Source organism: Leucoraja erinacea, chromosome 11 (assembly GCF_028641065.1).
Source record: "Leucoraja erinacea ecotype New England chromosome 11, Leri_hhj_1, whole genome shotgun sequence".
Classification (NCBI taxonomy): Eukaryota; Metazoa; Chordata; class Chondrichthyes; order Rajiformes; family Rajidae; genus Leucoraja; species Leucoraja erinaceus.
The window spans coordinates 42,890,319-43,863,032 of NC_073387.1; the positions used below are offsets into that span (position 1 = coordinate 42,890,319).

Genomic DNA, 972,714 nt, shown 5'->3' on the forward strand with positions numbered 1-972,714 from the left:
TCTAGAGGGAAGACAATGAGAAAGGGGAAAATAACTTTAAACTGGATTTGAAACAAATTAACCTCTATGTAACATCTCAAGGTTTCATAAAGGCAACAATAATGCCATAGAAAAAGCTCTGAGAAACATTTGTTCATTTTTATATCTCAGATCTTTAAAGTTCCTTGAACTTGCAGTAAGCTGCTTTAGCTTGTTAAAATCTGCAGATGAAGTGATCGTGCTCTATCCCCTGCTGAATAAAAATAGTCCGTCGTCTCTAATTTAATATGTGTAATCTGAATATCCAGGTCATAAGTGGAGAACATGGAGCTCACTGTCTCTCCCCTAACCCCACAATGTTGAAGAACAGTTTCAAACACTGAAAAAGAAATAATGCTTCGACTCTACTGACCATCTTAGATTTAATCCTCCCTAAAATGTGCTGTGTCTGCAATTCTGGCAGTTGAATAAGAGAACCCACTTAGAAATAAACAGCTGTGACTTAAAGAAAAAAACATCTGGAATTTTTAAGTCCAAGCCTTTAAAAAACACCCACTACCAACAGAAGAGGCTAGCTCGCAGACATGAAACATATGTTAAGTTCTTGATTTTACCGGCACTTTGCCGAGCCGAGCACACGTTGCTCTAAAACAAGCAAACACTGGTTGATATCAAATTATCATTTATAGCACGAGGAGGTCATAGGATGAAAGAAAGAATTTATGGAACACCAAGGCGCCAAACACTGATCTTTCACCAGTTGTAAAACTCACAACCTCTCTCGGATTTGCATGCATTTTACAGATTTATTTAAGGCGATTAATCACTGACATCTATTTGTTTGGACCAAGAGGGAATACGCTGTTCCTACTGTCTGCATTAAAAACAAGTCATTATATACCTTAACAATAGAGTTCCTGGCATTGCAACGCCTCCATATTGGACACCAGAGAATATTCGCATTCCATCTGCAGCAAGACATTATTTTTTTAAAGTCGTGTTTTTTTTGCCAAGTTTTAATGCTGATTTCTGCATTTTTATAGTTCTTTCATGGTGGCAGCAGATGTGGAGTGTGATGCAGTCTTTCCCCTGACTATGTTTTAACCTAATCTCATAGGACAAACCCTCAGACAATGTTGCGCCTTTCTCCGGAAATAGTGGCTTTTTTTCTATTTGTTTTATTGCAATGTTTGCAAAGCCCTCTGAACATTGATGGTTAAATCCAATGTTAAAATAAATCAAGGCAGAAAACCAAATTCATTGACTTCTCACCAGTTCATGCTGCTAAGCGAGTCTATGTCCATCAACAGTTAATCAAGTGCAAACTAGAACACAGAACAGTATAGCACAGGAACAGGCCGTTCAGCCCACAATGTCCGTGTTAAACTTGTTGCCAAGGCCAACTCTTCTCTGCCCGCAATTAATCCAAATCCCTCCATTCCTTGCACATCCATTTGCTTATCCAAACGTCCCTTAAATGCCACAATCATATCTGCCTCCACCACCACCCCTGGCAGTATGTTCCAGGCATCCACTACCCTCTGTAAAAAAAATGCCCTGCCTGAGGTACAGTGAAAAGTTTTTTTCTTCATGCTATCCAGTCAAACAAAAGACTATACATGAATACAATCAAGCCATTCACCGTGCACAAATAAAGGTCGAGGGGTACAACAATTTAGTGCAAACGTGCAATGCTACCATTTCCAGTGTTGTACTTCTGAAAACTGTTTATTTCCTGTGTGGCCTCTCCAGAAATTCAATTGAACCGTTCTGCTCTTTCAAAGCATCTTTGCATCAACCATGTGATTTAGGTTTAAATGAATGAGAGATGATCTCATTGTATCATAAGAATCTGAGGGAAACTGAACTGGGAAATGCTGAGAGATTGTCCTGCTGGCAGGGGGTCATAGAGCAGGGAACAACCTCTCATGATAAAGAAGAAGTGCTGGAGTAACTCAACGGGTCAGGCAGCATTCCTGAAGAAATAGGATGGATGATGTTTCAGGTTGGGACTCTTATTCAGGTTGGACCAGAAACGTCACCCATCCTTTTCCTCCAGAGATACTGTCTGACCCGTTGAGTTACCCCAGCACTTTATGTCTATCTTTGGTACAAACCAGCATTTGCAGTTCTTTGTTTCAACATAGTTTCATGATATGGGGCTGTATTAAGCGAGTTCAGTATCTCGATAAACGCAAGGAATCATGGGATTTGTCAAAGGTCATTCGGGATTTTTTTTTTAAAGCGCAGTGCTGTATAAATTCTGTATAAATTGTTAACTATTCTACCAAGGAATTAATCTAGAATTCTGTCAACTCAATAGCTTCCTTTCTTGTTCCGCTGTTCACACACTACTTACACAGTCCCAGTTCTAGTTCAGTTCATTAATCTGCAATGAGATATTCACAAAGTTAAAGTATTTATTATTTCCATTTAATCCTTAATGTGTTTGCTACTGGAATACACACCAAAAAAGAAAATATTACTTGTGTTTGAAACATTTTCTTATCTTTATAACCATATAACCATATAACAATTACAGCACGGAAACAGGCCATCTCGACCCTTCTAGTCCGTGCCGAACACATAATCTCCCCTAGTCCCATATACCTGCGCTCAGACCATAACCCTCCATTCCCTTTCCATCCATATAAAATATCCAATTTGCACCGGGATTTTTGGCGAAATGTGCTCCCTCTTTCGAGTCCCTGTTAAAACGAACCAACTGGAGATGAGCCAGTCCACCCACGTTCACTGGAAGCTGGATTCCACAAAATGCCCGCTACCACCTCGCCAGAGTAAAGAAGTTCCCCCTCATGTCTAATTTAAAGTCCCCTAAAACTTCACAACTGTCCACTTAATTCTCCTAAATCATGGAGGTTCCCCCATTGTTTGAAAATCTTTTAGGGCCAACTACTCTCAGTGCGAAAAGAAAAGGCTTTTCCCCCCCTCAACTCTGTCTATAACCCTCTCATCCCAGAGGAAGTTTTAAAAAAAGCCTCGAACCCTGTGGATCAAGTGGAAGAGGATTCCCCCAAGGCTTAACCTTCCTGAACCATGCGCCGCAGATCCCACTAACTGCTGTAGCCGTAAAGATTTATAAAGTTCTTTAACTTAATTCATAAAAATTTATGTGTTTGAAAAATATATTTAATCTGAGGCAGGCAGCGACTGTATCAGTGAGATGTGGGCTAATGCATCACCTACAGGCTGTATGAATGTACCCTTAAGGTAAAGATTAATCTCAGAGGAAAACTGAGTGCAGGGTTAGCCCTGTGAAGGATCTGCCAATCCGATATAAGACATTTAACTGCGAAGTGCCTCTCCTTTAGTACTGGATAGATTGGGTGGAGGGTCTGTGCTGTTCCAAGTTTGCGGTGGTTGCGGTGCGTTCCCCCAGCCATCTGGCCCAGTGCACGTTGACCAGCACAGTTCGCCAGCCCTTGTTAGCTAAGGCTCTTTGTGCAGGGGTTACCTGAAGCCCAAACGTTTTGTGGAGGTTCTGCTATAGGATCGGGCACGCAGCGAGCTAGCAAGAGGGCTTTCAAGAGAGAGCAAGATAGAGCTCTTAAAAATAGTGGAGTCAGGGGATATCGGGAGAAGGCAGAAACGGGGTACTGATTGGGAATGATCAGCCATGATCACATTGAATGACGGTGCTGGCTCGAAGGGCCAAATGGCCTTCTCCTGCACCTATTGTCTATTGTCTATTGGCTGTCAGATCAGATCAGCCCAGGTTGCCGAGTGGCAAAAAGGTGGATTTTAATGGGTCATTATTAAACTGTTCTGTCTGTGCGGCATCGCCAGCTCTCTCTCTCCCAGATCCCCCACCCCAACTGTCGACAAAGTCTGACTGAGAAAATGCTCCCACTCATATTACGGGTTGGCGCCACGTTTGCCTACTCGCTAGGATGGGCGGCGCCTCCTTTAAAGAGAACAAGAACGGGTACGGTCAGCTGGGGAGCTGCGACCCACTCCGGAGTGAAGCCTCTTGTTTGGCTGCGGTTCAAATGGCTGCAAATTCTCATAATTATCACCGCCCGGTCACCTGGACCCGGCTCCCAACTGTGGGCCCTGACAGACTGGAACCAATCCCAGAGGTTAAAATGACAGCATCCTTGTTCAAGCCAACCCACCTCGAAGGTTTAACCAGCTTGTTCTAATCCAATCTGAACTTTCCAACCTGCCCCCACACAGCACATTTTCCTCGTTTCCTTCAATCCAGGAAGGTTGTTTAGATAGGAATGTAAGGATTGTCTCAAATTGGTTGACCACACAACTTGTATTTTGCGTAAATCAATATCAAATTTGAATGGCTGTGACTCAGGCTAATGTCAGGGATTTGATAATTGACAGGTTCGTTCCAGGCATTTTTGCATTTTCAAGGCTGGTGCTGTATTGAGTCAATAATTTAAATAAATACTATTATGGATTTGTGCAGCCTGCAGTACGATGTGGCCTACTGTTGACATATTTAACAGATATATTTATTTATGAATCTCATTGAAATGAATACGCAGGTCCGTACAAACACAGTAGCTCAGCTGGCGAGAATGTTTATCCCAAATGACCCTTGACCTGGGCATGCACAGTTGTAATACCGAACTTACTTATTGAGGAACTAGATCACATTGTTCTTTGGAGCAACTGTCATTGGTCATTCATAGAGTTACAGAGCATGGAAACAGGCCCTTTGGACCAACTTGTCCATGCCGTCCAAGATGCCCCATCTACGCGTCCCACTTTCCCTCTAAATCTTTCAAACTATGCGCTTGTCCAAATGCCTTTTAAATGTTGCTTTAGTAGTAAATGTTGTCCTGGAACACTTGTTTATTCTCAATACTGCTCTATCTGCAGCGCTGCATCTTTGATGAGTCCTTCCACACCAGGTCACAGATCAGCACTGGCAAGTTAGAACAGGTTGGACTCTCATTAATCGTCAGGCACTTATCCTGACAATATGCTTCCAGAATATCCTCTGTCAATTCCTCTCAGATTCTTGCATTGTTCAAGAGAACTTCCTTTATTTAAACAGTCTGCTCATTCTGACCTTAATGGAGAACAACTGCAGGCCAACAATTAATCTAGTGAATACAGTGAGTAGCAACCCTGGGGTAAATATATCCTCCCTCAAGTACAGAAACCAAACTTGCATAGTATTTCATGTATAGTCTCATCAAAGCTCTGCACAATTGCAGCAGGCCTTCTTTGTGCTACCATTCGATGCAATTAATTCAACATACTATTTCCCTTCCCAATGGTTTATTGTACCTGCATGTTAACATCCTATGTTTCACAGACCAGAGCATCAAGGCTGTTTTGGGCATTGGTCTTCAATAGTTTGCCACCATTTTAAAAATATTAAACTCTTTTGTGTTTTTTAACCGGTGAATAGCTTCACTATCTGCCCCTTTCTTAGTTATCCACTTCACCTGTCTATATCCCTTTTCAGATTCCTGGTGCCTGTCACAAGCTCACATTCCCAGCTGCTTCACATTCAATACTTAACTCATACAAAGTGAGAGAAGATTCACTGCAGCAACTTTTCAACACCAGATTCCCACGACTAATCAATCCAAAGGTCTTCTCTTTGATCACAGATACATTTGTTACCGATTATTATGTTGTCCACCATGGATATCATAATCTCACAAGGATCCAAGAAACTGATGTTTCATGTAAGAAATCTTAGATAAACTTTCCCAGTCTCCTCACTGATATGTAACCCTCAATGATATGGAGAAACAAAATGGTGTGTATAGTTATCACAAAGATTGTGGCCTAGTATTTTCAAGTCCTTCTTCTCAGAATTGCCTACTGTTTAGAGGGGGACAGAGATTCATAATACATTCATATGCATGAATTCATTTAAATTATTGGAACCAAGCATTATATTGTGTTCAACATGCATACGCTTTCATAAAAGAGATGAGTATTTTCCCTGGGGCTCCACACCCTTGTTTTCCAATTTAAAATTAAGGGGCTCACTTTTAAATGGGAGCCATGGAGCTGAAGTAAGGGCTTCTTATCGGGCAGCATGGTGGTGTAGCGGTTGACTTACTGCCTTACAGCGCCAGAGACCTGGGTTCAATTCCTGACCACGCGTGCATGTCTGTGCGGAGTTTGTAAATTTCCCATGACTGCACGTGTTTTCTCTGAGATCCTCGGTTTCCTCCCACACTCCAAAGACATAAAGGTTTGTACGTTGTTTAAGAAGGAACTGCAGATGCTGGAAAATCGAAGGTACACAAAAATGCTGGAGAAACTCAGCAGGTGCAGCAGGGTCTGAAGAAGGGTTTCGGCCCGAAACGTTGCCTATTTCCTTCGCTCCATAGATGCTGCTGCAGACGCTGAGTTTCTCCAGCATTTTTGTGTACCTAAGGTTTGTACGTTAATTGGCTTGGTGTAAAATGTAAAATTGTCCCAAGTGTATGTAGGGTAGTGTTATTGTGTGGTGATCGCTGGTCTGTGTGGACTCAGTGGGCCAAAGGGCCTATTTCCATGCTGTACCTCTAAACTAAACTAAACTAAACTTTGTAAAGCATGGGAAACTCAAAAGCCTCTGCACCAAATTTTGTTTTAAGATCTGTACACCATATTGTTTCTACCTGATTAGTTCAGGTGCCCATGCATCTTGATGATGGTGCTTGTTCAAATTCCAACTCCACTCTCTATATGGGCCTTTCATAAACAGCATGATGGACTTTGAATCTGCTTCATAGTAATTAGAGTGGGGGAATAGATTACAAATGCCACAGAGTAGCTCTTACATTCAGTGACTTCTCAGATTAAGCCACGATTCGTACAGCTGCAGCCAAGGGGCGCAATGTTCCCTAGTGGCAGGGAGGATATCTGCCAATGGGACAAAGAAGGCATGGCTTGAGGTTGCCACAGAAGAGGAAGCATGATTACAACAGGAGCATGAATGCCAGCCCCTGAGTAGTAAAGGCCCTGGGCCGCTTCCATTGTCAGAGTGAGGCCGCACACAAACTGGAGGAACAGCTTCTCTTATTCCGTTTAGATAGCTTACAACCTAATGGTTATGTACATTGAATTCTCTAATATTAGGTAACTAACCTACAAATAACACACTCTTATCCCCTTTCTCCCCCCCCCCCCCCCCCCCCCCCCCCCCCCTTCTTCCCAGCGCCCCACCTGGATTCACAATCATTTCTCCCGTCTGCGTCCACCTACATTCCTTCCTCTGGCTTCACAATTTGCATATCTTTCATTCTTTTGTCTTCTCATCTCTTGCCTTTGCCCAAGCATCAGCCAAACAAACTCCTTTCCCACTCACCTGCATCCACCTCTCACTGACCAGGCATTGTCCTGCCCCCACTTCTCTTCCAGCGTTTAACCCCCGCCCCCTCCCCACCACCACAATTAGTCTGAAAAAGGTTCCCCCCAGAGATGCTGCCTGTCCCGCTGAGTTACTCCAGAACCAGTACGACGAAAGAGATAACAAAACGTGGTGGACACCGCCTGGTTCATCCTGGGTAGTGACTTGGCCATCATCAAAGGGATCTATAGGAGGCATTGCATCAAAAAGGCAGCCAATGTTATCAAGGACCCACACTACCCTAGCCACGCTCTTGTTTCACTCCTGCCATCGGAAAAGAGACACAGAAGTCTGCAAACTGTGACCTCCAGGTTCAGGAACAGCTTCTTTCTAACAACCATCAGGCTATTGAACACCACTAACACCAACTATACTTCGAATTACAAACTTGCTTGCATTAGGGACTTCAGGCTTTTGTTTTACACTAATATTTTTTTGAGTTCTTGAAATTATTTTCTGGTTGGTATCTATAAAGTACTGTGTTTACAGATCTGTTATGCAGCTGCATGTAAGAATTGTATTGTTCTGCTTTGATACATATGACAACTAAACACCCTTGACTTTTGAGTTTAACAACTTCACCATATCGAGAGAGTAAAGTATGAATGCATATCCTGATAGGTTTGTTACTCCAGCCCCATGTATCTTGCATAGTGTCTGATCTGTCCTGTCTCTGCACTTTTTCATGTCATCACCCAGTTCGCCGTGACTAACATTTAATTTCGTAGCCAGGCGTTTCTGACACAGTGACTGATAACTGAAGGATGTGTTTCATTCTGTTCGATGCAGACTATTTTTCTCCTGCTAAGTTCCCTTCTTTCCTCCCATGCAAGAGAAGAAGGTACTCCATGGGGCGCTGGTAACTAGCATCTTCCAGGTGTTACAAACTGGCACTGTAGTGTTATAGTCCCAGAGATAGTTGGCCCAATGGAAGATAATCAGGCAATGTGCGCCTGGTCCTGTTAGAAAGTGGAGACCAAATTGAGTCGCGCACTTTAACAACATCCCTGCTCCACCTAATTAAAAAGAAAAACTGGAAAGGATATGACGATAAACAGGGATAGCTCACAGCTCCTGGTAATGAAATTCAATTGCAAATACCAACCATTGTACACCCCTTATTATGATTAATTGTACAGATGCACTGAATATAACATAGTTTAGTGGTCTGAGAAACGACTACTGGAGTTTCCAACAAATCTTTATTCGAAAGTTCAAGTTGCAGCATACAGTCTTATCAGACACGTCTGCCCACAACGTTGAACTAACGCGCGCCGGGGAAAAACCGCATGAAAACAACAGCCCCTCCCGAGTCCCGTGACCGCAGCTTCCGAACGCTGGGTTTGATATCTGCGTGTGCTAGCAGGCACCGCTACAATTGCATAATAATGACATAAAAAAAACTATAAGCATTATCCAGCCGCAGTTCTGTTAGCATTTTGGAGAGACCTTTGAGATATGCTGTCACTTCAGCCAATATAAATCCTCCCCCCTCCCCCAAGCACGCCAAAATACGGCCATCCACAGAAGATAAAATCCAGGCCAATGCTCCTGTAGTTTGAATTATCTAAAATGTTTTTTTTCCAGAAAGGACAAAATCAATTTTAATTGCACAATTAAGAACAAGAACGTTCAGTCTAGTTTAAAGACACAGCACGGGAACAGACCCTTCAGCCCACCGAACCCACGCTGACCAGTGATCACCTCAAGCTTACACGACCCTACACACATTAGGGACGATTTATAATGATACCAAGGCAATTAACCTATCAACCTGTACATCTTTGGAATGTGAGAGGAAACCGGGTCTCTGGTGCTGTGAGGCAGCAGTTCTACCGCTGCACCACAGTGCCGCCCATGATTGAGTTAAAAACACATCCCGAGGCAAATTCTTGTCTGGGATGAAAGAAACCTTTGTCAAAAGTTTAACGGAGCATTTCCCTTCTACTTCAACAAAAGTTACAATTATATTTTGTTATTTTAGCCACTGTTCCCTACCTCATGGGATCTCAAAAGTATTTATTTGAATGTTCCAGCCTGTATGGGGCCTTGTTTTCCTTTTAAACTCATCTCTCACAAATGCTGACACGAAGGTTTGCAAAGCAAAAAAACATTATGTTACATTAAAATATGAGTTAGTTTCCTAGTGTGACCTGTACGCAATATATCAATGTAGTTGCTGACAGATAAAACCTAAATAAAGTTCACTCCTAGATGATTAACAGTTGACTTTACGTCAAGTTATAGTAAGAGTTTAAAATTTCTTGTGGACTAGATTGCCATGAAATTTTACCCACCAGTGTTGTTTTACAAGCATAAATCACACACACACAAATGATTTCTCCAGGTTAGATCATGCTGATGTGCAACTTTACCCATCGAAAAATTAAAGCAGGCACTTCTGTGCAAAATCATGTTAGCATCTTTGGCAATTCAGGCATCTGTCGTGCATATTATAACAATCACTGGTTGTCATAAGATGCACAAGGGCCTGATCAACTCAATGTCCATTTTATGCTCATTTTGAACAGGCAAACTTCCACTGAACATGTATCCCATTACCTGCCGGCTCAGTCTCTTATGCCCCTGTCCCACTTAGGAAACCTGAACGGAAACCTCTGGAGACTTTGCGCCCCACCCAAGGTTTCTGTGCGGTTCCCGGAGGTTTTTGTCAGTCTCCCTACCTGCTTCCACTACCTGCAACCTCCAGCAACCACCTGCAACCTCTGGGAACCGCGCGGAAACCTTGGGTGGGGCGCAAAGTCTCCAGAGGTTTCCGTTCAGGTTTCCTAAGTGGGACAGGGGCATTATATCCCAGTGACAGAAATCAGGTCTTCTGAGGACACTATCTCTTTTGCACTAGAGTTAGTCCTGGATCACTTTGGTCAATAAGAACAACTATGTCAGGATGTTATTTTTTCATTTTAGTTTTGAGATACGGCGCAAAAACAACCCCTTCGGCCCACCCGGTCAGCGCCGACCACGCACATTAACACTATCCTACACACACTAGGAACAATTTACAATTTGACCAAGTCAATGAACATACTAACGTGTATGTCTTTGGAGTGTGGTAGGAAATCGGAGATCCCCGAGAAAGCCCACGCAGTTCACGGGGAGAACATCAAACTGCGTACAGACAGCACCCTTAGTCATGATTAAACCCGGATCTCTGGCGCTTTAAGGCAGCAGTTCTACTGCTATGCCACGCACTGACCCATTATTCATTTACTACAGCTCAACCTTCAAATTCTTAATACCAAATAAGCTCATCCCTAAACTTGTGGACTTTGGACCTGAGGCCTCCATCTATAAATGGCTTCTGGACTTCTTGACCAGTACATTTCAACTGGTTGACCAACAAATCTCAATCGGTTATAATTGGTTATAGCATTTTTTCCATTCTATGGCTGCATGGCCAAATGCAATGCCAACTCAATCTTTAAGTCAAGAGTTAAGTGTGAAGAGTGTTTTATGGTCATGTATCCCGAAACGGAACAATTAAATTCTTACTTGCAGCAGCACAGATATGTAAACGTAGTACTCTATAAACACCAATAATATGTATATATAAGAAACAATCAATAATAATAATAATACGAAAATGAAAACAAGTCGATGCATTTCAATGCTTATTTGGAGGTTGGAGTGTTTAGTAGCCTGTTGGTTGTAGGGAAGAAGCAGTTCCTGAACCTGGACGTTCAAGCACTTGTACCTTCTTCCTGTGTGGGTCTCTGATGATGCTGACTGCCTTTTTGATGCAATGCCTCCTGTAGATCCCTTTGATGGTGGAGGTCAGTTCCCGTGATGGATTGGGCAATGTTCACCACCTTTTGCAATCTTCTTTGTTCCTGGGCATTCGAATTGCCGAACCAGACCATGATACAACCAGTCAATATGCTCTCTACTGTGCACCTGTAAACGTTCAAGAGAGTATCCGTTGACATACGAAATCTCCCCAATCTTCTAAGGAAGTAGTGATATTGATGGTTGATTTCATCAATGTGCTGGGTCCAGGACAGATATTCAGAGATATGCACGCCCAGGAATGTAAACTTTTTGGCTCTCTGCACCACAGTACCATCAATGAAGACAGGTTTGTGGATCCTCGACCTTCCTCAAAGTCATCAATCAGCTCCTTGGTTTTACTGATATTGAGAGCAAGATTGCTGTGCTGCCACCATTTGATCCATCAATTGGTCTCCCTCTTATACGCTGACTCATCGTCATTTGTAATTCTTCCAACAACTGTGGTTTCGTCTGTAGCGGACGATTTTTATATCGTTCAAGAGATTGGTCCCTCCAGCTGCTAAATGGACAGCGTAGTTAAGGGGAATGTCTCCGTACGCATGCGAGCTCACCATCAGAGACCTTCAGAGCTTCTTCACAGATAAGTCTTCCAAAACACTGTCTTTTGATAAGTAAATTATTTATTGTTGATGAACACAACAAAGTTCACCCAAATTTCTTCCGACTCATTACTATAATCATCATCGACCTCCAGCTTATCGCATTAAACATTAGAAAACTCCTCGTGTCTCCGTTACACTTCGCATGGTCGAAGGATAAACCTTCTCCATGCTGGTTCCAAAACTCCACTAACTCCGAAGCTTCTGCACGAGATACATAGCCCCAAACACGCCCTAAAATACGTCATAAATCCCACAATATAACGGGCAGTCTAAAATTTAAAGACACATGCCATCATCAATGACATGCAAAACAAGCCAAATGGCCACTACATCGTCGGCGAATTTGAAGTTCCCAATGACATCGGTGACATTGCTGACATTACAACAACAATGAGATGATATGCAGGAAAAAGATCTAGAACCTTCGCTCATGCTCTCAGGACAACAACTTAGCCCTTAACATCAGCTAGATGAAAGAGTTGGTTGTTGATTTAAGGAAGTGAGGGGGTGAACACCACCCTGTCCTCATCAATTGAGCTGCTATAGACAGAGGGTCGACAGATTCAAGCTCCTGAAAATCTGCATCACCAGCAACCTAACCTGGTCCCTTCACACTGATCAAGAAAGTGCATCAACGTATTTACTTTCTTAGACACGGGAGAAGATTCAGCATGTCTACGAGGAGTCTCATGAACTTCAACAGATGCACAATGGAAAGCATTCTAACAGATGCATCTTAGGCTGGCATGGCAACTGCTCTGCTCGCCTGAACCTACAGAATATAGTGAATATATTGCAATCCATCTTCACTGCCTTTCATCCAGTTTCTCTAAAGGACTTACCGTACTCTGCGGCAGCCGTTTACCTTCATCTTCATTGCACAGACAGCGCTACTCTGCTCTCCATGGCCCCCACCTTCGCGATGTGTTTATGTGTGTGTGTGTGCGGTCTGTAGATGCAGCTCACCTTTCGGTCGATCCAGCTCGCGGTTTCAATGCGGCTGGTTGATCCAGCTTGAGGCTTTCCAAGTGAGTGCCCTCGAGCTTGAAGATCGAAGGCACTCTTCTGGACTCGCGGATTAGGTCGCCCAAGTGGGACAGGCCCTTTATTTTACGTAGACACAAAAGATTGCAGGTGTTGTAATCTGTAGTAAAAACAATCTGTTAGAGGAACTCATCCGTTTATATAACAGTTTTGAAATTGAAGCACACATTAAGTTCATACGTCACAGGAGCAGAATTAAGGTATTCGGCTTATCTGGTCTACTCTGCCATTCAATCATGGCTGATCTATCTTTCACTCTCAACCCTATTCTCCTGCTTTCTCCCTGTAATCTTTGACACCCTTACTAATTGGGTGGCGCCACGAGCAATGGCTGCCTCACCAACAGTCTGCCTGCCATTTCTTCTTTTTGTTATTTTTAGTATGTGTTAAAAGTATGTTTTAGTATTCCTTGGTTTGTTTTATGTGGGGGGTGGGTGGTGGGGTTGGGGGAAACTTTTTTTCAATCTCTTACCATGACGGAGATGCAATGTTTTTCCATATCGTATCTCCGTCCCCACTGCGGCCTAACATTGTGGAGTTGGCAGCCTTTCCTGGAGACCGAGCCGGCACTCCAAGCTGCGGGAGTCTGCGGAACTTTAATATCGCGGAGCTTGTGATCCATTTGCAGAGGATCGAAGCTCCAACCGCAGGGCCTGCGGACTTTAACATTGTGAAGCCCGCGGTCTCTGGTAAGAAGAACTTGGGAGCTCCATGCCGCGGAAAGAGTTTCAACCACCCCGATGCAGGAGTTTCGATCACCCCAAAGGGGCTTCGATCTTTGGCTGCGGGGGCTTTGATCGCCCCGACTGCGGGAGAACAAGAGGGAGGAGATTGAACTTTATTGCCTTCCATCACAGTGAGGAATGTCTCGTTGCTTTTCACTTAGTATGGCTGTATGGTAACTCAAATGTTACTGTACCTTAACTGGTACATGTGACAATAAACTGACCTTGAAACCTTGAAACCTAAACGCACGGCCCACTACGTTCTTACAACGAGTTAAAATGTTTCAATTCTTAACCACAAGAGTAGATTTGACTCGTGGAAAACTTTAAATATGTTTGATTTTTTTCAAGAGTTGACAAGTTTCACGCCGTTAGCGCCACGAGTCTCTAAGTTGCATCCACGAGTTCCGATGTTACAGCTATGTTAATCGTATGTTATTACCATGAGTTTTAACTCGGGGTACCTCGTGTGTCAACTCGCACCGTGAGACACCGTGAATCAAGAACCTGTCAATCTCCTCTTTAAAAATAACTTGGGCTCCACAACCATCTGTTGCAATTCATTCCACAGATTCAACCACGTTCTGGCTAAAGAAATTCCTACTCATCTCCTTTCTAAAGGTGCGTCCTTTTATTCTGAGGCTGTGCCCTCGGGTCCTAGTCTCTTCCACTAGTGGAAACATCCTCTCCACTTTCACTCTATCCAGGCCTTTCACTATTCAGTGGGTTTCAATGAGATTCCCCCCTTAACTTTCTAAACTGCAGCGAGCACAGGCCCAGAGCCGTCAAATGGTCATCATACATTGTGCTCTCTTTCAAAGAACAGATCGCTGACTTAGTCAATGCCACAATGGAAATGGATCACTGGAAGAATTAATTTGCTGTCTATTTGGTCTATTCAATCAATTTTAAAATGAACCAGTTTCATTTCCAGAACTGTTAAGTGCCTAGTTGACGTTCTGCTCCAGAAGATACCAATTCCAACATCCTAATGCTCCTCCATCAATTATGTAGTGATTCATGTATGAAGGTCATAGAGAAAATACAAAGATTTATGTAAGTATTTCTTGCAGACCACTGGTCTGAGATATTACTATTATTTGAACTGATTTAAGACTGATTTTAGTTTGGGTTTGTATCCTTGTGAAAGTAGCCTGTTCAGTGCTCAGCTTCCATAGAAACATAGAAACATAGAAAATAGGTGCAGGAGGAGGCCATTCGGCCCTTCGAGCCAGCACCGCCATTCATTGTGATCATGGCTATCAATAACCCGTGCCTGCCTTCTACCCATATCCCTTGACTCCATTAGCCCCTAGAGCTCTATCTAACTCTCTCTTAAATCCATCTAGTGACTTGGCCTCCACTGCCCTCTGTGGCAGGGAATTCCATAAATTCACAACTCTCTAGGTGAAAAAAAAAATTCTCACCTCAGTCTTAAATGACCTCCCTTTTATTCTAAGAATACTTCCACTCTTGAATCTACCAATTCTTTCCGGGAGCTTATGGTAACACAAACATTCTTGTGTTGGCAATGTCTCCAGACTTCACTCCAACCCCCACAATTTGTTTTGTTTATTTGTCCATCAGCTCAACCCAATGGATTGAGAAGATGTAAGAGCTTTGCTTTGTAACAGTGGCTCTGTTGAAGCCTAGACCCCTGAAATAAGTTCTTCAGTTCTAGGAGTAGAATTAGGCCATTTGTCCCATCAAGTCTATTCTGCCATTCAATTATGGGTGATCTATCACTCACTCTTAACCCCATTTCCTACCCTCTCCCCATAATCCTGACACCTTTATTAATCACAAATCTGTTAATCTCCGCCTTAAAAATATCCATTGACATGGCCTCCACAGCCATCTGAGGCAATTAATTCCACAAATTCACCACGTATTATAGAAATTCTTCCTCATCTCCTTTCTAAAGGTATGTCCTTTCTAAAGGTATGGTCTTGGTTTTTTTTGTAATTGTTAAGACTGTAGAAATACTATTTTGTTCAAACCAAGCTGTTTGAGTGACAATAAACGACATTCTATTATTTTATTCTGAGTCTATAGCCTCTGATCATAGACTAATGGCAGGCTATTAAGTGTTAATGGCAGACTAAATTACTTCACCGGTTATTTGTCAACCGCCCTGTTGCCAGCTAGGAGGGTTTGTGTTTTATGTTGTCATGCGATGAACGCATTTATCATGGTCATTTACTGTTTACCAGATATCCACGAAGAAGATGCAACTATTAGCATCACAACGCATATCTACACTATCTGGCTATTTTTTCTGAGTGGCTTACCTGTTCAATGAATTGTTCTTTATATAGTCATCCCGCATTCTGTCTTTGTCATCTTTTAAAGCAAGGTACTGTTTATTCTCAGAATTAGATGTGAAAGATTGTTGTAAAGAACATGGAAGTTCTTTCCGGTATTTTGACCAGCAGTTATCCTGTAATAAATATCACTAAAACAGATCGTCGGGCCATTATCATACCGCTCTGTACATTATCAAACCGCTTTCTTTCTCCAGAGATGCTGCCTGACCCGCACAGTAACTCCAGTATTTTGTACCTGGAGTTCTCTGTGCACTACTTGATGGCCTGTCCCACGAGCATGCGACTCCATGCGGCAAGCACGACCTAACGTGGTCTCTTGAGCCGTACGGCCTCGCGGGGCTGGTCCGACTTCGATCGCCGGAGCCATATGGAGATGTGCGGAACTGGTCCCAACATCGCGCGGGGCTCCGAAAAACTAACCGTGTTCAAACATTCCGCGCGGCAACGGCCTGCCGGCCCGCAGCCGCCTCGACGCAGTACGCACCGCCTCGACGGGCATACACAGCGTCTTGATGCCGTACGTCACGTGCGAACTTCCCGCGGACTTCGCTCGAACTTCACGTCACTCACTCGACTTCCGCGTGGCCCCCACTTCTGGTTTGGTCGTGTTCGCTGCATGCAGGCGCATGCTGGTGGGACCGGCCCTGTACGGGGATCACTTGATCCGTGCGGCCCCCGCTTACGGTTTGGTCACACTTGCCGCATGCAGGTCGCATGCTCGTGGGACAGGCCCTTTATGTTGTGAATAAACTATGTTGTGTAATGACCATACTTCAACAAAAAGATGCGTAATTGACTTTAAATTAATCGGGCTAATTCTACTGCAATTTTATAACAGTAGTGAATTTAGGAAAAAAATCCTGTTTTAAATAACTAATAATAGATAGTGAAAAGCACAATAAAAGCACATCTTTTGGTAAGTGCGGTGATAACAGCTGTCTGACTCTCGTGTGAACGGCCAGCAAATGCAGCAAGAAGGCAGTGGGTGAAGACCTTTAAGAGAGTAGTGAACTTGGCTGGTAGAAGTGGACCAGTATTCCCGCTGGAAGTGGACCAATGGTCTTTAGCCAAGTGTTGCCACGTTTATGGCGTGAGGTGAATTACGGAGGTCAGCTAAAAAACATAGAAAATAGTTGCATTAGTAGGTCATTCGGCCTTCGAGACAGCACCGCCATTCAAAGTACCCCGTTCCTGCTTTCTCCCTATATCCCTTCATTCCGAAGCCCTAAGAGCAATATCTAACTTTCTTGAAAGCATCCAATGAATTTGCCTCCACTGTTTTCTGTGGCAGAGAATTCCACAGGTTCACAACTCTCTGTGTGAATAAGTTTTTCCTCAACTCAGTCCTAAATGACCTACCCCTGATGCTTAAGAGTTAACCACAACATTGTGGGCTTGGGCCAGACTGGAAAAAGACAAATTTATCTTGCTTAAGAAGGCAATCGTAAACTAATATTTAAAACTTGTCTAATTTCTTAGTAACTGGTATCGATAAACCCAAAGTAAATTTTTAGTTAAAAATTTTAATTTTAAAATAGTTTAAAATTTAACAGGATTTATGTTAGATGGCTAGATGGATAGATGGGTGAATGGATAGATGGGTGAATAGATAGATGGGTGGATGGATAGATGGGTGGATGGATAGATGGGTGGATGGACGGACAAACAGAAGGACGGACGGATAGACAGATATACTGATATGCCTTGAATATTCATTAACTCTGCCTTCACAACCTGGGTCAGAACTTGTTCTCCGAGTAAAGAAAGTTGTTCTCCGAGTAAAGAACTTGTTCTCCGAGTAAAGAAATTTAATTTTTTTTTAACTGAGTGATCAGGCATGGGGGGGGGGCTCAAGAGAACAAAGAGGAATCCAGTGTTGTGTAGGGGGAGGGGGGAGAAATAAAGAGCGAGCGTTGGGACTATAATGAATACTTTTGTAACTTTGTCAGCCCCCTATATGTGGTGACTCTTCGCACACTTTGTGTATTCTAATCAAAACAAAGAATGTCACTGCATCTAGTTTATACTGTATGACAATAAAGTATCATCTTATTTTGAGAACCACTTACCTGGATTTAGACAGACAATATAACCATTGTTTTTTTTTTGTGATTTGTTTAATTATCTTTCACCTTTCTAACACCTTTCAATTGGCTCTCTTAATCTTCTATTCTCCAAGCACCTGGTAAAATAATCTATTCAAATTGCTCTCCTACTTTGATCTCTTTAACCTACATTTCCCTCAGAGCCAATATATCCTGCATGAGAGTCGAGCATAGTATGCACATTTAATGTCTGTAAGGATTTTCACCTGTGTATTGAGTAATGTTCTAACATTGCCACTGGTGTGTGGTTGAAATATTATCTACTAAACCTGCCTGGAGATGGACTTGCCAAATGATTAGACAATCATTATGGGTGCAATCCGCAAGCAATTGTCACTGGTTGTATCTTAGTTCAAGGCATGTCCAATTAATAGTTTTAACCTCGTAGACAGTATTTTGCTTTGTGGAATTTTTAAGGTCATTGGAAAATAGATGATGAATCACAGATTGGCCTCTTTCAACTGCAGGAAATGGGAACGCTCGACGGGCTATCATAGGCTGCCAATGCAGATTAATATTCTGATTAACCTTGATCTTTTGAAATTACTCTGCTTGCAAACTGAATTTTAATAACTATAGAGGTCTTTTTAAAAATGAAAAAGGGGAGAATCTGACAAAAAATATTTAAATCATAAATTATTATCATAGATTTTCTCTAGCTATGATGGACATTATTGTTACAGTAACAATACTTTGAATTTTTTTTAGTGATCGATGTATTTGTAGCAAATCATCTGCTTAATACTTGTAGTGGCCATTTGGCCTGTTTTGCATGTCATTGATGACAGCATGTGCCTTTAAATTTTAGACTGCCCGTTATATTGTGGGTGGGATTTATGACGAGTTTTGGGGCGTGTTTGGAGCTAAGAAGCTTGCGCAGAAGTTTAGTTTTTAGTGTAGTTTAGAGACCGCAGGAAGAAGGTTAGCCCTTCGACCATGCGGGGTCCATGCGAGATCTAAAGGAGATCATTCCAGTGGAACGGAGAGACGAGGAGTTTTCTAATGTTTGAAGTAATAAGCTGGAGTACGATGAAGATTGCAGTAACGTCAGAAGAAGTTTGGATGTATTTTACCGTTTTCTATCAACAATAAAGCATTTATTAATCAGTGTTTTTGAAGACTTATCTGTGAAGAAGCTCTGAAGGTCTCTGTGAGCCAGATCGCATGCGTATCAAAGATATTCCCCTTATCCCTGCTCGTCCAAATAGCGACTAGGGAGTTAATTTCCTGAAAGATATGAAAATCTGCCGCTACAAAACTTCTATACAATTCCTATGTTATAGGATTATAGTTCTCGCATGGAAAAAGCCCCTTCAGTCCACCTCATTCATCCATGCCTGTCTAAATCAGTAACATTTGGCCCTTATCACTCTAAATCTTTCCTCTCCATATACCCACCACCCCTCTGTGGGGAAAACCCTGACCCTTGGGTCCCTAAAATTTTTCTCCTCTCACCTTAAACATTTGCCTTCTAGTTTTAGACTCCCCGTCGTTAGAAATGACTTAGAGCACTCATCTTGAATCTGCCACATGATTTTATGAACCGCTCCCTCCGTCACTCCCTGGTCAATTCGTCCCTTCCCACCCAAACCACCCCCTCTCCTGGCACTTTCCCTTGCAATGGCAGGAAATGCTACACTTGTCGCTTTACCTCCCCCCTTGACTCCATTCAAGGACCCAAGCAGTCTTCCCAGGTTCGGCAGAGGTTCAGCTGCACCTCCTCCAACCTCATCTACCTCCCATGGTACAGGGATCGGAATTGCACACTGTACTACAAGTGCAGTCTTGCCCACGTCTTGTACAATTGTAACATGATGTCCAAACTCTGGTGTTCAATGCCCTGACTAATGAAGGCAAGCTTTACTTGTTATTCTGAGGTATGAAGATTTTATAGCGGTGTTACTTGGCAGAATGTTGATTCTATCATTAACATGCAATATAGCTTCTGTGTACAGAAATCTAACTTGAATTAATATTTTTGTTCAGACAAAAGTCTGACTCTTTTGAATTAAGCACAAGCAAATGGTACAAGCTCTAGTTTGCAACTTGGTCTGCAAGGTGAGTTGGGCCAAAGGGCTGATATATTGCCCATGGGCCTAATTTTTGTTTGTTTAAAATTTGAAAGTAATTTTTGTCAGATGTGCCCTGATGGACAATCAACATTTGACTCTTCACTTGACACACCTGTAACTATAAACTAATAGATTCATGCAAGGAGGATCATCACCATTAGTAAAGGTGCCTTACTCTGACTTTAAGCAACAACTTGACGTGATTAAATACTGTATGTTATGGGGACAAAATGTACTTTATTTTCAAGAGTATATGCAGACCCCGACAAACATTTTTGTAAACAGTGGCCTGATGAAAGAAAAATAGCAGTGTTCAGCAGTAATAGAGACTTATTTTGTAATTAATTGTCATATTTTTTATTTGACATTAACTTGTAATAATTAAAAGAAAAAAAATTGGCATTTACATTAATTATTATTTGACAAGCAAAGTGGAACATGAATAAAACGTTTTTTTAATGGAGAAGCAAGTTTTCCAAAAACATGGTGCTGGAGTAATTCAGCGGATTGAGCAGCATCTCTGGTGGACATGGATATGTGATGTTTCGTGTTGGTAGATTGTTCGAGTGGATATTCCCTTTTATAGACATTGTAATATAGTGGGGAAAAGATGGAGGTGGGATAGAATTGGGCTAATTGGCCTCTGTAAATTGCCCCTGTGTGCAAAAGTGGGATAACTTAAAACTCGTGTGAACGTGCAATTGATTGGGAGGGGGGGGGGGGGTGATGGGGGGGGGGGGGGGGGGGGGATGGATGGGGGGGGGGGGGGGGTGATGGGGGGGGGTGAAGTGGGGGGGGATGGTCTGCTTTTATTCTGTATCTTTCAATTAATTCAATGACTAATGTCTAGAATTACTATTGTGTGGGTTGTTCCTCGGTTCCCGTAGGATTGGCATCTTTTCAGGCTTCCTCATGGGAATGTGTCTTGTCTTCATATTCCACACAGCCAATTTCTTGATTTATCAGTATGAAAAGTTAGTTTTAATATAGCTCAGTATACCTTGGATATGGAAGGGATGTTTATAGTAATAGGCTCCAAAGTATAAATCATGAAACATTGCTGTGTAACAGATTGAACGTTTTAGCTCCATCATAAAGCATTCTTGGTCAAAGGCCTATTTTGTTCCAGTCCCATCTACACTAGTGTCACTTGCCTGCGTTTGGCCCATATCCCTCTAACCTGTCCTATCCATGTACTTTTGTATATAATTCCTTGGATATATTTTTACAAGAATGTAATGGGCCCGAGATCCAGGGACATGTTTATGTCTTACAGAGATAGAAATAGGTTATCTTTGTTCAGGTCTAAAGTGCCTGAAGTTACTTTTAGGTTTAAATAAGGTGCCATTGTTGCGTAAGGTCTGATTGGGTGTGAGTGTGGCATCAGTAGTCAGTATAGTTCATGACAAGATGACAAATTTTGTGCTTGGAACAAAGCTTGCCCAACAGTCAATGTTCTCAAACAAGAGGACATGACTTCAGAATTAAGGGACAGAAGTTTAGGGGTAATATGAGGGGGAACTTCTTTACGCAGAGAGTGGTGGCGGTGTGGAATGAGCTCCCAGTGGAAGTGGTGGAGGCAGGTTCATTGGTATCATTTAAAAATAAATTGGATAGGCATATGGATGAGAAGGGAATGGAGGGTTATGGTACGAGTGCAGGCAGGTGGGACTAAGGGGAAAAAAATTTGTTCGGCATGGACTTGTAGGGCCGAGATGGCCTGTTTCCGTGCTGTAATTGTTATATGGTTATATGGTTAACAAACATTGTTGTATTGTCAGTGAAGTAGCTTGATACAGAAATGCTGGACAACTGCCAAGCTTTGACATTTGTCTCTGAGAGACAATAGATGATAGGTGCAGGAGTAGGCCATTCCGCCCCTCAAGCCAGCACCGCCATTCAATGTGATCATGGCTGATTATCCACAATCAGCACAAACGGGCCATGAGGTCCACTGAATACACACCAACCATCGACCATCCACTTATACTAATTTTCCATAAACCCATTTGCTCTCTCATTCCTGTCAGCCCCCGTCATATTCTACCTTTTGCACACTTTACAATGACCAACTAACCTACCAACCCACGCATCTTTGAGATGTGGGAGGAAACCAGAGGAAACCGATGGTCACCAGAAGAGCGTGCAAACTCCACAGAGTCAGCACCCAATGTCAGGATCAAACCCAGTCGCTGGGGTTATGGGATGGCAGCTTTTCTAGCTGCACCTTTGGTGTCACTACACAATTGATTTTTAATAAGTCTATACAGTGTTTTACATTTTTTTGCAATTTAACTTTATTTTAATATTTGATTCTCAGAAATACCTATAAGCAGTTCCTATAAATCTTGATCCACAAGTTATTCAAAGCCAGGGGAAGATAGAAAATGCTGGACAAACTCAGATTCGGCAGCATCCCTGGAGAACATCGATAGGTGATGTTTTGGTGAGGGTCCTTTTTTTGTGACCTATATTCAATGCTAGTATAGAATATGGTGATGTGAATGGGTTTTCAACCTGCCTCTCTTGGAATTGATATTTGTCAATGAAGGAAGCTAGATATTGCCTGAGTTGCCTGTCACTTTAATAGTCCAGTTCACTCCCGCTTTGATCCATCTTTGGCCACTTGCATTCCAACAAGCCCACTGTGGACTTGAGGAGATGTAACATTGTTATCTGGTCAATTAGTGAGGGGGAGAAGTTAGAGTGAGAATCATGAGCAAAATACATTGTTTTGCATTTACAATATTTCACAGGTGGGTAGCCAATGTATGCACAAATCAACTAAGTTAGCGGTTAGCATCTTATTCATAATCCTAATGCTATAAGACTTGCAGCATCTTGAACCAACTCCACTATTAAATAAAGTTCTGGCTGATTTGTTTGCCTCTGACAGATGCTCCCATGTGGTCTCTGTGCCAGAGCTCCCCACACTGCCTCCCACTGGCAATACACGGTACAGATAGTAAATTCACGCATGCGCTGAAGTCCTTCCGTTGCCACTTACAAAACATCTGTCTTGTGCATGGTCTGTGGGATGTAACTCTGGTGCAAGTCAGGGAGCATCTGTACTCCTGCTACCTGACCAATGTTTCAAATAGCTGCGACATGACATCCCAATAGTCTACTCAATGCCTCAGCCTCTGAAGGCAAGTGTGCTGAGTGCTGCCTTCAATATATTATCCACCAGCAAGGATAGGCAATAAACATCCTTCCCAAAATTCTCACCACAGGTTGGGAATTTATTGTATATTTTGAAGGGAAATTAATGCAAAAGTAAGAAGATTATGCTCAAGTTATATATGTCGAGCCCTGGTGAGACCACATCTAAAATACTGTTTTACTTATTCATCCTTTTATATACAAAGGGATGTTATTGCATTTATAACACTTCAGGTAAGATTTACTGGGCTAATACCTGGTTGCCTTCTGAAGAAAGATTAGGCAGGCTAGTCTAGTATTTCCTGAAAATGCGAACAAGAAATGACTATATAAAACACATCTACGATCCTGATACATCTACGACATGGAGAGGTGTTTCTTCTTGTGTGAGAATCCAGAACTACGCATTGCTATATCAGGAGATAAGGCATTATTTTTTTTCTCTTTAAACAACATGATTCTTTGGAATTCTCCAAAAAGTAATGAAAAGAAAGGGAGATACTAGTACTCTGCAAGGATGCATTTTAAGCCCCTTAATATTATCCCTATGTGGGGCTAACATCTCCCTCCACGTCAGCAAGATAAAGGAACTAGTTATTGACTTCGGGAAGCAAGGTGGAATGCACTCCCCAATTATCGTGTAAAAAATAATAATTTAATGAGCCAACAAGCCCTAAATGGCGTAAGTAGCTACTTGGGTGATAATCTGCCTTGGACACCTACAGCAAAGAACGAAACATGTATTGGCACTGTCACACTTTGTGCCCACAAAAGAGCACTGGGTGCAAGTAACCATTTTAATTGTTTGTGGTTCATTATTACTGGTGAGGGAGTAGGACGATGTGCAGATATTTCATGGAAAATTTGTGTAATATTGCAAATTAGTGGAATTGTATTCTTTCAGATTATATTTCTGCACAGTTTAAACTACAAGCACTGAATTCCATTGCCTCCTGAGAAAGTTATGCATTTTCATTTTCCTCAGTTTGAAAAGAGAAACTGGTAAAGGATGGTATGGGCAAATGGTCATTAAATTGTGAAACTTCCTTTCTTCAAACATTTTGAGAACATCATTAAAAATGTCTGCATAGCCTTAATACATTAATTCTCGAGGGTCACTGGCAGTCATGGTATAGTTAATAACCTCTTTTATTATTAAAGCTGGATGACAGAATTTAATACAGCTGGATCATAATTGGTGCTCTAAATTTTGCATAGGGTGCTGTATTGATGACATTTGCAAATCCTCGGCCCAGCTTTTTAAATTTATTTAGCATGTCTTCTGTACACTGTGGTTGGCTCAATTATAATCGTGTGTAATCTTTCCACTGATTGGTTAGCATGCATCAGAAGCTTTTCACTGCACCTCTGTACACGTGACAATAAACTATACTAAACATTAAAGATAAACATAATGCTGGAGTAACTCAGCAGTTCAGGCAGCATCACTGGAGAAAAGGAATAAGTGGTGTTTTGGTGATAAATGTTACCTGATCCTATTCTCCAGAGATGCTGCCTGGCCCCACTGAGTTACTCCAGCATTTTGTGCTTTCTCTTTGATGTACACCAGCAGTTCTTTCTTAAACAAAGCATTACACAAACTCAATTCTTGCTATTGAGGGAGTGCATCGTAGATTCACCAGGTTAATGCCTGGGATGGCGGGACTGACATATGATGAAAGAATGGGTCGACTGCGTTTGTATTCACTGGAATTTGAAAGGATGAGATGGGATCTTAAGGAACCATATAACATTCTTAAGGGATTGGACAGGCTAGATGCAGGAAAAATGTTCTCAATGGTGGGGGAGTCCAGAACCAGGGGTCACAGTGTAAGAATAAGGGGTAGGCCATTTAGGAATGAGATGAGGAAAAACATTTTCACCCAGAGTGTTGCAAATTTGTGGAATTCTCTGCCACAGAAGGCAGTGGAGGCCAATTCACTGGATGTTTTCAAGAGAGAGTTAGATATACCTCTTGGGGCTAACTGAATCAATGGGTATGGGGGGAAAACAGGAGCGGAGTATTGATTTTGGATGATTAACCATGATCATATTGAATGGTGGTACTGGCTCGAAGGGCTGAATGGCCAAATGGCCTACTCCTGCACCTATGTTCTATGTTTCTATTATCCTCTTTATCTTGTACCACGATCACTTTAGTAACTTCTGCTTTCCACTCTTTCATGGTCCTCCTTTATTCTTTCATCCACTCTCTCTGCATTCTTCCTCTCTACCGGCTGAAGACCAGATAAGAGACTAGACTTACAATACTACTGCACTGTGCCCTCTGTTTGTGTTCCCTGCATGCTATAATTTACTTGGCAGAAGGCCTGCTTTGTTAATTGTCCGTGCCGTCGAGTTGGATGATGAAGCCTCAGGCGCAGTAAGGCTCAGGTTTTGCACCCAATTCCTCCTGACAGACCTTGTCAAAAGACAGCCTGACAGAGCTTTTGCTTCTGCCAAAGATGTCACTGAATTCGGCAGTTTCTAAATGTCTCTGACATTCAGAAAATTGTATATTTTTTAACGAAGAAATGCTAAACAATTTAAAAATAAAACCACTAAAATAAAACGTGCAACTTGGAAAAATAACTTGGGAATAATTATGATATCAATTTTTTTTTAAAGAAGAGATGTGCAGGGAGTTACCTTGCATCTGGATTCTAATCAGCAGTATACAATCCTAATTACAATTGGTTAAAAAACACCAAGAACTAATCAAGTGGGGGTAGCATCTGTGGCAACAAAGATGTGATTGCTGTTTCAGTTTAAGAACCCTGCACCAGGCCTGTGTGTAGAGGGAAGATGACCAGTGTATAGAAAGTGAGGGGAGTGGTCGCTGATGAGTGGAACCAGGTGAGATGAAGGAAATATTAAGACCAGAACATGGTGGGTGATGGGTGAAATCTGATGGAAAAGATGGGCAGACGGTTCCAGGTGGGAGAGGGGAAGAGTGTAGCTGGAGATGGAGGCCAGAAGCTGCTAATTGGAACCAGATGAGGGAGGGAGGATGAGCAGGTTGAATCTGAAATGGGAGGGATAAGGAAGGTAGATCATGGAGATGAAAGTTCAGGTACCCATACGTCCTCTGTTCCTTTCCCACTCTACTGGTCTACCTAAACTCTCTCCCTAAGTTCATATTTTATACTTTTTTATACTCTTGCCCATGCCCTCATTAGCTAAACATTTACACTTGCCATATTGCCATATCTGATTCTACCTGCTCACACACCTTACCTGGGTCACCCCCCTCCTCTCTGCACACATTTCCACCTGCTCATACTGCACCCTTCATCTGGATCCATCTGTCACCTACCTGCCTCCCTCCCTCCCTCTCACCTCCTTATACTGGTTATCTTCCCTCTAAGTTCTTAATCCTGATTCATAGTCATGGCCCGACAGGCCGACCATCCTTCTGCCTCCATGGATGCTGCTTGTCCTGCTGAGTTACACTCGTAGGGGGTTTATTTTTGCTCCAGATTACAGCATCTGCAGCCTCGTGTGTTTCAACCTATTACAACTTGGCTTTACACTTTTTATGCAAACATTAAGCAAGGCCATATTTGGACTAACTGTCTCAATACAGACAAGTGCGATATTTTCCAAGTGTTTTGGGAGTTTTCAGGAATTCCTTGAAACCTGACGTTGTTCCATGACCTGCTGATAGAATTGCTTCACAAGATATAAAATATGATCAACAAAATGATGAATGTCTCCTCTTTTCACAATAGAATTTAAACAAATGATACAGCTCTATAAACATATTTATTTCAGCTTTGGATTGCTTTTCAACTGGTGATGTTTTAAAATATTTTGACAATTCTCTTAATCCTACTCAATGTGGAACCTATAAATGAATCAATATACTGTTAGTGTCCATTAAATGAGGAGATGAATGGCCTTATGTTGCTTTAAAAAAAACACAATTCCTTCTGTGGTGGAGCTAATCATTAATATTCTAATAATAAATAACTTCATTCCGTAACCTAACACTTGTTGCAATTTATTTTGACGAGTGTATTCTTGCTGTACTGCGATTCAAAATTCTTCTCTGCTCTCAGTTCTGTTGAGCTAGACTTTGCAAAAATAAAATTAAATTGTCATTATTATGCCTACAGCTGGGCACAGGGGTCTTTTGAAAGGCAGCTCTGACTATATAGCGATCTTTCTCAGTAGAGCGCCATTCACGTGCCATCTATGATGTATAAATCCAAGTGTGTATCTCTTCGACAGATCATAAAATCCTCAATGAGGCTTGCAGGGGTAATTTAAAATCCATCAAACTAGTGGGTTGAAGTCATCTGAAATGTTTAAAATTCAAAGCATCTTAAATCTGAACCCAGCCTGCCTTAAATCCAACCACGCTCATTGTTCAGAGGCAGGGTTGACAGGAACAGCTAATCTACTCCCAGGAGGGACATTGCTCATTGAAATATTTTACTGAAGTTGGGTGTCTCTGATTCTACCACCTATTTTAAACTTTACACGGGTTGGTGATTTAGTTCCAATTTTCCAGAGCTATGCATTGAAAACATTGCTATTCTCCCTATTGTAAAATCTGGACTGCTTTGTCCAGCTCTTAATGACTTCAGGGATTCTCTGACTTTGTGCAAACATTCATTCGAAATAAGTAAACACAAATTTAATGGGCTTTGAGGACTGCTATACCTCTGCTTACATTGTCAATAATTTTGGAATTAGGCCAATGGTCCAATGTATTTATTTAAATCCCCCAAGTACTGCAGTAACTCAGCGGGTCAGGCAGAATCTTCGGGTTACAAAAAAAGACAAAGTACAGGAATAACTACCAAAAACGTATATCATTTTTTTTTGTCTTTAAATTGTCTAAAATATAAACTTAATTTAAAAAATGACCATTTATTTATCTTGTAATTTACAGGTTTAGAAATTGTCCCATGAATTGCTTTCCTAATTTAATGATGTTAAAATAGGGTTGTGCATTATCCTAACATTGTTTTATGTGCCATATGAATTCCAATCTTTACTTGAGGTTCCCAGTTTAACATTGCCATGTTTCCCCATAGAACACTTCTCTGTGTCAATGAAAGCATGCACTAGTTGCAAGATTTTGTAGCTTCTGACACTTGGCTGCAGAATTGCGACTTTGGTAGCCCACCCTCAAAGGAATGTATGCACATTGTGCATATTGTAAACGACACGTCCTCCCATCTACTGGGGCCAACTGTTGCTGCAAAAATAGAGGCTGTGATGATCAGAGAAAGATGGAAGATATCTGCCAGGAGGTCAGAAGCTTTGAGGCAGACTATGAATCGCAATATCGTTGAGTTCAGAGACCATTCTTGGCCACAACCAAGCACTCTGGCAACCAAGTGCCATGGAGATGGAGCACTTAGGAAAATAATACTATTGTGCAGTGTGAGCATGGATTTATAGAAATGAAATTATGTTTGAAACTGGCTAATGAGTTTTTGAAAGGCAAGAAACTGCAGTTTAGTTTAGAAATGCAGTGCGGAATCAGGCCCTTCAGCACACCGAGGCTGTGCAAATCAGTGATCACCCATACACTAGTTCTACCGTACACACTAGGGATAATTTAAAGAAGCAGATTAACCTGCAAACCCGCCCATCTGTGGAATATGTGGGAGGAAACTGGAGCACTGGAGAAAACCCATGAATCACAAGAAGAACATACAAACTCCATACAGACAGCATCCGTAGTCAGGATCGAACCCGGGTCTCTGGCGCAGTAAGGCACCAACTCTACCGCTATGCCTATGCCCAGATGTAGGAACCTTAAATTAAAAACAGAAAGGGGGGGGGGGGGGGGGAGAGAAGGGGAAGAAGGTGGAGAAGGTGGAGATAATGAAATACAGGTGGTAGTTTCTGAAGTTTGTTTGTGGTTCTATAATTCTGCATTTCAATCTACTGGTTGAGTTGTGGAATCTGGCATCAGAGAGAGTGAGAATGGCTGGGTCTTGCAGTACTGGCGATGCTTGAGTTTTTACTGCATTAGCTTGGACATTTCTAAATGGATTCTGCTAACTTTGAATTGATTATTTTGTAATCGGTTCCTAGAAATTAACGTTTTTCACTTTGATACTAAATATCGCAGCTGCATAAGTAAACATGCAAATTCCTCTCTTGGTATTCCTGTCTTTCTGCCTTTTTAGTGCAAAGAAGTATCAAGTTGCTGCTTTATTTAAACCAAATTTTATTTTCAGATTTTTATATTACTTAGAATTTGCTGAGGAGGGCTCAGTTTTTCTAATAATGTTTCTCTCTAAATGATCATTCCATCAAGCACATTTACATAACATGTCTACTAAAATCAAAGTGATTCTCAAAATATATTTGTATTTTACAAACCTGAGAATAACAAATAATTTTCCCCAGGTGCTCCAGTTTCTTCCCACACTCCAAAGACGTACAGGCTTGTAGGTGAATTGGGCTCCCTTGTGTGTAGGATAGTACTGGTGTATGGGGATCGCTGGTCAGTGCGGACTCGATGGGCCGAAGGGCTAATTTCTGAGATGTATTTCCCAACTAAACTACTAAAATAATTTTGGAAATGCCTATGTGATCAGGTGACTGGATGAAGTTGGTTTAAAGGAGTTGGTTTAAATTGAGATAGACAAAATGCTGGAGTAACTCAGCGGCACAGGTAGCATCTCTGGAGAGAAGAAATGAGTGACGTTTCGGGTCGAGCCTGAAGAAGGGTCCCGACTTCCTGTACTGAAATCACTCAGCAGGTCAGTCAGCCTCTGTCGAAAAATAAACCATTAACATTTCAGGTCTGAGGCCCTTTAGCAGAAACCTTTGTCAATGTATTGGTGAATGAAGGTTCCAGGGACCAAAATGTTAACCGTTTCTCATTCTACAGATGCTAGCTGGCATGCTAAATGGTTTCAGCATTTACTATTTTTATTTCAGATTTTCTGCAGCTGCAGATTTATTTTATTGTCATGTTTTCTTCTGAATTGGAAGTTATTTATGTGAAGTGTTGAGCGATAGGCAGAGGGTGGGCAGGTGGTTTTGAGCGTGGGTGGTTAAGTGGTGATCTTACAGAAGTAATTAATATCATGAAGGGTATTGAAAGGGTGAATGCACACTTATGCATAGGTTAGGGGAATCAAGAACCAGAGGACATAGGTTTATGGTAGGAGGGATGGTTTAATACAAACCTGGGAGGCAACATTTTCACTCGGAGGGTGGTGGGAATATAGAATGATCAGCCAGAGGAAGTAGTTGAGGCAGGTACTATAACAGCATATAAAAGACAGGTATGTGGAGATGAAACATTTAAAGGGCCAAATATGGACATAATGGACCTCAAGATGCAATGAAGTGGAGGAATGAACTAAAAGTCACTTCCTCCATCTTGAGGTCTCCTGGTTTGTTGGTGAAACTCGTATATTATATTTAAATTGATTCAAAGAACGTGTGGGGTCCATAAGTACATAGAGAAAGGAGCGCTGCAGACAAGTGGGCTTTCATTATACTTGACCTTTGGCGACTGGGAGATTCAGTGCTCTGAGCTACTCTGTGCCATAATTATACATCAGTGACCCACCAGTCAAATCGATTTGATTTCAACAGCAAGTGAAACGTGCAATCTTTATAATAATTTATAGCATTCTTACTTTGTAGCTCTTGCATTTATTGTGTGCAGTTTTGGTTGCCTAATTTGAGGAAGGACATTCTTGCTATTGAGGGTGCAGCGTAGGTTCACCAGGTTAATTTCCAGGATGGCGGGACTGACATATGATGAAAGAATGGATTGACTGGGCTTGTATTTACGGGAATTTAGAAGGATGAAAGGGGATCTTATGGAAACATATACCATTCTTAATGGATTTGACAGGCTAGAGTGCACGAAAAATGTTCCCAATGTTGGGGGAGCCCAGAACCAGGTATCACAGTTTAAGAATAAGAGGTAGGCCATTTAGGACTGAGATGAGGAAAAAACATTTTCACCCAGAGAGTTGTGATTCTGTAGAATTTTCTGCCACAGAAGGCAGTGGAGGCCAATTCACTGGATGTTTTCAAGAGAGTTAAATATCTCTTGGGGCTAACGGAATCAAGGAATATGGGGAAAAAGCAGGGACAGGGTAGTGATTTTAGATAGATACAAAGTGCTGGAGAAACTCAGCGGATGAGGCAGCATCTATGGAGAGAAGGAATGGGTGACGTTTTGGGTCGAGACCCTTCTTCAGACTTCTTCAGACTGATTTTAGATGATCAGCCATGATCATATTGAATGGCGATACAGGCTCGAAGGGCCAAATGGCCTACTCCTGCATCTACTTTCTATATTTCTATGTTTGTTCACCTCTTTTATCACTACCCTTTCATGTGTGCTTTGGTTGGATCCTGGGTATGTCACCCAGTCACAAGAGTAAACCCCTGTGAGTTAGTTGATCGTGAAGTGTGGAGTGAATTGGGTTAAAGTGGATGCACTGACGACTGAGAGACTACGATCAGACATTAGATATTAGGCAATAGGTGCATGAGTAGGCCATTTGGCCCTTCAAGCCAGCACCGCCATTCATTGTGATCATGGCTGATCATCCACAATCAAGTGGAATTACATGATAATGGAGATACATGAAACCTCAGAAAAATGGCTAAAAATGGCCACAAAACTTATTTCTCTGGGGTTTCTGCTGATCTGCTGATCTTCAAGTGGAGGATTGGGAGAAAATGGTTTAATTTGTATCCTCGTGGGGTATAGGGTGAATCATTGCTGCCCACGGAGGCGTGAACCAGGCAGCCTTGGAAGCTCAGCAGGCCTGTTAAGCAGTTTCAGTTTCAGTGAAAAGCTTTTGTTGCGTGCTATCCAGTCTGCAGAAAGGCAATAAATACATGATTACAATCATGCTATTTACAGTGTATAGATGCAAGATAAAGGAATAACATTTAGTGCAAGGTGCCAGCAAAAACGATCAAGGATAGTCCGAGGGTCACAAAGGCGGTAAGCAATAATCAATGTAGACTCCTTGTGACAGAAGCAACTGGGTGCACAAAAAAATATGCATACACTGATATTTCAGGGATGCCATTTTAAGGCAGATGCACCATTAACGGATGTTGCCCAGAATGTTTTTATTTGAGGGCGATTTAAAAAAAAAAACTAGAGATCTGTTTGTTAGTATTGTCATTGACAATTCTCATTAGGAATTTGGCTTCAGAATACATTGAGTGGGTGGCACAAAGTGCTGGGTCTGAACATGTGTAGGAAGGAATGCAGATGCTGGTTTACACCGAAGATAGACACAAAATGCTGGAATAACTCAGCGGGACAGGCAGGATCTCTGGACAAAAGGAGTAGGTGATATTACGGTTTTCAGACTGAAAAAGGTTCTTGACCTGAAACATTATCTATTCCTTTTCTCCAGACATGCTGCCTGATCCGCTGAGTTACTCCTGCATTTTGTGTCTATCCTGGGTCCGAACAGTCAGGAAGGCAATGTGATTCAGGCAGAGGGCTTAGTGGAGTTTCTTTTGAGTTCTTTGGAAGTGTATTTTGGTGGTGGCAAAATGGACTCAAATGACCCTTTTGATCCACTGATGTATGTTTACCTTTAAGTACCAATACCTATTTATACCAGTCTCATTTTCCAGCAGGCCATGCATGGCATTTCAAATGTTATGTGGTTAAAATCTGCAAGGACGATTCTGTTATGCAAGGGGAGAGGGAATAGAAGCAAGGAAAGACAAAAGTTTACCTCAGGCAGAGGGTTCCCTGATAGCTTACAACCATTGTTTACATAGAAACATGGAAACATAGAAAATAGGTGCAGGAGTAAGCCATTCAATATGATCATGGCTGCTCATGAAGAATCAGTACACCGTTCCTGCTTTGGATACTGTGACCCCTTGTTCTGGACTCCCCCAACATCGGGAACATTTTTCCTGCAGCTAGGCTGTCCAATCGCTGAAGAATTGTATGTTTCAATAAGATCTTTAACCCAACTCACTCCACACTTCACGATCAACTAACTCACAGGGGTTTACTCTTGTGATTGAGTGACATACCCAGGATCCAACCAAAGCACACATGAAGGTCTGGTGTTAAAAGAGGTCAACAAACATAGAAACATGAAAAATAGGTGCAGGAGTTGGCCATTCGGCCCTTCGAGCCAGCACCGCCATTCAATATGATCATGGTTGATAATCTAAAATCAGTCTGAAGAAGGGTCTCGACCCGAAACGTCACCCATTCCTTCTCTCCATAGATGCTGCCTCACCCGCAGAGTTTCTCCAGCATTTTGGGTCTAAAATCAATACCCCCCCGTTCCTGCTTTTCCCCCCATATCCCTTGATTCCGTTAGCCCCAAGAGCTATATCTAAAAGGTCTGTCCCACTGTACGAGCTAATTCAAGAGTTTCCCTGATTCGAACTCGGAGAATTACGGTAATGGCCGCTCGCAGGTACTCAGGGTTTCGTGGACATTTTTTCAACATGTTGAAAAATCTTCACGAGTCTTCACGAGTTTACCGCGTTTCCCAAGTGCCTGCCATTACCGTTACGAGCCGCTAAGAGACGTCCCGAGCTCCGACGTACCCACTACGTTCATTCTACGTGCTTACCACGAGTTTGATTTTTTTTTTAAACTTGGGAGAGCTCTTGAATTTCCTCATACAGTGGGACAGGCCCTTAACTCTCCCTTGAAAACACCCAGTGAATTGGCCTGCACTGCCTTATGTGGCAGAGAATTCTATAGAATCACAACTCTGGGTGAAAAAGGTTTTTCCTCATCTCAGTCCTAAAAGGCCTACCTCTTATTTCTTAAACTATGACCCCTGGTTCTGGACTCCCCCAACATTGGGAACATTTTTCCCGCATCTACCCTGTCAAATCCCTTAAGGCCCAGTCGATCCATTCTCTCAGCATATGACAGTCCCGCTATCCTGGGAATTAACCTGGTGAACCTATGCTGCACTCCCTCAATAGCAAGAATGTCCTTCCTCAAATTAGGAGACCAAAACTGCACACAATACTTTGGGTAGACGCAAAATGCTGGAGTTACTGAGCGGGACAGGCAACATCTCTGGAGAGAAGGAATGGATGACCTTTCGGATCTGAAATGTCACCCATTCCTTCTCTCCAGAGATGCTGCTTGTCCCGTTGAGTTACTCCAGCATTTTGTAACTACCTTCAATTTAAACCAGCATCTGCGGTTCTTTTTACACAATACTCCAGGTGCGGTCACACCAGGGCCCTGTGCAACTGCAGTAGGACCTCCTTGCTCCTATACTCAAATCCTCTCACAATGAACGTTGAATCCTCCAATTTTAGGTAACTTCAACTACAATCCTCTCCCCCTCCCCTCCCCTTGCTTTTCCCCCATTGCCTCCCTTCCTCCACTAAAAATGACCTATCAGGGAACCACCCTGCCTGAACCACCATCTGTTGCAGGCTCTGATTTCTCCTGGTCTTTTCCTGTTCCAGTACCCGCCCGACTTCCCCCCGCCCCGACTTCCCCCCCCTCCCCCTCCCAAGCAGTCTGAAGAAGGGTCCCGACCCAAAATGTCACCTATCCATATTCTCCAGAGATGCTGCCTGACCCGCTGAGTTACTCCAGCATTTTGTGTCTATCTTTCATCAGAAGCGACTCACTTCTCCAGTTCTGCTGATGGTTATGTATTTGAAATGTTCACTTTATTTCTCTCTCCCCATGGGCTGCCGAACTTGGTCAATGTTGTGGCACATTTCTGGTTTCTAGCAAGTGTGGCTTTATGTTTCATGTCTTGGGAGACTGTTGGCACATTGCCCGACATCCTTTTTCAGTCAAAAATAGCACTAATCAATCATTTTTTTAAATATACATGAATAAAGCATACCTTGTACCAAGGCAAAATGAAGGGTCTCGACCCAAAACGTCGACTGCCAATCTTCCTCCACGGACACAGCCTGACCCACAGAGTTCTGTCCACAACTTTGTTTTTGCTGCCAAAACCTCCCGCTTTTAGTTTCATTAGAATGTCCAAGAACTTTAGACATGCTCTGTATAGATTACTCAATTATACATAAATGTAATTTATACATAATGCAATTGTTTACCAAAATCTTTCTGGGAATCCCAACGTTCCTCTTGGAACTATGGAGTAATCCTGTAAGCAGAGCACTGATGGAAAGCAGGTGCTCAGTTTTAGACTCATTAACACAGAAGCACGAGTTCTTGTTAATTGCATGGAAATGTTTATAAGATCAGTAATGAATTCTAAGTGTATAACTCTCAGCACTTACACTGGCTTGCCAAGGCTCATAGGGTTTTGGCTGCATCATATTTATCAGACTGCAGTCTCCATAAACGCTTGTAAATTATGAAAGTTCCACGTATGACTGCTAAATGATATTGCAATATCTTCCTCTCTTGTTACTTTCCAATGTGTATCATGGCACTAAAGGAGAATGAAATTAAAGCACTTTTCCAATCTTTCTGCTTTAACGATTTGTTAATGCACTATTTTATCTGTGGATCAGGTGTCAAGGGTTACGGGGAGAAGGCGTGAGAATGGTGTTAGGAGGGAGAGATAGATCAGCCATGATTGAATGGCGGAGTAGACTTGATGGGCCGAATGGCTATAACCTGTCCTATCAATTATGACCTTGTGATCTAGTTTTACATTGATCATTTATCAATATGCAATGTTGACTTTTGTGCTTGGCTTTCAAGTTCAAGCAGATTACGAGCCGAAACTATAGCCAGCACTTCTCTACACATGATCTGCTGGTGAGATAAGGTGGAGAGATAAGTTTTTTTTGGCCTTACATCACAGCAATGTGATGGATGTTTATGTAAAATGTAAATTATGTTGTGTCTGGGGTCTATTTGTTTGTAATGTATGGCTGCAGAAACGGCATTTCGTTTGGACCTCAAGGGGTCCAAATGACAATTAAATTGACTCTTGACTCTTGAATAGAGGTTGCTGGAGAGAAGTAGAAACAAGGAACTGCAGATGCTGGTATGTGCAAAAGGACACCAAGTGGTAGAGTAACTCAGTGGGTCAGGCAGCATCTCTGGAGAACGTGGAGAGGTGATAGTTTGGGTCGGGACCCTTCTTCAGACTGATTGCAGGGGGAGGTAGGAGAAAGCCGACAGAAACGAGACATGGGACAAAGCATAGCAGTAATAGGTGGACACAGGAGGGAGGTTTATGATAGGCAGATGGTTGGAACACAAAGGCCAGAGATTAAACTATAGATAGCTGTATCGATTGTCATATAATTTTGATATTACTTCCACAAAATTCTAATATGTAAATGAGATCTGCTCGGCATTAGTTAAAATGCTGAGGCTTTCTGGAGACTAGATCTTCATCCTGAAAATGGGGCTCCTGGAACTTTTTTCTTTTGGACATCATATCCTCTCTCCACTGTCCTTAGGCTCCCCGCCTTCCCATTAAAATGTCTGTCTGATGGGATTATTTTATCTTCATGTGGTCCCTTCCCGATCCACTCCATTTTATCCCCGAAGCTCCAAATCTTGTCCCCCCATCTGCAATGAATCCCCACCCAGGGTTTCATTACTTCATTTAAATCCCCTTTTTGCAATTCTCACTCCAAGCTCAACAAACTATTATCTAAAATGTTCTCTGCATTTGCCACCAAGTGGAAGGAATATTCTAACACATTTAACATACAAATACTTGATCCTGAGGACTCTGCAGGAGGCCAAGCTAAATGTGGTTATCAGATCACCCTTAAGAGCTCTTAAAGACAGTGGAGTCAGGGGATATGGGGAGAAGGTAGGAATTGGGTACTGATTGTGGATGACCAGCCATGATCACAGTGATTGGCGGTGCTGGCTTGAAGGGCCGGATGGCCTACTCCTGCACCTATTGTCTATTGAATAAAATGGAGTTTGGCTGCAATGGAAATCTGTTGAATGGCAATAGGTTATTGCCCCATCTTCATAGACAAATCTAAAATTGTTAGTCATAGGGTGGTGAATCTCTGGAATTCATTGCCACAGACAGCTGTGGAGGCCAAGTCAATGGATATTTTTAAGGTGGAGATTGACAGATTCTTGATTAGTACGGGTGTCAGGAGTTATGGAGAGCAAGTAGGAGAATGGGGTTGAGGGGGAAAGATAGATCAGCCATGATTGAATGGCGGCATAGACTTGATGGCCTCATTCTGTTCCTAGAAGTTGTGAACATGATAATTGTGCAGCAAATCTACCCTTTTCTATTTTGATGTTAAAAATAACGGTCACCATGTATTATTTTCAAAGTAACCTAACATGAGAATCCAGGCCAAATGCATTTGTGAGAGAATCTCTCATGGAAGGCTGGAATACCTGCTGATAGGAATGTCTTTAAAATTTTGAAACTACTCTGAAGTAACATTTTTCCAGTCATGAATAATTGATTTCACATGCTGCAGTAAGGTTAATATCGCCATGTTAGTTTATAAAACATTGGTATTGGTTTAGTGTCATGTGTACTGAAATACAGTGGAAAATTGTAAGTAATTTAACACAATGATCTTTGTGGACACATTCCAGCAGCCGCCTGATTGGAGCTGGCCACCAGTATTGATTGTTGCAGCAGCATTATCAAACAATTTACTGTAGTTGCACTGTACAGAAACTTGTCCAAAAAATAGACCTAATAGATGTGTGGGAAGGAATTGCAGATGCTGGTTTAAACCAAAGACAGACACAAAATGCTGGAATAATTCAGTGGGACAGGCAGCATCTCTAGAGAGAAGGAATGGGTAACGTTTCGGCTAGCGAGCCTTCTTAAGTCTGAAGAAGGGTCTCGATCCAAAATGTCACCTGTTCCATCTCATCCTTCTAAACTCCAGAGTGTACAAGCCTAGCTGCTCCATTCTCTCAGCATATGACAGTCCCGCCATCCCGGGAATTAACCTTGTAAACGTACGCTGCACTTCCTCAATAGCAGGAATGTCCTTCCTCAAATTAGGGGACCAAAACTGTACACAATACTCCAGGTGTGGTCTCACTAGAGCTCTGTACAACTGCAGAAGGACCTCGTTGCTCCTATATTTGATTAATCTTGTTATAAATGCCAACATGCCATTTGCTTTCTTCACTGCCTGCTGTACCTGCATGCTTACTTTCATAGACTGATGTACAAGGACCCCCAGATCCTGTTGTACTTCCCCTATTCCCAACTTGACGCCATTTAGACTGTAATCTGCCTTCCTGTTTTTGCTACCAAAGTAGATAACCTCACATTTATCCGCAATAAACTTAATCTGCCATGCATCTGCCCACTCCCCCAACCTGTCCAGGTCACCCTGCATTCTCATAGCATCCTCCTCACAGTTCACACTGCCACCCAGCTTTGTGTCCTCTGCAAATTTGCTAATGTTGCTTTGAATCCCTTCATCCAAATCATTGATGTATATTGTAAATAGCTGCGGTCCCAGCACCGAGCCTTGCGGTACCCCAGTAGGCACTGCCTGCCATTCTGAAAGGGACCTGTTAATCCCTACTCTTTGTTTCCTGTCTGCCAACCACTTCCCTATCCATGTCAGCACTCTACCCCCAATACCATGTGCCCTAATTTTGCCCACTAATCTCCTATGTGGGACCTTATCAAATGCTTTCTGAAAGTCCAGGTACACTACATCCACTGGCTCTCCCTTGCCCATTTTTCAAGTTACATCTTCAAAAAATTCCAGAAGATTAGTCAAGCATGATTTCCCCTTTGTAAATCCATGCTGACTCGGACCGATCCTGTTACTGCTATCCAAATGTTCTGCTATCTCATATTTTATAATTGACTCCAGCATCTTCCCCACCACCGATGTCAGGCTAACTGGTCTATAATTCCCTGTTTTCTCTCCTGCCTTTCTTAAAAAGTGGGATAACATTAGCTACCCTCCACTCCACAGGAACTGATCATGAGTCTATAGAACATTGGAAAATTATCACCAATGCATCCACGATTTCTAGAGCCACTTCATTAAGTACCCTGTGATGCAGACCATTAGGCCCTGGGGATTTATCAGCCTTCAGTCCCATCAGTCTATCCAACACCATTCCCTGCCTAATGTGGATTTCCTTCAGTTCCTCCGTCACCCCAGATCCTTTGGCCACTACTATATCAGGAAGATTGTTTGTGTCCTCCTTAGTGAAGACAGATCCAAAATACCTGTTCAACTCATCTGCCACTTGTAGAAAAGCATTATAAATCGTGACGTGTCAAAGGATGATAGTTGGTTAATTGCCACTTCACTGGTGGTACTCTTAATAGCATGAGAAATGAATGGAAATTTTCTGAAATGTATTTGCAGTGTCTTATACTAGTTAAAGTTTAGCAATAAGGTATTAGTAATGATTAATCCACTTAAGATAAAATTGTCTTATTAGAACAAAACCATTTGAGACAATTTGAGTAATTTTGCTGCAAAATTAAACATTTATGTAAGTGCGGGAGGGGGTGGGAGGGAGGGGTCAGGAGAGAGGGTTGGGGGGGGGGGGGGGGGGGGGGGGGGTTGGGTGGGGAGTGTGCGGAGAGAAGTAAAAAATTGTGACCAAACATTATTCGATTCGCTTGAATTTTATCTGGAGCATCAAGAGATAAGTACCTAATGCAGCCTTGAAGAATAGTTTATACAAAGTGTTTTATAATGAATTAAATAGAGGAATGATTGTAGCATTGATTTTGTGTTCACCCATTTAAGAAAAGCATACATTCTTGTGGATTTCCACTGGAAATGATTATAATTATTGAAGCCTGCAATCAAAACATTTCAGAGTAGGGTACTCTCACCCACACATCCTTGTTACTTGGACTATAAGACATAGGAGCAGAATTAGACCATTCAGCCCATCAAGTCTGTTCTGCCATTTGATTATGGCTGATCTAATTTTCCCCTCTCAACACCATTAGAAACATAGAAACATAGAAATTAGGTGCAGGAGTAGGCCATTCGGCCCTTCGAGCCTGCACCGCCATTCAATATGATCATGGCTGATCATCCAACTCAGTATCCCGTAAGTGCCTTCTCTCCATACCCCCTGATCCCCTTAGCCACAAGGGCCACATCTAACTCCCTCTTAAATATACCTCTCTTTAGCATTCTCCTGCCTTCTCCCCGGAACTTTTGACACCCTTACAAATCAATAATCTATCAATTTCCGCTTTAAAAATATCCAATGACTTGGCCTCCACCGCCATCCGTGGCAATGAATTCTACAGATTCATCACCTTCTGGCGAAAGGAATTGTTCCTCATGATTCCTCCTCTTGATTTAGAGTAGCACTTCACAGGTGTTAGTGCATGCAATAAAGAAAACCAATAATAAACAAATAAAATGTAAGAATTTAATACAAGGTGTGATCTTGCTGCGTATCACATGATAATGTGCACATCATATTAGATGAGAATGGGATCAGTGTGAATGGGTGTAAAGGTCGACATGGACTAATCTGTGCTGTACAACCCATAGACTTCATGGCCGTAGTCTTTTGGAATAAACAACAACTTCGCTGATGTATAATACAACCCAACTCATAAAAGAAGGGTCTCGAACTAAAACGTCACCGATTCTTCCTCTCCAGAGACGCTGCCTGTCCTGCTGAGTTACTCTAGCATTTTGTGTCCAACTAATCTCCAACTAATATAAATCAAGTTAATGAGAAGGAAACATTCTATTTTACTGAAGGCAAGCAAATATTGCAAATAAGTCTCTAACATTACAACAGATCTTTGTTTCAGAAAACAATGATCATTGGCATCCACGTACACAATAAATGATGATTATAGGTTGACATTTTTATCAAGGACAACTGTGATATATGGAGTCTTAAGAAGGGATCTGACACAAAACACCATCTATCTATGCTCCTCAGTGACGCTGCCTGACTGCTGAGTCACACCAGCACTTTGTCTTTTTTTTTTGTAAACCAGCATCTGCAGTTCTTTGTGTCCAACTGTAATATATGATTGATTTTGGATGTCTGTCACTGATGAAATCTAAATTACAAAAGATGTTGTGGTGTATGTATTTCAAAATGAAAAGTCCTCACCATGGTGACCCATGTAGCTTTCTGTGCCATATTAAGTCAATCATCTACATAGGTTTACCATAATAGACACAAAATGCTGGAGTAATAGAAACATGGAAACATAGAAAATAGAAAATGACCCTTCGAACCAGCTCCGCCATTCAATATGATCATGGCTGATCATCTAAAATCAGTACCCCGTTCCTGCTTTTTCCCCCATATTCCTTGATTCCTTTAGCCCTTTCGTGAAAACATCCAGTGAATTGGCCTCCGCTATCTTCTGTGGCAGAGAATTCCACAGATTCACAACTCTCTGAGTGAAAAAGTTTTTCCTCATCTCAGTCCTAAATGGGCTACCTTTTCTTAAACTGTGGCCCCTGGTTCTCGACTCCCACGACTTCGGGACCATTTTGCCAATCCTTTAAGAATTTTATATGTTTCTATAAGATACCCTCTCATCCTTCTAAATTCCAGTGAATACAAGGCCAGTCGACCCATTCTTTCATCATATGTCAGTCCCCCCATCCTGGGAATTAACCTGGTGAACCTACGCTGCGCTCCCTCAATAATAATAATTTCCTCAAATTAGGAGACCAAAACTGCACATAATACTCCAAGTGCCCAGTACAACTGCAGTAGGACCTAAACTCAAATCCTCTCGCAATGAAGGCCAACATGCCATTAGCTTTCTTCACTGCCTGCTGTACCTGCATGCTTACTTTCAGAGGACCAGGCAATGCAATGGGTCAGGCAGCATCTCTGGAGAAGATAGATAGGCAATGTTTCTGGTCGCGACCCTTCTTCAAGCATGGGTTTGTTATGTTACCATTGGGATTATTTAGTAAATAATTACATGAAAATTACCAATGAGCAAGCAAAACTGTGATTTTGGAGAATCTGAGTAATTCAAGTGAATGTTAATTTATATTTTCTTTCATGTAAAAAATGTGTCTAGAAATTAAACCCCAGTGAGAAATGTTGCATGTGCTTGGTCTTAGTCTTAGAGATGCCATGTGGAAACAGACCCTCCGGTTATTCAGCTTAAATAAATTGGTCCCATTGATTTCAACGGAACTGAATTTTGGAAGTGTCAAATTATTACCATTCCTTACTAGGGATAAATTTCTAGGTAACATAGCTACACGCAAAATAAATTTGCAAATGTTGCTTAATTTAATCCATGCCTGATTTTGGTTTTTGGATCATTTCAGAGATTTGGGATGATTGTAGTCATTGGCCATGCCACAACTGTCTTTGCTTGGGTTGTGAATTGTTAGAGTGAAGCAGGAAATACAATGAAGGATGTTGTGAAGCTATAGTGAAGCTATAGAAGTTCTAGGTTTTGTTCTGGTCCTGCCAGCTTTCAAGGATTGATATTGAAGTGGATTCTTGGATCCTGTGCAAATGTGTGATATTACCTCCAGGCGCCATGTCAGGAACGACCAAAATAATATTTGCTTTCCAAATGAGATGTAGGGCCCTGATTTGCAGATCTCAATGAGGAATCTGTCTGATTTCAGCTGGAACCGACACCTCACTCGTGGTCTGTTTCAAAATTACAGCAGGCATACCTCAAGCAGATAGTACAAATTGGTAACACTTCCTCCTCACTGACCATCAGTGGAGGGGCACCTCAAGGCTGTGTGCTCCATTCCCATCTTTCCTCTCTCATCACCTATGACCGTATAGCCAGACACAGCTCCAACGCTGCCTTTACATTCGGCAATGATACCCCACCCATTGTTGTACAAACAATGGGTAATGTCGAGGCAGGGTACAGGAGCGAGATCGATAATCTGATTGAATGACGCTAGAACCACCAGCTTGCAAACTTTAGCAAGACCAAGGATTGTTAACTTCAGGAAAGAAAAGCTGAGGGGCTATGAACCTGTCTTCACGGTGGGATGGCGGTGGAGAGAGTCAGCAGCTTAAGGTTCTTGAGCATGTACATCTCTAAAGATCTGTCCTAGGCACAGCACATTGATGTAATCACAAAGAAAGCTCAATGTCTCACCTTCCTTGGAAATATGAAGAGATTCAGCATGTTGCTGAATACTCTATCAAACTTCTACATAGAGCATACTGACTAGTTTTGTCACAACCTATTTCAGTAAATCGAATGTCCAAGAGCAAAGCAGATGCAGAAAATGGTGGACATTGTCCAGTTCCTCAGGCATATTGACCTACCCATCATCGAAGGGATCTACAGAAAATAATGCCTCAGGAAGGCAGCAAACAACAGCAAAGACCCACATCACCCTGGCCACGATCTCATATCATTGCTACCTTTGAGAAGAAGGTACAGGAGTCTGGTGACCTCCAGGTTCACTAATAGCTTCTTCCCTTCAACCATCAACCCCTTGAATCACACTGCATAACCTTACTTCAGCAACAAAGGACTATGGAGTTTTTTTTGGATGCACTGCCTACTTGGGCTTGCACTATTGTGCCCTAGTTTCCTATTATAACTGGTAATTTATTGTTTCTCATATATTTATTTGTTGTGCTATTGTGTTAATGTGCCATAAGCAAGAATGTCATTGTTCTGTTCGGGTTCACATAACAATTAAACACTCTGGACTCTTGACTCAAATCTGACTCAATCCACTTTGTCAGTGGATGACTTTATAATTTTATACTCAAAGCTGCTCTACTCAGACCATGTTTATAAACAGGGGCCAAAATCAGAGCCTACTTTTCTTTTTTGTGTTATCAATATCATTGATCATTTAGAGAGTAGTTTGAACAAGTTGTTTTACTGGAAGGAAGGTTGGGTTTATTGATAAAACTATAATGAAATGCATCCCCAGATTACCAGACAATTTGTTATAAAGATATGGAAAGTTTTTTTCAAATCATTGTCAGGCATCTTGAGATGCAACACATTGCTTTAAAAAGTGGCCATTAAATAAAAGGCACAAATATGTTTAAAACAATTGAACAACATCTCGTTGCTAATAATCACAAAAAAGGTGTCAAATAAATTATGTTCTAAATATTGCATTCACTTTGAGAAAGATGTTTGACAATCTCCTCTTCCCCCCCAATCCCTGGAATAACCCTTATTTTTTTTAGCCTTTATTTAATTAAATGGTTTCTAGCATAAAAACAACAAATAACCCAGAAATGTTCTTCACAGATCCTGAAGATACATGAAGATTTCTTGCTAGACAAACCTCAGCGCCAATTAACTTAGAGTCACTGAAATACCAAATAAATCTCTTTTTAACACACATGGTAATTGTCTTTTAAAATAATTCATGATAACAATTAAGTATTTGTGAGACATGTACCTTACTCTCTTCAAATAAAAGCAAATGCTGCTTTTGATTTTATGGGTAATGTTTTAACTATAGTGAAACAAATCAATTATAAAAGTTGGAATTGCTCAAGCTGGTCGGTTGGCTCTGCCATGCCTTTGCTGAAGGTGAATGCATTGTGGGGTTTTGGGAAAATGTTGAACATTGTATTAGAGTCATAGAGCCAGACAGTGTGGAAACAGGCCCACGCCGGCCAACATGTCCCAGCTACACTAGTCCCATCTGCTGCACATGGCCCATATCCATCCAAACCTGTCCTATCCATGTACCTGTCTACAATACAGTACAATTTATTTGTCATTTGGACCCCGTTGAGGTCCAAACGAAATGTCGTTTCTGCAGCCATACATTACAAAACGAAAAAGACCTGAGACACAACACAATTTACACATACATCCATCACATCGCTGTGATGGAAGGCAAAAAAAACTTATCTCTCCACTGCCCTCCCCCCCCCCCCCCACCGATGTCAGAGTCAAAGTCAAAGCCCCCGGCGGGCGATAGTGATTGTTCCCCGGCCATTTAAAGCCACGCCGGGTGATGCAACGTCGCGCACCGGCTCTTGGTATTAGAGCCCCGGCGGGCGCTTGCAAAGTCCCGCGGCCATTCCCGCGCAGGGCGGTGATGTAAGGCCCCACTCCAGGTGCTCTTCAACCACGCAACTCGGGCGGGAGAAGTCACCGCTGCGGAAGCCCCAAAAAGCGGTCTCCCACCATGGACCCGCGGGTTTCCGGTGTTGCCGTCCGCCAGACCCGCGGTTGTAGCCTCCGAATCTCCGGGGGTCGGGTCGCAGCAGCGCTCCACCACAGCTTCACCCGCTCCGGACTCGGCCAGCTCCGCGACGGTGAGTAGGACCACAGCTCCGCAACTGGAGCCCCAGGTCGTTCCTGTTGGAGGCCGCTCCACGTTGCAGCCCCAACGACAACGGAGACCCGACAAGAAAAGGTCGGGTCTCCCGTGCAGGGGAAAGATTTTAAAGTTACCCCCCCCCACCCACACCCCCCCACACACATACCCCGACAAAAAAAATAAATAAAAACTACATAGAAACGAGACAAAAATAATAAAAATACAGACGGACTGCAGAGGCCGCTGCTGACGAAAGTCGCGCCGCCCACCGATTTTTTTTCCCGTTGCGATAGTCCCTCCCTCAGCTACCTCCTCTGGCAGCGTTTTCCTTACACCCACCACACGTTGTGTGAAAAGGTTACCCCTCAGATTCCTATTAAATATTTTCCCCTTCACCTTTGTTCTCTGGTCCTCGATTTCCCCTACTCTGGGCAAGAGACTCTGTGCATCTACCCGGTCTATTCCTCTTATGATTTTATACACCTGTATAAGATCACCCCTCATCCTCCTGTGCTCCAAGGAATAGAGTCCCAGCCTACTCAACCTCCCTCGAGCTCAGATCCTCGAGACCTGGCAACATCCTCGTAAATCTTCTCTGCACCCTTTCCAACTTGACAACATCTTTCCTATAACACGGTGCCCAGAACTGAACACATTACTCTAAATGCGGCCCCACCAACATCTTATAACGCAGCATGACCTTCCTACTTCTATACTCAGACTGATGAAGGCCAATGTGCCAAATGTCTTTTGACCACCCTATCTACCTACGACTCCATCTTCAAGGTGTTGTTAGCACTACATTTGCTCAGTCCTGTGATTAAGGCAATACGCTACTTGGCATGCAGTGTTTTTACACAAGCATTGGGGTTCATTGAAAGTAAAGAATATAGGTTTTATTTCAAAATGGACAATGCTAATTCCATATTTCACAGCCCTGCATGGCAAACAGTTGAAATGTACCAATAAAAGATTTGCAGAACCCATAATAAACCTGCACTAAAAGGGACAATAAATGAAAAGTTATGCAGTTCATTTAAAAACATGTTAAATCTCTCATTCCTAGCTTCCCATGCATCAGTCCATTTGGAGTGGTAAAGACATGCAAAAACATGTTGCAAAAATTCCATCAAAAACAAATACCACAAAGTTGCTGCTTATTAATTTCCAGTTTCCAATCTGACCATTTTCTAATTACTGATACTTGAAAATAACGTTAAAATGAAGTGATTGATTTTTTTTTTTAGTTGTCAAATGGTGCATTTCTATTTTTCTGAAGAAAACTCATAAAGAAAACGAAATAACTGCAAATGTTGCAGACTCTTTAGTGATGTCTGAATGTTATGTCATGTAATGACCTTTGATTGTTTCTGCAACATAAAAATTCATTAGAATGGATGCAGGGAAAATGACTGTCATCTGGTGGCATGGTACCTTACCCTCAGTAAGTAATTTAATAGGCTGAGAAAGACTACAAGCATTAATCTAATCTTCATCAATTTCTTCTAAAGAGTAAAAAATATTTATTAATCTGTTAGGAGTCAGAAAAATAGATATTATATTCAGTCCTCCCAGTCAAACAAATTTAAGAATTGAGTTCAGCCAGAATGTTACGTGATGGTTTAGGAATCAGTACATAGACGGTACACAGATGGCTGTGTCCTAAACTCAAAGATATTATAACTGTCCAAATGTAACAGAGTCTGTGGTTAAAAAAAATAATGAAGGGCGTATAATTATAATGAGTCCAAGATAGAAACACTACAAAACTGAAACATCAGCAGGAAATCTGGTATCAGCATACAGCAAAAGGCACCACAATATTATTCTATTTATGATGTGAAAAATTGGCACACCATCATTGTTTTAACTGTAAATCATATTTTACATATAAATACATGTTTTCCCTATAAAAGACTTTCCTGTAGCTGTAAGACAACTTTGCTAAAATGAAAATAAAATGTTTAATTTAATTTTAGAATATTTGATAATTATATAAAATAAAATATTTTTACAGTTGCAGATCTATGGCATTTACACAGGGTGTGAATCTTGATTTGATTTTACACGCGTTGCACGGGTGTGCAAGTCCTCCCGTACATTGTGTCTATTGGATGAGTAAGTCCTGCTATCAGAAGGCCAGAATGCTGAAGCTGTTTCTGTGTTTGCTGCTGGAGGGTTCTGAGGGTTTAAGAAAGGTGTACGCTCTCCTATTTTCTCACCGTCAGAATCCACGTCAGAGCAGCAGCTTTCTGAGTTTGAATCACAGTCGCATTCAGCTCTGTGAGAAATGTGACCATTTGGTTTTGTTTTCCTCCATCTTCTGCTGCTGTTTGCCATTTTCTTTGGTTGATCATGTGCTGGGATATACTCTTGTGTTGTCTCGTATTCATCATCTTCTACCATTCTTGCTGGACTAGGGGGTAGACTCCCAAAGCTGTCGTGAAGATAGCTGCGGCGCTGTTTGTAGAGGTCGTGCTTCAGGTTGTCTTGATGGTGCTTGTGATATCTTCTCAACAAAGGCTGCTCGTCTTCTATCAAATAACCCACCACTGCTGGAGGCATTGACGTTGCATGGGTAGATCCCTGTGACGATACCTCGAAACCAGGTGCATATGAAGGGAGGGAGTAATGTAAATCAACAGGTGATAACCGGGCTGGCGTTGTGAGGGCAGACACATACCTAGAGAGAATATATAGTATCAGTACTTAAAATAATGCAATGTGGTTTCAATGGATACAATTTAGTTTCAAGGTACAGCGTGGAAATAGGCCCATTTGGCCCACACAAACCATCGATCACCCGTACACTAGTTCTATGTTATCCCACTTAATATCAATAGGAATTTCAATACCACTTAATGAGGTCCTGCTTCTCAATTTACATAAGCCAATTAACCAACAAACCTGCGCACATTTGGAATGTGGGAGGAAACCGGAGCACCCAGAGAAAACTCAGATGGTCGCAGGGAGAATGTACAAACTCCACACAGACAGCATCCGTAGTCGGGATTGAACCTGGGTCTCCAGTGCTGTGATGCAATTAAATCATTCTATGTTAATTAATCATGAGAAATTATTTCGCAAGGTGTTTTCCTTTAACCTGTGTCATTGTTAAGAAACTACCCCTTTAGAACTCTGATAGGTGCTCAGTCTACAGTAGTGAACGTGCACAGTGAACTTACATTCAATTTATCAATTCAAACGTATCCTTAACTATGAAGATAATATAGCTGCTTCCATAAGCTAGGGTACTGTCCAGTTCATGCCCCCCCCCCCCCCCCCCCCCCCCCCCCCCCCCCATTGCAGACATTGGACTTTACTAATGGAACTGGTATGTTAAACCACATGGAACTATATTCTGCATTCTGTATCTTCCCCATTGCTCCACCCATTATATGTGAGATGGACTTGTTTGCATTTATGTATGGTTTATCTGATCGGATAGCATACAAAACAAATAATTTCATTGTGCCTCGGTGCACGTGACAAAAATAACATTAAATGTAAGATTCTACATGCTCTCATCTGCAATTGTGCTTCAAAATCAGGTCCATGGCTACTAACATTTTACCAAACAACCAAGTGTACAAAGATGATAAACAGAGTTCGCAATATCCAGCAGAACCTGTCATTTTCCAATAAACTTGCTGACAAATGTATTTCACTGCCAGTTTCTTAGATGAGCAGCATATTTATTCAGTAAATATGCAGTATAACAGCTGACTGGCTTTCATATTTTCGAATATATATTGCTTTAAGTGTTGGAAAATGTGAATTAAGGATTGAATGTGAACTATGTTACTTTACATGTAATCTTGTGCTGCACTGGGAATTTGTAATCTTCTGATAGTCGAATATTAATAGAACTGTGTAAAAAAAAGTGTGGAAGATTAGGAGGAATCTTGCATTCAGGGACAATTAGACAGCATTGGAAACTTCTGGCTTCACTGAAAAGCAAGGGTGGTTCTTGTGTGATGTGGTAAATAGAAAAGTAGAGTATTATGTTTTGACAAACCAATCTAAATTAGGCTCCTGGAAAATAAATGAGCCAAATGATCAAAATATATGGGACACAGAAGCAGTTGGTATTGTAGACAGTGGAGATGTTTATCAAGACACGCATCAGACGAGTAGGGTCATTAATTCATGTCTTGGGGTGCAGGATTAGGAACCAATATGTGAAAAATACATATAACAAAAACGCAACAATAATAATTAATTCTGTCCATTGGTTATACTTAATCACCGTGGAAACTGCAGGTTCTTGGTTAACACACTGGAAAAAATGTATTTCTCTGCCAATTTCTCAAATAATAAAATGTACTTAAAAAAAAAAAATGTTGCATAACATCAGATTGATTTCAATCAAAAATGTACAGGTTCCAATGTTTAACAACAAAATCGAGCACTTGGAGTATGCACTTAATAGCAATTTTAATTTGGTATGTAGAAGTATCTTAGTTTCATAGAAAAGCTTTTAAAAAAAAAAAAAACATTTCGACAGAGTAAATATACAAGTTTGTGTGTTCCAGGAGTCCAGCTGCAGTCTGTTTGTCACAATGTATTGCCTCCCACTCTATAGCAACCTGGTGGGAGGAAGAGTCTTCAATACGTAGGGCTTTGGAAGTTATTCATTTATTGTTTAGTGGGGGAAGAACTGCAATCCTTCACTTCTATTGAGCCGAATATTTTCCTGCCACTGAGATCCTGTGTTAAGAGATTAACTGCATAACCTTGCAGCATTACAACACCGGAGACCGGCGTTCAATCCTGACTATGGCTACTGTCTGTACGGAGTTTGTACATTCTCCCATGGGTTTCCTCCGGATGTTCCGGTTTCCTCCTATATTCAAAAGATATGTGGGTTTGTAGGTTAATTGGCTTCTGTAAATTTTCCCTGGTGTGTAGGATAGAACTAGTGCATGGGTGATTGATAGTCGGCGTGGACTCGGTGGGTCAAGGGACCTGTTTCCATGCTGTATCTCTAAACTAAATCTCACCAACAGCTGGTGGGAATGTGGGGAGCAAAACACAACTTGGTCATTTTATGCGAGAATTACTACTTCTGATATTAGCGTATGTAACTGGGGAGACCAGGTTTAAATTTCTGGTGGAATACAACCAACTGAAGATATTCTGCCTGGCCTTTCTATGGTTGATCGGACAGGATCAGGCAGATCCTTTCATAGAGTTCCAGCCCAGATAAACCATGTCCTAATCCTACTAACTGTAAGGCCATTTCAGTACATTTCCACTACAATTAAGTCATAGAGTGTGGAAACAAGCTCTTCGGCCCAAATTGACTACACCTGCCATCGTCCCATCTACACTAGTCCCACCTGTCTGCGTTTGGCACATATCCCTGTAAACCTGTCCTATGCATATACCTGTCTAATTGTTTCTTAAACGTTGCAATAGTCCCTGCCTCAACTACCTCCTCTGGCAGTGGAGTAGAAAGGTTCACCTGCATCTCCTCCAACCTCATCTACTGCATCCGCTGCTCTAGATGTCAGCTGATTTACATCGGGGAGACTAAGCATAGGTTGGGCGATCGTTTCGCCGAACACCTCCGCTCAGTCTGCAATAACCAACCTGATCTCCCGGTGGCTCAGCACTTCAACTCCCCCTCCCATTCCCAATCCGACCTCTCTGTCCTGGGTCTCCTCCATTGCCAGAGTGAGTAACAGCGGAAATTGGAGGAACAGCACCTCATATTCCGCCTGGGGACCTTGCGTCCGGATGGCATTAACATTGAATTCTCCCAATTTTGCTAGCCCTTCCTGTCTCCTCCCCTTCCTTAACCCTCGAGCTGTCTCCTCCCACCCTCCCATCCGCCCGCCCTCGGGCTCCTCCTCCTCCCCTTTTCCTTCCTTCTCCCCCCCCACCCCCCATCAGTCTGAAGAAGGGTTTCGGCCCGAAACGTCGCCTATTTCCTTCGCTCCATAGATGCTGCTGCACCCGCTGAGTTTCTCCAGTAATTTTGTGTACCTACCTCCTCTGGCAGCTTGTTCCATACACTCATACACCTTTGTGTTGAAAAAGTTACCCCTCAGATTCTTAATAAATCTTTCCCCTTCACCTTAAACCTATGTCCTGTGGTTCTCGATTCTGCTACTCTGGGCAAGAGTCTCTGTGCATCTACCCGAGCTATTCCTCTCATGATTTTATACACCTCTATAAGATCACCCCTCAATCCTCCTGCGCTCTAAGGAATAGAGACCCAGCCTGCTCAACCTCTCCCTATAGCTCAGACTCTTGTTGGAATCGGTCAAGTTAAGGACTAATTGTGACTCAAGTAAATATATACAAAGAACACAATTTCATTTGCAAAATGGTTAATTTATACCTGTCGCTGTGAGGTGAGTCTCTGAGAGAATCCACTGAGTCTCTGCAATGGAAGATTGGGTGTCTTGTGTCCTGATAACCACAAACTGCACTTAATCTGCCTTGTGCATCCATGGGACTGTTACATTTGCTTGTTTCCAAAGACGAGGTCATCATACCCGAATGCATTTCTGAAGTAACACTGTCAGATTGCTCTACGCCCCATGAATTGTTTCCATTTCTATGGAAAAAGTCACATTAAAGTGTGAGACAATTGAAAAGTACTGGTAGACATTTAAGGAAAATATTTCTTAATTCTGAACAAAAATATATTTCGTTGAGAAATACAAGCTCCATGATAAGATTAATCCATCTTGGCTCGGTTAGGGATGTTTTTTTACATTCAAGGGAAGGCAACCATTGTTGCAAAGTAAGGGATAGGCCAGAAGATTGAGAACTTTTAAGAGAAGCAAAGGATGGCTAGAAAGATAATAACAAAGGCGAAAATAGTCTGAGGGGAAAAAAAGTAGTATATAGAAAAAAATAAATATAGACATAGACAGTAAGAGCTTCTAAATGTACATGAAAGGAAGAGAAAAAACTTAAGTAAATGGTTTTGAGATACAGCACGGAAATAGGCCCTTCGGTCCACCAAGTTCACGCTGACCAACGATCCCCGCATTCTAACATTATCCTACGCACTAGGGGCAATTTACTATTTTATTTCCCAAAGCCAATTAGCCTACAAAACTGTACGTCTTTGGAGTATGGGTGGAAACCGGAGCACCTGGAGAAAACCCACGCAGGTCACGGGGACAACATACAAACTTCGTTCAGACAACACCCATAGTTGGAATTGAAACCGGGTTTCTGCAGTAAGGCAGCAACTCTACCACCCAAGTAAATGGTGTGTAAATGATAGTAAATATTCACTATCTAGGGCTTATGCTGACCTCAAATCTTTGGTACAGCAGCAGAAGCTGACCTTGGTTCAAATGGCTTATTGTTAATTAAGGTAAGCTTCTGACCAGTACACTTTGCCCAACATCCTGACGTTGCCAAGAGAAACAAGACCGACCATGATGTCCTTAAGAGTATGACCGTCCTGTTCCACAAACTGAAAAGAGGGACGGGACAGTAACCTTATCAAGATTGAGATAAGACTCACGCTGACCAGGTTGCTTCGCGCGGTCAACTTGGCTTTATCAATCATTAGTTGCAACTATTTAATTAATATATAATTATTAGAAAAACTGTATTAATGTTAGAATACAGGAAGTGCTCTAGGAGTTGCCGAGAAAAGACACAGAATGCAATCCTGAGCCTTTATCCTTGACGGAAAATTTGTTCACCTGCAACTCATTGGTAAGTTGTTCTTGTCTTGTAAGAATTTTACTTGTGTTGTGGAAATCCTTTGTAAATTATAACCTCTGCAGAAATTACTCCTCGGAATTAAATATGCTGTATTTTAAAATATAACTGTGTTTGGTTAGCTGGGTGTATTTCCACCTTGGTTGGGAGGGAGACCCACTGCCAGAAGGAGTGATTATTGACAGCTAAACCCATTCAGAAAATACACCAAGGTAGTCTTTGAAATACAAGTTAAGTCAGTGTTTCTGGAAAACATGGATAGGTGACGTTTAAGGTCTGAATTGGGTCCTAAGCATCCAGACCCAAAACGTCACCTATCCATGTTCTCCAGAAATGCTGCCTGACCTGTTGAGTTAATACAGCATTTTCACTTTTTTTCTCGAATAAGCTTTTTTTCCATCCCAAATATGATCTTCCATTTTCAAAACGATCCAGAGCTCAGGAAGGATTCACACAATGTTGAAACACTGTGTTGAAACACATCTGTCTCTGACAATGATTGTAATTTTACTTTCAATATTTACACGTTATTTGTGCTCCAACACATTTTGTAATTTTTGGTCGTGTTGCAAAATTTGTGGGAGCACATTAACAGTTGCATATTACGCATGCCACAAATTAGAATGTCCCAATAATGTAATCTTGAAGAAACTGCAAGATATTTGTCTCATGTTACTTATGGAAACGTGCCCAGGACAGTAACACTCAGCTGTTAAGAAAAGGACTTAATTTATTGTGGGTATTGATATTTCTGAATTACAGCCAACTGGAACTACATATCAATTGTCATAATGTTAAACTGAAGGGAACCATGAGTATCAAATATGATTTGTGCACAGTCAATTTTGCATTATGTCATTTAAAATCTTTTATATTATGTGAATTGCTTTACAACTGTGCACTTGACAAATTCTATTTGATTAATATGAGCATTCACATTTCTCAGCATTTTTAAAGAGCTACTAAAAATAATCACTAAAATGCATTGCTTTAAAATTTGTAATTTTGGAGTAACGTTGGAAAATCAATATTAATCTCAATGTATTTGCATTTAACCCTCATCAAGAGTTAATAATCCACTGAAATTCAACTAAGGAGGACAATTCTCAGTTGGCAATGACTAAACACCAGGTAGAAAATGAACTAATTTTGCTTTACAAGTGCCAGGAAGAGAAATGCTGGGAAGCTTTCAGTATTGGAAGATAGTCTTCAAGATACAAGTCAGTGGCAGATGTGGTTAGCTGGTTTAAGATTGGAGAAGTGTAATGAATTAAAGAAAAACATGAAGGTAACACACAAATAGTATAATAAATCCAAAGCACAGTCATTGTATTTGCAAAATCAGAGTGTGTTATCATTGAAAAACATTAGGAAAATTGCACAAGAGCACAGCAGCATGAGAAATAGGTACAGGGTTTAGAGCTTATTTCCCCTTTCAATCAGATAATGAAGGAACATCCCCACTATCGTGCCATTTCCATTGATTCCTCTCCTGTGCACAGATCCATTTTCCATCAGTAGTTTTATTAAATATGCATCTGCAGCACAGCAGTTATCTGGGTTGCAGGATTTCCTCACAACAGTCCGAACTGGGCAATTATTTATCCCAGTCATTGCTGCAACAAAGGTCCTTGTGGTACAAGTTGTTTAAGCCGCATGATGCCAATTTGGCTGGAAATTTGAGCCACAACACTGACCATCCATCATATTCAGGGAGGCGGAGGCTCCATTGACACACGGCTGCATTAGGAATTTCAGAACGCAGCCAAATCATGAAATAAATATTTGTTTGATGTTGATTTGATGAGAGGGCAGCCAAAAAGGACCTTGAGGATTCATCTTTGTAACAAAATCACCAGTTCTTGGCAGCAAGAAAAAATTCAGCCTTTGCACCTATCATCCTAAAGTAGACGGGACAGGTTATCCTGTTAAGGAGGCATATTATGAAACATAGATAGACACAAAAAGCAGGAGTAACCTAGCGGAATAGGTGACCCAGTAGAAGGGTCTCAGCCCGAAACGTCACCTATTCCTTTTCTCCAGAGATACTGCCTGACCCGCTGAGCTGCACCAGCTTTTTGTGTCTATCTTTGTTTTAATATGATAGCAGAGGGGATGTCAAAGCCAAAGGAATGATGCAGACGAGGTTCATTGGAATGCTAACCGTGATGAGGAACTTGGTTTAAATGGAGAATTTAGGGACCTGTCGTTCAGCTTAAGGGAAAAATAAATTGTTTGCACATTGTTTGCAGAACTGAGAAACCTGAGACTCCAGGATTGGCAGAAGAGGAGATTAATGCATGGGTTTTTTCTGATAGTCAACAGTCAAGGAAGATATGATAATACATAATGTTTTATGCACCACCATTCTTAACCAAATTATGTCAGTCCCATGTGTGCCTTTCCCTGTCAGAGTGACCCCACCCATTACTGACATAGCAACATAGAAACATAGGAAGATAGGCCATTCTGCACTTCGAGCCAGCACTGTCATTCAATATGATCATGGCTGATCATCCAGAATCAGTACCCTGTTCCTGCTTTCTCCCCATAATCCCTTGATTGTTAGCCCTATGAGTTATATCTAACTCTCTCTTGAATACATCCAGTGAATTGGCCTCCACTGCCTTCTGTGGCAGATAATTCCACAGATTCACAACTCCCTGGCTGAAAAAGTTTTCAATGCTACTGTGTGTCATCTCGAACATATCCATGTCCAGAGAGCTGGCCTTCTCCCAGCATTGTCTTTCCATGAGTGGTAGCAGTGGGGCTTGGCTAGTTGGCAGGCAACAGCAAGAGTGGCACAGTAGTGCAGGGGTAGAATTGCTGCATTACAGCACGTTTGATCCTGACCATGGGTGCTGCCTGTATGGAGCTTGTATGTTTCTTCCGGGTGCTCCAGTTTCCTCCCACACTCAAGTCAGGTCTGTTGGTCAACTTGGCTTCGATAAAATTGTAATTTTTCCCTAGTGTGTAGGATAGTGTAAGTCCATGGGGTGATTGCTTGCCGGTGTGGACAGTCGGCTGAAGGGCCTGTTCCCAAGCTGTATCTGTAAAGTTTAAAGTCTACAGCAAGAATACACTGAGTAGAAGGCTGTCCATCTAATTTGCCTAGTAATGACTCTGCCAAAGTCCCACCAGAGTCCTCTGGAGAGGAACTTGTGTATAATCTTGCTCACTGAGGGATTGGGAACTAGAGGTCGCCTTGCTACTGTGGTGGTTCCAAGCCACTTGTATCTGGTCACTCACTGCATGCAAACCTTGCTGAACATAGTGTCATGATCTGAGAGGGGTTTTCAAATAAAAATGTCTGGTTGTCTTCATTCACAGTCTGTGCTCGGAAGCGGCCACCTAACAAAATGACACTGGCCATCTAAAAGTATAAAGGCACAAGGGCAGGGTGACAGCTAGTGAGAGAGCCACGCTTACACCACCTGCGAAACAGAGAGGTCTGTGGGAGAAAAATGCATTGTGTATGAGCAAGTAAGAGTGATACGCTTACACCAGCTACAAATCAGAGAAATTTGGGGAGAAAAGTGCAGTCAGGTGTAAGAGGATAGAATCTGAGCAAACAGTGTCTCCACAAATTGCACCCTACACAACTGCTGACCATTTATTGAAGGCCAGAACTCCGATCTCCAGCAGACTGATCTTATCTTCAAAGCTACTCAGTTTTCCAAACATGTTGCAACTCCAGAAAGCTCTTCATCTCCCTCTCTCATGCAAGGGAAGGGATAGGTACCTGCAGAAATGTGGTGTGAGAGGTGTCCAGCTCCATCTGTGCAGTGCACTGGAGGACTTCCTGGCACCTTGTAGATTAAGGACCTTACTTCTCATCTTGACATAGACCAGTTCCTCCAAAGTCAAAGCAGAAATTACAAGCTGTCAAAGCCTCTCAAATGACTTGCAACTGCATTTTCAGCCCCAAGGTACCTAACAGTTACTGGCTGTTGGATATTGTGATTGCCAGCAATTCATATATTTGGATATGTATATGAATTATATGTCTGGTTGAACAGTGAATGAATTCTGGTTGAACAGTGAAATCATTGTGAAAAGGGCAGCACTGTAGTGCAGCTGGTAGAACTGCTCCCTCATTGAGCCAGAGACAGGGGTTCGACCCTAACCTCGGGTGCTGCCTGTGGAGTTTGCACCTTCTCCATGTGACTACATGTGTTTCCTCAGGGTGCTCTGGTTTCCTCCCACATCTCCCATACACTTGGATTGTAGATTAATTGGCCTCCGTAAATTGCCCTCAGTGGAGTGTTGCTAAAGTGAGATAACATAGATGAATGGGTGATTGATGGTTGGCATGGGGTCAGCGGCCAAAGGGCCTATTACCATGCTGTATCTCCCAAACACTCAAAAAAAAAGGTGATGATCATAGCACAAAGAGATTAGCAAGTAATGGATAGTACAGGTTTTTGCTGGTTATTATCTAGTTAGTTAATTACCTATGACTGGATGTGTGTGTAGTTGTAGAAGAGTGATGAGATGTGGAAGATGGCTGGCTTGCAGAAAATGACGTTTCCGTTTCATGCCGTCTCACATGTTCAGAGACCGGAACATTTTTTGAAATGTACTGTATGAGGAAAAGAGAAATAAACATCTTCAGAGTTAATCAGTAGGTCTCAAAAATACCAACATCCACATTGTTCAACCCATAATCTTAGCACTTAGTTAGCCAACAAAACCATTGTCAATTACTGGAACACACAAAAATCAAAGTTGTTAACATTCAAAACCTTTTTTTATAACATGATTTGAATAATGTAATAGGTTCCTTTTGGTGAATTTCACAACAACAACCTTGAATCCTTGTACACTCTTTGTTGTTAACAGATACATTCACAAGATGATTCCCAAATATGTGACGTAGTGGGGGAGGAGGCAATATTTTCATCTGAACCAGGTGTGTCAAAATTATAAGCGCATTAATATTAGAATGATTAAATAATTTTGATACCTACAACACATGAACACTGTTCCCATAGAGTAGGAAGAAGGGGTTCACCAGGATGTTGCCTGAATTGGAAAAGTTTAGTTACAAGGAGAGATTGGATGGGCTTTTTTCTCTGGAGCAAAGGACACCAAAGTGTGTCTGGGTAGAGGTGTAAAAAATGATGAACGTCTTAGAGTCATGCAGCATGGAAACAGGCTCTTCAGCCCAACTTGTCCATCCTGACTACGATGCCCATCTAATATAGTCCCATTTGGTTGTGTTTGACCTGTATCCCTCTAAACATTTCCTATCCATATTTGACCCATATACCTCGATACCTTTCCGATCCATAGGAAAGGTCAAAGATAGGATAGATAGTCAAAAACTATTTCCATCCAGGGGTATCAAAAGCAAACAGGCATAGCGTTAAAATGAGATGCATAGGTTTTAGAGGGAATATAGGAGGGGATAGTCTTTCACACGAGTTGTTCACATCCGGAACACAAGATGGTGGAGACAGATGTTATGTCTGAGAGGCATTTAGACAGGCACTTAAATTGCCAAGGCATAGAAGGATACGGATCAAATGCAGGCAAATGGGATTAGTATAGATTGGCAAGACAGATGGCATGCACATAGTGGGCTGAAGAGGCCTTGTTTTGTGCTGGATGACTATAACTCTGTACCCTTCGATGACAATGGCATTAATCGCTTCACGATTTAAATAAAAAGTAAATACCAGTTATGCCTTTACATTTGTATTAACATTTATAGAAAACTTATTTTTAGTTGATGTTGGGTTAAAATTCATTTCACCTTAACCCTTCAAGGCAATCCTTGTTTACTGTTATTGATGTTGGGTTGTTACAAACCAGAAATGCGAGACACTTGTAGCTACAGTCTCACCAATATACCGAGCAGCGGCATCACAGAAACTTGGCATCCTCATCCTTTCAACATAGCACTGACCCTATTTTTTAAACGTACAAGTAAGGGTTATGTCTCCTCCTTTGTCCAGTATTTAACCAAAGTTTTTAACAATTCACTAGATCTTGAACCATGCAGGGCTTTCAGAATGTGAATTTGGTTCCTGGTTGGTACGATGCTGTAAGCACTGCCAACTGAAGTGATTGCTACAAGGTTTAATAGATTACTGGGCACAGATTGGGTGTTGGTAACATGCCCTTCATTTACTTGAGGAGACTGCGACCAAAGCTGTATAGTATGATGATTAAAAAAAATGGACCAAGATGCTAATCATTGCTACAATTTCCCGTTAATTACTCATATTTTAGACTATGTCTAATCCTGTTGCTGTGTCCAAGTCCTCGAGTTTTCCGCAAAATGAAATACAAATTTAGAGGCATAACTGTTTGTTTTTTGTTTTTTTTTTTTTTTGCATCAGGCAGCCATTAGTGTCTGTTTACAAATGCCAGTTATACATAAGCAATTGGCTATGTAATGAGAGTTTGCATAATTTTCAGATTTACACAGTTTGCACTCCTTTCTAATTACATATCCTGTTTAAAGTATCAAGAACCACATTAATTCCTCAATCAGGAAAGGCAATCTAGTGTATTTCTCCTGACTAAAATACAGGGCTCATTACTCCATCTTTTGCCTGAAGCTGGACAATAAAATGTGTTTTGAATTTGGAATTATACTATATTCAGCACATTAATACTTTAGGAAATTCTGTATGGCAACATTCAACATAATTCTGGCTGATTGTTCGTCTTCACTGATTTAACTTCAGTGGTCTAGGCAGATATTAACTAAGATAATTTGCTGGATTCTTGGGACACCATTTATGAGGGATTGTAGCATGGGTGATTAGGTCCAATATTTACATTGTGCCAAACTTTTGAGACAGTCATAAGGTTCTCCCAAAAGAGTTCAACAACTTAGCCCTCTCCACATTACTATGAAACTATCACTGTGTTTGCTGAATCACAGCCACTTACATTAATGGGAAGGTATTGATTATATGTAGCAATTTTGATGACATACAGCAATTAAAATTGGAAGATGCCCTCAAGCAATATCCAAATGGGCATCATAACATTATCTGAATTCTAAATTTTATTGATCAGATTAGCAAAAGCAGAACTCACATTCCTGAAAGTAGAACACTTGCAAATATTACTTAAGCTTCTAGAAAATGACAATAGTAATTGAGAAAAACTGTAATCCTTGAAACACTTTAAATTACTTGTTTGATTGACTGTTTCCAACACTGCTTTGATCAAGTGGAAGTAAAGAGGTGTTTCCACTGGTGGGAGAGTCCAGGGCTAGAGGTCACAGTTCAGAATTAAAGGATGTTCCTTTAGGAAGGGGATGCAACAGTCAGAGGGTGGTGAATCTGTGGAATTCGTTGCCACAGAAGGCTGTGGAGACTGTCAATGGATATTTTTAAGGCAGAGATAGAAAGATTCCTTATTAGTACAGGGATTATGGGGAGAAGGCAGGAGTACAGGGTTAAGAGGGAAAGATAGATCAGCCATGATTGAATGGTGAAGTTACTTGATGGGACGAATGGTCTATTTCTGCTCCTATCACTTATGAACTTATGCTTCTAATATTGAATTTTATCACCTGTCACAAATGAGATACAAAACTCTTAGGTTTTGCATTATTTCTCCAACATGTTAGTTCCTGACTTTCCAATGACCGTACCCCCATCACCACCACCCTCCTGATGTGGCACTATACCTAATGAAGCACATTGTATTTTCTTTTGTGAATTAGCCTCCGGAGGATAAAGTAACACTGATTTATGCCATTTCATGCCAATGACACTGAGGTTAGTTTATTGTCATGTCTACAGTGAAAAGCTGTTGTTGCGTGCTAACCAGTCAGTGGCAAGACTATACATGATTACAATAAAGCCATCCACGGTGTATAAATACATGATAATGGGAATAATGTGCATAATGGTTAGTGCAAAATAAAGTCCAGTAAGGTCTGATCAAAGATAGTCCGAGGGTCTCCAATGAGGTAGATAGTAGCTCAGGACTGCTCTCTAGTTGTTGGTAGGATTTCAATTGCCCGATAAAAACTGAGAAGAAACTGTCCTGAATCTGGTGGTGTGCATTTTCACGTTTCTGTACCTCTTGTCTGATGGGAGAGGGGAGAAGAGGGAGTGATCAGGGTGAGACGGGTTCAAAGCAGCCTGAGGTGCAAATGGAGTCAATGGAAGGGAAATTGGTTTGTGTGATGGTCTGGGCTGTTTCCACAATTCACTGCAATTTCTTGCGGTCTTGAATGGAGCTTTTCCAAACCAAGCTGTGATGCACCCTATTGGAGAGATATTGGCACAAAATGACATAAATAACCAGCATTGTTCATGACTTGGCTGCACAGTCACCAGATGAACTGTTACCATGAAAAACGCTTTTTGTATGTACACTTTCATCAGTTCATAAGTGATAGGAGCAGAATTAAGCCATTCGGCCCATCAAGTTTACACCGCCATTCAATCATGGCAATCAATCTTTCCCTCTTAACCCCATTCTCCTGCCTTCTCCCCATAACCCCTGACACCCGTACTAATCAAGAATCTATCTACCTCTGCCTTAAATATATCCATTGACGGCCTTCACGGCCTTCTATGGCAATGAATTCCACAGATTCACCACCCTCTGACTAAATGCCGGTCCCAGCAGCATGCGCCTGCATACGGCAAGCGGGACCTAACGTGGTCGCTTTAGCCGTACGGCCTCGCGGGGCTGGTCCCACTTCGATCGCGGGAGCCGTATGAAGTTGCGCGGAGCTGGTCCCAACATCGCGCGGGGCTCCGAAAAACTGAACGTGTTCAAAAATTCCGCGCGGCAACAGCCTGCCGGCGCGCAGCCACATCGACGCCGTACGCACCACCTCGATGCCATACGCCCGTCCAACTTCGCTCGAACTTCACGTCACTCACTCGACCTCCTTGCGTACGGCGTCGAGGCAGCTGCGGGCTTTAGGTCGCGTTTGCCGCATGGAGTCGCATGTTCGTGGGACAGGCCCTTAAAGAAATTCCTCCTCATCTCCTTCCCAAAGGAACGTCCTTTAATTCTAAGGCTATACCCTCCGGTCCTCGACTCTCCCACTAGTGGAAACATCCTCTCCACATCCACTCGATCCAGGCTTTTCACTATTCACTTTTAAGCCAAATGCTGAAGGATAACTAGAATTAACATTAAATAACCTTTACAAACACATTTACTTTCTTAAATCAGTTTAGAAATGGAAGGACGTACGTCGACCATTTGAATATCCTCTGGGAGAGGGCCAGGGTGGTTGGGACCATTAGCCAGGTTTCGATTTTGATGATCTACACAAAGATTTTGCCTTAAATGGCTGTGCATTTTTTTTCTTTGTTTTCTATAAAAGAACAATAAATTGAGCACGTTATATACAATGGTTGATAGTGACATAATGATAAATTTCAACATCCGAATGAAAATATATTTACTAACTCTATTTGAAAAATACATATTACTGTATTTTGCAATAGTGCAGAAACAACTTTGCTGGCAACTACAATGTTAATGCAAGGTTTAAAGAACTCACTTTGTTTTGCAATATGCCACTACACACACAATTCCAACTACAAGAAGTGCAACACAAATGCCAGTAATGGTCAAGACTCTCTTTTGATACAATTCTTCAGCTTCTGTTGACAAAAACACAGAATACAAAAGGGTTAAACATCGTATTTGAAATGAACCACAAATCACCACCCAATTTACTTCCGTCACCAGATGCATTTGAATAGCCTTCTCTGGAGCAATTCTCATCTTAATTCCAAATGCAGAAATATATTTGCAAATATAATAAAGTGTAATGTTACAAAATAGCTAGCAATAAGCTGAAGGAAATATCCATCAGAGTCACAATCAACGCTCTTGAACACACTTAGAACAGACTGCGGACCTTCATTATAAGCCGCATATAAAGCAAAAGTGTTTAAAATATGCAGTCAAATTAAAAAAAAAGACACCATATGAAGGTATTATTCTTCAACTTTCAAAGGAGAAAAAGTTATTCTGAATGAAATTTACATTTTTGTTTATCAGAATTGCTTTCAGTTGTTAATTGAAAGACATTTTCTGTGGCCTACCAAATATAGAGGCGGAAAATTGACAATAGGTAGAGTAGCTAACTGGTGTGTCAACTTCAGCAAAGGAAATATAGAAGAAGTAAAAAAGACAACAGAAAAATGGGAGACAAAAATGTGTTTTAGTACAAATATCTAGTAACAGGGTGCAGGGGGTGGGGGAGGGGAGGAATGGAAGGGTAGGAAGTGAGGAAGTCAATAGCCTAGCATAGCATGCTTGTTACTGAAGAAGAGAATGGGACAATCGGGGATTAAATATGCAAGCAGACTGTGAAGGGATGCTTCAGACTAAAAACAAATGGTGTCCTGTCAAGGCATGGGAGTTGGAGTTTGTTTTGTGATTAGTAATTAAAATGTCAGCAGCACTCATTTTGCTGAAGGTGAGAGAAATGAATAGGCACTTGAGTTATTAATGTCTTGCTATAATCCTCTTGCACTTAATATTGGCAAACATTAAGTGGCAGTAATGACATCATATTTTTCACGTTCAGAACAAAGGGTTAATCGGCGTACACAAGTGAGTCTTGAAATCTGAGAACAGTTGCGCAATTTTACCTTGGACAAAAACGAACGTTAACAAAGTGACAATTGGAACAAGTTTAAGAAACTGTTTAATTTTCCCCCAATAAATAAGCTTCATTTACTTTAGCTTGGATTTTTTTTTTTCCTTAGCTGGGCCCGTTTCAAATTTTTTAACTGTATGCCATAAAAATTGTTTATATTAGCTGCAACTTCAGCAAAAAACATTATGACCTGCAGCCTTGCTTGATTTACTGTTAAATCAACTTTGTTATAAACCAAGTTTGGAGTTCAAAGAATGGGTCTTCCAGTGTAAATATCAGCTTCACTTATTGAGAAGCTAACAAATGACACAAGTTTACGCACATCTGGAGCTAACATGAAATTTATAGGTCAAACAATTAAGCAGCAATTTTATGCTGTCTATTTACAGCAGTTATAAATCTGGCTAAAGTTCTGCTGTGCCAGCTGCAGCTCATCTCTAGTCAAAAAGAGTGCTGCTATAGAAAAGCTTGGCTTATCTGTAGCTCAATGTCATCATTAGATACTGGACTCCTTTATTTTGGTAATGGATGGATTAGTACCACTGGCCAGCTGCAGTCAGATCATCCCTTCAAAGCAAAAGAAGTTGCTAGAAATCCAAGGCAGCTTTTTTTTTTTAAATTTGCAGATTAAAATGAATGGTTTTCCATACCCATGAATTCAAATCCAAGATGCTCTGCCAATGCAGAAAGTTGACAAAAAAGAAAGAAAAAAAGGAGAACAGTTTCAGAGAAGAATATTTAAAACATACCAGAAAGTATACACGTCATGTGGTTAACTTGAACTTTGGTACAGACACATGGCAGGTGTAACATTTAAATGGTGCTTGTGGAAGCGTATCCATCTTGGGCACAGGGCACTACTATTACAGGCAAAACTTTTACACATGCAAAACAAGACAGAAATGGGCGGAATACAGTTAATTGCAAATGAGAACTTCCTTTTATAATTCTAAGTATCAACGTATGAAAGACCTGAGGTGGCTCTTTAAAAGACAGTTATTACCTGAGACATTACGTAAGACTTAATAGAGAGTTAACATTACCTAAACAGCGTAAATACTATTTTCAAATGGACTAACGTTAAGTGCACTACATTGAAAGGAATTTAAAAAAATTTGAGTTCAAATTCATTTAGTTTTATATTGCTCGCTCATGGAAAAAAAATCTTATTTATTATTGCAGGTGGTATTAATGTGTAAAAGAAAACTAAAAATATTTAATTATCCCTTGCATTTTTCATTGGTTTCTTTGGAAATTATTGCGCTTCCCCTCCCTTCCTGGAGGCATCATTGTCTGGTTTGTATAGAATTCTGTTAATCTAACCACCTATTTCTCCTTGACTCCAACTTATTAATTCCTGAACCATGAATCCGATTGTGGTCAGGACATTTGACTTTGAAAGTATCACGACTGATGCTTTCATTGCTAGCCCTTAATATCCATTTTACTGGCATATTGCAAAGATCAGGACCAGTCCAAGTTTGAATTTTTTAGGCTAAAGATACTGGTCAGTTGTTGCATTACATCCATGTTTGGATGGAATCAACATTTCAGCTGAGACTGAGGACTGATCAACAGAGCTTCCTGTTGTTTATGATTACATTTCTTGATAGTTAAATTCTAGGAACTTCCTATTTGGAATGTTGATTGTTTAAAGTTACATTGCGATTTAGAGTAAATCATTTCCCTGAATGTGCTCTAAATTATCAGCTGATTTATTATGACATGCAAACCACCAAAGTAGTTAAGTACATTGGAGATTTATGGAATAGAGTTACATTAATAACTTTGAAAAAGTTTGCATGCAAATTTCCCTGTGGAGAGGATATCCCTTTCTAACTTCACTTGCGCTGGTGAGTGTTCAAAGGTCGCCCTCTCTAAGTTCATCTGGTAAGCAAGTCCTAATCAATGGAAGTATCCAGAGACTCGGAAACAAAGCAGAGCCTAACTTGGAGTAACAGAAAGAGATAGAAGGATGTAATTTGTTTGTTCGAGATAATAGTCTTCTGCAGGTAATGTGATTGTGAGTGTAGTGTGTGCATGCTTATTCTCACCCTGTGAAATTGGGCAGTGCTATAGAATAACTACTGTTGTCCAGTAGGTTTACTAGGAGCCCCAGCTAACTATGATCTAGAACAAGCAAGATGATCATAACTTCCAGCAACTTAACCATATCAAGGCCCCTTCCAATTTACTTAAGCGAGTCCAAGTATCATAGTTCTTCTGGCTTTAAAGTTGATTGTTCGTGATGAAGTTGGAGCTGATGTCATTGCGATGACCATGCCTGGAGATTATAGCTTAAAGTATTTGACCATTGCGATGAATGTTGCCTCTTGCTAATTAAAATGAGGTGATCTTCATAGAAAACATAGAACATAGGTGCAGGAGTAGGCCATTCGGCCCTTCGAGCCTGCACCGCCATTCAATATGATCATGGCTGATCATCCAACTCAGTATCCCGTGCCTGCCTTCTCTCCATACCCCCTGATCCCTTTAGCTACAAGGGCCACATCTAACTCCCTCTTAAATATAGCCAATGAACTGGCCTCAACTACCTTCTGTGGCAGAGAATTCCACAGATTCTCCACTCTCTGTGTGAAAAATGTTTTTCTCATCTCGGTTTTAAAGGATTTCCCCTCTATTCGTAAGCTGTAACCCCTTGTCCTGGACTTCCCCAACATCGGGAACAATCTTCCTGCATCTAGCCTGTCCAACCACTTCATAGTAGTCACTCGAGGCTATCACAACCAGGAACAGAAGGAGAAACGTCTCATGGAGGTCCTGGCTAGAGTTGGATGCAGCAGGTAAACGATTTTCGCACAGACTGCAAGCTTCTCAGAGGGATAGCAGGTGGGAAACTCCACTCGCATGGCTCTTCAGTGTCCACATGACCACCTGCAGAAGCCATGACCCTCAAAATGTCCTCCAACAAAAAAAAAAATCAACAACACGTATCCAGGAAGCTTGCATGAAGCTCACCATATCCTGGCTGCTGCTCTAAACAGGTAGATACCCCTGGACACCTGATTACACTGAAGAGCAAATTTATTATTGCCGTCATGGAGCCAATAGGTGTTTAGTCAAGGTGGCATTAGTCCGTAAAAGCAGTTGTTCTGCCAGGTCTAAAGAGAGACATCCTGAAGCAGCCTCTCGTAAAATTCTCTCTCTTCAGTATTGCCTGCTATTTCCTGCACTACTTGACAAGTGTAAAGGAAGGGCCATTGCCAGTTATAGTGGGAGGTAGTGGTTCAGTATGTTGCTCTTTACACTAATGCCCATACATATGAGGACATTATGTTTACACTGGCACTGTATCCAGATATGTGACACGGTGGCACAGCGGTACGGTTGCTGCCTTACAGTGCTTACAGCGCCAGACACCCGGGTTCGATCCCGACTACAGCTGTTGTCTGTACGGAGTTTGTACGTTCTCCCCGTGACTGCGTAGGTTTTCTCCGAGATTTTGGACTTCCTCCCACACTCCAAAGACAAACACGTATGTAGGTTAATTGACTTGGTGTATGTGTAAATTGTCCCTAGTGTGTGTAGGATAGTGTTAATGTGTGGGGATCGCTGGACGGTGCGGACTCGGTGGGCCGAAGGGCCTGGTTCCATGCTTTATCTCTAAACTAAACTAAAACGTCACTTAAAGCATTTATCTATCTGGTCACCATCTCTCGGAGTTATACAGCGTGGAAATAGGCCCTTCAGCCCATCTGGCCTACTGCGACCAACATGTCCCATCTACACTAGTCCAACCTGCCTGCGTTTGGCCAATATTCCTCTAAACCTACCCTATCCATGTGCCTGTCTAAATGTTGCTCAAATGTTGCAATAGTACCTGCCACAACTACCTCCTCCGGCAACATGTTCCATACACCCACCACCTTTTGTGTAATAAATGTTATCCGCCAGAATCCTATTAAATCTTTCCACCTCACCTTAAGCCTATGTCATCTGGTTCTCGATTCCCCCAACTCTGGGCAAGCGACTATGTGCGTTTACCTGATTTATTCCTCTCGTGATTTTGCACACCTCTATAAGACCAGCACTCATCCTTCTGCGCTCCAAAGAATAGAGGTCGAGGCTGCTCAACCTCTCCCCATTGCACAGGTCCTCAAGTCCTGGCAACATCCTTTTAAATCTTTTCTGCACCCTTTCCTGCTTGACATCTTTCCTATCACATGGAGCCCAAAACTCAATACTCCAGTACCCCTTTATTTCAGCTGCTGGGTCTTGAGCGTTCTGGACCTTCCTCTGCTTGTCCTTCTCTCCAACTGGGAACTCAGTCAACATCATAAAGTGGAGGGTCCTATCTAGTGCTGTGCTGACTTTGTTGTTGTCAGTGTTTTTCCAAGATGCATGGCAACTGCTAGCATTGATTGAATTTGGTGCTTATTTCTGCTTTGCAAGATGCAGGCATGCAGGATAGTTTCAAATGGTGTACTGTACTCCTGGAATTACTGGAACTCAACATGTGCTGATGTACAACTGGCACCTACAATGTCAATTCCCAGTACAATGTCCATGCATGAATATCATGCACTCCTGACCAAAAAAACAAAATAGTTGAGGTCCTAACATTGCACCATTTCAATCCTAGATTTAATGAACTAGCTTATTTCGGGTCGAGAACGGTCTGAAAAAGGGTCTCGTCGCAAAACGTTACCTATTCCTTCTCTCCAGGGTTGCTGCCTGTCCCACTGAGTTACTCCAGCATTTTGTCTCTGCCTGATGCTAGATTCCCATTCAACCAAGAGCCACATTTTGAAATCCTCACTGCAACATTATAGAAGCAATAAAACTAAGTACCTTAACATCAACTAAGAAGCTTAATATATGAACCTAAACAACCATATTGATACCAGCTAATAATAATTTGAGCAATAAACAAGTATCAACAATATGTTGTGGCTTGAGGCAGGAATTTACTGACAATTGGCTACAATAACTACAGAGAGTTCAATTTTTGTATAGATATTTAATATAAAGATACCTTAACTAATTATTTAGGACACTTGGCTTAAAGTCAAGTGATCCAATTATAAGCATGCAAAATAAATTATTGGGACTTCGAGCTGATAGTTGATCATAATTATGCTCGGTAACAGACTCAAAACAATGTATTCAATACAAATATAGACTTGGGCTTGCGACCAAGCACTCGGGAAGAACTTCACCTCAATTATCCTTCCCAAAGAAGAATGGAAACATCAAGGTCAATTTTTTGAAGAGCTCTTGCTCACCCAGCAGATGGTGGGCAGACCGAGGCTACCAACAGCTGGATGGAGCAAACAACTTTCAATAGAATAAAATGACAAGCTGTCAGCGCTGTACAACTGCAGACAGACAGCCTGCTATTTAAGGGGCACAGGCAATTGTCTGTTAAGACACTTTAATGGATAAAGGACAGCTTGATGAGATCGAGAAAAAGAGGATTTTTGTTGAGTCACGTGAAAAAGGTTGATGTTGCTCTTGTTCTGCAAAACTTCTACCACTTGATTGAATTCTGTCGATCGCTGAGCAGCTTTCACTGACTTGTTAAAAGATGCTCACTTAACTGCTAACTCAGGGAGCACTGACATTGTGTGCATCAACCTTAAAATTACATGTCTTTCCATGAAGTAAAATTCAGGCAGTTTCCAAATGGACAAGCAATGTGTTCCTTCAAATTACTGCCCAAGTGGCAAAGCTGAAAACGACTCTCCTAATTTGGTTTCCAAGATTAATGATTGCAATTTAATGGAGGCAGATGGGTTTGAGCAATGGCTGTAGACTAATCTATTAATATGTGTATAAGTATGATGAATGAATACATGCTATCTGAATACTGAATTCAATTTCACAGAGCTAGTATCAACTTAGATTTAGAAAAAAATCATACTAAGCGATTCTTGGCTACGAATTGATCATTTGAGGGTTACAGGGGAAGAGCACAGTATTATTCATGTTTTTTTTTTTAAATGTTCAATAAATGCAGGATGGTAAGTTTTTGAACTGAATTAGGATATAAACACAACATTTAATGCTTTTAAGGTTGATTCCTTGTCAGTGGCATTTTTTTGCTAGCTTGTTAAGTAACTGAATAACTGCAGTATGATTTTAGTGGATTATTCTATAAGGAGTTTGAAAGGTTTATGCTCTAGAAATCTGAACAGAATTATGTTTAGTTAGTTTAGAGAGGGAGCATGAAAGCAGGCCCTTCGGCCCACTGAGCCTGTGAATGACCAGCGATCACTAGCACTATCCTACACACTAGGGACGATTTACAATTTGTTTTACCAAAACCAACTAACCTGTACATCTTTTGGAGTGTGGGAAGAAACCCACGTTATTACAGAGCGAGCGTGCAAACTCTGTACACACAGCACCCATAGTCAGGATTGAACCCGGGTCTCTGGCGCTGTAAGGCAGCAACTCTACTCCTCTGGTTCTAAATTGTTAGAGCTAACCTTTGACAGAGTCTCAACTGATCTTTTGCTTGGGATGAAATTTTGTATACGATTACGAAAGCATTATGTTATATCGCCATGCCTTTTGTATTTTCATCTATTTTATTATAGAGAGCTTGCCGATTATGCCAGCTGGTTCTCGTGTCTGCTGGTAAGACTACTTGGAGTGCATGATCCAAGACCCCATCAAAGATAAAGGATTCAGAGACTAAAGCAAAGCACAGTTACCTTATTCCAAATTAATTTGCTTTAACTGGCTTGCTTGGTCATGCGGTTAAGTGTTTTTAGTTAACTTCTCTAAAAATGCTTAATTTTGTTTTAATGAAGTACGGGCATGAAAGGACCAAGGGCAGCATTGTGGAGCCAGGCTAACAAGATCTAGCCCAAAGAGTTCCATATGTATAGGATTTTTACTGCTAAACCAGTTTTTGCCTTGATAATGTATGGAAGCATTGTAGGACACTCAGATGCTCAAAACTTAATTATTTACCTCTTTGGTGGGTCTCACTCATACCAACTGATTTGTTGCTGCCTAACGGGTAACAAAACTGACCAATATGATGAAGACACTAAAGATAGACACAAAATGCAAGAGCAATTTAGCGGGTCAGGCAGCATCTCTGGAGCAAAGGAATTGGTGACGTTTTGGGTCGAGACCCTTCTTCAGACTGAGAGTCAGGGGAGAGGGAAACAAGAGGTATAAAAAGGTACAGAACTGATTAGAGTCGGCACCAATGGCCAAAGAGCCCGCAATGGTCCATTGCTGACTGGAGGTGATAACGAGGGGATACGAACAATAAAACTAGCAGGAGGACCAGGGTCGGGAAGGGACAGAGAGAGAGGAAATGCAAGGGGTGCTTGAAATTTTCTCCAACACCAATTTTAAAAAAAAGCACTTAGCATGTTGCAATTGTAATTTGAAATCAAATCTTGCTTTTTGAAGGTGGAGAAGGGTTAAGGAGACAGTTATTACAGATTACCTAGTCAGTGATTTAAAATTTCCACATCAGAGAGACCTCACAAGATCAAATGAAGAATTATCATCACACGATCAAGCTATAGGCATGATAGGGAAGGTTGTGTGTGATGTTAGAGGGATACTGATGGTATTCAGATTAAAACTGGAATCACCAAAGCTGTGCACTCACTCTATTCAGAGACTAAGGGAGGAGGTCATGGCAGGAATTACAGTGGAAGGAGTAGAAGCAGCGAGTAACTGAAAGGCAATATTGGAGCAGTAGATGGAACAGTGCAGACAAATGAGGAAAAAGTTTCCAAGGAGAAAGTGGTGGATGGCATGGGCAAGCGTATTGTAAAAAGGTGGCTTTGGGTGAACAAAAAAGAATAACTGTTTGATTTAAGGTATTGATAAAATCACAGATATTGTTTCAAGTGTACATATTGGCAAGTAGGCAATGTATACATTAATACTACTTGGTAGAAGATGTTAGAGAAATTTACCATGGGTAAAGAGTTGCATGTGATACTTTTAATGAACAATAGAGCAGGTAGTTGTGGCAGTGTACTTGTGGAGAATGCGTGTCACTGTGGGTAGAGTAGGGTAAAGGGTCTGTCCCACTTTCACAACCTAATTCACAGCCTTTTTTTACTCGTGGACATTTTTCATCATGCTAGAAAAAACGGCCCCACTTACTTGATGCCACGAGTACCTACGACTAGCATCACGGCCTGCCTACGACCTACCTACGACCTCGTGACGACCATGCTGCGAGTACGAGTCAAGGGCAAACTCGGCAGAGGTCGTGAATTAGGTCGTGAAAGTAGGACAGGCCCTTAACACTGGGTAGAAACAAAGAACTGCAGATGCTGGTTTATACCAAAGATAGACACAAAGTGCTAGAGAGGGGTTAGTCAGAAGAAGGGTTCCGACCTGAAACGTCACCTACCCTTTTTTACCAAAGATGCTGCCTGACCCGCTGAGTTACTCCAGCACTTTGTATGTATCTTTAGGATAACATTAGTTTGGGAGAAAGTGATATGCATAATGAATACACAATAATGGTAGATGAAAGGTAATCTGTGTTGAATGAGGCAAGAAAATGTGTTGTATAGAGAGAAGTAAGCTCAGTGAATGTTCATGTGAGCAGGACAGTTAAAAGGACGAGAGGTGAAGATAAAAGACATTTCCTCTGGTACAAAATGGCTAAAATTGTACACATCAAAAGTTATCTTGAGTCAATGTAAACAAATACAATGGAGAGGAAATAATAGCCCACCATGTCCATGCCAACCATCAAGCATCCATTTATACTAATCATATTTTATTTCCCCCCTATTCTCACCACTCTTTCCATCTCTATAGATTCTTGTACCCACCTACACTGTGGGCAATTTGCGGTGGCTAATAATTGACCGACATACTACTTTGGGACATTTGAGGAAACTAGGGTACCCGGGGAAGACGCACAGTTACAAGAAGAACATGCAAACTCCAAAATACAGCACTGGAGGTTAGGATTGAATATGGGTCACTAGAGCTATAAGGCTGCAACTCTATTAGCTGTGCTACTGTGCTGCCAAAATATGTGGTGGAAGATTAGATGATGAAAAAAGCTTCGTCTTTGTGAGCATTAACTGTGTTAACAATCAATGTTCAGATCAAAATGGTAATTATATAGTTTTTTAATTAATTGATTTGCTTTCATTAATATTCTGTTTTAATTGTACTGTAGCAAGAATGTAGTTCTGCAATAGGAAATGAATGTAGGAAATAACTAAACTGAATGAATAAATATTAAACTAGATTGCAATTTATTGAATCTCTTGACATTTATTGAAACTCCTGCTTCAATCTTTGCCTTACTTCATCAAAGTTTGCATTTACATATTTTATACAATGTAGCTGTTTTTAAAGCCGTCTTATCTGAATATCCACAACTAAATATTAAATTATAATAAACACAATTAAGTTTTACAGAATTCAGAATAAAGTATTTCAGTAAAAGAGAAAATGGATTTATTTCTAAGAATTTATAGCATCAGTTAAATGGACCTTTAAATGTTGTGTAATCAGTGATAGAGGTTTTATTCGTGGCAGAGGAAGAGAAACACTGTCATATTGGGTACATTTACGCACAACGTTCTTGTTTAATGTACTGAATGACGATAGGAAGATAGTTTCACAAACAAATCCAGATGGACATAAACAAACCATCAACCATTCGCAAACTTGTTGTTGCATAAAATAAATCACTAAAGTGAAACTGCATGCAAATGTCATGGATGTGGAAATAATTTAATTTTCCAATTCCGAACTACTAATTTATTAATGTTTTGTTGTCTTAATTGATTATGATTAGAACGAGTCATTTGCCTATTTGTTTTCCAGCCAGGTTTGGCCCTAACAAGGTTTGGATGTAAAGGCTTTGTCAAACTGTACTTTTGGTTCCAAACACCTTGACATGATCATGCAATTGATTAGAATGCATGACAAAGGGTTGTCATGTTCTATCATCACTGATGATAGTTTTCAATGCACTCTCACCAAAATTGAAAGGATTTTCAAACATATCTCAATGAATATAGTACCCAATTCACAAAGCTGTGCCTCTTAGATGGTATTACTGTTTCTTTGAAGTCAGTGCACTGTCACAACAACAGGTGGAACTGCTCATTTTGTGTAGAGTCAGTGACAATTTATATTGTTCTCACTGATGATGAGTAAGAATATGTGGTTAACTGGGCAAATTAAAGATGATTATTTTAACAAATACACCTCCATGTGTTATACACAATGGTTACCTGACTAAATAACCCAGTCAAAAAAGTAATGTGTAATCTTTGACCAGATTAATTAGTAATTAATATTTACTAATATCCCAGTATAGTGCCCCTTGAAATACTATTCTCTAACTATTCAATACTGTGTCATTTTAAAAATGGACAAATTGTTTTCCAAATAAAATTAAATAGACTTTACCGTAGTTTAGTCAAATGTGATGTCTCATTTGATTGAATTTATAATTTTTTTTAGTTTGTGTGGCCTGAGCATCCCGATTTCATTTGCTTGTTCTAGTCTGAAGAAATAGAGTTTCAATGGTTTTTGAAAGGCTTTTAAGGACTGTGATACAGGAAGGACAGGTAATAGCATCATCAACAGAGAGCAGCAGCAGCAGCAGCAGAAAAGCATGCTATGATTTAGCAATAGCATGCTTCAGTTAAAGAAGAGAAGAAATGGACGTACTGTAGAAACTGGCCATTACGTAGTGTTGGCAGCGGTCACCTGTAAATTCATTTGGACACCTGACAAGAAAAACAAAAACCATAGAGAAAGAAACAAGAGAGAAAGGATTTAACATTAGAACAGAGCAATCAAGGACACACATCCCAAAAACATTGGTGAGACCACTGGATCAATCAACAGCAGAAGTAAAGCTTTTCTTAACCTAGTTGCCTTCATATGTTGCCTCTGTAAAAATTCATAACACCAGTGGTGTCACCAAGGATACCTAGAAGTAGTGGAGCACTTCCTTACATAACATACTTAGATCAGGTTTATATGTTCTCAAGGGTTCAGTCTCCAAACATCTTTGTCCGAAGAATCCAGGTTGGCATCTGGGGGAGGAAAAGGGGACAAATCACAAAACAAATGTAGGCAAATGCTAGGTTGAAGTTACAAAATAACTTCATTCCCCTGTGATTCACTCATGTCATAATGAGAATGCAAAGAAGCTGCAAATAGCATGTTATCACATTTCTTTGATAGTTCCACCGAAGGCAGGAACTGTTCATTTACTCTGAGAGAAATTAGAAATCTGATAATAAGTACGACCATTTTTTATTAAAATTCAATAAAGTTAGTTGATGAGTAATTTAGAGTAGGTGAACATTTTGGTTAGTGGTTTCTGTACAGTTTAAAACTACACTATATACTTCTGAAGGTAATGGGAAATTGAAATTATGAAATCTAAAATAATTTAAACTAGAAGGACAAGTTGGCATATTTCCATATTTATATTTCTAGACAAGTTGGCATGTTTTTATGTAAATGTGTTAATTACAAAATCCTAAATTAATAAATAGTCGGGTTCTCAACGGGTGCTGAAAATATACATTGTTGAATGCTTATATAAATATGTATAATTATAATGTTTCATATAAGGTGAGTAGGCATTGCATGCAGATGGTTTGTTATTATGGTCATTTTATAGTGGTTTCTGCACAAGTACTTTGAATTATCTCAAATGATTATCTTTAACCATATTGTGGAGGAATCATATTAAGATCTGGGAATCTTCAATGCTTTGTGCATTCAAGTCAATAATCCACAAGGGTGTTATAACCTCGAATAGTCCGCAACGGAGTACAGTTTGTTTTAGCTGCCTGCGAAGGTTTCCAATGAACTGATTTACACATTCACTCATCTTCCAAGGTTACATGGCTGGCACCAATTCTAAATCCGAATGATGTTTCAAAGAACCTTTATTCGTTAGACATACTTGTAACACCATTATAGAGATTTCAGATGGAATTGGTTAATTAAAACAATTATTCACAGAACAAGGGCATAAATGTGAGAATTCATGGACTGGCAGTTGATAGGGAAAATTTGGAAACAAAATAATCTCTGAGATAATTAGCAGCCAAATATGGATTTGTTATGACCCTTAATTTAGTTACTAGGGTGCATTTTTTGATAAAGTAGCTGAGAGCCTGTGAAGTTAGATATATGAATGGGTTTTCAAAAAGCTTAATAAAGTACGAATGAAGATATTGAACAAAATTCAAATTCCTGGATAACAAGTACATTAGGAGCAAGAATGCAGCATTGGCTTGGAATAGATAATAAAATTGTGGCAACTGGCTTTTTGTTTGGACTGGAAAGAAGTATAAAAAGATGTACCTCCAGGCTTCCATTCAATAACCATTGCAGTCCTTGGTTAATGGTTTTGGGACAATTTTGTACTTTACAATAACACAGGGAAGTAAGAGAGAGAACAGAGAGTGTAGCCTTAAAGATAAATAAACAGATTGATAGACTTGATAAGTGTAATTCTATGCAGAAAAGTCTGAGTATATATTTTGGTAGAAAAAAGATAGTGGAACTCGCAAAATTATACATTTTAAGGGGCATGAAAGCACAGAAACCTTAATAGTTGAGCACAAATCTTTCAAGGAACCAACAGGCTATCAAAACAGTTAATAAAACAATGGGATTCCTGGTTTAATGGGATGCCTGGTTTTATATTCAAAGCATAAAATAAAAAAGTATTAAATCATATTAAACCCATATAATCTGACAGGTTTGGATTGTTATGTTCAAGTCTTAAGGCAATGACAGTTCAGTAGATAAATCAGGCGGGAGCATAGCAGGGAGTGAGAAAAGACAGTTGGATTAAATTGCATTTACTTCAGTGCATGAGGCCTGACTGATAAGGCAGATGAACTCAAGCCATGGATAGGTACATGGAACTGGGATATGATTGCCATTACAGAAACATGGCTATGAGAGGCACAGAACTGGCATTTTAGTGTTCCAGCTTGGCCGTGCTGCAGGTGGGTTAGAGGTGGAGGAAAGAAAAGAGAAGTTTCATTTTTGATACAGGACCACACCACAGCAAGTTTGAGATTACATTATTGAGGCTTTATGGGTAGAGCTGAGAAATAAGAAGGGAGTTATCACCTTGTCATGATTATGCCCTGGTCAATGGGAATTAGAGGAACAAAAATTTGCAGGAGATTGTGGAGAGTGATCAAGATTTTGGTCACCCTGCTGGAAGAAAGATGTCAATAATCTGGAAAGAGTGCAGAGAAGATTTATGGAGATGTTGCCTGGACTCAAACAACTAAGATATAGAGAAAGGTTGGGCAGGCTAGAACTTTATTCCTTGGAGCATAGGAGATGAGATGTATAAAAAACATAAGGGACAGACATAGTATGAATGCACACAGCCTTTATCCCAAGGTTGGGGAATCGAACTAGATCACGTACAGTGCATTCAGAAAGTATTCAGAACCCTTCACTTTTTCCACATTTTGTTACTTTACGGCCTTATTTTAAAATGGATTAAAAAAATGTTTTTATCATCAATCTACACACACTACCCCAGAATGAAGAAGCGAAAACAGGAGTTTAGAAATGTTTGCAAAGTAATTAAAAATAAATAACCGAAATATCAGTTACATAAGTATTCAGACCCTTTGCAATGACACTAAACATTGAGATTAGGTTCATCCTGTTTCTATTGATTATCCTCGAGATGTTTCTACAATCTGATTGGAGTCCACCAGTGGAAAATTAAATTGACTGGACATGATTTGGAAAGGCACACACCTGTCTATATAAGGTCCCACAGTTGACAGTGCATGTCAGAGCAAAAACCAAGCCATGACAATGATGGAATTGTCCGTAGACCTCCGAGACAGGATTGTGTCGAGACACAGATCTGGGGAAGGGTATAAAACAATTTCCGCAGCATTGCAGGTCCCGAAGAGCACAGTGGCCTCTGTCATTGTTAAATGAAAGAACTTTGGAACCACCAAGACTCTTCATAGAGCTGGCCGACTGGCCAAAGTGAGCAATCAGGGGAGAAGGGCCTTGGTCAGGGAGGTGACCAGGAACCCAATGGTCACTCTGACAGAGCTCCAGAGTTCCTCTGTTGAGATGTAAGAACCTTCCGGAAGGACAACTATATCTGCGGCACTACACCAATCAGGCCTCTATGCTAGAGTGGCCGGATGGAAGCCACTCCTCAGTAAAAGGCACATGACAGCCCACTTGAAGTTTGCCAAAAGGGTTGTTTTCTCTGGTGGTCTGGTCTGATGAAACCAAGACTGAACTCTTTGGCCTGAATGCCAAGCATCACATCTGGAGGAAACCAGGTACCACTCATCACCTGGCCGATACCATACCTACGGTGAAGCATGGTGGTGACAACATCATGCTGTCGGGATGTTTTTCAGCAGCAGGAACTGGGAGACTAGTCAGGATCGAGGGAAAGATGAATGGAGCAAAGTACAGAGAGAGATCCTTGATGAAAACCTGTTCCAGAGCGTTCTGGACCTCAGGAGGTGGAGGATCACCTTCCAACAGGACAACGGCCCTAAGCACACAGCCAAGACAATGCAGGAGTGGCTTCGTGACAAGTCTGTGAATGTCCTTGAGTGGCCCAGCCTGAGCCTGGACTTGAACCCGATCGAACATCACTGGAGGGACCTGAAAATAGCTGTGCATCGACGCTCCCCATCCAACCTGACAGAGCTTGAGAAGATCTGCAGAGAACAATGGGTGGAATTACCCAAGTACAGGTGTGCCAAGCTTGTAACGTCATACCCAAGAAGACTTGAGGCTGTAATCGCTGCCTAAGGTGCCTCAACAAAGTACTGAGTTAAGGGTCTGAATACTTATGTAAATGTGATATTTCAGTTATTTCTTTTTAATTACTTTGGAAACATTTCTCGACACTTGTTTTCACTTTTTTATTATGGGGTATTGTGTGTAGATTGATGATTAAAAAAATGAATTTCATCCATCTTAGAACAAGACTGTAACGTAACAAAATGTGGAAAAAGGAAGGGGTCAGAATACTTTCTGAATGCACAGGTTTAAAGAGAGAGAGGAAAGTTTTAATAGGAACATGAGGAGCAACTTTTTCCCCACACAAGGGTGGTATTTTTGTGGATCGAGTTGCCAGAGGAGGTGCTTGAGTCAGGTACAATAACAAACATTTGAAAGGCATTCGTTCAGTTACATGAATAGGAAAGGTTTAGAGAGAGATATGTCAAATGCAGGCAAATGGGACGAGCATAAATTGACTTGTTGGGCAGCATAAACAAGTTGTGCCAAAGGGCTTGTTTCCATGCTTTATGACACTGAGTTTGATGAATGTCAATTAGCGTTTTTCTTTATAAAATGTTACAATTAATGAATAACAAATAACGTAGAACCTTTTAACACCTTTTAACACAGGTGTACATACAAAATAGATTTAAGTGGGATTAGATGTGAAAGATTGCTACTTTAGCAGATACGGGGCCCTGCTTAGGTGTTGTATATTTCCAACGTGCTGCTATCTTTTAAATTTTATTGTAAATACTCATGATTTTTATCCTAATCATGAAAAAATAGCTTTGAGCATTACATTTATAGGGGCAGATTATTCCAGAATATCAAGTAAAGAAGTTTATGACCTATGTTACTACATTTTACAGTTTGCAACATGCCTTCTTTGAAATCTGAACAAAAGGTTGTTTAAAATTCGCCAAATGTTCTTTTTAACTGAACGTTTTCACAATAAAACCTGAGTTATGATCAGCATTATGCTGATTTATTCATAATCTTGTAAAATGGGTGGATGCAGGGACATTAAAGTTTATTTGCTCCCTTTTTACTGATGAATAGTAGAATTGTGAAGTATATAGTCGCAATTAAAAACTGCTGGAATAAAAGAACCACAGGGGCCAAATCATTATGCGTGCAGCCGAATCTAGTTGGAATGAAAGGTATTAGAGATAATAGCAGCTGGTTGAAGCTGATCCTCCCTGCACCTGATGACAGAGTGGTGTGGCACATTACAAAAGTGTTAATTGCAGCAAAGTTGCAGATGATGAAATGCGGCAACCAGGGAACGGGTTACTTGATTAGAAAAGAAATGGGATGGATAGAATGTACATGAATTGAAGCACATGGAGCTTTTAAGGAAGGATTTTGGATAGCAAAAGTACAATTAATGAAAATTGAAAAGCCAAAAACTTGGAAATCTGAAATAAAATCAGAATGCTGGAAATACACAGCAGGTCAGGCACCATCTGTGGAGAGCAAGCCAGAATTGACAGAAGTTAATGTTAGTGTTTCAATCAACTACCTTCCATCTGATGCAGCCTGAGCAGCTGTATATTTCCAGCTTTTTCTGCTTTTATTATAATTTGTGATAAATGCTAGTCCCAAAGGTTGCTGAGATGACTGGACATTGTTTATCGTGTTATCTGCTGTTCTCTCCAATGTTTGCATGTAAATATTTTCATACTGAAGATGACCATGGATTGAATTATCAAAACCGCCTTTTGCAATGACACATTCATATGCTATTAATAAGGAAGCTGCAGCTTTAAAATAAATATTTTTTACGCAGGTAGCTTGAACTTGAGCTCATTTATTGAATCATGCTGTCATTGAGTGGGATATATATCTTTGTCTCTCTCTCTGATTTACCGCATGATAAGTTCCCAATCCTGGCCTTCGCATTATGAAAGGTGTTAAGCAGAAGTGTGGTAAATTACTGGTGGGATTTAGTGAATGGGTCAGTCACATCTGGTTAAAGAGTAATGGCATTGGATGATATATTAAAAAAAACTCATACCCAAGAAACAGTTGACAAGCTCACTTTCTACTAGGCCTTGAATATGTTCAGAAGAACATTGGCAGAAAAATAACTTTCTCTAAGAGGGTTTCTATGGGTTTTAACCACCCGACCTCCTGGGGTAATCTTTCAAACAAACCCTGGAAAAAGTTGTATGAATGATTGCTCCAGGGTTCCTATTTAAGTTAAGGAGGGATGTTAATTGAATCAATGCTTGTGAATGGGCATTGCTGAATAGTCCAAAAGAGACACTAATTATTAGGATAAGCTCTGATTTTTTTTTAAATTGGTGAAAAGTGATGTGACTTGGTAGGTAAACACATCATGGGATGAGGAAACCAGGCCATAAATCAGTTGTTGGGCACAGGTTGTAGATGCCAGTTAGACAGACAGTTGCTCTGTAGTAGAGCTCAGTGAGATTGCTGGATGATTTCACTGTACAACCTTTCGCGTAGCATTATTTCCGGTATTGCCAGTAGAACTACAGCCCAGTAAATGTTACATCTTCAAAGGAGAAGTTCAGAAAGGAAACGTGGAGAAGAAATAAAGTGAAGAGAGATTCAAGCAATGTAAATTTGTGTTTTCGCCTGCATTCTTTATTGAAGTATACTTTCACTTCCTTTTACAAGTTCATTTTTTGAGCAATTTCACCTAAAACACCAGACTCTGACAATCTGATAAACCAGCTCCTCACATTGACTGGTGACAGTAGGCAGCCTGTTAGGAGCTGGAGAGCTGGTTGAGAGCAGTGGACCAGTCGGGGCTTCCCGGCAAGTTCAAGGCATGGATTTACCAGCATGGTATCCTGCCAAGGATACTCTGGCCACTGCTTGTCTACAAAGTCCCAATATCCATCGTAGAGAGATTGGAGAGGAAAGTCAGCAGCAGAAGGTGGCTGGGACTGCCCAGGAGCCTTAGCAGCATCGCCCTTTACGGAAATAACACCAAGCTCCAGCTGCCCCTGAAGTCCCTTGAGGAGGAGTTCAAGGTGACTCGGGCCAGAGAGGTGATGATGTACAGGGACTCCAGCGACCCCAAGGTGGCTCAAGCAGGGGTGGAGGTGAAAACTGGGAGGAAGTGGAGAGCCAGCGAAGCCGTGCTGCAAGCAGAGTCCCAGATACGCCACAGAGTCCTGGTGGGAGCAGTGACTCGGGGAAGAGCAGGCCTGGGAATCTTCCTATCTCCCCAGTTTGACAAGGCCAAGGGGATGGAGAGGCGCAGGCTGGTCCAGGAGGAAGTGAGGGCAGTGGTGGAGGAGGAGAGACCAGAGCAGTTCTACTGCAGGGAGCCTGTACAAGGGTCTTGGTGAGACCACACCTGGAGTATTGCGTACAGTTTTGGGCTCCAACCCTCTGAGGAAGGACACATAATCTGACCCTATAGATACCTGCGTGCAGAGACGGTTCCCTCCATCCACTGATTCCTGGGAAATGATCAAAAACGAACCTGCCTTATGAAGACTGGAAACTGGATAGACACAGCCACCACTCTCTAGAATTTAGAAGATTGAGAGTTACCCCTTATAGAAACTTATCCCTTAATTCTCAGGTCATGCCCCCTTGGACAGAATCTTCCCTATGCAGGAAAGTCCAGGACAAGGGGTCACAGCTTAAGGATAAAGGGGAAATCCTTTAAAACCAAGATGAGAAGAACTTTTTTCTCTGTAACTTAGTTGCTGAAACTCTGGAACATTCTAGTAAATCTCCTCTGCCACAGAGGGTAGTTGAATTAGGCCAGTTCATTGGCTACACCATACTCCAAGAGGGCCTTGTTTTTAGATGTGGCCTCAACTTGTGGCTAAGGGGCTCTGGGGTAAAGGAGACCAAAAGCTTTCTTTACGGAGATTCCACTGAGTGTGGTTATGATCACCCTTCATGATCATATTTACCATGTATTTGCATTTGTCCTGAAGGGCACGACATTATCAGCATTAAACTCCATCTGCCATCTTTCAGCCCACTCTTCCAACTGGCATAAATCTCTCTGTAGACTTTGAAATGTTTCTACCCGAACCCCACCTACCTTAGAGCATCTGTTTACTAATCCATTTTACCACACCAGGGAGCCTGACAAGGTGGGAGCAGGCCATGGACCAAAAAGTCACATGGACTGAGCTCTGGCAGGCTGAACCACAGCGCATCAAGTTCCTGGTCCAGGCAGTGTATGATGTCCTGCCCAGCCCATCGAACCTCTTCATCTGGGGCAAAGCGGAATCTCCAGATTGCCCGCAATGCTCAGGCAAGGGGACGTTGGAACACATCCTGAGCTGTTGCCCAAAGTCTCTTGGGCAGGGCCGGTACACATGGCGTCACGACCAGGTTCTCAAACCCATTGCAGAAGCCATCAGCATGGGAATCAGCAGCTGCAGACGAGAACGCCCCACCACCCAGATGATCACCTTCGTGAAGGCCGGAGTGCAGCTGCCAAGAATCACAGCAGCCAGGAATCCGTCAGGAATCCTGGCGACTGCGCAGGATGGCAGCTTTCCGTAGACCTGGTGAAACAACTGAAGTTTCCACAGCACATTGCAACGACCACCCTGAGGCCAGATATCCTCCTGGTCTCAGAGGCAATCAAAAACATTGTCTTGTTGGAACCGACAGTGCCGTGGGAGGACCGTCTGGAGGTGGCCCACGAGAGGAAGATGGCCAAGTATGAAGAGCTGGGCATAGACTGCCGTAAGCAGGGCTGGAAGTCAAGGTGTATGCCCATCGAGGTTGGCTGTAGAGGTTTTGCAGGGCAATCCCTCTACAAAGCCTTGAATGCACTGGGCATCAACGGAGTGGCAAGGAGAAGGGCCATCAAGAACACCACAGAGGCAGCGGAGAAGGCATCAAGATGGCTCTGGATCAGGAGAGGAGGTCCATGGGGAGGAGCGAATGCCACCTGAACACAAGTCGTGGTCTGATCAACCACGGCTGGGTCGCCTGGGTGAGGGTGTCTGATGTTGAAAGACCCGAAACACCCAATGACCCCAGGTTACATCACTGATGATGTGTTCAGGAGCATCTATCGATGTATTTGTATCAATCACTTCCTTTTACAAGTTCATTTTTTGAGCAATTTCACCTAAAACACCAGACTCTGACAATCTAATAAACCAGCTCCTCACATTGACTGGTAACAGTATTTATTGTCACAGCCTGATTGTTTATTAGCTTGCACTGTGAGTAATGGCTGGAGATGTTATAGTAACATCTTGTAATTCAGTGATCTGGTCTTTTATTTTTCAACTCTGATACTGCTAAGGACAGGGAAGGACAAGAGCCAAAACAATAGAGAGTGGTACAAACATTTGTTCATCAATCACGTTATTGATGAGAATTTATCTCTGTGAAGCAGACAGTGCCATTGCTCATCTTTGCAAGACTTGGCACGAATTTTATCTGAAAGCTTTATGCGTTTTGACAGTGCATGCCTTCCCAGTGCAGCACTTCAGGTTGATTAATTGAACAGTCTAATTAATCAATCAAACTGATTGCCAGGCAGGTTAGATGGTCCAAATCTGATTGCTGTTTACATTGGCAAACAGGAGAGAACATGAGGTATTTAATGTGTCTGATTTGTCCATGGTCATCAACATTCAGTTTCATTTATCTTTTGAATTAATTGATTTACTAAATCACAGTTATTTTAAGACCCAAGGCTTAGTACGTGTCCAGTCTCTCTTACCAGGTCAGTAATGTGCAAGCAACATATAGAAAGATGTCATGCCTAGTAATGTTAAACATGATGAGCACAATTTATACTTGTTCTGTCATTATCCCCAGATCAGACCCAGACACACATGCTTGGTAGCCCAGTCGTTGGAGCAATACCTTTGAAAAACACATATTAGTTGGACAACACAGAGAACACTTCAGCCCTAAGAACTAGCATTTGGATTTTTTGTGCTTTTAACCACGATATGCAAACTCTGAGACACCAATAATATTATTTCATAAAAATAACAATGACAGTTTACATCTTCAATCCCTGGGTCTCACAGCACCTTCTGGATGGCTTATTCCTAGATTTTATGCACTTAAGCAAATTTATTCATTCAGTTTCAGTGTAGAATTACTATATTTCTTTCTGATCTGTATTTTCACTACAAGTTTGATAATGTACAGTAACAGGATCATAAATAAGGTTAAATAATCATAAATAATTATTACTGTGGCTAATGGTCCCAAATTGTAGGCTGCTCTGGAAGATTAGATCGCATGGGATCCAGGGAACGCTGAATGACTGGATATGGAAATGGTTTATTGGTTGGAAGCAGTAGATGGTGTTGGAAGGTTATTTTTTCAGCCAGTGACGGGTGGTGTGCCTTGGGGGTTGGTGCCAAGCCTATTGTTGTTTGCCATCTATATCAACGATTTGGACAAAACTGATTGGGGCGGCACAGTGATAGAATTGCTGTCTTACAGCGCCAGCGGCTTTGATCCTGGCTACGTGTGCTTTTTCTCTATGGAATTTGTATGTTCTCCCTGTGACTGCATGGTTTTTCTCTGGGTGCTTCAGTTTCCTCCCACACTCCAAAGATGTACGAGTCTTAGGTTAATTGGCTTTGGTAAAATTTGTAAATTGTCCCGAGTGTGTAGGGTAATTTTATAATGCTAGTGGACCTGATGGGCTGAGGGGCCTGTTTCCACACTGTAACTCTAAATTAAACCAAAGAATATACAAGGTATGGTCAGTGAGTTTGCAGATGATACTAAAATCAGTGGCATAGATGGTGAATAACATTATAAAGATTTACAGCAGAAGCTTGATTTACTGTGGAGAGGTTGAACTTGGAGAATTGTGTTAGGTTTTGGTATATGAAAGATGCCATTAGGCATCTGAAAAGAGTGCCTAAATGATTTATGAGGATGTTGCTTGAATTATAGGGACAGCTGGGCAGGCTACGCCTTCATTCACTGGAATGTAGGGGACTAAAGGGTGATCTTATAGAGGTGTATAAAATCACGACGAACATTGATTGGATGAATACACAGTCTCTTTTACAGTGCAGGAGAATTGAGAACTAGATGTCATTAGTATAAGGTGAGAGGTGGAACATTTAAAAGGAACCTGCTGTGTGGTTTTTTTGTAACTAATGACTGCTTTGAATATATTTGAAACCAGACCTAATTATATTTCAGAAGAACATTAGGCAAGAGTGTAACCAGTCCTTAATGAAATTAAACTTCGAGTACCAAAGGAGCACAGAATACTGAAGTTAACCATGAATTGGATTTTAAATGAGGTAAATAGCAACATGGAGACACAAGGAGCTGCAGATGCTGGAATCTTGCATGGAACACCAACGTACTGGAGCAACTCAGCGGGTCAGGCAGCAGAGTTGAAGCTGGAGAACATGGAGAGATGATGTTTCAGGTTGGTACCCTTCTCCAGACTGATTGTAGTGGGAGGGAGGGGGGGCTGGAAAAGAGGTGGGGGCAGTATAAAGTCTGCCAAGTGATTAGGAATGGGAGGGTTGATTGGCAGATGGGTGGACAAAGGCAGGAGATAAAAGGGTGACAAAAGGAGACAAAAAGTAACCTGGAAGACAAAAGGGAGTCACATAAGGAGAGAAGAAGACTGAAATGTTAAGTCAGAGAGAGGTGAGGATAGAAGGAGAAATGGGCAGGCACGTGAAAGTGAGGAATTAAGAGTGGAGTGGGTGGGGTGGACGGGGGAGAATAACCTAAAATTGGAGGTTTCCATGTTCATACCATTGGTATGTCAGCTACCTGCCAGTACAAGGTGATAACCTTATGGCACTTCTATTAAAGTTTGAAGTAGAGGAAATGGTTGCTCTTGGAATTGGTCATGAATAAATATGCCCAATTTGTTTGAAAATGACTCGTGTCCCAGAAGATAGTAGTTCAAAATATTGTATGTTCATCTTTTCGGTATTAAACATATAAGGTGTAAAAGCAGTCGTTTCAGTACCTACAACTTTGTAGACTGAGTGTGTATACTACGTCAGAAGTTCAAGTGATTAGTAAATGAAAATGGGTGGGAGCACCTTTTTTTGTATTGAATTGGTGCCTTCCCGTGGAACATTCCATTTGCAGAAAGCCATATTTGCAAGAGGGACAGGGAAATTAGGGCAAAACATATCATGAGTGAGCCTCATTTTTTAGTTCCTTTGGGGAAAGTAATGTTCAATCGCAGCAGGCTCAGAAAGGTCAGTGTATAAATAGTGGAGCATCCAGTGAGCTCATTCCTCAGAAGGATCACCAACTGACAAAGTTAAAAAAGACATATTATTTATTTTCCAACATATCATAGTTCATAGAAGGGATCTTTTTGAAACTGAATTTGAACTCAAAAGGTTTCCTATCCTTTTCTTTCTCAGTGTCTCCTTTAGTTCAAAATAAAGGAGTGATAATTTTATTTTTTAATATTGCATCCCTATGTGGCAATTACCAACATTGTGACTAACATTATCAAACCAGATTGATAGTTGTAGTGAATATGCCAGGATTCTATAAGACCATTGTTCAGTGACTGTAGACCAGGTAAACAATTTCATTACTATGCAGAAGGAATAAGGATTTATACCACAGTACATTAACAAAAAACTGAAAGCAAGACAACTGTACAAGGAGAAAAAGGAAATAAAATAAGTTAATGTTAGATATCTATCAAACACTGTGCCAACAATAAGACTCTCAAAAGACAGTCAATAATAAGGTTCAATAAAAATTGTTACTGAAAATGTTACAAGTGTTTTTTCTTAAATTAGATTGGTTTATCCCCAGTTTTTAAGAATGCTGGAGTTTGGGGCTGGTGCAGGAGCTGAGGATTCTCTAACAAGACAAGGTCCAAAGTTTGCTGCCGTTGTCCTGCATCAAAATGTCTGACCCTTATCCCAATTAACTGACGTTAAGCTTTCTTCCTGCCTGCTGCTTTGCTTTACCCATTCACACGCCCTTTATGTCCAAAATCGTTGTCATTATTGACTATCTCTGTCATGCCCATCACTGCTGTTGTTCTCTCTTCTCTTGACCTCCACATAATCGAGAATGTTTTCCCTGGGTCGTTTGATAAGCTTACTGGGTGTCAGTGGACCGTAAAATTAACCCTTTGCTCACAATGCCGCTCGATCCACTGTCTTCAGTATTTTTTCCTCTTATTTCAGATTTCCAATATCTGAAGTAATTTTTCATTGGATTTTTAAAGTAATTTTTATCTTACTTTTCATATGACAGAATGTTATTATCTGTTTGAAATATAGCATTCATCAGCCCCTGCAGCATGCTAACTATGGGTGAAAGGACATTAACTATCCTGCTGCCATGATTAACATCAATAACACTGCCAGTTTAACCCAATTATATTGATGGCACCATCCACTTTTTTATTTGTATACTAAGCTCTTACATTCACATCTCATGCCATCTAATGCCCATTCATTGCATAATCCCCATAAGGGCCTGAACACAGTTTTTCAAGGGCGAGGTATATCTTAGTCAAATATAATGGGGATAGAACTCATTTCCTGCAGTGAGTAGTTATAATTCTTACTGTCATTGAAATTTCATTAAACCTTGGACTTTTACACTTGCACTAAAGTACTATGGAAATCCAGACATTCCAAGTGACAGATAGTGCCACACTTGCTGCTGGGCTGTTTTGCTTGATTGCAGTTGAAGACCAATTGCAGAGCCCAGGCTGATGGAGTAATTATACAGCGCAGACACAGGCCCTTCTGTTCAACTTTCCTACGTAGACCAAGATGCCCCATTTACATTTGTCTACCTGCTTGTGTTTGGCTCATATCCCCCTAAACCTTTCCTCTCTATGTACCTGTACAAATGTCTTTTAAATGCTGTTATTGTACCTGCCTCGACTACCTTCACCCATCACCCTCTGCGTGAAAAAGTTGCTATTAATCTTTAACTCTCACCTTAAACCTAAGTCCTCTGCTTCTTGATTTCCTACTCTGGGTAAAAGACTGTATTTACCCTATTTATTCCCCTCATGATTTTATACACTTCTATCAGATCACGTTGATAAGACGATGAAGTCCTCGCCTACCAAACATCTCCCTATAACTCAGGCCCTTGAATCCTGGCATCACCCTCGTAAATCTTCTCTGCACTCTTTCCAGCTTAACATCCTTTCTACAGCAGGGTGACCAAAACTGAATACAATACTCCAAGTGCGGCCTTGCCAATTTATTGTACAACCTGTAGTCCTGGATATCTCTGCTCTGCAACACTCCCAGGGCCTTGCCATTCACTGTGAAACTCCTGCCCTGGTTTGACTTCCCACAATGCAACATCTCATTAAACTCCATTAACCATTCCTCAGGCCCACTTGTCTTGCTGAACAAAATCCTGCTGTCATTTTTGATAACATCTTTGCTATCCACGATTCCCCCCGACTTCAGTGTCATCTGCAAAATTATTCATCATGCCTTGTACATTCTCATCCAAATTGTTAACATCATCCACCATCAGCAATGGGCCCAGCAGCAATCCTTGAGGCACAGCATGAATCTCAGGCCTCCAGTCTGAAAACCAACCTTCCACCATCACCCTCTTGTTCTTCCCACAGACTATTAGTCACTTGCCCCTCCCAATTTCCTAAGAGTAGATCAAGCTTTGTCCTCTTCTGTGTAGGCCCCACTACACATTGGCAAATAAACTTTCCAGAACACATTTGACAAATTCCACCCCATCTAGCCCCTTGACACTGTGGCAGTCCCAATCTATATTGGGGGAAGTTAAAATCCCCTACTATGACAACTACTAGTTGACATACTAATATGTCTATTCAATAGAACTTGACATACTACTAGTCTTGATCTGCCTGCAATCTCTTGTCATATTTGTTCTTCTAATTCCCATTGGCTATTTAGAGGCCTATAGTACACTCACAACAAGGTGATCCTTCCCTTTTATTATTCCTCAGTTCCACTCATATAGCATCACTGGATGAACCATGAGTAATGTAATCTCGAACTACCACCGCAAAATCCTTAATCAATAAATCAATAAAGCACCATCCCCTCCTCTTTTACCCCCACATGTAGCATCTGTACCCTGGGACATTAAGATGCCCATCTTGTCCCTCTCTTTGTCAGGTTTCTGTAATGGCGATAATGTCCCAGTCGCATGTATCTAACCCTGGCCTGAGTGCACTTTCCCTGTCGGGCCTCTCACATTAAAATTAATCCAATACAATCTAACAGTCCTTCCTCACACCCTACTGTGCTCCTGCCAATCCTGTCCACTGAACTCTCTTTTATCATTCTGGCTTCCAGCCTCTTGTCTGCCTCAATCCTGCAATGGATCACCCCCCAATCTAGTTTAAACCCACGCAAGTCACACTAGCAAACCTGCCTGCCAGGAATTTGGTTCCCTGCTGTACAGGTGTAACCTGCCAAGCTTTATTTTGGGACAATACCTGGTCAAACCTTGCAAAGCATTTGAGACCCAATTGATTCTAATGGGGAATGAAGGCCTGCAAATTCCAAAGCAAAAAGCAAAGACATCATTCATGTTTAGATTAATCTTTAGATTAATTTTAATTTTAAATTAATTAGATTAAGATTAATTTTAATTAGTGCCAAGGTTTGGTGCTTCTAATAAGTTGTTGTTAAAACTTTTATAACGTTAAAATAGAGTTAATGGTATTAAAACTGTAATAGCTACTTTGGCCTCTGCTGCAGGAGCAAGTAAGGAGGGACATGGAAGGAGAGTGGGCAGTGGGTCATGCCCACCATTACCCACTCCATGTTGACTTCTCCCAACATCTAAACACATTGATACAAACAGATTTCTTAACAGGAATGTGTTCATTTTAGTCAGGAGAGTGGAACCTAATCCATTCTTTGCTTCCATTATCATTTTCACAAATTACTGCAGATCTGGCTGAATTTATAACTATAATATATATTTTTTAATAATTGACCTGATGATAATTTCCCATGTAAAAATTTGCTATGTTGGTCCCATTATTGGTTGCACTGATCAGTCAATGGTACAAAAAGCTATTATTACAAACCGCAACTGCAGTTAATTCGTTTGTGTTGAGGAAACCTTACAGCCAGGGGATTAGAAAGCAATGATCTTTCATCCTTGTGTAAATGCTAGAACCATGCTGTTATAACATTTTCGGATTGGTAAAATGCCCTGCAGGGAATTTAGCTTAGAAAAGAAAATACCAAATTGATGCGCTTTAGAGTTTATTGGAGGGGGAACTGTGAAGACATCCACATGAATGAACCCGTTTGAAATTTCTTTTCTTGTGTTCATAACAATACAGAAGCAATTATTTGAAATCATTTTCTGGCAGATAGGAGATTCTTCCAGCAGCTTGGATAAAATGATTTGTTAACTTTTTCCAAACAACTTATATTTCAAAGTGAAAGATGTAACCATAAATAAGGAACAGCTTGTCTTTTCCTTGTGAAGTGGTAAAGAATTATGTAGCAGGAATGTAGTTTCTGAACATGGCAGTTTAAAGCTTCAAATCCCTACAGGCATCAACTACATTATCTGACATGTTGGACTCATGCTGTCTTCCTAGTGAATAAGCCATGAGGAGTGAATTATTATTTGTTACAATTCATATTCTGTTTATTGAAGATTTCTTCAAGCAATTAGCCAAAATCAAAAACATAAATGCCACATTGCATACTGTTAAAACCCAAATACCCTCTGCATAATACAGAAGCGATGTTTTATTTACACAATATAAGAATGCATTGATTATGCAATGAGTACTGAATATACTGTCGGTATTTTTTTTAAAGCATAGTTATGCTTTATTACAATCGGAATGAGAGATTTACAACTCTCAGTTAATACACAGCATTGAAGAATCAGTTTTCAATTGTATTTTAGCCTGCCAAAATTTGAATATGACATATTATCAAAAATTGTTTGAAGCAGCATTGCAAAGATGACATTGTAACTTTTTCTGGATTGTTATATTTCTGCAGGATCAGTTGTGCAGCTATATAATGGTTGTACAATACAATTATTCAAATAACCCTTGTATTCGCCATCCAGCTATCCCCTTCAGTACTCAAAAGGCGAATCAATTTCAGTATTGCCAAATAAAACACGATTAAACTCAGTGGAAATGCTGAATAATATCCTTCTAATATAGTATAGAAAAATGCACTCACTTACTTGCAAGAAATTTGATTAATACCATCAATGTAATAACACACCCCACCATTAACACAGTAGGACTTCTCTGACTCATTGCATCTTCTAGCATGACCGGATTCGGGTGAGAGTGTAGTAGTGGTAGCAGCAGCTGCAAAATAAAATGGATTCAGTTCACATCTTCCTGCTCATGAAAAAAATGTAATGTTTCAGAAATGTTTTAAATATAATGTCAAAAGACTGTTGGACCCATATGTGTCCAGTTGGTCCAAGAAAGAGAGATAAATATATACAGATAGGATCGCACAGCACTGTTATCAAGAGCATCGCCAAGGACTGCTCTCACCCCAACCATGGACTGTTTACCCTCCTACCATCCGGGAAGCGCTACAGGTCTCTCCGTTGCCGGACCAGCAGGTCCAGGAACAGCTTCTTCCCTGCGGCTGTCACACTACTCAACAACGTACCTCGGTGACTGCCAATCACCCCCCCCCGGGACACTCCTCCCACAGGAAAAACACTATGACTGTATACCTGTAAATAGATTTATTTATTCTATGTCGCTCTTCCAGGGAGATGCTAACTGCATTTCGTTGTCTCTGTACTGTACACTGACAATGACAATTAAAGTTGAATCTGAATCTGAATTCCTTGGCTCAATATTGCAACAGTTGGATTGGACTTTTACTAGGATTGTAGCCAGCATGCAAAATTTTTACCTAGTGTCAGACGGTGCAATTCAATAACAATTTCACCATCACACCTTTAACTTGCTCTGGGCCTAAATTAGATATTTCACGTAGACATAGCGACTTAGATGGGAATTCTGATAGCAATGCATTTCATACAGCATCACCAGCAAATCACAACAAACTTTAAAAAAATTGTTTATATACCTAGGTACAATGGCCTATGTCTCTGTGTATTAGTGGATACCGACACATGGCACGGGGGCCATCAGAGCAAATAACTGTCACGAACAGTGAAGAACGTTGCATTCCCCCAGCAATATCCCCCTCCCTTCTCCCAATATTTTTCCACAATTCCAAGATAAATTCCTTTTGGTTTGGTGAACATCCCTGTGATCATCTCAGCAAATGTCAGTCAGCTGTACGCTACTTATTGCACTGTGCACACTTTCAAACTCTGTCAAGGTAGGAGGAATGATTGTGAGTTTTTAAATAACTTTTCATCGAATTTAGCTATTTTATTATTTTATTTTATTTTATTTAGCGATCACAGATGTTACATGCACCAATCTAGTTTCTACGCAATCTGATTTCTAGCGACAGATCCAACAAGCATGGTTGCACACTCTGTGTGGCAAGGTATTCTCAAATCCCAACACACAGGGTAGAAATTGTGTCCACCACTTAAATGGGCACCATTATTTTTGAGATTCTGCCCTTCGGCCGTGGACACCCCCAATAGAGAAGAATTTACCTGGTCGACCCCCTTTTAATAGAAACATAGAAACATAGAAATTAGGTGCAGGAGTAGGCCATTCGGCCCTTCGAGCCTGCACCGCCATTCAATATGATCATGGCTGATCATCCAACTCAGTTTCCCGTACCTGCCTTCTCTCCATATCCCCTGATCCCCTTAGCCACAAGGGCCACATCTAACTCCCTCTTAAATATAGCCAATGAACTGGCCTCAACTACCGTCTGTGGCAGAGAGTTCCAGAGATTCACCACTCTCGGTGTGAAAAAAGTTCTTCTCATCTCGGTTTTAAAGGATTTCCCCCTTATCCTTAAGCTGTGACCCCTTGTCCTGGATGTAATAGTCTTATATGTTTCTCATTCTTCTGAATTGTAATGAATGCATCTCATTCTTCTGAATTGTAATGAGTACAGACAAAGTGTGGGCAAACCTTCTGTACCTAGAATCATTCCAGTGAACCTTCGCTGAACTTCCTCCAAAGGAATGAGATCTCAGTAAATGTGGTCTCATTTAAGCCATGTACAGGTTCAAGTTCAACCATAGCTGGGGATAATCCCTTATGCTTCCCAGACAAGTTATCACGATTGCAGGATAGCAAGATGTGGCCTCCAAATAATGATTATGATAAGTCAGATTGGGGACAGCAAGCATCTTTTTTGAGGCATTTTACCCTCCCTCCACCTTGCAAAACTAAGGCAGAGGTGGTGCTCAAATGGAGATGGCAGACTTATTGTCTGTTTGTTGGGATAAACAGGCATTTGCTTCACTATTACTCTCAGTAAACAGATGCAAGCTGATGCAGATAACATCTCAATGGCATTTTAAATGTTTACAGTATAAGACCGGGAGGTTGCAATTGATATTAGCTTGTCTGTTCTTTCGCCAAACATACTGATCTTAAAGTCTACATTTATTTTGGTAGGAGCTTTATTCCTGTAGGGTCTTTTCCAGGTTGATTTGGAGCTAACAGCTGATTTGAGTTAATATTTGTCAAATGAATTGTGGCAACTGTATATGAATGATTTGGCCTGTAAAAGGCTCTGTCCTTCTTGAAACCGACAGTCAATGAACTGGTTTGCTGCATTTGTTGCTGACTAAATTCTACCCTTATATATGTATTGATCCACTGTCAGGTACACAAATCAAGTATTATTTATTATTCACTGTACATGCTTGTTACTTAAAAATGTACAGTTAAAACATTTGCAAGTGGTGTTTGATAAAGTGAGCTAAATTTGAAATACGTACAGTATATACATTCATCCATCAGGAAGTTACAAGAGGTAAGCTGCTGTCTACTTCATTGGAGACCCTTGGACTTTCTTTAATTGGACTTTACCTTGCACAAAACATTATTCCCTTTATCCCGCATCTGCACACTGTGGATGGTTTGATTGTAAACATGTATTGCCTTTCCACTGACTGGTTAGCACACAACATAAGATTTTCACTGTATCTCAGCACACATGACAATAAACTAAACTAAGGAAGGATTAATTTGTTCCTACAGTATTTTCAAGCTAAGATCTTTTTAATTAAGCCTATAAAATAAGCTTGCATTACCAAAAACTGAAAGATCGAAAGAGCAAAATAGAAATATCCTGCCAATGTCCAAAAGCTGTTATTTTTGATGATTTTACCAAATATTTAATGTAGACAATTCCTTGCATAGGTTTTTGCAACTTTCCTATGTGTAAACATACAATTAATTTTCAGAATCACCTTTGCTTCCATGCATCAAAAATCTGCTGGTGTCAACACAAAATACAAGCTTAATGATCTATCATAACCAAACACCATCACAAATTTACTGACTTCCATCTGCTGTGGGTGAGTGTAATGGTACAGTCTCATATACTTTTAGATCAGGTAGGAAGATTGGGAAATTGAAAAAAAAAAAGTGGTGGCCCGTGAGTTAAACAGTATTTTAAATCCATCTTGATACAAATCACAACTCAAAAATTTGAAGGGAAAATTACAATTAGAAGGGCACTTGTTGGATTGTTGGGTGAAGAGAATTGGGAAGGATCTTGCAGTATCGATTAATTGATCTAGTCATTACCTTTGAGTGGGCCACAAGCTTACTTTTAAAGCTCTTTGCTGCAGGAGGTTTGATAAATATTTTATTAACTTCATCACCGATGTGCATTTTAACCTGTCTACCACTTAGAGTCATGGACTCTAACTTAAAAAGCGTCTATGACTCTAACCTAAAGGATTAAAATACAAGGTGGACAGGTTAATTCGCATCTGTGTGCATGTGATCCGTGGATCCATGATTTCTGATGGACGCATCTTCGGATCATAAAAACTGATTAATCTTTCCAAACGTTGCCAGATTCAGGAAAGATTCTATTCACATTGGAATTATTATTATTATTATTATTATTATTATTATTAAAGCTTTATTTCAGACACAGGTCCATATACACATCAAACAGTACAAAGAATTACAAAGATACATTTAGAAATTGCATATTAGCCTAAAATATATATAAGCTATTGCACCAATGCCATCTTAGTCTAGAAGTGAATCTATAGCAGCGTTTCAGAGGGCTGACTAAGGCTACAATTATGTGGTTCTCTGACTTGTCCAGGCGACACATAAAACTAAACATCAGCTGTCTTAAAAGTGCCTCACAGGTTGGCACTCTAGTGGACACAAACAATTGACTGGCACTATGCCACCTAGGGACACGCAGTAGCAACCTCATTGCATCATTGTATACTACCTTAAGCCTCTGCATACTCTTTTTCTTATACTTAGACCACAATTGAGTGGCAACTGGAACTGTTGGAGAGTCTAGGACCAGAGGGCACAGCCTCAGAATAAAAGGACGTAATTTACTTTTAGAAAGGGGATGAGGAGGAATCTCTTTAGTCTGGTGAATCTGTGGAATTCATTGCCACATACTGTGGTATGGTGGCCAAGTTTTTGGGTATTTTTAAGGCAGAGATTGACAGATTCTTGATTGGTAAATGGCAGAGTAGATTTGATGGACTGAATGGCCTTTTACTATTCCTATGACTTGTGAATGTATGAACTCTTGTATTCAAAAGGGGTGGGAGATGCAGTGCAGGGAATTGGCGGCCAGTGAGCTTAACATCTGTCACTGAAAAATAATTAGAAGCTATTATCAAATGAGATACTGCAGGGTATTTAACAATGTCAAGTAATCAGGCAAAGTCAACATGATTTTGTGGAAGGGAATTCATGTTTAATCAATTTATTTGCATTCTTTGGCTGTGGAAAAAGGCCAATATGTATATGTGCATTTCCAGAAGGCATTTGATTTTGTGCTACATTAAAGGTTAGGGTGGAAAATAAAAACTGGTGATGAAACCCATTTAAGACGAGAGGGACAATGTTTAATGGAGATGTGTGCGGCAAGTATTATTTTTTATACAGAGATTAGTGGGTGCCTAAAATGTGCTGCCAGGGGTGGTGGAGGCAGAAATGATAATTGGTTTCTGAAGCTTTTGGATAAGCACATGGGTATGCAGAGATTGGAGAGATATGGTTCACAAGCAAACAGGTGAGATTAGCTCAATTTGGCATCATGTTCAGCACAGATATTTTATGCTGAAGGGCTTGTTCCTGGGCTGTACTGTTTTGTGTTCTATGATGCAGGAGATAGCATGGGTGAGGATAGAAAAGTGGCTAGTTAACAAGAAACAAAATGATCGTAATTTTTTCTCCCTGGCATGATATAATGAGCAATGAGTCACACAGAGATCAGTGCTGGGGCATTATTTGTTTTTTTTTAATAGACGCATTGGATAACAACATTAGGAGTTCAGTCGGTACATTTGCAGATGATATAATGACAGGTAGGGTATGATATTATGAAGTGGATAGGAAGAGGCAACAAAGGGACAGAGATAGATTTTGCAACTGGGCAAAGGTCTGGCGAATGGAGATTAATCTGTTGTTGGAAAAATCTTTGCATCTTTGTTGGAAAAATGAAGAAAAAAATTTCCATGGTAAGAAACTGTAGAACTCTACGGTGCAAAGCGATTGGAGTATCCTAAAGCAAATGGCTAAAATACAGGCATAGCACAAGAGTGAAGATTGATGTTTTTCCTTATTATTATGAGGGAAATTGAATAAAAACGTGTGGTGATTATGCTTCAATTATGCACGGCATGGTTGAGACTACATCCGTAGTCCTGTGCCTTTGTTAAGGAAGGATGGTAATTCATGGAAAACAGATAGAGAGGGCTTATTAGACTAATTACTCTAGGTAGCTTGTCTTAAGTACAGAGGTGAGATAGGCCAGGTTTGTATCCACTGTTTAGAAGTGTGAGAGGGGACAATTCAAACATAACAAATCATGAGGTGTCTGGATGTGGAGAGGATGAGGGAGAATGTAGAATCTTGAGGGAGAATGTAGAAAGACTGGGTAGAAAGGAACTGCAGATGCTGGTTTATACCGAAGATAGACTTCAAGTGCTGGAGTAATTCAGCAGGCCAAGCAGTATCTCTGGAGAAAAAGGACAGGTGACATTTTGTGTCCGAACCCTTCCCTCGGGCTGCAGAGACACACACATGATACAATGATACAATTTATTTGTTGTCATTTGAACCTCATTGAAAGAACCAAGACACAACACAATTTATACAAACATCTATCACAGCGAATCTCCTCCTCACTTAGATGGAACGCAAAGTCTTATCTCTCCCCTGCATTCCCCATTCTCCTCCCGATGTCAGAGTCAAAACCCCCGGCGGGCGATAGTAAGTGTCCCGCAGCCATCAAGGCCGCACCGGGCGATGCACGGCCGCGCTCCAGGTCTTGATGTTGGAGCCCCCGGCGGGCGCTAGCAAGTCCCGCGGCCATTTAAAATATCGCCGGGCGATGTAAGGCCCCGCTCCAGGTCATCCTCAACCCTGCAACTCGGGCGGGAGAAGTCGCCATTGCGGAAGCCCTGAAAAGCGGTCTCCCGGTGTTACCGTCCACCAGACCTGCGGCTGGAGCCTCCGAATCTCCGGGGTCGTGCCGCAGCAGCGCGCCACCACAGATCCTCCCGCTCTGAACTCGGCCAGCTCCGTGATGGTAAGTAAGTCCGCAGGCTCCGCGACTGGAGCCCCTGGTCTTTCGGATGGAGGCCGCTCCACGGTGCTAGGCCCCAACGACAACGGAGAACCCGACAGAGAAAAGATTTAAGTTTCCCCACCACCCGCCCCCCACACACATACCCAGTTAAAAAAAACACTATAAACTACACTGAAACGAGACAAAAATTAAAAAAATTTTAAATTTAAAAAAAAAAATAAAAAAAAGGGAAGGAGTGGGAACTGATTAATAAATAAGGGATCCCTCGTTTAAGATCAGGGCAAGATAAAATGTATCCTGAATCTCACGAATCTTTGGCATGCTTCTTCACTAACATTATTATAGAGGCAGCCTTTGAACTTTTTTTAAACCAAAGGTATTTAGACACTTGATAAACAAGGGGGCATGAAAGATAGGGTGTAGATATTAATACAGAGTTAAGGATACAGAGATCAACAATGATGTTAATAATGGTGGATCAGGTTTGAGGGACTGAGTGGCCTTCCGCTGCTCAGAGATGTTGTTTGCTTGCCTGTGCCGAGGCTGGAAGAGTGCTGCAATGGCTTGTTAGTTTTTAAATGATCAGCTGGTAAAGTAGCAATTTAATTAAAATTTGATTGCTTTAGTTCAATTAAAGTGCCAGCCTATCTAGGGAAACATTTCAGTCACCTATTTTCATAACAACCTACAATAGTTGCCTAAACATGAGGGAAAAAAGTATCTGCGGTTTAATAAAATATTTATTTCAAAAGATTTGACAATTATTAAATCAATAATAGGACTCTTTTAATTAAACCCTTGTTAACTGTACACATTTGTAATCCTGATGGCATGTAAGGAACTGGGTAGGGAAATTCCAACCAGTCACAGTGTAGAAAATAATAAACAGCAGGCTAATTGGAGTGTAGCATCTGTGAAGCTAGCTGCCTTATCTTCCACTATTGACACTGATGGTGAACAACTCTGGGCAATGAAATCAGTGCTATCTGTAATTTCACCACTATCATCTCCTCTTCCGTGACTAACAACAAACAGCAACCCATTGCTTCTACATTTAGATCTGACAGATCATTAGTCTGGCTCACAACCTCCTAACAAGAAGAAAAACAATGTAATGTAATGGATAGGACGAGATGAAGGGAATATTGCTAATACACCACCCTCAGAGTGAAATACCAGTCTATCTAAAAAAAAAACACACACCATCAAACTAAGAGCTAGCAGCCATGCCAGAATAAATGAAACACTATCTGTCATTTAAAAATGGAAGTCCCAGGTTCAATCCTGACTATGGATGCTGTCTGCAAGGAGCTTGTACGGATTTTGTACGTTCTCCCTGTGACTTTTCTCAGGGTTTTCTCTGGATGCTCTGGTTTCCTCCCACACTCCAAAAACGTGCAGATTTGTAGGTTAATTGTCTTCTGTAAAAATGTCCCCAGTGTGTACGATAGAACTAGTGTATGAGTGATTATTGGTCGACACTGACTTGGTGGGCCAAGGAGCTTGTTTTCCACATTGTGTCACCAAACTAAACAGAAGTGGCAGACGGGGTTAACAATGAAACATCATCTGGCTCAGCCTTTCAGGTGCATTAGAATTCCAGGCTAATATCACACAGACCTTACTGTAGCTATACATCATAGAAGCCAGATCCTTGCATAATCATAATGTTTTCTTTAATATGCAAGACAGAGATAATCATATCTCATGCATAACTGCAAATTATTCACTCAGACTCTTATCTCGCTTCAGTGGTTAAAAAACAAAATATATCACTCAGCTCAAATACATAAGACAGAATCTAAAATGATTAAGCCTGCAAGATAATAAAGATGATGGCGACTTGGGAAAACAAATTACAGAACTCCTAAGTATTCACTCTCACAGTTAGCTGATCCATAACCAGAAGGCTGTACTTGTTGAATGGTGAATCCACTCTCACATCAGCGATAGAGGCTTCCCTTAGCAACTGTTGACTGCCAGCAGAGTCAATCCCCTTGCTTAGCTATCTTTCAAAACCATTCAACATTTTACAAACCTTCCAAAAGCTCGTAACATTCGAAAACACGCAGAGAACGATCAATCATGAATAATATTTGTTTTAATTATTTAAAACTATTTTTAACTAATGAAAACTTTAGTCCTGAGAGATACAGTGTGGAAACATATCCTTTGGCTAATCGAGTCCGCGCCGAGCAGCGATCAACTCATACACTAACACATTCTTACACACTAGGGGCAATTTACAATTTTCCAAAGCCAAATAACCTACGAATCTGTATGTCTTTGGAATGTGGGAGGAAACCGGAGTACCCAGAGAAAACCCACACAGTCACAGGGAGAATGAATAAACACCAACCACACAGTCAGCACCCAAAGTCTGGATTGAACCCGGGTCTTTGACACTGCAAAGTTGTAGCTCTACTGCTACGCCACTGTGCTGCCCTAAAGCTTTAATGCAACTAATTTAACATGTGCAACTTACCCAATTCATATATCCTCAGAACATCAAATCTCCATTATGGTTAATCTACATATGGGCTCTATTTGGTTTATTCTGTGATGGCAGTGTAGGCAAAAGAAGCATTTATTGAGATTAATTCAGAGAAGCTGCCTGACCCACTAGGTTACTCCAGGACTTTGTGTCTGGTGTTTGTAAAGCAGCATCTACAGTTCTTTGTTTCCACATTAAGCATTTCTTGTCCTTTCCTAACTGGCCTCAGGAAGGTCAGTTAACTATTGGTTGGCTTGTTGAACTATTGGGTTCCTTCCACTGAAGGTATTCCAAAACTGATGTTAAAGAGGAAATTCCAGTATTTAGACATCCCAAGAATGGGAGCGTTCTCCCCTACTCTCCTGATTTGTGCCTTCCAGAAATCATGCCTGCCCTGCCATGATTTATCTACCAATTCTGCATCACTTTTCCGCACTGACCAACGACCCTAGCTTCCCTTAAAAAAGTTATAGTCATCAAATTATATAACAAAGAAGCAGTACATTCAGTCTACACCAAACAATTTAAATGATCCAACACCAACCTATTTTAACCTCCGCATCTTCCCATTAACTCCCACCTAGAGTCTACCACCCATCAGCACCCCAGAGGCAATTTACATGTTGTTAATTAACTGACCAACCTGCCCACTTTTGAGATGTGGGAGGAAAGCAGAGAATTAGGTGGAAACCCAAGCAGTCACAGGGAGAACATACAAACTCCACCAGAGGTCAAGATTGAACTCGGGTCACAGGAACTGTGAGGCAGCTACTCTACTACTTGGGTGGCTGGAACTGTAATGTAGCAGCCCTACTGGTTGTGTCACAGTGCCGTCTAAATGTGTGACTTAAAATATCTAAAAATATCGGGCCCGAGGTTGGATATGGGAATCAGTTCTGAGCAAATAGTACCCAGGGTACGTAGAATTATTTACAGTAACTAATAGTGGTTTGTGTAATGAATTTGACAATTATGATGCTGACAAAATATCAAGCAGAAAATTTTTATGATGCAAATATTCAAAATACAAAATAGTAATTAAACTATTAAAGACTGTAAGACAAATCTAATGTTTTGTAAATCTACCTTGAGCCTTTCGGCCTAAAGGCTGTCTTCCAGCAAGAACACTTGATCTCTGGCTTCTTGTAGAGTAACAATAATTATCACTTAATTCAAAAGGAATACAATTCAAAACCAGCCCAATCAGAGCAAGTAATTCTAACAGGGCAAGTGCTTCACAAGTTCCAAGCAGATCTCTGAATTGACTAAGGAAATATGTATGCATCCCAGATTTCATTGCTTGTGATATCACTAGAAATTTTTGAGGAAAGAAAGTACGCTTCCATGTAATGTTCAGCACCATTCTACTTTAAAGTTGTATGCATGTGCACTGTTACAAAGCAGATGGCTGATAACCAGAACTGAATTACACGAAGGACAATCACAGGCTTCAAGGAGATCTAGATCAAGGTCAAGGTGTTTAAGAAGGAACTGCAGATGCTGGAAAATCGAAGGTACACAAAAATGCTGGAGAAACTCAGCGGGTGCAGCAGCATCTATGGAGCAAAGGAAATAGGCAACGCTCTTCGGTCCGAAACATTGCCTATTTCCTTCGCTCCATAGATGCTGCTGTACCCGCTGAGTTTCTCCAGCATTTTTGTGTACCTTCAAGGTCAAGAGGACATGACTTCAGAATTAAGGGACAGAAGTTTAGGGGTAATATGAGGGGGAACTTCTTTACGCAGAGAGTGGTGGCGGTGTGGAATGAGCTCCCAGTGGAAGTGGTGGAGGCAGGTTCATTGGTATCATTTAAAAATAAATTGGATAGGCATATGGATGAGAAGGGAATGGAGGGTTATGGTACGAGTGCAGGCAGGTGGGACTAAGGGGAAAAAAATTTGTTCGGCATGGACTTGTAGGGCCGAGATGGCCTGTTTCCGTGCTGTAATTGTTATATGGTGTTATATGGTTAATGGAATTCAAAATGTTTATTTACTATTAACATGGGAATCCTGGAACTAAAATTAAGTTAAATATTTACAGGGCCTTTTGAGTTAGAGGATGCAATAATCAGTGTGACGCAGGCAAGTTAAATACATTTTGCTTTCAAATTTCAGTTTATATAAAATTTGCTTTCAAAACCAAACCACTGTGTTATAAACCGAGTCAGATTGTTCACTCCTGCGTAATAATTATGTAAGCTAATATTGATGTTTTTTAACCTACAGAATGCGTTGGAACATGTCATCTGTCAGATTGTGTGCAGATCCCAGTTATTTGTGAAATATTTTTTTCTAAACAGATTCATCTGACTTTCCACCACAGATTTGTAATGGGTTTATTTAAAAATGGCATTAACTAATGGAGAGACAGGCTTTATGACATGGCTCTCCATGCAATTTTTTTCGCTCCTGAAAATCCCCACGTTCAGACATGATAAAACATACTGCCGATCTGCTGACCTAAAATGACTTCGCATTTTGGAATATCACAAAAGGATTTGGAAAAACAAAAAGGACAAAAGTCTTGAAACAATATTCTTAGCTTTGGGAACACAGATTTTTGGTACACCAATACTATAAATGGATTTTGACTTTCACAAGTGACAAATCAGGGTAAGAATGGCTGGTGAATATACAGTGTATCTATTATTTGCCTCCCTATTCATGGCTAACACATGAATTGCTAGACACAAACCTGGGAACATTGGTTTAGTGCTCTTTACGCAAGAGTCCATGACCTATCGTTCTGCCTTTACAAAACGTACATTTTTGGCCTCTCTATAAACAAGGGTCGAATTCACACATCATCCAAATTTCTGCCCGTTACTAAAAAAATGTGACATTATTTCCGGTTTCTTTAGGTGGTGCTAATGTCATGGTAGGATGATGCAAATGATACATGCAGAAGATGGCATAAATCTGCAACCAATGCCAAAAAGACGTCGTTCTACACTGGTGCTTCCTTGCTATCACTATCGCACTCATGACCAGCGGGCAGGCTGCCAAGAGCAACCCAGCCGGCAGGATCACCGAGAACAAAGAGGAACCTGGTGAAGGATCGGCAAGAACAAAGAGTGACCCAGCGGGCGGAGGCGGTGAAAACAAAGAGGGAAACCGATGCCTGTTTGACTGTGAGAAGATAAGACTGTACCAAGAACATCTGAAACTTTGGCACCGGAAACGTGGCAAATCTTTGTATATTGCTCAGGTGAAGTCTGCTGTGTGATTTTACTGAAACAAAGAATTTCACTGTGTCTAGGTACATATATGACAATAAGGTATCATTGACGTACCAGAACATGGAGCAATGGATGACATAATCAGGTTGGCCTGGTATTCTCTTTAGCATGCCTACTTTCATCTTGCACAATGTCAATCATAAAGGACTATAAAAGAATCACATCACAGGGCTGAGCTTGCTGGCTGATAAGGATTCTTCTTGAGATAATTTGCAGCTCCCAAAGCTTTCATGGAAGTTTATCTCGCAGCAGATACTTTTCCAGCTCTTTCATGTCATGTTCATGATTTGCTTATTCATCTTTGCAATGATTTAGCAAATAGATTTAGCAAATACAATTTTAGATTGCTTAGATTCAAAAACTGTATTAAAAACAAAAAAATATGGAAGTCTTTGCATATATTTGAAAACGGAATGTAGAATTTCCCATAAAACCTAGAGTTATTAAACTTGGAGTTTCATTTGAATCCATTAGAGATGGGAGTAGCCATGCTCAATCCTGGTTTGTGCAGATAAAACAATGAAGATGGACTTCAAATCTTAGCATTTCAATGAGAAAAAAAAAACATTTCTACATTAATTCATAATAGATTTATTGTACATAGAGTCATAGAGTGATACAGTGTGGAAAAGGGCCCTTTGGCCCAACTAGCCCACATCGGCCAACATGTCCCACCTGCCACATTTGGCCTTATCCCTCAAAACCTGTCCTATTCATGTACTTGTCTAACTGTATCTTAAATATTGGCATAGTCCCTGCCTCAACTGCCTCCTCTGGTAGGTAGCTTGTTCCATACATCCATTAACCTTTGTGTGAAAAAGTAAAGTACAAAAATATAAAAGTAGAAAAGTTCACAAATTGTCTGTGATGTACACATTCAATGATTTCCCCAAACTTGTCATGAGTGACTGGCCCTCACAATAAGGGGCCATCAAAATGTCCTGGTAAATCTGAAATCTATGGGCATTCAGGGAAGAAACTCACCATTGGTAGAAGTCATGCAAAAGATGATCGTGTGATTGGAGTTCAATCACCAGGGCATAACTGCAGCAGGTTCCTCAAGGCCCAACCATCAAAACCTGCTTTCATCAATGACTGTCCTTCCATATGAAATTAAATGAGGAAAGTGTTCACTGATATGCACAATGTTCAGTTCCATTGAAACTTTTTCAGCAAGTAAAGCATTCCACACTTACATGCAAAAAGATCTAGGCAACATTCAGCCATGGGCCGATAGGTAGCAAGAATGATTCATGCCACATTCGTACCAGGCAAAAAACTTCTACAGTAATTACAGTCCTTAACATCCAATGGCATTACAATGCCAAGCCCTTACAATCAACATCTACTGAGTCATCATTGACCCGAATCTCAATGGGCCCAGCAAGCTACATTCTCCATTTACAAGATAGATGTAGTTACAAGTTACATAGAGCTCTTAAAGATAGTGGAGTCAAGGGATATAGGGAGAAGGCAGGAACAGAATACTGATTGTGGATGATCAGCCATGATCACAGTGAATGGCGGTGCTGGCTCAAAGGGCCGAATGGCCTACTCCTGCACCTATTGTCTATTGTCTATAAAGAACAAAATAGAATCTGAACACGTTATGGTAGATGATTCATTTCCCAACGCCTTTCCTCCATCCTGATACAGAGAAAAAAAACACCATTCCTTCATTGTCACTGGTCCTAAATCTTGGAATGCCCGACCCATATTCCGCATGGGAGCACCTTTACCTGTCTGACAGTTAAAGAAAGGTTAATCAAGACCATGTTAACCAAGACCATGATCACAGGGGCAATTTATGCCAGTCTGAGCGGCATGGTGGTGCAGCGGTAGAGTTGCTGACTTACAGCACCTTGATCCTAGGTTCCATCCTGACTACGGGTGCTGTCTGTAGGGTGTTTGTGCGTTCTCCCCGTGAACGCGTGGGTTGTCTCCGGGAACTCCGGTTTCCTCCCACACTCCAAAGATGTACAGGTTTGTAGGTTAATTAGCTTTGGTGAAAATTGTAAATTGTTCCTAGTGTGTAGGATAGTGTTAGTGTATGGGGATTGCTGGTCAGCGTGGACTCGCTGGGCCGAAGGGTCTGTTTCCACGAGGATCTCTAAACGAAACTAAACAGTCTGCCAACAATGTCTATATGCTTAAAAAAAGCCACAACATTTTTAGAACTTACATCTCAGCACCAGAAAAGTGTTCTGTACTGCTTCTCTGCAATGCTTCCAACACTTGAATATTGCTCTCATGGTTTAAACATCTAACATTGACCAGACACTGTGTTTTGTCATAACGACATCCAATTTACTTTTCCCCCCCCATCCATAGCTTTGTCCATTGTTGCTGTACTGTTCTTGAGCTTGTTGCTTGTCAAATCATGATATCATGGTTTGTTTCATCTTTATCCTTAGTTGCTTCAGGAATTTAAAATGCGCATATCAATTTCCAAATATTTAATTGACCATCTTTTCTCTCGTCTAATTAATTAATCCAACCTCTTTCTGCAATTTCTATACTTCTTCCCCAAAGCTTTCAACCTCTATGGGTTTTCTATCCGGGTTAAGATGCTGGATTGGTGTCAACATTATTGCCTCACCTTGAGTCCTGGGAATTCAGATCCAATTCTCCTGACCCAGAAGTAACTGCTTCATGTTCAAACACCAGTGAAAGACAACCTGTAGAGTATTTCCATTTCTTGTTCCAGAAATGACAATCAGATTTGGCAACTGGGAAGCCATCCAACAGAACATCCTGTTCATGTTACCTCAATCCTACGTCAGCAATGGGCACATTTTATTTCCCATTGCACTGACATGCAAGTTTGTAACATAATCCTGCCTTCAAATATTTTTGCCCTATTTGAAAATGCTAACCAGAGTTGTTTATTTTGCAGCTTCTTATTGCAGTTGTTCGGTCATTGATTGACAGAACCTGATACATCTTTGGTAACTTAACCTCTTGAATATCATCACGAACCTTCTCATCTTGCCAGTTATATCACCAGTTTTAATCCTGTGCCACAGACCTGTTCACTTTCCAGGTGCAATGTTATCAAAACTCTTTAGATATTGAATACCCCCGTGCCATAAAACATTAATCATTCCTTTTATCCTGTATATCATGACACCCTTTTAGCATTTAATAAAGTGACTACCATCAAGTCAGGAGATACTCTATCCCTTTTCAATAGACTGGGAAGGTGATGACGACAACACCAGCTCAATGTTGACTATTCCCAAGGTTCACGATTCCTCGCCTTTGCTAATGGAATGAAAGAACTTTATTAGATGTTATAATTTGCTGCCTCAGTCTCCACCTCCCCAACTTCAAATATTTCCAGTATATCTTTACTTGAATGACCACAGGCAGAAATGAAATCTATACTGTTGTGGAGAATCTCAAGTCTATATTGTGTTTTATCCACTGTGTCACATGATAGTGCAGAGCAAATTAAGGGAATTCATGTTTTTAAATCTAATCTGTAACCCTGAAGCAAAGGGAGTTCCTGTTTGGCTGTGAGAAACCCTTGCTGTTTAGAATTACTTGCAGACACAAGTAAACCATGACGGTCTTTTGCTTGGAGCAAGACGCAAAATTTGTTTTATGGGAACATAACCTCCTGACATATATCCTTCAGCGATATACAATAAATCTCAAGTATATTACGCCCTCCCTCCAAGCACTTAATGCTCATTAATAAATAACCTAAATTATGCACCGGAAAGACTATGTTAGGAGCTTCCCATAAAGTCATTCAGATAATCTAAAATACCACTTTACTACTGCATGTTGAAACAACATAGATAACAACCTGATCCAGGAGAGGATGCAACAGTGAGGTACAGCATTTCTGCCATGTTGGATAGTGTTCTACTGCTGATTGAATGTCTTATGAAAATTGCATAACCAATAATGATTGCATCATTTTTTCCATGTTAGATAGATATTGAAAGATTGAAAGATAATTTATGTCTATTAATTTCCCCATTTTGAGTGAAGTCTATTCATTTGGTTATTAATCTGATTTAAGTAAAGTCCAGAACCCATTGATTTATTACAAAAAACTACATTGCCACTGAACTCTGATACATGCCTAATTTCAGTTGCTCCACCATTGGAGTCATCAACTTTTTTTTCTGACAATCTCTGGCACTCCCTGTCTAATTGTAACTCCTTCGCTATCTGTGTGTCCTCCTCTAATTCCTCTAATTCCTCCTATTCTTTAATTACTTGTTTTGATCTAAACTTTATAATGGATAAGTGTCAGCATTTGTTTCATAATGCTCCAATGAAGTGCTTCTCTATGTACATGCAAGTTCTTTCATTTACCCTCAACACATCGCTTGATCTTTGTTTGTACGATATGCATGAAAGAATTAGTGTAAAATAATAATGCTTTGAAGATGTCACTAAGTCATAGTCATGCGGCATGGAAACAGACTCTTCTCATCCATGCTGACCAAATATCAATGCAGTATGATAATTTTACATGAAACTTTTGCATTCATAAATAAGCTCCTGCCACTGAATCCATGCATGGAGGCAGGAAGATTCCAGCAAGATATTGCAGTTCCAATTTTATCTTGGGATAATTAGACTAATAAACTACATAATAGTGACTGACCCATTAACAAGTATCTTGTACATTGCACTTAGATATGATTTAAAAATGTAAAAAATATTAAACACAGCAAGCAGTGGATCAAATACACAGTACTGTGTGACCCAACTTCACAGTCCAGAAAGGCACAAGGTCATGCACAGTGGTTTAGTAGATGGATTGTGCAAAGCAATGTTTATGCTTTTGAAGAAGGGTCTCGACCCGATACGTCACCTATTCCCCTTCTCCAGAGATGCTGCCTGACCCGCTGAGTTACTCCTGCTTTTGTGTCTATCTTTACGTAGCCCTATTCAGTTTATGTTCAGCTTCAGGTTCAATAAATAATCAATGGTCAAGGGAAACAGAGACTTGCTTTGTATGGTTTGTTTGCTAATTGGCTTGGTAAAATTATAAATTGTCCCTCATGTGTGCAGGATAGGTTTAGTGCGCGGGGGTCGCTGGTCAGCGCAAACTCAGTGGGCCGAAGGGCCTTTTTCCGCAGTATATCTCTGAACTAAACTAAATGTGACTGACATATTTTGACATTCTGGCCATCAATATTTAACTGGGACTTCCCTCGTCACTGGGACTGAATAGCATAACATGACTAGCATGAAAAACATAACCCAACATCATCTGCTGTCTTAAAAAATCCCGTTGGTTGAATAATAATCTGTAATACTGGTCAGGATTTGCAGAGTTAGCTGGGGACTAATGTATCTGACTACCAGTTTCTGGCACAATGTCACTTGAGTTGTGGCAGGAATCCAGCAGCATTCACTAGAAAATTCAAGGTTAATAAATTCTTACTTCACATCCGAATCACACAGACATGATGGCATTGCTGGAAGAACGATGGTTTGAGGCTCTTTGATGTGGTTTCAGTGCTGCCAGGTGGAGTATTTTGAATTTAATTGTTTACTGAGCAAAATAAACATCAGAGAATCAGAAACTAAAGTTCCTGAAAAGAGGCTGGTTGGAAAATATATTTAAAATATTCCCTGGTTATGACATGCGATCCATGACTCCAGTGTTGGCAGTTTTCTCGTAATTGTTTGTTTAACTGGAATCATGCTTCTGTGATCGAGCTCTGGGACGAAAAATAATCTCACAATTATACGCAAATTAAAACATGAAATGCCAGAATAGATGGAGAGTGCCACAATGGTACAGCAGCAGCATTGCTGCCATTTAGCACCAGAGATCCGGATTCAATCCTAACTACAGGTGCTGTCTGTACAGAGTTTACATATTCTCCCTGTCACCGCATGGGTTTTCTCTGGGTGCTCCGGTTTCCTCTCGCACTCAAAAGACGTGCAGGTTTCTAGGTTAATTGGCCTCTGTAAAATTGCACATAATGTGTTGTGTAAGGGTGATCGTTGGTCAGAGCAGACTCGGTGGGCCGAAAGGGCCTGTTTCCACTCTGTATGTCTAAACTGAATTAAAGACTTAAAACAAAAGCATACCAATTCATGACTATGCTTGCATATCTCTCATCCTTCAAGATCCAACACTAGAAAATTGGTATTTACAGGCAGAAATTGAATGCAATGAAAGTAAAGGTAAAATGAGCATGAACTTATTTTCAGTACTTTAAATATTCTATCAGATTCCTCTTTCTATTTCTTATACATTGTCGTTATTTTTGGGTGTAGAATTTAGGAAACTTGGCTCCTGAAAATCCCCCCAGTTATATATCTGCATGTTTGGCCATCCCTGTTGCTGCAATGGAATTAAATCAATAAAATATAAATTGGCTATTGGTTATACGTTGAACCTATCAGCAAAAAGGACATTGGTAAATCGACATGTCATATCTCGAGGGCCTGAGCTATAGGGAGAGGTTGGGCAGGCTAGGACAATATTCCTTGGAGTGCTGGAGGATTAGGGGTGATCTTATAGAGTTATATAAGACCAGGAGGGGAATAGATAGAGTAGAGGCACAGTCTTTTACCCAGAGTAGGGGAATCAATAACGCAAGAACATAGGTTTAAGATGAGAGTGGAATTATTTAATTGGAAACTGAGGGGCAACTTTTGCACATAGGTGGGTATATGGAACAAACTGCCAGAGGGGTTAGTTGAATCAGGTACTGTAACAACATTTAAAATATATTTGGACAAGTACATGCATTAGAAAGATTCAGAGGGATGTGAGCCAAACAGGAGCAGGGGCACTTTGGGTGGGTTAAGTAGGGTTAAGGGTCGAGGAAGTGGCCAATATCTGATTTCCTTACCTTCTGTTATCAATTGACATTGAGTTACAGGGCACATCATGCATCTGATGCCATAATGATTCTGCATTTAGTTGACTATTTCCTTTTGCTTTTGAAAATGATATGTAAATCCAAATCAGAGAATGCGATTGAAGTCTTTACTGTCCATTGTCCAAAAGGTAGCATCAACCCAGTTCCTAATGGGCAAAACCATTTCACACAGGGTATAGAAAGTCACTTTTAATTGCTAGAAACTAAGCATGCACTAGAGTCATGGCCACCATTGCATTCTTCGTCTCTGAATAAATCATTGAAACTAAATGTCAGAATAAAAGCATGATGTGACATTACATGCACTTGGAGTTGTGTGAGTGCTGATTTTGCAATTTTAAGAATATGCCAGAAGTCCTAATGTGAAAATATCCTATTGGGCAGTTGGGCTGGTTGTCTAATATTGAGGCACAGTAGAGAAGGCGCCATTCTGTAGAAGGGTCTGATGTGCACATAAAGTAGTGCCTGAAGATGCTAATTATTCCTGCATTGAGTATTACAATCCTCAGGAATGCTGAAGGCATTTCCAAGAGCCATGATTCAAGGCTTGTGAACCTGTAGAGAAATCCCAAAGGATTGCTTCAATGCTGCATGTGTTTTCTCTTCAATTTTCGAAGCCAATCTCCATCCAGGCAAATGGGCTTTTGAGACTTTGCTTCTCTCCTGGTTTGCCTTCCTACAGTTCAGTGGAAGAGGCAGTGGTGCAGTACATGGTGCCTTTGCTTAGGTTGTCAGCCATCTGCTTCCTCCCCAGATCCCACACCAATAGGAGCCAAGATGTCAGAAAGTCAACAGGGCCAGGCTGTTCTGGCAGCGGCTGAAATCTTGCAGTCTGTAACCGAGCCCTCGAGGCCTGAGTTGACAGATGTTGCTGCCACAACGCAATCCCACTATCTCCACATGAATAACAGAGGCCTTCCACCGACTCACCCAAAACTGGTGGACAGGCAGCTCGTGGGACTAGAGGTGTCAGTAAAACATACGTGACATGCAATAAATGTCCATTTGATGAAAAATAATTTTATGCATTTTAGTTCCAAACACAATATTCAACAACTGGATCATTCTGATGAATAGATTCTTCCAACAGTAGTTTCTTAAGCTGTAATGTTAGAAAATCAAGCAACTAGATTCTGGCTGGGGAGTGGCAAAGACTAACATTAAGTCTACGAGGTTAAAAATGTTTTTTTTCTGACTTTTTAAATAAGCTCATTAAATTCTGCTTTATCCTTAAAATAGAAATTCTTGGCAATTTCTCTCGCCTCAATCAATTCCTCCCCATCTCATACTGGCTCCTCATGTTGTTCTCCCTCCATTTTGCAATATCAGTATATATAAAAATAAAATAAACTTTGAATGAGCTGCATTGAAAGGTGCTGAAGACACGTGAAACAGTTGCTTTGGAAACCAGACAGGGTTTTGTACTAGGCTGTTTTTTCTGTGCTCTTGGGTCCATATTCTATTGAGCAGGAACAAGAAAATTATGGAAAAGCAACATCAGCAATGTGTGGGGAGAAAGACATCTTAGGACAGTATGGGATTGATGTAAAGTAGGTGATGGATGAGAGTCCCAGAGTGAAGATGATATGACAGCTATCGGTGACAAGGAAGCAGAATTGCACACTCTATAGGTGTAGGAAGGAACTGCAGGTGCTGGTTTACACCGAAGATAGACACAAAATGCTGGAGTAACTCAGCAGGTCAGGTACATCTCTGGTATCTCATGGTAACACCAGCTAAACAATGAGGAGGTGAAAGACTGATGAACTGCTGGCTCATTTATTTACACATTCATTTCATTTGCTCTTGCCCATGGTGATTACTGGCATCCTTTGAGAAGCTGTTGTTCCTCTACTTTATGATGGCATTGGCAACTTGCTTCATGCAGCTGTACACCCAGATGGCCTCTGTAGTGAGAGGAGGTAACCAGCAATAGGAAAGAATGCCCAATGGATCCTGTCGCCACTCCTTCTTACAGGTATTCAATCAACTGGCTTGGCTTATAGATCTTGTGAGCCTTGTAAGGTCTAAAATCCAATCTCCTCACCAGCTGCTTTCTAACAGGACCGTTGTTCATTGCTTTGGGTCTTTATCCTGCTCATCTTCCACTAATTAGTCTTCCATCCAGTATATTTATGTCAAAGTAACATACCTGTACAAGTAGTGAGATTCAGATCAGTTGATTGTCATATATACCAGAAACTGAGGATATTCCTTGCTCGCATGAAGCCCATAAACTCAACAGGTTACATAGAGGAATGATAAATACAACAATAACTACAAAGGCATGTGCAAAACACCAGAATGGTGCAAGATTGGAGCGCAAAGGGATATTAAAGTACAAGAGAGGAATAAGCAAATGAGCAGGAGCTAAGATCACATGGCGGCACTTCTGAGAATGGGATGTGAATGAGGTGATTGGTTCAGGAGTCAGATAGCAGTGGGGAAGAAGCCTACAGTGGGGACGTTTGAGCTTTCAAGCTCCTGTATGTTCTCCTCTGAAGAAACTTACAAAATTCTTAAGGGGTTGGACAGGCTAGATGCAGGAAGATTGTTCTTGATGTTGGGGAAGTCCAGAACAAGGGGTCACAGTTTAAGGATAAGGGGGAAATATTTTAGGACCGAGATGAGGAAAACTTATTTCACACAGAGAGTGGTGAATCTCTGAAATTCTCTGCCACAGAAGGTAGTTGAGGCCACTTCATTGGCTATATTTAAGAGGGAGTTAGATGTGGCCCTTGTGGCTAAATGGATCAGGTGGTATGGAGAGAAGTCAGGTACAGGAAACTGAGTTGGATGATCAGCCATGATCATATTGAATGGCGGTGCAGGCTCGAAGGGCCGAATGGCCTCCTCCTGCACCTATTTTCTATGTTTCTATGTTTCTAAGATAGAAAAGAGAAAAGTGAATGGCTAGGGTGACAAGCATCCTTGATAATACTTGCAGCCTTACAGATCGACCAGAGGGAAGGAAGTGACGAGTCCATAATGGATTGGACTGAGTTTACCACTCTACAGATTTGGGCATTTAAGAGCAGAGCAGTTGCTGGATGAGATGCAGCTGTCAGAATGCTGGCTTTAGCACATCCATAGATGTTCAGATTCTGATGGAAAATTCAATCATCTCAGACAACTAAGTAAATAGGCCTGTGTGCTTTCTTAATGACTTGCTTTAGTAATGGAGAATGGATAAAGCGTGACATATTAGAGCATTAGAGCTTCTTCGCTATGCAGATCCTGATAAAACAAACTACCATTCAAGGAGTACATAGAACACAGGCCGCTCAGCCCCCAATGTTTGCACCGAATATATTGTCAAGTTATACATACCCTTTTAAATTGATGCTCCAGTAATACCAGTTAGCTAGTGAAGCCAACACTATCAGGTTTCAATCTGTGATTGTAATAGGGAGATCATTTAACCTGCCCAATTAAAACCGTATCAAGTTCAAAACAAAGTGAGTAAGTGTGAATTTATTTATAAGATACCAATCTGTTTCCTGCCTAAGTACTGTGATCTGTAAGCTCCAGCCTTTAAATAGCATTCAGCAGATTGCTGAGCTCTCGAGAATTTAGTGATTCTCACCATTCCCAGCTCTTTTAACACTGTACATAGGTGAAAATTGGGGCCCGGGTGGATAAGTGGAAAGTTTCATATTTGCAATGAATAAATAAATCTCTTAAATAAATCACAAAAATGCATGGAACTGAACTCCAAAGTCAGAGTGATAAATGTGCTTGAAAGTCAGGAAGAATTAAATAAAAATGTAAGTACATTTTCCTTGGCAAAAGGAAATTGATATATGCCAAATTAATTGGATCTATCTCAGGTATTGCAGCTTTAGCAAAAGTAAATCACTCTAGCCTTTAATGACCATAATTCCATCACAAATCACACAGCTAGTTTCATGAAATGGTTTATTTTCCATAAACCACTAGTCCCCGAGGTGTCTCCTGTAAGTATGGCATGACAGGCAGGCACCAATATGGTTCTGCAATAACTACTTAAGCATTATATTGAGGTGAAGTAGTGGTTACCAGAGTGGTCTGAAAGCCAAACAATGAGCAATTCTGCAGCATAATATACCACTGGTCAATCACAGAAATCCCACTTCATAATTCGCATCATGATATTCCAATTATCACGTAAATTTTGCAATTCATTCTAGCACAAATACTCACTTTTATGCTCATGGTGTCTTGACCAGGCATTCTGCAGAAATGCGAACATTAGTTCTACCACTCAGGTTTGAGCGAGGTAATCACTCCTTATGCAAAAGTAAATATATTTGAATATTAGGAAATCTACGTGACTTGAAAGAAGTCATGAAAACAAAGTCTTTAATTTGTTGTTTGCAACTAAGGAGCAGTAAGAAGCAACTTTGGAATTCTGTAACTAAGATGCCTTTGCTATCTTTCTCACTTTAGACTTCAGAGAAACAGTGTGGAAACAGGCCCATCGGCCTACCAACTCCGCAACAACCAGCGATCACCCCATCCATTAACAGTATCCTTTCACACTTGGGACAATTTACAATTTTACCAAAGTCAATTAACCTACAAACCTGTATGTCTTTGGATTGTGGGAGGAAACTGGAGCACCCGAAGAAAACCGACGTAGTCACAAGAAGGTACAAACTCCGTACAGGCAGCACCCGTAGTCAGGATCAAACCCGGGTTTCTGCCGCTGTAAGGCAGCAGCTCTATCGCTATGCCACCCTAACATTTAGATATAACCAATTTGTAAGTAATGGCAGTGTTCTGTTCACCTAGAGTTGGTGTAGGCACTGTCACACTCAATCAATTATCCACACTTTTTATCATCTCAGTTTATTTCCCAAATTTATTTTCGCTTTCCCATCGTAACCCTACAGTACACAAACTCCACCTCATCTAGTAGTGTAATTGGAGAGCAGATACCATAAATTTGCTTGACACCTTGACATGCAACACCACCCACTGCATCACATCTACCACCCTAAATATTCATTATTCAATCATGAATTCAATGTGGCTCCAAACCAAACCATCTAAAAAATGCACTGCAGTTATTTACATAGGTTACTCCAGAGTCACCACAGAAATTCCTAACCTCTCTACCACGAAGGAGAAGGACTATAAGCAAATGTGAACACCACTGCCAGCAGGTTCCTCATCAGTTCATAAACTACCCTAACTTGCAATGTTCATTCCTGAAACTCCCTACTCGATAATATTTTTGAAAGTATCTTCACAAGAAAGATGACCATAACTCAGGAAGTTCGTTCGCCATCACCTTCTGAATGGCATAAAATGCTGGTCGAGTTATCAATAATCAAATTTCCAGAAATACATTTATAGAACCTCTTTTGGTTGCAACTACCTCTGTATGAATTCACATCAATTGCCACAATGTTTTCACCAAGCCCTAATATATCATCTTGTGTATGTGGCTGTATGGTAATTCAAATTTTGCTGTGCCTTAATTGGTACTTGTGACAATAAACTGACCTTGAAACCTTGAGAATCCAACTCATGATCATAGAATTCATTTCACTCAGTTTCCTGTTTTAGGAAAAATGCTGTTAAGCTGGAAAGAGTGCAGAGAAGATTTACAGGGATGTTGGCAGGACTTGAGGACCTGAGCTACAGGAAGTGATTGAGCAAGCTAGGACTTTACTTCTTGAAGGGTAGGAAGATGAGTAAGGTGTTATAGAGGTGTACAAGATTATGAGAGGAATAAATAGGGTAAATGTCCCTGTCTAAATGTTTCTTAAACATTGTGAATGTACCTGCCTCAACTACCTCCGCCGGCAGTTCGTTCCATATACCTACCACCCTTTGTGTAAAAAAAATGGTTCTTCAGACCCCTACTCTGGGTAAAAGACCCGAGGGTGCATTCACCCTATCAATTCCTCTCATGATCTTATATATTCACTGGAAAATCATCCCTCAGCTTCCTGCACTCCAAGGAATAAAGTCCTAGCCTGCCCAACCTCTCTCTATAGCTTAGGCTCTTGAATCCTGGCATCAACCTCATAAATCTTATCTGCACTTTTTCCAGCTTAATGACATCCTTCCTATAGCAAGGTTACCAAAACTCAACACAATGCACAACATAACAAAGCACAACACAAGAAAGGTTGTCACCTTCTCCGAGCTAACAATGATCGATTCTACATTTTCCTTGAATCTTCATCTCTTTTGATCTCTTACACCTCCCTATCTATGTGACTCCCTCTCCCCTGGCTCTCAGTCTGAAAAAGGGTCTCGACCCGAAACATCACCCATTCCTTCTATCCAGAGATGCTGCCTGTCCCGCGGAGTTATTCCAGCATTTTGTGTCTATCTACAATACTCCAGATGTGGCCTCACCAAATGTTACACATGTAACATTACATCCTAACTTCTACATTCAATACGCTGTCTGATGAAGGCTAACGTATCAAAAGCCTTTTTACCATCCTATCTACCTGAGACCAAAGACATTCAAATACATTTTTTCTCATTTTCAAAATATTTGGCCCAGATTTGCTTTGCAATTTGCCAGATTACTTTAGCTAAAACAATGAGAAGTTAATTATCACAACTCTGTCCATATTCAAATTAATCAAATTTCCCTGGATTAACACCAGTTTTCATAACATTGCTTGATGACCAGATAGATACTTAGACTTTACATTACTTTAGAGATACAATGCAGCAAAATGTCCTTCAACCCACCGAGTCTGTGCGGACTAGGAATCACCCCATACATCAGCTCTATCCTACACACCAGGGACAATTTCACAATCTTTACCAAAGCCAATTAACCTCCAACTAAATATGTCTTCGGAGTGTGGGAGGAAACCAGAGAAAACCCACGCAAGTCACAGGAAGAACGTGTAAATTCCTTACAGGCAGCATCCGCAGTCGGGATCGAACCCAGGTCTCTGGCGCTGTAAAGCAGCAATTCTACTGCTGTGCCACCGCGCCACTCCTTTATGCCTAATAAGTTCATGTTTAGGTTGAACCCCAATATAAATTAAGCAATTGAGCTGAAATCATTCATTCAGTCTCCAGAGAGACTGATCCATAAACTAATCCCACCTTTCTGTGCATGTAGCAATTTAATCATGTAGCAATTTAATTCTCAATGTATCTAAAAATTGTTGAGGGATGATGTACATAGCATCAGGGCAGTAAACATTACACAAAAATAAGGAATATGTTCCTAATGGCTCCCACCGATTTCTGGTGAATATGCTTTTCAAGAACAATGTTAATGCTTTTCCCAGGATAACAGCCATTGTCCTCTTTGAATTACATGGGCAAGCATCTACTCATCCCATATCTGTGGAGGATTGATGGCTGCCATTGCAGATGAAGATGTAGTCTCCAACTACAAATTCCTCGGGGTACACATCTCGGAGGATCTATCCTGGTCCCTAAACACCTCCAAGCTGATCAAAAAGGCACAGCAGTGCCTTTACTTCCTGAGGAGGCTCAAGAAATCTCACCTGTCCCCCCAGATCCTGACCAACTTTTACCGCTGTACCATCGAAAGCATCCTGACCACCTGCTTCACGGTATGGTACAGCAGTTGCACTGTAGCGGACAGGAATGCACTACAACGGGTGGTGAAAAACTGCGCAGTACATCATCGGTGCCCCGCTCCCTGCCATGGATGCCCTCCACCGAAAACGGTGTCTGAGACGGGCCAGGAAGATCATTAAAGACCCCTCCCACCCCAACCATGGACTGTTTGCCCTCCTCCCATCAGGGAGGCGGTACAGGAGCCTCAGGTCTCGTACCAGTAGGATGAGGAACAGCTTCTACAATAATACCATCACATTGCTGAACTCGGAGTCCCGCCAATAGACTTCTCCAGTCTCTCCGTCCACATTGTTCGATTATTGTTTGATTATTCTGTATTTTTATTTCTATATTGCACTATAATACGGACTGATGCTAAACTGCATTTCGTTGTACCCATACTCGTATTTGTGCAATGACATTAAAGTTGAATTGAATTGAAGTACTACATGCTAAGCAAATTGATCACGTTTCTCAAGCCAAAATCAGCAACTTAAGCTTGGTTAATTGGTCATTAATCGGAGCAGGAAAAAGACCTGGAGGCGGAGGCAAAAGAAGAAGAGCTCTATATCCTGGTAGGCTCAGAACTTATTGAGGGGTGGGCTTAGGGGTACAAAGGTAAGGCCTCTGTGGAGGACTACAGATACTGTATCAGAAAGAGGGAGTTATGGGATATGACTAAAGCATAGAGTTATGTCCAAACGATTGATCATGACCATAGAAATCAATTCCCATAGTTATGTGATATGACTAAAACATAATGTCCAATCGATTACTCGTGACCATAGAAATATTTATATTCTTGACCAACTTTTTCTCTTATAAAATGCAAGTCTTGTGCAAACATGAGGCACATGAGGAGGGGAAAAAGAGTGGAAGGGCAATAGTAATAGGGGATTCAATTGTCACGGGAATAGATAGGCGTTTCTGCGGCCGCAAACAAGACTCCAGGATGGTATGTTGCCTCCCTAGTGCAAGGGTCAGGGATGTCACTGAACGGCTGCAGAACATTCTGGAGGGGGAGGGTGAACAGCCAGTTGTCGTGGTGCATATTGGCACCAACGATATAGGTAAAAAAAGGGATGAGGTCCTACAAGATGAATTTAGGGAGCTAGGAGATAAACTTAAAATTAGGACCTCAAAGGTAATAATCTCTTGGTTACTACCAGTACCACGGGCCAGTCAGAGTAGAAATAGGAGGATATTGCAGATGAATACGTGGCTTGAAAAATGGTGCAAGCGGAAGGGATTCAAATTTTTAGGGCATTGGAACCAGTTCTGGGGGAGGTGGGACCAGTACAAACAGGACGGTCTGCACCTGGGCTGGAATGGAACCAATGTCCTTGGGGGTGTGTTTGCTAGTGCTGTCGGGGTGGATTTAAACTAACGTGGCATGGGGGATGGGTACAAGAGCAGAGAGGCAGAGGGGTGTAAACTGAGGGTAGAAGCAATAGGTAGCAAGGTGAAAAGTAAAAGTGGCAGGCAGACAAAACCAGGGCAAAAATCAAAATGGGCCACTTTCAACATAATTGTATAAGTGGTAAGAGCATTGTAAAAACAAGCCTGAAGGCTTTGTGTCTCAATGCAAGGAGTATTCGTAATAAGGTGGATGAGTTGAACGTGCAGATAGCCATTAATGATTATGATATAGTTGGGATCACGGAGACATGGCTCCAGGGTGACCAAAGCTGGGAGCTGAACATCCAGGGATATTCAATATTCAGGAGGGATAGAGAGAAAGGAAAAGGAGGTGGGGTAGCGTTGCTGGTTAGAGAGGAGATTAACGGAATGGAAAGGAAGGACATTAGTTTGGAGGATGTGGAATCGGTATGGGTAGAGCTGCAAAACACTAAGGGGCGGAAAACGCTGGTGGGTGTTGTGTACAAGTCACCTAACAGTAGTAGTGAAGTTGGAGTTGGTATCAAACAGGAAATTAGAAATGCGTGCGACAAAGGCAAAACAGTTATAATGAGTGACTTCAATCTACATATAGATTGGGTGAATCAAATTGGCAGGGGTGCTGAGGAAGAGGATTTCTTGGAATGTATGCGGGATAGTTATCTAAATCAACATGTAGAGGAACCAATGAGAGAGCAGGCTATTTTAGACTGGGTATTGAGTAATGAGGAAGGGTTAGTTAGCAGTCTTGTTGTACGTGCCCCCTTGGGCAAGAGTGACCATAATATGGTTGAGTTCTTCATTAGGATGGAGAGTGACATTGTTAATTCAGAAACAATGGTTCTGAACTTAAAGAAAGATAACTGAGGGTATGAGACGTGAATTGGCCAAGATTGACTGGCAATTAATTCTAAAAGGGTTGACGGTGGATATGCAATGGAAGACATTTAAAGACTGCATGGATGAACTACAAAAATTGTTCATCCCAGTTTGGCAAAAGAATAAATCAGGGAAGGTAGTGCATCCATGGATAACAAGGGAAATCAGGGATAGTATCAAAGCGAAGGATGATGCGTACAAATTAGCCAGAAAAAGCAGCATACCAGAGGACTGGGAGAAATTCAGAGACCAGCAGAGGAGGACAAAGGGCTCAATTAGGAAATGAAAAATAGATTATGAAAGAAATCTGGCAGGGAGCATAAAAACTGACTGCAAAAGTTTTTATAGATATGTGAAAAGAAAGAGATTAGTTAAAACTGCCAAGTAGGTCCCTTGCAGTCAGAAACAGGTGAGTTGATCATGGGGAACAAGGATATGGCGGACCAATTGAATAACCACTGGTTCCGTCTTCACTAAGGAAGACATAAATAATCTGCCGGAAATAGCAGGGGACCGCGGGTCAAAGGGAGGAATTGAGTGAAATCCAGGTTAGCCGGGAAGTGGTGTTGGGTAAATTGAATGGATTAAAGGCCGATAAATCCCCAGGGCCAGATAGGCTGCATCCCAGAGTACTTAAGGAAGTAGCTCCAGAAATAGTGGATGCATTAGTAATAATCTTTCAAAACTCTTTAGATTCTGGAGTAGTTCCTCAGGATTGGCGGGTAGAAAACGTAACCCCACTTTTTAAGAAGGGAGGGAGAGAGAAAACGGGGAATTACAGACCAGTTAGTCTAACATCGGTAGTGGGGAAACTGCTAGAGTCAGTTATTAAAGATGGGATAGCAGCACATTTGGAAAGTGGTGAAATCATTGGACAAAGTCAGCATGGATTTACGAAAGGTAAATCATGTTTGACGAATCTTATAGAATTTTTCGAGGATGTAACTAGTAGCGTGGATAGGGGAGAACCAGTGGATGTGGTGTATCTAGACTTCCAGAAGGCTTTTGACAAGGTCCCACATAAGAGATTAGTATACAAACGTAAAGCACATGGCATTGGGGGTTCAGTATTGATGTGGATAGAGAACTGGCTGGCAAACAGGAAGCAAAGAGTAGGAGTAAACGGGTCCTTTTCACAATGGCGGGCAGTGACTAGTGGGGTACCGCAAGGCTCAGTGCTGGGACCCCAGCTATTTACAATATATATTAATGATCTGGATGAGGGAATTGAAGGCAATATCTCCAAATTTGCGGATGACACTAAGCTGGGGGGCAGTGTTAGCTGTGAGGAGGATGCTAGGAGACTGCAAGGTGACTTGGATAGGCTGGGGGAGTGGGCAAATGTTTGGCAGATGCAGTATAATGTGGATACATGTGAGGTTATCCATTTTGGTGGCAAAAACAGGAAAGCAGACTATTATCTAAATGGTGGCCGACTAGGAAAAGGGCAGATGCAGCGAGACCTGGGTGTCATGGTACACCAGTCATTGAAAGTAGGCATGCAGGTGCAGCAGGCAGTGAAGAAAGCGAATGGTATGTTAGTTTTCATAGCAAAAGAATTTGAGTATATGAGCAGGGAGGTTCTACTGCAGTTGTACAGGGTCTTGGTGAGACCACACCTGGAGTATTGCGTACAGTTTTGGTCTCCAAATCTGAGGAAGGACATTATTGCCATAGAGGGAGTGCAGAGAAGGTTCACCAGACTGATTCCTGGGATGTCAGGACTGTCTTATGAAGAAAGACTGGATAGACTTGGTTTATACTTTCTAGAATTTAGGAGATTGAGAGGGGATCTTATAGAAACTTACAAAATTCTTAAGGGGTTGGACAGGCTAGATGCAAGAAGATTGTTCCCGATGTTGAGGAAGTCCAGGACAAGGGGTCACAGCTTAAGGATAAGGGGGAAATCCTTTAAAACCGAGATGAGAAAAACTTTTTTCACACAGAGAGTGGTGAATCTCTGGAACTCTCTGCCACAGAGGGTAGTTGAGGCCAGTTCATTGGCTATATTTAAGAGGGAGTTAGATGTGGCCCTGGTGGCTAAGGGGATCAGGGGGTATGGAGAGAAGGCAGGTACGGGATACCGAGTTGGATGATCAGCCATGATCATATTGAATGGCGGTGCAGGCTCGAAGGGCCGAATGGCTTAGTCCTGCACCTAATTTCTATGTTTCTAAATGTTAAACAATGTGACTGAGCGAGAATATAAATAACGATTAAAAGTACTGCTATTTAATTAGGTCTGCCTCTTCTGCCATGGTGGCTTATAATCACTCCAAAAGCAAGGATATTGAAACGATTCATCCTTAGGTAAATTCCATCTTGACTCTATTGGTCTACTGGATTATCTCAGCGGTTGAGGCAGCATCTCTGGAGAACATGTATGGGTGAATTTTCTGGGTGGGGCCCTCCTTCAGACTGATTGTGGGGTTGGGAGAAAGAAAGCTGTGAGAGAAGAGAGGTAGGGCAAAGTGGGCAGGTAACAGGTGGACACAGGTGAGGGAGGAGTTTTGATAGGCAGATGATGGAAACCAAGGACAGAGATTAAAGCAGAAGGTATGAATCCATCCACGTGCTCCAGAGATGCTGCAAATATTCTGCAGATCTGGACACTTCTGTGACGTGAACATAGAGTTGTATGATATGACTGAAACATTAACCGTGGGCTGAGGAATGTTGATGGAATTTAATACAGAGAAGTGTGAGGTGTTGCATGTTGGGACGGACAAGGGCAGGACCTACACACTAAATGGTAGGCCTCTGGGTAGTGTTGTAGAACAGAGGGATCTAGGAGTGCAGGTGCATGGTTCCTTGAAGGTCGAGTTGCAGGTAGATAAGTTGGTCAAAAAGGCATTTAGCACATTGACCTTCATCAGTCAGAGTATTGAGTTTATAAATTGGGAGGTCATATTGCAGTTGTATAACACGTTGGTGAGCCCGCATTTAGAATATTGTGTTCAGTTCTGGGCACCATGTTAAAGGAAAGATCATTCAGATTCAGATTCAGATTCAACTTTATAATATCAAGCTTGAAACGATTCAGAAAAGATTTACGAAGATGTTGCCAGGACAAGAGGGTGTGAGCTATAGGGAGAGGTTGAGTAGGCTGGGCCTCTATTCCTTGGAGTGCAGGAGAATTAGGTGATCGTTTAGAGGTGCACAAAATCATGAGAGGGATAGATCAGTTAGATGCACAGAGTCTCTTGCCCAGAGTAGGGGAATTGAGGACCAGAGGACAGGTTCAAGGTGAAGGGGAAAAGATTTAGTAGTAATCCGAGGTGTAACGTTTTTCACACAGATGGAACAAGTTGCCAGAGGAGGTAGTTGAGGCTGGGGCTGCTTAAGAAGCTGTTTGACAGGTACATGGATAGGACAGGTCTGGAGGGATATGAACCAGGCTCAGGCAGATGGGACTAGTGGAGCTGGGACATGTTGGCCGGTATGGGCAAGTTGGGCCGAAGGGCCTGTTTCCACACTGTATCACTCTATGACTCTATGACTAAGTGCTGCAAATGATAAACAATAAACAGTGTAGTCTAATAACAAGGATTACAATAGGTATGCAGTACATTCCTGCCCATACATTATCCTGTGGGTAGTGTGACATTATTCATGAGAAAAAAAAGAATAATGTTACAGACAAGACAATGGCAAGTCAAGTTTAATCTGGAAATTTGAAATTTATGTGGTAATTAAAGGAGGCAGAATGGGTTTCTTTTGAAGGAAAACCTTTACATTTTACATGCAATGAAGTAGAGTTTGGAACGCCTAGAAGAGAAAATCAGGTTTCTTCCTCACAAGCCTCTTGCCCTATTGAATTAATTGATTTAATTGGGATGGGTGATAACTCCAGTAATTAGCAACATCCTACTTTTCAAAGTAAATAAGCTGCCTTGAAGCAAGATATCACGCTTTTATAATGAAAAAATATTTGGAATAAGAAACTAACAAAAGTCACCACCATGCAATAGAGAATATCTACGTAGGATGTGAACTTTTGTTAAGTTTATTTTGTTATCTGTTATTGAATGTTTATGTTTGTTTCCGTGCAGTCTTGTGCTTTCAGCTGAGAATTTCAAGGACCACATGTGGTTCTCAGTTGACATCACTGTATGATCATGTGGAGGATCAGAATGAAAATGATTTCCCCATTTTCTACTTTTCTCTGGAGTATGTACAATTTCACGGTGTAGCAGATCAAGTTTCATAGTGGGAAAGAAGGGGTAATTTGACCATTTCTGTTCAGAGATGTAATGTTACATTTATTTTGATACTCGAATAAGGTGTCATTATGGTTTTGAATCTCCACAGATTTCACAGGAAGGCTTTTCAAGTAAACAGAAGGTTGTCTTGCCAATTTTTTTCCCTTTTTGAGTTATTGAATTTTTCTTTCAACAATACCCTTCATTTTGAGTGAAGTAAAAATCATACGCGTCTGCAAGGGAAATTATACATTTCTACACTTCATAGATTAAGTATAATTTTAATTACATAGAAATTGAGTCAGGCTTGGTAAAATTTCAAGGGTGTGTTTGAGGGGCAGTGAGTTAGGAGGGGAGCAGGCTCCAACGTGTACATTACACAAATGTACCTTCAGAGAAATGAGCAAGTTCCTACAGATTATCGTTGTCCCAGATATTCGATTCGATTTTAAGCAGATTTTGAGTGCAACCTGATCAGAGCTAACGCAATTTGGACCAAGGAATCTGTCTACATTTAAATAGACCATTAAAAAAATCTCCTGAGGCACAAGACCCTGCAGATGTTGGAATCTTGAGCTAAAGACAATTTAGTGAACAAACACAGTGGGTCAGGCAGCATCTGTGGAGGGAAAGGGATAAAAGGAAGTTCAGAGGAAGGGTCTTGATCCATAACTTCAACTGTTAATTTCCCTCCACAGATGTTGCCTGACGCACCAAGTTCCTCCAGCAGATTATTATTTTGCTCAAACTTTCCCCGACAGCTTTATGACTAATAACTCTGGAAGTAGTCGTACACATGCTGAGAATTATGCCCCATCTACGCTAATCCCACCATGCCTGCATTTGACTCATATCCATCTGAACCTTTCCTATCCATGTACCTGTCCTAATGCCTTTTAAATGATGTTGTGGTACCTGCCTCAACTACCTCCTTTGGCAAATTGTTCCATCATTATCAATCAGCTTATTCATCATGTTCCAATACCACCACCCTCTGTGTGAACTGTTACAATACTGTTGCTTCACGCCAGTGATGGGGAAATACTTCCACTTTTTTCGAACAAAACAATTTATATAACGTTATGTATTTTATATAATGAGTTAAATATGTGGCAGAAAGTAGTAGATTCTTCTGAATGGCCATTAAAAAAACTATATTGAATTAAGAGCAAGTAAAACTTCTTTACACAACAAACTAACTTAAAAACCAAAATGCTGGAAACACTCAACAGGTTAGGCAGCAGAGAATCATTCCTAATTATGACCAGGTATGTTAATTATGTTTTATTTTCTCTATGACCTGCTGAATGTTTACAGGATTTCCTGTTCCTATTTCAAACTTTTGGGCATCTGTAATTTTCATTGCATATTTATTACACATCTACATAAATTGAATTGACTTTCCAAGTATCCAGTTGAAGAAACATTTCTGTCAATGTTCAAACTGAATACATTGCTGGATGCAGATAAAAGGGTTGAAAGGTTAAACAAAATGTGATTACAGCCATTTCCCGAAATAGATCTGAGACTATTGCAATTCAGAGATTGGTCTTAAAGAAATGATATATTTGATAGACCTTTTAAATACGTATGCATTCTAGCACAAGACAACTCAAATTGGGACATTTAATGTCATTCTTATGCTCAGTGTATTGGTGACGCTGCACAGATTCATTTTAGTTATTTCTCAAATTCTGCTTTAGTGATTGTTTTTTTGCAAACCTATTAATTCTGACATTTTCCATTATCTAAATGTTTAGATGTCCGCCAATTCATTGTACTTTCAAAAGTTAACAAAGTAAAACACATCTGGCATGTTGACATTTTGAAAAATTCATGAAAATATTATGCATTTTAAACCAGGGACTGGGTAATAAGCCAATGGATGATAATATTATGAACTGTAGACCACAGAAATAAAACAATATTTGTTTAATTAGGATTGAACTAACTTAATATTGGAGTGTGCAGAGGCCAATTTGAATTCAAGAATGATCTATTATGTGAGAATCATTGAAATATTTTTGAGATTGTAATAGAACTCAAGTGGATATCTTTCTTTAACTTGACCATTTATAATAAACAATAATGTCAGCATTATTGTTTATTATAAACAGTCAAGCTAAAGAAAGATATCCACTTGAGTTCTATTGCAATCTCAAAAATATTTTAATATGTTAGCAAACTGACGTGCGCAGGAGATTACTTAGAGTTCCTGCATTGAAATCAACTTCACCTCTTCAATGTATAAAGACTGCGTCAAATTCTCCGTCACAGGATTCGATTATAACTCTGATTTCTCAGTTGAAGAGAAAGCAAAAGAGGAAATGGTGAAATTGGAAAGTTTGAAGCTGGTGGAGCTTTTGAATGAATTAGAAGTGAGCATAGTTTGAACATTGAAGGATGTTGTAGCTTCTCCCTTGGGTTCAAGAGCTGATTTTTTGGAGGCCACTTTATTTGAATGTGTAGGCAATGGTTTGGGTTAACTGGGTGTCAGTGGGTCTCTGCACGACTCTTTTTGGATCAAATAAGCTTGCCGGTTCTTTCTTATATTTTCTATTCACAATAAACCATTTTGTGCTAGTAATGAACACCATCAAAAAAATCAAACACGCCAGGATCGGAATGTTACAGATCTTTTCAGAACTTGGATACTTTTGACTCCTGTCTATATGGACATAACAGAAATGCTTGACAGCCGGCTCAGCTAGGTCTGGCTCATCTCCACCAGGTTGGTGTTGGATTTCTTCATCCTCACCTGAGGCATTAATAGGAACGGAAACAGAGGAGCAGTGTATAGGTTGTGCCAAGGTACAAAAAGAACCGTCTTGAGCCATCAGCAATATGTTGAAATATAATATTATATATCCAGAAGGTCCGAATGCATTAGTATCACTAACACGGGGAGAAGCTGCACAATTTACGTCAATCTCTGTACTTTCTGCTTCATCCCGAGAAAAAAAAATAGAAGATGGCAAAATTACATAATTTAAAGCAAGGCCGTTTTTCTTTCTTCTAACATAATAGACCAAGGATAAGCTGAAAACAATAATGAATACTGTAACCGCACTGCTTCTTACCATGAGATATAATATTGTAGTTCCTTTTGATAAGAACACTGTTCCTTTTTACAGATATGCACAACTGACAAGAAATTCTCGACATCTTGCAGATGAACAAGGTCTCTGAACACCTCAGCTGTCAGTTCCATTAAAACCTAACCAGCAGTACGGGCAAGTGTGTTCTCCCGTCAAAAACTACATGGGATCAAAATATCCCACTCAGTGGTGCACCCCTTCATCCAGAATATTATCCAAAAAGGTGCAAAGAAAGGGCAGCTAATCAATAATTTTGTCTAGAAAGGATGAGTAATTGATTATGCTAATACAGAAAACACATATGGAGAGCCTCTGGAGACAAACATGAACGGCACATGATTATACTGTGGGGAATAGCAATCATGGCTTGTCTTTCCTGTGGGAATAGCAAGCGCGGCTCATGCACATACTGATTAAATTTCAGACAACCAGTATGAACAAAGAACAATAAAAATCAAGGAATAAAAAGTGACGCTGCTCCTGAGTTATGGAAAAATCCACGACTAATGCAGTTGGGGATTTTATTTGCTTTGGTGCAGAGATGTGATGCAGCTGTGGGTTTCCATGTGTGGTTTTTCTGTTTGAACTGCTGCACAGTCTATCCATCATCCTCCAATACCACCTAACATCAATACGACGTGTGTAAAATGGTGCAGTTCACCTAATTTGGATGGGATTTTATATCTCTTATTTGACCATCGCTGGTTTGTTTGCAGAAATATATTTTCCAGAAAATCTTTGCTGCAAAGAACTTTGGTACAAAGGACAATTGCAAAACACAAGTTCTCAGCAAAGTAGACAGAACTCTGTTAAAATTAATTAATTGAACTGTTGGTTCACTTGGTCAACAATCATACAATATAAGTTCATTAATTCTAGGAGCAGAATTAGACTATTTAGCCCATCAAGTCTACTCCACCATTCCATTGTGGCTGATCTATCATATTTCAATTGAAATATGTCCAAGTCCTATTTCTCCTTCGATTTACATTTGTATTTGGTAAATTATGGGGGTGCAATTCATGTATTATTAAATTAATCATACTTAAACTGCCTGTCCATTGAGCTGTTGGGTGGGGATTATTATAAACATCCATTCAATACCAAGCATCCTATGTTTTTGCCACAGAGAAGGAATACTCTGTCAATGACTGACAAAAGTACATAATTCGCTGTCAAGGTATTAAAGACAGAAAATGTTATCTATGTGTAACATTACCATGAATCGTTTATATTAGCATTCAGCTTGTTTGTCATATCAATATATATATATATATATATTTATTAAATCCAGACATATACAAAATAAATAGCAATGAACTATTGCACCCCAATGATGGGATGAAAAGTGTGCAAGATATTTAAGGAACAGTGCATATTTATTCAGTCTACCAAGATCCTCTCGACAAACCACATTCACTGTTCCACTGGAACCAACAAAATCCATTCATTCTGTTAAAAATAGAGCAACGATAGGAAAAATTATACACAAGCGACACAGTGGCGCAGCAGTAGAGTTACTGGCTTACTTCGATCCTGACTACAGGTTTGTACATTCTCCCTGTGACCGTGTGGGTTTCCTCTGGGTGCTCCGGTTTCCTCCCACATTCCAAAGATATGCAGATTTGTGGGCTAATTGGCTTCTGTAAATTGTCCCTAGTGTGTGGGATAGAACAAGTGTTCAGGTGATCACTGGTCAGCGTGGACTCGGTGGGCCGAATGGCCTGTTTCCACGCTGTATCTCTAAACCAAACTAAGCACAGACTGGTCAAATATCGCCATTGTTAAGAATAACTCCAAACCTTATTTCACCCACCCGTTAATATTCACAAACCAGATACATATTAGTGGTGATATTTTGCTGAAATTAGTGAAAAGAAAAAACTAACCACAAACAAAAACTTGTTATCTAACACAATTTTCCATGTCTGACCAGCTACTTTGCAAAGATAACTTACAGTCCCAGAAGCCTATGCAGATGTCTATCCAAGAACAACAATTCTCTATTTTGAATCAATGAAAATATTTTAAATAGTTTTCTTCAAATTATTGAATTAATATTGCATTTTCATCACATTTCTACTACAGTGTCCTTTAGGAGTAGTCTTAAGGCCAGTTCAAGAAATTATTGCAGTCCATTTTACATATTGTCCCATTTTATTTTCCATGACCTTCACTGGACAAGGTAATTGGGTATGCTTTAAGACGCAACCAGTTTACTATTAGCTTTTTCTGTGCTGCTAGTGAATGCTAACTTCAATTCATGTCTTTGAAAATAAATGAACAGCTTTCACACCTTGGAGGGTAATCATCAAGAGTGATTCACATATTTCACAACCATTGTCTTATAAACTTCAGTCATTTGGTCACAGATTCTCTGTCTAAAGGTTACTAATGCAATTTCTCGCTTATGGTATCCTTTTACTCATTGCTAACATGTTGGAGCAGTACAAAGGAGTTAATTCCACGGTAAGCCAACTAAGTTATCTCCTTTTACAAATTACATGCTCCAGAATTTCGGACACTTGCGGATTTAAGGAAAAATTTAATATTCATCCATATGCTCTCAGTGAAAGCACTCCAGATATTTGGTCACTACCCTGTTAGAATGATAATTTGTTTTCTTTAAATTTGCTAAGGTTTTTCTATTAGCAAGCTAGTAGCTGGCACTGTTGTATAGAAACTGCTGGCTTTAATACATGATGGTGAACAAAGCAGCTGTAGCCTATTCAAAAATCTCAATCACAATTAGTCCCATATTAAACCTAACCTATCTAAATACAGATTTTACCTCATCATTGCACCTGACTCTACTGCAAAAAAAGTTCAATGATACATCTTTATTCCTAGTTTTAGAAGTCCATAAATAAATTTTAAGGAGATAAACTAAAGTTGTAAACATGTATAGAGTTATGTTTTATAGCATCTACTGGCAGCTCGTCCACTAAACTACGGGGGATTTTTCTTTTTAACGTAACTGTTTTATACCATTAATAGAGATTGGTTTCAAGTTTTCAAGTGTGACTATTACATTTACAATTATTACAGGTACATGGATAGGGCAGGTTTGGAGGTATATTGCGGGCAGGTGGGACTCGTTTAGCTGGGACATGTTGGCTGGTGTGGGCAAGTTGGTCCGAAGGGCCTGTTTCTTATCTGTATCTCTCGATGACTGTGACTCAATTTATATGCTATAATTTGCATATGTAGCATTGAGATAGAACTGTCTCAGAAATCAATGCATTTATTATATTCAAGGAACATGGTATAATTCCATAGAGATGTTAATTAAACTGCCTATTGTATCAAGTAGGAAGACTTAGATCTTGGTAGGTTTGATCAAGAAAAATGCCACAAAGTGTGAATGTTTTAGTTCATGCCTAAACGCAGAACAGTACTAGACTTACTTTCAGAGAAAAATGGAGGCTATTGTATCACATTACCTCAGCAGGAGTACACTTGCACTGGGTAATCATGCTATTATATGTTTAAAATTACATCTGCCCCTGTAGGAATCAGCCTCAGATTGTCAGTATTTCTCAAAAAGTGACTTAAACATGAATTACGACAGAGTACAGTTTTACTATGATATAATGTGAATTTTACAACACAGCATACTGTATGAACAGAAAATTGTATATGACAAAGAGAGATTGACAATAAAGAGAAAAATGAACAGTAATTTGATGGAAAATAACAGTACCTAAATACTCAGATTTTGCTTTTATGTTCTGGCCAAAGATAAACAATGCAAGATTCTTACGCATTCCATTTTTCCCAGTTTTTCAGATCAAATTTAACTGTCATTCTAGGTTAATACAATCCATTTTTTGGCATTGTGAATTCGATGTAATTTCAAAACTGACTTGTTCCTGCCCATTGAAAGATTGTCACAGAGTCATACAAAGCACAAACAGGCCCTTCAACACAATTTGTTCATGCCGGCCAGGTTTTATTGCCATGTTAGTCTAATTTGTCTGTATTTAGCCAAAATCACTCTAAATCTTTCCTATCCATGTACTTGTCTAAACCTCTTTTTAACATTAAACCCACCTCGACTGTGTCCTCTGGCTGCTTGTTCCAGGTACTCACCACCCTCTGTGAGAAAAATTGCTCCCTGGCCTTTTTTCAATAATTCCCTTCTCATCTTTAACTATGTCCTCTGGTTCTGGATTTCTCTACCCTTGGTAAAAGACCATGTCCATTCACCTTATTGAGGCCTCTCATAATTTTGTGTACCTCTCTAAAGGTCACCCTTCAATCTTTCAGGCTTCAAGGGGAAAATAAAATCCCAGCCTAGCCAGCCTCTCTTAATATCTCAGTCCCTCGAATCCTGGTAATAGTCTTGTAATTTTTTCTGCACCCTTTCCAGCCTAATTACATATGCCCTACAGCAAGGCAACCAGAACTGCAGACAATATTCTGAAAATGGTCTTACCAGCATCTAGCTGAAACAATAGCCAATAGACAATATGTGCAGGAGTAGGCCATTCGGCCCTTCGAGCCAGCTCCGCCATTCACTGTGATCATGGCTTTCCCACTTACGCGACTTTTTCGGCGACTGCCGCCACCCGTCATAGGTCGTTGGAGGTCGCTGAAAATTTTCAACATGTTGAAAATCCAGCGGCGACCAGAACAAGGTATGACTCTTTGGGCAACTACTCATGGTCATACAGGCTTCACGCCGCGACGTGTCGCCAGGGTGTCACCTGTATGGTCGTGAGTAGTCTCCTCAGTCGCCCAAAAAATCATAGCGTCTTTCTGGTTGCTGCTGAATTTTCAACATGTTGAAAATTTTTGCCGACCTGCAACGACCTATGACGGGTGCCGGCAGTTGCCGAAAAAGTTGCGTAAGTGGGACAGGCCCATTATTCTCTCTTGAAAGCATCCAGAGAATTGGTCTCCACTGTCTTCTGAGGCAGAGAATTCCACAAATGCACAACACTCTGGTGAAAATGTTTTTCTTCATCTCTGTTCTAAATGGCCTATCCCTTAATCTTAAACTGTGGCCCCTGGTTCTGGACTTCCCCAACCGGGAACATGTTTCCTGCCTCTAACGTGTCCAATCCCTTAATAATTTTATATGTTTCAATAAGATCCCCTCTCATACTTCTAAATTCCAGTGTATACAAGCCCAGTCACTCCATTATTTCAACATATGACAGACCGGCCATCCCGGGAATTAACCTTGTGAACCTTCGCTGCACTCCCTCAATAGGAAGAATGTCCTTCCTCAAATTTGGAGACCAAAACTACACACAATACTCCAGGGGTATTGATGACATCCCAATGACATGACATGACATCCTATCTACTGTACTTAGTACCCTTATCAATGAAGTGTGGCAAATGCCTTCTTCATTACCCTATCAACCTGTGTCACCACTTTATTGTATTCCTTTCAATACCAGCACTACTGACGGTGAATCAGTTTGACACTTAACACAGTGTGTGGTGGATATCTGGACCAAGCTGCATAAAAGGTAGTCGTGGCAGGTATATTACAAGATTTAAAATACACTTGGACAGGTACATGGATAGGAATGGTTCAGAGGAATATGGGCTAAATGTGGGACAATCTGATTAGTTTAGATGGGAATCTTCGACAGCATTGAAATGTTGGGCTGAAGGGCTTGTTTCTGTGCCATGTGACTATGATTATTAAGCATTATTAAACAATATTAACCATTTGAAACTCCATAAATTCAAACATTTGCCTCCGTTGTCCAGGATAATTTATTGTATAAGCGTGATAATGAAAAGTATCATTGAATCATTAATGCAATCCTGTGCATTACAATGGAAAGGTCTATGAACTCATACTTTATGTTGAAGGGAGGTTGTCACTGACAACATAATTCTCACTATTTACAGCTTCCTTTTGCCTCTGCTGCTCTTGGCTAAGGCAATGGTAAGTTGCAGAAAACTACATTTGACCGCACATTAATCAGCCAGTGGTTCTACTGGAAATAAAGATAATATTACTGCTGGATGATTCCTTGAATAAATTGTCAAAGTCATTTGGCAGAATGCCTCATCACCAGACCTATCAAACAAGTGCCAAGACCTTGCTTGGCTGGTGGTGAGCAGGGCACTAGCCGAGTGACCCTCACACACAACTAGAGACTCAATGTTACTGCAAGTAGTTGCATTGCAAATGAGACCATCATCCATCTCCTTCCAGAGTACATGTTTGTCAAGAAGGTCTGTAAAGGGAAGTAGTGGTCTTGGTCAAGGTTCATCCTGAGCATTGTGTAACAATGGACTTTGCTCATATTCAGACTTTGCTCATATTCAGACTTTGCTCATATTCAGACAAACATTGACTTATTGAGAGATGACCAACTTGGTGAAAGACACAATTTAAACTGTTCAATACTTGCTCTTCTTACAATGCAATGACTTACAGGTATCTGCAAATGAATGCCATAACATGGGATGTTTCAAGTGTGAGGTGCTGAGAGGCACTGAAGCTTAGTGCTGCTACCAATAATGTTCCATGGGGAGAGGTCACCTCATGCTGCTGTACTCTGAGAGGGTGCTGTACCCTGTATAATAACCTCTGAACTTTAAATTTGGGCCATAGTGATACAGCGTGGAAGCAGGCCCTTCGGCCCCACCAAGTCCGTGCGAACCAACGGTCACCCCGTGCACTAGCACTATCCTACACACTAAGGGGAATTTACAATTTTGCCAAAGCCAATTAACCTACAACTCTGCATGTCTTTGGAGTGTGGGAGGAAACCGGAGCACCAGGAAAAAACCCCATACAGTCACAGCTGGAACGTACAAACACCGTACACACAGCACCCATTGTCAGGAGAGACATAGAAACATTGAAAATAGGTGCAGGAGTAGGCCATTCGGCCCTTCGAGCCTGCACCACCATTCAATATGATCATGGCCAACTCAGTATCCTGTATCTGCTTTCTCTCCATACCCCCTGATCCCTTTAGCCACAAGGGCCACATCTAACTCCCTCTTAAATATAGCCAATGAACTGACCTCAACTATATTCTGTGGCAGAGAATTCCAGAGATTCACCACTCTCTGTGTAAAAAATGTTTTTCTCAGCTCAGTCCTAAAACATTTCCCCCTTATCCTTACAGTGCCAGAGACCTTGGCAACAACTGTACCGCTGCGACACGGTGCCTCGCCAAACCACTGATGGAATGTTTGGGGGTGAAAAATCGTTGCAATGTTGGTATAATGTAAACATTGTAAAGACATATAATCATGTGCTGAGCACAGTTAATGGTGACAGATGGATGTGCTATATGGTGCAAATGGAATTTTTATGGTCAATGTATATTTTGGGGGAGGAAAAATCCATTGTTGAAAAAATTCCCACTGTATGCATTGGTAATAGCCCACACTGCCCTCTAAAGGATGGTACCATGCTCTGGATTTTCAGATCTACCACTGGAGTGTTCTAATGCATGTACAAAAGTTTCGTGCCATTTATAACAATCAGAGAGTTTGATGACTTGAATTGCATGGCAATATTACTGCTAGGTCTAAAAATGATAAATAGTCTTTGTAAATAATTCAAAAAGTAATTTTACAAAATGGCTATTTGCCATAGCACTTATTTCCTTTCCAATAAAATACTTTATGTCATGACCTGCCATCGGAGAATACAGGTAAAAGTCTAATGTGCACAATTTACTCGATTATTAAAACATGTATCTGGGCTCTGATATTTGATTAGAAGCCAAAGGGTTATTATGAAGAACAGATGTATGTACTTTCAGTGCAGACAATAAAAATGATTGTGCCAATTTCATTCCTTTCATTTTAATATTTCAAAAATAAGCAATTTGAAAATTGTATTACTAACTTTGAAAAATAATCCTGACAAATGGAGCTTTCAAGAATATATTTCTGTATGGTTTGGCCTCGCGAACCTATTGATAGTGTGTGAAGTAGAAATAAAAGTTGGTGATGTTAAAATGATTTTGAGGGGTTATCACCTTGCTCTTCTATATAAGCTCATAAAGTATCGATCTTCTAAGATTACAAGTGGTGAAAAGGATAATTCAGTAAACTGTTTCAACAGAAACATCAATAATTTGGTTTACACTCATTTATCATGCAAATCATAATATGTATTTGGTACTGCTGTAAACAACAGGTCAAACATACCGACTAAGCATTTTAACTATGCATATCATAATCTCTATTTCAGAGTTCTAAAGCTGTACTTTAAAAAGGGGAACACAGATCCATCTTTCATCACCTTTGTCCTTCCCTGGAGCTTTTTTAGCTGCCTTTGGCCAAGACCTCGTTCCCCTAATATTTTACTAAGATAACAGAATGTCTCTAAAGACGACTGAAATTGAATCACCTGCAATTTGATTTGAATAAATGACTCAACATTTCAAAATTTACCAACTAAAGAATGTTGCTCTAGTAAAAGCAAAGGTTAGATCTGATAGACAGGCCCTCAGGGGTCCTGAGAATGATTTATAACTTCAACCGAATTGTTACACCACAATCCACTACGCAGAAAGAGAAAGAGAAACAGAGAGAAAGCTACAGAGAAGCAACATTTATACTTCTCTATTAACCTAACAGGTTTCTATGAGCCACAAGGCACATCAATTCAATGTTAATGTCAGGGGAAGCCTTCTTCTCAGACACGAGTTGTGAGACAGTGGCAAATGCAACACCAACCTTGTATTCCCCCAGTGAGTTGGAATGAAAATCCAGGTAATAGATGCATGTTTCCAGTGCGTCCATTCCTACTTCCATTTTACCACAGATCAGGTTGAAGTTGCACAAGTTCATAAGTTCTAGGAGCAGAATTAGGCCATTCGGCCCATCAAGTCTACCACCATCTAATCATGGCTGATCTGTTTTTCCCTCAAAGCCCTTTCTCCTGCCTTCTCCCCTTAACCCCTGACACATTTACTAATCAAGTTGCATGGTAATATGATAATGTAGATGGAAGTATCTGGATACCAATTATTGGAGTTTGGTACCAGAGGCTGAGACAACTGCAGGCTGCTCAAAACAAAATTAACTCCAGGCTTTATTTAGGAAAGCTCTGCCACTGGAGGAACTAAGATCTACCTTCAAATATGAAGAGAGGTGATCTCCACCATGTGCTATTTTCCCTTTATGTTTTATTATATTTTAACCAGTACTACAATACCAAGCATCAAGAAGGAAGAACAACATTGCTAGATTATATAAATTCCCATGTAGCTAACAATAATGTTACCAAGATACAACACAAACAACTGTTGTAGAAAGAGAATGCAGTGTCATCACCCTTCCTAGTCTGAACTCAGATGGGATCAGATAAATCTGTGCAAAAAGCTCAAAGAATCCCACGTTTTTTGACGCACGCACAATCCCACGCACAATCCCACGCACAATAACAATAACGATTGAATCTGAATCTTCATCAATTCATTAGTGTTGAGGAAACAAGTGGATGCAGCACTTCACAAACTGATCAATAGTTCACACAGACCTCTCCCTGCCAATGGCTTGTTTGCAAAACACACACAGACAATAAAAAAAAAACTAGATGTAGCCAAAAGAACCAAAACCAACTTCCACTTAAATGAAAAATTCATAAGAAAACTATTTTAAGCAATTCTCCCTCAGCAGAGTATTCAAACACAAATCGAAACCAAGCCGCAGGCGGCATAAGGGCAGATGACGAAAACTTCAGCAAATAAGTAGATTTTAAAATAGGACAGGGGTGGAGTTGCAGACAATCAGGGGAGGAATCACAGAGCTAAAGTATTGATAGCTGAAGGCATGAATGGGAACATGGAGAGGAATGTAGTTCTACTCTGGAACAAAATTCCCCTGAGGGTTGGGTTTGCAGGAGGTTTGCCAGGGGTGGGGAAGGAATTGATCAGTTTGAAAGTGGGAATGAGCATTTTAAATCTGAAGTGATGGTGGGCCACGTACTATGGAGCCCAGTGAATCCAGGAGTTATGAGTGATGGAGGTTAGGCTTGGCTGTGTACACCAGGGGTGTGTGTGTGTGTGTGTGAGGGGGGTGGGTGGAAGGAAAGAGAAAGCTGGAAGAGAGAACATTAGCGACGCAATGGTGCTGGTTTCCGACGGGAACGATGACGGACACACCACACATCTCTGTCCTCCAGTTCCTGCGGACTTCCGCCGCTGGAAGAATAGGATTTTGATGTGTGTGCTTTATCATCATTCCTTACAATGCTAGGTAAGACAGTGATCGCAACTTCTACTGAAGTGTGGATGGCTGTTGGCTCGCTAGAAACTCATCCGCCCTTTGACAGGTCTTGTTTTTGGTCCCGCTGGTCGTCACAGCCCCCTCCTCACCTGGCAAACCAGGTGGGGGAGACGGTTTAGTCGCCGACTATCTGACCATGGAGCAGGTAGCACGGGATTACATGGGATTACATGGTACCAGTGGCGGGGGGGGGATCTCCCCCCAACCTGACCTCCCCCCGACCTGAAGCCAAAGTAAGGAATATAGGTGGAAGGGGAGGGAGAGGGAAGTAATGGGTCCTTCCACGTATCTCTGGAATTGATGGTGCAGATAATTGAAACACACAATGATCCTACAGCAACATTGGAGGGTGAATGTAGCATCCTGCAGGAGCATGTTGCTGAACAATGGAGGAGAGATCATTGATGGAGGAAGGTGTAGTAAAGTGCAGAAGCAGAGAGTCACAGAGGATATTATACACAGCAATGATTTTCATAATTGTGTCAGGAGTGGAAACTTTAGTGAAGAGATAAAGGTGAGCACAGATTTGAGTGATGAAGATGTGTTGAAAGAGCATGGACATTCATCTGGGGCCTGTTCCAGTAGAAACAGCCAAGCTTCATTTAGTAAAGGGAATCAAAGGCGGTGTTGTAGGAGTGTAAAGATATATATAAATGGCTTCAGTAGTAATGCAATGCTTCAGTATTTAGACAACCCAACATGATCCAGACCATCTTAACCCTTCATCAACAAAAATTGTCAAATGATTTGTTAAAAGATGCACAGAAATCAATAGCCTATTCAAAATCATACACATGATCACAAAAGCTGTGATATTATTAAACAGCTGATGCCTACACACTCACTTCCCTCTTTGCTTCTCAGAATTCATCAAGCCTCTCATTTCTAGTTATTCAATGCTCTGTTTAAAAAGCCATTGACACCATAAAAACATCTGTATAGTGAGTACACTTAACATGAAAATTATGACAATTAGCACAAATTTTGCTTACACGCTAAGGAATTTAGTGAACATATTTTCAGCTCCATTCGTTGTAAATGTTGACAAAACTATAGGATGTGTAGACACTCACCAACTTGCACACTGACAGTAGTTTTTGAAATGTCCTTGCCTAATGAATTCTCAGCCTCACATGCATATTCCCCAGCATCTTCCACCTTCAGTTTGCTTATCTGAAGCCTTGAGTTTTTTCTGCAGAAAAGTAAAAGAATAATTTAGTATCTTGTAAGGTGCCAGAAACAAAATCAAAGCAGAAGAGACAAAGGGATAGAAATTTGTCCTCAGCTGCATATGTGAAATGCAGTATAATTGCATATTGTACTCTGTTGAAATTCTGCTCCATTAACACCCATTCAGCTTAGACATGAATTATTTTTACTTTCATTTTTTTAGTTTTGTTTAGAGATACAGCACGGAAACAGGCCGTTCAGGCCACCGAGCCCGCACCGACCAGTGATCCCTGCACATTAACACAATCCAACACACACTAGGGACAATTTTACTATTACCATATATGCAGCCAATTAGCCTACAAACCTGAACATCTTTGGCGAGTGCGAGGGAACCGAAGCATCTGGAGAAAACCCACTCAGGTCACGGGGAGAACGTATAAACTCCATACAGACAGCATCCGTAGTCAGAATCGAACGCAAGTCTCCGGCGCTGTAAGGCAACAACTCTACCACTGCGCCACCGTGCTTGCCCCTCTTAACATTCTCTTACCATTTTTTTTTAGGTATTTCAGGTTCTATGTTATACCAACTTGTATCTTTATTTTACTTTTGTAAAATCATTTTAAAAATGTTAAATAAATAGCTTTTTACTTCCTGGTTTGTTGGTGGTGGGGATTCTACCATCTGGCCAGTGGCTCAATCTGTTTAATGGTATCACTGATGTGATTACCAGATATCCCTTAGAATTGGCAACTGTTTGCAAATCATGCCAGTAAAGTGGCAATCCACATCAAGGCTGCTTAAACTGCTGCAGGTAGATTTCTTTGTGGTCAGCAGCAAATGACATTTTTTTTGGTACCACTGAATTTTTTTCTAGTTGCTATGTTACTGTAGTTGAGAAACAAGGAACTGCAGGTGCTGGTTTACCAATAACGGCACAAAGTGCTGGAATAACAGCAGGTTGCTGCATTACTCCAGCATTTTGTAATGTTACTGGAGTTCTTGGGATTGACCACATTAGATCCTGCCTTTTCCTTGGATCGCTAGAGGATTAAGGGTGATTTTACAAGGGGAATAGATAGGGCAGATGTGCAGATTCTTTTACTTAGAGGAGGGGAATCAAAAACTGGTGGACATAGGTTTAAGGTGAGAGGGCAAAGTTTGAATAGAAACCTGGCAGGCAACGTATTCACACGGAGAGTGGTGGGTATATGGAACAAGCAGGAAGTAGTTGAGGCAAGTACTATAACAATATTTAAAAGGCATTTGGACATATACACGGAAAGGAACAGTTTAGAGGGATATGGGCCAAAAGTGGGCAGGTTACACTGGTGTAGATGATGCATCTTGGTCAGCATAGGCACATAGAACCAAAGGACAAAAAGTGGGCAGGTGGAACTATTGTAGATGGTGCAGCTTGATCAGCATAAGCAAGTTGGGCTGAAGGGCCTGTTTCTGTGCTATATGACTCTATGACAGTCTTCAGCCAGCAGTACTTTCAAGAATAAATATTTTTCATTTATTTGGATGTCTTTGAATCACTTACTTTACATTGATATCTTCCAATAAGATCATATTTTAGGCTTCACCATGGCTGGAAAAAAAATCTGAAATATTGCTTTACAGTTTTGTCCTAATGTGTTGCCTTTAAGAAGAGATGATAAAGTGAGGCTAAAATCCCATCCACGTAATGTGCTCTTTGTACAATTGTTTCAAGACTTTGCTATTCCCTCGTTGTTGAAATGACTCTTTTGTTCAGCATCCCTGTCAGTGCTCAGTACCTCTTTGATATCCCTCGGACTATCCTTGATCGGACTTTGCTGGCTTTACCTTGCACTAAATGTTATATCCTTATCATGTATCTACACACTGTAAATGGATTGCTTGTAATCATACGTTGTCTTTCAGAAAGCATTTCACTGTTCCTCGATACACGTGACAACAAATTAAACTGAACTGAGGACTTCAAACCAGCACGAGTCAGAGTCAACAAAAACAAATTCACTCATGATTTACACAGGTTCCATTTGGTGACCATGGTGAAAGTTGTACCACTGCAACATGAGAGTTATGCCCCCTGTCCCTTGGTGTAGCATTTGTAGGCCATTTCCATGCTGTTTGATTTTATAAAATACGAGGCATCTGATTTTAATTACCTTCATCAGTTCCATCAGTCCACATTAATTTGCTTTATAGGGAGAAGGCAACCTTAGTCTAATGCCCCTGTCCCACGTAGAAAACCTGAACGGAAATCTCTGGAGACTTTGCGCCCCACCCAAGGTTTCCGTGCGGTTCCCGGAGGTTTATGTCAGTCTCCCTAAAGGTCAAAAATGTTTTCCGCTTTCTTCTATGTTTTCTTCTATGTTTCTATAGACTAAAAAATTACCGATTTTTAAAAAGGCAACCTATTTTTATTCGCGGCCGGTTTTGAATTGTTTTAAATAATCGCCAGAACATAGAAGAAGCGGAAACCACTTTCGACCATTAGGGAGACTGACAAAAACCTCCGGGAACCACATGGAAACCTTGAGTGGGGCGCAAAGTCTCCAGAGGTTTCCGTTCAGGTTTCCTAAGTGGGACAGGGGCATTAGACTAAGGTTACCTTCTCCCTATCAAGCAAATTAACGCGGACTGACGGAACTGATGAAGGTAATTAAAATCGGATGCCTCGTATTTTATAAAGTCAAACAGCATGGAAACTGCTTACAAAGGCTACACCAACCGTCAAGCACCATTTACACTAATCCCATTTTCATTACTTGCATTGATTCAGCAAGGTGAGCAATTCAAGGCCATCGCTGAATTTGTCTTAAACGTGATAAGACCTTTCTACAGCAGAAACAGATATTGAGGGTTCAGGTCTGTGAGTGGAGTAATTGCCTGATGAGAGGGGGCGAGGGCAAAGTTGAAGATTGAGGGCGGGTGGGGAAGGGGGAAAAGGTGATGGGCCAAGTAACAGGTTTTAGGGAAGGGGTGAAGGGAAAGTGTTGAGATAATAAGAGTGAAGTGAGTTAAATAATTTACTTTTTCAAGAGAGTGTTAGAGTTAGCTCTTAGGGCAAAAGGAATCAAGGGATATGGGGAAAGGCAGGAACGGTATACTGATTTAGATGATCAGCCAAGATTATATTGAATGGCGGTGCTGGCTCGAAGGGCCGAATGCACCTATTTTTCTATGGTTTTTTAATGTTTCTAATTTACTTGATCTACTTGAGTTGGTTACTCGGCACCGGATTAAAACCTCTTAATGTCCTATGGACACAGACGCTGACTTCATAAGGTCACAAGAGCAGAATTATGCCATTCAGCCTATCGAGTCTACTCCACCATTTAATCATGGCAGATCTATCTTTCCCTCTCAACCCCATTCTCCTGCCTTCTCCCTGCAACCTTTGACACCCTCACAAATTAAGAACCTGTCAGTCTCTACTTTAAAAATACCCAATGACTTGGCCTCTACAGCCATTTGTGGCAATGAATTCCACAGATTCAGCACCCTCTGGTGAAAATTAAACCCTCCTCATCGCCTTTCTAAATGTACTTCACTGTCTCTGAGATAGCTTACTTCTCAGTATGAGTATCCTTGTCCATTCCTATACAAGCCATTCAAATGCTACTGAAAACCAGGGAGGGAGTAGCCTGACATTGCCTCCTTAGATACCACTGCAAATGTCCTCGTTCCTCTTTGCATTACCTATCAAATGTACAGAAGACAGCCAAACAATTCAAATAAGGTCATTACATTTAAATTTTGGATTAAAATTTGGGTTGCATAGCACACAAAATCAGGGCATGCAGTCCAATTTCTAGACGTGGTGAAGAAAGATAGTCAATCTGTTAGCTAGTCAAATATTATCACCTCCAGATTTATCAGTAAGCATTAATGGCAATCAGGAAAAAGCCAGCTGGTAGTTCACTTGGGCTCCAGAGCAATAGATCAACCTGCTTTGTTTATAACTTAAAAGCCTATGTGTAGTCAATTGAAAGTGCATTTGCTAAACTGATTGCTTGTGCAATCCTCCTTCAGCTGTTTATGTTGCATGAAGGGCTATGGTTAACTACATGTAACTTCAGTAGAAACCCCTTCCCTGTCATCTATTTATACTAAATGAAAATTTACAGCTGAATTTGACCTTGCTTTCAGAGGCAAAACAATGATCATAAACCAGCGACATAAAGCTGTGCTGAATTGCATTTGTGCAGAAGCAGCCATCACATGTGAGGTCTCTTTGTCATTATTTGAATAGGATTTGCTGTGCAACTTCTAAGCAGTCATGCTCCAATATAATCGCAAACACAACAATACACTCCCCAAGTGATCCCAAATACTCCCCCCAATCCCTGCAGCAAATCAATTATCCCTCATGCAATGGCTGGTCCTAATCCTCAAGGCGCTAATTACTCCCTGACTGAGACTATTCCCATCTGTTGCTACCTAGATTATCCTCTCCGTAACTTCTTCCATGACATACACAATTAATGTGGTCAAAACTGGTAAGAGCTCAGCTGCAACCCACAAACACTATTCAACGTACAATGGAATTTGAGACCGTGCCCCTGCAAATGATACTTGTTTGCCCACCACACTGTTTAACATCTTTCCAGGTGTGGAAGACTTTCCTGTCTGTTACACTCTGATAGATGCCAGATTTCTCTAAGTGGGACTGTGGAAATCTATCCCCAGGTTCATGGCCTTGAATGCAAGAAAGACATAAAAAACCTTCAAAGTCACCAGAGCTTCAGAAGAGGGACTGGCGATGTTGATTTAAATCCATGCGGGCCATCGATCACCCATTTATACTACTTCCATGTTAAACCACTTTCTCATCCACTCCCTACTCACTAGGGGCAATTTTACAGAGGCCAATTAGCCTACAAACCAGTAAATCGTTTAGACGTGCGACAATACTGGAGCAGCCGGAGGAAACTCACACAGTCATGGAGAGAACACGCAAACTCCACACAGACAGGACCTGAACTCTGGATCAAACCCATGTCTCTGGCGCTGTGGGGCAGCAGCTCTACTAACGGTGCCACTGTGCCACCCTTGCTTTGATGCACTTCTGTAGCAGATAACTTTTCAGATGCACAATCTTGACTCGTAGAGAGATCATCGAATGGAATTTCCAAACTATAGTGAAACTATTTTGAAATAGTTGCTATCGCACATTACTGCAGAAAAAATCGACTTTCAATCTCACAGCTCTGATGTTACAGTGCAAAGAAGCTATATTTCTAGCTGAGGTTTCTTACATCTATCAGAATGAAACAATTCAATCATATAACCGATATGATATGGTCTGGAGTCAATCACAATTTTATGCCCCTGTCCTACTTAGGAAACCTGAACAGAAACCTCTCGAGACTTTGCGCCCCACTCAAGGTTTCCGTGCAGTTCCCAGAGGTTTTTGTCAGTCTCTCTACCTGCAACCTCTGGCAACCACCTGTAACCTCCGGGAACCGCACGGAAACCTTGGGTGGGGCGCAAAGTCTACAGAGGTTTCCGTTCAGGTTTCCTAAATGGGACAGGTGCATTAGTTATTCTAATGTATCATGTTATGATTCCATATTCTATAGTCCATCGATAAGTTTCTCTTATATAATAGCTTATTCTATCCACTTCATATATAATGCTGCTTTAACTAAGGCCTTAAAACAGCATTACATATGAAGTATGAATTAATGGAAGAATTACCTGATATACAGCAAAAAAATATTTTTTGTTAACTTACTTCCCAGTTTTTATCCTTATTGCTTTGCTTTTTTTAATCTCCGCTCCATCTTTGAACCACTTATACGTGGGCTGGGAATTCCCCACTGCCTCACATTTCAGAGAAAGTTTTTGTCCTTCAAGAATAGTTTGGTTCTTCAGTTTCTTCAATTTTGGAGGACCATCTGCGAAGACACAAATTAACCCTGGAGTCAGTGCACTGGAAGAGCCGATCTAACAACTGGTGTTCAATTGAAATACAAACATAATAAAAGTGTCCAGAAATACTTCGGCATTTGGGGGTGGGAGCTTCTATTGGAGTCTTAATTTTAGTAAAACTCGTAATTAACCCAGGAATTAAGTCGACATCCTGCAAGTCCCTCCATCATAGTAATTGCAATATGTAAAATAAAACACTGAAAATACTTAGCAGGTCAGGCAGCATCTGTGGAAAGACAAACAAAATTATGTTTCAGGTGAAAGACTCTTTGTGACAATTGGAAAGGTGAGGAAATATGTTTGTTTTTTTCCACAGAGAGAGGGGACAGAGGATTAACCCAAAGGATTAATTTCAGAGGACATTTAGTTGATGGGTTCATTGGGACTGCTAGAGAGAGAGATATAAACAAAACCTATGAAATGAGAGCAGTTAGAGAGTGAGAACACAACCAATGGAATGTAAAAGTTGCAAAATACAGGGATGTAGGACATGCTCAATGGGAAGGGAAAAAATCCAATATCACATACAACCTACAAGAAAAAATGTCTAATTCTGATGGAAACAGAAATATTTTCCATCTAGGCACATCGCAAGCCTTCTGGACTCAAGATTCAATAACCTTTGCCAGCTGCAACAAAATTCCACAACCAAAGACATCACCATCTTCCCTTCCATTTCTGTCTTTCGAAGGACACTTCCCTAGGTGACTTCTAGTTTGTTCTTTTGTAAACTCCCTTCAACCACTGGAGAAACCAAACCCAGACTGGGTGTCAACTTGGCAGAGCACCCATATTCATTCCACAGGGGTGACTCAAAGCAATCTGCAGCCCGTCTCTTTAATTCACCATCCCAATCTGCCCTTCCTGACTCTTGGATTGGTATTAGGAGGCTCAATGTAAGCTCAGGAAACATAATTTCATCGACCATCTGGGCACAATGAAGAATTCTGGCTTCAAAATTGAATTCTACAACTTCAGTTAGTTTGCTATTTCTGTTTGTATCACATAGCAACTTAGACATAGAAAATAGGTGCAGGAGTAGCCCATTTGGCCGTTCCAATATGATCAAGGCTGATCATCCAAAATCAGTACACCATTCCTGCTTTCTCCCCATATGCCTTGATTCCCTATGAGCTATATCTAACTCTCTCTGGAAAACATCCAGTGGATTGGCTTCCACCGTCTTCTATGGTAGAGAATTCCACAGTTTCAAACTCTCTGGGAGAAAAAGTTTTTCCTCATCTCAGTCCTAAATGGCCTACCCCTCATTCTTAAACTGTGCCCCCTAGTTCTGGATTTCCCCCACATCGGGGACATTTTTGGCCATTTTTACTGGCCATTTTTGGATTTTGGTTCAGGTTTTCTCTGTTTGAGCACAGCCTAAACTGCTGGGCTTGTCTACAATCCTGCATTTCCAAACGTTTTAATTTCCTTGCATTCTCACTTTCTACCTGCCATCATTTATTTTTTTCAATTGCCCCATTGCACCACTGGACCACATGATCTCTGCGACATATCCCCACAGTAACAATCCACCAGACATAGTTGGATCTCCTCCCTTATGGGTCTGTCCCACTTAGGCGACTGCAGGAGACTATACAGTCGCCACATGGGCGCCACGTGTTTGCGGGTAGTTGCCGGGGAGTCATCTTCATGGTCGTGAGGAGTTCCTGCAGTCGTGGTCTCATTGTGGTCACCGTGAATTTTTCAACATGTTGAAAAATTAGCGGCGACCAGAACGAAGCCGCCATGGAGAGTAGCGAGAATTCTCATGCCGTAGGTGGGTCACCAGGAGGTACTAGTAGGTTGCCAGGAGGTCAAAGATTCTCGAAGGTTCACGTAGGTTCTAGCTGGTGCTGACTGGTGACTTTCATTGGCTCATTGGGAAAAAAAACGTAAGCAGTAGTTTTCAGAACCAAGGATAACCGACCGGTAATGTTAATGTCCGTCGAGCTTCACAGCCGTGTATTTCTGGCTTCTTAAAAGTTGGCTCCACTCCTTCTCCCCCCTTCTCCCCCCTCTTTTAAAGGACTTATGTGCCCCTTCTTGTACACTGTGCTATCACCGTCTTAATTACAGCGCCAACCTTCCTGTTAATCGCGGTGTGTGTCTGTATCACATTGGCTTTGTACTGTGTGAATTTCACTCAGACAGCGTTCCCTGTCCCCCTCCTGCATAACGGGCTGGTTAAGGAAGCGATGTGTGTGTCTGTTCCACTCTGGCAGTCGCCATTGACAGTCGCCGACAGTCGCCTGAAAAATCGCCTAAGTGGGACAGGCCCATAACTCCCCACCCCCGCTTGTTTTTTATTCCCATTCCTCTCCAACTTGCCCACACATGGAGGGTCTTGGACCTAGATCGAGGCAAGGAGGGAGAGATAGATCAACCATGATTGAATGGAGGAGTCGACTTGATGGGCCGAATGGCCTAATTCGACTCCTATTCCTTATGACCTGAAATGTTACAGATTCTAACTAAATTGCTGAATGCTTCCAACGTTCTCTGGTTTTATTTCAGACTTTGCAGGTTCCTTGTAGATTTTCACTTGAAACATGTGGTGACTGAAAGAGAACTATTATATCAGTAACTGGGTGGCACAGGTGAATACTTTGCCAGAATGCTGCAACACAATTCTTAAACTTTGTATCGGGTAACAGATTTGGACATCATTATTATTTCTAATACTGCAAATCTTCTGTAGAATTGAGCAGATCATTTTGAAGCACATGGAGTCATGGAAACACAATCAAATACAATTGTGTTCTCTCTGGCTGCTTGCTGTAAATTCCCATTGATTTTCCTTTGCAATGAAATTGAGTTTAATATTGAGCAGAATGTGTACCACTTTGACTGCAGTCTAAGTTGAATGAATATCATTCTTATTCATATTGAAAGGTAAAGAACATGATGTGTATATGGCAGTCGGTTTGTATTCTGTTAATGGAATATTTTTTAAAGGTCCATAATTTTCGTCCAAGGCATTATGAATACAAATTACTTTTCAGAAAGTTGAACTACCTAACACTGGTGCCGTTTTACTATAGGTGAAGGCTATTTGGCCCATCAGGTCAATACTGGGTCACTGTGCAATCTCACGTCTCCTATTTTGCCTGTAGCATATTCACCCCACATTCCCATCCTGATTTTACCACTCGCCTGCACTTTGGAGCCAATTTGCAGCAGCCAAACTATCAAGCAGCCTGTCTTTGGCTTGGGAGAGGAATCAGGGAACGTGCAAACTCCACACACACAGTGCTGGAGGTCAGGATTAAGGCTGAGTCACTAGAGCTTTGAGGCAGCAGTTCTACTCTATGCACCACCTGCGATCACCTGCATCTCAGTCCCATTTAACCATATAACATATAACCATATAACAATTACAGCATGGAAACAGGCCATCTCGGCCCTACAAGTCCTTGCCGAACAATAATCATTTATCAACCCCTCCTCATCACTGTGCAAAATAATCTACCTTTTTGGATATTGACATCAAGGTAAAATGGTGCGGAAAGGTTTAGCCATGACCTTTTTGAATGGCCAACTTCCAATTCTATTTCTGAGGCAGTTATTAAACATTCCCTGTTGCTTTTACTTTCTATTGTCTATTCAGCAAATTCATTGTCCTTTTAATGTTCGTCGTCGTTCCCTATTATTAACTGGGGATATGCCTGATGTCCTCGATTAATTGCAGGATGATGGTGGGTGATGTTGGGCTTAAGTTCTAGGTCACCTAACTAGCCAGTTCATGTGACCAGACCAAGTCATAACATTATCTCAATGCAGAACTCCCAAGCATTATTTCTTACTGACTGCGACCTACTCCTCTGATCCAGGCTGCTTTGTGCTTTGACCGGCTTCCCTCCCCCAGCACGGATGCATGACCTTGACAGATTATCCAAAGTAGTACACAGCTCTTGTAATCCTCTGCATATCCCTGATGAAAGACTGGCCAAAGGTGGCTTACTGTAGGTGCAGCCACTGAAGGTAGTTGGAATGAGTGTTCAGAACAGAGTGATTAAATAACTCAGACAGATGAATACTGATCCCCTCATCCTTTCCTGCACCCTCCCATGCTGGTTTGTTTTCCTTGCAGCTCCACGGAACAATATTTTGTTCAGATACCGACTTGCACTCCATCCCAACTGACCTTCTCTCACTTTCCTTATACTCAACTTTCATGTTGTGTGGAAACACACCATAGATAATAATATAGCCCGCAATTTGTAGTGATGATTACAGTGGGAAAACAAAATCAGCAACCACCAGTTGTATTTCAGCATGGAATACACTGTGTCGTCATAGAGTCATCCAGGTCCTTCAGCCCAACTTGCCCATTGCGACCAACATGGATTAGTGCCACTTGCCGGCGTTCACCCCATATCCCTCCAAACCTATCGTGTCCATGTACCTGTCGAAATGCTTCTTAAACATTGTGACAGTACCTGCCTCAACTTCCTCCTCCGGCAACTCGTGCCACTCACCCACCACCCAGGATTCATGATTCATAGAAAATCCCAAACTACTGTAAGTGATAAGAATTTTCTCCAGACTGCACAGTTTCGCACCCATCTCCTCACGGTAAATTATTATGCTTATATCACAAAAGAGATGTACTTCAAAAATATGTTCTGATTTCTGATGAGAGGTCTGATGTACTCATTAACTCAGATTCTCTCTCTACAGATGCCATCTGAGCCACTGAGTATGAACAGCATTTTCTATTTTATACCTTCATGCCTTTTTGATTTTCGGCTGCAGTGGTGATTAGCACCATCACTCATTAACAATGGGATGCAAGCAGAAGCCTCCAATGCTGACGACAGAAACTGTACCACAGTGACTGACTGAAATAGCCAATTCTGCAACCACCGACCGTCAACCGTCACTGACCGACCGGAAAGACGTGAAGAAGGCCGGACACGAGGAAGAAGACTCATTAACAATGGTTGGAGGCCTTGGAATTCACATCCCATATTATTGATTTTATGCATTGCATTTTAAAATTTCTTCAGGAAACAGATAGCAACACATGATCTGGGATCAACTACGTCAAGGACAGTCATACTCGTTTCGAGTGACCGGCGATGATGACATCAAGCTAGAAGTCTGCAATTTCTCCAGATTCCCTCCTTCACAACACTTGGAATAGTTTAAAATTTAGCATGTTGCCACAACTTTCCTGTATTAGCAGATTCTGTGTACAATTTGATGCAGACTCACACAAAGGGGGGTATCACGATGAGTAATTAATATATTTTGTGCTCTCATTCTTTAGAAATTTGTACACCGTGTCTCCATAGACACAACCCATTTAGTCTCTGGATGAAAAGGTGGGCTGCTCAAGTGACTGCTGCAGTTCAGGAGAGGGTTGTTGTAGGTCATATCTTTGTTCACCAACACTACGAACACCTTGCATTTGATGACTAGATTCTTCCCCGCAATCAAGAGAGAGCACAGCTCCCAAATCCCAGCTTCTGCTTCAGTTTATCTACAGGCTCCACCCAGTACTAGGACACATTTCGAAAAGCACCATGAAGTTGCTTGGCTAATTGTGGGAAGGATCCCTCTCTATTCAATCTTGAATATCCATATTCTCCCTTGGGGCACCAGCTGGGGGTGCCGAGCTTGTTTTCCATCTCCTTCACGAACGTGTACTCACAAGAAGGTCAGGAAAAAGGCGCAGTGCCCGTTGCTGAGATTTATCCTGAACAGTTATATAACCCAGGACTTTGTGCTCTATGTGTTATTCCCACAGATATTCGACAAGACACATTACCTACTGCTGGAAAATTATCAACTTGCTCTCTATTCTGGCAAGAACCTGCTTTCTTTCAGCATTAAGTGAATGAATGTTGCAAACTGGCCCGTTCTGAAGACTTGTTGTCATTAATCGCCCATGGGTAAAAACCATGCTTCCTGCTTTCTTCATCATAGTACACCAAGGGACTAAAGCCTTGACATTGTTTGTTGGAACATATGCCAAAGAAAAAATTAATGTAAATCTGGTATACAAATGGCATGATATTTCTCATACTTCAAAAGATGGCATGAGAATCTCCTGTATTATGTATCTCTAAATGCTATGAATAAAGTATATTATTTGTGGAAAAAATGATGCCTTCAAGCCTTGAACATGATTGCAACTTTAATCATCCGATCACCACGAGCAAACGATGGACTTGATCCTCCTCTCACTCCCTATATTCCATCTCAACAAGGGTCCACCTTGAATGATCCATCCAGCCATGGTGCTTCCACCCTTCCTCCAACCAACCCTTTCACCCCATGATTTTAAATACAGGCCTGTGTCCTTCCTGCTTTACTGTACACCAGTGGAACAACAAAGATGTCTTGAGCTTGGCTTTTGTATTAATGAACCGTTGCACAAATCATGTATTGGCCCATTGCATGCTGCACATTTAACACACCTTTCCCAGTGCCAAGGAACTTAGAGGCCAATGATTTACAAAACAAAATCCCTTAGAAATGTTACTTTTTGTTGCTTTTGATGCCAAAAGAGGCTTTATTCACAGCTTGACAAACCCTGTAAAATACCTATTTTATCTAGGACATTATCATTCACCAAATAAACTGATGTATTTCAACATTTTCAAATTATTTGAATGAATGAATTAATTAATAACTTTATTGGCCAAGTATTCACATACAATGAATTTGCCTTGGTGCTCCGACCGCAAATGACAACATGACATACAGTGACAGTTAGGAATGACACATAAAATGTTAAACATTAATAATAAAGCACTATTGATTAAACATGTGAATTAAATAAAATACCAGAGCAAAAGGAGGCTACAGATCTTTGGTTATTGCGAAGAGCTACTACTCGTGGAAAAAAAGCTGTTTTTATGTCTGGCTGTGGCAACTTTGACAGTCCAGAGTCGCCTTCCAGAGGGAAGTGATTCAAAGAGTTTGTGGCCAGGGTGAGAAGGGTCAGAGATGATCTTACCCACTCGCTTCCTGGCCCTTGCAGTGTACAGTTCATCAATGGAGGGAAGATTGCAGCCAATAACTTTCTCAGCTGATCGGACGATTCGCTGCAGCCTCTGAATGTTGTACTTGGTGTCTGAGCCAAACCAGACCATGATGGAGAAGATGAAGACAAACTCTACGATGGCCATATAGAATTGGACCATCATTGCCTGTGACAGATAGTGCTTCCTCAGCTGCTGCAGGAAGTACATCCTCTGTTGTGCCTTTTTGACTGTGGTGTTAATGGTGGCACCCCATTTAAGGTCCTTGGAGATGATGGTTGCCAGGAACTTAAAAGACTCCACAGATGTGACTGTGGCGTTGTTGATGGTGAGTGGGGTGAGGGGAGGGGGAGCTCTCCTAAAGTCTACAATCAATTCCACCGTCTTAAGAGCATTGAGTTCCAGGTTGTTGCGATGGCACCAGTACGCCAGCTGTGTCACTTCCTGTCTGTAGGCAGATTCCTCCCCATTCTGGATCAGTCTCACCAGGGTTGTGTCGTCCGCAAACTTGAGAAGCTTGACAGAGGAGTCAGTGGAGGTGCAGTCATTGGTGTGGAGAGAGTAGAGGAGAAGGGAGAGTACGCAGGGGGTTCATGATATATTTCAGCTTGGCCAGCACAAGTCTTTCAAGGGTCAGTGCCACAGGCCTGTAGTCATTAAGACCAGTAATCCTTGCCTTGATCTGTCATTTGTGAGATCTTGGTGGATTGCTCCCTCTCAAATGGCGAATTTGCTGGATGCACCGCTGATAAATAATGGCCAGTTCGCCCACAGGAACACCACACAAAGGAATTAGTTGAATGGCCAATTAATGCAGCTAATTCAACATTAACAATGTTGGTGGTTGCATAATGATAGATATTGTGCCCATTATGCATGGTGTTTGCTTTCCTGTCCATATGACTTTTCAGAATTAATCAGGGGGAAAAGGCAAAAGAGGAAATGGATAAAGAGACGTCTGAAGAAATGTAAATGAAATGGATTTGCCTTCCTTTCACCGAAGCATTATTTTTTAAAATGTCAAACAGGATTAACATTTTACTTCTCTCCAGCGATGCTGCCTGTCCCGCTGAGTTACTCCAGCTTTTTTTGTCTATCTTCGGTTTAAATCAGCATCTGCAGTTCCTTCTTACACATTAAGATTTTAGTGTTGTGTGAGGAGCAAGAATTTGTGTCTTGTAGAAGTTGTGAGATGTTTGCCTCCACATCTGCAAGAACAGCTGGCTAGTTCACACACTCAACTCTGAGGTGATCAGTCTCACGAGAGTCATTGCCTTGGATCAAAAGATTGGGAGGTCAAAGAGGCACAGTGACCAGTGTTGAAGATCCGGACACAGTGACTGGCCTGAGAAACCAGAAGTCACAATTGGTTAGTGAGAGATTCCTTTTGCAGTCCGGCATATTCTTGTTTCTTGAAAGAGCCTGCATCAAGTCAAGTCAAGTGGTCAATTTTATTTCCATAGCACATTTAAAAACAACTCTCGTTGACCAAAGTGCTTTACATCAGTACAGGTACTAACGTGTCACATACAGTGGTACACAGATCTAACAATACATACATACATAAATAGATACATACATACAGCGCTCTCTCAAAGGACCTCAAGAAACGCTTGTGAGTAGAAATAGGTTTTAAGTCTAGACTTAAATGAGTCGATGGAGGGGGCTCTTGAGAAGAGGGATGCTGTTCCACCAGGCAGAATAAAGCCATTCACTGAGCCAGTCTATTGTCAGCAGGGAAGCGGTGGAAGCAAGATATAACATTGAGGAATTTGGTTAGTGACAATGGAACCCAGTAAGAATTGGTTTATTCACTCCAGGATTCAATGGATGAATCCACAGTTGAAAGAATTCTAGCAGCTGGAGGTGAATAAATATATTTTATCAGCCACACTGAAAAAAAAAAGACACCAGCAGAATGGAGATTCTTCACGCTAGGCAGAGCATATTGGCCCTCATATTTAAGAACCCGGGCACACTTTTTTTTTTGAAAAACTACAATTGTAACCCGCTAACCGTGAGCAGCAGAAAATAACTTGCTAAACGCGAATGAATTACTTTTTACTCTATGGGATCAACATTCCAATTCTTCAAACTACAAACATTTTCTTTCAGAATAAAGATGCCTATAGACAAAATAGAAGGCCAACCTAAACAAAACAAAAATAAAATGCTGGCAGAAAGAGAAGATAGGACATATCACAGCTTTAAAACAACAACCAGAATGACTGTGGTGGGTGTATTAGAGGCCCAAAGTCAGAAAAAAGGGTGGACATAAACTGTGCCCAGTTCTAGGTAAAAAAAGACACAAAGTGCTGGGGTAACTCAGCGGGTCAGGCAGCATCCCTGGAGAACATGGATAGGTGATATTTGGGGTCGGGAAGCTTCTGCAGACTTAAATCGACAGTGCACTACAGTCGGAAGCAGGGCCCCAACCCAAATTTTCACCTATCCATGTTCTCCAAGGATGCTACCAGACTTGCTGAGTTACCCCGGCACTTTACGTCCTTTTTTGTAATGCAGAATCGGCAGTTCCTTGGTTCCCCAGCTCTAGGTAGATGGGTCATTCAAGTTTCATCTTCTGAAACAACCTTTGCCACCAACGACCTTTATGTATGTGCCTGGAGGATGGAGAAAGGATTTGGGAGAAAGAATGGTATGAGAGGGATAGATTGCACCTAGAGGGTGCCAATACTCCTGCTCATCCTGTTGCAAAATTCTGATGCAAGGGGTGGCACTGTGGTCTAGCTGTAGAGTTACTGCCATTCAGCACCAGAGACCCAGGTTCAACAAAAGCATTTCACAGTATCTCGCTACACATGTCAATAAACTAAACTGAGAGGTTCGGTCTTGAGTACAGGTGCTGTCTATACATTCTCCCTGTGACCGCGTGGGTTTTCTCCGGGTGCTCGGTTTCCTCCCACACTCCACAAATGGACAGGTTTGCAAGTTGATTGGCTTTGGTAAAAAGGGTTTCCAAAGTACATGAAAAAATTGTATATTACTTTGATTATTAAAGACGTCATCAGTGGGAGAGAACATGAATTTGGCTATGAGTTATGGAAAAAAAATAACCCCAACACAAAGGTAGGTGAGCAATGAAGTAACAATGATCAGAACGTAATCACGTACCATGTTACATAGGCTGGGGAATCAATAAATACAATAACAAAACTAAAGTCATCAATCTTCATTGTTTTAAGATGTCTTGCTATTGAGGGGAGGATAGGTTAGTCATGGAGAAATTATGGAGATCATGCTAGGATTGAATACAAAAAAGACGAACTGCTTGAAAGAGACTACAAAGCAATTTAAAGGGGACATTTTAAGTTGCAAAGAAAATGGTGATGGATTAAATGGAATTAGCTGCCAAACCCCAGGGAATAGTTTGAGATTATAGTAAATCTGGCATAAATGTTCCAAAGTCACTAGCATGGCAGAAAATATTGAGTCACAACCATGATTCACCAAACTAGACAGTAACGTCCATTGGGAATAATCTCATGGAAACTATAATGATAGGTAAAATCATGGAGCATCTCATTAGAAATGAAACCATTGAAGGTCGGCAACATGGGTTCATGAAGGGAACCCACGTATCAAAATTCCATGTTTGTTCATGAATAGTGACAAACATGCCTGCTAAGAGAACATTTCGATTCATAGATATCTAAAATACCTTTTTTTAATATTATGATAAAGACCTATCTAGAAGAGATCTATGACTTTTTTGAAGGAAGGAACTGCAGATGCTAGTGTAAACCGAAGTTAGACACAAAAAGCTGGAGTAACACAGCAGGTCAGACAGCATCTCTGGAGGAAAGGAATAGCAGACGTTTCAGGTCGAGAAGTGTTCTGCATGAAGAAGGGTCTCAATCCGAGATGTCATCTATTCCTTTTCTGACCCACTGAGTTACTCCAGCTTTTTGTGTCTATCTATGACTTTTGTGATATATCCACTGGAAATGATGTATCTAAAATAAATAATAGGAATCTATTGAAATATGTAATTGATCGATTAATAGAACGTATCGTATGAAAAATGTCACCACTAAGGATCTGACTTAGATCCTCCTGTTCAATATCTTAAAATGTTCATAATAAGCATTTCAGGTCTGAAAAGCAGTCTATAATTTAACCCTCTGAACTCAGATGTCGTACTGGTGAAATTCTGCTTCAACTTTTCCAGGATCAATATATATTTCATGGTGTTTAAAACTTCCCCAGATCACTGAACACAATCAAGGTCTTGGATCAAGGTCATTAATCCATGCGGCTTATTCATTTGTTTTTATTCCTCAGCACCAACATTTCAGTTATCAACAAGATTACCCAAATATCTTTGCACTTGCACAGTGCTTCTTCCAACATAAATTAAATATTCCATTTGTTCTATTTCTTCAGCGCACATTTCAATTCTTAGACTTCCAAGTACCCCCCTTAACCATCCATGGAAGCATTCCTCGGCCAAAGTACCTCACATGGGGAACAATTTAAACAGAGTATATTCATTTAATGAAAGGAAATAATAATTAGGGAAACTACGTAGGGGAGCCTTAGTTGACAATGAGTTGAAGCAATTGTAATCATGTTCCCTGGCAGTAAGTGAATGAAATTCAGTCACGTATTAAAAAGGTCAATATTGAGCTGAAATAGTCACATTTTGTAGTCTGGAGCATAATGAAAAGCAGCAAGAAATGCAATTAGTTAATGCTTATTTTTTTTCCAATTTGGAGCCAGGAATTTACAAACCCATTCCAATCTGCAAGCCTTTCTCATTAATTAGTTATGGAGCACTAGACTGCGTTCAAATAATGGGTCATGTCATTTTTCAGAATATGAGCGGAGCTCAGTGAATCATTCCATTTCACGAAAATCGTCGTGTGCATCACCAAAAAGTGAAGGGGTCTGTTTAGTATTCCAGTCTTTCCTCATCCCACTCTGCGGTATATTTAAAGTGGAATGGCAGGCAATCTTTTCAAGCATAAACAATTCATTAGGGGACTGGACAGGGTAATTGCTCGGAAGACTTTTGTCTCATGGAAGAGTCAAAGGCCAGAGGACATGGTTTCAAGAATAAAGTCGCACACGCCATGGTAATATTTAATAGCAGAGTAGGCCAGATGGGTTGAATGGCCTACGTTTTGTTCTCATCCCTTAAATTGGTTCCAGCACAAAATATATTTGCCAACTATTAAGTTTGAACAATAAATTTATGTTTATGGAAATGGAAACCTGGAAACATTCAGTTGGCATGTTGGGATGCACACAAGCAAAAACCACCTTACTCCTTGATGACAATGCAGCTCTACAGGACTTTGGTTAGGCCGCATTTGGACTATTGTGTGAAATTCTGGTTGCCCCATTACAAGAAAGATGCCTTGACGAGGATGCAGAAGAGATTTACCAGAATGATGCCTAGATTAGAGGGTTTCAGCTAAAGAGAGAGGTTGAATAGACTTGGATTGCTTGAGGAGACACTTGATAGAAGTGCAGAAAATTATGAGAGGCATAGAGTGGAGTCAAAACCTTTTTCCCCCAGGGTGGAAATGTCCAACATTAGAGGGCACAGTTATAAGATGAGAGGGGGAAGTTTAATGGAGATATAAGTGGCAAGATTTTTGTTTTACACAGAGAGTTGTAGGGGGCTGGAATACACTGCCAGGGATGAGGGTGGAGGCAGATATGACAGTGGCATTTAAGAGGCTTTGAGATAAGCACAGGGAATGGAGGGATATGGATCATGTACAGGCAGAAGAGATCAGTTTTACTTGGCATCATGTGCAACATAAAGATTGTGGACAAACGGCCAATTCCTGTGCTGTACTATCACAGATTGAATGATACAGATAAACAGTGTTTGAAAAGATAGAGACAGCAGGGAAAGAAACACTGAAGAATGCCTATAAGAAATTTCCAGTCAGCCAAGATTCTCCCGAGGGGGTCAGTATCCCTGGTAAATGGATCCGAACCCCTTACAATGGGGAGATCACCATTACAACCCAATATCTAGTTACCTGTTGTTCACCCAAAATTGTAACAATAAAACCCACTGTTGTATGACCAAGATATTTAATTCCATCTGGTCTATTATGTAAGCCCCAATAGACAGAAAGGCAGGCTGATTCTTTATTGACACAATAATGGATCAATGAATGGGCTGATCCATTATACAACATGAGCAACATTTCATAATAAATCTCAGCTTACTTCAACTTATTTTTATGGATTATTATGTTGTCTTAGGAATTATCAGTTCCATACTGCCCCTGGGAGTGCACATTTCTAAATTAAATGTTCATTGAGACTATGAAAGCTTTTTTCAGGTAGAAAACGTTATTTTTTTAAAGCAAAACATTCCTGACCAAATCTCATCAACTGCCTTTTATCTTTTACTTCTCAGCAGGGTAGGAAGCTAAAAGCTTAACCCCTGGCCATCTCTTAAACCCCTAAAACAAAACATATAATATCCTGCAGGTCAGAAACTTGAAGTAAAATCTGCGAAATAGCTGGATCCAGCAGGCCCAGCTATACTTGTGGAAATACAGGAGGAAGAGTTAACGTTTCAGTGACATGAACCTGAGCTGCAAAAAGATGGTCATATTCCTGAAATGTTAGCTTGATCCCTTTTCTCACCATTGCCTGCAATGTCTGCAAATGTTTTTCAAGGGTGTTTATCTCCAAGCTCTGTGTGGCTGGGGATCAACTAGCAGTGCTTCCAATCAATGTTTCCTACCTCCCCCTAGGTGAGAACTCCAGGCAATGAATCCCAACTGACTTCAGATGAATAGAGCAATTCCAACATTTCACACATAAATATTTACTGAGCCATTTTAAGCAAACCCCTATTGTCCCAAATAATCTAAATTAATGGACTTTCACCTAATTCCTTCCTGACTCAAACAGTCAGAAATTCCATAATGTGATAGTGGCTCATCAAAAACGAACTGTATTTCAATTCAACTTTAATGTCATCGCACAAATACAAGTATCAGTACAACGAAATGCAGTTTTGCGTCAGACCGTAGTAGTTGTACATAAAGAGAAAAGACAAGAAAAAAATAGAAAGAGAGAAGATACTGAATAAATCAGGAAAACAGAATACAGAACAAAGAGGGACGGTTCTTATCTCGGGACTCAGCACTGATTTCTATATCCTCACGTGACCTGAGGCTCCTGCTACCGCCTCCCTGATTAGTGTCAAATACATTCAATAATGGTCCTGTCACCCAAGTCTGAAAGTCTTAGGTTTGAAAATCACTCCATGAATCTAGGCTGACATTTGGCTGAAATGTTGACTTTTTAGACACAGTGTGGAAACAGGCCCTTTGGCCCACCAAGTCTGCGCTGACCAGGTGTTGAGCGATCACCCTCCGTACACTTAAGGGGAGACGCTGTCCCACTCAGGGCGATTTTCAGCGGAGTTGACTGCCGGAAACTGTCAAGTCCCTGTAGCGGCTCATCACTCGCCTGGTATCGTCAAAAAACGGCAATGGCGTTGGATCAGCGATGCTGTCGTGGGTGAGAGTGGAGAGGGCTGAGCACACAGCCACATAGTGGAGGAGGTGAGGTTATTGACCACAAACACAGTCGCAATGGCGGGGGCCAGGAAAAGTGGGGGTGATCAAGCTGCGCTGTCTGAAATTCACACGGTGCAAAGCCAAGGTGATCCAGACACACACCGCGATGAACAGGAAGGTTAAGACAGCTAGCACAATGTACAGTAAGACCTTTAAAAGAGGGGGGAGGGGAGAAGGGGAGAGAAGTTGGGAGAAGGGGGGGAGAAGGAGTGGAGATACTTTTAAGAAGCCAGACAACTTTTGGCACGATAAGCCATGAGATACACAGCTGTGAAAATGTCGGCGGGACTGGGGATATTTACCACACATGCCTAAGCACCCGGCGGATGCCATCGGGGCCGGCAGCTTTGCGCTCATTCCTTGCTCAGTGCATCTTGTACAGAAAAGGCTCGTGCTTTCGTCGGGGGTTTTTTGGCCCGGTCAATGAGCCAATGAAAGGCAGGGTGTCGTTGTCTGGGGGAGGGGTGTTAACTTTCTGAGCAAATTTGGCCTTGATTAACTAAAATGCTACCGCCGTTTGTGATTGAGTTTACCTTCGACTACCCATTTTCAGATTGGCCCTGGATGGCGATCCCCACTACAAAAGCGGCATGCACCTACGTACTGACAGGATTATCGATTTTCTTGGCCAATCGTTAAAGCCGACCACTGATTTTTATAGGTCGCAGAACATTTTGGTCAAGAAAGTGTTTTGAAAATTCTGCGACATTTGGCTGAACCTTTTTAGACTTTACAGACACAGTGTGGAAACAGGCCCTTTGGCCCACCAAGTCTGCGCTGACCAGCGATCACCACGTACACTTAAGGCCCTGTCCCACTTGGGCGATTTTTCAGCGGACTGCCGGAATCTGTCAAGTTCGCGGCACTCGCCTGAAAAACCGGCAACTGGAACAGTGACTGTCAGAGTGGAACACACACAAACACACACACACAAACACATCGCAATGGCGGGGGCCAGGGAAAGTGGGGGAACGCTGTCTGAAATTCATACGGTGCAAAGCCAAGGTGATCCAGACACACACAGCGATGAACAGGAAGGTTAAGACCTGCAGCTCATTTAAAAAGTCACCTAAAGTGGGAAGGGGGGAGGCCCACAGCTGTGACACGGTGTGTATTTAACATTACCGGTTATCCTTGGTTCTGAAAACTCGAGGGATTTTTTTTCCCCCCCAATGAGCCAATGAAAATGCCCCGGTCACCAAAGGCGATTTTGTACAGAAGCCAATTAACCTACAAGCCTGTACAGGATTTCTTGGCGACCAATTTTTGGTCGCAGAACATTTTTCAAGATGTTGAAAAATTTGCGGCAACCATACTGAGGCCGCGACTACTTCCCAGAATGATGGAGACTCACCAGAGACCACCAGCGAACATGTGGCGGCGATGTGGCGATCATGAGATGAGCGCAGAGTCCCCTGCACTCATTTAAAAAGTCACCTAAGTGGGGCAGGCCCTTAACACTATCCTAAACGATATTACTATTTTACAGAAGCCAATTAACCTACAAGCTTGTAATTCTTTATAGTGTAGGCGGAAACCGGAGCACCCAGAGAAAACCCACGTGGTCACAGGGAGAACATACAAACTCTAAGGCAGCAACTCTACTGCTGCACCACTGTGCCGCCCAATAGCAAACAAGCCCAACTTGTTTCCTTCTTAAAGGAGCAAACCTTTGATGAATTCTTTGCAAATTTTTCAAAAATGGTGATGGTGTAAGCACATTAGTTGTGCCAAGGGAAGCCCAATGCATTTTGAGCTATTGGCCTTATTAACAATGTAGAGCAATGGGTCCCTAAATCAACTCAGGGATGACTCCACGATTCTGGAAGAGCAAAATACAACCCCACACTCTCTAGCAGATCCGTCCAGCAGGTCAAGTCAATGTGGTTAGGGGCGTAAGGTAGAAGGTGGAGGGGGACATTATCTGCGTATTTAAACAGTCCTCTGCATGGTTTTCATAAAGCTGCAGGGCTGGCCAAATATTGCATCAGAATCACGTTTTGCACCATGGGCTTGCCATACCTATCCTCTTCATCCGTGTGAATTAGGTAAATGACCTGCATTTCTAAATCCATGCAGCTAGCTCGTTATATCGAGGTCCAGTCTTCCCCACGGGCCCTATCCCCATTCACCTTTCAAAGACCACCACCAAGCAGATTAGTGGGCCATTAATCCCACTATTAATGGCAGATACCATGCTGTGGACACATAGTTAGCTGTGTTCAAAGCAACATTGCCCAAAGGTTGTTGTCTTTATAACACTTTGCTGCACAAGTTAAATGTGATAAGCCCTTTGTAAATATGGGTTTTCAATTGTTCTTTGATAACCAGTGGAAAAATATAAAAGATTCCGATGTAGATTTTCTTGTAAGGCAAATATATTTACATCAGATGTAAGCTTTGGCCACTATTTCAAACTAAAATTAGCCTATTTCCTTCGCTCCATAGATGCTGCTGCACCCGCTGAGTTTCTCCAGCTTTTTTGTGTCACCTAAAAATATACAATGTAGTTTCCTTTTTGAATAACGTTCAAACCCATTACAGCTTTTGGTCTTCAGGGTGCATTATGCTGACATTCCAAAGAGTAGCAAACCTCTGTTATAGTCATGTGGTTAATGGAGGTATTTTGATCAATTTGGAAGTGTCTCAAAACCTCAGAAAATAATTCAGTGTGGGAATGTCTAAATGTTTGATTTTAATTTTTTTAAGTTGGCTCAATGCTACACAATTGTAACAGTTCAAATTTAGTTTCTGATAAAGCAATATCCACATTTAATCAACAGAGTGAAGTTTCCAATTTTCTTTTTTTGCAATGCTAACCCTGGAACGATTCATCAAGGTGCCCCATAGATGCCCCTAATGTTGCAGTCTATGGCAGAAACAGCACACAAAAGTCGAGTGTTGTCTATTTCATTAGGAAAGGATGAAAAATTGTTGTCCAGGACCCACACCAAAGCAGTTATTATTGACACGGCATGTGGAAATAGGGACCTAGTTAGGTTCGATCCTGACCTGAGGTATTGCCTGTGTGATGATTGCATGCACTCCGTGTGGCTGCATGGATTTCCTTGGCATACTCTAATTTTCTTGCACATCTGAATGACGTTCGGGATTGTAGGCTGTGGCCTCTGTAAATTGTCCCTAGTGTGTAGGATGTGTCTGCGAAAGTGGGATAACATAGAACTAGTGTGGACAGGTGATCGATGGTTGGTGTGGACTCAGTGGGCCGAAGAGCCTGTTTCTATGTTGTAGAAATCAATCAATCAAACCATATACCATTATCAACTGTGGTCAAGTAAAGCCAAACATCAAATTCACTGACCAACGTGTGCTGATGGAGTTTGCCTCCAGATGCCCAGCTCTAAGGAAATGTGCCACCATTCACTGCCCCACCCACGCACATCATTGTTTCCCTACTCCAATGGCAATTGCATACACCATTTTTAACCTTCCTTGTTTGGCTGCCAACTCGTATCGTTTTTCTCTTTATCTCACCTCTGATGCACAATGTTTATCTTCTAATTCCAATTGTCTTCCCCTTGCTTTCTAACCCAACTGGCAATCTGATCCCCATCATTTCACCCTTCCCTGCAGACCTGGAACCCAAACGTCAGCCAATTGCTCATTCTCTTGCCCCAACCAATCTTTGATCATGCCACCCTTGACCCCTCTACTTACCCCTGGCCTCGCTGACTTACACTCACTGTTCTGCCTGCTCTTGGGCTTCTCTTCGATAGTGTGCTGTGCCAGTTCCTTTATAATTAATGGTGAGGTGTAATATGGAGATATCTCAGATCTCAATGTCCAAAAAGAGGGCAGTTGGCCCGTCATTTGTGTGCTAACTGTTAGGATGGTAGTAACCACTATTTTACTCGAGGTTAGTTAAAAATCAGATTAAAGCAGGTTAATTACATAACTTTCAATCTTTTAAGAGATTTTTCTGTGATTTCCTTGGTGTTCACTGCCCTGCCACCCTGAACTAGGCCAAGGGTCCAATGATACCCCATAAATGACATTGGCCCCAAAGCTCCATAGTCAGCAGCAGCTGTCAGGTCCATAGCTTGAGGGCTCTATTAACCTTGCTAATCGCACTCATTTACAGAAACTTTGTATTTTGCCAGTACTTTCATTCATGCCTAATTCTCTAATGTTGGCTGGTGTATTCCTCATCTTATTGTGGGTTAATTACAATGGTCTTGGCTCATTTTAATTATTTAGCAAAAAATGACCTGTTCTTTGATTACTTCATCGCACAAGGGAAATACAACAGCCAACTGAAACGTGCATTAGGATTAATGATGCCCAGAAATTCCCCAGCACAAATGCCCATTAGGTGGGACGTCTGCTGTAAATGGATGCAAACATTTCAGAATTGATGGATTTTGCTTTTTATCTGCGCTTTACACATAAAGCACAAGCACAAATCTGTTCAACTTCTGGGCACTGGGGTTACCATCAAGAGAAAATCTGAGCCTGAATAGTTTCAACCTAACAGTTGTTCCAAATGCAACATTTAACTATGTCTTTTCAGGTAAATATGTGTACGAAATCAGAGAAAATCTTTTATTTCTAAGCACTGTTTGCGTGTACCAGTGCACATTATCACAAGCAATGACAGAACAAAGTGTATCTCTCTGAAATACAAACCAGGAATGGTGCCTTGTTGTTGCTTTAACGCATTGTCTTTTGAACTTGCCTGTGGACATAGTCAAGCAATTTGCATTTTGAAGCCTTGCTCTCAATGACACTTTTGGCAGCAGAAATATTATTGTGCGCAAGCCTTTTGACATTTGAGAGTTTTCACACACTCTTATTTCAGTTCATATACCTTAGCTGATAATATCAGCTGTTACAAAGCTCACTGCCTTGTGTCATGCATTTGGACACAAACCAGACAACTTTAGATTTTCAGATTTTATTGCTTACCTCCATCTAGGGATACATTAGCAAGCATTCAATACTATGCATGGAATCAGGGGATGGAATTGGCCAACAAGCTTGGCAGAGAGGGAATTAAAGGGGAAAATGCTGTTCTGAGCAGGAGGACCAGATGCCGATTCAAAAGTAAGAAACTACAGCAGGCTGAATCTCCTTTAAAATCTCCTGGCACAGAAACCACATTTCCTTGCTTTCAACAAATCCACTTTTGAGTCTTCATTTTACATATTTTATTACTAGATGGTGCAGTTAGATTAATAAATCTGAATGTGACTGGATTTTCAATAACCTAAAGTCTTTTGAAGTTATGGCACACAGCCATACAAAGGGTCGTAGTGTATGTCAGCACACTAAAGCCCAATAGGCAGAGTCATTGAAGGTCAGAGACAGTCTGTTAACTGAGTTGCCTCACGGGAAGGAGGAGACACCAATGTTAAGTAATTACCGCTGGAGATTGGTGCATTCGCATGGGACTACTTTCATCCACCATCTAGACATAGAGCTGAAACCAGGCTAAGAGCAGTTGCATGCCTACTCGCTTAATATTGGTTTGGGTGCTTCCCGAGGATACAGTAGCTGATGGGGATCCCAGCTCCTTTACTGCTGGGAGTGGATGAGGAACATTTGAAATGGCGCAGATAATTTTGAACCTGTCAGCAGAAGGGGGACAAACTGTCCATTTGGACACAAAGTGCTGGCGTAACTCAGCAGCTGCCTGACCCGCTGCATTGCTCCAACACTTAGTGTCCTTTTATGTAAACCAGCATCTGCAGTTCCTTGATTCTACAAACTATCCATCCACCTGCCCCATCCGGCATCTCCTGCCTCATACATAGAAGTCCCTCATCTGTCATCTCAGAACCCGTAAACTTGAATGGAAGGAATCCATCTTCAAAAGAAGGGTCTTGACCCGAAACGTCACCCATTCCTTCTCTCCAGAGATGCTGTTTATCCCGCTGAATTACTTCAGCATTATGTGTCTATCGTCAATGCTGTAGGACTGCCAAAGAAGAATCTAATCTCTTCATATTGAGTAATGCCTTGCTAAACCCAGAGTGAAACTGTATGGACAGTGTCTCCTATAAACATGGATTCAGAAAGGGGTTATCAACACTGAGGTGGATAGGTGCATTCTCTAAATAGTGATCTATTAATGTGATTGGATTCTATTTGAAAGTATATTTGAAAATCACATTTACTTAAAAGACATTTTCAAACGCATAGTCTAAAATTCTTTTGATAATCTTTATCTTAAACATCTGAAAGTAAACATTCATAAAAGCATCTCCAGCACAGAGGCTAAGGACTTATAAAGCAAGATCTTTAGGTTGGAGACGCAAATGACTGCAGATGCTGAATTCTGGAGTAGAAAGCAAATTGCTGGAGGAACTCAGCGGGGCAGGCAGCATCTATGGGGGGGGGCGGGGAGGGGGGTGGGGGTGGAAGGAATTGGCGATGTTTCATGGCAAGACCCTGTATCAGGACTGATCTTTAACGTGATGTTTTGCAGACATGGTACATTTAAACATGTACACACAATCTGCCCTCTTTCAAGCACCCTGAAGACTCTTCTGAAGAAAATAGCTTTTAGACAAACTCTCGCTAACATTACAAATTACAATAATCATGTTCTTGTCAGTATAAAAGTGGGAATTCAATTTGAATTCAATGCGACATTTTCACACTTATTTTTTCTTAAATAAGCACACACATTTAATATTAGAAGTAGCACTATAGTTTCAAACATCACACAAATAAAACCATGCACTTGAGCCAAGCTCTCTTTCGAGATATTACAATAGAACATGGACTTCACAGTGTGTCCAATTACTCCCAAAGAGAGACCTCTGCCCACATTTTAAAAAACATCTTTGAGAACTGAACAACTTGTGCTGCATTTCCTTTTCTTCTAGTTCTAGCAAGTAGTTTTCAGAATGTGTTTTGCCAAAAGAGCTACTTCTTAAATATTCCACTGAGACCTTTAGTAAAATTTGCCATTTTATATGTAGCAAGCTTTACATTTCAAGGCTGTCAAAATAACACAAGTGTTATATGCATGTTTTTGCATGCTAAAACACATCCAATTTTCAAAGAATCAAAACGATTTGATATGCATTAACATGTCCACTTTTGCAAAAGGGTGCAACCTTAAAAAGGCAGTCAGAGGAATTCTAATATATTATTTCCTTCACTGACATTAGAAGAGACATTATTTTAAATTAATTACCTCTTTGTTTTCTTCCCTTTCCTTTACCACGTCTTTCACCCTTCTTTTTTCCACTGTTCTTTCTCCTGTTCTCAGACATGCTGTGAAGTTGGAAACTAATCCTAGCTCAGACGCAACACACTATGCTGTGTGAAGACTGGCTTAACTTCCTTGTCCCTTATGTTTATTCAACACCCACTGTTGCACCTCCTACTACGAGATGACGTTGGTTAGAGGCTGACTGGATGGGGGTTTCCCCATTCACCAACCCTGAACTAACCCCCTCCCCCCCCCCCCCCCCCTCCTCGCCCCCACTGATTTATTGACTGAATATTTCAATTAGTTTGGTTTGAATAGCATAGACAATTTTGAATCCCTGCAGAAAACCTAATATCCAAGATTACCCAGGGTAAATTGACATGTTTAACCATTCTGATTGAGCAGAAATTATTTTATTTTATTTTTTGTGTGCTAAGCTAAGTAAGAACTGCTGAACTAGCATAAAAATAATTAGAACGACACAAAATGCTGGAGTAACTCAGCTGGTCAGACAGCATCCCCTGAGAACAGTAGGTGAGGTTTCTTCTATCTATGCTGCCTGACCCGCTGAGTTACTCCAGCACTTTGTGCCATTTTCTGTAAACCACCATCTGCGGTTCCTTGTATCTACACTAATACTTAGACCGTGTGGCTCAGAAACTCCAGCACACCTTTATGCATGAGCTTGATAGGAACTGGGGCAACACACCAACAACCATTTTTTTGTGTTCTTCACCAGGCAGATTATACTTTGGCGCAAGGTAGATGTGCCGCCCATAACCGAGGCCTGCCTTTAGCTGGGGAGAGGCATGAGATGTGAAGATAGTGACAGCATGGATAATTGAACGTGGAGCTTTGAGTTCACAAGGATCAGGGGAGGTGGGGTATTGGAAGGTAGAGGGGTCAACAAAGAGCTTTATAACACTGGTTTGGGGGGCGTTGTGCTTGGGTACATCACAGGACTATAGAATTGGCACCACAGAGAGAGAGGATGTTATCAGTCAGGGCCTTGAGGTATTAATAGGCTGGAGCTGTGGGCTAGTCCTCAGCATCAGGAAGGAGTGGGGAGGCGAGGAGGTTTGGTGCTGTACAATTATGAGACGGCATGTGTGGACATGACCACAGGGGAATAATGTACAGGAATCCCAGCCTAGTGCTGTGATATTAGCACTTCATTGTCCCTTGGCAAGTCCACCAGCATAATCAAGGACCAATCTCCCCCCGTACACTCCCACTTCTACAGAAGTTTGAAAACACATACCCCCAGATTCAGGGACAGTTTCTTCCCAGCTGTTATCAACCATTCTCTCACCAACTAATGAGCAGTCCTGTCCCCCATCTACCTCATTGTAGACCTTGGAACTATCTTTAATCAGACTTTACCTTACACTAAACATTATACCCTTTATCTGTATACTGTAGGAGGCTTGATTGTGATCATGTAAAGTCTTTACGCTGACTGGATAGCATGCAACAAAAAGCTTTTCACTGTAACTTGGGACACATGACAATAATAAACTAAACTAAATGGCCAATAATGGTCACCCCTGAGACAATTTAGTTTAAATCCCTTCAGGAAGCTCGAATGATTAATTGCCTGAAGAACAGTGTCACTGCATGCGCAGTTACCAACCTGCTGAGTTAATCAGCATTCTGTGTCTTCAAATGTATTTTTGTTACTTAGTTTAATTAAATTCTTGTGAAAAACTGGGAACAAAGATTCGCCAATGGGACATTCATTTGTTTTCAATGGTCATCCAATAAGATCGCAGAAAGAATCCTTGTGAACTGTCCACATATGCTCCACATTGGCAAAAACTACAGAAAACATTTCTGTAGCTGTTCTTATGAGGTATCAAATTTACAATGCAGGTCATTTTTAAGTACATATATCAGAGCGATGGTTAGGATGCAGCAAAGGGAAATGGTCCCTGATGTACATTTCAAGGCAGGTTATGATGAGGCAGACATGAAATGTCATTCCATACATATTTTCTAATGGGCCTTCTACTCATAGACCAGACATGGAATCCTTGGTAGCTGGACAAATACTACGGTGAGAAAACATTCTTCAATTAGTTAGGTGCCTGACCCCAGATCCTCTGATGTCTTTGTGGGTTCCTTGTCAGAGATATGCAGGACAGAAATATATTTTCCATTCACATCAGGTATGTATGACCAGCTTGGAGCTGGGAAACCAAGGAGTTTTGCACAACCAATGGTATTATGTGAAATATATGACATTTCATATATTTCATAAAATATATGAAAAATACACCCATTGATTTTTAAGGTTATAGGCAATGGTGAGTGTGACAGCTAGTGGTAAAGGCTGAACACAACACTGAAGACTTCAGCATTTATCTGGGCTAAGGACCACTCAGCCCATAGGCCCCTGCTAGATGCACACGGAACACCAGGGTCAACTGAACAACAGCAGCTCTGCAAGGATGTGTAGGAAGGAACTACAGATGCTGGTTTAAACCAAAGATTGACACAAAGTACTGGAGTAACTCAGAAGGACTGGCAGTATCTCTGGAGAGAAGGAACGGGTGGCGAGTCTGAAGAAGGGTCTCGACCCAAAACGTCACCTACTCCTTCTCTCCAGAGATGCTGCCTGTCCCGCTGAGTTACTCCAGCAATTTAGAAACGGGGTACTGATTTATGAAGATCAGCCATGATCATATTGAATGGCGGTGCTGGCTCAAAGGGCCGAATGGCCTACTCCTGAACTTATTTTCTATGTTTCTGTGTATCTGGTTCTGCAAGGATGTTGGCAGCTGACTGCCTAGAGTTATACTAATTCATATAAATTACCGGAGGTTTTGAATGAAAGCCAAAGACTCCCCAGGAATCATAAACTAAAAGGCAGCAGGTCAAGTTACAGGATTATGACCTGGCCTTTAGACCTTGAAAGATGAGCAAGGCCTCCCATGAAAAGGTTCCTCACTTGCTCTCTTCCAACAGGCCCCCTGTGGTCCTTCGGTCTTTGATATTTCTGAAGCTATTGTTCTTTCCCTGAACTGACTCTTTCTCTGGCAAAATTAACCGAGAGAAAATTACCACGCTGGTAAACTGCGAACATAATCAGAGTAAAGTCAGCGGGTGCAGCAGCATCTATGGAGCGAAGGAAATAGGCAACGTTTCGGGCAGAAGCCCTTCTTCAGTCTGAAGAAGGGTTTCGGTCCGAAACGTTGCCTATTTCCTTCACTCCATAGATGCTGCTGCACCCGCTGAGTTTCTCCAGCACTTTTGTCTACCTTCAATTTTCCAGCATCTGCAGTTCCTTCTTAAACATCAGAGTAAAGTTAGCAGCACAACCATTCCAATGACCCTTGTAACTTCAGCTCTATGCCCTTTAACCTTTAATCGAGTGGGGGCGCTGTACTGTACGGCTGCCAGTCCTGCAGCTGTCCGTTTTTTCACTTATTTTTTATTATTTTTAGTACGTTAAAGTGTGTAGTCGGGGGGTCTAATCTTTTTATGTGTGGGGGGGGGGGGGGGAAGGGGGGGAAACTGCTTTTTTCAAGTCCCTACCTGGTCGGAGAGGCTGCCTTCCTCCGAGCAGCACCTTCGACCTGTCCTCGCGGCCTACCAGCGGGTCCTGGAGCGACGTTTCCTGAGGGGACCTGGCCAGAACCTTGGCTTTGGCGGTGGCACAGCGCTGGAGCGCTATCGCGGAGCGGGCGATGCCTTGCCTGAGTCGCCGCGCTGGAACTCCAGTATGCTGGGACTGCCGATAAAAACGTTGTGGAGCGCGGTTCTGTGGAGCGGCCAGCTGCGGCGCTCAACTTTACATCCCAGAGCCTGGGATCTTTCGCCGAGATCGCCAGTGTGTGAAGCTTCGTCCAGCGCGGTCTGTTGGCTTGTGAAGCCGCGGTCTCCGGTAGGAGGGCGGCCGTTCCTGGCACCCCAAGCCGCTGAGGGTTCTCCCGACGCCGGAGTACCATCATCCGTCGAGAACGGCCGGGAACATCGGGCCCCGTAACGGCGACTGTGGAGGCCTCAATTGGCCCGACTCTGGGTGGACAAGAGGATGGGGACTAGACTTTGTGCCTTCCCCCACAGTGGGAACCACTGTGGGGGGATGGTTTTATGTTAAACTTCTTGAATGCTATGTTGTATTTTTATTAGTGTGCTGCAAGGACATCTGAATTTCCCCTGAATAAGGGGATTAATAAAGTATTTATTATTATTATTATTATTATTATTATTATTATTATTATTATTATTATTATTATTATTATTATTATTATTTAAAATAAATGCTTCCACTTTGGTCAATTTTGCAATGATGGAACAGTTTCCATGGAATAGCACTCAGTGGGGTGTGATCTTAACCTACCCCACCAGTTAAATCATTTACCTCCTAATTATCTGACAGAACCATTCTTTTGATGGACTCATGAACTACTATCTTACCAGAGACTGACTGCTAAAAGTAGCGAGTAACTAAAATGGGAGCCAGTGCAAGAGCAGTTAGTTATGTCAGGCAATTTGTAAGCCTCTGGCTTCATTCTACCACAAGGTGGCTTGTGGGCAGCTCTTGTGTGTTACAAGGAGCTTGAGATCCTCTTAGTGAAGTAATTTATTCTAAATGTTTCCATCTTTTAACCAAAAACGCTATCTTGGTAATAAGCAAACGAGTCGCACTTAAAGTGATACAAATTTAGGTTTATTTTAAAGTCAGTCATTAACAAATTAGTTTCCTTTTTTACTGCATCATATCATTGTAACATCAGAAACATTCCTATTGTTCTTTACTTAAACAAAATCTAGTTTTGTTTAAATGACAATCTGATAAGAGTCTGAAAGATCATTCATCAAAGCAAAATAAAGACAATTAGGGCATCGCAGTGACACAGCTGCTGCCTCAAAGCACCAGAGACCCGGGTTCGATCCTGATCTCGGATGCTGTCTGCGGATGCTGTCTGTCTGAGGTCACGTTTCCCCCCACATCCCAAAGACAAGCGGATTTGTAGGTCAGTTGGCCTCTGAAAATTGCCCCTAGTGTGTTGGGAGTGAATGCGAAAGTGGAAATGTGAACTGGTGATCGATGGTCGGTAGGACACATTAGGATGCTGTATCTTTCAATAAGTTCAATCAATCAATATTCTACTATCAAAATAATAATTTTGAAGATTATTCACAAGTAGGATGATGTTGCTCATGCTGAATAGTATCCAGTCTAAACATACATTTCTTAAACTTTAATTATGATTGAATCACATGAGTGGCACTATAATGCTGAAAAGTATTTTCTTAAAACCCTTCAAGGTATTGAAAAGTGAAACCTCAGATAAAAATTAGACAGCTACATGATTTGAAATACAAATTCAATTAATTTCCTTAAAAGTCTAAAAGCTGTAATACCAAACAAATGTAGTCCTGAAGGTTTATTCCAAAACTTTTGCAAGGTTTTTGTATTACTTCAACATAGCTTATAATTTACATCCCTTAACACTTGCAAAACTAATAATGCCCAGACTCATAGAGAATTACAGCACAGAAACAGCCCTTCAGCCCAACTTGCACACATCAGCCAACATATCTCACCTGTGCTAGTCCATATCCCTCTAAACCTGTTCTATGCATGTGTAGGAAGGAACTGCAGATGCTGGTTTAAAGCAGGAGATAGACACAACAAGCTGGAGTAACTCAGCATGACAGGCAGCAGTTCAGTTCAGTTTTATTTGTCATATGTACACAGGGTCAACGGTACAATGAAATGTGTTTGACAAGACAACAGGTCACCTCAGCAATGATATTACAAGGATAAAATTAACGTTTAAAAAAATCTGTAGAGAGAAGAAATGAGTGACGTTTTGGGTCGAGACCCTTCTTTAGACTGAAAGTCATGGGAAGTACCTGTCTAAATGTTTTTTTTAAACATCAACCCCTCCATTCAATTCATGCCAAATGTTATCTGTAATTTCAAAAATTGTCTGTCTTAAGATAAATATTTAAAAATAATGTTCTTGTGATAGTGACTGTGGAACATGGATGGGAGGAACATGGATGGGAGGAAGCTTGTATAAATATAAATGCATGGATTGAATCGTTAGACTGAATATCCCATTTCGTTGTCATTCAAAATATCATGTTAAAATTGATATCACTCAAAAAGCAGGTTTGTTGGTCAGTTAACAATGATATATTGATCATTTTGTTTGAGGGCCTGCTGGAAGATTTAGTAACCCACGTGGCCAGAACATCCTACTCTACTGAACAACCTCTGTACATGGAAAGGTCTACACTCCCCACACTCCTCCAGTGTGGGGCATGTAAACCAAGTTAGGTCTGGGGTTTGGGTAAAGGGGTTATACTACAAGAGCAAGGCCTGGTTTGTGAGATTGAAGGATTGGGATTGTTGCCACCTAAGGAAGAGAGACAAGGACTTGAATTGACAGTGGAATCGAGGTATGGCTCAGTTGAGAAGGATCAATTGATCTTCAGGTAGGGGAACTGTTCAGTAGATGGAGGGCAGGTAATCAGATCAGTAAATTGTAGTGGAAGCTATCAGGTCAGCTCTGGGTGGCAGCTTGTTGGGAAGGTGGTAGTGAAGAATCATGAGTCATTGCAAGAGAGAGGGGAAGGCGTGATGGAGAAGAGGAAACTCAAGAGGTAGCCAGGAAACCTAATCAATCAAATGGAACCTTCCTGAGGCAGGTTTCTAGCACAAGTGCACGTACCCCAGGCAGCACAATGGTGCAGCAGGTAGAGTGGTTGCCTCACAGTGCCGGAGACCTGGGTTCAATCCTGTCCTGGAGTGCTGTATGTGGTGCATGCGGGTTGTCCCTGTGCCCGTGTGGGTTTCCTCCAGGTGCTCCTATTTCCTCTCACACCATAAAAACGTGTGGGTATGTAGGATAATGACTCTGTAAATTTCCACAAGGGTGTAGGGAGCGGAAAAGAAAGTGGGATAACATAGAACTAGTGTGAATGGGTGGTCAATGGTCAGTGTGGACTTGGTGGGCCAATGGGCCAGTTTCCATGTTGTATCTTTCAATCAATCAATACAGCATCTGTAAGCAGCAGTGAAGCAGCCATGACAGATGGTTAGGTAGCCTTTCTGTAGGAGTATGCCATGGTCAACCATACATGAATGAAAATTAGAGAATTGATCGCTAGGCATTCCTTATATATCTTTGGCACTGCATTAGGCTACCATCCTTTGCGTGTTAATGCATTGGATGACTTGGAGGAAAAAAATCAGTCTTGACAGTCACGTTAGAACATAAAACATTAAGTCTCTGATTTTTAATTATGTTTTGGTTTTTATTGGAATCGAGTCAAATAGTGAATAAAAATACACCACGTGATCCAATTCCTAGGCACATACGTTTTCAAAGAGAAACCATAAGTAAACACGAGACATGGCTTGACAAAGATTTTCTAATCATAGATAAGTACTCCATAGATAATAAAAGTAGATTAGGAGGATTTGTTGATTAAATACCGGTGACCTTCATGTGATCTACTTTCCAACAGTTTTGTTAATGTGTGATAAAAGTTTTGATTCAAAGACGAATATAAATAATATTTGTGCCAAACCTTTTTTCTCACCAATGTTGACACTGTAATCTTCTATAAGGATACACAAATATTAGACGTTAATTAAATTAGTTTTGTGGGAATAAACAACCCTTCGTGAATGTGGGTGCGTGCATGGATATATATGTTTGTGCAGAATATTAAACCACAGATGCAGAAGATGTGGGGAACGATTTTCCTGTTGTCTTCCCTTCAGCACATCTCCAAAATGAACATGAGATGCGTAATCCTTTAAAGACAACAAATGTATTCAAGCCAAAATGTTCTTTAAGTCCAATGGCTAACAGCTCATAAAGCACTCTTTTGAATGCATCTTCTTATTTATTTTACACCCAGATATTCATGACACGTGACGCATCAAGGGCAGCACGGTGGCACAGCGGTAGAATTGCTGCCTTACAGCTCCAGAAGCCCGGGTTTGATCCTGACTATGGGCACTGTCTATACGGAGTTTGTACGTTCTCCCCATGACCGTGTGGGTTTTCTCCAGATGCTCTGGCTTCCTCCCACACCCCAAAGATGTACAGGTTTGCAGGTTAATTCAGTTTGGTAAAAAAAAGTAAATTTTCCCAAGTGTGTGGGATAGTATAGTGTGCAGGGATCGCTGGTTGACACAGACTTGGTGGGCCGAAGGGTCTGGTTCCGCGTTCTATCTCTAAACTAAACAAAACCAAACCATTCAATAATCATGTATCATCCTGTATTCAAGTCAAGTCAAGTTTATTCGTCACATTGCTTTGTGCATTGTGGCTTGGTTCGGCAGCTTGAGCGCCCTTGAGAGGAAAAGACTACAAAAAGTAGTAAACACTGCCCAGTCCATCATCGGCTCTGACCTTCCTTCCATCGAGAGGATTTATCGCAGTCGCTGCCCCAAAAAGGCTGGCAGTATCATCAGAGACCCACACCATCCTGGCCACACACTCATCTCCCTGCTACCTTCAGGTAGAAGGTACAGCAGTCAGAAGACTGCAACAACCAGGTTCAGGAATAGCTACTTCCCCACAGCCATCAGGCTATTAAAACCTGGCTCGGACAAAACTCTGATTATTGGTGGCCCATTATCTGCTATTTGCACTTTATCAGTTTATTTATTTATGTGTGTATATATATATAGTGGTATATGGACACACTGATCTGTTTTGTAGTAAATGCCTACTATGTTCTGTGTGCTAAGCAAAGCAAGAATTTCATTGTCCTATCCGGGACACATGACAATACTCACTTGAACTTGAACTTACACATACGAGATGTGCAGTGAAATGAAAAGTGGCATTGCTCGCGGACTTTGTGCAAAAAGACAAACAAACAACCAAACAAACTACAAACAGAATGGATCAGAATCACATATTCTTTTACATATTAAATATTGTGGGCGGAAGGAAAAAGGGAAAAAAACAGCAATTTAAAAAAAAGCAGTAGTGGTACAGTAAAGTTAGTCCCTGTTGAGATAGGAGTTTACAGTCCGAATGGCCTCTGGGGAGAAACTCCTTCTCAACCTCTCCGTTCGCACAGCATGGCAACAGAGGCGTTTGCCTGAACGTAGTAGCTGGAACAGTCCGTTGCAGGGGTGGAAGGGGTCTCCCATGATCCAATTCATGCCTTAACTGTAACTCTGGGAATGTAAAAACCTTGAAGAGTGGACTGGACTAAGATTTTACACAGAACTTGTTTTTTTTTGTCAATGAGCTAAACATTAGAGATTTCTCTGAATAATCTAATTAACCGTTTAGATTTTTTTTAAATACAAGTCATGAATGGGCTGGTACATGCGTTCGTGACTGAGAAAACCCCAAAATACACACCTCTTTTCCTATTATAGGATTACTAGCAGCTCAGACTCGTGCCTAAACTGGTCACGACACAGATTTTAATGGGAGAATACTGTGCAGAAGACCACGCATTTAAAGAAAAGAACATCTTTTTAAACAGTAAAGTCAACAGGGCACACTACCAATGTTCTTATTAAGAATTTTAGGGATGTAATCAGAGTTACATTGTTCATCAGACAGTTAACATCAATTAGGAAATATTTTATCGGCCCAGATGCTGTCAGTATTCATGACACGACAACCACTGGTAAACAAAAATCAAAGACATGCCATTCCATTAAAAAAAAATGCTTCCACCCTTAAAAACAAGCAAGAACATGTGTGTGAATGTGCTTTCAAGCTGCTTATTAACGTCTCCCACTGCTGAACTTTGCCCAATCACAAAGAACTTCAATGAAACTGAGCACAGATACTAATGCGCCGTGTAGGTGGCAACAGAAACTATATAATAGGTATCAGCTTCATTCTCACGTTCTGTAACGTGTAGTTTCTATCATGGAGAATAAGCAACATTATAGAAAACTGAAACTCTTGTCTTGATCCATCAGCAAAAAAAGAACTTGGACCAGGTTTGAGTCCCCATTGAAACTACTTGCCAATTGTTCCAAGAAGATAAAGCTGGGCTGTAAGACAGCCAAAACTTTGCCAAGTATCCTGAACAGAAATGAACGATATACATTTTGCACACACCTGTGATTTAAAACAATATTTAGTCCTTTACATTATATTTATACCATGAAGTAAATTGTTATCAACTACAGTGAAAAATCAAAATTAAAAATATCCCTTATCTCTGCATCTCTGCCTTTGGTCGATTTTTAGTACTGTTTTGTCAGGAAATGAAAATAAACCACGGACCGAGTTATTTACTCTATATGAAATTAAAGTTGTGAGCCTAGTTTTGCAGCAACAAGCATGGTTCATTTGCAGTCTGAAGTTTTGCTAAATTTGAAGAAGGGTCTCAACCCGAAATGTCAATAGACAATAGGTGCAGGAGTAGGCCATTCGGCCCTTCGAGCCAGCACCGCCATCCAATATGATCATGGCTGATCGTCTCCAATCAATACCCCGTCCCTGTCTTCTCCCCATATCCCCTGATTCCGCTATTTTTAAGAGCCCTATCTAGCTCTCTCTTTAAAGCATCCAGATAATCTGCCTCCACCGCCCTCTGAGGCAGAGAATTCCACAGGCTCACCACTCTCTGTGAGAAAAAGTGTTTCCTCGTCTCCGTTCTAAATGTCATCTATTCCTTTTCCCCAGAGATGCTGTCTGACCTGCTGAGTTATTCCAGCTTTTTGTGTCTATCTTCTGCTAAATTTTGATCTGCTTTAACTGCCAGAAACACAAATTTACTTCCATCAGTTCATAAGTTCGCAAGTTCATAAGTTCTTGGAGCAGAAGTAGGCATTTGACCCATCAAGTCTACTCTATCATTCAAACATGGCTGATCTATCTTTCTCTCTCAAGCCCATTCTCCTGGCTTCGCCCCATAATCCCTGACCCTTACTAATCAAGAATCTGTCCACCTCTAACTTAAAAATATCTGTTGACTTGTCCTCCACAGCCTTTTGTGGCAATGAATTCCACAGATTCACTACCCTCCGACTAGAGAAATTCCTTCTCATCTCTTTTCTAAAAGTACGTTGTTTTATTCTGAGGCTATGGCCTCTGGTCCTAGACTTCCATTAGTGGATACATCCTTTCCAAATTCACTCTATCCAGGCCTTTCACTATTTGGTAAGTATCATGGAGTGATACAGTGTGGAAACCGGCACTTTGGCCCACCTTGCCCACACCAACCAACATGTCCTAACTACACTAGTCCCACCTGCCCATGTTTGGTCCATATCCTTTTTTTTAATTTATTTTTTTTTTAATTTTAAATATTTATTTTATTAGAAGCAATTGTACAAGGAGAAAGTAATCGACATAACAGAGAAAGTAATTTTCATACAGCTTCAGTTTAAACATTTTATTAACTGATAAGTGAATCGGAAAAAAAAGTAAAAAGGAAAGAATGAAAAGGAAGAAGAAAGATACGAAAATGAAAGAAGAAAAAAACCCTGAACTAAGAAAGAAGTGAAAAAAAAGAAGAAAAAGCAGAGATATATCCCACTACCCTTCCCTACCCCCGCTCACCCGATCCTAGCATCGGTTTTGAATTTGTGTTCAACCATTCTGTTGTTGAAGAAATTAAATGAGAGGAAACAAAATTGATCTGAATTGTCAGACAAACCAAGCCTTATTTTTTCTAAATGTAGTGTCTCGGTCATTTCTGTGATCCACATCTTCACTGTGGGGACTGTTATCTTTTTCCAGAATTTAAGTATGTTTTTTCGCAGTTATTAAACCATAATCAAGGAAACGTCTTTGGAATATCGTTAACTTAGAGCAGCCCTCTGACATTCCAAATATTATTAATTTTGATTCTGACTCCAATTGAATTTTGAATGTTTTAGAAATGGTATTGAATATTCCCATCCAGAAATGTTGTATTTTTATACAGGATACAAAATAATGGGTTAGGGTAGCTTCTTGGAGGTGACATTTATCACAGAGAGGGGAGACAGTTGGGAAAATATTACTCTATTTGGTCTTTGAGTAGCTTAACCTATACAATACTGAATTATATCAGGCAATGGCTGACATTTAAAGAACAGTAGTGTATGTATAGTAGGCTTTCCTCTTTTGGAATGGGTAAACACAGCTCGTCCTCCCATGCTCGCCTATAAATCTCAGAAGGTGGGGTATCAATATTTAAGAGTGTGTTATAAATGTAAGATATCAACTTACTTTTATCGGCATGTCTAGGCAAACAATCGTCTAATATATCTGGACCCATAAAAGGATAGTCTTGTGTACATGTTTTCACATAATCTCGGATTTGAAGGTATCTAAAAAAATTGTTTGCGTTCAAGTGATATTTCTTCTGTAGTTCTTGAAAAGAAAAGAGAGTTCCCTTCTTATAAAGGTCTCCCACAGTATTAATTCCCAGGTTTTTCCATTGAACAAACACCATATCTAAAGTAGATGGTTTAAACGAGGGATTGGTTGCAATAGGAAGAAAGAGAGACATGTTTCTCAATTTAAGACTGAATTTCAACTTTCCAGATACGGATAGTACTCTGTATTATCGGATTTTGCTCATACGTTGACTTATTCAAATGTGTGGGAGATAGGAGGATCGAGCATGTACTAAAAGGCAAACAATCTTCCCTCTCCTTTTTTAACCAATTTACATGTTGACATGTATCATCCAACCATAAGATTATATTTTTATTGTTAGTTGCCTAGTAGTAAAAAAGAAAATTAGGAAGAGCTAATCCTCCATTTTCTTTGGATCTGCACAAATGTCTTTTGTGTGTTCTATGGGTTTTGTAGTCCCAAATAAAGTTAGTGACAATAGAATCAATTTTTTTTTAAACTTTTAGGGAGATACTAGACCAGGTGCAGACCCATTGGGTCTGCTCCCCCAATGGTGTGATCCCCCAACCCAATATTCCACCATGCACCCATCTCCTCCAATGGAACTGAAGCCGTTCTCAAAAGTAAGATTCCAGCACTGCCCTGCCTCCCTCAGCGGTGGATTTAAAAAAAAATCCAATGGCACCTCCCCTGCCTGCTGCAGCAGTGAAAAGTTCAGAGTGTTCCTGTCTTGCAACTTTGTTTTGAAGTGTGTTGGAAGCTGACATGTAAATGGAGAAGCCAGTTTATTTTTGAAATACTTGGGGGTGAGGGGGGGGGGAGAAGGATTTGATTAAAAACGTGTACTTCAACACGACGAAATGTAATGAGGAGCGGATACTTAGAAAGAAAAGGGAAATCTCTACCGAAATGGAAAAGATCTCGGAGATTGAGCGTCTGGATTGGGCGTGGCAATGAATCAAAGGAAGAAATGCAGCCGGCAGCCGTACATGCAAATGGATCCATTCCGATTGGACATCTGCGAGCATCGGCCATTCCGATTGGACATCTGCGAATATCGGGCACGAATCAAAAGGCAGAAAGGGATCCGGATGGCAGCCGGACAGATAGCCCCAGAGTTTTATAGATATACTAGACCAAGTGCAGACCCGTTGGGTCTGCTCCCCCAATGGTGTGATCCCCCAACCCAATATTCCACCATACACCCGTCTCCTCCAATGGAACTGAAGCCGTTCTCAAAAGTAAGATTCCAGCACTGCCCTGCCTCTTTAAAAAAAATCCCTGCCTGCTGCAGCAGTGAAAAGTTCAGTGTTCCTCTCTTGCAACTTTGTTTCGAAGTGTGTTGGAAGCTGACATGTAAATGGAGAAGCCTGTTTATTTTTGAAATACTTGGGGGGGGGTGGGGGAGGGGGGGGGGGGGGGGAGAAGGATTTGATTAAAAACATGTACTTCAACACGACGAAATGAAATGAGGAGCGGATACTTAGAAAGAAAAGCGAAATCTCTACCGAAATGGAAAATATCTCGGAGATTGAGCGTCTGGATTGGGCGTGGCAATGAATCAAAGGAAGAAATGCAGCCGGACGGCAGGCGGACTGATTTGAGTTTTAGATAGATAGATAGATAGATAGATAGATAGATAGATAGATAGATAGATAGATAGATAGATAGATAGATAGATAGATAGATAGATAGATAGATATCAGTATTGTTTTAAATAAATATAGGAGTTGCGGAAGGAAAATCATCTTTATGGCATTTAATCTACCAAGAAGTATTTTCCAAAATTGAATGTAGACATATAGTTTAGTAATTAATGGTGGAAAGTTTATTTTAAACAGAGAGGGATACTTTCTAGTCACGTAAATTCCGAGATATGTGAATATTTCTGTAACAATTCTGAAAGGAAATTTTTGGGGTTGAGAAGGGTCTTGTTCTTTTATTGGCATAATTTCACTTTTATTCCAATGTATTCTATATCCTGAGAAAGAACCAAATTGTTCTATAATGTTTAGAACATTTGGAATACTAACTTGAGGATTAGTAATGTATAGAAGTACATCATCTGCATATAACAAGATCTTATTGGTGGTATATTTGGTACAAACTCATCCTTCTAAACACTCAAAGCAACATTCCATGTTTCAAATGCAAAAGTTTGTCCTCACTTCAATGTTTGATAACATTTATGCTAAAATACGTAACATTAATATTATATCTTCACAAAGCAAGAATAAACTGCAAGAACTTGAGAGAGTTTAGTTAAAGATCTCATTGCCTATAGAGAGAAGGCAACAGCCACAAGGAACATAGGGTCAAATTTCAATTTGGTGTCAATTTGGTGGCTTACTCTGAGTATCTTGTGATTTAGAACATGAATCGTATCAGTACCTACACAATGCATTTTGTCATTTCTGAATTAGAACATGGTGCAGTATGTGTGGAAGCAAGTGCCAATTATATACTTAAAGTAACAGCTCATTCGCATCCTGAGTCGTGGGAGTTTCAGTAAAATGGATGCACAACTAATTAAACTTTGATGACCTATTATTTTAAATGTTTGATTCCATTTTACATTAGTCCACAACCTCCATTTAAGACACCATGCCACAGAATCCAATCTCCATTGATAGAAGCATGCTGAACGGTTGTTGCATGATATACCAATAGCTATTGGTTTTTGCAGTTCTTCGTGTGCTGCAAGTTTCTATATTCGATGTAACCAATGAGGAATTTATCACCTGATATGTTTGTTTGCTCACGGTTTCAGCGAGGTTGAATGTAATGAACAAAAAAACGAGTGGACTTTAAAGACATGGTGATGAGGTCCTGAAACTAGAAATCATTGATGCAATGAGTGAATACCAAAAGATCCTAGTTATATTTAAGACCACATTGCGTGAAGTAACAAGGATAAGTCATTTAGCATAGCTGGTTTACATCGGTGTTGATTCTCTGTTTGGAGACTCTTCTCACCCATATTCACGTAACCCTATCTTTATTACAAAATTACCTTTTTTAAACAACTGGATATTTAAACCCAATCTTGGAACAGAAATTACTCCAGCATGAGGCCACCACATCAAAGCTGCAATAAATATTTTAGAATGGTCATTGACTATAATGTAAATGGAAACATTGTAATTACTTCTTAATAGTTTTTGGCAGAGCCCTTTCAATGTTTCAGCAAATATATAGCAGGTTATAAGTAATGGTATAGTTCACAATGTATAATTTGGCCTTTTATTCAGTTTCCCTAAGATGTTAATGCATCATGACAATGACACGTTGACAGGATCTACTGGGCAAGTGCCAACGGTGGTGTCGTCACGATCACTATTTCAAGTCAGAATAGACATAAGGGTTGTGTTGGAAGGAACTGCAGATGCTGGTTTATACCAAAGATAGATACGCAGTGCTGAAGTATCTCAGCAGGTCAGGCAGCATCTCTGGCGAAAAAGGATGGGTGACATTTCGGGTCGAAGCCTTTCTTCAGACTCTGTTCAGACTTCTCAGGTCTGAAGAAGGATTCCGACCCAATACCTCACCCATCCCTTTTCTCCAGTGATGCTGCCCGACCAGCTGAGTTGCTGCAGCACAAGGGAGGTGGGGACTGACAAAATGACAATTGATGAGCGGAGGGGAGTTCTGGGTTGCCCATGTCTGACTCTCATTAGTGCCGCATTACAAAGTTGGTCTTAATGCAACTACTTGGATAAACCAGTACTTCTAGGCAACAATCTTCCTTTCATTTTGTATATCAACAAGCTCAGGCTGTACAATACATGTCCATGATTTATAATTACAATCTGAATTTTATTTTAGTGAATAAAGTACCATGTTCAAATCTTCTAGCATATTTCAGCAAAATACTCTTAAAATTCAAGTCAAAAAGTCATTTTTAATTGTTTAAATCATATACTATTCTCAAATGAATATTCATTTCAGAAATAAAGTAATTTGGTTAAATATTTACAATAAATAAAAATCTTAAATCTTAAATCTTACAAATCTCGACATCGGTGGTGGGGAAGATGCTGGAGTCAATTATAAAAGATGAAATAGCGGCACATTTGGATAGCAGTAACAGGATTGGTCCGAGTCAATTTGGATTTACGAAGGGGAAATCGTGCTTGACTAATCTTAGGAATTGTTTGAGGATGTAACTACGAAAATGGGCAAGGGAGAGCCAGTGGATATAGTCTACCTGGATTTTCAGAAAGCATTTGATAAGGTCCCACATAGGAGATTAATGGGCAAAATTAGGGCACATGGTATTGGGGGTAGAGTGCTGACATGGATAGAAAATTGGTTGGCAGACAAGAAACAAAGAGAAACAAAGGGTCCCTTTCAGAATGGCAGGCAGTGACTAGTGGGGTACCACAAGGCTCGGTGCTGGGACCGCAGCTATTTACAATATACATCATTGATTTAGATGAAGGGATTCAAAGTAACATTAGCACAGTTGCAGATAACACAAAGCTGGGTGGCAGTGTGAACTGTGAGGAGGATGCTATGTGAATGCAGGGTGATTTGGACAGGTTGGGTGAGTGGGCAGATGCATGGCAGATCCAGTTTAATGTGGATAAATGTGAGGTTAGCCACTTTGGTAGCAAAAACAGGAAGGCAGATTACTATCTAAATGGCGTCAAGTAGGGAAAAGGAGAAGTACAACGGGATTTGGAGGTTCTTGATCATCAGTCAATGAAAGTTAGCATGTAAGTACAGCAGGCAGTGAAGAAAGTGAATGGCATGTTGGCCTTTATAACAAGAGGAGTTAAGTATAGGAGCAAAAGGGTTCATCTGCAGTTGTATAGGGCCCTAGTGAGACCACACCTGGAGTATTGTGTGGTGTTTTGAAACATATAAGAATATTAAGGGTTTGGACACGCTAGAGGCAGGAAACATGTTCCCGATGTTGGGGGAGTCCAGAACCAGGGGCCGCAGTTTAAAAATAAGGGGCAAGCCATTTAGAATGGAGACGAGGAAACACTTTTTCTCACAGTGAGTTGTGAGTCTGTGGAATTCTCAGCCGGTTTTCTGGATACTTTCAAGAGAGAGCTAGATAGGGCTCTAAAAGATAGCAGAGTCAGGGGATATGTGGAGAAGGCAGGAACGGGGTACTAATTGGGAATGATCTTGGTTCTTGATTCTTAGTTTCTTGGTCCTCCAAAATATTCCAAATGGAATTTAAACTGGAGGTGGCGAAGGGAGGGCTTAAGCCAGAAAGGGTTATTGGGAAGAAAGAACTACTTTAAATTTAGTTGCATCTGGTTGGGTAACTATAGTTGGGTGGAGATTATTCCATGCTTTAATTGTGCGGGGGAAGAACGAATTGCTGTATACATCTGTCTTTGTAGCTGGGATCACAAATTGTATCAAATGCCCTCGTCTGCTAATTGGTTTGGGTTTGGTGGAGGTGTTGTAGTCTATGTCGATCTGACCATTTAACATTTTGTAAAAACAGGTCAAACGGTGAGCTTCACGTCTGTCTTGGAGAGGGTTCCACCCCAGAGAATTCAGAAGTTTGGTGACACTCGCTTCTCTCTCATAGGTGTTAGTAACAAATCGAGCTGCCTGTCTTCGGACACGTTCGATGGAAGAAATGTTTTTATTTGTGTATGGGTCCCATGCTGCAACTGCGTAGTCCAAATGAGGTCTCAGCCATGATCACATTGAATGGCGGTGCTGGCTCGATGGGCCGAATGGCCTATTATCCTTCACCTATAGTCTATTGTCTATTTTCTTGTCTTTAAGTATATCAACTTTAATTCTTTTGGGCTTGTCATGTTCACTGCCAACTTATTGAATACTTAAGGGCCTGTCCCACGAGCATGCGACAACTAACGTGGTTGCTTGAGCCATATGGCCTCGCGGGGCCGGTCCCACTTCGATCGCCAGAGCCGTATGGAGTTGTACGGTGCAGGTCCCCACATCGCGCAGGGCTCCGAAAAAACTGACACTGTCCAAAAATTCCGCGCGGCAATGGCCTGCCAGCCCGCAGCCGCATTGAGGCCGTGCGCACTGCCTCGACAGGCATGCGCAGTGTCTCGACGCCATACGCAGCGTCTTGACGCCGTATGCAGCTTCTTGACTCCGTACGACTAGCGCGAACTTCCCGCGGACTTCGCTCGAACTTCGCGTCAACTCGTACGGAAAACAATGATCCCAAACACACTGTTAAAGCAACAAAGGAGTTTTTAAAAGCTAAAAAAGTCAATTCTTGAGTGGCCAAGTCAATCACCTGATCTGAACCCATTTGAGCATGCCTTTTATCTGCTCTGGGGCATCAGGTAAGTCGGGACGTTTTTTTCAGCCTGATGAAAAATGTCCACGAGTAAAAAAATAGCCCCGACGACTTACGGCTGGCATAAGGAGCCGCTATGACATATCCACGGACTCCTACGGACTCATTACGAACATTCTGCGAGTTTGAAAACTCGGGAGAATTTGTGAATAACTCAGGAGAATTCGTGAATAACTCGGGAAAGCGGGACAGGCCCTTAAGGAAATTCAGCAGTTCTCCAATAACTCTTACAAAGCTCCACAGTTGCACTGTAGAAAGCATGTCCTTGCATTGTATCACAGCTTGGTTTGTGAACAGCTCTGTCCAAGACTGCAAGAAATTACAGAGAGTAAATACAGTCCAGTCCATCACACGGGCCAGACTTCCCGCCATTGCCCCATCCACACCTCGCGCTGCCTCAGGAAAGCAGCCAACATAATCAAAGAAAGGAAGGAGGCAAAGGGAGTGGAGGAGGGAAAAGAGGGGTAAGGATGGAGCACAAAGTGAAAATAGAATGAGGGAAGAACATAGAACATAGGAGGTAAGAGGGAAGGAGAATTGATGGAGGTTTGAAAGAGGAGATGGGAAGTGAGAAGAGGAAGATACAGAGGAAGGTTGAGAGAGAAAGAGGAGCTGAAAGGAGGTAAGCACGGTGAAATGGGGGGACGGGGGAAGAGGAGGGGGAGAGGGGGGAGCAGAACAGCAACATATCTGCCGTGTTGACGACACCCTCGTTGAGTTGATATTCTTCATTCTATTGGCTCTGTTTTTCCATGTTTTTAAATAAAATATTACCCACAGAGCTATGGATCCCTGTAGAATAATTTTATGAACTTGCAAGCAAGAAATAAACAATTTGTTCGTGATTTGTGTGCTTTTAAAATCAGGGTTAGTTTCTTGCTCAAACATACACAAGCTGCTGTAAGCTTGCCATGAGTAGTTAGCTCATAGTACCATGTTGTTTACAAACTGCTGGATAGGATTAAACAAGAGTAATTTGGAAATAACATGGTGTATTAACTCTGCAACCTCTTGATAAGCATCTGCCTCAGAATTTGTTGTCAATGGGGAAATGCCTTGGAACACGACCACCAAGCTTCCAGGTGAATAGATCTCTGCTCATTTCCCTCTCCATTGAATCCTATTTCCTATTAACTAACATTAACCATTACATTCGTGTTGCTCCAATCTGAAATCTTATATTCCTCAGTTCGAAGGTGCAAATTCAAGATCCATTTCAACTTAAGCAGTTGTCAAAACACTATTATTAGCAAACAAAGTTGCTTTGATAAAATGTAGGATAACTCCTTTCTGCTTTACCTTGAAATGAACAAAATTATATCCAGGGGTCAAACTTCCGGGGAAAAAATTGAAAGCCACATGATTTGATATAAATAAAAATAAACGTCAGCTCATAGACAATGGCCAATAATTTAAATCAAAAATCCCTGCGGAATTATATTAGTAAAAGTAGTGAGGGTTACTTTAAAAATTAATAACTGAAGTGGAAATAAAACAATAGCTTTAACTACTTTCTAAATAGGGAGAGGATTCGGAAATCAGAGGTGCAAAGGGACTTGGGAGTACTGGATTCCCAAAGGTTAATTTGCAGGTTGAGTCAGTGGTAAGGAAGGCAAATGCATTGCTAGCATTCATATCGAGGAGTCTAGAATATAAAAAAGAGGGTGGAATGCTTTTAGCTTTATAAGGCACTATTGAGGCCACATTTGGAATATTGTGGGCAATTTTGGTGCCATATCTGAGGAACGATGTGCTGGTGTTGGAGAGGGTCTAGAGAAGGTTTACAAGAATAATCCAGGGGATGATTTTCATAGAGTGATACTGTGAACATAGTGGAAACAGGCTCCTCGGCCCAACTTGCCCACACCGGCCAACATGTCCCAGCTACATTAGTCCCACCTGTCCTATCCATTGGTCCATATCGCTCCAAACCTGTCCTATCCATTGGGTTAACATACAAGGAGTGTTTGATGGCCTGGGGCATTGCTGGAGTTTAGGATGAAGGGGGATCTCTACCAAATAATGAAAGACGACGACAGAGTGGGCGTGGAAAGGATGTTTCCAGTAATGGCTGAGGCTTGAACCAGAGGACACAGCCTCAATAAAAGGGACATACATTTAGAATGAAGATGAAAAGGAATTTCTTCAGATGGAAGGTGCTTTCATTGCCACAGACGGTTGTGGAAGCAAAGAAACTTTTTTTTTAAGCGGAGCTTTATAGGTTCTTGATTAGTAAGTGCATCAAAGGTTATGGGGAGATGACAGGAGAATGTGGTTGAGAGGGAAAAATAGATCAGCCCTGATCAAATGGACTCAATGGGCCGAGTGGTCTAAATCTGCTCCTATGAGGTAGTCTACCAGGTTTAGTGTTGACAGGGTTAGCATTGATGGGATATTGCACAAGGTTCCAGCATTTTTTATGTATTTTTACAAAATCCCCCCAAGTGCACTGTCAAACATTCTTTCACTGAGGTTGTGAAACTATAGTCAGTTCAGTGAGACAGATCCACACACATTTGCAGTTATCACAGACCCCAGGTACAGCGTTAAAAACGCATTGCAATTTTCTTTTTAATTATAAACCAAAATGACAGTAGGGTCCACATGTTTAAGCCACGTTGTGTAAATTTCTATTTTATTTCTGAAAAAGAACATTTCTTGGAAACTAAATTAAATCCTTCAGTCAGCATTCTAATCTATTCCTAAAACTAGGTCATTAATAACAATAAATGTATTCTTTTGCTTTGAGTTTTAATGCAAATGGTAATGTCCATTACAACTAAAATTAATAACATGCAGCACATCTGTCTAGAGTCTTCCAGTAACAGTCAGACTTTGTTTATGGTGATTGAGCTCATTGTGTGTAATCAGGTCTAAAAGACTACAAGGGAACATTGGCAAGAACTAAGACACGAGTTTTTAATGTTGGTATTTGTTATACCAATTGCATGATTTATTTTACTTTCGATGCTTTGCCAGAAGCAAAGAGGTTACATAAAAAGTTTTCAAACATCTATAATAAATGATGACATGTCGGCCATTCAAGCAGTGCCCTTCATCTTTCTGCCAAAATGTTAATAGTTTGACTGAGGTGATGTGTACTTTATTGCTCACCTAGTCTTCCATTTCTGATGTTTTTAGATAGGTGCAGTTGCCCAAGATGAACTATATACATTTAGTCACCAGCCTTTAGCCAAACTAATCGAATTACGTTGAAAAGTAAAAAAGCTGCAGATGATGCAAATATGAAATAAAAACTGAAAAAATTGGAAATACTTAGTGGGCCAGAATATAAATGGATTCTCAGCCAGAATTTCCCAAATGAGATTCTTACAAATTGTATTCAGTGAAACAGTGAGATATTTCAAATTTTTGTAGTTTATTTTATGTTAACTTTTTTTCAGTTTTGTTTCTCTATGGTTTCATTTAGAAACATAGAAAATAGGTGCAGGAGGAGGCCATTCGGCCCTTCGAGCCAGCACCGCCATTCATTGTGATCATGGCTGATCGCCCCCAATCAATAGCCCTTGCCTGCCTTCTCCCCATATCCCTTGATTCCACTAGCCCCTAGAGTTCTATCTAACTCTCTCTTAAATCCATCTAGTGATTTGGCCTCCCCTTTATTCCACTGCCCTCTGTGGCAGGGAATTCCACAAATTCACAACTCTGGGTGAAAACGTTTTTTCTCACCTCAGTCTTAAATGGCCTCCCCTTTATTCTCACTGTGGCTCCTGGTTCTGGACTCGCCCAACATTGGGAACATTTTTCCTGGGTCTCACTGCACACCGGGTACTACGCCTGGCCCCGACTCCAGTTTCATATCTTCTATCATTCCTGACCCTGAGTCCAGCCTTACACCTGCACCTACCAACATGCATGCATTATTATATTACAGTTAATAAGTACCGAGGGCAAATTTTTGTTCCAATGCTCCCCATTCCCAATTACTTTTACATTGAAGTGATTGAAATCCAACTGAAGTTTAAATGGCATCATAAAAGTCAAACCTCCGGAATGGATAATATTCATCACGTGGTTGGTTGGGGTCAGTATCAGTAAAATTACTATATTAAACTTTGAATCTTCAGATGTCCTGGTTCAAGCTAAAACTAAAGACAAATAATAATCTCCTCACGCATTCCTCTGCAAGTATCTCTGTCACTCCTTTAAAATATTCCCCTTCTTTGAACAAGCTCTTAAATATCGCATCTGAATCAGTTTCCATCTGATTACACTCCTTGAGGCTGTTCATCTATGTGTTCAATTAATAAAACAATGAGATTGGGAACATTTCTATTCAACCTGTCAAAGGAATTGGGGGGGGGGGCGGTTAGAAATAGTCAGTGTAAACAAACATAATAGTTGAGTGGCAAATGACAATAGTGCTACCTTCCCAATATTTAACTGAAGGAAATAATGGGTTATTGGGGCTGTATGTTGTGACAGGCAGCCTGACACCTTGCATGTCATTTTAATATTACACTTATCCCATCCCCCTGGATATTCCAGATTAATAAATTAAGGTTTTGTCAACTAATTACAAATCAGGCTAATTACAAATCAATAACATTAGCCAACTTCAAAACATGAAGCGCTGAGCATTGGGATCTAGACATCATGGACAACTGGCCTCAGTTCCCCGCTCACATCTGGCAGTGGAACGTTTTTGAAAGTGGGGAGGCTGAGCCATCACTGACCACTGGCTTTGGGGGTACCCGGTGAGGCAGTGGAGCAACTGAGTGGGGAGAGGGTGTGGAAGTGGGATGTCCCCCCTCCCCGGGTAGGGACTTTTTGAAATTTGATGTATTAAAATCATGTTTTAGTGCATTGTAGAAGTATGATTTCAATGTTTTTCGTATTAATTATTTTTAAGAGGTAACTTTTTAAGGGGTAACTTTTTCCACACAAAGGGTGGTGGGTGTATGGAAGAAGCTGCCAGAGGAGGTGGTTGAGGCAGGGGCATTCCCAACATTTAAGAAACAGTTAGATTGATACATGGATAGGGCAGCTTTGGAGGTATGGACCAAAAGCAGGTAGCGCAGCTGGGACATGTTGGCGGATGTGGGCAAGTTGCGCCGAAGGGCCTGTTTTCACACTGTATCACTCTATGACTACATTATACCTCCACCATGCATGAATGCTTCAAAATCAAGTGATTGAGTTTTTTTGCCATATACTCAAGCATAGAAACATAGAAAATAGGTGCAGGAATAGGTCATTCGGCCCTTCGAGCCAGCACTGCCATTCAATATGATCATGGCTATTCATCTAAAATCAGTACCTCTTTCCGGGTTTTTCCCCCAAATCCCTTGATTTCATTAGCCCCAAGAACTAAATGTAACTCTCTCTTAAAAACATCCAGTGAATTGGCCTGCACTGCCTTCTGTGGCAGAGAATTCCTCAGATTCACAACTCTCTGTGTGAAGAAAGTTTGTCTTCATCTCAGTCCTAACTGCCCCCCCCCTTTATTCTTAAACTGTGACCCCTGGTTATGAACTCCCCCAACATTGGGAACATTTTTCCTGCAGTTATATACGGTAAGTAAAAATCTAGCAGGCAAGCAGGATGCTTTCTCCAACCACCCCCAATTGAAGTCCACTTTCTTCCACCGTTTCTACCCAGTGCTTGGTACTTACTTCCAGCAGCCATTGGTTGTCCTCCAGGACGTACCGAGCCGCAGCCTGATCCATGCCGGTCACCTGAGCGAATTTGGCACAGAGACTCTCACGGCAATGGCGCAATGCTTCCGAGGCCTCCGATGGGCCGGGACTTGCACCGAGGCTGCTCCATGGCCGGAGTTGCAGTGAGCGATTCGCCAGCCAGCAAACATTCGCCAGCCCAGCAAACACTCGCCATTCCCGCTCCCCGTCCGCACCTGTCCCCGCCACTGCTTCTGCTTCCAACTCCCGTGGCCCATGCAGTTGATATTAGTTTTGAAATTTTCGTTGATCAGAGAATTTCTCACGACAGAGCATGAGAAATTTGTGATCAGCGTGAGAATTTGACTTTTAGACTACTGAGCTGCTGATCAAACCAACGTGAGTTACTCAGTCCACCGTATGTTCAATGGCACTGGTGTTGGTGGCAAAAATATCACATTACATGCTGACTGGAATTTAGACGCTTTAATTTCCTTAATACATGCAATATATATGATTTGAATACTAAACAGCTGTGAGACCGTGAGTTATTAAGGAAGCCTTCAGCACAGAGCATCAAAGCTGTGTCCAAACCAAAAGAGGAAAATTCAAAAAATATAGTCGAATCAAGAATATTAGCAAACAGTTCCAATGCAAATCGTACTCTATGATGTTTACCATCACACATTGATATCTTGTTTTACTTCGCCAGTAGAAAATCACAGCTGACAAATATGGTATGCCTTAAAGGAAAACAAAAATGAATGAAGTTGTTATCTCAAAGGCATGTCATGTATTGAGAAGCATTCTGTAATTATGAATAAATTGATGAATGAATGAACGAAATGGATGAATGAGTGAGTGAGCACAAGAGTTGTGGAAACCTGCAGCAGGGAGCAGCTGAGCCTTTTGTGCACATTATAATTATAACACTGAGGAAAACCAGTGACTATTTTTATTTCTGTGCTTCCTTGCATTATTACCAATGAAAATGTGGCACCAAAGTATCATCAATTTGCATTTAAAATATTGAGTCAATACTGAGTGCAGTAAAGAATGACAAAAATCCACACACAATGCAATATCAAACAAACTTCAACAGCAAGCCAAAGAGGGCAAATTGAGATGTTGCTCAAATCTTGATTGCGAGTATTGTTTTAAGGAGGATTTTAAAGGAGGAGTGGGATGCCTGGGCTCAGAGAGATTTTGGGGAGGGAGGGAGGGGGATTTTGAGATTTACAGCCTCTATAGTTCAAGGCATGGTTACCATTAGAGGAGTAATCAAAATCCAATCAGAAATACTAGTAGCACACAGCAGATCAGGCAGCATCTGTAGAGAGAGATACAGGTCAAAATAATTCTGATCAGAATGGGGGGGGGGGGGGGGAAAGGAAATGCAGTCACTTTTCAGTTGCCGATAGGATGGAGAAGGGTTTGAATGGGAATACTGGTGATAGGATGAGGCGAGGGTTGCACAGTTTACAGAGCTGTCTGGTTAAGAGATCAGTGGTGGTAGTTAGAGAGAGAGAGAGAGAGAGAGAGAAACCAGGCAAAGGGCCATATTAAGCGAAGAAATGCAGGCTGTTGCTGAAACTTGAAACCAAAGGGTGAATGCTGGAAATAATCAGCGCACCAGACAGATTCTGTGGAAGGAGGAATAACTGTATGAATATTACAAAGGGATCATTTTGCAGCAAAGCTACCCAGTTTTACTTCTGTAGGAAACGCAAGTTACAAGAAATGGATGAAATCAACCGAGTCCCAAAGTCTGCAACATGTCCAGACGGAAGATGAGGTACTGTTTCCCCGAGCCTGTGCTGGGCTCTTTTGTACCCATGTAGGAGGCTATAAACTTGATGAGAGTGGGGATGGGATTAAAAGGTAACAGGCAATTGGAGTCCGTGGCTCAGCTTCTGAGCAGTCCACAGGAATGAGCCCGAGCTTCTAATTGACTGTACAATTACTCTATTTTCCTGCTTGTATCGGTTCCGGTCAGTAATGCTTCAAGGCTATTCTTCCACAATACAAACTTAATTTATTTTGTCTCTCTATTAACTCTCATGAAAGCTATAATTCAAACAGCTCTGTCAACTTGTCAACCATGAACTCGCCCTATCAGGCCTATCCCCTTCATTCTATCGAACCATCCCCACAACCATTTGCAACTTAAAAATAACATGTTTTCTCTCTTTCCCATTTCGACAATAGACAATAAGTGCAGGAGTTGGCCATTCAGCCCTTCAAGCCAGCACCGCCATTCAATGTGATCATGGCTGATCATCCCCAATCAGTACCCCGTTCCTGCCTTCTCCCCATATCCCCTGACTCCGCTATCTTTAAGAGCCCTATCTAGATCTCTTTTGAAAGTATTCAGAGAACCGGCCTCCACTGCTCTCTGAGACAGAGAATTCCACAGACTCACAACTCTCTGTGAGAAAAATGGTTTCCTCGTCTAAATCCCCAATCAGTACCTCGTATTCCTAAACTGTGGCTATTGGTTCTGGACTCCCCCAACATCGGGAACATGTTTCCTGCATCTAGCGTGTCAAAACCCTTAACAATCGTATATGTTTCAATAAGATATCCTCTCATCCTTCTAAACTGCAGAGTGTACAAGCCCAGCCGCTCCATTCTCTCAGCATATGACAGTCCCGCCATCCCGGGAATTAACCTTGTAAACCTACGCTGCACTCCCTCAATAGCAAGAATGCCCTTCCTCAAATTAGGGGACCAAAACTGCGCACAATACTCCAGGTGTGGTCTCACTAGGGCCCTGTACAACTGCAGAAGGACCTCTTTGCTCCAATACTCGACTCCTCTTGTTATAAAGGCCAACATGCCATTCACTTTCTTCACTGCCTGCTGTACCTGCATGCTTACTTTCATAAACTGATGAACAAGGACCCCCAGATCCCGTTGTACTTCCCCTTTTCCCAACTTGATGCCATTTAGATAGTAATCTGCCTTCCTGTTTTTTATACCATAGTGGATAACCTCACATTTATCCATATTAAACTTCATCTGCCTTGCATCTGCCCAACCCCAACCTGTCCAAGTCACCCTGCATTCTCATAGCATTTCCCATTTAAGGTTTTTTCAGTTTAAAACATCAATTCTATTTCTCTTTGTACAAGAGCTGACTGACCTGCTTTGTATTATTAACATTTACAGTTTTTAATTCAGATATCGAACATTTATAGTTTTTACTATTTTCTGTTGACAAAAGGTTCCCTGCTGTTATCTGGCAACTGAACCATCCTATCACCATCGAGAGAGCGGTCCTGACCTATCATCTACCTTAATGAAAACCCTCAGTATCGTTAATTGTACTTTACTAGACCCTATCTTGCACCAAATGTTATTCCCTTTATCCTGTACCTGCACACTGTGAACATCTTGATTGTAATCATGTATAGTCCTTCCGCTGAGTGAAATAGCAAGCAACAAAAATAGATTGGTACACGTGACAAAAAACAAAACTAAACGAAGGGAAGAAATGAGAGAATGGAGAAATCTCATTGTTGTTGAGTTGTTGCAAGAAGATACAGAGAAATGGCTAAGGACATTGGAGATAGTTAAGGTATTCAGCCCTCGGACTGTAAAATTGCAGAGTGAATAGATAAAAATAACAGGCAAGATCTGGATTAGAGGTCGTGGTGAGCAAAGCACAGCAGTTCGGGTTAAGGCTTGAGGTTGCCAATTGCTGCCCAGGGATGCTAAGTTGGAGGTTGGATAGGCAAGTCATATCTGAGAATAAGGCCATTGGAGAAATGGAGATGGGGTGTGGACAGGGATGTTGTAAGTAGTGCATCCAAGGCTTTGAATCTGGGAAAGCATTTGTCCTGAACGGTCTAGGTTTGGAGTGGGATAATGGATGAGCGTAGCCTGGGTTGGTGAGCTTGATTGTGTGCAAGGGATTGGTACAGCGGGATGAGGTGAGCAGGGTGGCTGGTGGGAAGCCTGCCAGTGAGAAGATTTGATTTTGTAGGGCATGCAATGACATGAAATCCAAGGAATATACTGATTCCTTATTGAAAATTCAAATTTACAAAGACTGACTCACCAAAGGATTACGTGATACTGGGTGTACCTTAAAATTGGTACAACCGCACATCGTACAGGGCGGCTAATACTCAAGAGATAAAGTGGTTAATACTCATGTTCTCACTGGATAATAAGCAACTGGGATCCCGCCCTTGCTTTGGCTTCCTCACCTTTCACTGTCTGACTCATTAACAACTCCTTTCCCTGTTTATCCAAATTATCAATGAAAGTAAGCGTGGGAGGAATATCTTCTCTCATACTCTTTTCAGTTCTAGTTTCCACTGAGACTATTTAAATCAAGTGAACAGTGACTCAATTCTGGAAAGTAAGCAAAAAGGAAGAGTTATGACAACAAGGAAAGCAAATGCTACACATTGGCAAAGTGGTCTGAGATAACAGTTGCGCAGGGCACAGGTGGGTCTCGACCCAGAATGTCACCTATCCATGTCTTCCAGAGATGCTGCCTGACCTGCTGAGCTACACCGGCACAATGCACCATGTTGTGCATGACCCAGCATCAGTCGTACCTGTTTCTACAGTTTGTGAAGTCTATTTGCACGGCAAGTGAAAGCACAACCAAGTCCTGGGGAAATAGGCTCTTGCCACCACAGTGATGCCAAGCCAGAAAGTGCAAAGGGGCCGGGAGCTTTCTGGGATCATACTCACTAGGAAATCACCAGCTAGGGCAACCTTGGGAATATTGGGTTTAGCCTACTGATTCCGCATCATGTACCACAGACAAGCTCAAGCCTCCTGTACAGTGGAGAAACAAAAAGAGAAGCGGCACGGTGGCGCAGCGGTAGAGTTGCTGTCTTACAGCACCAGAGACCCAGGTTCAATCCTGTCTAAGGGTGCTGTTCGTACGGAGTTTGGACGTTCTCCCTGTGACCTGCGTGGGTTTTCTCCGGAATATCGTTTTCCTCCCACAATCTAACGATGTACAGGTTTGTTGGTTAATTGGCTTGGTTTAATCGTAAATTGTACCTAGTTTGTTTAGAATAGTGTTAGTGTGCGGGGATCGCTGGTCGGCAAGGACTCAGTGAGCCAAAGGGTCAGTTTCCACGCTGTATCAATGGTAAACTGGCTGTAAACTAAACTAAAGTGGGAACAGGGGAAAGGATTGCATTCTTTCAAATAAACATTGGAATGGAAATTAAAATTAATAAAATAATCAACGAAGGTAACTCGAGCCTCAATCATTGCTTCTCCACCTCAGTTGGGATCAGAGCCTGGGTGGGGCAAGCAACAAGTGGTTCCCATTTGCTAGTGACAGAAAGCATTTAAGGAGATTGCATGCCTCTATCCTCAGAAGCTGTCAAACATTCACTCTGTCAACCAGGTTTGTCTGGCCTCAGGGAAACTGGGGAAACCTGGCAGGCAAGAAAGACTGGGTCAGAAGGCAATTGCAGTTACAGCAACGCTTCAGGGACCTAATTAACCAGAGCATGTTTGGCAATAACCTAATCTATGACTCCCTATAATCTGCCTGACTCCTTCCACTTTATCCAGTTCTTGATTTCCTCTGACTCCGCCTATCAAGCCTTCCTCCAAGGAATGAGCAGTCAGAGGAGGTAGTTGAGGCAGATACTGTAACAATATTTAAAATACATTTGGGCAGGTACATGGTCAGGAAAGGTTTTGAAGGATAAACGTGGGCAGGTGGGACTAGTGTAGATGGGGATGCTTGGTCAGCATAGGCAAGTTGGGCCGAAAGGCTGGTTTCCGTGCTTTATGAGTCTCTCGGCCCTTACACTTACAGCCTACCACGTGCATATCACGATTGTAATCATGTATTGTCTTTCCGCTGACTGGATAGCACACAATATAAAAGCTTTTCACTGTACCACAGTACATGTGACAATAAACTAAACTAAAGCATCCCCTCCCCTGCTATTATTTCGCTTCCCCATTAATACAACCTCCTCTTCCTGCCATGTAATTCTTTTTTCGGTTTTCCAAATTGCCAGGTAGCCAGGCTGAAGTAAATTAAAAGCTCTCTCACCCTCACAACCTTTCTCCTTCTACCCTACTACCACTCCTGGTTTGGGAGCCTTGGTAACTGCTTTAATGATTTTACTGACAGATGCAAATGTTGCCTGCAATGGATCTGAATTGAGGAGCAGTTAAGAATCAACCACATTGATGAACCCAACACCACTTCTCAGCCAGGCCAGGTAAAGGCATGTGAACAAGATGGACATCCCCATAGTATTATGGCTACTCTCACTGAGACCAACTGTCTTAAAAAATATATATTTAATTTAAACTACCCAGCTGCAGGAATTCAATCTCGTGTCTGGGATCAATGGTCCACACTTCGACTAGTTCAATAACTGCAAACTGGAGTTATTAGACTAGCAGAAGTCTGGACCAATATATCCTGATTTGCATCGTAATATGGTTGGGCTTCAAATCCTGCGCAAATCAACGATGGGAAAGGGAAATGTCATGATGCAGAAAGACTGATGGTTGATAAGACAACAGCAGAATGTCTAGATAGATAGATACAAGATAGATACATTTAATTGTCATTTGGACCCCTTGAGGTCCAAACGAAATGCCGTTTCTGCGGCCATACATTACAAACAAATAGACGCAAGACACAACATAATTTACATAAACATCCATCACATCACTGTGATGGAAGGCCAAATAAACTTAACTCTCCACTGCACTCTCCCCCCCCACGATCCCAATGTCAGAGTCAAAGGCAAAACCACCGGCTGTCGATGGCGATTGTCCCGCGGTCATTAAAGCCACGCCGGGTGGTGCGACGTCGCACACCGGGTCTTGGTGTTGGAGCCCCCGGCGTGCGCTCGCAGAGTCCCGCGGCCATTCCAAGCCGCGCGGGGCGGTGATGTCAGGCCCCGCTCCAGGAGCTCTTCAACCCCGCAACTCGGGCGGGAGAAGTCGCCGTTGCGAGAACCCTGAAAAAGCGGTCTCCCTCCAGGGACCCGCGGGCTCCCGGTGCCGCCTTCCGCCAGACCCGCAGTTGCAGCTCCGAATCGCCGGAGGTCGGGCTGCAGCAGCAGCAGCAGCAGCGCTTCTCCACCGCTCCACCCGCTCTGGACTCGGCCAGCTCCGCGACGGTGAGGTAAGTCGTCGGCACCAGAGTCCCCGGTCTCTTCCTGTTGGAGGCCGCTCCTCATTGCAGCCCCAACGACAACGGAGTCCCGACGAGAAAAGGTCGGGTCTCCAGTGCAGGGAGAGATCTAAATCTATCTATATAATTAAAAGTATTATCTTGACCACTTCCTGTCTGTGCTGTATATTGATTTTAGAAAAAAACGCTACCCTGTATCACTGTGATCTTACTCACAGTCCTCCTCCGCTGAGCCAGCCCCGAGGATTTTTCCTATCGATGAAAAATAAAAAATTATGAGTGTTTAAAAAACATCGAGATCAGCTGATTGGTCCTCTCGCCTGTCAATCACCACATTGAGGGTAACGCCCCTTCCGGGGTGGGGGGGGGGGGGGGGGGGGGGGGCAGGACTATAAAACCCTGGATGCCTGGATGTGAGTCAGTCACTCTGCAAGATCGCAAGAGAGAGGTCACGACTGTCATTCTAAGATGTGTATCAACTGAACTGTGAGTCTGCAATGTACTTGCAATAAATGATTTGTTAGCCCTTAATGACAATGTCTTGAATTGTTTGGCCTGCTGCCCTGTCTGTGCTTGAAAGTGCAATGCTAATTGGAAATGAAATGACAATGCCATGAGTTGTTTGGCCTGCTGCCCTGCCTGTGCTTGAAACTGCAATGCTTTATTAGGTCCGACTGTGTTTGGAAGGAATAAATGCTTTATTAGATCTGCCTGTGTTTGGAAGGTATAAATGCTTTATTAGGTCCGACTGTGTTTAGTCCAAAAGTCCCGCTCAATTCGTGACCTCCGCTTAGTGGACAGGTCGCGCTGATTGCATAATTTTCGGTGAGTGCAGAGGTCGCGCTGATTGCGTAATTTCCAGTAAGTGCAGAGGACACGTTGATTGCGGAAGTGCCGCTGACTGCGGAAGCCCCACAGTGGAGAGGCCGCGCGCAGCCATGTGAATAGATTCAAGAAAGTTTACTGTCATATATATGATGTGTGAGTGTGTGTGCGTGAATCTGTGTGTGTGTGTGCTTGTGAGTGTGTGAGTGTGTGTGTGTGAGTGTATGTGTGTGTGTGTGTGTATATTGGAATTGGTGGAGAGGTGGAATATTGCGTTGGGGGACCAGCCCTCCCATGTGAAGCTGGGACCCAACGGGTCCCACTTGGTCGAGTGTCTATTATAGATCCGTTTCCAAACCAGAGGAAAAGAAAATGTACAATCTGGGTAATGAGACCTAGTTAAACTTGCAGCATCAATAGATTTACTATAATCATACATAATATACATGTGATTTTAATTTTATAATGGAAAATAACTAAACTTACGAGAAATTGTGATTTTCATGCAATGGTATAAAATAACTATATTTTAGGTTTAGCCCAATGGTTTACTTTCTTGCATGTAAATCCCTAATTCCCTCACACCAGTGGTGGTACCATCAGTGTGAATCCACTAATCCTTAGGATGACAAGAATTTTGCAAAGTTCATCAGCCTAATTGTAGATTCTGCAGCATTACAAAATTTGTGTTATAAATACATTTGGATGATATATTCTCATTGAGATCTTTAAAATGAAAATATTACATCATTTGTTTTACATTACAGTTCTTGTAACATATTCTAATGTATTTGCTGTGTTATCAATGGTAGGTCTGTACTGCAGATACATCCTGACACAAATGTAACAACCACCCACTATTATCCTTTGCATCTCATCATTCATCTAACACATGGAATCTTTTCGTTAGTAATGGAGCACATAATATTGATTGCACAGCATTTCTTAAAACTTGTGAATCTACAGCCCATAATCGTATACCCGTTTTCTTGTACCATTATTAACCCGCTGTTGAGAAGTTCACAACAGAATTCGAAACAACTTATCAAACCTTTCAAGAAAACCACTTAACAGTCATTAATCAAGATGTGGTTTTCTCTACTTCAGCTCCAGAAATGTTGGCACAGTTTAGAGTGCACAGATTCAAAATCATGCACTTACACTACATACATCACTTCTAATAATTTATTTTAAACAGTTATTTATACAAATCACCTATCACAGATCACAGACCCCAAAGTCAACGTCATGAAGAAAGGTCGGGAAGTTATGGCTTAGAGCAAACTAAGTAGTCACAGCCGCAATGTAACACTGCAGTTTACTATTTTCAAATTTATATGAAAGCCTTCCAATGAACTTGAAAAATAAGGTCATAAGCGATCCCCCCCCAACGATTTGCATTAATTTGCTGCATTGCATGATTACTGGTTCAGCTATTTCAAAGACTATCTTTGCAGAACTGTTAACGTAGCAAAGATGTGGTTGATTTAACGCGGATGATCAATACAAACTGATTCTGAGCTGTTCCTCACAGTAGTAAATTTGCCTATAACTAAAGATAATTTTAAAGTCTAATTGCGAAAGCTGTTTCCTCGTGATACCATTGGAAAACAGATTAGCAGGAGACATGGTAATGGCATCAATTCAAATGGTTTAATGGGAGGTAACACATTCATTCTGGAGACTTTCACGTCAAGCAGCAAGGAAATATTTTAGATAATTTGGCTGGAGCCCTCAAAACTCTCATGGTACATGACAAATTATTTGGCTGAGATCAGAAATCTAACGTCCGATCTGTCACCACGGGGTTCTGAACAAGATCACTCATCATTATTTTCATTATCTTCAGCTGCCCAGAGGTTGCTGGCTGCTATCCCAGAGAGAAGTGCCATGGTGCGCTGCGGCAGTTAGTGCTGCTGCTTCACAACGTTCGGGGCCTGGGTTCAATCCTCACCACGGATCCATTCATGTCACGTTTTCTCATTGAGGAGCAGTTAAGAATCAACCACATTGATGAACCCGACACCACTTCTCAGCCAGGTTAGGTAAAGACATAATGCCTGCCATGTGCTTAAGATTCCCCCCCCCCCACTTCCCGAAGTGCTGACAAGTTAACTGGAAACTATAAATTATTCCTTAGTGTGATTAAGTGGCAAAAGATTCAGTAGGGACTGAAGGTGAGGCAGCTTGGAACCCGCATATTGGAGGTAAAGACATAATGCCTGCCATGTGCTTAAGATTCCCCCCCCCCCACTTCCCGAAGTGCTGACAAGTTAACTGGAAACTATAAATTATTCCTTAGTGTGATTAAGTGGCAAAAGATTCAGTAGGGACTGAAGGTGAGGCAGCTTGGGCATATTGGAGAGAATAAGATTGCAGGGTGACAGTTGGTAAGAGAATAGGACTGACGGGATTCCACTCCTGGGAGTCCGCGTAGATCTGATGAGCTGAAGGAACTCCATCAGTGCCAGAAGAAGGATGATATTGTTGTGCCACCCTTGAGTGAAACCGGGGTCAGCGGTCTGCCAGCCACTCCATTAGGATATTCCAAGTGAAGGGATTAGTGGCCAGCAAGTCTGAGAGGATTACAGCACGAGACCTTTTCCATTGTTTACAAATCACTTTCTAAACTGGTAAAATAAATAATTAGATAGATGTCCTGCAGCAGTTCACATAGATAGATAGGATAGTACAGCACAGGTATAGGCCCATCGGCCCACAATGAACATGCCAAATATGATGCCGAGTTTAACTAATCTCCTCAGCCTGTACATGATACAGTACATATTCCGTTATAGGAAAGGAAGATGGCTATGAAGAAAGGTCTCGACCTAAAAAGGTACCTATCCATGTTCTCCAGGGATGCTGCCTGACCCGCGGAGTTACTCCAGCATTTTGTGTCTTTCCTTGGCAAGTCAGCATCTGCAGTTTCTCGTTTGTCCGTATTCCTCCATTCCCTGATCATTTAGCCACTGATCATCGAGGGGATAGAAGAATCCTAATGGATCAGATTTTGAAACTTGGATCATTGCAGAAGTGGGTGGAAGGGTTGCTGCATGCCTGGGATGTAGCTCCTGCCTCAAGCAACAAAAAAATAGCTACCAGCATTGCAATGGCCCAAGATTGACCTCCATTCAAGGAAGGTCAGTGTTGGACATTGGGCTTATCTGGGTGCAAACACACACAGTTCATATTATGAAAAGCTGTCTCACGTAATTGCAATTAATGAGGGAAAAACTTCCTCTCAGCAATGCTGTCAGAGGTCTGTGTAAAGTGAGTCTGGTCAATCTCAATCTAGATCTCAGTAACATTGGTTCTGAAAAACACAACACCACATAATTTTGTAAGAATTGACACTAAACAGGCAGTCTCATTCAGTCAGCTGATGCCAGAGACAGAAAAAAAAATTATTGATAAATATTCTGCCATTTAATTTATGATCTGAGAGCAGCAGTTAAGGAGGCCAGCATGGGAATTGGTAGAAAAAAATTATACTGCAGCTGCTGGGAGTACTATCTGTCCATGCAGTTAAGCCACGCGAATAGACTAAAGTAAAAACAGCTTTGCTTGGAACTGCAGATGCCCTTACTTGATCTGGCAATGGAGGACATTAGATGTTTTTTGAATTTGTAGATGAGTGAAGCAGTTTTATGTGTGAAGGTGGTAGATAGTAGAGGATAGTACAGATGTGATATCCACACTGCACCAACATCCTTCATCTTGATACCAGGAAAAAAAGGAGTTCAAATAAAGACCAGTCTGAAGAAGGGGCTCGACCCGAAACGTCACCCATTCCTTCTCTCCAGAGATGCTGCCTGTCCCGCTGAGTTACTCCAGCTTTTTGAGTCTACTAACCAATACTGTTACATTTCAGTTTGGAAAGAGAAATGTGTCAGCCCACTAGCTAGCAATGTACAAACTCCATAAAGACAGCACCTCTAGTCCGGATCAAACAACCTGGGTTTCTCTGGCGCTATAAGGCAGCAACTCTACTGCTGTGCCATTGTGCCACACGAGAATGGACAAGAGCAATTCCCATGCAGCAATTTTGAAAGGCAAGTAACCATAGGACATTGACACCCAGTAGCTGACAGGCATTGGTACTGGTGGGAGGGTGGTCTTCACTCAAAAACGGCTGATAAAATGCAATGGAAAGAAAGCAAAGCTTATCTTTACATTGAAGAGACGAATGGTTCAAGTAAAGAAGAGGATAACTAATGGTCTCTCTATATATGTATTTACATAAAGAGAGAGAGAGTGCACCTATTTCATGCTCAATCATTCATTTATTTATGAAGACCTCCACAGTTGATTAAGAACCATGACATTTGAGGAATTGTCATATTTTGGGATGTGCACTGCACTGAATTGATCCCAAAATATTAGTAGTGTTTTAGCAGTGATGACAAAGGAATTTTTTTAACAAGGTAAAAACCATTGAAAATCAACTTTAAAAATGATGCTGGAATTCAGAAGAAATAAAAAAAATGATGGAAATATTCAGCAGAGCAAACAGCATTCTGAGAAGAGAAAGATAATTAATGTTTCAGGTTAATGACCTTTCAGCTGAACTGGAAAAGTGAAAAGCATATTTTAATTAGCAGAGAGAAGCAGAGATAGAGAGGACAATGGGAATAACAGCGATTGGGTGAAGATCGCCCAGATGATAGTAATGCCAGATGTACCACCTAAAAAAGGGCGATGAATGATTGTTAATCATTGATGATCTTCCTAAAGCAGTGTAACAGTGAGATTAATGAGGGGGGAAATAAGTGTTTGGACTGCAGAACACAGCAGTCGTTGGAAATCTAATATAAAAGAGATTGCTGGAAATACTCAGCAGATCAGGCAGCATATGTGGAGAGAAAAACTGAACTGCTGTCACAGGTAAATAATTGCACATGACAACTGGCAATCAAACATTGCAGTAATGATTGCTAAAGAAACCTAAAATATTTGACAAAAGGATATTGATCTGTAACATTAACTCAGTTTCTCTTCCCACAGGTACGGCCCGACCTGCTGAGCATTTTCTGTATTTTTGATTTTCATTTTAGATTTCAAGCATGTTTCTTTTCCCTTTTGACTTGAGGATTATAACATATAACAGAACATGAGATGCTGTTCCATACATTGCCTTTGTTGGCATCATGAGAGGTCAGAGTGGGAGAGGAATGGTCATTTAAAATAACGGATGATAAAAGCTCTGGGTTAACCATGTGAACTGAATGGGAGTGTTCTACAAAGCATTAATCCAATCTGCATTTGGAACTTCCAATGTAGAAATCATATGTTGAGCACCAAACATAAAACACTAAATTCTAACAAGTGCAAGTGAATGGCTGCTTCACCTGGAAGGAGTGAGTGGATCAAAGCACAAAGTGCTGGAGGAACTCAGCAGATCAGGCAGCATCTGTGGAAAGAATGGACAGGTGGCATTTCAGGTCAGAACCCTTCATCAGACTTACTGGGATGCTGGCTGAATCGAATGTACAAGGTAAAAGCGCAGGTGTTGCATCTCCTGTGGTCTTATGTTCAGAACAAATACAACAGAGCTCGTGAAACTTGAATCCCATCAGGAAGTAGGTGGGAGGTCTAGTCAAGACAGGTGTTGAAACCTTTTGGGCTTTTAATTAATATTGGTTACTAACCTATTCCATGAGAAAATGACAATATAAAACAGTGAAGGGGGAAAAAAGTTATGTTTTGTGCAGAGAACTGTGCCTTCATCAATATATCACGAGAAAGAGATGAGGGGAGGAACTCAAGCAGGATTGAAACAAGAACTACTGCACATATGCACATTTTTCACTTTGCATCCCTATTGTACTTGTTTATGGCTTGTACATAGGCATAGAATGATTTGACTGGAAAGCTCGCAAACAAAAAAGTTCACACTGTTCTTGGTCAACAAAATAGTAGAGTACATGGAGATTTACTAGAATGTTGTAATAACAACTAAGTTCAAGATTAGGTTGAATAGTAAGGTCTTATTCTCTGGAGCGCATGTTAATTAAGGGGGGATAATGAGACATTTGGTAAAAATGAAAAGGGATAGACAGAGTTGATGTGGACAGGCTTTTCCCTTTGAGAATAGGGAAGATTCAAACAAGAGGACATGACTTCAGAATTAAGGGACAGAAGTTTAGGGGTAACATGTGGGGGAACTTCTTTACTCAGAGAGTGGTAGCGGTGTGGAATGAGCTTCCAGTGGAAGTGGTGGAGGCAGGTTCATTGGTATCATTTAAAAATAAATTGGATAGGCAGATGGAGGAGAAGGGAATGGAGGGTTATGGTATGAGTGCAGGCAGGTGGGACTAAGGGAAAAAAAAATTTGTTCGGCGGGACTTGTGGGCCGAGTGGGCCTGTTTCAGTGCTGTAGTACCTGGCTTACAGCGCCAGAGATCGGGGGTTTGGCCCATGATTCCTGACTATGGGTGTTGTTTCCATAATGATACATTTGGTCTGATGGATTTCAAACTGTTGTTTTAGGTTGACAACAAGTTGAGCCTGGCAAAGGAGGATGGTAGTGATGGTGGGACTGTTCAAGTGGAAGGTTCTCAGACCATTATTGTGTGTGGTAGGGGTATACGGGGTTGGACAGACAGTCATGAAGATGAGCCATTTGCATCCAGGAACCAGAAGGCCGGTGCAGTGGCGTAGCAGCAGAGTACCTGGCTTACAGCGCCAGAGATCGGGGTTCGATCCTGACTATGGGTGTTGTCTGTATGGAGTTAGTACATTCCTTCTGTGACCATATAATTTTTCTCCGGGTGCTCCGGTTTCCTCCCACACTCTAATGACATATAGGTTAGTTGGGTAATTGGCTTCAGTAAAAAAAATTGAAAATTGTTACTGGAGTGTAGTATTGTGTTAGTGTACGGGGTGATCGCTGGTCGGCTCGGACTCGGTGGACCGGAAGGCTCAGTTCCACACAGTATGTCTAAAAGAATCCTGAATCAAGGACATCAGATACGTCAAAAATGGGCGTGGGAAGGGAACAGGCAAGGAAGAGCAACAAGGTAGGAACATCCATGCATAAACAAGAACCCCCCAAGGTAAAGTTCCACACTGCTTCTTTGCCTTTGAACTAAACAGGAATAATTATGTACAGCTTGTTTTTGAAGGACAACCTTGAGCAGAATACAGCAGTTACTGTGTAAGAGGTACAGGGAGATTTTACAGAATAACGCTCCAACAACCTGTACTTATCAGCTACGTGTGGATTTTCCTGAGATGCCCCAATTTCCTCCCATATTCCAAAGTTCAGGTTAATTAGCGAGTGAATTCGTGAATTCCCCCGTGTGGTGGAGTGGCTGGAGAATCAGAACCACATTCTCACGTCACCCAAAATCACCAGGGGGGAAATGGAATCAACAGATTGGTCTGAGAAGGAAGTCACTCAGTCCATCATATACCTTAAGAGACAAATGCCTCCTTCCTGTTTGCGAGAAAAAATTAAATCTGAGAGATTCTGTATGGTTTAGAGGCACATCACTCTATCCTTTCACAAAATCCTGGCCGTAACACTGAACATGATAACATTGAATTGAAATTGCCAGCCTCATTTCTTTTTGATCCTTCTGAAGAGGATTTCTTCAGAGAAAGTGACAATTGATATTATTATGCAAGCACATAGATTCATAGAGGGAATCAGTTTGGAAACAGGCCCTTCAGCCCAACTTGACACCATCGGCCAACATGTGGCAGTTATGCTAGTCCAACCGGCCTGCGCTTGGTACATATCCCTTCAAACCTGTCCTATCCATGTACCTGGCCAACGTTTCTTAAATGTTGATATAGTCCCAGCCTCAACTACCTCTTTTGGCAGCTTGTTACATACACCCCTCAGATTCCTATTAAATCTTTTCCCCTTCACCTTGAACCTATGTCATCTGGTCCTCGATTTCCCTACTCTTGGCAAGAGATCTTCTGCATCTATCCGATCTATTCCTCTCATAATTTTATAAACCTCTATAAGATCATCCCTCATTCTCCTGCGCTCTCAGAAATAGAAACCCAGCCTAGTCAACCTCTCCCTTTAGCTCACACACTCTAGTCCTGGCAACATCCTCGTAAATCTTCTCTGAACCTTTTCAAGCTTGACAATATCTTTCCTATAACATAGTGCCCAGAACTGAACACAATATTTTAAATGCGGTCTCACCAACATCTTATACAACTGCAACATGACCTCCCTACTTCTATACTCAATACTCTGACTGATGAAGGCCAATATGCCAAAAGCCTTTTTGACCAAGCAATTCGTTCTTCCCCCGCACAATTAAAGCATGAAATAATCTCCACCCAACTATAGTTACCTAACCAGATGCAACTAAATTTAAAGTAGCTCTTTCTTCCCAATAACCCTTTCTGGCTTAAGCCCTCCCTTCACCACTTCCAGTTTAAATTCCATTTGGAATATTTTGGAGGACCAAGAAACCAAGAACCAAGACCACCTTATCGACCTTCAAGGAATCATGCACCTGCACTCCTAGATTCCTCTGCTCTTCAACAATTCCCAGAGGCCTAACATTCACTGTGTAGGTCCTGCCTTTGTTAGATGTCACAAAATACAACACCTCACATTGTCTCACATTTCTCTGTATTAAATTCCATCAATCATTCCTCAGCCCACCTGGCCAATTGATCAAGATCCTGCTGCAATCTTTCACAACCATCTTCGCTATCTGCAAAACCACCCACTTTTATATCATCAGCAAACTTGCTAATCTTGCCCTGTATGTTATCATCCAATTCATTGATGTAGATGACAAACGGTAACAGGGCCAGCACTGAACCGTGAGGTACACCACTAGTCACAGGCTTCCAGTCCGAGAAGCAACCTTCCACCATCACCCTCTGCTTCCTTCCTTGAAGCCAATTTGCTATCCATTCAGCTATCTCTCCTTGGATCCCATACGATCTAACCTTCCAGAGCAGCCAACCATGCCGAACTTTGTCGAATGCCTTACTGAAATCCATGTATACATTTATCGTGATTCATTTGGCATTAGATCCCTTCCATATCATAGCTTGCTGTGAGGGACAGGTAATATGGTGCATTCTATTATACTGACAACAAACTGGACAAATGTTTACTTCTGATTTTGAATTGGACCCGAACCACTGCAATTACACAAATACTGAAAAAACCCACCACTCATCTCTCTTCTACAGAGTTCATTCAAGGGTTTTTTTTTTTGTCCTGCCTTACAGGAACAGGTTCAAGCACTTAAATTTAAAGTTTCATATGAGAATTTAAGAAAAATATGCTTTCTATAATTATAGTTTCAATGTGAGAGATGAAATGATGTGAAGGAACATGCTGACATTTGAAAGTACATCTACCATAGAGGCAGCCAAAAATGTGTAATGAAGTCTGAGCATTTATCATTAGGACGGCTAGATTCTGTTCGGCTACATCAAAAGTCCCATCCATCGCAAGCACCTCAGAATCACTGCGCCTTCATTGAGATGTGCTACTGCTTGCTCGGATCCTATACAAACACATCAGAGGTGACAAGCGTAACTGCTCTGGTGATGAAACAGCATTGTAGTGCTGGAAAAAAATACAAACGATAATCTTTTCAAAATAAAATCACAAACTAGAAGTCTGAAGAAAGGTCTTGACCTGAAATGTCACCCATTCCTTCTCTCCAGAGATGCTGCCTGTCCTGCTGAGTTACTCCAGCTTTTTGTATCTATCTTCCGAGAAATGATAAACCTTGCTGACTTGACATTTTATAATGTTCAATCTCAAGGTAGTTCTGCTCAATGCTCATATCACAAATTAATCATAGTCATAGTCATACAGCCCTTCGGCCCAACTTGCCCACACCGACCAGCATGCCCCATCCACTCTAGTCCCTCCGGCCTGCGTCTGGCCCTCATACCTCTAAACCTGTCCTATCCAGAGAAACATAGAAACATAGAATATAGGTGCAGGTGTAGTCCATTCGGCCCTTCGAGCCTGCACATTTTATGATCATGGCTGATCATCCAAGGTATCCCGTTCCTGCCTCAATCCATACCCCCTGATTCCCTCACAAGGGCCACATCTAACTCCCTCTTAAATATAGTCATAACTGGCCTCAACTACCCTCTGTGGCAGAGAGTTCCAGAGATTCACCACATTCTGTGTAAAAAAAGGTTCTTCTCATCTCGGTTTTTAAAGGATTTCCCCCTTATCCTTAAGCTGTGACCCCTTGTCCTGGACTTCCCCAACATCGGGAACAATCTTCCTGCATCTAGCCTGTCCAACCCCCTTAAGAATGTTGTAAGTTTCTATAAGATCCCCTCTCAATCTCCTGAGAGATCCTAACCTGTTAATTTTTCTTAAACATTGCAATAGTCCCTGCCTCAACTACCTCCTCTGGCAGCTCGTTCCATACACCTATACCTTATGTGCGACAAAGTTACCCCTCAGATTTCTATTAAAGCTTTTCCCCTTCACCTTAAACCCATGTCCTCTGGTTAAATCCATGCGAACGTTCAGCAAGTTTTTATCTCTTCCGTTTCCAGGTAAACAGATTAAAGGCTATTTCACAGTTAACTTTCGCTCACAGCCACAGGCAAACCACAGCACGCTCACACATAATACCAGGACTTACTCATTGTACATTTATTTACTTCTAAACAGTGGATTGAATAATCAATATGATTGATGCAAGTCATGCCGTTTCATTGTACTCCACATGTTCAGAGGATATTCCTTTTGAAGCTACAGTTTCTCACTTGACATGAGATTTATTTAATATGGGGCAATTCAAGTTTTGTGTAAATATCCATGCAAGATTGTGTGCTCGATCACAAATAAAAATTGTTCCTCTAGCATGGAGACTTAGAACATTGAGCAAACGTTTGCAAAGGAATTAAATTGCTGCAGCAGTTCTGCCAACCTAATGTTACGAGGTTTGAAAAGGCAGGTTAACAGCAGCTGGCTTTCAGCCTTTGCTATTATACAACTTTATTTTATCAAATCATGTATTGAGGGAAAACCCAAACCCATTTGTTCTTCATATCATGCTCCGTTTTCTTTCCTCTGACTTCCCTGATCACTTCATCACACTCCTGAGGCCAACCTGATTTGCAGTCTCTAAATGGTGAAAATGTTATTGATATTCAGCACTGATATCCTCAACTTCCTCATCCACAGACCACAGTCTGTTCGAATTGGAGGAACCACTGACCCTCAGTAACAATCAGCACGGGAGCACCTCAAGGCTGCGTGCTCAGCCCCTTGCTTTACTCACTCTTTACCCATGACTGTGTAGCCGGACATAATGCAAACTCCATCATCAAGTTCACCAACGACACCACTGTGGTTGGACGGATCACAAATGGGGATGAGTCAGAGTATAGAAGTGAGATCGACCGCTGACAAAATGGTGCCAGCACAACAACCTGGCTCTCAACATCAGTAAGACCAGTAAGGCTGATTGTGGACTTTGGTAGGGGAAGGAAGAGGACACCCAGACCTGTTCATCAATGGGACAATGGTGGAGAGGGTCAATAACTTCAAATTCCTGGGCATGCATATTTCCGAAGTTCTTTCCTGGACCCAGCACACCGATGCAATTATAAAGAAGGCACATCAGCGACTCTACTTCCTGAGAAGATTACGGATTTTCAGCATGTCGAAGAAGATTCTCCTAAATTGTACAGGTGCACGGTAGAGAGCATTCTGACTGGTTGCATCGGGGCCTGGTTCGGCAACTTGAACGTCCGGGAGTGAAAAAGACTACAAAAAGTTGTGACCACTGCCCAGTCCATCACCGGCTTTGACCTCCCCACCGTTGATGGGATCTATCGTAGTCGCTGCCTCAAAAAGGCAGCCAAAATCATCAAGGACCCACACCATCCTGGCCACACACTCATCTCACCATTGCCATCAAGAAGTAGGTACAGGAGCCTGAAAACTGTAACATCCAGATTCAGGAACAGCTTCTTCCCTACAGCCATCAGGCAATTAAACATAACAACGAATAAGCTCTGAGCTCTGAAATGCAAAAGACTATATTATTATTGCACTATATTTGTTTTTTATTGAACTTTTACTCTTTTTTTTCCATTTCCCGGTTATGTACTATGTTTACATATTCTGTTGTGCTGCAGCGAATAAGAATTTTATTGTCCCATCTGGAACATATGACAATAAAACACTCTTGACTTGAGTGAGCAGAAATTTCCTCCAACTACTTGTTCAGAAGATTCAAGTCATTATTTTCAATCTTCATTGCCAATATTCTCTATCCAGCTACTCCAACTCAGAAAAAGCATCTGAAGCAGAAACCTTGGTGTCATATTAGACCGAGTTGAATATCAAACCATATAATTTTGCTAATTTGTCTATTTCCATTTACAAAACACGTCCAGTCCATACTTTTACTACCTTGAGACAACTATTCCATTCAACTAAAGACATAAGTTGGAGTAACTCAACGGGTCATGCAGCATCTCTGGAGAACATCGATAGGTGACGTTTCCGGCTGGGATCCTCCTTCAACTTTTGGCCTAGCTTCCTCATTCTCCTCATTACAATATTGGAATTTTACAAAATGCTGACTTCTTAGTTCCATCAAGTCCTGTTCACCCACCACACCTGTTGGCGCCAGGATGAGAATGCCTCAATTTTAAAATTCACATCCTTGTTTTCTACTCTTTTCATAAACTGGTCCGTCCATTTCTAATGTTATCCCACTTCAAGAAAGGAGCAAGAGAGAAAACGGTGAATTATAGACCAGTTTACCTGACATCAGTGGTGGGAAAGATACTGGAGTCAATTATTAAAGAAGTAATAACGGCGCATTTGGACAGCAGTAAAAGGTTTGGTCCAAGTCAGCATGGATTTATGAAGGGGTAATGCTGCTTGACTTATCTTCTGGAATTTTTTTGAGGATGGAACTAGTAAAATGAATGAAGGAGAGCCAGTGGATGTAGTGTATCTGGACTTTCATAAAGCCTTTGATAAGGTCCCACACAGGAGATTAGTGGGCAAAATTAGAGCACATGGTATTGGGGGTGGGGTATTGACGTGTATAGAGAATTGGTTGGCAGACAGGAAACAAAAAGTAGGAATAAACGGGTCCCTGTCAGAATGGCAGGCAGTGGCGAGTGGAGTGTCATGAGGCTCGGTGCTGGGGCCATAACTATTTACAATATATATTAATGATTTAGATGATGGGATTAAATGTAACACTTGCAAATTTGCAGATGACACAAAGCTGGGTGGCAGTGTGAACTGCGAAGAGGATGTGAGGAGGTTGCAGGGTGACTTGGACAGGTTGAGTGAGTGGGCAGATGCAGTATAATGTAGATGAATGGGACATTATCCACTTTGGTGGCAAGAACATGGAAGCAGATTATTATCTCAATGGTGTCAGATTATGTAAAATGGAAGTGCAACGAGACCTGGGTGTCCTTGTACACCAGTCACTGAAAGTAAACATTCAGGTACAGCAGGCAGTGAAGAAAGCTAATGGCATGTTGGCTTTCATAACGAGATAATTTTAGTATAGGAGTAAAGAGGTCCTTGTACAGGGCCCTGGTGAGACCACTCCTGGAGTATTGTCTGCAGTTTTGGTCTCCTGATTTGAGGAAGGACATTCTTGCTATTGAAGCAGTGCAGCGTAGGTATTTATGTTTAAAACTCTTATTAATGTTATGTCTGTATTCCTTCTTTATGTGCTGCAAAATGGCAAGAAGCATTTCACTTCACTACACCTAAGTGTATGTGAATGTGACCAATAAAATACCTTTGATACTTTGAGGTTAATCACCGGGATGGCGGATCTGTCATATGAGGAAAGATTGGACAAACTGGGCTATTCACTGGAATTTAGAAGGATGAGAGGATATCTTATAGAAACATGTAAAATTATAAAAGGACTGGCAAGCTCGATGCAGTAAAAATGTTCCCAATGTTGGGGGAGTCCAGAACCAGGGGCCACAGTCTAAGAATAAAGGGGAGGCCTTTTAAAACTGAGATGAGAAAAAAATGTTTTCACCCAGAGAGTTGTGAATTTGTGTAATTCTCTGCCACAGACAGCAGTAGAGGCCAATTTATGAATGATTTTAAAAGATGATTGGATTAATTTAAAAGAGAGTTAGATAGAGCTCTAGGGGCTAACGGAATCAAGGGATATGTGGAAAAGGCAGGCACGGGTTACTGATTGTGGATGATCAGCCATGATCACAATGAATGGCGGTGCTGGCTTGAAGGGGCCAATGGCCTCCTCTTGCACCTATTTTCCATGTTTCTATATCCTGTTAAACTTCACCAGGTCTTCTGCTGCTCTGAGATCGCCACCTCTGTCCTCTTGATCATTCCCGAGCTAACGATGTTCTGGCTGCCAGATCCTTAAAGCTCTGTAATCCCCTCCCTTTCCCTTGTTACTATTATATATGCTCCTTAAATCTTAACTCTTTGGGCTTTTGCGCATTTGCCTTGATAGCTCCTATCGTGACCTGGCAGCATTTTACTTTGCAGACTAATGCACCAGCACAGTGTCTTGGAATCATACTGCAACATTACTGACTCTGTAAATGGATGATATATTTCAATGGAACACACGTGTGCACACCATCTATCAGAGAAGGCATTGGCACTTTGATGTGTTACCGTTTGAATTCTTCTGTGACATGGGAGCTGATGTGGAAAAGTAACCTCTGGAAAACACTCTTCTCCAGCTGCCCGACATGTGCTGAGGTGGAGGGTGATGATGTGCTATTTCTCATTACAATCATGGAGGCTGTGGTGTTGGCTGCCTTCCTCTTGAAATTTGTCTCAATGTAAAACCACTTCACTCAAGTTACTTTTCTCCAAGGAGTAAATGTTTTCAGCCTTCCCAGCTTGACTGGTAATCGAGTTACTGAAGGGAGTTCTGGCGGTGTGTCTGTTTTTTTTTTAAATTCTTCAACACAGCATCCACATAATGGGTTATGATACTTGCAGAGATGACGAGGAGATTAGAAAATGAGCTTTTTGCAGATTTCAAATTGCTTAAAACTAAAACTTTGCTCTCACCTTTGTGCTCGGTTTGAAAAGGCACAGCACAACTGACCTCAAAATGGAAATTGCATCTCAACCTACTGGGGTTTGATGCCATTATCAAAACTGATCAAAGGTGAAGTACTCTGGCAATACTTTGTAAGGTGATTTCCAAACCAGCATTTGAATTGCCTGCATACATGATGGTGCAATTTGCAGCCTGCTGTGCTCAACCCTGTTAGGGTTCCTGAATGAAATATAAAATGGATTACATTTGACACTCAATGAACTGCAAGGCAATATTTGTCCTCTGTCGCAAACCAATAAAATCAAACTCTAATTAAGTTTAGAATATTTTATGGCACATAATAACCTTGAAAGGAATAAAAGTATAAATGAGAACTCCATAATTTTACAAATAAAAAGTTAAATAATAAGGAACAAGGAAAATTGAACAATGACTAAATCATTAGTGCATACCTCTAGAATTCCAATGCAAGTCTTTTGTTCCATAATTAGAATTAATGAGAGCTAGCAAGTGAAATCATTAATTAGGTTTCTTTACACAGGATATAATTAAACTTAATAGGAGGAATAATTTGAGGTTTAAGGGTTACTCCTACTGTCACCCGTAACTCTCTTTTAATGAGCAAATAGAAAAAAGTACCGCAGAGATTTTGGAACAGAAGGAGCAGCAGGGCAGATTATTATCTGTGCGTGATAGGTGAGGAATGAGGGAGGTGCAATGGGACCTGGGTGTCCTTGTAAGTAAGCAGTTGAAGCAAGTGGATGAGAAAGCAATGGTTTGTTGACAGCCAGTAGATTTAACTACAGAAGTTGGGAAATCTAACTGCAATTGTTCAGGGCTTTGATGAGACCACACCTTGTCGTGTGTGCTGCTTTGATCTCTTCTTCTGAAGTAAAATGTTCTTGCTATGGAGGGTGTGTGACGAATGTTCACCTGACCGATTCCTGTAATGGCAGGAATGATATAATTGGAATGAATGGGCTTATATTCTCTTGAGTTTAGCAGAATGAGAAGACATCTTATTGGAATATATGAAATCCTGATGGGGTTGAATAAATTAGATTCAGGTGGAGAAGTCAAGAACTAAGGGTCACAACTCAAGGATACAAGGGAAACCATTTGTGATGGACATGAGTGGCAATTTCTGCACCCAAAGAGTAGTTAACTGGTGGAATTATTCCCATACAAAGTGGTTGTGGCCAGATCAATAAATACTCTCAAAATAGATATGTTAAATATATATAGTTGGGATCACGGAGACATGGCTCCAGGGTGACCAAGGCTGGGAGCTGAACATCCAGGGATATTCAATATTCAGGCGGGATAGACAGAAAGGAAAAGGAGGTGGGGTAGCGTTACTGATTAGAGAGGGGATTAATGCAATGGAAAGGAAGGACATTAGTTTGGAGGATGTGGAATCGGTATGGGTAGAGCTGCAAAACACTAAGGGGCAGAAAACGCTGGTGGGTATTGTGTACAGGCCACCTAACAGTAGTAGTGAAGTTGGTGATGGTATCAAACAGGAAATTAGAAATGCGTGCGACAAAGGCAAAACGGTTATAATGGGTGACTTCAATCTACATATAGATTGGGTGAATCAAATTGGCAGGGGTGCTGAGGAAGAGGATTTCTTGGAATGTATGCGGGATAGTTATCTAAATCACATGTAGAGGAACCAACGAAGAGCAGGCTATTTTAGACTGGGTATTGAGTAATGAGGAAGGGTTAGTTAGCAATCTTGTTGTACGTGCCCCCTTGGGCAAGAGTGACCATAATATGGTTGAGTTCTTCATTAGGATGGAGAGTGACATTGTTAATCAGAAACAATGGTTCTGAACTTAAAGAAAGGTAACTTTGAGGGTATGAGGCGTGAATTGGCCAAGATTGACTGGCAATTAATTCTAAAAGGGTTGACGGTGGATATGCAATGGAAGACATTTAAAGACTGCATGGATGAACTACAAAAATTGTTCATCCCAGTTTGGCAAAAGAATAAATCAGGGAAGGTAGTACATCCATGGATAACAAGGGAAATCAGGGATAGTATCAAAGCGAAGGATGATGCGTACAAATTAGCCAGAAAAAGCAGCATACCGGAGGACTGGGAGAAATTCAAAGACCAGCAGAGGAGGACAAAGGGCTTAATTAGGAAAGGAAAAATAGATTATGAAAGAAAACTGGCAGGGAACATAAAAACTGACTGCAAAAGTTTTTATAGATATGTGAAAAGAAAGAGATTAGTTAAAACAAATGTAGGTCCCTTGCAGTCAGAAACAGGGGAGTTGATCATGGGGAACAAGGATATGGCGGACCAATTGAATAACTACTTTGGTTCCGTCTTCACTAAATAATTTTGCCGGAAATAGCAGGGGACCGCGGGTCAAAGGAGTTGGAGGAATTTGAGTGAAATCCAGGTTAGCCGGGAAGTGGTGTTTGGTAAATTGAATGGATTAAAGGCCGATAAATCCCCAGGGCCAGATAGGCTGCATCCCAGAGTACTTAAGGAAGTAGCTCCAGAAATAGTGGATGCATTAGTAATAATCTTTCAAAACTCTTTAGATTCTGGAGTAGTTCCTGAAGATTGGCGGGTAGCAAACGTAACCCCACTTTTTAAGAAGGGAGGGAGAGAGAAAATGGGGAATTACAGACCAGTTAGTCTAACATCGTTAGTGGGGAAACTGCTAGAGTCAGGTGTTAAAGGTGGGATAGCAGCACATTTGGAAAGTGGTGAAATCATTGGACAAAGTCAGCATGGATTTACGAAAGGTAAATCATGTCTGACGAATCTTATAGAATTTTTCGAGGATGTAACTAGTTGCGTGGATAGGGGAGAACCAGTGGATGTGGTGTATCTGGACTTCCAGAAGGCTTTCGACAAGGTCCCACATAAGAAATTAGTATACAAACTTAAAGCACAAGGCATTGGGGGTTCAGTATTGATGTGGATAGAGAACTGGCTGGCAAACAGGAAGCAAAGAGTAGGAGTAAACGGGTCCTTTTCACAATGGCAGGCAGTGACTAGTGGGGTACCCCAAGGCTCAGTACTGGGACCCCAGCTATTTACAATATCTATTAATGATCTGGATGAGGGAATTGAAGGCAATATCTCCAAGTTTGCGGATGACACTAAGCTGGGGGGCAGTGTTAGCTGTGAGGAGGATGCTAGGAGACTGCAGGGTGACTTGGATAGGCTGGGTGAGTGGGCAAATGTTTGGCAGATGCAGTACAATGTGGATAAATGTGAGGTTATCCATTTTGGTGGCAAAAACAGGAAAGCAGACTATTATCTAAATGGTGGCCGATTGGGAAAGGGGGAGATGCAGCGAGACCTGGGTGTCATGGTACACCAGTCATTGAAGGTAGGCATGCAGGTGCAGCAGGCAGTAAAGAAAGCGAATGGTATGTTAGCTTTCATTGCAAAAGGATTTGAGTATAGGAGCAGAGAGGTTCTACTGCAGTTGTACAGGGTCTTGGTGAGACCACACCTGGAGTATTGCGTACAGTTTTTGTCTCCTAATCTGAGGAAGGACATTATTGCCATAGAGGGAGTGCAGAGACGGTTCACCAGACTGATTCCTGGGATGTCAGGACTGTCTTATGAAGAAAGACTGGATAGACTTGGTTTATACTCTCTAGAATTTAGAAGATTGAGAGGGGATCTTATAGAAACTTACAAAATTCTTAAGGGGTTGGACAGGCTAGATGCAGGAAGATTGTTCCCGATGTTAGGGAAGTCCAGGACAAGGGGTCACAGCTTAAGGATAAAGGGGAAATCCTTTAAAACCGAGATGAGAAGAACTTTTTTCATGCAGAGAGTGGTGAATCTCTGGAACTCTCTGCCACAGAGGGTAGTTGAGGCCAGTTCATTGGCTATATTTAAGAGGGAGTTAGATGTGGCCCTTGTGGCTAAGGGGATCAGGGGGTATGGAGAGAAGGCAGGTACAGGATACTGAGTTGGATGATCAGCCATGATCATATTGAATGGCGGTGCAGGCTCGAAGGGCCGAATGGCCTACTCCTGCACCTAATTTCTATGTTTTCTATGCTTAAGAAAGAACTGCAGATGCTGGAAAAATCAAAGGTAGACAAAATTGCTGGAGAAACTCAGCAGGTGAGGCAGCATTTATGGAGCGAAGGAATAGGCCATGTTTCAGTTCAAGACCCTTCTGCTAAATGTTCTCATATATTCTAGACATGTAATTCAGACCTATGAACTAAGCTGTAATAATTAGGGAACCACTGTGCGACCAGTCCAATGCATCAGTTCAAATGACAAATTTCAGTAGCTATCAACTTGATGAGCTGTGAGCTGCAGGGCTTTTGACAGGGAGAAATACAGCATGGAAACAGGCCTTTTGGCCCACCAAGTCCACACTAACTATCAACCACCCATTTACACTAATCCTACACCAATCTAATCTGGTTTATATACTGCTGAACGGTAACTCAGTGCTCGAAGGTGGACATTTTGCACAGATACAGGCTTCCTGAGCTTTTATTTTTTATGATTCAATGATTACTATGGCCTGAAAATAAAAATAAAACTACGTTAATGTATTTGATCTCATTTGACATGTATCCTGGAGTCAGAGTGATAATTTTTAACACAAAAAGAATGGTCCAGTAATGCTATGAACTGTAATGCTATGGTATTTGCAATGGCTTAAAAAACAACCTGGTCCACCTCTGGTTATGGACACCCCAAGTCAGTGCTGGTTCTAAGCCCGGACATAGGAGGAGGGTTGGACATAGGGCTAGCACCCTTACCCCGTAAAACCCTAACCCGCTATGGAAACAGCAAGCATAAACGCTACTGGAAACCAGCATGAGAGATGGAGCTCGCCCACTGCAAGTAACCTATGGAGGGTGGAAGACATCACACATGACTGAACAGAATGGCGAAAGCTTGCTGCCCAATGCACTCAACAGGGTGAGAGGAACTCAGTCTAAGTAAGTAAGTGACAACACTTAGGTACATAAAAATGCTGGAGAAACTCAGCAGGTGCAGCAGCATCTAAGGAGCGAAGGAAATAGGCAGCGTTTTGGGCCGAAACCCTTCTTCAGACCCTTCTGAAGAAGGGTTTCGGCCCGAAACGTTGTCTATTTCCTTCACTCCATAGATGCTGCTGCACCCGCTGAGTTTCTCCAGCATTTTTGTGTTCCTTCGATTTTCCAACATCTGCAGTTCCTTCTTAATTTCTTAAACATAAGTGACAACACTTCTCTGGCAAAAGAAAATGAGCCGTGCTCATGTGCGGCTTTGATAAGGATTTACAACAGAAAATCTATGGTCAGCATTCATGCATAACCATTGCAATATTAATAATTGTAAATTTTGTTAAAAGATTCAAGAAGCTGGATAGCAAACCAATCACTCACACCATTTAAAGGAGAATGTCTGACATTCACTATTGGCTGTCACAGTCCAGGAGCACAGACTCAAGTCACAAAGGACTGAAATACTTGGACAGTTGAATTAACACACAATTGTCCCTTTTTTTTACAAATTACCATGGATAGCAACAAACATTTCATCTTCCAGAAGTAAGGTGTTCAGATTATGGGGGGTGGGTGGTCTAACTCCCACCCCTCATAACCCACAGTTTGGCTAACTATCTCATGTTCCAACAAGATTTGGCTTACTCAATCCTTTTAAATTGATCTCCATTTCAAAAGGGACAGAAGAAAAACATGGACGGGATAATGGGAGAAATAGATGTGCATCAGGGTGGCAAGTGGGTAGGGGGGGGAGAAGGATTGACCCATTCTACCAACATGGCCTTCACACTATCAGGCCCTCAAGAATTTTTATAATCAATTAAGTTTGAAATGCTTTCATCAATGTAAAGTACAAAATTCTCAGCAGCCAATCTATACTCTTGCTTCCGAAACAGCAAGGACTTGGCCAGAAACCCTTTGGTGCAAAATGATTTTTACACATTTTAATAAGTGGGTCCAAAGAAGATTTTTATATTTTCTAGTATATTGGTCTGGTGTAATATTAATATTATTGAAAAGGTAGGAAGTAGCATGTTTGTACTTTCCAATCAATGGGACGCACTAGGGTGCCTAATCTTTTTGCAATGAGGGTTTTCCATTAGAACTCCAAAACATCGGAAATGCAAGAGACTGGGGTGGACATGATGATAGGAATGGCTATGATAGGCTGAAGAGCAAGCCACCTAAGATAGGGTGGTGAAAGCTTGTTAATTGCAACTGAAATGTCTGGATGAGATAGATACAGGAGATGAACAAGAACAAAGAAGAGACAAAACACATGCTGGAACCAAGAGGTACAAATAGGGGGAATCTGAAATAAAACCAGAACGCGAGAAATACTCAGCTGTCAAGTTGTCCAGTTCTATTACAAACTGAAGGAGGTGATCTGAAATTGTTGAATGTAATGTTGAAACTTCGAGGAAAGCAACTGCATAGCCAGAAAACAAGGTAGTTCCTTGAACTGTCTGAAGTGTGGGAGACCAAAGACAAAGGTCAGAAAGCAAGTGGGATGGAGTATTACAGTGAATATGATTATACTTTGTATAAAGTTCCACTATGTACTCTGGCTTGTGTTATTGTGGTCTGATTACCTAAGATCATTGTATATTTGTTATGCTGTTGTTCTTTATGCCTGTCAAACTATAGGAAGGAGGAGCTTCATTGTTCTGTTCACATTGCAAACAACAATTAAACACACTTCACTTGACTTGATAGACAAGCCTTGATAGACTCAGTGTCTCACTTTCAGAATAAACGCAGGAGTTCTGCAAAGTGGTTGCTTCATCAAAGATTTTGAATTTTTTGACATAGAGGAAACCACATTGCAGGCACTGAATGCATTACACTATTTTAGCGGGAAAAATCTCTGCTTCTAGAAACATAGAAAATAGGTGCAGGAGTGGGCCATTCGGCCCTTCGAGCCAGCACCGCCATTCAATGTGACCATGGCTGATCATCCAAAATCAGTACCCTGTTCCGGCATTTTCCCTGTATCCCTTGATTCTCTTAGCCCTAAGAGCTAAATCTAACTCTGACGGAACAAGTGTTTGGGTTCCTGAATGATGGGAAGAGGTAAGAGGACATGTTCTGCATCTCCAACAGTTGCATGGAAGTTGCGATGGGAAAGGGAGTGGGTGTTACTGAAATCTGAAGCGTGAACCAAAATATCATGGAGTAACAATCCCTAGAGTGTACAGAGAGCAGAGAGCAGGGAAGATGGTGGCACCTTGTCAATGGAAATGACAATGAGAGGATCTCTGAAGCTGATGGGGATCCCTATCCTTGCTCTGTGGGGGAGAGGGGATGAGAACAGTAGTGTTCCCTTGACTTCTGCAAAGGAGGTGGCACCATTCTATAACTGAATCGAACAAGATAAACACCAACTAGAATTACATAGTGAAGAAAGGATTCCAAAGTATATTTGAATGCTTCTCTAGAGGCCCCTGGTGGCAGAGGCAGAAATTAGCAGTAATAATAATAATAATAATAATAAATTTTATTTGCGGGCACCTTTCAAAGTCTCAAGGACACCTTACAGAGATTAACAAGAGAGAAAAAACATATAGTCGGAGTAAAATAAATAATAAGGACATCACCAATACACAAATTAAAGACAGAAATCGCTCCAAAGACAAAAAATCAAAAACACAATGTGAAGAGAGAGCAGCGGCAGCTAAAGCGTGCCAGCGTCCACTCTCCCTTCCGACAGCCATCTTGGACACAGACTAACATATTAACTTACACACAAAAAAAATCATCCCCCCACAATGGATACCACTGTGGGGGAAGGCACAATGTCCAGTCCCCATCTCCAGTTCTCCCAAAGTCAGGCCTATTGAGGCCACCGCTATTGCCTCCACGGAGGCCCGATGTTCCTGGCCGTTCTGGTAATGTCCCATATCCACTAGGGCCAAGAATGCCCTTCAGATACAGTACACGTTTGGAAGACAGCTAGAATAGATGTTGAAGAACAGCATCAGGCGTGAAGCGCTAAGTGTTTGGATGCAATGTTGGAAATAAGTTCAATAAACTGTTAAGCAGCAGTAGAGTTGCTGCTTTACAGTGCCTTCAGCGCCAGAGACCCGGGTTCGATCCCGACTACAGGTGCTGTGTGTACGGAGTTTGTACGTTCTCCCCATGGGTTTTCGCCGAGATCTTTGCTTTCCTCCCACACTCCAAAGACGTACAGGCCTGTTGGTTAATTGGCATGGTATAAATGTAACTTGTCCATCGTGTGTGTAGGATAGTGTTAATGTGCGGGGATCGCTGGTCAGTGAAAATTTGGTGGGTCAAAGGGTCTGTTTCCGCATTCCATCTCTAAACTAAATTAAACTTCTCAGAATTGGTCAGGATCACTGAAAGAATCTTCAGGTGCCAGATCCTGTCATTTCTACGACCAACCTCAAACATTTCAATTTCCCCATACCCACAACTCTCAAAACAACAAATCTCTAAGAACAGAACTCATAACTCCCTTCCTCACATTTTCCTAGATCTTCCACTACTAAAACCTCACACCATATTTCCCTCACTGCTAACTATGCACACAGAAAGATTGCAAAGATTACCAGAAACGTTAGCCGAATCCACAATTACGTTAATACCTAAAAAAGATAAGGACTTAGAACCGGGCTCATATAGAGCCATATCACTCCTAAATACAGATCAGAAAAGTTTAACAAGAACTTTAGCAAGAAGATTGAGTAAATACATTAAAAAAATTGATAAATCCGGACCAAACGGGGGTTATACCTAAAAGACAATCATCTAACAATTTGAGACGCCTTTTTAATATAATATATTCATACAAAAAGGAAAAGGAATACGTCAGTTATATCTCTGGATGCAGAGAAAGCATTTGATCAGGTAGAATGGCAGTATTTACACAAAGTACTCCAAAAATTTAATATGGGAGAGAATTTTATCAGATGGGTGAAATTACTAATATGATAAACCAATGGCAAGAATACTAACTAATAATATATTATCTTCAAAATTTCAATTATCGAGGGGCAATAGGCAGGGCTGTGTTTTATCTCCCCTGCTATTTGCACTTATGATAGAGCCGCTTGCTGAAAGGATAAGAAGGCATCCAGATATTCAGGGATATAATACTAAGGATACTATTAATAAAATATCTCTATATGCAGATGATATACTTTTATATATTACAAACTCCCAAACGAGCATCCCGAATTTATCAAATCTAATAGAGGAATTTGGCTCTTTCTCCGGTTATAGAATAAATTGGAATAAAAGTGAAATTATGTCATTAAAACCCAAGAAAGCGAATCACCTATTAAAATTTCCATTTAAAATCGCAATGGAAAAATTTAAGTATTTGGGTATTCAAGTTACTAGAACTTATAAATCATTATTTAATGCTAATTTTATACCATTATTAAATACATTTGACTCACTGATTAAATTTTGGAGAATGCTCCCACTGTCACTAATCGGCAGAATAAACGCTATAAAAATGATAGCGCTACCACAAATAATATATTTATTCCAATCTATACCGATATATATACCAAAACACTTTAAAAAAAAATTAGATTCGAATATTTTTAATTTTATTTGGGATTATAAAGCACATAGAATTAAAATAAATCACTTGTGCAAACCCAAAGAGGTGGGGGGGGGTTTGCATTACCTAATTTTCTATACTATTATTGGGCAGTACATATTAAAAATATAATTTATTGGTTGGACAGTTCTGCTCAACAGTTGGAATGGATAAGAATGGAGAAAGAGGATTGCGCACCCTACGATCTAGGAGCGATCATTTTTTCCCCAATAAAGCTGAAGAATATGTTATATAAGAACCCAATTATACAAAATCCAATACGAATCTGGAAACAAATAAAATTAACTTTAAAATTAAGAAATTTATCAGCATTAACACCAATAGTGAATAACCCAGTATTTAAACCATCTGGTATGGATAAAATATATAAACAATGGGAAAAAGTGGGAATTAAAAAGGTAGGTGATTTGTGTGAATTGGGAAATTTATTATCATTTCAACAACTAAAATCAAAATTTAAATTGAATAACAATCAATATTTTAAATACCTACAGGTATGTGACTTTATGAAGAAATATATACCAAGATTCCAAAGTATAATTTTAGACCCACTGGAAGAAGTAATGAATATCAATGTGGAGTCAACAAAATTAATATCATACTTGTATAACAGTATTTTAAATATAGAATCACCATCAACAGAGGCAATTAGAGAAGACTGGGAAAAATAATTAATTATAAAAATCTCAAAAGAAACATGGGAAAATATTTGATACATATACATAAATGTTCGATCAATGCTAGACATAACTTAATTCAATTTAAAATATTACATAGATTATATTATTCCAAAACTAGGTTGAATAAATTTTATCCAAATATTTCTCCCATTTGTGATAAATGTCTTTCTCAAAATGCCAATATTACGCACTCATTTGTCTCTTGTTCAAAACTTTATAAATTTTGGTGTGATATATTTGATATATTCTCAAAGCTATTTAAGACAAAAATGGAACCTAACACTGAAATGATTATATTTGGAGTAAGTAGAGATGGGAACAAATTAAATACACACCAAAACTAATTTTTCAATTATGGGTTAATAACAGGAAAAAAACTTATACTTAACTTTTGGAAAAATGCTAATATACCAACATTTAAAATGTGGATCAGTAATATGCTGGACACAGCACATTTGGAAGAAATGAGACTCCTCCTAATAGACAAACAAGACCTATTCTTAAGGAGTTGGTCCCCATTTATTGATTTCTTGGATTCATGTGGTGACATAGTATCATGTATACCTAAAACCAACAGTTTCAGGTATGGGTGAAAGAAGATTTAGAATATTAAAAAAAAAACATCTCACTGTGGTAATGGAATAATCTCCCTCCTGCTTTCCTTCTTCACTTATTCCTTTTCTTTCACTTTTTCCTTATTGGTTTTTCACCCACGCTCATTAATCTACTCTTCACTTTTCACAACCTCTTTTTCCTCTCTCCTTTCTCACTTCCCTCTTTAAAAAAAAGGGAAGTTGTACAGAGAATGCAATATGTTAACATTGTTTTTGTACCAATGCATTGTACTCACTTCTAATAAATAAAAAATAAAATAAAAAGAAAGATTGCAAAAATAAAAATAAATGGCACACTTTTCTATCTCTCACAGGAGACGGTGGTGTTTCACTGAAGGTGAAGCTGAGCTGAAATATCCTAATCTCCACTAAGGAGCTGGTTGCAGCTAATACTTTCCTGAGGCCTGGGGCAAAGCTGAAACCACTGAAGATTATTATATCCTCACACCTAATCCCTTTCTCAGATCTCAACTCACGGTAAGACTTACAGTACAACCTACACGCATACTCTTCTGACTTTCTCCCTCAGATCAGATCTTTAATCCTTGTCCTTTTTATTTTAGATGCCTAATATAGGAGATAGCGAGAACAGGAAAAAAGCAATGATTATGAACTCAAAAGGTGCAAACAGTATGAGAGCAGACATGTGCAATAAGGAGAAGCATAAAGATGGGATCTATAAACATCCTGCTGTCAGAGTCTGAGCCCGATAGACTCACAGAGAGATACAGCACAGAAACAGCCCTTTGGTCGTCTGAGTCTGTGTCAGTGTCAACTATCAACCACCCACTTATGTTCATCATCCATGCTCACTAACATCCACACGACAAGTTTCTACCGCACACAGACACACTCAGGGCTCCGGTGGCTGAGGCGGCGTTCCGGCGGCGACCTGAATCCGGGGTTCGGCCGCGGGACAGTGGACGACATCGTCGGGGGCTCGCAGGTCACAGGCTGGTGCCTGTTTTCTGGAGCTCCGGCGGCAACAGCTGCGTCTGCTGGACTGGAGGGCGGCAGCTTCGCCCACCCCGGGCCGCGGAGCTTGAACCGGCCCGTTCGCAGAACTCGGTTGAGCCGCGGGACTGACTGCCATCGCCCGGTGGGGTACCGCCTCAGCGCAGAGGGAGAATGAGGAAGGAAGAGACAGTAACTTTAAGATTTTGCCTCCATCACAGTGAGGAGGTGTCTGGTGAACTCACTGTAGTGGATGTTAATTTATGTTTATTGTGTGTTGTGTTGTTTATTATTGTATGTATGGCTGCAGGCAACGACATTTCGTTCAGACCGAAAGGTCTGAATAACAAATAAAGGATCTAATCTAATCTAATCTAATGTATGGTGACCAATTAATCTACCAATCTACAAGTCTTTAGGATGTAGGAGGACCTGGAGAAAACCTATAGAGTCACAGTGGCCCAGCGATAGAGTTGTGGCCTTAGTGCCAGAGGCCCAGGTTCAATCCTGACTACGGGTGCTGTCTATACAGAGTTTTACCTTCTCCCTGTGACTGCATGGGTTTTCTCCCGGTGCTCCCGTTTCCTCCCAAACTCCAAAGACGTAGAGGTTTGTAGGTTAATTGGCTTCTGCATATTGTAAAATGTCCCTAGTGTGTAGGAAAGTGCTAGTGCATGGGGTGATCGTTGGTCGGTGCGGACTCGGTGGGTCAAAGGGCCTGTTTCCATGTTGTATCTCTAAAGTCTAAAGTCACAAGGAAAACTACAAACTCCATAGAGACGGCAGCTGGGATCAGGAATGAACCCGCGTCTGGCACTGTGAAGTGGCGGCTTGATTATCTGCACCGCTTTGTTCCCTAAGTGATGCCAGCTCACCAGAAAGCAAGGTTGCAGACACAATCTGCCGCAGAGATGCTGATTGGGAGCTTCCATGGTGCAGCTTACAGAAAGCAATTTGATACATTAGGAATTACATCAAAATCTACTGTATATTTACAATCAGGGTGCAAGGAAGAACTGTGCATTAACTTGGCACTGGGTGTAGTGTAGAACATAGAACCCGTCTTTTACGGTAATGAGCCAACTACATCAAGGTGTAATAAAAAGGGACTGCAGATGCTGTTTTATACTCCTTCAAGGCATTTGTAAGAACAATCCTACCGCAGCACCTGATGATGAAATTGCAGCCTACAAAGCAGCACAGACACCAGTCACTTAACATCTTAGCATTGAAACCCAGGTGCAGACTACTGTCAAACACACACATCCCACTGCCTTCAGCTCAGACAGCTGCAGTGGTGGTTTGCATGTTGCAGCAATCTGGCAGACCATTTTGTAACAGTTTGCAGATAGAGCACAAATCCAGTGATGCAGAAATTACAGACAATCGTGACAAAATAAACTGCAAATGCTGGAATTTCAAGCAAAAACAAAGTGCTGGAGAATTCAACGTGTCAGGCAGTATCTGTAGACGGATATTGACAGAGGGTGTTTTCCGTCAGGACCCTTCTTCAGATGCTTGTGTTGTTTATTCTCTCCATTCAACACTGAAAGAGTTTTAAATTCAACTTACACAGTTCCCCAGCAGAAACTTGCAGACAGAAAATAGCTATGCCTCAAGGGTGAGATGCTGAATGAGAGAAGTGCCCAATGATATGTGTGTCATCAGAGGGTGAAACAAGCTGCCCAAAATTGCTAATAAAAAGTTCAAAGATTTACCAAACTTTGCGGCACAGCGGCAGAGCTACTGTCTCCCAGTGCTAGAAATCCAGGTTCGATTCTGACTAGGGTGCTGTCCATACGGAATGTATATGTTCTCCCTGTGATCTAGTCCATTTTCTTCAGGGTGCTCCAGTTTCCTCCCATACTCCAAAGACATACAGGTTTGTCAGTTAATTGGCTTTAGTAAAATTGTAAATTGGCCCTATTGTGTCGGATAGTGTTAGTGTATGGGGTGATCGCTGGTCGGCGCGGACTCATTCGGCGCAGAGGGGGCCGAGGGGTCCTGTTTCCGCGCTGTGTCTCTGAAGTCTGAGGCGTAAAGTATATCATGATGCATCCTAGCTTAGGATTCTCCAAATTCTGAATGTTTCTTTATAGAGGGAAGTGGGCGTAAATAATTTTACCAGGGATGGTCAGATACGATAGTGGCATCGAAGAGATTTTTGGATATGCAAATCGATATGCCGGGAATGGAGAGATATGTAGGCAGAGGAAAGTAGATTAACTTGGCATCATGTTCAGCAAGGAAATTGGGGGCCGAACAAACGGTTAGATATAGGGTCATTAATTAATGGGGAACGAGTTATAGAATCAGTCAGATAGCATGAAAACCGTCCCTTCAGCCCAATACATCCAAGCCACTCAAGTTGCCCAACTAAACTCGTCCCATTTGCCAACATTTGACTCATATGCCTTTCTTATTCATGTGCCTGTACAATTTTTAAAACATTTTATTTAACTTGCCTCAGCAACTTCTTCTGGCAGCTCGTTTAGGTTAATGTATTACACTCAGGTAAATTTATCATCAGTTAGAGCAGAAAATGGTTTTCCAGTTACTTTTCACCTCCATTGTCATCACCCTGTTCCTCCATATATTCCAGCAACTGCTGCTCAGATACTCTCTGCAGAGCTGGCGATATGAGGAAATCTTCTCAATGTTGAGGTTCATAACTTCATAAATGATGGGAGCAGAATTAGGCCATACAGCCAAGCAAGCCTATTCCACCATTCAATCGTGGCTGATCTATCTTTCCCTCTCAACCACATTCACCTGTCTCCTCCCTGTAACCTTTGACACCCTTATTAATCTAGAACCTGTCAACCTCTGTTTTAAAAAATGTGGTGCTGCATGCAAGTAACAGCTTCGTTAAGGCTTTGTTACAGCAGTCCAAGCAATGAAACGGTCGTCTCAGCAAGCTAATCATTGCCCTACCACCCTCCATGACATCCAAGGCGTGAGCATCAAATACATAACCATGGATTTGTTAAAGTAGCTCAAATGTAGCTGGAACTGCAGAGAAGGCACATATCATATCTAAACTAATGATATCAGGCTTTGACTTTTATGATTTACTGTGGTAGTTTATCAGCTGAACATTAAGAGGGTGAACCCCATTTGGTTCCTATTTTCAACTGAGCTAATGCTTTCAAAACAAGATATTTTTCTGTGAATGGCATCCTAAATCACAGTAAAGATGCAAGGCATCACTGCTTGCTGGTCTCCCGCAAGAGAGAATGAAATGCGATTAGCTCTGTTTGACTTGGGAGGATCAATAATCACCTATACATAAAGTGGATGACAAATTTCAACATTCAGTTATGTTCAGCTTTAGCCTGGAAGAAGCTTGTTGCAGAAGAGTTCTTGCCACAATCAATTTAGTGTCCATTGCAAGTGCAGTCTTTCATGTTGTGGCTGCACTAGATGTTAGTTGGCAGTGATATATCCTTATTGAAACTGCAGACATCCCGACTGCTGAGCCACACTCGATTCAAACATCTTTCTGTGATCACCTTGGGGGGGGATATGGCACCCAGCTAAGAAATGGAATCCTTCTCTACTTACACTCACTTCAGCACTTTTTGCGCAGAAAGCTTCAATCAGTTCTTTAAATAACAAACTTGTATGGAGGGGCTAATGGGCTGCACGTGTGTTCAGCTAAGGTTAAGAAAGGACAGCCAATTGAAAACGGCAGTACAACATCAACATTACACAGACCAACTTCATTATGTGCCAACTTTGCACCTCATGCCAAATGTTCAATATATATACGCACAAGCAATATCAAAAATACGCATTGCACAAATTTATTCGTGAGCATGGATATTATCTTGTAGATCCAGAGCATCAAAGATGACCCTAATGACATAAATGTCAAGTCCATTTGGTAGACGATACTCACATTTGCTAATATTGCTTGCATCTCTTTTAATAAGAGGAAATCAGCATGTTCTGACATTTTCTATCATAAAATGATATTGGGCATGTTTGACCAGAGTAAGTGATGCTCGACTTGGCTTGTCACTTCCATTTGCCTCCGGTACTATTCCAGTAGCCCGTTTTGGAGATCTACAAGTCCAGTCATCTTTTGTGCTTTGCCACAATGAGTGAAGTGACCCACAAGCAGAAAATAGGCATCAGGTGGTTGGATAGACACTAAATGCTGGAGTGACTCAGTGGAACAGGCAGCATCTCTGGAGAGAAGGAATGGGTTCAGTCTGAAGGAGGGTCTCGACCCAAAACATTCCCATTCCTTTTCACCAGAGATGCTGCCTGTTACTGAGTTACTCCAGCATTTTGTGTCCATCTTCGGTGTGAACCAGCATCTGCAGTTCCTTCCTACTCATCAGATAGATGCTGACTATGCCCTTCCAGATCAGTTGCTGGTGGCCTGTTGACAGCTCATTGGTATTTAAAGGCCATTAAATTGCTTGTTAAATAGCTATGTATGAGAAATAATTAAAAATATTAAAGTTAAAGAAAAAAAATCTTGGTTTACCTTTTCCATCAAAGTTGTCAAACACATTCAACAATTCCCTTTGTGGCTTACGCCAGCCAGTGAGCCTGTGGGGTTGGATGCTCAGTGCCAACTCATGAGAAGTGAGATGCACTGGCAGAGTTTCTGGCTAAAATTCAATACATTGGGCTCTCTGTAGGAAACATAGAAACATAGAAAATAGGTGCAGGAGTAGGCCATTCAGCCCTTCGAGCCTGTACCGCCATTCGATATGATCATGGCTGATCATCCAACTCAGTATCCCATCCCTGCCTTCTCTACATACTCCCTGATCCCTTTAGCCACAAGGGCCACATCTAACTCCCTCTTAAATATATCCAATGAACTGGCCTCAACCTTCTGTGGCAGAGAATTCCACAGATTCACCACTCTCTGTGTAAAAAATGATTTTCACATCTCGGTCCTAAAAGACTTCCCTCTTATCCTTAAACTGTGACCCCTAGTTCTGGACTTCCCCAACATCGGGAATAATCTTCCTGCATCTAGCCTGTCCAACCCCTTAAGAATTTTGTAAGTTTCTATAAGATCCCTCCTCAATCTTCTAAATTCTAGCGAGTACAAGCCGAGTCTATCCAGTCTTTCTTCATATGAAAGTCCTGCCATCCCAGGAATCAGTCTGGTGAACCTTCTCTGTACACCCTCTATGGCAAGAATGTCTTTCCTCAGGTTAGGAGACCAAAACTGTATGCAATACTCCAGGTGTGGTCTCACCAAGACCCTGTACAACTGCAGTAGAACCTCCCTGCTCTTATACTCAAATCCTTTTGCTATGAATGCTAACATACCATTCGCTTTCTTCACTGCCTGCTGCACCTGCATGCCTGCTTTCAATGACTGGTGTACCATGACACCCAGATCTCGTTGCATTTCCCCTTCTCCTAATCGGCCACCATTCAGATAATAGTCTACTTTCCTGTTTTTGCCACCAAAGTGGATAGCCTCACATTTATCCACATTATATTGCATCTGCCATGCATTTGCCCACTCACCCAACCTATCCAAGTCACCTTGCAGCCTCCTAGCATCCTCTTCACAGCTAACACTGGGTCTTTTTATATTAGGTGGCATCCAGTGTATTGTATGGTTCTTTCCTGATGGTGGTACTAAGTGTGAACTTCACAAGTACCAAAAGGTGGGATCCAGTCATAGAAATGACATCTTAAAACAACATGGGGCCGATTTATATATTTACTGCCATATGCAGGGGACTCTATGGAATTGACATTTTCCAAAGTAGGGATCCTTTTAAGACATTTTCTGTTTCGAGATTTGATATTAACATCAGCAAAAGCTTATTGGCAAGCCCAGTACAATAAAGGAAATATCTGTAAGTTAGAATCTGCTGTAAGGACATTTTCAAAGGTCACTCAGTATACTCACATGATTTAGTAATTGGGGTAAAAAAATATTAGATGTTTCTCAAAATGCTGCTACAACATTTTCTATTAGAGTCATGGAGGCATACAGTGTGGAAACAGGCCCTTCTGTCCAAAATGCCCATGCCGACCAACATGTTCTATCTACTACACCAGCTCCACTTGCCTGCATTTGGCCCACATCCCTCTATACTTGCCTTATCCATGTACCTGTCCAAATGTTTCTTAAACATTGTGATACTGCCTGCCACAACTACTTCCTCCACCTGCTCGTTCATACACCGACCACTGTGTGAAAAAGTTATCCCTCGGGTTCCTATTAAATCTTCCCGCTTTCACCTTACACCTGTGTCCTCTGGTGCTTGACTCCCCCCTACTTTGGACAAGAGACTGTGAATCTACACAAACTAGGTGGGGGGAGGGGGAGGGGAAATATGATTTACATATTTTCTAATGGAGCAAATAGGGTAAACATTTTTTAATGGTGGGATTCACAATAGAAAAATGTTTCAATTATTGGAAGTTTGGAGGAGATTCACATTTTCTAATGGTTGAACAAAACACTGATGCCATGACATCTTTCTAACTTACAGGCTGATTATAAATGGCACAGCTCTCAAGCATGGTAATAAGCATTTGAAGATTTTAATCAGCAAATAGCATTACATCTTAAAATTCTTTGGGTAAAATGATTAACTGAGGTCCTAATGTATTTTTTGGTGTCTATTTCATGCCTCAAAATGCCATTCATCCATAATTTTGAACTGACCAGTTTGACCTCTGTCCCATCATTATGGATTAATGCAAGAGCCATACTTTCATTGAGACATTTATATTAAATCAATTAACTCCAGAGGTTAATGAGGCTAATAGTTATAGTCATTCTTCTGTATGTTTGCTTTTAAATGACATTGATCTATAACAGTGTAGCCTTTTTCAAAACCTAAAAAGTGAAATTCTCACAAGGTTTCTAATTGCCGAGATGAAACGGCCCAGTAATGACACGAGTTAGAAAATGTTCAGTCAGCAGGTATATAATATCTGTACGCTGATCCTACGTGAACAAGGTCCCAGTGTGAAATGCAAATTTATCCATTCACTGGATAATTGTGTGTTAAAGAGCTAATGCGTCCATGGTAGGCTAAAAGAAGAACCCATTCGCAATGCAGCGACGTCATCCTCAGATATTATTGCAGTTAGATATTCTGCAGAGGAGAAAGGTGTAATTTTATGCAGATAGCTTTTGTGAACTGGAGCAAGATCTCGAGGCTGCATTGCAGGAGATCCAGAATTCACAATAATACAAACACTTTAAACCATCTTGACTGCAGGACAAATTATTTAATGATCTCCTTAGGTATTTCAAACAAATCTATTTTAATGCTTTGCACAATAACCGTCATTCACAATAATGTAGAATTTTGACTGTTCACAATAAATGTTTTGAACCAGTCTGAAGAAGGGTCTCGACCCGAAACGTCACCCGTTCCTTCCCTCCAGAGATGCTACCTGTCCTGCTGAGTTACTCCAACATTTTGTGTCTATTTCAGGTAATATTTTGAATCAGCTTTTCTCCCCAATGGGTATTACGTCCCTCGGCTCCTCAACTTGTCAATGTTGTTGACAATTCTTCCGGTTCCCAGTTACTCCAAGTCATATGTCCGCGTGAGCATGTCACTTGTGAGCTATATACTGACGCGATATTTTCTGTCATACTGAATATGTTTTTCAATCTTTTTTATTCGTTTTACAGGGGAACCATACCCATTGCTAGAAGGGGCCAAGTACACTGAGGAGATGGCACAGTAGGGCAGTGGTAATGTTGGTGCTTTACAGCACCAGAGACCCAGGTTCAATCTTGAGCACGGACGCTGTATGGAGTTTCTATATTCTCCCCGTGACCTGCGTGGGTTTTCCCCGGGCGCTCCGGTTTCCTCCCAGGCTCCAAAGCCATACAAGTTTGTAGGCTAATTGGCTTGGCTAATTTGTAAATTGTCCCTAGTGTATGTAGGATAGCGTAAGTGTGTGGACGGCATGGACTTGGTGGACCAAAGGGTCTGTTTCCACGCTGTATCTCTAAACTAAACTAAACTAAACAGAGAAAAGAATGAAAAGACTAAGAGCTAGAGAAATAGGAAAGTCGGTGTCAACTCATTATCAACTAACTGCTACGTTTTTTCTCAAACTATTCGTTCTCTAGAAGCAAACTCTAGCTCCAGTAAATAAGATTATGGAAAACCAAAGGTAGGACATTAAGGTAGATTAACTGGAGAGAGAAGTGGGTCATTCAGCAACCAAAGCAATCATTGCGTGAGGAGCAAAAAGAGAGGAGCAAAGTCTTCATTGTAATTTTTTCTGTTTTTACTGTAGAGAAAGATAAGATGACCAGGGAACTTCTGACAACTAAAAGAGATGTCTTGAGGATAGTCCATAAGCTAGTAGGTGTGGTGTTGGAAATTCTAAGCTGTTTGAAGGTAGATAAATCTCCCTGGCCTGATCTGAGGACACTGTGGGAGCTAGAGAAGAAATTGCAGGAGCCCTGACAAAGACATACAAATCATTGTTAGGTGGAGCGCTGGATGACTGGAGGGTAGCTAATATTATGCTTTTATTTAAAAAAGGGTTATAAGGAAAAGCCTGGGAACTATAGGCTAGCGAGGCCGACATTTATGGTATGTAGGTTACTGGACATGATTCTGAGGGATAAGATATGTATGCATTTGGATAGTCAGATACTGAACGGGAATAGTCAACATGGTTCTATATGTGAGAGATGATGACTTTGAATTAGTTTTGTTTTGAAGAAGAATTAACCAAGAAAGTCGACGAGAGCAAAACAATAGATGTTCAGTAAGGCCATTGATAATGTTCTGCATGGTAGGCTACTCTGGGAGGTTAGATTGCATGGCATCTAGGGAGAGCTAGCTTACTGGATTCAGAAATGCCTTCATGGAAGGAAGCAAAGGGCAGTGGTAGAAGGTTGTTTTGGGGTTTGGAGGCTTGTGCCTCAGGGGTGGATGCTGGGCCCATTGCTGTTTGTGGTTTATATTAATGTTTTAGATGAGAATGTGTAAAGCATGATTAGTACGTTTGCAGATGACACTAAAATAGGTGGTATTGTAGACAGATGGTTATCAAATATTACAGCATGATCTTGATCAGTTGACCAAGTGAGCTGAAGTATAGCTCATGGAGTTCAATGCAGATAAGTGTGAGGTGTTACGATTTAGGAAGTCAAACTAGGGTAGGACCTTCACGGTCCTAGTCGGGTCCTGGTGAGTGTTGTAGAGCAGAGGAATCTAGGAGTACAGTTGCACAGTTCCCTGAAAGTGGTGTCACAAGGAGATAGGGTGGTAAAGAAGGCTAATGCACAGAGACCTTTACCCAGGTTGGGGAATTAAGAACCGGGAGACAACGGTTTAAGGGGCGAGGGAAAAGATTTAATAGTAAGTTGAGGGGAAACTTTTTCACTCAGAGGGTAGAGGGTGTATGGAATATCCTGCCAGGGGAGGTAGGCGAGGCAGGCACAAAAACAATATTAAAAAGACACTTGGACGGGTACATGGATCGGAAAGGTTTGGAGGGCTATTGTTCAATTGCTGGCAAATGGAACTAGTTTAGATGGGGCATCTTGGTTGGCATTGACAAGTTGGGCCAAAGGGCCTACATCTTTGCTGTCTGACTATAAGCTGAAGAAGACTTTGATATCAATTATTTAACAGATAGAAATTCACTTAAATCGACTTTAATAACTTCCAAAGCTAGTAAAAAGGCTAAGATTGCATTCCTTAAGATGCAGCTCGCAGCCATTGATTGTAATTGTGTTTGCTCTGAAAATAAATTAACATGAAATAACCAAACATGAGAGGGGATGAAACTCGCATTAAACATCTACAAAAGTCCACCAACCTGCCTCCACTCCTCAATTCTTCCTGCCCAATAATGAAGTTTTTATTGAGACAATGTAAAACGTGCACAGATTCTGATGATGAAATTTGTTGTCATCATCCTCAATGTGCTAGCATAGCCTTTGGCCATCTAAAGACAAGAACGGGCTTGATAATCAGGGCATCAAACCAGCATCAATCTCTTCCTGGTCTACCAGATGATTCTCCACAATCTTGTACACTTCTGAGGCATGGATTACCTTCAGCAAATGCCTCAAAGCATGGAGGAGATGCTAGTAAAGCAGCTCAGTAAAGCCCACCAGCAGGATAAGCAAGACAGTATCATTATCCTCTCCTAGACCAAATGGCCCAGTATTTAGGCCATAATTACAGTCAGATGCCACATAGTTTGCATACTTCGGACTCCTGAAACAAGTCATATAATTCTGAGTTTGTATAAGCCAGGGATAACCAAATAGAGAGAGAAAAGCAAGTCAAGGATTAAAATAAAACAAGTCAAGGCTTTTCCTTTTGCAGATGCTGGAAACCTGAAATCGGGGTAGGGAGCTATCCAGCAGATAATCGGAATGAACCATAGAAACGGAGACTTAAGTGGCCAGTCAAGAAACAAGTGGAACAATTCTGGTCCAAAAAGATTTTTCCTGGAGCCAAACATTCTGTTTTTCATTTGAGATTTTCCCATATTTTTTCTAAGTGCTCATTACAGGAAGAATATTTGGTAAGAAAATAGATCCGGCAAAATTCTGCAGAATTGTAACAATCAGGGCTTTTCTTTCGAAGCAGAAACCCTTTTGCCCCATTAGAACAGGCCAAGCCTTGTACACTAAAACTTGCTGCAGTGCTGGTGTCTGCTAAGCTGTTCCTGAGGGCATGTGTCATACCTTTCACACCTTTAGGTTTTTAATAGCACGTCACAGAATATCATGACATGATTATTCATTCTCTCTTAATTATCAACTTTCATAATTTCCACAATTTTTAATAATATGGTTTTTACCCAAGATCCACACATGAACAAGGCATCAATTAGAAAAGATATGCTATTTGGTGATTATCTCTTCATTGCATCTGTTTTCCCTTCAATTTCTGTTTTGTCTATTATTATACTATTGTCCTTTTCCTTGAACATTTTTTCCCCAATAATGCATTCCCCATAGAAGCAATTTTAATAACCTTAATAGGTTCACAGGGAATTAAAAAAATCTGGGAGTCTTTAGCAAATCCCAGAGATTAACTTGATTTAAAATTAAGGAACAACAGATGCTGGTTTACAGAAAAGAGCACAGAAGTACTGGAGTAACTCAGCGGGTCAGGCAGGAACTATAGAGAACATAGATAGGTGACGTTTTGGGTCAGGATTTATTGGGGTGTGGGGGTGGTGGTGGGAGGGAATAAATCTGGGAGAACAAAGAACTAAGCACTTTGTGTCCTTTTTCTTTGTAAACCAACATCTGCAGTTCTTTGTTTCTACAATACCCAGATTCATGTTAGGTAGCATTTAAAGTTCTATTTGCACAAGAGAAAGAATCTGTAGAAACATATTGCAATCGATTATTTAGTTTAAATAGACCACACAAAAAGCAATAGCACCTTTCATGGACAGTTAATTATTGTGAAAACCTTTAAATGGCCTTCAGTGCCAGCAGGCATGCGTGACACTATAACACTTCCACAGATTCATTAGATGTTGCAGCATGAGCCAAGGGTAGGGCAAGAGTTCTGATGATACTTGCGGGTGTTTCGATACAAATCCAAAACATGAATCAGGCTCATTGGTATGGGAAAAAAATCCCTGATGAGTTCTAAATACTGTCATTAGACAGCTTCAAAGGCAAACATAAATTTACAGAGGATGTTTCAGCATAATAATGTACTTCAGTGGAGAACTGTGAACCTGAAAACTTTAAACTAAGTTAATGAATGCATTCTAAAACATAAGGGGTCATGTTGACTAACAAAAATCTAAACAGGCAATAGCATATCAACTATCAACTAACTGTACATTTTTCATGTTTATAGTATTAATTTTCAACATTTTAAAGGTCTGTGGTCAAATAACACCCCGTTTACATATATTCCCAAAGGTAAAATTCTCCCTACTGTCAGGGAGCATAGAAACAGGTCCTTCAGCCATTCGAGCTCATGCTGACCATCATCCACTCATGTACAACACATCGATTCAACACTGGTGCCTCGTAAGGCTGTGTTCTGAGCCCCAACATATACTCTCTACACACTCACAACTGTGCGGCCAAATTCTGCTTTAGTTCCATTTACAAGTTTGCACATGACACCACCGTAGTGGGCTGAATCTCAACAATAACAAGACAGAGAACAGCAAGGAGATAGAGAGTTATGTAGCATTGAGTCAAAACAACAATCTCTCCCTCAATGTCAGCAAAACCAAGGAGCTGGTTATCAACTTCAGGTCGTGGGATGAGGGATACACCTCAGACTGTATCAATGGTACTGAAGTGGGGACGGTCAAGAGCTTCAAGTCCCTAAGTGAAAACAGCGCATGATCCAATCACACTGACTCCTCTACTTTCTCAGAAGACTAAGGAAATTGGCATGTCTCCAATGACTCTTTCAGTTTCTACAGATGCACCATTTAAAAAAACAAACACCCTATCCTGATGTAGCTAACAAAATCACACCTTGGATATTCTCTTTTCTCTCCTCTCCTGTTCGGCAGAACAACAGCCAGAAAGCATGTACCACCAGATTCATTAATGGCTTCTTCATCGCTATTATCAGACTCTTGAATGGATCCCCATATGCTGATGGTTTCATTCCTGATCTTCTAATCTACCCCATTGTGGCCCTTGCACTTTTATTTTTACTATCCTCACTTTCTCTGTAGTTATATTCCGTATTATGTTTATTTTCTATCTTTCTCTACTTGATGTACTCATGTATGGTATGATTACACACAATTTGTAGTATGCAAAAACAGTTTATCCACTGTATCTTGGAACACAACATAATGAACCAAAACATAAACACTACATTAATATCAATCTTTTATTCTTCCCACAATCTCGTCAACTACCTCGTTAATCTACTGACAAGGAAAAATTCTTAGAGCCAAATCAGCACCAACCCACACGTCTTTGGGAAGCGAGAGAAAAACAAAACATCCAGAGTAAACCCTTGCAGTCACAGGGAGAACATACAAACTCCACACAGACAGCAGCCAAGGTCAGGATTAAACCCAGGGTTCTGGTGCTGTGAGGCGGGAGCTCTCAGTAGTCATAGTCAAACAGCTTTGAAACAGGTCCTTTGGCCCAACTTGCCCATGCCGACCAAGATGTCCTGGTCCCACCTATTCAAATTTGCTCATATTCCTCTAAACCTTTCCTATCCATGTACCTAGTTGAACCACTGTGCTGCCCAAAGATAGCTCAATTAAGGAAGTCAATCATTAGATCTGCATAAAGGAAATGCATTTGGACATCGAATCTGTTTATGAATTTCTTTTGAGATATTGGTTTATTACTGGTTCGCCTGCCCTCTGAGTGATTGAATATGTTATTAATTTGGTGAACTTCCAATGCTGGAGGAAGATAATTGACAATACACATGATTTTCATTGCTATTTGCTCCAAATTGCTTTTGATAGATACATTTCCCTTTGCAATTAAACAGTCATTTGAGAGTGTACATCACCCAGCAACATTTTTGGTGCTCATGTGAGTTGGTCAATGCAGTTGCCTGCAGTTCAGATTCCAGCCACTATATCATTGTAACATGGAGACAACAAAGCCAATTGATCTCACACAAAGGTGTGTTTGGGTTTGTACAGTGTCTTCATGCACTGGATAATTGAACTTTGCTATAAAGAAATGGTTGATTTTTTATAACGTTTGCATTAACCAAAACCTCACACAGAGGCAATTCGTATCCACAAAATACACACTGCTACAGTTAAAATAACGTATCCTAAAATGCCAGAACTACTTTGGATAATTCCAGCACAACTGGATTCCAATTAAAAAAATTTAGCCAACTACATCAGAGGTAATTTACTTTGTATTGACATGAAATTTTTCCATTTAAATATATCTGTCACATGTGAACGTTAAAAAGCTATGTGAAAACTTCCATAATTCAGGCGTGGAGACTACGAAATAAGCCATTCTATCAGCATCCAACTATTGGAATCCGATTATTAATCAAAAAGCTACCTTTGTAAGTCAAGCATCTGTATTTTGCTCTGTCGCAAATTACTTGTAAATGCTGCATAACTCTGAGGTAATTAGTCTACTTTGATGCTGGATAGCTGTGGGATAATTTTAATTCCCCCATATGCACGCATACACACACAACTCTGAGCTTAACTTCATAGTGGCTATGCTCCAAAAACAGATCAGGTTCCAGTCTTAAATCGGTGATTCTGCAAAGAATTTTGGAGGTGTTGCATTTATGTAACTGTGAGTGAATAAGTTAGCAGGTGCCATACCAGCAACGATACACAACTCTAATTTCTCATCCAGAATCTTGTTACACATTCTTCAGAGCTCTCAATTCCTCTCTGAATGGAGAACATTTCATGCAAGTGTTCTTACACACAAAGCGAGTTAAATCAATCCACTTAAAAGATGGCCCATTGTCAAGGACCAGGTCAACACGGAACCCTTATTAAGAAAACATGCAGATTAATATGCCATTTGTTGCTTTTCGTTTTTTTGATGGCATCAGAACTACTTTGAGCCATTTACAACAGTGTAGAACAATATTATTTGTCACTGGACATGTGTCCATTGGGAACTCAAACACACTGTTGCATATGGTACATGTTAATGAAAATGAATAATGAAACGATCATTAAGCATGCAATACAGTATTCATATCCATGCACAAATATTAATAATCTTAATACTATTGCCCATTTGTTGCTAAAATGGCAAGGCACAAAGTAATGGGCCCAACTATTTTTGGATTGCTTGCAATTAATTTCATTGTTTATTGGTTACCTGGAAAACTAGATTGGAATTAAAGCTGAAAAAAGAGACTTTAGAAACATGGAAGCACACTATTGACAACATTAATGAGAGGAAGCAGGTTGGTTTCAAAACATGTTTAGAAGCTTCAGGAGCTGTTGTGTGTCCAATTAGGCATGCACTTGATAGGATGAGCCTTGCTTGCCACCTTATTGGAAGGATGCTTGCATATGCATCTCTTGTATCTCAACAGTATTATCGAGATAACAGTTATTGTTATAACTCCAAAGTTATCGGAGTTCTTGGAGAGGATTCTGAGTTACAAGATCTACTTGAATTGGGAAAGACAAGAACTGATTCGGGATAGTCAGTATGGCTTTATGCATGGGAAATCGTGCCTCACTATCTTTTTAAATTGAGTTTTTTTGAAGAGGTGACCAAGAACATCGATGAAGACATTGCAGCTGATGTTGTCTGCATGGGTTTTAACAAGATACAACATTGCGGTCTGGTCTGGAAGGTAAGATCACATGTAATCCAGGGCAACTGGATTTAAACCAATTTGATGCAAAACTGGCTTGAAGGTAGGAGATAGACAAAAGTGCTGGAGAAACTCAGCGGGTGCAGCAGCATCTATGGAGCGAAGGAAATAGGCAACGTTTCGGGCCAAAACCCTTCTTCAGACTCGATAATACTGTTGAGATACAAGGTAGGAGACCCTTGGTGGTGGTAGAGGGTTGCTTTGCAGTCTGGAGGCTTGTCATGAGTGGTTTGCTGCAGGGATTGGTGTACGGTCTACTGTTGTTCTCTACTTAGATTAACGATTAGGATGTGAATGCGCCATGGTTAATAAGTTTGAAGATACACCAAAATTGGTAGTACCTGTATAGTGAAAGTGAAAAAGTTATCCAAGGTTGCAATGAGATCTTGATTATTAGGACCAAAGGGCCTGGAATGGCAGTTTAAATCAGCTAAATCCAAGGTATTGCATTTTGGTAAGACAAACCAGGGCAGCACTTTAACAGTAAAGAAGAGCCTTGGAGAGTGTTATAGAACAGAGAGACCAAAGGGTACAGGTACATAGTTCTATGAAAATGGCAACATCAGTAGTCAAGGTAATGAAGAAGGTGTTCAGCACTCTAGCCTTCATCAGTCAGTGTATCGAGTACAAGAGTTATGTGGTGCTGACATGACCAAATTCAGAGGACTGTGTACAGATCTTGTCACCCTGCTGATCAAAAGATGCCATTAAACAGGAAAGAGTGCAAATAGGTTCACAAGGATGACCATCAGTCTGGGAGGGTTAAGTTATAAAAGGCTAGATAGACTAGAGCTGGGAAAAAAAAGGGAAGAGGCAGAGACAGTGGGCTGCGGGAGAGCTGGGAAGGCAAGGGGTAGGAGGGAGAAAGCAAGGACTACCTGAAGTCGGAGAAGTCAATGTTCATACTGCTGGAGTGTAAACTACCCAAGCAAAATATGAGGTGCTGCTCCTCCAATTTGCAGCGGAGGTGTTGGGCGAAGCGATTGCCAAGCCTGTGCTTGGTCTCACCGATGTAGAGCAGTTGACACCTGGAACAACTTCAAGATCTTTCCAGTACTCAGTTGGACACTTAAATGGCTATTCCTCTCAGTGCAAACCATTACAATAAAGGCACACGTACACATAACCTGTGACAGGGCAGAGGCAATAGAGTACTTCTGTAGAAACACGGAACTGCAGATACTAGTTTATAAAAAATACGCAAAATGCTGGAGTAACTCAGGAGGTCAGCAGGTAAGGCTGAAGAACATGGATAGGTGATATTTCAAGTCAGCACCCTTCTAACCTGCATTTGGACACATTCACTGCGTATATTGTGGCAACAATCCTCTCCACTCACCTCACCACACAACAATGTTTGAGTGCCTACAGCAGCTTTTCACTGAAGGTAGAGTTCTGACCTCTGGTTGCATTATGAACACTTGGCTCATAGTGGCTTGAGGCCACCTAGTGCTTGGGAACGGATGTGTAAGTGTACTAAGGGATGGTCTGGCACAGCATGCAGATAGTTTTCCCCCCTCAGGTGTGTTCTCTCTTTTGCAACCATAGCATTCATACAAGAGGCAGCTCTGAAGACAGCAGTTCCAGGCCAATACTCACTTCCCGTGACCTCTCATGGTAATGCCATAACTGCTGCTGTTGGGAATTGCAAGGGGTGCATTTTAGTTTCCAAAATTGAGAGAAAAGCAACCCAAGAATTCCCCAAACATAAATTTTGCAATTTTACTTAACCCCTATTAAGAATTAAAGCTAAACACAGCTTCCAGTTGATATTGTGATCACTACACCCATTTTCTGCTGCTCTCTAATTTCAGTTAATTGCCATTGTAAATTGCTCGTACACAAGTGATCAGTAAAAAATACAAGAGAGTTGTGGGAATGTGGAAAGTGAGTTACGTGAAAAATTACAGATGATTGGCATTGCTCTACAAGCTGATACAAACACAGTGTGCCAAAATTACATCCTATGTGGCAAGGAAGTGGGAAACTAATTTCTGTCAACAGACAGAACTGAAACAATAAGAAGCAGCCCTGACAGGGCATGTCAAGGCAAATTACAGCGTGTATATGCGATAGAAAATGAAATATCAGTCTAACCCATGTTTCCAAAGAAAATGAAGGAACAAATCAATCTTTGAAATGGACAATTTGATTCAAGAAAATGACAACATTTCTTTGAATATTTCCATTTGTTTCCAACTTAAAAGGCTGTTGGTACTTTTAAGATGACGTTGGTACGTCAGTAAGATGCAACACGAGGTAAAGACTAAATGAAAACTTAACAATTAATTTTGCCCAGGTGAAAAATTATGAAGGACCTCTTTGGGGAAGAGATTCATCTTGGAGTGCTGATGCTGAATGCGTGCAAGGCTTGTAGCTATTTCACTATATTCAGTATATTTGGTTTGACTAATCTTAGTAAGTGATAACAAACTCTGGCCAACGTGGAGGGAGGGCAGGAGATGGGGTAGGGGAGAGCGGGGGAAGAGTGTGGAGGGAGGGGGAGAGGGGGAGGGAGAGGGATGGGGGCAGTCCATGTATTCCCCACTCCCTATCACCCCCACTCCTCTCCTTCTATTCCCACACTCTCCCTCCTCACCTCGCCCATTCCCCCTTCTCCCTCCCTACTCCCTCAATTCCAACACTCCCCCTCTTCACCTCGCCAGGATCTCACATGTCGTCCGGATCTGCAGAACTTGCTCGTTCACAGAGAGGGACACAGAACAGGGAGGAGTCAGAGAGCCAAATGCCAGCGCGCGTCGGGGGGGGGGTGTGTTGACGCAACTTGGCCTCACGACGCCCGCAGCCGTTGATAACTGCCAGCTAACAATAGCCCTTTAAAGCCGCTAAGGCAAGACGCGTGCGCCCAGGAGCGAGCGTTCACAGCAAAGAAGCACTGGCTTCTGTAAACCAACAGCTGGAATGAGCGCGTAGGGGATAGGAGGCGTGCGCAGGTGGGCGGGGCTATGCGAGTTGCGCCGGCTGTAAGGAGAAAGTTCAGCAGTAGCGGAACGGTGCTGTAGAACTTATGAGGAGAAATTCAGCGCGTGAGAAGTCGCTGCCCCGAGATCTGGAGAACAAAGAAGCTACAGCGGAACGCAGCTGTAGAATCTTTGTTCTGCAGAACATTCTCGATATTTCTGCGCCTTTAATCCACAGCGGCCGGGGGGGGCAGGATGCAGGTGAGCCTGGATTGGTCGGCAAGTGGGCATTGTGATGTCAGCAGCTGGTGAGCGCCGTTTATATTTTAAAAATTGAGTTTTGTGATCGAAATCTGGGGAAATAATTGACCAAAGAGTGGATTTCTGAACTCATAAGATAAATCCCAACCGAAATTGTAAAAATCTCCACGTTTTTGCGTCTGGTTTTCGAGGAGATATGTAGCAAAGGCAAAATTCTGTACACCCCCACACACAGTTTTAAAAGTATATAGATGGGTCAAATGTGGGCAAATAGGATTGGTGTAGGTTGGCATCTTGAACGGCATGGACAGGTTGGGCTGAAGGGCCTCGTTCTGTGCTGTATGACTCCATGCATCTATGAATCTCAATGGGCATCTGCATTCGAAATTTGGTGGAAAACTCTAAAATAGAAGTAAAAGCATGTGTGAAATGCTGATGAAAACAAACTTGCAGTCAGCAGAGAATGTTTTTAAAGCTAAATACTTTCCATTGAAAATGTTTAACAGGCCGATGACTGCCCTTCTTTGGACTTTTACCCGAAATCCACATTATAAACATCGTCTGATGGAGAGATGGTGCTGGGGGGGGGGATGATGACGAAGATGAAGGGGATGGAGAAACGTGAACTGACAATCAGAGGGAATGTGCTTTAGACGATTTGAGGATTGCATTTCAGTCAACAGACAGTTTGATGATGTGACTGCCAGCTAGAAGGTGAACTATAAACCTGTCTGAAATGACAGACAGAAAAAGACAGAATGGTTGATTTAGTCTGTGAGGTTCTGACCCCATAGGCAGCACAGTTATGATGCTCCCATTCCATCCAAACATCGAGCAGTGAAAATTGGGTTAAACTAGGTCCTTTTGGATATACAAATACATCAGGGAAGATCGTCTTTAACCTCCTTCTTATGCATTTAAAGCTATTCAAGTCTTTCTGCTCCTTACCAGTTTTTTAAAGTGAAGGTATTAACAATTTTATATACATTAATGCACATGGACAAAAATAGGCTTCACTGTAAGGAAGTGACAAAGAGCAGAGAGACCGTCTTGCTTTTTCATCTGCATTGGATAAACGTTGACATTTCAACAGCATGACCTAATTGTAAGACTGGTCAAGCAAACCTTCAAAATGAGAGACCAGCTGGTGACGGTCAGTTGATATTTTAGAATTGTAAATTCGGATTTTGCCCATTTTTGCTGTCCTAACTAGGCACTACATTTTGGCCAAAGGCCAAACTGGGTGTAACTGAATTAAAATTTCTGAATTGGAACAACCTCATATTAAAAGAATCTGCTGCTGAGCTCAGAGCCGTGTTTCACTCAGACGGCGACTGCTGGAAGTGGGTCAGTGTTTTTAAAGAGCTCTCTCCATGGCAGTCATGTGCCTTGCCAAGATAAGGGTGACTTCAGACTTTAGTTTAGACTAGAGGTACAGCGATGAAACAGGCCCTTCCGCACACGTGGACGTGCACTAGCATTATCCTATATCCCTCAGGACAATTTACAATTTTACAGAAGCCAATTAATCAACAAACCTGTACATCTTTGGAATGTGGGTGGAAACCGGAGCACCCGGAGAAAATCCACACATCCAAAGGGAGAAGGTACAAACTCCATACAGGCGGCACCCGTAGCAATGATCAAATCCGGGTCTCTGGTGCTGTAAGGCAGCAGCTCTAATGCTACGCTGTGCGGCATGGGTAATCGGCTAGAAAGGAAGAGGGGAAAAAATGGAGGCGGGGAGGGATATTGATACCCGATGTCCGAAGAATGACCGCCACAGCTGAGGGCATCCAGTGCAGATGTTATGCACCCTTTGCCTGTGTCCGACATAAGAGACTAAAGAGACATAAGAGAAAGCTGGAATCTTGAGCACCATATAATCTGCTGGAAGAACTTGGTGGACCAGGCAGCAGGGAGAGTCAATGTTTCCGGCCTCGACTCAAAGCATCAACTGCCCATTCTCCGCCACAGATATTGTCTGATCCGCTGAGTTCCTCCAGCAGGTTGTCTTTTGCCTATGCTGCTCGCCTGTAAAATGGCATGGTGGAGAAATCTCAGAATAAAATCAATGAACCGCTTTTGACACTTTACATTAACATGGTTCTCATCTTTCTGAAAAATAAGGTATTCCTAATTGCACTGCAAGTGCACAATGCAAGTTGGAAGTTGTGGTTTTTGACGCAATTTCTGCCAATCGTTCAGATTGCAACACTCACCATCTCACGAAGAAAATAAGACAAGAGATTCTGGCAGCAGAGCGAATCGTGACAAAAACTACCTGGTCCTATGATCAAGATATCTGCTAAAAAATGGGCACAGACAAACTAAAAGAAGCACAAAACAATTCTTCATGGGCCATTTACTCAGACACACACCATTCCTTCTAATTCAATTTTGAGACAATGGAATCAGAAAGGTACAGAGCAATGCTGGGCAATTCCATCCAGTAAACCTCGGGCTGTTCTTAAGGGGTTGTCGCACTTGGGCGACCTAATCCGTGAGTTCTGGCGAGTTTGCCCTCGACTCATCCTCGCAGCGTGGTCGACACGAGGTCGTAGGAGGTTTTTGTAACTCTCCTTCATGCTCGAGAGTAGTCCCCGTGTACTCGAGGCCTCAGCTAGGCCGCGCCATATTTTTCAACGTTGAAAAATGCCCGCGAGTAAAAAAAGGTTGCCATGGAAAAAATCGATACTTGTTTTACGCATAGGTTTAGTCGTAGTAGGTCGTAATAGGTCAGCATGTGAGTCGTAGGTAATCGAGGGTAGTCGAAGGAAATCAAAGGTAGTCGTAGATAGTCTTCATCATACTCGAAGGGAGGTTGAAGGGAGGTAGTCTGCACTCTCCACTATTCGGTGTCCAATATTCCCGAAGTTAGTCGTAGCTAGTTGTAGCTAGTCGAAGCTAGTCTTCAACATAGTCGAAGGAGGTCTTCTATATAGTCGAAGGAGGTCTTCTACATGACATTTTTTCAAACTCTCCTAAACTCTTCTAAACTCACCAATTAGGTCGTCCAAGTTGGACAGCCCCTTTACATTATATTAATCTAATTTCCCTGCACAACCCCAACAACTCAGTCATGTTTTCCAAGTATTTATTCAATTTCTTCTTCCAAATGATTACTGAATCATTATTTGACTTCCTTTCAGACACTGAATTCAGGTCACAAGGTGGTTTCCAATCACTGGAGATTCCTTTTTTAAAAATCTTTTAACGTTTTGGAAGGACAGTGTTCAGGCTGGAGGTTGTTACCACTGGAGCTCCGCAGGGATCCGTGCAGATATCTCAGTTGTTTGCAATAAATATAAATGACTTGGAAATAAACAGTAGCAAGTTTGCAGCCGACATCACCATTGCTGGGGTCACGGACTGTATGGAAGGTTGTCAAGGTTTACAGAGCGATATAGATCAGCTACAGAAATGGGCAGAGAAATGGCAGAGGGAGTTTAATCCAAGCAAATTCAAGGTGTGAATTCTAAGGAGAAAATAGACAATTATTTGCATGACCTTCAACAGCATTGATGTATAGATTGATCTTGGGGTCCAAGTCCACAGCTACTTACTTGTGGCAACACAAGGAGATATTATGGTAAAGGAGGTATACGGTATGCTTGCCTCATAAATCGGGGCATTGAGTATAAGAGTCAGGATGTCAGGGTGCAGCTTTTTGGGACTTTGGTTAGGCCACATTTGGAATATTGCGTGCAGTTCTCGTTGCCCCATTACAGGAAGAATGTGGAGGCTTTGGAAATAAGTGTAGTGGCCATTTGGCTTGGTTTGTGTGTCATTAATGATGGCATGTGCCTTTAAATTTTAGACTGCCCGTTATATTGTGGGTGGGATTTATGACTTATGTTTGGGCGTGTTTGGGGCTATGTATCTTGTGCAGAAGCTTAGTTGTTAGTTTAGTTTGGAACGAGCATGGAGAAGGCTTACCCTTCGACCATGCAAAGTGTAACGGAGACACGAGGAGTTTTCTAATGTTTAAAGTGATAAGCTGGAGTTTGATGAAGATTATAGTAATGAGTCGGAAGACGTTTGGATGTACCTTATTGTTTTTCATCAACAATAAAGAATTTATTAATCAAAAGACTGTGTTTTCGAAGACTTATCTGTGAAAAAGCTCTGAAGGTCTCTGGTGGTGAGCTCGCATGCGTACAGAGACATTCCCCTTAACCATGCTGTCCATTTAGCGGCTAGAGGGATTAATCTCTTGATGCTGTCCATTTAGCGGCTAGAGGGATTAATCTCTTGAACGATATTGGAAACATCTGCTGCTACATTAAGTGCAGAGGTGGTTTACCAGGATGTTATCAGTTATCCAATTGCCTGATCTTAGTTCTCTGATCACTAACTTCACCACTGGAAACAGTTTCTCAATTCTTCTTCTTCTTCTTCTCCTCTTCCTCTTCCTCTTTCTCAATTCTTCTTCTTCTCCTCTTCTCCTCTTCCTCTTCCTCTTTCTTCTTCTTCTTCTTCTCCTCCTCCTCCTCCTCCTCCCCCTCCTCCCCCCTCCTCTCCTAAAGTTGTTGAACTTGTTCTATTTGATCATACTTGATTGTGCACGGCAGGCTGATTGAATTCGTCGAAACAGGGCGGACCACGTGAAGTTTGCAATCTTCCACCCCAGTTTCTCAATTAATTTATCATAACCATTTAAGATTTTCCACCCTAATGTTAAATCACCCCTAAATATTTTCTAGGGCCAACAGCCCTAGATTTTCCAGTCTTTCAAGCCTGAGATTTTCCAGTCCTCCATTCTTATTAAAGTCCCAAATGGCCAGTTTAAGTCAATATAATCTCAAAGCCATCGTCAACTCTTCACCATTTTACCTAAACTTTGGCACTGACAATTGGACACAGTACTCCAGCTAAAACATAAACAGCATTAAACTACAGTTTATTCTATGATTGCAATAAAACTCATCAATAGACTGTAATCCTTGTCATTAATATTTGTTTTTGTCGATAACAGTAAAAACCCACGCTACCCACGCTTATATTTTCCTACCATTGTGAAAAAGGTATGAGCCTAGTATTTTGTTTATTAAATCGCTGTTTTTTAAATTTTCATATATTATCTGTGTATGATTGAATTTACAGGCCTACTAAGCTGGAGCAAGTAAGAAGTTCATAGTTTCGTTATTGGCATATATGACAATTAAACACTCTTGACTTGACTTGAAATTTCAAATGTCACATTCCTCACAGTGCCAGAGATTCGGGTTTAATCCTTGGTTGCTGTTTGTGTGAAGTTTGCGCGTTCTCCTTATAACCAAGTGAATTTCCTCCGGAAGCTCTTGTTTCCTCCCACATCCCAAGGATTTGTGGGTTTGGCCATTACTTAGCCATTGCAAATTGCCCCTAGTATGTTGGGAGTGGACGAGAAAGTGGGATAACATGGAATTAGTGTGAACAAGGATGGTCAGTTTAGATTCAGTGGGCCAGAGGGCTGGTTTCCATACTGTATCTCTAAAACTACAAATTGTCAGTGAAAGTTCCTGCTGGCCTCAGTCATGACAGATATTATATGTGCCATGGTTGGTTGCAATGTCAGATCTATTGGACTGCTGAAGGAATATCTGTAGCACACAAGAGTCATGGGCCTTCCATTACACATCATTCAGGAAGAGAGCCTTTGGATGATTCATTGAAAGGCGCAATGAAAACTGTTGTAAACATCACCTCTTTCATCTGAATTAATGTGCTGAAATCGTCAGCAGTTTGTTGAGCTGCTGAAAGAAAATAATACCCCTATTCAGAAATAGTACATGTCATAATTGCACACCAGCTGAGTTATGGCAAATTGCAGGAAAGATTTGTCAAACTGTTGCAACCCTTGGAGATTTCCTTCAATAAAGGCAAATTCGATCAATTTTGTTTTGAACCTTAAAAGAAGCTTGAAAATGTGATTTTTGGCTCTTTTGCTCATAGCAATAACTAACCCTTGAATCGACGTGCAGTGGGGGAGCAAGGGGACTGGCCCTTCTTTTCACTGCAGGCCCTGCTGAAAATAAGCTCCGATGGGAATGCAGGATGGAAAGCAATCCTTAATATCTGATATGCTGAGTGTCAGGGATTGCACCAACAGTATTGAGTATCTGTCGTCATCGCCACATAAAGGCATTAATAACCTTTTATTTCCCCTTTACCACTCACAGTTCGAATCTGTAATAGAAAATTCCGCAACTATTGCTGCTGCACTGTCTGACCAGGGGACAGCAAATCCTCTGATCTCACGGCACAGAGAAAAATGACGCAAGTAATACCAAATAATATTTAATCTCTCATCGGCAGTGATAGATTGATTGAAAGAATCAGCATGAAAACAGATCCGTCAGCTCACCGAACCCACGCCGAACATCAATCGCCCGTTCACATTAGTTTTGCGTTGTCCCACTTTTGTATCCATTCCCTGCACACTAGGTACAATTTACAGAGGCCAATTGACCTCCAAACTCAAATGAATTTGGGATGTGGGAGTAAACAGGAGCCCGCAGAGAAAACCTATGCAGTCACATGGAGAACTTACAGACTCCACAAATAGCACCCAAGGTCAGGATTGAACCTTGGACTCAGGCTTGGTGAGCTCTACAAGCTGCTCCACTGTGCCATTTAACCAGAGGAGGAAGATGACTATGTCCTCTCTAGTTGTGAGCTGGTTAAGGGGGGTCAATGTGTGAAGAGCGGATTCACCTATGGATGGTGACATCTGCAGCAGGCATGTGGGGTGCTTGTACCATTTGTAAGGTGGTTTGCTGCTTCACAGTGCATCTGCATACGCCTGACACATGGCCTGAAAACATCAACACTAAGCTGAATGCTCCTTCGCCATTTTGAGCACGGGTGGACTAGAGATTCCCAGACATCGTCGTGGATTTTTTTCAATGAGTCTTTATGCTTATCTATAGACCTTTTCCTCTGTCCACCTTTTAATCTCTTCCCATGAAATGGAGTGGAATTACTATTTCAGAAATCTGGTGCCAGGTATATGAATAATGTAACCACCTTCATGCACCAAATTGTGGTAACTGGGGTCTCAATAATGGGGATCTTATTTTACCTATGGAGGGTTTTGTGAAGATACCATTGATGGCATCTTTCCAGTACCTTGCCAGAAATAGTCCAAGCTTCAGAAGCAGTTACTGGACAGGGATCGCTGTAGTTTGCTTGAGTTTTGTGCCAAGTCCAACGTCTTGCTCCTCAAATACCATTCTCCTTACTTGACCAAGGGCTGTGCTAATGCATTGAAGATGATGGTAAAGTTTAACATCGAATGGCCCACTGCGGATAGGTTAGTGAAAAGCCATGGTCTTACCATTGTTGAGTTTATGGCCCATCCTCTCAAGTTGGTTCTTGCATGACCAGTCATGCAAAATTGATGCCTGTATAGGATTATCTGCTGCTTTGAGCAACATCCATCCTCAAAAGCTGTCACCTCAAAGTCTGCTCTCAGTACCCAATAGGTGGCAAAGTTACGTATCAATCCGAGCCATTTTCAATAATCTGAAACAATCCCAAATTTGAGATGATAACGTTAAAATACCTCCATGGAAAGAAGGCACCTTAACCAGCAAACATCCTATACACGTGGGATGAACACTTCTGGAAACAAACGTATTTAGGGGTGATATTCTTAGTGAATGACCTTGAGCTTGACATTGTAGAGCATCTTTTATTTAAATGCCGTACATATAGGGTTCAGGTTCTGAATTACAGCAATGAAGAATTGGCTTCTAACCTTCTAGCAATGCAGCATCTTCATATCCCATCAACATTTCCTCAAGCAAATTTTGCTCAGTCTATAAGCCTTCGGAGAACCCTACCATCACCAAAGCCAGCCTTCAAGCAATTTAATTCCCTCCATACAATGTCAAAAAAGGCAAAGAGCACTGGATACAGCAGAAGGTGGAGAAACAGAAAGCACTTCACCTGTAACACTGAAACCTTGCATTCTAGATGGCATCACACATTTTGTCAAGCTATTCAGGTACAGTTACAACAATAACATCTATGCAATAATCTTGGACAATTATGTGTGCATTTCTTAAAACAGCAGGTTCTTAAAACAGTTTGTTAAAATCACAGTTCAAGTCAGGAAGCTGGATTGGGCTAATTATTTTGCCTGGCCATGAATGGTGACTTAAGTATTGGAATTTCTCTCCCAACTACATCAGGCACAAGCATAGTTACCCAACCTTTGAATGCACTAACATGCTTTACCTCAGGCATCAAACAAGCATGTTGGGGTGGTGCAGTGAAACAGCGGTAGAATTGTAGTCTTAGGGTGCCAAAGACCTCGGTTGGATCCTGACTACGGGTGCTGTCTGTAGTGAGTTTGTACATTCTCCGTGTAACTGCGTGCGCTTTCTTCGGTTGTTCCAGTTTCCTCCCACACTCATAAGAAGTAGAGGTTTGTAGGTTAATTGACTTTGGTAGAAATAATAATTTGTTGCAAGTGTGCAGGATACTGTCAGTGTACGGGGATCAGCGCAGACTCGGTGGGTCAAAGGGCCTTTTTCTGCGCTGTATGTCTAAACTAAAACACTGATCTAAGTCATATGGCAGAATATCATGTAATCAGAGAATGCAGGAACCAAAATAAACTTTCCAGAAACTGCAGATTTCTACTCTGGCAACTAATAGCAGTTCTGTGTCCAGTTCTGTGCAGCATTCCCATGCCTCTGAAGAACCAGATAAAAATTGTTCAATGTCATTTTGTGACAATCCAGTCCAATCAATAAGTGAGAAGATGTTCACTGCAGCGGACAAGGTGGGATTTGAGACCAGCTGCTAAAAACTCAATACTGATCCTGATGCACAGATTACCTACAGGCTGCAGGTTGCTGCAAAATTTTACAATGTGCCACAGAAAAAATGTTGATATAATTACAGGCTGAAATCTTTTGAAAGGCTGTATGAATGAAATAAAACCTGACCTTTTTCAATTCCTCCAAACTAAATTAGCTCTATTTGTTTGCAATGCATCTCTGTGGCATTTCAAAGTAGCAACAACACATATTAAAGATTTATAAATCCAACTACTTAAAAACATTGATCACAACAAAGAGCAGGGAAATTAACATCTCTAAAATTAGTTGACTAATGTGCTCAATAAGCTGATAAATCCTGAGCTTAGATCATCACTTCAACCAATAGATATACCTTGCCTTTCAAGTTCTCTATTTGTTATATATAGAGTACAGTTGATTGCACCATTATAGAGCTTTTACTTCAATGCTAGAAAATCATAAAATCCAAATAGGTCGCCAGAAGGGAAAATGACTCAGAATTTGTCAGTCAGAGGACATTAGAAAGAAGGGCACAGATGACGGATTTGACATGCAGCACAGATGGAGGATAAATATTCTTTTTAAGGCCAATCACCCCAAATCAATACTCAAATGTTGTGTGTTAATAAAACATGAATGCAGCTATTTTTGTTTTTCAGAATAACATCTTGATCAGCTTGCAGTCAAAGCAAACCTGTTTTTAAATGTGCAGAAAATAATGGCCTGATTATTTCTATCATCAATGGTTGAAATAGAAGTATTCTACAGGAGAAATTTATTTTTTCTCGAAACAAAGAATACTTGAGTTCGAAAAAGTTGCGACTTTTGGGCCCAGTCATATTCCTCAATGGAGGCAATGCCCGACCCATCTATTCATGTTCTCTAGGAATGCTGCCTGGGATGCTGCCTGCCCCTGCCCCTGGGAATGGTCCCAAGTCTCTCTATTTTCCTATCTGAAATATTAACCTGCAGGCATGGAGATGCATTTTCATCAGGCAAACAGTAGGCAATAGAAATATTTCTTAAGCAGTTTGGTGAGCAGCCTAAATCATTTCTCAGACAGACAGGTATTGTGCCATTATTTTCACTGCTAGGAAGAGATTGCTTATCCATTGCCAAATTTAGTACTTAACAACATTATTTTTCTGCATCTGATGCTCATTCAGCAGGGTTCCAATTGGTTAAAACATTAAAGTATCCAAAAATATTTCCACATCTGGACATATGAAATAGATGTGGGAGTAGACTGTTCAATCAGATCACAGCTGAGCTTTAACCTCATAATCACTTTACTGCACCAACCCCACAATCCCCCAAGCCCTTTATTATCCAGCAATCCAGTTTAATTCCATCTGCTCTCCCCCAACCACCCCCCCCCTACTTTTGGTTTGAGTTACGTCAGTGTTTTGTGTCTATCTACAATATTCGAGCTGCTGTCTCACTAACATCTTGTACATGATGTCTCAACACTCGAGTCATAGAGTCATACAGTGTGAAAAACAGGTCTTTTGACCCAACTTGCCCACAACGACCAACATGTCCCATCCATACTAGTCCCATCTGTCTGTGTTTGGCCATATTCCTCTAAATCTATCTGATCCATGCACCTGTCTGAATGTTTCTTAATAGTTATGATAATACATGTCTAAATTATCTCCATACACTCACCACCCTTTGTGTAACTTTTTTTAAATCTTCCTTGAACCCAGCCTTCTTGCGTACATTCACCACACACAAGGATGAAGGAGGTCCTCCCCTATCCTGAATAGATGATGACCTATTTTGCAACTGTGATTTCAGGTTTCCTACATCAGTGGTAGTGAAGGTACCATAAAGAATTCTGAGGAAGAAGATTAATGATGACTTGGAAAGGCAAGGATTAATCAGAGATAGCTAACATTGTGCCAGAGCTACTTTCCGAGCTGACTGTCAAAAAGGCACAACAGAGGATGTACTTCCTGCGTCAGTTGAATAAGCATAATCTGCCACAGGCAATGATGGTCCATTTCTACACGGCCATTGTAGAGTCTGTTCTCACCTCCCCCATCATGGTCTGGTTTGGCTCAGCCACCAAGCACGACACCTGGAGGCTGCAGCGAATCGTCCGATCAGCAGAGAAGATTATTGGCTGCAGCCTTCACTCCATTGATGAACTGTACACTGCAAGGGCCAGGAAGCGAGCGGGCAAGATCATCTCTGACCCCTCTCACCCTGGCCACAAACTCTTTGAATCACTTCCCTCTGGAAGGCGACTCCGGACTGTCAAAGCTGCCACAGCCAGACATAAAAACAGTTTTTATCCTCGAATAGTTGCTCTACTCAACCGCCAAATATCTGTAGCCTCCCTTTGGATCTGGTATTTTGTTGGTTCACATGCTTGATCAATGGTGTTTTATCATTAATGTTTTATTATCATTAATGTTTAGTGTTTTCTGTGTCATTCGTAACTGTCACTGCATGTCATGTTGTTACTTGTGGACGGAGCACCAAGGCAAATTCCTTGTATGTGAATACTTGGCCAATAAACTTACTTACTTACTTACTTACACTGTATTGCCAATGGCAGATCCGGTCTGAGTAATTTGATCGCATTTTTTAAAGAGGGAACAAAGTGTATCAATGAAGGCAGGACAGTAGATGGGATTTACGAGCCTTAACTAAGTCTTTGACAAGGTCAAACATTGGAGATTGGTTGGTAAATTGGATCCAAAATTAACTTGGCAATAAGAGACAGAGGTAGGGGGTTGTTTGTGGAAGAGATCTTGTGTCTCCAAAAGAACTTTGTATCTGTCAATAAGATCTCTCCTTGTTCTTCAACGCTCCATATATTCCCACTCTGCTTAATCTTTCTTCAAGTACATGGCAGCATCTCTGGGAATGTGGTGTGAAGGGGTGATTGTTTAAGGAATTGGATAGCAGCAAGAAAGTAGCTGTTCTCAAAAGCCCTGTCCCACTGTACGAGTTCATTCAAAGGGTTCTCCCGAGTTTGCCCTGATTCGAACTCGCAGATTTACGGTAATGGCCGCTCGTCGGTACTCGGGGCTGTCGTGGACATTTTTCAACATGTTGAAAAATCTTCACGAGTCTTCCCGAGCGTACCTGCCATTAGCGAGTCCTCCCGAGTACCTGCCATTAGTGTTACGAGCCACTAAGAGACGTCCCCGAGCTCCGACGTACCCGCTACGTTCATTCTCCATGCTTACCACGAGCTTGTTTTTCATTTTTAAACACGGGAGAGCTCGTGAATGAACTCGCATCGTGGGACAGGGCCATAATAGTCTGTCTAAATGTTTCTTAAATGTTATTAAATGTTGTGCTAGTACCTGCCTCAACTATCTCCTCTGGCAGCTCGTTCCATACACTCATCACCCTTTGTGTAAAAATGTTTATCTTCCTTGTACCCAGCCTTAAGCCTGTTCTTAAGTCAAGCTATTGAACTCCAGTGCATTGTCCAGGAAGTCAAAGAAAAAGAAAGGGAATAGCCAGGGTGACAGGCATCCTTGACAATAATTCCAGCTTTCCTAATGCAATGCACCATGAAGAAAGGGACTTGATAGGAAGAAGTGACGAACCTTGCTACCTGGGTTGTGTTCCCCACTCTCTGCAAGTTCAGGCAGTCAAGAGCAGAGAAATTACCAAACCAGGTTGAAATGCATCCCATCAGGCTTGCCAGACTATGGACTTGCCATAGCACATCTGCAGAAGTTTAAGAGAATTTTTGAGAACATGCCAAATCTTCTTGGATGCCTAAATAAGTAAATATCGAGTTGGTGTTGTGCTTGGGTCATGGGTGTATGAGTGTGTGTTTAGGTTTATTATTGTCACATGTACATTGTGCTTTGGGTAATATTCAAATCAAACCAAATTTGATAGACTTGCATGTGCACCTTTGCTGTGCAGGCAATAAAGGTGCGCAATAGTTACCACCCTTCTACCTTAAGTAAATTTATCCTTTGATGGGGGATGCATCAGATATACACAATATACTAGGTGCAGTCTGAATTTTGTATGAATTCAGTAGGATACTTTTATTCTTGGACTCTTGTACTTATTCTCAACAAACTGTTTGCTAAACTTGCATGTTAATTTTTAGTGATTTGTGTACATGGACACCAGGTTTCCTCCATGTTTCATCAGTTCAAAAAAACTCTGCTTTTCTGCACTTTCTACCAAAGTGAATGACTTGAATTTCCAAAGTGAATTTCGCCACAGGTCATTTATCTGCATGCCCTTGTCCATTCATTTTGCCACTCACTGCAGACTACAATGGTACCTCCCTTGTCGGCAGGTTTAATAGTAATGTCTGTATTGTTGCTGAGTCCAGAAAATCTGTCAGTTCACTGCACCGTCCTGAGCATGCCAGATGATTCGAGCTTCACTGCATTAACACAAATCCCACGTGCTCTGATTTCATGGCACCTTATTGATGGCCTTCCTAACGTCACAAAGCAAAACATGCCTTTATCAATTCAGCAAGTTGCAACATCAGAAATCTCACACAGACCTGTCCGTACACCAGGAAGGAACACGCAATGGAAAAAGAGTTAAGGGCCTGTCCCACTTGGGTGTCAGTTGCGCGTCAATTACACAACATCATTGATGCACGCATGGTGCTTGGTGACAATAGGCAGTGACGTGCGGTGCCCCAGGGTTTTGGGATGTACAAAATCTTCGCGAGCCATCTGCGTGACGGGCAAATGATGCCCAAGTGGGGCAGGCCCCTTTAGTCAGGAAGTGGCAGGAGCAGGATAAGAACAAGAATATATTATTAAATAAATAGCAAGCAAAGTTGACTTAAGGGTTACTTTAGTTATACCTTTAAACTGAAAGAGGTGACTGGAGTTCTAAACAGATATTGTTCGGGGTGAGCACATGCTTGGCCATGCAGAGAAAGGTGGCAGTGGATTGTTTGGATAGCTATTCAAGGAACAAACAGATGTCATGCAGAAAGATGGTGAAAGATCAGGATATTAATAGCATTTTATGCCATGGTAGAATATTAGGCATTTGGTGTTTATCGCACCTAAATACATCAGGTGGCAGAAAATGTCAGCAGGGACAAGGACGGAACTGGGGGGGGGGGGGGGGGGGGGGGGGGGGGGGGGGGGGAGAGGGAAAACATTTAACTTGCATTTATGAAGTGACTAATGAAGAATAAATCAGACGGATGTTGCCACTTAAAGAAAGTTAGATAGCTAAAGCAGGATATGTGGAGCAAAATAATTGGCATTTCCAACCTTAGAGCCTTAACAGTTTAAATTGTGGTCTCAGTGGAGGGGTGAAGGAAGTAAAGTGGGCAGGGATGATGGAAGACAGAGAACTATAGCAGTGTAGAGATTACAGTGGTGGGGAGGGATGAAAATACATAAACTGTGGAATCAACCTAAATGGAATAATGTAGGTCAGTAAATTGTGACTATCAGGAGGGTTGGGCTGGATATGTAGAGCACAGTTTTGGATAACGTCACGTTCATGAAGGTTGAAGGGGAAGGGGGGGGGGGGGGGGGGGGGGAAGCTATCAAGTAAAGAACATTCAGGTAGTCAGATACGGAGATAATAAAAACATTCTTGAAAATTGGGCGGCACCGTGGCACTACTGGTAGAGCTGCTGCCTCACCATGCCAGTAAACCATATTTAATCTTGACCTTGGGTGTTGTTTGTGTGGAGTTTGCACGTTCTCCCTATGACTGTGCAGATTTTTTCTGGGTGCTCTGATTTCCTCCCACATCCCAAAGACATGCGGGTTTTTAGGCTAAATTGCCCCTAGTGTGTGGAGGCTGGATGGTAAAAGTGGGATAACATTGAACTAGCACAAATGGGTGATTGACAATTGGCTGAAGGGTCTGTTTCCATACCGTATCATTCAATCTAATAAAAAACAATCAATCCAGCAATGGAAGGCCAAGGCGGTGGCAGAGATGGGTGGCATTTTATTGTCTTCGTGAAATAGAGTAAATGAGCAGGTTGAATTTTTCAGATTATTGGGAAATCTTGTTTAGTTTTCTTGCAAGGGTATAGAAGCGAGCGACAATGCATGTGTAGGCTGTAGAAGGAAAGTGGACAGCAATGGTCAATAGAAGCGATGGGCTGATGTTCTACTTTGGAATCATAGTCCTGGGGCATATAGGAGTAAAGAAGTTGCCATTCCATCATAAAACCACACGTGTGCGTCAGCAGCTTTGCAATGCTTTTTGAATTGGACCCATGAGACACCAGTCTATAAGTTCAGAAAGATAAATGCATATTCAATAACAATAGCACTTGTCGCATTAAGAAATTATGCACAGCATATTTCCAAACAAACACACTGAGTCAAACAGTTCTCAACATGTATTCAATTCTGGATTCAGCAAGGTCAGACAAAGACAAGTATTTTTCAGGGTTTTACAGCAGCGTTAATATGAAATGCAATGTCATCAGTCTCTGCCAAGTTTGTTTATTAAGTTATATCAAGCATTTGCACTTAGAAATATCACAGCTTTCAAGCACCTTGAACAGTTTGTATATGTGTCTATTTTCATTCAACACATAATAATCGGAGAAAGCCTATGCCAGAATCCTTACTTTTGGAAGCAGTTTCATTGCAGTAAAGACTGCAGTAGTTACCTGAATATTAGATTACGTGGGTTTTGGTTGTAACATCTGCAGTCCTGAGGGATGAACTCACAAGCTCAAGTCAAAGAGAAAGTGTCATAGATACAAAACAAGTCACATCGTCTATAGATGTTATTCAAAATGTTGGCAGTTATTAATAGAAAGCATTCAAGGGGTTTGACAAGATAATAAACTGTGAGGTTGAGATTGAGTTTTGTTTGAGTATCCACTGTATTTTAAGATTGAATTACTAATAAGATCATGTTATAATGAATAACTAATTTCTGTGGTTTCATTTTTATGAAACAGTACACTTGTTTTTGAAAAACCATTACTACATGTGCATGATAGTCATGGTACAGGTTATATTCTGGTCAAAGATAAATAAATTAGTCTTTTGCTCCATTAGATGTATTATTGCTGAAAATGTGCCAGTGCTTTCATATCAAAGACTAAATTACTTGGGCTAATTTTAATTTTAGACCATTTGTTCAAAAACTGTCCTGACTTTCATTTTCATTGGCCCTGATTTAGCATTAAAGAATAATGTTATTTAGGTGAAAATCAAACAAGGATCTTTGGCAAAAACATTCAACGTCAGGCTGCATCTGTAGAAAAAGCCACCATTAACTCTTCATGTCCCTTAATCAGAATGTTAGAACACAAATGTTTTAATAGGTAGGCTGGTAATGCGTAATCAGTCTGAAGAAGGGTCTCGACCCGAAATGTTACCCATTCCTTCTCTCCAGAGATGCAGCCTGTCCCGCTGAGTTACTCCAGCATTTTATGTCAACAAATGTTAATGGTTTTGCTTTCCAAAGATTCTGCCTCACTTGCAGATTTCCAGCATCTGCATTTTATTAAATCTTTTGTTACTACACATTCACGGTTAAACATAAATGTCAAGTCGTTGCTATCCATGCTGCTCAATTACAAACAGTGAGTGGATGCAAAAGTGGGATAACAGAGAATTAGTATGAACAGGCAATCAATGGTGGCAAGCCGAAGGTACTTTTTCTCAATAGACAATAGGTGCACGAGTAGGCCATTCGCCATTCTATGTGATCATGGCTGATCATCCACAATCAGTATCCCATTCCTGCCTTCTCGCCATACCCCTTGACTCTGCTATCTTTAAGAGCTCTATCTAACTCTCTCTTGAAAGCATCCAGAGAACCGGCCTTTACCGCCCTCTGAGGCAGAGAATTACATTCTTGCAAAAAAAAAAGTCACAAGATTAAAACTCAATATTTAAAAGTTTTATTCTGAATTTTTTTTAAACTTACATTAAAATGCAATACTTATGCCATTTGAAATGGATGTTTAGGTTTGGACAACATTTTGGTTGTTAAACATAATTTTAAAGTAAATTGTCCATGCTCATTGTTTAGAAAAGACATTGAAATTGCAAGCTAATACCATTCCAGCCATACACAAAAAGCTGGAGTAACTCAGCGGATCAGGAAGCATCTCTGGAGAAAAGGAACGTGACATTTTAGATCGAGACCCATGCTGTATCTTTCAAAAATCAATCATTCAAATGCTTCACAGTGATAATGTGAACCAAACTGAGTTAGACTGGGCCAGTGGACAGACTTTACAACTGCTATGCCGATCCATCCACACGTGTGTGCTCGATGCAGAGCTCTAAATGCCTGACTCTTCAGAATGGAGGTTGGGTGATGGGGCCTCGTGGAATGTAGGCCTCAGGCAGCAGAAGGTGCTGCATCAGAACACCCTGGCAACCCACACACCCCGGCAACCTTTGACTGGAGACAAGATAGAAATCAGAGTTGGCTCTTTTCAAAACTAGAACCAATTAATATTTAGATACTTAAAAAAATAGTATATATACTATTTTCGTATCTTTGCAATCACATCCTAGATTTAAAATATATTTTTTTAAACTTTAATAATTTTTAATTAAATATAAGACATTTAAAAATTTGAGGAAGAAAAAATTTTTTTTTTTCATCCTTTTCTTTGTCATCTTCAGTACAATCAATATCAGGCTGACATAGGACCACAGAGATAGAGTTGCCATCATAATGATGAAGAATCCTAGAACTTTTGAGTTCTGCAACATGTGATGCTCAGCTAACTCATGGCTTAGGTAGAACCTCACACTGTACTGCTCACACTGAAAATTCCCACAAATTGCCTTGCTCCTTCTCCTGCAATGGCACCAATTATATCATTGTAGAATGCTAAAATAATGGGATTGCTAAAATAAAACAAAGGACAGCCATTTGGCCCTTCCAACCCATGCAAGCTTCTTATACAGTCACTCTCTCATTCTTTCCTCATCCTCCTGCAAATTATTTTCCCTTGATTGCCTGTCCAATTCACTTTTGAAAATCCTATTACCTTTCCTTTAACCATTCTCATCAGCAGCAGGGTCCAAAACAAATTCTCACAATTTGCTGTCTCTTTGATTGTATTTCCCCATAGAACATGCACAATCTGCAAAAAGAAACAGCTTTTCTGTATATACACCCCTTGTTAGCCTGTCATTAATTTGTACAACTCCATCAAATCTCCTCTTAGTTTTCTTTGCTCCAAGACCACCAGCAGCTTGTCTACTCCAATCTTGTAGCTGTAATCCCTCACCAATGGAACAATTCCAGTAAATATTTACTGCATCATCTTTCAAACCTTCAAACCTTTCTTGAACGAAGGGCTTAGTGGTAGAGCTACCTCCTTATAGTGCCAGAGACCCGGGTTCGATCCCGACTCCGGGTGCTTGGCGGTACAGAGTTTGTACGTTCTCCCCGTTACCATTGTGGGTTTTCTCTGAGATCTTCAGTTTCCTCCAACACTCCAAAGTGTAAATGTAAAATTGTCCCTAATGTGTGTAGGGTCGTATTAATGTGCGGGGAAACTGCAGATGCTGCACTCTGGAGCAAGACATAAAATACCAGAGGAACTCAGCAGGTTAGGCAGCATCTGGCAAGGAAATGGGAAAGGAGAAAAGGAATAGGTGACATTTCAAGTTGAGACTGAAGTCTGTAGAAGGGACCCGAAACATCACCCACTCCTTTTTTCCAGAGATGCTGTCTGACCGGCTGAGTGGCTCCAACTTTTTGTGTCTATATTCATAAACAATTATTGTTCATCCAGATATCTAACATCAGCTCTTTGGCACTTAAGGACTTAAAGAAGAGTGCTGTTGTATATGGAAACATGTTTTTTAGGTTGAGTAAGTGGTACTCTTTCAATCTGAGGAATAACATATTTTACTGAGATATTACAGCGAGTAAGAAGATGTAGATCATATCAAAATTATTGAAGAAAATTCTAAATTATTATTCTGGTCATAAAGTTTGCAGGTCAATTGAATTGAATAGGTGCAGGAGTAGGTCATCCAGCCCTTCGAGCCAGCACCGCCATTCACTGTGATCATGGCTGATCATCCACAATCTGTACCCCGTTCCTACCTTCTCCCCAAATCACTTGACTCCGCTATCTTGAAGAGCTCTATATAAATCTCTCTTGAAAGCATTCAGAGAATCGGCCTCCACTGCCTTCTGAGGCAGAGAATTCCACAGATTCACAATTATCTGAGTGTGTTCCCTTCCAAATGTAGTCTGATCCGCTGGGCTCCTCCAGCATTTGCTCAATTGCCTTCCATCTTTCAGGACACCCTCAACATCACAATCTGGTTTGGGAAATGCTCAGCCCAGGACAAGAAGGTTCTGCAGAGAGTAGTGCGAACGTTCGGCCGAACGCACTATGGGAACTACACGCACCCCCCTGCAGGACCTATACACCAGGTGGTGCAGATCCAGAGCCAGCAACATAATGAATGACCCCTACAACCCCAGCAACGGACTGTTCCAGCTGCTACGGTCAGGCAAACGCCTCTGCTGTCATGCTGTGAAAACAGAGAGGATGAGACGGAGTTTCTTCCCACAGGCCATTAGGACTGTAAACTTTTATCTCACCAGGGACTAATTTACTGTACCAATTTACTGTTGTGTGTCTTTTTTTAAATTGCTGTTTTTTTCTCTAATATGTAAATACTGATTCTGTTCAAAGGACAAAGGACAAAGGACATTTATTTGTCACGTACATCAATTGGTGTAGTGAAATTTGGCTTGCCATGCAGCACACCAATAAAGATAAGACACAGCATTAAATAATTTAACAATAAACATAAAAAACATCCCCCCACAATAGTTCCCATTATGAGGGAAGGCACAAAGTCCAGTCCCCATCCCCTTGTCCACCCATAGTCAGGGCCTATTGAGGCCTCCGCAGTGGGCGCTACGGGGCCTGATGTTTCAGGCCCTTCTCCGCCGGGTGATGGTGCACCGGCGTCGGGAGAATCCTCTCAGCGGCATGGGGCACCTGGAGCGGCTGCTTCCTAACTGGAGACCGCGGCTTCCGAAGCCGACAGGCCGCGCTCGATGGAGCTTCACCACTGGCGATCTCGTCATGAGATCCCAGGCTCCCGGTTAAAAGTTCAGCGCCGCCGCCCGCAGCTGGCCGTTCCACAGACCTGCAGCTCCACAATGTTCACCACGGTCGGTCCCAGCATTCAGCGCCGCGACCCGGGCAAGGCATCACCCGTACCGCGATAGCGCTCCAGCACTGTGCTGTCGCCAAAAACGAGGTTCTGGGCGGTCCCCGACAGGAAACGCCGCTCCAGGCCCGCTGGTAGACCACGAGGACGGGTCGACGGTACAGCCCGGAGAAAAGCTGCCTCTCCGACCAGGTAGAGACCCTAGAAAACAGTTTCTCCCAAAAGCTCCCAAGGCAAGAACTCCGAAAACAAAAAAAACTCAACTAACTAAAAATAGAAAAAGAGAGATAAAACAGACAGCTGCAGGCTGGGCAGCCATACCCGGGCAGGACGGCGCCCTGTACGGGCAAACTACAGAATGTTCTAATCTGTTCTGTAGTTGTTTGCACAATCCGCAGGCACTGCCACTTTCATTTCATTTCAAATCTTGGATGTGTATGTGACAAATAAACTTGACTTGACTTGATATTGGTGTTTCACAAGAGTGCAGCAAAATAATTAGTATAGCAATCAAGTCTACAAATTGCACGTAGCAGTAGTACTGTACAAGAGCAGGCCCTTCAGCCCACAAAGTTCATGCCTAACATGGTGCCAGGTTAAACCAATCTCCTCTGCCTGCACGTGTTCGGTGTCAATGGAAAACCACTGATCAGTATGTATTCAATATGTTAATGCCTTGCTTCAGTGTGTATGACCTCATTTTGTTTCAGATGTTTATGATACACATTTTAAGCAGTACTATTCAAAATATTAATAAGGATGTGGTTTATTTTCTTATGCATTCATTGCACTTGAAGATCACCAGCAATCCCAGAATTCACTGTCCATCCTTAATTAGCCCCAAGAGTCAACCACATTGGGGTAGGAAGAGGAGCTAAGGACAGCAGATTTCCTACCCTCATGGACGCTAGTAAGTGAAGCAGAGGGGTTTTTAATAACAATATGACAGTTGCATCACTATCATTACCAAGACTAAATTTATTCGCAATTTATTTAATTATTTGAATCTAAGTTTCCCAGCTGTCCTGCTGGCACTTGAATGCATCTCTGAATCAGTATTGCAGACCTCTGGTAGCAAGTCAACTAACCACTGTGCTATCACAGCCTATATATTTAAATGAATGAAAACAAGAAAGCACAATGAAAAATGTAATATGCTTTCAATCAGGCCCTGCAGAGTACTTACAAGCCAAAAGGACAGCACATTTTAAATTACCCAGGTCAATAATTCAAAATTAATGAGGAAACCCATCCAACAAGGTTGGAAAATGGATGCATTCACATGCTCCTTTCACAACCTCTTGATGTCCCAAGCTGGTTTACTGCCAATGATGCATTTTTTTAAATTAATGGTATTTGTGCCCAGTATGCTCACATACACTGCAATATAATTATAGAGAAAGTTTGGCTCAACTCGTTCATGCTGACCATGATGTCTATCTGAGCTAATCCCATTTGCCTGCATTTGGGCCATATCCCTCTAATATCTTTCTTGTATGTACGATTATATGCGTTTTAAATATTCTAATTATACCCACCTCTATAACTTCCTCTGGCAACTCATTAAATATACTCACCATGTCCCTTTTAAAATCTTTCCACTCTCACCTTAACTCTGTGCCCTCCAGTTTTAGAGTCCCCTACCATGGGAGAAAGGATATACAGTAACCATCCTCGGTATCCATGCCCTTCATGATTTTATATATCTCTGTAAGGTTACCCCTCAATCCCCATTGCTCCAGAAGAAAGAGTCCAAGATTTTCCAGCCTCTCTATATACCTCAAACTCTCAAGTCCCAGTAAGATTGCTCATGAATCTTTGCTATGCTCTTTCCAGCTTAAAGATATCTCCCCTATAGCTGGGAAAACAGAACTGTACACAATCCTCCAAGTATGGTCTTGCTAATGACTTCTGCAGATGCAATATCATGTCCCAACTCCTGTGTTCAATTATTTAAATGACAAAGGCAAGGAATGCAAAATGCCTTCTTCACCACCCTGTCTATTTGTGTCACCACAATCAGGCAACTGTGTACCTACTTGCTCCCTTGATCTTTCTATTATACAACACATATCAGGCCCCTACCATTAACTGTGCAACTCCTACCCTGGTTAACTTAGCAAAGTGCAACACATTGCACTTGTCCAGCAAAAATAATCACTTTTTAAGTACTGAAAGAAAACAGGCAGTGTTGGAATTTCAAAGCTCACTTGTTTCAGGTGACACTGGTTTAGGGAGGATTGCTGATCAGAGTATCGGGTATGTCTCTTGCTCTTCTTCCATTTACACCATGTATTAGATCATAAGGGGAATAGCTAGGGTGAATGCACATGGTCTTTTTACCCAGGGTAGGGGAGTCAAGAACCAGAGGACATTGGTTTAAGCCTAGAGGGGAAAGATTTAATAGGAAGCTGAGGGGCAAGATTTTCACACACAGAATTGTGGGTGCATGGAACGAGCTGCCAGAGGAGGTAGTTGTGGCATGTACCATAACAACATTTAAAAGCCATTTGGACAGGTAAATAGATAGGAAAGCTTTAGAGGGATCTGGGCCAATTGCGGGCAGGTGAGACTAATATCGGTGCAGCATCTTGGTTGGCATGGGCAAGTTGGGCTGAAGGGCCTGTTTCCATGTTGCATGACTCCAACATCACAGGAGTGATAAAATCCATCAAGGGAACCAGAACTGAACATCTTACCCAGAAGCTAACACATTCTTAGCACTGCGTTAATGTGCCAGTTTAGACAATTGTACTCATGTCTCTGGAATAGGACTTGAACCCACAACCCACTCAGAAATACGAGGGCTTCCAATTGACCCTTGACTGGCATTTCCAAAAATGATTTTAAACATCATCTGGTACTTATTGAAGCAGCATTATTTCTCAAGCTTCAAAATGCAGCAATCCTCGATGAAAACAATTTTAGTAAATTAAAGCCATCAGAATTGCAACAGAGGGTTACAAAATACACAACTTCCATTGTTCTCATGAGATTCAGCCTCTCCTCCCGTGTGATTTTGCACATTTGTGGCCTTGGACATAATTCTGATCCCTATGTCTCCTCTGCATTTTACATGATGAAACTAGATCACCCAATATTTATATTTCCTTCTGTTAATTGCCATATCATCCCAAATCATGGTAGTTTTCATTATTCCACTTATTAGCCGCAAGTAAGCAGTAATAGCCAATTTCAAAGACATTTCCGAACCATTTTTTATTATTTCCGCAACCTTTTTCTGCCCCCCACCCCACGATTGTTTTCTTTATTCTTAGGTCACCAATTGAGTTGAAATCTTTTACAAGGGTTTCAAATTGGATTGAAAATCAAAAGAACACCGCAAATGCCTGAAATCTGCAGATACAGAATCCTATTTCTAGCATTTTCCATTTATATTTTGAGTTTGATGAATCCTGTTCGGTGACTCCATAGTTGGAATGAAATCTCTTGAGCCCATCAATCACAAAGACGTATTTTAGCTTTCAGGAAAGGTTTAAACGGGCAATATCTGATTGGGTACATATAACGTACTTCATTCAATTTTCCTTTCCAGTTACTGCAAATGAAACAACTTGCGATGGCTGTAACGAGGAACTATTGTGCAATGTTGTTATTTCAATTGCTTTGTTCTAATGCAGACACCTACAGCAGTGTCCTGGGAATTCACAAATTCACTTTTCTACTTAATATCCTATTTCCAAGCTTGCTGGATTTGGGGTATATTAAAAAAACATCCTTAGCCTCTAATGGACTGGAGTTTGTCATTTTTTTGGCCTGATAATGTTCCCCTAAAGAGCCGCGAGCCAATTTACTGCATCCAAAAGGCACTACATACAGTTGTAAAAGGTACATAAAAAGACCATTATCACAGGCAAGTAATAATTGATCAGATTTCTGCAGTGGAAAGAAAGAAACCAAAACTGCAGAGAAGTATTTGCTGTTTATTGCTCGTGCAGGGCACAGAACATTGTCTGCCATGTTTTATTTTAAAGTGCTGCTTCTGTGCTGTATTTTGTGAGAGCCTTGAACAATTGTCAATCATTTTGCCCATCATCTTACCACCCCTGCCAATTCTCACCCCTTAAGCATTAAGGCAGTGATTGTTCATTCTGTAATGTTGGCTGCCCTGCATTTCTTTTACCATTTACCCTCTCCAATAAATTGAGGCAACCAACACATCTGATTATGTTTGGTTGTTAAAGTAACTCAATCATTATATACATTATTTAAGCCCGATTCAAATTATTCAAATTATTAATTGAATTCAGCACAGACAATGTGGACCGAAGGGTCTGTTCCTGTGCTGCACTGTTCTTTGTTCTGTGTTCTATTCATTGAAATGTCCACATGTGAAAAATATAACACAGGCAACAGGGTAGGGATTCATGACAAGAGAATCAAGACTGTTTCACTGTCATTTGCACCTGGAAAGGAACAATGATAGCACAGAGCAGGCACAATTTGATTTCAATAAAGTGCAATATAAATTAAAACATGTTCTTGATGAAATTAATCCATTTTGCACAAAAATAACTTTTGCTCAACAACTAGAAATCCTTTCCCTCAGCGACAATTGGAGGAACGATACTGAAGTATCACTTCCTAACATGAGCATGACAGAATGTCATATTTATTGACAAGGCATTGTCATTAAAATTTGCTGAAGACTAGGACAGCAACACTTTACCCTGTGCGGATTTCAACCATTTGATTGGTGCAGTGCTGGCCAGTGCAAATACATTGGGCCTTGTGTACCTCCTCCTGCCATAAAAAAACACAGAAAATGCTGAACTAATTTCAATGCAAATGCAAATCTGCCAGGTTCTGCAGCATTCGTTCTGCCTGTTACCGCCTAGGCAGTGAAGATGAAAATTACTTCCACACTGTCTCAATGTTATTTGCAAGAATTCAAAGAATCAGCCATGATTCAGTGCCTCTGGGTCAGAGAGGGGTGGGGCATAAATCCTACTTCAACAGACAATCTAGGTTGCTACTCGCACCGGGTACTGAGGGAATGTTACACGATAGAGGTGTTGCCCTTTGATCATGGTTCTGTCTACCCAGTAAGATGGCTACACATGCTCTCATGGTTCTGTTTGAAGGCTGCCAGGGGAGTTTTCTTGGTGTTCTGATCAAAATTAATTCCACAGTTTCGAATCTGGTTGTCATGTTACCTTGTTACTGTTTGTGGCAATACGTTGTTAATTGGCGACTGTTTTTTGGCGAAAGCAAAAGTAAGTCACTTTTATTTCATGCCATTTGGGACATCTCACCGCTCATCACTCCCTCTCCTTCTCTCTCCCATCAGGCAAGAAGTACAGAAGTGTGAAAACGCATATCTCCAGATACAGGGACAGTTTCTTCCTGGCTGTCATCAGGAAACCAATTTATCCTATCAATAACTTGAGAGCAGTCCTGAGCTACTATCTACCACACTGGACTATCTTTAATCGAACTTTCCCATGCGCTAAATGTTATACCCTTTATCGTGTACCTGTACAGGTAAATCAATGCTTCTCATCAGAAGGAAATTAGAATTTAGTTATTAGAGCTATTATTCATTTTAATTATCTTGAGAGAGTGTAGGGGCAACATTTCAAAGCTTGTGGATGATCAAAACATGCAAATATGGTAAATACTGTTGGAGGACTATGACTGAATACAGCCCAATGGACTGGTGAAATGGGCAGACACTTGACATAAAGAAGGAGAAGTGATACATTTTTAATATGAAGAGTGGGAAGACAACGTGAACTAAATGATACGAGCAAAGAACAGGAAATATACTTTACTGCAAACTGAAATCATTGGTAAAATTCTAGGAGGGGAAAGCAGCAGAAACACCCAAGGAAGCAAGTGTACAAATCTTTGGAAGTAACTGGAGAAGTGGCTGTTCAAAAACATTCTGGCTTTCCTCATTTTGTTAATAAGGAGATCGAACACAAAAGGAGGGAAGTTGCGCAAAACTTTGCTAAAACACTGATGAGACTGAAGCTGGAGTACAGTTTTCAGTTCTGCGCACAATCATAAAGGAGGGACGGCAAGGGTAATTTTTTGCTAAGGAGGGACTTAAAAAGTGGAAAGTTTGGAGAACCTGTCAATGTTGAGAAGTTAAGGGGATACTTGATAAAGCTGTTCAAAATCACAAATGGTTTAGATGGCATCAATAAATAATGAAATGTTTTCAGTACATTGAAGAAAAGTTGGTAATCAGAAGTGCACAGTTATTCTAGTAACACACACTAAAATCCATATGAGCAGTTCTATTGCCAGACATTTGGATCAGTCATTAGCAATGAATCATGATGTTTATAGAATGCACATTTCTAATAATCTTTACCTTCATGAAATAACCAGCAATTAGTTTAATGAAGGCTGGATGGTCCATGCAATCTGGCATGTGGGAACAACTGCTGGTTATTAACTGAGTTTCTCGTTAAAAGATACAAGGATCACAATTATAGTTTGCCAGCTGATGAGTTAGCCAGTTCCTAACTCCATGCAATGAGGAGTTGAATTTCTCTGCCGTTGTGTTAGTAATTTAGCTCTTTCCACTCGCTGCCACCATTCAGCCCATTATTCCAATGTGGCATAACCAGAGATTCAGGCCAACCTGTTCCCAACCAGACGAAAGGTATGGACAACATGCCTAAGAAACACCGGATCCCAAAGGATAGAGGACTGAATAAAGAAAAAATAAGTTTTTTGTAAAACTGAAATGAAAGGAGGCTCTTCAGGAGTAGAGGAAATGTTGGCCAGTGTGGGCAAGTTTGGCCGAGTGGCCCGTTTCCACACTGTAAGACTCCATGACTCAGGAGGGGACGGGAAGGGTTCTTAAAAAGTTTGGAAGGCAAGTAGGAGACAAATAAAATCACTGATAAACAAAACTAAGGAAAATACCAAAACACTTAACAGGATTATTAAGAGCAGGAATGCAACTAAGAAAAGAGCAGGGCACATTCTGGACCAAGATGGCAATCTGTGCACAGAGTGACAGTGTGCAGGTGAGGTTTTAAATGAATGCTTATCTGTGTTCATCAGGAGGTCATTGCAGGTGGAGAATTAAGGGAAGGCTGTGGTGAAATTCTAGAACACGTTATCGTTAAAAATGAGGCATTAAATGTCTTAGCAGGTTTCACAACAGATAAATACCCCCTTGATGATGAGTTGTATGCAAGCTGTTATGGAAGGCAAGGAAGGAGATTGTTGGGGCCCCTAACAGAGCTTTTAAAACAAAAAAAACAAGTTATGTACAAACTAACTGGAGGTCAGCTAGTGTGGTACCCTTCATCCAGAAGGATGGCAGAGACAAGCCAAGTAGTCACAGGTCAGCTAATCTAAGGTCAGAGGTAGGGAATTACTGGAGAAACATTCCAAGGGACAGGATTCATCTGCACTCAAAGATGGTCAAAAATTGTCTCGGTAACAAGATACCAAGGGCAGTGGTGAATGTTTGTTTTTGTGATTGGAAGCCTATGATGAGTTGTGTGCCTTTGGAATCACCCTTATTTGTTTATACATATCATCAATTTGGATGTGAATGCATGAGGAATGAATACATTTTTCAGATAACAACAAAGTACATTTGGTTGTTAAATAGGGAGCAAGATAGCCTATGTCCACAATTCCATATAGATCAGTTGGCAAAATGGCCAGAGCAAAGGCAGATGGAATGAATCCTGGTAAGTGTGAAGTAATCTACTTTGGAAAGACTAATAATACTAAGACAAAGGGCCTTAAAGCAAACCGAGCATGAGATGGCCCTTGGTGTTAATTCATGGGATCAGTGAAGATGTCAGCAATGGTTGATATGGTGCTGCAGAAGGCATACGGGATATTCATCGCACTTGCAAGGGCATGGAATGTGCGAGCTGGGAGGGTATGGTACAAATGTATAAGATATTAGTTTTATGAAGTTATACCATCACCTCCCAGATGGAGTGTGTATGTAATTCTGGTCGTCAGATTTAAGAATGAGATTGCACTGAAAATGGTGCAGAGGAGATTCACTAGGATATTGTTTAGGTGGTGAACTTTATTTATGCATATGTATATGTAGACAGGATAGGGTGGGTTTGTTTCTCGGTACAGAGGGATACGATATGATGAGTGAGGACCTAACAGAATTATGGCTGTACATTTGAAGGGTATATAATATGAAGGATAAATAACACAAAGCCTTTTTCCAAGGTACCTGAAAGAAAATGGTATGTGCTTCATGCAAGGGTAAAAGGTTTAAAGTTTAAAAAGCAACTGGGGAAGAACTATTTCCTCCTGATGGAATCTCCAATGTATTGTCTGAAGTGGTAGTAGAGAAATACTCTTATAGTTTAGTTTAGAGATACAGTGTGGAAACAGGCCCTTCGGCCCACCGCGTCTGTGCCGACCAGTAATCCCCGCATATTAACATTACCCTACACACTAGGGACAATTTTTACATTTACCAACCCAATTAACCTATATACCTGTACGTCTTTGGAGTGTGGTAGGATACCGAAGATCTCAGAGAAAACCCTCGCGGTCACAGGGAGATTGTACTAACTCCGTTTCGACAGCACTCGTAGTCAGGATTGAACCTGGGTCTGTGGCACTGTAAGGCAGCAACTCTACTGCTGCGCCACTGTGCTGGTTATTAGGAAATAAAGACAAACATTTGAATTGTCAACATAGAAGGCAGGATGCCACATATTGGTAAACGGAATAAGACTCGATGGATAATTGATAGTTAGCAAGAACATGGTGGACCAAAGGGCCTTTTTTCGTGCTTTGTGGGATTACTTTTTGATGCATTTCCCCTGGTGTTGGCATTGCAGATGCCATTGATTTTGGAATTAAAAGCAGAAATTTTGTTCAGTCCAAATTGAGTTTCCACAATCATTAGTTTTAAAGGGCATTGTAATTCAAGAAGCTTCAAGAACAAAACTAGTAACACCCCCAGGGCAGGTTAATTGCAGTCTGGAATTTCCATGAATTGCACTGGTGATAACCTCTGAGCAAACACCAAGAATTAGATTCCAACGTTTTAGTAACTCAGCGGGACAGGCAGCATCTCTAGAGAAAAGGAAAGGGTGACGTTTCGGGTCGAGACCCTTCAGCTAATGTAGTGAAGCTAAATTGTATAATCTTAAGATTTTTCTACTCATTTACTTTTGCTGCTCACATTTTATCACTGCCATTCTTAGATATATAAAATCATATTTATAATTCAACATTTAAAAATGTTTTGAAAAGTCTCTGAGTGCATTGGTTCATGCCAGATTTTGTATTTGGCAATTTGGAAATTAGTTTGAGCAGAATCTGGGGGGTTATCAGAACAGTGCATTCTGAAAACAGAAAATATTATCAGAACAGCTTCAATTTGCACCAATATTACTAATTGAACCACAAGTAAAAATTCAAACCTAACATTTTAATTTACTCTAACAACCACGTTGCTGCCTTTGCCCTCATCCTTGATGTAATGAGCATTAAAAGTGTAAACCAATAAAAGGCAAAAAAAAACCTTCAAAGTAGAAAAATGTCTTGGTGACTTATTGCAAGAGTATTTGTTGAACTGAGCATTTGAAATTCCAAGTTAAAGGAAGTTCTTGGACGAATTGCAATTTATCAATGCTACTTCCTCCCAAGTGGCAGACTGTTACTTTAGGAATGCAATGTTTAACTGTTATTAAAGAATGAAAATTCCTAGAGGATAATATAACTCAGCTTTACCAATTGTCGTTAATGGCAAATATCAAAGGGTTTCATTAGTTTTCTTTAAAATACTTCACATACAGAAATAGTACCGCAGGAATCTCTTAATCCTGTGTAATTGATTCTTACCATTTCTACATGACCAAACAACAATGCAAAGCTGGATCAGTGTTAAGGTGAAGATATCATATAGCACGTTTTTATGGATCTTTATGTCATGGGGGGTGGCCATTTGACCCATAATGTTATATCTGTTCACAATGCCCCACTTATTTCCGGCATGGTGGTGCAGCGATAGAAAGCTGCTTTACAAAGCCAGAGACCTGGGTTCGATCCTGAATACGGGTGATATCTGTATGCGACCGCGTGGGTTTTCCCCGGGTGCTCCAGCTTCCTCCCACACTCCAAAGACATACAGATTTGCAAGTTAATTGGCTTTGTTACAGTTTGTAAATTGGCCCGAGTGTGTGTTGGACACGAGTGTTCCATGGTACACCAGTCATTGAAGGTAGGCATGCAGGTGCAGCAGGCAGTAAAGAAAGCGAATGGTATGTTAGCTTTCATTGCAAAAGGATTTGAGTATAGGAGCAGAGAGGTTCTACTGCAGTTGTACAGGGTCTTGGTGAGACCACACCTGGAGTATTGCGTACAGTTTTGGTCTCCAAATCTGAGGAAGGACATTATTGCCATAGAGGGAGTGCAGAGACGGTTCACCAGACTGATTCCTGGGATGTCAGGACTGTCTTATGAAGAAAGACTGGATAGACTTGGTTTATACTCTCTAGAATTTAGAAGATTGAGAGGGGATCTTATAGAAACTTACAAAATTCTTAAGGGGTTGGACAGACTAGATGCAGGAAGATTGTTCCCGATGTTGGGGAAGTCCAGGACAAGGGGTCACAGCTTAAGGATAAAGGGGAATCCTTTAAAACCGAGATGAGAAGAACTTTTTTCACGCAGAGAGTGGTGAATCTCTGGAACTCTCTGCCACAGAGGGTAGTTGAGGCCACTTCATTGGCTATATTTAAGAGGGAGTTAGATGTGGCCCTTGTGGCTAAGGGGATCAGGGGTATGGAGAGAAGGCAGGTACGGGATACTGAGTTGGATGATCAGCCATGATCATATTGAATGGCGGTGCAGGCTCGAAGGGCCGAATGGCCTACTCCTGCACCTAATTTCTATGTTTCTATGTTTCTACTGTAGAGAAGTGTGAAAACGCAAACCTCCAGATTCAGGGACAGTTTCTTCCCACAGTTGTCAGGCAACTGAATTACCCTACTACAACCAGGGAGCAGTCCTGAACTACTATGTTTCTCATTGGTGACCCTCGGACTACCCTTGATCGGACGTTGCTGGCTTCACCTTGCACTAAACGTTATTCCTTTAACATGTATCAATACACTGTAAATGGTTTGATTGTCATTGTGTATTGTGTTTCTGCTGACTGGATCGCACACAACAAAAGCTTTTCACTGTATCTCAGTACATGTGACAATAAGCTAAACTAGGACAAGTGTACGGGGATCACTGGTCGGCATGAACTCGGTGGGTCGAAGGCCCCATTTCCCAAATGTATCACCAAACCAAGCCAAAACTAAATTTCCCTCCAGCTCATTCTCTTTCACATGCTAATCAACACCCAGATCACTGACCACCAATTCTCCCAACGCCCAATAACACTGGGTACAATCGTCAATTAACCTCACAGCCAGCAAGTCTTTGCAATGGAAGCCAGTGCACATTGGAGACACCTACATGCTCATAGGACAGCGGTAAATTCCACAACAACGGCACCAGCGGTCAGGACTGAATCTGTGACAGTACTACTAAAAAGGCATCAGCACCTCCAGCCAATAGACAAATATTCTTCAACATTTCTTCAGGCCACTTTGCTTTCATAAATTAATTGCAAATGTGAAATTTTGCTAACATGTACATATAGGTATTTTGCCATGCTTTAAGTTAAAGAACTCTGACAGTGCTATGAAATAATTCCAAAATGTATAATGAAAAATTAAGAGCTTTGCTGCTACCCCTCTCCTCCCCTCAGGCTTTTGTCTCCCAATTCAATCCGTCTGAAGAGTCCCGACCCAAAACATTGCCTATCCATGTTCTCCAGAGATATTGCCTGACCCGCTGAGTTACTCCTGCACTTTGAGTTTTTATCTGAAATTGATTTTTTTTTTTTCTCAACCTACGAAGTGCAGGAAATTTGTAGTGGACAGCATCTATACTGAATGATTCATATAACAGGCATTTGATTGCATGTATTATGTCGTAATGCAAGGTGTGCTTCTTGAGTTTAGAACATCTAATAGACTCGTGTGCGTTATTAGTATATTGGTAAGACGGTCATGTATCGATGATTATCTGTCATCACCCATTTATAGTCACCAGTGGATTGAAACAAGCTGAAAGAAAATAATATCTTTGCTGGCACTAAACAAGTTTGAACAGCAAGAAGCAAATGAAAGGTTAATAGCCGACATTCTTGTACATTTAACATTAATAAACAAAGATACATTTCTACTCTGTCCTGTTCTATCCATGTACTATCTGTTGTTGCTGTAGTATAACATTCAGGATCCCCAGAGTGCTGTGCTCCTGGCTGCTTGGCTTCTGCATTCAGTCGTGGCATCCTCAACCTTTGATGACTATGCAGAAAAATGAAGCAGCCAGTCGCACAGTATTTAGTTTTACTCTCTCATAGCTACAGGTACCCATGTTCAATCTTGACCTCTGTTGCTGTCCGAGTGGAATTTGCACATTTTTCCTGGACTGCTGTAAATTATCTCTCCGGTAGATAAAGGGAGAGTAAAAAAGGAGAGAGTGATAGAGGCAAAAGAAATGGGGAATGGAATTGATGGGAATTGTTTGAGAACCAGCACAGATACAATGGGCCAAAATTCTGTTTTCTGTGTTGTGAGTGATTGATGCAATGTGATCCCATTAAGATATTCATTGTTCTGTTGGGACATATGGCAATAAAATACTCTTGATTCTTGACCTACTTTATTAATCTAAAGACTTCGACATTCTATCAGAGCCGTTGAATATCCCATTCACAACTTTGAAAGTTCCTCAAAACACATAAAACTGCTCCCTTTCTACCTTAGCAACATTCTGGACACGATGCAGCCTACATTAAAGACATTTCAAAAGGGGGAAAAAAACACCAAAGGTATACCTTGAGCAAGACGTTCACTAATTTGCTCATCAGCAATGCAAAATTTCATGTTTGATGGTACCAATATGCTGTGAGTAAATGTTGCTATTCTAAATGGAAATTTGCAGTTTTATAAATCACATTATTCATTACATCTAACATATCATTTATTTCTAATATATTAGATTTCAAATGTGAAGTAAGAACATTACCAAAATGCAATTCCGCCAACATTCTAGGCAAGTTCAAGATGAACACTGATACCAGCAAACTCGGCAACTAGCATCTGAATAACCTATAGTAACCATGATAAACAATAAGACGGAACAATCCGAACCTCAGGCTAGCTCTGTACTGAAATAAATAACAAATAATCCCTACTTTCCATTGAGGTTGGCAGAGTATTAAATGGCATGACGTGTCCTGTGACTTGTTTTCATTACTTTAAATTCTGAGTGATCCTAAACCAATGTGCCAAGTGGAATTCTTTTGCAGAACAAAATTCTTACAAAATAATGTTTGACAAGTCTTTGGGACTAAAGCAACAAGAGTCTATAGCTGCAGGCAAGATTGACTAAATAGGTTTTCTATGGGCTCCTGCAATTGTTACCTAGGAGATCTAGGAACACAATTTGTCCAGAGAATTGGCTCAAAACAGGCGGTCTTGAGCTAGAAATGTGCAATGAACATTTCATTTTTTTACTGTCAATGAAATTAGATATATGGTGCATCATAAGACATAGGAATAGAATTAGGCCGTTCAGCCCTTCAATCATGGCTGATCCACCATTCAATCATGGCTGATCTATTTTTCCTTCTCAACCCCATTCTCCTTGCTTTCTTCCCATAATACCTTTTGATATCCTTACTAATCAAGAACCTATCAAACTGCTTTCAAAATACCCAATACATTGCCCTCGCCACTGTCTGTGGCAATTAATTCCACAGATTCATTACCCTTTGGCAAAATAAATTCCTCCTCACCTCATTTCTAAAAGTGCATCCCACTACTAACTTATTATTAACTCAACCTGCAAATTAATCTTTTGAGAATCGTGCACAAGTACACCCAAGTCCTTTGGTATCTCTAACTTCTGAATCCTTTCCCCATTTAGAACATAGTCTCTGCCTTTTTAATTTATTCCCAGAAAATACATTGATTTCTCTAATTTTTAATAACTCCTGCATTCTCTGCCCTCCCCTCCCCCACCCTAGTCGCCCTACCAATTCCACTGTTCTTATCCACGTGAGCCTCTTGTTAACACGATCTTCCCCAGCCAACAATGTGCCATTATAGGCTCCACCCTTCCTGAGGTCATCTGTTGCCAGCACTGATTTGTTCTGGCCTTTCTCGCCTCAAGGTTATTTCCATCCCCCCCTCCACACTCCACTTTCAGTCTGAAGAAGGGTTCAAACCCGAAAAGTCATCCATTCATTTTCTCCACACATGCTAACTATCCCACTGAGTTTCACCAGTATTTCGAGTATAATATAATCCAGGTACTGTCTCACCAACATCTTGTACATGATGTCTCAACACTTACATTCAATGTTTTGCCCGATAATGGCAATAATGCCATATGACTTCACTGCCATCTTGTCTGCCTGTGTCAACACTGTCAGAGAACTATGTATTTGCACCCCAAGATCCTACTGAGACACACCCTAGGGCCCTGCCACTAACCGTGCAAATCCATGCCTGGTTTAGAGCCAGTCGTAGAGTGATACAGTGTGGAAACAGGCCCTTCGGCCCAACTCGCCCACACCGGCCAACAATGTCCCAGCTACGCTAGTCCCACTTACCTGCGCTTGGTCCATATCCGTCCAAACCTGTCCTATCCATGTACCTGTCCAACTGTTTCTTAAACGATGGGATAGTCCCAGCCTCAACTACCTCCTCTGGCAACTTGTTCCATACACCCACCATCCCTTGTGTGAAAAAGTTACCTTCCAGATTCCTATTAAATCTTTTCCCCTTCACCTTGAAACTATGTCCTCTGGTCCTCGATTCCCCTACTCTGGGCAAAAGACTCTGTGCATCTACCCGATATATTCCTCTCATGATTTTGTACACCTCTATAAGATCTCCCCTCATCCTCCTGCACTCCGTGGAATAGAGACCCAGCGTACTCAACCTTTCCCTATAACTCACTCTCTAGTCCTGGCAACATCCTCGTAAATCTTTTCTGAACCCTTTCAAGCTTGACAATATATTTCCTATAACATGGTGCCCAGAACACAATATTCTAAATTGGGTCTCACCAACATCTTATACAACTGCAACATGACCTTCCAACTTCTATACTCAATATTCTGACTGATGAAGGCCAAAATGCCAAAAGCCTTTATGACCACCTTCTCTTCCTGCTACTAGACCTTTAAGGAACCATGCACCTGCACTCCTAGATCCCTCTGCTCTACAACACCACCCAGAGGCCCACTATTTACTGTGTAGATCCTGCCCTCGTTCGACATCACAAAATGCAATACCTCCCATGTCTCTGTATTAAATTCTATCAATCATTCCTCCGCCCACCTGGCCAATCTATCCAGAATCATTCACAACCATCTTCACTATCTGCAACCACTAACTTTTATATCATCAGCAAACTTGCCCTGTATGTTCTCATCCAAATCATTAATGTAGATGACAAACAATGAAGGGCCCAGCACTAACCCTGCTACACCACTAGTCACAAGCCTCCATTCTGAGATGCAACCTTCCACCATCCCCTTCTGCTTCCTTCCGTGGAGCCAATTTGCTATCCATTCAGCTATCTCTCCTTGGATCCCATACGATCTAACCTTCTAGAGCAGCCTACCAGGCGGAACTTATTGAATTCAATGACACAACATCTACAGCTCTGCCCTTATCAAACTTTTTGGTCACATCTTCAAAAAAAAAACAATCAATTTTGTGAGACACGACCTCCCACATACAAAACCATGCTGATTGTCCCTAATCAGCCCTTGCCCATCCAAATGCCTGTGTATTGCCAAATGATTGTGGGAGATTTCAATTTTCTACACATAGACTGGGAAACACATTCTGTAAATGGGCTGGATGGGTTGGAGTTTGTAAAATGTGTGCAGGATAGTTTTTTGCAGCAATACATACAAGTACCTACTAGAGAAGGGGCAGTGCTGGACCTCCTGTTAGGAAATGAGATGGGTCAGGTGGCAGAGGTATGCGTTGGGGAACAGTTCGGGACCAGTGATCACAATACCATTAGTTTCAATATAATTATGGAGAGGGTCAGAACTGGACCTAGGGTTGAGATTTTTGATTGGGGAAAGGCTAACTTTGAGGAGATGCGAAAGGATTTAAAAGGAGTAAATTGGGACAGTTTGTTTTATGGGAAAGATGTGGAAGAGAAATGGAGGACATTTAAAGGTGAAATTTTAAAGTACAGAATCTTTATGTCCCTGTTCGGTTGAAAGGAAATAGTAAAAATTGGAAAGAGCCATGGTTTTCAAGGGAAATTGGACACTTAGTTCGGAAAAAGAGAGAGATCTACAATTATTATAGGCAGCATGGAGTAAATAAGGTGCTTGAGGAGTATAAAGAATGTAAAAAGAATCTCAAGAAAGAAATTAGAAAAGCTAAAAGAAAATATGAGGTTGCTTTGGCAGGTAAGGTGAAAGTAAATCCAAAGGGTTTCTACAGCTATATTAATAGCAAAATTATGGAGAGGGTCAGAACTGGACCTAGGGTTGAGATTTTTTAATTGGAGAAAGGCTAACTTTGAGGAGATGCGAAAGGATTTAAAAGGAGTAAATTGGGACAGTTTGTTTTATGGGAAAGATGTGGAAGAGAAATGGAGGACATTTAAAGGTGAAATTTTAAAGTACAGAATCTTTATGTCCCTGTTCGGTTGAAAGGAAATAGTAAAAATTGGAAAGAGCCATGGACGAGTGATAAAGTTGGTCCATTAGAGAGTCAGAGTGGACAGCTATCTGCAGAGCCAAAAGAGGGGGGGGAAGATATTGAACAATTTATTTTCTTCGGAATTCACCAAGGAGAACGATATTGAATTATGCGAGGTAAGGGAAACAAGTAGAGTAGCTATGGAAACTATGGGGATTTACCTTTTGAGTATAAAAGTGGATAAGTCTCCAGGTCCGGACAGGATATTCCCTAGGACATTGAGGGAAGTTCGTGTAGAAATAGCAGGGGCTATGACAGAAATATTTCAAATGGCATTAGAAACGGGAATAGTGGCGGAGGATTGGCGTACTGTGCATGTTGTTCCATTGTTTAAAAAGGGATCTAAGAGTAAACCTAGCAATTATAGATCTGTTAGTTTGACGTCAGTGGTGGGCAAATTAATGGAAAGGATACTTAGAGATAATATATATAAGCATCTGGATAAACAGGGTCTGATTAGGAACAGTCAACATGGATTTGTGCCTGGAAGGTCATGTTTGACTAATCTTCTTGAATTTTTTGAAGAGGTTACTCGGGAAATTGGAGGGTAAAGCAGTGGATGTTGTATGTATGGACTTCAGTAAGGCCTTTGACAAGGTTCCTCACGGAAGGTTGGTTAAGAAGGTTCAATGGTTGGGTATTAATGGTGGAGTAGCAAGATGGAGTCAACAGTGGCTGAATGGGAGATGCCAGAGAGTAATGGTGGATGGTTGTTTGTCAGTTTGGAGGCCAGTGACTAGTGGGGTGCCACAGGGGTCTGTGTTGGGTCCACTGTTGTTTGTCATGTACATCAATGATCTGGATGATGGTGTGGTAAATTGGATTAGTAAGTATGCAGATGATACTAAGATAGGTGGGGTTGTGGATAATGAAGTAGATTTTCAAAGTCTACAGAGAGATTTATGCCAGTTGGTAGAGTGTGCTGAAAGAAGGTAGATGGAGTTTAATGCTGATAAGTGTGAGGTGCTACATCTTGGCAGGACAAATCAAAATAGGACGTACATGGTAAATGGTAGGGAATTGAAGAATGCAGGTGAACAGAGGGATCTGGGAATAACTGTGCACAGTTCCCTGAAAGTGGAATCTCATGTAGATAGGGTGGTAAAGAAAGCTTTTGGTGTGCTGGCCTTTATAAATCAGAGCATTGAGTATAGAAGTTGGGATGTAATGTTAAAATTGTTCAAGGCATTGGTGAGGCCAATTTTGGAGTATGGTGTAAAATTTTGGTCGCCTAATTATAGGGAGGATGTCAACAAAATAGAGAGAGTACAGAGGAGATTTACTAGAATGTTGCCTGGGTTTCAGCAACTAAGTTACAGAGAAAGGTTAAACAAGTTAGGGCTTTATTCTTAGGAGCGCAGAAGGTTAAGGGGGGACTTGATAGAGGTCTTTAAAATGATGAGAGGGATAGACAGAGTTGACGTGGATAAGCTTTTCCCACTGAGAATAGGGAAGATTCAAACAAGGGGACATGACTTGAGAATTAAGAGACAGATGTTTAGGGGGAACTTCTTTACTCAGAGAGTGGTGGCTGTGTGGAATGAGCTTCCAGTGAAGGTGGTGGAGGCAGCTTCGTTTTTATCATTTAAAAATAAATTGGATAGTTATATGGACGGGAAAGGAATGGAGGGTTATGGTCTGAACGCAGGTGTATGGGACTAGGGGAGAATACGTGTTCGGCACGGACTAGAAGGGTCGAGATGGCCTGTTTCTGTGCTGTAATTGTTATAAGGTTATATGGTATCCTATCCCTCAGAAAATTCTCCAGTAACAGCTACAGATATTAAGCTCACCGGCTTATAGTTCCCAGCATTTTCCCTGCAGCCCTTCTTGAAAAGAGGCACAACATTTGCCACCCTCCAGTCTTTCGGCATCTCTCCTGTATTTAAGAATGACATAAATTTCAAGCAGGGCTCCCACAATTTCCTCTCTAATTTCCCGCAATGTCCTCGGATATATCTGATCAGGCCCTGGAGATTTGTCCACCTTCAAACATGACAGTACCTTCAGTACTTCTTCGACGGTAACCCTGATTGCTCTGCAGACACATCCAGTGACTGCTCCAATTTCCTCCGTCCTACTGTCTTTCTCCTCGGTACAGAGGAGAAATACTCATTTAGGACCTTGCCCATCTCCTGTGGCTCCACACAGAGGTGACCGCTTTGATTCCTGAGAGGTCCTATTCTCTCTCTGGTTACCCTTTCCCCCCTTATGTATTTATAAAATCTTTTGGGATTGTCCTTAATGCTACCCACCAGAGTTATCTCCCGGCCCCTTTTTGCCCTTCTGATTTCCTTTTGCAGTTTACTCCTTAGTTCTCGAAACTCCTCTAGGGATGCACTTGATCCCAGCAGCCTATACCTGTCCCATGCATCCTTCTTGTTTTTGACTAACATCTCAATTTCCTTCGTCAGCCAAGCTTCCTTATATTTGCCTGCTTTGCCCTTCACTCAAATGGGGACATACACATCCTGAGCTTTCTTCAGTACACTTTTAAAAACCATCCCACTTGGCCGATGTTCTTTTCCCCCTCAAATAACCTGCTCCAGTCAACTTGAGCGAGTCATTCTCTCATACCCTCAAATTTGGCTTTACCCCAGTTGAACATTTTAACATGTGGACCCTCTCCGTCCCTATCCATAACTATGTTAAACCTAGTCGAACTGTGGTCACTGGTCCCAAAAGGTTCCTCCACACACACTTCATTAACTTGCCCTTCCCAATTTCCCAATACAAGATCCAGCGTCACCCTCCCACGTACTGCTTAAGAAAACTCTCCTGAACACTTTTGAGGAATTGCACACAATCTAAACTCTTGATGCTATGATTTCCCCAGTCTGTATTGGGAAAGTTAAAATCCCCTACTACAACAACCTTATTTGAACATCAGCTGTATACAATCTCCCAGCACATTTGTTCTTCTAAGTCCCGTTGACTATTCAGGGGTCTGTAGTACACCTGCAACAAGGTGATCATCCCTTTCTTGTTCCACAGCTCCACCAATATAGCCTCACTAGACGAACCGTCCGTAATGTTACCTCTGACACAGTTATGAAATCCTCCGTAACCAATAATGCAACCCCCCCTCTCCACTTTTTCCCTCACCCCTGTCTCTCCTGAAGCTCCTGTACCTCAGAACATTGAGCTCAGAATGCATCACCAAGCACTTGTCAGTTAAATTCCATCTGCCATTACTTTACTGACTTCCCAGTTGATCTAGAGCCTATTGTAACCTTTGACAATCATCTTTGGTATCCCCACATTACCAATATTGGTTTTAGTATAGTTTATTGTTACGTGTACATAGGTACAGTGAAAAGCTTTTGTTGCGTACTAACCAGTCAGGCGAAAGACAATACATAATTATAATTGAGCCATTCACAGTGATAAAGGGACACATGATAAAGGGAAAATCGTGTGAAGTTACCAATCATAGCAACTACATCCTCATCCAAATTGTTAATATTTATGACCAGCAACAGGGGACCCAGCATCAATCTCTGGTCACAAGCTTCCAACCTGAAAATAGCCTTTGTCTATCACCTTCTGGATCCCAACAACAAGCCAGGTTTGTTCATAAGTCATAGGAGCAGAAGTCGGCCATTCAGCCCAACGAGTCTGTTCCACATCGAGTTTGTATCCAAGAGGCTACCTCGCCCTGGGTCCCACCGAACTTCACCATCTAGACCAGCCTACCATGTGGGATCTTGTCAACCTGTGAAGCAGATTACTGCTAAAGCTACACTGAGATAGAAATATGAATCATTAATGCTTAAATATATGCTTCAATTGAACTTGCAATTTTTACTTAATTTCACAAAATACATTTAAAATTGACTTTTAGCAGTATACAGAATGATGATTTTCACATGCTACAATTTGGCAAACTCCCACAAGTGTTCAACAATGATATAAAGAATACATCGTAAAAGTTTGGAATTTGAACAAATTGGACCAGCAATGTTATTATTAGATCGAGGTTAAGATTTAATTTATTGGGCATTGGTTAACAGTTCTATTAATATCCCAGTGTTAACTTACAGAATGGAATATAAAGTCTGGGGTCCTCTGCTCATGGGGAAAACTTAACTTCCTTTCTGTCTTAGCCAAGGTTATTCAAAATGTACAACATTTTCAATTGATATTCAAGATGAATGCCAAACAACTTGATCTATCCAGTTGTAATAGTTACTCCTCTTCTATGGCACCTATTATCTTGGTCCTTGCTAAAAGAACTAAATGAAGGTCTTGGTAAGGCAATGGTTTTAGATATGTTACAATTTCTAGCTCCTTAGTTTTGGCATCCATTGCCGTTTTTTTCATTTATTTCAGGAATCTCGCTTTATTGATTTAATGTTCATTAGGTTGGCAGTTCTTGACTTGGGATGCATAAAGTTGATTTGGACAGAGAGTTGAACTAACACTCAGTATTGCACACTATATTGAAATCTTAAGCTTAATTTTAATTTTGTTTTATGTTGGTGATGTTAATACAATAATCCCATACTCTGAGAGAAGGCAGGAGTACAGGTTTGAGAGGGAAAGATGTAATAATCTCATACTCTCAGAGAAGGCAGAAGAATGGGGTTGAGAGAAAAAGATAAATCAGCCACGATTGAATGGCAGAGTAAACTTGATGGGCCAAATAGCCTAATTCTGCTCCTATGACTTACGAGTCTGTAACTACTTCTGTTCACCTCTTTCGATAATGTCATCAGCAAAGCATGATTAATCCAAAAGAAAAAGGCGAGTAAAATATTCTAAAACCTGTAAAATAAATTAAAATAGAGAGGCTACCAAATCTAAGTTACAGTGCCGCATATTGTCTGGTGGGCAGAGTCAACAAAGACACATTCTTGTTTGGCAGTCCCTCATCATGAGGATGACTTGCTATCACTCGTTCTGTAAGTTCTGAAATGGGTAAAGAAATGATTGAAAATCATTTGATGAGATGTTACTATTTTCAAAGCGGCTTTGAGAATCATTTCTGATCATTTCCTCTGTGCATCTGACAAACCCTTAGCATGACGAGACCTGCCGAAGTATGTGCTTTTCTGGAGCATATGAAAACAATGGCTGGCCATTATAGTCCAACTAAATGATATGAGAGGATCTTGGCCGAGGAGAGGGCACTAACATTGGTTTGTTTATTCCGCCAGCAGATATGAAGGATTTTGCAGTGACAGCGTTGGACAACATTGATTATTATGGGTGTCAGGGGTTATGGGGAGCAGGCAGTAGATGGGGTTAGAGTGGAGGGAGAGATAGATCAACCATGATTGAATGGCAGAGTAGACTTGATGGGCCGAAAGGCCTAATTCTGCTCCTATTACATATGACCTTGTGGTCTCCTTCCAGTTTAAAAATAACATGGTGTAATGAGAGGCTCCAGAAAAATGTCATGCAACAATACAAGGCCTGAATGGATAGGATCCCTTCAAGAGGACAGCATAGGCCTGCAAAAGTGTGGGCCTAAGGATGGCACAGCAAGTGGCAGTGTGGGCTTTCGGAGGTTACATGGGACACATGACCAGAGGGAGTGAGAGAAGGGTTGGTGGTGTGGGCTCAGAGGAGCAGAGCTAGAAGCCGAGAAAGATCATAGGTCTCTGAGTCAAGGGGGAACTGCCGATCTTGGAGCAAGGAAGAAGTAGCCATGGGAGAGGGGTGGAGCCACAGCCTGGAACAGCCAGGTGCAGAGCAAGACCTCGGAGCAGCCCGGTGTGGAGTGAGAGGAATTGATGGATCACCCCAGTGGATTAGCGCAGTGTGGAGCGAGAGATCAGCCTGGTACAGAAGTAGAGAGATCGGTGGAGTTGCCAGGTGCAGAGCCAGGCCCTGGAGTAACCCTGTGAGGAGAGAGACTGGTGGCAAGCAAGGCCCCAGCAGAGCAACTCCATTCCATTGTGGAAGGCCTCAGGCTTAAGCTCAAACAGAAGCTGAATTTGGGACCTAGGCCCTCGCAACCTGAATTTCCAGCCCATCAAGGGAGTGTCCTGATATATACAGCTAAGCACCTTGCAACGCTGAGTGTAGAAAACAACTGCAGGTGCTGGTTTAAACCGAAGATAGACACAAAAAGCTGGAGTAACTCAATGGGACAAGCAGCATCTCAGGAGAAGGAATGGGTGACGTTTTGGGTCAGAAGGGTCTCGACCCGAAACGTCACCTAGTCCTTCTCACTAGAGATGCTGCCTGTCCCGCTGAGTTTCAAAGCTTAGTACCTGCCTTAACTGTTACAAGTATTTATTTGTTGTACCAATCATTTATTACTGGGCATTTAGTATTGTTTTGATTGGACCATTGTCGTTATTTGAATAACTACACAATTTTTTCCTCAAAACATGTTTTTCATGCATTGATCCGAATCCTTGGTACCTGATTATATCGTGTTACTTATAGCAGTGAAGGCAAGATGCCTGGTAAAATTTTATTTTATTTCTTGAAAGACATCGAACTTCAAAAGAACAAGAGTTACTTTAGTGAATATCAGTTTAGTAAATATAGGTAAAATATTTTTATAGATTGCTAAAAGCAATACATTTTTTGTATTCAGTAGGATTAAACTCAGGAGATAAAAGCATAATTCAAAATTTCAAAATCCAATAAGATTGAAAATATTAGTTAGCGTTCAAATGTCTGTGAATAACAATGTATACTTACATGACCACAAATGTTAAGTAACTATTTAGACAACATACTGCTGCTTGAAAAACATTTAAACAAATATGAATTTCTCTTAATTAGATTTTTTTTTTTAAATCCTGTGATAAGCTTTTATCCATTAATGATATCAACAAGAATTTCTGGACATTATTCAAATTTTATTGAAGGAGTGTATCGCTATAAATCTTTTCTCTCCATATGAACATTTACACCAGAGATTTAATGCAACAAGTCAATAGACAATAAACAATAGGTGCAGGAGTAGGCCATTTGGCCCGAGCCAGCACCGCCATTCAATGTGATCATGGCTGATCGTCCCCAATCAGTACCCTGTTCCTGCCTTCTCCCCATATCCCCTGATCCCGCTATTTTTAAGAGCCCTATCTAGCTCTCTCTTGAAAGCATCCAGAGAACCTGCCTCCACTGCCCTCTGAGGCAGAGAATTCCACAGACTCACCACGCTCTGTGAGAAAAAGTGTTTCCTTGTCTCCGTTCTAAAAGGCTTACTCCTTATTCTTAAACTGTGGCCCCTGGTTCTGGACTCCCCCAACATCGGGAACATGTTTCCTGCCTCTAGCGTGTCCAGGCCCTTAACAATCTTATATGTTTCAATGAGATCGCCTCTCATCCTTCTAAACTCCAGAGTATACAAGCCCAGCTGCACCATTCTCTCAGCATATGACAGTCCCGCCACCCCGGGAATTAACCTTGTAAACCTACTCTGCACTCCCTCAATAGCAAGAATGTCCTTCCTCAAATTAGGGGACTAAAACTGCACACAATACTCCAGATGTGGTCTCACTAGGGCTCTGTACAACTGCAGAAGGACCTCTTTGCTCCTATATTCGATTCCTCTTGTTATAAAGGCCAACATGCCGTTCGCTTTCTTCACTGCCTGCTGTACCTGCATGCATACTTTCATAGACTGATGTACAAGGACCCCCAGATCCCGTTGTACTTCCCCTAAAAGTCTAAAAGTCGACTTTTATCAAATCAGAATTATATATCAGCATCTTGAAATTAAACTCCACCCCTCTCAAGCATTCTCAGTCAGTTGCAATAAAGTTGTCTGCTTCTGAAATCCAATTATATTGATGTAGGCGTATGTCACAGCATGATGCTGCAGCATAACTGGAGTTGCTGATCTTATCCAAGCATTTTACCACAATATAAACCTGTGTATTAATGCAGCTGTTACTGAAAGTCTCACCCTCAGGACATAAACAACTTAATAGCAGTCAAAATAATTCAGAGAGAAAATTAGGACATAGAAAAAAATTGAAAACTAATTTAGTACCGTTTCAGTGTGATCTTACTTAAGAGAATGAGATCAGGTACGATCCAAGAGAACAAATCGGTAATAAAGAAAGCAACCGCTTAGAGGGCTAGGCACAACAACAAGGATGTAATGCTGAGGCTCTATAAAGCGCTGGTCAAGCCGTATTTGGAATATACACACCATATCTGAGGAAGGATGTGCTGGCCCTGGAGAGGGCCCAGAGGAGGTTTACATGAATGATCCCATAAATGAGTGGGTTAACATATGATGAGCATTTGACGGCACTGGGCCTGTACTTGCTGGAGTTTAGAAAAATGAGGGGGGACCTCATTGAAACGTACCGAATAGTGAAATGGATAGAGTGGATGTGGAGAGGATGTGGGAGAGTCTAGGACTAGAGGTCATAGCCTCAGAATTAAAGGACGTTCCTTTAGGAAGGCAATGAGAAAGAATTGATTTCGTCAGAGGGTGGTTAATCTGTGGAATTCTTTGCCACAGGAGGCTGTGGAGGCCAAGTCAATGGATATTTTTAAAGCAGAGAAAGATAGATTCTTGATTTGTACAGGCGTCAGGGGTATGGGGGAAGGCAGGAGAATGGTGTTCAGAAGGTGAGATAGATCAGCCATGATTGAATGGCGGAGTAGACATGATGGGCTAAATGGCCTAATTCTGCTCCTATCACTTATGACCTTGGATCCAAAACTAACTTTGTGATGCATTTTGTTAATAGGCATGAAAATAGATACATAAAAGCAACAACCACCAGAACCACCCCTTACTCCAATCCCTAGTTTATCCAAGCCTTCATTGGAATCGAGATTCTTTGTACATATTTAAATACATTGAATTACGTTTTGGTCCATCATTTTAATACCCGTTTACCTTATCAAGAACTAATATCTTCCCTCTGATACACTGGCAGAGACGAAGAAAGAAAGAAACAAAATCAAAGGTGATTTGTGCATGTGTCAGGAATGGGAGCAAACAGTGGACTTATTTTCTTCCTAGCTACGAACTAAAATTCAAAAATTAAGAAGTTGATCATGCAGAATATGTGAAAGATGGAGAGGAAAACTGAACTTGAGGCTGCTTAAGACACAGGTCGGACACTTTTTGATTAAAAAAATTCTGAGTGTTTAGTTTTAGTTTTAGAGATACAACACGGAAACTGATCCTTTGGCCCACCGAGTCCTCACGGACCGGGGATCCCCGCACACCAGCACTGCCCTACACACACTTGGGACAATTTTACAATTTATTTTAATACCAAGGCAATTAACCTGTACGAAGTAAGAGCGTGGGAGGAAATCAAAGATCTCGGAGAAAACCAAAGCAGGTCACGGGGCGAACGTATAAACTCCATACAGACAAGCACCCATAGTCAGGATCGAACCCAGGTCTCTGGCGCTGTAAGCCTCCGTGCTGAGTGTGGAAGGAAAGAGGCTAGCGGAACTGCAATTCAAAATGCACCCTAGATCAGGATGAGGGCTTCAGTAGAGCTGATCTTGGGTCATTCTTGGCCCCAAAGTAGTTACGTCATCTGAATCACACCTGGGGTTGACTTTGGTTTAGCGTTCATTTACCCAAGTCAAAAAAACAAATTCTAGCGCCTAAAAATCTCTGGCTTTGTCTCAATCCGTGTCAAATTCAGGTTCCCTCTCCACCTTTTCCATGTACTTCTCAATTATTTTCCTAATAATTTAGATGAGGTGATTGCATGAGGGTCAAAGTGTCATCAAAGACCCACACACCCTCGTCACGCTGCCACCATCAGGCAGAAGGTACAGGAACCTGAGAACCAGGACATTCAGGTTCCAGAACAGCTTCTTCCTAACAACCGTCAGGCTCTTGAACCATGCTGCACTGACCAAACCACACCCTACATCAGCAACAATCAACTGTGAACCTTGTTAGGCTGCAGTACATACTTCAGTTTGCACTATTCTGGTCTGGTTATCAAGCATTACTGATTATTTATAACATTATTGATTGTTGCGTTAATATGCTTGTAAAGCTGTGGCAAGTAGGATTTCCTATTCCTGGTGCATATGGCAATGAAAAGCTCTTGATCTTGATCTCTGTATCATGAAATGAATAAACTGGATTTATCTCAATTAAGCTCATTGACTGCATTCATCCTCCATGCTACAAAGTTACACATGTGGTCAACAAGATGCATCAAAGCTTCACGTCCATCAGCAGACTGCACCAGTAGCCTGTTGACAGTTTTCTGCTCTCAAAGCCCTTTGAACTTTTTTTTCTTCTTAAGCCTCTGATCATGAAAAGAATAATATTTTTACCTAACATCTTTAAATTGTCGAGATTAATTGAAAGATTAAGTAGCGTAAAGAAAAAAACAATCAATCAATCCAACCCATTCCTTCCGTCAAGGTTCAAAATCCCTTTCAGTTACACAAGGTACAGAAGCTAGAAAGCACGTACCACCAGACTCAGGAACGGCTTCTTCCCCTGCTGGGGCACTGACCGATTCACCGCTACCCCATCGTAGACATTGGACTTTGACGATGGATGGATGGATGCGCTACAATACAAATAATTTAATTCTGTATCTTCTCCTTTGTTCTATGTATTGCACTTGAGTTTGCCTTGATTGTCTTCATGTATTGCATATCTATTCTGTTTGAATAGCATGCAAAACAAATCTCTTCACTGCACCTCGGCATACGTGACAATAATAAAGCCACTCCTGCAGGTTGAATAAAGGTACTCGGAAAATTACTCGGCAGTAGATTTTAGTTTGCAGTGCTGATCCTGGCAATTTAAAACCCAAGGAATGAGCAGCAATTCAGTTATTTGGTCTGGCATATTATCCAGTGGTGTTAAAGCTTTGCCTAGACTCAGCCAGTAGTAACAACAATAATAACAGAATTACACAAGTTTTTCTCCAGTATTAACCAGTCTTGTATACCAAAAGGTCAGGGTTATTCATGCAGAGGTTCATCCTCAGTAATGGAATGAATGGTGAGGCATGAGATATTTGCCTTGTAAATTCTTAATGTGCAATGCAAAGGTTACTGTGTACTCCAGGCAATGTTTCAGGGTATGGAACACAATTCCCCCCTCAAGGGAATGTTGCAACACAATTTGGATTTGCATATATATAGCTTTCTGGTTCCCAATGCCTTTGGCGTTGAGAAATACAACAAATGCTGATAATTGCAGACAAAGAGCTGGAAACCAGCTTTTCAGAACAGTTTTGACTAAAACTCTATGCCAAAGAAAGATTTTTAAATTAATCAATAGAGTTTGACTGCTTGCTGTGTGATCTGGTAAATTGTAGTCATGCCAGGAAACTCAATGCAAGAAAATAAGTGGAAGGAATTTATTGACAGTTGGTAATATTGGACATTTTATTCTGTGACATATCCCAGTATAAATGTACACTGTCACTAGTATTATACTAGAGACTTGATTCCCTGACATATCCTGATATAAATGAACAAGATTGTGATGTTAGTGATGTAACAAACCAATTTAAATTAAAATGCAGTGCAGTGAAGACTTTGCTGATTTTACGCCAATTTATCTCAGGAGTACTATTTCCAGATTACATTTTTAATTATACAATTGCAAATACAATAAAGCACAATGCATTTTTATATTACTTGATATATTTAATAATAAAGCAACCAGGATTTTCTATATAAGAAATTAAAACTGAGTATTTACCATCATTCGACAGTCCAGATTCTTCCACCTACTTGCACTTGGAATTCATTCTTGAATGCAGAAGGAAAAAAATCAGAACTGTCAAATGAGAGAGCTGGCAAGTCGTTAATCTCTCCTTTCAACCGCTGGTGGTGTATTTTGATGATTGGTACCCAGCCGCAAGAGTTTTTCTTTGATAAAGGGGAAATAAAATGGAGAACTCCTTCAGGTTATTGAACCATAAACTGTGCAATACAGGCAGCGTCAATATATCTTGGAGTCACTAGAGATTGCAGATGCTGGAATCTAGAGCAAAACCCAAACTCATCAATATATCTTAATTGACAAAAGGACAATAAGAGTTTGTACAGATTTGAATAGAGATTGAGCAATTTATTGCAATCCAATTGACCACCAGTAAATTCAATTCCCTTATAAAGCAAGTATGAAATTAAACTGGTTTGCTGGAGAACTGAGAGGCACATATTTGAATCACTGACAATTCCTAGCATTCACAAGGTGGAAGGCCTTAGAACAAATATTTCAAGGTGATATATCACTTATGTTTTCTACCACCCACTGAGGTCCTCTACATTTCCTATGCCAAGCAAGCATTCTAGAACATTAATCCTTAATATATACCTTCAAATACCAACAGAAAATAACCAGTGAAAACATAGATTTAATCATAAACCATCATGGGATAATTAAGATAGGAAAAATCACGAGGAAAAGATCAGGTAAATGCACAGCCTTTTGCCAAGAGTAGGACATAGGATTACGGTGAGGGGAGAAAGATTTAATGGGAACCTGAGAGGAAACTTTTGTTTTACACAAAAGGTGGTGCGTGTACGGAATAAGCTGCCAGATGCGGCAGTTGAGGCTGGTACAACCGCAACATTTTAGAAACATTTGGACAGGGTACTGGAGTAGGTTTAGAGGGATATGGGCCAAAGGCAGGCAGGTTGGACTAGTGTAGTGGGGCATGTTGGTTGGCGTGGGCAAGTTGGGCCAAGGAGCATGTTTCCAGGCGGTATGACCATGAAATGGTAAAAATATATTTAGCAATATTCTCCAGTTTCTTGAATTACTCGTCAAATTATCTACAGTTTCAATAATATAACAAAGCCAGTTTAATTGGGAAATGACATTTGAGCATTGACTTTGAAGCTATTGATATGTATTGATGTGTTCTATGTCACATTGTCGCATTGTTTGGCTACTATTATAAAGTTCAAAGTAATTTGGAAAGTCACGGAATTATGTTAATAGAAGTCTTAATTTACTTAAAGTTAAATTGAAAACCACTCAGTGAGATGTGAAATTTAGCAAGAAACACATCTCTACAGCACACCTTCCTCAGCTCACAATGAACCGTTATGGGCTCCACCCTTCCGAGGTCATTTGGTGCTGGCCCCGATTTACTCTGACCTTTTCTCGCCTTGAGATTATTTCCCCTCACCTCCCCTCCCCTACCTCTACTTTCAGTTTGAAGAAGGGTTCCGACCCAAGACATCACACACTGCTTTTTTCAGGTCATGCTGACTGACCCGCTGAGTTACTCCAGCATTTTCAATCTGACTTGGCAAATAAGCAAATAAGTAGAGGGTTTTTTTTTTTCCAATGGTGAGAGTTGAAAGGTGGTGTTTAAAGGGACTGGAGCGTCAATAACTTCCAAGAATTATAGAAGTTAACACAGAGGTATAGTAGTAAATTCGGAAAAGCAAACAGTGTATTGGCCTTTATTGCAAGGGAAGTTTAGGACGAGTATTTCTTAATTACACAGAACTTTGGTGTGACTACATCTGGAATACTATGTGCAGATGTGGTTGTCCTACCTAAGGAAAGATACATCTACAATAATGGGATTGTAACAGAGGTTCCGTACATTGATTTCTGGAATGGTGGTTCTTCATTGAGGGGCTATCAAGGAGACTGGCTGTAATTTCTTTACTGTAAGAATAAAAGATAATCTCATTTAATTGATTTTCTGAAGAGGTCTGACTAAACATTAACTTACTGTGTCCCTAAGTTGTTGCATCTTAAACCAGGCTTAAAGGTAAGGGATGGGCAGCCAGGGCAGAGATTAGAAGAATGGATATGGGATGTGCATTGGATAAGTGGTGCTGAGCTTAAACACAAATCAGCAATCATCTATTAAATGGCAAAGCAAGATATGAGGGGTCAAATGGGGAGGGGGGTGGGGGTTGAAATTAAGCCAAAGCAAAGCTCAGGGTTGAGGAGAAGGGATGAGGAGTTGAGAAAAAATGTTGGGGCAGGTTCAGAAGAGAAGTCAGGGTATTAGGTTAGTGATGATATCAGATTAGCTGCCAAGGCTTGTTTCACTGTTGCTGGCGGTCTCATGATAGTCAGGGCAGATAAGTCACAAGTATGGGTACAGGTTGAGACATTTAGTCAGGGTTGTGAGGCAAGGTCCATGTATGTACACAACGGGAAGGGAACGACAGGTTCTTAACACTGGATCCTATGAGCAGAGTCCTGTTCTGGCAGATCGCCTTTATGTTCCATTGAAACAAACCTACGCAACCTGCTTTTGAATAAGTAGCCCACACGTTGCGAGCGTGTGTGCAAGAACACATTTCATGCAAATGGTATCCATCTTGCATTACATACGTCCAGACTCCTCCATTTGTTAATGTATAAAGCGCACTGGACCCAAACGGAAAATTGTGACCTTCAGAAAGACCCAAAATTGTCTTTATGCTTTATTCTTCAATGGTATAAAAATATGCATAAAAGTACATAAAAATGAGCTGTCATGCAACATAATTTCCATACAATTTTCTCCAAAAACTCAACATTGCAGAGACAATCACCGAGAAGCAAAGAAGGTAAGCTCATAACCTGCCTGTTTTCCTTCACTTCCAATGTCTTACATTGCCTCAGCTAAACAAGCAGAGTTTGTCATCTTTCAACTCGGGGCATCTATCAAAGTTCAAGTCAGAAGAAGTCCACCTGCATGTGTTATAATTCATTTTCAATATAGATTCAAAGGTACATTGCCACTCACAGAACTACTTTACTAACAGCTCTTTGATGAATTTGGTGTCACACTCTTGAAAAAGTGCATACATTCGCAAGGTAATGCCACAATGAAGAATTGGGTTACACTGAAAATTGAGATTGGTTTCAGGAAAAAGGCTGATCCGCTTACGGATAAATCACACACAAGTTGACAAGCAGCTTAGAATTGAGCCAAAATAGGTAAACTGGAAAACATTTAGGTAAAAAATGACATGGGATAATTCATTTTGAGAAATTAATGGCAAAACTGTTCAGATGAAAGGTCATTGACATGAAAAGTTAACTTTGTTTCTCCATCCTCAGATGTGGCCCAAGTTTTTAAATCTCATTTCCAACATCCTCTGCATTTTGCCTTAAACTATTTGCAGTTGTTTGCCCATTAATGTGCCACCTTCTGTTCGAGTGGCAAACTAAAGTTCATCCTTTTTATACATGGCATTACAATCATTCTATGTGCTTGCACCAATATGGTCTGTCCAACTGCAATTCAGTGATGTTTATGAATCTGACCTTTACTAGTGCATCACTAAATATATTGATATTGCAAATTAGGAACAAAAATATACATAATTCCTTCAGAGGCATTAATTCAGAACCACTTCTGCTGAGCAATTAGCCTATTTCCTATCCAGTCAACTTCTTAAGCTAAATATGAAAATGTGATGCTGAATATTATAGCGATGTTACAAAACTTACCTTCAGCGGCGCTGCAGATCTGCCACTGGCTGTGTGTGCGACTACGGCACCTTTGGGGGGCGGGCTTAAAATGCAGGTTTGTATCGCTTGTCGGAGAGGGATTTCCATGAGCTGCTAGTCGATGAAGAAAAATCGGACTTCCGATCCCATTTTTTTGTTTTTTTAACATTATTTATTTATTTATTAAATCGCTGGACAATTTAATAGTTGGATTAAAGTAAAAAGCGACTTCGAACGCCCTCAACTCCTTCAACGTGATGGATCGTTATATCAGGACAAAAAAAAAGTAAGTCATTTATTTCACATATAATCGTGCTTCTTGGGGTGGCTTTAGTCTAATTTTACGACGTGAAAATGTTATTTAGTCCCCTAATGGTTTGGCCATGTCCTTGCCTGCCGATATGGGGTTAAAATTCACGGCAACGGCAACGTTCCAATCAATCGCATTACAGAAACACCCACAAGATGATTAAAATTCTCTTTTTTTTTGGACAATCATAAATTATCTATATTTTGTGTAATTGTCTATCCATAATCAATATTTTTATACTAAAAATCCATAACAGTTTTAGTCACATGTATTGTGCAAAAAATATCCATTTGATTATATTGAGAGTGGATGTTTCTAGATGAATTTATGGGAATTAAACATAAAATTCCTTCCATTTGGCATATGAGTTCATCACAGTGAGATTTACAAATCAGTTATATTGTGAATTCTTGTGTGAATGAGATTAGTTTGTTATTTGAATACTTAGGCTATTAAAAAAAAAATAGCTTTTTCTTAAGAATTGGATAGATGTTTAGATCTAGTAATTGAATTTAGATTAATTGTATTGGTTAGATTAATTGATTTGATGAAACTGATGAATATGAATTTTTTGTTGGGTATTTACTATTTGTTTTAGCGTTTAACTTTATCATTTCTACCATTTTTCTAAAACTACAACTTGTTTCTGTTAATGCTGTTCAGTGTTTTTTTCCTCCATGGCCTTTACATTTGAACATCGAATTCTCCCAATTTTGTTAGTCCTTGCTGTCTCCTCCCCTTCCTCAGTCCCCCTGCTGTCTCCTCCCATCCCCCAGCCTTCGGGCTCCTCCTCCTTTTTCCTTTCTGTCCCCCCCAAAGAAGAAAGAAGGGTTTCGCAAAACATTGCCTATTCGCTCCAAAGATGCTGCTGCACCCGCTGAGTTTCTCCTTTTTTGTGTAACCTTCGATTTTCCAGCATCTGCAAAACAATATGAATTTTTTGATTTATTTGAGCAACATTTCTACCCTTTTTCTAGATAATCCGTTTCTGTTAATTCAGTGGACATTTTAAACAGATGTCTCCGAAGAAGAAATGCAAAATTGTCAATCCAAATGCCCAAAAAAAGAGACTGATTTAGACAGCATTTGCAGAGATAATCCGAATTTGTACTACTTCAAATGTGATGATCTACAGGACATTCCTAATGGGAAAGTTACCGAAGAGCAAAAACTTGTAGTTTACAATGCCAAAATTGAAAAGTTGAGGAAAAACAAGGTGTACAGAGTTGCTTATTGGTTACAATCTGAGAAGTATAATGATGCTACTGATTATGATATGCCAATGTACCAGCTAGCAACTGATATTCTCCATAAAGACTTGGTCTATTGCTGGAAATTGTAATTTATTTACCTATCTGTTATGGACTTACAGCATATAATACAATAATATTAAAGTTCTGATCTTGAGAATATCACATTTTTGAATTTTCAAGGCAGTCTGGGTGTTTATTACTATTTTCGTCACAACGGTCAATTTTGTAATTAGCTACAATTAGGTAACTAATTACATGCTTTAATTTCACGTCATCCAAGTAAGTTGTTTCATATTTGTTTCAGAATGCTTCAATCTATAATAACTGAAAATTTCATTCAGTTGTCTTAATTTTTAAGAAAGTTATGGGCTTTTGACTCCTCGATCACAGCTTTTGCGTTGTCAATGGAAAAGCAATAGGGAACAAGTTGCTAATTTCTGAGAATGAAAATGGCCATAACTTTTTTAATACTAATGATATGAAAGTGAATCAGATGTCAAATTAAACTTCTTTGTATGCTTTATCTGATGGGATAAATTGCAGACTTGATTTTTAAAATCTCAAAATTTTGTAACATTGCTAAATATTAGAGATAAGTTTGGAAATCAAGGGTGTGTTGCAGGGTTGGGGATAGGAGGGCTCCAGTCAAGGTGCCTGTAACCATTTAGCACGTCAATGGTCTACATTTATTAATATAAAATGAATTTAACATAACTTTCCAAATCAAATTTAAATTCCTCGTAAAATTCCTAATTTCGGGAATCACTCCCTCAAAAGGCCAAATATGCTGTTCAGGGATGTCTTCCAAACATTAAAATTTTAAATATAATGTAACACAGAGAATGGGCCGCATGGTAGTGTAGAGATAGAGATAGTGCCTCACAGTGCCAGAAACCTATGCTCAATCCCGACTACGGGCGCTTGTCTCCACAGAGTTTGTACATTCTCCCCGTGACTCATCTACTGCATCCGCTGCTCTAGATGTCAGCTGATTTACATCGGGGATTTACATCTAAGCAGAGGTTGAGCGATCATTTCGCCGAACACCTCCGCTCAGTCCGCAATAACCTACCTGAACTCCCGGTGGCTCAGCACTTTAACTCCCCCTCCCATTCCCAATCCGACCTCTCTGTCCTGGGTCTCCTCCATTGCCAGATTGAGCAACACCGGAAATTGGAGGAACAGCACCTCATATTCCGCCTGGGTTGCTTGCGTCCGGATGGCATGAACGTTGAATTCTCCCAGTTTTGCTAGCCCTTGCTGTCTCCTCCCCTTCCTTAACCTCGAGCTGTCTCCTCCCATCCCCCCACCCTCGGGCTCCTCCTCCTCCCTTTTTCCTTCCTTCTCCCCCCCACCCCCCATCAGCCTGAGGAAGGGTTTCGGCCCGAAACGTCGCCTATTTCTTTCGCTCCATAGATGTTGCTGCACCCGCTGAGTTTCTCCAACATTTTTGTGTACCTCCCCTTGACCTACATGGGTTTTCACCGAGATCTACATTTTCATCCCACACTCCAAAGATGTATGGGTTTGTAGGTTAATTGGCTTGGTATAAATGTACAATTGTTCCTAGTGTGTGTAGGGTAGTGTTAATGTGCAGGGATCGCTGGTCGGTGCAGACTCAGTGGGCCGAAGGGCCTGTTTCTATCTCGAAACTAAACTACAGAAAGAGACACGGCAGCCCATGCTAGAGTTTATTTACACAAATCTCCTCCTGCTCCAAGTTCTTGTTCTGGCGTGCATTCCCTTTGCGCCAGTGTGCATTCCTGCTCCATTTCTCTCTTCACACCTTTTTTCTTGTGTATTCTTGACAGTTTTTTGAGCTATCTACATCAACCAATTTCCGTCAGCCCTCTCAAAGTTATTAAAACCCATTCCGATTTTCCTCTTGGGCTTATTGCTAACTATTTTACCCAGTTTTGGTTTCCTATGGTTTGTCATGATATCATGATTAAAACACCATTTTACAAGTCTGAATCTAACCAGTCCAATCCCTCGTGTTTTATCAGGACATCGCTAATTTCTAACTTTTATCTAACTCTTCGGTCTTCATCAGACGCAGAAATCTGTCAGTTCTGGTACTATCCTGATAAATGTTTTATGCAATCTGCTCAGTGCTTCAATGCTACTTTTATTATATAAAACCAGAAATAATATTCTACGTGTGCCATGACATAAACATAATTTAAACATTTAAATGTCCAAATTACCAGAAAATACAGGTGCGAACAAAGCATTTGGAGTCAATGGCTTTGACAATGAATAATTCTGTATTTAATGATTTGTTCATCATCATATAACTATTCAAATTCTGAGTGTGTGTGTGTGTGTGTGCAATGATTGTGTGTGTGTGTGATCACATCTTCTCGAAAAAATGATGCACTAACGCAATGATTTTTACATATTCCGATAGAGATTTATCCCGTGGATCCTGAAAAATTCATGCATTATTTCTTGAGTTTTTAATGAAAATGTTCAAAGATCTGATAAAACTTTGGATTTAATATGGTTTTTCCAGTAAAAATCATTTCTCAGAGCTTCCAACACACTTCGATACCCAAAGTTGCAAGACATAAACTCTGGCAGGAACACTCTGAACTTTTCAGCTCAATGGCATCTCACAACAAGTGCACATTTGCAACAATGTCGCCATCATAGCTCCTGGCAGGACAGGAGGGGAAGGGTCAATTGGTATTGCAATTGAGAAGATGCTATTGGGATTTTTTTTTTCAGCTCTCACGAGCTATGATCTTTGCTGAGGAGAGCTCGAATCTTACCATCGGCAATGGGTTGAGTTGGAGGACCACGCCTCCCCTGGGAGCTACGTGGAGGGGATGGGTGCGTTGGAGAGCAGACCCAACGGGTCTGCAATTGGTCTAGTTTTCCCTAAATCCCTTTGCCTTCCCAGTCCATTTCCTAATTTTCAAAGTTGCACGTGATATTTCTGTCTTGCTGCTGAAGCACTGCTTTGCAAGTTATTAATATTCAAATTCATGACCCTTTTATCTCCCCATGTAATGGCCATTTTTCTTTCCTAATGACATTCTTCCAGTTAATTCAGTAACTGGCAATGCGGGTGAGTCTTTCTTATATTAGAAGATGGGCAAAAGAAAGCAGATGTTTGCCTGTCTCCCGATCAGTCTAATGTCAACCATGCAAAAATATTAGGCTCCCTGGTAGAGCTCAGTGCCAGAGAGTGTCTCCGGGCCATTGCTCCAGCATGGCCGTCCGAAGGGGGGGGTGCGTTGGGTGCGACCGCACCCCCCTTTTTTTCCCCCCTAAGGAAAAAATAACCCAAAAACAGGGAAAAAAAAAAGAATCTGAAAAAAAATAAAAAATTCCGAAAACAAAATCAACGTTTCCACTTTGGAAACGGCCAGTTCTCTGTTCTCCCTTCCCTGGGCAAGAGTGGCTGAATCTGAACCCAACGGCTGTAACCCCAACACCAGACGCCGCTGCGGCGGAGCCCGATCCCCTCGCCTCCCCCTGCCGCCGGGGCCCAAGCCATCTTCCCCCCACACCACCCCCGCTGATCCCCGCTGGGCCCACGCCACCCCCGCTGTGCCCATGCCACCCCCCGCTGGGCTCATGCCGCCCCCACTGGGCCCACGCCACCCACGCTGGGCCCACGCCACCCCGCTGGGCTCATGCCACCCCAGCTGAGTCCACGCCACCCACGCTGACACCCGCTGGGTCCACGCCACCCTCGCTGACCCCCGCTGTGCCCACACCACCCCCGCTGGGCCTGCCAGCCCCACTGACCCCCGCTGGGTTAACGCAACCCCCTGGGGCTCACGCCACCCTTCATCCCCCCCCCCCCGCTGGGCCCCCGCCCCCCGCCACCTTCATCTTCACCCCCCCGCAAGAAGGAGGGGGGATGTGAGAGGGGGAAGGGGGAGAGAGAGAGGGGAAGGGAGGGGAGAGAGAGATGAGGGGAGGGGAGAGGGAAGGGGGGATTATCTTTAGTGAGATTACAAAATTCAGGTAGGTTTTAGAGCTATTATATTTTCTCCTCCATATGAATAATATTAAACTATATCAAATAATATCAAACAATTGGAACTGCTTTCTTTTCCTTGATAACAATACTGAAAAATATGAATTCCATAGTTTGTGACATAAATACACATTTTAATGGGATCATTATATACACGTGTAACATTTCAATTTTGACATCTGTTGGGGGCAAATATGTGTCAAGCCGATAGCCTAATCGTTAAAGAGTTAAAAGATAGCCTCATTGATAAAGAGCTTAGAAGAGGAATCAGAGCTGCCAAGGAAAGGTACTCTGAGAAGTTGAGGAGCAAGTTCTCAACTAATAACTCTTCTTCAGTTTGGAAGGGCATGCAAGAAAGCACCAGCTATAAGAGGAAAGCCCCCTCCCCCATTACCTCTGACACCCGTATCAATCTAGAATCTATCAATCTCCTCCTGAAAAATGTCCATTGACTTGACCTCCACAGCTGTCTGTGGCAATGAATTCCACAGTTCACCACCCTCTGACTTAAGAAATTCCTGCTCATCTTCCTAAAGGAATGTCTTTTAATTCTGAGGCTGTGACCACTGGTCCTAGACTCTTCCACTAGTGGAAACATCCTCTCCAAACCCACTCCATCCAGGTTTTTATCATGCTGGGACAGATGGCAGCAGCTTCACACTGTGTCCCAAAGCTTGTGTCAAGTCCGGTATCACCTAAGGCAGCAGAGATGTTATAGTAGAGGGCAAGCACCGTAACAAAGTAGCTCATGATGGTTTGGGTAACATTCAGGCATGTCTGTGCATGTCACATCATGAATATTACTGAAGAACGGTCTTGACCCGAAATATAATCCAGCACTATGTGAAACGTCACCTATTTCTCCACAGATGCTGCCCGACCCACTGAGTTACTCCAGCACTTTGTGACTATTTTCCCTTCACCCATCTGCCCAAGCCCACTCTTCCCCCCTCCTTTCCTATGTTCCTTTTCACCCATAAACCTCTCTCTGCCTTTACATTTCACTCCTCTTTCAAATCTGCTCTACTTATCTACATGCATTTTTCTTCTTCACCTTATAGTCATAGAATGATGCAGTGTGGAAACAGGCCCTTCAGCCCAACTTGCCCACACCGACTGACATGTCCCATCTAAACCAGTCCCACTCACACGCGTCTGGCCCATATCGATCTAAATCTGTCCTATCCTTGTACGTGTCCAAGTGCCTCTTAAACAGTAGGATAGTCCCAGCCTTAACTACCTCCTCTGGCAGCCCGTTACATACACCCACCACCCTTTGTGTGAAAAAGCTACCTCTGGTTCCTGTTAATTTCTGAAATATTGGTCATAAATTTGGTGCAAAAATGCTCCAAAATAAGGCTCAGAATGCATCAGAGAACATCTAAAAACCCTGGCATCGAGGGACTTCACGCTCCGCGCACGTGATGTGCGCAGCACGCACATTATTTCACATTCAGTTTTTTGTAATCCTGTCATGCCACCCCCCTTTTTGAAAAGCTTCGTACGGGCCTGTCCTGTATGCATTCCCCACTACCAGTTCTGACAGTAAATAGGCACAACTGTACTGCCGGATGGGTGGAGGAACATCCAAGCCTCCTAGGAAGGAACAGCAAAGGAATGACTGCAGCCGAGGTTCTGCGCTTTGCATTTATTAGTCATTTAAAAAATTCCCCACATGCTGCTCATTCTGGCCTGTCAGCAACTAATTGTGCCCATGCTTAATGTGCTTGGCCTGTTGTTAGTCAAGAAGCTGGGATTGGGGTGCGAGGCCTCACTGCCCATCAATACCATTAATGGGCAGAGTTAGATACTTGAGGTCGACCCTCCTGCCCGTGCTACACATGGATCCTCAACAAACTGGGAAAACCATCACATCAGGAGTGCACTCAGGAGTCTGACGATTACTCACATCACCTTTTTACCTTCTCTATGTTCTAACTATAACTACATGTTTCTTTCTTTATATTGGACATTTAATTTTTTTTAAATTCTTCTTTAGTACCCCATAATTAGACTTCTTGTTTTTGGTTTAGGTCCTCATTTTTCTCAAATAGTATTAATTACCATATTAATATCTTTTGATGCCCAAGACACATACGGAATAGAAATAGATCTTCAGAACCATCAACTTAGTGCTGATGATTAACCAGCCATTTATATTACACCTACATTAATCTCACCTTTAATTAAAACTGAGAGCGGTCAATTAACCGAATGACCCGCACATCTTTGAGTCATGGAAGGAAACTGAAGAATTTGGAGGAAGCTTTTTGGTCATGGGGAAATATAGAAACTTCACATAGCAACACCCGAGGTAATGATTGAACCCGGGTCTTTGGCATTGAGACAGAAACTCTACCAGCCTGTTGTTCTATAGAGTCATAAGAATGTAATGAATTTTTCGGTTAATCTTCTGACTTTCACCCAGTTTATCTTTAGTAATTTCCATTCCCAGTACCATATAATTTGCATATCTCAGTGTCCTATCTTGGTATCTGGCCTACTTATTGCACAATGAAATCTAATCTCGAATCCAACCAAACAGATTACGTGGTGAAAGCTAAAAGTTACACAAAAGGAAAACAAAAATACAGTGCGCTAAGGGATTTAAGGAGGTTAAGGAAGGTGGTTATACAAAATGCATCAACCTAATGATAAATTATATTGAAAAATATTTTTTTAAAGAAAATTGTTGCATATTTGAATTTACAAGACTCAGTAGTTCAAGTTCGGTGTTGGATAAGATACTGAGTAATTCTCAACATAAGAGCCAGATAAGTTCTTGACTGGAGAGAAAATGCATCAATGTGAGCTTGGGACAAGAAAACAATTACCACACCAGGTTTCCAAGCAAGCTTCTGACGTTTTAATAACCGGGCTGTTGAAACGATCGACTCTTATTTCCACAATCATCTAATTAGTACATATCTACCTGGAATTTCCACTCCACTCCTGGAGTACCCAGAACTAGTACTAAATGTGGAAGTTCCGCACAATTTCCAAACAAAAAGGTGCAAACATCACGAACAGGGACCAACTTAATTTCTCCAGGATTTCCACTACACTGTTACAGGCCATTGTATCAGGAGAATACATATGGATTGAGGTTTTTGATATATGCATGTAATAAACCAACTAGTTTACCTTGTGTCAAACTATCCTGAGGATTAGATATACAATAAATTGACACACAAACTGTTATGCAATGCATAACAAAGAGAGAACGGAACTTAATGTCATACGACACACATGCACATAAAATTCTCCTTCTCCATTCACACATGAAGCTTTGCACTTGGCATCTTAAGCCTCCTTCATCAGTCCTTTTGGACTGAGAAGGACCGACTGCCATTCAAGTTCAGATGAGGCTGATGTGGAAAAATAAGCAATCTGAAGAAGGAACTCGGTGGGTCAGGCAGTAATTATGGGGAGAAAGGAATTGATGAGATTTTAGGTCAAGATTCTGCATCAGGACTTTGGCCCAAAATGGCAGCAACCCTTCACCACAACAACTCACCATCACCCCCTACACCCCAGATCCTGTATGTGACCTGCTGTGTTACCCCAGTTGATTTGTTTTCTGCTGTACATTTGTGTCTCCAAAGAACCAAAGTGGCTGAGCGGGCAATAACATGGCTGATGTGATATGTGGGAGAAATGAAGTCGTCCATCTTGGTGCTCAAAACAGAATAGGAGGCAATTATTTTTAAATGTTGAGAAATTTGGGCAATGCAAATTAGTGGCAGCATCAATGAGGACAACAAATGGCACATGGGACTTGACATTCCGGCAGTATATTGAGCTTTGCTCGAATTGTTCCCAGAGTAATGAGCACAGTCTAATCTCCTCAACCTAAATAAAAGTATATACTTGCCTCATGAGGAGTAGAATGAAGACTCACCAGGCTGATCCAGGGATGGCATTTGCCCTCTATGGAAAGATTGGAACTGCATTCTGTAGACTTCAGAAGAATGAGAGAAGAACTCATTGAAGCTTACTAAATTCCTATAGGATTCGACAGACTGGAAGCGGGGAAGATGGTTCCCTGAGCTAAGGGGAACAGTCTAGCTAAGGCTAACCTAAGTCTAGAACCAGCGTTCAGTCTCCTATAGATCTGAAATGGGAAGAACATTCATCATACAGAGGGTGATAAATCTTAAGAATTCTTTACCCCCAAGGGTGATGCATGCTCAGTCAGAGACCTTGCAAAACAGAGATTAATAAGTTTCTGGATTTTCAGGGAGTCAAGGGTTATGGAGAAACTGCAGGAAAGTGACACATATAGAAAATCAGTCATAATTTCAATCAATGGGAGAGCAGGCACAAAGGGTTAAATGGTCTACTCCTGCTTCTGTTTCTTATGCCCCCATGGTAAGATACGAGGACTCTGACAGGTCAGTTACCTTAGCAGGTGAGTGGGTACTAATTGTCTCCCCCCCCCCCCCCGCCTTTTAAATCTGTTACTCTGGTTACTCTGTGTGCTTCCAACCAATGGACTCCAAGTTCTCAATGCAATTCCAAATGCCCTATCGTCGAGTACACGGACATCAGGCTGCTATTCATCAAATGCAGCTCAGTGGTCAACACCATCATCCCTCCAAAGTAGTTATCAAACTCAGTGAACTGGGTCTCTTGTGCATCCTTGTGCAACTGGACAATCAACTTCCTCATTGGCAGACCGCATGCTGTATGAATTGGCAGCAACACTTCCCAATAACCATCAAGCAAGGAAGCACCTGATATGAGCCATCTTCAAGCAAAAATCTTCTTCAGAGCCCCAGCTCTCTCCTCTTCCTCCCACAGAAAGCTGGGATAGATCTCATCCGGCCCAGGGAATTTAGCAATCCCTATTTCTCCGATGCTTTAAGGTACTTATTGTGGTCTGTCCGTGCCTCTCACACTCAATTCGAATCTGATGTAAACCAGGTTTTAGATCATCTGTTTGCATGACATTCTGACTGATTTTATCATGTGTTTTCACAATTGCTGCCAAGTAAAACAACTATTGTATTTTTTATATGCCCATCCTTATGACTCTACATTTACATTCTCTCATTAAGATTGTAACATCGACAAGAGATGAACTCCTTGTCTCAACCTGTACTATTGAATGATGAGGTGCTCTCAGTGTCGAGGGGAGAAAAATCAAAGGTTGGAAATACACAGGTTAAAATAATACATTACTTCACATCGTGACGCAGATAGGAATTTCAAAAGTTGAAACAATGTGTTGTGAAACTCAAAGAATAGAGACTTTTAATAATTGTGTGCCTTCTCTATGTCCAAATTACTAAAGATTTTAAATTTAGACTTTTTTATCGGTCGCTGCGATCTAAGATGGTAAATACCAAAAAATATTATTTTTTTCAAGCCTTGATTATTCCTTCTCACCTTCCATTAATCAATAAAGGAAAGTTCTTTAAGGATCATATCATTAAGATGTTGTTTTGAATTAATGTATTTCCCCACAGTACAAACTCAAGTAAAATACATAAACTACTTATCTTTTAAGCAGTAAGTTACATTTCTATTCACACTATTACTTCCTCAACCGAAAGCAGGTTCATTCAAGTTAATGCATGTTTAAGGAGAACGGACGCTCATTATCCAACCCCAGGTGTCTCCATGGAAACCAAAGAAACCAAAACCAGCTGAAACACAAATAGAGTTACTCGGTTCCTTGGTTACTAAAACTATAGTTAACATAAAACCAATACATTTTATTCAAATGCCAACACCTCTATTGAAAGTAATAAGTTTCTACTGAAGGCATCCTGGTGAAACCAAATAAATTTAATTGAAACCAAAACATTTCTGCAATGTTGAAATCATTCTGTTTAAGGCATTGCAGAGGAATAGATATTGTTACAAATGTCAAGTCTGTCACATTATCAAATAATTGCAGCGTTATTTTCAGAAATATTCTCATAATGCCTGATATCTAATTCTACGATGACATACATCAACATAGGAAATAGGAGCGGAATTAGGCCATTTAATCACTGGTACCTGCTGCGATATTCAATAAAATCATGGTGTTTTTTCCGACTTCAAAAGCACATTTTCATAAACAGATTTTCTTAAAAAACAGAGATTTATCAATATCAATTTTGGTGACTGATCAGTGACTGAGCCTCCATAGCTCTTCAGAATTGAAAACAAATCTCTAGATTTAAGACCCTTTGAGTGAATTAAATTCTCCCTATTTAACTCCAAAATGGCCATCCGTTATTTTGGAGAACATGGCCATAAGGTCATGTGATATGACCAGAATTAGACAATTTGGCCCATTCAATCATGGCTGATCTATCTCTCCCTCTAAACCCAATTCTCCTGCCCTCTCCCATAAACCCTGACACCCGTACTAATCAAGAATATATCCACCTCTGTTTTAAAAATATCCAATGATTCCAAGTTCTTGATTCCATTACCTAGGGTAATATTCTGTCTATATCTAACATGTGTAGTCCTCTGCAATACCTTTTCACACTATTATACATTTTCTGTCCATGAAGGATTCACATTTGCCATTCCTAATCCTTTTCTGTCACATTGGGTAGCACAATAGTGGAGCGGGAGAGTTGCTGCCTTACAGTGCCCGAGACCAGGGTTCGATCCTGCCTATGGCAGCTGTATTTTTGGAGTTTGTACATTTTCCCTGTGACTGCGTGGATTTTCTCTGGGTTCTCCGGATTCCTCCCACATCCCAACAACGTGCAGGTAAATGTGTACGAATGATTGTTGGTCGGCCTAGCCTTGGTGGGCCAAAAGCCCAAATTCCATGCTATGTCTCTAAACTAAATATAGCCCTTCATTTATTTTAATGTTTCTAGCTCGCTTATTATCACACTCTATTTCCCCTTTAACAATGTCTTGAACAACCTTTGAGGAATTCAGGCCTGCTGCTTTTATTCTGGCAAGATTGTAAGCCTTTTCCTTACATTTAATGGTTTCTTGAGTTGCTCCCATAATCCATGACTGGATCACATTTCCTATTGTGCTTCAGTGACTGAAAGAAATATATTTGTTGTAATGTTTGTTGTAATATTTCTGTTCACACTGCCCATCGCCATGCCATTTAATGTGGTTTCACAATCTACCCAGGAAATTTGCCCCTTGTTACTTTATAGCTTCCTTTGTTTAGATTCAAAAACCTAGTCTCAGATTGAAATAAATCAATTTTGAACTTATTGTAAAAATCTATCATATTATGGTCTGTCTTTTGAAGCCTTTGCAACATGATTACGAATTGACCCTTTCTCATTGCAATGTACATGACCTAAAATAGCCTATAAGCAGTCGGTTTCAACATATAAATACACCTTTCAGAATTCATCCTCCAAATTGTTGATTTACACAATCTACATGTAAATTCAATTCCCTCTTGATTGTACACCTCTAATTTCTTCATTAATATTATGCCTTGCACCACAACTGCTATGCAGAGGTCCATCAATATTTAATTGCTCAGTGATTCCCATTAATATCCTCACTCCCTGCTTGCACCCCAAACCAACCCACTCCCCCCATTATTAGTTCTTGAAGCGTCTATGCATCTTTAGAGTCATAGAGTGATAGAGTCCTACGACATGGAATCAGGCTCTTCGGCTCAACTTGCCCACACGGACAAACATATCCGATCTACACTTTATCCCATCTGCCCGCACTTGATCCATAGCCCTCTCAACCCATCCTATCCACATAACTGTCCAAATGTCTCTTAAATGTTAAGACAGTACCTGCCTCCGGCAGCTCATGTCATATATTCACCTCCCTTTGAGTAAAAAAAGATACCCATCAGGTTCCTATTAAATCTCTCCCCCTTCACCTTAAACCCATGTTCTCTGGTTCTCGATTCCCCTACTCTGGGCAAAAAACTGCATTTACCCGATCTATGTCTCTCGTGATTTTGTACACCTCTACACAATCACCCCTCATCCTCCCATGCTTCATCTTTCACCTTAACCCTACAGTGAAGGACATTAAATTAATTCAGCCAACTTGAACATAAATTAGATACTGGCACTATATACTGTATGCAGAAGCAGTGCTAAAACATTGTGCAGCAAATGTTAAAAGGATTCTGTCCTTAACACAATAATTGTCTTCCATTCACATTATGGTCCCAACACCTGTACCTATACCTCCTCCCTCGACTCGGTCCTGGGACCCCAACAGTACGTTCAGGTTGGGCAGAGGATCACTTGCACCTCCTCCAAACGCATCTACTGTATCCGTTGGTCAAGATGTGGACTCACATATAATGGCAAGACCAACGTAGACTGGGCAATCGTTTCACTGAACACCTTCGCTCAGTCTGCCTGAACCTACCTGATCTCCCAGCTGCTAAACACTTTAATTCTCCTTCCCATTCCCACACTGATCTTTCTGTCCTCGGTCTCCTCCATTGTCAGAGTGAGGTTAAACACAATTTGGAGGAACAAGATCACATACATCACTTGGGCAGCTTATAGCCCAGTGGTATGAATATTGATTTCTCAAACTTCAAGTAACCCCGGAATTCACTCTCTCTATCCCTCTCCCACCCAAGTCACACAGGCTTCACATTTTCACCCAACAAACAGCTAACAATGGGTTGTTTCCATTATCATCAATTTTTTTTGCATATCTTTCATTCATTGTTCTTTATCTCTATACATCATCTTCAATATCTCTCGTTTCCCTTTTCCGTGACTTCAGTCTGAAGAAGGGTCTTGACCCGAAACGTCACCCATTCCTTCTCTCCAGAAATGCTGCCTGTCCTGCTGAGTTACTGCAGCTTTTTGTGTCTATCTATGGTCTCAAACAAGCAAGGCTGGTGTTGACCAAGCAGAAACCCTTGAAATATCAGTGGCCACTGATTTCAGGCTGGTTCAATCTGAGAGTCAGAAGGCAGACAGTTGCATCTGAACTACTGCAGGCGAACCCAGCAACTGGCGATCTGCTCAAGTGTGAAATTCTGCAGAGTTGATTGAATGTTGAAGACTGCAGTAAAGCAGAGGAAGTTATTGAGAGCGGTGTGCAAGTTGGTTAATGGGTGTTTTCAGGTGCTGTTCTGATAGCTGAGGAGATGGAAGAATTTATTTAGCCACAGGTTGGTGAATCAGTGGAATTCTTCTACAGGTGCACAACCTTTTATCCGAAAGCCTTGGGACCAGACACTTGTCGGATTTCGGACATTTTCGGATTTCCCAATGGAAGATTTTTAGCGTAGATTAGGAAGGTAGCGCGGGCGGCTTGAAAAGTCTGGAGCGGCTGCCTCCTCCCCAGAGACCGGTGAATCATTGTAAATCATTGCATAAATGTTAGTCAGTTAGTTTGGAGGGATTTTATGTGGTGGGGGTAAAGGGGGAAACTTTGATTCTTAGTCCCCTACCTGGTCGGCGACTCCCAACATCGCGGAGCTGGGGGCTCCGTCCGGCCGCGGGCGGCGCCGGTTGGAGCTCCGACCACGGCAACTCTACCCCTGGCTGCGAGGCGCTCCAAATCCAGCGCCGCCCGCCCGCAGCCCCAGCTCCACGAATGTTGGGAGTCGGCGGCCACAGCGCTCCGGAGCTTATCGCACGGCGACCCGGTAAGGCATTGCCCGCTCCCCGCTGGTATCCCAGCTCTGCGACGCCGCCGACTTCCAACATTCGCGGAGCTGGGGCTGCGAGCGGCGGTGGATTTGGAGCGCCCCGCAGCCAGGGGTAGAGTTGCCGGGGTCGGAGCTACAACCGGTGCCGCCTGCGGCCGGACGCCCGCAGCCCCAGCTGGGAGTTGGCGGCCACAGCGCTGCGGAGCTTACTGCACGGCGACCCGGTAAGGCATTGACCGCTCCCCGCCTCTCTGACCAGGTAGGGGACTAAGAATTAAAGTTTACCCCTTCACCCCCCCCTTCACATAAAAGCCCTCCAAACTAACTGACTAACATTTAAGCAATGATTTACAGATGTTTAAGTGTCTCCCCGGTCTCCGGGGAGGAGGCAGCCGCTACAGTAGTACAGACCTGGGTTAACCGTGGGTCGTTTCGGGTCAAGTATGGCGCCAAACGCGAACTTTGGTGTACAGACGACATCCTGGAAAAATGGCCGGTTTTCGGAGTTTTTCGGTTTCCGGAACACTGGATAAAAGGTTGTGCGATCTCAAGCCGGGTTTTGAGCAGCCAGGTTTTTGTCTCTGCGACAATGTCTGCCAGGCTCTGAGCTCCATCTGGTGGGTGGTAGAGCGGGCACCCAGAGATGACATGGTAGGCTGTCTGTTGTACTGCTCCGCATTCACAGGCTGGGCTCTGGCGGTGACCCCATTGACACAGACGGCCGTGGAGGAAATCAATAGATATTTTTAAGGCAGAGATTAACAGATTATTGATTAGTAAGAGTGTCATGGGGTTGAAAGGGATTGTTGGATCAGTCATTTGGAAAAATGGGCTGAAAGATGGCAGATGGAGTTTAATGTTGTTTAATGCTGATAAATGTGAGGTGCTACACCTTGGCAGGACAAATCAAAATAGGACGTACATGGTAAATGGTAGGGAATTGAAGAATACAGTTGAACAGAGGGATCTGGGAATAACCGTGCATAGTTCCTTGAAGGTGGAATCTCATATAGATAGGGTGGTAAAAAAAGCTTTTGGTATGCTAGCTTTTATAAATCAGAGCATTGATTATAGAAGCTGGGATGTAATGTTAAAATTGTACAAGGCATTGGTGAGACCAAATCTGGAGTATGGTGTACAATTTTGGTCACCCAATTATAGGAAGGATGTCAACAAAATAGAGAGAGTACAGGGGAGATTTACTAGAATGTTGCCTGGGTTTCAACAACTAAGTTACAGAGCAAGGTTGAATAAGTTAGGTCTTTATTCTTTGGTGCGCAGAAGGTTAAGGGGGACTTGATAGAGGTCTTTAAAATGATGAGAGGGATAGACAGAGTTGATGTGGACAAGCTTTTCCCTTTGAGAATAGGGAAGATTCAAACAAGAGGACATGACTTCAGAATTAAGGGACAGAAGTTTAGGGGTAACATGAGGGGGAAACTTCTTTACTCAGAGAGTGGTAGCGGTGTGGAATGAGCTTCCAGTGGAAGTGGTGGCGGCAGGTTCGTTGGTATCATTTAAAAATAAATTGGATAGGCATATGGATGAGAAGAGAATGGAGGGTTATGGTATGAGTGCAGGCAGGTGGGACTAACGGAAAAAAGTTGTTCGGCACGGACTTGTAGGGCCGAGATGGCCTGTTTCCGTGCTGTAATTGTTATATGGCTATTATATGGTTATGATTGATTGGCAGAGTAGACTTCATGGGACAAATGGCCTAATTCTGCTCCTAGAATTTATGAACACCTACGTTCCCATGCTGCTTTATGTGGTCTTTGACTTTTACTAACTCTGTAAACAGGCCCCGAGAGTTGTTACTGTGGCCTTTTCTATTTGGGCCTGGTTAACAAGTGTTATGGGTGTGCTCCTACAGTTTGTGAAGAACAGTATTTATCCAAACCTCATAATCTATGTTCCTCTGAGATCATTGTCTTGAAGGGATCCCAAGCCTATAACTTCCTTCTCAGATAATTAGCAGCATCCGAAAAAAGAGGCTTCAGAAATTCCAATCCAAATTTAACAGGCACATTTTTGCTTGAAATAGGCCAAGGGAGACTCGGTCAAAACCAAGTTCACAATGTGCTTGACTTCCTGCTCTTTGATTTGCTTGGGCGAACTGCCTCTTGGTCATTTTAAAATGAGGCCCAGGAATTTAAATCATTCTTCTCATTTGGCAAAGGCAGGCAGACTTCTCATGCATAAAGTTGCCAAAAAGCCTTTCAAATCAAAATAACACTGTTTTGTTTGTACACGCTCCTTCGACACTGCATATCATACTCGAGTTTTTTAAAATTGTGTTCAACATCATATGCTTAAATCCTGATTGGCAATTTTTAAAGAGCTGTTGAATTGCTTAATACTCCTGTTGATCTGGGATAATAGCCTTGGAATGAGACAACCGATTCCTCTCAATTGCTTTGTATTCAACAGTGACATGGGCCTGGCCCACTTAGGCGATTTAGAATTCTCGTTACTCTCCATGGCGGCTTCATTCTAGTTGCCGCTAATTTTTCAACATGTTGAAAAATTCACGGCAACCATAATAAGGCCGCGACTAGTTCCCAGAATGCAGCAACTCCTCACGACCATGAAGGTGACTCCCCGGCAACCACCCCGCGAACATGTGGCGACTGCATAGTTTCCTGCAGTCGCCTAAAAAGTCACCTAATTCGGACAGGCCCATAAGTCTCTCAAGCCAACTGGTCTGGCTTATACAAACATTCACCACCATCACAGTATGTGGACTCTCTACAAACCTGAACAAATTCATCTTATTTTAAGACTATCCTTAAACTCAAGACCAAAATCTTTTCCAAGAAGAAATGATCCAAACTGTGAAATGTGACAATTAGCAGCTTGCATAAACAACCAATACTATCTACCCAGGTAACCTTGGTTTATGTAAAACTGACACCTACAAATGACACAAGGCCATCAGTCAGGGTATAGAATATAGAAGTTGGAACATTATATTCCAGTTGTACAAGACGTTGGTGAGGCCACACTTGGAGTATTATGTTCAATTTTGGACACTCTGTTATAGGAAGGATGTCATTAAGCTGGAAAAAGTGCAGTGAAGATATATGAGGATGTACGATATACTCGAGGGTGTGAGCTTTAGGCAGAGGTTGGGCAGGCCTGGTCTTTATTCCTTGAGGCACAGGTGGCTGAGGGGTAATCTCATAGAGATGTATAAAATCAGGAGGGAAATAGGGTGAATGCACAGTCTATTTTCCAAGGTCGGGGAATCTGAAAAATGAGAGCACACAGGTTTACAGTGAGAGGGGCAAGATTTAATACAATACATTTTCTGCGAGTAAAATTTGGTGGGCATGGTTTTTTTAAACTCATAGTGCAGTGGAGTGGGGTCGCTACTTAGTTACGGGCAGTAATAAGCAATCTCCTTCACTGACCGGGCATTTTGATCGGCTCACTTGCGTTTTCAGGACCCAGGCAAGCCGACTGGTAGGTAAAATGCCCGCTAAACTTTATTATACTTCTTAAAAGTGTCTCCACTCCTTCTCCCCCACTTCTCTCTCCCCCCCCTCCCCAGCTCTCTAAATGACTTACCTTACAGTGTGTGTGTGTGTGTGTGTGTGTGTGTGTGTGTGTGTGTGTGTGTGTGTGTGTGTGTGTGTGTGTGTGGGTGTGTGTGTGTGTGTGTGGTTGATCCAGCTTGAGGTTTTCCAGGTGAATGCCCTCGAGCTTGAAGGTCAAAGATACTCTTCTTAACTCGCGGATTAGGTCGCCGCAGTGGGACAGCCCCTTAACAGTGTTTAAAAGACATTTGGACAATTACATGTATAGGAAAGGTTTAGTGGGATGTGAGCCAAACATGGGGAAATGGGACTAGCTTAGATGGAGCATCTTGGTTGTAATGGAGAAGTAGGGCCGAAGGGTCTGTTTCTGTGCTGTAGGACTCTATGACTCAAAGGGAGACCGTCAAATGAGTTGTAAGGGGCCTATATAATACTGCAACCCTAATGCTGCATCATCTCTTATTTCACTGTTCTCCCAAGAGTTAACTCTCAGAGTCAAGTCTACTTTAAGAGTTTTAGAAGAGGACTGAAAGGGTCCAATGGCGAGCTCAGAAATCTCATTGAGCAATTCAACCCAAGCTGCTTTCATGGACCTACAAGCAGCAATATAAACAAACAACTTTTTTCAAACTGGAGAAAGATACAGGAAGGAAGGAGGAGACCTGCAGAATAATTTTACTGGATGTATAAGCCAAACATTAAATATAGCTTTTAATAAAAAAGATCCCTTGCAAACATCTATTTTGAAGTAATTTCACAGCCTCACAGTTGGAGTCCGTTTTGAACAATGTACAGTACTTTGATGGTGGGCTCATCAACTACTTCTGGCTCAATAATTAGCACAAACCATGAGAACAGCCCAGCATGCCAAGGGAAATGTACCATTAAATTACTACCTCACTGAAGCTGTTTTATTACTGGTATATTAATAGGTCGAAAAATGTCACCTGAAACATTGGCCTTGTCCTATTTTCACAACCCACTCAAATCTAAATTGGTTTTCAGTCTTATTTTCCATATGTTGTGCTTATTTACAGCCGGTGGCTCTGCTGGCTCCTAGTAGCCCTACACCCAACACAACTCACACAACTCTGAAGAAGGGTCTCGACCCGAAAAGTCACCCATTCCTTCTCTCCAGAGATGCTGCCTGTCCTGCTGAGTTACTCCAGCATTTTGTGTCTACCTTCGATTTAAACCAGCATCTGCAGCTCTTTCCTACGCAACTCACACACATGTACATGTATGACAATGGCGTCATGTTACTTCATGTTAAATGCTTTGTGATGCTTGGACATTGAACACCAGACATCGAAAACCACAATCTCGAACCCCAATGCCTTCTCCATCAAGGGGCACCACCGTGGCACCTAACTTTGGGTGCTCTGGATGTGGCGTTTTTAAAGTTCTCCCTGTGACTGTGTGTGAGTTTCCTCCCACATCCCAAAGACATGTGGATTTCTAGGTTAATTGGACTCTGTAAATTTCCCCTAGTGTGTAGGGATTGGATGCGAAAATGGGACAACAGAAATAATGTGAACGGGCGATCAATTGTCAGTGAAAACTCTGTTGGATGTGGGATATAGCCTGATCCATCTGTATCTTTTTATTCAATTCAATCGAAACATAACAAGGGACTTCAACAGGGCAAGCTTGAAGACGACTTTTCCAAACAGCCATCAGCATGTTGCCTCCTGTAGCAATAGAGAACTAAACACTTTAGATCACTACTGCTGCTCCATTACAAACACCCATCGCTCTCTCACACACCCATCTGGCAGTGCTCCCTCTTCCTGCATAAAGGCAGCAACTGAACAGTGCGGCTCTCGCTCTGAGTATTGTACAGAGTTGGTCAGGGAAAGGCGAGGAGCAACTCTGCCACAAAAGGCAAAAAAAAAGGGTTGTACTGTCTGCGCTGAGGTCTGTGTAGGCGACATCTGATAAGCAAAAGCACGAGACAATAGACCAGAGACATCTCCGCCGCAAGTGCTCAATAACAATCTCACTGACCTCCTAGATCCAATGGGTGGAGGTTGATGAGAGAGGGGACAGTGGCGGACTACAGCACGACAGCTGAAGAAGCGGAGTTTTCCAGATCGGGATGTTATGTGACGCTGAGGGGAAACTGCTGGTGGTGGTGTCTGCTTACATCTACTTCCTTCACACATTGCTCTACCAAATAGCCCCAAGGCCATACCCCCAAGAAGGCTCTCTCAGAAAACATCTGACTCTCTCTGGCCTCTTTCTCCTTTAAGCTCCCCCTTATACCTGTACCTCAATTCTTTCAGACATCATGTTTCTAATATTTTAATATTTTGGTTAAAGGCTGATCCTTGCAAACATCAAACTCAATTTCACATCTCAATTCAGCTGTGAACAAATCCTTGCAAGGGCAAACATTGAGAATGCAAAATAAGTACTTGGGACCAGTGCCAAAGACACCAAAGGTATTTATGAGAAATTAATACCTAAGTTCACAAACATTGTTCATAGATCTAAGCGATGGGCGGGAGAATGAACAGAAACACTATATCACACACATGCAATAGTTGCTGATCCCACCCAGCTGTACATATTAAAGGGTAGTTTTAATCCCAGATACTGGGCTGAAACAAGACTGGGAGGAAACTAAAATTGGTTGGAAGGGACTTGCCCACTATTGTCTTGCACCACAGGTGGCAAATACACCTACACGAAACTACTGGTGCCCTACTATAAATATTCTAGAGGTTCCATGGCATCATCAGACACAAAATGCAAGTCGACCTGGGAGTGGTGCCATTGCAGCACTCACTTTTTGCAGTAGGTGGAGCTGGTTTGGAAGAATCACCAGTCCCACCAATAGAAACATAGAAACATAGAAATAGGTGCAGGAGTAGGCCATTCAGCCCTTCGAGCCTGCACCGCCATTCAATATGATCATAGCTCAGTATCCCGTACCTGCCTTCTCGCCATACCCCCTGATCCACTTAGCCACAAGGGCCACATCTAACTCCCTCTTAAATATAGCCAATGAACTGGCCTCAACTACCCTCTGTGGCAGAGAGTTCCAGAGATTCACCATACTTCATTAAAAAAAAAACTTCTTGTCCTTGAGTGGGAGTGATCCTCTAGCTCCGATGATGGCTGACGCTAGCATTCATTGACCCAGGATTCATGTCCTTCCTTAGCATGGTTTCATAAGTTATAGGAGCAGAATTAAGCCATTTAGCACATCAAGTCTACTCCACCATTCAATCATGGTGGATGTTTTTTTCCCTCTCAACCCCATTCTTCTGCTTTCTCCCCATAACGTCCAACACCCTTATGCCCCTGTCCCACTTAGGAAACCTGAACGGAAACCTCTGGAGAGTTTGTGCCTAAATATAACATTATTATACCTATATTACTATCTGGAATATATATAGGTATATATATATTTAGCGGTAGAAACGAGGGACGTAAAGCGATGGTCCGACCAGTCAGAGGCCATGCTGCAAGATGCACTGAGTGATGTCGACTGGAATATGTTCGAAGCAAGTTCCAGTGACGTCAGTGAGTTCGCGGAAGCAGTCATGGACTTCATCGCAACAATAACCGACAACATCGTCCCCACGGTGAGGGTAAGCATCTTTCCGAACAAAAAACCCTGGGTAGAGAGGTCCGTGTAGCCTTGAATGCTCGCACCGCTGCCTACAACTCGGGCCTGGCATCAGGAAACATGGATGTCTACAAGGCAGAGTCCTACCGACTGCGAAGGGCGGTGAAGGACGCAAAAAGGAGGTATAGGGACAAGAAGGAGTCACAGATGAAGCAGCAGGACACCAGAAGCCTGTGGCAGGGGCTACAGACTGTAACCAACTACCGGAGCAGCCCACCCTCATCCGTAAGTGCCGGCACCTCCCTAGCTGATGACCTGAACTCCTTTTACGCTCGTTTCGAGACGGACAACACCACCCCAGGTCTGCCGACTATCGACAATACCGCCAGTGGGCTGGCTACCGAAGCTGAAGGGAGAAATGTGCACACATTCTCGCTGTCCGAGCACGACGTGAGGAGGGCTCTGACACGGGTGAACACGAGGAAAGCTGCAGGCCTGATGGCATCTCGGGGCGAGTACTCAAGTCCTGTGCTACGCAGCTAGCTCCGGTGCTCACTACAATATTCAACCTCTCCCTGGACAAGTCCGTGGTCCCTGCCTGCTTCAAAAAATCCATCATTGTCCAGTACCAAAAAATGCCTCCGCAGCCTGTCTGAATGACTACCGTCCAGTGGCCCTTACCTCCGTAGTCATGAAATGCTTTGAGAGGCTGGTGAAGAAACACATCTGCGCCTTCCTCCCTCGGAACATGGACCCGTTGCAGTTCGCATACCGTCCGAACAGATCCACGGACGATGCGGTCTCCCAGGTTTTGCACACCGCTCTCTCCCATCTGGACAGCCAGAAGGGGGGCTACGTGAGGATGCTGTTCATAGACTACAGTTCAGCCTTCAACACGATAGTCCCCACCAAACTGGCCGGGAAGCTACGGGAATTGGGGCTCAACACCTCCCTGCGTGCCTGGGTCCTGGACTTTCTCACCGCCAGGCCCCAGGTAGTCAAGATGGGAGGGAATACATCGAAGTCCCTCACCCTGAGCACAGGATCGCCCCAGGGTTGCGTCCTCAGCCCCCTATTGTACTACCTGTACACACATGACTGTGTGGCTAGGTTCAGCTCCAACTCAATAATTAAGTTTGCTGATGACACTGTGGTGGGCCTGATCTCAGACAACGATGAGAAGGCCTACCGGGAGGAGGTGGCTGATCTAGCACTCTGGTGCCAGGATAACAGCCTCCTCTTGAACATCAAAAAACCGAAAAAGAGCTGATCGTGGACTTTAGGAGGGCACATCATCGGAGGACGTACACACCATTGAGTATAAATGGGGATCCTGTAGATAGGGTGAGCCGTTTTAAATATCTGGGAGTCCACATCTCTGCGGATATGACATGGACATCACACACAGCAGCACTCGTGAGTAAGGCAAGGCAGCGCCTTTACCACCTCAGGCAATTGAGGAAATTCAGAGTGTCTCCGAGGATCCTCCAGTGCTTCTACTCAGCGGCTGTGGAAAGCATCTTGTCCGGAAATATTACCATCTGGTTTGGGAATTGCTCTGCCCAGGACAAGAAGGCTCTGCAGAGAGTAGTGCGTTCGGCCGAACGCACTATGGGAACTTCACTCGCCCCCCTGCAGGAACTATACATCAGGAGGTGCAACTCCAGAGCCAATAAAATCATGGGAGACCCCTTCCACCCCTGCAACGGACTGTTCCAGCTGCTACGGTCAGGCAAACGTCTCCGTTGCCATGCGGTGAGAACGGAGAGGTTGAGAAGGAGTTTCTTCCCAGAGGCCATTCGGTCTGTAAACTCCTATCTCACCAGGGACTAACTTTACTGAACTTTTTCCTTCCAATATTTAATATGTAAAAGAATATGTGTGTGTTTATGATTGTGTTTATAGTTTGTTTGGTTGTTTGTTTGTTTGTCTTTTTGCACAAAGTCCGCGAGCATTGCCACTTTTCATTTCACTGCTCATCTCGTATGTGTATGTGCCGAATAAACTTGACTTTAAATGGACTGCAACACGGAAATAGGCTGCCCATCGTGTAATATGGGCATTGGCCGCTAGATGGTGCTTACTTTCCCGATCTCATTTTCTAATTAGTTTAATTAATTAATGTGCAACTTTCGGCAATGACGAGTTATGACTTCCTTCTCAATTATATTTAATCTAAATCTGTGGAAAATGTCATGTAGTTCTGTGACTTGGGTCACGAAACTGATTTCTAGACAAATTTTTGATGCTCAGCCCACAGCCTAATATTAGCCTCTTACCTTACACCCTCCCAACAATTTTTTCCCCCAGTACTGGAGCAGAGAAAACCACTGGAACACACTTCACTGAGCATTGTAATGTATATATACACAATAGCAGGAGTTTTGGGCACAGAGTTTGCTGCTTTCAACTACCAATATCAATGAAATGGGAAATGATTGGAGAAGATGTCAGGGCAGGCAGCAAAGAGTTGCTGATGCTCCTTTTGTACAGGAGGGACCATCCTTACAGGTGTTTACTCTGCCAAATGCATACAGAAATCCCTTGGCAGGGACTTGTGCTATTGTTAATGGTCTTGCTAACAGTTCTTACCATTTCAATGTCCCACAGATTCACCTGCACACTTATCTTCAATAGCCAAGCTAATTACCCCTTTAAATCACTATGAGCAGGATAAGAGCACCCATCAACAATGTCAGTTCTGAAGGTGATGCAATCTTGTGAATTTAGTTTACCTGCCACAAATGTCAGAAAAGGTCATGCTATGGGAAATGATACTTGTTCCCACAAACTTCTTTGCTTCAACATTTAATTTGATGAGCAACGTGCCTCACTCCTTCAAAAGTCAATTTATAATCAAGGTTTCCTCCCCCCCCCACCACCACTTGACTCTTATTTCATATATAACATATAACAATTACAGCACGGAAACAGGCCATCTCGGCCCTACAAGTCCGTGCCGAACAATTTCTTTTTCCCCTTAGTCCCACCTGCCTGCACTTATACCATAACCCTCCATTCCCTTCTCATCCATATGTCTATCCATTTTATTTTTAAATGATACCAATGAACCTGCCTCCACCACTTCCACTGGAAGCTCATTCCACACCGCTACCACTCTCTGAGTAAAGAAGTTCCCCCTCATATTACCCCTAAACTTCTGTCCCTTAATTCTGAAGTCATGTCCTCTTGTTTGAATCTTCCATATTCTCAAAGGGAAAAGCTTGTCCACATCAACTCTGTCTATCCCTCTCATCATTTTAAAGACCTCTATCAAGTCCCCCCTTGACCTTCTGCGCTCCAGAGAATAAAGACCTAACTTATTCAACCTATCTCTGTAACTAAGTTGTTGAAACGTAGGCAACATTCTAATAAATCTCCTCTGTACTCTCTCTATTTTGTTGACATCCTTCCTATAATTGAGCGAACAAAATTGTATACCATACTCCAGATTTGGTCTCACCAATGCCTTGTACAATTTTAACATTACATCCCAGCTTCTATACGCAATGCTCTGATTTATAAAGGCTAGCATACCAAAAGCTTTCTTTACCACCCTATCTATATGAGATTCCACCTTCAAGGAACTATGCATGGTTATACCCAGATCCCTCTGTTCAACTGTATTCTTCAATTCCCTACCATTTACCATGTACGTCCTATTTTGATTTGTCCCGCCAAGGTGTAGCACCTCACATTTATCAGCATTAAACTCCATCTGCCATCTTTCAGCCCATTTTTCCAAATGGCCTAAATCACTCTGTAGACTTTGGAAATCCTCTTCATTATCCACAACACCCCCTATCTTGGTATCATCTGCATACTTACTAATCCAATTTACCACAACTTCATCCAGATCATTGATGTACATGACAAACAACAAAGGACCCAACACAGATCCCTGAGGCACCCCACTAGTCACCTGCCTCCAACTCGATAAACAGGCATCCACCATTACCCTCTGGCTTCTCCCATTCAGCCACTGTTGAATCCATCTTGCTATTCCTGCATTTATACCCAACAGTTGAACCTTCTTAACCAACCTTCCATGAGGAACCTTGTCAAAGGCCTTACTAAAGTCCATATAGACAACATCCACTGCTTTACCCTCGTCAATTTCCCTAGTAACCTCTTCAAAAAATTCAAGAAGATTAGTCAAACATGACCTTCCAGGCACAAATCCATGTTGACTGTTCCTAATCAGACCCTGTTTATCTAGATGCTTATATATATTATATCTAAGTATCTTTTCCATTAATTTGCCCACCACTGAAGTCAAACTAACAGGTCTATAATTGCTAGGTTTACTCTTAGAACCCTTTTTAAACAATGGAACAACATGCGCAGTACGCCAATCCTCGGGGACTATTCCCGTTTCTAATGACATTTGAAATATTTCTGTCATAGCCCCGGCTATTTAAACCATATAACCATATAACAATTACAGCACGGAAACAGGCCATCTCGGCCCTACAAGTCCTTGCCGAACAAATTTTTTTTCCCCTTAGTCCCACCTGCCTGCACTCATACCATAACCCTCCATTCCCTTCTCATCCATATGCCTATCCAATTTATTTTTAAATGATACCAATGAACCTGCCTCCACCACTTCCACTGGAAGCTCCTTCCACACCGCTACCACTCTCTGAGTAAAGAAGTTCCCCCTCATATTACCCCTAAACTTCTGTCCCTTAATATTGTATTTCTACACTAACTTCCCACAATGTCCTAGGGAATATCCTGTCAGGACCTGGAGACTTATCCACTTTTATATTTTTCAAAAGTGTCAGTACTTCTTTGACTTTGAACCTCATAGTATCCATAGCTACTCTACTAGTTTCCCTTACCTCACATAATTCAATATCCTTCTCCTTGGTGAATACCGAAGAAAAAAAATTGTTCAATATCTCCCCCATCTCTTTTGGCTCTGCAGATAACTGTCCACTCTGTCTCTCCAATGGACCAATTTTATCCCTCGTTATCCTTTTGCTATTAATATAGCTGTAGAAACCCTTTGGATTTACTTTCACCTTACTTGCCAAAGCAACCTCATATCTTCTTTTAGCTTTTCTAATTTCTTTCTTAAGATTCTTTTTACATTCCTTATACTCCTCAAGCACCTCATTTACTTCATGATGCCTATAATTATTGTAGATCTCCCTCTTTTTCCGAACAAGATGTCCAATTTCCCTTGAAAACCAGGGCTCTTTCCAATTTTTACTGTTTCCTTTCAACCGAACAGGAACATAAAGATTCTGTACTCTTAAAATTTCCCCTTTAAATGTCCTCCATTTCTCTTCTACAGCTTTCCCATAAAACAACATGTCCCAGTTCACTCATTTTAAATCATCTCGCATCTCATCAAAGTTAGCCTTTCTCCAATCAAAAATCTCAACCCTAGGTCCAGTTCTGACCCTCTCCATAATTATATTGAAACTAATGGTATTGTGATCACTGGACCCGAAGTGCTCCCCAACGCATACCTCCGCCACCTGTCCCGTCTCATTTCCTAACAGGAGGTCCAGCACTGCCCCTCCTCTAGTAGGTACCTCTATGTATTGCTGCAAAAAACTATCCTGCACACATTTTACAAACTCCAACCCACCCAGCCCATTTACAGAATGTGTTTCCCAGTCTATATGTGGAAAGTTGAAATCTCCCACAATCACTACCTTGTGCTTACTACTAATATCTGCTATCTCCTTACATATTTGCTCTTCCAATTCTCGTTCCCCGTTTGGCGGTCTATAATACACCCCTATAAGTGTTGCTACACCTTTCCCACTTCTCAATTCCACCCAAATAGCCTCCCTAGATGAGCCCTCCAATCTATCCTGCCAAAGCACTGCTGTAATATCTTCCCTGACTAGCAATGCAACACCTCCACCTCTTGCCCCTCCAATTCTATCACACCTGAAGCAACGAAATCCTGGAATATTTAGTTTCCAATCACAGCCCTCCTGCAACCATGTTTCACTGATCGCCACAACATCATACTTCCAGGTGTCTATCCAGGCTCTAAGCTCATCCACTTTTCTTACAATGCTCCTAGCATTAAAATATGCACATTTAAGAAACCCCGTCTCTTATTCTCTGTTTATTTCCTTTTTTTTCTTTCTCCTGTTGTGTCCGAGTGCTTCCCTTTTCTGCATCCTGCCTCCCATTTCGTCTACTAGCTTTCGCTATTTGAGTCTCCCCAGCAGCCTTTGTAAATTTCCCCGCTAGGATTTCCTTCATATTTGTAACCTCTTGTGTATTTAATTCTTGTCGTGTGCTTTGGATTTGAGTTTTCGTTCTTGCTTCTTGTTACTTGGTTTACATTGTGAGGAATTCAATTGTTTTAGGTAATTGTGGTTTGCTTCCAACGTCAGAAACATGCAACAATAGTGAGGTAGAGTCATTAAAGACTGATAACATGCACAAATTAACTTGGAATGAGACCTCATTCTCATGCTGAAGCAATAGGGGACAATCTCATATGTGAGGAAATTTGTTTGTCAAATAATTCAAGAACAACAGTGTTCCTTCATAATGTTAATGGAGGCAATGTATTACATAGATACATAGAAAATAGGTGCAGGAGTAGGCCATTCAGCCCTTCGAGCCTGCACCGCCATTCAATATGATCATGGCTGACCATCCAACTCAGTATCCCGTTCCTGCCTTCTCTCCATACCCCCTGATCCCTTAAGCCACAAGGGCCACATCTATCTACCTATCTACCACATCTACCTATTGTGTTGGTCTGTAGCAAGCATTAATATCATTATCATAGATCTACTAAAACTCTGTGTGTGAGTGTGATTTGGTCAATTATTTCCCCAGATTTTGAATTAAATTGTTCACAAAACATCAACATTTTTTAAAATCAAACTGCTGCATGAGTCATAGTGCCACCTCACAGATCCAATAACAATGGATCTAATTTACATATATGACATCCCAATGGGACAGGGCTGGGAGATTGGAACCTCCCCTGAATTCCATAGAGCTGCCGACAGCTTTCGTGCATGAGACGCGGACGCTTCATTTCCAGAACATTCTGAATGCGTGGCGCACGATTGCATTTCACTCTCTCCGCCTCTCCTCCCTCTCGCTCTCTCTCTCACCCCCCTTCCTCTCCCCCATCCCTAAACCCCCTTACCCCCCTCCGCCCCTCCCCTCCACCCCATCCCCTCCCCACCACTCCCCCTCCCTTTCCCACCTCTCCCCCCCCTTGCCGCATGCCACCCCCCACCAACCCTCTCCCCCCCCCCCGCAACCACACGTTGGGGGAACAGTGACGTCATCCCCCCCCCCTTGACGGTCACTTAAGATGGTCACTTAAAAAAAATTAAGTTGGTTCAAACCCAAAAACTCCACCATCACACAGCTGCTAAAATTTCAATTTGTCTTTACTCTGGATTCTGCAAACACAATGAATAATATTTAGTAATTTAATTTGTTGGTTTTATGACCAAGACATGGGGCAATCGTGGCAGTTTGAATAAAAATGGATATGTGCACAAAACTAATTATTCTCTTTATCACTAAATATATTAATTTATGTATGAGTGAGCATAATTCTGTAATGATCAAGAGTTCTAAACCTGTCTATCTGAGATGAAAGAGTAATACTTTTCCAATTAATTCAAGTAATTATATTGCTCACTGTTTTTTGTAATCTGCATATTTTTGACATTAATGATTGTCTTATAAAATCTGTTATCGTAATTGGTGTATCGAGATAAGGCAGAACAAGGAGCTAATTTGTCTGAGAGTGCAGGTATGGAACCTATATTTTGTACATTCATTGTGCCTATTGATATGCATGAGCTCTAAGTTTTATAAATGCCTCCGACAATAACAGAAAACTACATATGATGGCAACATTTTAACAGCTTGGTGGTTCTTCAAGGCCAATGAGTGATGCCCAGTTTGCAATTAAATTGTTCTCCTTGCAAGAACGTCAGAATCAGAAAATGGCAGTGCAGGATAATGGAGCCTGATTAAGTACTTTTTCGAGGTTACACTCAGAACTGGGGTCCTCCTAGGAGCGATAAAATATTTTCTGCAGAGTTGTTGCAAAACGAAACAGTAATAGGTAGCTAGGACATAGAGTGCTCCAGCTTCCAGAAGAAACTATACGAAATCAATGAGGACAGAAGGTAATCAAGTTGCTGGTATCAGACTGGACAATGGGGCACGCATGATCACATTGGCAGAGTAGGTTTACACATCTATACAGCCTAAAGTTGATTCTGTTGCGTGCACATCACTTACAGCAAGTCAATCGTTAAAGTGTCTAACCAAGTTATGATGGTTGTGAGATTGCACAATGCTTGTTATACCTTTGCTTGCATTTGGAAGCTTTCTACAACTTGCATCCTTCTATCCAATAAATAGCATTCCAAAACTTGTTAGTTATTACAGACAATAGAAATGTGCTTCATGCTGGCACTTGCCTTTAACTGTGTGTCACACTTTGCTTCCACACTTCTAGAAGACAACCTTCAGCTGCAGGGAAGCTTGCAGTGAGAAATCTGCTTGTCATAAAATGATCCAAAGTGCTTCCAACACAAGTGTGAGAAAAATGGGAGAACAAATGAATGTCTTAAGTTATCTCTCACTCCATGCAACAGAAAACATTGGAAGGTGACAAAGATTGCAATATATGTACTAAAAAAGTTAGATATTATGCAATGAACCAGATCATAAGGTCCTTCACTGGAAGCTATCCGGTTACAATCGAACTATTTTAACATCTCTCAGTCAAACGAGTGCAGCTAAGAAAGGTTCTCCAGGCAACAGCAACTTCATGGTCCATTTTTAGAAGAGGGAACTTACAAAGCTGATTTACATCGGGGAGACTAAGCGAAGGTTGGGCGATCGTTTCGCCGAACACCTCCGCTCAGTCCGCAATAATCTACCTGAACTCCCGGTGGCTCAGCACTTCAACTCCCCCTCCCATTCCAAATCCGACCTCTCTGTCCTGGATCTCCTCCATTGCCAGAGTGAGCAACACCGGAAATTGGAGGAACAGCTCCTCATATTCCGCCTGGGTAGCTTGCGTCCTTTTGGCATGAACGTTGAATTCTCCCAATTTTGCTAGCCCTTGCTGTCTCCTCCCCTTCCTTAACCCTCGAGCTGTCTCCTCCCACCCCCCTGCCCTCGGGCTCCTCCCCCTCCCTTTTTCCTTCCTTCTCCCCCCCAACCCCCATCAGTCTGAAGAAGGGTTTCGGCCCGAAACGTCGCCTATTTCCTTCGCTCCATAGATTCTGCTGCACCCGCTGAGTTTCTCCAGCAATTTTGTGTACCTTCGATCTTCCAGCATCTGTAGTTCCTTCTTGAACAACTTACAAAGCAATATTGGGACAGTGCTTCTGATAGTAGATCAAGATGCAAAGCTTCTTGGCACTAAGATGGGTGGTATTATACATAGCAAAGATGGTAATCAAAGGTTACACAGGATTTTAATCAGTTGGTCAAGTGGGCAGAGAAATGGCTAATGGAGTTTAATGCAGATCAATGTGAAGTGTCTTATTTTGGGAAGTCTAACCAGGGCTGGACTCACTAAATGACAGCGCTCTGGGGAGTGCTGTGGAGCAGAGGGAGTTAGGAGAGCAGGTACATAGCGGTTAAGAAGGTTTTCTGCACATTAGGCTTCAGTCAAGGTGTTGAGTATATAAGTAGGGATGTTATGTTACAAGGTTGGGATGTTATGCTTGACAAGGTGTTGGTGAGGTGCCAGTTGGAGTATTGTGTTCAATTTTGGACACCATTTTATCGGAAAGATGTTATGAAGCTGGAAAGAGTGCAAAGTAGTTTTACAAGAATGTGGCCAGGACCCGAGGGCAAGAGCTATAGGGAGAGGTTGGACAGGTTAGGGTTGTATTCCTTGGAGCGCAAGAGGATGAGAGGTGATCTTACAGAGATGTACAAGATCACGAGGGCCTAGAAAGGGTAGATGCATAGATTCTTTTACCTAGCATTGGGAAATCAAAACCAGAGGATGTAGGTTTACGGTGAGGGGGAAGATTTAATAGGAATCAGAGGGGCAATTTTTTCATGCACAGGGTGGTGAGTATATGGAATGAGCTGCTAGAAGGGCAAATTGAGGCAGAAACTATAACATTTAAAGGGCAGGGACATGAATAAGAAAGGTTGAGGGGGATATGGGCCAAAGATTGGCAGGTGGAGCTAGTGTAGATGGGGCATATTGGTCGGCATAGGCAAGATAGCCAAAGGGCCCGTCTCCATGCTTCTTGACTGCAAAAGGCTGGTTTCATAGGTCCAGAAACACGGGGTTTTCCTGGCCAGTGATTGGGAAGGGTAACTGAGCATCCATAATTCAGAAATAAGCATCTTTCAGCATTCGCAGATGTTAGTGGCGCCACTGGGACTATTACCATGCAGTAGCAGCGCAATGCCATTGTCCAATTAGTAGTGCACTGTCTTGGCTACAGTTCACTTGCTCTCTTTATCCTAGTCATTAACACCGATTATAAATAGTTGATGCCCCAGCGCTAATCCCTGTGGCACCCCACTAATTACTGACGGCCGAGCTGAAAATAGCCCATTTAGTCAGACTATTTTTCCTATTATTTAGTGACATCCCATTCCACAGCAATATATTATTTTTATATCTGTGCATTCTTACTTTGTTCAATAATAGACATAGAAACATAGAAAATAGGTGCAGGAGTAGGCCATTTGCCCCTTCGAGCCTGCACCGCCATTCAATATGATCATGGGTGATCATCCAACTTAGTATCCTGTACCTGCCTTCTCTCCATACCCCCTGATCCCTTTAGCCACAAGGACCACATCTAACTCCCTTACATATAGCCAATGAACTGGCCTCAACTACCTTCTGGCAGAGAATTCCAGAGATTCACCACTCTCTGTGTGAAAAATGTTTTTCTCATCTCGGTCCTAAAAGATTTCCCCCTTATTCCTTAAACTGTGACCACTTGTTCTGGACTTCCCCAACATCTGGAACAATCTTCGTGCATCTAGCCTGTCCAACCCCTTAAGAATTTTGGAAGTTTCTATAAGATCCGCCCTCAATCTTCGTGTTTTATGTCCTGGAAAATAGAAGTATGAACAGTTGAAATCATTTACTGTGTGCATGGAATGGATGGAAATGTTCCTGGGAGCAAAGGAATCATGGAGATGTCGGGAAAGACACAGAACAAGGCAATGTGTCCACACATCATCTTCTCAGGGTCCAGTTATGTATCATGATAATGGGTCTGACCTGCTGTTGCAATCATGAGCATCGACTCGACTGAGGCACTGTGTTTCAAAGAACTACAGCATTTGGACATATGCTGAGCTTTGGCCGAATCCACTGGAATGATGGAAGACAAGAGATCGATGGGGTGTTGTAGTGCAGTGGATGATGCTTCTGTGGTGGAACTCATTGCACACGTCTGGGAAAAGAAGTATTCATACAACTGCGCCCTGGATTGAACCAGGCATGTGAGCTGGTGGTCATGAGCATCATTAAGATAATTTAGAGAGTCAAAAGGATTGCACCCACAATACCCCATCAGGTCTGGATACACTTACTAATCTGCAGCTAAGGTGCCACAAGAGAGACTAAGAAGAATGATGGTAGACAAAAGCTGGAGAAACTTAGCGGGTGTGGCAGCATTTATGGAGCGAAGGAAATAGATGACATTTCGGGTCGAGACCCTTCTTCTTCAGACCGATGGGAGGGTGGGGGGGGGGGGGGGGGGGGGGGGGAGGAAGACGAAAGGAAGAGGTAGAGACAGCGAGTTGAACGAGAGCTGGGAAGGGGAGAATAAAGCAAGGTCTACCTGAAATTTGAGGTAAATATTCATACGATAAAATGCTTTCCGCAGCGCATCTTGGGACCGTGATACATGGGAATATTATGAAAATAATGTATGATTGGTATCTCTGTATAATGGGTTGATGTTATTTCATATGTAAAAACATACCTAAAAATGCATAAATTGCACAGTATTGATCAATTAACTATTTAATAGTTCTTGAGGATTGTCATTCATGAAACTTAAAATTAATCATTCATTGGGTTATCTGTATCAAGGTACATGCTACAAAATGGAGCGGCATGATGTCACATTTACTACTGCTGTCTCACAGTTCTAGGGGCCTGGGTTCATTCCTAACAGCAGCGTGTGTACCCATACGCATTGTTTTGCTTGGATGCTCCAGTTTCCTCCCACATCCAGATTAAGAGGCCACTATAAATCACCCCACCATGTAATTTAGTGGCAAAAAAAATTGAAAGGGAGTTGATGGGAATGAGAGATCAAGAATACAGAGGTAAAGGAAAGCAAAGAGTAGAGGCACAGGAAAGAAAAGAGTGCAGGTGTTACAGAATATAGGAATGTAACAGTGTATTGGAAAAGAGACCATTTTGTCACTTCCATACACTGCTACCCTGAATAATAGCACATGCGAGTTTATTTTGTTTTGATATCATGTACCAAATGGAACATTAACATTTCAAGATGTGCTTGGCCTGCTAAGTTTGTCCAACTGTATTTGCTTTTTATTAATGCTTGTGCTTTGAAGTAGCAATTTACCTTCAATTACAGCTTCTCTGAATTAACTACCTTACAACAATAACTCAATAAATGTCACAGGAAACGCTGATTAATTGCAGAGTGTATATTATTGAATGTCGAGCATAATATGCCATAATAGAGATGAATGACAAACAGTCGGAAGTACGAGTCAATGCAAACAACAATTGGTCAAAAATTTCTGAAATATATTTATACTGTTTCCAAAGCCATGATTCAGAACTTTTCAGTACGTTTTAATGTTCTATCAGTCACTCTAAAATGTTGCATGTAAATGATCCAAGATTTATCACACTATAATGACCTTCAATTGCTGGAGATATTTTTTCACAGGATTATTCATGTAAAATTAGCTGCTTACTCCAATTCTAGTAACTGGTCATTTTTCATTTGAATAAAACTGATGGAATGACTGGAAAAAAAAACACACTGGCATATCAACCAACAAGGATGAAATGAGCTAGAACAATGTCAGAATGACCATCTAACCAGTCAATGCTAGTTGAATTAAATGTGTCACTTGGCATTTCAACATGCATTTTTAATGCCTGTGCTACAAGATAACGCAATCACAATGTTTTGTTGCAGTCAGAATGCAAAATTCATGGACATACTAATATGCTCGGACAACCTATATCCATTGTAGTTTATTTTGAACCATCAACTGCAAAGTTCAGTGCCAGAGAAATCTTTAAATCTTCCCTCAAAAATGCAGTACGCAAAAATACATAGCCCTGATAATTTACAACACCGAAAACAGATTTTCTTTGAAAAATGTACACACCAACATGCAAATCATCCACAAATAAGACAAGTATGACAAGCCAAAAAGCCCCGAGAATGAGGTGAGGGAAGGCATCAGAGTGACTGCAGCACAAAACTCACAGAAATGAACTTGGTTCAAGCAGCCCAACTACTGGTGGAGAGATGCAATTGCAATGGATCAGAGCTGCCGCCTTGAACATTGCAGCCCTTGATGCAGATACGCCACTGTCTGAAATAAAGCCGAGATTGCTCAGAATGCAGAATCAGGCTCATGAAGCAACCCACATTACATGTAGGGATAAATCCCTTTGATAAAACAGAATGACAATATCAAAAGTTAAATGGCCTACCCACCAAGTATGCTGTCCGACATCCAATTCTGTCCAGAAAGTTGATCAGTGCATTCTTAAGGATGTTTCACATTTTCAAGGGTTTCAGAGTGTATGTCTTACAACAAAAAAAGAGTCTGACTGTTCACATTCACCCCATCCACCCCAATGCATTTCGTTGTCTCTGTACATCTTACAATGCATCTTACAATGCATCATCCTAAAAAGCTCATCTAGGTTTTAGTTTAGAGATTCAGCGCTGGAACAGGCCCTTTGGCTCACTGTCCGCGCTGACCAGATTCACACTATCAATAGATCAAAGAACAATAGGTGCAGTAGGCCATTTTGGCCGTTCGAGCCAGCACTGTCATTCAATGAGATCATGGCTGATCATCCCCAATCAGTACCACGTTCCTGCCTTCTCCCCATATACCCCGACTCCACTATCTTTAAGAGCCCTATCTAGCTCTCGCTTGAAAATATCCAGAGAACTGGCCTCCACCACCCTCTGAGGCAGAGAATTCCACAGACTCACAACTCTCAGTGAGAAAAAGTGTTTCCTCGTCGCCATTCAAAATGGCTTGCCCCTTATTCTTAAACTGTGGCCCCTGGGTCTGGACTCCCCCAACATCGGGAACATGTTTCCTGCCTCTAGCGTGTCCAAACTCTTAATAATCTTGTATGTTTCAATAAGATACCCTCTCATCCTTCTAAACTCCAGAATCCGACCCACTAGGTATAATTTACCATTTAAAAAAAACTGAAGCTTATAAACCTACAAACCTGTATGTCATTGGAGTGCAGGAGAACACCTGAGCACCCGGGGAAAGCCCACGCCGGGAGAATGTACAAACTCCGTACAGACAGCACCCGCAGTCTGGATCAAACCTGGGTCTCTGGTGCTGCAAGGCAGTAACTCTAACACTGCACTGCCATCCTTCACCATTCAATTTTTGAAATTGTCCAACCACTTCATAATAGTCCATTAAGATTAAAGCTTAAAGAGCTACTCTTATTTCATGTTTATACGATTTTCTCACAGGTTTCAGAGGCTGTAAGGCTTCAGAGTGTACCAGGCCCATGGGTCCCCAAAACTGGGCAAATGACCCAGGAGGAAAGACCAGTTTTCCAACACCAGTAACAGAACTTCTTCCAAACGAAATGGAGATATTGCTCATCCTAAGCAGAATAGAATTATCATGGCCAAGTAATTACACTAATTACAGAATCAAAAAGAGAACTACTGAGCAGAATTTGCACAGAAATAGGAACACGTTGGCTAAAAAGTGGCAGAGAAATCTGGTAACAAGAGTTTTCTGGCTAATGTTGTTAACTCCCTCACTCTTGTCTCGATTGCAGTGACATCCCAGTTGGATCATTGAACATCAGCAGGACAGCGTAGATGAGAAGACGTCTGTGAGTTTTCACAAGGCACAAAGTAGAGGAGATTGACATTATGGAGACAGTAATGAGGAAACTTGCATTTGCCTGCGGACGTGGATCTCAGCAGCCCGTTTCAAGTGAAGAATTATCAAAAATGGCATTTCCTATGCCACGCAACAGAGCCCAATGCTGTCTCGTGAAGCACTACCAGACTGGGAGAATTAGCTCCAACAATCGTCTTTCTCACTCTAAATAAGAAAGCGCCAAGTCAATACCCACCAGAGTGATGGACTATGATCTGTAGATCTAGAGGAATAGTATGGACTAATTGATGCTTGGTTGACTGAACATTCGCAGTATTTTAGATAGTTTGGTGGACATCTGTTAAAGTCTAACCCTGGGATATTATTACTGCAATTGAACCTGTTCTCACACTGAACATAGGCTGTTGATATCTGTTCCCAGGTCAAAGGACTGCACATCACAGTATAGAGTTACTTTAGGGCTCATTTATAATACAACACAATAATACTTTATTAGCCAAGTATGTTTCGCACCATACAAGGAATTTCATTTGCCAAAGGCAGTCGTACAAATAAAAAGCAACAGAGCATAAAAAACACTTTTCAGCATCAACATCCAGCGCAGTGACTCCTCCACATTCCACACTGTGATGGAAGATAAAAGAGTTCAAACGCGATCGAGGACCCCGAGCCTTCTGTTGACGGGACGATCTTAGTCCCGTCGCCGGCGGTGGGCCTCCTCGTCGGGAGGATCAAGCTCCCACATCGGGGGGATGTCAGCTCCCCCGCCGAGTGATCTGACTGCCGGTCCGGGCTTGTCGAACCTTCTGCGTTGTTGGGCCTCCTGACTCGGTTGTAAACTCTGCAGGCTGCAGGCCGCGGTTGGAACGATCCCAGGCAAGGGAGTCCAATGTTAAGGTGGGGCTCAAAGTCAATCCAGAACAGGCCTCCAGCTCCATGGCGTTAGGCCGCAGAGCGACCGGAGACACGATCCGGGAAACAATCGCATCTCCGGCGGGATAACAGATTGGAAAAAAAGTTTCCCCTGACCCTCTCCCCCACCCCCCACATAAAACAAACCAGAAAACATTAAGGCAAACTTTTAAAACACTCTAAAAATAATTAAAAACGACAAACTGTTGGTGAGGCTGCCAATTGTGCGGCGCCCCTGGTGGACTTGAAAGATCTAATGCTCTTTTTCCCCCAAAGGGTACATGGAATGTCTGAGAACATATCCACAACCTGAAACATGTGTTTAGAGTTGAGGAAACCGGAAACAAAAGTTTAGTGGTAAGGTGAAGAGTTATTATAAAATTCATGTTCGATCCATGGGAGGAGTGATTGATCTTTGACCAATGTGACTTTTTGAAGTCCAATACATAATGTTCGACTTGATGGTAGACAAAAATGCTGGAGAAACTCAGTGGGTGCAGCAGCATCTATGGAGCGAAGGAAATAGGCATTGTTTCGGGCCAAAACCCTTCTTCAGCCCGAAACATTGCCTATTTCCTTCACTCCATAGATGCTGCTGCACCCGCCGAGTTTCTCCAGTATTTTTGTGTACCTACGATTTTCCAGCATCTGCAGTTCCTTCTTTAACACTGCTATCACTTGATGATTTGTGATCTTCTCATTCTGCTGCTGGAGAGATCAAATGGTGGCCGATTAGGAAAAGGGGAGATGCAGCGAGACCTGGGTGTCATGGTACACCAGTCATTGAAAGTAGGCATGCAGGTGCAGCAGGCAGTGAAGAAAGCGAATGGTACGTTGGCTTTCATAGCAAAGGGATTTGAGTATAGGAGCAGGGGAGGTTCTACTGCAGTTGTACAGGGTCTTGGTGAGACCACACCTGGAGTATTGCGTACAGTTTTGGTCTCCAAATCTGAGGAGGGACATTATTGCCATAGAGGGAGTGCAGAGAAGGTTCACCAGACAGATTCCTGGGATGTCAGGACTGTCTTATGAAGAAAGACTGGATAGACTTGGTTTATACTCTCTAGAATTTAGAAGATTGAGAGGGGATCTTATAGAAGCTTACAAAATTATTAGGGGGTGGACAGGCTAGATGCAGGAAGATTGTTCCCAATGTCGGGGAAGTCCAGGACAAGGGGTCACAGTTTAAGGATAAGTGGGTAATCCTTTAAAACCGAGATGAGAAAAACCTTTTTCACAGCAATGCTCATATTGAATGGCGGTGCAGGCTCGAAGGGCCGAATGGCCTACTCCTGCACATAGTTTCATAGAAACATTAGAATTAGGTGCAGGAGTAGGCCATTGGCCCTTCGAGCCTGCACCGCCATTTAATATGATCATGGCTGATCATCCAACTCAGTATCAGAGAGTGGTGAATCTCTGGAACTCTCTGCCACAGAAGGTAGTTGAGGCCAGTTCATTGACTATATTTAAGAGGGAGTTAGATGTGGCCCTTGTGGCTAAAGGGATCAGAGGGTATGGAGAGAAGGCAGGTATGGGATACTGAGTTGGATGATCATCATCTGCCATGATCATATTGAATGCCAAACATTTGCCCACTCACCCCCTCTATCCAAGTCACCTTGCAGGCACGAAGGGCTGAAATGCTGCCCAGTACTCCTTGCGGTACCCCACTAATTTCCCGTTTATGTTTGCTATGTTTCTAAATGGAATTTGTAAATTTAACCTTGGAATTCTCTAAGCAATGAATTCTGCATTGATAAACAGTATTGGCTGCAGTGAAAATGTTTTGAGCAATCAAAATCTATTTCACAGCTGATGCATCGATTTCTCTCCTTCTTAAAAATGGCTAATATTAATTTCATTGCTGTATTTGTACCTCCCCCTCCCCTCTTGTGCCAAGTATACACTGAATTAAATTGCATCGCTCCTCCAAAGTTACAGGCCATAGTAAAAGCTGCAAATGAGCATCTCGAACAATGCTCCCTTCCCACAATTCCAGTATCACAGTTTTCATAAAATACAATTCTGCTTTTACACTCATTCTGTTACATGGGTAATTTTTTTGTATGATACCATGAACTATGATAAAACACAAAAGCCTTTACTTTGAAAGTCAGCCAAAATATCATCTTGGCATTGTGAAATATGTTGACATGTTCAGCCTTCATGATGAAATATATGTTTGACGTCAAACTAATGAAACCACCGGGTGGCGCCAGCAATGGCTGCGTCGCCAACAGTCGGACTCGTCCACTCCTTCTTTGTTGTTTTATAGTATGGGTTAAATGTATGTTTTAGTGTTCTTTAGCTTGTTTGATGTGGGGGGTGGAGGGGGAGTTTGGGGAAAATTTTAAAATCTCCTACCTCGACAGAGATGTGATATTTTTCCATATCGTATCTCCGTCCGCACTGCGGCCTAACATCGAGGAGTTGGCTGCCTCTGCTGGAGACCGACTTTGGTAGCTCCAACCGCGGGTGCCTGCAGGACTTACCATTGTGGAGCTCGCGATTCCTGTTGGGGATTGACCTCGGAGTTCCAACCGCGGGAGCCTGCGGACTCGCGGTACCTGGTTAGAGGCCGACTTCGGGAGCTCCAGGCCACGGGGACTTCAATCGCGACGACGCGAGGGCTTCGACAGCCGGCTGCAAGAGCTTCGATCGCCCCCTCTGATGATGGTTCGACTGCTCCAACCATAGGAGAATAAAGAGGGAAGAAGATTGGACTTTATTGCCTTCCATCACTGTGAGGAATGTGGGGAATCCACTGTGGTGGAAGTTTATGTTAACTTTTATGTAGTTGTGTGTCTGGTTGCTTTTTTAGTCTAGCTGTATGGTAAATTGAATACCACTGTACCTTATTTGGTACACATGACAATAAAAGACCTTGAACCTTGATGCAAAACACCATTGTTTTAAATGACGAAATTATACAAATGACCAAAACACTAAATGCACATGGTGAGCAATCAATAGCACCCAAAGCCCCAAGAAAAATTGTTATTGCAGGGACTTTGCGACCACATTTTCTGATTTGTCTGTCCTTTAACATTTAGCATCCCTGGGAAAGAAAATATACGAGAGTAAAGGGCTCTTTCATCTTCTTCCTAAAGGTAGTGGCGAAATGAGAGTGTGGCCAGGGTGTGGGTCTTTGATGCCAATGGCTGCCTTTTCTGTTTTATTGAACATAGAACAATATAGCACAGAAACAGGCCCTTCTGCCCAGAATGCCTGTGCCAAACATAATGCCAAGTTAAAATAATCTCCTGTGCCCTCGCATTCTTCATATCCATTCATTCCAATTATATCCCTGCGCCCATCTAAAAAACCTCTTAAATATCAGTATTAAAACTTCCTCCACTGCCATCCCTTGCAGTGCATTCCAGGCACCCACCACTCTGTAAAATAATTGCACCATACATCCCTTGTAAACTTATTCCCTCTCGCATTAATACTACACCCTCTAGTCCTTGACATTTTTCACTATGGGGAAAAAAGATTCCAACCATCTATCCTATCTATGCCCCCTCATGATTTGATGTACTTCTATCAGGTCCCCCTTCAGCCTCCAACACTCCAGAGAAAACAATCTAAGTTATTTGTCCAACTTCTTATGGGTAATACCCTTTCATCCAGGCAGCAATTTGGTAAACCTCGAGTACCTTCTCCAAAGCTTCCACATCTAATAGATTATTGTCAATGATATGCTCTCTCCATCAGACTTTCTACATGCAATCTGCACAAACCTAATACTTAGACATCATGAAAGCAAGATAAAATGATTGTAGTTTATGCAATGAATATGTTTTTCCCCCCAAAATGCATTGCCAATAACCCCCCCCCCACCTTGAAAGTGTCCTTTACATATATGATTGTCTATCTTTGAACAGATACTGAAATTTGCAGATTATCCTTCACCAACAGTCCCATGAATGATCCCGTCCTTACTTTATTTCCTAGATAATGACCAGAAAGGAGTTTACATTGCTTGAGTTTGATATGATGCATGTACAGAATTCTGTGGCAGAATCAATGATCATGAGCAAAGATATTGGCTACAGATCATGAAAACCTTTCGCAAATGGTTGCAGAGCAGCTAGATCTAGGAAAGGAAGTGTTTAAGAAGCAACTGCAGATGCTGGAAAATCGATGGTACACAAAAATGCTGGAGAAACTCAGCGGGTGCAGCAGCATCTATGGAGCGAAGGAAATAGGCAACGTTTCAGCCTGAAACGTTGCCTATTTCCTTCGCTCCATAGATGCTGCTGCACCCTGCTGAGTTTCTCCCAGCATTTTTGTGTACCTAGGAAAGGAAGTGTTTTCTGTTTTTTGAATGCTGCAGGATTTTGACAGTGCACTGGCAGGAGCTGCAGGTGCAGTTGCTGGCTGTGTGATGTATATGTAATATAAATGCCAGCGCCCCTTGAGGCCAAAAACAGAAGCTGGCAAATGTGCCTGTGCCTCGTCACTGAGGTCAGGTGACCTTCTAGAAGTTTGCGTTGGTTGCTCAGATGAAATCTTTCTTACAAGTTGGTGGCCGTGTATTCATTGTGCTAGTCACAACAGGGTCTTACAGCAGGCATTACAGGCTGCAGCACCCTTCAGCTCACAATCCTTGAGAATCCAGGCACATGTGTTATCTGCTGAATCTCTGTTCCTCTGAAGAATGGAGCCCCTCAACTCACTCCAAAGCAGCATGCCCTGCACCAATCAAGCTTCAACACCTGCCATCCAGCACCAGTCTCATTCAAGTTGCAACATTCCCTTATTCTTCCAACACCTTTTCACAATCAGCTATCCTAATCAACCACCAACAAATCTAATTAGGCCCTTTAATTTGCACAAGTGCTGGCAGAAGTAGGCTCCTTCTACCATTAAACACTTATATTAGTGGCCTCAAAACAGAACTGTACAAGGACTGAAATGATGAACTGCCTGTTCTGCATTCTTCTGGCATGCACAAGTAACTGTAACTTTTGTGTTATTCAAACCATGAATTCAGCCTGAGCTAGACATGCGCACGTGGAAACCAATCGATGACCAGACAACGGGGAGCACGAAACCCAACAAAATAGCCAAAATGAGGTAATACAATTGAACAGAGCAATTTGGACAAATTAAAATAACAAGCAATTCTACGACTCAAGAATGAATCATGTTGTCATGGGTTGCAATTCAAATCACCCCCAATTAAATGGTGGAGTAGACTCGATGGGTCAAATGGCCTAATTCTGCTCCTATGTCTTAGAACTTCAAAAAAGACAATAAGGCGCAAGAAAGTGACCGACCTTAGAATAGAGAGTAGCGTAGCCTTCCCCAAGATATTTGTCAGACTGCACAGTAATCCAAACACGCAAATAATTTACAAAACAAAATGCAGCATCAATCAATTAAGTTCAATGAATCATGAATTTAAAGCAATCCACAATTAATAAGAAGAAATGCTACCAAGTTAGCAAAATAAGTTAATGAGATCAGGGACAAATTTGACAAAAATAAACCAACCAAGATTAATAAATTGAAAAGGCCTTTACACATTTAATTAAATAAACACCAGGGTTCAGTCAATAAAGTTAATATAAAACAGTGGTCTCAACTGGGGAAAGTAATTAAACGAGGATCAAGCTTCACTAAGGAAAATTAATTAACCGCAGATTGGGGGTTTGTTGGGGAAAATTATTTAAAATTATGGCTGTCCAGAGGCAAATCGTTTAGGTTGTATGAATGAAGCACCAGAAACTGCTTAACCAGCAGGTTGCCAATGGAGCAGTCGGGACTGGTAATTTTGGGTAGCAGATCCTCTGTAATGCAGGAGTGATCGGTCTGACAACAGCTGACAGAGTAGTGAGAAGGATGTTGGGGTAGATGGCAGTAGGGGAAGGATGCTGACCAGCGAAGAGGTCTTCCGAAAAGGACAGCCTCGCATCCAGCACCCGCAGAGGACTCCAGTGGTCAAGTCTGGGAAAGGACAGTTAGAAGTGACTGGTTCTCTTAATCACAATGGGTTGGTGCGTCAGTGGATCCCAGAAGAACTATACTTCGCAAAAACAGCAAGTGAGGAAGCATAGAAACATAGAAAATAGGTGCAGGAGTAGGCCATTCGGCCCTTCGAGCCTGCACCACCATTCAATATGATCATGGCTGATCATCCAACTCAGTATCCTGTACCTGCCTTCTCTCCATACCCCCTGATCCCTTTAGCCACAAGGGCCACATCTAACTCCCTCTTAAATATAGCCAACGAACTGGCCTCAACTACCTTCTGTGGCAGAGAATTCCAGAGATTCACCACTCTCTGTGTAAAAAATGTTTTCCTCAAGCATAAATATTTAGGAAGCATAAATAACAGCACCTAAGGAACCCTAGAGATGAATCTATCATGAACATAATTATGCATTACAACTTTAAATCACCATTTTATTTTATGTAAGTAAAACTTAAAGTATTAAAATATTTTGCAGCAGAAGAATACTTGGCCATAATGTTTTGCACAAAACATTCTGCAAGTGAATGAGCCAATTAACGTTTAATCATTATTTTGTCTCTTTCTCGCAGCTATAGAAACAAACAATATTTTTTTTTGGATTAAAGAACTTTAGTATTATCAGTAAAACATACACTTTGATCATCTTTCTCCAATAGCCTAAGGGGTCATTTTTTTTCCTTCGTTGCATTTCCCAAAATCGGCAACATCGGAGCAGAAGGACAAGAAAATCAGGTGTGGAGGCAAATGCTTCAGGACAGCTGCAACAGATTATTTTTTTTAAAACAATCACTGCATATTTATGATCTGGGCTGGCAGGGATATGGGATAATTTCATTCTCTTGCCTCTATTCACAATGTCATTGGATAAGCCAGGAGCGAGATCTCTGGAGCAACAAGTAGAACTGTGATTGGACTATCTGCAGAATATGGATGAATGGCTTCCACTACATTTTCTAAAGATTCTCTAAAAATATTTGTGCAGTGCAGTCCTTAGAGCTTCTGCAATTGATCAATAACCTTCTTGTCTTGCATGACTCAAAACACGTGTTCAACATCAAAGGAATCTCTTCATCTTTCTTCTGGCATTTCGGTCTGCTGGCCAGGACTTGGTAAGGGCCATGATAAAATTCAAAGCCAAATGTTTTGATAGACTTACAACAATGAATTGACGACTAAGGAATGAAAAGGTGTGGCTCGATCATACTTTAGTTGACCTCTTTGATCAGTTTACTAAAGAACTGAGGTTGTTAGGATGTTTAGGTTAGAGACACAATGAGGAAACAGGACCTTTGGCCCACCGAATCTGCGCCGACCAGCGATCCCCGCACACTAACACTATCTTACACACACTAGGGACAATTTAAAATTTTATCAAGCCAGTTAAGGGCCTGTCCCACTTACGTGTCCTTGGCTTGCAAATTATGCGACCTCGTGGTCGGGCGCGATTACATGCGTACGCACAGCCGTCTGGAGCGCGTGACGTCATTTGGACACAAAGCTGGAGTAACTCAGCAGGACCGGTGGAATCTCTGGAGAGATGGAATGGGTGATGTTTTGTGTCGAGACTCTTCTTCAGTCTCTCCATTGCTTCTCTCCATAGATACTGCCGGTCCTGCCGAGTTACTCCAGCATTTTGTGTCTATCTTCAATTATCTTGGCCCCGCTCTGGGAGTAGGAGTGGGGGCCGGATCCGGATCCGCAACAGCCGTGAGCTCCAGGCCGAGCTCGGCGATCGTTTGCCTGCTTCTGCTGCTGTTGAAGGCGAGACGTTGCGTCGCCCAGGGTCTTGGGCCTGTTCCACTTTGGCCGTCAGTTCTGCAACAGGCCGTTGGCATGCGAAGATTTAGTTCGCTACAAAAAGTTCGGAGCCACGTGCGATGTCGCGCACAACTACATACCCCTCCGCGCTTCTAAGTGGGATCGGCCCTGCGCGGCCATACGATGCCCGTACCCCTCAATGTGCCCACAATATGCGCAATTTGCCTGCCAAGGACACGTAAGTGGCCCAGGCCTTTAGCCTGCAAACCTGTACATCTTTGGCGTGTGGGAGGAAGCCAGAGCACCCGGGAAATTAAACCACACAGGTCACAGGGAGAACATACAAGCTGCATACAGTTAGCATCTGTACTCAGGGTCGAACTCTGGTCTCTGGCGCTGTAAGGCAGCAACTCTACCGCTGTGCCACTGTGCCACCCATGTCCAATGTTAATTGGATTGGTTACGTTTAACTAATTTATCTGTGCAAACTCTCACAAGTTTAGACTGACAGGAATCTAAAGATCTTCTCAGTGGAAATGGGAACATGGAGAACTACAAATCTTAAGTCTTTATATTGTGTGGAAATACAGTATTTGCTTTTTTTCTTCCTCCCGATATTCATACATTTAAAAGTCCATGATGTTGTTTATTTGTACCAGTCTTAATTCAAGACTGGGTGCAAATATTCGAGTTCCACTTTACTGGATAAATATCAGTTATAGTTCAGAAAATCATCAATAACATTGAAAGCAGAAGATGATCAATTCAGTCAGAGGGAATCTAATTCAGTGCATCTTTATTTAGATCATCCATAAATGCTTAAACAATTATTCCAAAGCTGCTTGGAGAATCCCTGGTGCAAAAGTTGCATGTACTCCAGATGGTTATTTTCTAAACTACGCAAAACATTGGTTCAATTTAAAATTTTAACCACAGCAATCCAGTAAAAAGAGAACACTGACAAAGTGAAATGAATCAATAGTCATTGCTTGCCACTCGTGCCCAACAATAAACATCTCCAACATGAAAAATATCTAACCTGATGCCCTTGATAATAGACAGATGTACAATTTATTTGCTATCAGGGGGGGGGCACGCTTGTGGAGCGGGAGAGCTGCTGCTTTACAGTGTTAGAGACCCAGGTTCGATCCTGATTATGGGTGCTGTCTGTATGGAGTTTGTACGCTTGACCCATGACCTGCGTGAGTTTTCTCCGGGAGCTCTGGTTTCCTCCTACACTCCAAAGACGTACAGGTTTGTAGATAAACCTTCTGCCAAATAGATAATATTGCACGGTAGACACAAAATGCTGGAGTAACTCAGCAGGACAGACAGCATCTCTTGAGAAGAAATGGGTGACATTTCGGGTCGAGACCCTTCTTCAGACTGATGTAATGGTCTAGACCCGAAACGTCACCCATTCCTTCTCTCCAGAGATGTTGCCTGTCCCGCTGAGTTACTCCAGCATTTTGTGTCTACCTTCGATTTAAACCAGCATCTGTACTTTGTACAGGGAGAGGCTTCAGAGGGTAACTAGGACAGCACAGAAGATCATTGGTTGCCCTCTCCCCTCCCTGATGGATATCTACACCTCCCGCTGCCTTAGCAGGGCAAAGAATATCATCAAAGACAGCTCCCATCCTGCGTTTGGACTGTTCGACCTGCTGCCCTCTGGAAGGCGCTATAGGTGCATCAAATCCAGGACAAATAGACTCAGGAATAGTTGCTTTCCGAAAATTATAACTACTCTTAATTCAAATTCACACATGCACTGACTTCACAGCCCAACACCCGGACTTCCATCTGTATATATCGCCGCAGAATTATGCCGAATTGTTCACCTATCCCCCCCCCCCTTCTCCCTTCTGTTTTTGTTCTTCTGCTTCTTGTTTTCTGTACTAAATTATATGTATGCACTGAGTACGAGCAGCTTTTAATTTCATTGTACATGTATAGTGACAATAAATGGCATATCTATCTATCTATCTATATATCTATATCTAAATAACCCAGGTCTCTGGTGCTGTAAGGCAGCATCTCTACTTCTGCTCCACAGGTCAAAATCCTGGAACCTCCGACCTAACAACAATAAAGAAATTCCTTCAACACACAATTGTTAAAACTACAGTTCAAGGTGGTCGATCAGCACAAACGTCCAAAGGGAGATTAGGAATGGTCTTGGCATTGACTCTCACAGCCAGTGACAGAATTAAAATGTCAGTGTTATACTTGCTTGTTTATTGTGATCAATAAATGCAATAATATAAAAAACAGTTGGCAATCTATCCAATTTATTTTATGGGGAAAACAGATGAGTAAAACAAATAATTCTAGCTCTCTCCAATGGCAAAGAAGATTATGACAATTTAAACTCCATCTTGAGTGGATGCAGGTTCACAGCACACACCTCTTTAAATTTCAATCAGATCAACCACAAACCCATTAATAACGTGGAAAACATGCTCCAGACTGATGCCCGGTGCATTATTAAACACCATCAGTTCTGTGTTTAACAAGCAAGTGAAATGTTTCACCCAAAACCAAGTGCAAATGGAAAATCGGGTTCCATTCCAACAGTGGATGAGCATTTAAATTAATACAGAAATTGTGTTTTAAAAAAAAAAACTGTTCAGATAACAAATTGACACACAGCCAGGGAAGGAATTGAGAATGCTATTATTGGAGGCAGAGGGAAGTTTAAAAAAAAAAAGATAGGCAGCCAACAGTAAATTAAAATCCAAAATAGAAACCAAAATGACATTCTTCAGGAGAGTTAATGGAGCATAGCTCCCATGAAAATGAACAGAAGCCATCGAAACAAATTTCAGCAGCACAACTGAAGGTTTAACATAATAAAGGCATTTCCTTCATGTACAATAGATGGTTAATCGTGATTGAAGGGGATAATGGAGTGAGGGCATATAAAATTAGCAGCTTATGATCAGAGGGAGTCTGATAATGGTCTTGGTTTGGGGAAGTGAGTCACAACCATAAAGGTACCATCCTAATGTACATTTAGTATAAAGGTGATATAGGTTAGAAAGACAATACTTCAAAAGCTGCAAACCTGTTCAGATAGGATCCCTTTAAATGGTAAGAAATCAGGCCTGTCAAACCCTTAGCAAGACTTCATGCACAAATGGACAGCTCTTTCCAGAGACCAAACAAGCACGATCCAAAATTAATTCAGTGCTCATGGATATTGGGTAACCTTGGCACTCTCTCCTGCATCCAGAGCTGCACAACCTGTCCTTTCACCTCTTCGTTCACCACTATCCAGGGACCTAAACAGTCCTTACAGGTGAGGTAGAGATTCGACTGTACCTCTTCCAATCTGGTCGATTGCATTCGATGTGAGCGACGTGGCTCCTGTCCATTGGCAAAATCAAGCATAGATAGGTGACCATTTTACAAAGCATCTATGCCCTGTCTACATTGGTCATCTTGAGCTCCCAAATGGTTGTCATTTTCACTCTCTCTCCAACTCCCACCCTGACCTGTCTGTCCTCTGCCTTCTCCATCCTAAACTGGTAGAACAACACCTCATATTCTGAGTTGGGTTGTTACAACTCAATAGTAGGAATGTTTATTTCTACAATTTTAGGTAACCCCCATTTCCACCCACCACCCAGCTTTCACTTCCCACAGACACTCACCCATCAACCTAACTTCAGCTGCCCATCATCCCCTCCCATCTGGCTCCACATAACCACCAAGCCTTTAGCCCACTTACCCAACACACCCACATCCCCACCCTCAAAGCTATATACCATTGGAAATCTTTCACTCTCAAATGCAGGATCTCAACCAGAAACAATCACCATCAATTTGCATCCACAGATGCTGCCTGACCTAGAATGCTACTCAAAAGCGTTGATTTTTGCTCCAGATTACAACATCTGTATTCTTATGTGTCTGCAATACAATCAATGCATCGGCTTTCTGCAGCTCATGTAATTCCCCACACTCTTCTTTTGGAGCACTGAATATTGCAAGGGAAATTACATCAAGCTGTCCCAGCATTACTATCCAGTTCATTCCTGGCAATGCTGGACTTGCACAAAGGGACACCATACATCCCAAAACAGATCAATTAAATTCTTATTTGCAGCAGCACAACGGATATGGAAAAATATTACTCTAAAACCTATAATGAACAAAATAAAGTTCAGGATACACATATAACACACACAAGACACACACTATTATACATATATACAATATACACACAAAAACAAATAAACAAACAATAGTAGTGCAAAGACAAAAATAGCCCCCAAGTCTATGCCGTTCAGAGCTGGTTTAAAGGTTATAGTGTTCAATAGCTTGATGGTTGTAGAGATCTACATTAGGATTGTACTTGCCCCGAGTCCTTCAAACACTGAATTCCTCACAATGCTATCCCTTAACACAGTCCAATTTCCCATCCAACCCACCAATAACATTCCTGATCCTATGATATCAGGTTGACCAACTCATCACCCCTGGATATCATTCCCTCATTAGGCCCCCTTGCCCACTGAACTATCTCCCATACTATGACAAAGACTCGATCGCCATCTCACCCTCACCCCATGTCTTGACACCCCCAGAGAACAGAACTGCAGCATCCCCTGTCTTGCTCATTAATTAGAGTCCAAGGCACGATCGTTGTTCAATGAGAGCAAGGGCACTATTTCCCCCACAATACGACTTCTCCCTGCTGCAACCACTCTGGTGAAGAATTGCTCATGGAAGAACTGCTGCACTGCAAGGTGCTCACTTTCAAACAAAACTATCGTGCCCCAGTCGATCTATATGGATTTGTGCCAGATAACTGATAAAACTATCCTTCGAAAGGTTTCAGATGATATGCCGGCCAGCAAATCAGTGAACAATCAACTTATTGCTGACATACATCATTATCGCTATACAAAAGCAAAATTGACCACTCAATGTTAAAAACATGCAAGATGTCCTGAGATGACCAGGAAAAATGAAAAACATTATTTAAATAACAACTTTCATTTTCATCAAATCTAACATTCATCCATGCCATTATCTTCTAAAGTATCCACCACTGAGGGAGCGGGCAATGGATTTTCTCATCCATGCACTATTGCACTGATTAATGACGATGGATTGATGGAAATGGTAACCTTCCAAGTTCAACATCATAGCTTTTGCTTGCACATCTATTCCTCAAGATGAATTTCATAATACTGCTAATTGATTGAGTGGGTTAGGGAATTATAATAATAACTTTTAGTGTCCTGCCACTGTAAGCTATTCTAGCTGTCAGCTTCACAACCAAAACTCTGATGGATAGGATGTCTCCAGGGAAATACAAGATACACTGAGGAAAACGTCAATGCTTTTATTTCAGCGTTAGAAATACCAGTCATCACGCTAAAGTGGAGAGGTGGACTTATACTTGGGCTGAAGGCAGCTACAAAGTGACACCCAGTAACTCAGAACTGAAGTCCACACCTGCTACTACTTACGAGCCAAAATACTAGCACACTCTAAAAGTACCACGTCTTTCCTTGCATTGGGCCTCAGTAAGATTTTTCCCAGTTTTGATTTGGGAAATTCATGCCAAAGTGCCAAATCAGTAGAATATATGCAATAAGACAGTAGACGTTCAAAATCTGGAAGTTAAATATCTTTAAAGAAAGACACAATAATGTCAGAGGCACAGCATAAAATTGTGCTGCAGATATTACATTCCCCAAAATATTGACAAACATTTCAAACTGTATCAAACTTACAAAAGAATGCCCAAAAGTGTTTTCCCCTCTCTGTCTTTAGATGAAACAGTAGCCTGAACAATGTCATGTTGATCTATTTCCATTGTTCTTGGTTTTACTCTCCGATATAATGAAAGTAGATTTTGTGCAATGTAGAAAGGACCTGCAGATGCTGGTACATACGAAAGATAGACACAAATTGCTGGAGTAACTCAGTGGGTCAGGCAGCATCTCTGGAGAAAAAGAATGAGTGACCAGTGGATAGGTTATTCCATTGGGTTTGAACTCAGAATATTTCAGTAATGAAGATCACAGCAATGACTGTGCCCAACTGCTCACCTCACTTACTGGTCTTGGATTTTGAGGCAAGGTGAGATTGGTGCTGTAATCAGCAATAACTCTGAGAAGAGATTAGGTCAGCAGCATTTTTTTAATTCACTGTCACGCTACTAAGAAATGAATCGTTTCAACCTTTATTCTTAATATAAATCAATCCTTGTACTATTTTAATACCTTAAGCCATGTTTCTCCTACATTCTGATCATGTGGCACTTTAATTACTGTCAGCATGAAAATTTTAAGTGCACAGGTTTGTACAATTATAAGTATCTTTGCTTAATTATATTTAGAATAACGCATCTAACGTAGTTCCACTGCAAGTTACAGAGCTGTTAGAAACACTATTAGTGGAAACACTGAAATCCTGACAGGCCCTTAAATACATAAACTATACTTTAATGCCAGGTCAGTCTTTGGCAATGAATTCCACAGATTCACCACCCTCTGACTAAACAAGTTCATCCTTTAGCTTTTGTACTGATTGTGGTCTGTAGAAGTTTTACCAAAGTAGAGGAAGTGCCTGTTGTACATCTCAGAAGCATGTTGGAGGAATGGGATCATTGCTGCCAAGTAGACAATAAGATTTGTGCTGCATTTGAGGGTTTTTTTCTTCCCCCAAACGTTTCACTCCTCAAATGACCAAAGGCTTTTTTGGTACATTGAAGGCGATAATGAATTTCATCACTGTCAGTTTACATTTTTAAAAAACTGCTCCACAAAAATAAATGCTCCATTCACCCCACCACCTTGGACCTTGCTTGACAGATGGTGGTGGCTCCTGGTGGGCAGAGGACCCTTGTTTTGCTTCCGTTAAATGCAAGACCTATTCTATCTGTTGCTTCAGTGACTTAATCAGCAATGACTTGGGAACTCAGCCTGTGAGTACGTAAGAATCACTAGCATTTTATACTGAGATGACAAGAGTCAATATGACTTTGGATCTGGAGTGAAGCTATGTCGGGCAAATCACTGGAGCCAAAATAAGGAGAAACTGAGCAGGTCAGGCAGCATCTGTGGAGAAAAATGGACATGACATTTCATGTCGGGACCCTTAATCGTTTTTTTGCACGTTCATCTGGACCTAGAGTAAAGGGGAATTAGCCAGGATACCGAGTTAAGGGAGAGGAGTGGCGTAAGAGCAGGTAATCGATAGGTGGATGCAGGTGATGAGGGATTAATGGGCAGTTAAGTGTCAATTGGAAGAGGGAAGGAGATAACAGCAAAGGAAGGAGAATGAGAAATGGAGAGCAAAAGACTGCAAATTCTGAAAAGTGTGAAAATAAGAGGGTAAATAACTTCCCCTTTGGTTGAATAATTTTACAGACACCTGGTAATCTATCTGCAACACTGGAGATTTTTTTTTATACCAATTGGGTGTTGAGAAAATTATGCTGCAATTCATCTTGACACCAGTACCAATGTGTGTACAATTTTGTACAGGATAATTATGCCAAATGCCTTCCCTTTTTGGACCCATTTTCCCAATCCATTTTCAAATCATAGCCTACAAAATTATCACTTTGCAAAAAATGTCAGAACCAGAACAACAATAATAGCAATTAAGTGTCAAAGAAAGGTTTTAGGACCAATATATAAATCACTTCTGCCTGAACTTCAAAGAAGTTGGAAATTTTTAGTCAACTGTTCATTGTTATTCTCATCAAGCACATCTCCTCTGACACAGTAAAACTTGTCCTTCCAGGAAGAGAAAACATATTGTACGCAATTCAGCGATCAAAAGAAAATGTTCCTCTAAGATTCTGTTATAGATCAAAAGAATAAAAGCACTGATCTGTTATATTTTCCCTTTAAGCTAGAGGCCAGGATAGAGGTCAGAATAGATACAAGTAAATAACTACCTGTCATTTCCACCACCTCTGGTAATGGTGTTATTAAATCCTGCACTGTCCAAAGAGAACAAGTTGCACATGAACAACTCCCAATTAGTTACAGTATGTGCTAATAATAAAAAAAGGTTTTGTGCACCAGGGTGGTCAAAGTCCTTACTATGCAAGATATGAAGGTGATACTTAAGAACCTGTAAAGATAGAGATATTCATGACGACTGACCTTCTTTAACCAAATTACACCCTTAAGCTGGTTATTTTTTAATGTTTAATTTTAGATTAGATACGGCACGGAAACGGGCCCTTCGGCCCACCAGGTCCGTGCCGACCAGCTATCCCCACACATTAAAACAATCCTACACACACTAGGGACAACTTTTACATTTACCAAGCTAATTAACCTACAAACCTGTGCGTCTTTGGAGTGTGGGAGGAAACCGAATATCTTGGAGAAAACCCACGCAGGTCGCAGTGAGAACGTACAAATTCCATACAGAAAACACCCGTAGTCGGGATCGAACCCGGGTCTCAGGCACTGTATTCGCTGTAAGGCAGAAAATCTACCACTGTGCCACCATGGTGAAAGAATTTAACAAAGACTCCCAAAGCCAACTGCATCCAGTCTCATATCAGGCAAGACAAAGACAAAGGACATAGGACATTTATTGTCACTTACACCAATTTGTGCAGTGAAATTTGTGTTACCATGCAGCACACAAATAAGATAAACACAACACTTTAGAATTTAACATAAAAGATTTTTTTTTAAAAACATCCCCCCACAGCATAATCAGCGTTTCCCACTGTGAGGGAAGGCACCAAAGTTCAGTCCTCTTCCTCTGATCACCCGTGGTCAGGGCCTATCAGAGACCGCGGCTTCCGAAGTCCACAGGCCGAGCTGGGCGGAGATCTAATGCTGGCGACCATGGCGAGAGATCCCAGGGCTCGGCGATGTTAGAGATGCCCGCGGCTGGAATGTCAGTGCCGCCAGCATTTACTGTAACATGATCTCACAACTTCCCCTTTCTGAAGTAAACGATTAGTTCCTTCGTCACTGAGTGAGAGGTTGATGTTGTTGCAGCATTAATCAAACCAAAAATTTATAACTCTCCTATACGCCGACTCGTCACCACTTGTGATGGTTCGGCCAACAACAGTGGTATTGCTGGTGAATTTGAAGATGGCTTTAGAGCTATGCTTTGTTACACAATCATGTGCGTAATGAGATTAGAGCAGGAGGTTAAACATGCAGCATGAGGTACAACTGTGTTGCTTTTCAATGAGGAATATATGTGGTGTCTGAACTGCACTGATTTTTTTCTGCTGATGAGGAAGTCAAGGATCCATTTGCAGGGAGATGTACTCTTGGAGCTTGGTGACGAGTTTGGAGAGGATGATTGTGTTGAAAGCTGAACTGAAGTCAACAAGGAGCCTGACGTTTGTGTTTCTGTATCCAGATGGTCCGGAAGAGTGGAGAGCCAGTGAGACGGCATCTGCTGTTGACCTGTTATGGCGACAAGCAAATTGAAGCAGATATAGATCACCTCTCAGGCAGAGGTTAACTCGTACCACAACCAACCTATCGAAGTACTTCATTGCAATGGATGAATTTGCTCTTGTACGGTAGCACATATGTTAAGCAAGTGGGCAACAGACAATAGAAAGGCAGTAGGTAATAGAGGTACCAGGATAGAACCATGAAGTTAAATTAAAAAGGAAATAAAACAAAGTAGTATATTCTACATGCAGAAAGGATAACTGGTTGAATAAAAATTCAAAAAGATGTGGTTGGATTGGCTAATATAATGCTTAACGATTGGTGTGTTGATAGTTGGAAGGTAAGAAAATGCAAAAGCTTCGAACAAATATTCTCTTTTATTTGTCTTTTTTATTTAATTATAGTACAAAGTCTGAGAGCAAAATAGGAGGAGCATAAAACAATTGTAATTGAAAGATAATACCTGGCACAAAATATCATATTACTTGAAAAAGAATCATCTAAACAGGATGATCACAGTGGCACAGCCGTAGAGTTGCTGCCTTACAGCGCCAGAGACCCGGGTTCGATCCTGACTATGGGCGCTGGCTGTACGGAGTTTGTACGTTCCCCCATGAGCCCGTGCGTTTGCCCCGGGTGCTCAGGTTTCCTCCCACATTCCAAACACATACAGGTTTTTAGGTTAATTGGCTTCAGTAAAAATCGTAAATTGTCCCTAGTCTGTTGGATAATGTTGGTGTAAGGGGATCGCTGGTCAGCGCGGACTCGGTGGGACGAAGGGCCTGTTTCCTTGCTGTATCTCTAAACCAAACCAAAATGATGTCAGAAAACAAAAACACTGGAAGATATGAGACGCCTCCTTGCAGGCAAATCAGACCACTTCCAAAAGACGTGGTCTGCATTTATCGACTTACTACAAGAATAAGGTGCATCAGTACTTCAAAAAAGAAATGGTGTCAGGATCTGGTAAGGGGGGAGGAAAAATACGAAGTTGGTATATCCCTTTTGCGCGGTTTTCATAATAGAGCTTTTGTGTTTTGTTTGGTTTTTTTCTTTCTTTCTTTTCTAGGGTCTATTTCTTAACTCTTTTCCCTAACTAATGGGTTTTTTTTATTGATCACTCTTTTACACTAACACAACTTTCTCTCACTTTCTTTATTTCTATCTTTCCTTAAAGCTTTAAAAAATGAAGGGGTACAATAAATGTAATAAGATACATTTGGCTTGTACTACTGTAATTTACTGTACTTCTAATAAATTTAAAAAGAAACAAAAAAAAACACAATTTATCAAATAAATCAGGATAAAAGCAAATCATATATGGGAGTTGTATCAAGAGGGTCTGAATTACAAAATAGAGAGATAATGCTAAATGCTGACTGAACCATGCTCAGACCACCCTCAGCACCCTGTATTTATTTCTGGTTTTCATGTTGTATACAAAAAAGGAAAGAGGAACAAGAGTGAGGAGAATATCTTTATAAGGGGAAACTAATGAAATGGTGAATGGGGTTGGTCTCTTTTCATTAAACTGCTTAATATGGGCTTCCAGAATAAAACTGTTAGATAACAGACCTCAATTTTATTTAGAATTTGCAAAGTTAATGAGAACAGCTTGCGTCTCTCGGAGCAGCCTATATATACACAGTGTAAATTGTCACTGGTGTTCTCATGATACAAATGCTTGGTACAAATTCAAAGAAATATCAGTTGTTACCAGCCACAAACAGACAAACTTTGAGAAAACTAATTGAAACACTCCTAATGGCGACAGAAGACTACTCGAGTGGATGAACTAAAAGTCACCCTGCCAAAGTACAGATTAGTGGACAAGACAGAACATCTCTGGCAAGAAGCTGGCGTTGGGATACTTGATGTCCAGCAAATATTTATGTATTCCTTGAAAGGCTGTTCTTCCATCCAAACTTTTGAAAGAATCAGTCATCTGTGATAAATCAATCCCGAAACTGAAGAAAATGTGGTTTATTTATATTGTGTACAACCACAGATGTAAAATGCACCATCACAAAAAATAGCACAAAGCTTTCAGCAGATGAAGGAATATGCGGGGACCTTCAGTAACCTCTTTTCCATCTCTTAGATCCGGGAGCCTCCAGCTTCAATCATTGCTTTTAGCTCCCAACGGGGAAGACCGCAAGTGTGTAGAACACTTCTGTAATCACGCATCTTGAAACAAATTTAAGGATATGCTCATTTTGTACTTCCTGTCATTAAAAATATTCAACCAAAACCTGGTATTATTTTTAAAAAGCATGCATTTTCCCAGAGAGTATTTTTGTTGGCTCAACTTTGATATTTGAACTAATCATCTTTAAACTTCTTTTTTTCATGCTGGTGTTACCATAAATGGATAGCAGTGGGTGTACATGCCAAAGCTGGTGAAGAGGTCTTCGGGGCAAAGGGCTGCCCTGTGTTTATCAGATAAGCTGACTTTCAAACTAGGCTGGGGTTTCATCAGGGATGACAAAACAGTGCACATTGTGTCTGTTGGTACTTGGAAAACAGCTAGCAAGCAGTGATTCAAGGAACTGCGGATGGCGTTTTTTAAAATCTTTTTTAAAAGGACCCAAAGCGTTGGAGTAGCTCAGTGGGTCAGGCAGCATGCCTGGAGAACATGGATGAGGTGATATTTCGGGATGGGTCTGAAGAAGAGTCTCAACCTGAAACATCACTTATTCATGTTCTCCAATTATGCGAGTTACTCCAGCACTGTGTCCTTTGAGCGACTGAAGTGATATAACAATAATGTTTCTTTCAACAATTAACAGCATACAATAATAAAGTTGGTATTTCATATTTGCGATTCCCGATCTCAATATGCCTCAGATGATTCAAAGCAAATGATAATTTGGTCCATTTGCTGGAATCGAGAGATTAGAAACACTACTGAAGAAAAACAGAACAACCTACTATTGATCATGAGGCATTGACGTAGCTCAAACCTTTTGAATCCTTGGCTAACTGAAATATCACGCCAGAGAAGAAAGTTCTCATTATTTCATGAGGTTGAGGATTATCTAGGTTTTTGCAATTTTTGAATACAACTAGTATTCAAACAACTAGTCTGAAGAAGGGTTTCGGCCCGAAACGTTGCCTTTCCTTCGCTCCATAGATGCTGCTGTACCCGCTGAGTTTCTCCAGCACTTCTGTCTACCTTAGTTAAATAGACAAGTTAATTCTGGAACATCTTTTGAACAGATCTTTGCCTTTGAAGATCACGAGCGCTTTAGCACCTCAGGCACATTAATATTCAAAAGGTGTTAAAGATGGGTAAAATGTAATACACTTTCTCATTGAAAGAGTAAGATTTAAATAATTTGGTCTAACATTTGACCAAATATCTTAGCATGATTTTAGATGATTAGGTACCATTAATAGAACTTCCAGCATTCCCATCTGGGTGATGAATGAATGCAATCATTCCTGCATAATTGCCCAAGATGTCTTGACATTTAGAAGTTAGATTATTACTCTTGCATTTCTTCACCCACAGAGTGATCTGGGTGACAACGTATCAATGTGTTAATTAGCAACCATCTATGTTTCATCTAATTATTGTCTTTAAAAATAGTCCTGAGCAAAATGTATCCTATTCAAAAGATCCACACTAGGAATCAAGGACATTTACTTTTGGTACGCAAGAGGACGTAATTATGAAACTTAAGGCTCTCAGCCTCACTCAAAATCAATGACATTTTCACATACTAGTATTTTCTTAATGTTTTTGTCAAGTCAAGTCAAGTTTATTTGTCACATACACATACGAGATGTGCAGTGAAATGAAAGTGGCAATGCTCGCGGACTTTTGTGCAAAAGACAAACAACAAAACAACCAAACAAATTATAAACACAATCATAACACACATATTCTTTTACATAATAAATAATGGAAGGAAAAACGTTCTGTAGAGTTAGTCCCTGGTGAGATAGGCATTTACAGTCCGAATTGCCTCTGGGAAGAAACTCCTTCTCAACCTCTTCGTAATTCAATGAGTAATACAAGCAAATATGTCCTATCAGCCAACATAGAAATATCTCACTATAAGCAAGCCGACTGACTAAAATGTCTAATACTTTAGTATTGTTTAAGAAAGAACTGCAGATACTGGAAAAATCGAAGGTAGACAAAAATGCTGGTGAAACTCAGTGTGTGAGGCAGCATCTATGGAGCAAAGGAATAGGTGACGTTTTGGGTCGAGACCCTTCTTCAGATTGATGTGGAGGTGGTGGGGGGGGGGGGGGGGGGGGGGGGGAGCGGTGGAGACAGTAGATTGTGGGAGAGCTGGGGAGAGGAAGGAGGGAGAAAGCACTTTTTCCCCTCCTTCCCCTCCCGTTCACAGCTCGCCCACAGCCCACTGTCTCCGCCTCTTTCTTTCTTCTTCCCGCCCCCCCACCTCCACATCAATCAAGTCTCGACCCGAAACGTCACCTATTCCTTCACTCCACAGATGCTGCCTCACCCACTGAGTTTCTCCAGCATTTTTGTAATACTTTAGTATCTTCATTTTTCTGCACCTTCCTACATAATAAGCTAGTTATTCATAATAAACCAGAACGGTGAAGTAGCAACAGATTTGTAAGCAATCACATTTTGTTTGCATTGTAGTTATATCATCTGGTATCCTTTACATTTCTTTTCACCCAATTATAGAAACAAATGTGGATAAATGGCTTTATTTCTACAACAAAGTTAGAGGAAAGCAACAAGCCTTTGAAGCATGGATCATTAATCTTCACATGTACTGAAAGAAGCTTTAATGGACACAATGTTCCATAACAAAATGAATATTAGTTATGTGGTTTGTCTTGGTACAGAATTGCCCTATTGCAATCATGAAGCATTGAATTTTACAGAGGAAAATAAAAGGTGGTGGTTAAGGTTGCCTTTGGTCTAGAAAATACTAGGTTACAATATTTGTGAATGTTTGCACTATTGTTTATGAACATATGATATTTTAAACATTCTCGTGTCATTTAGCCAATTTAGATATTATTTGATTTTCCATTCTTTCTTCTTTATAAAGTCAGAACCACATAGAATAGTTTAGACTATAAATGGCAACAATAGATTTACTAACATCAGTTGACCAGCTAAGATTCATTTATGTTTGTCATAACATTTGTTACAAATGTATGGATAAAATATAGGTCATAGATGAACGCAATCTCTCTGAAAGGCAGAAATGTCAAACAGGTGAAAGGACTGGTTTAGTGATCAGTGAATGTAATACCATTTTTACCCAAGTCCAGAGATTCTTTGTTTCCCAAGCAAACTTTCAGCAATTAACAGGGCAAGTCGCTTTAATGAGCTGTTCTTTACTTTTCTCGGTCCGCAGAACAAGATCCATTCTCCTCCCTCACATCATCAGGTCCTTCGAGCTATCTGACTTCAGAGTCCCAAGTCAATTTGCTTACATGTACAATGATGAATTAGAGCACAGAAACAGGACCTTTGGCCCATGACATCCATGCTGACAAATGCAGATAAATATTTGTTTAAAAATGTTACTTATCTGTTGTTCAGAGTCATAACACGTGGCTTTCGGTGCTTGGACTGGAGCAAAATCCTTAGACTTGGATATAACGGCTGTTGTCCTGGTTTCTGACTGAAACTTGCATTGTAGCGTTTTATAGATAGTATCCCCATTTTCATTTCACCGTCCCACATACATCCATTCCCCTTTATCATACCACCCTTCCTCTGGTTTATATTTGACTCACTGCCTTCCTTTTCATATCTGCGCTTGTGTCTTACCCACCCATCATCTCCAGCCTTGGTTACAATCTCCACCCATCTCTTCCCCATCAGCCAATTAATCCCTCATCTGAATCCACCCATCACTTGCCAACTTTTGCTCCACCCTTTCTTCTTATCTGCCTTTCTCTCCTCTACTCTATAACAGGTACTATTGCAAAAAATGTTTAAACTGCTACATGGATAGGGCAGGTTTAGAGGGATATGGGCCAAACGCAGGCAGGTGGGACTAGTGAAGATGGGACATGTTTGTCAGTGTGGGCAAGTTGGGTGGAATAGCCTATTTCACGATATATAACTCTATGACACGATCAGAGTGAAGATGGGTCCTGACTAGAAACGGACACAAAGACCTGGAATAACTCAGCAGGTCAGGCAGCATCTCTGGAACACATGGATTGGTGATGAATTGGGTCGGGACCCTTCTTCAGACTAGAATTATATCCTGTCCATTTACGTCCACACATGCTGCCTAGCCCATTGAGTTCCTCCACCAGTCTGTTCATTTGCACAAGATTCCAGCACCTGCAATCTCTTGTGTTTCCAGTATATTATTCCTTCTTATACAAGTTTGTCAATTACCTTTCTAATGGATATGCAGATGAGTTGCCTAATTAAACTTCTGTAAATACTCAATTTCTGGCATTTAGTGGCCATTAGCTGCACACCACTGGCTTAACAACTTTGCAGACTTTTTTTTGAAGAAGCGTTAGGCTTGAAAAGTAGCAGCTTTCTTTGAAAAATTACCAGAATGTAAGCTTCACTTAGCCTCAATATTTAGAACACTACTTTCATTGTACAACAAAAGTTAAGTATCTGTGTTACTGTGATTAAAATAAAAACAAAATGCAATCAGATTATTCTAAATTAAATCAATGTATATAGGAAGATATCGTAGTCCAGCAACAAGGTATTGCGGATACTGAAACATCCAAAATAGCTTTTTTTAATCTAGAAATACTCGGCAGGTCAGGTATTGAGAGAGGCACAGAAATAGCATAACCGGTGGATGATCTTTCAACAGATCTGATAGAATTATACTATGTAGACTGGCATGGTAGACTGGCATGGTAGACTGAATGGCCTCCTCTGTCAGAGCTTTTAAAGAATGGTAAAGTTGGTCTCCCTCCCCTGCTCTTATTCCATAACTCTACAAATTAATAATTTAAATAAAGTAATTTCCTTTTCAACATTCCTACTGAAGCTGCCCCGCCCCCATGAACATTGTAAGGGAGGGAAGATAATTTTTTTTGTGCACATCACTTTGCAATCAAATGGGATGAAACTTAACCTTGTGGCTAAGGGGATCAGAGGGTATGGAGAGAAGGCAGGTACGGGATACTGAGTTGGATGATCAGCCATGATCATATTGAATGGCGGTGCAGGCTCGAAGGGCCGAATGGCCTACTCCTGCACCTAATTTCTATGTTTCTATGTTTCTAAACAACAGGCTGGGAGGATAATATGCACAGGGTTCACAAACTATTTTCAGTGTTGCATATATTAAAATAATTTGGTGGTTATAAAGCAATTGTATAACAATTTTAGTTTTTGTAGTCAATTCAGAGCAAAGAGCATATTTTTCAATGCCTAACGCTTAGTTATACAGTCAGATTAATTGCATTTGGACCAAGTTGAAAGTTAAATGTAAATCAATCTAAAACTGATCAATGTATAGATATATGTTTTAACTAGGATCACATCATCGCTTTTAATTGAAAACAACTAAAACCGTCGCTTAAAATGCCATGTGCTTAAATTGATTAAAAAAAAACAGTCAATTGACCTTGATTGCTTCACTTCTGCTTCACAGAAAGCAAATGTAGGCAAGATATTAAAATATCTTTCTCAGTGGATTGAGAACACAATTCATATTCATAAGAAAGCAAATGTATCCTGCAAGCTTGGCCAGAGGGTTATCATTGATCCAGCAAGCTTAAATAGGTATTAGTATACAGTATGTCTCGGTTCATTGCTTCTAATCTGATATTTTTGCTTCTTCTGCCTTTTCTTATTTTTATTTTCCTCTCCCAAGTTGTACAGATAAATATTCCGTTCATTGGAGCCACCTTCTAACACATATTGTGGCCCAAAGCAGGTTCCCAAACACAGAAATGAAACACACCGATGACACTGGACCATAATTGCATGAGGATTCTCTCAGTGTCTCGCTGCACATCGGAAGAATAAAATGTTAATTAAAAACGTGTAAACAGCTCATCCCTGTAAACATACAAGGGAGGCAGGATATTTCACGATAAAATTCTTCCTAAAAGAAAATATAATTGTCTTAGAAACATAGAAAATAGGTGCAGGAGGAGGCTACTTGGACCTTCGAGCCAGGACTGATCGTCCCAAATCAACAACCCGTGCCTCCCTTGATTCCACTAACCCCTAGATCTCTATCTAACTCAAACAATTGACTGGTCAGATCCTCTCAATGATAGGATCATATACATGCCATTTTGTAATAACACTACTTCCAATAAGGTTGCTGTTTATGTACCGAATCAATGGGAATATTATCAGAGGAGGGTGGAAAACAGTTGGCAAGAAAGATGGGTGGATGAAAGATAGGCAGCTGCACAAAATGAGAGCAAGTCATGGAAATCATTACCAACTACAGAGGCTGTGCCACAAAGTCAGAAGACCTGAGTGCGCCGCTGGCAGAAAAGCTAAATTGCTTCTTCTCCCGCTTTGAGACATCACAACAGCAGCACTCACCTGCTACAGCCCTGTTCCCACCCTCACCTGGCTCCTGTACTACCCCACTCACTGTCAGGGAACACGATGTCAGACGGGTGCTCCTGGCAGTGAACCCCAAGAAGGCTACCGGCCCAGATGGAGTCCCTGGTAAGGTGCTCAAAGCGTGCGCCCACCAGCTCACTGCCATCTTCACCAGAATTTTCAATCTCTCCCTGGCCCAGGCAGTTATTCCGTCCTGCCTAAAATCAGCCACAATCGTCCCTGTGCCGAAGAAGTCTCCCATCACCAGCCTTAATGACTACCGTCCTGTTGCCCTCACTCCGGTAATCACGAAGTGCTTTGAGAGATTGGTCCTCCAGCACATCAAGGACTATCTACCACCAGACTTCGACCCCCACCAATTCGCTTATCGCCAAAACAGATCCACAGAAGACGCCATCACCGTAGCTCTCCACTCTGTGCTGAGCCATCTGGAGCAGGGGCAGAGCTACGTCCGGATGCTCTTTGTGGATTTTAGTTCAGCCTTTAACACAATCATCCCGGACATCCTCATTGGTAAACTGGTCACTCTCGGCCTCCCCACTGTCACATGTGCCTGGATTAAGGATTTCCTCACAAACCGGCCCCAGACTGTGAGACTTGGCCCCCACCTCTCCTCCACTCGCAGGTTGAGTACCGGTTCCCCACAGGGCTGTGTGCTAAGCCCCCTCTTATACTGTCTCTACACCTACGACTGTAGTCCGGCCCACAACAACAACCGCATCGTCAAATTTGCTGACGACACTACTGTGGTCGGACTTATTTCAAAGGGAGACGAGGCAGCCTACAGAGAGGAAGTCCTGAAGTTGACAACCTGGTGCTCAGAAAACAATCTGGCTCTGAACACCAGGAAAACAAAAGAGCTCGTTGTCGACTTCAGGAGGCACAGCACCGACTTAGCCCCCCTACACATCAACGGCGAGTGTGTGGAGAGGGTCAACACCTTCCGGTTTCTCGGCGTCCATATCGCGGCTGACATCTCCTGGACGGACAACACGACAGCGGTCATCAAGAAGGCTCAGCAGCGGCTGCACTTCCTGAGGGTCCTCAGGAAGCACAACCTAGACTCTAACCTGCTGCTGACCTTCTACCGCTCGTCCATCGAGAGCCTGCTGACATACTGCATTACAGCATGGTATGGCAGCTGCACCATGGCAGACAGGGAGAGGCTTCAGAGGGTAACCAGGACAGCGCAGAGGATCATTGGTTGCCCTCTCCCCTCCCTGATGGACATCTACACCTCCCGCTGCCTTAGCAGGGCAAAGAAGATCACCAAAGACAGCTCCCATCCTGCGTTTGGACTGTTCGACCTGCTGCCCTCTGGAAGGCGCTATAGGTGTATCAAATCCAGGACAAACAGACTCAGGAATAGCTGCTTCCCGAGAATTATATCTACCATGAATTCAAATCCACACATTCACTGACTACACCGCCCAACACGGACTTCCATCTGTATATATGTATATATGTATGTAGCGCCGTAGAATTTGTGCACCTATTCCCCCCCCCCCATCTCCCTTCTGTTTTGTTTTCTGTTTCTTGTTTTTTGTGTAAAATTGTATGTATGCACTGAGTACGAGCAGCTTTCAGTTTCACTGTACATGTATAGTGACAATAAATGGCATATCTATATCTAAATACAAAACCACAGTCCAGGAGAGAAGCACACACGGCCCTTAATTTGATCACCCATCCCAGTTGTGGGGTAAATTATTACTTGAACTACCATAAAATGCATGTGTACATTGCTATTCTCCAAAAGTAAGTTAGATGAATTGTAAATATCAGTCCTGGATGATAAAATGCACAATTTCCTTGAACTGTTTTCAATGTTGCATTCATTAAACAAGATGTAGTCAGTTTTCGAGCATCTTTATATTTCGGAGTAATTCTAGTCAATTCAGAGTAAAGTGCAGATTTTGATCTTTAATGTTTTGATAAACCAATCTGATGAATTACCATTGGACCAAAAGGAAAATCAACAAAGCTGCAGGGCCATTCTTTGGAAAGTGAACCAAAATGTCACATACGTGACCAGATCACATCACATAATGTAATACATTAAAAAATTATTTTAAGAGATTAATCTTATTCATTCCTATTGTCATATCTACAGAACTATAATGCATGTCTACTAAATATATGAACATTCTAGCTTTTGAAAATTCACAGTTAAGATAAAACATCCAATTTTCAGAGCTGAAAAAAAAGCTACCGGGTGAAGTCACACACGTGACCAGTCCTATTTGACGTTTGAACAAACAAACATTGTCAGCATAACATAAAAATTTCACTTGATAACTTCAAATCATGGATCATATATTTATATATAGTACAAAACATTACCTGTAATGCTTTTAGAATTAGAATTTCCACAATTTCTTATATATTTGGTCACACACATGACTAAGAATGAGCCAGTAAATGATTCTCAAAGTGATAGATGCATAGGCATCTATTTTCACATTGATCACACTGCCACTTTTATTGATAGGCGTCATGAAACAGTTCTGATTTGTCATGTGCTTAAATTAATAAAGATGGTAAATTGAAATGTTTGTTGTTTCTTGGATGCTTGTTGGATCTTATAGAAACGTATAAAATTCTTAAGGAATTGGACAGGCTAGATGCAGGAAAACTGTTCCCGATATTGGGAGAGTCCAGAACCAGGGGTCACAATTTAAGAATAAAGGGTATGCCATTTACGACTGAGATGAGAAAAAACTGTTTTGCCCAAAGAGTTGTGAATCTGTGGAATTCTCTGCCACGGAAGGCAGTGGAGGCCAATTCACTGGATGTTTTCAAGAGAGTTAGATTCTCTTAGGGCTAACGGAATCAAGGGATATGTGAAAAAAGCAGGAATGATTTTGGATGATCAGCCATGATCATATTGAATGGCAGTGCTGGCTCAAAGGGTCAAATGGCCTGCTCCTGCACTCATTTTCTAGGTTCCTATGTTTCATTTCTACATCACAGAAAGCAAATGATAAATTGTTAAATTCATTGCCAAAATATTATTTGCCAAAATTCCCTGGATTTGCTAGAAATAACAGATATTCATAGCCATATTGCAAATAATTAGTAACGGCAAAAGAAAAGAAATCAGATTTCACAAAGGATCTTTAAATAAGGCTTTGCGAGGTGGAAGTCGAGCAATTAAATGGAGTAGGCAGACATGTCTTAACAAGCCACAAGCATACTCAAAAGATTCATTTCAGTTTTCAGCAGTGATGGAATTAGAAATATTCCAAGATGTTTGTGAATGTTGAAGGCATGAAATGTATCAGCCGACGTACACCACCCACTCCACCACCTACTAGGACAATGCAAGTGGATGTGGTTAAGATGTAGGAAAGGGGGCAGAGCACAAACAACACATTCCTGTCCTGCACTGACATTTCCCATGTTGTAAACACTGAAAGTTTCCCAGTGCAGGGACCAAAACAAAATTATATTACCACATCCTAATGACATTTTTGAAACTGACTCTCCAGAATAACAGGAAGTCTCACAGTAGCCAACATGGCCATTGCACTGTTTGTCAGACATGTGGTACAATGAGCAAGAGCATGCTAAGTGACAATAAACATTTTCACCTTACCAGTCCCTGGAGGATACTTCAGGCCGGAATGGTACCATTCGGCGCCGCCGTTTGGGCGCCGCCGTTTCGGGATGTTAGAGTTAGAGTTAGGGTTAGGGTTAGGGTGCCACAGCGGAGGGCCAGTGGAAACCAATTTCCAAACTTGTTAACATAAAGCTGATCTCACTTGCAAAATCCTTGGCTTTGTGGCGGTCCCTGGGGGGTAGGCCACTCCTTGGATCATCCCCCTCGCTGATTGAGGGACAGGGGCGTTGGTCTGCCACGGGGTTTTCCGGTCGACTCCCGAGGGGTAGAGATAACAGTGTCGGTGTGTGTTCTTGAACTGTTGGAATTAAAAAGCTTCTTTTGAATCCGCCTGGCGTCCGGTCTTTTCCTGACCTTGACCAGGCCACTACAGCTTCTTAACTTCTTGCAGAGGGTGATGAATCTCTGGAATTCACTATCCCAGAGTACTGTGACGCATGGAACACTTTTATTTATCTGGAGGCATTTACAGAGGTTAGGGTTAGGGTTCTGATGAGTACAGATATTATAAACGGAGGCGCCGAAACAATGGCGCCGAAACGGCAGTGCCCAAAAGTACCCAACCCACTTCAGGCCCCTCTCTTCCACGGGGTTACTGCCATTGATGACAGATATGACCATCCTTACCATGTCTTCCTTGGTAACGTCTGGTGAGCACCCTGCTGCTCCTCCTTGCCAAGTTTGTTTCTCAATGCCCACACTGCCTGTTGACATCACTAAAATCTACTTCCACATGACTAAAAGCTAAGAACCTCGAAATTAGAGTTAAAACATTTCAACGCTTCTATGGTCCATTCCCTAGCCAAGTTAAAGTGGAGTTTTTGACTTTCCTTCATAAGTTCTAGGAGCCTAGCCAAGTTAAATTGGAGTTTTTGACTTTGAAGGTGGTGGAGGCCTTCATAAGTTCTAGGAGCAGAATTAGACCATACAGCCCTTCAAGGCTGATCTATCTTTCCTTATCAACCACATTCTTCTGCCTTCTCCCCATAATTCCTGACACCCATACTAATCAAGAATCTGTCTATCTCCACCTTACAAATATTCATTAACTTAGCTTCCACAGCCATCTGTGGCAATGAATTCCACAGATTCGCTACCTTCTGACTAAAGAAATTCCTCCTTGTGACCTTTGATAGCACTTTCTGCTATAATTCTGCTATTAAAGCCAGAACCATTCATGCTGAAAAAAAAGATTAATTTGTTACAAATATGAAAGTCTAAGTGCTTGCCTCATTACAACTTTGAACAACCCCAAGGGGGAATGGGTTTCATGATCATGGGTCACGAGAATATGACAAATCATCTTTCCACAATTTCACTAATTATTTACATCCTAGAAAACTGTAATTTGATTTTGATCCCCAAGGATAAAGCTTACGTTCCGACTGACAGTCAACAACAATTCCAATATTATCATCAGTTCCATTATTATCATCAGCAAAGGAAGGGGAAGTTAGAGGGGTATTAGTTGTTAAATGTTTTCTGAAATAGAGACTTGTCTGATTATAGGTATAAATCCTTGGCTAATCACTTGATTGATCAATGTTATCAATTTTGAAGTGACTACTCAGGCCAACATTATTAACTGGCAGCTTAAGTTCAAAGGGCTGAAATCTGTTGAATTCAGATATTTTGAGCACATATACTGAATAGATTTCATTCCAAAGACCAATTTCATTTTTCATCAATGGTGGGATTAGGAACATCTTAAGGTAGGAAGGGGTGCTGAAGATATTTTGAGTGTTGTGGCGTGTTGTGAAGCAGAACATCGGAGAGATCCAGATTCAAATACTAGGCTGGCTATTGTTCCCCGATTCCTGCAGAATGATACTGGAAATACCACGACGAGCTTCAACATGAACAGGAAAAGTAGAAGCAGGAATCAGATCACAATCTTGAGGATGTACTGAATGTGTGATCAAGTCCTGCTGTGTGCCTCCTGTAATCAAATATCCCACTCATTCTGGATGCAGAGTAGAACTTCAGAAATATTTTTCCACTGATGGTGAAATGTTTCCCCAGTGTTGCTGTCATATGTTTCGTCAGCAAATGTGTAGAGGACTGCGTATCAAAGAAGTGAGTGTGTGCGTGCGTGGATAGACCAAATGCTGGAGTAATTCAGCGATTCAGGTCGCATCTGTGGAGAAAATGGGTTCCCCGCGAAGTGATCCTTTTTCCACCCACATTCCAAACACATGCAGGCTTGTAGGTTAACTGGCCTCTGTAAATTGCCCATAGTGTGTATGGAGTGGATGCAAAAGTAAGATAATATAAACTTGTGTGAAAGGGTGACGTATGTTGGGCATGGACTCAGTGGGCCGAAGGGCCGCTTTCCATGCTGTAACCTTCGATCAATCAACGTCCCTACTCACACAAAGAATGATTATTATGATGAAATATGGTCAACCTGTCAGGTAATGCAAGGTGGATGATAGGATTTCCAAAAGTACTTATGTCAACATTTCCACAACCGACACAAATGGTATTGCAAACAAGTACAGCTCTAAAAGCCAAGTCAATGGATATAACATCCAGTGCTGCCACTTTATTTTCCATTACACTTTTCACTACTGCCTTCCTTGAAGATGTTGAGTTCTTAATGGGAGGTCATTCTTCAAGTTCCAATTATCTTTCTGTATCATGCCCCAGTCACTATTATAGTCCACGAGTTCAGGCTGTAAATCAGACAGGTTTTTGTTTGACTGCATGACCCCATTTATGATCGAGAGATCATTGGATAGTGCTCAGGAATAACAATTGTTGGTGATCTTATCCTTGTGGGCCCAAGCGTGTTGTATTGAATTCAAGAACAACCTCAGCCAAGATCAGCAGCACAATATGCATCATCCAGCAACACTGGCATGACTAATGTAAAGTGAGATTTATATAGGTTTCCACACATTCATTCTTGAATTATTCAAAGGGATGGATTGTGTTGACTATGAAGCCACTGGCTGATTTCAGAGTGCAGGTTAGTATGTACCTGAATTTTGAATCAGGGTAAAAGTACCATGAAAGTACAGAATGCAGTGGAGGTCAGGTACCTACAGTACATGCCTGGACTCAGCCCTCAGTGAGGAGAAGAATGGGTTTTGTAGTGGTTGGCAGTACAAGTGACTGAGATGGGGCTGGTAATGATTCTGAAGAACACCAAGAGGAGGTAACGATGCAGGGTTTTAAATACAAGGGGAGGTGAGAGAATCCAAAGGGTGAATACAATAGTGATGGATCAAAAATGCCAGTAACTCGGCTGGTTAGGCAGCATCTCTGGATAACAAGGATGGGTGACGTTTCGGGTTGAGACCCATCTTCAGAGCGCTCCCTCTCTATTCTTGCAAAAGCTTGTGTTTGGCTGAAGGACGACTAGGCATGTGGCCCACTCGTACACAAATGTCTAACTCTCCCTCTCCAATAAATCTTTATTGCAACACAAATTTTAAGAATCCCTGCCCTAATTTAATTAGTGCTGCATGCTAAATCACACCATGCCTCTATATGATCATTTATGTGAAATAAGGATTAAAGTTTGTTCTCCATCATATGTACAATGGTGATTATCGAGCAATTTGGTCAGACTACCAACAAAACTACCGGGAGGCGCTACAGGTCTCTCCATTGCCGAACCTGTCAATCTATCCACATGCAGGTCGAGGAACAGCTTCTTCCATGCGGCTGTCACTCTAAATCAACACAGTACCTCGGTGCTGAACATAATCCATTGGCTTAAGAGTATGGCCCCCCCCCCCCCCCCCGGACACTTATTATTTTTTTATTCAAATCGTTTGCTATGTCGCTCTTCAAGGGAGATGCTAAATGCATTTCGTTGTCTCTGTACTGTACACTGACAATGACAATTAAAATTGAATCTGAATCTGAATCTGAAAATATCCTTTATTGAAAGCCGTCAACTCGCAGCTAACTGTAGTGGCTGATACATGGTAACATGTGATAGATTGGTGTAACTCAAGCAGTTATTCGAGGTAACAAACCCTCCTATAGTCTACTTGCTTAATACACACAATTTGAAATGGCAGGCACAGTTGCACTCTGCTGCTGAACATAAATCCATTGGCTTAAGAGTATGGCATGCATATTGCCAAAAAAAACAACAGAATCTAATTTTATTCGCCCATTTGTTTGCTTGGCTAATTCAATAAGCCTCTAGCAGCTGGAAATGCAATGTTTTAAGGCTGCTTTCTTTCAGTCCATGCAGTATTCTTTCCAAGGGATCCACATCTGGCAACCACATCACACTAAAAATATAACTGAGCACAACCTTTCACCAATCGCCCTTCCGAGCCCGATTGAATTTCCCCACCGTGATCATTCCCCATCCAGCACCCCTTGTGGAGCATCATGGAAAAACTCGGACAAGGGGTGCTCTCTCGGTAGATGCAGGTAATTACTTACCCAAATCATTGGGCTCATCTCCACCCTTGGAAAAGCAGCCAACATAATCAAAGACTTGCTTAGTTTAGTTTAGAGATACAGTGTGGAAATAGGCCTTTCACCTACCGAGTCTGCATCGATTAATGATTACCGTACACACGAGGGACAATTTACAATTTTTACTGAAGCTAATCAACCGACAAACTTGTACGTCTTTGGAGTAAATGGAAGGAAACCAGAGCACTCAGAGAAAACCCAAGCGGTCACAGGGAGAATGTACATACTCCGTACACACAGCACCCATAGTCACGATTGAAATGAGTATCCGGCACTGTAAAACAAGCAACTGTACCTCTGCACCCCTGTGCCGCGCTATCATTGAGAGCCTTTTTTCCCACCCTTTTTCTTTCTTTTCTAGCCAACACAAAGACACTTGTCCCATCCCGATCATCTTTTCTTTCTTCTCCCTTTCCTCCACTCTGGCAGAAGGACTTGAAGCTTTAAGGACGGCACCAGATTTAGGAGCTGCTTCTTCCCCGGTGCTATCAGCCTTCTGAAATACGTGTTGTGTCCATAAGCTAGGGTACTGTCCAATCATCTTTACAAACCCTTGTTGACATTGGACTTTGTTTACGAAACTGATGCACAACAATGCTCGGAACTATACAATGCTTACTGCATCTTCTCTTTGCTCAATCTATTTCACGAGTTTGATTTGATTGCTTTTATGCACAGTATTATCTGATCTGATTGGATAGCATGCAAAACAAAGCTTTTCACTATACCTTGGTACACGTGACAATAAGAAATACAAAGTTAAACCACGCCCTACTCCGACTGCCAACCGCAATTCCTGATACCCAAGTGTCCCACGATACTGGCACTTTCTCTACACCCCCACCTCAACAATTATTCTCCCTACTTTGCTGCCGGTCCTAATCAAACCCCCACCACACAACAATTTGACAACAACTCCCAACAATAACCTGGCCTCCAACCCAAACCCTTACTCTCAACATCCATCACTAATCCACTCACAATATACCAGCCTCTACTCCCCATCCTTCCTTATTTCTCCACTCCCAATCTAATACTAAGAATACCTGGTATGTTACAACTAAGACCTGGAGGCAATAGCCAAAGTAATCATTGTATCACCATGTCAGCTACATTCACAACCTCCCTGCAATACCTATAACTGTTCTTCAGCTTCTTTCAAGAGCTTGCTATACCAAAAATATTAAATCTAAAGCATGCAAACAAATCTAACTAATGGCAAAAACTGTTAGATGACAGATTACAGCAAATTATGATCTGTCAATACTAAATTATTTGTGTAGTTTGGTTTGTACCTACTGTGTAATTACAGCAACATTCAATGCATTTTAATAGTGACTCAGATAGCAATTTTCTATTTCCTGCAAAAGGAGAAAAAGGGGAGGAAAACATCTCACAGCAGCATTTGGACATTTGCATTACAATTCCCTCATTCAAACTACTAGGTCATAAATAACACCCAGTGCTATTACACCTACCCTCCTTGTCAGAGCAACAACTGCCCCAAAGTGACACACAAGTAAAGCAATTATACTGGAGACTCCAAAAATAGATTTAAATTAAAAGTTAATCCTGAACTTGCAGAAAACCTGGACATTTATTTTGTAGTATAGCATATAAAACACTAACATTCAGTACAAGCCTGAAATGAGAACCACTACATTTAACAGTTGGATGGCAGCTGGTCACAAAACAGCTATCGTCAATTGGATACAAGTCCACGAAGATTAACTGAGGCCATCTTGAACACCAACTTTGTACCTTGCCACAAATTTGTTGTCCTTTTCCGAAGTCAGTGAACTCGGTGTTGTGTGGCATTGCACTACTGAACAGACTTTAAAACTGAATTCAGGGTAGTTAGCTGTGTTATCTGAAGGCGCAGTTATTCCTAATTGAAGCCATTGAAATCACCAGGTTTAAGAACAGTCAGCAAATGGGTGCAAAGTGTCCTCCCATGATATCAGTGGACTTTATGTGACATTAAAAGAGCAGGTGCAGTTTCCACTAGGTGAAATCTTCCAGGACAACCTCCCAAACCTATTTTAAGAATTCAGAGAGATTTTGGGGGGGGATTTGTGGAAACCAGCTAATTAACTTTATCACCTTCACTTTTTGTTGGTTTTACTCCCTACACAAAATGCAATCTGTGTGACATGAGGCCCAGTATTTCTTGAGTATTCTGTTTGGAATGACAAGGGAGAAGTGCAAATGCATCTTGGCAAACAGCATAAGTAATGGGTGAGCTTTTTGGAGAGGGGGAAGGGTGGTACATATTTCAGTACAGTGCTAGAACAGGCCCTTCAGCCCACAATGTCTGTACTGAACATGATGCCAAGACCAGCACTTATCTACCAGCATATAACCCATATCCAACCATTCCCTCCATATCCATATGTCTATCGAAACATTAATGATACATGAAGAGTTTTTAATTGTCATATGTATTAACAACATAAATGAAATTCGTATTTGTAGAGTATAATACTGAAAAATGCAATACGGATAATATATAAACACAATTTTAATAAATTAATAATGGTCATACTAGTGTAAAACAAATGTCCTCAGTGCAACCAGAGAAAGTTCATAGTTCACATTTGAGGTTAGCGTTGTGCAGTGTGCAAGAGCCGAATGTCTGTTGGGAAGAAGCTCTTTTTCAACCTGGTTCTTCCCAAAGATAGGAGTGAAATGAGAGCATGCCAGGGTGATGTGGGTCTTTGATGGTACTGGCTACCTTTTTGAGGCATCGCCTCCTATAGATGTTACAATGGTGGGGAGGTCGGTACCCGTGATGCACTTCGCAGTGTCTACCCATCAGTCAGCCTCTGTGTGAATGACAGTGACAATGATGCACAGACATAGTTCCTCCAGTCTCTCTTCATAAATGTACTGCTCCATCACAGGCAATATCCTTATAAATCTTCTGCACTTTCTCCAATGCCATCATGTTCTTCCTATAGCACGGTGACCAGAACTGCACACAGTACTCCAAAGGAAATCTGACCAAAGTTTTATAAAGCTGTAGTATAACTTTCTCAGTTCTGTGTTCAATGCTGGCGAATCAGTGCTTGGCACCATGTTCAAGGATTCATCATTGGACCTGAATGAATATGCCACAGTCTTTACGAAGTGCATAATGAAGTATGTGGATGAGTGTGCACTTACAAAAATATTCAGAGTCTTGCCCAACTATATCCCCAAAATATTGAGTGTCTTCCGAATGAACAAGAAGAATTGTAATTTGCTGAGGGCTAGATTCTGTCGCATTTAGGATTGACAATTCAGACTCATTCAAGAAGATTAGCATCAGGAAACCAATCCAGACCAAGCTGAAGTCACAGTGGGACACTCGGCAGCTGTGGCCGGGCTTTCACCATCTACAATGTTTGTAGAGGGTTCATCATGATTTTACTTTCAGAAATTGACATTGATTCTGTCCAATCAATCAATATCCCTCACCATCAATGTCCTGGAGTTTACTATTGACCAGAAACTGAACAAGAGTATCCACATACACGATGTGGCTCTAAAAGTAGGTCAGAGACTAAGTAAACCTGTGGTGAGTATCCCACCCAACTTACAAAGCCTGTCCACCATCCACAAGTACAATGGAATATTATCCAGTTGCCTGGAAGAATTCAGACTCAACAACACCTAAAGAGCGGTGGAAGATTGCAACCTTCACGTGGTCCGCCCTGTTTCGACTAATGCAATCAACTCGACGTGCGCAAACAGAAGATCAAATAGAACAGGTTGTCCAACAACTTTAGGCTGTGCATGCCACACGAAAGAAGAAGAACACCTAACGAGCTCACCGCCAGACAGGACATAGCAGCCTGCTTGGTAGGCACCCCAACACACAACCAATCACTCACTCTATCACCGATGCACAGTGGTAGCAGTTTGTACCATTTGCAAGATGCACTGCAGGAACTCACCAAGTCACCTTGGATAGTGCATTCCAAACCCACAACCTCAATATGCTAGAAGGACATGGGCAGCAAAAGCATGGGAATAGCACCACCATTGACTTCTGCATCTCACGTTCTCTAATGGATCAAGAAGTCACCATCTCCTCAATGGTAATTAGGGATGAGCAATTAAATGCTGGGTCAGCCTACAAAACCCACCTCCCTTGAATACATTTTAAAAACATCTCAATTGTGAGAGTTCTGTTCAATTTTTTATGGTAACAACCTGGACAGTCCACAGGATAATAATTTTAAAGTTCGCAAGTGATACGAAACGCCGAAAAATTGACAATGAGGACGATAATTCGAAGCATCGGGGAGTAAATGGATAGTCGGCAGGAAAATTATCAAGTAGGATCCTTGTCCCATCTGATCTATTTGCATTAGGCTTATGGAGTCTCAGTCAACATCAATGACTCTCAAAGGCATTACCTCACCATCCGTGATGGGTTTGCCAGCGGCACAGCTCATACTTACAAGTGATGATGGAGGAATCTAGTACATGGGCTAAAAGGTATGATTTTGTGACTCTAACTATGTCAGGCTGTTGGTCGATTAGTTTGTGGAACAATTCTTCCAATCTGGGGAATATATGGTGTTGTCTGGTTTGGGAACACCTTTATTTTGACATATGTACCTTTGTTATACCTAAATCTGATGATGCCTATGATGTTCTGTCCACTTTCACAAATTCTAGAGATACAAACAGACGTTCAGCTCAATCATTTAGAAAGGCAAATGTCAATCACAACGGTACAAGATGCAATCTCAAAAGGTTCAGACTGGATAATGACTGAAAATGTACTTCCCTGAATGATTTTTTTAAACCAGATGGTTTCTACAACAATCCAGTAATTTCATGGTCACCATTACGGATCTTATTTACTGATTACTTAATTAATTGCAAGTAAATTCCCCATCTGCTGAGATGGAATTTAAATTTGTGCCTCCACGTTATTAGTTCAGACCACCCGTTTGCCAGTCCAATAACCTGCTAGCACAGATTCCTAAATACAAGTTGAATTTCTAGAATTATTATATTTTAATCTGAAAAGCAGATGTAATATCTAATAAATGCATGGTCAGAACTAGCAATATTTTTCTCATTAGAAAAGTAAAACAATTGCAATTATTCTAACAATAAGTTGAAGTACCTAACCATGCTAAAATTGATTGACTAATTTTCAACCAAGTACTTAATATGTTAATACAAGGTATATTACTTATCCTCCATAAAATTGATTGGATGGGAGTAAATGACAATAAATTATACCTTCCTCATTTGTAAAATTCACTACATCTAGTTTTAGCACAAAATGCATGATATTTGCTTGATAAAATATAGATGCGAAAGGTTTCAATCAACATAAATTGATTGCGGCACAGTGGGAGAGTTGCAGCCTTACAGTGGCAGTGACCTGGGTTCGATCCTGACCACGGGTGCTGTCTACGGAGTTTGTATGTTCTCCCTGTAATGGAATGCGTTTTCTCTAGCTTCCTCCCATATCCCCAAAACGTGCAAGTTTGTAGGTTAATTGGCTTCTGTAAATTGTCCCTAGAGTGCAGGATAGAACTAGTGTCGGGGTGATCATGGCCAGCTGGGACTCGCTGGACAGAAGAGCCTGTTTCCATGCTGTATCTCTAAAACACTAAAACTAAAACTAACTAAATGTTACTTTTCATAGTTAGATGTTGCTTCTAAGCAATGCAATAAAAACATTCTAAAAGTTTAATTAATAAATGTTTTGGTCCTGTGTTATTTTGCACAAGGTAAATATATGGTGATTATAGAAAAAGATGCTCTCCCTCAATGGTTGCATAACTGGTAAATGGGATCAATGGACTGTCTGCAAAACTTGCTGCCCACACTCATTTACTTGTTCAACGTGTGTGGGGCCAATGACCTGATCCTCCATTCCAAGCGACAGCCTCCGAGGTTACATGCACTACCCCGAAGTGAGGCTCAGGCAGCAGACCTTTGATGGCCTTTGAGCGTCTGCTCTCAAAGGCCTTTGAACTTTTGTTAAACCTATTCATATAGATTTAAATAACTGAAAAATCTTACTGCAAATGTTATTAAAAATGTAAAAATAAATAAAGTGACTCTTTTGCCAACACTTAGCTTTTTCGACAGGTTCAATTACCCCACATGAATGGGCCTGTTCACCAACACTCTCCTTCAGTACATCAATAGCCCAATCCTGAACTCAATGGTGAGTTCAGTAGAGAGCAGAAACCAGGATGTACTGAAAATGTTGGCATGCAAGGTTTAAGGTTATAGTCAAACCGTTTTTAAATCACACGTCATCTTTCCAAAAATAACGATCAGATATGTATGAACTAACAAATACTCGCTACTCATTATTATCTAAGACAGATGCGGTGCAATTCCTTTTATTAATTTTTGAATGCAAATATTAAAAGAGTGACTGAGTGATCATATATCTTACGATGTACGACCACACTGGCTAGATTTGCTTCTTTTAGATACAAGATACAAGATACATTTAATTGTCATTTGGACCCCTTGAGGTATAGACCCAAGACACAACATAATTTACATAAACATCCATCACATCGCTGTGATGGAAGGCCAAATAAACTTATCTCTCCACTGCACTCTCCCCCCCCCAATGTCAGAGTCAAAGTCATAGCCCCCGGCTGGCGATGGCGATTGTCCCGCGGCCATTAAAGCCACGCCGGGTGGTGCAAGGTCGCACACCGGGTCTTGATGTTGGAGCCCCCGGCGGTTGCTCGCAGAGTCCTGCGGCCATTCCAAGCCGCGCGGGGCGGTGATGTAGGCCCCGCTCCAGGAGCTCTTCAACCCCGCAACTCGGGCGGGAGAAGTCGCCGTTGCGAGAGCCCTGAAAATCGGTCTCCATCCAGGGACCCGCGGGCTCCCGGTGCCGCCGTCCACAGACCCGCAGTTGCAGCCTCCGAATCTCCGGTCGGGCCGCAGCAGCAGCAGCAGCGCTCCTCCACCGCTCCGCCCGCTCCGGACTCGGCCAGCCCCGCGACGGTAACGGTGAGTCGTAGCACTAGAGTCCCCGGTCTCTTCCTGTTGGAGGCCGCTCCTCGTTGCGGCCCCAACGACAACGGAGGCCCGACGAGAAAAAGGTCGGGTCGCCCGTAATGTCTATGTTTCTCATAATTGCACATTATCAAGATAATACAAATGTCAGTTATCCAACGCAAGTTGACTTTATTATCATATGCAGTAGTATGGTGAGGTACAGGTACAATTATAAATCTTGCTTGTAGCAGCAGCATCACAGACGCAGGCTCGGGCAAACGCAAAAAAGGATTGTAAATTGTACAGAAATTACACATAAAATTTCTACATGAAAGAAGACAGCAAAGAACAAGACCTACAGGAATATGACAGATAAAATTCGGAATGAGAGTGCAAGAGATGGACAGCAGTGTTCCATTGTCCATATAGGTTTGGTGGTTGTGCAGCTTGGTGCACGAACCTGATAGTTGCCGGAAAGTAGCTGTTCATGAATGTGTTAGTGTGGGTCTTCAGGCTTCAGCTTAATGGTAGCAGTGAGAAGAGGCCATGGCTCAGATGGTGAGAATCCTTGATAATTGCCACCTTCATGAGGCAGTACCTCGTGTAGAGTCCTACAATGGAGGGGAGGGCTGTGTCTGCGATTCACTGGGCTGAGTCCACCATTCTCTGCTCTTGCGCTCCTGTGCATTGGAATTGTCACGATGCAACTGGTGAGTATACTTTCTACAATACATTTGTAGATGTTTACTTGTGTATTCAGAGACTTGCAAATCTCTCTAAATGCCTAAGAAAGTAGAGGTACTGGTCGTCTCCTTCATGATTACATCTCTATGCTGGGCCCAGGTCAGGTCATCAGAACATTGAGGAATTTCAAGCTGCTGATTCTCTCCACTAACTAACCCACTCATCCAGTCATCTATAAAAAAACACTGCACAAAATGTTATCACTGGCTTGAAAGTTCAGGTCTAATCTGTCACCACCACTAATGCCTGAATCATTAATTAATTTACTCCAATGTCCCATTGGGACTCCTACACCAGTAAAGCAACACCATTGTTCACATGATTTCATAATTTTGGGATCATTCAGCTCCTTTCTTCTCATAAATAACCCCAACAAGATATTCAAATATCCTGCTGTTACCTACGTAAATGTTTTGTCAGGTAGAATTCTGTCCCATATTATATTGATATCACATTATGAGTTATTGGTAAAGCAACAACTATTCCTAACCTGATTAAATTTAAAGAATCTGCAGATTTAGATTTTTTAGTTTTAGTTTAGAGATACAGCACGGAAACAGGCCCTTCGGCCTACCGAGTCCTCACCGACCAGCGATTCCCGCACAGTAACACCATTCTACACACACTAGTGAAAATGTACACTTATACCAAGCCAATTAATCTACAAACCTGTACATCTTTGGAGTGTTGGAGGAAACCAAAGATCGCTGAGATAACCCACGCAGTCACATGGAAAATGTACAAACACTGTACAGACAGCACCCATAGTCTGCATCGAACCCAGGTCTCCGGCGCTGTAAGACAGCAATGCTGTGCCAACGCGCTGCCCCTGATTAAAATTTAAGTGAAGTTATGAACCATATCCTTTGTGCGTACATGGGCACTTGCATCCAATACACAATCCTGATACATGAAGAGCAGTAGCGAATAACTGCTACTTTATATTGGTAATTCTCATGGAAATCAGAATTGTATTTATCAAGGTAAGTTAATAAGTTAGGTGAACTGCAGCTTGACTTCAATAGGACTTCAAATGTTTCAACTGTTTGTCATTGTGTAGAATGTTTTTTGTCACTTTTGAAACTATGAGGATCAAAGAAGAGGAAGTACTGACACTTTTGAGAAATATAAAAGTGGATAAGTCTCCAGGTCCGGACAGGATATTCCCTAGGACATTGAGGGAAGTTAGTGTAGAAATAGCAGGGGCTATGACAGAAATATTTCAAATGTCATTAGAAACGGGAATAGTGCCGGAGGATTGGCGTACTGCGCATGTTGTTCCATTGTTTAAAAAGGGGTCTAAGAGTAAACCTAGCAATTATAGACCTGTTAGTTTGACGTCAGTGGTGGGCAAATTAATGGAAAGGATACTTAGAGATAATATATATAAGCATCTGGATCAACAGGGTCTGATTAGGAACAGTCAACATGGATTTGTGCCTGGAAGGTCATGTTTGACTAATCTTCTTGAATTTTTTGAAGAGGTTACTCGGGAAATTGATGAGGGTAAAGCAGTGGATGTTGTATATATGGACTTCAGTAAGGCCTTTGACAAGGTTCCTCAGGTAATGTTTGTTAAGAAGGTTCAATGGTTGGGTATTAATGGTGGAGTAGCAAGATGGATTCAACAGTGGCTGAATGGGAGATGCCAGAGAGTAATGGTGGATGGTTGTTTGTCAGGTTGGAGGCCAGTGATTAGTGGGGTGCCACAGGGATCTGTGTTGGGTCCACTGTTGTTTGTCATGTACATCAATGATCTGGATGATGGTGTGGTAAATTGGATTAGTAAGTGTGCAGATGATACTAAGATAGGTGGGGTTGTGGATAATGAAGTAGATTTTCAAAGTCTACAGAGAGATTTATGCCAGTTGGAAGAGTGGGCTGAAAGACGGCAGATGGGGTTTAATGCTGATAAGTGTGAGGTGCTACATCTTGGCAGGACAAATCAAAATAGGACGTAAATGGTAGGGAATTGAAGAATGCAGTCCGACATTGGGATCTGGGAATAAACTCCTTCTCAACCTCTCCGTTCTGAAAGTGGAAACGGAGGCGTTTGATGAGGGTGGTAAAGAAAGCTTTTGTTGTGGGGTGGAAGAGGTCTCTCATGATTCAGAGCATTGCTCTAGAGTTGGGATGTAATGTTAAATAGTTCCTGCAGGGGGTGGTGAGGTTCCCATTTGGAGTATGGTGTAACAATTCTCTGCAGAGCCTTCTTGCCTAAGCAATTCCCGAACCAGATGGTAATCTTCCCGGACAAGATGCTTTCAACCGCCGCTGCGTAGAAGCACTGTACGATCCCCTGAGACACGCTGAAGTTCCTCAATTGCCTGAGGTGGTAGAATGTTGCCTGGGTTACTCACCTAAGCTGAGGCGTATGATAATGAAGTAGATTTTCAAAGTCTACAGAGAGAGATTTATGCCAGTTGGAAGAGTGGGCTGAAAGATGGCAGATGGGGTTTAATGCTGATAAGTGTGAGGTGTTACATCTTGGCAGGACAAATCAAAATAGGACGTCCATGGTAAATGATAGGGAATTGAAGAATGCATGTGAACAGAGGGGTCTGGGAATAACTGTGCAGTTCCCTGAAAGTGGAATCTCATGTAGATAGGGTGGTAAAGAAAGCTTTTGGTGTGCTGGCCTTTATAAATCAGAGCATTGAGTATAGAAGTTGGGATGTAAAGTTAAAATTGTACAATGCATTGGTGAGGCCAATTTTGGAGTATGGTGTACAATTTTGGTCGCCTAATTATAGGAAGGATGTCAACAAAATAGAGAGAGTACAGATGAGATTTACTAGAATGTTGCCTGGGTTTCAGCAACTAAGTTACAGAGAAAGGTTAAACAAGTTAGGGCTTTATTCTTAGGAGCGCAGAAGGTTAAGGGGGGACTTGATAGAGGTCTTTAAAATTATGAGAGGGATAGACAGAGTTGACGTGGATAAGCTTTTCCCACTGAGAGTAGGGAAGATTCAAACAAGGGGACATGACTTGAGAATTAAGGGACAGAAGTTTAGGGGTAACATGAGGGGGAACTTCTTTACTCAGAGAGTGGTGGCTATGTGGAATGAGCTTCCAGTGAAGGTGGTGGAGGCAGGTTCGTTTTTATAATTTAAAAATAAATTGGATAGTTATATGGACGGGAAAGGAATGGAGGGTTATGGTCTGAGCGCAGGTGTATGGGGCTAGGGGAGAATATGTGTTCGGCACGGACTAGAAGGGTCGAGATGGCCTGTTTCCGTGCTGTAATTGTTATATGGTTATATGGTTTAGTCTTCCAAGCAAATCTTCCAGTCAGCAGTTATTTTTGCATTAATATTCTGACTGTGTTCATGGTTTGATTCTAACAGAAGAATAGGAGGCAAAAGTATCCATGAGTTACTGTTGTTTCCTTGCCACTTCATTTATTGTTGGGGAGTAAGATTAAGTCTATGGCTGATCCAAGCTACTAGTTAGAAAGCTATTCCCTGCCTGACTCAAAAGGCTCAATTGGTTGCCTCTGGGGATAACGCCCTGATTCTAAAATTGTTCTTACCAAAAGCAAGTGGGAGTTTCAATAACACAGTGGAATCATTGTCCAAAGGTACATTTTGATCCTAGATCATCGCCTGGCCTCACAAAATCCATCATCTACTTTCACTATCTGAGCTAATGGCCGGTAAAAAAAAGGACACAGAGTGCTGGAGTAACTCAGCGCGTCAGGCAGCATCTTTGGACAACAAGATAAGTGATATTTTGGGTCAGAAGCCTTCTTCAGACTGACTCGAACATCACCTATCCATGTTCTCCAGAAATGGCGCCTGACTTGCTGAGTTACTCCAACATTTGTGTCCTTTTTTGTAACCAGCATCTGCAGTAACTTGTTTCTATTGATAATGGCTGGTAATGGCTTCATCCACAAGGCTGCAGGAGATAAAATCACTCCTGGAACTCATTCCAGGTCTCAGAAAATGGTGACCCAGTTTATGACTGAGAGGAATATTCTGCATTATTTTGCTGTATTTTGGAGACATTACCAAAACCTGAAAGAGAACTTTCCATCAGAGGAAGTCCCCAAGGACAGTGAAAGCTCAGTAGATGCTGAACGACAAATGTCCTTAAGCCGAGGAGGTCTTTGCCAGCAATTGAAGCCTGTATCAGTACTTTCTATCATCCACGCTGAAACTATTAGAGATAAAACACCTCAGAAGAGCATTACTACCTATGTTAACTCCTGGTGCTTCCTTTGTCCATTCGAAAGATGAGCACAACTTAAAATTTGGTTATTATCATGCGCCAAGAAGATTACAGTATTTTTTCTGATACGGCTGTGTGTAAAGAAAATAATCATAAACGCCAGAAGCAATTCAGCATTTAGCCCAGGATAGTTTTAGTATGCGATGGAACATTGGGGAAATCTAATACAATAAAAGAGATCAGTTTTGAATTAGGTTTCTAGGATTTATCTCGAGGGAGCAGAAAAGTTATAGTAACTAAGAAAATTGAATTTACAATTCAGTCTCATTTTTTGATACATTTCAAAACTGACTGGAGATTTCAAAAGCTTGACTTTGTCAGTGACATTTGTATAGTGTATTGTCCTATAAAACTAGAGTAACAATAGAGATTATTTCCTGCAATTTACTTCCGTTTACATTGTTGCTTAAGAGAGCCTACCTAAAGAATTCAAGATACATCTTGCGAACTATGAAAATTAACACAATATAATACTGATACAGGCAATATGTCACAGCATCTGCTGAAATACAGTGTGCAGTTCTGGTCTCTGCACCTTCGGAAGGATATGATTGTGCTGGAGGGGGAGCCAAGGAGATTCACTGGGACGTTGCCTCGGGTGGAAGGTCTCAGTTACGAAGTGAGAATGGTTAGGCTGCGTTTACTTTCCTTGGAATGGAGGAGGCTGAGGTGGACCTTATTGATGTATCTACATGTACAGGCAGCACAGAAAGGGTAGATAGCATTAGGCACTCTGCCATGGGGAAATGTTTGAGGGCATACATTTAAGGTGAGGAGTGAAGGATTTAGAGGGGATCTGAGGAAGAATGTTTCTACCCATTGTGTGGTTGAATTTTAGAATGCACTATCTGAGAAAGTGGTAGAACCTTATGACGTAGAATCTTATGACATTTAAGAAGCTTCTGGACAAGCAGTTAAAATGGTAACATCAGTGTTGATGCTGACACCGACTCTGATGCTGAGAGTCATGTTTGTTTTACTTCTCCAGTGCTTTTAACACCATCTGGCCAGCACTGCTAGGCAGCAAACTGACGACGATGCGAATGGATGCTCCATTGCTGTCCTGGATCACCAACCACCAGACTGGATGACCACAATATGTCAGGCGATAGAACTGTGTCTCGTACATGGTAGTGAGCAACACAGGGGGCCCCACAGAGTACGGTCCTCTCTCCCTTCCTGTTCACCATCTACACCTCGGACTTCAGATATAACTCCATCTCCTGCTACCTGCCGAAGTTTTCAGACGACTGCAATTGTGGGCTGCATCAGCGAGGGGAGGGAAGCTGAATACAGAGGTGTAGTCAACGACTTTGTTTAGTGGTGTGGGCTGAATCACCTGCAGCTCAACACCGACAAGACTGAGGAGTTAATGGTGGAGAGGAACACCCCTTTCCCCTGTCTCCATCAATGGTGTGGATGTGCAGTGTACCAGGGATAACAAATACCTTGAAGTGTACCTGGGCAGTAAACTGGACTGGTCCAGGAAGGCTGAGGCCCTGTACAAGAAGGGACAGAGCCGGCTGTACGTTTTGAGAAGGGCCCGCTCCTTCAACGTCTGCAGTAAGATGCTGCAGATGTTCCACCAATCGGTGGTAGCCAGTGCCATCTTCTTCACTGCCGTGTGCTGGGGCAGCAGGGCGAAGGCTGCGGATGCCAATAGGATTATCGAACTCATCAGGAAGGCTAGCTCCGTCCTGGGGGTGGAGTTGGATTCATGGGAGGTGGTCTTGGAGGGGAGGATGCTCCTCAAACTGAACAGCATCATGGACAATACAGCTCATCCCCTCCATGACACACTGGTCAACCTGAGGAGTAACTTCAGCAACAGACTGGTTCCACCAAGATGCAGGACAGAACGCCACAGGAGATCCTTCCTCCCTGTGGCTATCAAACTGTACAACCCCTCCCCCCTCTATTGTGAGGTAGACTGAGACTAACCCCCCCCCCCCCCCCCCCCCCCCCCCCCAAAAAAAAAATATTTTGCACATCCCCAATCCTTTCCACTCGTCACTTTACTTTTATGTTTTGTGTATTTTGTGTTTTTATGACAGTTTGCAGATCAATTTCCCTCCTGGGATGAATAAAGTTCTATCGTATCGTACCGTACTCATAATCCACGGCAAAGTCGCATTTTCAAATGACCTGAAGCAGCAGGAGCTTCCCCTGCACTGCCCTGTGGAGCTGCTCATGGATACGGCAGGCCACTGTGATCATGCTCTAAATCTAGGCATGGGATGTAGCGCATGTTCATGTCCGAAATCTCAGGCTGGGAATTCCACCACTGACCCTGCACTGGGTTACACCAGGTGCAAGCACCCCAATCCCCATTGATGTGAGAGAGAGGCACTGGATGTCAACACAGGGTGATTTTTGTAAGCCTGAATAGCCAAGACACGACCCAACTTATGAACATTGAATTCTCTCATTTTAGGTAACTTCTACATGTAGTCCCTTCCCCTCGCTCCCTCACCCTCTTCCTCCAGTAAAGGTCTGTTAACCAGTTCCACAATTCTCAACAATGTATCCCTCTTGGGATCACACCATCCCGAGCCAACAATTGGCCTTTTAGGGAACCACCCTGAGGTCATCTGTTGGAAACACAAAATGCTGGAGTAACAGCGAGACAGGCAGCATCTCTGGAGAGAAGGAATGGGTGACGTTTCGGGTCGAGACCCTTCTTCAGACCCAGTTCAAAACCTCCCAGTTCGGACCCAACCTCCCAGTTCGGATCCAATCCGGACAAAAAAACTGACGTGCGGTCATCTGGTGCTGGTCCTGATTTGTCCTGGTCTTCCCTTGGTCCCAGCTGGCCCGCACCCAATCTGTTCAAAGAAGAGGCCTGAACCGAAACATCACCTATCCATTTCCTCCAGAGATGCTACCTGACCCGCTGAGTTACTTCCAACATTTTGTGATTATCTTAGGTGTTTTTTTATTATTGCTAACTAAAATTTCAATGTTTATTTATATTTTAGTGCATGCATCTTTCTGTTTTAAAAGTATGAGTAAAAATGCAAAGTATGGTAAAAAAAAACTGCAAATTGTTACTGACTGCTTGACAGAATCTTTATCTATGACTGTCACAGTCAGTAGTACTGACCTATCCGATTGCATGTGAGCCAGGGGCAGCTTCCAAAGCATCCAGCGGTCTCTCTCTTTGGGCAATGCCACCCTACAACACCGAGGCTCTGACTGGCCATAATGGGCTCGCCACATCATTCTCATGCCGACCACCCACCAACTTCCTGAAATCAGGCGAAATGTGTAGGAAGGAACTGCAGCTGTTGGTTTAAACCGAAGATAGACACAAAAAGCCGGAGGATTCTGAACTCTGCTGTGGGAGGAGATTACCAGGCATACAGAAAGATTTGATGGTGTATTCAAAGCGTGTGTAAAGAAGTATAACATCCCCATTGATTCTGTGACCATTGACATCTCTCAAATAGTTGTGATGGTAAAAGCCCTTAAAATTTAAGGGGAATATATCTGACTACAGTCAATAAAGTCTACTTTCACAAAATACTACTTTACCCAAGAGTTGAGGATCTTTGATCCACTGCATTAAGGAACTTTTAGAGAGGGATTTGTGTGGATTAGTAAAGAAATGAATTCTCAGGATAAGTCACAGGATAAACCCTTCATCTGAAAATACTGGAAATTACATTCCACTTACCATACTCAGGCTACCAGCAACTAGAATGAAATAAAATTGCCATTGGCTAACCAGATAAATTACAGTTGAATAAAGAATAGTCACATTACCAACTGTAAAAACACTGATTTTCTGGAGGGCATTTTAGCCATTTTGAAATTACCACAATAAATAGAGTTCATCTTTTTGGATCTTTAAACCATCTTTAAGCGACATCTTGCAACCCTGGTCATACTGTATATTTCCAGTACAACCTATTGTGGCTGAGAGGAGGAAAAATTGAAAACTTTGAATGGCCTGCTGCACCAAATGGCGATACAATGTCTTCAGCCACAGACCACTTTGCCTCACCTAATGAGGGATGAGGTCAAGCTCTGTAAACTGTAAAGACCTTAAAAACAAAGGAATCTGCCATGATAATTTCCAAGAACACTATTGAACAAATGTGGCACAAATTCACTTGATGATATTATGGTAGACTACAACAATTTTGAACAAAAAAGGTAGCTTTCAAGGAGTGACAAAGGCAGAAAGAATGATGGGTCAAGAAGTGGGAGATGTGCAAGGGAAATCCATAATTTATAACACCACGACTCACCTGGAATCAAGTGATTCAGTTTGGAAATACGTAAGAAGTCAACACGTAAGGAATCTTAGAAATGGTGGAAATAGCAGAGAAAGGGAAAATATGCCATTACAAGTGATTCTCTGCCCTTACTGGAAGTATTAGAATTAAACCAAGTGATTTTGGTCCACCCAGGTTCATTTCAGAGAGTTGTTGAGGAGGTTTGTGCAATCAACCATGTTAAAGACTGTGACAGAGGCCCTTGGTCACCTCTGCCATGATCATGAGGCGTTATTGTGGTTTCAAGCTGTTTCAGTATTATAGCCGAGGTGGAAATACAGAGCGCCAATTAGCAAAATCTATAAGAAAGATGTATTAAATAAGATGTTTTTCAAAACAGTAAATTGAAACTACAATGCAATTTTCAATAAATAAAATAATTAATTCTGCTGATTTTTAAGCAGAAAGTGCAATTAATTAGATAATATTTTTTAACCACTGGAATCTTGAGATAATCACAGTAACCTTGAGGTAATGTAGTTTGTATATATAATTAATGAAGCAAGTGTGGCAGATCGCTCAGCTTTAAAGAACAGAGATCAAGTTAATCCAAAAATTGGTCCACAGTGTATATGTGCTGTGTATAATTGGGTGAACATTCAAAGATGTCAATTAACAAAACAAGAGTGAATGGGTTGCATCTAAAATGCTTTCTTAATAAAAGTTTAATTCAGAAAAGGCTCGTTACGACACAACAAAATAAATTATTATAATTAATCCTGGTAATAGTTAAAGTTGTTAATGGGCCATTGATAACTGAATGTATAGAAGGAACACAAATTTCTGCTCAAGGGCAGAAATCTCATCACAAAAATCATGAGCAAAGTGAATATTTTGCTTAAGTTTTTATTCAAACTTGTTGAGCAGTGTGCTAGAATGAGGAAAAGGTCACGGGAGGAGTGTAGGTAAAGAACTACATGGTGACACAGTGGTGGAGTTGCTTCCCCACAGTACCAGACACCTGGGTTCGATCCTGACCACAGGCGCTGTCTGTACAGAGTTTGAACCTACTCCCTGTGACCATGTGTGTTTTTCCCAGGTGCTCTGCTTCCCTCCCACACTCCAAAGACATGCAGGTTTGTAGGTTAATTGATTTTGATAAAGATTGTAAATTGTCCCTTGCATGTAGGATAGTGTACAAGGTGATCACTAGTTGGAGCAGGCGCGATGGGCCGAAGGGCCATTTTTGTGCTGCATCTCAGAACTAAACTAAACGAGAATGGCAAGAGGCCCATCCTAGCTCTGGGCAAAACCAGTTCATCAAGATTTATTTAAATAGCAAGGAATACAACAATAAGCCAGTTACCTCACTCAAAGTGCCCAATGCAGGCAATGCCTCACGATCACATTATATAATTTTCCCATCCCTGTGCTAAAAGGAGCATTGAACAAGGAATAACGTCATTAGATGTGGAACTGTTAAGGAAAATGCATCAACCGTGCAAGTGTTATTCACAACTGGAATTGTCTGGTCAAATTTCTAAAATTATGCAATTCAACCTAGAATCTCAGGGTGTTGAATCTGTGGAATTATTTGTCACAGAAGGCTGAGGAGGCCAAGTCAATGGATATTTTTAAGGCAGAGATAGATAGATTCTTTATTAGTACGTGTCAGGGGGTTATGGGTAGAAGGCAGGAGAATGGGGCTAGGAGGGAGAGATATTTCAGCTATGATTTACTGGCGGAGTAGGCGATGGGCCGAATGGTTTCATTCTGTTCCTATCACTAAAGAATCATTGTAATCTCATCCCACTCCCCACCTTGACATTCTATAGCACACAGCAGTGACAGCTGTATCATTGTGTGATTGAATAGCTCAGCTATTTTATTTTCAACCAGTGAAAAAAATATTTGAAATGCCACTTGGCTAAAAGATAATCTGTGTTTGAAATTCTCTAACCAAATGTTCACAATTTTGTTTTAAGATTTCAATTGGAGTTTGTAGAACAAGTTTCCAATCTTTCCAAAGATAAAACCATTGCACAACAAATGTAGCATTTGTAATTGTTAATAAAATAATATCCAAAGCGAATGAACTGGTTATTATCTCACAGTGCATCTGAAAGCATATTTAGGGGAGTGCAATTTATGTGTGTGTAAAAGTGGTCCTACTCTGGGCATACAAATTGACAAAGTGAATGTAAATTTGTTAAAATATTTACATCAGACTAGTTGTGATAAGTTTCAAGTTCAATCAGATGCTTCTTTAAGACTGGTGAAGCTTTTGAGTTATTTAACATCATAGAGAATAAAACTGTCCTAATCCTCTCTGCAAGTTCATCCCTTGGACTTCATTGCTTCTCAGTTCTACCAAACTGAGTACAACTAGTCCAGATTGACAGCAATAGTAATTTACTAATTTAGTTTAGTTTAGTGACACACACTGGGCCTTCGGCCCACCGTTCAGCGCCGGCCAGCAATCCTCGCACACTTACACTATCCTAAACACACGAGGGACAATTTACAACTATACCAAGCCAATTAACCTACAAACCTTTGGAGTGTGGGAGGAAATCGGAGATCCCGGAGAAAACCCACGCAGGTCACGGGGAGAACGTACAAACTCCGTACAGACAAGCACCCATAGTCAGCTTCAAACCTTTGGTCTCTGGGGCTGCAAGGCAGCAACACTACCGCTGCGCTACGATGCTGCCCAATTTTTGTAGTTAGGCTTCTCATAAAACTGCCAGACATTTTAACTTTGATTTTTCCCATGGACTGAATATCTCTAATGAGAGTTCCCCAATGACTGAAGAGGTGATTATTTGCTCCAGTGAGTCAGCACATAAAATGTTCTCTTTAGACCTGCATCAATCTCTCATTGCTCTGCACTTCTTCCATCGTACTTTACCACCAGCTTCTTTCATGTCTGGTTCCAGAACACAGAATTCTTTCTGCCCCTCAGTCACTATTTCCAGCACTGTTCCCATTTCTGGAGTCTACATTGGTTCAGTCCATGAAATGCAATTTCTGCCAGCCTCTCAGGATCTTGCAGCATGGAAACAGGCCCTTTGGCCCAACTTGCCCATGCCGACCTCATCTACATTAGGCCCACCTGCCTGCGTTTGGCCCACATCCCTCTAAAAGCACTTTGGGTTGCATTCAATTGTATGAAAAGTACTATCCAAATAATGTTATTATTATTATTATTATTACTATTATTATTATTATACACCTTTCCTATCTATGTACCTGTCTTAATGTATTTTAAATGTTATGGTACCTGCCTCAACCTCCTTCTCCGCCAGCTCAAACCATATACCAAACATCTTCCATGCAAAGAAAATTGCCCCTGACATTCCGATTTAATCTTTTCCCTCTGATTATAGATTGAAAGAGAGTCATAGAGTCGTACAGCATGGAAACAGGCCATTCAGCCGAACATCCGGTGGCGCCGTTACTAGCTGCCTCTGCCCACAGTCTGGTTGTCTTTTTTTATTTTGCTATGTTTAGAGTGTGTTTTTTTAGTTTTTTTCAGTATTTTATGTGGGGGGAAGCGGGTAGGATAAGGGGGGAACCGTCCTTCAGTCGCTTCCTGGTGAGGATGCGGCTATTATCCGAGTCGCGTCCTCACCAAACAACCAAGGGCTTCTCTCGAGCTGCTGCCCTGTGCTTCACTGAGACCTGGCTGGCTGAGTCGACCCCGACAATGCGCTGCAACTGGCTGCAACTGGCTGGCCTTCAACAACAAATTATGCCCCTGTCTCACTTAGGAAACCTGAACGGAAACCACTGGAGACTTTGCGCCCCACCCAAGGTTTCCATGTGATTCCCGGAGGTTTTTGTCAGTCTCCCTACCTGCTTCCACTACCTGCAACCTCCGGCAACCACCTGAAACCTCCGGGAACCGCACGGAAACCTTGGGTGGGGCGTAAAGTCCCCTGAAGTTTCCGTTCAGGTTTCCTAAGTGGGACAGGGACATAACGGACTACGAAGCGGAGGCAGCGGGGAAATCAAGAGGTGGTGGAATATGCTTCTATGCTAACCAGGGCTGGTGCAGCGACATCATGGTACTGTCAAACTTCTATTCTCCTAATCGGGAATCTTTTTTTATAAATTACAAACCTTTTATTCTCCAAGGGAATTTACCTCTTTTATTCTCGCTGGCGTTTACGTATCAGATCACCGAAAAATTTGCGGCATGACGCGGCGTGATGACGTATCAACGCACAGTGTCTCCTCAAGTGTCGCAACATTTATTTCTGTCGCCGATGGATTTTGAAATGTTCAAAATCTTTCAACGACCCTGATAGGTAAGTCAATTACGCCGACAGTCGACAAAAAAAATTGCCAAGTGGGACAGGATCTTTGTTCCCCGTGCGGCTCTGGGATTTGTTTAATTCACCTTATTCCGACCTACAGGCAGAAACTAAAATCTGCTAAGCCTGTGGTCAGAGCAATGAAAAGTGGACAAGCGAGGGCAATGAAAACCTTCAGTCCTGCTTTGATTGCTGTGTGGAATGTGTTCAGGGAAGCAACCACAAGCCTCGGTGAATATACAGACACTGTGACATCATATGTCAGCTTTTGTGAGGACAGTTGCATTCCCACTAGGACCCAGATCAGGTTCAACAATGACAAGCCTTGGTTTACAGCAGAACTCAGACAGCTCAGCCAGTCTAAAGATAAGACCTACAGGAGCAGGGATGCAGACCTCAAAAGGCAGATCAAGTGTAAGCTGAGAAGATGAATCAGAGCTGCCAAGGAAAGGTACTGTGAGGAGTTGAGGAGAAAGATCTCAGCTAATGACTCATCTTCAGCATGGAAGTGCTTGCAAGAAAACACCAGCTACAGGGGAACCCCCCCCGCTCCTTGGACAATCATCAGCTGGCCAACGGCCTGAACGAGTTCTACTGCAGGTTTGATAGACAGAAGCTGATCCAGGATGGGCAGGAATCTGCCTACAGACAGGAAGTGTCACAGCTGGTGTCCTGGTGCCATCGCAACAACCTGGAGCTCAATGCTCTTAAGACAGTGGAATTGATTGTAAACTTTATAAGAGCTCCCCCTTCCCTCCCCTCACTTGCCATCAACAACACCACAGTCATCTGCGGAGCCATTTAAGTTGCTTGGAACCATCATCTCCAGGAACCTAAAATGGGAGGCCACCATCGACTCCACAGTCAAAAAGGCCCAACAGAGGATGTACTTCCTGCAGCAGCTGAGAAAACACAATCTGCCACAGGCAATGATGGTCCGGTTTTATATTACCTTCATAGAGTCTGTCCTCACCTTCTCCATCATGGTCTGGTTTGGTTCAGCCACCAAGCATGACAATTGGAGGCTGCAGCAAATCGTTCGATCAGCCGAGAAGGTTGTTGGCTACAACCTTCCCCCCATTGACAAACTTTACACTGCAAGGGCCAGGGAGTGGGTGAGATCATCTCTGACCCCTTTCACCCTGGCCACAAACTCTTTGAAGCACTTCCCTCTGGGAGGCAACTCTGGACTGTCAAAGCCACCACAACCAGACATAAAAACAGCTTTTTTCCACGAGCAGTAGCTTTACTCAACAGCCAAAGTCTGTTGCCCCCTTTTCCTCTGGTACTTTATATTATTCTTCACATGTTTAAATCATAATGTTTTATTTGTAATTGTCTACTGTATATCGTGTTGTTATCCTTGCGAGCAAAGCACCAAGGCAAATTCCTTGTATGTATACATACTTGGCTAATAAAATTTATTCAATTCAATTCAATTCAACCAGCCTTGTCGGCTTCTCGAAAAAGCAGATTGTAACAGATGGCGATAGAAACAGAATGAAATTCCTTTGGAGAATTTTAATTACTGGAGTGAATAGTTTCAGCTGGGTGGAAAGGGTTAATATCTCTTTTTCTGAAACCTCTAGAGAAACTGAGATTTCCAAGGCATATCAATAACGTGACCTGCTTTTCTAATCTCCATGAGATTGTAACACAATATTAAGGCTATATTGTAATGTGACAATTCATAGATTTCAATCCCACTAATTGCCCTTCTTCTGTATTTCACTTATCCTAACTGAAGCAATCAAAACTTAATGCATTTCTTTTTGTGCCTTCCTTTTGAACCTACTAAATTTAAGCTACATTGTAGCTCATCACGGGAAAATCAATGATGCAATACAGAATTAATGAGGTCCACTAATATCCTTGCAAGCATAATACAAAATGTGATTCACACTGCTGAAAGTACATGCCTGGACAGATTACAAGTAACAGTGCAACAATACGAGATATGGATTTTTTTTTTTTTACCCCTGTAAACTGCATCTACAATTCCTGCTCTTGGTGATGACAGGCAGATATATCAACTGTAGTACTGGCTTTTTTGAATATCTACATGACCCCAAGGAAGTAAAACCATTGATAAAACATTACATTTATACTGCAACATCTATTTACTGCAACTAATGATCTGGCTTTCCCTAGAACAGAAAACACTTGCTTGGCTCACCAGCAGCTCTGAAAGTGCCAAATCTAGTCCCATGTTCCATTCACATATATTGTATGTGATACCACAATTGTATCTGTTTCCACCACCAGCATGTTCCAAACACCCACGCTTCTCTGTTTGAAACAACTGCCCCACACATTTCCTTTGAACATCCCTCTTCTGACCTTCAGGCTCTGTTCACTAGTCTTGGACATTTCCATTCTGGCGGTCTATACTATCTATGCCTCAAATCATTTTATATACTTAAATCAGGTCTCCCCTAAACCTCAGAGACTCCTGACAAAACAATCCAAGTGTGTCCAACTTCCTCTAGCTAATACCTTCTAATCTAGACAATTTTCTGGTAAACCTCTTTAATTTAGACTTTAGAGATGCAGCATGGAAACAGCCCCTTCGGCTCACCGAGTCTGCGCCGACCAGCGACCACATCTTCGACCAGCACCAGCACCAGCACCAGCACACTAGGGACAATTTACAATTTTCACAGAAGCTAATTAACCTACAAACCTGTCCATCTTTGGAGTGTGGGAGGAAACCAGGACACCCAGAGAAAACTCATGCGGTCATTGGGAGAACATACAAACTTTATACAGACAGCACCCATAGTCAGGATCAAACCAGGGTCTCTGGTGCTGTAAAGCAGCAACTCTAATCCCATGTCATTGTGCTGCCCTTCTGTAAATATGTTCCCTCTTCTGCACCTTCTCCAATGCTTCAGCATCCTTCCTGTAATGAGGCGACTAGAACATCATGCAATACTCAAAATGCAGCCGAACCAAAGATTTATGAAGTTGCAAAAAAGTTTCTAATTAGTGTATTTAACAAGGGTGAGGAGTTATTAAATTCATCACCAGTCAGTACTATTGTACATCAGTGCAATATGGTGGTAACCTTCCCCTGAGGTATAGTACATTTAGCACAACTGACAAAGGATGAATTTCTAGGCATTTATTTATTCTTCCAGTACAACTGTTTGTGCAAGACAGTTCACACCTGTACAACAAAACATTTTTGAAATTTCACTTTTCAGATAATCTCCTGTTTTGGAAACTATTTTAAACTTCTACCTTCCTGCTGTAATTCACAATTTAATTTAAAACGTAGGGTTTTTTTTTTACATCTTTAAAGCCTCTTATTCCTTGGAATAATTTAAAGGATAGATCTACCCTTTTCTGGATTTGACATTCTTCACAGTATCATACCCACAAAAATAGACAATAGTATGGAGGTTTTAAAGCGTAGCACAGATCCTGTTATGTGATCGGGACTTATACTACATTTTTGCAAAGTTTGCAATTTTGCTTCAGAGTCCTCTATGCTCTGTATACAATCCCCTGAAGTAATGTGCTCCATGGAATCCAACTGTGTCAATAAAACATGCCACCTGTGACACACAGAAGCAGACAATGAAAGCAATACCTCCAATACTTAATACGGACCTGTAATAAAGACGGATCATGCCGGAAAATACTATTTGTCTTTCCACAGACGTTACCTAACCTGCTGCATTTCTGTTTTTATTTTAGATTTTCAGCAATTGCAGTTCATTGATTTTCACATAGGTGGAGCTGATGAGCAGCTCCCAGACCATGGATTCTGCAGAAGATGCAACACCTGTCCCTATACCTCCTCCCTCGACTCTGTCCAGGCACCCCGACAGTCCTTTCAGGTTAGGCAGAGGTTCACTTGCACCTCCTCTAACCTCATCTACTGTATCCGTTGTTCAAGATGTACATTCTTATACTTCGATGAGACCAGACGTAGACTGGGCAATCGCTTCGCTGAACACTTTCGCTCAGCCCACCTGATCTCCCAGTTGCCAAACACTTTAATTCTCCTTCCCATTCCCACAGAGATCTTTCTGTCCTTGGTCTCCTCCATTGTCAGAGTGAGGCTAAACGCAAATTGGAGGAACAGCATCTCATATTTCGCTTGGGCAGTTTATATGGTATGAATATCGTTTTCTGTCACTTCAGGTAGCCACGGCATTCCCTCTCTCTCCAACGCTACTTTTTTTGCATATCTTTTATTCATTGTTCTTTATCTCTCCACCCCATCATCTATATCTCTCATTTCCCTTATCCCTAACCAGTCTAAAGAAGAGTCTCGACCCAAAACATCATCCATTCCTTCTCTCCAGAGATGCTGTCGGTCCAGCTGAGTTAATCCAGCTTTTTATGTCTATCTTCCGTTTAAACTAGCATCTGCAGTTCCTTCCGACACAATGGACTATGGTGCCCGGGATTGGGAATCAATTGCAAATAGGGCCCCTTTAAATTAAATTCTCATGCAGATAAGTGGCGTCCCCTCAAGGAATCTACCACCAACACCCCAACATACTCATGGTGACAGCACATCACCTCTACAACAGACGATTCTGACTATATCCTACCCCCTTTGCTCGGTGCTGATCTATGAGGTGTCAATCTCACCTGGGCATATTGATGACCTCTTCTTCCATCTTTCATCCCCCCGACATGATTCCTGGGATGTCAGGACTTTCATATGAAGAAGGACTGGATAGACTCGGCTTGTACTCGCTAGAATTTAGAAGATTAAAGGGAGATCTTATAGAAAGTTACAAAGTTCTTATGGGGTTGGACAAGCTAAATGCAGGAAGATTGTTCCTGATGTTGGGGAAGTCCAGAACAAGGGGTCACAGTTTAAGGATAAGGGGGAGTCTTTTAGGAACGAGATGAGAATTTTTTTTTCACACAGAGAGTGGTGAATATATGGAATTCTCTGCCACAGAAAGTAGTTGAGGCCAGTTCATTGGCTATATTTAAGAGGGAGTTAGATGTGGCCCTTGTGGCTAAAGGGATCAGGGGGTATGGAGAGAAGGCAGGTACAGGATACTGAGTTGGATGATCAGCCATGATCATATTGAATGACGGTGCAGGCTCGAAGGGCCGAATGGCCTACTACTCCTGCACCTATTTTCGATGTTTCCATGTTTCTAACTCCTCTGTCTGCAACCAAATCCTATGATACGCCTATCACAGCAAGCAAAGGAAGATCTGATCTATTACACACACCTGATGAGAATATGTTGCAATGTCAGCATATTTCTGTGACCTTTCTCATTTTGGCCTCAATCAATGGCCTCAAACAAAAAATGAGCTGGCCCACAAAACACTGCACATTTAATGTGGCCTTCCCAACGCAAAATAATTTGCAGGCCCATTTCTAACTGCAGTCTGGTCAATGGCCAGATATCTTGTAATTATATTTCTCCCATTTGTACTCTACGCCTCATCTTTAAAACAATATACAGTATAGTCAATATGCTTCCTTACTAGAGCAAACACTGCACTTTAAAACATTTGTGAATCCAAACTCCTAATTTTCGTAAGTCGTCTGGCATCAGCACACTTTATTACCAGGTTTTGTGCATCCAAATACTAGTTTTATTAAGTATAAAATTAAGCTGTAAAATAATTATTTTTGTTCTGCGTTTGATTGTATTGCGGAAGTCATAATCTGTGGTAAGATATTTAAAGCAAACTGCATGTTTAATAAATTATTGGAATTTGTTTAAAAAGTGCTACAGGTTATCTGCAAAATAGATGTGATGTTGAAAACTACAATAATCTTCAATATGGCACCTTTACATAAGTTTCTGTATGGTTTGTGTCAGTCACTAAGCACCCTTACTTTTGGATGAGATATTTGTTTTCACAAGTGCTACTTTCATCGTCATTTAAATTGGCCAAATCATGTTGACAGAAATACAACACAAGAATGGAATTCAATGCAAGGTTTTGTACTTTGGGAAGTCGGACCAGGTATGGACCTTCATGGTGCATGGTAGTGCCCTGAGGAGTGTTGTAGAACAGAGGGATCTGGCAGTACAGGTACATTATTCCCTGAAAGTGCCATCACAGGTAGAGAGGGTAGTAAAGAAGGCTTTTGGTACAGCAGCCTTCATCAGTCAGGGAACTGAGTATTGAAATTGGGACATAGTGTTACAGTTTTCCAAGACGTTGGTGTGGCCACATTTGGAGTATTATGTTCCGTTACTATTAGAAGGATGGTAATAAACTGGAAAGAGCACAGAGATGATATACGAGGGTGTTGTTAGGACTCGAGGGCCTGAGCAAAAGCAAGAGGCTGGGCAGGCTAGGACATTGTTCCTTGGCTTCCTTGGAGGAATCTAGAACCAAATGACATGGGTTTAAGGCAAGAAGGAATGATTTGTGAGAATCTCAAAAATCTGTGGAACAGTCTTTTCACTCAGAGGGTTGCGTGTACACGGAACGAGCTGGCAGAGAAGGTAGTTAAGGCACATGCTATAACAGTATTTAAAAGACGCTTGGGCAGGTACATGGACAGGAAAGGTTTAGAGGGATATGGGCCTAACACTGACAAATAGGACCAGCTTCTATATGGTCAGCATGGACGAATTAAGCCAAAGGGCCTGTTTCTATGCAGTATGACTACATTTAAAGTGGATAAATCTTTAATCTTACAAAAAAACAACTCATTTCATAATGTTCTCAGAGAGCTACAAACCAACATTATTGAATGCTTACCAGGGTGACTTTGGTCATTCACTGGAATGACCTGTACTGACATCCAGTAGGCATCCAGTAAAAAATAGTTAAAGTAATGAGAAAGGTCACAGAAATTAATTGCATGGACATAATTTGTGCTCAAGATTTTGTGTCGATTTGGCCAATTTCTGGAGATCAGTTCATGGTCTCTTCCATCTGTTAATTACTTACTTCAAAATTCTTACTTGTTTTCTTATTTTAAGTATGCACTTTCTCATAAAGTTATCTTTGTCACACCACCTATCTGAAATATTAGGAAGATGGATGCAAGGGGAATAAAGTATAAATATAGTTGAAAATTCCCTCTCCCCATCTCTCCTGTTCAGGCCTGGAAAATAATAACCTAACATCGCTATATATTTTAACCATTTTCTAGATTTCAAATCTCATTTCATAGAACAACGCGATTTCCTGTTTAAAAGTAGGTGGAGAAAATTTAGCAGTAGTTTTCCTGGGTGACTGCCTGCCTTGGATCATTTAAAAGTTGCACACAGAGAACAGGCTGCAAAGCTCCTATCAATTACGACAAATGTTAAATTTAAGAAAAACCCGGTCAAAATTCTAAAATAAGTAATTTAAAATGAACTTTTGGTCCTGTAGGGTAATAGAAGAGCAAGCATCAGCCTACTTATTCAAATTGTTCTTTCCATGGGTTCCAGGTCAACTATTTCTCTATTGACTCAAATTAGACCTCTAAATCTTGTCAGGAACATTCATTTTATGAAACTTTAAATTCGCTACCTGAAACCCTGCAACATCTTCTGTGGAGGTGGGTAACCATACCCTACACCCAGTTAACTTTCTAGGCTGATAGCTATTTGCACATTTGAGTCTGAAGATGGGTCTCGACCTGAAACATCACCAATTCTTTTTCTCCAGAGATGCTGTCTAATCCGTTGGGTTACTCCAGCTTTTTGTGTTTATCTTCTATACTATTGGTCCCCAAATTCTGTCAGAATTGTCAAGAGATGAGGTGGGGAGACAGGCAGGCCAAGGTGTTCTGAGCACTGCATACTCTCCTCTCATGTCTTTTAAAATTCAAACTGACATCCTAACTCACACATTATTACTATGCTGATCTGCATCAGTGTCTGTGGGCCTTTTGCTGCACAGAAACATGTCCAAGTTCAAGTTCAAGTTCAAGTGAATTTATTGTCATGTGTCCCTGATAGGAAATGAAATTCTTGCTTTGCTTCAGCACACAGAACATAGTAGGCATTTACTACAAAACAGATCAGTGTGTGTCCATATACCATAATATAAATATATACACACATGAATAAATAAACTAAAAAAGTGCAAACAGATAATGGGTTATTAATAATCAGAGTTTTGTCCGAGCCAAGTTTAATAGCCTGATGGCTGTGGGGAAGTAGCTATTCCTGAACCTGGTTGTTGCAGTCTTCAGGCTCCGGAAGGTAGCAGGGAGATGAGTGTGTGGCCAGGATGGTGTGGGTCTTTGATGATACTGCCAGCCTTTTTGAGGCAGCGACTGCGATAAATCCCCTCGATGGATTCTCCATGAAAGGTACAGCAGACCTTTTGTTATAGGTGGCAATTTAATATGACTACTGAGCCCAGTCTTTAACCTTTGTAGTTTTAGTTTAGTTCATTGGTATATGTACTGAGGTAAAGTGAAAAACTATTTTATTGTATGCTGTCCAATCATTGGAAAGACTATACATGATTACAAACATCGACCACAGTGTACACTTTTAAAGGGGATATAGAAACATAGAAACATAGAAATTAGGTGCAGGAGTAGGCCATTTGGCCCTTCGAGCCTGCACCGCCATTCAATATGATCATGGCTGATCATCCAACTCAGTATCCCGTACCTGCCTTCTCTCCATACCCCCTGATCCCCTTAGCCACAAGGGCCACATCTAACTCCCTCTTAAATATAGCCAATGAACTGGCCTCAACTACCCTCTGTGGCAGAGAGTTCCAGAGATTCACCACTCTCTGCGTGAAAAAAGTTCTTCTCATCTCGGTTTTAAAGGATTTCCCCTTTATCCCTTAAGCTGTGACCCCTTGTCCTGGACTTCCCTAACATCGGGAACAATCTTCCTGCATCTAGCCTGTCCAACCCCTTAAGAATTTTGTAAGTTTCTATAAGATCCCCTCTCAATCTCCTAAATTCTAGAGAGTATAAACCAAGTCTATCCAGTGTTTCTTCATAAGACAGTCCTGACATCCCAGGAATCAGAATATACCCGTGCCAAGTAGCCCTTTTGTTTTCTGCATATTAATTCTATTTATAAGATGTGGAATAACTTTTAAACTTCAGGTATTCTCAACATGTCACCAATCCTTAGAAGATTTAATTGAAATTCCTGTGTTTTCCAATTGTCATCAATGAAAATGGTGCCATTTTTCTTTCATTACATACATTTTTTTCTTACTTATGTAAAAATAAATTAGAGAGCAAAATAATATCAACCATCTCACACTTAAGAGGACTGAAGAAGCTGACTTTTCCCACTTGATATGCTTTCCACAAAACTGAGTGAGCTCCAAATAGACAATAGACAATAGGTGAGGAGTAGGCCATTCGGACCTTCGAGCCAGCACCGCCATTCAGTACCCCGTTCCTGCCTTCTCCCCATATCCCCTGGCTCTGCTATTTTTAAGAGCCCTATCTAGCTCTCTCTTGAAAGCATCCAGAGAACCTGTCCCCACCGCTCTCTGAGGCACAGAATTCCACAGACTCACCACTCTCTGTGAGAAAAAGTGTTTCATTGTCTCTATTCTAAATGGCTTACTCCTTATTCTTAAACTGTCACCCCTGGTTCTGGACTCCCCCAACATCGGGAACATGTTTCCTGCCTCTACCGTGTCCAAACCCTTAACAATCTTATATGTTTCAATGAGATATCCTCTCATCCTTCTAAACTCCAGAGTGTACAAGCCCAGCTGATCCATTCACTCAGCATATGACAGTCCCGCCCTGGAATTAACCTTGTAAACCTACGCTGCATTCCCTCAATAGCAATAATGTCCTTCCTCAAATTAGGGAACCAAAACTGTACACAATACTCCAGATGTAGTCTCACTAGGGCTCTGAACAACTGCAGAAGGACCTCTTTGCTCCTATATTCGATTCCTTTTGTTATAAAGGCCAGCATGCCATTCGCTTTCTTCACTACCTGCATGCTTACATTCATAGACTGATGTACAAGGACCCCCAGATCACATTGTACTTCCCCTTTTCCCAAATTGACGCCATTTAGATAGTAATATGCCTTCCTGTTTTGGCTACCAAAGTGGATAACCTCACATTTAGCCGCATTAAACTTAATCTGCCTTGCATCTGCCCACTCCCCCAACCTGTCCAAGTCACCCTGCACTCTCAGAGCATCCTCCTCACAGTTCACACTGCCACCCAGCTTTGTGTCATCTGCAAATTTGCTAATGTTACTTTGAATCCCTTCATCCAAATCATTGATGTATATTGTAAATAGCTGCGGTGCTCTAAATGTTCGGCAATTTCATATTGTATGATATATTGTCATTGTATTGTACCATAAATACATTGACATTCTGTGATGGAGACATTTAAAAACTAGTCAAATATATCTAAATTGTTTTAAATGTAAAAATAATCTATGTTACCACATGGGTTTCCTCCGGGTGCTATGGTTTCCACCGACATCCCCAAGGGTTTGTAGGTTAATTGGTCTATGTTAATTGCCCTTCGTGTGTCAGAAGTAGATGCAAAAGTGGAATAGCAGAACTAGTGTGAATGGATTATCAATGGTCGGCATGGGCCAAAGGGCCCATTTCCATGCTGTATTTTTCAAAGCTAAAACTAAAAATGAATATATTTTTTTAATTTAAAATGTAATGACATTTTGCAAAGTAATACTTATCTTACATATCTTAACACTTATCCTACATGATCTGCAACCTTATCTCCAGCAATAATTTGACCTCTCTCCAGCACTTTGGTACTCTGTTGATGGCTGAAAGGTCTCCTGCCACTGATTGAGGGTTTCAATGGACCTGCTGCAATTGACCAAGCACATGCAAGATCCAGGATGAACTGAACCACGGCAATAGCCAGTGGTTTCTTCAGAAGTTCAACTCTGGTCTTTTATGCTCTAACCAACTTCTGCAGACACACATATTGTTTCCCATTGTTGACCAAGCTCTCCACACATAATAGTGTCTCAAATCCTGATTTGAATCAATTTGGATGGACATGTGGCTATGTAGGAAATGGAGGGATATGGATCATGTGCACGTAGTTAAGAAAACGTCTTGCCATTATATTCGCCACAGGCAGTGTGGGCTGATGGCGTACTGTCCTACATAAATATTAGATTAAATTGCCTCAATGAAACTTGAAAGAAAAGCACATTTGAAAGCTAATCGTCGAGTTACCAGACCTGCAGAATGGAATAAACTGTGTGTGGTCTTCTGTGCATAGTTCAAGTTCAAGTTCAAGCTCACATTTATTGCCATATGCACCAATTAAGGTACAGTTGAACTTGACTTACCATGCAGCCATACAAACAAAAGGGCACAATACACAATAGAATATAACATGAACATCCACCACAGTGGAATCAACATTCTTCACTGTGGTGGAAGGCAATAACTTTTTCATTCCTCCCCCTTTGTTCATCCGTGGTCAGGGCCATGAACCATCCGCAGTCGATGCTACGGATGGTCTGATGTACAGGCCCTCTCGTTGGGATGCTCGAAACTCCAACGTCAGGACGGAGGAACACTCCGTGGCTTGGAGGTCCCGAATCAGCCGCTTCCTACCGGAGACCGGGGCTTCACGATGTTATAGGCCGCAGGCCGACGGTCGGAGCTAGAAGCTCCGCAAACCGTGGCTTCAGGATGTTGTAGTCCGTGGGCCAGTGATCTGAGCACTTCTTCTAGCGACCCCCAGCAAGGGATCGCCCAGCTCCACAATGAAAAGTCCACGCTGTGCCCGCTGCTGAAGCTCTGGACCCGACTCCGGGAAAGGCCGCACCAATCCAAGCTGTTAGGCCGCGAGGGAGGGCAAAATGCAACTAGGAGAAAAGTCGCATTCCACCAAGTTAAGTGATTAAAAAACAGTTTCCCCCAATTCCCGCCCCCTACACTAAAACACACTTAAACACACTTTTAGACATACTAAAAACAAAAAAAAAGTGGAAAGGATGAACAGCTGCAGACGAGACTGCCGGCTCGCAGTGCCACATAGACATGTGCCAAAACTGGGGATTGCGTGATGGTCCCACTATATTATTCAAACTATAGCTTAGACAAATTATCTCCTCAGTTCCACCTCACAGACCCATTGCGTCACATATGTCGATAATGCTTTTTGCTGAAGAGGCCACTTCAGTAAGAGAAAGCCACAGTTAGCAGCGGATGCAAATTGAAAACGGCAACAAAATCTGCTGGAGCAGCAGTTCCAGCTGTCAGAACATGAACAATCACTTTTGGATCTTCCCCTCCTCCCGATAAGAGAGCACTCTAGATAATTAAAGGACAAAATGGTGCAAGAAGAGACAAGTACACTTGTTATGTGAATGGAAGTTGTGCGAATTGGAAAATGTGATTTCATGCTTTGAAAAGAAAATGTAAAGATGTGATTCTGCATTTTTCTCTTTTGTCTGAGTTTTATTTCCAATGTGGGGATCTTTACCCACATTAGATGAAAACGTTCCTCTTGGGAAAATAAATTATGACAACTTCTAACATCGGTCTGGACAATTCCAACAGCTTACGAACATGGCTCCAGCTCAAAACCCTGACTTGTTATCTGATAGTACATTTGCATTTGGAAGGTGCTGCTCTAGATGGGAGAGGGGAGAATAGGGAATGATTGGGGTGTGAAAGATCCTTGCTTATGCTCTAGATACAAGGAATTCAGATGCTGGTTTACAAAAAAAAGACACAAAGTGCTGGATTAACTCAGCAGGTCAGGCAGAATATCTGGAGAACATGGAACGATGACTCTTCAGGTCAGGACACTTCTTGACTCAGACTCCATGAAGTAACGATTTGAGTTGGGACCCTTCAGATTGTAAAAGGGTCTGAAGAAACATCACCTATCCAAGTCCCCCAGAGGTGCTGCCTGATCCACTTATTACTCCAGCACTTTGTGTCTTTCCTTGATTATGCTGGCTGCTTTCCCAAGGCAGCGTGAATGTAAATGGCGAGGGTGGGGGAGGCAGGATTGTGTGACAGACTGGGCTACTTCCACAACTCTGCAATTTCTCATGGTCTACTCTGTCCTCTTGATCTCTAATGTCTAAAGCTTCTTATTTATCAAAATATGCTCAAATAAAACTACGGTTGAGTGAGCGAACCCTGGATTTAAATTAAAAAAGAGAAACGCAAGACAAGTGTTTTTTCTTACATGGAAAGTGGTGGGTGCCTGGAACGTGCTGCCAGGGGAGGTGGTAGAAACAGATTTGATAACAACATTTAGGAGGCAAAAAGATGGGCAAGGAATAGAGGTATATGGACGATATACAGTACATGCAGATGGGATTAGTTTAGGCTGGCATTATGGCCGAAGGGCCTTTTTTTGCACCATACTGTTCTACATTCTGCATTCTATTAGACTAGCATAAAATCATCACATTCAACAGTACATATGCTCAAATCATACAATTCCCAAATGCAGAAGCCATCTGTTCACTTGCCAAGAAGATGCACGATGCCTATCCCCACCATTACAGCTCTATCTGCAAGAATTAACATTAGCAGGTGCGCATTTCAACAATGTGATAGATTTTGAAGTTTGAAAACAGCTCATCATTCTCAGGGGTAATAGTACACTCTGAAAGCATTAATATCCTATCATTTTGAAATGCACCCTGAGTCGGATAAAGAAGACAAAATCTTGTGAAACATGGAACGTTTACAGTGTCTTAGGAAGTTTTCAGATTTTGTGACTTGCAAAATCTTTTCATTAAAGAAATGAATTAAGGTGTGAATTCTTTTCTCAAATATTTATATGTTGACCTACATGATATGGTCCGAATGTGGGCAGGTGGGACGTGTAGATGAGGCATGTTGGTCAGCATGGGTAAGTTATGCCAAAGAACCTAGTTTCCACGCTGTTTGACTTTATGAGTGCATCCTACACCAAATTAACATCTAAATTACAGAGAAGATGCAAGTTTTAGATGTAGCTTGGAAGTCCATTCTCCAACAAATAATATGTTCAATTTTTTTAATGGGATCCAGAGTTTTAACAGCAGGGGCAAGCTTCCAATTTATTTTGAGAGATGTAGCAAGGAAACAGGCCCTTCAGTCCATCAGGTCCACGCCGATCAACTGGACACTAGTTCTGTTATCTCACTTTCGCATCTTACACACTAGGCAATTTACAGAAGCCAATTACCAACAAACCTGCTTGTTTTTATAATGTGGGAGGAAACATGAGCACCTGGAAGAAACCCACGCAGTCACAGGGAGAAGGTACAAACTCAGCACAGACAGCACCCGTGATCAGGATCAAACCCGGGTCTCTGGAGCTGTGAGGCGCCAGTTCTACCACTGCGCTGCTGTGCCCAATAGTTGGACAATTGGACTAAGGCATAACTATCTGTGTGATAATGTTAGAAAAGCAGGGTTATAGACACAGTGGTCATAGTTGAAAAAGGGTGAAGTGAGAGACGAACCTGCTTCTTTCCTTCTTTGACTGTCAGCAATATTAAATTGAGGCGGCAAGGTTCTCTTTAAATATGAAGTTTACCTACCACCGAGGTCATTGGAATCCCAATACTTTCATCAGGGGGAGGTTCCCGGAGTCTGCGTATTCATACAGTGGTTTGGCAGATCATTAAAATTAGGGGAATATGCTATTAAAGTGAGGTACAGAGACAACCATGTAAAATTAATTTGATGCTATCACTGCATCCCACAATATATCATGAGTATCCTTTCTCAAAATAACAAAAACATTAAATTGTGCTGTTTATATGGCAAGCTGCCAAAGCACCCTGCCAAGTTACCACCCAAGCAGTAAAGACAAATATATTACTCGTGTTTAATCTGTCAAATCCAAAAGACCAACTGATTACCTCAGGCAACCAGGGGCCTTAGGCATGGAATAATATTTGAGTGGCTAATGACTAAACAGATTAAACTGATGACATGCACAAAGAATAAACATGGTATCAGATTCTACCCAATGACTAACATCTAACTGTCCCAAGAAACAACCTCTTCCAGTTTATTCCAACTTGGGAGCCAAAAAAATCACATGGTGGCCATGGCCAAGTTGAGATTTGGGAGTAATGGTCACAATCAGCTCGAGGGAGGTCAGCAATGAAAGCCGAGTATGTAACTACCTGTAGACCTCGCTAGAGGGAGTTAGATGTGACCCTTGTGGCCAAGGGGATCAGAGGGTATGGAGAGAAGGCAGGTACGGGATACTGAGTTGGATGATCAGCCATGATCATATTAAATGGCGGTGCAGGCTCGAAGGGCCGAATGGCCTACTCCTGCACCTAATTTCTATGTTTCTATGTTTCTAGTACCAAGTGACAGACACCCACTACCCTTTGTGTGAAAAGTTTACCCCTCAGATTCCTATTAAATCTTTTCCCTTTCACCTTAAACCTATGGCCTCTGGTCCTCAATCGTCTACTCTGGGCAAATCCTCTCACGATTTTCTACACCACTATAAGATCACCCCTCATCCTCCTGCACTCCAAGGAATAGAGTCCCAGCCTACTCAGCCTCTCCCTATAGCTCAGGCCCTCGAGTCCTGGCAACATCCTCGTAAAACTATCTCAAACCTTTCAGAAAAGTCCTTCTTATGATGTACGTAAGTGTTCTCATATTCATTGTGAAGGAATGCTTTGAGGCAATCCATGAGGCATATGTCCACTACAGCATTTATTGGACTGTCATTATAACATGCATTGCATTCCAATGAATGGCGCTCTACCTGTAAATGCACCATGTTGAGAGAGGACTTGGGAACAAATTAGTAATCTTTGAGAAAATTGCAGCATGAGCCCAACCATGATCAGTTGACTAATTAGACTATCACATGAGTGTGGTATTTGGTTGTGGACAATATGGTGCAATTTCCAGGCAACTATTCCATAACCAAGATTCTTCAGAGAAAGAAGCTATGACAATGGTTCCCCTTCTTTTCAAGTAAGACCATTGCAGTTCTTAACATTTGCTGCCAAGAATTCTCAAGATCAAGATTGCCTGGAAGGATGAGCCCTTGGAAATAGAATTGCACAGCATCTAAATTAACAAGGATGTTTCATCTCACAGCCATTGACATGTGGTTGTGTATGTCAATGTAAAGAAATATGTAATCACGCACAGGGTTTCCATTCAAAAGCATTGTGAATGGTGATCCAGGGATGAGGTTGGCCAGTAAAGGTTCAGTACTCTAGTGCAAGAGGGAAAGGGGAAGACCAATGGCAAGGTTATAAGGAAGCAACCCAGCCCACTGCTCATTCTACAAGAGTCCATTAGACACACAATCTGATTTTTAGACATTGATTTAAAGGAGCATTGCATGGGGAGTGACATTTTTGCACAGTGAAACTACGCAAACACCATTTGCACCCAGAAGCTTCTAATTGACCTCTCAAAATGGCATGACTCAACACAGAAGTCATCCCAATGTGCTCCAGTCCAGAAATTACTCTTTCATATGTGTAACACTGAAAAAAGTAAAAGTTTGCACAGACAATGCCATAACAAGGCCATTCTGTTTTTTTCTCTTCTTACTAAAATTTTAAAATCCACTTCGTTACTTTTATCTACCTTACATGTTGAAAAAACAGGCTAAATTTGTCAAACACAACTTTCCCATCAGAAAATCGTGTTGCCTCTGCCTAATCACGTTAAGCTTTTCTAATGACCATGTTGCCACATAATTAATAATAGATTTGTATATTTTGCTGGCATCAGATGTCAGACTTATGTCTTTAGTTGCTTTATTTCTCCTCTTTTCTCAAAATAGCAGCATTTCATTTGCTATTTTGTTATTCTAAAACTAGCAAGTTTTTAGATGATCATTACTAGTGCATTGCACATCTCTATACCTATAAAGGTCTCATTTTGTTGCTTGTATGTTTGTTTTTTTGTATCTTCCTCAAAACGCTAGGCAATAACGCTTACATTTTTACATATTGTGATTCACATTTTCCCCCTCCACGCCCACGTCTTAATCAGGTTCACTGAAGATTTCATCCTATATTTCACCAGTTATTCACGATTAAAAAAATGTTTAAAGCCAAAAACCGCTTCTCACGCACCGCTTTTTTTCAGCAGGTTCCAATGATGATGTCACAATGCCAGTCACAGACGTCCAATCACAATGGATCTCACTTACAAATGATATCACAATGGGACGTTGCCAACGGAAACCGCAGCTTGTCACAGACAGCCTTTTTTTCCTGGAGCTTCCAATGGTGACGTCACAATGCCACTCTCAGTGCACCAATCACAATGGGCTCCCAAACTTCCGAGTGCCACACCCCCAGCCCCCTCCCCACCCCCGGGTTATTCACCCCCCCCCCCCCCCCCCCTTACACCAGCTGCATCATCAAAAAACCCACATCATCCTGGTCAGACACTCATTTCACAATTGCCATCGAGAAGAAGGCACAGGAGCCTGAAAACTTTATCGTCCAGGTTCAGAAACAGCTTCTTCCCTACTGCCAAGCAAGCAAAAAATGTATTGTCCTATCTGGGACGTATGATAATAAAACACTCTTGATTTTTGACCCGCCCACACACCTGTAATTAGATCCTAGTTTCTCTCCATTCTGACTACAATGCCTTCTGCAGCAAAGACAGATATAAAATACTTGTTTTATACCTCACCTATTTAGTTGTTCCCCCTTATAAGTCATTCTGACATTAACTTGATAAGAGCCACATTTATTTTCGTTACTCTCTTGTGATGCGCAGTTATTTTTTAAAAATATTTATTTGCATTATATTTATTTGCGTCTTCTCCCTCTGCCTTTCTTTGGTCATTCCTTTCTGCTTCCTGAATCTCTCCTAACCCTCTTGATACCAATTTAACATTCAATGTTATATTTCATGATAACAATTTAAGCTTCTTTTAATCTTATACCAACTTTCAGATCTCTCTATTCAGAATTTTTTTTTTATTGAATGCACATTTGTCGAGAGTTTTGAAGTATTGTTTTAAATTCTTATTGACAAACATTTCAATCTAATTTCCAAACTTACTTCAGTCAATGCTCTTTTCTAATTTGATTCTATTCAAGACTTTAGCTTTTGACTGATGTGCATCTCTTTGGAATTCTGCACAAAATTATATCATATTCTGATCACCTTTCCCCATAGATCTCTCCTTACAACATTATTAATTAATCCCGTCTCACTGAACAAGATAATGTCTAAAAGCGCTTATTCCCTAGTTGGTTCCATGATGCGTTGTTCCAGAAAATTGCCTCAAATGTCCCAACTAATCCTGCAAACTATATTTGCCAATTTGATTTGTGCAGTCTGTAGGAACATTACAGTTTCTCTGATTTGTGCATTACCTTCACTCCAAGCTTTTCCTCTGTGGCAGAATCACAAAATGGTTACAGCAGGTTGCATTCACCTCATGTCCATACTGCCACTGTATAAGATCTTCATCAATTTTTCGAACGCGGTTTGTCATTGGAGCCTGTAAACCACTTCAGCCAAGGTTTCTGGCTCGTTATACCTTTATTACACCCATATATTTTTTCTTATCTTCCTTTAAGGTCAACATCATTCACCTTTACTGCTGTTATGCTATTCTTAAAAATCAAGGCTGACCCCGCTCTGCAACCCACCCCATTCCCCCACCTATTCCCCCCTCCCCTTCCCTCCTCACTTGAATGGTCTCCAATACCATGATGGCATCATTTCCACAGTCATTGTCCACATTCCTGCTGGCAACAAATACTGTGTACCTGTTAAGCAATGTTAAGATCCAAATTCCTGCATCACTGCACCCTGGTTCTCAGTGCCCCCATGACGGACAGTCATGGTATCTATTCCTGACATCTCCCAAATCCATGCTACAAACATACATAATGGATAGAATCATGGAATCCTCACAACACAGAGGAGGTTTGCCAGAATAATGCCTGGATTGTGCGCTATTAGCTACAGGGAATGGATTGTTTTCCCTGGAACGCCAGAGGTTACAGTAAGACCTGATAGAAGTATATAAAATTATGAAAGGCATAGACAGGATAGACGGTCAGAATCATTTTCCCAAGATGGAAAAATCAATTTGAGGGGACATAGCATTGTGAAGCCAGACACAAAAACCTGGAGTAACTCAGCGGGTCAGGCAGCATCTTCAGAGTAGAGCTAATAGGAATGATGTTTCAATCCCTGTAGTAAGTCACCACTCTTGATATAGGCAGTGGGATTGGAGTGGTGAAAGGTGGGGTAGGTACGTCATCGGGGTCATCAGGTGAGCACCCTCCTTCTTTGACATTTCATTCAGAAGCCCACAACATCTCCAGAGGGCTCAACGGTGATACCTGGCATCCCAGGTACACCCCCCTCAGTTCCATGCCCTCCTGTCTTCATCTTGCAGCCCAATTGTTGTCTTTCCTTTTGATCCAAAGCCATTTGCTGCTTTTTTTCTGCTGAATTTGATAATAACTTGATTGCTTGTTGGAGGGAGCGACCTCTCACCTCCATTTTCTTCAATAGACTGGTGGTAGATGAAGTAACAAATCCCCTGCATCCCACTTCTACAGGGAAAATCTTGGTCTTCCAGCCATTCTGGGCAGCTTCAGTTGCCAGTTCAGAGTACTTGGTCTTTTTCCTCTCATATACTTCTTCAACACCATCTTCCCATGGTACTGTCAATTCCACAACGTATGCCAACTTGGCTGTTGTGGACCACAGGACCATGTCTGGCCGGAGTGTTGTAGCCACAATGTCTGGGGGAAACACAAACTTTTTTTCCAAGTCCATGTCTATTTTCCAATCCCAAGCAGGTTGCAGAATACTTGCATCCTTTGATGTTATCTGGTGCTCTGGAGGTTGGCCTGCTGGTACAAATGTTGTGAAGTGGACATTTCCTGCTGATGTTTGTGGGGAAGCATTTGTGATCTTACGCCTCTGTTCCAGGATTGATGCCAGCTGTCTGCGAACTTGGTTATGCCATCAAGTGTAACGCCCTTGGGCGAGACTCGTAGTGCACCATGATAAAATGTGCTTTAGTGATGCAGGTGCTTGACAAAGGGAGCAAGCGGGATCTTCTTCGAACCACTGCTTCAGGTTCTGGGGTGATGGTAGAACATCATAAGTGGCTCTGATGACAAAACTTAGCCGAGATCCCTCCATTTGCCAGATGTCACACCAGCTGAGTTTCCTCTTTTCCAGACTCTCCCAGTTAGTCCATTGGCCCTGCTTGGCCATTTGAGACGGCCTTGGCGTGTCGCTCTGCCTCCTCCCGTCTTCTCACCTCCTCTACCATGAGCCGTCTCTTCTGCACTGATGTTGCCTTGTGCCATTGAGGAGCTTTTGGGACGAGCCCAAGCCCGGCCAACTTGGCCAACCACATCCCGGAAATGAAGAGCAGGCTTAGCACTCTGAACGGCTTCAGATGGGGTCCACTTCCCCTCCGTTGCAGATCCTGGAAGTAGTTTTTTACCAGATTTGTTATTATTGCAGGCACCTGAAAGAATTCAAAAGCAGTCCACAGTAGCGAATGAGGAACTGATCCATAGGCCTTGACCAGGTTGAAGAACAAGACATGCAGATTATTTTGTTCTTTCTTAGCAGTCTGGATTTGATGCCATATGAAACTGGTATGTTCAAGGCATCCTGAGAAGCCTGCTAGGCCAGCCTTTTGGATTGACGTATCAATGAAATGGTTTTGTTTCAGATACTTTGTAAGTCTTTTTGCCACCACATTGAAAAAGATCTTGCCTTCTATGTTAAGAAGGTTTATTTGCCGAACCTGTTAGATGGTGGACAAAATTTTGTTCTTTTGTTCTTCCCCCGCTCTTCACCAGGCTTTGGGGATAACATGCTTATCCCACGCAACCCTCATGTTCCTCCAGAGGAATTTCAGCATATCCGGGGCATTCTTGTAGACAGAGTACGGAACACCATTAGGGCCTGGTGCAGAGGCCGTTCTTGCCCTCCTCGCTACTTCTTTTTCCTCAATCAACTTGGGAGGGCTGATACCAAATTGATGCTGTGGGGGTGAGATTGGTGGGATGTCAGCGGGGACAAAAATCGGTTCATCTTTTAACTCATCAATGTGGATGGTTCAGATGTCCCCTTCAACCTCCTTTTTTGATGCTTTCAGGGATGCGTTTTTCTCTCTTGTGAAAATGCCTTTCACAAACATAAAGGGATCTTTGTAGAAATCTGTTCTTGTTTTTTTCTTCTTTTTGCATCGTTTCCTTAAATTCTCCGCTCTGCGCAGCTTCGAGAGCCTCTGTTTTAGGTCCTCTTGAAGGAGGTTGATGCCCTCACTTTCTTCTGCTGTTGCTTTTTTCCACACCCTCCTCAGGCCTCGTCTTTCTTTAACAAGTCATTGAATTTCCTGGAGATAATAGGCAATAGACAATAGGTGCAGGAGTAGGTCATTCGGCCCTTCGAGCCAGCACCACTATACTATGTGATCATGGCTGATCATCCCCAATCAGTACCCCGTTCCTGCCTTCTCCCCATATCCCCTAACTCCGCTATCTTTAAGAGATCTGATTAGCTCTCCCTTGAAAATATTCAGAGAACCGGCCTCTATCTGAGGCAGAGAATTCCACAGACTCACAACTGTGTGAAAAAGTGTTTCCTCATCTCCATTCTAAATGGCTTACCCCTTATTCTTAAACTGTGGCCCCTGGTTCTGGACTCCCCCAACATCATGAACATGTTTCCTGCCTCTAGCGTGTCCAAACCCTTAATAATCTTATATGTTTCAATAAGATCTCCTCTCATCCTTCTAAACTCCAGAGTATACATGCCCAGCCGCTCCATTCTCTCATCATATGACAGTCCCGTCATCCTGGGAATTAACCTTGTAAACCTAAGTTGCACTCCCTCAATAGCAATAATGTCCTTCCTCAAATTAGGGGACCAAAACAAAGACGATGGGACTTGGGGGGAGGAGGCCTATCTTTCTTGCTGAGTTGCTCCTTCTCACCAAATTTCTCCTTTCCATGGCTGTAGACTAGATCACCCATCTTCTCCAACTTCTTTTCTGCTGATCCCTTGATTCAACTTAAGATTAGATTCACATCTGCATTGATGGTTTCCCACTCCTTGCTGTTAGACTTTGGCCATTTCACCAATGGCTTACCTCCTTGCATGTTCTCCACTTTACGATGTCCCTGGTTGTGTCTTGGACTGTTGCCTGAAACTTCTGCCACATCCCATAGGGTGCTGATGCTCTGCGGACTGTGGGTTTCTTCCTGCCACTGAGTTTCATCTGACTGATTTGACCTTCCTCTTGACAGAATCTGGTCAATGCGGGGCCCTGGATTGGGGATTTTCAAGCATTTCTTCTGTCCCTGATGAATTTTAAGACCACGAGTTGATGTTACTTTAGTTCAGCCACACCTACAGGTCTAAAGAACGTGTCCAGCAGCTCGCTTTTCAGGAGTTTTGCCATTTACTTGATTCAATGTCGTGTCCATTCCAAGGTTTGTTACCGGGTGGGTCAGTCGATGAGTCAACTTGCTCCCCCGCTCTCGCAGACTCTGGGGGAATTCTTCTCTTTGAACTTTTTGTAGCCAAGTGAGGTTGGCTCTTGTGCTCTAAAAGGAATAGGTGAGATTTCAGGTTGAGACCCTTCCTTAGACTCTGAAGAAGTCTGAAGAAGTGTCTCAACCCAAAACATCACCTATCCCTTTTCTTTAGAGGTGCTGCCTGACCCGCTGAGTTTCTCCAGCTTTTTTGTTACTCCACCTTTCCGTGCCTGTCTTTGGTTTAAACCAGCATTTGCAGTTCCTCCCTTCACACCTAGCATTAAGGTGAGATGGACAAAGTTCAAAGGAGATGGGCGAAGCAGGTTTTTTTAATACAGGGGTTGTGAGAGCTTGGAATGCGCTGCCGGGGATGGTGGTTGAGTGGCACAATATGATAGTGGCATTTCAGATTCAGATTCAGATTCAATTTTAATTGTCATTGTCAGTGTACAGTACAGAGACAACGAAATGCATTTAGCATCTCCCTGGAAGAGCGACATAGCAAACGATTTGAATAAATAATAATAAGTGTCCGGGGGGGGTGGTGATTGGCAGTCACCGAGGTACGTTGTTGAGTAGAGTGACAGCCGCCAGAAAGAAGCTGTTCCTCGACCTGCTGGTTCGGCAACGGAGAGACCTGTAGCGCCTCCCGGATGGTAGGAGGGTAAACAGTCCATGGTTGGGGTGAGAGCAGTCCTTGGCGATGCTGAGCGCCCTCCGCAGACAGCGCTTGCTTTGGACAGACTCAATGGAGGGGAGCGAGGAACCGGTGATGCGTTGGGCAATTTTCACCACCCTCTGCAATGCCTTCCGGTCGGAGACAGAGCAGTTGCCATACCATACTGTGATGCAGTTGGTAAGGATGCTCTCGATGGTGCAGCGGTAGAAGTTCACCAGGATCTGAGGAGACAGATGGACCTTCTTCAGTCTCCTCAGGAAGAAGAGACGCTGATGAGCCTTCTTGATCAGAGTAGAGGTATTGTGGGTCCAAGAGAGGTCATCGGAGATGTTGACTCCCAGGAACCTGAAGCTAGAAACACGTTCCACCTCCGTCCCGTTAATGTGGATGGGGGTGTGCGTGCCGCCTCTGAACTTCCTGAAGTCTACAATGAGCTCCTTGGTCTTCGTGGAGTTAAGGGCCAGGTTGTTGTCAGCGCACCATGCTGCTAAGTGCTGGACCTCCTCCCTGAAGGCCAGCTCATCGTTGTTGCTGATGAGGCCAATCACTGTTGTATCATCTGCATACTTGATGATGGTGTTAGTACCATGTACCGGTGTGCAGTCATAGGTGAAGAAGGAGTAGAGGAGGGGGCTCAGCACACAGCCCTGTGGAACACCGGTGTTCAGGGTGAGGGTTGAAGAGGTGTGCTTGTCTAACCTCACAGACTGGGGTCTGTTGGTTAGAAAGTCCAGTATCCAGTTGCAGAGGGAGGGGTCGATGCCCAGGTTACCGAGTTTGGTGATCAGTTTTGATGGTATAATGGTGTTGAATGCTGAGCTGTAATCGATGAACAGCATTCTTACGTAAGTGTCTCTGTTGTCTAGTTGGGAGAGGGCGGAGTGAAGTGCCGTTGAGATGGCATCCTCCGTACTCCTGTTCTTGCGGTAGGCAAACTGATAGGGATCCAGTGTGGGGGGTAGGCAGCTTTTGAGGTGTACCAGGACCAGCCTCTCGAAGCACTTGGTGATGATGGGGGTAAGTGCAACTGGGCGGAAGTCGTTGAGGCTTGCCGCAGTGGAGTGTTTTGGCACTGGCACGATGGAGGTGGTTTTAAGGCAAGTGGGGACAACTGCTTGGGCAAGTGACAGGTTGAAGATGTCAGTCCAGACGTCTGTCAGCTGCGCAGCACAGGCCCTGAGCATGCGCCCGGGGATGCCGTCAGGGCCAGCAGCTTTACGTGCATTAGTCCTACTCAGTGCCACGTACACGTCGTAGGGGGTGAGTGTGAGGGGTTGGTGATCGGCAGGTAGCATAGCCTTGATGGCTGTCTCTAGATTGTCCCTGTCGAAGCGGCCATAGAAGTGATTAAGCTCCTCAAGGAAGGAGGCGTCGCTGGATGTGGGGGTGATGTTGGAGGGTCTGTAGTCCGTGATGGCCTGGATGCATTGCCACATGCGTCGGGGGTCGGAGTTGTTATTGAAGTGCTCCTCAATCCTGAGCTTATGGCAGTGCTTGGCCTTCCTGATGCCCCTCTTCAGGTTAGCCCTGGATGAACTGTAGGCTCGAGCATCGCCTGACCTGAAAGCGGTGTCCCGTGCTTTCAGCAGTAGCCTGACCTCGCTGTTCATCCATGGCTTCTGATTCGGGTATATGGTCACCTGTTTGAGGGAGGTGACACTATTGATGGTGGAGTTTATAAAGTCCAGAACAGAGGATGTGTAGGAATCAATGTCCGTGTGGGAGTCAAGGGTGGCCTGGGCTGCAAACGCCTTCCAGTCAGTGTTTCCAAAACACTGCTGAAGTGTGAAGTCCGCTTCCTCTGACCAGACTTTAACTGTCCTCACAGTTGGGTTAACCCGTCTGATGAGTGGGGAGTACTTAGGGAGCAGGAACAATGAGACGTGATCAGACTGACCAAGGTGGGGGAGGGGGACGGCTTTGTAAGCTTCAGCCATGTTGGTGTAGACTTTGTCCAGTGTCTTGTCTACTCTAGTGGGGAAGGGTACATGTTGGTGGAATTTGGGGAGTACAGTCTTCAGGTTAGAGTGATTGAAGTCACCCGCAACAATGAAGGCTGCCTCGGGGTTGTGAGTCTGTTGTTTGCTAATGGCAGTATGCAGCTCTTTCATTGCAAGCTTGGCATTAGCATCAGGAGGGATATAGGCTGCAGTCACAACAGTGGAGGTGAACTCTCTGGGCAGATAGAACGGTCTGCATCTAACCAAGAGGAACTCAAGGTTAGCTGAGCAGTGACTCTCGATGATGGTGAAGTCCGTGCACCGTGCTTTGTTTACATAAATGCACAGACCCCCACCTCTGGTCTTACCAGAGTCTGATGTCCTGTCCGCTCGGAGTAAATGACGCCCCGAAAGCTGGATGGCGCTGTCAGGAACGTCAATGTTGAGCCAAGTTTCCGTGAAGATCAGGATGTTGCAGTCCTTGATCCAGTTGTGGGAGGTGATCCTTAGCCGGAGTTCATCCATTTTGTTTGCCAGTGGATTTAAGAGGATTTTGGATCAGCACATGGATATGCAGGGAATGGAAGGATATGAATAATATGTAAGCAACTAAGAGTTGGTCTTGGCATCATGTTCAGCACAGACAATGTGGGCCGAAGGCCGCGTTCTTGTGCTGTACTGTTCTCCATCTACAACTCAAACATTAGCCCAAAGACCGAACTAAAGCTTCTTAAAACAAAAACACTTACTCCAGATCTAGCCTCCATGAACTGCCAAATGTTGCTGCCACAACACGTCATCCTCCCTTCAATTTCAATTCCCATTTCATATATTCAATTGACTAAAGTTACTATTCACTTGATATAAAATTACTTCAAGTTAATTTGTCCACAAAAGTTGCAGCTACCTTTTCATCAACTGTAAGCCCCAGAAAAATATCCAGCTAAGACCTCAATAAACCACTGAAGCACTAAAATTTCCCTCCCACTCTGCTGTGAATTCTTACATCAACCAAATCCATTCAGCACCCCATTAAAAATGAACATTAAGTAGCAAAAAATAACTCATTCACCCTGTTTGCACCTAATATATCTTTTTTATAATGATTGTTCACACTGGTTTTCAGTTCAGTGTGAAATAACCTAACCTAGCAAATGTAGAAACAAGGAACGACGCATGCTGGTTTACAATAAAGACACAAAATGCTGAAATAACTCAGCAGTTCACGATGTTCTTCCCTGGAGAACATCCATAGGGAGCGTTTTGAGTCGGGACTGAGTTTTATGTTTATAAAGCATCTTTAACCAAACAAGATCCCAGGTGCTTCAGGGAGATACACAAATGAAACTAATACAACTAATCTAGTTTTATTTAAAGAAGTCTTTTACTTTTAAATATAAGATACTCAATGTGACCATGTTACTATATTAAAAATTAACTTATCTTTGAACCTCTTGTTTTCATATCTAACTATATATTAAACCCAGGACATGAACAGACATGCGTTTTACACAGGGAAGTTCCAAACCTGCTATGCAACACTTGGAAAGAAACAATGGCAGTTCCAACCCTGTTTGAACTTTACACTTCCTTTCATATTTCAATGTTCAGCTTTGTACCATGTACTCCACTCCGTAAAGTGGAATTATGTACATTCTGTAATAAATGCGATAAAGGGTTTTGTGCAGAATACAATTAATAACCCAATCGATCATTACAAACTCTGAAAACAACTATAAAACCAGTTATAATGCAAATATGCTTTACATACTTTAGGGGATTGAATGCGAGGTTGACTAGAATCGATTGAAAATATGAACGAACATTGATTGTTAATGGGCTTGAGTACTAATGAGTGTTGGATATGATTGGATTTTATGATTTTGGGGTAATTAAAATGTATGAAGCTAATCTGATGATGCTCTTACCAAGAGGATCTGCTTTTTAATGAAGTAGACAACAAAGCCATTCATGCATCAACCAATGAGGGCTAAATGAAAGAAAATGGAACAAAAATGATTCACTAACTTTGCCCACATCATAGATGAATAAGTACTTCATGTTCTTAAAGAACTGTGGAAACAGCTTACCACATTTATGCCTCTTTCACAATTAATGTCCAAAACTTAAAGATAGGCAAATTTGTGTAATTCATGTTGGTCGTAATCCAAATCTGTGTTGGAAGCACAAACATTCAAGCTCTGATGCTATTAGGCACCACATGTGAGGCATGCATTATGGAGTCTACTGTTATTTTAGTTATAGATCATTACAGGTCGCCGAAAATTTTCAACATGTTGAAAATACAGCGGCGACCAGAACAAGGTACGACTCTTTGGGCGACTACTCACGACCATACAGGCTTCACCCCGCGACATGTCGCCAGGGTGTTGCCTGTATCGTCATGAGTAGTCTCCTCAGTCGCCCAAAGAGTCGTAGCGTCTTCCTGGTAGCCGATGAAGTTTCAACATGTCGAAAATTTTCGCCGACCTGCAATGACCTCTGACGGATGCCGGAAGTCACTGAAAAAGTCGCATAAGTGGGACAGGCCCATTATTCTGTCCACTTGATTTAGACAATACTTTAGAGAAACTGCATGAAAATAGGCCTTTTGGCCCACCAAGTCCACGTCAATCAGTGAACATCCTGTACACTAGCACTATCCTGCACACTAGGAACAATTTACAATTTTAGAGAGGTCAATTTACCTACAAACCTGTACGTCTTTGGAGTATGGTAGGAAACAGGAGCACCAGGAGGAAATCGCCTGGTCCCGGGAAGAACGTACAAACTCCGTGCAGACAGCACCCGTCGTCAGAATCGAAACCAAGTCTCTGGCGCTCGAAGGCAGCAACTCTATCGCTGCATTGGCTTTTTTTTTAAAATTATAAGGGATAAGCTACCCTGTCCACTACTTACAACTGCTTTAGACTTTATATAAAAACATCGAAGCTTTGGGCACAATAATTGGTCCCATCACATCCCTACCGAATATAAAAGGTTTCCAGCCCAACCCCATTTTCCCGATTTTAGTCCATAACATCGTCAACTACAGTCCCCAAGGGTGACGCTGAGCTTCCAGTTGCCTGGCATTATAGTTCTCCATCCTATTCCCAATCTGACCCATCATGCACTTCCAATAAAGCTCAACATAAACTCAAGAGGCAGCATCTCTTTCTCCAATCGAGCATATTTCAGTCAATCAACTTCAACACTGAATCCAACAACTTAAGATAACCGGCCTTTCTGGACATCTTAAATTGCATCAGAAATGACAAGGTACCTCATGATAGGTTGGTCCAGAAGATTAAGTCACATGGTCCAGAAGATCAAGTCACTACAGTGAGTTGGTAAATTGGATATTAAATTGGCTTGGTCCCAGAGTGTAGTGGTGACAGAGTACACCTATAACCAGTGGCATTCCACAAGGATCAGTCCTGGGACCTCTGTTTGTGATCCAAAATCTTGAGGATGGTCTGATTAGTAAATTTGCAGACAGTACAAAAATTGTCAGAGATATGGAAAATTAGAACGGTTGTCAAACGAACAGCAGGAAAAAGATCAATTAGAGCATTAATAAGGCAAGTGGATGAAGTGTATTTTGAGGCCAAATGAAGGGGAAAATATACAATAATGGCAAGATCCTGAGAAGCATTGATGCACAGATGGATCTTGATGAGCAAATCCACACCTCCCTGAAAGTGGTTCACTTTCCAAAATGTTTTCATTACGAAACACTTAGAGGTTTTGTTAATTTAATTTTGAGAACACCATACAATGTGTGGCATTTGCATTTTAGGAAAACAAATAACTTCCCAGTTTAAGCTGGTTACTCATCCAATTATCCTAAATACTTGGATCTATTCAAGATTATCCTGTCATATAGACATTTTAAAACAAGCTTGACTGCATTGAAGTATCCTGACTAATACAGATCTTTTTCTCGTTTGCAGCTACAAGGTTCTCAAGCAAGAGAATTGGTAGGTAAATATTCAACCAAATTCTTGATTATTTCAATTTATATCACCAAGTCCACTTATAATTTGAAATCAACCAGGTAGATTGACAAGAAAATTATGGAAATGATTACCTGCATATTTTTTTATCTTCTAAAAGAGAGCTTTTATGGTTGATTTTAATCAATAGATAGGAGAAATCCGAACCACCACTGAAGACAAATGCATAACGTCTTGATAGATTGTCCCTTAAAATTCATTTCATTATGACTGGCAAGATGCCAATAAAGGACTAGTGTAGCACTGACAAAGCAGCTATCGTCATCGGATGTGAAACATATTTCATTTATCTGTACAACTTCCACAATGGGTGGAGGGAGGGAGATGGTCTGACATTGGGCTTCTGTAATGCTACATAAAGGCACGTTGTACTTCCCAAAGTGGTGCACACTTTGACTATTTTCCATCTTAGCTCTCGACCAGTTGCAAAATCAAGATGGAGATGAGACCATTTTCAGGAAACTTTCAGACTCTGAAGGTCATTATGGTAACAATAGCTAAGCAGAAACAGCTGTTTAAAAGAAGGGGTTAAATCATTGGCAGTAGTAGTAAGAGGAAGCAAACCAGGAGAAACGTAATGTCCTTCCCTTTGGCCACCCTGTGCCAAGGCAACCCTATCATCGGAAAGTGCAAATGAACCACTCTGGTCAGCATGTAGAAGGTAACAATAAACATTAGGAGGTTAATATTACATTATTGCATAACTGGGAGAACATTTTTCAATCTGCTAATTAATGCATTTATATTCATAATTCAGATTTAGTATAAGAATGCTAAACAACATTCAGGCATTTAAGTCAGAATTGAATCCTTCATAACAGGAGCCAAAAAATATTTGGACCGCTATTGTGTCAGCAATGCTAGTTTCTGAAACAACATATGACTGTGGAAAGCTATATATTTTTATTGATTCCCCGAGGCATTTTTCGCAAGGGTTGTGGATCAATTAACAGGTGCAAGCCCGTCTCTCAAGCCTATCTAGCTGTATCATGTGCACCATTCACATCAATATCACTAAGGGAATACAGTCAAATCCAGCCTTAAAAATAAAATGCACACTGCCTCAGGCTATATCACATTGGCACCGTATAAATGTGGTTTACTCAAATGCTTGGGTAAAATAGAGAATAACACCTATTTTCTGGCGAGACATGGCACTAATTGGGATGCTGAAACTGCTGTGATTTCATTCCCCCAGAAACTTGCACTGAGGTGATCCTCCAACATCACCCATATACCTTACCTTCCACTCAGTTAAGTCGCTGGAGAATTGACAGTATGATTTATTGCAGTTCATGTATTTTCATAGGTGTCTTTAAAAGTACTTTCTTACGTACATTGTCAGACTCAGTGGCGTTAAGATACCTAGAAATTCAGTTGCTTTGACAGGCACAAAAAAGAGTAAATTACCTGCGTCAGTTTGTTCCAGTGTCACAAGTGCAAGCGAATCATACCAACAGCTCAAGATGGCAACAAGGAGTGGCAACATTTTGCATGTGGGTCCTCTCAACAATCTGAAAATAGCTTTCTTTGATCGTTTCTCTTTACTCTCTACTCCTTCCAACTCTGAGAAAGTCTTTACTTCCAGCACAGGAAGTCTCCTATCAACAATCACCATTTCATAGGGAATTTCAGAACTATTGTGCAGGAAGGAACAGCAGATGCTGGTTTACACTGAAGATGGACACAAAATGCTGGAGTATATTAGTGAGTCTGGAGAAAAGGAGTAGGTGACGATTCGGGTGGAAAGCCTTCTTCAGACTGAGCTCAGACTCAGTGGTTGTAAGGAAGAGATTTTAAACCCTCCCCAACTCTCTTACTGCTAACCTTCAAACATTCAAGAACAAGCATAAAGAATTTGGAGCAAGGCTACTGTTTCAAAGGGAAATCATGGAATGGTGCGTTCCGCATTTCACTGAAACATGATTCAATTCTGACCTACCTGACCTTGCCACACAACATGAAGGTTTCTAGGTTAACTCTATGAATCATATGGAATTTTCAGGCAAGAGGAAAGGTGGGGAGTTCGGCTTTCTGGTCAGTGGCTCATGATGCATTGATATGATGGTCTTAGGTCACTTCTGCTTCCCCTGGCCTTGAATATTTGTTCATGAAATATTTTTCCTTTACCGCATCGAGGAAATTTATCTCTACTATCTTATTAGTGGTCTACAAACCACCCCAAGCCAACGTCAAAGTAGCAATGATGAAATATACTTGGTCGTCAATTCTCTTTGAAACACCAAAACATGGGTTCATCATCTCCATTGATTTAAAACAAATACCAGCAACATGTCTCCTGCCGCATGCATTAATACTCTGAACCACTACTGTACCACCAATAAATACACCAATTGCTCCATGCATTTACTTCCTTTCAGTCAGTCTGATCATCTGTCGGTGCTGCTCTAGGCACTTACAGAGAGATAGATTAAAGCACAAGGCTCCAAGAAAAAAAGGATTTTGCAGTGCACTTGTAATGAGAGAGCATCAGGACTGAAGAGGCAGAGGGTCTACTTTAGAAATGCCTTGAGTCTGTGGAATAGAACATGTTCAAGGCCACTTCATCCAGTCTGTAAGGAGAAAAACTCAGTCAACAGTTTCATCAAGAAATGTGTTGATGACTGTATTTCGAATACATAGTAAGAATCAATCATAACCATAAACCTAGGATGAATAGAGAGAATCGCTCTTTTGTGATGTCCAGGGCGGAACAACGATTGAGTTGTAGCCTTACAGCTGCCAGTGGTCCAGGTTCAAGCCTGACTGTGGGTGCTGGCTGTACGGAGTTTGTACATTCTCCCTGTAACCGTGTGGGTTTTCGCTGTGTGCTCTTGTTTCCTCCCACACTCCAAACAAGTACAGGTTTGTAGGATAATTGACTTTAGTAACATTGTAAATTGGCCCCGGTGTGTGGGAAAGTGCTACCAGAACGGCACAGATTCGCTGGACCGAAGGACCTGTATCACTAAAATCTAAAATCCAAAGTATAAATCTGAGGTTTCGCAAGAAGGATGAGCACATACTGTACAAGAAGGCCATGTATGATCTCCACATGGCTATCAGGGCCAAAGGCAATTTCCAAACAAGTTGGAGGCTCATCAAGTAGTAGATGCAAGTCGATTTTGGCAGGGCCTGAATATCCTCACGGGGTACAAGACAAATTCGAGTATGATCTCTGACAACGGCACATCTATACCAGCAGAGTTCAATAATTTTAACAGTCGTTTTGAAAAGGCAAACAAAGTTCCACCAAGGCATGCCTCTCTGCCCACAACTGGCTCTGTCCTATATAATTTGATGGCACATCAGATCTGCTTTCACAAGAGTAAACACCTCAGATTCAGATTCAGATTCAACTTTAATTGTCATTGTCAGTGTACAGTACAGAGACAACGAAATGCAGTTAGCATCTCTCTGGACAAGCGACATAGAATATGATTTCAATAAATAAATCTATTTACATACATACAGTCATAGACTTCTTTTTCCTGTGGGAAGAGTGTCCGGAGGGGAGGGGGGTGATTGGCAGTCACCGAGGTACATTGTTGAGTAGAGTGACAGCCGCAGGGAAGAAGCTGTTTCTCGACCTGCTGGTCCGGCAACGGAGAGACCTGTAGCGCCTCCCGGATGGTAGGAGGGTAAACAGTCCATGGTTGGGGTGAGAGCAGTACCTGGCGATGCTGAGCGCCCTCCGCAGACAGCGCTTGCTTTGGACAGACTCAATGGAGGGGAGCGAGGAACCGATGATGCGTTGGGCAATTTTCACCACCCTCTGCAATGCTTTCCGGTCAGAGACAGAGCAGTTGTGATGCAGTTGGTAAGGATGCTCTCGATGGTGCAGCGGTAGATGTTCACCAGGATCTGACGAGACAGATGGACCTTCTTCAGTCTCCTCAGGAAGAAGTGACGCTAGTGAGCCTTTCTTGACCAGAGTTGAGGTATTGTGGGTCCAAGAGAGGTCATCGGAGATGTTGACCCCCCCAGGAACCTGAAGCCGGAAACACGTTCCACCTCCTCCCCGTTGATGTGGATGGGGGTGTGCGTGCTGCCCCTAGACTTCCTGAAGTCTACAATGAGCTCCTTGGTCTTCTTGGAGTTAAGGGCCAGGTTGTTGTCAGCGCACCATGCTGCTAGGAGCTGGACCTCCTCCCTATAGGCCGACTCATCGTTGTTGCTGATGAGGCCAATCACCCTTGTATCATCTGCATACTTGATGATGGTGTTAGTACCATGTACAGGTGTGCAGTCATAGGTGAAGAGGGAGTAGAGGAGGGGGCTCAGCACACAGCCCTGTGGAACGCCGGTGTTCAGGGTGAGGGTTAAAGAGGTGTGCTTGTCTAACCTCACAGACTGGGGTCTGTTGGTTAGAAAGTCCAGTATCCAGTTGCAGAGGGAGGGGTCGAAGCCCAGGTTACCGAGTTTGTTGATCAGTTTAGAGGGGATAATGGTGTTGAATGCTGAGCTGTAATCGATGAACAGCATTCTTACGTAAGTGTCTCTGTTGTCGAGGTGGGAGAGGGCGGAGTAAAGTGCCGTTGAGATGGCATCCTCCGTACTCCTGTTCTTGCGGTAGGCAAACTGATAGGGATCCAGTGTGGGGGGTAGGCAGCTTTTGAGGTGTGCCAGGACTAGCCTCTCGAAACACTTGGTGATGATGGGGGTAAGTGCAACTGGGCGGAAGTCATTGAGGCTTGCCGCAGTGGAGTGTTTTGGCACCGGCACGATGGAGGTGGTTTTAAGGCACGTGGGGACAACTGCTTGGGCAAGTGACAGGTTGAAGATGTCAGTCCAGACGTCTGTCAGCTGCGCAGCACAGGCCCTGAGTACGCGCCCGGGGATGCCGTCAGGGCCAGCAGCTTTACGTGCATTAGTCCTACTCAGTGCCACGTATACGTCGTAGGGGGTGAGTGTGAGGGGTTGGTGATCAGCAGGTAGCACAGCCTTGATGGCTGTCTCTAGATTGTCCCTGTCGAAGTGGCCATAGAAGTGATTAAGCTCCTCAAGGAAGGAGGCGTCGCTGGATGTGGGGGTGGTGTTGGTGGGTCTATAGTCTGGCCTGGATGCTTTGCCACATGCGTCGGGGGTCGGAGTTGTTGTTGAAGTGCTCCTCAATCCTGAGCTTATGGCAGTGCTTGGCCTTCTTGATTCCCCTCTTCAGGTTAGCCCTGGATGAACTGTAGGCTCGAGCATCGCCTGACCTGAAAGCGGTGTCCCGTGCTTTCAGCAGTAGCCTGACCTCGCTGTTCATCCATGGCTTCTGATTCGGGAATATGGTCACCTGTTTGAGGGAGGTGACTCTATTGATGGTGGAGTTTATAAAGTCCAGAACAGAGGATGTGTAGGAATCAATGTCCGTGTGGGAGTCAAGGGTGGCCTGGGCTGCAAACGCCTTCCAGTCAGTGTTTCCAAAACACAGCTGAAGTGTGGAGTCCGCTTCCTCTGACCAGACTTTAACTGTCCTCACAGTTGGTTTAACCCGTCTGATGAGTGGGGAGTACTTAGGGAGCAGGAACAATGAGAGGTGATCAGACTGATCAAGGTGGGGGATGGGGACGGCTTTGTAAGCTTCAGCAGCCATGCAGCCAGATCAGATGGAGTCACAGGATGGTTTCTTAAATCGTGCACCAATCAACTGGCCACAGTATTCACCAATATCTTCAACCTCTCACTTCATCAGCCTACCGTCCCCATCTGTTTCAAAGAAACCTCCGTCATGGCAGTACCTGAGAAATATAAGGTGACCTGATTTAATGACTACTGCCCAGTCGCTCTCATATCATCCATAATAGCTCAAATCTGCAACAATCCATCAGACAATCAAGTCTCCCTGCACTTTGTGTACCAGAAAAATGGATGTATGGAGAACACCACCTCCCTTGCACTACATTCAAGTCTGGATCACTTTGACACAAGAACACCTATTCATTGTTTACAGCTTAGCCTTCAGCACCATAATACAATCATTTCTAAGCTGCTGGACCTTGAGCTTGGGGCTTCCATCTGCAACTCTTTTGCCTTGCTCCAGGCTGACCCTCAATACTGGTGCTCCTCTGTTTTCTGTGCTCAGGGATCATGACAGAAGCCTCCTCGTGGTGATCCCTGGAAGCGACGACGCAATGCACTCTGTGACGCGTCGGGCAACAATTCTGTCAACATGTTGGACAATGACAGAAGCCAACACCGAGCTACATCGTCTGACACATGAGCGAATGAATGAGTCTCTTGCTCCACTCCCTGGAGCATGTGTGGCCAAGTACAGTGCCAACTTGATGTTTACGTTTTCCAATGATTCCACTATTGTTAGCCAGATCAATAGAGCACCGTTTGATGTTTGTTTTCCGTCAGAATGTTGAATGCCTCAAGGTCATACACATCATTAAATAAAGAGTGATTTATTCCCTTAACTTTTAAAACATACTAGACCAAGTACAGACCCGTTGGGTCTGTTCCCCCAACGCACGTTTGTGGGAGGGGCGGAGCGGCATGCGGTGTCACACACACTAACCACCCCCACACACACATTAACTACCCCCCTTGATATTATATTATTATTAATTTGCTCCTTTTACCCCATAACCACCCTATCCACTGACGCGTAGCCCCCAACTCACAGGGGCGTCAAGAGAGGGGGAGGAGGTAGAGAGTGAGAGCAGAGAGAGAATGGGGAGAGACACAGAGGGAGACAGAGACAGAAGGGCAAGAGACAGAGGGAGAGGGAGGGGTGGAGGGGAGGAGGAGAGGGAGGGTGGGTGAGGAGGGGAGAGAGAGATGGGAGGAGAGAAAGGGGAGGAGAGAGAGGGGGGGGGGGGGGTTAGAGGGGGGGAAGGGAAGGGAAGGGAGGAGAGGGGGTGGGAAGGGAGGGGGAGAGGTGGGGGGAAGGGAGGGGAGGAGGGGGAGGGGAGGGGGGGGGGGAAGGGGGTAGGGGAGGGGGTGGAGGGAAGGGGCTAGGGTGGGGGGGAGGGGAAGGGGTGGGGGGGAAAGAGGGGGGGGGGGGGAGGGGGGGGGGGGGGGAGAGGGAGAGGGGGGGAGGGGAGAGAAAGGGAGAGGGGAGAGAGGGGGGAGAGGGGGAGAGAGAGAGAGAGAGAGAGAGGGGAGAGAGAGAGAGAGAGAGAGAGAGAGAGAGAGGAGAGAGAGAGAGAGTGAGTGAGAGGAGAGAGGGAGAGAGAGGGGAGAGAGAGAAGGGGCGAGAGAGGAGAGAGAGGAGAGAGGGAGAGAGAAGGGGGCGAGAGAGAGGGGATAGAGAGAGAGAGAGAGAGAGGGGAGAGAGAGAGGGAGAGAGAGGGGAGAGAGAGGGAGAGAGAGAGAGAGGGGGAGAGAGAGGGGGAGAGAGAGAGAGAGGGGGGGAGAGAGGGGAGGAGGGGGGCGGCAGCTCGCGGTGGCCCGATAGACCAGGATATCATTCCTTTTCAGGCTGGAGACATACTGGAGACATTCTCTTGCACATATTTAATAACAATCTCAGATATATTTAACATCTTTAATATATTAAATAACATCCCAAGGCATTTCACAGGCGCATTATCAAATACAATTTTATACAGAGCAGCATGAAATGATCTAGGTGATGATGAGTGAATGGTTAGTCAAAGCGCGTCTTGAAAAAAGACAACTAGAGGCTAAGATATTTCAGGAGTGGGGAAAAAAAGCATGGTGCATTGGGTTAAGCAGCTGAAGATTTTCTCTTATCTTAGTTTAGTTTATTGTTGTGTGTGCCAAAGTGAAGAGCTTTTGTTGTATGCTAGCCAATCTCAGTAAGATGATATGATTACCGACAGTTATGCGAATAACTGTAGTTAGTCATGTCTTCAGTTGGGATGCTCAAAAGGTCAGAAATGGAAGAGTGCGGACATAGACAGCCATAAAGCTACAAGGCGTCACGTAAATTGTGAAGGGTGAAGTGTTATGTAACTAGCAGCCCATAAGGCGGCAAGTAAAACTGTGATGAGCAAGCAGGGCCATGGAGGGAGAAGATAAACAGTTATTAAACAGATATTATACTCTATGTTGGAGCCATTAAGCTTAAGTAAGCTTATTTTTGTCATGTCTAGTTACCTTTAATTATTATCTGCCTGTGTTAATATGGGTGGGATTTTATACGTAGTCTGGGGCATGTTTTTGGCTAGAGGATTCTGGCGCAGACTCTCAGATGATTCATTTTAGTTTGATGTTGAGGCCAGTATTCTACCATGACCACGAACTTGATTGGGACATTTATATGTTGTCAGACGATGTCCTTTTACAAGAAGAAATTTGTATGATTTATATGACATGAATGGAACGAAGATTAAAAATGGAAAATGATGAGTTATTTCATTGTTTTGTATTACTACAATAAAGAAGCTATTAATCAAGAGACTTCTTCTGGTAGATTCGTCTTTGCTGCTTCAAATGTGTTGTGGAGTGCGTGAGACTACTTTTCGAATCACACTCGACAAATTAGTGGCTATCGAAGGTTGAACTTTGAGACGTTGTAAAAACCGCCGCTACACTCCATTAAGGTGTCAGATCACCAATCATATTATTTTAATACTGCATGCATTTAAGAGTGGTAGTTGGAAACAAAATGTTAATGTAACATCCAGAGAAACATATTTCAATTTATTTTAATTTATACAATGCCTTAATGAAATTGGTGATTGTGAAACAACAGTTTTATAGATTTGTAATTACTATCTGTTGTCCACATACAGGCTGATATGCTTCTTGGGGGTAATAGAAACATAGAAACATAGAAAATAGTTGCAGGAGGAGGCCATTCGGCCCTTTGAGCCAGCACCGCCATTCATTGCGACCATGGCTGATCGTCCCCTATCAATAACCCGTGCCTGCCTTCTCCCCGTATCCCTTGACTGCACTAGCCCCCTAGAGCTCTATCTAACTCTCTCTTAAATCCATCCAGTGACTTGGCCTCCACTGCCCTCTGTGGCAGGGAATTCCATAAATTCTATGTTTCTATGAATGTAAGGTTGACATGGCAAATAGTAATGGAGTAGGACAAAGGACAACCATGAGGAGCACCAGTGTTAATGGTCAGGGTGGAGAAAATGTAATAACTAATTCTAATTTTGCCAGAGGTTTGCCAGTGAAGTAGTCCAGAAGCTAGTTGCGGAAGGAGACGCCAAGATCCAGAGGTTTTGGGTTGAAGATGTTGAAGGCTGGATTGCAGTCAATAACTATCATCCTAACGTAGGTGTTCTTATCGATAGGTGAATAAAACTAAAGATACAATGAAGCAAGATAATGCCATGAACTATGACTCAAGGGTAAGAGAAAATGTGCCTCTGTATATATCAAGTTAGTGTAATGCTATTTTGAAAGCATCTGCAGTTATATTGCAGCAGTTCTTATAATTGCAAATCATGTGTTGGGCTATGATTTTGTAAATTGCTCGTTTCTAAGCTTCCACCCAGTCTAGTTTCAGTAAAAAAAACACAGAATCAAGAACACAGAATAAAGAAACAACTAATCTTTATTTTAACAAAAGCGCGATTACAGTTAAACTACTGTACCTATCCCACCGTGGGTTTGATCCTCGTATCTGCCTGATCAAGCCCTCTAGGCCTCGCTCAAACAGAGACACTCCAGAAAGTCACGCAGTCCCAAGCAATCTCCCAGAAGATCAACCCTGGACCTCGTGGTAGTGGACTTTTATATGTCCCAGGACCTCGAGGGGCCGAACCACATGGGGGTGGTCTCTTAATAATCCAATTACAGATATTGATTAACCCCATACATAACAGGCATTGCCCTAACCCAATAATACAGCAGCTCAATACATTGTATTCAAACCAGACTTCGCAAGGAAGCCAATTTAGAAACACTTACCCTGATCTACAAGAAAGCCAGACAAAGCTCAATACCTCATCCAATCAACACTCGACAAAGTTGAACTTTGCAACAATATTTACAATTATTTACAAGGTGTATGTCTGGTTTGTAGCCATCCAATCCATTCTATGCATTTTGCACCTAATTGACAGGGTCTGCCGTTGTTCTTATTCTTTTCTTGCAAATTGTATTTAGGCTCTAGACACACTGGCACCACTCCACAGCTTGTCCCAGCTCTGCAGAGAGCAATTCCAAATTGACCAAATCTCCCAGCAGCCCTGAAGCTTTTACCCCATTTTGAAGTCCTAGCCTCTCCAATCTGGCCAAGATTAACAATTTGATGTTTTTTCCCAGCTCAAGCTATGAGATAATTATTAAGACCTCAAACTATAGCTGCCGTAGACTCTCACTCAAAGTAGTTTGATTTTTACGGTTCTGTTGCTCACTACATTTATCCTACTAGGCCTACACCCACCCCACAACCCAAACTGCTCCTGTAAGGTTTCATGTCAATTTAGCTTCTGCATTGCTCTCTCCCCCTCCTGGACCTCATGCATTACATTTAATATTTTTAGAACCCTCACTGTTCTTCTGCTGAAGATTCCTCGGCCTCTCTCCGACCACCTTCAATCTTCCAATGACGGTGCACACCAGACTATTTTCAACCCAACTTTGGGCAATGTTTCCATCAAGATGACAAAACTCCTAGCGAAAAAATCCCTTATGAAAGTCCTTCTCTTCTTCTTGAAAACCACTTCTATTTTTATTCAACTGTGGCAAGCAATCAGGGTTTTGACTGAATTCCTTGTGAAACACAAAAAAATGTGCTATTCAAAAGAATGCATTTTTCAAAAACATAGAATATAGAAATTAGGCAGGAGTTTTCGGCCCTTCGAGCCTGCACCGCCATTCAATATGTTCATGGCTGATCATCCAACTCAGTATCCCGTACCTGCCTTCTCTCCATCCCCCCTGATCCCCTTAGCCACAAGGGCCACATCTAACTCCCTCTTAAATATACCCCATGAATTGGCCTCAACTACCCTCTGTGGCAGAGAGTTCCAGAGATTCACCACTCTCTGTACGAGGCACTCTGTTATACAATTTTAAATCAGAATGAATGGGTGTCAACTGTAAATTGGGAAAGCAGTGTGAATAGTCCATGTTTAGACTGGCAAGATTAAAATTGCCCCTTATCCTGTGTCAAAATGAATCTCACAGGCGATTGCAAACCATTTTATTGACAAATTAAACTTGCTTTAAATGGTTAACTATTCACTGTATATCTTCTGCATCTCATACCACTGCTGAATGGATAAATTAGGTTATCTCTCATTTATTATGAATTCAGGTCATCAACATTTCTGGTGTAGTAATAAAGACAGGAAATCTATATGTTAATATAGAGCAAGAGGTAAGCCAACCAGTTAATACATCTCTAATATATTCAGAAATTGCATGATGCTGTCAAAACATCTACCAGTGTTATCGCTGAAAACAATGCAACCAGAAGTATACAGCGAGGTATTTCAGCTTGAACTGTCAAAACATGAAAAATGGAACGTTGGAAACTTATAGTTTTCTGAAATAAACTGCTGTACTGCTAAATTCTATTCCAAATAGAGGAAGCTAATCCAATCCAAATGGGACTAATTCCTACCACCTAGAGAGTTGTTACCAATGAGAACTCATTATTGAGGACTATAATCCCTTGCAAAGTGATAATTTAATTTTTTTTTTGCATTAGAAGCATTAATCATCATCCCTGTCATCAGGGATCTGTTAGATACCTTGAGTTTAGAGATACAGTGTGCAAATAGGCCGTTCTGCCCACAGAGTAAGCGCTGACCAGTGATCACACTGTACATTAATACTATCCGGCACACCAAGGACAATTTTGTCATTTTACCAATGCCATTTAACCTACAAACATGTCTTTGGAATACGGAAGGAAACCGGAGCACCTGGAGAAAACCCACGTGGTCACAGGGAGAACGTGCAAACTCCTTACAGACAGCACCTGAAGTCGAGATCAAACCCAGGTCTCCAGCGATGTAAGGCAGCAACTCTACTGCTGCGTCACTGTGCCGCCACATTGACATTGCCAAGCAGACTGAACAGACAAGAAGTGCAAAGGAACAGTAATTGCAAGTCAAAACCTGTAATTCCAAGCCTGCCTCGATTTCCAGAACCAAGCCTATGGTGTCATACAGACTGCAAAGGGCCCTTTGGGCTTGATGCACATCAAGTCTATCAGTACAGTGTGAATTTCCCCAGTCTTCAAAGCTCAAGGATCGAACATTTGCCTGTTGAACCAGCACCAGATTAACATGGACAAGCTCCTAAATGCCCATGAAAAATTCTGACATCTCTCTATTACTTTTTTTCCTCTTTTGTTTGGACTGGAGACATCCATTCTTCACTTAACCACCAAATAAACAGCTTTCCCCTATCCACTCTGCCCAGACTCTGTCATTGTATGCACTTCAATTACATGTCCCTTCAAACTTCCCCTTCCTGAAGAAAAAACTCACAGGCTGTCTAATCTATCCTTATAACAGTAGTTCCTCATCCCAGAAACCATTCTCGTAAATCTCTCCTGGACCGACTTGAAATAAAGTGTACATATTTTAGAAACAACAGCAGACTTTAGTCGTTTGACAAATAAATGCTGTCATTACTACCCAGGATGAATTGAGACACGAGTTTCTGGGATTTTATTCTTTTCTCTTTGATATTATGTGGTTAGTTTTAAAGGGCAGGTTGGAAATAAAAGGCTTTGTTGTTTTTTTTATTGAATAATCATGGAAACTGGGTACAATTTCAGCATCAATAAAGTGAGAAAATAAATAAGCAAACCTCTGTAGATAAATCTGGATGTATTTAAAATAAGCTTTGAGAGCAATTAGGTGACACAGTGTTGTAATAATGAAGGGAAACTGAGGATATAATAAACAGAAATATGTTTATATTATCTGGAGGAAAGGATTTCATCTCACTTTTAACTCAAGGCATGGGCACTGTGCGATTAGCGGGGGATTGAACATTTCATCATGATGCTGCCCAAAGCCTAGTTCATTCTAGAAATCAAACCACTTCTCAATGTTGGAGAACTACCTCCCTCCACATTCACGGCAAATTAGCACATGAACAAAAAGTCGGAATGGGATCCCATACAGCATTGTGACATCTCTAAGATTCTATGGATTAGATTCCTTGCACAAAGCCAAATGGTGGAGGAATGGATCTGGAGTGGATTAGGACTGGATTGTCAGGAGCAGCGATGATAACACCCAGGCAGGAGAAACATAAGATCTTCTTTTGACCATCAAACAAAATTACTGCTGATCTTAGACCAAAGGAAAGTGAGATGCTGGCTGTTATGGCAATGAGTGAGTTAATCATGTAGCTACAATAACAGGAACGAATATTGTCAAATGGTGTCAAATGGGATAGTCGATGATGGAGTTAAAGGGAAAGGGTTTCTTAAATGTGTGAGCGAAGAGACAGAGGGGTGTCTTCTCTTCATCTCTTCATCTCTTCACCTCTGCCTATCCTTAGCCCCACGTCCCCCTCCCTTTTCATCTGTGCATTAATTGCCTCATATTGTGTTTTGAATTGAATTCTGTCTTTACTTTGTGTACTAGTCATGTCTCTACTATTTATTTAATTCCCCTTACATGTTTTTCCTCTACCTGCTAGATTTTTGTAAGGTGTCCTTGAGACTCTTGAAAGGCGCCCATAAATAAAATTTATTATTATTATTATTATTAGAGGGGTGTAAAATGAGGGTAGAAGCAATAGGTAGCAAGGTAAAAAGTAAAAGTGGCAGGCTGACAAATCCAGGGCAAAAATCAAAAAGAGCCACTTTTCATCATAATTGTATAAGGGGTAAGAGTGTTGTAAAAACAAGCCTGAAGGCTTTGTGTCTCAATGTAAGGAGCATTCGTAATAAAGTGGATGAGTTGGATGTGCAGATAGCTATTAATCACTATGATATAGTTGGGATCACGGAGACATGGCTCCAGGGTGACCAAGGCTGGGAGCTGAACATCCAGGGATATTCAATATTCAGGAGGGATAGACAGAAAGGAAAAGGAGGTGGGGTAGCGTTGCTGGTTAGAGAGGAGATGAACGTAATAAAAAGGAAGGACATTAACTTGGAGGATGTGGAATCGATATGGGTAGAGCTGCGAAACACTAAGGGGCAGAAAACGCTAGTGGGAGTTGTGTACAGGCCACCTAACAGTAGTAGTGGAGTTGGGGATGGCATCAATCAGGAAATTGGAAATGCGTGCAACAAAGGTAAAACAGTAATAATGGGTGACTTCAATCTACATATAGATTGGGTGAATCAAATTGGCAAGGGTGCTGAGGAAGAAGATTTCTTGGAATGTATGTGGGATAGTTTTCTAAACCAACATGTAGAGGAACCAACGAGAGAGCAGGCTATTCTAGATTGGGTATTGAGTAATGAGGAAGAGTTAGTTAGCAGTCTTGTTGTGCGTGGCCCCTTGGGCAAGAGTGACCATAATATGGTTGAGTTCTTCATTAGGATGGAGAGTGACATTGTTAATTCAGAAACAAGGGTCCTGAACTTAAAGAAAGGTAACTTTGAGGGTATGAGATGTGAATTGGCCAAGATAGACAGGCAATTGATTCTTAAAGGCTTGACGGTGGATATGCAATGGAAGGCATTTAAAGACTGCATGGACCAACTACAACAATTGTTCATCCCAGTTTGGCAAAAGAATAAATCAGGGAAGGTAGTGCATCCGTGGATAACAAGGGAAATCAGGGATAGTATCAAAACAAAAGATGAAGCGTTCAAATTAGCCAGAAAAAAAGCAGCCTACCAGAGGACTGGGAGAAATTCAGAGTCCAGCAGAGGAGGACAAAGGCCTTAATTAGCAAAGGGAAAATAGATTGTGAAAGAAAACTGGCAGGGAACATAAAAACTGACTGCAAAAGATTTTATAAATATGTGAAGAGAAAAAGATTAGTTAAAACAAATGTAGGTCCCTTGCAGTCAGAAACAGGTGAATTGATCATGGGGAACAAAGCCATGGCAGACCAATTGAATAACTACTTTGGTTCTGTCTTCACTAAGAAAGACATAAATAATCTGCCGGAAATAGCAGAGGGACCGGGGGTCAAATGAGATGGAGGAAATGAGTGAAATCCAAGTTAGCCGGGAAGTGGTGTTAGGTAAATTGAATGGATTAATGGCCGATAAATCCGCAGGGCCAGATAGGCTGCATCCCAGAGTACTTAAGGAAGTAGCCGCAGAAATAGTGGATGCATTAGTGATCATTTTTCAAAACTCTTTAGATTCTGGAGTGATTCCTGAGGATTGAAGGGTAGCTAATGTAACTCCACTTTTTAAAAAGGGAGAGAGAGAGAAAACGGGGAATTACAGACCAGTTAGTCTAACGTCGTTAGTGGGGAAACTGCTTGAGTCAGTTATTAAAGATGGGATAGCAGCACATTTGGAAAGTGGTGAAATCATAGAGCAAAGTCAGCATGGATTAACGAAAGGTAAATCATGTCTGACGAATCTTATAGAATTTTTTGAGGATGTAACAAGTAGAGTGGATAAGGGATAACCAGTGAATGTGTTATATCTGGACTTTCAGAAGGCTTTCGACAAGGTCCCACGTAAGAGATTAGTATACAAACTTAAAGCACACGGTATTGGGGGTTCACTATTGATGTGGCTAGAGAACTGGCTGGCAGACAGGAAGCAAAGAGTATGAGTAAACGGGTCTTTTTCACAATGGCAGGCAGTGACTAGTGGGGTACCGCAAGGCTCAGTGCTGGGACCTCAGCTATTTACAATATATATTAATGATTTGGACGAGGGAATTGAATGCAACATCTCCAAGTTTGCGGATGACACAAAGCTGGGGGGCAGCGTTAGCTGTGAGGAGGATGCTAGGAGGCTGCAAGGTGACTTGGATAGGCTGGGTGAGTGGGAAAATGCATGGCAGATGCAGTATAATGTGGATAAATGTGAGGTTATCCACTTTGGTGGCAAAACAGGAAAGCAGACTATTTTCTGAATGGTGGTCGATTAGGAAAAGTGGAGATGCAACGAGACCTGGGTGTCATGGTACATCAGTCATTGAAAGTAGGCATGCAGGTGCAGCAGGCAGTGAAGAAAGCGAATGGTATGTTAGCATTCATAGCAAATGGATTTGAGTATAGGAGCAGGGAGGTTCTACTGCAGTTGTACAGGGTCTTGGTGAGACCACAACTGGAGTATTGCGTACAGTTTTGGTCTCCTAATCTGAGAAAAGACATTCTTGCCATAGAGGGAGTACAGAGAAGGTTCACCAGACTGATTCCTGGGATGTCAGGACTTTCATATGAAGAAAGATTGGATAGACTCGGCTTGTACTCCCTAGAATTTAGAAGACTGAGGGGGGATCTTATAGAAACTTACAAAATTCTTAAGGGGTTGGACAGGCTAGATGCAGGAAGATTGTTCCCGATGTTGGGGAAGTTCAGAACAAGGGGTCACAGTTTAAGGCTAAGGGGGAAATCTTTTAGGACCGAGATGAGAAAAACATTTTTCACACAGAGAGTGGTGAATCTCTGGAATTATCTTCCGCAGAAGGTAGGTGAGGCCAGTTCATTGGCTATATTTAAGAGGGAGTTAGATGTGGCCCTTGTGGCTAAAGGGATCAGGGTGTATGGAGAGAAGGCAGGTACAGGATACTGAGTTGGATGATCAGCCATGATCATATTGAATGGCAGTGCAGGCTCGAAGGGCCGAATGGCCTACTCCTGCACCTAATTTCTATGTTTCTATGTTAGGAGAGAGGAGGACATTTTAAAACACTTAAAACTGTGTTTATAGATGATCAGTGGACACAAAATGCTGAAGGAACTCAGCGGGACAGGCAACATCTCTAGAGACAAGGAATGGGTGACATTTCGGGTTAAGACCCTTCTCTCCAGAGATGCTGCCTATCCATCTGAGTTACTCCAACATTTTGTGTTTACCTTCGAGTTAAACCAGCATCTGTAGTTCTTTTCTACACATTTTGTCCGCTCCACTGCAAAATCTCTTCAAGGTATATCTAATTTATAGATGATATTTGGCTTGGTGGCAACAAATACTTGATTTAATCATTTACACAACAACAAAATTCTTCCAGCATTAATATATTTAAAAGTGACACAGATTCATGAATGTACCTCCACTATCCTGCTCCAAGTTGGCATATTTACCACTGGCAGAGTAGTAAATGTGTTTACATTGTTAGAGATATAGGAAGGGAATTTAAAATCTAGACATCTTAAGGTGTTGGAATGAATGTCAGCTAGAAGTGAAGGATTACCAAGCTTGCAGGGTGTTGTAAGACTGGAAACATTTTTGTAGTTTGGGAGGTTATGGAAAGAATAAAAAATAAAGGATGACATTGCCATCCTTTTCCAATCCACCCTGCTGTTGACCCCAGATCTGGAAATATGGTTGGCTCTTAACTGCCTTCCAAAGCAGCCAACAAGCCATTCAGTTCAGTCAGATAGTGGGGGTCAGCATTAAAAGTTATCCACGAGCTATCCATGTCTCATGGAGGAATTTAAAGGTGGGAATTTATACCCCTGGATTATGACTCTCTGCAATTAAGAGCAGATTGATCCCAGCCATTGTCTATCCCAAGTAGCATCCCATGTGGTGCTGCCATGATCATAGCACATGTTTAGTTTCGTGATGCAGCTTAGAAATAGGCCCTTCGGTCCGCCACCGACCAACGATGACTCGTAAACTATTTCTATCCCACACACTAGGGGCAATTTACTGAAGCCAATTAACCTAAAACCTGCACGTCTTTGGAATGTGAGAGGAAATTGGAGCACCATGCGGTGACAGGATGAACGAACAAACTCCGTACAAACAGCACCCGTAGTCAGAATCAAATTCAGGTCTCTACCACTGCAAGGCAGCAACTCTACCATTGTGCCACCATACCATGCTACATGTATGTGGGTATGCTAGAATTTCCAGGCAATCGGCGTTCTAATAGGTGCAAACATTTGCACGGAGAGCCAGAAGTTTAATCTCACAGAAATACCAAGATCAATGTTAGCCTAGGAATGATTGGACTTATTTCGGCTCCAGCAGGAGTAGCTAAACTAGTTTACAGCTGTGTAATGGAGTGAGGAACAGGGCAATTTAACTTTGGGAATACACTTGCATCCCGCTAACTGCCATCACATTTATTCCAACCAGGAAGAAGTGGAAAGACATGATAGTCTGATAGTCACCAACTGAAACTTGTGTGGTTGATTAGCAACTGTAATCTTTCAGTTGTCCTCCTCAACCCCATGCCTAATTTCATGTATCAGAGGAATATATCTTCTATCTATACTATCACCAAAACTATCATCTTGTCCTCTTCTGGTTTGTGTTTTTTTTTAATTTGCGTAAAAACGGTACCCTATATCACTAGGATTTTCCCACCACGTTACTCACCGTTCTCCTCTGCTCCAAGTGCACCAAGTTTTGTTCCGATCGGTGGAATATTACAAAAGTAATGAATGTTTAAAAAATCGTGAGATCAGCAGATTGTTCTTCTCGCCTGTCAATAACCATGAAGGTAACGCCCCTCCTGGCACCCGCTGTCAATCACCAGGGTGAGGAGAATAAAACCCCGGAGGCGGGTCAGAGTCCGTGAACCGCGCTAATTGAGCCCACAATCCGTACTGATTGAGTCCCCAAGCCGTGCTGATTGAGTCTGCAAGAGTGGAGTCGGGGAAGCCTCAGTCTGGAGTCGGGAAAGCTGCTGAGTGGAGTCGGGAGCTACTGAGTGGAGTCGGGAGCTACTGAGTGGAGTCGGGAGCTACTGAGTGGAGTCGGGAGCTACTGAGTGGAGTCGGGAGCTACTGAGTGGAGTCGGGAGCTACTGAGTGGAGTCGGGAGCTACTGGGTCGTGCCGCGGCTGCTGAGTGGAGCCCCTCCCCAAACACACCCCTCCTCCCCCCCCCCCCCCCTCCCTCCACACACCCACTTCCCCCCTACCTCTCCGCATTCCTCTCCCCTTCTCCCACCCCCCCACCCCCCCCCCCCCCCCCCCACCCCCACACACACACACGCCCCACCCCCCCACGCCCTTCCCCAACCCCTCCTCCCCCACCCCCACACACCCCCCTATCCCACACACACACCTCCCCCCCCCAACACCCCTCCCCCACTCCACCCAGTTGGGGAACCAGGCCCATGTGACTGTGACCTAACGTGGTCCCACTTAGTCTAGTTGACCTTTAATAATAGTCTTGCTCTCAAAAATATTTCATTAAAGACAGGTATAGGGATAGGAAAAGTTTGGAGGGATATAGACTGAGCGTGGGCACGTGGGTCTAGTGTAGATGGGGCATCTTGGTCCAAAAGGCCCACTTCTGTGCTGTATGACTCTCCGCCGTGATACATAAGAAATCAGTGATGCGGTCTGCATGGAGTCAAATAAATCCCAGATGTTTTTGTCCAGTTATGAATGAATAATGTTGGCCAAAACAGTCTTGAAGTTACAAACTGTGGCTATGTGGATTTTGCCTTATTGATTGCTGCTAAAATATTAAAATTATTTTAAAAGCATTTGGTTGCCTAGAAACCATTGACCTGGTTTGCGTTATATAACAGGTTTCACGTAGGATTGTAAATTTCAAGCACATGTGTTTGACAGCAACGGTGGGAACATTCTTTATATTTTTTGCAAGAAACTGAATGCTTGAAATGGGTAGCAATTGCTTTTAATTGGACAGCAAATTATTTTGAGGTGTACATGTATCAATGCTCAATAGCAAGAGAAATAATGATAAAGTTAATGTTCTACCAGCAGAACAAGACTATTCAGCCTTCAGTCTACTCATTCAATCCGTCTTTCCCTCGACCCCATTCTCCTGCCTTCTCGCCATAACCCCTGACACCCTTACTAATCACTAAAGCTTGCACAGTCTATTTTGCAGATCTAAAATTGAATGAAACATTTGAAACACTAACTGAAAAAAAATCTAATCCATCAGATTTATGTTCCCTTCCAACATTATTGAACCTCGGTGGGAAGAATCTAACCAAAACAAAACGCCAGCTTTCATATTTGCCATAACTGAGTCAATCTTAAATATATGACATACAGATGTCTGATCATTCCTGGTTAGCATGTGTCCTTGTGATCGGAACCCAACGCTTACTTGTGTCCAGAAAAGACACAAGTGCTTGAAAATCTTGGTGGGTCAGGTAGCATTTCTGGAGAACATGGATAGGTGACATTCTGTGTTGGGATCCCTCTTCAGACCTTGCTTTTCTCAGGTAATTTCTCCCAGCCAAGCCCATACTGTGGTTATCATTCCTGTGCACACATTATTTATTCTTAGCCCAGGTAGAAGTAATTTTAAATAATACAACCACTAACCCCACTTCTTCCCTCTGTTCACACCCCATTGCAATGTGCACACACTTCTCCCACCATCTCCCACCACCTTCATCACCCAGCTCCTTCCCCCTCATCCATATGCTCAACTCCCATCCCCAAGTCCCATATTTTTATTTTATACGGCCCTCCCCCACCCCCCCCCCCCCCCCCCCCCCCTTTCCCCCATTCCATCATAATCCCTCTCTCCACATTTAAATTACACTCTTTTTCTTCCCTTATCTGACACCCTTCTCTCTCTTTTTCATCTCTGGCCTTTGTCACTTACTCTACACATTTGCCCATTAACCCCCCCCTCACCTGTATCCGCCTACCCCCAACTCTCTTTTCCTGCTTTCTCCTCCCACTCAATCAGTCGGAAGAAGTGTCCTGGCCCAAAACACCATCTGTTAATTTCCTCCACAGATGCTGCCTGACATAGAAAGATAGAAACATAGAAAATAGGTGCAGGAGTAGGCCATTCTACCCTTCGAGCCCGCACCGCCATTCAATATGATGATGGCTGATCATCCAACTCAGTATCCTGTACCTGCCTTTTCTCCATACCCCCTGATACCTTTAACCGCAAGGGCCACATCTAACTCCCTCTTCAAGATAGCCAATGAACTGGCCTCAACTACCTTCCGTGGCAGAGAATTCCAGAGATTCACCACTCTCTGTGTGAAAAATGTTTTTCTCATCTCGGTCCTAAAATATTTCCCCCCTTATCCTTAAACTATGACCCATTAAGATCCTCCAGCAGTTTGTTCTTTGCCCAAGATTCCAGCATCTTTCGTTTTTCTGCGTCTCCAATGTGTTGGGCTCTTAATGTTCAGTCATTAAGAAGGTTCAAGGCAGAGACTGACAGATTTCTGGACTGAAGGAGGAAGGAGATATGGAGATTGGAGAGGAATGTGGATACGAGGGACAAGGAAGATGGTTTTCAAATCATTAGTGATCTTGACTGTAAATCATATTCCTGCATCTTGGAATCTCATTATTTTAGGTCTCATTTTCTAATCTGATTAACAGTTTTATTTATAGGAATTTTTCAGTGGCAAAGAGTATCATAGTGGAAGTACTAACAAAAGACTTGGGACAACATCTCAGTCCACAAGGCAATAATAAACCAACGGCAACAGTAACCATCTCACAGTTTCTATTTCTTATATTCCTAAAGTTTGTAGCTTGAGAAAATTCAAAATGAGTGGCAGGCTTCTGATTTCATGTTAGGCAGAGAAACTGCTCAGAATTGGCTGAACACATCGTCCATGATCATCTGCTTTATAACATCTGGTAAGCAGCACGGAGGGAAGCCAACAGCAAGAATGTCTTCCTATTGCTCTTGCCAAAAGAACAGCATGGAGTAGATTGGGGAAAGGGAGAAAAATAATATTATAGGGTGAATGGAAGCAATGTGCAAGAGAGGAAATAAAGCAAAGAAATCGATAAAATATACAGAATATGGATTCATCATTGGTGACCTCTCCCCCCTCCCCCCCACCTTCCAAAGAAAAATCATAAAATAAAACGAGGCCAGGTTTTATGAAATTCTATTTCCAAAACTGTAATTATAACTTGAATTTAATGGAGAAAAAATCATCTGCAAGAGATTGTGATCCATGCCCTTAGATTTTAATACAATCATTATATTTCACCAGGAAACTCAACTATTAATACATTACATAAAAATGGAAAAATGCATTGACAGGGCACAATATTTCAAATGTACAATTTTCAATCCACAAGACCAATAGTTGTAAGTTTAAAATCAAAGGCAAATATAATCTCCTTTAAGAGAATTACTGTTCTAAGTTCACCATATAACCATATAACAATTACAGCACGGAAACAAGCCATCTCGACCCTTCTAGTCCGTGCCGAACACGTATTCTCCCCTAGTCCCATATACCTGCGCTCAAACCATAACCCTCCATTCCTTTCCCGTCCATATAACTATCCAATTTATTTTTAAATGATAAAAATGAACCTGCCTCCACCATCTTCACTGGAAGCTCATTCCACACAGCCACCACTCTCTGAGTAAAGAAGTTCCCCCTCATGTTACCCCTAAACTTCTGTCCCTTAATTATCAAGTCATGTCCCTTTGTTTGAATCTTCCCTACTCTCAGTGGGAAAAGCTTATCCATGTCAACTCTGTCTATCCCTCTCATCATTTTAAAGACCTCTATCAAGTCCCCCCTTAACCTTCTGCGCTCCAAAGAATAAAGCCCTAACTAGTTCAACCTTTCTCTGTAACTTAGTTGCTGAAACCCAGGCAACATTCTAATAAATCTCCTCTGTATTCTCTCTATTTTGTTGACATCCTTCCTATAATTAGGCGACCAAAATTGAACACCATACTCCAGAATTGGCCTCACCAATGCCTTGTACAATTTTAACATTACATCCCAACTTCTATACTCAATGCTCTGATTTATAAAGGCCAGCACACCAAAAGCTTTCTTTACCACCCTATCTACATGAGATTCCACTTTCAGGGAACTATGCACAGTTATTCCCAGATCCCTCTGTTCACCTACATTCTTCAATTCCCTACCATTTACCATGTACGTCCTATTTTGATTTGTCCTGCCAAGATGTAGCACCTCACACTTATCAGCATTAAACTCCATCTGCCATCTTTCAGCCCACCCTTCCAACTGGCATAAATCTCTCTGTAGACTTTGAAAATCTACTTCATTATCCACAACCCCACCTATCTTAGTATCATCTGCATACTTCCTAATCCAATTTACCATCATCCAGATCATTGATGTACATGACAAACAACCGTGGACCCAACACAGATCCCTGTGGCACCCCACTAGTCACTGGTCTCCAAACTGACAAACAACCATCCACCATTACTCTCTGGCATCTCCCATTCAGCCACTGTTGGATCCATCTTGCTACTCCACCATTAATACCCAACAAATGAACCTTCTTAACCAACCTTCCATGAGGAACCTTGTCAAAGGCCTTACTGAAGTCCATATATACGACATCCACTGCTTTACCCTCATCAATTTCCTGAGTAACCTCTTCAAAAAATTCAAGAAGATTAGTCAAACATGACCTTCCAGGCACAAATCCATGTTGACTGTTCCTAATCAGACCCTGTTTATCCAGATGCTTATATATATTATCTCTAAGTATCCTTTCCATTAATTTGCCCACCACTGACGTCAAACTAACAGGTCTATAATTGCTAGGTTTACTCTTAGACCCCTTTTTAAACAATGGAACAACATGCGCAGTACGCCAATCATCCGGCACTATTCCCGTTTCTAATGACATTTGAAATATTTCTGTCATAGCCCCTGCTATTTCTACACTCATTTCCCTCAATGTCCTAGGGAATATCCTGTCCGGACCTGGAGACTTATCCACTTTTATATTTCTCAAAAGTGGCAGTACTTCCTCTTCTTTGAATCTCATAGTTTCCATAGCTACCCTACTTGTTTCCCTTACCTCACATAATTCAATATCCTTCTCCTTGGTGACTACCGAAGAAAAGAAATTGTTCAATATCTCCCCCATCTCTTTTGGCTCTGCAGATAGTTGTCCACTCTGACTCTCTAATGGACCAATTTTATCCCTCGTTATCCTTTTGCTATTAATATAGTGGTAGAAACCCTTTGGATTTACGTTCACCTTACTTGCCAAAGCAACCTCATATCTTCTTTTAGCTTTTCTAATTTCTTTCTTGAGATTCTTTTTACATTCTTTATACTCCTCAAGCACCTCATTTACTCCATGCTACCTATAATTATTGTAGATCTCTCTCTTTTTCGAAACCGTGTCCAATTTCCCTTGAAAACCATGGCTCTTTCCAATTTTTACTATTTCCTTTCAACCGAACAGGGACATAAAGATTCTGTATTTCACCTTTAAATGTCCTCCATTTATCTTCCACATCTTTCCCATAAAACAAACTGTCCCAATTTACTCCTTTTAAATCCTTTCGCATCTCCTCAAAGTTAGCCTTTCTCCAATCAAAAATCTCAACCCTAGGTCCAGTTCTGAACCTCTCCATAATTATATTGAAACTAATGGTATTGTGATCACTGGTCCCGAACTGTTCCCCAACACATATCTCTGCCACCTGACCCGTCTCATTTCCAAACCTATGTTGTTTTCTGCTAATGCGAGAGAATCTGGCTAAAATAGACAATAGACAATAGGTGCAGGAGCAGGCCATTTGGCCCTTCGAGCCAGCACTGCCATTCAATGTGATCATGGCTGATCGTCCCCAATCAGCACCCCGTCCCTGCCTTCTCCCCATATCCCCTGACTCCGCTATTTCTAAGAGCGCTATCCAGCTCTCTCTTGAAAGCATCCAGAGAACCTGCCTCCACCGCCCTCTGAGGCAGAGAATTCCACAGACTCACCACTCTCTGTGAGAAAAAGTGTTTCCTCGTCTCCGTTCTAAATGGCTTACTCCTTATTCTTAAACTGTGGCCCCTGGTTCTGGACTCACCCAACATCGGGAAAATGGTACAACCAATTCCATACCTGTGGTCGGTGAGTGATTTATAGTGCACAATGCTGATCTAAGCATATTAGACTTACTGAGAAACCTCAAATTTTACAATCGATGACGAGGCATATATCAAATCTTGGTATCCTTTTCCTATTAATTTTCATAGCTATATCAATTGTTGTCTTCTAAAACCAGAGGCTTCAATTTATTTCTAACCTTGTGCAACTCCCTCCAATATAACTACTATGCTTTCTGTACCATTGAATAGACTATAAATTAAACCGCTGATCTGTATAAGAAATGTAAATCTGATAATGAGATTCCAAAATGTAACAATGTAATTTGTAGGCAAGTGCACCCTGGTTATTGAAATTCTATGCAACAGCATTGGAACCAGCTTCTAAAGATTTTACTTCTAAATTTGGTATTTAGTACTTGTAAAAACTGATATCACTGTGAAATAAACTATGCTATTTAAAAAAAAGACATGATCCTTTTTCATTAATTTATGACCCCCTGATAACATTATGGGCAAGTTGTTTTAAAATGTGCAGTTCTAAGATTGAACAAAAATATAAAAAGGCAGCTACTCAAAAGAATACCATTAATCATGAGGGTTTAATTCATATCAAATAAATAATCAGATATTCATTTGAATGAATGACAGAATGAACAATGATAAATCCAGTGATCAATTTTTAAGCAAATTAGACCAAGGGGGACCCGTTGAGTCTCATCCCCTCAATGTGCGGTTGCCGGGGAGGGAGCGGCCTGCGGCATCACACACATGCACATAACTCCCCCCCCCCCCCCTTTGATATAATATTAATATTATTCATTCGCTCCTTTTACCCCATCCCCACCCTATCCACTCACGCATAGCCCCCAACACACAGGCGCGTCTAGAGAGGGAGGGGGTTAGAGAGAGAGGGCAGAGACAGAGAGAGTAGGGCAGGGGAGAGAGAGAATGGCAGAGATAGAGAGAGAGGGGCAGAGACAGAGAGAGAGGGGGAGAGAGAGAAGGGGAGAGAGAGAGAGAGGAGGGGTGAGAGAGAGAGAGAGAGGGGGGAGAGAGGGAGGGAGAGAGGGGGGGGGGAGGGAGGGGAGGGGGGGGGAGGGGGGAGGGGGAGAGAGGGGGGGGGGGGGGGGAGGGGGGGGGAGAGGGGGGGGGGAGGGGGGGGGAGGGGGGAGGGGGGGAGGGGGGGGGGGGGGGGGAGGGGGGGGGAGGGAGGGAGAGGGAGAGGAGAGGGGGAGAGAGAGAGGGAGAGAGAGAGAGAGAGAGAGAGAGGGAGAGAAGGGGGAGGGGGGGGGGGGGGGAGAGAGATGGAGAGAGAAGGAGAGATGGAGAGAGGGGGGGAGGAAGAGAGAGGTGGAGGGTGGGGGGGGGGGGGGGGGGGGGGGGAGAGAGGAGAGAGGCCAGGGGAGGGGAGAGAGGGAGTTCCGACCCGCCCCTCTCTCTCTGCCTCCGCCCCTCTCTCTGTTTCTGCCCCCTCTCCCTACCCCCCCCCCCTCCCTCTCTAGAAGCGCCTGCGAGTTGGGGGCTATGCTCTGTGGATAGGGGGATGAGGGTAAAAATAAGCCAATTAATAATATTGATATAATATCAAGGGGGTTGGCTAGTGTTGTGTGTGGGGGGGGGGGGGGGGGGGTAGTTAGTGAGTGTGTGTGTGTGTGTGTGTGTGTGTGTGTGTGTTTGTGTGTGTGTGTGTGTGGTGTGTGTGTGTGTGTGTGTGTGTGTGTGTGTGTGTGTGTGTGTGTGTGTGTGTGTGTGTGTGTGTGTGTGTGTGTGTGTGTGTGACGCCGCAGGCCGCCTCCAACCTCTCCCCCCACCCCCCCTCAGCTGTTGAGGGGACGGGACCCAACGGGTCCCACTTGGTCTAGTAATAGTTATATGACATGATTGTTCAAAGTGTTTTAAGAAAAAACACAAATTTCAGAGTGGGCCAAACCCTTGAAGCATTAGCAATTGTCGCTATGGATTGCTAACAATGAATACCTGTGGGGACAGACTTTACACTTGTCATTTATACGTACAAGTACATAAATGAAAGGCTGAACTATATCTGGAAAAAAACTGAATGAGAGAGTTAGCAAGTAAAACACAAAATGTAAGGAATATACACTAACATAAAGAATCATCATTGGCATTACCATTAAGGTTCTGATGAAGGCCATCAACCTGAAACTTTAACCATATTTGTCTTAATTTTTTGCAGTATTTTAAGTTTATCACAGAAGATATGAAGTTAAAAAAAATAAAGAGATATATCTATTAAAACATACATCTTGAGAAAATATTGATCATACAAAAAGGAATATTGTTAAGACACAACAAAAAAGTGGTGAAATTAACAAGGATTCAAAATTAATTTAACTGCTGACATTGGATCTTGAAGGAACAGTCCAGGGTGCCACAGGCAGGAAGGTCAGAGTGAGAGTGGGATGCAGAATTAAAGTGGAAGGCAACCGAAATGTCAGGGTCACTCCTGTGGTCTGAATCGATCGGTCAATCTACCTTTGTAGGGGAGACAATATGACAAATACCAAAGGCAGAACTCAAGATTGGAAGATTTGCGAGTGAATCTTTGCTTCACTGGAAACGATTATTTAGATGCCTCGATAGTGAGAAGGGAAAAAAAATGAAAGGGTGGCTGCTGCAACTCCAACAGCTGCTGGAATATTGGGAGTTGTTAGTAGAATACAGAGCAGACCAGGTCAGTCAGAAAGTGTGGGCAGGGGGCAATACCTCATCTTCTGTCTGGGCATATTGCAGCCTTTAGGACTCCATATCGATGTCTCCAACTAAAGGTAACTCTCTTCATTCTGATTCTGAATTGGCCGTTTCTACCATAAATCCCGTAAATGTAACTGCTTCTCTTCCTTTCTCCCCCCCATTAGTACAGTCTCGCCTGCTCAATTTAGCAACACTCGGCATTAACATACAGTTGCATAATCATCCTTCTCGATTTACTCTCTATTTAATTCTCTATTTACTCATTTGTCCTGGACTCACTGTATCACAGATATTCCCTTACCTCTGGCACAACCTTGTCTGCACCGAAGAACAACCTTTTTAAACTAATTCTGATGAAGGATTTGAAATGTTATTTCAGCTTCTTTTTACGTGGATGCTGTCCAACGGCATTGAAATCAATGCCTGCTGAATTTTATCCCTCATGTTTCACTTTATTCTCCTTGAGGGGTAAGCCATTTCGAACGGAGACGAGGAAACACTTTTTCACACAGTTGTGAGTGTGGAATTCTCTGCCTCAGAGGGCAGTGGAGGCTGGTTCTCTGGATACTTTCAAGAGAGAGCTAGATAGGGCTCAAATTCACTTTTAAGAAGAAAACCAGCAAATGCTTTGGGAATGTGATTAGACCCATTGCTCATACTTTGGAAACTATTGGCATTGGCATTGTCCAAATAAACCTTGCAGGATATTCAATGATTCTAATATGAATTACAAGCAACATTTTTTTGCAAATGTACCATCAAAATACTTCAAATGTCATGAGGAGGGAGAGAGGAAGAAGAGGGAGGGAGAGAGACGGGGAGGGACGGAGGGAGATGGGGAGGGAGAGAGGGAGATGGGGAGGGAGAGAGGGTGATGGGGAGGGAGAGGGAGATGGGGAGGGAGAGAGGGAGATGGGGAGGGAGAGAGGGAGATGGGGAGGGAGAGAGGGAGATGGGGAGGGAGAGAGGGAGATGGGGAGGGAGAGGGGAGACGGGTAGGGAGGGAGGAAGACGGGGAGGGAGGGGGGGAGGGAGGGAGGGAGGGGAGAGGGAGGGAGGGAGGGAGACGGGGAGGGAGGGAGGGAAATGAGGAGGGAGAGGGGGAGATGGGGGGGGAGGGGGGAGATGGGGAGAGGGGGGGAGAGGGGGGGAGGGAGGGAGGGAGGGAGGGAGGGAGGGAGGGAGGGAGGGAGGGAGGGAGGGGAGGGAGGGAGGGAGGGAGGGAGGGAGGGAGGGAGGGAAGGAGCGAGACAGGGAGGCTAGCTCAGATGCGCTTCGGGATAATGGTCAAAATCATTTTTAAATACTTCAGGCCGTACCACTGACAATTACCAAACTAAATAAATGTATAAATCACTTCTCCAACATCACTGTTAAATTGCCCAGATTATTTATCTTGGATTCACTGCCTCGAGCCATTTTTAAGCAAGCCTTTCTCACTGCAACCCAGAGTGCACAATTACCTGCCCAATATGCAATCAATTTGTAGCAAGCACACAGATCAAAGAGAGAAAAACTGTCCATTTTTCTGTTGCTGCAACTTAAACATCCATCCTTAGATGTTACTTAACAACTAGCTGTGCTTTCTGTGCTAAATGTTGAACAGATCTAGCTCTTTGATTATTATTTACGTGGTATTTCATGCCAGCCAACTATAGAATATTTTCTTGGCATACTTCTTTCCTCTTTCTCTCTAATTGCTGGAAACAAATTATTCAATAAATACATTATCATAAAATGACAAGCAGCTAAGAAATTTAAATATATGTTCCCAAAACTAAAACAAGACTGTCAATCAAACGTTCATATAAAATCATGTTCATATTTCAATAAGAACTGATAACCAATAATTAACTTGGCAAAACAATTATTTTCTGTGCATAAAATATTTTTCCCCATGTTCTATGTATAAAATATTTACCCCCATGGGTCATGTGCTTATTTTTATACCAGTTATTATTATTTTTTTATTGGACAGAGAATTCATTTAAAAAATGTCTTCTTGAATATAACTTGGACCTATGTAAGCGATATGCAAATGCAAAACCATTCTCAGATAGAATAACTGTAACATTATTTGGGCTGTCTTGAAGTAAAGAATCGATAAAGATGTGAACAATTATTTAACTGTGTCTTAGAGCATGTTCAAGGCAACATTATTTATTTTAGAAACAGCGGATGTATTTGAAGGTGCACGCACACACACACACACTCACACACACAAAAAGATAACTTAGTAGCTGTCAGGGGTAGACTAGTTTTATTTTGGTCACGAGGTAAACCACTGTAATTCTACAGAGTGGCAATGCTGTTGTTTGACAAGAAAGCATGAACATTAAAAATAAAACATGCATTCAGAAATCAAAGGAAGGGTCCATTCTAGGGTTGCCAACTTTCTCACTCCAAAATAAGGGACAAATAAAGGACAAATTCCCGACGGCAATTCGTTGACCAACTCGGCCATGGCTGGGTTAATGATGAGTTGGCCCGGGTGCTGGACTGCATACAAAGGCCAGCTGGCAGGCCAGCTGAGGAGTTTTGGCCCGGGCCAACTCATGAACCGATTGTGGGCCATGAGATGGAGGAGTGGGGGTGTCGGTGGTAAGCGAAGGTCCGAAGGTCGGACAGCTGCATGGGCTGCACTACGTCGGGACGGGTGAAGCGGGGCTGGACGCGAGGCTCCGACCCGACAGACTCCTCGGCACGAGTAGTAGCAGTCAAATTCGGGACAAGGGCAGTCCCGTATGGGATTCATCAATTTGGTGCAATATACTGGATGTCCCGGCCAATATGGCACAATTGGCAACTGTTGCCCAACCCAAAATGTCACCTATCATAGAAACATAGAAAATAGGTGCAGGAGTAGGCCATTCGGCCCTTCGAGCCTGCACCGCCATTCGATATGATCATGGCTGATCATCCAACTCAGTATCCAATCCCTGCCTTCTCTCCATACCCCCTGATCCCTTTAGCCACAAGGGCCACATCTAACTCCCTCTTAAATATAGCCATCCGTTTTTTTCAGAGATGATGCCTGACCCTGCTGAGTTATGACAGCATTGTCTGTCTATCATGTATTCAGAAGCCTCATTCATTCAAAGTCACAGTGGTGTTGAAATTTAGTGATTTGTACCCAATTAGCCTGGGCCTTGAATATTAATAGCATCCAAATAGGCACAGCTCACAAATTGGATAGATAAAAGGAATCGATGGGCTAGGTTGTGCAGATGATGAGTTGATAGTTCTGTTGAGAGCCTCCAGGTGGTTGTGCACACGTGTCAATGCATTCTGCAGTGCAGTACGGAGCACGTTGGCGGTCAGATGGAGGTGGATCTGACTCCACTGCACCATTGGACTCAAGGGTGGAGAGACCGTAAGGTCTGAATGACAATAAAGGTAATTCTAATTCTAATTCTAACAATGGGAGCAACATAAACGTACAAGAATCATACACAGGTCCACACTGCGCTAGGTCCAACATGAACTGGTTTTTGAATACATTCCATATGATTTCCAAATAATGTCCAAGTTTATGCACTTGTCTTGATCGCAGCCGGCCTACCTTTCTGTGCATGACTCATATGAGCAAAACCACATGTAAAACTCATGAAAATAAATTGAATTATCGATATTCAGTGAACTAGTTAAGCTAAAGAATAGGCAATGATTGTGGATGTTTTGAATAGAATAGCTTATGAGAGGCTTAATCAAATTTCTCAGGTTGGCACAGTGTCATAGTTGGTAGAGGTACTGCTTCACAGTCCCAGGGTCCTGGGTTAAATCCTGCCCCCGAGTGCTGTCTGTGTGGAGTTTGCACGCTGTCCCCTGTAGGTTTCCTCCATGTTCTACGGGCTCCTTCCATATCCCAAAGACATGCGGGTCTTGTAGGCTAATTGGCATCTGTAAATTGCCCAGTGCAGAGGGAGCAGATGCGAAAATGGGATAACAGAACTAGTGTGAGCAGGTGATCAATGGTCGGCATGGACTCAGTGGGCAGAAAAGCCTGATTCCATGCGGAGTCTTTCAAATTAAATTAATCAACTTTACCTTTACCACTATATGTGGAATATATTTTATTTCAATTAATGATACAATATAAAACTTACTGTACATTAAAACCTTTGAGCTTATGAATACATCTTCATTACTTTTACAAACATTAAGAGTTATGAACATTAATGGGCTATGTGCCTTGGGCAAGGTACCTACCTCTAGACCACATATGAAAGAATGAGCCGTTACACTTTTTCAGTCATTAATTTCCTGACATTTAATGTTTTACATGAATTGTAAGTGCAATAATATGTTCCACAGTATGTAAAATAAGCAACCTACTTTTTCCAATATTTATCAAATTAACTGAAAATGTAAGACATGGATTTGTGGGACAGAGTACAAATGAGATGTCACAATCTCAAAGAAAGTTGGCACTGAAATCTCACAGCAAGAAGTGTCCAGCAGCAGTTTACAGGTTTCTCTGGCATCCAACAGCTGAGATATCAGCAGCTGATCAGCCAATCATATTACATAATTGCCACTAACAACATATCAATAAAAAGAAAGGAATTATACTTTTTAATTAGGTACTTAAATGAAGATTGGAATACACATACCTGATTGAGGTAAATGAGCGGCACAGTGGTGGAACAGGCTTTCGGCCCACAATGTCTGTGCCAAACATGATGCCAGGTGAAACTAATTCATCTGACAGCATGTGATCCATATACCTCTGTTTCCTGCTTATCCAAGTGCCTACCTAAAAGCCTTGTCAATGCCTCCCAATTTTATTTACTTTCATCAGATTGTCACTCCATCTCCTGATAAAACAATTCAGTTCTATTCTTACCAATCTTGAACTGACGTGTACAATAAACTGAGCTCTAATCTCAGATCATAAAGAGAACAGTTAATACAGCATTTCAGCCAGATCCATTGAATTGCTATCAAACGTGATCATTTTGAGCATTTCTGATCAAAGGAAACCAAGCAGCACAACATGCAGAACAAGACTTGGTGTGGTACATGTAAAGTACAGAATTGTTATTCTTGAATTATCCTCAAACATTCTGGTTTATTCGAATGGATACCATCATATGCTTGGAATAGAATATGGATTGGTAAATGTTACTCACTTTGAACAGTTAAGATTGACACAAAATTGCATTTTTTTTATAACAAATGTCTTAAATTGGTAATAATGTTCAATGAACATTCTACAAGATTAATTAATTAAAACCTTAAAATTACATTTCATCAAATTGTTTATGTGGTGCTGTGTCTATTCTTCTAGGCTTTGACACCCTTTAAAAAGAGGATAACCTTCCTTAGATATTTGGTTTGCACTGTCTCATGCGAAGTAAGCACATGCAAATTTAATTTAATGTTCACAATACATTTATTGACCCTCCAATATCATTATATCGGGAGGATGGAGAATTATTAGACGACAAGACAAATTTCCAAACTTACTCATCTTAACTAACTAACTCAATTAACTAAGGCATAACTGAGAATAGGAATGGCAACATTAATTTCAGATGTGCGCAATGATTGTGTTTGAACTTGTATTGGTTGAAAGATTCTGAAAATTAATTGGTAGACAATACTGAATAAATGTCACACAGTTTTTGATCAATTGTGAAAAAATGTAAAGAAGCTAGTTAAAATCAGAATAACTTTAATTATTGTCTGACTAAACAATGAATTTATTCTTAACATTGATTTAACACAAATCTTAATAGCCACTACAAAGTCATATCCACTCATCCTGAGATTTTTACCAGCAACATACTGGAGCACTCAGCCCCAACAACATGGATCATGAGCAAGTAATGGTTTAATAACACAATTCACCAAGGCCAGTAAATAAATCTTCAAATCCCATCTCGCATCAATTGTACAACGGCGTTACATGGTGCTCAATGCACTGTGACCATGTTGTTGCAGCAGCATCTCAACCACAAGAGAAGGATGCAGAAGATACTTCATCACTCAATATGACAACCACAGCCACCAGCTCAGAAACTGAGACCCTGTCTACAGGAGAGGGTATCCGAGAGACTCTCAAGAAAAGTTGTTGAAATCCACAAGGAGCAACCGACTGCGCTGGCAATAAATCACCAATAAACCTGCAGCCTTTGAAGGTTCTCTTAAAGAGAGCAGGCTGGGGAGGTTCTTCAACAAAACATTCCATTCTCCATCTGTGCTCAGTGTTGTTGAACCATCACAGCCCAATTTAACATCAGATCAGCACTTCATGATGACTGACCTCGGTCTGCCAACTCACCAGACATGGCCATGTTACCAAAGCACACGAGCCATTTTGTTGGACAGCGCATCATTCGCAAATATTATCGTCATTTGCTCAAGAAACTTCGTAAATTCATCAGTTATTGGAGCAGAATTAGTCCATTCGGCCCATCAAGTCGACTGCCGTTCAATCACGGCAGATCTATCTTTCCCTCACAACCCATTCTCCAGCCTCCTCCTCCAACACACATAATAATCAAAAATGTGTTAACGTCAGCCTTAGAAATATCCATTGACATGGCCTTCACAGCCTTCCATGGCAATGAATTCCACAGATTCACCCTTCTGAGAGACCCTCATGGGGAAAACTGATAGAAATCAGCATCTAGAGAGTCAAAAGAGGCCTATTTGGCCATCATATTTCGTGCAGATGTGGCACATGGGTAGAGTTGCTGCCTTACAGTGCCAGAGACCCGGGTTCAATTCTGACTACAAGTGCTGTCTGTATTGAGTTTGTACGTTCTCCCTGTGACAGTGCAGGTTTCTCCAGGTGCCCTAGTTTCCTCTCACACTCCAAAGATGTACAGGGTTGGCTTTGGTACAATTGTAAATTGTCCCGTGTGTACGATGGTGCTACTGTACGGGGGTGATTGCTGGTCGGCGCGGACTCGCTGGCATCTCCATTACACCCATCTGCTAACTGGTGAATTGGTAATCACAGATGCTGTAAATTAATCCAATAACTAGCATCATCAGAGACGACATACTTTGAAGCAGAGGAATAATAACAATATTTTTTTTATCCATTTCTCAGGCACTGGGAAATCCAGCATCTTTAACTCCCTTCAAGAAGATGGTGGTGATCCACCTTCTTCAGACACCCACGATGAGTTTGGGAAGAATGTTCCAACATTTAAGACAAGATGATAAGATAATTAGAAGCACCAGAAGCCCTCGTGGTGGATAAACAGCTTAGGAGTTGCTGTTGGGGTAACCTGGATGTGTTCATAAGTGATAGGAGCTGAATTAGGCCATTCAAGTCTACTCTGCCATTCAATCATGGCTGATCTTAACCCCTTTAAACCTAGTTTAAATTCCATTAGGAATATTTTGGAGGACCAAGAAACCAAGAACCAAGAACCTTTCTCCTGCCTTCTCCCCATAACCCCCAACACCCATACTAACACAGAGTAACCAGAGTACAGTGAGTTTTCATGACTTAAGTGACCATTCCACGGTAAACATCAATGTTTGCAAATAATTGGTAGGCGGCGCGACTTTCGTCAGCAGCGGCCTCTGCAGCCCGTCTGCGTTTTTATTATTTTTTGTCTATGTTTTTATGTAGTTTTTGTTATTTTTTGTTGGGGTGTGTGTGTGGGGGGTGTAGGGGTGGGGTGGGAGGGAGGTGGTAACTTTTAAATCTCTCCCTGCACGGGAGACCCGACCTTTTCTTTGTCGGGTCTCCATTGTCGTTGGGGCTGCAACGAGGAGCAGCCTCCAACAGGAAGACCGGGGACTCTGGTGCCGACGACTCACCTCACCGTCGCGGAGCTGGCCGAGTCCAGAGCGGGTGGAGCGGTGGTGGAGCGCTGCTGCTGCTGCGGCCCGACCTCCGGAGATTCGGAGGTTGCAACTGCGGGTCTGGTGGACAGCGGCACCGGGAGCCCGCGGGTCCCTGGAGGGAGTCCGCTTTTCAGGGCTCCCGCAACGGCGACTTCTCCCGCCCGAGTTGCGGGGTCGAAGAGCTCCTGGAGCGGGGCCTTACATCACCGCCCCGCGCGGCTTGGAATGGCCGCGGGACTCTGCGAGTGCACGCCGGGGGCTCTAATATCAAGACCCGGTGTGCAACCTTGCATCACCCGGCGTGGCTTTAATGACCGCGGGACAATCGCCATCGCCAGCCGGGGGCTTTGACTTTGACTCTGACATTGGGAGGGGGGGGGGGAGTGCAGTGAAGAGATAAGTTTTTTTGGCCTTCCATCACAGCAATGTGATGGATGTTTATGTAAATTATGTTGTGTCTTGGGTCTATTTGTTTGTAATGTATGGCTGCAGAAACGTAATTTCGTTTGGACCTCAAGGGGTCCAAATCTATCTATCTATCTATCTATCTATATCTATCTATCTATCTATATCTATATATATATAAAACTCAAATCAGTCCGCCTGCCGTCCGGCTGCCGTCCGGCTGCATTTCTTCCTTTGATTCATTGCCACGCCCAATCCAGACGCTCAATCTCCGAGATATTTTCCATTTCGGTAGAGATTTCGCTTTTCTTTCTAAGTATCCGCTCCTTTGTTCATTTAGTCGTGTTGAAGTATATGTTTTTCAAATCAATCCGGCCTTCTTATCCCCCCCCTACCCACCCAACCCCAAAATGTATTTCAAAAAAAAACACGGGTCTTCTCCATTTACATGTCAGCTTCCAACACACTTCGAAACAAAGTTGCAAGAGAGGAACACTTTTCTCTGCTGCAGCAGGCAGGGGAGGGCTGCAATCTTACATTTGGGAACGGGCTCAGTTCCAATGGAGGAGACGGGTGCATGGTGGAATATTAATGTTAAGGGATCACACTCTATTGGGGTGAGCAGACCCAATTCATCTCGCACTTGGTCTAGTGACAATTTAAATTGAATCTTGATTCTCCTTCTTGAATCCTTCAAGCACCAGGCAGTTTTCAAGTACAATGGAACAAACTACCTTTCTTTTCAGCTTTAAGATTCTTCAAACAGGAAAAGTGTTGGCTATATTTTATTATTTATACAGCCAGCTGTACAAGAACAATCAACTTACCACTAATACTTAAACCTATACATTTTATACAATGAAAATAACTTTTTGCAAAATCTGGAATGCAGCAATGCGAGTGATTTAGAGTCGCGTCAAAATGGTAAAACAAAATTCTTTTTTTTTGCTGCTATTGGGTCCCTAAGTTGTCATCAAATCAATATCGGCACAGATATATGGGATACACATCTTCAACTGATCAAAATGTATGTGCTCATCTTTTGTATTGACGGGTCTATTTTCAACAAAACATTTGAATGAGGTACTGATTGGGCAAGTTCTTTTTTATTCCTGGACAATTAAATGATCTCTGTTTAGTTGTATTTATTTATTTATCTTAATTTTATTTATATTATTGTCGGGTGTACTGAGTTTTTCGTGCACTGAATTTACTAAATTCAAGTTTCTTGTCTGAAATACAAAAAAAATCTTAATAGAGAGAGTGCTCAGATTGATTGCATTCCTCTAATGTCACAAACTAAGATGCATACCATGCTCTATAATGGAACAGTGACAGTCAATATCACTATTCATATCTCGCACTCTGCAGCAAATTTCTTATTTTAACTAGATTCTTTCCTCCTTCAAGTCATCCTTCAAGTATGGAGGCTTCTCACATAAAATATGAACATTGAAACTGCCATTTGTTTCTCCAGTCTTTGGGTCAATACACATCACTGATGCTGTGAAAACAATTATTGGTGGGACTGTCATAAAACATGCAGAAGCCAAGGACACAAATCATGAAAAAATAATGTTTAAAACTAGTCTGAAATTGGAAGACACACATCATGGAATGTGAGTTTAACTGGAAATCTCAAACATCACAGCCTTCTTGGCAGGTGCCACCATCACCGTTGGTAGGGGTCGAGAACTGGAACAAACTGTACTTCAGCAATCCCTCAGGATGACAAATTACTTATTTCCATTCTGGCTTTTAAGGGATATTAAGTAGTAAATGGCGGATATTAAGTTGTAGGCACTGCAGACTCGTCCATAGATTGGGCAGGTGGTGACAATAGGATGGGTAGGCAGGTAGTTTGGGAGATAGTCCATTCATTCCACTACTCTTGCAGGCTTTCCATGTGCTGATACATTGCTTCAATGTTTTCAATACCATCCCAAGTATTCCTTCGTCACTTTGAGAGGTTTCAGTCTCGAGATTACCATGTCAAGTAAGGATGCTAAACATCAAAGAGGCTTTGAGTCCATTTTTTAATCTTTTCCTCTGTGCACCTGTTAATCTCTTCCCAGGACCTAGTTTGGAATAGAGGGCCTGTTTTAGAGGTCTGAGCATGTGAACGATGTGACTGCCCGAGTACGTCAGACTTCAGTACTGGATAGAATGACCAAGGAGAGGTTACTGACATTCACTCCGCACCATCTCCAATACTTGCAATTTCTATTATGGCCAAATTAACCCCGTAGTTACACTCTGGTGCACTGAAGACAATTGCTGATGTTAAAGCATGTAGCTCAATCCGTGCTGGATTCAGATCATCGACACCGAGCTCCTGCCCGGATCTCATGCAGTCTCATTTTCTGTAGCAGCACCCAATGTACATTTTCCCCATCCACTTTACCTGTGGATGTCAAGACTTTCAGAATCTCCTGAACTTTTTTCTTACATTAGTCCAACCTCGGTTTACCTTTTCCAAAGTTTCACATTCCCCTTCAATTGAACTGGCATCAAATTCCTTCTGCTTTGATCACAGCACCTGCTCTCTGAAAAGCAGTCTGCCTTTGATATAACCACATTTAGGTATTGGTACTGTCTCACCGCTCCTTGAGGCCATGGTTTAATCCTGTCTGTGTGGAGTTTGCAAGTTCTCTCTGTGACCATGTGGGTTACCTCCCACATCCCAAAGACGTGCTAGTTGGTTGGCAAGCTGGCTATTGTCGGTTACTCCTCGTGTGGTGGGTGGTAGGTGAATTAGGGTTGAGTCGATGTGTATGTGCGAGAGAATAGTTTGCAGGGAAATATGTGATACTGCTGACAGACCAACAGAGTCTCTCACAGAATCATAAGAAACATGGGAAAAGTTGAAGTCATCTGCATGGATACATACCTTAGTATTATGTTTGCTATTATTATTGATAAAGATCGGAAATAACTTTAGAGCTATTGCTAAGGAAATAAAAGAACATGATTAACTTACCCTGTCGATGCTGGTCTTTAATAGGTTAATCACAAACTGATATAACTGTTAGATCCTCTCACTGTCAAACTGTAATGTTTTCTATCTTAATTATTTTTCCCACCATCATTCTATGAAGTTTAACGACTGCAAAATGTTTTGTTAAGAGTTTATTAACCACTCAGCAGGTTGGGCTCAATTGTGAGGTTGTCTCCTTAAGTGCGTGTTCTACAATTAAAAAAAGGATTTGGACATTTGGGCAAATGATCACGCGACATAAACTATTCTTTATTTTGGATTGGATTGGATTCCTTTATTGTCATTCAGACCTTTCGGTCTGAACAAAATTTTATTGCCTGCAGTCATACATATAATAATAAACAACAAAATATACAATAAACACAAATTAACATCCACCACAGTGAGTTCACCAGGCACCTCCTCACTGTGATGGAGGCCAAAGTCTTAAAGTCTCTGTCTCTTCTGTCTTTTAATGGACATGGGCAGACCATGTTTTATATAAGTATTCTATAGTACAGCAAACCCTCACAATATGGATCTCTACGTAGCAGATTTTGGTTACAGCGGACCACCCCTCCTCCCCCAATTTTGCCAGTTACCCAACGTGTTGGCATTACGTGGCATGCTTCTGATCGCAGGAGCAGAGAGAGCGAGCAGCATGGGAGTGGCATGAGTAGCGGGTCCTTTCCTGGCGCTCTGCACGTGGGGCCCTAAGGCTCCTTGGCTCCCAGGCCTGTGAATTTCCTCTTATTTAAACCGCCCAATGCTGAGTTTCTCCCCTCTTGGGATTAAACCTTACTCCCCTCGCTCTGTTATAGCAGACAATCAGAAACAACAGACATTATCCTCCCACCCCCACGGTCCGTTATATAGTGAGGGTTTGCTGTTTAGTCACAAACACGTTTCTCTTAAAATGTAATACAATTACATTTCTTAAAAATATGAAATGCGCAAAGAGTCAAATGGTAGTTTGTATTCTGCATTCAAATACATATTTCCTCCAAAGCCAATACAACAGGATTACAGCGACTCTTTGGCTGACCCAGATAAAGTAACTGTTCATTTCAGTTATGTTAACATAGAAAATCACTCTGTGAAACTTACGCGCTTGGACTGTGGTGAATATTCATTTCAGCTTCCTTACGACAAGTAATAGAAAATACATTATGCTATATCACAGTTGTAACCTTACCGCATCGTAAGATGACATACGGCAATTTGAGCCCCACTAACCAACTCAGCATTGAAAATCCCACCCATGTTTTCATACTATGCTGAACATGTTCAATCTCGGGGGGGGGGGGGGGGGGGGGGGGGGCAACGTTTCCGGGTTTGAATTGCACCACTCCAGAAATGAACATGTGACCAGGCACATCTTTATACACCAACCTGGTTAAATTCCTGGAGTGACAGAATATAATGTGGAAATGATCGTTATTGCATTTCACTCTAAGTAAAGTCAATTTTCAACTGCAGCATGCTGAAAAAAATCATTATGCAATTTAATTTCGAGGCAACAGATCTTCGATTGTGTGGATGAAACAATTTGTTATGTTGCTAAGTCAATATAGAATTTGCTTGTTTTGCTTAGCATAACAATAACAAACTTAAAGCACACGGCATTGGGGGTTCAGCATTGATGTGGATAGAGAACTAGCTGGCAAACAGGAAGCAAAGAGTAGGAGTAAACGGGTCCTTTTCACAATGGCGGGCAGTAATTAGTGGGGTACCGCAAGGCTCAGTGCTGGGACCCCAGCTATTTACAATATATATTAATGATCTGGATGAGGGAATTGAAGGCAATATCTCCAAGTTTGTGGATGACACTAACTTGGGGGGCAGTGTTAGCTGTGAGAAGGATGCTAGGAGACTGCAAGGTGACTTGGATAGGCTGGGTGAGTGGGCAAATGTTTGGCAGATGCAGTATAATGTGGATAAATGTGAGGTTATCCATTTTGGTGGCAAAAACAGGAAAGCAGACTATTATCTAAATGGTGGCCGATTAGGAAAGGGGGAGATGCAACGAGACCTGGGTGTCATGGTACACCAGTCATTAAAAGTAGGCATGCAGGTGCAGCAGGCAGTGAAGAAGGCGAATGGTATGTTAGCCTTCATAGCAAGAGGATTTGAGTATAGGAGCAGGGAGGTTCTACTGCAGTTGTACAGGGTCTTAGTGAGACCACACCTAGAGTATTGCGTACAGTTTTGGTCTCCAAATCTGAGGAAGGACATTATTGCCATAGAGGGAGTGCAGAGAAGGTTCACCAGACTGATTCTGGGATGTCAGGACTGTCTTATGAAGAAAGACTGGATAGACTTGGTTTATACTCTCTAGAATTTAGGAGATTGAGAGGGGATCTTATAGAAACTTACAAAATTCTTAAGGGGTTGGACAGGCTAGATGCAGGAAGATTGTTCCCGATGTTGGGGAAGTCCAGGACAAGGGGTCACAGCTTAAGGATAAGGGGGAAATCCATTAAAACCGAGATGAGAAAAACGTTTTTCACACAGAGAGTGGTGAATCTCTGGAACTCTCTGCCACAGAGGGTAGTTGAGGCCAGTTCATTGGCTATATTTAAGAGGGAGTTAGATGTGGCCCTTGTGGCTAAGGGGACCAGGTGGTATGGAAAGAAGGTACGGGATACTGAGTTGGATGATCAGCTATGATCATATTGAATGGCAGTGCAGGCTCGAAGGGCCGAATGGCCTACTCCTGCACCTAATTTCTATGTTTCTATGTTTCTAATATGGAAGATTGTTTTACCAAAACAACCCATTTCCATGCAATGCCTCTTGTATCGTTAAGCCATGCTAAAAAATAGTTAGGCTTTTCAGAGAAAATTGGCTTCGAAGATTGCAGTCTAACCAATTAACATAAACTGAAATAAGGAGTAGCGTGCTTGCTTACACTGCAACTGTAAAATAAACACAATTGTTTCATATTGCAAATTCTCTTAAGGATTTTGTTGCCATGTATGAAAGATTTATTGAATCGTCAAATGATTGAACAATGCATATAAAACATGAAATTCAACTAGAATTGCACAAGTGAAACAATATAAAATATCTGAAAGTGTAACACGCCTAAAATATTCAGTGAATTCACAATCCAATCAGGCTAGCAGGCCAAAAAAAGAATGCTAGCTATCATAATAAATTTTGTATCGGTTAAATTGCTCTTGCTACCAGCTCTGTTTTTTCCATGTAGACACAAGTTCTCCTTCAATAAATAAATGTTTTTTAAATAATTAAAGATGGTGGAAATAGGAAACATTTGACATTTTTGTGACATCAGTATACTCAGTTCCTGGTCTGTCGATGCACTGTTGATCATTGCTTTAAATTCCAAGCCAAGAGTTCTGTTCCCTGCAAAGGATTCTTCTGCACTCCTGAAATGAACTTAAAAGCACATTGCCGGGCTGGGCATACAGACGCCATTCGGCCCATCAACAATGTATCAGCATTTTTTTTTTAAGAGGAGCCCAGTTATGCCCCTGTCCCACTTAGGAAACCTGAACGGAAACCTCTGGAGACTTTGCGCCCCACCCAAGGTTTCCGTGCGGTTCCGGGAGGTTTTTGTCAGTCTCCCTATCTGCTTCCACTACCTGCAACCTCCAGAGGTTTCCTAAGTGGGACAGGGGCATAAGTCCCACTCTGCTGCTCTTCCCCCATCCACTGCAATTTCATACCTTTCAAATGTTTTCCAGTTGCCTTTGGGAGAATACTTTTAAATTTCCATCAATTCTACAGCACATTCCAAATCTTAAATGCTTTTCCTCATGGCACCCCTGGCTCTTTGAGCAATAACTTTAAAATATGCATCTCTAAATTCATCGTTCAACTGTTGGAAACCATTTCACTTTATTTATTCCATCCGAACCATTTATAATTTAAAATACTTGGACCAAATTTCTCCCTAACCTTCAATTCCCCTGGAGGACTCACAATGTTTCGTGTCCATCAAAGTGATTGGGATCTCGCATCCAGGAGTAAATTTCTCTGCTACCTTCACCCTGACCTTAAAGTGTGAGGACCAAAACTGAATATAGTCCTCTCATTAGGGCTAAACTCAAGCTCAATCGGCTTAGTGGCCTCCGACTGTGCATTACAATTTGATCATTTTAGGATCTAAGTTTAGCATTACACCCAGGGATTTTGCCCTCCATCACAATTTAGAATACTTGAGTACGTGCATGTTTTAATAACTGCTTTCTGTTTACTCCTGTATCCTTCAAAGGAGCAGTACCATTCCATGCGCCTTTTCCAAAATCATACTATTTGACGTCTTTGCTCATTCCGTCTGCAATATGCCACAGATGTCCCTCCCACATGATCATCGATTCCTCAAGCATTTCTATGTCTATTTGAAGTATATTCCTTTCTTCCTCAGTGTTCAAAACTCTGCTTTGTCAGCCATGTCTCGGGCCTTCGTCTCCTCTCTAGAGATGCTGCCTGTCCCGCTGAGTTACTCCAGCATCTTTGGTGTAAACCAGCATCTGCAGTTTTGTCATACACATGTCTAGGGCTTTAATGTGTTTCAAATACCTCAGAGGTCCTGGTACAGACACTTGTGGATTTTCACTCCTCCATAAGTTTGGAAAATAGCCACATTTGTTTTCTTATCTCCCAGCCAACTTTATGTACATGTTGCCATGACATTTGCTTACCTTTGACCTCTTACTTAGCAAATAATGTTCCTGCATAGTATTTTATTACATACATTTGAAAATCTATATTGTACATTATTAGTACTGCCATTAGAAATCTTCTCTTGTCACTCAATAAGATTCTTAAATAGATAAAAGTGAGTTGTTCTTAAAATAACGTATTAATTCAGCCGGTGAAAATGGCTGGTAAATTTTGCACCACAGATCATTTATTTGTAACATGTTTAAGAAATAACTGCAGATGCTGCAAAAAAAATCGAAGGTAGATAAAAATGCTGGAGAAACTCAGCGGGTGAGGCAGCATTTATGGAGCGAAGGAATAGGTGATGTTTCGGGTCCAGACCCTTCTTCAGACTGATGGGGGTGGGGAAAAGAAAGGACGATGCAGAGACAGTAGGCTGTGGGAGAGCAGGGAAGGGGAGGGGAAGGGAAGGAGGGAGAAAGCAAGGACTACTAAGGAGAGCTTAGAGTGAGTAAGGAGAGTGGAAAATCTGACAATTGGTCACAGCTTCATCCTACTTTCAATCTCTGACATCCAAGGAGTTCACATTTTGATTAACTGCTTAATTTCATTTTAGCCCCTTATTGGAAATGGTTCCCAAACTGCATCCATCTTGAAATGAGTCCAATACGTAACCAAACCATCCCTTTTCTAAAGGCCGTATATTTCACTGCCCTTTAAATGGAGGAATTCAGTCTTTAGGAAAGATAGGTAACTGTATTTAATTCAGATAGGTGAAGTATGCTGCATGCATGAATAGTGCTGAAATAGTTAAAATTGTAATTGAAGGAAAATGAAAATTGCCATCACTGCAGATCTGCAATAATCTAAGGCAACAGAAGATTGAGTTAAAGTACCAAAGAGAGAGAGAGAAAAAGTGAGAGCAGGAATAAATAATATGAGGCTTCAGCATTAATTTCTGGATGTTAACAAAATTAAAGTACAATTTTTGTCAATGTCCATAACTTCGAGGACAGCTGGACGTTAGAGCAGAGAGTTTTTTATTCCAACTTCACTTTACATGGAGCTGAAGCTCCGGGCTCATTCTGAAGAACACTGCCACTGCATGCTTGGCACAGTCTGATCACATATCCCATGCCACATATTAACGTGAAAATCCCAGCCAGCATCAGAACTGGATAAAACTGATTACTCCCTGGCTGTCAAACAAAGTTAATTCATCTTAATTATGTCTGTGAGCCCCACAACCAATACAAGCTAAATTGTTCTCTGCTCTACCATGCTTTGGCTCTGCACTGCATGGATTATGCCAGGTTACAGCAGATAATAAATTCAAGCCCCTCACTGTCATCTTCAAAAACATGCCCCAACTCCCCTGATCATTGCAGCTTCTGGAAAATAAAACGGGTCTTTTATTTAAAAACTGGAATTCTCTTTAATAATTGATTCATGTTGCCTTCCTTTGCCAGTCTGCTTCACAACCCAATTGAGAATCAGCAGAAAATAATAATTTTTGGTGTTCTTTCAAATCCATAGTGCAGCACTCCCTTTGATCAGCACAGGCTTAGTGACTTTGGTTCAGGATGTTGCTGCAAGATATTCATTTCCCAATGCACTTCATAATATCAATCTTCAAGTCTTGTTTCTGGGTTTCGTGATGCAGGAAGCATGTGTGCTCCAATAGACAGCTTTCCATTTCGACTTAATGGCCTTATAACTGATGTTGGCACGATGAACCGGAGTAAAGTGAATGAATGATGACAACTGCCAAAGCTTAAGAATCAGCAGCCATGAATTTGTATCTATAAATCGGAGAGCAGCTGCACTTTCGCAAAACAGAATCCCTTTCTCTTTATAAAGGCTGTGAAATTTGGACAGAGGCTTGAATCGCCATAAGGGTGCAATCAATCATGCCCAACACTTTGTGGAATTCAACTAGATGACAGAAGAGAAGCCCCTCGTTCTGCTATTGCAGTTCACCTGATTCAATTCAAATCAAATTGTCAACATCTTTTCATGGGGGCGACATTAATCACCAACACGAATGGCTTTTCTGCATCAAAGGAAATCAGTGATCAAAAGTCCTCTTCCACCATAAAGAATTACCTTTGATTCCTCCATCCAGCATACTATCATCACATCTCAAACCTTTTTTCCCTACTCTATCCTTGAACTTTTCATTACCTTCCGAACCCACATCAATGATTCCTGCCATTGGTGTCTGGATCCCTCCAATATAGATTCCTACCGTCCAAAAGACTGAGATTGTTTCATGTGAAACTTCTGTTGGATAATTCTCCTGTGAAACACTTGGTAAAGTGAAAGGGTTCACTGTGTTCATAGCTACATAAACGCTATTTGTTCTTGCTTTGTTGCAATGTTGCAATCCTCACTCATAGATGGTCCATAACAATATCTCACCGGAAATTGGAGGAACAGCACCTCATATTCCGTTTGGGGAGTCTGCACCCCGGGGGCATGAACATCGAATTCTACCAATTTGTTAGTCTTGCTGTCTCCTCCCCTTGCAATGCTGTCTCTCCCATCCCCCAGCCTTTGATGGTCCTCCTTTTCCCTTTCTTGTCCCCACCAATCCGATCAGTCTGAAGAAGGGTTTCGGCCCGAATTGCCTATTTCCTTCATGCTGCTGCACCCCGCTTTTCTTTTTTTGTGTAATCTCCAATAACTTCCATTGACTTTTCTTTCTAAGGTAGAAAGGATAAAACAAGGGTGAGGAGATGATGTTGCTAGCATTCACAGATGCAATAAAGGGTCTCCAATAAAACTATGCTTGCAACAAGAAAAATCATAGATCCGATTATACAGAAGGTTATTAAAATGAAAGCCCTTCAATTTCAAATGTGGCAACTAACACACCATCCCATTCTTGCCTTTCAGCCCCAACTTGAGTAGATTCACCAGCAAACTTTCTTGAAGTGTGCCCGTCACCAGTGCCAAGGCCCACCGCAGAGCAGGTCTAACCTGGTCAGTAGGCAGATGAAACCAGCACTTTACCATTGGTCTTCGCTAGGAATCCAGTGGCCCAGCAGAGTCAGCAAAACAACAGTGGACATTGTTCAAACCGTTTCCTGACATCTGAGATGTACTGGTGTCTCTAATTCCCTTATGGCATTGCTGTCTTCTCTCTGGAAAATCATGCCCAATAAATTAAAGCCATTTGGTTAACCTTTTGTGCCAGCCAAAATACTCAGCTTGTTATCTTTATCTCTTTTCATGTTGTTAATTGAAGCCAATGTGCTCAATTCAGTGGAAGAGTAAACCAACTAGCATGAATAATGACAAATCCAATATATTCAATTACTTTTGTCAAAAATTACCACCGTGTCTAAATTCCTGATCACAATTACATCCTTGTACCCAAATGGCTGAAATTCGATGTTCACAAAACATTAAAAACACTATAAAAATAATACAAATAATAAACATATAAAGTGCATAGGAAGGAACTGCTGCTGCTGGTTTAAACTGAAGAAAGACACAAAAAGCTGGAGTAACTCAGCGAAACAGGCAGCATCTCTGGGGAGAATGAATGGGTGATCCGAAACGTCACCCATTCCTTCTCTCCAGAGATGCTGCCTGTCCTGCTGAGTTACTTCAGCGATTTGTGTCTAACATATAAAGTGCATGATCTTTCAAAATTGAAATACCACTTCCCTGCACATTTTTGCATCAGCAATGTTTTTGGCCAAAAATGTGAATTCACACAAGTCCTTGGCTCCAGTATTCTCAGACAAGAAGGTTTAATATAGCAGATTACAACTCACAGCTTGAACCCATACAAAAGAATTGCAGATTTACTTTGACGAGCCAAGGTTCGAAAATGGCCTGATTTGATCTTAATAAATCATGCCCATTTCTCCATCATGCTGTATCAATGGAAAATTCCAAATAATCTCAGGAAATCTTTTTAATGGCAGTAAAACTGAAAGGAAATGAGTGTGGTATTTGCACAATCCATCTAAAATAATGTTTTTTCTCCCCTGAGCATGTTAAGTTATGAATACATAGCTTTGAAAAAGGCATTTGAAAATATCCCACATAATAAAATATTGAGTGAGATCAGTTCAAAGAAAGATGGTAAAGGACTGTGATTAGAAATGATCTGGTTGATAATATGCCATGAAATAAAGTGCACGGGGATTCATAAGCCAGTTGCTCATTGTCTCGTAGGCTTTAGCAGCACGCAAGTTAATTCCACTTTTTAATGAAATTTAAAGGGATTGAATCACATTTTAAGTTTGCATTTAACATTACATTGAATAACGTGCCAAATAGTAATGATTTGCTGTGCATTTTGAAGTATTATTTAAATGAAAGAGGGTAGCTGCAAGCTGTCGGTAACTTAAAACGGACATTTCTCCCTCCCTCCCTCTCCGCCTCCTCAGGAAGAAGAGACGCTGATGAGCCTTCTTGATCAGAGTGATGAGCCTTCTTGATCCCTCTGTCTCCCTCCCTCTGTCTCTTGCTCTCCCCTCCACCCCCCTTCCCCCCTCCCCATTCGGGAAGTATCTGAAAATGTGATAATATAGTTGATGCAATTTTCATAAATAAAATAAATATCAGATATTGGAAATTTGAAATAAAAGGACAAACTACTGGGAAAAAATACAGCAGAGCTGTTCGTATATTCAGATACAGAACTGGATGAAATATTTCAGGACTGTGGCCTGTCTACAGAATGGGTATTTCTGTTATGCACAAGATTCAAAAATAGGGAATATCCCACATAATAAAATATTATTCATCTGCCGATCAAAAACTCTCCTCACCTGTATCCACCTATCACTTGCCAGCTTTGTCCTGCCATCCCACCTATCTTGAATTTTTTGCTAGTCAAGGAGAGTAATGGCTTGTAATGTATTTTTTTAAAATGTACAAGACTACTCTCTCTTAGTCTGAAGTAAAGTATCACTGACACAAAATTACAAACTTATTCTTTCATCTCTCCCCTTTCTCCCCATCCCTTTCCAACCATATCAATCCCTCCAGCTTTATGTTTCACGACTACTCTTATCTTACACCAATTTGTCTCCTTTTCACTTCTGACCGCCGATTGATGTATCTCACAGCAGCTTGTATTTTATTTTCTGAAGAAAGTTCCTGACACAAAACCTCGTCTAACCATTCCCTCCACAGAAGCTGCCTGACCGGTTGATGTTCTACAGCAGCTTGTATTTTATTTTTTCAACTTCTTCTCCAAAGATGGGAGCTGCTCCTCTGGCTTCCGTATTACTCATTTAGGATGCAGGAGTATCTTGGCCGCCTGGAGCTAATTGGCTGCCCACTTGTCAAGCCAATTGGGGCTCAAACTGTAGTCACATCTCAAGAGCAGGTTGCCGTCACCAGCTGGTGTCCACCAAGTGTATAGCAGGATGTCTCACCAATGGAAGTGCAAGGTTCAGTTTTCTGCTTGCTGCAAACATTCGTACAGCATAGGTCGAGGAGCCGTGCCCAACCCTTCCTCTTGCAATTTGTTTCGCTTCAAATAAATATTTTTTTTATTGTTAGAACTTCTTCTACTTTTCTTCAGATTTTATGGTTTCTCAAATGTAAAAACAGCCATGTAAACCTGCTGCCACCTTCTGGCCACCCTGCTCGGAGGCAGCTGGCATGTCAGGGCCTTCTGCAGTTGCTCATGACCCTAGGTTGCACTAGTCAGTTGTCTAATTTGGGGGGGGGGGGGCAACAGTGGCACTCTTTGGTGCATCTTAGAGAGCATTCCTGAAAATAGATGGCAACTGTGTTTCAGTTAAACATTTAGCAAACAACCAGCAGCTGTAATGTGCAAAATATAGGCAGCTCCTGCTGGAAACCCACCAGTCGCTGGGCTCATCTGCAAGTTAGAGTTAAAACTTAGTTACTGGACTTCAAGGTCTTTAACAGCTCAGAGAAGACATTAGTGACCATACAAGAAGAGATAGGATGCAATGGCATCAAAAATGTTGAAGGCCCCATTCCTTCTCTCCAGAGATGCTGCATTTCTGCTGTGAGGCCAATGACCTGCAGCTAATGGCTGTTACTGTATTTTATTTTTGAAGATTAATACAGTTGTATGTCGCTGAAAGAAACATACTTGATGTCACTGGAATTACTCCAGCATTTTGTGTTACATATACGTGTCACTTCAGATTCAGATTCAACTTTAATTGTCATTGTCAGTGTACAGTACAGAGACAACGAAATGCAGTTGAGTTACTCCAGCATTTTGTGTCTACCATCAAAAATGTTTAGTTGGAGATGCACTGTAAGTCATGAAGATAAGGAAGCTAGCACTACTTCAACTGAATGGCACTAAACCATCTCACAATGCATGACAGCATATAATCTCTCAATAGGCTTTACAAGTGGGCATAAGTGCATATCAAAGAAAGCAATTAAAACTGTGGCATTTCTCGATTCTCTATCACCGTCTAATGCCATGAAAAATTATCGTAAAATTCAATAACATGATACCGTTTCTTTCAGTGACATACAACCGTATTAATCTTCAAAAATAAAATACAGTAACAGCCATTTGCAGGCCATTGGTATCACAGCAGAAATGCAACTGGGCTCACCTGAGAACCCTTGCACGGTTCGTACAATTCCCGCAACTGGGATGAGCATTGCATGCTGCCCATCGCGTGGCAAATGTTGTGGAAGTACTCTTCCCAATACCAATAAAAGGACCATCATTGCTGCTTCCAGGATGGAGTCCCCGGCTTTACTTTCAGTCTCCCCGTGTGTGTTGTCAATGGACAATGATCAGGGGACACAGAGCCAGGCATTCAGGGTGAGGGCAGTTTAACAAAGAGCCTCTGACGCAGACTTCCGGAAAATACTTGAATCAACGCTGATGTTTCCTCCTCCGTGGCACAATGGAACAGAGCTTCCTTCTTCACAAGTCTGAAGAAGGGTCTTGACCTGAAATGTCACCCATTCCTTCTCTCCAAAGATGTGGCTTGTCCAACTGAGTTACTCCAGATTTTTGTATCCATCTTCCCAAACCAGGTCAGACTGTCAGGCACGGTGGCACAGCAGTAGAGTTGCTGCCTTACAGTGAATACAGCGCCAGAGACCCGGGTTCGATCCTGACTACGGGTGCTGTCTGTACGGACTTTGTACGTTCTCCCCGTGACCTGCGTGAGTTTTCTCCGAGATCTTCGGGTTTCCTCCAACACTCCAAAGACGTACAGGTTAATTGACTTGGTAAATGTAAAAAATGTCCGTTGTGGGTATAGGATAGGGTTGATGTGCGGGGATCGCTGGTCGGCGCGGACCCGGCTGTTTCCGTGCTGTATCTCTAAAACAAAAACTACAAACTAAGTTTATTACGTCACCCTTTAGCTTTCGAATCACCTTGACCCATCAACTCCGCGAGCTACGCACCATTTCCAGAAGCTTCAACTGTTTCTCAACATTAGTCGCCGGCACATCTCCCTGACCGCGTCCAAGCCCTGCAATTGCCTGAACAATCTGGTTCAAGTCAATGGAACCCAACACTCTGGTGCAGGTTGGGAACCCGAAGACTCATACGTCCTCACGCTTATAATTTATTTGAACATTAACACTACAAGAGCTATATTTGACTTCCACAAGCATAATAGGAAAATTATAGATAACAGATACACTTTCACACAATTTGCCTTGCTTGGCAATAAATGGAAGCATATCAGCTGCCACGTGCAACCATGACCGACTTTACGTTCATAGTGAATAAATCAATGTAACACTGGCAGCCAATCCAAACCTGAGAATCCCACCAAAGAGGTTAGGTTATAATCATCTGTTATATGTCAATATAAATCGTAATAAAAAATGTTATTGAGTGCTCTTTCTCACTCTGAAATAAAAATACAAAAACTACTAGCATCGATGATGTAAATAATCTTGGCCATCATCAATGGAAAAATAACATTCTACAAGGTGGTAAAGAAATATGCAGATCTGTTAACATCAAACCACTCATTTTACAGTATTTAAATGTCAGCACCACATATTCCAGATGATGTGCTGAGGAACAAAAATGCATTGTGACAATCGGGTCATTTTTATCGTCAGGCAAGAAACCCTTACATTGTTGTGTAACTTCTGCTGCAGACTGCGGAAGCTAATCGAAAACTTATCATTCATGACAGTAAGATCGCAGTATTACAGTCAGGATACAAACTGGCTCCAGAGTGAATAAACAGTGCCGATTAAAACTTGTGTTGGTAGGATGGCAGGCAGGCAGGCAGGCAGGCAGGCAGGCAAATAGGCAAGTATATCCCTAGTAGGTGTCTTTGTTAGAATACCACTTGTTAGCACCTCACCTTTTCCGAACAGCAGGGGGAGCTAGCCAAGGGCAGCAGTAGTGGGGGTGCAGATGTGGCAGAGCAGCCCAAAAGTGTGCATCAAAATGATGTTTTGAGCAACAACATTTTTGTTTTTAAGGCAGAGATTGACAGATTCTTGTTTAGTAAGGGGGTCAGGGGTTATGGGGAGAAGGCAGGAGAATGGGGTTGAGAGGGAAAGATAGATCAGTCACGATTGAATGGTGGCGTAGACTTGATGGGCCAAATGGAATAAAGGGCCTGTCCCACTTGGGCGTCATTCACGCGTCATTTACGCGACAGGCCGGTAGTGACTGACGTGCGTCTGTCGCGCGAAAATCGTCTAGCAGTACGACAGTCGCGCACCAAGTGCTCTTGAGGGCCCTGCTTCTTTTGGGAGCCATTTGCGATGTCGTTCGTTCTTAAGTCTGGTCTCCATGGCAAGGATTTTCCCAGTGAAAATCAAAGATACTATGGTGAAAATTTTAAAAACTAAGCATGCTTTATACTAGGGTGGTCATGTGGTGCGGTGCTCAAATGACGCGCAAAGGCACGCCGACAGCGTACGGGCGTCACATGGTTATGGACGTTGACGCACGGTGACGTATAATAAATTAGCATAAGCAACATTTGTATGTCACTGTGCGTAACCATGCGTCACCACGCGCTACACATACGCCATCATTACGTCAGCGTACACCATCAGTGCATCAGCGTGCGCAAGGGATATGTCACGCAGGTAGCGCGCGAGGATTTTGAGCATCACAAAATCCTGGGGCGCCGCACATCACTGCATACGCCACCACGCCTTAGCACGTCACGACTCGCCAACCAATTTTTAGGATGTTGCGTAAATGAAGCACAAATTACGCCCAAGTGGGACAGGTCCTTAATCCTGCTCTTAGAATTTATGGAACTCCAGGAGCAGAGTCACTTTATAGCTGGGAAATTCTGCCCTTTCTGTCCTCACTGACAAATGTTTTCATGCTAAGCTAAAATAGTTCAATGGAAATAGGGTCGGCACAGCTGCTGTCTCATAGCACCAGAGACCCTGGTTCGATCCTGAGCTCAGGTGCTATCTGTACTGAATTTGTACATTCTTCCCATGACCGCGTGGGTTTTCTCCGGGGGCCACAGTTTCCTCCCACATTCCATAGACGTACAGGTTTAGAAACATAGAATGTAGGTGCAGGAGTAGGCCATTCAGCCCTTCGAGCCAGCACCGTCATTCAATATGATCATGGCTGATCATCCAGAATCAGTTCCTGTTTTTTCCCCTATATCCCTTGATTCTGTTCGCCCCAAGAGCTATATCTAACTCTCTCTTGAATACATCCAGTGAATTGGCCTCCACTGCCCTCTGTGGTAGAGAATTCCACAGATTCACAACTCTCTGGGTGAAAAAGTTTTTCCTCCTCTCTGGGTGAAAAAGTTTTTCCTCATCTCAGTCGTAAATGGCCTACCCCTTATTCTTAAACTGTGTCCCCTGGTTCTGGTTTGTAGGTTAATTGGCTTCGGTAAAATTGTCCCTCGTGTTTAAGATAGTTCTAGTGTATGGGAGATCGCTGGTTGGTGCGGACTCGGTGGGCTAAAGGGTCTGTTTCCACGCTGTATCTCTAAACTAAACTTAATTTGTGTGAACGGGTGATCGATGGTCAGTGCGGACTCAGTTGGCCAAAGGTCCTGTTTCTATGCTATGTCTTTCAATCCAACCAATTACATCCGATTGCACTCAGGAGAGGGTGGAACTTACTTCAGGCTCACTAATAATACTTTGTGTGGGATTCGCAGAACTACATCTGCCCTCAGATCAATGGTATCAAAAAACAGAGAGAAGGAGGAAGAGTAGATACTCAATGTAACAATTGAGTACAATTGCTACCCATCTATCTTCCTCCAATCTAGAGAGTTAAAATACAGTGCAAAGTCATATCTGATTGGAAACTGCTTAAGGAATTCCATGGAACTGAATATGCTGAACTCTCCCCACGAGCTTTGGCAGAATTTCTGCAGAATCGCATTCCATTTACACTATTGACTGAAACTAACAGTGTAGCTGTCCTTCTTAATGCAGTAACTCATGCAGAAATGCATCACTATTGATAATTTTTGACAATGTGACATTTGTGAGTAGAGTATTGAGATTATTCAATACATTCCGTCAGAGCAAAGCATGTTTGGAATAACTCAGCACGTCAGGCAACATCAGTGGAGAACATGGATAAGTAATATTTCAGTTTGGGACCCTTCTTTGGACTTCTCGCCTATCCACGTTCTCCAGAGATGCTGCCTGACCAGTTGAGTTACTCCAACACTTTGTATCTTTTTGTAGATTTCATATCACGTTATTAGGTAATTCTCAGGTAATTCTGAGTTGCTCGCCACCAATCATATTCACAATATAGAGACCCATCTCCCTTCTCCATGCCCCGTGGTAAGCAGCGAATACAATATCCTGGAACAGAGGACATAAATATAACTTGATGTTTTGGCTGGATGCAGAATTGTAATCCCAGATAATGGAGTAGAAAGAACCAAATAGATTTGTGTTGAATCCTGTCACTACAGGGAAAACCAGCTGCTTGTTATTCCCCCACCTCTAGCTGTGCTATTCGGTAATAAAAATGGGTTCACTGATCTTCATGGCATAAGAACCAATAAGGTTGATATGCCTTCTCTCTTTTCAGTTATAATGGAATGTTCCTGGGGGACTTTCCATTTTTATATGACATATTCAAATTGTTTGCTTGTAAATTGATTTCCTGCACTGGTAATGAAATCTGAAACAGCTACAACAGTTTAATAATTTTCACCATCTCTGTGTCACCTTGCTACTTCAGCCACTGTTTTATTTTGATTAAACAGTAGATTTCAGACAATCGCAGCACAATGATTCGGAATAATTCTGAACAAATGGCATGTGTACAACCTGCAGGTCTCCCACCAATGGTAAACACAAAAACATAAAAAATTGAAGGTCATTCAATCTAAACTACTCTTCATAAAGGTCATTACCAATTACTAATTTCCCATATTACTGAAGAGGAATCTCCATTGATTAGAGGCTTGAAATTGCTTGCTGAGAATTCACCATGTTAAGTTCCCAGATCTGAGCAAGGTAGTGTGAACTGGCAGGTTTTCTCACTGTGTGAGAGGGCTTTCCTGACCACTCTTGCATGTCTATCTCACTATTCAAAACCAATTACAAAAAAAACCCTCAGTAACTCATTTAGTGTCTATGTTCAATTTATACCTTGGCGATACATTCTTTCTATTTCACATTTTTTTCTATCTGCAATTTTTCCCTCGGGTAGCAATTCACCGCCACCAGATTCTAATTATGGTGAATCACTGCTGTTTTATTGAATCCATTCAAATGATGTGGTGCTGAGTTCTTGTGGGTTTTAAGGATGATTCTCAGTCTGTTTTTTGTCTCACCAAATGCAGTACTTGTGTAATTTATTTTAACACTATAGTGCCTGAATAGTTTGCCAATACTTTGTCCAATGTACATTGTTGTGTTACACACATCAACTGCCTTGCAGGTCAGTATGTGACATATAAATCAGTATTGAAATCAATGTACCAAAGCTGCAGCTCTCACTTCATATTCAATACAATCTTCAGCATTAACCGCAGGTTATTGTTGATTTGTAGTAACATTTCGGTCTTCATGAACAATACGAGCATGACAGTAAGAGACAAACCCTGGACGTCTAATAATTACTCAAATCTGAATTTTGAAGAAGTCCATTAAGATCCTTAAAGTTATCGGTTTGCGTGTGAACTCTCTGGCCTTCCATGGTAACTCACTACAATTAAAGATGAAACATTTGCTTCTTGTCAATGGCATGCAAGAAAAAGGCCAAATAGAATTAACCATCAGCCAGATACTTAACAAGTTTCAAGTATCAAAAATCCTAGTCACAATATTGTAAAAAATAAACAACATTGAGGAAAGCCAGTGATTGTTCATATCTTTGAAAGTTATCAATTCAATCAAATAATTCCGTACTCTCTTCACACTTTCACGTTCTCCTCATGAAATCATGGAAGTTTTCAGCTTTTGAACAAATTTCAATCAAGGTATTTTTTTGATGGGCTACAAACATCATGCTTCAAAAGCAGAGTAAATCTCTGGTGAAGAGTTGGCTAAACCTCTGGCAAGGGTTTGCATTTAATGGCATGCCCTCTACTACAGCAACAACCAAGCCCAGGTATTCTGTATATGGAACATAGTAGAAAGGCCTTACATATACAAAGGCCTTACCTCTGCCAGCAGCATTGCAAAAAGTAACACAGAAAATCTGACAGGTTGGATTTCATAAGTCAAATGCATGCTTTTGAGAAGGGACCATGTCAAGGGGAGATTACTCATGTGGGAGAAGTGTGGCTTTGTTTTTCAATAGTTGTGCTGTGACACTGGGAAAGGATGTCTCAACAAGAGAGGCAATATTATGAGTGTCAAATTTGGACATCCAGAGTTGAAGATATGATCAGATTAGGTAAGAGCAGGGAAGCAACTGGGAGCGCAGAGATTCAAGAAAACCATATGGGTTGGAATTGGAAATGAGAAAGGTGCAAACACTCTAATGGGATTATACAATAATTCCCCCAATAACAAGCGAGAGATAGAGGAACAGATGTGTAGACAGATTACTAAAAGATGCCAAAGCAACAGGGCTAAATATCTTAGTGGGTAGTTTTAGCTTCCCCAATGTTGACTGGGATTCACTCAGTGCCAATGGCTTAAATGGGGGCAGAGATGTTGTAGATAGGGGTCAGAGAAGGAAAGTTGTGGATGTTGAGATGTGTTCAGCATTGTCATGGGGGAGTTAAAAGGCAAAAGGCAGGTGGATTTGATGGCAGAAGTAAACATCTTACAGAAAATCCTATCATATGGAAGACTCAATGGTCAAGGATGTGGTAAAGACAGTTAAAATGGTCCTGTTAACATCGGGTGCAGCAATTGTGGAGTTTACATATTCTCCCTATGACTGGTTGACTGCCCATTTCCCTCCACAGACTCGCTGAGTTCCTCCAGCTGTTCTCCATTTTTTTTTGCTACAGACTCCTGCATCTACTGAGCTCTTGTGCCTCCCTGTGACCATGTGGGTTTCCTCAGCGCGATCCGATTTCCTCCCGCCTCCCAAAGATATGCAGGTTAGTAGGTTAATTGGTCACTGTAAATTGTCTGGAGTATTTGGAATGATAGAATTAATCTGGAGGATGTGAATTGGAATGTTGGCAAAATGAGGGTGGCAGAGTAGAGTTGCTGCCTCACAGCACCAGAGACCTGGGTTCCATCCTAACATCGGGCGCTGCTGTGTGAATTGTGCACATTCTCCCCATGGGTATCTTCCAGGTGCTTCAGTTTCCTCCCACATATCAAAGAAATGTGGCCTTATAGGTCAATTGGCCTTGAAAATTTGCTCCAAATGTGTAGGGAGTGGATGCAAAAGTGGGATAACAAAGAACTAGTGTAAAAAGGTGATCGATATGGACGCCATGGGTCAAAGGTCCTCTTTCCGTGCTGTATCACTAAATCAAACTAGTAACATGGGATTTGTGTAGGATTAATGAAAATGAGCAGTTAATGGACATTGTGGTCTTGGTGGGCCCAAGGGCCCTTTGCAATGTTAGCTTTTTCTATGACAAAATCAAAGGGTCTGGGGTTTCTTTGAGCACATTAAAGATGTAGAAGCTATTAGCCATTAAAAAAACGTGCACACCATGTTTGTGTAAGACTCCCTTTTTTTGGCAGACACCAGTAATATTGTAAAAGCCTATAACATTTTAAAAGGTAGTAAATATCCTTTGGATTTAAAATTTGTTTTATCAAATCGTAAAAATCTGACATGAAAAAAATATATATATTGAACAAGAGAAACCAGGAGATATTTATTAACCTTCCATACAATGTTTGCCTGCAAAGCAACCTATTTCAACAACTTATAATATTGGCTTCTTTGAGATTCACATTCATCAATATCTTTCAATTACTAATTAAGTGCACTGTGATGGAACTAAGACAAGTCAAAGTAGGCAAGCTGTAAACTATTCGTTTCCCTACAGATTACTGCAAAACAAGAATGAGCTGCAGTAAAATGTTCTATCCAGACTCATACGTTATCAAATTATTCTATGAATGGCAAGGGAGAAGTCTTTGTTTAAAATAATCACCTTTATCCACAAGAATGAGCTGCAGTAAAATGTTCTATCCAGACTCATATGTTTATCAAATTATTTTATGAATGGCATCTTTCAAGCACACACCCTGGCCATTCTCTTTTCTCCCCTTTCCCATTGGGCAGAAGGTTAAAAGATTGAAAGCATTTGGCATCAGATTCAAGAACAGCTCCTTCCATGCTGTTCTTAGACTCATGAACAGAACTCTTACATGCTAAAGATATATTCCTAATCTCCCAATCTACCTCATTGCATCCCTCGCACTTTGTTTTATCTGCAGTTACTCTGTATTCTGTACTCTTCTTTCTTTATGTACCACCTGTTATACTCATGTAAGAATGACTTTCTCATGTCTGGTACAATTTGCCTTGATAGCATTCAAAACAAGGCTTTTCCATTGTATTTTTGAACACATGATAATAATAATCCAAAACAAACTAGTTGGAAGCTATACAGTGCAACAGTTCCGTTAATACTGAAAAATTAAACTAAATACAGTCCAACTTTTTTTCCCCACATTGCCTGCTTTGAAGATGTAAAGCAGCACTGCAAGGCAGTATTTAGTCCCCAAACAAAATGTTTTGAGAACTTTATGAATGCAGGTCAAAATATGGAATTTGATACACAAGTAGATGCATGGGCACATAGTTTTCCTGAAAGATAAGTGAATCAAAGCTCAATTTTTCTTTGTCACTTTTCCTGATGTTTTTATCCAAATTAAAATTCAAAATTCATGTTGAGATTTGTATTTTGCACCATAATTGCCAGTACTTTAGCATAACTATTAGACTATCTGAGGTCTTAATGGCACACAATGACCGGCAGAAATCATCAAATTAAAAATAATTCACAGATTCTGGGTTCTCCAGTTGAAGTTACAATATATGCTCTGCCACTCAAATACTAATAGTGACAGAATATAGTTACTATAATATGGTAACTATAAGCAAAAATATATATATTTGCATTAATCATTTCCTCCATGGCTGTATTTAATTTTAAACCAATATATTTATCTGCATTCAATGTAAATAACATAATTACGAATACAAGTTCATGATAGATGGGAAGTATGAAGCATGATGATTAGGCAGCAAACCAACCAAAAGCCTAACAAACCAATACAAAGCCATTACTTTTTTGTACATCTTTCATTCATTGTTCTATATCTCTCCACATCATCGCCCATATCTCTCTTTTCCCTTTCCCATACCTTTCAGTCTGAAGAAGGGTCTTGACCCGAAACATCACCCATTCCTTCTCTCCAGAGATGCTACCTGTCCTGCTGAATTGCTCCAGCTTTTTTTTGTCTATCTTTGGTTTAAACTAGCATCTGCAGTTCCTTCCCACACAAACCAATACTCCCAGTGGGTTCAACTGTTAATAAGTCCAACCTACCCTCCTAGCCGATCTTTTTATGCCCGATATTGCACTACTATGTTGGTGGAATGATGGTCAAAAATCTCTCCCCGAATTCAAGACAATTTTATAATCTATCAATGACCCAGGGTTTCTCAAAATTCAATGACCAACTCACAGTGGTTCAGGTGAACTATCAGTTTGTCCCTGACATGCCATTATTGTGCACCTTCTGCCATCCACCAGCTCTCCATAAAATGCCCGCTCTGGAAACTGTGTGTCATCCTTTCTAACATATCCGTTCAAAGGATCTGGGTATTGATTATCATGCCTCAATACTGGTGGTATCAGCATGTGTCAGTACTTCATTGTTTGCAATCGTGTCTCACACCACGACAATGAAAGGCAACATCTGTGCAACCTTTCCAGCTGTTAACAGTACTTTCTCAAGTGTCCCTGTTTTGTACATGGGGCATTGGTTGGAATATGTATTTTATAAACCTCCACTGTAGCGGCAAGTGTACACCATGCTGATTTCAAATGTTCTTGGGTAGATCACAAAAAAATGTATATTCTTCTGAATGTACACCATGACATCCTTTCTACATCAAATGCATCAATATATACTAGAAAAGGACCATCAGAGGGAAGCATACTTCATTGTTAACCAAAACACATATTACAGGTTGCTTCATTGCTCTTTCCAAGTAAAATCTCTAAACATCCTGATTGTGATTTAAATAAAGACATTGTTCAATTGCACTACATGTGATGCCAATATAAGCATTTTTGTAAAAGCATAATTAATAAGAACACATTGACACAAACAACAAAACATTAAGCTGTCCAAAGCAAAACACACTGTCAGCTTTACATGCAGTTGACTTCCTGTCGGGTCATAGTTATTAAAGAGAGCTCGCTCTTTAATAACTTAGTTAAGAGACCAAACTAAATTGCTAATTGAAATTCCAGAATGTTCCTGGATTCAGGCACAGTTCAAGGCAGGAAGAAAGCTAATATAAGATCATGTGATAGGAGCAGAATTAGGCCATTCGGCCCATCAAGTTTACTCCACCATTCAATCACAGCTGATCTATCTCTCCACCTAACCTCATTCTCCTGCCTTCTCCCCATAACCCCTGACACCCGCATTAATCAAGAATCTATCGATCTATCTCTGCCTTAAATATAGCCACTGGCTTCGCCTCCACCACAAGTGATGGGGAGAGAAAAAAGAAACAGCAGGCCAGATGATCAGGAATCTATTATTGAGGGGGAATCATTTCAGGCAGACAAGAAATAGCAGTGGGCTATTCAATAAGTGTGGGACATTATCTGGGACATTTATAATGGGGAACAAGGAAATGGCAGATGAGTTAAACAGGTACTTTGGGTCAACTTCACTAAGGAGGACAAAAAAACAAACTTCCTGATATAGTAGTGGCCAGAGGATCTGGGGTGACGGAGGAACTGAAGGAAATCCACATTAGGCAGGAAATGGTGTTGGATAGACTGTTGGGACTGAAGGCTGATAAATCCCCAGGGCCTCATGGTCTGCATCCCAGGGTACTTAAGGAAGTGGCTCTAGAAATCGTGGATGAATTGGTGATAATTTTACAATGTTCTATAGACTTAGGATCAGTTCCTGTGGATTGGAGGGTAGCTAATGTTATCCCATTTTTTAAGAAATGCAGGAGAGAGAAAACGGGGAATTATAGACCAGTTAGCCTGACATCGGTGGTGGGGAAGATGCTGGAGTCAATTATAAAAGATGAGAGAGCCGCACATTTGGATAGCAGTAACAGGATTGGTCCATGTCAGCATGGATTTACAAAATGTCATGCTTGACTAATCTTTTGGAATTTTTTGAAGATGTAACTCGGAAAATGGACTAGTGGATGTAGTGTACCTGGATTTTCAGAAAGCATTTGATAAGGTCCCACATAGGAGATTAGTGGGTAAAATTAGAGCACATGGTACTGGGGGTAGGGTGCTGACATTGATAGAGAAGTGGTTGGCAAACAAGAAACAAAGAGTAGGGATTAACGTGTCCATTTCAGAATGGCAGGCAGTCACTAGTGGGGTACCGCAAGGCTCGGTGCTGGGACCGCAGCTATTTACAATGATTTGGATGCAGGGATTCAAAGTAACATTAGCAAATTTGCTGATGACACAAAGCTGGATGGCACAGTGAACTGTGAGGAAGATGCTATGAGAATGCAGGGTGACTTGGACAGGTTGAGGAGTGGGCAGATGCATGGCAGATGAAGTTTAATGCAGATATATGTGAGGTTATCCACTTTGGTAGATACATAGATACATAGAAAATAGGTGAAGGAGTAGGCCATTCGGCCCTTCGAGCCTGCACTGCCATTCAATATGATCATGGCTGATCATCCAACTCAGTATCCCGTACCTGCCTTCTCTCCATACCCCCTGATCCCTTTAGCCACAAGGGCCACATCTAACTCCCTCTTAAATATAGCCAATGAACTGGCCTCAACTACCCTCTGTGGCAGAGAGTTCCAGAGATTCACCACTCTCTGTGTGAAAAATGTTTTCCTCACCTAGCAAAAACAGGAAGGCAGATTACTATCTAAATGGCGTCAAGTTGGGAAAAGGGGAAGTTCAACGGGATCTGGGGGTCATTGTACATCAGTCTATGAAAGTAAACATGCAGGTACAGCAAGTAGTGAAGAAAGCGAATGGCATGTTGGCCTTTATAACAAGAGGAATCGAATGTAGGAGCAAAGAGGTCCTTCTGCAGTTGTACAGAGCCCTAGTGAGACCACACATGGAGTATGGTGTGCAGTTTTGGTGTCCTAATTTGAGGAAGGACATTCTTGCCATTGAGGGAGTGCAGCATAGGTTTACAAGGTTAATTCCTGGGATGGCGGGACTGTCATATGCTGAGAGAATGGAGCAGCTGGGCTTGTACACCAGAGTTTAGAAGGATGAGAGGGTATCTCATTGAAACATATAATACTGTTAAGGGCTTGGACACGGTAGAGGCAGGAAACATGTTCCCGATGTCGGGGGAGTCCAGAACCAGGGGCCACAGTTTAAGAATAAGGAGTAAGCCATTTAGAACGGAGACAAGGAAACACTTTTTCTCACAGAGAGTGGTGAGTCTGTGGAATTCTCTGCCTCAGAGGGCGATGGAGGCAGGTTCTCTGGATGCTTTCAAGAGAGAGCTAGATAGGGCTCTTAAAAATAGCGGAGTCAGGGAATATGGGGAGAAGGCAGGAACTGATTGGGGATGACCAGCCATGATCACATTGAATGGCGGTGCTAACTTGAAGGGCCAAATGGCCTACACCTGCACCTATTGTCTATTGTCATTTAATAGGATTGTGGTTGGCCTTTTAACGCAGCATTTTACTTTGTGGTCAAACGGTTACTTTATTCGGTGAAATAAGTTTGACATCCATGTGCGTTGGGACTCTCTAACATATTGAGTCATTGCTGCTGAGCGAGGGAGTTGACTCGAGCTCAGCTACCTGGTGACTGATGATCTCAAGGTAAGATCTGCTGATGTAGCAGGACACTCCCCTTAACCCATGACGTCACGTGACAGTCCTCATAACCACTGACGAGGGTTCAACAGTAAGTGGACTGGCCATCAGGTGATGCCACAACATTATCAATGTCTATATTGAATAGTCTCAGTAATACAGCCTCCACAGACATCTCTGGCAAAAAATGCCCTATTCAATGTGATGACATCTCTTCTCCTTTCCAACTGGTTCTCGAGAGCCCAGCCAGGAGAAACATATCATCAACCTTATCAGGGCCTGCAGAAATGTTGACGTTTTCAATGAGATCACCTCTCCTTCTACTTAATTCTGCAGAAAATAGGGCGAGCTCTAACCACATACAACAAACACCCCACACCCCCCACCAGAATCAATGCAATGATATTGTTGATCTTCTATCATCTATAGATCCTTCAGTAGGTACTTTCAAACTCATTGTAATGGCAGATTACTATATATCGTCCAAGGAATCATTTCTCTAGCCATTATGTTTGAAGACAGGGGTAGGGAGATAATTTTGAGACGCATTTACGAGCTTTCCACGAGACATTCAATGCCGTTCAAAGATAAGTCTTCAAAACACAGTCTCTTAATTAATAGTTTCTTTATTGTCGTAGTAAAAACAGTAAGATATTCATCCAAACTTCTTCTTGTTTAAGCACATTTTGATCTTACTCGTAGTCAAACTCGTGCATGGTGCATAATCGAAAGCTGTGACCTTTCCCCCCATACTTCTTCAAACTAAAACTAAAAACTAATTACTAGCGCGTCTGCACGAGAATCCTCGCCTCAAACACGCCTCCTACTACGTGATAAATCCCACCCACAATTACAGGCAGATAAAATTTAAAGGTAACTGGTTATAGTTATAACATTCTAAGTTAAATGGCTCCTACACACATAATTTAAAAATAACATTGTGCCTTTCTATTTTTTTTTACACCAAAGTGAAGGCTAATACATTACTCTCTCCCACATAATGTACTTTTGTTCAAAAACCTCCAGTGCAGTGTCATATCAAAGGTCTCCTGAAAATAAATAACCTACATTTTTTGGTTCCACCTTCTCTGACCCACTGATTATAATCGCAAAATAATACCAACAGGTTTATTAAATACTTTCTCTTCATTAATTTTGTCCAATCTGTCCATCATTTTCCAATTGCTTGCTATCACTTACCTGATCAATAGATACTCGCTATTTGTCCCCGAATATCACAGAGAACATAAAATTATAAAAGGAAAAAAAAATTGTTTGAAAAAACGGAAAATAAATGCCATATAAGGAAAGGTTGACAAGGGTAGAAACAGGGAACTGCAGGTGCTAATTTATTTTTAAAAAAAGATACAAAGTACTGATGTAATGTGAATCACAGAGGAGGAGCAGTGAAAGAAGTTTTCTCAGAATTCCCCTTGGAGAGAGCAGTAGAGTAGCACCTTGTATCTTCTAATGTCAACAAGAGAGCTGGTGAATGTGCAATGTATTCAAAGGCATTCAATATGATGCTACACCAAAACATAGTACACAGTAAAGTGTCTCAGAGTGGGATGAAATATTGGAATGGGTTCAGATTGGTGCCCTGGGCTTGTACACAGGAAGACTGTGCAACATACAGCAGCTGACTATTGAGCCGGTGATCTTTTGGAATGAACTCCGAAATACTGTGAGACTGAACTTCTGCAACAAAACAACATTCAACGTTTTCACAATGTTAAAGGTTGTGCCATGGCTTTCTCTTTGAGATCACAGTTCGGCTTGCTGGAGGACTGACTAGAGTCAGAAGCAGGAAATTCAGATTATCCTTGACCCCCCCCCGCATGTCCAATCCATCTGAAATATCTCAGGAGAACTGCGTGCACAAATAGTCACAATGACATGAATATCCATAATATCCACTATCAGGCAGCTGGAGTTGCTGCCTTACAGTGCCAGAGACCCGGGTTCAACCCTGACTATGGGTGCGGTCTGGAGTTTGTACATTCTCTCCGTGACCACTTGGGTTTTTTTCCAGTTTCATCCCACATTCCAAAGACGTACAGGTTTGTAGGTTAATTGGCTTCGGCAAGAATTGGACATTGGCCCTAGTGTGTAGGATAGTGCTGGTGTAAGAGGATTGCAGATCGGCGCGGGCTAGGTGGGCCGAAGGGCCTGTTGCCACGTTGCATCTCAAAATTAAACTAAACTAAATTCATAAATTGCAAGCAAGTTGTCACCTGTGGTACCAAGATAGACACTCTCCAGCCCAATGCCATGGTCAACATTTTATAGTTCAAGGTTAACATATGTTAAATGAATCATTCAAAACACTTAGATAACACAGCTCGAGCATTCTAAATATATGAAAGAAGAATTAAAAATTATATAATCACCGCTTATTCCACAAACATAATAGAAGCAAATTGCTGTTTAGGAAAACAAGATTCTTCCAAGTTTATTGCTGGAGTACTTTTTGTTTTAATTCGCACATCTTTAAATTTAGATCTGGCATTGTCAAAAACTACTGTTTATTTTGTGCTATTGTGATGTGCTCTGTTTACCAATTACAATGCCTGAATTTTTTTTACACACGATTCAGGAGGATGCTGTGCTTGATCAGCATCACTGCCCAAGATACAAATGACCCAAGTTTATGATCTCCAGACAGTTCATCTTTTGCTCGTGATCGGTGGTACAGTGCTAATTCACTACTGCTACTAATAACCTTAATGATGTAGTTACAGTGCTCCTGTGACAGCACAAAAGGTTACAGGAAAGTGTAATCAGAAAACCTCTTAGTAACTACATTATTTGTATAGAGAGAAAAGCTACAGAGTTGATAAAGTAATGGTTAAAATAAAAGTGTCATCCTATTGTCCAAAGGGCATCTTATTTGTACCCAAAGCTCAACCATTCCAAAAAAAATCAATTTCACATAATAAGATCTTCTCTACATACAGAAACTGCATTATTTAGCCTTCAGTTATGTGAAGGAGTGGTTTAGATTTAACCATAAATTCCCCAAGGATTTCAGTGAAACAAATTATGCTCTTATAGTTAGAAATAGCATACTTATAGCAAGTAATATGGGACCAAGTTTGTTTTATAATCATTCCTTCTCTTCAGAGATGGTGCCTGTCCCGCTGAGTTACTCCAGCATTTAAACCTTTGATTTAAACCAGTATCTGCAGTTCTTTCCGACATTAGTTTTAATCACTGTTGTTAACTACATTAATGTAGAAAAACTCTGGCAGAGAGTGATTTTGATTTGAAACCTGGCTTCTACATAATCTGATAATTTGTGTGTGAATTTCCACAAAATCATAACATACAAATGGCACAAAAAGACCACGCACATGCTACCAGACAACCTAAAGTTTTTCGTTTTAGAGATACAGCGAGGAAACAGGCTGTTCGGCCCACTGGGTCTATGCCGACCAGCAATCCCCATACACTAGTTCTATCCTACACAATAGGGGCTATGTACCGAAGCCAATTTACCTCAAAACCTGCAGGTTTTTGGAATGTGGGAGGAAATTAGAGCACCTGGAGAAAACCCACGGGGTCACAGGGAGAACTTTCAAACTCCTGCAGAAAGCGCCCGTGGTCAGGATCGAACCTGGACCTCTGGTGCTGTAAAGCAGCTATTCTACCACCCTTCACAATGCAATATGTTGCATCTGTGTAACTGTCCTTACAGTCAACACCAGAGGGCTCTGCTCCGAAATGTATGTTTTCCTCGAAATGAGTCCAGGGCCATCTTGACTAGTTTTGACACAGCCATTTTATTTTGAAATAAACACACTTACAGGCTCGGTACAACAAGTGTCGATTGTGAGTTATTAGCCATCAAACACAGCATCTGGCGACGAGGATGGCTAGTTTAACTCTCGCTGCCCCATCTCCATTCTTGGAAAGTCCAGGAGAGCCTCCTGTACCATGGACCTGATGGTTTGAAAGTTTCACCACATACTTGATCGCAAGCGGCCTGGACGGCGAGGCCATATCTGACACTCGCCACCGAGCAATCCCGCTGCATTGCCTCGGAACGGAGGGACAGCAGATCTTCGCGCATTTGGACAGTGATGCAACAGAGTGAGTACAGTAATGCTGTTACTGCACTTGGCAAATATTTTGACCCAAAGACAAGTGTGATGATAGAGAGATACCGTTTCTGTCAACGTTCACAGGGACATGGCGAACCAGTGAAGCAATTTGTTTCTTCATTGATAGAACTGGCTGCAAAGTGCAATTTTGGGGCACTAACTGGTGAGTTGGTGAGAGACCAGCTGATAGAAAAGACTTCTATCTCACGGATCAGAGAGCGCCTTCTAATAGAGGATGATGATCTCAAACTCGAAATGGCACAAGAATTAGCTGTGCAAATTGAAAATCCGATGCATGATGCCAAGTTGCTCAAACAACATTTGATGGCAAGTACTGAGGGAGCATCTAGTCAATCATCTCATCAGATGAACACAGCACCAGTGCAGGGCATTCAGAAACAGTCAAAAAACAATCGCTCAAACAAGCAGTGTCCAAATTGTGGCCGGACACATGCTCCCAAGGAATGTCCAGCTTACGGTAAACGGTGCAACGCATGTTCAAAGCTGAATCACTTTGCGAAAGCCTGCCGGTCGTCGAAGAAGAAAGCGTCATCTGTCTGCTGTGTAGACGATGAATCTCCGGGTGTACACGACATATACTCCATAAAGGACAGGGCTGACCAGGATGTTTGGTCAATAGGTGCTTTCAAAGACTGCAGGGTCGAGATCGCTGGGACCTCGGTATCATTTCTCATAGATGTGGGGGCGAAGGTTTCTATTTTGAGCATAGACCTCGACAATAGGTCTTTTTCGGACTACCCACTTGCTCCCCCGAGGGACACTCATTGCTCTTATGATGGTTCAACCATACCCACGATAGGGCTAGTGACAGTTCCTGTTTGCTACAAAGGAGTCACGCACGATCGCTTCATATTCTACGTCGCAGAAGGAAAGAGTCTGATGGGAGTCAATTTGTTTGATCGACTAGGTTTCAAGCTTCAAGACTCAACTGGCATGAACATCAATGTGATCAGCGACGCGGACTATGGGCATGAGTATCCTTCCCTTTTCTCTGGTTTTGGGTTAGTTAAAGGGTACTGCCACGCACCTAATGTAGACACATCAGTCCCGCCTGTTTCACACTACCGTTTTCTATTCGCTCGGAAATCTCAACGGAACTGAAGCGACTCTGAAGCATCGATTCATCCCCTTGGATATCGCAAGAACGGTGAACTCAGACTTTGCATCGATCTTAAATCGGTCAACAAAGCCATCATTCCCGACAAATACACTCTGCCAACAATACAAGAGCTATCTGCGTTGTTCCATGGTTCAACGGTGTTCACAAAACTAGACATGCGCCGAAGCTACCTTCAGGTACCACTAGCAGAACGTGGTCGGCATTTGTCAGCATTCATCACACAGGAAGGAGTATTTCAGTACCGTAGTATGCCGTATGGAGTGTACATTTGCAGCATCCGAGATCGATTTTCTCGGGTACAGAGTGACAGCGACTGGAGTTGAGTCTACTCAGGACAATGTCCAAGCCATCAACGCTCTCCCCACCCCAACAAACGCAAAAGAGTTTAGCTTCATTTCTGGGCACCACCAACTTCTACCGCAAGTTCGTGCCACAGAAGCTGCTATGGAAAGACAAATGAGCAGGACATCGCGTTCAACACGCTGAAAGACAAAAAAGCATCTCCGCCTACTCTCGCGCACTTTGACTCAAGTGCTGAAACGTACTTCACAATAGATGCTTCCAGTATCGCGATCTGAAAAGTGTTAGCGCAATGCATTGATGGAAGCGAGCGACCGATCGCATTCCCGTCCCGTCCCTTGAATGCAACCGAACGCAAGTACTCCACTGGGGAACGCAAAGCATTAGCGTGCATCTACGCATGTGAACACTGGCATGTATATCTATACGGGAGACCATTCGCTCGCCGTACGGATCACCAAACGCTAACTACGTTACTGGACACGTCAGGCTCAGGACATCGGCCGCTCCGGATCTCCAGCTGGTCTGATTGCCTTCATCAGTACAAATTCAAAGTTGAATACCTCGAAGGTTCACACAATCGCATCGCAGACATGCTCAGTCGGGTCCCAACGGTGGCGCCCGCACGCACAATCGATAGCGACGCTTCAAGTGATATCGACGACTACATTCTTGCGGTGACTTTGCACGTGTCGGCGAATCTAGTAACGCGGGAAGAGCTGAAAGCAGAGTCAACAGCTGAGGACACACTGCAGTCTGCCAGTATCTCAAGACAGACTGGCCCAAGGAGATAGCAGATGACTTGGTTCCATACCACTGTGTACGCCACGATCCGGCAGTGTTTGACGATACATGTGTCACTGCGGAACTACAGTGGTTATACTGAAATCACTGCAACACCGTGTGTTACAACTGGCACACGAAGGACACCCGGGCATTGTTAAGATGAAACAAAGGTGTCGCGAGGCCGTGTGGTGGCCAGCAATAGATCGTCACGTAGAAGATTTAGTCAAAAATTGTGAAACATGCACAATTAGCGAGAAGTCAACAAAACCACATCCTGCCCCTCTTCAGCCAATCCCATGACTGGACAAACCATGTTGCAAGTCGACATTATCGGAGAGGTGCAAGCTGCGTCAAGAAGCCAGCGGTTCCTCCTTGTAGTACATGATCTCCACAGCAAGTGGCTGAGATCGCAACTACTTCTTCAGTCATGACAAGCTTGATCATCGCGATTCTCGAAAAGCTGTTCACCAAGTGGGGACTGCCGGAGGTCATAACAACAGACAACGGCCCACAGTTCATATCTGAACAGTTCTGCGCCTTCCTCGCGAGCTATGACATGCAACATCAGCGGACGTCGCGAAACAACCCTCAATCGAACGATTCAATCGCGTGATCAAAGAAACCGTAAAAGCGAGCATGTCGGAAGGGAAAACATTCGAGCAGTCAATCCATATCCTCTCCGATCCTACAGATCCACACCGCACACGCTGACTGGGAAAACGCCAGCAGAGCTGATGTTTGGGCGAAACCTGCAAACGAAACTGAATACTCTTCAACCACCATCGCGCCCAAATCCAGGCACAAAATCGAGGGCGGAAACGATAGTACACAGACAAGCTAAAAGGAAAACATACTGCGTTGCCAAAAGCAGAGTACGAGCACCGCGGTTCAAGGTCGGCGACTGGGTACGAATCAGCCGTCCAAACAGACAGCATAAGCTCGCAAGTGCACTCTCAAAGCCGACGCAGATCAAACAGAGATTCGGCAAGAACGCGTACCTCCTCCAAGATGACACCAGATGGAACGCAAGGCATCTCATCGCAAGCAGACAGGGACAAGAAGACGACGAACCGGACGTCTTTCCTTTCCCGATATCCAGTCAAGCCAGCGATGGCGGTCAGCATACAGCAGACCAGTGCAGTCAGCACACATACAGCAGAGCAGCCAAATCCTGCTCGACGCTCTCAGCAACAGAAGACGAGACCTCATTATCTGCAAGGTTTTCAGCTGTGAAGCCATAAACCATTATGTTCACTGAGCAGTTATTTTTTGGACTTCCGTTTATTAATAACGGACATGGTATTTGAAAGGAATTTGGACTGATTTCATATGTACTTATATTTGATTGGATAACTGGATTTAATTGATTGCCTTCATTTACAAGGAGGGGAAAATATGTTGTGTCTGGGTAACTGACCTTTCAGTCACCACTAGAGGGCTCTGCCCCAAAATGTATGTTTTCCTTGAAATGAGTCCGGGGCCATCTTGACTAGTTTTGACACAGCCATTTTATCTCGAAATAAACACACTTACAGGCACGGTACAACAAGTGTCGATTATGAGTTATTAGCCATCAAACACAACACAAGTGAGACATGGTATTGACATCACTTACACAAAAATGTATTAAGCATTTGAGGTCATTAACAATACGAGTCCCACACACTGTAGCTAGACATAAATGGAGAACCGCAACCCAGGTATTGTATGATTTAAGGAAAGCAAGTTTTACCTACCCCACCATTTTCATAAACAAAAGACCTGTCTACACCAAGCCCGCAAGGCCCAAGCTGCTGTGCGCAACATTTTGGTCCAAATATGCCCAGGCAAAGCCCTGTCCCACGGTACGAGTTCATTCCAAGAGCTCTCCCGAGTAAAAAAAAACAAATCCGTGGTAAGCACGAAGAATGAACGTAGCGGGTATGTCTGAGTCGGGGACGTCTTTTACCGGCTCGTAACTCGAACGGCAGGTACTTAGGAAGACATGCTAACGGCATGTAAGCACGGGAAGACTCGTGAAGATTTTTCAACATGTTGAGAAATGTCCATCAGAGCCCCGAGTACAGACGAGTGGCCATTAACGTAAATCTCCGAGTTCGACTCAGGGCAAACTCGGGAGAGCTCTTGGAATGAACTCGTACCATGGGACAGGGCTTTAAGAGGATTAACTGAACAAGATAGCTCAATGTACGTAGAACAGGAACAACAAGCATTATGAAATCTCAATTTTGGACTGGCACATTGGTGTTTCTGTACTCGAGACTGGTTTTTCCAGCAATGTCAACATCAGCCTGTCTGTCATTTCTATCTTTTTTTTATTTTCAGTTAGTCCAAAGTCTGTTTTAGGGGGAAACTTTTACTTTTCTATGTGGGGGAGGGGGGCAGTGTAAGGGGGAAACCGTGTCCCAGTCTCTTCCTGGCGGGGACGCGACTATTTCTCCGAGTGGGGGGGGGAACAGAGGGCCAAAGTTCCACCCCAAAAATGCCTGAACTGTGTGGAAGGCAAGTATAGGAATTATTGTTCTTGTGATGACTGGCCACAGAGAGCGAATCAAATGGAATAAAGTTTCGCCAAATGCTATCTTTTCCCCAGCAATTAAAGTGATATTTCCAACTTGAGGAATCATCTTGCTACATTGTTTGTGGGATGCGGTTAATAGACTTTGGCTTGCATTGATATCTGGGAGGATCACTGCAGTGAATGATAAAGGCACTGCACCAGTTTAATTAGCTGTTTGCCTGGTGAGTGCAGAGTCAAGAGAGTCATGAGTCAAGAGTGTTTCATTGTCATATGCACCAGGAACAAAACAATTAGGTTATTTTCTAAAGTTCAGCCAGCACGGTTTGCAAAGCTTTAGATCTTGGAGTCACAACCTAGAAATTCACTGTCATTGATAAAGGCAAGTTAGATGGGCAAAGCATGCAAAGGACAGGGAGACACACAAAGACAGCTGGGATAGTAGGAGTGGGGAAGAAGCTTAGATAGAATGGGAGGATCAGGACTTCAGTGAGTGGCAAGATCATTCAATCACACAGATTCGCAAGGAAATGGAGATGCTGGAATCTTGAACAAAACACAAAGTGAAAGAGTAACTCAGCAGGTCAGGCAAAATCTGTGGAGGGAATGGATCAGCGAGTTTTGGGTCAGGACTATTCTGCAAACTGATTGCAGTAGAGGGAAGAAACCTGGAAAGGAGTTGGGGGCAGGACAAAGCCTGGAATGTGATAGGTGTATACGGGTGAGGGGGAATTGATTGGAAGATGGATGGAGTAAGGGACAAAAGCACAAGTGAATTAAAGAAGACAAAAGGACATTAGATAAGGAGAGAAAAGTGAAATGTAAAGCCGGAGGGTGGGGGAAAAGGTGGAAGAGTCAGGTGGAAGGGGGGGGGGGGGGGGGGGGTGGAGAAAAGAGGGGCATGACAAGAGGAGGAATGTGTGTGCACTGGGATGTGGGGGGGGGGGGCACATGCAAGAGAAGAGGGGGAAGAGGGTGCAAGTTAAAATTGGAGAATTCAATGTTCATATTGTTGAGTTGTAAACTATCCAGGTGGAATACGAGGAGCTATTCCTCCAGTTGATGAGTGGCCTCACTGTGGTGACAGAGAAGGGCCAATACAGAAAGGTTGGTGTGGGAATTGGAAGGAGATTTTAAAAGGTTAGCAACCAGGAGATCCAGACCTTCAAGGACATGTGTTTGTCAAAAATGGTCACCTCATTTACGCATGTAAAGGATATCACAATGGGAACATCGAATGCGGTAGACAGGCTTTAAGACGTGCTCGTGAACTTCTGTCTCACCTGGAAGTATTGCTGGGTTTCGTCGATGGAGTGGAAGGAGGAGGTATAGGAAGAGGTGATGCATCTTAAAGGGGAAAGTACCTGGAAAAGAGGCAGTATTGGAAGGATGAGCAAAGCAAGAAGTTGCGGAGGGAGTGGCCTCTGCAGAAAGTGGAAAGGAGTGGGGATGGAAATTGTGAGGGCTGGATTAGTTCATCAGGGTGATGACCAGCTGCAGGGTGGGGAGGGGTGGCAGGAGAAGAGGGGTGGGGAATTTAAGAATATCATCCTAGCATGGATGGGGCATGACGGGATGAGACTGGGGATTGGGAAGGGAGAAGGTTCAGTGGTCGGAAGCTCAAGGGAGAACCACTATGAGGACGTTTTTTAAGTTACAATAGCTCTACCTGACATCACAAGATGGGGTATACTCAACATTTATCAGAGGAAGGTGGGAATGTAGAACTGAGTTTCTAGTCAGATCAGTCACGGTCTGACTGAGTGGCAGAGGAGGTTTGAAGAGCAGAATGGCCCATCCCTGCTAATAATTTATATGTTTGTATGTTAGATTTCCTGCAATTTACAAAGAAGCAGGAGGAAGGCTTGTGCCTGCATTCGAGGCCTGCATCAGCAGACACTTGTATGTTGTGCATTGAATGCAGTGGACCAGGAAGGAGAATTGCCGGTTCTGCATTATACACAGCAAGTCCATGGTTTCAGATGACATTGTTTTTCTAAAAACGTTATTGTGGGTGTTCATACACATTGTGCTATCACAACAGTGCATCTGGGTTTGTGCCTTTGCACAAAACCAAAGCTCTGGTGAGGTTTCTAAACACATCGTTATGGGGAATCGGCAAAAAAACAAAATGTTGTCCTCTGTGTATGAATTCTTATATTATTTTAAGATATCAATACATTTCCTATGGTTATCAAAAAAATCACCTTCAAATGGAGTGAAATCACTTAAAATCAAAATTTCTCAAAAAAATGTTTTAAATATTGTTTATTATTAAAGTACATTTTCAAACTGTGTCTGAAGTGCATTATCACCATACTAATAATCTGAACCTTTGTTTTTGTTTTAAATTTAAACCCAACCTTCAAAACAAATGTAAATAATACTTCACCAGAACTGGGTTTTATGCTTGTTCCCATTATAGTGATTTACATTATTTATCAGTTTACTTATCAAATCCCATCTTTTTCTTTGGACGTCATAGCACTGAAAAATTTAGCTGATATCATAAGTATCTATGCATGAAGAAAGGAACTGCAGATGCTGGGTTATACCAAAGATAGACAAAGTGCTGGAGTTACTCAGTGGGTCAGGCAGCATCTCTGAGAGGGATGGGTGATGTTTTGGGTTGGGACCCTTCTTCAGGCGCTTTGCGGATTGTGACCCTTCTTCAGACTGTTAGAAGGGTCACAGCCCGAAACGCCACCCATCTTTGTCCTCCAGAGATGCTGCCTGACCCACTGAGTCATGTATCTATAATAACAGCTACAAACATCAGTTATACAATTCCAAACAAGTTTTTTTTTTTTTTTAATGCAATAAAATATAATTTCTAAAATAATCCTGGAAGACATCTGTTTAGCCAGAGCTAATAAATACACAGGGATCCCAGACTATATCAGGAGTGCACTATATCAGGAGTGTAATAAAGTTACCAAATAATAGACCCGAAGTCAATCATGCTTTCAAACTACAAAAATGAAAGGGAAAATTAACTCTGAAGTAAATACATTAAATCAATAGCGGAAAGGAAGTCAATCCGGTTTTCAGACAATAACAAAAAGGGGAAATGTATTCTAAGTAGGTTAAATCAAAACGTTGGTGTCATCGATGGTTTCCAACATCGGAACACAAAGTGGGAACATAGTGGCAAAGTGAGGTTCCATTCATGCAGCATTGGGGACAGTTCTGCCACAGGATTAACTATACTGTTAGAATGGGCTTCAACTTGAACTAAAGTTCCAGACATAAAGATAGATTAATGATAAACTCTTAAAAATGAGTAAGTCAGCAGTGATCAGAGGGTTAAAAGGCAAATTGTAACATCTTTAAAATTAAGAGTGCTGAACAGAACATCTACACAAATTTTATTTTGTTAAACTAACAGCAGCAATAAGTGAGTGCATGAGGCCCTAAAAGGTAAAGTGCAATGGTTTTGCATAGTAACAGTGCGAAATGGACAATTCCCGAGCAGGGGATACGTGGAGACCTCTCTGCTCAGTGGGTTACAGAACACAGGACATTGTGTGGTACTGGCAGCCTCCTCTCATTATCCAACAGGGTGGTACAAAGATTTGTATCTCTCATGTCGAACTCTGGCCCGTGCATCGCAAGCCCATTGAATTAACCACTAATTCACTAATTAACCACTGAGGAACCACTATTAGTAGATAAGGAACTAACTCCGTTAACTCAAATAAAATGTTCTTAATTCGTTTAGAGCAAGAATGTTTTAGTCAAAGTTATTTTGATTTCGGAAGTTTATTTTTACTTTTGCAAGTCCTGATTGATTTTGAATTTTTACATGTCAAAGATATTGACATTCACTTAAACAGCAAGTTTGTCAGTCATTGGGATAACTTTCAGAGCTGTTCCTTTAGTGTAGCCAGCTTCATGGGTCTCAATAATAAAATGGGACAGTACAGGCACCAAAGTAACTGAAAGATTTTATATACGATCTCAGGGCCTTGGAAGAACTGCCACATAACACTATTATGGTTCACTGCACTGCATGAGGTAGGGTTACCACTTTAGTTAAGTTTAATTTAAAGATTTAGCACAGAAACTGGACTTTCGGCCTATTAGGTCCCTGACGACTATTGATCACCTGTTCATTCTAGTTCTATATTATCCCACTTTCTCATCCACTACCTACACATTAGGGCCAATTTTACAGGGGCCAATTAACCTACAAACCTGCAGGTTTTTGGGGATGTGGGAGGAAACTGGAGCACCTGGAGGAAACCCACGCGGTCACAGGAAGAATGTGCAAACTCCGCACAGACAGTACCCAAGATCAGGATCAAACCTGGGTCTCTAAGCGCTGTAATGCAGCAGTGCCACTGAGCCGTTAACTTGGAACTCAATGGGTAATTCACTGAAGCTCGCTTCAAATTGTAAACTTTGTAAATAGCTTCCCCGCTCCCTCAGGGTCCCAGCCAAACTCATCTGTCTGTCGGTGACAACAACAGAATCCTTGAACAAAAACTGGCATGACACTTCCAAAATCAATAGTTTGATAAAACTGGACATGACTGTTACAAAAATAAAAGCATTTTAAATCAATTTCCACCCAACACCTGTAAGTAATGAGATTTTAAATTACTGAAAATGACCTCTTAAAAATTAGACTGAATTATTATCTGGTGAGATTAGATCACCGAGTTCTTTCACGAGTAAAAAAAAATGTCCAATATATATCAAGAGGCATCCTTGCATTCAAAAGTTTCCAAGCTCAATTTTGAAGCATTCTCAAAGGCCTGTTAACAACCTGGTTCGCTGGCCTGCCATGTCAAGTTTGTTAATTTATCATATGTACCGGATATAAACCGTAACATTTGCTGCAGTTTTATAGGCACCGAAATGCAACACTGCAACAAAAACACAATAAATTATCAGTTATTCTATTGTAAACTTGACTATTATAATTCACAAACTGAAGTATGTAGAGCAACCATTGTACTGCAAGGTCCGCTGCGATTCAGTCGGGTTGAGGTTAGGGTTGAGTAGGGTAGATCAAGAATCTGATGATTGATGGGAGAAAGCTGTTGCTGAAACAGGAGGTAACTGTTTTCATGCTCCTGTACCTTCTTCTGGTGGCAGCAGGAAGATAAATGTCCAGAATAGTTTGGTCTTCATGATATTAGCTACCTTCCTGAGGCAGCGCTGCCAGTTGATCCCTTCAATGGTGGGGAGATCATCATCCACGATAGACAAGGCAATATTCATCACTTTCTGCACCCTCCTTCATTCTTGGGGGTCAGTATTTCCTAACCAGGCCAATATGCTCCCCACTATACAGTTGTAGAGGTTTAATTGAGTATTTGGCGGCATGATCAATCTGTAAATCCTAGCTAAAATAGAGCTAAAATGGATTCAATGTAAGCTAAAATGTAAGCTGGTGCCAGGAAGTCTAGGTCCCAGATCAACACACCAAATAAGGAAGGTCCAGCTGTCTTAACAATTGATAATATGAATGAGGACCATGCAGAGGAAGCTCTAAGGTGTTGCAGATGCATGAGTTTGATTGGATTACTGCAAAGGGATTGTAAATAATGTAAATAATGTTGCAAGACAGTTTTCCTGCTGTTTGGTGATTGGCCGAAGTGTGAAGCCCTGGCTGAATTGTTTGTACTGCCAGGGTAAATGTTGCATTATTCAGTTAACTAACTTCCTTCCAGAAGCTTCTGGAGAAACATAGTTTGGGACTCTTTGTAATTGGGTTGGGGAACTGATAATAATACTTTAATGTAATTGATATGTGTAATTGCCTTGTAAGGGGAACCACCCCTGTGTAGTTTGGCCACTCAGGGTTCCTTGACCTATAAAAGGTAGTCCCCAATTAGATCAGTGTCGATCTTCTGGAAGGGCTCTTGGGACTGCGTGACCTTTTGGGCAGTGTCTGCTTGCACGAGGCTGAAGGGCTTGGCCAGGCAGAGACAAGGATCGAACCCGTGGTGGTTTAGGTATCGTATAGGGGGATTTGTTGTTCGCTCACAAATAAAGTTTGTTCCAATGCTTGACACAGTGTTTTATCTGAACTAGACTAAGGGGGGTAAGCTTTAGGAGCGTATTTACAAATCTGCTCAACCTTCTGAGGAAGTAAAGGCATTGATAAACTTTCATTGCAATTACATCACTGTGCTGGGACCAGGATGGGTCAGATATACAGATATTTCTGACTCACAAAATAAGCAACTTGCGCAAACATGCACTTACATAAACAATTCTGTACTCAGTCCCTTGTGCAATCAAGGAAATTTCCACATCACTCAAGATTACATCGGAAAAACGCCAGCGGTGGGGGGTGTTGGTTTTCCAGAAGGCCGCGCGCCGCATAAATTGCCCCATTGGCGAGACTGGACTCAAACTGGCAACAGAGGCAGTGCTTACCTAGATGGCCTTATACCGCAGAAAGTTTAGTTTGGTTTAGTTGAGAGATAGAGCGCGGAAATAGGGCCTTCAGCCCACCGAGTCTGTACTGACCAGTGATCCCCACACACTAACTCTAGAGACAATTTACAACTATACCAAGCCAATTATCCTACAAATCTTCATATCTTTGGAGTGTGGGAGGAAACCAGAGCTCCCGGAGAAAACTCATATAGGTCACAGTACAAACTCCATGCAGACAAGTACCCATAATCAGGATCGAACCGGGGTCTCTGGCGCTATAAGGCAGCATCTCTACCGCTGTGCCGCCAAGCCACCCTTAAGTGCCTGTAAGTGCTGGACACTGCCGAGACAGTTAATAGTCTCAGTGAATTATTTTGGGCAAAGGATGGGGATGGTGATTCCAACTTACGTAAAATTTAAAATTTCACAGAGCATAAACCTTATGTACGTCGGGGAGCGCCTGTCTATTCACCCAAGAATGTAAAGCTATTGACACTCTCCACCACCACCCTGTCAAAGAAGACAGGTACATGATCCCTTGTTAGTTAACAGTCAGCTGTTGATGGCCTATTTCTGCTATGGTATTCTTATTATAACCAGCGCAAATGGCAAAAAAAAAAAAAATCAATGGCACTGCATTGATAAACACAATTAAAATCTAGAGATCTTTTGGACAAAAACAGAAACAGGAAAGCCTGCACAAGTTGAAAGGTAATTCCAAACCATTGAACCTTTGGTAGAAATTAAGCTTTCCATTCTGCAAGCTGTTTATGTGCAACACAGCAGCAACTTTAATAAATAGCTGTTAATTATTTTACAGGCACAGATCTGAAAGCTATGAACAAAGAATTTGTGCTGGCAGTACTTTTTATAATTATAGCACAAATTGCTATCTGATAACTATTTTGTAAAGCAAGAATAAAAGATTTCCAAATGGAGATAATTGTGCCCTTTTATAGCCTCTCGTTTATAATGGGGAACAGCACAGTTTCCAAACTGGGAAAACGATGAAATAATGCCCGACAACCTTTTACTCATTTGTGCATGTAGAGAAGACCCAATGACATGAACTACATCTATAAATATCTCTACAAAGCTAATACAATGCTTTTTCTGGCTCTTGTCCCTTCTCATCTAGACAAAATACCAACATTTCTTCAAGCTAGTGAGATTAACATTTAGTCCCCAACAAGAAAGAGAAGGAACAAAATCTATGCCTCCTGAACGATCCTTTAATGGAGTTAATTGAAGACATTACCAGTTCTATAGATAATAAGAAATTTGCAGTGGGTGTATTTATAGATTTGAAAAAAGCATTTGATACAATTGATCATCATTTGCTAATCAAAAAACTGGAAAAGTATGGAATCAGAGGGGTGGTACTAGAGTGGATGAGAAGCTACATAAGTAAAAGACATCAGTTTGTGCAAATAGGGGACTGCAAATCAACATGCTTAGAAATAACTTGTGGAGTCCCACAGGGGTCGGTTTTGGGCCCCAAATTATTTATTTTGTATATTAATGATATATGTAGGGTGTCAAACCTCTTGAAATTTGTGTTATTTGCAGATTACACTAATATTTTCTGTGATGGGGACAATTTGCAGCAGCTTTTGGAGGTGGTCACGGCAGAAATGTGTAAACTAAAAACATGGTTTGATTTGAATAAATTATCATTAAATTTAAACAAAACCAAACATGCTGTTTGGAAAACGCAAAATAAATACACGTAAAAGTAATGATAAATAATGTTGAAATAGAAAGAGTGTATGAAAATAAATTTCTGGGTGTGATTCTTGATCACAAAATCTGCTGGAAACCCCATATAACAATTAACCATATAACAATTACAGCACGGAAACAGGCCATCTCGACCCTTCTTGTCCGTGCCATATAAAACATGTGAGAGCAAAAGTAGCACGGAGTATTGGAGTGATGGGGAAAGCAAGGAGAGAGCACTGTATATTCTGTACAGCTCACTTGTGTTACCGTATTTAAATTACTGTGTGGAAGTATGGGGCAACACCTACAAAACCACCTTACAATCACTAAGCACACTACAAAAAAGAGCTATTCGTATAGTAAACAATGTAGGATATCATGAACACACCAATATACTGTATTTAAAATTACACACCGTAAACATTAAGGATCTGGTAGAATTTAAGACTGCACAAATAATTTATAAAGCAAAAAAATAAACTGCTACCTGTAAACATACAAAAACTGTTCAAAGACAGAGAGGGGGGTTATAACTTTAGAGGGAAACTAAACATGAAACAGCATTATGCTCGGACCAATTTAAAAAGTATGTGTATTTCCATTTGTGGGGTGGTTTTGTGAAATGGTCTTGATGAAACGATTAAACAAAGTATGAATATAATGCAATTTAAAAAAATGTACAAATGATATATCTTTGAAAAGTACAGTAATGAGGAAGGAGAATGTAAATCTCACAGATGTTAATGGTGCTTGGTCTTTTTGTTCTTTTCTTTTTTTGTTCTTTTTTTCTAAATACAGTAGCTTGATTGGAGTAGTTTTATTTGAATTGTCTGTTTAGTTTTATTGAATTTGCATTTCTTAATGGTGAAGAATGGGGGTAGGACTTGACAAGCATAGGCTTCTTCCTATCCCTTTTCGAACGAGTCTAATGTGTATTATGTTGAAATTGGCTTTTGATTTTTTAATTTATGTATGTACATATATGTTATGTATATGTGTGTATATGTGTATATGTATGTATGTATATATGTACTTGCATGTATGTGTGTATGTATATATATATATGTGTATATATATGTATATATATAATTTTCCTTTTATTTATTCATTTTCATCTTTTCTTTTCTTCTTTTTATCATTCATTCATTCATCCTGACCTCACAAGGAATTTCTCTTAATGTACACTGTACACTGCAGTAATATAGAGTAATTAAACAAAGTGGGATGAAGCTACAAAATCACTTCTCGCAAAATGAAAATATATCAATTATCGATCTTCACAGTGGCCAAGTGGTGATGCATTCTATTTTGAGGTTTGGCATCAAACCAGTTAATTGGTTTTCATGATAGAGGCTTCCATGACTTTAGGAATAGGCCTCACTCACCATCGCATTACCTACAGCCAAGAGAGTCAAAAGGGATTCCATCCCTCAAGAGTCAGAAATAATGCAGCCCTTGCCTAGTAAATACAATGTGAACATGTCAGTATTAACAGGGCAACAAGCTTTGGCAGTTTCATTCTTTCCATAGGAAACCAAAGGGGGTCAAAGAGGTAGCCATTCATGTGTATTATCATAGACAAGTTATGGGTTTCAGAGAGATAAATCTTTCTTCTTAGTCCCACGCATAATTCAGACACAACCATTTAACATATATATAAATTACTGGAGTACTCAGTAGGTCAGGTGACATCTCTGGAGAAAATGGATAGGCGACATTTCGGGTCTGGACCCTCATCAGATTAAAGAAGAGTCCCAACTCAAAATATTATCTATCCATTGTTTCCAGAAATGCTGCCCGACTCGTCGAGTTACTCCAGCATTTTGTGCCTATCATTGGTATAAACCAACATCTGCAGTTTATTTTTAATACATTTAACCTACATATTTTGCCACTATACCTTTCCTGAACAACTGGCATAGTTTAATGCTAAATTCACAAAATATACAAATCGAAGAAAAGTTATTTTTATAACTTATTTTATTTTATAAATGAGTTATGCTCAACTATGCTCAATTATCGAAGAAATACATCCTTGGATTTCTATGTTCTTGATGAATAAGTTGACATTCTTAATGAAAGAGGCTAGGGGATGTTAAGTTTGGGAAATTGAAAGGAGCTGCTTTAAATGCTGCAGCAGGATTGTGTGTCAAGCAGTATTAATGATGGGAGTCAACCTGCAAAACACAAAGGAGCCTGACCCCAAGATATTAAATTGGGATCAGTATAATGTCTGGCAGTGAGCCTAGTGTCATCCTATGGGAATATGTTGGAATGCCCACATAGTGGTATATCCACTCCAAAACATTTATGTGAGTGATTGCATGATAATAATAAAAAACTTTGTTTATAGTCCTCACAAGGACAAAGGTAAAACTGATTAGTTACATAAAAGCACAACTCTCCTTCCTGAGCACTGCATCTCAGATGGCCAATTTACAACTCCCAAAGTTGAAATCAGGTGGAATTTGCCAATGTAACATCAATTTATTCACTAATGGTCCAGTGATGTGACTTACTTTAAAGATGTTCAGTAACACAATCAGCACAAAAACACAAGCATTGATTCTTCTGATTGACCGAGAAGATTTCAGTCAAGCAACTAATCCTCTGCTAATGTCAAGCTTTGGAAATATTTCATCCAACCAGTATACAATACCATTGATAGAAAACTGCATGATGATTGTTTTATGAAAATAATATTCAATCAAGCAAATGGAGAAGAGCAACAACCTTGTACTTCTCAGATTTGCTGAGATATGATGCAGCCATCATAAATCTATTCAATGGAACCCTGGATTTATGGCAAGTTAAAGTGTATGTACTGTCTGAATAATAGCTTCTTTGTAATGTTTAGTTTAGTTTTGAGATACATCGTGGAAATAGACCCTTTGGCCCACCGAGTTCACGCTGACTAGCAATCCCCGTACACTATCAGTACCACACTAGGGACTGCTTGCAACCTTTATCGAAACCAACTAACCTACAAACCTGCGTGTCTTTGGAATGTGGGAGAGTGTACAAACTCCATACAAGCACTTTGCTACACTACATTCCAGTTGGCCCTTCGTTGCCCACTCTCCCAACCTGTCCAGGTTCTTCCATAGACTCCCTGCTTCCTCTACATTGCCTACCCCCTACCTATCTTTGTATCACCTGTAATGCCTTTCTTATTGATGCTGAGATGATGCAAAACCTGATAGATGTTGACGTGTTTTAAATGATTGTTTAGTCATTATAAAATGGCAGTCACTTATAATAACAAACACAAAACATACCCTCACCCCATCTCTTACCAATGGACCTTCTAAATCCATTGTAGAGAAATGGGACCAGAAAGTAGACTCCTTACACCGGGACCTCCATGACTAAAGGTCAGATGCTGCCATACCAAACCATAAAAGATAAACCAGCCTCGAGTAAACTCCAAGTGTTCCTTCTGGAGTGCATTGGTCCATAGAACCACTCTTGTATTCTGAACCTGATGCAGTACCTAGTTATGTCCTTAAAACCTTAACAGCCCAACTGGCTAGAGTTTTTGTGGACATCTTCAACCTCTCACTACTTAGGTGTGAAGCTCCCACCTCCTTTAAAAGAGCATCAATAATACCAGTACACAAGCCAAGCAAGCTGACAAGTCTCAATGATTACCGACCGGTGGCACCAACACTTGTGGTGAAGAAGTGCTCGGAGAGGTTGGTATGGCAGGCATCAACTCCTACCTTAGCAACAACCCGGACCCAATGCAGCTTGCCTACCGCCACAACAGATTAATGGGGGATGCAACCTCATGGCCTCTCCACTCTGCACTGGACTACTTGGACAATAAGTACACATACTCTTGGACAATAAAAACACACCCTTCAGGCTACACAGTTGTTCAGCATTCAACACCATCATCCCCTCTAAAACTGTTACCAAGTTCAGGGAAATGGGCTCCTGTGTTCCCTTTATACATGGATCCTCAACAATATATGACAATTGGTACAAATTGGCAATATCACTTCCTCCTCGATGACCATCAGCACACGGGTACCTCAAGGCTGTGTGCTCAGCGCCATGCTCTACCCCCATGACTGTGAAGTCAGACACATTTCCAACTCTATCTTTAAATTCGCTGACAACACCACCATTGCTGGACAAGTTACAGGTAATGATGAGTCAGAGTATAGGAGGGAGATTGATCTACTAATTGGTGTCAGAACAACTACCTTTCTCTCAACGTCAGCAAGACCATGGAGCTAGCGGATGACTTTAGAAGAGGGAGGCCGAAGATCTTTGAACAAGTCTTCATCGATGAGTCGGTGGTGGAGAGAGTCAACAACTTCAAGTTTCTGGACGTGCATCTCTCCGAAGATCTGTCCTGGGTTCAGATCTTAAATAAAACCCATCAACGCCTCTACTTCCTTTGAAGACTGGAGGGATTCGGTATGTCATTGAACACTCACTTGAATTTCTACAGTTGATTGGCTGCATCACGACTCAGTTCACAATTCAAATGCCCAGGAACAAAGTAGATTACATAACGTAGTAGACACCATCCGGTCCATTCCGGGTACTGACCACCCCACTACCACTATCAGAGGCACTGCCTCAAAAAGGCAGCCAGCATCATGAAGGACCCATACCATCCTGGCAATTATCCTATTTAACTATTTCACTCCTACCATTGGGAAGAAGGTATAAGTGCCCAAAAAAAGTGACCTCCAGGTTCACGAATTGCTGCATCCCAACAACTATCAGGCTTTTGAACACTACCAATAAACTATGAATTGTCTTGAGCACACTCTGGACTTTGAGCTTTAATTTTGCACTCATTGTTTTGTTTTAATTTATTGAACTTTGTTTACTATGTTATTGATGAGTATTATGTTTACATATCTGTTATGCTGCTGCAAGTAAGAAATTAATTGTTCTGTTTTCAGCACATATGACAATTAAACACATTTGACTCTGGGCATTCACGGAATGAATAGCACTCTCAAATTCCCTGGGAAGAGATGGTGTTGTGGAACTCTCTATTTGCCTGGCAGGTAGAGTCCAGCAGGTGTGAGGTGTGAGCTCACAGTGGTGTGATGTTTATCCAGTCACCTGTGAATATGGGCTTAGTTCTGGTGGGAAATGATATCACATAGTGTTTTGCCTTTGTGCAGCTTTCAAAACATTGGAAGACACGTAGTATGCTGTAGTGCCGTGTACCACCACCGTTTATCATTTCATTGCGTCTTTACATCTATAACACAAAGTAGGCACATCAATTCTTCTCCCTGCAATATATCTACTTATTAGAACATACTTATAGCAGGTTGCTCAAAAGATAAAACTTCACTGTCACAAGTTAGCAGTCTGCAGCTTTAGACAGTCACTAAGTCAATTTCTGAAACACAGAGCGATTTACGAGATTGAGGGGGGGGGGGAAGAGATAGAAATGCAGCTCTTAAATTTATAAAAATTCATTTACTTCATCAAAATGAGGCCCAAAACAGCCTCTACCTTATTTTCCGTGTCCTTCTGCATACTTTGCTAAATATAAAGGTTAATTGATTCATGGAATTGTGCAAACTTTACAACGATGCAACATTAATGAAAAATTCATTAAAATGTCCACAGGAGTCAATACTGGCACTGATTACTGAGCACTACGTGTCCATCAGCCATCGCTCCCCTGGGTGCACTAAACCATGTTTAAACAAACTCTGGCCTTCTGTTTCAATTCATATCCTAGAATCTAGGTAATAAATTTCTGTCGCCGTTAATATGCGCAGAGTCTGATATGATTGAACATTTCTGAATGTTGAAGTCTTGTAAATCACTTGTTCACCAAGACGGAGCAGCTGAAACGAAATCAGCAATATTTCAATATTCTAAAGGATTTTTCCATTTAGCCATAAATATTTTGTATGATGATATAGTAATCTCCTAAACATCCTGTAATACGGGTGTCTTTGGAGACCCATGTTAGACAGATGCATTAGACAATCTCCAATGATAGATTTTGCTGTTTGGTGCAACAACCTAGCCAGATAAAAAAAAGCACCAGTATTTTAAAAGCTTGCAGATGACATGAGAATTTGTGGTATCCGAAATGACGAGGAGGATTACCTTAAACTGCAGTATGGTATTGTGCTGTACAGTTGGGTTATGTCATATTGAGGTTAATCCTGGTAAGTGTGAAAATTTGAGAAAAAGTGCGATCAAGCAAGGGTAGGACATAAACAATAAATAAACAAGAGCAACTTGGGGTAAAACTCTGGAGATCCCCGAAAGTGGCAACGCAGGTAGACACATTATAGAAAGGGTATGACTGTGCTGGCGAGCATGCGGAGAAATTTCACCAGGATGTTGCCTGAATTGGAGCATTTCAGTTCTAAGGAAAGATTGGATGGGCTGGGTTTATTTTCCCTGGAATGGGAGATGCTGAGCAGTATCCTGCAAGATGTAAACATAATTCTAAGTGGGATAAAGAGGGTATAGAAGGCTACAGATGTAGGTAAATAGAACTGGTTAAATGGTCAGCATGGTCATAGTGGGTCCAAGGGCCTGTTTCTGTGCTTATGACTTTATGAGTCGAGCCCAAAGAACTGGGATTAGGAATATTTTGCCAAGATTCAGGGTCCCACAGTGCATCATTAGAGGTTTGCATAATGCTATTAATGTGCAAATGGGAATTCAATTTTTGATGAAAAATACCATCTAAAAACACAAAAAGCTAAATTGTACTTTCCCCTAAATACTAAGATCATAAATTTTCTTATAAAGATACACTTCCGTTATTAGTTATAATAAAGACTACATGCATAAAAATAAATGATAAATCCACTGGGTTCCCAACACATGCTTCAAAACATTACACTAAAACACAAAGTACTTGTGCTATAACTCCAGGATAAGCGCTCAACTAACAAACCCGAGCCCAAAACCAAAGTATTATCTAACTAAATACACCAATTTACATTAAATGACTCCATATGCAAAAAAACCCATATTCATTCTTCTCCACCAAATCTACCTACTGCCTTGCTCTGCTGCCTCTAACATTTTTTTTAAAGCCTGACGCAAGCTCAGTCCGCGAATTCCCAGCTCTCCTAATAGCAACGTGGTCGATCTCGCTACAAAACCTCTACAATCCACCTCTACAGGACGCACGCACTCTTGCTCTCCATCCTCATTGCTCAACGTCTGCTACCTACTACCAACTAACCCTTTTCCTTTCATAAACCTCATCCATCGGGTTCTCCTAAAGGGCCTGTCCCACTTACGCGCCCTTGGCTCGCAAATTATGCGACCTCGTAGTCACTTGAGGCGTACGGGCACCGTATGGCCACGCGGGGCCGGTCCCACTTAGAAGCGCGGAGTGGTGTGGAGTTATGCGGGGCCGGTCCCGACATCGCGCGGGGCTCCGAAAATCTTGCAGTGTACAAAATCTTTGAGCGCCAACGGCCTGTCGCGGAACTGACGGCCAAAGTGGGACAGGCCCAGGACCCTGGCGCAACACAATATCTCACCTTGAACAGCAGCAGAAGCAGGCAAACAATCGCTGAACTCTGCTTGGGGCTAACGGCCGTTGCGGTCCGGATCCGCCCCCACTTCTACTCCCAGAGCGGGGCCATGAAAATTGAAGATAGACACAAAATGCGGGAGTAACTCAGCGGGATCGGCAGCATCTCTGGAGAGAAGCAATGGGTAACGTTTTGGGTCAAGACCCTTCTTTTCAGACTGAAGAAGAGTCTCCGCCGTTCCCGCTGAGTTACTCCAGCTTTGTGTCCATCTTCAAATGACGTCACGCGCTCCAGACGGCTGTGCGTACGCATGTAATCGCGCCCGACATTCGTTCGACCGTCTCGGCTCAACGCGACGTATGGCACCGTCAGTTCTATCAAAGACATTATCCCCTGACCAACTGACCACAGCACTATATCAGGCCTCAAACAAGAAATGATTTCATGTGGAACAACAAGCTTTCCTCCTAAATCTACCCGCATCTCCCAATCATTGGCTCCCCGTAACTGGCCTGACTCGTACCTAGCTGCAAACTTCCCTCCTCTACATTTCCCTCATGGACAAAATGAATTTCTGCATTCCCAGTCCTGGTGCCTACTGAATGTACTCTCCTCTCAATCGCTGCAGCTATGCACTTCAATACCTGATTATGCCACCAAGTATACAGACCCTGAAAAAGACGAGTCCTACAACCTGATAAAATATGCCTCAACGTTGCCACTTCTGAACACAAGGGACACGTCGGGTCCCCTCCAACCCATTGATTGAGGGTCTGCGGTGATGGCTGCACATCATAAATAGCCCAGATAAGGAAACTTACATGACCCGCCTCCATACACCACAGGTCCCTCCAGCTAAACCTCCTCTTGTCTACACTGTCCCTGCTTAACCTGAGCTACTGCCCTTACACATCTCCCTGCTTCCTCCTGATGACATACCTGCTCTACAACCAATTCCATCCTCTCTATTGGACCTGCCTTATTCCACACTGGTTTCCCTGTGCTGAGACCTAAGCCTCCTTTACCTTGCTGCACCCTACCAACAATGTCTGTATGTCTCAGACATGTTTCTTCTACTGCTGCTTTGAGTTCCACTTCCTCCCTCTTGTTACACTTGGCACCAGATTACTAAATAAAGAATCCTTACTCCCTGATAATTGCAACTCTAACCTCACCTTAGCACACTTAAACTCCTCGGTTAGGCTAGACAATGGCAAATGGAGAACACCTTTCCCATATAAAGCCACAAAACCTAATATATGAACTAGCCAATCTCTCTAACCTTCCAACCTTAGAAATTGGCACATCATATACTGTCAATGGCCACATTAACCTAGGGAATAGCCCAAACTGCAAACACCACAACTTCAACTTGCCTGGAAGCCCTGACTTCTCTATCCTTTCTAACCCGTCTGTAACATCCATTCTAAGTTGCTGAACCTGTTCAGTGTCATCCAACTTCCTATTATAGCACATACCCAAACTTTTAACTGGTTTCTCCATTATAGACAGGATTTGTTTCATCTACACAGAACCTTTTCTCTACAACCTTTCCTCTTGCCAAAGAAATACTCCATGACTTATTAGGCTTAATCTTCGATCTAGCCCATTTAAGATTATCATTTAACTTCTCCAACAACCTTCTTATACAAGCTTCTGTTGTGGTCACCAAGGTCATATAATCCATATAGGCCCTGATTGGAGAGAGGCGCAGCCCATCCTGCCATGTCTCCCTGCTGACGATCCACCTCGATGTTCTAATCACTAACTTCATCGCCATTGTAAACGCTAATGGGGAAATAGTACACCCTGCCATAATGCCCATCTCTCATCTCTGCCTTGCTGTCGTAAAGTCTACTGTACCAAAACACATTTGGACATCTTGGTAATATGCTTTCACTAAATTTACTATTGATCCTGGAACTCTAAAGAAATCAAAAGCACTCCAAATAAGAATACGTGGCACAGATCTAAATGCATTTTAAAGGTAAAAAACACCCCATGTAAATCTCTTCTCTCGAGCTTGGCTGTCTGAATCTGGTGCCATATTTCACTAACGTGTTCTAAGCAACCTGCAAAACTAACTTGGGATTCCCGCTTTCTGCACCGTGGCATCTGTTAACCTGTTCCTTTCTAAATAACTTGCCAACCTCTGTGCCACTATGCTAAAGAAAACCTTGTCTTCTACATTTAGGATACATATAGGCCTAAAAGACTCTTTCTCCTTGGGAATGAAAAGTCCCCCTGCTCTACGCTTGTTATGACCTGCTTCTCCCAAACTATACGCAAGAGACTCTACAAGAATCTGAGCACATCAGGTGCATTTTTATATACCCGGTGCCCTGGGGCTGAAGAAGCTTTTGCACGCCTTATTACGGCTTCCACTTCCTTCCACTTTGGTGGCAAAACATCTAATTTAAACTCCATCTCTCCTAAGGATGGTATATCTAGAGGGAAACCCATCACCCTTTTCTTTTCTAGATCCGAGTATGTCCTTTTTAAATATTCCTCTAACTCTTCCTTTGAAGCATTGAGCTTTCTTTAAACATTCTTTTAGCAAATTTAAATAGATCTCTATAAAATGCTGGCCTGACTCGCTCCTTCTTCTTTCTCTTCCTCCAAAGGTGTTCTGCTGCCCTCCTCAATAATGCTAACAGATTTCTTAATTCTTCTTGCTAAACATTAATTCCCTCTCTCTCATCAACTGTAGACTTTCTCCACTGTTTTCTCAACTGTCTCCTCTCCTTCACTAATCTCTTGATTTCTCTCTCTCTCTCGACTAGATCTAAACACCAGCAGAGCCTGCACCTTCTTTTTGTCAATAAAACCAAACCTGTCCGCACCATATTGATAAACTCTCCCATCTGATCTAACATGTTTTCCACTGTCCCTTTCAGACTCTCTAACCCCTTTACCAAATCTATATTAAGAGTTTCTCCATTCCTTCCTTTCACTTGCCCGAGGCCATTTAACTCTAGGTTTCAGCCCACCGTTCTTCTCCCCGACTTGCAGATTAACCTCAACACCACCTACATCCACCTCTACAGCACTTGTTCCCTCATCAGTAACAGGGGTAATGATATCCTGCGAACTGTGGTTTTCTACCCATTGCTGGACTTCACTCGACTGACTTGACTCTCAAGATGTACTGCTCAATGCGATTTCCCTGCACTCCCTCGAACAAGCTCTTCTTCTTACCCTGACGAATTCTGAGGCCCTTTACTGTTGTTACTTTCTGCCAACCACAAGGACAGCCCTGGAGCTTCTTTCCCTCTATCAGTGAGCCGCTGTCCTTCATTGATGCGCTAATCCTACTTGTAGTCTTTTCCGTTCCGTGGTCTGTAGCCGGGTAATCCACTTGCGAGTCACCTTCCGCGCCCGCTCTCGCAGACTCCAGGGTATCTTTCATTTATACCGAATTTCACAAATTAATACTGAAAGTTAGAAACAAAAAGACAAAAAGTGCTGGAGTAACTCAACAGGTCAGGCAGTCTCTCTGGAGAGCACACATAGGTAAGTTTTGGGTGCTCTCCAGACATGCTGCCTTACCTGCTCAATTACTCCAGCACTGTGTAAACCTGCATCTGCAGTTCCTTGTTTCCATGTCCAGAAAGATATAACACAAATGAAACATTATGGAAGGAATCCTCAGGTAAGTACATCTGTCTAAAAACTCTTGTGTGGCCTAAAAGACTGCTATATATCCACGCTGACAGTGGAATAAATGACAGACCATCATGGGTCTGATCTGGACCTCGAGTCAGGATGACAATCAGATAAAGTGATTGGGAAAGTAGATGGGTCAAGTGCATAAGATCCATGGAGGTTTGAGATCAGAGATTCTATCAAGGACTTCAACAGAATCACCCTTTGGCCCACTGAGTTCATGCCGACCAGCAACCCCCTTACACTGAGACTATCCCTGCACACTAGGTACAATTTACAATTTTTACCAAAACCAATTAACCGACAAACCTTTATGTCTTTGGAGTGTGGGAGAAAACCAGAGCACTCGGGAAAACCCACTCAGTTATAGGGAGAATGTACAAATTCCATACAGACAACAGCCATACTTAGGATCAAACCAGGGTCTCTGGCGTAATAAGGCAGCAACTCGACCGTTGCATCACTGTGCCACCCAGTCGGAGGAACATAGGTATTTGGGGCAATTACAAAATGATGGGAAGTTATAATCAAAGATTAAAAGATTAAGTATGGACCTGCCACAGTGAGCAAGTATCAGTCTGAAGAAGGGTCTCGACCCGAAAATGTCACATATCCAAGTTCTCTTGAGATGCGTGACAGTAAAGAAAGCTAATGGAATGTTGGCCTTCATAACAAGGGGATTTCAGTATAGGAGTAGAAAGGTTCTTCTGCAGTTGTATAGGGCTCTGGTAAGACCACATCAGGAGTATTGCGTACAGTTTTGGTCCCATAATTTGAGGAAGGACATCCTTGTGATTGAGGAAGTGCAGGTAGGTCACGAGATTGATCCCTGGGGTGGTGGGACTGTCATATGAGGAAAGATTTAAAAGACTAGACTTGTATTCACTGGAGTTTAGAAGGGTGAGGGGATCTTATTGAAACATATAAAATTATAAAAGGACTGGACAAGCTAGATGCAGGAGAAATGTTCCCAATGTTTGGCAAGTCCAGAACCAGGGGCCACAGTCTTAGAATAAAGGGGAGGCCATTTAAGACCGAGGTGAGAAAAAACGTTTTCACCCAGAGAGTTATGAATTTGTGGAATTCCCTGCCACAGATGGCAGTGGAGGCCAAATCACTGGATGGATTTAAGAGAGAGTTAGATAGAGCTCTAGGGGCTAGTGGAATAACGAGATATAGGGAGAAGGTTTGCACGGGTTATTGATTGGGGACGATCAGCCATGATCACAATGAATGGCGGTGCTGGCTCGAAGGGCCGAATGGCATCCTCCTGCACCTATTTTCTATGTTTCTATGTTTCTATGCCTGTCATGCTGAGTTACTCCACAACTTTGTATCCGACAATGAGATCAGAGTCTGCCACTTCACAACAGAGGCCTTGGTGTCCCAGTAATTATTCAATAATGGTTACTACCAGCACAATGAGCTCCCTGGATTCCCTTGCAACAAGAAATGACAAACCATGATGAGCATGTGATGCAGAATTAATGTGAGATAAGCGCATGACTCTATGCATAATTCTATCCGGTACCTGATGGAATTCTATCAAACTGGAACATTTTTAATGAATACATATCATGTCATTTTAAGATCAGGATGAGTTGGAAATAAAAATACATTCAGAATCGTGCAATTTTGTGCTGAACTTAAGATTTCAATAGAATAATACATACGTTATACAATCCTTTCTGATTGCAATAAACAAGTGTATTTGTTTATCTACAGGGCTGCAGTAATCCCTGGTAGATAACAGACAATAGATGCAGGAGTAGGCCATTCGGCCCTTCGACCCATTCAATGTGATCATGGCTGATCATTCCCAATCGGTATTCCGTTCCTGCCTTCTCCCCATATCCCCTGACTCCGCCATTTTTAAGAGCTCTCTCTTGAAAGTATCTAGAGAACTGGCATCCACCACCCTCTGAGGCAGAGAATTCCACAGACTCACAAGTCTGTGAGAAAAAGTGTTTCCTCGTCTCAGTTTTAAATGGCTTACCCCTTATTCTTAAACTATGGCACCTGATAAACAGTGATCCAGCAGGAATGTGTATTTATCTCGAATTGATCTGAGAATTGTGGATCGCAAAGTTAAGGGGAAAAAATTCACGCAAGAACTGCTGGAAAGATTGAGATGTACTTTCCACTTCAGGCACCAAAGATCTTGCTCCAACATAACTAATGATGATTAAAGATGGCTTCACTTCTCCTTAAAATGTGTCTCATGCACATCATGGAGTACCCTCAATGTGCACGCTTCCACTTCTCACTCAAATAATCTGTCGTTCTCTGCAATCACCAGTATAATGTCAAAAAAGAATCAACATGGATTTTGTGTTGTATTCTCATGTCAATTTTGATTGCAAGCGACCTAAAATTACTTTATGAATGGAATTAAGAACCATCATGCAGAGGACAGTATGAGCTATCAGATTGGGATGGAAGTAAATGCTGATCCCCAAGGTGAAAAGGCTGATGACTAGATAACATAATTCAATCCTGTAGTATTGAAGATTTCAGGTACAGGAAGACCAATTTTATTATTGATGCAATTCACAATGAAAACCACAGATACAGTGAACTATAGAAACCTGAGAAGGATTGTGGTTGCAAAAATATCATGCTAATTCCAATAAATCATCTTCAGTGTCAATGCAGAGAGCAATTCTATCAACTGTTGTAACAGATATGGAAATAATAACATAAATTTGTGATATTATTTCACGAAAGGTACTAGAGATGCCTTAAGCCAGTACAATATCTAACTGAGAACTGAATTTTTGATCAACTCTAAGCCAATTTGACAGGACAAACTCAATGATAAAACTAAAATTAAATATAAAAATTGAACATATATATTAATAATTTAAGGAATTGGTCATCTTTTCATGCAGGAATCACTATTTATCTTAGAGAAGAAAAGTGTCACTCTGCAGGTGGGAGGGAAAGTATACAATACAGTTTGCACTGCGTCATTTTCCAATCACGGTTCACCCAGGCAAAAATAAGTCCAGTAAGTGCCTGCATGGTTGATGCATCAGATTTTTTTTTCTGCCGAGCACTTATAGGAGCTTCATCAAATGTTGCCTTAAATGGTCTTGCAGCAATTGCAACTCAAAATCACCCTTGCAAGTCCTTTTCCAGAACTAAATCTAATCAGATAGTCCTTTATGTTTTGCAAAGATTTCCAATAACAGCTTACATGGAAATTAAGGTACTGTGTGGCATCGGAAGCCAAACAAAAATGTCGCAGCAAGAGCTCCTTTGGAAGGGTCAAGTTACAAATGGTCCTGAATAAATCTATTGACACCATATTCATTAACAATTTCAAGAAATTACCATATTTGGTGTATCTATCGATGAAATAGCTACTAGGTGTGAGCTCATTTATTTCCTAAATTATGACGTTATCTATTGGTCTTGCAAACATATCCCAAAATTTTGTTTTTTTCAAAATGTACTTATTTATTTCTTGAACCCAGTTGTCCAATTTCAACATTCCTCTCCAAAGATGCTGCCTGTCCCGCTGAGTTCCTCCAACATTTTGTGTCTATGTTCAATTTCAACAGCTGTCTGCTAAATTATTCAATGGAAAGTTGCAGAAAACCGCTCCTAAATAATTATTTCCACATTTTCATCACCATTTGTGAATAATCGATCACAATAAACAGTGCATTAGATCAATCAAACCAGGATAACCTGCTACTTCAAGTGATCATCAACATGGCTTCCATGACTTGATATCGCAATATTACAGAAGCCAGATCTCTGATATAGCCCAATACGTTCCCACATACAATGACTTAAACTTTTCAGAGTAGTCTTAACCTCATTTTACAGCATCACGATATCAATAGAACTCCCAGAGAAATGGAGTACATCATCTTTTTGTAGCCTGTGCGTTCAAATCCCATAGGATTCATCATAAATGTTCTACTACAGAGAAATGACACAAGTGTTTCATATAGCCCCCAAAAAATAAAGATGCCTGATCAAAAGAGAGTTCAAAGCATGGCCAAAAGTAGCATAGTGGGACACAGAAAAGTAAAACAAGAGAAGATGCTGAAAGGTCATTAGTCCTTGCTGTCTCCTCCCCTTCCTCAGCCCCCCTACTGTCTCAAAGCATCCCCCAGCCTTCTGGCTATCCTCCTTTTCCCTTTCTTGTCCCCACCCACCCCCGCCCCCGATCAGTCTGAAGAAGTGTTTCGGCCCGAAACGTTGCCTATTTCCTTCGCTCCATAGATGCTGCTGCACCCGCTGAGTTTCTCCAGCTTTTTTGTGTAACTTGCTGAAAGGTCAGATGGGTTCAAGAAGAACGATGGCCGATGGCAGTTTGTTCAAAGCAATAACTTTGATCTGCATCATGTTAGTCAAGATCAGATTAGTGCACGAGAGAGAAAGAGGTGGGTGCAGATTATATCTAAATGTTTTAAGTAAGTTTATATGTTTTAGCAGCTTTCTAACCTGGTCAGGCCATTATTGCAGCAAAAGCTCTCAGGTTCAGTGAAAAGATCATGTCGCACAAAACAACCTGGCCTATAAATGCACTTGCACAACTCAATAATTTTATGTACTACACAATTGACTTTAGTCAAGCAAGCACAATCTCTTTTTATTCATTCTTGGAATGTGGGCAGCAATGGCAAAGTCAAGGTTTATTTAAGATCTCCGCCAATCCACAAAACAGGTTACCCCTATGGTACGCATGACCCCCTACTACCCTGGTTACCAATTTTGTCATTATTATACTGTATAGATTCACAAAATGCTTTGAGAAGTTCCTTAATCTTGTCCGCCAGTGAGATTTTGTCACCCCTCTTTGTTGTTCTAATTTCTTATCTTTAAGATGCCCGACACTTTAAAAATGTTGATTAGCCAGTTTCCCCATTTTCAGTTCATACATATTTTTTTATCCAACTCTCAATATTCCTTCACAAGCCAGGGTTCCTTGCACTTGCTATCCTTACGGAAATAAATTGGGTCCTTAACTCTCATCATCTTACTTCTGTCCATTTGCCAGATATAGACTTAAAAAGTAACTGCTTCCAGATCACATTAGCCAGGAACTGTCGAAGGGTCTCAATCCGAAATGTTGCCAATCCATGTTCAATCCCTTTATCCTGGATCTGCTTGCAACAACAGATTGCAGGTGCAGACTAAGCTGGGCCCCAAATGTGTGGGGAGAACTTAATGGGCCAACTGACCTAATTCTGCTCCTGACTTATGAACTCATGGGTTTGTGCTATCAGGTGCTATGGGTGTTAGCAATTATGGGCTTAGCCACGACATATCAAATTTCATAGGAGATCATTGAAAACCTTTTCTGATCCATCTTCCTCACATCACATCTCTATTTTTATCCTCTTTTATCAAGAACATGTAGATAGCTGGAGTACATAATGCACAGAAACAGGCCCTTCGCTCCAACTCGTCCATGCCACCTATGATGCCTATCTACACTAGTCCCATTTGCTTCACTTCTCCACTTTTCCTCTCACAGCTTTGTCAATTTTGTTGGTGTAGGTGCCTCAACCACTTCCTATGGCAGTGTGTTACATAAATGCTTTAAGTGTGTTCCTTAAGAGTACACTTTCATTTAGGAAGGTTACATCTTTGTGCTTTTTCATTTTACAGATCCCAGCAATGGCAACCGCCTAGAATCTGAAAGCAGATTGGTGCCACACAATGGTGAGGGACGAGACACCAAATCACGGCATCTGATATTCACATTCGGCTGGTCAATGCAAAAGGGCAGCCCATGTATCAACGCTCCAGATGACATGGCCTGGTAACAGTTCCGCTTCAAATAACTTGGGCTAGGGCTAGGATAGCCTAGCTAATGTTTGATTTGTATGCAAGAGATGCTCGGGGCATTGAAGCAGAGTAGCCTGGGATCCCGCTCCACACTTGCATTTTGTTTTATGTCATATCTGAAAAATATTAATTCCTGGATGTAGGTGGTGGCCCATTCCTTGTGAATACCCTGTATGCATGGACTCACATTATGGTGCATGAACAAACATGGAAGTCACACGTCATAACAAATCTCGATGCTTGCTCACAGAGGAATTCCTTCCATTCTTCAACTAATTTCCCCTACAACCTGTTTTGCCATGTTGGATCAATACCATCAACTACAAACACAAGAGACAACTTGCACAATGGCTAATTAACCCGTTTGTGTTTGTGAACCAAAGCTTAGGGAGAAAGTATAAATTCCATACAGACAGCTCCCAAAGGTTAGGGCTGAACTTGGGACACTAGAGCTGTTTGGCAGCAGCTCTACAGTCTGCATGAAATGCTGTCCATTTGGTACATTAACTTTTCATCAACATATGAGTGCAGTGAATGTTTGGGATGAGTAGGTTAAATTAGCTGACCATAGATTCATTGAGATAAATGAATCTTGTATTTGGATCTATGAAGACCTTTTCCGGCATTACAGATTAACATCTTGCAACTGTTGTAATCGCTTCACAAAGCACATTGAGCCCCGCATGGTGGCATCCACAACTGCACATGGTCATATAAACTTTCTTCAGATTCTGTTTCCTGTTAGAGGAGATGTGTTTGACAAGTTTTTTTTTTATACAATGTCATGAGTGCCTGGTATGCGCTACCAGAGGTAGTGGTCAGGGCAGATACAATAGTAGCATTTAATAGACTTTTAGATAGGCATACAGGTATGTATTGAAGGGAGAGATATGGATTATGTGCAGGCAGATAAGAGTGGTCTTGGCATCTTGTTCGGTGCAGACATTGTGGGCAGAAGTGCCTGTTCGTGTGCTGTACTGTTGCATGATAATCATCGGCATATCACCTCTGCATGGAACATTAGAAAGGGGTTGCTTTTGACTAGTGAGCAACCAACTTCTGGGTCATCACCCTGTATACATTTCAATGAGGTGACCTCCCTTTGCAAGACTGCCCTCCAATCTGTTGCACTGAAGCAAATGATCAACCATTCGGAATAGTCTTTCACTAATGTTGCTATTGTATTAATAAGACCACCAGTTAAATTTTGAAGCTGTTAATACCAAATATAATAAGTGAAAATGTTTCCTCTTGGTCTGAAAACATTTTACTGAACATTCATGCATAAATTAGCAGTTTCTAAAGTCAATCATGTAAAAGAAGCATGGGGTGCGCAGAATTGCAATCTCAAATTATGTACAGAAATAATCTGTACATAATGCTTAATATATGTAGATTTCGATCGTTTGTAATGCTGCCACATTTATGATGGGTATATGAGTCATATAACTAAAGTAAATTAACCATTGGGCAGGAACTGTAAGCACCCTAAAGACATCAGCAATGTACATTGATGGTCATGGACAAATGCAGGTGATGGATGTACTGATCTACGTGACTGGCATTCAAGCATCCAGAAAGCTAGAGATTCAAATCTACAATTGTCTGGCAGGTTGCCCAATACTTCACTGACACAGCAATCAAATTGCTCAAGATCAGGCAATCAAGAACATTTAGCAAATACATAATAGGACTTTTCATCCATCACCAAAGCTCCACACGAAGCATATTTCAAGACTGACAGTTTGCAAAATGTTAATGTGAAACACTCCAGTATGTGGTGGATTGGAAACGTTGTAAATATCCCACAAAGCACAAGTGAAAATAAAAACTGTGCAGCAAGAAAGATACCACTATATTCTAAGAAAATGGTTAAAAGGTCTGATGCATATCTCTGCAAAATAAGGCATACTTCAAAAGGGGGAATTAACACAATGGGAAATTCTACTGAGGCTGTCGGCAGTGTGATATGTTTGAGCAATGAGCAAAAATGACATCATTAACTAAACTGATGGAATCAGAAGTCACTCATATACATGTCCTGGGGAAACTGAATGGGTCTTGAGTAAAGGCCTCAGTGAGAAAAAGATGGTCTGCTTGAATATTAATTAAAGGACTATACCTCTGGAAATCTGAAAAAATAATAAAAAATGCAAGAAAAACTCAATAGGTCAGGCACCATCTGTGGAAGGAGAAACAGTCAACATGTCTTTCTTTCTCTTTCTTTACCAGTTGATGAACGATCCCAAAGTTCCTCTTGCCAAAGATCAAGTGAAGAAAAGTTTATTGCCAATGCAAAAGTACAGTGAAGTACGAATAATGAAAACATTGATCGCAGTAACATCACAGACACGTAAACTAAAAAAACACAAAAACAAATTATACATTACAAATAAATTCTACAAAACAGTGAACAGATAGATATTAGAGCACAACACAATAAGAAAACATGTCCATAAAGATGGAGGTTTCCAAAGTCCAAAGAGATAGTATTACAATGCAGAGCTAAGATTAGGGTTGTGCAGGCCATTTCAAGAAACTCATGAGTGTTGGAAAGTAGCTGTTCCTGAACTTGCTGGTATGGAATCTAAAGATTCTGTTCCTTCCACCTGGTGGTGGTAAGGAGAAGAGAGCATGGCCCAAATGGTGGGGATTCTTGATGTTTTATTGAGGCAGTGCTCGTGCAGATGCTTTCGATAATGGAGAAGGCTGTGCCACACATGGGCCACGCTGAGTGAGTGTTGGTATGAACTTAAACTTGGTATAACCTGGGATGTCAGGACTTTCATATGAAGAAAGACTGGACTCGGCTTGTACTCGCTAGAATTTAGGAGATTGAGGGTGGGGGGGATCTTATAGAAACCTACAAAATCCTTAAGGGGTTGGACAGGCTAGATGCAGGAAGATTGTTCCCGATGTTGGGGAAGTCCAGGACAAAGGTCACAGCTTAAGGATAGAGGGGAAATCCTTTAAGACCGAGATGAGAAAAACATTTTTCACAGAGAGTGGTGAATCTCTGGAACTCTCTGCCACAGAAGGTAGTTGAGGCCAGTTCATTGGCTATATTTAAGAGAGAGTTAGATGTGGCCCGTGTGGCTAAAGGGATCAGGGGGTATGGAGAGAAGGCAGGTAGGGGATACTGAGTTGGATGATCAGCCATGATCATACTGAATGGCGGTGCAGGCTCGAAGGACCGAATGGCCTACTCCTGCACCTATTTTCTATGTTTCTATGTTTCTATAATGTTCAGCACAGATATTTCAGATATTGTGGACCAAAGGGCCTGTTCCCGTGCTGTATCTATATTACTAAATCTCTGATCTTGACCGCATTTGGCCTACTGTGCTGCGTTTTCCGACAGAACGCCGCCACCTACGGCCGTCATTTTTGGCCACCTCGCTCAGAACCCCCTCTGCCTTACAGGTGCAGAGGATTTTTCCCATCGATGAAAAATCAGAGAGATATTAATGGGTTTTTTTAAATCACCATTCTCTGCTGCCCCTGCTGGAGGGAGGGGGAGGGACTATAAAACCAGGAAGTGGTGTGCCTCACTCACTCTCTGAAAGATGGATGAAGCCAAGGGTCACGTCTCTCTGAGCTCTGAACAACACTGAACAAATGTCTGCACAACTGTGAGTACCCTTAATGTGTTTTGAAAATGAAAATATGGTTTGTTTGAAGTAAAAAGGCACTGCCTGCAAATGGTTGTTTGGGTGCTTTGACTTGAAGTTGAAAGGCACTACTTACTGCAAATGGTGGCTTGGGAGCTTTGGTTTAAAGTTGAAAGGCACTACTTACTGCAAATGGTGGCTTGGGTGCTTTGGCTTGGGGTTGAAAGGCACTACTTACTGCAAATGGAGGCTTGGGTGCTTTGGCTTGAGGTTGAAAGGCACTACTTACTGCAAATGGTGGCTTGGGTGCTTTGGCTTGAGGTTGAAAGGCACTACTTACTGCAAATGGTGGCTTGGGTGCTTTGGCTTGAGGTTGAAAGGCACTACTTACTGCAAATGGTGGCTTGGGTGCTTTGGCTTGAAGTTAAAAGGCACTACTGCAAATGCACTTTCTTCCTGTTTGCACTGTATATTGATTTTAGATAAAACGCTACACTTACGGCTGTGATTTTTGGCCATCTTACTCAGTCCCCCCTCCGCTGAGCAGGTGCAGAGTATTCTTCCCATCAATGAAAAATAAAAGTGTTATTAGTGTTTAAAAAATATTGAGAATCTCTCTCCTGTCAATCACGCCCTGAAAGCCACACCTTTTCCGGTGGGAGGGAGAGATGTTATAAAACCCAGAAGTGTGGGTGTGGCTCAGTCTCTGCATGATGGGTGGGGGAGAGGTCATGACTCTGTCTGAGCTGTTAATCAACTGAACACACTGAATGTCTACTGAACTCAGTTTTGTGTTTTGTGTGGTTTTATGGTGGTTTCACCCTGCATGAAATGGTATGAAGCTGCATTTGAATTTGGTGGCCTTGGACCCTGCTTGAAATGGAACTACAAGGAATAATCATGAGTCAACTGCCAGCCCATCAACCATGAGTGAGCTGCCAGTGGATCAGGCTTGTGGGACTGAGCTGCCACCCCAAGAACCCATACCAGCACTCCAGAAAACTGCACTGAATTTGGTGGCCTTGCACCCTGCTGAAAGTGGTATGAAACTGCACTTGAATTTGGTGGCCTTGGATCCAGCTTGAAGTGGTATGAAACTGCACTTGTATTCGGTGGCCTTGCACCCTGCTTGAAGTGGTTGGATACTGCACTTGAATTTGGTGGCCTTGCACCCTACTCATAGTGGTAAGAAACTGCACTTGAATTTGGTGGCCTTGCACCCTGCTTGAAATGTTAGGAACATGGATTTGAATTTGATGGACTTGCACCCTGCTTGAAATGGAACTTCAAGGAATAGTCTTGAGTCAACTGCCAGCTCACCAGCCGTGAGAAGATTTAGAAGATTGAGAGGGGATCTTATAGAAACTTACAAAATTCTTAAGGGGTTGGACAGGCTAGATGCAGGAAGATTGTTCCCGATGTTAGGGAAGTCCAGGACAAGGGGTCACAACTTAAGGATAAAAGGGAAATCCTTTAAAACCGAGATGAGAAGAACTTTTTTCACGCAGAGAGTGGTGAATCTCTGGAACTCTCTGCCACAGAGGGTAGTTGAGGCCAGTTCATTGGCTATATTTAAGAGGGAGTTAGATGTGGCCCTTGTGGCTAAGGGGATCAGGGGGTATGGAGAGAAGGCAGGTACGGGATACTGAGTTGGATGATCAGCCATGATCATATTGAATGGCGGTGCAGGCTCGAAGGGCCGAATGGCCTACTCCTGCACCTAATTTCTATGTTTCTATGTGAGTGAGCTGCCAGCAGATCAGGCTTGAGGGACTGAGCTGCCATCACAAGAACCCATACCAGCACTCCAGAAAGCCCCCCCACTGGCCACCAATATTGGAATTGGTGGAGAGGTGGAATATTGCGTTGGGGGATCAGCCCTCCCGTGTGAACATGGGACCCAACGGGTCCCACTTAGTCTAGTATTTCTATATATTTTCCATGTTAATTTTGTGGATAATCAATTATAATAGGATCAGGATAGTTAAGTGAACCATTGATTTTTTTTCATGCTTTCTGACTAGCTTTAACTAGCTCATGAAATCTAATGTGTCACCAACTTCCTCCCAGTGAATTCGCTGCAAATGACAGCAAAAAAACCCAAAACAAATCTGCATGTGTTTTGATTGATTCTGGACCCAGTTGGATCTAATACAGATATGGTCTTCATGGCAAGAGACAGCAAAACCAGGAACAATGGTTACCAAGTTGGCAGGTCCCTTGCTTTGAGCTTGTGCAGATTTCAAAAATACAATCAACAGAGTTATGGTCATGTAAGCAAGCTTGTCCTTTCAAACATGGAGATTCAGGCCATGGTTGTTTGCCAGTCATCTGCAGACCAGCCAAGTAAAGAGTTTTTGATTTTAAGGTTGGGCCAAGTTTTTCAGAGTTCCCTTCAACTCTACAAAGTCTGGTTGACCTCAGACATCTCAGCAGTCTGCAGATAGTCACAGCAGCAATAACTTAGACCAGCAGTGAAGTGGAAGGAATTTTAGATGCAATATGCATGGCTATCCAGCTTAACAAAACAAAATTTGTCATCAGTACATATATTAATGTAAGTAATGGAGCGTCAGATCATCAGCATATCATACATATTTTAAAGGCTCATGAGATGTTCTAGACATTCTACGAAAATATATTATTTTGTGCTCAAATGGCACAATACTTTTAGAAACACTTAGATTTTAGAAATTCTTCCCAAAAATTGCAATCTACCAAAGTAAAGAAAGTCTACCTTCCATAGATATTGCCTGACCTTCTGTCTGCATTTTAAATTTCCATCGTGAAGAGATTTGTACATAAGTTTTAGCTAAGTCAGGTTTTATACAAATGTACCAGTTGCAGGATCATTCTCTCCTGAGAAAACAAAAATCTCTTACTAAAGAGCAATAAATATAAAGTAATATTTCTGAAGAGTCATTTGATAAGGACTAGAAATACATTTACCTTGATGAATAAGACTATAAATCATTCAGTTTCATACAACTTAGATTAAAGTCCTGGCAGGGAATCCAGTCTAATCGGAGCCAAGCTTACAATTATGTTAAATACTTGTTCCTTCCCTATATTCTAAAACCAACAATCTAATACGGGATTATTAAATCTTAAACCCAAGGGACAAAGAAAGGAAATAACTCATCAATCTGCAGGTCCCAATCTAGAAAGGAATCCAAGAAGCAAAATTAATAGGGGTTACTTCAGCTGAAAAGCAGTCAGATACCTCAAGGAGCACACTGTACTACATCTATGATTTGAACATGACAAGAAATGGCAATGATCAATATTTATTTATTTTGGGGGGGGGGGGGGCAAGGGGGGGGGGAAAATTACAGGGCCTTCAAGAATCAAAATCAAAAGATGGACTAAAAGTACTTAGGAAGAATATTGCCAGATTAACAGAATGGGGAGAGAAGAGATATGTTACAATTGCTATTGGGTTTGCATGATATCTAGGCAGATCATAGCATATATTAATACAACAAGTAGTGTAAAAGAAGAAAAAAACAAGTCTGATAGCAGTGGAGAAGAACTTGGTCTTGAATCTAGTGTTACATGCTTTCAAGTCTGCCCAATGAGAGAGGGGTGAAGAGACAATGACTGGGGTGCGAGTGATCCTTGATAATGTTGGTTGCTTTCCAAAGGCAGCATGGTGTGGATGGAGTCAATGGGAAATTTTAAAATATAGGATTGAGTATTTATTCAATTAAAAGATCCTAAACTCCATGGATGGTGGAAAGTGAATTTGAAGTGAAGTGAAGTGCTAGCAGATGAGAAATAGCCCGTGATGGTCCAAGTTATGGATTTATGCATTTTACAAAATAAAAATCTATTGGTGCAGAGGAAGGTTTTTTTTTTCCCCCAAACACTCCCATTGGCCAGGAAATCCAAACTATGAACATACATGCCTCCAGAAATGCCATGCGTGTGAAATGACTAACTTGGAATTGCTTTTTAACTGGGCAGAGATGAAGCAAGTGGCAGGGATGGGGCTATGGTCAAAGGTGAAGGCTTCTATTGGGGCCCTCCTGGGATTCAGAGTTAGGGCCTCACTTGTGGCATCAGTATATAGGGATATGGAGAAGGTGAAGTGTTGATGATGGAGACAGTACAATGAAAGCTAAGTAAATGAACTTAGCTGATAGGGTTTCCATTTTAGCGTTGCTTTAGGAAGATCTAATTTTCCTGGGCACGACCAATAATGGTAATCCCAGGCCAATTTAGCCCTCAAGGAGCATTGCATTGGGAAAGATGTCATCCCTAGTTGGGAAGACAAGATATGATAACAAGAATGACAAATATCTGGAGTGATGTAAAATGTCCAAGAAATGGCTGTTGTTGCATTTCACTCTGGTACATAAAGAAAACAATTTCAACTGTATTTTCTGCTAACAAAAAGCATTGTGCAACTGAATTTCTAGGCCATTGTATTTCTGCATGGATTGTCTGCTGATGGCAATCATGATGCATGCAATCAAACATAGGTTGTTCTTAACAATCAAAAATTTCCCTTTTCGTAACATTAAAAATGCAAGGTCGCTAATATTCAACAAGCCCATAACTGCTCTGATTACATGCACCTCTTCCAGGCACTAAGGTGACTGTGGAAAGGGCAACTTAGCTCACACAATCAAGGTCATTGATCCAAATGCTTGATTATGCAGTGGAGACAGAGTAAATACTGCCTTCGGCACACAGCTCTTGAGATCTTGGTTTCATCAAAAGGAAGAAATAACTGCATACTAATAAATCAAAGTCCAAAACCAACATTTAATCCCCGAAAAGACTGATACCTTCCATTTGTAAAACATAGCTTCTGTTTTAAAACGGCAATGGGGAATTTTTATCCTGCAAGTTAATACTGAAGAGCATAATAAATAGACTGCTCAGCCATGAAAGAAAAACAGAGAACTAATTTTAACAATGCAATTGATTTTCAACTATTATACGTCCATTGTTAAATTTACCTGGACACAAGCCACGATAATTACTCACTGATTTTCCAATCAGAGTCCACCCATACGAGAGTTAGAAAAGCTCATGTTAAGTTTTTTGCAACTGCACTTATCATGAATAGAAGTGTATTCTTGACATTACCATCCTGCATTTTTATTATGTTCATTCTCAAGGACAATCTTTGTCTGAAAGTTGAGGTTGGGGGAAGGAGAGCGTTTGCCTTTAATTAATGAAAATGTCAAAGTGTCTAGAATTCGAAGACTTAGAAGGGATAACAGGCATAAGAAAAATATTAGCATAGCTTTTCATACATGGCTGTCTGCAAAATCATGACCAAATTAACTACATGTGATAGCAATTCACAATGTAATACCCATTGGAAATGGTCACTTTGTGGAATGGTCACTTTGGCAAAAGACCATTGAGCATTGTGTTCAATGCAAAAAGTCAGGAGTAGTGCATCTTTCAACGTCAACCACCATTGTTGTGGAATCTCAGCCATAGTTGTCCACTTTTCAGAAGTCCAACCAAAATGATAAACAAATAACTTTACACCCTTTCTAATCCACCTTATTCTAGCACGTGGGAATTTATTGGGTCCCCACCCTCACTTTCATTTTCTCTCTCGTATTTTATTGAATGCAGCTTACTGCTGTTCAACAAAGAGTCAAGGAGAGCCCTAGTACAGGTTCACCACCGAATTTCCAGCAACTGATGGTCCAGCATCTCCTTTAACACGGACAAAATTACGAGAGAGCACTTAAGATTCCCTGGGTGGCCACAGATGGCATTGCATGTGCTGCCTGTGTTCTTTCGGGACACGTCCCTCCGTCCCAAAAGAGTTATTTGTTTACATCTGCAGATGGTGGTGCTGGTCCCTCAGTTTTGTTTCATTCTTATCTTATAGTATAAACAGAGGATATAAACAGAGGAGTATAAACAGAGGATAGTTCGGGAAGCGGTAGACGAGGGACGTAAAGCGATGGTCCGACCAGTCAGAGGCCATGGTGCAAGATGCACTGAGTGATGTCGGCTGGAATATGTTCGAAGCAAGTTCCAGTGACGTCAGTGAGTTCGCGGAAGCAGTCACGGACTTCATCGCAACAGTAACCGACAACATCATCCCCACGGTAAGGGTAAGCACCTTTCCGAACCAAAAACCCTGGGTAGACAGGTCTGTCCGTGTGGCCCTGAATGCTGCCTCCTCCCCGGAGACCGGTTGTAGCTCCGACCCCGGCAACTCTACCGCTGGCTGCACGGCGCTCCAAATCCAGCGCGGCCCGCGGCCGGACGCCCGCAGCCCCGCGATGTTGTATGTCGGCGGCCACAGCGCTCCGGAGCTTACCGCACGGCGACCCGGTAAGGCATTGCCCGCTCCCCGCTGGTATCCCAGCGCTGCGACGCCGCTGACTCCCAACATCGCGGAGCTGGGGCTGCGGGCGTCCGGCCGCGGGCGGCGCTGGATTTGGAGCGCCGCGCAGCCAGGGGTAGAGTTGCCAGGGTCGGAGCTACAATCGGCGCCGCCCGCGGCCGGACGCCCGCAGCCCCCAGCTCCGCGATGTTGGGAGTCGGCGGCCACAGCGCTCCAGAGCTTACTGCACGGCGACCCGTTAAGGCATTGCCCACTCCCCACCTCTCCGACCAGGTAGGGGACTAAGAATTAAAGTTTCCCCCTTCACCCCCCCCCCCCCACCACATAAAATCCCTCCAAACTAACTGACTAACATTTAAGCAATGATTTACAATGATTCCCCGGTCTCCGGGGAGGAGGCAGCCGCTCCAGACTTTTCAAGCCGCCCGCGCTACCTACCTAATCTACGCTAAAAATCTTCCATTCTGAAATCCGAAAAATTCCGAAATCCGAGAAGTGTCTGGTCCCAAGGCTTTCGGATAAAAGGTTGTGCACTTGTAATGGGTTTTTTAAAAATATCTTTGAAAATTTTTAAATCTGGTAAATTCTGTTGTACATTCCTTGTGTCTTACCAAGGTATGTCTTCAATGTATGAAAACAGATTTTGCACCAAGTAGAAAGGAATGTTGCTGGTTTCCAGATCAGTTATCACCACACCAGAAATTCAGCTGGTCGCAGCGGGTCATGAATTATGCTTGCACCTCTCTCTTCTGGCTGCATCATTTTCATTTTCCAATTCTATCCTCATTCAGGGCATTTCCAAAAGAAACTGCACCATCTTCTTTCACAGTGAGCTTGTCATTGATCATTCAAAGTGAGCCTGTCATTGGTCATTCTTAATCAATCAGGATTCCATAACACTATTTAATATGGAGCGGTGTGGTGCCAGGAACCTAGCTCAGTTATGGCGTATTTAATTTACTTAGCTTCACTGTTTTGGACTCATCCTCTCTCTCCCATCAAACTCTGATTGCTCGTCTAAAGCCTGAAAAACTGAACCTCTCCCCAAATATCCTTCAATCATCTGGCCCAAAACACCTGACCATAGACATCAATTAAACTCTAAATAGTTTACTTCTCCCAACCCGGCTAACTCACTCAACCCGATCTCTCCCTAATCACTGTTTGTAGACGACAATTCATTAACCAGTCCCCAACCTTAGCTGCCTATTTAAAAAATCTTGACACACTGACCTCCTCCTCTCAGTCAAATACTGATCAGAGATTCTTGAACAAGTAGATAATGGCATCCAATTTTTCCCCACTTCTCACCTTCCCTCGCCTCACAACCCCACACTCTTTCCCTGACAAACATGGACCTTAACTCAGCCCTGGTCCCAGACCAATTTTGCTTCACATGTCCAGTGCACAGTGGAATGCCTTGTATTCTGGAAGGCTAATTCAACATTCATGCTACCTTGGTCTAGGACATCGCTACATTTACTGGTGCAGGACCCATGAGCAAAACTGATGCTGACATGTTGCGCCGTGGTCAATTTATGTACCTATGCAGACCTGCAAATAGCAAAGTACTATCAAGTAAAGATATCAAACTGTGCATGCAATACCTACCAATTTATCCATAAATGTTTTCCCCACCTCTCTCCCCAATTATTTAAATTTCCACTATACAAAATAGTTTCTAAAAGGAAAATTAAAAATTCTAAATCCCCTACAATTGGCAACAATATTAAACATAGTGACCCAATTATAGCTTAGTCTTTTTTAGTCAACGATACCTCAAGGCCAACCAGATTCAGAAGAGCAAAAGTAACCATTTTCAAATGCCAAGTATATCAATTAATGTGTCAGTTAAATACATAGCCCAGTCATATGAACTAAACTTGTGGAGAAAGTAAGAATGCTAAAATGCATGATTAAAGAAATGACTAACGGCAATTGCCACAGTCATTGCAATCAATGGTGACAATTTTCTGAAAGGTAATGATAACTATACAACCTCATATGATGTCTAGACATAAAATGCTGGAGTAACTCAGCGGGTCAGGCAGCATCTCTGGAAAGAAGGAATTGGTGATGTTTCGGGTCGAGACCCTTCTTCAGACTGATGTCAGGGGAGTGCGTGGGACAAAGATAGAATGTAGTCAGAGACAGTAAGACCAGTAGAACTGGGACCCCCTTCCCAGTTCTCCCACTGGTCTTACTGTCTCCCACTATATTCTATCTTTGTCCCACCCCCTCCCCTGACATCAGTCTGAAGAAGGGTCTTGACCCGAAACGTTCCTTCTCTCCAGAGATGCTGCCTGACCCGCTATTTACTCAAGCATTTGTGTCTACCTTCAATTTAAACCAGCATCTGCAGTTCTTTCCCGCTCATATGATGTCTGCTTGTGTGACACATTGAGGTCTGGGCACAGAGGGATATCCCACACAAAATACCCAAGGCAAATAATTATCAATTATTCACACAATTCTGACCATGGTGCCATTTTAATTAGTATTTCATGGTATGCAGCAATGCATTAATGGTTTAGCTAATGATAGCCTTTGAGGTGTAGCCTACGCTTGTATATGAATACATATTCTGCCTCAAGTGCTGAATTATTAATAGCTGGATAAGGGCAATAGTGTTCATTTTGAGAAAGCCTACCAATTTTAATTTAGATGCGTAGAATTTAGCGTGATGTCCTAAAGTTTGAAACTATCGTGGTTACACAAATAGTAAACTCTGCACGGCTGGACTTTAGTACCAAGAGTGACCCATTTTCGAAAGGAATATGTGATGATGAAATATGTTTGTGGAATTTAATTTATTTCCAACCTTTGAAATGCTCCCAATTCCTTGTCTCCAAGTGGTCACTAAAACCAAGATGGAAAAAATTATTTTGAACTATGCTGCACTTTGCTACCTCCATAAAAGCTTTTTAATGTAAATATTTTCAATAAATTCCCTCAACAAAATGGCATCTACAACATTACAACATGCAGTCAGAAAACTTTCCAGAGTCACTGTTAACTTATGGTGCCCATCTCCAATTTTGATGGACAGATTCTGGTTCAAATAAATAATGAAGGCTTATGTAAAGCATGGGTAATGCTTGGAAAGTCCTTTGGTTCAACTTTCAGGTAGCTGTTGATACTCAGTGCATTTTAAAGTGGATAAAAAAAGCTCATTTAATAGTGGGCAGGTGTAGGAGAAAAAAAGGTAGGTACTCAGCCACATCACAGATTGGACATTGTTTCCATAAATGATGGAAAACCCTCAAGGAGCTAAAACACCTACTCAGATTTGCATCTCAGATCTCAAAATCTGCTCAGGATTTTAAGGTGTTCATGGATATATTTTACTGATCCTCATTTGTGGAAAAATAGGGCTACAAAACAACGCAGATATGTAGTGACTTCAGCAGAATGAAAGTCTCAAGGTTCCTCACCATAGTAGGGCCCAGACAAAAGATTTTAAGAAGTGTCTTAAAGGAGGAGAGACAAAAAGGTTTAGGGAATTAATTCCTGAGCTTCAGACTGTAGCAGCTGAAGGCACGCCCATCAATGTTTGAGCAAAGAACATTTGCTCTGAATATTTGCGAATTGGGGGAATGATGGGACCCGAGACGGAAGGAACTAAAAGGTGGAATGAGGAGGATTTGGAAACAAACACTCCTGTCTGACTACCAGCCAACACAGAAATCTAATTTCCCTGATTATTGACTTCACTGTGTCCTTCTCCCTAATTATTGGCCTGAATACACCCGCTGTGTAAATGGCATTGATTGTTTCTTAAATTCAACACTGGCAGTTCTGTCCTTGACCACTGGCACCAAACAACCACAGCAACCTCCCAACATCCAAAAACAGCAATATTCTCCTTACACAGTTTTTGCTACACAGTCTCCATTTTGCCCATCCCTGTTTTTGCTTAAAACACTTAAGGGCCTGTCCCACTTTCCCGAGTTATTCACAAATTCTCCCGAGTTTTCAAACTCGCAGAATGTTCATAACATGTCCCTAGGAGTCCGTGGATATATCGTAGCGGCTCGTTATGCCAGCCGTAGGTACTCGGGGCATCAGGTAAGTCAGGACGTTTTATCCAGCCTAATGAAAAATGTCCACGAGTAAAAAAATAACCCGAGTACCTACGGTGGCATAATGAGCCGCTACGATATATCCATGGACTCCTACGGCCTTCTACGGACACGTTACGGACATTCTGCGAGTTTGAAAACTAGGGAGAGTTCATGAATAATTCAGGAGAATTCGAGAATAACTCGGGAAAGTGGGACAGGCCCTTTACTACGTAGAATATTGGGAAACCAATCCTGCCCTTTCTGATCCAGATTTCATAACATAATCAGATATGCTCAATGAGTCATTTACTTTCTTACGTAGGTAGACACAAAATGCTGGAGTGAGTCTGAAGAAGGGGCTCGACCCGAAACGTCACCCATTCCTTCTCTCCAGCGATGCTGCCTGTCCCGCTGAGTTACTCCAGCATTGTGCCTGCCTTTGATTTAAACCAGCATCTGCAGTTCTTTCCTACACATTTTCTTTCTTACTTTTGGAACACAAGAAACGGGAGCAGAAATTGGTCAATTGACCCTCAAGCCTACTCTGCCAGTACATGAGATGATGGCTGAAGCAATTTGCCCTCATCATTATTTTCCTGCTCTCTCCCCTTACCCCTTGACTACAGTTGCACCTCTCTAGGATTGATAGTAATTTGATTGTGAATTGATAGATTCACACTGTCCAAGAGATGATATTTCCCCTCTTCTCCATTTTGCAGTCTCACTCTATTTAAATAGCAATTTGCTTTTTCATTTATCCTTCCAAAGTAAGCAAGCCCACAGTTTGCCATTTAGACTCCATCTTCCAACTTTGGACTTCTTGCTAATCACTTAACCACTTTGCAGGTTTTCCTGACAACTTTCTAACTTATCTATCTTGGTATCATCAGATCTGGTTACAACATGTACAGATTTCCAGCAACCACTCAGGTGGAATTAAAGGGGATAATTTTACTAATCCTACACTATATGCATGATTCACAGCCAGTACTCTTGGTTAGGGGTGATTCTTTATTGAAGGAATGAGAGTCTGCCAGACCTTCAAAAGGATGGAGCCATTCCAGTTACTATGCCAGGCCCATTGCCAGAGCAGTAACAGAAAGGACAATGAGAGATGGGAGACCAATGGTCCACAGTCCAGGGCTTTCCCCAATCTTGCACCACATCTGGTTTGCACGAGGCAAATGAGAAAGTGACCAGCAGGAGCCATTGCAGCAGAGAAATGCAGGTCAGCCCAGCGAGGTCCTGGTAAATATCATCACCCAATTTTAAACCATTTTACAACATTTCTTTCATGGAGTATGATCAGGGCAGCCAAAATCTAGCCAGCAGTGTTTGGGGTCTTTTCAGAAAATGCACAGCATTGACTCAGCTCACATCAAGTGGCTTCTTCAACTCTGCAGGTTTTGTAATTGTAATTGTAATTGTAATTGTAAAGGTTCTACATTCACTGGAAAACATTGTGGTGGCATTAGGCTATCATTTCTACTCGGGCATGAGTTGGTTGCTGGCTCATATCACAAACTAAAATGATTACCGTTCAATGCTGGAGCAATACTTGAAACCAAAATCCCATTTAGAATGTTCCCTGCAATGGTAACAGGAGATTTGTGGCTGAAGGGCACGGATCAGTCACTCAGGATTAGCCTATGGAAATCCCGTGCATTGTACAGGCCACATGGCAACAGTGTTAAATAACACCAAGAATAAAAAAACGACAGAATTTTGTTTATGCCATTGTGGCATAAATGTTGATGACATTTTAGTTTTTTGCTTGAATCTGTAGATCACTTCCGCCCATTCCAGGTCAACAGACTGTTCATTCTTCAGTCAGCATTCAGTGCCGAGGGTTACATTCTTTGGTTGGTTATGTTGTGACAGCATCTCCTCCCTTGGGTGTATCTCTGATCCGCGACACTGGCAGACAGGCCAGGAGAAACCAACCCTCAGCACAATAGACAGCATCTGGCTGCTGGAAAACACAAGCACCGTGGACAGAGCTGAGGCCGCAAATAAGTAACCGCTGTGACCAATTATCGGTTGATAGATTAGCCCACCAGAACCTTGTCAGACTCCTCTTGAAAAACTAAGGCAATTCCTGCCAGAGGAGGAAAAGGGAAGAAAGAGAGGAAATGGGAGAGAAAGAAAGAAGAAAGGAGAAGGGAGGGAAAGTGGGGAGCCTCCCCACTTGCCATGTTCTCTTTTGCAGACGGAGGAAGTCTGAGCCTCTGGTAGAAACTTAAGACTGCCAGCTCCACTTCTGCAAGGTCAAGGCTAAGCTGCTGGGACTAGCCCAAGACATCCAGTGCCTCATTTGAGGCCAAAGCTGAGCGGCTGGGGAAAAGCCTGAGGCAGCCAGTGCCTCCTCACGTGCCCACAGAGAGGCAAAGACTGAGCGGCCAAGATAAGCCTGACTCCACCAGCGCCTCCTCTTCAAGACAAAGATTGAGCGACCGGGATAAACACAAGACTGGCAGCACCTTCTGTCAAGGCAAGGGACAATCCTTCTTTCAAAGAACTGCAGAGACAATCCTGAGATTAGCTTGCCTCCTCCTTTAAGACCGGGACTGAGCCACCACGATAAGCCCAAGACAGCCAGTGCCTCCTTGGAGTCCACTAGCTCCTCCTGGCCAACATCAAAACTGAGTTGCTGGGAGAAGCCAGAGATTGCCAGTGCCCCCTTACGTGCATACTGACGGTGAAGAACTGCACTCCCATGCAGACCCAGACCTTTTTGTATTACCGTAATTCATTGTAAAGAAACCACATCACACAAATTCACCCTACTTTAGGTGTCTGTAGAATCATTGCCAAGTCTGTGCAATCCCCAACCAGTCTATATTATTATCCTGCAGTATTACACAGAAACACTAATCTTGTTCTGCTCTTCGAACACTAAGACATCGGCATGGGAAAAATAAAAAAACATGATATTAGATGTGAGAGATGAGGCCATATTACAGAGAGGAGTTCTCAAGGAGAAAATCACCGTGCAGAGGAACAGAGGAGGGAGAGGAAAGGAGAAAGGAGTAAAGCAAAGGAAAGCAGGAGGAAGACAGGGAATGGGGGTGGTGCAGGAGGAAAGATAATGTGGGAAGAGGGGAACAAAATGAATGAAGGAGAAACTAAGGGAGAATGACAAAAGGACAGGAATACAAGGTAAAAGGAATGAAAGGCTCAGGGAAGGATTGGTGCCACAACCCAAGGAAAAATATACTTGTGTAACGGCACCTAGTGGTGGTTTGGGTCATCATGAACCCTCGCTATTGGCTGCCGCGGTCACGTGATCGTGGGGTGCTTTGGTGGGTTTTTGTATAGTCTTCATTCAAGCTCCACCCTGTTAGAAGGAGCTTCGTATTTTTTGGCTGATCTAAAACGCGGTTGAGTTAATCGTTTGTTATCATTTAAAATAACGAATTTTACTTAACTCAACTGACTCGTCTCGCCAAACGTGCAACGTTAAGGAGTGCAAAGGTTTACCAGCTTGACTCCCACGATAGGGAGATTGTTCTACGAGGAGAAATTAAATAGCTCAGGTAATTTACCTTCCAGATGTGAGAAATGAGTTGCAAACCTACTGGTACATCCAAGGTTGTTAAGAGTTTTGATAGATAGTTGCAGTTGCCATTTCCTTTAGCAGGATGCTCAGCAATCAGCCATTTAAGACTAAGATGAAAATCGTTTCTTTACTCACAGTGAAGCAAATTTTTGGAACTCAACTTCCAAGGCCTCTGGAGGTTCAGGCACCAGATACATTCAGGTTACGTTGATGGTGTTTTGGATATGTAGGGAATCAGGGAATACAGAATTAACACAGAAAAGTGGCACTAAGGTGAACGATTAACCAAGGTCTTATTGAACAGTAGAATAGGAACAGGGGGCAAGTGGTCAATTCTGCTGTTTCTAATGTTCATGATCATTCTAACCTCTTATGTTTGATTTATCATTTAACCCAATTCATCCACTGATGTACTCAACGTTGCTTTTATTTTAAATCATGACCTATTGTGATAAATAAATGAATTCCATAATGAACAAATGTTTCATTCTGAGTATTTCATTTATGCTGCAGAGCTGTAAATGACCTCCTTGGCTTCTGTGCTAATTCTAAACCCTTCTGCCATCGCCATTGCCATCGCTCACATCTCCTCAAGTCCAAGGTTACCCAAGTTGCGAATGCTACTTGAATATTTACAGAGGCTTCCACAATACTGGTTACACTCGGGATAAGATAAAACGGTGTGCGGCATGATTTTAATCCCTTATGCATGTCAGGCTTTCACCACGTTCTCTCACCAACCCCTAACATTTATTTCCCTCTGTTCTCATCTCTTCCTATTTATGCAATCCTAATACTGCAACAGCTTCTCAAGCTTTTCTCTGTGGTTTCTTTCAAGCTGAACAGATAACTGCTTCTCCTTTCTGAGTCCATTATTCAAAATTATTCTTTCCTTCAAGATGATGGAGCTCCCAAATTCCCTCAGTCTTTAGGCTTTTAAAATCTACTTGCAGTGTCATCTCATCATTAATACTTGAATTACCGAGTCTTCTCTAACCTTCTATGTGTTCTGCACTGTAGACCATGACATTTCTTCTGAATGTGTAAAACAATCTATCCACCCATTAATTCAATCTCTTTCACATCCATAAGAAGGGAACCTCTATCCCGCAGTTGGTATGAGTGTGTCAGCCAGCAAAGTTGAAAGATCATTTCTTTTCTGAACTATGTGCAATTTAATGATTTACTTAAATAATAATTTTGCACAGTTATTACACCTAAGAGAATTGCAGAAGTGAAACAGAATAGTTCTTGAAAAATGAGCTTAGGGATCACAATATATGATTAAATCATGTCTGTTTAACATGATGCAACGATTAATATTGTAATCTCAATATTATTTTAATATACAATGTCAACTGCACCGTGGATGGTTTGACTTGGCACAATCTAGCCAAAAGGTGATTAAAGCCAGGTTTAAACATGAGTAGTCCGTGGCTGCAATTGGTTAAGGAAAGCATTGCACATGGGTTAGCAGCTCACTTGAAGAGGTGACAGACCAGATATTGGAGGGATTGAGTTTCATCATCTTGAAGGAAAGGTCCAACTCTGATGAGTTTGGTGAAGAAAAGTTATCTCTCTGTTTCAGGCAAGAAGCCCTCTGGTAACAAGTGTGGATCTCATACTTGCTGCATCGCACACCCCTAACCTCCACTCTCACAATAAGACACAAGTACTCTCAACTGGTCAGCTACATTGGCATAACAGCAACCAAAATAGTATTCCATTACTAATCTGAAGGAATCCCAGGACTACACCTTCGCATCTGAACATTGGTGTGCAGCCATATCTTGAGGATGTGACCTACCTACTGTAGATCTTCTTCAATTTGCTTATGACCAAAATAGGTCAACGACAGATGCTATCTCACTTACACTCCACCTTGCTCTGAATAACAGGAACACATGTCAGGCAGTTCTTCATTGACAACAGTTCAACATTCAATACAATCAGCTCCAATTCCCAAGACCTGCAACTGTTTACCTTCCTGTTGCAGCTGGATCATTGATTTTCTCATCGGCAGACCTCAATCACTGCAGATTGGTAACAACATATCTTTCTCATTGACTATCAACACAGCTGCATCTCAAGTGTGCCTAGCCCCCTGCACTACGATCTTTACACCCATGACTCTATGGCTAAGCACAATATATATATATATTTATATATAATGTGTGTAATTATATAATTGACAATTGTGTTGAGATATATATAGATAGATATATGTAAAATATATGATCTACATATATATAATGTATGTGTATGTATTTATATATGTATATATGCATATATATACACATATGTGTGTGCATATATATATATGTATGTGTGGATATATATACACGTATATATACACACACATATACACACACACACACACACACACATATATACACACATACACATATATGAATATATTCACTGACAACACCATTGTTGTTTACTGAATTAACAATGGCGATGAGACAGTGTACAGGAGAGATAGAACGCCTGGTTGCGTGATGCCACAGCAACAGCTTCCTGCCTAACATCAGTAAAACAAAGGAATTAATTATTGACTTCAGAAAGTAGATATTGAGAGACCACTTTCTTGGTCAAAAGCATCCACATGAGATGCACCTCATTAAGGCAGCATCAATCAAGGATCCTCACCATCAGGGTTATGCCCTTGCCTTTCTGCAACCATAATACAGGTAGTCCAGAAGCCTGCAGTCCCACATTTCCATGTTCAGGAACAACCACCTTGAATCAACCTGCATAACACTGTAGACCACCTCTTGCACTACCCTGAAATTGTTTTCTAATTGTTTTGCTCTAACATCTTGTCTATTTCTTTTCACTACCCTGTAAATTTATATGCAATTTACATTTCATATGTTGTCTGAGACTCTGCGTCTTTGATGCTACTACAAGCAAGGTTATCATTGCATGTGCATTTTTTATATGCAAGGTTATCATTGTATGTGCATTTTTTATATGTAAGGTTATCATTGTTTGTGCATATGACAATAAACTTGACAGTATTCCTCCATGCTAAACATTATTTGGAAAGGTATTAAGAGTAACAAAAAGTATGGTAAATACATTGCGTGGAAGACCAACCCCTATTTTAAAAATCTACTTTGTTAGCACATCCACTTTTCAAGCTGCATTGTCCAAAAGGGTCTGTGGCAGGCAGCAAATGGACCAACACAAGGGATAAATGTATTGACCTGAGACTCAAATATTTACCTGTTACAAGCACATTTGTCCATAACAGTAGAGATAGTGGAACCCACCACTCAGACAGCATCCATCATCTTATGTAGAACCATTATGATGTAAAACTGGATAGATTCAGTACAAAAACTTAAAAACTAACTAAGGAAGTTCAAGTTAAGGGCTTCTACCGAAATATTAAAGTAGCGACCTGCTGACTATTCTTCATGGCAGCAAAGTGATGGAACAATTATTAAATATGTGGTCACCTAAAGCCAGGACGAGACTGAATCTACATTATTGCATGTCTACCAGGTTCATGATATTGAAAAATAAGCACTTGAACACCAAGGCATTAGAACAAATGCAGGAAAGTGGCACTAGTCGTGATATGTATAATGTTTAACATATACATGGTGGACCTGTTTCTGTACTGTATGTGTCTATTCAGACTGCATGGGGACAGATCGAATGAGAAAATACAATACCACTGATGTAAATTATTTCAGTTACAAATTATAGAACATTACAGCTGTATCAAACACAGTCAGAATTTAAATCTGAGCAGCTGACTGATTAATGGAACATTCAAGAGGCAGGTGTGTTTTCTATATTTTTGCCATTTATCGCATTATCAAGAATGTGTTTACAGTATATTCTAGTTCATAATTAAATTGCTGCATTGAAAAAGAAAACAAATATGTCTGCCTGCCAGCTTTCAAAACACCAAGTGGACCTTATGCAATTTACTATGCATACATAAGTACAAAAATGGAAGAAAATTATGCTTAATTGGTTTGTAACAGAAATGTTAATTTAATGGACACTTAACTGTGACATCACCATTCAACAGGAATTCCAATGGCCAACAGTGCACTAACGTTATTCCTAATAATGGGCTTGATCAAATGTCCCATCAGCAGGGAAACTATCATAGAGTGCTCTCAGCTTCTTCAGCTATCAATGGTTCAATAATTATTAAACATTGTACTTGGTGTTAACTTTTTCCATCCGCTGAAAAACAATTTTTTTTAAATTTAAAAAAAAAAACTATTTACAAATTTAACTCACAAAACAGATTTAAGAATCCGGGTGATGTTTTGTGACAAATATGAGGTTATTAAAATGGCATCATCATGGTATGCCCCAAAGGCTCCCCTACCATGACTACTACTATTAATAGGTTGTAAAATTTCATTTAGTTCATCTCCAGCCAACTCAATATAGACATAAAATGTTGGAGTAATTCAACGGGTCAGGCAGCATCTCTGGAGAAAAGGAATAGGCGATATTTCTGGTTGAGACCCTTCTTCAGCCTCCAGACTGGGTCTGAAGAAGGGTCTCAAACCCAACCAGCATCTGCATCTGTAGTTTCTTCCTACACATCAAGTCAACTCAAGTTTATTAGCATAAGTATCATGAGACACAGCTATCAGTCAGGTTTGGAAATGACAAAGATTAAAGGGCGTAGCTTTAAGGTGAGAGGGGAAAAGTTTAAAGGAGATATGTGGACAAGATTAAATGTTAGAATTTATGCACACACACACACACACACACAGTGGGTGACTGGAATATGCTGCCAGGGGTGGTAGTGGAGGGAGATGTAGTGGCATTTTATATAGGTACATAGATATGCTGCAAATGGAGAAATATGGATCGCTTGCAGGCAGAGGAGATTAGCTTTTAACTAAGCTTCATGTCCAGTACAGATATGGGCCAAAGGGCCTGTTCCAGCACTGTATTCTGTGTTTTACCTAATTTTTTCAAAAATGTTAAATAAATAATTAAGTGAACAATTGTGCTATTATACAATTCTCCGAGACCAATTTTCATCACATACAGTTTGGACATATATTTTATTCTTGTTTTTTTTCAGAGCTTGGCTTAAATAAAGTACGTTGATAGAGAAAAAAAGAAGGAGGTGCAACTCCAGAGCAAATAAAATCATGGGAGACCCCTTCCACCCCTGCAACGGACTGTTCCAGCTGCTACGGTCAGGCAAACGCCTCCGTTGCCATGCGGTGAGAACGGAGAGGTTGAGAAGGAGTTTCTTCCCAGAGGCAATTCGGACTGTAAACGCCTATCTCACCAGGGACTAACTATACTGAACGTTTTTCCTTCCATTATTTATTATGTAAAAGAATATGTGTGTTATGATTGTGTTTATAATTTGTTTGGTTGTTTTGTTGTTTGTCTTTTGCACAAAGGTCTGCGAGCATTGCCACTTTCATTTCACTGCACATCTTGTATGTGTATGTGACAAATAAACTTGACTTGACTTGAAAATGGCTTTGCACTAACTAATTTCCCACGTTCCCAAATGCCAAGAACCTCCACTGCCACATTTCCAGCAAATGGTGCAAAATGAAAACAAGTAGAGTGGATCTCCAAAGAGAAAATAACTGGTCATGAGAACAGAGAAGTTATGTTAAAGTGGAAGTAAAACATGGACCACTCAGCAACTCAAGCAACAACTGTGAGGACAGAAACTGCATCTGTGTTTGAAGTCAACAACATTTCAGCAGAACTGGAAAAGATTGAATACATTACACATTTTAAGCAAATATAAGATATGAGAAAGAGAAAAGGAAAGAAAAAACAGACAAATTGGACAGGGTACAGGGCTTTAGAGATTAAGTGACAAAAGGGTGTTTTTGCATTTCAAAAGAAGACTGGCAATACAAACAGGAGTGCATGACTATTTCAGGAAGTTAGGGGGACTAAAGATTACTGGGAGCCTATGAGACTTAATAATACAGAAAGATGATTGCAAAATTTACCAGACAAAGTAGGGCTCAAAACACTGATGAAACTAAAAGCCAATAAATCCCAAAGGACAATGATATGCATACGAGAGTTTTCAACGAAGTGCAATAGAAATCACATTGAAACATCTTTCACGTCTGTATAGGCAGCATATGTGACCCCATCATTTAAGGAAGGGAGAGAGAAAAATCAGCAAACTACCGACCAGTTCATCTAACATCAATAGGAGAGAAAATGCTGGAATCTGTTTTGAAGGATAATAGAATGAGATATCCATGCTGTTTCTTCTCAATCCTATTATTCTGTTCCAGGTGATATGGTAAGAAAATCATGTTTGGCTAATCTACTGGAATTCCTTTGAGGATATGACTGGCAGAGTAGATAAGGGGAAAGCAAAGGTGATGGTGTATTTGGATTTTCAGAAAGTTTTTGATAAGATCCCACACAGAAGGTCAGACAAGGTCAGAGCACACAGAGTTGGGAGTAAAATGATGACATACATTGAGAACTGATTATTAAGACAGAAAGCAAAGAGTGGGAATAAAAGGAATGTTCTCATGTTGGCAGGCTATGACCAGTGGGGTACCACATGTAACAGTGCTTGGACACCAGCTCTGAATGAACCAGACCGATCATTTGGCTGAGGGAAGCCATGTTTCCAAGTTTGCTGATAATATTAAGCAAGGTAGGGCTGTTAATAGCCAAGAGGATTTGACAAGACTTCAAGGGCTTCTATTCAAGTTGAATGAATGGGATGTAATACAACATAGAAAAATGTGAAGTAACTAAATAAAAACAATAGAAACAACTAGGACAGGGTCACTTGGCCATTTGAACTTCCAGACCCAGCATTCTACATCAATAACCCTTTCCCATGCTGTTCCAAAACCCACAATTCCTTTAATGTCCAGAAATGTATGGCATTGTGTTATGAATGTACTTAAAAAAGCCTTTATGGAGGCTACTTATTCCCAAAGTCTCTTCCTTGTAATCTCAGTCAATATGTTATATTTCCAGTAGCCCTTGCTGTCTCCTCCCCCTCTCAGCTCTCCCTCAGCCCTCGGGCTGCTCCTCTTCCTTTCTTCTACCCATCCTACATCAGTGTGAAGAAGGGTTTCAGCCCGAAACGTTGCCTATTTTCTTCGCTCCATAGATGCTGCTGTACCCGCTGAGTTTCTCCAGCACTTTGGTCTACCTTCGATTTTCCAGCATCTGCAGTTCCTTCTTACACAATATGTTATATACCATCTTTCAACTGATCCCTCCCTGAATGTCTGCTTTGAGGTTCCAAGCCCTTTTTTAAAATTCCTGTTAATACCTTCTAAGAGAAGATGAACGTACTGGCACAAACCAACCTTCCCAATTCTTAGTGTCTATCCTTCTTTGCCTTTGAGCCAAGATAAAGGTATGTCAAACTGCTCACAGAAATTATTTTGCCCATTTTCTAGACCTTTTTTTTTCTTCTCACAGATGGGAGAATGTACCTCACAATATCCAGGAATCATAGGCTATGATGTCAAAGTCTCCCAATATTTTACCTTTTGGCTGCTCTTGAAAGAGATGGTATTGATAATCACACGTTCAGAGCAGAAATGCAAGATGATCAAAGTCAGGTTCAGTTTTTCCTAGACAATGTGCTGTTTTCCTTACTTTCCATGAAGAAGAATGAAATGCAAAGCTAGGTGATCAGACATTTATGGACAGAATTAAGCCGTTCGGCCCATCAAGTCTACTCCGCCATTCAATCATGGCTGATCTATCTCTACCTATTAACTCCATTCTCCTGCCTTCTCCCCACATCCCCTGACACCCGTACTAATCTGGAATCTATCCGTATCAGCTTTAAAAGTTAAACCATGCCTAAACAAATTATGCACAAAAAATATATTCCTGCCGTCTTATTTTTGGCGATGGTCTTAACTTCATATCAGTTAACTAATTCAATTATCAGTTGTAAATTCCCCCCCCCACCCCAATTTTTTTATCAATGATTCTAATATTTTTACCATCATTATTCAATTACCTCTGGGTTTCTTCTCATGAAAATAGTTTTCCTACTTCTATAGCTTCAGCCTCGGAACCACAGTGGCACAGCTGCTGCCTCACAACGCTGACTCAACCCATGAGTTTGCCGTTCTCCCTGTAGGTTTCCTTGGAATGCTCTGGTATCCTCCCACATCCCAAAAACATGTGGGTTTGTAAGTTAATTGGCCTGTGTAGCGGCACCTAGTGGTGGGGTGGAGAGGGCAGAACCCTATTCATTGGTCGGTGCAGTCATGTAACAGCAGGGTGTTGATTTTTGCGGGCTTTTGTAGTGCGTCAGTTAGTTAGTCAGCGGTCCTTCCAGCAACACAAGCTATTATTGTTAGTTCAGTCAGACACGCTTACTTCACGGGTTTTTGTTAGTTTTTATTAAAAATAAAAATCATTACATTTAGGGTTACATTTGGTGCATCACTACATTTGATGACCCCGACGATCCGAACATTTTTCGGATTTCTTCTCGCCATGTACGCCGACGAGAACTTCGACGACTCGCCAGCCCAGCAGAATGCGATCGCACTTAAACTGCCCGTGTTTTGGGCGGCGTAGCCTCATGTGTGGTTCGCACACATCGAGGCCCAATTTGAGCTCTGCCAAATCGTCACGGATGCGACCCGCTGCTTCAACGTGGTGGGCGCTCTCAGATAGGAGACAGCATCACGGTTGCTGCCGTCCCTGCGCACCTTCAGGCTCAGCTGCCATGATCGCGCGGCTCGGCTGCTACATATGGACGGTCTGGGTGATGGTCAGCCTTTGGTTCTCATGAATGAGATGTTAGCGCTCATGGATGGACATCAGCCTTGCCTGTGGTTCAAACAGGCGTTTCTGGAGCAGATGCCCAATGACATCCGCCTGCTTTTTGCTGGGTCTGATTTCACCGACCCCCTGCAGCTTGCTGAATGGGCGGATGAGCTATGGCTTTCCAAACAGCAGGAAGGCGGTTCCATCAGCCAGGTGTCCGCGCCGTCGGCACAGCGGCCTCGCCGGGCTGTTTCTCCTCAGGATGACTTTGCTGGCTCGAAGTCCACTGCCATGGTTCGCAGTAAGCGCCAGTAGTGTTATTACCACCAACGCTGGGGTGCAGAGGCCCGCCGATGCCGCGTCCCCTGCTTGTTTTCTGGAAATGCCTCGGCCGATCGGCAGTAGAGGCTATCGCGGTCGGCCAGAAACATCGCCTCTATGTCAGGGATCGCCATTCCGGGCTTCGTTTCCTCGTGGACTGAGATCAGCATCATACCTTCAACCGGCCTCGATGCCCGTGCTGGTACGTGTGGCCCTGCCCTGACCGTTAATGGCAGCCCCATTCACTCCTACGGGACTCGGACGGTTTCCTTTGTCCTCGATTCTCACCATTATTCGTGGCCCTTCACAATCAGGGACGTCTCCCAGCCGTTGCTCGGGGCCGATTTTTTGTGGGCTTTTCCCCTCATGGTGGATGTCCGGGGCCAGTGCCTCGTTCCTCTGGGCCTCCCCCTGCCCCCACCCACCCCGCGTGGCCTCAGTTTCTCCCGATCCGTAGCTCGGGTCTGTATCGGATGTGGGCGGAGCCTATGCCCCGATCCTGGCGGAATTCCCGGAGATCCAGAACCCGCAATTCCACTCGGCTGCTCCTATCCTCCCTCCTGTTCCTGCACTGCATGCTAGTGCGTGCCGCCTCCCGCCAGCCAAGTTATGTTTAGCGATAGAGGAGTTCCAACAGATGGAGGACATGGGGATCGTGCGGTGTTCCGACAGCCCTTGGGCTTCCCCACTTCACATGGTTCCTAAGTTGTCCGGGGGTGACGGCCGTGTGGGGATTATCGCCTCCAGAATACCGTCACAACCGCGATCGCTACCCGGTCCCGCATATCGAAGATTCCATGGCTCATTTGGATGTTGCTACCATATTTTCGAAGGTTGATCAGTTGCGTGGCTTCCATCAGATTTCCGCCCACCCCGATGATGTGCCCAAGACTACTATCATTACTCCGTTTGGTCTGTTTGAGTGGCTGCGCAGGCTTTTCAACGCCTGATGGACATGATTGCTCACGGTTTAAATTTCGTTTTCATTTATCTCAATGATATTCTGGTCACCAGCCGTTCTCATTGCGAACACTGAGCACCTCCACGTGCTGTTGCAGTGGCTCCGGAGTCACGGGTTGGTCATTAAGGCCGCCAAGTGCCAGTTCGGTCTCAGCTCCATCTCCTTCCTTGGGCATCACGTAACCCCGCAGGGCCCTACACCCCTTCCCGGTTAGGTGGAGGCGATTCGGCAGTTTTCTCGGCCGCTTACCGTCAAGGGTCTGCAGGAGTTTGTGGGCATAGTGAACTTTTACCATCGTTTTGTGCCGAGGGCGGCTCGGATCATGCGGATCTCATGTGGACCGCCAAGTCTGAAGCCGCTTTTGAGGGTTCCAAGGAGGCGCTAGCCGAGGCCACATTGCTGGTGCACCCGCGAGCCGCTACCCCTACCGCCCTTACCATGGATGCTTCTGATGCTGCTGTCGGAGGAGTCATGGAACAGAAACCGCTTGCTTTTTTCTGCCGGCTCCTATGCTCTCCTGGGTGGAATTACAGCGCATTCGACCGCGAGCTTTTGGCTCTTTATTTGGCGGTCCAACATTTCCGGTATTTCCTGGAGGGCAGGACATTTACCGCGTTTACGGACCACAAACTTCTCACGTTTGCCTTCGCGAAGGTGTTTGATCCCTGGTCTGCTCATCAGCAGCGGCATCTGGCTTTCGTTTCCGAATTCACAACTGATGTTCAGCACGTGGCCGGCAGCTGAATCAAGTGGCCGAAACGTCGCCCTGCTGTCCATGCTGAGCTGTCCGTCGTCCCGAGGTTGAACTATGCTGCGCTGGCTGCTGCCCAACGCAATGGTGACGAGATGCAAGGATATCGTACTGTTGCATCGGGTTTGGTGTTGGCCATTGTGCCATTCGGCCCTGCAGGAGTGACAGTCCTGTGCGATACTTCCACCGGCCAGCCACGACCTGTCGTTTCTGCTGGTCGACGAGTTTGACTCTATTCATGGACTGGCTCATCCTTCCATCAGGCAACTTCTGCATTGGTGGCGGCCAAGTTTGTGTTGCTTGGCCTTTGTAAGCAGGTTGCGGCATGAACCAGGGCCTGCATTCCTTGAAAGACGTCCAAGGTCCAGCGGCATGTTCGTGCGCCGCTTCAGGATTTCGTGCTTCCTTCTCACCGGTTTGTTCACATTCATGTGGATCTGGTGGGTCCTCTGCCGCCGTCTCGTGGTGCCACTCACCTGCTCACGGTTGTGGATCGTTTCACATGGTGGCCTGAAGCTGTTTCGCTGTCCGACACCTCCACTGCGAATTGTGCCCGCGCTTTCGCGGCCAGCTGGTTTGTGCGTTTCGGTGTGCCCGCTGACATTTCTACTGAGCGTGGTGCCCAGTTCATCTCTGCCTTGTGGTCAGCCATGGCTAAGCTGTATGGTGCGCAGCTGTATCATACCACCACATATCACACACAGGCCAATGGGTTGGTCGAACACTTCCACAGACATTTAAAGTCGGCGTTGAAGGCGCGGCTCACTGGCCCGGATTGGGTGGACCAATTGCATTAGGTGTTGCTGGGGATCTGCACGGCTCCCAAGGCCGATTTTGACACGTCTTCATTCGAGCTGGTGTATGGTGCGCCGCTGTGGGTGCCTGGGGATTTCCTTCTTGCGGCTCGGGGAACGCCGGAGCCCGCCTCATCTGTGCTGGCGCGTCTGCGTGAGAAGCTGGCTCCCGTTCCCACTTCCTGCCATGGGGTCGCACTCTGCTCCAACAACCTTATGAAGGGCCTTTCCGGGTGTAGCAGCCTGGTGTTGTGACTTTTGTATTGGATGTCGGGGGTCGTGAGGAGATCGTGTCAGTGGCCCACCTCAACCTTGCTCATTTCGATGTCGACAGCCTGGTGGTGGTGGCCCAACCCCGGCATAGGGGTCGACCGCCAGCCGTGCCCTCTTTCCCGGTTGCACCTGTTGTGCCTGTTTCCCCTTTTCCGCCTGTTTGCCCTGTTCCGACTGTGGCACCGGTTGTGCCAATCCCTCCACTCGGTCTGGTCGGGTCCTTCGGACACCCGCTCGTTTCCTTTCCTCGGGTTCTGGGGGGCGGGGTGGGGGGGGTTCTGTAGCGGCACCTAGTGGTGGGGTGGAGCGGGCAGAACCCTCTTCATTGGTCGGTGCAGTCATGTGGCCGCAGGGTGTTGGTTTTCGCGGGCTTTTGGGGTGCGTGAGTTAGTTAGTCAGCGGTCCTCCCAGTAACACAAGCTATTATTGTTAGTTCAGTCAGACATGCGTACTTCACGGGTTTTTGTTCGTTTTTATTTAAAATAAAAAATCATTTTGCTCCACCTGTCTGGCCTCACTACACCCGTGTAATTTTTCCCTAATGTGTAGGGAATGGATGAGAATCAATGATCAGACAAGCAGGCGGTCAATTAATGAAGCACGGAAATCAAGACCTAACTTAGTCCTTGGTGAGTCACAGGGTTGGGATTTCTGGGGAGCTCAACCCAACTTGGAGGTCTGGCACGGGATGAGAAGCAGAAACAACTGGAACAGTGCAAGGAGGGTGTGGGGGGAGGGGCCAGGGAGGAAGGAACAAGAATGAATAGTAAATGAAGTAAGAAGACACATTTTCTTTGGGTGTGATCTACGCTGGGCAACATTTGCTAACCTATGAGGTGATGGTCCGCCTTGCTTAATCTACATCTGACAAGAAAATTATATCAGGTCCACAAGGATGACCCATGCCAGGATGTGCTGGGAAAATAATCCAGTTTCACTCAATCCAATATTTATCATTAATCACAAAGCATTGCATAACAATGCACTTTCTCTAATATCTCAGCCATTTTGTTCAATTAAATATCAATAGTAATAACTATTTTTATTTTTATCCCTCAGATATTTATTCTTCAGAATGGCAGAAATATAATTAGTGTTCAGTAATAAGCATATACTGTACAAATCAGATTACAGATGTATAACCCAAGTGTTATCAACGTTATTCTGTCAAATTACTTTCAACTAAAATACTTATGGACAATGATGCACAGGTTCAAATGGGTGAATGAAAAAACTAATACTGATAAAGATGTCCTTAATGTACAGAGTGATCAATACACGGAATTAAGTTCAAGAATAAGTAGTCAACTCTTTTTGAATCATTTAAGAATCAATTGGCTGTTGCAGTGGAGACACTGTGGTCATTCTGGAAAGATTACCAAAGACGATGCAAAAATTATTTTCCATATGCAATTATCTTGCGAAACTTACAATCCATGAGATTCAAACCATCTCCACTTGAAAACCCACAGGAGATGAAAATGAATCAGAAAATAGTCAGAATTACCAGACGAACTCAAGAATTAGACCCAAGATGAAAATATCATGCTGCTGATCCTACAAAATCACCAGTTCAGCAATAACGTAGTTATTAATAACAAGGTGCCAAAATAAAAGGTGCATATTTTTACAAGTCACAATGTACATTTTAAATTCACAAAATGAGATTTATTTTGGGAGGCAGAAGAGATGAAAAATCTAAGATTATCAAGTAGATAGCTGAAAATGAAAGGATTTTGATAGGAAAAGCTAGAGAAATTCACTGCAATGTTCTTTTAGAAAATTGTCTGAAATAAGAGCTGATAGGAAAATAAAACAAGCAAGTTTATATCTTGAGTTGCACACGGCATCTCTGCACTTAAAAACCTGCATTTATATTAGTCATCTTACATATACAGTAGGTGACATCTGTAGTTATTTTACATTCGTAAGCCAATATTGTTTTCAGTAAGAGAGATATGCAATAAATTCACCATACACAGATAGAGACAGACCACTTCAGTAAATTTACTGTAGAACAGCAATGGGAAAGCTACACTTGCAATTGGACTGCAGTAGCACTGCAGTAACATCACAACTGCAGCCTTGGATTCAAAAGCAACACCACATGAGATCTCTCAGTTTATAGATTAAAAATTGTCAAAGGGTAAAGAATTGCTTATTTTTTTGAATGAAAGCTACTCAGAAAATATGTACTGTAGAAAAAGTAACATAATCTTATCACGTCATACATATTAACTCCCCTGCCGCACCAATTACTCCTTAAATTCATAACAATTATCACTGGAAATTGAAGGCTAAAGAATGATTGTAAAGTGATGATTTCCGAAAAAAAATAACATTGATTTAATATATTTTCCATTTGCAGCATTTCTATATTATGATATCAACACATGTTTGGCATATCCCTCTTTTAATTACGGTGTTGCTCAATACAAAATATTTCATCTTCATAAATGAATAATGATCAAACCATATGCTGTTCTTATTCTTGATGCACCACATATACATACAATAGTTTGGCAATTTGGTTTCTGTTAAATAATGCATTTGCATTCAATTTTTAATTTAATGCAAAGAAAAAATAATTTTGTGATTAGGGAAGCAAAGATCATCTCAGGTTTTTGACACATTACATTAAGAGGAAATTTATAATTGATGCACCTAAATAAGCATAGCAGCTAACGAGAAACACAAAATGTCAGAAAATGGCTAAATATTTGTTAAAAAAACTAACTTTTCGTATTGAAGATGCAGCTTAAAAAAATACAATTGCTGGCAATGTAAATGTTCAAAATAGTTAAGAACAGGTGTAAATCTGCTTAGCAAAGAACGTTTAAATTTCATGGGTTAGATTGTTTGCGTCCTCATCGGCATCTCCAGGTGCAGATTTGAACAGGCGTAGGAGGTGCACAAACAGTACAATAAAAGATTCCATGATGATGCGATTTAAAGAGACACAGACAATTAAAGAGAAACCAAGAGGTTTCTTGGTTAGAGGCAGAATGTATCCCAGTTCTAACAGCCCTAAAAAACATTGGATTGACTGCAAGTCTGAAATGTGTGAAATGAGCGGCCATTTGGAATTTGAAGTATGGAGAGCAGTTTTGGGTCCCATATCTGAAGATGGATGTGCTGGCACTGGAGAGGGCCCAGAGGAGGTTTACGAGGAAGTTCCCAGGAATGATTAGGACAACATAAGATGAGCATTTGAAGGCACTGGACCTGTACTCGCTGGAGTTTAGGTGGATGAAGGGGAACCTCATTGAAACTTACCGAATAGTGAAAGGTCTGGATGGAGAGAATGCAGAGGATGTTTCCACTAGAGGGAGAGCCCAGGACCAGAGGCTATAGCCCCAGAATAAAAGGACATAGCTTTGGAAAGATGAGGAGGAATTTCTTTAGAGGGTGATGAATCTGTGGAATGCAATGCCACATGCAGAGATTGACAGGTTGTTGATTAGCAAGAGTGTCAGGGGTTATAAGGAGAAGGTAGGAGAACAGAGTTGAGATGGAAAGATAGATCAGCCATGAATAAATGGCAGAGTAGACTTGATGGGGCCAAATGACCCAATCCAGCTCCTAGAACCTATGAGAGGAAAATCTAATTTGCAAGCATCGTCAACAGACAAGTGACTGAGATCAGTCATGCGTAACCCACAGCTAATCGTTGCTTAAGTCTTTGGATTAGTTGGGGTCTTTGAGGGCTATGGGTGGGTGGGATGCATCTTAGATTGAAGAGAAAAGTGTGGAATACTTGCGACCACAGTCAGTGAGCCGAGCACAAAATTAATGGGTAAATCAGAATGCATGTTGAGACTGTTTAAAGAAGGGAAACGGATTAGTAGGGGGTTAGTCAAATCATGCCAGCAGCTCGTCAGAAAGTGTCCAAATACATTATTTTAGGTGCAAGTAAAATAAATCTCTTGTACAAAAATAAAAAAAGTGAATGCAATTCACAATGGGAGGAGGTATGGAGTTCACACAGTCTCATGAGATTTCTCGTGTTCTGGTAAACAAAAATGACCTAGAATCATAGACGCCGTGCACAGCAGTTAATAGCTACAAGGAACTATAGACGCAGGAGAGCGAGCCAAAACCTTACAAAAGATTAATAGAGCTTGAACATAATCTGAAAAAAATTCAATATGGACAAATGCAGCACAGAAAATAATGAATTTGAAAAATAACAGGCATATATGTCCTCAGTAGGTAGATGGAACTTATCACAGAATGTTACCTTGAAGTATTACCTGACCCTTTGCTTGGCTTGTAGGTTTATGTTATACAAGTCAATTGAATGCTGGATTACATTGTCAATTTATACAAGACCCAATCCAAACAACATTCTGCAGCTTTAGAATGGTCTTGACAGATCTCAACCCAAGTAAAGTATAACTACAACCTGAATTACGTACTTGTGCACCTCATCTTAATCTTGCTCCTGTTGTGGAAGCAGAGAGAGCTACTCAAGAAAGATTTTAAATTCAAATATGACGTCCAACATGACAAAATTGAATAACACCACAAGCTCACCAGAAGTGAACTTCAATCTTTAGTATTTTACGCTTATAACTGGTTTACTGCATAATTTTCCGTCATGGATAATTAGAGTTCATATCACATATTCTGAGTTTCACATAATCATAAAGGATTTTTCTGTTCTCGCTTTGGGACAATGGTAGATATGGACAGTGAGGAGGCAAGGAGTGACAGGGAAAGTATTTTGCAAAAACAACTGACAAACAATAGAAAATATCCTGGAAATCTTGTGTAGCATTTTCAAGTATTTCAAAAACCAAAGTAGGAAAAGGGAATAAATTTAGTAAAACTACCTACATCCTGCGGCATTGTACATACATCTATAACTCTCTCATCAAACATGTTCTAATCACAAAGGCAACAATGCAGAAGCAGAGGATTCATCAATTAAGAGTGACTGGGGCTCAGCACCAAATGTTGTCAGTGCAGTGACGTGCAAAGCCATTTTCCAGAGTGCCACAGAGTTTAAAGATATGTGGATTGATGTGGAAAATCATTGTGAATTTGACTCCTATTGAGAGAATGCGGAACTCTGGAATTTGAATCTTGGTGCACTAATCACTACCCATAAAGGTGGAAGGATGTCTCTTAGACCATAGATGCCAATCCCAGTCTTATAACAGTGTGACTGGATATGAAAAATCTGCAGCAAGCTGCCCTCATGCAACAGAGATAAGACTGGTGTACCACTGGGCCAAAATATACTCGTAGTGGGAGGAGAGGTGATATTGTACTGTTTTTTCTTTAATATTTTTGTCTATCAGAGCACATGCTGTGAGAGAGCCAATGAATTAATCTGACCCATGCTTATATCCTGATTATTTCCCTTTTCCTTCATTAAATTCCTTCATTATTTACTTATCCACTATAATTCCTCACGTTTGCTCCAATTCATCTTTGATTCCATCAACTCCAATCTTTACTTTCCCCATTGTGAATTCTATTCTTTGGAAACATATACCCTTCCATTTAGTTTACAATCTTGATTGGCATATAACCTCATCTCTTATTGATCACAGGATCAAACCCATTCATTTCTATTTGTTCTCTTAATTCTTTTATCGGGCTACAAATGCCTTGTGCAGTTGGCTTAAGCCTCAATTTTAATTCTTTAGCCATTTTTTGTCAGACTTTATCCTAGTCATTGCAGTTTTTACTAAACGTACTACAACTCTCCACAAATCACTGCACTGATCTGTCCTCCTGGCAGTTTTCTTTAAATTCATAAATTTCCTCACCTTATGTTTCCACATGGCTTTTAACTGGGATCCTCATCAGTCCTGGTCTCGAAGGAGGAACTCGCTGTCTAGGGCCTATACAGGCAGCTCAGTCTTGACCACAAAATAGTGTCTCGTGGGTTTGTACCAGTGACTCATTCTTCCTCCAAACCTGCAGCAGGGGAACACAGCTAGCAGAGAGGCTCCCCCTTTCTTTCCCTTCTTCACTTCCTTCTTTCCTTCTCTTTCTTTCTTTCCTTCTCTTTCTTTCCTTCTTTCCTTCTTTCTTTCTTTCTTTTTTTTTTTCTTTCTTTCTTTCTTCCTTTCTTCCTTCCTTCCTCTCTTCTTTCTTCCTTCCTTCCTTCCTTCTTTATCTCCTGCTTCTTCTCTCACCCTCTTCTGCTCTCGCTGGACCTCCCAACTGGGTTTGCAAGGAACAGGCTGACGAGCTTCAGGTGGGCCAATCCAACAGCAGCTAATTGGACACAGCTGTTACTCATTTGGCTGTGGTCTCGGCTCACTGTTGCTGAGGTTTAGCCTCTGCTGGCCTGTCCGCATGTGATGGGGATCAGAGCAGCATCCGAGAGAGGGGCCGCTGTCACAGAACTATTTCTCCTGTTCGTACATACACCAACTGAGTGTAGTGGAATGAATTCCCTTACAATTGTAGAATACTTCTGGTTCATCTGGCATGCTGTCAGTGTGATCCTACACCCGCGGTGACCTAAACAAGGACTAGTTTAGTTTAAAGATACAGTGCAGAAACAGGTCCTTCGGCCCACCGAGTCCGTGCTGACCAGCGATCCCCACAAATTAACACTACCTTACACACACTAGGGACAATTTACAATTATACCAAGCCGTCAAACCTATATGTCTTTGGAGTGTGGGGGAAATGGGTGAAAACCAATGCAGGTCACGAGGGGAACATGCAAACTCCGTACACACAACACCCGTAGTCAGGATCGAACCCGGGTCTTTAAGGCAGCAACTTTACCGCTATGCCACCATGCCGCCCACCGCTAAAATCCCAAAAGGACACAGCATGCTGGAGTAATTCACCGTCAGGCAGCATCTCTAGAGAACATGGATAGTTTAGTTTAGTTTGGAGAGACAGCACGAAAACAGGCCCTTCGGCCCACCAGCGATCCCCTGTTAATAGCACAATCCTGCACACACAAGGGATAGTGTGACTGTTACGTTTACCAAGCCATTTGATCTACATACCTGTACATCTTTGAAGTGGAGATCCAATGGATCTAAAATCCAACTACCTTTGTAAGCACAGAGAGGTTTTATTCCCAACACTGGCAAATAACCTATCATTCGCCTGCTTTGCGTATTTAGAAACATAGAAATTAGGTGCAGGAGTAGGCCATTCGGCCCTTCGAGCCTGCACCGCCATTCAATATGATCATGGCTGATCAACCAACTCAGTATCCCGTACCTGCCTTCTCTCCATACCCTCTGATCCCCTTAGCCACAAGGGCCACATCTAACTCCCTCTTAAATATAGCCAATGAACTGGCCTCGACTACCCTCTGCGGCAGAGAGTTCCAGAGATTCACCACTCTCTGTGTGAAAAAAGTTCTTCTCATCTCGGTTTTAAAGGATTTCCCCCTTATCCTTAAGATGTGACCCCTTGTCCTGGACTTCCCCAACATTGGGAGCAATCTTCCTGCATCTAGCCTGTCCAACACCTTAAGAATTTTGTAAGTTTCTATGCACCTGATTGTTAGAGCTTCACTGGTATTTCAGTGGCATCCTGTAAAGGACAGGAGGTCAAGGAATTGGGCTTTCACAGCCACTAATAAATTACGGCCTTTAGATCCAGCAGGGAACAGGACTCAGCAATCACCTGATACGCCAACCAACATGGATAGAAAATCGGTTGGCAATTTAGTCTGAAATGGATAGAATTGGTCTGACATGGTGGAAAATTTGTTGTCAGACAGGAAACAAAGAGTAGGGATTAACGGGTCCCTTTCAGAATGGCAGGCAGTGACTAGTGGGGTACCGCAAGGCTCGGTGCTGGGACGGCAGCTATTTACATCAATGATTTAGAGGAAGGGGTTCAAAGTAACATTAGCAAATTTACAGATGACACAAAGCTGGGTGGCAGTGTGAACTGTGAGGAGGATGCTATGACAATGCAGGGTGACTTGGACAGGTTAGGTGAGTGGGCAGATGCATGGCAGATGCAGTTTAATGTGGATAAATGTGAGGTTATCCACATTGGTAGCAAAAACAGGAAGGCAGATAATTATCTAAATGGTGTCAAGTTGGGAAAAGGGGAAGTACAACAGGATCTGGGGGTCATTGTTCATCAGTCAATGAGGAAAACGAATGGCCTGTTGGCCTTCATAACAAGAGGAATTGAGTATAGGAGCAAATAGGTCTTTCTGCAGTTGTACAGGGCCCTAGTGAGACCAAATCTGAAGTATTGTGTGCAGTTTTGGTTCCCTAATTTGAGGAAGGACATTTTTGCTATTGAGGGAGTACAGCGTAGGCTTACAAGGTTAATTCCTTGGATGGCGGGACTGTCATATGCTAAGAGAATGGAGCGGCTGGGCTTGTATACTCTGGAATTTAGAAGGATGCGTGGGAATCTTATTGAAACATATAAGATTATTAAGGGTTTGGACACACTAGAGGCAGGAAACATGTTCCCGATGGTGGAGGGGTCCAGAACCAGAGGCCACACTTTAAGAATAAGCGGTAAGCCATTTAGAACAGAGATGAGGAAATACTTTTTCATACAGAGAGTTGTGTCTGTGGAATTCTCTGCCTCAGAGGGCGGTGGAGGCTGATTCACTGGATACTTTCAAGTGAGAGCTAGATAGGGCTCTTAAAGATAGCAGAATCAGGGGATGTGGGGAGAAGACAGGAATGGGGTGCTGATTGGGGATGATCAGCCATGATCACATTGAATGGCGGTGCTGGCACGAAGGGCCGAATGGCCTACTCCTGCACCTATTGTTTATTGTCTAACACAAGCCTTTGGAAGCACTGTTCATCCAACAGTTCGAGCAAACTGAGTCTCTGCCTGAACAATATTGTGTGGGATTTAATTCCTTCCTCCTTCTCTGTCATATTGAGGCTTAGAGAGAGTAGGAGTAAAATGCTAATGCTATCATGTTATAAACCTGCTTAAGAATGACCAACTTTCTTACCATCACTTATTTGGTCATCGAGAGAGCTTTTTCACTGTGACACTGCAGTGGAAACCGAACATATTGAAGTGTCACAGTACCTCACATTATACATGGATACTGTCCCCAAGAACCTCCAAAACATATTAATCTTCCAGGACCAGTTTATACAGAGGAGTGGCATATTGGTCATTTGTCTTAACCATATATAACCATATAACAATTACAGCACGGAAACAGGCCATCTCGACCATTCTAGTCCGTGCCGAACACGTATTCTCCCCTAGTCCCATATACCTGCGTTCAGACCATAACCCTCCATACCTTTCCCGTCCATATAACTATCCAATTTATTTTTAAATGATAAAAACGAACCTGCACCTTCACTGGAAGCTCATTCCACACAGCCACCACTCTCTGAGTAAAGAAGTTCCCTCTCATGTTACCCCTAAACTTCTGTCCCTTAATTCTCAAGTCATGTCCCCTTGTTTGAATCTTCCCTACTCTCAGTGGGAAAAGCTTATCCACGTCAACTCTGTCTATCCCTCTCATCATTTTAAATACCTCTATCAAGTCCCCCCTTAGCCTTCTGCGCTCCAAAGAATAAAGCCCTAACTTGTTCAACCTTTCTCTGTAACTTAATTGCTGAAACCCAGGCAACATACTAGTAAATCTCCTCTGTACTCTCTCTATTTTGTTGACATCCTTCCTATAACTAGGCGACCAAAATTGTACACCATACTCCAGAATTGGCCTCACCAATGCCTTGTACAATTTTAACATTACATCCCAACTTCTATACTCAATGCTCTGATTTATAAAGGCCAGCACACCAAAAGCTTTCTTTACCACCCTATCTACATGAGATTCCACTTTCAGGGAACTGTGCACAGTTATTCCCAGATCCCTCTGTCCACCTGCATTCTTCAATTCCCTACCATTTACCATGTACGTCCTATTTTGATTTGTCCTGACAAGATATAGCACCTCACACTTATCAGCATTAAACTCCATCTGCCATCTTTCAGCCCACTCTTCCAACTGGCATAAATCTCTCTGTAGACTTTGAAAATCTACTTCATTATCCACAACCCCACCTATCTTAGTATCATCTGCATACTTACTAATCCAATTTACCACACAATCATCCAGATCATTGATGTACATGACAAACAACAGTGGACCTAACACAGATCCCTGTGGCACCCCACTAGTCACTGGCCTCCAACCTGACAAACAACCATCCACCATTACTCTCTGGCATCACCCATTCAGCCACTGTTGAATCCATCTTGCTACTCCTCCATTAATCCCCAACCATTGAACCTTCTTAACAAACATTCCCTGAGGAACCTTGTCAAAGGCCGTACTGAAGTCCATATATACAACATCCACTGCTTTACCCTCATCAATTTCCTGAGTAACCTCTTCAAAAAATTCAAGAAGATTAGTCAAACATGACCTTCCAGGCACAAAGCCATGTTGACTGTTCCTAATCAAACCCTGTTTATCCAGATGCTTATATTTATTATCTCTAAGTATCCTTTCCATTAATTTGCCCACCACTGACGTCAAACTAACTGGTCTATAATTGCTAGGTTTACTCTTAGACCCCTTTTTAAACAATGGAACAACATGCGCAGTACGCCAATCCTCCAGCACTATTCCCGTTTCTAATGACATTTGAAATATTTCTGTCATAGCCCCTGCTATTTCTACACTAAATTCCCTCAATGTCCTAGGGAATATCCTGTCCGACAGTACTGACACTTTTATATTTCTCAAAAGTGTCAGTACTTCCTCTTCTTTGATCCTCATAGTTTCCATAGCTACTCTACTTGTTTCCCTTACCTCACATAATTCAATATCCTTCTCCTTGGTGAATACCGAAGAAAAGAAATTGTTCAATATCTCCCCCATCTCTTTTGGCTCTGCAGATAGCTGTCCACTCTGACTCTCTAATAGACCAACTTTATCCCTCGTTATCCTTTTGCTATTAATATAGCTGTAGAAACCCTTTGGATTTACTTTCACCTTACTTGCCAAAGCAACCTCATATCTTCTTTTAGCTTTTCTTATTTCTTTCTTGAGATTCTTTTTACATTCTTTATACTCCTCAAGCACCTCATTTACTACATGCTGCCTATAATTATTGTAGATCTCTCTCTTTTTTCCGAACCAAGTGTCCAATTTCCCTTGAAAACCATGGGTCTTTCCAATTTTTACTATTTCCTTTCAACTGAACAGGGACATAAAGATTCTGTACTCTTAAAATTTCACCTTTAAATGTCCTCCATTTCTCTTCCACATCTTTTCCATAAAACAAACTGTCCCAATTTACTCCTTTTAAATCCTTTCACATCTCATCAAAGTTAGCCTTTCTCCAATCAAAAATCTCAACCCTAGGTCCAGTTCTGACCCTCTCCTTAATTATATTGAAACTAATGGTATTGTGATCACTGGTCCTGAACTGTTCCCCAACGCATACCTCTGCCACCTGACCCGTCTCATTTCCTAACAGGAGGTCCAGCACTGCCCCTTCTCTAGCAGGTACTTCTATGTATTGCTGCAAAAAACTATCCTGCACACATTTTACAAACTCCAAACCATTCAGCCCATTTACAGAATGTGTTTCCCAGTCTATGTGTGGAAAATTGAAATCTCCCACAATCACTACCTTGTGCTTACTACTAATATCTGCAATCTCCTTACATATTTGCTCTTCCAATTCGCGCTCCCCATTTGGCGGTCTATAATACACCCCTATAAGTGTTTCTACCCCTTTCCCATTTCTCAGTTCCACCCAAATAGCCTCTCTAGACGAGCCCTCTAATCTATCCTGCCAAAGCACTGCTGTAATATCTTCCCTGATAAGCAATGCAACACCTCCTCCTCTTGCCCCTCCAATTCTATCACACCTGAAGCAACGAAATCCTGGAATATTTAGTTTCCAATCACAGCCCTCCTGCAACCATGTTTCACTGATCGCCACAACAAGGAGCTTCCCTCAAGGAGCAACATTGGAGCAGAAAGCAAAATGCATGTGATGCCAGAAACAGGAATAAAATGCAGAAAGCACCAGAAATATCAACAGATCAGGCAAAATTTGTGGACAAAGAAATAAAATTGAAGTTTGAGGTTGATGAATTTTCACCTGTTTCATAGAAACATAGAAACATAGAAATTAGGTGCAGGAGTAGGCCATTCGGCCCTTCGAGCCTGCACCGCCATTCAATATGATCATGGCTGATCATCCAACTCGGTATCCCGTACCTGCCTTCTCTCCATACCCTCTGATCCCCTTGGCCACAAGGGCCATATCTAACTCCCTCTTAAATATAGCGAATATGAGCTACTAATTCCAATTTGAAGCCATGCTTTTCTCCACAGATGCTACCGGATCTGCTGAAGAATGGAGCCACTCTGAATACGAAATAGATTGTGATAATTCTATACTCGTATTTGCCAGGGTAAAAATAAATTCATGATTTTTGTGCATGTTTTGAGTTGCTGACTACAAACCCAGAGGTGGCTTTTGAACTGCCATGAAATGGTATGACAATAGAGTTTCATCCAGCATAAAAACTGAATTGACAACTTGCCATGAAACTCAAACATATTGGAACATGCATCATGACAGAAACACTTAGAAAACTTAACTGGGCATTTGCAACTCCAAGCACATTGACATTTATAAGATCAAACACCAACAAAAATGGGGATTGTGCAATAAAAAAATCACCACACTAGTAAAGGGTACTTCAAATATCATTAAGCAATCAGGAAATTGTTATAGTTGAAATATTGCAGATCATGTAGTAAACCTTTCTCATAATGATCAAGGAACCATGCACTCAATCACCACTACATGAAGATGAACCAAGGAAATGTTGAATTCCTCAGTTATTTGCCAGACACCGTTCAAAAGCAGAAATTCATTTACGATGTCTGACTTTCTATTATGTTCAAATAATAATAATGAGACAAAGTTATCTAGCACCTTGCAGATGATGAGGAGCTTCTTAAAGTATAGTCGCTGAAGTAATGTAGGAAATACAGTAGTTAATTTCTCTACAACAAGCTTCACAAACAGCAACATACGAATGAATGGTCAATAACCTGTTGGTAATGCTAGTTCAGAGATAATTAGCAACAGGGGACCAGAACACATTTCTTGCTGATCTTCATGATAGTACCTTATGATCTGGTTATCAAAACGTGCAGCAGGATTTTGATTGACTGGGCAGATGGGCTGAGGAATGACTGGTTGGATTTAATACAGAGAAGTGAGAGGTGTTGTATTTTGGACAGTCTAACAAGGGCAGGACCCATACAGTGAATGGCAGGTAGCAGAGGGATCTAGGAATGCAGGTACATCGTCCCTTGAAAGTGGCATCACAGGTATGTCGGGTAGTCAAGAAAGCTTTCGGCACATTGGCTTTCATCAGTCAGATTATTGAGTATAGAACTTGGGAGGTCATGTTACAGTTGTATAATACAATGGTGAGGCCACATTTAAAGAATCGTGCTCAGTTTTGGTCACCATGTTATCTGAAAGATGGTGACAATCTGGAAAAAGTGCAGAGAATATTTATGATGATGTTGCCAGGACCCGAGGGCCTGAACTATAGGGAGAGGTTGAGCAGGCTAAGATTTAATTCCTTGGAGCACAGGAGGATGAGGGATGATCTTAAGGAAGTGTAAAAGATCATGAAAGGAATAGATCAAGTAAGTTCACATAGTCTTTTGCCCAGAGATGAGGAATTGAGAACCAGTGAGGGGGGAACTCAATGGGTAACCTTTTTTTACAAAGGGTGTTGAGAATATGGAATGGAGGAGATAGTTAAGGAAGGTACAATAACAATGTATAAGAGACATTTAGACAGGTACATGGATAGGATGGGTTTAGAGAGCGTGAGCCATTAACATATATAATCAGCACCTTTGATAGTGGACCCTACTCACAGATGAGTATAGGTGCACAACCTTTTATCCGAAATTCCAGAAACCGAAAAGCTCTGAAAATCGGACATTTTCGGTCCTGGAAAAAAGGGAGGGTATGTTGCCCGGGAGAGTAGGAATCCCTAGACCTAGTACAGTGAGCATCCACCGAGAGTCGCCCAGAGAGGTTCCGTGGTCACCTTTCCGGGTGACCCTAGATGGACGCTCACTGAACTAGGTTTAGGGATTCACAAAAATGCTGGAGAAACTCTGCGGGTGCAGCAGCATCTATGGAGCAAAGGAAATAGGTAACGCTTCGGGCCGAAACCCTTCCTCAGACTTCCCTATCAATCCCCCCCCTATCAGTCTGATGAAGGGGTTCGGCAAAGGGAGGGGAGGGAAGGGAAAAGAGAGAGGAAGGTCCTGCCGGACATACTGTGTGTGTGTGTGCATTTTGTTTGGCGGAGTCTGAGGGGAGAAGGAGAGAAGGAGGGAAGGGAGGGAGAGGTCCAGCGGCGGGAACGGATGCCTGGGTCCGGGCGTGAGCTGAGTCCGAGGTTTGTAAACGTTGCGGCAACCCCCGGCCCGGCCCTCCGTGTATTGTTCACCGCATCTTCCTGGAGAGAGGGGGGAGGGCGAGAGCCAGGGCTGTGTCCGTGAAGCACGGCGACTAGAGGGACGGGAGAGCTGCCCCGGGAGCATGAGGGCACCTCCCCCTTCTCCATTCCCTCTCCCCATCTACCCCTTTCTTCCCCCTCTACCTCTCTACTCTCTCTCGGCCCGCAGCGATCTGCCGGACATGCTGTGTGTGTGTGTGTGTGTGTTTGTGTGTGTGTGTGTGTTTGTGTGTGTGTGTGTGTGTGTGTGTGTGTGTGTGTGTGGGTGTGGGTGTGTGTGTGTGTGGTGGTGTGTGTGTGGGTGTGGTGGGGGGAGTCTGAGGGAAGAAACGCCGGCACTAAGAGCGAGCGAACGCGCGGACAGAACGAACAAAAGCAACGATCATAGGTCGCAATAGGTGACCAAAGATCTTTGTAGGTGACATTTCGGGTCGAGACCCCTCTTCTGACTGACTCAGGGGAAAGAGGAGCAAGAGCTATGGACGGTACTAAGGACAAGTGAATGGAAGATATGCCGATATCTCCCGTTTCCCTTTCCCTTGACTATCAGTCTGAAGAAGGGTCTCGACCCAAAATGCCTACCAACGCCGCTCTATGAACGTTGCTTTCGTCCGTCTGTCTGCGCTTTCGCTCGCTCTTGGTGGCTTTCGGATAAAAGGTTGTGCACCTTTACTACAATAAGAGTGTTCACCAAGAACTTTCTGATCAAGGGGCAAAGGCCAAAAATGCTCCCATCCGAGTCGTGGCAACTACCTGCTTACAGCTTGTACAAGTACTTGTGATTTACAGAAAGTAAGATGCTAAATTTGACACCTGCTCAACCACATTAATGTGTCGGCACAAGATATTTTGCTATTAATGAAATTCCAGAAGTTGTAAAAACTTGATAATGGTCTTTTGTTGAATGGTGTAGAATTACAGCTAATCTCACAATTTCCTCAATTTTGAGAGACCAATATCTTTCCAAGTATTGCAGCAATTGAAATTAAAAGCAACTAGGTACGGTGTTTCAATTAAAAAAGACAAATATCTAAAGAACAAGACAAGGTAAATCCAAGCATTAAATTGGCTGTGACCTCTCAAAACAAAATTATGGGCCAACCGTGGTGGTAATTCGCCCATTGCCAACATTCCTCCACTACAAAATAAAATGTTCCCACTATTGCATGGAATTAGTTAGTAATAGCCTTTTTTTTTTAATATTTTCAAAGTTAATTTCAATTTCCGTTATATTAAACATACATTTACCAGCAAATTTTTCTTTCATAAAATTAATAATAATTATGATTTAAACATTGGAAATTCCAGTCCCATCATACTGAGATTCAATTGTGACAGAGGTACAGTGCAAGCTATCAGGTATGGCACATTTGCTGAGCTGTGGAGCCAACCACAAGCCTAACTGGACCTCCATCCTAAAGAGGAGAGTGGCAGAGTTCTAGGACCATGCACTGAGCATCACTTTAGCAATATATTTTTGACAGTGAAGTGGGGAATTGGAGAGAGTAGCTATGTCTGCTTGTGTCAGCAGGAGAGGGGGAGAAACAAAGTTATTTAAAAAGAACCAGACTGCAGCTGTTGCAGGTATGGTTGAGATGATGACTGGGATGAGGAAATTGGGAGAAGAGGTGCGGTGAGGTAGTGGCAGTGTTAGCAGCAGGTTAGAAATCAGGGCTGGGATTTGTTTAGGGTGGAACTGCACATGCTGGTTTCAACCAAAGACAGATACAATTAGCGGGACTAACTCAGTGGGACGGGCAGCACACCTGGAGAAAAGCAACACGTGACATTTCGGGTCGAGACACTTCCTCAGACTGAAGAAGGGTCTTGACCCAAAATGTCACCTATTCCTTTTCTCCAGAAATGCTGCCTGACCCGCTGGGTTACTCCAGATTTTTGTGTCTGTCTTCTGGTTTTTTTTCATGGTGAGAAGGCATGAAAAAGATGCAAGCATTTTACTTTGCTGGTGAATGGCTACACGTTTTTCAAGCCAACACTGTTCCGGATGTATCCGATTATAGATGCCAGGGACAATGTGGCCCAGAAAACCTGCAATTCTCCAAGGCAAGGGTTGCACAGCAAATAACATCATCATGGATGTCCCCGACACTGAAATTTTAGTGATGCTGCAAATGTGATTACGGCAGGGGGGCCTCTGGCAAGTTTTATGATTGGTATGATTTGATCAGGAAATAGTTGCAAATTAGATTTATTCCAGGTTGAATTGATTTTAAACGGCATTGCTCTGAAAAAGACAGCACTATGCAGTCTAATTTGTAGACAATGTTTTGTATATGTTTTTTTATAAATATCCACTGGATGGCTAATTTCTGAACTGAAAGAAAAATGCAGTAGTCTTAGAAATATCATCTGTTTTTTCCTTCAAAAATTAATCTTTTATGTATTCATTTAATATTATGGAGCTTAGGCATATATCAGGGTTACTTTAAGGATTTTATTCTGAACTCGAGAAGAGCTGCTGAGAAAACCTACAAAAAAAAAAACAACAGCTTAATTGTTTGCATGGGAAATGAAAGTCCTGACCCAGGCAAATTATTAATTCTGAGTGAAATGTATCGTGACAGCAGTAAAATAAACGAGATACCAATTTGGTTGTAACTCTTCTAAAAACTAAAAACAAGTATTTAGAAACAAGGGCGCAAGGTGACGTCAGGTAGAGTTGTTGCCTGACAGCACTTGCAGCACCAAAGAACCGGGTTCAAACTCGACTAAGGATGCTGTCTGTAGTTTGTACGTTCTCCCCGTGACAGCGTGGGTTTTCTCCGAGATCTTTGGTTTCCTTCCACACTCCAAAGATTACAGGTATGTAGGTATAAGTGCAAATTGTCCCTTGTGTGTGTAGGATAGTGTTAATGTGCGTGGATCGCTGGTCGGTCCGGACTCAGTGGGCAGTATCTCTAAACTAAAAACGAAAGTTAAAAATCAACAGACAAAAAACTAATGCCTCACAATATCAACATGCAATTATTACCTTTAAACCATGTGTTCTCCCTGAGAATTGGAGGGCAAGGGCTGTCCATACTATTTCCCCATCATGGAATGCATAGAATTAAGCTTTTCAAGAAACAGAAATCTATAGACTGTAAAGAACATCTTTTTCAGGTTTTTTTTAATGTGAATGTACCTTTAAGAATTATTTGTATCATGTGTGACCACTGAATTGTGAGAACAGCTCTTGTTTATAGAAGTATGCGCACTACCTTCAACAAAGGGCATCTTTCAGTAGTACATTCAAGACTAGCTCTAAAACATACTGGAACCTTTACTCTGCCAATTAAGAAAGGATGCTCCACCTTGAGGAAATATTAAGATAGAAATCAAGCGTGAGGCAAAAGCGAACAGCATTCTTTGGATAGTATTGAAGGCAACCAGGGGTGCTGCAATATCCGAAAGTAAAATGAAGTACAATAAGATTCAGCCATTTACTCTGCGCATGAGACAAGTGGGGATATTCCTAAGAGCAACCAAGGTCACTAAAATCCAAGGAAAGGATGTAAAAAATATGTATATATATATATATATACATAAAAATAGGAAGTCAACATTGTTGGCTGTGGAGCTAGTGCACAAACCATGACAACATTTCTTCACAAGGACATTGCCCTAGGGGGACATGTGATCTACAAATCGGGAACTGAAAGAAACATTGCTCATTATTACAATGCCAGGTAAAGACACTGGCACAAAGTACAACTTTCTAACCATAATGGCCAAATAGTGAAGCAGTTATCATGGTTTCTCACTCAACTGAATCGCTCATGTTGAGAGATTGAGCATTTCATGGAATCAACCATTGGGGAGCAGAGAAATCCAGCAGCCACTCAGGCTTTGTAACATTGGTGCCACTGGTCTGGAGGGCTCAGGAGGCATAAAGGAGTGGAGTTTATAGACACAGCCAGTCTACCTGGCTGCATTTTAAAATAAATAAATTACCGTTTCCCTACCTGAGAAAGTGAGGGAAGATATAAGTTTCGAGGAAAGTCCATGGAAGTAGTGTTGGTGATCAAGTTTCAGGCAGCAACTCATCAGCACCGGTACAGATTGAGGGCAAGGAAATGCTGCATTTCAATGGGGCAATGAATGCAATGGGCACAATGTGTGTGCAGTGGAAGTGGCAGTGAAACCCAAATGCGAAAGGCAAATATAAAGATTAATGAGGCAGATGAGGGGACTATGGGGAGATACAGCAAAGTGACGGATAAGGCAAGAGGAACAGACAAGTTCAAAGCAATAGTGGATGATGCACCTTGCAATCTGAGCAATGGGAATACTCTTTGTCCTCAGTCGAGATGTCTGCACTTGTTTAGCTGATACACATCAGTGTAGTGACCGTATTGTATTGACTGATGTGATACCACCGCAAAAAAAAATCAAGGATTAGATAGAAGGCAAGCATAGGTGTTGAAGGAGTCAATTTCAGTCAAGGCAATGTATGAGACTGTACAAGCTTTGGAAAATAGCATCCCCCCCCCACCCAAACTTCTTCAGTCCAGATAAAGGATTTTGACCAGAAACATCAACTGTCCATTTCCCTCCACTGATGTTGTCTGACCCACTGAGTTCCTCCAGCAGCTCTCTTTTTCTTGGCAAGAAGCTTGATATCTACTGGCCTTCTGCAGTCTTACTAAAGGAACTGCATTATGATCAAATTAAACTGGATGCTTTGATAGGGATTAGGTGGAATGGGATTGTGTTGGTACTTGGGCAATATATTGAAAACAACAAATAATTGTAATTAATGTCATCATTCATGGTATCTTGAGCTTTCGGTTAATGATTAGAATGTCTATCAACGCATACTGTAAAAACTATGGTACAGAATGTGCAACTTGTTACTCATTAAGCTGACCAGCGAAGATATCCATTGAGATTATCAGAATTGGAACATCAGTATTCTATATTGCCAAATATATCAAGTTTAGGTTTTGGTGTAAAGCTCTTAGCCAAGAGCACTAAAATATTCACCAATAGCTAATTGTTTATTTTTACAAGTATGTAAATAGTTCATTGATAATATTAATGAACATACGCAAATAGTTATTGGTGGTATGTCCTTATTTTAGCATTTTGTGGAAATGGGAAGACAGTATTGAAGATGTGACACAAAGTGCTGGAGTAACCCAGCGGGTCAGACAGCATCACTGGAGAACATGGATAGGTGATGTTACAGGTGGGATCCTTCTTTAAACAGAAACGTCACCTATCCATGTTCTCCAGCGATGCTGCTTAACCCTCCTAGTTACTCCAGCACTGTGTCATTTTTAGTAATCCTGCATCTGCAGTTTCTCCAACTTTTAAAATGTTTGTGTAACATACAGTGCATTCAGAAAGTACTCAGACCCCTTCACTTTTTTCACCTTTTGTTACATTACAGCCTTATGCTAAAATGGATTAAATTCATTTTTTTATCATCAATCTACACACAATGTTTGGCTGGGTTCAAGTCCGGGCTCTGGCTGGGCCACTCAAGGACATTCAAAGACTCGTCACGAAGCCACTCCTGCGTTGTCTTGGCTGAGTGCGTAGGGTCGTTATTCTGTTGGAAGGTGAACCTCCGCCCCAGTCTAAAGTCCAGGACGCTCTGGAGCAGGTTTTCATCAAGGATCTCTCCGTACTTTGCTCCATTCATCTTTCCCTCGATCCTGACTAGTCTCCCAGTTCCTGCCGCTGAAAAACATCCCCACAGCATGATGCTGCCACCACCATGCTTCACCGCAGCTAAAGTATTTGCCAGGAGATGAGCGGTGCCTGGTTTCCTCCAGATGTGACGCTTGGCATTCAGGCCAAAGAGTTCAATCTCGGTTTCATCAGACCAGATAATCTTGTTTCTCATGGTCTTAGAGTCCTTTAGGTGCCTTTTGGCAAACTCCAAGCGGGCTGTCGTGTGCCTTTTACTGAAGAGTGGCTTCCTTCTGGCCACTCCACCATAAAGGCCTGATTGGTGAAGTGCTGCAGATATAGTTGGCCTTCTGGAAGGTTCTCCCATCTCCACAGAGGAACTCTGGAGCTCTGTCAGCATGACCATCGGGTTCTTGGTGACCTCCATGACCAAGGCCCTTCTCCCCTGATTGCTCAGTTTGGCCGAGCAACCAGCTCTATGAAGAGTCCTGGTGGTTCCAAAGTTCTTCCATTGAAGAATGACGGTGGCCACTGTGATCTTCAGGATCTGCAATGCTGCAGAAATTGTTTTATACCCTTCCCCAGATCTGTGTCTCGACACAATCCTGTGTCGGAGGTCTACGGACAATTCCTTTGTCTTCATGGCTTGGATTTTGCTCTGACATGCACTGTCAACTGTGGGACCTTATATAGACAGGTGTGTGCCTTACCAAATCATGTCCAATCAATTTAATTTACCACTGGTGGACTCCAATCAAGTTGTAGAAACATCTTAAGGATAATCAATAGAAACAGGATGAACCTAAGCTCAATTTTGAGTGTCATAGCAAAGGGTCTGAATACTTATGTAAATGTGATATTTCAGTTATTTCTTTCCAATTACTATGCAAACATTTCTATACACCTGTTTTCGCTTCTTCATTCTGGGTTATTGTGTTTAGATTGATGATAAAATAAATGAATTTAATCAATTTTGAAATAACGATGTAACGTAACAAAATGTGGAAAAAGTGAAGGGGTCTGAATGCACTGTATGATGATATGACTTTCAATATATTGTAGTTGCTTGGGTATTGACAGCTTTCAATAAATAATCTTACTAATTTTCAATACAAAATAACCTCCAGACGTTACAATTTTATTCAAATCTCCATGAATTATGTTCATGGATATAAGAAAAGGTTGACAAAAAATGCTGGAGAAACTCAGCGGGTGAGGCAGCATCTGTGGAGAGAAGGAATTGGCGACATTTCGACTCAAGACCCTTCTTCAGACTGATGTCGGGGGGGGGGCAAAATGAAAGGAAGTAGGCAGAGACAATAGGAAAAGGTTTATCTATGGACAAATACATTGATAGAAAAGGTTTAGAGGGATATGGGCCAAATAAGACAGTCAGGTAGGCAATTTAGCTGGTGTGGATGAGTTATGCTGAAAGACCTGTATCCATGCTGTACAAGTCTATGACTACAAGTCTATTTATCTAAATTTGTATCTTTTATCATCAGCTTGCTTCCGAGTCCTGAAAACATGTTGGTGCTGGACAGGAATAATCTATGGTTTAAATCCTTCCTTACTGGCAGAGGCTGCCACATATCTGGCCATGAACCAAAATAAATGTAACATTTTAAGACTCCACTGACAAGAAAAAAAAGAATTAGATTAGAGATCTTGCTGCTGCACTCGGAAAGCGAGTTGGAAACTTGGCACAGCAAAGGGAGGGTCTCCAGACAATGGAAGTACTACTTACCTTCAACAACAGCATCCCCGAGATCAGATGTTTATAGATCTCAAGAGGGTTTACAATGCTGTAAGCACCCCTGGTAGACAGATTTATTATGGTGAGAGGCGTGGGGATTATTTTATAAGAAATGTACAAAGATAAATAAAAAATAAAACACAAATACAAAGATAAATAAGAAATAAACATAAATGTTGCTGTGAGTGACCGAATGGTTTGTTCAAAAAAAAAGCTTTCAAGGGGTGAAATAACAACTTGTCCAGAACCAAATAATAACTCATCACACAAATTTGACTCAGAAGGAGGCTATCAAGACCATTATTTTTTCATCAAGCAAGATAGATTTATTCAGCCTAATCATACTTCCCAGTTCTCTCCCCATGGCCCTTTCCAGCCCTTTCCTTTTTACTTTTCAGCTTTATTTTTTTCCTCCATCTTTATGTATTATGTGCAATGGCTGAAGAGAGGAGTTGTAAAGAGGTAGATAGAAACACAGAAACATAGAAATTAGGTGCATGAGTAGGCCATTCGGCCCTTCGAGCCTGCACCGCCATTCAATATAATCATGGCTGATCATCCAACTCAGTATCCCGTACCTGCCTTCTCTCCATACCCCCTGATCCCCTTAGCCACAAGGGCCACATCTAACTCCCTCTTAAATATAGCCAATGAACTGGCCTCAACTACACTCTGTGGCAGAGAGTTCCTCGATGAAGGGAGCTTCTGGATGTTTCGAGAGCGCCATGTTATTCCAGCCTAGTAAAATTGGCCTTACTCTGATTAAAAGCCATTCACTCCCAAACTGGCCTTTTACTGTATCAATGTTAATTCCAACTGAATTATCATCACCAATTCTAAAACATCCCCCGTTTATGCTCCTTGTACCGGCTTAGCTTCATTCCCTGATGGTACACCAGAATTTAACTGCAAATTTTTTTTTAAATCATATGCAGTGGCAGTCGCTAAAACAGCGACAACAATTGAATCTGTGTACTATCGGTTGAATAATAATCTGAAGATCAGAAGAACTCTCTATTTCTCTTTAAATAGCAAACAAGACCTTTAGCATGCACTCAACAGGTGGGCAAGATCACAACATAATATCTCACTCAAACACATACACAACAATGCACCATTTCCTTCATGCATTATCAATCACATTTAAAAGCAAAATACTGCAGATGCTAGAAATATGTATATTTCAAATCGGATATTTTTAAGTCAGGTATGGAAAAAGAAGACTCTTGGTTTACATTCCGTTGATGTCCTCATTAGAATTCAGCCTACTTTCATGCTTGAACTAGAAACTACAACCTCCAACTTTGAAGTGTGAGCTGGCAGCTTAAATTGATGCATCTACTGCTTTATCCATTGCCCCACTTCTTTGGAACTCATCCACCTTTATTTAATAATAATCTGACAACTTTCAATAAAGTCTGCAATAAGTTTAAGATAAGTAACAGGGGAAGCAGCCCCAGCCAATTAAAAATGTAAACTGAATACATATTTTGGAAGGGGAGAAGATATCAAGTGCAATCTTTCAAGAGCAAAATCCTAAAAATAAAAGCTCTCCTGATTCCAGCAGACTGGGAAGGTGAAGATTGCGTAGCATGGAGTTAAAAGACTGCAGGATACAAATAAGCTCTCAAAACAACCTGGTAATTTTGGCTTGCATGTTACATGCCAGAAAAAAATATTCAATTACATAATGCTGAAAATAACAGGTTTATGCAATTGAATTTCGAACTGACAGTGATCGGCAAACTGCAGAGACTCGAGTAGATAGCAGAGATGGACAACTTGAACGAAGAAAAATCAAAAAGATAACTGTCACTCATGTGCATTGCCCCCCCATGACAGCTGATACACTTCATTTTCCTGAAATTCAGATAACTTGAGTCTTATACTGCACATGACATTGCTGACATCCGCTGACAAAACAAGTTGAAGTTTTTGTTTAAAATCACCTTTAAAGAAATATTTCCAAATGTTCTTGTAAATGGCATTGCCGACAGAATATCTCATTTGTTTACACTTGCAATGTCAGCAAGGCGAAGGAGCTAGCTATCTACTTCAGGAAGTCTGGTGCAGTACATGTTCCAATCAGCGACAATGGCGCAGAGGTGGAAATGGTTGAGAGTTCCTGGGTGTTAATATTACCAACAATCTCTTGTGGACCAACCACATTGATGTGACAGCCAAGAAGGCACACCAATGCTTCTACTTCCTAAAGAGACTGACGAAATTCAGCAGACGAAATGTGCAGGAAGGAACTGCAGATGCTGGTTTAAACCGAAGATAGCTGCTGAACACTTTCGCTCAGTCTGCCTAGGCCTACCCGATCTCCCAGTTGCCAAACACTATATTGCCCCTTCCCACATTGACTTTTCTGGGCCTCCTCCATTGTCAGAGTGAGGCCAAATGCAAATTGGAGGAACAGCACCGCATATTTCACTTGGGGAGCTTACAACCCACCAGTATGATATTAATTTCTCTAACTTCAAGTAACTTTTGCATCCCCTCTCGCTCTGTCCCACGCCCACCCAAATCACTGTACTCGCTTTCAAAGTCATCAAGTCTCATTATCAGTAATCCGTTTTCACCAAGTCCACAGTTAACAATGGCCTGTTTCCTTTACATCGTTACTTTTTTTGCATATTTTCCATTCATTTGTTTTATATCTCTCTATATCACCGTCTATATTCCCCGTTTCCCTTTCCCGACTCTTAAGGGCCTGTCCCACTTACGCGACCTTGGCTCGCAAATTATGCGACCTCATGGTCGCTTGAGGCATACGGGCACTGTATGGCCGCGTGGGGCCGGCCCCGCTTAGAAGCGCGGAGTTGTGCGGGGCTGGTCCCGACATCGCGCGGGGCTCCGAAATTCTGGTAGTAGCTGAAATCTTCACGCGCCAACGGCCTGTTGGCACGCAGGCACATTGCAGTCGTACGCAGCGTCTTGATGGCGTACGCCTAGCCCGTGACATTGTGCGATGACGTCACCGCCCGGCGTGGTGTTGCGTGAAGACGCCAATGCCGGACGCCCAAATTCAGTCAGCCCGCCTCCTGCCCAGCTGATTGGTAAGCATGATGAAAATAACGTCACGAGTGAACTTCGCGTGAACTCCGCTTCCATTTGGTCATGCCAAACGCACGCAATCGCATGCAAGTGGGACAGGCCCTTCAGACTGAAGAAATGTCTCGACCCAAAACATCACCCATTCCTTTTCTCCAGAGATGCTGTCTGGCCCGCTGAGTTACTCCAGCTTTTTGTCTATCTTCGAGAAAATTCCGATGTCTCCAATGACTCTTACAAACTTCTACAGATGCACCATTGATACTGTCAAAGTGCATGGTAGACACTAAATGTTGGAGTAACTTAGCGGGACAGGCAGCATTCTGGAGAGAAGGAATGGGTAATGTTTTGGGTCAAGACCCTTCTTTACTCATGGTCAATCAAGGTGTATCATAGATTTGTTTAGAAACAGCTCTGCAAGACATTGCAGAGAGTTGGAGATGCAACCCAGTCCATCACACAAACCAGACTTCCCGCCATCGATATTACACACTGCTTCAGAAAAGCAGCCAACATAATCAAAGACTTGTACCACCCTGATCATTCCTTCTGCTCCCTGCTTCCATCTGGTAAAATATTAAAAAGTTGGAAAACCCACTCCAGACTCAGGAACAGCGCCTTCCCGTCCATTATTGGGCTTCTAAATGGTCCTTCATAAGCTAGGTTACTCTCGTATTCACCTCCACTCCATTGCAGATTTTGCACTTTGTTTATGGAACTTGTGCGCTACAATGCTGAGAATTATATTTTGCACTCTGTATCTTCCCCATTTCTGATCACTTACTGATCAAACCTATGGCTTTACCCTGCATCATTTTCACTGCCTGCTTGACATGAAATTCTCCAACATTGATGGATCTTTTTCAAATTCATTATGCTTTCCAACATCATCACGGACTCATTCAATCCTTCACTGACTCCAATTTATCATCTTGCTTGTCTGACATCCGGCCCAAAATGAGAAGTAGATTTTAGTAACTAAGCATCAGAAAATGCAAAGTCACTGTCTTTGGTCCCTTATACCAGAACCATTTTATAACAATTGATTTTCTGTTTACTACCTTGGGCTGAACCAGACTGTTTGGAACTTTGATGTCCTATTTGATCTTGGGATGAGCCAGTGACCCTGTATCTGTTGCATAATCAATATCTCAAAAACAAATCCTCCTTTGCTCCTGCTGATCTATGACTTAGACCAACATCAATGTCTTGTATATGTTTAGAGTTGAGCCCTTCAAAGTTCTTCTTGCTATCCTGTCATCTTCGTCCCATATAAATTTGAAAATACTCAAATTGGTGTTGCACAAATTGTCTGTATCCTCTCTCATTCCAAGTGCCATTCATCAATTAACCCTTGCATTGCATAGGTTCCATCTTTCAAACCTCCAATGCTTTCCCTAACTCTGTAACTTACTCCAGTCTGACAAGCTTAAGATTTTCTTGCTTCCCAATTCTACTTTTCTTCCACTATAATGCCTTCGGTCCTCTGAGCACCGATTCCAGAATTTCTCCCCAAAGCTTCTTCACTCCTCAAATTTGGTATTTTCCATTCACATGTAACATCTTCACATCCTCAGCTCTGAATCAATTTCGTCTATTAAGCACGTTGGATAATTTTGCTCGACCGATGAACTACATAAATGCAAGCTGTTATTGTTATTAGTTTGTACATGCAGTAGTCATCTTTATTTTCCTGTATTTCCATTCTGTTCTGAACAAGGCCATATTGGTCTAACCTGTTTGTTCCAGGAATCAACATGTGAAACCAGTTCCCAACTGTGTGCAGTGTAAGCGCACCCTTCCTTAAAAAAGCGGGATGTAATGCTGGGGTTTAAAAAGGCACTGGTCAACCTACATTTGGAGTACTGTGAGCAGATTTGGCTCCTATACTGGGAGCTGGCATTGGAGAGGCTCCAGAGGAGGTTCACAAGAATGATTCCAGGGATAATTGGGTTAACCTATGATGAACTTTGACGGCTTTGGGCCTAAACTCTCAAGAGTTTAGAAGGATAAGGGGTGAGCTCATTGAAAGTAACCAAATAACCTGAATCGAGTGGAGGCGGAGAGAAAGTTTCCACTATTAGGGGAATCCAGGACCACAGGGCACAGCCTCAGTATGAAAGGATGTACCTTTAGAAAGGAGGAGGAATTTAAATCAGCCAGTGGTTGATCAATCTGTGGAATTCAAGCTGTGGAGGCCAAAGTCATTGGGTATTTTTAAAAGCAGAGATTGACAGATTAGTAAGGGTGTCAAAGGCTATGGGGAGAAGGCAGGAGAATGGGGTTGAGAGGGGAAGATAGATCAGTTATGCCTGAATGGCAAAGTAGACTCGATGGCCTAAATCTACTCCTATGACTTATTAACATATAGTGGACAAAACACTCTGCAGTATTCTTAGTGCAATGTCATCAGTTTCCTGTAATTTTGCATCAACAATTCTTCGCCTTTGTATTCCATGTGCATTGCAATATAAACCAATGGTTCTGAGTATGTTCCAAACCGGAGACTTGAGCACAAAATCCAGGCTAATGCTCTTGCCCAATAGTGGAGACGTCGTTCAGATGAGACGTTGAAATTGAGTCCTACTCAAGTGGACGTAAAAGAACCCATGACACTTGTGCAACCAATATCACCAACTAAAACAGATGACCTGATCACTTTAATGTTACTGGTAGCAGGACCGGGCTCTGCAGATTGGTTGCCATAAGTTGCTTGCATTAGAGCAGGTGCCACAATACAATTCACTAGGTGCAAAGTACCTTGTGAAATCCCAGGTTGCTGTATGAAGACTTTCTTTTCTTTGCTTTTAAATGTTACTAGACCAAGTGCAGACCCATTGGGTCTGCTCCCCCAATGGTGTGATCCCCCAACCCAATATTCCACCATGCACCCGTCTCCTCCAACGGAACTGAACCCGTTCCCAAATGTAAGATTCCAGCACTCCCCTGCCTCCCTCAGAAGTGGATTTTAAAAAAAATTCCAATTTCACCTCCCCTGCCTGCTGCAGCAGTTCCAATTGCAATACCAATTGGCCCTCCCCCTCCTGTTGAAGCACTTGCTGTGATATCCCATTGAGGTGAAAAGTTCAGAGTGTTCCTGTCTTGCAACCTTTGTTTTGAAGTGTGTTGGAAGCTGATAGGAAGGAGCAGCGAATCAAAAGGCAGACAGGCAGCCGGACGGTCGGCAGGCGGCAGCCACAGACTTTTATATAATAACTAGACCAAGTGCAGACCCATTGGGTCTGCTCCCCCCAATGGTGTGATCCCCCAACCCAATATTCCACCATGCACCCGTCTCCTCCAACGGAACTGAAGCCGTTCCCAAATGTAAGATTCCAGCACTCCCCTGCCTCCCTCAGCAGTGGATTGAAAAAAAATTCCAATTGCACCTTCCCTGCCTGCTGCAGCAGTTCCAATTGCAATACCAATTGGCCCTCCCCCTCCTGTTGAAGCACTTGCTGTGATATCCCATTGAGGTGAAAAGTTCAGAGTGTTCCTGTCTTGCAACTTTGTTTTGAAGTGTGTTGGAAGCTGATAAGAAGGAGCAGCGAATCAAAAGGAAGAAAGGCAGCCGGCAGCCGGATGGACGGACGGCAGGCGGCAGCCACAGACTTTTATATAATAATAGTAATAGTAATAGTAATAGATAGATAGATAGATAGATACTCGGTCAAATAAGACTACTCTTTATATAAATGCTTGGCTGCTGATGAATCAAAAGATTTCTTAATTCAAATTGTTTAGAAATTGACCTTTGACTTTGCGAAACATGATGAAAATAACACGATTTCCAAGCACATAAATTTATTGAATATTAAGCTAAAAACTGTATATCTACTGCATTAATATGAGATTAACCAAGGCTGTGATATTGCATTACTGATCAAAATTAAGCTCCACTACACATCACAGTCATGATTTGCCGATTGTAATTCCTAAAATGAATTGTTTCTTCTTGAACAATCACTGAACAATTCTCTTATGTTTAGGAATGTGGAAAGGATAAAAACTTTGTTATACATCAGACCGTGTTGCATCGTCATATCATTCAGAAAGCCGTGACTTGAAAGTTTCCATAATTATGTTAGGTTACGTAGAAATGACTCAAGAGGTGAGCCAATTTCAGCCCCTCAATAAATCCCAGACACAAACATAAAACTTAATCCATTATTCTTATACTGGCATTGATCCAATGCAGACAAGCAAGAAGCCGTCTGAAAGTGCCCCAAGTGAAAATTAGCTTGGCCAGTCTCAACCCAGTTCCTCATAAATGCAAAACTACCGAGATCAAGTCAAACAAACTCTTCCAGTCAATAGTGTCAACATTAAACTTGAAGGATACCGGTTCCAAAACCTTATAGGATTTGTCAAGCAACTCAACAAACAACTTTATTACCTCAAGAAAATGATAAACTGTTACTTTATACACATCCCTAATAAATGTTCTATTTGTTAGTGAATTTTTTTAAAGACATAATCAGACGCTCACGACCTCATTGATCAGAGACACAAGAACACAGGAGTTGGCAGATGCCGGAGTCAGGAGCAAGTAAGTAAATAAATTGCTGGAGTTGTGGAGGAAAAAAGGATGTGTCGGCATTTAGGGCTAAAACCCTGCGTCAAGGTTGGGGATGGGGTGAAAATGAAAGACGTCCAGTACATAGAAATGAAGGGGAGGGGTTGGATAGGAGCAGATTGGAAATTAGGTAAAACCAGATGAGGAAGGGGATGATGTGCAGATGGAGCAGGGTGGGGAGGGGAAGAGGGAGAGTGGGGAAGGGATGGAAAGTGAACAAAGGGGAGAGAACATGGGTGGACTGGTGGGAACACAGAGTCTGTGGGTAACCAGAAACTGGAATATTCGGTGCTCACGCTATCTTACAATTGGAGCTAGTTTTAACATTGCCTTGGTAAGGCAATAACTTATTTCATATCAAAAGTGTGACCAACACTCTTTCCTCTGGAAATGTGTTGGTCACACATATACAATGTGTAATTCACACAGTTTATACTTGTTTTGAACTGCAATCTGTGCATGTGGTATTACTCACTGTAATAATGAGTGGGTTCTGCTGGGGCTGGAGAACTACTGTTTGCTGGATAAAAGCTGTTTTTCACCATGACTCGTAATCTAAGCACTGAAAGAAAGAACAGTTAATTGGTGAATAAATTTATATTTTTGGAACAATTTTTTTAAATTAAATTAATTATTTTAATTTTTCCAAATAGTGGGTAAATATAATGATACACTTTCCTATCTTCAAGACAAATCACCAAAATATATTCCATATTTTACAAATCTCATGGGCTCACTGATACCAATAAGACGTATACATTTCCTAGCCTCAACTGCATTCAGAATAAAGAGTTCCCAGTGGCCATCCTAGTTTGCTTGTGCCAAAGAATTACAAAACTGTCATCTAATGCTCATCAACAAAAGCCCAAATTGCTTGATGCCTCTAAATAGTTTAGGCATCCATAAAGATATGTTCGGTAACCTGGGCATCGACCCATCCTTCTGCAACTGGATACTGGACTTTCTAACCAACAGACACCAGTCTGTTAGGTTAGACAAGAACACCTCTTCAACGCTCACCCTGAACACCAGCGTTTCACAGGGCTGTGTGCTGAGCCCCCTCCTCTACTCTCTCTTCACCTACAACTGCACACCTGTACATGGTACTAACACCATCATCAAGTATGCAGATGATACAACGGTGATTGGCCTCATCAGCAACAACGATGAGTCAGCCTATAGGGAGGAGGTCCAGCTCCTAGCAGCATGGTGCGCTGACAACAACCTGGCCCTTAACTTCAAGAAGACCAAGGAGCTCATTGTAGACTTCAGGAAGTCTAGGGGCGGCACGCACACCCCCATCCACATCAACGGGACGGAGGTGGAACGTGTTTCCAGCTTCAGTTTCCTGGGGGTCAACATCTCCGATGACCTCTCTTGGACCCACAATACCTCAACTCTGGTCAAGAAGGCTCACCCAATAAAATGTACATTGTCACTTCTTCCTGAGGAGACTGAAGAAGGTCCATCTGTCCCCTCAGATTCTGGTGAACTTCTACTGCTACACCATCGAGAGCATCCTTACCAACAGTATCACAGTATGGTATGGCAACTGCTCTGTGTCCGACCGGAAAGCACTGTAGAGGGTGGTGAAAATTGCCCAACGCATCACCGGTTCCTCGCTCCCCTCCATTGAGTCTGTCCAAAGCAAGCGTTGTCTGCGGTGGGTGCTCAGCATCGCCAAAGACTGCTCTCACCCCAACCATGGACCATTTACCCTCCTACCATCTGGGAGGCGCTACAGGTCTCTGCGTTGCTGGACCAGCAGGTCCAGGAACAGCTTCTTCCCTGTGGCTGTCACACCAATTAAAACCCACAGCAGCACCTCTTGTAGGGCGGCACAGTGTTTCTCCCTCATCAGAGGGGAGTTCTGGGGGTCAGTTCTGGGCTGATCCTGAAGAGGGGTTTGCAGAACAGGAATCAAGTATGCAGGGGGTGCAGGAACGTGAAAATCTACTGGACATGGTGTCCAACTTCATACAGCCAGACCAGACTGGCCAAAACCTGGAGGACACCTGACACCGGGTAAATGTATATCCCTGAATGTTCCTGTAATAAATAATTGTACATGGAAACTCCTAAACAGCGGGGGTAACAGATTTCACCCGCACAGTGGATGAGAAGGACATGTCGCAGGACCAACAGGATGCACTGGCACTGCTTTGCAACACATGGCCATAGACAGCAGCCTTACGCACCCACCAGTAGAACAAGACTGACTGGTGAAAGCTCGAAGGTCCGGTACACCAAACATAAGTCTTTCTTAGGCCATGGCCCAGACCGGCCTTCTTGGAAGATGCGCAAACCTCCAACATCAACCAAACCCAGACACCGACGCCTCAACATCAACGAAGGATTTACAAAAATAAGTAAACCTGCCACTGGTAACTATGGAGGTAGGTGGGTCTGGTTCCCTACAAATTGCAGGGAGCATGGAGGTTGGGGGGAGATTACACTCCTTTCTGGATGCATGGAGTATGTTATAACCGATACTTATATTTTAAGCAGTATCCAGGGATATACAATAGAATTATACACAAGTACAGCCCTCCAGTTCAACATATACCGAACCGAATGTTCGTACTTTCCGGTAAAGAAAAATCAGAAGCGCATGCTGAACTGGAGCGGCTTTACGCAAAAGGGGTAATTGAAAAATCCCAACACGAACCGCTAGAATTCGTGTCCAATATCTTTACCAAAAACAAAAAAGATGGTGGTTGTCGCATCATCATAGATCTGACCAAATTGAATACATTTGTACAATATATTCATTTTAAAATGGAAACCTTTGTTACTGCTAAACAATTGATTTCCAAAGGTTACTTCATGGCTAGCATTGATTAAAAAATGCTTACTATTCAGTGCCTATACGAGGTGACCACAGATGTTACTTAAAATTCAACTGGATGGGACAGCTGGCAGTATAGAGCGCTGCCAATTGAGTTAACATCAGCCCCAGGCTGTTCACTAACATTTTGAAACCAGCCCTAGCGTTTCTACGGAAACGAAAACACATGGTCATGGCATATCTAGATGACATACTTATTGTGGGCAAAACTTTGGAATTGGCCAAACAAACTGTAACAGCCACAAAACATTTATTTGAAAACTGGGGTTTATTATCCATCCAGTTAAATCTAAATTAACGCCTTCCACTACTATGGACTATTTGGGGTTCACCATTGACTCAGTTCACATGTCGGTGACTTTGCCAAAGGGAAAGGCTATAGACTTAATAGAGGCTTGCAATAACCTCATTGACATCAATAACCGTCCATCAGATTGGTAGCAAAAGTAATTGGCAAAATGGTGGCTGCTTTTCCAGCCACACAATTTGGACCTTTACATTACCAACATTTACAGAGAGCAAAAATACAAGCACTCAAAATCAATGCTGGTCATTTTGACAGACCAATGAAGCTACCAATCAAAGCTATAATGGAACTAAAATGGTGGATAGATAACATTTGGCTTTGTTTCAATCCAATCATTATCAGCAACCCTTCTATGGTGCTACAAACTGATGCCAGTGCACTTGGTTGGGATGCCATCAATTCCATCTCCAGCTGTGGAGGTAGATGGACTGCTCAGGAGGCATCATTATTACTAACACTGGGTATAAACTACCTAGAAATGTTGGGTGCATTCTATGGCCTAAAGTCATATTGTACTGGGTTATATCACCAGCATGTTAGACTACATATTGACAATACCACCATGGTAGCATATATCAACCACATGGGTGGAAACAAATCAACATCATGTGACAATCTGGCTAATACAATTTGGCAGTGGTGTATGCAGAAAGATATTTGGATATCAGCTACTTACCTACCAGGTAAACTAAATTTAGTGGCAGACACCAGATCACGCAAATTTAATGAAAACACCAAATGGATGTTGAATAAAAAGTATTTGCTGATATTACAGCACGATATGGAACACCAGATATCGATCTATTCGCATCCAGGCTTAATCACCAGTTATCAAACTACGTTTCGTGGGAACCAGACCCTGGGGCAGCGGCGACAGATGCATTTTCGCTGCATTGGGTGGGGGGGGAATTGTTTATTTAAGCATTCCCTCCTTTCTGCCTCATCAGTCGGGTATTAAGGAAAATACAGCAAGACTCTGCGTCTGGTATTTTGGTAGTACCCGATTGGCCTACTCAACCATGGTTCCCAGTGATACTGAACATGGTATTAGAACCATGTATCACCATCCCGAATAGACCAGACTTATTGGTTCATCCCGTAACAAGTGATAGCCACCCATGCCATAACTATTTAAATTTATTAATTTGTAGAATTTAAAAATACCACTACAGCTGGGACTGACGGACCGAACAGGGAACATGATTTCGGCGGGCCACAGACAGTCCACCAAAAAACAGTATCTGGTCTATATCACGAAGTGGGACATGTATTGTCACCAAAACAGCATCACCTACAGAGATATGAACATCCAGTCTGTTCTGGAATACCTGGCAGGCCTCCATTATAATGAGGGGCTCAGTTATAGTGCCATCAACTGCGCCAGAAGTGCCCTATCAACTTATCTATGCTGGGACTCACCCACTGGTAACAAAACTTATGAGGGGAATTTTTAATACCAATCCCCCAAGAACCAGGTACTCTCAAATATGGGATGTGAGTATTGTCCTGAAGATGCTCAGGAATTGGTCTCCAGCAACAGCTCTGTCCCTACATAGACTAACATTAAAAACAGTCAAGCTAATGGCATTGGTCACGGCACAAAGGGCACAGTCATTACATAAATTAAGACTGGACACATGACTCCTTCATCTGAAAATATTACGTTTCATATTTATGAATTAGTAAAGCAGAACAGACCTCTGGATCAGCAGGCCTCAATATAGAATTTAGGTCTTACCCAACAGATGATCGTCTCTGTATAGTAAGACATTTGTCGTTATACATGGAGAACACGAAAATCATCAGAGGCAATGAGAAGGCACTTTTAGTCAGCCATAAGCAACCACACAAAAGAGTGATGGTCCAGACCATCTCAAGATGGCTGAAACAGGTTCTAATACAGGCTGGGATGGATACTAATATTTTTAAATCTCATTCCACCAGGGCTGCAGCTACATCGGCAGCTATGCAGTTGGATGTACCAATGGACCAAATCCTCAAGGCAGCAGGATGGTCAGGGGAAAAACATTCCAACTATTTTATCATAAACCAGTCATTAAACCTGGAACATTTGCAGAAACAATTTAAGTTCTGTAATTTAATTACCCCATAAATAGGGGCTATAATTTGTGTTAATCAATTCATGGATTTCAATGTCGGATTCATGTCTAAAATATGTTGACACAATTCCTCCTACAGTCATTAAGGCAGATGTGATGCATGGACTCGTTTCCACGGCATGAAATCACAGAGCTTTGAAATCTTCACGTAGTCACTCACGTGACTCCGAAGTAAAATAGTAAGATTAAACGAGAACTTACCAGTTCGAAGTTTGATCGTTATTTTATGAGGAGTACGTTGAGGGAATACATGCCCTCCGCTCCCACCCATGATCATATACTCAACTGGTATTTCTTCTCTAATCTTACTATGTTTAAGTCATTACAGTTATCTGTGATTTCACACCGCTGCTTTGAAGAATGACACGCATGCGTATATGATCCTGGCGGGGTTCTTCACGTATTCCCTCAACGTACTCCTCATAAAATAACGATCAAACTTCGAACTGGTAAGTTCTCGTTTAATCTTACTATTAAAGTTGAATCTGAATCTGAATCTGAATCTGAATCTGGTTTTGGCCAGGGATTGCCATTACAAATAGTGGTCATGCGTAAATCACTGCTGTCAGTGCATGAAATAATCTATTTGTTCATTCGTTAGGATGTGGTTGGTGCTGGCAGGGTCAGTACACATTGTGCATCACAAATTCCCATTGATGAGATGGTCGTAACCTGCCATCTTGCACCACGACCTTACTCATAACAATGGTCTTCATCACATTACTTAATGGTTGAGGATATATATTTTATGTTTGCCTGAGAACAAGACGGAGCTGAACATTTTTGTTTACATTGTTGAGTCGAAGTGCAACTTACTTGGAATTGTTTGGTTAGAAGCATGTTCTGCTGTTCAAACCTTCAGGTGTGTGGGTGTCTGTGTGGTGGAGAAGTGGGGAGGGGAGAAGAAGTGATAGCAGAGGAAATGCATACAAGGGAGATTGCCAGAATGTCAGAACCTTGCTTTGGTGATGTGAAAAAAAAATAGTGAGTCTCAAGGGGGGCAATGGATTTCTGCAAAGGCAGTGGGACTGAAGGAGAAGTGGTAAGGAATGGACATTCACTAGTGGGGCTCCAATCTGGAATTGCATTATTTATAGCATCGATGCACCAAGACTTAACAAGGTGCATTCTGGGCACCAGATGAATAACAGGAGTGTTTCTTGAATAATGATATAATTTGCTATGCATTTCACGCAAAAATCACATCGGATGTGCAGGAATGAATTGAGAGCAGATGTGCTCAGCCAAATTTCCAGAATGATGGTATTTGATCCAGAAATGGGTGCATTTGCATTCAACACCTGAAACTGAATTACATTTTCAGTCACACAGCAATGACTTTTTTGGCCGATGCGATCACACAGCTGAATTATTTTTCATTGAGATACTCTCAAATTTCCGCTCAAAAACATAAAAAATTAGGTGACAACACTACTCCCAATAAAATGTACAATGTCACTTCACATCATGAGTATTGGCACAATATTGCTGTGTTTCATTTCTGCAACATTATAAGGATGATGTGTCATAGTCCCTTACTGGCGAGCCTCCATGGGGAAAAATCAGCTCCATTGATGATGGTGAGCGTACGAATGTGCAGCAGGTTTTCTTTGAACTGCTTTGGCATGTGATTCATGCAACTTTCCATTTTCTATCTGGATTTCAGCAACTACTGCTGTCTAACTTGGCAGAAATCACGGGAGGTCTACATCCTGAAGGGGTTCTCTATGGCAACCCAACAGATACTATGGCTGCTAAATACGTGTCAAGGTGAAACTACAACACTGAAAATGTCTCCACAATGACACAAAGCCAAATTATGCTGGCTGTTGCTGCCCTTCGTCAATGTATCTCAGAATCCAAAGGTGTAGCGTGAATTTACTGGGATTCCCCAGCCATATGCAGGGGAACGTACCCATTCGAGTCCTCACCTGTTTGACATGGCACTTGGACAGAGTCCTCATCCATTTGCAAAGTTTTGGCATCAACTCCACTACAAAATGGAGGCTTGCCCTCCATTAACTTGGACCATGTTGCTGTTTACCAGTAGTCTTGGGATAGAAACTGAAAAATAGGTGCAGGAGAGGTCATTTGGCCCTTCGAGCCAGCACCACCATTCAATATGATCATGGCTGATCATCTAAAATCAGTATCCCGTTCCTGCTTTTTCCCCATATCCCTTGATTCTTTTAGCCCTAACAGCTAAATCTAACCCCCTCTTGAAAACATCCAGTGCAACCAAATACATAATGTGATCTACACGCTCTCCTCTTTACGGGAAAACAGTGACATACCATTTTAAAATAATCAGCGATAATGGATGCTTTTTTGGCTGATTCAGCAAATGTTTTGATGGAATTGGTTAGAAACCCCTAAATTTGAAAAATAATCAAGTATAGAAAACTACACTGTAAGTGCACTGGGTCAAATATTACATGTCCTTCATGGATCCTCCAAGGCAGCAATCCTGTTAGTCAAGCCAATCCATTTCCATGCTCCCTACAAATCCAGCTCCCTACAAAATTGACAGCCAAGAGAGTTTTGCAGGCACAAGGCAGCTACTGTAAGTGTTTGAGAGTCATTGCGGTGACAGTCATATAAAGTTTTTATGGTGGACCAAATTTCATGAGCAACCAGCAAGATTTCATCTTTTATCAGCATCATCAGAAATGATTTATCTGTAGTAAACACTGTGGCGGGTGCAGTTTTTTCTTCTCCAATTTTTGCCATGATATGTGGGCATTGGTAAAGTATACAATGGACTCTGCAACAGGGTCACAGATCCTATTTCAATGTTAAATTGGTGATAGAAAATAGTTGCGTATTATGTATGGGTAAATTTTCCCACCATTTAATTATTCATGACAACACCCGCAGATTATGCTTCCAGCAAAGAGAAGCCACATGCTCAGCAGATCCTACTTCAGCTCTTCAATCTCCTCTTGGTCGTTTTGATGTGATGCCTCCTCCCCTTGTTGTATTTCCTCAGACATGGGCCAAGCTTCCCAGGGAGCCAAGATGCACAGCATACAGCTTATCTTGAAAACAATACAAAGGCCGGCCCGTTTGGAATGTACCACTGTGCACCCCAAAACTAATAGAGTAGATTCCCATCTTGTGTGCACCTTAGTTGTACCCTACCCTCCATTGCACATGTCCCTCTAGATTCTAAAAGTGGATTGTTGAATATGCTTCTGTGCCTCATTCATTGTGGCCATAACTACCTATTAGACATTTGTGGCATTTGGCACAAAGCCCACACTCAGAAAATGCAACAGGCACCATAATCATAGAAGTATTAATAGTATGCAGTTAGCAAATGCAAATGTTTCAACAGAATTGTCTTAAACTAACTAAAATCACACTCCAGGGAAGTCTAAAGCTGTAGAGTGAATTTTTTGCTGTTGTAATCCAAGTCTCCCTTGGAGTATGTGGTGACATGAAGACCTTTCCTAAACTCAAACACCAAACGTTTCCAGGGCTGTGTCGGTATATTTCAGAAATGCAGAAAAGTGGCTTTGAAAGAAAATTGATGAAATTGAACATTTCCTGCACATCTGATGCTGAAAAAAAAAGATCAAATTAATGGCATCTAGATCATATCTTTTAATTCATTTTTGAGATCTGGATGTCACTGCCAAGGCCAGCATTTAATGCCCATCTCTCGCTGCCCTTGAAATGGTGCTGATGATCCACTGGCTTGAACTATTGCAGTCCTTTTGGTCAAGATTCTCCAACAATGTGGTTGGCATTAAGTTCCAGGATTTATACCATGACGATAAAGTCCCGGTGATATATTTGCAAGTCAAAATATCGTGTGACTTGTTTGTGAATTTGCAGGTGATTTTGTTCACCTGGATCTACTGCCTTTGTTGATCTTGGTGGTTGGGTGCTGCAGTCAGAGTGGCCTGCAATACATTTTGGAAGTGGTAGGCATGGCGGTAGTGGTGGAGGCAATGAATGATCAATGTGGTTGATGAGATAGCAATGCAGCAGGAATGTTCTGTCCTGGATGGTGAGAAGCTTCTTCAGAGTTGTTAGAGCTGCACACATCCAAGCATGAGGAAACTATTCAATCCTGTTCATGACTTGTGGCTCGCAGATGGTGCAAAGACCTTGGAGTGTCAGGAGGCAAGTCATTCCCCTGGGATATCCAGTCATGGACTTGCTTTTGAGTCACAGTACGTGGTTGAGCAGTTGAGTTTCCAGCAAATGGTTGCCTTCAAGATATTTACAGAAGGTGACTAAGCAATGGTAATGCTGTTAAATGTCAAACACAGGTTGTCAGACTCTCCACTTGTTACAGAGGGTCTTTGGTTCACAATTTGGTGGTGCAATTATTATTTTCCATTTATTAAAACGTGGCTTAATATTGTTAAGATCTAGTTTTATGGGCTTCTTCACCAGCAGAGGAGTTGAATGAATGAATAATGATTGAATGAATGAATGAATGAATGAATGAATCTCTTTATTGTCATTGCACATGGTACAACGAAATTTAAAAGTCAATCCCACGGTGCGATTCACAAGAGCAATTTTAAATACATAAGATAAGGTAAAAATACATACATATAAAAAAAAATTAAAAATTACAGATAAATAACAATAGCAGCTGAGGTAAAGCCATTCAGTTGAATGTGAGTATTATTTCTTATTTTGCATTGTTAAGTTCACGTATGGCTATGGGGTAGAAGCTGTCTCTGAGTCTGTTTGTGCGAGTTTTGAAAGAACTGTACCGTCTGCCAGAGGGCAGCAGGTGGAACAAGTTGTGTCCAGGGTGGGAAGGGTCCTTCAGGATGTTGGCTGCCCTGCCAAGGCAGCGAGAGCTGAAGATGTCCTTCAGGGAGGGCAGTGGGCAGCCAGTGATTTTTTGTGCGGTGTTGATGACCCTTTGAAGGGCTCTCCTGTCCGCTGCAGAGCAGCTGGCATACCATGTGGTTATACAGTACGCCAGCACACTGTCAATGGAGCAGCGGTAGAAGGACACCAGCAGCTTCTCCTCCAGGTTGTTTTTCCTGAGGCTCCTCAGAAAGTAGAGTCGCTGCTGGGCCTTCTTGACTGCTGTGGTGGTGTTTGTAGTCCAGGAGAGATCCTCCGTAATTTGTGTGCCCAGGAATCTGAGACCCTTTCCACACAGTCCCCATTGATGAATAGGTGTTTGAGGGCTGCACTGTTCTTATGAAAGTCTATGATAATTTCCTTTGTTTTTGTGGTGTTTAGGATGAGGTTGTTGTCTGAACACCACACTGCCAGTCTTTGGACTTCCTCCCTGTAGGCTGTCTCATCTCCTCCTGAGATACGTCCAACCACAGTCGTGTCGTCCGCAAACTTGACGATGGTGTTGGTGGAGTGGGCAGGGGCACAATCGTGGGTGTAGAGGGCGTAGAGGAGTGGGCTCAACACACAGCCCTGTGGGGAGCCGGTGCTGAGTGTGATGGGGGGTGGAGAGGTGATGGCCCAATCTGACGGTCTGGGGGCGGTTAGACAGAAAGTCCTTGATCCAGAGGCAGATGGGTTGGGAGAGTCCTAAATCCATGAGTTTGGTGACCAGTCTGCTGGGGATGATAGTATTGAAAGCGGAGCTAAAATCAATGAAAAGCATCCTCACATAGCTCCCCTTGTGTTCGAGGTGGGTCAGTGCAGTGTGAAGAGCAGTGGCGATGGCATCCTCAGTGGACCTATTTGCTCTGTAGGCAAACTGGTGTGGATCGAAGGTGTCGAAAGAGTTGTCTATCAAATTGAACATTTTCACTTCTAACACTATCACAGAAGGAAGATCATTGATGAAGTAGCTGAATGTCATTGGAACTAGAACATTGCCCAGAACATCTCTTGCATTGATGTCCTGGGTCTAGGATGATTGACCTCAGACAATAGCCACCATCATCCTTGTGCGAGACATCACTCCAACAAATGGAGTGTTCCACATTAGTGCCATGGACTTCAGTTTCACCAGAACTCCACACTTGGTCAAATACTTCCTTGATATCTGGAGTATTTTAAAAACCATGTTATTTTAGTGGCTTCCAGATCATTATCATCATGCCATGAAGCCAACATTTAAGTTCAAAGGTCCCACAAAAACAAAAAATGTTTAATAAACTTGCTTTGTATGAACTCAAAGTTCAATTGATAAAAAATGGCCTAACATAGATTATGCAATGTAATGTATTGCATTTTCTGTTTTCATTTCAGATTTCGAACATCTTCCCCTTTTTTTAATCTCCCTCTCAGTGTAATATATATCTATGAGTTAAATCTTCCTATGAAGGTCATGACATTATCATTCTTGGTTGTATATTCCAAAATTAGTGCTCCTTTTAAGTCAAAAAGTCTAGATGCAGAATCTTTGGTCTCCTGTTCAAAATGGGTAGCACGGTAAAATATGCATTGGGTAATCCTTTACTGAAACTCGGATAGAGTGTGCCTTTAGTGTGTTCGTTAAGGCAAACATGATCTTTAAACAATATTGATAAAAATGAAAATATTGCAACTACTTTCATAATACCCATATTAACTCAAGTTATCAATTTAGGTCAATTTTGTATTTCTACATATATAGTGCTACATAAGTTAGACCATGATATCGATTTTTAGTACAAAGAAATTAGATTGGATTAAGTCGACTATTCAGATAGTATACAGACTCTCAAAGGAGACAACTGGTATGCAGCACACATATTCTCAATCTACATCGTGTGTATGGTAAAAATTGTAATGGTTTGAATGGCGATTACCAGGAGCTTTTGCCTAAATGTGAGCTTAGTCATTATGGACGTCTTCAGGAAATCAGCATCTATTTACAGAATTGGCTCCCAATTGCCCATAGTGCCATGGCCACTTCTCTCAATAACAGTCTAACAGTTTTTCTTAAGAAGAGGATACTGGAAGTTTCGTCATCACGGTTAAAAAACTGGCTGAATACCAATTCCACATTAAAACTACAGGTAGTCACTTACACTCAACCCTACCCTCAGGAATAACCAAGAGATTGGTGGTGCCATCCCTGCCTGTTGTTTTTTTCTACTTCCCTGACCTGTTGTGGATATTTGCAAACTTTGATTTGCAACGTTTAAGAAACATTTGGACAGGTACATGGATAGGTTAGGTTTAGAAGGATATGGGCCAAAAGCAGGCAGGTGGGTCCTGTGAAGATGGGGCATTTTGGTCAGTGTGTGTAAGTTGGGCCGAAGGGCCTGTTTCTCCACTGTATGACTCAATGACTCTACCCGAACCTTTCACACCTGTGGTAGTCCATTTCATGGCCATCACAGAATTCAAGCTATCTGCCAACATTAATTTTGCAAATTTAGCTTTGTTCATTTTAAAACACAATCCAAACAGGACAATATTGCTTGGGTAACTCTTGTTCAAAAGAATTGATTGAATCAGGCAATCTGGAGTGCAATGAATCAAATTTCAATTGACCTTCTGCCACATGGCACTTATCAGCATATGAATTATATTGCAGATCCATCAGAATGTGATCAAAGGAGACGCGTGAATTGTATTCCATGATCGATTATACTAATACTGTACAACACCAAGGAATCATTCAATGGAATGCCATAGGCTTGATATTTATAGACCCTGAGGGGCACAGCGTCACCACACTGGTCAACCTTACAACGAGCATTGTGCAAGTAGAATGTCATAATATTCCTATTTTTTGGGCTATGTAACAAATATATTTTCCTGAGTTGGCACACTAATTAAAGTAGATCTGACTTTTGGAAATCAAGACTCTCCATCAATTCTTGCCTTAGACCATCTGAGACAGAGACCTAGGCTATATTACTGTATGTAAGATGCTTAGGCCTGTGACAGTAAATTATATAGATAAGCCTTAGAGGGTTTCTGGGTGCATTGGGACAAGCCAGCACCTGTGGTGGTCAGTAAATCTTTGCACAATGAAAATGAGAAAAATAAATATAGTTTGGAAAAGGTTTTACGGCCATTTCTGGGACAGAAAGCCACAACTTGCCTTTGTTTCCCATAAAATTGACATCAGAGTCCAAAATATGCAAAATGTAGATTCTACAACAAATATAGGCCAAATATTATGCGGCCCAAAGGCTGCATTATCTTTAACCCTCATATATTTGAAGGTGACGGAAAATGTTATTATAGTGAGGTCAAATTATGACAAAAATGCTTGTGCTGATTTGTTGAATTGGACCCAAATTACAGAGAGAGTGAGGAAGGATTGGGATTTAGTTGATAGCTTTCGTTATACACAGAGGACCTGTGTGCACTTTGAAGGATTTAACAAACTGAAAAGTCAAAATTAATCATGAGTTTACTAAATGTTGCTTCTTCTGTAAAAAGACTGGGAAAAATGCTAATTTTTTAACTGAAGGTGACAATTATGGACAATAAGCCTGAAACCAAGTAGAAACAAACTAATCAATGGTATTCACCTCAAAAGTAAAATGGGCAATGGAAAGCTATTTCTTGATGCCGGGAGACAAATGATATGATTAAAGGATTCCTCTGATATAATACTTTATCATTAGAAGTCAACCATCAAAATTCACAAATCACAACAGATTTAATGGTGCATTAGACCATTGTTGTTTTCCTTATTCATCTGAAGGAAAAACTTAAACTCATCTCCTGAAACCCTTTGGTGCACCACTACGTTTGACACATACAAAACTTAAGACATAGTGCATGCAAGTGTCCATTAAATTAAAGGTATTTTCCAACTAATAAATGATAACGGTTTAGGGTGAGAGGGGAAATATTTAATAGGAACCTGAGTGGCAATGTTTACCACACAGAGGATGGTGAGTATATGGAACGAGCTAGCATAGAAGACACATCTTGGTTGGCATGGGAAGGTTAGGCCAAAGAGCCTGTTTCTGTGTTGTCTGACTCTAATTCAAAAGTTGTGGGTGTTGCGCAGTCCATCACACAACCCAAACTCCCCATCATTTACTCCAACTGCACTCCATGCTGCCTCAGAAAAACAGCCAACTTAATCAAAGATTGCCCCACCTCAGTCATTCCTGCTTCTGTCGGGCAGATGATACGGAAGCTTGAAAGCACGCACCATCACACTCCGGAACAGTTTCTTCCCCTCTTTTATCAGGCTTTTGAATCGTCCTTGCATAAGCTCGTGGAATGTCCAATTCACCTTTACCCCAATGAGTACATGTGCTAGAATGTTGAGAACTATATTTTGCACTCGGTAGCTTCCCCTTGGCTCTACCCATTTTGCTTCAGTTTGGCTTGATGGTATTTCTGCAAAGTATTATAGTATTGATTAGATATCACACAAACAAAGCTTTTCACTGCACTTCACATACCAATTATAAACTTAAACTGAAAAGCAAACCAATATTTATTATACATTTATTTTCAAATGTTTCTACAGCTGGAGCCAACCACCGCAGCAAAGCATCCACTTCAACACAGTGCGCACCTTCATAAATTTACAGATAAGTGTCAGGTTAGCTCTTAGTCTATCCTGGAGAGAAATTAATCCCTGGTTTATCAACCTTTCAACAGAAATGCCCTTTTAGTCCAATAACCTCATAACCCCAAGACACACCATTCACAATGTACTGCCCCCCAAAACTATATCTGTGCGACCATTCTCTTCTTAAACATTTGTTCTTCCAACAATCTACGGCTTTTAAAACCCCACTTTGGAATTATCAATCCAGATTTGTCCTATCTGGTGCCAAATAACAATAACTGCTCAATCAAGATTTCTCATGAAAATAGAATAAGAAACACATTTCCAGGGACAAACCTGAGTGTTGGATCAAAGGAAATACCATCATTTATCAGGTAGTATTCAGGTTAAAGTGTACCATGTCCTTAATTAATTCAAGCACAATCTTCGTTGTGTAATTTAAGCAAAATCTGAAGTACAATTCAAGCAACGATTTTTGTAGATACGCAAATAATTATTTCCACCGATGTTCCTTGTCACATATAGATGGAATCCAACTTGGATTACACTTTAGATAGATACAAAATGCAGGAGTAACTTGGCGGGACAGGCAGCATCTCTGGAGAGAAGGAATGGGTGATGTTTCAGGTCAATATTATGTCAATAGGTCTTATTATTCCAAATTAATATTTTACTTTAATCTGCACACAGCCAGTGTTGAATCAGGCAACTAAAAGTATGAGTTTGAGGGGTGGTGGTACATGTCTTAGTCTGCATCAACGGTGCTGAAGTGGACATAGTTGAAAGCTCAGGTTCCAGGTCGTAAATACCACTAATTTATCCTGGTCCAACCACATTGATGCCTCGACCAAGTAAGCACACCAATGCCTCTACTTCGTCAGAAGACTATGGAAAATAAGCATATCGCCAATGGCTCTCAGCAATTTCCATAGATGCACTGGAAAAAGCATCACAATTTGGTTTGATAATTGTCTGCTCAAGACCCCAAGAAATTGCAGAGTTGTGGATACTCAAATTAGCCTCCCCTACCATGCCCCTCTCCCCATTCCCCCCCCCCCCCCCCCCCCCCCCCCCCCCCCCCCCACTATGCCTCAGAAAAGTAGCCAATATAATCAAGGGCCCCTCACACCCAGCCACTCTTCATCTCTCCTCACCTGTTGGGCAAAAGTTACTAACAGCTTGAATACACCACATACCACCGCCAAGTTCAGAAACAGCTTCTTCTCCGCCGTTATCAAACTACTGAACCGACCTCTTACAGGCGAAGGATGTAGTCGCAATCTTCCAAACTTTTTCAATGCTCTTTTTCTATTTGATCTGCATTTTCTCTGTGGCTGCAACACTGCAATGCTGTAGCGCCTTATTACGTACTCCAGTTGTTTCTTCTGTTTGCACTACCTGTTGTACGTGTGTATGGCACGATTAGACTCATGTATGGCACGATTTGACTGGATAGCAAGCAAAACACAATTTTCCACTGTATCTTGATATATGGGACAATAATAGACCAACACCAATTCGCAGGAATAGGTTCGGGATCTTAGCTAAATATCTTGTTCAATCCTATTATGGACAATGAAAAAAAAATGAGAGTTTTACATACATCCAAGATGATATTCATGAATCATATTTAGGCTTCCCTAATAAGGAGGCATGTTCCAAAGATCTCTGGAAATTATCATCTTTATGAAGCTGTTATTGAAGGGTCAGGCAAATAATGCACAGAACACAAATTATATTCGGGTCTCAGTTTTTAGAATGAAAATTACATTGTCTGTCTGTATCTTTTCAGACTATAGCTGCATATCATGCTTGTTCTATTGATTTGTTGCTGTTTAAGTTTCATGTGACATAAAGGGGGAAATAATATTCCATTTCAGGGATAGCATTGCCTTTGCACAGTCACAACCTACAATAATTCTGCACATTTTAACATTGTACTGCTGAGTTCTACTGGGCATTGAATATGAATCTTCAAAATATCAATAACCTGTTCCATGGGCCTCATTATATTTCTTGTGTGGTTCTGTTTGAGCAAGCTGCTTTAGACAAAACTCCTCGAGATGATCTTTATCACCAATTTGATAAATAATTCTGAGTCACCAGGCAAGGCATGATAAAAAGGCACCATGGCAGTTTGTGGCTAATGTGTATTAATATGTATGATAGGATAATTGGTATTACACACTAAATTGACTTTTAATGAATAAAAGCATTGTTGATTAATGAACTTGAAGAAATTGCTGTGTCAGGCAACAAAGCCACATTTGTTCTACCAATTGATCCATGCACCTGCGGAATTCTTGCCAATATACAGAATTAGATCTGTATATTGATCAGTCTGAAGAAGGGTTTCGGCCCGAAACGTCACCTATTTCCTTCGCTCCATAGATGCTGCTGCACCCGCTGAGTTTCTCCAGCATTTTTGTGTACCTTCGATTTTCCAGCATCTGCAGTTCCTTCTTGAAAACAGAATTAGATCAGCAGGTCCCTGCTGCAATAGTCTATAGATCAAGCAGCAAAATGTAAAGTCTGTCTCACTTTTATACACAGGCTGCACTCACTGATCAAAAAAAAGTTATCTGGGAAGACTCAGGAGCGAAGGGGTTTAAAACAGAGAGTATGTGCACTGCTGCAATGCAGTTCTGATGCAAATAATCTGCTACACCCTCTACTACAGACATACAGTATCTTCAAAACAGCCTTGAGGGTGTGGATGCAACATACTTCCTTACAAGATATTCATTGGCATCTGAATCCTCGGTATGGGTCTCGTTCAAGAAATATCTTCTGATCTTTTATTCTGCTTGTCTCCTATATAACCCTCTTCACATTTCTCACCGTTACACAACAGTCAAGGTAATTGGGAAAGCAATATGTTCACAGCAGAAAGTTACTGTGCTCACACAACCTGTCAACAACAAAAAATTCTCCTTGCAAATTGAAATACAAAATTGCCTCCTCAGCCCAGCAATAGCACCCCAATTGTTAATTATGAAGAGGCAGTATTCTCAGGGATTATTTTTAAAGCAGTAGGCATCGGAAATTACTCAGCAACCTAACCTAGTTCAGCAAACAACTGAATTATAAGGAAGACAATTTTGCTTCAACTCTACAGTAGTACTGTCACAGTAGTTCAGAGCATTTTATTTGTTTTCCTGCTTTAGGGCCAGGCAAAAATATACAGTTTAAAATGAATAAATTGTTCAGCGAATGTTGTAATCAATGGCTATTTGATGGAAAGTTGTGCTTCTGACCTGTGCCGTGCTTTATGGCAGAATCCACTTAATATGTAGGCTGGGAAATAGAATATCCAGAGATTGTCAACACAGAAGTCTGCATCATGTCAAATATTTATTAGACCGTGATAAATGAAACAGCCCAGCCACAAGGAGGATTCAATCTTTAAATGGAAGTCCAAAAATAAAATGATATGTTGAATTCAGCAGTGCAAACAAATATTAAGTACTTTAATTGCTGGTGCATGTGTGTACAATCACTGTTAAAGATAGCAAATTGTACTGAACAATACTTTCATGTGATCATTCATGTGACTATTCTCTTCCTGTACATGAGATAACTAAATGCCTTAAGATGACATGAAAATGACTAAAATCATGCCAAAGCAACCTTTAACCATGCAAGACTAAATGTCCAGGCATTATTCTTCAGTAACTTATTTTTAAATACAATTAATATACCCTTGACGACACGGCTACGTCACTAAGTGAAGGACATGCTCAAAGTGTCTTAAGATTTGTGTTTCCAATACTTTGTCTCACCGATAGGAATCTCTTTCCACTGAACATAGAACCTCAACCGACCCATTTTATTTTAAACTAGTCAGCCATTGACCGCTAATAGAACTGTAATACTTAAATCCATAGAAGCAAACTAACAGCACTGTGTACTACCTAGGGATTACCATTTCTTTTAACTGTTACAATATTACTCAGACCTGGTGTATTGATTGTAATCTTTGCTATTCATTAAAATCTATTGAATTGCTTTAAATTTGGTTTAAGTAGATAAATGTGGTACCTCCATTTATAATGAGCAAAGGAGCAAAATAGTCTCACTGGCGCTCCACAATATGTTCCGTAGAGAACTAACGTTGACATATTGGAGATAGCGTCAGGAAAATGAGTTACAGTCGGATCTCAATGTAGTAAAAGGAAAGATAATGTGTTGATTATTATTGGAGTTGTTACTTTATATAACAAAAGATGAGTCCATATTCCTGCAATAGAATCTCAGAATGGATCACACCGTTCAAGCATTTTTAGCAAAATACTCATAATTATTGTAACTTTTTTGTGACCGCAATTTGAACAATAACTATTTTTTTTTTTAATTGAACAATAATGTGAACAAATTGCAATGAACAATAATTCAGGCTAAAATTCCCCAATAAAAGAGCAAAACAAATGATCCTTTTAAACTTTGTAATGTCACATAACTTCTACAACATGGAAATGTGGGAAAAGAATGGGTTGATTTTCCCTCCTTCTCTTAGCTTCATATAGCACATGGCCACAGGGATATCACCAGTTCGAGTTTTGGTTTGCCTTTCAATTCATTTTGGGTTACCTATTTTCATGCTTCTACATGTTGCGCAGAGGATATTAAAATCAACAGCTAAAACATTTATCACCAATTGCATGAACAATAAATTGCTGTTTCTCTAAAACTAAATTCAAATAATCATCTGCACTTATGCTCAATATCTTTATTATGCTATTTGAATTGCTATTTCTAATTTATTGCTTTAGAAATATGTAGGTGATCATGACCCAGAATAAGTGTAGGGGTGTGAATCAATTACCCAGAACTCTGCCTCCCATAGACCAGAGCTTCTGGTCAGAAGCCATTTATTGTATTTTGTCCCCTTCAGGAAATATCTCTGCACAGTTTTTATTAAGAAGATCTTTAAAGAAATCGCGTCAGACATTGTCAATAAGATATTACATTTTCTTTCCGAACCAAACGAGAAGATTAACTCTTCTGCCGGTGACAATGTACCATTACCCACACCAGCACGAAATAAGATTTCACTAACCCAGAGGCAGTGTCAATTGTAGCAATTTTAAATGGAATTGCATTGATATCTATTTGCTCAAAGTCACTTGCAGACATCATACAGTCAAACCTAAACCAGTAAAAACATTGGAGAAAGCCTTGAAAACTAAAATTATATGTTGTTTTGTAGCTCAGACCCATGAAAAAAAATTGTCAGCTATTCAATATGCATTTCAATAAAAAAGCTATTTAATAAAAAGGCGCAAAAATAGAAATAATATATAGATTATAGTATTTCAGTTTCTCAGAATTTTAGCCCCAGCCAGCATCTTCAAATATGCTGCACATGCTAGTCCTAAAATTCAGTTCAATTTCAGCAAAAAGGCATTGTGCATGTAGACAACAAAATTTGAATCAGATGCAGAACATAACCTGCAGTTACCACTACACAGAGCATTCAGAACATCAAATAGAGAAGAATTCCAATGTTCACAAGACTTTTAAGCCACTTTTGAACTTCATGAACACCTCAGCTTTGTTACCACATATCACCACAACTCTTTTGAACAACCAAATGTTTCATGCGCCATGAGCATGGGTGGCATGCACAACTTTCACATATAATAGCTTAAACTAGTCAGAAAATAATGCACAGCTCACACACGATCATTTTCCACAAAACAGCTGAAGTCAGAAAATTCCTTTTGTACATTTAATGCTGTTTGGTACATTTGATTTCAGCCTCAATTGGAATGTGAAACTATATTTTGACTTGCTATCTGTACAGTCAGCCAACACTGCAAATAAATAATATCTCACATCGCAATGTCATGTTGCACGCAACAAGATCATCCAGTGAAACAATCCTTAGAGATTTACTTTCAAATTACAGTGAGCAGTACAATGAACTAGAAATGAAAACTAATTTAAAAATTAAACCTTTTTAATCAATTGTTACAAAAAGTCAATAAAAATGTTTTTCTTTGAATTATTTTCCTGAAAAATGGGCCTTTATAAAGAAAGCTGGCAATATTGCTCAATGTGAAAATGTCAATTTATTTGCCTCTAATTTCCACTCTGAAGCTTTTGTGCCCCGATCAGAGGTTTTATTACCTATTCATAGTAACCCAAACTTTAATGACAGATGAAAAAAACCCTTTAAATCTAAATCTGGCCAACACCAAAAACAAAAACACATACCATGATATTTAAGCTTCAATTTTAACCTGATTTTCAGATAAAGTTCACACACAATGGTATGGTAGGGTTCCTCGTCAATTAGTCTAAAACATTGTTGCATTCATTGTCATATTCTGTGCACATTAAAAGAATAGGCATTATTTTAAAAAAAGGAATAGTGTCTAAATCTAAAATGTATCTAAAAGGAGAGATTAATAAATCTATAGATTATTGACTATCCATTGCAATGCCAGGAAAGATAGTGGAATCTTTATGCAAAAGAAAATATCTAGAGGATAAAAATACAACATTAGATGGTAAAATGTTTTTTGATACAGTATTGTGTAACAGACTCATGAAGTGAGGGCAGAGCATGGAGGGTCAAAGCATATGGACAATAAACTGATACCAACAGTAGTAGTTCCTCACACAGATTGATGGTGCAATGGATGTAATCTCAAAGGATCAGTGCCAGGGACCACGGTTTAATTTCTGCACAGCTTACATTCCGATATCAATTGCAAAACACATGACAGCTATTTGGGGATCATAGTTAATGCAGTGAGAGGGAAGGATAAATTACAAGACATTAATAAACTTGATGATGGCCAAGTCATCGGCCAATTAATTTCAATATAGTTCGGCATGAAGCAGTACATTACGATGGGATGAGTACACTGGCCATACCTGCCTTGGGAGGTGAAAATCTGAATTGGATAGAGGAGAAAGGGGATGCATAAGTACATATAGACAAATCATTTTAAGCAGGTTCACCGATGTTAACTTCTGTTCAAATATAATTCATAAACATATTAAGCTTGTATGGCACTTTGGTTAGTTACAGCATGCTTGTTCTTCTCCATGTAGCTCTGTTCATATGTGCCTGAAGGCTTGAAAAGGTCTACAAGTATGGAAGTTATACCCAAAGTAGGATGGAACAAAATGGGACTTTTTAGAGAGAGTTAGCAGCAATAGTGATAATATCGTCTTTGACAGTCCCTCACCATCAAGGGTGGCTTGCTCGTCTCCGTGGTTTGGGAGCACCATAGTCACTAATGAGCCTAATGTTGGAACTTTGGGCCGGGTGGGCAACTTGTGAGGTAGTCTGGCATTCCTGCCTCTTATGTAGGATTTCCGTGCCCCCCTTGCATGGCCTTATCAATCACACCCCAAATACTCCTTCATAATCCACAAATATCACCGGGTGGCACCAGCAATGGCTGGCTCGCCAACAGTCTGGCTGTCCCTTCCTTCTTTGTGTTTTATTAGCATGTGTTAAATGTATATTTTTAATGTTGGTGTATATATTTTATTTTGAACATGTAAAGCAAAAAAAAGTTAAAAACAAAACAAAATAACAATAAAATGAAATGAATAATAAACCTATACACAACTCATTGAATAACTTCTCATAAACATCACAAATTAAATCTTACATGTTCGAAAAATGGGAGGAAGTATACACTTATTTATTCCTACTCCTTCTCCGCTACTCATCAACTCCCTCTCTCTCCACACATATATATACACATACATACACACACACATATAACACACAAACATATACATAACACATACAAATATGCACGCACACATATATATATATATACAGTTTATAAACAATTATCCAAATTCTATGTACAACACGAATATCACACTGTGTCAATAAACTAAATCTGAACGGTCACCACAGCTGTTCCTCATTCTTATACCTCTGGAAAATATATTTTTTGCACTTCTTAAACTAAGTAATATTTGTGCTTTGCTTGAGTTCAACATCCAAATCATTCCACAATTTCACCCCACAGATTGAAATACACAGACACTTCATAGTTGTAAGAACACAAAGTTTATTTAAATTAAGCTTTCCTCTCAAATTATAACCACCCCCTGTTAAATAACATTTCTTGTATATTACCTGATAGCAAATTATTTCTTGCTTTATACATTATTTGTGCTGTATTAAATTCTACTGGATCCATAAACTTCAAAGCATTTGACTTTAAAAACAGAGAGTTGGTGTGTTCACAAAATCCTACATTATTAACTATCCTGATGGCCCTTTATTGCAGCATGCATAATGGATGTGGGGTGCTTTTGTAAATGTTACCCCATACCTCCACACAGTAATTTAGATATGGCAGTGCAAGTGAGCAATAAACAATGTACAGCGCTTTGTGATTCAGAATGTGCTTTGTTCTTCCCAGAACTGCAATGCTCCTTGCCAGCTTTGCTCACACATGTTTTATGACGTTTCCAACAGATTTTGTGGTTTAATATCACACCTGGAAATTTATATTCACATACTCTTTCTATGTCAACACCATCCATCTTCACTTGTAGCCAAGTGTTTATTTTACAATTTCCAAACAGCATAATTAATCTTTGTTTTGTTCAAATTTAATGTTAATTTATATCAAACCACCTTTTTAATTTTCTCATTTCTGATGTGATCTCCTCCAAAAGTTGCTGTAAATTCTCCCCAGAACAAAAGATATTAGTATCGTCCGCAAATAAAACTAATTTCAATTTTTTGATACTCTATATATAATTTATATTCAGAATGAACAATTTCAGTCCTAATACTGACCCTTGAGGCACTCCACAAGTAATATCCAAGCATGTTGATTTATGCTCACCTATCTTCACAAACTGTTGCCTGTTACTTAAATAGCATCTCAACCGATTCAACATGACCTCCCTGATACCGTACCTTTCCAATTTATCAAGTAATATATTGTGATCAATGGTATCAAAAGCTTTTTTAAGATCTATAAATACTCTCGCTGCATACTTTTTTTTTGCCCATACAATTGGTAATTACTTCTTTTAATTTGATTAGCGTCATACATGTTGATCTGTTTGATCTGAATCCATACTGACTGTCAGTCAGCAATTTGTCCTTCTCAATGAATTTGTCTAGTCTTTTAGCAAAGTGTTTTTCCAGTATTTTGGAGAATTGGGAATGTAAGGAAACAGGCCTATCATTTGTGAAGTGACATCTATCCCCAGTTTTATATAAAGGTATACATTTTGCAATTTTAATTTCTTGTGAATTTACCATTTGGAAACTACAGGTTACAGATGTGCATTAGTGGTTTTGCAATACCATCAATGACTTTCTTGACTATCATCATCTCAATTTCATTCCAGTCAGTAGAAGTTTTGTTCTTACATTTATTTACAATATTCATGATTTCGTTTTCTTCTACTCTTCTAAAAAAAACGTCAGAAGCTTGGATTTCTTTCCCCATAATCACCATCAATTCCCTCTTTGGGTATCTCTGGATCATTGATTTTTTTTCTGCCAATTTCGGTCCCATCCTTACAAAAAAAAAAAATTTGTTGAAACCACTAACCACATCATCCATATTATTTATAGTCTTATCGTTATCGATGAAATACTGAGGGTAACTTGAGTTTCTAGATCCATTTCTAATAATACTGTTTAACACACTCCATATACCTATAATGATGTTTTTATTTTTATCTAATATTTCATTATAGTATTCTTTCTTACATGTCATAATATTGGTTAACTTATTTTTATGTTTTATATTTAATTTCCACCTTTTTAGTTCTATAATTTATGAATTCTCTATATAAAGTTGTTTTTTTTTTTGCAGGCACTTTGCAATCCCTTTGTAATCCATGGAATATCTGTATATTTTTGTTTTCTACTATTGTTTTATTGGATCATTTTTGTCATACAATGTTGTGAATAATTTTAAGAGCGTTTCATATGCTTTGTCAATGTCTTCTTCCTCATATATTATTCTCCAATCTTGAGATAGTAATTAATTTCTAAATACATTCATAGATTCTTCCGACCACACTCGTTTGTATTTCAGTTTATCGACATTCTTATCCTTCTTTTAGTTACTGTCATAGATTGCAAAAAGTGGGAAATGGTCACCGATTTCATTTATTAATAACCTGCTCATTGTATTATTTTCCATATTTCTCCGTGGATTGTCACCTTGTCATGGTGGAGAAGCTTGTGTGGTCCTGAGATCCTGAGAGCGATGCCGTCTGGAGCTATGCTCCTAGTAGGGCCACACATGGCGGTAAGGTTGAGGGGGAGGTCCCTGACAAAGAGCAATCCAAGCAAGAACTCAACGGTGGAACAGGCGGAGGATGATGGCTGACTTTAGTGGAGCGTCACAACGGCTGGGAAGGCGGATGAAGGTTGTAGCAGAAAAGGGTCCCCGGTCGTCTTGGACTTCATGCCATTGGATCCTGACCCAGATCTGTCAAGGACCGTGTGGTGGCTGTCCATGCATCAGTCTCCCCATGTTAACCAAAGTCACACACAGGCGTCCTCCATATAGGGAATCCACCCTAACGCCCTGGATTAAGTCCTATGGTGACCAGCAAGTGGCGACGGGGGCAGGATTGTGAGATCTGGAAGCCCCTAGCCATGAGCTGGCACATCAGGTGGTGGGGTGCTCAATTCAGTCGTTGGACTCTTGGAACGAGGCAGAAGAGCCCTTCGGCAGCTGCACCCACAAATGAGCAGTCCTCTTTAGGATCCACTCTCCTCACCCTACTTGGGGAAACGACTAGAAAAGGTGTCATAAAATAGCCTGCCTCAAACTTACCGACTGGATTACCGCATCCAGATGGATCACCACATGCGGTCAGCCACACAGAAATATGAATATGAACTTGAGCATGGAATGTGTGCACATTGATGAATAGTGCAGCCAGTAACAGACCAGAGAGGAGAACCGCGATCATCACTAGAGAACTGAGAAGATGCCGGATTGACATAGCTGCCCTTTCTGCGGGCAGACAAAGGACAATTGAAGGAAGAGAAGGTGGCTAAACTTTCTTCTGGAAAGGAAAAGCTGCTGAGGGAGCCCAGGATCCATGGTGTTGGGTTTGCCATCAGCCACCTCTCTGAACTTCCTGTGGGAATCAGCGAGTATCTCATGACCATCCATCTGGTGCTTGCCAACGACCAGATTGCGACAGTTGCAAGTGCCTATGCCCCTACTTTAGACTCTGAGGAGGAAGTAAAAGAGACCTTCTATGCCTGCTTGGATGAGACACTGTCTAGAATCCCCAGGGAGGATAAGATTATTCCCCTAGGGGAATTCAACTTCAGGGTCGGCCAGGACCAAAAACCTCTGGAAGGATACCATAGGAAAGGAAGACAACAGGAACATTAACTTCATTGGAGCTCTGCTCCTCAGCAAATAAGTTCAGCAAGACCTCGCCATCACTAACGCCCTCTTTCACCAGAAAAACAAACTTAAAGCATCTTGGAGACACCCATGCTACCAACAGTGGCATCTCATTGACAGATGGACAGATCATCGCCTCATCCGCTCCATGATGTTCATCAAACTCAAGAGGAAGAGGAGTATTCATAAGAAACAGATCCGGCCAAGACTGAACCTTGAAAGCCTGGAGAAACTGGCACCCAGCAGCGACTTCAGGCTTTTCTTGGGGAAAGCCTCCAACAGGAATATCCTGATGACATCGAAGAGCACTGGAACTGGCTCAAATCCATCATCCCAGATACCTGTAAAAACATCCTTGGGTACGTCCAGAAAACACCAGGACTGGCTTGACGAGAATGACTCAAAGATAGGACAGCTCATCTCCAAGAAAAGGAAAGCCTTTCGTGCCTGGCAAGACCAAAAGAGCGGCTCACTCCAGAGCCAAGGCGGATGTCCAGAGCCAGGCGAGGGAGCTTAAGAACTTTTGGTGGACAGAAAAGGCTCTGGAAATCCAGAGACTGGCAGACTCAGGTGCCACCAGAGGCTTATTCAGCACTATTAAAGCAATCTATGATCAAAGCTACCGCAGCTTAAACCCCCTGCGCTCAAAGAAAGGACAAGAACTGCTGAAGGACAATGAGTCCATTAATGCCCGATGGAAAGAGCACTTCCAGGAACTCCTCAACCGTGACAGCACAACTGAACCAGACATTACCCACCTCATCCCCCACAGTCCCATCAGAGAAGACATGGAAGAACCTCCCACTATGACAGAGGTTCAAGATGCCATCAAGAGCCTTAAGAACAAAGCCATCGGTCCAGATGGAATCCCAGCTGAGATCTTAAAGGAAGGTGGACCGGAGCTCCTGTACCACATCCACACCCAACTCCTCAAGGTCTGGGGAAAAAGAAGTTCCCTCAGAACTCAGGGATGCTCTTATAGTGACCATTTTCAAGAAGGGGGACAAGGCTGAATGTGGAAACTACTGGGGCATCTCACAAAGTGGAAACTACAGGGGCAACAGGCATAGTCCTTGCCCGTGTCTCTCGCAAACCAACTTCTACCACTGTCTGCGGAGGTACTCCCAGAATTACAGTGTGACTTCCGCCCATCCAGAGGTACAGCAGACATGATATTCACAGCACGCCAACTCCAGGAAAAATGCTGTGAACCTTTGTACATGGCCCTTCATAGACCTGACAAAGGTTTTTGACTTGGTAGACCGCCAGGCTCTTTGGAGCATACTATCAAGGTTGCCATGACAAGTACATCAGAATATTGAAGCTTTTACATGATGGCATGTCGTTCACAGTGCTTCAGCAACTGCAGCTCTGAGTCCAAGACTTCACTGTGGAAACGGGGGTCAAACAGGGATGCATCATCACACCCACCCTGTTTGGCATCTTCATTGCGGCCACACTTCACCTCAATGGTGAAGAGCTGCCACAGGGGATCCCAATCCTCTACAGAACTGACGGTGGGCTCTTCAACCTTAATAGTTTGAAGGCCAAGAGCAAAGTGAGTAACACCGTCATCATGGAGCTTCAGTACGCGGATGACTGCACCATTGCAGCACACTCTGCTGAAGACCTCCAGGGCATCCTGAATGGCTTTGCCAAGGCATACAGTGATGGGCCTAGCCTTAAATATCAAGAAGACCCAGGTCCTACATCAACCTCCACCCAACCAGTCATCTACCCAGCCCACTATAAAAGTGGACGACACCACTCCTGAAAACATTGACCACTTCCCTGACCTTGGCAGCATTCTTTCCTCAAAAGCTGACAATCACTGAGGTCAACCATCACCTGAGTTGTGCCAGTGGAGCCTACGCCAGACCCAGGAAAAGAGTCTTTGGAGACTGAGACCAAAAGGCTCAAACAAAACCGCTGGTCTACAGAGCCGTTGTCCTCCCCACCCTGTTTTATAGAGCCGGGTCATGGACCATCTACTGCAGGTGCCTGAGAGCCCTGGAACAATACCATCAAAGATTCTTATGGAAGATTCTGAGGATCAGCTGGGAGGACAAATGCACCAACATCAGCGTTTTGGAGGAAGCCATCATGGCCAGCATCACCACCACAATAGTGCAGCACCAACTTCGATGGACTGGTCATGTCATCCGCATGTCCAACACACGTCTCCCTAAACAAATCCTGTACTCTCAATTGAAGGAAGGCCGGTGGGCCCCAGGCGGGCCAAAGAAACACTTCAAGGACAACATCAAGAACAGTCTGAAGAAATTCCACATCACATCGAGCAACTGGGAGCACATTACACTGGACATGCGCTCCTGGAGGAAATTTGTGCAGGAAGGAGCATGAAACAGAACTACACCGTGTCGCAGAGGCAAAGCGAGAGCACCGTAAGGAGAGAGAGAAGGGGGTTCGACGACTACCAACCACCAGCAGTCTCCACTGCCCACGTTGCACCAAGGTGTGTAGATTGCAGATCAGCCTCTACAGACACCTGCAGACCCACAAGTAGACGACCCTATGGAGATGAGAAGACAATCATAGTCGTTTCAAGTGACCACTGATGATGATTATCTTCCATAACATTTGTGAATGTATTATCTATTAGCATGGCACAGTGAGATGTAATTCGGCTAGGTCTAGTGATTTTTGGATATAAGCTCATGCTATACATTGCATTAATAAACTCTTCTGTCATGTTATGCTTATTTGGATTTAACAGATCATATTGAAATCCCCACGGATGAACATAACCTTTCGGAATGTTTTACCAAATATTTCTTCCATCCCTTAAATATTTTCAATATTAGATCCCGGTGCTCTATATATACACAGCTCACAATTACATTTTTCTTCTTTTCCATACAGATTTCAAATGTGATACATTCTAGCACGTTATCAACCGCTATTGTCATGCTTTCCACCACCTAATATTTGAACTTTGTATCCCCTCCATTCTTGTTCTTCCTGTTCATATAATTCAATTCATACCCAATCAATTCAAAGTCCACATCCTCAAGGCTGATCCATGTGTCTGATAGCTATTACATTGAATGGTTTCTTGAATTGACATATATTCTTTGATGTTTTGAAAGTTGGCATATAGGCTTCTGCATTGGATAATTGATATTTTATGATCTGACTTTACCTTCATGTTAAACTGTTCATCTGTGTTGTAGCAGCAATTGTTGTTGATATTGTTGAAGTGTTCTTTAGTTTGTTTTATGTGGGAGGTGGGGGGTGCTTGCAGACTTCACATCATGGAGCTCACGGTATATGGTCAGAGACCGACTTCAGGAACTCCAACCCACGGGAGCGTCGACCGCCCCGACGTGGGAGCTTCGAGCGCCCCGATGGATGGTTCGACTGCCCCAACCGCGGGAAAATAAAGAGGAAAAAGATTGGACTTTTTTGCCTTCCATCACAGTGAGGAATGTGGGGAATCCGCTGTGGCGGATGCTTATGTTAACTTTTATGTAGTTGTGTGTCTTGTTGCTTTTTTTTTTTCCATATGGCTGTATGGTGATTCGCATATCACTGTACTTTAATTGATACATGTGACAATAAAAGACATTGGAAAATTTTGACCATTGAAACCTTAGTCATGTGCCAGAGAATCCCAATATGGATGTTGCATTTCTTCATTGTGGGTTTGAGCACACCCTTGAATGTTTTCCTCTGTTTCCCTGGTAATCTCTTCCCATTACAGAAATTAGAATAAAATGGTATAGTAATATCACAAGAACATATTTGGGATAAATACGGGATGAAAGGTAAAGATAATACTAAAAAACGAAATCCAACAAGGAAAACAAGGCAACTCATTAACCATTTTTTTTTTTAAAGGTTCCTGAACTTGAAACATTAACTGTTTCTCTTTCAACAGTTGCTGCCTGACCTGCTGAATGTTTCCAATATTTTCTATTTTATTTCAGATATCCAGCATCTGCATTAATGTTTAATGTTTAGATTACCTTAGAAATGCAGCCCTTCGGCCCACCAAGTCGGCGCTGGCCAAAAGATCACCCATGCACTAGCTCTATGTTACCCCATCCTGCACATTAGGGGCAATTTGCTGAAGCCAATTAACCCACAAACCTGCATGTCTTTGGAACATGGGAGGAAACCGGAGCACCCGGAGAAAACACAAACAGTCACAGGGCGAATGCACAAACACCGTACAGAGGGCACCCGTAGTCAGGATCAAATCCGGGTCTCTGGTGCTGTAGGGCAGTAACTCTATTGCTGTGCCACTGTGCCACTCCTATTTACTTAACCAACAAATGGCTTGAATGGGACATGTGAATTATTAGAGATAAATAATAAAGAAGCACTTCAAGAAAAGGAGAGAAACAAAGAGGAATGGTACGAGTAGGTTTAAATGGAATAGGTGGGAAAGAGCATTGTATCTGGTATCAACCAGAAGATTGATTGACCAGTTTTTGTTAACTTAATTCTATGCAATTCCATGTAAAATCAAGGATAAGCAGGCCTGCAGATAGAAAACCACAGTAACACCTCAAGACCATTCTTCTCATCTGACACTGAAAATTGCTTTTAAGCCAAAAACATTGATGAAACAAATGAAATTAAGTGCAACTTATAATCAATCCATCAATAAACAGATTAGACAACTAAATAACCTGAAAGATGGTGAGATAGTGATGGTCAATTCTAAATGGAACCAGTCATTAATTCAATTGACCTAGAGCATGTTAATAGAAAATTAAATTATCAACGGGAACATAAGATTTTGTGTGAAATATTAAAAATACGTTCTTTTCAGGGCATTGCATCGGATGTCATTTTAAAAATGTATTCTAAATAACTTTACATGGATTCCGATTATAGAGTTGATATCACATTTGGGTATATTGAAAATTAAAACATTGCAGAACCATGAGAATTGAACAGTGAAGAATCCAGAATTGATACCAACACAGCATGCAATGGACTGGAGGCACGATGGAAGATCAGGAATACATTTCACATGTGCCAATTTTGGTGCATTTTTATGATGTACTTGGCATTGTTAACATGATGTTTTTGAGGACACTATTTGGGTTGGAATGGGAGCAAGCTCGTACCTTGAAGAATGTCTGGGATCCACACATGTAGGGTACTATAGGTAATGTGATAGATGAAGAATATTAGCTACAAGTTAACATTAACAGCTGACTGAACAACTTCTTTTTGACCCTTTGATAACGTTGACTTAACCGCTGCAGTAAAATGCAAGTGTACTCCATGGTACTTTCTGTTATACATTCCTGCCTGTTTCAGATCCTGCAAAAGATGCACCAATATTTAATGTTGCCGTTATTTGAATATTGCAACATTTACACTTGATCCAAAGATAATGATCTTGTAGGCAAAATAAATGTTAAATTATGATGTTTATTTCTTCAAATTGGTAGTGCAGATTATACACTGCTGAGTAGTTAAACAATCACCAGCACAGTTCAGAAACAATTCTAGCAGCAGCTTAAAGTGAAAAACTAACTGACACTAGGAGAGACCCTTTTGCTTTAAGATACAACACTGATTTAACTTGCTTGCACAATCTTCAAAAACTTGTTCAAAGATGACACATCATAAACATTGCCAAAAGTAAAAGTCCATGGGTACATTCTAGGTCACCCTCCAGGATTTGAGATGTTTTGAAAATAAGTTTTAATCATGTAACTATGACAGAAAATAAAAATAAGCAGATTTAAAATAATAAACTGGTGCTTGGAATGATTTGTTTCCTGACCATAGGCAATTCAAAGACAAATGTGAATACAAAAAACATTTGCATGAGTATATCTTTTCAAATGAAGTGACAAACTGATTCCTATAGTTTCCAGCCAACAGATATATTTGCAGTTATCACAAAGTTAAATATATACAGTTAAGTATGATGCATCTTATTGTGGAAAACTTGATTTCATCATTATTATGGTTATGTCTACCTTACTTTTGAATAGGGTGATTAATGATTACTTAGAGCACTGAATAGAGATTTACGTGGACTTACTTAACATCACGATGAAATACTCTCTTCTTAAATTGAAAGAATGTGTGATCCATGTTGAACTTTGGGTTTATTGCACATTGTTATATAGTACCATGAATTCCAAATACTGGGATAAGACATGGAAATTTGACTCCATATCAATTAAAATCCTTGTACAACATATGAATTTTAAGTAATAAAGAAAGCTATCTTCAGCTAGACAATATTCATGGATGTGGTCAATAGAGGCCAATTCTTCATGATTATCATTTGAGCACAACCAGATATAGGAACGCCCCACCACCCGCAAATAATCTGCAACAACCGAGAAAGGATGGGATGTGTTTATTAAGTGAAACGTTTACTATGGTGTTATAAAGTCATGTTTAAGTAATTTTTTTTTTTTATTGCATGATGAGTGTGCACCAAGTTGTTAAATGATCAACATGAATGGTGCATTAAAAAGGTTAAATACAAAAAGGGTACAGAAGCATAGAGGTGTTATGGTTAGACCGATGAAGTTACATCCAATAGCCCTCGGCTATTACATATCATTATTCATTTACACCCTAGAAATGGGTCAACTGTACATGATGTGATTTAGAGAAAATTAATGTGGCGTGTGATACTATAGAGCAGTACAGCTTCTTCCAAGGATATTAATTCTATTCACTGTGCGCCATGGGTCCATCAGGTAATGTGGACAATGAAATACAGAGATTGGTTTTAAAGCCAACCTTAGAGGCAGCCATTTAGGTCAATCTGAATATCTCTACTCCATTTTGTTACTTTTTAGTTACTGTGATATTGTCACAGAACACAACTCGAATGGGTATTTTGAACAATATTACAAAATGCTATATCAACATAATGCAAGGTGAATTGTTCCTAATCCAATAGAAGGGATACCAATAAAACAGCCTGTTAAAAAAAAGTAAGACTCCCATCTTTTTCGATTTAAATTAATCATATTACTGTCCCGAATACGCCTTTAAAAGTGCAACAGAATGCAACAAAACATCCCTGAAATCTCCATGAAGACCGCACCATACAAAATCCATAAAGGAAAACTGCACCAGGTTTTTTTCCCGCCCTTGTCCAATCGCTGTTGGTTGTTTTTCCCAGCACCAATTGCTAAATTAATCCGGATGCTGATGTGCTACACTGAAATGCTCACGGTCGAGTTAGCGCTCTTGAGCCACCCACCTGCATAATGATAAACAATAGATACAAACACCGACCAGATGCAGTTGTCTATTGAGCCCATCCAAAAAGCCTCGCAGTTTACATCTGAATAGAGTTCTTCCTCCAATGTATCAGAAAAAAACCCCATACAGTCCAAAACTTAACAAAAACCAGTGTTTGCTTATTTTTAAGGCTAAAGCACAATTTCTTGATACTTTTCACAACAGCTATTCGCACGAAGTCATTGCAACGCGTCGCAGTTCTCAAGCCGTTAAAGGGCAGGAGTCAAAATCCACTGGAGAAATTGTGCTAAAGTTTTCATACAGTCATTACATTAATGCGATATCAACACGATGAACCCGCCCCAGCAAGACGGAGCTAGATGTAACCCAATTACATTTCATTCTATTATCAATGAAAAATATCATGATTTCACTTGACACAACCTGCAACTACTTATAGATGCAATTAAAACAGTCCTGGTGCGAAGTAAAAAAAAAAACGATTTCAATACGCATCATCAAAATATATGAGAGCGAAAAAAAAAACTTACCGCAGTCCTCACACAAGAGCTTCCCAACATCTTTTTTAAGGTTATTTCTGCCTGTGTCTAATGGAGCAAATGATGTCTTAAATACTAACGGTTCGTCTGTTGGGTCCATGAAAAAGATGTATTTCTGGTTCTTCTCTACTTTGATGCATGGTGCTTCTGATCCGAAATCCCCGATAGTGATGAGCTGGTCCTTCTCCAGTCCCCCGCTATTGACTGGCCACACGTCCAACACTTTGACATTAACACTGTAGGGCTCGGTGGCATTATTTGGGACAGACTGCACCTTGCCTTCGATCACCACCGCTGAACGGTAGGTTTGGTCCTGCAAGGAATTTAAGCTCGGGGAGTAGCAGGCGAACGACACCCCGACGACTAGCATGGCAAAATGGATAGCACCAAGCCTCATCGTTGAAATGCACGCCCGCGCCCGGCTGCAGTGAGAGCGAGCGCTGCTGAGTTGGGAGGCAGAGTTGTGACAAAGTGGACTGCAAATCGCCTCGAGTTGCACGGCTGAGCAAGAGACCTTGCGTAAGTGTCCATGGCATTTGGATGTTTGCATAGGGAAACACGCTCGGAACCGGAAACGGCGTAATACTGTACTGCTGCTTAAACCTGTCACTGCAACCACCAGCAAATATCATCAAAATCCACTTTTATTATTAATCCAACGCGATGCACTTACCGTCTTCCGCTAAGAACAGCGGTTCCTTGGTAATGTTTGCCATGTAGCCGGCGCAGTCGCAGGCTCCCGCCGATGTCACCCAACACCTACCACATCGTCCTTATGATTTCCAGTTCTATTAAGTTCAAATGAAGCTAATAATGCCGTCGCTATGGTAACTACACTGTCAACTAGCTTTCGAGGACTGGAGCTTCTTTCTATATTGCTTGAATCCCAAATCAGCGGCAGTGGATCATTGCAGCATATGTTGCATTAGACAGCTCGCTCTGCAGCTCTGCATACACCCGTCTCAGAAGGTAACCAGATCAAAGCGCTTGCACAGGAACCGGCAAAAACTGTTCATTTTATCATAGAAGACAGCTGGGGAGGGGAAATCCCTTTAAATAACTTGAGCGTGGGTTCGGTGAAGAATAGGTACCTCCGCGTATAATTTATCTCCTCGTATCATTTTCCCCTGTCTTGATCTGTTCCCTACTTGGATGCATTCTGATCACATCCACGGTGTGCTACGGATCTATGGGTATGGGGATCTTCTTCGCTGCTTCGCATCTATTCTGCACAGAAAACGTAGCACCAGCTCTGGAGGAGGGGGAAACAATATAGGAGGAGCGATGAAAAAAATGCAACAGAACACCCACAAAATAGAAGCACAGGTTTTATTCCAAATATGAAAACACCGCACTTTTTATGCGGCTCTGCTGTTTTTTTTTATAAACACAGTGTACATATATGCATTTGTTTTTCACTCTCGGATTATATCCGTTTTTTTTTTAATTTGGGTCCTATGTATGTAAGTACCATTAAACACCATGGTGTGGTATGTAGCTCAGAGGTGACACAGCTGATGACTGCGGACCACCAGTGAGGTGCTACAGTCATGTACAGCGACACCCAGCGACACGGGTGAAATTCGCCTTTTCAGGGCAAAGCCTTCCCTTCAAATTGTCAGCTCGCTGAAAGCTAAAAATCCATGGAGCGACCCTGCCCCAGGGCTACAACACTTGCTTTGGGACTGACTGAAAGGGAATTCATTTCTTACGCGGAAACTCTACCCAATGCGTGAGGAAATAAAAATCTAGTGGCTGAAGAAGGGTTTCGGCCCGAAACGGTACCCATTTCCTTCGCTCCATAGATGCTGCTGCGCCCGCTGAGTTTCTCCAGCACTTTTGTCTATCAATAGAAATCTAGTGTCAGTCTGAAGAAGGGCCGCCATCCGAAATGTCACCTACCCACGATCTCCAGGGATGCTGCCAACTCCAGGACTCTGTGTCTTTTATTTTAGTAACCGGCCACGTTTGCTTAAAAGACTGAACATTCAGCAACTGTAACATTTGCAGGTATTAAGTTTTGGATTTGAAGTACAAATTTTCCCTGCAGGTATACATTCTACTCCAACCGTTTGCCTTCACACGATGTTATCACAGTGTCAGCTGTGACTCAAAGGGAACACTCTCACCCAGGGGGTCTGGTGACTCTGGATTCCAGTCCCACTCCAGTGATTTCAACACATTAATCCCAACTGACATTCCACTCCTGTTTCACGCAGAGTGTATGGAACGAGCTGCCGGAGGAGGCAGCGTGGAAACAGGCCCAACTTGCCCACATCAACCAATATGTCCCATCTCCACTTGTCCCACCTGCCTGCATTTGGCCCATCTCCCTCTAAACCTGTCCTATCCATGTAGCTGTCCAAATGTTTCTTAAACCTTGTGATAGTACCTGCCTCAACTCCCTCCACCGGTTCAAAGTCAAAGTCAAAGTCAAAGTAGCCTTTATTGTCATTCAGACCTTTCGGTCTGAACAAAATTTTGTTGCCTTGCAGTCATACATATAATAAAAATGACAAAAACACACAATAAACACAAATTAACATCCACCACAGTGAGTTCACCAGGCACCTCCTCACTGTGATGGAAGGCAAAAATCTTAAAGTCTTTGTCTCTTCCCTCCTTATTCTCCCGCTGCGCCGAGGCGATCCAGGCTTCGGATGTTGTGACCCCGCCGGGCGATGATAAGTAAGTCAGTCCCGCGGCTGGATTAAAGTACTGCGAAAGGGCCGGTTCAAACTCTGTGGCCCAGGGCGGTCGAAGCTGCCGAAGCTGCGGCCCTCCAGTCCAGCGGACGCAGCTGTTGTTGCGGGAGCTCCGGAAAAACAGGTCACCAACCTGTGACCTGCGAGCTCCCGACGATGTCGTCCACCGGGCCCGTGTACTCGCCACTCTTTGTGTGAAAACCGTTACCCCTCAGGTTCTTATTAAATCTTTCCACCCTCACCAAAAACCTATGTCTGATTCTCGCTTCTCCTACTCTGGGTAAGAGACTCTGTGCATCTACCCAATCTATTCTTCTCATGATGTTGTACTTCTCCACAAGATCACCCCTTATCCTCCTGAACTCAGGCCCTCAAAGTCCTGGCAACATACTCATAAAAATTCAGAAGACATTTAGACAGGTACATGGATAGGAAAGGGATATGGGCCAAACGTGGGCAGGTGGGACTGATGCTGATGGGGTATCTTGGTCAGCCTGTGCAAGTTTGGCCAAAGGGCCTGTTTCCATGCTGTATGATTCCATGCAGTGCTGTGAGTGCAAGAAATACCAACATTCAGATGAGAATAAAATCAAGACTCATCTAACCTACCCTGGATATCATTAAGAGTTTAAGAAAGAACTGCAGATGCTGGTAAAATCAAAGGTAGACACAAAATGCTGGAGAAACTCAGCGGGTGAGGCAGCATCTATGGAGAGAAGGAATTGGCAACGTCAATTGGCAATGTCAGGGGACGGGGTAGGACAAAGAAAGAAAGTGGGCGGAGACAGTGGGACTAGTGGGAGGACTGGGAAGGGGAGGGGAAGGAGAGAGAGCAGTTAGAGAAGTCTTTAAGAAGGAACTGGAGATGCTGGAAAATCAAAGGTAGACAAAAATGCTGGAGAAACTCAGCGGGTGAGGCAGCATCTATGGAGCGAAGGCAAACATCACCTATTTCCTTCGCTCCATAGATGCTCTCACCCGCTGAATTTCTCCAACATTTTTGTTTACCTTCGATTTTCCAGTATCTGTAGTTCCTTCTTAAACATTTTGTCAAACTTCGACTATTTTCTTCGCTCCATAGATGCTGCCTCACCTGCTGAGTTTCTCCAGATAGAGAAGTCAACATTCATACCGCTTGGGGTGTAAACTACCCAAGCAAAATATGAGGTGCTGTTCCCCCAATTTGCACTGGACCTCGCTCTGACAATGGAAGAGGCTCAGGACAGAAAGGTCAGATTGGGAATGGGAGGGGGAGTTGAAGTGCTGGGTCACCGGGAGATCATCTTGGTTAAAACGGACTGAGCGAAGGTGTATAGCGAAATGATCGCCGAGCCTGCGCTTGGTCTCACCGATGTAGAGGTTGACACCTGGAACAGCGGATTTAGTAGATGAGGTTGGAGGAGGTGCAAGTGAACCTCTGCCTCACCTGGAAACACTGTTTGGGTCCTTGGTTGGTGGAGGTAAAGTGACAGGTTTTGCATCTCCTGCAGTTGCAGGGGAAAGTACCTGGGGAGGAGGTGGTTTGGGTGGGAAGGGACGAGTTGACCAGTAGAGTTATGGAGGGAACGGTCTCTGTCGAAAGCAGAAAGGGATGGAGATGGGAATATGCGGCTAGTAATGGGATCCATTTGGAGGTGGCGAAAATGTTGGAGGATTATATGTTGTATGCGACGACTCATGGGGTGGAAGGTGAGGACACGGGGACTCTATCCTTGTTGCGAGAGAGGGGTGGGGTGTATGAGCGGAGCTGTGGGATTTTGAGGAGACCCTAGTGAGACCCTCATCTATAATGGGGGAGGGGAATCCCCGTTTCCTAAAGAATGAGGACATCTTCAATGCCCTGGTGTGGAAAACCTCATCCTGGGCACAGATGCAGCGTAGACGGAGGAATTGGGAGTAGGGGATAGAGTCTTTACAAGACGAAGGGTGGGAAGAAGTGTAGTCCAGATAGCTGTGGGAGTCAGTAGGTTTATAGTAGACGTCGGATGTCCTGGGTATGATATATTTTATGATTGGTCATGGAATCATCCCAGAGCTCTGGCCAATATTTCATCTTCAATCATCATTGTAAAGACGGATCATATTGACATTGCTGTGTGTGGAAAGCTGCTGTGTGAAAATTGTCCGCTGCTTTTTTCCACATTACCAAAGTGCTGCACGATAAAAATATTTCATTAGTTGCAGAGCAGATGGGGCATCAATGTGTCATTAAATACATTATTTAAATTCAAGGCTTAAAGATTAACCAGTTAAAAGCTTAGATAGATCATCAGTTGTTTGTCCAATTAAGATCATCTTTCCTTTGAGGAACTTGATTCGCAAGGTTATCTGGAGCAAAAGGGACCAACATTTTGACTCGCAATCGGACTCCAAGGAATGAGTCAGGATGCCTGGTTAGTTAGAATGTCCGGAGCTACCTGAGGCATGCTAGGCCTAGGTGTGACATATGATGACGGCCACCAACATTGAATCTATTTCAATCTTCTACCAGTGAGCCTGTTTTTTAGGAAATAATTGAGCTCAAAATGAACAAAGCTTCCTCCCATTCCAAGGAAAACTATGACTCACCAAACTAATCATCATTGGTTGGAGTCATCAGAAAACAGAAAATACTGTGAATAAACAGAACATTTCATCTCAAGCCATGCTTATCATGAAAGGTATATGAACTTCACCATGTACTCAAGCAGTATAACACACACAAATAGTCTTTCAGAACAAGGATCTGCAATGTTTCAACATTGTTGGCTTCTGTGTTAGGGACTAAACACCAAAGACAGAATACATTTCCCACCATCCAATAAATATCATCACAAGTCTCGGAATTTGCTCATCAACTTTCTGATCAGTAAATGTCTTCAGCACGGTGAAAAGTCTTCCTCCCCCCATCCTTAACAATTGAAATCTCCAAGCCACCTTGATACTTCAGATGATTACCTAGTGTTCTTGTTACAAACTATTTGCTTCAGTTCATTGCACAAGAATGAACTAAATACAGTAATGATAAATGCAACAATCAATACATTATGTGCAAACAGTAGAATAGTGCAAGACTGTAGGGCAAAATTTGAGTAGTGCTAAATAATATTAAAGTACAATAATTGTTATATGGAAAGGTAGTATCTTTTTTTTTATATGAATAATGGAATAACCGAATGAGGTAAAATTTAGAGCACATGGCAGCATCTCCAAGAATAGGATATGGAAGAGGTGATTGATTCAAGAATCGGATAGCAGCGTGGAAGAAGCTGTTCTTAAATCACGATATCTGAGCTTGCAAGCATCTGTATCTTCTCCCAGAAAGTAGAAGTGAGAACTATGAATTTTCAGGGTAAAAGGAATCCTTTATGACACTTTCAGCACTCGATCCATCACCGCATCAGCATCATTGGACCACGTTAGCTTGTTGGTTATATGGATGCCTAAGAACTTGAAGCTGTTGACCATAGAAACATAGAAACATAGAAATTAGGTGCAGGAGTAGGCCATTCGGCCTTTCGAGCCTGCACCGCCATTCAATATGATCATGGCTGATCATCCAACTCAGTATCCCGTACCTGCCTTCTCTCCATACCGTCTGATCCCCTTAGCCACAAGGGCCACATCTAACTCCCTCTTAAATATAGCCAATGAAATGGCCTCGACTACCCTCTGCGGCAGAGAATTCCAGAGACTCACCACTCTCTGTGTGAAAAAGGTTCTTCTCATCTCGGTTTTAAAGGATTTCCCCCTTATCCTTAAGCTGTGACCCCTTGTCCTGGACTTCCCCAACATCGGGAGCAATCTTCCTGCATCTAGCCTGTCCAACCCCTTAAGAATTTTGTAAGTTTTTATAAGATCCCCTCTAAATCTCCTAAATTCTAGAGAGTATAAACCAAGTCTATCCAGTCTTTCTTCATAATACAGTCCTGACATCCCAGGAATCAGTCTGGTGAACCTTCTCTGCACTCCCTCTATGGCAATAATGTCCTTCCTCAGATTTGGAGACCAAAACTGTACGCAATACTCCAGGTGTGGTCTCACCAAGACCCTGTACAACTGCAGTGGAACCTCCCTGCTCCTATACTCAAATCCTTTTGCTATGAAAGCTAACATACCATTCGCTTTCTTCACTGCCTGCTGCACCTGCATGGCTACTTTCAATGACTGGTGTACCATGACACCCAGGTCTTGCAGCATCTCCCCTTTTCCTAGTCGGCCACCATTTAGATAATAGTCTGCTTTCCTGTTTTTGCCACCAAAATGGATAACCTCACATTTATCCACATTATACTGCATCTGCCAAACATTTGCCCACTCACCCAGCCTATCCAAGTCACCTTGCAGTCTCCTAGCATCCTCCTCACAGCTAACACTGCCCCCCAGCTTAGTGTCATCCGCAAACTTGGAGATATTGCCTTCAATTCCCTCATCCAGATCATTAATATATATTGTAAATAGCTGGGGTCCCAGCACTGAGCCTTGCGGTACCCCCACTAGTCACTGCCTGCCATTGTGAAAAGGACCGGTTTACTCCTACTCTTTGCTTCCTGTTTGCCAGCCAGTTCTCTATCCACATCAATACTGAACCCCCAATGCCGTGTCCCTTAAGTTTGTATACTAATCTCTTACGTGGAACCTTGTCGAAAGCCTTCTGGAAGTCCAGATACACCACTGGTTCTCACCTATCCACGCTACTAGTTACATCCTCGAAAAATTCTATAAGATTCGTCAGACATGATTTACCTTTCGTAAATCCATGCTGACTTCGTCCAATGATTTCACCACTTTCCAAATGTGCTGCTATCCCATCTTTAATATCTGACTCTAGCAGTTTCCCCACTACCGATGTTAGACTAACTGGTCTGTAATTCCCCGTTTTCTTTCTCCCTCCCTTCTTAAAAAGTGGGGTTACGTTTGCTACCCGCCAATCCTCAGGAACTACTCCAGAATCTAAAGAGTTTTGAAAGATTATTACTAATGCATCCACTATTTCTGGAGCTACTTCCTTAAGTACTCTGGGATGCAGCCTATCTGGCCCTGGGGATTTATCGGCCTTTAATCCATTCAATTTACCCAACACCACTTCCCGGCTAACCTGGGTTTCACTCAATTCCTCCAATTCCTTTGACCCGCGGTCCCCTGCTATTTCCGGCAAATTATTTATGTCTTCCTTAGTGAAGACGGAACCAAAGTAGTTATTCAATTGGTCCGCCATATCCTTGTTCCCCATGATCAACTCACCTGTTTCTGACTGCAAGGGACCTACATTTGTTTTAACTAATCTCTTTCTTTTCACATATCTATAAAAACCTTTGCAGTCAGTTTTTATGTTCCCTGCCAGTGTTCTTTCGTAATCTATTTTTCCTTTCCTAATTAAGCCCTTTGTCCTCCTCTGCTGGTCTCTGAATTTCTCCCAGTCCTCCAGTATGCTGCTTTTTCTGGCTAATTTCTACGCATCATCCTTCGCTATGATACTATCCCTGATTTCCCTTGTTATCCACGGATGTACTTCCTTCCCTGATTTATTATTTTGCCAAACTGGGATGAACAATTTTTGTAGTTCATCCATGCAGTCTTTAAATGTCTTCCATGCATATCCACCGTCAACCCTTTTAGAATTAATTGCCAGTCAATCTTGGCCAATTCACGTCTCATACCCTCAAAGTTACCTTTCTTTAAGTTCAGAACCATTGTTTCTGAATTAACAATGTCACTCTCCATCCTAATGAAGAACTCAACCATATTATGGTCACTCTTGCCCAAGGGGGCACATACAACAAGATTGCTAACTAACCCTTCCTCATTACTCAATACCCAGTCTAAAATAGCCTGCTCTCTCGTTGGTTCCTCTACATGTTGATTTAGATAACTATCACGCATACATTCCAAGAAATCCTCTTCCTCAGCACCCCTGCCAATTTGATTCACCCAATCTATATGTAGATTGAAGTCACCCATTCTAACTGTTTTGCCTTTGTCGCACGCAGTTCTAATTTCCTGTTTGATACCATCTCCAACTTCACTACTACTGTTAGGTGGCCTGTACACAACACCCACCAGCGTTTTCTGCCCCTTAGTGTTTCGCAGCTCTACCCATACCGATTCCACATCCTCCAAACTAATGTCCTTCCTTTCCATTGCATTAATCTCCTCTCTAATCAGCAACGCTACCCCACCTCCTTTTCCTTTCTCTCTATCCCTCCTGAATATTGAATATCCCTGGATGTTCAGCTCCCAGCCTTGGTCACCCTGGAGCCATGTCTCCGTGATCCCAACTATATCATAGTCATTAATAGCTATTTGCACATTCAACTCATCCACCTTATTACGAATGCTCCTTGCATTGAGACACAAAGCCTTCAGGCTTGTTTTTACAACACTCTTACCCCTTATACAATTATGTTGAAAAGTGGCCCTTTTTGATTTTTGCCTTGGTTTTGTCTGCCTGCCACTTTTACTTTTCACCTTGCTACCTATTGCTTCTACCCTCATTTTACACCCCTCGGTCTCTACGCTCACACATTTAAGAAACCCTTTTCCTTTAACTCCATCCTCCACTATCCCATTCGACACCTCACCCCCCTTATTCAGTTTAAAGCCACCCGTGTAGCAGTGGCAAACCTGCCTGCCAGAATGCTGCCACACCTGTTAAGATGAAATCCGTCCCTTTTGTACAGTTCCCCCTTACCCCAAAACAGATCCCAGTGATCTAAGAATCTAAATCCCTGCCCCGTGCACCAGTTCCTCAGCCACACGTTCAGGTCCCGTATCTCCCTGTTCCTGCTCTCGCCAGCATGGGGAACTAGAAGCAAACCGGAGATAACAACCCTGGAGGTCCTGCTTTTCAACATTTTTCTGAGCTCTCTAAAGTCACGCTGCAGAATATTCATCCGCTTCTTTCCGACATCGTTTGTGCCGACATGCACTACCACTTCCGGATGTTCACCTTCGCCCTTGATGATTTTCTGCACTCTGTCTGTGACATCCTGGATCCTGGCACCAGGAAGGCAGCACACCATCCTCGCATCCCGTCTGTTGCCGCAGAAACCCCTGTCCGTACCTCTCACGATGGAGTCTCCCACTACAATGGCCTTGCCTGCCTTAGGCCTTTTTGGTTTTGGCTCAACAGCCCTATTCGCATCGCAAGCCAGTCCGCCGCTCAGTGTAAGCACGTCCATCTCGACATGAGTTCTGTTGCTGAGGACAGGGCTGTGATCACCCCCTTGCTTACTGGGCAGTGGTCATTGAAACAGGTCACTTTATTTTTTTTGGGGACTGGAAAGATGGTGCTTTCCAGGAAGTAGATGGGAACTGTAGACTGTTGAAATACGAGGTTGAAGATTATCCTCTTCAAAGCCTTGGATCTGGACTTTAGCAGAGAAGTAGCCTCCCTGTTCATCAACAGTTTCTAGTTAGCTTAGATCCTAATTGTCTTTATCAGAATATCAATGCCTTTATTGATGAAACCGTGACGACTGAAGTATTAAATGGGTGATAACTGAATGAAGTGTTCTTGAACATGTTCCAATCCACCAACTCAAGGCAGCCCTGAGTTGGCTCCATGGACCACTGTCTCCGTAGACCATTGCTGTATTACTCTTTTTTTGGTGGCTCACATTTCAGTCCCTGGCTGTAAGCTGGCAGAGGCAGCAAGACAGATGACCAGACTGGCCAAAATAGGGTGAGAGATGGAGCAATGAGTGTACTTGATGGCAACGTAGCAGCAATCAACAGAGTTAACACTACACATGGTGCAGGAGACATACTGCCCCACAATATACAAAGCAGCTAATTCAATGTCCGAGAAAGAGTAGAGCTAATAGTCCTTGTAAATCTATCCCCTTTTTCTCATTTAAACGCTTCCTTGCTTTATCCTTGACCATCTACAAGAGGATGTTACCCGATTGCATGTTTAAGTCTTCTGAACCATGAAAGGGAAATCTTTGGATACACACCTTATACATGCTAGGTTTAAAGTCATCAGGTTTGTCAATATGTATCAGTTGTTGTGCTGTTAATTCATATTGAAAAACAGGGGTTTTGGAGCGAGAGGTGAAAGTAGGAAATGTGTCTGGCTGTCTGTCTGTCTGTCTGTCTGTCTGTCTTCTGTCTGTCTTCTGTCTGTCTTCTGTCTGTCTGCCTGTCTGTCTATCCTATTACTAAAACTCTCATCTTGTCTGCGTTGTAATCAATTTTGCATAACAACGGTACCCTATATTGCTAGGATTTTTAAGTCACCTCAATCACCGTTCTCCTCTGCTCCAAGTGCACCAAGTTTTGTTCCAATCAGTGAAATATTCGAAAAGTTATTGGTCTGTTATTCACCAGGACGGCGACTCTCCTTCCGGCACCCGCTATCAATCACTGGCCGTGAGAGTGAATCTGAAAGAGGGGTCTGTTCTGTGAGTGAGGGCTGTGTTCTGTGTGCGGGGGCCCACACCACACCACCCCCCCACCCTCCACATACACCCCCCCACACTACCCGCACCCCAACACCCCCCCACACACACCCCCACCCCCCACAAAACCCCCCCACACACACCCCCACCCCACCCTACCCCCCCACCCCCCCCCCCCACCACACCCCCCCCCCCCCCCCCCCCCACCCCAACCACCCCCCCCCCCCCACCCCCCCACACCCCCCGCCCCATCCCCCACAAACCCCAAAACCCCCGCACACACCCCCCCCCCCCCACCCTACCCCCTGCACACACCCCCCCCCACCCCCCCCGCCACCACCCCCCCCCCCACCCCCCCACATCCCCCATCATCCCCCGCCAAAACCCCACCATTCCCACCCCCCCCCTTCCTCCACCCCCGCACACACACCCCCCCCCCCCACCCAGTCGGCCCCCCCACTGATAATCCCCTCCAAAACCCCCATTCCCCCCCTTCCTCCATACACACCCCTCTCCCCCTACACCCACACCCTCCTCCCACACCCCCCTCCCAACAGGCCCCGTCTGAATCCGTCCCCTGCCCCGCCTGAAGCCGTCCCCGTCCCCCGGCTACAGAATGCTCCCGCCATTGCATTGGGGGAACAGGTGAGTGGTGGAATATTGCGTTGGGGGACCAGGCCTCCCGTGTGACTGGGACCCATCGGGTCCCACTTAGTCTAGTACATAACTAAAATTCTGATCTTGGGCTCTTCTGGTTTGTGGGGTTTTTCCATTTGCGCAAAAAACGGTACGTGATAGTGCTACTATTTGTCACCAGGTTAGTCACCATTCTCCTGTGCTGTGAGTGCACCAAGTTTTGTTCCAATTGGTGGTATATTGTAAAAGTTATCGAGGTATAAATATCTTAAAAATTGCTCGAGCGCAGATTCCTTCAGATGGCGCCACGCGGTTTGGTCTCTTCTCCTGTTATTCAATGCCACGGCGGGATAGCGACGCTCCTTCATCCCCCACAGGCGGCGGCCTGTCTCACTTCACTCACAAACTCCTCTCTCCCTCCTCACAGTAACTTGTCTATCGTCTCCCCCACCAACGTCGGTGGCCACAGGGGAGGTTCAGTGGAGGCCCAGTGGAGGCCATGGTCCCGTCCCTCTCTCCCTCATCACTCACCCCGCTCCCCGCCTGCCCTCTGCGGCAATGGCGGTCCCGTCTACCCTTCCCCCCGGGTCTGTTTCCTCTGCCGCCACCGCTGCGGTAAATTTATCTCATGGCCTTCTCGGAGATCTTCTCCACCAGCTCATCGAAACACGTGGTGCCCACCATGACGAACACCCCTCCCCCCGGCGGCAGCGAGCAGGCATGCAGGTAGGCGGGTGGGCAGGATGGGGCCGGGCCGAGCGGCGGCTGAGTTGGAATGGGCTATGGGAAGGAGTGAGAGTCGTGTTGCAGGCTGGCTGAGCAGACACACACACACACACAATGCAAACGGGGGGGCTATGCATGAGAGGTGCAATATTGCGTTGGGGGGACAGGTTGCGTTGGGGGAATGGGTGAGTGGTGGAATATTGCGTTGGGGAATAGGTTGCATTGGGGAACCAGGCCTCCCATGCGACAGGGACTCAAAGGGTCCCACTTAGTCCAATGTGTAACAAAAAACGGGAAGTAAAATTTACCTTCATTGCTTGGGCCATAACTTTGTGAATTTGTTCAGTTCTTGTCCCATTATTTTCAATGTCAAATTTGCACATCCCACTTCCTCACTTCCCATTACATCTTCTAGTAAATCTTTCTGGAAATCAAGAACCCCTTGCCCCCAACAATTAGCAGTGGGTATTTCTATCTTCCTGGACAGGTTTGGAGAGATATGGACCAAGTGCTGGCAGATGGGACTAGTGTAGCTGGGTTGGCTGGTGTGGGCAAGTTGGGCCAAAGGGCCTGTTGCCACACTCCATGACTCCATCAGATGCCCATTTGTCATCAGACTCCATTCAGCCAACAAGCAATAACTCCTCGAAGTTGATAGCCACAGAGCCTAATTCTACAAAGTGATCAGTTAGATTCCAGGTTCTCAGATTGACGCCAGATTTTTGGACAAATTACAGATAATGATAATTATCAGAGTATAGGAGGGAATCAATTGTCGACTTCCTTGGAAGATGTGAAGATTTGTTAGGTCAACTAATACTATATTGAATTTCTAGGTATATGGTAGAGGCAATATTGATTGGTTGATCACGGCCTGGTTCGGCAACTTGAACGTCCAGGGATGAAGAAGATTACAAAATGTGGTGCACACTACCTGGTCGATCATGGGTACTGACCTCCCCATCAAAAGGACCTATCAAAGGTGCTGCCTCAAAAAGGTTGCCAGCATCATCAAGGACCCACATCATCCTGGATAGCTCTCATTTCACTCCTGCAATCAGGAAGAATACATAGGAGTCTGAATACTGAGACATCTAGGTTCAGGAGCAGCTTCTTCCCAATCCCCATCAGGCTAGTCAACACTGCAAACTCCTAATTACGAACCACCTTGGTTGCACAAGGAACTTCGGCATTGTTTTGTTCAGCACAATATTGAGTTTCTTATTTATTTAACTTATTTATTGTTTATTATGTTACCTTTTGAGTATTGCTGATCAAGTACCAAACCTGATGATGCTGCAAGGAAGGATTTCACTGTTTGTGTATATATGACAATTAAACACTCTTGGCTCTTAAGTACAGAGAAGGTTCACCAGATTGATTCCTGGGATGTCAGAACTTTCATATGAAGAAAGACTGGATAAACTCGGCTTGTACTCGCTGGAATTTAGAAGATTGAGGGGGGATCTTATAGAAACTTACAAAATTCTTAAGGGTTGGACAGGCTAGATGCAGGAAGATTGTTCCCGATGTTGGGGACGTCCAGAACAAGTGGTCACAGTTTAAGGATAAGGGGGAAATCTTTTAGGACCGAGATGAGGAAAACATTTTTCACACAGAGAGTGGTGAATCTCTGGAATCATCTGCCACAGAAGGTAGTTGAGGCCAGTTCTTTGGCTATATTTAAGATGGAGTTAGATGTGGCCCTTGTGGCTAAAGAGATCAGGGGGTATGGAGAGAAGGCAGGTATAGGATACTGAGTTGGATGATCAGCCATGATCATATTGAATGGCGGTGCAGGCTCGAAGGGACGAATGGTCTACTCCTGCACCTATTTTCTATGTTTCTATGTTTCTAAGCCACCTGCAAATCTTTACCATAGTCTGGGCTTTCAGTTCTACTTTTTCCTCTATTGGTTCCAAGTCTAAATAATACTTTTTCACCTTCTCTTCCTTCCTTTGTTGTATACCATGAATAAATCAGACATCAGAGATATCAAGGATATTGCCAGGCATTAAAGTGACAGCAAAGGAACAGTGAAGGCAACATTCAGGACAACAAAATGGAAAGACTGGGCAAGACTAAGATAACATAATAAATCTGTTAGAGCAGTTCAAATAAAGTGAAAGTGGGCTTATGTAAAACCATCAAATCAGGGACTGATACAGAAAGAAATAATAAACTGGATAGTGATTTACAGGAAGAAACTTTACTCTCATAAATGGTCACAGGAGCTCAATGTAACATTTTACCGGATGTATGAATTAAATCCAAAGAAGCTGATAATTATATCAATTCCTCGTACAGTTCAGTACAAAAATTAATTTAAACCATTTATTTGATTATTGATTTTTATTTAGACTATTGAACCCCATCTCTTATTAATTCTTTAGACAAAATGTTTTAGTTAGACTGTGATTGCAGAAAGGATCAGATCAATTTAAAATGATGTAAGTGATTCTCATGGCAGTGACAATCACAAGCATTCTTTGGTGACATGTTTTGCAATCTGTTCTTTATGCATATAACCATTTGCAATTCTATCTGACGAAAATTGTAGACAAACTGATTTGGCGGTTTTAGCACATTGCTGATGCTGAGAACTAACTAGTTCTGAAATTAAGTATATTTTGCACTCCGGCTGAAAAGGAGTGCTGTTGGAGGCTTGTCAAAAGGAAAGGGTGTGATAGAGGACCAGGGTAGATATAAGAGAGAAAGAAACAAAGGGGGTGTGGGTTTCCTGAAAATGGAGAATTTAATGTTCATGTTGTGAGATTGTAGACTACCCATGTGGAATATGGGTGGTCTACAATCTCACAAAATGAACATCAAGCCAATTAACCAACAAACCTGTACGTCTTTGGAGTGTGGGAGGAAACTGGAGTTCCCGGAGAAAACCCACACAAGTCATACATACAAACCATACATAGACCACACATAACCAGGATCGAACCCAGGTCTCTGATGCCGTAAGGCAGGAACTCTACTGCTGTGCCACCGTGCCACCCCACAGTCCAATAAATCCAAAAGGAATAAGGGCAACAAGCACATTGAAGAAGGGTTTCGGCCCGAAACATTACCTATTTCCTTTGCTCCATAGATGCTGCTGCACCCGCTGAGTTTCTCCAACATTTTTGTGTACATTGAAACACTTGTGGGTTCTCGTCTGAATCACACAACCAGCCGACTTGAAAAAATACCACTTCTACTTCACTATTGCTGGATCCATATTCCTGAAATTGCTTATCCAGTAACACTCTGGGAGCATCTTCATTGGAATGGTTCAAGAAAGTAGCTCATTACAGCATTACCTTTTCAAAAACAATTAAGATTTGCAATAAATGTTGGCCTTCCAAGCAACAGTCACATCCTGACAAAAGATACTTTAAAAACAAAATAGATTTGAAGCCTGAAATTTAACTCGCACACTGCACAGTGGCTTCAAAGACAAAAAAAGAGGTTAATGTGCAGGATCATTTGCCATGCCAAAAGCTGGATGATAAGCTAAGTGGATTTGAAAAAAGTAGTCGGAAATGAAAATAATTGCCACAATTATAAACAGAATGTTTAGAGGAAAATCACAAACTGCAAAACGCACAAAGACTACCATCAGTCTAGTTTCTCCCTATCATTCCTTTCAGCACACAACAATAATAGAATTGTTGACTAATTATGGCAATCTAATAGTCTATTGCAGGACCCGAATTGCTGCAAGTATAACCCCAGTGGTGGAAAATATTGGAGACCTTGGCTGAAAGAAACCTGTTCTTCTGAAGCATGCTATGCTAGCCATATGCTATATCTCAAGTGACTCATACAATACAAATAAAGCAACCTTCAGACAGCCGAGTAGAAAACTCTTTGTGAATCTTCTCAGTGGGCCACTTCGAAAAATATGAAATAATATAAAGTTTTGGGACGGCTCGGGTAGGTACAATGCGGAGTGAGAAACTTGGAGAAGTACGCAAATTAAAATGTAACGAAAGGAGATAACTATATAAACATGTGCATTTTTTAAAACCATGTGCCAAGTCTTTTGCAAACTATCTTTTTGGTGCATTACTGAGACAAATGAAATAATCTTTAACTTGAAACATTAACTCTGTTTCTCTTTCCAAAAATGTTTCCTAAGTCTTTACAACCTTTTTTGTTTTTCTCTCATTTTCTCTCATTTCAGTTTTCCAACATCTGCAGATTTTTCTTGATTTCTATTTACCAGACACAAATGGTTTTATTGTATAAATGTGAAGGCTATGTCTATGTTTCTATGTTTCTATGAAGGCAGAACAATTTGATACTATGCACTAATATTTTCAGTGACAATACTTATTTAATATGTTTAATTATTAACAGCTTTAATCCATAAGATATATTCATGATCACATGTTTATTTCCACTGAGGAGGCTGACGAGAACACATTGGCGATTGTGGAGGTGTATTACTGTCAATTATAGAACTGGTTAGCAGTATAATTTAGATGATTCATATTTATATGCTTTATCCAAGGTTAATTCCCTTTGGTTCACCAAATGCAAAATAGAAAGTCTGGGTATCTAAATATATGTTCCCTTTCAGCACCAATTATCATCTGATTCTGCAGCAAAGAGGTTATTTGTAATATTGAGTTTCCCCATCATGCTAATAATGTGCAGATCAATCCGTAGATTCATCTGAATCTCTTCTCTTGGCCTTAATATACGTAACTAAATTTTCATCTTATGTTAGATTTATAGCCAGTACAATTAACTGAGCCTGCAGAAATTTATTTTAATTGATTCTTAACAATAATTCAAAGCTAAATATTTATGCAGATGGTAAAATAAACATTTTCTGTAACTCTTAAGATAGTATGGCAAAACAAGTTTAATATATTTAATGCATTTATCTTAATTGTTATGTAGCCTTATGCAGAGGCCATTCCCTAATTTGGCACTAATCAAACAGAGCACTTTTCAAAATACCTATTATAGTAATGACTTAAAATTTACAATTATTGAATTAGAAAAGATGAAAATCAAGAGCATATTAGAAATTTGGGTCTATCTTGACCTCGTAACTATCTAATTGTTATAACCTTGGAGGTGTTTTTCTCAAAATATAATTATGCCTCATAAACAACATGAAGGAGTGGGCATACATTTATTCATGTGGATATAAACATCATATGAAATTCTGCAGACTACCTCTGAAGCTGACACAGCTGGTGCCTGGTTATTTTTTAAGCAGCTTCTAAGGGAAATTTAAAGGTAGTCTATGCTCATACAGCAGAATGGTTGTGTGAAATCCCAATGGCAACAAACAGGAATGAATGCTTCTGAAGTAGGAAAAGCACTTTGGAAGATCTCTTTGGGGATAGTGGTCACTTTGAAGTTTGTTTTGTACCATAGTCTGGCATGGAGCTATATGGGTCTTGTACAGGTAGATTAGATTAGTTTATCTTGGCATCATGTTCAGACATTGTGTGCCGAAGGGCCTGCTTCTATGCTATACTGTTCCATGTTCTAACGGGTCGCAAGATCCTCAGATACCATTTTGTACATGCTACTCCAGTGGGTAATTCTCCACCAATGTTGGAAGTTCTGAGATGCTCTTTTACTCACAATATTGCTGAATAACCTTTGTTAAAATAAATTGGATCCGGCATGAACCTCGCTGTCATGGGGTGATCAAGTGCATGGAACATATAATGATAGGGAGAAGTGGTGAAGAAAGCTTATGCTTGGCATTTAAGAAATTCAGTTGTTTTGTTGAAGGAGTTTGGGCCTTTTTGGAACACATTTGATATAAGCACTAAGAATGCATCTTATTTCCACTTTATCTTCTGAAACTTCTGGCACCATCTGAGATGAAAATCTGGAGAGATGAGCAAAAACTTAAATTCTTCATAATGGCAAACATATAAGCTTTGTTGCTTTAATCCTGACCTCTGGTGCTGTCCGTGTGGAGTGTGGCCATTCTCCCTGTGACCATGGCTGCTCTTCGTCCCACATCTAAAGATATACAGGCTTAAGAGTTATTCAGAATGACATTTCATGATTGTCTGGCACATTGCACTCATCTGTTATGGTGGTCTTCAGGCTGTTCAGTAAGTAAGGTAGGGTTGAGAAACCATCAAACCCGAATCTGCACATACAAGTGGATTTCCAGGCTACCCAACTGTATCTGCCGACAGGAACCATATATATCCAACTTAATTAGCAGCATGATTAGGTACACTTTGTGGTAACGGGGATGATGCTGGGTTCTACAGTCACCACACTGACACTCGCACTAGGGTAAACTCAGGATATATTTTATTTACACTTTTCTGTGTAACCTATATTTTATTTACACTGGTAAGAAAGTCCAGAACTGTATGGAACTGCTGACCCTCACCGTCAGGCCGCACGTGCAGTGGTTCTGGTGATCATAAGATCATTAGTGATAGGTGTAGAATTAGGCCACTCAGCCCATCAAGTCTATTCTACCAATCAATCATGGCTGATCTAAATCTCCCTCCTAACCCCATTCTCCTGCCTTCTCCCCATAACCTCTGATCGTGGGCTTGTCCCGGCAGCTCAGTCCTAATATTCAAAGGAGGAGGCATGGCAATCTCTGGCTTCTCCCTGCAGTTAATCCTTACCTCCAGAGGAGGCACTGACAATCTCTGGATTACCCTGGCAGCTCAGTCTTTGCCTATGTGTATGGGTACATTGTCTGTGGGCAGGAAGAGGCAGTGGCTTGCCCCAGCCACTCAGTCTTAGCTTCAGCAGAGGTATTGACAAGCCTAGGGCTTCTTTCTGGCAGTCCAGTCTTAACCACATGGTGGTGCTGGTGGTCTCAGTTTTGGCCCAGTTGCCCAGTCTTCCTTGAACCTGTGATGGTGGAACACAGTTAGCAGACAGGCACCCCCACTTTACCCCCTGAAACTTCTGGCACCAGCTGAGATGAAAATCTGGAGAGATTATTTATTTTTTTCCTTCCCCTTCCCCTCCACCTCCTTCTTCTCCTCCTTCTTTCCCCTCCTTATTCCCCTCCTTCTTTCCCTTCTTTCCTCTGGCTAGAATGCCTGTGATTTACAAGGAGTCGGCTGACTCGGTGGCCAAACCAATATCTGCTCATTGGACCCAACTGTCACCGATAATGGTTTGGCCTCCGCTGGTCTGTCAGCCAGTGACAGAGCGGCATCCAAGGTAAATGGTGCTATCACACCTTCAATCCAAGACTCTGAAAATCACCACTACTGTAAAGGCAATAGTGCAGAGTCAATGTGGTTACCTTTCAGAAGAAAAGTGAGCGAAAAGTATCAGCATGAGAACGTTTACTTGCTTTTCTTAAGCAGTTAGGTGCCACTAATTAGATGACAGTGCCTTAACCATTAGTATCTTGGAAGGCCACTGGTGCAATGTCCAGTCTTATTGTGTGGTCTCTGCGGAAAGCCGAAAGGGGAGGAGATGGGAAGATGTGGCCAGTGGTGGGATCTCGTTGGAGGTGGTGAAGATGTGGCCAGTGGTGAAATCCTCCGACAGACCGCTCCCTCCGAAACTCCCTGGACAATTCATCCCTTCCCACCCAAACCATCCCCTCCTCTGGCACTTTCCCTTGCAACCGCAGGAAATGCTACACCTGTCGCTTTACCTCCCCCCTTGACTCCATCCAAGGACCTAAGCAGTCTTTCCAGGTGAGGCAGAGGTTCACCTGCACCTCCTCCAACCTCATCTATTGCATCTGCTGCTCTAGGTGTCAACTGCTCTACATCGGTGAGACCAGGCGCAGGTTTGGTGATCACTTCGCCCAACACCTTCGCACAGTCTTCATTAACCAACCTGATCTCCCGGTGGCTCAGCACTTTAACTATCCCTCCCATTCCGAATCCGATCCTTCTGTCCAGGGCCTCCACAATGGCCAGTGCGAGTCCCACCACAAATTGGAGGAGCAGCACCTCATATTTTGCTTGGGTAATTTACACCCCAGCGGTATGAATATTGACCTCTAATTTCAGGTGGTTCTTGCTTTCTCTCTCCTTCCCCTCCCCATCCCAGCTCTCCCACAGCCCACTGCCTCCGCTTCCTTTCTTCTTTCCGCTCCCTAACCCCCTCCTTCCCCTCCCCGACATCAGTCTGAAGAAGGGTCTCGACCTGAAACGTCACCTATTCCTTCGCTCCATAGATGCTGTCTCACCCCCTGAGTTTCTCCAGCATTTTTGTCTACCTTCGATTTTTCCAGCATCTGCAGTTCTTTCTTAATCATTAAGAGATAAAGCATCAATTATTTCTTTCATGTGGTTATGGACAGGAAAGTGGCAAAGTATCTGCAGACAAAGTTAATGTTACAGAGGATTTCTTGCCCTGAAAGGTAATCCTGCTCTCTGTCCCCTCCTGATCTGCGGAATCACTAGCATTATCTCTATTCACAAACTGGATGCTCTGTTTCACAGTGAACACATCCAAGGACATTCCCATCACTGAGTCTCCCATCATCAGCATCCTGGGGGTCACAATTGACAACACCTCAGCTAAACCAGGCACACAGACCCTGTGATAACAAGTGCAGGTGTGTGGCTGGCTTTCTCATGCTGGGTGATTTATTTCCTTACACCCTCAAACCTTTGCCCCAATAGCAAGATACAAATTTGGAAAATGGTGGAATATTTTCCACAAGCCTGGATGAATGTAACTCTTCAAATATTCTAGAAGCTCAATGCCACTCTGGACCAAGCTCGTTAAAGCATAGTACTAGTTGAATGGAGTTCATCAAAATGTATCCTCCCTACCTTTGAGCATTGTGGTTACAATGTGCAGCATCTGAAAATCGTACTGCACATACTAATGGATGATACTCCAACAGGCCTTCTTAAATCTGTAACCGCTGCCACCCACAAGCTCAAGGGCAGCAAACTCATGCATATACCATAAAATTGAGCTTCTGTTCCAAGTTAAATGCATTCTGACATGGTAGTGCACCTCAGGTCAGTCCCAAAACATCCTACCCAGCAGGAGTGCATTTGCCAAGTGAAATTTACCAGTTTAAGATGTCTGAGGAAATATTATATAAATAGAACCGCTCAGATAGTGACTTTTATATAAGCTAGGTAATTTGCAAAAGAAAAGCTTAAAGTTTTCAGAAACATATATCTCCAAACGAAATAAAGTACAACGAAAAACAGACAGGGAACGATGAATCAAAACATAGAAACCTGAATCTGAACCTGCATAGCTTAGTTTATTGCTTTGAGGCAATTATAACACTGGAGGAAATTGTATTTGATATGACTTTGTGTTGAAGAATGGATTGCTGAATAGGGGCCTCTTAGGCCAGAGGTCATCTGCTCTTTCTCTATGGCACATTTTTGAGCTCTGATGTGACATAAAGATGAAGAGTTATGTTGAGATCGAGACAGACTTCAAGGCTGAAATATAATAGACTCTGTGGTTAGCCTTGGCTATGTTAAATTATAATGAGATTGAGATAAGGAATAGGATGTGTGTGAAGGGGAGTAGTTGCTTGGAGAGGAAAATAATTAGATTGATGGAGTTGTTTATAGAAAGTCGAAGAATCATATGTAATTCTGATGTAATGGTCTGAGTTGTACCTTGTACAGTGTACCTTGTAAGAACCTTGCGTTCTGCCTTGTACATGAGATTGGAAATCCAGCTTCCAGATAGCAGGAAAGGGACTACAAATTAGAATTAAGTTGTATCCTGGCACCAAACACTTATTAATTAAGTTGACAGATTTACGACCCATGTATGTTTGGTTGGGAGATGTGTGTGGGTTTTGAATTTAGAAACTGTAATTCAGCAAATTTATATAATTAATGTTTTAAATGCATAGGTAATAGTATTTCAAACTATGTAAAACTGTAGTGAAACAATTTATGAAATGTATTGTCTTAGTAGGACTGTAAACATTAGACTGTGTTTAGATTTATAGAAATATCTTTCTTCTTGGTATGGAAAGTGTGTATGACTTGTGTGATCATTGTATTACATATGTATCTAATAGTGGTCTTTGATAATTGAGCCTACTGCGGTTTTGTTGTGTTGAAATAAAATAATTCTAAACAAAGTTATACCACAGGCAAACAAAGATTGTAAAAAGAGGCCAGGAAAGGGGGATCATTTGACTGGTGTTGTAAATCACCAGAAGGACTCAGATGATTGGTTACCAGTTGTCATACCCTCTGTATCTGAAATGTCTAATACCTATATCAAGCAATGAGTTTGTATCAAAAACACAAATACTTTGGAGCTGCCCCGGAGCTTCTAGCTATGTGTCGGAAGGTTCAAAGAATTATCTCAGTACTGAATAAAGAATAGTAAGATTAAACGAGAACTTACCAGTTTGAAGTTTGATCATTATTTTATGAGGAGTAACGTTGAGGGATTACGTGAAGAACCCCGCCAGGACGCATACGTGTCATTCTTCAAAGCAGCGGTGTGAAATCACAGATAACTGTAATGACTAAACATAGTAAGATTAGAGAAGAGATACCAGTTGAGTATATGATCAAGGGTGGGAGCGGAGGGCACGTAATCCCTCAACGTTACTCCTCATTAAATAACGATCAAACTTCAAACTGATAAGTTCTCGTTTAATCTTACTATTTTACTTCGGAGTCACGTGAGTGACTACGAGAAGATTTTAAAGCTCTGTGATTTCATGCCGTGGAAACGAGTCCATGCGTCACATCTGCCTTGATTATGGGGAGAATAGTGTTAACATCATTAGACATCAATACGATATTGAAAACCCAACGATTAATATATTAACACCAAATTATAGCCCCTATTTATGGGGTAAAATTATATTACAGAACTTAAAATTGTTTCTGCAAATGTTCCAGGTTCAATGACTGGTATGTTATAAAATCGTTGGAAAGTTTTCTCGGTTGACCATCCTGCTGTCTTGAGGATTTGGTCCATAGGAACATCCAACTTCATAGCTGCCAATGTAGCTGCAGCCTTGGTGGAGTGAGATTTAAAAATGCTAGTGTCTACTCCAGCCTTTATTAGGACCTGTTTTAGCCATCTAGAGATGGTCTGGACTGTCACTTTTTTGAGTGGCTGTTTGTAGCTGATTAAAAGTGACATTTCTTTGCCTCTGATGATCTTAGTATACTCCATATATAATAATAAGTGTGTTACAATACAGAGATGATCATCTGTCGGGTAGGCCCTGAATTCTATTTTTAGGTCTGCTGACCCCTGTCTGTTCTGTTTGACTAATTCATTGATGTGAAAAGTTAAATTTCCAGATGAAATAGTCATGTTGTCCAGCCTTAGTTTCTGTAGCGACTGGACCCTATGTTTCTGTACCGACTGGACCAAGGCCATCAGCATGACTGTTTTCATAGTCAGTTTCTGTAGGGACAGAGCTGTAGCGGGAGACCAGTTTCTTAACATGGCCAGTACAATGCTCTCATCCTATATTTGGGAGTACCTGGTTCTTGGGGGATTAACATTAAAAATGCCCCTCATGAGTTTGGTTACCTCAACAGAATGCCGCTCTGTTCCTTGACACAGGTATGTTGCCAGAGCACTTCTGGAGCAGTTGATGGCACTATGACTGAGCCTCTCATCGTAATGGAGGCTAGCCAGGAATTCCAGAACAGACGGGATGTTCATAGATCTGTGGGTGATGTTATTGTTGTGATAGTACTTTTCCCATTTCTTGATGACACCAAGTACTGTTTTTTGGTGGACTGTCTGTGGGCCGCTGAAATAATATCCACTGTTCGGTCCGTCAGTCCCAGGTGTAGTAGAGGTGCTTTCAAACTCTACAAATTAATAGGTTTATATAATTATGACATGGGTAACTACCCCTTGTTGCGGGATGAACCAGTAAATTAGGTCTATGATGGATGGTGATGCATGGTTCTAATACTATGTCGAGTATAACCGGGACCCATGGTTGAGTAGGCCAATCGGGTACTATCAAAATACCAGACGCGGATTCTTGCTGTATTTTCCTTAATACCCGACTGATGAGGCAGAGAGGAGGGAATGCATAAATAAACAATATCCCCCAATGCAGCGAAAATGTATCTGTTGCCGCTGCCCCAGGTTCTGGTTCCCATGAACATAATTCGATAACTGGTGTGAGCCTGGATGTGAATAGGTCGATATCTGGTGCTCCATACCGTGCTGTAATTTCAACAAATACATTTTTATCCGACATCCATTCAGTGTTTTCATTGAATTTGCGTGACCTGGTGTCTGCCACTAAATTTAGTTTACCTGGTAAGTAGGTAGCTGATATCCAAAATCTCTCTGGATACACTATTGCCAAATTGTGTTGGCCAGATTGTCACATGATGTCGATTTGTTTCCACCCATATGGTTGATATATGCTACCACGGTGGTGTTGTCAATATGTAGTCTAACATGCTGGTGATATAACCCAGAACAATATGACTTAAGGTCATGGAATGCACTTAACATTCCCAGGTAGTTTATGCCCAGTGTTTGTAATAATGATGCCTCCTGTGCATTCCATCTCCCCCACAGCTGGAGATGGAATTGGTAGCACCCCAACCAAGTGCACTGGCATCAGTTTGTAGTACCATAGACGGGTTGCTGATAATGTTTGGATTGGAACAATGCCTAATGTTATCTTTCCACCATTTTAGTTCCATTATGGCTTCTGTTGGTAGCTTCATTGGTCTGTCAAAATGACCACCATAATTTTTGAGTATTTTGCCCTCTGTAATTTTTGATAATGTAAAGGTCCGATTTGTGTGGCTGGAAACGCAGCCACTATTACCAATTATTCTTGCTACCAGTCTGATGGATGGTTTTGTGATGTCAATGATTTTGCTGCAAGCCTCCATTAAGGCTGTAACCTTTTCTTTCGGCAAAGTCACTGACATGTGAACTGAGTTAAGGGTGAACCCCAGATGATCCATTGTGTTAAATAACATCTGTGGTCACCTCTAATGGGTACTGTATAGTAAGCATCTTTAAATCGATGCTTGCCATGTAGTAACCTTAGGAAATCAATTGCATAGCAGTAACAAAGGTTTCCATCTAGTAATGAATATATAGTACGAAAGTATTCAAATTAGTCAAATCTATGATGATGCGGCAACCACCATCTTGTTTATGATAAAGATTTTGGACACGAATTCCTGTGATTCATGTTGGGTTTCCTCCATTACTTCTTTTTATAACGCCACTGTAGTTCAGCATGTGCTTTTGATTTTTCTTTGCCTGTAAGCACGAACATTCGGTTCGGTACATGCTGAACTGGAGGGTTATGTTTTTGTATAAATTCTATGGTATAACCAGAAAATATAAGTATCGGTAGTTAATTTATTCCATGCATCCAGATAGAATTGTAATCTCCCACCAACCTCGTAAGGAACCAGACCCACCTACCTCCATGGTTACTATTGGGAGGTTTGTTATTTTTTCGGCATCCTCCGTGGACGTTGAGGCGCCGGTGTCTGGATCTGTAGTTGGGTCAGTGTTGAGGGTTAGCACATTCCCCAGGAAGGCCGGTCTGGGCCATGGCCTAAAAAAGACCGATGTTGAGTGTTCCTGGCCTTCGAGCTTTCACCAGTTTGTCTTGGCTGACTGGTGGTGCGTAGGGGTGCTGTTTCTGGCCGAAGTAGTTTTTAGACGTTGCTTTAATGAGCCCCAGGGTTTTACCCTCTTCGTCAAGTTCTTTTGACTGTTTTGATAAGTTGCCTCCAAATAGTAATATTCGTGGTTTGGAGGTTCCAGGTTTGCATAGGCCTGCAAATTAGGGTCTAAAGCCGGTTGGATGGCACTCTTCCTAATGCTGTTTACTTGTATTGGTAGTTGCAAAATAAAGCCAGTGCATCCTGGTGATCTTGTGTCATGTCTTTTTCGTTTATTGTGCGGGCGAAAACCGTAATTCCTGCATTTAGGACTTTCAGAACTTTCTGTAGTTTCAAGTCCCTGGCTCTGATTGAGGCTCCGACATGTTTTCAAATACACTGGTTGACACTGGGAACATTCAGTGATTTGCAGTTCCCTGGTGGTAAGTGTCTTGCTGTGGTGTCCAATAATGCCTGTCCTTATAGCTGGTTGAATGACAAGTAGTTGATACTTGCAGCTATTTTAGGTTCCAGGTTTTGGCCAGTTTGGTCGGGTTGAATAAACTGGGACACCATATACAATAGGTTTTCTTGCACCCCATGCACACTAGGGGTATGTTCTGCACCCCTCTTCAGGGTCAGCCCAGAATTGACCCCCTGTACTCCCCTCTGATGAGGGAGAAACACTGTGCAGCCCTACAAGAGGTACTGCTGTAGGACTTACTAGCTGCCCACTGTGACTAGTCTCCATCTCCCGGAGCCTGTCACTTTGGAGTATTTGCTCCAACAGCCGCTCCAACTGGCTCCAATGCTCTCCTGTCCTCAAGCGGGCACTGGCCACTCGCGGCTGCTCCTGAAGCCGCTCCAACCAGCTCCAATGCTCACGGGCACTGGCCGCTCGCGGCTGCTCTAGTTCCCCGCTCCCAGCCGCTCCAACCAGCTCCAATGCTCACGGGCACTGGCCGCCGCGGCTGCTCTTGTTCCCCGCTCCCAGCCGCTCCAACCGGCTCCAATGCTCACGGGCACTGGCCGCTCGCGGCTGCTCCTGAAGCTGCTCCAACCGGCCCCAATGCTCACGGGCACTGGCCGCTCGCGGCTATTCAGAGTCGGACTCATCGGAGTCAACGACTCTGTTAGTTTTTTGCTTCGCTCTACCGCCCGGCCGTGGCCGGTGCGGGAGCGAAGTCGGGCACAGCTGTTCCCATTACGGAAGATTGGCGTGCCGTTGGCTGCTGCTGCTGGCTGCCCGCAACTCCGCGGTTCTCCCCCGCCAGCTTTTTCGCAGCCTTCGTGGATCTGGTCCATGTCTCCACCTGTAAGGTAAGTGGAAGGAACGCAGAGTCTCCTTACCTGCTGTTCCCGGCTTTCAAATTCTGCCGCTAAGGGGAACGTCGTTCCCCCTGCTGTGACTCATTGCAATGCGTGTAGCGATATGACACACATGCGTCCTGGCGGGGTTCTTCACGTAGCCACTCACGTGACTCCGAAGTAAAATCGATTTCAACAGCTACAAGCGTTTGAGTCAAGTTTTCTTGACTTTAGATTGACAAAAGAACTCAGTTTAACATCACCACCAGCTTCTTAATTACAGATAAAAGATACGTACAGAACTTATTAATGATGACCAAATCCTGAATAACGAATTATTTTAATTAACATCATTCCTCTCTCCATGAAATTACTTTACCTCCAGCTCCAAGTCCTCTTACCTTATTTAACAAATTTTAGTGTGGCCATTTCTCAAAAGCCCTCTGAAAAGGTAAATATCGGCTAGTTTCTTCTTCCTAAGCAGTCTGTCAGAATTAAAGATAACTTGATTCTAACTATAATTTGGTGCTGTGGCCACTATTGATCCTAATGTGAAATGCACAAATTCTTTCAAAAATGGTGTAGGAGGTGATCAACGGGCGCAGAGGGTGTATTTACATTGGGCTTCCATTTGCTTCCAATCCATGATTCGATGTTCTCGGCACCATGCAAAATCCTCCTTCACTTTTTTGCAGTCAGGAACAAGCCTGGTCAGTTTGGATGGAGTATTTGTTTAAGGAAGCTTTGAGAATGATACTTGAATATTTTCTGCTATCCACATGGTAATCACTTTCCTTCAAAGACAGTGTAAGGTTTACTTTGGGAATCTGGTGTCAAGCATCTGACAACAAAGCCTGTTCAAAGGAATTGATTGAGTGTAACCAGGACCTCCATGTGAGATGGTTAGTCTGGCAAGACCATGTGTCTTTCCAAATGGTTTGAAGGAATTAATAAAGACAGCTATGGTGGTATCTCTCCAGTGTCTTGAGGTTCTTGCTGTCACCAGGTCATTTATGTATACAGGAGGCAGGAATCAGCACCGCATAGTACACCTTGTTTTGTAATAGATTTGATATCTTGATTTTCAAGCACCCTGTTTCTGGGTGCTTGAAAATCATTTGGCTAAAGTGATTTTAGCTTGGCTAAAGTTGTGATGGTACATGGACAGCAACAGCGAGGTCACCTGCAGGGTAACAGGGAGGTGACTAATTCTACAGGAGAGATTGTTGCGCCACAGACTACAAAATTCCTCCATCCAGATGATGTTCCTTTTGCTCCACCAGAAGACGAATCATCCACCATCTTGATCTTTGAGGTGGTCATCTCCTGCCCATTGTGATTCACTCAGGGTGGCAATGTTGTCGTGAAAGCATCAGAGTTTCTGAGCAATGATAACAGAATGATTGTTTGATTATCCACGCTGATCCTAACATTCCAAGTCTCAAGTTTAATATCACGGAGTGAAAGTCGCCTATGTACGATTTCCTTTAATGTGGAATACCTGATGCACAGCAGCCACAGCGTGGGCTTCACAGAGAAATTGATTCAATGACAAGTGTGTGGCTGGAATGTAATGACCACTCCGCATATAGACAACCATTCACTCTCTCTCTCTCATACATGCACACTATATCATTTAACTATTAAAAGCCTGATCTTGGATGTGTGTGCGTATTTGTTCGTGTGTATATTTGTTTGTTCGTGTTCGTTTGTTCAAAATTTCTCTCAACATTACTGAAAATGTTTAAAAATACTTTGAATTTAAAATGGTTTTTACTTTAAAATAATTCCTCACAGCTTCCAACATACTTTGATACAAAGTTGCAAGACAGGAACACTGACAGCAACAACTTTTCAGCTCAATGGCATCTCACAGCAAGTGCACCCGACATTTGCAACAATGTTGCCATCATAGCTCCTGGCAGGGCAGGGGGGGAGGGGGGGGGGGTTTCAACTTCAGTGCTGGGGTAGGCTCACGAGCTATGATCTTTGCTAAGGAGTACTCGAATCTTACCTTCGGAAACGGGTTGAGTTGGAGGACCACGCCTCCCGTGGGGGCTACGGATAGGGGACGGGTGCATTGGGGGAGCAGACCCAATGGGTCTGCACTTGGTCTAATATATATATATATATATATATATAAACACACACGCACACATACAGACACAGACACACAAAATTACACACGAATACCACACACATAAACATCAGGCACACACCGATCACACACACAAACATGATACACACAAACATTATATATGCATTAATATCATACATACAAAGACATACACACACGCACACACATTCAAAGTCATGGATCAGATGCCCTGACACCTCCTTTCTTGTCGTCTCTATCACCTATCCACCCAGTCTCCCCAGTTCTGTAATTTCTTCTCTTTAAGTTTCCCCCTTCTACTCTCTGACCTATGACTATGTTAAATATGAACTGGGAACAGCTGAGGGTCACTCAGCCCCTCATGCCTGCTTTGACACTTAATAAAATCATGGTTGATTTGATTGTTACCTCAACTGTACATTTGAGTCTATACGCGATGGGTCCTCCTCACTCCCTCCTAAAAAATCCTCTCCGCTTCAACCCACACACCTCCTCCTCAGTGAGCACGTTGCCCATGTTTCTTGCCAGGCTCTGGTTCCGGACTCCCAGCTACATATTTGGCTTCATTCCCAACCACGCCTCCAGACACAATCTTTATCCCACTTCCAGCCAGCCTCTTGCCAATGTTTCCCGTGCCAAGGATATGTGCATGTTGTGCCCAGCCACTTGCTGAGAGTGGTTGGCTGAGATGGAAGCAGGTGAGCTTGGCTACTTGTGCTTTATCTACTCTGATGGATAAATGCTCAAAATAAAATCCAAAAGATTCGTAAAACATGCCTTTTCTTTCATGAAAACTGCCTGATGCTATTGTGACTTTCTAAGTGCCCTGTTACCGTACACTTAATGATAGATTCCAGCATTTTGCAAAGACAGGTGTCAGGGTAATTGGTCTGTTTCTTTTTTTACCTCTTTTCCTGCTTAAATAGTGTGGTTATATTTGCTACCTTCTAACCTGCTGGGACAGTTTCATAATCTATGTAATTTCTCCTGCTTGCATTCAGAGCCATTTGGTATTGCAGATGGTAAGCTTATGTGCGTACTTGTTGAAAGAAATTAAGAGGTGATATAAGTATCTGCTTGTGTTTGTTTGTGTGTGCGTGTATATATATATATATAATATATATATAGAATGATTATGTTGAAAGGTAATTCACCAAGTTGAAATGAAAAAGGGATGTGGTGATGAATGTAAATGGAACTGAGTATGTGTGATGTGAAGTAAGGTAGGAATGGGAGAGAAGCTAATGATTGAATTCAAGTAGAAAATAGTGGTGGCATGTTGTGTGCCAGGGAGAAAGGGTGAAATATGCCTGTAATGAGGGAGAGAGGTTAATGCAGAAATATATAGTGAAAAGCAAGGGATGGGAATAACCTGTGGAGAAGATATGAATAGATGTGGTGTTCTGCTGAATGAGATTCGAGCAATAAAGACATCTGATCTACTCACTCGATCTTCTTATGCGGCCATTGAACTTGATTTCCTTAATCAATTGACGACCTGGATCCTCACTGCCCTGATCCTCATCCCAAAATGCCCAGAATTAAAATCAAGGACGAGTCTCACCCCACTCGTTCCCCTTCTCCCGCCAGGCAAGAGGTGTAGAAGTATGAAAACACACACTTCCAGATTCAGGAACAGTTTCTTCCCAGATGTTATCAGGCAACTGAACCATCCTATCAACAACTAGAGAGCAGTCCTGAGCTACTATCTACCTTATCAGAGATCCTTGGATTATCTTTGATCGGACTTTACTGGACTTTATCTTGCACTAACCGTTTTTCCCATGTATCTGTAAACTGTGGATGGCTCAATTGTAATCCTGTATAGTCTTTCCATTGACTGTGTAGCATGCAACAAAAGTTTTTCCACTCTACATGACAATAAATAAAACTAACTAAAACTAACTCAACTAAATTGGCACGGCATCACAAAGTTTGGATGAAGTTATGCACTACATGTGAAACACAGGGAATAAAGTGACAAATTACAATGCATTGTAAAATAATGCATTGTTCAAAGTTTTGTTGATTAAAAATACAACGTGCAAAGTAAAACATTTTCGTCCAGGCTCTTTCTGAAAATCAAAAAATAAGAAATAGGAAATAACAGTCCGAATGTTTGGAGGTATGAATAAAATTGCAGAAAATCTGATTATTAGCAAAGGGTGACTCGTTAAGGTAACAGCAGGGATGTGGTCAAATTGTTATGAAGCAGGTCAAGAGGCTCACCAGCAGGAAGAATTCTCACACTCTGTACTGCCAATTTTTCTGTTGCTACATATCACAAATTGTGGAAGCATGGAGAGTGTTACCAGATTTGCTGAAAATGACAGGCTGGTGTAACTATTATTAAAATAAAATTGTGGGGGCAGTCTTCACTCCAGATGGAGAACATCACAACCTGAAATCTTCATCTGTGAATATCCATTTACGCCTGTGACAGTTTTGAGGCACTGACGTAATTCAGTCTGCCTGATCTTCATGATTTGCCTTGAGGATTTCTTCAAATGGCTCTGTGAGAGAAAAAAAAAGGGAGAAAAAGAAAGGGCACCTTTCAAGATTTGGGTATCCATCTTGATTCAACATTTATCACCAAATTTAAAAATCTCTCAGTCATTGATGAAAACATAAGCAATATTTTGAAAACTCTTTTTATAAAACAAGCATGGTGTTCACACTTTTAAAATAATATAAAATTATGAGTAAGCTTTACTTATTGCTAATATTTGTTTGTAAGTTTAAAGATTAGTTTACAGACACAGCACGGAAACAGGCCCTTTGGCCCACCAAGTCTGCACCAACCAGCAATCCCCATATCTGACACACCAGGGATAACTTACAATTTTTACCAAAGCTGATTAATTTAGAAACCTGTATGTATTTGGAGTGTGGGGTGAAACGGGAGCACCCAGGGAAAATCCACATGGTTACAGGGAGAATGTACAAACTCCATACAGAGAGCACCCATGATCGCGATCGTACCTGGATCTCTAGTGTTGTAAGGCAGCAACGTTGCCGCTCCACTATCGCTTCTAAAGTGGATCATGAAAATTCTGAGGATGCCTTGAGAGGGAGCCTTGAGAAAAGTCCCATGAGGCAGTTATTTTTAATATCCGTTGATAGAAATATCCTAATGCTATTCCAATAGATCGTTTCAAATTAAATAATTCAAATTGCTCAAAATGATTAAAACCAATGATTTAAAAAAAAATTAGCAGTACATAACGCAAGCTCATAATTCCTTCTCTCCAAAGATGTTGCCTGTCCCACTGAGTTACTCCAGCATTTTGTGTCGATCTTCTCTGAAATGCCCCTATCTTTTTCCAACTGATCGATTTGGTTGGGTGTGAAGTTTCTCTGGTTCTTCTTTTCACAACATCTGGTACCTTACAGCGTCAGGGATCGATTCTGACCTTGGGTGCTATCTCTGTGGAGTTAGCATGCTCTCCCTGCAACTGTGTAGCTTTCCTCCAGGTGCCCCGATTTTCTCCCACATCCCAGACATGCAGGTTTCAAGTCAAGTCAAGTCAAGTCAGTTTTATTCGTCACGTGCACATAAAGTGCAGTGAAATGAATTTGCCAGCAGCGGTACAAAAAAAAAAATACACAATACACAATAAAAATGTAACACAAACATCCACCACAGCATTCATCACTGTGGTGGAAGGCACAAAATTTGGTCTGTCCTCCTCCATTTTCCCCCGTGGTCGGGACCTCAACCCTCCACAGTCGCCGCTGCGGGCGTCCAGATGTGCAGACAAGGTAAGTCCAGGTAAGTCCTGAATCGGTGCCTCCCCACTGGAGACCGCAGCTTCAAGCCGGTCGCAGGCCGGCGGTCGAAGATCTAAAGTCCCCGCCGTGCCGCAGCCAGAAGCACAGCAGACCGCAGGGCTGGTGGTCGGAGCTTCTCTCCAGAGATCCCCGGCGACGGATCCCGCTCCGGATGGTAAGTCCCCGCTGCGCCCGCGGTAGAAGTAGGCCGCGGGCCGGCGGTCGGAGCTCTTCTAGATTTGTAGATTGACTGGTCTCTCTAAAATTGCCTTAATGCCTAGGGAGTGAATGACAATGTTGGATAACATATGGGTGATCGATGGTCAGCTTGGACTTGGTGGACTGAAGAGCCTGATTCCATGCTATATCCTTAAATTCAATGAAACTAAACTAAACTAAACTAAGCCAAACATCAGTGGTCTTTTGCTGGAATCTGTGACAGAATGCAAGATCAGAAGTGACCTTCATGATGCTTTAAGAGCCTGTCCCACTTAGGTAATTTTTTAGGCGACTGCCGGCGAAATTACAGTCGTAGTGGGATGCCGAAATGGACCCACCCCACGACAATGTCTATGACAAGCTACGACCTAGTCGACGTCAAGCTACGACAAGCTACGTCAACCGGCCACACAATTCCTCGTGAGTTGGGATGTCCACCTACGACCACACCTACGACAACACCTATGACAACCTTCGACAACACAGGCGACAACCTATGACCACCAGCGACAACCTATGACGATCTGTGACCCTGTCGGCGACAAATGAAGACAACTGAAGACTTCTCTTGACGCCGGTACTGTTGCTGCTTTACATGGGCTGACGCAGGTTGTCGTCAATGGAAATCATCGAGTTCATCACCCAGCGACAACCAACGTCAGCTGGCGTCATCCTGGCGACAACCTACGATAACCTACGACAGGAGAAGACAGGCAACGTCAGGCCCACTGTCGCCGAAAGGTTTTGAACATTTTAAAATTCAGCGGCGACAAGAAAAAAATTACGACACTTGAGGAACCAACACAACAATACAGGCGTCACTCCGCGTCACCCCACGACCTTGTGGCGATAGCCTATTTTCCGGCTGTCGACGAAAAAATCGCCTAAGTGGGACAGGCCCTTTAGGGTTCCACATTTCAACTCACGGTCACCAAAGTTCCAAATAAACTTGACGGGTATATCTTAGTGGTTCCCTTGTGAACTGCTGATTGTGATCAGCACAATTCAGTCTCTGTACTGTACGCCCATGTTATGTTTTCATACAGGATAATGGGGGTCATTACAGTGGAACTGATACATTTTAAGATGCCTGAGATCATCTTGCTTCCTCCTGAGATGTCTGAATGGAAAGGGCGGATAGGCGCCAAAGACCCCTCTGCCATTTCTTGTACTACGTCAGTATCAATATATGAGCTGGACAGTTTGAACCAGACGCCTTCTAATTTCCAACCAAAGTGTCCGTTACTGTGCCTAGCATTCCTCTTTTCTCTTCATTGCCACTTATCTATTTCTCCTTTCCCCATCACCCGAACCTTGCACTGTCCTTAAGTCAGCAAGGAATTTTGTAAATCATACATTTCTGGTTTTTTTCCCTTTTGGTTAATTACATTTTTTTTAAATGTTTCACAAAAGTTAAGATATAAACCTTTGGGCTATTAGAATTAGTGTATCTCGGCAAAAACATTGGCATGGACATGGTGGATCAAAGGACCTGTTTCCACACTGGACTACTTTATGAATTTATGACTATTGTGGACATTTAGGTCTTCATGAGTGAAGTAGATCTCTGAAGAAGCGCCCCAACCTGAACCAGCATTTATCCATGTTACCCAGAGATGCTGCCTGACCTGCTGAGCTACTCCAGCACTTTGTGCCTTCTTTGTAAATCAGCACCTGTAGCTCCTTGTTTCTATATGTAGACATCTTAGTCAATTAGACTATTCAAGATTTATGTAATACAAATCATATTGCTTTCAAAGTATTAAAGAATTATTACAAGATAAATAATTGGTATCTAAAGGCTGCTCTTTAATAAGACTATATTTTTTAGATGTAGCACAATATTTATTATGACTTCAAATGCCAAAAGGAGCATTTTGAATTCATACCTTCAACATATAGACAATAGACAATAGACAATGGGTGCAGGAGTAGACCATTTGGCCCTTTGAGCCAGCACTGCCATTCCCACCTTCTCCGGATTTGCTCTGGGACGATCAACTGGATTCTGGCGTTGCGGACAAATCTGACAAACTCTATGCACCTCCTGAGAGAGCTTCGACGCTGTTTCGCCGGCCATTTTGTGCAGTTCTTTACTCAGTAGCTAGGCCATCATAGTACACTGCAGCACATTCTTCAATGAGGCGTCCGATTCCTTGAGAATCGCCTGCTGGATGAATGCGTGCCTGCAGCCCATGACCAGTCTATCCCGCAACGCATTGTCTTGGCACTTTTAGCAGCATTGAGTTTTAAAATCACATGCTTTTGCCTTGGTGCGAAGTTCGGCAAGAAATTCGATAATCGATCGCCCTTCCTGTTCCACCGTCCTGTAGAAATCAAAGCGAGCTGCGAGGAAACTTAGACTTTCTTCGAAATGCAGCTGCAAAGCCGTTGTGATTTCAGCATATGAGGCTTCAGTTACTTCTTCTGTAAGTAAACTTTGAAGCAGTGCAAAAGTTTCTGGAGACATTGAAGAACACAAGAAAGCCTTCTTCCTCTGGTCAGTCGTAATTGCCATACTTTCAAAAGAAAACTCAACTCGCATTAAATACGATGACCACCTTTCTTGCTCGGGATCGAAACGATCGAATTGCCGAGACATGTTAGTTTGGGTTCACTACAGAACTCAAAAAAAATGTTTTTCTTTTTAAACAAAAAATAGGCTCTTTTCTGGGTCTTTGGACGCAATCCGAAGACTCTCACTTTTGACACCGCTTTCATGTTCGTCTTCTAGGTCTGCACAAGTACTTGAGAGTCTTCAAGGTACAACAGAAAGCTTTATTACATTACTTCGATGCTGGCAGCAAGACAACTCTAAAATAGCTGCAACTCACTGTTCACAGACAGGATAACTAAATACAAGACAATTCCCAGGTTCCCATTATAAGCACAAAAGAACACAAGAAAATAGGAACAGGAGCAGGCCACCAGCCCCTTCAAATCTGCCCCACCATTTAAATTGATTATTGATGATCTATGTAGGCCTCTACTCTCTTTTGTGATCGTTCCCCATCCTCTTCAATTCATTGATCTTTTAAATATGTATCTATCTCCGATGTAAATATATTTAATGATCTGCAGGGTAGAGAGTTCCAGAAATATACTATTTTCTGAATATTGTTTTACTTGAGAATACTGGAGTAATGTAACATAACTTTTTGCACAATCAGTTGTCCCAGAACACTGATGCAATTATAAAGAAAGCACATCAGTGCCTCTACTTCCTGATAAGGTTACGGAGAGTTGGTATGTCGAGGAGGACTCTCTCGAACTTCTACAGGTGCACAGTAGAGAGCATGCTGACCAGTTGCATTGTGGCTTGGTTCGGCAACTTGTGCGCCCCGGAGCAAAAAAGACTGCAAAAAGTTGTAAACACTGCCCAATCCATCATCGGCTCTGACCTCCCTACCATCGAGGGCATCTACCACAGTCGCTGCCTCAAAAAGTCTGGCAGCCTCATCAAGGACCCACACCATCCTGCCCACACACTCATCTCTCCGTTGCCTTCAGGTAGAAGGTACAGCTTCTTCCACACATCAGACTATTAAACTCAACTCAAACAATATCTGAACTTTAATTAGCCTACTGCACTTTATATGTTTATTTTGTGTGTGTACAGTGGCTTTCAAAAGTATTCATACTCCTTGAACTTTTCCACATTTTGTCATGTTACAACCACAAACGTAAATGTATTTTATTGGGATTTTATGTGATAGACCAACACAAAGTGGCGCATAATTGTGAAGTAGAAGGAAAATGATACATGCCTTTCAAATTTTTTTACAAATAAAAAACTGAAAAGTGTGGCGTGCAAAAGTATTCAGCCCCCTTTACTCTGATACCCCTAAATAAAATCCAGTGCAACCAATTGCCTTCAGAAGTCACCTAATTAGTAAATCTCAGTCACCTAATCTCAGTATAAATACAGCTGTTCTGTGAAGGCCTCAGAGGTTTGTTAGAGAACATTAGTGAACAAACAGCATCATGAAGCCCAAGGAACACACCAGACAGGTCAGGGATAAAGTTGTGGAGAAGTTTAAAGCAGGGTTAGGTTATAAAAAAAATCCCAAGCTTTGAACATCTCACGGAGCACTGTTCAATCCATCATCCGAAAATGGAGAGTATGGCACAACTGCAAACCTACCAAGACATGGCCGTCCACCTAAACTGACAGACTGGGCAAGGAGAGCATTGATCAGAGAAGCAGCCAAGAGGCCCATGGTAACTCTGGAGGAGCTGCAGAGATCCACAGCTCAGGTGGGAGAATCTGTCCACAGGACAACTATTAGTCATGCACTCCACAAATCGGGCCTTTATGGAAGAGTGGCAAGAAGAAAGCCATTGTTGAAAAAAAGCCATAAGAAGTCCAGTTTTCAGTTTGCCACAAGTCATGTGGGGGACACAGTAAACATGTGGAGGAAGGTGCTCTGGTCAGATGAGACCTAAATTGAAGTTATTGGCCTAAATGCAAAACGCTATGTGTGGTGGAAAACTAACACTGCATCACAACTAACATCACCCTGAATACACCATCCCCACTGTGAAACATGGTTGTGGCAGCATCATGCTGTGGGGATGCTTTTCTTCAGCAGGGACAGGGAAGCTGGTCAGAGTTGATGGGAAGATGGATGGAGCCAAATACAGGGCAATCTTGGAAGAAAACCTGTTAGAGTCTGCAAAAGACTTGAGACTGGGGCGGAGGTTCACCTTCCAGCAGAACAACGACCCTAAACATACAGCCAGAGCTACAATGTAATGGTTTAGATCAAAGCATATTCATGTGTTAGAATGGCCCAGTCAAAGTCCAGACCTAAATCCAATTGAGAATCTCTGGCAAGACTTGAAAATTGCTGTTCACAGACACTCTCCATCCAATCTGACTGAGCTTGAGCTATTTTGCAAAGAAGAATGGGCAAAAATTTCAGTCTCTAGATGTGCAAAGCTGGTAGAGACATACCCCAAAAGACTTGCAGCTGTAATTGCAGCGAAAGGTGGTTCTACAAAGTATTGACTCAGTGGGGCTGAATACTTTTGCACGCCACACTTTTCAGTTTTTTATTTGTAAAAAAATTTGAAAACCATGTATCATTTTCCTTCCACTTCCACTTCACAATTATGCACCACTTTGTGTTGGTCTATCACATAAAATCCCAATAAAATACATTTACATTTGTGGTTGTAACGTGACAAAATGTGGAAAAGTTCAAGGGGTATGAATACTTTTGCAAGCCACTGTATATATATATATATATATATTCAATGATATATGGACACACTGATCGGTTCTGTATTATTTATGCCTGCAATATTCTGTTGTGCTGAAAGCAAAGCAAGAATTTAATTGTCCTATCTGGGACACATGACAATAAACTCTCTTGAATCTTGAATCTTGAACCCCACCCTATTAAATGACATGTCCATCGATCATTGAATATCATGCCTCAGCTTGTGCCCTCTGAAATGTAATTTAAAATAGCCAAAATCACAAAAATGAAAGAAAAAACTTGCTCTGAGTTTTTCATACAAAACTGAGCTTCCAGCAATGTTATCTCAAGACAGATCAGAGTCAACAAAATACCTATGCTTAATTTTGTTTAGTTTAGAGATGCAACGTGGAAACAGGCTCTATGGCCCACCGAGTCTGTGCCAACCAGCAATCCCCATACACTAGCACTATCGTATACACCTGGTACAATTTACAGTTATTACTGAAGCTATTTAACGTACAAACCTGCACGTCTTTGGAATTTGGGAGGAAACTGAAGCAACTCACGGTGTCACGGGGCAACGTACAAACTTCATACACACAGCACCCATAGTCAGGATTGAACCCAGGTGTCTTGCATTGTACAGCAGCAACTCTACCGCTACACCAGCGTGCCACACAATGTCTATTGCACTAGCACTGAACGGGTGTCAGAACATCCATTTATGAGATATAAAGCGAAAGATAAACTGACAAATTAACAAATTTATGATTCACACATGTTCTATGAGGATTAGTCTTGGCAGATTTATGAAGTTGACCTATATGTGAATATTCGCTCTGATTACTGGCCACTGGTGGCTGTTATAGTTTTTACAGTAACACAGTAACACAGGTAAAGGAGTTTGCTAATTAGCTCCTGGAGTCTGTCTCATCATTCAATCAGATTATGGCTGATTGATGACCTAGCACCATAGAGCCAGCTCTTCCCAATATATTCTTTGACATTAATAGTTAACAGAAGTAGATCAATCTCAAACTTAAAATTTAAATTGACCTTTGCATAATACCAATTGCCGTTTGCAAAACAAGATTTCCACCATCCTCGTGAGCATTGAAGATTTTTCCCAAATCTGACATGACCATAGAAACATAGAAATATAGAAAATAGATGCAGGAGTAGGCCATTCGGCCCTTCTAGCCAGCACCACCATTCAATATGATCATGGCTGATCATCCAAACTCAGTACCCCGTTCCTGCTTTTTTTCCCATAACCCTTAATTCTTAGACTCTGTAAAGACGAAATATAGTTTCAATCTATCCTAATCTCCATCTAATCACCTTCTTAACTTCTAAATACCTCCTGCTCGACCACCGCAATCTAACTTACTTGATTGATCGATTGATCGAAAGGAAGTTACAGCATGGGCACAGGTCCTGCAGCCCACTGAGTCCACCATCAATCAATCAATCATCCATTCACTCTTCTTCTATGGTATCACACTTTTACATCCACTCACTACACATAAGGGGCAATTTACGGAAGTCAGACATTCTCAAATGTGCATCTTTTAACAGTTTTATGTTTCTCGTTTCTGAACATTGCAATGAGCTGGGTCATTAGCCAGTGATTCCTCGGTGAAAAGCAATGTGGGTCGATGCTTCACAACGCAAAAGTTGAAAACAAGAATAAGGATAGACTGATCCACGTCATACTCCACTGCAGGAATCAGCTTCAGGTGTTGAACAAAATCACACTGAGCTAAGGGACTGCATTCACTTTTTGTATTGTATTGTATTGTATTCAAATTTATTGTCATTGTCTCAATTTGAGACAACAAAATGAATTTCGTTTACAGGCAGTATCATAAAAAAAATAAAAATAATAATAAATAAATAATAAAACATATTAAAAATAAAATTGAAATTGAATTAAAAAAAAGCACAAACACAGAAAGTCCACGACACAACATAACATAAATGGCACCAAGGTGAGGATGGCACCATAGTCCAGCCAGCCTCCCCTCCGTGTTCATCCGTGGTCGGGGTCTTCCGAGCACCCGCAGTCGCCGCCCCGGGTGGCCCGATGTTCAGGCCCTCACGCCGGACTGGTGGAACGCCGACGCCGAACCCCGACGGTGAACATCCTCCTCCTCAGCGGCCACCTCCTCAGCGACCTCCTGATCAGCCACCTCCCGCTGCAGGAGTCTGCAGCTCCTGAGTCCACAGGCCGATCCGGGCAGAGTCCCAGGACCCCGCGCTGTCCATCAACGCCGCCCGCGTTGGGAGCTCCGCAAACCGCAGCTCCATGATGTCGGTGCAGCAGGTCCAGCACTCTAGGCTCCAGACGGTGACCCCCGGTAAGGCATCGCCAGCCCCGCGATGTTCCAGCGCTGTCCCGCCGCTGCTGGAGCTCCGGTCGATCCTGGCAGGAAATGCCGCGCCAATCCAGGTAGGTAGGCCGCTGTGGGGGGAGGAGGGGGGGGGGGCGAGGACGCGACTCGAATAATAGTCGCGTCCTCACCAGGAAGCGGCTGAAGGACGGTATCCCCCGCACCGTGCCCTCTTCCCCCACATAAAAACACAAAAAAACACACTTTTTCAAACTAAATAAACAAAAAAACAAAAAGATACCGGGCTGTAGGTGGAGGCTGCTGACACCAGCGCCACCGGAAGTACAATGTGTTCACTTCTGACCCCTCAGCTTTATGCCAGCCTTGGTCCGTGCACAAAGCATAACTTTGAATTCAAATTCAGTCACTGACCTTGATTGTAAATTGATAATACTTTGGGTTTTCTTTTATTTTTTACCAATTTTAATGATCTGAATTAATTTCAATAATTTAACGGTTACTTGTTTACATGTCTTTCTTAATAGTCACGTGTCTACATAAAAATCATTCTCCCATTACTTTCTGGAATGCTTTCTAATAATCTTCCACTAGACCATATTTTACTGGAAGAAGCTACATTTGTTGTTAATCTTCAGAACAAGCATTATCCCTTGTGGCAAGACACCATTTCATTATCAACCCTGTGACATTATATGTCCAAAAATTCTAGTGATCACATTAAATTGTTTTGGAATGGCAGAGATGCAGTGGTCCAATTATCATTTGATTAGTTGACCCAACTTGTGGAACTTAAGTTATGATGGAGACCCAAGCCAAAGAGTTTTGTATTTGGATAGTAGAATTTGGAGAACTGGTTGGGATCAGATGCTGTGGCCTACAAGAGGGAGTTTAGAAAATGGTAGGTATGTAAGAAATGGAAATAGAGGTGGACATGATATGCGTGGGATTGGTAGCAGGACTCGAGTGGAACTGGGTTTTCACCACCAAAAAAACAAAGGATATGCATAGTATGGGAGGCACTGATTAGCAGGGGGTTGGTGGTTGGGAGAATCATCTGATGATCAGCAGCAGGTGTTTAGTGAGGTTAATTTAACGAGGTACATCCGGAGAGCGCAGAGAGGTAATTAATTACCACGATTAACTTGTGGATTTCCGAGCTCACCACAGCAGTTTGAGGACAACATCCTCGCAGTGCAAAAACAATGGGTGATCGCAGGACAATCTAATCCTAGTTCCCTTGCAATACTCTAAAAGAAGGAATTGGCAAGGAATGACATGGATGTCCTGCCAGAGCACATGAACGATTCACAACAAGTGTCAGTGGAATTTTCCATGAGAAACTAAACGACCCAGAAATGGTTGTTATCTTGTTTCACTTTAAAAATAAATCAATTCTCAATTATACAACTCTAGAAAAAAACCCATTGTAATCCAATTGAATTTCCGAGCATATGTCGATCTTCCCTCAAAAGGTAAAAATAGATTACAACCAGCATCTCTGAAGGACAACCATGTGAGTCTTACCGGTGAGGCATTACACAACAGGTACTGTACATATGCAGCAGAGGGCAAGCTGGCATGAGAAGGTTAAAAGTGGCCTCATAGAGCTCACACAAGAATATTTCTGTGCCCTCTCAAAGTATTGCTGTGGTCCTACAGGTTGTTGTTTCATCAAGGGCAAATCTCACTACGTTGACATCTAAAAGAGTTTTCATCCCTTCTTATTTCAGAAACGCTTTAGCCAGCTATAATGAAGAACATTTCTACGTCTTCAGCTACTCTGTTCTAGAGAATATCTGTGCAAGCATTGGCAAAGAAACAACCACTTGGGAGAAATTAGTCAAAGGGTCAGAAGATTGTCACTGGGCAAATCAGTTATATAAGCTTCCCGCTAAATCCACCCCCTCCCCACCCCCTCTCATACTTTGCCTTGTTAAATAACATGTGAAGTGTTCATTCAATAAAAATGAATTACGTTTGTTCATTCTCCAATTTTTTATTTATTTATGATACAACATTAGTTCAGTCATCAAGGTCCCAGTGTGGGCACCACATAACAAATTGCAATGAAGGACATTCGAAGTGAATAAATTCCTTTACAATCAACTGGACCTCTCTTGTTCCCTACCCTTAACATTCAACACTCCTTGAATTCATATCATCTCATTACTCCTTAGCTTCCTTCTCTGCTTCTCTCGGTGTAGTGTTGTGATGATGTTATGTTTCTATTGCATTTCCCTTTTAAGATGTTGCATATTTCCTCTCGGTGTAGCAATAAAGAGAGCAGCCTCTGTTTACATTACGCTCAGCAGGGAATCTCCAAACTTAGTCACAAACGATAAGGGATAAAACGGTTGGAGTTTGCAATTGGTATTCTGCAGAGGGCCCCAGAGGCAAAGTGTATCTCGCTCCTCACCTCAGTGTGTTTTTGCTTCATTAAGTCTAGCAGGGATCAGAAGGCCAGATGCTCACCACTGATTTCCGTGTTTCAATGTACAGGCCAGGTAGTCATAGAAGAGCTGACTCGTGGAAAGGATATCACAAGTAGTTTTTGACAGAACTGCAGGATTAAAACTTTTCAACCCAAAATTGATCTTGACTTTCTCTCATATCATGCCGTCTTGAAGCTAACAGGGGAGTACAGGTGCATAATTTCTTCCTCCACTCCTTGTCCCTATTCCAACAAAAACTAACAAACCCAGCTTCCTTCCGGGCCCCAAAGTACAGAGAACAAAGAAACATAATTGATATCCATTAACCATTTTTGCAGGAATTAATATTCTTTGGAAATAAACTGAAAATGCTGCTGATTAAGTTCAAACCAAACTAATTTGTTTCTGATTATTTGAAAAATTGTCTGTGAAGTTTATTTAAATCAGGTAAATCTTTCTATTTACCTTTCTACAGTGTGTACGGAACTTTAATACCATGTTTTATCTACAACCTGGCTCAACAAAATACATAAACCATTTGGGTGAAGAGGGACCTCGATTCGCGGGAACTGCTCCTGTGCTCTGTGCCACCCGGACCTTGGACTTTGAATAATGGCGCCTGCATGTGTAATATGCACAAAAATAATTTCACTGTGCCGTTGCATATGTGGCAAATAAATAAAACAAATCGTGAGGCACGGTGGCACAGTGGTAGAGTTGCGGCCTGACAGCACCAGAGACCCGGGTTTGATCTTGACTACGTGTGCTGTCTTTATGGAGTTTGCATGTTCTCCCCGTGACAGTGTGGGTTGTCCCCAGGTACTCCAGTTCCCTCCCAGACTCCAAAGACGTACAGGTATGTAGGTTAATTGGCTTGGTAAAATTGTAAATTGTCCCTAATGGGAGTAGGATTGTGTTAATGTGCGGGGATCGCTGGTCGGCGCAGACTCAGTGGGCCGCAATGTATTTCTAAACTAAACTAAAACACCACTGCTGTATCTACCTCATATATAGATATCATAGGAACTGTGTTAGAATTATCAAAGTTATTGACATTAGCTGAGATTGATAATGCTCCTTTTTCCTCAGTACGTCAATTTCTCCTTCCAATCTGCTCTCAGTCCCACTTTCCCATTTCATCATCAACGAAAGTTGATGATGAAATGGTGTATTTTCTTGGGACCAGGTCTACACAGGTTAATTGACGGAGTGTAATCCTAACCTAATCTCACTGGGCTAGGTGGGTTAAATTTCTGACTGGTGAGATTAGTTCATTAAAAAAAAGTCTCTTGATACCCGGGCAACTTCACAGTCACAACACAGCAGGTTAAGCAGATGGCCATATATTTCAAGTATCAAGACTATGGTCTTGTGAATCCATCTGTCGTGATTGGAATGTATTTTCTTAGCTTTTATTGCCAAGTTATTAGCTGGAGGGCTTTGCAAAGCTTTCTATCCTGAGAAGGAAAATGTTCCCCAGCGTAGGGAAATTCACTGAGTAATACTAGTGTTCACTATCATTCCTTTAGATAGGAGAGTATTTAAAATTTTAAAGGTATTTCAGGAAGTAGGAAATATCAGGGGAAAAAAAAGAAAAACATTAAAACGAATTCTGATTAACCAATTTTGCAGTGAATAACATTCTTTTGGAAATAAACTGAAAATATTGTTCAACCTATCCTAATGTATTTCTGATTATTTGAAATGTTGTCTGCAAGCATCAATCAAACATCAAAGAGGAGGATGATTGAACATTGGGCCTTCCCTCACAGTGGGAAACTTTGATTCCGCTGTGTGGGGGATGTTTATGTTAAAGTCTCTCGCGTTCCGTTCTTCTCTTTTTATTCGTATGTCTGTCTGGTGACCCCAAATTTCACTGTACCAATTGATGCATGTGACAATAAATGTCTCTTGTCTTGTCTCTTGAAGCTTTCTTTAATCACAGCTATTTACTTTTATCTACCTTTCTACAATATGTGTGGAACTTTATTGTTGTGTTTTACCTGTAATTTGACTCAACAAAATCCATATTTAGATATCATGGAAGCTGTAAAAAAAATGATCGACATTTACAAATTACAATTTGTTTAACAATTTACTAAGTCAAAATTATAAGTGATTTTTGTTAAGAAAGATGCACAGAAGATATGAAGAGGAAGGTTTTCTTTTTCAAAACATGAAAAGGAAGGTTTTATTTTTATTTTTCAGTTCGATGAACTTGAGATAAACAGGTCTAACAATACGTTAGCGTGAGTAATATTGTGCCCAGCCACTGCAGTTGCATGCTGTGCTGCCTCTCCATAATGTATGTTCTTGTTGCTCCCAAACATGGATCAACATTTTAGCTATTTTAGGATTTAGAAGATCAATGATAAAAATAGACAACTCACAAGTAAGTGTATGTGCACTTAAAATAATACACAGCTATTTTTAAATTCAGAACTTGTATAAATTCAGTGGATCTGAAACTTTGTTTATTTGCTTATTCCATTTGTGCTATTGTTACGACTCTTATCATGTGACCTTCAGTGAACCTTGCCTTGTTAAATCTACATCAAATACACCATTTATTTTCTTATGAAGAGTTTAAGATGAGGGCATTCTATTTTTGTGGTTTAAAAAAAAATGATTTAACAAAATTCTGTTAACTACTTCAAAAAACAGACTGGGTGAACTCAGTGGGTCAATCAGCATCTGTGGTGGGAAAGGAACAGATTACGTTTTAGGTCAGTACTCTTCTTCAGACCAATGGAATAGCAGGGAAATAGCTGGTAGAAATAAATGACGGGAAGAGGTGGGGCAGGAACAGGCAAGTGATAGGCGGATCGAGGTGTGGTGCTTGATGGGGTACAGAGGGGAGGAGTAGATAAGTGGAGGTCAAAAGGTTGCAAACGGTGGCATCTGATGGGAAAAGAAGGTAGGGAGAGAAATGCAGAAGCAGAGAGAGAGGGATGATGGGGAGAAGAGAATGGGGACCCTCAGGGGGGAGGGGGTGACTGAGCACGTGGAGGAGGGAACAGGAACTGGGTGATGAGAGTGGGGGGAGTAGAAAGGAAAGTGTGCATGTGGGGTAGTTGAGTAGATGAGAGGGGTGGAGGTACACCTGAAATTGGAGGATTCAATGTTCATGCATTGGGTTGTAGGTGACTAAAGTGTCTTACGAGGAGCTGTGCTTCCAGTCTGCATGTGGACTCACCCTGGCAGTAGAGAAGGCAAGAGATGAACTCCAGGACATCTGAATGTCCACTTTCTTCTGAAAACATAGTTTTACCCCCCCCCCCCCCCACACATTTGTGGATGGAGCCTTCACTTGTATCTCATCCATTTCCCACAGCTCTGCTCTCAACAGCCTCCCACACCACCTCAGCCCCACACACACCTTTCTTTCTACCACCCCATCACAATCACCTAGTTCCTATCCCTTCCTCCATCACCTATTGCTCATCACCCACCCCTCCATTCTCCGGGTTCCCGATTTTTCTTCCCCTCCCTCATCTACTCCTTCACCTTCCCTTGCTCTTCCACCCACCACGCCTCCCTCTGGTACTACATTTTACTCCACGTTTCCTGTCTGATCTGATTCCACCCTTTTGTCTTCTCCGTTTATCCCTTGCAGCCTTGTTTACTATCTCCACCCTGATCTTCCTCACCCGACTGATCAGGCACTCATGCCCTCCTCACCTGGATCTTTCCTTCACTTCCCAACTCTTGCCTCACACCATTCCCTCCTCTTAATACCATTTACTCTGAAGAAGAGCTTTGATCCAAAATCGTGATTTCACTCCATAAATGCTGCCTGACCCACTGAGCTTCCCCAGCAATCTGTTCTTCACACAAGATTGCAGCATCTGCAATCTCTTGTCCCTCAGTTGACTATTTATCTATATAAAGTATGAATTATTAAATATTAGATAGCTTATGGAAAACATTACAGTGAAGAGTGTGTTAATTTCTTTAGTTCAAAATTAATATAAAAATTCCAATTAAATTGGAGAACTGATTTTATCTGTTGTGATTTCGCCCAGCTTCAGAAAGCGTGATGTGACTTATAAATTAGTTATTTCAGCACTCAAGTCTCCCTAATTCCCAACGGATTTTTTCCCACTAGTGCATATCATGCTCACGAATAGAATCAGAAAATAGAATGAACTTGAGGCTGCCCACAAAGTCCCTCATGCGATTTGCTTTAGTGAACCACCTTGGTGGCTTTGAGGTTTCATGGGTTGTTGTACAATATAGAAACATTCTTTCCATTTGAACTCTAGAGAACATTACCTACTCCTTTGACCGATGGAACAAAATAAAATAAATCAACCTCCTTGGCCACTTCCTAACTCCATTGTTCCACCACTCCTTCAGGTGTGATTTCTGCAAATCCAGCAAGGCAGGAACTACTCAGAACACTGCTCCATTGTCTAACATAGAAAATAGATGCAGGAGGAGGCCGTTCGGCCCTTCGAGCCAGCACCACCATTGATCGTGATCATGGCTGATTGTCCCCAATCAATAACCCGTGCCTGCCTTCTCCTCATATCCCTTGATTCCACTAGCCTCTAGAGCTCTATCCAACTCTCTCTTAAATCCATCCAGTGATTTGGCCTCCACTACCCTCTATGGCAGGGAATTCCACAAATTTACAACTCTCTGGGTGAAAACATTTTTTCTCACCTCAGTCTTAAATGGCCTTCCCTTTATTCTAAGACTGTGGCCCCTGGTTCTGGACTCGCCCAACATTCGGAACATTTTTCCTGCATCTAGCATGACCAGTCCATTTTATAATTTTATATGTTTCTATAAGATTCCCACTTCATCCTTCTAAACTCCAGTGAATACAAGCCTAGTCTTTCCAATCTCTCCTCATGTGACAGTCCCGCCATTCCAGGGATCAATCTACTCCTCACATGATCTCGGATAAGCTTATGATCACCATCTCTGATCACCTTCTGATTCTCCTTGAAAACTGCACTACTATACATTCATCTCTAATGCCCACATCTCCCAGCACTTCCAACCTCTTTCCATTACTCTAAATCTACAACTCCCTCCACAAACCATCAGGTCTAAACCCTAAACTGCTCCAAACTCTAACTATCCCTCATCACTCAAATCTTTCGAACCACATTGTATATGCCCAGTCTGCAGTCCCTACTCACAATAACCACTCAACCTAATGTTTATTCTTTGGGGCTAAAGCCACACTGACCACAAAAATGTCCCACTCCCCAACCCATCATTGCACTAATGAATAGTGCCTTTAGAAATGTCAGGTTTACTATACATTGGCAATTATTATTTATTTACTTTAACTAAACCAATTATCAATTGAAGAATACGTATTTTGGAAATGTTATTTTGCTTTAGATTGTTGACGGCTTTAATAATCTTAATAACATAGGTATAATGTTGATGATGTTCTAGGTTTTGAGGATATTTAGTCGGTGACTGTGGAACCTGATGAGAGATTTCTCTCGTATTTTCCGCGGTCCACAATACAGACCTGTGACTTACTGGGTTGCAGAATGTACAGAGCAAAGACCTTCGAGTAAGTTAACGCCTGGATCTAGGGCTTCATGAGCAGCTTTGCAATGATAATTATTCTGCCAAGCACTTCTCATTTAACACAAATATTGAAACATCAAGGAATTTCTAGGCCTCTGCTCTTTACACCAATGAACGGTTAAATTGTATTTGTAACTTCATGTATAAAATACAGTCAAACTATAATATTATAAATAACATCAAATTTAGAAACTAAATTATTTTGTTAAAGCACAACTTTGATGAAGGGTCTCAACCCGAAACATTACCTACAGTATTACTTTTCTCCAGGACTGCTGCCAGACTCGCTGAGTTACTCCATCATTTTGTGTCTATCTACGGTGTAAACCAGCATCTGCAGTTCCTTCTTACACATATATTTATGTAGCTTATACACAACAGTATCTTGAAGTCAGGAGCATCCATTTATAATTAGGACCAGTATGAACGATGAAATCAATGGACAATGTCTCACCGTTCTTATAAATTCTTTTATGTGATTATTATGTGTGGAAAGCATATTCATAAATGTAAAAGATGCATCACTAATCTCCAACAAAATACTGATAGCTTGTGTATATAATCACCTGCTTACTGGAATTCAGAGCTGAGAGCCATTTCTTAATTAATTGCTCCTGCTGGCCTTCCTGCCCTATCAACCGGAGATCTATTTTCACTGTCAGGTTTCTCAGGAATGTGTCTTCTCAAGAGAGCATTTCAATTGTTACTATGTAAATAAACATTAATATATAATGGCTATGACATCCAGATATCTTTAATTTTTCTTTCTAAGTGCTTAATCAATTGAAATAACATTAGAGTCAGTAATGGCTCAGAATTGCCTTGGAGTAAGGGGAATGTCTTTCAAGCTTGAAATGGGTGCAAAAGCTGAGCAGTCATATTGCTTGCCTGATGACGTTTACAGAAACTAATAACCATTTTCAGGCACCTGCCTCATTTCAATGTGATGGGCAAATAGGACAATGTGAAAGAGCTGCATAGTGAATTCTCGATCCATTGAGAACTAAAGGAATTTGGGTAAGATCAAAATATTCAAGACTGGCTTGTGCCTCTTAAAAAGAATGTGCAGAATACCTTCTGGGACTTCAGTGTTGGAGCTTTGAGAAGGTACAATACTAGGCTTTCAGTATAAGAGCAGGGAGGTTCTACTGCAGTTGTACAGGGTCTTGGTGAGACCACGCCTGGAGTATTGCATACAGTTTTGGACTCCTAATCTGAGGAAAGACATTCGTGCCATAGAGGGAGTACAGAGAAGGTTCACCAGACAGATTCCTGGGATGGCAGGACTTTCATATGAAGAAAGACTGGATAGACACGGCTTGTACACGCTGCAATTCAGAAGATTGAGTGGGGATCTTATAGAAACTTACAAAATTCTTAAGGGGTTGGACAGGCTAGATGCAGGAAGATTATTCCCGATGTTGGGGAAGTCCAGAACAAGGGGTCACAGTTTAAGGATAAGAGGGAAGTCTTTTAGGACCGAGATGAGAAAATCATTTTTTACACAGAGAGTTTGGTGAATCTGTGGAATTCTCTGCCACAGTAGGTAGTTGAGGCCAGTTCATTGGCTATATTTAAGAGGGAGTTAGATGTGGCCCTTGTGGCTAAAGGGATCAGGGGGTATGGAGAGACGGCAGGTACAGGATACTGAGTTGGATGATCAGCCATGATCATATCGAATGGCAGTGCAGGATCGAAGGGCCGAATGGCCTACTCCTGCACCTATTTTCTATGTTTCTAGGCTACGAGGACCAATGAACTCAGGTGATGGAGTTACAGATGCTCACAGTACAGTGCTCTGGAACTGAAACCGAAAGAGGTTCAAAAATTGACCAGGGGACACTCTGAAGTGTCATGTCTGGCATGAGGGAGTGACCATATTTTATATTTGTTCCAAAGAACACATGTGAGGACACACACTCCAGAATACATCCAGAAAAGGTGAATTGTATTATAAAGTATCAGGTATACTGACATGACAAGGGATGCTCCATGCTCAGTCCACAGCTGAATGGTTCACTGGCCATGTTTAAAATCAAGCCCCATGATTGCTCTCAGGCCTCTGAATCAGATGTTTTCAGATTCAAGAACTGCTGCAAAGACTTAAATATAAACTATCACTGATGCAGGTTTGGACATGGCCAAATCTTTGGTTATTCTCTCAGATGGCTATCAAATGACCTGCAGCACCGAAAAGCAAGTGGACTGTTCCATAGAATGCTAGCCAATATTAATCTTAGATCCAACAACCATATAAAAAAAACATATTCTGGATATTATCAGATTGTAATTATAAGAGTTTGTAGGAAATGTATTTTGATACATAATCATTGAGAAAATGTGTTGATATTTTTGTTATAAGGTGGAGGAATCACTTTCTCTTAATTCTTGTTGTTAAATCACTATTTGCTTCATTAAGAGGTCTCTTAATATAAGATACAACAGTACAGCACAGGAACAGGTTTACTGTGGTTTAGTATTTGACATTTCCATCCTTGGAAAAAGACTCTGGCTACCTTGCGTCTGTGGCGTCAGGGATAGAAGAGGCGCGTATTGTGAAACTGGAAAAAGGAATAGGATGGATAGGGAGGGAAATGGGGAATAAAGGATGCATCTAGGTGGGGCACAGTGACGAGTGAGGGAAGGAAGGATGGAAAATAAAGGGGGTTACTCGTAGGATTAGTTTGCTAAAATTGGAGAATTCAATGTTCACATCGTTAGGTTGTATTTGGCGGGTTGTTTCACCAAATATATATTGTTCCTGGGCTTCCACCATTGTCAGAATGAGGCCACATGCACAATAGAGGAAAAGCATCTCATATCATGCTTGGGTAGGTTACAACCTAATGGTATGAACATTGAATTCTCCAATTTTAGGAAACTAACTTACAGACTGTTCTTTATCCAACCATCTGCCTATCAAACTTCTACCCCACCTATATCCATCTATCAGAGGCCAGACTTTGTCCTGCCGCACCATTCTTCCAGTTCCCTCCCCCACCACAGTCTGAAGAAGGGTCCTGACCGATGTCCTCCAAAGATGCTGCCAGACCAGTCGAGTAACTCTGCACTTTGCGTCTTTTTCTCCATTCTGATAATATTGCTGAGAATGGACCTGAACAAATTGAGAAATATTGCCAACAATGTGCGTTTGCTCATTTCATTTGATTCATCGGTTGGCTACTCAACTACATTTGACATTGGATTTCAAAACATAATGGTTACAGCTTATTATACATTGGGTCGGGAGAGGTCATCAGACACCACTAGATTTATAGGATGGTACCCTGAAATGAAAGAGAGTGACCTTTGATCCAAATCCTTATAATTCATCAAAATGCTATTTGCCCAGGTGACTTAAAGTAATAATGGGTTTAATACCTTGACTCAGTCCACAGCAGCCAGTGAGCAATGGTTAAAATAATTATATTTTTTAGTGAATGTCATTGTGTAAGGGAAATCTAGATAACCATTGATAAGGTATTCACATACTGTACATAACTGATGATTGAAAATATCTTCCCTTCTAGTTATTAGTTCTTTAGTCGCATGAACTAATTGGTTTTAGTTGTTGCATTAGCCCTGAATGTTGAAATAGTCAGGGTCAATTATGAATGGACTACTGCGTTCTTTGAAAATTGCTGAAAATTAATGTGTTTCTACAATAATCTGTTTTTACCTTCTGGTCCCTGTTTGTGTTTAAATATAGCACCACCTAGCTGAAGAACAATGGGCATCAAACTGCAGTGTGAACAGAAATACATTGCTAATCACTGAATTGCAGAAGAGTAAGCCAATACACTTAATATGTGAGCAAATCCATTATTTTTTCAGATGAGTTACTGGACAACACATTACAACAGGAACTGTACTAATAAGGCACACACCTAAAAGATTAATTACGCAAAACATGTTTGTTATTGATCTCTATATTGATTCAAGTCTGATGCAGCAGAATTTTGATGTTCTCATAATAGAGAATTGAACCATCTACAAAATTAAAACAATAAAATAAAGTTCCTGCTGATATTGCAGAATTTTATTGGAAATTAGAAATCCTACCATGCCAGGGGTAAGGCACTAATATAATGGCTAACTGTTGTAGCATGCACCCATTGATTTCTGGAGCAGTATAGCGCTAGGCAGTCTGCAGAGCTCACAAGCATTAAATCTGATAAATGAAGAGCTTTTTTGTATGCATCGGATGTACCACACTAACTGTTAGATTCGGAAAGCAAATCCTCAGTTACATTCTGAATCTGGCTATCAACGAATCTTTCTGTCTAGACGGCTCTTTTTTTGTTATACCCAGGTGTAATAATCTTCTTAGTACCACAGCGCTGGACTGTTGCCAATCCATAATGAGGCCGGTCACTGCAGATTCCCTTCTCAGATACATTCTGTTCCTCTTCTATATCTAGGATACAATACCATGAAAACATTGCCCTGATTTTAACTCAGCTCACCTAGTTGACAGGGTAGATGGGTTTTTAAAGCAATGGTATTTATCGTGATGTTTCCAGCATACCCTATGACATAGTGCAGCAACATTTGCCTTGGCTGTAAGCTGTTCTTCACATTAGACAGGATACTGTCTCCTGTGGCGGACTGGGTCTAAAAATAAGAGCCAGGAGACAAAGGGGGCCCACTTCATCAGGGGCCCACTTGATATAGGGGGCCCATTTCATCAGGGGCCCACTTGCCATCGGGCAAGCTGACACCCTGGCCAGTCCGCCACTGACTGTATCCTAAGACCAGGATGCCATGCTCTGTACACAGTGTTTATAAAAGGAGAGCACTTTTCCTGATATGTTCATAACACCGCAGTCAAAAGATGCTCAGAGAATTAAACTGACATCCTATATGCACAGCTTTCTAACCAGGAGGCCAATGGAGGCAGATCTCATGGGAACACTCTAAGCAGACAATGGTAGCATTTTAACTCCAAGTAACAGACAATCACCACTCTCCAACACATCACCTATCCCAGCCATTGAAGTAGCACCAACACACGGGCACACACCTGAAGCCAACTGAATCACAGGTGATCTGGATAATCAGCGGAGCTTCCAATTTTTAGATTATTTCATCCTGGTTTTTTTAACTTTCCTTATTTCACTTTGTAAACTTTATCTACACATAACAGAGAAGTAGCAGAGAAGGTAGCTCCAGTGACCACCACCCAGTGCACCAGTTCAGATAAGAACAAGAGTTGGTAGGAGGCCATACACAACACAAAAAATAATCAAACAATGAATCAGTTTACTCGTGCCTATGTAAAAAATGGAACATAGAACAGTACAGCACAGTAACAGTCCCAACATGTGCCAAGTCCATGCCAAACATGATGCGAAGTTTAACTAAACTCTTCCACCAGCACGTGATTCATTTCACGCTGTTTTCTGCCTATCCAAAAGCCTCTTCAATGCCATTATTGGCATTATAACTGCACCAATCCCAACCTCCATCACACATGCAGACAAGTGCAGAGCCACAGTAGTCTGGCAGACTGATGTTCACCTTGCTCTCGGATATCTCCTTATGATCCATAGACCAGGCCCACTGTTTCCATCTGCTCTTACCCTACGAAACGTATTGCTTCACATCTTAACTCCATCTTTCTACTGATGTGGCCTTCTCTACATCGGTGAGACCAAACGCAGTCTGGGCAATCGCTTTGTTGAGTGCCTGTGCTCTGTCTGCATGGCCACTTGTTGGAAGCCATTTCACCTCTCCTTCCCATTCCCACACTGACCTGTGTGTCATCTGCCTCCTCCATTGCTATTGTGAGGCCAAATGTAAACTAGACCACCTCACATTCCCCCTTGTTAGTCTACGACCTGATGGGAGGAACATCGGATTCTATAATTTCAGCTGACCTGCATTCTCGGTCTCTCTCAACCCAGATCCTCCCACACATACTCATCTTTCCCATTGTTCCCATCAATCCATCCCCCCTCCCTTATTTGTTCACATATTTCACTTTCCTTTCCCATCAGATTCCATCACTTACAGCAGCTTGTTATCTCCATCATTCATGTCCCAGCCTCTGAAACTATCTCTACACCTCTGCCCCCAAGTGACTTCATCCACCAATCCACTGCTCCTCATCTGGATCCACCTTTCATTTGCCAGCTCTTGTCCTACTCTCCCTCGGCCACCTCTTTTTGCTGGATATCTTCCCTCCGCTCTTTCAGTCCAGATGAATGGTCTTGGCCCAAAATATCACACTGCTCATTTTCCTGCACAGATGCTGTCTGATCTGCCGAGTTCTTCCAAAAGTTTGCTTTTTGCTCCAGGCTTCAGCATCAACAGGCTTCTATGTCACGGTTTAGTTTCGTTTTGGTATTGTCACATGCACTGCGATGCAGTGAAAAGCTTTTGCATGCTATCCAGGCAAAGAAGACATGATTCCAATCAAAGGTATACAAAAATGCTGGAGAAACTCAGCGGGTGCAGCAGCATCTATGGAGCGAAGGAAATAGGCAACGTTTCGGGCCGAAACCCTACTTCAGATTCCAATCAATTATTCAATCAAATGGAATCAATGATTCCAATCAAGCTGTCCACATTCTACAGATACAGGATAAACGATGTAACTGTGTGGTGCCCACAATGGCTGCCTCACAACAGTCTGTCTCATCCTTTCCCTTCTTTGTTGTTTTTTAGTATGTGTTAAATGTATGTTTTCGTGTTCTTCAGCTTGTTTTATATGGGGGGGGGTTTGCAGGAAACTTTTTTAAATCTCTTACCTCGATAGAGGTGCAATTTGTTTTCCGTATTGTATCTCCGTCTGCACTGTGGCCTAACATCGTGGAGCTGGTGACCTCTGTTGGGGTTCGACTTTGGGAGCTCCAGCAACAGGAGCTTCGACTGCCCTGATGCGGAATCTTCGATCTCCCCGGCACAGTTGCTTTGATCGCCCCGATGTGGGGGCATTGATCGCCGGCTGTGGGAGCTTCGACTGCCCCGACTGCGGGAGAATAAAGCGGAAGAAGTTTAGACTTTGTTGCCTTCCATCACAGTGATGAATGTGGGGAATCCGCTGCGGTGGATGTTTATGTTAATTTTTATGTAGTTGTGTGTCTTGTTGCTTTTTTTTAGTATGGCTGTATGGTAATTCGAGTTTCACGAATTATTCGAGTTTCACGAATAATTGGTACATGTGACAATAAACAGACCTTTGAATCTTTGAACATTTATTGCAAGATAAGGCCCGATAAAGTCCAATTAAATATAGTTCAGTGCCAATTTCACTTTTACACAGCCAAGAAACGTCATCTAAACCAGGCCTGTTTGCTGAACTACCATAAAGTGAAATCAATCATCTTCATTTATACTTCTTGATGTATTATAGAAAATGGCATTCTCAATTTTGTCGGTGGTGGTGCAATGAGTCATGAGGCATACGAGGACCAGCTCTAGCATAAAGCATCATGTGTTTTAACTCTCTGAAGGGCAAGGTCGAATACCAACCTTTGGATGACACAGATGAGAATGATGATGGAGCAAGCTATAGACAACAACAGATGGCTATTGTTACTGAAGCATTAAGGGAATTATCCAGTTATAATGAGAGCTTGCATGAATTGTCTTGACATAAGGGGAATTTTTTTTATTAATTCATTTTTCAGAATGTGAACTTTGCTGGTACGTCCTGCATTTGTTATCCATTGCATCAGTTCATAAGTGATAAGAGCAGAATAAGGCCATTCGGCCCATCAATTCTACCCCGCCATACAATTATAGCTGATCTATCTTTCCCTCTCAACCCCATTCTCCTGCCTTCTCCCCATAACCCCCGACACCCTAAAGGGCCTGTCTGACTTTCATGACCTAATTCACAACCTTTTTTGCTTGTGGACATTTTTCATCAGGCTAGAAAAACGTCCCGACCTACTTGATGCCACGAGTACCTACGACTAGCATCACGACCTACCTACGACCTACCTACGACCTACCTACAACCTCCTACGACCTCGTGCCGACCATGCTGTGAGTATGAGTCAAGGGCAAACCCGGCAGAGGTCGTGAATTAGGTCGTGAAAGTGGGACAGGCCCTTTACTAATCAAAGGCGATTTCCAATGCACTTACGAACCACAGCAGACCTGGTGAAGATTCTTCCACAGTGCAGTTAGGTAGGAAGTTCAATTAGTCCCAGTGATGATGAAAGAGTGGCAATTTATTTCCAGTTCACAATAGTGCGCAACTTGGAGAGGATCCTGCACGCAGCCATGTTCCCACCTGTCTTTACTGTTTACTGTCTTTGTTGTTCTTGGTGGTTGAGATCACAAATTTGGGAAGTGCTATTGGATGCAGTGATGGTAGAGGAATCAATGCTTGGCTGCAGGTAACTTTAACAGTATGGTACTGAATTTCTTGGGAGCCTCCGGAGCTGCGTGGAAAGTACTCCATCCTAAGTTGTACACTGTAGTTGGTAAACTGTCTTTGGAGTGTCAAGTGGTGAGCTACCTGCGTTTACAACTAAGGTGCTTTTTTGGCTGGTCTAGTTGAGTTTCTGATTGCGACCTCAAGGGCGTTAAAGGTGGGAGACCTGCCCCCAAATGTCAAGGGTAGGTTATTAGACTCCCTTGTTATCATGGCCTGGCAAAATCATTTCATGTATGTTGATTTACACTTATCAACCCATGCCTGTATGTTGTCTAAATCTTGCTGCATGGGGTACTTCATGTGCTGTGGAATTGTGAACAGTTTCAAACATGGTGAATATCCTCACTTCTGACCTTTTGGTGGAAGGACAGTCATTGATGAAGCAGCTGAAAATGGTTGGAACTAGTTGGTGTACAATTCTAACTTTGCAAATGGTTCTGCATGGAGCCTGAGCCCAACCTTTCCAGTTTAGAAGTCATGGCTAACTCCATGTTAACATTTGCAGAACCAACATGTTCCAACATCTGAGAGTTAACAGCTTAGCATCTAGTACAGGCAGAATCCATCGATGTATGAGTACTGCAGTGGGGACTGTGTATTCAGACGGCACCGTGCCTCTGATTCTCTGCCTGATAAGAGCTTTAAGTTTAATGCAGATCTCTGGCAATCATCTCTCCAACAAAGTGGATGAGAGAATGGAATAATATAGAACTAGTGTGAACAGGTGAAAACGACAGCATGGTGGCACAGTGATAGAGTTGCTGCCTCCCAGCGTCAGAGACCTGGGTTCGATCTTGACTACGGCTGCTGTCTGTATGGTGTTTGTACATTCTCCCAGTGACCTGCGTGGATTTTCTCCGAGATCTTTGATTTCCTCTCACACTCCAAAAACAGGTTTGCAGGTTAATTTGCTTGGTATAAATGTAAATTGTCCCTAGAATAGGGTAATGTTGATGTGCGGGGATCGCTGGTCAGCGCAGACTCAGTGGGCCGAAGGGCCCGTTTCCACACCGAATCTCTAAACTTGGTTCTTGGTTCTTGGTTCTTGGTTCTTGGTTCTCCAAAATATTCCAAATGGAATTTAAACTGGAGGTGGTGAAGGGAGGGCTTAAGCCAAAAAGGGTTATTGGGAAGAAAGAGATACTTTAAATTTAGTTACATCTGGTTGGGTAACTATAGTTGGGTAGAGATTATTCCATGCTTTAATTGTGCGGGGGAAGAACGAATTGCTGTATACATCTGTCTTTATAGCTGGGATCACAAATTGGATCGAATGCCCTCGTCTGCTCCTAATTGGTTTGGGTTTGGTGTAGGTCTTGTCGTCTATGTCGAGCTGACCATTTAACATTTTGTAAATACAGGTCAAACGGTGAGCTTCACGTCTGTCTTGGAGAGGGTTCCACCCCAGAGAATTCAGAAGTTTGGTGACACTCGCTTCTCTCTCATAGGTGTTAGTAACAAATTACCACGCTGAAATTCAGAAGATTGAGGGGGGATCTTATAGAAACTTACAAAATTCTTAAGGGGTTGGACAGACTAGATGCAGGAAGATTATTCCCGATGTTGGGGAAGTCCAGAACTAGGGGTCACAGTTTAAGGATAAGAGGGAAGTCTTTTAGGACCGAGATGAGAACATCATTTTTTACACAGAGAGTGGTGAATTTGTGGAATTCTCTGCCACAGAAGATAGTTGAGGCCAGTTCATTGGCTATATTTAAGAGGGAGTTAGATGTGGCCCTTGTGGCTAAAGGGATCAGGGGGTATGGAGAGAAGGCAGGGATGGGATACTGAGTTGGATGATCAACCATGGTCATATCGAATGGCGGTGCAGGCTCGAAGGGCCGAATGGCCTACTCCTGCACCTATTTTCTATGTTTCTATGTTTCTAAATTGAGCTGCCTGTCTTTGGAAACTAAACTAAAGAACTTAGATTGTGGGGGATGTGGTGGCCACAACACAATGTAGTAATCTGTTGACTTCTATCAGGGTAATAAGTAGGCGCGCAACACGGGCACTCTGACAATGCCTTCATCGATGCCTGACAGTCAGATCACTCAGGCTGCTCCAGTTCATGGAGAACCAGGCCATCTGGGCCCAACACTGCTCACGGCTGCCCTCCATTTCATTCACCATGTTGGCTGCAGCCATAAGGGAGCACTGTATGGAAACAGAACACATTGTCTGCTTGGTTGTTCTACTCACTCATGCTTAAGTGGAGAATAAAACGAATAAAAACCAAGGGATGGAATTGGAAGACTGTGTTACAAAAGGGATTTGGTTTTCTTTTGAGCATGGTCACCCAAGGGATACGAGTGCTGCTGGGGGATCAGCACAAAATTGAAAATCCCTAAGTGCTATTGAAAGCGGAGAGGATCCATCTTCTTGACCCGCAGCAGTGTTTGTGGTGAAGAAACTCTCTACTGTATCTGGTGCAGCTGGTGTGAGCTCCTATATATCGGCAAGACCAAGTGTAGACTTGGCGATTGTTTCGCTGAACACTTGCGCTCAGTCCGCCTTGGCCCGCGTGATCTCCTGTTTGCCAAACGTTTTAACTCCCCTTCCCATTCCCATATAGACCTTTCTGTCCTGGGCCGCCTCCACTGTCAGAGTGAGGTCACAAGAAGTGAGGATGTTTAGAAAGTGTATTAGATTGATAGGGGAAGCTGTGGGGCTGTTGATGGTGGTTTGAGAGGGGAGGAGAGAGAGAGCGAGAGAGAGAGAGAGTCCTCGTTCTGCCTGTGGAACTGCTAGAGGTTCTAATTAATTCCTTTAAACCTGACGATTTTAAACCGGCTATGTATTTAACACACTAATTTCAATAAGCGTTAAGAATTTATATATCTCTATATTTCAATTTAAATAGAAAATACCCATTTAGAGGTATGCTATAAGAAGAAATCTAATTCTCTCAGATGAAATTATTTACGGACTGTTTTCTGTTTTTTCTTTTGATATAATATGTTGCTCAGCCCCTTTTTTTAAATATTACTCTGTATGGGGCGGAGCTAAATGATATTAACATCCACGGAAGCTCACAAGAAATATCCCACCAGGGAGTGGGCTTCACGCACAGTATCGTTAAATGCTGTTTTTTAATTATTATTTCGTTTATTTAGCACATTCTTTACTTACTCTTCTTAAGACACTTTTTCTCGGGATATTCCTGCAAGGCTTTGAAATTGAGCTCACCCACCCAGTAACCAGAAGGTTGATTTTATATATTGTGTTGCCCCATCTGAAACAAGGGAAACCATGTAAGCTCTAATGCAAGACGATCCTTTGAAGAAAATTGGAGGAATCACATTTTGTAGTTGGAATATCAGGGGCGTTAATGAGCCAATTAAAAGGGGTAAGGTTCTAGCCCATTTAAAATCGATTAATGCTGATATAATAATTTTACAGGATACGCACCTCAAAGATCGAGTGCATGACAGGTTGAAGGCTAACTGGATTGGCCAATTATATCACTCTACCTTTCTCTCCAAAGCCAGAGGTACTGCAATTATAATTTGTAAAGGTATACCATTTAAACATAAAGCCACTATATCAGATAATGAGGGTAGGTACGTCATAGTATCTGGGGAGACATATTCTACACCACTTACTATGGTGAATATCTACGGTCCCAATTCGGCGACAAACCGCATAAATCTTGCATGTCAGTTGAGAAAAATGGAAAAGGATCATACTATTCAGAAAGGTCAGAAAAAGGTGAACTGTTTACACTTCCTAAAGATATTAACGAAAGATTTGAACAATTCTATCAAAATTTATACACATCTAAAACTTCAGTAGAAACGATAAAAATTAAAAACTTCCTTGACAACTGTAATCTTCCATCACTCAACGTGGCGGAACGTGAAGAATTAGTAGCACAGATCACAATTAAAGAAATCGCCGAGACTATTAATTAATTGAAGAATGGTAAAACTCCAGGCCCAGATGGGTTTAGTAATGAATTCTATTAAAAAAATTATGATAGAAACATAGAAAATAAGTGCAGGAGGAGGCCATTCGGCCCTTCGAGCCGGCACCGTCATTCATTGTTATCATGGCTGATCGTCCCCTATCAATAACCCGTGCCTGCCTTCTCCCCATATCCCTTGACTCCACTAGCCCCTAGAGCTCTATCAAACTCTCTCTTAAATCCATCCAGTGACTTAGCCTCCACTGCCCTCTATGGCAGGGAATTCCATAAATTCACAACTCTCTGGGTGAAAAAGTTTTTTCTCACCTCAGTCTTAAATGACCTCCCATTTATTCTAAGATGGTGGCCCCTGGTTCTGGACTCACCTAACATTGGGAACATTTTTCCTGCATCTAGCTTGTCCAGTCCTTTTGTAATTTTATATGTTTCTACAAGATATCCCCTCATCCTTCTAAACTTCAGTGAATACAAGCCTAGTCTTTTGGCAATCTTTGGCGTCATATGACAGTCCCCAGCCATCCAACGTGAGGGCGATCACGACGTTCTCGTGAACCTACGCTGCCGGCGGCTGTTTCAATCACAACCACCCCGGATGTCCTTCCTCAACTGTTTATTAGGAGACAAAAGACTGTACACAAGGAGGTAGGACTCCAGATGTGGTCTCACCAGAGCCAGGCACAAAATATACAAGGTCTGCAGAAGAACCCCTCATCTTTACTCCTATACTGAAACCCTCTTCTTATGAAGGCCAATATTTCATTAGCTTTCTTCACTGCCTGCTGTACCTGCACGCCAACTTTCAGTGACCGGTGTACAAGGACACCCAGATCTCGCTGTACCTCCCCCTTACCTAACCTAACCCCATTGAGATAATAATCTGCCCCCTTGTTTTTGCCACCAAAGTAGATAACCTCACATTTATCTATATTATACTGCATCTGCCATGCATCTGCTCACTCACTCAAGCTGTCCAGGTCACCCTACAACCTCCTAACGTCCTCTTCACAGTTCACACTGCCACCCAGCTCTGTGTCATCCGTAAACTTGCTAGTGTTGCTCCTAATTCCCTCTTCCAAATCATTAATATATATGGTAAACAGTTGGAAGCAATTTTCCAAACCATATCATGAGTACTCTTTCCTACTTATGGGGCATTAATTTTCAAGCCATTCTAGTTGCTGCTCAATATACTTGCAACAATTAAACACCGTGTCAGTATTTTGATACATGATTGTAATCATGTAGCACTGACTGATTAGCACGCAACAAAAAGCTTTTCACTGTACCTCGGTACACGTGACAATAAACTAAACGGAACTGTTTGCCCACCAGATTGCCATCTTATGCTCCTCAGTCTGATATACTCCTCCATGGATACAGCCGATACCAGTAAATTACACGGCTGTTCTGACACCATTATTAGTCTCTGTCATTCGCACCATAGTGTGGGATAAAAACAACAATTTCTGGAGGTAGTCAGGTCAGGCAGCATCTGTGGAGGAATTAGTTAGGCAATGGTTCAGTTTTGGACATTTCTTCAGACCACTTCAGCCTCTGGAGAAAGGTCCTCACCCAAAACATCTCCTAACATGATCAATATGATCAGCCATGATCATATTGAATGGCGGTGCAGGCTCGAAGGGCCGAATGGTCTACTCCTGCACCTATTTTCTATGTTTCTATGTTTTCCATGTTTACCCATTGTCTCTCCCCATTTTCAGCTACTTCATCGATGACCTTCTTTCCACCATCAGAAGTGAAGATTTCCGCGAATGATGGCAACACATTTGATACCATTCATAATTCCTCAGCACATGAAGTAGCCCATGCAGCAAGACTTAGCCAACATCCAAGCATGGGTTGATAAGCGTAAAGCAACATTCAGGCAATAGTTTAGTTCAGTTCAGTTTTATTTGTCATATGTAGGTTAACACAGGGTCAACGGTACAATGAAATGTGTTTGACAGGTCACCTCAGCAATGATATTACAAGGAATAAAATAAGATAAAATAAGATAAGATAAAAGTGACTCTCATTATTTACCCTAGACTTTGCGTTTTGCTCAAAATTCCAGCATTTGCAGTTTGTTGTGTCTTCATAGTGTAGGATAATCAGTTATTTTACCGAACATAGCAATTTCATTTATCAGAGAAAGTACATTATGAAACGATCCCCTAGTAGCACATTGTCACAAGGCCATCAGGACAATTCAAGGATGGGGCCTTACTTCTTATTGCCTATTGCCAAGGCATCACTTGTAGACCAGTGTTACTAACATAGAAGAGAGGTGGTGACATTGCCCAGTCATGAAGGCCAAGCTGTAAAGGTTTTGTGCGTGAATGGCAACTGTGGGGTCATGAATGAGATCAGTGCGATCTGGCCCATTATATTACCATCAGAAAACAGCATGAGTCAAGTGACATTCCCATCGTGCTGTTTCCATGCTGAAGGTTGGATGCCTTTGAAGTGGTTGCCCTGTGATACATTTTACAAAATGCACTGCTGTACATTGTGAGCTACGGCAGTGTTGTATGTAAAATGGGTTGCAGTGCAATCACGGTGTATCAGTAAGAGGAGGAGTAGATGTCTAGGATGGTGAATAGGCAGGTGGCCCGCTTTGTTCGGAAAAGTACCAAGCTGTATTCATCAAGATAAATGGGAAGTATCAGCATGATGTGTGCCTGGCATAAAGGTATAGTTAAGCTTCGGGTCATTAGTGAAGATATTGATGTGGGAAAGCTGATGACTTTGAATATTAAAAGGTAGTAGTAAAATGATTGAATGTTGAAGATGGTCATTCCTGGCATTTGTGTAGCATGGCTGTTACATGCCAATTAAAAACCATGTTTGCGTATTACACAGATCTTGCATCTGGACACAGACAGGTTCATTATATGAAGAAATGTTAATGGAACAGCACACTCCAATCAATCGATAAAAAGTCCCACTGCGCCCTAAAATGGAGGGAAGTTTATTAAGTTGCTGAAGTTAGTTGGGTCATGGTTTGTGCCAATATAGCTGCTAGCTTTCCCTTGGAATCTCCTGCCTGATACATTCATCTCTATTGATTTTTAATCACATATTTTTCAGCTAGTTTAGAAATGAACCACTAAATACGTATTAATTTATGCTTTCAAGTGCCCCAATTAATGGGAAGTTGAGCCACAGAGAAATAAAAACACATACTGCACCTGGGACAAAAGGTTGTCGGTGATTAAATTCACAGTGGACCAAAAGCCATTTCACATTTCAAATGATAACGCAACATTGGTGTGAACAAGGAACTGCAGATGCTAGTTTTCAAAAAATGACACAACCTGCTGGAGTAACTCAACAGGTCAGGCAGCATCTAAAAAGGGTCCTGACCCGAAATGTCACAATTCCGTGTTCTCTGGAGAAGCTGCCTGACTCATTGAGTGACCCCAGCAATTTGTGTCTTTTATTGCGGTGAGCAAACTGGACTTAGCTGTGCCCACAGGGTTATGGAAGGAGAAAGGAGTCAAGCTTCCCATTGCAGATGGATTTTGCAACGATAAGCCATGAAACCAATTTACTGAATAGCAGAGGGAGTAGGATGAGACCTCTATAACATGCTGGTGGCTGACCTCTCATCCAAAGTAACCAGAAAATTTTCAGAAAACAATGACCAAATGATCTGTGCCAGAACGATGGAGGAAGCAATGATAGAACTATGACTTTGAGCAATGAGTAACTCAAGATAATAAAGTCTAATCTAATCTAATCTAAGATACAAAGATAGGGGATAGCCTAAGCAGACAAAGCCTATTTCATGGGACGGGAGGAGGCTAAAGAAAATAGGATACACCATACCTTGAAAATTTGACCAGACTTTTTGCTGCAGAATTATGCCCTGGTATTTTTGACATGTAAATGCCCACCATTTGCATAAGTACTTGATCTCTCAGGCAATTGTAATATGCCTGAATAGTCAAGCTCTTTAAATTGCAAATCGATTGAAAAAAGTTGGGAGAACATACATTTTAAATGTCCGGTTATTTAGCTCCCAGCAAGTGGTGAAATAAGAATTTCTATCCAATGACCATCACGAGAATTGCAGGCAGACAGAAATCAAATGAGAATAAAATTGAGTTCAGCTGTAATATTTTCATGAGTCAATAGTCTGCCACAATCCAATTCAAGCCTTCAAATAAATAATGACATTTGAGTAAAGTTGCTGTGGAGCTAAATTTCAGTGTGGATGCGGGAGTAGATTAATAGTGAATCCTTTCAAATCTCATTACGACTGAGTCTTAAAACAACATAATACAATGTCCTCTAGGAAACAACCAAAAAATGATCATTACATTACTTATTTTCACTTGATTTCTGCACCAACATTTTAAATTGTTAAAGAATGTTTAAGAAGGAACAGCAGATGCTGGAAAATCGAAGGTAGACAAAAATGCTGGAGAAAGTCAGCGGGTGAGGCAGCATCTGTGGAGCGAAGGAAATAGGCAACGTTTCGGGCCGAAATCCTTCTTGTTAGTTGTGCAATGACTCCAAAAACCTAGGAAAGCAATTCCAGAAATATTGCAGGCATGTGGAAATATCGCAAGCTGTGTCAGTCAATCAGTAAAATGATTTCATGAGTGCTAATGGGCATTAATAAGTGATGATAGAAATAAACAAGGGAGTAGCTGATGGTACCAAGAACAATATTCTTGAAACTGAGGATTCTGGATGATACTGAGAGTGCTGGGCACAACTCTTTTTTCAGACTTTACTTAAAGGAAATGAAGGCACTGGAGAAGGTGTATTTTATTCCGTATGAAATCAGAAATGACATGTGATAAACATTTTTTTTAAATCATGAGTAGGGCATTTTTTTCTCTGGAAAAGGGAGATATACGGATGTGTGTAAGGCAGGTGGTGCAAAATGGCAAAATGGTTGCAGGTATGGAAGCTGAAGGAATGTACTCTAATTAAAATAGTTAAAATTGAGATGGTGTTTGATATGAGTTTGAAAAAAAGGAACGAAGAAGGTATTTCTGAATGGGGAACTAAAACTTTAGCTATTTATAAAGTTGAAGGCCATGATATATGATATTCATTGTTAAATCAATAAATAGATTTAATAGAACTTTTTTGCCCAGAGAGTAATTACAATGTGAAAGTTGCTAAATAGCATTAGCGCCATTCGAACGAGAATTGCCGGGTGAATGAAGGAAAAAGGAATAGGATACTGTATGTGGCTAGGGTGGGAGGAGAAACTAGAAGCCATGACTTGTGTGTATGCATTAGTTCAGAGCTTTTCGTGGTTTAAATGGCTGAACATTAGATGTTCCTCAGGGCTCCACCAGGATAAGCCAATGTTTCATCGCTGAAGGTTGCACAGCACCGCCAGTATTAACGAAGGAAATCCAACCCAGAAGATTTTGGCCCAAAACGTTGCCTATTTCCTTCGCTCCATAGATGCTGCTGCACCCGCTGAGTTTCTCCAGCACTTTTGTCTACCTTCGATTTTCCAGCATCAGCAGTTCCTTCTTAAACACTAGTTATTAGTATTCAGAGCCATAGGTGGCTGCTATTTGTATGCATGGGGTATGTAGCAAAGAATTTAACTGTGCCTAGTCACATGTGACAATAAAGTATTCCATTCCATGCATCTCATGACGTGAGATGTGTGAAAGTCTACTGTTGTTCCATCAATTGCCTTCCTCATCAAGGCAAGGAATGGGTTTGTGCCCAGGGTCCACATGGCAGCCAGCTGTGTGTTCACCTTTGATCCTTTGATAGGGCATCTTGGGCAGCATGCACAAGTTAGGCTGAAGAGCATCTGTCCATGCTGTATTACTCTCTGACTCTTATTACTCAAAGAGACATGATCATGCAGCATGAAAATATGTTCTTCAGCCCAACTTGTCCATGCTGACCAAATGCCCTTTCTGAGCTAGTCCCATTTGCCTGTTTTACCCATGTCCCTCTAAACCTTTCCTATCCATTAATCTGTCCAATGACTTTTAAATGCTGTTATTGTGCCTGCGCAAATACTTCCCCTGGCTCTATGTGAAAAGATTGTCCCTCAAGTTCCTGTTATATCTTTCTCCTCCTTGATATAGATGACAAACAACAACATACCTAGTACCAATCCTTGATGTAACCGCTCGTTACATGCCTCCAGCAGGCCAAACCTACTCTATGACTCTCATGTCCACATAGTCCAACAGCGATGCCTCATCATTCGGTATGGGAGATCCACGTGGAAGTGTAGGCACATACCACCAGATTAAAGAACACCTTTTTCCACACAGTCTGAAGAAGAGTTCCGCCCTGAAAACGTCACCCATCCTTTTTCTCCAGAGATGCTGCCTGACGTGCTGAGTTACTCCAGCACTTTGTGTCTATCTACACTATCAGACCTTTGAACGGACCTCTCATTTTCTGGAACATACCTCATTGCGACACTTGCACTTGTTTTCATCTGCAGTTTCTCTGTAGCTGTAACACTATATTTTTTCTTTAGCCTGATGTAGTCATGTGTGGTATGATTTACCTGGATAGCACACAAAACACAGTGTTTCGCCATATCTCAGTACATGGGATAAAAATAAGCCCGTGGTTTAGCACCTTTCACATGAGAGGTGCTGGATGACAGCAAATGTATCTTACAAAAATAACTTTACAGAAAGATTATAGATTGCAATGGTATATTACTGGGACCTTATTTATCCACCATTGATTTTGGAAATCTTAAATTATGACTGAAAAGGATTACACTTATTACTAAGCAACAATCTTGATGCATGTTTTTGAAAGCAGATTGTCACACATTGAAAGTATCTTGACAGCTTCCTGGGTAGCAGGATAAGATAACTGGCATCAGACACAAGCCGCACATTAATTGAACGAATGTGAGGATTTGTCATATGGCACTTTCAATACCACATATGTTCTGTTAATTCTCCCTTGTACCTGTGGAAACTGCCAGTCTGGAGAATTGGATAGCTGACAGTCTTTGTTCCTGTTTCCATTGGGAGTGAATAGAGACTGCTGTCTCTTTGGAGACAATATCCATTAGCTGCTTTCTGGGTCTAGTGACAAAGATCTACTGATATTAACTGAAAGGATTCAGTTCCAAAGAACTTCAATGCAGGGATGACATGAACCCGCTAACCAATTTTCTCTTCATTGTGGAAGTGGGATCGAGCTATTGATATATTACGCCAGCAAACCAGGGAAGCTCAAGCTGTACTGGTGATGGCTTAAAAGATCTAAGTACTTGGTCTTTTGATGCTGGTGAATACGTAGCCACATGTAGAAAACAAATATTTTCTGCGAGGATCCTCTCAATATACTTCCCATCCACATTGATGCGGGTAGAAATATGTGCTATCGAACCGCTGATTAATTTAGTTTAGAGATACAGAGTCTGCTCCGACCAGCAATCACCCCGTACACTAACACTATCCTACGCTGTGGAATTCTCTGCTTCAGAAGGCAGTGGAGACAGGTTCTCTGGATGCTTTCCAGAGAGAGCTAGATAGGGCTCTCAAAAATAGCAGAGTCAGGGGATATGGGGAGAAGGCAGGAATGGGATACTGATTGGGGATGATCAGCTATGATCACATTGAATGGCGCTGCTGGCTCGAAGGGCCGAATGGCCTCCTCCTGCACCTATTGTCTATTGAACGGGGTCACTGATTGGGGATGATCAGCCATGATCACATTGAATGGCGGTGCTGGCTCAAAGGGCCGAATGGCCTCCTCCTGCACCCATTGTCTATTATCTATTGTCTATTGTCTACGCACAATAGGGACAATTTACAACTTTTGCCAAAGCCAATTAGCCAACAAACCTGCACGTCTTGTGGCAGGTAACCGGAGCATCCAGAGAAAGCCCACGCGATCACGGGGAGAATGTACAAACTACGTATACACACCACCCATAGTCGGGATTGAACTTGGGTCTCTGGTGCTGTAAGACCACACCTCTACTGCTGCGCCACTGCCGTGAGGTGTTTCCCTGAGGGTAGGAGAAGGTCAGGCATGTTAATATGGCTCAAAACTGGAAAAATGTGAAATTTAACTCAGAAAAAGATTTCCAGCTATATAAATTACTAGACTAAGTGGGACCCGTTGGATCCCAGCATCACACGGGAGGGCTTGTCCCCCAACGCAATATTCCACCTCTACACCAATTCCAATATGGGTGGCCAGTGGGAGGGGGGGGTGCTTTCTGGAGCGCTAATATGGGTGTTGTGGGTTAAAGGGACTAGTTTCCAGAGGGCTAGTATGGACATTGTGGGCTGAATGTATTCTTGGGCTGGCGGCTCAGTCACTCAAGCCTGTTGTGCTGGCAGCTCACTCACTTTTGGCTGGTGGGCTGGAAGTTGGCTCACGGCTACTCCTTGAAATTCCATTTCAAACAGAGTGCAAGGCCACCAAATTCAAGTGCAGTTTCTTACCCCTTCAAACAGGGTGCAAGGCCACCAAATTCAAGTGCAGTTTCATGCCATTTCAAGCAGAGTGCAAGGCCGCTAAAGACAGCGAGTCGTGACCTCTCCCTCCTCCATCTTGCAGACTGAGCCACGCCCACCCTTCTGGGTTTTATAGTCCTTCCCCCCCTCCCACCAGAAGGGGTGTGGCCTTTATGGCGTGATTGAGAGGAGAGAGAATTTCAACATTTGTTAAACACTAATAACTTTTATTTTTCATCGATGGGAAAAATCCTTGGCACCTGATGAGCGGTGGGGGACTAAGATGGCCAAAATCACAGCCGTACGTGGCAGCGTTTTTTCTAAAATCAATATAATGCGCAAACAGGAAGTGGTCAAGATTGGACTTTTAATTATATAGAAGGCAAGGCAACTTTAATTAAGCAAGGCAACTTTAATGAGGCAAGGCAACTTTAATTTGGCAACATAGCTTTAGCATTTCCAAACCAAAGGCAACACAGCTTTAGCATTTCCAAACCAAAGGCAATACAGCATTAGCATTTGCAAACCAAAGGCAACACAGCTATAGTATTTCCAAACCAAAGGCAACCCAGCTTTAACATTTGCAAACTATATTTTCAAACCACATTAAGGGCACTGACAGGTCAGTAAAACCACTCACAGTTTAGTAGACATGAGTTCAATGTTATTCAAAGCTCAGGCTGAGAGCCGTCACCCTCTCGCTCCCCCATTTTGCAGAGACTGACTGAGGCACTCAACACTTCTGGATTTTATGGTCCCTCCGGAAGGGGCGTGGCTATCAGGAGAGAGAATCTCAACATTTTATAAACACTAATAACTCTTTTATTTTTAATTGATGGAAAAAATCCTCTTGTCCTGCGCAGCGGAGGGGGATTCTGAGTAAGGTGGCCAAAAATCACAGCCGTAAGTGGCAGCGTTTTTTCTAAAATCAATATACAGAACAACAGGAAGTGGTCAAGATCAGACTTTTAGTAATATAGATAGAGGAACAAGAATGTAGAAATTAGAAGCAAGAGTAGATCATTCAGGTTCCATGCACCACCAATCAGGATCAGGATCAATCCTTTACATCAGTACCATTGTTCGGTAATAATTCCATATCACTTGGTTCCTACTTCAGTTAAAGATTTTTTAATTTCTGTGCCCTCAGCTATGAGGTTTCACGGCTTATTTCGGTAAACGGTTCCAAAGATTCACTGCACTTTGGCTGAAAAAATCTCTTCTCATCCCTGGCCTGAAAAGCTGACTTTCTTTTGAGACTGTGCCCCTTGGTTCGAGAAACTCCAGCCAGGGAAACAGTATTTCTGCCAATGAGATTTAAAAGTTACCCCCTCCCTCCCACCCCACCCCACCCCCACCCCCCCACACACATACCCCAACAAAAAAAAAAAAAACTACATAAAAACATAGACAAAAAATAATAAAAACGCAGACGGGCTGCAGAGGCCGCCGCTGACGAAAGTCGCGCCGCCTACCGACTTTCTCATTATCTCCGAAGAGTAGGGCACACCAGGGAGAATATCATACAAATCGTAATCATCTGAAGGGAAGGGGAAAAGGTCCAATGCATACACTTTAAAGAGGACTCCCTGCTATCTGTCAAAAGGAAGTTCATGGTTCAACTGCCTCCTGTTAGTAGCCATAAGGCTGCTCCAATGGCAGTGCTAATTCCATTCATGTAGAAGAACAATGCACTCACTGTTCACTGCACACATCTCTAAAGCAAGTGTCTTTTCCTCCTGATTGCTGACTATTATCCCAATATTACTGACTCACCCTTCATATCCAATCCAAATCTCCAGTAATGGAAGGCAGACAAACACGTCACCTCCTCCAAATCCATTGGCAGGGGAAGCATACCAATGTCATTGTTTCGTCCAGGCCAACCTCGACAATAATCAGGCCCAATTTACTCTCAAACCAATGGGTAAGTCATGTCGTTCACGTGTTGACTCCAAACTCCCAAATCTGACACTCCATTCAGACTCCATCTGAACAAGAGATTGCCAGAAGAAAAGATTCAAGATTGAAAACCATGTAGCGCCTGCACTTGCTTATGGAAATTCATGTCTCAAGGTAGCTCAAAATGGAGGATAGAACCTGGATTCTAACCATTGGGTCAGTTTTACAAACAAAACAACATGGGAATAGACTGGTCCAGCATACACGGCAGAAGAATACCCACCCCATCAGGCTCCTCCTGCTCCATCTGTGGAAGGTCTGTAGATGTCCAATCAGTCATTTCAAAATCCACACAAATAGAGTGGAACTAAATCCGCCTTGATCCCAAGGAATGGCTGTAAAATCCTTGTGGGATTCTTCTACAATGATTTCACTCTTCATTCGATCAGATAACTTGTTTTTTCTCTGCGATAAAATGATAGAGCTTTGTGATGTGTGAAAAGGAGAAAGATAACCAGAAAAATTGAATAGTTACAAATAAGAGTTTGTTTTGTTCTAAAGGTAACAGAAGGTCAGGGAACAATTGTGCTTTGCTGCTGTGATGAAATTTGAACACTTTAATGGTGAAAAAGCCATTTAACTAAATCTATCATACTTCTTGCCATATTTAGATATATTTCCATCTCATAAAATAGGAAACATTTAAAAAGACTAAATTGAAGGTGAAGGTTGCTTTCATTGTGGAAAGCGTGCAGTTAAATATGATTCTCAATGAGATATATTTTGATTATCAAGGAACAAATTCTACACATAAATACTCTCCAGGTTCACAGTATTTGACCTTCACATGCTCCTATGAACCTTCATATACATGACTATGTTAATCGATTTTTCAAATCAAAGTTACAGCATTATGGTCAGAATGCAAATGTCACAATTGCATGCAAGTTCATTCTTATTACCCATAAATTTATTCATTCAAAATTATGTTTCAGTTATGTTTGACATAACTACCGGTATATGAATATCATGATATCACCGTCATTATTGATAATTATTTTCTTACATTTCATATTTCTAACTTCTTGAAAGTGCAGTTTGTATAGGATTTTATTTTTTATTTTTATGTAAACTAAAGCATTATAATGCCTCCAAATTCAATTAATTAGACGCCCAGATAACCGAGCGAATATCTGTTATTTAAGCATTTGTTTGCAGAATGCAGTTAAAGAAGACCAAACAGAAACTATCATTCTCCAAATCCAATTACCATTGGACAAAAGAGGTTGATTTGAGAGCCTTCATATCTATATTACTAGAAGTCTGTTCTTGACCGGTTTTGGCCATCTGTGCTGCGATTTCCGAGAGATATTAATGTTTTTACAAAATTCCCCATTCTCTCTGCTGCCCCCGCTGGAGGCAGGGGAAGGGGCTATAAAACCAGGAAGTGGTGTGCCTCAATTAATCTCTGCAAGCTGGAGCTCTGTCAATTAGTCTCTGTCACTCTGAGCTCTGAATGACACTGAACAAATGTCTACAGCACTGTGAGTACCCTTAATTTGGTTTGTAAATGAAAATATAGTTAGTTTGATGAAGTAAAAAAGCACTGCCTGCAAATGGTTGTTTGGGTTGAAGTAAAAAGGCACTCTCTCTCTCTCTCTCCCTATCCCTCTCTCTCTCCTCTCTCTCCCCCCCCCCCTCCCCCCCCCCCCCCCTCCCTTCCCCCCCCCCCCCCTCTCTCTCTCTCCCCCCCTCCTATTCTCCTCTCATGGTTGTTCCCTTCTCCTCTCCTCTCTCTCCCCTCCCCCCCTCCCCTCTCCCCCCTCTCTCTCCTCTCTCTCTCCCCCCCTCCTCTCTCTCCCCCTCTCCCCCCCTGTCCCCCTCTCCTCTCTCCCTCTCCCCCTCCTCTCTCCTCCCCTCTCCTCTCTCTCCCCCTCTCCTCTCTCCCCCCCCTCCTCCCCCCCCTCTCTCCCTCTCCCCCCCTCCTCTCTCGCCCCCCTCTCCTCTCTCCCCCCCCTCCTCTCTACCCCCCCTCCCTCTCTCCTCCCCCCCTCTCCTCTCTCTCCTCCCCTCCTCCCTCTCTCCTCCCCTCCTCCTCTCTCTCCCCTCCCCTCCCCTCTCTCCTCCCCCCTCCCCTCTCTCCCACCACTCCCTCTCTCCCTCTCCCCCTCCCCCCATCCATCTCCTCCCCACCCCCCTTCCCTCTTCCCTCCACCCTCCATCCCTGCTCCCCAACTCTCCCCCTCACCCCCCCCCCCCTCTCAGCACCCCCTCTCTCTCCCCCACACTCTCACCCTCTCTCTCTCCTCCCCCACCTTTCCCCCCCCCCTCACCCACCCTCCCTCTTATCCTCCTCTCCACCCCCCAATCCTATTGCCCCTCTCTCTGTGTCTCTGTATCTCTCTGTCTCTGCCCCTTCTCTCTGTGCCCCTCACTCTCTACCCCCGCCCCCCCCCCCCTCCTCTCTCTAGATGTGACTGCAAGTTGGGGGCTATGCGTCAGTAGAGAGGGTGGTTATGGGGTAAAAGGAGCAAATTAATAATATTAATATAATATCAAGGGGGGTAATTAGCGTGAGTGCGGGGGGGGGGGGATAGGTTATTGTGTGCCGTTGCATGCCACATCCCCCCCCCCCCCCCCCCCCCACAACCACACGTTGAGGGAACAGACCCAACGGGTCTGCACTTGGTCTAGTAACTTCATATAACTCAAAACATCAAAATCCAAAAACTCATATACATTCATATCTTAACAGAGCATTACCATTTTGTTATATGGATTTATTTAGCAATCATTATGCATTGTTATATTTGTCAACTAGAATCCTCTCCAGTGGTAACCATAGCATTAGGTACGTGCCAAATATAAGCAAGCATGCTTACAACCACTAATTTAGGTGGAGGCTATTACGCTGATGATTGGCTGGACTGGATTGATAGATGAGACAGATCTAAGAAGTCTTTCTCATTGTGACGAAAATGCCCGTCTTCCAAACCTACTGGAATAACACGCCCATGGTTCCAATTAACTTTGTTTGTCAAATCTTCAGAATATTCAGAATATCTGAATGTTACCAGGAACTTTGCCATTTGCTGTGGCTGTTGCCCTCAAACACCTCTTAATGCCACATGGCAATATGCAAGGCTCCAGTTTGCATGGCCCGGCTAATTATTGTCTTTATCTGGCAGCAGTTAGAACCTCAAAGTCCTCCTACAAATCAAGAAAATATCGAGCAAAGAAACCCTCAAAATTAAACAACCATACTCCTTGTATATTCTAATTGGATAAGCCCCCTGGTTCTAAGCAACAATTGGTACTTCAAAAGACATGAACATTTTTCTCATGCAATTAGAGCATGATCCCAATTAGAATTTATATTAAAGTATGAAATACATTCCATATTCTGGAATGCTGATCAAAGATGCTAGTTTAAAGCCTATTTGTTATAGTCAATGGAACTGAAAAGCTTTAGCAGTACTTCAATACAATTAACTTCTCACTTTACAATGACTCATTCTGTTATGTGTCTCTGCTCAACAAATTAGACCTTATAGAAAATTAACTGAGTGGCAGAGATTTAGTGAGTTTTACCTGGGGATGTCGTGGAGAAATTTGAGCAGCACTGGAAGAGTCGTATGTACCTGCTTCACAAAGTTGCACTGAAGGCAGTCATCTACAGGACATTTTTAAACTGTTCCTCTGTTACTGTATTCAGAGTACATGAATTCAACTGTTCACATTTATATTACACGTGAAGTATCCCAGAGTTAATATCTGCTCGTCTGCAAATACATTTGTCCATGCTATTGTCTGTACTGTTTCCTGATTTTGATGTCTGTGGGTTAAGAAACTACTCCGGCAGCTTGATCACACAAAAATCTAAGATGATAGTCCACTGCAAAACAAAGATTGCTGCCTTGATATTTTTTTTTAAATCGCAACCTATAATTAAGCCCTATTTACACTCCCGGATGAATGCAAAATAATCCCATGTCTTAACTTTCAAGCTGCAGATTTATGCTTAGTATCCTTGCCAATGTTTGATCGCCAAATAGCAATTGAGAGTGAAAAATGATCTGATCTTTACCAGTAACACACTGTCATTTTTGGGGACTGTCATGTTTTCTACACAAAAGAAATTACGACTTTTTGAAAAATACTTGGCAGACTATAAATCTTTCAGGAAGTCTTGAGATTCCAGAAAGCACTGTATAAGTGCACATCTTTCTTTTCCTCATCCAGGAAGTTTCCACATTGTTCCACAAAAGTAAATTGTGTTGTTTTCTACCAATATAACAGCACTTGGATGTCAAAGAAGTTCTGGTCCATCCACTTGAATTTTAATTTAATTCTTTGCTTTTCGAGTCGCTCTACATGAAGTCAAGTTTGTTGGGAAACTACAGAATGGCCACTAAAGAACTGGAATCTAAAACCTGAACTGAATTTTAAAATGTTCATAGAAACATAGAAACATAGAAAATAGATGCAGGAGTAGACCATTCAAGCCTGCAGCGCCATTCAATATGATCATGGCTGATCATCCAACTCAGTATCCCGTACCTGCCTTCTCTCCATACCCCCTGATCCCATTAGCCACAAGGGCCACATCTAACTCCCTCTTAAATATAGCCAATGAACTGGCCTCAACTACCTTCTGTGGCAGAGAGTTCCAGAGATTCACCACTCTCTGTGTGAAAAATGTTTTTCTCATCTCTATGAAAGTAAAATAACAATTCAAGCGATATATTATCTTACTTTTATATTACTTTCAGAACTTTTACTATATATATATATATTACTTTTTCAGAATTATTGGATCATCTTCTCTTATGCTGCCCAGACTCATCTCTTGTAAGTGTGCAGAGTGAGAAGCTAAATGTTACATCAACCAGCAGAGGGAGCTGGTCAGGTGATTTGCATATTTCTGATGCTGTTATGTCACAAATTTTGAAATTGGGGTTGCAATTATTAAAGGATTTTGTAAGCTTTTTGTGTTCTCAACAGTTGCCATGATGTTGAATTCTGCCATGCCGTATTCTGCAGTGGGTCAGCATGTGTTCAACATATTATTTGACAATAGACAATAGGTGCAGAAGTAGGCCATTCGGCCCTTCGAACCAGCACCGCCATTCGTTGTGATCATGGCTCATCATCCACAGTCAGTACCCCTTCTCACCATATCCCCTGACTCCACTATCTTTAAGAGCTCTACTAACTCTCTCTTGAAAGCATCCAGAAATTGGCTTCCACTGCCTTCTGAGGCTGAGAATTCCACAGATTCACAACTCTCTGGGTAAAAAAGCTTTTCTTCATCTTTGTTCTAAATTTCCTACCCCTTACTCTTGAAGTATGGCCCCTGGTTCTGGACTCCCCCAACATCGGAAAAATGTTTCCTGCCTCTAGCATGTCCAATCCCTTAATAATCTTATATGTTTGAATAAGATCCCCTCTCAACGTTCTAAATTCCAGAGTATACAAGCCCAGCCACTCCATTCTATCAACATACGACATTCTATCAACATACAACATACGCCATCCTGGGAATTAACATCGTGAACCTACGGTGCACTCCCTCAATAGCAAGAACGTCCTTCCTAAAATTTGCACACAATACTCCAGGTGTGGTCTCACTAGGGCCCTGTACAACTGCAGAAGGACCTCTTTGCTCCTATACTCAACTCCTCATGTTGTGGCCAACATCCCATTAGCTTTCTTCACTGCCTGCTAACCTGCATTCTTACTTTCAGTGAGTGATGAACAAGGACCCCCAGATCTCTTTGTACTTGACACAATTCAGATAATCATCTGCCTTCCTGGTTTTGCCACCAAAGTGGATAACCTCACATTACCCACATTAAACTGCATCTGCCATGCATCCGCCAACTCACCCAACCTGTCCAAGTCACCCTGCATCCTCATTAAATCCTCCTCACATTTCCACTGCCACCCAGCTTTGTGTCATCTGCAAATTTGCTGATGTTACTTTGAATCCCTTCATCTAGACCATTGTTGTATATTGTAAATAGCTGTGGTCCTAGCACCGAGCCTTGCGGTACCCCACTAGTCACTGACTGCCATTTTGAAAGGGACCAATTAATCGCTACTCTGTCTGCCAACCAATTTTCCTGTCTGCCAAACAATTTTCTATCCATGTCAGTACCCTACTCCCAATACCATGTGCTCTAATTTTGCCCACTAATCTCCTATGTGGGGCCTGATCAAATGCTTTCTGAAAGTCCAGGTACACTACATCCACTGACTCTCCCTTGCCCATTTTCCTAGTTACATCCTCAAAAAATTCCAGAAGATTAGTCAAGCATGATTTTCCCTTTGTAAATCTTGGACCTATCCTGTTACTGCTTTCCAAATATGCCACTATTTCATCTTTTATAATTGACTCCAGCATCTTCCCCACCACTAATGTCAGGCCAACTGGTCTATAATTCCCAGTTTTCTCTCCCCCGCCTTTCTTAAAAAGGTGGATAACATTAGCTACCCTCCAATCCACAGAAACTGATCCTGAATCTATAGAACACTGGGAAATTATCACCAATGCATCCACAATATCTAGAGCCACTTCCCTAAGTACCCTGGGATGCAGACCATCAGTCCCTGGGGATTTATCAGCCTTCAGTCCCATCAATCTACCCAACACCATTTCCAGCCTAATGTGAATTTGTTGTGATGATCAGTAGACATCCCTACTGCTTATCTGAAACCAAAGCAAACATCATTCAAATATTGTCATAAAGCTCCTGTACCTAAATCAGCAATCTTTTTCACAGCTCACCAATATCCTCAGCGTAATCCTTATAATCAGCTGCACCCCATTTATTCCCATGTAATGGAGCGGCAGTAATATTGTCAGCAAAATGTAGCTGCCTTTTGTTTGTGGAAAGCCCTGACAATGGCAGGACTAAGAAAGGACACGTGCCTGGAGTTGCCCCACATTTGCCTGCTGCATAACTGCCCATGGAGTATTCAATGATTATGGTGGATGCCTACAATGTGAAGAGGACCATTCCTTGGAATTGATACTCCTCACTTTCATGATCATATTTTAATGAAAATAATATATTTATGATGATTGTTAAGTTTAACAAGAACACCTTAAATGTCAAAGTAGTGGTGAGACTATTGAAATTGGTCTCAAATTTGTGAGCAGGGTTGTAAATTGTGCTAAGTATCCAAAATCCATTGTCCAATTTATACTTCTGCCATAAACTTTGCTAAAATGGCTTTTCGTTCTCCGCCTCAGCATTGAAATGCTTAAATGCTGTGAAATTGCTGTCTCTTCTTTGTATACATAGACAAAACCTGCAGCAGGCATTGTACAAGGGGATTAATATTAATGACTGCCAATCAACCTCTTTGGCACTGAAAATTCTCTTTATATGCGAGATAACTCGTACCCACAAAATATTACTCATCATTAGAGGAAAATAAACAAATTTCAGTTAAAAATTAGTTTTCTACATATTCTTTTCGGTGTCTATTTTCTCTTTTCAGATAGTGTTTATTTTCCTTTCTGTATCTCTTTCTGAACTTCATTTGACATTCAATTCACCCCCCCCCCCCTCCCCTCCCCCCACACCTCAACCACCATTGTTTTCATTCTATGGTTTATGTCCTATAATTCAGTCTCCTTGGAGAAAAATTCTAGTTAGTTACCCTGTTCACTTAGCTCCCAAATGTCCTGTGAGCCTCAATGCATCACTGTCCAGAATGTATAGTAAATGGCAAGGTGGCAGCAATGCACAATTGTCTATGAAAAATATTACTCAAAAACATTGTGCAATATCTGAGGCAAGAACTTCTCTGAGGGTTGTTTGTGAAGCCTGCTACAGATGTTCATCTCAATGCTACATTCACAAATCCTTCCCAACTATCCTTTAGCAGTCTATGCAATATTAGGTGTCTGTCTATTTTCTTTCAGATTATTGTTCCGATGGTTAAACTGCCGGAATTTTACATTCCAGATTAAGATTATTCCTTCTTTCCCCTTTGGTTAGTAAGACTATAACATTTGGACTCCTCTACTGTTCTCATACAACCTTTTTATCTTATAAACATTGTAAGTGCCCAGTCCCTCATCAGTCCCGCACTGACCTCCCCACCATCAAAGGAATCTATAGGTGCTGTCTCAAAAAGGCAGCCAGAATCATCAATTCTGGTCAAGCTCTCATTTCACTCCTGCCATCAGGAATAATGTATATGAGTCTGAAAAGAGTAACCTGCAGGTTCAGGTACATCTTCTACCCAACAACCATCATGCTCTTGAACACTTCAAATACCAACCAAACTACAAATTACAAACTATCTTGGTTGCACAAGGGACTATTGGCTTATAATTTGCACTAGTACTGTTCTTATTCAATGAATTGAATTTTTATTGTTGATTACGTTATCTAAGAGTACGGTGTTTACAGACATATTATGCTGCTGAAAGTAAGAATTTCATTGTTCTGTATTCGGTCCATGTCCACTAGAGGTGCCGCATTGATGGCAGCCTCTGCCTACAGTCTGTCCGTTTTTTCTATCTTTTTTTTAAATTTTAGTCTGTCTTAAAAGTATGTTTTGGAGGGTTCTTTAGTTTTTCTATGTGGGGGAGGGCTTAGGGTAAGGGGAAAACCGTTTCCCAGTCACTTCCTGGCGAGGATGCGACTATTCTCCGAGTCGCATCCCCACCCCCCCCCCCCTCGCGACCTACCAACTGGATTGGCATGGCCTTTCCTGCCAGGGACCAGGGACAAGACCAGAGCTTCAGCAGCGGCGGCGCAGCGCTGGATTCACCGCTGGATACCTACCTGGATCGCCGTTTGAAGCTGCGGAGCGTTTGGCCTGCAGCATCGTGGAGTTGTGGTTCGTAGGGCTTCCAGCGTGGGTGGCGCTGACCAACATTGCGGAGCCCTGGGACTCTTTGCTGAGGGCCGCCTACGTGCATCTCCCAGCGCAGCCTGTGGACCGGGAACCGCAGACTCTGGTAGGAAGTAGCCGATTCGGAGGTCCAAGCCGCTGAGGTCCATCATTGGAGTTCCATCATCCTGGCGAGCGGGCCAGAGCAGCGGGCCGCCCATAGCGGCGACTGTGGATGAACATCAAGAACATCAGAGGAAGAGGACTGATTTGGGGCCTTCCCTCACAGTGGGAAACTTTGATTCTGCTGTGTGGGGATGTTTTATGTTGGAGTCTATCGTGTGTTGTGTTCTTTTTTTATTCGTATGGCTGTACGGTGATGACACATTTCACTGTACCAACTGGTCACATGTGACAAATAAATGTATCTTGTATCTTGTATTAAACACCCTTGACTCTCTCTCTCTTGAAGTTCTAGCTCCCACTTTTGAAATTTCCACTTGTATTTCTTTAAACACATATCCAATCCACTCTGCTTCCCAGTATCCCAGCCAGATGTGCCAAGCTGAAAATTCATTGATCACCTGTGATTGTAACCAATGTACGCATGGAAGCTCACACAACAGTATACCCAGTCAAATGTCTGCTTTTTGGCACAACAAGATTGGACTGCGACATTGAATTACTGCATTAGAGCAAAACCCTCAGCATGTCTGCCTTCCCCTGTGCGTTTGCTGTCTGTGACAATGTATGCTACATACAAACGGTGCATCCCTGGGTTCCACAGGAGAGGGAACATAGGTATTACCAAAAAGATGATTTTTATTTCCCGTCCTATAAGGCTCTTTTCTTGTTCAAAGTACACAAAGTTCACACCATACATGCGTGTTGTACCCTTCCATGTCTCTAGTTTCCCTCTCCCCTTGAATCTCAGTCTGAAGAAAGGTCTCAACCCAAACCATCACCCATTCCTTCTCTCCAGAGATGCTGCCTGTCCCACTGAGTTACCACAGCATTTTGTGATGTATTTATGTATCTTTACTTCTTGGAAATACTACTTTTTAATTTCATGCACAATTAAGAGCAATAACATGCTTGCAAAATAAACTGCAAATGTTGATTATTCTTCTGCAATCATTGGATATTTCTTTTGTATGGAAATATTTCATAAATAATTGTTTTTGCTCAACCTTCACTAGAGGGAAGGATAGTGTGTGCCAATCTGCATTTTCCAACTAACAAGTATTCCACTGAGTTCTCGTCCTTGGAGCCATAATCAATACCAATTGAAACTGAGTCAAAGTAACCAGGAAAGTAACCTGGAGCTTATCGGCCACATCGATATTTAATGCTTTTGCTGCAGATAAATAATTGTCCAAGTAAAGCTATTCACTCAAGGAGAAGTGACCATTGGAATTTATTTAATTGCAATTAAGTGAGAGGCTTACCCTAATTATCCTAATAATTACCCTATTATTAGGGTAATATTAGGGTAATTACTATAGTAATACAGTATTATTAGGGTGATTATTACTGCAATGTGTTGCGCTGACAGCTACTTTTTTTTATATCGGTACTGTGCACTTAATGTAATTGTTCATGCTCAATGATTTCTGTGACAGATTCTATCCCTGAGGCACAGGCACCTCCTGTACACATTGCAGCCTGTCCTCAATAGACCCACCAAAGCCAACCTGGACTTTCTGGAGACAATGATAGACACATAGAAACATAGCAAAGAGGTGCAGGAGTAGGCCATTCGACCCTTCGAGCCTGCACCGCCATTCGATATGATCATGGCTGATCATCCAACTCAGTATCCCATCCCTGCCTTCTCTCCATATCCCCTGATCCCTTTAGCCACAAGGGCCACATCTAACTCCCTCTTAAATATAGCCAATGAGCTGGCCTCAACTACCTCTGTGGCAGAGAATTCCACAGATTCATCACTCTCTGTGTAAAAAATGATTTTCTCATCTCGGTCCTAAAAGACTTCCCTCTTATCCTTAAACTGTGACCCCTAGTTCTGGACTTCCCCAACATCAGGAATAATCTTCCTGCATCTAGCCTGTCCAACCCCTTAAGAATTTCGTAAGTTTCTATAAGATCCCCCCTCAATTTTCTAAATTCTAGCGAGTACAAGCCGAGTCTATCCAGTCTTTCTTGAAAGTCCTGCCATCGCAGGAATCAGTCTGGTGAACCTTCTCTGTACTCCCTCTATGGCAAGAATGTCTTTCCTCATGACCTGGGTGACCAAGAACCTGAGAGCAGATTTGAGAGGGTGGCAAAACAGACATGCATAAAGAGAGACGCAAAAATGCTGGAGTAAATCAGCACGTTATCCTGTGAGTAACCAGCAAATACTCAGACCCGCTGAGTTACTCCAGCATTTTATGTCTTTTCTTGGTAAACCAGCATCTGCAGTTCCTTGTTGCTACCTTTCTGCATAATGAGAGTCAGGGACGGCCGAGCATCAACTCCCTCTTGTTCAGCAACAAACAATCTGCTAGAGGAACCAAGTGGGTCAAACAGTATCTGTGGATGGAATTAATGGTGGATGTTTTGGGTGGAAATTTTGAAGGGTGTTTTCTCAACCCACTGATGCTGCTCGACTCAGAGTTCCTCCATTACATTGCTTATTGCTCTGGATTCCAGCATCTGCTGTGTCTTGTGTCTCCAACTCCCTCGTCTTTATCTATTTGTATCTAATCCAGAATCCAAATGATCTCCTCCACAGCTATAGCTTTGTCTTGCCCTCTTGCTTGGCAAATGTGATGCGAACTACATTCTTTTATCACCACCAGTCTAGCTTTGCTGCTTCTCTAACAATCTTTTCTCTCTACTAATATCTCTATAGAGTATCTTTGACTGTTCTTCTATTTTAACTGCAGATCTATTTCAATGCTAGTCATACTGCATTTTATTATTTCCTTTTCTCCTCTGCAGTTTTCATGTTCAGTCTTTTTTCATCCCAAATTTACTTTCTTGCCATAGAGGGAGTACAGAGAAGGTTCACCAGACTGATTCCTGGGATGTCAGGACTTTCATGTGAAGAAAGACTGGATAGACTCGGCTTGTACTCGCTAGAATTTAGAAGATTGAGGGAGGATCTTATAGAAACTTACAAAATTCTTAAGGGGTTGGACAGGCTAGATGCAGGAAGATTGTTCCCGATGTTGGGGAAGTCCAGAACAAGGGGTCACAGTGTTTAAGGATAAGGGGAAAATCTTTTAGGACCGAGATAAGAAAAACATTTTTCACACAGATAGTGGTGAATCTCTGGAATTCTCTGCCACAGAAGGTAGTTGAGGCCAGTTTGTTGGCTATATTTAAGAGGGAGTTAGATGTGGCCCTTGTGGCTAAAGGGGTCAGGAGGTATGGAGAGAAGGCAGGTACAGGATACTGAGTTGGATGATCAGCCATGATCATATTGAATGGCGGTGCAGGCTCGAAGGGCCGAATGGCCTACTCCTGCACCTATTTTCTATGTTTCTATGTTTCTTGGTTTATTTTACTCTCAAACTTCCTTGTTGCCAGGCAGCTCAGTGTTTCGTTATCCCTCTTTCGATCTTGTTGGAATGAACTAATACTTCATCTGAACTATCTCTTCATTGAACAATACCTTACCAGGCAACAAACAACCCCATTCATCATTGCTACATTACATTTCTACACGTTTGTTTTGACTACGTTGGCACATTCCAATAAATGCGTATATTTCCGCATCTTTTCAATATGAGCTTTATCCAAGGAACCAACATTATCTTTAAATCTCACTGTGTCATCCATGATTGCAGCAACTTTTTTTTAAATAACATTGGGGATCCAGCAACTACCATTGTTTGCAGCTAACCTAGGCCCCTTAAAAAATAACCAACCATGCTGTGTCGTCTTGTTGCACACCATGTCGACAATTCAATTGTGCTTTTTAATGTGTGTCAACATGGCTGCTGACCTGATACATGTCCCAAAGTCTTATTTCATTTGATGAAATTTACCACGGTACATGATGCCATTATGGTCTCAAGCTTTAGAAAAGGATCAATTGCACTTACGCAAAATTTAAAACTCCAGGCAGTTTAGGTTTATAGTTTAGTACAGTTTAGCAAAGTTTAGTTTAGTTTAGTATAGAGTTACAGTGTAGAAACAGGCCCTTCAGCCTACTAGCTTTATCCTATTCACTAAGGACAATTTACAGAAGCCAATTAACCTACAAACCTGCATGTCTTTGGAATTTGAGAGGAAACCAGAGTACTGGGAGAAAACCCATGCAGTCACAGGGAGAAGATACAAACTCAGTACAGATAGCACCAGTAGTCAGGATCGAACCCAGGTGTCTGGCAGTATAAGGCACCAACTCCACTGCTGCGCCACTGTGCCGCAAGATTATTCATTTCAATATGTCCAGATATATGTTTCTTATTTTGGGCTCATAATCACCAAAATCCTTTTAACTTTCTTTGCTTGCAGTCTAGAATTTTATTTACTATCTTCCATGCTGGAACAGATTTGTAATTGGCTCGGGCTATTTACAGAATTAGATCTATTGTCTCCTAAACCCTCCAAAGGTGTGTGGATTTAACTCATGATGTGTCTGTGATGAGCATCATTAGCAAGAAGATCTATCCATCCCAGATAATCATCTTATCTCCACAAGTTAGTGCCCAATTTCCTTGGAGGTTTGAATCCACTCTCCTTCACAAATACAACCATCTTTGCCGCAGGAGAATATATTTATCCATGATAATCTTTTTATTATCCAGTCAGAATATTAAAATGTGGAAAAGCCAACCTATTAGTATGAAGGCTTTCAGCAAAACATAATATTATCTGCTCAGATATTCTATGCTGACATCTATTAGTCTGCAACACAGCAAAGAAATGCAGGGCCTTGTTTATATCTACAACTATATTTAATAAAATAAGTATCAATATTCAGTCACATAAATTTACCAGAATTCTGTGGTATACAAGGAGGAAATGTCGTTCACATGTGTATGTGGAGATGAATAATTTATTGGCGAAGCTTTCTCTGTTCTCTGGGAAAGACAAATGAAAGAAGCGTTTCATTTATATAACACCTGATGGCGCCAGCAATGGCTGCCTCGCCAACAGTCTGTCTGTCCCTTCCTTCCCTGGTGTTTTTTAGTATGTGTTAAATGTATGGTATGTTTTAATGTTATTTGGCTCCAATCGCCCCGACATGGGGGCTTCAACCGCTGGGCGTGGGAGTTTCGATTGCCCCGATGGATGGTTCAACTGCCCCGACCCTGGGAGAAAATGAGGGAAGAAGGTTAGACTTTAATGCCTTCCATCACAGTGAGGAATGTGGGGAATCCGCTGTGGTGGATGTTGATGTTAACTTTTATGTAGTTATGTGTCTTGTTGCAATTTTTTAGTATGGGTGTATGGTAATGCAAATATCACTGTGCCTTAATTGGTCCACGTGACAATAAAAGACTCTTGAAACCTTTGAAACCTTTGATGGAGTGACATGGTAGCCTAATCATGGAGAGTGATTGGATTCATGAAATGTATCTTACTGAAGATTAATAGATGCAAATTTAGATATTTAACAGAGCATCCCCATTTCACCTTGTTTATAGGTCCATCGCATTGACAATAAGTAGAGAGTGGTGAAGTGGTCGAAGATGACAATGTGGAAAAGAGAAAGATATTTTTTATTAGGAATATTAGGAATCTGAAGAAGGGTCTCGACCTGAAACATCACCCATTCCTTCTCTCCAGGGATGCTGCCTGTCCAGTTGAGTTACTCTAGCATTTTGTGTCAATCTTCAGTGCAAACCAGCATCTGCAGTTCCTTCCTACACAAGATATTTTTTTAAGATAGACTATTCTAATGATGTTGATGAAAAAGAGGAGTTTGATAAGTATCAAATGATGCAAAAAGCCTATCCTATGTGGCAGAATGTAATGTCGTAGAAAAAGCTATTCATCCAAATTTCTTTAAATAATTTCAGTCTCTGCTATCAAGCTCACAATTTTTACCTGCATATTTTATGTCTGCAAACATTGCACTGCTAAACATTCATCTTGTAATAAAATCATTAACATCAAAACATACACTCATTGAGCTTAGAGAATTTGTGCTTGGTTAAGATGGATTAGATACTGTAGATATGAATTTTGCAAAAATTGATGAGCCAGTTCTCTTAAAAAGACAGCAGAGTAATGTTTTCTCTCCCTTTTTTTGCTATGCAAAGGCCAGTCTTTCTCGGCCAATTCAATTAAGCTGTGAGTACACCAAATCAATCAAACTTCAATTGGACTGTAACAGTCACATCTACCCAAAGATTTTTTTTTGTATTGTCTTTGCCAAACATCTAATTTTGCATGAATTAATTTTGACTTTGCAATTTACCAGGTCCTGCAATAACCCAGACAAATTCAAAATAAAAAAACACAAATAGGATGCCATCCTGTATAATTATTTAGAATAAATAGGATGTTCACCTTATATTCCACTTAAAAATAGCTCCACTGCCTTTTCCTGTTCCCCCATAACTATTTCCCAGCCTTTTTCTTTAATGGCCCTATGTAGTTCACCTGGACCTCTCTCCTTTCTATTTACTTAAATAAATCTTATTGACATGTTTTATATTCCTCAGTAGTTTGACTTCATAGTTTACCTATCTCCTATTTGATATTTGCTGGATTCCAAATTTAATCCAGAGGTCAGATCTACTGCTAACTTTTACTTCCTTATTCATTTTGTTTCTTAATACTCCCTTTAACTTCCTAGTATGCATCACAGTTTGGTTTGGGAACAGCTCCATCCAAGATCGCAAGAAATTGCAGCAAATTTTGGATGCAGCTCAGACCATCACAGCTCAGACCATCAACCGACCTCCATTCCATTGATTCCATTTATACCTCATGCTTCATGCACACACACTAGGGACAATTTATGTTTATATCAAGCCAATTAACCTCAACCTTGCACTTCTTTGGAGTGTGGGAGGAAGCCAAAGATCTTGTAGAAAACCAACACGGGGAGAACGTACAAACTCAATATAGACAGCACCCATATTCCGGATCAAACATGGGTCTCTGGCGCATGAAAGCATCGTGAGGCAGCTACTCTACCGCTGCACCTCTCTGCCACCCATTCATCTAATCTATTCTCCTGTACCTACAGTTACCAGCATGTGGCACAGAGGTGATCCTAAATCTACTTCCTTTGATGTCCTAGATTTGAATTTAACTCATAAAATACTTGAAGGGCCTCATCTCTTCAGTAACCCATATAATTTGTACCAAAATGTACCGCGACTATTGGCTATTCACCTGCCCCATTCAGGATGCTCTTCAGCCAATCCATGATATCTTTGACTTCAGAATTCTCCAGGCACATGTCAGCCACAGAAATGTCTCACTTTTCCCCTGACAATACAATACCTATTACTGGAAGTCTACCACTCTTTCTATTCCCCTCTTGTGCAACAGAATCACCTTTAGTGCCATGAACTTAAATTAAGTTGCATTACCTGAGAGGCCACCTCCCCACAATATCCAAAGTGGTATATATCCTTACTGCCTTCTTCTAGTCTGCCTGGTAGTCACCCATTTCCTTCTACTAAAAGTTTACCTGCTGGGTCTACATGGGCCAAATGATTCAGCGTAGAAGGGCATCTTTGTGACATGGATGAGCGGAGTTGAAGGGCCTGTTTTTGTGCTGAATTACTCTATGAATTACTTTGGTAAAGTCCAGAAACTCCTTGATGTAGATCAGAAAATATCCTTACATAATTTAATATAAAGCATATTGGTTGCAATCAGGCCTCAGTTTGTTTGCATTAGATTTTGTCAGTGAAATTTATTTTCCATCACAAAAGAGATGAAAAATGTAAAAAAAGACAAACCATTGATGATTTCTACATGTACCTTTTACCTGGACAATGCTTATACCATCCAAAATAATGTTCGCAATCTCACTGTCATGTCATTATTCTTATGTTTTGCTTACCAAACTGATTGTACTTATTTAAAACATTATTTAAAATACCTCCACGTCAATCATAATTAAACCAAATTTGCATATGTCACAAATTTAGCCCCCAAATTTTCTTATGCAATAATCCCATGTATAAATGTTTTATATCAAAGTACAGATGAAATCTTTAGAAAGATATGAAGAATGCTTGGAGAATTTACACCCAGCAAAAAACCACAGCAGCATTTAAAAAATATATCATGATTTTCTGCGACAACCAACTAATGGAAAATAAGGCATGTATCTTGGTGTGGACATCTTACCCTGGACAGTAAGGAGCTGCATATTATTATCCAATTACTCTCCACTCAGTGTAGTATTCATTTAGTTTACCTTTGTTTTTATAGGGACATAGAGTGATACAGTGTGGAAACAGGCCCTTTCGTCCAACTTGCCCACACTGGCCTACATGTTCCAGCTACAGTAGTCCCAACTGCCCGCATTTGATCCATATCCCTCTAAACCTGTCCTATCCATGTGCCTATCTAACTGTTTCTTAAATGTTGGGATAGTCCCTGCCTCAACTACCTCCACTGGCAGCTTGTTCCATACACCCCCCACCCTTCATGTGGAAAAATGTATCCATCAGATTCCTATGAAATCTTTCACCCTTCACCTTAAACCTATGTTCTCTGGTGCTCAAGTCACCTACTCTGGGCAAGAGACTCTGCATCCACCCAATCTATTCCTCTTGTGGTTTTATACTCCTCAATAAGCAACCCTCGTCCTCTTGCGCTCCAAGGAATAGAGTCCCAGCCTACTCAACCTGTCCCTATTGTTCCGACCCTCTCAACCTGGCAACAGCCTTGTAAATCTTCTTTGTAACCTTTCCAGCTTGACAACATCTTTCCTATAACATGGTGCGCAGAACTGAACACAATGCAGCCTTACCAATATCTTATACAACTGCAAAATAACCTCCCAACTTCTATACTCAATACTCTGACTGACGATGGCCAATGTGCTAAAAACCTTTTTTACCACCCTATCTACCAGAAACTTCACCTCTCCACCTTCAAAGAACCATGCACCTGCATTCCTAGATCCCTCTGCTCCACAACAAGACCCAGAGGCCTACCATTCACTGTGTAGGTCGTGCCCATGTTAGACTTCCCAATATGCAACACCTCACAATGTATTAAATTCCCTCAACCATTCCTAAACCCACCTGGCCAATCAATCATGATCCTGCTGCAATTTTTTTACAGCCATCTTCACTATCTGCAAAACCACTCACTTTTGTATCATCTGCAAACTTGTTAATCTTGCCGTGTATGTTCTCATCCAAATCGTTGATATAGGATATTGATATATAAGTTTACTAGGAGATAACTGAATACTTTGATGAGGGTGGAATAAAACAAATAATTCATTCCTTCCGTTTATACCTTTGCTCAGATGCCATTTCAAAAAAATATCCTATCTATTGGAACAGATGAAAACTTTGGGACTATTACATTTCGAACCGACCTTGAGAAAATGTCCAGTAACATTTGACTTCCTGTGCCGCTTCAGGCAATTTTAAGAGTCCAGCAATTATTGTGATTTTCAATCTGCTTTTCTTCCCTGAAATATATCACCATTCTAGGTGTGTTCTTACAACATTCCCAGCTTTCTCAGTAATTTTTGTAACTCTGACTCAGAAGTTTAAAAAGTTTATTGACTTCATTTTCACAGATAATCACGGTTGGAATTAAAGTAATGAACTCTCTAACATTCAGACTCTACACTACTATATAATTAGATCATCGTTCTTTTCCCCAGAATTCCCCATTTTGTGATTTGTAAAATAGTGGTCAAGTCACCATCTCCAAGATCTCCTCCAATTGACTATCAACGGACTTGGAAGTTTTTTGTCTTTTCTTCTTCATTGCTGTGTTAAACTACAAGAATTCTTACCTAATATCATCGTGGGAACAGCAACATCAAAGACATTTCTGCAGTCCAAAGAGATACCCAAACAATAGTTAGTAACAAGTTAATAAGAAGCTCCATAATTGTATGTTTCAGACTCTGTGAACAAATGTGACAAATTATGAGTAGAACCAGCACCTTAACAAGAATAATCACACATTGCAAGAAAAGGTATAATGACCACAACAGATTGACCGCAATCATGTCTCATTTCCTTGCATTTTGTACCCAACAGCAAGATTGCATGCAAAGAGAGCCTGCCATCATGATAAGAATCAATTGGAACAATCACCTGTTAAAAGCGCACTCAATAAAGAGCAGTTTTGTTTAGGTCATCTCACAGCAAGATGCAAGCAGCATGTAATCGCATTCAGGAGGGCAAGCAGCGACAGGTCTGATGTGTCTTGTAAAAGTCAACAGTCTCAACAATCATTCTGACGAGGACAAAGGGTGATTTGCAGTGCCTGGACAAAACCCCAGAAGCTCCATCAAGCTGTCCTCTGCCTGATAAATTCCTGGCGCCTTTTCAATTCACCTTCGGTAAAAGAGAAAAACTTTACTGAATGGCAGGAGATATTTGTTATGCACATGTGAAGTATATTTATCTGTATTGTGCATGCAGATAAAATGAAGTCACCACAGCCATTTCCTTGCATTAGACTGGCAAATTATACTTAAAGGGTTAACGGTGAAGATGCAATGGCAAAGATTTAAAGACCGCATGGATGAACTCCAAAAATTGTTCATCCCTGTCTTGTGAAAAAATATAACGGGGAAGGCGACTGAACTGTGGCTAATGAGGGAAATCAAGAATAGTGTTATCCAAGGAAAAGGCATATAAATTGGCCAGATGAAGCAGCAAACTGGAGGACTGGGAGAAATTTAGAATTCAACAGAGGTGGACAAAGGGTTAATTAAGAAGGGGTAAAAAGAGCATGAAAGAAAGCTTGCGTGGAATATAAAAACTGACTCTAAAAGCTTCTTCAGATATGTAAAAAGGAAAAGATTAGCTAAGACAAATGTAGGCCCTGGTGAGACCGCACCTGGAGTATTATGTGCAATTTTGGTTAATTTGAGGAAGGACATTATTGCTATTGAGGGAGTGCAACATAGATTCACCAGGTTAATTCCCTGACATATGATGAAAGAATCGGTCGACTGGGCTTGTATTCACTGGAATTTAGAAGGATGAGAGGCGATCTAATAGAAACATATAACATTCTTAAAGGATTGGATAGGCTAGATGCAGAAAAAATGTTCCCGGTGTTGGGGGAGTTCAAAACCAGGGGTCACAGTCTAAGAATGAGGGATAGGCCATATAGGACTGAGATGAGGAAAAACGTCTTCACCCAGAGAGTTGTGAATCTGTGGAATGCTCTGGCACTGAAGGCCGTGGAGGCCAATTTACTGGATGTTTTCAAGAGAGTTTGATTTACCTGGTAGGGCTAAAGGGATATGAGGAAAAGCAGGAACGGGGTACTGATTTTAAATGATCAGTCATGATCATATTGAATAGCTCAAAGGGCCGAATGGCCTACTCCTGCACCTATTTTTCTATGTTTCTATGTTTCCTTCAGATAGCATCACTGTAAGAGACAGCAAAATATGACTAAGAGGAATATATGATTGGTGAAACCATGTTAAGGGAATTGGTTTGTAAAGGAGGAGCACCAATAGGCTGCTGGTCACTCTCTCCCCACTAACTACTTGTAAATTCCAATTAGTTACATCCATGTTCAAGTATTTGAATAGAAGAAGCAAGTCTAGTTCTGGTTGGTCTCTCCATCCTAACGGCCCAATCAATGTTTTAAAACATGCAACCTTCCTGCTCAAGGACTTCTCTGTCCCTTTTAAATTCAGGGCTGCCTATTCGGGCACCATAGCAGCAGGAATTTTGTGGTCTTTCAGCAATAAGTTTCCATTTAGTGTCAGAGAACTTCCCAGTCATGACTCATGACTCACACTCTAGGAAAATGGGTTGAGTTCATGACAAAGGCACAGTGACATTGTGCTGTAACACTGATCAAAGGAGAGCCCAGGCCAATATCCCAATGATGTAGAATCCATAGGTCTGAACTCTTCTTATCGAGTCCACATCACAAGATTAGAAATGGTTCAGCCAGAGCTGAACAAACTTCACGCCATCTGCATACAATGGCGTCTTGCGCTTCTTGTGCGTAGTGGTGGAAAGATTGGTGGAAACAGGGCTGCGACATGAACGCTCTTTCCTTGGCCCCTGGTCTGAACTGATGTGATATTGGATTTTAAATGTGCCCTGGTGTTGTTTACATTTTAATGGATTATTTGTTTCTGTGCTTTGTGTTGGTCTGAGGTGGGTAGTGGGTGGAATGTATGTTCTGCATGCAGCTGCAGAACAAAAAATACAGATTTTTATTTTTAATCTTAAACAACGAAAGCAGTGACAATTAAAGACCAGTGTCATTATTGATTTTGCAACACTAATTATAGCCAACGCAATACAATAAAATCAGATCTATTTAAACAGAAATTACAAATTAATTTTAAATGGCAATAGATAGCAGTGGAATTTCTCAAGGTGAGCAGAAGGATATTTTGTAAGGAAAGCTACTTAATATGCCATGCAGGTAACAATGCAATATCAGCAGTGTGATTGATGGTCAGTGAATAAATAAGTTTTGAGCATTATTATCTATTTCTAAAGTCCTACTGGAATTTTGGAGATAGGATTCCCTTGGAAAACTCTGCAAGCAATGAAAAGATGATCTCTTTGTACACATTGTGATTGTGAAATGTTTTGGTCCAAGGAAAAATACAATAATGTGGGGTGTTTGGCATTACAACAAGTATTTATTTTAAAGGTCCATACACTGCAACCTTCTACAGTGCCCAAGGTACAGTTTGCGGAGCACACAGGAAATTTGTTAGGTAAATGTCTTCATTGAATAAGCATTTTCTTTCTTTCATATATATATTTTTTGCCTGTCAATGCCTGTCCACTGTCATACCATTCACTGTGGTTTAGCAGTCTACCCCAGCCAACCTCATATATGTTCATCATTTTCTTTCACTTGATTGTGTTCAGATAGGCCTAGATCATTTTCAATCTTATGGTAAAATTCTACCATTTTATGGCCATTCTTTCCTTGGGGCTCCGTTATAACATGATCATTAATTAGTCCGTTCTCTCTGCACAGCACTAGGCCTCAAATAGCCAATTAGATGGTTGATTCCTTTACATAGGTTTCAAGAAATCTAGCTTGGAACTAATCCTTTACATTGCCAGTGCTTATTGCCTGGGTAACCTGAAAGAAGTTTATGATTACGATAGGATGGAGAATCAAACTCTTTTTTCCCATGGTATGGATATCGAAAGCAAGGGGACAGAGTATTATGATGACAGGTAAGAGCTTTACAGGGTAATGAAGGGATCGGTTCTTTATGCAAGGAGTGTCTCTGGAACACCCTGCCAAGGAAGGTGGTGGAATCAGATATAATTACAACTTTTAAGAGGAGCATTTAAACTTGACATAGGTGAGGCATAGAAGGCACAAGTTGTTTAGATGGGGCCTAGAATGATACAGTCCTGTTGCAGGCAAATGGGATTGGTGTCGATTGGCAAAAAGATTGGGATGGATGCCAATCCATGGACTGAAAGGCCTATTTCTGTGCTGTACAACTTTATGACTGCGACACAGGTTGAGAATTTTTTATGCACTAATAATAGAGAGCAGCGTAAATTCCGTTTTTTTTTCCTTCGGAAACTCTGGGTCAATATTGTCCAGAGATTACAAAATCACAAAAACTGTCCCAGATGCACTGTCAGTAGAGCCAGCACGTCAGTCTGGGCCTCTTTTCATGCACAGCCAGGCTTCCCGTTTTTAAGAAGAAAAATACTCAAAGCACTTCAGTGTTCCTCATCTAAGTAAAATAAAAGAAGATTGTTCAACACTGAAGCAAAACAACTACACATAGGCTTGCAAAACTGTTGTTTATACATCTTGTGAAATCGTGCATCAATTTCAAATAAAGAAACATATCACTGGGAAAAGGATTATGGCCAAGCTTAGGCCTTCCAGAAGAGAGGGAGGAAAGAAAGGAAAGGAAAACCGAGGGACATGCATTTATACAACACTTTGGACAGTACATTCAAAGTGTTTCACTTGGTTGGATGTGCAGCCGCTGACAACATGAAGCAGCCGGAGATAAAACTAACCAGGTGAATCGGTTGTAAAAAAATGGGGAGGACCACAATGAGGCCAAACATCTAGGACAGGGTTCGGCAACCTACGGCACACGGGCCATAGCCCAAAAGACCTGAACACCCTCCTCCCATCCACCCCCCCCCCATCCCCCCCCAGTCGCAACGCTCCCTCACAATTTCTCACTCTCAACTCTCACCCAATGTTGGCAGCCCTGGAATCCACACGGCAGCGCATAGTCAGGGTCAAACCCAGGTCTCTGGTACTGTGAGGCAGCAGTTCTACCACTGTGCCACTGTGCCACCCACAGTGTGCCGATGCTGGAATCCTGAGCAGAAAACAAAGTGCTGGTGGAACTCAGTGAGTCAGGCAGCATCTGATTCACCAATAAACTGACAATGTTTTGGGTCGGAATTCTTCCTCAGATTGAAGAAAGGTCATGCCACAAAATGTCATCTGTGTATTCCCTCCGGAGTTGCTGCATGACCCGTTGAGTTCCTCCAGCAATGTATTTCATAGCACTGCATAGCCAATGAAGTACAATGATAAGTAACCTCGGCTGTAGATTAGTTTAGTTTTGGAAGGAACTGCAGATGCTGGTTTAAATCGAAGGTGGACACAAAATGCTGGAGTAACTCAGTGCGACAGGCAACCCGAAACTCTGAAGAGAAGCAATGAGATACAGCGCGGAAACTGGCCCTTTGGCCCACCGAGTCCACACCAACCAGCGATCCCCACACATTAACACTATCGCACACACACTAGGGACAATTTACATGTATACCAAGCCAATTAACCTACAAATCTGTACGTCTTTGGAACGGGGAGGAAACCGAAGATCTCAGAGAAAACCCACGCGGTCACAGGGAGAACATACAAACACCGTAGAGATAGTACCCATAGTCGGGGCCGAACCCGGGTCTCTCGCGCTGTAAGGCAGCAAATGTACCGCTGCGCCACCGTGCTGCCCATATATATTGAAAGATATAATGTAAAGGGAGTGAATTGCAAAAAGTAAAAATAATTCATGGAGTGTATGTGTGTGTATATATATATATATATATGATTTAAAATCTACGAATAGATAGATGTGAAAGACAAGGCTCGGTACTTCAATTACATATTTTGAAACTCAATTCCACAGAGACATCGCCCGTGTTGCAAAAATGCAGAAATCAATCTCCAGACCTTCAGCATAATTTCTATTACTCCTTTATATTCAACTCTCCCACCGTGTTCGTGCTCACGTATTGCACGACATAGTCATGAATTAAAATAAATGACAGTATTTGAATAGTGAGAAAACATTCACACTTTGAATTAACAGAAATATTAACAAGGGAATTGTGCCAAATAAATCTTCATTTCAACAAAGTAGCTTCCACGTTGAAATTGAAACTTAGATAGATTATTTTCACTGAATTTTAGTGTGAAAATGTTCAGATCACATTCGCTTATGAAGATTGTTGTATATTAAAGAACAAAATAATGCTTTAAATGTGAAATATTCCAAGGAAAGCATAACTATAAACTAATTATGCCTCTGCATCAAAAAACCTGCCCCTGGAGCCTTTGAAGGACACACTTTCCCGTGCTTCTTGCGTGCTTCTGCTGTTCTTTTCCCTCCAGCAGTTTTCTTATCAGCAGATTCAGCTGGAACCTATCAGTAAGTGACAGGATTGATTTTCTCAAGTGGAAAATGTCACCATGTCCTCCCTGCAGTGATGCACCCTCTATGACAGATTAAACTCTGCTGAAAGCTGCAGAGTCGCAGGCTGATGGAGCAGAACTTCCTAATACAAAAAGTCACTGAGGTTGTCAACTATCCTCAGCAATGCTTGCACAAAATAATAAATTGCATTTCATTTTCTATGCTTCTTGCAATGCTTAGACTCTTTCCTGCTTCTTAATGACCTGTGGAGAAAATAACTTTGGCAGCTGCAGCCTAACAGAGCTTGACATTTCCTCCTGTTCTGTGACATGGTAATTTTATGACATGCAAATTGTGTATATTATATTGTTCAACTTGACTGTTGCAATAGTTGGCATGCTATTATTTATAAACTTTGCAAAGGTTTAAACAAAAACTCACAAAAAAAACAGCTGCATGAGATTCCTTGAATAATTATTTCAATACATTTATTGATGATAATTGATATTTTTCCTGATAAATTCCGTTTTATGGTTTATTTGTTGGGTACCATTGCACCAAGCATTATAATTTGATCTATAGTGGTACTTACCTTAAGTTTGGCTTAAAATATTGAATATTGTAAAATATTTTGGTTTGTTTAAGATAAATATGCGTTAAGGAAGATGAGTTGACATAGGTTATTGTCATCCTTTCATTCCAGGGTCTAAGCTCAACCCTTATTAAAAAAAACTAAAGCCTCAAATTTAATAACTGCAATAGTCCAAAATTGAAAGTAGTTTCCCTTTCACATTCCATTCCCGTCCCCAATGTGCAAGAGACCATTACACGGGATTTTGAAAAAGGGAAGAAGTTTCTATTCCAAACTACATTATCACTTCTTTTCTTCCACAAAAGTCTTGAAAATCTTTACCTTTGCTCTTTGATTGAAAATATACACCAAGATCTTCATTTCAAAATGAATCCATGTAAGTGTCATAGTTCCAAAATGTTGAGCCCTCTCAAATTGAGATATCAAATGCAAAATCGGGATTCACAGTATTTATTGTTTGGTCACTGCAGATGCCTTTTAAGGGACAAAATGATATCCAACACACACATTCGCACTTTGTTTGCAAATCATGTCAATCTCACATTGGTGAAGGCACTGGTGCACATTTTGTCGCAGGTCTGATTGACGTGTTCAGCCTTGACACACCAAACTGATTTGATGGGAATTCTGAAACTTTGGAGCACACACTCCAGCCACAACCATCTCATAATCTTGCAAAGCTTATCGCATTATGAAATTCGCACTGCACCTCCACCACCAGCCCACAGCAATTTTTGATGGAATCATAAACTAATTAACAGTTTGGTTGGCCGTTACAATTTTGACTACTTATTGTGTTCCAACGACGTTTCATCGTGTAATGGTCTTAAGTGTGCCAAGTTCTGACTTCAAAGCTTCTAAACAAACGTCTCACAGGCTATTACTGAAGGGAAACCTAGCTGGTGCCTTTCAGTTCAACCCTGCAATACATACCAAGCGCGAGAATGGGGAAACATAAGAAGCTGAAGAAGGGGAGAGATGAAAGAAAGGGAAGATGGCTTTCAGCTGTTGGCTGTATCCACGCACAGTGTTCAGTGAACAATTCCCCCACTTGAGCCTATGAAAGAAACAACTTGTGGGATGTCTGTACTTTAATAAACATGACCTCATTGAAATCTGCTAATGTCTCCTGGCACAACTGCAATCTCTAAACAGAGCAAAGATCTCATTATCAGTAGCTGACAGAAAGACCATGGCATGGAATCTGATCTAGAGATATTTGCAACATTTCAAGTTTTCCATCCACATTGAGGTTCTCAAATCAAATAGGGTGAGTACAGCAAAACACACTGCGAGAGGAAATCAGCTGGTTGAGCAGCATCTGTAGAGGAAAGGAACAGGAATGAAACAGCTCTCAGTCTGAAGAAAGATTTTGACTCGAAACATCACCTATTCTTCTCCAGAGATGTTGCCTGACCCACTAAGTTACTCCAACATTTTGTGTCTATCTTCAAAGGAACAGCTGATGTTTTTGGTCGGAACCTCTAGTCAGACTGATTGTAATGGGGGGGAGAAATCTGGAAAAGGGAAGTGAAGGTGGGACAAAGCCTGGCAAGTGATAGGTGGATACAGGCAACTCTTTCACCACCAATCTACCGGTGTTATAGTTGATAGTACCGATGGTTGTCAAAAACACAAGGATGATCTTGATGGATTGGGCATGTGAGCTGAGGAATGGTTGATGGAATTTAATATCAAGACGTGCGTGGTGTTGCATTTTAGGAATTCTAACCAGGTTAGGGCCTACACACTAAATGTCATGGCTCAGGGTGTGTTGTAGAGTAAGGGGTCTAGGAGTGCAGGTATATGGTCTCTTGAAAGTGGCATCACAGGTAGAAAGTGTGGTCAAGAGGCACTCGACACATTGACCTTAATCAAGAGTAGTTGCACAGGGTCTTAGTGAGACCACACCTGGAGTATTGCGTACAGTTTTGGTCTCCTAATCTGAGGAAAGACATTCTTGCCATAGAGGGAGTACAGAGAAGGTTCACCAGACTGATTCCTGCGATGGCAGGACTTTCATATGACGAAAGACTGGATAGACTCGGCTTGTACACGCTAGAATTTAGAAGATTGAGGGGGGATCTTATAGAAACGTATAAAATTCTTTTTTTTTTTTTTTTTTTTTATTTTATTAGAAGTACGGTAAATTACAATACTACACAACACATATATCTTAATACATTTTTTGCACCGCTTCATTTTTTTTGATCTTTAAGAAAAAGATAGAAGTAAGGAAAGTAAAGAAAGTGCGCGAGAGTCGTGAAGTGCAAGAGTGTTGGGAAAAGAAAGCCCCTTAGAAAAGAAGTTAGAGAAGGAAGTAAAGTGAGAAAATAGATCCTAGAAAAGAAAGAAAAAGAAAATAGGAACAATCGCTCTATTATAACATTAAACTCCGCAGAAAGGGGACTACCAACCAAGTCTGTTTTTGTTGTTTTACCTCCCGTTACCAGGTCCTGATACCACTTATTTATTTATTTGTTTATTTAAATTACTATTGCACCTCATACTTGTAATAGGTCCAGAAACATAGACCACGTCTTTTGGAATTGGTCTGCTTTACCTGCTAAGAGGAATCTCATCTCTTCCAGATGTAATGTTTCAAACATATTTGATATCCACATTTTTATTGTTGGTGTGGGCGCATACATTGGAGCAATAAAATTCTTAAGGGGTTGGAAAGGCTAGATGCAGGAAGATTATTCCCGATGTGGGGGAAGTCCAGAACTAGGGGGTCACAGTTTAAGGATAAGAGGTAAGTATTTTAGGACCGAGATGAGAAGCTCATTTTTTACACAGAGAGTGGTGAATCTGTGGAATTCTCTGCCACAGAAGGTAGTTGAGGCCAGTTCATTGGCTATATTTAAGAGGGAGTTAGATGTGGCCCTTGTGGCTAAAGGGATCAGGGGGTATGGAGAGAAGGCAGGGATGGGATACTGATTGGATGATCAGCCATGATCATATTGAATGGCGGTGCAGGCTCGAAGTGCCGAATGGCCTACTCCTGCACCTATTTTCTATGTTTCTAAGAGTATTGGACTCATAGAGTGATATAGTGTGGAAGCAGGCCCTTCGGCCCAACTTGCCCACACCAGCCAACATGTCCCAACTACACTAGTCCCAGCTGCCTTCGCTTGGTCCATATCCCTCCAAACCCTTCCATATTGAGTATGGAAGTTTGGAGGTCATGTTATAGTTGTACAAGACATTGGTGAGGCCACATTTACAACATTGTGTTCAGTTTTGGACAATCTGTACAGGAAAGATGTTGTTAAGCTGGAAAGAGTGCAGAGAAGATTTACGAGGCTGTTGCCAGGACTTGAGGACCTGACCTATAGGGAGAGCTTGAGCAGGCTTGGACTTTATTAGCACACAAGGATGAAGAGTGATTGTATAGGAGTGTACAGGATCATGAGAGGAATAGATTGGGTAAATCACTGAATCTTTTACCCAGAGTGGTGGAATTTAGAACTAGAGGATGTAGGTTTGAGGTGAGGGGGAAAAGATTTAATAGGAACCTGAGAGGCAACGTTTTTACAAAAAGGGTGGTAGGTATATGGAACGAGCTGCCAAAGGAGGTCGGTGAGGCAGGTACTATCATAACATTTAAAAAAACATTTGGACAGTTACATGGATAGGATATGTTTACAGGGACATGGGCCAAATGCAAGTAGGTGAGCCTAGTGTAGTTGAGGCATGTTGGTCAGAGAGAGAGAGAGAGTCAATTTAATTGTCATTTGGACCCCTTGAGGTCCAAACGAAATGCCGTTTCTGCAGCCATACATTACAAACAAATAGACCCCAGACACAACATAATTTACATTTTACATAAACATCCATCACAAACTTATCTCTCCACTGGATGTCAGAGTCAAAGTCAAAGCCCCCGGCTGGCGATGGCGATGGCGATTGTCCCGCGGCTATTAAAGCCACGCCGGGTGATGCAAGGTCGCACACCGGGTCTTCATGTTAGAGCCCCAGGCGTGCGCTCGCAGAGTCCCGCGGCCATTCAAAGCCGCGCGGGGCGGTGATGTTAGGCCCCGCTCCAGGAGCTCTTCGACCCCGCAACTCGGGCGGGAGAAGTCGCCGTGGAAGGAGCCCTGAGAAGCGGTCTCCCCCCAGGGACCCGCGGGCTCCCGGTGCCGCCGTCCGCAGACCCGCAGTTGCAGCCTCCGAATCAGCAGCAGCAGCAGCAGCAGCAGCAGCGCTCCACCACCGCTCTACCCGCTCTGGACTCGGCCAGCTCCGCGACGGTGAGGTGAGTCGGCACCAGAGTCCCCGGTCTTCTTCTGTTGGAGGCCGCTCCTCATTGCAGCCCCAACGACAACGGAGACCCGACAAGAAAAGGTCAGCATGGAGAAGTTGGACCAAAGGGTCTGTTTCCATGCAGCAAGACTCTATGACCTTTTATGATTCTCTGACTATATAGGGGAGAATAAAATTGAATCAATATATAAGTAAATTGAGTAAATTGGTGGTTAATGGTTGAATTTAACTTGTTGGATCGAAGAGCCTGTTTCTATGCTGTATGATATCACTCCATCAATCTGAGTTTACATCCTGAGAGAGAGCAGATTCATGATCCATGGAGTTGCACCCCCTCCCCAACACAATCCTGGAGCTTGCCAGAGAGGAGACAAAGTTCCCACTCAGAAGTCGGGTGGTAGCTACTTCTGTTGCACTGAAAGTTGGTTTCTGTTGCATCAGACATCACATCCCGGTTGAGTCCATAAGTTTGTAGAACTGGCCACCACTTCCATGTGAAAAGGATAGATCGACTCCAAGCTCTGCACCTGGCTCTGCACCAAGATTGTGCCAAGCTTGTCAATGCTCTTTCAGGAGAACTGGCAGGCTTTAAAGTGCAACAGCTATTTTATTATGCATGTCTATTGGCCTTTTCCAGAAGACTGGCTCATTAAGACCTCAGTAGAGGAATCCCTGTGCAAAGTTGCCATCTGTTGAACGGGCACAACTGCCAACATCGCCCTCTGCCCAAGCTCACAGAGTACTGATTCCAACTGTCTGCTACCTTTTAATTGATATGCAGCGTCAGCATCTGAGCTGGTGGCTGCGAATGTGGGGTTCAGTGAGTGGTCCTGTATTTCCTGACCAGGTCACAATCATTGGGTGTCTGCCTGAAGGAATAGATGCATGAAAAGTAAAGAGTTTCTATCTATTTCTATCTCACATGCTTGCACCATCTGCACCCTGCAATTCTGAAATATTGTGAGATGAGGAGGGAGACCCGAGAAGGAGTATTAGAAATGAAACATGAAGAAGCCATTATATTTCATGGTTTCAGTCACTCCAAGTCGGCTTCAGCTTATGCATGTGTCCCCTTTGAGTTTTGTCCAATATGTTTGGGTCATGTGACCCATGAAGCAATACCTCGGCAATATGTGCAAGTGGGGAGGCTGACACCAGCGACAGTCAGAACTTATTTCCGTGGATGGAAAAATCAAATAGTAAAGGGCATACCTTTGAGGTGAGCGAGCAAATGTTTAAAAGAGTTGTGCGGGCAGGTTAATTTTTATGCAAAGGGTGGTGAATGCCTGGAATGCGCTGCCAACGTTAATGATTGAGGCAGATACGATATTGGCCTTCAAGAGACTCTTGGAGAGGCATATGGATATGCCGGGAATGAAGGGATATGGATTATATGCAGCCTGATCCTGGCATCATGTTCAGCACCGATATTGTGGCGAAGAGCCCGTTCTTGTGCTGTGCTGTTCTATGCTCAATTTACTGATCAATTCCTCGATCAATTTTCTGTTCCTTCCACTGGACAGCTACCAGGTTCAGCAGATAGGCCCAACTGTAGACCTGTGCCAATTTACACTCAATCTGCAAGCTCTTGGCCGCACAGATACCCTGCCTGCAGCCGATGTCTCCATGCCAGAAATGACCGTCAGCCCTCTTGTCTCCAGCACTCCTTGTGGACTCCTTGAATGGAGAGAGAAGAACCAGTTTCACAATCCTGTACTCCCACTGAACCACATCACAGAAACTCATGAGTGTACAATTTGTCTTTTCTTGTTTATAAATTGGAATGGATGCTAAATCATGATTTATATGCTCATGCCTTTCCATAATGTACCTTATGTGAGCACTGTTCTTACTGGAACCATGAAAATACAGAATAAACACTAATCTGTTGATAAATAGCTGAAGCACAATCAAGATTAGGCTTTAATATTATCAGTTATTCATGGACTGGTTGCAGCCTTCTAAAACAGTGACCATTCTTCCAGGTTTTTCAGTAGATGCCGAGATTAGAATTTGTCATATGGCAGGACCTCCTTATCAATTCCACTGATCTGTATGTTTTATATCTCACTTAGGAAAGCCAGTAAAAGTGTTATTTCATCCTGGCCAACAAGCATATAATTTCCACCATTGGATAGAAGCAGTTGTGGAGCACTGGAGCTGCCAAAAGTAACAAAATGGGCTTCCCTTCACTCGGGAGGTTTTTTTTAAATATTTCTTTCCCCAAAGCAGTTTGGGTGTGACTCCCAAATCAAAAGCTGAACATAAGTGAGCTTTTATAAATTGCAAATTGGATGGCAAATATCAAGTTCAATCTATACCAACACATTTATTTGCAACGTTTGACCACAGCAATCCAATTTTGGCTATATTTTAATTTAGTGTTGTAATCTTTGCACAGCAACGTGGGATTTGAGGAAACCATCATCATGTCACTCCTCAAAGAAAAACATTTACTTTTCATGGCCCAGTGGAATAGATTTTTAACTGAAAATATGGCATTTTTCATTGAGTGCAGTCATTCCACAATGCTTTTTAACACTAAACTGCTACATTGAAAATTTACCCCAATATTTCTAATCTATCAAAAACTAATTTCCAGCAGAATTTAACGGAACTCTCCCTTATCTAATCGTGGGTTTAAAATAATCTCTCAACAATATTGTGTCCAATGCCTTTCCAAACTGGTATTTCTCTAATGTGGGAAGGAGATTTACATATTTTTCACTTCACCATGAAACATGCCTAAGAATCACTGTTGTAAATTTGTTGGGATTCAGACATTGCCAGCAAGACCAACATTATTGACCATCGCTAATAATGGAATTAAACTCATACCAACGCCATTTTTGATTAGCTTTACTGAATTGAGAGAGGAAGCCTGAGACCCTGAAGCTCCACAGGCTGAATGCAGCACAGGGACTATCTGTGTTGGAAGGAACCGCTGATACTGGTTTACACCGAAGATAGACACAGAATACTGGAGTAACTCAATGGGTCAGGCAGCATCTCTGGAGAAAAAGAATAGGTGATTTTTTGGGTCATGACCCTTCTTTCAGACTGCTCTGAGAGACAGTATAGCCCCTGGTATCAGAAGCTGTTAAAAGTATCAATATCATTGAAGGACACAAAGTGCTGGTGTAGCTCGGCAGGTCAGGAGATCATGGATCGGTTATGTTACGGCTCGAGACCCTTCTTCAGACTCCAGTTCATCGTCAGATGCTGTGGTGGTTCAAATGTTACTTGTCGCTTATCAGCCCAAGCCTGAATATTGTCTGGATGTTGCTGTATACAGGCATAGACTGCAGTCATTGTTGTGGAGTTGCAAATAGTGCATTGTGCAATCATTAGTCAAAATCCACACGGCCGATCTCATGATGTTAGAAAGGCCATTGATGAAGCAACAAAGATGGTTGAATATAAGGCATTGGCCTCGGGAACTTCTGCAGCTGATGTCCTGGAACTGGGATCATTGATCACCGGTTATAACTACCGACCATTCTTTCTGCACGGAATGTCTAATCACGTTAATCAACATTATTGTTCCTTTGTTATAATTGCATTCAGTTACCCACCTGAACTCTCGGTGGCTCAGCACTTTAACTCCCCCTCCCATACCCAATCTGACCTTCCTGTCCTGGGCCTTCTCCATTGTCAGAGTGAGGCCCAGCGCAAATTGGAGGAACAGCACCTCATATTTTGCTTGGGTAGCTTACACCCCAGCGGTACGAACATTGACTTCTCTAACTTCAGATATCCCTTGCTTTCCCTCTCCATCCCCTTCCCCTTCCCAGTTCTCCCTCTAGTCTTCCTGTCTCCGCCTACATTCTATCTTTGTCCCACCCCCTCCCCTGACATCAGTCTGAAGAAGGGTCACAACCCGAAACGTCACCCATTCCTTTTCTCCAGAGATGCTGCCTCACCCGCTGAGTTACTCCAGCATTTTAGACAATAGGTGTAGGAGTAGGCCATTCGGCCCTTCGAGCCAGCACCGCCATTCAGTGTGATCATGGCTGATCATCCACAATCAATACCTCATTCCTGCCTTCTCCTCATATCCCCTAACTTCTATATTTAAGAGCTCCATCTAACTCTCTCTTGAAAGCATCCAGAGAATTGGCCTCCACTGCCTTCTGAGGCAGAGAATTCCACAGATTCACAACCCACTGTGTGAAACCCACTTTCCCCATCCCCGTTCTAAAATTCTTACCCCTTATTCTTAAAGTGTGGCCCCTGGTTCTGGATTCCCCCAACATGGGGAACATGTTTCCTGCCTCTAGCATGTCCAAACCCTTAATAATTTTGTATGTTTCAATAAGAATCCCTCTCATCCTTCTAAATTCCAGAGTATACAAGCCCAGCAGCTCCATTCTATCAACATATGACAGTCTCGCTAACCTCGTGAACCTACGCTGCACTCCCTCAATAGCAAGAATGTCCTTCCTCAAATTTGGAGACCAAAACTGCACACAATACTCCAGGTGTGGTCTCACTAGGACCCTGTACAACTGCAGAAGGACCTCTTTGCTCCTATAGTCAGCTCCTCTTGTTATGAAGGCCAACATGCCATTCGCTTCCTTGCGTCTACCTTTAGTTTTACCAAGGTGGCTTGATATCCTAACTGGTCAAATTGAATTGAATTGAATACTTTATTGTGACGTGTGACAAGTCACAGCAAAATTCTTTGCATGCATACCCAAGGTATGCAAATACTCGCCCATAAAGGGCATTTACAAAGTTACAAACTCCCGCGCCAGGTTACCCTTTGTTCTCCCCCCCCCCCCCGTCTCCTTCCCCTTTCCTCGCAGCAGTCCCCCCATGCTGGGTCCTCCATTGTTCTTCCCCCTCCCTCACAACGGTCCCCCCAAGGCGGGTCCCAATTGTTCTTCCCCCTCCCTCACGGCAACATCCCCATGCCAGGCCCTCCTTTGTTCCTTCCCTCGGCAGCGGTATCCTCACTTTCGCTTGTCCGTCCTCGTCCGTCGGTGGGTACCATCATTGGGGCGACAGATAGCACAATGGGCTAAGAGTTCGGCTGGCGACCGGAAGGTAGCCGGTTCAAATCCCGCTTGGAGTGCATACTGTCGTTGTGTCCTTGGGCAAGACACTTCACCCACCTTTGCCTGTAATGGAATGTAATTACGGCGGCAGGCGCGGGCACACCGCGACGCCCTGTGTCTCCCTTTCAAGGGAGATGCTAAAAATGCATTTCGTTGTCTTTGTACTGTACACTGACAATGACAATAAATTGAATCATTTCATTTTCATTTCATCAACCGCCGCATCAACAACTCCACTAACGCTGCCAGTTTCTCTCTGGATGCCTCCATGGCACCGACCCAAACGCAAGCTGCGGGCTCCGCAGACACATGCACCAATGGCCGTGGGCTTCGTCGACCTGCAAGGTCCCACCTACGACTCAAGAGGTTCCCGTCAGGCTCCACCGCCGGCCTGCCCACAAGGCTCCACCGCCAGCCCAGGCCCAGGCTCTGGCCCGCAAGGCTCCACCACCGGCCCGCCGTCTTGATATATAAAGCTTGATACATATACTGTAAATTATATAACTGTTCTAGAAACTTATAAAAATACAGCCTCAATATCAAAAGCAATCACTGTCATCTCACTTTCAGAATTGAGCTCGTAAGTCCATGTTTGAACCAAGGCTGCAATAACATTTGGAGCCAAGAGATTCGTGTGAGACTAAAACCGATTAAAATTGATGGGCTGGTTATTGGAGAGTAAATACCTCTTGATAGCACTAAGATAGCTGGAGTAACTCAGCAGGACATGCAGCATCTCTGGAGAGAGAAAATGGATGATTTTTCAGGTCGAGGCCCTTCTTCTTTTTGTGTCTATCTTTGGTGTAACCCAGCATCTGCAGTTCCTTCCTCCACAACAGTTGATAGCACTGACGACTTCAGCTTCTATTGTTTTGCTGTTGATTGAGAGGAAAGCGGTGGGTAGTTAGCTAAATGGGATTTGTCCTGTTTTGTGAGAGTAGGACACACCTGGGAAACTCTCCAGTTGTCGAGGACATTCCACTGTTGCTAGGTTTAAATCCTGGACCTGCCAAACCAACGATCCTGTGGGATAACCTTTACCAGAAGGATAGTTGTGTTCCAAGAAGGTAGCTCACGACAATCTTCTCAAGGGCAATTTGAGATAAATGTTGGTCTGGCCAGCAATGCCAAGATCCCGACAAATTAAAAATAAGCAAGATCTAACAAACAGGCATGAAATAAATGACAGTTCTATTCTAAGAATTTTTATTGGAATGTCAGAAGTCAAACGTTTATCAAGAAAACTCTTCTGCATTTCAAATAAAATCACGTGATCTCAAAAGTCCACGAGAAAATAAACAAAGCCTTGATTATAGGAGAGAAGGAATGGGTGATGTTTCGGCTTGAGACCCTCTCCCCGACTCTCAGTCTGAAGAAGGGTCTCGACCCAAAACGTCACCCATTCCTTCTCACCAGAGATGCTGCCATAATTCCATAATTCCATAATAACACTGAGTTATTCCAGAATTCTGTGTCTATCTTGGGTGTAAACCAGCATCTGCAGTTCCTTACTACACAAGGCCTTGATTTTGATTGGGTTAAGAAGAACTTGGCATTTTCTGTTGCTGAAGATACTCAGCTACAGATATTCCATGAACTATTGGCCTTGGTATTAGAACAGGATGAAGACTATCCATGCAAAAGGTTATCCCTCTTAGGGAGAGAAAATGAGCACCCTGGGCAACGTCAACTGCAGAGATGGAAAATATGCCATCCTTTGTTAAAAACCCCCAAGAACCACACAAAGTTGTCAACCACACAAAGTTCTCAACATGTCGACTTCAAGTCCACAGGAGCCACAGTGTCCACAGCATATGGTATGTCCTGCAAATGGCACCTGCAAAGAGATTTATCGCTTCTCTCACAAAATGCACAAGGACTGGCTCTGTTGGAGCAACCAGGCAATCAAGCAGATAATTAACCAACAACATAAGGTGTTCTTGGATGAGAATCTCAAACTTTCCTCAAGGGAAAACAATCATCTTTACCAAGCACTTGAAGGCAGAGATCCAGCTGAAAACTCAGGATCTATTAAGTGAATTAAAAGCACACTGGAGGCTTAGCAACTCGCCAACAGCCATAAAAGGCCTGTTTCAGTGTTGTAAGAGCCATCTGCATTGCAAACACTACGGGCTCTACTCCATTGAGACAGAGGAAAGGGGATGAACTCATCAGGAACAGAGAGGCAATCAACACCTGGTGGAATGAACACTGCAAAGACCTTCCAACTGTGACGGCAACCCTGACTCCATCCTGCAACAACCTATAGGGGCCAGCTTTGCTGCCACTCCTAACTGACAAGAAATCAAGAAGGCTATATCTTAGCTAAAAAATAACGGGGCCTCAGGGCCGGCTGAAAGCCGTGTTAACATCGTAAAACTCAGCAGTGAATAGTTTTGGTGTCTCTTCCAGTCCGGCTTCCATCATATTGAGGCTTCAGTTACACTCAATTGGTTGTTTCAACCAATTTTGCTCGAAATTGGTGTTTGCATGTCTAACATTAGGGTGGCGCAGAGGCATGGATAGTAAAGATGCCATCTCACCCTTCCCACAACCAGAGTTTAATCCTGATCCCCAGTGCATTCGGTGTGGAATTTGTCTTTCACCACATGGGTTTCTTCTGGATGCTCTGGTGCCAGCAGTCGAGCTGGATTTGTTTCCGAGTTCTTTGCATGTATGATATGTATGTGCACTGAGGCTATCTGGCATGGTCAGTAACATCAAACAGTACACAACACAGATTTTCTCATCACTCTGCAAGATTGACCTGCACATAGGACTCCTGCAAACTACATAGCTCCCTAACGCTGCAAGTGGGGGAGATAAGGCTATTTTCTGAGTTAGTTGAATTGAGTGTACAAAGGGAGCGTGTACGGTCACTGTTGCTTCTGTGTGCCTTTATAAGACCTGATAAATGGCAAACGTATTTTATTGTGATAGATACCTTTCTGTTAATCCTTTGGCTCCTCAAGCAGAGTAAAGCACAACAGTCTAGATTTAGTTCTTACAGTATCATCATGATAATAAAACATGGTGATGTATTTTCCTCACATTTAAGTATTTAATCAGGGCCGGGTGTTGCAAAAAAAGACAGAAATGGTGAGCATTTTTAAAGCATTTTCATGCTTTGGTTCTGGAAATTAAGGAAATTCAGACCTCAGGAAATTTGTTTGCGAGAAATTTAAATGACTTATGCTGTTAAACAAATTAATCTTCTCTAATGAAACTTCACTCTAAAAAACAGATAAACAATCCTAACTTTCAGACTGGTGTTATTCTGAGAAAATCCTTACTCTGAAGGATTTTGGTGTCGTATCATGTTAGTCTGCAACTACACTCCAGGAATTGAACATATAATGAAGATTGGCACTTTTATGTAGCACCAAGCCAATGGTGCACCATCAGGAATGGCTGCCTTTGGATAAGATGCTGAACCAAATTTGTCTTTTAGTTCAGTTGGATATAAAGAATCTTAAATGATTCTTTATGTGGCTCTGATAAAGGTTCTGGAAAAAAAACCTTGCTAATAGCAAAAACCAAAGTGCAGGAGGAACTCAGCAGGTCAGGTAGAAGGGGATAAATGGAAAGGTGACATTTTGGATTTTGTCCTTTCTTCATAATTTTTGAGTAGTGGGGAAAAAAACTGGAAAATTGAACTAGAGGTGGGGCAACGCATTGCAAGTGGCTAGAAAAGATTTAATAGTCTATTCCTAAATTTGTTCTGGTTGCCTAAATAACACAATTTTAGAAGTAATTAATTGACCACAAAATTCCTATTGGGTGCCTTAGAAATCTGATAAGAAAGTAGATGAAAGCAAGCATTTTAGTTTTCAAGTAATCCATTCAATTAAGGCCTTGTGTGACTAATAAAGAGAAATATTTCAATGGAAACATTTGAAGAGTTATTATAAGGTTGAGCCAACATTCCTCCCTAGATTGACTGCATCCAGGGCAACAAAATGACTCTTCAGAGGTGGGTGTAAGTATTTTAAGATGTCCTGAGAATGTGAGTAATGCCATATAGATGTATGTTTTAACTCGTGTTTCTTAACAAAACTGATTCATTGGTTACAGCCCAAGATATATATAGACTAAAAATTACTGTTTCTGCACTGTTGAAGACTTAATTGAACATTGCTTAAAGCTGTCAAAGTTGTTAGGGCAGGCTTGTTGATTCCCCTAATTTTACCTTTTCCTACAGCTGTGCAGAAATCTGCACTCTCCCACCTACACAGCAGACAGGCCAATAAAATAGCACAACCATTAATCCAAACTAACAGTAATTGCTTAAAAAGTGATAAATGTGGTACGAGAACCTCTCATCTTTTTAGGAATCCTATGCAATTGTTTCCACCCTTTTAGGGTTCTGAGATGACCGGCAAGGTCAATGTGGGCAATCTAGACTCTTCCACAGATCGGGCTGGAGATGCCTTCTAATGCGGGAAGGTCAATGGTTTGAAAGCTGGTGCAATCCTTCTGCTATTTGTACACTGCAAAGTCTCCAGGTTCTTGATACCATCTCAAATACACCTTCTTCGTGCCTCAAGGTGGCTGCTGTTTGGGAGCCCAGGTCTGAGAAGCAAAAAAGAACAGTAGGATTGCCGTTTCCGGGCATTCTAAGAACTTGATTTTACATACCCTTTTCCATAATCCACCGAAGGCTGTGCTAGCAAAATAAAGACAATAGTGAATTTTATCACCAATGTCTGACTTCACCAAGATGTAGGCCCAGAGTTAATGGCAAGTTGTTCATATTTTCCAGCACCTTGCCATGAACTCTTATAAATATCGGAAAATGTGGTACAGTGAGGGAAGGTTGGTAGAGGGTTGTTGTCTTGTAGATGCTGAGTACAAGGTCCATAATTTCATACGCCGCAGAAAAAGCATCAAATATAGCTTGGGCTTCCAAGTGCATGCAATGCCATTTATATCTGTGCATTGTGTAGTGTGGGCATCCTTTTTTCCCCCAATCAGTTTCACATCATTAATTGAGCACATACCTGTCACAATTTTTATGCATGCTCACACCTCAAAATGTGCTACTCACTTAGAATGTTATAAACACCACTTCATCAAAATAATAATTATAAAGGAATTATGAACAATTTCATTGGACAGATGATGTTTTATTTGCTTCCTGAAGCCAGGCAATAAATGTGGCCCTGCTCTGATGCTTGGTAGCAATCTGCATTGTGCTCCTGCTAAACACATTCTAAACATGGTTATCCTGGTAAAAGTAATTTTCCTGCAATATCAAGTAAGTCTCTTTCCACAGAGTCTGCCTAGCAATAAAATATTTTCAGGTTATGTGTTGTTATTTCGGATTGCGAGCATTCACAGCCTTTTGCATCTCCATAATATATCTAATTCGTCCATTTTTATATATTGAATAGAATAGAATAGAATAGAATAGTTTCTTTATTGTCATTGTAACATGAACCATGTACAACAAAATTAAAAAATGTCAGCCAGTCAGTGCACCATTCAAACATTTCTAAAAGCTAACAATACATACAAGGTAAAATATTAAAAGATAAACAACTAAAATAAATATCACGAAAATATCACGCATAAACACCCAACCCTCCATCCTTCTGTCGATTTCACAGTGTACCACAGTCCCTTAGTCCCTTAGTATGTCTCGCCCCTGCGTTCCTTGGCAGCTACATTTAGTGCTTTTATAGCAGTGGGGTAAAAACTGTTTTTTAGTCTGTTCGTCCTTGTCCTTGTAGATCTGTACCGTCTGCCTGACGGCAACAGTTCAAACAGGGAGTGTCCGTGGTGGGAAATGTGCTTTATGATACTCTGGGATTTTTTGGTGCAGCGGGAACTGTGTAAGTCCTCCAAGGTAAGGAGAGGGCAGCCGACAATCCTCTGGGCGTTGTCAATGGCCCTCTGGAGCGCTTTCCTCTGAGCCGCTGTGCAGCTGGTGTACCACACGCATACACAGTATGTTAGTATGCTCTCAATGGAGCACCGATAAAAGGACAGCAGCAGTCTCTGAGTGATGTTGTTCTTCCTGAGCACCCTCAGGAAGTGCAGTCTCTGCTGGACCTTTTTCAGCAGCGCAGTGGTGTTCACGCCCCACGTCAGGTCCTCCTCAATATGGATTCCCAGGAAGCGGAAATCCGCCACCCTCTCTACACCGTCCCCTCTGATAGTCAATGGTACCATGTCCGTTTTATTCTTCCTGAAGTCTATTATTACTTCCTTTGTCTTTAAGGTGTTGAGGAGCAGGTTATTTTCTTCACACCACACTGTCAGCTGCTCCACCTCATCCCGGTAGGCGTACTCGTCCCCCCCGGAGATGAGTCCCACCACCGTAGTGTCATCCGCAAATTTGACAATGGTGTTGCTGTGGTGGGCGGGGGTGCAGTCATGTGTGTAGATGCTGTAGAGCAGGGGGCTCGGTACGCAGCCCTGTGGAGAGCCGGTACTGAGGCTGAGGGCCGTGGATGTATGATGGCCCACTCTAACTCTCTGGCTGCGACCCGACAGGAAGCTATTTATCCACGTACAGGTGGAGTGTGGAAGTCCCAAGTCCCCCAGTTTGTCCACCAGTTTGTGGGGAAGGATGGTATTAAAAGCAGAGCTGTAGTCCACAAAGAGCATCCGCACGTAGCTCCCCCGCTGCTCCAGGTGAGACAGTGCAGCATGGAGAGCTGTGGCTACAGCGTCCTCTGTAGATCTATTTGCTCTGTACGCAAACTGGTGGGGGTCAAAGCTTCGGGGCAGGAGTGATGTGATATGACCCCGGACCAGTTTTTCAAAACACTTCGTTGAGGCTGGAGATGGTGGTTTTTTTGGGCAAGGGGACTATGGTGGAGGACTTCAGACAGGGTGGAACAGTGGACTGTGCCAGAGACTGGTTAAAAATCCTCGTCCAGACTCCAGCCAGCTGGTCTGCGCAGTCCTTAAACACGCATCCAGAGACGCCGTCAGGTCCAGTAGCCTTCCTTGGATTGATGGCCCGCAGCGTGCGCCTCACCTCATGCTCCTCTATCTTGAGGGTTAGGCTGCTGTGGACCATGTGCTGTGATGTGGCTGTCTCGGGTGGCTCCACTTCAAAGCGAGCAAAGAAGTGGTTCAGCTCCTCTGCCAACGAGGCGTCACCTTCAACAGCTCCAAGGTTGGTCTTATAGTTGGTGAGATACTGGATCCCCTGCCACACCTGCCTGCTGTTATTACTGTCCAGGTGGTCCTCTATCTTCCTCCTGTAGTTTGATTTGGCCTCTCTGATGCCTCTCTTCAGGTTAGCTCGGGCCGTGCTGTATAAAGCCCTATAGCCAGACCTAAAAGCGGTGTTCCTCTCTTTCAACAGCCGCTGGACCTCCCGGGTCATCCAGGGCTTCTGGTTGGGGTAGACCCGGATGCGTTTGTCCACTGTGACCGTGTCCATGCAGTTTTTGATGTAACACAGTACACTGTCTGTACATTGAGTATAGAAATTGGGAGGTAGCAGTTGTATAACACGTTGGTGAGGCCGCATTTAGAGTATTGTGTTCAGTTCAGGGCACTTTGTTATAGGAAATATGCTGTCAAGCTGGAAAGGGTACAGAGAAGATTTACAAGGATGTTGCTAAAGTGTCTAAGCTGCAAGGAAAAATTGAGTAGGCTGGGACTCTATTCCTTGGAGCGCAGGAGGATGAGGGATGATCTTGTAGAGGTGTATAAAATCATGAGAGATCAGGTAGATGTACAGAGTCTCTTGCCCAGAGTAGGTGAATTGAGGACCAGAAGACATAGGTTTAAGATGAAGGGAAAAGATTTCAAAGGAATCCGAGGGGTAACATTTTTACATAAAGGGTGGTGGGTGTATGGACAAGCTGCCAGAGGAGGTAGTTGAGGCAGGGACCATCCCAACATTTAAGAAACAGTTAGACAGGTACATGGATAGGACAGGTTTGGAGGGATATGGACCAAACGCAGGCAGGTGGGACTATTGTAGCTGGGACATGTTGGCCGGTATGGGCAAGTTGTCGGAAAGGCCTGTTTCCACACTGTACCACTCTGTAACTCTAATATACTTTTGCTTTATTCTGATTTTTTTTTCCAAGTTAGCCATTGCTTCCAATACTCCCAATTTATTTATCAAACAATGAAAATTCCAATATACACATTTTATTTTTCTCCTGTTCTTATGAATATGTATTTGCCTCTGCTAATAATTTTGGTTTTTGTCATTCCCGCTTCTAACTGGTAGTTTGATTTTCTTTTTTACCTCCTTTATTTATTTTTCTGCGTGCTGCCTTCAGGAATATAATCAAAATTCAAATAAGATAAAGTTTCAATTTACAAAACAAAGGCAGGTCATGATAGTAGCTGTGTCAATGCTTGTTTTTAATATCTATTCTTTCTATTGGGGTCCAGCACTACTTTTAAACAATTTATGATCCCCAGTGTTGCAGGAAAATGATATGACCAGCAATACTATTTCAACAGAAATATACAAACCGCCAAACTAATCTATGGAAAGATATTGTTGTACAAAATGACAGTGCAGCCTTGACAAAGTGCATCTCGGTTATGTGACAAGCAACCTTATTTCATTGCCGGCCCAACAAACAAGGGAAACATTCAGTTCATACTATGAGATTTTTGGAGGAGCAAGTAATTAGAATTTAGGTATATCTGTGATATACAGATACACTTAAGTCCTTGATAAAAATTCCTTCAGTTTACAACAAAACCAGATTGCTGTCAGACTCAGGATACAGATTGATTTGATGTAACAGATTAAACTTACATTCTTGATTGGCAGTTGTTTAGTGGCAACAGCTATTTTTGGAAATAACCTGAGCATTTCCAGTTTGTTGACATGATTCATTCTGATACGTGTCATTCATTCAAGTAATGGATACAATAATGTGCATTCTCAATTGATTTGATCGAAGAGAATAACACTTTATCATGTTTTCTTTTTATCGTGGTATTTTGTGTGTGGTTAAAACACGTTATATTTTGTATGATTAAAATGGCACAGCACTTCTTCAAATTAGCTAACCACCTTTGTGCTGTTATTTAGTAGGAAAAAATAGAACTACTATGCTAACTAAGATAGGCACAAAATGCTGGAGCAACGCAGTGGGACAGGAAGCCTCATGGATTGACGTTTTGGGTCGAGACCCTTCTTCAGACTCATGCTGCCTGTCCTGCTGAGTTATTCCAGCATTTTGTGTCTATTTTCGGTGTAAACCAGCATCTGCGGTTCCTTCCGACATACTATATTGTTCACCACAATCTGTTATATTATCTCTAATTTAATTTTGCAATGCAAATTTTAACAAAATGCTTTTGAAATGAAGTTATTTTGTATGAGTTATGACAGCAAGCTTTGGGCTTTAAGTCATGTGTTTCATCCTTCATTTCAGCAATTCATCTCTCTCTGTCTCGTCATCTCATCTGATTGTACTCCACAGTTTGCCATCATTCTCGGCTTGAAATTCTTCTGGATGGCTGCCCACATTTTGAGAAAATAATTAGAAACCACCAACAAGCAGTTCAGAAGAGAAGGTTATGTTTGACAAAGTGATCCAGTTTTTTGAGAACTTGACATGTATAGTGAATGAGACAGTGACAATGTACATGGACTTTCAGATAAGGCACCATACAAGAGAAGATTAACTGGTATAAAGTCAATGAAAGTTTATTGAATGAAAAATAGTTTAGATGGTAGAAAACAGATAGTTGGACTGAGGGTAGTATCACAAGGCAATTGGAGGAAGATACTGGTCTTGAACTAAATTACTTTCAAGGGCTATAGAAACAGACGCAGTTACGACTTTCAAAAGACATTTGGAAAGATAAATGGATAGGAAGGGTTTGGAACGATATGGGACATATGCAGGCAAATAGGACTAGCCCAGAATGCCAACTTGGTCAACAAGTTAGATCAAAGACCCCATTTCCATGCGTATAGCTTGATGACTCTATGGCTGCTTCATTTCATTCTACTAAGAAGTGGAGGGAGTCACGTATTTGACAGAAATTCAAGAGAACCAAAGAAAATTGAAGGGGAATAAAAATAATAATGTCCAAAGCCAAATAATTCCAAGCTTTTCATCAATACCTTTCCTTCCATCAAAAGGTCAGAAGTCAAGGGTCGAATCCCTCACACAGTGAAGCAGTTCAAGTGTGCAAGCAACATGGCTCAATGATTGTGAAAACTTCTTCAAAGTACCCGCCCAATTCTTTCGTTCTAACCTAGCTACAGCTGACAATCACCTGTTTCCTTTATCATTGTTACTTTAGAAACATAGAAATTAGGTGCAGGAGTAGGCCATCCGGCCCTTCGAGCCTGCACCGCCATTCAATATGATCATGGCTGATCATCCAACTCAGTATCCCGTACCTGCCTTCTCTCCATACCCCCTGATCCCCTTATGCAAGATACTTTCTTGCATATCTTTCATTCATTTGTTCTATATCTCTCTACATCATCGTCTATATCTCTCATTCCCCTTTCCCGTGGCTCTCAGTCTGAAGAAGGGTCTCGACCCGTAACATCACCATTCCTTCTCTCCAGAGATGCTGCCTGTCCCGCTGAGTTACTCCAGCATTTTGTGTCTATCCATGGCTCAATAATTAACGTACCATTCACCTCATACTTGCCCACCATAACTAGTACCAACATGAGCAGAGCGTTTAATCAACTATCCCTGACATAACGTCATTAGCATTGATGAGTCCCCACCATTAACACCTTTTGAAGACGTACTCCAAAGATCTTATAGCGAAGCAAGATGGATTACTCTCACGCAAACGTGAGGTACGCTCATGGGCGGATTCATGGGTGATTATAGGACACATTTTAGCAACCTGACTCCGCCATCTTGTTCCGCCATCTTGTTCCGCTTTCTTGCTCCCGCCTTCTTGCTTCCGGCCAAAGATTGGATCCGCAGCGGGGAGAAGGAGTGCGGGGCCCGGGGAGAGAGAGTGCAGCGGGGAGAAGGAGTGCGGGGTCCGGGGCAGCGGGGAGAGAGAGTGCGGGGTCCGGGGCAGCGGGGAGAGAGAGTGCGGGGCCCGGGGCGAAGGGGAGAGAGAGTGCGGGGCAGTGGGGAGAGAGAGTGCGGGGCAGCGGGGAGAAGGAGTGCGGGGTCCGGGGCAGCGGGGAGAGATAGTGCGGGGTCCGGGGCAGCGGGGAGAAGGAGTGCGGGACCCGGGGCAGCGAGGAGAGAGAGTGCGGGGCCCGGGGCAGCGAGGAGAGAGAGTGCCCCAAGACAATGTTTCTTATTTAATGTCCCTTGTCTAGTCTGAAATAAAGTTCATTATTGGATTAAAAGAAATATAATTGTGTGTGTTATATACATTTATATAATTTTCATGTATGTGTGTTTATAAACATTTTATTCCTTAACAAGAATCAACAGAATTATGAACTAACAGAATTATGAATCTAACCCTATAATCACGCACAAAAAGTCCCCCCCTGTCAATCACCCTGCGGGTCGGGTCGGTTCCAGTTACTACAAAATCAACTCAAACACTGTTTGTGAGCCATTTAAAAAGAAATGATTTAAAAAACATTAAAAAAGACAATTACCAGAATCAAATTTTATTCTTGACAAGAAGTTTGAACTGACAGATTTATCAATCTGACCCACACAAACTGTTGCCCCGCAACATTGATTACAGTGCGAGTCGGGTCGGGTTAGGTAGGCTCAGGTTGCTAAAATGGGCGTGGAAAAATGCCCATGATCCCCTCCATAGCGTACTACACGTCAGTCCATTGCATTTAGCAGGAGTAGCCTATCTTGCTTCGCTATAAGATCTTTGACGTACTCTGTCCCAACCTGCTTACATACATAATTTACCCTAATTTCTGGAGGTCTCCACCTAAAAGCACAGTGGGAATATCTTCAGAACGAAGACAGCAGCACCATGAAGGCAGCTCAGTCATATATCAAAGGTTAGCTAGGGATCAGTATTAAATGTTAGCTCTGGCAGTGATGCCCACATTCTGAAATGTATGAAAATTAAGGTGATCGAATATGTAAATTAAAATTCATGCCAGTAAGTGTGATGCAGTACTTATTCACTGAGCAATTTATACAGGTGGCACTATTTATTTCACAGCCACAATTGGAAACTAGTTATTTCTACTGTGGAACACACAATTGCAGCAATTTCTCTGTCAAATCACATCATTCCAAAGATTCAGTTGGGCAGAATGTAACAAACCTTGTTACATCCCAATGTAACCTTGTGCTGGTGACATTACTTCTATATCTGCCACTTCCCCACACAACTCATGTTAAACCCCATTACTCTCACCAATAATTTACCAGCAATCAGTTTAGTTTATAGTTTAGTGATACAGTGTGGGAACAAGTCCTTCAGCCCACTGAGATCGTGCCGATCAGCGACCCTCGTACACTAACACTATTCTACAAACACTAATGGGCCTGTCCTATTTAGGTGACTTTTTAGGCAACTGCAGAAGACTTTGCAGTCGCCACATGGTCGCCACATGTTCGCGGGTGGTTGTTTGAGAAGTCGCCTTCATGGTCGTGAGGAGTTCCCACATTCTGGGAACTAGTCGTGGCCTCATTATGGTCGCCGAGAATTTTTCACCATTTTGAAAAATTATCGGTGACTAGAATGAAGTCGCCATGGAGAGTAGCGAGAATTCTTGAGCCGTGGGTGGGTTGCAAGGAGGTTCTAGTGGGTTGCCAGGAGGTTGAAGGTTCTCTTGGGTTCTCGTAGCCTGTAGCCCGTGCTGACTGGTGAATTTAATTGGCTCATTGGGGGGAAAAAAACATTATCAGTAGTTTTCAGAACCAAGGATAACCGACCAGTAATGTTAAATGTCCACCGAACTTCACAGCTGTGTATCTCTGGTTTCTTAAATGTTGTCTGGCTTCTTAACAGTTGTCCCCCCCTCCTTCTCTCTCCCACCGCCCCCCCCCACCCCATTTTAAACCATACACTGTGCAAGCCATCTTAATTATAGTGCTAACCTTCCTGTTCATCGCGGTGTGTGTCTGTATCACCTTGGCTTTGCACCGTGTGAATTTCAGACCGTGCTACCCCCGCTGGTCCCCGCCTTTGCGATGTGTTTGTGCGTGTGTATTCCACTCTGACAGTCGCCATTCCAGTTGCCGGTTTTTCAGGCAACTTGACAGTCGCCGGCAGAAGCCTGAAAAATCGCCTAAGTGGGACAGGCCCATAAGAACAATTCTACAATTTTACCAAGTCAATTAATCTACAAACCTGTTCAGCTTTGGAGTGTAAGAGAAAACCAGAGATCCCGAAGAAAACACACCCAGGTCACGGGGAGAATGTACAAACACCGTATAGACAGCACCCATAGTCAGGATCAAATCTAGGCCTCTGACACTGCATGGCAACAATTCTACCACTGCGCCACCGTGCTGCCATAACTGGCCTTTGCTCTCCATCTACCAATTGCTTGCAAAGCCAAATCATGTCATGATTTATTGTTATCGCTCGAATCTTACTTCAACTTCCATCAGCCATTTGCACCTCAACTCTTGCTTTTATTATTCCTTGACCAATACCGAAAGATTGCCCGATTCAGACCACATCTTCCATGTTCAACCCACAAGTGAGATCATAATTGATTGAACTGAACAGGAATTGACTGGATTCTTGACTCGAGGCTGTGATTTGAGCCTTGATGCATGACTGAAGAAGTGCAGGGCAGACAATCCTTGACCAACACCTTCTCCCTCATGCCCTGCATCTCTTGTTCCTGGACCTGCCTGAGGCTTTCCTCTGGGTGATCCACAAAAGATGGAGTATGGAAAAGCAAATGAATTAGAAACATTCAGTCGTTCATGATACCTTGGACCTTGTGCAGCATTCAATTTTGGTTGGAACATGAATAAAGCTCTATTGGCACATCAAGACACAACTCCAAGTGCTCTTCCCCTGCCACCAATATATTTCTAGCCCATTGTTTCTCAAAAGGAGGTAACAACAACACCTTTAATGGATGGATTATCAGATGATGTGGATAAACCAATTGATTTATTGGCAACTTTACAATCGCGGAGGTATCGCAGAATAAAGAAACAAAATAAGAGGGGGGTTCAGCTGCCCAGTGAGAGAGAATATATACTTGAATAATGATCCCTGTATCTCTCCTGGGATCTGAAAAACTAGTTCCCAATTCAAACCAACATGGGTACTTGATTATGTAAACAATCAGTGTCAGGAGAGCACTTTCGAACTAAATAGCTGCTCCTTACCTTTCCTGATGCTCCAATTCTCCCAAACCCAATTTCCTTACCTTCCTCCTGAAAAGAATAAATATCCTAGAGATGAGGAAGTGCAGATGCTGGAATCTTGAGCAAAACACAAATTGCTGAAGTAATTCAGCGGGTCAGGTGGCATCTCATGAGGGGATGTATAGATGACGGTTTTGATCGGGACTCTTCTCCAGATGAGTCCTACACCCTCACAGTTCAATCTTTTAATCTCCAGATCTCTTTCTTTGATTCTTCATCCATCATTGGTGCTTATGATTTATTAATAACTCCCTTCTTTCTACATTTGACATCCTATAGTCACCAAGTTCTTCATCGTCTTCCCAACTTCATTAACATCCCATCATGGCTCTACCTTTAATTGACATTAGAAGCCTTCCTTCTCCCTTTCTCTATCTGCTCTCTTCATTCATTTTATGGCATCTTCACATGGTGTAATGAATAGGTTGTGTATTATAACCATAGAATAATGTAATAGAATTGTTCTGGCACAGAGAAGGAAATTTTGCCCAACAAATCTAGGCTGGGCACTGAGCAAACAATCATATTAGTCCCATTGCCCTGTCATTTCCGTACAGAATTCCAAATGATCTTCAGCAAACCCTATTGATTCTCTTTCCACTGCAACTTTTTACATTCGATTTCAGAGAAGGTTATGGCAGGAGAAAAAACATGTTTTTCGACATTTCACTTGCATTGTTTTCTCTTATATTTATTATTTATGCCCCGTAGTCCTTGAACTATCTTGTGATGGAAAAGTTCCCTTCTCTTTACACTCTCTAATCAATCAGAATCCAATACCCCTCCAACGTCCTCGCATTCTGCCTTGCTCCAAGGTGAATAATACCCAATTTCCTCAGTCAAACCTTGCAGGTCAAATTCCTCATCCCTGGAATCTTTCTGAAAAATCTTCACTTTCACTAGGACCTTCACAAACATGTAAAAATGAAGTGAGTACAATATTAATAATTCAATGAAAAGCTGCACACATGGGAAGTGGATATGGATATACCTCAAAATGGTATGCCAATTGAGCTTGTAAACTTCTACAGACTAAAATCTCTTCTTCTTCCTTTACAGATAAAACAATCACTGTGAATAGAATAGAATAGAATAGAATAGAATGCTATTTATTGTCATTCAAACCTGGATTTGAACGAAATTCCATTTCTACAGGTTTTTTTACATTACAAACACAATCCAAGACCCACACTTAACATAGTTTACATAAACATCCATCACAGTGAGTCTCCAACATCTCCTCACTGTGATGGAAGGCAAAGTCTTTATCTCTTCCCTTTGTTCCTTCTCTCGTGATCCAGCAGTCCAACTGCAGTGTCGAGGCAAACTGGGGCTCCGATGTTAAAGCCCCCGGCGGGCGATGGTAAGCCCTGAGGCCGTTTAAGCCACGCCGGGCGATGTTAGGCCCCGGCTCCATGTCCTTAAACCCGCGATTCCAGCGGGAGAAGTCGCCGTTGCGGAGCTCGGAAAAGCGGTCTCCCACCAGGGACCTGCGAGCTCCCGATGTTCCCGTCCACCGGGTCTGCGGCCGGTGCCTCCGAACTCCAAAAGTCGGGTCGCAGCCGCGCGCTACCACAGCTCTTCCCGAGCTCCGCGATGTCAGTTCCGCAGGCTCTGCAACTGGAGCCCTCAGGTTAGTCCCGGCCGGAGGTCGCCGCCGGCTCCACGATGTTAGGCCCAACGACATCCGAGACCCGACAGGGAATAGTCGGGTCCCCGCACAGGGAAGAGATTAACGGTTTCCCCCACAGCCCCCCCCCCCCCACCCCCCACATATACACAGCTAAAAAAAAATAATAAAACCTGACTCAAAGCCATACATTTAACAAGACAAAAAATAAAAAAAGACAGACGACTGTAGTCGAGCCGCTGCCGTTAGGCACCACCACTGCCTTTATTCCAGGCTCAAGATGCTGCAACAGGAATAAATAACTTGTTTCTATACAGAATTTTTTATTTAGTATGGCTGTATGGTAATTCGAATTTCACTGTACCTTAATTGGTACATGTGACAATAAACTGACCTTGAAACCTTGAAACATTGAATCATTGAAGACCTCAGGAGCCCCCAAAGCTTTAAAGGCCATTGGATCAAAAAACTAATTTTTGTGCAGGCACTGGTGAAAAATAGGGAAATACAGTGCAAGTTACTCAAACAGCAATGGGATGATTTATCAATTAATCTAGTTTAGTAATGTTGACTAGGACACCAGGGCAATATTTGCTGCCTTGGCATAGATGTCATGAGTCTCTACAGTGATCTGATCTGTCAATTGAACACCTCAACAAAAAAAATGGCAGGAATGACAGAACAAAAATCATAAACAACATTGACTAAAATTCCAAATTATTTCAACTGGAATGTTGTTGCTTATATTTGGTTTAGACATATGGGATTGCTGAAAGAAAGCAACATAAAACACAATTTCTGCTCTTTGTGATCAAGAAATAAGACATGCCAAACACAAAACATTGAAATAATTGGCCAAAAATTAGGGCTGAAGTTAATAAACAAATCATGAGATTTAAGAAAGGTAAATTGAACTTCATGATTACAGAAAGCACAAAGATAAAGAGAATGCAGTAGCTATTCTACTTCCTGTGGATTGTAGATGTTTTCATAATCATAGTCGTAATTTATTAGCCAAGTGTGTTCTGCAACATACGAGGAATTTGGTCTGACATACAGTCATAACAAAAAAGCAATAAGGCAAACAACTACATAAAAATTGACATAAACATCCACCACAGCAGTTCCTCCACATTCCCCACTGTGATGGAAGGCAATAAAGTAATCTTCTTTCCTCCTTTCCTCCCGCGGTCGGGGGAGTCGAACCAACCACAGCCAGCGATTGATCTCCCTTGTCGGGGCAGTCTAAGCTCCCGCATCGGGGCGGTCGAAACTCCTACGGCTTGTAGTACCCAAATTTGGTCCCTGACCAGGGACAGCGAACTTCACAAAGTTAAGTCCACAGGTTCCGCGGCTTTGGAGCAGTAGAAGTCCCATCAACTCCACGATGTTAGGCCGCAGTGCGGACGGATATACGACACGGAAAATGTTGCATCTCCGTCGAGGAAAGAGATACAAAAAGTTTCCCCCACCGCCGCCCACCTCCCCCCACATAATACAAAACTAAAGATAAACTAAAACATACATTTTACAACAAATTAAAAGCACACAGAATGAAAAGCCGAAGACAGACCGTTGGCGAGGCAGCCATCGTGCAGCGCCCCCTGGTGGTAAATCAGGTCATATCTCATCAGAATAAGAGATTTAATATGAAACTGAAGCAATGGGGTAACTAAAGGAACTACAGTATGCTTTGTTGAGAATAACAGCTAGGAAAAATAAAGGAAAGGTGTTAAATCACAATGTCCTACGAGTTGTACAGCATAGAAGTGAACCCTTCAGCCCACCGTTCCCATGTCATCCATTTTACGTTCTTTTAGGAAGGAGATGAGGAGAAATTCTTTAGTCAGATGGTGGGGAATCTGTGAAATTCTTTGCCAAAGAAGGCCAAGTCAGTGGATATTTTGAAGGCAGAGATAGATCGATGTTTGATTAGTACAGGTGTCGGAGGTTATGGGGAGAAGGCAGGAGAATGGGGTTAGGAGGGAGAGATATATCTGCCATGATTGAATGGCAGAGTAGACTTGTGGGGCGAATGGCCCAATTCTACTCCGATCATTTTATGACCTTATCCACCTACTCTAATCCCATTTGCCCGCATGAAGCCCAAGAGAATCAGAGCTGGTGCTCTCCAGATTGTCGAGTTTTGGATAATTGTGCACCGAGAGTTCACAAGAACTCACAAGAGTTCACAAGAACTCTCAGTGCACAATTGGACCAGAACTTTTTTTTTCTGTATATAAACGAGGTACGAATTGTAGGGCATAACCATCTTGTAAATCAAATTAAGACAGTTGTGGAAGGACAGAAGACCAATCACCGAAGTAAATGGACAGGTTGTGTAGATTACAATTCCAGCTTTAGAACAAACGTTGAATATTACTAGGTATATAAAAATGCTGGAGAAACTCAGCGGGTGCAGCAACATCTATGGAGCGAAGGAAATAGGTAATGTTTCGGGCCGAAACCCTTCTTCAGACTGATGGGGGGTGGGGGGGGGAGGGGAAAAGAAAGGAAAAAAGAGGAGGAGGAACCCGAGGGCTGAGGGAGAGATAGGAAGGGGAGGAGACAGCAAGGGCTAACAAAATTGGGAGAATTCAATGTTCATGCCCCCAGGATGCAGACACCCCAAGCGGAATATGAGGTGCTGTTCCTCCAATTTCCAGTGTTGCTCTGGCCATGGAGGAGACCCAGGACAGAGAGGTTGGATACGGAATGGGGAGTTGAAGTGCTGAGCCACCGGGAGGTCAGGTTGTATTCATCTGTTTAATTATCAGTTGGCAGAGGATACCTCAGGTGATCAAACTGCCACATGTTATCAAGCAATTCAACCTGCACTACTTCATCAAACAGATATTATCCACAACTCAAGATACTCAAAGCAAACACAAATTGTTGAAGTATAAATAGGAATCTTAAACAAAGTGCATTAAAGAGTACAAATACAAGTTCAAAATTTTATTCTGGATCACTTATGCTCTGTCTGTTGGAAAAGTTCTTAAAGTTCATCTTTTTTGTCCTCTTCCACAATTGTTGGTATTGATGCGAAATTGTGAATGTAACTATGAAGTTTATAATGCAAAGAACACACAAATAATGGAAGCATTTGATAATGATTAGATGCTGCTAAACTATGGTTATATTTCTCTTTGAAATTTATTTACACTATGGCTGGTAGTCCAATTTAACATTACATTCGGATAATATAATTGATGGTTCTACCAATGTACAATGTGTGTAAAAAGATTAGAAATATTCCAATGACTCACTCAGCAGAAAATACCATTTATGCCTGCAATTATCTGAATTTCAATAAAAGGTTTTGAGACAAATAAATGTCTTACCTGAAATGTAGCCAGACATTAAGGATCATCTTGTGTTTCAAATTGCAGGAAACATCAGTTATTTACATCAGTTTTACTATTATGAATTAAATGAGTGAAATAAATTAATTTGCATTAAAAAATCATGGTTTGGATTGTCAATTAAAAATGAAATAATGCAGCATCCCAATTTAAAAGCTTACAGTTTTTGCATTCTCTAATTATGTGAAAACCATTTACTCTTATCCCTGCAGCCAATACTCTTTTATTTATTTATTCTTTATTCTTATCTTCTTTAATTTTATTATTCTTTATACAATTTTGCAGCCCATTGCTAATGATCACATATTTCCACCTTGTGATGTTAATCCTGGCCAGATTGGAGAGGTTAGGACTCTAAAATTGAGTAAAGGCATCAGGGCTGCTAGGCCATTTGGTCTCTGTAGAAATGGGACAAATTGCAGAATGGTGCCATTTGTCTAGAGCCCAGATCTGAGCTGCAGGAAGAGAATGGGAACATCTGCAGGCCCTGACAATCAGGTAAAAAATGCATAGAATGGATTGGATGAATGCAAACCAGACATACACCTTGTAAATAATTGTAAATAATGTTTTACTTTGCTGAAAGTTGATTGGATTAAGTATTGAGCCGTGTCTGGTTTTCTTACATATCAAGGGTTGATCAAGCAAATACGAGGATCAAACCCGTGTTGGTTAGGTATAGTAGCTGAACTGTAATTGTGTTTTGTCAAAATAAAGTTTAGATGTTCAAGTGATTCAATGATTTTTGACTGAAATTAGGCTGGGGGAAGCTTAGAATGAGCAATTGTCATCTCAACAGACCCCCAAACACAAGTTTGCGAACAAGGGTGTTGAGTTGTTTCGAACACCAGCCTGGCTGGAGCCGGCAAATCTATTTACATAACTAACCTCCACGGCAGATCAAATTTGCCCTCTGCAGCCGTGGCTCTGAAACTCCATGCCGGCATGAGCATCCCCATAGCCGACTTCCAATGCCGACTTTAAGGGCTGGTGTCTCAGTATTTATACTCATCTCACCTTCCTGTGTTTGGCCCACATCCCTATCAACCTATCCTATCTACAGTGCCCTCCATAATGTTTGGGACAAAGACTCTTTAATTAATTATTTACTTCTGTACTCCACAATTTGAGATTTGTAATAGAAAAAAAAAATCACAGGTGGTTAAAGTGCACATTGTCACATTTTAATAAAGGCCATAATGTTTGGGACACAGCAATGTCATGTAAATGAAAGTAGTAATGTTTCGTATTTTGTTGCATATCCTTTGCTTGAAGTCTGCGATTCATGGACATCACCAGTTGCTGGGTGGCTTCTCTGATGCCCTGCCAGGCCTCTATTGCAGCCATCTTTAGCTTATGCTTGTTTTGGTGCTCGTCCCCTTCAATTTTCTCTTCAGTATATAAAAGGCATGTTTAATTGTGTTCAGATCGGGTGATTGACTTGGCTAATCAAGAATTGACCATTTTTTAGCTTTGAAAACTCTTTTGTTGCTTTATCAATATGTTTGGGATTATTGTCTTGCTGTAGAATGAACCGCCGGCCAATGAGTTTTGAGGCATTTGTTTGAATTTGAGCAGATAGGATGTATCTATACACTTCAGAATTAATTTAGCTACTACCATTAGCGGTTGTATCATCAATGAAGATAAGTGAGCCAGTACCTTCAGCAGTCATACATGCCCAGGCCATAACACCCCGACCACCGTGTTTCACAGATGAGATGGTATGCTTTGGATCTTGGGCAGTTCCTTCTCTCCTCCATACTTTGCTCTTGCCATCACTCTGATATGTTAATCTTTGTCTCATCTGTCCACAAGACCTTTTTCCAGAACTGTGGTTGCTCTTTTAAGTTTTTTTTGGCAACTAACCCGGCCATCCTATTTTTGCGGCTAACCAGTGGTTTGCATCTTGCAGTGCAGCCTCTGTATTTCTGTTCACGAGTTCTTCTGCGGATAGTAGTCATTGACAAATCCACAACTGACTCCTGAAGAGTGTTTCTGATCTGTCGGATAGGTGTTTGGGGATTTTTCTTTATTATAGAGAGAATTCTTCTGTCATCAGCTGTGGAGGTCTTCCTTGGCCTGCCAGCCCCTTTGCGATTAGTAAGCTCACCAGTGCTCTCTTTCTTCTTAATGATGTCCCAAACAGTTGACTTTGGTAAGTCTAAGGTTTGGATGATGTCTCTAACAGTTTTATTCTTGTTTCTCAGTCTCATAATGGCTTCTTTGACTTTCATTGGCATAACTTTGGTCCTCATGTTGAATAACAGCAATAAAAGTTTCCAAAGGCTAGGTGCTGAGAGCTCTCTTAAACCTTAAGGAGGCAATTATTACGCACCTGAGCAATTACAAACACCATGTGTCCCAAACATTATGTTGCCCTGAAATGGGGGAACTATGTATAAACACTGCTTTAATTTCTACATGTTGAAACCAAAATGTATAAAAATTACCTTTATTAAAATGTGACAATGTCCCCTTCAATTACAAGTCTCAAATTGTGGAGTACAGAGGCAAATAAATAAATGATGGGTCATTGTCCCAAACATTATGGAGGCCACTGTATGTATCCATCCAAATGTTTTTTAAATGTCTCAATTACCTCCTCTAGCAGCTCATTCCATATATCCACCACCATTTACATGAAAAGGTTGACCATCACGTTCCTATTAAATCTTTCCCCTCACAACTTAATCTTGACTTCTGGTTTTTGATGCCCCTATTCTGGGTAAAAAGTTCTGTACATCTATCTTATATTCCCTCATTATCCTATACACCTCTATAAGATGCCCCTCATCCGATTGTGATCCAAGAAATAAAGTCCTTGCTTGATCTTTCCCTGTTGCCCAGGCCCTTGGCAAAATCCTTATACATCTTCTCTGCACTCTTTCCAGCTCATAACATCTTTCCTCTGGCAGGATGTCAAAAACTGAACACAATGCCCCAAATGTGGTCTCATCGATGTCTTGGACAATTATAAAGTAACATCCCAACTTCTACACTCAAAATCCTGAATGGCGAAGACCAACGTGCCGAAAGCCTTCTCAACTACCACACCACATTCTAGGTGTACCTGTACTCCAAGATCTCTCTGTTCGAAAACACATCCCAGAGCCCTGCTATTCACTGTGAATATCCTGCCCTGGTTTGACTTCCCAAGATGTAATGCCCCACATTTATCTGCATTAAACTCCTCAGCCACTTGCTGATCAAGTTCCTGTTGTAATTTGTGACAACTGTAGTGTCAAATGACTTGTGGAAACACTCTTCTCTAAGTCAGAACAAATGAACTGATTTGAAAAAAAATGACAATTAGTAACAGGGATAGCAATAAATGGCCATTGTTTAAACTATTCAGAAATATTTCAGATACCAACAGTTACTAAGGAAATAGATGTTCAGATAACTCCAATGATTCAAAGTACAATTTGCACATTTCAGAATTTGCTGCCTAAATGAAAGCTCCTTTACATGCAACTGATATGCAAGTAGAGTATACAATGGTCCCCAATTTTTCTTCTAGAATACCAAGGATAATATTCTTTCGTAAGCCCTTAGGGTGTCATCTGATAATTGGAACCATGCCAAAATCACATTTTAATTCAAAATGCATTTCAATTAATACAAATATGACTGCTATAATAGAAGTCATCTCACACGTGGGACCTAGATTGTGGCTGATTTAAGTCAACCTATCATCTAACTTTCAGGACAATTGATTTTTAAAATTTTGCATTATATCAGATATGAATGGTTTAAAATGTTGTGTACCACTGCAAATTAATAACCGTTCATCAATTCGGAAGTTGCAAAACACTGCAGTACTTAACAAATCCTATGGGATTTGCCAGTAATGTCACATTGACACAGAGGAGTTAATAATATGTTTAATGGATTCTGTTTGGTGCACTCTGAAGTTCATGAAACAAATTAGTAATGAAGATCCTATTAACGATTGAAATGTCAGTAATAATGTATTAAAGTGGAAGTATCAATCAACATTGAAAAAAACTGTGTCAGTATTTTCAGTATCAATAATAAATTAAATATGGTTCAATTGATCAAAATGGTGCCATTATGAGGTATACTTCTGTGACTTTGAAGAATAAGGGGTAGAACTTTGCCCTTGCCACTTAAGCTAAATATGTTGTGCAGTATATTTTGTTCATTTCTCTCTGCTTAGTAAATTCAGTTCAATTGCAGTCAGAAGCAAAATACAATGCAAAGACACATAATTGCACACTTAGTTCAAATGATTGAGCAGAAAGTCCAACCCCTGAATCTTTTTAGACAAAGTTGCTTTTTACTAAAAATAAATTAGCCTATTCTGCTTTGAGAATGCAGTTTTGCTTATAAAATATGTGGTCATGGCAAATGGAATAAAGATCCTGTAATTCTTCTTAAACTGCTAACAAGCCACTGAGTAAGTGCAATTGTAAAAAAAAAATCAACAATCACAATGTTTATAAAATTGCTCAATAATTAGCAAAATGTAAATTTTATTTTCGGATCTCAGCACCCATGAGAACTTGAGGCAATGCATCCTCCTGAACTGGAAATGTTTTTGACATAATATTGCTTTCAAACTGATGTTCAGTAGAGAATGCCCAGCAGCGACTAAGGAAAAGAGACTGATGTCCAAGATGTACTTATGTGGTGTGAAGGACAATTTGGAACTTGATCTACTTTTGACCTTGTTCTACTTACCTCACTTGTGTCTTTGGATGTTGTTGAAAGATATACGACATATAAGCAGAATTTCACTGTTGGGGCTCAAAGACCACCTTCAAATATATGCACCATCTAAACAAAGTAAATTTAACTTTATTCTTGGACATTCCTAGGAAATCATTAATATAATATATAAAAACAGCATACAGATGCTAGAACTATAAGGTCAAACGAAAATATTGTTATACAGCACCAATCTTGGCCACAATAAGGATAGGCGTGAATCAACATTGTTAAAGATTTATGAACAGGTTGCGATTTGGACCAATACATTTTTAAAAAGCATGAATGTGTCAATACGGATAAAAGGAAAATAGTGAATTATTCATCTTACATTCAACATATAAACTGCAAAGAGAATTAAGAATCTCATGGAGAAAATAGTACTGCCTCTATCTGTAATAACGCATTATTACAATTGCAACAATTAAAAGCAGCACACACAAAAACTGCCTACATATAAAAACTGACTAGAAGATCTAAGAGAAGGCCATGAAATATCAAATGCTGATAGATTATACTACATATTAATGGGACATAATATTTATCTATAAAGTTATACTTCACAGCACAAGCTAATAGAATGGAATATTTCTCTCTGTAGTTCCATTTTATCTCTATTTTAGATAAATGTTATCATGCGTTAAGATCATTAACGGAGGGTTTGAATGGGAGTTAAGTAGCAACATGCTGATTGTGTTCGCCAGGCATGTCATTATGCGTGAGCTCACCCCATTTAATGATGTTTCATTATATTAAATTCCGCATCCTGCTACTGTTTGTTAAGTTGTCTTGGATTGTGAGGAGGCCGCATAGCTCCACCAAGTGTGGATAAATGGTATTGCAATGCCATGGTTTGTACAGAAACCTGGACTAATGACAAAAGGACATGAGTTAAACCTCAGCATCAGGATTTAAATTCAGTTCTACACATGTGGAAGAAATTAATTTAGAGGGATATTAATGGAAAATGAAAAGCGGAGACTTCGCAGATTTGCTTCGAGATTTTATTGCATGATATCATGGAGGGATGGCTGCAGTAAAACTGCTCACCAGTTCTCTGACTTCACAGCAGAATTAGCCGACAGCTATACTGTGCAGTAAACAACTTTTGTTTTTTGTTAGATACAACTATACGAAAATACACTATCTACTACGTGGGTACCAATTATTTCATTAGCCGTAACATACATTTTGCTTAAGTTAACCTTATTCAACAACAGATGGTTAATACAGGTCAAACACAATACAAGGGCATCTTGACATTATCCTATCTCAGGCGGCTCATGCCACCATCCCTTTCCGAGCCAATCATAAGCCTCCCATTTACAGTAACATTTCTATGCCACAAGCGGTAGGAGAAGTGGGTGATCTACTGTAACTACTCACAGAAAGTTAAACAAGCTTCGTTATCTCCTCTACATTTCCCATCCAGCCTTCAACACATTCCCAGACAAGAGGTAATATGTCTAATCTTACTTTGCTGATTCCCATGAACTTCTTCTGCACCTGGTCAAGTGAGAGCTGCTAATTGTCACGTCCAAAACACCCTTTCGTTACCTTGTTCAATTCCAAAATTAAATAAGGAAGGATATCAATTTTTCTACCACAACACGTGCAAGTTTTACAACTTTTGAAAAAATGGGTCAGTAAATCATTGGGATGTAAAAACTCAATTAGTTCATGAACATTGAGAGGATACTTGAGTTGACCGATGCATAACCATTCCCAATTACAATGGTTTACTCTTTATTAGTCCTCTTAATTGACCAACTAAGGTGTAATGTTTGAGACCACATAAGGCCCTGGTGTGACTAGCACAAAGACAACACGTCCGACATCTTGCAAGTAAGATTTTAATCTGAACGACCCACGGAAACTTCTCGAAGGTCACCTGCCCTCAATCACGAGGCAGGGGCATTTATATTAAAGGGGCACTTGCATTTATATTACATATACATCACACAAGGCATTCAGATGAATTGTATCGATTAAAGCAGATCAGCCATGATCACCTCTCTGAATTATGATGCAAAAATATGTGTAGACACAAGGAACTGCAGATGCTGGTTTATTAAAAAAAAAGACATAGCGCCGGAGTATCTCAGTTGGTCAGGCACCATCTCTGGAGAACATGGATTGGCCACAATGTCTCGGACTGGCACCCTTATCTGAAGGAGGATCCCAACCTAAAACATCACCTATCCATGTTCTCCTGAGATGCTTCCTGACCCTCTGAGTTACTCCAGTGCTATGTGCAAAATTAAATGCTGTTTTTACCAGAAATATATAAATCCTAAGAATGAAAAAAAGTTGTTATTTTCTTTCTCGATTGCATCCGAGGCAGGCGGTTATTTGCTATTGCTACGTAATCCAGCGTGATACTCCTAAAGCTATATTGACAATATGATACTTTATTGGAGGTCAGATGATGGAAAGTCGCAAAAAAAACTATTAATACCACAATTTAAACTATGTGGCAAGATCAATTAGCAGTTTGGCCTTAATTTCTCCCTTTATAATCGCAGATTAAGCAGTCAATTGTCCCAGTGATATTTCTGACAAATTTCTTATGTAGAGACAAGGTCTGCTGCATTATAACAATAACCACATTTAAATACTCCATGACCACAAAGTCCATTGGGATACTGTCTGAGGTCATAAAAAAGTATAAATGCAAGGACTTCCCTGAATCTAATATCCTCTGGGTTAGAATAAGTCGACATTCCATCAGTTAGTGCATTTATCTATTGAACTTTTAGGGCAATAGAAAAACAACTCTGGAGGAATTTACTCCTCATAAAGTGCTTTCAACAATATTATTCCCCCCTATTAATGTAACAAATAACAACAATTGCTTTGCACAAGAACTAGGAATAATTTTTCACATTTGGTCAAACTGACAGAAGCTCACTTAATTGAAACAAGACTAAATTAAACTGACAATGCAAAGAAAATGTATTTAAAAATTGACCACTATTTTCTAATTAATATTTTTACCATTGTGTCACATTAGGTCAAGGTTTCAAGGTCAGTTTATGGTCACATGTACCAATTAAGGTTCAGTGAAATTTGAATTACCATACATCAATTCAATTTATCTCATGGTTTATAGCTCATAGAAACATAGAAACATAGAAAATAGGTGCAGGAGTAGGCCATTCGGCCCTTCGAGCCTGCACCGCCATTCAATATGATCATGGCTGATCATCCAACTCAGTATCCTGTACCTGCCCTCTCTTCATACCCCCTGATCCCTTTAGCCACAAGGGCCGCATCTAATTCCCTCTTAAATATAGCCAATGAACTGGCCTCAACTACCTTCTGTGGCAGAGAATTCCAGAGATTCACCACTCTCTGTGTGAAAAATGTTTTTCTCATCTCGGTCCTAAAGGATTTCCCCTTTATCCTTAAACTGTGACCCCTTGTCCTGGACTTCCCCAACACCGGGAACAATCTTCCTGCATCTAGCCTGTCCAACCCCTTAAGAATTTTGTACGTTTCTATAAGATCCCCCCTCAATCTTCTAAATTCGAGCTCAGATTTAACAACTTGCTGCTCAGAAGGAAGAATCTTCTTATCTTTTATACATTAACATCATGATTTCTACTTTTGGTTCAAAATTGGACATTCTTCAGCATACAAAACAACAATTTCTACTGTTACAATGTGACATATCTTTTGACTTCACAAGAGTAATTCTGTGGAGATTAATCGATAATACATATAATTGCAGAGAAATTAGAGAAAAGAAAATGTCCTGAAATTTCATGTTCCAATATTGTCAACCTTGAAGGAGATTTTGAGACCAAAGTAAATTTCTAGGTATAGTGGAAGTCTGAAATAATAAAAGAAAATATTGGCCAGACAGCATCTGTGAAACAGAGGAAGAATGTTAGTTGTGATGCATAAAGCTTCTTACGTGTGGCGTGCACAGCCTAAAGCTGTGACAACTTGTTCTGTTTGATCTTCTGTATGTGCGTGCCAGGTTGATTGCATTCGTCGAAACAGGGTGGACCACGTGAAGGTTGCAATCTCCCAACCCGAGAAAAATGTCAAATAATCTATTTCGGGGCTCCTGCAACGGCGAATTCTCCCGCCCGAGTTGCGGGGTCGAAGAGCTCCTGGAGCGGGGCCTCACTACACCGCCCCGCGCGGCTGGAACGGCCGCGGGACTTTAAATGCACACACCGGGGGCTCCAACATCAAGACCCGGTGTGCGACCTCGCACCACCCGGCGTGGCTTCAATGGCCGCGGGACAATCGCCAACGCCAGCCGGGGGCTTTGACTTTGACTCTGACATCGGGTGGGGGGAGAGTGCAGTGGAGAGATAAGTTTTTTTTGGCCTTCCATCACAGCTATGTGATGGATGTTTATGTAAAATGTAATTATGTTGTGTCTGGGTCTATTTGTGTGTAATGTATGGCTGCAGAAACGGCATTTCGTTTGGACCTCTAGGGGTCCAAATGACAATTAAATTTACTCTTGACTCTTGACTCTAATGTATTAAAATATACTCTATCTATTTTGTTGATATAAGCCGGAGTTTGTATATACTCTATCCATTTTGTTAATGAAAATATTATCCAATATATATCAATAAACATCTAACATCAGTTTGACCACAATCATATAAATAATAGACACAAAATGCTGTAGTAACTCAGCAGGACAGGTAGCATCTCTGGATAGAAGGAATTAATATCATATAAATAATATTATAGTAATGTGATTAATATTAAATATTGTAAATATTTAAAACATCTCAGGTTAAAACACTGATGATGAAATGTCCATAAAGTACTACAGTCCTGTTGAATTAATACTTTTTCACAATTGATTAAATACAACAGGACATTCTTTGATCGAGACCATGTGCTGGAGCTCCACCTACTGTACGCATGCTTCAACTGCAGCCAAAATATTAGAAAAAGAAACAAATCAAACACGTAATCAAATTGCCCTCTGCTGGCAATATATTTCCATTGCAAGTGTTTTGAAAGAAGTCAGCTTCAACTGCAATTGAATCGTGCAAAACACAATTCCTCTGAAATCAACAAGATGCCCTAGACCTCTTTGACAACATCTCCCAAATCAGTGACCTCTCCCACAAAAGTGAAGGGTAGCAAGCACATGGGAACACAGTTCGGCAGGTTCCCTTTCAGTCCCACACCATCCCTGACTTGGAAATGGAGTACTGATCCTTCATTGACCTGTGTCTCGATGCTACTTCCTCCTCAACAGTCTTTCTGCTGCAGTCCTTCTGTTTGAGCATCATCAACAGAAGGACTGCAGCAGTTCAAGAAAACAACTCAGCGCTATCTTTTCCCGAGCATGATAACCATGCTAACATTGTCCAGATCCCCCAAAAATAAATAGAAAGTAATATTGCTGCAGTATGATTAATTTTGTAACAAGTACGACTCACCCTTGGTTAATGTATTTTTCACTTAATTGTAATAATGGCTCCATTGATTCTTTTGTGATGGCCAAATTCATTGCTTAGTCAAAAGAATCACAAATGAATATTAAACTATTTTAGATCTCTGCAGTTTTACATTTGTGCACTAAATTCATTTCCCTGGTGCCAACTTGTTCGAACTACAGCTAATGATATTGACGCTAGCTTGAAGTTAATGTTTTCTTCTTTTATTGATCTTTCGACACAAAAGTTCTCAAATTAATTGTCTATTCGGGAGTTGCACACAAGATACTTTTCCAAATAATTTGATTTTGAGACAGCAGTTCACTAATCTCAAATAAGAAGTATCAATGGACGATTCTATGAATACAGTTCATGTTCCTGAAACACTACAAGCATTTTCAAAGCAAGACACACTTACTTCCGTATGAGAAATAGTAGAATGGTGATCCCAGAGTTACACCACTTGTTACAAAGCTCCAGTCCAAAAAGTACTCATTGACCTTCTGCTTCCTAGCACCAAGCCATTTCTGGATCCAGTTTACTAATATGCTTTGGATACCTTGTGCGTTGACATCTGGAACAGACAATCAGGCAGGACCTTGTCAAAAACTATACGTCCATAAACACCATATCTGCCATCATTGTTTTTCTTTGTTGTTTTTTTTTTAAAACTCAAACAGATTTGTGAGACATGATCTCTCCTGCACAAAACCATGCACTGATGTGCATAGGGACCTTGTGGTGCACATCCATAGCTTGTTATAAGTGGTGGTAAGCGATAGGGTGGTGCAAAAATAATTTGGGATGCGTGCCTTCATGGGCCAAGGCATTGAGTACAAGTTGGATGTCATCTTGCCACTATACAAAACATTAGTCAGACTACATTTGGAGTATTATGTACACTTCTGATTGCCACACAACAGAAAGGATGTGGTAGCAATAGAGAATGTAGAAGGTATTCACAACAATGTTGCCTGGAATGAAAGGCTGTAGCTAAAAGGAGAAATTGGGTGGGGTTGATTTATTCTTACTGGAATACAGAAGGTTGAGGGGTGGCATTATAAGGATTTATAAAACGAAAAGGGTAGATAGCCAGTCATTTTCCCAGGGCAAGGAAGTCTAGAACTGGAAGGCATTGGTATAAGGTGAGAGGGAATAAATTTGAAATGGGATCTAAGAAGAAACCATTTAATACAGAGGTTGATGGTTATCTGCCACAAACTGCCAGAGGAGGTGGCAAGGCAGATACAAATATAGCATTTAAAAGGCATTTGGACAGCTACTTAAATAGGAAATAGTTAGAGCAGGGGTGGGGAACCTGCGGCCTATTGAATTAATCCACATTTTGTAGAACAAATCTTTTTATTAATATGTTTACGTTCGTCTTTTATTATTTTTATTTTAATCTCAAAATGAACGTATTTAAAATAACAAAGAGCAAAATAAGATTCAATGAAATAATCCTCCCCGCACGAAAAATGCTTTCTTGCTTTTCAACTACATATTGCTGCGAATCTACATTCTCCTACCTAACCCAACTCTTAAGACGCCCTTAAGGTCACAAATGACGGATACCCATCTAGAAGATCAGCTGAAACTGCATACCTCCATGTTGCAACCAAATATTCAAATGCTTTCCCACAAGAAGGTACAGGAGCCTGAAAACTGTAACGTCCAGGTTCAGGAACAGCTTCTTCCCTACAGCCATCAGGCAATTAAACACGATAATGAATAAGCTCTGAGCTCTGAACTGCAAAAGACTATATTATTATTGCACTATATTTGTTATTTATTGAACTTTTTTTTTTCTCTTCCCCCATTATGTACTATGTTTGCATATTCACATATTCTGTTCTGCTGCAAGTAAGAATTTAATTATCCCATCCGGGACATATGACAATAAAACACTCTTGACTCTTGACTTGGAAGTCTGGGTGACACTTCAGGTCGAGACCCTTCTTCAGATCCGAATTCATTTGGGCCTCGACCTGAAACGTCACCCATTCCTTCTCTCCAGAGATGCTGCCTGGCCCACTGAGTTACTCCAGCATTTTGTGTCTATCCTAGGTTTAAACCAGCATCTGCAGTTCCTTCCTAAATACTTGGAAGTCTACCAGTTTATGGTGTCCACTGGATATAACCCATCACGTGACATATTAGATTTTAATATATATTGAAATATATCACTTAAAATATGGACCATTTGTTCTTGCCCTGCTAATGTCAAACATAAAAAATGCGTAACTCATCTGAGAGAAAAACTAAAGACATTAGGTTTGAATTACATGTAGAAAAGGTAATAAATAAGTCAGGCTGACAGGGAGGAAGAAGTGTAATTCATCATCACCGCCATCATTCATCCATCTTTTGTTAGACTTACGACCTTTGTTTTCTTGATGTTCTTACTTTTGTTTAATTCTCCAATGAATTGTCATAGAGTCATGCAGAGATACAGTGTGGAAACAGGCCCTTCGGACCAACTTGCCCACACCGGCCAACAATGCCCAGCTACATTAATCCCACTTGCCTGCGCTTGGTCCATATCTCCCCAAACCTGTCCTATCCATGTACCTGTCTAATTGTTTCTTAAACGATGGGATAGCCCCAGCCTCAACTACCTCCTCCGGCAGCTTGTTCCATACAGCCACCACCCTATGTGTGAAAAAGTTACCCCTCGGATTCCTATTAAATCTTTTCCCCTTCACCTTAAACCTATGTCCTCTAGTCCTCGATTCCCCTACTCTGGGCAAATGACTCTGTACATCTACCCGATCTATTCCTCTCATGATGTTGTATACCTGTATAAGATCTCCCCTCATCCTCCTGCACTCCATGGAATAGAGACCCAGCCTACACAACCTTTCCCTATAACTCACACTCTCTAGTCCTGGCAACATCCTCGTAAATCTTTTCTGAACCCTTTCAAGTTTGACAATATATTTCCTTTCAAGCAAAAGGATTTAAGTATAGGAGCAGGGAAGTTCTACTGCAGTTTTACAGGGCCTTGGTGAGACCACACCTGGAGTATTGTGTAATCTGAGGAAAGACATTCTTGCCATAGAGGGAGTACAGAGAAGGTTCACCAGACTGATTCCTGGGATGGCAGGACTTTCATTTGAAGAAAGACTGGATAGACTCGGCTTGTACTTGCTAGAATTTAGAAGATTGAGGGGGGATCTTATTGAAACTTACAAAATTCTTAAGGGGTTGGACAGGCTATTGAGGGGTTGGACAGGATGTTGGGGAAGTCCAGAACAAGGGGTTACAGTTTAAAGATAAGGGGAAAGTCTTTTAGGAACGAGATGAGAAAAACATTTTTCACACAGAGAGTGGTGAGTCTGTGGAATTCTCTGCCACAGAAGGTAGTTGAGGCCAGTTCATTAGCTATATTTAAGAGGGAGTTAGATGCGGCCCTTGTGGCAAAAGGGATCGGGGGGTATGGAGAGAAGGCAGGTACAGGATGCTGAGTTGGATGATCAGCCATGATCATATTGAATGGCGGTGCAGTCTCGAAGGACCGAATGGCCTACTCCTGCACCTATTTTCTATGTTTCTATGTTTCAACAGCCAACAATGGATTATTGTAGGCTCCATCTCTCCTTGGTTATTGGTGCCGGCTCTGATTTGTTCTGTACCTTTTTATACCTCTAGTTTCCCACTCCCATGAGTCAATCTGAAGAAGGGTCTCGACCTGAAACATCACCTTTTCCTTTTCTCCAGAAATGCTGCCTGGCATTTTGTGTCTATCTTGGACATATGGACACACCTGCACCTTCAAATTCCCCTTCAAGTCTCTCAGTACTTTGACATGAAATATCTTTGCTGCTTAATATTCTAGAATTCTTCCCAATAATATAGCGGGTCCATTTCACCAAATGGACTTTAGTACTTGAATGTGAAACTTGCTGAGGGGAATTCACAAGGGATGTTGAGACAGTAACGCACACAATCATGATGCAAAAGTTAGTGGTTTTGCAGATAGTGAAGATGGTTGTGAACGATTGCAGCAGGATCTGGATTGATTGGCCAGGTGGGCAGAGGAATGGTTGATGTCCATTTCAAGCTTGACAATACCATTTGCTTTCTTCACTGCCTGCTGCAACTGCATGCCTACTTTCAATGACTGGTGTACCATGACCCCCAGGTCTCGTTGCATCTCCCTTTTTCCTAATCGGCCACTATTCAGATAATAGTCTACTTTCCTGTTCTTGCCACCAAAGTGGATAACCTCACATTTATCCACATTATACTGCATCTGCCATGCATTTTGCCCCCTCACCCAACCTATCCAAGTCACCTTGCAGCCTCCTAGCATCCTCCTCACAGCTAATACTGCGCCCCAGCTTCGCGTCATCTGCAAACTTGGAGAGGTGATAATAAAGGAATACGGACAGTGAAACTATCAAGACACCTAGTGTCAGGGGAGGGATGGATAGATAGGAAATGACTTGAAATCAGAGCAATCAATTGAGTTGTATGTTACGCAAGTGAGATACGAGGTGCTGTTCCTCCAATTTGCATGTGGCCTCACTCTTTCAGTGGAGGAAGGCCAGGACAGAACGGTCAGTAATGGAAGGTAGACACAAAATGTTGGAGTAACTCAGCGGGACAGGCAGCATCTCAAACTCAGCGGGACAGGCAGCATCTCCTCAAGGTTAGTAATAGATAGGGAAAGGGAATTAAAATGTTTGGCTACCAGGATATCGCGTTGGCTAAGGAAGACTGAGCATAGGTGTTCAGTGAAACAATCACCCAGTCTGCCTATATGTCTAATACCCTTCTAATACCCTTGTCCTTTTAGATGTTTAGTTTAGTTTACAGATACAGGACGGAAACAGGCCCTTTGGCCCACCGAGTTAGCTCCGACCAGCGATCCCGCCATATTAACACTATCCTACACACACTAGGCAAATTTACACACATACCAGCCTATTAACCTACAAACCTGTACGTCGTTGGAGTGTGGAAGGAAACTGAAGATCTCTGAGAAAACCCACGCGTTCACAGGGAGAACGTACAAACTCCGTACAGATAGCACCCGTAGTCGGGATCGAACCCAGGTCTCCGGCGCTGTAAGCACTGTAAGGCAGTAATTCTACCGCTGCACCTCTATGCTGACTCATTCGCTATGTTGGCTTGGGAGATGGGATTAAAGGAAATTGGTATGTTGCCACAGTGCCTCCAATAAATGCCACACAATTAAGCAATGGTGTGCTGACAACGGAATGAAAGAATGATCAACCTAATGGATCACATATCATTCAAATGGATACAATACAATACAATACAATATCATTTATTGTCATTTCAGCCTCAGTGAGGCTCAAACGAAATTCCGTTTCCACAGCCATACAAACAAAGACAATTTCCTACAGACATACACACAATTTAATTCACACAAACATCCATCACAGAGAACCCACTGTGATGGAAGGCAAAGTATTTTCTCTCCCCTGTTCTCCATTTCTCTCCCGATGTCCAAGCCCCAGGCGGGCGATGATGTCCCACGGCCATTTTAGACCGTGCCGGGCGATTTACGGCCCCGCTCCCGGTCTAAAAGTCACAATGTTGGAGCCCCCGGCGGGCGCTGGAATGTCCCACGGCCATGAAGCCGTGCCGGGCGATGTACGTCCCCGCTCCGGGTCGTTCCAACCCCGCGACACGGGCTGGAGAAGTCGCGTTGCGGGAGCACTGGGAAGCGGTCTCGCCACCCGGCCCCGCGAGCTCCCGATGTCCCAGTCCACTGGACCTGCGGCTAAGTTGCTGGAGCCTCCGAGCCCCAGGAGTCGAATGAGTTAGCAGCGAGTCACCACCGCTCCCCAAGCTCCGAGGCCGGCCAGCCACACGATGGTGAGTAGTCCACAGCTCCGCAGTCTCCCGAGCCCCCGGGTCGTTCAGGTTGGAGGCCGCTCCACGGTGCTAGGCCCCAACGACAACGGAGACCCAACAGGGAAAAGGTCAGGTCTCCCGGACAGGGAAGAGATTTTAAACAGTTTCCCCCTCCCCCCGCCCCCCACACATACACATTTAAAACCAGTATTAAAAAAACACCAACACTACATTTAACTAGACAAAAAATAAAAAAAAGACAGACAGGCTGTAGGGGGCGCTGCAACGGGTGAGTCGCGCCACCATTCAAACTTCCACAGGTGTGCACAGGTGTGCAGTGGAGAGCAGACTCCTATGCGTAGTCCTACAGCATTGTGTAGTCCTACAGCATTGTGTACATTGTTCGCTTGAAGTCAGCCAGCCAAGTAGAGAATTTCCAATCAAACTTCTGATCCATGCATAATAGATGGTTGAAACTCTTTGGAGGAACAGCATCTCATATTTTGCTTGAGCAGTTTACAGCCCAGTGGTATGAATATTGACTTCTCTAACTTCAAGCAACCCCAGCATTCCCTCTCTCTTTCTCTATTCGTCCCTCACCAAAGTCACACTAGCTTCTCATTTTCACCCGACAGCTAACAATGATTGACACAAAAAGCTGAAGTAACACAGCGGGACAGGCAGCATCTTTGGAAAGAAGGAATGGGTGGCGTCTCGGGTCGAAACCCTTCTTCAGACTAGTTAGGGATAAGGGAAACGAGAGATATAGACGATGATGTAGAGATAAAGAATAATGAAGGAAACATATGCAAAAAAGTAACGATGATAAAAGAAACCAGCCATTGTTAGCGGTTTGTTGGGTGAAAACAAGAAGCTGATGCGACTTTGGTGGGGGAAGGATACAGAGAGAGGAAATGCTGGGGTTACTTGAAGTTGGGTGGGAAGAGATGAATCAACCAGGGAGATGCTGAGGAAACGGTCCCTGCGGAAGGAGGAAAAGGGTGGAGATGGGCAGATGTGACTAGTGTTAGGATCCCGTTGGAGGTGGCAAAAAGTTTGGAGAATTACCGTATGTGGTGGATGCGACGGCTGATGGGATAAAAGGTAAGGACTATGGGGACTCTCTCTGTTGCAACTGGGGAGAGGGGGAGCAAGGGCAGAGCACCGAGGAGACACTAGTGAGGGCCTCTTCTAGCATAAGATGGGAGAACCCCCATTCCCTAAAGAATGAGGACATCTCAGATGTCCTAGTATGGAACATCTCATCTTGGGCGCAGATGCGGCGTAGACAGAGGAATTGGGAGTAGGGGACAGAGTCTTTGCAGGGTGGGAAGAAGTGTAGTCGAGATAGTTGTGGGAGTCAGTGGGTTTGTAATAGACGTCAGTCGATAGTCTATTTCCTGTGATAGAGACAGTGAGATCAAGAAAGGGGAGGGAGGTGTCGGAGATGGTGCAAGTAAATTTGAGTGCAGGTTGGAAATTGGTGGTGTTGATGAAGTCCATGAGTTCATGGATCAAGAGATAGTACAGATGCAGTCCTCAACGTAACGGAGATAGAGTTAGGGCCAGTGTACGCCTGGAACAGGGATTGTTCAACATACCCTACAAAGAAGCAGGCGTAGCTGGGGCCCTGCTAGGCGTAGTAGTTAGTAGAGGGAAATTGGATGGTTCTGCGGTCGAGGAAGAAACGGAGGAAGATACAGAGGTGCAGAGTGCAGAGTGACTGAATATCCATAGTAAAGATGTGGGAGTGGGGGCTTGGAAAGCGGAAGTCATTAAAGAGACGAAGGGCATGTGAGGTATCTTGGACATAGGTCAGGAGTGATTGGACAAAGGGGGATAGGATGGAGTCAAGGTACGTGGAACTCATTTCAGTGGGACAGGAGCAGGCAGAAACAATGGGTCTGCAGATCAGTTGTGTTTATGAATTTTGGGGAGAAGATAAAACCAGGCTGTACGGGGCTGGGAAACGATAAGGTTAGAGGCAGACAGCCAGAAGTGATAAAATCAGAAATGGTCAGTGAGATTATGGCCAGTTTCTTTTATCATCGTTACTTTGTTGCATCTTGTATTCATTGTTCGTCGATATTTCAAGTTTCCCTTTCCAATGACTTTCAGTCTGAAGAAGGGTCTTGACCTGAAACATCACCTAGTCCTTCTCTCCAGATGCTGCCTGTCCCACTGAGTTACTCCAGCTTTTTGCGTCTATCTTCGGTTGTTTAGTTAGCTGGGATAGTGAGGAGTTCCATCTTTGGCAAGGGATGCTCACCCTCTGACCAGTTTGATGTAGGAAATTCTGAAAATGCTAAGATGAGCAGCTTGTAATGTGTCAAGAACTCAAGAACCAACATACAGGGAAAGCATGATGTGCAAAGAGACGAACATAGTTAAGAAAACCTTAGGATCATGTTAGGAGAGGTAATTAATATATTTAGAAAGTATTTAGATTACAAGGCATAGCCTGCTGAAGTAAAATTAAGCATTGGAGGTTAATTAGGAAATAGGTGGTTTTTATTGTACACATTTGTTAGAACAATGGCAAAATGATTTTTTAGGTGGCAGGAAACTGATTTTTAAAAAAGGATGAAAAGCTACAGAGACATTGATCAATGATGAATTGTTTCAAAAATGTTAAATCTGCCTGAAAACCATTGTGTCATGAGAATGTTAACATGCTGTGGGTGCTGTGAATCATTGAAACCCTTTGTTTTCGCTCAATGTTTCTCATCACATAAATCCCAGATTTTTGTTAAATGCAAAATTCCCTCCAACACTGCTTTTATAGTCACAGCATTTAGATAGTTGATGCAATTAATTTTCTTGTTGATAGTTACCCCGAGATATTGACAATTGGGGATTCAATGATCTATCGAGAGGAATGAGAAGAAACGCCGTTGGATTCTTTCTTGTACTTGTGCCTTTTCCTTGATTCTGCGTGAGGAGAAATCAAACTGAGTACCAATGAACAGTTCTGAAGAAGGGACCTGACCTGAAACATAATTTGTCCATTCTCTCCACAGATGCTGTCTAACTACTGAGTTCCTCCAGCACTGTGTTTTGCTCACGATTCCAACATCTGCCATTTCTTGTATTAATAATAAACAGGTTATCTGTGTGCAAAGCTAATATTCATTGAAATATTAATTTGTCTAATTATTACAAACTAATGAGATTTAACAAATGAATTTCATTTGATTTCAAACTGACTCATTATGTTATTTCTTCACAGTCATTTGATTTCAAGCTGACTCATTATGTTATTTCTTCACAGTCATTGTCAATCTCACACGGAGTCACAAAAGAAAAGCTGCAGCCAACAAAATATATCACCATAGATATTGTTTTGTTGACCACAAACATTCACATTTTTAATACAAATTTCACTTGAAAACCTACACTTCTGGATGAAAGTTTATCAGCAAATATTAGTGTTTTCATTTAGTTGACATATTTTCCATACTCTTCTTGCGATGTCTCAGCGGTTGGTATGATCCAGCAAAATAGAAGTTAATCTAGCATGAAATGACCAACAATAGAATTTCCATACTAAACTTCCCTCTCCTTAAATCACCACTTTATTAGCCATAAACTCCATACTGTACCACCACAATCTGTACTCTATAGCCCAATATATCTACTAGCACCTTCAAGGCAGAAGATCAACCCTGACAGTGCAGAAAGGTGCATTGGGAATAGCAACTGGTGTATATATAGAAATGAGGTGTTAAGCTGTTGAGGCTGCGACATAAGACCAAATGCTAAACAACAAGTGCATGTAATATACAGCTATGTTATAAGCTTACAACCAATAGATCAGAATGAAGCCCTAAAATTCTAATCATGGACTATGGTGGACAGGTAAATAGCTAATTGGAGGTAGGTAGGTAGGTAGGTAGGTAGGTAGGTAGGTAGGTAGGTAGGTAGGTAGGTAGGTAGGTGCGTGTGTAAAACTGTCTGACAGCAATGATCACAACATAAACTATGGAACCCGACAATATCCTGGCTGGGGTATTGACGCTAATCCACACATCCAGATAAGTCTGTTACAACACTGGCATCTATCGGACCGTGAAATATTTTCAAGGTGTGTCCTGTTTCCATAAACCAGTCAAATCCAATTCAGCTCATTACCATCCAATCCAGTTAATTAGCATCAGTTTACACTCAATCATCAATAAAACGATGGAAGCCCCCAATCGCCGGACAGAGACCCCCAGCACCCTGTCCAGTAGGGAGAGTCAATGGAAGAGGGGGAACAGCATGAGGGATGACAGGTGGTGAACAGGAAGAAACTCCGGAGGGTTCTGCCCAAAGAGCCAAGGCCGGAAGGACGGGCAAGTCCAAGAAAAGAGTTCTTTCCCAGACAGACGCCAGTAACCTCTCCTAGTTGGAGGATGAGGTGACATCGAGAACCCGACGATGGAGGCCGAGGAAGAAAACAGGTGAGAAAAAGGGAAAGGCCACGCCTATTGCTCTCCAGCTCCAGGAGGCCGGGAGCAGTGCAGCAGCCAATGGGCCCCAGCTCCAAGAGACCGGGAGCACTGAATCAGCCACCGTACCCCAGCTACAGGAGACGGACGGGGGCGGTGCACCCAGAAGAGGGTGGAACAAGGAGGGTCCCTCCGACGACAACTCTGGTTATTCCAGAGGAGACCCCCCACTCCTTGAGGATGCCGGCACCCAGTACATGAGCCCCAGAAAGGTGCTGCAATTCATCAAAGCGGTGGGCATGAGGGGACAAGTGACTCTAAAGTACAATGGAGCTGAAACTGGCATCATTAAACGTGCGCAGTGTGAAGAGCACTGTGCGATGTGTGAACGCCTTGCAGTACCTGGCCAAGGTCAAGGTGGACGTGGCTTTTCTGCAGGAGTGCGAGCTGCCACACCTCCGCTGTTATCGGGGAGGGAGTTCGCCTTCACTGAGGTCAGGGAGGTGGTTGGGGGGTGTCCCCTCGTGGTGGATTAATGTACCAGGGCTCTCCGCTCCAGCTAATTAATGTGTACGCCTCACCCCTGTGGAGCGAGCGGCTGGCCGTTCTACAGCAGCTCCCACCGCTGCTGGCACGTCCCAGCAGCTCGTTCTGGCCAGTGACTTCAACTGCATCATTGATGCGGCTGGACGATCCGGCAGTGCCGACCACAGACTGGACAGCACCTCCAAGCACCTGCTGGAGACGGTAAAAGACGCAAAGCTGCACAACGCCTTCAGCGACCCTGCAGGCGAGTCACAGTTGAGGTTTACCTAGTCGAGATCGGACAGTTCAGTCCGGTCCCGGATAGGCTTCCTCTTCACATCGAAGACCGTCACTGTCAGACACATCGACCACTCTCTGACCACTGCCTCCTTCAGGCTTCCTGTCACCTACAGGAAGACCGGAAGGCAGGCAGAGGGACGTGGAAGTTAAATGTGAAGCTGTTGACCCCAGAGAACATTGAAGAGCTAAAAGAGGGACGACGCATGTTGGAGAACGGTGACGGCCCCTCTTTGACTCCCCGACATACTGGTGGGAAGCAACCAAGGAGAACATTAAGAGGTTCTTCATATTTAAAGGGGTTCAGAGAGCAAGACAGAGTCAGAGGGAATTGTGTCAACTCCAGACAGATTTGCAGCAACTGCTCCTTCTGCAGTCGAGGGGTGGATGTGAGGAAGGAACTTAGAGAGTTGAAGGGCTGGCAAGCTCGGCTCTTTACCTCCGAATCATCCAAGATCATCTTCCGATCCAGGGTCCGCCATGTGGAGCAGGATGAGACATGCTCACACTTCTTCTTCCATAAGGTTCACAGGGGGAGCTCCGTGATGAACAGCCTTAGGGGGGAGAGGATGACTCGGTAACATCCTTGCAGACGGATATGCTGAGGATCTGAAAATCCTTTTATACGGATTTGTAGGACAGAAAAGCCACAGACAGCAGCGCCTCCCAGAACTTCCTGGCCTCTATCATGGAGGTCTTGGAGGACAGCAAGCAGGAGAGTCTGGACCAACCACTGACCCTAGAGGAGCTGACTGGCTCTATCCGTTCCTTTGACTCGAGTAAAACTCCGGGAAGCTATGACTTACCGGCCGAGTTGTATTCTGCTCTGTGGGACTGAGTGGGCCCGGACCTGCTGGAAGTGTACAACGACATGCTTCTAGCCGGCAGCATGTCAGACACCATGAGGAAGGGCAGCATCACCCTAATCTACAAGCAGAAGGGGGAGATGAAGGATATAAGGAATTGGAGACCCATCACATTGTTGAATGTTCATTACAAGATCCTGTCTAAGGCCATCGCCAATTGGGTCAAGTCTGTTCTGGGACGGGTGATCCACCCGAACCAAACCTGTGCTGTACCTGGCAGGAAAATCTTAGATAGCCTTGTGCTGCTGAGAGATACCATTGCCTACGTGCAGGACAGACAGGTGGACAGTCAGCTTGGACCAGGAGAAGGCCTTCGACGGTGTCACTTCTGCTCCTGCTGTTTTGGAAGATGACGGTCAGGTCAGAGTGCCTGCTGAAACAATCGACAACCCTGCAGTTTTGATCAGAAAGTTCAGAGAGCTGGGTGACCTGCCCTCCAACTACATTATTGAAAGGACCAAGTTCTATGCTCGTTTACTGCAGGTCGACGAGAGAATTGAACCTTTTATTAGCGGCTTGAAGCACATGGCTGCACGCTGTCACTTTCGTGATTTACGGGATGAACTCGCCCGGGATAAGTTTGTGGGAGGAATGCTTGACAGCAAGCTACGAGATTAGCTCTTTTGCGACACTGATTTAACCCTAAAACAAGCAGAACATGCCTGTCGTATTTCTGAGATGACGTCTCCCCATACTGACTCTGTGCCCATCAGTCAACGTTCGCAGCATAGTGTTAATCCTACAGACCTCTCCCCTCACAATCCCCACACGCTGGGTCTGCAGTTCGTTGTCAAAATTGCAACTATTTCCATGCTACGGGTCGTCAATTCTGTGCTGCCTATGGGAAAACCTGTAATTTCTGCAAGAAATTAAACCACTTTGCTCGGTGTTGCCATTCCCATGTGACTCCTGTAGCTTCAAGGACGAGCCTGTACCTGCTTCAACATGAGTTTAATGATAATGACTTCCAAGAGCCTGACTCGCAATCCCCTGCACCGCTCTCAGAGAGTACAGATACCAGTTCTGCCATCCACTCTCTCCTCCCTTCGTCTAACAAGCAACTTGACCCTGAGGTAACCATGTTTGTGAATAACAGGCCTTTGATCGCAAAGATAGATACTGGTGCCAAATGCAACGTCATCTCATCAATAGAGTTTTAAAAAAATGCTGAAAATATTGATTAGGCCTCCGCAACGCTTCGGACTTACGGGGGAGAAGTACTACACCCACTTGGACAAGCTGATTTAAAGTGCACCATCGACAAACAGACCCATATCTTACCGTTTTATATTGTTAAGGGAGATTCAGAGACTTTGCTCAGTATCAATGCATGCCACAATCTAGGCCTGGTTTACTTTGGCCGCGCTGTCCATAAACTCTGTCTCGCTGATGGGCCTACACAACAGCTACTCTCTCAATATAAAGAACTGTTTAAAGATGAGCTTGGCAAGTTGCATATCAAATACCACATTGCTGTTGATCCCAAAGTTACTCCTGTGGTCAGAGCGCCACATCGTGTCCTGTATGCCATGCGTGACCGAATACACACTGCACTCAAGCTCATGATCTCCATGGGTGTTATTGCTGAGGTTACTGACCCGTCTGACTGGGTTTCCACCATGGTCGTTGCAACAAACCAAGGAGGAGATCCATATCTGCATAAACCCCAGAGAACTTCAGTCTGAAGAAGGGTTTCGGCCCGAAACGTTGCCTATTTCCTTCGCTCCATAGATGCTGCTGCACCTGCTGAGTTTCTCCAGATTTTTTGTGTACCTTCGATTTTCCAGTATCTGCAGTTCCTTCTTAAACTCTCAGTAATGAAGGTTTAGTTTGTGCCAACTGACTGTTTGAATAGCCTAGCAGAACACACGGCTGCTGATGAGACTCTGCAATTGCTGTCTGCAGTCATCCGGGATAAACAACACAACACCCCGCTTAAGATACACCCCATACTTCCTGGTTCGCAATGAACTAGTATTACAGGACTGAATTATTGTCAAGGGCCACAAGGCAGTGGTCCCAGCAGCCCTTTGGGTCAAATACTTTGATGACATCCACAGGGCCCACCCTGACGTGGAGGCAACCCTCCAAAGGGCACAGAGCATGTTTTACTGGCCTGGAATGGCCAAATACATACGAGAAAAAAATGAAGTTTGCGCCGTCTGCAAAAGCCTGACGCCACATCAGCAAAAGCAGCCTCTACTGCTGCAACCAGTACCCCCTCTCCCGTGGTCCAGGTTAGCCACCGATGTCTTTGAATGGCATGGGAAACACTATCTGGTCCTTGTTGACTTACTCTGACTGGTTTGAAATCGATTTACTTCAAACCACTACTTCTGAAGCAGCAATCAAAGTTGCAGCGCCACTTCTCCGTGCACGGCTCTCCTGCACGTATCCAGTCCGACAACGGCAGACAGTTCACCAGCCAAGCTTTTAAAAACTTTGGGACGATGGGACTTTCAACATATTACCAGCAGCCCCGAATTCCCACAGTCCAACAGACTCGCCGAACGTGCGGTCTGGAGTACAAAACAACTCATGGAGCGGTCATTCCTTGCCAAATCAGACATGTACCTGTCATTGCTCAACCTAAGGAATATTGCGCGGGATCCCAACGACTGATGTCTCGCCAAACCCCTGCTCCTCTGCCTGTGTCCCATCAGCTTTTACAGCCACAAGTTCGTTCCCCGACAGCAGTTCAGAAGCAACTGCAAACCAAACATGGCACGCAGAAACGCTTCTTCGACAAGTCCAGCAAGCCACTTAAACCTCTCGCTCGTGGACAAGTGGTCCGTCTCAAGCCAAACAAGGGCTATGCATGTCTGGGGCACATCTACGGCCCTGCCAAAGAGTTGCGATATTATCTGGTCGATGCGGACGGAGCCATCTGCAGACGCAACCGTCAACATATCCACTGCCGCCTATTGTTCCCACTGCGGTCTCCCCACGGCGTTTGGCGTCTAGCTCGCCTATCTCGCACCCTCCTTGCCTGTCGGGCCACCGGTCATTTCCCCATTTCCCTCCCCGGTTTCTTCTCCAATTAAAGGAGGCGAGGCGGACTCATACGGTGCACACTGGCCGGATGGGTTTACAGGCCACCCGTTAGATATGGCGATTTTGTGTAATTCCGCAAATGTATTAACATCCCTCCTATATTGCTTAGCCACCGATGCTTCTTTCGTTTCTACAAGAAAGGATGTAGATTGGCTATTTCATGCATAGTGTTTGTTAGTAGTGATTCCACCTAGTATGTACTTCATATTATCAAGAGCCTGCTTACTCTAGTTAGAATGAATAGCAGCTCGGAGATGTGATGACTGCAGATCCTTGCTGTATGTAGATTTAATAAATATGTGTTGTATCTTGATGTGTGTTCGAGTCGACTCATTACAGACAAGATATCGTACACGTACATGAGGGACGTGCTCTCCAAAATGGTCTTTGGGGAGGGAATCAGATATTGGATCCAACTGCTCTACACCGATATCGGTTGTGTAGTCCAAATCAATGGATGGGAATCAGACAGCTTCCCCGTCAGGTCTGGAGTCAGGCAGGGTTGCCCTCACTCCCCTGTCATGTTTGTCTGTTGTATTGAACCTTGTGCCGAATCCATCAGGAAGGGCGTGAGCATAAGAGGAGTGACATTGCTAGGCAGTGGGGGCACTCTGGTCAAAACTTCCCTGTACATGTACGATGTCACCGTCTTCTGATCGCATCCAGGGTCGGTCCGCAGATTGATTAGCGTCTACGACCAGTTTGAGTCGGCCACGGGAGCCAGGGTGAACTGCAGGAAGAGCGAGGCCATGCTCTTTGGCAACTGGCCCGACCAATCTACGTCCCCTTCACCATCAAGCCTGACTTCTTGAAGGTGCTGGGATCTGGTTCGGGGGAGGCTGAGGCGAGTAACAAGAATTGGCTAGAGCGGATAGCCAAGGTGGGGAAGAAACTGGAGCTGTGAAAGCAAAGCTCCCTCTCCATAACGGGGAAAAAATTGGTCATTAGGTGTACTTGGCGCAGGTGTGGCCGTCCCTCCCTCCTACGTCACAGGGATCACCCAGGCCATCTTTCAGTTCATCTGGGGGTCGAGGATAGACCGGGTGCGTCGGGCCACAATGCACACGTCGGCAGACAATGGGTGTAAAAGCATGCCCAACGTCGCCCTCACCCTGATGGCCACCTTCGTGTGTGGCTGCATCAGGCGGGGGGGTAGAGGGTCTACCTGTCCCCGGTGTTGCGAAGGATGGGCCTGGTGCAGATGCCATGCAATGTGCCAGTCAGCTGGACATTGCCGCACCATCTGTTGTTCATGGAAAGGTTCTTCCGGACCAACACCTTTGACCACAAGTCCATCGGGCAGTGGTCAGCATGGAATGTCCTGCAGGCACTGCAGGGAAATGACTCCATGGATCCGGTAGCGTGGTTCTCAGAGCAGACCGCCCAGCTTGTCTGGCAAAATGCCTCTTTGCCAGAACTCACGAACAAGCACCAAGACCTGGCTTGGCTGGCGGTGAGGGGAGCCCTCCCAGTCAGATCCTTCCTGCACCGTCAAAACCTCACTATCAGTGCACGCTACCCTCGGGACAGCTACTATGGAGAGGAGACAGTTGCCCACCTCTTTGCAGAGTGTGGATTTGCAAAGAGAATCTGGAGAGGTCTGCAGGGGTCCCTGTCACGGTTTGTTCCAAACAGTTCCGTCACAGAGGACTATGTGATTTACGGACTGTTCTCAGGGACGCATTCAGAGACTGACATCAAGTGCTACTGGGAGGTCATCAACTTAGTGAAAGACGCTCTTTGGTCTTCCCGAGTGTTGTTGACCACCCAGCGGAGCGAGGTGTCCGTCGGGGAATGTTGCCGACTGGCCTGCTGCAGACTGCAGGAGTATGTGCTGAGGGATGCACTGAAGTCGGTACAGCCAACGCCAAAGCTCGGTGGGGGAGGACCACAGTCTAGGCTCCTTCCGCTGCTGAACATGGGGGGGGGCAGGGTGTGGTGGAGATGCCCCTCAAAATAAGGGGAAGGGATTACACGCCATTGGGCCACATGACTGGCAAGGGTGTGGGGTAAAATTGTGATTTGGGGAAACTCTATTGAATGTATGTATAGCCTCCAAGAATGTCGGATGGAGTTTTGTATGGGTCTTGTATTATATATATTTATTTCTCGAATAAAGTATGTTTGAAAAAAAAAAGTTACCCAAGCCAGCCTGGATTTTAGCCTGGAGCAAACTTTGTGAGGTGTAGGACTTTTAATGACATTGGAAATTAGAGAACATGGAGCTTCCAAAAGGTCATGCAGAATTTAACTGTAGAAAAAGATTTAAGGTAGGCTGTAAGTAGTCCTGTTTGCTGAGCAGCAGCTCTTTTGGTGCTCACTTGGAGCATTCATGGCAGCCACCTATGGTTTTAAACAGGATAAAATGAAGCCACATAGAATGAGGGCATTACAATATTTAAATAGCCTTCCTGCTTTCCAAGAATGGTTTGGTAATCAGGCTATAGACATGTGTTCATTAAATTCCAAATAAGTTAACTTTGTTCTTGTTCCATACTATTTTCATTTGAATTCCTGGGATGCATGGGGCGGAAATCGCTGTCAAAACATGGAGGGGGACACAATTTCTGGGTGGCCGCGCGCGCACACATCGCACATACACACACGCGCGCGCAAGACTTCGGAGGCTTCGCCGTGGGCCCTATGGACGGTAACATTGGGAACTGACCTGGTTGGTGACCGACTCCGAACTGCAGCAACAGCAGCTTTGTCCGCCCCGAATCGTGGGGCTTGTATCGGCCCGTTCGCGGGGTTTCATCGCCCAGTGCGGCTTAAAACCGGCTGCGGGATCTTCCATCCCCCTGCGGAGACTTCAACATTGGGAGCTTCGATCGCCTTGATGCATCAATTTGACCGCAGGGCGGTGGAAGATCCCATGAACAGGCCGATTCAAACTCCGCTCTATGATCTTTGCTCCACCAGGACGTCTCCCTCCTCCAATCACCGTGCTCTATCCTCAGTCCCATCCCCCTACTTCTGCCTCTGACCAACACCTCCCTACTCCAATCATTGCTCCGAGTCATCATGTCCCACCCCCCCCGCTGACCGACGTCTCTCTCGCCCTCGATCATCAGTCCCACCCCCACTGCCTCGCGGAAAGTGGAGATTTCTAATAGATTTTTTTTTCACCAAATTTAAAAATCTGGATTACAAAACATGGGGAGGATTGTCCCCCACCCCACCAGGATTTCCGCCCATCCAGGGATGGCTGGACTGATATATGATGAAAGAATGGATCGACTGGGCTTATATTCATTTGAATTTAGAAGGGCGAGAGGGGATTTTATTGAAACATATAAAATTCTTAAGGGATTGGACAGGCTAGATGCAGGAAAAGTGTTCCCGATGGTGGGGGAGTCCAGAACCAGGGTTCACAGTTTGAGAATGTGGGGTAGGCCATTTAGGACTGAGATGAGGAAAAACCTTTTCACCCAGAGAGTTGTGAATCTGAGGAATCTACCAAGATGGCGCCTGCCTGCGGCGACTTTTGTGGAGCTCCGGAAAAGAAAAGGCTCAACTACAACTTCCAACAACTTACCTGAATCAGAAAAACGGCAGAAATCGGTGCCGTTTCGGCCAAGCTGCTTGAGCACCTCAAGGCTTTCGAAATTTCGCGATCTCCCACAGCTGTAGGAACTCCGGACTTTAAACTTTCCCACGCTGGCTGTGGAACTCCCGACCCGACTGTGGATCACAGGTACTGTACCTTGAAACCCCGGGATGACCCCCAGAGCCGACGGGCTGGATCTCCCAGGAACAACGGAGCTGGAGCTGCCGACTTTGAGGGAACCCCTGTTCGTTACGGAGCTGCCGTCTGTGAAGGAATCCCCGTTCCAGCGCAGGTCCGCAGATACAGCAAGTACAGTACCTGGAAACAAAGGGGAAGCCTCCATTGTGTCCGGAAACGTGGCCGTCGGGCAGGACTTCAGGTCAGAATGAAATGCAGGGGCCTTCGGCCCCCTCTCCCTACTATCCTACTGGCTAATGTACAGTCCCTTGAAAACAAAGTGGAGGACTTAAGGGCAAGACTGCTTTATCAAAGGGAGCTGAGGGAATGCTCTGTGTTCTGTTTCACAGAGACATGGCTCACCCCCAGCTCCCCAGACTCAGCGGTCCAGCCTGAAGGGTTCTCCATCCACCGTATGGACCGTACACTGGCATCTGGGAAAGGGAGAGGAGGGGGCGTCTGCCTCATGGTCAACTCTGCGTGGTGTTCCGACGTGGCAGTCCTGTCCAACTCCTGCTCTCCACACCTCGAACATCTGGCGGTGAAGTGCCGTCCCTTCTACCTCCCGAGAGAATTCACCTCCGTTATCCTGACCGCGGTCTACATCCCACCCCAGGAAGACGTCCGTCTGGCACTGGAGGAGCTGCACGCCGTGGTCAACAAACACCAGACGTCTTACCCCGAAGCATTTACCACCATTGCTGGGGACTTCAATAAGGCGAACCTCAAGAAATCACTCCCCAACTTCCACCAACATGTCTCCTGCTGCACCAGAGGACCCAACACCCTCGACCACTGCTACACCACCATTAAGAATGCCTATCGTTCTATCCCTCGCCCTCACTTCTGTAAGTCCGACCATACCGCGGTGCTGCTTCTTCCTGCCTACAGGCAGCAATTAAAGAGCGCACCCCCAGAAGTGAGGGCAGCACAGAGCTGGTCGGGGTGGGGGGGCAGAAGAACAACTCCAGGACTGTTTGGAGTCTGTAGACTGGGCAATGTTCAAGGACTCGGCAACAGACTTGAACGAGTACGCCACAGTTGTTACAGACTTTATAAAGAAATGTGTGGAGGACTGCATCCCTACAAAAACCTTCCGAGTGTTTCTCAATCAGAAACCTTGGATGAACTTTGAGATCCGCACTCTCCTCAAGTCCAGACACAGGGCATTCACCTCAAATGATACAGTGGCCTACATGAAGACCAGATATGACCTTGGTAAGACCATCAAAAAGGCCAAAAGGGACCTGCTCCAAACTGGAGGACGAGACAGATGTTCGGCAGCTGTGGCAGGGCCTGAATGCAATCACCTCCTACAAGGCGAAACCAGGAGGCAGCTCGAATGTCGGTGTAACATCACTCCCCGACGAGCTCAATGCGTTTTATGCACGCTTTGACAGGGAGAATACTGATGTGCCTTCCCGATCCCCTATTCGCTGTGATGGCATTTCAGTCTCAGTCACAGAGGCCGATGTCAGGAAATCCTTCAGAGGGGTGAACCCCCGAAAAGCACCTGGTCCTGATGATATACCCGGTCGTGTTCTAAAAACCTGTGCGGACCAACTGGCGGGAGTTTTTACGGACATTTCAACCTCTCACGTCTGAGGTCTGAGGTCCCCACCTGCTTTAAAAGGGCATCAATCATACCGGTGCCCAAGAAGAGTAAGGTGACGTGCCTCAATGACTATCGACCAGTGGCATTAACGCCGGTGGTGATGAAGTGCTTTGAGAGGTTGATCATGGAGCAAATCAACTCCTACCTCGACAAAAACCTGGACCCACTGCAGGGCGCGTACCGCCGCAACAGATCAACGGTGGATGCGATCTCGCTGGCTCTCCACCCCGCTCTGGACCACAAAAACACATATGTCAGGCTGTTATTCATTGATTACAGCTCGGCATTTAACACAATCATCCCCTCCAAACTGGTTAGCAAACTCGCAGAACTGGGTTTCTGCGCATCCCTCTGCAACTGGATCCTCGACTTCCTCATCCACAGACCACAGTCTGTTCGTATTGGTGGAAATGTGTCAGCCTCGATAACAATCAGCATGGGAGCACCTCAAGGCTGCGTGCTCAGCCCCCTGCTGTACTCACTCTATACCCATGACTGCGTAGCGAACCACAGTGCGAACTCCATCATCAAGTTCGTTGACGACACCACTATTGTGGGGCATATCACTGATGGGGATGAGTCAGAATATAGAATGGAGATCGAGCAACTGTCCATATGGTGCCAGCGCAATAACCTGGCCCTCAACACCAGCAAAACCAAGGAACTGATTGTGGACTTTGGAAGGAGTAGGAGGGGGACCCACAGCCCCATTTATATCAACGGGTCGGTGGTTGAAAGGGTCAAGAGCTTCAAATTCCTGGGCGTGCGCATCACTGAAGATCTTTCCTGGTCTGAGAACACTAACGCAATTATCAAAAAAGCTCATCAATGCCTCTACTTCCTGAGAAGATTACGGAGAGTCGGTTTGTCAAGGAGGACTCTCTCTAACTTCTACAGGTGCACAGTCGAGAGCATACTGACCGGTTGCATCGTGGCTTGGTTCGGCAATTTGAGCGCCCTGGAGAGGGAAAGGCTACAAAAAGTAGTAAACACTGCCCAGTCCATCATCGGCTCTGACCTTCCTTCCATCGCAATCGCTGCCTCAAAAAGGCTGGCAGTATCATCAGAGACCCACACCATCCTGGCCACACACTCATCTCCCTGCTACCTTCAGGTAGAAGGTACAGGAGCCTGAAGACTGCAACAACCAGGTTCAGGAATAGCTACTTCCCCACAGCCATCAGGCTATTAAACCTGGCTCGGACAAAACTCTGATTATTAATAACCACTTTCTGTTATTTGCACTTTACCAGTTTATTTATTCATGTGTGTATATATTTATATCATGGTATATGGACACATTTATCCGTTTTGTAGTGAATGCCTACTATTTTTCTGTGTGCTTAAGCAAAGCAAGAATTTCATTGTTCTATACGGGGACACATGACAATAAACTCACTTGAACTTGAATTCTCTGCCACAGAAGGCAGTGGAGGCCAATCCACTGGATGTTTTCAAGAGAGAGTTAAATATAGCTCTGTGTGCTAACGGGATCAAGGGATGTGGGAGAAAGCAGGAACGGGATACTGATTTAGGATGATCAACCATGATCATATTGAATGGGGGTGCTGGCTCGAAGAGCCAAATGGCCTACTCCTGCACATATTTTCTATTTTTCTGTATTTTGCCACTGACACAAACCAAAACCCTTTTTTCAGAGTTAAAACAGCCTTTCATTTCAAAAATGTTGAGATTCTTTGAAATCATCCTATTTTCAAAAAGAAAATTAGTTTAGACTGCAAAATTCTATTATCCTGCATCACATAGAATAAATTTATTATGCATAAACATCAGAATTAATTTATGCACTGAAGCTATTTTTCCTCTTTTACTTTGCTTTCTCTTGAATTGTATCCAATGTATATAATCAATTTCTGCATTTCACCTCGATGCTTTACTAATCAAAAACATTTGGGAAGTGCATCAGATTCTTAAATTATCAAATGTAAATTCTATGAATCATATTGCAGTTTTGATATTGGAATATTGCACATTCTTGCATCATTTGGCAAGGCATTTCATATTTAACACACAAATGTTTTTTCTTAATGTTTTAATTTTAAAATTACCATTTTCCAAAGCAGAAAAATTAATAACTTTTGAAATAAAAGGATTGAAAAAAGATCAAGATAAATTGTGCTTTATTAAATAATAAAAGCTAATATTAATATACCATCTTTTTAGGTAGTTAGAAGCCTCAAGATGCATTATATGTATGCTATTAAACAAAACTTGACAATTCCAAGGTAGTTACCTGGGTGGCAAGGAATATTGCAAAAACAATAGTCAACGACAAAATTACCAGACATCTTAGCCTTCTACCTTACCCCTATCCGGTCAATGGATTCCTTAGGGAATGCCAATGAATGTAATGTAAATCAAGTTTAAATAAGTGAATAGGGTGGGGCAATCAGGGAAATGTGGCTGATATGGAAATAGATGTTGTTAAGCTGGAAAGAGTGCAGAGAAGATTTACAAGGATGTTGCCAGGCCCGGAGCTGTAGATTGGGCAGGCTAGGACTTTATTCCTTGGAGTGTAGTAGGATGAGAGATGATCTTATAGAGGTGTATAATATCATAAGGGGAATAGATAGGTTAGATGCACTGTCTTTTACCCAGAGTTGGGGAATCAAAAACCAGAGGATGGATATAGGTTTAAGGAGAAAGGTTTAATAGGAACCTGAGGGGCAACATGTTCACATGATGGGTATATGGAATGAGCTGCTCAAGGAGGTAGTTAAGGCAGAACCTATAACACCATTTAAAATACATTTGGACAGGTATATGAATTGGAAAGGTTTAGAGGGATATGGGCCAAACACAGGCAGGTGGAGCTAGTGTAGATGGGGCGCCTTGGTCAGCATGGGCAAGCTGGACCAAAGAGACTTTTTCCATGTAGTGTCACTCTATGACTCCAGGTGATCCGAGTGAAGAAGCAGGTAGGTCATCTTGAAGAACACATGGGAATGGGAATTATTCTGCCTCAGACATGTGCTAAAGAGAGGGATAAATTTGGGATAGGAATTTGTGATAGGGAACCAAAGAAAATTGGTTTGCTCTTCGTCTTTTGATTGAGGAAATTCTTGCCTCAATTGTTGTCATTCAATTACTCTTTGTCAATCAAGTGATGTGAGAATTTAGGGAGTGGAGGGATCACGGGAGTGGTGCAAAATAGAACTGGTGTTACTGTTCTTTTTCTGCAGAGTACATTGCCAGTGTCTTCTTTATAGTAACCAAAGCCGTAGGAATATATCTGAACTCATCGAGAAAATAGATTAATAATTAAATGGTTATTAAAGTGTGATGTACTTAAATATTTATAATGCATAAGGATTAGATCGAATGCAACTATTTTAAAATGAGGACATATGCAAGATGCCCAGGCCAAAAAGCAGAGAAGGATTATAAAAGTCTGGAAAAATCTAACTTGGCTCACATTTTAGAATCCTCAAATTAACTGACTGAATTTCATAATTCAATACTTCCCACATCCTTTGGCATAAGCAATTCATTATTATAGTTTTATGGAACCAGAATACTGTTATACTGTTTCATCAGGGACTGGATTGTTTTTACTGTTATTATGTGTGAAATGTTTAAGTTTTATGTGCGATGCTCCGGTATTCCCTGGGAAACGTCTTCTCATTTTGCACTGTACAATTGTTGCTTTGCAAGATGACAATAAAGGTTGATTTGATTTGATTTGATTTGAATCACCCACTGTTCATTTCCAAGTACTGTTAAAATTCTGTACCACAAATCTCCATGTGAAGATGGCAATAGCAGTCCGTTCATATATCGCAGACTTACCAAGTCATTTATTGGGCTCGCACTAGAGTTTACAGATGCTGGAATCTGGAGCATAAATCAATTTGCTGGAGAAACTCAGTAGGTCAGGCAGCATCTGTGAAGGCAAAGGGGATAGTCAATGTTTCCGGTTGAGACCTTGCATCAGGACAGATGACACGCATAACTGCAGATGCTAGAATTTTGAGTAAAACACAACCTGCTGGAGGAAGGTAGCATGTCAGGCAATATCTTTGCAGGGAATGGACAGCCAATGGTTTGGATTGGGACTCTTCTTCACACATTTAGTCTGTTCATTCCCTTGTCAGATGTTAACTGACCAGCGGAGTTCCTCCCTACATTCACTCAGTTCCTCCAGCACTTCATATTTTGCTCAAGTTCCACCACAAATTTCTTTTTTGCTAAATATTGGATTTTTCTCCACAGTCTTGATCTCAACCTAGAACGTCAGGAAAAGATCAACGTATTTGCTTCAGGGATCACTGAATTTTCCACCTGAATCAGTTCATAGATTTATCACTATGTTATAAATCTTACGAAATTATAAAATTCCCGTTATGGCAAAGTTTTTCAGAATAATAGAATTTGACAATGTCGATGCATAATAAAGAACCACGACCTGTCCAATGTCATTATGAATGGCTCAACCAAGATTAGAGAAATTAGAACTTCACTCTCTCCTATGTGTGGGTGAGTGGTATAGACAAATGCCTGATTTATTAAATGACTTTTTGTTCAAGGTTTATTCGGGTTTTGGAGGCTCTAGAGTGTTACACATACAACGTCAATAAAAATTACTATGAAAAATTGCACCATGAAAAATCCCAACATGATGGAGAACAATTGAAGGGATGGTAGAATAGAGTAGGTTTGAGTGTTAGTTGGGCCAAAGAGTCTGTTTTTGTATTGTACATTTGTATTATAATTTCCAGTTCGAGCTACAGATATCAATGGTATTTTCCTCTGACAATAACTCCAGTAAAATGAATGCAATGGAACACATCACCACATTGGTGCCAATTTGTGATATACCAATTATTTTTTCCCCCTGAAAAGCCAACAGCAGGTAATTCAAATACAAGGTCATTTGATTTGGCCAGCGTTCCCACAAGTTACTGAAATAATCTTCCAAGAATTGATGCTGTCTTCAAATAGTTCCAATATGCAGAGAATACATTTTTTGTTTATATTCATGACTTCATGCATTAAAGGTTTTATTTTCAAGTTTCACCCTTGGTTCAATAGTAGAATTTTCTCATCTCTGGAGCCAGGTGATCACAAGTTCAAGTTCTATTTTTTTTTTAAAACAAGAGGTCCGAATATAGGATAACAAGAGCACTGAATATTTATGCTTTTGAGGGCTGCAAGTCACCTGCATTGTAAAACCATGACATATCTTGTTGGATGTAATGTTAAATCCCAAACACTTTAACAAGATTTAATTTTCCTCATCAGCATTTGCCCATTTATCTGCAACTCAAAAACAGATTGAGGTAGACATTTATGTGCATCAATGAAATATATAATATGTGCAATTCAAATTCTGCTTTGGAAATGTTGTGTATTTTACTTCGTTGAACCTAATTTCAGAAAGGAGTTCAATGCATATTCATACATTGTGTATTTAGCATAAGAATCATGAATTTTTCTGGTGAGTGATTCAATTTGAGGCCTTTCAAGATACATTACTTTATTTTATCATTGTCTGCTGGAGTATGTCAGCTTCATTGACAATGTTGACATCCGCTGCCAATCCCCAGTTGTCCTTGAACTCAGTGGCTTGATTGGCCATTTCAGAGAGCAATAAAGATGAACAACATTGCTATGGCTGTGGACTCACTGGCCAGATTATTTAAAAACAACTGACTTTGGTCCTTTATGGACCTTATGGTGAATGCACCTGGGATTTTAACACCAATCCAATAGTCACCTGGGCACCCTTACTGATGCAAATTTTTCGTTCCAGATTATTTAAATAATTAATAATGTGTACTCTTTTACTAATAAAAAAGGAAGATATAATTTTCAGTGTAAACCACATAGTGCTTGAGTAGTTTTGACACAGACCAAGACAAAGATTATATTAATGGTTAAATTTGGAACATTTAAAAAAAGCATTAAAAACCGATCCCTTGATCGGCTTGTATCTAATCCATGAACACTGAGTTGCATCTTGGAAAATAGAACAGACAGCGAATACCAAAGCAAATTACTGTCGAAACTGAACCTGAAAGACGGCTAGAAAACACTGGAAGTACTCAGCAAGATAAGCAGGATATTTGGAGAAGGGCAAAATTAATGTTTCAGGTTGATAAGATTCTGCATGATGTCATATTTATATGAGAGTTCAACAAAAACATTTATAAAATATTAACTCTCCCTCTAACCCCTCATCCCACTCTCATCTAAAATAATACTTGATCTTCTATGTGATTCTAGTATTTTCTGTTTACATTTGGGGGCCTTAATATTTGCATGAAAACGGATAAACAACTGGATTGATTACATTATTTTTGGGGCTTGATAAACCCAGATGTAGGTGAGATAAGAGGGGTGCTAACCAAATTATTTCCACAAAAAATGTTTTAAAGAGGAGAGTGGTGAAGCAGTGGGATGTTTTCAAAAATGGGGAAAATTGATGAATGTAAAATATAATCAGGCTGGGAAAAAATAGTGTTGAAATACAGGCTCCAATTTTAACTTTCTGGCTGTGTATTTAGTATATTGTGGGAAGAGGGGTTGGAATGTGTGAAGCATCTGAACAAAACTTATTTTAGACGAGAGCAACATGGTGGCACAGCACATAGCACTTCTGACTCACAGCTTCAGCAACTTCCAGGTAGGATTATACAACTAATGGGGTTCCTATGAGAACCAGCAAACCTAGATGGGCCCGGTAGCCTCCATCTACGCTGTAAAGAAATATAAAACATTTGATAGAGGGCAAAAACAAATATAATTCATGGGCCTCTTCAATATTTCAACGACAGCTGTTCTGTTCACTTGGTGAATTGGGCAGTAAATCCATGAAGCCAATGCAATTTCTGCAGCTTCTGTTGGCTTTACTTAAAACCAGGAAGTGTTGGTTTCCAAATAATGGGTTATCCAAAACAAAATTGCATGTCTTGCTAATTTTCCTTCTCTTAAATAAGTCTAGAAAATATGCTTGCCATAGAAATGAAATAGCAAGGGGTTTCCATTATATATCCTAAGAGCTTTTGATGGTAAAGGTGAGTGCCAGGGCAAAGCAAAAGAGCCTCCAAGCCTTTTTAAATCAAAAATAAACAGAGGTGGCTGAGAAGATTAGTGTTAACAGCATCACCCTCAGGACTAGGGTACAAATTCGAATGAGATTTAAAAAGAAGTCAGACCAGCTGTATGGGTGACTGCTCTTCATCCCGGAATCTCACGATCTTTCATAATGTCAACCACTCGTTTGCTAACATTCACTTTACACCAATAGCTGCCGAACCTACAACCCTTTCCCATGCACTCTTCTCCATCAACTCCTTAAAATACAGTGACCTCCATAATGTTTGGGACAAAGACCCATCATTTATTTATTTGCTCCTGTACTCCACAATTTGAGATTTGTAATGGAAAAAAATCACATGTAGTTAAAGTGCACATTGTCATGTTTACAAATACACAGGACTAGATGTTAAAAGTCCAAAGTGCCAAATATCAATTTACTCCCGATGGTGATGGGAGCCTTCTGCACTCACCTATGCTCCTCCGGTGTTGAGAAAGGCTAGGCAGACATGTCATTGGGGTTATCACGTGTGCACCTACTTTCATCGACGTTTCGCGGATTGAACCCACGACGTCTCCAGTCGGCTCAGCAGTGCATTCCGGCGTCCCAGAACCACCCCCCTCTGCATCTGTCTAGTTGGTTATTTGGGAGACCAAATGGGGTCTTTCCTCTTCAGCCAGAGTCACTGGCTACTCCGCTCTGCCACCCGTGATGTTTCTTTGAAGGCCTGGCGTAGGGCTTGTCCGCTGATCCCCAGGTTCTTCATCAGTCTTAAGGTTGATGTTGCCACGAATCATCATCATCCAACTTCTACCGGGCAGATCTTAGCTCTCCAGCCCCGCTGTTCTGCCTCCCCTGCAAGCTCTGTCTATCGCAGTTTCTTTCTTTCGAAGGCTTCCTGCACAACATCCTCCCAAGGGACTGTGAGCTCCACAAAATACACCATTATTGAAGACCGTTTTTATACATTTTGGTTTCACCATGTAGAAATTACAGCTGTGTTTATACATAGGTCCCCCCCATTTCAGGGCACCATAATGTTTGGGACACATGGCTTCACAGGTGTTTGTAATTGCTCAGGTGTGTTTAATTGCCTCCTTAATGAGGTATAAGAGAGCTCTCAGCACCTGGTCTTTCCTCCAGTTTTTTCATCACCTTTGGAAACTGTTAATCAACATGAGGGCCAAAGTTGTGCCAATGAAAGTCAAATAAGCCATTATGAGACTAAGAAACAAGAATAAAACTGTTAGATGTCCATGAATCGCAGACTTCAAGCAGTCATTGCATGCAAAGGATATGCAACAACATACTAAACATGAGTTCTTTCATTTACATGACATTGCTGTGTCCCAAACATTATGGTGCCCTGAAATGGGGGGACTATGCATAAACACTGCTGTAATTTCTACATGGTGAAACCAAAATGTATAAAATTAGCCTTTATTAAAATCTGACAATGTGCACTTTAACCACGTGTGATTTTTTTATATTACAAATCTAAAATTGTGCAATACAGAGGCAAATAATTAAATGATGGGTCTTTGACCCTAACATTATCGAGGGCACTGTAGACTATCCACATCTGTTAATTAATGACTATGGCTGATACTTCCAGTGGTTAAGAGGATAAAAATGGGGAAGTGGCAGTCTCAAAATAATGGGTTGTCCATGCAGGACAGAAAAGGAGAAGGAAATATTTTCAGTTGCTCAACAGGCTTGTAGAAGATTATTCATTGAATGGATTCAAGACCAATTTCAACAGATTTTTAGCTATGAAGGAATGTAGGGTTAGTGTAGGAATAGTACTGAGGGAAAAGGTCAGCGATTATCATATTCAATGGTAAAGCAGACATAAGGTGCTGAATGGCATACAAGTGCTTCCATTCTAAGACGAGACATGGCTTATGTACAAAGCAAAGGTAAGAGAACTATTCAACAAATTGCCCAAAGCTATCATACAGATTGCATGACATGGGGATCAGGAAGTATGAAGTGAATGTTGAAAGAAACAAGAAAATCAGTAGATATGCCAACTATGGCAATATTGAAGGAGATAACAAAGATTAAGCATGAGGTGATAAAGATAAGGACATATACTAGTAAATTTTTAAACTCCGCGCACCTGGTATAAATTTGACGGAGGCAATACATGAGTGATACTGGGTCAACATTGATGTTGGTACACCATCTGTTGTTGTTTTTGCATTTCTAATGGCAGCCAGGGGTTCCATGAATTTCTAAGAATGTTCAACTACTTTTCAGTGAAGTGCATTTTGAATAAGGATAAATCTCCTCAGTATGATCATCTTTCTTAGAAAGTCACCCTGTCAATGAGAAGAATTAATGTGGTTTAGCAACCTATTAAGGAGGCCAGAAATTATTTCTCAATAGGACTCCTATCAATTTGCACACTCTAAATTATCCGAAGAAAGACACGCTACACCATTTTATACTCTTTAGGCAGAACTGTGAAACCATTGGATGTCATATTTCATGTCTGCAGCTGATCTGGAAATAGAAATAGCCTAAAGTGATGCATGCTCCTCAACAAATGAATAAGATAAATCATACTGTTAAAAAATTTTCTCTTATTGACTATAAATTGCTCATTTTAAAAGGTAGATCGCAGCAAAATAGTGAAAGTATATATTCATAAGAACAAGAATCATGCAAATTTAAATCTTTGCTAAGTAATTTGCCTTTCAAAAGGAATAATTTATCAGTTTTGCTATTTTCAAAAATATTGCAATTTAATCAAATTTTATTAAATTGATGTCAAATGTTGTGAACCAATTGCAATTTAATCAAATTGCAATTGGTTCACAACATTTGACATCAATTTAATAAAATCTAAGCCCATTTTTTTCCAATACCAACAAGCTTTTATCTCCTTTTTTTCCTCTGCCTGTCACCAAAAGCCAAATTTCCTCTTTCCAAATTGGCATTTTCACTTCATCGATTCTTCTGCCTGGTAACCTAACCACTGTCCTTGGAATTACCTATGCCTAGATAATCCCAGTCACAAATTCTCCTTGAAAAATGACACAATTAACGGCTGTCTCTCCATCGTATTCCCTTGTAGATTTATAATATGAAATATCCAAAGAATTTACCCCATGTCTTTTCAGATTGACCGAGTAGGTAGATGTGCTGAAAAAAGAAAAGACTTATCATGAAAGCTAATTAAAATGAAACTGAAGGAACAGCAGACAAGTTATCAAGGTCAAAGGTTTGCAGTTTATTTTATTTCCTGGTGTGCAACCTTATTGCACCAAAGAACTGAAGGCCTAGGAAGTAAACAAGTGAGTTTATACGTCTTGCTGCCAATGCTTCATTAATTTGTAAGTTATCTCAAGATTCGAGATTCAAGAGAGTTTATTGTTATGTGTCCCTGATAGGACAATAAAATTCTTGCTTTGCTTCAGCACAACAGAACATAGTAGGCATGACTACTATCTGAGGCACAAACGGAGACAGCTAAGATAGTTAACCTCAGAGGGGCTTAGTTGTTCTACTGAAATCCACATTAGTTCTGCAGAATTTATCATTTAAAATAAGTTTAGGTACAGAAACTTTGAAGGATTTTATTTTATTCTTGGAGTTTTATTTCTCCATCCCATGAAGGTTTCTGAAGTTATACAGTGGTAAGTAAAGTGGTAAGTGTCTTTATCTATAAGAAGATACTAGACTAAGTGGGATCCGTTGAGTCGCAGCTTCACACGGGAGGGCTGTTCCCCCAACGTAATATTCCACCTCTCCACCAATTCCAATATTGCTGGCCATGGGGGGGGGCCAGGGGGGGGGGGGGGGGGGGGGGGGGGGGGCTTTAACATGGTGATGGAGCGCTAGTATGGACAAGAATGGTCAGTCACTTGTGGGGGCCACAAGGGACTGGTTTCCACACACTCCCCCACACACTCACAAACACAAACACACACACACACTCACAAAAACTCCCACTCTCACACTCACAAACACATACACACACACTCACTGACTCACACTCCATGTATACGGCAGTAAACCTTCTTGACTACTCACATGGCTGAGTGCGGCCTCTTCACTTTGGGGCTCTGCAGTCAGCGGCACTTCCGCAATCAGCGTGACCTCTGCAAGCACCAGAAATTACGCAATCAGCGCGACCTGTCCACTAAGCGGAAGTCACGAAATGACCGGGACTTTGGAACCAAACACAGTCGGACCTAATAAAGCATTTGTTCCTTCGGAACACAGTCCGACCTAATAAAGCATTGCAATTTCAAGCATAGGCAGGGCAGCAGGCCAAACAATGCATGGCATCGTCATTAAGGGCTAACAAATCATTTATTGCAAGTACATTGCAGACTCACAGTTCAGTTGATCCACAGATTAGAATGAGAGTCGTGGCCTCTCCCTCGCGATCTTGCAGAGTGGCTGAGACACATCCAGGCATCCAGGGTTTTATAGTCCTGTCCCGCCCCCTCCCGGAAGGTTTTTTTAAACACATAACTTTTTTTATTTTTCATCGGGAAAAATCCTCGGGGCCTGCTCAGCGGAGGAGGACTGTGAGTAAGATAGCCAAAAATCATAGCGATATATGGTAGTGTTTTTTCTAAAATCAATATATAGCACAGACAGGAAGTGGTCAAGATGAGACTTTTAATTATATAGATATTTGCAAAATTCGACTACAAATAAGGCAGTAAAAATAAAAAAGCCACAGAAGTTAAAATGGTCCTACAGCATCCAGGCTGATGCATTTGGTTTGCGAAAGTTTGAAAGGGATGAGACCAAATTAGTCCAAATGCAGCCACCAGTGGAAGATTAATTAAGCTATAAGCAGCAAATTCAGGACATTGTGGAAGGGTAAACCATCATAACCCGACAAGATAGTCAAGTCAAGTCAAGAGAGTTTATTGTCATGTGTCCCAGATAGGACAATGAAATTGTCCATCCACAATAGTTCATCCACAGCAGATCATAAAGAAGTTGCACATAATGACGGAGAAGGATATCTAAATTTACAACTGGATTTAGAACAATTGGGGAGGTAGACCAGGGAATGGCACATGGAATTTAACTCTTACAAGTGTGAGGTGCTGCACTATGGTCGGTTTAGGATTATTATTGTCTTGTATACCGAGGTGCAGTGAAAAGTTTTGATTTGCTTAGTATCCAATCAAATCAGATAATACTATACATAAATACAATCAAGCCAAAGTCAAGTACTTGACTTGAATGAAGGGAAAGATGCAGAGTGGAAATTACAGTTCTCAGCATGTCAAACTAGGGCAGGACCTAGCCAGTAAATGGTTGGGCCATTTGGTTCAATTGAGAATTGAAGGGCAATGAGTACAAAAGTTGAGACACTATGATATAGCTGTACAAGCAGTTAGTGAGACCATACGTGGTGTACTGTGTGCAGTTCCATTGCCTAGCTACAGGAAGGATGTCATTAAATTGGAAAGAGTGGATGTTACATGGGCTTGTTGGCTTGAGTTGGAGAGAGAGGCTGAATAGGCTGCAAATATTTTTCTTTGCAGCATAGGAGGCTGATGGGCAACTTTATTTAACTATACAAAATCATGAGGAGCATGGATAAATGGATAAAGTGAATACCTAGTATTTGTCACGCATTAGATGATTCTAAAACAACATGGCATATCTTTAAGGTGAGACAAAAGATTTAAGAAGGACTGCAGGGGCAACCTTGTTACTCAATGATATGTATCTGGAACAAGCTGACAGAGAAAGCTGCAGAATTCGATACAATTATGACTTTCAAAAGACATTTGGACAGGTGTATGGGTAAGAAGGATTTAGAGGGATATATAGACCAAATCCAGGCAAATGGACTGGCCTAGAAAAACATTTGGTTGACATGAACAAGCTGGGCCGAAGGGCCTGTTTCCGTGCATATTTACAGCTCTGTGACTATAACACAGGAAGACCGTAAAGTAAAAGCACCTGTGAAGAAATAACCACCCCTCGCCTCCTTGCCATTAATTGGACTGAGATTGGTAGACTTAAAACTATAGATTTCTGGACTCCATCAGAAGCCCAGTTCCATTGCACAATAATGGATTTACAGGAAATTTGATTACATACGTGAGATTGATAGTTTTCCTGCATAAACAAGGTGATAAGAAAATGTCTTTTTAATGGAAAACTTTGCACATGAAAATCTGAATCTTGCTAAGAAATACTGCAGATTCTGTCAGAATAGTGCATCGTGCATGGAGTCTTTTGTCATTTTCCTAAAAGAGCGCCCTTTAATTCTGAGGCTATGACCTCTATTTTCTAGACTCTTCCACTGGTGGAAACATCCTTTCCACATCCACTCTATGCCTTTCATTATTCTGTAAGTTTCAATGAGGTCTCCCCTGAACCTTCTATACTCGAGCGAGTAGAGGCCCAGTGCTGTCAAACGCTCATCATATGCTAACCCACACATTCCTGGAATGATTCTTGCAACCCTCCTCTGGACCCTCTCCAGAGCCAGCACATCCTTCCTCAGATATGGGGCCCAGATTTGCTGACAGTACTTCAAATGCGGCCTGATCAGCGCCTTATAGAGCCTCAGCATTACATCTCTGATCTTGTATTCCAGTTCTCTTGATATAAATTTGCATTGAATTTGCATTCCTTCCTGCCGATTCAATTTGCAAATTAACTTTTTGGGAGTCCTGCACCAGCATTCCCAAATCCCTTTGCACCTCTAATTTCTGGATTCGCTCTGATCATAATCATGCATGAGAAGTAGTCAACAATTATCTGAAAATAAGTTTGATATTTTTTCAAAAATATTTACAAAAGAGGATGAGTCAAATGATTCAAATTGCCAATATCCACCCAGCCAGATCTGCTCTCAATCTACTTAACGAGCTGTTTTTGTGTTGATATTTTGCACTTCAATTACAGATATTTGGGGAATAACAAATAGGTTCCATTGCAAATCTTCTACGGTGTTAGATATATTACAAATGTTAATATTTTGCATTAGATTATTTGAATCTATATGACCAGATTATACAAGCTGCATTATCCTTTTGGATCAATACAGTCACGATGGATCAATGAGTCTCTGCGGTCACGGTGGCGCAGCGATGAAGTTGCTGCCTTACAGCGAATGCAATAGACAATAGACAATCGGTGCAGGAGCAGGCCTTTCGGCCCTTCGAGCCAGCACTGCCATTCAATGTGATCATGGCTGATCATCCCCAGTCAGTACCCCGTTCCTGCCTTCTCCCCATATCCCCTGACTCCGCTATCTAGCTCTCTCTGGATAGTATCCAGAGAACTGGCCTCCACCGTCCCGAGGCAGAGAATTCCACAGACTCACAACTCTCTGAGAAAAAGTGTTTCCTCGTCTCCGTTCTAAATGGCTTAGCCCTTATTCTTAAACTGTGACCCCTGGTTCTAGACTCCCCCAACATCAGGAACATGTTTCCTGCCTCTAGCATGTCCAAACCCTTAATAATCTTATATGTTTCAATAAGATCCCCTCTCATCCTTCTAAACTCCAGAGTATACAAGCCCAGTCGCTCCATTCTCTCAGCATATGACAGTCCCGCCATCCGGGGAATTAACTTTGTAAACCTCCGCTGCACTCCCTCAATAGCAAAAATGTCCTTTCTCAAATTAGGGGACCAAAACTGCACACAATACTACAGGTGTGGTCTCACTAGGGCCGTGTACAACTGCAGAAGGACCTCTTTACTCCTCTTCTCAACTCCTCTTGTTATAAAGGCCATTTGCTTTCTTCACTGCCTGCTGTACCTGCATGCTTACCTTCATTGACTGATGAACAAGGACCCCCAAATCCTGTTGTACTTCCCCTTTTCCCAACTTGACACCATTTAGATAGTAATCTGCCTTCCTATTTTTGCTACCAAAGTGGATAACCTCACATTTATTCACATTAAACTGCATCTGCCATGCATCTGCCCACTCACCCAACTTGTCCAAGTCACCCTGCATTCTCATAGCATCCTCCTCACAGTTCACACTGCCACCCAGCTTTGTGTCATCTGCACATTTGCTAATGTTACTTTGCTGCGCCGGAGACCCGGGTTCGATCCCGACCAAGGGTGCTGTCTGTACCAAGTTTGTACGTTCTCCCCATGACCTGCGTGGGTTTTCTCCGACATCTTCGGTTTCATCCCACACTCTAAAGACGTTAATTGGCTTGGTAAATGTAAAAATCGTCTTTAGTGTGTGTAGGATAGTGTTAATGTGCGGGGATCGAAGGTCGGCGCGGACCCGGTGGGTCAAAGGGCCTGTTTCTGTTCTGTATCTCTAAATTAAACTAAATATAAAGCTACCCTCAAATACTGCCAGGCTCCAATTATAGCATGCCATATGATAGGAAGGTTCTGATTTTTGTTATATTACCTTTCTTATTAATTGGTGACAAAACGTTCAGACTTCAAGGTTTCATGGACAGTTACAATGTATGTCGGGTGGCTGCGAGCGGCTGCCGGGACCTCAACGCCTTCTGCCGGCTCGCTCACCTCAGGCAGTGCTCTCCATCTGAACAGTGAGGGGACCAGCTCAAGAGCAAAGATCATAGAGCGGAGCGGGTCAGCGGGCGATGGATAACAGGACAGTGGGCAGTGGAGCTTACTCCTGTGTCAGCGCGAACATGGGACCATTTGAGATTACTCGCACTGGCACATGGAGTAAGCTTCACCGGCCGTTGTCCTGTTATCCATCGCCCGCTGACCTGCTCTTGAGCTGGTTGCTGGCATGATCCCCGACCCCCTCCTTCTCAACGCTCCTGCCCTCCCGCAACTTTACACCTGGCAAGATTCCCACACACTGTGAAAGGAACTCTCCCCCCCCCCCCCCCCCCATCCAGCGGCACTGTCCATCAAAATGATAGCAGGCAGCCTTGGAAGCCTTACCCCACTACTCAAACCCTCACGTCAAAAACCTTGGCGTGATATTTGACTCAGCACTGAAATTTGACAAACAAGTCAATGCCGTGGTAAAAGCCAGCTTCTTTCAGCTTCGGACGATAGCTAAAATGAAAAAGTTCCTCCAGTTTGATGACCTGGAAAAGATCATCCACACATTCATCTCCTCCCGCCTAGATTACTGCAACTCCCTTTACACTGGCATCAGCCATTCTTCCCTGTCCCGCCTGCAACTGGTCCAAAACGCCGCAGCGAGACTCCTGACAGGCACCCGAAAAAGGGACCACATCACCCCGATCCTGGCCTCTCTCCACTGGCTCCCTGTGCGGTTCCGTATAAACTTCAAGATCCTCCTCCATGTCTACAAAGCCCTCAATGGGCTTGCCCCCACCTACATAAAAAGTCTTCTCTCCCACCACTCCACCTCCAGGCCCCTCAGATCGGCCGACTTGGGGTTGCTGAATATCCCACGGTCTAGGCATAAGCTCAGGGACGACCATGCCTTTGCGGTTGCAGCCTCTAGACTGGAACAGCATCCCCTTTCCCATCTGAACTGCCCCCTCCATCGACTCTTTTAAGTCAAGACTAAAGACTTATCTATACTCCCAAGCCTTTCCTGACGTCCTCTGAGTGAGGGCTACATGTATATATGTATGTAGTTTGTTTTGTTGCGCTATTCTTATAACAAATGTAAAGCACTTTGGCCAACGAGAGTTGTGTTTTAAATGTGCTATATAAATAAATGTGACGACTTGACTTGACTTGTCCTTTTTCAGCCACTTCCCACTTTACAGCCGCTTCCCATCAGCTGCCATCGTTCTTGATGTTGCAGTACTGAGGTATAGCCAAGTCTATCTTTCTTGGCTAACAACCTAACCTTCAGCCTCCAAGATGCAGGTACATTTTCGTGCCTTATTTTTGGGTAAAAAAATAGCGTCTTCATTGCCGGCAAATAGTATTTAAAAACATATAGCTCAAAGAAATCTACCTACCACATTATTTGTACACAAACTCCATTCTTCTCTCTTTGTTTCTTAAGATACTCTTAAGATAATGGCAATCCATGTTTGAAAAACACGCCAAGAAACTTGTGCTGCGCATGCGCAGTAGGCTGCTGTGCATGTGCAGTACGCAGTCCACGCTGCAAAGGCAGAATTTCAGCTGCCTTCTGCTCCCCTTGAAATTGACGGCTTGAAGTAGCGTCGACGGCATGTCAGCTGCACAGACCTTCGTGTATTACATGTACTGCGCATGAAAGGCACAGAGAATTATGCCTACCTAAAAGATCGATCTCTTAGGTAGGCATAATTCTCCTGTGCCTTTACTATGTAGATTTAATAATTATCATTTTATAATTTTAGTCAGGGTAGGCAGTGCATACCTTGCCCACCCTGACGGCACGTGCCTGTGTCCTATGTATGCTCTTCATAATTATGCATGCCTCTTTCAGGTTTCCCTTCCAGGTCAACAACCCCAGTCTGAATTTCTCCTTGTAGGTGGTCCCAAGCAACATCTTAGTCTTCCTCACACCCTTTCCAATGGAATCACATACTTGCCAGGGTGCAACAACCAGAACGGCCCACAAAACTGGCTGGGGCATAACCAACGTTTTACATTGTTGTACCATAACCACTCAGCTCTGAAATTCAGTGGTGAAAAAAAGCAAATATCTTGCACGTCGTCGTTGGATTGGGATGGGACAATGTTTTCTGTGCATTTTGCATATAAAACGTCAAAATATATATATTTTTATACATGTTAACAATTTAATTGTAAATATTACCCAAAGGAAATCTTTCATACAACTTGTATCTGGAACTAAACAATATTGAAGAAATCCTAATGATTTTCAAATTGTGGAAATAAGATAAAGTACTGAAGCAAATACACTATGCTAATTTTAATGTTAGTCCATTTATTTACAGTGGAGAGGTAATGTTGGCAGTAATCATGGATTTGGTGTAATAACTGCAAACTGGTAATTTCACGTTCATTTAGGTTAAAGAAGTAATACTGAAGCACCGTGTAATGTAGCAGTTCTCAAGCCAATTAACTAGTAAGCTAACCAAATTAAATAAACAGGTTTTTCATTAAGTTTCATTATGATCTTGTGCATAATAAATGATGCTGACACAGGATTCATTTTGTATATTAAAAGGCAACAACTCAGTCAAATTGGACTAGTCCATATTCATGGAAGGTCTCTGCAGACAATCTAAATGAGCATGAGACTTCATCAGTATGTGTGTAGACCATAGCATGCCAAAGAAGTCAATCTGAATGTTCCCCAACAAAAACCATGGATGGACAATGTCCACTGCAGGGTGAAGTCCAAGACTGCGACATTCAAGTCAGATGATCCTGATCTATGTGGGAAAACTTGGTACAACCTTTGCAAAGCTATCAAGAATGCCAAGAAATAATTCCAAGCCAAGCTAGAGTCCCAGAATAACTACAATGACACCCATTGATTGTGGTAAGGCTTGCATGCTGCAATGGATTATAAATCAAAGTTGGACAGGATTGTTGGAATCAATGCATCCTTCTCCAACGAACTCAATACATTGTATGCCTGTTTTGAACAGAACCTTAGTGAAGTAATGTCACCTCTCCCAACAGCATCGGGTGTACCTGCACCCACAGTCGCCATAGCAGAAGTCAGATGAGTCTTCCTGAAAGTGAACCCAAGGAAACTGACAGATGCAAATGGATTCCCTGGCTGTGTCCTCAGAACTTGTGTGGACCAACTAGCAGGAGTAAATAAATTGGATAGGTATATGGATGGGAAAGGAATGGAGGGTTATGGTCTGAGTGCAGGTAGATGGGGCTAGGGGAAAATAAGTGTTCGGCATGGACTTGTAGGGCCGAGATGGCCTGTTTCCGTGCTGTAATTGTTATATGGTTATTCACAAACATATTTTTAATCTGTTTAAAAAGTATGTTTTGGAGGTTTCTTAGTCTTTTTATGTGGGGGAGATGGGGAGGGTAAGGTTCTCAGTCACTTCCTGGCGAGGGTGTGACTATTCTCCACATCACGTCTATGCCCCCCCCCCACCCTCCCTCATCGCGGCCTACCATCTGGATTGGCGGAGACTAGTCAGAGCTTCAGCAGTGGAAGTACCTGGGGAGGGGACGGTTTGGGTGGGGACGACTTGACCAGGGAGTTGTGGAAGGAACGGTCTCTGCGGGAAGCAGAAAGGGGTGGAGATGGGACAGGCACGTGCAGTGAGTGATTACTCAGGGTAGGCAGTCAGTCGGCTTTTAAAAAAAAACCTTAAACCGAGCATGCGAGGATTGTTCTCTCGGTAAAAAATAAATAAATAAATAAAGACAGTAACAATTCAATTTGCCCAAGGCTTCCAAGTCTCCTTCATTCTGAATTACTAAATGGGTGGGGGGTGGAGGGTGATGGCAGGTGGAGAGATGGTGGGGAAAATGGGAGCACACCGGGACAAGTTGAATCAGTTGTCATCTTATTGAATGACAACACTTGTTCAAGTGACCAATTGGAGGAAGAATTCCTTTCCCAGCGTGTGGAGACTCTGACCAGGAGTAAAGTTGCAGGGAGAGCAGGAGTGTTAAGAAGGAGGGGGTCGGGGATCATGCCAGTAACCCACTCACTCACCGCTGCCGCAGAGCCACCGCATTCTGGCCCGGGAGGGAAGCAGCTCGGGTGGCTGCGAGCAGCCGCCGGGACCCGACAGCAGAACTGGACGCCACTTCAGCGCCTTCTGCCGGCCAGCTCACCTCTGGCAGTGCTCTCCGTCTGAACATCTCTCACCTGCTGTTCGCCGGCTTCGCTCATGTCAGCCGTTTCCCGCAAATACTTAAATTCCTACATCCAAGTAACTTGGTCCCTTGATCGCGCTGTCGGAATGTAAGGATTTGCGGGAAGCGGCTGACATGAGTGAGGCCGGCGAGCAGCAGGAGCACCAAGAAATGTACTTACCACATTATCGGTACATGAACTCCATTCTTCTCTCTTTGTTTCCTAAGATACAGTAAAGATAATGGCAATCATTATTTGAAAAACCTGCCAAGAAACTTGCGGTGCGCATGCACAGTAGGCTCCTGCGTATGCGCACGCGCAGTACTGCAAAGGCAGAATTTTTGACGGCTTGAAGCAGCGCCGACGGCACGTGGGCTGCACAGACCTTAGCGTGTTACAAGTGCTGCGGATGAAAGGCACGGATAATTATGCCTACCTAAGAGATCGATCTCTTAGATAGCCATAATTCTCCAAGCCTTTACTATTTATATTTAATAATGACCATTTTATAATTTTAGTCAGGGTAGGCCAAACCTGATGGCACGTGCCTGAGGTGGGAAGATGTGGCCAGTAGTGGGATCCCGTTGGAGGTGTCGAAAGTGTTGGAGGATTATATGCTGTCTGCGACGGCGGTATTGGTAGACAGAAATTGGCTGATTCTGCGGTCGTGGAAGAAACGGAGGGCTTTAAGACCTTCCTGATGGGGGATGGAGGTGTAGAGTGACATCCATGGTAAAGATGATGGAGTGTGGCCCCGAAAAACGGGAGTCGTTGAAAAGACAAAGATCATGTGAGGTGTCTTGGACATAGCTAGGAAGGGATTGGACCAGGTGGGATAGGATGGAGTTGAGGTATGTCGAAATTAGTCGGACATTCGTAGGGAAGGATTGGACCTGTCTTGCACATAGGTTGGGAAGAATTGGACCTGTCTTGGACATAGGTAGGGAATTTCCACATACCTTGACTCTATCCTATCCCACTGAAAGAATTAATAGTCAAATCTAAAATTGAGTCATTCTTCTACAAAAGCAGAGATTAGTAGAACAAAAGAATGTCTCAGTGCCAAGTCTGAATGACTTTGTAAATTATATGGAACACAATATGGAGGACAGGTTGTCTTTTCAATAAAGACATTAAGATGGCAGCCTGCCGTAATAGCATGTGCTTCTTCAAGGCCATAAAGAAGCCATGATTGAAAAAAAATAGCTGACGCTCCAGAGATAAGTAATAACTTGTCATTGGATGAGCTTGATTTGGACCCAGTTTCTCTTATATTCTGAAAGGCTGCAGAATCTTTCAGTCATGCCATATTCAGACTTGGTAGGAGTGTTTTACTGAGAAGGAAAATGTATAATTGTGCTAACTCGCCTTTGTTCTGTGAGTGGGAGCCAGAGAAGCACTGAGCAACTTTTTTGCTCATTGTAGATCGCCGCTCCCGTCTGACAAATCAATTAAAGATTGCCATGGTTTTACCTTTAACAAATTTTGTTGCTATCTGCTTTTAAGAAACGAACATTGACATTTGGCTGTAGTCGGCAGGGATCTCGCTGGGACCAGCAACAGATGACTAAAAGGGTGCAGTTGACCGGGATTTGAAGGGGAGAAAACTGAGCTCCAGTCAGACCCTTTGAGTCTGGCCTCCCGAAGAAGCTCCCGGTAAAAAACTAAAGTCTAAGGTTGGCCTGGTTCCAGACAAGATCCTTAGAAGCAGACAGTGAAGGTAAGACCACTTGTGTAAAGGCTTGGCTTGTGTATTGGAAATGAGTAAAGGATTGGCTTGTGTATTGGAAATGAGTAAAGGATTGAACACGGCAGACTAAAGAGGTTTTGTCACAATTAAAGGATTGGGCACGGCAGACTACAAAGTTTTTGTCACTAAGTGTATTGGAAAAACTGGGTGTCTTGAAAAGATGTGTATTGAAAAGACAATGTGTCTTGAAGAGACAGTTTTTTTTAAAAGACTTGTGAATTTGCCACAAGAGAGTAGCCAGATTGGGCTTTACAGACTGCAAAGGTTTGTTACAAATAAAGGATTGGGCATAATAGGCTGAAAACGTTTGTTACAATTTGTGTACTAAGTTGTGTACTAAGAAGTGATTTGGTGATTGGACAAACATGGAAATAATTTGGATAAGAGTGACAGAAAGACGGCTATACAACACATGTGTTATTTCTTTCATAAGAACAAGGATTATAGAATATTGAATTATAAATTGACCAAACGTTTGAGTAATGTGTCTTAACCACTAGGAGGCATATGGAATGTGGAGACTATTGAAGGGAGGGGGAAAGGGGGAAAGGGGGAAAGAGGAGAGAGGGGAGAGAGGGAGAGAGGGAGAGAGGGAGGGAGGGAGGGAGGGAGGGAGGGAGGGAGGGAGGAGGGAGGGAGGGAGGGAGGGAGGGAGAGAGAGAGAGAGAGAGGGAGAGCAAAGAAGTAGGTGGAGACGCGAGATGGTGGTTGGATGAATTATGCTTGCAAAAGAGGAATTGAATTGTGGAACTATTAAAAGAATGGAAAGCACTTCAGACGGAATGCTAGTGGGCAAAGGAATAGGAGATAAGGGATAAGGCAGAGAAAGAAAGCGCTGATAAGAGTTCGGAGAAAAAAAAGCTGGTACCAGTAAATCTTCTCGAGACCCTATGTCTGGCAATGGCGATCCTGTATAGAAGAAGGGGGAGATGGCCAATCACAATCTGGATCACTGTCCAATCGCAGCTCAGACCCATTTTGAACATTAGCCCGCCAACCATTACTACTCCCTTTGTTCATTTTAAATTCTCAATACAACAAGGAAGATAACTTGCAAACCTTCCCAGTCCCCGTTCACAAAATCTGCCAGGGGAATTTCCTCGCTTGCTAAGTCTGCATCAATTCTGCCAATTGGTTCCCATAGAAACAATTCTCCTTTAAACATTTTGTCAGATAAGGGAAGGGAATGTAAAATGTATACAGAACGACGTCTCTAGTGTTTTGCACGATTTTTTGGAAACAAGAGGGCTACGCAACTTTGGGTATTTGTGTATTTGTGTATGTTAGAAGGGAGGTATTTGTTCCAAACCCAATAGCTATTTCAAAAGTATTTTAAAACGTTCTTTCAAGTTGTCACTCATCCAAGTTCTGTCTCTTATCTGACTAGAGAAGCTCAGTGTTCTTTTCATGGCTATGCTACCAAGATACATTCTTCATTTTCCTGTGTTTAGGATTTCACTATGTTTAATTTCTCCCAAAGCTTATTGGGATATTTGACATCCAATAGACAATAGACAATGGCTGCATGAGTAGGCCATTTGGCCCTTCGTGCCAGCACCGCCATTCAGTGTGATCATGGCTGATCATCCCCAATCAGTACCCCGTTCCTGCCTTCTCCCCATATCCCCTGACTCCGCTATTTTTAAGAGCCCTATCTAGCTCTCTCTTGAAAGCATCCAGAGAACCTGCCTCCACCACCCTCTGAGGCAGAGAATTCAACAGACTCACCACCCTCTGTGAGAAAACGTGTTTCCTCGTCTCCATTCTAAATGGCTTACTCCTTATTCTTAAACTGTGGCCCCTGGTTCTGGAATCCCCTAACATCGGGTACATGTTTACTGCCTCGAGCGTGTCCAAGCTCTTAACAATCTTATATGTTTCAATGAGATCCCCTCTCATCCTTCTAAACTCCAGAGTGTACAAGCCCAACTGCTCCATTCTCTCAGCATATCAGTCCCGCCATCCCGGGAATTAACTTTGTAAACCTACGCTGCACTCCCTCAATAGCAAGAATGTCCTTCCTCAAATTAGAGGACCAAAACTGCACACAATACTCCAGGTGTGGTCTCACTGGGGCTCTGTACAACTGCAGAAGGACCTCTTTGCTCTTATATTCGATTCCTCGTGTTATAATGGCCAACATGCCATTCGCTTTCTTCACTGCCTGCTGTACCTGTATGCTTACATTCATCGACTGATGTACAAAGACTCCCAGATCCCGTTGTACTTCCCCTTTTTCCAACTTGACACCATTTACATAGTAATCTGCCTTCCTGGTTTTGTTACCAAAGTGGATAACCTCACATTTATCCGCATAAAACGTCATCTGCCATGCATCTGCCCACTCCCCCAACCTGTCCAAGTCACCCTGCATTCTCATAGCTTCATCCTCACAGCTCACACTGCCACCCAGCTTTGTGTCATCTGTAAATTTGCTAATGTTACTTTGAATCCCTTTCATCCAAATCATTGATGTATATTGTAAATAGCTGCGGTCCCAGCACTGAGCCTTGCGGTACCCCACTAGTCACTGCCTGCCATTCTGAAAGGGACCCGTTAATCCCTACTTTTTGTTTCCTGTCTGCATTCTACCCCCAATACCATGTGCCCTAATTTTGCCACTAATCTCCTATGTGGGACCTTATCAAATGCTTTCCTAAAGCATCCAATCCCAGGCTATATTTATATATTCATATATATGCCCCTTTTGATGAAATGGTCCATGTCGGATGAAATAGGATGTCATTGAATGAGCTTGCAATCTATGAAAATTAATTGTTTATTCTTTGTTTTCTCTTAACTTTAAGTTTATTTTTTCCTTATATCTTACCTTTTGAATTGAGTTCAAATAGAGACCTGAATTCCACGATGGCCACGTGGCATTCAGGTAGATGTGTTAGATGAGATTGAAGACGCCTTTATCTCAGAACAAAATCTGTTAATTTGAAATTGTAAATGTGGGGAGATAGATTGGAACAATCGGGAATATTTTTAAATTGTAATTAAATTAAATTGGGTTTTTTTAATATAATGATCTATTTTTAAAGGGTCTGCCTTATAGGTAGTTAAAGAGTGATCTCACATCCCCCACCACCAGTAGAATTCTGGAATAGTGGAGGGAATAAATAGGACACTAAAGAGTGTGGACGTTAGTTATGACCTACAGGCCCACAGCAATGAATTAATTACATATGCACAGCAATTAAGCACAACCTTGTCAGTTGCATTCACAGGGGTTGAAAACGCAGAAGCCACTGCCAGTTGAACACAGACACAGTCCATACTTCTGGAATCGGACAAAATTGGGACTATGTTGGAGGGGACTGTACCAGGTGCTACTACAACCAACCGCCGTGAAGATTGGAGATTACTCCCGTTGGAGACATCTGATATAATTGACTGTAAATGGAGGAGAACCAAGAAAGGACAATGGGGCTATTGAAGCTACTTTTATCCTGAGGTTGGCCCAGATGGGCTGGACGTGGGGAAACACCCCTGCACCACAACGTCCTGAATAAGGCTGACAACTGTCCTTACATTTATAACACTGACCAAGATGGATTCATTACCATAGGTTCTTGAAGTTAGCAGAAAAAGGTGGCAGCTTTTGGTGACACTCGGAGCTACAAGCTGAAACAGATGAGAAATGTGCTCACCAATGCCCAGTCTGAAAATGACCATCTCGCTTCCATCACACAGCAGCTGAAGCAGAGCAATCAGGTTGTTGAGTTGAAAAGCCTTGATTTTGGAGTGCAACTCAGTTACAGAACTGGATTGAGGTAAATCCCAACCAGGATCAAAGTGAGGAGCTGAGTTGGGATGGATCAGACAGCCAGTTGACATTGATGGGGAAGGAAGAAGAATGCTGGTTTCACATGCTGATGGACAACTTGGGAGAAAGAACGACTCGATTTGTGAAAATAAACTACATTTGTGATGAATGTGGACAGACTTTCAAACAGCGGAAACAACTGTCAGTTCAACAAATGAGCCATACTGGAGCAAAACCTTTGAAGTGTGAAGTTTGTGGATTCCAGTGCAGGCAAAGTGCATTCTTGAAATACCATATGACCAAGCACAAGACAGAAGCTGAACTTGAATTTGCTTGTGACCAATGTGAGAAGCGATTCAAGAAGGCTCACAATTTGAATGTTCATATGTCCACGGTCCAACCCTTTGATCTAGAATACAGATAAAAACAAACATATTGAAATTGAATCGTCAGCTAAGTTTGGAAACATTAATTAAGTAGGAACCCAGTTAATAGTTATTCAATGACTAAATGATGAGTCTGAAGAATATTGAGCCCTTTTTCAGTGTCATCAAGACACAATGGATTAACACGAATAAATGTAATCAATTCAGGCTCACCTAAAATAGGTAGAGCAAAGGAAAGGTTAGTGTGGAGAACATAGTTCTGAGCATTATAGCACACCAGTTCCAGAGACAAAATCCAATGTCTGCAATGGGGTAGAGGTGAATTAGGCAGAATCCTAGCAATCGGAAGGACTGTTGAGAACTCTGATAACGGATGGCCACAGTTACATCCTGGACATGCATTCAAGTCGCAGCATTGTTTTGAATGAGGGACAGTGCCCATCCAATAAAAATAAGGACTCAATGGAGGAAGTTCTGGATGGTTCAATAGCCCTTTCACCTCGGAATGGAATAGTGACTGAAAATGGTGAGGGTGATAATGTTGCGAAGCATCAACCAGTGTTAGCAGACTTTCAGCCTTGTACATGCAGTGGAGCCACTTCACCGTCGGTGAATGTGGACAACTCGGAATCCCCATTGAAGAAGGATATGTTCTTGCACTCAGATCCTGAATATACAGAGTGCTCTTGGGAAAAAGTACAAGATGCAACTCAACTATTAAATGTGAAAAAAAAACAGTTAACTGCAATGAAGCATCTTGTTCTATAAGAAATGATGTTGTGGATGGATTGGAGTCCAGTGATCTTTCTGAAAGGTATTTATCAAGTGAAGGTGACAGAGAAACAAAAGTTAAGAATGGTTCTTCAGATGAATCTTTTCAACCATATTGGAAGAAGAAGAAGAAGTTACCAGTTAAGAAGTGCAATATTAAGGAACAATCTGGACAAAAACGTGTCCGGAAACCAAAGTCAAACTTGGAAAGGGAAGATTTCCCCCACCGTGCATCGATGTCAGTACAAGGGTTGCTGTACTGTTTACAGAGGAGTTGATGGACTTAAGAAACATTTAAATGAGCAGCATGCAGAGGCGCGTGAAAGACTTTGCCCCCACCCAGGAGGTAACAAGGTGTTTCTGATTGATCGCTACCAGCAGTGCCATGTAAAGCTGATCCATACAGAAAAAAGAACATGTTTACAGATCAGGAGGGAGTGCAAAGCTTTTGGTCACAACTTCGGAAAGCCAAACCACATTTTGATCAACAGTCTTGAAACATTTTCAAGTCAAGTTAAGATAATTTATTGTCGTGTTCCAGATAGGACAATGAAATTCTTGTATTGCTGCAGCACAACAGGATATTGTAGTCATAAATACAGATCTGATCAGTGCGTCCATATACAGGTGCACAACCTTTTATCCGAAAGCCTTGGGACCAGACACTTGTCGGATTTCGGACATTTTCGGATTTCCGAATGGAAGATTTTTAGCGTAGATTAGGTAGGTAGCGCGGGCGGCTTGAAAAGTCTGGAGCAGCTGCCTCCTCCCCGGAGACCGGGAGAATCATTGCATAAATGTTAGTCAGTTAGTTTGGAGGGATTTTATGTGGTGGTGGTGGAGTAGGGGTGAAGGGGGAAACTTTAATTCTTAGTCCCCTACCTGGTCGGCGACTCCCAACCTCGCGGAGCAGGGGGCTCCGTCCGGCCGCGGGCGGCGCCGGTTGGAGCTCCGACCCCGGCAACTCTACCCCTGGCTGCGCGGCTCCAAATCCAGCGACGCTGCGCGAACGTTGGGGAGTCGGCGGCCACAGCGCTCCGGAGCTTGCCGCACGGCGACCCGGTAAGGCATTGCCCGCTCCCTGCTGGTATCCCAGCGCTGCGACGCCGCCGACTCCCAACATTCTCGGAGCTGTGGCGTCCGGCCGCGGGCCGCGCTGGATTTGGAGCGCCTCGCAGCCATGGGTAGAGTTGCCGGGGTCGGAGCTACAACCGGCGCCGCCCGCAGCCCCACCGGCCACAGCGCTGCGGAGCTTACTGCACGGCGATCCGGTAAGGCATTGACCGCTCTCCGACCAGGTAGGGGACTAAGAATTAAAGTTTACCCCTTCTCTCCCCCTTCACATAAAAGCCCTCCAAACTAACTGACTAACATTTAAGCAATGATTTACAGATGTTTAAGCGTCTCCCGGTCTCCGGGGAGGAGGCAGCCGCTATAGTAGTACAGACGTGGGTTGACCGTGGGTCGTTACGGGTCAAGTTTGGCGCCAAACGCGAGCTTTGGTGTGCAGACCACATCCTGGAAAAAATGGCCGGTTTTCGGAGTTTTTCGGTTTCCAGAACACCGGATAAAAGGTTGTGCACCTGTGCCATATAATATATATATACACACATCAATGAACAGATAAAGTGCAATAGGCTATTATAGTTCAGAGTTTGTTTAAAGTTGTTTTTAATAGTCTGATGGCTGTGGGGAAGAAGCTCATTTTGAGCTCTATTGTATGACCAAGGGTCTAGGGAGAGAGAGAAGCTGAACATTTTGAAACAGATGGGCCTCTTGAAAGAGATTATGCCTAACCCTATCCAGGAAGACAATAACTCAGACCTGGTGGGTAATCAGTGTGATGACAATCAGGACATTGATGAGGATGGCAATGATGGCGTTTCTGATGAGAAGGACAATTGCTGTTTTGTTCCCAACCCTGAACAGACCGATGCCGATGGTGACAGCAGAGGAGACAACTGCAAGGGCGACTTTGACAACAACATCCCAGATATCTATGACATGTGCCCCGAGAACAGCGCCATCAGTGAGACTGACCTGAGGAAGTTCCAAAGGGGACGATGCAGATTGTACCTAACAGGGTAGTGCGCAACAAGGGCAGGGAGTTACTGCAGACTGCCAACTCTGACCATGGCCTTGCTGTCGGATTTGAGGATTTCAATGCCATCAACTTCAGTGGCACCTTCTACGTCAACACAGACCACAATCTACGCTGGCTTTGTCTTTGGCTTCCAGTCCAACAACTGCTTCTACGTGGTAATGTGAAAGCAGGCCGCCCAAACCTACTGGGAGGAGAAGCTGTCCAAACCCACAGATAAGCTAGTGTCTAGATCAAGGTGATGAACCTCACCACAGAACGAGAGGGGGGGAGCACCTCATCTGTGCAACGATCTACGAAGAGACTGGCAACACCCTCGGACAGGTACGAACTTTATGGCACAACCCCAATATCGGCTGAAAGGATTTCACCGCTTACAGGTGGCACCTGATCCATCAACCCTAAACAAGCTTCATCAGGATGGTTGTCAATGAAGATAGTGAGCATTTGTTGCCATACCATTGGTTTGATGGACTTTGGGGTACTATTGAACTGGTAGCAATACCTTTGGTTTGGTGGACTTTGGGGTACTGTGATACATTATGGCTCTATCATTCAGCTAATCATTGCTCTAATACTTGCGACCATTGTGTGTAACTACTGAGGACTGTGAATGTTATCACGTTTGATAAAAAGGAGGGAATGAAAGAGCTAATAGTCAAATCTAAAATTGAGTCGTTCTTCCACAAAAGCAGAGACTAGTAGAACAAAAGAATGGCGCGGTGCCAAGTCTGAATGACTTTGTAAATTATATGGAACACAATATGGAGGACAGGTTGTCTTTTCAATAAAGACATTAAGATGGCAGCCTGCAGTGATAACATGTGCTTCTTCAAGGCCTAAAGAAGCTAAGATTGAAAAAAAAGCTGACGCTCCAGAGATAAGTAATAACTTGTCATTGGATGAGCTTGATTTGGACCCAGCTTCTCTTATATTCTGAAAGGCTGCAGAATCTTTCAGTCATGCCATATTCAGACTTGGTAGGAGTGTTTTACTGATAAGAAAATGTGCTAACATTATGCTAGTAACTCGCCTTTGTTCTGTGAGTGGGAGCCAGAGAAGCACTGAGCAACGTTTGTGCTCATTGTAGATCGCCACTCCCGTCTGACAAATCAATTAAAGATTGCCATGGTTTTACCTTTAACAATTTTGTTGCTATCTGCTTTTAAGAAACAAACTTTAACACCACTCCATCTTTACCATGGATGTCCAGTCACTCTATTGAAGGTCTTGAAGCCTTTTGTTTCTTCCTCGACCGCAGAATCATCCAATTTCCGTCTACCAATACGCTCCTCCGCCTAGAGCTGGTCCTTACCCTCAACAACTTCTCCTTCGACTCCTCCCACTTCCTCCACATCCAAGGTGTGGCTATGATCACTCGCATGGGCCCCAGCTATACCTGCCTCTTTGTAGGGTACGTCGAACAATCATTGTTCCAGGCTGGCCCTATGGACCATTCCGACATCTCCCTACCGTTTCTAGATCTCACCGTCTCCATCACAGGAGACGGACTATTGACCGACATCTACTACAAATCTACTAACTCCCATAGCCATCTAGACTACCCTTCTTCCCACCCTCCTTCCTGTAGCGACTCTATCCCCTACTCCTAATTCCTCCGTCTATGCCGCATCTGCGGCCAGGATGAGGTTTTCCATACTAGACCATCGGAGATGTCCTTATTCTTTGGGAAACGGTGGTTCCCCTCTTCCATTATAGATGAGGCTCTCACTAGTGTCTCGATATCCCGCAGCTCCCGTCTTGCTTCCCCTCCCCCACTGCAACCCCACAACCCAACCCAACCAAACCCAACCACAAACCAACCCGACCCTAACCCAACCCAACCCAACCCAACCCAACCCAACCACTCAACCCAACCACTCAACCCAACCCCAACCCAACGCAACCCAACCCAACACCAAACGAACCCAACCCAATCCCTCAACCCAACACAACCCAACCCGTTGTCCTCACCTTCCACCCCATTAGCCATCGCATACACCATATAATCCTTCAACACTTTTGCCACCTCCAACGGGATCCCACTACTGGCCACATCTTCCCATCTCCACCCCTTTCTGCTTTCCGCAGAGACCGTTCCCTCCGCAACTCCCTGCTCAATTGTCCTCACCCAAACCACACCCTCTCCAGGTACTTTTTCCTGCAACAGCAGGACATGCAACACCCGGAAGTGGTGGTGCTGCCCTGGCAGCAGCGGCTCGCCTGCAGTCCGTTTGTTTTTACTTTTTTGTGTTGTTTTTTTTCGTTTTGTCTAGTTAAGTTTTTGGTTTTTAGGTTGTGTTTATGTGGGGGGGGGGGTTGAAACAGGGCTTGCTGTCTCTCCCTTCGGGGGAATGCGACTTTTTTGTCGTATTCCCCTTCTTTGCCTCCATCTGCGCTGAGGCCTAATAGCGGAGCTGGCGACCTCGAGACTCCGGAGGCAGAGCCAGTCAGGGCTTGCCCTGGGCTCGCTCCCGTGAGGGCGGTCCGGCTGGGGGCTGGAACGGCGCTACCGTGAGGTGCTGTGACGCTCCCGTGAGGGCGGTCTGGTGCGGGGCTGAGACTCTCCCGTGAGGGGAGAGTCACGAGAGGGCGATCCGGCTCGGGGCTGGAACGGTGCTCCGGTGGCTGGGACGGCGTTCTGGCGGTGGTGACCTGAGTCCAGGGTTCAGCCGCGGGCCAGCAGCTGCGTCCGCTGGACTGGAGGGCGGTAGCTTCGACCACCCCGGGCCGCGGTGTTTGAGCCGGCCCGTTTGCGGGGTTCGGTGAGCCGCGGGACTGTTTGTGCCATCGCCCGGTGGGGTATCGCCTCAGCGCAGAGGGAGAAGAGGAGGGAAGGGACTGCAGCCCTAAGATTTTTGCCTGCACCACAGTGAGGAGGTGCTTTGAGGACTCACTGTGGTGGATGTTAATTTGTGTTTATTGTTGTTTATTATTGTATTATTGTATGTATGACTGCAGGCACGAAATTTTGTTCAGGCCGACAGGTCTGAATGACAATAAAGGAAATTCTAATTCTAATTCTATCCTTTTACCTCCTCCAACCTCATCTACTGTATCCGCTGTTCCATGTGTCAACTTCTGTACATCGGTGAGACCAAGCGCAGGCTCGGTGATTGGTTCGCTGAACACTTCCGCTCAGTCCGCCTTAACCTGCCTGATCTCTCGGTTGCTCAGCACTTTAACTCCGCCTCTCATTCCCAATCTGACCTTTCTGTCTTGGGCCTCCTCCATTGACAGAGTGAGGCCCAGCGCAAATTAGAGGAACAGCACCTCATATTTTGCTTGGGAAGCTTGCACCCCAGCTGTATGAACATCGACTTCTCTAACTTCAAATAGCAATTGCTTTCCTTCTCTCTCCATCCCCTCCCCTTCCCAGTTCTCCCACCAGTTTTAGTGTTTCTGACTACATTCTATCACTGTCCCGCCCACTCCCCTAACATCAGTCTGAAGAAGGGTCTCGACCCGAACCTTCACCCATTCCTTCTCTCCAGAGATGCTGCCTGGCCCACTGAGTTACTCCAGCATTTTGTGTCTACCTTCGATTTAAACCAGCATCTGCAGTTCTTCCCTACAGATGTTAGTAGACTGAATATAAATATCTGTCCATGATTTGTTTTTGAATCTGTACTCATCTGAAATAGATTCTTGCTCCTTCAATGGTAAGACCACCAGCATGTTATTCAAATATCCCAATCCTTGCGCATGCCCCCACCCACAATCAGTATCAAATACTGCATATGATGTAGGTATATTCTAGCATTCCATTATCTTGGAACAGAATTGCATGAAGATGCAGTCAGTACTGCTTGCGGAGGTGGTATGGATGTGGTTTCTGCTGTACTGGAGCACGTGTCAGGTTTGGTGCAGTTGCTGACTATGCAATAGTGTCTGTGGGTTAGTATTTTATTGTTGCAGACAAAGGCAGTCAGACCGAAGCAGAGCTAGAACAGAACATCCTTTAATGAAAGCAATAACCAAAGTGAACTTCAAAATTGGGAGACGGCAATTTATCAGACTCGTACCACATAACAATATTTGGTTCTTTAAAGGCACCCTATATCTTCCTTGAAAAATAAACTCTGATAGTCGTTAACCTATATCATTCTATGTTGGTTCACTATTTTCATTAACATAGTCACAAATTGAGCTCATTATAAATTCACTCAATCGTTTTGGTTTCCAGACTTCTTCATTGCAATTTGAACATCACAATAGACAATAGACAATACGTGCTGGAGTAGGCCATTCGGCTCTTCACGTCTCCAAATGTGCATTCAAGTATTGGTGACACCACTAGTTTGCTTCTTCAGGTTAGCCTCATATGCATGTACCAAATCAAATACTGTTGTAAATTTATTGCCTCAAATAACTGCCTTCATGACTTTGATTACATTGCATGACATATTCTGGATCAGTATTTTCTTCGTGTAACTTGCAGAGACATAACTGGGACAGTTTCTTACCAGCTGTTATCAGGTAACTGAACCAGCCTATCACCAACTAGAGAGCGGTCCTGATTTACCATGTACCTCATTGAAGACCCTTGGAATATTTTTATTCTGACTTTTGTGACTATATCTTGCAATAAACATTATTCCCGTTATCCTGCATTTGATGCTAAACCTTAGCTCATTCCTTCTTTTATGAGTCAAGAAGTCCTATCCTCTAACTCTATCGTCCAATTTTTCTTTCCTGGATTATCTCCAAGATATTCAATTCTTTCATGACTGTTGTTGAGTTGTCGTATATCACCCTGGCCATGCTGTACTGAGCTAACAGTATTAAGTTAATTTCTGGTGTGCATTATCACAGAGGATCTTCAGAGCTTAGAATGCCTTCACATTCCACCCTCAATGCATCCTACTCAATCTGTGCTTGTTTCAGTCTATTCCACTCTTCTGTAATTAGGACACTTGAGGTCTAGAAATCATCCTCAGAGTTTAGACTCTTTCTCTCTCTCTCTCTCTCTCTCTCTCTCTAATATTGTCTTTGGTAGACAGAATCAATATCTTATCACTTCATATACCTTATGCCAAGTCTCATGAATTATTATAGGAATGCTACTTAAATTCCCAAACCTTCTATGAACTGACTCTTAGTTATTCAAATAAATTACAGATTCATCCTCTGAACTAAAAAACGAACTGCTGGAAGATTTCAGTGGGTAAGGCAATAACTGTGGTAGGAATCGACAGACATTTTGACTGATGGAGTAATCCAACAGATGGAGTTGAGGGGAAACTGCTGCTAGAAATAGGCTGGGTAAGAGATGTGGCAAGAGCTGGCAAGTGATAGTCGGATCCAATTATCCAAGGAGATAGGCAGATGATTGAGATTGGGGGAGAGAAACGTGAAGATAACTGAAACTGGTGGTGATAAGTGGAGAACACAACAGGTGCGATTGGCAGAGTCTGATTTAAAGGGAAGGTGAAGAGTGAAATGTGGATTGAGAGATGGATGGTGGTACAATGGAATGGTGAGTTGGGGAAGATTGCAAAAAGAAAACAGGGACTCTGAACGGGGACGGATGGTTGATGGAACGGGGGAGAAACTGGATGGCAGGGGGTGGGAGAGTGAAAAGAAAGGCATGCATGGGGGGGGGGGGGGGGGGGCTGCATAGATGAAAAGAGGAGTTTAAATGAAATTAGAGACATTGAATTCTACCACTGCTCAATACCCCAGCTTGTACTTTGAATTGTCTGCCTTCAGGGTCTGTCTGTGAGTAATCCCATTGTCCAACACTGAATTCATTGTTGGTGATGCCCTTGACACAGGGTATTCTTCACTCGCCCTACGCTCAGAATATCTATCTTTTGGTCAGGATATCTCAGCTCAGTCCAATTTTTTGCCTCGTAACTTTATTTTGTAGGTCTCTTTTTAATGTGAAGGTTGCTTCTGTTGTCTCTTCGCTAATTGATCCCTTTTGTCCTATTATTTTGCTGCCCTCATGATGTATGCCAGCTTTACTAGCTGACCAGATTTTAGTCTGTTAGTGTCTATAAACAGTACAAATCCATGACTCTTAAAGGAACCTTAAATATGATATTTTCATCTCAATTTCCAATTCATTATTGTGATTTTTCTGGCTCATAATTTGATGTGGCAAATGATCTACTTGTATCTCTGCCAGGAATGCTTGTTTTTAAATGTTTACATTTTTGCCTTATTTGCACTGCAACTTGCTGCAACTGCTAGCTGATAACACCTCAGTGAAGGAGAAAAGTATCTGGGTTCTGAGTGATCAGGCCGAGAAGTTGCAATATGTAGGCAATCAGACGTATTTATTGTGACAAACAGAAATGTGTAAATTAGAATGGGTGAATTTTGTGTTAGATTAGGTACAGAAAGAGAAATAAAGAGATAAAGAATGCTTTAATAAATGAATAGTAGTAGAAAGTAAAAAATGCTTACATTTGAACAATATGCAATGCCACCAGAGTTTGATCAAATACTGAAAGTTGCTGTAGGTTCTACTTAAAAACGGTGAAATTTATTTTCACAATCTCGAGACATCCCAACTAATTAACTAATGAAGCTTTTACTTGTAGACAGTGTTAGAAAGTAGACAGAGTAGCAATCAAGTTGCAACAAGCAGGTTCCAGATTTTAGCCATATAGGATTAATGGTTTGTACGACAGATGTTAATTGAAGGAGCAATATCTGCAGACAGAACTGTATGTCCATCTGTGAGTACAGTTTATTTTTCAATATCTCATCTGAAACACGATGTTCCTTTCGTACTGCACGGATATGTCAGCCTACACTTTGCAGTTAAATTTCTTCACTAAGGATTTATACATCAAACTTCTCACTCACAGCCAAGAGTTTTACCAAAGACTATCTTATTTTGTATTCATGCTTAACAACCTAAAGCTTCCTAAACAGGCATGATGCTGAAGTTTTTAAACCAATGTAGAGTTATTTTGTTAATTCAAGGATGATAGTATCCTGCAATGATCTAATTATATACCAAACACATCTATGACTTTATCACCCCTAATCTTGACTGTCTATTTGATTCCAAATTTGACTGTCTATTTTCTCTTTCATGACACAATACTCCCCTTCATAAACTTTAGTTCATACCACATACCACTGTTGCACAAAGTCACATCCACCCATCAATTTGATTCTTGCAAATCAATAGATCGTTAAGGATACCCGTTACTTAAACCTGAAGTTCTCATTGTTATACTTGCTAGTTTTGCTCCTATTTCTGCCTCCTTAATCGGTACAATTCCATCTTCATAGATGAAAGCACTGCATTACAATGTGTTTGTCCTCTCTTGCATCCTCTCTCTTTAACCCATCAATGGTGTGGGAGATTGCAACCTTCACGTGGTCCACCCTGTTTCAACGAATGCAATCAACCTGGCGTGCACAAACAGAAGATCAAACAGAACAAGTTGTCTTACAACTTTAGGTTGTGCACACCATATGCATGAAGAAGAACCATCAATGGGAGTAAAACTTCAGCTAGCTTTATACTGCTCCCTAAAGTTTTCTAATTATTGCTGCACGCCCTTAAATCTCCACCATTTTACATCTCCAAGTGTTTGACTTCCCACATGTTCTGTAGCTTTAACCTGCAAGTGTTCTGTACTTCATGAATGTTCTGAAGCCTAATAAGCTATATAGTTTTCCATTTACTGGAATTTAGCAGCGTTCACTTATCACTTGCAAAAAAAACCAAACTGCTAGAGAAACTATGGATCAAGTCATATGTGTGGGGAGAAAGGAATGTTGAGACCCTGCATGACTCCAGCATCTTCAGTCAATTATGCCTCCATCTTCACCAATCACTTTATAGTCTCCTATGTGGACAATGTCTCTTTCATGCTTCTTATTATAATTACCACACAACCACCAGAGGTAAAAATTATGACGATTCTTATGCTCATCTTTATGTGGAAGCCACATCTAATATTTCTCTCCAACTGAATGAAGTCTATCTTGCCTATTCTTCACAAACCATTATTATTCCATCTCTATGATTCAATTATTTATTTCACTTTTTCATTCTAAAAGTCTTTCACATGTTTCGTACAATTTACTAGTGTGCCAATATAAATTTACTAACTCCATTTATCTGAAGAAGGGTTTCGGCCCCAAACGTTGCCCATTTCCTTCGCTCCATAGATGCTGCTGCACCCGCTGAGTTTCTTCAGCACTTTTGTCTACCATCCTTTTCCTTTTCCCTGTTCCTTCCACCAGGTCCAACAGGAACTACTCTACGAAAAAACATCCGCCAAGTCAATTGAGTACCCACTACTTAGAACACGTATGGAATGAGCTGTCAATTGTGGCAGGCACTATTGCAACATTGGGAACATTTAGACAGGTACGTGGATAGGATAGGTTTGTTGGTCGGCAGGGGCAAATTGGACCGAAGGGCTGTTTCCATTCTGTGTGACGCTATAACGCAGAATGGTTTTGTTGGTTTGATGTACTATTTTAAGTGCCATTGTTAGTACCTACCATTTTTTCCAAGATTTCTACATTTGGTTTCCTTGTGACTAAAAGTTAACATTTGAAAACTTCCGATTTCGTAAATCACTCTCTCCCAAATGATCCATATCGTTGGCTGCAACTGCATGTTAAGTGTTGGCACAAGAACATCATTAAGATGTTGCTAGTGAAATTTCATGAAATGACGGGGGAGTCATTTTGCACAATGTAGCAGTGGAATACATATATGTGAAAAGGGATAAATTATCTGCAAAAACTATGGAATGCGCTAACATCAGACGTCAACTGCCTTTCGACGACGACCCACTATACTACAACTAACTGCAAAACATCTGCGACAATTTCTATTTTAACCATTTCATATTGACAACGGCATATTCGCAGATTTTAAATATCGGCCTACACAATATCCTTGAGCCTTTTCGCACTGAGGACCCCAAAAGCAGCAGAAACATCACCCGATCTCTCAAAAACACAGCGTAGGATGAAAAACGCTGAACTGCGTATTTAACAACACCCATCTCCGTGTACGTTGTCGGGACTTCTGCGAGAAGAAACACTAGCCGTTTCCAACTAAAATCCACTCTCTGCTCGCTTGCTGCTGGAAGTTCCGGCGGCATACAGTACGTTGCCCTGACGTACTGGAGATCCTGGTGGACGCAGGATAACGTGATGTCGTGAGACGAGTCGCTTTCCCTTTCCCTCACCATCGATTGTGCCAAGGTGGCAGCACTGTGATCGGGCCTTCCTAATAAAACTGCACTTCACTGTTCGGCCATCTCAATTCCGGCAGGTAATCACACCTTTATTTGCAAAGTCTGCGAGTGAAAAGCTTCGAGGTAAGTGCCGCAGCCCTCCTGTTTATTATTTCACTGATTTGTTTTGCCATATCAAACGAGCATTGTATATTTTCTTCATTTTTAAAGCCCTCGGTGTTGTCAATAATATTGCTAGCTCAGTTTTGGGTTGCGAAAGTCCCATCCTATTGGTGGAAGTAGCTTTGCTTTAATAACAACGCCTGCAAATGTCTTGGTGTTAATAGATTGTGCTCAGATGAGCAGACCAGCAATTTATTTTAAAAAAATCACACTGAAATTAGAAGATAGGATTTTCATCTACTTGAAAGGAATTGGTTCAACTTAAAAGCAAATTCCATCAACAATTTAATTGCAGATTTTGATAATGTCTATTTTATAAAACATCCAGATAGCATATTGCAGAAAGATTAGCTATTTATATTTTAAGCCTTGGTCGTGTTTCTCTTATGTTATCTTCAGCCCTTTAGTTGCAAAATCGTTTGCTTTCTTGCCTCTAAGAATTCAACTGCAATTTACATGTTATCTATAAAAATGCCCTATTTTGTTAATGGTGTACATTATCAATAACCTATATTACATTACATATTAATTAAATGTTTGTATTAAGAGCCCTGCAGAGACAATAATTAATCGTTTTTACGCCTGAAGTTGATACCTAACAATTTACAAAAATCTTCAGAAATACAGAATTTATTAACACTGATTGATTAGTATTGGTTGGACACAAAGTAGTCTGAGAAAGATGAAGTGAAATAATTGGATACATTTAGAATACAAAAGCAGACTAACCACCGTTCATGTTCCTGATGTTGGGGGAGTCCAGAACCAGTGGCCAGTTTAAGAATAAGGAGTGAGCCATTGAGAACGGAGATGAGGAAACACTTTTTCTCACAGAGAGTTGTGAGTCTGTGGAATTCTCTGCCACAGAGGGCGGTGCAGGCAGGTTCTCAGGATACTTTCAAGAGAGAGCTAGATAGGGCTCTTAAAAATAGCGGAGTCAGGGGATATGGGGAGAAGGCAGGTACGGGGTACTGATTGGGGATGATCAGCCATGAACACATTGAATGGCGGTGCTGGCTCGAAGGGCCAAATGGCCTACTCCTGGACCTATTGTCTATAATGTTGTCTATTTCTTCTAAAACGTTGTCACAAGGGGCCACAATCGTTCTGTATGCACATTTCTCATGCGACATTAAGATATCAATCTTAAGTATCAACTAAAAACAGATTCCCTGGGTAAAACATGCGTTTAATGGGTCTAAGGTTATAAAGGCTGAATAAAATACCTAAAAGGATTCCTATACATGCTGTCTGAGGATGGGGTAGTGAGTGGTAGTCTTGATATACAGACCAGTTAATAGCAACTGCATATAAAATGTTCAATATAGAAATGTTATATCAAGAAGATGAAGAAGACTAATCTAGAGGTTGAAAGCAAGGCAAATTGTTCTCCTTCAATTATCTTTAATATGGTCAAGTAAAAAAGAACATTTATTCTTCACAATCGTCTGCAAATGATTGGCATTGAAAAATATCATAACCTTTAAATAGAGTATTCATTAGAATATGTAGAAACAAGGAAATGCGTATGCTGGCTTACCAAAAAAAGATACAAAGTGCCAGGGTGACACAGATGGTTATGCAGTATCCCTGCAGAACATGGATATGTGACATTTTGGGTTGAGACCCTTGTTCAGACTCAGGAGACCAGCTAAGTTACTCCAGCATTTGGTATTTATTTTGATTAATTAAATTGTGCGTTTGTGGAATTTTGTATAGTTACTGGACCAAAAGAGTACCAATGTCTCACAAAGTCAGATGGCACAATGTTATAAACAATGCAAGCATCATTCTGAAGATTTTGAAGGTCTGAGGAAGGGTCTCGACCTGAAATGTCGCCTATTCCTTTTCTCCAGAGATGCTGCTTGACCCGCTGAGTTACTCTAGTTTTTTGTGTCTGTTGTCATTTTACAATATTGGATAGTCAAATTGGAAAATCAATATCTTTGCACATGTAATTAATGTCAAACTCACCATAAGATAAACCCCAAGATAAAATGAGGGACGAATTATCTTAAACCAGTGGGAAAGCGTTTTATTCTTAATCTTTCAGCCCTCATATCTAGCTACTTCACAAAAGAAAACTTACATTTCCACAAATTACTACTTTCTCTCAACTTAATTAAAGGTTACAAAAAATTGAGCTAAATGTTCACTCTTTGACGAAACCTACATGTCTTGACATGGTCAAATTTATAAAATAAAGCAATTTGGCGATTTTGCTATGGAAGCACTGCTATGGGGATCCAAAAAATACACGAAAGGATGAAACGTGCTGGGATAACTCAAGCGGGTCAGGCAGCATCCCTCTAGAACATGGACACCTAGAGTAACGCAGTGGGTCTCATCCATCTGAAGAAGGGTCTCGACTCGAAACGTCACATATCCATGTTCTCCAGGGATGCTGCTTGACCTGCTGAGTTATCCCAGCATGTTTCATCCTTTTGTGTATTAACCAGCATCTGCAATTCTTTATTTCTACATGGATAGGAGATGTTTTGGGTCTGGACTCCTCTTCAGACTTTGTGCCTTTCTTTGTAAACCAACATCTGCACTTCCATGTATCTACTATGGAGACTATTTTTCAAGTGCTTATCCCTAATTTTAAAGTAAAACGTTACACATTACCTGAACGATTAAAGCATTTCTCATTTGAGATCTTTTTGGTAGGGTATGTTATTTAATGCATCTGATACATGTTACATAAATCTCCACTTACAGAAATTACAATCGATGCCCAAAGACTGGAATTCTGACAATGTGCTAGTTATTGCAATCATTTAACATCTATCTATTAACTGATAATTTCAGGTTAAAAGTAGCAAATTAAATAATTTTTATATGTATGAAATCATTTTAGATTCATTATTATCATTGTTATCATTCGAAGTAAAAATTAGCAGTGGAATGATAAAGCAAATGAAGATGGGAACAATCGTGGCTTAAGTTACTTAACTATAAATAACATATAAAGTGAAATAAATTCGTTATAAAAAGAAGTTCAGTTGAAACTCTTTTGTTTTGCAATCACATCTAAATTTGAATAGTTTTATTTCCTGTGAATTTAAATTAATCTGTTTAAATAGTTAAAAAAATGACCAATGGAGTTCAACGCGAATATTTTAAACTGTTTCCAATTTCAAAAATAAGTAGCGAAGTATTTTATTTATTTTTTGCAATTTCAACACGGTGTGAATTTTGTGGGGGGGGAAATGAAATCGGAATCTATAGTGCAGATATCTAACCTTCTGGCAAAGCCTATCTCAATACCGTTTGTTTCTTATAAATCGGCAGTGTTTGGATCTTCAGAAGCTCTTTTCTCCCCCCCCCCCAAAATAAAAAAAGGAATCCATGAATCGCAACACGGCATTTTTTTTCCACCCAACCAAGTTTCTACCAACAGAAATATACCAATTCTAACTCGATTTTTACAATCTAAAAATAAATGAACAAGATCGTTCTATCGCATCAAGCCTGCCAAATTTTACTCCAGAAAGGGAACAGATTATGAATCCAATGACAATATAATCAATGTTCTTTACAAAAGAGATTATCTGTATAATTTCACTTTCATCCTCGAAAACAGAACTTATTGATGTTGTTAGAATTTGAGTCTTTTGTTGAATTTGTGATGACATACACACAAGTTTAAGTTTCTTTACGGCCGAATCACTTTACAAATAATGATAATCTTAGTTATTGACCTTCTTGCGTGAAATTTTATAATGCATCGAATTTTATTTGCTTTTTAAACTTTAAGGTTCCATTGTGCGAGCATTTGATAAAACGCAAATGCCATCCGATATTTAATTAATCACATACATAATGAGTTGCTTCGATTTTGTCGGGCGCGAATGTTCACGGTTGGTTCATGGTGAATGTTAGACTTGCTATTGATCAGTTACGTTTAAAATTGATGTTTTGATTGAGGGATATATCCATTTTAAATATCCAAATTAAAAAAATAAAGTAAAGCATATATGCGCCATATTCTATCGTTATATTTAATTTTAACGAATAGGATGTAAGCATTACTAAACGGAAATAAAGACACAATGTAACGTCGTTCGTTTTCATTTGGATTTTGCCTTGATGATCATTTTCAGTCAAAACTGATGATAGAAAAAAGCAGACGAAGTGGGTAAGAAGGAACTGCAGATGCTGGTTTAAACCGAAGATAGACACAAAAAGCTGGAGTAACTCAGCGGGACAGGCAGCATCTCTGGAGAGAAGGTCGTCGGAGAGAAGAGGAGAACTTCTTCAAAGTAGACATACCTTAGATCTTAAGAAAGGTCTTGTTCCGAAACGTCACCCATTCCTTCGCTCCAGAGATGCTGCTTGACCGCTGAGATACCGCAGCTTTTTGTGCCTATCTTCGATAGAAAAAAGCAAATGCGCAAGCTGCTCTGAATATAGTTTGGCATTATCCATGAGAAGTAACGTTCTGACCTGAAATGTTAACTCTCCACTGATCCGGCCAGACCTGTTAATTTTAATTATTTTTAATCCTCGATTTGGAGAACACCTAATGCCAGGTGTAGTCTTTCGTTTACTGTAACGTGATTTCATGTTTAAAAAAAGTAAAGCATCAGTACAGATTAGGAATGTTTTAAATGCAGTATTTAAGTAGCATTGGAACTTGGAGGGCTGTCAACATTGCCCCATTCAAACAATCAAATTAATAGTTAGAAAACATAAGAAGCGGGCATAAGTTATTCCAGTTCCGACCTTTTTTTGGTAGTTTTCCAGGTTATGATATGTACCATTGTTTGATTTGAGATAATCCATCGTATTTCATAAACAAAATGCCATATGATTTAAAGAGTAGCTGAATTGGAACGAGTTCCACGACCTAAATTACCTTTATTTACTCTATGATTGTATGTATGGAATAGGTTTACAGATTCATTAGGGAATGCAGCCATTTTGGTTATCAACTACTGTTATTTATACGTATCAGGATAACGGAGCTACATTGCGCTTGGCAATCTTTTTGTGTTTCGACATTTGCCGAGTTTAAAAATGTCTCTCAAAAAAACACGACTTAATTATCAGGTGATGAACACCTATTACAAAATTAGCATATCATGGAATGGTTGAGGGAGGCTTTTTAGAGCACTAAACAAGTACCTATGGTGGTGAAATCGGATGGGTATAAATCCTGGAGGTAATGAAACCGGGAGGAGAGCGGTTGACACCACTTTGCCCACATTGTCGGTGCTCGACGTCTCACTTGGTCGAGGGCAGACATCAGCTGCTTTCTGCGATACTTGAGCAGTTGGAGACAGACCGCGAGGTCGGCCGGTTGTAAAGCGGCTGGTGATTGGCGGACGGCGCGCCGCTCCGGGAGCCTGGCCCAATGAGGGAGCCTCTAATGAAATGTCTCTTGCTTTGCTGCAGTCTCGCGAGATCGCCGGCTGCTGGGAGTTTGGAAGAAGGCTACCATCATGGCGGACAGAGACAGTGGAAGCGAGCAAGGGGCGGCCAGCTCCAGCTTGCAACAGCTGCAGCAGGAGACGCAGGAACTGGCTTCCAAGAGGGTGGACATTCAGAATAAGCGCTTCTACCTAGACGTGAAGCAGAATGTGAAAGGCCGTTTCCTGAAGATAGCGGAGGTGGGAGCGGGCGGCAATAAAAGTCGTCTAACTCTCTCCATGTCTGTTGCTGTGGAGTTCCGCGACTACCTGGGCGATTTCATCGAACATTACGCGCAGCTCGGCCCAAGCAACCCGGACATGCAGACGGACGAGCCGAGGAGAGCTCTGAAAAGTGAATTCTTGGTGCGGGAAAACCGCAAATATTACATGGATTTAAAAGAGAACCAACGGGGCCGGTTCCTACGGATTCGCCAGACCGTGAACCGGGGACATGGCCTTGGCTCGCAGGGTCAAACTATCGCCCTCCCCGCTCAGGGGCTGATTGAATTCCGCGATGCACTCGCTAAGCTAATCGACGATTATGGCATCGAAGAGGAACCCACTGAGCTGCCCGAAGGGACATCGCTCACCGTGGACAACAAGCGATTTTTCTTTGACGTTGGGTCAAACAAGTATGGCGTTTTTATGAGAGTAAGTGAGGTGAAACCATCGTACCGCAATTCTATCACGATACCCTATAAAGTGTGGGCCAAGTTTGGAAATACTTTCAGTAAATACGCAGAGGAAATGAAGAAAATACAGGAGAAACAACGGGAGAAAAGGTCTGAACAGCAAGAAGAAGCTCCCGGAGATGATGTGGAGGAAGACTGATATAACTGTAATTAAAAACTCTTCCTGTAAAACTGTAACTGTTTAACTCCGAGGGAGCACCACCCACCAAACCTCCACAACTGACAGTTCGACTTGTCACCCATCGCTGGATGTTCGTCCACTTATCAACCGTGTAAACCGTAAGCAGCTGCTAAGTAATAACATTATGAACTGTGTTTCCTACTTGATAAAAAAAACTGAGTGTTTATTTCCCTGATTAACCAAGACTTTTGTACACGTTCAAGCTATTAAAAGTGTTTGCAATCGTCAGATAATACGCTGAATTACAATGAAATAAGTCCTTTTCATGTGAGCTAACATTTGACTTAGCACAAAATGAGAGATATTTTAGAAGAACACGTAAATAATATTTTTAGTTTTCTCATTTTGTTACCAAATTTCAAGCATTATACGGAGGTTATAGTATATTTGACACCCTATATACCTGTGATTAGAGATGTGTATATATGAGGGCTAGGCATGCTGTGTGTCTGAGCTTTGTTAAATGTAATGCAGAAGTCTGTAGAGTTAAAAAGGTACATAGGTTTATTCATGCAAGGTAAAACTATTAAGAAGTGCTCTCTTTTATACAATATGCATTGCATCTGGACCTTAAACATAAAACTGGTCAGTGGAACTTCTGTGAACATGAAGCAAATTATTAAAAAAGGCATTTAAATGAAAACTGCAAAGTTGTTTGATTTTTACAGACAAATGTTAACCTATGATTAACAAAGCAAGCAGCACATTTTAAGTTAGGTTATGATGATTTTGCTCTTAACTGTGAATGTGAGTTTCTGGTATTTAATGTATTTAGATTAGTTGTCAAATTATATGCATTCTATCGGATGGTACATAATTAACAATTGATAGGGAACTTTTAATGTGAGTGCATTCATGTAGCAAGCTATTGCCTAAATTACTGTTGCCTGTAAAGAGAGGAAATTGCATTTATTTGCTTTGTAGGGGGAAGGGGTCAACTTAACGTTAAGTGGAAATCTGAGTGAGTGACATGTCAATTTATGGGGGCCAACTCTTCCAGATTACATTTCCTGTTTGGTTAATGTTGTATTTTAGAATATTCTAAAGGCACAGATTATTCTGCACTTTATAGCATCACAGTATTAACATATATAAATATAAATATATATATAATTTGGTTTGTTTTCTTTTTGCAGTACAACCTATCAAAATGTTTTACATGTCTTACTGATTGCTAGTGACTGTTGCATTCATGTGAATTATCTGTTGCTGGCAAGTTTGAAAGTATTACATACATTCTAAATCATTAATCACTGTAATGGTCATGTTTCATTCTTTCTGGGTTTTCCCCAGCTATTTTGTTTCTGTAGTTCTTCAGTCAGTTGTGACCTTGTCATTTGGGATTATGTAGAGATAAAATTATTTGTTATATAGTTTAGACTATTTGGCTTTTGTGTGGTTTGTTTCTAGACTTCTCCAACCATTGTGGTAAAAGTTTTCAAGACTCTGCTTTTCTGTCGTGAGTAAAGCAAGGGCTGCTTTGTTCTAAACGTGTAATCAATAATTCCTGGCTCAAGTCATTTAAATCTGAGCCACACCTTGCATAAAGTTTTAAAACCTTCCTGAATAATTTGTACAGTAAAATATATACATAGGATATTAAATATTGCCATTACGCACATTCAATTTTCATTGTTTAACTGAAGTTTAACCATTTATTGTAGATATTTCTTGATAGTTGTGAACTTAGATAGTTCTCATCTACCATTCAATGGTTCTGAGATTCAACACATGGCAATGTATCATCAAGTAATTTTTATTGTAACATTTGATGCATCATTTTTGTATTTTTTTATAATACTGAATTTAACAGACATTGCCAGTACTTGCCCAGCCAGTTGCCTTTTACTACTTGCAAAAACAATTAGGTGCTACTGTAATTTGAGATGTGTTATATTCATATAGCACAACATTTCAGCAGCGCTGTTGTAACTAGTGTGAAATTGGGCAATAAACATCACTAACCCTATCTGTTCAGTAGTTATACAAATATTAAAATTAAATGTCAGATATTTGCATAGGTTTTTGTTTAAAATTTATTTATATTGCCTCTAGATATAAATGCATAATTGCTTGAACACACGTGTTGATGAGGCATCCAATTTCATTAATGGGTTTCCATCCCCATCACTCCATTCCTAGGTCAATGCAAACTAGTCATTCAGAATCTGATTTATCCATTCCTACTGCCAAACAAGGCAAAGTAATCCAGTCCAGACAAATAGATTTCATACAGATGGAGCTTTAATTTGGAAACAAAATTGCAGCAGACAAGATCAGTAAATGCAGTCAACATTTATGAAATTAAACTGAGATTATAAAGGAGGTTCGTAACTAGCAGTATAAACGCATCCAAATCCAATTCTAAATACCTTAAGCCCTTTTAAACAGTAATTTACAACCAATGTAACAATTATTATGGCAGCCCTTGTTTTAAGTTGTGAGCTGAAACCTGCCCCACCTCCACTCATATTGTTTGTGATTTTGAATTTGTGGGCTTGCCAGTTTGCTTCAAGTGCCAGCAGCTTTGCAGTGCAGCAGTTCAAAGACACATTGGCTTTAATCAGGCCAAAAATGGTTGATACTAGCTTGAATAGTATTTGCTGAAAGCCACTCTGCCTTGTTGAATACCACTATTATTAGTGGCAATAAACATCAAATATGTCTATTTTCATATAAGCAGGGATAACCAATATGGGTCAAATGTTCCACAAAATGGCTTTTCCCAGAATTAAGTCTGAAAAGACTTTCAGAATAGGACTATGTGTTTGAAAAGAACCATATATTTTGCAGTGCATTTGACTTGCAGCCAAGCCGCTAGAGTTGGCCTCAATTGTGCATAAAAGTTGAGTAAATCCTGCTGCATTAATAGCTGTCATTTTGCAAGATGCCACAGATTCAAAAGGTGTCGTGATGCAAATTCCGTAGATGAGTGATGTGCAATAACTGAGATTCTTAAATATTAATTTTGTACATTTTCTTTCACCAATTTTCATTTGCAAGCCCTATTGATGTACATTCGTTAAAATTCTTAAGTTTGAACTGAATTCCCACCTTTAGCAACTTCTTTGAAGAAAAGCACTTATTCAAGAAAAATGCTTGTGTGTAAACAAAATGCATTTTTGGCAAGCAATCAAATTTGGAATTGATTTCCTGCTTTACATTATTTGAGTAGGAGCCAATTAAAAGAAAACCAAAAGTAGTTTGTAGTAAGTTTCTTTGCTTAAGTTTCAAGTCTCAGTTTGTAAAACTTGCTAAATGTCAAAATGTGATACCATTACCTTACCGGTCTGTTTCAAAAGTTTTACCTAAAATATTTGACTGATTTACTGCCATTTAATATCAATTAAGCATGGTGCTGATTTAATTTTTAATTGTCAGAAATGAAGTTAATTTTAGAAGTTTTAGAATTTTTTTGTTGTATTTTCACAATCTTAATAAATTCCTTTTGAGAATCTCTGGTGGTAGACTATTTTGTTGGAATATACTATTGAAATGGATTGCAGGTGACTATTTGCCTAAATGTAATGCAGGGTTACAACAACATTGGCATTTGCTGACCTTGCAAACATGTAAGCTTACCATTGCATAATGGCTTTCCTGGGACTCTTTTTATAAAGTAGCATTGACAATATTTTGCGTTAATATTTTATAAGAATTTCTTTGACTAGAACTTGTAGTTTTTATTTTAGAATTATTATTGCCCTCATAATTTATGAAGTATTAACGACCGATTCTTAAGGAATGCAACAACACTTCTTTGTAAGATGAAAGTGTTGTAAAAGCCCCGTGTGGAATGGAAGTGGTGTAAAAGCCCCGTGTAGAATAGCAGTTTTCTTTGAACATTAGTTTACAGGGAAATTAATTATCAATTTAATCTATCTGATAACTCCCCCCTTACAGATGTCATGCCTCATTTATACTTAAATCATGTGACCATTTTCCAGGTCATTCATGCAGAGCCCTCCATAGTTTTTGGGACAAAGATCCATCATTTATTTATTTGCCTCTGTACTCCACAATTTGAGATTTGTAATTAAAGAAATCGCATGTGGTTAAAGTGCACATTGTCAGATTTTAATAAAGGCCATTTTTATACATTTTGGTTTCACCATGTAGAAATTGCAGCTGTGTTTATACATAGTGCCCCCCATTTGTTTATACATAGTGCCCCCTCCCACCCCCCCCCCTCCAGGACGCCATAATGTTTGGGACACAGCAATGTCATGTGAATGAACGTAGTCATGTTTAGTATTTTGTTGTATATCCTTTGCATGCAATGACTGCTTGAAGTCTGCAATTCATGGACATCACCAGTTGCTGGGTGTCTTCTCTGGTGATGCTCTGCCAGGCCTGTATGCTGCCATAATTGGATTGTGCTTGTTTTGGGGGCTAGTCTCCTTCAGTTTTATCTTCAGCATATAAAAGGTATGCTCAATTGGGTTCAGATCGAGTGATTAAATTGGCTACTCAAGAATTTACCATTTTTTAGCTTTGACAACCTCCTTTGTTGCTTTGAAATATATTTGAGAACATTGTCGATGTAGAATGATCTGCCGGCCAATGAGTTTTGAGGCATTTGTTTGAACTTGAGCAGATAGGATGTGTCTACTCTTCAGAATTCATTATGCTACTACCATCAGCAGTTTATCATTGTATCATCAGTTAAGATAAGTGAGCCAGTACTTTTACCAGCCATACATGCCCAGGCCATAATACCCCCACCACCGTGTTTCACAGATGAGGTGGTATGCTTTGGATTTTGGGCAGTTCCTTCTCTCCTCCATACTTGGCTCTTGCCATCACTCTAATATAAGTTAATCTTTGTCTCATCTGTCCACAATACCCTTTTCCAGAACTATGGTTGCTCTTGTAAGTACTTCTTGGCAAACTGTAACCTGGCCATCCTATTTTTGTGGATAACCAGTGGTTTGCATCTTGCAGTGTAGGCTCTGTATTTCTGTTCATGACGTCTTCTGCAGACCGTGGTCATTGATAAATCCACTCCTGAAGAGGTTTTCTGATATGTTGGTCAGGTGTTTGGGGATTTTTCTTTATTATAGAGAGAATTCTTCCGTCATCAGCTGTGGAGGTCTTCCTTGGCCTGCAAGTCCCATTGTGATTAGTAAGCTCACCAGTGCTCTCTTTCTTTGTAATGATGTTCCAAACAGTTGATTTTGGTAAGCCTAAGGTTTGGCTGATGTCTCTAACAGTTTTATTCTTGTTTTTCAGTCTCATAATGGCTTATTTGAATTTCACTGGCACAACTTTGGTCTTCATTTTGATAAACAGCAATAAAAGTTTCCAAAGGTGATGGAAAGAATAGAGGAAAAATTAGATGCTGAGATCTCTCGTATTCTGCAAGAAGGAGGCAATTAAACACACCGGTGCAATTACAAACACTCGTGAAGCCATGTGTCACCAACATTATGGTTCCCTGAAATGTGGGGGACTATGTATAAACACAGCTGTAAATTCTACATGATGAAACCAAAATGGATAAAAAATACCCTTTAATAAAATCTGACAATGTGCACGTTAACCACATGTGATTTATTTATCTTTTTTTTTTTTTCCCTATTACAAATCTCAAATTGTGGAGTACAGAGGCAAATAAATGATGGGTCTTTGTCCCAAACATGGAGGGCACTGTATATTTTAATTTGCTCATTTATCACAATTTAAAGATTTGTTTGAGTATCATCATTGATATTGTGTTTCATAAAAATGACAAACCCTGTCCAAAAGCCAATGGATCAAATAATTAAGCATTGACGCACAGTTCGGACATAAAATTATTTGTTTCCATGTGAAGCTGCAAACGCATGCCATTATATACCGTACATTGGAGTATTATTTGTGAACTGGGGAGATTAATATTAATTTATGATGTGGTAGTTTAGGAAAATGTTGTAAGATTTGAAGAATAGCTGACAAAAATATCAATTCAAACAGAAAATGCCATACATTCTGTATTGTATCACTCAAATATGAGAGTTCAGTTTACAATTCCTTAGCACCCCACAAAATCTTGTAATTTACTTTAAGCCTAAATAAATTGAAGAAGCCTACATTTAGTCTACATTTTGACAATATTTTAAATGAGTTTTGAGACCTTTAAAAACTTATTTTTGCAATGCCTCCTGACTGCTGGAGACTTTGATTACTAGAATAGCATAAGTTTGTATCTAAATATGAGGATCCTTGTGTTGCGTCTAATACAAAATGTGATACCATTGATACAGCAGCAGTTTGATCTGATGATAACAATTGAGATCAAAATTGGTGCGATATTTTCAATCTTCAATGGTGCTGCTGGTAGGGCTGTTGCCCAACAGTGCCAGACACCTGGGTTTGGCCCTGACATTGCTGCTGGCTGTGTGGAGTTTGCATGTTCTCCCTGTGACTGCAAGGGTTTCCTCCACATCCCAAAGACGTGTGGGTTTGTAGGTTAGTTGGCCTCTAACTTTCCTTAATGTGTAGAGAGTGGATGCAATAGTGGGATGACATTGAACTAGTGAGTGGGTGATCAATGGTCGGCATTGCCCAAAGGGCATATTTCCATACTGTATCATTCAATCAATCAAACCCTGAGGGCATTTCCCTTCTAATACAGCTATTTATTTAAGTGGGACCATTTTATTTTAATAAATTAAATACATTTGAGATTTAAGCATACATCATAAGAGATGGGTTTCATACATTTTAATCTGCAATTAAAAATCTCAAATTTTGGACATCAAAATGAGTTTTTTCTGTTTACAATTTTATAACATTTATGTTCTACTGTTTCACTTACTTGCTCTGCTTAAATTGGACATTGTAGACATTGTGCATTGTTAGCCTAACATTGGCAAGTAATATTACATTGACTCTGCAGCATAGTAATCACATTTGTTTACTCCCGTAATTATGCAAAAATACTTCTTTGCTTCAATAACAAAGTGGGTGTGATGTGCATTTCTGCAGATTAAATAACCCAATGTCTTCTAAAGAGAGGAGAGTCAAAATTGTACTAAACAAGATTTATCTCTGCAAATAAGTGTTTGCAGATCCAAGTTGTACTATTAATGTAATTTTGTTTAACTTTTCCTGTAATGTGTACTGCATTATTGCAGGGTAAATATGCTTGTTTATCAAAGAATACATTTTACTTCTCTGCACTACATACAGTTTTCCGACAGAGCGATTGGATGAATTTTGGCTGTCTCAACTGCTTTTCCCCAACCTCTCACGACAATGAAGAAATATTGTCTCAATGTGGCCAATATAATCGGTATATTGGTATGCTATTGTGTGGACTTGCATTTGGGAGGAAAAGCAAAGTTTGGTGGATGTTTTAATATATTTGCTTTATTTAAAAATTGCATATTCTTTTTCCATTTGTTTGATTTATTTTTGCCTGTATTTTCCTGCCAGATTTTGACATATTCATGATGCTGTCATTTTGTTTTCAAGTTTTTCCACCAGTATTCACTCTTAGCTTTGGAATTTACAGCATTTTTTCCTCTTATCTTAGAAGTACCCTGTTTCTGCAAACTGGATAACAGAACCATAGATACGGCAGAAAAACAGGTTCACCAAGTCGGCACTGAGCAGACAGCACCCATTCACACTAATCCTAGATCAATCCCATGTTATTGTTTCTTCCCCACCACCTTCCTCTCATCAACTCTCCCCAAATTTTATCACTCATTAAGTGGACATTTTATAGTGGGCAATTAATCTACCAATCTGCACATTTTGGGTTTGTGGGAGGAAACTGATGCACCCAGAGGAAACTCATGGGATCACATGAAGATAGACAGCACCTGAGGTCAGAAGTGAACTTGGCTTTCTGGTACTGTTAGGCAGTGGCTGTACTTGATTTCATAATGTAAATAAAGATCAGAAACTTGAGTTGACAATATAGTCCTTGATTAGAGATCATATTTACTGAATTAAATCATTATCATGCAATTGAGATTTCCACTGACTTTTGTGATGTGTCAATAAATAACCTGCAGTTTGTTTGCAACCACAGAGAACGTGCACTTTAAAAAAATAAATTAAAACAATTGAACTTGGTTTAATCCCTCTTGCGGTAATCTTCAGCCAGTCGCATTGTTTGTGGTAGTTGTAACAAAATTCGGGAATTCCACATTCTACCCAACTGATTTGATTTATTTTGTAGTTCAAGTTCATTTTAATTTTATTGCATCTTTATTAGTATTTACAACTAAACCCACTTGACATTCCAGTTACCTTGCTATCCAAACTTAATGTCCATAGATAATCTCAAGACATTTGATATCATTTCTCTTATGTGAAATGATCATGAATGAGTTCATTATGTATTTATTCTGTGTAAATTGGGAATTATATTTGTAAAATGAAAATTGGGTGATAGGAGATTGTAAGCACTGATGTGTTCCATTTTGTTTCTATTCCATACACTGATCCATGCATTGGAATCCTGACAATGTTATACAGCTTGGTAGCTATATACTGCCTTATTAAAAATGGCCACCAGATGTACAAAAGTATGAAATAGTTCAACTTTTGAAAACATCAGGAATCCTGTACTTGGGAACAACACAGGACACTTGCAGAGTAATGCTTCCATTATGAAACCTGAAACACGACATGATCACTAGCAACTTTCCAACATTGTGATTGCCTTAATATTGAGTGAGATTGTTAATGAGTTCCAGTTTTGAACTGGAGGATGAGGACTGTAGACAAATGGCTGATGTACAGAACCAAAGAGCAATCTGCGAATCAAAAAGCAAACAAAAAACCCTGCACAATAGAAAATTTGAAATAAAAGTAGAAAATGCAGGAAATATTCAGATCTTGCAGCAGTTTAATTTAAAAGCCTGTTTTAATTGCTCCATATATGTTGCTAAACTAAAGTATTTCCAGCATGGTCTACTTTATTTGAAAACAATTAATCCTGAGCTGTCTTCAAAAAATATGTTCCGGAGAGGTGTGGACAGTGCTTTAACTTTTCAAAAACAAAATGCTGAAGGATTTCAGCAGGTCAGGCTGAGTTCTGTGGAGAATATGATGACATTTTTAGTCTGGGCCCTTCTTTACATTGATCCTGTGATAGTGTTTAATAATTTATTTTATTACATTGTAATTATAATTTTGATAAACTAAAATGCCACGTTATATTTTGAAATCCAATGGTTAATAATTACTTATTTGAATTTTGTCAATAACTGAAGAAGGAAAAGCATTATGATATCCAGTTGCATTCTCGATCTATTACCATTTTCTTAATTGTTTTTAGTTTGTGCTTGAGTTAAGCCTGCATTATATGGGAGAAAAATTGTGCATTTAATGCTGTTTCATGTCTTCCACATACAAGGGAAATTCAGTCAGTGATCTACTTATGCAGGCAAAATGGCAACCTCAAGTCAAGTTTATTTGTCACATACACATACGAGATGTGCAGTGAAATGAAAGTGGCAATGCTCGCGGAACAACAAAACAACCAAACAAATTATAAACACAATCATAACACACATATTATTTTACATAATAAATAATAGAAGGAAAAACGTTCTGTACAGTTAGTCCCTGGTGAGAAAGGCGTTTACAGTCCGAATTGCCTCTGGGAAGAAACTCCTTCTCAACCTCTCCGTTCTCACTGCATGGCAACGGAGGCGTTTGCCTGACCGTAGTGGCTGGAACAGTCTGTTGCAGGGGTGGAAGAGGTCTCTCATGATTTTGTTTGCTCTGGAGTTGCACCTCCTGTTGTATAGTTCCTGCAGGGGGGTGAGTGAAGTTCCCATAGTGCGTTCGGCCGAACGCACTACTCTCTGCAGAGCCTTCTTGTCCTTGGCAGAGCAATTCCCGAACCAGATGGTAATGTTCCCGGACAAGATGCTTTCCACCGCCGCTGCGTAGAAGCACTGGAGGATCCTCGGAGACACTCTGAATTTCCTCAATTGCCTGAGGTGGTAAAGGCGCTGCCTTGCCTTACTCACCAGTGCTGAGGCGTGTGATGACCATGTCATATCCTCAGAGATGTGGACTCCCAGATATTTAAAACAGTTCACCCTATCCACAGGATCCCCATTTATACTCAATGGAGTGTACGTCCTCGGATGATGTGCCCTCCTATTATGCACAGCAAAGCCTCACAACAGCTAATTAAATGTCTGTTTAAGCTACTTCCGCCCTCTTAAAACTCTGGGCTTTAGTGTGTGTGTATATGTGTATTTATTTATTTGTTTGTGTGTTGTCGCATCTTCTCGAAACATGACGCGCTAACAGAAATTTTTACATATTCCAGTAGAGTGTTACTCCCTGGATTCCGAAATCGGCATCTGAAAATTTTGTGCTTTGAGTTATTAATGAAAATGTTCACAAGTCCGATAAAAAATTTGAGATCAAAGTGCCTGGTTTTCGCTGATGATGTCACAATGGATCTGCCCCTGCGAGTAACGACCCCCCCCCCCCCCCCCCCCCCCCCCCCCCCCAACCTTCCCTCCTCCACCCTTTATTAAAAAGTCGGCCCATCGACTGAAGACCAAAGATCATTGCTGAAGACTGTGGCGGTCCACGCGTGGCCTTTTGGTCGATGCACGCCCGCTCGCACCTCGGCTTGGCCCAGGCCTTCCTCCCCCTCTTCTCCCCCCCCCCCCCCCCCCCCCCCCCCCCCCTTGTCTGTGATAATGTCATTTGCAAATTATTAAATTGTACTTTCAATTAATTCCCTTTCAAAGTTGTTCATGTGTACATTGAAATAGACGCATGCCCAACACCAATCATTGTGAGTCACCCCTTCCCACCATTCTCCATCTGAGTAATTACTTACAAACATATTCTGTTCTTGCAATTTGCAGCCAGCTTTCTATTCATTCAGTTACTTGTCCCTAGCACCACATGTTCCACTCTCAGACATGAGCTTGGTTTTCAGTAAACATGTACCTAGCAGCAGAAAATTTGATTATTGGTTTTATAGGGATATGCCTTTCTATGCACATTAACTTGTTTTAGAATTTTCTGTGAAGAACTTTGAGCAAGAAAAATTTCCTACTGCATTTATGACAAGAAAATTAACTGAGAATACAAACCTAAATATAGATTTTGGCTGAACAAACACATCATGACATATGTTAAGAACGAGGTAACTAGTGGTTTGTGTAGTATTTGTTGTTAAAACTCTCTAGTATTTTGGAATAGCCAAATTATAAAGCTGCTGCAATCCACTAAATTTCAACTCCAAAATGACTTCTTGTCAAGGAAACCGATGTGCATGAATTCCGTTTCTTCAGCCTCGCTTTACTGAATGCTATCTCTCAACTTTCGGAGTTGATGTGTGAGATGTTGCAGGTTGTTAGTTACTGGGAATTTTAGCAGAGATTGTTATGCATGTCAGGAAAAAGAAATTCATTGGCGATGAGATACAATGGTTGAGAGTAAAGCCTGATCTAGTTTCCAATATAAGCATGCACATCAAAAGTTACAATATACTGTTGCAAGACATTTTAATATAATTTAATGCACATACAATATACAGTTCTCATTAATGGAGACATTATATAGAAGTTAGAGTTGCATCAATGATGACCATGCCATCAGCTGCCAAGGCCCCAATTTAAGGAATTCCCTCCCAAAATCTCTCCAGCTATCTTTCTTGCTGCTTCTTCTCAAGACTTTTAGAGCCTGCCTTTTTGATCAAGCTCCATTCATTTGCACTAATTGCTTAATATTGCTCATCTTCAATCTCTTTGAAAATATTCCCATTGTTATATTTTGAAGCATGAATGCTGTATTACTAATAAAGTCAATAATTGAAATGGCTTAAGTTTGTGATGCACCCCAAGTAATGATTTATTTCACATGTAGTCTTAGATTAAACAGCACTAAAAATGGGCTTTTCAGCTCTTGTCTATGCTGGCCATCAATTACCTATCAAAAAAACAGCTGGTATCATCAAAGATGCACAGCACCCTACTATCAGAAAGAAGATAAGGGTACAAGGATAGCTTCTTGGGCACCACACTGAGTTGTACAATATAGATTTGTTCAGTTTAGACATTCATTCAGATGGCTGAAGGTTGATCAAAAAGTCAGGCTCTGCTTCCTTTGGGCTTTGTTTGCACGAATATTGTAATTCATTTATTGAATATTTATTTGTTATGAGCATTGTGTTTACAGACCCACAATGCTACTGCAAGTAATAATTTCATTGTTCCACTGTCGCTACATATGACAAATAGTCCTCACTCATGAAACCAATCCCATTTACGAGCACATGGTTTATAACTGTGCCTTTGATTCAAGTGCCCACCTACATTTTTAATTGTTAATGCGTTTTTGATTATGTTGACTGCTTTTCTGAGGCAACATGCTGCAGATGAAGTTTGTAGGTGGGGAGCCTGGTCTGCATGATGGACTGACTAAATGATACTTTATTATCACGTGAGACGTTTCTTGTTGTACATGCACAAGTAATCAAAGAGTCGCCACATTTAGGGCGCCAACAAAGTTACCATGGGCTACAACCACAACTCTGCAATTTCTTGTGGTCTTGGGCAGAGCTGTTCCCAAACCAATCTGTAATGCAACTCTATGGTGCATCTGTGGGCGTTTGTTTGATTAATTGGACATATGCCAAATTTCCTCAGTCTCCTGAGGAAGTGGAGGCAATGAGCCCGCTTGGCTGTTGCTTCAATGTAGTCGGTCCACAACAACTTATACCTGCTGAAAATAACATTTTGAATCTAACATACTGCATTTCCTGTGGAAATAACATTTTCTGAACGTAGTTTATTCCAACATGTCATAACACAATACCACCAAAGAGCTCTGTGCACTTTGATGGATCAGTTTTATTCAAGGTTATGTGCAATGCTATTGCTTCTAAAGTAGTAAGATTAAACGAGAACTTACCAGTTTGAAGTTTGATCTTGATTTTATGAGGAGTTACGATGAGCGATTACGTGAAGAAGACCGTCATTCCACTTGCCGCGTCATACTTCAAAGCAGCGGTGTGGAATCACAGAAACAAGTAGTTCTGAACATAGTAACAATTTGAGAACTAGAACTACCATATGACCTTGATAATATGAGGGTAGGAGCGGTGGGCACTTAATCGCTCATCGTAACTCCTCATAAAATCAAGATCAAACTTCAAACTGGTAAGTTCTCGTTTAATCTTAAAATTTTACTTCGGAGTCACGTGAGTGACTACGTGAAGATTTCAAAGCTCTGATTTGATGCCGGAACGAATCCATGCGTTACACACTGCATGAAGTGACCATGGATGAGTGAAAAAATGTAATGCATCCAGACATGACTTGGTTTGTTATGTTGATGCTTTAATCATCCAATGAGAATAATAGCGACCCCTTTCATCCAGAGGAAACTATAAACAGCCATAAATGGAGTTTGCAAATACCCCCGATTTGGCAACTGGTTGTATTAAATGTTGGTAAAGTATGTTCGTTTGACCATCCTGCAGCTGCTAGGATGTGGTCTAATGGAAACGTACATAATCCTTTGAGCTGATGTGGTAGCAGCCCCAGTGGTGTGAGTGTGAAAATATAAGTAGAGATGGTAGAACTACCCTAACAAACATTGTTTCGTTCTTAAACACATAGTATATTATGTTATTAGCAGATGTAACCACCCTGCCCAGTCGTAATTTATGTTGTGACTGGACCCGTTGCACTGAGGCCAGCGCCCTGAGAATTATTACCTTTTGAGAGCCGGCTGAAGATAAAGATATAGCTGTAGCCCCCTGCTGAGATAATGTTAACATTACATCCTTGTCCCATACTCCCATGTAACTGGGCCTGGGAGAACTGGTGTTAAGATATCCTATATCATTCTGGATCTCAGAGAGCGAGGCCCAACAGTGTGGGCTCCACTTGCTGCAGCACTATGATGAGAAAGCACGTTTGCACAGTCAATGGCACTAACTTAATATTGTCAAAGACTCATTTGAAAGTGAACTCAAGGACATCAGTCATCCGTGCTCTATTGTATGTAACATGTGTATTCAGACAAAAACATTTCCCATCTGCTGAAGTGGAGATGTCCTGCCTTTTTTGGTGCTTGTCCTGCATTCTGCAGTGAGCACTACGCGGATTGATCTGACAAACCCGCGCCGCAGGATATGTTGTCTCCTGAGTCTCAGGCTGAACTAGCGAGTTTTATGTTTTGAATAACCATATAAGGTTCTATATCTTCCCTACATTAGCGGGAACCATGGCAGTCGGGCAGTATGCCAGTCAGGCAGTTTGAGGCCTGAAGCGGTATCTTGCTAGATTAATTGCAAAACCCGACTGATGAGGCTGAATGGAGAAAAAACACATGCAATAACATTCCTCCCCAAAGTGGCGATAATGTATCTCTTGCCACTGTATGCCACATGTTTTGCAGCTGTTAAATGAGCCTGGATGTAAACGTATCGATATTTGGTGTTCCATCGAGCCAAAATGACATTAATTACTTTGTGATCCAACATCCATTCCGTGTTGTCATTGATTTCACATGATTCAGTAGCTTCAATGAGATTAGGTAAATCACAGGATATTTAAACTTGATTGCACCCATGTGACTAACATATGCCACCCCCAAAGTGTATCAACTTGGAGTTGAGCATGCCGATTATGCATATTCTCCCAATAACCTTTAACGTATAGGATACACCGAGTTATAGGTAGTTGATACCAATTACTGAAACCAGTAACTTGTGCAACCCGCATCCGCCTCCATAACTGGAGATGGCATTCATAACTTCACATCTTTGAGCACTAGCATCAGTTTGTAATTACGTAGTATTACTGACCAAAATACTGGAGCAATGCTGAATACTGCCACCATCGTGACTTTGGTAGCTTCAGCTGAGAATAGCATAGGCTTATTAATAATGACCTATATGGTACTCGAGAGGTTAATTCTTTGCATGTTATAAGTTCTGGTAATGCAAAGGCCCAATTTGTACCGCTGATACACAGCTGCTATATTGTCAACTACATTTGATGAATAGAAGGCTGCTTAATAACCAATGAGGTTGTTACAGGCTTCTGTAAATTGCATCTCTTGCCCCAGGGTGTAGTCGCTGTAAGTTTATTGTTAAATGTAAACCCTAATAATCAGTAGTTCTGATTGGTATCAACTTAAATTTAACTGGATGGATGAGGGACCCTGATTCTTCAAATATTGTTTGGGCCTATAACAGTTAATATTTAGTAAAAACAGCATTTAACATCATCCAGATAGGTGATAACTAATGTTCTTGAGTTCTGAGCAGCCCAAGCTCCGGTTTAGAAATTTGGTAATAAACCCGGGAACTGAAGTTCGCCTATTTTGCAACGCTTTAACTGTTATTGTAGACCCATCCAGATAAATTTCAAATATCTCCGGTGATCCCAGAATGGGAACCTGTATAGCATGCATCTTTGAGATCGATGCTTGCCATATAGCTTCTATAGAAATCAGTTGTTAGACCGTAACGTAGTTAACTATTCTGAAATTCTGTACTGCATATACAAATTAAATTTGCAGTATAAGTAATCACATGTTATCATCTGTTTTTTTGTAAACCAGATCTGAATCTCATGTTTTTCATTGTCACGTACAAAAACACAAGAGTAGAAATTACCAACATGTAGCTGGTCCACAATCCCATGTTTCGGGAAACCCAGACCCACCTACCTCCATGGCTACCGGTGGTCTTTTGGTAAGCCCAAAGGCCGCTGATGCGGGTTCCTTTTCCCTCCTTGATTGGGGAGTGGGACTGGTAGGTGTGTGGATTCCATGTTTCTCCTAGACCGGCTTGGGTCTTGGTCTGAAACCTCATCATACTGAGCCTGCCTTGTAAGGCAATTCTGGCCATATTTCCATGCCCAGCTGTCGGGCTACCACCAGCTTCAGTGAACCGCTTACCCCCTATGGAGGTGTGGGGTGTGTTGTCGTTTACCGATGAAGCTTGCTTGTTGTTGGTACTTGATTAGTCTGACAGCTTATGCTTCCTTCTCCTGGTCTTCCCTGAAGAGAGGATTCGGCGGCTGGTTTAATTCCCTGGATTTCATCCTCCATGATAGCGCTGTTCCCTTGCCGGCACTTGTAGCGTGAGAACTCTGGCCCCTTCTCCGGGTATTCTGCCAACGGCTGGAGACCAACTCTTCTGGCAGCAAACCCTTTTTTTTTTTTGCGAGTACTCTTGAGGCCATATGCATGTGCTTCAGTATGTTCATACTTTAATTTTGAGATCAGTTCCTGACTGACCACTCGCACTCCCCTCCACAGAGAGTGAGATTCGTAGGCAGCCTTGAAAACAGATGCTGCCGCAGGCCCCTGAGGACACCTGCGCAGACATGGCCCCTCCAGCGGACCTATATCAGGTTCTTTGCTTTGGGTCAGACTGAAACTGACCCAGGATGTTCCTTACCTCAGAGCAGGAGACATTTGTGCAGCCCTGAAACAGGTGCCGCTGCCTGCGGGTTCTCCATAATACCCAGGCTGATAACTCCCTCCTTTGAAGTATATCATTGTGGAGCACCTCTCCACCAGGTGCTCCATGTGGGTTTGAACGTTTAAACATGTTACCCATAAAGGAGGTAATCCTCTCCATCCGGAATCCTCCTGGCCCGACTTGTTTGCGGGCTTTCTCCTTGCGCTCCCTTCCTCGGAGCGAGAGGTAAAATAGTGGCTAACCCTCCAATTGGGTTTGTCTTGGTACTCGTGGCCCGTTTTGTTTTGAATGAGCGGGCCTCTTCCCTATGCTCCCCTCCGCAGAGGAGATATAATTTAATGGCTGACCCTCCAAATGGGTTTGCCTAGGTACTCGTGGCCCGTTTTGTTTAAATGAATGGGCCTCTTCCCTACACTCCCCTCCGCAGAGAGGGAGATATAATTTTTATGACTAACCTTCCAACGGCTGTCTAGGTGCTGTCGGCATCAGTCCGATGCTGCTGGCTCCACTGCCAGCGATTCGAGAGGCGAATTTCGACCGCCACCCGCTACTCGCACTTCCGCGGTCTCCGTAGCGGGTCCTGCAGTCCGTTTCCGGTATCCCCGAGGTCATGACCAGGATTCCCTATGGTCCGTGACTGGGGTTTCCGCGGTCCATAAAGGTTTACCCGCGGTCCGTCCGGACTTTGCCCCCAATCCAGCAGGAAAACTCCTGCAAAACTAAAACCAATCCCAGAGGTAAGTTTAAAACTTATCTTGTTGGTTTAAACTTATCGCTGGACAGCGCAAATGCTGCCGCCAGTCGGCTCGTTTGCGCAAAGGGAGTCAACGTAATGACGCGCCAAGTGGGATGACGGCTTTCTTCACGTAGTCACTCGCGTGACTCCGAAGTAAAATTACTAGTTCTAGGTGACATGCAAACACCTAGCTGGAGTCATACCTCATGCAAGTATGATGGGTGTGGTTGTTGGATGTTAGTGAATGAAGCGCTCTATAGTTAGCAAATTGTTGGAATCCATTATTAAACCTGTGGTCTAGGGCACAATATCACTTAGGAGAGTCAAAATGCTTTTATGAAAGGGAAATCCTCTTTGACAAATGAATTTTCTGAGAAAACATCAAGCAGAATGGTTAAGGGAATGTATTAGATTCAAATTTTTTAAAAAGCATTTGACCAAGCTAGAGTTAATCGCATGGTTAGAGGATTGCTTACATGACAAACTCTAGGAATAAACAGGCAACCTTCAGATTATCAGGCTGTTACTGGTGGAATGATATAGCAATAGCCATTGGATCCTCATCCAGTCCCCAGTTGTACTAATAATTTAGGTAAAATGCAATGTCTCTGTAGGGGTATATATTAACAAGAAATGGCAACAAAAAGGCATATTTGGAATGATGTGGGGAGATCAGAAAAGCAGTAGATATTTTTAAACTCTGCAAAAGGAGAAAAATTTGATGAAGAGAGATAATTACTGAATTGCAAAAATGACTGACTACAGCAGATTGGGCAAATTAAGCTCCAAGTCTGTGGCATTAAATGCAAAGACTTGGAGTATACTAGAAAAGGAAGTCTTGCTACAATTGGATTTGAGGAGACCATGCCTTGAATATTGTGTGCACTTTTGATCTCATACCCGAGGAAATAAACATGTCGATCGATGCCTCTCCAGCATATTTAGTAAAAATGGTTTGTGATGTGAGGGCATTGCTCTGCGAGGAGAGTCTGGGTAAAATTGATTAATAGCCACTGGTTTTTAGAAGATTTATTGAGTTGTGCAAGATTCTGAGGGAATTGGACAGGTTGCTGCTCAAAGGCTTTCACCTCAGACTGGGGAATATAGGACCAGGGCAAAATCTTAGGATAGGGGTTACTTATTTTGAACTGAGATTAGATTGTTTTTGATAGTGGTTGAGGCAAGTATAATAACTGTAAAATTACATTTGAATAGGTACATGGATAGGTAAGATTTAGAGGGATCTGCCTAAATGGGGCAAATGGGACTAGCTTAGATGGGCATCTTGGTCAGCCTGGACAAGTTGGGCAGAAGGGCCATTTTCTGTGCTCTGACTATGAATCTATGAAAAGCTTCAGATTTTTTTCTCTCTAATGGCTAAAAGCTGACATTGATTTTTGGAGAGTATGAGATTTGAATGGGAAAGTAAAACAAAAATTGAGGCTCTTTACAGATTTTTATTGCAACTCAAATATTCAACCAGGTAGCAAAACACAAACATTTCAATGCAAATTACCACATGCAATGATCTTTCCTGGTTCTCTAAATTGTGTTGGGTTAACCTGTGCCATTAAATCTCACATTATACTGCTATTCCCTTCATCGTCAACTGTTGGAAAATACCATTGACCCAGTCAGAAGCATCGCAGTTAAAAGTACAGGTAGAGAATGGATACTGTGTGAATAATTCACATCCACATTGGCAATTTTTTCCCACCATCCATTTGCTTGGTAATTGTACCTCAAAGCACTTCAAGTCTTTAGAGCAAAGCAACTTGCATGATCAGCATTCCTTTCACTTTCGTCATTATCAATGCACTGTGACTGCATTGTACACTATCTACAAATATACTGTAGCTACTTGCTATGGTACCTTTCTGAATGACCTTTACCACATAGAAGAACTGAAAGAACTTGAGTGTATCACTTTCTAAAAGTACCCTCTGAGTTTCAGACTTTCCTGACTTCAAAGTCTATTACCATGTGAAAGAACTTCATTGAAATCACAATGGCAGTTCAAGAAACTAGCATTGCCATCTTCGAGGGCAATTAAGAAAGCCCAGAATTTAACACCCAATGAACCCTTATCCCGTGTAATCTTTTTTGGTGTGTTCAATTGGACAAATTGGGCCGAAAGGTCTGTTTCCACTCTGACTCTAATTCATTAAGACACCATTTACTCATGCGTAACCTAAACAGCATTTGCCAGCAGGGTGTTCAACTCGACTGACAATCATAATTTAGCTTTAATGTAAAGGAATTGCTGACATTAAAAGTCAAATACTTTCATCAAATGTAGAAACCTAGAAGAAAGAGGATAGTTTTGTGTCATGGTCATTAGTGCAAGGACCCTAAAGAAGGAGGATGTCCACACAACAGGTTATTTTTGATTTTCCTTTTATGTTCTCATTCTAGACCAAGAATGGAGCTATCTTCCCCCTGTAAAAGTGCAGATTGCTTGCAAATATACAGATCTAGCTTCTGATAAAATTGTTTTTGATATTTGTTCCTATGCATTTGAAATATTAATTTTTATATTGATGTGCAGATGGAAGACTCGTTGTGTATGACATTACTGGAGATTGCAGAGTGAACTTTGATTTTATAAATTGGTCAGTCATCAACTTGGTAGTGTGAAGAATCGCCCCCATACGTAATCGGCTTGGTAGAATTGTAAATGTTCCCTCGTGTGGAGGATAGTGACTGGGGACTCGGTGGGCCGGCCTGTTTCCGCACTATATCTCTAAATTAAACTAAAGAAGAGGATTTTGTTGGTGTAGAATTGTTTGAGGCAAAGCGTAGTTCTCAAGCAATTATATTTTTTTGAAAAGGAAAGCTTGGACTCCAATGTAAAAATGTGGCAAGAGAAGCAATATTATGTTGGCTGAGAATTAAGTTTCGATCGCACTTGAGTGACCAGAGTTTTGGAACTGTTGTCAAGCAAGAGCACATGCAAGGGAGCACGAATGCCATAAATATGCTTGTTTTTGAAAGTTTAGCCCTTTATAGCATTTTCCTGTATATTGTATTTCCTTGTCAGTGACTTGAACATTGTATGCCTCACCCTTACCCTCGACTACAGTTATCTTGTGAGATGTCATAGCTCAGCTGCGGCATTATCTAAAAGTTGTTATTACCAAGTGAATTTGTTGATACTGTGTAGTGAAATTCCACGGTATCTTTGTGGTGAATTTTAATCTGTCGACCATGAGGAATGTTGACTTCCCATGGATACACCTGAAACAATTTTAGTGTTTTCACTAGAAAACCTAATGGCAAGATTAAGTGTTCGCCCAACTATGATAGCCTAACCAAGCATAAATCTCTCAATGTAGCAAAATCTCAGATTCCATAATTGCACAAGGACCATGCATTCATTTGTGGATTAAAAATATGACATCAATGCATTAAAATTTGACGGGTAAAACCTTTCAACTCGTTTCATGATCAGCAGCAGCCTGGCTACATTTATGCTAGATACAAGAGTTATATGTTTGTTTATACAACTGTTTAAACTATAATTCTGACTGCTAAATAAATTGAAAACCAGGATATTACTAGGTTAGAAAACGTTTTACCAATTTGTATATATCTACCAACATCAGCTTGTATTCTGAATAAATCTGTTTGAGCTGTTGAATAATAAATTGACGTCAAAATGTTATGGATTAGATTGGCAAAAGTGCTGTTTTAGACAATTGTTTTTACTTGATCTGTTGAAAAAGGACAAAGTTGATCAACCTCTTAAACCCAAATGTAGTTTTTCTATATGCCATCTTGTATCAGAATTTTAATTTGGATTGATTTCTACACATGTTTGATACAGTTTCAATGTTAATTATGATAACATTCTAAAACTCCATAAATATTAATGGAGTATTTTGAAAATACAACCTAGATGAAACTCTTCTTGGAAAGTGCAATAATTTGGCAAACATTGTAAGTGAAATAAGTTTTCTAGTTATACAACATGCAGCTAAATGACAAGTGTTAATGAAATTTAGAGATCCTCATCCCTGAGGTTTAAATGCAAGACACCATGAGATTCGGGTATTGCCTTAAAGTGGATGAAGATGGCCGTATGGAATTAGCTAAAAGTCACTAGAATACAATTCTTGATTGGTTGGAATGCTGCTGGTTCTGATGTTTCCCTTCTGTAATTTCAGTTTGTGCTGAAGAGTTGGAACTCAAGAGATATAGTTGTAATTGGGATGGGAATTTAGATTATAAGACATCAGTGGAGCTCCACTCAGATTTTCAAAGAATTGCCAGGATGCAGAAATATTGGAAGAATGCATTTTCACCATTAGGTTGCAGAGAATTTACTAGTATTTTATTTGCAGCAATAGGGATAGGAATAAGTGCTGGCGAGTTTAGATGCAAATCTCATGTTTTACCTATTACAAGACATAATCTGTGGCCATGGTGGCGCTGCGGTAGAGTTGCTGCCTTACAGCGCTTGCAGCACTGCACCGGAGACCCGGGTTCGATCCCGACTACGGATGCTGTCTGACCGGAGTTTGTACATTCTCCCCGTGACCTGCATGGGTTTTCTCTGAGATCTTCAATTTCCTTCCACACTCCAAAGATGTGCATGTTGGTAGGTTTATTGGCTTGGTAGAAGTGTAAATTGTCCCTAGTGTGTGTAGGATAGTGTTAATGTGCGGGGATCGATAGTCTGTGCGGACTCCTGTTTCCGCACTGTATCTCGAAATTAAACTAAAGGCAAATTTAAATATTTTCTGAAATTTAATTTCCAATTTATACGAGCCAAATTCTGAGTTAGAAGAGATGTAAATTTACAACACTCCTGTTTCTTGTTAACTGAAAATCTTAGCAACAAAGGCATGTAAAACATGCGTTTATCTTCATGGAATAAATTATACATTTTTTAATTCACTTTTGACAAAAAAGCTTTGCTTATTTGTCAAAAAGATAATTTTTTTAATAACTTTTATTAGCAGAATTCTTAATTATTTAATAATATTGTAAAGGAAGCTGTGGAGATTGTACAAGAGTCTGAAGCATTTGCAACCAGAACTGCCAAAGGGATATTCCGTTTTTGAAGTCATTGGTAATCACAGATACAGCACTGGTTGCACTAATCCTTACTATAGAGAAAAGGGTTATGATTATTGAGGTGATTTCAGCACCAAAACTCCAGAAGAACTTTCACAGCAATGTCTTTGTGATCCAATCATCTTCAGCTGCTGCGGCAAAGATTTGTTTGGCACCTATCCATTAAAATAACAAGTCAAATGCTTGACATTCAGCTCGATGTACAGATGACCATACCCGCATATACCACTGTGGAATGACAAGACCACATTAAGGCTTGGAAGAGATGTGTGCCATGCAGTTGCCATTTTGAGCACGGGATGTCTAACTTTTTTCTTAATATTCCAGAACTGGCTGTGTCTTCAGCCATGATATTCCAATACAGGGTAGTTCTGCTACAACGTGCGTTTTCACTACGCAAATTGGATGTAATGTGATCGATGAATTAGGCAATGCCATTGGTATAACACAAGATTTCCTAGGAACTCAACTATTGCATAGAACTTTAGAACTTGCCGCATATCTAACAAGAGGTACAGTGAACAATTGCCCAAATTGTTTGTCAACATCCTAGGTATTACCATTGATTAAAACCTTGGTTAAACTAGACACATGTATTGTTACAACAGGAACATGTGTGAGTGTGCATTCATTGGCAAAAGTCTCCTGCCAAAGTCTTTGCTTCATCTACAAAACGCAGGCCAGGAACATAGCAAAATACACTCCTCTTGCCTGGATGAGTGCAGCTCCAACAATGGTCCCAAGGTTCCAGGAAAACTAGATTGCCTTGCTATTTAGTACCATAAACTAGCAATGTTACAAAATTTTGAGATTTAAAAAATCAAGTCTGCAATTTATCCCATCAGATAAAGCATAAAAAGAAGTTTAATTTGACACCTAATTCACTTTCATATCTCAAGTATTAAAAAAAAATGGCCATTTTCATACTCGGAAATTAGCATCTTGTTCCCTATTGATTTTCTATGGACATAACAAAAAAGCTGTGATCGTGGACAGTCAAAAGCCTATAACCTTCTTAAAAATTAAGAGAACTGAATGAAATTTTCAGTTATCGTAGATTGAACCATTCTGAAACAAATATAAAATAATCTTACTTGGATGACCTGAAGTTAAAGCATATAATTAGTTAGCTACCCAATTGTAGCTAATTTCAAACTTCAGTTACTAGATCTAAACATTATCCATTTCTTAATAAATGATTAACATTTTTAAATAGCCTAAGTGTCCAAATAATATTCACAAATAATTCACAATAAAACATGATTTTAAAATCTCATTTACATTAATTTATAGGCCAAATGGAAGGAATTTAGTGTTCAATTGCTGTAAATAAATGCCCATTTAAATCAGCTTTCTAGTGGGATCCTGTGAACGCGCTGGTTTAGAACGTTCATTGCGGTAGATTTGTGCCTCAACTGCCCAGAAAAATACTGCGGGATATAATGGGGCCAAAATGAGCTACTCGCAACATTAAACTTTGTATAAAGGGATCTTAAGAAGCCCTTTTTAATGTAAAAATAAACAGCCTACCTTCTGTTGTCCCCTGTATGAGACCCTGCTGGTTGCCGGCCATCGGGGGTTTAGAGGTTAATTTTTAAACTACTATAACACTTGGATAAAGCTCGTAAAACTAATAATAGCTCGTGACGGAATCTCCCAGCGAATTTTCGTTAATAATTAACTAGGCTGAACATCCTCGATTTGAACAGCCTAGAGAAAATCGCGTTTTAAACCCGCCGCCCTCTAAGTGGCGCCAAAATCGCGCACACGGGCTGGGGCAGATTTTCAGCGACGCTTCAGGTAGGCTTTGCAACATACCTACATAAACATTTTCAAGAGTAGTAAACATATGGTAACACCATCATATGCACGTTTCCTCTAAAGTGTTAAACGAGATTCCGTACTCTACTTGAACAATATCTTGAAGCAAAACCTAGTTAGAAGCAAAAATCCAAACACTTAGTCACTGTCAGCATTTGTTTTTCCTAGATGTTCTTCTTCTTGCGTATGGCGTGCAGAGCCTGGAGTTGTTGGACAACTTGTTCTATTTGATCTTATTTGATTGGTTGATTGCATTCGTCGAAACATGGCGGACCACGTGAAGGTTGCAATCTTCCACCCCTTCTAGATGTTGAACAGCACTTTCTAAATCAATGACAGCATCGCCTAGAATGACAAAGCTTGGGACAACAGCGACGTAAGAATGCAATTTTCTTCTGTTCTGGTGCAAGTTGTGACTATCGAGACTTATATATATTCAAATTTCATTGTTACTGGATAAAAATTCTGGACTTCCCTACCCAATAGCAAATGGACTCTGCCCAATGTTTTCCTTTGTCTTTTTTTTCCTTATCTGACTATACCCGTCACTAATCAGCCTCTGTCTCAAAGATCTCCCTTCTATGTGCCCATCATCCTCCACTCACCAGGTTCCACCTTTCACTCTTGCCTCTTCATACTGGCTTTCTCCCTACAGTCTTTGTCCAAATCTCCACCTGAAATGTTAACCATCCCTTTGCCTCCTCAGATGCTGCTCAACCTCCAGCAGTTTATTTTTTTTTGCTTCAGCACAATGGACTGCATTGTTTAAGAAGTTGGCTCGCCTATTGTTAAATTACAGTTGGGGGTCACGCAACAAACACAGGCTTTCCAATGATTAATCAAACAGAGGACTCAAAACGCAATGGAACTTTGGCATCGAATGGGATGTATTGAATTCATTGCTTTCTGTGCAAGCAGAGATGGGCAATAAATACCAACATTTCTGTCCATGTCTGCATCCTGTGAACAAATTATTTATTATTTACAAACCACAGCAGGCTAAAACATGATCAAAGAGTACTGATTTTTTCAGCACAAGATCCTTTAGATTGCTTCAGTATTTTTATAGCACAAGATCCTTTAGATTGCTTCAGTATTTTGTATTTACAGATCCTACATTTAGTATTGTGTAATGAATTCCAAGGTCTTTTGGAGTTGTGATTGATATCATCAGCTATCCAAGTTGCTCTTGCTGCAAAGTGTGCAGAATTAATCAGTTTGAGATATATTTGAACTAAAAATTTCTGACCAACTATATATTTTTATCCAATGTCCTATATTATTCTAAATCGGTTATTGCTTTAAATGAACAATTGCTGAAGTGATCTTTCTAATATTGTGCATTATGACACAATTTTAATGATGTTAGAATAGGGTTCTTGTTGGTTTTAGTAGGTGCTTGGAAAGCCTGCCTAGAGTGATACAAAAGTGCTGAGGTAGAAAGATTAGATTTATTTAATTCCTCTCCAGATGCCTAGATCTATAACCCTAAAGTGAACCAGCTTCTTGTGAAGTAGACGTTCATTGTTTCCAATTTTGGAACTCGTTTGTTGGCGCCATTTTGGGGGTGTCTTTAAATGTCATTACTACTTTGTTTCTTTATTGCTGAAAATATTCAAGCATTGCCTCAAGCTACTCCAGAATGGTTTTTAATGTACAAAAAGGAACTCCAGCAGTTTTATCCATAGAGTCTCACAAATTTTTTTTAAATGAAACTGGTTCAATATATGGAACAGGATATCCAAGGCAAAGAACATTCCTGCATCTACTTCTCTGAAGAACACTAAAGGGCCTGTCCCACTTTCACGACCTAATTCACAACCTTTTTTACTCGTGGACATTTTTCATCATGCTTGAAAAAACACCCCGACTTACTTGATGCCACGAGTACTTACGACTAGCATCATGGCCTGCTACGACCTGCCTACGACCTCCTACGACCTCGTGACGACCATGCTGCGAGTATGAGTCAAGGGCAAACTTGGTAGAGGTCGTGAATTAGGTCGTGAAAGTGGGACAGGCCCTGAACAGTAGTTTGTTTTGTTTTTTTCCTCAGACTAAAATTCTTCAATGGCTTGGGTCAGTCACGTATATTAATTAGAACATCAAGAATCCAAAAGAAAAAAACAACATCCTTGATGTTCGCTGAACTGTAATGTTATCCATTTTGCCCGAGTACAGCTTTAGTGGCCTTTCCAAGAGAGTTCAATAGTCAGCCATAGAAATGTTGTTGAAGAAAAAAAACAGAAAATCCCATGATAAATAACATCATGGGATTCAGGACTAAATTGAGCTAAATAAAAATGGAGACAAAAGCATGAAACTAAAGAAGCAAGACCAGCTTTGGGAGTTTTAAGGTATGTCTGCCAAAATGTAGTCTATCCCCCATTCTAAATTATAGATTCCAAAGGATTGTTTTGAGTAAATAAAATATTGAGATTTTAAGTAATTTGGCCAGATCAGACTGAACACCCATAACAAAGGAGATGGAGCACCATCTTAAGCAGGTACCAGATGCCTTTCTGAAACAAAGTTTGAAGTCAAAGCTTGGAGTCCTTGGGTTAAAACAAGTCTCCATAACAATATCACATCAAATATTTTATAGTGGATGATTTCAATGGGTGGTATTTATTTAAGAACTTTCCAGATTAAAGCCTTTAATGATGCAACACCTTTAGGTCGGTTTTAGTCAAATTGTTCTTAATAATATAAAGGATTCCAGAGAATTTGGAGAATTTCTAATGTTGCGTGTTGTCTATGTATTTTGACTGGGCAGAGGTGACTAAATCAAATACCTACCTGCATTCATGAGTGTTAGTCGGGGCATCTATAGGTCCAAGGTCAGAGGTTCCTCTTGATGACACCTTCCTGACCAAGGTTGGAACAACAAAGGAAGACTTGATAGCAGATGTTGCAACATCGTGCAGTGCCAGGGCTGCCTCCAACATCTGCTGAGGTTACGGCAATACCTGAGTCTTCAGTGGAAAGACATTTGTGTCTTTGAAAACTCTTGATGTTTCATAAGCGACAATTTTACAACCTGATTTCATTGGTTTGAAGCAATCGATGGTACAACCAAATTACAGTTTCTTCTGGTGATAGATGCATCTCTCTGACCTGGAGTGTTTGTGTTTCATTTTAGGTCTGGACTGAAGACAGACTCCTGGTGAGTTAAGGTGCATCCTGCAAAAACTACTTGTGTACAGAAAAGTCCACAACAGGATGTGCAATATTTGAAGCCTGGTCTGAGAATGTAGTGGAATACTTTTAATTGAGGGAAAAAAAACATCACAGAAACTGAAGATGCGAAACTACAAGTTGGAATAATCGGATTCCAAGACAGAAAAAAATTAGAACTGATCCTACTGAGAAAGTAAGATCTTCCAACTAAAAAGGAAAACTGAAAACTGTCTTGCAAGCTGGGTTTATATAGCATGGAAAATGGAATATCGTGTAACTTCATAGCATTAAGCTCTTGGACAGATTCAGTCCCATTTCTTTCCACTGTAGAATGACTATACAAATTATTTGCCTAAAATTAAAAAGTGCATAATTTTCCAGTACCATGCATTGCATAGAGATGTGCAATTTTCCAGCTTTTAAAAACGATTGAGATGTTACTTACTGGGAACATTATGCATGACATGGTTAAGGAACACAATCTGTTGAACAACACGGTCACAATAAAAAATAAGTTTGAAAAGCTTGGACAAAGCAAATTTTTGTTTCACATTTTTGTACTTTGAAATGCAATAATGAAAAATTGGTTGGATATCTTGGATTTGCACATTATCACATTCTACCAATATTCATCTTTCTCACAAGGACCAACTGATTGGCCTCTGGACATCAACAAGCCTACCATCTGCTAGCCTAAGAAGTGCACCTCCATTAACTAGGTTTGATTTATTTTATTTTTTTCCCCTCTGCTACCAGTGAATGATCAACAAGTTATTCCATTGAAGCCTCACCAAAACCTGATTCCAATATAACTCCTGGATTAAATTCTGATGCTATAATGCCACTGCTTAAGATAGTCGGGCAGTCTTTAGGTTGGTATATTGCCAAACTTCTCTTATTTTTCCATTTGCTCATCCTATGGATGTTGACTCCTTGAAGTACAATACTATCACTGTCATCAGCTATCACCAGCCGTGCTCATTTTCTCTCCACTCACTCTCATGATCATGGGAACGTTTTGACATCACTTCTGAAATACTATTCAAATGCAGTGGGCACCATTGGTGAGTCCAATTGTTCTCACCTAAGGGGCACAGTAGTGCAGCTCGTAGACCTGCTGCCTCACAGTGCCAGAAACCCAGGGTTGATCCTGACCTTTGGTACTGTCTGTCTGGAGTTTGCACATTCTCCCTGTAACTGAATGAGTTTCCTTTTGAGTGCTCCAGTTTCATCCCACATTCCAAAGGCGCGTGGGTTAATTGGTCTCTGTAAAGCGTCCCTAGTGTGTGAGGAGTGGGTTCAAAAGTAGAAACTGAGTACATCAATCAACTCTTCGGGTAGAACATTTTAAAGATTCTCAAACCTCTGAGTGAAGAACTCCCTCTTCAACCCCTCAAAAATGGCTGGTGCTTTCTCCTAAGATATTACTCCCTGGTTCTTTGCTCTCCAGCCTGCGAAACAACCTCCCAGTATTTATCGTCCATCATTCTCTGGTTTTATTTTCAGTGGGATCAGCGCTTACTCTTCTAAACTACAAAAAGCATACAACTTAATACTGATTGTTTCTCAGAACAAAATATTTATCCAATCTATTGAAACTTTGTTGCATTTTCTCTTAGGCTTTCATGAGTGCAAAGAGCAAATCTGCACACGGATGTAGTGCAAACACAACATCCTACATATGCAACAAGACGTCCTTATTTTTATAATCCAGCCCTTTTCCTGTAAATGATTGAATTATATTATTGTTTGGTCATATACACCTCCAGGTCCCTAAGATCGGCCGACTTGGGGTTACTGAACATCCCGCGGCCTAGGCATTAGCTCAGGGGCGACTGCGCCTTTGCGGTTGCAGCTCCTGGACTGGGGAACAGCATCCCTCTTCCCATCAGAACTGGCCCCTCCATCGACTCCTTTAAGTCGAGACTTAAAACTCATCTCTACTCCCAAGCCTTTCTTGACGTCCTCTGAGCGAGGCCTATATGTATGTAGTGATGTTTGTATTTAATCTATGAACCACTGTTGTATAACGCTAGTACCTCCACCAATGTAAAGCACTTTGGCCAACGAGAGTTGTTTTTTAAATGTGCTATATAAATAAAAGTCACTTAACTTGACTTGACACCAGGGTGCATTGAACTTCCTTGTTAACGTGAAACTCACAAATTAAATGATATGTCACTATATAATTTAGCTTTCGAATAGCTTGCTGTATCTGCAAGTTAGTGCTCCCTCAAAACTTTCAATCATGCAGAACACCAAACTTTGATAGCTTTTTACTGTTTAAATAGATTGATGTGAGAAAATTTAGAGACATTATAATGTCTCCTTATACTTTGTCATTAATTTAGCTTTTAAATAGCTGAGGCCTGAGCTGTAATTCTGCCAAGTCAATGATAACGATTATTTAAGTTGTGTAGAAACAAGTTTATCCACACTGCAATTGGGACATTATACTAGCAGTTGTAAAGGATTAAAGGCCAGAACTATTTTGGGCCCAGCTTTTGTGTGGCTGCTTTTTGAATGCCTTTTGTAAACACAATTTTGTTACCTCCACTGATTCCTGTTTATCCACCCTGTTAATGCAATCACAAAAGTAAACACAGTTCCCTTTGAAACCAAGGCCAAGTTGGTATGTTGGATGTGTCCAGTTAACACTCTTTTGAAATGGCACCTATTGATGTCTAATGACCTTCATCAGGCTTAACTGATCCCTCCCCCCCCCCCCCCCCCCCCCCCCCCCCCTTCCAATTGTTGAACAGTAGTGTTACCCTTTAATCCACAATTTCTGCAACCACCTCGATTCGAACCTTGGGATGGAGACCCCAGGGGATGTATTAAATCAAATGATTGCTCCAGTGCTTTCCCTAAACAACATTAATTGCTTTTAGTTTTTCACTTCAATTAAACCATTGTTTCTCAACAGTTTCTGGTACATTAATTGTGTTTTTGTTTTAAGATTCTAAATACTTAATATCTCCGCCACATATCCGCTTTGTAATTTCTTCTCTTCTCAACCTCAAGCCCCCACATTTTTCTTTTGATACTCTGTTGCATTTTTATATTCTTTCTTTCTGTTTGGTATCACTATTTACTAATTACTCTTTCATGCTACTCTACCATTGTATTTTCCTGATTTTTTTTTCTCAGGTTTTTGAGAATTCCTGGAAAGGATGACCAGTATTTCCAAATTGTCAGATTTGCTACTCCAAACGATGTTTTACATTTTTTTTAAATTTCCAATTTTTCGAGTTGACCACCTGAGAATTTGTCCACAGGGATTTTATTTCTCATTGTAAACTGCATTCATTGACGAAAATGAAATATTTATTTAAAAGATTGTCATTTCTTGGCTATTATAATACCATTGAATCTACTTTCCTTAATTGCCTTATCCAACTGTTCCCTTGGAGTTATGCAATTGGCGGTAAGTTTAAAGACTTAATATTTATATTTATGATGGGATACATCACTCAAGATTAATTAAATTCTGTCAAATAAGATCACAGAACTGGAGGATTCTTTATTAAGATACTTTTTTGCTGTCCGTCATCTTAAGATCTAAAATTTATTGATTAATTCTACAATATACTCTTTCAAAAAAAATGACAGATATTGTAGATCTGTTTACTCTCTTAATCCTCAGGGTTATTAAAATAAGCACATTTTTATAGCTTAGAACCATGTTGGGAAAGTATAAGGTTACAACAATTGCGGGTATAAAAAATATTTATTTCAATCTAGGTTAAATGAGAAATCCCTCAATTTGTCTGTGAAGATCTGATGTGAAATAAATCTGAGCGATTATAACCCAATTTCTAGTTAAGGACTGAGTGGCTTATATATGCAATCTGCTGACCAATTTAACATCCATCTACTTGTCTGAAAATGCTGCTGGATGTCCAAAATGAAATGTTTCATTATATAGAATAGATCATTTTTTAATTTGTGGTCTCCAGAACTCACAAAAAGCAGCATTTTCAAAATGTTAAGAGTATCCACAAAACTGGATGAATAACTATAAAATATTACCTTAAGATTAATTAATCATTCCTAATAATTTTAAAGACGGGTGCATGGACTACACCTTTTTACTTTCCACTGTAGGCGGCACAGTAGTACAGCTGGTGGAACTGCTGCCTCAGCACCAGGAGCCCTGGTTCAATCCTCTCCTCGGTTGCTGTCTCTGTGGATTTTACATGTTCTCCCTGTGACCACATGGGCTTCCTGTGTCCTCCACGTTCCTCCCACCTCCAAAGATGGATGGATTTGTACGTCAACTGGCCTCTGTAAATTGTTCCCAGTGTAGGGGTGGATGAGAAAGTGGGCTAACAGAGAACCAACATGAATGGGCAATCAATGATCAGGATGAACTTGGTGAGTGAAGGACCCGTTTCCAAGCTGTATCTCTCTAAACGTTCCACCTTAGTTCACTTCCTGCTAATGTCCTTTGCATTTTCAATGTGTTTTGTCTAGATTTAGGACCTATTACACCGATTGATCTCATCTTGATGAATTCCATCACTCTTCCCTGAAAGACCCTGCAAAATAAGATGAACTAACCCCTCATTGCACAGTACTCTCTCTGTTCATTGCTTGGCTCCTCATGGTATTGGTTTAAAAAAACACCTTGTTTGCACTCTTGGAACTCTTCTTCCACAGTGTTATTATTAATTTGGTTGACCAGTCTGTGGATTTAAATCATTCGTAAGTACATTCGTATCCATGTTGCATGCATCTTTACTGTTCATTTTTGTCACTAAAGCTGAAGAAAGTTGTATTGACTGGAAAGCAGGCCAAAATGATTCCATAGAGGTTAAATTATGAAAATGTTTTTGTATACATTCCCTGGAAATTAGAAAATTGAGAGATGGTCAAAATAACCTATTTAATATGTTTAATATAGAGAACTTGCTTCCTCAGATGAGGGTTTCCAGAAACAACACAGCATCATAATATAGCTAAGAAACATTAGGGATTGGAGTGAAAGGGTGCTAGAAATTTGGAAATTGCTCTTCCACTCTGGTTGATTTGTAAAAAAGTGAGTCATTTTGAAAGTATTTAGTTTGTAAGTGAAGAATACCAAGGGATTATCAAATATCCCCATATGAATCAAATTGCAAATCAATCATGAATTGAATAGTTGAACACATTTGAGGGGCTGAAGGAACTCCTGTTTCATTGATATTACACCTATTATGGAATGCCAAAAAATAAACTGAGGAGGTTTAGACCTTTTAATTATGTAAACTTCAAGTGAAAGTCACAAGAGTTACTGCATGCAACGCCTGTAGTGATTACTGTTGATTTTAAAATTTGAGAGAATATTATGTAGAATTAGCATGTTTTGATTGGCCAGTGATATAAATAATGCATTGTACATAAACCAATGGGAACTCTGATCTGGTTTCTACATATTTGAACTGGAGTATGCTGAATGCCCTTGCACTGTATATTTTTTGATTGCTTACAATTTGCTTGACATAAAATGAAAATTGATGTTTTAGTGACAAAATACATTTCAAGTCTAGAAATGTTCCTTGAATAAGTTTATGTGGCTTTGATCTCTATACTTTAAAAAAAACTGTTAGATCAACACTCAGTAAAAGTAAAATATCAAGAGAGAATTAGATTTAGCTCTTCGGGTCAAGGGATAGGGGAAGAATTCGGAATGGGGTACTGATTTTGGATGACCAGCCATGATATTATTGAATGGCGGTGCTGGCTCGAAGGGCTGAATGGCCTACTCCTGTACCTATTTTCTATGTTTCTGAGTATTTAAATTAATTTGATGACTACCAAAGTTAAGCTCTTAATTATATTTCTTGCAGCACATCCGTTGTTTAGTAATGCAGGATAAGTCGGAGTCATACACCACAGAAATAGGGTCTTCGGCCCAACTTGTCGCATCTGCCCACATTTGGCCATTATCCCTCTAAACCTTTCCTATCATTGTACCTGTCCAAGTGTCTTATCAATGTTGTTACATTGAGGAGAGACCATTTTATGCAGCCAGACATCAGGGCCTGGCAGTGCTTTCTTTCTGCAAAATGCGTTTGTCACTTGCCTGCTATGGAGAAATGAACAATAATATTTCAGTCACAAAATAAAAAATGCCCTTGTAACAAAGCAACGAGAGCTTTGTGTGGTTAAAAGTTGAACAGTTTTTGTTTCTACAAAAAAATTGTGTTCTTATAACTCTATTTTGGAAATAAGTAGGTCAGCTACTCTTTAAAGTCCCACCAATAATGAATAAAAGTATCAAAATAAAATCACCAACCTGATGAGAACAAGAAATTTAGGGAGGGTATTCTAAAGCATGGGATGGAAATAGCAAAGGAATGGATGAGAACTGATGGTGGAGTGAATACTATTAAAGTATCAGATTAGTAAAACAAATGCTTAGCAAGCTGAAAGGTTATTGCGAAAGAGGTAATTTTATGATTTGAGATGCTTATTTAATTTAGGTCAGTAACAGTGAAGGGTGGACAGGACATTGGATGAATTTTAAAAATAAACAGCAGTGTTTTGATGGATATCAAACTTACAAAGTGCAGAAAATGGAAGACCAACCAAGAAAGTACCAATACAGTCAGAATCAGAAGAGGCGAAGGTGTAACTATACTTGAAAAAGGGAAAAAACTAAATAGGGAGCTATGAAGAAAAGTAGGGAAGACAAATGGATAACTCTAAGCTGGAGTAAACCAATTGGATCTCTAAACTAAACAAAACTAAACTCTTTGAAAGAGCCAGCCCCGACAGGATTTCCTGCATGGCATCTCTCAGCTCTTGTTTCTAGCCATCATATAACCATATAACAATTACAGCACGGAAACAGGCCATCTCGACCCTTCTAGTCCGTGCCGAACACGTATCAGGAAACTCTTCAGTAATTCCAATCTGAAAACTGAAAGTAATTTGTCGATCAACTTGTGTTTTCAGCAAGTTCTGCTGCTACAATTTTCCTGATAAATAATTTAACATATGTGAGCAACAGAGCAGCAAAGTATATTTTAAGCATTCCTGGCACAGAGGTTCCATCCTCCGAAAAGGTGATTTTAGGATCATGTCCAATATATGAGTATTTTACATAATACAAAATAGTGGCTCATTGATATGAAAATAACTCATTGTGAGACGGTGAGTTATGGCACCAAAAACCCAGCTGCTGGAATAACTCACTGGACCAAACACCTTGATGCAGTGTAGTATGTGAATTTGGGGGGGGGGGGGGGGGGGGGGGGGGGGGGGGGTGGAGAGAGGAAGATCAACATTTTGGGTCAAGATCTGTATCAGCATTGAGGGTGGAGAGTGTTGATAGTTGGTGTAAAGAGGAGAGGGAGAGGGGCTTGATGAACCAGGCAGTGATAGGTGGATGAAGGAGGGGTGGGGGATGGTGGGCAGAAAGAACCTGCGGGGGGAGATGGAGGGTTGGAATTGTGGGACAGAGGCAGGTGGAAGCAGACAAGGAAAAATAAGCTAAAGGGGCCAATGTAGCCAGTTTGGAAGGGAGGGTAGGGTGAAGGTGGAGAAAGGGGATGGCGTTTGATAAGAAAGAAGGTGATAATATGAACCGTTTAAGGGGGAATTTGGTGGGTGAAGTGTGTGTATAGTAGGCGTGTGGAACTGGGAGGGGAGGAAAATTGGTGATCGGAAGCTATAGGTGAATATTTGGGCAATGAGCTAAGAATGAGATGGATTTGAAGGGATGAGAGAAAGGGAGGCAACACGGGGAAATTGTCACCCAAAGTTGGAAAATTCAATGTTCATACAATGGGATTGTCAACCACCCAGGTGGATGATGTATTGTTCTGGTTTGCATTGGTCCCTGGCAGTGCTGAAAGCAGACATACAAATTGGGGTGGAAAGGAGAGTTGAAATGGCATGTAATTGCACTCTGGATGGGCATTATGACAGAACACGTGTGCATTGCAAATCAGTCGTAGCCTGTACTTGGTCCCATGATGCAAAGAAGCCACTTCAGGAGTATTGAATGCAATTGCCACGAATAGTCACGTAGGAACATGAATCTTTACCTCAGCTGGAAGGTCCTGAAGAAGGGTCTCAACCCGAAACGTCACCCATTCCTTCTCTCAAGAGATGCTGCCTAACCTGCTGAGCTACACCAGCTTTTTGTGCCTCCAATGTAATAGTTGATGTATTGGAGATGGGGTTGAGGAATGGTACCAGAGAAAATCTGGAACAAAGACTTTTCCGCTGTTCCACATAGCCATCTAAAAGACAGGAGACCATGCGCTCTATCAGCCAAAGCCTGCTGGAACACCTGATTGCATTTTAACTTTCCTTCCCATTCCCATAGCGACCTTTCTGTCCTCTGCCTCTTCCACTCCCATAGTGGGACCACACGCAAGCTGGAAGAATGGCGCCTCATTTAGCTTTGGTTAGCTGCAACACAACAGCATTCATATTGAATTCTCCAATTACAAGTAACCCACGACCCCCCTTTTCACTCATTGTCCTTCCTTATCTGAAACTTTTGTCTCCATTTCACCTCAAGCCTTTATCACTATCTTCACCCATCTGCTACTCACCCCTCTTCACCTGTCGCCCCCCCCCCCCCCAATCACTTGCCAGCAGTCTCTGCCCCACTCTTACCTCTCTTTTCAAGTTTTTCACTGCCCTTATCCCCTCTATCACTGTGAAGGGTCCAGACCCAAAGCGTCGTATGTCCATTTCCCTCTACATACCTGGCCCAAGAGATTGCAGATGCTGGAATCGAACAAAAACAGACTACTTTGTCTCCTTTGGGAAGAGGAGATCTGACCCAGAATCAGATTGATGGGAAATCTGCCAAACGTGACGAAGAGAAAAATACATTTAAAGGACAAAAAGAGGCTGCACAAATAAAGTTTGAAGAATAAATGAATTTGAATTATGAATCTGAATTTAAATTATCGTGTAAACCAATGCTAAGAAAACAATACGGCTTACGTTATGAATAAATGTCTAGTTAAATTAAAATCTAGCAGATAGATTTTAGGATTGGTCTCAACCCGAAACGTCACCCTTTCTTTTCTCTAGAGATGCCTGGCCCACTTAGTTACTCCAGCATTTTGTGACCGTCGCTGTCGATTCTTAATCCAAAAACTCCGAATCGAAAGGTACGCAAAATGTGAGATTTAATATCGGTTCGGAAAATAACTGTTAGCGATAGAACGTTATAAATGGCCCGTCTATCCCCACATATTTGCGTGAATAGAAACCCAGGAAATGCAGCAAATTCTGAAGGAAATATGCGCAGGAAAGGATCAGTGCCGGGCCGAGTTTAATTGCTGATGTAAACAAGAGACGAAGAAATAAAAGCAGGTCTATGCTATTCCGGTCGAAGTGCCATTCAGTAAGATGATGGCTGATGATCGATACGAAGTTGGAGTAACGCAGCGCGTCAGACAGCATCTCTGGAGAAAAGGAGTAGGTGACGTTTCGGATCGAGACCCTTCCTCAGAATGTTACTCCAGCTTGTGTCCATCTTCGGTTTAAACCAGCATCTGCAGTTCCTTCCTATACCGGGTTTAATTGCGTTTTTATTAGTTTGATCTTTATGACCATGGCTCAATCGTGCCGCAAACCAGCTCAGCTCATCTTTGACTGGGACATTGGAGAATGCCGTTTGGTATCAATTCGGCTAGCAAAGTTTTTCAGAGAACCATGGAACAGCTGTTCGCGGGCTTCCCATGCGCTATCATTGTTGATGACATCCTTGTGTATGGCAAGGACCAAGCGGAGCATGACTCTTATCTAAGGCTCTCTCCCCACTCTCTCTCTCTCCCCCCTCTCTCTCTCCCCCTCTCTCTCTCCTCCTCCCCTCTTCTCATGAAGATACTACCACTTTAACAAACTATTGGTCATGTGTCTCATATCTTTATATTTGCTCTTAAGATCGATACACACTGTGTGTGCTTGCAGAAATCTGTGTTGTATGACTGCTTATCAGTACATTGTCCTGTCTGTATGTTGAGCCACGTCAAAGAAGATTTTCTGTTACGACAGACAATAAAGATTTCTGAATCTGAATCTGAATCTCCTTGTCTGGTTCCTTATCAGATTGTATTTGATAATTCTCCTGTTTTGTGACTTGCAATGTTTTGTTAAATGTGTATGTAAATACAAGCTCATTAGAATGGGTGAGTTTCAAGTTGAGACCCTTCTTCAGACTGCAGAGATGCTGCCTGTCCCGCTGAGTTCATTTTGTGTCTACCTTCGATTTAAACCAGCATCTGCAGTTCTTTCCTATAAAAGCTCGTATTATTGTTTGAACTAATGAATTAAGGCCACTTTTTAAAGATCTGAGTGGTTGTGCTGACTGGTTGCCATTTTAATTACCACTGAGAGAGTGGAGAGAATTAGGAGAAATTAAGAAATAAGGAACTGCAGATGCTGATTTACAAATAAAAGAACACAAAGTGCTGTAGTAACTCAGCGGGTCAAGCAGCATCCTTGCAGAACGAGGATAGGTGACGTTTCGGGCCGGGTCACTTCTTCAGACTGATTTTTAGAAGGGTGTCTTTGTGTCCGTTTTGTTTTAGGAAAAATTATTTTGTTTTAAGAATTTTTGTAGTGACAGCATTTTGCCAAAGTCAGGGAGGTAGAAACGTTTTTGAGAGGGAGAAAAAATAAATATTAGAGGTGCAAGAAGTTCCTTCGAAGGCTTAGGAAGTTTGACATGCCCACAACAACCCTCACCAACTTCTACGGATGCACCATAGAAAGCATTTTATCATGATGCGTCATAGCCCGGTCTGGGAACTGCTTCACCTAAGGCGGGAATAAATTGCAAGAATTGTGGAAGTAGCCCAAATCATCACACACGCCAACCTCCCTTCCGTTGACACTGTCCACACTTCACGCTCCCTCAGTAAGGCCACCAGCACAATCAAGGATCAGTCTCACCCCGGTCACTCCCTCTTCTCCCCACTCCCATCACACAAGAGGTACAGAAGTTTGAAAACGCACACCTCCAGATTCAGGGACAGTTTTTTCCCTGCTGTAATCAGGCAACTGAAGAGTCCTCTCATCAGCCAGAGTGTGGTCCTGACCTCCCATCTACCTCATTGGCAACCTTTGAACTATCTTTAATTGGACTTTATCGTGCATTAAAATTATACTTTTTATCCATTGTCTGTACACTGTGGATGACTTGATTGTAATGTATAGTCTTAGATTGTATAGCACACAAACAAAAGCTTTTCACTGTACCTCGGTGCAAGGGACAATAATAAATTAAGCTAAGGGGAGAATACAGTGCGATTAGCTTCACATTTGTCTGGTGTACACAAATTGAATGATACTTCAATGTGCTGTCGTCTGAATTTTTATGATTTTATACCTACTTTAGATGTTATAATTACTGTGCAAGGTCTGATCATTTTAACATCTTTAAAACCCTTGATTTCTATAGAGCCTTGTCATGAAAGTGATCAGAAGAAAAAACAGACCCCTTGAGAATACTTTCATAATTTCATATTTTGTTCTCCTATTTTACACAATGTTTATTGTATGACTAAGATTTCTGAATGCTTAAGGGGAAAGTAATATTAATCTTGACCTTAAGATAATGTTGGCCATGTTAATGTATACTCAAAAAAATGGAAATCTGTAAAAACAAGTTAAATATTTTGTAGAGTGCTATAATTCATTATAATTGAGCCAAATTAGAACTTTTTTTTAGAACTTTCATTAACAAGACTTATCAAAAATAATTTAAAAGGCTTGATTATTACAGTGAGCTTACTATATTGAGTATTATCTTATATAATGTATTAGATTTTCTTTATACTTTGTTTAAATGTTAATTGGAATAAAACCATCAAAGCAGACAAGTGACTGAATCAAATTACATATTTAATATATTATTGATGGAGATTTTTATGGGTGTTTTCCATCATTAATTTCCAAAACTCACCAGAACATTGTCCATTATTCTATGAAAATCATTAATAGACTTCCTTTATTATAATTGTACTTTATGCATTTAATTGTTATCTTTAAATATTTGAAACTTAATAACACACAGCTCACAATGTCACCATTTGTAGGTTGCTTGGGATATTTGGAAATGTCGACTGCTGAGTTATATTTTTCTGGCATTTCTGTACTTGCAAATGCCGAACATACTCGGTATAGAAAAAAAATTAATATTTCAGGTATTTATAAATTATATTATTTGAAAATAAGCATGTCATACTGCTGTAGTTTTTTTAAAATATACAAACAAATCAATATTAAAACATCATGTTTGGATGTATAATTATTACTGAATGTTTAATTCCAGCTCTTTATCCCCAATAAATTTGGATAAAGGTACACTCTCCTTTGTTCATCTACACGTTACTGAATTACAGTTGAAAACACAAACAGCATATTAAAATGAATCACCCAGTGTGCTCTGTGTGTAGAGATCTATGTGAAAGCTCAATCTAGTCTCCTTAAAAAATACTGTTTGCACAGAAATTTTCAATTGCAACGACATTAAAGGTACCCCCATTCCATGTCATAAAATTAATTCTATCGTCAAATTATTCTAATTACAAACAGATACAATCTCAACATAGATTTCAGAACCCCAAGTAATAAATATTGAATTCCGTTAATATAAATGTGAGTATGTTGAGTTAGCATTCACATAATTCTTTTTTTGACCTTACAGGTGTGTCCTTGTTGATTAACTGCTGTTTTCCATTGTCCTCGGCATAATTTTTCTGCACAAACACCATAATTCCTTAATTCCTTCAATAGGTAAACATCCCTTGTTCTTTGTATTAAATCTTCAATATTGAGCATGTCACCCTAATGCTCATTTTTATAGCATCTTCTTTTTGAACTACTTCCTTTGTTGGCAAATGAAAAGCAATGCTTCTTTTTGATCATTGTGTGCACTTCCTTAGCTTGATATGTAACTTCAGTATTCTAGAAACATTTGAAAAGTGATCAATAGAATAAATGCTCAAGACAGTAAACTCAACTCCCAGCAACTAGCTTTGCAAGCAGCATCTGACCTCATTTGGTATGGTGATCAGTGGAAAGTGTAGCATATCTTGCCCAAATCATTGTCTAAGGTATTCTCGAAGGTAATTGATAATGTCAAAGGTATTATTGGACAAATGGCTGGAATTTTCACTAGGATATGTTTGAGTAATTTCATGCCAAGATCCACATCTTATTTGAAGAATTCATAAGTCATAGGAGCAGAAGTAGCCCACACAGCCCATCTGGTCTACTCTGCCTTTAAATCATGGCCGATCTATCTTTACCTCTCAACCCAACTCTCCTGCCTTCTCTCCATAATCCTGGACACCTGTACTAATCAAGAATCAAGACCTGTGTTTCCTAAAGATCAACGGTAGACATATCGTAACTAAATATTTACATGATGTACATGTCCCTACGTGACCTCAACACACAGCATAGTTTTTTAATGGTATTTTACACTAGACCAAGTGGGTCCCGTCCCCTCAACGTAGGGAGCGACACACACACACACACACACACACACACACACACACACACACACACACACACACACACACACACACACACACACAACGAGATCAGAGTTTTATAAGTATAGAGATGATTATAGGGCATGCACTGAAGTAAACACATTGGCAATCTAATATATTTTCTAAGCATTAAAAATTGTGAGATCTTTGCTGAAGTTGGATGGATGAAAGTGCGAGCATCACTGGGAGACGGTGCAGGGGTGAGAAAGATTATGAAAGTACATTAAAAATAGATTACAAGTGATGTCTACTAAAAATTATAATAACGTCATATTATTATATAACAAACGATTTTAGTGTGATTGCATTTTTCCTGTAGAGAAAATAATTCCTTGTCCAAAAAGTGGGGTCCCCTTTAATGTGATTCTGGACACTGGGTAAGTACCAATGCAGATTCCAACTTCTTTTTAAATCTTCATAAAATGAATTTCATGTTGTAATGTAAAAATGCTTCATTAGTGCAGACAATTACGGTTGTAACTATAGCGGTCTTTTCATCAAAATCTCCACCATTAGCACATTTTATCAGTGGCAAAGTTTTTGGCGAAAAAGTCGCTGAGTTTACACTTGGTCTCACCAATGTATAGGAGGCCACATCGTGAACACCAGATGAAATCGATGGGGTTAGAAGAAGTGCATGTTAACCTCTTTCCCACCTGGAAGGACTGCTGAGGTCTCTGGATGGAGGTGAGGGAGGAGATATAAGGTGTTGCATCTCCTGCGGTTGAGGGGGAAAGTATGGTGGTTTGTGTGGGAAGTAAACCAAGGAGTTGCAGGTGGAGCCATCTCTGGAAGGCAGCAAGGGGCGGGGTGGGGTGGTGTAACTAGTGGTGGGAAAAATGAGAACCAGGGGAATTCTATTCTTGTTCCTATTAGGACGAGGGGGAGCAAGACAACGAGTCAGAAAGGAGACATGGATGAGGGATTCAGCTGTGATAGCAGGGGGGAATATAAGTTTATTAAAGTGGGATCCGTTGGTTTTTCCGCAATTTTTAAGAATGTTTAAACCTCGTTTTTACGACATTCAACCGATCGGAACAAAACTTGGTGTAATCACAGAGTAGGAGAACTGTGAGTGAACTGGCTAAAAATTGTAGCGCTATCGCGAACCGCTTTTGCGCAAATAGAAAGACCGCACAAACCGGAAGATAACAAGATCAGAGTTTCACACGGGAGGCCTGGTCCCCCCAACGCAACCCACTCTCCAATGCAATATTCTACCACTCACCCATTCCCCCAACGCAAACCGTTTCCCCAATGCAATATTCCAGCACACACCCATAGCCCCTAACTGCCTAGGCGCGGCTCATTTCCCCTCATCCTCGAGCACTCCCTCCCCCTCCTCGTCATGTGTGGGAGGGGAGGGGGGGGGAGGGAAGTGGGGTGTGTGATGGGAGGGGAGGTGGGGTGTGGGGTGGGAGGGGAGGAGGAGTGTGTGTGGACGGGGAGGTGTAGGAAGGGGGGGAGATGATGGTGTGTGGGGTGGGGAGTGGGGGCGAGTTCTCCGCTTTCCATTTGGCGACATCTCCGAATCCGGGCTGGGTCTCCGACGCTGGGCTGTGCTGGCTCTTACTCTGGGCTGGGTCGGATCTCCGATGCTGAGCTGGGTCTCCGACACTGGGACTCAGACGCTGGGCTGCTTGGGGCTGGGCTGCTTGGGGCTGGGCTGCTTCGGTTTCCCTCCGAAAATTGTATCTGGTTGGAAACCTCCGCCAGCCATCCTCAGCTGCAGTAAAGACGCGATGGTGAAGGAAGGAGCGGACTGGCCCGGTGACTGACAGGGGAAGAGACTAATCCGTGCGGCGCTGAACGACAAGCGATGAGATCGCACGCGCGTTTTTTCAGATTTTTTAAACCTTGCTAACTTTTACGACATTCAACCGATCAGAACAAATCTTGGTGCAATCGCAACATGGGAGAAGGGTGAGTGAAATGGCGAAAAATCGAAATGCTCTCGCGAACCGTTTTTTTCCCAAATAGAAAGACCGCACAAACCGGAAGATAACAAGATAACTGATGTCCCAGATTGAAAACAGAAGTCATATGTGTTCCTTTCTCTGCATTGGTCAAATCTGAGGAATAAGAGATTGTGGTGACAAATTGCACGATCAAAACAAAATATATTTAACTAGACCAAGTGCAGACCAGTTGGGTCTGCTCCCCCAACGCAATATTCCAACACTCACCCGTTTCCCCGTTGGGTCCCTGTCACATGGGAGGCCTGGTCCCCCAACGCAACCTGTTCCCCAATGCAAGATTGCACCACTAACCCGTAGCCCCCCAACTCAACTCAACGTACGATTCCAGCACTCCTGCTTCCTGCAGCACTGGACTTGAAAAAAAAATCCCAATTGCACTTCCCCAATTGCAATACCAATTGACCCTCCCCCTCCTGTCCTGCCAGGAGCTATGATGGCAACATTGTTGCAAATGTCGGGTGCACTTGCTGTGATATCCCATTGAGGTGAAAAGTTCGGAGTGTTCTTGTCTTGCAACTTCGTATCGAAGTGTGCTGGAAGCTGTGAGGAATGATTTTACCAGTAAAAATCTTGTGAAAGTTGGCATTTTTAAAGCTTTAATCGCAAATAACGTGAAATATAGGATCAAATCTTAAGTGAACCTGATCACTGCCTCAACCGGAAGATGTAAAGACACCCACATATACACAGACACGTACAAGACGAGAGTTTTAATAAGTACTAGACCAAGTGCAGACCCGTTGGGTCTGTTCCCCCAACGTGCGGTTGTGTGGGGGGGGGAGGGGGGAGGTGGCATGCAACGTCACACACACCAACTATCTCCCCCCCGCTCTCACGCTAATTACCCCCCTTGATATTATATTAATATTATTAATTTGTTCCTTTTACCCCATAACCACCCTATCTACTGACGCAACTTGCAGTCACATCTAGAGGGAGGGGGGAGTTAGAGAGTTATGGCAGAGAGAGAAGAGGCAGAGACAGAGAAAGTGACAGAGACACAGAGAGAGGGGCAAGAGGGAGAGGAGGAGAAGAGGGGGGTGGGTGAGGGGGGAAGGTGAGGGAGGAGTGAGAGGGAGAGTGAGGGAGAGAGAGAGGGTGAGAGGGAGAGGGAGAGCGAGTGGGTGCTGAGAGGGGAGTGAGGTGGGGAGCGGGGAGGCTGGAGTGAAGAGGGTAGGGGGTGTGGAAGGGAGAGGGGAGGGGAGAGAAGGGAAGGAGGGGGGGAGAGGGTGTGCTGAGGGGTGAGGTGAGGAGAGCTGGGGAGCAGGGAGGGTGGAGGGAAGGGGGTAGGGGGGTGGATTGGAGGGGGATTTAGGGGAGGGGATGAAGAAGAGGGGAGAGGGAGGAAGGGGAGAGAGGAGAGGTGGGGGGAAGAGGAGAGGGTGTGCTGAGAGGGAGGTGAGGGGAAGGGGGAGACGTGGGGAGCAGGGAGCGGGGGGGAGGGAAGGGGGTAGGAGTGTGTGGAAGGGAGGGGGTTTAAGGGAGAGACGGTGGGGGAGCGGTAGGAGGGGGAGAAATAGGGGCAGGAGGTGGAGGTAGAGAGGGGGTTTAAGGGAGGGAGGAGAGGGGGGGGAGAGGATACGGGGGGTGGAGAGGAGAGGGGAGAGAGGAGAGGGGGAGAGAGGAGGGGGAGGAGGTGAGGGGGGGAGAGGAGAGAGGGAGAGGAGAGGGGAGAGGGAGGAGGGTGATGATAGGAGGGGGGGAGAGGTGAGGAGGAGGGGGAGGGAGGGGAGGGAGGAGGAGAGGAGAGGAGAGGGGGGAGTGGAGAGAGAAGAGAAAGAGAGAGGGATAGGGAGAGAGAGAGGTGGGGTGAGAAAGAGAGTGCCTTTTTACTTCAACCCAAACCCCCCAAACAACCATTTGCAGGCAGCGCTTTTTTTTACTCAAACTAACCATATTTTCATTTTCAAACCACATTAAGGCTACTTACTCACAGCTGTGTAGACATTTGTTCAGTGTCATTCAGAGCTCAGAGTGTCCTCCAGCTTGCAGAGACTGATTGAGGCACACCACTGCCTGGTTTTATAGTCCTTCCCCCTCTCTCGATCAGGGGCAGCAGAGGGAATGGTGAATTTTTAAAAAAACATTAATTTCGCTCTGATTTTTCATAGATGGGAAAAATACTCTGGTCCAGGAAGGCAGATGTGGGCTCTGATCGAGGTGGCCAAAAATGACGGCCGTAGGTGGCGGCGTTCTCTCGGAAATCGCAGCACAGACGGCCAAAAGCGGTCAAGAACAGAGATTTAGTAATATAGATATGATATGATTGAAGCTTAAAAAGTAAATATACTAAATTGTCACAATGATTGAAAGCCAAAATAAATCAATCTTTTATTATGCCTATTATCTTCATTACATTTGTTTATTATGTTTATAATTCTAATCACGTATACAAAGATCTAGTGAAAAGCACTGTTTTGAGTCCCATCCAGGCAGATCATACACCCTCCATAATGTTTGGGATAAAGACCCATCATTTATTTATTTCCCTCTGTACTCCACAATTTGAGATTTGTAATAGAATAAATCACATGTGGTTAAAGTGCATATTGTCAGATTTTAATAAAGGCCATTTTTAGACATTTTGGTTTCACCATGTAGAAATTACAGCAGTGTTTATACATAGTCCCCTCATTTTAATGCACCATAATGTTTGGGACACAGCAATGACATGTAAATGAAAGTAGTCATGTTTAGTATTGTGTTGCATATCCTTCGCATGCAATGACTGCTTGAAGTCTGTGATTCATGGACATCACCAGTTGTTGGGTGTCTTGTCTACTGATGCTCTGCCAGGCCTGTATTGCAGCCATCTTTAACTTATGTTTTTTGGGGGGGCTGGTCCCCTTCAGCTTTCTCTTCAGCATATAAAAGGCACGTTCAATTGGGTTCAGATCGGGTGATTGACTTGGCCACGTAAGAATTTACCATTTTTTTAGCTTTGAAAAACTCCTTTGTTGGGATCATTGTCTTGCTGTAGAATGAACCATTGGCCAATGAGTTTTGGGACATTTGTTTGAACTTGAGCAGATAGGATGTATCTATACACTTCAGAATTCATTATGCTACTACTATCAGCAGTTGTATCACCAATGAAGGTAAGTGGGCCAGTGCCTTCAGTAGTCATACATGCCCAGGCCATAACACCCCCACCACCGTATTTCACAAATTAGGTGGTATGCTTTGGATTTTGGGCACTTTCCTCTCTCCTCCATACTTTGCTCTTGCCATCACTCTAATCCCTGAGTTAATCTTCATCTCATCTGTCCACTAGAAATGTTTTCCAGAACTGGTTGCTCTTTTAAGTAGTTCTTGGCAAACTGTAACCTGGCCATCCTGTTTTTGCAGCTAACCAGTGGTTTGCATCTTGGAGTGTAGCCTCTATTTCAGTTCATGACGTCTTCTGCGGACAGTGGTCATTGACAAATCCACACCTGACTCCTGAAAAGTGTTTCTGATCTGCTGGACAGGTGTTTGGGGATTTTTCTTTAATATAGCGAGAATTCTTCTGTCATCAGCTGTGGAGGTCTTCCTTGGCCTGCCAATCCCTTTGCGATTAATAAGCTCACCAGTGCTCTCTTTCTTCATAATGATGTTCCAAACAGTTGATTTTGGTAAGCCTAAGGTTTGGCTGATGTCTCTAACAGTTTTATTCTTGTTTTTCAGTCTCATAATGGCTTCTTTGACTTTCATTGGCACAACTTTGGTCCTCGTGTTGATAACAGTAATACACGTTTCCCAAGACTGGAGAAAAGACTAGGTGCTGAGAGCTCTCTTATACCTGAATGAGGGAGGCAATTAAACACACCTGAGCAATTACAAACACCTGTGAAGTCATGTGTCCCAAACATTATGGTGCCCTGAAATGGGGGGACTATATATAAACACAGCTGTAATTTCTATATGGTGAAACCAAAATGTATAAAAAATACCCTTTAATAAAATCTGACATTGTGCACTTTAACCACATGTGATTTTTTTAAATATTACAAATCTCAAATTGTGGAATAAAGAGGCAAATAAATAAATGATGGGCCTTTGTCCCAAAAGTTATGGAGGGCACTGTATAATAATAATAATAATAATATATTTTATTGTCATTGCACATAAGCGCAACGAGGTTTGGTATGCAGCTTCCAACCGATGTCATAACATAAATAACTAATAAAATTTGGATTTAGATACCCGAGAACTTTTTGTTTTGTTTATCTTACCATATTTGTATGTATGTGAGTGTTGTTTGTCCCCGTTTGGTTCCGACCTGATTCGGGTGGGTTGAAGGTGGGTAAGGGTAAGGGCTTTGAGGGTCGCTTACATACTGTTGCACAATTATGCCTTGACTGTCACTGTCTGTTATCATTGTATGTATGCAAATTGCTGTGAAATTCAAATAAAAAGATTTAAATCAGATACTCCAAGAACATGGATTGTAAAAAGAACAGTAAAACAGTCAAAACGGTTCAACAGACTAAAGTGCAGATGTGTCTGTATGACGTGACCATCCGAGGGAGACAGTCCAGGGTGGGTGGGGGGCACTCAGCTGGGCCGGTTCAGAGCCGCTATAGCTCTGGTAGAGCTATAGCTCTTATCATTAACTAAATATGAACAGAAAATGGCAGTATGGGTAGTGCATTGAGACTGTAAAATGTGAAAATTTGTGGACTGATCTTGATAAAACATGGGAAGCTTTTATGTCTTCAGTCGCTCCAGCTCTCGCATAAGCAAATGAGATTCTGACACATAAGGGAGAGCAGTAAAATTTAAATATCTAGATACATAGACTGCTGAAATCTAGGGCATGTACATAATAATCAAAAGACTACAGAAATGCTGGTCTTTTAAGAAATAAAAAATGAGACGGAGCCTTTGCACCATCCTGTCTAAAATGTTTTCATCAAATCTATAGGGGGGGTATTCTATTACACTCATGCCATGTGAGCATAGAACAGTACACCACAGGAACAGGCCCTTCTGCCCACAATGTCTCTGCTGAACATGATGCCAAGTTAAACTAACCTCCTTTGCCTGCATGTGCCCTTTGCACATATCAGTATATGGAAAAGCTGTGAGAAATTTAGAGGTATGTCACTTGTTACAGATGAATAGCCTCAGGCCTTTACCTGTCATCATGTGTATTATGTGGCAGGTTCAATTAGGTTTCTGGTACATGGTGTTTCTCTGAAGGAGGGTCTCGACCCGAAACGTTACTCTTTTCTCCCTCCAGAGATGCTGCCCGTCCCGCTGAGTTACTCCATTTTCAATTCAATTTGGACTTTTCTATAATCTACTGTCATATTTATTTCCTTATCAATTAATCTCAAAGCACTGTATTGGAGTCACTTGCCTCGATGCTTTACTTTACTGCTCTTATCTGCTCTGGCTCATTATCCATCAATAGATCCAATAGGAAAAAGGAAGACAGGAGATTGGGGTTGGGTGCATGTCACCAGTGTTTTCAGATGATCGCAACAACACCAAAGTAATAAATGGAAACGATCCCAATGGAAGCAAAAGAGGAGCAGGAAAACAAAGGGGTGAGTGAAACGTGAGGACTTAACTGAAATGGAATGAGAGAAAAAAAGGAGTTGTATTAGAAGAACCAAAGTGGAAGAAAGAAGTAATGTTTTTCAGAGGGCACACAATTCTGGCCAATATAAACTCCAGGCTAATTCCACCTCCCAGCTCTTCTTCCATAGCTGTTTCTTCAAGTCATCCATATATAATATTTTTTTTGTCCACATCTCCTTTTGCAGACACCACCATTGCTTGAATTTTTAAAAATAATTCTCCACTCATTCTTTTACCTCTTACTTTAACTCTGAGATTCCTGTAGATTGGTTATTGCATGTGAACCAATCATAGTAGAATAGCATAATTAACCCCAGCTTACTGTATGATTCATACTAACACCCACTTCCTACGCTGGTCAGTCTTGGAAGCAGTAACGATGAACTAACAACTAACGACCTGCTGTACTGCCATAATATGGGTACTGATTAAAGATGATCTTGAACTCCAGATTGTGCAGTTTGCTTATTTACAATTCCTAATTACTGTCTTCTAAATAAAATAGATCATTTATATCTGCTGTTTAGGCCGTATAAATTTCTACCATTTCTATTGAAGTTTTCTCCAAAGAAAATAATTGCAATTCAACAACAGCGAAGGTTTACAAGATTAATTCCTGCAATGAGGGGATTGACATATGAGGAAAGGTTAAGTAGGCTGGGACTCTTTGGAGTTTAGAAGAATGAGAGGCGATCTCATTGAAACATATAAGATCGTGAGGGGCCTTGATCGGGTGGATGCACCGAGGATGTTCCCAATGATCGGGGAAACTAGAACTAGGGGACATAGTTGCAGAATAAGGGGGGGCTCTTTTAAAACTGAGATGAGGAAGAACTTCTTCACCCAGAGGGTGGTTAATTTATGGAATTCACTGCCCCAGGGAGCAGTGGAAGCAGAAACTTTAAATATATTTAAGACTAAAATAGATGTTTTTTTAGCTGCCAAGGGGATAAGGGGCTACGGGGAGAGGGCAGGGATATGGACCTAGGTATGGTTAGTATAGTAAGACCTGAGTGATCTCCTGGACAAGTGTCGATCGCCTAGATTGGGGTCGGAGAGGAATTTCCCGGATTTTTTTCCCGAATTGGACCTGGGTTTTTATCCGTTTTTTTGCCTCCCCCAGGAGATCACGAGGTTCTTGGGGTGGAGAGGGGTGATAGCGGTATAAAGGGGAGGATAGTGTCTTGTGTTCTGTGTCTTGTGTCTACTGTTTGTGGGTAAGTGTGTCTGTTTAGTGTTCAGCCATGAGCGAATGGCGGTGCGGGCTCGATGGACCTGGTGGTCTGCTCTCGCACCTACTTTCTATGTTTCTATGTCTATGTTTCTCTCCTCATAAACATAAATCTTAAATCCAAGCAACGTCTTCAAATCCTCTCTGCACCCTCTTTGCACACAAAGAGACTCGTGTTTTCATATATTTCCTGTAGTCTTCTAACCAAACTGTGCACAGCACTGTAGATGTGGCCTACTTAGTGTATTGTACAATTCTAGCATAGCCTCCCTTAAATTGTATTCTAAGCCTTATCTACAGCCTTCTTAATCACCTAATCCATTTATCCAGCTACTTCCAGGGACCTGTAGGGATGCACTCCATTTCGTTTTTGTCTGCACTTCAAAGAACCCTGCTATTTATTCTCTGAAGACGGTTCTCGACCCAAAACATTACCCATTCCTTCCATCCCAAAATGCTGCCTGTCCCGCTGAGTTACTCCAGCATTTAGTGTTTGGTGTAAACCTGCACCTGCAGTTCCTTTTTACACATTTCACCTGCTATTTATCATGCAGTTCGTCGCATGACTTCATGCTTCTCCCAATATTCATTCTTGAGCTGATCATAACAATATGAAGAATGTTTTACTCGGTCAAATACAGGTATTGAGGCAATGCCTTGAGCATAATTAAAAATAGAAATTGTTTTCCCTTTAAAAAAATGTTCAACAAAGAAAGCGATTTTAACATTGAGACCACAGCACATCCACAAGACCAGCTGTCCACAAGGTGCTGTCTTTTTTTAATGCACCCTAAGAATTATGCCCTTTCAGCCCATGCCCGGAGAAAGTTTAAAATGCATGGTCCGATGACATACCATGTGGAAAATAGCGTAGCTACTGAACCCATTGCTCTGTGCGTGCTTTCCCAGTTTAGTTCAGCCCAGTTTGTGAACTAATCTTGCCATGTGAAATGCCAGCAGCCCAAATCTGGGCATCTCCAGAAGTACTGTTGCAAATCAATGCAATTTCAGTTGGGAAATCAGTTCTCCTCGCCTCTGGTTTCCTCTGTTAACCATCCGCGCCCCGTTCGATCATTGGTTTTCTATGGACAGCGTCTTGGAATTTCTTGAAGAGAGGAGATGCTGACGCAAAATCACAGCTAAAAAGCTGCTCAACTGGAGCTGGAAGCAGCGGCATTCATATACGCCACGTGACCCAAATACGCACATTTGGAGTGCCATGAAATTCAGCCCCAAGGAATGTTTCTAGATGAACAAACCTACCTCGGCAACATCTTATTTCACCGTTGATTCCTACTGCTATTTTACACTACACTTCAAAATATATTTTAGGTTTTATGTCCCAGTTTATTTTTATCCTTTACATTTCTACCTTTTTTTTCGTGGGAAGATGTTGCCTACATTGCAAATCTGACACGGCAAAGATTTTGTTTACAATCAAAGCCATGGAATATGGGCATCGATTGAACTGTGGCCCAAGTCTCTAAATTCTCCTTAAAACGAAGAATCCGCAATGGTACTAAAATAATTTGCCAATGAAGATTACTCGTTAACCATTTGCAACCCAGCGTACAGTATATTTTATTCGGTGGCAACGACATAATGCTCCAAAATCAACATTAAATCGACTGGGATTTTAAATATAGATCTGGAAATCGCTCTTGACTATTGATGTTTCTCGAATACATTCCGGAACAAAAGTAAAGCACGTAAGTCTTATGTGGACAGTGATTTACAAAAATGCGTAGTGATGTCTACGTGTCTTAACGTTTGTTTTGTAGGTAAATCCTCTATGGATATCTTCACCACCCGCTGCCGCTGATGCCACCTTACCCTTCAATGTGAGGCGATGCTGAGGTAGAGATGACTACAGACTCGAATAAATAAGGACAATTATGAATAAAATCGGTGTTCAGATAATCTGTCCGTCCCCAGGTGAACATATTCCTGGTCATTTTATGTCACAATCCTACAATGTAACAACGGGGGCAGATATGTGCTGAGCTGTAATCCCAAACTGGCCGAAATGCTTACGATCATTTTCTTGAGCCAATTTTTGTCCATTTTGATTCTCTTTTCCTCGCTAGACTCCATCTTGTGGATATTTTTTGTTTTTCAACTCGGCGCAATAGCAGTGATGTTAGCGCGGACGAGCCTGTTCACATTACTGTTGGGACAGGCAGCATCGACACGGCAGCAACCGAGACCCACGGCAGAGGCGTCGGCCTCAATACATGTCCGGCGCCGGTGGATCTAGCTTCTGGTCCTAAAATTAGCCCAAGCTGGAACGCAGCTTCAAAGAACACACCTGGAGAAACAAAATTGTTTTTGTAAAAACATTTTAAACGCCTCTTTGGTCTTCACCATCGGTCATTTTAATTCTGTTTGCATTTGAGTATAGTGGAATTGAACTTGATTTTGTTCCAAAACAGGCTGTTTATTTCGATTTGAATGTTTACTTTGCTGTTTTCGATTCAAAGAATATCGGTTGTTCTCTTACATTTCCTGAATAAGAACCTTACTACGTTACAATGCCTTGCGATATCTTACAGTACTTCATTTTGTAGGGTATATCTACAAAAATCCGATGCAGCACAAATCAATGAGAAATAACAAACCTCGACTTCATTATTTGTCTACGCATACCGAGGCAAAATGAAAATACTACAGAAGATAACACTTTTTTGAGTTGCTATAACAAGGGGCAAATAACTGCCGAACGAACATGAAACACTGCAGTATATCAAATAGAAATTGGGGGGAAGATGCAGATAAAACACAAGCTTAAAATAAAAATGTCTGTGAGGAAAAAGTCACCCATGTGAACGAGGAGGAAGGGATGAGAGATTCTGAGTATAGTGGAATGTATCTCATTCGTCAAAAAGGTTAAAATATTCGCAGTTTAAGCAAAACAAATGGAAAATCAATTAAAGTAACTAACTGCCAAAGCGTTTCCAGAAACATGGCTTCTTCTTCTTCAAAGGAAACGTGTAGTCTCAAACATTCCACCTGTATTTCAGAGAAACTAACGACATTTAACACTTTGAAATTTATATTCGGCTACCTAAACTGTTCACTAAATTGGGTCAGTTATGCATTTGGTGTTCTAAATTATGTACCTGTCATCCACAGAGTGGAGAGCAGGCTGCTTTAAAAAATGTGGTATTGCTCGAGGTAAGTGTGAAGAACCATATTCCCGATAGTGAATCATCAGAACGTCCGATGATTTTTCGGCCACATTCCATGGCGACAGGGATGACCATTATTTTGCTGCAGTCGTCTCGTTGTTTCTGGGCATGGAGCGCGGTTTGGTGGTTGAAAGCGCTGAACAGTACGAAGGCGAACAGATAAACAGCAACACTTTATTTTTGTGGAAATTGGAGGAACGATGATAAACCGAATGATTCCAGACCGAACCGTTTAAACCCATCATCCATATAGATAATGCAAAATCCTGCACAGAGCAAACTCGGACTGTGGCAAATCGCGAGGAGTTGGGAGCTGATGTACACAATGTAATCCCTGAAATTGGTGGGCACGACATCTTGATATGTAGGTCCCTTTTAAAATTAGCATTTATTATCGCCTTTGTGAAATCAGGCACAGTCGATATTTTTTTATCTTTATTGCCGCAATCGGCTATGTAATAGACTTAGCTTTTGATTGAAATCAATAATTAACGATGTACATGTTAAGTTACCATTGGTTACCAGTCGATTGCTTAACCAGGCTTATCAACAGGGCACTAAAATACGGAGATGGAACTCGAAACTGACGACGCTGAACGCAATGAAACTGTTTAAAGATCAACTATTAATTATTACCATTAAAAACATGCGTAAACATCTATACCAGTGTTCTTGTCTAGTAGAAGTACAAATGTTGATAATTCTCACACTGTTTCATATAAATATTTGAACCACATATAAAGTCAAATGTACAATTTTGCTTTCTACGGCCTTCCCTTTGTGAACGTTAACCTACTTTGTAAATTTTGGAATATATCTCTTTATTTTTTGCATTTTTCTAATCGTTCCAAAATGTGAAATGTTGTGCAGTTAACTAATATGTATTCTCTACGTTTTTTCTTCACCATTTTATCACTCCATGTGTACTGACTCTCTTAGTTTAGCACCTTTCCTGTTGGAGAAGATCGCAACGTTTATGACCAGTCCGACTTCGCGTGCAAAAGTGTGTCGAGTGTCCAATAGTGTGCGAAGCTCGCTACAAGTGTGAGGTACAGAATAAAAACTCGCTAACTATCTTAAGGCAGACTAATCATAAACCATGGCAGAAGTAGAATGCCTGGAGATGTAATGCAAGCATGGAAGGTAAGGATACCATGCTACATAATGTCCGACTAGTTCCACTGATTAAAAAATGTCACTGATTGTGTGCCTTCGCCCCAGCTAACAATGTAACATTCTACATTTCCTTAACACCGTCTGCTTTGATCTGTCGTTTCCATACCTCACCCTTCCATATCTCTAGACTCCCTCTCCCCTGACTCTCAGTCTGAAGAAGGGTCTCGACCCCAAAACGTCACCCATTCCTCCTCTCCAGAAATGCTGCCTGCCCAGCTTAGTTACTCCAGTAATCCATGTATACCTTCGTTCTATAATGCCCGCTCAGTCTGTGTTAGCAACACGTGAGAATGCAATGCTCTAAGGCAGAGTTCCTTCCCGTTATTTTTTGACACTCGTGTATGTGGAATCTTGGGTTTGCACGCTATGGTTGCCAGAAAGCTGCAGATACTTGGACACTATTTTTTGAAGATGTCAACTCAACTTGGGGACGTTCCTGGAACATTTATCCCGACAATATGATCATGTGAATTGTACGGAATTGCGTTATATTATAAAAGTCTGCTTTCCTCATAGTGGCTATTCGTCAACATCTGCTCCAGAAATGTCAAGAGCTACATACCTGCCCCGAAGAAAGGGGAAACCAAATGTAGGGAGTGATGGGGATGGAATGGGCGGCATCGATTACATGAGATTACAACATTTTAGTGGACTAACGAAATAGGGTAACGAAAAGTTTAGATTTACTTTGTAATTATGAATAATATGTATTGGCAAACTATAAATGTCTGTGATAATGAATTGAATTATTCAATATTCTAGTACCTACGATTAGTGGTTAACCTTTTACCCATTGATTTTCCCTTCGCTAGAATCCCGCATCCTCGAATTATCATTTTAAAGTGGCCCAAACCAATTCCATTTTGGATAACAGAAACAAAAAGTCAAAACCCGCTAAGTTACTCCAACTTTTTGTATCTTTCTTTGGTTTAAACCAGCATCTGCTGTTCCTTCGCTACCCATTTTGGATAATGTTTTGGGTTTCTGGTGTGTGTGTGAAAACGATGTCTGTGATCTTGGAGGTCTCGTAAAAGCAGACTTAAACTTGGACTTTTGGATCGGAACTATCCAGTCAAATAATAATAATAATACATTTTATTTATGGGCGCCTTTCAAGAGTCTCAAGGACACCTTACAAAAATTTAGCAGGTAGAGGAAAAACATGTAAGGGGAATGAAATAAATAGTAGAGACATGACTAGTACACAAAGTAAGTACAGAATTCAATACAAAACACAGTATGAGGCAATTAATGCACAGATGAAAAGGGACGGCACGTGGGGCTAAGGATAGGCAGAGGTGAAGAGATGGGTCTTGAGGCGGGACTGGAAGATGGTGAGGGACACAGAATTGCGGATCAGTTGGGGGAGGGAGTTCCAGAGCCTGGGAGCTGCCCTGGAGAAGGCTCTGTCCCCAAAACTGCGGAGGTTGGACTTGTGGATGAAGAAGAGACCAGCTGATGTGGATCTGAGGGACCGTGAGGGTTGGTAGGGGGAGAGGAGGTCAGTGAGATATGGGGGGGCCAGATGGTGGAGGGCTTTGTAGGTGAGGATCAGGATTTTGTAGGTGATCCGGTGGGAGATGGGAAGCCAGTGAAGTTGTTTGAGGACTGGAGTGATGTGATGCCAGGATTTGGTATGGGTGATGAGTCGGGCGGCTGCGTTCTGGACCAGTTGGAGTCGGTTGATGTAGGTGGAGCTGATGCCAAGGAGAAGTGAGTTGCAATAGTCCAGTCGGGAGGAGATGAAGGCATGGATGAGTCTTTCAGCAGCGGGCGGTGTGAGAGAGGGTCTGAGTTTGGCGATGTTGCGGAGGTGAAAGAAGGAGGTTTTAATGACATGGCGGATGTGAGGCTCAAGGGAGAGGGTGGAATCAAAGATCATGCCAAGGTTGCGGGCCTGGGGAGATGGGGAGACAGTGGTGCCGTCGATGGTGAGAGTGGGGTTATTGATTTTGCTGAGTGTGGCTTTGGAGCCTATGAGGAGGAATTCTGGCTTATCGCTGTTGAGTTTGAGGAAATTATGTTGCATCCAGGTTTTTATAGCTGACAAACAGGAGTTGATATGGGAGAGGGGGGGTTGTGGGGGGATTTGGTGCCAAGGTAGATCTGGGTGTCATCAGTGTAACAGTGGAAGTCCAGATTGAAGTGGCGGAGTATCTGACCAAGGGGGAGGATGTAGGTGATGAAGAGGAGGGGGCCGTGTACGGAGCCTTGGGGAACGCCTTGAGTGACTGTGGCTGTAGCAGAGGTGTGATTGTGGAGAGAGATGAAGTGGGATCTGTTGGAAAGGTAGGAACGGAGCCAGCTGAGTGCAGAGCCTTCAATGCTGAGGTCTTTGAGTCTGGTGAGCAGGATGTTATGGTTCACTGTATCGAAGGCTGCGCTCAGGTCGAGGAGGATGAGGAGTTGAGGGAACCAGTGTCAGCAGAAGTGAGGAGGTCGTTGAGGACTTTGAGGAGAGAAGTTTCTGCGCTATGGAGGGGGCAAAAGCCAGATTGGAGGGGTTCAAATAGGTTATATGCAAGGAGGTGGGAATGAAGTTGCGATGCAACAATACGCTCCAGGGTTTTTGAAAGAAAGGGGAGGTTTGAGATTGGGCGGTAGTTAATGAGAGAGGAGGGATCAAGACCAGGTTTCTTTAAGATTGCTGTAACAGCAGCAGTTTTGAAAGCGGAGGGGACAATTCCTTGGGACAATGAGGAGTTGAAGAGATTAGTGAGGTAGGAGCAGAGAACGGGGAGGCAGGACTTCAACAGGGGAGTGGGGAGAGGGTCGAGGGAGCAGGTAGTGGGTTTGGAAGAGCTGATGAGTTTGGAGATTTCAATAGGGGTGACCAGGTCAAACGGAGAGGAAGCAGTGTGGAGGAGGGGTAAGGAGGTCAGTGGAGATGTTGAAAGGAGGGGCCTTGGTAGGTGGTGGAGTAGATGCTGGGGAGTCGGGTACAGGGGATAAAGATTGATAGATGGTGCTGATTTTATCAGCGAAAAAGTGGATTAGTCAAGACTAAACCAACACAGAAATTTCACCAAATGGGTTCTTCCTTCATTAATTCAGTGCATTAATGGCTGCAAGTATTTCATACCATGAGCCTGTACTGAATAAGGACATCAATTATATTTCCAATTTTCATAATTCCTTCATTTTCAAGTTCAAGACCAAGTTCAAAAGAGTTTATTGTCATGTGTCCCTGATAGGACAATGAAATTCTTGCTTTGCTTTAGCACACCAGAACATAGTAGGCACAAATACAGAACAGATCAGTGTGTCCATATACCATTGTATAAATATATACACACATGAATAAACAGATTATGGGCTATTAATGTTCAGAGTTTTGTCCGAGCCAAGTTTAATAGCCTGATGGCTGTGAGGAAGCAGCTATTCCTGAACCTGGTTGTTGCAGTCTTCAGGCTCCTGTACCTTCTACCTGAAAGTAGTGGGGAGATGAGTGTATGGCCCGGATGGGTTCTTGATGATGCTGCCAGCCTTTTTGAGGCAGCGACTGTGATAGATCCCCTCAATGGACGGGAGGTCAGAGCCGATGATGGACTGGGCAGTGTTTACTACTTTTTGTAGTCTTTTCCGCTCCAGGGCGCTCAAGTTTCCGAACCAAGCCACTATGCAACCAGTCTGCATGCTCTCTACTGTGCACCTGTAGAAGTTTGAGAGAGTCCTCCTTGACATACCGACTCTCCGTAATCTTCTCAGGAAGTAGAGGCGCTGATGTGCTTTCTGTACATAATTTTGCATGGTTTGCCTTTGTTTTGCCTATTCCCTAATCTTTGGTTCTTGGAAGAGGTTATTAAATATCCAATATAAACCCACTGACTCCTATATCTGCTCTTCTTTCTATCTGACTTCCTGAATGGACCTTTACATTTTCTCAGTTTCTGTCGTGGTCACATCTGGTCCGACAATGTCACCATCCATGTCAGTATTTATCTTAGATCAAAAAATCTTCTGAATTTCTGGTCCCTACCCTTCCCCTTCCTGTCAGATCCATAATAAGGTTCCACCTTTCTATCAGATCATCTTCTGCTGTTTCCAACACCCCCGCTGCTTGGCCAGCCTTTCCATTTTTAGTGTTCTGTAGAAAATGGTTCTTCTTTGAAACAATCCATAAAAAGAGCAGAGAATACATCTTAGGTTCATCATAATCCCTGGCTTACTCATCAGTGACCTCTAACAATTCCTGTTTCTCCCTCTGTGAGCACAGGTGATCCTTTACCCTTCTCTTTTCCATTATCCAAATGAAACAACACTTGATCAATTCAGTCAGTGTAAATTCGAGGGAGAATTTCATTTTTTGATTATCTCCATGCCAACCTGCCAGACCTTGTGTTGAGTTCAACAATTTCAGATCAGAACCATAGCACACTTTATTTTTATTGACAGCAATTGTAATGTTTTCACTTTTATCATTTAGACAGTCTTATGTCTTACTCATTTTAGCATCCCCTATGACTGAAGAAATTTATAATTTAATATTACCAGCGTTATGCCCTGTAATAGCACCTTTTGTACTTTATTTAGACTCCCAACCTCCCCTACCACTTCACTTTTTAAATCTGTTTCATCTTGGCTTTTTTCTTCCAACTTTAAATAATGTTCACTCAGTTTCTCTCTGCTGTGATATTTTGTGACCAGCTGAATTTTTCCAACATCTGTTTTTATATCAGAATTTTGCGGTGTTTTTTTCATGTTTCATCATCCTGTACTCAATATAGAAGCAATGTTTCTAAATTGTCCTCAAAAGCAGAGTCAAGGGTCCATTTTCATGGATTTGTACCATTGAGGACATGAGGTAAAGAGCTTCAACCTCAGGGGAGCACAGGCAACCCGGGAAGCTATTGCACAGATACATGAATAATTTTTGAATATTTATTACATTATTTTTCGATTAATTTAATCTGTCTCAATAAGTGAGTTCGGTATTCCGACTGCGCATGCCTAGGTCATAGGTCACTCACTATAAACATTCTCGGTAGCTGTGCGGCTGCGTTGTGTGCAGGCTTGCGTTTCGTCCATGGTCGGGTCGGGCTCGGGTCTCTGGATCTGTGGGCGCTGTTGAGTTGCTGCTGGGCCATCCCCGTCCCTTCCCAGGTGTCCCATCCCAGTCCGGGGGCTGCCGGAGGTGTCCGGGGTGGCCCTCGGCTGGGGAGGGGCGGTGGCGGCCCTGCACTTGCAGCTGGTGCAGGGGGGATGCACACGGGGTGCTGCGGTTGTCTCGGCGGGTCAGGCATCATATCTAGAGAAGTGTCTCGACCTGAAACCCCACCGTTTCCTTTTCACCCAGGATGCTGCCCGTCCCGCTAAGCTACTGCGGCATTTTGTGTGTATCCCCGTTGATGGCTGGTGCTTGGCTTTTGCCGGTGTCGGGGGTTGACCGGCGACCGCTGTGTGGGGCGGGGCTTTGCAGCTGGCGGCCCCCGTCGGGGAGTGGGTTCCTCGGGGTTGGAGCGGGGTTGGGCTGGAGTTGGCGTTTCTTCTCCGCACTGGCTGCTGCTCCGGGCCACTGTCCCGTCGATCCGGGGTCGCCCTGGACGTCGCCAGCCACTCCCCAGGTGGGGATGGTACACTTGGAGGGGGGAGGGGGGGTGACGGGACGGTCCAGTGGCGGTTCGGCAGCGCTTGCGGTGCCAGGGATATGGGTTCGATCCTGGCTGCGGATGAGGCGCGGGTCTGTGTGCACGCAACTGCCGAGAATGTCTCTCCGCCGGTCCAGTCTCTCACCCGTCTTCCATTCGCATCAGCCTCCTCTCTCGCTATTCCACCTCGCTTTCCCACTGCCTGTCACCCCCATTCCTCAGATTCAATATATTTTTACACATAAATCATGAATAAAGATAAGAATTTATACATAGTTTATGCAGCCAGCCCGCCATTCGCTTTTACTTTATAGCGCGTGACCTTTGACAAATCCCATGATTCCTTGTGTTTTTCAGAATACCGAACTCGCTTATAGCATAATGTGTGCGAAGAATTACATGATCTACCATCCATGTTTAATTATGGCTTCTTCCTTGGATCTGGACTTCAGCAGAGGAATATTGGAGCCTTGGGTCTGGACTTCAGCAGAGAGTAACTCTTCCTGTTCAATTTGAAATAAACTGGCTACAAGATCAGGTTACATAATTTTATGCAGAAACATTTCTACAATGTGATAATGAAATTATCACTGTCATGTGAAGTTTTGTATTATAACTATCAATTAAATGGAAAAAAAAGCATTACAGTTTCATCTAAAACCTTTTGTGGAACAAAGTCTGGAATAGATATGCTATTATTTTTCAGATAAGATCTCCAATAATCTTGTCAATGATTTTGTGACCTGGTACCTGAGCAAGTACCAGTCACTATTATAATATTTATTGCATTTTGGAATAGACAGGAGGATATGGTGGGTGTCCTGCCTAATCTTTAGATTTGTATATATCACAGTCTTAGAATAATTGTTGATGGATGGATTAAATGAAAATGAAGAACAAGACCATGCTTTTCTGGAAATATACCATTTTTTAATTTTATTGCTTATAAAATTGAATTTTATACAGATGCACACACACATTTTATATATATATAAAATAATATATATATGTTGAATAGCATGAACTTAAAATAAATTAAAGAGAAAGATATGTTATTTTGTTTAAATAATGTAGGTTCTGGAATGTTGGAGCTTGTAGGGAGAACCTACAGAACCATGTAAAATTATGAGAGGCAGAAAAAGGGGGTTATGAGATCCATACATAGGATAGACTGAAATAACTTTTTCCCAGGATGGAAATATCAAATACTAGAGGGCAATGCTTTAAAGTGATAGGGGAATAGTTTAATGGAGATGTATTAAAGGCAATTTTATTAAACAGAAGGCCTAGAAAACGCTGCCAGAGATGCTGATGAGGTGGACATGATAGTGGCATTTAAGATAAAAGATGGCATTGACATAATGTTGGGCACACTCGTATGTTTAATATTTTATTCATCTTTTAAAATATTTAAGAAAGAACTGCAGATGCTGGAACAATCGAAGGTAGATGAAAAATGCTGGAGAAATTCAGCGGGTGAGGCAGCATCTATGGAAAGAAGAAATAGGCAAAGTTTCAAGTCAAGACCCTTCTTCAGACTGATGTCGGGGGGGGGAGCGGGAAAAAGAAAGGAAGAGGCGGAGACGGTAGGCTGAAGGAGAGCTGGGAAGGGAAGGAGGGAGAAAGCAAGGGCTTTCTAAAATCAGAGAAGTCAATGTTCATACTGCTGAGGAGTAAACTACCTAAGCAAAATATGAGGTACTGTTCCTCCAATTTGTGCTGGGCCTCACTCTGGCAATGGAGGAGGCCCAGGACAGAGAGGTCAGGTTGGGAATGGGAGGGGGAGTTGAAGTGCTGAGCAACCGGGAGATCAGGCTGGTTAGTACGAACTGAGCGGAGGTGTTGCGCAAATCAGTCTTTCCAGGTGAGACAGAGGTTCACCTCCATCTCCTCCAACCTCATCTACTGCATCCGCTGTTCCAGGTGTCAACTTCTCTACATCGACGAGACCAAGCGCAGGCTCGGCGATCGCTTCGCCCAACACCCTCGCCTTTGCGCAACACGTCACCTATTCCTTCTCTCCATAGATGCTGCCTCACCCGCTGAGTTTCTCCAGCATTTTTGTCTACCATCTTTTAAAATATGTAAGGATAGAAATTAGTCATTTGTCAATAACTCAAAATGGAACTGGAATATTACAATGACATTGGGCATTGAGAAGGAAATATCTCCCCTGTTATTGAGCAAAGGCAAATCTCTTCCCCAATGGTATTGTTCTCCTGGCGTTGGCTGCAATTTAATGTATGTCCTGAAAAAGTTATAATTTATTATAACTGTCCAAAACAGAAAACCATTTTGATTGAAGAGATTAACTTTTCATATAAAAAATAATCAGGAACTTTCCCAGTACCTGTCCTACTCTGCCACAGTACCTGCATATTGTAAGCATAAATACAGAACAGTTCAGTGTGTCTATATAGCATAGACCCTATATATACACATAAAGAAACATATAAAGTGCATTAGGCTGTTATAGTTCAGAGTTTGTTTGATGGCTAGTTTAATAGCCTGATGGCTGTGTGGAATAGGCCATTCCTGAACCTGGATGTACCAGATTTCAGGCTCCTGTACCTTCTATCTGATGGCAGCGGAGAGATGAGTGTGTGGCCAGGATGGTGTGGGTCCTTGATGATGTTGGCAGCCTTTTTGAGGCAGGGACTGCGATAGATCCCTTCGATGGTGGGGAGGTCAGAGCCGATGATAGACCAAGCCACGATGCAACCGGTCAGCATGCTCTCTACTGTGCACCTGTAGAAGTTCGAGAGTCCTCTTTGACATACCGACTCTCTGTAATCTTCTCAGGAAGTAGAGACACTGATGTGCTTTCTTTATAATTGCATCAGTGTGCTGGGACCAGGAAAGATCTTCGGAAATATGCACGCCCAGGAATTTGAAGTTCTTGACCCTTTTCACCATCGTCCCATTGATATAAACGGGATTGTGGGTCCCTATCCTACCCCTTCCAAAGTCCACAATCAGTTCCTTGGTTTTGCTGGTGTTGAGAGCCAGGTTATTGTGCTGGCACCATTTGGTCAATTGGTCGATCTCACTTCTATACTCTGACTCGTCCCCATCAGTGATTCGTCCCACAACAGTGGTGTCGTCGGCGAACTTGATGATGGAGTTCGCACTGTGTCCAGCTACACAGTCATGAGTATAGAGTGAGTATAGCAGGGGGTTGAGCATGCAGCCTTGAGGTGCTCCCGTGCTGATTGTTATCGAGGAGGACACATTTCCACCAATGCGGGCAGACTGTGGTCTGTAGTTGAGGAAGTCGAGGATCCAATTGCAGAGGGATGCGCAGAGACCCAGATCTGAGAGCTTGGTAACCAGCTTGGAGGGGATGATGGTGTTAAATGCCGAGCTGTAGTGAATGAATAACAGCCTGACATATGAGTTTTTGTTGTGCAAGTGGTCCAGAGCGGAGTGGAGGGCCAGTGAGATCGCATCCACCGTTGATCTGTTGTGGCGTAAGCAAACTGCAGTGGGTCAAGGTTCTTATCGAGGTAGGAGTTGATATGCGCCATAATCAACCTTTCAAAGTACTTCATCACCACAGAAGTTAGTGCCACTGGTCGATAGTTGTTGAGGCACGTCACCTTGCTCTTCTTGGGCACCAGCAGTATTGATGCCCTTTTAAAGCAGGTGGGAACCTCAGACCACAGAAGTGAGATGTTGAAAATGTCTGGGAAGTGGAGGGAATGCCAGGAATCAAAAATGTTTGATCAAAAATGTCTATGGAGCATCCTTTTCAAATATACGTCCACAGAAATTTGTTTCTATTTGTGTCGATCTCACGATGGCATGCCTGCTGTGATCTCAAACGATGGGTGCACGATAGACTCAATTCCAAAAGCTTTTTTCAATGTTTCTGAATGCAATGATGCCCAATCCCTCCAACAAGGTAGCTGCTGGAATGGAGATGACCTGTAGGATAAGTGGGGAACTGGTTAATCCACACTGCCTCCATTCCAGAACCAAAGCCACCACCACACAAGTCATCAAGCTCTGGGACATGGACGATCCTTGCGCACACCCCCCGTTCAGAGGCCAAGCTCTTAGATATCATCCCGGTTGAGCCACAGCGGGGGATTGTGTCCGTGCTATATCTCTAAATTAAAGTAAACTAAAGCAAACCAAAAGAGTGATACAGCAGTGGTCTGAGGGGGGTGAAAGTCCGCAACATGTTCAAGACCACTTCATCCAACCTACATGAGTATACCCTAGTCATCAGCAGTTTCATCAAGAAACGTGTTTGACGATTGCATTCCACCAAACACTGTCAGAGTCTTTCCTAACCTAAAGCCTCAGGTGAACATGGAGATTTGCTCTCTATTAAGTCGAGATCCAAGGCTATCAAGAAAGATGATCCCACGCTGTACAAGAAGGCCAGGGCTATCAGGGACGCTGAGAGAGACTTTCAAAACAGGCTGGAGAATCAATGTAATCAAGTGCAGCCAGGCATCTGTGGCAGGGCCTGCATAATGGCATAGGTAACAAGCTGAAGTTGGGGGAAATGCCTGACAGTAATATATCTGTGCCTAATGAGCTTAATGCATTTCATGTCCATTTTTTTTGGCAAGCAAAATACCACCTAGGCACGTACCCACATCCCCATTGTTTCTGTCCCATATATATATTTTATGTCATAGAAACATAGAAACATAGAAAATAGGTGCAGGAGTAGGCCATTCAGCCCTTCGAGCCTGCACTGCCATTCGATATGATCATGGCTGATCATCCAACTCAGTATCCCATCCCTGCCTTCTCTCCATACCCCCTGACCCCTTTAACCACAAGAGCCACATCTAACTCCCTCGTAAATATAACCAATTAAATATAGCCAATGTCAGATCTGCTTTCATGAGGGTAAACTCTCAGAATGCAGCAGGACCAGATGGAGTTTCTGAACAGGTTTTGTGTGTCCAGAAAACAGGTTTTACCCCGTGTTTTGTCCCCTATGTGAGATCCGTCCTGTTGTAGGCGTTGAGGACGTTAGAAGTAGCTTTTTATTTTATTCCAGCGACTAAATTGTCCAGCGATTTTTTTTCTTTAAACTTCCGAGAACAGAAGTCGGAACGATTTTTCTGCTCCAACTAGCAGCCTGAGGAAATCAATGTCGGACAGGCAGGAGAAAACGGCATTTTAATCCTGCCCCCCCTCAAAGGCACCAATGTCGCGCACACAGCCAGTGGCAGAACTGCAGCACCGCTGAAGGTAAGTTTTGTAACATCGTTAATATAATAGTTTCTAAATTGGGAAATGCTACAATCAATTGGAATCTGAATCAGTTGTTTAAAATAATTAAAGAGGCAAATGGAATTCTGGTCACTGATATCAGGAGAGACTGGGTGGTTACGATGCACAATTCTGAACACCATACCTCAGGAAGGATAAATTGACCTTGAAGGGCCCTGTATCTATTTCCAGCAGTTTGTTTATACCAGTATGATACTTTGACCCTAATGCGTAATAACATTGCTTAGATTGCCTGAATTTTAAATGGTTGAGAGAATACTTTGATGTTTTCAGAATATTAAAAAACAATGTAGTTGGTAGAAATTATTTCCACTAGTTAACATCTAGGCACAGGGGCATATTATAAAAACGAGTCAATGATGAAGTTGCAGAATAATTCTAACTGGCGATTGTCGCCAGGTTAGTTGTTCATTGTTAAATTAAAAATGCTGGATTATTGACATATTGGCCACGATCTCATTATAAGGTACAACATGGGTTAGTTTTATGTTATTTTGGGACAAATCATGCTGGGTTTGATCTTTTTATCCTTACTAATTTATCAGGATCTGGGCATTGTTGGCAAGCCTTTCATTTATAGCTCATCCGTTGCAACACACAGACTGAGTGGCTTGCAGGGCCATTTCATCTGATATTTATGAGTCAATCATTTGTGTGCTGGTGAATCAAATATAATCCAGAGAGAAGACAACCTTCCCTGAAGTGGCAATAAACCGAGAGCGAACTATCAGTCAGCATGCTTAAGCTCAATAGCTTATAACATCTCCCCGGCAACCTAAGACATCATTTGAATTTTGTCTGTGGATATTTTCACCAACAGATGGCACCATGCTCATGTTGGATTCAGGTAAGCCACATTAAATACTGCAGATGCTGGTTTACCCAAGTTTGTTGGTTTGTTACTGTTGTTCTCTGGATGGGGAAAGCATTGCCATGATCGTACTCATCTCTGTTCCCTAGGTTTGCAAAGAAGGTTTGTGTTCAGAATCAAATAATTGGCAGGTACGATTGAAATACACTGTGTTTGTTCATACGGTCAAAGTCCTTACCTGATTTGCAATCTTTAAATAATGTATCTTGCTGCCATCAAAAGCTATTAAAAGTATTTTCAAAATGCTTTTAATGGGCATATCCCACTAAACCCTTTCCATCATATCTGTCAAAATGTCTTTGCAAATTGCTAATTGTGTTTGCTTCCATAGCTTCCTCTGGCAGCTCGTTCCAGATACTGACTATCCTTTGATTGAGGGTGCATCTGATGGAATGAGGCACAATCATCTACTCGCTTTAAAGCATTGTGTATCTCAATAAAGCTCAGGAATTGTGAATGTGCCCACCAATATGTGGATCTTATTCTGAGCCGTACAGAAACTAAATCGAAATAGCACCAGTTCATTTAACAAGTTATTAAATGGTAAGGCCACATTTTAGTTTAGTTTAGTTTAGAAATACAGCATAGAAACAGGCCCTACGGTCTATTGAGTCCACACGAGCAACCAATGATCACCTGTACACTAACTAGTTCTATGTTATCGCACTTTCGCATCCTAATCACTGGGGGCAATTTACAGAAGTCTACAAACCTGCACATTTTTGGAATGTGGAAGGAAACCGGAGCACCCAGAGAAAACCCACACAGTCGCAGGGAGAACATGCAAACTCTGCACTGGCTGCACCCGTAATCAGAATTTAACCCAGGCCCCTGGCGCTGAGAGGCAGCAACTCTACAGCTGCAACTGTTGGGGTAGTTGGGGTAACCATCTCGATAACCATCTCCACTGTCTATGATGCTACCTATTTTAGTGTCATCTGCAAAGCTACTAACCTAGTCTTGTACATTCATACAATTGGAGTACTGTGTTCAGTTTTGGTTACCCAGCTACAGGAAAGATGTCATTATGCTGGAAAGGATGCTGAGAAAATTTATGAGGATGTTGCCAGGACTTGAGGGACTGAGCTATAGGGAGAGTTCGGGCAGGTGAGGACATCAGTCCTTAAAGTGCTGGCGGCTGAGAGATGTTCATATAAAGGTGAATACAATCATGAGTGGAATATATAGGGTGAATGCAGAATGTAGGGGAATCAAAAACCAGAGGACATATGTTTAAGGTAAGAGGGAAAAAAATTAATATGAAGCTTAGGAGCTACTTTTTCACTCAGACGGTGGTGGGTATATGAAACAAGCCACTAGACGGGTGAGGCAAGTGCAACATTTAGTTTTGAGATACAGCATGGAAACAGGCCCTGCGGCCCAACGAGTCCACGCCGACCAATGATCACCCATGCACTAGTTCTATGTTATTCCACTTTCGCATCCGACACACCAAGGGCAATTTACAAAATCCAATTAACCTACAAACATGCACATCTTTGGGATGTAGGAGGTAACTGCAGTTACCGGAGAATACCCATGCGGAACATACAATATCCGTACAGACCCCACCTTAGTCAGGATCGAACACGGGTCTCTGGCGCTGTAAGGCAGCAACTCTACCGCTGCACCACTGTGCATTTAAGAGATGCTTGGACAGGTACATAGGTAGGAAAGGTGTAGAGGGGTATGGGCCAAACATGGGCAAAAGGGACTAGCTTGGCTGGGACATCTTGGTCGGTATGGACATTGGGCCAAATAATCTGTTTCTGTGCTCTAATTAGAATCATAGAGTTGTACAGCATGGAAACAGGCTGGCCATGTTGGCCATGTCGGTGCCAGTTGTCTGAATTTTGTCTATGTCCATCTAAACACTTTCTATCCATGAACCTGTCCAATAGTCTTTCAAATACTGTAATTGTACCCACCTTCACCACTTCCTCTGACAACTTGTTCCACACACCCACCACCTTCTATGTGAAAATATTGCTTCTCCAGTTCCCTTTAAATCTTTCCTCTTTCACCTTAAATCTATGCTGTCTAGTTTTAGATTTCCCAGCCTTGGGAAAAGCAATGTGACGATCCCAACTTATTTATGCCACTCATGATATTATATACTGCTATATGGTCACCTCTCAACCTCCTACGCTCCAAGGAATTAAAGTCCCACCAATCATGTCTCTCCTTATAACTCAAGTTCTCCAGTTCCAGTATCATCCTTGCTCCCTTCCAGATTAATGACATCCTTCCGACTGCTAGGTAACCATAACGGTGCACGATACTCCAAATATGGTCTCACCAAAGTCTTATACAGTTGTAACGTAACGTCATTGCCACAGAGGGTTGTGGAGGCCGAGTCAGTGGATATTTTTAGGGCAGAGATAGACAAATTCTTGATCAGAACGGGTGACATGGGTTATGGGGAGAAGGCAGGAAAATGGGAGTAGGAGGCAGAGATCAACCATGATTGAATGGTGGAGTGGGCTCGATGGGCCGAATGGCCTAATTCTACTCCTATAACTGGTGAACTTGTGTCCCGGTTCTTGTACTCAGTGTCCTGACCAATGAAGGCAAGCGTGCCAGATTGATATGTACATCGCTAGTGAAGCTAATCATTGACTATATTGGTCATGAATTGTGTGGTTGATGGCATTCGGATTTATTTTCTGTAAATAATTACTCCAAACTGAAGTGTCTCTTCAGTTTGGACTATGTCAGATCCTGTTTTTTGATAGTTAAGGGCTGTACTTCTATGGTCCACTAGGGGGCAGAAATACTGTCTTTGGAAGTCTACTTTTTATTATGTGCTCACGATATACCTACATTTGGCCAGAAATGTCCTCAAGTGCTGGTACATGTAGGGAAATGGTTTCTGGTTCCTAATTAAGAGCACAATTGTAAACTTCTCCAATGTATTCATATCGCTGTTGTTTCTGTAATGCTTTCCACAGTCACCAATGTAGAGGGATTCAAACATATTGCCAGTTCATAAAGTAAGAATAATTAGGCATTGGAATGACCAATATCAGGGAAATAGTCTGTTTTAAAGAAGCCTTACATGAGATTGGTACATCTAAATGTTTCAGTTTCTTTGTTTTATTTTCTTTATATTTATGGTTCAGAAAAATAAGATTCAGATTAGCCTTTATTATGGCCCTTATATCTAGTTTCATGGACCTGGTCTCTGTTCAGTTATTAAATTTGATTATAAATATGAATATCAATTTGACTAGCACAGTAGAGTGGTATCAATTGTTAAAACAAAGTAGAATGAATACTGACTCTGTACCACCGAGCAGACTATGATTGAATTTGTGAAACAGCTAAACACAAAAATATCAAGCTGAACAGAAGTGAAAATACTACATACTGAAAGCCATGAGACAGAACCGATCTCATCAGTTTTCTCTTTAGTTTTACAGACACTTTCCTGATGAATAATTTTAATCAACCATCACTTTGGAGAAACACAACCTAAGAAAGGGCTTTGATTGGTTGTATTTGGCAGACTGTGCTTTCCATTCAAGATTTTAATTCAGGTAGATTTGATTAATTATCCATAAAGATGAAAAATACATCAAATTCTCAGCAGAACAAGCTGCCTTGGAGGAGAGAGAAACAAAGATGCTGTTGCTGGTTGATAATCTTCAATTCATTTCTAGATAAAGATCGGAACATGACTAGTTCACAAAATCAACTGCTTGTCAATGCAGCAATTTGCTCCTTATATAGGGTCATACAGCATGGAAACAGATAAAGGGTTTTGACCCGAAACGTTGCCTATTTCCTTCGCTCCATAGATGCTGCCGCACCCGCTGAGTTTCTCCAGCACTTTTGTCTACCACGGAAACAGACCCTATGGCCCATCTTGCCCATACCAACCAAGATGCCCCATCTACACAACTCTGAACTGCTCGCTTTTGGCTCATTTCCCTCTAACCCTTTCCTATCCATGTATCTGTCTTAATGTTGATAAAATACTTGCCTCAACTATGTGCTCTGGCAGCTCATTCCATATACCAACCACCATCTGTGCAAAAAAATTGCCCCTCGAATTCCTATTAAATCTTTCCCCTCTCACCTTAAACCTAGGTTCTTGATTCCCCTACTGTGGGTTAAAGAATCTGTGCAATTACCCAATTTATTCCCCCCATGATCTTATGCATGCTTGAACCAAATACATATTGGACCTAATTTGAATTGAGGGAACAATCTTCAATGCAGTTAATGCACACCTCCCATATCCTAGCATTACCTAAAAAATGAGGAAGGATGGGGATAGGTTAGATTTGAGGGGTCAGCTATGCTCTGCTGCTCTGTGATGTTTTGGTGGACCCAAGAGAATTGCTGCTAGTCCAAGCTCCACAAAAATATAACTTTCAAAATTATAAACACCATAGTCAGGTGAACAAAGTGTCCTCATACAAATAAATGACCAAATATATTACAAATTACTGGTGTGGTCAGTCTGAAGAAGGGTCTTGACCCAAAACATCACCCATTCCTTCTCTCCAGAGATGCTGCCAGCATTTTGTGTCTATATTTGGTGCATACCAGCATCTGCAGTTCCTTCCTACACATTGTTTTCTCCTGCACTTTGTAGGCACATCTTATCTGGGCACATTTTCATGTCATCAGTTCGATGCCAGTCTTGTAACTGTACAGGAACATCTTAGTTGGAGATATGGCTTGTTTGGAGCACATCTTAAGATTACATCCAGAATGTTGTCTCGACCGCTCATCTTTATTTATCCAGTACTCTGGAGCGTTTCTTGATATCATGTGGTGAAATTAGTTGAAGAATGGTTTCTGTTTTGGTGGGAGTCTCAGGTGGAACTTGATCTACATGTGCACAATGCAAACACCGAAAGCATGCCCAACATTAATGGAGAACAGAATACAGGTTGGCACTATGATCAATTTGTATTCAACAGAATATTACTATGATAGGAGCAGAAAATTCTGAAAAGACCTACCATGGCTTAACTTATCAAAACGGAACACCTCATATTTTTCTGAATTAAATCCCAAATGCCATTCCTATACTCACTTCCCCAGTACGTGTGGATCCTGTTATAATCATAGAAAATCTTATTCACTGACAACTACAGCAGCATTTTTGGTGCCATCCATAAAATTTAGAGATCATGCTGATGACATTGTCATCAAAATCATTAATATAAATGACAAACTACACTGGACCCAGCACCAATCGCTGTTCACAGGAGTCCATTCTGAATAATGACCCTCCACGACCAGCCTCTGCGTCCCAAGCCAATTTTATATCCAGTGTAGGAAAGAATTGCAGATGGTGGTATAAATCTAAGGTAGACTATATTTGCTATATTTAAGAGGGAGTTAGATGTGGCCCTTGGGGCTAAAGGGATCAGGTGGTATGGATAGAAGGCAGGTACAGGATACTGAGTTGGATGATCAGCCATGATCATATTGAATGGCAGTGCAGGCTAGAAGGGCTGAATGGCCTACTCCTGCACCTATTTTCTATGTTTCTAGACACAAAATGCTGGAGTAACTCAGCGGGACAGGCAGCATCTCTGGAGAGAAGGAATGGGTAACATTTCGGGTCTGAAAAAGGGTCTTGACCCAAAACGTCACCCATTCCTTCTCTCCAGAGATGCTGCCTGTCCTGTTGAGCTACTCCAGCACTTTGTGTCTACCTTCAATTTTATATCCACTTGTCTATCCCTGAACATCTGACCAATTTCACCATCTTAGCAATATGTCCATAGTTTTTTTTAAATGTTTCTTGTTAGCTCAAGGACTTAAACTGGCACTTTATATCAACCAAGTACGTTAATAGGCATTTAGATTCGGAACAGTCTCCTTGTGATTGGGATCCATGTCATAAGGTCAAGGTCATGTGATAGGAGCAGAATTAGGCCATTTGGCCCATCAAGTCTACTCCGCCATTCAATCATGGCTGATCTATCTCTCCCTCCCAACCGCATTCTCCTGCCTTCTCCCCATAACCCTTGACTCCCGTACTAATCAAGAATCTAAATATATCTGCTTTAAAAATATCCAATGACTTGGCCTCCACAGAGTGTGGATAAGAATTCCACATATTCACCACCCTCTGACCAAATAAATTCCTCCTCATCTTCTTCCTAAAGGAACATCCTTTAATTCTGGGGCTATGACCTCTCGTCCTAGACTCTCCCACCAGTGGAAAGATGCTCTCTGCATCCACTCTATCCAAGCCTTTCACTATTCAGTACGGTTTTGGTCTCCCTCAACCTTCTAAATTCCAGCGGCTACAGGCCCAGTGTCATCAAACGCTCATCATATACTAACCCAATTATTCCTGGGATCATTCTTGTAAACTACAGTGCCAGCACATCCTTTCTCAGAAATGCTGCCCAAATTTGCTCACAATACTCAAAATGTGGCCTGACCAGCACCGTTATAGAGCCTCAGCATTACATCCCTGTTTTTGTATTCTAGCCCTCTAAAAATAAATGCTAGCATTGTGTTTACCTTCCTATTACCGATTCATCTTGCAAATTAACTTTTTGGGAATCCTGCACCAGCACTCCCAAGTCCCTTTGCACTTCCGACTACCAAGATGCATGATTCCACACTTTGCTACACTATATTCTATCTGCCACTTCTCTGCCCACTCTCCCAACCTGTCCAAATCCTTCTGCAGAGTCCCTGCTTTCTCTACAGTACCTGTTCCTCCACCTATTGTCATATCATCTGCAAACTTGGCCACAAAGCCTTCAATCCCCTCATCCAAATTATTAATATACAACGTGAAGAGCAGCGGCCCCAGCACCGACCCCTGCAGAACTCCGCTAGTCACTGGCAGCTAACCAGAAAATGCCCTCTTTATTGCCACTCTTTGTCTTCTGCCATCCAGCCAACCCACTATCCATGCTAGTATCTGCCCTTTGGGCTCTCATCATCTTTAGCAGCCTCACATTTGGCACGTTGTCAAAGGCTTTCTGGAAGTCTAGGCAAACAACATCCACTGACTCTCTCAGTGATTGTGTCTGGCCTGCTATTTACTTCTTCAAAGAATTCCAGCAGATTTGGCAGGTAAGATCTCCCCTTCATAAAACCATGCTGACTTCGGCCTATTTTATCATGAATTTCTAAGTACTCATCCTTTATAATGAATTCATGATTTTATCCTTTCTTTGATCACAAGCCAACCTATAAGAAATCCTCACGCAGTAATAATAGGTTAACAATCTTTCCCCTTCACAGGTATTGAAGAAACTTTGCACTTCCAGATCTTTAATTTTGCTTTGAGTTTGTTTTGCATAATGTACATTTTGAATAGCTTCGTTTAATTGGTAGAATCTTCTAACTCAGAAGCTTGTTAGTTCAGGATTATAACACAGCTTGAGTAAATAATTTGGCACAATAGTGAAATAAGTCTAATATTTTAGAGGTTAAATTTTAAACATTGCAATTAAAAAAATTCATATTCCTTGTAAATAATTTAGATCATGACTGTATACTGTACCTTGATATCATGAAAGTGACATTTACAAAGATTAAATTGACATCTTGTCATTATTTCAATAGAAATGTTTTTTGATTTCCTGCCAGAATGTTCATGGTTACGGCTCGGATTAAATTTGTTGAGTTTGCTTGGAAACCTCTCAAGATTTCCTTGAACAGTTCTCATCAACCTTGACATAAATCTAGTTTAAATCGTATTAACAAATACTCTAATCGTTTACGTTATATATGATTGGTAGGGCATGAGAATCTGCAACAAAATGCTTCAGAATTGTTAAAAATACAATGTTGTAAAATACATAGCACACTATAAAACATACAAGTTCAACAAGGTTATTAGAAGTATGTTTAGTTCCAGTGAGACTACATTGGCAATCCTGTGTGCATTTTTCATCTGTGTATTTCAAAAAGATATTCAGTTATTGATGAACAAACAGCTTTATATCGTTGATCCCAGAATGTAGAGAGGTGATCCTTGAAGAAAGATTGACTGCCCTGGATCTTTTTCCCTTTTAAAATCTAGAGGTTGCGAGAAATTGATGTAAATGTAAAAATATTATGAAAGTTTTAGACCAATTGGATCCTAGTTTCATTCCAAACTATATAACGTAAATTAATGAATTCTTTACACCAAAATCTAAGAAATAATAAGGAACTATTTTATGAAAACAGATTTTTAGAAGGAATTAAAGAGTCTCTTGTTAGTAAATGATTTTTTTAGAGTTGCGATGTTCATTGTGAACTGGTAATTTGACACTACAAAGACCTTTATCATGTTTGAAGCTGTAATTCTGCAATTGTTTCCTTGATGCAAGTAATGCAGTACCGGCAATTCAAAACATATTCAAAATAATTCATTGAATGCAAAGCATTAGTCAAATGTGAACAAAAAGAAAAGGGCACAAATGTATTGTTAGGTTAAAAAAAACAAGATGCCATGAATAATGAGCAGGTCAGCCGGTATTTGGGGAGAGAGAAACAAAATAAATGATTCATATGGATGACCATCAGAATGGCCATCAAAATGGTTCTTAATGGCTTTACAGGATTGGCAAGGATAAGGATAAAGTCAACCAAATTAAAGAGCAACCTCTCAGAAGACAGAAACTTATAGGTAATCAAGTAATGCTCATGAGCATGTTTGCACCAATTTGTTTCTTGTTCCAAAACCAATTTAACTTCAAAGGCATATCAAATATCTCTGCACACTGATTCATTGAAAACTTTCTTTGTAGATTTACTATCACAACCACCTCTGAAATTGCCTCCTATTCAGATTCAGAATCAGAATCAGAATGCTTTATTCTACAAATATCGAGACTGTAATTGAAAGATCTCTACTCTCTCAACAGCCAATGAACCCAATGCATTTCTCCTGCAGGGTAAGATAACATATAATGCCAGGGAGTTATGGAACACTGAAGGAAAAACTGCAATAATCAGTCAAATATAGTACAATAGTAGAAAACACAGCCATTTTAGTTCTCTTGCTAGCATACCAAGGTTAACAGTTTTGTTTCTCTCCCCAGTATTGCATTTTAGAAGACGAATGCAATAAATGATGGAAAGTAATCCCCTCGTCCCCTGGTAATTTTGGCAACCACTCACTCATCATGTTATTCATCCTCTCCTTTGCACGTAACATTCCAGGTAGATGCACTCAAAAACTTCCATTTAGTGCAGCGTAGAAATCTTATATCATGAAACACCAAATAACGGATGTTATAGCTGCTGAAGGGATGTATAAGACATGTCAACTGATTGGAAAGTGCATGGCTGGTCATCTTCATGCCAGGACATGAAGATTGCTCCAAACCTGAATAATCTTTCACAAAATATGCTGTATATGTTGACGATATCTGGAGACAAATGCTGTAATTCTGCAATTGTTTCCTTGATGCAAGTAATGCAGTACGACAATTCAAAACATATTCAAAATAATTCATTGAATGCAAAGCATTAGTCAAATGTGAACAAAAAGAAAAGGGCACAAATGCTGAACTCCGCACTAACAATGCCAAGAAAAATTCACTTCGCTGCAAGATAAACTTGAGAAAGTTATAATCAGAACAAAATTTTCCAAATGTCTTCACATATTAAAAGGGTTGCGGCTAACAGTGAACATAACAAAAAGAGATTAGAATGCAATGTACCCTGGACAGGTTCCGAGAGGCTGGAAACAGAAATTGATTTTGTCATTGTCTTCTACTCAGTACGATAATAGTGGGCAGCACCCTGGAGAAGCTATTAGAGCTGCTGCATCCCGAATCCACCAATGAACTGGATTCAATCCTGATTTCCAGAGAAATCTAAGTGCTGGAGTAACACAACAGAGAGGGAGGGGGGCAGAGGGAGAGGGGGGGGGGGGGGGGGGGGGGGTAGGGTAGGGGGAAGGGGTAGAGAAGGAGTGGGGTAGAGAGCAGGCACGTGCCGTCAGGGTAGGCATGGTAGGCAGTGGTAGGCAGTGCCTACCCTGACTAAAATTAGAAAAAAGGTAATTAATAAATATGAATAGTAAAGATTTCCAATTAATTTACTAAATTTAGTATTTATTATTAAATGGTTATTATTTTCGATCTACCTAATCGATCTTAGGTAGGCATAATTCTCCCGTGCCTTTCATCCGCAGTACATGTAATACGGGTAACTATGTTCAACTCACGTGCCGTGGATGCTGCTTCAAGCCTTCACTTACAACGGGCAATAAAGGCATCTGAAATTCTGCCTTTGCACCGTGCACTGCACGCATGTGTGTTGCGCAACCTGCGTGCAAGGTGCTGCACATGCCTACAGGACCGATCTGCGCATGCGCGGATTTTTACAATTTTTTTAAAGTCGACTGACTGCCTTGCGCAGGGGTGGGGAACCTGCAGCCTTCTAGGCCATTAAGTGCGGCCTTTTGAATGAATCCAAATTTTGTAGAACAAATCATTTTATTTTTATTTAAGAAGGAAATGCAGATGCTGGAAAATCGAAGGTAGGCAAAAATGCTGGAGAAACTCAGCGGGTGAGGCAGTATCTATGGAGCAAAGGAAATAGGGTCACCTAAAGGATCACCTAAAGGGTCTCGACGTTTCGGTTCGAGACCCTTCTTCAGACCTGAAGAAGGGTCTCGACCCGAAACGTCGCCTATTTCTTTCGCTCCATAGGTGCTGCCTCACCCGCTGAGTTTCTCCAGCATTTTTGTCTACCTTTTATTTTTATTCATATATATTTTTGTTCGTCTTTTATAACTTTTATTTTAATCTGAAAATGAACGTATTTAAAATACCAAAGAGTAAAATAAGATTCAATTAAATAATCCTACCGGAATGACGGCCATAATTAAAACATTAGTAAGTCATGAGGGCTATTTTAACAAAATAATGTACATTATGAAGCATATCTAATTGAAGTTTCTTGGATGCGGCCTTATTAGATTACAGCTAACTTAATGCGGCATTCCAACATGAAAAGGTTCCTCACTGCTGGCCTAGTGCCTACCCTGAGTAATTACTCACGGCACGTGCCTGGTCGAGAGGGAGAGGGAGGGGGTAGAGAGGATGAGGGAGGGGGTAGAGAGGGTGAGGGAGGGGGAAGTAGAGAGGGAGGGTAATGGGAGGGGGAGGGGTGTAGCATACTAGAAGTATAAAATAATGTTGCTGTTCAACACTGACACTGCATCTTGACAACCATGAAATATTACTCAAATCTGTTAACTGAAAAGAGCTTTTTTTTATAACTCAGGATTAAAATATATTATAAATGAAAATTGCAAATAGTGTTATCCTTTTATCAGTCAACAATCGTCTTTATTTGAAAAATCTCATTATAACCTTAATGAAAGTAACAAAATCCAGTGTAGAAAGGTTATTCACATCACATTGTGTAGATATATTGGTTGCAATAACCTTCACAGCCATCAGGAAGCCTGTTACACTTGCAGGATGTCATTCTAAATCAGTCCACAGCTGTTAACATCGGTTTATCAGAACTTGTTGACTGAACCTATTTGCTTCGTGTTACATCTCTGATGGTTGCCCTTTTCAATTTTATTTTTAGACTAGGTGAGACTTCATTTGCTTTTTTGTTTTTCTTCTCTAGCTTGTTTGTTGTTATAAAGCAATTGCTGCCAAAACACTGACTCCATCTTCAAATGACACTACAGCTATCCAAAGGGACTGAGGAATGCTATGCATGCACGTGGAGTTCAGCTCAGTTCAGCTCAGCTCCAACTGGATGAAGACAAATCTGTTCACTATCCTTTTTATACAATATAATATAGAAATGTTAGACAAAGATTGTTTCAATCCCCCAATACATTAGATAGTGAGATTTTACTGATTGACTTTCAAAATGATACTGTTTAAACTGTGTGTATTAAGTAATGAGACTGCCTTGTCAATGCCATGACCTTGTGGGTAAAACCATCCCCTTGGTAAAGCAGTGTTGTCTATTGCAATGTCTATTAAGACCCAATTGGCACATTAAATGGGGTTATTCTGTTCTTAATAGTGTAAATGCCCAGATATTTGTCTCAGACCTGGACGGCACAATGGGTCAGCTGGCAGAGCTGTTGCCTCACAGCACCAGAGGCCCGAGTTTAATCCTGACCTTGGGTGTTGTCTGTGTGGAATTTGTACATTTTTCCTGTGACCACGTGGGTTTCCTCCGGGTCCCCCAGTTTCCTCCCACATCCCAAAGGCTTGCGTGTTTGTCGGAAAATTGGCCGTTATATATCACCCCTCGGGTAGGGTACGTGGACCCTCGTGCGTGGATACGAATGTAGGATAACACAGAATTAGTGTGAACGAGTGATCAATGGTCAGCATGGAGTTGGTGGGCCAAAGGGCCTGTTTTAATGCCATTTCTCTAAACTAAAATAAGCTAAACTAAACAGATATGAATAAAATCGGCACAGTAAATAGGGTTTAATAGAAAATAGAAAATAAAAAATAGAAAATCTTTAAAACTGCTTTTTAGGGTATTTCAATTAATGATCCAAATATTACCTCCAAAAATGTGTATGGTTCCCTAGGTTAATCCTTTATGAAATTAATTTAATGTCATAGTAACATAATAAAATAAATAAAACAAAAAAATATTTTAGCAGATTAATATAAATATTTCAAGATTTTATAAACCAAAACATTATAGGCTGATGAAGTTCCATTTATTTAGCATGGTTCCCAAGATATCTCCAAGCTTTCCACAGTCAATTATTCATCAAAGTTTGTCAGTGTTATCATGGCAAAATCCCAAAAGAGTAAATGGCAACTCAAAGAGTATGCTACCAGGCATCAGACATTCCTGTATTATTATGTGCAATCCATAATTTCAGTAATTTGTAAATCGGATTGTGGAGAGTCCTTCTAATTATTGTTTGAGATGCCAAAATAATAATTCCAAAACAAAATATTCTTTAACATATATGTATCTAATATCATTTGGCTGTAAGGTAAATTACAGAAACATTCACAATAATGTCACAAGTAATAGGAGTAGAATTAGGCCATTCAGCCCATCAAGTCTACTCCGCCATTCAATCGTGGGTTATCTAACTCTCCCTCCTAAACCCATTCTTCTGCCTTCTCCCCATAACATCTGACATCTGTACAAATCAAGAATCTATGTATCTCTGCCTTGTAATATCCACTGACTTGGCCTCCACAGCCATCTGTGGCAAAGAATTCCATAGATTCACCACCCTTTGACTAAAGAAATTTCTCCTCATCTCCTTCCTATAAGAACGTCCTTTAATTCTGAGGCTGTGACCTCTAGTCCTAGACTCTCCCACTGGTGGAAACAACCTCTCCTCATCCACTCTATCCAAGCCTTCCACTATGTTTCAATGACGTCCCCCCTCATTCTTCTAAACTCCAGTGAGTACAGACCCAGTGCCGACAAACACTCATCATAAGATAAACTACTCATTCCTGTTCCATAATTCCATTCCATAATCTTTCTTATGAAGTGGTTTCCAAGAAGTTGTGGCTTAAGTTCATAAAATTAACTTTTATTATAATCTTGAATAAAACACAAAACGCTGGAGTAACTGAGCGGGTCAGGCACCATCTTTGGAGGATATGGATAGGTGATGTATCAGGTTGGGACCCTTCTTCAGACTGGTCTAGGCTTTGGTAATTAAAAATATATGTGGGTAGTATATTCGATCATAAGATAGCTCTATTAGAATAAACATCATAGCCCATTGAATCAATTCAGCCATGTAACTGCCACTGTTATCCCGGGTTGAGTTTGACAGGCGGTGACATTTGTGCACCCTATATTTCTAAAATGTTGACTTCAGAACTGCTTGTGGGAGTATGTGGCCTAGTCTTATTTGATGACTGCACTGGCATCATAGTCAGTAGAGCTGCTGCCTCACAACTTTTGTCACCTGGGTTCAATCCTGACCTCCAAGGCTGTCTGCGTGGAGTTTTCATGTTCTTCCTGTGGCTGGAGGTTTACCTCAGGGTGCTCTAGTTTTGCTTCTAGTAATAAACCAGTTTGTAGATTAATTGGCCACTGAAGATTGCCCCTAGCGTGTAGGTAATTCATAGAATCTGGGGAAGGGCAGAAGAGGGTCTATTGAGGGGAAAGCGGGCGGGAAAAAATGGGGTTAATATAGACACGTACAAACGGGTGCAGATTCAATGGACCTGTTTCTCTGCTGCACGAGTCTATGACAAAGACTTTATGCTGCGGTGTACCTTGTATTTCCGAACTGTGTTAACAGGGATGCAAGCAGAAGCCTCCACGTGGCGTGTCCCGGGCCATGCTGGTGACAGAAACTGTACCACAGTGACTGACTGAAGTAGCCAATTCTGCAACCACCGACCGTCAACCGTCACTGACCGACCGGAAAGACGTGATATACAAGATGGCCGGGCACGAGGAAGAAGAAGACTGTGTAAACAAACCTGTTAATCAGGAAGATTTATTCTCATGGAGGAGCCTTTATTTAAGTTTCCTTCACCTGCTTTTAAATATGTTCTGTTGGGTTGACTAGTTGATGGGCGACTCCCACTCGTAGATCGACTGTTTATATCAATAGTAATTTCACAGTCTACTTTATAATACAAGTAAAAAGTAAACAGGTCTATCAAATCTCCCACACCTTATCACACCATCTTCACTATGACAACCGAGTGCCTGAATGCACCAATTTACAACTTGCTCACCAATCAAGAAAAGGATAGAATAAATCTGGAACATTGACTCCTATTTCAAACTAGTTCAGGAGGTCATAGTAGCCACTTATTTCCCAATGAGTATTTTACTGCTCATTGGTGATCTGCTTTGTTAGACACCTGTCCTGCACACTCCTGAAGTTGCATGTCTGCATTGTGGAAGTAATTGATAGGCCAGCTGATCAGAGTGCAGGACTGGTGTGTTGCAGTAAGGAGGTTAAGGAAGTTAAGTTGATAACATACTCCATCGCTCTAATGGGATATAGACAAAACAATGCATTGATTTTTATATTTAATCATTCTGTTTGTGCAGATGTGGATTTTTCAGTATTGGTCATCAACCATAGAAAATGATCAACAGCTATGCCAAACTTTCTAAAGCTGCTTTTACTGTGATGTTTATGTATACTTTGCATACATTGCACTGCAAGGATCATAAGTTATATATTAAAGCATGACATGTTGCCCTGTTATATTTAAATCTGATCCTTTCTCCAATGCTATCCTTCCTCTCAGATTTATTGCATTAATATCTGAGGGATTGTGGATCATTCCCACAATCCATCAATCACGTGCTGGCCTTGGAATGGAGTCACAGTGAGTACAAAGATGGTGGTGATTATTGAACGCCACTCACTCGAGCCACAGGACGATGCTGCAGGTCTCCACGGCGCATGAACCCGGATCTGTGTCCTAATTTAACCTCCTTTACATGCTTTATCCCTGCCTTCAACAGAAAATCACAAATGAAGACGTTAGCAAAGTATTTGGTTCCACTTAACAATTCCTCACATTGATACAGCTCCTAAATGGATGTAATATTCATGCAGCACAAGCTCCAGGCAAATTGATGGTGTCTCAGGCCTTTACCAAAAAGAGAAAATCCACAATCTCTTGAAGTTTAATGAACAGATCCCCTTTCATCGTCAGTCTGGGTCTTATCATTAACCTGAAATTTAACTTGTGATGCCACATGAATACGTTTCTCACAAAAGAAAATGAGAGATTCAATATGAGACAGTGAGCGATTACATTTCAGGATAACACTTCAGGATAACACTTTCGCAGTTTAACAACAGCAAAGATAAAATAATCTTGAACACATTAAATATTAACTTTCATATGTGATACAACATAGTTTATATCATCTCCAAGGAGTTAGCTGCAGTTTACCAAACCTAATGTAATAGCACTTCCCAAACCTCTATTTACGAGAATAGAGATAGTAGGCATGTGCAAACTTCACCACATCAAGGCCACAATCTATGTTGGTTGGGTGTATGTTGTTCTATTGCCTTTGTCAAAGTTTTGGGACTCACTGTCTAACAATGCTACGTGTTTTCATGACATGAACTGAAACAGTTCAAGAAGGCAATTCATCACCAATTCTTCTGGCAACTGGAGAAGGACTATAAAAGCTTCACCTGCTGATGACAGCCAGTCCCATGAAGAAATTAATAAAATTAAACATCCAGAGCTTGCGTCCAACAACATTGCAGACCACAATCCAAATGTACTAACGGTGATGCATTGAAATCCAAATTTTATAATTACTTTCATTTCTGAGACAGGTGACCCATGGTGCCCTTCTTCAAAGTAGTTTCTATCCACTACTCTATTTAGATACTCCTCCAATCATGTTACGAAGGCCAGTGTAAAGTGGTTGGGCTTCATATGTATATCCTTAAGGTGATCTTGGCTGTTCGAAGCTATAAAGGCTGACTACTGATTGGTGTATTTTGGCTACAGGTTTGTTGTGTGGTTTGTTGATTTTTCAGGGCCTCTTTTGCCTGAAACCAAAATTGGTTTGAGTTGTCAGCATCCACTAATTGTGACGTGTTTTTGTAATCACCACCACACTTTCAACCCAGTTTCCATCATTGAAGGCTTTTGCTGGAATTCCTTCCTTGCACAATGCCATTCTGTTTCTCCGTCAGTTTTGAATTGTGTTATTACATCTCTTCTCTCCAATTACCTCTCATATTCATCTCCAAATCCATAGATTTGGCATCTGTTTTTACTCCGTGATCACTATTTATTTAAAATTTAAATATACCTTGGTTCTGCGGCTCAGCACACTGCAAATATTAGCTCAGTTGTTACTTTTTATTTACTTTGTGAGTGTATGGCCATGATAAACAATGACACTGTGGAGACTTGTCCATTCAGTGTTGCTCAGTATTACATGTTTAGATCTTGTCTACCTTTAGCACTTGAATAATTCTAGTTTGTGAAAATGTGTCGCAAAAACTGATGTTTTCCAAATTCCCAGTTGATAAGCCTTTGCTAAACACATTTTGTGGTTGCATCTGATTACATTTTAAAACATGTTATCCTAAAAGATATTTAGATATAACATTGTACAAATTCATACTTCAAAATCAGATTTTAATATTTTAAGAAAACTATTCTAGATAATTTTTAAGAAACTATTATCTGGAATTTACTCTATCATTTTATCCCAGGTTAATTTCACAAAATCAATATTTCTATCATAATTTGCACATATGAATCTGTTTTTATAGTTGACTTTAAACATTGTTGTCATGCTTCTTACATCTGGATGAACATAACAAACATTAGGATGGAACAAATGTTAATCCAACCTGGAAACAAGGAAAGAATGCATTTAATTTTGCTATTCAAGGTTTTAGTTCATTCTATTCACTATCATCTTAACTGGACTCTTTTATTAGCTTGCAGAACTACTCGCCTGAATCTGGGAAGGCCTCATTAACATGTGCCAATGTATGCTAATCATGGCCCTCTAACATTTACTGGATCCCAAGGGCAACCTATTGAGATCATTAAAATCTGAATGAATATGGACCCCATTAAAAGTAGGCTCCATGTCATCAAAAAGTAGGGGTCAAGGAAAGAGCATTCACATCGCGACCCTGTTTCCACCAATCTTTCCACCACGCACAAGAACGCAAGACAGACACCATTGTATGCAGATGCCGAGAAGTGTGATCAGCTCTGGCTGAACAACTTCTAATCTTGTGTGTGGACTCGATAAGAAAAAGATCAAAAAGTACACGTAACATGTACTGAGTAATGTGTATGTGTATCTCTTCATCCAACTCATGAAACAGCCGAATTCCCTTTCAAAACCTATATTTATCGAGTCATCGCTAGACATTACTGGTACTATGATAACATTTTGCAGGTACTAACATAGCATTTAGTATTTAGCATAGCTACTGGAATTGGGGCTCAACACCTCCCTGTGTGCCTGGGTCCTGGACTTTCACACCGCCAGGCCCCAGGTAGTCAAGATGGGAGGGAATACATCGAAGTCCCTCACCCTGAGCACAGGATCGCCCCAGGGTTGTGTCCTCAGCCCCCTATTGTACTCCCTGTACACACATGACTGTGTGGCTAGGTTCAGCTCCAACTCAATAATTAAGTTTGCTGATGACACTGTGGTGGTGGGCCTGATCTCAGACAACGACGAGAAGGCCTACCGGGAGGAGGTGGCTGGTCTAGCACTCTGGTGCCAGGATAACAGCCTCCTCTTGAACATCAAAAAAATGAAGGAGCTGATCATGGACTTTAGAAGGGCACATCATCCGAGGACGTACACTCCATTGAGGATAAATGGGGATCCTGTGGATAGGGTGAACTGTTTTAAATATCTGGGAGTCCACATCTCCGAGGATATGACATGGGCATCACACGCCTCAGCACTCGTGAGTAAGGCAAGGCAGCGCCTTTACCACCTCAGGCAATTGAGGAAATTCAGAGTGTCTCCGAGGATCCTCCAGTGCTTCTACGCAGCAGCGGTGGAAAGCATCTTGTCCGGAAATATTACCATCTGGTTTGGGAATTGCTCTGCCAAGGACAAGAAGACTCTGCAGAGAGTAGTGCGTTCGGCCGAACGCACTATGGGAACTTCACTCGCCCCCCCTGCAGGAACTATACAACAGGAGGTGCAACTCCAGAGCAAATAAAATCATGGGAGACCCCTTCCACCCCTGCAACGGACTGTTCCAGCTGCTACGGTCAGGCAAACGCCTCCGTTGCCATGCGGTGAGAACGGAGAGGTTGAGAAGGAGTTTCTTCCCAGAGGCCATTCGGACTGTAAACGCCTATCTCACCAGGGACTAACTCTACTGAACGTTTTTCCTTCCATTATTTATTATGTAAAAGAATATGTGTGTTATGATTGTGTTTATAATTTGTTTGGTTGTTTGTCTTTTGCACAAACGTCCGCGAGCATTGCCACTTTCATTTCACTGCACATCTCGTATGTGTATGTGACAAATAAACGTGACTTGACTTGACTTGACTTTAAGACACAAATGAACAGATACATGATTATGACAGGTTTAGAGGTTTATGGGCCAAGTGCAGGCAGGTGAGACGAGTGTAAATGAGGCATGTTTGTCAGATTGGGCACGTTGGGCCGAAGGGCCTGCTAACCATGCTGTATGGACTCTATGACTCTATTGCTGTCTGCACACAACAGCCTAGAAGAGGAGTTTTGGTTTTATCCTTGACTCTTTACAATAGACAATAGGTGCAGGAGGAGGCCATTCGGCCCTTCGAGCCATCACCGCCATTCAATGTGATCATGGCTGATCATCCCCAATCAATACCCCGTTCCTGCCTTCTCTCCATATCCCTTGACTCCGCTATCTTTAAAAACCCTATCTAGCTCTCTCTTGAAAGTATCCAGAGAACCGGCCTCCACCAACCTCTGAGGCAAAGAATTCCACAGACTCACAACTCTCTGTGATAAAAAGTGTTTCCTCATCTCCATTCTAAATGGCTTACCCCTTATTCTTAAACTGTGCCCCTCGTTCTGGACTTCCTCAACATCGGGAACATGTTAGGGCCTTTAGAGTGTCCAAACCCTTAATAATCTTATATGTTTCAATAAGATCCCCTCTCATACTTCTAAACTCCAGAGCATACAAGCCCAGCCAATCCATCCCCTCAGCATATGACAGTCCCGCCATCCAGCGAATTAACCTTGTAAACCTACGCTGCACTCCCTCAATATCAAGAATGTCCTTCCTCAAATTAGGGGACAAAAACTGCACATAATACTCTAGGTGTGGTCTCATGAGGGCCCTATACAACTGCAGAAGGACCTCTTTGCTCCTATACTCAACTCCTCGTTATAAAGGCCAACATGCCATTCGCTTTCTTCACTGCCTGCTGTACCTGCAAGCTTACTTTGATTGACTGATGAACAAGGACCCCCCAGATCCTGTTGTACTTCCCGTTTTCCCAACTTGACACCATTTAGATAGTAATCTGCCTTCCTGTTTTTGCTACCACAATGGATAACCTCACATTTATCCACATTAAACTGCATCTGCCATGCATCTGCCCACTCACCCAACCTGTCCAAATCACCCTGCATTCTCATAGCATCCTCCTCACAGTTCACACTGCCACCCAGCTTTGTGTCATCTGCAAATTTGGTAATGTTACTTTGAATCCTTTCATCTAAATCATTGATGTATATTGTAAATAGCAACGGTCCCAGCACCGAGCCTTGCGGTACCCCACTAGTCACTGCCTGCCATTCTGAAAGGGACCCATTACCCCCTACTCTTTGTTTCCTATGTCAACCAATTTTTTATCCATGTCAGCACTCTACCCCAAATACCATGTGCCCTAATTTTGCCCACTAATCTCCTATGTGGGACCTTATCAAATGCTTTCTGAAAGTCCAGGTACACTACATCCACTGGCTCTCCCTTGTCCATTTCCCTAGTTCTATCCTCAAAAAATGGGATAACATTAGCTACCCTCCAATCCACAGGAACTGATCGTGACTATATAGGACATTGGAAAATTATCACCAATGCATCCACGATTTCTAGAGCCACTTCCTTAAGTACCATAGGATGCAGACCATCAGGCCCTGGGGATTTATCAGCCTTCAGTCCCATCAGTCTATCCAACACCATTTCCTGCCTAATATGGATTTCCTTCAGTTCCTCCATCACCCCAGATCCTCTGGCCACTAGTATATCAGGAAGACTGCTTGTGTCCTCCTTAGTGAAGACGGATCCAAAGTACCTGTTCAACATATCTGCCATTTCCTTGTGCCCCATAATAAATTCTCCTTTTTCAGTCTTCAAGGGTCCAACTTTGGTCCTAACTAATTTTTTTCCTCTTCACATACCTAAAGAAGCTTTTACTATCCTTCTTTATATTCTTGGCTATCTTACCTTCGTAACTCATCTTTTCTCCCCGTATTGCCTTTTGAGTTATCTTCTGTTGCTCTTTAAACATTACCCAATCCTCTTGCTTCCCGCTCATCTTTGCTATGTTGTACTTCTTCTCTTTTATTTTTATACTGTCCCTGACGTCCCTTGTCAGCCACGGTTGCCCCTTACTCCCCTTGGAATCTTCCTTCCTCTTTAGAATGAACTGATCCTGCACCTTCTGTATTATTCCCAGAAATACCAGCCATTGTTGTTCCACTGTCATCCCTGCTGTGGTATCTTTCCAGTCAACTTTGGCCAGCTCCTCCCTCATGGCTTCATAGTCATCTTTATTCAACTGTAACACTGACAACATTTACCCTTCTCCATCTTCAATTGGAGATTAAACTACCATATTATAGTCACTACCTCCTAATGGCTCCTTAACCTCAAGTTCCTTTATCAAATCCGCTTCATTACATAACACTAAATCCAGAATTGCCTTCTCTCTGGTAGCCTCCAATACAAGCTGCTCTAAGAATCCATTATGGAGGCACTCTACAAACTCCCTTTCTTGGGGTCCAGTACCAACCTGATTTTCCCAGTCTACCTGCATGTTGAAATCTCCCATAACAACCACAGCATTACCTTTACTACATGCCAATTTTAACTCCTGATTCAACTTGCTCCCTATATCCAGGCTACTGTTTGGGGGCCTGTAGATAAGGCCCATTAGGGTCTTTTTACCCTTACAATTCCTTAGTTCTATCCATACTGACTCCACATCTCCTGTTTCAGTGTCACCCCTTGCAAGGGACTCAATTTCATTCCTCACCAACAGAGCTACCCCACCACCTTTGCCCACCTGTCTGTCTTTTACCCAGCTGTTACTTAAATAGGAAAACAATAGAGAAAGGTCCATGTCGAAGGAGTCTAGCCATGAATGAATAAAAGCTCTCGATGCAGAAATGACAGACTCGGTGTCAGGATTCTGGGCATAATTTTGTGATTACCTGTGTCTTTGAAAACTCACCTGTCTGAAGAAGGGTTGCGGCCCGAAACGTCGCCTATTTCCTTCGCTCCAGAGATGCTGCTGCACCCGCTGAGTTTCTCCAGCATTCTTGCGTACCTTGTCGTAATAATGGCCTGGCTTTCTGGAGAAAATCTGGCAGTTTGGTGTAGCATTTTTACACATATGTATCAGGATGTTCAAGACTTCAATATAAGTGCGCACTAAAATGGCTTAACTTCATATGTGCCCTTGAGGCGGTCCCTCTGTGTGCAAGAATGGAAGTCCCACACTTTCTGACTGTCCATTGATTATTCTGTACTGTGTTGCAGAAACTCTGAGATTTCCCAGCACATGAACAGTGGGGAATCTGCCAGCAGAATCTGCACAAGGAATGGCAATGAAGGATAAAGATAATTTTCCTTTTATTAGATTAATTGACTTTAAGTAAATGTTTTAATTGTTTCTTTTTTTTGACATATTTTTAATGTTTTTAATGGTTTGTTTAATTTTTAACGGTTATTATGTTTCTGGCAGCCTTGACAGCCAATGAAACCAGAGAGTGCAGTGCGGTTTAGTCAATTTCTCAGCTTTTTAAAAACTGGAATTATTGTACCTTGACATTACTCCATAGGGTGGGAATTCCATGTTTTGACCTCACAGAAAGGATTGGTTTGCCTCGAAGAATTTGCCCTGGGAAATTGACACAAGGCACAATTGGCATGAAAGTATGTGGTGAATCATGCAGCTCTATCCTCTTGTGTCAGAAGCCAAGAGAAATGTCCTTGTATTGCACGTTTCACATGCTAGTTTCTGAAATCGTCATGACCACCCGAGTTTAGATTAGTTAGCATTGTTGAAAATGGGTTGTTTAAATATGTCTAATGTAAAACAGAAAATTAGATGCTTCCAACATTCAAAGTAAGTGTGGCAATTAAGATCTTTGCATGATGATGAACGCAATTACAGGCAGTCAGATCAAATTGTTTTGGGTACAGGTAATCTGTTTTGACAATATACTGGTGATCTTGTGAAGCGGCAGCTGTGGTAATTATATGCAAATACATCTCAGACATATGTTTCCTTGGCTTTTATTTGCTACCACCATCATCTAGTGATGGCTTCCACTGATTGTTTCGTCCTTTTCAGGACGGACAATGACAGCGAGGCCAACATTTGTGACAAGATGGACACGCACATAAACAGTAATAGCCCTGTCCCACTTTGTACGAGTTCATTCAAAGAGTTCTTCCGAGTTTGTCCCTGATTCGAACTCTGAGATTTACGGTAATGGCCGCTCGTCGGTACTCGGGGCTGTCGTGGACATTTTTCAACATGTTGAAAAATCTTCACAAGTCTTCCCAAGTTTACCGCATTTCCCGAGTACCTGCCGTTAGCGTTACGAGCCGCTAAGAGACGCCCCCGGGCTCCGACGTACCCGCTACATTCATTCTACACACTTACCATGACTTTGATTTTTTGTTAAACTCGGGAGAGCACTTGAATGAACTCGTACAGTGGGACAGGGCTTTAAGGCTGTGTGGTGTCTCTAGTTGTTTAGATATGACAATATGCTGGTAGATGTCAGTCATATAGAGTAACGTGCATTCACGTATGAATGCTTTATTTGAAAAGATTAGAAATTAAGAATTTACACCATTTCATTCAAAGCTGTACACATAGATAAATTGCTATTCTAACAGCTAGGCATGATTCAGATACAGTGTGGATAACAGAGAGGTGCCACCATATGACAGCTCCTAGGTCAAGTCCCAGATGCATTTCTTCCTTAACCACTTGGGAGATCAGCAGTGGTTTTCAGCAATTTTGTTTCTCAAACTTTATATTAAGGCACTTCTTATTTATTGAGCTTCACCAAATGCTTGCTGTAAGTGCAGCAATGACATTAGAGGTGGCACAGAGGTACCACGGTACCACCGCCTTATAGCGCCAGAGACCTGGGTTCAATCCTGACCTCGGGCACTGTCTAGACGGATTTTGACCGTACTCCCTCGTGGGATTTCTCCAGGTGCTCTACTTTCCCCCCACATTACAAAACCGTGTAGGATTATATGTTAATTGGCTTCTGTAAATTGTCCCTAGGGTGTAGAGTATGGAGATTGCTGGTCGGCATGGACTAAGTGTCACAAAGTGCCTGTTTCCATTCTGTATCTGTAATCTAATCCAATCTAAAATCGAATCTCATCCTATATACCGGTATGAGATCCACAAGAAGCATTCACACTGCTTTCAAGAAAGAAATTATATCGACATGTTTCGCGCAGATCAGTGAAGATCTGCCTGCAGAAGTGGAGTTACATTGAAGCACAGTGCCGCAACGAAAGAGATTATTCAAAGAGCACCAGTGATTTATAAAAATACCTTTGCTGTTTTTACTGGTCAGGTTAGATCAAGTGGAATTCTTCAGTGTGTTTTATCATGCGTGTTTATTAAACTAAACATGACATTTTATTAAACATTTTATTACACTAATAAACTAAGCTAAACATGTGTCCCATTTGCTTACAGGCTATTAACCATATAACCATATAACAATTACAGCACGGAAACAGGCCATCTCGGCCCTACAAGTCCGTGCCGACACAACTTTTTTTCCCTTAGTCCCACCTGCCTGCACTCATACCATAACCCTCCATTCCCTTCTCATCCATATGCCTATCCAATTTATTTTTAAATGATACCAACGAACCTGCCTCCACCACTTCCACTGGAAGCTCATTCCACACCGCTACCACTCTCTGAGTAAAGAAGTTCCCCCTCATGTTACCCCTAAACTTCTGTCCCTTAATTCTGAAGTTATGTCCTCTTGTTTGAACCTTCCCTATTCTCAAAGGGAAAAGCTTGTCCACATCAACCTTGTCTATCCCTCTCATCATTTTAAAGACCTCTATCAAGTCCCCCCTTAACCTTCTGCACTCCAGAGAATAAAGACCTAACTTATTCAACCTATCTCTGTAACTTAGTTGTTTTAATAATTTAGCTATTTTAATAATTTAGGGATTATCTGTAAAATAGTATTGGCACAACAAGCAACTTCAAGTCAATTGTGGTTCAAGCCTCATTAGTATAAATTCTGCATTATTATGGAGCACTTTAGGTTTAGGTTTATAATTGTCACGTGTATCGAGGTAGAGTAAAAAGCTTTGATTTGCATGCTAGCCAATGAAATCAGATAATACTATACATCGACAAAATCAAGCCAGACTCAAGTACAATAGATAGAGCAAAGGAAAACATATATAGTGTAGAATATTGTTCTCCACATTGTCGCACAACAGTGTGAGGCAAAATCAAACATCTGCAATGGGTATCAAGGATGAATCGGAGAGTACCTAGCTTATGGAAGGACAGAGGCCTGATGACAGAGAGGAAGAAACTATTCCTGAGTCCAGTGGTGTGAGCTGAGATTGCAATCTGATTAGCTTTGACATTGACTGGCAGAACAGGCCTGAGGGGCTGAGTGCTCCTTCTGATTTGTATATTCAAATGTTTCTATGGTAAATTCCTCAGTCACTGCTGCAAAGAATCTCAGATCAGAGGTTCTTTGACCCAGATTTTGCAGAAGCAACGACGACAAAACTCTCAATATGTTCTGTCATTACAGCTTGAAACTGGAGTATGTGGTTAACTGCACAAGTACATGTCTGGAGATTGCGGTCACTGTTTTCCCTCCCCATCTAGGTCATTTAAGCCAAAGCTCAGGGCTAGCAACTATAAGATAATGGTAATCAGACACTGAAGATAGGCACAAAAAGCTGGAGTAACTCGGTGGGACAGGCAGCATCTCTGGAGAGAAGGAATGGGTGACATTTCAGGTCGAGACCCTTCTTCAGTTTCCTCTGGGTATGCGAATACTCAGGAAATATAAGATATACAATACAATACAATCAATGCACTGTCAGATCCACTAGGTGGTTAAGCATGCAGATACATTTCAGCTTAAATGGTTAATAGAGTGCTTGCTGATTTTTTTTTAACCTAATGATCACACTGCACAGAGCAGTGTCTTCCTACCATAAAACAGTAGCATTGGATTGTGACGCAGTTAAAGATAACATGGGCCTTGTCAATTTTGATAAGGTGAAGCTAACTTTGTTTTAGAATGCTGTTGACGTAGAGGGGATCTGATTACAACAACTTGAAACACTCTTGCATCTGTGTTGATGTTCGAATCAAAAACATATCACAAACAATAACATATTTTAATACATTTAAATTGAGACCCATTTTAAAAAATGCCCGTTTCACTTTGTGATGAATGTGCATACCTTTCCTTGAATTTTTAAGGACTATTATTTTTCTATAACTCATTTACGTTACCTTTACATTTAAGAGAGTTCGATTTAGCTCTTAGGGCTTAGAAAATCAAGGGCTATGGGGAAAAAGCTGGAATGGGGCACTGATTTTGGATGACCAACCATGATCCTATTGAAAGGTGGTGCAGGTTCGAAGGGCTGAATGGCCTACTCCTGCACCTATTTTCTATGTTTCTATGTTTCTAAATTGGTATGTTCACAAGTTCAAAGAAGTTCCTCCTCATCCCCTTTCTAACAAGTTTATTTGAACACAGAAAAGCACAACCATTATTTCAGAACACGTGCACAATATGAACTATTTTTATTGTTGCTTTGAGAATCTTTAACATACACTAGTGAACCATGTTTGAGTTGCAACAATAGGATTAAAATGGTAGATTGTTTTATGCCAGAGCTGGGTCATATTATTTTGGTGAAAGATGAAGCCAATGCAGTAAGAAACATTAATACAGTAGTTCAAACTGACACTAAAGCATATGAGATCTAATTAAAAAGTAGATCTGAATGAAGCTTGAAATATATATAATCTGAAACATAATTCATGTGTCAGATTATATTCTAAATCATGTTAGGATGGAATTGATTTTTTATGAGATTTTGGGGTGAAATTTGAAATGAAAGGTCTTGTGAACTTCGATATTTGGCCAGTTAAATTCTACTTGATTAAATGGCAACATTTATTAATCACACAGACATGCACAGGGTTGATCAGAAAGTGAATAGGATCTCTAATAATTACTCTTAGGCTCCCTTCAGTCATGGTTGACCATGGGTGTCTCCAGGGTGCTATTCAATTTTTGGAGGACGCCAGTGCGTGACTTTGTTTAATGTGGGGAGACTGGTGCACAGACAGCCACCGCACGGTCCTTGACAGATCTGGGTCGGGATCCAGTGGCATGGAGTTCGACAACCGGAGACCCTTTTCTGCTGCAGCCTTCATCCGCCTTCCCGGCCGTTGTGATGCTCCACTAAGGTCAGCCATTGACCTCTGCCTGTTCCACCGTTGAGGTCTTGGTTGGATTGCTGTTTGTCAGAGACCTCCCCATTGACCTTACCGCCATGGGTGGCCCTACCAGGAGCATAGCTCCAGACGGCATCGCTCTCAGGATCTCAGGTCCACACAAGCTACTCCACCACGACAAGGTGATAATCCACGGAGAAGTAATTACTGGTATCTGTATATTACTAAAACTCCCATCTTGTTTGTTTGGATGTCTGCGTGTGAGTGAATGAGTGTGTGTGAGTGATTGAGTGAGTAAGATCCTGAAATTACGCCAAAACGGTACACGATAGCGCTACAATTTTTCCACCACTTTACAATTGTCCTGTGGTGTGTTTTCAACAAGTTTCGTTCAGATTGATGTTATATTTTACAAGTTATTCACATTTTTAACTTTACAAAATCCAGTTTGAGAAACATTTCTTCCATCTGTGCACTGGCAGTTACAGATATGATGTCACAATGGGATCCAAATCCTTGCTGGCCCTCCCCGCAACAATGTTGCAATCACAGAATACTGTGTCCTGCCAGTAAGTTTTTAAATTTAAAAAAAAAGGAGGCTGAAGAGGAGGGGGAGTGAGTATTGGGGGAGGCAGTGGAAGTGCAATTGGATTCTTTTTTAAAGTCCTGGCAGCAAGTGCAATTGGGAGGCTGAAGAGGAGGGGGAGGGAGTGCTGGGGGGATAAGGGGAAATGAGCCGCCCCTGCGCAGTTGGGGGCTATGGGTGAGTGGAGGAATATTGCGTTGGGGAACGGGTTGCGTTGGGAGAACGGGTGAGTTGCGTAATATTGTGTTGGGGGAACAGGTTGCGTTGGGGGACCAGACCTCCCTTGTGACAGGGACCCAACAGGTCCCACTTGGTCTAGTATGCAATTAAAATTATTTTTATTTGGAATTTTGAGCATAACATTCAACCTAGCAAAGGTTCAGTCAAAGGTAGCATTTTTACATTTGGCTTTGCTTATTTGCATGCTAACTTAAACACAAGATAAAATGATGGTTATGATATGAATTGCAAATATTAAGAATGTAGAATTAAGAATGTACATTCTAAATATCACATGGGTAAGCACTGGCAGTTTCCAGGAAGCTATTTTTTCTGATTCCAGTTAACATGCAGCAATAACAGCTATGGGAAAATTATGGGTAGGACATAACTTCCCACAGTCTGGCCATGCAGAAATTAGCTCATCTTTCTTTAGACTTAAGTATTTAGTGTAATTTAATTCCCATCACATAAAATCTGTAATGCGTTCAAGAGGGTCGGCCAAAAAGTCACATATTTTCATTTAAAAAAGCCATTCAGGTTTCAGTGAAGCCACAGATCTATTTCCAGTTCTTTGGAATAAATATGACATACTTTACCTTAAAAGGAAATGCTGCATAAACTACAAACACAACACTCGAAGATCATCAGGCATCAGTAGTTCTCATTACATTATCCAACAAAATAATGAGTTGTTTTATCATTTCAAAAAGCATTACACAAGGTTATTGCAAACTAGAAGGAATCGTATTAGGCAATGATGGACTATCTTGTTCCAGTATTGCCAAATGTTAGTATGTCCAAATTCTAAGTTGGTCACTCAAATTTCAAAATATGAGGTTTAATGCAAGATTCTACAACAGTCAAAAAAAATAACAGTGCATTTCTGAACCAGCACTCTTTTTTTTTTATCATGTGTCTAAGTTTAACTGATATATTCCCTGATGTAGTTCATTGCCACATTCTGCAAAAGTTAAAAAGTGAAAAGCTATCAAGAGGTATAAAAATCCCTCTACAGTGAAAACACACAGTGGCCTAATATTTCTCTCAGTGGGAGAAAATGGTAATCCTATATAGATGCTTCTTGTTAATACTTTATAGATATTAACAATGGAGTCTCTTGTGAATGCTGCTGCTTCATGCAGAAATCTCTAGCTCCTGGCAAGAGAATGGAAGCAGCATGGCCATAGGGGGTGAATATCACGTGGCTTTCAGCAACACGAATGTCCTGGAAGGTTGTGACTGCAGTGGGTGCAAGGAAGCCAGGCCAACAGAGCACTGGTTTGGTGCAGGGAGGGAGTGTTCCTCTGAGCGTCACTGTATTAGATTGTATTTTAACTTACCCTCGAGTGAATTCCTAACAGTTTGTCCCATGGAGTTGTCAAGTTAAAATGAATTACATCAGTATGTCAGCAGACAACAATTTGCATTTATTATAGCTTTCATGGGAATCTAATCTGCCATCAAAACCCACGGCATAAAAAGAAGCATTGATGAGATTAGAGCAGATATGGCACTGTTTCATTTGAATTGTTTGCTGTAGACTGAAGTAATATTCTCCCAACAAGGACAGTCAGTGAAAATTCTGGTACTATTACCAGGCATTACTTCTCCAAAAGCTAACCTATCACAAGATTACAGAAATGGAGTTCACTATATTACACCAAAAGTACTTCATTATCTATAAAGCACATTGAGACATGCTGAGAATGTGAAATGTACTTGACAAATATATCACGATGCATTGTTTTAAAAAATGTCACAGACATAGATGCAAATGGCATCGAAAATCGTTTTAGAGGTAGCCAGACCGAGAAATTGAATTGCAACACTAGGTGTGCATCACTGGAAAACCATAGAATAAAATATAACATTAATTAATATGCTGACCTACTAACCTATTTGGTTATTGGTATTGGCATTGGTTTATTATTATCGCGTGTGCCGAGGTACAGTTTTGCATGCCTTCCAAGCAAATCATACCACACACTAGTACAAAAGGCAATGCAAAAGGAAACAGAATGCAAATATATATTGTTACAGCTACAGAATAAGTGCAGATTTTTTTTTTAAGTGGATTTATGGGGAGATCACCAATATACAATAGACAATAGGTGCAGGAGTAGACCATTTGGCCCTTCAAGCCAGCACCGCCATTCAATGTGATCATGGCTGATCATCCCCAATCAGTATCCCGTTCCTGCCTTCTCCCCATATTCCCTGACTCCGCTATTTTTAAGAGCCCTATCTAGCTCTCTCTTGAAAGTATCCAGAGAACCTGCCTCCACCACCCTCTGAGGCAGAGAATTCCACAGATTCACAACCCTCTGTGAGAAAAAGTGTTTCCTCGTCTCCGTTCTAAATGGCTTACTCCTTATTTTTAAACTGTGGCCCCCTGGTTCTGGACTCCCCCAACATCGGGAACATGGTTCCTGCCTCTAGTGTGTCCAAGCCCTTAACAATCTTATATGTTTCAATGAGATCCTCTCTCATCCTTCTAAACTCCAGAGTGTACAAGCCCTGCTGCTCCATTCTCTCAGCATATGGCAGTCCCGCCATCCCAGGAATTAACCTTGTAAACCTACGCTGCACTCCCTCAATTGTAAGAATGTCCTTCCTCAAATTAGGGGACCAAAACAGCACATAATACTCCAGGTGTGGTCTCACTAGGGCCCTGTACAACTGCAGAAGGATCTCTTTGCTCCTGTATTCGATTCTTGTTATAAATGCCAACATGCCATTCGCTTTCTTCACAGCCTGCTGTACCTGCATGCTTACTTTCATAGACTGATGTACAAGGACCCCCCAGATCCTGTTGTACTTCCCCTTTTCCCAACTTGACGCCATTTAGATAGTAATCTGCCTTCCTGTTTTTGCTACCAAAGTGGATAACCTCACAATTATCCGCATTAAACTTCATCTGCCATGCATCTGCCCACTCCCCCAACCTGTCCAAGTCACCCTGCATTCTCATAGCATCCTCCTCACCGTTCACACTGCCACCCAGCTTTGTGTCATCTGCAAATTTGCTAATGTTACTTTGAATCCCTTCATCCAAATCATTGATGTATATGGTAAATAGCTGCGGTCCCAGCACCGAGCCTTGCGGTGCCCCACTAGTCACTGCCTGCCATTCTGAAAGGGACCCGTTAATCCCTACTTTTTGTTTCCTGTCTGCCAACCACTTCTCTATCCATGACAGTACCCTACCCCCAATACCAAGTGCCCTTATTTTGCCCACTAATCTACTATGTGGGACCTTATCAAATGCTTTCTGAAAGTCCAGGTACACTCCATCCTACATTAATATCCCTTCCTTCCTTTCATGTGACTAAAGCCTCAGTGTTATCCGCATAACATGATCCCATTCGAAGCAGGTAAGAGAAACGTAGAAATATAGAAAATAGGTGCAGGGGTAGGCCATTCAATATGATCATGGCTGATCGTCCAAAATCAGTCACCCGTTCCGGCTTTTTCCCCCTATCTCTTGATTACCTTAGCCCTAAGAGCTAAATGTAACTCTATTGAAAACATCCAGTGAATTGGCCTCCATTGTCTTCTGTGGCAGAGAATTCCACAGATTCACAACAGAAGTACCAAATTAGAAAAGAATGAAGGCCCATTTCCCCTTTCACTCCTTGGTAGAGCAGGAATGATAAGGAAAAATTGGAATCTGTGATGGTATTCAATACTGTGATGGCATAAAAATTAAAAATATTTTTATTTGTTGAGAACAATGGAATCCAATACTTCACACTATAAGCCATGATACTTCCTGTACTACTTAAAACAATCAGTAATAATATGTATCAGTATAATCTAAATGTTGATAAGATAAAAATTATTTCATTTAAATGTTTATTGGATAAAATCACAAAAATGCATCTCTTACAAGCTTATTATTTCACAATACATTTATCTACTGCTTAAAAATACCACAAAATATTAAATTCAGTCCCACATGTTTGTTATTTTGCGCAATGCAAACACCCCATCAATTCCTGCTGTATGTTAGAGGAGAAATCCACAAAGGGTAATAAAGAGCTTTGACCTGATACTTTAATTCCATTCTTTCTATAGAAATGCTGGATATTACTAATAGTTTGTTTGTATTTTTGACTTCCAGCATTTTGCTTTTGAAGCAGATTATGATTGTCTATATTTGAGAAAATGCACTTCCATGCTTTCTTATCTATGTACTTTAAAAACTCTGTGTGTGTGTGTGTGTGTGTGTGTGTGTGTGTGTGTGTGTGTGTGTGGGTGCGTGTGCGTGTGTGTGTGCGTGCGTGTAATTTTGCCTTTGAAACGTATCTCCTCGAAAACCAGAAATCCACAGGAGTGTACATTTGGTACATTATTTTCCCGACTTTCTTAATAAAATTGTTGACCAATCTGACCTTTTTTTAAATCTGACTGCTGCCCAGATGCTGACGTTATTTTTATATCTTCTGGTAAAATCTTCCTTATGATTTCAAAAATTCAATCCTCTATAAATTTGGTCAATTATTTCCCAAGATATTTACTAAAATTTATAACCAAACTGACAAAATATTAAGGTTGCCCAGCTGCTGACCTCACAATGCTTTCCGCTGCCCCCATCCCCCCCCCCCCCCCCGTCGCTCTGGATTAATGCAGCTGCTGTCAATGCGCATGCGCAGTTTTCCACGAGGTATATTAGCCCACCCACCCCCACGTTCTTCAAAAGGTGCAGACAGATCGAGAAAGTTCTGCAGCAAAGACCCTACAGCTCTGCTCCGCTATAGGATCTTTGTTCTGCAGATCGCTCAAGCTCGCTGAAGGAGCTTCTCCTCACTGTCGGCACAACTCGTGAAGCCACGTCCCTCCCATCCCCCGCGCGCCCGCCTGCTCACTCAGCTGCCGGTTTCCAGAGAGTGAAGCCAGTTCTGTCTCTCTCCACTGTTCGCAGCCCACTCACTCGCCTGGCTCCCCCCCCCCCCCCCCCCCTTCTCTTCTCACCTCCCCCAGCCTGCTCCCCTCTCCTCTCTACCCCACAGGGGACGACCGCTCTGTGTCCGAGTCCGTGCCCGATCCCCTGTAACGCTGGCCGAAGCTTTTGGCAGTCCTCAGCAAAGATCCTATAGCTATAAGGTCTTTGGTCCTTGGATCACTCCGGGCTCGCTCGTGCCCCCGCGACCTGCCGCCCCGCCCCACTCCTCTTTCTCTCTCTCATTCTCATTCTCTTTCTCCCCCCTCTCCCTCTCTCTCTCCCCCCCCCCCCTCTCCCCCTCCTCTCTCTCTCTCTCTCTCTTCCCTCTCTCTCTCCCTCTCTCCTCTCTCTCTCCCCCTATCTCTCTCTCTCCTCCACTCCCTCTCTCTCTCCCCCCCTCTCTCTCCCTCCCCCCTCTCTCTCCCTCTCTCTCCCCCCCTCTCTCCTCCCTCTCCCCCCCTCTCTCCCTCTCTCTCTCACCCCCCCCCTTTCCCCCCTCTCCCTCTCCCCTCCCCCTCTCTCCTCCTCCCTCTCCCCTCTCTCCCTCCCCCTCTCCCCTCGCCCCTCTCTCTCCCTTCTCCCCTCCCCTCCCTCACTCACGCTCCCCCCCCTCCCTCTCTCTCCCTCTCTCTCTCTCTCTCTCTCTCCCTCTCTCTCTCTCTCTCGCTCTCTCTCTCTCTCTCTCTCTCTCTCTCTCTCTCTCTCTCTCCCTCTCTCTCCCTCTCTCTCTCCCTCTCTCCCTCTGTCTCATGCCTTTCTGTCTCTGCCCCTCTCTCTCTGTCTCTCCCCATTCTCTCTCTGCCCCTGCACTCACTCTCCCCCCCCCCCCCCCTCTAGATTGGGGGGGCTATGCATCGGTGGATAGGGCGGTTATGGGGTAAAAGGAGCAAATTAATAATATTAATATAATATCAAGGGGGTAGTTAGCATGCGTGCGGGGGGGGGGGGGGGGGTATAGTTAGTGTGTGTGTGTGGGGGGGGTGGTTAGTGTGTGTGTGTCCCCCCCCCAGCCACCTACCCCCGCAACCGCTAGTTGGAGGAACAGAACCAATGGGTCTGCACTTGATCTAGTTTTATTTAAACCTGTAGATCAAAGGCATATATCAATTTTTCTGATATATTTTATAATGTTCATCCTTTACTACTGAGGTATTTTCATAGAATAAAGCCTTAATAAAACGTAACTTCTCACTAGTTTACAATCTACCCTTATTATTCTGAGAGCCTACAACTATGTCAATTTGATAGATGCTCTTATAATGTACCGGTTAATTTCAAGTTTGCTGGAAATCAAAGTCCCTTTACTCGAAGAAATGTTGGGATAAATATTGTGCATTCAAGATTGCCCAAACTGACAATGGCCGTAAAGCCTTTTAAGCACAAGTTACACAGTGGCATTAAATAATATGTAACATACTTGTCCTAGGAATAGGAATTGTTTCTTTATGCATTTGTTTGTACTGAGCCAAATTTGCAATCTGTATGTACAGTAGCCATATACTGACTAGGTTAAAAATATCTCAGCTTGGCACTTCAAAATAATCTACATTAGCAGAAAAAAAAATCATTTTATCAATATGCTAATAGCCTGCTAAACAAGATTTGGAGAGAATATATTCTATATTTGCAAAAATAAGCAAGCAAGATCAATACATAAAGCATTAATACAGGTTGCAGTTGCCATATAACAGGACCTGACACCGTAATTTAGTATCTTTATCAAATATACTTGGTGCCAATAACTTAAACATTGCAACAAACACTGAAATTCATTCCAAGAACTACAAAAAATGACTAACACAAAGTACTGTACTCAGGGGTAATATTGACCTTTGGCTGAGATGCAAAATTAAATTAATGCAAACCGATTATTGATCCATAACTGTCAACGTTGCTAACATCCAAGATTAATTTCACACTGTTTGTACTATTTTTTGTTTCAAACAAAAGTAAATATAGTCAGAGATTTATATGATTTCTTATCAAGTACTTTTTTGGCTTGATGTCATGAGTCTTCAAACACAGGGTTATTGTAGTTGCTCCAAGATCCAATTGGATGGTCTTCCTGTAGGCGGCTATAGAACACTCTCCTACAAAAAATAAAAAGGATTTTTAATTTTCTGCTCCACTTTTTCATTTGCGACAAAACTACTGAGCTCAGGATATCCAGGCGGAGTTAGTATGAATCAGGAAATATAAATGATCAATCAAACACTGAGCACAATCTTTTACATAGAATTAATTCACTTTTCTAAACTACTTCTTTACGGAAAAAAATTATTGTCAGGATTTCCAATTTAAAAAATCGCAGTTGAAGCCAACTGAACAGAGTGCACTGCTCTGCCATAACAAAGAAGTCTACTTGATGGTGCAGGCAAGATGCTTGTTTATACAGTACACTCAAAAAGGATTCAGACCCCTTCACTTTTTCCACATTTTGTTACATTACAACCTTATTCTAAAATTGATTAAATTCATTTTTTATCAGCAAAAACAGGTGTCTAGAAATTTTTGCAAAGAAATGAAAAATAAATAACTAAAATAATACATTTACATAAGTATTCAGACCCTTTACACAATACTTTGTTGAGGCACCTTTGGCAGTGATTACAGCCTCAAGTCTTCTTGGGTATGATGCTACAAGCTTGGCACACCTGTATTTGGGTTATTTCTTCCATTCTTCTCTGCAGATCCTCTCAAGCTCTGTCAGGTTGGATGGGAACGTCGATGCACAGATATTTTCAGGTCCCTCCAGATATATTCGATCGGGTTCAAGTCCGGGCTCTGGCTGGGCCACTCAAGGACATGCACAGACTTGTTAGGAAGCCACTCCTGTGTTGTCTTGGCTATGTGCTTAAGGTCGTTGTCCTGTTGGAAGGTGAACCTCCGCCCCAGTCTGAGGTCCAGAACGCTCTGGAGCAGGTTTTCATCAAGGATCTCTCTGTACTTTGCCCTATTCATCTTTCCCTCGTTCCTGACTAGTATCCCAGTTTCTGCCGCTGAAAAACATCTCCACAGCATGATGCTGCCACCACCATGCTTCACCGTAGGTATGGTATTGCCCAGGTCATGAGCGGTGCCTGGTTTTGAAAAAGCTACTTATCTTAACTACTAAAGCAGGTTCGCTTCTTAATAAACAGACACCACACAAACTGTTTGGTAGACCAGTTCAAAACTTTACTTAACATCGGCCGATGGAAGGGAGGGAGAACTCCAGTCAAGTGACCAACACAGACACTTGACTGTGCTCAGCCACCTTCCCTGAACAACAGAATTACATTGCTTTAAATAGGTTTTTTTTTCCCCTTATCACATTCCACAGACATTAGTCATGGTCAGAGGTACTGGAAAAGGTTTCCACAGAATGCATCACATCAAACCTTTTTTTTACATGGTACAAGATATACTAAAAACATTGTCCATTTGTTTTATCTCCAAATAGACCACCCTTGCTCTGTTCGCTGCTTCCTCTGTTATTTGGTCCCTCATAAACATAGGTCATTTGTTTACAAAGATGTGACTGTTTATTTCTCTCTTCCTTTATTGCCTCCTCCCCCATAAACATTGGTTATTTGGTTTATGGCATCTTACTTTCAAAGATATCTCTCTAGCTCCTTCACTTGGGAGACAATGTTATCTCACACACCCCGCAACCTGAGGAAAGCCTAATTTGACACTAAATATAAGCTGTAAGCTAGCCCAGAAACCTATTCAATATCTTCTTATATTTTTAACTAAAACTCGGCTTCATCAGTTTCCTCCAGACGAAAGCGGGCTGTCATGTGCCTTTTACTGAGGAGTGGCTTCCGTCTGGCCGCTCTACCATAAAGGCCTGATTGATGGAGTGCTGCCGAGATAGTTGCCTTTTTGGAAGTTCCTCCCATCTCCACAGAGGAACTGGAGCTTTGTCAGAGTGACCATCAGGTTCTTGGTCACCTCCCTGACCAAGGCCCTTCTCCCCCGATTACTCACTTTGGCCAGACGGCCAGTTCTATGAAGAGTCCTGGTGGTTTCAAAGTTCTTTCATTTAAGGATAACGGAGGCCACTGTGCTCTTCGGGACATGCAGAAATGCTGCAGAAATTGGTTTATACCCTTCCCCAGATCTGTGTCTCGACACAATCCTGTCTTTGCGGTCTACGGACAATTCCTTCGTCTTCATGCCTTGGTTTTTGCACTGTCAACCGTGGGACCTTATTTAGACAGGTGTGTGCTTTTCCAAATCATGTACAATCAATTTAATTTACCACAGGTGATCTCCAATCAAGTTGTAGAAACATCTCAAAGATAATCAATGGAAACAGGATGCAAAAAAGCTCAATTTTGAGTGTCATAGCAAAGGGTCTGAATACTTATGTAAATGTGATATTTCAGTTATTTATTTTTAATTACTTTACAAAAATTTCTAAACACCTGTGTTTTTTTATTCTGAGGTATTGTGTGTAGATTGATGATAAAAAAAAGAATTTAACTAATTTTAGAATAAGGCTGTAATGTAACAAAATGTGCAAAAAGTGAAGGGGTCTGCATACTTTCTGAATGCACGGTACACGATTATTGTAGATTCGCTGATCAAAACTGCGCTTTTGAAAATATTTGTTCTTCACTATTCATGGCTTGGTTAAATATATCCCTCTGTGGCTGGAGGGGAGCAGGGAAGTTGATGGGGGGAGGAAGAGTAATGTAATCACTACAGCTGAAAATAATACACTTTCTCTTCAGTATCATTCCACTATTAAAATGAACAAACTTACCTTTTCTTCAAATACATCACCACTCCCAATAATGCTACAGCAATAAGAATCAAACACAGTGCAACTATTAATGCTGTCTCTGTTAATAAAAAAAACAATTATTAACATCTTAATTATATATTTTCACCAAAATGAATTCAATCCCAGAAAAAATATGATCTATCTAAACTACTGAATCTCATTGTTTCCTGATGTGTATTCATTTAATAGTTCAGTTTTTAACTGAAAATCCTTTTTCTATTTTGGTGTCAAAGGTGCAAAGCTATTTTATCTGTATACGAGACCAAGTGGGACCCCTTTTCTCATAGTTGAAGATTTCTCATACCGAACTAAGAGTTGGCATGCATAAACTAAATTTCCCATTCATGTTTTAATAAATGGAGAAGGAGCAGCAACAAGTAAATAAAAACATTAAATGAAAACACAAAATGCTAGAAATACTCAACAGGTCAGCAGCAACTGTACCTTTTGGAGGAAATTCACAGTCCTAGTCCTTCCAAATACCCAGTGAAAGCTTTCTATATATTTTTGGCTAACTCAAAGGGCTGCAAAAATATTGCTGAGAATGACATCAGAGTTCATAAATAGATAGAAAATGAGATCTATCTATACTTCAAGAGGAACAAAAAATCATTTGCTAACAGGGTAGCAGAAAATAAGAAAAATGGGCTAAAGTTACACCACGGAAAGAGACGTGATTCTAGGAAAATATGCTGCAGTTTAGCATTATTACTTTCATATTTTTAATTCAATTTCCCAAGGAGAAAATCATGTAATATAATATAGAATTCAGCCACAACTGTAGTGCATCCAGTTCAGGGTGATTCAGTTTAGGAGAGATGCACAAGATTTGGAGAGGAATTTATCAAAATGATTACATGAAAGATGTGTAGACAGGAGGGGCTGTGATTGTTGTCTATGGAACATAGGCTGCAACAACCAGGTTCAGGAATAGCTACTTCCCCACAGCCATCAGGCTATCAAACCTGGCTCAGACAAAATTCTGATTATTAATAACCCATTATCTGTTATTTGCACTTTATCAGTTTATTTATTCATGTGTGTATATATTTATATCATGGTATATGGACACACTGATCTGTTTTGTAGTAAATGCCTACTATGTTCTGTGTGCTGAAGCAAAGCAAGAATTTAATTGTCCTATACAGGGACACATGACAATAAACTCACTTGAACTTGAACTAGGAGGTTGTGGAGGGGTTTGGAAGGTATTTAAAATCATGAATGATATAGACAAACTATTTTCATTGGCAGAGCACATAGAAATTCAAGCACATGTGGAAAATGTGTTTGAAACAGTGAATGGTTACAATCTTGTATGCCAGGGAACATTAAGCCACTGGTCCTATCGCTCCCAGTCATGTTTCTGTAAAGGATACAATATCCCAGTCCCATGCATCTAACATACCCCAAATTCATCCACTTTGTCTGAAATAACTGCTATTTAATCCACAATCTCCCTGCGGTGCTCCTGCTTGTCTAATGTACTGAACTTGTCATTGGATTCTGCGTCAGCTTCCAGACTTGCATCTGCCTCATTACCGTTTTGGATCCTATCCCCTCCTGCCATTCTAGTTCACCCCCCCCCCCCCAATTAGAAGCAGTAGCAAATCTGCCCGGCAAGATATTTATTCTCCTTCAGGTCAAGTACAACCCGTCCCTCTTGTACGTTACTTCTGGCTCAAAAGAAAATTCAATGATCCCAAACTCTGAATCCCTATCCCCTTCAGCTATCCATTCATCTGTCCTATCCTCTTATTTCTACATGAGATTACTTCCTTCGAGGTCCTATTTCCTAACCATTCGCCTAGCTGCCTGTATTCATTTTCCAGGACCTCATCTCTTTATTTTCGATGTGCTAACATGCAGACCAACTTCTAGCTGCTCACCCTCCCCTCTGAGAATGTTCTGCAGCTACTCAGCGACATCTTCGACCTTTGCACCAGAGCAGCACATCATTCTGGAGTTCCGTTTGCAGACACAGACTCTCATGTCCGCCCCCTATTGCATTTCCTGTCGCTCATGTCCTGTCTGACTACATCCTTCCATGGTGAATCTCAGAGGCAAAAAATTAAAATCAGTAAAATCATTGCCGCATTACCTGTGCTTTAAAAGTATCACGATAAAACAGAATAGCTCCACCAAGTGACACTAAACTTTTACTTCACTGTCCTCTCTACTTGCAAGGAGCACTGGGTAAAGCATGCTGCCTCCAACTGAAGTTTCTTCTAAAGTAATTTTGTATTTAGTTTTGGCACAATTCAAGTATATACCTCCTCTCACAGCAATCGGTATCTCTGGAGTTCTTCATGATTATGCACGGCACCAAAATAGATTGAGATGTTTACATGGAGTGGAAAATTGTACATAAGTGACATGCTAGATAGAGGGAGGACAATTATAAAGGAAACAATGGGATGAGAAATATTCCAAAAACCTGTGGAAATGGTTGAAAAGCATCTGAACTGATTAGCAGTTTTTGGCCGATGCTGGATCAAAGGAAAAGGACCAAAAATGAATAAACAACAGTGAAGAGAATGGAAATCTGGGGTGCAAAAATGAGTTTGCTAATAGCTGTTCCAGTAGCTCAGTACCTATTTTCTCAGCTACTAAATTAAAGATAATATTGCCAGAGATTATTACACGCAGTGTCCCTCTAAAGCATTTTTCTCAAAAGTATAGCAACTTGCCTATAAACACATGGAGCTAAGTTTCAAGCATGTTAACTGACAAAAAAAAAAAAAACCATAAGGAAAAAATATTTGGTTCATAGCATTTGGTTTGGTGTCTGGAATACACTGCTGTGGTTGAGAGTAGTAGTGGGGATGGTGAAGACACATTGTTATAGGATGGTGAAGACACATTGTTACCTGCCCCACCAGAGGGGAGAGAACACTCAATCACTATTACACTTCAATCAAGAACGCATATCGCTCTGTTCCCCGTGTGGCTCTGGGACTCTCTGATCATTGTCTAGTTCACCTTATTCCGACCTACAGGCAGAAACTAAAATCTACTAAGCCTGTAGTCAGAACAATGAAAAGGTGGACAAACGAGGGCATTGAAAACCTACAGTCCTGGTTTGACTGCACTGATTGAAATGTGTTCAGGGAAGCAGCCACAAGCCTCCAAGAATATACAGACACTGACATTATATGTCAGCTTTTGTGAGAGTTGCATTCCCACTAAGACCCGGATCTGGTTCAACAATGACAAGCCCTGGTTAACAGCTGAACTCAGACAGCTCCGCCAGTCTGAAGATAAGGCTTTCAAAAGTGGGAATGCAGACCTCTACAGGCAGGCCAAGTAGAAGCTGAGAAATGGAATCAGAGCTGCCAAGGAAAGTTCACTCCTACTCAAACTCCAGTCTGCAGGACTGGGCAAGTCGTCCACTACCCACCCCCTCCTTGCTGCTCAACATCAGTCTGGCCACTTCTTCATCACCAACAATAGAAATTGAGGAGGTGGAGGCTGTTCAGAAGACAGAAAAGCTGTAAATCTCCAGGACCGGACAATGTTTCCCCCTCTACCCTCAAGCTCAGTGCCGAACAACTGGCACCAGTCTACACAGACATTTTCAACCAGTCCATGCAAACCTATACTGGCCCTGCCTGCTTCAATATTGACATCCGATATTGTCCGTGTACCCAAAAAGACAAGGATTACTGGTCTTAATGACTACAGGCCTGTAGCACTGACCTCTGTAGTCATTGAATTGTAGTCAAGGCATTGTAGCCTTGAAAGACTTGTGCTGGCCCAGCTGAAAAATATCACAAACCCCCTGCTGGACCCTCTGCTGTTTGCATACCAGGCCAATAGATCAGTGGATGACGCAGTCAACCTAGGCCTGCACTTCATCCTCCAGCACCTATTTAGAAGGGAGACGAGTTTCCTCGTCTCCCTTCTAAATAGCGTACCCCTTATTCTTAAATCCTTGTTCAATACATACCAGGGCCCCATCCCCGACTCTACCTCCGCTACATCGCGACTGCTTTGGTGCCTCCTACTGCACCCGCACACAACTGACTGACTTCATCCACTTCACCACTAACTTCCATCCGGCACTCAAATACAACTGGACCATTTCTGACACTTCCCTACCATTCAGTCCATGGCCACTTCTTCATCACCAACAATAGAAATTGAGGAGGTGGAGGCTATTCAGAAGGCTTTCACCACACCAGACAGAAATTAGCTGTAATAAATGAGGCTCGCAGGGTCTCTTCCATACCCCGCACAATGTCTTTCTCCCCATCCCCCCACTAACCCCGAGTCCCAAGCTCACCTTGCCGAATACAAAAAGTAATCCTCCGGCACCTCCAACGTCCCCACACAGCCACATTTTCCCATCTCCAGTCCCTTCCGCAAACCTCCCTCCATAACTCCCTGGCCCCTGCCTGCTTCAAAGTCAACACTTGTCCCTTTATTGTCCGTGTACCCAAAAAGACAAGGATTACTGGTCTTAATGACTACAGGCCTGTAGCACTGACCTCTGTAGTCATTGAATTGTAGTCAAGGCATTGTAGCCTTGAAAGACTTGTGCTGGCCCAGCTGAAAAATATCACAAACCCCCTGCTGGACCCTCTGCTGTTTGCATACCGGGCACCGGAAATTGGAGATCATATTCCGTTTGGGGATGACCTGCAGAACAAATTCTCCCAGGCCTGCACCTCCCCTTCCTCATCCCCCTGTCTCCTCCTCCCCCAGCCTTTCCTCTTCTTTTTTTCTTTCTTGTCCCCGCCCCAGAAGGGAAGAAGGAGTTCGGCCCGAAACGTTGCCTATTTCCTTCGCTCCATTCTAAACCCGCTGAGTTTCTCCAGCTTTTTTGTTTATTCTTAAAACTTTGGCCCCTGGTTCTGGACTCCCCCAACATCGGGAACATGTTTCCTGCCTCTACCTTATCCAAACCCTTAATAATCTCAGACCCGCAGAGCATAGGCGCACCGCAAGGCTGCGCACTCTCCCCTCTCCTTTACTCTCTCTACACCAACGACTGCACCTTCACAGACTCCTCTGTCAATTTTTCCCAAGTTTGTGGATGACACAACCATGATTGGGCTGATCCAGGATGGGGAGGAATCTGCCTAGAGACAGGAAGTGACACAGCAGGCATTCTGGTGTCTTCATAACAATCTGGAGCTCAATGCTCTTCAGACAGTGGAATTGAGAGTAGACTTTAGGAGATCTCGCCCTCCCCTACCCCCACTCTCCATAAACAACACCACAGTCACATCTGTGGAGTCTTTTAAGTTCCATGGAACCATCAGCTCCAAGGAACTTAAATAGGGGCCAACCATCGACTTCACAGTCAAAAAGGCCCAACAGAGGATGTACATCCTGTAGCAGCTAAGGAAACACTATCTGCCACAGGCAATGATGGTCCAACTCTATATTGCCATCGTAGAGTCTGTTCTCACCTTCTCCATCATGGTCTGGTTTGGCTCAGCCACCAAGCACGACATCCGGAGGCTGCAGCGAATTGTTCGATCAGCTGAGAAGGTTGTTGGCTGCAACCTTCCACCGCATTGATGAATTGTACACTGCAAGGGCCAGGAAGTGGGCGGGTAAGATCATCTCTGACCCCTCTCACCCTGGCCACAAACTCTGTGAAGCACTTCCCTCAGGAAGGCCACTTCGGAACTGTCAAAGCCGCCACAGCCAGACGTAAAAAAATTGTTTTTCATAAGCAGTAGCTCTGCTCAATAACCAAAAGTCTGTAGCCTCCTTTTGGTCTGGTATTTTATTTCATTCACATGTTTAAACTATAATGTTTCATTCTTAATGTTTTTAATGTTTTAAGTTTTATTCTTAATTGTTTACTGTATGCCGTATTGTTACTTGCGAGCGGAGCACCATGGCAATTTCCTTGTATGCTTACATACTTGGCCAATAAGCTTATTCATTCATTCATTCATTCATTCATTTAAAGGGGAACTGGATAAATAGTCAATATTGCCGGCATAGCCTAAATGGACTTCTTACATATTGCAGCTTTTCTGGATTTTCATTTTTGTGAAACATAATATTGACAGACAGCAAACTCCAGGTGACACTGGTGAGATAAGCAAATGCCTAATTGAGTAGAATGCTGGGTGTGTCCTGGAGGCATTCCAATTTCCTGGGAGGGATGTCAAACATGATGCTGGTATTTTTGCAGGTGTTATTCAGAATAAGCTACTCCAATTTTGGTCCTATATACATACCTAACTTCAATGTTCCTAATCTGGTTCATTATCAAGTGTTTTATATTACCCTTATGGAGCAGTATTACAAAACACATGATAATCAACTAGAGTATATTTTGAGAATGTAAAGGCATTATATAATGCAAGTTTAGTTTAGTTTAGGAAAGAACTGCAGATGCTGGTTTAAATCGAAGATAGAACCAAAATGATGGAATAACTCAGCGGGACAGGGAGCATCCCTGGAGAGAAGGAATGTGTGATGTTTCGGGTCGAGACCCTTGTTCATATATGGACTCTTATACATTACATTAGCGAGACCAAACGCAGACTGGGTAATTGTTTCGCGGAACACCTTCGCTCAGCCAGAGTGAACCAACCGGATCTTCAGGTTGCTGGACACTTTAATTCTCCAACACATTCCTACACAAACCTTTCTGTCCTCAGTCTCCTCCATTGTCAGAGTGAGGCTAAACGCAAATTAGAGGAACAGCATCTCATATTTCACTTGGGCAGCTTACAGCCCAGTAGTATGAATATTGATTTCTCTCATGTCAGGTAGCCCCGGCATTTCCTCTCTTTCTATCCCTTCTCCCACCTAAGTCACACTGGCTTCTCATTTCCACCCTACAATCAGCTTACAATGGCATATTTCCTTTATCATCGTTACTTTTTTACATATCTTTCATTCATTATTTTTTATCTCTCCACATCACCATCTACATCTCTCGTTTACCTTATCCATAACCAGTCTGAAGAAGGGTCCCAACCCAAAATGTCACCCATTCCTTCTCTCCAGAGATGCTGTCAGTCCCACTGAGCTACTCCTGCTTTTTGTGTCTATCTTTGATGATTAGATTAGTTTAGTTTAGTTTTGAGATACAGTGTGGAATAAGTTCATAAGTGGTAGGAGCAGAATTAGGCCATTTGGCCCATCTAGTCTACGCCATTCAATCATGGCTGATCTGTCCCTCTTGACATTCTCCTGCCTTCTCCCTTTGAATCAGGCTCTTTGTCCCACTGAGTCCACGCTGGACAATGATTATCCATACACTAGTTCTATCCTATATACGAGGGATGAATTACAGAAACCAATTAACCTGCAACTGCGGAATGTGGGAGGAAACAGGAGAAAACTCACACAGTTACAAAGAGAAAGTACAAACTCCATACAGATAGCACCCTTAGTCAGGATCAAACCCGGGTCTCTGACGTTGTATGTCAACAACTCCGCCACTGCGTTACTGTGCCACCCGCAAGTTGTTGTATTTGATCATCCTGCCATGCCCCAATAACATTTTGAAAATGTGAAACATTATATAAAACAAGTTGTTTAAGAAGGAACTGCAGATGCTGGAAAATCAAAGGTACACACAAATGCTGGAGAAACTCAGCGGGTGCAGCAGCATCTATGGAGCGAAGGAGATGTCTGAAGAAGGGTTTTGGCCCGAAACGTTGCCTATCTCCTTCGCTCCATAGATGCTGCTGCACCCGCTGAGTTTCTCCAGCATTTGTGTGTACCATATAAATCAAGTTGTTGTGTCTGGTCATGCGGCTTGCTACCATCATGCGGCTTGCTACCATTATTAAATAGAACTGAAAACATGATGTGTTGCGATAGGAATGATTCGTTGAACTTAACCAATTACTGGTGCACCTTCTTGGTGCCACCTGCACTTTAATCATGGGAGATTTTGAACTTGATCATGAGCAGAAGTGAGATATGAACTCACATTTGTTTGCAGACATGAGCGTGCAAATCGGCTCAGTGTAACTTTTCATTCAGCCTGAGTTGGTTCCAAGCACTCCAGATGAAACATTCTTATTGAAAACCCAGTACCAGTGCCAGTGCTGCATGTCAGAAGAAAACTAAAAACATATATATACATCTTGAGTGTATTTTGGAAAATACAAAAGTAAGGAACATAATAGCCATGAAAACCCCAAGTTTCTTTTGCCTCGGTACTTCTGTACCTTTCCCAATATTCTGCATATATGTCAGCTATATTTTTAAGTTGTGAATGTTCCATGTAATATTACTTGTTGTACATTGTAATATATTGACAGTTTTGTTGCCATCAGTAAACATGCTATGTTGTTGGCTCTATCTTTCTTATTTTCTGCTGCCTGCCGCAACACAAAGCCTACGGACACCACTTGGGCATTAAACATGGGGTGTTGTTGCTTAAAGGAGTAGCAGGCCACGATCTAGTATGAAGGAATCAGAAAATGTAGCTCTGTAGGTACAGCATAGATTATGGTAGGCAGTGTACATTAGATATGAGTGGAACCCTGAAAATGCTCCTGAAGGTTAACAATATTGCCAAATATCCAAGGGAGAAAGCAGCAGAGAAATATGTCCATTCATGAGAAGAGTAAAGCAATATTGTTGCTGGTGACAGGCTGCAGATCTATGAGATCAGGCACCGCAAACCAGTGAGAATGGAAGAACATTTTAATCCAGTACTGTCAGAAGCATTTAAGAGCAACAAGTTTGGCATGTGTAACCAGGGACATAAAATATAAAAGACAGAAAAGTACAGCAGAGAAAGAGGCCCCTTAAACCCAACATGTCTGCGCCAAATACAATGCCAAGACGAACAGCCAATGCCAGGATTTCATCTGCCAACACAGGTGCAATATCCCTCAATTTTCTGCATATCCCTGTGTCTATCTATAAGATTCTAAAGATCCACTATTGAATCTGCCTCCACCACCACCCCTGTCTGCACGTTGCAGGCATCCATCACCCTCTGTGTAATAAACATCCTGCATATCTTTAAACTTTAAACTCTCTCACCTCAAAGCTATGCTCTCTCGTCTTTGTCAATTCCACTCTGGGAAAAAGGTTCTGCCTCTCTACCTTATCTATGCCTCTCATAATTTTACATACTTCTATCAAGTTCCCCTCAAGTTCTGGCATTCTAAAGAAAACAATCTAAGTTTGACCAACCTCTCCTTTATAGTTAAAACCCTCTAATCCAGGCAGCATTCTGATCAACTCCGTCTGCACTATCTCCAAATATTCTCACATCCTTCCTGTAATGAGGCAACCAGATCTGCATGAAATTCATATTTACTAAGTTTTGTAGAGCTGCATCATGGCTTCCTGACTCTTATGCTCAATGCCCCTCTAGGTTCCTATTAAATTATTCCCCCCTCCCTTTGAACCTATGTCCTCTGGTTCTTTATTCCCCTATTCTGGGTAAAAGACTCCGTGCATTTACCCTATCTAATTCAATCATGATCTAATACACCTCTATAACATCACCTCTCATTTTACTGTGCTCCAAGGAATAATGTCCTTGCAATTATGGACTTGGACCCAAGATCCCACTGTACATGAATGCTGTTGAAAATCTTACCATTAATTATATACTTTCTCCATATTTTTGACCTCCCATCACCTCATGCTGTCTTGGCTTAAATTCCATCTATCATTTCTCCGGCCAATTCCATAGTTAATCTATATCACTTTGATATATACATATCTATGTGTACTTTGACAGCCTTCCTCACTGTCCGCAACTCCAGCAATCTTTTTGTTGTCTGCAAACTTAATAACTAACGCATCAACATTTACATCAAAATCATTTATATACATCACACACAACAAAGATCCCAGCACACATTCTTGCAGAACTTCAAGAGTCACAGACTTCTTGCCAGAATAACTCCCTTCCACCACAAATCCCTGTCTTCTACAAAGTCAAACCTACAATTCATGTTGCTGTGAATAGTTAAATACTTGCATAATTTTATATGATAACTACATGATAGTTTGTATGAGTTTGTCATAGAGTTTTTTCAAATCTTTGAAACTGGGTGATTGTACCTTTGAGAACTGAATGCACCATTATTATGACTTTTGATAAACCAGTCACATTCAATGGTTAAGAGTTAGCTGCTTTCAATAAAGGATGTTTTATCGATAGTTCTAGCTTATATTTGCCCATATAAACAGAAACACAAAGCAGCTTCCACGCAATACACACATGAAATTAATATGTTGATATTTTTATGCTGATATTCTGCTAATTGGAGGACAAGTATAGCATAGAGTAGATGGAGACCAAGAGTAACTATTTCTATGATTCCAAATTCCTTGGATGTACAGACCTCTCAGTCTGACATTTATTTTTGAATCTAGCTAGATGAGATTGTAAATGTCTGTACAAAAGGAACTGTTTTAGGCATGATATCTAGTATCTGGATTCTCAATTTGACATACATTTTAAATGTTAAATGAACTTATCAAGTCTCCGAAACGCTTTTAACTTGATTGATCATGGATCCTCCAGATTAATTCTGGAAGCTAATACAGATAAATTTTCAACTCAGAGAGCAGTCATCAACCTAGCACAATACCTAAATAGATAATATCCTAAAAACAAAATTACTGTTTTATTATCATTGCTATGTATGCGACATGATGCTTTGACAATCATGATATGAGATAGGCTAGATGGACCAGATGCTCCTTACCTAATCAAATTTGATTGTCTGCAATAGGAAATAAATTTACCTTTATAACAAGGAGTCTGTTTTGAACATGTCATCTTGTATCCAGAATTACATTATAATCCAGAGTAAAACCAAGTTTAACCTCTGCATTCTAGGCTCATGATAATATACATGTTAGGTCCAGTGAATAAAATTACATTAGATTAAAAACAAATGCACATTCTCCTCTTGAATGTACAGACATTTGTGAAATTATGTAGTCCAGTCACATAATGCAACTAGTGTCTAAAAGGCAATGATTATATGTGGTTCCTCTGTGAAATTGCCTTGCAAAGTGGCTTAATTTATGTTACAATGCTTAGAAACTATGTTCTACACTCAGGTATCTTTCTCATTGCCTACCTTTTGAACATATGTTTGGTACAATCATATAGTATATATTCATGTATATATAATAATAATAATAATAATAATAATAATAATAATAATAATAATAATAATAATAATAATAATAATAATAATAATAATAATAATACATTTTATTTATGGGCGCCTTTCAAGAGTCTCAAGGACACCTTACAAAAATTTAGCAGGTAGAGGAAAAACATGTAAGGGGAATGAAAAAAATAGTAGAGACATGACTAGTACACAAAGTAAATACAGAATTCAATACAAAACACAGTATGAGGCAATTAATGCACAGATGAAAAGGGACGGCACGTGGGGCTAAGGATAGGCAGAGGTGAAGAGATGGTCTTGAGGCGGGACTGGAAGATGGTGAGGGACACGGAATTGTGGATCAGTTGGGGGAGGGAGTTCCAGAGCCTGGGAGCTGCCCTGGAGAAGGCTCTGTCCCCAAAACTGCGGAGGTTGGACTTGTGGATGGAGAGGAGACCAGCTGATGTGGATCTGAGGGACCGTGAGGGTTGGTAGGGGGAGAGGAGGTCAGTGAGATATGGGGGGGCCAGATGGTGGAAGGCTTTGTAGGAGAGGATCAGGATTTTGTAGGTTATCCGGTGGGAGATGGGAAGCCAGTGAAATTGTTTGAGGACTGGAGTGATGTGATGCCAGGATTTGGTATGGGTGATGAGTCGGGCGGCTGCGTTCTGGACCAGTTGGAGTCGGTTGATGTAGGTGGAGCTGATGCCAAGGAGAAGTGAGTTGCAATAGTCCAGTCAGGAGGAGATGAAGGCATGGATGAGTCTTTCAGCAGCGGGCAGTGTGAGAGAGGGTCTGAGTTTGGTGATGTTGCGGAGATGAAAGAAGGTTTTAATGACATGGCGGATGTGAGGCTCAAGGGAGAGGGTGGAATCAAAGATCACGCCAAGGTTGTGGGCCTGGGGAGATGGGGAGACAGTGGTGCCGTTGATGGTCAGAGTGGGGTTATTGATTTTGTTGAGTGTGGCTTTGGAGCCTATGAGAAGGAATTCTGTCTTATCACTGTTGAGTTTGAGGAAATTATGTTGCACATATATAGTATTATATGTGTAAGAAAGAACTGAAGATGCTAGTTTAAATCGAGGTAGATGGTTAGGAGGGGCAAGGGGCAGAGTACAGAGACCGGTCCTGTTGCTCAGAAGGGTAGGGAAAAGAAGAGGAGGGCAATAGTAATAGTTAGGGGGTCAGATAGGCGATTCTGTGGACGCAGTCAGGAGATCCGAGTGGTAGTTTGCCTCCCTGGTGCCAGGGTCTGGGATTTGTCTGAACGTGTCCAAGATATCCTGAAATGGGAGGGAGAGGAGCCTGAGGTCGTGGTACATATAGGTACCAATGACATAGGTAGAAAAAGAGAAGAGGTCCTGAAAGGAGAATTTAGTGAGTTAGGAGGAGAGTTAAGGAGAAGGACCGCAAAAGTAACAATCTCAGGATTACTGCCTGTGCCACGCGACAGTGAGAGTAGGAATGGGGTGAGGTGGAGGATAAATGCATGGCTGAAGGACATGCAGAGGGCAGGGATTCAAGCTTCTGGATCATTGGGACCTCTTTTGGGGATGGTGTGACCTGTACAAAAAGGACGGGTTGCACTTGAACCCGAGGGGGACCAATATCCTGGCGAGGAGATTTGCAAAGGCTACTGGGGAGACTTTAAACTATAACGGTTGGAGGGAGGGACTCAAATAGAGAAAGCTAGTAGATAGTGTGTGAGGCAGGAGGCAGAGAAAGGAAGCACTCAGACCCAACATGTAGGGGAGAAAGAAGAAAAAGATAATAAAGATAAAGAGAATAAGAGGTGGTGGGTTTCTTAAATGTGTATATTTTAATGCTAGGAGCATCGTAAGAAAGGTGGATGAGCTTAGAGCCTGGATTGACACCTGGAAGTATGATGTTGTGGCGATCAGTGAAACATGGTTGCAGGATGGCTGTGATTGGAAACTAAATATTCCAGGATTTCTTAGCTTCAGGTGTGATAGAATTGGAGATAGAATTGGAGAGGCAAGAGGTAGAGGTGTTGCATTGCTTGTCAGGGAAGATATTACAGCAGTGCTTTTGCAGGATAGATTAGAGGGCTCGTCGAGGGAGGCTATTTGGGAAGTTAGTGTAGAAATAGCAGGGGCTATGACAGAAATATTTCAAATGTCATTAGAAACGGGAATGGTGCCAGAGGATTGACGTACTGCGCATGTTGTTCCATTGTTTAAAAAGGGTTCTAAGAGTAAACCTAGCAATTATAGACCTGTTAGTTTGACGTCAGTGGTCGGAAAATTAATGAAAAGGATACTTAGAGATAATATATATAAGTATCTGGATAAACAGGGTCTGATTAGGAACAGTCAACATGGATTTGTGCCTGGAAGGTCATGTTTGACTAATCTTCTTGAATTTTTTGAAAAGGTTACTAGGGAAATTGATGAGGGTAATGCGGTGGATGGTGTCTATATGGACTTCAGTTAGGCCTTTGACAAGGTTCCACATGGAAGGTTGGTTAAGAAGGTTCAATTGATGTGTATTAATGGGAGGAGTAGCAAGATGAATTCAACAGTGGCTGAATGGGAGATGCCAGAGATTTTACTTCGGAGTCACGTGAGTGACTACGTGAAGAACCCCGCGAGGACGCATGCGTGCCATATCGCTACACGCATTGCGAAACAGTCAGGTGGGGTGGAACGACGTTCCCCCGCAGTGGCAGTTTTAAAAGCCGGAACCTGCAGGTAAGAGATACTCTGCGGTCTTTTGTGTTGCGGAGTTGCGGGCAGCCAGCAGCGGCCAGCGGCACATGAATCACCCGTAATGGGAACAGCTGTGCCCGACTTCGCCTCCGCACCGGCCAGATCCACTCCGCGGCCGGGCGGTAAGGCAAAACAAAAAACCAACAAAGTCGTTGACTCAGATGAGTCCGACTTAGAGCAGCCGCGAGCGGCCAGCGACCGTGAGCGCTGGAGCCGGATGGAGCGGTGTGTGGAGCAGTTGCTCCAACATGACAGGCTCCGGGAGATGGAGTCTAGTCACTGTGGGCACTATGTTAAACCCACAGCAGCACCTCTTGTAGGGCTGCACAGTGTATCTCCCTCGTCAGAGGGGAGTACTGGGGGTCAGTTCTGGGCTGATCCTGAAGAGGGGTTTGCAGAAGAGAAATCAAGTGTGCAAGGGGTGCAGGAACGTGAAAATCTGGTGGATGGTGGATGGCTGTTTGTCAGGTTGGAGGCCGGTGACTTATGGGGTGCCTCAGGGACCTGTGTTGGGCCCACTGTTGTTTGTCCTATACATCAATGATCTGGATGATGGTGTGGTAAATTGGATTAGTAAATATGCAGATGATACTAAGATAGGTGGTGTTGCGGATAATGAAGTAATTTTCAAAGTCTACAGAGAGATTTAGGCCATTTGGAAAAGTCGGCTGAAAGATGGCTGATGGAGTTTAATGCTGACAAGTGTGAGGTGCTACATCTTGGCAGGACAAATCAAAATAGGATGTACATGGTAAATGGTAGCGAATTGAGGAATGCAGTTGAACAGGGGGATCTAGGAATAACTGTGCATAGTTCCCTGAAGGTGGAATCTCATGTAGATAGGGTGGCAAAGAAAGCTTTTGGTGTGCTGGCCTTTATAAATCAGAGCATTGAGTATAGAAGTTGGGATGTAATGTTAAAATTGTACAAGGCATTGGTGAGGTAAATTCTGGAGTATGGTGTACAATTTTGGTCGCCAAATTATAGGAAAGATGTCAACAAAATAGAGAAAGTGCAGAGGAGATTTCTTAGAATGTTGCCTAGGTTTCAGCAACTAAGTTACAGTGTAAGGTTGAACAAGTTAGGTCTTTATTCTTTGGAGCGCAGAAGATTAAGGGGGGACTTGATAGAGGTCTTTAAAATGATGAGAGGGATAGACAGAGTTGACGTGGATAAGCTTTTTGAGAGTAGGGTAGATTCAAACAAGGGAAGATTCAAACAAGGGGACATGACTTGAGAACTAAGGGACAGAAGTTTAGGGGTAACATGGTTATATTATATGAGGGGGAACTTCTTTACTCAGAGAGTGGTAGCTGTGTGGAATGAGTTTCCAGTAGAAGTGGTGGAGGCAGGTTCGATTTTATCATTTAAAAATAAATTGGATAGGTATATGGAAGGGGAAGGAATGGAGGGTTATGGTCTGAGTGCAGGTAAATGGGACTAGGCGAGAATAAGTGTTCGGCACGGACTAGAAGGGCCATGATGGCCTGTTTCCATGCTGTAATTGTTATATGGTTATAGACACAAAATGCTGGAGTAACTCAGCGGGACAGGCAGCATCTCTAGAGAGAAGGAATGGGTGACGTTTCGGGCCGAGAACGTCAGTAGTCTTATATGATTTGATTGAATAGCATGCAAACAAAAGCTTTTCACTGTACCTCGATACACATAACAGTAATAAATCTAAACCTAATCATAAAGCTCAAGGACAAAAATTATTCAAACGACAGTGAGGAAATCAACAAGAGAAACAGCAATAAGAGCCCAAAGTGAATTCTGACCATTGAGTAATCTTAACCCCAGCAAGATGAGTACATCATTACAATCATTCAAGTTAGCACGCATCTTAAATAATTGCATTTTTGGGGACCCGAATAGTATTTTAAATAGAAAGGGAGAAAAGGAAACTACATATCCTATTTTGAATTAATTTTTAATCAATGCGAGATTCAAAGCAACAGATTTAGTACGTTTTAAGTGTATGGTTTACAGTACCTTTCTCTATTGTTTTCCTGTATTGTACATCATTTGTAGACGTGAAGGAGAGAAAGAAATTACAGGAAAATGGTATTACATCAGTGAAAAAGACCAATACACTGTGCACTATTCATTCAAGTTGGTGTTGTTCTGGCAAAGTCTGGATTGACTCTCCCTCCAATTTTTTACCCCTGTTCTGAAGTGCCTAGCTACCCTGTTTCAATTATGAATTTTGTGTGCAGAATATCAATTGTGAAGATTATTCAATGGCAACATGTTTTTAACCTCTATTCATTAAAAATATATTTTCCCATGATGCAGGCGACACTAATAAGACTGTGTTTATATTACCACGGTTGTTGCCCAGAGAAGATACAATAGCAATGTTTCTGGCTGTGGAAATCCCATGCTGTTTGCTTAGGTTTACAGATGCACTAAAGAAAGTATTCTGACTGGATGGATCTCAACCTGGCATGTCAACTGCTCTGCTCTTAACTGCCTGAACCTGCAGAGAGTGGGGAACAGAGACCAGTCCAACACGGGATCCTCACTTCCTTTCTTCCAGTTCTTCTTCACGGTGCATTGCATCAGATATCACAAAAATTGTGGAGTTGTAGATGGCGAAGAATGTTGTGAAAGCATACAGAGGGATATAAATCAGTTGGAAAATTGGGCAGAGCAGCGGTAGATGGAATTTGCTCATGTGTTGAGCTAATGCATTTTTTGGGGGTCAAATATTAATAGATGTAAATAAATTGCAGGAATCTCAGATATGTTGAATTACAAGGGACCTTGGATTGCAAATGTATAACTCATTGAAAATGGCAACACATGGATAGGGTGTGAAGAAAGCATTTGACATGCTTGCCTTCAGAAGACAAGATATTGAGTAGGCCTTGGTCAGGCCGTACTTACAGTGGTGTGGACAGTTCTGGTAGCCACGTCACTAGGAAGGATGTTGTAGCATTAGAAAAAGTGCAGAAGAGATTCATCAGAATGTTAAAAAAAAACTGCTGGAGGAACTTAGCAGGCCGAACAACTTTTGTGGAGGGATAGGAATTGGTATGAAAATGATGAGACCCTGCACCAGAAACCATGCACAGTCGTGACCCAAAACAATGACAAGTCCAACCCACTGAGTTCCTTCAGCAGTCTGCTTTTTGCTCCTGATTACAACATCAGCAGTCTCTTGTGTCTTCATCAGGATGTTGCCTGGAATAGCGGGCTTTACTTATAAGGAAAGTTTAGTTTAGTTTAGTTTAGTTTAGAGATACAGCATGGAAACAGGCCCATTGAGTCTGCGCCAACCAGCGACCTCCGCTCACGAATACTATTCTACACACTAGGACAATTTACAATTATACCAAGCCAATGAACCTACAAACCTGTACGTCTTTTGGAGTGTGGGAGGAAACCGAAGCACCCGGAGAAAACCCATGCCGATCACGCGGAGAACATACAAACTCCGTACAGACAACACCCGTAGTCAGGATCGAACCCGGGTCTCTGTCGCTGTGAGGCGGAAAATCTAACGCTGCACCACCGTGCCACACCAACATTGGACAGCCTTGGTTTATTCTCACTGGAATGTAGAAGGCTGAGTGGTAATCTTATAGAAGTTTATAAAATTGTGAGCATTATAGATGGAGTAATCAGAGTCATTGTCGAACAGCATGAAAACAGGCCCTTCAGCCAAACTTGTCCATGTCAACTAGGTTACCTAACCGAGCTAGTTTCACTTGCCTGTGTCCAGGCTATACCCTTCCAAACCTTTCCTATCCATATACTGGTACATATCCATATCCATTTCCTATCCATCTAGTCTTAGACTCCTGGAGGGCATAGGTTTTAGATGAAAGTGGAAGTATTTTAAAGGAGACCTGAGGGGCAGGACTTTCACACAGGATGTGCCACCAGAGGATGTGGTAGAAGCAGAGATAATTACAGAGTTTAAAGGCATTTTAGACAGATGCTTGAATATGAAAGAATGGTGGGATAGGTGCTTGATATGGGATTAGAATGGGTAGACATCATAGTAGACTTGGATGTGTTGGGTCAAGTAACCATACCTGTGCTCTACATTTCTATGACTATATTTCTAGGATGCTCTAATATCTATCTGTTAATAAAGTTTTCAAAATTATTAGGTGAGTTTGTCAGTGTGTAACAATTTCTTCAATTTTATTTGTCGGTTTATTTATTTTTAATCTGATGATAATGGAGATACAAGGTTTTACTCTTTTTTTAATAAATTGAAAAATGAAATAAATTTGGAAAAGATAGTGATAGTGAGACCTAAATAAATGAATACATGATAAATGTTTTTCTCCTGAGTCAGAAGACCTTAGTATGGAATATTAGTGAGGGGCATTTGAACATGTAAAGATGGTGAAGAAGTATTTGGATGGTTTATTTCAGAATAATGTATACATTGATTTAGTTAACTTAAATGTATTGAATTGGTGTAAATTATTTTAACTTTCAGACATCTTTAAATCTTTTAATAAGATGATTATTTTAAATTGTTTTCAAATATCTGTGAAAGTCAGAAGCTGCTCTCCACAGCACCTTGCATCCTCAATGCTGCTTTTATCAGGAAATTGATGGAAAAAGATCCATTCCAAAGTTAGTGGTACCTAAATGGGTCGGGTAGCAGCAAGCACAGGCAGTTAACCAATGTTGGAAATTCTAGGCCAAAGTAGTTCACAATAATTAGATCTAGTTCATCTCAATTGCACTGAAAATTAGCAACAAAACTACATAAATTGAACTCAATGGATATTTTGGAAATTTAGATTTTAAAATTGAATTATTTTCTTTTTCAGTTCACCCGCACTTAATCCATTTTTCATTCCTCTCTTTTTTTTCCTTCTTTATATGAATGGACATCAAATTAATTCATTAGATTTTCTCCTCATGACATGATCTATTAATTTCTTTCATATGTTTGATTATAATTATACATAGTTACTTCTTCTGTTCACTTTGGTCTTAGGCATCCTGTTTTTTTCACTGCAGTATTATCTTAGAAATTACAGCTTTCCATGCAAGATAAAAACATTACAAATCTGAATGTAGACAACAGACAATAGGTGCAGGAGTAGGCCATTCGGCCCTTTGAGCCAGCACCGCCATTCAATGTGACCATGGCTGATCATCCCCAATCAGTACCCCATTCCTGTCTTCTCCCAATATCCCCTGACTCCGCTATCTTTAAGAGCCCTATCTAGCTCTCCCTTGAAAGTTTTCAGAGAACCAGCCTCAACCACCCTCTGAGGCAGAGAATTCCACACTCACAACTCTCTGTGTGAAAAAGTGTTTCTTCACCTCCATTCTCAATGGCTTACCCCTTATTCCTAAGCTGTGGCCCCTGGTTCTGGACTCCCCCTCCTCTATCCGGTAGGCGGCGCGACTCTTGTCAGCAGCGGCCTCTGCAGCCCATCCGCGTTTTTATTATTTTTTTGTCTATGTTTCTATGTAGTTTTTGTTATTTTTTTGTTGGGGTGTGTGTGTGGGGGGGGGGGGTGGGGGGGGGGAGGGAGGGGGTAACTTTTAAATCTCTCCCTGCACGGGAGACCCGACCTTTTCTTGTCGGGTCTCCGTTGTCGTTGGGGCTGCAACGAGGAGCGGCCTCCAACAGGAGAAGACCGGGGACTCTGGTGCCGACGACTCACCTCACCGTCGCGGAGCTGGCCGAGTCCAGAGCGGGTGGAGCGGTGGTGGAGCGCTGCTGCTGCTGCTGCTGCTGCTGCTGCTGCTGCTGCTGCTGCTGCGGCCCGACCTCCGGAGATTCGGAAGCTGCAACTGCGGGTCTGGCGGACGGCGGCACCGGGAACCCGCGGGTCCCTGGAGGGAGACCGCTTTTCAGGGCTCTCACAACGGCGACTTCTCCAGCCTGAGTTGCGGGGTCGAAGAGCTCCTGGAGCGGGGCCTTACAGCACCGCCCCGTGCGGCTTGGAATGGCCGCGGGACTCTGCGAGCGCACGCCGGGGGCTCTAACATCAAGACCCGGTGTGCGACCTTGCACCACCCGACGTGGCTTAAATGGCCGCGGGACAATCGCCATCGCCAGCCGGGGGCTTTGACTTTGACTCTGACATCGGGGGGGGGAGAGTGCAGTGGAGAGATAAGTTTTTTTGGCCTTCCATCACAGCGATGTGATGGATGTTTATGTAAATTATGTTGTGTCTTGGGTCTATTTGTTTGTAATGTATGGCTGCAGAAACGGCATTTCGTTTGGACCTCAAGGGGTCCAAATGACAATTAAATTGAATCTTGAATCCTGAATCTTGAATCTCTAGTGTGTACAAACCTTTAATAATCTTATATGTTTCAATAAGAAACCCTCTCATCCTTCTAAATTCCAGAGTATACAAGCCCAGCAGCTCCATTCTCTCAGCATATGACAGTCCAAGTCACCCTGCATTCTCATAGCATCCTCCTCACAGTTCACACTGCCACCCAGCTTTGTGTCATCTGCAAATTTGCTAATGTTACTTTGAATCCCTTCATCCAAATCATTGATGTTGATTGTAAATAGCTGTGGTCCCAGCACCGAGCCTTGCAGTACCCCACTAGTCACTGCCTGCCATTCTGAAAGGGACCCGTTAATCCCTACTCTTTGTTTCCTGTCTGCCAACCACTTCTCTATCCATGTCAGCACACTACCTCCAATATCATGTGCCCTAATTTTGCCCACTAATCTCCTATGTGGGACCTTATCAAATGTTTTCTGAAAGTCCAGGTACACTACATCCACTGGCTCTCCCTTGTCCATTTTCCTAGTTACATCTTCAAAAAATTCCAGGAGATTAGTCAAGCATGATTTCCCCTTCATAAATCCATGCTGACTTGGACCGATCCTGTTACTGCTATCCAAATGTGCGGCTATTTCATCTTTTATAATTGACTCCAGCATCTTCCCCACCACCGATGTCAGGCTAACTGGTCTATAATTCCCCGTTTTCTCTCTCCCGCCTTTCTTAAAAAGTGGGATAACATTATGGATCTGCCCACTCACCCAACCTGTCCAAGTCACCCTGCATTCTCATAGCATCCTCCTCACAGTTCACACTGCCACCCAGCTTTGTGTCATCTGCAAATTTGCAAAAGGATACTTTGAATCCCTTCATCTAAATCATTGATGTATATTGTAAATAGCTGCGGTCCCAGCACCGAGCCTTGCGGTACCCCACTGCCTGCCATTCTGAAAGGAACCTGTTAATCCCTACTCTTTGTTTCCTGTTTGCCAACCAATTTTCTATCCATGTCAGCACTCTACCCTCAATACCATGTGCCCTAATTTTGCCCACTAATCTCCTGTGGGATCAAATGCTTTCTGAAAGTCCAGGAACACTACATCCACTGGCTCTCCTTTGTCCATTTTCCTAGTTACATCCTTTAAAAAATTCCAGAAGATTCCAGAAGAAAATTCCAGAAGAAATGTATGATAGTAAGATTAACTAATGGCAGAAAGTGTAAGATGTCCTGCTCCAACTATGGCCCAATGTGTTTCACAACTGACATTGAAACATACCTCAGAGGGACAACAAACCAAGATAATTCAGAATGTGGCCCAAGTCTTTCTTCACATTGCCATTTCATCATAAGATGAAGCACTTTGTTAAATATACTTTGTACATCCTTTTAAGTCTCAATATCCTTAGGATAATGCTTAACCTAATATAGCATATATATTGGCGACATTCTGGATTGTGATCCTTCTTCAGTCTGACCCGAAATGTCACCTATCCATGTACTCCAAAGATGCTGCCTGACCCAATGAATTACTCCAGCACTTTGTGTTTTTTCTTTTGTAAACTGCCATCTATGACTTATTGTGTCCCTACAACATATACAACTCTATCAAATATATTACTAAGGTTTTAAATAGGCTGGTCATTACAACATGGCTTTTCTATTTGACATCACTTGAGATGAAGCCATTGTAAATGTTACAGCTTTATGACTTTTAAACCAAGCTGCTTCCAAGAGCTATCAGGTCATTGGCTGCCCCCTGACTTATTGTGATCCTTTTCAGTCTTTTATGAGTTTACCCAAGTCTTTCTTCCACTATGGCCCAATGTGTTTCACAACTGACATTGAAACATACCTCAGAGGGACAACAAACCAAGATAATTCAGAATGTGGGCCAAGTCTTTCTTCACATTGCCATTGCATCATATGATGAAGCACTTTGTTAAATATACTTTGTACATCCTCTCAATATCCTTAGGATAATGCTTAACCTAATATAACATATATATTGGCGACATTCTGGATTGTGATCCTTCTTCAGTCTGACCCGAAATGTCACCTACCCATGTACTCCAAAGATGCTGCCTGACCCAATGAATTACTCCAGCACTTTGTGTTTTTTCTTTTGTAAACTGCCATCTACGACTTCTTGTGTCCCTACAACATATACAACTTTATCAAAGATATTACTAAGGTTTTAAATAGGCTGGTCATTACAACATGGCTTTTCTATTTGACATCACTTGAGATGAAGCCATTGTAAATGTTACAGCTTTATGATTTTTAAACCAAGCTGCTTCCAAGAGCTATCCTTTTAAATGCACTTACACATACAATGTTCTCACCATCGCCGTCATTGGCTGTTCCCCCTGCTAGTTCTACTTATTCTCACTTCAAAAGCAATGTGCAAAAAACAGAACCCAATGGACGCGGACAAAGCCCACAGTAAATATTTTACAGTGGTGCTGAATCATCGACATCTAACCGATACATCGACATATTTAAACCAGTATAAATTCTCACCTGCATTGTTTGGAGCGTTAAATCTATTTTCTCTTTCCGTGCTATTATTTGAGGGACTCTTGCTTAGTAAGGTGATTGTGCTTGAAGGCGATAACAGGGTAGTAGAAGCATCAGGTTTTGCGAAGGTGGCAGTAGAAACAGTTGTTGCAGTGATGCTATTTGTCAGGTAAGTTGACGCTCTGCTTGTCAAAGAACTATTGCTGGTGAAAGTGTGATGTGAAGTTGGCTGGGCTGTACTATTTGTCAGCGGATTATCTGATGCACTGAATTCTTTTGAATAATCATTTGTCACGTTGGGGGAGTTACTTATCACGATTACTGAACTATTAGAAGTTGCATTGTGAGCTGTCGTGTTTGGTGCGACTGTGGTAGTTGTGCTGTTTTGAAAAGTGAGGTTGAACGCCGCAGTAGAGAGCACAGAGCTTGTCGGGTGACTTGCTCTTGTTTGATTGAGGGAGGAGGATGGAGAGTTTGTTCCTGCACCTGTTTCTGAACTGCGACCTACTGTACTGTGTGCCATTTCATTTGTCAAGCTCGGGGTGGGAGGCGTGGAGGAGCTAAAAGTGGTAGATGAGTTTTCTGATAGAATTATACTGACGTCTGTTGCAAAACCTGCTTGTGCTGTTTCCTGCGCAGCCGAGTCAATGACTGGTGAAAAGAAAGGAAACTATTACCAATGATTTAGCACAAACACACACATTGCATGAGAAAACATTCATATTCGAGATATATTGTCGGTTTGAAACACAGACACATTCTTGTTCTGCCAGTTCGTTTTCTGAACCGACACCTCCGCTCTACAGACGATTGCTGTTTATTTTCAGGGACCTTACAATAAGGGCTCTCAGCCCTTCTAATTTAAGCAAAAGTTAATAGAAGACTGGCTGCCTTGTTATTCTTCGGTATTCTGTTACTACAAACCAGGCTCCGATCTGGGTCGCGTTGGAGGACCGCATCGCTGAGTGGAAAGATTCGTTTAGTTGTATAATACATTAATTGTTCAAATTAGCAAGGCCAGACCCCAAGATTTCTCTGATTAAAATGACGGTTAAGCCTGTCAAACAACTCCAACTATATTAAGAGTACGGGTATAAGAATATTTATTGATATTTTGCAATGAATGACCATGCTGTACTGAAACTAAAATTGAAGTTTTGTTAAATTTTACTTATACCTAAGAGTGGATCATTTTACATTGTACATACCTGAGGAATAAATAAAATGCTGCCACACAATGAGCATCAGTTTCGCCCACATTTTGTTTCTCGAAATTCGGGTTCCTTGAATCATCTCACAAATCGAACGAGTCTTTCAATAACTCAAGTCAAAGCCGCGAGACGTGAAATACACGCAATCAAAGCTGTAACCACAACTTCCCCGAACAGAAATTGCATGTATTGAGTGATAAACAAGGTAGCCCATATGAGCAGCAACAGTCTGCAGCCGGAACTGAAAGGAATCGACCAAGGTTTATGCCTTGCACTCCCAGTAAACTGGAGCCGTGCGTCAGTTGAACAATAGACCCAGCCCACTGCAACTTCCAACCCCCGGCGAAGATCGACTACAAGTAGAAATAATGGGAGTCATCACCGGATGCCGGGCAGCGGTGAACGCGGACTTGCAGAAATAAAATCTGAAATACTACCCGTAACCTGTTGCAGGGGCATGACAACCACTTTAGGATGTGCGGCAACCTTCTTACGCTGATCTAACCAAACGCAGAAAGGAGTTTCTCTGCACAACACGGCGCTGCACCAATGGGCGGAGCACAAATAGGATCATCTTCCTCAGGCAAGCCAGGGTGGGCACTGCTACCCAGATTGGACTTTACCGGCCAAACCTTGGCATCAGATATGGTAGCCAATTCTTCCTACTGTTACATTGGAGTGTGTTTTGTAATTTATGGCTTGGTGAATGCTGATCATTTTATAAATATTTTTCAATTAAAATTTAAATATTTTCGAATTATAGCCTTTGACTCGGCCAAAAAGTCAGTACTTAGGTCCACCTTTCTCCGTATCACTGTCACACCAATATTTTCAGCTCAGAATTTGTTTCAATGCTGAGTTAAGCCTTCATCCTGGATCCTCTTTAAAGATATCGTAATAACATCAGCCTCAGGACTTCTGCTGCTAAAACCTAATGTGTATCTCCAGACGGATATGTTCCAATGCTTGGCCAGCTTCGTTTTATTCGTGGCCTATATCAAACTCTAATGACCATAATGAAAGTAGAAAGTGCAGGAAATATATAGTAGGCTTTCGTGGAAGATTAAAAAGTTAACGTTTCAAGTTTAAGACTTCATGGCAAAAAGTCGTTCTGCACCAAGCCAATACTTTTCAACACAGTGGCATTGATACTGATCGCATTGGAGGACCGCATGTCGGATTGGCGAATGGAAATGTTTCCATTCCATCCCACAGATCTGATTGTGGAGCTAACGAAGGAGATTGATGAAGACAGTACAGTAGAAGGTAAACATATGGACTTTAGTAAAGGATTTAACAATGTCCTGCATGGTAGGCTGGTCCAGAAGGTTACGGCACAAGGGAAGTGAGGTGTAATGGTGAACTGGATCTAAAATCGGCAGAATGAGGTAAGAGTCAAGAGTCTAGAATGTTTAATTGTCATATTCATCAAAACAGAACAATACCATTGTTACTTGCAGCGGCACAACAGGTTTGTAAACAAAGCACTCGATAGATAACACAATAAATAAATTAAAAACAAGTTCAATAAATAAAATACCCAACATAGTGCAAAAACAACTAAAGCCCCAGTGGCACCAAGACAGTTGTAGTTTGGAGTTTAGTTGGAGTTTGTAGTATTCAATTGTTGTCGGGAAGAAGCTGTCCCTAAACCTGGACATCACAGTTTTCAGACACCTGTACCTTCTGCCTGATGGCAGGAGTGAAATAAGAGCATGGCCAGAGTGGTATGGGTCCTTGATGATGCTGGCTGCCTTTTTGTGGTAGCACATCCTATAGGTCCCTTTGATGGTGGGGTGATCAGTATCTATGATGGACTGGGTAGCCCTCACCACTTTTTGTAATCTCCTTCCTCCCTTGCATGGGCAAGTTGGGCTGAACGGCCTGTTTCCACCCTGTATGACTCTATGATTTCAAGGAGTTCAAATTACCAAACCAGGCCATGATACTACCAGTCAATATTCTGGTCCAAATGGTCACAGGGAGAACAGTTGATCTCGGGTGCTGATCTACTACACACAGACAGCACCCGAGTTCAGGATCGAACCCAGGTGCTTGGGGCAGGAGCTCTACCAGCTGCACCACATTTTCCTTTCCTTGTTTGCCAGTGATATTTTTGTGCCACCTTTCTGTGTTCCTAATTCATTCTTTATGTACCCCTACACTTCCTGCACCCCTGATCGGTCTCTCCTATTTTCAGTTCTCCACACGTGACATTTGCTTCTATTTTTAGTGAAGTATCACTTGATAGAGAGTTCCTTGAACTTTTTACCCTTATGGGAACATGTTGGCCCTGAACTCTCATTATTTCAATTTTGAATGCCTCCTACTTTAGGGTTCAAACCAAAGCCCAAGAGATACAATTTGAGTTTAAATCAAAGATAAATTATTCATTGTTTTAGATACCAAAATCACCATATCTTCCACAGGTCCACTTCATGGTAGACTGAAAGAAAGCATACCTTGAAACAGAAGACTGGTCATATTTATGGAGTTAACATAAATGTTCCTTGGCAGTCAGTCCAAAATGTTATTTTTGCCTATTTTTAAAATACGACATTGAATAAGAGTAGCTCTCCAATTTATAATCGTGCCAGTCACCGTGTGTAGCTACTCTTATACATCGGCGAGTTGTCTGGGCGATCGTTTGGCAGAACACCTTCGCTCAACCCACCTGAACCTACCTGATCTCCTGGTTGCCGGACACTAATTCTCCTTCCCATTCTTACACACACCTTTCTGTCCTAGGTCTCCACCGTTGTCAGTGAGGCTAATCACAAATTGGAGGAACATCATCTCATATTTTGCTTGGGCAGTTTACAGCCCAGTGGTATGAATATTGATTTCTCTCACTTCTGGTAGCCCCACCATTCCCTCTCTATCCATCGACCACCCAAGTCGTACTAGCTTCTCGCTTTCACCCTACAAATCGTTTCCTTTATAATCGTTACTTTTTTTCCATATCTTTTATTAATTCTTCTTTATCTCTCCACATTATCGTTCATATCTTTTGTTTCCCTTATCCCTAACAAGTCTGCAGAAGGGTCTTGATCTGAAACGTCACCCATTCCTTCTCTCCAGAGATGCTGCCTCTCTGACTGATCTCCATCTTTTTGTGTCTATGTTCACTTTTACTAGGATAGTTAGGCAAGCATTGTCAACTCTTAGATTATTTGAAAATCTCTCTGGGATCAATGATTGATTTCACCAAAACTTATTTTGGCAGCCAGGAGAAAATATGATGATAGAACATAAAACATCTAACATAGACAGGTACAATACCAAAATAAACTAATCTCATCAGCCTGCACCATATCCCTCCATTCGCTGATTATCCATATGGTATTCAAACCCTCTTAAATACCTCTGAAGCGATAGAGTTTGCAATTTCAGCACATCAGTACCATGATGGAGAGCACTCAAATATCTGTAGTCATTAATGTAGAGTGTAGATCTTTCAGGAAGTGGTGAAGACTGAATAAATGGGCTTGTCAAGATTGGATGATGTCTGCAACCAGATAAAATATGCAATGGATTTATCAAACATGATAAACCATAAATAATGTGGTATTGTAAAATGTAAATTTAAAACTATTTTGAAACTATATATTCTGATATCCTGAACAAAGATGTTGTATAAAATAGAATTAAAAATTTAAATTATTTGCCAATGAATCGCACTACAGCATTTTTTATATAAAGAGCTTATCAAAACTAAGCACATTCTCGCACTTGTTTTGCAACTCCAAAATGGAGGTTCTAACATTGGCACTTAACAGACTTTAGGAAAATAAAGACATTTAATGAGATGAGAAACAACATTCAGTTCAAAATGGCAGCTTTGTATTTAATAATTGATGCAAATAAAAAACACAAAGTATGGAGTAACTCAACGGGTCAGGCAGCATCTCTGGAGACCATGGATAGGCGACTTTTCAGGCTGGAACCCTTCTTCAGACTGATTGTGGTGAGGTGAGGTGGGGGAGAAATAAGATGGAAGGGAGGAGTGCAGGAGTGCAGGAGTGCAGATTGTAAACTACCCAAGCGTAATAGGAGGTGCTGTTGCTCCAGTTTGCGTATGGCCTCACTCTGGCAATGGAGGCCCATGATAGAAGGAACAGCATGGGAATGGGTAGAGCTAAAATGGTTGGCAACCAGGAGATCCTGTAGGCCTTGGTGGAACAAGTGCAAGTGTACAATGAAACGGTCCCCAAGTGTCGACTTGTCGATGTAAAGAAGGCCTCATCAGAAATATCAGGTTCAGTAGATGAAGTTAGAGAAGGGGCACATGAACCTCTATCTCACTTGGAAGGACTAATGGAGTCCTTGGTTGGATATGAGCGAGGAGGTATAGGGATAGGTGCTAAATCTCCTACTGTTGCAGGAAAAAGTATCAGGGGCGTACCTGAGTAAATTAAGGAGTTTCCGAGAGAGTGGTTTCTGCATTAGGAAACAGGGGGGGGGGGGAGGATGGTGACTACTGGTGGGATCACTTTAGAGGTGGCGGGAGTGTTGGAGAATGTTGACTTGGATGTGGAGACTGGTGGGGTAAAAAGTGGGGATGAGGAGAACTATGGGGAACAGAGCAGATGTGGATGAGGTATCCATCTATGACAGTAGGGGGCGAAACCATGTTTACTAAAGAAAGAGGAATATCTCGGATATCCTGGCACGGAAAGCCTCATCTTGGGAACAGATGCGGAGGAGAGGGAGAAATTGAGATGAGGTTAATAATTGATGTGTTATAAATTCATGTCATTGGAGCAGAATTAGGCCATTAGGCCCATCAAATCCACTCCGCTGTTCAATCATGGCTGATTGACACCCTTACTAATCAAGAACCTGTTAATCTCTGTTTTAAAAAATACCTGATGACTTGACCTCCACAGTCATCTGTAGCAATGAATTCCACAGATTCACCATCCTCTGGCTAAAGACATTCCTCCTCATCTCCTTTCTAAAGGTATGCCTTTGTAAACTAAGGATTTGCCCTCCGGACCTGGACTCTCCCACTAATGGAAACATCCTCTGCGCATTCACTCTATCCGGATCTGTCATTATTTATGTTTAAGTACCAAACTGGACAATCATGATTTTTAGCTAAATAAACCTGTATAAAATCATGCATATAACTGAAATGATCAGAATTTAGGAAACAAGATTTTTTTCTAGATTTTCAAGCAGTTGAGCATCGCATGGTGAAACCTCCACCAAAATATTAAACTAAAACCAGCAACGCTCTCCACAGTGCTAATGTTGATTCTTGTAATAGTTAGTTCAAATTACAGTGAACCTTCTTATAAATGGATCCTATGATGGGAAAGATTTTTAAAAAGAAGATACACACACATCAATAGGAAATGGGTATGTTTGCACAAACAAAATTATGTGAAAGTTGTTCAAAATGTAATAGTTATTGACAACTGCTTTCAAGCGCAATAAAATAAACTATAATTTGACGGCTCTCAAATTATTTTGATGCAAAGTCTTGCTCATATTTTGTATCAAATATACTCCATTCTTAATTAAAGTGTGAAGTAAAGATAAAATGTTATTAAAAACAAAATAATGTACAGTTGCAATTTTAATAAACTGAACATAAAGAGCAATTACTTATTTTTTTCTTCCATAATCAACAGTCTTCAATAACCTATTCAGAAAGTGCATTAAAATTCTTTATCCCTTCATTTTCAAAATGGAACAAAGTTCATTGCTCCTGGCATGTGATTTGTTCACAGTTTAGTGGTCACCGTAGTTTTCCCTATTTAGCAATGCTAAAAATAGGATTTAAATATAATCTCAGAGCTATTAATAAATCGCAACATTCATACAGCATTCTTTCCCAAGCTTTTTGAAAACATCAGTAATATTTTGTTGTTCAACCATCTCAGTAAGCAATTTCAACAGAATTGTTCTGTGTTATTTATTAATTAAAAATGTGACATATCACAGCTGTGGCAAAGTTATTTTTTGTTAAACCAGATGCCTGTGCAAGTACAGTGGAAGTGGATGAGCCATTTCTAGACCGGTGGCCATCAAAGTTAAATAAAACAAAATACTTATTTTGTTGATTGTCTATAGCAGAACTTTTAATGACTACCAGTTCAACTTCATGTAGGTCTGGTTATCCTTTGATCAGATAGAATACATTGCTATAATCTAATAGCCTGTGGAACTTGTTCTGCATAAATTGGTTGCCTTGCATGCAACATTACAGCAAAGACTAGCTTTCAAATACTTGGCAATAAATGTGCTTTGGGATACCCCAAGGTTATTAAATCGGAGGTTTAAAATATACATTCATTTGGAAAGTTAGATTAGGGAAAATCTGCATGGTCTTGTGTATGTGAGGTCGTGTCTCACAAATTTGAATTAGTTTGTTAAAATAATCCAAAAAGGTTACTTTATAAGGTTCCACATGGTAGGCTGCTCTGGAAGGTTAGACTGCATGGGATCCAAGGAGAGCTAGCTAATTGGAAACAGAATTGGCTTACTAGTAGGAAGCTTAGTGCGGTGGTGAAACTTGTTTCTCGGGCTGGAGGCCAATGACTAGTGATGTGCTTAAGTTGGATGATCAGCCATGATCATATTGAATGGCGGTGCAGGCTCGAAGGGCCAACTGGCCTACTCCTGCCCCTATTTTCTATGTTTCTATGTTTAAGAGATGGGTACTGGGTCCATTACTGTTTGTCATCTAAATCAACAATTTGCATGAGAATGTACAAAACAAGCCCTGGTTAGCAACTTTGCAGGTGACGCTAAAACAGGTGGTATCATAGAAAGTGGAGATGGTTATCTAGATGGTTACCAGGACGCAGTGGCACAGCGGTAGAGTTGCTGCCTTACAACACCAGAGACCTGAGTTCGATCCTGACTACGGTTGCTGCTATATGGAGTTTGTAAGTTCTCCCAGTGACCGCGTGGGTTTTCTCCGTGCGCTCCGGTTTTCTCCTACATTCCAAAGACAAAAAGGTTTGTAGGTTAATTGACTTCTGTAGAATTGTCCTTCGTATGTAGTACAGAACTAATGTACGGGTGACTTCTGGTCGGCGCAGACTCAGTGGCCCGAAGCGCGTGTTCCCACACTATGAACAATTTCCCTCATGGGATGAATAAAGATCTATCGTATCATATTGTATTGTATCGTATCTCTAAAACTAAAAAACTGAAACTAAGAATTACAGTAGGATCTTGATCAGCTGGGCAGGTGGGCGGAGGAATGGCTAATGGAGTTTAATTCAGGTAAGTGTGAGGCGTTGTATTTTGGGAAGCAAAACCAGGCTTGGACCTTCATAGTGAACAGTAGGACCCTGACGTGTGTTATAGAACAGTGGGATCTCCGAGAACATATACATAGTTCCCGGAAAATGTTGACGCGTAGATTGGGTGCAGAAGAGGCCTTTTGACGCATTGGACTTGATCATTCAGGGAACTAGGTACAGAAGCTGGGGAGTTGTGTTTCACTTGTACAACACACAGGTGAAGCAGGTCTTGTATTGGGTTCAGTTTAGGTCACCATGCCATAGGAAAGATGTAATTAAGCTGGAAAAGGTGCAGAGAAGATTAAAGCCCCTGTCCCCACTTTCCCGAGTTACTCACGAATTCTCCCAAGTTTTCCCCTTGATTCAAACTTGGAGAATGTCCGTAGCGAGTCCATAGGAGCCTGTAGCGAGTCCGTGGGAGGCCATAGGAGTCCGTAGATATTTCGTAGCGGCTCGTAATGCCAGCCGTAGGTACTCGGGGCATCAGGTAAGTCAGGACGTTTTTTCAGCATGTTAAAAAATGTCCACAAGTAAAAAAAATAGTCCCGAGTACCTACGGCTGGCTATTACCATAATTCTCCGAGTTTAAATCAAGGGGAGAACTCGGGAGAATTCGTGAGTAACTCGGGAAAATGGGACAGGCCCTTTATGTGGATTTTGCAAGGACTTGGGGACATGGACAATAGAGAGAATTTGGGCAGGCTAGGACTTTAGTACTTGGAGCACAGGAGACTCAAGGGAATGTTATAGAGGAGTATAAATCATGAATGGAATAGATATGGTGAATGCACAGAATCTTTTTTCCCAGGTAGGAGAATCAAGAACTGAAGGGTATAGGTTTAAGGTGAGAAGGGAAAGAGGGGCAACATTTTCACACAGAGGATTGTGGCTATATGGAATGAGCTACCAGCCGAAGTAGTTGAGGCAGGTACAATAAAACAATTTAAAAGACATTTCTATGGAGAAGGGAGATTTAGAGGGATATGTGGCAGACAAAGGCAAATAGGACTAAATTAAATGGGCATCTTGTTTGGCATGTACAAATTGGGCGAAGGGCAATTCTTCATAACTCTTTCATTCTGTGTAAACAAATCCATTATTTCCTTCTGCTTTAACTTCATCGACATACAGCACGGAAACACGCCCTTCGGCCCAACTTGACCATGACGACCAAAATCTCCCCATCTACACTAGTCCCGCCTGCCCACATTTGCCCCCGAACCTCTAAATCTTTCTTATCCTCGTATCTGTCCAAATGTCTTGTAAATGGTGTTTTGGTGCCTGCCCCAACTCCCGTCTGGCAGCTCATTCCATATACCTACAACCCTCTGTATGAAAAAGTTTCCTCTCATGTTCCAAATAAATATTTCCCTCTCACCTTCAACCTATGTCCCTTGGTTTGATTCTCCTACTCTAGGTAGAAGACTCTGTGCAACTACCCAATCTATTATAGATAGATAGATAGATAGATCCTTTATTGTCATTCAGACCTTTCAGTCTGAACGAAATTATGTTGCCTGCAGTCATACACAGAATCAATAATAACAAAACATACAATAAACACAAATTAAACATCCACCACAGTGAGTTCACCAACCACATCCTCACTGTGATGGAGGCAGAGTCTTAGTCTCCGTCTCTTCCCTCCTTGGTCTCCCTCTCCCCTTATGATATACACCTCTATAAGATCATCCCTCAGAGGGGAATAGGGTTCCAACTTTCTCACTCCCAAATAAGGGACAAAAGGGCAAAATAAGGGACAAATTCCCGACGGCATAAAGTACAGAAGGCCTTCGTCGAGTCACTGCTGACGGGCTTAACCCGATAAAGAGAAGGAGAGAGAGAAAGGAGAGAAAGGAGAGAAAGGGAGAGAGAGAGAACAAAGGTTCATGTAAATCTGTAAAGTGCAAGTCTGTGCATGTTCAGCAAACTAGACAGTGTATATAAAGGAAAAAAAATATTGTGGATAACCTAGAAATGGTCAGCACTGTTGCAAACAAAGAAAGTAAATTGCCTGAATGTGTTGAAATCAATATTGAACCCTGAAGGCTAGATTTAAGATGAGATGCAGTGCCTCAAGCTTATGCTGGGCTTTATGTTTGAAGAGTACAGGAGGACAAAGACAGCTCAGACAAATAATGGAATAGAAAAGTAAAGTGATAGTCATATACATGCTGGCTAAAAAAATCTCTCAGGTGCAATTTAGGAATTCTGTGCCTTCTCTACCTTCACACTGACTGTATCCCAATTAATATGAGAGTAATTTACACCATTACTGTCTCGTGCTTTTCTGCCCGTAAATTTGCTCTTCTACCACCATCAAGATTGTGTGGAAGTCTGAAGTAAATTGTCTACAATGTCTTTGTCCCTTTTTTAGTTCTTTAGTTCAACCCAGCATCCATTACCTCTTCAGGCAGTGCATTCTAGACTCTATAACTACCAAAGATACTAGAGGAGCAAGATAGACCACGAGGCGAAAAAGCCGTAGTTGGTCATGGGTAATTTTTTCACGCCATTTCGGCAATCAAATAAATGAGGTTTTTTTAATCGGCTTCTGTCATGGCGTCCACATCTACAAGCGTAGCGTGCTGTTCTGCTATAAAGTGCTCGAATCGCCACTGTAAGCGACCCGACCTGTCTTTCTTCAGGTTCCCCACTAAAGACGAAAGGTAAGAAAAAGATTATTACTTTCTGTCATGTAGCCTTGTGACATCGCCCAGGCTTGCATCCGACCAGGATGCATCACCCATGGTCAGTCATGACCGAGGGCAGCCTACTACTACTACTAGTTATAATCCAATTTGTTGTTATGTTAATTCTATTGAATTTAAATCTTTTTATTTGAATTTCACTGCAATTTGCATACATACAATGATAACAGACAGTGACAGTCAAGGCCTAATTGTGCAACAGTATGTAAGCAACCCTCAAAGCCCTTACCCTTGCACACCTTCAACCCACCTGAATCATGTCGGAACCAAACGGGGACAAACAACACTCACATACGTACACATCCACACAAATATGGTAAGATAAACAAAACAAAAAGTACTAAAAAAAAAGAAAAAAAAAGGGGGTCGGTCACTAATAACAGTAAATAAGTAAGTAATTAAATAAATAAGTGTGGGGGGGGGGGGGGTTAAGGGGAGAGCAGCTGCAGTAGAGCAGAACAATGGTGGAGAGCACTCAGTCCTCTTCCGAGTCCGGGGACAAGTTGAGAGAGTTAACAAGTTCCAAGAAAGGGTTCCATGTATCTAGGAATGTCTTGGTAGAGCCTTTGAGAGAGAACCTAAGTTTTTCAAGCTTTAAATTGTAAAGCACCTCCTTAATCCAGCGGGCGTGTGTCGGGGGACAGGTGAGCCTCCAGTTAAGCAAGATCAGTCTCCGGGCTAACAAGGTTGTAAAAGCTAGGACCCGTTTCACCGCAACAGAGAGGTTGGTGTTGGGAGGGGTACCAAAAATAGCTGACAGTGGGTTTGGAAGAATAGTCTGGCCGTAGGCTCTGCTTATCAAGTCGAAAGCACTCCTCCAAAAGGCTGCTAGTTTAGGGAAAGACCAAAACATATGGCTATGGTTGGCAGGAGATTGATTACATCTGTTGCAGGTGTCCCTAACAGCGGGGTAAATTCTAGATAATCTTGCATTTGTGTAGTGGACTTTGTGAAGGACTTTGCATTGGATTAGGCCATGACGGGCACATATGGAGGAAGAATGGATCAAATCCAAGGCAGAGTCCCATTGCTGGTCTGTTAGTTTCGTATTCAGCTTACCCTCCCACGCAGCTTTTAATGAGGTATGAGGTTTCAATATAACCGACCCTAACAAGTTATACAAAACAGAGATGCATTTCTTCCGGTTGGGATCTAGAGCTAAGATGGTATCGGTCAGGGTTTCAGGGAGGCGATTTGGGAAATGGGGGAATGTCTTCTTCACAAAATCCCTAATCTGGAAAAAACGAAAAAGGTGGGAGTTTGGGAGGCTATAGTTGGACGAGAGCTCCGCAAAGGACGAAAAGATGCCACCCTTGTATAGGTTTTTGATACTACTGATACCAGGTATTTGCTGTGCCAGGTTTTGAATGTGTGGTCTGTACTTGAAGGTTTAAAGATGTGATTTTTAAGCAGTAGGGTCAAGATAGAAGGGCCTTGTAAACCAAAGTTTTTCCTGAGTTGACTCCATATCTTAAGCGAGAGGGAAGCAATTGGGCCTGCACCCACAGATGTTATAGGAAGGGGGAGTTGGGAGCATAGGACAGACCGCAACGGGAGACGTGAACTCGCCTTTTCCATGTGTACCCAGGTTGGTAGGTGGTCGCAATCATTATTCATCCAATACAGGAGTTTTTGCAAGTTAGCTGCCCAATAGTATCGCCTAAAGTCAGGAAGTGCCAAACCGCCGTCACTCTTAGGAGACTGCAGTATCGCCTTTCGGATTCTAGCCAGTTTGCTACCCCATAAAAATTTAGATATTGTCTTTTCTAATTTATCAAAAAAAGATTTAGTGATAAGTATAGGGACGTGCTGGAAAAGATACAGGAATTTGGGTAGGACGACCATCTTGACCAGATTTATCCGGCCCACGAGGGATAGCGGTAAAACTGACCACCGGTCAAAATCTCTTTCGGCTTTCTCAACCAGAGGCAGAAAGTTTGTGCGGAACATAACAGATAAGGGTGTTGTGATAAAGACGCCGAGGTAGCGAAACCCGTCCTCTGCCCATTTGAATGAGGTTAAAGAGCGAGGGAGCTGCTTAGCCAATGAGTTAATCGGTAATAGCTCACTCTTTTGGTAGTTAAGTTTATAACCAGAATACGCACCAAACCGTTCTAAAATATTCGTAATCACAGGGAGAGATGTACAGTAATCATAGGGAGAATTACTGGGTTCGAGATGTACAGGAGCAGGTCATCCGCATACAATGAGACTTTATGAGTTGTGTGGAACCGTGTAATACCTTTAAAGCCCTTCTCTGAGCGTAACCAGACCGCCAAGGGTTCTATCGCGACAGCAAACAGGAGTGGTGATAACGGGCAGCCCTGTCTGGTACCTCTCTGAAGGGGGAAGTGGGGCGACAATGTGCCGTTTGTTTGTACTGAGGCCACCGGGGACGAGTATAATAGACTGACCCAAAGAATAAAACTGTTACCGTATTATGTTAATTCTACATGATATTTTACTGTAATTTCAGATGTCGGCAGTGGGTCCAGAATACTCGTTGACAAGATCTCCTATACTGAACTACGGAGTACTTGTCAAAGAACTGCCGTCTTTGTTCTGAACACTTTGAACTTCACCCGTTTTCCAACAAGCAGACCAAGAATTGGAATGCAGTTCCAACGCTCTTTGACATCCCGAACCCACTGAAACGTCTGTCTTCCCAACGCAGGATACTCAAGAGGAAGAATGAGAACCTCCCATCTGCACCAAACTCTTCAAAGCATCAAATTGTGATTTGTTAGCCTCACAAAGTAATGCAAATGACGATTTATTTATTATGGTACATAGATTTTGTCCTTTGGGGTAGGCAGGGATGGGGGTATCATTGTTTGAAATATGTTGAATCACTTCCATTTGGAAGTTGATATGTGAATCACAGCAACCCTGTATATCTCACACATAAAACTATGTAAATTATGTAAATCTTACCATGAATGACAGAAATAAAAAGTGTTATCCTTGTCTATGAATTTTGATGTAGAATTATTTAAAATTGAGTGGATTGATGCAATATACTGCTAACCCACAAATGTGTCGTTATGAGATATTCACATTTAAAAACTCACTCAGTAGCTCGGGTGGCTGCGAGCGGCTGCCGGACCCAGACAGTGGAACTGCAGCTAGACCCGGGGCTCGCAGGCAACCTGGGAACTGCAGATCGTCCCGGAGGATGCTGACCCCTATGCAAAAAAGACTGCCGACCCCTGGGCTAAACTAAACCATCGATCCTGTCCCGCCATCCTTTTTTCAAAATCGCCTTGTAGGAGGTGATTGCATTCAGGCCCCACCACAGCTGCCAAACATCTGTCTCATCCTCCAGTTTGGAGCAGAAGTCCCTTTTGGCCTTTTTGATGGCCTTACCAAGGTCGTATCGGGACTTCTTGTAGACCACTGTATCATCAGACATGAATGCCCGGTGTCTGGTCATCAGAAGAGTGCGGATCTCAAAGTTCATCCAAGGTTTCTGATTGGGAAACAATTGTAAGGCTTTTGTAGGGATGCAGTCCTCCACACATTTCTTAATGAAGTCTGTAACGACTGTGGCGTATTCGTTCCACCCTACAATGCAGCAACTTGTCGAAGGGCCTTACTAAAGTCCATCAAGAAAACATTTATCATGCCGTCCTGATCAATATTCTCAGTTACCCCCTCAAATAATTCAGTCAAATATTGTGTGGCAGGATTTCCCATGAACAAAGCAATGCTGACTATTCTTAATCAATTCTTGCCTTTCCAAATGAAGATAAATCCTGTCTCCTAGGATTTTTTTCCAGTAGTTTCCCTACTGCTAATGTAAGACTCATTGACTTGCATTCATCTGGCTTGTCCTTGCAGCTCTTTTATAAATAAAGGAACATTATTTGCCATCCTCCAATAGTTAACCAGTGGCAAACAATTATACAAAAATGACTATTAAGGCCCCTGGAATACATCTCACAAGGCCCTGGGGATTTGTCCACCTTTATGCATCCCAAGGTATCTAGCACCTCTCTAACATGCCCAGAAGATAACCGTCCTTCACTTTGAACTCTCCCTCCACCATGACCTTCTGTTCGGTGAATATAGATGAACAATTCATTCAGGACATCATCCACATCGTCAGCTCCATGTACAGATTGCCCCTAAAGTCCTTAAGGGGATTTAATATTTGAAAAAGCTACTTATCTTAACTACTAAACCAGGTTCGTTTCTTAATAAACAGACACCACACAAACTGTTTGGTAGACCAGTTCAAAACTTTACTTAACATCGGCCGATGGAAGGGAGGGAGAACTCCAGTCAAGTGACCAACACAGACACTTGACTGTGCTCAGTCACCTTCTCTGAACAACAGAATTACATTGCCTTAAATAGGGTTTTTTGTCCCCTTATCACATTCCACAGACATTAGTCATGGTCAGAGGTACTGGAAAAGGTTTCCACAGAATGCATCACATCAAACCTTTTTTTTACATGGTACAAGATATACTAAAAACATTGTCCATTTGTTTTATCTCCAAATAGACCACCCTTGCTCTGTTCGCTGCTTCCTCTGTCATTTGGTCCCTCATAAACATAGGTCATTTGTTTACAAAGATGTGACTGTTTATTTCTCTCTTCCTTTATTGCCTCCTCCCCCATAAACATTGGTTATTTGGTTTATGGCATCTTACTTTCAAAGATATCTCTCTAGCTCCTTCACTTGGGAGACAATGTTATCTCACACACCCCGCAACCTGAGGAAAGCCTAATTTGACACTAAATATAAGCTGTAAGCTAGCCCAGAAACCAATTTAATATCTTCTTATATTTTTAACTAAAACTCGGCTTCATCATTCCATCCTTTTATCAAAATTTTGATAACAACTACAGTCCTTCCTGAGTACATACGAAAGACCATAAGCATCTCATCAGACAATTAATAGTACACTAGTAGCACAATCAATTCATAGTGGACAATCGTTTCACAAGTCCCTCCAAACATTTTAAATGGCCACCAACCTCCCCCGGACGTGACACTAATATACTACCATAGGACAGGAAAAGGATCATAAAAATTGCTCAGCCTTTATTCGGCTTCATTTGGATTTCCCTGTGTGCTGGTGTAACTGGTTCATGCTTCTCTTGTGTGGCACTGCATTTGCAACATAACAATGCCCTGTCACAAATATACTGTTTCCTTAATATACACCAGTGCCTTGGTTGTGGCAAAAACAGGTAGATTTAACTGGCCTTTGCAGACCTCTTACTGTCTGTAGTCAGGGTATCTTTGCTGCGCTTGTCATGTTTGACTTCAATCTTGTTTAAAAGGAGGTGTGTACCATCCTTTAAATGTGGGTTAGTCCGCAAGTTTGCCATTCTGAAGAAAGTTCAGTCCATGTGGGCTGGGCTACCCCAGAGTAAAGGAAGCATCAATAGCCCATCGTCCTTGTTTCCACAAACTGTTCACAGTCAATCAAATGTATCCAGCGATGATCTTTCATCTTTACAGTAGTTCATGTTGTTAGCAACACTTGGTTGTTCTTTTCAATACAGTTTCAATTTCTTCTTGTCCCAGCACCCCCATCGTATAGCTTTTATGGCTCCCAGCAAAGCTCCTCCAACCTGGGAATGTAGATCTGGCAAGACATGGGTTAATTGCCGACCATACATAATTAGTTAATTGCCCAGGGCCTGTTGGTGGCTTCCCCCCACTCTCCAGGGGCAATAAAAAGTTGTAAATCTTGTTCACCAGCTTAGTTTCACCAGCACTTTTGTCTACCTTTGATCCTTCATGTTCCTTCCTAACACTTCCCTGTGAATTTATTCTTTAATCCGATTATATCCGAAGAGGCTCTCCCCACCTAAATATTCAATTCTCCAAATATGTTCTCTTCCCCAATTTACTTTATCTTCTCACCTTTTATCCCTCATTGTGAGTTTCCTCAAACCTCCTTAGTCATAAGACAATTTTTCATCTACCTTCATTTCTCTCACACAGCACATGCTACAGCAACATCTTTTTGTTTGCTTAAAAACAGTAATCTTGCTTCATTTGCATTTTAAAAGACAACCTCTGTTATCATATCAAAACAATCTTTTCCAAAAGAACTCATTCAGAATCAGTAATCAATAATACATTTACTTTTCTCTGTAATTTTGACATTTCCAATCTCATTTAACACTTTAATCGGGATGAGTCTTTTTTAAACTTGGTTCAAAAGATTTATAATCACCCAACACATTTTATCCATCGAGTATCGCTCCGCCCCCCATTCATGCCGGTTTCTTAACGGACACACCATAAACGTTGTCTATTTGCATTTTAAAGGACAAAGCGACACACAACTTTGCTCATTGCTTCGAATTTCACACATTCCACATTCAAAAAACATTGTTTTACAAGCAGTACATATACAAAAACATTGTTTTACCAGCAGTATATAATATTTCATCTTCATAGACATCTCTTTGTAATTTACTTTCCCTTTTTCTGACAAGACTTCTGTTTACCAAAATCCTGGTTACCTAACCCTAATTGGACATTGATCCAGATCATGATTAGTCAGACTCCCCTTGACTTTTCAGTCTCCCTATCCTATCCTCATTTTACCATTGAATTTTCCTGCATCCCCAATTTTTATAACATAGTTGCTTGTCAGAAAAAGGATTTACCTCCTGGGTAATTTTGTTTTGCAATCCCCATTGACTCTTTCCACCATCCCAGATACCTGTGGGTGGTGTACACAGTGAATTGCTGTCAGATATTAAAATGTGCAAATTTTCCTTATTATTGGTGGTTGGTAGAGCTTCACTCCACCTACTAAATAAATCTAAAATTACTACGCAATATTTATAACACTGGGCCCTTGGCATTTCAATAAAATCAATCTGTATGCATTCAAACGATCGTGATGGCATTGGGCGTCACCCCTGAGGGTATCCTAATTGGTTTGCCTGGATTATTTCATTGGCAAATTTTACATTCAAAGGCCTGCTTCAGTGCCTCTTCAAATTTTCGGGTGCCACCACATTTCCTTTGTTATCCTATCATTCCCTCCTTACCAGCATGGGTAAGACAGGTAAAAATGTATCGTTATACACCAACTTGTCCAAGCGGGGTGTGCTGAATCAATGGCACAGCCCACTTGTTTCCATAGTTATTATTATATACAAGAGGCGTCCCTCTGTAATATACATACCTCCCTCATATCTGGCAGGACCGTTCTATTTGCTAGTATCTGTTTACCAGATGTCACCACGCATTTGGATGTACAGGCTGCTTGCTTGGATACACTATCAGCAACCCATTGCCTTTTGCTATAGGGTCCCCAGCACCAGTGTGTGCAGTACATTTAATAATGACCAGCTGTTCTGGTAGCATCAATGCCTTAACAAATTACACACAGAAAGGGATTCCCGTGCTCCCAATCCTGGAGAGCTTTGTAAGGTCAGAACTTCAAGTTATAGGGATGTTACTGATGGAACTGTCCCAGGTAAAGATGCCATTGCTACTGGTAGGGCATAGGGAGGTGGACATCTCACAAGATTATCTAACTCCTCCTCATTTTCATTACCAAATAGGGTCGTCGTGCCAGACATGAAGTCTCCTCCAGAGGATTTACCAGTACTGGGTTTATTTTTTTACGAACTATCACCTGTTTCTCACCTCCTGTCTGTCTTTTAATTCTATTCTCTTGTTCCTCTGCCCACTGGCATTCTAGTTGCAATAATTTCCATCCTTTCCTAGTGCTATCCTAGTTTCTTAACTCTATCTAGCAAAGTTACAAAATTGTGAGATTTAAAAAAAATCAAATCTGCAATTTATCCCATCAGATAAAGCATAACAATAAGTTTAATTTGACACCTAATTCACTTTCATATCTCAAGTAATAAAAAAATTATGGCCATTTTCATACTCGGAAATTAGCATCTTGTTCCCTATTGATTTTCTATGGACATAACAAAAAAAACTGTGATCATGGACCGTCAAAAGCCCATAACCTTCTTAAAAATTAAGAGAACTGAATGAAATTTTCAGTTATCATAGATTGAAGCATTCTGACACAAATATAAGATAATCTTACTTGGATGACCTGAAATTAAAGCATATAATTAGTTAGTTACCCAATTGTAGCTAATTTCAAACTTCAATTACTAGATCTAAACATATATCTATTTCTTAATAAATGATTAACATTTTTAAATAGCCTAAGTGTCCAAATAATATTCACAAATAATTCACAATAAAACATGATTTTTAAATCTCATTTACATCAATTTATAGGCCAAATGGAAGGAATTTAGTGTTCAATTGCTGTAAATTAAAGTCTATTTTAAATCGGCTTTCTAGTGGGTTCCTGTCTTCCTTTCCCATATCAACACCTCTGCTTATTTAATTGTCTCAACATTCCATGTGCCCCCTACTGGCCAGGCTTCATCCCCTAACCGTTTGGTCAACTTGTAACTTAACATTCTAAATTTCTTATTATACTTAGGATTCAAATAACACATATATTGGACCGGTATCCAGAGCATTCCCCATAGATAGATAGAAAGAAAGAGAGAGAAAAAATACTTCTTAATTCCGAATCGTTCCAAATATATCAACCAGGCCGACCCACTAAATGAGACCCCAGTTTCTCAATTTGGCTGACTTTTTAATTCCGAATTGTTCCAAATATATCAACCAGGCCGACTCGCTACTCGAGACCCCAGTTTCTCAATTTGGCTGACCTTTTTTTAACTCTTTAATATACGACCCAAGTGTCTCAACGAAGCCGACTTGCTAACCAAGACCCCCGTTTCTCAACCTGGCAGACGTCTTAACTCTTAAAATAAGCCCCAGGTGTCTCAACGAAGCAGACCCGCGAACCGGGACCCCCGTTTCTCAACCTAGCAGACTTCTTAATTCTTTAATATACAACGCCACTTATTTCTTAATCCGACAATGCTTCGGATGTCTCAATAAGCCAGACGCACACCTCAACCCCCGTATCTCAACCCGACAAATCACGGATGTCTCAACGAGGCCGATGAGCCCTTAGTAGAGAGAGAAAAAGAGAAAACAAAGAGAGATAGACAGAGAGAGAAAAAGAGAAAGAGAAACCGCTCAAGTCCTTCTTAAAAATATACACAATTCCATCTTAAAAATACATACACAATTCCGTCTTAAAAATACATACACAATCCCTTCTTTAAAAAAAAACCATATAAAGCCCAACTGGTCTTACCTTAGTCTGTTTCTAAGAACCTCGGCAGGCAACCAATTCAACCTCTGATGAAGGATCACAGATGTGCCCGGGAGTTTCTAGGGAGTCGGTCTTACAAGGGGGCCGATAGAGCTCAGTTATCTCCCTTCCAATCCCGGCAACCTCCGCAACCTCTTGCACAGTCAGCCGTTGATGTGGTCCCAGCGAGGCCTGCATAACTACGCCAATGAAAAAGCTACTTATCTTAACTACTAAACCAGGTTCGTTTCTTAATAAACAGACACCACACAAACTGTTTGGTAGACCAGTTCAAAACTTTACTTAACATCGGCCGATGGAAGGGAGGGAGAACTCCAGTCAAGTGACCAACACAGACACTTGACTGTGCTCAGTCACCTTCTCTGAACAACAGAATTACATTGCTTTAAATAGGTTTTTTGTCCCCTTATCACATTCCACAGACATTAGTCATGGTCAGAAGTACTGGAAAAGGTTTCCACAGAATGCATCACATCAAACCTTTTTTTTACATGGTACAAGATATACTAAAAACATTGTCCATTTGTTTTATCTCCAAATAGACCACCCTTGCTCTGTTCGCTGCTTCCTCTGTCATTTGGTCCCTCATAAACATAGGTCATTTGTTTACAAAGATGTGACTGTTTATTTCTCTCTTCCTTTATTGCCTCCTCCCCCATAAACATTGGTTATTTGGTTTATGGCATCTTACTTTCAAAGATATCTCTCTAGCTCCTTCACTTGGGAGACAATGTTATCTCACACACCCCGCAACCTGAGGAAAGCCTAATTTGACACTAAATATAAGCTGTAAGCTAGCCCAGAAACCAATTTAATATCTTCTTATATTTTTAACTAAAACTCGGCTTCATCATATTTCCCTGGTTACTCTCTTCCACTTAATATATGAACAGAATCACCATAATCTTGCTTGTTAGTTATATTTCATGACCCCTTTTTGTCTTCCTAATTTACATACCCACCAAAACCCTGTTATTCCTCATAGGAGTATGACATTTTCAGTTACCTATATCTGTCATATGTTCCCTTCCTCAGCATCAATTCCTCAGCATCCCTCGTCATCCCTTGTCAAATTATCCCCCTAACATCCCTTCCCACATATATGATTGATTTTTAAACCAATATTGATAACCTTTGTCTCTCTTTTTAATCCCCTCTCTATCTCATCTGAAAATCCAATTGACCAGATTTTAAGTTATTTCCTGAAACATGGAACTTAGGACATTGAACCCAGCAGATAACCATATAACCATATAACAATTCCTTATACTTCCCTTATACTTTCAGCTATATGTCAGATCAGCCTCCCAGTTTGGACCCAACCCGGACTATAGATACCAACACGTCTACTCCACTGCGATATCTCCTCAAGGTCCTGTCAGATCAGTCAAATATTTTTTCATCCAGCACTATGGCTATTTCTTTGTAAAATTGGCAATGTCAAATGGTTTCTTAAAATCCATTGAAACTTATTGATCTCCATTTCTCTCTCAGGAAAAAATAACTAAACTGACAAGAACTTATATTTCTCTAGTTCAGGTATAAGGTTTTGACTACTAGAAACTGGATGCAATCCATGTAATTAACTTTTGAAAAGTGACACCAGGATTTGAAGTGAAATTTCATCTTAATCTTCTCAGATGCTTGATCTTGTGCAAATTAAAACCTATTGTATTCACTTTATTATAATTAATATCTGTCGTAGGACGACAGATAGCACAATGGGCTAAGAGTTCGGCTGGCGACCGGAGGGTAGCCGGTTCAAATCCCGCTTGGAGTACATACTGTCGTTGTGTCCTTGGGCAAGACACTTCACCCACCTTTGCCTGTAATGGAATGTTACGGCGGCAGGCGCGGGCACACCGCGACGCCCTGTGTCTCCCTTTCAAGGGAGATGCTAAAAATGCATTTCGTTGTCTCTGTACTGTACACTGACAATGACAATAAATTGAATCATTTCATTTTTCATTTCATAATTAGAGTGTTATAGACTCATATATCACAGAATCAGGCCCTTCGATTCAAGATGCCCCTTCTAAGCTATTTCCATTTGCCCACATTTGCCCATTAACCCTCTAAACCTTTGTACATGTACCTCAATACAGTAAGTGTCTTTTAAATGCTGCTATCATATCTGCCTCGACTACTTCCTCTGGTAGCCTGTTTCATATACCTTCCACCCTCAAAGTTAAAAAGTTGCCCCTCTGGTTCATATTAAATCTTGCTCCTATCACCTTAAACATATGTCTTCTTATTTTTGATTCTCCAACCTTGGGAAAAAGACTCTGCATTCACCCTATTTATTCCCTTCATGACTCTATGCACTTCTACAAGATGACCTTTCCGCTTCCTGCACTCTAAGGCAGAGGTCGGCAACCTTGTTCTGCATAGGGGCCAGGACGCATGTCTGTGAGTGGATGGTGGGCCACATCTATCACGTGGACACATGGATCCCACCCCGGGTGGCAGGCATGAAAACACGTGTTCACAGGTAGACAAAAATGCTGCAGAAACTCAGCGGGTGAGGCAGCCTCATGCAATCTTTGCATGTCTCACCCGCTGAGTTTCTCCAGCATTTTATGTCTACCTTCGATTTTTCCAGCATCTGTAGTTCTTTCTTATACGTTTCACAGAAGGTACATGGCCATGCCGGCGGCTTTGCGCTGGCTGCGGTACAGCCAGAGCTCGGCTGCTGCTCAGGGCGCTGCTGCTCGGGGCGCCCGGCCACTGCTAGGGGCGCTCAGCGGGCCGGATGATTACGGAGACAAAAATCCACCTGCGGGCTGGATGATTTCAGGTTACGGGCCGCATTCGGCCCGGGGGCCGTAGGTTGCCGACCACTGCTCTAAGGAATAAAGTCCTTGCAGGCCAAACCTCTCCCTATAACTTAGCTCATCATGTCCAAGCAGCATCCTTGCAAATCTTCTCTGCTTTCCTGCTTAATGACATCCTTCCTATAGACAGTGTCCAAAACAGAACACAAATGCGGCCTCACGAAAGTCTTGTACAATTTTGACATAATGTCCCAACCTCTGTACTCAATGCCCTGACTGATGAAGGCCAATACACCAAAACCCTTCTTGACCATCATATCCATCTGTGACGACATTTTCAGGGAACTATGTACTTGTACTCCTACAACCTTCTGCCTTACAACACTCCCTCGGCCTTACGATTCACTGTAAAGTTCCTGCCCTAGTTTGACTTCCTAAAATGCAACACCTCACACTTAACTACATTAGCCATTCCTCAGCCTTGTTCAACTTGTTCAAGAGCCTGCTGTAACTTTGGATAACCATCTTCACTATGATCTCATCCACTTTAGGGTTATCTGCAAAATTACCAGTCATGCCTTGTACATCCTTATCCAAATTGTTGATATAAACCACAAACAGCAATGGGCCCAGCACCTATCCTTGAAGCACACCACTCGTCACAGGCCTCCAGTTCAAAAAACACTCTTCCACCACTACCCTCTGTTGTGTTTCATGAAGCCAAGTCTGTATCCAGTTTGTCAGCTCTCCTGTGCAATCCAACCTTCCAGAGCAGCCTACCATGAAGAACCTTATCAAATGCATTTAAAAGTAATTGGTATTGCAGGAAATATAGCCAAGACAGTAAATATGATAGAGTACGCGAGAGAGGTGAATACCTGACTGAGTGGTACCACAACAACAACCTGTTGCTGAACTTCAACAATAACTTGGAATTAGTCATCGACTACAAAACGTGCTGGGTTTCATTAGTAGGTTGATGATGCAAAGACCTAGTAGTTTCAAATTCCTGGGTGTTAATATCTCAGATGACTTGATCTGGGCCCAGTAAATAGATGCAATCGCGAAAAAAGTATGCCACTGTCTCTACTTTCTTAGAAATTGAAAGAGATTTGGCATGTCACCAAATACTTTTAGGAAATATCTACGGATGCCCAATAGAAAGTATTCTTATTTTAATAGTTTTTTATTGGAGGGGAAAAAAAAATAAAAAAATCACAGTACATCTGACGTATGGCATTACAGTTTCCTCCATTTTGTTTTATATAAATAATAATAATAATAATAATAATAATCTAAACAAAGATTCCTACGGGCCAAAAGTGATGTAAATGTAATGATATCAGACTGGGTTGTATTTAAACCCAAGGTTTTATCTGCTACACCAAATACAGCTACAAGCGGGCAAGGTCTCACTGTCATCCCAAGGACTTCAGTGATGGTTTTAAAAACCACTGCCCAGTAGTTTGGGGCAAGACCAGAATGCATGAGCTAGATTGGCTGGAGAGAACGAGCACCTGTCATAGCAAGCGTCCGTCCCTGGATATATGTTAGCAAGCCTGGCTTTGCTTAAATGAACCCTGTGTAAAACTTTAAATTGTATGAGCCCCAATCTAGCACATGATGACGAGGAGTGGACTTTTTTCAGCGCTTCTGTCCAGCATTCCTCAGACAGATCCATACCAAAGTCATCCTCCCACCTAGCTTTAACTTTGTTCAGGTTTTGATCTCCTAAATACATCAATTGAGAATATACTGCAGAGATCAGTCCTTTATTTGCAAAGGTAAGAGTGAGTTTATCCAACACTGTGACAGGAGGGAGATCAGGAAAAGAAGGACATTTTTTCATGACAAAGTGGCGGACCTGAAGATAATTAAAGAAATGATTATGTGGGAGGCCATGTTTTTTTGTTTAGGTTGTCGAAACTATCAAATATGTTGTTAGTGTATAAATCCTTAATGCACATAAGACCATTCAAACCCCACTGTCGAAAGGTTGAGTCAAGTGTAGAGGGGGGGAATAAATGGTTACTATGAATGGGAAAGTATTCTGACCAGTTGCATAGAAACATAGAAACATAGAAACATAGAAATTAGGTGCAGGAGTAGGCCATTCGGCCCTTCGAGCCTGCACCGCCATTCAATATGATCATGGCTGATCATCCAACTCAGTATCCCGTACCTGCCTTCTCTCCATACCCCCTGATCCCCTTAGCCACAAGGGCCACATCTAACTCCCTCTTAAATATAGCCAATGAACTGGCCTCAACTACCCTCTGTGGCAGAGAGTTCCAGAGATTCACCACTCTCTGTGTGAAAAAAGTTCTTCTCATCTCGGTTTTAAATGATTTCCCCCTTATCCTTAAGCTGTGACCCCTTGTCCTGGACTTCCCCAACATCGGGAACAATCTTCCTGCATCTAGCCTGTCCAACCCCTTAAGAATTTTGTAAGTTTCTATAAGATCCCCTCTCAATCTTCTAAATTCTAGAGAGTATAAACCAAGTCTATCCAGTCTTTCTTCATAAGACAGTACTGACATCCCAGGAATCAGTCTGGTGAACCGTCTCTGCACTCCCTCTATGGCAATAATGTCCTTCCTCAGATTTGGAGACTAAAACTGTACGCAATACTCCAGGTGTGGTCTCACCAAGACCCTGTACAACTGCAGTAGAACCTCCCTGCTCCTATACTCAAATCCTTTTGCAATGAAAGCTAATATACCATTCGCTTTCTTTACTGCCTGCTGCACCTGCATGCCTACCTTCAATGACTGGTGTACCATGACACCCAGGTCTCGCTGCATCTCCCCCTTTCCCAATCGGCCACCATTTAGATAATAGTCTGCTTTCCCGTTTTTGCCACCAAAATGGATAACCTCACATTTATCCACATTATACTGCATCTGCCAAACATTTCCCCACTCACCCAGCCTATCCAAGTCACCTTACAGTCTCCTAGCATCCTCCTCACAGCTAACACTGCCCCCCAGCTTAGTGTCATCCGCAAACTTGGAGATATTGCCTTCAATTCCCTCATCCAGATCATTAATATATATTGTAAATAGCTGGGGTCCCAGTACTGAGCCTTGGGGTACCCCACTAGTCACTGCCTGCCATTGTGAAAAGGACCCGTTTACTCCTACTCTTTGCTTCCTGTTTGCCAGCCAGTTCTCTATCCACATCAATACTGAACCCCCAATGCCTTGTGCTTTAAGTATGTATACTAATCTCTTATGTGGGACCTTGTCGAAAGCCTTCTGGAAGTCCAGATACACCACATCCACTGGATCTCCCCTATCCACGCTACTAGTTACATCCTCGAAAAATTCTATAAGATTCGTCAGACATGATTTACCTTTTGTAAATCCATGCTGACTTTGTCCAATGATTTCACCACTTTCCAAATGTGCTGCTATCCCATCTTTAATAACTGACTCTAGCAGTTTCCCCACTACCGATGTTAGACTAACTGGTCTGTAATGCCCCATTTTCTCTCTCCCTCCCTTCTTAAAAAGTGGGGTTACGTTTGCTACACGCCAATCTTCAGGAACTACTCCAGAATCTAAAGAGTTTTGAAAGATTATTACTAATTCATCCACTATTTCTGGAGCTACTTCCTTAAGTACTCTGGGATGCAGCCTATCTGGCCCTGGGGATTTATGGGCCTTTAATCCATTCAATTTACCCAACACCACTTCCCGGCTAACCTGGATTTCACTCAATTCCTCCAACTCTTTTGACCCGCGGTCCCCTGCTATTTCCGGCAAATTATTTATGTCTTCCTTAGTGAAGACGGAACCAAAGTAGTTATTCAATTGGTCCGCCATATCCTTGTTCCCCATGATCAACTCACCTGTTTCTGACTGCAAGGGACGTACATTTGTTTTAACTAATCTCTTTCTTTTCACATATCTATAAAAACATTTGCAGTCAGTTTTTATGTTCCCTGCCAGTTTTCTTTCATAATCTATTTTCCCTTTCCTAATTAAGCCCTTAGTCCTCCTCTGCTGGTCTTTGAATTTCTCCCAGTCCTCCGGTATGCTGCTTTTTCTGGCTAATTTATACGCATCATCCTTCGGTTTGATACTATCCCTGATTTCCCTTGTTATCCATGGATGTACTAACTTCCCTGATTTATTATTTTGCCAAACTGGGATGAACACTTTTTGTAGTTCATCCATGCAGTCTTTAAATGTCTTCCATTGCATATCCACCGTCAACCCTTTTAGAATTAATTGCCAGTCAATCTTGGCCAATTCACGTCTCATACCCTCAAAGTTACCTTTCTTTAAGTTCAGAACCATTGTTTCTGAATTAACAATGTCACTCTCCATCCTAATGAAGAACTCAACCATATTATGGTCACTCTTGCCCAAGGGGGCACGTACAACAAGATTGTTAACTAACCCTTCCTCATTACTCAATACCCAGTCTAAAATAGCCTGCTCTCTCGTTGGTTCCTCTACATGTTGATTTAGATAACTATCCCGCATACATTCCAAGAAATCCTCTTCCTCAGCACCCCTGCCAATTTGATTCACCCAATCTATATGTAGATTGAAGTCACCCATTATAACTGTTTTGCCTTTGTCGCACGCATTTCTAATTTCCTGTTTGATACCACTCTAACTTCACTACTACTGTTAGGTGGCCTGTACACAACACCCACCAGCGTTTTCTGCCCCTTAATGTTTTGCAGCTCTACCCATACCGATTCCACATCCTCCAAACTAATGTCCTTCCTTTCCATTGCATTAATCCCCTCTCTAATCAGTAACTCTACCCCACCTCCTTTTCCTTTCTGTCTATCCCTCCTGAATATTGAATATCCCTGGATGTTCAGCTCCCAGCCTTGGTCACCCTGGAGCCATGTCTCCGTGATCCCAACTATATCATAGTCATTAATAGCTATCTGCACATTCAACTCATCCACCTTATTACGAATGCTCCTTGCATTGAGACACAAAGACTTCAGGCTTGTTTTTACAACACTCTTACCCCTTATACAATTATGTTGAAAAGTGGCCCTTTTTGATTTTTGCCCTGGTTTTGTCTGCCTGCCATCACGGCCTGGTATGATAATTCCAATGACAGGAAAGCATAGAAGGCTGCAAAAAGGTGGTGGGCTCAGCAAAGTCCATCACAGGCACAATCCTCCCCACCATCTAAAGTATCTATATGAGGTTCTGCCTCAGGAAGGCAGCATCTATCATCAAGGATCCCCACCATCCAGACCTTGCCCTTCTCTTGCTGTTGCCATTCGGTACGAGGCACAAAAGCATGATTTCCCGTACCACTAGATGCAGGAACAGCTAATTTTCTACAACCACCATGCTCCTGAACTGATCTGCACAACCCTAATTGTACTTCAACAACAGAACACTACAGAACATTTTTCCAAATGTACTTTGCACTATTGTCGTGTTTATTTTTGCACACTTTTCGTGTCTCAGTTTTTGCAGAATTTACATGTAATTGATGTTTAATTTCTGTTTTTGTGTGTTTATTTGAGTGCCTGTGGTTCTGTTGCAAGCAAGATTTTCTTTGCACCTGTACCTCACTGTACTTGCACATCTGTTAATAAATTCAGCTTAACTTTAGTAAAGAATCTTGGCCAAAATGTCTCCTTTTCATATTTGATTGCAGACACTTAATATGTTTCATGTCCATAATAGGAATAGATACAGAAGACAGATTACCTACCCTCCTCTTTTTAATTCAATTACCAGAATATAAACTTCAAATCCACTATTACACTATCTGAATAAATTTGCATGGAACTAACTAAAGTGTCCCATCCCATCCACATGATCCATTAAGATACAATATCCCTTACCAGTAATTTGGTTGCCTTGAAATAATATATCACGTTTACCTTCCCTACTACCCTCTGTATAGCTCGTTTTCATATAATATCTTCAAAGGGACCCCAATTTTCTCCAGCCTTCACTATTTATGGCATGATGGTTTCACAGCTTCAGCAGCCAGAGTTTGATCTTGAGGTCTGGTGCTGTCTGTGTGATTAGGTCTGAAGAAGGCTTTCGACCCGAAACGTCACCCACTGCTTCTTTCCAGAGATGCTGCCTGTACCGCTGAGTTACTCCATCCTTGCGTGTGTATGTGTGTGTGTGTCTACATGGGTTTCACCCCAGTGCTCTGATTTCTTCCTATGTCTCAGGAACATGCTGTCACATAAATTAGCAGGAGTAAATTATCTCTAATGTAGGTAGCTGAAGGGAGAATTTGGTGGAAGGGTGTGGTGTTAAACAACGTGAAAACAGAAAGCATTTACAGGTAAATAGGAGGAAATAGGGTTGATGGGTTTGTTTTGGCAGCTGAACACAATGAAGCAAATATCCCTTTACCATGTAGCAAGGAAAATATTCAGTCCTTCCTTTTGGCTTATACCTTAGAGACTAAGATGGAACATAATGCACCATGACATATCTAAGATGGCTTTAGTGAGAGTTCCTTTTTATAGTAACTAACAATATCATTTGACCTGTTGACTTCCAAGCTTTTTGTCATTGGTTTTAATATTTTATTCTAAGGCTTATTGTCAACACTCGATATTGACAATGTTCTTACTAAGTACTATGGAATGTTTAGTTTCATTAAAAAATGTGATACGAATACAAGTTGTTGTTATTTCAAAACACAAAATTTTCATTTGAGCTTCTGGATTAAGAACAACTGAAGGAAGATCTTCCTTCAAAAGATCTTTATTATTTATTTATTATTGCAATATATACCATTCATTTAGTCTGATATGCTGCTGTTTCCCTTGTTTCCTTTTTATAGTTCTTGTATGTATTTTAAAAAATCTTCCAGTATATCAAGCCCAGTAAAGTAGGCCACAAACAGTCACCCCTCCTACTCTGCCAAAATAAACTGAAGATCAGATATTGTGTAAACATGTGGTATTTTGAATGACATTCCTTCATAAATTTGCTTGTCATTATTAAATAAAAGTTAACTCTTTTGTAGAAGGTGTAAAAATATATTTGAAATGTATTGGTTTAGTTAGCATTGAAAAATGAATGAATTAATTGAACCTTTACATAAGCAAGTATGTAGGAAGGAACTGCAGATGCTGGTTTAAACCAAAGATAGACACAAAATGCTGGAATAACTCAATTAAGCATAGTGTGATAAGCATCACACTATTTAATCCATTGTTTCTTTGATTAGTTTCCTGTAGAATTTGCTTACGTAAAAATTGACACAAAATGCTGGAGTAACTCAGCGGGACAGGCAGCATCTCTGGAGAGAAGAAATGGGTGATGTTTCAGGTCGAGACTCTTCTTCCCCAGCAGTTACTCCAGCCTTTTGTATCTATCTTTACATAATAAGGATAATCCACAGGAAACTAATCAAAGAACCAATGGATTAAATTGTGTGATGCTTATCACATAGTTGGAAGCAATTTATTAAGAAACTTCCAAGGACATTCCAAGTTCATTTCTTATTCACTTCTTATTCACTCCATTTTCCATCATTTTAAAAAGTGCATCCCCAAAATGGATTTGAGAGTAGATGAATAATTTTGAATTAACAATATTCTATATCATATTTTGATCATTAGTTTATTTGCTTGTGGAATCACTGAGAATGTGCTCATATGCAAACTAAAAATAGCAAATCTTGAAATGTTACTCTTATGCCACCTATTGGAGATTTCAGTATTGACATTAGTTTGTTCTGTCCAAAATAGCATTAGGTAATCTTAACTATCTTAACTGGCAGCAAACTTCCAGAGTTGTGAAGGCACGGCACAGACAAGGAATGATCATTAATTTGCTCTGTAGATTTTTACAAATCAGGGTCATTCGCAAATGGTTATTGGGTTGCTAATTCAATAATGTCTGTGAGGGACAGCCTGCCCATTTGCAGATTGGGATACCACAGAAAGTATTTAAAATGCAAACACATCTTTTTAAAGCTCAAATGCATCTTTTAAAGGAAGGTTTCAATTTCATCACTGACACCAGTTTCCATGTTGACTGTAAATATCTCATCCTAGAAATAGCAAGGCTCTAGTTTTGCTAATACATTCATTGAAGCAAGGAGATGTCCTTTTCAGGTGATGAAAAAGAGGTCAGAAGGAAAAGGTAACGTGTTGTGTGCATAACTCAATGTCCCTGGCTACAATACTGGGACAAGATTAATAACCTGAGCAAATAGTAGTGGTGAGTTTAAATCTTCACATCTGTTTTTGTACATAAAACTTCTCAACAGGACTTCCCTTCCTCCATTGTACTCCTCCTCCACTTCCCCATTATCACATGTCACTTCCTCCAGCATTCTTACCACTTCCCTAATCTTGAACATATTCTCCTCCAGTGGTCACGAGATCACTGTCCCGCCTCTGCACATTGCACAGGGCTGCCAACATTGGGTGAGAGTTGGGAGTGAGAAATTGCTAGAGACCAAGACCGAGGGAGTATAGCGACCGGGGTGGGGGAGGAGGGGGGGGGGGGGGGGGGGGGGGAGGAGGGGGGGGGGGGGGGGGGGGGGGGGGGGGGGAGGGGGGGAGGGGGGGGGGGGAGGGGGGGGGGGGGGGGGGGGGGGGGCCTCCCATTGGTATGGAACATTTGCATTTTTCAGCTTGAAATTGTGCAATATGGTGCAATATTGTGCAATATGGTGCATACTGTAACAAGACTTTTAACTTACAATATGCAATATATATGCTTTAAATTGGATTGGAACGTTTTTGAAAGGGGGGAGGCTGTGCGATCACTGATCACTGGCCTTGGGGGTACCCGGTGAGGGAGTGGAGCAACTGAGTGGGGAGAGGGTGTGGAAGAAGGGTGTGTCCCCCTCCCAGGGTAGGAACTTTTTAAAATTTGATGTATTAAAATCTTGTTTTAGTGCACTGTAGAAGTATGATTTTAATGTTTTTTGTATGAAGTATTTTTAAGAGGTAACTTTTTAAGGGGTAACTTTATCCACACAAAGGGTGATGGGTGTATGGAACAAGCTGCCAGAGGAGGTAGTTGAGGCAGGGACCATCCCAAAATTTAAGAAAAAGTTAGACTGATACAGGTGCACAACCTTTAATCCGGAGTTCCAGAAACCGAAAAGCTCCGAAAACCGGCCATTTTTTCCAGGATGTCGTCTGCGCACCAAAGCTCGACCCAAATTTGGCGCCAAACTTGACCCAAAACGACCCACGGTCAACCCAGGTCTGTACTACTGTAGCGGCTGCCTCCTCCCTGGAGACCGGGAGACGCTTAAACATCTGTAAATCATTGCTTAAATGTTAGTCAGTTAGTTTAGAGGGCTTTTATGTGAAGGGGGGTGAAGGGGTAAACTTTAATTCTTAGTCCCCTACCTGGTCGGAGAGGCGGGGAGCGGTCAATGCCTTACCGGGTCGCCGTGCAGTAAGCTCCGCAGCGCTGTGGCCGTGGGGCCGCGGGCGGCGCCGGTTGTAGCTCCGACCCCGGCAACTCTACCGCTGCCTGCGAGGCGCTCCAAATCCAGCACGGCCCGCGGCCGGACGCCCCAGCTCCGCGAATGTCGGGAGTCGGCGGCGTCGCAGCGCTGGGATACCAGCGGGGAGCGGGCAATGCCTTACCGGGTCGCCGTGCGGCAAGCTCCGGAGCGCTGTGGCCGCCGACACACAACATCACGGAGCGTCACTGGATTTGGAGCCGTGCAGCCAGGGGTAGCGTTGCCGGGGTCGGAGCTCCAACCGGGGCCGCCCGCGGCCGGACGGAGCCCCCAGCTCCGCGGCTCCAAATCCAGCGACGCTCCGCGAATGTTGGAAGAAGGCGGCCACAGCGCTCCGGAGCTTGCCGCACGGCGACCCGGTAAGGCATTGCCCGCTCCCCGCTGGTATCCCAGCGCTGCGACGCCGCCGACTCCCGACATTCTCGGAACTGGGACGTCCGGCCGCGGGCCGCGCTGGATTTGGAGCGCCTCGCAGCCAGGGGTAGAGTTGCCGGGGTCGGAGCTACAACCGGCGCCGCCCGCGGCCGGACGGAGCCCCCAGCTCCGCGAGGTTGGGAGTCGCTGACCAGGTAGGTAGGGGACTAAGAATTAAAGTTTCCCCCTTCACCCCTACACCACCACCACCACATAAAATCCCTCCAAACTAACTGACTAACATTTATGCAATGATTCTCCCGGTCTCCGGGGAGGAGGCAGCTGCTCCAGACTTTTCAAGCCGCCCGCGCTACCTACCTAATTTACGCTAAAAATCTTCCATTCTGAAATCCGAAAATGTCCGAAATCCGACAAGTGTCTGGTCCCAAGGCTTTCGGATAAAAGGTTGTGCACCTGTACATGGATAGGACAGGTTTGGAGGTATGGACCAAAAGCAGGTGGCGTAGCTGGGACATGTTGGCGGGTGTGGGCAAGTTGCGTCGAAGGGCCTGTTTTCACACTGTATCACTCTATGACTACATTATACCTCCACCATGCATCAATGCTTCAAAATCAAGTGATCGAGTTTTATTTCCATATACTCAAGCATAGAAACATAGAAAAAAGGTGCAGGAATAGGCCATCGGCCCTTCGAGCCAGCACTGCCATTCAATATGATCATGGCTATTCATCTAAAATCAGTACCTCTTTCCTGTTTTTTCCCCATATCCCTTGATGTCGTTAGCCCCAAGAACTAAATGTAACTCTCTCTTGAAAACATCCAGTGAATTGGCCTGCACTGCCATCTGTGGCAGAGAATTCCAGATTCACAACTCTGTGCGTGAAGAAAGTTTGTTCTCATCTCAGTCCTAACTGGCCCCCCCCTTTATTCTTAAACTGTGACCCATGGTTCTGAACGCCCCCAACATCGGGAACATTTTTCCTGCAGTTACAGTAGGTGAAAACCTAGCAGGCAAGCAGGATGCTTTCACCAACCACCCCCATTTGAAATCCACTATCTTCCACCGTATCTACCCAGTGCTTGGTACTTACTTCAAGCAGCCACTGGTTGTCCTCCAGGATGCACCGAGCCGCAGCCTGATCCATGCCGGTCACCTGGGCGAATTCGGCACAGAGATTCTCACGGCAGCGGAGCAACGCTTTGACGCGTCCGACGGCCCAGGACTCTTGCACTGAGGCTGCTCCATGGCCGGAGCTACAGTGAGCACTCGCGAGCCCGGCAAACACTCTCCAGCCCCGCTCCCCATCCGCATCTGTCCCCGCCGCTGCTTTCGCTTCCAACACCCGTGGCCCATGCAGTTGATATGAGTTTTGAAATTTTCGTTGATCACAGAATTTCTCACAACAGGCCGAGAGAAATTTGTGATCAGCGTGAGAATTTGGTGAAATGCGTGATTCTCACGCTCAATGCATGGGAGTTGGCAGCCCTGCCTCTTTATCCCCCTCTCCCTCTCCCCCCTCTCTCTCTACCCCCTGAATTTAGGGAGCTAGGAGATAGGACCCCAAAGTAGGACCCCAAAGGTAATAATCTCTGGATTACTACCAGTACCACGGGCCAGTCAGAGTAGAAATAGGAGGATATTGCAGATGAATACGTGGCTTGAAAAATGATGCAAGGGGGAGGGATTCAAATGTTTAGGGCATTGGAACCAGTTCTGGGGGAGGTGGGACCAGTACAAACAGGACGGTCTGCACCTGGGCTGGAATGGAACCAATGTCCTTGGAGGAGTGTTTGCTAGTGCTGTCGGGGAGGATTTAAACTAATGTGGCAGGCGGATGGGTACAAGAGCAGAGAGTCAGGGGGGGTGTAAAACGAGGGTAGAAGCAATAGGTAGCAAGGTGAAAAGTAAAAGTGGCAGGCAGACAAAACCAGGGCAAAAATCAAAAAGGGCCACTTTTCAACATAATTGTATAAGGGGTAAGAGCGTTGTAAAAACAAGCCTGAAGGCTTTGTGTCTCAATGCAAGGTGTATTCGTAATAAGGTGGATGAGTTGAATGGGCAGATAGCCATTAATGATTATGATATAGTTGGGATCACGGAGACATGGCTCCAGGGTGACCAAGGCTGGGAGCTGAACACCCAGGGATATTCAATATTCAGGAGGGATAGAGAGAAAGGAAAAGGAGGTGGGGTAGCGTTGATGGTTAGAGAGGAGATTAACGCAATGGAAAGGAAGGACATCAGTTTGGAGCATGTGAAATCGGTATGGGTAGAGCTGCGAAACACTAAGGGGCAGAAAACGCTGGTGGGTGTTGTGTACAGGCCACCTAACAGTAGTAGTGAAGTTGGAGATGGTATCAAACAGGAAATTAGAAATGCATGCGACAAAGGCAAAACAGTTATAATGGGTGACTTCAATCTACATATAGATTGGGTGAATCAAATTGGCAGGGGTGCTGAGGAAGAGGATTTCTTGGAATGTATGCGGGATCAACATGTAGAGGAAGAGAGAGCAGGCTATTTTAGACTGGGTATTGAGTAATGAGGAAGGGTTAGTTAGCAGTCTTGTTGTATGTGCCCCCTTGGGCAAGAGTGACCATAATATGGTTGAGTTCTTCATTAGGATGGAGAGTGACATTGTTAATTCAGAAACAATGGTTCTGAACTTAAAGAAAGGTAACTTTGAGGGTATGAGACGTGAATTGGCCAAGATTGACTGGCAATTAATTCTAAAAGGGTTGACGGTGGATATGCAATGGAAGACATTTAAAGACTGCATGGATGAACTACAAAAATTGTTCATCCCAGTTTGGCAAAAGAATAAATCAGGGAAGGTAGTGCATCCGTGGATAACAAGGGAAATCAGGGATAGTATCAAAGCGAAGGATGATACGTACAAATTAGCCAGAAAAAGCAGCATACCAGAGGACTGCGAGAAATTCAGAGACCAGCAGAGGAGGACAAAGGGCTTAATTAGGAAAGGAAAAATAGATTATGAAAGAAAACTGGCAGGGAACATAAAAACTGACTGCAAATGTTTTTATAGATATGTGAAAAGAAAAAGATTAGTTAAAACAAATGTAGGTCCCTTGCAGTCAGAAACAGGTGAGTTGATCATGGGGAACAAGGATATGGCGGACCAATTGAATAACTACTTTGGTTCCGTCTTCACTAAGGAAGACATAAATAATCTGCCGGAAGTAGCAGGGGACAGCGGGTCAAAGGAGTTGGAGGAATTGAGTGAAATCCAGGTTAGTCGGGAAGTGGTGTTGGGTAAATTGAATGGATTAAAGGCCGATAAATCCCCAGGGCCAGATAGGCTGCATCCCAGAGTACTTAAGGAAGTAGCTCCAGAAATAGTGGATGCATTAGTAATAATCTTTCAAAACTCTTTAGATTCTGGAGTAGTTCCTGAGAAATGGCGGGTAGCAAACGTAACCCCACTTTTTAAGAAGGGAGGGAGAGAGAAAACGGGGAATTACAGCCCAGTATGTCTAACATCGGTAGTGGGGAAACTGCTAGAGTCAGTTATTAAAGATGGGATAGCAGCACATTTGGAAAGTGGTGAAATCATTGGACAAAGTCAGCATGGATTTACAAAAGGTAAATCATGTCTGACGAATCTTATAGAATTTTTCGAGGATGTAACTAGTAGCGTGGATAGGGGAGATCCAGTGGATGTGGTGTATCTGGACTTCCAGAAGGCTTTCGACAAGGTCCCACATAAGAGATTAGTATACAAACTTAAAGCACACGGCATTGGGGGTTCAGTGTTGATGTGGATAGAGAACGGGCTGGCAAACAGGAAGCAAAGAGTAGGAGTAAACGGGTCCTTTTCACAATGGCGGGCAGTGACTAGTGGGATACTGCAAGGCTCAGTGCTGGGACCCCAGCTATTTACAATATATATTAATGATCTGGATGAGGATAATTGAAGGCAATATCTCCAGGTTTGCGGATGACACTAAGCTGGGGGGCAGTGTTAGCTGTGAGGAGGATGCTAGGAGACTGCAAGGTGACTTGGATAGGCTGGGTGAGTGGGCAAATGTTTGGCAGATGCAGTATAATGTGGATAAATGTGAGGTTATCCATTTTGGTGGCAAAAACAGGAAAGCAGACTATTATCTAAATGGTGGCCGATTAGGAAAAGGGGAGATGCAGCGAGACCTGGGTGTCATGGTACACCAGTCATTGAAAGTAGGCATGCAGGTGCAGCAGGCAGTGAAGAAAGCGAATGGTATGTTAGCTTTCATAGCAAAAGGATTTGAGTATAGGAGCAGGGAGGTTCTACTGCAGTTGTACAGGGTCTTGATGAGACCACACCTGGAGTATTGCGTACAGTTTTGGTCTCCTAATCTGAGGAAGGACATTCTTGCCACAGAGGGAGGACAGAGAAGGTTCACTAGACTGATTCCTGGGATGTCAGGACTATCATATGAAGAAAGACTGGATAGACTCGGCTTGTACTCGCTAGAATTTAGAAGATTGAGGGGGGATCTTATAGAAACTTACAAAATTCTTAAGGGGTTGGACAGGGCTAGATGCAGGAAGATTGTTCCCGATGTTGGGGAAGTCCAGAACAAGGGGTCACAGTTTAAGGATAAAGGGGGAAATCTTTTAGGACTGAGATGAAAAAACATTTTTTACACAGAGAGTGCTGAATCTCTGGAATTCTCTGCCACAGAATGTAATTGAGGCCAGTTCATTGGCTATATTTAAGAGGGAGTTAGATGTGGCCCTTGTGGCTAAAGGAATCAGGGGGTATGGAGAGAAGGCAGGTACAGGATACTGAGTTTGGATCATATTGAATGGCGGTATAGGCTTGAAGGGCCGAATGGCCTACTCCTGCACCTATTTTCTATGTTTCTATGTTTCTATCAGCCTACGAAGTATACGCCGACCATCGATCACCCGTACACATTAGTTCTGTTGTAGCCCACTTTCTTATCCACTCTCTATACATTAGGGGCAATTGTATAGAGGCCAAATTACATACAAACCCGCACATCTGTGGGATGTGGGAGGAAATCGAATCACCCAGATGAAACCCACGCAGTTTCAGGGAGAACATGCAAACTCCACACAGATAACATCCAAGTGCAGGATCAAACTCTATATCTCTGGCACTGTCATTTAGTTATCTGATTTTGATCATTGTTCTAGTCCAGTAACTCTGTTACAATATGATGCAAAGCAGACAGTAACAATGTATTAATGTTACTGACAGTCAAGTCAAGATTCAAGATTCAAGTTACAAGAGAGTTTATTGTCATGTGTCCCAGATAGGACAATGAAATTCTTGCTTTGCTTCATCACAACAGAATATAGTAGGCATAAATAAATACAGAACAGGTCAGTGTGGCCAAATACCATTGAATATATATATATATATATATATATATATATATATATATACACACATAAATAAGCAGATAAAGTGCAATGGGCTATTAATGTTCAGAGTTTTGTTTGAGTTGAGTTTAATAGCCTGATGGCTGTGGGGATGGAGCTATTCCTGAACCTGGATGTTGCAGATTTCAGGCTCCTGTACCTTCTACCTGAAGACAGCGGGGAGATGAGTGAGTGGCAGGATGGTGTAAATCCTTGATGATGCTGGCAGCCTTTTTGAGGGGCCGACTGTGATAGATCCCCTCGATGGTAGGGAGGTCAGAGCCGATGATGGACTGGGCAGTGTTTACAACTTTTTGCTGTCTTTTCCGCTCCTGGGCGCTCAAGTTGCCGAACCAAGCCACGATGCAACCAGTCAGCATGCTCTCTACTGTGCACCTGTAGAGGTTTGAGAGAGTCCTCTTTGAAATACCGACTCTCCGTAATCTTCTCAGGAAGTAGAGACACTGATGTGCTTTCTTTATAATTGCATCAGTGTGCTGGGACCGGGAAAGATCTTCGGAAATATGCACGCCCAGGAATTTGAAGTTCATGACCCTTTCCACCATCGTCCCCTTGATATAAATGGGATTGTGGGTCCCTATCCTACCCCTTCCAAAGTCCACAATCAGTTCCTTGGTTTTGCTGGTGTTGAGAGTCAGGTTATTCTGCTGGCACCATTTGGTCAATCGGTCGATCTCACTTCTATACTCTGACTCGTCACCATCAGTGATTCGTCCCACAACAGTGGTGACGCCGGCGAACTTCATGATAGAGTTTGCACTATGAGGCTCATCATGTAAATAGTTTAGCTACTTCCCAGCTCCACGCCACACCCTGCCGCTGTGCATATCTTTCTTTCCACTCCCCCAGCTCCCAGCACTCAATTCCTTTCCCCTCTTCCAACTCCTCCACCTGCTCATCACCCACATCTTCCTTTTCCGGATCTTGCATTTTCCTTTCTTCTCCACCATTCCCTTCTACTTACCATTCCTCCTTCTGGTTCAATTTTTCACACCCCACCTACCTACCTTATCGAGTAATGAAAGGCCTAATGGAGTGGATGTGGAGAGTAGGTTTCCAGTACTGGGAGAGTCGAGGACAGAGGGCATGGACTCTAAAGGAC

At 41.9% G+C, this 972,714-nt stretch overlaps 3 protein-coding genes and 1 long non-coding RNA gene across 12 annotated transcripts; 2 read left to right on the forward strand and 2 right to left on the reverse strand.

Annotated features, from left to right (window-relative positions):
- Positions 1–46,179: 46,179 nt before the first annotated feature.
- nrg2a (neuregulin 2a) lies at positions 46,180–610,291 on the reverse strand. 5 transcript variants are annotated; one of them, XM_055643098.1, is made up of 10 exons: positions 607,288–610,189; positions 144,855–145,017; positions 139,024–139,142; positions 91,507–91,636; positions 74,269–74,327; positions 62,503–62,605; positions 62,190–62,313; positions 57,458–57,585; positions 51,655–51,873; positions 46,180–47,988 (listed from the first exon to the last, which is right to left on the reverse strand). In XM_055643098.1, exons 1-10 carry the CDS (start codon positions 607,844–607,846, stop codon positions 47,340–47,342), a joined length of 2,253 nt encoding a protein of 750 aa, XP_055499073.1. In that variant the 5' UTR covers positions 607,847–610,189; the 3' UTR covers positions 46,180–47,339. The 5 variants fall into 5 exon arrangements, with proteins under 5 accessions (XP_055499073.1, XP_055499071.1, XP_055499075.1 ...); XM_055643096.1 differs by lacking the exon at positions 74,269–74,327 and adding an exon at positions 74,569–74,639 and having other exon boundaries at positions 607,288–610,161; XM_055643100.1 differs by lacking the exons at positions 74,269–74,327; positions 607,288–610,189 and adding exons at positions 74,569–74,639; positions 166,792–166,951.
- Positions 610,292–800,861: 190,570 nt separating this feature from the next.
- Positions 800,862–840,097, forward strand: LOC129701723 (transcriptional activator protein Pur-alpha-like). 4 transcript variants are annotated; one of them, XR_008724256.1, is made up of 5 exons: positions 800,862–801,012; positions 806,452–807,439; positions 834,543–834,566; positions 835,226–835,299; positions 837,731–840,097. XR_008724256.1 is itself a non-coding variant. In XM_055643102.1 (2 exons), exon 2 carries the CDS (start codon positions 806,499–806,501, stop codon positions 807,297–807,299), a length of 801 nt encoding a protein of 266 aa, XP_055499077.1. In that variant the 5' UTR covers positions 800,862–801,012; positions 806,452–806,498; the 3' UTR covers positions 807,300–807,984. The 4 variants fall into 4 exon arrangements, 1 of the variants encoding a protein (XP_055499077.1); XR_008724255.1 differs by lacking the exons at positions 835,226–835,299; positions 837,731–840,097 and having other exon boundaries at positions 834,543–835,124; XR_008724257.1 differs by lacking the exons at positions 834,543–834,566; positions 835,226–835,299; positions 837,731–840,097 and adding an exon at positions 812,574–812,832.
- A 16,485-nt stretch (positions 840,098–856,582) lies between these two features.
- Positions 856,583–867,714, forward strand: LOC129701724 (uncharacterized). Of its 2 annotated transcripts, none has more exons than XR_008724259.1 (3): positions 856,583–858,587; positions 861,006–861,907; positions 867,188–867,714. It is a non-coding gene; the product is annotated as an uncharacterized LOC129701724 (long non-coding RNA). The 2 variants fall into 2 exon arrangements; XR_008724258.1 differs by having other exon boundaries at positions 856,588–861,115; positions 861,759–861,907.
- A 39,146-nt stretch (positions 867,715–906,860) lies between these two features.
- On the reverse strand, positions 906,861–934,837 carry LOC129701725 (prostate androgen-regulated mucin-like protein 1 homolog). Its single transcript, XM_055643103.1, has 4 exons — positions 934,403–934,837; positions 933,198–933,845; positions 910,607–910,685; positions 906,861–907,943 (listed from the first exon to the last, which is right to left on the reverse strand). Exons 1-4 carry the CDS (start codon positions 934,485–934,487, stop codon positions 907,859–907,861), a joined length of 897 nt encoding a protein of 298 aa, XP_055499078.1. The 5' UTR covers positions 934,488–934,837; the 3' UTR covers positions 906,861–907,858.
- Positions 934,838–972,714: the final 37,877 nt, after the last annotated feature.

Excerpts from the sequence above, each read along its gene's own strand:
- nrg2a (XM_055643096.1), bottom strand. The coding sequence starts at position 607,846 with ATGCAAACATCCAAATGCCATGGACACTTACGCAAGGTCTCTTGCTCA. Across the intron at positions 57,586-62,189 it reads AGGATATTCAAATGGTCGAC|TACATTTCAAAAAATGTTCC; the intron begins GTACGTCCTTCC and ends TTCCTCATACAG. Across the intron at positions 47,989-51,654 it reads GACTCACCTCACAGCGACAG|GTATGTGTCTGCCCTCACAA; the intron begins GTATAAATTAAC and ends TATTCTCTCTAG.
- LOC129701723 (XM_055643102.1), top strand. The coding sequence starts at position 806,499 with ATGGCGGACAGAGACAGTGGAAGCGAGCAAGGGGCGGCCAGCTCCAGC.
- LOC129701725 (XM_055643103.1), bottom strand. The coding sequence starts at position 934,487 with ATGATTCAAGGAACCCGAATTTCGAGAAACAAAATGTGGGCGAAACTG. Across the intron at positions 910,686-933,197 it reads TAACGCTCCAAACAATGCAG|AGACAGCATTAATAGTTGCA; the intron begins GTGAGAATTTAT and ends TTTTATTAACAG. Across the intron at positions 907,944-910,606 it reads GTGATGTATTTGAAGAAAAG|GAGAGTGTTCTATAGCCGCC; the intron begins GTAAGTTTGTTC and ends TATTTTTTGTAG.